This window comes from Rhyacophila brunnea, unplaced genomic scaffold (genome assembly GCF_057557595.1).
Source record: "Rhyacophila brunnea isolate RB1 unplaced genomic scaffold, BYU_Rbru_1.0 scaffold_7, whole genome shotgun sequence".
Classification (NCBI taxonomy): Eukaryota; Metazoa; Arthropoda; class Insecta; order Trichoptera; family Rhyacophilidae; genus Rhyacophila; species Rhyacophila brunnea.
The window spans coordinates 18,614,058-19,610,567 of NW_028233339.1; the positions used below are offsets into that span (position 1 = coordinate 18,614,058).

The window sequence follows — 996,510 nt, forward strand, 5'->3', positions numbered from 1 at the left end:
CATTACTTTTATTTTTTTATATGTTCAATAATCTTAAATCGTGACTTATGGCAGTCAAGCAGCATTACTTTTTCTATATAATGACATTAAAATCTCAATTTCGTCAAAACTGGAGTTAGTGACTTCTGCCTGTACGCCACGATATAATGAAAAATTAAGTTAGTTATATAGTAATGAAGTAATGTGCACTAAGAAAGTACACATTTGTCACTGCTATATAGGTTGATTTAAAATAGTAATTCTCAAAGTGAGGGGAAGCTTGGGGGACGATGGAAACCATGCGAGTCGTAGGAGTCATGACTAGAAGACGACACGGGGAGCTAGAATGCTCTAAGAGAGCAAATTCAATAAATCGAGACCTCTCCCATTCATTCATATGTATTAATAGTTTTACGATTGATAGAGATATGGTGCATATGGCATGTGTAATTTTGTATTAGTGGTGAGTATAAGAATTTATTAGGTACATATTTAAAATAATTTATGAATCAAAATTAATTTCTGATGTAACTTAAAACGTAAAAGTTTGGGTAACTGTGATAAATGATATGAATGAAGATTCGTATAATTCTTCACAAAGTATAATATATTGTTAGAATGCTAAACATTATGTATGTACCTAAATTTTATTTAATTGCTTAACATGTTTTAGATAAGCTGTTCACAAACTGTTGGAAATTAATTAATATAATTTCTATCAGAGCGCAAAACTGTACTGAAATAAACATTGCGTGTTTAGTTTCACAGTAATAATTAAGCTTAGATTAAGTAAGCAAGTAGTATGGTAGAATGTAGGTAATATTTAATATGCATGTATTCAAGTAAACGCCGTGTTATTATTTAATTATTAATTGTCTTAAACTAATGCCCGTTTATAAATAGTTTTAAATATCTGGCCCAATTTTTACATGCCATATTATATAAATGAATGTGAGGTCGTCATAATGATTGGTAAAAACAAAAAATCTCCACTATGGGGCCAATATGATTTTATTAGGATTGGACATGGCCAAAAAAGAAAGAAAATAAAGGTAACTACAACAATGCATAGTATCATAATATGATAATTTATTAATGCCGTCGACAGATGCTAGGTGATTGATTTCATTTTTATACACTTATATTTTAATTATTTTCAGTTATCCAGGATTAGATTTTTGGCATTTATTAAGCAATCTGTACAATACTAATTAAAATTGCAATAGCAAAGGATATTTTTCAGAATCTGGTGGATGCATGTTTGAGTCCCAATCGATACAAATATTTTTTTTAATATGTATATTTTTGAGATGTTCCAACATATTATGATTATTTAATAACGAATGCTATATTCTTAAATCTGGTGTTGTATCTTGTTGGAAAGCAATTGTTTAGTTTTAAAAAAGGGAGTTTAAAAGTTAAAACATAACTAATAATATCATAGTATTAACAAAAAAAATGGTTTTACAACAAATAGTTAAGTATGTTCTTATGAGATACATTCGCAAAGCTTTTTCAAGACATTCGTAATTTTTCAGGACATTCTGTCACCATTACATCGTTTTCCACGATTCGATCCGATATGGGATGATGGTAATTCTATATAAGTACTAAATCACTATAATATACATGCAGAGTCAATTTCAAATACAGGTGGTTCAAAATGAACCTTCTTTTAATTGAACTCGGTTTGCAATTTCGTGTTTTGTGTATTTATGAAGACAATAATTACAAAAAAAAAGAACTTTTTATATACCACGTTTAAAAATTTTCTGTGTATTAATAATTTAGGACATGTAAGGCAATTGTCAACAAATCAGTTTTTTGATATTTTGCAACAAACAAATATAGAATACTGAAATGTCATTTTGATTTCCATAGTAAAGCACGTATATATTAATAATTTAGTTGCTAGGTCCACCCCCTTAGCAACCAATAATAGTGGATTGGATTACGGATTTCTTCCGAAATAACTTTTCATACAAAACAGAATCAACTGAAAATGAATTCAATTCTACATAAAGATGGTTAAAAGTATTAAAAAAATGCATTGGCATCGTGTTCTGATATATCCTAAAAGACTAGCTGTCGGGTTGTTAGTTGAAAATTGATTGCAAGATTTGTACTGGATAAACAACAACCGGATAAACAAGAATACGAGCTAAGAAAAACGTGGTAAAAATACATAATATTATCAGGTATAATTTTTTGTTTTTAATTTTTAAATAATATTCCATCCAAGATTCAAACCAATATGAAGTTTAAAAAACTCAAAAAAAGAGGGCCAACGTTGAACCACTACGATGCATCGAAGTTGCTTGTCTATGGTCTATGCAGTGACGTTTTGGTCTATGAAAATGACCGTCATTCGATTTCGGATCAGACTGTATAAAAACGGTGTTTGAGTTGTTACACGTCGGCGGAGTTTACTCTACCGGCGATTCTGATTTACCTCGTGTAATAACTTTCACTTAAAGTGTATATCATAATTAGGGAATCCAATCCCGAGCCAAAATTCTGATCCCGGGATTTCGGGATTACAATTTGACAATCCCGGGATCCCGGGACTGGTCCCAGGATTGGCATTTTTTCCATTGTTAATATAAAAAAAATATATTTACACATACCATTGATTAAATCGGTCAAAAATAAATCTAGTATAATTAATAATATTTAAGACATTTATTGTTAATATTGTATATCTACGTTCAATCTTGGAAATACATAAGTTTAATGGAGTAAATAATATTAATATAGGTATATATATATATATATATAAATAATTATGTGATTTTAATACGAGATTGCTGTTTGTGATAGTAAAGACTTAACGAATGGATTAGCGAGATTTCAAATAGTAAAGCAAATAATCATGGCGTAACTACTTATGGCCTTTCCGCTTCATAAATCTAATTAGTCAGCCAAATATGAAATTGCCGTAAAACGTATGAGATCATGGTGGAATTACTTTGTTAAAAGTGCGAAGCATTGTTTTTTCCAATCTTTCTCATTTTTAATAATTTATGTGAAAAAATAAAATGAATCGGCAACATACACATGTGTATAAGTTAAACTTCATTCTAACTGAGTTTATTTCTAATGTAGTTATTTTTTATTAAAAGTATTTTTTCTGTTATATTTTCGCTTTTATTTTATGTTCCATAAAAATTGATAAAAATCAATCCCGAAATCCCGGGATTATGTTTATCAATCCCGGGATTCATAGGTATCGAAAATAGCTCGGGATCCCGGGATTGGAATCCCTAATCATAATTATGTAATATCTGACGACGTGTTTCGTCTAATTTAAATAGATAATATTAGACTTTGCTTCTGAAAGATACAGTATTTGGTAGACAATAGCTTCCGTGTTAATTATTCTGGTAACTTGGTTAGGTACTGATCAGTTTACAGCGTAATCTCGCGGAATGAAGCGGACGTAATTAAATGTCGATCAGCAGACAATGATTGCAAAGGCAATTAATCGCTTTAGCAGATGTGTGAAAATGTTCACTGTGTTTCTATTCGCCTCTGAATTTATTATTAGAATTACTTTGAAACTTGATCGATAATATTTCATAGAGAACAAACACTTTGTGAAAGCGTGCCGTACTTATGTGGCTGACGCTCGATTATATTAAAAAGTCAAACAGCGATTGTTAGTTGACACACAATTAAGTAAATTTAATAACCTGAAAGATTGCAGAGTTAGGTACTTGATAATATATATTGCGGCACACACAGGAAAATGCACTATGTAGATGGACACACGTCATGTATTTTTATTAAAACACTATAATATTATAAGGCTTCTTATTAACTTGGTATAATTAATTATTATACTTCGGTTTAGGATAAGATGAAAAGAGCTGTACTTAGGTTTTCTCATTTTTTTAAAACCTATGTGCCAATTTCTTCGAGTTTTTTTCTGTATGATTAATAATAATTGTGATTATCTCACTAATTTTTGAGACTGATATACACTAGCAAGTTAATTTTTGATTTTTTCCAGAGTGAAAAATGTGAATGTTCTCTCATATCACATTGGTATAATATGTAACAAGAAGGATCATTAATTATTCTTTCATAACTTTTATTTGTATTATATTTTCAATGAGTAAAATTACCATGTAAGCAAAAAAAAATTGGAGGAAAGTTTTTTAAATATATCTTTGAAGATGATAACATTTTCATAGAACAAGACGACACTTGGAAAAGCTTTGATTTATTCGATTATAATATTGAATTCAAGAAATAATATATTTTTATTTAAACTTTATTTAATGAATAAATTAGAAGATTTAAGAATGTTGCATTCATTATTGGATATACATAATTTGGGATACCTCAGGAAAATATTGTTACTGAGCGGGATTCGAATCCGCATTGTGTTTACTAATTAATCAATCCGTACCATCATGATGAATTTACGTAATAGCTATAAAACTGAAGTATTTATCAAAATATTTTATATTAAGACTTTAGTTTTTACGTGCTTGTACTTTCTGATAAGTTATATTAAAACTATTTTTTACGAGATACCTATTACTGCCTGGTTCCAATATGCCATAAACACTTAATTTTTGTATCAGAAATAACATCAAATTTAATTTCCTGCCGTTTTTCCTCATGTCTCATACGTCGTGTCGTTGGTTCTGGAGTATGGAACTAACAGGTTCAACAAGTAGTGGCTAACATTTTCTTCTCGTAGAATAAACTTCTTCCTAATACGGCCAAATTCTACATCAAATAGTAGGGATGATTAATTTTATTCTTTTAAAAAGTTCACCAACTGACCGACGTTAAAAATGACTGTCACAAATACTTAAACGGACCACCTAAGTTATATAATCACGATTTTTTACTATTTCCATATTATTTACTATACTTGGGTAATGTGCAAATTTGGCTGTAAACCGATGTAATGGAGCTTCGACCGGTACTACGATTCATTTGTGATGAATGAAAGTATTTAATACATACCTAATTAATGTTTAGTCTTGAGCAAGTAAGAGTTGCCTGGTTATGATTTAATAATGTCCAGTACTTTGATATATTAAGTGTTAAATTTGAAAATGTAGTCATGTCTAATAGGTACGTAGAATTTATACAATAAATTATTACTTACCTATTTTTTTTTTGTTTATTTCCTCGATCATACTTCTTTCACAAACCATAAAAACATATAATAAATGCATTATTACATTTTACGTGTTTCATTAAATCATTTTGAGTCAAATAAAATATTCATCAACGAATAGCTGTTAACTTTTCAAATATAAATGAGGCATGAATACATTTGGTATAAGTTGGTTTCCCGATTTGATTGAATGATTGATGCCTTTTTTTGTTCGTTCTAACTACTCGTACATAATATTTTACGAGGAGTATAATTTTCATAATGTTCTTGTAAGATTCAAATAAGAAACCATAAAGTAATATTAATTTATAACTACAAGTATTAATTTCATAAATTAAAACAATTTTATATAAATTAAATCAGATAAGCAAAAATCTGCAATGGGCTATCACGTTTTCGGGTCATGTTGAATTTTTCCCTATTTCACGTATATCCATAGATTTGAAATTTTGGTAAACAAGTGCGAATGCATTTTATTATATTTACGGCGATCTGGTACTCTAAATATGGGGTCGCAATACAACGTTCTTCTATTTTTTTGTTATCGTATCAATATCAAACATTCAGTAATATAATTATTTACCATGGGTACCAGGGACCGCAGACGCCAAAGCCACATTAAATAAAAACTAAGGTATACCTAGATGAATTATTTATCATGATTTTAAGCAAAGTTTTTTTGCGATATGATATTTGGGGTTATTAATTTGTATAGGTGTTCGGTCTACAAGTGGTTTCGTATAAGTGTGAAGTTTGGAGCCATAATGTAAGAAAAATCAAAAAACGTCGAATCGGAAATGAAACGTGCATGTTGGGCATAACGTGGAAAGATCACAAAAAACTAATGGGTTTGGAACAGATAAGAGTAAAAATATTCTAGCTTATATATTGTTAATGGACTGGGCATGCTGGTTGGCTAGTTGGAAATTGCTGGATTAATGCAGTCATATAGTACGGAACTAATCGGCTCTATGACCTCACCTACATGGTAGCGAAGAACCAATGACCAGTGAATAGTGGAAGGAGCTAGGGGAGGCATTCATCTAGTAGTTTCTCGAATATCGCCGCATGAGAAACGTAAGGTAGATATAAAATATGTTTAAGTAGACGGTTTACGTAATAAAAAAAATGTTATAATTATTTTAAATAACTTACTTATTTTTTGCTTTTAACGTTGCCTGAAAAAAACTACGCCGCCGACCCATTCATCCGTGGCGTGACGTCACGCCACGTAAATAGTCTAATTGCGCGCTGTAATTTTCGCATTCTTTTACGAGAGTCCAAAGCCAGAGCTATTATCTACCTACCTATAAATTACCCACCTGGATACGGACGGTGACCAAGTATCCCTATATTCAGCGACTTTTTGTTATTTACGTCCCTGTGTAACGTTATACGAAAATAAACATTCCATTTTGGGTGCGCTACCGTTAAAATCATATATGAAAACTTTATTGAATAACTGGCAACTGATTGCAACACGATGTGAAATTATTGAAATAAGTTAGTTGTGAGTAAGTAGATACACAGCGTTGGGAAGGTTTAATGATGATTTGGCGTCGTCATTTCGGCGTCGGTACAACTGGGCGCTATCATCTGAACAACTTGACGAAGGTAATGAAAAATAGAATTGTTGAAGACACAATATATTTACGTTACGATTAAAACGAGAAAGTAACGTGTGTCGACTATTGAATAATATTTTATCAATATTAAAATATAAATTAAAATAATACCGTTTTATTAATATATACATAATAAGTAAGTCTAATTAAGTTTTTTTATCTAGTTTATAATATTATAGCAGTTGGAAATCAATCATGTTTCACGCAATTAAAGCGAGTATTTTGTTTACGTATTTTTTAGACTTTTTTAGGGACATGGAATAATGGTTTTTTTTCATGTTTTTTCTGATAGATAGTTAGTTATTTAAGATTAAAAAAAATGTTACATTCTTATATCTTATGAATAATACGTCGAAAAAAAATATTTCATTAAAATGATAAACAAATGCAAGTACCTACGTTAAGACTACATTTTGGAGAGATCCCAGCGCGAGTAAGGAATCTAAGCTATAATATTGGTACCCCGATGAGAACCATAAAAGCCAGAAATAATTCATTCGCATGACTATTAGTAGGTAGGGTGGTGCAGGTGGCTAAATCGACACCACATTTAGTATAATAGTTTCAGTATTTCCGAATTATATAAATTATTATTATTCTTTTAGAGTTTTAATACGATATCTAAACTTAAACAAGTTCAACTTTCCAAATATGCACTTATTAAATCTTAGTGACGTTAAACCTTACTTTTAATCTATAACCAAAGAAGTTTTAAGATGTAGATATCTTCATTTTCTACTACTTTACAAGAATAACACTGACAATGATGAACAAATTGTGCTACCTACCTATGATTTATTTTGTATCGTAAAAGTTATCGCTATTTTAATCGAACTATGGTCTGGACTTGGGTAAATGAATAATAAAATGGTGAGAGATATAAGACATTTCTGGTAGTAAATAGCTACTTTTTTCAATTACTTACTTTAAGTAATGATCGTGAAGATATTATTCAAATTTCATAAAATGAGTAAGATGTAAAATAGACTATTAAATTTAATATAGAATGGCAATGCAATAAAACATTTGTACTGCTTTATGCCAGGCGTAAACATGAAATACGACATAATTTCGTGTTCCACGCCGTGATAAAGCAAAATGTAATTAATTCAGCAATAATTTTTAAGTACACTAAAGTTCTCATTTGCGTATGTATAAAACAATCCCATTATTTATGTAGATGACAATTTACCATAATACCTAAAGATCTTACGAAGTGGACAAAGGTTGTCTATGAATAAGGCATTATTATTATTTTGTAATATACTATTTATTATCCAGCAACTGAAATTATTTTGATTAAAATCAAATTTAGACTTTAAAATCATCTGTCAAAGTATTATAAGAGTATCTACTTATTTGTTTTTTTTCACGACCCGATTAAAATAAACGATATCTACCGTTATTTTCGTGTCAATTTATTTTCCTAATTCATAATTAGAATTTTGGTATATCATTTATTTTACCATTTATGCCATGTAATGTCTCGCTCTCTTCCACATATTTAGAGATTATTATGTTTTCACAATACTATTATATAAGGTATTAATGTGCAACAAATAAATGTGTAAATTGTTTCAAAATCAATTTAAAAATATATATATATACTCCCGTGGTGCAGTGTGTTAGGCGCTGGCCTTCCACTGAGAGTTCTGGGTTCAATTCCCGGTAAGGACACAATATTTATGTGTTTTTCTCAATGCCCGGGTGTGTGTGATTGTTCAAAATTACTAAAAACCACCTTGTATGAAAAAGCAAGGACATGGTTATTAATAATTCAAAAAACAAATCCATACCTAATTATTATATATTAAGTGTTTTTTCCTCAACACAGGTTGGCAATCATCAAAGCGATCTCCAACTTTGAAGTTACTAACTGGAACAACGAAGTTGTACTTTTATGAAACATTGTAATATTGAATTCTTCATGACTCATGATATTCGCTCCTGGTTAGATATTATTTTGTTCTAGAGTTCAACTCTGTATGCAAAAATTTAGAAGTTATTTTTCACCGTGCCCGGAAGTTTGTACGTATGCAGTTAGCGTAAATGTAATATTTGTATAATTTACATGTAACCATTTTTCACCACGTATCACGCGTCTAAACAACTGCAGTTTTCTTTGTTATACGTCTACCTGCTTTCTCATTGTCATTGTCTGCAATTACCGTATCGCTTTTTACCTTGTGTTTCCACAATAATTTAGCCATACGGTTATACACGCAAAACTCATAAGGATTACATTAATAGTAGTATTATCAAATTCATTCATTTAAATTTCATTTAATAAAAAAAAATGTGTAAAAACAACGTAAAACTTATCTCTACGACCTGACCGCTCGTACTAAACAAATATTTTAATTGCTATATTAAACTGTAAACATGTTATAAACATAACGGCATTTCAAAATGGTCAACAGTAAAATTATACATTTCGAATTAAAAACTAAATGAATAATATACCAATGCGTCAATTACATTGAGCTACTTTACGAGCTGTTTGTTGGCGAATTATTTAAAAGCGGGTGATTCAGCTACTGCTATTGTGATGATGACACACAAAACTTTCCATTCGCTGAGAAGCCACAAGCCAACGACTATTTTGACAGAACGTAGTTCGTTTTTTTTACCGAGAGGTCACTACTACGCTCTACTGTGCAGAAGCAGTAGGCCCACACGCCGGCGTGTAGCGTGTAAAGTTGACCGGCTTTCAACTTTTCTCGGTAGATAGTTTACAGTCTGCTTGTTAGCTTGTTCAATGATGACACTGGGCGACTTTACAAGCAGATTGTAAATTCGCCAACAAGCAGCTCGTAAAGTAGCTCAATGTCACTGACGCATAATTAACATTTTTTTTATTCAACGAATAATTCACAAGATTTAAGAATGTAACATTATGTTTTTGAACATACATAAAAATTGTTGATTAAATTATTAGGAACCCCAAGTAAGTTACAACAAAAAATCTTGGAGTGATCCGTGACGTCGGTTAGTAATAATTAAGGTAATTTAATACTAACTTTTATTTTAAATACAAAAGCCGATTGCCAGTAACGAAATTTAGAAAGTACTTCAGAGAGTATTGAAAGAACCATTATTTTAAATTCGCCGTAATTGGATAAGATGCCTATAGCATAGTGGTCAATGAACGTTGCCGCGAATCCCGAGAGACGCAGGTTCAAATCCTGCTGGGTGTCGTATTTAAAAAAAAATATATTGGTTGTATATAGTATTTTTTGAATTATGAATGTTTAATAATATACTTATTGAAAATTACTTGTCATTGACAATCTACCATAATATAGACAAAAGTATAAATAAATTATTATAATATTCTTAATTCCTTGATAATTTGTATTTTTTATTTATTGTTATATCTTATATAAAAAATATTGATAACTAGCCGTGCGAAGGTTGTCGATCTATTGTAGTTTTTTTTTTTTTATGTTGGTGATTTTCCTTTACCATGTTTCTTAGAGTAGGTACCATGTATAAAAATGCACAGAAGGAACACTATCAAAGTGATTCTTTCTCTATGGAAGAAAAATCACTTCACATCTCAAAGGCGTGTTTTAATGAACGGATCCCGTAATTAATGAACGATCTCAAAAAGAATTTACTTTATAGCGAAACGCAGCTAATGACAATTTTGCGCTGACATTTTCAGCGTTTACTGAATTTAAAAATAAATAAACGTATTTTAGCTTGCGTTGCAAGTATAAGAAATTATATTATTATTTTGTAGTTTATCAGTATATTAATTTAGTTGTCTATGCGTCAATTAAGTCACGTTGAGGTCAAGACTGTCAGTGAGCACCACATGCCGTTAGCTCAACGTGTGTATGCTACCACCTTTGCTCCTGTATTATTCTGAGACATTACATTTTACTAGGGTCCAAAGGTATTTGAGCTCATCTCATCAATGTCTTCGACAAATCTTATGAGTACCTACATAAGGGCATGTCAGCCTTAGGTGATTGAAGTTGAAGTAGTTACGGAGAGATAGTTCACGTGGCTTGGGAATGCATTCTAGATGCCGACAGAGAGTCTGACACTCCGTACCATTGTGGCACAACTTCAAGTATTCTGTCGCTGTGGCTGACCCTTTCCCACCCTGCAGCGGTACTACAGAAGTGATCTCACATGGCGGGAGGCGCAAGAAATGCTGATGGATCGAGGGAAGTGTTGCGACCTTATGCTATACTCCAATACTGGGATATAGGATGATGCAGTATGCACGGAAGTTTATAGTTATTCTCTCGTTTTTTCTCAGTCATTACCTCATGACTGAGGATCGTGACCACCTTAAAATGCAGTCTTTTCCTGAACGAGATTTTCTATTCCTCACAGTCATCTGTTTCTCTCAGGGCAGAGTGAAAGCTGACCCTAATAAGCCCATTGGTCACTCGAGCGCGCCGACACTCTTCATCTGCTTCACCTTCCACGATGGCTACCAAAAACCGCTAGTCTCTCCAGGTTATTTATAACAAGCCTATCTAGACTTATATGAAGCCTATTGCATCGCTTTCTCTAGCTCGGCGTTGTTCCAAGTAGAGGTCTTGTTTTTGTCAATTCCATTCAACCTCACGCTAATGTGCTATGTTTGTGTTACAATATAAAATCTTCTTTAATTTCTGGCGCTACGATGACCCTCCCACTCTGCTTGGTTTTCCGACATTCTTCACATATTGATTACTCAGATTTTCATGTCTTTATGTAGGGCATCAATTCACCGAATTTGTGATCATCCCGCACTCAACTTTTCTCCTAGTCCACTAAACGTTTGGCACTTTATTGGTGCGTAATCATCGTGTCACGTGATCGAAGCATCGCAAGCGTCGGTGTCATTTTATTATACTATAACATAATAAATTATGATTAATATGTAGCTATTTTGCCAGATGCCATCAACATAGATGGGACCAACGATCTTTCGATATTATGTACATATCTTTGGAAATCAATACCAATGAGATAAATAAGTGATCATTAAAAATGATACCTTCTATAAAGCAAGATAACAATGCTTTTATATTGTAGAGTATGATATTTGACACTGAAAAACAAAAAATCAAATCGCAAATACAAACAAAATAGATTCTGAAATATTTAAAGTACTCGTATTATTTTTAATTCAACGTATTTTAAAACGATTTTTAGATAAGATATTCTTTAATACATTTGGTTCTTTGTATGGCAATGTTATTAATAATATTTATTTTACTCTAATCATTATAATTAATAATATTTCTTTTTGTTAATTAAAAGTTATCATTAAACTTACCCAAATTGACGAATTTTGCTAAAAAAAACTACATTGAAATAATAATAATGGAATATGATATTTCATCATTAGTTGAATTATAATGTACAATAGTATTTTTGTATGTCGATTATGTTAAAACGTTTCCCGTATTTATCACATTATTTTTACTTTATTAAGTATTTAACATTAAAACTCAGCCATACATTAGCCCATATCCAATTCATTTATCGAACATACATAATTTTAAATCACCTCGGGTGGGATGGGTCTCGAAGAACCCGCATCCATTAGATTTGCGCCAATATGCTTTACCAATTGAACTGTTTGCGTCCTACCTAATTACGACAAAATTAACTAATATTCATACATCTTTAGCGCTTTGCAAATTGCGTTAATTTTAGCAATCGACTTTTGTGGTTTTTAATCAAGGTGTACCAATAATAGGTACTCAGCTTTTTCATTACTAACTGATGTCAGGATCTCTTCAAATTTTAGTTTTAACGTATTTGCATTTTTTAATAATTTAATAAACCATTTTGTGCTTAAAATTATAAGGCACTATATTAAAAAAATAACACTTTTCTACAAATTGCAGATATTATTGCAGAAGTAATGTAAAAAAGATATTTAAAGCTAACCATACAACTATAAATTAAATACCACGCCATTGAAAAATTTTGCCTTTTAAAAATAATATGCTAAAATTTTAACACGCCATATTTCATAAATTTCGTATAATTCCAATATACCTATACAATGACACGATATTATTATTATTTGTATTATCTGATTCTGCTCAATGTGTGTATTTGTACGATCCTAATTAGCAAAATTTTGCGTTGTGTGTGGAAAATGAAGTAGAATGTTAACTATTTGAACAAATCCCTTCGTTAGTAAATAATTTAGGTAACGTTCAAGCGATGCTACCATAATCACGTCTGTAAATTTTCACATCGTGCACAGTAAACGGGCAGGTTAACATAAATTAAGAAAAAACGAGCTAATGACTAGGTCATTATTTTCTCTACAAAATAATTATTCCGCGTTCGTTTGGCGGGCTGAATACAAAAAAAAACGAAAATGGAAACAAGTCCGAAGATTTCCCTCGCATCTCTGTGGGAAAAATAAAATCGTACGGTCAATTTTTCCGACATCAAGTGCCTCATTAAAGAGAGTAACTTTATAACCGCTTTTAACAGTGGCTCATACTAGCGTTATTAAAAGGAAGGTCTGATAAATCTTTGATACAAATCAAAAAGATAATTACTACGAGAATTTTTTTTTGTAATTTTTGCTTGTATCAATTTTGAAGAAAATAATAGTGTTATGTTGGATATTTTTAGCAGTTAAATGACTTATATTATTCAAAACGGACTTAATTAAAAATATAAAGTGTTTTAATGTTATAATTGGTATTTTAGTGGCGGAGATGGCATTGAGATATATTTCATTAAAAATCACTAAAAACAATATCATATAATATAATATATATATTATCTTCCAAAATATACTAAGAAATCTACAAATTTAGAATTTACTTTGTTAAAGTTTTAATCTGTAATTATTATTATATTATAGGACATGTTTACGGTTAAATATGATAATATCATAATTATATCAAAATCCCAATGTCAGATTTAATAAATTTAAGAATTCTTTTAATTTTGTATTGAGTGGTTATTAGAAATTCTCTGAAATAAAGAAATTATAATAAGTACGGATTTTTTAAAAACTGCACTTTGAATAATATTACAACTTTTAAATAACGTGATGAAGGAAACTTGACCATGCGAACATTTCAAGTGTAAAAAAAGTAACTGTGAATTCTGTGTCTTCATGGAATTACGTGAAATATTGCCAAACATTATTTATTATCGGTATTCAAAGTCTTTAAAATGAATTATTGTGAGAACAATGATTGAAACTACCAAATACTGTCTTACACTCAGAGTATGTATTGACTGCAACTGTAAACTCGAATTACAGTTAACGTTGGCTAACTAAAGAAAGTACTTAGTATATACACATTTATTATTTGGTAATAGTGTTTATTATTTATTTGTTTCTTTGTTAAACACCACAACAGGCCGTGATGCCCAATTAGAGTGGAAAAACACCCAGGCTTGAGGAATTTACGTATTAGATTATTTGACCTGACCGGGAATCGAACCCGGAGCTCTGTAAATTGTGAATTTAAGCACATGTGTAGTTATCCATACGACCAACAATTTGATATAAAATATAGATAGATGCATTTGTAACTGAAAATAGTGAATTAAAATCGTAATAACTAGTGTAAATTAAAATACAATACATTAACTCTGAAAATAGTATAAAATAAACATAATAATATATAAAATAATATCTTCCATAATAATAATTACATATAAATACAAGATAAAAAGAACTTTTTCTATACCACGTTTTTAAATTTTCTGTTGAATCATATAAACTTGACAGTTCTATGTATTAATAAATACCTTTTTTGTACTTGATAGAAATACCGAATAAATATTATAGAATACTGAAATGTCATTTTGACATTTCATATTGATTTCCATAGTAACGCACGTATATATTAATAATTTAGTTGCTAGAACCCCTAAGCAACCAATAATAGTGAGTAGTAAATATTACTTTTAATGAATTTTTTCCGAAACATACAAAACAGAATTAACTGAAAATGATTTCAATTCTGCTTAAAGATGGCCAAAAGTATTAAAAAAATACATTGTCGTCGTGTTCTGATATATTCTAAAAGTTTCAAATGTCTAGCTAGTCGGGAAGCTAGTTAAAAATCTTAGACAAACAAGAAAAAAAATTGTACTGCACAAGAAAAAATCTGTACCGGACAAACAAGGATACGAGCTAATAAAAACGTGGTAAAATAGACTGCATTTATAAGAATAAAATTAGGTTTTCCATTATTGTGATTTGCGTTGGGCACGATCAAATTTATTTTAATGGAAAAAGTCTGTTGATGAAAATGGAAAGTGTTATTAGAATTTTACGTAAAATGAGAAGGCATGTAAGATGCTACATGACATATTGAGTCAAAACATAATTCAAACAAATAGGATTCGAAAAAAGGTATCTTTTCTATGATACGATGATAAAACTTGTGCTTAAGGCACCCCTTGGTGGGCGGTAAAAAATTGTAACAGTTAAACGGCGAAAAGCTTTTTTGTTCCGTTTATATACGTTGTGTGTGCCGCGGTGTTTTTTAGCGTCGTGTCGACCAGCCCAGGCGGAGGCAGAGGTTCGCGTTAATATGGAATGTGGAAACAGCCCGCAATAAAGCCCCATAAAAAGTGCCCGACGGGGACATTTCCCTCTGGCAGTTAAGAATGGCGTATATTTTTTTTTATCGCGTCAAAAATATAAGCGGGCATTCCAATTTTGTCACTCTTGCCCTGTAATTTCTTTGACAGGTAGATGTAGTTCGCAGGCGCGCATACAAAACAGTAGTACCTATTAGGGGGTTTCTGTTTTTTTTTTAAATCCCCAATATTATAATAATTTCTTTTGTAATATCTTTTCAAAGACGCTGGGATTATATTATAATATTAACTAAAAACATATGATCATAATTTGATTTCGATGTAAACTAATTTGATTTTACCACGTTTTTATTAGCTCGTATTCTTCTTTGTCCAGTACAATTTTTTTTTTGTTTGTCCAAGATTTGTATTGGACGATTGAAGATGTTTAACTAACTTCCCGACTAGCTAGATATTTGAAACTTTTAGAATATATCAGAACACCACGACAATGCATTCTTTTAATAGTTTTAGCCATCTTTAAGCAGAATTGAATTCATTTTCAGTTAATTAGGTTTTGTATGTTTCGGAAAAAATTCGTAAAAAGGAAAAAAAAATATTGGTTTCTAAGGGGGTTCTAGCAACTACATTATTATTATTATACGTGCGTTACTATGGAAATCAATATGAAAAGTCAAAATGACATTTCAGTATTCTATATGTATTCAGTATTTCTATCAAGTACAAAAAAAGTATTTATTAATACATGGAATTGTCAAGTTTATATGATTCAACAAAAAAATTTAAAACATGGTATATAAAAAGTTCTTTTTATCTTGTTTTTATTTGTTGTCTTTCTTCTTTATTTTCTCTTCTCGTTACATAAATTACCGGAAGTCGGTCACCATCAGGAAAAATTTTACTCTATAGTCTCGATGAAGTTATACTCGTACCAATCACAAAAGTTTTTAAATCTATGCTCTGCTACATTTACGGTTGATCTCTCGTTGGAAAATGAGTTGGGGGATACTGTGATTTGTATTTGTCACAATGTTGGCAAAGTGTTATAATTTTATGATTTCGTTTAAGAGCGTCAACTGTCAGTCCAAGGAATTTTGAAGATATGTTGGTATAATCCTATTTTGAAAGCCTCAACTCTCTTGGTTTTTAACATACATAATTTTGAAAAACACTTCTGAGAAAATATAGTATAACCAATAGAAAATCTTTTTGAAAAAGTAAGACACCCCGGCAGGGAATCGAACCCTGCATCTCCCTGGTTTACGCTCCGTCTGTGCATTACCTCTATGCTACAAGGTGACATAATCCAATAATACAATATCTCTTGGTTTTACTAAGACGTTCTAATATTAAAAATTACGTAATTTTGTTTTTTCACTTTCGCTACTGCACAGATTCGCTGGCACGTAAAGTTAAGTGTTGATTACGGTCACTTAACCACTTCTCTATGACTATGCATTTGACCTTACATTTCTATCCGATGTAATACAGAAATGTAGTTTATTATTCTACAGAGTCCAAATATTTCAGTCTAGGTCTTCCGCCAATCATTTTCCTTTCAGGTGAATTGAAAATGAGCCTCTTGTGTCACGTGTGAGATGATCAGAAAATTATTGTAAGGCGTAATTGTATTTACTTGCCTCGGGTCTTCGTTTACTTTCGCTATGGATCCTAAGATCCTTTTGAATTTTTTTATATTACAAAAACTTGAAAAAAATATTTTTCACCATCACAAATAAAAGCTCAATTTCCCATTCGTCATCAAAATGATAAGTTTGGTCTTATTTAGGCATTTATTACACTTATCGTCATAGAAGAACTTACGATGCAAAAGTAAGATAAAACTACTCCTCAGTGTAAAGCGCGGAGATTCACATTGTTCCTTACTCTAACTTCTGCAATAACTTTCGTGAATCCGATTTAAAAAATCAATATAGGAATGGTTAATGCTTCCTCTCTTTCAAAATATCAATGCTATCATGTTGTATTATCACGCGGGTTTATCGAGCGATCAACGCATTAGAAATTCCAGCGGTATCTAATTTAGATTACTATGAATAATAAATACAGGAGAGATAACCATAAGTGACATAATATCACTAATTGTTGGTTCATTAAGATCCGTTTGTGTTCGCACTGATCTGTCATATTATATAGAGATACCCCATGTTAATATTAAAAGAAAAATCGTTGTGGACAGGAAGTAATATTCCATTCACAAAAATAGATATATTTTTTTTCGTTCCTGGACGTGGGCAGGTTACCAGATCCGAGGACAACCCCTTTTGTGCGCGCACCTGATAGATTCGAAAAATGGCCACGTGTCAAGGAGCCTTTGTGGAAAAGAATGTGTTTACATCTTGAGCATACGACATTGATTTTTTTTCAGTTTTCCGGCACTTATAAATATTGTGCGAGTATTGGTTCTGTAGCCATATACAAATGGTTAATATTTGATACCTTCTTGTACGTGTTAAACGCATTGGTATTGGTTACATTCACATCTGAAGTATAGAGTGTATTTATTATGAATATCACGATATTGCGTATCACGAGAATGGCAATTATTATGATACAAAAATGATGCGTGCACAATGTCAGCCATCAGCCATAATCAAGTTTCATTTTTTGGTATCCTTAATTATATTATAAACAATACAAAGCAGTGGTTTTCAAAGTTAGTACCACCGCGTCCTGAAATGTTATTGGTGAGCTGTTAAAAAAAATAAAAATTCCAAAAAATGTTAAATCAATGCGCTGATGCTCGATCACATTAATTGATTGGCTATTTTATTAAGGCGATAACACAATTTAAACTGCAAAGATAATAACGCATGGAGTCGTAATTGGATAGTAATTTACTTCCCAATGGCCAATCAACAATAATTGTCATTTTTCAGGAAATTTGTCCAAATTGTGATTAGGAATTAGATTTCAATTCAGTTTGACTGCTCAGAACATATATATTTTGAGTGCTGCTTAATATTTATAAAACACTAAAGGCACTGTAAAACAAAAAAAATTGAAAATCTTTGGGATTTAATACATATACGTTAAAGGTTACGTGACTTCCAGTATCTATATACATAAGTTAAGGTAAGTGATACAACAGTGAAAATAAGGTACGCAAGAAGTGGTATTGGTTTTTATATTACCGTCACTATCGCCAACAGTGTTTATGCCGTTACTGTTGTATCGGTCTGCGTAGATAATTTTTGATCTCAATCTTTTTTTTTAATCCACCGGATCTTTCGAACATTACTTCTTAAAATGTGGTAAATTTATAGTATTTTTATGTTGAATATGAAGTATCACTGAATTTAGAAAATTATAATAACATTGGTAGGTATAGTATACAAATACATATTTAAAAAAATATAAGTTTATGTTAAATTAACAATACATTTACTTAATTATAATATAAAGTGATGTATTAGCCAATATATAGCATCATAGCTAAGCAGTGTATTTTAGGAGAAACTATAGAATGTCCAATTTAGTAAGTAGATACACTTAATAAGCTAATATGGCTCGATGCAATTTAACGAGTATTAATTCATTTAAAAATGAAATATAATTATTTATACAACGCTTTGATGTCGTAAAAAATTATCGATATGAGTGAATTGTGTCTTTACCTTAATATTCATTCATGGATCGTCATCCCTCGTCGTGAATTATAAAAATAATTCTTATATAAATCTGAATCTGATTAAACTACTTATAGTAATTTATTATTAGTAATAATATAATAATATGTAATCTTAATTTTTCTAAACAAATTTTCATTATAGACTAAAAATGTATAATAATTGATATTCCTTTTTGATATGTACCGTTTCATTAACCTAGCGTATGTAATTTTTATTATGCTAAATTACCTATTATTTAATATCACGGATCAACATGACCCAGAGCACACCGGCACTTACCCACTCCCACTCGCAGAGTCGAATAAGTATACAACAACAAAAAGTCATTAATTGATATGTATGCGTTTCCGTCATTTTTTGTTTGTTGATATGTATGGATTTCGTTACGGACTAAAACTTAAAACTAATCCTCAGGCCATCCTAGATCTTCACCGATAAGTTCATAAAACCGTTGATTGTGTTCTATAAAAAACTTTCTCAGCTTTGATACAGTACTAGGATCGACTCTCGGATGTCTTCTTCCTTTTGTTTCTCTCAGACATTTATCTGCTGTATCATTTCTGAGACAATAAAAACCTTTCGTTTCATTAAAATAAAAATTGTGCCTTCCTATCCTGCCATCTAAGCCTAAAAATGCTTCGATTTTCTGCAGTTGAGGTACTGGATCTTCTATAAGACGGTCCCCGTTTACGACAAGTATTTGTTCACGTGGAAATACCTCAAGCCATCTGTGTAAGTAAGTATGGTATAGAGATATAGCGATGGGTCTGTAAGATGTGTTTATCGTTCCACCAGGATGAATGGCCAGTTGTTCGAATGGTCTTGGAGGAGGTGCCGCGGCGCCAGGTGCTGAGACGATACCAGGGCCTGTCGCCGGTGCTGGAGGTCCAGATGCAGTTCCGTGACTCCTTAACTGAGTATAATCAGATATAGCGCGGGTAACTGGTTCACGGACTATTAGAAGTAACCTAACACTGCTGTTCATTGCTCGAATGCGTTCCGGAACCTGTCGAGAAAAAAATAAAACAGTATTAATATAAAACGGTCGATTTTCAGTTCATAGTATAGGTTAGCGCTTTGGTAATTACCCTGCAACGAGCTAAGCGGGAAATGTTTCAGTCATGAATATTTTATACATTAACTTAAATAAAAGACGCTAGTTCACCGTGGTAAATATTATGTACGTACACTATTAGTGAGGTACTACTGAAGTCTGCAAAACAGCGTTATAAAAACTTTTGCATAATTTGAAAGAAGAGTTCTTTTAATGAGTTACCATACCTACAAAACATCACAACATATTATCGTGAATTTATTTATGGAAATTTTATTTTATTTTTGCAGTAGGTAATATTCATTATTGATTGCTTGATTTGTAGTTAAAGATTAAGAATTAAAAGCTGAATTTTAATAACAATATTATACATTATAATAACAGTTCATTGATTTTTCGAATATTTTTCTAGATATGATAAAAAGCACTTATTTTGTGTTTAGTAACTAAATGAAAAATATCTGTTATAAAAAAATCTAAAATAAGTACATATACAATATAGTTAAATTGAAAACGTCTCGAAAAGAATTAAATTCTACTTAAAGATGGCTAAAAGTATTAAAAAAATGCATTAGCATCCTGTTCTGATATATTCTAAAAGTTTCAAATGTCTAGCTAGTCGGAAAGTTAGTTAAAAATCGATTTCAAGATTTGTATCGGACAAACAAACACCGGACAAATAAGAATACGAGCTAATAAAAACGTTGTAAAAATACGACGCCCGACGGGATTTGAACCCGTATATCCATTGGTATCGCGCCAATATGCTTTAACCAATTAAGCTACGAGCCTTGTACTTAATTACGATAATTTAAACTAGTAGAACCTAAATGAAATGATTATCAAATATGACATATATTTAGGTATTTAATATGTCCATATACGCGATTATATTATTTAAGCTTGTGTTTCTCTTGCATGGAGTCGCCCTAGTCGAACTTGTTTCGATAATTTTCTGGTAGATGGTACTGTCAATTTTCTTCTGTATAATTGAAATAACATTCAGATAAGAGGGGATCATTTCTAACGTAAGGTATGTTGCGATGTATTGAATTATACGAGGGTGGGTCAATAATTCCTTAGAAAAAAGCATTAAAACAGGTTTTATTTTTGTATTTTTTTTTTATTTCTCAACATAATTTCCTTGGAGCTCAATACACTTGGTTAGACGTTTCTCAATTTTTTTTAAACCGTCAGAAAAATAAGTTTTCGGAAGGTCCTCAAAATAAGCATTTGTCCGATCGATGACTTCTTCATTTGAAAAAAAACGTTGTCCACTTAGCCATTTTTTTAAGTTTGGGAAAAGGAAAAAGTCACTGGGGGCTAAATCTGGCGAATACGGTGGGTGGTCGACCAATTCGAACTTTAATTCTTCAATTTTAGCCATTGATCGTAAACATGTGTGAACACGGGCATTGTCCTGATGAAAGAGGATTTTTTTCCTGTTTAAATGAGGCCGTTTTTCTTCAATTTTGTTTTTTAGCTGGTCCAATAAAGATGCATAATAATCCCCTGTTATTGTTTTTCCTTTTTCCAAATAGTCAACGAAAATAATTTCACGTGCATCCCAAAATACAGTAGCCATAACCTTACCAGCTGATTTTATGGTTTTCGCCTTCTTTGGACATGGTTTGCCTTCGCAATCCACTGCTTTGACTGTTCTTTCGTCTCGGGAGTATAGTGGTGTATCCATGTTTCATCTACAGTCACAAAGCGACGAAAAAATTCATCCGGATTGCGTTGCATGAGCGACAACAGGGCTTTAGAGGCCACCACCCTATTGCGTTTATTGTCGACTGTGAGAAAACGCGGCACCCATCTTGCAGAAATATTTTTCATGCCCAATTTGTCATGTAAAATAGAAATGACGCTACCTTTTGAGATCCCTGTAACCTCAATTATCTCACTCAACTTTAATCTTCGGTCACTTAACACCATATCGTGGATTTTATTGATCATTTCTGGTGTAGTCACCTATACAGGACGTCCTGAGCGTGGTTCATCCTTTGTTGATGTACGACCACGTTTAAATTCATTTAACCAGTTATAAATAGTTGCAAGTGAAGGAGCAGATATGCCGTGAACTAAATCCAACTCATTTTTTATTTCCTTTGCTGTTAACCCTTTTATATTAAAATGTTTAATAACAGCTCTAAACTCAATTTTCTCCATTTTCCATTTTTCCATTTTCCACAAGCAAATTTTTTTTTTAAATGTACGAGAAACACACAACAACCCGACCAATCTGATTGAAACTTCGCAGCATACTGAATCGGTAGTGCCGCTGCATGAAAACAAACCGCTTGCAGTACTAGTCGCGCCACCTGTCGGCTTTTCTAAGGACTTATTGACCCACCCTCGTATTATTACAATATAAAAAATATTGTAGAAAAAGTAATTATTGTAATATTCATATTATGAACATGTAGGTAAATTTGAAATTTAAAAAAAATATAATAAGAGAGTCTTTACCGCTGCGCCTACATAAGTATTTAATTTCAATTAAGTATTCGGTGCCTTATTTGAAATGAAAAAAAAGTGTTCGTTGGAAATACAAAATCTTGCATTCGTATCTTGTAGGCACGCTTCCACTTGTGGATAAGATTTAAAGGTGGCGGGTGAGATTACTTCAACACGTGTACGCCTAAACATTTTACGGCGAACTCATTTGTCATTGTTGCCAGGGTAAAATTTTAATTTTCCCGCCGGAGTTTGTTACCGGTTCCACGTCCATTTCTCGTCGAATGGTTTCAACTTTAAATTTATATACCCATTACTCTTTAAATAATTAACTAGAATCCTAAAAACCCCAAGGTAACTTACTACTTACGTAATTAGGTAGTGTTTTAATATACTGCCCATGTGTATTATTGAAACAGTGCTACTCAACTTTTGTCGCTTCACGGCACATTATTCGAATTATAAAATTGACGCAGCACGTGAAAAAATACTTACGTAGAGAAAGAACAAATTATTTTGGCATTGCGGTCACGACAAATCAATTTGCAACGGTTTTATATCATTTTAAAGTAACGATATCAACACATACGTGAGTTGCCTACACTGCCAGAATAATTTGAAATCATTCTATTCAAGGAGGGGGCTGACAGGCCTTTAGCCTGGGGGTCCGTTGTGAGGGTTCGACCAGTTAAGTGAGATTAAGAGACACCACAAATTTTTCCTAATAGTAAAAAAATCGCCTGTGGAGCTATTTTCCGTAAAAATATTAACGTTTTAAAAATGTGGCTGTGCGATGTAATACAATTAAAATGATAATTCACGTGTAGAATTTTATTTTATAATGTATGTTTGATGACAAATAAAAATGTCTATTTATCAAATATAGCAAATGGTCGCTTGTTATGCATGCTACTATAAAAAGGGATTGCGATCAGTGCTTTATAATATGATGTTCAGTGCGGAGAATTCAATAATTCATGTAAATTTATTGAAAAATAGAAAAAGTCGCTAAAAGTGCATGGAACACTCTTAAACCGCGCAATAACCATGGGGTTCCGTGGAATACTATTTTGAGGTTCACTACTAAACATAAAACTGTCCTTAACCTTTGCGATGTGCTTCAGAATCTGGGGGCCATGATTCTATCTACCACGTTTTTCATATTCTTACATTGATACCACGTATTTCACTAAATACTAACTAAATGCAATTCATCACAACAAAAGGTTTTCGTAATACTCGTACCATATTTCATAATAATATAGTACAATAGACTTGTCCCATAGGTACCAATTAATATTATTATAGTGAATGCATTATAGAATTTTAAAAAATAAACTATTTAAATTTATCAAATTATTTTATTATATTATGTACTGCTAGTAATACATTACATGTCAGTACATAATCAATTGATTGAATGAGATAATTATTACGTTTGCTTATGATACAACATTTTTTGTATCTATAAGTTGATGCTTGAAAAAGTTACTTGTATATCCTGGCGAACATATTAATTAAATAACATTTTAAATTTATTTTTAGTGATTCGAAAAAATTCTAACATAATAGTAAGTAAGTATAATATTATATTTTGTGGTGGAAAATGATAAAATAGTGTCTACTACCATTTCACCAATGGACGGAAACTCGTTTTTAGTAGAAAGTAAAATTATTATTTATTGATTATATGTTTTTGAAACGATTTTCGTTCAATCATTCTTCAAATTTAGGAATAAACATACATAATATCGTGCGGCATACTTTGAAATTGCTTATGGTACACTGGTATGTCGCGACACACCGTTTAGAAAGCTCTACTCTAAATAATCCTGTCGTATGTTATTGATTACCATTTTGTTTAGTGTAACCAGACAATGTTTAAAATTGACTATAAACTAAAATTTAATCAATATGACAAGTGCTCTGCCATTGATATAGGTACCTATTCCCTTTTAAAAGATTAATGATACAAATAGCCATTCATAATACTTAAAATCATTACATAGTAGCAAAAACTCAATAAATAGTGTTTAACTGTATTTGTAAAAAACATTACTTAAAATAAATACTACAATTTGTTAAACATGATACAATGCAATTGCTACAGTGGAAATTGATTTATAATAATAGTTATAACAATTTTAATTTTCTGTAAATCAGTTTTCATTCATAAATTTTATTGTCTACATGGGTACCTGTCAAAAATCTTTATTCATTTTCGACAACATATAGCACTGAAAGTATTAAAGTGGTGACCTGCGGCACGTATGACATGATTTTTGAACTTGCACGCACGTCGTGTCAAAACAAAGATTTCATGATAACGTCAATTTTTCCGGACAGGGGCTCAATTATAGCGTAGACACTGGCGATATCTTTAAAACCATGAAATTATTGGTATGTATTCGTAACTAATATTTATAAAAAATCAGTACAAAATTTTAAAGCTTCCAATATTTAAGTAATAAACTATTGGTTCTGAAAACTTTGTGAAATGTGAGTAAAAATTGCCACACATTTGCATGGCATCACAAACTAATATGGGTATATTATAATGTAAAATATATTACTGTCTAAATGTATTTTGTTTTTCTTTTTGTTTGTTACAATCGTTTATATCACTCCAATAAGCAGTTTTCACCACTGCGGCATTAATCGTTGCATGGAAAAATCGATAAAAATATACACCAGAATAGGTATCTTGATTGTCGAATTTTAGTCGAAGGTCACTTTTAAAAATCGACTGGTAATTACTGTACCCACATTAGTAGACACTAAATAATTCATCAATAATAAAGCACCTATGTATTAAAAACTTCACAATTGTTTTCAGTAGGTATTATACAAAAAGTTGAAGTAGGGGTTTTTACTATTCGATGTAATGGAAAAATTTAAATCTGTGGAAAACGCTGTGAAGCAACATATATGGTATTTTTTTCTAATGGGTTGGTTGAAAGTTCGAACTATTGTATCTGGAAAAAAATAAATATTGTTGTATATGACATATGTAGAGTAAAGTCGGTAAATATGGCACAAGCGGCTAATGTGCACCACCCCCGTACGTCTACAATGGATAACGTCACCCAAGCAGAATATATTGTATATCCACGTTTGTGTAATGACGTTGTCACAGTGTTGCCATGTCTACTGAAATTTCAGTAGATCTACTGATATTTTTTGCCAATATACTGAATTTTTGATTTTTTTTCGAAATTCAAGAAATCTACTGATATTTGTGTTTCTCCATAATTGTAAGTTTACTGATGATTATTTTAATAATAAACTTGAAATGATTTACGCACGATCTTTTTTAATGTGTTACACTTCTAAATTGACGAAGAAAGCATTGTAACTCTACCCAAGAGCGCCATTTTACCCATTAATATCATCATTGTTTACAAAAAAATAATATTATTAGTTATTTTATCCTTATTAGTCTTAAATTATATCTAATATACTACATTTTCCAAAATCTACTGATACTTTATGAAATCTACTGAATTTTTTGTCAAAATCTACTGAAATTTTAAATTTTGACTTGGCAACACTGCGTTGTCATTCAGTTTCCGTCACACTACTAGGAAGCACGTGTGTCTGATGTCGAATAGATATTCGATTTTTTATGACTTAAATCATATTTTTAGGTAAGTTATCACTAATTTTTTTTCAACACATAATAAGTTTTATTCTTTAGCAAGTGACGCATACAATATTAGTTTATATCTGTACATGTATGTATGCACATTTTTAAGCACGAATATCACTATGTAATACTTTAAAATGATTATTTTTATACAAGTAGTAGGTGCGGCCAATATGAACCACTACAGTGAAGTTAAATATAGGCTTGTGGTAATATAAAGTTTAGTGTCTACTATTTATGTCTGATCTCAACAGCCCACCTCTACCCTTCGTCATTGTGTTCCATGATACATTCTCTATTTTTCTTTTAGATAATCGCACCAAATATTCCAGATAAACCCAGATAAACAGAAACAAGCAGTGCTGTACGAGAGTGATATTAAGATGTAAGTTCCTATATACAGTCACAAGAGGATGCTTTCTTTTATAGGGATTGTCATGGTGAATCATGAATGCAATGCATAGGTACCATGTCCATTGTGGGGCCATGTTGAATACTTCAGTTTCTAGAATAATATCCTCATTTGTGAGTTCAGCACAAGCTAAACAATCAGTCCATAATACCCATAATTCAGTGTCATAAAATTTAAAATTTACATGGCGTAGTAAAAAGTAAAATACAAAAAGTACTTATATGTAATAATTATTGTAAAATATTTAAATTATGTTGGCAGATAGCCGGTAGACCTAAATAAATATAATAAATAAGTAAATGATTATGTTTTATATGAAATATGGATTTTATTTATAAATTACCATAAGGTGGTCCATATTTCCTGACTTTACTCTATGCGTAGATTATACATTGATATGATGTGTTATGTAATATGATGAATGGTATTTATCAATTTATGTGAAACGCATTTTAAGACTTTCTTTGCGTTGCGTTGCGGATTCGAATCCCGCGTCTGGTAAATTCACATTTTGATTTTAAATGTGTGTTGAAAATGGATCTAATTAATTGAGAAAGAAACTAACATCCATTTCTCAATTTATAATAATTATCATAAAATATAATATGTAAAACAAATATTTTTGGAATATATTACACCATTTTCATCCTAGCGCCGGAGTGCAAAGTTTTGAAGCATAATATACTCTACGCACATACATATACGCGACATTTGTTCCATCGGATAAATAGTTTTTAGTCAAGATTTATTTAATAAAGACAAAGAAAAGGCTATTTTTACATTATCAAATACTTGCTTGCTTTATTAAATAGCAAATACTAAATGCTGAATTAAAGTTTATTTGGGTGACTAAATCAGAATTCAGAACTTGTACGTTGCTAATGACCTCAACGTAAAAACTGGTTCACGGAAAGATTCCAGCCACCTTCATATTACCCTTCATATATTGTCATATACTCATAAAAATATATTGCTGGTGAAAATTGAAAAACTGTAAATTATTGCTGTTTATGAAAGAATAAAAATCAAAAACGTATAATCATAGAAAATTATCTGTCTCGAAAGATTAAAGTGTCGTAGATCCATTTGTGACAAAGATTAAGATAATTAGTCAGTAATTATTACTCTTATCAACCAAAGTAGTGAGGTAATGATTATTCTATATCTGCATGTGTAAAGATAATATATGTATGACCATTGTTGTACATAGTTGGTAAGCCAAATTTGGTTATCTATCATTATTTAAAATATTAAGATGAAACAATCGAGTTTTTTATACGTACCTACATAATAGCGAAACATCAGAACTGATCGCTATTTTTTAATGCGTAAACGTAAAGAATAATATGTTTTTTGTGGGTGTTATTACGCTTCAGTATCTGAGTATTTATAGGCCAAACAGGCAAGGTAAAGCTACTTCTTTCGGTCCATCGAGTTTAGTATTATATAAATTATTTAAAAATTAAAGTTAGTAATACGTATCAATTTATGTTAATCATTCTTGTAAGATATACGTTTTCTTCGAGACAGTGAAAACAAAATGATGTGCGTAATTTAAGTTTTCGCACGGTTGCCGGAATCAGTCCGTGAAATTATGTCCAGCAGGGGACGACAAAATGAAACGAGATGATAAATATTGCGTAATACTGTCGGTCGTTTATATTTTGAAGCAGTTATAAAACTTTGCGAAAATTCCCTAACAAAATGGCGGCGAGAAAAGCGGTTCCGCACGCGCTATATTAAATTGTAAAGAAACGTGCTTTTGTGATACAAAAAGGCGCGTGCGTATCTCACGGTTTAAATAACAAGCCGTCCCATAAATAGGCTCTACCGACCACCCCATCATAGGTGAAGGGAAAAAATATCAAATTTTTAGGGCGAATTTTTAATGAGAATGTCGGAAAGTGAACTTCCGATCGGAAGGCGAATAAATAATTCATGTTCGTTTTTTGTTCACATAATTCTAATACTGCACACTGACGACTTTGATTGGTACGGAAAACATTTTATGTGTGTCACATGCTAGTATCACATGCATACTTTAGGGGAGGATATTATGCCATCAAACAATTTAATAAGTTGTTTTATTCATTGGGTCAGTGACTGGGTACCCGCGCGTGTCCCCTGGGGGTGTGAGACTTTGAATTTGAATAGCCTGTAGGAAAATGCGTAACAGCAAAAAGTTATTGAGAATTATACCAACATAGTGTGTATGTTATAGAGAAGAGAAGAGAAACGATCTATATTATACCCATTATTCATTGGATAAAATGAATATCAAATAAAATTGTCATATATCGCATTAAAAATATTTTACGTGTAATTTTTGTTTTTATAATATTTTACAAATATTGCTTGAAATTATTATGTAGTAGATTTTAAATACATATTTCTGCACATTTTATCTGTGACCTAAATATCAAAATGGCTCTTATTTTATTTAAAATACCACTATATCTGAGATCTCAAGACTAAGTATAGTCAGGCCGCGATACGAAACTGTAAACTTCACTGGCAGTGTCATTTTATTGCTCATACTTCGAATCTTCGAAAATCTTTTTGATAAAACATGCGACGCCCAGCGTGAATCGCACCCATGTGCTCTACTAACTAAGCTATGTGCGTCCTATCTAATTGCGACGAGTTGAAGTGCTTTCTAAATTGAGTTCATATTTTTGGCAGTCGGTTTTTGTATTTTAAATCAAAGTATTAATATTACCTGAATTACTAACCGGTGTCAGGATCTCTTCAGTTTTTAGTTATAACGTTTACACACTAATTACATAATTTAATAAACTCATTTGAATAAATATTAAAGACACTTCTTATTGTCTATACAAAAAGTACACTAAATTTAAATAGTTCTAAACATATGTATTATTTCTAAATATTCATCAGTGAATTTAAATGTGATTTGAGGGAGTTAGATTATTTGTATTAAAAATACATAATTTTAATCATCCTAGAACAAAAAGTTGGACCATGAGGGATTCAAGAGTTATCCAGAATGAAATAACTAACTCTTGACGCCAGCTATCAAATATAATAGTAATATGCTCTAATAGTTACTTAAACAATCTAAATTGTTTACTATAATTAACTATTTTTCATTATCCTGTATCTAAAGTTAGAAGATATTTCGAATTAGGTGACTTTTCTATAGAAATTACGTTATTATATACTCACTACTTTTACTTTTATATCCATTGTTTATTTTCAGTACCTACCCAAGATTTTCTTCTTATCCTAACTCCACATTTCCATCAGTCAACATGTCCTGTTTTATTTTTTATAGTATCCGGTATCTTTCGTGTCGCATGACATGCATGCCCAAGATATTCAAAGCAGATGTTTTATCATTATTTAAATAATATAAAAAAACAACGAAAGTAGGTAGTATTGCTCAGAATAAAGTTGATTAGAATATTTCCCCCAAGTCGAAAAATTCAACGACACAGCGAATTCTCTTTAAATGTCTCTATTTTATTTTTGCGTGCAGAAATTTCGCGGAAAGTTATCACGGTAGTTTTAACTTAAGGACTGTTAAGAAATGGAAAACTTTATCTTTGTTTGTTTCTTAATGTAGTTTTAATTATTATGAAGCAAACATTTAAACTTTTCCAGAATGTATAAGTACATTTTTTAACAAAAATTACTGATATTGTATTCAGTAACAAAGTTACTTGTTTCAACATATCTTATTCAATATGAAACATATTATGAACCTCTACAGCATTATTTCTACCAAGCCAAAATTTTATAGTTACCTAACTAATTTTGAAAAAAAAAATGAATTACTTCAAATAAAAAAATTCTACTTAATTATAGTAATACTATTTTTAATTTAACTTTCATTAGTAAATATGTATATTACGTTACAACTCGGGAGAAAATTAGTGCGATCCTTGTGCTATTATTATTCTTCAAATGATTTTCAAGATGTCCTTTTTGCCCCCCAAAACATTCAAATTGCCCCCCGGTGGGGCGTACGCCCCACGTTAGGAATCACTGCTCTACAGTGAGAACATCTCTTTACAAAAATATTGAACAACTAAAATAAGGGTCGCAATACGACCTTCTCTATCAGTGTTTACCAACATTTTATGTCTACGGACTATTGAAATTAACAGGAATATATCGCGGACCGCCAATAAATCAAGTAAAAGATATTATTTATATGGAATTTTATTTTTATTACTTTTTAAATCACATATTATTTACAATGTATAAAATTGTTAATTGCATTAATCGCGATAAATGGTTAATTTTGAGAAATTAATAAATATTTTTACTAGTGCGAAATCTTTGCTAGAATAGTTGATGACATTGCATCTGTATTGTTTCAGAGACACAAAGCTCTTGCATTGACATCCGTTGCTCTGTTTCGCTGTTTATTTTGTTGATATGGTCGAAATAAATATTTCAGGTTTACTTTCATCAGTATATAAAAAATATTGTTTTTTTATCAACATCTTTGCTCTTTGATTTTTACGTCGATTAATTTTTATCGATATAAAAAAAACTTTTGAGTTCATACACTCTTTCCAAATACATGATGAAATATTGATTGACAAATAAAAATAAAATATGTTTATTACACCCACGGTGGCCGCGCGGCTTAAGCGTTTGACTATAACGCCGTGGATCCCAGGTTCGAATCGTGGGTCTGGCAAGTACACATATTGTTTTTCAATTTGTGTCTGTCAGGGTATGGACCTAATAGGTTGAGCAAGTGGCTGACATCCATTTCTCGTACAAAACAAAATCTGTTCGTACAAACCTCTACTTTGTGGACGCCCATATGATCCTATTAGGATCGGATATGGTTGAAAGAAAAGAATACTTATAACAATATGGGGAAAACATTACAAAATTATACAACCCCTCTTATTAAGGGAATGACATGCTTAAAACTATTACGATCGGCATCTGACGTAACGTCTAATGATAAATTCATGAAATACATAATGAAAATTACCCCTCAATAATAAATACTAATACGTGTAGAGTGTATAATTTAAAGACGAAAACATGTAAGAATAATATATTAAATCCGAAACATATTATTCATGATGTAAACATGTGTAATTTTATTTAGGTAGTAAATAAAGTAAAATTATAGAGATGATGTTGAATAATATGATGACAAGTACCCAAACGGTGCCGAATAAATAATATATGTATAATCGTAATTCCTGACATATTTATAATCATTTGTTATTGGGTTGTATATTTGTGTCTATATTTTTGTCGTACTTTTCCCATAAATATTATGATAATAATGGGGTCAGGGTATATTTGTTTTATGGATAAATTCCTAACTGAATATATTTTTGTGAACTTAGTTGGTAGCATAGTTGGTAGAGCACATGTCTATGAAAAAATACTGCATCTGGCTAAAATCTCATGTTATTCTATATAGTTCTTTATATTCTATGTATATCTTCTTCCAAAGTTTTTGATAATTCTATAACAAAGAGTTAGTTAATTTATAGTTAATCACTTAAAAATGTACAATAATTGAGGAAAACTGTGTGTTTAAAATAAACCATAATGTGTAGTTATATCACGTAAGTGTTAATTCGAATAATACAAACTTATTATTGATTTATTTTGCCAAATATATGGAAAAGCGTCTATCTACTATTTTTAACTATATATTATTATAATATTTATATACTATTATTAAATTAGTTTATTTTTTGTGTTATAGTAGACAAATAATACAAAATATGCATAAGAGTTTATAAATAATATTAGTACACGAAACTGCTATGTAATATGCATAATATTAATATTAATAGTAATCATGTTAGGTCAAGTTGTTTCTTGATTGACAATATTATTATATTGTGTTTTGCGACGATAATTGTGGTAATAACATGTTATTTACTATTAGCGCATATGTCAAAAATAATAAATATCACATTTTATGGCGAAAAATACTTCTTTGTTCTTTGCTACTATGTAATTTCACCGAACCTTAATATTTCGTCAATCAAGCATAATATTGGATTATAGCATCTGTCCAGCGGCATTCTACATACAAGCTACGTTTCCGGGCCATCTCCATTTCAAAGTGTTAGACATTGACGAATTATTGTATGAATTGTTAGTGAATGAAAGACAAAATAACTGCAACATTTCTAGTCAACATTAAAGTTTAATCTGCGAGAATCATTCCATATGTTCTTCTTCTTTAGTATATGATAAACAGTTAAAAGACGGAAAAATGAACAATATTCAAACTACGTTAATACTTTGGACGCTACTGCGAAACTACTACGACTTCGAAAATAATAAAAGAATATTCAGTACAGTTCGGTTATGAGGAATACAGCGGAAAACACATTTTGAAAATACCCGATATACTGGATTATTTGTTAGTTTGGGTTAGTTTAGGTTAGGTAAGGTTAGGTTGGGTTAGGTTAGGTTAGGTTAGGTTAGGTTTGGTTAGGTTAAACTAACAAATAATCCACTATATCGGCTATTTTCAAAATGTGTTTGCCGCTGTATTCCGCATAACCGAACTGTTCCGAATATTCTATAGACACGTTACATCACGTTTACATTATGTTTATTCTTTGTAATTCCACTATTGGCCAAAATGAGTTAAGTATGCAATTTGTAGTAGGTATATAAATTGTCTATCCGCTATCGAACTGTCTATGACGTGTTAAACTGACGTGTTAAAAACATATTACTTATCCTTGTAACTCCTAAGCTGCAATTTCTCAACTGCAACTCTAGTATTTTACCTAATTATTAAATAAAAAGTAACTAATCATGGCCCAATAATTCCTAAATCTGTAAGTTTTGTTGCACATATTTTAACCAATTTAAATTAGGTAGTAGATATAATAAACATTTAGATGGTTTGATAATTATTGGAGGTAAAGCGATCATGATTATAATACAGCGACCCCCAGCTAAAATAAAATATAACCCAAAGAAAAACATGTAACTCCTCTATCTTTTATAATAATAATATGAATTTAGTAAAGATATTTTGATGAGTTCTTTTCATTTTTTTATGTAATATATTTTCCATAGACTGTGGATTTTATTTGAAAACAGTTTTTTCTTCGTCCAGAAGATTAAACATTTAATATGAAATTACAATTAAGGTAACGTTTGAATGTACTTCAAATTGAACTGCACCCACATTGCAATAAGGGTGGTTCTTAAAATATTTATTAGATGTCTATAAAATTTTATGGAAAAATACCCATTTTTTATTTATAGGTATATTGTGTACATGCAGGCATGGCCCCCGCAAGGAGGGGGGGGGGAGTGAAAGGGCTCTAGCCTGGGAGCCCGGGCTCAGGAAAGCGTAGCGGGTCGACCAAATAGGTGAGATAACACACATTACAAATTTGCTCCAACAGTAAAAAAGTTGCCTGCAGCGCAGTTTTACTTAAAATATATTAATATGTCATTGTGCAATCCAATTTTTGAGTATTCTGTATACTTTACAACTCCATAATTTAAGTGAATGTAGGTATTTAAAAAAACAAAAACCTTAGCCCAAAAGCGATAGGTAGGGGGCCCGCCAAATATTCTGGCCTGGGGACCCGCTTCAGGATGTGGGGGCAATGCATGTAGGTATATGCATGGTTTTAGCATACCTCCTTAGATACGTCACCAACTCTTGTTTGCTCCGTTACTAATTCCATATGTTTTATAATTAGGCTTACCATACGTCCCGGTTTCACACATTGGTCCGGCGTCCCGGCCGGTTTGGAATTTTGTCCCGGCTGTTGTTCCGCGTATGAATAATTGTCAATAATAAATTCTCATATAATTGTCATTGTTGTGAAAAAATATATATTTTTTCATATCCCAAATCGAGTAGGTATGTTGACAAGTGGGTCCAATTATTCAAACATTTTTAAGAGCAATACATCGGTGTACGATGTAGGTATCCAGTCTAGTATAAGTTATTCAATACAATTTGCTGTGTCTACCAGGAAAGTCTGCAGTTTCGGAGCGTGTTTTCTCGATCATGAAACACATTTGGTCGGATGGCCGAGGCCGCATTCAAGAGTCTACTGTACGGGCGCTAATGCACTGCAAATTGAACTTATTTAGTATAACATGCAACTTTTTTTATGAGAATATTAAAAAAAAACTATAAAAAGCCGAAAAAAGGTCATTCCACAATAAATAAATAAAATCGTTTTAATTTCTGCTGTAGCAGGTCTTCTGTATTTTTCTTTTGTACATACTTGTAATAATAAAACAAGTTTGTGTGGTTAAATTTGTTTCTTTGACCTATCTGCCGTTCATGTCCAGGTTTAGAGTTTCATAATTATGGTAAGCCTATTTATAATAGCATATTATCGAAATATTTCAAGTAAACCTTAAAAAGGGAAATCCTAATAATTGACTTTCTATGGGTTAGTTAACTTTCTTCTTTAGCTATGTAGGTAATAATAATATGCTCAATATGTATTAAGTGAGCGCTATGGGTGTACGTACATAGTTGATACCGACCAAAGTAACCGAACCCATGCAAATCGCGGCGAAGGCAAACTTTGGCGTATTGTAAGTAACTTCGAAATTCGTTTTACCCTCGCGCCAGCACATTATGCGGCGCATACGGGATGCGTTGGTTTGCCCTCGGGCTCACCTTATATGACAAAGTGGGACTCAAATTTACCCAATTTCGTATGTGGGTAAACATAATATTACTTTATGAATATTTAGATTAAATATTTATAGATTTAAGTGGGATAAGTGGTTTCATTCATTACCAAGTTTCGTTAACGACAGTAACTACCACATTTATGGTAGGCGAGTAATGCGTTATAAAATTTCAAAGTTTTAGAAGGCCTTATCAAGCTAGAAAACCAGTGTTTATATATTTCGTGAGTCTCGTGGTTGGAAGTGATGAGGCCGCTGTGTTTGGGGATGACCAGGAGGTGTAGATGAGAATGATAATGACAATAAAATGAATTTCCCGACTCGTTTTCTTCTGGGTATGCTATCAATGCAATCCCTGTCTACCCGAAGAGTGATTGTTCTTTTAAAGCATTTCTTTTTACTTCTTCGTGGGTTCATTTACAATCCGCATATACTGGCGAATATTAATTTTCATGTTCCCACCAATATCACTCGCAGCTCCACGGTCTTCAAGATACCTCGTCGCAGGACAGATGTTATGTTTCATGATGCTGTGTATCGTGCAATTAGCTTATTTGATGGCACCATAAAGGTTGATTTGTTTTTTATTAATTATATAATGTTTGTAGACGTTTTAAATAGGATAAATTTATAATTGTATATATTATCATATTTCTTTAATATTTACACATGCTGTCTTTTCCACTTTCTTGTCATATTAGTTGTTATTTGTAATTAAGATATTTTTATATATTTGTATGTATTATGTATTATGGCGCATTGGCCAAAAGCTGTAATGCCGTAATACTCTTTTTTATAAATAAATAAATAAAAATTTGGTAGAGGTTGCTCCCATGGATGCAAGAGCGAGTTTTATTTGCAGCGCAAACAGTTGGTACAAGAGTGTGTTACAAGAGCGTTATGTTACAATACTTATGATACCTATTGTCCCGAGGTCCGAACTCGTGGGACAGGAGCGATTTACACGAAGCTTACTTATTAGACGGAGATTATGCTTGATACTAGTAGGTATTTAGACTGAGCCACTAATCAATCAACTATGACCTACTAATTATATACACGAATATTCGGTAAATTGCGAGTCATTGTTGATGAACTTTGCAATTGAGAAATCTGCTGGCCTTTGCATTATTGCACTTCGATGTCACGCATGTAGAATATTCTGACTGTAGATGCGACCATTGTGCGATAGTTTAAATGATTTGCTAATTCTTACACTGTCGAAATAATGCTGAGAAGGCACGAAGTCATTGACCATTACATATATTTTCTTTTCCGCGAAATCGTCAAATTTACGAATATATGGTACATTAATACATCAATAATTTGTTTTTATCTAAATTGCTAAATTTACCACTTAGGAGGTAACAAGGTGTTTTAGCGCCCAGGCAGTAACAAAACTTGCGCCCCCCCACAAAGTAAAAAACTTTTACTTCTACTACCACACTTACTACCTACCTATAAACAATATATACTCCGTTACCATAAAGAGAATAACGATAGCATTTTCAAAATGTGGGGCCTCCTATTTTTTTTGTTAGTATAAATAGCATCAAACTCGTCATATATTAATTATCCAGCTAATCACTAAAAAATAATCGAAAATGTAGTATTTACTAGTACAAAAGCACTGATTTTTCAAGACATTAAACACCATGTAGATTTGAGAGTTTTTACGATAAATTTTTTATTGCTTATATTTCATATTTTTTGTCATCGATCACTCGTATTATACAATCTTACGTCATATTTAAAAGAACGTTTTAAATAATATGGTTGAATACCTACAAACTGAAATGTTGAGCCGGCAAACTGGTTTATATTTTTCAGCGACGTCGCAGATGTAAATACCAAAGAAAACTTAGGTTTTTTTTTAAAAATTAATTGAAGCAAAACAAAATCACTTCAGAAAATAAAAATAAATTACTAATGAAAAATGGTATGTAACCTAATATTTACATAAAAATATATAATTGCCTGTTTTTTTAATGAAATTGAAAACCGATGTAAATTATTTGAATTTATAAAAAAATCAACTTTAGTACCACTATTATATTATACGCAAGGATAAAATCGTCATAATTGTATGAAATCCTATTTGAAGAGATTTTCAACATTACACAGGATTCGTGATCAAATCTTATATACTATGCTAAATTAACTTTATAAACGATCATAAAAATAAAATTATTATGAATATTTCTTAAACATTATAGAAAAACGAGATGTCGAGAGAATAGTTTCCTTTACTAATTTATTGAATAAGCAGTAACAATACATTTTAATCTTTGTCAGTTCCATACGTATTATAGTTGAAACTGATTTCTATATGATAATAAAACATTTTTCGTGATTTTTAGTAATTTAAATTCAATTATCCTCATTAAAATTAGTAGATAGCAGTAGCGAAGGGTGTAGGTAAGCTGTTAAGATCCGCAATAAATAGTGCACATTAAACTTTGTTAGTCATACGTATTTGTTTTTATTGAATTAAGACTACAATTTACAGATGGTATTTGTTAGTTTTTAAAAATCAATAAAACCCTGCCTAAACAAAACCATAATATATTTGGTATATTTTGGGCGATACGACAAATTGTGCACACTTTTTCATTCATACTTTTTGTTTTCGTTGGAGTAAGAACACATATTACACGTAATTGTTGTTTAATTTTTTTTTAATTCATTAAGCCCTGCCTCACCAAACTATAATAGATAAAACATATCATTCTATCCATAAAATATTCAAAGTTATGTACGATTAAATTGCATAATTTTAGATATTTTGTAGATTTACGAGTGTTTTTTTAACTATTATCTATTATGTCTTGGTTTTCGCAGGGATTACATGAATTTTATAAACTAACTAAAACCATCTGTAAATTGTAGTCTTATTTCAATGAAAACAAATACGTATGACTGACGTCCACTATTTATCGCGGATCTTAACAGCCTACCTCTACCCTTCGCCACTGGTAGATAGTATATTATAAGTTATTTATTGAAAAGCGCTATATTTGATATTGTGATTAATTTATTTTCTAATATTTTTTGTAAAGTGGCAAAATATATATCGTGTAGTTTGATTAATAAACGTATCTATAAAAGTGTCACATTTCATTAGAATCTATAAATGAATGTCCATGAAATCTGTAAGGTAAATAAAATATATTGAAAGATCAATGGACGGCTACTCGTATTAAAAAAACACCCACATAAATCAAGCACATATCTTGTTTGTGATAGCGATTTAACCAAACGTAGGTATACGAGAAAAAAGGATTTTGTCAAGCAGTTCTCTGACGTAGATTGATGGTATTATACTGGTCAAGCAGAATAGTGGAGATCTCGGCGTAGGTATAAATTGGTGTGACCTGCGTAGGTTGACGGAATATTTATGAACAATCTAAAGTTAGGTTTATTTATGACCAAATCGGGTTGTCCAACACGTACCTACCCCACCGCTCGGAAAAGTTTTAAAAGTGGGCCTCCCCACTATGAGCCTCGGCGCGATACAAGCTACGAGCCTACTCCCAGAGGATGTGGTCGGGTTCCTACTAGCTAGCGCGGCGACGCATATTTTATTTATCTTTCTCATTTTGCCCGTTCAAAAAACAACCGAAAGCTTTACAACTTTATTTAAATGCTATACGGCCTTTGAATTGAGCGGCTCGCTGCAATCACCATTTGCGGAAAAAGAGACACAGTTTTCCGCAAAAAAAGTATTTTTCCAATTTTCGTGATTTATCATCTTATTAAACGTCTACCTAATCAAATGTATCATATATTTATAATATAAGATATAAATAATAATAAGGAAGCAGACAAAAGTACGTGATATGATAGAGGTCACTAAGCAGAAGAAGGACTATGGGCTGGAAATGTTGCTCGGCAAGTGGACAACCAACCAAGACAACGTTCGGTATACAGTGCTATCCAAGGGGCATTAAACGCCCACTGGGATGCCTTAAACCTGCTGGATAGACGAACTTATAAAGTTCAGTAGATGTACATTGCATTAAAGAACTAGGGACCGAGAAGAGTTGATAGAGCTCGGGGATGCTTACATCCAGCGGTGTATCGAGCCCGGCTGATGATGATGATGATACATATATATATTAATTGAGGCGGCTTCTACTTTGCGTAATTCCATTTTATAATAGTACCTGTATATAATATACAATATCGTCCATTCATTATTTTATTATATCAATATAATTATGCGTTGGATTTCAATAAACGTTAAAAAGTTTTGAGATATATTAATTTTAGGTTATAATTTATAATATAATTTTATAAAAGAACAGTATGCATCTGCTTTGAAATTAGTGTGGAATACTAACTTATTTGAAAGATTATTACTAGGTACCTACTTAAATAGTGTCTTAATATAAAAATATATGAATTGTCGTTAATACTAACCTCTGGCGTAACAAAATAACTAGGGCTCTTCTCGATGGTAATTTGTCCGCGAAACGAATGCGGCATTTTCCTCCTATACCAATCCAGCCCCTTTGCATAGTTCTCATCTCTGTCGAAGAAGTGAACCTCTCCAGCTGCTTTCTGCACCATCGGATGGAGGTACAGCATCTCCAGAAGGGCTCGCGTTCCGCATTTTCTTACGCCAACTATTATAGCTTGTGGTAGGCGTCTCGCGGTTCGCGGAAATCGTGATGCGCGAGCCCTCTGCCCTATTAATGGATGCGCGATTAGTAAGGCTGGCCGCGATGGACTGCGTTGGTTCACGGAGTTTGGATGAATCACGTTTCTGGCTTCCGGAGGTGCGCTTGAACCGGAACTCGCAGCCTGGAAGAAAATTAAGCAATTAATCACTTTTGCATTCACAGTGCATCAATATGAACGGTAGTTGAATGATTTCAGTTAAATATTTTTATAATATCGTAACTTTTAATAATAATCATATTATATAGGTTGAGAAATTATGCTGTGATAGAGTTTAATTATTGTTTCCCCCCTTATTTATCAAGTTACTCAAAAATTATTTCGTTATTGATCAAAGTGTAAACGTATGAATAAACTTTGTATTCTTATATAAACATAATCAACATATATAAATGCATTTACATCAAAATTATATTACAGATCAGATGTGGCAAACCTTTTTACGATAATTGATCTGGCGTTTACGTGGTACAACTCCATTACCATGGTTTTGAAACAAAGTTATTTTTGTTAATTCAATTTTAATTGAGTCTTTTGTGTTGACAGCCGTTTCGGACTACAAACCCATATTCAGATCGGTCGACTATACTGCCCCTATAAGCAGAAAGGCAGCTTTTGGACAAAGTCACATTTTGAGATAATGAGACATTAACGTTTTTCAATTTTTCTTAATAAATTTTTAAATAATTTGTGTGAACCATTTGATATAATATGGTATAAGCAAAAACCAGTATATTTTTAATCGATGCTGTGTTTTTGCTTATGAAACTCGTTATAATGTATTTTCGTTTAGAATAACTACCGTTTTTGTGAAAAAAAAACGAAAACCAATATGTAGATTATTATATTGAAATATATTTTATACCGCTTTTGACTTTATGTCAAATGGTTCAGAATTTCATGTAGATAATTATCACACTACACTAACTCAATTTGTTATTTTTGTCGAAAAGCTGTCTTTTTCCTTATGAGGGCAGTATAACTGACTAGATATAGTTGACCGCTTCAAAGATGTATTTATATTCCGAAATGGCTGTCAACGCAAATGACTCAATTAAAGTAGAATTAGCAAAAAATCTTTGTTTTAAAACCATACCAGCCTTTTATACTTAAATAATAAAAAGTAAAAAGAATATTTGTAGTAACGGATGGCGTGCCAATAGGTTTTAGCTATTTGTTTCTTCAATTCAATTCTATCGCATTTCCTTCAATTTTTATCCACAACCCTAGTCGAGAATTTTTTAAGCTACTTTTACCAGGCATTTTGGCAGTGGTCGAGGTTATACATTGCTCTACATTTCTTCTTCATGCCAAACGTAGTTCACGTGCCATAGGTTCGCCACCGCTGAAAAGACCTTACGCGTCTTTTTTTACTCAATTCCTCAAATATTGACAACACAATTGATACACATAATGATAATATTATACTCAGGGAACTGAAATACATAACGGGTAAGGCGATAGCAGGTAACCGACTCGAGTAAAGAAGAATCCGGGTTAAACTTACACACGTGTCAAGAATACGTTTTACGTCGAATAATGAAGACTGCTCTCGGTTTATGCATTTACGCTCATTTAATGTTGGTGTATTACACACACTATTGCACGTGCATAATACGTGCTTCATTTTCGTAGGACAATCACACATTCAAAACTCTGCATCAATATGCGGCGTATTGAATATAGCCTATCGGTATTCTATTTATTATCTGTTTTGTGATTATACTGTTACCAAGTACCTAAATAAAATAATTGTACTTTTGGCTATTTTTAACAAAATAATCATGTTTTAATCTCTCAATGGCAGTACAATTATAATCTCATTATTATCGGAAGGTTTTAAAACGCAATGCGGATCTTGGCTGTCTTCATAAAACATTTTCATTTATTCTAATATTCAAGCTCATTTTTCTACCCGACCCGAGACGTTGCTGTATTTTTTTCTATACAACATACCCATCTTAGTTTAGAAATACTGTACATTTTTTTCTCTCTAACTTTATTAACCAGATCATTTTTGGGCGGTCGGCCTATATTTTTGTCACACTTAGAAAAGGTATACAAATATTTTTGTATATCTGTGGGCTGTCTATTGGAAAAAGTTAAACGAGTTATGGAAAAATAAGAGGAAAATTTACGTACAACTTATTTATAAATTCCTTAAAAAATAATATGAAAAACGGTGTTGAGACCAATCCCCTTAATCATCGCATCGACATGAAATAGTTCTAGTTGACATATAATTATATTTTCATAGTTTGTGTTTTCAAAATCACGGCGATTTGATAGTATAATATATTTTTTTTTAAATATAGCTCACTGTTAAAAGAGGGTCACAAAATTGCAGTACTTTAAAATAATAATGGTTGAAAATTATGGGTAAATTTACATTAATTTGATAATAAAAGCCAGTATAATTTTCAATTCCATTAGTGGCCGTTTCCTCCAACACTTGCACTCAAGAAAATTATTAAATTGCACTATGTTCTTTAGAGTACGTTCACATGCCCGTGGCATTATTAAGTAAGTAAATATGGTGAAATCATAAAACCTCGCAGAGAGGCGGCCTTAAAATATGGCCTTTTTATAAACGGCTGACACCTTTCAGAGCGTGCAGGGAATGGTGATGATAGAGGATTCGCCTGCAACAAAGCAGGGATGTGATTTCGGAAGCAAATATTGATAATTACAATTATTGTATACTCATTCAAACAGAGGCGATATTATTTGATGCATATGACGCGATTGATGCGTCCGAAAATTTAAAAAGTGGCATCAAAACAGCTCAAACCAGTGATACAACGATTATTGAATAGCACCACAATCTGAAAAAAGAAGCGTAGGTATTTCTCAAAAATTGAGAACTCACTTTTTCACTCAAACAGATACCTACCTATGCAAACACTAACATTATTATGTAGTATCATTATCACATTCAGTATTAATAAAGTATTTATAGTAAAAGGATTCTAGTATAGAGAGATACATTGATATTTGTACTAGTTTTTTAAGGTTTTTTTTAATGTTTTTTATCGTGAGAGGTTTCAAAATCATTTAGTGCGTCTTGTCTCCTTGTTTCTAAACCCGCCACTGAATTGAAACGTATTCATAGGGAATGAGGCGACTGGAGCGACGAGGTATTTTAATCAGTTTCCATCTACTACTTAGTAGTTTTAATTCATTTTACTCTTATCATAATGTATTCTTTATTGCGGATTGAGAATTAACATGCCTAAGGCTTTATATAAAATAAAAAACTCTTTTTTCGTTGGAACTTACACATATGCACGATTAAATCATTATTTACGTCTGCATATTTACATTTTCACCAACTATTAAATCATAATATAATCATTTAAATATAAATAATAATATTAAATATTTTTTTTAAAGTACCTATAAGTACCTAACATCTATTTATTTTCGAATTCCGTGGCGTCCAGTTGTCCCGGTGCCAAATCGTCCTAGACCCTATTCATACTTGGATCTCTATTTATACTAAGGTTACTATCAGTTGTATCAATAGAACGTGTAAAGTGTATTAGTTCTGAGTTAAATAAAAGTATCACTAAAAAAAAACAACATTTAACTGACCACAATGTAAGTAGTAAATATTTACCAAAGTATTTTCGCAAAAAAACATGAACACTTTGAAATAAGTAGATACCTACTTATATATTTTTTCATACACAATTAAACTCTCAAATATCTAAAAACATCCTTGGTGATTGTAAACTTTACCCGAAAATTTAAATGAGCAAACAATCATATGATTTTTCATCAGTGTGCGTCATTTTATGTGTTTTGAGATGAACAAGATGGCAGAATTTAAATTAGCATGCAGTTATCTATCTTATTGTGTTTTATGAGTGCTATTCGCGAGTATACCCTACAATAATAGCCGTTGGCATGTCAATTAATAATACAAATATTCTATGAGATGCTTGGCATTGCCACCGCTGTCCTTTACCGTAATCATTGATGTTCCTTATTTTACCACGTTTTTCTTAGCTCGTATTCTTGTTTGTCCGGTAGTTATTTATCCAGTAAAAATTTTGAAATCGATTTTTAACTAACTTCCCGACTATCTAGACATTTTAAACTTTTAGAATATATCAGAACACGATGCCAATGCATTATTTTAATACTTTTAGCCTTCTTTAAGTAGAATTGAATTCATTTTCAGTTGATTCTGTTTTGTATGAAAAGTTATTTCGGAAGAAATCCGTAATCTAATCTACTATTATTGGTTGCTAAGGGGGTGGTCCTAGCAACTAAACTATTAATATATAAGTGCGTTACTATGGAAATCAAAATGACATTTCAGTATTCTATATTATTGTTCGTTTGTTGCAAAATAGCAAAAAAATGATTTATTGACGATTGCCTTATTTGTCCTAAATTATTATTACATAGAATTGTCAAGTTTATATGATTCAACAGAAAATTTAAAAACGTGGTAGGTATTTAAAAAGTTCTTTTTATCTTGTAATTGTTTTAATTCAGCTTTAATTTGCGATAGATAAGTATTCTAAATTTGGCTTTATTACCTTGAAACATTGAAATCTTATAATATGGTATGTATATTTAATAGTTCACTAAAAGGTCGACTATATTCAAGATGTGGCACTAAATTCTGAATTACTATGGTAATGCTAGTTATTGACTATCTTAGAATGTAATGCAGTAATCCAGTATTTCCAGTGCGTAAGGCACTAGATTCTCAACTCTCCAGGTTCGAGTCTCGGTGAGGTCACAATACATTTATGTAGTTTTCTCAAAGCCAAAGTGCTTATGTAGTCGGTTCACCTCTACTACTATACTACTGTCATTGGGCCTAAGGGCTGTTGTAGTGTTAAGAATATATAATATATAAAAATACATATATTATGTTGCCGAATACAATTAATGTTCTGTAGTTGTTTGAGATTTTAATTTGGTATGATACTCAATTACTAACTTAAATTTTATATGGATATATATTAGATTAATAAACACATAACTGTTTTTATGACTGTTTTATTGTATAGTGATTGAATATATTTAGATAATTATTAATTTAGTTATATATGTGAATTTAGTATAAAATAGTTCTCGTTCTCATTCTCGTATGCGCCGATCGATTATTCAATTGAGAGATTATTTGTGAACTGCTCGATTAAAAGGTTTGATATCGACTAATTATTGTTATTAATGACGATGACGATAAGTTCGAGTGATGAGTACTTAGTTTCCGTCTGAGATTGTTTGTTCTATTTTATGTTGATAGATGTCACCATAATTATACGTCAAAAATAAAATAAAGTAAAATTTTGGGTAAAATATTGATACCCTGATACTATTGAAAGATTTAAGATACCAAGTTCAAAGAACGGGTGAAGGTTGGAGGTACCTGGAAAACTATCGACATCTTAATAGTATCTAAGGCAACCCTACCTGTAAGCTGTAGACGGCGCTGTCGTAGAGGACGTGAAATGTGAGGAAGAGCGATATGAGCGTGACGGAGAGGAGGGCGGCCGCCATCTTGGGACGGGACACCCCCACCACAAGCACGCAGTCCGACAGGTCGCCCTCCGGCGGCCGGATGGCGGAACGGGGTAACCATCTGTAACAACGGAAAACACACATGAACATCTGTCTTAGAAAAAAAAAACAATACGATTCAGGGTTTAAGTTTTGCCATAGTTATTTTTTATTATAAAACTTATTACATTCAGAATTATATAAAGATTTAAAAAAAATATATACTTATAGTGAAACAATAATAATGATAAAAGGATTCCGGTGAAGAAAACGGTGTAAAATTAAACGATATAAGTACATATTATTATGTAATATAAAACAAAAAAATTATAATCAAGTATAAAACTATTGAAATACTAGGTTGTCCCAAGTATATAAAATATCTTCTCCAGTAACTTGGATTCCTCAAGATTAGCTTAACAGTGACTGCATTACCTCTTTGAATGTAAATGCTTAAACGCTGTCTCAGGTACTTAGTTGAACGGCACACACATGTATTATCAGTCAAACGCCAACCTATCTCAGCCACGGTCTTCAAAACAGAAGGTAGGTACAAATGTCTCAAAATCCAGGGGATGGAAAATCGTATTTTTTGATTTTGTTAGACTCAGCCAAAAGAGTTGCTTAATTTTGACGATTGACCTAATTTATTAAGGCGAGATAGGTCGCGAGAGTATCCACCACAGTGGCATCCCAAACCCTACATTGTCCTTCCCTACATTGAATCGTCAATCAAATATAAGTCATTTGATTGCGCGCCCTCTGGCGATGAGTGAGATATCCATCTATAAAAGGGTAATCTTGCCCAAATATCCACACTTTCTATATATATATAATTTTAGATGGCATTTTAGGGATCAAATTATCGATCTCTTCTGTGTTCAGAAAATACATACTACAACATTATAAACAGGCCGGGACTTCGGGACCCATCGTCAAACTGGGATAGTCCCGGTCAATTTGGGATGTATGGTAAGCCTAGTAAAGTTATATACATGACAATAACTAAAGATAATATTGTATGCACTTTTTCTACACGTTTTTGGTGTTATTTAATTGGTAGCCATAATATAATATTGTCTATAATATGTTGACTTTTTTACATTTACTTACAATCAGTGGCGGCCGGTGGTTTCCAAAATTGCTCTCATTGGGGGTGCACTCAAAATTTTCTTACCTTATTTAATAAGCATATCAATTCAGCGTTGTTTCTGTTTAGCGAACACCTCAATTACTTCTTATTAAAGTCTTGGACTGTTTGTAAAAGTTTTTTCTCAATTATTAACACACGTAGACACGTTAAGTCAGTCCTGATTCATGGTAAGTATTTCTGAAAGACGATTTAATTCTTTTAATGGTTGAAAAACACTTTTCAATTTCCACAGATGTCATAAGACCATCCTTTTTTTATTCTGACTCTTATTATTATTATTGATAAAGTCTACGTTTACCGACATCATTTTAAAACACATACACTTCACTGATTGAACTATAATTATAAGTATTAAGTATTATAAATCTTTTATTCAAAATTTATCATTTTAAAACACATACACTTCCCTGATTAAACAATAAGTATATATAATATTGTTATGAATTTATTTTTATGAACAAAACTATCGAAATAACGTGACAAAACACCTAAAAAAGCCGACCATAACAACGACCGCAGAAACATACTGAATTGTATGTAAGAAATAATATTTGAAGAAAATATTAAAAAAACAAAACTATCGATTGTTTTGAATAGGTAGGTACGTATTTTTCGACTCTCGACAAATCGTCAGTTTCTTCGTCTACAAAAAGAAATAAAACTCCAGCAAAATGCCTGCATTGTTAAAAATATGACATCATGTTATACATGTTCACTCACTATGAGAAAGAACATGGTAACTGAGATTTTAATTTTTCATAAATTATATTCAAATATTTGCAAATATAGAAGGAATAAAGGATCGATCCAAAATATTTATGTTGATAATCAATTTTTATTCAATATCAGCCTATTTTCAATAAATTTATATGAGATTTAAATAAAAAAAATCTATTTTTTTATCAATCCTGCTAAATCTCAGTTACTACATTTTTCCGCGTAACTTTTGAGCTGCGTCCCTAATGGTCATAAAATTTTATGTATTCATGAGTTATTTATCGTTTTCACGTGTCGGCTTGAACTGTTATTACCCAATGTAATATGAACGGCAAACTAAGATCCATATTTGTGCGTTCCGACAAGCGCACGAATTCGGTGACTGTTTACTGAGTATATGCTTTTGGTATAAATTTACATGGATTAAATTGCGATAAACGAGTGATGACTTATGAATATCATTGTTGCACATTGAGTGATGTTTAGGAAAAAGCAGTGCAGCGCACATGCATGGTGTTAGAGGAGCCGCCGCTGCTTACAATATACATGTAATATAGATAATATTTTTTGTAATTTTGTATGATTTTTCATCTAAATATTCTTGATGTGAAAATACACAGAATTTTAAATACCTCAGATAGCGTAGTTATTACTTATATTTAGCACGAGTCATTGACGGGCCAACGGTTTAACTTACCCGGACAGTAAATGGTGAGTTTGAATTTTACTCAGTCTAAAAAAAATGAGGTTTTTATAAATGATGTGGGTACATAATATTTTCCTATATTTATTCAGTAGATATTAAATAAAAAATAAAATTTAAATAAAATTGATATGGTTTGCCTTTTTGTGTTCAGTATAAGTAAATATTTTGCAAAATATATCAGTACGCAATCAGTATCTACCAGTATTATCTGTTGGTGTGAGTTACTTCCTGCCCATAAATCAAATATGAAACCTCGTTTTTGTATGCTTAGCTTAAAATTTACGATCGCTGTAGTGTTATGTAGAACTAACTAATGTAGCATTTTTAAGGTTAATGGGATACTGTTGAACTCAGATTTTTTTTCGGAAGGCTTATTGGGAAAATTGGCTGCCATTAATCATTCTGCTGGAAAACCATCGAGAAATATAATGGAAATGAAACCTCTCAATACAATCAATTTTGTCCTCTATTAGTCATTTTATGTGTACAATTCTCATACAGAAACTTATATATTTTCTACTACACAGCATCTATGCTTCAGTTTAACTTAACGTATAAAGTTCAATAAATTAATAAGGTTACAATTCCAAAAAATATATTTATGAAAATCAATGCCTAACTAAAACTAAATTAATTTTACACACATAATAAGTACTGTGAATAATTTTGTATGTGTAAAATAGCTTCCTGGTTAAGTTGGTTTACGGTTACAAATTACAAAGTTATGGAAACATGAAATAAAATAAGATAACGTTGAAAGTCTGTGAACAACTAACAGTAAAGTACCTACATACTTAATAAAATTAATACTTATAAAAAACATACTTACATGATAATATTATACTGTATTTATAACAATAATAACTAAAAGTAAACAATATTTACAGGATTCAATAGGTATTAGTATTATTTACATACGATTGTACAAACAAATATAGCGAATTAGAATAAGGTTTCATGAGACAACAATAAAAACAAAAGAACTGGTTTAGTTTATTAATATAAATTTTTTTGATGTCTCATAATAAAAATATTGTTGTTTACAAAAGAAATTCGCAAGATAATCAAATTTTACTGGATGTCGTTGTTTATTCATAAAAATGTAACGATCAAACATAACCGGTTCGTTACAAATATTTACATTAATCCTACGAAATCCTTTTGATTCTATGTAAATAAAAAATGAATATTTGTCATGTTACCTATTTCCCATAATCGAAATATTCTTAACCTTTCTGTGTTACGACCCATACAAAAGGGTAAACAATAGCCAGCGAAAGTGGAATGCTATGCTGTTTACTATCAATTTGAAATGCAAAGAAATTTTCTCGCGAAGCTTTCAGAGCTCGACTCGTATAGAAAATAGAAGCTTTTTTATTTTCACGTTGATGCTTTTTGATATTATCTTCTGTACCCATCCAAAAATGCATTTTATGCTTCAATTGCATCTCCCGAAAACGTTTCAAATTCCGATTGTAGCTTTGTGACTTAAAACAGAAGTGAGCTTTCAATGCGGACATTTCATGTATTATTTAAAACGGAAGTACCTACTTGATCACGATGTTTTTATTTAAGCAAAGAATTTGATTTATATAATATATAAATCAAATTCTTATTAAATCTCATAAATAAAATTTGGCACATTTATATTATAATACATTGATACATACTGCTTAGAATATGGTATTGATAAGAATACATAAATGAAGTGATTACATTATATAGTAAAGGTAAACTTGTATATAATTAGTGTGTAGTATTCGTCCACTTGTTGGCATTTGATTCATCCCGATAGATAAGTAAGTGTGGCACTGTATCGACTGGCGCTAGGGTGGCTTCTATTGGCCATTTATTTTTAAACCAAAATTAAAATTTAAAATTAAGTGGCATGTTTTTCGATCATAGTAGTATATCATCGCACATACTCTGACGATTCATTATTATGGCGGTGACACTACCCAGTCAAAGAATTTGAATAAAATCTTTTATTAAAAATTACTTAACCTAAACTTTTAGTATTGTCGAATAAGAACTTCTTGTCCGCGTGTTAAAACTGTGAACTAACAAGCCCCTCCTGTGGAGTTATTAATTTTTAAAAGTTTCAAAATGAGGAACTATCATTTACGTAATTTGATACTTTTTATAATAACAGCGATCAGGAGTGATATTAAATTAATTATTAGTAAACTTTTGGTTTATTGCGAAGAAGAAAAGAAATTGCATCTAAAATGAGAGATGATACATTATTTAAATACGCGTTGCCGCCATGATAGGTACGTCACTGAGAAGTCTTCTATATTATACGACTGCAGTGACTTCCGGCGACAACTTGTTATCGGACAGTAGTCTTGTTTGGCTTTTAATTTTTTTTAAATATTTTACGGTTGAAGTTACTGTACAAATAATAGCTTATTATACTATAAATTAATTACGATAATATAACACGTTGTTGCATAAATGTTTTTTAAATTCACCACCTTCTTGTAAAACTATTTTTTTCAATGGAAACGTGAAAGAATTAATATAATTTGATCCATTGTTTAGTTAACCTTGTAGTCGACACAAAATATTATATGAAACATTTTAAAGAATTGTTAATTTAGTGTTATAATTACTTCAGATCGTGCATGAAAGTTAGCTGAAGAGTAAAAGTACATTCGCACGAAAAACGTACCGATATTTTAAAAGTAATGATATTCAAAAAAATAAAGTTTCAACAGAACATATTATTTTTCATTAAGGGTTATAATTGGCAACAAGAACGTTTAAGTTTTAGTGAGTAATACTTTATCAGTGACAAAAACGACATTATTTTTATTTTTTCATCGTGAAGCAACAGAAACGACCCAAGAAAATACGTACCTAATATAATTATGTAGACATATTTTCATGGGCGTAGGCGTTGACTTAAACGAAAATAAAATAAGAAAGTTTCCTGACATTTGGGTGGCATTTAGTTTATTCATATGCCTACTACCTAAATTATTTAAAAGTTCCAGTATTTTATATATCCTATAAAGATAGCGACTAAATAATTCATGTGATCTGAAAATACTTATATATATATTACACGGGTGAGTTTTTAGCTCTAATAATTTTAATTATAATGTGTTTTTAGGAGAAAATTTATAAAGAATTCTTTTTATTTTACATAAAATCTTACTTCGGTATGGTCCCGATCAGGGAACTCAAAACTAATGGGAACTGAAATACCTAACGGGTGTCTCAAGTGTGGAGGAATATGAGATAAACTTAAACACATCTCAAGAATACGCTTGTCCTTCATTCTGACAACTGCTCTTGGTTTATGGACTGATGCTTATTCAATATTGGTTTATTTGAAGGTTGCAATACACATTATTACACGTCTATAATGTGTGGTAAATTTTCATAGGACACTCACACATTCAAAGCTCTGCGTCAAAATCTAGTGTATTGGGTGTAGCCTATTGGAATTCTGTTTATTAATCTGTTCTGTGGTCACGATATTGATGCACGATATAAAAAGGAAGGATTTCATGTCTTTTTAAACTATGAATTAGTCAAAAATCTTTTCAATACATTAGAGAAAACTTCATAACTAAATCATATTATACTAAGACAGGATCCTTAAATGAATTTACATTTTGTAATGTTTTTTTAAGTTTTAATTTTTTAAATGTTTTTAGATACTATTAAGTAATTAAAACACTTAATTATCAAAGAAAATGTCTCGAATTGCAAGCATCATATTTTTTCGTTAGGTGCCTCTGGTAAGTTGAGTATTCGCTGAGTTTTGTAGATGTCATTTATATTTTGGTCTATTCATATTATATTGACTTTATTTTGATGGTCTATGCGTCTCCGCCTATTTTTGCTTTTTGCTTAGGTTGCCCACCACATTGCTACGGCTCATACATGTTCTACAAAACTAAAGTAAATCTTAATGAATAAACTATTTACTCATGTGGCTATCTCGACTTTATGTGATGTATTATTATATCATAATTTGTTATATATTATCTTTTATGCGCCACTGAGGAAGTCCCAAGACTTCCTCCCACGCATCTGGATTTACTTTATGGACAAGTGTTAACTCTAGACGTGGGATGAAAACTTTATAAAGTTTTCTACTGTGGAAGTAACTCCGCCAGTTTTGTCAAATTAAAAGAGACTCAATAGATTTTTTGTGAAATATTAATCCTTCAATATTATATTCTAAATGAAGCTACCCTCAATGACAATAAAAAAATCTTTTGAAGCGAATAAATTTACGAATCAATTGAAGAAATAACATATTTTTTTTAAATTTTCAACAGAAAAAGTACACCTTTACGTAATATTTACATTTTTATGAATTCACAAAATTATATTTGAAAAATATGTGTTATATTTTTTGGGTGTATATTTAGTATGAATAATTTTATTTTCTTATTTTGACGAATATTTAAAATCTGTAATTTTGACGAGTCGCGGAAATTACAGTTCTGAGAATTGGCTCGCAAAAAAACGAATGTTTTTGATAATTTCATTTTCATGCGGAGTAATGAAAAAGTTTTCCTTTTTTCGTACGCATACGCCACAAGCGATGTATATTTTGATTAAAAAATCTTAATTAAATATTTCAGGAATCGGCACATCTAAAATTACTAAGAAAAACCGAAAAATAATAAGAACATTAAATAATCAAATCGTATAAAGATAAAGAAGAGACAAAATTATAAAACACAGTATATTTATGCATATAATATGAATTATAATAATAATATATAAACATTAAATGATACCCTAGGGCAGCGGTGGTGAGCCTATGACACGTGTGCCGCATTTAACAATCACAGATTTCGCTGTCTAAAGAAAAAAATGCAGAAAATTAAAAGGCACATACGATACATAGCATCTGACAGAAGTAAAAAGTCGACTCGTATTCTGCACCGGTATTTTTTTCTAAAGTAACTTACGGATCGGAGAATATATATATATTTTTTTTTTATTTATTAAGGAAACAAACAGTTATATTTTGAATACAAAAATATATTTAAAAACTAATAGTGAAATTATATTGCAACCAACAAAGTTTCCATGTATAAACTATAATATAGTTTAGCCTAACAAGAATAAAAAAGTGAGAAAGGAAGAAGAGCATAAATATAACGAAATTACATATGAAAAATTATGAATAATTGTAGACAAAAAAGTTATATTATATAATATTACTAGCTGACCCGGCGAACTTCGTACCGCCTCAGAAACAATAAATTTTGTGTTAACTTATTAGCTGAATTAAATTCAGTTTTTTAGTAAGTTAAAATAAATACTCAAAATGAATTGAGTTCAATAAATGTGTAAAAATCAAATCAAAATGAAAAGTATTTTAATTACTTACATTGAAATGAATGTAATTCACGTGGCAGCAAGGCATTTGCTTTATTGAAGCGAATCGAAATGATTCGCGTAGCATTGTTGCACTGTTTCTGTTAAACTATTTGCTGGATGGGTTGCATTCAAGTCGATTCCCTTCATTGAAGCACCTTGTGATATACAACATTTTTTGTTTTGTTGTCAGGTGCGAGAACGAACAAAGCGGATGGTTTGCCGACACGTGAACATGCTACGTACAATTGACCGTGAGAGAAACATTCATTTTCTAGATTCAGGCCACAGACACTCAAGGATTGGCCTTGTGATTTGTTGATCGTCATGGCGAATGCAAGACGAATCGGAAATTGAATTCGTTTAAACTCGAATGGCATATCGGTTGGGATCATCGGAATTCTCGGAATGAGAACTTCCTCACCTTTGAACATTCCTTTGATTATCGTCGCGTAAATCACATTGCCCATAAGATTTCTCACCATCAAACGCGTTCCGTTACATAGTTTTGGTTGGTTCAGATTTCGAAGCATGATGATTACCGAACCAACTTTCAGTTGTAAATTATGCGGTGGCAAGCCAGGCAGATCCAATGAGTTTAAAAATTCAGTCGGATAGTTGGTTGCTTCGTCTTCGTTTGTTACACTGTCGATAGATTTAAAGTAATGCAGTGGACCAACGATTTGATTTTGAATTGTGAAGTTTAAGTGATCCACATCTTTGTTCTTTGCCGCAAGAATTGCTCGTTCACTCAACCAATTGTGATTTTTATGGTTAGCAATGATGTTTGGGAACACTTTGTCAATGAGGTCGTCCTTCGTTGAGACGAAATTGCAAAAATTCTGCGCAAAAGAAATCAATCCGTTTGATTCGTCGACAGGAACACGGCCGTTACCGATAGTCAGCAATTGTTTGGAGAAATCTTCGGCAGATGGATCGTTTAGCAATGCAATTCGCATGTTTATCGTCAGCTGAAGTTTCTTCATATAGCGCCACAGAGTCGATGATTTGAGGCAAGCGTTTATTCCATCGGCAGCGGTCGATCTTGGAATGACTGGTAGTGTTTGGCGGAAATCGCCAGATAGTAGAATCATTGCGCCTCCAAAACATCTCGAGTCATTGCGCAGATCTTTCATAGTTCGATCGAGTGCTTCCAACGCGCGTTTATGCGCCATTGTGCATTCATCCCAGGTGATGATTTTACTTGCTACCAAAACTTTGGCCATTGCTGAGTGTTTCGCAATGTTGCATGTCGGTTTTTCAGTCGTTTGAAGGTTTAACGGCAATTTCAACGCTGAATGAGCCGTTCGGCATCCTTCTAGCAACGTGGCCGCTATCCCAGAAGAAGCAACTGCTACAGCAATTTCGGATCTCGCACGAACAGTGGCCAAAATCAATGACACGAGGAATGTCTTCCCAGTTCCACCGGGTGCATCGAGGAAAAATAAGCCACCATTTCCATCATCAATTGCCTTCATTAACGTATCGTAGACTTCCTTCTGTTGGGGGTTCAACAGTGGTACATTCGTTCGAACTGATTGGTTCAATGCATCTCGATCATATTCACGTTCACGTTCCAATTCTCGATTGAAAGCGTCGTTCATTCCATGATGTGGCGTTGGCATGCCTAACTTGACTAACAAACTGCCGCATATGAGGTAACACATGTCTTCGATCAAAAGCAAAGCCTGGTTATGAATCTCCTCATTCACCTCGAGATCGGGATTCCCTGAACTGACACGAATTCGGTGTAAAATGTCTTCTGACATGTCATCCTTGTACTTGTTCCACAGTTCAGGTGGATTCGATGGGAAGCATGTCGAAATAATGATAGCAAATAATGTGCGTATCTGACTTGGAGATGCAGAAACAATTGCTTCAGCTATTGTCATGTCCCAATGAGTATCGTTTTCAAGTAAATTAAGCTGTTGACATGCAGCACGAAATGTTGGGCACACTATACCGTTGACTGTTCGAAGTGATTCAAATGATGTTGGCCCACGAACATTCACCAGCAACAACCGCAAGTAGAAGCATTCGTCATTCTTCGGATGAACTGTGTTAATGCGACCAAGAGCATCAGTAGAACGCACATCCGGATGATCAGGAACTGCATCGCCTTGCTTCCGACGCTGAAATTTCTTCGATGAAGCGTTCCAAGTGTAATAACGTGGCATCTCAGAGTAGAGCAACGTTCGTGCAAACGGATCGCTTTGGCAAATCGAAAAGAAACTGGTCAATGTTGTCGCTGGAGGTGTTTCAGCACGTTGAGCAACATTCGATGTGTTGAAATAAACTCGTTGACCATTCTCCAGATGCACCGCCAAATGTACAACAGTGGGATGACGTTCATGAATAGGGAATGAAAAAATACGCCAAATCGCTTCATTGCAGCTCACATATCGACCAACTTGATAGTGCGTGATTTCATCGTTGGTATTGGGAGTTTGAACGCCAAAAACCGCCATATCGCTGCCTTTGGTGACATATTTACAGATGTATTTAATGGACTTCACTGAATTGCAATACTCCACGTTGCAATGCGCCTTGAATGTTTTGGAAAGAAGTGGTGAATATGGAACAATCCAAGTGTTGTCGACCACGATATCGTTTCCTTTCACTTTCGTTGTGATAGTTCTACCGTTATCATCGGGTAATCGACGCCGATACAGTGGATAACCATCGTTGGCAGTGATAGTCTCCGCCGTCAAATTTCGTGGATAACGCTTTGAACACTTGCCGTCGACCATGCACGGTGATTGGGGGTTGATGGCGCCACACGGTCCATGAATCATGTTAGTAATTACAACATCATGCAGGTCTGGATCGGTTTCGGGATCAGGAATCTCGGCACATATGATGTCATCTATTTGGTCTGGTCGAATTCTTTCGACTAACCAAATAAGAATGTGTGCATGCGGCAAGCCTCGTTTTTGCCATTCAATTGAGTACATCCAGCATCGAGTATCCCCAAAGACGCGATGCTTAACAATGTAGTTAATCAGCGACAGGATTTTTTGTTTGAAGACACGTGCGGTGATGTCGTGCCGATCACTTGATGTTTGTCCGGGGAGCAGTAGTTGAACAATTTCTATCCATTTCCGATTGCATGTAAAGGTGATAAATAGGTCTGGACGACCGTAATGACGAACATATGTCATTGCATCTTGCGCATATTCATGCATATGACGTGGGCTGCCAATGTACGTCGCTGGTAGAATAGTCAATCGACCAACATTAGCTGCATCTCCTTCGGTGCTGATTGCATCGCGTAAATGAATATACTCCTCCGAACGCAGTTTGGCTTGGTTCAACCGAATGAAAGTGAGGCGCTCCGTCTCAATTTTGACGTACATGTCGACGCAATATTGCTGAAGCAATCGACGAAATCGCAGCAAATAGTTGTCAGCATTTTGACGAATCATCAAACGATATGCGTAATAATTCATCGAGCTCACCTTCTTGGTTTCCACACCTGAAATGAAATCAGTGAAATTAGTGAAATTAGTGAAATTATTGTCATGTTGAAATGAAAATTATGATATCGATACTCACCGTTCAATGGATTTATCATCTTGAAATGAAATCATTGAAATTAGTGAAATTATTGTCATGTTGAAATGAAAATTATGAAATCGATACTCACCGTTCAATGGATTTATCATCTTGATATTAAAGTGATATCCATCGTCTCCTTGCCAAAACATCAGCGGGTATTGCAATGCATCGTATGACCGGTGTGTTTCGTATATTCTTTGCAGTTGTCCAGTGTCGCGACGTGTAAGTACAATATCGCGCGTTTCCAAGTTTTCACCGATAATCGCAATTGCGACTTCATCTATTGTTGGAGCGTTAAATTGGCGTTCGTGTGTTCCAGCGGGTCGTTTATCCGCTCTGATCACAACTTTGTAGTCATCACTTGGTATGCGATCCAAAGCAGTTTTGAACAACCGAACCAATGCATGATGTTCATGAAGTAGTTGCTGCAGATCTTGAAGAATTGCTCTTTTCATTGCCGTATTGATCGTTTGACGCCGATCAAGTTGTTCGTCCATATTGCCCATGAAGTAAATTTGGATGAATTTATGATGTGCGTCTTCAAGCGGTTGCAATGATCCAATTCGATGGTGAATTTGGCCTTGGATCTGTAAAGTCGAAAGCGAAGTGAGAATTACTGATTTATGATCACCAAAATAAAATGAACGTTTATTCTCTCGAGCAGAAATTACCTTGAATGTTGGATTGAATCCGCGTTCTTCAATAATGTCTGCTCCAAATGAAGTCATTTGGAAACATCCGTTATATCTTTGAGTGTTTGATAGAAAATGTCGTGATTCTGGTGTTTCTCCACGAAGCAATGAATGCAATGGCTCAGGTGGCGGAGGCAATAATGGCAATTTCACCTTGCTACTGAGACAGCACAATCCAGGCGTTTCTCCATCGAACTTCAATGCACCGCAATGGTCACACACAACCTCCATTGGGCCAATTCGAACAAAAACATGCGAGCTATAATCAATTGTGCAATCGTATTGAAACGCTACTCGATTCAAATCAACACTTGAAACATTTCTTCTTGCGCGTCGAAGATTATCACGTTGTTGATCTGTGCGATATTCTCGACGATTTCTCATTGCCAATTGAGCCGTTTGACGTAATACCACTCTTTGTTCTTGTGTTTGTGAATCGCGAAGTCGAGCCATATTAACGCGGCGCTCTTCTCGTGCGATTTCTTGCTCATCTTCAGTGGATTGATAAACAATATTCCGAAGTCTAATTGCATTACGGCTTCGTTGTAAAAGATTAGATCTTCTGGCTCGTAGCATTGTAAATAACACTGAAAAATTAATCACACAATTCAAAATTACATAATGAAGCAATTATAGATGCGCAAACAATCACAAATTTCAAAACCTCACAAAGTGAACATCTTCGAAGGCAACTTACCGTTTGAAAATCACGATCGAAATAGCTATTTGTGCACCTAGCTGGTAATGATTATTCACGGAGATCGATTGTCGAATCAAGTCCGAAGGGCGAATTTTGAAATTGGTAGGTAAATAATGAGTAATACCAACGATAAGATCATGTGACGTTAAATTCAATCGAACGAAAATTTTGGGATGTTTGCATTCGTTTGATTTATTTGATAGACGCAGTCGGATTCAGGCAGGACTACTTCCTCACAAATTCGCCGGGATTTACAATAATTACTGCTATATATTACGAAAGTCTTTCGGGATTATCTGAGGCTAAACTAAATCAACTGTCAAAAGATAATGCAACACAACGCCATGTTCATTCTTTTGTTTCTATGTTTGTTTCTTATTTATTGTTTCTGTCATGTATCAGAGTTGGCGTTGTATACTGATTTAAATTTTTTGTGATTTTCTTTTATTTTCGAATGCGCGAGATTTATTGTTCAAAATGTCAAAATGTATGAGAAAATTTATTTTATTCATAATTTTCTTTTCTGTGAATTTTTCCGATGTTTTAATAGTTATTCTGCTATTCCTGGCAGAGACAAATCCAACAAATCAAAGATCGTAAAAATCGGTCTAGCCGTTCTTGAGTTATAAATGGTGTAACTAACCCGACTTTGTTTTATATATATAGATATACATACATTTTAAATTTGGTTAATATCCATAATACAAAAATTTGGAGATAGCGTGTTTAAACGAAACAGATGTATTGTTGAAAGGATCGACGGTGAAGAAAGACATATCGTATTTTTTTTTAAATAAGACATTAGAACATTCATGCGGGAGCAGAGTAGGATAGAAATGCTAAATGTCTTGTTTTGATTCAGAATAGATAAAAAAATGTATAAAAAAACTAAAATGATAAAAAGCTATCGATTTTGATTCTGGAGGGATATCTGTTCTGGGGAATACTGCTTCAACGTGAAAAAATGAATGGAAACCTCAAATAAAGATCACATGGATTCTGAAGAAAAGGCGCTTGGTTGTTGTCACAAAGTTAACTCATTTAGTGCTAACATCGCGACTGGTGAGTTTGGAGTCATTGGCCATTGGATATAATTAACGTGTTATTTAAATGTGGTAATTATAAGGTAATTAAAAGGTTATATGCCCTTCTTTTTTGTATTTTTTAAATCCCTTAGTACGTTACCTTTTATTATAAACATTTTTTGGTACCTGAGCATAAAATGGTCAAGGCTTAGTATTTCTATCCATGAAGCGATTATCACACCTCAGTGGTTTCGTGATCGATTACAATAATAATTATTGATGTCTCATTGTTTATGCTCATATGTCATTTTCTCAAGGCTGCGATGTGTTTTATTAATAAAACTAGCAAATATTAGCAGGTGACAGTACCATCTGCCAACATTCTCATACGTCTTCCAGCGCTCGAAATGGAAAATTTTACGAACCGGAGTGCTCGATAATTTTACGAAAATATTAACTATATTATAGTATATTAATTATATGTGTATTTTATAAAAATAAGTGAATTAGATTTTTTACTATATGACATATCTAACTCAGATGGTCAAATTAATATTTCCACGAGACGAAGCGATAATTTTTGGGATTTTATGACCCCGAACGACGCTCCGATGCGTTCCATTCTAGTTTGAGCCCGGACGTCTTAGAGGTTGCATTAGGTTATAGCACCCTTTCCCTATTATAATTACCCTTAAACCTCTGATAACACACTAATTTATCAATATTTTAATCACTCGATATACTATTACCTACCGTACTGAAAGGGTCTGTCAAACTATGAAAGTATACTTTGTTTTCTTTCACGACCCAATTATTATAAACGATTCCTTGGATTTTTCAAATCTAGAATTTGCGTTTATACGTGTATTTTTAAGACGTATTCTCCGTTTGTCTTTCTTACACATTTTCATAATATGTTTTATCTCATAATAATTCACAAATAACTGAAGACAAATATATTATAAGATACATGGTGCCAATCAGGGCTCGAAATAGATCGGACCGCACCGAAACGCAGCTCCGGTTCGTAAAATCATCAAGATTATCGCTTCGTTTAGTGGAATATTTATAAATTTCATTCTGGTTCGAGAATTATTATAAAATATTTTCTTTGAAATTAAATATTTTCCTGAGAGATTAATACAAAACGCACAGTATGTATACAACAGAAAAATATTTTCATAAAATAATAGAGCGCTCCGGTTCGTAAATTTTTACACTCAAAACACTGGTGTCAATGTGATTTATAATGTTTTTTTTCTTTAAAAAAATATTTATGTTTACGATAACTACTCTATATTTTAACTCTACCCAGCATATCGTTACTATTCGCCGTGGTAGTATAGCGTAGTAATACTATGGTAGAATAGTGGAAATATTAAAAAAATGCTATTACTATATTCTAGTTAGAAGGCATGTACCTACATATTATAATATAAGATTTTGTATTCATATATGCCTAAAATACCTACATATTATGGAAATGGAAGAGTGTTGTTAGGTATTAACATCTAAGTTTGCAGCTTCCACGCTTACAGTAGGTAATTAAAACTCCGCGTATAATAATTTATCAAAAAGGCGCCAAAACACTTTAGACTTGCCATGTTGGCACATGTGGTCGTTTCGCGAGCGTGTGCGCGGGTGCTGTACATTTACCAATATGTGTACGTGCGGTGACGTCATAGCCGCACCTCTCCGATTTTACCCTCTCGCCCCCGGAGTAACACGCACCCCCCGGGTGCTAATGCGGAGAGTCCCGCGTGATTGATTAGTTTCCGCTCATATCGTATCTGTCTGGTGGCGCTGTGTGCTGGGGCGCGCACCTCGCGGGGATAAATCACGGCCCCCGCCACTTCGGGCTTCCGGCGCGTCATCACTAAAACGTTGTGTCATGGATAGGGTTGCACTGAGGTGTTCACGATATCGATATAGCAAGTTACATGCAAGAAGCTTTCATCAATTTATACTAATAAAATAATCCATGACAGTGGCTTATAAATAGATGCCTATTGATGATTTCTATAATTAAATTTAATAAGATAAAAGACAATACATATATTGCTTTATTCCACATTATTAAATCATCATTAGCGCATCTATTCTATACACAAGACTGCTATCGGTCGCTATCGGTCGCTATCGGTAGTTATAGAGAGTAGTTTATCATATGTTTGTATTGAAGAAGTATAATTGTCTGCTATCTCGCTTTGTCTATCTGGATCTAATAGTTAGTAGGTACAACCAAGAAAGGTGCTGTTAAAACATAGTACTTATTGTAACAATTACAACTAAATTATTGTAAAAATTATAATACTTCAATACAAAAATCTTAAAAACTACCCTCGATAGCCCTGATAGTAGTTTTGTGAATAGAATAAATAATTCGCAGGGCCAGTTTCAATCGTTTCAAATAGATATCGTTAATTGATGAAACCGAATCTGATGATTATTATAATATTGTGAAATATTTACAAAAAACATATTATTATTATTGTGTTTTATTTTATTTACTAAAATGTCTTTCAATCTGCTTTCAATGGTTTCCATGGAAGGAAAAGTAGAGGTAGAGCGTCGGTGCGCTGGAGCGATCAAGTGAAGGACATTCACTCTTCCCTGAGAGAAGCAGAGGATCGAGAGGGATGAAAAGTTTTGGTCATTCAAAAGATGGCAAAATTCAAAGCTCGTCATGATCCTCAGCCATAAAGGAACGTCCAAAAAGAAGACAGGTCTTTTCACCAAGAATTTAAAAGACCATTAAAGATATGTCCATAATATCTAACCATAACATAAAGTTTTTTTTTATCTTTGTCTATCTGATGTAACTTGTTTATAATATTATATTTACATTGATGGTACAAATTTAGTAGAGCTTCATTGCGATTGGCGTAAAGTGGTCAGGTAACAGCGGTAGAGTAGGAGTATGAGATACGGGTAGAAAGGTGTTGGTCTCCAACAGTTGTAGGTATATTTCATTGATGTTAACAGATACAAATTGAATCAGCCTAGTTTTTCATTTTGTATATCTGACTACTTTTATTTCCATATGTCGCGAAGATAAAATCATGGGTTTGAGCTAGCTGAATATATAAATGGCATTTTTATTCAATGTGCTTACACTATAATACAGAATCTACAATACAATCAATATTAGTGTCCTTCTTCATAATTTGATCATGCTTTTGTTCCACTAAAACTTTAAATAATGACTATAGCGTATTAAATTTGATGTTATTTATATCGAGTAGGAACGAAGGGTCTCGAAGGTTTAATTAAATGGTACGACTATATTAAAAATACTCCAAATCATGAACGGACACGATAAGGCACTTTCATTTATGTAGTCCGGATACCGATTAAGAGTACAACATTCGGGGTTCGAGTGATGCAGCCGCGCTTATGCCATCACCCTGCAGCTATGACGCAGACATGGGCATGGCCCGTAGGCAATGATGCGACTTTGTATTTTCCCGATGCAGCAATCCAGGTAAATGGTATGATGAAATAAGTATCTTGAGCTAAATTTGAACCATTGTTATGAAATGTATTTATATATTGTATGGCTGAAGAGTCTTCGCAATAGTTTCGATGATATATTATTATGTAAGTGGTACTTATAGTTTTAATGGCATCAGCCTAAATCTATCCACTGCTGAATAAATGTTTTTCTAAGTCGATTCCACTTCTTTCGGTCCTGTGAGTTGCATTGCGTTAACTATATCTAAAATTTTAACTGCCTCTTTGTCTATATTTATGGCGTTTTATTCGTCTCGGATTACTAGATTTTCCCAGCGATTATATCTTCTTCCAGTTGTATGTCCAGCTCATTTTAATTTGGGGAAAAGGCGTGTGCGATGTGATAGAGTTCGCTAAAAACCACAAAAGTTTTAATATTTTATAATATTGTTAAATTTGACGTTATGTAGTATTGAAATGATAAAAAATAAATTTATCTTTGTATTTTAATTATTTGTAATATGTTGAATCACCATTTGTTATAGTTTCTTTGATGAAATACAAATATTATTTATTACATATCTAAACTCTAAAGAAAAATACGATTCTTATTAAGTATAAAAAAAACTTCTTTGTTTTGAACGGCGATGAGTATGTATATATTAATATTTAAAGAAATACTTAATTTAACTTCTTTAGCAATTATTGACAGCCCTGTGCTTAAAATAATATAAGGGCAGTGATTTGACAAGTCTAGGGTTAAATACAAGAATTTTCTTTACTGCCTGCCATATTTCTTATCGAATAACGGTAAATTTCAGCGAGGCAAATTATAAAATGTCAGAATTTCGTTGAACTGTCGTCAAAATTATGCATTTATCAATAATTTAATATTGGAAATTTTATGCCGGAGCGAATAAGTATTTTGTCCCAAATTCGATCGATTTTCATAAATATTGAAAGGTCTGTAATGAATCATTATTATTATCCTGAGGACATTACAGCTTATGCTAGATTGACGTGCTAGTCAACAATGGATTTTGCTGAAAAAATAACAAACTGGGAAATTCTTGGAACATCGCTTTGACAGGTAGTTTATAATAGCTCTTTTAAATTGACGCTAATTAATTAATCTAGCAAAAACAAAATATTTTATTCCATTAAATGCGTTGAATTTAATCAAAATATATGATAAATATTGTTCCTAGTTATTTTGAAATTACATCGATTAATAAAATAAATTCTGGATCTTTTTGTATATAATATTAATAACTTGATTATATTCAATCCATAATCATTTATCGAAACATTTGTTACGTTCAGTTTAGAATCTACTTTCACAGACATCACGAGTAAAAAATTGAAGCTTTTAAAATGTGCGTATATCGACACATGTCCAGTATCAGCGGGAGCTTTGGAAGGATATATTTACGAACATCGAGATGATATTATAGATAGACTATAGAGGGTAAAATTACCATTGAAATAATTGAAGAATTTACAAAATTCTAGGTACGTGGTGCAAGATCCATAAACATTTGCATTTTAATTATATTAAATATATTTCCGGTATGGCATAAGTAGAATGCCTTGCTTTTGAAATCTCAGGGATTAGTTTAAGCAATGCAATCCATCCGTGTTAAGAGTAAAGACAGACAGAAAGAATATTATTTTCAAAATCGTTCCGGATGTTCGGTAAATAATTGATATAGTACGAAAATAAGAAAAGCGAACTCATGCTACTTTGACTGAATTCAACAAATGTAATGAAATCTAAGAGTTACTATGTTTCGTCGTGAAATATTTTTGTTTAACAAAAAATGTCGGAATCATAATATAAGAAAACAAGGTTTCCTGTGCAACATCAGAATGTTAAAGAATGCCGGAATATATTTTTGTCGACTAAAAAAACGTTGCTTAACTTTTCCAAGACGTTTGTAAACAAAACGAAATAAAATCGTAACATGAAAAGTGGTTACTTTAAAAACAACAAACAGAGTAGGTATCTACACAGAATACGTATAAAACGAAAACAAAGAAAAAAGCACTCGAAGAAAAGTATTATAATAAGGAATAAAATAAACCTAATCCACTGGGAATAAAACAAAGCTTAATATAGCTTTATAAAATTAATTTTCACCTATTCTAAAGAAAGGTAAATAATTGTTAATAAACTATTTTTTTAAATGTGGTACATCTACGCATATATTCTATACAGAATACTGCTTTCGGCCACTACGGCAACTATCTAAGGTAAGTTTGTATGGAAGTATTAACAATTATTGTAACAATATTACAATAAGTTAGCCGTCTAAACCAATAATACTCAACCTTTTTTGTCTTCGGGCCAAACACATATATTTGTAAAGTAACGCGGGCCGCATCACTACTGGTGTGACAAAAAAGTCATGAAACCCCCCTTTTTTACAAAACATTTTTGAGATTTTAAATTAATCGTGTACAATAGCAACACTCTTATACTAGATAAGTCGAAACGAATCTCAAGATATACGAAATTCCAGATAATAAATGTGTTTCGGGCCGCAGGTTGAGTATCGCTGGTCTAAACAGTCAAAACTGTATATCTTGCTCTAAAATTTACTACAGCCAAAAGAGGTAGTGTTAAAAAATAATTACACTAAGTTAGTTGCAATAATAATTGTTACAATAAGTGCTAATACTTCTATACAAGCCTAACCTAGATAGCTGCAGTAACGGCCAAAAGCAGTATAGACTAGATGCGCTGATAAAAAAACAAGATAAATGTAATACTTACTGTTAATTTTTTTAATCACACCAATGTAGGTACATAAAATTATTAAGTGTTAATAATTTATAACATAGCTGTTATATCTGTAAACAACAATGTCTAATCTCAAATTATAATCTGTTTATTTTTCATGCTATTTTTAACCATGCCAATCTAGACAAGGAAAGATAAGGCTGAGAAATATGATTTAATATATCTCGGTCATAATTAACCTTTCTCGTTAATAAACCAAAATGATATGCCAAGGAAAATATTGATTTTACCTCTAAAGACCCGAATCTGAACGTGTTTATTGTGTTTTGAAATTGAATCAGACGAAGTTTAATTTGATTGAAACATCCATTCATTTCAAATATGAATCATTTAAAAGTGAGCGTAGCCGAAAGATAAATTTGAGACAATGATGGATGGGTGGAATTACAAGCTGGCTGTTATAAAAATGAATTGAGCTGTAAAGTGATTGGAACAAGAGAAACGTTTCACAAAGCGGTCGGTATTGATTAGTACACTCTTTCCTTCGTTGTTTTTTTTTTCTTCAAATTTTGTACGAAATTTGATAAAAATATTATTATGATTAAAAATAGAATAATTATTTAATGCTTCCAAAAAATACAATATCTAATTAACAGCATCTTAAGGGGGGACATGCTCAGCGTAGATCAAAATGGAGCTTATGTTCTATTTCCAAAGCATGATCCTGGACATACCTTAAACGTTGTAGATAATCTATTTATATAATTTTGAAGCCTTATTTACCCTTTATATTTATTTTAAACATTTGATGACTGAAAAAAGTATTTTTTTTACATAAAATAATATTCTTTTAAACCTCTCGCTCTAATGTTTTAGAATATAGTCATATTTCAGTACATAAATGTGCAGCGGTGTTAAGATTTTTTACGTTTATTAAATTTTAAACGCATTTATAAAACCAACAGTATAATTTATATCGACATTATTATAGTGAAATATTTACGATAAAAAAATATATAAACTCTGTGATCCCAAATTTGACAAGAATTAGGCATTTTATTATTCAAAAAATGAGCAAGATTAACACATTTGAAGATAATTCTAAAGATGCTCATTATAAGCTATGTCTTTGACCATTCAAGTGTGATAAACATCCTACGAATAATGATTGCTTTATAATAATTATTGACCTAAGAATAAGGTAGTGTTTTTTTGAAATACGCCATTTCTTTTGGCATTCCCCAGTGGTTAAGCTACAACATACGGCCGTAGCCATAAATTGACAAGCTATAATTGAAGTAGGGAGTAAAATGATGTTAACGCGCGTGTATAATAAAATACTTTATGCAGTCACCAAATGTTTAAAATAAATATAAAGGATAATAAGGCTTCAGAATTATATAAATAGATTATCTACAACGTTTAAGGTATGTCCAGGATCATGCTTTAAAAATAGAAAAAAGCTACATTTTGACTCATGGTGAGCACGTCCGCCCTTAAGATATTCTCAATTATAACACTATTTTTGTAATAGTAAATACTACCTTCTTATCTCAGAAAAAAAAGATAGATGAGACTTGAATCTGCATCCAATCTGGTATGAACATAATATATATTTTTAAATTAAATAAATATGTTTCTAAGGTATTTCGTACTATTGACATTCATTAAAGAATGCTAGGATCTAAAATTTTGCCTTATTAATTGTGTATAATTAATTCAAACGAAAATTGATGAAAAAAAAGATACTGATGTCATTGAGGAATGAGGGAAAGTTACCTATTTTTAATACCTTGAACATAAACGATGGTCGTCGATAATAACAAACGCATGGTTATTTGTTAAAATAGTAGAGGTGGTTAAATTGGTTAAACACATTGGCCGGAATCCGATGGATGAATGTTCGAATCCCGCCCGGCACTAATGTTATTTTAAAATATTATTATAACGTACGTATATTTTTGAAATAACGTATGTTCAATAAAGAAAGTCACATTTTATTCATTCAATAAAAAATATTTTATTTATTTATTTAGAAAAAGAGTATTACGGCATAACAGCGATTGGCCAATGCACCATAATACATAATAAATACAAATATGTAAAAATATCTTAATTACAAATAACAACTAATATAACAATAAAGTAGAAAAGACAGCATGTGTAAATATTAAAGAAATATGATAATATATACCTATTTAATACGTCCACAAACATTTAATTTGAATATTTATTATAATTTAGTATTAAGACGAAGTAAGTACTGATGTAGACTTATAAATAAATTAAGCAAAGATGATAGTTAATGACGTTTAACTGCTTTTTGGAAAATCCTTATTAAAGACACGCCAATACTTTGATTTTACTTTGAGTCTGCAGTTACAACCGGTTGTGGGGTTGTCACCTATGAATAATTGTTGCGACCTGTCACACCTAATATTATTTATCGTGGCATAATATTGCTAATTATTCTGACCATTTTGTGTCGTTTGCGCCGCGCTGTCGCAATATTAAAATAACACATATACTGCATTATTACAGCAGTAAATCATATTCTATTAACCCACATACGTTATGATTTTTTTTTACTCATGAGAAGACGTATTGATTCAAGTAATTCCCCTGTGTGCGCGCTGATTGTAGGGGATCATAGAGGTATTCAATAAAAAGAAGGGCAAGTAATCGGCTTTCTCATACACCTGAATAAAGCAGGCCAACAATATCCGACAACTTACGAGAAATAGCGACGCGATAAAAAAAATGCAGGGCATAACGGAGGATTTACTTTGGTGTTGGTCATTATAACGTACCCATATAATAATATAATGTTAACGTGGAAATTTTGCCGCAAATTGATTACCAGCCTACCTCGCAATACTTTTTCACTATACCTACTTGCCTGCTTCACCATATATTCATATAACCTGCCGCCCCTAGTAGTGATTCTATTTTTGAATATATTACATTTTTTGTTCATTAGTTTTATAATTTTCTTTGAATTAAAGAGCGTTGTATAAAACGCGCTAAATATAAATAAATTAAATTGCAGTTTCCTGTTTGATCCCTTGTTGTTTAGAATATGTAATTCTACAGTCAGTCATGGCTTGGGTATTTAATGAATAATGCAATTTATTTAAGTGCAACTAGATGAGAAATGCTTTCGCAGCCTGCAGTAAAACTTTACAACCTTATGACGTTGAATTTTACGGTGTGTACTTCCACAGAATCGCATTTACGTAAATCCTAAGCATTTAAGTAAAAACGAGGATACAAAAGACGCAGACATTTTTCTTTACGCAAGACTTACTTACTTAAATTATCTAAGTTTTATGTTTAGATATAATGTTGGTAAGAAGAAGAACCAAGCGTATATTTAAACAGTTAATGACGGAATAACGAAGCATAAAATTTAATATAAAGAAATAATTTATTTGTCTTGATGTATCTGTTTGTCTGTCACTTTATCTTTAATGTATAAGCTGTCGCTCTTTGAGTCGAACTTAAATTTTCACGAGTTTGCGTCTTTGTTGCGCGATCGCATACCTAAAAGACCCACATTGTATCCCTCTCATGCATAATTTACTTGCTTAGTTACGTAGCTCATATGGTTAAACACGTAAAATACACGCTTTATCGAAATAGATACCTACCAATATGTAATATATTGGTCTTAAAGTCGAAGCATTCTTTAGTAATGCATCCTTTGCTTTTAACTCATTTACTGCGGACCTGTTAATTACTATTTAATTACCACATTTAATTAACCCAATGCTTACGGGCCGCGCAAAATTGTGTTTTTGCTAATTACTTTTAAAATGCAAATTAACACGTAATTACAAAATTAATTAAAAGGGCCAACTAATCGGCAACGCACCTGTTGCGTTGGATGCACGGAATGAGATATTAAATGAGTTTTGATAGGCAGCTTTCTATAATAAAGTGCCGTTATAAACGTTCATTTTTTTAAATTCAAATATAAATTTACAATTAAAAATATAATTATTAGTTATAGAACCCGTGCTCGTTAAGGCCATGCATTAGTTGAGGCACGGTCTAAAAAGATCGTTGCTAGGCGATGCGCGGACTGCGGGTCGCGGGTGCAAATGACACCTGTCAAACGAAATATTATTTTTCATATAAATCCAACATACGTTCATTTTATGTTCTGTTTATTGTTCTATTAGTAACAATAATAATATATTCATTGACATGTTTTCTTTTTAAAGTAAATGGGTAACGTTTTTAGTCATCTTTACACGATTTTAGAATTAATTGACCCGTCGCCATCACGCAGCAAAGTGACGTGCTTCCGACTCGAGATTCTCTCAGTGAATGGCAGCGAGTCCAAAATTTCGTCGCGCCTACAGTTGGAAATTATTTGGCGTTTCACTGATGCGTCACCTTAATGTCTTTATGATATGTATTATTATTTTGAAATTGTTTTATCTTTAAAATGTAGATTACTAAGTTCTCTTGAAAGTAAGAGTGGTTAAGTCTAGAAAAAAACTTATTTATTTATATTAAATTAAGCTGCAGTATTTTAACTATGCCGATAGAGAGTTTATATTTTTCAAAAGTGCTTTTATAATATTATTTTGTTATTGATGTTCCTGGAGACGGGAGCCGGATATTTAAAATGGACCACATTTTTCCCCATTCGCTGCGGACTTTTTATTTAATATTTAATTACTACATTTAAATAACATGCTAATTGTATCTAATGGCCACCTGATGGGCAACGCACCAGTTGCGTTGGACGCAGTGAATAGGTGGCGGGACATTTTAGACCTTTTATCTGGGTACTGAATTTATTAATATATGTAGGTATCTATAGTCTATGATTAATATTTAAAATTTATTGTCTAGTTACTTAAATGAATAACTACGTATTATTGAACCAAGTTGATACAGCAATGTCATTCTTATGTTTTTCCCACGGAGCTCTAAATTTTCCCTGTATATACTTACTTAAGGAAAAGTTTCCGCAATGCCCATTATTTTATGCACTCTATTTTCCCTGGCGATCTTAAATACGCAAGGATAAAGTTTACTTTAACTTTTGCATCGGAGTTCGTTGCGCCCTCATTAAAGCTTCATTGACTTGTCCCTCTGACCGGGCAGCCTTTTAAGGCTTTTGTTGTTCTGCTTACACTTGAAATTTATGAGTTTGTTTAAATTACCCGGCGGTAAACTTTCAGAAAAAGCCCGGCTCGAGTTTCGAACTCGAGAAATTTTGTCTGATATTAGAATTCCTTTGAAACTGTTGTTAAAGAGCGGAGTTAAATATACATTTGAAACATTACCATAGAAGACTAGAAGTTAGCGATAAATTTCTCAGATAAGAATAAAATATGTAATAGGTTATAAGTCAAAACCAAAAAGCAATTGGGAAAAATATATTTTTCAATAATTGAAATCGTATTATTTTGAACAAACTGAAAATTTACAATTAGACAATGTGTTAGATATGGATATTATGTAGAAATCTATTTGAATAATAATTATTTGATTATTTCAGAATATAATGAATGAGTCAGGCAGTCTTATGACAGAATAATAAAATTATGAAAACGACCATGTAAAATGGCATTCAACTAATTGGAAAGCTGTTTCACCTTGTGAATAGACCACCAGTAATATATCACCAGATAATGTTGGAAAATTTTCGCATTTCTATGCCAGAAAGAAGCAACCTTTGATCAATCTGAATAGAAACAGATTCTGGCGTTACTAGATGTCTTAAGTAGAACATAACTCCCATTTAAAACCAAAGTATATTATTTAAAAATGCGTCAATAAATTTGTTTCAAAAAAACAAAAACCTTGATTTCAATAATTATTGTTTTTTCACAGTTTACACTAATGACCCTCTGATATATCTACTCATCTACCGTTAGTTAGGTAGTCGAAAGTTTTATAACAATGGTTTAATTTTATAATGTATTTCGAATATTCCAATCGCTTTGAAATAATTATGGGTTACGAAAAAACCCCATGAGCATAAGTAAAAAATTGAATAAGTGATAAATAATTCACGATGATATTTATCATACATAGATTAGTTAGATATTTTCAATTTAATGGTGTAGTCAGTATATCGTTAAAAATTGAGATTAATTAGTGTGTACATAATATCGTGATTAGTAATATATTATACCTAGTTATTAAATTTAAAAAAAAACTCCAATATAGTAAATATAACTGATATTATTTTTCTTTTCGTGTATTAAATAAAAATTTATTATATAACATTAGCTTTCCCTGTAATTTTCAATTTCATTGGTATTATTATTTTGATTACAGTAATTTTGAAATACAGAGTAACCTTCTTTTTGAATGAAATACATGGCAGCATAACAAGGGTGATATAGATTAAAATAGGATATATACAATATTATGTGTCTAGATAAGAATATATTATTATTTAGTTTCCCTACATTCATGTAATATTTATGAATACAGTATTGTAAATACAGTCTCAGATTTACCCAATAATTGTTACGGTCAATTTAAATATATATATATGAGGGTTGTCCAAGAATTAAGGACCTTTATTATTTTAAAAATCAGAAAAATTATATTTTTATAAAAAAAGCATACGAAATTTTAGATACATATCCCCACTATTTTTTGACGTAGTCTCTGTTACGATCGACGCACTCGTTGAGCCATGTCACTAGATCCTTGATTCCCTTGTCGTAGAACTCCTCCGCCGCAATCCTCAAAAAAGTTCCCATCTCTTCCTCCACGTCGTCGTCGGTCTCGAAGCATTTTCCGGCCAAATGTGGCTTCAGATGGCGAAAAATATGAAAATAACTCGGCGCCAGGCCAGGACTATGAGCGGATGACGGAGGACATCCCATTTGAATGAGTCCAAATAGTGCAAAAACAGCTGACGCTTTTCACACAATTTTGTTTGTGAGCTTCCGTCAGCATTTACGGCACTCATTGAGTACACCTTTGCATATCCCAATATTCCACTCAAAATCGTTTATATGGTAAACTTACTGATGTCTGGGACTAAAATTTCGATTTCATGAACTGTTCAGACGGCGATCTTCACGAACTTTATCATGGACTTTCTTCAACAAAACGTCACTAATTGAGGACCACCTTCCTCTCCCCTCCTCATCATGAGCACTCGTTCTACCACTCGGAAACTCAGTACACCACTTTCTGACATTCTGCTGGTTCATCATCATATTACCATAATTGAATGTTTGACGACGATGGATTTCAATAGTGTGGACTCCTTCCTAGTTGAGAAACCGAATGATTGAACGCACCTCGCAGGTGGCGGGATTCGACAGCGGAGTCCATCTCAAATGGACACAAAGGTCATACTGAAACAGTTACCGAGCCGGCTCACTACTCATTCTGGAGAAGGAAATCTACGCTACATGCTAGTGCCACCATCTTTTGAGATATAACATCCGTGTCACTAAAAATGAATAAAGGTTTTTAATTTTTGGACAACCCTCGTATTACATTTATGTCATAATGACGTATTATGATGTAAACCAACAAGGTCTCTTAAGTAGTTTACTTTGATTGAAAGTTTTTTTTATTATTTACAATAACTATTATTTAAAACACAAACAATGACTTACACTAATACAATAATATTATATATTTTTTTTATTTATTTATCAATGGAGTATGCACATACGAAAAAAACATAATTTTTGACACACTTTGAAAAACATTAACTTATGGAAATAAAACAAAGCACTTGAAACAATCAGTGGAGGGTATTAGATTATGATGATTAGGATAATATCAAAGTACCAAATCATCATAGTATAAGGAATTAAAATTCCGGTTAGTTATAGTTTTTTTTTTATATTCAACGGTGGTAATTTATTGTTATATATTATAATATTGTATGCAGCATACATCGCAAATATATGTCATGTATGGATAAGAGCAGTCACATTGTCGTGCTAAGTAACAAAGCATAAAATTGAAGATATTTTTTTCATTGAAAAATCGTGTGTATGTTTATGACTATAATAAACCACCCGAACTCAGAAAGGTGATAAAGAATAATATGTATTTTTGTCGTAGACTTTTGACTTTTTTGTCAGAATACCTAAGACGTCTACGAATTTTAAATATAAATATTATGAACGTAGAAAAAGGAAAATTCACAATTTTTGCTTCTACTCAATCAAAGTACGTACTATACTTAAATTATTTTACCAATCTTTTTTTTAAATTTGGAATGGTTGTTCGTCATCCACTCAACCATTTCTGGTCTAGATTTTACATGTTTTTGAATGTGTATCATATGCGGCTTTTAAACTTATAGCTCATATGGTTTTAGAGATGGCCGCTCTACTAACTTAATCTTCATGGATGTAAATAACTGTAGCCACTTGATTTTGAAATAAGCAGGATGAGTAAAGTTGCTCGCCAATTAACGCCATTTTGTGGTTGCGTACCCCTGTATGCTCCTCGCAGGCATACCGCGCCGACTGGTATCTATATTTCTTACAGTAGAAGAGTTAACAGGCTAGCGGGGGGTCAAACACTGAATTCGATGGAACGTTGTCGGCGAACAGTTTATGAGTATCTTACGTAATACATGATTTGATCACATATTAGTTTCGCTCCTAATAGATCGTATTAATTTTGATGAGGAGTTTTAATGTCCGTTAGATAAATAGTATAAAAAAGAAGATAGTATAAAAATAGCATGTGAATTTGAACACAAAATGAACAGTTTTAGAGGCTGATGCTCTACCAATACGTTGGGGCTCAATATTATGAAGGAAAATAATATAAAACAATACATCTTTAATAATAAATTATAAATTAAAATGATTTTTTTTTGTTTAATTCTTCTTCTTATAGTGTCATCCCCTAGCGGAGGTCAGCCACCATCAAGGCGATCTTATTTTTGTCGTCTACTACCCGGAACAGTTCGGTGGAGCTGCACTCGTACCAATCACGGAGGTTCTTAAGCCACGAAATGCGGCGCCGTCCTCTGCTACGCTTCCCATTGATCTTTCCTTGAATGACGAGTTGGGGAATGCTGTATTTTTGTCCTCTCATAATGTGGCCGAGGTATTTTAGTTTCCTGGTTTTGATACTACGTAGAACTTCTCGGTCCTTCTCCATTCGATTGAGAGCTTCAACATTTGTCACCCGGTCAGTCCAAGGAATTTTGAGGATGCGTCTATACAGCCACATCTCGAAAGCTTCAAGTCTCCGTGACACTCTCTCTCGTGACAACTCTTGGTTTAGCGTCCATACTTCCATACCATAAAAAAGAATTGAGAGAACATAACAACGTACCATACGCAGTCTCAGACCTAGGTAAAGGTCTCGATTGCTAAGGAGGCGTCATTTGAGAATTAAATAAATAAGATTTTACGGCAAACTCGATGGACGCTTATCGTCGGTAGTCTCGGGTTTGAATTCTGGGGTGAGAAAATTCTTTTTATTATTTTATAAAACTATTAAATTTGATGGGTTATTTTTCAATGTGTTTGTACTCAAGACAATATGCGCCTAATGCGTAAATGATTAACTTCCATTTCTGTATACGAAAATACAAACAAACACTATTAAGTTTTTTTTGTAAGGCGGTCAAGATTATAAACCTAATATTATTGAACATCTACTAACAAAATAAAATGAAATTTTGGAATGTTATCAATAAATTGTCGTTATGATTGAACCTACTTAGAGACGTCAGCGAAACTTAAAAATATTGAAAAGCTCGGTTAGTTAATAATTTGGTTGATTGCTTTTCCTCATCTCTTTGTTTGGTAAATTAGGTGTTTTTCTTGCATAGTTGAGGCGAGCTTTTATTCAGGGCGTGATAATAATAGCGCGGTGGAACGGAAAACTAGCGGTTGTGGCAGGGGCGAGTAAGGGAATCGGGGCGGCCATCGCCTGCTCCTTGGCTGACAAAGGGCCCATTGTTGTCGAGCGAGCCGAGAAAATAAAGGTTAGTTTACTATACCATCGATTTTATATGCATAATGATGATTTATCTATTTTTAATAATGGCCAGAAAATGTAGTTGCTGGTCATAAATGGATTTCTGATATAGAATACAAATACTAAACATGTTGACGTATTATTATATAAAACATATTAAGAGAAGATAATAATAATTTACTGTTTGCTTTTGAATGTAATAGAATAGGCGTATTCAACTTTAAGTGGGCAGTGATCTACTATCCAGTATCAACCTCTAATATCTACTAGGCAGTGATCTACTATACTATCCCATTGCCATGACACACACACACACATATTTTATAACGTATTTATAATATCAATAACACTAAAAATTACATAATTATCGATATGTTTATTATCCGCCGTCTATTAGTCTATTGTGCAAAGAGCATACTGCGCGACGGTAAAATTCACTTTCACATCTTTTATTTTTGTCACTCCTGCACTCTGCAGCGGGCCGCGTGTAATGCAATGCGTATTGCTCAAGAGTGATACGACGATGTCTTTCACATGGAAACGGCTTTCACATAAGCTAGCTGGCTAAGGTAATAAACATAGGAATGGTTAATGCCTTCAAAATCTCAATGCAATCATATTATATTACAACTGAGGCCTTTCGCTCATGGAGAAACTAAATTCCAATGAACTGGTTGCTGAAAGAACTCATAAACTGGACAATGACTGTTGCTTCGCACAAGCCCATGCATTGTTTTTCCTACTTCATTATAAGCTTTTTCCGTAATATCTTTACGCAAATAATCTGGCAGCCTGTAATTATACAGACAGGAGTATTTCTCAACTTCTGCAATAAATTTTAAATTAAAAATCGGTTCGACCATCTTTGACTACTGACGTCTAGACGTGTTATTGCTTATTCAGTTCAATCCAGTGCTGCCAATTTTTGTAATAAAATATGATTTTTCATCAAATCTACTGATATTGGCATCGCTGATTTATTGGAGACTGGGAACTGAGAGACTGGGTGACTAGCATGTCGCGGCTCTTCAGTTTAGTAGCGAATATTTTAAAACTAAGAAATTCTAATCTTGCCGTGAGCGAGCCGCCATTGAAATACATTATTTAGATACTGGCTGGAATTTTAGACTATTCTCGTGAGCGGAAGGCCTGAATGTAGACGACTTTTACATTTTCATGACTCAAATGACCCGTGGTGATATTGATCAAAATGCATCCCGTGATCGACGAGTTGGGATATTTTTAAACTAATTATCTTTCAGTCACTTTCTAATATTTTTTTCTTCTTCCAAATTAATTGCAGTTTCGACATTATATTTTTTTTCTATTGTTATTTTTCTTGCGGTATCAGTGTCGCAATCTTTAAAAATGAATTCTAACCTAGATAAAAAGACCAATAGGTTGGGAAAATGATGAAAAAAATTCCCAATAAGACGTGTTAGTATAACCATCTCTTTGTAGGTAACTTACTTTTATTTTCATTGAATCTAACTTAACAAAAGTAAAATATGAATATACCTATATGTACGGAAATACATATGCTAGTGTCTTATAAATTATGGATAGGTAGAAAATACACGGTTACACAATGTACCTGTCACTTTTAAATTCTAGTAAGACCTGCACAATTAATGTTACTATGTGAACCTGTATTTTAAAATGTTATAATTGAATTAAAGCTAACCCGACAGAAAATTTGAAAGCTTTTGTTTTGAAAGAAACTTTTGCCTTATTGAAAAGTTTTAATTCTCGTTCTTCTTTAGTAGAACCACGGTGAAAACTCCCACTTCCTGAAACAATTTCTGCCGTTGTCATTTTGAGATTAATTTTCGAAATCTCTGACCATTGAATGTTAACAACAATCTGCTATAAACTTGATAAAAAGAATTAATTTTTTTAAAGACAACTTTTCCAGATGACTTGTATTAAAAACAATTGAATTATTATTACATTCAAGTTAATGAATCGAAGCAAAAATCACATAATTGTTTTAAATTACAAAGAGGACGCCTTTAAAAGGTATATATATTTACAGATTTAATAGTTTAATTTGGAATTATCATAGTCCAGAATAACAAATGTACGTAGTATCGTAGGAGCAGATAAAGTGTAATAGGCAGATATACTATAAAAACGTTTTATGAAATGCTTAATTTCATAAGGAAATGTTCTCCAAACAAATGATTTGGAATGGTGAGTACATTTTAGCTGAGAGAGAACAAACTAATAGTTATTGCATTTATAAATATATATCCAAAATATTAAATTTAAAAGAGGGCCTTAGGTCCAAAAATGTTGAGAAAAACTGAAACATATTTATTTATATTACACTAAAAATGTATACAATAATGGAATATAATAAGTATGTATTCGAATCACAATCAAGAATAATTGAAAGTCGAAAATTAGGTGGCTTCATTTTCTATATCTATTAAAAGAATGTCAACGTATTATGCGGGGCATATCTGTGAGTGATGGGTCTATCCCCGCTAGGAGGGTTCAGTATTATAATCAATATGACTAGTTTTTAGATCAAGAGCATGTGGCCTAAGGGTTGACCGAATGGTTCAATTTTCATTCGAATAAATTACATTGAGATACCTCCATTACTAGTAGGTATATATTTTAGATTAATCGTTTGCGGTAGATAGCTGAATAATATCTATTTATGTTATATTTTTCTGAATATTGGTTAACTAATGTATTTTGATAATTTAATTGAGATATGAGAACGTTCACTGAAATCTAATTAATTTTACGTTTGTATTGTGATTAGAGAAGTTATTTCGTTTATAAGAAAATAAAGTGAAAATAGATTATGTATAATTAATTTAATTGGAGAAAGAATATATTATTATTTACTACAAAAAAGGCATACGGAGGAATTGAGAAATTCGACAAATCTAAAGAAATTAAAATAAGAAATAATATAGCAAGAAACGCTATATTATGATGTTTAAAGTTATATCCTTTTAACTAATCTCTACGACCTAAGTCATGGAGATATGCACGCCAAACAAAAAAATATTAAGAGTTGGATCCTTCGATATGCTTTTATATAAATGTATTTACTATATTTTTTCACCTGACTTGGTGCCTAAAATGTTGAACTCTCCGAAGTATTGGGAATTAACAGAGAAAATGTAAGAAAACCGCCGTATTTAGTGCTTGAAAAATCTTTATTATTGACATCATGGACATAATGAGTTTAAGTACACTGAGCTGGTGGACGACTTCAGATATCTGATATGGGATGACGTAAGAAGAAGAAGATAAGTAAAATGCATATGAGATTAAAAATGATTACACTAGTCGGTATAAATTTCGATAAAGGTTTTTCAAGAATCATATTGTAATAATTTTAGTGGTCACCAAATCATTTTGTAGTATGGTAAGATGATATCGTAGTGAATTAAAACATTTTATAACATAGGTAATAATATTAATATTATTGTGATTTTTATATTGATTCAATATAGCAATGGATAATAAAATTTTCATATTGGCAATAAATTTAAAAATAATTTATTTAATAATAGTTATTCAATATACATACTCAATTAAGTACGTAGGTATATTGTATATTATATAATATAATACAGATACTCTATCAACGCTTTGATACCCATTGATAAAAGTAATAAAATTACTTAACAAAATAGTCTTTTTACAACAATAGCTATGGTATTCTGTATTTCGTCGTCATGTTTCAAAGTACGTTAGTCCTAACTAGGGTTTATCATGTGTTTATTGTCCCATTTTAAATAAAATGTATTTATGAAATGGTTAGTTCATATTATAGGGGTGTGAACTCTCGCCAACGTAATGAAAATAAATTGCTCACAGAGTTTACAAAGAGCGACAATTTTATTTTCATTCATACGATGGGTACAACTAGTGTGAGTGCCCCGTGGACACTACGCTAGGTGTTTCATATTGAAGGAATTAAGTTATTTGTAATAATTTTGTTGAATTTTACATAGTATATTCGTAACAAAAAAATCACTTTATTTTTTGAACTTTTCTGTTATCGTATTAGTAATTGTCTAAATCGCATTAATTTCTTTTGAATTAATAATCATTGTATAATTTGTACATTTACTATGTATTATTAGATATTGCCTAATCGATGTAATGTTAATATACTGTTTTTTTCAGAATAAATAAACGACATATTTAATGTTTTACTAGATTTTTTTATAAAAGTAGTTTTTAATATATGCCGGTTTTATTTTCAAACATTTATAACAGTGTATCTAAAACCTTAATATAATAATATAGTTATAATATTTAAATTCTAAATAATATTCAATGAGATGGTGAGGGTTGGTCTTTATTTTACGGAATATGCAACTGCACTATATGTAGAATAGTTGTATTTAATCAATATATTCTTTCTGCACTTAAGTATGGGTGTGAAACATGGACTTCAAATTAAAACGGTATTCAAAACATAATAGTAGCTATCACAACGCGGTATGGAAATATGCAAGCTAGGCATAACACTCTGAAATTTAATATATTATATATATACCCAAATAGATAAAAAAAGTAAGCTGATTATTTTTTTATGTAGGTACGGAAACAGATAATATTATACCAATTGATTATTTTGACGCCATGTTGATATAAAAATGTTTGTAAGAATACTTGTTGATGATTTGATTAATGTCAAAGAATGTCTCACATAATTCATTTAATAATATTTTTTTTTATGTGTCAAAGTTTTCTATTTTAATTTGATATCATCATCGGCACTACAACCCAATGTGGCTCTTGGCCGCCTCCAGGAAACGTCTCCACTCCCCTCTGTCTGCCGCACGCTCCCTCCACCGCCTCAGTCTCAGGGATGCTGTGTCTCTTTCTATACAGTCCAGCCACCGCAGTCTAGGTCTCCCTACCCTCCTTTTCCCTTCTGGTCTGTTGAAGAGAAGCCTCTTTGGTGGTTGGGTGTCTTCCATCCTTGAGACATGGCCTGCGCGACGAAGTCGCCCTACTTTCACGTGTGAGACTACAGGGGGATTTGATATCATTTGACACCGGAAAAATATCACACCAGGTAGTGTGACTTTAAAGGTGGAAAAAAAAGACATCTTAGAAGCTTTACATTCGACTAACATTGCATAGGTGTTTTCATCAATGTTGCGTCACTAAAAATCTACATTGACACTGGTAATATAATGAAAATTCATGAAACACAAAAATTATGATCATAAAAATTAATTATAAAAGACCTTTTTATGTATTCCATTATTATATTATTAAATTAAATTATCTGTCATAATATAATGCGATTTAAAAAAAATGTATTAACATCTTGTTATTGCAATACATTATTAAGCAGGTATTTTTAATATTTAATTACGTTCGTTAAAAATTCTGTTATAATTAGAGACTACCTAACAGAATGTTATTTTTAATTTAATGAAATAATGCAGCATTTGCGAAAAAAATATAGGTAGGTAGGTACTCAGAGAATATTTAAACAGTATTTTCTTAAGATAATTAATTAACAGCACATTTAAATTTCTTATGAGAGTAAGTTATTTTTATAAAATATTTATATCTTGACGAGCTTCAATTAATTCGTCGAGTGCTCAACTTTTTTACGATGTGACAAAAATGAATACCTAAAGAACATGACATTTTGGTAAAAAATAATATATTGTGTGCATTTGTCGATGTTTGCTTTTGCCAGCATTGTAAATGGCTTGGTAACGTAATGGTGTATAATAAGTGCAACATCCATTTTCATTAGTGACTTATTTTCACACTGATTTAATTGTTTTTTACTATACCGACGCTAACTAAATAATAGGCTAAAATAAATACGGATTTCGCATTTGAAAGCACATAATTCACTGTCTGGATACTATCGCTTCATAAAATAATATTATGGTTCACGTGAATAACTAGTACTTATTACTGAAATACGCGGTGTGCCAACGAATACATTGTTATCTTAAAAACTAGTAATACTATTCTTAAACCTAACAGATTTTATTTAATACTTATCTTTTATTTGGACCTCTCGTTCTGTTAACGTCTCGTTTTGTTTCTTATATTCTGATCGATAGTTTATTATTTTCGTTTAATTATTTAGTGATGATTTGTATTTGTCTATGATATATTAAATTTCTTATGTGTGCTTTTTTTGAATATAAATTACTTTCTTGTTTTTTGAATTTGTCCCTCAAATAAATCTGTCAATGTAGATTGTAAGGTTATGGAAAATTTTGAATGATAGTTAGAAGAAGGTTGCTAACTTATTACAAGTTCAACTGACTAATAGGCTGAAAGAACGATGATCCGTTTTTTTAGTGCTCTAGAGGGGCCGTCTGCTGAAGGTGGACAGTTCTGTCTTGATTTGAAGCAGTAAGTTGTCTTTCTTATGCGGAATTTGAAATCTCTGATATGGTACCAATAAATCGCATGAATCATTGACGGATCGGTAGTTTAATGTATATGAGTATTTACACAGGTGCGGCTCCATCTCGGGATGGAGTGGAGCACTTACAATTAATTCTTTCAGACAAGTTTATAGAGTCATGGAAGGCGGCCGTGCATATCCACGGCTGTACATACACGACGGGTGGAGGTGGGAACCTAGGTAGACAATAAATGATGTAGTTTCAAATACCACTAAGTTGATAATTTTTTTCTATGATTTTTGTGTTTCTCAAGTATTTGAAAATTATGTAGGTATTTTCAAATCTTTATATAGGATATTATTTTGATCACTGATGATAGGCTCTCAGAATGTCTGATATTTTAACTATGTGAATGGTTTAAAGGACATGATAAGGAAATTACAGTCAAATATCAAACATAAAAGTACAAAAATTTATTTATATCTTTTGCATAAAATACTGGTTAGTGGTAGTCGATATAAATTATAGTATAATCAGTAAATTATTACCAAGTACCTACATAAGGGTATGAATATACACCAAACTGTAATATGCAACGGCTATACGTCATACTCCCAGATTGCACCAGTTTAATCGTGAATATTGTCATTTGAAATGTTAATAGAGTGAGATTCTCCTTAGCTTGGTTTGTAGTTATTTTGGGGTGCTTTGGGACATCAACTAAGTACCTCAATACACCGACATGCACTTTGGACTAAAGCGAGCAACTAAATTCGCGGTCAGCGTACCTACTTACTAAGTCACTTTAAGCGTAACGTACGCATATTCTATAACCCATATTATAATATATACTCTGATATACGTGTACAATGCATAGCTTAGAGCAGGGGTCAGCAAACCGCGGCTCACGAGCCACATGCGGCTCTTTAGGTATTGGCGTGCGGCTCTTTGTCAAATTCCCAATTCACATTTTTTACATAAAAGGTATGATTGTTGTCGTTTTAAATCCGCCCATTGCAAAAGTCGACAAATTAAATTTTTCTCCATTTCATATTGACACGAGCACTTTTGAAATATTTTTTTTGGTGGATTTAACAAGCAAAGAGTTATGTAGCTCCAAATTTGTGGGTCGCCACCAAAATTGAGGATTTGGAGAGAGAAAAATGCAATTTAATTTCACAACACAGCGGAGCGCTCTAAAAGATCTACATAATAAGGTAGATACTTCGATGAACAATATAAATAGCAATTAAAGAAGCCAAATAACCGATGAGAATTTGGAGTCACGTCTTAAATTTAAAACTACAAGTTACATACCAAACATACAGGCGCTCCAAAGAAATGCAAGGAAGGTCGTTCACATTAGTTTTAAGGAATGCGTGAAAATTGTATGTAACTCATTTTCTGTAAAAATTATATTTATAATGTCAACAATAAAAAAACTTATATTTGCATTAGATTAATTCGATTATTATTAGATTCACTTCATAAATAAACAATAACATTCACTGAAATAAATCATATTTATAAAAATATATGTATGGCTCTCGAAAAAAAAATTTTACCGTTGTGATACTCATATTTGGCTCTTTTGGTCCAAGAGTTTGCCGACCCCTGGCTTAGAGGATAACTTTACTCAATCGCACAGACCAATTTTTTTCTTCATTTTTTTCAAATACTAATAGGTACATATACATGTTTCAAAGGTTTTTCAAAATTATGTTATTTTTATAATAAAAAAATCAAACATTCTTAAAATCTTGTGCATATTCAATATTGAATAAAATAATAAATAATAAGAATAACCTATAGATAATATCAACGGCCATTTGATGAATTCGAGCGATATAATAAAAAACTGATAACAATTGATATTATTATATATCTGATAAAAATATCATATAGCTCGAAGCCCAGTGTAGTATTTTTCATTGTCAAATAATGTTTACGCATAAGATTTTGTATGAGGTTTTTCACAAATATATTATCAGTTTAGTTAACTAGATAAAATCACAAAACGTGACGTCATGATATTTGTAACACATTCTGGTGAATTAAATCAATCTGTTTAATTTTTTAACTTGAAATAGGAAGATTCTGTATTAATAATATTATGACTGTTATTTATTTAGATTGCTACTACCAATGACATTATTAATAGACGATGCACTCAATACAGTAGCCAGCAAGTAAATTCGCAATATAAATGTATAGGTAGACGTCACGCAATCTCCATTATGCGATATCACGCATCGGGAATTTATAGCAATATGGACTTTATTGTAATGGCGTTAGAGCAGTGTTTCTAATGTCAATGTTAATTTGAGCGAACCCGTTCAAACCGAACTATTCGGCAGACCCAACAAAAAGCATCAGGAATTTATAGCAATATCACCTTTATTGTAATGGCGTTAGAACAGATTATGCCATCCGGCAGATCCAACAATAAAGTGAGTGTCATCTACTACCTATATCTTTTCATCCAGAATTAACATAAAAGTTAATTATGTATAGTATTATTTTATTAATGCATATATTAATTATAATAGCACACGTAATAAATCTAAGTGAAATTTACAATATTGTAACATCTTGTTTGTGTATGTAATATCACCTTAGACTATAGATACCTAGACTATAGGCTATAGAATATCACCCTCAGCCTAAGTTTGTCAAAATATTCTCACGTGGTCACGTGGTTGTCACCATTGTGAAGTGCGCGACGTACGCGTCAGCCGGCAAATGTTTGCCGTCTATCGACACAGTATCAGTGTTCAATTCACAATGGATTCACACCAAAGAGCACCATCGTTTGCCTGAGAGCATTGAACAAATTACTAGTTGTCGGATACTATTCTTTATGGTAGAAAATGTGGCGTGGTTTGGAACGTTGAGAGTGAATTTAATATTACATAAAAGTGGAGTTTTATCATAAATAACCATTAATAGTTAATTTGTAAATAAATTAATACAATTTATATTGCCTACTCTACACGTTAGCAATGAAAGTAAATGCTATAATCGTTTATTTTGAGAGAAGATAAAATAACCTATTTATGAAATGTTATATGTTGGGTATATATATATATATACATACATACATATATATATATATATCAAAATACCTCTACAATTTTAATTCGTATATTTTGGAAATCCTAAGAGATAATAACAACAAAGAAACAAAATATTTAGTTTGATGTATTCCACTATAAATGATTTCAATGTTCAAAGGTAGCAGTAGATGTAGATGAAAAGCTTAAAATTATAAAAAATACATGATACGAGGGTGGGTCAATAAGTCCTTAGAAAACCCGACAGGTGGCGCGACTAGTACTGTAAGCGGTTTGTTTTCATGCAGCGGCACTACCGATTCAGTATGCTGCGAAGTTTCAATCAGATTGGTCGGGTTGTTGTGTGTTTCTCGTACATTTAAAAAAAAAAATTGCTTGTTTACAAAAATGGAGAAAATTGAGTTTAGAGCTGTTATTAAACATTTTAATATAAAAGGGTTAACAGCAAAGGAAATAAAAAATGAGTTGGATTTAGTTCACGACATATCTGCTCCTTCACTTGCAACTATTTATAACTGGTTAAATGAATTTAAACGTGGTCGTACATCAACAAAGGATGAAACACGCTCAGGACGTCCTGTAGAGGTGACTACACCAGAAATGATCAATAAAATCCACGATATGGTGTTAAGTGACCGAAGATTAAAGTTGAGTGAGATAATTGAGATTACAGGGATCTCAAAAGGTAGCGTCATTTCTATTTTACATGACAAATTGGGCATGAAAAAAGCTTCTGCAAGATGGGTGCCGCGTTTGCTCACAGTCGACAATAAACGCAATAGGGTGGTGGCCTCTAAAGCCCTGTTGTCGCTCATGCAACGCAATCCGGATGAATTTTTTCGTCGCTTTGTGACTGTAGATGAAACATGGATACACCACTATACTCCCGAGACGAAAGAACAGTCAAAGCAGTGGATTGCGAAAGGCGAACCATGTCCAAAGAAGGCGAAAACCGTAAAATCAGCTGGTAAGGTTATGGCTACTGTATTTTGGGATGCACGTGAAATTATTTTCGTTGACTATTTGGAAAAAGGAAAAACAATAACAGGGGATTATTATGCATCTTTATTGGACCAGCTAAAAAACAAAATTGAAGAAAAACGGCCTCATTTAAACAGGAAAAAAATCCTCTTTCATCAGGACAATGCCCGTGTTCACACATGTTTACGATCAATGGCTAAAATTGAAGAATTGAAGTTCGAATTGGTCGACCACCCACCGTATTCGCCAGATTTAGCCCCCAGTGACTTTTTCCTTTTCCCAAACTTAAAAAAATGGCTAAGTGGACAACGTTTTTTTTCAAATGAAGAAGTCATCGATCGGACAAATGCTTATTTTGAGGTCCTTCCGAAAACTTATTTTTCTGACGGTTTAAAAAAAATTGAGAAACGTCTAACCAAGTGTATTGAGCTCCAAGGAGATTATGTTGAGAAATAAAAAAAAAATACAAAAATAAAAACTGTTTTAATGCTTTTTTCTAAGGAATTATTGACCCACCCTCGTATCATGAACTAGGTGATTTAGAGATAATAATAAATCAAGTCAAATCATCAGAACGTTCTTATCTATATTATATATACACGCAAGAATAACGTCAAGTTGTCAGTTTGGTATTAATTTTATTATTGAATTGTAGTAATCTGGTTATTGGCTTGCCAGTTTTTTAAATTAGGAACATTGACCATTGTCATGGAACGCTGGGCGAGAAAGGTTGCAGTTGTAACCGGTGCCAGTGCTGGAATTGGAGCGGCAATAACAAAAGCCCTAGCTGCTAAAGGTCTTACGGTGGTCGGACTCGCAAGACGTGATGAAAAGATTAAGGTTAGTTTTTATATGTATTCATATATAGAGAATTAAATACAGTTAGTTTAATTAATATTTTTAAATGTTTAGATTGACATAATATATTTGTGGGTACTGTTCGGTTATACGGAATACAGCGGAAAACACATTTTGAAAATAGCCGATAAACTGGATTATTTGTTAGGTAAAAAAGGTATTTGTAGATTTCTTCTTGACGGTGCAATTCATATTGTATATTAAATTTTCTTTTTAAAGGCGTTAAAAAATGTAAAAAAAACTTTTTTTTAGAAACACGACTAGAGTTCTCGGACCACACATAAATACTTGGTAGTAGTAGCTTGCCCAACCCTGAACAAAGGTTATCAAAAGATAACTATGGGTTTTTAAAGTCTATATAAAAAAATCAGCTTTCTTTAAATATATAAGATGTTCCATTATTACCAATCCAAGTTTTTTGTTGTTGTAAAGGTTTACTAATGTTTTAAAACAGTTCAAAACATTCCGATTATAGACGTTGCATTGGATTTACTCTTCGTCCAACATATAAACTGATGCTAACCTAACTTAACTATTTTTTATAATATAAAGTGAAGGTTTTCGTTAACGTCAATACTTAGTGTGACAATTTTAACATGCATTCATAATCTTCATAATGAACATTTTTAAATTGAAATATTTCATCAGAGAGAAAAACTGTCATCAGTAGGTATGTCAATAAAGAAATTGATTATTTTTATAATAGTTTTGAGGTTTTAATGTTAATTTTCAGTTATTATTGAACTCTTTACAGGAATACGCTAGTACATTCAATGGAAAGATTCATGCTGTGAAATGTGATCTAGGTAAAGAGGAAGATATATTAAAGGCTTTTCGTTGGATCGAAGACACACTTGGAGGTGCTGATATTCTTGTCAATAATGCAGGAGTTATAAGAGTGTCAAAGCTTTCAGGTTAGAGTTTTTACACAGATTAAATAATTAACATTATCGGTCTGTTAAATCTAAAGCAATATCCTCGTTTACGTTCGGTGTACTGATAGAGTTAGAATCGATTTAAACCAATAAAAAAATAACAATTTACTCAAGTATCTAGTTTATTCGGTTACATGTAAGTTGTACGTATGCATTTCATCGTGGGACACTTATTCGTTCACAGTACGTGAAACATGAGTTCGTATAACATTTTATCAAATAACGATTTCTTCGTTGAACATTTCACCGTGGATTACATTTGTACGTACCTTACCAAATGCGGCGATAGTTTGCAAATAGTACTGTTCCAATTAGATTAACCCTAACCTAACCTTATCTAACCTAGTTAAGACATCTCAAAAAATTCGCCACATGTTTGTAGCATACGTACAAATATACTCCACGGTGAAATGTTCAACGAAAAACTCGTCATTTGATTAAATGCTACACGAACTGCGGCGTACGAATAAGTGTCCTGCGGTGAACTGTTTACGTACAAATTTCCGGGTACGAGTTTATTCACGAACTAGAGTATGCGCTTCATAACTTTGCGCTCCGGCTATAGGATGAAAATGAAAAAATATTTTTTTTACATATATTTATATTTATTTATTTATTTATTTATTACTGCACATATTAATACAAGTGAATATCATTTGATTGAATTTTATGCTAGGTAATCAGACAAAGTTTAGTAAAAAAATGCAAATTTAAAGTAAATATAAGTTATAAAACGTATAGGTACTCTACTTTACATCTTTCAATTTCATTTAAATCTTAACACGTGTAAAGGAACAGCTAGATCTAGCGAGTCAGGATATGATCATGACAATCAAAAGTAACGAGTATAGTAATAATTAAAAATGGTTATTAATTCTTATTGCTTATAAAGCTTTATTTTTTATGTGAGCAGCCGGTGTTTTCATCGTAGCAGTGTTGTAAGATAGGTGTAAATGATATTCCTGATTCGTCACATACTTATTATAAGATGCGTTGTATTTTCTTCGTTTTCGTGTTCATTACTCAATATATTCACTTCTTTTAAATGTCATCATTATAATATCGTTCCAGCAATCTCGGTATTACATAGGTCTTATCGGCCCGTATCGTCCGTGCGGTCTTTCTTCCGCATCGATGATGCGGCTGGCGATGAGCATTTCTAAAATATCGTTTTTCTTTCTGGCTATTTGACCAATGAACTGAAAAAAATCTCTGGAGACATATAATTATCTTCGAGAGTCGGCCCTTATTTTTTATGTATGATTCGAAGCAAGAATTAATTTAAGAAATATATCTAAACAACGGATTTTAGACCTATATTTTATCCTAGATTGAAATAGAAAAGAAAGAATTCTCAAAAAGAAAATATTCTCATAATATAAAATACAATTAGATTTTTTTGTCATAATGAATAGTTTTACATCATTTTATGACACCATGTTGCTTATTTTTTTTGTTTTCAATCAAAATTGCAACATTCATAATTGAAATATGTCGACTACTTATTATAAACAGTTATTTTATATCACTAATTAAAAGCCGTCGGTCCCAGGTTCGAATCCTGGGACTGGCAAGTACACATATTGTTTATCAATTTGTGTGTGTCAGGGTATGGACCAAATAGGTTGAGCAAGTGGTTGACATCCATTTCTCGTAAAAAAACAAAATCTGTCAATACAAACCTCCACTCTGTGTAGGCCCATATGATCCTAACAGGATTGGACATGGTCGAAAAAAAATAGTAATTCAAAATAATATGTGTTAAAGATTTAAATAACTTTGTTCAATTACCACTTAATTTTGAGATGTTTGTAGCTCAACCAACCATCAGAGCATTTTTTATATTCAGATGTTTCTGAGACAATGTAACATGGCAAGTATAAATAATAATACCACATAACATGTAATAAGTATTATGTAACTGCCCATTTTGAATAGTATATATTATATATATTATATTATAATCATTCTTAATATTATATTAATGTAATAACAGTGTATAAATTTACAGCTTAATAAGCCTCAGCTATGACTTCGTATCTTAAAGAAAATCTTAATTTTTACTGTAGATTCTATCATTATCTATTTATCTTTATCTTTATTATTCTATCTTTATCTATTGATTTTTAACTTTATCTAGAAGATATAAGTATTTAATACTATTTATTTGTAATTTTAACAGATGGTTCAACTGAAGATTGGAGAGATATGCTGAATACGAATGTCCTTGCTTTGAGTATTTGCACGAGAGAAGCTCTTAAAACAATGAGAAACCGGGGAGATAACGGTCATATTATTAATATAAACAGGTAGGTACATAGTACATACATAATATTCCAACAAAATCTCTAGGTACCGTAAGTAAAATTGAAATAATATAGTCAGCATATAATTTCTTTGTCAGAACTACTTTATTTATAAATACTTAATTTATTACTAACTGCCCGAAACAAATATAAAAAATTAAACTATACCGCGCAAAGACTCATTTTGAGGTTAACTGATTTTCACTATCTGTCAAATAGTACCATACAATGACAACATCGTGTCTCGCTTACTCTTGAAGAATGAGATTGGAGAGACAGTCAGCACTTTACGTGTAAACAGTTTTTGTTACGATAGTTTAAAATACACACTACTGCTTCCAGTAAATACATGGACGTGAACAAGCGCTATTAATATGTAATAAATTTATACTGTTTTGTTTCAGCGTTGCAGGACATTATGTACCACAGTATACAAACATGTTCTTCTCTCTTTACCCAGCCACTAAATTTGCAGTCACAGCACTTACGGAGGGGTTGAGAATAGAACTTGGCTCAATGAACAGTAACATACGTGTCACAGTAAGAAGCTTATAAACTTATTTTATATCATCATCAGCCGGGGTCGATCTACTGGTAAAGACTTCCTCTAAATCAGTATTAGACCTTGTTACTAATATTGCACACCTTGATTGTATATAAGACTTATATGATACAGTATCAACGGCATAAAAAATTGACAAGATACTCTCTAGAAAAAAGTGTACATTGGTCGACTAGGGCAGTGATTCTCAAACTGGGAGGCATGGCCCCCTAAGGGGCCCTGGAACAGCTGCCAAAAAGCCGTGAAATATTTCAGCATTTGAAAAAAAAAGCGTAAAAATGTGATCACTGGACGATACCTGATACAAATCAGTCAAAATCTCGAGGTCGAATTTTCAAGTGATCACAATAATTAATATCTTATCCGATGTAGATAAATAATAATCTATGTAATAATATTTAGAAGTTATTTAGATTTTTTAGTTAAACAAAATATTATACAAAATTTATATTGACCTAATTGCGACAACATACCTAGGTATGCGAAACAGAATTTTCATATTACTGGTGATACAAAATAAACACAGGTTCGCAAAATGTGGTGAATTATATTGTATTGTTTCCCAGAGCGTCAGCCCAGGTGCCATTTTTACAGAAATGGCACAACAAACAACCAAAACACTTGGCATAGATCTACCAGGAACTCGTCCTCCAGGATATCTTGATGCCGAAGATGTCACGGATGCTGTTGTTTATGCTATTGGAACGAAGCCTCATGTACAGGTATTTATGCTAAAAAAACTGTGAATAAAGGAAATATAAAGGTATCTATCTCTAAAATCACTATTTTACAAGAAAGTAAGCAAACAATTAAGTTTTAAACCATACTGTTCGAAAACTACTGTTTCTTTGAAATTGACTAATTCAGAGGTGTTGAATTGATCCGCTCCTTTTCTCATTTATGCATAATTTAACATTTTATCATAATTTTTCAATATTGATGACTTTTTATTTTGCATACATATATATATATATTCTAGTAATATTTCTTTTCAAACAGTGATGTCCCTAGATAAAATGCCACCCCTACGCAGCGCCAACATGCCGCCTCATTTTTTTATACAGTATTTTTATCATCCTTTCATCCAATCCAATATCTAAGAAATGTGTTGTATGGATACATTACTAACAAAATATTTACTAATTATTCGCAAATTGGCACGTGTCGTTTCTGGTTACCAAGGACGTCAAAGGGCAAAGGAAGTAAACTAAATATCGCAAACCTGACAGAGCTGAATTTTTTAATGGAAAGATATTTTCGTTATTACTAAGTTTAGGTAGCTATTTCTATATATTCCAAATGATTCTCCCCAATTTGCCGCCCTTCGAGTAACTGCCGCCCTCAAGCGATGCTCAATTTGCTTACCCCATGGAACGTCACTGTTTTCAAACTATCATAAAAATAAGTAGGTATGTATATATATTTTCTTTATTTAATAAAAATTCACTACACGTGGCTGTTTTGAATAACGTGGAAGTTACAATTATAACAGCAATTAATTTAATTATAAGCCTTTCCAAAGTATACAGCGTGATAAAAAGAGTGAGTAGATAATATCAACCTATATTAGATTTAAAACGAGTCAGTCAATTTCATTCTGACATCATACATTTAGTCACTAGGTAGAAAGAAAGCAAGTCTTGGATTACTAATTTTATTGTTCGCGACATATTCTTAAACTCAATCAGGCATTATATTATCATGCTACTGAGTATTCACTCAAGGAAAATTGTAAAATGAGAATGTTATAGGGATATTATCGAAAATCGATTGGATTAAAAAAAGGAAAAACCGTAGATAAACAAAATAACTAAATAAGAGAAAATGTCTTTTTATATAAAAAAAATATCAAATTAGTAAATACTGAACCATTCTTATGTATACGTCAATAGTTTGTATATTATGACTAAGGGATTTGTAAATTAGTCCGATAGATTAACTATCTTAGGATATGAAAAGAGAATGAACCGATGTTTACTAATTATTCATATTAATTAAATTCTCTTTTCTTTATTTCAGGTCCACGAAATTATAATTCGACCTCTTGGAAGACCAGATATAAGAAAACTTGGAGACCCTTAATAACTAAAAAAAACTATAAATAGTATTTTCAATTAATTGCGATTAAAAAAAAATATGTAGATTTTTTATTTACTTAAAACCACAATACCGGGTTTATAGTATTCCCATCTCTCACCTTTTTAAAAAAACAATATATTCTGATAATGTAAGATATTATTCATTTTATTTTTTCACTAGATCGCTTATTCAGAATTGGTTTAGGTATATTGACAATAAACTTGCATCTTTTGACTATGAGATTTGTTTAATTTATTCTCATTTTTTTTTATAAATTGTTAAAAGTGATTTCTTAAAATATAATTCAAATATTTTTAGAAACGATGGAATTCATGTAAAATACATATAGGTAAGTTTTATAAAAACGTTATTTGATGAAAATATCTTAAAGCATGCATATGGTAAAAACAATCTTAGCGCTCTAATTGTTATTTAAATGTTGTAATTAAATATTAATTAACTGGTCCGCATGAATGAGTTAACTCATTAATAAAAAAATCTTAAATACGAGTATCTATTACTAATATACAATTGGGTATGATTATTATTATAATCATTGAGATCTAATATGTAAAGAAATAAAGGTCATTATCGTTGTTAGTTTTTTCGATTGCCTTATACATCGCTAGAGTTTCAGTCGTGTGCTAATAGCTAAGAACCCAAGGAGTTCTACATGCAATAACCTGCTGGTTCTTCGACCCGATTAAATTCGGCGAACGTAATCATGTAAGTATGACAATTAATAATACGTCAAGAAACTTATTCAATCGTATGAGTATTTCGCCCAGCAGTGGATCAACCCTGATTATCAGAAGTAAAAATGTTAAATTCGTTTAATATGAATCACTATTAATATTTTATATTATATAATTATAATTTTATATTAAGATTGGCTATTATTCTCAGTTGTTATCTGTATCTAAACAATACTTACATATCATGAAAAACAAGTCATTTAAACAGTTTTAGAGAAACACTTTAATAATTTTTGAATTTATTAGTTCCAATGATTATTCTTCTCACCAAAATTCAATACATTTTCAGGACAAAAAAAATAATACAATTTTACTTTACAGTAAGAAATCCTAGACGTCATGAAAATATATAATATATATTTTATAAGAACATTATTATACAACATACTACTACTACAATGTGTTGAGATAATATGTATAAATAAGACTATGAGATACAATTTTAATGGAATTAAAAATTAAAAGAATCATAAAAAAATGATAAACTTGTTTACCGTTGAAAAACTGTGGATAGAAGATAATATCAAACAAATGCGTTATTTAAGATAATGTAAAGTCATTTAGAAAATTTAAAATTTAGTTCCAAATCCGTATAGATTTTTTAAAGATATTTGTGAATATGTATTTCAATAATTACTAATAAAAAATGGTTAAGTATATTTCTTATTATTAGGATGTAAATATATAAACAAAGTAATAATACATCTGAAATAAACACTATTTCTCTATATTCAATTTATAAAATCAATAAATGCCTTCTTCCTTGGAAACCGTTTGATAATAAATTTAATATTCTTAGTATACAGATAGTAGCTGCTTACTACTTTGTATCTAAGAACTTAACTTTTCCCCCCCAAAAACGATCTTATCGAAATATTTCGAATATCGAAGTAATTAAAAATCAGTTTAACTAAAAATTAATTTTGTACAGTTATTCTTACAAAAGACATTGTTCATAATAATAAAATAGACAGTAACAAACTATCAAAAACAAAAATAAGGTCGTTCGTCTTTTTTGTAATAGTATTGACTTTATCTTCAACAGTACTTGTATTGTGTATAATATTTTCTTTAACCGATTTTAGTTATTCCGTTTTAATTTTCAGCATTTATGGCATTTTTTTCAACTAATAATTATTATTTATGTCAGTATGTTAATCAATGAAAATGATTGACATATTAATAAAAGCGTTGCTAAAATGCTAAAAATATAGCACTGATGGGTAAGGTCACTGTAGGTTTTAAAATATCTTATGTCATGTAGTTATTTAGTTGAAACGTCATTTTCTATCGATGGTTGAGCCATTAATAGAATTTTCGCAGCTCTAGAAGACCCATTAAAGTGCGTTGCATTTAAACACCTAGAGTAAAAATACAGTAAAATAGACAGCTTTAAAGTTTAACAGTTTTAAAAACATAACCTTACTCTTTGACATTGATCAAAATTCTAAATACTAGACTGAGTAGGAATAAATAACCTGGTAAACAAAGTAGTATTGTTAGATATTATAAAAATATATCACGTACCTTTCGCCCATTATTTTAGCGTAAAAAGTTCACTGAGAAAGCAGTTCAATTTTAGTAATGTATTTGACAGATCAATAAGTATGAAGTTGTCATCGATAGGAAAATAAATTAGGTAATTTCTTAGCGAAAAAAGATTAACTGCAATAAGTAAGTGGAATGACTGCCATTTTGCTAAGAAACATGAATCATTTTAATAAATGTCCATTTTTTCATTAAGGATTTTAACGGTACTTTAGTGATAATATTGATTTTAGGGAAATATAATATATAGTTTTCAAAATTATCTAACCGATGGCATTCATAAATCAATATTTCTGTACTGTCTTTCTTTCTTGGAAAGGTAGTTTAACATAATAATATAATATTATTTATTATAGGTATTATACTCATATATTATTATAATATTAAATAATGTATACCTACATATTTTTAGCTGCATGAAATCATTTTCCAACACATTGATGAACAATGTATGAAGATTTAAAATTGAATTTTGGTTATTAGTGAAAATAATTTAAAAAAACTTTTTAGTCCATGGTCTTTTTTGATTAAATATAAAATAATATTTTTTGTCTTACTTAAATTTTTATTTATTAATAGGAAACTAAAAACACTGTTGAAAAGCCAAAAAATATTTTTTGTGTTATCTTTGCATTTTTTCCATACAATAAAATGTTTCAAAAAGAACATAATACATTCAAATAATCATTTCAATGATTAAATTTATATATTGCGCGAGGTCACTTGATGATAAGAAGGTTTGCATTTGAAAGAATACACTATTATATTGTTATTTTATTTACTTTTCTTCTGGATTCAGTCGGCTTAGTACTAAATATATTATTCAGTATTTTTACTATTAGTCAAAGTATGACTAATAAAATAATGAAAGTGCCTTAGCATGAAAAATAACAAGTTTAGTAATTGTATAAAACCAAGTGTTACAAAGTTAAATTGTTGTATTACCTAAAACTAAAACATATAAATTAAAATATAAAATATACCAGGAAAATATAAAATATAGAAAAATAACCATTTAATTTTAAGGCTATATCTCAGCTGAGGCATGGTCTAAAAAGATCGTGAGTAGGCGATGCATGGATTGCGGGTCTCGGGTCTCGGTCTCGAACCGAGCGAAATATAATTTGTAATATTATTATTATATTCGAAATAATAACAGTATATTCATTGACATGTTTTCTTTTTCAAGTACATGCGGAAAGTTTTTTAGTCATCTTTACACGATTTAAGAATATATTCATCCGACTCCATCACAAAAGAAATTGACTTGCGAACAGGTCGACTATCCATCTGCGAATGGCAACGCGGCCGTAATTTCATTCCATATAGTGTTGAAAATTATTTGCCGTTTCACTTATGTATGCTCTTAATGATTTGCATAAACTGAATTATTGAAAGTAATGTTATTATTTTAAGAGAAAATTAGGGTCCATACCTACATTGAATATGAATATTTCAGAGTACAAATGTTTTAAATAATTTTCATATAATATATTGATCTGATTAGAATTTAGCTGTAAACTGACACTGTTATAATTGAAAGGGCACCGACAGTAAAAATGTGTGCAAAAATAGAAGAAACGCCTCCAAAAAAATAATATAGTGTTTTATGTATACTGATTTAAAAAAAATATCTTGCTTAGTATAATTTCAATTTATTTTCAATTTTCAATTTATTTATTTTACATATTGTGGACATTACAAATTATAAGTTTAAGACGTTCACAACATGACATTTAGAAACAAAGAAATATTATTAAAACAGTTTTATGTACATAACACAAGAGATAGATCAGTATTAAGTTATTATACAGTATAAATGTGTAAATACAAAAAATATTAAGTATATAGGTACAAGGAAGTACATCGGATGAGTTGAGCAGACCCTATTTTAAGAATTTAAAAAACAACGTCCACCTAAATTCACCCTCACGTAAGTGGAATATATCAATATCCGAAGCGATTTCATTAAACATGGTTATTGCCCTCCCAATTGGCATTACTAATGGCAGGTTAGTTCTACACCGTGGGAGAACAAGCAACGGATGCCCTCGATTCCTAAGGTAATTATCAGAGACACACAAGCCAACACCACCAAGAATAGCAGAGTTCACATTTACGCCTATAAATATATATATATATACATAATATTTTAAATACCTAAGTCTATTATAATACAAAAAAAAATATGACTTCGCCTCATTTATTCACCTTTGTAAGATTAGTAGTAGACAAGAATTTATTTGAAATTTATTATTTAGAATGAAACAATCAAAAGAATGAAAACCGGCGAATCTATGTGTGGTTAGTGCACATGCATAACATTTCGAGACTCTTCGCCCGTATGCACCATACATATTGCACATTAGATTGAGGTAGTCATGTGTTAATGCATGTAAGTTATTGACAATATTATTATCTAATTTAATCATATATAAAACACAATATCAAGCACGTACGTTAGAGGTTATCTTGGCGACGGAGTGACGGATACTCACTTACTCACTGATAATATTGAATAGTTTAACAAAAACATATTAATTTTAAAAAAAATACTGTGTATCAGGATTTGGAGCTAAATATTTTAAATAATGACTTGGAAGATATTTAATGTTGGTAAACTTGTGTACATTATGTTTAGTTCTGAGAATATATCATTTGAACAAGCTCGTGTATAAACGAGATTTTTTAAATACAGGTTCTAGAAGAAGTAATATAAATTAATTTAACATGGATCGTTGGGTAGGCAAGATTGCAGTGGTTACAGGAGCCAGTTCAGGAGTTGGAGAAGCTATAACGAAGAGTTTCGCGGACAATGGAATCATCGTCGTTGGGCTTGCGAGAAGACATGACAAAATAAAGGTTAGTATTTATTGGAACATGTCAAAATATACATAATATTATAAAACATATTTTTGTGAAATATTTGTACTAAGCAGGGTTTGATGCAGCATCCATTGAATTCCAATGGAAGCGGTTTGATAAATGGTATAATATTATAAAATACGCCGAAATTCACTTACAACTAAGTGATGGAGGTATATTTTGTAATTTTGAATCATGGTATTAGTAATTAGATAGTGCTAGCATTTTTATACCGAATTTTTATTTTAATGTTATATATTTATATATATATTTAATGTAAAATTAGTAACCACTATTACCTACTTAAGGATATTCATTTAATTGTTTTTTTTTATTTAATCAAAAATACAAAAGATTTAAGAATACAGCATTCGTTATTCCATATACATAATTTGGAACATCTCAGAAATATAATATAAATAAAAAAAATATAATTCAAAAAAATTAAGTCCTTGGACACAAAGTTGTTAACAAACTTCAGCGTGATTAATATTGTGACGTTTGCCTAATAGGAACAGCAAATTTGCTGAAATGGGATGGATGTTGCATCAAATTAATAATATTATGTTAGTAGATTAATAATAATTGGTCAATCAAGCTTGCCCATGAAATGGATGCTGGTGCATGTCCCGGTCAAAATGTTTTTAGTTTTGTTTTCTTACTTCTCTGAGGTGATCCAAATCATGTATATATATATTCAATAAAGAATGCCATATTCTGAAGTCATGTGTAAATATAGATTATTTAAAAAATATATTACGAGGGTGGGTCAATAAGTCCTTAGAAAAGCCGACAGGTGGCGCGACTAGTACTGTAAGCGGTTTGTTTTCATGCAGCGGCACTACCGATTCAGTATGCTGCGAAGTTTCAATCAGATTGGTCGGGTTGTTGTGTGTTTCTCGTACATTTAAAAAAAAATGTGCAAAAAAATGTGCTTGTGGAAAATGGAGAAAATTGAGTTTAGAGCTGTTATTAAACATTTTAATATAAAAAGGTTAAAAGCAAAGGAAATAAAAAATGAGTTGGATTTAGTTCACGGCATATCTGCTCCTTCACTTGCAACTATTTATAACTGGTTAAATGAATTTAAACGTGGTCGTACATCAACAAAGGATGAACCACGCTCAGGACGTCCTGTAGAGGTGACTACACCAGAAATGATCAATAAAATCCACGATATGGTGTTAAGTGACCGAAGATTAAAGTTGAGTGAGATAATTGAGGTTACAGGAATCTCAAAAGGTAGCGTCATTTCTATTTTACATGACAAATTGGGCATGAAAAATATTTCTGCAAGATGGGTGCCGCGTTTGCTCACAGTCGACAATAAACGCAATAGGGTGGTGGCCTCTAAAGCCCTGTTGTCGCTCATGCAACGCAATCCGGATGATTTTTTTCGTCGCTTTGTGACTGTAGATGAAACATGGATACACCACTATACTCCCGAGACGAAAGAACAGTCAAAGCAGTGGATTGCGAAGACAAACCATGTCCAAAGAAGGCGAAAACCGTAAAATCAGCTGGTAAGGTTATGGCTACTGTATTTTGGGATGCACGTGAAATTATTTTCGTTGACTATTTGGAAAAAGGAAAAACAATAACAGGAAATTATTATGCATCTTTATTGGACCAGTTAAAAAACGAAATTGAAGAAAAACGGCCTCATTTAAACAGGAAAAAAATCCTCTTTCATCAGGACAATGCCCGTGTTCACACATGTTTACGATCAATGGCTAAAATTGAAGAATTTAAGTACGAATTGGCCGACCACCCACCGTATTCGCCAGATTTAGCCCCCAGTGACTTTTTCCTTTTCCCAAACTTAAAAAAATGGCTAAGTGGACAACGTTTTTTTTTCAAATGAAGAAGTCATCGATCGGACAAATGCTTATTTTGAGGACCTTCCGAAAACTTATTTTTCTGACGGTTTAAAAAAAATTGAGAAACGTCTAACCAAGTGTATTGAGCTCCAAGGAGATTATGTTGAAAAATAAAAAAAAATACAAAAATAAAAACTGTTTTAATGCTTTTTTCTAAGGAATTATTGACCCACCCTCGTATATATTATATTTATTTTTACAAACATACGTCATACCAAGGTGACATATACTCACAAAACTCTAGTCTACAAAAGTCTGTGGCAAACAAATAAAAATACTGCACAGTAAGATAAATATTTATAAATAAAAAACAAAGAATAAGAGAAAAAAAACAAACAATAAATATATAATTTCAAATACAAAATGCACACCATATCACTTGACTCCATGTTACTAACATGAGTCGAGTTTTTCGATATTTTTGTTTGTTAAATCTAACATAGGAGTGGTACAGACAGACTACAGTATAATAATATAAAACTATAAATTTCTCCTTTCTTTAGAGTGAAACGAATGAATTAAATTTACATAAAGTATAATAAAATTATTTTATAAACTAAAACAAATATAATATCATTTTGTAACATCTTATAGACATATTATTATTCTTTACAAAAAACTATTAGTCACATCTTTCACTGTTTAGATGAGTGCTCATTTTCTTTGAGTCATCGATCCGCTTATTTATTATAATTTTAATAACATAATATTATACATAATATTACATTCTCAAATCTTGTGATTGTAAGTTAAATAAAAAAAAAAAAATTATTAAATTTTTAGCAAGTGCAAACACGTTAAACAAAAATTTGGAGACATCCTGACACTGGGTAGTAATTAAGATAATTGACACTCATTTAAACATACAAGAGCCGATTCTAAAAAGTTCTTCAGATGTATTCACTAGTTAATTCTGTCGTAGCACGTGGCTAAATTTTTAAAGCACATTAGAACGAATCCTGTGGATGCGGATTCGGAGTCCTACCGAATGTCGCATTTTTTAAGAAGAAATTTTCAGGTAGGTATTTTCAAATAATTTTGTACTTATGTTTAATTATTGTGTTCATAAATTTATTTTCCTTGGTTACATTAAAATAATAATGATTTAGATACGTGTTAAGCAATAGTATGTTTAAACAAATATATTATATCCAACCCACTATCATTATTTCGATGAATATAATACAATACGCTGACGTACATACATAGTATACGTTTTTATTTGACAATCAATTATTATTCATTCGAACTATAAACAATCTAGAATGGACCCTAAGTATTGTACATTGTTGTAAAAATAGTTCATATAATTCCTTAGGTACTCCTCCAGTTCCGTAACGATATTCTGAATAAATTGTGATAGCTTTTATTTACGATGTGACATAAGCTTAATAAAGTGGTATCTATCACAAATTTTACTACTCTTCAATCAGTTTAGTGTCATTTATTACATAATATTACATATCAGATTATTGATAGATAGACATTATACACATCAATATAGTTTATATGAAATGACAGCCACTCGATATATTTACTATAAAACTAAAATTAATCTGCTTATGATCATCCTTCAATAGTGATAATTTATTCAATAGTGAGGTTAATAATATAAATATTTAGTAAAGGTGTAGTTTAAATTTCTCAAAGATGTACGAAAATATAGTGGAACCCTTATTGTATTTTCCTTGAATTCACGTATTCTCACTATTTGCGATTAATCTTTACTGTCCCGTTTCATTTTATTTCATTTCATATGTACGCCGGAAGTTTTCAAAATTCATTTAAAATTACATATTAAATACATCCGAATAAATCCATGGCGATCATTGAATAGAATTACAGATGCTCCAGTGCTTTTTTTTTACGTATATACACATCTGCATTGTCCATTACCAAGGTTACACAGTGAAATCGGTGGGCGATTTTTTTAATTCAGCGAAGCAGTTATAGTTCGTCATCAAGCGTTTGACTCGATGATTACAGTTCCTTGTTGCTGATTTTACGTTTTATTTTTCTAATTATTTCTTGTGTTATTGTTATATTTTGTTTACACCCGATCAACGGCAAATTGTTAGAGGAAAGGAACATTAAATTAAATTAAATTTTATAAATTGTTTAATTAAATTAATAGGTACTTCGATTGTAATACCATTATCAAAACTACAAAAATAAACTACTTGTCTACGTTCAAGTATGAAACTCATAAATGACAAGACATTATTTATCTCCCTCACACTATGGTACTAATTAATAACAAGAATAATTAATACCTACTTACTTGTCCGTCGAAGAACACGTCCACATATGCACAAATCAATTCGTTTTTTTTTTACAAAAAAGTAAAATTGGAAATTCACTGTAGTACCTACATGTAATTATGTTAAGGTTATGTCACCATTTACGCTCCAAGATTGAGCATATTCATGTAGCATTTAATACAAAAAAGATTATGATGTACATAAGCATTATAATTAATTAACTATATTTTATAATTTTGTATAATTTAAAATAATTTCAACTATACACCATATCCTCTTTTTGCACGGTTTCAAAATTACACGGTTTAAAAAGGTACCGATTATTTTTTATTATATTTTATTTACACTAATTTTTTGCTTTAACACGGTCTAAAAAAACCAAAAGGAATAAAAATACGTATGTATGTACATATTTATCAAAAAATGCATTGCAATAGACCGCACACCTGGTGCATACATATGTTGTCACCGGATGCCGCCCAGATATAGATACGTACATACATGGCGCCACTAGTCAGTCACTGCGGGTTCGATACGAGAGACGCCCCGCGTGATTCGGCGTCAGCGTCATTAAATTTTTCCAGCGGTGAGAGTAATTTTTCGCCAAGGAAAAACAGCAATAAACGGGCACGTTTATTGTTAAGTAACGAGACTGAATGAATATATTTCTCTATGCTAAATTTAATTTAAATCGAAAACTATGTGTTGTTTTGTATTAATATTTTAATGTACGTATAAATAATAAATAAATTAGATTTATTTTTGAGTTCAAGAATTTAGAATTTTGAGTTGATTTTAAGTAATGGAAACTATCTACCATTTTTGTATGGGCACCTTATCTTTTTTTATACGGTTGTGTTTTGCAAGGTAGTCTTTGGAACGTATACCCCATGCAAAAAGAGGATCGGGTGTATATATTATTAACTGTATGTATTTAGTTCAATAACATTTAAGTACGATATTTTTTTTAAATTGTATATACCTACGGAAAAAAATTACAGTATGGTTTAATATATTTATCGACGTTGACGCAAATGACACAATCGATTCGTTAGAAAATTTTAAAGAGGACCCAGAAAACCATCCATGAAATTATTAAATAATACAATAATATAACAAAGATACGTAATAACAAAATAAACAAAGCAAAAATAAAGAATCGTTCGAATGCCGTATTTATTTGGAAAAGTAAAAACACATTGTTATTTTTCTATCACAGTGGGTCTCGAAATCAACCAGTGCGTCGGGCTTCTACGTCATTAAGTGCGCCACTGATATGATATGATAATAAATATAAGTTTTTCTTTAAATTGCATATACGAAGTCCCAGGTTCCCCATAGGCAGACCGCAGCGCAAAGTTATGAGTTCTTATCATAGTGGTAGTAAGTAATTGCTTATTCTCCGAATGCAATGCGGAAAACTGTAGGTACAAATCACATACACCATTCCTAACTTTACATACGGTTGGATAGTGAACTACAAAAAATCAAGTGTAAAAGTCTCGTTTTATGTTCTTTGTTCGTTTGAATTACTGTCGTAGAAAATGCTGTTCGTAACATAAATTGACTGTATTAATTATGACAATTTTACTCATTGTCAAAATTAGGAGTATGCTGCTAAATTAAAAGGAACAATTCACGGTGTTCATTGTGACCTAACAAAAGAAGAGGACATTTTGAAGGCGTTTCGTTGGGTTGAAGATAATCTGGGAGGTGTTGACATTTTAGTCAATAATGCTGGCATGTTTAAAATTGGAAACCTATCAGGTAAAATTGAGAAAATACACCGATAAATACTGTATTGTTTTTATTTGAAACTTTGCTCCAATTTACTGCTATGGTTGAATAAAAATATTTCTTTAATTTATTATGTAGATATGGCCAGTGGCGCACCCAGGGGAGGGGCCAAGGGGCCTTGCCCCCCCCCAAAAACATTGAAATTGAAAGCCAATAGATTAGACAAATAAAAACACGGCAAAAAATGATTTGAAATTCTCGAGCACCCTCTAGAAAAATTTCTTAGATTTTAATTTCTAACACAAAAATTTCGAAACACTAATGTCAGGTTTTTTTAGAAACCCAATCCCTTAATGGAAGTGTTAAGTGTCCACCCGAATTCCGGAGTGGTGTAGGTCATGGCTGGGGAGGGCTGACAGGGCTCTAGCCTGGGGCCCCGGCGTGTCGGGTTGACCAGATAAGTGAGATAAACACACATCATAAATTAGCTTTAATAGTAAAAAAGTCGCTATTATACTTCTTGACCATGAACATTTTCAATTACTTATAAAATTGTGCATTATATTTTTTGATTATTATGTGTCGATACTCGACAGCTCCATTATTAAAGTGGATGTATTGAAAATCGCCAATAATTCTTATGTATAAGTACCCTTAATTTGAACTAAAACACAATTTGAAAAACGTTAATGTAGTGTTTCACACTGCCTTTAATCTGAGCGGTAGGTAGGGGGCCCGCCAAATATCCTAGCCTGAGGGCCCGTTTCAGGATGTGGGGACCATGGTGTAGGTACACCGAGTGCAATAGACAACGAGAAATTAGGCTGTGAAGAAGAAAAAGAGCCTAAGGGACTAATTTACATTCTCCTCCTTGGCCCCCCCCCAATATTAAATCCTGGGTGCGCCACTGGATATGGCAATCGTTTAATTATGGAGTATTTCCTTTCTAATTATTATGTCGTTGAGCTGTTAAAACATCTGATGTGATAACATTTGAATATTATAGAAGAACCAGTAACCACAAAAAGAAGGTAGGATTTATTGAATCAAAGTTTTGTTATAAATTTTTTATTGACTATGTTTTTTCAACTAGATGGACTAACTGTGGATTGGAAAAATGTTTTGAACATAAACATTTTGGCGCTAAGTATTTGTACAAGAGAAGCGCTAAAAACAATGAGAAAACGTGGAGATAATGGCCATATTATTCATATTAATAGGTAATAATGATTCTAATGATGGAAAATTTGTCGACTTTATTGGTAAACAAATTTATTTTTACATTCATGTATAGAAAGAATTTATTTATGTTATTTATCTAGTTTATATATTGCCACACTGAGACTTATTTTACTTTACAATTTTATTGATGGAATGATTTCGATTCCATAAATGTACTTCATTTACGGCCGGAACCGACCAAACACACATTATCTTGATACTAATTATTTACGCATTCGACAATGAACATCATAGACGGTTATGTAATTGATTGTTAACTTATTTAAAAGGGCTGTAGATTACAAAACACTCTCTTGCCCCTTGTATGACTATTAATCCTTTCTTAAGGCTATACCTCAGTTGAGGCACGGTCTAAAAAGATCGTGGGTAGGCGATGCGCGGATTGCAGGTCGCGGGTGCAAATGACGCATGTCAAACGAATTATAAATTGTCATATAAATCAAATATGTGTCCATTTAATGTTCTGTTTATTGTTCTATCAGTAACAATAATAATATATTCATTGACATGATTTCTTTTTAAAGTAAATGGGTAACGTTTTTAGTCATCTTTACACGATTTAAGAATTAATACACCCGTCGCCATCACGAAACAAATTTACGTGTTTCCAGCTCGACGTTCTCTCTCCGAATGGCAGCGAATCCAAAATTTCGTCGCGCCTATAGTTGAAAATTATTTGCCGTTTCACTGATGTATCACTTTAAGTGGTGTACAAATTCGAAAGCGCATATCTTTACCGCGTTCACTGGAGGGCAGCTGTTAAATTTAAACAGAAATCACTTTATTTAAACTGGCCAATTAATTACGATTAAAATAATACAACCATACGTAAAATCGTATTTTTACTATAATACATGTACATAAGTTACGGTATGTTACCAATTCCGTTATAAGAACGTATTTCGTCCTGGAGCGTATTTAAGTCGCACGTAATGCGATTAATATTGTTTAGATAATAATAAATTCTGATTGTTTATAATACTTACATATATCTTTATAATTTATAGATTGTATTCAAGATTTTTTTGATTAATTCATTTATTAAACATGGCTTACTCTATGTATTATTACAATGGTCATACAACTACTATCAAATTAATATTGACGGCATTAGCGAAAAAAGAGTCATTTTCGTAATGTTTTTGATATTTTTCAGTACGACTGGACATTACATATCGAATATGAAAGGAGGGGTATATCCAGCTAGTAAATTCGCAGTAACAGCTCTTACAGAATCTTTAAGACTAGAACTGGGAGATCTGCGAAGCAAAATCAAAATTACGGTAGGTAGAATGTCGAGTTACGTTATATCGAAGAAATGTCTAAAGCAATGCATTCATATCAAAATAGAATTACAGCTGCAAAATCGTGATAAACTAGGCAACGTTACGTTCCGTTCCTATTGTTACCTCACAATCAGTGGCGGTTCGTGGATAAGATATTTGGGGGTGCTGCAGTTGATTAAAAATAAAAATAAATGTTCATTTGGATTATATTTTACTATAAACATCAAAATTAAATATAAATGATTAATTGTATTAATAATTAAAATAAAGAACTTTGCATATTAAATTGCTTGCATAAATAAATTTTAACAATGTGTTCACGCGCGACGCAGAAATGGAAAAATACTGACTGGAGGAGACTGACCGGCAGTACGAAGCTGCGAGCACCGCTGCCTGCGCCCCTCTGTCGCCTCCTTGAGAATATTCTATTGAAATTGGTACTGTGCAAAATCAAGTACCTACCGCGCTGTATGATAATATTAATGGATATTGGATGTATCGATGCGCGGGCGAGCTGATTACACGCTTAATAATATTGATATTTTCATATAATATACATAAATTTATGCATATATTAGATTACATTTACATTATAATATATTACATTTATCTCAATTTGCTTGGGGGTGCTGCAGTACCGCAGTGCATATCGACGAGCCGCCACTGCTCACAATACTGCCATGAAATTTATTTGCCAATTTGCAGGACGTATAAAATGAAAATCCGTCACGATGAGTAGATAATAAGCAGACATTAATACTTCACTATGTTATGTAATTGAAAAATTCTATAAAACATATGTAAAACCATTTATACCTTCATTCGAGTAAGTATTCAGTAATCACAATCTATACATTCGTATGCCAACTGAGAGATGCCCATATTTGTGGAGTTCACCAACTTAACTATGCTTAACAATATAAATAACGTATTTTATCAAACGTACGATTTATAATCAAAAAACTTTGAATTCTTTCATGTTTCACCGATATTTCCAATAATTAATACTTTAAGATTATTTTATTATTCATTCATATCGAAAGCATTATGAATATTTTTTTATTGGCATAAATATGGAAATGTTTTATTTTTTAAATATTTATGTTGTCTTTTGCTATGATTAGGTAAACAAAGACATGGAAAACAACCTGTTGTTGGTAGTATAACGTGAAGACTTCGATCTATTAGACACACTAAACTATTGAAAACATTAATATGCTTGCTGGGTTAGTAGGTAAATAAATATTGATGTGCATGTTAATTTTCAGAGTATAAGTCCTGGGCTGATAAACACTGATATGGCGAAAAACGCATACATTGAATCAGGTTACATTTCTCCAAATTCGTCAGTGCGTCTTCCTAATTCTTTGGACGCCCAAGATATTGCGGACGCTGCCATCTATGTTATTGGAACAAAACCACATGTGCAGGTATATAAATTTAAATAATTATGTTCACTGGATCAAAATAAATATTTCATTTTAATATATAATATTGTTATCACTTGGAATTCACAAAGCTAAAAATGAATACTAAGTTAAGAATTCCTGCGTTTAAATATAAATATTAAAATATATGAAAAGGTAATGAAATAATCCTTAATTTTACCCCATTTCTTACATTTTTTACATTAAAAATTCACAATTATCCCTTTCTTACATTAAATGAATCCTTTCTTATTCCACTCATCATGTGAGCAAAACAATATTATGTAATATACGCAGTAAATACTATGTGGTGAAAATAATTATCATGAATTATCAAGTTATCTGTTTTTAAGTCTCTTGAAAAAACCATTTTCTTTATGACCATATTCTGATACATAAAAAGTTATTAGAAAACCTAGATAACAATGTTACTTATTGTCTACCTATCTAGTATTTTCCCTATATATTAGTAGATTCCCAACCGATGTGCCTTGGGATTTCAATCCACTTTATAAATCACGTAAATTAAGTATAAAAATCACGTTCGTAATATTTTCATATTGGTTAATTAATTTGGTGTTCGGCAACATTAACAATTATGCTTGTCCGATTGTAGGTTTATTTTTTAGGTTTTTGATCATTGCTTATCGGTATAACAAGAGCACACAAAAGTAACATCAAATAACGCATTAAAAAAAAACCGAAAAGGGGGTCCGCCAAGATTGTCTTTTATCTACTCAGTATATAAAACTCTCTATATAAAGAGCATATAGTGCAGAAAGCTCTCGATTATTGATCCGTCGGAATAATAATTGGCAGCTAGAAAAAAAATCCAAAAGATTCATTAATAGCTGCTGATGACAGGGAATTCATAGAACCGCTAAACTGGTAGAGGAAGTCGCAAAAATGGCCCCCTTTATAGTACAAGTTAGTGGTTATAGATAGGGCTAACCATCTACCCGCCGCAAGTATACTATAATATCTAGAAACAGTTGACGAGTTATCTGGAATCGACCAATAGTGGTAAAGACGGATATGAAGCAGAAATAAAAAGGCGCAAACAGATTGCTAAAAATGCGATGACACGTCTTACCATTCTATGGATGGATATTGTCACGAAAATTATGCTTACGCATACATAAGTGTACTACTCACGACGGCCGCATGGATTAAGCGTCGGCCTATTAATAGTGTCGTGGATCCCAGGTTCGAATCCTGGGTCTGACAAATACATCAATTTCTGTTTGAGTCAGAGTATGGACCTAATAGGTTGAGCAAGTGGCTGACATCCATTTCTCGTAAAAACAAAATCTGTTAATACAAACCTCCATCTGTAGAGGCTCATATGATCTTATTAGAATCGGACATGGTCGAGAAAAATACATTAGTGTTCTCTATATTTTTATATTAATGTCATGGTACCTGAATGCAAGGGAGCGGAAGGCAATTGGTGACTTCTAAGCGTGTTGTTGGTGCCAAATGCTTTGTATTTCTTGGACAGAGAACAAAACGAACCAGTTAATCATGCGGAGACTCCAGATGAAGAAACGGCTCTTGGAAATATGTCTGAGATGCATTTTGCAGTTTTTTTAATACATAATATTGGGTTTTGGGATATACTCCATGAAAGGAAAAGCGGAGAAAGAGCGTCGAAACGCTGGAGTTACCAAAAAAAGAGCTTATTAGGAGTAGTCTTTACTCTGCTCTGAGAGAAACAGAGGACCGAGAGGGGTTGGAAGCCTTGATCGCGCAGTAAGAAACTGCATTTCAGGGTGGTTATGATTCTCAGCCACGATTAAACGACCGAGAAGGCAGATCGGTGGTTTAGCACTGTCTTTTTGTGGAATATTATGATATAAACCTTATTTGGCAACACCATTTATTCTGTCCCGTGACTGCCAGAGTGTGTATATCTAAATGTTGATTAAACAATAGCAATTAATAGTATTTTAAAACAAGTCGCTAAAGATGGCGATAATAACTATGGAATTATAGGTGCAATCTTACTTAATCTACCACCGTACAGAATATTTTGTTATCTATGTCAACTAAAAGTTAGTTAACATGAGAGAGAAAACAATGTTTTAAATTATTTAGAAAAATAATATATCTAGCATAGTATGTATTTCAACTTTAGTTAAGTACTAAATAGTGTATTGTAAAAAAAGACACCAGGTATTGGCAGTTGTTAAAATAATATTCTAACAATTATTGTCAGTGTCTGCTAACTTGTATTATAATACATACTATTATGAATTGAAAACATATTCCAACAATGTATATAGTAGGTACTACGATAATATTTTAATTTTGTTGATTTGTGGTGTGATTTTGTTACAAAGAAATCATCAATATACATTTGTTTACGTGGTTTGGTCAAATAGAATATACTTTCTAGGACAAATATTTGATACAATCTAAATGATTTTTAAAATGAAAATTCAATATTGGTAATATTTTTTTAGGTTCACGAAATTATTATGCGCTCAATAGAAGTGGGATTGTAAAAACTCTGAGTCAACATCGGACGAAATCTAATTATATTGATAACAATATAGAAATAAAAATATTCAATAAAGAGCCATCGATGCGGGAGAAATAATATAATACATAATAATGTATTCAAAGACGATTGTATTATGCGTATTGATTTACTAAAATTAAAATATAAGTTAAAACAAGCATAAAGAAGGCTATATAATAAATAACAATAAAATATTTTAATGAAAGCAAATAAAATTGATAAGAAAAGCTCAAAATACTTTGTTTCATTATTTGTATTAATGTCTATAATCCGTTTTGTGTAACCTGACAAATACCACTCGAAAAAGTGCACTGAAATAAATTGTTCCCATAATATGACGTGTCCATATTTCCATGAAATTATTCACCGTCAAAATTCAAAAAAAAAAAATGGCCAACATTTATACAAATACGCCTGTTCCAATGACTTGTCAAGTACCCAGCAAATGACAAATATTTATCAAGTAGTATAATGATATTTAGAATGAGTATCATTTTTTTATTCTTGTATTTAGAGGTGCCCACCTTTTTATTTCCTTTATTGTATGTCCTATCGTCTAACCCTAACCGAACATTGTCTATCAATATTTTTATCTCCGTCGTATTCATTACGGTTCTGAAAAAGTCTATATTTTGGTAGAATCTCTGTCGCAGATTCTTCAACCACGAGATGCGCCATTTTTGCCAAAATATCTTCCCAAGTATACAATTAACTGGAAAAAAGCATGTTTGTTGACCCAAATATAATTTAAAAAAATCACAGCATACAATACCATACTAGTTAATGCTTCCACAGACAGAAGATTAATTTTATTACATGTAATGAATATTAGCCATTCGCTCAACCCCGTGTCTGGAAATGTGTACGTATGCAGTTGGCCGTATCACTGTTCACCGTAGTATCGTAAATATTAGGATGAAATTCATGTCTAAATAAAACACATGAAAAATACTTAACAGAAACCAGCAAAAGACGGGAAAGACAGAAAAAGGTAAGTAGTAAGTAAATCAGAAATACAAACATATCGTGTGTATTTATATAAACTTCTGTTAGGTGCTTGTTAGTATCAAGTTGTACCTAATAGATATTTGATAATAATGACAGCTTTATTATCAGATAGTTGATACCAGTTAATACCAAATTAATGTTTTTATCTGCAATACTCCACGATAACACATCATTTTTTGATCGCAATGCTATATAACCATCTCTTTCCGGTAAGACAGCCTACATTAAACAGTTATACGGCGAAATGTAATACGTACATTTTACATGTAACAGCAGAAATAATGGGAACTGAAATACTTAACGGGTAAGGAGAAGCAGGTAACCGATCTCGAGTAAGGAAGAATACGGGATAAATTTAAACACGTGTCAAGAATACGTTATATGTTGAATTCTGACAGCTGCTCTCGGTTTATGTATTGACGCTCATATAATATTGGTGCATTACACACACTATTGCACGTCTATAATGCGTGGTTTATTTTCGTAGGACACTTACACATTCAAAACCCTGCATCAAACTTTACTGTACCTATCGGTATATAGCCTACCGGAATTTATCGTCTATTCTGTGTTCGAGAATAATATTATGATTTATCCCCAAAAACTATAATAGTTTGTATTACATGTCATATTCTTTAAATATCAAAAAATACCTACCGTATAAAAATAAATAGGTGCTGTGTGCAATACAGGTAGAAGAAGGACACGTCATCATTGTGGTTTTGCGGCATGGACAAAATCACGTTGTAACGATGTTAATGTCATTTGAAAGTAACGATATCAACACCTAAATGAGTCGCCTTCACTGCCAGAATAATCTGATACCATTCTAATTAAACTATTCTATTTTGCACGTTGGGTCAATAAAATCAAGAGTGCTGGAGGAGAATCGTAAGTAGAATATTCTGCATAGAACTGCTCATGAAAACCACGATCCTCGGTAATAAGGCCCATGAAAGATAGGTACTGTATAATTGATACATTTAATTAAATTATCTTATTATATACAAGTTTTATGAATATAAGATTCTTTAATTTCAAAATTATATATTTATTTATAAATTTAGATTTGTGTCTCGAATGTGTCAAGTGTCAATTACTATCACCCTCACCATTATCAAAATGACCTGTCCATTTAGTCCAAGATTGATTTAAAGTGCAGTTATATTGAAATTTAAATACATTTATATCCCACGATATTTTTATGAATTTAATCAATTATTGATAATTTTGGTATCTATGTAGATATTTTCACACACGTATCTACATATTATTAACATCCACGGTGGCCGCGCGGCTTAAGCGTTGGACTATCACGCCGTGGTTCTCATGTTCGAATCCTGGGTATGGCAAGTACACATATTGTTTTTCAATTTGTGTGTGAGTCAGGGTATGGACCTAATAGATTGAGCAAGTGGCTGACATCCAATTCTCGTAAAAAAACAAAAATCTTTTAATACAAACCTCTACGCTGTGGAGGCCCATATTATGATCCTATTAGGATCGGACATTGTCGGAAAATAAAGTATAATTAGGCTTTAATAGTGTTGTCAGCAATATGTTTCAAGAAAGGGTGCTAATTTCAGTAGATTTACTTTTAAAATACAAATTATAATAATTATTATTGAAATTCGTTACTGTCATAGCAAATCATTATAGATGGAGTTTTAGTTACATTAAGATTTATTTTTATATAATAATACATTCTTTGATATGGCCAAAACATACAGTTGCAGTTATATTTACTGAGCTGAGAAAACATAATATATATTCTACGTGCATTTAATAATGCAATATGATAATACGATAGAAGAATGTAAATAAAAAATATTCGAAATTTTAATACGCGAAAAAACTAGATGCACCTACAGAGAATTAAAAATGCATTGAAAAGTAATCGAAATAATTATTATTTTTAACGTGTGTGTGATTTGGGATAGAGAGATGTGATTCTTTATTCGACGATTGGATGGATTGTCACTGTGAGTAGTCTCACCGAAAACACTAACCTCATGATTTTTTTATCTAAAAGTGGTGATAGGATTCATATACATCCTGTATTCATTGACGTCGAAACTTCTCTGCGGGTATCCGGTATAATTCTTAAGTTAGTGTCCACGTTATAAAGCTTAGTTGATGGCGATGGAAATCTTTACAGTAAACGTGGAATCCGCATGTGCACGGCGGTGTCTGGAATCAGTCAAAATGGTCTTTTGTGATGACCAAACGTAACTTTCTCAATCCGTGGAAATTTTTATTAAATAAGTCAATTTTCTCAGTCAAAGCACACTAGAGCGCGCGGCGACCTCAGTCTTGGATAACTGGTCCTGATATATTCACAGATATAAATAACTACTGATGCTTCTCGTACAAATGTTGAGTCTCGTGATAGCCCGATTAAGGCCGCGTGCGGTGCGGGCGGTTGGTTTGGTGGGTCTTTTTTTTTAGTTGTGCCCCAGCATGATTATGAGACATTGTATCTTACCAAGGCTTAAAGGTGTGAACTTTTAAGCTTTGATAATCGATGTTTTCACGGAATTTTAGAGGGATACTGGTACGACCGCGTTAAAAACACTCGAGTTCATGAGCTGACACGTCAGGCATTTCAGCGGTATAACAAAAACGATATAAATGAGCAGCATGTCTCACATGGCGGAAGGCGCCAGACGTGATGATGGATCGAAGGCACTTCCTTCTTGTTTGATCTTATAATTTGCCTTTACTCTAATTATGGAGTATGATAGGATATAGATGACATTTTGATTTGTAATTGCTTGCCTAACTAATTTTAAAATTTTACTTTTGGTCTCGGAAAAATAGTTTTCCAGTCAGGACAAAGTAACTATTTGTAGTTATATTGAATTCTATTATTATGACTAAAACCAACACAGAAACCACAGCGTATTTATCTTTCATAAAAATGTATGCATTGATTAATATTGTCTGATATAAAAGTAGTGAACGTGTTGTAGATAACTCAGTTACACGACCTACTAGCTCTTGTCAACATTGCTATCTGGTATCAACGCGTTATACTGTAAAATAAAATAAACAGCGAATGCGATATCTCTGAGAAATTTTCTTAGACAAGTTTTCATTGATTTATCTCGATTTTCTGTTGCGTTTATTAGTGATATACTGTGATAAGTATATTTACAGCTGGATTATGGACCGCTGGATTGGAAAAGTGGCGGTTGTTACTGGTGCCAGTAGTGGAATTGGAGCTGCGACTGCAAAGACTTTGGCAGATATTGGAGTTATAGTGGTGGGATTAGCGAGGAGAGAAGAGAAAATTAGGGTGGGTGGAGTATACTAGTCATTATGCTATTTTTCAATGCAAGATCTATTTTATAAGGTGGATTGTAACGTTTTTAGAAAAACCCTCAATTTATTATATTTTACCGATAACTTTTACTTTAAATAATAGAACATTGAAATATTTATTTTATTAAGTTAGAAAATAAACTTTAAATTAAAAAAAACTAGGTACCTATAATATGAAGTGTACGTTTTTTTAAACGAAGTTCGATATGTTTATTAAAAAGGTCACAATTGAACATAGTTTGAAAAAATTAGAGATTTACTATTTTTATTAAATAAATATCTGATATAAAATGCGTGTTTGTTCAATGATCTATTTACGTTTATTTATTAAGACATAATTTAGTAAATATGTGGCAATAACGAAACTAGATTCGATGTAAATAAAGTAGATTCCAAGTTATAAACATTTATATTACTATTTTTTTTCATTTTTACAGCGTTTTTCTTAGCTAGTATTCTTATTTGTCCGGTGGTTGTTTGTCCGGTGGTTATTTATCCGGTACAAATCTTGTAATTGATTTTTAACTAACTTCCCGACTAGCTATACATTTGAATCTTTTAGAATATATCAGAATACGATGCCAATGCATTTTTTTAATACTTTTAGCCATCTTTAAGTAGAATTCATTTCATTTTCAGTTAATTCTGTTTTATATGAAAAGTTATTTCGGAAGAAATACGTAAAAAGTAAAACTATTAATGGTTGTTAAGTGGGTCCTAGCAACTAAATTATTAATATTAATATATACATGCGTTACTTTGGAAATCAATATGACATTTCAGTATTAATTCTATCAAGTACAATTTTTTTTGATCGTTTAAGCTAGTCAAGTGAAGTTTATATGATTCAACAGAAAATTTAAAAACGTTGTATATAAAAAGTTCTTTTTATTAATATAATAATAATTATTTTAAATTAAGAATAACATAAAATACATTTATTATTATGATCCCCTTATAGTGTCCATTAAATAATATTTTAATGATAAAAATAATCTTGTTATAGCATTGTAACTATGTGACCGTTCAACGAACGAGCATTTTAAAATGTTTTTATTTTATTTGAAGGTTATCTTTGAATTAAATAAATTAGTTTTTTCTTATTAGTACGATATGAACATATCATTAAATTATTAAAACGGTTAAAATTTTTATCTATAAGTTAATTGTATTAATTTTCATGCTTTCTATTATATCGCTAGACAATCCTCGTAGCTTTACACTCTACCTTATTAGTTGTCTGAGTCCGACTAAAAGTTAAGACTAAACTTTTGAGGATCGCAATCATTTGTTTTGTCTGTTTTGGCGAATGTGCGTAATTTGTCAAATTTCATTCATACTCGTAGTATCTCATCTACACCACTAAAATAAGTAAGTAATTCAGTGCCACGGCCTGTATATAGTCGGCCTTGTATCTATAATTATGTGGTGGTATTATTATATTTTGTTGTGTTCGTTTAGTTTTATTAAAACAACGTAAATTGGGTATTTTGACAACAATCTCATTTTACCGCAATATTACTATATCATAGATATTCAACCTTTTCGGTTCCCTGGGCTACATTGAGTGAAGAGGGATCATATTATGCCACACATAAAATATAAAATTCTAGAAAAGATTATTAGTGGTAGTGCCATCTGTCAAAATTTTTGGATATGGATTAGTTCTGCAAGATAAATTATTTTGATTAAAATCACAATTAGACTTTATTACTTGCACTTCTCCGTCGATCTGTTACAAATAAAATTAATTGAAATGTCGTGGAATACTTTCTGTATACTCGATTTGCTAGTACTGTACTATAGGTATCTGTCAAACTTTTTTGAGAGTATCCTTTGATTTGTTTTCTTTCACGATTCGATTAACATATTTTTTTTTTGTGTCAGTTTATTTTTCAAATTTAGAATTTGCGTTTTAAGTGAACCTTTTCGACTTTTTCCTGTGTCGCTCTCTCCTAAACATGTGAATATGTTTTCTCTCGTGTATGACGGATAAATCAAGACAAGTATAATATGATATAGTACCTAGTTAATGTATAATAAATAAAAGAGGAACACGTAAAAACAGTAGGATATATTTTGATCTCAAATTAGTATTAATTTTTTTATAAATCTTCTAAAGCTGTCTCAAAAATCTCTATTAACATGAATAATACATATCCAGAGCTGCATGCGGTCCGCGGATCAAATGTTCATGCCTAGACTAGATAATAAAATTCGATATCAATAAGACAAAATCTTTTCCATATCACTTCGATAAAATAAATAGGTCAAATCTTTTCCCGCAAACCGCAGCCTTTGGAGACATTGTTTTTAAGAGTAAATCGTACAAAAAGATCTACTATCAATTATTTTATCTACTAATTCCGATTCATAAAATATTTTGCTTTTATTAGGATAATAAATTTTATGAACCGCAGTTAGATGTAAAATTTTACAACACATCATGAAAACTCGTTTCAATCAAAGACATTGGAAAATTAAATTTATACTAGTCGATTTATTCCTTAAGCTTCCTTATACTTGCCAAAAGAAAATCTTTGATATATTATGCAAAGGAGTGGAAGATATATAAACAGTTTTTTTTAACGATGTATAGTTATTAGCTATTAGCACATTCATTGAATCTTTTCACGGGATCAAATACATATTGAAATAACAGTGTGCATATTTTTGACAAGCAACGGGTTCGGGTCTGTAACCCATGGTTTTATAATTATTTATACGAAGAAAACCGCTCATCGTATTTGGCCTCTAGGTAAATGGTATTGAAATAAAGCTCTTTTACCCCACACGCTAGCATTAAATTTTTTTATCATCAACTAATAATAAATTATAAATAATCTATCTCATAATTGGAATATCCGGCGTGGCAAAATACGTAACATTTATAATGAACATAAATTATACCTAATATGTGTATCTGAAAATACACCTTATAATTTTTAATAAAAGTATATAATTGGTTTTCAGGAATATGCAACTATATCAAAAGGTACAATTTATGCAAAGAAATGCGACATCACAAAAGAAAATGAAATAATTGAAACATTCAATTGGATTGAAAGAGAGCTTGGAGGAGTCGATATACTCATTAATAATGCTGGAATTGTGAAATCTAACTCTTTATCAAGTAAGCACAATATTATTAAGATAATGTATTATTATAAAACTTTAAATTGAGTACATATTATTAAACTTACATTTAAAAAAAATATATGTAGATAGGTACTTGATAATCGATGTTAGGATACATACCGACTAACTAATATTATTTTTTAAATAGCACCATCGGAATCAATTTATAGTTTTTTGGAAATATCTGTGTATAGATTCTGTGGTATAGTCCAGTATAGGGGTACCGTATAGGTGTATAGTCCGATTTGGTTTAGAATAACTAAACCAAATTATCCCAAGAAACCTTTACGTATAGTGACAAAGATCCATACAGAGTTGTGGAGCTAATAATTATGATAATGATAGTTTCGTTATCAGTGACAATAAGAATTAATATTAATTATAATACTGGATTAGGCGGCTATATACGGTAGTTTATCATATTTATGTATTAAGAGGTTACTTGTTACAATAAGTTAATTGTCTAAACTCTCAAAAAGTGCATTGTTTTAACTGCCTCTCTCTTGACTGTATTAACTTTTAGAGCGAGATGGCTAACCTATTGTAACAATTACCTCAATATATAAATATGATAAGCTTCCATCGATAGCCGCCTTGTATATAAAATAGACCCACAGATAAATTATTTAAAAATGTGGTCTATTCCAGAGGAATATATACAATAAAGTAAATGATTTGACGCAAAAATATTCTCAATATATTGAATTTTATAGTTGGGCATTCTTTTGAACTAACTGAGAAGTCTAAAAAAAATTATTACTTATAATATTAGATTTAAATATTGTAGATAGTTCCGCATTGATAATGAACATATTATAACGATTGTAAACTAAAATATTAGAACAAAAATAATATTTGCACGTATCTCAAATAGCAGGCGTCGCAAACCCATTGATCGCACCATAGGCGCTTAAAAAAAAAATATATTGTAAAAAGTGTGTACATAGTACATTCAGTCGTAATTTAATATGATTTCATTGAAATTTTTAAACATTGACCAATCCTATTTTTATTTCCGTAATCGACTTACGTGAAGGTAGTTTTCGAATTAACTGTAAGAAAGTCAGCGAGACATCATCGTATAAATTAATTCGTATTGCATCACACATTGTCTACCACAGAAGTGAGAGAAAGAGGAGATGCAAATCCCCACGCTTTAAAACGAGGCGTAATTCTCGTTACCGTCACGCATTCCTCTTTTTTAACAGTAGTAGTAATGGTTTGACGATGAGTGCAATGAGTAGGTATCCGAAAGAAAACCGAATCATATATTTTTCACAGCGAATGTTAAATTAAGTTTTTCTTTGTGATGCTGAATGACAAGTTTTGTTATTCAATATGTAACGCCTTAATTTCCTCAGTCAAATATATTATACGTTTACTCAGATTTAGGGAATCCAATCCCGAGCTATTTTTGATATCTATGAATCCCGGGATTGATAAACATAATCCCGGGATTTCGGGATTGATTTTTTTATCAATTTTTATGGAAAATATAACAGAAAAAATACTTTTAATATAAAATAACTACATTAGAAATAAACTGAGTTTGAATGAAGTTTGATGTGTAGCTTGCCGATTCATTTTATTTTTTCACATAGATTATTAAAAATGAGAAATATTGGTAAAAAAACAATGCTTCGCACTTTTAACAAAGTAATTTTACCATGATATCATACGTTTTACGGCAGTTTCATATTTGGCTGACTAATTAGATTTATGAAGCGGAAAGGCCATAAGTACGCCGTGATTATTTGCTTTACTATTTTAAATCTCGCTGATCTATTCATTATGTCTTTACTATCAGAAATAGCAATCTCATATTAAATTCACATTATTATTTATATTACAATATTATTTACTCCATTAAACTTGTGTATTTCCAAGATTTAACGTATACAATATTAACAATAAATGTCTTAAATAGTATAAATTATACTAGATTTATTTTTGACCGATTTTATCAATGTTATTTGTAAATATAAAAATTTTATATTAACAATGGAAAAAAATCCCAATCCCGGGACCAGTCCCGGGATCCCAGGATTGTCAAATTGTAATCCCGAAATCACGGGATCAGAATTTTGGCTCGGGATTGGATTCCCTACTCAGATTACGCCTATACTTCAGCTGGGGAACGGTCTAAAACGATCGTGACTACGCGAAGCGAAGATTGTGCAAATGACGCGTGCAGAACAAAACATAATTTGTCATAAAAAGTCAACATGCGTCCATTTAATGTTATGTTTATTGTTCTATTAAATAATAATATATTCATTGACATGTTTTCTTTTTCAAGTAGATGGGTAAAGTTTTTTAGTCATCTTAAAACGATTTAAGAATTAATTCCCCCGTCGCCATCACAAAATAAATTGACGTGTTCACAGCTCGACTTTCGCTCTCCGATTGCCAGTCAGTCCGAAATTTCGTCGCACGTATAGTTGAAAATAATTTGCCGTTTCACTCGATAGTATAGTGTGGTGGACTAATGCCAAGTTTGATACTGGATAGTAGATCATAGCCTTGGACATGCTTCTCGTATAGTATTTAAAAAATATTTTATGACTGATTGTGATTGGATTTATACGAGATAAGTTTTTATAATTTTTTAAGTAAACCAAATGAAATAAGCGTTTCGTTTTAATACATTCGGTATAACCATATGTATTTCCTTAAACATACTCTAAGTATATTAAATATGTATTATGTAAATAAATACATGTTTGTCTTTTTGTTATGTTCAAGCTGGAAATACTGAACTATGGAGAAAAGTTTTAGATACAAATGTTATGGGACTGAGTGTGTGCACGAAAGAGGCACTAAAAACAATGCGTATACGAGGAGATGATGGTCATATTATACACATAAACAGGTTGGGGAAAAGAAAAATAAACATTTAAATGACAGCCACATAGTTTATACTTTATGTAGTCACATAATGGAATTAGAATTACTCATATAAAGAGAAATCGCCGCTGTATGCCAGATTATTTTATTGTTAAAATTTATTTTCAGTGTTGCTGGACATATTGTACCGCAATATTTAAATGTATTTATGGGAATGTATTCGGCCAGCAAATTTGCAGTCACTGCTTTAACTGAATCTCTTCGAATTGAACTCCAAAGTCTGAAAAGCAACATTAAAATATCGGTAAGTGTATTGCAGCAGCGAAGGGTGGAGGTAGGCTGTTAAGATCCGTCATAAATATTGAACATTAAACTTTGTTAATCATACGTATTTATTTTTATTGAACTAAGACCACAATTTACAGATGGTGTTGGTTAGTTTTTAAAAATCAATTAAGCCCTGCCTAAACAAAACCATAATAATTTTGGTATATTTTGGGCGATACAACGAAATTTTTCACACTTTTTCATTCATACTTATCGTTATTCATAGTTGGATAAAGAATACATATTATTAGAAATATTGTTGGTTCATTTTTTTAAATTCATTAAGCCCTGCCTAACCAAATTATAATAGATAACAAATATTATTTATTATATCTATAAAATATCCCTAGTTATTTTTGATTTTATTGCATACTTTTAGATAGGTATTTTATAGATAGACGAATATTTTTTTTATTATTATCTATTATGGCTTAGTTTCGCTGGGTTCAATTTAATTGTAAATTTTCTGTAAATCTGTGAATTTGTAGATTTTAGTCTTATTTAAATGAAAACAAATAAGTATGATTGACAAAGTTTAATGTGCACTATTTATGGGGGATCTTAACAGCCTACCTCCACCCATCACCACTAGTGTATTGTGTAATATGTATCTTGTCCATAGAGAAATATAACATTCAAGAATAACGTCAATATGTTCTCAATTATACCAATTTTAAGATGATGGACTCGAAAAAAATCAAACTTCTAGTAATTTTAAATCAATAATAATATATGGTATGTATGATTTTTCCATATAATATATTATAAACAAACATTTAGAATCTACTTTAAACTAACAATGCTTTCAAACAAATTGAAATAGTACTATGGGGAACACGATGTATAATGGTATACTTAGGGGAAACGAAGTAACTTCTTTATACTATAACACTCTCATTTAATTATAAAAGATGAATGTTCTGTTTCGCGTGTATTAATTAATAAATTCCAAAAGTATTCAAATAAAACTTTTTTTTTAAATGTGTAAAAGAACAAAAAATGAAACACATAAAATGCCTGCTTTGACGTAATAATTTTAATTAATTTATAATTCGTATTCTTTTATTGCTTGGAATAGGTACTTGTTGCACTTGTTACACAGTTGTTGCACTTGTTGCACAGAGTTATATTTGAAATATGCAATACTAATTATTGCATATTTCAAATATAACTCTGAATATAATTATTAATTTCATTGTTATTATATATCTATTTTCTCAAATTATCAAGGTAATAAGATTACATTGGCAGCGGGTGAAAGAAAGCATGAATTGAATAATAATTAAATAATAGTTTTTTTTTGTTTTATAATAGAGTATAAGTCCATCGACAACAGCGACGGAGTTAATTGATAATTTTGTAGCCGAAGCCAGTATTAAAAGCACGGAAATTATAGACCATTCTGCTCCGATTCTAGAAGTTCTTCAAGTCAAAGACGTGGTGGATGCAATCGTTTATGTTCTCAGTACTCGTCGGAGAGTTCAGGTATTTTTTTTCAATAATACATGGAACAACTTTAAATATTATTTTTAATAGTATGGAATATTATTTTTAACATAATATGTAAGAAATAATTAAACTTCTTAAACTTAAAAGAGATGTAATTATTTGTATAATATTATTATATTTTCTTTCGTATATAATAATATCATGTTTCTTGTGGATACATTTAATATTTTAAATAAATTATAACACTATGTTTGAAATTATTTTTTTAACTTTATTTATACATTTAATACAATAGAACAATCCGTCTTATCTTAGGAGCGTGTCAATTTCAATATTATTAGATTATTGTGTGTATTTATAATTAAAATATGTTAACATAATATTTTATTATTTTTCAGGTCCACGAGTTGATCATTCAGGGCTTGGGACACAGAATTGCATAGTGATTATTATTAACTTTGAAATTTCACGAAACAATAGAAAGGTGTTCTTTATTTACATAAAAATGTGTTATTTTGTCATCCAATATCCACATTTTTTCTATAAACTGACCAAGGCGTGGACTTATTATTGTGAATGTTTTATTATTAATTTTGTATTACTTATCTTAAAAAATCTTACAAATAAACTTTATCTAAAAATGATTTAAAATATATACAAATGTTTATTATTACATTCTATAATGTATTTATATTTTGTAGTAGGTAAATGGAATAGTGGGTATGTGGAGATAAGTTGTAAATAATTCGATCAATAAATGTGAATAGTAATAGAGCAATGAAGAATCTAAGTATACATAAAAATAGGCATGTATTTTTTAACCATGTCTGTCTGATCCAAAGAAAATCATAATATGGGGAGGTTTTATTAACATATTTTTTTACGAGAAATTGATGTTAGTTACCTGCTCAACCTAATAGGTCCATACTCTGGGACTAAACACACATTGAAAAACAACAAGATTATAATTACCTAAATTAACAAGGTTATAATATACCAAGTACGTATTTTCCGATCCACACACAAGATTGGAAAAAGGGTTTGTTTTTATATTTTTATTCAAATTTATTATAGTTTGCCCCAGTTTCTAAATAAAATAATTATGACACGCCTAACTATATATACGCAATAATAATAATATATAAAACTATTATAAATAACCAACTTTATTTTCATGTAAAATATATATATTATTATCGCCATCTATTGAAATATTACAGAATCCTGTCAAATTTTATAGTTATCATTATCCTCTAAAGATGGCAATAGTTAAAATAATTTAATTATACATCAATAAAATAATATAAATTATTCATATTATTAATTTAAAAATAGAAACCCTGTGAATAATTATATTGTGACTAAAAGTTATATGTATTTCTAATAACGCATGAAATAGTTGAAACTGATAGGTACAGAAAAACACAATATTTAGGTTGGCATTTACGATTTTAATCTGATGGGTACTGTACTAATAAATAAAATCGAAAGAAAAAAATGTTTATTTACCTAAAACAGGAGTTCCCAACATTATTTTCATTTATAGTAAAAAATGGTATGGCAGGAAACATCTTCCTAAATAAAATTTACATAATTAAGACAGAGAATAATGTACCTATTACCTACTACCTACATTATAATATATACATAATTGTTATATTTTTTAAACAAATACCCAATAACCCTGTATTAATATAGTTTTAAATGTTATTTAAAAACATTATTAAGTAATATAGTGAAACGTATAATTGGAAATATGTTATTCATTTTTTAATAAAAATATATCGTTGTATGCAAAAAATATATAAGTACTTACATTAAACAAAAAAATTAATAAGCGGGATCTTTGGCATTGGACTTCGTCAACAAATTTTTCATAGTTATTTAGATTCCCATCGGTGAGTTGCGTATTTCGATTGTATAGCGTTCATTCTTGAAAATAATTGTTTACATAAATAAGATAAACAAAAGGAAGATAGTATCTTATATGCCCCAATTTTTCGGGGGATATTATAAAATGCACAAATGCAAAATTACTCGTGGGCACACTGCAGTGGCGAGGGGTGGAGGTAGGCTGTAAAGATCCGATAGAAATAGTGCGCACTAAACTTTATAAAAATAAATACATATCACTGAGAAAGTAATATTGTTTACTGTGCACTATTTGTGTTGAATCCAGCCTACCTCCACCATTCCCTACTGGGGCACAGAGTTGGGATACATTATGATTGTACAATAATTATTGGTTTAAACTGGATCCATTTAAATGTTATTCTTTTTAGTGCTTATCGACGTTTAAGCATATAATTTATTACGTATTTCACAAAGTTGTGCTAAATTCTTAAGTATTTTCGCATGGCATCAAATATATATATTCAGTAATCATTAAAAACATAATATCATTGACGCGATGTCTAGGCTGATATTTCAAATTTATTTGACTTTGAAGATGATTGTTAAATATTAATCAAAAGCCTTTGGATTCATTTTTATTTATTTCCTGACATATTTCACGTCTGACAAATCAATAATTCTTATTGCTTTTCACGCGTCTCTACGTAGGTACTTCATTTCATGCATTATTCCCTTAGGATATAACCAGTGAGCAAGTTTGCAGTTACAGTGTCAGTGGCGTAGTTATAAATTTAATATTCGGCCCCAATAATCTTAGATGTGTGTCTAAATTTAATGTAACTAATTTAACACATTAGATTGATAAATTATACCTAATATTATATCTGAGTTGGATTGACTATTTTTATACGGAATCTTTTGGCTTCATAGTAAATTGATAAAGATTATCTTGATTCTTGATATTTAAAATATATAATTTCTGTATTTATAATACATTTGCATATTTAAAAAAATACTTAACATACTCATAGAACGTCAATATCAAAATTGCTAATTTACACATTCGAATGGATCAGTCCAACATAATTAACAAGCTATAGTTTGAACAATGTTATCGATGAATTTAGTTAATTATGTTAGGTTAGGGTAGGTTAAATTATGTTCTAAATGTATATTTGAATAATTCCTTTACATAGAATTTTCAATGTATATTAAATTGCGTCCCAGTTTAAATTATATCTAATGAAATGCACATCACATTTTTCCATTTCATTGAAATCCTTGTCTTTACGGATAATGAAACAGATAAGAGTTTGCGATGTAATAGAGTTCGCTAAAGGCCTTAAATGAAAATAGTCTATACACATAGATTGAAGAAGGGACAATCGTTGAACAAATATAGTCATCCAGTGGTACCCAAGAGGTACAAAACTTCCGCAAGGTGTACCTAGAGGCAGCTGGATCGATGAAATTATTAAGTTCTGCGGAAGTACGTGGCAATGCAACGCATACGACCAAGAGGAGTGGAATCAGCTTAAAGAGGCTCTTATCCAACATTGGATAGATACAGGCTGATGATGATGATGATGTTGACGAAAATAGTTGTCTCATAATATTAAAATAAAGCGAATCCATTCATGGCCCATTATTATGACACGATACAATATTATATAATATACACATTTTCATCAATTAAAAATAAAATTACTCAGTGCACATTCGTTAACTAGGTCCCAATGCTTTACCTTCTCTTACTTTGAGGAAACTACATCGCTGTACATAACTGAGACAAATCCCAAAGGAACCATTGCAAAGCTTGCGCAGCGATATCAAAATATCTGTTGAGTACATATTTGATACAGATAATAGTAATGTGTCAACACAAGGTACATAGTGCAAATATTAATTATATTTCGGAATACATGTAGTGTCCAATTAGCTTTATGTAATCCCACGATCAATACGTTTGATAGCTAAGCAAATTATAGATGTTAGATTATCGTTGTACCAATTCACTAATGAAGTAGGTCATTAAATTTATTTAATTTAGCATTGAGATATGTTTATACACAATGTTATAATATTTATGACTTTCTTCGTTGGTACTTCAGTTTACTATGTGGGTCTTGGCTATCTACCGGAAACGTTTCCACTCCCTTTTGTCTGTTGCGAACTACCCCCATTAACTTAGCCTCAACGATATTGTATCATTTTCCACACAAGCTAACCATATCGGTTTAGTTATTCCGACTCTCCTTTTTCCTAAAATTGTTCTAATATGTATATTAATCGTGAATACGACTTCCCTTTTCCCTTCGGACCTTATATGGCTAATATTTTATTATAACAAATTAACCGAAGCTTTCGTAGTAGTTATAATGGATTGGATCAGTACTTTAGATATTTAAATATTTTAACTTAATTTAAAAGTAGTTATTATCTATAATATAATAACTGCATATTATATAGAAATCCTGATGGTTAAATGAAGTGACATATATTTAGAAGCAGTTTACATATCACCATATATTAATTTATGCACGAAACAGGATTCAAACATGTAACTGATTTGAGTGATATTTTTTTTTATTAATGGAGTCTAGTGTATTCATAACTTTCATAACAACGTATATTATTTTAAATTCTTATAGATTCAAGCTCTGTACTATTCCATTTAAGTCGTTTTTTCCGACCCGGGTTTCGCCTTTCGGCATCTTCAGGCGCCGTGTACACTCACCAAAGGCAAACACACACTGACAACGAACAATCTTTACTCTAGCTTATATAAGAGTGAAGATGCTGAAAGGCGAAACCCGGGTCGTAAAAAACGACTTAAATGGAATAATACAGAGCTTGAATCCATTAGAATTTAAATTCAAATTCCATCAAGTACCTTCAGTCGATAGTATTAATAGTATATTATTTTAATACTGTGGCTTTCCTCCGTGTAAACAATTACAACATTGTTATATTATGTTTTTGTACTCTTTTTATCCAGTGGCATCCGAGAGGTATGTCCGAAATGTAGTTTTAGAGGACTATGGCTCGACTAAACAGGTAGTTGAATTATATGTATTGAATTCTAGGCACACGCTCGAGATGAATGGATTTAGTTTGGATAAACTTTAAACTAGCAATGGAGTAACGGATAATAGTGATAATTATTATGCACAATATTACATTTTTTAAATAGCTGTTTGGTGGACCTTAAAATAAACGAAAGTGGATATAAATTGACTAAACATCTTACTAATGATGTGATAAACAGCAAATTTACATAATAATAATTTAATGCCTAATTCAATAAACATAATAATTATGAAATTTAAATGTCATCTAAAGGTGATGTATATGTATGTAAGTACATTATACAGATACTGGTAAAATGTTATGGGGATAATTTTATGTGGTTAATTTATATGGTTACCTATAATATTATTACATTTGTCGAAAACTCTTGCTAAATAATATGTAATACATTCTGAACAATATTTATATGTAAATATCGTCTTTACAGAGTACCTAAGCAGTAGTTCATTGCCACATCTCAAAATGTATTGCGGTGTGTGAGCATTGACCCCATGATTACGCAATATTGACGTAAAATTTTCATATTCAAAATTTTACGAAGGTTAGCGACGGTGAGGTACGAGATTCGTAAAATGAAAAATATAATATTTGATTTATGGAAACAATTTAAATTTCATTATAATGATGATTTTCGGTTTCAAGGCTCTCAGCTGAGGCATGGACTAAAAATATCGTAACTATGCGACGCGCTGATTGTGCTAATGACGCGTGCCGAACGGAACATAATTTGCCATACAAATTTAACATGCGTCCATTTATTGTTATGTTGATTGTTATACTAGTAATGATAATAATATATTCATTGACATGTTTGCTTTTTCGAGTACATACAGGCATAAGGTTTTTAGTCATCTTTATACAATTAAGAATATATTCTTACGACGCCATCACAAAAAAAATCGACATGCTCCCACCTCAAATGCCGCTCGGCGATTGGCGACGATGCGAAATTTTGTCCCACCTATTGTTGAAAATTATTTGCCGTTTCACTTATGTATGCTCTTAAGTAAGTATTTCATTTTGATGTTCTAAAATGTTATTTAGCAATAATATATTATATCAATAAATTACAACTACTGGAGACACTTTTCGATAAAAAAATACTGTTGAATAATCAACAAATAGGTAGATAATTTATAAGTAGTACCTACCTATAAATCAGACGTGGGAAATATTCTTCTTTTCACGAGAGTCAAATTAAATAGGTACCGACTAACTAAAACATTTTTGCGATTTATTAAACCGATTATTTTTCAAAATTATAAAAACTTATTCATTTTTATTATCCTGCTAAAAAATTTAGTCCGTGAACCGCAGGTTGTTCACCACTAGTAAATATTTATATTATATCTAAAAATTCACCATACAGTTCGTTATTTATGATAAAGATCTTTGTCATTACTATGCAGTAGCAAATACTGTCTATTGGACGCGAGTAAACAGAAATAACATTATTTCAAAATAAAGAAAATATTATTTATGTTTAATTTATTTCTATTACTTAATATTATGTTTTCTTTTCAAAAAAATCTTTCTTGTTTCTTAATAGTGTAGATTAATTAATTAACATTTTTTGACTATTAGGGACTCAATAATTTCATAGTATAATGGATACTGACAAGTACTGTACAAGTACAAGATACTGAAAAGCATTGAATAATCCAAAGTAATGTATAAAACTTTAAAATATTAAATAATATATCCCTCTTATGAGTATTAGGTACCTATGTAGTTCATATATGATGAGATGAGAGAAATACTTTTTATAGCATTTCCTTTGCGATCGAAAGAACACGGAAAAGAAATTAAATGTCAATATTTTCAATTACTCTGCCGGCAGGTATTTTCGGTATCAAAATTCAATCAGGAAATATTTTTTTTTTAGTACTCTTTTCGAGTGAATATTTTCATTTTTTTTATTGAAAATCATTAAAATTATCTACTGCTTACGTCTATAATTCTCATTTTTAATTTTTTGGAATATGGAGCCTATTTTTAAAAATTATTATGATTTAAATAGTTACTACGCTACCATTATAACATTACCACAAGTACAAAATTAAGCTTGATTAACTTAATATGGAACACAATTAATTGCACCTAACTATATTATAATATAATAACATATTAAATTAGTCACAATGTTTTAAACCAATATTTACGATTCTAGGACCACCTTGTGAATTTTTCTCCCAATAAAATAATTAATACATGACATCTCATAACAGTGTGTGACCTACTTACTATACATAAATAAATAAAAAAATATTTCCAGACATCGTCCTTTTATTTATCCCCAACCTGGAAAGTCTTGAAATCCAATATCACATAATAATAATTATTTTCTTCATCTTAAAACAGTGATTCTCAGCTTTATATTGGTTTTATATAAAAAAAAACTGTCTGGAACTAACTAGAAATCCTAGCTGAAACATTATTTATGTTTGACAGGGGTGAAAAAATGAAAATAATTATTATATATTTTCATTTAACGTATATTTTACTGAGTGTACGCATTGTGAATATATTTTATTATTGGGTAACATGTTGCATAACAACTCCTCTCGCGTTGGTTTGAAAATCAACGCGAAGAAAACCAACGTCTTGTGCAATAGTACCTGTCCTGATCCAGATTTCCCTCTGATTAGCGATGGACAAAGCATCGAGAGCGTCGACAGCTTCAAGTACCTAGGGGTACACATCACGGGAGATGGCATTTTGCAGAAAGAGCTCGCTATCCGAATGGGAATGGCGAGAGCAACATTCAACTCGATGCGAAATGTCTGGGACTCACGATTGTACTCGGTTGAAACCAAATGCCGCCTATTTGACGCTTGCATTCTGACGGTGCTGCTTTACGGTAGCGAATCATGGCACCTTACGAAGGCTCAGAGCAACCGTATACTGAGCTTCGAAAACAGATGTTTGCGACTAATTCTGTGTGTGCGGTGGTATGACTTTAGCAGCAACGAGGAGATAAGAGAACGTACCAAGCAACCTCTCATCACGCTGAAAGTGAAGAGGCGACGTTGGACCTGGCTCGGCCACGTGCTGCGGATGCCAGAAGAGAACTTTAACCTGGCTTGCCTGTTCTTCAAGCCGACCGGATTCCGGCGTCTTGGAAGGCCGCTAAATACAATCTACAGAGTGTATACGGCGGAGCTACGGGATGCTGGTTTGACCTGGAACGAAGCAAGAAGACTGGCGAGCGACAGGGATTCTTGGAAGCGCCGCGTGGTGTCCATATGCTCCAGTTAAGGGGCGGATATGGGCAAATAAGAAGAAGAATATGAAAACTTTGATTATTTATTTATCTCAATCACAAAAAAGATGGAAAGTCATACTTTAAACCACTCACTGCATTTTGTCGTAGAACTCCGTTCGGAATCACTTAATTATGAGAAATAACCAGGAGTCGGATATGTACTGATGTTGATTGTATTTTGGAGCAAGCAACATTTAGGTAGACGAGAGTGTATAGTAACCTCATAATACATAAGTACATTCCACCAAAAAGCCATATAACGTTACCTGGTTTATAAAGTAATACGTTAACTCTACCTTTGCTATTCATACGTGGCTTGAATCAAAATATATATTGAAAAAAACACATTTGCCAGACGCTGAATTCAAGCGGTAGATTGGATGGAACCCTAGCATTTTTTGTGTTGACAACTTTGAACATAATTGATTTAATGTAAGTACCTAATTATTTTTTCATTTAAAATCATAAATATTTTTCAAAATAATAAAAATATATTGAAAAGTTGAACTTCTTTCTATTTGTTTTGCTACAAGATCGATTGAATAGACATACACAGAAAATATAAAAAAAAAACTAACCTGAAACTATGAATAATTTAAAACCGGAATTGTGCCACAAGCGCGTTTACTCGCTAAACCAATTCATGCACGTCAGGCCGGCCATAGAAAATTAGCGTGTATATACCTATGCGCTGTTATTCTCATTACTAGTTCCGTTCGATTGTTTTACATAATGTATAAATCATGGTAAAATCCTTAAGGCCATGCATTAGTTGAGGCACGGTCTAAAAAGATCGTTGCTAGGCGATGTGCGGATTGCGGGTCGCGGGTGCAAAAGACGCCTGTCAAACGAAATATTATTTCTCATATAAATCCAACATACGTCCATTTTACGTTCTGTTTATTATTCTATTAGTAACAATAATAATATATTCATTGACATGTTTTCTTTTTAAAGTAAATGGGTAACGTTTTTAGTCATCTTTACACGATTTTAGAATTAATTGGCCCGTCGCCATCACGCAGCAAAGTGACGTATGTCTGACTCAACGTTCTCTCTATGAATGCGAAGCGAGTACAAAATTTCGTCGCGCGTACAGTTGAGAATTATTTGGCGTTTCACTGATGCGTCACCTTAACCGAAATACTGAAAAAGATATTATGTTTATAAGGTTTTATTTTTATATGCAACTCCATGCTAATATCTTCTGGCATTTAATGAGAACATAATAACACTACACATCTTTATTATAAATAATAGATAATAATTTAAAAAATATCCCTAGGATTAATCCATTCGACCTTAATTATTACTGTCGAAATTATGACAATACCTCTGTTGGTAATTTTCATATACATCGAGCTGTTACTTACTTTCATAGGATGGACATTATGTTTACCTGAACTGTAAACTAACTATGGGCATAGTTGTGAGTAAGAAGTTTCATGCCTTGTGGACAGGGACTTAAAACGGTTAGAAACTACTCAACGTGACATACTTAAGTCTACATTGAGCCCATACAGAATGAAGCCTATGGGAATGCTAATGCCGATTGACTTCAATAAAATAAACATAGGTAACCGGCAAACTCGAACAAATCAGTAACGTCTGTTTGATGTGGTAAAGTAGGCATAAATGACAATTTTAAAAATATTGTTTTAATATATTATTCTAAAGGGTTATCGTACTCGTGGTATGAATTTCTCAGTCCTGTCATTTTGTTAACGTTTGTCAAATATTTCCCGCGCATTTCTTGACGTACCGTCAGTTTAGAGCAGGGGAGGGCAAACTGCGGCCCGCGGGCCGCATGTGGCCCGCCGGGTATTTTTTTGCGGCCCGCCATCATTAATTGTATTTCTGATTACGAATAAATTTTTTTATATATTTTTTAAAAAATATTGACAATAGATTAAAATTTGAAGAATTTGTTGTTTCGTTAATGTATTATCTCAGTACGTCTTCCTTGCGTCTCGTCTCACACTATGTCACCACTATTTTCTATGTTGAACATCGTGACACATTTAAATACTTTTAACTCTGCGTTGCAAGGAAAAAAAATATATGCCCACGATATGGTGAAGAGTTTGAATGGATTTCAATTAAAACTCAAGTTGTTCCTTCGACAAATATCGAATAAGAACGTGGACCACTTTCCAACTTTGAAGTTGCTGAATATACCAGAATATAAATTTGAAGAATATGGTAAAATTATTAAAGCTCTGAATGACGATTTTTTACAAAGATTTGGTGACTTCCGAAAAATTGAGACAAGTTTAGCAAAAGTACGCGATCCATTTTCAATAGATATTGATAGTGTACTGACAGAACTACAGCTTGAGATTATTGGTCTGCAGTGTGACATTGATTTAAGAGAATTGCATCGTCGCGAAGATATATCCAAATTTTACAATGCCCTTAATTCAGACAAATTCGAACAACTTAAAGATTATGCAAGAAAAATGTTCGTTGTTTTTGGATCAACCTATATATGTGAACAAACATTTTTGATCATGAACCTCAATAAAAATTCTTTACGATCAAATATCTCCGATGCCCATTTACAAGCAGTTTTGAAAATATCAACCACAAAATTAACACCTGAATTTGAAAAAATGTACAACACTTTCATTCTTCTCATTATTTTTTTGTAATGTTTATTTTTCGTGATAATAAATAGTGTATATCTAAAAATGGTATTTTACTTGCGGCCCGCCGCTCATTTTGAATTCTTGAATTTGGCCCTCCATCCAAAAAGTTTGCCCGCCCCTGGTTTAGAGTCTATCATTTAACACAGTGGATCATTTCTCTACAAATTACATTTCTCTCAAAAATTAAAGTCTCTTATTAAACTCAGTGGAATTCAAAGCAAAACTGAAGGCTGTATTCGCAAGTCAATTAAAAATAATTACAAGATAAAAAGAACTTTTTATATACAACGTTTTTAAATTTTCTGTTGAATCATATAAACTTGACTTGACTAGCTTAAACGATCATAGAATACTGAAATGTCATATTGACATTTCATTTTAATTTCCATAGTAACACACGTTTATATTAATAATTTATTTGCTAGGACAATCCGCTTAGCAACCAATAATGGTGTCAAAATAACTTTTCATACAAAACATAATTAACTGAAAATGAATTCAATTCTACTTAAAGATGGCTAAAAGTATTAAAAAAATGCATTGGCATCGTGTTCTGATATTTTATAAAAATTTCAAATGTCAAGCTAGTCGGGAATTTAGTTAAAAATCGATTGCAAGATTTGTACTGGACAAAGGACTACCGGACAAATAAGAATACGAGCTAAGAAAACGAATTTTTTTTTTTTTTTTTTTAAATAAACAAGGTTCTACTTATATTATATTATTTTTAATTTAATTTGTTTTTCATGCGATAAATGTGCTGGTTTATTAGCACAATCAATTTCAATAGTAATCAATCCAAATTCATCATCGTTCATTGATAGATGGATTCTATCATGGGCCCCACACCCTGAAGCGGGCCCCCAGGCCAGGATCTTTAGCGGGACCAGCTACATATCGCTGAGGTTAAGGGCAGTGTGGTGTTCGAATGTATTGTTTCCTAAATTATACGCGGGAGTTATCATTTAAATGTATCAATCATCATACCTATAGGTATCACATCAAATTGCAACGCATAACCACATATTTAAAATATTTAATACTTTCGAGACAAAGTAACGCCACGCCGCAGGCGACTTCTTCACTATTTATAAAATAATGTGAAAAATGCATTAGCAAACTAATCAAGAACTCAGTAAATGGATTTTTGTTTTCTTCAATATATCTGGCGCAGAAATCATTTAAAAGTGGAAACATGGCGAACTTATTTTTTTTTGTAATTTTGATTTCCACACCTCTTATTTTTGAATGTCTTCACTTTGTCTTTTTAAATCAGTGAATGCATTGGTGGTCCTTGCATTGATTTTTTCACTCATTTATTTTTTAAATTTCAACCAAATAGACAAGTTTAACAACAAAATTATCGTTCCTAAACAAATTTGCCTCAAATTTCAACATTATGATTTGACCCTTTTATTTCGTTTTTTCACGAGATAGTCAGCGCGTTTCACAATGGTATAGAAGTGAGGTATTATAAAATTAGTCTCCATATTTTCAGACAGTTTTGCAAAAAACCTTTTAATGGACTGATTTTATGTATTTTATAACTAGCGGCCGTTTTATAAACTATGCATTTGCAAACTTCAAACCTGTGGATACATTAATAATTGTGTTAAACTTCTCGCGCCTCCCTGCGCAACACTCCGCGCCTCCCAGTTTGGAAATCGCTGATCTACACGCTTCGCATGTAGTTTGACTAGTTAATGTTGTAGTTGGTCTGCAAAGTAGACGCGGATCGTTAATGATTTAAACAGATTCGTTTTTTATTCGGCAATAGACAACTTTTATTTTACACCGTAAGATGACAGTACAATGATTCGTTATCTATAGAGGAAATCTTGAAATTAGGTTAATTTAATACTACAAACATAGGTTCACTACACTTTAGGACTATGATGATGAATTATCTATTTTATTATTAATAAGAAAAAAACGGAAATATTCCGATAGATACCAGCATAAAATGTTGTTACCCGTTTAGTATTAAATTAACAATATTTATTTAGTGTAATCGTACATTTCCCAAGAAACATTTTATTAGGTATAATATTGTTTAGAGTTTGCTAAATCCTTAAAAGGGTTGCTGGAAGTAACATTTCAACAAAGAAATGGCAAACAATCAAAACGGTACTATTTCTGTTTGTTTTACCTTTGATGTTGTAAAGATGCTTGTTCTTTGAAATAGAGGCAATCATTTAATTATTGAAACATTTAATTTATTTCGTATTAATGTCACGACAATTAAAAATTATTGTTAGAATCATTACGTTTATATTTTTTTACAAATAATAACTTAAATTTAGAATATAAGAAACCGTTTATAATTTTTGTTGGATTTATAAAAATTTTAAAAGGGAAAGGATTCTTATCGGTTTATGAGATAAATTTTTATAGTAACAATATTGATAATGACTGATATTTGTGATTGTTAATAGTTACCAGTTCAAAAAATATGTAAGTATATGAGATAAAAATATTAGTACAATCGAAATAATATATTATGGCGAACGGATTAAATTAATTAATATGGTGTATAAATATAAAAACGATCAAAAAAATATGTACTTGATAGAAATAATACTGAAATGTCATATTGATTTCCATAGTAACGCACGTATATATTAATAATTTAGTTGCTAGGACCCCAGACCCCTAGCAACCAATAATCGTGTCGAAATAATTTTTCATACAAAAAAGAATTAACTGTAAATGAATTCAATTCGACTACGAGCTAAGAAAAAGGTTGTAAAATCTACAATAAAATGATTATTAGTTTATTTAAACCAGCTAATAATAATATTTACTATCGTCCTTATCGACACTTCGTCGCTATAGGATTTGTTTCCCGAATATCCATTTTTGTTGAAATCGACATTTTAATGCAGTTCAATTTCTTTTATCGAACTCTACCGAAATCATTTTTAAAAACAATATATTTTTATCTAGGAACAGAGATATTTTTTTAAAAAACCCGAATACGCCATGTTAAGTTACAATTACTCCGTGGTGTGCTCCCGAATGTCCAACTATTCGTACCTGAATATCCAAGTTAATTTCGGTCGAAATATATCTCTGGCTGAGTGTTTATTTCCCGAATATGACTTTAGCCAATCAAACCACGCTCACGCCGTGCATCTCTCTCCCATATTCACGCTGTCTAGCTCTAAAACAATCACGCCCACTTTCATATTTTTCGCCCGTCCGGGGACTTCTTTCAAATTTCGTCTTATTGATATTGTTTTTAACGTTACTATTGTTCTAATAGTGAATTCATCAAATTTGAAGATATCATTCATAGCTGATACATCACCAGTTCGCCCTGAACTTACAGTAGAGTTGTGGAAGTGAGTATTTTAACCTAAATAACTGCATTTTGTTTTGATAAATGACACAAAATCCCAACGGTTATATGAATTCTACAGTATGACCCGGCAACTACTATGACGTAAAAAATAATTATTATTTCAAATTATTATTAATCAAATATTGTTTGTCTTTATTTTACTTTTAATCTAGGTATTTCTATGAAAATAAAGGCGATGCTATTATTTATTTTTGAATGTGCTGATAGTTAATTTAATTTAATATGTATGTTAGTAACTATTTATTTGGTGGATATTATAAATACTTAGGATATTGGTACCTACCTAATATTAGCAGCCAATGGTAATTAATTTATACATGCTATTATTTTGTGTTGTTATTCCTTACAATAGTAAATATATAATATTTATTTGATGGTTTGTAATAAGTTTAACTGTCAATTATAGAAATATATAGATATATATAAATAGATTTTTTTTTTTTGGAAAAAGTATTAATATAAAATTGTTAGCAAGTACGAGTAAGTACCATCATAAAATATTGGAGAAATGACCGTGACGTCGGTTAGTAATTGAAGTAGTAGATACCTTATAATATATTTTCTCAGAAGTGGTTTAAAAAATGTATGTAAGTATGTTAAATTATTAGAATGGTACATTCTTAAATCTTGTGAATTATTCGTTCAATAAAAAAATAGTTAATTACTTAAAAACTATTTTATTACTTAATCCGAAAAAACACCGAAAAAGCGATTGCCTCATGTTATTATTACATACGAACTTGGGTAATTACGATCATTAAGTATTTAAATAGTAGAGGTAATTAATAACAATTATCGTGTAAATAAATATAACGTTTGAGGCGCGTACTTTTTGACCACTCAGTAATCTGTGGGCCGTGCAGCAATACACTACGGTCTTAAATCCCGAACGTCCATGTTTTGTCCCGAATATCCATTATTCTGAGAGAGCGCATAAAATTCCCCGAATATCCACAGTGAGTACTTGTAAATAAAACGCATTTTCTGTGCATTTAATGATTTATACCAGTATATTATTCTTGGAATCTATTCTTAGATAATGTTGCAATCATACAGTGTAGAAAGAATGATCGGTACATCTACTGATATTGAAATATACGACAGTGAAATTTGTTTTTCATCTCCTGTAAAGTTGACATTTGGTCTATTCGGGAAACAAATCCTATAGCGACGACTTGGTAGTTTATTTGAAATTGTGAACAAATCTTTGATGTTATTAAAACAGCTGCAGTAACTTATTAATCTTATTACAAAACTGTTCATTAACGACTAACACAATCTTTATATTATTAATCTAAATCAAAAATATAATAATAATAATACAAAAATAAACATGTTCCTCTACCTACTGGTTTGTTTAGTATTCAAGTAAGCGGTTATGCGATATTTCAGATGATGTAATAATATATATTATATTGTATTAGTGATGTATACAAAATGTCTGATACCATCTACAACCAGATGCCTTTAATATGCGATTTGGAATGCAAGTGATATCCGTAAATCTATTTAGAGATTGACGTTTATGCGCTCACGCCGTTTTAATACATCATGGGAATAACAGGAAATGAAGTTATGCAAATAGATACATAATTAAAATATAAAAATACTCGGTGACTTCTAAACCAGAAGACATAATAATATCGCAATACTTGATACCACTTTTACGCTAGTATCTTAAAGATTGCATTAGGTACTAAATATATTGATACTCATTGCACTTTTTGTAAAGAAAATTGTATATCTCTCTTCATAGCGTAGTAGTAAAAATGGTAAAGTATATGCACTCTAAAGAGGTAAAAGATAATACTGCGCATCCTAGCAAAATGCACACTTAAACTGGAGCAAGTAAGCACCTGTCAAAATCGTTCCCGGATAATTACACGAATAAACAAATTAAACAAACGTTAGTTAGGTAGTACTTATTAAAGTAAGGTATTTTAGAAAAATGTTACATACACATTGCGATAATAAAGAAAAATATTAATCATAATTACATTACATATTATAATATAATAATGCTTATATAAATGTATCCCGTTTTTCACTGCAATGAAGGTTTAATGATACGGATGAGAGTGTAACACTTAGGCATAAAGCCCACCAAAGCGGGCGAGCGGGGCGCTCGTTTATTTTTGCAATTTAGGCGGTGAATCACCAGAAATACAATAGAAGGTACACAGCGTATGACGAATATAACGCCTCGCGCGCCTTATATTTCAACGCACACAGAATTGAGCGCGGTGTCCTTTGACGTCATAGCACGACAATAAAACGAAAATACCATGTATTCAAATACGTCAGGGCCCATTGGATGTGACCAGTGAAATGGGCGCGACGGTCTCTAATTTACTCGGTGGTGGGAGCGTCGTCGTACATGCGCGCGCTTATTCCGCATACATATTATAATTTATTCTACACTGTGCGCTTACATCGCTTATTGTTATTGCAAATAATAACTTACTACGCTAGCACAATGACATCATTGTGAAAATGAATTTAGAGCGGAGAAATAAATTACTAAATGTAATAACTTTGCAAAGAAACACGAGGCAAAATGTGATCGGTGCCGCTTTTTACATAAGTGAGAGGTAATGCGCGGCAAGAGGCGTGTGATTATGGTTATGTATATACGCTTCTCATGCCGACTGTACCCCGCTCGCCCGCTTTGGTGGGCTTTATGCCTTAGAGTTCTAATAAACAGTAAAATGGATGAGTTTTCTTTCTTAACCCCTAATTGCATGGCTTTCATCAAGTTTAAAGTAGTATTATTCTTCATATTTTTTTATGTGCATGCAATTTTATTTTAAAACTAGCAGTTTTCTGTAGTGAACAAGGCGTGCTGACAAAATAGTTATAGTTTTTGTTCACAGGTGCCACTATTAATTTTTATAATAAATAATGTTAAACGTTGTGTGCTTGTTTATACAAGTAATATGTACCTACAAGGTTACTACCATGCATCTAAGGAAGCATAAAGTAAATCAATAAATAGCTATAAAAACCTGGATTTAAAATATATACATGTAACTTAGTTTTTTCTCTGTGGTGAATGATGCTTTAGTATGTGTGGTTGGTAATTTTTCTTAGATGTACAATGCATATTATATTATCCTATGGGTGATTACAATGTTATTAATTTAAAACGTATTTACTTTTTTAATACCCATATCAATGATGTCAATTCCAGAAGAAAGCAATATACCTTCCAACTACACAAAACATCTTTGTTCCAACGTATGTCCGTAAGTACACAATCATTTTTATGAAAATCAACACACGTCAATACCTGCAAATATTTAAATCAAATTCACAAGACCACGCGTCGCTACTTCCAATGAAATATTAAATATATTCTTCAAAACATTTCTTGTTTTACGACGTGAATTTATTTGCTTATGCGTTGACTTTACTCACAGGTAGAATCAATGCTATTAATTTTGATAATCGCATGGAAAAATTTAAATGGAAATTTCGTATATAAGTAAAATCACCACTAATCAGTTTTGTTACAAAAAACATTTGGACGTTTCTAATTATTAGTTTTAATTCAATGTCCATTTATTCACTATCTTGCATCACATGGTATAATCTAGACATTACATTCAATTAATCATCTATGTTATGTTTGTTGATATCAACATGACGTTTAGAATAGCGGCGATAAATTAGTATTATGTTAAACACCTACAAAACAGCTGATGTATAAAAATAGTTAAACGCAGTTAATTTCAGCCATGTCCTCAATAACGCTACGGTTTATACAATCAAGCGGTGAGAGGAACCATTTGTTCTCAAAATATATATATACCTAATCTATGTTGTATCTTGTCCATTTCGAAGGCACTGTTACGTACGATGACATCATGCCTCATGCTTACGTACCGCGAATCGAGTATGGCGTCACACAGTTTTATGTCTAACAGAGTTACCCAAATTTATATTAAAATCTACAGTAATCGAAAAAACTGATAAAACATCGTAACAAAAAATACCATGTTTTTATTGATTTCATATTTTCTACAATCTACGTCAATCAGTAGTATCGATCTATTTGATTAAGTTAATATTGTTTCTGACGGAAAAAGCATGCGCTGACCGTTATGAGAAAAATGCTTTACGGAAAATTGCCCTGACCACAGAAAAAAAGATATTTTCTTTTATTGGCTTTACAGCTGAAAGTGGATCTTGGCAGCTTTCTGAAAAGGTTATTTAGACCCATGCTCTGGATCCGAACGCATATTGGAAAACAATAATATGTGAATTTGCTTAACACGTAAATCGAAACCTCGAGCGGACATCAAACAATATTATACTAAATTTGAATTCTGATATTTGCTTAATATGCAATTAGTTTATTTTAATGCTGCTACCTTATTCGTGATTGGATAAAAATAAATGTGAAAAAGTTTTCTGATTCGTATTATTTTATTAACCGTATTTGTAACGATACAAATTGGACAATATAATTAATATTTAAAAAAATATATATCATATTGATTAGGTATCAATTTTGTTTAGTGCCATTTTATATAAATAATATTATTGTTGATTAAATGTGACGTTTAGTTTGAGTACCTACTACAGCAATTCCTCAATACATGACTGAGTTACGTACATACTTAAAATTTTGTCGTCAATTTTTGACTAATTTGCAAATATCAACCACTAAAAATTTATTTATTCTAAAAAAAAATTTTTTGGACGCTAGTGAGAAGTGTCGTAATTTGCATGGTCCTACTTCTAGTATGCAGTGATGGCAACTGTAGTTGATAAAAACATGCCAGACGGGGCATGAAAACAAGCTATTTGGCATGAAAAAACGTTAGATTTTGTGAAAATAGAATTGCAAGGAAATTTACTTATTCTACAGAGAACGAAGTCAACACCTTTGCTTTCATGTATCGAAAAAAAGTGCAAAAATACAAAAAATGTCGATACGTGAAAAAACCACACATTTTAACAGAAATGTTTTTAAAAATTAATAACAAATACCTACCTATATGGTGTCAACGGCATTCAAGTTTGTTTTATGTTTGAAGACGAGAGTTTTTTTCTAGTAGGACAGACAGAGAATTAAAGAACATAGCTTTAAGACGAATAATGGTTAAACTATTATTGTATAATAATATTCGCTGAAATTTGGAGTAATATACAAAAACATTAAATAATGCATGAAATTGTTTCATCGTGTTTTAATTCTCACTAAAATAGTTACCGACCTATCTGAATTAAGTATCTGATAGACAGAAATTTGATGCCCATGAAAATAAATAAACTAAATTTTAATATCTAGCGTGTTTTCAACACATTTATAGTTGATGTAGGCATCAGAAAATGCTAATAAAAATGCCACAAGCCACATGCGTTTTTTGCAAGCAAGATATTATATGCCAATCGATGCCAATACTAATGCTAGATCTGGCAAGAAATACGCTAAATTGGCAACGGCTGCTAGTAAGTTAAGGAATAGGTACTCATAAGGTTATATTATTTAACTTTTTTATAGTTACTGTTTTTCTGTATTGTAACTTTTCCTATATTTAATGACTGTAAGACACTAATCACATAATTTGTGTAAGATTGATCCATTACAACTTGTTTATAGAATTAAATAATTACAATGAAATGGACATGAGAAATTTTAATTAGTATCTACTTAGATCAAAATGATCGCGGTCAAAAATATTTAGATTTTAATTAGAAACTAAATATAAATTGAAAATGAATGTCTACTCTAGATATAACAATTAATCTTTTATATCAGGTTAAATATTTTTTTTCTATCAACCGTCAAAATATTTAAAAACCATTGGTATACTTGGGTACTAAAGAGGTATGTATCGAGTGTTGCCATCTTTTTGTCATCGAATTATGTATAGTACACGGTCCAAGAAATTATAGTATTAAAAAATGTATTTCTTTTTGGTTTTCACAAAAAAATAAGGGAGAATTTATGAATTAATTCCGATGCCATTTTTTATTATGTATGTACGTCTTCCGACCAAAATACTTATCGGCGAATTCAAGAAATTTCATTTTAAATCAAAGTCAACGGCTTTTTTTTACCTCTTTCGAGCAACTATTTTCTCAGTTCGCCAAATTTTCTTCTAATACGAAGAGTATTTTGCACGAATTTATATTACGGAAATATCGAAATTTTAGTGCTTTTGGCGTATTTTGTAATGTCAAAATTAAATCTTTATAATAAAAATTTATTTTTTTCCGTTAATCAAAATTATAGTATTTTTGGCGTACTATACCTTTTTAATATCGTACATAGTACGCGGATCAAAAATATAGTACATATACTATAATTATTATAGTACGGTTGGCAACACTGAATGTATCTCTCATAATATGTACATATTATGTGAAATTGTAAAACTAATGTATATACATATAACATATATAACGATTCTTCGGCTTGATAATACTTAATTGAATAATACTTTAATTAAATAAAAAAATCTAAAATGAAGTCATAGTTTATTTTATTCAAATATGGAACTCATAGTTGACTGAATAGACAAAAAAAATGTACGCGATATTCAGTATCTGTCAGAAATTCGCGGCGAAGTGACGTGCGGCTCGGTCTGAAAGCAAATTACAGCAACAAAAAACACCTCATCTATATATAAAACATTATCTCACACGTAACTACCATTTATTTCGCTTTCATTGAGCATTTCTCTCACGCACGGTTGTGTAAAATTATTTCAGCGTATACAATATAAAATTGTGACAGTGTAATTCATAGCTCCGCTGACTGAAACGCGATATAATATGGAAAGCATGAAATCTGCGGTCTGAAATTTAGTGTTTTCAAAGGCTCTCACGCCCATTTTCAGGCATATTGACGTGGATTAGCGCTGTGTGCTCAACTTGTGGTATGTGAACTAGCCGAAGTGATTTTAGAGCATATTTTCATTAAATGTTTATATTACTAGAAGCTTTTAATCTTTACTGTTAGTCTTTACTTTATTTTATAAGTGTAAATGTAAATAGTTATTTTGTGTCCTAAGGTTTTAATTAATTACAATTGATACATAGTTTGATTCTTCCATTCAATCATGTTTACTTCCTACTACAAAATATAATGTAATATCGTTCAAAAGTATCTCTGACGAAGTAAATATTTGAGTATATACCTAATTCGTTAATATTATAAGCCAGTGTTTCCCAAGCTGTGGTATGCTCACCCATAGGAGTACGTGGTTATTTTTTCATAAGCATATTAATTCACATAATGATTCGCGCAATATTGCCAATCGTACTATACGTAATATATATAATGTTTGTACAGACTATAATTTTGATTCATAATGGTCCATATATTACACTAAAAACTATTTAGCATTATTATGTTATAATGCTGTAGAAAATACTACAATTTCAAAGATCGAAGAAAACAATTTTGCGTATTTACATAAGATAAAAATTAATTGCATCTGAACCTGTGACTTGAATTAAGATTTGTCGGTTAGAAGGTTTAAAAAGGTTCTTACATGCATCCGATTCTGAATAGTTTTTTTTTTTTTTTAATTTGTAGACCGTAACATAAAAAATGAAGGTATGGTCGTAATATCGGCCTTATTAAAGGTTCGTAGCTTATTTTAACATTGAGAAACACTGGTGAAAATAGTGCATACTAGAAAGAGTAAGAGCTCAAAAATTTAGTAGTATAATATTTAATAAACCATTTCTTTTATTCAACGAATAATTCAAATGATTTGAGATTGTAAAATTCTATATATTGAACATACATGACTTGAAAACACTTCAGATTTAATACATCCACTAGCATTGTGTTTTTTTTTAAATATGATTTTTTCTAGTAGGTATATATATATATATATCTGAGGTGTTTTCAAGCTATGTAGTATATTGGTACAGATTTTCAAACTTATCTGAAAAATGGGATGGGGGAGCCACTGTCGAAAACTACCCAATCAAGACTCGTAGCTAGACAAAATCTGACGTTCGAATAACATTTTGACATTCCATTTTTGGCCATTCTTTAGATAAGTTTGTAGGTCAGTATTAATTTTAAGTTTTCATTTATTATCATACATAGCAACATCGAAATAAAGTAAAATAAATTTTGAACTAACGCCTGGAACTTGATTAATTAGTCACTAAAATTGACAAGTAAAACAAAAGCAGTTAGTGATGGATCGCTGGGCAGGAAAAATCGCAGTTGTTACGGGGGCGAGCACAGGAATTGGAGCTGCTACCGCTATATCTTTAGCTAACCATGGACTAAGGGTTATAGGACTCGCGAGAAGGCATCACAAGATACAGGTAATAAACACTTACAACTGTACATCAAAATATGTAGTTCGTATGTACGTACGTTCCTCATCTAATCATCTTGTAAATTATAGAATATAAAATGCCAAAGATAAATAATATTATATTATATAAATACAATTTAATGATATCTAAATTCTGAAAATATCATGTAAAGAGTTATTTGAGTATTTCCACCGTATTTACTCGTAAATACAGAGTTTTGTCAGCTGTTACGTGTTGTTTGGTTGCTAAGCAACCGTCATTAGTAATTCGTTTCATTTTGGATCTACTGTTAAAAATACAAAAAAATATATTTCTAAAAATACGGTACGTTAATAATGTGAAAGGATTTGGGTGAATGATAATTATTATTTTATTGGCTACGTTATATCAGTACCTAATGCTCAACCAGTTTTTGTGAACTGTCTAAATTTTTATATGCTTGCAAAAAAGATACAATAATTAATTATAGTTTGTAAAAATATGGATACGTATGGTAGGTACATACTCTTTTATTTTTATCAAATGTATTAGTGAATTATTGTTTAATAACCTTGCTGGTAGTGACGTCATGTAGAGGGAGGCAGGTCATGTGCTGCTTAGAGTCGGTACATTTGAAGGGGCGGCAAGTTAAGGAAATAATACGAATAATAGTAAAAGAGATTACAAACTGTCACAGATTGTCAATGTTTGTTGATGTTTATATCAAAATTAGACAGGTTGTGTTTATTATGTATTCGTTTACCTCTCTGTACTTTATTGTGTAGATTTTACGAAATGTTTCAAAGGTTATACCAAACGGAAATGGTTGGAAAACAATGCGTTAGGTATAACTAAATATATTTAGATTTAGGTAATGTAAAGCATATTGTGAGAAATAAGTACCTTTAGATACTGATATGTCCACAGAAAAGGCCTTATTAAATTATTAAAAATACGTAGGTAAATATCGAAGTATTCAAAAATAGTTTTTTTTAATAACATAATTTACATTTTTTTGGACCGTTGTTAAACCAATTGATACAGCCCAACAAAAAACACTCAATAGACAATAAATGTCGAAACAAAATAATGGTGCACATAATTCATTTTCGCTATTTATGGACATAAAGCCATTGCCATCACAGTTGGAGATGAAAAAAATGTTTTAATGCAATCCATTAATGTGTTTGTATAGGTATATTTTGTTCTATTTTAGGTCATAGACACAGATGGTGGAAAAATACCTGTATCAAACAATCTAGTCGCATTTTTAATAAATTGTACTTTGACTAAGCATTTACCTATTTAATTTAATATTAATCAGTATCTAATTTAAAGTAAGAACTGTTTTCGCATTATTATTAGTATTTTATATGCATAGTACAAAATACAATACAGATGTCAATGTAGACATTTTTTTTTCGATTCACTAAAAAGAAATATTTGACCTTGGATACTCACGTTTTATTTCGGTATTATATCATAAAAAAAATCGATACAAAATATTGAGGTATCGGTTCAATAGTATTGACACTTAAGACACTTTTTTGTATACAAGTATAATTATAATTATTATAATCCTCGATCGTGAAATTCTGTATCTGCTTTCTCCATTTTTCCTATCATTTGCAAGCCTTGTAGCGACTATGTTTTACAATGAGTTCATTCACACTCATCCGTCCTTCAAAAATATTATGTGTAGGTACCAATTAGTAATTCACTCGTGTATATTATTTGATGCAAAATCACACAATGTGTAACAAATTTATATATATTAATCAAATTATACTTGTGAAATCGGCGATAAACTTAAAACGGATTTTTATTTACGGGTACTTTTCGACGGTTTATTCGTTGTTTATTCCGGCATCCACGAAGGTCGTTCAATAAAATTTATGTCGTCGGGTTTATTTTATCGAAAAATTAGGTACTTCGCGTTGTTCTTTATGTGAATAAACGACGTAAACTGCTATTTTTAAACATGACCAAACGCTTACGTGTAGATTAATAAATTATTATAAATAACAAGATAGTAGAAAAAGACCTGGGACTTAATAAAATCATACGTGAGGTTTATATTTATGATTACAATATCATATTATGGTAATAATTAAGATTTTTATTAAAATATAAAAGCAACATAACATCATTAAGATTATATTTCAACAAAAATTACAATTCTTGCAATGACATTTTTAATTAAAACACAATTTAATTTAGTACTATATTTTGCAAATCAAAAATAAGTCAAATTTACTACAGTAATATTTTGGTTGGTGGTTATGCTCACCCACCAGTCGTTACGTCGAATTGCATCGGGTGGCCGTCGTAATGGTACTCTTAGGTATTTATTGGAATAAAAACATTTAATAATTTAAGGACATTGTCTTTCTTTGAAATTCTATATAGAATCACTCATTGTCGCAGGGGAGTGACGGGAGTATTTTAAGTACTTGACTAAGTAACCCGCAATTAGAGTAGGTACAAAATATAATTATGTCCGGCTAAGCCGTAAGTTGTAGGTGCCTATTAATTTGATAATTAAAATATGAAAAAAACTAAAGTAATTATTTGAGTTATGCTAACAACAGTATAGTTGTAAAAATATAGTTTCTCTTATAATATTATTTTTTCATCTCTCTGTTATTGTCTTCTGTAACATATATTGTTTTTAATAATAATTACTATGGTGTGTTTATATAATGTCAACTAACAATTAAATTATCTTCAGAATTCTATCTATTTCATCGTTATCTTAATTATGAATCTTTTATTATGTAATTTATTAGGCATTGTGGATTACTAACTATAAGTTTTCTGTTGCCTATTTTTAAGGTATTTATAACACTGCAGCTGTTTATTTTTACCAATTATAAATAGGGTCTATTTAGTTTTAAATCTTAACCATTTAACTTAACACAATATACAAGTCAAAATCGGGTATTCGACGAACGCACATTTTATATAAGTTTTTTTTTATATGAAGATTATAAGTTGATCTGTGAATTAAAAATATATTTATTTTTATTTAGAATGTTTCTAGATATTGCGTATTCATTAAATGACACACGTTAAAATGTAAATTATCAGAAAAATATATTAAATTATATACTTCGTATTCTGTCGCAGGATACAGCTAGAAAAATTTCCGTAGCACTGCACTTTGTCTTAACTGTACCCTAGTTGTATTATTTTATATAATAATCGTTTACAGTAACATTGTATAATTTCAATAATCAAAAATAAATAAGTAAATACTACATAGATTTGTTTTGTCTATATCAGGTAAGGCACGACCTCATTTTAATTCTTTTCCAAGCCAAATTGCTGATCAAGGTAAGCCGCGCTATCTCAAAATTTTATGCAAATACATTCAAAGCGTTACATAATACGCCTTCTAGGTTAGTAATAGTATGATTAATATTTTTTACACTTGCATTGTTTATAGGAAATCGTAATATATGCTGAATATAAATTAAACAGCTACACCAAAATAGTACACGGAAATATTGTACATTCGGAAGCTATTAGAAAGTGTGTACCGTATATTTTTAAATTAATATAAAAGTAAGTATTGGTGTTAGTTATTTAAGTATACTTAAAAAAATATTATAAACCTATACTAATTAGAAATTACTGCCACACAAAAAAACAAACGTACTGTAATTTAAAGAATTTATACCTAAATTAAATATATTATATTTTAATATCAACTGTCCTTATTGAGTCTAGAATCTACAAAATTATATAGCCGTCACTCCATTAATATCTATGGTCTAAAAAATCTTAAATTGTATTCTTAAGAAAGTCTTATTTTTTTACTCTTGATTACAATTAATATAGTATGATCATACATACTTCTGTATTTCAAACGTATTATAGTAACAAGGCCCACTAGTTTAATTTTCACTTATTATACGTTAAAAGTAAAGTGTAGATATACCTGTATGTCCTATTTATTGGATTTACAATATGTATTGTTATAAAACTTTACCTGGTAAGTAATAATCATTTCGCAACATAATTTTTAGTCAAAAATTGCTAAAGAAAATACTATACCTACTCTGAAGTAATCATTAAAATGTGCAAGTGGACAAGTATGTGCAAACTTGTTTATTTTCATCTATATAAAATCTGTGGCTGAGAACCGGTATATTATGTATGTTAAAAAGGAACATTTTTCATAAAAAAAAACCGCAATGTAAAGTATTTCAGCCACTGTACATCGGATTTTTGGATGCAAGGAATATCAGGTTTAAGTTATGAATATACTCAAAAAATAAATTATTTAATTATAGTGATAAATTAATGATACTTCAGGCTTATAATATAATGTCATGGGTTTATGAAAAAAAAACACTGTTGTAAATCGTACATACAAATATTATACTTAATTTTAATATTGGATACCTACTTAGGTAAGTATATAAATTAATATTATCAAGCATTTTTAAAATCTAACATTACTATGAATTGATTAATACCCCTTTTTTATTTTAGTGGGTATGCAATAGTATTATTATCTTCATTCGATGGTAACCGATTGCATTATTAAGATTTTGTAGTTTCTTTAATTTCCGTGAAATATTATTACCACACGATAGTCTTAAAATTATGAACAAGAGAGTATAATATTACGCCATAAAAATACGGTTATAGATTTCACTTTGCCGGCTATTCGGTTGAAGAAACTTTCGGTTTCTTGCACTTAACTGAACTGGTAAATCATGCAACGTAACTTAACTTCTCTCTTAAGTTAAAATCTCAAAATCTCTCTAAAAATATTGAAACTAGTAAAACTATCGAACACACGTTTCTCATTTGCAGGGCGAGAACTTCTACTACTAAGTTACCGACTAACCCTACAATAACTTAAGAACTACGATGTACCTAATGAACACTACCATATATTATGTTTGTTATTTAAATACAAACTTTAATAGGGATTTAAAATAAAAAATATATAATATATTCAATGAATAAATACTAGATAGGTTTTAAGAAATTAGCATTCATTATTGAACACAATATAACCATATGCGTTAGGTATTGTTAGGTTTTATTGATTTCTTTTAAACATCTTATATTATTTTGTAGCCGTAAGACTTAACGTATCTATTTTTTCCCTAATATATTATATTCTTTGTATTAAAATATTTTTTAGTTTTTTAGAGTTTACCTCCAAAATATTGTATTGTTTTTTTTTTTTTTTATTAAAAACATTATGAGTTACTGCTATATTTTACAGTAGAACTTCAATTATTCAGATTTTTGATTCTCTGAATGTCTATAGTATGATCATCAGTTTTTTGGTTAGGTATCTGGATAAATTTTTATCCAGATTATCTTTATCTCCAATTATTCCGAATAATATTTATTTTATAGACTACAAGCCCGGATTTTCACCGGGTCGCTTCGTGGATACATTTATCTTAGATATTTAAAAAATAATAGTAAGTAATTATTTTTTTAATATTAAAATATCTGTGTAATACAATATGGCAATGTGAAAATAATTCTTATATGAGTAAAGGTCGAACAAAAGAACACTAAATAAAATCGAATCCAAAATATGCAAACGTTATTAATAGTATTAATATGTTAACCTTTGCAGGTGTTACCACAACAACTGACGAAGGTTTTATCGCAATCGGATGAATGGTATAGGAACCATACGAATAAAAGAAGATATAATGAATAAGAAGAAGAAGATGGTTGTACTAATTCAGAAACCTTTGCTGGTGTTACCACAATAACTGACGAAGGTTTCATCGCAATCGGATGAATGGTAGAGGAACCATACGAATAAATGAAGATATAATGAAGAAAAAGAAGAAGAAAAAGATGGTTTTTCTAATTTAGAAACCTTTGCGGGTGTGCGTACAACAACTGACAAAAATTTAGACGCAATTGGATGAATGGTATAGGAACCATACGAATAAAAGAAAATAGAATGAAGAAGAAGAAGATGATGATTTTTCTAATTCAGAAACCTTTGCGGGTATGCATACAACCACTAACCAAAATTTCATTGCAATTGGATGAATGGTATAGGAACGCATACGGGACAGACAGACAGACGTTCATTTTTATATATAAGATATATAGCCTATACTCTTTGCGCAAGTGCAAGCAATAAGTTGACAAAGTTTTATCGCAATCGGATGAACGGTATGGCAGTGCATAAAATACGAGCAAACAAATATTGATTTTTATATATTAGATATATTACGATAAATGAACATTAAACATTCTCATTTTCACAAAATTTGGACTGACCGTACTTATGTGGTAATATATTATTATTGAAGAATTTTACATTCTTAGATCTTTATTCTTGAATTCTTGTCTTAAATAAAAAGGGTATAAACCTAATGTATTGACGAGGAATACGATATAAAAGAGCAAGAGTTGATTTGAGCTGCAGATCGTTTATTAACAAGAAACACTTAAACACAGTTTATGTGTAATTTTGCATTGGAGGTTTTAAACGCACTCCATATCGCCTAAGTATACAAAAGATAACTGCATGCAAATTTAAACAGTGAATTAAAATTCATACGTTATGTATTATAAAACGAAGAGTAAACAAACAGTGCATCCATTTTCAGAAAACCGGATAAAATATTCGCATATCTTTCTGCAGCCGTTCTTTGCAAAAATACATTTTTCAGTTCAGAAAATAATAAATTGGAGTCCGCAATAATACCTATTTACTTACTTCTGAAATTTCTTTAAATAATCAAGAGAAGCGTTTTGTTTATTTATTATTAAAATATAGCCATATTAAGTGGGATTACAGATAGATTCCAAATGTATATTACTTAATAAATAAAATATTTAATGATAGAAAAAAGCATAAAGGCGTTATATATAATATATATTTCAATAAATAAAGATCATCTCATTTATTTATTTATTTATTTAAAAAGGACACGTTGAGTATATAACAAATTATTAATTCAGGATGTTCAGAACATAACATTTAGAATAAAAAGTACAAGTAATCAGTTACGAGTACATAACAAGGCTCACTGTAATAGTCATGCCATGCAACGAAACTGCAAACTTCAATGGTAGGCGTAGTTATTGCTCATACTTCAGATGCAATAATATGGTAAACTATTTGTAGAAAATGATGATTGTTGCATATTGAAATAAATGGTAATAATTTGAAAAAAGAATGCAATAGAAAACGATCATGTTACTGCACTCCATTCGACGTTGATAAATTACTAGCACTACAATCGTAATTTGTATTTCAGTACCACGGCCTGATGATAGTCGGGCTTTGCTACATTATTAGAATACAATACTGATAATATCCAGTGTTGAGAGAGAAAAATATTATTGCAGAAAACGAATGTAGATTATATTGTATATAAAATGATTCTTATATTATATTAAAATAAACCTATAATCGATGAAACTCTTTGATATAAAAATGAGAAAATTGCGAACGTAACGTGCTACCAATTTGTGAAAACAATTAGCAGTGATAGGAAACATCTTAAAATATTTTTTATACTTATGCAGTATGTATAATAAAAGTTTACTGTTTTGTTTTGTACATAGCCGATTTTACGTGCCCGTAATACAAGTTCTACCGCTAATTGCACGTAGTTTTGTTACGTTTCATTTAAGTACATTTAATTCCAGGTTTTACGTTTTCATTTTCCGCAATTTACGTCTGAAATATTTATAACTTAATTAAAATTAAAAATTCAATATTTTAACACTTTGAATTAAATGAATGAAAATCATTGAAATGAATATTACGGTACAGATGCACGTGTGAATTTCTGCAGTATGTGATTGGTGAACGATCATTTATTTTAAAACAGTATATTGTTTTTCATTTTGTGTGTTTGGCCAAGATATTCGCTTGTTGCTGACATTTTTGTTTACACATATTCAACTAATCAGTTAAGAAAAAAAAACAATCCCCCAATTTAAATTTTCTCTCAATTTACGTTTTTTATTACGTTAAAAAATGTAAAATCGGGGTTTCAGTGTATTTTCTGTTTATTAGCTATATTTGTACAGTTGATGAAATGGATATCGACTGTAAAAAGAGAAAAGGACTTAACCCACACAAATAAAATTTTAAGTGCATGAAGATTTTTATTTTGGTGTTTTATATTCCTAATTTGTTAATAATTATTGAAGTAATTAAATAAAAACCAATACAAATGATTGTTAAGTCTTTTTTCCCACTTCACTTCCTTCTTTTTTTTAAAAAATATAAGCTAAATTTAGATATAATAATTCGGCATTTGCAGCTAACATCCTTTGGATACAGCGTGGAAATAGTCGTGTTCAATGTTATTATCAAAAAAAAAACTATTTTGATAAAACTGAGGGTTAACTCTTTTTTCCTTTTTACAATCGATATTGAAGGACGCATAATATATTGTGTTTTTGGTAGATATGCTTTCATAACTCATAAAATTCACCGAATATGATTCATAATAAAAAAAATATATCATGAATATTGGATCGACATGAAAAAAATCTACGTCAAATTCATTTTACATGAAAACGACACTTATCCAAGATCCAATATAAAAAATATATGCTTTGTCACTCGGTCTCTGTCGGCGGACAAATTTTTACATAGCGCTTGAATACAGTGGCACTTGAATAACTTTTTTTCGAGGCCTTTGCATGCACAAGTACTTTTCGGTGGGTACCACTTAACTCTCGAAACGGGTCAAGATGAGTCTTGAATTTCTTTCTTTTTCACCCCAAGGTCACGGTTAGACAGGGTTAGTTATATACAATTAATTAACATAGGGGTCTTCATTTCTTTTTAACTAAGTTAGCGTATCAGTCACGCTAAAGTCAATGAATTATTTTATTGTTATTAAAAAATATGTTATGGATTCAAACACGCCCCTACACGTTTATTTTAAGTTTTTACAATTATTAAAGATGATGTCAAACGTAAATTATAATAATTACTTTAGTTTGAGCACTGTTCAGTTAGTGCGGTACCCAATATATTCTTATACATTATACAAGGAGATAGATAAAGATTAATTTTAAATAGAGAGGTTATCTAACAGGTGTGTAGGTATTTTTATATAGCGGCTGAGGTTTCGCTTATTGGTAATCTTCAAATGTTAATCCTTGTCCACATGGCGCGTTTTGACTTGCGCGCATTCCAGGTACAGGTGACCTCATTTATGTGTCCATATGCAATCGGGGCGAGACACGTGCCATGTGGACAAGGCCTTACAGACAAAAATAATTTTAACATGTTCACATTATATAAAATATGTAAACAGTAAAAACAAAACAATGATTCAGTTGGTAGATGGTGTGCCTGCGAATGTCCGAGCCCTACTCATCAATTACCTGACAGCCGATGTGCCCGTAGCGCTGACAACGATACACGTATTCGAATGCATATCATTCACAAACAGAATCATTGTTTTGTTTTTACTGTACATGTTAAATGGCTCTGTATATATGTTATAAATGTAATATAATAGACATCTGGTGAACACATCTGAATTCAACAATCAAAATTTGATGTCAATAAAAAATATTTTTCATAAATAAATAGATGTCGTGGTAATCATTGTAGATAACGATTTTCTGCAAATAAAACAGTAGTTAAGCTGTATCCACGGTATACCGATAACGGAAACGTCATTGTTTTTCAGGCCGTCGTCGATTACCGTGGTGTAAATATTTCAGAATGTTTTGAATTACATAAACATAGCATACTCACTTGACAACGGTGTTTCAAAAAAATATATTTCTAATTCGACTATATACATATTTTGATAGTTTGACATAACTTGAATTATTTTGACCTTATAGTTATTGATACCTGTTATAATAACACTGTTTACTAGGTACCTAATTATACTTTTATGTGTTTAATTTAATTAATATAGTGTATACACACACGGCATGCGGGGGCCTTCACAGAACGGTTATAAGTGTTATAACGTTTCCCAGTCTATCAGGCCCTTACGATGGTCAAACAGACATTAAGAAATCAACATGCCGTTTTAACAGTTAGATAATGAAATCAGAAGCCTACAGTTTCAGAAACGGGCGCTTTGTCAACCAGGCTACCGTGGGTACTATGAAACTTTATATTAGTGTATACGATAATCATGGAAGTATCGAAAATAACTTGTATATTTTATATGTTTATTCAATTTTCACGTGGTATGTATATTTATTATTAAATTTAGTAGATCATACTAATTTATATTGATTATAATATGTATTGATATATGAAATGGAAAATATTTTAAGTTCATGATATTGATAGATGCTATCCATATATTGTAAATAATTGCAGTTTATACGCAATTGTTAATTTCGTATAAGAAAGGAATAGCCTTTGTCCTAAAATAATCTATCACTGCCTATCACAAGACAAGGCAGAGAAGCGACCGACGTCTGCATTGGCTATGTCTAGTAGTAATTGTTTCAATTATTCTTTTGGGGTAGGAAACCGAGACGGGTAGGGGTGGAAAAGTCGACGCTGCAGAGCTTCTATTTGAAAATCGTAGATATAAATGAGTCACGTTGCTCATTTAAAAAGGAAAGATATTAAGTTTACGCAATGACAATGAAATCAGTTTTTTTTTCATTTTGAGATAAATCTTAATAAACACTGAAGAAATAGAACATACGTTTATTAACTTTATAAAAAATAATAATTGAGAAATTTTTAACGCTTTATTTATATTATAAGATTGTCAAATAAAACCATTATTTTTCTGGGCTTGTAGAAGAGTCTTATTAATTTTACTTGGGCTTTATTCGATGAAAATCTAAATTAAACGGTATTCACGTAATTATTTTTGGAGAATTAGGCAATCATTATGATGGTTTAAATAATAATGTTTAAAGTTTGCTTGCTATTTTATTGTGTATTTCAGGCTGTTAATCAATTGTTTTTAATGATTTTTTTTAGTGCAAACATAAAATATTTTAAGTAATATTTTTGAAATTTACTATAAAGTTTTTTATCAAAACATTTCAACAAAAAATATTCCCATCATATTTATATATCTTAGCAATTTCATTTCGAAAAAAAAATAAAAAACAAAATTGCTATATAAATAGAAGATAACATGTATTATATTGTTATTATTGTACGATAGAATGAGTAAGAAATACGATTGCCACATTTTTTCAATATTTCGATGCAAACGTTTAATATTTCATTTGATATATATTTTTTAAAACTACTGAACATTTCCTGTAATAATAATTATGGGTCTGGCAAGTACACATATTGTTTTTCAATTTGTGTATGAGTCAGAGCATGGACCTAATAGGTTGAGCAAGAGGCTAAGATCCATTTTTCGTAAAAAAAATCTGTTGATGCAAAACTCCACTCTGTGGAGGACTATATGATCCTATTAGGATCGGACATGGTCGAAATAAAAGAAGAATATTTAATGATTAAACAAAAAATGAAAAAATATTGAATAACTTTTATTAACAGAATATTTTATTATGTAGAAAATTTATCAAAATCCAGCAATTTTTGTATATCACTGATGCTTCCACTACTATTTACATTGTGTTGTATGCAATACAAACTATTGCATGTAAATATTTGTAGTCAAAAAAGAGTAATAGTTAGTTGAAAACTGATATTTTTAAAATGCAATATAATCATAAAATTTGATTTATGATTGGTTAAAGTCTATACTATAATCTATACGGAAAATCGGTCTTAAGACATACATATTAGTGTACATTTTGCAATAATATAATTCTTATGTACATAAATATTTTTTTGTATTATTTCAGGGGCTATCAACGTCAGTTAAAGGAAGGGGAACCATACGTGGACTGAAATGTGACCTAACCAACGAAGAAGAAATATTGGATGCCTTTAGATGGATTCAAAATAACTACGGAGGAGTGGATGTTCTTGTCAACTGCGCTGGATTTATGGGAGTCAAATCTGTACCAGCATCACTTTTAAGTAAGAACTCTTGAGTAAATAAGTAATCTGACTGAGGTTATAGCCGTGGCAGTTTTCAATATTCCTTATTCAAAATTGTAGAATAAAAAAACGTTGTTTCTTATCAAGAACTGACTAGTAATATTTTTTCTTGGTTATATTTTATAATAAATACATGTTTATGGGATTTCAAAATAAAACCCCCATACCATACTACAATGACAATTATAATTGAAAAAATATAACTGTGTTCCGTCAGCCATTTTTTGCGTATGAATCCACGAAATCTCAACCGGTCCGTGCGTTAATATTATATACACTTTGTAAACCATTCATTTATTAAATAATAAAAAAAATCTGCCTAATATTGTATATAACCATCGTTGCTGACAAACGCAATTCTACGTAGTTTATATGTAAAATGTAATGTATTCTGAGGTTGCGTTTCAAATTGCCTGTTAACTATTACAGATGGATCCAGCAATGACTGGCGAACAGTGTTGGAGACGAACGTCCTCGCCCTTAGCATCTGCACGCGGGAGGCGGTGAAGTCGATGCGTCAGCGAGGTGACAATGGTCACGTTATCCATATCAACAGGTGATAATAACTTAGCCAATCCTTTAGTATAAATATCTGTAAATTATTCAAAACACGACAGAATATTTAATTTTTCAATACATTTTTGCAGATAGGACGTACGGAAAGATATATATTTACGAAATTATTTTATAATGAAGATTTTTATTTATATGGTTAATGGTGTGACCTACAGAAAAAATGAAAAAAGTCCAAAATTACTACATCAAAATGATCTTCAACTAATATTGAGGCTATGATCAGGTCATTTATGCACGGGGTAATACATTTATTGTCCTAATGAGGATAAGTAATTCGCAGCTCTATAATAGATGTGTTGTTTAGGAAGATATACGCAATGAGAGAAGATGTCTTTGAGAACTTCAAGGAAATGTAAAAATGTGCCATGGTTTTGAAAAAGATGGAAGATCACCGTAATTTTTTAAAGTTTATCAACAGAATATAGAATAGGGTCGGTAACATTATATAATATGGAGTATTGGGTCACTTTCTTTCTTTCGGTTTTTGTGTACAATTTACAACACAATTCAGATTCCTTTACTCAAATTGTTATATTTATTTGTCACACATTTTAAGTATTATGGATAGTTTGTTATATTCCACATAAGATAAAATGTCCATTACGTCGAGTAAAGAAGGAAGAAGGACACGGTGGAAACCCAAAAATCTACTACGATAAAAAACAACCGTGAAAGCCTCAAACATTATATAAAATGTCCACTTTCCTTTGTATGCCGCAAGCTATCTCCCCTCTCCTAACTATATGTTGAATGATAATTGAAAGTTAAATTAATAATTGCAAATCGTATTTTAATAAACTTGATCAACTTGTAAGTCGAATTGAACGAAGTTGAGGTCCTTTCTTTTTAATTGATTCTACGGCGAATTCGCGATAACAGGTTGGCTAGCAACTCGCATTGTCACATCAAAATTATGTGTTTCACTCGATACCACCTTGATTAAAACTATCGGTTCAACTTAAACCGATACGTAGGAGCATTCCTTTTAATTTCTTGTTCAACATTCAATAAATAGTTGAACAACAAAAATAGCTACGTGACAACGCGGCTTCAATCTTAGGGATAATACTTATTTTACCACGTTTTTATTAGTTCGTATTCTTGTTTGTCCGGTACAGATTTTTTCTTGTGTGTCCAGTATAAATTTTTTCTTGTTTGTCCAAGATTTTTATTGGACGATTGAAGATTTTTAACTAACTTTCCGACTAGCTAGACATTTGAAACTCTTAGAATATATCATAACACGACGACAATGCATTATTTTAATACTTTTAGCCATTTTAAGCAGAATTGAATTCATTTTCATTTTTATTTTATTTTTATTTCTGTTTTGTATGGAAGGTTATTATTGTTGGTTGCTAAGGGGGTCCTTGCAACTAAATTAAAATATATATATATACGTGCGTTACTATGGAAATCAATATGAAATGTCAAAATGACATTTCAGTATTCTATATTTATTCAGTATTCTATATTTATTCAGTATTTCTATCAAGTACAATAAATTTTTTTTATTAATACATAGAATTGTCAAGTTTATATGATTCAATAGAAAGTTTAAAAACGTGGTATATAAATTTCTTTCTTTTTATCTTATAATTATTTATACACAGTTCAACCAACACAGTATATTTATCTAGTCCTTTTTCCCTTTTAATATATTGATGAAGAACTTCTTGTGTGGTTAGATGTCTTCCATCATTAAGACATGGCTGGCCCTGTACATCTTATAGTAATTTTTATAGGTAGGTGTACTAGAAAGTTGACTTTCTGAACTATGTAAAATGATCAGGATGAATTACCCGTATGCTATCGGCTACTCAATTATTATCAACTATCACAACCCTTCGTTTAAGATAAATTACCTCACATCTTCAGAGGCAGGCAACGAGGCAGTGACATGTTTTGATGTAAATTTGATGAAACATAATACCATCAACCCCCCCTGGAGAGAATTATTTTATATTACATTATTATTCCATAAGAGTGTGTAAAGGACATGAAACCGTTTTAGGCTCAAGTAAATGTCTATATCATATTTTCATATTGCATTTATCAAACGACTTACTTACATACTTACTTTAAATTTATAATATTAAAGATGGCTTTTTAGCAGATTACTGTATGTTTGAAGGATCTTTATTTGTAGGTACCTATTTATAATTTGAAATATAATAAATAAAATAAAAAGTAAATGCAGAATATATTATGTAGCTTCCTTTATATTTATTTTCAATTTTTTAAATATTTGGTATCATTGGTATCATTTTAAAGAATTAAACTCAAATGACACATGCATAAGAAAGTAAAGCAAAGCACATAGAATTATAAATAAATAAAATATTACAGTCAAGTAAATTGTCATTAAATAAAAAAGAAATCAAAAGCCAAATTACAATAAAAATAAAATCAGTATGTAATCTCATAAAAGCCAGTTGGGTAGAGCCATAACAGTAAAGACAAAAAGCATTTACTGCAGTGCTTGAGCGACTGAATGGAAGTATCGAACATATCAATAGAATAATGCTATTTGTATAGTATGTATAGAAATATGTATAATAAATTTCATTTATTATATAAGTAATAAATAACTTTTATAATCTTAGTTGTATGGTGATTTTAAGTAAATGTTCATAGTAACTGAATAATATTTTAATATAGCCCACGCAAAAGGGGTTAGTAAAAAGCTTAGATTAAATAATAATGACAGATAATAATTAATGTGTTTTTATTTATTTTAGCTTGGTTGGTCATACTGTACCATTTTTCCCCAATACACCACTCGGCCTATATCCGGCCAGTAAGCATGCAGTCACGGCGGTCACCGAATCATTACGAGTCGAACTGTTGGCACTCAAAAGCAGAATCAAAGTGACGGTAAGAAAAATAAACCAAACAAATAGCTACCTACTTATAGTGAGTTCCTAAAACCTATGATTTTTTTTTAGAATTATTAATAACCATGTCCTTGCTTTTTCGTACAAGGTGGTTGTTAGTAATTTTGAACAATCACAAACACCCAGGCTGTCATGACCGTGAATCGAACCCAGAACTCTCGGGTGGAAGGCCAGCGCCTTACCCATTGCACCACGAGAGCCGCTATCTATGATTATTGATGAAATTAAAAAAAAGAAGCTATATGTCTCATAGAGAGTTTATTATTAGATTAATTTAAATGTATATAATTTAGTCACATTCACCTAGCAAAACAAACGTATAAAAAAAGCGAAGAAAAATCTTTCCCTTGAACATGCACCTATCGCTTACTTACAAGACGATTGCTTTAACCGATTAAGCTACGGAAAAAAATATGTTCAATAAAGAATTATTCATTTTAAATAACACTTGGTTTCTTATGGGGAGGCATGTATATTTGGTTTTAAATAAAAAAATATTTAAAAATAAACTTTTAGAAACTGAATCAGATAAATTGGGAATCATTTATGTAGAAACCAATTAACCCGTATGACATGAAAATTGTCATAAATTTACTTTTGTAAAATACAAACTTAATTAAAGGTCGGTATCAATTTATTTCTTCAAACTAATTAACACGGTGCAATCAGAATAAATGACTATTTTTTGCCAGATTTCAATTATTATATAAAATTCGTTGATTGTTTTTTTGACTTAAAACCACGGCTTTATATTCGGCAGTGCAGTTCACTAACCGATAGGTCGCAATCCAAAAAAATGTTGCATTGAAATTGCTTATTATTTTTGAATAAAAAAGACTTCTAATGAAAAATATCAGGCTGAAACCGAGCGGACTCTCGAAATCGGCAAGACGAGTGAGGGAAGACACACTTGATGACTGCGTTCCGGCAGTCATTTTAAGCGCATACATCTGTGGGATATTAGACGCACATAGGTGTTTACACAATATTTTGTAAACTATTCATTCATTCAAAAAATATTTATTTCGCTAATTTCAGAACCGTCCATAATATACTTTAAGGTGCACATATTTTATTCATAACAGATTGTAAATATTTTTGAGAAATGTTTATGTAGGTAGGTACCAGTAACGAAGGGTGGACTTAGGCTGTTAAGATTCGACATAAATATTGCAAACTAAAATTTGACAGTCAAACATATTTGTTTTCAATGGTGTAGATAGTGTTTGTTGAATTAAATTTTAAAAACTAACCAACACTATCTGTAAATTGCATTCTTGGTACAATGAAAACAAACAAGTATGACTGATAAAGTTTAGTGTGCACTAATTTATGTCGAATCTTAATAGCCTACCTTAGCCCTTCGCCACTGGTAGGTACCTAGTTAAGTTACTCTAAAACAGGTCTACATTTACGTTTGAAAGCTGTATGTAACAAAACCAAGCGCAAAATTTGGTTATCTTTATCTATCTACTGAATTTTCAAATGTAACCATAAGCTTATACAATGTATTACAGTACATATATATATACATATGTTGGAAACATTTTCCATTACATTTCACGACGTTAACTAAAGCTAACCCGGTATTAGCCATGTTATAATACACACTGAGTTTTATCGGCGCTACCTTAAATACAACGTATAAAATAACCCGTCAATTATTAACTTCAGTCGGTAGCTACAGTAATATTTAATATGTATGCTCAGCTAGTTTGATTGCAGGAGTCACTGTGATTCGGGAAATGGAGTGCGAGCACTTTATGACTTGCCTAATTGCACCTTAGAGTATCTGGACTTTAAACTAAAAGCGGTTCTAGCGTAGAATATTTGATTTATGCTACGTCAGTAACCAATTTTGATATTGCCAGTGAATATTAAAAAAATATTCGAGTTACCTTTCGTTACGTTGAATTTTCGTTGTTGATTTCACAGATTATTTTTGAGTTGGTCATGTTGTCAGAATTTTTAGGCTATTAACTCAATTTTAGAAACAGTTGTCAAAATCGCTAATTCAAGTATTGAAATATTAACAACAAACTTTAATTCAAAATCATCATAATTTAATTCTACCATGTAAACATTAGTATAATTATTGATATTGTCATTCGTATCTCGTGTGAGACTTGTTTATAATATTGTAAGAAGATAACAACAAATACTTGAAATATTTAAGTATATGGGTATTATTCAGTTTTGATATAATACGTTAAATTTTATTATTGAAAACAAATAGTCAAACACAACATTACATTTAGAATTATATTATAGAGAAGTATTTATTTATATCGAGAAATTATGATAATAGTAAAAGAGTAAAATAAAATAACTGACAAAAAAATGTAAATTTAAACGATATAAGTACCCACATATATAGACCAACAAAACAATAAAATATAAAACCACTAATATACATGTTTTCCTCATGTATATAAAAAAACTTCCTCCGGTCTCCTGGATACCTCAAGAGTACCTAAAACAACTAATTCATTATCTCTTTGGATGTATATATGTTTATTCGCTGTCGCAAGACTTAATTAAACGGCATTCACCTGTTTTATCAGTGAAGCGATGACAAATCTCAGCCACCATCTTCAAAGCAGATGATCCCCAGGATCCAAATGTCTCGAAACCCAGCGGACAGACAATATAATTAGGTGACAGAAATCTATAGAGCTGTTATTCCATTGAATACAACATAATCAACTACGTATAATGTGCTATGTAATGTTTGGAACATTAAATATGCTGAAAACGATATAATAATTTACCTACTTATATATATATTTTTTTAGAATTATTAATAACCATGTCCTTGCTTTTTCGTACAAGGTGGGTTGTTAGTAATTTTAAACAATCACAAACACCCGGGCTTTTAGAAAAATACATAAATGTTTTTGTCATGACCGGGAATTGAACTCAGAACTTTCGGGTGGAAGGCCAGCGCATTACTCACTGCACCACGAGAGCCGCCGTACCAACTTATATCAAACTTGCATAATTTGAAAATATTTCATATAATAGGAGTATATAGACGTTTATTAGAAAAAATCTTTTTGAAAGGGCCTGGTCGGCGTCGTATTTCATTCAAACATATTTTCAAAATCTATACTAATAAAAGAATGTTACATTTTCAAAAATAGTTTATTCATTTAACCTACTATTAGAGGCAATGTTGTTTCATCAAAATTAAGCATGTCATATTGTTGATATATTATTATCCAAATGAGCATTTTACGAAGTATTATTTAAAATGTTTTCGTTTTAAAAATGATTAGAAAAATTACTTAATAAGGAAAAATAATAATTATCATATCTGGATATACATAAATAAACTTATTGTTAGTTATATTTTAAAACTTAGTGATGGGACCAAAGATTTTTGATTGGTTAAAAACAGTTCTTATGTACCTACTGACTGTTTTCCGACATTTTCAATTACTAAAGCCAAGCTTTGACAGAGCAGCTGTCACTCAAGTTTTCGAGTGCTGTACTGATTATTTATTATTCCGGCTACCAAAATTCAATTTTATTTGAAAATCTAAAATAATTTTCAATCCACGAGGCATTAATCATAATCACAACCATGCTGATAACAACTTGAATAAAATATTTTATAGTTAATTGAAATTTAAATAGCATGGAAAAAATCAGAGAGTTCGTAAAATGAATGTAAATTGTATTAGAATAATTTTTCTGACGCCGTTTTAAGCATACGTTAAGTAAAAAGATATGTTTTTTTTGCTTTTTCTCTTTTTATAAATAAACATAGATTTTTTTTAAATATATCATCATAATGTATTCTTACAAAGCGTTACATGAAAATATATATTCATATTGTATAATATATACCTATATATTATAAGTACATGTGTCATACAATCATAAATAGTATTTTCAGATATACCTACGTATGTATATACCTACTTACGTAACATTTTTTTGACACGCCAAACGCCCTAATTTTGATAATATGATTGTCGAAAAAACGTATTTTTGAATAACTTCATAAGCATTAGAAAATAAGTTGGATCGACTGACACTTGAACTCACGTCGTTCACTTTCCAGATGAGTGCTTTCGCCTCTAAACTACCAATGCGTCTAAGATTTATGCGATTTATTTACTTATAAGTATGACTGATTTACTTCAAATTACTGTTGCTGTCATTACGAGTTTAAAAATTAGGTCCTTACACTGTATACAGTTGGATATAAAAATCCCACACCACAACAGATTTGCTCACATAGAGAGTAGTACAAGGCAGCTATAAATATTATTAACTTTTAATTTTACACCAAAGAAAAATGACATCCTTTTAATGTAATTCAAAATACGGTATCCATTTATCAGTGGAACTATTAAAGTGTATGCTAGATACAAAATTTTAAATGAATATTATAAAATTCATTATTATCAGCAATACATACGCATTGGTGACCATTAGTAATGATGATATTCTATGATTATAATTAAGGCGGAGGATTTACACTGTATACTGATACGAAATATAATTAAGAAGTTTATTAAATGCTATGTCAAGGCACACCGCAGGTGGCGTTTAATATGTATATGCTATACTTTTTCCATCTTAGTTCTGTTATATTAAACTTTTCGCGAGATCTAGGTTCAATATACCCACGATTATAATATTATAACCACAATATTATCTAAGCTCAAATAACAATGTCGTGTAATTAGTATAGTGGATTAAAACCACACAATAGGCTTTAGGAATAGTTTATTTAGATATTTTGTAGTCTATTTGTGATTCCCACGTCTTGCTAAAATGCCGTCTATGATACTGTGAGTACAGGTTCGATTCCCATAAAGAGTATTTGATATAGAGCGATGACTCAATAGATTGAGCAAATAGTAAGTTATCATTGTGTACTTTAACAGATTTTTTTTACGAGAAAAGGATGTTAGCCACTTTAGTCTATGCTTTGTCCAACACATACAATAAAAATCCAAATTGACAATATCTAATCAACCAAATACGAAATTTATTCGACTATCTAATTATTTTCCATCATTTTATTAAAGTAAAGACATTTTAAAATCCATATCCTTTGAAATAAATAAAACCTTTTTTTAAAGCGTACATTATAATGGAGAGTAAAAAATAAGAAATTTAAAAGTTTTTATGCTGAGAGATATATTTGCTGGTCGAATCGATAGGTACGATAACTCAGAACAAGTTAAATTAAGATCGAGATATATTTTAAATATAAAACAATAGTTATCTAAAAATGAAACTTCGTAAATACGTCACCGCCATAGATGAGGACGTTTCTATGCTTATTACATCAATGTCGACTAAGTGTAATGTTGTGGCATTTTTGATAAATTCTGAATTAGATGTAAATGCCACAACGATCATCAGGAATCTATTGGTGAAGGTGAAAGTACAATTTTGATTAAGACGGTTTTATGATAACTTAATGTTTGGAGAATCTGGCCGCTTTCAAATTTCAAGAGATCGTATTATCGGCGAATTAGCCCCTGTGTATCGATTTTCAAATCTCTGGGTATTAAAAAATATGTTGACAGTTAAAAGAATTTTATATATATTATTATGTATCTGAGAGTCAGTATAATATCGTATAGTCAAAAGAAAACTTTCAAAGATATAGGGTTTTATATATATGGAGTTTTTTTATTTGATTAATTTCAGGTTTCTATTATGAATATTCACACAAGGTGAATTGACTCCAAAAGTATAGATAAATCAGTATAAGTTGTCCGCTGAGTGAGGGCGCCACATGCTAACATTTGACATATCATTCAATACTTTTTATACTGTGATGAGCTTAGTTCTAAATTCAAACACCTGACGATTGATGGTATATCTTATAATATTATTATATTTAGAAAGTTTACAAAGAACTCAATTTTTTGAAAAATCATACATATGACAGATACGAATGTATACATAAATAGTGTTACAGAAGGTATACTAAATGACCACAGTGATGCTTTTAAATCCACTAAGACTATGGAACTCATAAAGTTCGGTGGATGTGCGTGGCAGTGAATAACTAGGGGCTGAGTAGAGTGGAAAGACTTAGGGGAGGCCTTCATCCAGCAATAGATTAATTCCTGCCGATGATGATGACTATGTATCGCATTGGTGTATAATATTATCGACAACAGTAATATTGTTTATGTCACGGCTCTGTTAAATGGGTGATTTTATTATTATTTTCAGAGCATAAGCCCTGGTGCGGTGGATACGGAAATGACGAGGACATTTGCAACGAACGTGCTTGGAATTACCGGAAAAGTTAACGGGGACCAGTGCTACCTACAGCAACTTGTTCCCGAGGACGTTTCCGATGCAGTCGTATACGCCTTAAGTACTAGACCAAATGCCCAGGTAAAACGGTATTCTTAATAATTTGCATAAATACATATCAAGTGCTTGCATTAAAAAAAAGTCTTAAAAGTCGATGACGAAGTTGAATACTTGTACAGAAATCATGGAAATTTTTTTTTATTTTTCCATCATTTTTAGAAAGTAAGTAACATATTCATTTTTAGACTTTTTTTTAAATTATCATTAATAATAATAATTACAAAATAAAAAGAACTTTTTATATACGTTTTTAAATTTTCTGTTGAATTATTATGCTCAATATGCTCAAACTTGTACTTGATTTATGAAGTAAATAAAAAACAAACAAACAAATATAGAATACTGAAATGTCATTTTGACATTTTATTTTGATTTCCATAGTAATGCACGTATATATTATTAATTTATTTTACTTTTCATACGATAACAGAATTAACTGAAAATTAATTAAATTCTGCTTAAAGATGGCTACAAGTATTAAAAGAATGCATTAGCATCGTATTATGATATTTACGTGAGAAAAAATCTGCTATACTATTATTTATTGCAATGTAACTTGTGATAATAGAGATTGATGTACTTTGCGGGGAATGGCAGGAAACTGGACACAATCTCGAATGGAAGAGAAAAAAAATATGTATATTATAGAATTATATTTTTATATTATTTTTTGTTGTTAATTTAATGTAATACGATTATATATGTCTAAATTGGGACTTAATAACTTTACTTCGCACTATCATAATAAATCAAAAGTGAACAAATTAACGAATATTGCCGTATTAATATTAAGATTTATTGAATAAGATATAATTCATTTTTATTTAGCTTGTCTAATTTTAATTTGTAAGGCGTTTAAAATCTTAAACATGCAAATTGAGAATTGTTAATAAATATGAAATATCTCTACATTTACTAGGAATGCATATTTTAAGCTGCCGTATAAATTTAAAGCACAGCTTTCCATGAAGGAGGGTAGAATATGCAAATTATTAGCTTACAAATACAAATATGCCATTTGTATTTGTATACGCTAAGCTAACACTGCGACGTTTTACAATTTATAAATATATATACATTTATATAGGAAAAAATGTAAAACGTTATTGAGATGTTTTGGATAAAATATTCGGTTCGCGTATGACATTTGCTCTGTTTTAGAATGACTAAGTTTATTATTATATGGTGATTATTGCCAAGCATAAAAATCATTAGTTTTTTTTTAATTTAAAACTTTTTTTTAACTTTTTCCGCTATATAATATAGAATATAAAAAAAATCTTTAATAATATTTAATATCTGTAATTAATTCTGTAATAAACGTATAATCATTTCAAGATAACATTAAAATTCTTTAAAAGGGATTGTTTTGTACTATCAGTCCTAATTGAATCTTAAAACATATTTAAAACTCAAATGCAGTACCTAAACGATATTGTACAGTATCGTCGTGTCCAGAAATTTGTTCATATTAAAGACCGTACAAACTCTTTGATTCATATAAATAGTACTGAGATAAAATTCATGTCTAAATAAAACACGGTTCTTTTCGGTTTACATGAAGCCAGCGGCAAATAAATGAAAATAGCCGATTTACTGGATTGTTTTTTGGTTAGGTTAGGTTAGGATCTAATAAAATTGGAACATTATTGTCTGCAATGCTCCACGAACAACGCGTATTTTTTCATCTCTTTCCGGTAAGAAAGCTCACGGCGAACTGCTCTACGGTGAAATGTCATACGTACAATTTACATATAACTAAGTATCGTAGGGGAAAATAAATTATTATTTTCGCTCGTGGAGAATATGAACCTCCAAAAAGTGGAGGTTATATTCTTTAATGATATGCGAGGAATAGTTGTTAACCATTTGTCCGACCAATTGGGTTATTTTGATAAATCAAACATTTCTTACATTAGAACGAAAATGGATATTATATCAGTCGTGGGATCGAACTGAATATTCACGGCTTTTTAAACAACCACTCTACCAACTCTAAGCTTCTGTAATAATACATAATTATAAATATTGTATATAAATTCCTAATGCGATTTTTATGCGACCGACTTATATACAAAGTATAATCAGTGTGCCTATTCGGATAATGAAACACTTCAATTAATTATGTACCTTCATCTAGCTTTTAATTATAATTTGACTGTTTGAAATTAATTTGAAAGCATTTTCTTCTTGTCATGATACAATTATTTTTAAATGTGAACACTGTTGTAGACTTTAATTAAAGGCAAACCATTATTTACGCGATGAGAAAGGTTATAAAAAAATAGGTACTGACCTGTCTATTTTTTTAGATTGACATGGCATTTTTGTATACTATTTATTCAAGTGATTAATGATTATCACTCAACCATTAATGGGGAATGAAAATCATCTATTAAAAAAATAAACCTTGACCAAGTTTTGTACGACCTTCATGTTTTCAACGTTTTTCACTTCCTCGCATATAATTACTTCTTTAATTTTCAGGTACAAGAACTGACGATACAGCCTATTGGACAAAGACTGAGTGAATAGAATAAACTTTAGAATTTTATAAAATTTATACTACTGTTTTTTTATTTTATAAAAACCTAGTTAATACGCTTTCTGTATTTTTGTCTCTATTATGTTGTTTGAAGAAAATATTCCTATCTTATATAATATATTTAATTAGGATTATGCTTAAAATATTACATTTTTAATTTATAAATTTTTAGTTATTCAAAATATTGAACACAATAAAAGAAAATATAGTATTATGTACTAAAAAAATCCTTTATGTTATGGAATAATATAATATTGTGGTTTATATTATTATTATGTGAGTATAACATAGTATGATTTCAGATTTACTTTAGCAAATAAAATCGAGTTAATTCGTATTAGATATTATTTGATTAATTATTTGTTTAATTAAATAAAACACAATTTTACAGTACTTATTCCACTTTATTAATTAAATTTTGTACCGGTTTCGTCCTCTTCAACGGATAAGTCCTCTTGATAATGTCCATTTGAAAAGGACGAAACCGGTACAAAATTTAATTAATAAAGTGGTTTAAGTACTATAAAATTGTGTTTTATTTAATTAAACAGATAATTAATCAAATCATAAAAATCACTTCGATCATGAATTTACAGTTAACACTATAAACGAATTAGATATCGTATTATATTCAGCATCAATTAAAATCCGTATGCATGTATTTTGTTGTACCTAAATCCATATCAAAATGTATTTCCATATATTATATATTTTAATTTAATTCAATTATTTATTCAATTTATTATATTTGATAATATTATTATAAGAGTATATTTAATGATTTTGTCAATATGAAGTATATTATTGATATAATAAATAATATATATATTATTTCCATTTTAGAATAGTATATTATACTGAAAGTAAATTCTACAAATTAGTTTTTTTAAAGTTCACACATTAGCATACTTTGCTAACAGTTTTAAGTAAATAAAAAAGAGATCGTATTTTACTATATTAGTAACCCACGTAAGTAGAGACAAGTAGTTTAAGTGATTTTAGTGATATCCGAAACTGAGATCTATCTGAACACCAGACTAGCGTTAGAAGAATAATAATATTTGTACACTACTTTTTTTTGAATGATGATTTGCTAAGAATTTTTGGCATTTATGCATTTTAAAATGAGATACAGTACTATTTACGGATCGTCAGAAGTTTTATACGAACCGGAGGTTGGGGAATACTGGTAGATAGCTGTTAATATTAAAAAAGAATAGTACATTTTCAACTTACTTGAAGTATTACATGTGTGGCTATCATATCACTCAGCATTAAACGAGTGTCTCTGTGAATATATTTTGTACTGCATTTGTATAAATGGGAAAAACAATGCATGAATCCTTCAGTCAACTCATCGAGCCCGTCACGAAACGCACTACTATTGCCACAAGTTCTTCATTCGACATAATCAACGTCAATCCACTCGAATCAAGTCTCTCAGTTCATTAATATAATCGATCTATTGATCACATTGATCTCACCAGTACATCATTACCCACGATTATAATCTGACGTATTATCCTTCAGTGTGTTCTTGGATCGATCAATAAACTCTCATCCAATCATCCACACGCAACAACGACCTTCTATATCCTCCACTTTATCTACCTTGAAACATGCATTGGCTATTATAGTACGTAATTATTATATTTTGATCCATTATCCACATCAGTTTGTACATTTTAAGAAATCGATAGAGACGGTATGACTATTTCATATCGTAGATAATAATAATAATCTCTTATATATTATTATCCTAAGAGATTTTGGAAAATACACCAACAGCTCATTTAAGCGACATTTTATTGTTATTTTTACATCTTCACTTCGAAATGTGCGCTACCGAATTATCTACCGATTGAATTGACCAAATTTGAGAAATATCCGATGATTTTCCAGAAACGTGACGTTTATAACCGATATTTTATACGGATGGTTTTATTAGTTATAATTGGACATAATATTTATTATAATATTATTATTATTAGGTTAGGTAATGTTTGGTTTTATAATTCTGAATTCAACTAAATGTCCATTTTAAGATTAGCTAACAACTGTCAACAAACTATCAAATTTAATCATACTATCACAAAAAACAATCGACCATTGCCTGATACCCAAGCACGAATCAAATCGCGCACACATTAGGCGTAATACATATATCTACCTACATATTTATAATGCCATTATCATAATCAGTTTGGATCAATACACTGAGAGACGAAGACCTTTCCAACCTAATTACTTCCTCTCAGATCTATGAGTTTTTAATAGTTAAAATATTTTTTTTATACGGCTAATCTTCTTCTATTACCTCAAAGGGATACGCGTGAGATTAATATTAACATTAAATAATTGAATCGCAATCAAATTTCCTGCTATTCTGCTAGGTCTAACAGCATGGGATGGTGAATCCAGAATAGACTCTGCATACGACGCCAAATTTATATCGAAAGTAAGGACTTGCAAATTGTAAAAGTGAAAAATCAGCGAAATGTCAAACGGCGCCGTCTCTGCATACTTCACAATTTTATTAAAATCCAATACCATACATTAGGACGCCAAGCTGTCTGCAAGACCTAGCGAGACAGACTAAGTATATTATAATAGTGGTAACTCACAGAATGTCCAGTGGAAGTGACTGGGCGCAGTCGCGGTAAGGTTCGGGTCGCTGTTTCACCGCCATCAGGCGACTTTTCTGCACAATCCCATTTAAGCGCACCAAAACACAATACCTGAAAGGAAAAAAATAAGAATGATTAAATAATTTGAATGCTTACAGAAATAGCATTTGCACAGATGTTGTAGGAGGCCATGACTTTCAAGGGCTATCTTTTTTATTATATCATTATGCCTTTTAACACTGCAGTATAGGGCACGAGGTCTAATTTTTTTATTGTAGTAGTGAGACGCAGGTAAACACTTGGGCATGAAAAAATCAAAAAGATTAATATTGTTTGTGATCTCACCGGGAAACAACCCTGAAACTGCCAGTATAAGAAACTAGTGACTTATGTATTGCACTAGAGAATACACGGCTGTCAAATAATTATTCTTGATGGTCTTAATTTGTCTTCTGGTTTGTAGTAATTTTGTCTAGTTTCTTGTCATTTTTTTTATTTACGAAGTCAAACCCAAGGCCGACTATGTTCAAGATAGGACATAAAGTTATAAATTGCGTTTGTAGTGATAGTAGTTGTTGCTGATTATTAGAATGTAATATTGGTAAGTTATCAGTGGAAAACGATAAGTATTGTAAAATGGTAAGAAATTAATTAATTTTTACGAAATATTCAATCAAAAATCTTCATTTTTTTGTGAATAAGTTACCGCATTGCTTCAATAACAATATTTAGTATCCCGGCTTGACTAAAGTCGGCTTTGTAATCCATCTAAAGCGGTAAATTGTATTAATTATACGATTTTTGGACTCTCGAAGAAAGCGTACAGCTCATTGTTATATAACCGCAACAATTTTTCCTATAATAAGTCATCCACCAGGTTTCCGAGCCATGCATGCCAACTCACTAATCTCACTAAGATTTCATACTAGATACAATTCACGTATTAGTGTAATTATTAATGTCTTGGAATATAATTTACCTTAGTTAAACCGAAGTGTCAATAGTTGCCTAGCAACCTATAATAACATACTTATATACAAGTAATTTAATAGTGACACATCGAAGATCAATGTCTGATTACTAAAGCTCATTACTTAATTCAATATTCAATAGTATTCAGACTAAAATTACAATTTACAAAAATAAATTTATGTAGGTAATCGATTTTTTGTTGCAAATATATATTGATTACGAATAAACCATTTATTTTATTCAATATAATGGAATGTTATATTCTCAAATCTTGTGCGTTATTCAATGAATAAAAGACATGGCTTATTAAAAATTGTTAGCAAGTTTGAGTGGACGTTATAACTAAATATTTGGGAAGAGCCCAGCGTCGGTTATAAATTAAGGAAATTAATGATTCCTTAATTTAAAATACAAAAACCTATAGTCAAGATATAACGCAATTTGATAAGTTTTTATGTAGGACATACTAGTTAAAATTATCATAATTAAGTAGGAGGCCCGTAGCTTAATTGGTTAAATCATATTGACGCGATACCAGTGGATAAATGGGGTCAAATCCCGTCGTGCGTCGTAATTTTTCAAATCTGATTTTTTCTAATTGGTATATCTGAGGTGTTGTCAAATTATGTATGTTCAATATTGATAAAGAATAACTTAAAAGTTTATATCACATGTAATAAAATTATAGTTTGCATGTACATAATACGAGGGTGGGTCAATAATTCCTTAGAAAAAAGCATTAAAACAGTTTTTATTTTTGTATTTTTTTTTATTTCTCAACATAATCTCCTTGGAGCTCAATACACTTGGTTAGACGTTTCTCAATTTTTTTTAAACCGTCAGAAAAATAAGTTTTCGGAAGGTCCTCAAAATAAGCATTTGTCCGATCGATGACTTCTTCATTTGAAAAAAAACGTTGTCCACTTAGCCATTTTTTTAAGTTTGGGAAAAAGAAAAAGTCACTGGGAGCTAAATCTGGCGAATACGGTGGGTGGTTGACCAATTCGAACTTCAATTCTTCAATTTTAGCCATTGATTGTAAACATGTGTGAACACGGGCATTGTCCTGATGAAAGAGGATTTCTTTCCTGTTTAAATGAGGCCGTTCTTCTTCAATTTTGTTTTTTAGCTGGTCCAATAAAGATGCATAATAATCCCCTGTTATTGTTTTTCCTTTTTCCAAATAGTCAACGAAAATAATTTCACGTGCATCCCAAAATACAGTAGCCATAACCTTACCAGCTGATTTTACGGTTTTCGCCTTCTTTGGACATGGTTTGCCTTCGCAATCCACTGCTTTGACTGTTCTTTCGTCTCGGGAGTATAGTGGTGTATCCATGTTTCATCTACAGTCACAAAGCGACGAAAAAATTCATCCGGATTGCGTTGCATGAGCGACAACAGGGCTTTAAAGGCCACCACCCTATTGCGTTTATTGTCGACTGTGAGCAAACGCGGCACCCATCTTGCAGAAATATTTTTCATGCCCAATTTGTCATGTAAAATAGAAATGACGCTACCTTTTGAGATCCCTGTAACCTCAATTATCTCACTCAACTTTAATCTTCGGTCACTTAACACCATATCGTGGATTTTATTGATCATTTCTGGTGTAGTCACCTCTACAGGACGTCCTGAGCGTGGTTCATCCTTTGTTGATGTACGACCACGTTTAAATTCATTTAACCAGTTATAAATAGTTGCAAGTGAAGGAGCAGATATGCCGTGAACTAAATCCAACTCATTTTTTATTTCCTTTGCTGTTAACCCTTTTATATTAAAATGTTTAATAACAGCTCTAAACTCAATTTTCTCCATTTTCCATTTTTCCATTTTCCACAAGCAATTTTTTTTTTTAAATGTACGAGAAACACACAACAACCCGACCAATCTGATTGAAACTTCGCAGCATACTGAATCGGTAGTGCCGCTGCATGAAAACAAACCGCTTACAGTACTAGTCGCGCCACCTGTCGGCTTTTCTAAGGACTTATTGACCCACCCTCGTATTATAAAAAAAACTATACAAAAATTCAATACTGTCTCTTTAGTACATTGTTTGTGACTTCATCATCATCAAAATACGTATATTATGTACATGTGATGATATAACGTATCTATACATTAATATATTATATAAAGACTAACCGTGGCAAAAAGAGGACATTGGTTAAGGAATAACAATAATAATTGTATACATTTACTTATTTCAATATATGTTAAGCACGTAGGTACAATACATTGAAACTAATAATTACTTTAATATATTTTAACGCCCACGGTGGCCGCGCGGCTTAAGCGTTGGACTATAACGCCGTGGGTCCCAGGTTCAAATTCTGGATCTGGCAAGTACACATATTGTTTTTCAATTTGTGTGTGTCAGGGTCAGGGTATGGACCTAATAAGTTAAGCAAGTGGCTGACATCCATTTCTCGTAAAAAACAAAAAAAATCTGTCAATACAAACCTCTACTCTGTGGAGGCCCATATGATCCTATTAGGATCGGACATGGTCGAAAGAAAAAGAAAAGAATATTATAATATTAAATGGATATTTTTTTAGTATACATAGTTGTATTTTGGTAGTGAACAGAGCTATTTATGGCATAAGCCAATTTATATTGTGGCTGTAAAAAACTATATTTAAATATTTAATATGCAAGACAATTAATGTACCATTCCTTATGACAAGACAGACAGACAGCAGTCACTTAATCCACGAAAAGTTGCTAAAAGTCCACTGTGAATACTCGGTCTCGATACAGCCTATGAATACTAAACAGTCTTTGTACGTCGTCTAGTCAGTTTATATTAGAAAACTTCGCGGAAGACCATTAAATTATATTATAAAATTGATAATTGGATGAGGAAATTATGAGGATTTTTCATAGACTTTCAATTAAATTCAATAAGGAAAGTTATAATGTGACGTATATTATACAGTAATTAAGCAGTGATAGAACTGTTCCTGTTTTATAATACAAATTAATTATCTTCTATTAAAATAAAACAGTTTCAAATTCATGGCAACTTTATTTGCCTACTTGAGTTAACTTAGTTTAGTCTACAAAATATTCTATTCTTTCATTTTTATCCGTTTTACAAACTGTGTTGTTTGTTTGTTTACTTTTTACTGTTTCCAAAAAAGGGTTAGGAATACCAGATACCCAATTTAAGTAGCATTATTTAATTATTTAAACCACTGAATAAAATATCTCACTGGCATTTTAAGAAAGCACAATGTCAGTAAATTTTTCTATAAGAAGCTTAAGTTCGCGAAAATCCGTGTAGTAAATTATTAAACTAAGTATTTTGTTTATAAATCTTTGATTCGTTTTACTGGAAGCTTTCAGGAAGTCTTCTCAGATAGCACTTAAATGTAGCATACGATGGGATAATATTCCTTTCAGTAATAAAGTTCATTCAGATTTACGAGATCGTAGCATAAAAGCTTAACTATACTTCTACACAAATATATACAAAAGGAAACAATCGATGTTACTTAGAATGTACAATATAAGAAATAATGTTGGATTTTCTTTTACATGGATATCTAAATAAATAGTTGTTTTTTTAATATTTATAACGAGAAATTGTAGAATATGCTTGAATGAATTTATAACGAAAAAACAAATACTAATAGGTACATAATGTAATAATTTTAGATTTTAAATTCTATAGCTCATTAAAAATAATAAAGAAAATACTAATATAACACCGAATCAAATAATAAAAAATTAAGTTGTCAGAATGAATGAATTGATGGAGAATATAATTAGAAAGAAGAGTGGTTTAAATGCTTCCACGATCTCTTTGATTAATTTGAAAACAATGGGAAATAATTCAAAGTATAAAAGATATGCATTCGGCTAGAAATACGGTGAAGGAAAGAATATCAAAAACTCGATTGTAATTTTTAAACTTTTTTAATAGAATTCTTAAAAACTATTTTTTAAAAAATAAAAAAAAAACTTTTTTTTCGCCATGAAAAAGTACTTGGTACTTCAGACAGTAGAAAAATATTATTTGGGAAATTTTGGCTCGCGTACTTAAAAAGGTTCGCCAACTCTGCTATATATGAATGATGTTTTACTATTTATTAATGTACATATAATATAAAAATATATAATAAGTAAAACTTTGGACTGGACTTAGATCCATGTAATAGTTTTTATGTGAGACCGTCTTGTCAGAAGAGGTGGATGACATAAATTGCGGTGGTTGAATGGTGCAAACAATAGGCCTCTCGGGTTTAACAAAAACCGCGTCGTATAAATCCTGCAATATTCGTTTCGATAAAATAGTTTTTATACACGACCAGTCAGTACAAAAGTCATGTAGTATGTACTGCATAGCGCCATTGTAATATTTCTAATGAATTTTGGCTAGTATATACCTAGTAAATTTAATATATGGAGCGTCATTAGAACTGATTCACTGAAAACTAACGTTATGGCGATAACGCTTTTTTCCCAGAGAAATGCTTAAGGCTATACCTCAGTTGAGGCATGGTCTAAAAAGATCGTAGCTATGCGATGCGCGGATTGTGCAAATGAAATATAATTTGTCATATAAATCCAACATGCGTCCTTTTAATGTTCTGTTTATTGTTCTATTAGTAGCAATAATAATATATTCATTGACATGTTTTATTTTTCAAGTAAATGGGTAACGTTTTTTAGTAATCTTTACACGATTTAAGAATTAATACACCCGTACCCATCACGAAATAAATTGACGTGTTCACAGCTCGACGTTTGCTCTCCGATTGCCAGCGAGTCCAAAATTTCGTCGCACCTATAGTTGAAAATTATTTGCCGTTTCACTGAAGTACCATCTTAATTAAAGGATGCTACGATCTTCTTTATTCCTACCATAGTTTGGATAATACTGATAATTAATTATTACTGTAAATACGCATAATAGAAGTAAAGGAAAAATGGGATTTATTAAGGAAAATTTTATTTATCTTTTATAAAAATAGAAAATGTACACATAATACCTAAATGAAAATCAAATTTAAATTTAGATTATAACGGCAGTAATATATTATTTATTTCTGTTGTCATTAGGTTTTTTCAATCTAAAATATCTAAACAAAGCCATAGCTTAGTTGATTTTTTACTTGAAAACTGCTCTTTTTGAGGAGAGCAACAAACTTGACATACAATATCCACACTCGAAGAAAATGGCGGCTATCTTTTTCAAATTTCCCACCATATAATTTAAATAGTTTTAATATAATATGTAAGTTGGGAGTGTAAATTATTTGTGTTCTAAAACGTTGTTGGAAATCCATCGGACGAGATATTTATAAGACGATGCATCCGCGCGGTTCCCATAAAGTACAAAGTTAAGGAGATGAGAAGTGGGAGCTACGACCATTTCCGGGTCTGATGTGTATATTATCGTCTCAGGTAAGTGAATTACAAAATAAATTGTATCTCTCATATTATGTAATTATAGGAAAAGTCTATCAGTATCTACCTGGACTATTTTTTTTAATTGGTTCTACAATCCGTTGTGGATCTTGACTGCGTCACAACGAGGTTTCGTAACATTGTATTTAAAGCGCGTTAACACGGTCCAAGTACATTCCAAGTACATTTGGACCGAGTGCCATCCAAGTGCACTTGCACTTCACAGCACTGCATAGCTTGGATGAGTAGGACGCGGTCCAAGTAGCTTGGATAGGACTGATAGGAGTAATTTGTATGAAGATGTCCCGTACGAGTGTGCTTGGATGGCGCTCGATCCAAGTCTACTTGGATCGTAATTGGACCGTGTCAACACGGCTTTATGAAAAATATAATATGCTGGTCACTTGCTCAACCCATTGTGTCCATGCTCTGGATTCAAACACATTTTATATTTGATACCCTTGATATATGTATCGGATACGTTATCACTCGGCCATCGCTAGCGCTAATAGATATATTATTATTTATTAAATAATTATGAAATTGACTACAATGTCTTGTAATGTATTGTAATTGTAATGCAATGTATTGTAAATGAGTCATGGATACCGAAGAAGATCATTGAAGGAAACCCAGAGGGGAAAGCCTAGTGGGAAAGCTCAGTGACGTCCCTAGATAAAATACCGCCCCTAGGCAGCGACAAAACGCTGCCCCATTTTTTATAATTACAGTATTTTAATCATCCTTTCATGAGTCTAATATCTAAGAAAAAATGTGTTGTATGTATACATTACTAACAAAATATCAGACTGTGATAATTCGCAAATCTGCATGTGTCGTATCTGGTCACCAAGGACGTCGAAGGGCAACGGAAGTAAACTAGATATCGCGCATCCGACAAAACCAGTGAGCTGAATTTTTAATGGACAGATATTTTCGTTATTACTAAGTTTAGGTAGCTATTTATATATTATGTTCCAAATGATTATCCTCGATTTGCCTCACTTCGAGAACTGGCGCCCCCAAGCGACGCTCAATCTGCCTACCCCCACGGGACGTCACTGGGAAAGCTACGCACACGATGGGGTGATAACATTACAAAAGATGCCAACCAGCTGCTAAAAATCAGGAACTGGAAAAGACGTGCGTAGGACCGTTCCGTCTGGAGAACGGCGGTAGAGGAGGCCAGGGCTCGACTTGAGCTGTAGCGCCATCGAAGAAGAAGAATTCTATTGTAAATCAAACATTTTGTAGCATGTGAACTATCAGTAAAATTGATGGTAATTAAATCATTAGTCGTAGTATTCTATTTTTAGTTTCATATTCATATATTTGGGTTTTGACCACGGTATAATTAACTATAAAACAGTTTCAATAGAGAAACAATCAAAATAGAGGAAGTGGTATAATATAAATCGTGTTATATGAGAAATTTATGGGTAGTATTAGGCCAAGAAAAAATGCGCTAGTAGACACCGTTTCACCTAAGTGCTTAGCATATTTACCGGAAAATCCTTTTTTTATTATATTAGTATAGATATAAAAAGTAACATTGGACTCTAAATACAAAAATAAAAACAACTACATACGATAACTCAGTTAAATAGAAATAATTGGACCTAATATATTTAATATTTTGACACATTACGATAATAGATGAGCATAGTAAAATCCTAACGTTCTTCAAAAGAACTTAAGGAAAGGTTTGTACAACATATCCATACTCAAATGGGACAAGGCAATATGATGGCAGGTGTAGTCGATGCCTCAGAATATGTTTAAAATATACTAATTAATATTTATTTTTTTCCATATATTATGTTATAACATAACTCAAACATGACTCGATGTATTATTGATAAAACTTGCAGAGCTTATGGATTGTAACGAATATTGTTACTAGCTTAGTTGAGTTTCATTTACTATTGGTGCTCCAAATGTGTGCCCTTAATTCCAATACAAATTTCTTAAATGTTATCAATCTGAATTTTTCTCCGATAGATTTCTCATTCAGTTCTAGAACTAAAAAAGACGTCGACGATATACTTTTAGAGAAAACAATATAAATTTAAAAAAAAAAAAACGCGCTCCTGTCAACTACTAAATACCATAATTCACACTCTAGAAAAACCGGGTAGATATTTTAACAGGTACTTCAGAATGACCCTGCCCCTGTTTCAAAATAATAAAAAAAACTCAACGCCCCCTTGAAAACTACCTAATTTAAGCAAATAAACAGAAACAATAATAATACATTTGCTCTGTATATCTGTAGTATCGAATATGATTTTTTTAGCACTTACACAAATGTTAACTGTTAGTCAAGTTGTAAAATTCAAAACAAAAATAAATACATTTTATAATGTTACCTATTTACAGTTTCGTATTATGAACAATCAATAACATACACATAATCCTACCGACATGCTCGCCTTCTAGTACACTTCCTAGTTAATATGTCGGCGAAAATGAGCGTATATTGGTATACTAGAATTTTGTTTGTGTTTATTTGGAAAATACAGTTTCCACTACAATTAAACTGTATGTTATAACAAAAATTAAAAAAAAAATATTCGGTTTTCTTTTTTTTCACTACCCTCTCCCCTAATGAATATTAAACGCTCTCAAATTGCATATAAGGAGGCTACTAATAGCACCCTGAATCGATATCGCCCACTTTGGGAAACACTGAATAAATCAAGAATACAAATTAACGTGTGATTAATTGGAATCTCAATGTGAAGCGGTCTCTACCATTCTATAATAAGCTCAATCGTTCAGATGAATATCGCAAGCCTTATCGTCAACCTGCTGAATTATTTTACGACATGGTATAAAAGGGAGGCGACGCCGTTGACGGAATGCTCCAATTCAAAAGTCGTTTATTTTTAACGGCGGGGTTTTATCAAATTATTCGTACAACGTTTGTCAAGATCGTGTTTTTTATTGAGACGCCGACGCTCCGACTGCAAGAGAGATCGCTATTACGATATATTGTTTTTTTACAATCTACTATCAATATAGAAGAATTTTATTACATATATGACGTTCCACTTTAAGCACCGCTTATCCATCAAGATGTTGATTCCATGGCAAAGCGTTTAGATCAGTGATTCTCAAAGTGGTGCTCGAAAAAATACGCTAGGATGCTAAAAAAGTGTAAATAATTGAAATTAAAACTCTCTCCAGTATGTGTAATTTTAAGTTGTGTTACTTGTAGTTCTGCTATTTCCTACGAAAACAAATATATGTACATAAAGCATTTAAATGGACAACGATGGCTTAAGCGTCGGCTTATAGGTTCGTGGGTCCCAGGTTTGAATCCTAGGTCTGACAAGTACACATATTATTGTTTTTCAATTTGTGTATTGACCTAATAGATTGAGCAAGTGGCTGACATCCATTTCTCGCAAAAACAAAATATGTCAATACAAACCTTCACTCTGTGGAGACCCAAATTTAATGATCTTGTTAGGATCGGACATGGTCGATTTTTTTTTAAATGGGGTTTCCCTAGTATGGAAATATATTTCAGGTAATGTATTTGTACGTTCTGCTTGTATACCAACAAAGATCGCAGCTTACATAGTTTTTTTTTAATATTCATTTGAGAGAATTTATGAAGGCAGGCACCGATTACAATATATATTCTCTAAAACCATATGATAATCTTAAAAATTTTAAAAAAATATTCTGATTTAGACTAATTAATCTACAGTGAATCGTATAAATTTTTTTGTTATTGTGGTTATATTGAATGTTGTAATTCCACTTACGTAGTTCAATAATTATCAGGACCGGTTCCATCTGTTTCAAATGGACAGCGTCGACTGATACAAAATTTAAACAACAAAAAATGAAACCAGTGCTGATTATTAATAAACTAAGTTGATTAAATACTCCATAATATTGGGTATAATTTTAAGGGGGGACATGCTCGTCGAAGGTCAAAATTGAGTTTTTATTGTATTTTCAAACCATGATCCTGGACACTCCTTAAACGTTGTAGATAATCTATTTATATAATTTTGAAGCCTTATTATCCTTTATAGTTATTTTAAACATTTGATGACTGCATAAAGTATTTTTGTTACATAAAATAGTACCTATTCTTTTAAACCTCTCGCTCTAATGTTTTAGAATATAGTCATATTTCGGTACATAACTGTGCAGTGGTGTTAAGATTTTTTACGTGTATTAATTTTTAAACGCATTTATGAAACCATTAGTATAATTTATTATGAGATAATTTTTGTAAAATATTCACGATAAAAAATTATATTGATAATCTCTGTGATCCCAAATTTGACAAGAATTGGGCATTTTATTATTCAAAAAAACGGCAAGATTAACACATTTGAAGATGATTCTAAAGATACTTATTATAAGCTATGTCTTTGACCATTCAAGTGTGATAAACATATTATGAAAAATGATTGCTTTATAAAAATTATTGACCTAAGAATAAGGTAGTGTTTTTTTGAAATACGCCATTTCTTTTGTCATTCCCCAGTGGTTAAGCTACAACATACGGCCGTAGCCATAGAATATGTCAGTGGCAGATAACCAATCTCAAAACAGAAATTGTGAATAATATTATAAATGTGTTCGATATATTATATGTCGATTGTTGGCATTAATTTTCATAATTTACCTCATTTCCATCTCCTAGTTGTTATATCATATTTAGAAAGAAAACATGTAATAATATCCAATTGTGCAGGCTTCATAATAAATGCACTTTATTGTATTTATTTTATTTTAATGTCAGATGTTCCCCTTATTTTTCATTATATACATATAACAGTCTGATAAAAGAATATTTGGTACTGTTCGGTTATCAGTAATACAGCGGAAAACACATTTTGAAAATAGCCGATAAACTGAATTATTTGTTAGGTTAACCTAACCTAACCTAACCTAATCCAACCTAATCTAAACTAACCCAAACTAACAAATAATCCAGTATATCGGGTATAACCGAACACTACCGAATATTTTTATAGCCAGCGAATATTTTCTTTATTATTATTCTATAAATTTAGCAAGATTTTGTTATTCAAGATGAATATTTATTTATTAAAAAACATGTTGTCCAGATATTGCAAGGATAAAATGATTCACAGTTTTTTTGTTATGTCGATAGATGCCTCCAGTGCAAAAATGCAACCTGATGTTGGGCTTATTTTTATTCTTTTTCTCCAACGATAACAAAATTCCCTTGTCAGTCATAAAGTGAAAATCGATTTGTATAACAAACGCATTGTGTCCTTATTCTTTTACTACTATCAAACATTCGATGCGAGTATACGTGATGGATATGCAAGCAAGACAGAATGTTTACGTTTTGTATTGTTAATATATGTAGGTATTTTTGTCACGGTTTTTATGTATAACTCCATCCATTAGTACAACGTTTTTGTTATATCGTATTCTTGTTTGTCCGGTGGTTATTTATCCAGTACAAATCTTGCAATTGATTTTTAACTAAAACACTATTGGTTGCTAGAGGGGTCTGGGGCCTAGCAACTAAATTATTAATATATACGTGCGTTACTATGAAAATCAATATAAAATGTCAAAATGACATTTCAGTATTTTATATTTTATTCAGTATTTCTATCAAGTATAATTTTTTTTGATCGTTTAAGCTAGTCAAGTTAATATGATTCAACAGAAAATTTTAAAACGTTGTTTATAAAAAGTTCTTTTTATCTTGTAATTATTTTGATTTGTAACACGAATGTCTCTCATCAACGCGTTACCTTATTTTTGGTCTCGTTGTTAGAAGAGATCCGAGAAACGTAGATACAAAGTGACTTCTTTAATAAAGCAAATGTATTAACGATAATTATTATTGATGTAACAATATCACCGTAGGAAGTTCCAAATGAAAGGAAATTGTAGCAAACACCCGTGATATCAGTTATACTATTTTCAGATGAGGAAAATGTCATGAAAAGATTATTGAATAGGTTAAAAGCAAAAAGGCGTCTCTCCATTTTACCACGTTTTTATTAGCTCGCATTCTTGTTTGTCCGGTACAGATTTTTTCTTGTGCAGTACAAATTTTTTAACTAACTTCCCGACTAGCTAGACATTTGAAACTTTTAGAATATATCAGAACACGACGACAATACATTCTTTTAATACTTTTGGCCATAAGCAGAATTGAATTCATTTTCAGTTAATTCTGTTTTGTATGTTTCGGAAAAAAACGTTAAAATTAATATCTATTATTCACTATTATTGGTTGCTAGCAGTGGGTAGCAACTAAATTATTAATATATACGTGCGTTACTATGGAAATCAATATGAAATGTCATTTTGACATTTCTGTATTCTATAATATTTATTCAGTATTTCTATAAGTACAATAAAAAGTTTTTATTAACACATAGAATTGTCAAGTTTATATGATTCAACAAAAAATTTAAAAACGTGGTAGGTATTTAAAAAGTTCTGTTTATCTAGTTATTATTTTTAAATAATTTTTTATTTTTAATTTAGATAATGATCAAAGTAGCTCAGTATTCGCTATTAATAAATGGTATTATTAAAATTTACTTTTAACCTACTCTTTCATTATACGGGCAATAACAATCCAAATTTGTGTTTCTATGGATACTTTTGGAATTTTAATATTATATTTCGATTATGTTTTATCAAAATCATATAAATACTTAAATGTATTAAGTAGGTACGTAATTATTATGTATAAATATATACCTATATTATTTACGCATATTTAACTCATTTTCTATTGGCGTGATTTTAAACTGCATCAGCAGTAAACTAATGCATTTTAAAATATGATCAAATCCAAATAAATTGTTGGCTCATAATCTATTTATTTTTTTACAATAGAACCTCAAAATCTACTTGCACTTACAACCTTCTATCTGATTTAAACCTTCACATATGGAAACAGGTTCAATTACTATATATATCTAATCTATCTACCACGTCCTAGTGGTTTATTGTGAGATTATCATTTATCGATTATTAAACATCATCCATTTTTTAATTAAAGAATCTCACACATCAAGCTCGGGTAAAATGATGTAATAATAATTTTATAGCCTTAAATATATTCAATTTATTATTTTAGATACATAAAAAAATCCACATTCCTGTGAGTAAACTACACAATTTTACAAAACTGCATATTATTTTGAATAATTAGATCGTTTAAATTTCAATCATAAACACAATTCAATATATTACATTTATTAACGGATATATATTGAAATACTGACTATGCTGTGGTCAATATTACAACGTTTTTGTTAGCTCGTATTCTTATTTGTCCGGTGGTTCTTTGTCCGGTCGATTGCAATCTGGATCTTGCAATCGATTTTTAACTATTTTCCCGACTAGCTAGACATTTGAAACTTTTAGAATATATCAGAACACGATGCAAATGCATTTTTTTTTAAATACTTCTAGCCATCTTTAAGTAGAATTTAATTCATTTTCAGTTAATTCTGTTTTGTATGAAAATTTATTTCGAAACCATTATTAAGATGCTGAGCGGATGGTCCTAGCAACTAAATTATTAATACATACGTACTCTACTATGGAAATCAATATGAATGTCAAAATGACATTTCTGTATTATTTCTATCAAGTACACATTTTTTTGATCGTTTAAGCTAGTCAAGTCAAGTTTATATGACTCAACAGAAAATTTAAAAACGTTGTATATAAAAAGTTCTTTTTATCTTGTAATTATTTATTAGTCAGTTCGAAAATTTCCATTTAAAATTTAGTATTTTGTTCCCAATAATTTGTTGGATAATGATTATTGTATTCTATAAGCAAGCCAGGTACTTAATCAATGCCAGCGTAAATGAATAATGGTGGGCGATGGTATTCAATTACGAAAGAAAATTAAGACAAATTAGTATTTACCGTCGATCGCAGCAATACGCCAAGAGATTTATATTATTATTTGCTGGAAAAATATTCAATACACGTAGAGCACATAGAAATTGCTAACGCGGGTGTTGCAGATTTTGTGTTTCTCTCTGGCGACAAGTTCGCACCCCGACAACAAACTCGTAATCGGTTAATTTAAGTTACCGCCCGCTAACGGATTAGGTACTGTTGATAGTTTAACGGCATTTGGGGCGGAATACTTCCTCGCCTTTAAGTTAAAAGGTTACATTGTTACGACAATAACGGTTACTTACGTAATATATTTTTTTCACTGGATATAAATGACAGATCAATAATTAATTGTCAAACTGAGGATAAAAAGAAACATAAAAGGTAAAAACAATAAAAAAATAATTACAAGATAAAAAGAACTTTTTAAGGTACAGTTCGTTTATGAGGAATAAAGCGGCAAACACATTTTGAAAATAGCCGATATACTGGATTATTTGTTACGTTAACCTAACCAAACCTAACCTAACCCAACCCAACCTAACCTAACCTAAACTAACCCAAACTAACAAATAATCCAGTATATCGCGTATTTTCAAGATGTGTTTTCCGCTGTATTCCTCATAACCGAACTGTACCCTTTTTATATACAACATTTTTAAATTTTCTGTTGAACCATATAAACTTGACTTGACTAGTTTAAAAGATAAAAAAAAATTGTACTTGACATGTCATATTGATTTCCATAGTAACGCACGTATATATTAATAATTTAGTTGCTAGGACCCCAAACCCCTAGCAATATTGGTGTCGATTAAATTCTACTTAAATATGGCTAAAAGTATTAAAAGAATGCATTCGCATAGTGTTCTGATATATTCTAAACGTTTCAAATGTCTAGCTAGTCGGGAAGTTAGTTAAAAATCGATTGCAAGATTTGTACCGGACAAAGAACCAACGGACAAATAAGAATACGAGCTAAGAAAAACGTTGTAATGAAACTTTTGAGAGATGAGTAGTTGTCCCATAAAAATATACCTATTTATGTGTGAGACAAGATTCATATAAAACATTTATTTTATCTTATATGAATCTTGTTAAGTGCTTAGAGCTGAACTGCTCAGAATGAAAATAACATTATTTTCATTTTTCAGTTTTTAAATAAATTATATTATTCAATGAAATTTGTAGCACAATTTAGAAACATTGCTAATTATCAAATTAATTTAAAGTTTTTTTTTCACTATATTTTTTATTGCAAATGTAATATGTAACTACATATTACATTGCATTTAGAATTATATACAGAAATAATAATAAAAATAAAAATGTAAAATTAAACGTACCGTACCGTATATAAAGTACCCACATAATATAATATATAAATAAAACTACTAATATACTAGTTTTCCTCAAGTATATAAAATACATCCTACAGTCCCCTGGCTACCTCAAGAGTACCTAAAACAGCAACTGCATTACCTCTTTGGATTGCTATGCTTATTTGCTGTTTCAGGTACTCAGTTGAACGTCACTCGCCTGTTTTATCAGTCAACGACCAATTGCTTTGTCTTAAAAAGCAGACGGTCCCCAGGGACCAAATATCTCAAAACCCAGCTTAAGTTATTTTATAGTTTTTTTAGCAAATAGAAACTCTTGTCCTCCGAAATTTAGCTTCTAACACACGCACTAGCAGAAACATGTGTTGCATTACTTCTATAAGCATAAAACTAGTTTTAAATCCAATTAACAATTATTATTTTAAATATTTACACGAACAATCACAAAAAAACCAAAATAACATTATGTAATACGTACAGTATAACAACATTATTAGATTAACTATAGGTACTAAAATGTAATGATACCATCATCGAGTCATGTAATAAATATATTTAATCACTATTTCAGAAAAAGATTTATTTATAATTTGCATTTTTTAAACTGCCTACGCTTCAAATATTATTTATGATTATTTCAATGAATTAATTCTTGATTACCTACAAATAGAATATGTGCACATTAGAATATGTGAAAAAAAATATTTAAATGTGGTATCTACGTACATTCAAAAATTGAATTTCTATAAAATAAACGTATTTGTGAACCATAACTTGACAACTTAAGAAAGTCGAATTTGAAATTTAAAAGAAATATTTATATATTTGTTAGTTAAAATATAACTTTTTGGAATATGCAGTACCTACTACTATAATTTATTTGATTAACAGATTTAAGTTTTAAACAATATAAGATTTTGTCTGCGGTCCATTTTTACTTACATACGTTTATTAAGCTCGATCTCTATACAATAATGTTTTCTCCTATATCTTTAGTAATATGCCTCGACGTTGGTATTAAATAATATACAATAGCAAAGCGATATGATCTAAAAGGGTTTACAGGAAACAGGAGCGGTAGCTACCTGCCTCGTCATTCCCCACTAATCGCTAAATTATATCTGAAATCAACTGCTAGGAGTTCTATTTAGTTTGGGTTAATTCCATTATACCTTGATGAAAATGAAGGTTCAAGGTATAAACAAGCGTCGGCATTTGCTCAAAGAGGAAAGCTTTGATATTATTGTGGGTAAGTACCTATCAATTAAAAAATGAGCTGATAGCATTTCTAAATGGTGTACATTTTCTGTTGGATGAACTATGTTAAAAGTTTATTAAAGTTTTTGTTAAATATAATAAGAATAAATACAGAGAATAAAATACTCTCTTACTTAATGCAGAGTTATCGACGGTAAGCCTCAACTTAGTAATTTTAATAAGATTAATAGTAATAAGCAAGTAACACTTTTTTTCACCACAATTAAATCACAATAGTATTTTAATAATACGTATAGGTCATTTATTTATCTCACTCCTACTATGTTGCCGATTTCGGCAGTATAAGCTAGGCGTATAACTTTGAATTTAATTGTATTCTTCTGATACTTATTATTGTAGACCGTTAGATCTGTTCTTATTCATGTAACTGTGATTTTTGTGATGTTGGGTGCCAGCTATCTCTTGCCACCAGCTATTGAGATACTGATAGAAGACAGTAACGTCCCTAGACAAAGTGTCACCCTTAATCAGAGTTTCAAATTGTTTAAAAATACTTTTGGTACCCGCTTACTTATATAATTATTTATTCTTGGCTATTTGAATTAAACAAATACACAACAAATCGTCAAATAGACTCACATACCATCTACTGAGAATTACAGAAACCCACGAAACCTACTCTCAAACAGTAGTGATTGTATATAGTCTATGATGTTGACAGGTTTGGAGACACTTCTATATTTTGTTTGCCTGTACAATTAACTGCCATTACAGTTTGTATTACAACAGGTATTCAAATATTGCAGTAGTTATGTTATCAGGCTTTTGTATGCTTCGGTTATTTTTTTAAATAAAGATGTCAATACTTTATAATGAAGTGACCATATCGTCTGGTTCATGGAAATCCGCCACTGCTCTTAAAACATGCAATATCGGTATTCGTTTCTTTATGCGTCGTATTTTATAATATGCCACCCATATACAACGCATGATCTGCCTACCGAGAGGAATGTTAGTCTGCCTGGAAGACGACGGCCAACGTGTATTCCGTACAACAAGAAATGTGGGATTCTAATTTTCCCCATTCTTTTTGCACTGAGAGTATCTTTTTACTTTCTTTCCACATCTGACTACATCGTTAAACAAGTTTAGCTCTCTTTGTGATATATGAGAGGCTTGCCTACAATGCATCTGAATATCAATATATCTAGGTTTTATAAAATATATTTTGTTTTGGATGTGCCTAATTTAGCCTCTATCCCATATATCTAAATTTTTGTTCTTGAGCACGTTTTAAAAATTCGCGTTTCGCAGTCTATTTTCGTGTTTTTGTTTTTCCAAACAATATCCTGTAAATAAGATGAGAAAGTTACACCTTTATTTACTTTCCATTTAATTTCACTAGTAATATCTCGGTAACTGGGCTTATTTAATTAGGTACCATAGTCACTCCTAAGTAAAATTGATGTTAAATAATAAGACTTTTTACGAGTTATAGTAGTTATCCAGCCCTAGTTCAACAACATGTGAATTTGCCAATCGTAGGATTTAAGCTTGTTATTCACGGGTTCAGATAAGAATGGTCTACCACTCCTCCATTGCGGATATTGCCATGTCTAATGAGATATTGGTTTAATATAGCTTCCGTGTTGTTACCATATGGAAGCCTGATTCGATATAAATAGAAAATATTAAATGTTTTATGTACGAGTACGTACATGCACATTTAATTTTTTTTTTGAAAATCGATGTATTTTAAATTAAATATGAAATATTTTAATACTATCAATTATTAATGAAAAATACTATTTGTAAATAACTTCAAAAGAATTTTATAAAATATATTTTAATCTTAAAATAATCCGAGGACACCGTACAAAAAAATCACATTTTATGACAGTTTGTTTGACTTTACTGTAATTATTATCTTTGTTTTTTTTAATGTATTGATTAATTATTACAATGTATTAGTATTATTGTATACTGTGTATTCACTAGTTGTACCATTATATTATAATAGCATTATATATAATAGTCCCCCTTAATAATGATAATATTTTTATTTATATAATATGGGTAGTGGTAAAATGAAAATATTTACCTAATAAAAAAATTAATATTCAGTATATTGTTTATGTACTCATCTGTGAATATTTTTACAATATTAAAGAGTATTTTTCTCTCAATTTGATATCCGGAATCTTAAATGACACGTATAAATAGTGTTATTCTATTTTTTGTGTGGGTAGGTACCAAATTTGAATACATAATAAGCACTTCTTCCGTTAAAACGGCTTATCTATATAATCTCCATAGCTTATATTATTATATTTCTGAGACATAGAAATCACTGATAGGTATTTATGTTGGTAAAATAAAATCTATATTTAATGTATTTATATTTTGGTCTATAAATAGATTAAATTGGTACCTAACAATATCATAAGTTATTAGTATGAAGTATTTTAAGGACGTATTGTTTGAAGAAGGAATAATAAATTGTTTACCCAGTGACGTGCAAAAAATATAAAACGTAAAACGTAGACTCAGAGACCACAATATTGGTGATCTATTTCAGTACTACAGAAGTAAGTGAAGTGGCAACACAACTCACGGGACAGAGAAGAGTGGAATAAGCTTGAAGAGATATTACTATCTTGTTTTGATTATTTTTTACATTTATCTTTTTTTTGGATAACTAAATAAATCTTTATTTCATATTGAAAATAATGACGAGATTTTACTAATATATTAATTAAAGTGGAATAAGTACTATAAAAAAAATTGCGTTTTATTAAATAAAAACAACAATATATACATTTTGTTTATTACGAAGAATGCAAAATGTAAAACGAAGAATCTGTTCAAGTATAACATTTTTTTTTCGACCATGTCCGATTCTTATAAAATCATATGGGCACAGAGTGGAGGTTTTTAACGAGAAATGGATGTCAGCCACTTTATTAACCTATTAGTTCCATACTCTGACTCATACATAAATTTGAAAGCAATATGTGTACTTGTTAGATCCAGGATTCGAACCTGGGACCCAAGACACTATTAGCTGTTGCTTACACCATAGTTTTTTTTAATAATCCGAAGAATTACATCGGTACATAAGAAATTGTATAACGATTTCAGTTATTACTTAACAATCAAAAAGCGTAGCATATATTTTTGGAATGTTACAGAAATAATCCATGACCAAATATAATTATTTACACATTATGGCACAAGGTTAAAAAAGGTCATTGTGCTTATAAGCTTATAATAAGTGCGTGTAATGTCACAAGCATTAATGAAATCTGTAACCGAGGAGGTGAGTATACCAACAAAATTTCATTTCATTGAGAGACGTCCTGATAAAAAAGTGATTTAGTGATTAGCTGAAAATAACTAATTAAAAAAAATCCTTGTATTACCTTCTTGACTATATATTATTGTAAAAATGTCTGGCGTATTCCTATCATGACAGTTAAATTACTAATAATTATTATTCTTATCATTCGCAGTTCTATAATTCTTGTCCGGTCAAAAATCTCTCTATATTCCAATCTTCATAACTCCTGTGTAGGGAATCCAATCCCGAGCCAAAATTCTGATCCCGGGATTTTGGGATTAAAATTTGACAATCCCGGGATTGACATTTTTTTCCATTGTAAATTTTTATATTTACATAAAAAATCTAGTATAATTTGTACTATTTATGACATTTATTGTTAATATTGTATACGTTCAATCTTGGAAATACATAAGTTTAATGGAGTAAATAATATTGTAATATAAATAATAATGTAAATTTAATATGAGAATGCTGTTTCTGATAGTAAAGACTTAATGAATGGATTAGCGAGATTTAAAATAGTAAAGCAAATGGTGTACTTATGGCCTTTGCAAAGAAGCCGAAGCATTGTTGATGAAGCATTGTTGCTGAAGCATTGTTTTTTCCAATATTTCTCATTTTTATTAATTTATGTGAAAAAATAAAATGAATCGGCAACAAACATGGGTATAAATCAAACTTCATTTAAACTCAGTTTATTACCAATGTAGTTATTTGTTATTAAAAGTATTTTTTCTGTTATATTTTCGTTTTTATTTTATTTTCCATAAAAAATGATAAAAAAATCAATCCCAAAAGCTTTGGGATTGTGTTAATCAATCCCGGGATTCATAGGTATCGAAAATAGCTCTGGATCCCGGGATCTCGGGATTGGAATCCCTACTCTTGTGATGTAGGTATTGTTTTACCTTCAGGGGAAATATACTGATACTGTCGCATCAGTAGCTCCTGTGTAGATTTCTAGGAGTACTAGAATCTTACGTTTTATATTAGTTAGAATAATAATAATAATAAAGAAAAATGAAAATTGATGTAGAAGAAAGCTCGCATAAAAGTGTGTTCAAACATGCAAACAACTTTTAAATCAAGAATACCATTAATTAAGTGGCATGAATTTGTAAATCATCTAAGGATAAAGTCTTTTCAGTTTATACTGTGTACTTTTTTAATAACCTCTGATTAATATCTTCACAGGGTATCATAAAAAAGGTTGTTATGTACACTTAAAGTTTTGCAAGAGTAATTAAGTTTTCCCAGCGCTGTGTACTTATTACCTTCAGCCAGCCCTGTGTATAATGCCACGTAATACGGGGATGAAAATACCGAGTGTTCATTAAAAGAAGTCAAAGTGTCTCATCAGCACAATCATCATTAACTGGGATCGATCATCGGCTATCATCATCATGCCAGTCTACTGAGGTATTTTCTTCCCATTACTTAACATAACAATTTGATGATAAAATTTTACTAATTCTATTTTTACACCGGCTTGCATTAATTCGGATACCTTTACCCTCATCACTCGGGTACTATAAACGAGCCTACCCGAATAACTTACTTACCAAATATGTTATAAAATATCAAATACACAAAAATACTTTAAACGGATTTTCATATTTTTTTCACTTATTGCAATAAACAAAATAAAACTATTACCACAAAAAAAAAATTCCGACCATGTCCGATCCTAGTAGGATCATATTGGTCTCCACAGAGTAGAGGTTTGTATTAACAGATTTTTGTTTTTTTTTTACGAGAAATGGATATCAGCCACTTGCTCAACCTATTAGGTCCATACCCTGACTCACACACAAATTGAAAAACAATATGTGTACTTGCCAAAGACCCATGATTCGAACCTGAGACCCACGGCGTGATAGTTTAACGCTAGTCGCGCGGCCACCATGGGTGTACTACAAAAAATATTAATGCAATATTGTTTAATTTTATTAATATTTTTAACTAGGTAGTACGTAAAAAATAATGTCTAAAAATTTCATAAATCTGTTATTATGTGCAGCAACGGCGTTAAATATCAAATATTAAATTGATATTAAGAATATTTACATAGGATCACTTATCAATATTATCGAAAAATGTAAAAAAAAAGTGCATTATCCTGAAATTCCTTTTTAAATTCGACGTGTCAGTTCAAAACACTTATAAATGCTGCCCTCTACAATTTTAATACTTCTAGGATAATCTATGTTTAGATAAATTAACGATTTTATCTATGGTGTGTCATTTGGACTTATTTACCAAAAACTAGCATTATTACGATGAGACTCTTTATTCGGAGAATGGCTCAATTGTTGTAAAATAAAATATGATACATGTCTATGACTCATTATCATGATAGGATATCAAAACATTTGTATATCTGTAATGTGTACAATTTATTATGCATCATTAAACTGTTTCATACACCTCGTCGTAAACTTTTTAATTACCCTGTACTCCGGAACACTTATGAAGTCATAAACACATACACGTAGCGTGTACAAAAACACTTAGGTACAACATACATATAACACCCTTAAGTCGATTCATGAAATTTACCTTTGAGTGTACAGGTTATTAAATTTCAGTTGAGAGAATATACGCAGATGTAAGCAAACGTTAATGGTATATACATAATAAAGGAATTATTCTGTCCGTAATAAGTCTGAAACGTGGATAAAGAACAGAGATTTTGCAAAAACTGTTAATTTAAAACTTAAACCCAGCACAAATTTAATTAATTAAAATTACGAGTGAATTTAGTTAAAAGTATTTTATTTCATTCAAAAAATAATATTCTTCCTGATTTTAAATATTGGTAGACAATTAATAAAATTTCTTTTCTAGTATTTAAAAAAAGTAAAATTAATACAAATTACATTATTAAACTGCGTAACTACAATCAAATTGATATATTTTCTGAAAATATGGTTTTCTCTCTACCTAAGAATATGTTATAACATTTGAATATACATATTCCACGTATAATAACAAAATGATAAGCGCTATTCAAATAAGTACCGGGAGCGCCTCAAGTGCACCTTCCCAAGATCTTGGATATAAATTGCGTGTACCACAGTATGAAAGATTCCTAGTTTAACTACCCATATTGTTATCGTAAGCAGGGCTACATTATTGTTGCCACAGGTAACACGCCGAGAAAGCAGGTTCGGATAACCGAGTGAGGTGAGGCAGAGATACAGAATATAGATCTTATTATTAGTATGTATATCTGATTATATTCCCTAAATTCATATAAGAAATGTAATTATATTGCGAAAGTAAAAAAAAAGATGGGACAAAGTGCTATGGGAAGGTGCACCCTGAACACAACACATCGTATCGCGTAAACACGCAACAAAATATGTTGACAAAGGTGTTGTCACCGTAAAAATTGATATTAAAATAAAAGAGAGATAATACAATATAATAAACATTGGCTGAAAATTGTAATGCTGTTAAAGCAGATGTGTAAGAAAAAGAAATAATGCTAAAACGGTTAAAGCAATATTAAATAAATCTTTCTTAATATCAAGGCGTGTGATCGCGCTGTCATATCGATATAACTATCAGTGAAACTTGAATCTATAGAAAATTTAAAAATAGATATAAGTTGAATGTATAAGATGTTGAATAAGCAAACCTTGTAGGTGTCTACTATATTAATAATTGGGGCGCCAAGTGTGATCTCAATATTATGTATGATGAAATACTGTAGATTTAAAGAAAACACTACTTTAGAGAGCTATATTTATTAAAAAATTCAAACACATGTTGATCTTAATTCAATAAAAATAGAGACATGGTATTAACTAACAATGTAGACTCGTGATCGATGATTGCAAAGACAAAGAAATTATAAAAGCATTAAAATATATTATGGATACTCCGTTGATATTCACTGATTCCATATTTAAAAAGTCAAAATGAAGCTACTTGTAATACTGAATTTAAGGTTGGCAACCGTCCGAGCGGTAACCGTCATGGTAAACTGTTTGTCAAAGAAAACCGTCTATCAGTGCAGCCTAGGTTAAAGTGACCGAGTCCAAGGAAAATAAAACTCTTCTCGTTTGCCGCAGCGTTGCAGTTGGTGTAAAAGAGAAAACCAATCTTTCGTCATTCTCTACTTGCTCACCCCGAAACCTATTTTGAGATAATTTATTTTTGCAAAGTGACAGTGTGCAATGTAACATAGTTTAATAAAATTTTAAATGGACTTTGACAACTGAAAATATGGGAATCAGCTCATATAGGCATTATGATGGTGATGATATTATGTAAGATTCAGTTGATTTATATAAAAAAAACTCCGTTGAACTATATGAAAAGTTGGAACTATTAATGAAGTAATAATATACTTGAATTATTAATGCGAAAAACGACGAGTCGTAAACAGACGGTTTTCAAATTATAATATAAAGATAAGCTAACCTGCAATTTAAACGTAATATTTATTATGATTTACGATTGAAAAAACGCGATTTATTTTATTGTTCTACAAAATAGTCTGAGTTGAGTTTTCAAGTTGAAAATACATTAAAATAGTCTTTAAAAAGGCTCGTGAAAAATTGTTTCCTATTCATATAAAGCGAAGTCCTTAAGACTCGTAAGTATAGAGAAGACGTAAAATATTTCTTTTACGATTAGACAAACCCTTCTTTCGTGTTTTTGTGAGTATAGAAAATTTACTTGAAAAGAAAGTTACAAAGGGTGAGCTGCCGAAATATTTTTGTAGAATTTCATTTTATTAAATGAATATATAATTTCATCTATTTGATTTATCTATTTCATCTATCATTCAATATTAAAATTCAAAACGGCTTAAGTACCTCTTCTTCAGAAAATTTTGTTTTCGAATTTGAATTGAGGGCGCGAAGATAATCCAGAGAGGTTGAGTGTGATCGATTAGAGCAAGAGAGAGCTCGAGATATAGATAACTGAAATGTTGTATGTAGTGCCAGTTTAACTGAATAACTCCAGAGTAAATGATATACTTAATATGGTTGGATAGCCTTTCGTATATTGTATAATGTGATTTTTCCAGATGCTTGATTTTAGCCGGGTCGCCTGGTATTTCTTCACCGTGGAGACTTCTAGATAGGGGTGTGTAAAGTTTGAGATCATTTTATAAATTATTAAACTGTAAGTTAAGCAGTAACAAGTACCTAAGTTATGGTGGGGACATACCACACCGCGCGACGTATCCCCACCCGATGGGAACTGATCACAGTAATACGCTACATTACAATACATCAGCAGGTAATCGTATAAAATAAATTAAGTTCATGATATAAATTAACAAAAATAAACATATTTTTAAAATTTTATTTTATTCTTAATGTTTTGTAATATGTAATAAGTGATTTTAAATGCATTGCTGAGTAGATAAATCTCAGTTTGAGAAGATAATGAATTACCATTACATTTGTCTTGAATCATCTGTAACGCATGAGAGAAATCATGATATTATGTAGATAAATGTATAAGAGAGAGCGAGGAATGGACGCAGATTACAAACTAAAAAAACTTACACGCAAATAAAACAAATTATACTCTAATAATAGTTTGACATATGCTCACAGTGCGGTGATGGCATATCGAGTGATTAAAGAATCGAGAAATTAGTGTATTATTTAAGAGATGTAAGAGTAATTATAATAGGGATATGATGCTGTAATCTACAATAAGCTTACGCAACATATACCATAATAAAAAATAGAAACATTGTGAAGTTCAGCAACGGAGTGCTTAGCAAAGTCATGAGACTCTCTATGAAGACTCTGCCAGACTGTTGCAGCAATTCATAGAGAAATAATTGTGTCTGAAACACCAGATGACAGACCATACACGAATATGTATGAAAAAAAGGAGAGAGAGAGGACGTATGAGAATGTTGTTAGTGACAGTACCACCTAGTAATATTTTCTAGTATAATATATTATTAAATATGAGATATGGATCAGGATTTTCTATAATCGGCCATGCAATAAAATATTTAACATACATAATTTTGAAAAACACTTCTCAGAAAATATATTATAACCAATCGAAAATATCTTTTTGAAAAAAGTAAGACACCCGGCAGGAATCGAATCTGCATCTCCTGGGTTTACACCCAAATCCGCGCATTATCCACTATGCCATGAAGTGACATACTAATGACGACAAACTTGAACTATTGGCCTTTTTAATACCTGCTCATCAGCGTTCTTCCAAATCAAGCTACTATTGGCGATCGGTTTTTGTTTATTAAATCAAAGTAGGTACCTACAACTTCAATAATTACTAACCGACGTCACGGATTTCTCCAATATTTTATGATGTAACTTACGAAGTGTTTTTCAAAATTATGTATGTTCAATAATTAGAATGGTACATTCTTAAATCTTGTGAATTATTCGTTGAATAAAAGAAATAGTTATATAAAATATTCGTTTTGTTCTTCCGACATTTTACTTGGAGCTGCTATTTGACTTGTCATTTGACACACTTTTTGCTAATTTACATATGGTTGCTTATCATTACGTATGAATGTAGTGAAATGTATTAGAGTAAGTATTTAATAGCGTACATAAGTGAAACGGCAAATATTTTTCAACTGTATGTGGAATGAAATTACGGCCGCGTTGCTATTCGGAGAGCGATAGTCGAGGCATCTGCACGTCGATTCGTTTTATCATGGCGTCGGATGAAAATATTCTTAAATCGTGTAAAGATGACTAAAAAACTTTACGTATGTACTTAAAAAAGAAAACATGTCAATGAATATACTATTATAATTACGAATATAATAATAAACATAACATAAAAAGGACGCATGTTGAAATTTTATGACAAATTATATTTTGTTCGGCTTGCGTCATTTGCACCCGCGACCCGCAATCCGCGCATCGCCTAGTCATGATATTTTTAGACCATGCCTCAGCTGAGGTATAGCCTTAAGTATTTAGTAATCTGACGATTAATTTAAAAAGCTGTGGAGATGTGTGTAAAAACAAGAATCCTGCGCTGCGTCGATACTAATTGGAAAAAGGGCTGGAGAAAAGCAGTAGAAGAGGAGTTGATTTCGAGTGATATTAGAGCTTAAGAGAGAGTTAAGCTGTTCGACATTGAAAGAAGAAGTATTTATTTTAAATACCAAATAATCATAATGTAACTTATACGGAGTATTAGCGCCTGTACACGTGCATGGATTTACTGGAAGCTATAGTAATATATATATATATAGTATATAGCCAAGCTTGCAACTGCATGATAATACATTTTCTTATTATGGCCGTGATAATACTTATTGTAAGGAGTAAGTTATTACCACAATAATATGTTTTGTCACTGTTGTTTGATTTAATAAAACACATTTTTTTTGTAGTACTTATTCCACTTTAATATATAAATTTGGACCGGTTTCGTCCGCCTCATAGTTAAAAATGTCCCTCTGAGGCGGACGAAACCAGTACAAATTTATTTATGAAAGTGGAATAAGTACTACAAAAAAATTTGCGTTTTATTAAATCAGATAACAGTACAACGTAGTTTCACCATGAATTGACAGTTAACAAAATAAAAGAAATGATTTGTCACGTTGAGATCCACATTTTTCAACAAATAATTTACTGAAATTCAATATGGTTCATGTTAAAAATATCTTAAGAAGTTTTTTTCTGCCAATACCAACCGAGTTGTTTCTCTATGGAATAAAAATACTATATAATTCTATTATGAATAACGGTATAAATGTTAGCGCACTGTAAACAGTGGTGAAATAATCATCATATTAAAAACCGATATTATTTTATCAAAAAATTAAAAATCACTCAATTGTAACGATTAAAATTAGATAACAATATAATATTATCCACTAAATGGCTAAATTCGTATATTTAAAAAATGTAGCAGGTGAACGCCACCTTTATGAGTTCCACGGCTGTGCGTTTTATTTATTTTTGTGGTGCGTGTCTGCCTGTCATACATTTTTTTTTATGATTTAGTGAGTGTAAATCATGTGGACTTATAGAAAACAGTAAGTGATCGATGGAACGTGTGTTTTTCTATTTCATCGACGTTTTAAAGTAAAAAAAAAAATAATATTATAGTATTTTTTTTTACAAAAACAACTTATAACATTGATTCTTCATCTGACAACTTTATAAAAAGTTGGCCACGTTCTATAATTTTGAATCGTATTAATATTATTAATATTTCCAGATGTTCTGAACTTCAATAGTTTTTGAACAAATTAGTTTTATTCTCTCGCTTTGTTCTCTGTATACGGCGCATGCCAAATTTTACAGTAGTAGAGCATTATCTCGTTCTTATATGAAAATATAAGGAGCAGAATATTATATGTAGTAATATGGTTTGTCTCTCAAGTTTTGATAATAGTAATAGAAGAAGATAGTGTAAAATATACGAGACTTATACAATATTAAAACCTACATAATATTATATAGTATTTCTGATACATACCTACCTATAACCTACATTTTTGATCATAATATGATAATAATATGGACCTTCACAGAGTAGAAGGCTATACCTCAGTTGAGGCATGGTCTAAAAAGATCGTGGCTTGGCGATGCGTGGATTGCGGGTCACGGGTGCAAATGACGCATGCTCAACGAAATATAATTTGTCAAATAAATGTTCTGCTTATTGTTCTATTGGTAACAATAATAATATATTCATTGACATGTTTTCTTTTTCAAGTAAATGGGTAACGTTTTAAGTCATCTTTACACGATTTAAGAATTAATACCCCCGTCGCCATCATGAAACAAATTGACGTATTCACACCTCGACGTTCGCTCTCCGAAAGCCAGCGAGTCCAAAATTTCGTCGCGCCTATAGTTGAAAATTATTTTCCGTTTCACTCATGTATCGTCTTAACTGATTTTTGTTTTTACGATAAATGGATATCAGCCACTTACTCAATCTATTAGTTTCGTTCTCAGGGTACAAACTTACATTGAAAGACAACATGTAAATTTCCCAGCCCAGTGATTTGAACTCGGGGCCCACGACATTATAATATAGTAATGCCAATTGGGCGGGCATTAGCTATTTAATCAAATCGCTTCGGACATTGATATATTGAGCGTGATTTTAGGTGGACGTTGTTTAATAAGTTTTTAATATAGGGTCTATCAACCTAGTTTACTTTGTGTGTTTCCATGTACTTTTATTTTTTTTATTTTATTAATGTATTATTTACTCAAATTATCCTGTATATTATTTGAAATTTTTTTATTTGAAAATTGTTTACACTTACTTTATGTCGTATCGTGAATGCTTTGAATTTATGATTTGTGATGTTCATTAAGGGGGGACATAATATATTTTTTTATTGTAAATATTTCACTATAATAATGTCAACATAAATTTTACTAATAGTTTTATAAATGCTTTTAAAAATTAATAAATATAAAAAATCTTAACACCACTTCACATGGACGTACTAAAATATGACTATATTCAAAAACATAGAGGGAGAGGTTTAAAAGAATACTATTTCGTCACTGTTCTGGCAGAAGACACTAATTCAAAAAAATGACATATTGAGTTAGTACCAAAATCTTCCTTATTTCAAACTTTACCGTCTGGAAACCTTCTTAATAAATAAACAGTCTTTATTTTAAAGTCATCCTTTTTACGATTACTTAATAAACTCACATGATAGACCATTATTTCAAACATTTTAACAACTTCAAAGTCAAATTACTCAAAACTATTATTCTCCAGTTAGTGTGTTCTGCCAGAACAGAGACGATTTTATGTAATAAAAATACTTTATGCAGTCATCAAACGTTTAAAATAAATATAAAGGATAATAAGGCTTCAAAATTATGTAAATAGATTATCTACAACGTTTAAGGAATGTCCAGGATCATGCTTTGAAAATATCATAAACGCTCCATTTTGACGTACGCTGAGCATGTGGGGCGTTAAAATAAATAAATTTGAATTTAAATAAGCCGACATGTTACTGCTCGGCCATCGTGGGTGTCTTCATGAATTTAAAATCATTTCGATTATAAAATGCTTCCGGATTATGTATTCTTTACACCTAAGAATCATACTATTATTAAAAAATTAGAAAAAATCTTGAAAAACAACAAGATTATAATATCTTCTATCATATTCCAGGTGTTTACCAATTTAGCTTCCTGCACGCTAACTAATTACGACAAAATTAGATAAAAGCCATGCAACTGAAACGCTTCAAAATTATTTCATGTTATGTCTGTTTAATAAGAATTGTTAAATTATTCTTTGAATAAAAGTATTCCTTGATGTAAATAATGTTGGTTATAATTAAAAACCACTGAAAGCGTCGTTAATACTAAAAGTTATAAAGACGTTGTAAAATTTATTCTCTATGTGTTATATTATTCACTAAAGTTAACCGCACTGTTTCGCCAAGCTTTCATCTCATTCAGTGGCATTTAATTTTCTATGATTTAAGTTACAAAGCACTCGACCCGGCATTCTCATACAAGTATAGTTTTCTTTCAGCCATTGTAGTAGTCGGTGTCGCATTATTCCAACAGAACGGGGTCAACTTTCATATCCGCAAAGCTTAAGACAGAAATAAAACTAAACTCCAGAGACGAGCGAGTTGAGGCAAGCTCTGGTGCAATGGCCTGCAGATATCTCTCCAGCGAAACATACCCGGATAGCAATGGGGGGACGGTTATTGTCTAGATAGATTTTTATTTATTTTGCAAAAATATGATAAGCAATTTTGTGAGACAAGCGAATACTGCAATGACTGGCAGTATAAGATAATGGTTTCAACTTTAGATACATAGCAATACTAGTGAATTGTAGTAAAGAGTTTAGTCTGACTTGTCAAAATAAACACAATACAATAAAACATTGATTAGTGCAAACGTCTTGCTAATATAAGATAGAGCCTTTTTTGGTTTCTTTAACAATTATTGCTGAAATTAATATCATATTTTTCCCAGTTGCTATGCAACAAATAAAGATTGCTAGTTTGACATTTTAAATATTCAAAGATAGAAAAGAAAGGTTCAAATAAATAATTATGATGAACTTCGCGTACTTTCATGCTACCACGGCGACAAATTTTTCAAATTAGCGGCCCATATGCTCAGCGTAGGTCAAATGGAGCTTTTATGGTATTTTCAGAACATAACCCTTATTCTTAGGTCAATAATTATTATAAAGCAATCACTTATCATGGGATGTTTACCACATTTGAATGGTCAAAGTCATAGCTTATAATCAGTATCTTTAGAATTATATTCAAATATGTTAATTGTGCCCATTTTTTGAATAATAAAATGCCTAATTCTTGTCGAATTTGGGATCACAAAGATTATAAAATATATTTTCTTATCGTAAATATGTCATTATAATTATATTGTTAACATTAATTTTACTAATGGTTTTGTAAATGCGTTTAAAAATTAATAACTCTAAAAAATCTTAACACCACTGCACATGGATATACTGAAATATGACTATATTCTAAAACATTAGAACGGGACGTTTAAAAAAATACTATTTTATGTAATAAAAATATTTTATGCAATCATCAAATATTTTACATAAATATAAAGGATAATAGGCTTCAAAATTATATAAATAGGTTATCTACAACGTTTAAATAATGTCCAGGGTTATGCTCTGAAAATACCATAACAGCTCCATTTTGACCTACGCTGAGCATGTGGGCCCTTAAGGTAAAAAGTAAGCCTATCATTAATTTTCCATTTTTACGCGAGAGCATTTTTTTGGTATTTTATTGGTTTAGATTTAACATAATTTAACGTTGTAGCATTTTTATATAATTCAATTTTTTTTATTAAAATTTCCCGACGCGATAATATTATGTCCAGTATCATGGGATACGTTATATCATCAAAAATATTAATTAGTAAACACTACAATGAAAGTAACATTAGTATTCGTAGATAATAAACAATCAAATAAGATGGTGTCATTTAGTTACGATAGTTAAACAACATTAATATTAGCCCAATAGAGTATTATCTCTTTGTAATAATAAAAGACAAAATAATTTAATTTACATAAATCTTTTACATTTACCTAATACTTTTAATTCCCTTTATTCTAGTCGACAACCAGCTTCAATAAGGGATATAATTCATAATGTCTGCTGTGGTTGAACACTGCTATTAGAAATTACGTTAGGAGGCATTATATTATTACACAGGCCTGGACAATGAGTCTAATGTTAACGGTTGTAAATTGTTTTGAATATTAAATTAGCAAAACCGACTTCCTAACGCAGCCAGTGAGGTTTCGTGCCCATCAAATATGAATTATATAATAGCTCTTAAGCCTTGCGTAAATCGGTACAGCACAAGTCAGTGATTCCCAGCCATAATTCCGTGGAACCATGGGATTCCGTGAATTGTGTCAGGGGTTCTACAAGAATTTGAAAAAAACTTGCGAAAATAAGAAAGTATCTAAGTGGTAACATTGGAGACAGGGTGAAATTTTCAGGATCACTGAAAAAGGCACACTGATAACTAAAATTGATATAACTCATTTAGTACTCATTTAATTCAAATACATCTTAAAATTTTATTATATATATTTTTTTGTAAATCAAGAATACATGTCAAATATAGGGTTTTATGTTTTTTTAGCCTTTGTTTATACAAAATGACAAAGTTAAAAAGTCTATGATAGAAATTAATGATAAAAAAGATATAAAACTGGAGCTAAATACTATAATACTTGTCAAGATATTTAGAAGATGGAGGACCGTTATATATAACTATGTTCAACCAAATTGCTTCAGGTGTTGATATATTCCACTTGCGTGAGGTGAGTTTAGGTGGGCGCTATTTTATAAATTATTAAAATAGGGTCTCCTTGGTAAACTCGGTGTACTTCTTTGAACTACTATTGATGTATAATTGTATTTTCACTGCGTTTGTATGTTTATATTATGTTCTCTTTTTATATTTTCATTTTATCGCTTTTATTACTTTTATTTTTCTTTCTTCTTTATAATACTGTTTCATGTCATGTTGTGAAAATCTTAAATTTATAATTTGTAATGTCCACAATAATGTAAAATAAATAAATTGAATTGAATTGAATATGTTTTTTACTCATTTAAACACCTAATACCTACCCAACTGATCATTATTTTGACAAATCAAATAAACCTTCAAAAATATATCGAACTATACATAAATAACACCATTTAATGATAGTTACATCTATTATCAAGTAATTTCAACTTTTAAAAAAATCAGTGTGATTAAAAATGTATGCTTTTCACCATGTCCTGGATCCTGTAGCAGCGGCGCCACATTGGCGCCGATTGTTCCCAATATTTGATAATAAAATAGAAAAAAGCGTTGACAGTACGACCAACTATATTCAGGTCATAGCACTGAAATCGAATTACGATGGTAGTGTTAGCTGTTAATATCTTTTAATACAGTGCAGTGCCATACTTCCAATAAACGAAGACTTTTGATTTCATATTTCATTCAAAATTATTACCATTTGTATCAATATGCAACAATAATTATTTTTTACATACAGTTTACCATAATATTGCATTCGAAGATGAGCTATAAATAACTAAGACTACGATTGTAATTTACAGTTTCATGTTACGGCATGGCCATAATAGGCCTCGGTTTATATTATACATATTTTTGAAATAATCTCTTTGAATGTTTAATTTGGTAAAATATTTAGAGTTTTAGTAATAACAATTAATTGACCATACTAGCAGAATCGTCCCGTGCGGGTAGTCAGGTCATTAGCTTTCTTATGGGTAGCAGATTCAAAGAGAGTTTTAAACTAAGGAAGAAATGCGAATAAAACAATTATTTGTGAGTAGTTTTTATAGAAAATATTGATATTGCGGCGTATATTGTATTCAGTATGTTAAAAGTTATATTGCTTAAATGTACCGAAAAAATGTCATTATAAATAAAGGATGGCATATTTTATTAAGTGCTATACTTTTGCCTAAATATTTTACTGTCTACGTTTTTTTTTTTTTTTAATAATTTTCCGAACCCTTCTGAACCTTAGCCCAATGTTTACGGGCTCTTTTAATTAATTTTTTAATTAACGTGTTAATTTGCATTTGAAAAGCAATTAGCAAAAATACAATTTTGTGCGGCCCGTAAGCATTGGGTATAATATGTCTATGATGTAGGGGTTACTCGGAGTGTAGTAAGAGTTTAAACAAAAAAGGTTGAAAAATACTGGTATAAATGGTTTTAATTTTGCCTCAGTGCTATTTAAGTCATTAAACGTAAAAAATATTTTTTTTGCGATTAAGACTATCATATTTTTGTTTATTAAACATGAAAAACGAATTGAGCCATTCATTAGTGCTCTGAATTAGGAATTTAAAGAATAAAAAAGTGAAAAATATTTGTGTCATGATGTCTTATCCATTATTATTGGTTATCAAATTAAATGTAATCTCAATTATTTTCAATCTGTTTGTAGTAAAATTTAGAAATACCTAACGAGAAAATGAGGAAGCAAACTGTGAGGTCTTCACATCACGTTTGAGGTTAAGATGCGACGTTGGACCTGCCTCGACCACACGCTACGGATTTTTTTAAAAACAACTGTCCAGGATTCAAGCGTCCTGGAGGACTGCTAAATACTATCCATTACGCGATGACGTGAAGAAGACTGGCTGAAAAAAGAATTCATTAGGGCTCCGTGTGCTATTTATATGATGCACATACGAAAAAGATGAGGATCTAAAGAAAAAGATCTCAGTTGATTTTGCTGGTTATTTTTTATTCAGTATATACAATATGTATGCATTATTGATTTATTGTTCATTGGAAATAATATTTTAGTGCAATACATTCGATAATACCCCGAAAAAACTTTTGAGGTTAAAAAGTAACTGGAGGATTAAAAGAAAAGCAGACCTTATGTCACATCTATGGTGAAGATGCTACTTTAAAACTGGATCGATCACATGCCACACTACTCAGGTGAGTTTGAACATGGTCATTTTTTCTTTGGTCCAATCAGATTCAGGCATCCTGTAAGGCTGTTTTTTTAATGAATATTCAATCAATCTAAATTCTTTCAATAAACTATGTACCCATTTGACAAAGTATTTAATTTAATTTTAAGGTTCTGCCAACAGTATTCATTTATTAATCATTATTTTGTAAATATGTTTTAAGCTATACATGCGTAGCAGTTACAAAAAAACCTTAAAAATCAATAGAGTTTACTAAATATTAAGTTTAAGGTGAATTTTGCATAAACTAAAGGTACCTAACGGGAAAAATAAGAAGCTTACAATTTGAGACATTTTTTTGATAACTTGCTTTTTAATGTGTAAAATAAACTTACAATAAAATAAAACGATACAAAATGTCAGTTCGTTAAAGAATCCGATTTTATTATTAGATATTATTTTGTGGGTATGTTTATTATAATTTTTTTGTTTAATACCTAAGTTTTATTTAACGTACAGAAAAGGTTTTGATAAATTTATAGTTTTAAGGGTTTTATATTTATTTTTAAAAAATCGCGTGTGTAATATGAAATCCTTTCTACTATTTTCCCTAACAAGGTTTTTTTTATGAACATAATAATATACATTACAGCAAACTAACCGAATTATTTTTTCTCCATTATTATACAAATGTATGAATAAATAAAACAAAAATGAATGAATAGCCACTTGAATATTCGTTTAACTGACCATACAAATTAACTTAAATATAAAATATTCTGGATATCGCTTTTTTGTGGATGTTTTAAACTTTGTTTTAATACGGTAGCCGTGGTTAAATAGCCGCATTAAAAGTATCGGATCAGCTTAAAAGTTGAAGTAGGCGTCCATGAAGCGGTGTTTGGGGTAGCTCTTTTCACCCGAGAAACCTACAGCTGTACCCTGAAAGGTTAGAAGAGGCTCATTGACTTGTCTTTTTGACCCAGATTGTGTAAAGCTTCTCTCAATATATCCCCTATATCCGCTGGAAAAGGTTGTTTTCTGTTTCACAAAGAGCAAACTAAAGCTCGAAGCTGGGCTTTGTTCACCGCTCCACAATGATATTTAACGCCTTCCAATGCATTAAATTATTTCATAAGCTGTGTTTTCTATCGCATTATTGTCTACTGCTGTTCTAGTATTCTAGATAAAATACATTCTTTAATAATGGAAGCTTTTGCGCGCGCGTATAATATATTATTTTTGTATTTAATATTTATAATTGCATTCATTCATCAAAATTATTTTGTTTAAATTTCAAAGATCACACAATTATTGCATGCACATATTAATGAAACTGCCGATTTCTGTATAAAGAAGATTGCTATGGTCAGCTGACAGCAATTGATGCTAAAATAATAAAGTAATATCTAGTTACATAATTATTATGTTAATTTAAGACGAAAAATTCTCTTGATCTTTGATTTATTGTCTCAAATGGCATGTTAAATTACATATTTAACTGTGCGAATCATTGATTTTTGCCATTAGTTTATCCTCTAAAAATTACTTAGAGCAGCGTTTGTATTCATATTTCTAATAGAACTCAATATATAGGTTGGTACACACAGTTACTAACAGCAAAATGTCTATTTTTTATTCTCTTTAGTATTAATACTGATAAGTAAAAACCGAATAAGGCATCGACTTTACATTACAAGGTTTTTCTACTTTAAATAATTCAGAGTAATCGTTTACGTACAGTAAAATAAATTATGGCAAGTAAATTCAATCAATCTGTGTATGTATACAATAATGTTATCGTCATTCACAAGAATCACAAATCTTACTGGAAAATGGCATAAAAAGAAACTTCAGTGAAACACAAAAAATGCAGGGTTTCGAGAGTTTTCCATAACAAAAAATCACATTTTCAAAAGATTGATACTTTTCTTTGAATATTATGACTTTTTGTATAATTTATTTATTTACTAAGGTATTCTTAGGTTTTTTTATAAGCCATTAAAATGTCATATTGTTAGCGAGAATCGTCTGTTATTATATTATTATATACCTATAATAGCGTTATAATATTAAACAATTACTATAGGGATTATGTTGTTTGATTCTCTTATTCCGGAACTAATTTTTCTTCTCGGGGATCAAACCGCAAAACTCCTCCAATTTTTTGCAATAACGCACAGAGAACAAAGACACCAAACGTCAATCTGCATAATTTTTTAACGTATTTGAATGTAATTGTATTATCAAAAATATTGTGTATTTCTCGAAACAAATGATTTAGTATTCGAAAAATAAAGATTTAAGAAATCGTATTATAATATCGTACATTTGACGGCGGTGCGTTTTGGTCACTAGTGGATTATAGTTCATTTTGCGATTATTATAAAGCTATAAACCAGATCATAGTAAAACTTCAATAGAAAATATCATGGTATGAGATAAAAAAAATACTCTCACAGGATTGAATAACCAATGAGTGACATTGATTTAATATGTATACTGGTCGAGTATGTACTATCGGTAAATAGGTTTGTCACATATCAAACAGACTTGTAAACAAGAGTTTTTTGTATCTTCTTTGAAATATCGTGTTTCTTGTTGATATTATATGTAAATTTCATCATGGCCAATTTTCTCCGGCGACATTTTGTTTACTCTGCTTGTTTTCCTTCTTTTACTCTTTCTCTTTATTACAAGTTACGCTAATCCGTTTATAGGTAAGGGAGCCCTATAAGAAAATTTTAGTAAAGTGAGCTCCTGAACGTAATATTATTTATTTTAGATAAATTTAATAATAAGAAATAATGTTTATATTCACAGTAGTATTTGATGGCGTTTCTTCATGTATATTCTTGAATTGTTTCTTGTGTTATTAATATGTATATCGATGGCTCAGTCAAAAATTTCAAGTTTTGAGTTATGTTAGCCATTATATTCGTATATCGCTCCTCTTCAGTTTCATAAAATTATAACTCGAAAAAATGACTAGTTGTCTTCGTAAGGCCGATGTTTATATATGAAAATTAAGAAACTGAAACAACATTTTAGTTCCATAAACAAATAAATCGAGGTATCGCTTTGTAGAAATATTGTGGATATGGCATTCCATATACGCATAACCAGACATACCATTTTATAGTTGTGGCAACCTTATATTTATCTAGGTCTTTTCTCTTTGATCAACCATTACTCAAAACTACTAATTCCTAGTTGTAGCACTATATAACTGAGCCGTCGATGCTACCTGAAAGCTAAAGTGAGATACATAGAAAAAAGTCGATTGCTGATAGCTATACCTTCATAATAAATCAATAAGATTATTTTAAAAATTACAAAACTCTATTTTAAAAAATATGTTCTACATTCCATTCTAAAGAAGCCTCCATTGTTGCATTTTTTTATAAAAATTGTCTTGTAACTGTACAGCAATAGTGAAATAACTGAAATAATCCACTGTTGATAATATTATTATACAAAAAATCTTACCATTATCATAATATATAATTTATAAGCCGCAGAAAAAAAACAAAAAGAATAGTAACAGATTTGATTTGTATAAAACTAACATTAAACTTTAATATCTCGAAACTAGTATTTTCGACGTATTCCACTGTTGCTTTTAATTAACGGTTTATATGAATCGTTAGTTTAAATTGAGTTTAGTAGCATAACAATAGCGTTATACATTTGAATGATTGCTTTTACATTACGTAAAGAAAACGTGTACAAAGTCACTCCTTTAAGGATAAATTAGATTTTCAATAAGAGATAGTGTGTTTTAAACACATTATACAAATAATATATTTGATATTGTATGGATTTAACGATGAAAGGGGATACTAAAATTAGTATATTAATAATCCGTATATTATTATTGCAGTGACCGTACTAACGCGTACTTATAGTAAATCAAATATTAGCAAAAGATCTCTGCAAAGAACTTGATATCATTAAAAATTTATGTAACTTTTACTAATTTCCAATATAGGCAATTGATATAATATCATATACTAGTTAAATAGTCATAACTAATAATAACACATTTTTCGATAATTAATACCACCAATTTAAATTAAATAATATGTTTATTTAATATAAATCACTTATATATGAATAAACTAACTAAAATTATATAGTTATAATACTATACATATACTACATACTATTAATTTATAATTATTCAGAATCATATTGTGGTGAGAGTTAAAATTTGTATGATAATATTATTTATTAAACATTTGAAGATCACGTCACGTGGATTGTGTATTATAGAGGTGGCATGCTCTTTTATTCTTGCTGGGTCACTAAGCCGTTTTGAATTTTCGTAGCAAAAATGTATACTGAAATGATAACATACATGTAGGTATAGTATTACAACAAATTTAACATAAAATCTTATGATCATCATTTTATTATATCAATGCTAACTGTTGGCAATATCTAAAACAAAACAAAGAAAAGGAAAATCACCAACAAAGTGTTATATCCAAAACCCTTTCAAAATACGTTGCAATACAAAAACTCATATGAGAGACAATGGTTATGTAAGACACCAATAATAGCCTTTTACATTTTATTTTTTTGAAAAACAACATATTATTAAATTTGATTGCTACATTAATTAAATGTGTACATGTTTAAGCAAACGTTTTTTTGTTAATTCTACTTTTTATAGTGTTACCCAAAACAATATTGACATTATACGTAACTGTGTATTAGACCAGGGGGGGGGGGGCAAACTTTTTGGATGGAGGGCCAAATTCAAGAATTCAAAATGAGCGGCGGGCCGCAAGTAAAATAACATTTTTAGATATACACTATTTACTATCACGAAAAATAAACATTACAAAAAATTAATGGGAAGAATGAAACTGTTGTACATTTTTGAACATTTTTTAAATTCAGGTGTTAATTTTGTAGTTGATATTCTCAAAACTGCTTCTAAATGGGCATCGGAGATATTTGATGGTAAAATTTTTTTATTGAGGTTCATGATCGAAAATGTTTGTTCACATATTATATAGGTTGATCCAAAAATAACGAACATTTTTCTTGCATAATTTTTAAGTTGGTCGAATTTGTCTGAATTAAAGGCATTGTAAAATTTGGAGATTTTTTCACGACAATGCAATTCTCTTAAATCAGTGTCACACTGCAGATCAATAATCTCAAGCTGTAGCTCTGTCAGTACACTATCAATATATATTGATCTACTTACAATATCTACATCCAGAACGAGATTACAATCCGAAATTTCTTTCCATTCATTCGCTATCGATGTTCAACGTAGAAAATAGTGGTTACATATTGTGAGACGAGACGCAAGGAAGACATACTGAGATAATACATTTACGAAACAACAAATTCTTCAAATTTTAATCTATTGTCAATATTTTTTAAAAAATTATAAAAAAGTTATTCGTAATCAGAAGTACAATTTTATTAATAATGGCCCGGCGGGCCGCAGTTTACTCCCTGTATTAGACAATATACGACAATCTATAAGTAGCAAAAACTACTAAGCGAAGATTTAAGATTTTTATATTCATTCAAATTATAATATGACGTAATCAATACATATCTGGCAATACTATTTGCTGCCTACGAGGGTTCGGGGACCAGTCCGTAGTAAAGGCATGGGTATCTCTTATCAGGAATTTCGGGTTAGATTCCAGTTATGTTTTATGTAATTTTCTTCACTCCGAGTGTTTCTATGATTATTTTGTTACTACTAATTTGTCATTATAATTGGGCCTTGTCATCTGTTAGTGTTAAAAAGATGGAGAAGAATGATAATTATTTTCTGCATTAAGTAAATAAGATATTTTTTCAGTTTACTATGTCGTTGTAATAATGTCAACGACTCAATAATAAGCGACTATGTAACATTTATATCGACACGTAAGTGATATCGTTACAACTTGAGATTTTAAGTAATAAAGTAAAAAGACTATGTCGGGAATCTTTTGCAGCTAATATTTATTTTGTTAGACAATTATATGATTAAAACCACACTTTGGTAAAATAGAGAAGACCAATTTCTATTCAGATATACTATTAAAATGAACAAAACATATTCAATTTGTTCTGTTTTTTGGTTAAGACAAATAATTGCTACGCCTTACTTGGCATTCCTGTCATATACTTTGATGTATTCTACAGGTGTATAATAATTTAAAGTATATTTTAATGTGTGTTGTTATTCTTTTCGTTTCGTATAATCATTTACTTGCAACAGGCAGTTTTCGTTACTGTTGGCAGAACTAATACGTAAATATATACATACATTATTATATTAGATATATATAATATTATACATTGAGAAATTTAATAGAATGCTTGCATTTTACTGAGTGATATTTAAAAAAATCAAAAATTCCATTAAAAATTATTTTTTTAATAGTTAATTAAGTTTTTAATAGTATTTATTATGATAAAACTAACACGGGACTATATAATATTTGAGTGTACACGTATACTTATTTAACTTATGTTTACTAGAAGAAACTATATCACGTTATGCCATATCGAGAATTCGAGCAGGTAATCAATAATAAATTAATTGATTCGAAGCGACAGCGTCTCGAAGAATAAGATAGTAAGAAGGTCTACGCCGTAGACTATCTACAGCGTAGACATGCTGTAAAGGTATTAATGGAATAATATGATTTCCAATACTGTATTAAAATTTCTAAAAAATTCTTGGCAGAATTAAGAGTATAAATGAAATTTTTTTTATCTATTTCATATTTCATCTCTGTTCTGGCAGAACACACTTACTGGAGAATACTAGTTTTGAGTAATTTGACTTTGAAGTTGTTAAAATGTTTGAAATGGTCTATCATGTGAGTTTATTAAGTAATCGTAAAAAGGGTGACTTTAAAATAAAGACTCTTTATTTATTAAAAAGGTTTCCAGACGGTAAAGTTTGAAATAAGGAACATTTTGGCATAACTAACTCAATATGTCATTTTTTCGAATTAGTGTCTTCTGCCAGAATAGTGACGATTTAATATCTTTTGTCTTTGTTTTGTATTATTTTTTTTTGTTTTTTTTTATTTTGTATTGTTTTTAATATATTTATTTTCATTCATTTTAAAGAGCAAATAAGCATAATAATCCAAATAGGTAAAGTAGTCGCTGTTTTAGGTGGGTTATCTTAAGATATCCAGAGTAAATGAGATATATCACATACTAGGGGACAGTTGGTGTATTTAGATTTTTGTGTATATTATATATAAATAATATATCAATATCGTCAGTCAGGATCGATCCACTGTTTGATAAAGGCCCTACCTAAAACCTTCAATCCTTCTCGGTCCACAGTTCTTCGCTGCCACGTACACTCACGAGAATTTATGAGTTCGTCTATCTAGCGGGTGTCAGGGCATACCTGTGATCGTTTAATGCCCCTTCAGTACCATTTTATGCACAGGGTCACCCAATCATCGAGAAACATGTCCAGAACATTGCGATTTCATCTGATTATCAACCTCTATCATATTGCGAACTCTTGTCTGTTTCCTTATTTATTACTTTATTTTGTGATTTTTCACGTTACACACAACATACACCAATCCACACCATGTTGAAATACTAATAATTTTTGGATTAACTTTACATTGACGGTTCATGTTTTACATGAATACGCGAGTGCTAATATCATACCTTGGTTGAACACTTTACATGGTGGGAGATCACTTTTGAAGATACTATACAGGCGTCCAAATGCATTCCATGCAAGTATGGTTCTGATAACAATCTCATCATATATAATTACATTGATACATTTATTACAATATACATTTGTGTGTGTTAATTATTATGTCTTTGTATGGTTATTATTCTGTACAATATGTAAATATAAGTGTCAATTAATATAATAACATCAATTTCAAGTTAAAAAATGAATAAAAAATAATCACGATATTACAGGATTCCAAAAAGTATGAAACTGATGTTATTTAAACTAAATTACAGTTTTTCATGTAGTAGCAATAAATAGTATTAATTCGTGTGATTAATTAATAACACACGTGTGTTTTTGGCCAAAGGGCAACGTATATCTCATTTATACATCAGCGACGAAATTGAGATTTCGCAGCATGCATGTGGCGAACATTTTTCAATTAAACCGAACTTTTCACGACTAAAAATAAGTCATTATTAATAACCGCCATTTATTATGGTTGAAAATATAATAACTCTTTTAAAATATCCATAGGGCATGCCATAATTTGACCGAATTAATTAATAACTTAACATAACAATGTTAGATCATACTTATTATTTAGTATTGAATTATTACTCCATGCAGAATGGCTAGATTATGAATTTAAAAATAGAACTACGATTGATAAAAGATATTCTTAAATATACACAATTTGAAATAGGTGGGTCAGATTTACGTCAATCTATTTTACCATTAGCAATAGATATGAGTTCAACTCCCGCTGGGTGTTGTATTGTTTTCAAAGATTTTTTGCTAGTAGGTATATATCTGAGGTATTTAATTATGTATGTTCAAATAAAAGTGTTACATTCCCAAATCTTGTAAATAATTCATTTAAGAAGTTTATAAAGTAGGTATATTCTAGTTATATAGGTACTCAACAAAGTAATTAAATCATTGTAGAAATGACATAGAATTATGGAGAATTGGAGAAAACTATCATGAAAAGTAACGTTTTTCTATAACACTGATAATTTATTTATCGACACTGTGAATTTAATAATAACTTAATATTAAGATTTTAAATTCATCCGATGTTTAAATATTTTTGTAATACTTTAACTGTAAAAAGATTATACTTACGGTAACCGCAGAACGCATAACGGGTAAAATGTTTTTTCAATATTTAAAAAAAAATGATAAAGCTCCCTATAGTAATAATTCACTTATCTATTATGAATAGACTTAAGAGCTGAAGTGAAAAATACTGACAGTTCAATATCCCAATAAAAAAAGGGTCTACATGTATTAATTTAACCCTTGTAAATCCTAATTTAAAAATCTCTATGATATAAGTATTATTATATCTTTGTTACTGTATGTAAGTTGATTGTTTTTGTTTTGTACTTTATACTTTTATACTCAACCCTAGTTTCGACATATCACAATAAATTTCTTCTTTTTGGTGTTAACTTATTTTAACTTTGCAGGTAACACTTAATCTGTTTTGATCAAAATTAAACTTGTAATTACTTTTAAATTTTACTTAATATTTTTAATTGTAAAATTAGCAATACAGAGTATTTAAGAACGCAGAATTATTTATTGTATGTACCTATACAATTTTTATTGCACACTAAAAATAAACATATTAGAGAAAAAATATTCCTAACTGAATTCGATTTGACCCGGCAAATATTGCCTCCATACACAAGTTGTGCTGGGAATATTATGGTTATGGGTTTAAGTCCCATTTATTGCAAATATTTAAAAACAAATCTAATAATTATGTTTTTTTATCCCGAAAAACAATGTAAGCATGACGTATTCAATAATTTCATAATTAAAATAAGTATAATACAATATTAAGTTTAATATGTAAGTAGGTACCTGGTTTACGCTATCAGTAAAGATAACGGAACAGTATTTACGAAGGTAGCCATTATAAAAACAATGAATTATTCCGAAAAATTCATAACTCAATAGTCACGCCCTAAAAAATATATTATTACCTGAAAAACACGAAGTGAACTTTCCCTAAAAGGGTTTTCTTCGACAAACGAAACGTGCAGAAGAAATAAACCAGATAACAAAGATAAGAACTTATTGGAATCTCTTTGCGTAGGTACAGCAACGCAGAAGTTTTAAGTGTTTCAAAAGTTAGCTTTGGACTTAACGAGATCTACATGTCGTGAAATTCAGGGAAAATGGAATTCCCCATTAACATCCGTACTAAAATTTCATGAACATCATTATTTTTGTAAGACTTAAATAAAATTTACTATGGCTTAAAAAATTAAATACTTAAGTATATATTGTGCCTGCGATAACCGAGGGTTAATGCATCGACTTATAAAGTCATGTGTCATGGGCTCGAATCCGTGTCTCTGTCTCTCCAGCCAAAGCTTGGTATTCTCATGAATCTTTTTCCATCTCAGGATTCATCGATACTTACCTTCTTCGGAATGTAGAAGTCACTCATCCGATGCAGGTGTACCACTCATCCAAGTCGGAGCATTTTTATATGTATAAAGCAGTGGTGAAGGGTGGCTTTTGGAAAGAGGTAAGCTGATCTAGATCAGCGTATGCTGATGCTCTAGATCAGAGAAAAAGAACACACTAATGACAACGACACACTAGTTCGACGAAATTTTATTAGCTCGCTGACAACATACAATTGAGCGATGATTTTAAATTATGTATTTTCCTAAACATTACACATCAAAAATCATTAGATACAATTATGTTTTATTTTTAAAAACAATCTCTATTATTAATATCATAGATTTTTTTAAATTATCTAATTATCAATTATTTTGGACAAAACTGCAGTCATAGACAATAATATTATAATATGCAAAGATTTTAGACTTGCGCATCAGAACCTATAGTTTTACATACATTGGGATACACATCCTGAAATCACGTGACATAAAGTGCATACAAAAAATAGCATTAGCATTCTCGGCGAATAATCCCATAAATACGTTAAAGACAGATGGCACACAGTGGCACATTTTTTTAACCTTTCACAGATGGTGCTGTAATCTCTATTTATTTATAATACATCTATATATATATATATATATATACGACAGACGTCGTTGGCAAATTAAACTATTTTTATATAATATAAGTGATTATTGAAATACCTACGTCAATATGCAATTAAACCATTAATCATTGCACTTCCATTATTTACAGGTCCATATATTCGCCTCAGGATCTTTCTTTACAATCAATCCGTTTACTCATTTAGTACTGACACCGCGACTGGCGCGTTTGCGTTAGTTGGCCATTCGATATAATTAACATGATATTTAAATGTTGTAATTAAATATTAATTAACAGCTCAGCAGTGTTTGTGTCAATAATAAGATAAGCAGTTTTAATTTACACTATGCATAATTTGAAATAAATAACTAGCTAAATAAAGATATCTAATAGCTTTTCAATTACAGTGTGCAAGTATACCCGATAGAAAGTCAGTTGAATAAATCCACATATAGTATCCAATATCCATATATCCCAAAGTAAGTGCCAAAAATAACTTCTAAACCCTCTTCATCATAAGACTGTATTTATTTTGATACGGGGGCTAAACCATCGACCCGTTCTCAAACCTGTTCCAATCTAGTGAATTATAAAGAAGATTTTATAATGTACACAAAAATATGGAATTGTCAGAAATAAATATTAAAACTACAGTGCGAAACTACTTTTACAGATAATTCTGTGGTATGCTTTAGTAACATTTATTTTACCTAAGTTTTCCTGAAGAAGATTTTCTTTTAGATTTAGACCATGTCCGTTCCTAATAAGATCATACGGGCCTCCACAAATTGGAAGTTTGTATCAACAAATTTTTGTTTTTGCGACAAATGGATGTTAGTCACATGCTCAATCTATTAGGTCCATTCTCTGACTATTAATACAAATTGAAAAACAATATGTGTATTTGCCAGACTCAGAATTCGAATCTGGGACCCACGACATTATAAACCATTGCGTAAGCCTTTGATCGTTTAGAATTCTAATTTCATTTCCCTAAGAGTTGTTCTAGTTGTTCTGTGATGAAGTTACAACTATTTTTCGTAGTTTAATTAGTAAAAAATAATATGAATTAACAATACAATTGAATATACATAATTTGAAAACACCTTACTATACAATTTATTTTAAATGCGATACCCGACAAGACTTGAGCCTGTAATCACTGGATTTGCGCCAATGTGTTTTAACAATTAAGCTACGGGCATCCTACTTCAATACGATGAATTAAACTAGAAGTTCTTATATGAAATGTTTATCGAATTTCGTTAATATGTTGGCTATCAGTTTTTGTATTTTAAATGAAGGTATTAATTTAGTGCCCCAATAAAAAAATGATTTATTAAATAATACATTTATTACTTACCTATATAAATTTTCTCATCTATAAAGTTACAAATTTAACTTATGCTCATTTGGCTTAGCAATGCCGATATTATGATAAGAATAAGGATATAAACATTGAGCCTTATATGCTACGATGTATTCCCCAGTAAATCGTTTAATACAACGTTCCCGCTACATCTCGAGAACATATTTTATTTGCGCCGCATTCCGCTTCCATTTTACATTCTCTCTTGGAAGTTTCGCAAATGTTTGTTCAGCTTCGTTGTACATTTATTATCGAACTTGGTAGTGGTTCCAGAACCTACCGCGGCGACCCACCGCCACCCCGAGTTTGCGAACGCGACATGTCCCAGCGACGCGATACACTCCGACAGTGGCGACACAGGAGCATTCGCCTCAGTTACGTAACAGTGGAAATCCATTATTGGACAGCGATAAAATGAGTTCCGTAAATTCATTAAAACTTTCATTTATTCATGATACGCTTCTTAGAAGTCAGTTGACTGTAAAACTAGTATTTATTATACACGTAGTTAGATTCATTTGTTGTGTCCATCATGTCGGGGTCATTATTTGTTAACGTCTCTATAAATTTATAAACTAGTTGGTATATAATAGTAAAACTATAAACTATCATTTAGCGTATTATTATTTATTAGCATTTAGTAAATGTATAATATGTAACAAAATGTATTGTTGTGAGTGGATGTATATAGGAATTTATATAAATAAATGAACACACGATATTATTATAATCGTTCTGTTTGAAAAGGGACCATTTTTTTCCTTTTCTCGAATTTTACTTTATTGTACAATCAGGGAACTCAGAAATAATGGGAACTGAAATACAGAACGGGTAAGGAGTAGCAGGTAACCGATCTCAAGTAACGAATGATCTGGGATAAACTTAAGCATGTGTCAAGAATATGTCATACGTCGAATACTGACAACTTTTCTCGGTGTATGCATTGACGCTCATTTAATATTGGTGTATTACACACACTATTGCACGTGCATACTGCGTGCTTCATTTTTATAGGACACTCACACATTCAAAACCGTGCATCAAAATGTAGTGTATCGAATATGGCCTATCGGAATTATATTTACTATTTGTTATGTGTGTACAATATATCGGTATAGTTTCCCGACAGGCCATGGTGTCCAATGATAGTAGTGTAGTGAAATAGCAGCGTAGTAGTAGAAGTGAAAATCACATGAATATATTGTGACATCACCGGTAATCGAACCCGGACTACGAAGGTTGTCTGACCATGTGAATAATATGTGAGTAAATTGACGAACCAAATTTAGGCATTATTTCTTAAATGAATTTATTCTTAGTACTAAAACTATAATTGAAATGAAAAATATTAAACAAATACAAATGCATCGGTTATCGGGTTGGGTAAATTATATGCAACATTAAATATGAGATTGAAAATTAAACATAACTGTTTTTAATATACCTACTGTAAATGAGGTTTTCTTTTCAAACAATGTTTCATTATATCATAAAAATATATTCATATTTGTTTGTGCTTATTAATATTTTTAGAATTTTAAGAAGGACAAGTCAGACGAAAATGCAATTTTTTTTTAGAACTCACTTATTTCCATTTTTGTTAAATAAATCTGGACCGGTTTCGTCCGCCTCAGAGGGACATTTTCAACTCTTTATTAAAATTGGAGAACTAAAAAAATGCGTTTTATTAGATTAATCGATAATACAATGCAGTTCCACCATGATTTGACAGTTATCACAATAAAAGAAAAATTCAGACGAAAACATTTAAATTACATACGTATATTTCTGTAAATATAATAGCAACATTTTAAGCACAGGAGTCAATGAAATTTAACCTAATAGTAGGACTAAAATGGTTATAACTTTTTATACAAAGCAGTTACAAGTTTGAAATATGTTTCATGCATAAATATATAAAATGTGGAGATGCTGTTTTAACTAATTTTTAATTATTTAACTTGTACTCGTTTATTCCTCAGCTCTTCAATTATTATTCATCTGTTGTATATCATAGTAAGACTACGTGTACATCGCTACGTGATATTTTCATTGTATTTCAATACGCCACTGTAAATAGAGGTTAGACTGGGGTCGAGCAATGGAGTAGGACATGCGCTTCGTTCATTTTTCATCATTTTCATTTGCTCTTTGAGGGAAAATGTCAAACTTGGCGCTTAGCATTTCCATTGCAAGGCGATCTATAGACTGCTATTATTTGTAACTACTTGTTGACATAAACACTTTTGTTAGTTGACCTTGTGTATTATTACTATTACAATCAATATACAATACATTTTCAAAAGTTGTCAACTGTAGTGCTGTATCACCTTCATAGGAGTTCTTAACATTATGTGATTTCCAAATCATTTAAAAACCTGGGCGAAAAATTTTTGATAGTGAAATATTTCTGGTGGGTTTAGTTTAATCATCCTAATTGTCGCAAAACCAGGCGACTATCAGTTACAGGTCATCAGTCGACGGTGATTGTAGAACATTCAGTTACCTCAAGACAACGGGTGTGTATAGGATCGTTCCCGCTAGACCATCGTTCACGAATAATTCCAAGCATACAGACTGATTCAAAAAGTTAAGTGCATGCCTAGTGCAAACTCCGTTAATCAAACCACCTGTATCCGTGTTACCGGCACAGGATTACTCCTTATTTATCATATAATCAAAAGTGTACAGTGGGAGTGCCTACTAGGACGTGAGGGCATGCACCAACGACCAGCTTCAGCCAAACCGCAGAACATCATAAAAAGTCAGTGCCTGGCATCCTACAAGTAACCACCTCCCCTCAGTATCCACATCAACCATCACAATAATTCCACCAATCAATACAGTCCACTATGAAAAGCGCAAACATACATAATTTTGAAAACGTCAGAGATATAATACCTATGCTATATTTTTAAATTATGTATATTGTTAATTGAATTAAAAATAACATAATTAAAAAAATATATGAATAATTAATATTATGGAAAAAATGTAAATATTACGAGGGTGGGTCAATAAGTCCTTAGAAAAGCCGACAGGTGGCGCGACTAGTACTGCAAGCGGTTTGTTTTCATGCAGCGGCACTACCGATTCAGTATGCTGCGAAGTTTCAATCAGATTGGTCGGGTTGTTGTGTGTTTCTCGTACATTTAAAAAAAAATTTGCTTGTGGAAAATGGAAAAATGGAAAATGGAGAAAATTGAGTTTAGAGTTGTTATTAAACATTTTAATATAAAAGGGTTAACAGCAAAAGAAATAAAAAATGAGTTGGATTTAGTTCACGGCATATCTGCTCCTTCACTTGCAACTATTTATAACTGGTTAAATGAATTTAAACGTGGTCGTACATCAACAAAGGATGAACCACGCTCAGGACGTCCTGTAGAGGTGACTACACCAGAAATTATCAATAAAATCCACGATATGGTGTTAAGTGACCGAAGATTAAAGTTGAGTGAGATAATTGAGGTTACAGGGATCTCAAAAGGTAGCGTCATTTCTATTTTACATGACAAATTGGGCATGAAAAATATTTCTGCAAGATGGGTGCCGCGTTTGCTCACAGTCGACAATAAACGCAGTAGGGTGGTGGCCTCTAAAGCCCTGTTGTCGCTCATGCAACGCAATCCGGATGAATTTTTTCGTCGCTTTGTGACTGTAGATGAAACATGGATACACCACTATACTCCCGAGACGAAAGAACAGTCAAAGCAGTGGATTGCGAAGGCAAACCATGTCCAAAGAAGGCGAAAACCGTAAAATCAGCTGGCAAGGTTATGGCTACTGTATTTTGGGATGCACGTGAAATTATTTTCGTTGACTATTTGGAAAAAGGAAAAACAATAACAGGGGATTATTATGCATCTTTATTGGACCAGCTAAAAAACAAAATTGAAGAAAAACGGCCTCATTTAAACAGGAAAAAAATCCTCTTTCATCAGGACAATGCCCGTGTTCACACATGTTTACGATCAATGGCTAAAATTGAAGAATTGAAGTTCGAATTGGTCGACCACCCACCGTATTCGCCAGATTTAGCCCCCCCAGTGACTTTTTCCTTTTCCCAAACTTAAAAAAATGGCTAAGTGGACAACGTTTTTTTTTCAAATGAAGAAGTCATCGATCGGACAAATGCTTATTTTGAGGACCTTCCGAAAACTTATTTTTCTGACGGTTTAAAAAAAATTGAGAAACGTCTAACCAAGTGTATTGAGCTCCAAGGAAATTATGTTGAAAATAAAAAAAAAATACAAAAATAAAACCAGTTTTAATGCTTTTTTCTAAGGAATTATTGACCCACCCTCGTATGTTGCTAGTATACGAGCATAAAAACTAATTTTCCAAATAATCCTCATACTCGTACAATGTATAGATCAATGTAAGTAATTTTATAAATATAAATTAAAAAGTTGTACCTACAGAGAAATTCTCCTATACGGAATTTAAAAACATTTTAAATTTGGTACTTATTAGGAAATATTTGCAAGAATAGTGATTTGTTTGGTAGCTTAAACACAAGGATTAAGTATTTTTTGAGGTTTTTCTAATTCGTTTATGATTGGGGCATTTCCAATTCATGCATTTTCAATTAAGAATGCATCTTCTATACCTACGTATATTCAGTTGAACAAATAGAAAAATTAATTACATTGTGACAAAGTATAGTCCCCTCATGCATAAATAAGCAATGATACAAATACACATAATTTAAATCAAATAACTTTAGAAAAGGTTAAATATTGTTTTAATATATTCATTCATAGGATACCAGTTGCACACGTTCCAAAGCTATTATGGAAAGAATAATAAACAGAGTTAATACAGCTTTATCCAAACTATATTCACTGTTAGTCTCTTAATATGAATTCGTATAAAAAAATATTATAAGCGATTCCAAAGACTGACAACGTACTAATTGGTCAATATTATGTTTGTATACTACAAAGAAAAAATATAATAAGACGCCCATCGAATATTTTACACAGTATTCTGTTTGTTTATTGCCAAAGGCATACTTGGATATAGTATTATTGTTAAAAATACTCATACAGTCTAGGCAACAAAAATTTAATACAAACATTATTGAAAGAATATGTTATTTGAGATGGTAAATATTTTTTGTTTGCTATGTGAATGTATATTGGTTTATTATTTGAAATAATGCACGTTTAAAAAGATAGTATAAATACAATAATACCTAAGTTATAGATACCATCAAATTCTCCATTAAAATAAAAAAAGTAAACGTGAATTAGATGATTATTTTAATATAACATAAATTGATTTATTACAGACATTTATTTTCCATATCATTACACACATTGCCAGTATACCGTGCACATTTTACAGATGATTTACTGTACTGCTTTGAACAAAAACCGATCTATCGAAAAAAGGGTGAAAAAGGTTCTCTGACAAAAATAAAAATATATATTGACGAGAGTAGGTACCTATCGTTACATTGTTCCATTATGAATTAACATAGAGGCCTGTAAAGTAGAGTTTTACATTAAAGAATTATTTTGATAGATTAACTGTATTATATTTTATAATATAAGTATTATATTATAAAGGAGTATTGTTTATTTATTGTATAATCGAACACCTTTCTTTTATTGAAAATATTAAATCGAACAAAAATATAAATCTTTTATTACCAGATACATACATTGGTTGAAAATTTTATCGTGTATGTAGCCATTATTTTTTAGATTGTGCGTATCATCGCTGAACCAAAATTAAATTTTAATCAAATTCATGTTATTTTTTAACTTAATTATAATAATTATATAAATGTAGACTTTAGTCGATTTATGAGAAGTTTCAAATAAATTAGTAAAATCCATGATAGGTACTGAAGGATGATGACAGTGTGAAATATCATTAACGACTGCCCAATATTAGAACAGAAGCAATGGTCTCTCGGAGCTCTGTGTAGACAACGCAATCACGGAATTGATCTCCAAACGGCTCACAAAATTCTTAAAAACAAAATAACAAAAGAACAGTTAAGTAGGTACAACAAATATCTAATTCTGGCCATTAAGAAAATTGAAAAATAATTTAACTAAGTTCATTAGGGAAAAGTTGTTACAATGTATTTTAACTAGGTGCTTACTTAGTTTCAATATATTTCACAAAAATAATGGAAACAAATCCCAAATGTTTGATAATTTTTAAAATATAAGTGAATTTATATCAAGCATGTATAATTTAAAGTAGGCTGTGATCTCCTATTCAGTATCAAAACACCTGTATTCTATGACACTCTCCCTTTATCATTATTCAACTATAATAAACGTATTGTATTTGCCTGAAGATGCTGAAATGTTACAAATTAAACCAACACTTTGTTTTGTAATCACAATACACACATACTTCGTTTTCAATTTATCGTGAGAATTATATTCTTCTCTTATCAGTCTTCTTTAGGGCACTCATTTTACTCATTGAAAGACTATGCTCTTACTATACAATATACCACTCAACTTAATTTGTAAACTATGCCTCAGTTTAAAGCGTGTATATTCACATTTTCTAATTCTCTTACTCCGGAGAGGCCTGTGGTATACCGTGAGTGATAGGATTCAAGTAACACGATGAAATGCAATCTTATTCTTGGTAAATTTGAAAAAAACTTGCTCACGTAAGTTGGTTAATGTAATGAAAATAGGGATGACTTATACTTTCCCGCCAAAATAACAATGGTAACATATTCTTCTTATTTGGCCATATCCCTCAGTTGGAACATTTGGACACCACGAGACGCCTTCAAGAATCCACCTGTCACTCCCCAGTCTTCTTTCATCATTCCAGGTCAAACCAGCACCCCGTAGCTCCGCCGAATACACTCTACATGTTATAGTATTTAGCGGCCTTTCAGGACACCAGAATTCAGTTGGATTGAAGAACAGGCAAGCCAGGTTGAGGTTCTCTTCTGGCATCCGCAGCACGTAGTCGAGCCAGGTCCAACGTCGCCTGTCCACTCTCAGCGTGATGAGAGGCTGCTTGGTGCGTTTATTGTAACTAAACGTACATAATATGCATGCTTTTTTATATTTCCATGATTGATTTTCGCCTTTGGTGCGATTGAAGAAAATCTATTCCGCAATCGGTGCATTGGAAAATATATCTAATTTACATGATCAGTTTTTAGATAATTTATTTACTATCCCACTTATTACTAAAGTATTCTATTTACAATTATACACAAGCGGTAAATAATTATGTTAATTTGTGAAAGTTATTAATGTAAATAGCATGAAATCTTTCAACGCTTGTATTACCATGCAGTAATAAAACGTATATGAAAACTTCTTAAAGCAAATGTACGCATAGAAAATTTACGATAATCTCGAGAAAATAGTCAGAAAACGTTGTCGACGCGGTCTGTGTAACTTGGGAACAGCTGTACCGAGTCTAGCCCGTTTCGAGTGCAATCGCCTCTGGTGGTTAGGGATGGCTTAACTCGCCTCGAGATTTCCAACATATCTCATATATATCATCCCAGAGACAAGACAATCGAATAATTTATGAGCTGTGCAAATAAAAAAGATTTGTAGACATCTCACGATTGTTAATATTATGAAACTTTAAAAGAAGTTTTATTTCAGAAACATTAGTATGGTAAATGCTGTGAAAGCTTTTTCTAATTTTATTTTCACAAATCTATGACAATTATTTAAATTGTTAAAAAACGACTGTGGTAAGACCGTTGTGTATTACTTTTTATTAAAGTATCGTATGTACTTATATTGAGTCTTTATTATAAAAATGTATTTCTAAATATCGCATGGTCAAAACTTATACAATAAAGAAGTAATATTATATTAACGTGAATATTACAATATTATTTTTTAATAATCACGTATAAATACAGTATAACTCTTTCATTGGATTCGACATGTTCTTATATTTCTCGCATAGTCAGCGACATAGCAATATTCATTACCTTGTAACTAGGTTTAATAGAATAGATGATGCTCCTTATAAAGATATAATGGTATTTGATAGAATTTAATATAAATAATAAATACACAATAGTTATTAAGTTAATTATTATCTTTTGCTTTAATAGTTATTTATTCTTCTATATAAGGTATTATTCAAAAACTTAGCTCATATTTATTCATAGTTAGGTATACGTAATTAGTCAATTAAACTAAAGAGTCATGGATAAATAATCTGTATAAAACGTATATAATAGTTTTTAATTGAAAAGTAATCCATCAAACAAAAAATCTATATTTTGAAATTATATATTTCAATAAATAGGTATATGGCAGCTCTTCTCAGTGAACTGTATTAGACGGAATGATTCGGATGCTGGGGGAGGTATATCAATAATTCCAGGCACTGAACTTTTATGATACTGGCTCCGTGATCTGGGTGGCACTCACTCGCACTACCACTCTTGCGCATTACTGTTTTTGAGTCACCTTGTGCGCGGCATTGGAGATCAAAACCAGTGCACGTAAATTACGTATTAATGTTTTACAAGTTATATGTGTTACAAGCACACGATTGCAGAATGGCTGCCTCTTAATAGTTATGTAGGTCTGACAAGGATAATAATGGCAGGTTTTTCTAATCAATATATATATATATTAATTTGTGACTCGGGTTCTAATACCGAGTCTGTAAAATTTACATGCTATTTTTTTCCATATATTTGTACCTAAATAATAGGTAGACTAAATTGGTAATATCCTTTTCTCGTAAAAAATCTTCCACTATGTGGTTCACTATGGGTCGAACATGCTAATATTTATTTACTTTTTGATTTAATTAAAAAATTCTATTTATACGTAACTTATCAAAGTGGGAGTAGTGTAGTTATTTATTTCAGCCGTAGAAGGTTAATATTTGGCAAATAATATAAAGATAACCTTTACGTATAGTCCTTTGCGGTAAAGCAGTGTCAAAAATGGCTCGTTTCATTTGCTAAAAGGATTAAATTTGTTTCTATGTCAACATTGACTGAAATACTTTTGAGTTTTCACAAACTACTAACTGAAAGAGACCCTCTATTCAATACATTAACAACATGTTCTTAAATAAATATACACAGTCCGTAGAAGTCTGCAAAATTTCATTGTGTGTTATTTATTCAATAAAAAGTTTTTTGAAATCCAATTAATACAAATGGTTTAATAAGTCAATCGTATTTTGAAGTTCGGTGAAGTCTTGTTGCAAACTTTGAAATTGATTTATTTGTGTATTTGTAAGTGCAAAAAAGTTTACGTTTTCTTTATTATTGAGTTATGTGTTTTGAGGGCATGAAAGCAACATAAGAAATAAATATGAAAATAATATTTAATTATCACTGATGAATTGGTTGAATAATACTTATATAATAATCATATGTTGTTATTTAAAAAATACTTGTCTCTTATAAAAAATGAGTTTTAAAAATGTACTCGACGAATAAAATATATTAACATGCAATATACTTACCACGTAATTTTCGATTATGAGTGTCTTAGAAAATAAAGCAATGTATTCATTTTGGTAAACAACTGATGAATTTTTAATTAATTATTTTTTTATTCAACGAATAATTCACAAGATTTTGAGAATGTAATATTCCACACATTGAACATACATAACTTGAATACACCTCAGAGATATACCTACCCACTAGAAAAAATCATATTTGAAAAAAATACGATGCTCGACGGGATTTGGACCCGTTTATCTTTTGGTATCGCGCCTACTGTGCATTAACCAATCATGCTACGAGCCTCCTATCTAATCAAGACAATTTAAACTAGTAGGTCATACATGAAAATTTTGTTTAATTATATAAATAAATCAACAAAATAAATTGTGAAACCTCCTTTTTCTCTTTGGATTTTTTTAACTTTCGATTTATATCATAATATATTGTGTTTAAAACAATTTTTATTATATAGCTTAGATAATATAACTTGTTATTACTATATTTATTAAGTGGTTTACAAAAAATAAAATAAATTTATGTTGGTCATCGCCATGATCGTCACAGATAAATTAATATTCCGGGGCGGATCTGAGTCTCCTATAAGAGCATCCTGCAGTCCCCAGGTATTTGCACGTTTCACCATAGCTTCCTTTGAGGCACTGTCCAACCACCGAAATGCTAGTTTGTCAATTGACCTGCGAACGTCTGGCCTGTTATCTAAGCTATTTCGACTGTCTGGCAAAGTCTATCCTTACTGCACGTTTTCCCATGAGACTGTTCCATCTTTAATGAACGAGGAATTCCAAAGAAACTTCCAAGTCATTAGTCTCATGTTAGTATTATAATTGATTTAAAAATCTTAAAGTCTTAAAGTCATTAGCAAACTGTAGATAATAGACCATAAATACAAATATTTTTATACATATTATTTTATAGTAATCTTGTCATTATGTAATTTATTGTTATCGATGAACAATTTTGCGCTATTATTTTTTTTAACAATGTAAATGGCAAAAAATGGACCTAGAAATAAAAATTTATTAAACTATCATACAATACGTATATCATGATAAAAACAGCACGTGAAATGTTACGATTTATCTAAAATAATGAGTCAACGGCGATGATCCAATTAGGAGTTTTTTTTTTAATATAGTTATTTACATAATTTTATTTAAAAATAAAACTATATGTATATTTCACTTATAGGAAAATTTATATTTTAAAAAGTGCTATATCCGACATACGATGTATCAAAACACGACATTTGCACTTATGTCCTTTTATGATATTGATATTGTCACCTCAATACTACAACTAGATAACTCTAATTTGGTCATGATTGGGAAAATAAAATTTAAACTTTAGTTGATTAACTTAGGCTAAAATTATTATTTAAAATAAAAATGGAAAATTATGCTGGTGTAATTGGTAATAATTAAATAATATCTATTCAATTTTATGAAAAATATTGTTGATATATTATTTAATTATTTAATGCATTTAGGTATGGTTTTAAAGTTATCTAATATTTTCAAACACAAAATTAATACAGTTTCCATTAACTTTTGGCTTACCTAGTTTTATTATATTGTAGATAAGGAAATGTCATATTCAATAGCTAACTCAAAAAAAGTGAACATCAAGTTATCTAGTTGTAGTATTGAGGTTACGATATACGTATTATATGATCATTAAAATGTTGATTTCTATGATGAGAAAAGAAAAATCATATATAACAACATTTACTTTTTCTGACAAAGTCTATAGATTATTTAAACATAGCTGACAAAGATACACAAACTCTTAAGTTTCAATCGACATGAAACCTGGGCTCGTATATTTAAATAATGTTAATATAAAACTGTTTTTAAAGAAAGTTTCTTTATGCTGTGGTTTAAGTTTTTATTGAGTTATATTAATTAATTATTTAAATAAAAAGCCTAATTTGTGTGTTTATGAATCATGAAATGACTAAATTAATAATAGAAGATCGTAAATATCTTTTACGCTCTCATTTAAATGTATTTACATATTTATCCAATAAATGCAAATAAAATATTAATAAATTAACCCTCTGGTTCACAGTAATAAATCATTGATAAAATAATCCTTGCCCCAGCACGCACCGATACCTACCGCCGTTATATTTTGTATTGATCGAACACCTTTAATTAAACAGAGACAAAAGGTTTGAAAGTTTATTTCTCCACGACCTACCCTAATAAGGCCCCACTTTCCACTCAAGTTGAAAGTTAAGAATATTGGATTCCCGGTGAGTGAAACTAGAAAAAACTTTCCAGCATCACGCATTTACGTGCAATTTTGAATACATTAAAACTTCTCCACTCGCTGATGTTACCAAAGTTGGAACATTATCCAATGTGTAGTAATAATTAATTCGACTGAAACTTTCCTTTACAACCATACAAACGTATAGAAATCTCAAAGGAATTAAAAATACTACTATTGGTGTTTGAGTTGCATATTAAAGCTGGTTATAATTATACTCGATTAACTTGTTCGATCATGTCCGGCCAATTCCACGAACAGGTAAATTGGACATAGTTATGCAGAAAGTAGCCAGTCTACAAAAAATTAAAAATGAGATATGATATAGATCAGATGCGAGAAGGTTTTCTCTACGTTCTGCTGAAAATAGCCAAGCCGCAAAAAAAAATCTTGAAATAAAATACTATTTACAATTTTACATACATTTTTAATAGCATGTTGTTGCTAAAGTACCATTATCTCAGCTCAAAATTATTGCGGACTGGCTACATTCTGCATAACTACGTTCAATTTAACAAAACTATTATATTCTCGGCCTAATGATATCTAATGTCTAATCTAATGCAAAACTGGTATTAAAAGGCGCATAGCAATGGTAAAAAACCGAAATACCGAAACTATAATTAATTAATAAGAGCAAATTAAACAAAAAAAATGCTTTGTCGTCCTTGTGTCTTCATTTTGTTTATAGTTGCATGGTAAAAGCAAGATAAATCTAGAGGCTAGACACACGATGTGATCATGAGTAGCTATCAACGATTCTATAATGAGCGGATACCAGATACGAACCTTTCGGATTGCATTCGCCGGAGATTTCAGTTTTTAGTCATATAGCCTGCAAAAAAGATGACAATATGGAAAAACTCATGATTTTAGGTCGAATCAATGATTAGGAGGGTGAGAAAGAAATCACTTCAGATGTACAGACCAAATCGAGAATGCCACAGATGTTTAAAATTGATAAAGTATCCCTCACTGTCGAGAATCAAGGCTAATTATAAATAACCTAGATAATATGTCTCTCAAGTGATTCCTGCACTCCGCCGTCCACATAACTGAAGGTATCGAGAGACTAAAATCACTTGGCTATTCCATCACAAAGGGGGTGTTTATGTCGATTCTGTTTCCCGATAGGTGTCCGACAACCAAACAGCTGACAACAGCTAAATACTATACCTACATATAAATGAAATGCGCAAAGGGATAGACGTATGTTATAACTTGAACCAGCAAGTTAGCCAATCAAATCGAATATCAAGTATCTATCTACGAGTATAATAAAGCAAGGTTTAAGATTTGTGTCGATGGTGTGCTTTCACATTCCGATATTACATTGTACCGCAGCGGCAATGCGCAATATCCATAATAATTGTATGTGAATTAATTGGGCGATATATATCAACACACTTTTAGTTAACACAATATATTGAATCAAACTAAAATATAGCGTACAATATAGGTTTAATATACAAACTATCAACACGACTGTGCAATATTGATCAACGTTGAATAAAAATAAAATATTGCGCACCATTTTGATCATTTGATTATTATAATTTTGAAGGTGTGTATAATACACTGTCTCAGGGACTATATTATATACAAATAATTAATATCTTTAGATTGATTATATCATCATCATCATCATCAGCCTGAATCTATCCACTGCTGGATGAAGGCCTCTTCAAGTTGCTTCCACTTCTCTCAGTCCTGTGCATTGCGTTGCCACGTACTTCCGCAGAACTTTATCATTTCATCGATCCAGCGGCCTCTAGGTCTACCTTGTGGACGTTTTGTACTTCTTGGATACCACTGGATGACTAGATTTGTCCAACGATTGTCTCTTCTTCGAGATATGTGTCCAGCCCATCTCCATTTAAGGCTTTTAATAAACTCTATTACATCTCAAACCATTGTCTGCTTCATTATCCACTCATTCCTCTTTTTGTCCTTTCGCGTTATGCCCAGCATGCACCTCTCCATACCACGTTGTGCTACTCTAAGTTTCTGGATCTCTCTTTTACTTAGGGTCCATGTTTCACACGCATATGTCATCACGGGAAGCACACACTGGTTGAACACTTTGCGCTTTAGGCACAGTGGAAGGTCACTTTTGAAGACATTATTCAGGCGACATTGATTGAGACTTTGATTATATACAATAGTAATAATAATATCCATATCATCTTATATTATTCTTACGTAGTTCTAACTCTCGTTATTAAAAAAAAAACTTTCGATTCGCCTATACGTATAACCAGTACTTTCAACTTATCTACAGGTTTCAAATAATTTACCCCTGACATGAATCACTAAGTCGGAAAAACAAAATTTTCCACCAAATACATGGCCTATAAATGAACATAAAAAACTTTTTTGCCATAAACGGTCGAAGGGTTTTTTTATTGAGACTAGCAGAAAATAGTTCAAGGCTCATTTTTATAATATAACCTCGCAGCAAACTATTTGCTCTTTGAACTGTCTCGAACGATAAATGCCATTCCGTGCAAATAAAAAAAAACTTACACAATCTAAAACAATCATTTTATCAACATATAGGTAGGCTGTTTCAAAATTGCTGACTTCTGGTGGCATACTTTCGTAATTCCTTCAGAAAACTTAGCTTTTTTACGACTTTTCGTTAATAAAGTCACTATGAAAATTATGATGTTTGTTAAATAATTTTCAAATTAAGCTGAATAGTAAACCTCTCAGTTGTCTCACTCTCACGTAATATCGTATTCATTCTCTCCCCTAATCGTTAAATCGATTTGATTAATACTTAACGGCGATTTAAAAAGTGTAGTCTAATCGAAGTAAATTAGAAAAATAATGTTATATTTCTTAGAATTCGAGCGGCATCAGGTAATAGATTATTTTTGCATTAATTTGTAATGTGTCATATAAATACTCGTGCATTATATTATACGTTTTTAAAGCTTAAAACATCAATGTCAGATTTTTTATCTCAACGTGTCGCTAGAAAACAAATATTCATAAAAAAACTATAAATTACGATTATTTTCAACTTAATTGGTCTCAATAATATAAACTTTCTTTAATATTTTGGCTCATCTGACCTATTATATATTCTTAAAATCGCTTTTATTCAAATTGTGTGATGCAACTAAAGCCCAGAGTCACAGCAAGCTGTTTGGAAAAATTACAAATTTAGATAATTTTAATATAGTGCACTGATTCAAAATCTCATTCTTGCACCTGATTGTAACCTCCAATGCTTTATTTCATGTTATAACATTGTTTTTCACTGGTACCTTTTTACCTTACCATCTAGTTTCAAAAATACTTTCAGTGCCAGAATGGCTATAACGTTATGCATTATTTAGGGGCAGAAAATTAAGGTAAGAATACAAATAGCACTCATATAAATTTTGACAGTAAATATCACGCTAAGGATTAAACAAAGCTTTGATTGTATCTGATTAAAAATAGCGTACGAATACAGTAAAATTCGATAGTTACCTACCAAATGACGGTACATAAACTTTGAGAGGTAAAATAATATGAAACGACATTTTGAGTATTTAAAGACGGCGCTTAGGTATGTCACTATGTGGCTAGACTAGGTTGATTTGAAATACGGTGTAGAGAATAGTAGGTTCGCCCATATTACTAATTCTTTTTTGGGGCACCATGAATAAATATTTAGACTCGAAGGACGATTACAGATAATTACAAATATGCAATCATATTTGATATGAAATGCTTATTTTTAATCATTAATAGGTACTCACTCTTGTATCTAATTGTATCTTATAATTTTTATAAAAAATAGGTTCAATTCATGAAAGTTATAATACGTTCTTGTATACTGCAGTCATCATTAATAAAACATTCATGGAATGATTGTAGTTTTTTTATGATAGATTTTTGAAAAATCACAAAAGTGTCAACAACCTTTGTGCCAGAACGAGTGTTAATATATGTTTTGTATGCATGATACAAATTTAATACTCCTCATATTCTAATGCCTTTAATAAAAAAAATGTTTCTAAATATAAAGCGGTACTTATTCTGAATTTAATATTGTGTTTTATTTCATTTTAACAATAGGGTAAGCTCCGTTTGATACTAATGAAGGTCAAATTGCCGGATATTTAAATGAACAGCCATTATAAAGCTATTAAGTAAATCCGTTGCTAGCTCACAAAACTTTTCACAAATTCCGAAAAAACATATAAAAAATAAAATATACTTTAGTTTGTCTGCAATAGAAAAATCATATTTCCGGATCTTTAAAATAATTATTTCTAGTCATATTTATATTAACAACCATCAACTCAAAAAGGTATTATGACATACAAGGAAAAACTACCCGATAAAAAAAATTAAATGAAAATAAATTTATAATTATTTTTTTTTATTGAACGAATAATTCACAAGATTTGAGAATGTAACATTCTACTTATTGAACATACATTCTGAGAAAATATATTATAACCAATAGAAAAAATATTTTTGAAAAAAGTAAGACACCCTACAGGAATCGAGTCTGCATCTTTCGGGTATCGCACTCACGCATATAGACCACTATGCTAAAGGAGTTATACTTAATTGCGACAAATTTTAAATAATGGATTTTAATACTCGAATTACTACGAATTCTAAAATTATTCGATACGATATGATGATAAAAAAAAATATTAAAAATTATTAGCAAGTTCAAGTAAGTAACAACAAAAAATCTTGGGGTCATCCGTGACATCGGTTAGTAATTAAAGTTATACCTACTTTGATTTAAATTACAAATGATCGATCGCCAATAGTAGTTCAATTTAGAAAGCGCTTTAGTGAGTATAAAAGCTATTAGTTAAAATCTGTCTGTTGAAAATAAATTATTCAATTTGTTTTTTATGTATAAAGCCTCAATTACATTGAGCTTCTTTACGAGCTGTTTATTGGCAAATTTACAATCTGCCTGTAAAGTTGCCCAGTGTAATCATCGAATAAGCTAATAAGCAGGTTGTAAACACTCTACCGAGAAAAGTTGAAAACCGGTCAACTTTACACGCTACACGCCGGCGTGTGGGCCTACTGCGTCTGCGCAGTAGAGCGCAGTAGGTACCAACCTTCCGGCAAAAAAACAAACTACGTTCCGTCAAAATAGTCGCTGGCTTGTGGCTTCTCAGCGAATGGAAAGTTTTGTGTGTAGTCATCAAATCGCAGTAGCTGAATCGCCCGCTTTTAAATTCGCCAATAAACAGTTCGTAAAGAAGCCAATGTAATTGAGGCTTTAGGCATGTATAAATTAAAGGAGTTATTTTATTTATGAAATATATTTATCCAAAGCAATTAAATGACTAAAATATTGTCTTTATATTATGCTTATATTGATTTTTGAAAAGTATCAAGCAAGTATGAGTTGAAAGAGTTCTGGGTAAAGCTAAGAGTAAATAATGCACGTATTAATAGTAGTCGTGTAGCCAACGTCCTTGTGGAATGTACAGAAAGGTAAGCGGGTCAAACAATCGACCGAATGTAGATACCAGGCCACTATAACGTACTATTACTACATGTAAGTATTTACCCTCTCAGCGAGAGAACTCTCTTCAATTATATTTCTAACTCTAGATTTATTCACGGTGGCTGATTCGCGTAGGAAAATAGTTTTATGACTAAGCTAATAATAACATTCAGAACTATTATTACAATACAAATACTATGAATGTTACAAGTTACAAGTAATATTATCCGCCATTCTACAATACAATTGTATTAATTAATCATTATGTATTATAGTAATGAATCTCGAACGTAATTAAAAACACTACTTTTCAAACAACGTACACATTATTGAATCAATAACTTAATATAACATCAATGTAAGTGTAAACAAAATTAGTAATAATTTAAGTAACTTGTATCAAAATTTAATTAACTGTACTAACAACATTAATGATGAAAAGCCTATAATATCTAAAAAATATAATAATATCACTGACCTTTATTTTCTTAGTGGAAAGATTAATATTTCTTAGTAATATAACAACATACCTACCTAATAATAATAATTAGCAGACAATGATTATTTCTTTGAAATATTTATTTACATTGTATAGCTTTATGGTTGATAATAGAAGTAGTTGTATTTATGTGCTTAATATAATACTATATCCTTAGTACTGCTTCTTATATGAGCAAATGTGGTGTAGTGAGACTTGATTATTATAGTATATGCACGTAGAATTTTATAAGAAACTACTTTTTCAGTGTGATATTATGATAGTGACAGCAATACTATCGTCATTAAATATTTTGACATGAATATTTTTACATTAGTAGGTATTATATATAAAATAAATATCAAAATTCTCCTTATAATTTTATTATATATAATGACCATATAGTTTTATTTATTATGTTAATTTTTGCATGTTAAGTATGCATATTGTGTGTTAAATATATCAACTTATCATATAAACTCACTAAAAAGCGTTCAGTGAAACGGAAAATAATTTTCAACAATAGGTGGGACGTAATTTCGGCCGCGTTGCCAATCGGAGAGCAATAGTCGACCTGTTAGCACCACGTCAATTTGTTTTGTGATGGCGTCGGACGAATTAATTCTTAAATTGTGTAAAGATGACTAAAAAATTTAACGTATTTACTCGAAAAACAAAACATGTTAATTAATATATTATTATTATTACTTAAATAACAATAGACATAACATTAAATGGACACATGTTCAATTTTTATAACAAATTATGTTTTGTTCGTCACACGTTTTAGACCGTGCCTCAGCTGAAGTATATATAGCCTTAAGAAGTGTAAAACTCTCGAAAAAAAAATGTTCGCGTCGTTTGGTAACCAATATGCATTAAATAGAGGCATAGAGCCACCCTCAAAAGGCATTCGATTGACAAAATTGATTAAACTCAGCGGACATTGGTGGCCGCAAAAATCTGACCGAAAAGACAGACGTACTTAATAACCTAGATAAAACCTATATCCAGACGATATTAACCAAGGCTAATAATTAATGAATGATGATATCATTTTTTATATTACATAGTTTACTATTAGAGAATTCATTTTACAGTAGAGAAAAAAATTGTGAGCAAAAAGTTACTAAATATTTTTTTAGTCAGTACACGTAAATGAATAAATAAAATAGTACCACACTCAGTATATCAATAGGCCACAAGTGCAATTTATTTCAGATTAAATAAATAATATTGTAAATCTACGGTTGCATAACCAACCGCCATGTTATGGTATTATGAGCATTGATTTTTTGCTAATTGTGTAAGTACCAACATAACTGAATATATCATTATAAGTATGTTGAATTTTTATTAAATTAAGATAATTATTAAACATACTATCCACAAGTGGCTGACATCCATGTCTCGTAAAAACAAAATCTTTTTATACAAACATCCAATCTGTGGTGACCCATGTGACATTATCAGGGTCGGACATGGTCGGAATAAAAGTTGGTGAAGAAGTTGATAACAGTATTGAAGTCAAAGACATAATATAATAAAGGGACTCGATGGCTACAAAGACGCCTTAAAATCGGGGTCCATACTTTAAAAGCGCACGCATTAAAAGCGTCCAAACAAAATACAATTAAGAAGTGAAACAATTTTTATTTTTACATAATGATACATTTTAGATACACAAAAATTAAAATTAAATTTCAATATTTTTTGTTAGTTAGTTTTTGGGTTAGTTTAGGTTAGTTAGGTTAGGTAAGTATGTAAATTTATATCGATATGCTATTCGTAAAACCTAAAAGGCACCTATTTTATATATTTTGTATTTATATTGGGCGCTTATGTCTGGGCGTATTTGTCCGGGCATTATTTGCGAGTACTGGTACGGGCGCATTTGGGTTGGTGCTAAAGTCTGGGCGCAAATGTCTGGTTGCCCTTAATATCCGCTAGATAAACTACATCAGCTCCAAGTGTGGTATAGGGATGTATCGGTGAATGACTCGGGACTGAAAATAGTGGAGTAAAGAGAGGCTATCATCCTGCAATTGTCTCCAACTAATAATGAGTATCTATGAAAATAATACAAATACTACGTTTCTTCACTAGTATATATAATATATTTTACTAAAACACTAAAATTAGATTTTTTTTTGCTAAATAAAAGTAGTCAAAATTATAAATTAGACATATATTTAATACGTTGCTCGGGCATTTTAAATAATGTCCGATAAATCACATGGTGAATAACATATACATGCATATAGTCCTGCTGAAGTTAACATAAAGGTCAGTAAAAAAATAATATAGTTCACTTTATGTGATTTGTACGATAAATTTGTAAATTTCGCGCACGCGCAAAAGGCTACGGGTCACGGACGTTCGTGTCTAGCAAAATGCATCACGAATGCATCCCCGGGTATAAAAATAAGTTTATTATTTCATTATTCTGTTCAATTGTTATTTAGATACGCCATGTTTTTGACTATTATATGTATGCATGGGTTGCTTAACTATTTTTATATTATAAATATGCCCATATATACCCATATTTATATTATGGGTATGCTTTACTATTTTTATATTGAGGGATTGAAAAATAATAATTTAAATCATTAGGAAAATTTTGATATTTACATATAATATATATATATTATAATATGCGAAGGTGTAAAGATTTTTGGCACGATAAATATTTTAATATTGAATAATAATAATTAATAATAATCGACACCCACGGTGGCCTCGCGGCTTAAGCGTTGGACTATCACGCCTTGGGTCTCAGGTTCGAATCCTGGGTCTGGCTACTCTGTACTTACATATTGTTTTTCAATTTGTGTGTGAGCCAGGGTATGGACCTAATAGGTTGAGCAAGTGGCCATTTCTCGTAAAAAAAAATCTGTTAATATAAACCTCTACCCTGTGGAGGCTCATATGATCCTATTAGGATCGGACATGGTCGGAAATAATAATTATTTTAGGTTTTATTAGGAATGACATACGCGAAATCAAGAATGAATGAATATCAGTTGTTCAATACTTTACTGTAACAGTTGACAAATATCCACTATTTGAAAAAACCCAGAACAAAAACCTCTAGATGTTAATTAACCTCCTGTATAAAAATAATAAATAATTGAATACAATTTCAATGATACAATAAATAATCAATTTCAAGTCAATTTTTTTTTGTTAAAATTATTATTTTAAAATGAATTTGATAAAATAAAACTATTTATATAATTTAATGATACATGCATACATAACACAGAAGAAAAATATTGCATTTTTAAATATTGAAATGTATTATTTTGCCAAATAAATCATTGTATGTCCGTTGTGGCTAATAAATTAAAGTTTTTATTTTTATACATAATATCGAGAAGATTTGTGTCCGGTGATTATTTATTGTCCTTTTACTGGATTTTTACCACCGTGGCGTAACGAAAGAGACATTTTGGTTTTCACTGGTTGTGAATGGTGTGCACTGGCATACATTATAAGATTCCTCGTTTAATTTATATAGTTTAATATGTACCTCATTAAAATCTAGATGAGAAGAGACCTTCTCTTTCGCCGTAGGACGTCATAAAATCTAAATAATACCCCCTAACAGAAACCATGTCGTAATACCCAAGCGGCCAAACTGAATTTTAACAAAAATAAACGATTATGATCTTCAGTTAAGTAACGATTTTCAGGATAATAACTTCAGAAGGTCACTGTAAACCATACAATTAGCTAACATTTTATATATTTTTTAAATAGGTCAAACTTTCCACGGCCACAAGCCAGACCAGGTTTGACAGATACCTACTAATTTTCATAAGCCGTAATTGTACTTGATACAATCATAATATCGAATGTCATATTAATAAAATTGATGTTGCGATAACTTTTATTTACCTACGTAATAATATTTGAACCGATCCAATTTAGACGTAGTGTATAATATGACAGCTATTTCCCAAATAAATTTAATTGACGGTTAAACGAGTAAATTGAAATTAAGCTGTACCTATATATTAAATATCACACAAATAATTTTGAAATTACAATAAATTTAATGCATAATGTTTAGATTATAATATTTTCACGAAAAATCGACAGTTGCGGATAAATGACAGTAGTCGAAAAATAAAGTTATATTATACTTTCATTATTTTGACATTTTTATTTATTATTAGGTACCTATTGATAAAAATATATTGGTGTGACTTATTCAATTTACTCTAAGTCAAAATTATGGAAACAGAAAACAGTGCGAGCCCACTGCAACACCTAGATGTCTCGTCGCCACTATATCCCGTACAGAACTCATTCAAATGACTCATGATCACCGTATAAGGTTAGTACGGGATATAGCGGGATCAAGATGCAACGCCTAGCCTCTGTAGTAGGCGCTCGCTATAAAGTAAACCGTCGAATCCGTGCTACAAAATGTTATTAGTGATAAAGCTAAATTGTTAGTACTTACATAATTGTTTTGTAGTATCAAAGTTATTTGGTTGGTAATAGTTTTTTTTTTAATAATCTTGTGAATCTGAACACATGTCTTAATTACATATAGATAACTAAACATATTGATTGGAGCATATTCTGAAATATTTATGGCACTCACTGGTTCCCAATAACACTCAGATGGATTGTTGATAAAACATATTTTCATAATATAAAAAGCACAGGTCATTAACATTATATTTTAAGACGTTCACAACATGACATTTTGAATAAAATTTACAAAAGTAAATCAACTAGAGAAAAAAAACAAAGCAATAAAAATAATTTTATAGAAAAGAAATAAAATAAAAAAAAACAGTAATTAAAAAAAATTAAACAATAAAATAGAATTTAAAAAACAGAAATCATAATGCATCGCTACATCTTTAGGGAGTGCATTGACGAGCCGCACAGCCCTCGCTATTGGTGCCTGGTGAGTCTGACATGAGGAAGTATCCTTCACCCAAAATAGGTCATGTCAATTTTATTTTCATTAATCAACATTAAAATCTGGATTTGGTTTGAAATAATATTTTCATATTTACTAACACAATCATTGCAGTTATCTTTGTTTTTTATTGTACAAATTGTGTTTTTTAAATATTGGCATCAACAATTATTTATTAGTGTTTCATTCATGTAAAATATTAGATATATGCTAAGGTTAGGTCTTTTTAAGATGTCTGAAAAAAACTATATGAAAATTGTAGAGACATGCTGTCTATACTAGTAGGCATGTCGCGATGTCGGCTTTTCCAGGCGGTCGATCGTCCGACCTTGACTCACTACCGCTTTTCCACCCTCGCATCGCTTTCCAGCCGCCATTCAAACATTTATAATGTATTTCACGTGGAATGATTCTCAATCTTCATTAAACTTTCAATATGAGCTTTTATTTTTAACAGGAACTCTTTGGAAAAGATTGACAGAGCTTACGAAAAAAGTTTCAATTCTTCAATAAGGATTTTGATCATTGAAAGTAAATCTACTACAAGTTTTTCAAAATAATATTACCTACCAAAATAAAGTCAGTATTATACAAAAATCAAGAATATTGACAATATTCAATGTTTGATTGATTCATCATGACGTGTACATCGAGTCTTGAATGAATTTGTGAAAGTTGGTTTTTTCAGTATAACCAAACTACTTATAATATTATAAACGTGATTATTGAAAGATAATAACAAATAATCGAATAAGACACAAGAATCGAGAATGTAACATTCTATATATTGAATACACATAATTTGAAAACATCTCACGCATATACACACTATAAAAAATCATTGCGTAGAAAAAAATACGACACCCGACGGGACTTGAACATGTATCTGCTGGATTCGCGCCAGTATACTTTTATTAAATTATTAGCAAGTCTATGTAATTAAGGAATTGAAGGATACCTACCTTAATTTAATATACGAAAACCGATAACCAACATTATAACGCAATTCGATAAGCATTTAATGTAACAACTACTAGTTAAAATCGTCGTAATTAATTAAGATGCCCGTAGCTTAATTGTAAAATCATACTGACGCAAATCCAGCAGATACAGGTTCAAGTCCCATCGGGTGTCTTATTTTTTCTAGTGTGTATATGCATGAGATGTTTTCAAATTGTGTATATTCAATAATAACATAATTAATATAATATTCTCCTGAAAGATAAAAAAATGTTGCAGACAAAACATACGCAAATTATAATTAATGAAAATGTTATAATGAGAGTTAGTAGAAAAACATTGATTATTTTTAAATTTAACGGTTTTATAATTTTTAAATAACGACGATAACTTTTTATCATTTGAAATTGCTTTAAAACTTATCAAAATACTACTAAAAAGACGCTTTAAAAAATATTTTTAGTTATATGCTAGAACTAAACTTATATTAAGACGGCACTTCAGTGAAACGGCAAATAATTTTCAACTATAGGTACGACAAAATTTCGGACTGGCTGGCAATTGGAGAGCGAAAGTTGAGCTGTGAACACGTCAATTTGTTTTGTGATGGCGATGGGGGAATTAATTCTTAAATCGTGTAAAGATGACTAAAAAACGTTAGCCATTTACTTGAAAAAGAAAACATGCAATGAATATATTATTATTATTAGTAATAGAACAATAAACATAACAGTAAATGGACGCATGTTGGATTTATATGACAAATTATGTTTTGTTCTGCACGCGTCAATTGCACAATCTTCGCGTCGCGTGGTCACGATCGTTTTAGACCGTGCCCCAGCTAAAGTATAGCCTTAATAAAATAAAGCATTTTAAAATAAAGTTTCTATTACGAGGGTGGGTCAATAATTCCTTAGAAAAAAGCATTAAAACAGTTTTTATTTTTGTATTTTTTTTTTATTTCTCAACATAATCTCCTTGGAGCTCAATACACTTGGTTAGACGTTTCTCAATTTTTTTTAAACCGTCAGAAAAATAAGTTTTCGGAAGGTCCTCAAAATAAGCATTTGTCCGATCGATGACTTCTTCATTTGAAAAAAAACGTTGTCCACTTAGCCATTTTTTTAAGTTTGGGAAAAGGAAAATGTCACTGGGGGCTAAATCTGGCGAATACGGTGGGTGGTCGACCAATTCGAACTTCAATTCTTCAATTTTAGCCATTGATCGTAAACATGTGTGAACACGGGCATTGTCCTGATGAAAGAGGATTTTTTTCCTGTTTAAATGAGGCCGTTTTTCTTCAATTTCGTTTTTTAGCTGGTCCAATAAAAATGCATAATAATCCCCTGTTATTGTTTTTCCTTTTTCCAAATAGTCAACGAAAATAATTCCACGTGCATCCCAAAATACAGTAGCCATAACCTTACCAGCTGATTTTACGGTTTTCGCCTTCTTTGGACATGGTTCGCCTTTCGCAATCCACTGCTTTGACTGTTCTTTCGTCTCGGGAGTATAGTGGTGTATCCATGTTTCATCTACAGTCACAAAGCGACGAAAAAATTCATCCGGATTGCGTTGCATGAGTGACAACAGGGCTTTAGAGGCCACCACCCTATTGCGTTTATTGTCGACTGTGAGCAAACGCGGCACCCATCTTGCAGAAACTTTTTTCATGCCCAATTTGTCATGTAAAATAGAAATGACGCTACCTTTTGAGATCCCTGTAACCTCAATTATCTCACTCAACTTTAATCTTCGGTCACTTAACACCAATATAGTGGATTTTATTGATCATTTCTGGTGTAGTCACCTCTACAGGACGTCCTGAGCGTGGTTCATCCTTTGTTGATGTACGACCACGTTTAAATTCATTTAACCAGTTACAAATAGTTGCAAGTGAAGGAGCAGATATGCCGTGAACTAAATCCAACTCATTTTTTATTTCCTTTGCTGTTAACCCTTTTATATTAAAATGTTTAATAACAGCTCTAAACTCAATTTTCTCCATTTTTGTAAACAAGCAAATTTTTTTTTTAAATGTACGAAAATAAAAAACAACAACCCGACCAATCTGATTGAAACTTCGCAGCATACTGAATCGGTAGTGCCGCTGCATGAAAACAAACCGCTTACAGTACTAGTCGCGCCACCTGTCGGCTTTTCTAAGGACTTATTGACCCACCCTCGTAATTTTACAGTTTGTTATATTCAATAATCATAATGGTGAAATGATGAATACATTACCTATTTAAACAGTAATAATTTAAGGTTGGTTTGATTATTCTACCAGAGTGAAAAGTGAGTGTTCTCAGAAATATTATATTATGTAGTTTTTGCTTGCTTATTTTTATTTAAAAGGAAATATCTGAGAAAATACTACATTTATTCGTCTTGAAAAATCTTTTTTGTCGTCTTTTAAGATCTTGTTTATTTTATCATTATTATATTTTATAAACAACCATACACGTGCCATTTTTTTTTACTATATACCCGTAAATGATGGGCGTCTAACAACAGTACATTGAATTATTGATTCGTATTATTTGTAATGCTGAGCTTAGTAAATAAAAACGTATTATGAAATATGATATTTTTTTCTATATTCCATAATAATAAATGAAAAAGCTTGGATATCAGCGACTCCAGTGTATAGTAAAATATCACTCCCCTACAAACAGCGGGCGTCCGCGTGCAGGTAGGGATGCTAGGCGTTAGTAGGTACCTGCTATCGACGCTTTTCTACCCCACTCTATATCTGGCTCATTCTGGCTGTTTTGATCATCACAAAGCCACCCTTTCCGTTTTTGCAATGCCTTCAAATTATGTGAATAAATGATGCAAAGACAAGGATAATTCTTCGAAGCATCGATTTAGCGGAATTGCTTTCATGCTAACATGGAAATATGAATATTTTATGGTTCACGAAGAAGAAATGTTTTTTATCACAAAATTTATATATTCGTTTCAATATATTTTAAAAAAAGAGCTCTGTATTAATCCGCATTAAATTTGGTTGAAAGTTATTTAATCATTTAGTTTACATTTAAGGATTATTCCACACTGCTGATTTTTTGTGAGTTTAATGGTGGATATTTATTAAATAATTTTTTTTGCATTTTCATTCGAAAGAAAGCATTAAATTCTTCCAGGATATTAAAGGTGAGTCACACTTTAATAACCTATTTATTATATTAATTTATAATATATTTACATTATATTATTAGTAATTAATTAAAACCATTTGCTTATTTTTACAACGTTTTTCTTAGCTCGTATTCTTATTTGTATGGTGGTTCTTTGTCCGGTACAAATCTTGCAATCGATTTTTAACTAACTTCCCGACTAACTAGACATTTGAAACTTTTAGAATATATCAGAACACGATGCCAATGCATTTTTTTAATACTTTTAGCCATTTTTAAGTAGAATTGAATTCATTTTCAGTTAATTCTGTTTGTATGAAAAGTTATTTGACACCACTATTGGTTGTAAGGGATCTGGGGTTCTAGCAACTAAATTATAAAATAATATATACGTGCGTTACTATGAAAATCAATATGAAATATCAAGTACAAATTTTTTTGATCGTTTAAGCTAGTCAAATCAAGTTTATATGGTTCAACAGAATTTAAAAACGTTGTATATTATAAAAAGTTCTTTTTATCTTGTAATTATTCTATTTAGATGGTAATAGTCGGTTATAATAACAATTAAGCACATAACATAACCTTTTCCAGATTTTTTCAAACAAAAAGTTATAAAAGACTATTTTAATAAATAACGGTTGGGTGTAATGAATTGAGAACAAAAAACTATTGTATTGATATTCCCGTAGAAAATTTATTAACGGTAATTATGTTAAATTATAAGTTACATATATCATAAAGTGTGTATCATGGAGACTAAAGAATATTGCAGTTTCTTTAAAACATTGTCAAGATAACATAAATTTATATATTTTTTAAATACAGTCATGAAATCACGTTGTATTGGATCATTTTGATTGAGCGAAAGTTCAAAATAGCCGTTTACCGTGTTATGCTCAGTTTGTTTTTTTAAATCGTTTTTATTGACATATATTGAAATGCTAATATTATTTAATACGTGAAGCCACAATTTTTGGTAATCAAAAAATTCTAACCATAATAAAATATTCTATATTAGTTAAAATTTATTATTATGTTGGAAACACTATTCATTGAGTTGGTATCTATTTCAAGATTTTTAGTAAATTTATTATATTTTAAATAATAATTACGTTATCAACAGGTTTCACCAAGAACTGTTACTTACTGAAGAATATATTTATTAGTAGAAATTGCTTAACGAAATTTCTAATTTCTGTTCAAATGAAAAAAAAATATCTCTAAAATTTTAAGCTTACTTTTTAAATTTTGTCTCTGTCTTGTTTAAATTCTTAAATTTAATACATTATCTAAAATTAAAATCTTTTTATGCTTTTCAACGAATTCATTGCTTTTTAAAAATACAAGACAAAGATATTTTATCCATATAAATATAACGTAACTAACTAACTAAAGTTAAGTACCTATATACAATGATGCCCTTAGATCTGTCTGCATATTTTGTTTTTTTTTATAATTATTAATTGATAATGTACAGCCCGCTATGTATTTCTAAAGATATAAGAAAAAATCTTGAAATTAAAACACAATTTCCTGGTTTAACTGGGGAAAAAATCCAATCGTCTACAAAATATATATGTATATAAATATTGTGCCCCGTAAGTCAAGAATAACAATCAAATTTACTTCAGTGTTTTTTTATTCTTTGTTTGGGAAAACTTTTTCTTCTGGCAAATGGGCTTTTCAAAAAATCTTTTGTTTGAAACGAATTTCCTTAATGAAGGCTCTGGGATAAATCATTTTCTTAGATGGTATTCACCAAACAGTTTGCTGCGTGGAATAGACTACAACGACATTATGAGCATTTTCAAAGCACACGAATAAAAATCTGATTACAAAGTACCAACAATAATATAATAATGTATCGTAATGATACTTGTTTTAGAACAAAAATTTTACTCAATATTACCTAATAATTTAATCACACAACGTTTTTTCAACTTTAAATGATATTGGCTTTTATACTTTTAATTTAACAACTATAAAAATGAAATTGAGCTGTAGCTGTATGAAGATTAAGTATGTATGAAAAATATATAACTACTATTAATAATAATAAAAGGAGTTTTTTGAATTTTTTATTTTGTTTTGTTTTTAACAAAACTTCAGAATAGTTTATAATGTGATTGAATTAGTAGCAATAATATAAAACATTAAAAAAACTATGCGATGAAGCATTGCAAAATGGTGGACGATTGGCAGTCATGTAGATATCTTTTAATATTCATGTGGTCATATTATCCTTTTTATTGCAATGTAAATATAATAGATTTTACTTACCGATATTGTAATTGTTTAAACCTAGTCCAGACGTTTATGTATAAGCCCATAGTGGACTGTATATGGAGGATTAAGTCGAAACAGTAAAAGTGTAATCTCACGGAGACTATACCTCGATGTTACATGTGAATCTCATTATGAGGACTTGCTTGTTGACAACTTTTAATAAAACTTCTAGTTAGTTCACTATGCGCCGTTGATGGCAGGCTAAACTCTAACTAAATTTAAATCAGCTTAGTGATAATTATAACGTAGACTGCTTGAAAGATGAGGGTACGCGTTGCTCTGACTGCCAGTAGCAAAGTATTGATACTCTGAATGGCTCGTGGGCAGATAGACATAGTTTGATTGGTAGTATCAGATTAATTAGACACTATACTTTCCAATGTTTTTATGTATTGTTGAACGTGATAAGGTAGTTGAAAATAGTTTTTAAACTTTAGTCCATACATCGGCTGACTTTTTAAAAGGCATACTCGCTTTTTCCTCTCTTGACTATTGTATGTTACTTCCTTAGACTATAGATACATCTAAACACTACCCGTTGCATTGCTAAATGAAGCTGCGTGCCAGAATTAAAATATAATTTTCTATTTTTTTTACGTTATATAGTATTTTTAAGCGGTCAAAAAAATGGAACCATTAGGTAAAAATATCCATAATTTAAGTTATTTTAAAGAAACACCAGGTCACTGATATTAAAATATATAATAATATACAAATAAATTATCACGAACATGTATCAACTTACCTATGAAACGTAATACCATCTTCTTGCTTATCAGTATGGCTACCATATTTTAATAAAACACACAGAACCATCTTTTCAACTTAATTAACTAAAAATATTTACCACTGACTTTATGTTTAACACAAAAAATAGCAATTTTAGCAACACGGTTATCAACGTTTAGTTAAGCAATAAGTTAAGATTTGCCGGTTACATCGTAGCAAACCATCTTCCACATCTGTAAACCTTTTATCTTACTCTAGCGCGTGTCGCAGAGATTATAAGGGTGTGCCGAATACTTTCTCACTCGCACTTATGCATCGTTTTTATTCAGGCCTTGGTTACTTCTATTTTTGAGATATTTTTACCTACTATCACGGGAGATGGTTGCCAATCCTGGCATCTTAAAGAATTTGAATTTATATGCACGTAATCATGAATTTATAATTACCTAAGTGGTCGCAACCACGACCTATCCTGGGTCAGAACCATATCAAACTCATCAACCACCATCGGCGAGGGGTGCAATATTAGTCAATGCGCTCCCCAAAGACATTTTCAATGATGTGCTGTGTATTTTGTTTTTGAAATTTTATGTCATTGTATAAAATTGTTTATGTTTTTTTTCTTTCTCTTGTGAGGGTAATATTTGTTATATATTAGATATGTATATATTTGTATTTAATTGTTTGATTATAACCAGCCTTTTTTCAATTTCAATTTCATGTTATGAAAGTCCTGGATTCAGGTTTGTTTTATGTCCACAATGTTTTTTTAAACATGTATTTGAAACTCAACTCTGTCTACACCTGCTAAAATTTCTATCAAATTAATTGCATCTTATACAGTCAACGAAACAACACTCCACAAGTCCACAAGTCATTATACTTTCGATGAAAGAGTATACATGAACAGCTAATAGATGCATGTACGTATGGTTGATACGATATACTATAACATTAAATATTTTGTATGATAGTATTTTATTCTTGGAATAAAATAAACTTTGAACGATTTTAAATATTTTTCATTATTTTGGTCTTTACTAAGAGTGCCTGAAACGTCTGTTTATTTAATGAAATTCAAACGTTATACATACTGCTGAGTGCTGAGTACTGGACAACAAAAGAAAAATAGTTGACCTATATAATATCATAATATCTTTCATTGTATAATATAATAGGAGCAAAAATATTTTATGAGAATTGATAATTCCCCACAGCACCATAAACTTTCTTTGTGAATCATGCCATTGAATAGCGGTATAGGTATAAAAGCATAATATACACGGAATAAATGAAAATATGGTTATGTACAGCTTCCCTTATTGGTTTCAAGCTTTTAGCTTACTACGTGATATTTATTTTAAAGTGTATTCTTATTAATCATATTTTATGATATATTCCTTATATCGACGTGCCCTAGAAAAACCATTATAAGTCTGAAAATAGCGTTTTAAGTTTTATTAGCTTTTTATAATATCATATTTTTTGTGCATGTCCTGTAAAAATTCCAGGTCCCTAGCACAAAAATTGACAAAGTAAGGTTTTCGACAATGGTGCTCTATATCTACATATCGCATCGACCAAATTTGTGTTCACATAAATATCCGAGGAGTATAGTCATATATCAATAAAAAAAGTGTACTGCGTTTTATTTTATGAATAAGAAGGTTGTTATACTTGCTATAACAGTCTTTAACGGAGATCCAAATATACGGCATGGTTTATATTGACGTATCACATTAGTTTCGAAAAATATATTGGTTTATCTTCGGAAAATATTGGAATTTGCAGTAGGTAAATGCATTTTTAGTTAAAAAGCTACTCACTAGTATTACACTAGTACTAGTGTTTGAATATGAAAATATTATATTACTGAAAATATAAAACAAAAAAAATAGAAAAGAATTATTTTGTACCAATATAGGTAGGTACTTAAAAAACTACTCAGTAATAGGGTTTAAATATTAATTTTCATTCATCAGCCAATTTCAATCCACCGCAAAATAAAGACTTCCACAAGCTTTCTTCGACTATTTTCGGTTAATTACTCTTCTACTTAGATACCCAAAAAATAATATTGTAGGTAATGTTTAAGTTTGAAATTATTATAATACTCGTAGTATTTGATAAAAAACAAATCTACAAATAAATGTGAAAATTTGCTTTCATGATAACATTATGACAATAGCAAATTATTTTTTTCTAATTGGGTTTTTAATTTTTCCACCTGAATCATTATTTAACGTCCCAGCGCATCTATTCTTAACAATTATCACTTTAGCACGTTTCTGTTATTTACACTGGTCAAAATTACAACTGAAGGCATTCCATTCACAAGGCATTTATCGACAGCTATCTACAATAATTAAGTAAATTCGTTATACGGCAAAAATTTTGGTGAGTTGACATGTCGGTCAAATTCGGGTATGTTCGTGCTGACGGATACGCCCGAACCCAAGAATTTTGTATTGACACGTCAGACACATAAACATGATATTCAATTAATTGTATTAGTCATGTCATTGCGATTGCAGCACAAATGTATTTGAAGTAAAACAAAATGTTATGTTACTACTAGTTGCTACTAGCTACTCGATATTTGACAGCTCACGGATTATAAATTAAGACGGCGGCCGTCACCTTATTATATTTCAAAACAGTCGGATCTTGCATCTCAATTCTCAGTATGTAAAATTGAAGTACCCTGTCTCGCTCTAAAAATTAACACAGCCAAGAGAGGGGCTGTTAAAAGATAGTATATTTTGACAGTTCAGACGGTTAACTTATTTAAATAATTACGGAGGGACATGCTCAGCGTAGGTCAAAATGGAGCTCTTGTTCTATTTTCAAAGCATGATCCTGGACATACCTTAAATGTTGTAGATAATCTATTTATATAATTTTGAAGCCTTGTTATCCTTTATATTTATTTTAAACATTTAATGACTGCATAAAGTATTTTTATTACATAAAATAGTGTTCTTTAAAACCTCTCGCTCTAATGTTTTAGAATATAGTCATATTTCAGTACATAAATGTGCAGTGGTGTTACGATTTTTTACATTTATTAGTTTTTAAATGCATTTATAAAACCATCAGTATAATTTTTATCGTAAATATTTAACTATTATAATGTCGATATAAATTATACTGATAGTTTTAGTAGTATAGTAATAAGGATAGATAGATAATAAGGCTTCAAAACTGAATAAATGTGATATATTTACTACATATAACTCTTATTGGATGTTAAGAATAGCTAGCGTAAAATACGTTGGAAAATTAGACCATAATATTGCTGGATTGAGGATAGTAGAATCCCTATAGAAAGATTTTCATTTGGGCAGTTGATTTATTTAAGCTGATAATACAAATAGTAAAAAGGTTTAAAAGAACGTAGTTGATAAAAATGTATATTATTATCTCAAACTAAGACAACCTGTGTATGAGGTGTGCCTGAAAATAGCAAAAAGTGAAACCCGAGTTGCAAAAAAACGACTCAAATGAAATGAAAAAATTGTAATATAAACCTAATAATACTAACAAATAGGTCAACTGCAGGATATACTGTTTTTACCACGTTTTTATTAGCTCGTATTTTTCTTTGTTCAGTACAAATTTTTTATTGTTTGTCCAAGATTTGTATTGGACGATTGAAGATTTTAACTAACTTCCCGACTAGCTAGACATTTGAAACATTTAGAATATATCAGAACACGACGACAGATGACAGTGCATTCTTTTAATACTTTTAGCTATCTTTAAGTAGAATTGAATTCATTTTCAGTTAATTCTGTTTTGTATGAAAAGTTATTTCGGAAAAAAATCGTTAAAAGTAAGACACTATTATTGGTTGCTAAAGGGGTCCAAGCAACTAAATTATTAATAGATACGTGCGTTACTATGGAAATCAATATGAAATGTCAAAATAACATTTCAGTATTCTATATTTATTCAGTATTTTTCTATCAAGTACAAAAAAGTATTTATTAATACATAGAATTGTCAAGTTTATAATATGATTCAACAGAAAATTTAAAAACGTGGTATATAAAAAGTTTTTTTTTATATTGTAATTATTTGTGTTAATAATTACATTAATGTAGGAACCATTAAAACTATTGCGTAGGTGTAATTATTTAGATATAATATATAGGAAGGAATCACTTTTAGAAGTTAATAATATTAAGGCGCTTAAAATAATAGTAATATAATTCATTGCCTACACCTAATTTCTACGACAGCAGTTTTTTTATTATTTTGAATGTGAGTTCAAGATCTCGTAAATTTAATTAAAGTCCTGAAGAAACGAGCTTGGAAGCAAGCCAAACGTAATTAATGGCAAGGAAAAACTATTCAACGGTTCCGTGTAAGTTTCAATTTAGGCGGTGTTACGTCATGTCTTCAGTAGAATCTAGTTTTAATAGTTAAAGTAGACTTTCCACAAAACATCGACTTTTAAATCCAAATTATTTTCACTTGTGTCAACATTAACCTGAATATTTTTTAGTAAGCATATTGCACGAACATTAAAAAATAAGCCATATCAATATTATATTGAAGATACATACTACAATAAAGGTACATACTAAAACAGATATTTATGAATTAGAGTATAAACCTACACTTCAAAATTTGGAGAACAATAAAAATCCAAAAATATTAATGCAAGCATAGTTTGTATTAATGTTAAAAAATAATTACGTAAATACAGAAGAATGTAAAATATTGTATTTCTTTCAATATTATGAACCATTTACAAAATAATAATGCAAAGTTTATCGAATATTTATTTTACTGTAGTATTTATAATGTTACATAACAATAATTAAATTAAAATCATAATATATTAAATATACTCAATACACGATGACATTTACAATAATACTGTTTTATGGTACCTATACATAATATTATAGTTTTTGTGGTATTTTCTACAGATTATTAGATAAAAAAATACTCCAACTTCCCCAAACTTTTCATCTTTAAACATTTAATTTCTTAAGTGTTTAACCTTCAAGTGAATTTGAAAAGAGCAATTAGGTTGTACTAATGATTTTCATTTTAAATAATCAAACCGTATCACAAGACGGTGAATAAGACAAAACGATTGTTTTAAAAATCTTCGTTTATTGAAAATTTGATTTTTATAACTAATGATACTACTATGTACATCATATTTTCTGCATATTTTTTTCGATAAAATGTAGTTTGATAAGTTCTTTAAAAGATACTATACTAAACTATTTTTGAATATTTCACAGTTTAATCACAATTAATAGAAAAAAGATAGATTTTTATAAAAAATATTAATGTCAATCTAAAAAATAAGAGTAACGTATTTAAAAAACTACATTTTAAATAAATTTTACAGATAATTTTCATTTCATTCTAAATTTCAATTGTAAATAAATAATTATAAACTAGTCTTATTCCTATGGGTTGTGTAACCTTGGAGCTAAGTAATCCAACAAAAATATTATTTTTTATTTTACCGACAACAAGGGAAAGTTAAAATGAATAGTTTATCAAAAATCAGTATATTTAGAAATTTTATAGAAAATTCTAGGAAAGCTACAAAAAAATATCTGTATACTATTGTAGAATAAACAAAAAAATATACTTTTGAGATTTATCAAAATAATTTTGAGATATAAACTACACGTACTGTTTTATGATAGCCTTTCTATCAACAAGGGTATTTTGTTACATGATTTATGGAAGTTTGATATTTCTTGGCACAATTAATTTCCTTTCAAAATAATGAAGTCTTGCAAACATCAAAGAATTTCTACTCATTTTAGTTTTTAAATAATAATGTATTTATTTTAATACAAGATGAAAACCAATATTATTATTAATTAGGTTTTATTGATAGGATTTTAGATGGGTAAGCAATTTTTTAAAATACAAAAATAATATTCATTGTATCGAATTTAGGAGGTGAGCGATTATCATATTATAAATGTTAATTTGATACATGCATAATAATTATTTGATCAGCATTTTTTGTAAAAACTACTAGTTAATTTCATCCTATTTAGATGGAATGCCCGTAGCTTAATGGGTAAAGCACATTGGCGCTCATCGGGCTTCGTTATTTTTTTTGAATAGGTGCATATCTGAGGTATTTTCAAATTGTTCGATATAAAGAATGTTACATTCTGAAATCTTGTGAATTATTCGTTGAATAAGAGAAATAGTGTATTATGAATATATGCTTAGAATATTGTCGAGCTACCACTCCTATAATATCCACAAGTTTTCAATCAGTAATAGAATCCTAAGTATCTATTTAATATTAATAGTTTTATTTATTTATTTGTAGTATTTTAGGCCGTGAAGCCCAATTACAATGGAAAAACTCCAATGTTTGAGGAATTTACATATAAGATTATGTAAATATATTGTGACCTCGATAGGGATGGGAATCGAGCCCGAAACTCCCGGTTGGGAGGCCAGCGCCTAACGCATTGCACCAAGAGACCCACCGTCTGTACATAGTAACAGTTTAACTTCAGTAAGTTCTTTAAATCACCGCATGCCATTGATATTAAAGCTATTTTCTGTGTCGTCATAATCCACTAGCGATGCAATAGTATGACTTTAAATAATTCACAAAATACTTACCTAATATAGTTTCTAAAATATTATTTGGTCGTCTATTAAATTAAAAATAATTAGTTTTTTCTACAATAATGACTGTATCGAGGTAAGACAGTAAACAAACACTTGGTCAGGTATAAAAATTATCTTATGAAATCCGTATTTCATGGCACGAAATTGAAAACACTGGAGGATACTTTACAAAGGTTGATAAAAAATATCTACATACTTACTATATTATTGTATACAATTACTTTTAAGTAGTCTGACATCACCAGTGTCTAGGAGATTACAATATGTTTGTTTTGATCAGGAAACGCTTATCCGTGAATTTTAAATTTACCTATCCATACTATACGTCGTTTTTAATATGAAATTTAATGTTAGCACTTATGTTAAATTCACTATGAAACCAAGTATTTATTTATGCTTACAGTATCAAAATGTAAACTTTACAGATATCCGGTGTTTGTGTTATTCAGTTACCTTCATATTTACAAAGCAAGCTGGCTTACAACAAGAGCAGTGCAGTGAATTTAGAAAACAAAAACATGTTGTATTAGCCTCCATGTCATGGATTCTCAACCTTTTTTAATTCGCGAGCCTCTCGTATAGCCGAGTAATCTGCGACCCTCTCCTAGATTTTCATAAAAAGACATTTTAATAATTAAAAACACGCAAAGTATTACATTACATTTTCTCTCACTTTGTCTAAGTTTATATAATACATTACATTGTTCACATTGTGAAATAGGAAACATTACAATCTACTCACATTACTAATCTTGGTTTGTTTACCGTCAACAATAACTTATGCCATTTCAATGATTTTGATTCTAATTTTAAATTAGTAGGTACCTAATCATGGTATTTGATTTAACTAACCATCAAACTGTCTGTTGTCAAACTATTTGCCGTCAAACATAATAGTTTTTCTAGTCTTTTTTAACATTTTTCTACCGGTAATCTAATGCTTTTTACCTTGTATTATTATTACAAATTTCTATCAATATTTCACCAGTTATACTAGATATATATATTTATATATCAGTGGAATACGGTGACTTTTAATAGTGGGCATGCATTAAAAAAAATATTAATAGACTGAGTCTATAAACGAGGTGTAAGATTTAAAATTTAAATATTATTTCTTTCTTACTATCCAATTGCACAAAAATACATACTATTATCAATATACCTACTTATATTTTTATTACATATAGTATTTCTGAAGATGATCCGCATCCACCGCGTATATGCATATATGAACAGTACGCTACTGATATATATTTATATTGTCGTATATGTTATTATATATTTGTAAAATATATTATTATTCTTCTTTGAATTACAACAAAGCTTTTGCGAATCCATTGATATTTCTTGTTAAAATGTATAATATATATACTAGTAGGAAGGTATCAATCTGAATTCGTAAATGTTTAAAGCTATGTTCCGCCTTTGCGTTGCACAAAGCGTAGTGTATTATGTTTCATTTGCACGGAAAATGGCGCTTTCACGTGATATTCCTCGAGAAATTCAGATTACAGATTACTTGTCTTACGTTAAAAGCGATAGTATTATATGGCAGGCAATGTTATTTACATATATTTTACAATGCTGAATGGGAAATCTACTATAATCTTACACGTTTCCTTGGAAAAGCTTTTACTAATCAGCATATTACGATAACGATATAGTTTGATCTACAACAGATATATCAAAATGGAATAGAATTTATTATAAGACAAACAACCATGACTATATTACATTATGTAATATCTAATTATGAATAGTCTTAAAAAATATAACAAATTAATATTAATGTAATGTAATAAAAAATTTATGTTCACTTATTTTCTATCATTATTTAAGGTGTGACATGGTAGTTCTTGGCCGCCTCTGGAAACGTTCTCATTTCGGTGATTTAAAACACAATAATAACGTAATTTGATAAGAATTTCATGTAAGATATACTAGTTTAAATTATTGTAAATTAAGTAGGAGTCCTGTAGTTAATTGGTCAAAGAATATTAGCTAGATACCAGTAAATATACGGGTTTAAATCCCGTCAGGCATCGTATTTGTTTCAAATGTGATTTTTTCGAGTAGGTATATAAATATTTGAAGTGTTTTTAAGTTATTTACGTTAAATATCTATTTATAATACATAGTATAATGTAATGTATCCCTTCACCATTCATCACGTTTAGTTAGCATAGTATAATAGACAAATTTCCAAGTTTTAATCCTTGTCATGAATTTGAATAATGCGGCTGGATCAAACTCAAATACTGTTTTTGATTTTATATTCGGTAAGACATGTTATCAACTACTCGATAATTATGACCAAAAAGTGAAATGATCATAACTCTTGAAAATATCTAGATAAATAAAACTAGTCAAATCTCCAAATTCCACGAGGTAAATGAAGGAAAATAACTGGGTTTTGGTGGCCATTTATGTACAAAACCATATGAAATCTCAGCCTATATAGATTTTATGTTATATTTTATTACTTATTCAGTCATTCATTCAATAAACAAAAGAAATAATAATCAAATTCTAATAATAAACACATTCATTAATTCATTTTAGTAATTTATTATAAGTCATTTTGGTATTTTCATTCAGTGCCACCCTCACTGACAAATCTATTTCTACGTCAATAAAACTTTGCTTTATGTATTTGATTTGAATGAATGGATCTAATTGGTAAATGTTCAAAAAAATATAATTAATATGTTAAATCGGTCCTACGCGTTGGAACGGAAATAGTAATTGACTTCGTTATTTTATAAATCAACATTGTTAATACCTACTTAATATTTATATACATAATAAATAAGCTTTTCAATTATAGATATTTATTTTATTTCATTTCATTTCTGCCATTGTTTTAATTAGCAATATTGAAATCATGAATAATGTTCAGATCGTGTTTAAAATAATAATAAAGCGTAATTTTATGATACAAATTTTCATTAGATCCTGACTCACAGTAAACATCTTTAAGCTAGTTACGGCACTTATTTATATTGCAGAATAAATTATTTATTACGTCCCTTGTAGTTAATGAAGCAATATTAAATAAATGAAAGCTTTAATAAGACACGAGTGCTAATAAACTTTCTTTTAGACGTATTACTTCAGTATGTAGGGTTTATATTAGATATACGTGGCTCTGTGACAAACATTCGTTTACATTATAAATATTCTTATATTACGTTGTATCATTTGTATCCACACAATATGGTACTACTGATTTTCAACTTCCGCGACTTTTTAAACTCATTCGTTACATAGGTAGCAAGAGACTTTAAAAGAGCTAATGCAGTGATTATAAATTCTACTAACAATGGAAATTTTTGGTATTCTAAACGTGGACCATAATAAAATAATTTATTAATGTTCATCAATCGATTTTCGTAGAAATATCACGGCTAAAATTTACATTTAATCCCCAATAACGAAATGAGCAAATAAAAGTTAGATTCAATTTATCTGTATTTACATTCATATAGCGACAATTTATCAACGTCTTAGCACTACGTTAAATGAACTTAGACCAACTAAGGCTGGTGTAACAATCGTTTTATATCACATATTAAATTGCATTTACGAGTATGTTGCTATGGAAACCAGTAAACAATCTTCTGTCACATATTACCAAAATTTATTTAGGGTTCATTTGGCATTTGATTGCCACCGTCAAATCAGAAAACCATTAAAGAATACATTGTAAAAACTATTTTTATCGAGATATTTTTAAAACAAATATTGGTATTCAAAAGGGATTTAAAAATATCAGTTCGTGTGTTATTGCAATCTTTATCAACCTTCAAACAAGGTTTTAACATTTTTGAAAAAATTAGATATATTATCGAAATCTAAAGCTCCATATCTATTTGTGTACCTGTAACTTTTACGCAAGACTTTATCAAGTATTGGATAAATTTCCGTTGTCCACCTTCATCATAAAGAGTGTATATTAGCCAAAACTATTTATATACTATTTTTTACAGCAGACAATATGTAGTTACGTGATATAAATATAAAATAAACGGAGCAGACAATAATATATTGTCTACAAAAAAGTCCTTCATGGTCAATAAAATTGATAAGATATTTCTTAAATTGGTCTTTCCTTGCTGATTATCACCCGTCCAATGGGAGGTCCTGTACGTTATACCTGATCGTCGGAACAGACACGTACAGCTTTAGACGTTGTTATCTTTTAAGGGTTGTTATTTTTTTTCAGATACGATATAATTTATTCTACCCGCATACATCGACCCTTAGTTTCAGTCTCAATAGGGCTCTGTGAGGATTAACAAGCTCCACAAATCCATATCAAAACATTTTTCTCCTGCTATCAAGATCCGCTAGTCTTTTATTTGCCGGCTACAATAACAATAGATTTTCGTAATCTTTGTTCTTTCGTGTTTCACTTTTTCTGCAGTTTTCAGTTAAAACGACCGCCATCCAAAAAAATTGAACTAGAAACTTGTGTAATATTCTTATATTCATATTATTATTTTTTCACCATTAATAGTTTATAGAAGACTAGATTATAAAAACAAACACTTCTAATATATTACGTCATATTTTATATTTTTGAACTTTTTCGCAATTAATTTTTACTATGAACAGTCAAACATTTAAAATTGATACCACAACTTATTATTTCTAATATTTCTGTTGACGGATACAAAAGTAAATTATAATTTTTGCTCTTGGGATATAGAAAGAGTTTAGATTATTTTAACATACCTACTTGTTTTTAAAGAAATACTTTTACACCATTCATCCAACACGTAAGCCTTATTTTCAATGGTATAGTTAGCAGTAGAGTACTTTGTCAAGTACTAACTGTCTTTCTAGCTCTATCAGTAGAAATTTAATTGGTAAATTAGGCCCGTTTCAGACAAGACACCGGTGGTGCGCTCGATATACTATAGGAAGCCTTTGTATTCGAATAAATGGGCCTTTGTATTATGTTTATGAACGCCCCAGATCATTTTAGTGTGGGCGTCTCAAATTATATTATAAAAACATTGAATACAATATAAATTAACATTATGTTATATCTTTATCGCTTATAGTTTTTTTTAACGATGATAATATGTGAGTTTGAAAAACTTCAATAATAATTAGCTCAAAGATTCTCAGAAACTAAAATTATGAAACAGAAATTTAAATTTCATGTTGGTGAAAATCAGAAAGATACATACTGATAGTTTTTAGATAATATTATAATACTTAAATAATTGACAGTAAAATTATTTTTCCTACTCTTTTATTAAAATATATAGGTAGGTATAGTTACTTTAATAAAATTTCAGGCCACGCGCATTTGATAACCGCTTCTGGATGAGACAGCTCACAATAACTCGTAGGTGAGTACCCTTAGTTATGTATACCTGCAGGTAAGGTGTTTATTACTAGTCTCAAAGTATGGAGTATCTGGGTATGAAGAATGTACCCGGAAACTGCGATGTCCATGGTTGGAGCGACGAGACGCTCTACGTAGTAGTCAGGGTAAATGTGAAAGTCAAATCTACCGCCAAATTATCAATAATAAAATATTATGAATATTTTTTTTGAAATGGACCCCCTTAAACCATTTATCTGTGCGTGTTTGTTACAAAGAGGACATTTTTTTTAAGATAAATGGTTTCGTTCAAAATACAACGTATTTATACTGTAACATGATTTAAAGAATTTGTTGGTTCAAAGTCTCGCCCTATGGCATGCCACTCATTCGCTCGCAAATGACGTAAAAATCCAATTTAAATTTAACGTCTTTAAGTTTATTTGTCATGTATAAGCTACGCTTATATTGTATGAGACTAGCGTAGAGGTCCTCTACGTTATAATGAAAGTTCGAAAAGCTACGCGAAAGGCAGTAGTCACTTGGTCGAAAGCTCTTCGCTCAGCCTCCAATCCACTTCATTTTACACGGTTTTTCCAAACGCACACAGGGTCATGCTCCCAGTAAATTTTTTATAATTCCAATAAACTCAAATAAAACTGTTGAAAAAAACATGATGATATTTTTTGTAATAATATTTTAGAAATTAATATCGGCGTTCCTGAATATTTCGTCTCAGAAAAACTTGTATAATAATATATTATATACATAACATGTGTATGCGTAAAAAACTATGAATAGAAATATTTATTTTCCGTTGTATTTCAAATGTAATGCAAAGTATATATTCAATAACGAACTTATTACATTTTCAAAAATGTTAACATTACTATTATATAGGCATAATACGAAATATCGGTAAATTTCTGAAGGGCTTATAATATATTTTTAAAGATTTTATAATTATTTTACTGCGTTGACATATTGTATGTTTGCTATTATCTCTGCAAAATCATTTGTTCAGAAAAAAATCATGATATTGGGGATTATGTAAGAAAGTGTCGTCAAATAGATTTGTTATAAATAACAAATAAGTCAATAAATCAGTTACATTGTCTTTATTGTCCCTATTTATGTCCACTATTATTAATAATTAATGTCAGTTAGCAAGAACATGGTCTTGTTTATAATATTATAATAACATTTTGGATACAAGTATCATATATAAAATATATCTAATATAATGATGTGTTTGTTATTTTTAATACCATGATTTTCTGTGATTTTATGATTAATTGATTGATTTTATATTTATATCTAGATACATTGTGGACCTCTAAGTTAAGTGGAATAATTCATCTGTTAAAAAATGTACTTATATTATTTTTTTAATGAGTAATACGCCGTGTACAGGTATAGTAAATGAATTTACTAAATTCATACTGCTGACAGTACGTATTATAGTGACCTTAACAAAAAAAATGCACGTATTAATACGTACTATCATGCAAGTTGCATGATTACATGCATGTATTAAAAAAGTTCAGAAGCTGTACAATATCTGCGTCTGCGCAGTAGAATGATGGCGGTGAACCTGCCAAAAAAAACTAACTACAACGCACAGACTCGTTTTGACGTTAGCTGATTTTCATGACCTGTCAAATAGCATCATACAACGACAATACGGCGTCTTGCTTACTCTTGAAGAATGAGATTGGTGAGACAGTCAGCATTTTTACGTGTAAATAGTAATTTATTATCGTGATAGTTTAAAATACACACTATTGGTACAATTAAATCTATGGATGTGTACAAGCGCTATAATACTAACATACAATCAATAGAATAATAATATGGTACTCGACGGAACTTTCTTGTAAATAGCAGCTGGTATATGAAAGCTTAATATAAAAAAGCTCCACTTGGGGAAAACCCGGTGAATTTGATTATGAATTGTTATAATGAATAAATATAAAATGGCGGACCTATGTTAATAGAATTTATGCCGAAGTTCTTTTCTCAACACTGCTAACAATAACTCAGAATACGACTACTTGTTGATGTTCGCGCGTAATATTTTGCAATGCGCATCCCTTTGCCGGAGATCAGCCGCTTTCTAAGCTTTTGAGACTTTAGTATATCAATAGAAAATAAGTATTCACTCATATTATGTAATTAGTACCTATATATTTATTAATTATTTGTTATATTTTTGGTAACAACTTAAAATTTGATTGATTTTTATCACATAACAGATTAATAAATAGAATTATGAAAGGCTATACCCCAATACACTGCATTTGACACAAGGATGTGAATGTATGACTATCCCATGAAAATGAGGCACATATTATAGATGTGCAATATTATGTATTGCATCCTTCAAATACGCTAATATTGAATGAGCGTCAAAGCATAAACCGAGAGCAGTTCTCAGATCGAAGAACAAGTTTAGAATGACGTATTGTTGACAAGTGGTTAAGTTTATCCCATATCATTCCACACTCGAGATCGGTTGCCTGTTACTCCACACCCGTTACGTATTTCAGTTCCCATTATTTCTGAGTTCCCTGATTTTTATCAATGTACCCTAGAACTATCTGCCGTGTATTGTTTTAAATGATTTGAAATTTGATATTTTTATAATAGTTTTTTTACAACTAACGCAAATACGATTTAGAATATAATGGTGGTTAAGTAACCTCAGCACGTAAAAACCAATAAACACCGACCAAATTTCCAGTTTAAAATTCCTTAAATATATTTACGAGTACGTTTGTGAGTCGTAAGTTATTTTGTGTTTTTATTTATTCTGCGAGCTTTTTGTACATTGTATAAAAAAGCGCGCCCTTATTTCCACCTGTCTACAAGTACCACCACCTTCAACGACGAGCTTTTCCATTGAAGCTTTACATAAAGATATGCCACTCAGGCTTTGTAGGAGAAAAAGCAAAAAGGTGCCGAATAAAAAAATCTTGTACGCGACATACTTTACATGACTAATTTATATTTATTTATGTAACAAAAAAACGTACTAAATTTTTAGTATTAGTATTTTGTACTTGAATTAAATCATGTGTAAGTATGTAATATCAACGACGTAAATTGTTTTTAAACACTGTTATTTGCCAAAAAAGGCAAATTTCATTTCAAAATGTCTACCATATTTAAAGTAATCATTATGCATTGGCTGAAATAACAATATTTGACAATTAAGTAATAAACTTGCATATATTTAGTAGTAGATAGTGAAAAAAAATATCACAATACATTAAATTGATATTTGTTTTGAAAATAGAAACTAAATAATTTATGATATAAACAGATGAAAAAAGCTATATGTGGCCCAAATTTTGAAATAATACTTCCATTATCCAAACAAAACAAAAGAAACCGTTTAATATTTGCGTGATACTAAAACGCTGAACATTTTAATTGAAATAAACTAAAATATTCCCTGATAAATATTTCTCAATGATACAATAGTTCAAACAGTTGACGATAAATTATTGTACTACAATAGGTATTTTATTAGTTAGGTATAATAATATAATAATATATGTAACACCTGAATTAAACATTATTATGTACATATGTCGTATGGTTTTTTCACTTTGAAACTAATATAATAAATATATACTTATTATGATTTTTTTATGATAAAATTAAGAACTATTTTATTGGGTGGAAAAATTACATGTACATAAAGTTTTGTTGTCAAGTGCCTGTATCAAATTTTACGTCATATTTAGTAATAATGTCATTTTAACTACAATCAGACCTATGACAATATGTTATGTGGAGTTAATGTCATGCCGCTATGCAAGGCGTAACCCAACTGATGAATCTGCCAGACTTCTCGCGGATGTTTTTTTTTAATTGTAAATAATTCTGGAAAATTGGACCGTTTAATATATTATGAGTCTATTAGTTTCAAAGTCGGTAAACTCCATTTTAACTTTTTTTTTAAATATTTATCTTGATTCTGATTATGTACGTATTTTTCCATCATATGTATATTTATAAAATAAAATATATATATAAAATATTTTAAACATGTTTTTATTATTTATTTTATTGACGTTCAGGGCAATTTATTTCGGTATTTGCTTTTTTCTTTTCCTTACTCATCTGATTACAAAAAAAAATATTCTATTTGCAGTCATGAATATGCATGCCTGTTTTTATATAATGTCGAAATGATGGAATATAAAAATAAACGACTTTAAAGCTAATAGTCTCATAATATAATTTTGGAATAAACTAAAAAACATAATAGATAGTTATGTTGATAAATATTCAAATAATAGAATGTAATAGCTGTTGCAAAAATACAGTATTGATTATTGTCGCTTTTATTTGAGTAAATAATTCAATGATGTGGCTTTTAAATGATTTATAAACCTTTACGTCAAACGATCGATGATTTGAGAAAATATAATATAATATGACTTAATTCAGTTGATATTATTTTTTTTAATATAAGCCTTATAATAACTCAATTCATTAGTAGTGAGCAGAATAAAATTAATTTAGTGAGAAAGTGATAATTATTCGGCGTGTGAACTCTGAATTTAACTGTTATGGATGTGCCGCCTATATCGTTTGTCATTTTGAGTACATCGTATCGTTAAGCGTATCTGTTTCCGACCTCGTACCATGAAAAGCATGTTTTAATTTCCCTCCACAGCGCGTAAGCATGCCGTTAAAACACAAACGTATGAGCAAAATTGAAATTTGAAGTAACACAATTGTATATTAATGTGGGGCATGAAAGCCTTTTGCGAACGAAAAATATAAACACCGTGGAAAATAACGTAGAGCGCATGAAAATTTGAATTGTGTACTATATATAAATAAATAATTTTATATCTTTCTTTGCGATGAAAAATGAGCGTATTTAGGTGTTGCCGTAATAAAAAATGGCAGGAAAAATAAAAATGTATAGAAAATAATATTTGAATTGAAAATGAAAATACAGTGATAATCGTATGTATTTACTTACACCGAACGTAAACAAATATAAAAAATACAATATCATAAAATATTCATAATATTATACTTATGGGTAGGCCCTGAATAATAATATATTATTTATGAAATGTATCAATTACACTATTCATCGTGTACGTATAAAAATATTTACATTTGTGTGTATGTGCTCAATAAATGTTATTTTATGAGACAAGAAAAAACAAAGTATTATAATGATGTATTTCCTTCAAAATCTACTACACCCTAAATTCTTAATTTTCCACCTGTAAACAGTTTGGCTTAGAAAATATGAAAAAATTATATAAGTTTACTTGGTCAAGATTCTTCTCCGTTTTACGTTTGACCACATTTAATCCTTGTCTGTATTGAACTCTTCAAATTTATAATTTGTTATGTTCATTATATATAAAATAAATAAATTTGAATTTGAATCCTTTACACGCAGACGGAACACCTGTTGTACACTAATTAATTGGCCATTCGATACAATTAGCATGTTATTTAAATGCGGTCATAAAGTTAAATAACATGTTAATTATATCTAATGGCCAACTACTCCAAACGCTCCAGTCGCGGTGTTAGCACTAAATGAGTGCAATTATTTCAATGTCATGATAATTGAAACATTATTTATCTAGAATAAAGAGATGCACTATAGGTTAATTCGTTCGCTAACTTTCGATAGAAAACTGCACCAAAAGAAAGTGATCCTGCAAAGCTATTTTTTTAGAATTATTAATAACCATGTCTTTGCTTTTTCGAACAAGGTAGTTGTTAGTAATTTTGAACAATCACATACACCCAGGCTTTGAAAAAAAACACATAAATATTGTGTCCTGACCGGGAATCGAACCCAAAACTCTCAGGTGGAAGGCAAGCGTCTTACGCACTGCACCACAAGAGCCGCCTACTGCAAAGTTGTCGAAAGAAAGAGCAACATTAAAAATTATAACAAGGTTAATGAGATAGTTTTTTTTTATATAATTATTTTTTTTTTCATTTATCCTGAGGAAAAATAACTGGGTACCTGAAAAAATAATTTTAACAAACTAGTTTGGCCTAACCAATAAATCCAGAGTAGGTATTGGTATTAAGTCAATAAGTTAAATAGAAAGCCATAAATCTGAATTATAAAATTAATATCGATTTCATAGAAAGAAAAAGGTGAGTTAGATAATTCAATGTACAAATTGTAAAAGATAAATCATGACTGTAGTTAGCAAGTATCACAATGACCACATGCATTTTATATCGCTTTCTAAATAAAAAGTGAGGCTTATGCTAGAAACACCTTACGATCACGTCATGTGACCGCATGAAAGCTCACGGTAAACTCGCGCTATTGCCAAAAAGTGTACAATATTGCTTAACTTGTTATTTAAAATATTATCAGTCAGATGTTCCCATCACTTAGCATATTATGTTAAAGCCGTAAACGAATATGTAGTCTCAGTGATGGCAAAATGTATCAGAACCACACTAAGAACACCTCACGCATATCACGCTACACCACCAACCTCACGCTTTCTGAAAATAGTAAAATGCTTTATTTTTAGAGGTTTTTAAGGAAGCTACAAATTACAGGTACCTAATTGTCACAATATTTTTGTAGGTTGTCATTTTTTTTGTTTTTTAATGTTCTGGTTCTGGTCTCTAGCGATCTTGCATGGTAATGTGTTTATAACATTACATACATTTGATTTTAATAGCTTTTTCTGGTCTTGTAATATTTTGTTTTATATTTACGACAAAACCTAATCCACCTACTAAATAATATTTATAAAAAAAAATAGTATTTATAATTATGTAAAATTTGAGCGATCTTTAATGGTAATTTTTATTTTCTTATTTGCACCACGATAATAATAATTAATCATTATTTTGATAGTGCTGTAAATTTTGACATTATTAGTAAGGCTTTTCACGATTTCATAATATTTTTATGTATTATAATTTCGATAATCCCACGCAACGTGAATGACCCCGGGGCTATATTTCCTCCGCAAAAGGTCACACGAAAGCCCGCGATGAGCTTCCTTACACGATGATACATCATTTCTACCATTAAACGGTAGGATAATTGCTATAATCACTCATCAAACTGCACGAAGAGGCTATTGATTTTTGAGTTTTACGTCTTCCATCTGTTCAAAAGCCACGAAGAGTGTTTAAAATGGTTATATAACTGATTTGTAAAGTTAAAGACTAAAATTGTAAGATTTTTCTATATTGTACACATGTTCTCGTAAATTTAAAGAGATATTAGTCAAAGTATGTAAACGTTTGCATATATTTGTAAAGTAACATCGTTTACCTATGACAAAATTTTAGAAGTTTGATTCACTTATATATAAAAGTTAATATTTGTGACAAATTTTCAATATTTTACAACGTTTTTCTTAGCTCGTATTCTTATTTATGTCGCTGAGTTTCAAAACCCGCTATAACACATTTTCATTATGTTCAGAAAATCTATAAAAACTTTTTGAACTAAAAAGGTTTTTGAATGTTTCAGTAGTGATATAGCGGAATTTGATAGACACATTGATTTCGTTTCATAAATGGCAGTTAATCGTAGCAAATTTTGAAAGAGGCGATAAAATTTTTATGTAGAAATTTTAATAACGAATCCAACGATATATATATATATATATATCTTAATTATTTCAAAAAAGTATTATAGCGGGTTTTGAAATTTAGCGACACATTTGTCCGTATAGGTCGTATTCTTATTTGTCCGGTACAAATCTTACAATCGATTTTTAACTAACTCCCCAACTAGCTAGACATTTGAAAATTTTTGAATATATCAGAACACGATGCCGATGCATTTTTAGCCTTCTTTAAGTAGAATTGAATTCATTTTCAGTTAATTCTGTTTTGTATGAAAAGTTATTTCGACACCATTATCGGTTGTTAGGTGTCTGGGGTCCTAGCAACTAAATTATTAATATATACATGCGTTACTATAGAAATCAATATAACATGTCACGTACAATTTTTTTTGATCGTTTAAGTTAGTCAAGTCAAGTTTATATGGTTCAACAGAATTTAAAAACGTTATATATAAAAATTTCTTTTTATCTTGTAATTATTTTGTGGTAAGCTTAGGTTACTGAAAACTGAAGACCAAGAAAATTCTTTATTCAAATTGCTCTCAATATGTTTGCGAATTCTTATTCTTTCTAAGCATCATATTATATCGAACATGATGCTATTAATCATTCACTAGTCCTGATATATTTCGGTTATGTTATTTCACGAAAGAATTTAAATTAAATAACTACCATTTTTTATTTTAAAATTATATAATAATTATCCAATCACGATAATACAAAAATATTCGATTAGTAGCATAAGTGGATGGTGGGTCTGAGTATATAGGTTTAATATTAGGGATACAGTTTTTTTTTTGCGATTCGTCTACCTGAGGCATAGTGTATATGAATAGTAATGATGCCAGCTCCGGAAGTGGCCGTAGTTTCCACTTTTAAACTCCTTAACTTGGTACTTCCGCGCTTGCCTCAGATGATATGAGATTTATGAGAAACGCATTTTATAGTATCATTATGACTGTTTGTGTATACTTTCACTTCAGATAGACGAATCACAATATAAAATGCATCACTCATAGTATGTACACGCAGACCCACCATCCACCTGGTCTATAAAAATCATACGGACGATGAATGATGCGAATTTCGAATCGCACTCGGGTTATCTTTTTTGTGTAGTTTTTCATAATTAATAAATGTATTTTTAATAATTTAATCCAACTCTCTTAAACCATTTGTATATTTAGTATTGAATAAAATAAATAATAATTTTATTATGATTATACTGTATCATTTACCCATGACACGTGTACTCTGTGCGACTCGTGTATAGTTATAAAATTGATAAATTGGCTTCGCTTATAAATATATACCTATGCAACATTGCATCACGTAGATATTAAATTACAATGGTATTAGCATATCTACTGAAATTCTTATATACAGGTGTCAGTTTTCATGCAGCCAAAACGTGGAGTAATAATTGCGGACAAGCCAATTGCAAAAATTAAATTGCATTTAATTAGTGAAATGAAATGAATAACATAGACACAAAAATAATCGATCCTTTCATTTATTTTTATTAATTTGCAGGCTGGATATAAAATTAGGCTTACAACTCTTTGTCGATGATATTATAAAATATATATTTTACATGAATTCACATAATTTCACTTAAATTTTGCAATATTAAAATATCTTGTAATGTTGACTTTGGAATGCAAATAAAGAAATTTTATTACATTGCATATCGTATACTAGATGTTTAAAAATTAATAAAAAACGACAATTTGGCATAGAATGAAAATTATTAAACTACAGTATCTTGGCTACATTGTGAAAGGATAATGCAGTACCTTCAATTCCCCAACTAGTTATCCATAAAAAAATAGTAGGTAGAGGACAATTTCAGATTTTGTGGCTTAAGAACCTTTGCAATTGGTACTAATGCAGCTCCACCAAACTGCACTGTATACCATACAATAGAGGAAAGATCGTACTGATGGTGATGATCTCTGAGATATCTCGATAAGAAGAGGTAGTAGTGAGGCTTAGTTTACGCAGGATTTAATTTACTTTTAAGAACTAACCACCACTATCTGAAATATTGTGTAGTCTTAGTTCAAAGAAAATAAATATGTATTACTGAAAAAGTTCAGTGTGCACTATTTATGTTGGATCTTAACAGCCTATCTCCACCCTTCGCCACTGAAAAGAGGATACAGTACTGTTCGGTTATCAGGAATACAGTGGAAAACACATTTTGAAAATAGCCGATAAACTGGATTATTTGTTAGGTTAACCTAACCAAACCTAACCTAATCTAACCCAACCTAACCTAAACTAACCCAAACTAACAAATAATCTAGTATATCGGGTATTTTGAAAATGTGTTTTCCGCTGTATTCCTGATAACCGAACAGTACCGAGGATACTTAAATTATCATTTCATTAGAAAATTCTATAATTTTCTTTTTAAACATCGTCTTTGACTATTGTGTATAGCAGAATATTACGAAAGTCTTAAGAGTATTAGTATTTGAGAACCAAAATGGAGTCATGGAATTTGTCAATGGTAAACCCTCATATTCTTTGCCTCAATATACAGGATCCTGCGCTGATATTGTTGATTCAGTCACCTTCTTGATGGTGTCATTCCATCTGGAAGGCGCATGCTCTCGCAACATTCTCCCTTTGACGCCACGAGATATCGCTCTTCTCTCCAGACTGCGTGGATCTCTTTTTATTCCGTGACCGAAAAATTAGAGAACGCGAAACTTTTTTTGATACTAAGCTCAAATGGTGAATACTTGAAAACTTAGTAACTTAACTACCCCAAATGGAATAACTCGAAATTGACAATATATGATTTCAATTTAACGGCACCACATCAGACACATCAAGATAAATAATAGAAAATTCAAAAGAGTTGTTGCGTAATTATTTAACTCACATTTTGGCAGCGTGCACTGGCCACTGAAATCACTCAATTTAGCAGTCTCTGATTTCTTTTTTTGTAGATACTCGAAAGGAATAGTTTACGTGAGCACGCTATTGGAACAACCTAAGGATACTGTAACAACATAAGGACAACATATAAATATTTTACAACAATTTTATACAACAATATTTAAAGTAGTGCTGGGAAATGCTATAAAAGGGGCCTTAAGGCAATCCTTTTCTGTTATTTTACATAAGGTATGTTCCTTAATTATATATTATAGTAGTATACAGTTTATAATAACAAGAATTTACATATTATTTCGCGCATCCTTGGATGCACTTTCCGTTTAGTAATTGCTATAAATTAGTATTGATTGTTTGTTTATTTGTAAAATATATGTATATATTATACATAATTTGGAATACCTACTTTAAAAAAGAAACCTCAACCTTTAAACCTCACTAGTGTGATTAAATAATTATGATTTTTTATGAATCAATATATTATATATTTAGATCACTGAGTTTTGTAACAATTTTCTTTACCGTCGTCTCTATTCCAACATCTTAAAATATTGTCAAGACAATTTCAGTTCAGTAACTTTTCACGTTATGATCAAGTAATAATCATAATATTTCATATGGATACTAGTCACACTCACTCTGTATATGCATACATTTTTTTAGTTTGAATGAAATGCTTACCACGCCAATTGTCTTGACAGCTTATGCGACTGCAATCTGTAAAGTGAAATAAAAACAAAGTAAATAACACAGTCAATTTTAATTTCTTAGTTATAAGTATATTAAAAGTTATTTGTTTAGTACAACATTAAGAAACGAAACTGTATTACGAGTACCTAAAAGTATTGCGTGGTTTGATCTAAAAATGAAAAGATTTCTTACATGACATTAAGGAAAAAAGTTTTTACAAAAGTTTCTTTTCAGAAGAAATAAATAGGATTGAAGATCTCTGAGAACGTTCATTTTTATTGAAATGTATTTCAAGAGAAAAACCAAAAGGAGTCTCTAAGATAAACATTTTCTTTGATCTTTTAACCGCCACTACATCCAAATTTTTAAAGCATTTTCCTTTAGTCGATTTAATAGGATTCTTATACTGCTACCTAGGCACATTAAAAAAATATCTTTTGATGTATAGTCGGAAGATTTAATATTGAATTTCATATTCTAAACTACTATATTATTATTTTCCATCAAAAAAAGCGAAAGAGTTTGTGTTTGTAACTTTTAAGAGTTTTTTTTAATCTTGATAACAAAACATCATTTACAATACAGAAAATTTTTCTAAATTACTGTGTTAAAAATATTTGCGGTGTATCCTTAGATAGCTAAATGAAACTAAGCAGTAATTTTAATAAAGATTGTATCTACTGGTTAATGTACTAATGAATATTCCTTTGTGGTAACCATTTAAAAATAATCACTGAAAACCTGACCAATTTTTGGTGGAAAGTCATTTTATTATTATTACAACGTTTTTCTTAGCTCGTATTCTTATTTGTCCGGTACAAATCTTGCAATCGATTTTTAACTAACTTCCCGACTAGCTAGACATTTGAAACTTTTAGAATATATCAGAACACGATGCCAATGCATTTTTTAAATACTTTTAGCCATCTTTAAGTAGAATTGAATTCATTTTTATTTAATTCTGTTTCGTGTGAAAAGTTATTTCGATACCATTATTGGTTACTAGGGGGTCCTAGCAACTAAATTATTAAATAATATATACGTGTGTTACTATAGAAATCAATATGAAATGACATTTCATTATTCAGTATTTCTATCAAGTACATTTTTTTGATTGTTTAAGCTAGTCAAGTCAAGTTTATTGATTCAACGGAAAATTTAAAAACTAATTACTTAACTAACTATTTTTAATGTACTTAGTTCTTTATGCCAATATAACATATTGATTAATTGATAATATCTTTTCAAGCAGTTGAATGTATTGGTCCAATACTTAAAATAAATGTTATTATACTTTTACCAACAATATAATACGAGTATAATTAACTATTCTTTTTATTCAACGAATAATAATTCACAAGATTTAAGATTTTAACAATCTTTTTATTGAACATATATTTTGAAAATACTTCAGAGAAAATATTTAACGATTAGAAAAAATCCGTGATCCGTGAGGTCGGTTAGTAATTAGAGTAATTAATACCTATTTTGATTTAAAATACAAAAGCCGATTGCCAATAGTAACTCAATTTGGAAAGTACTCAGAGTGTATTGTAAGAGCCATAAGTTGAAATTTTTTGCAATTAGATATAATATCTATAGCATTGAGGTCGATGTGCGTGGGCGCGAATCCCGAGAGACACAGTTTTGATTTCTGCCGGGTTTTTTCTATTGGTTATATATTTTCTCAGAAGTGTTTTCAAAATTATGTATGTTCAACATACCAATATTAAGCGCTCCATATAAATGTAAAAAATTAAGACTTTCGGGATATCATTAGTATATTATATCTCTGAGAAAATTGTAGGCTTTGGATATCATGTATATACTTATATATTATATTTTATCATGATTTTATATTCCGAATATAAAAAATACAGGATATTATAATGATATTACCTATATCTTTTTTTCTGTCTACAGATTGTTTAGGTTTAAAAATACCCATCACATTAGTTATCACTTAATTTTATTTCCGTTCTTTATACGGGACGTGGGCTCGTAATATTTTTCATGTGACCTATTACTATTAAGAGTAAGTAGATTGTAAATTTTACATTTGATAAAATTATATAGTAAAATGGTTGATATTTCTTAACTACCACATACTAACGGAAAAATTATCAATAAAAATTTACACAGTAAGTTCTAAATTATCGACAATTCACGTTAAAAAGTTTGTAGAAAAGATTTTGAATAAATTAACTACGTAATAATTATACAAATTTAATTCACAATGCGTAAAATTTAAATAATAGCTAATGAAATATAACTAAAATTTTAGATAAGAATATTAATACAGTTACTAATTTTATATTGTTCATCAGCAGTAAATAAATACACACGCAGAATCGAAGTCCAAAGTTTGTATCATCACTCCCTTGGCATGCCCATTACCAACAGTATAGCGTCGTTTTCACTTCAGAAATCTTATGCAATGTTCAATTGAATTTTATTACGGGCTGTTCCGTTTCGTATCGAGTTAATACCAACAAAACATGCGATCAGCTATGAAATCCAATCGACCTGCCTTAGTTTTCTAATAGCCCCACTGGTACACATCCAAACAACCTTATTCGAAGGATTCCTTTATCTATTGAACTCATTCATACGCTTCCCGGTATAGGGATAATCCAAAACTTAGCACACGTATAGAATACCTACCTAACTGTGCTTTTTCAACTGACAGAACAGATAAAGAATTAATTAAGTTATTTTTTTATTCCACGTTTGAAGATGTACGATTCGTTTTATTAAAAATACATCATTTTCAAAGTCTATTAATTTAAAAAAAAATATGCCTTGCAATGATTATATGTTTACTATTTTGTAAAAATATTTTTTATTTTTATTATTCCAAATTATGGCTTACTCACCATCATCTTCACCCAGAATCTACTACTGCTTGATAAAGGACTCTTGAAGCAGAATCCATTGCTATCAATTCTGTGTATATTGCAATGTCATGTAATTCTTCTAATGAAATAACTAGTTTTTCCAGCCCATTTTCATTTAATATATTATATATAAATATAAATACGTTTAAAAATCTTATTAAGACTGCAATGATATTCAATCTATTATTTTTTTTCAAAAATATTGCCGTGATAGTGTTTAAACTCATTTATTGTCCGAGTGCTGTCAGTGAAGTATTTTTAAAATGCCGTTTTTATACTGATTTAAAATCTTACATATTTTATGTTTTAGACTATCTATATATATTTTATTACAACTATATTAATGTATGATGTATTATCGGACAAAAATTCTTAATTAAACGAACATGTGACATATTTGATTGTATTGGTTGGTGGATTGGTCATAAAGCTTGGATATTATACATTTACTAGAGTAGTATAGAAAATAGTGAGATATGTTCCTCCATATATTTTTTTAATTTTATGAATGAGCGTATTAGTGTGTTTATAAATGTTTTGTTATTTATGTATGACAATTATTGTTTGTAAAAAAAATTGAATATAGAGTTAAATGTTTAAAAATCAATCCACGTAATTATTTTTTAAGCGCAAGTAAAATAATTGACGTTTATACCACGATAGCCGCGTGGTTTAAGCGTCGGTCTATAATGTCGTGGATCCTAGGTTCAAATTATGGGTCTGGCAAGTTCACATATTGTTTTTCAATTTGTGTATGAGTCTGAGTATTGACCTAATAGGTTGAGCAAGTGGCTGACATCCTTTTCTCGTAAAAACTAAATCTATTAATACAAACATCCACCATGTGGAGGCCCATATGATCTTATTAGATCAGATATGGTCAAAAAAGAAGTATTAGTAATTTTCAAAGCAATAATAAACATTCGACAGGTTTCGTGCAAAATCGTCAGTATTTACTAGAATAATATTATCCATTTAGCATAACATAATATGGTAAGAGCTTCTGCCAACTACATATTAGGTACATATTACTCTTATTTTACTGAGGATTTCTTATCATAACAACGCCTACGCACTTAGTCCCTTCACAAAAGGAGGCTGTCGACGCCTGACCATACCCTCTATACGGAGGCTGCGAAGGTAAATAATTCGATAAATAAATAAGCCTTAAAAGCTCGCACCAAATTTTCACCGCTTGTAGATCCTACTTAGCTTCGTGGATATAAAACAAAACTGAAACATACCCAATCTCAAACACCATGTAACAAAGTCAACATTGTAGCATAATTGTCGACGTGAACGGCTGGTTGGTTGTATTATCTCAGAATAATCTATATATTTTATAGATGGATATATTTAATCACTTCTATAATATATTCATGCAAATATCTTTAAGCCACGATATTATATCGAAAGTAATGAAAATGAATAAGTCTCTATGAAACGTAACAGTTCCATGTATTTTTCTAACATTTTTGTTAGGCTATTTTTTTAGAATATACAATTATTGACATTATATTTTAATAATGACTTAAATAATATCTGTGCATCAGAGTCCGTGTGTCTTTAGTCCGACCTTACCAAAAATAAGTGAAGTATAGATTTTAAGCTTAAATTGTCGGCACTTGAACATGTTGTTTTAACTTTTTTTTTAAACACCAAGCCCACCCACCGAAGCCGAAACCGAGAGCCAGAACTTACTATATATTTCAATTACATATGGCAAGTATACAGTATTTTTTATATTTTAAGTACATATTTTCATTCATCTAGTTTTTATATGGATATACTAAAGTTTTTAGTGAAACTAAAAACAACGTAAAAACGATCCAATTTCGATAAAAAAAATCCCTGTTCTGAAATCTACAATTCCCGCGTGTCGTAAGACTTTCTGATTTTGATGTCAATGGTTATAAAAAGTTTGTGCATTTCTGACAAAGTCCTCTTAGTCACTACTAAACCATTTTCCCGCCAAAAACTTCTCTTTTGTGGAAAATATTTTTTCTCTTCCGGTATTTTCGTAATGTGAAATAAAATAAAGACTTCTCGGCATACAAGCGCCCAAAAGCATGCTACAAATGTATTTAATTTTATTTTATATTTATATTTTATTGTAATACTGTTAACTCATTTGGTGCTAACACCGCGACTGGCCCGTTTGTATTCGTTGGCCATTAGATATAATTAACGTTTTATTTAAATGTGGTAATTGAAAGGTAATTAAAAGTTTAACAGTGATTGTGTACTAGTGTACGTACTTTAATTTAAAAATACTGACATTTGATATGAAAAAAATAACTACTTTCTTAAATAATTAACTATTTAAAAAAAAATAACAGCTATTATAATTCTAATACACTATTTAACGTAATACTATTTCATTTGTATAGTGTTTACGGCTTAAATTATAATTACTTAAATTATTTCCTCATTTTTTTCTATGTGAATTCATATTTACCTAGAATCATTCTTGTAACTTTGTGAAGAAAAACAGCCGAAGGGTTTAACTATCACCCATTTAAATCCAATTATATTACCCTGGTATAAAATCTAAAAATAGTTATAAACATTCCTAACAGCTATTCTTTGGTTATATAATATAAAATAGCACGCTTAATTCAGGCTAGACAAAAATGTGTGCCAAATATATTATTCTAACCAAGTATTCTCAGACAATACAGCGACCACATTAGTTTGGTCTAAACTAAGTATATTAAATTGTATGATTAAAAGTCTAACAATATTATATCTAGTTTAATAATATAATATGTATCATGCTAATAACTGACTATAATTTTTTTCCAATATTTCCTAGACAAGCATTTTACATTTCAGTAGTTTTATTAACCATAAAATATGGATATTTTTTCATTAAAAATCAAGTAATTGGAGTACATACTTTGTTATAACTAAGTATAGAGCTTAGTAATCTTAGCTAACTAATTCTTTTAAAATGTCTATCAACATTAACATTATTTATTTAATGGAAATTCATAATAAATATTCATATCGCTATTCTTCTTTGATCTCTGCTCATTATGTAAAACAGAAGTATGGGAACACCACGCGGCTTCTCAAAAAATTGTTTTACGGCTTTCTAGCGTATATAGATATCGCGTAGATATTATATTGCAATGGTAGCTTGAAAAATAGCCTAAGTTGAAAGTCTCTTGTGGCATTCATAGCATGTGTTCAGTCCATGGCCCCCACAAGGAGGAGGGGCTGACAGGGCTCTAGCCTAGGGGCCCGGCGTGACGAGTCGACTGATAAGTGAGATAAACACAGACCACCAATTTTGTCTAATAGTAAAAAAAAGTCGCTATTTCAGTTCAATAATTATTAATAATTAAAGTATTTTATTGTACGATGCAATTTTTAACTGAGTGCCGATGCTCGATAACTCCATAATTCAAGTGGATGTACAAATTAAAAATACAAAAAATCGCTAAAAATACACCTTGATTTTACCGCGTACACCATGGAAAACGCTACTGTAACGCATCACACTACCTTTACCCCTAGCGATAGGTAGGGGGGCTGCCAAACATCCTAGCCTGAGGGCCCGCTTCAGGATGTGGGGCCATGGTTCAGTTAGTATGTTTATTGTCGTATTTGCACATTGATGACAACTCGCACGGTCCGTTCTCTTATCTCCTTATTTTAGATAAATCGGGTACTCAGTATCTGTTATAAGCAAGTGTTTTCAAACATTAAACTACAGTTAGTGATGTAAATCTTAATATTATTGTTATGGAACCACAGTTATTTTAAAACAACATAATGTATTCAGCATTAAATTTTTTTTTGACAAATTATAACTAAAAAATTATAATAATGATAAATTACAGTATGTATCTTTATTTTTATAAATTTATATGCATGTTTTCTTTTACATAAAGTATATACCTACGTATGCATCAACTATTCAGTTTTCTATTGGATTTGGTGAGTAAAAAATATAAAATATACAGGTTGCATGCTGACTAATATGTATGTCTAAAAAGCGCGTAGCAACGTATCCGAAGCTTCGTTAAGTAGCTTTTGCAAAATCATAACTGTCTACGCTTTATCCGTAGACGAGCTACGCCCAATTGCCGTTATGGGAGTCAAAGCGTTTCAACGGTAGTTGCGTCACTTTGGGTTGACGGTCAAGGGCATTGCTACAAGATTGCATAGTAAGTACATATATTATACGATATACGCTAATGAAATTATTATTTAAACGATTTTTCATGTAGTCAAATGATAATAGTACGTAGACACTTTAACGTTCCCACAAAAGCACAATAAAAGAAATGATTATTTTTGTTCGCTATTAAGACTCAATAGATAAACATGATAGATATATATACATAACAGATATATTCATAGGTTATATATATATATTCATTAGATATAGTCAATTAACTGTCATTTACTTTTGTTTGTTTGAAATAAAAAGGCTTTTTGGAATTTAAAAGAAGAATAATTAATATTAATAATACGTACCTATGTAAGTTATATTATTGGATTTTTTGGTCGTCATTGCGCCTTATTTTTTTTTCTAGTGAGGAAAGAAGAGAAAATAACACGCGGTGACAACCCAAAAAAACTAATTCGTTAAAAAATATAAACGTGAAAATTTCAAATAATAATAATGTATGTTAAATTTATTTTTTCGATTGATTGCTTAAGGGCCAGGGTGCTGTGTAATGGTCGAATGAATTTGATAATTTGCGGTGTCTTTTCGAGTTTAGCCCAGATAATAACATGTAGACTTTGTAGAAAAAACGTACTTATACTTATATCAATATAATACCTCGTTATTTGTCATCTAATAAATTACCATGAAATGACTACATAAAATACATTAAAATACATAAGTGAGTAAAATTGAGAATTAAGCCATATTTTGGTATAGTTACATGTAAATTGTACGTAAAACATTTCACCGGTAGCACAGCTTGCCGTGAGCTTTCTTATTAGAAAGAGATGAACATATACTATACGGTCTCCAATTTTATTAGATTCAATACGAATATATTCAATTTTCAAAATTAATTTTAACAAAATTCAAGAATGACAACCAAACCTAACCTAGTTTAACCTAAAAAATAATCAAGTATATCGGTTTTTTTCAAAATTTGTTTGGTGCTGGCTTCCTGTATAGTGTAAATCGACAATAACCGTGTTTGACATGAATTTTATATCAGTACAATACGACCCAAAGAGGTTGAACGTTTTTTAATATATGGCCATATATTTCCGATACAACATTTCACGGTAAAGTGTGATACAGAAAACTGTCAAAAGTCAAAATTTCCGGACACAATTTGGCACATCAGATTATACCACTTTTTCAAATTATTATTTTGTCCAGTACTTGCATTATATTTTTATGTTTTATAAAATTAAACAGATTATATTCAAATATTATATTATATTTGTTATCAACTCGAAATTCGGAAGATATTGCAACATTTTGTGTTATTATCTTTATTTATATATAATTTTATATGTATATATTTAAAGACAGTTTTATCTGAAGGTCTATCCTTTTCTATTAAAAAACTGCAAATATTAAAATTAAACTATGAATTTTTATTATAAAATATGGTATGAAAATAAAAAGTAATTTTAATTGGTTCAAAATATCAGATTACCAATAGACCGCCATGAAAAAATATTAAATCATATTTTCAAATAAAAAACAATATTTTCTCTGTGTTTATTTTTTGTATATAAATAAATAAATCATTACTAACGAAATATATGAAAATGAAATTTAGTAACAATGATTTATATTTTATTTTAGCCAGTGTTGCAAGATACAAAACGATATGAGTTGATAGGTGAACTATATCGTGACTACTTGAACCGACGAACTGTACGTGAAAGCTCCTTCCATGTTTACGATCTCTCGATAAGGTGCAACCATAAACAATAATCCCTTTTATATCGCGGACGAGTAACGATCGACAAGTGAAAACAGTTTTAGTAAATTGGAGAATTTATTTGCATATAAATTTAGCTATTGATATCTCATTGAATATCTTAAGGCTAAATTTGAGATAAAATACTTATCAAAGTATCTATTCTATACTTATATAAATATCTTGATGAAAAATAAAGTATGCGTATAAATAAAATGGTAGCCGAAACTTTCTTTGCCAATATATTTTTTTATAAAACTTTTCATTAGTAATTTTTAGATTCACGGATTGGTCGAAGGTTTTTTGTGGACATTCTTTTCACAGTTAAAATTTGTTTAAAAAAATAGTGTGTTTTAAATAGATGCCTTTTAAATTCATTAGTGAATTTTGCACCAAGAATATTTTATTATATACCTATTTGCGGAAATTTGCAGGAATATAAAATAAAATTTATTATAATGTAGCTACTTTATATATTTTATTATCGTTACAAAACAAAGTGTGTTGTTTCAAACGTGAAACAATCCGTATAGTTTTTATTATAAATGAAAACAGTCACATTTTAATTAAAGATATTTTTTTCAAGTGATATGGCAAAGAATTATAGGCGGGAAGAATTTTCGTCGAAGGATCGTTGGCGAAGAATTGTGGGCGAAATATTTTTGATGAAGAAAGTCCTAGATAAGGACCAATAAAATATATACACTGCCAAAATCATAATTATTCTTTTCTACATACTGTTTTTTTAATGAAGATTTGTTTGATACCATTGTTTTACTCTGTTTCTCGTTCATTACGATACTAAAAAGTAATCATACTTTCGTCAAACCACTGTCACAGAGTAAATAATTACAAGATAAAAAGAACTTTTTATATACCAAGTTTTTAAATTTTCTGTTGAATCATATAAACTTGACAATTCTATGTATTAATAATTTATCACAAATATGGCAATTGTCAACAAATCATTTTTTTGCTATTTTGCAACAAACAAACAAATATAAAATACTGAAATGTCGTTTTGATTTCCATAGTAACGCACGTATATATTAATAATTTAATAGCTAGGACCACCACCATAGCATTTCTTCTGAAATAACTTTTCATACAAAACAGAATTAACTGAAAATGAATTCAATTATACTTAAAGATGGCTAAAAGTATTAAAATAATGCATTGGCATCGTGTTCTGATATATTCTAAAAGTTTTAAATGTCTAGCTAGTCGGGAAGTTAGTTAAAAATAGATTGTAAGATTTTTACTGGATAAACAACCACCGGACAAACAAGAATACGAGCTAAGAAAAACGTGGTAAAATGCGTGGTCTTGTTAGTCTCTTTATGTTATGGCTCCATTAATCTCCTGAATGATTAACTAAATAGTGCATATTCGTCATTTCGCATGATGTGACCGAATAATTCCAGTATTCGTTTCCTTTGCGAAGAATGAAATTCTTTTGAGTACTACACCATCAAGTATTTTTCATGTCTATATTGTCGGAAGAATTTTAATCTCCAAAGCCATTATTTTATAATTCATTGTTTGGAGGAAATTCCATGACTCTGAGTAAGAGGCCATAAAAGAGAGCAAGGAAGACGTTTATATTTTTTCCTATTCAAAACTGAACGTACACAAGATTTAAGAAAAGTTTATTAATGATAATACATAGGTAACTTGAAAAAGCTTCAAAAACATACTAATATAACGTTAAAAAATCTTGCACCGAGTGAAACTGTTAAAACTCTCAATTGAATTGTTTTTATTTATATAATATAATATAAATTATCAATAAACAAGTATTAATTTGCATTTTTCATATTTTATCACTAAATACCTTCAGTAAATCTGCAGTAACACTGGAGTCTTAAGAGCATACTTCAGTGAAACGGCAAATAATGTTCAACAGTAGGTGTGACGAAATTTCTCACGCGTCGCCAATCGGAGATGGACAGGAGGTGTGCGCACGTCGATTTGTTTTGTCATGGCGTCGGATGAAAATATTCTTAAATCGTGTAAAGATGACTAAAAAACTTTACGTATGTACTTAAAAAAGAAAACATGTCAATGAATATACTATTGTTATTAGTAATATAACAATAAACATAACATTAAATGGACGCATGTTGGATTTTTATGAAAAATTATATTTCGTTCGGCACGCGTCATTTGCACAATCCGCGCATCTCCTAGCCACGATCATTTTAGACTATGCCTCAACTGAATTTAGCCTTAAGAATTGGTAGTTTCAGTTTAATTACAGTAAAAAAAATATTTAAAACTGTATTGACAATAAAAGACAATAATTATTGTACACCAATAAAATATGTTATTAACAGAAAAAAAACAGTTATTTAGATTTTTCGTTATATTATTTTGTAATATTGTTCACAAAATACTTCGTTTTATTAAAACGTTCAGTTGATAAATAATGATAAATATCAATACCTACATAGTATAAAGTAATAAATCTCTAATGGTATATTTTAAATATGTTTTCTCTGTAAAAAGGTAATACAATTTAAGATAGATACGGGCGTATGGTAGCATAGTGGTATTAAATGAGCTCAATAGACAGACAAACCGGAAACGAGCTGATATTCGAACGCTACGCCTCGACACCGGACACCAATTAATTAGGTTTCGTTCGTACGGTCTAACTAAAACCTATCTACCCATACCAGAAAGGGCGCCTACCCAACTACCTGCTAGTTTTGATTGCCCGTTCCATACGCTGTCATATAAAAATCGATTTGGTGTCCGATTTAAAATTGACGCCGTAAAATATAGTCGTGAATTTTCTTTTGTTCTGATTTCAGTGTCAAACTTTTATAAAACGATTTTATTTATTAGTTACTTATAAAAAGAAAAAAATGTTTGGTTCATGTTCAACATCATTTTTTTACGTTCTATTACGGCTTAAGTGAAATTTATATAGAGATGCCGTACTCACTAAAAAATACGTTCTCATTAAAACGATATTGCTATAACGACTCGATGACAATAATTTTGTAATTATTCATTCATGATTTCAAATTCATTGATTCTAATTTATTAAAACATAATTAATTACGATCACGTATGGGCATGTGAGCTCGCAGGAAGCTCACGCTACGGGCAAAAAGTGTTGTATTACTTGGTATAATGTTATCATACCGATTCTCTCATCGTGTAGTATATTTTGAGCCAAAAAATGGTGCCAGTTAGAAAAACCTGCCAAAATGTATCAGAACCATATTTAGGTAACCTCATGTGGATCACCATTATTTTCTAAAAAGTGATACATTTTTGGGTTAAGGAATACAAGTGACAGGTAATTAGCACAATGTTTTTGTAGGTTGACATTTTTTTATTATTAAATATTCTAATAATTGTTAGAGCACGTGCACTCACGTGATGTAATGGTGATGTGTTTCTAAGATATGACTCTTATCTATTTTATTTTATTACTTAGGAATAGACAGTGACGTCCCTAGATAAAATGCCGCCCCTAGGCAGCGCCAAAATGCCGCCTCATTTTTTTTACACACTATTTTATCATTCTTTCATGAGTCAAATATCTAAAAATGTGTTGTATGGATACATTACAAACAAAATATCAGACTAATTATTCGCAAATCTGCACGTGTTGTTTTTGGTCACCAAGGACGTCGAAGGGCAAAAGAAGTATACTAGATATCGCCAGTGAGTTGATTTTTTTTAATGGAAAGATATTTTCGTTATTACTAAGTTTAGTTTGCTATTTCTATATATTCCAAATAATTTTCCTCGATTTGGCACCCTTAGGGTAACTGCCGCCCCCAAGCGACACGCAATCTGCCTACTTCTACGGGACGTCACTGGGAATAGAAAATCATCGTAGCATAATTATTCAGATAAATGACATTTTTATATTATTATACTCAATTTTACGTTAGCTCAATATTATTTATTATATGCTTATCTCATTTTGAAAATTTTCCAGAAAAATAGCCATAAGAATTTAGTACAGTTACATTTGATATCTTATATTAACATTAGTCTGTAGGATATAATATTTAACAAGCGTCTGCGGTTTTTATTTAAACGGTTTTATTTTATATTTGTAGTGTTCTAGTGCAAAGCTCTGATAATATCACCAATTAAAAAACAGCAAGTTATTAAAGGATTGAATAATGTTCCAATATTGTATAGATCAAAAATACGTAGATGCAATGTTATAAATATGTAAATCAGAATACAGTGACGATTCGTGAGTATATTGGGGCGTTTGCTGCACAGCCTGTTTTCGTGCTTGAACAGAATATCACTACAACTACAAGGCGCTTTTAAAACCGTTCCAATTATGCATTGTAATTATTAATTTAACTATACTTTGCCCATATGTCAATATTATACAGGAACAGCTAATCCGATTTAGCTATTTTACTTCTTACAGCGGATAGATTATTAAAAGAGCCAATAGAAAAAACTGTAACATTTATTTTTTTGGTAGGAATACAGCGGAAAACACATTTTGAAAATAGCCGATATACTGAATTATTTGTTAGGTTAACCTAACCAAACCTAACCTAACCTCATCCAACCTAAACTAACCCAAACTAACAAATAATCCAGTATATCGGGTATTTTCAAATTGTGTTTTTCGCTGTATTCCTCATAACCGAACTGTACCATTTTTTTTTAAAAATAACGATCTCATAATGTGGCATAAATACATAAATGTTATAACATAAAAAACAGTCGACAGATAAGAAGACAAACGTCAATAACGTGCAATATAGGTCACCAAGTTGATAACATAGTACATATTGTTTGGGGATTAAATAATCACTGATACAGTGGTACCAAGTGTGTATTCGACGACCACAGGGTTCCTCAGAACTAGAACAATCAAGTGTAAATCAATCCAAAAAGAGTGGAATAAGCTATGAGCAGGCTTCCACCCAGTAATGAATCGACCTGATTGATGATGATTTAAAATAGTTCAGTCAAAGCGGTTATCTCGAAACATGATATGTTTCATGTATAGTATTTTCGGTGAGTTTAGTTTCAAATCAAAACACGATAGAAATGTTCGTTGACATTTAAATAATACCGATCCGTTGAAATGACGACAATTTTTTTAAAACATTAAGATGTTACAAAGATTTATATAATAGAAAAAAAAATTTATGCACACGCTATTTTGATGTTTGCGTGAGCTTAATTCTTTTAAACAGTATTTATTTCAAAACTCCACCTACTTTCAATTACATACAAAATTTGTATTATAACAAAGTCTTTTTGACTTGTTTTGTTTTAGAAAAGTTTAAATTACTTTGTCAACCTAATTTACTGATAAAAACGATGAAATATAATGCTCGAATTTTTTTTCGTAATAAATCAACGAAAATGCTCTTCCGGGCATTTTTTAAGATTGCGGTGAAACAAAGCAAGTGTCCAACGCGCTTTCAGAGTAAACAACTTTTCCTTTTTCGGTCATCAAGTTTCACGTGAAAATGAAAAAAACTCATTTAAGTTCCCTTATACATAACTAAGGTTAAAGGTGACAATTTAAGCTATCTAAAACAAAAGTGTTTACGTACTTGTCATTAAAAAAGACACCGCGGGTTAAAAATATTTAAAATAAGGTTCTGGGCTTTTTATAATGATAATCATTACTTTTCTGTCTATGTATTATTAAAATTATTACTGGGATTATACTTATGTACTATGTTATGTTATAATATTATTTTATACCGTATAATATTAAATATTGTTTATTTATATATTTTTATTAATAACTTATGAAGACACGTTTTTTTTAATTTAAATCAATTATAACATTCTTTTATGATAACATTGAAATCAATAATTATAAATATATAATATTTTATTATTGATTGATTTATTAATATCATATTTTACAAAAAAAAACAATTGATTCCTTATTAATAATACGCTAATAACAATTTTATTCATCACCGTTTCAAAACAATATTATTAAACTAAGTATATTAAAACTAACCAACCAGCGGTAGTGTTTTACTAGTGCAGTAACAAATTCATAAACATTCAAAACACCATTAGCAGCCCAGGCTGACACTACATACGTTCAAAAATATTATTAGGTTGACAATTAGTGCGGCATTTTGCCGGCGTAGCCCCATTGTATTGGCGTAACCCAGCGTAGACCCGGATTTGCTCTGGTGTAGCAATGTGCTCGAACACTCGTCGCCTTTTGTCTGAGCCTGCTACGGTTTGACCTCTTGCAATGTGAGATTTTCAAACGTACCACTACTGTTAAGTTAATAATGGGAGCAAAGCTTTTGAAAGTGACTTCCGGTTAGAATCTTCAAGAGGCTACAGTGTTACTCTGGTAACAATCAAATAATAAAAGTCTCTCGTAAGTGATTATGGAACGTGTAATATAGCACGGCATTATCTCGTAGAGTTATAATAATAGCTAATAGCAAATATTCCAAAACGCAACATCAATACAGTACTAATATTATTATTTAGTTCAATTATTTGTATTACCTAATGTAGATATTCACTTCTAATGGTAAGGATTTACGATTTGAGACTATAATTATTTCTGTGTTTTATATTATATTAATTGTGATAGCATTATTATGTATTATTAATGTTAAATTCTACAAATTTAATTTTGTAAGTCGATAGTAGAATAAAATCATTTTTTTAATATATATATATATATATAGGCACATTAAATAGAAATTATAACAGGAGAGTGTGAAAGTAATTATAACACCATTATTATACATATAAAATAGTTATTTTTGCTTTCTTATGTATTATATTACTTACATAAAAAGACGAGATGTTTCTTAATAATCACTCCTGTATATATTCAAAAGTTTTTTTATCAGAACAATATAATCTTTATTCAAGATCTGCATTTTGTTGTTCGTCACTCTAAAACTGTATAAGTTATTAAATCAAATAAAAGTGCATTATACAGACAAGGTATATTTTATGCTTTTCATTTAAATAGTAACTTAATAGCAGGACGTGATGATAAGTGTACCTTCCGTCTATACATTATCTTTTATCGTTCTGTGAAAATAACGTCTAAATTAGTTTCAAAAGAGGAGAAGACCAGATTTTTTTTTATATTCTGACGTTAAGAAGAGAAACGACTTGAGATGACATACTCTTGTACTTACATATTTGTGTTACAGAAGATGGTATATTTTTAGGATTTTAAGAAAATATTTAAATAACTCCCTCTTTCATAATAATACACAACATTTTTTTTAAGTTATTGGTATTTAAACATACGTATTTTATTTTAATGTCATATTAAAAATGCAAAAAAAAATAATATCCCTCATTTTAAAAATCATTTTGTTCTTGACAAAAATATAATGTTTGAAACGTTAAACATGCTTAACATAAAATAAGTGTGAAAATCTTTTGTCCGAAGTCATTTTACACGAAAGTGTCATAAAAAATAAAAGTGATGGAACCTTTTTATCTAAGGAAAAAAAACTTTTTAAAGTTATCTCATAAAAATGAATATACAATTCCCAGGAAAGAATAAATATGTTTCAGGCAAAATTTATGCCAAAGCAATATTTTTGCGACCCTTATCAATCACTGTTTGTTTCGGCTAACCTATTGTTATCGAGAAATCTGGGTTACTTTATTCAATGCCGCCTAACTCACAGTTATATAACTATATTATAATATATATTATGTATATGTGTTTAAATTATAGCGATAGAATATCGTTTGCATTGTTTCGAAAGCTTCCTTATTTCATTAAAATAATTATTATTTGTATGGCAGCACCATATATCATGTCGCAGTAATTGACCGCCGCTGGAATCAGATTAGGCCTAATTGTTGCTCGCATTTTGAATGAAATTGATGCCGCGAATAAATTCTAATAATAATTGTACTTCCTTGCCTAATTTTATCCAGCGTACAATGATTAACGTGAAATAAAAACGATCTCCATTCATCAAAATATTTGAATTGCCCGGTATTTAGTCGAGGTCGATTCAAATGTATTTTAAATTCTTCTTTTGTCGAAGGTTAGCAACCAAAGCAACATAATAAAGATCATGAACGGCTCTCGTAGTTCAGTGCATGAGGCACTGGCCTTATATTTGGAGCTGGGCTTATTCCCAGTGAGATCCAATACATTTGTGTGATTTTATAAAAGCCTGGATATTTGTGATTGTTTGACTTATATTACTAATTATTGCTCTACTGTTTCATGGCATGTTGTATTGTTAAAAAAATTAACGCCAAATACTTACATTGATTGTTATAAGACGATTGTGTAGCATAATCCCTTTCTACTTTTCCTTGAATTTTAAGTTGTAAATCACGATTCTCTATATTGCCAAATAATTGTACTTCTCTGCATTTTTTTAAATAGTAGCCATTAGAATTTTAGTACGTTATTGACTCGTCTAAAAACCTCCTTGGTGGTGACAGAGTATTCCAGAAAATCCTGGGTCCAAACCGCTGTTTGGCCGAAAAAATACACTTTTTATAGTAAAGGAATATTGTTTTTCCTCTTATTCTTCTCCATAGCCTTTTTAACAGGTTGACCTCATTTCTTTTAGCTTTTCTTCACGAATCTATGCAACTATCTCGGGCCTAAGGCATACAACGTATATTTTGATATTTTTGATATTCTGACACTAACGATCGTAATAATTATGACGATTAGGCTACCGCACATTCGACAACCACTTGTAGATATTCAGGTTGCAAAATTTGTGGGTAAGCATGCGTTATAGCTGTGCGGAGTTTCTGAATATGGGGAATGTACCATAAAAAATTTCGGGGTTGGGTAATGAAGTTTTATGTTGATAGTAATAATTATTTTTTTATTCCATTGTTATACTACTTAAACCTTTTCCGGTGTAGTTTAAAACTATATGAAATTGTTTTTCAATATAAATTAGGTTGTTATAACTACATAAGCATCCACTCTAAATTAATGTTGTTTTACATCGTAAAGTTTTACAGTTTTACAGATATAAAAAAATAGTGTCACCATCGCTCCAGAGGTCTTGAATCATTTTTAACGAAGATTAACATCCTGTGGTTCGTTAAGTGCGTCGCAAAAAATGCACTATGAAAAAAGATAATGGAAAAAGGTTGCGCCTGCAGCTTTTGGCTATAAAGCGCCTCCAAGCTGTTGATATGCTTACATAATAAAAACACGTTCTACCCCTGTCGTATCACAAGGAAATGGCTGCACTAAGCAAGATTTTTTATTATCCTCTCTCTCCCTCTCTTCACTAAGAGGACTAAAAGAAGTTTCATCGTTAAATGCGCATTCCTGTGTGAGTGAAAAGATTTTTTTATAAAAGACGGATACGAACAACATATATAAAAGCACGACTCTAAACATATAGTTATAAAATACTTTTATGCGTTGACATAATATTATTCAATTGAAACCCAATGTGCATTTTACATATTGAATTTTAAATAATATTAAGCAGATAATGCTTTGTTTGAAAAATATTTTTTTCAATTAAATGAATAGATAAATGGAACAATATAATATATGTAAAAACTTAAAAGTTGCCAGTAAAAAATAAACATAGTCCAATAAATTTTAAAAAAAATCAATATAATAAACAACTCCACTCAATTTATTGATCTCGAAACTAAGTTTCAGTAGTTTAAGTGTCTGCGCGGATGATTTCCTTTAATCTCTATGTTTTAATACATGACATTACATGATGCAATGTTTAATTCATCGGTGTCACTCTACACAAACCCAAAAAATTTCTGAGTATCCCAATACTGGATACAGCTTGGCGGTGTTATAAATATATTATATACAGGGGCAATAATGTACTAGCGCAATATTTTTCTAAGAAGATAAAAGACAAAAAATAAAATATATACGGTATTTTATGTGCCGATAGTATATATTCTATGCTCTCATAACACATAAAATATAGTTTCGGGCCTCACCGTTTTTAATTAATTGTGCAGGTCTGATACAAGATACATCTACTTGGTTTGACATGGCAAGAGGCGAGGAATGGAGCGATCAACCGATGGAATGCAAATCCATGTATTTGTTATTTGCTCTGACCACAGAACAGATAATAAATAGAATACCGATAGGCTATATTCAATACGCCGCACGTTGATGCAGGGTTTTTAAATGTGTGAGTGTCCTACGAAAATGAAGCACGCATTATACACGTGAATAGTGTATGTAATCACTAACATTAAATAACCGATATCAGTTTTCAGTATTCGACGTACGACGTATTCTTGACACATGTGTAAGTTTAACCCGGATTCTTCCTTACTTGAATCGGTTACCTGCTATCGCCTTACCCGTTAGGTGTTTCAGTTCCCATTATTTCCCTGAGTTCCCTGGTTCTGACGCTGGATACCGACAAGTACATACACAAAAAAATTATGCCAATCTTACAATACATACCTTTAAAATATCTTAATAATATAATAGCTCGGTAGGGAAAGAAAAAAATTACCTGGCATTGCGGCCACGACGAAATTACTCTGTAACGGTGTTAGTGTCAATTTATAGTAACGATACTAATATATGTCACGTGTAGGACTTGCTTTTTGATTATAGTAATTGTTAATTCCCGTTGGAAAGGCACTGTTCTAATTAAAATACAATAAAATATGTATTACTAATCCATATAATTTAGCAAGAATCAATAACCGTTTCAACTGCCTCAATGAAAATAAATCAAATTATTTCAAAATATTTCCTACGATTTTAATAATATTATGTAACTTGAAAATATTTAAACTTGAACATTTTTTAAGTTATGAAAAAACTACATAGGTAACTACAAAGTTATTTACGTTACTATGCTGTATGTTTAACAAAAAAATACTCCATCGTTTTTCATATAACAACATAAAAAGAATATTTTGATAAATAAACCATTTCCACAATGGAAAGTGTAGTATTTTACTTTTTAGAAAAAAAATCTTCTATCACATTCAAAACATCTATTAAAGAATAATATAACAACGTTTACTTAAAGAACTAGGATATTATTACTTTCTTAATCTTTTTACAATGTGAAACGGTTTTTATTTAAACGTTATATGGAGAGTATTTTATGTTAGATGTAGCATTATCTCAGACAAAGGGAACGTTATTTGTTTCTAATGGATACGTTTTCAATTTGCCTTCCGCTCTCTATTTCGAATATTTTTATTGTACTCCGATATATTTTTCTAACATGTACATGTTATAATGCTATAGTATTTTGTTAGTAACAAGGTTTTTTTGTTGTAATAAAGTTCGGTAAAACTGCACTAAGAAATGACTGTCATATTGATTTTGGTTTGAGTTGAAAGGTTTAATTTATACTTTAAAATTTAGATATGTTGAGAGACATGGACCAGTGACGCGTGTCGACTACATTATAGGAAGGTAAAAAGACGACTGTATTATTTCCGTTGCGTTATTGTCTATGGTCTATCGATGACCATAGACGACAACATGACAGTTATTGGGTTATATAAAAAACCACTACATGCGTCATATAATATAATATAAAAAATATCCTTTTTTATTATTAATTTGTGTATGTTGCCAATAGTAAAAATATCTTACACACTTGTGGTTTTTCTTGATGTGCAAGATTTGCTCGGTCAGTAAATCCTAGTTCAGACCCAGAAAAAAAAACAACACATTTAAACGCATCACCACACCTGAAAATATTGCTTTAAAATTTAATTTAATTCGGAGAGCCAAAAACCGTTAAAATTGTCACGCTTTAATCAAATTAGCATTCCGCGAAATCACGCGTAGCTAAATATAGTCAGGCTTTATTGATTATCGGTGCACATATTTATTGACTATGGCGATCCATCATGATCCGTGGAATCCATGTTGAGATATTTTTGTGCAGTTTTATATGATTACTGGCACGTGTATATCGGTCTTTGTACAGTAGGTTAGTTTAATCGCTTTAAGTGTATTCAAAGCATTGATTTATTTTACATATTTTGCCAAATCATAAATTCAAAGCGTTCACGACACGATATAAAAAAATAATTGTTAACAATATCGAAATAAAACTACAGAGTAATAATATGAGTAAATAATACAAATAAAAGTACACGGAAGCACACCAAGTGAACTAGGTTGATAGACTCTATCTTAAATATAAAACAAAGTCCACCTAAACTCTCACGTAAGTGGAATATATCATGCTCCGAAGTGACTTGATTGAGCATAGTTAATGCCCTATCAACCGACGTTACTAATGGTAGGTTAGTTCTGCACATTGAGATAACAAACTAAAAATTGTTAAAAATGCATAATATACATAAAATTCGTACTCAATTTTTTCACATAAATTAGTCAAATTCATCAAACCTAACAATGTAAATTAGATAGAAAATAAAAAAAAATAGTAGGTGTGTTGAAATCATATTGCTCTTCTAAATGTTTATTGGTGTAATCTCTGTCATATATTATAAATTAGCCTTGAAGCATTAACTTATGATACTAAAAGGAAAAGTAAATTTTTTTTTTTTTTAATATGACATAACTTGTAAACCCACCCTTGCTTAGTAACTATTTTAGTATGTCAGCTATAGAAATATATAGATCATAAGTGTTATAATAGTAATATATAAATCTTAAATTATATATTTTATTAAATACCTCCACTCAACGCCGTAATTTAGGACTTGTATTCATTATATTATTATATCTTAAAATTATCACAATTATGTAGTTATCACGCAACTAACTCTATTTATATCATTTCACTACCAAACAAAACACACTAAATTAAAAAAATAAAGTAATAAATATTATGTAACAGAAAAAAAATCGGTGTGTGTACTTACGTACGCGCGTTAGAAATTATACTGTTTGGCGTAACAAAATAAAAACAAAACTTGTGATAAACTAAATTCTTCGACTAGCTCTTAATTATTTTGTTAAATTACACACTCAAGAAAAATGGCCGCTTATTGGAACGCCGTTGGTTTATTTCTATACACTTTAATTTATATTACTAAATTATATAATTATTTATTGTTGTTTTTATTTTTAAAGTAACAACTGCCACTATGACGTTTAATAGTTTGTTTACGTAAGGAATTGCAAATGGCCGACAATAACAAATTCGCTGCCTAGGCAACGGAACAATTCTAAACTATAACATTATACTGTATAGTTGTCACGATTGCAGTATCATACTGTGGCGTAAAGGTAGTGCGTTCGGCTGATAACCGAACAATCGGTGGTTCGAATCCAATCGAGTGTGTTTTTTTTCGTGTGAAAAAATATATTGTGTGTCACACGCCAAAAATACACTCCGATCTGATTACCCAAATGCGCCAAAAGAAGTATAACTTCAAAAATTTTGAATATTTGAAAAATATTAACAAAAACTAATTAAGTACATACTATTTTTTTCACATTTATAATTTATTACCCCAATACTGAATAATTCATCTTATGACAATACCATATTGAATATTGCAATTAAGACATCAAACGAAAACAGTTTTAAAAATAAAGAAAAATATCTAACAAAATAATTAGTCTTTTCGAGAGATATAGTGTTTTCTTTACTGGTAATTAATTCATGATTATCAGTAAAATAACGTTATCGGTTAGTACATAATTATTTACTACATATAAAATTGCTTTACGATACATATTCCGTTCGTATAGTAGACTTTATATAGAATGTGTACCGAAATTTATGTTTGAGTTAACGTAATATTATTGTTATTATTGACAATATTGTGTGTAAGAGTATAACATAATTTGTGTTTGTTATTTATTTCAATATCATTTGTCTTTTCACCAAAAAAACATACCTACTCAAATAAATTAATAATAAAAAATTACCGCGGACTAATTTACAAACTAAATCAAGTATATGCCTAAAATTGTACATGAAGAATTTTACGCCATTTATCAAAATAAATTTATTAAATTTCGAATTAAAAATTGATTATAAAAAAATATTATTAAATTTAATAAAATTACATTTCAAAATTTAAAACAATACTTTATGTAGGATTTTGAATACATTTATACTAATATAAAAAAGTGTGATGTTATTTAATACACATTAATTATTAACGAAGAAAAGTTTGAAAATTCAGTATTATTATGCAGTAATTAATATTATTTAAAAGCCGTTTTCGTTATATTATGGTAAAAAGCTTAAACGACAAAGCACGATTAGCGGGCTAATAACGGTGGCCGCTACACGCGTAGCGCCTAATTAAGCTTTTATCTATTGCAACAGAAAACAATTATTCTCCTGCGGGGTTACGGAAATTTAATTATATTATTCGATAAGAAGTGCTTAAGATTGAACATTTTCTTTATTAAAATCATTAAGGTATAAACAATGATGGCCTTGTTTAAATTCAATATAAAATTTAGGCGTGTAAAAGCTCTTACATTTTGAAAATAATTGACTATGAAATTATTCATAAACATACGCAACAATATTGACTTCTAGTGTTTTTTTTATAAAAAAAAATGTTGATTTCAGTTAATGTTGAACTTTAATATTTAATATTCTGAACTCACACTGTAAAATATTAATGTAATAATATCTAACTTTAATTATTATGTGGACGAGTATACTGTTTATAAAGTATGGAGTTTCATGTTTGAATCCCGTTGTTTTTTTTAATATGCACGGAATTGATTTATAGATATAGCATTTACATTTAAAAAATAATAATTTTAAAGTTTTATTACTAATTATAATCGATAAAAATCATATGTTCTCTAAATATGTAGATCTTTATACTGAACAAAAATATTTCATATTAAAATTAACATGCTAGGTATCATAAGTTCTGATATTAAACTTCTAAAACTGAAATTCTTTAGGAAAATAAATTTAATGCATACTAATACTGAGTATCCCATTGTAGATTTCTTCAATAATAGTAAAGCATTGCAATAATCAAAGTAAGTATTGTAAAAACGTTCAACAAACCCCAACCGCATAAATGGAATGATCAAAGTTGGAAAGCAACCATTCAAGTCATATAAGCTGTACCGCATCCGGGCAGTAGCTATAAGGACGTTAAAGCAATAAACCATTACGGGGGCATTGTTGTGATTGTTCGTCGTAATTGTTATCTTAATGTTTAGCAGAGTCCGCACAAAGCTTTTACGCAGGAATATAAAAGTTAGCAGAATCCAAAGAGGTGGAAGGGAAAATTACGCCCCGGAAAATACGCAGGGTAGTTTAACCGGGCATCGGCCACTTTTTCTGCTTTCAGTCTATCGCAATTTGTGCCTAATTTTCCTTCGTCTTGGTATTCTAACGACCGGAAAAGTTAACGTACTTTCACGATAGAAAAGAACGTTAAAAATTACTTCAATTTGTTTATCTTAGCTGTTTTCAGATGTGTGTATACATTGAAGATTAAAGTAAGTGAGACTATCAAACGATTTAATTAGAGATACATTACGATAAAATATTAAATATATATATATAAGTAAATTTATTTTTATTAAAAAAACATTATATAAGTAAATCTATTTCAATAAGGTTAAATATAATAATTGGGACCAGTTTCATATGCTTCAATATGATAATTATTGTCAAATAATGTTCTATTGAAGTGGGTGAAATCAGTAACATGGTCCAACACTCAATACTAATAATAAACTCAATTTCATAATATTTAAAAACCTTTTATATATATATATATATATATTATATTAAAAATCTAGTCTAAACGGACAAAACTGGTTCTGATTATTCTATGTATATATTATGTGAAAGTAGGTGGGTAGGTACAGTGTTATAATATTTTGTACCATTCCATGATGAATCTGAATGAATAAGAGGTTGTTTATTTTCAAAAAATTACCTGCAGATATTTTTATGTCTCAATCACTTAATACATGTTGTGTTTTAAATCATCAGTATAATACGCATCGTCATTGAGCTATACGTTAATTAAATTCACCAGTTAATTTTAAAGATTGTGATAAAATAAGAACAATTATTTTAATAACGTGTCAGCATATAGTATTTTGAGAGTATATTTAATTTTATCACACTTTAAAAATCAGTGAAAAGCATGTATATATTATAACATATATAATATAAGCAAGTGCTAGTTGCCACATTATCAACTTAAGGTAGCAAGAAAATTTGCATAATCCTGATAACGTCATGTATCCGGCAAATGAAAAATTATACTCTTTTACGGTAATCCAAATTTTCTTTTTGACCTGGTTTGCGGTGTGATGCGATGCATAAAAATCCACGGAAAATGTTCACTAGGCAAGCAACTGCATCGTGCATTATGTGGTTTTCTCGTAAGAATGTGCGGAATTCCTACATCAAATTTATAAATACGAACACCAAATCAACATATTTGTAGCTGCAGAATAATTCTATTGTTCATAAAAATATCAAATTAATATAGTCCCAGCGAATCCATTTCCAGTAAACAATTCAGCTAGACCAGCAAATCGATTGGCGAAATAAGAGACGGTGTATTATTACATCATATCACAGCACATTATACCATTACGGTGTATTAGCTAAATAATCATTTTTCATCGTATTTTTACTGTAATAACAAATAATATTTCATTTCGCCACTCAATTTAAAACGCTGACTCTATATTTAGTTTAATATGATTATGTAACAGAATTTAATGTTAATGTACTATTTTTTATTGTATAAATAACGAAGAACAATTTATCTCAAGGTCACTCAAATCAGAGTACTTAGCTCGTAACTATCATGTATAATATACTATTGTACCGATACGCTGCTAATAAATCTCACCCTGCTACATCGTAGACTTCGTCATTATCATCATCCTCAATCTACACATCGAACACCACACATTAGAGTGACCCCAACATATTTAAAAAATATATATTTTCTCAAATTCTTTTTATTAATGGTTAACAAAAATAAAATAACAATCCACATATCGCAGTGGCGAATCTTAACAACCTACCTCCAACCCTCACCACTGACACATCGCCTCTCAGCAGACTCAAAAGATGAAGAGATCGTAAGGACTCACATAACTCTCATACAACTGATTCAATCAATTACAATCGGTATCTATTATTCATGTATTTACATGAATTAATACCTGAATAATATGTCAAAAGGCGAATCCCAAACGATTTATTTTATATGTAGTACAAATTCACACCAATTCAAATTCCATAATGTACCATAAGTCAATATGACTACATTAATAATATTATTCCTAAATGAAATGTGATAAACTGTTTGAAATAAATGAAGATTTTTGATTCCATATTCCGTTCAAATTATTACTATTCATTTGAATATGTATGCAACAATTATCATTTTCTACAAATACTTAACCATGTATTGCATTAGAATTATCAGCAATAACTAGGCACTGTGATCTAAATTCATATTTTTGTGTCACTGTTTGACAATAGTGTGCCCTGGTCGATATAGTCTAATCGAGATTATACCTATACATGGCCAGCCACCGAGGTAAGAAGATGAAATTTGACAGAAATATAGCTCTCGATCTTCTTATTGACTACCAAAAAGACTCCCCAGCGATCGGAGTTTTATGGAACGTTCAAGATCCTTAATTTGGTTTTACTTAACTCGGCTTTTAATAATTATACTCTGTAAACCTCGACTAGACTAATAGTATTTAGCTAAATAACGGGTTTCTTTTCGCCGGATGTCAATACTATGAGTGACTTGTCTATTGCTTGTAAACAGTGGGATAATGAGCGCGTTTGTATACTTAATAATACTTACTATCGGCATTAATAATCTTACTGTGTTAACCAAACACCGCCACTTGGCAGCGCTGCAGAATGACGCTTCTACAAAAAACGAATGAATTAATAACAACATAATTGAATTGTGTATGTCGTAATTAAACTAGCAGCGCATCTATTCTATACACAATACTGTTATCGGCCGCTATTTGCGGTTATCGAGGATAGTTTGTTATATGTTTGTATTGAACTATTATTTGTTACAATAATTTAGCCGCCTAAGCTGTCAAAACTGTCTATCTCGCTCGAAAATTTAGCACAGCCAAGAGAGGTGCTACGTTAAAGTGCCCACCATCACCCGTCATATATGCACAACCGTGGATATGCACGGCCGCTTTCTATGACGCTTTAAACGTGTCTGAAAGAAGTGATTTTAAGTGCTCATTCCGTCCCGAGACGGAGCCGCACGGGACTGATGCTGCAACCATGCACCGTAGTGCTTAAAGAAGAAAGTTAAGAAAGAAAATGTTTGTTTTTGGACTGGCTCTGCTGTCCGCTGACGTTAAGCGCTTTGTGTACCCGCATACTGAGTGTCACGAATTGAAATGGATGAGTCTACAGAAGAGTCGGGACTATCCCGCTCCCCGTACGACGCTGCAAATTTCTCAAATGCCGCAAAGTTGGCCTCGGTTGCTACCAGATCTCCATGACCAATTGGGCCCGTGTGAGGACGGACCCTGGCAAACAGCTCCGCTCGTTCGAATTCCATAAGCGGGCAATGCCAGAGGATGTGTTCAACATCTTGGTGGTCGTGCCCGCAGGTACAACCCGGCCCATCTACTATCAAGCCAAACTTGTCAAGGTCAGCTTGTTCAGCAACCCCCAATTAAGGATTCTGCCCAAGGCGTCCGTGGCTGCACGCTCAAGTGCCGGCCGGCTCGTCGCCCCAACAAGCAGGAGCAAGTCGTCGGCGTACGCAACGAGCGTGCAGCCCGGAGGCAGTGGCAGGGACAGAACGTCGTCTAACAGAATGTTCCACAGAAGGGGTCCCAGGACGTGCTGTGAAAACATAGCGCTTATTATAACAATTACAACAAACATAAATATACATCAATACCTAAATATGATAAACTACCCTCGATAGCCGCCGATAGCAGTCTTGTGTATAGAATAGATGAGCTGAATCGAGTTATTAACTAGGAATATGTTGTAAAGAATCAAAACTAGAATAATTATCCCTAATTAGATACTTATTTATTGTTTGTCTATCATTACTAATAATTAATAAATATTTTATTTACATATAAACCGATAATAAAGAAACTTCTGCTTTTTAATAAATATTGTTACACGTAATAAAATACACGTTATTAATTATCTGGAATGAGTAGGTATTACATATTGTGTTTTATTTTAATTAAAATAAATAATTGATTGTTAAAACCATTAAAATATATATATATATATATACGAATATGTAAATAAATAAATATGAAAATATCAATTCCAGTTTTCAACCACACGAAGATAACGAAGTATTTTTATGTTGCTTGTTTTCATTAATTGCGTTTCCTTTACGCTGTGTTATTTTTTTTAGCAACCTTTTGTCTTGTTTTTCTTGCAAAAAAATAATGGGAAAGAATCCAAATGAAATGAAATAATTCACCCGGGAGAGTTTTTGATGTAGGTATACCTTCGCTGTACACGAATACAGGTAGGGGACATGGCAAAAATTGTTAACCAGGGTTCTGCCGCGCGGAAGTCACCTCAGCCGCCGCATTCTTTTGAATTACTTTTTAATTAACCACACCTTTACAGTTAGCAGCACACCTGTACCTCATGTCTACCACTCTGACGGGCCGGGAATGAGTTCTGAGTCTCGGATAATATTGTCGTTTACTTGTCGCGAAATTTGTACGACACGTTGTAACACCTTCAAAGTTTTCACATACAAAAATAGCTCAATTATAAACAGTAATCAGGACTAACAAGGTTTAAATTAAATCATTTTCTATTCATATATTATGCACTCATTATTCACATATAAAAATATAAATTATGTACGTAAACTCATAAAATATCTTTATACATATTGAAAGCAATTATAGACCAGGCATGTCCAACTTCTAGTTGATCTAGTATCTAGTATCAATCTACCAAACTCTATAAAAGTGCTATTATTCAAATTTAAACAAAATGTATTATATATACAACATAACTAACACAAAGAAATAATTTCCCACTCGTCGTGAAAATAATAAGCCATAGCCTTTTTATCATCAAAATATTACCCTACTGTGCAAAGAGCTTATTACGTTACGGCATGAGGAAAATATGCATTAGTAAAGCGCGCGGGTTCTGCAATCTTCTTTTACTCTCACTCCTGCGGTAGGACGTGAGTGATACAACATGAATCAAATGATTCGAGGAAGTCGCATGAGCATTCTTATGGTTCATTTGAATTTAAATTTTTATTTAGAAAAGGAGTCGTTAATGTTTACCCTCCAAAATCCTAATGCAATCTTATTATATTACAACTGAATATACACTCTTTTTACAATTTTGTGACGAAATTTCTAAGGTGCAATTGAATAAATCTTTAAAGCGCAATTACGTTATGAAATCCGATTGCGAAGACGTTCATTACGTTCAAATTTGGAGCTCCCTAACTTTTTCTTTGTTAAGTACAGTATAGCAGTTGCATTTCAATAGTATCCATATCAATGTCATAAAAATGAATTGGTTGACATTGGCAATAAGACGATATTATAACAAAGGTTGGATCGATTCACTAATTTTGAATTACAAAACAACCCTTTATTGGAAAAATTCTCTCAAACTTGAAGGAGGCATTGTTATCTTGGTGGCATTTTGACATTAGTCTTATAGATATGGTAGTTTTGTTTACAAATTCGATATTTATAAAGGACCACGCGCGCATAGTAAAATCATACATTACTCTATAATTTGCTGACTAGACCAAATCAAGTATCGCAGCCTTTATATCTCACAATATATTTGAAGATTAAAGGACGTCGTTCTTTATTCAGCAACGGATCGATCCCGGCTTATGATGATGGTAAATATTATATGACTTCCATCAGGTATAAGAATAATGATTAAGTAACCAAAAGTTTTTAGCAGTAAACCTCTCAAATTTATTAGAAGATAATATTTAATGGATTTTAACCCATTATAATCTGAAAAGCTTTTTTAGTCTAACCATTCAAAACTTTTCAGACTCCGAACTTTCTCACGATGCAGAAATAACGTTGCTTTTTGATGTCACTCTAATGACTTTCCATACGTTAAAGATAAATACGTAGTAACTGGTTAAAGTTATAATTATAGTAATTGGAAGTAATGTAAACCCAGTCTACTGTGGCAAATAGCTATTACTACCACAAGTACGTTAAGATAGCGTAAACCAAGAATTCTTATAATAAATATAAACTTTTCGTGGTTAAAGTGTGTTATAGATTTGACCTTCAATGTCAACTTTTACAGTGAGTTATAATATTGTATACTTAGGGTGACTAACCTACATAATAATATAGTACAGTTTTGATATCATCTTATACTATATTATATGAACAGGAAATGCCACATTCTTACCAACATCATAATTTTCAATTTGTATGCTTATTACACACCTACACTGAATAACTTAGTATAAATAAAACACATATAAGAGAAATAAATTCACAAATATTCTTTAATACAACATTTATTTTTGTTGAAAATATAACATTATAAATCAATAAATTAGGTATGTATATACTATACATTATATTATAAAAAAAATAGTTTCATCAACCACAGTTTAGATAGATCTACCTATTTTTTTGTTAATTATCAACATTAGAAAGAACGATCGTTAATAAATTCGTATGTCAATTTTTTTTTTAATTTCCTAGGTGAATCAAAATAATATTTATTTTTCGATGGCTGTGTATATTTGTAGACAATGATACTTACCAAATGGATTCATTCAAGACAATCTCTAGTATGCGGACTAAACACAAAGTTCAGAATTTACTTAATTCAATCATTTTTTTTTTGTATAATTATTAAACAATATGACATTAAAGATCATTTTATTGGAACTACGAGTACTTTAAAAAAATCGTGTTAAATCTTTTTAAATTAAAAAATGTGTCATGTCCTATGTTTATTTAAATAAAAATATGCTTTAATGTGTTTAGTGTGAAAAAATGTGTAAAAAATAATATAATGTCGTAAAATTCGGCAATAGTATACCTAAGTATACTTTAATTTTTATGTGTATAATTTGCAAACTTGAACTTACTATTCCAAAATCTAATTAGGTACCTGCCTACTTAGATTAAGATACTATCAAAATTATATAATGCATTTTTAGTTCTATATATTTTGAACAACAAATGTTTTCAATAATAGTTTTTAATATGGTTTCAATTTATGAGTTTTGGCATTATGGTTTAATAATATTAACAAAAATATTATTACGAATTATTTATTTTCAATATAAAATAAGTTAATGCCAAATTTAGTTACCTTATTTAGTAAATGTCCCAAGGCCCGCATATTCCGAAGTGGGCCCCCAGGCTTGGATCTTTGGCGGAGCCCCCTACATATCGCTTGGAATAAAGGCAGTGTGACACTCTACAGTAGTCTACAGTCTACAGTAAAGTTTTCCAAATGGTGTACGCGGTAAAATTAATGTGTATAATATATTTTAGTGTTTTTTTTGTAGGTATATTTTAATATATACCTATTCATTTTAATTATGGAGGTGTCGAGTATTAAGACACAATTAAAACTTGTATCGTACGACATAATTTTAAATGATAATATTATTGGAACGAAAATAGTGACGCAGGTGACTTTTTTACTATTAATGCAAATTTGTGATGTGTGTTTATCTCACTTATCTGGTCGGCTCGCCTCGCCTTGCCCCTCCTGAGCCCGGGCCCCCAGGCTAAAGCTCTGTCAGCCTCCTTTTGTAGGGGCCATGACCTGTTCGTATTATCCGTTATATAGCGGATATATTATGTAACTATTTTTTAAATTTATATTATAATAAAAAATTCAAAAGTTCACAGTTTATCATTATTCAGATGAGACCAAATTGTAAATAATAGAAGTATATAATATACATCTAATCAATGGCTGGTAAAAGGTGTGTTTGTGTAAGTATTTTACATCAGCGGTAGATAGGTGTTGCATATGAAAGACGGTAAAAAGTAGTTGTTCGTGATGATGGAGGAGGCGAGAATTTATTTACTGTTTCAATAATCACAAGGGTATAATCGATACAATATAATAAATATAATGACAATTCGGTGCGATGTGCTTATAGCGGGAACTTGACACTGAACTTGAGTGACATGTCCAATCAATTGTGACCCGCTATTTATTGACAGTCGCCCTATGGAATAATATATTGAAATGATTATGCAATAAATTGCGGATCCGCTATCACATAATATTACGAAATCATATTTTATATACTGACTGATTCTACGTGAAAATAAACATTTAATAAATAATATTATAATTGAGATCTGAGTTATAGGAATTCAATGGCAGTCACATTTGTTTATACATATTATCCTATTTTTTGTTATACCTACCTAATAAAAAAGATTATTTTTTTGTTACAATCTGTATGTTTTTTATTGGACACCTGTCTTTTTACCGTTATTCAACATCAGTTAATTTTTGGACATTCAATTTTGAAGAGGATCTGTATATAATGTGAAATGTAAGTAAGTAATGACTTGCCAATAAAATAGGAATGAAATAATTTTCAAGCTAAGCAATTCCCCATAAACGTCTCGGCCCTGAATATAATTAAGTATAAATTCTCAAGACAGGTATCAAAAAATTGTCCAATACGTGACGACTGGGTCTAGGGCCTGTGGGTCACTACTGAGGGGGGCTGCCAAAGCGTGGTCAGCCAAACATCGTCACGAACACGTCTCAAAGATAAATTTCCCGCCCACTGTTCTCCTACGCTCTTGGGGCCATCTTTCACTTGCAGTGGCGTTTCTACACAAAGTGCGGTTCTTAGGCGGACTGTGAATATGTCACTCTTACTATTTCTAAATCAAATCTTAATCCGTACTTTAAATTATACCACTTCACACACTAATACCCCGTTTACACGTGCATGGATTTACTGTTCACAGTAAGAAAATGTATGGGTAAACATGTATTATCCTGCAGTTGGCAAGACAAGTTTGGAAACTTCTGAATTTTAATGCGTAAGTAAGATCTGCGCCTGCGCAGTAGACCGATAACTACTCGTTTTGAGGTTAACCAATTTTCAAAACGTCCTGTCAAATAGTAATATAAAATGACAACACCACGTCTCGCTTACTCCTGAAGAATGAGATAGTCAGCACTTTTACGTGTAAACAGTTATTGTCACGATAGTTTAAAATAAGTACTATTGCCGACAGTAAACTCATGCAGTGTACAGGTGCTATTATACTCGAAAATAATTGTCAGTAACAGTATGCACGTTTCGTTACCCTCTTTGTAACTTTTTGTCAGCAAAAAAAGACTTCTGTGACCCTATTCATTTTTTCTCTTGAAAAAATGAATGAAAAAGTACAAGAACGTCTACAATATACTTGCCTAATTTTGTACGCCAATTACAAACAGTTAATTCAGTAGGTAACGGCATAATTTATATTAATCAATTACAAACCCAATTGCCTTCGGTTGGCGGAATTTAAAATACGTCAGATAAAAATATAGATATTAGAAATAATTCGTACGAATCATAGATAAATTGATAGTATAAGGGCTAGAAGCACTCGCTGGAAATGTAAATTCTAGTGACACTTTGCCTCCAGTTCAACTTTTTTTCCGACCTAGATTTTGGTCTCTTCTTATAAAGGGATTTTAACAGATGTTTAACGAATAATAGCTATTACCAGTTATTTAATTAACTATTTTTTTATTCAACATTCACAAGAGAATGTAACATTATTTTATTGAACATTAATCAATTAGATTGGCCACGTATAACATAGTGGACAGTACACATGGGCGTGAATGTCGAGATGCGCTTGTTCGAATCCTGCTGGGTATCGTATTTTTTTCGAAAAGTTTTTTTAGTGGTTAATAATGTACAAATACACATTGTTTTTCAATTTGTGTTTGGAATCAGAGAATTGACCTAGTAGGTTGAGCAAGTAGTTAACATCCATTTCTCGTAAAAACCTGTTAATATAAACCTTTACTTCGTGTCCATATATCCATATAATCTATAGGTCTATAGGTCCTATATATATATATATATATATATCTATATATCTATAGGTCCATATAATCTTCTTATTTTCGGACATGGTCAAAACTATAAAAATCAATAATTAGCAATTATTTATCTTTTCAATTTCAATCGAGCTTTGAAATAGTCATATTATCGAAGCTTTTATTTTTATAAATTTCCCTGTGGAAACCCACACGATCTTTTTAAGATTAGAAATCGTCAAAAAAAAAAAATGAATGCTCTGGATTGTAGCACATATTGACGAAATTACACATGAATTTGAATCAGCCGCATTATTCAAACGCAAATGCAGGTATTTTGTATTTATACTACTCCACTGCGGGTTGAATTTGGTTATTGGTGTTCATTATTTCATGACGTCAATCTCGTATTAGTGGCGAAGACTGTTTATTGGACTTAAAGATTACAATAAATGAAAGTTGAAGTTAAATAGTAATTGATGTTTTATACTATTCTTTCTTTTTTCTTTCGATCATGTCCGATCCTAATAGGATCATATGGGCCTACACAGAGTAGAGGTTTGTATTGACAGATTTTGTTTTTTACGAGAAATGTATGTCAGCCACTTGCTCAACCTATAAGGTCCATACCCTGACACACACAAATTGAAAAAACAATCTGTGTACTTGCCAGACCCAGGATTTGAACCTGGGATCCACGGCGTTATAGTCCAACGCTTAAGCAGCCCGGTCACCGTGGGCGTTATTACTTGCAGTATATTATAATATTTACAAGTAACGCATGGAAATTAATTCGGCCATATTCAGTTTAATCCTAATAATATTTATTATTTCCAGTTTACTATAGAAACTTCTGAATCTTTCTTAATTCTTCAAAGTGCGATGTTATTTATATTATAAATAATGTTGCTTCTTATAAAATTTCAATACTTACTGATGGAATAATAAATCAACTTACACTATTTGTTATAATTGCAATATGTTCAGCATTAGCAATTAGGCTTAGTAAATTCTCGTATTAAGATTGGTTACATGTAAGTTGTACGTATGCAGTTCAACGTGAGACACTACTAAAAATATACTCCACGGTGAAATGTTCAACGAAGAACTCGTCATTTGATTAAACGTTACACGAACTCATGTTTCACGTACTGCGGCGCACGAATAAGTGTCCTGCGGTGAACTGTTTACGTACAAATTTCCGAATACGATTTAGATTATGTTTGATAAGTTAACCGTTGAATAAATGTTTAGTATCACCTACTTGCCACTAACGTATACATTATTTTCTTGTTTAAATATAATCGTGATTACGGGCTTGTGACCTATATAGCGACATAGATAATCATGGAAGTAGGAACATGATTTGTGGGTACTTATTTATGACCGCCACCACTGTAAATTTTAAACGTCAAATTTTGGAATAGAAACTCTATGACATAGAATTTTCTTCCGATTTCGTTGATAATAGAAAAAGTTTATTATACTCATATTTAATTTGTCTTGCAAAATTTACTGATAAACCGCACTTTTAAATTTAATCATGGAAGAGCTAAGTAAGTAAATTAGCACCGCAGGCGAAAGATTTTAAAATAAATATCGTAGTATTGTCTCGTTATTTGTTTTCATTTCTCTATTTGTCACCTCTTCAATTGTTCCACCCTTAGGCAATGCCCAACATTCCTTTCTTCACGTGACGCCATTGCTCACTTGACTTCTTGAGTAGCAGACCATCTTTGCACGGACCACTTTCTATTGAAATACTTGTTCGCCCGTTGTCGTTTCTAACCACAATGGGGCGAGTTTGATGAAAGTGTTCCCATTAATTTAGACATACGACGTGTACTTATACCAAAAAAGTACGATAAGAATCAAATCAACGTTCAATTTGATCAAAATTTTAGTTAATAATTTTAGATTTTTTTAGTTAAGTATTGTTGTTTTCAATTAGTTTTAGTATACAGTAATATAAAAAAGTTACATTTTGTAAATAACTTCCCTCAACATGCAATAATCAGTGTGACCATGCCGAAATAAGATTCGATATAAATAAACACAATTTCAAGTTAAGTATACAAATTTTTATTTTTTTAAAAATTCATTGATTTTTTAAAAATAGTTATAAAATACGATACGAAAGATAAAGGGCGTAGCCCTCAGTTTTTCAAAATAGGCTTTATTTTATAATAAACTTGTACACGACTAAATATACGTTGTGTCCAAAGGAGCTGCAAATGCTAATTTATTATCTAAAGTTGGCTATCAATTAAAAAAAAGGAAGTGACGTGGGAAAAACAACTTAAACATAATTTTGGAAAGTTTTTTTTAATTAACTCAATAATTTATATAAGGTTAGGGATATAAAAACCAAAATATTGCACTTCAAGGTTATGTCTATTTTGTATTTTAACTTTGATCGAAAACTACAACAAAAACGTTTTTGTGCCTCTTTTTGATTTGTGTGGATTACACCCTTTTTCCTTTCCACAGTTGATATTTTCACATTGTACAATTTTTTTTTAAATATACGTTCATCTTTGACTTAAAAAAGTTTTTTTTTAATTTTTAGATACGATTAATATAACAATTTAAAGAATAAATTATCCTTTTTAAAAAACAGTCATAAAACATACTTATAATAAACATAAACCTTTCTACGATTTTTCATTTTATAACACTTTTTTATTAAAAATTCTATCTACAATAGAATATAATTAACATTATTTTTAGATAAGTATTAAATATATAAGTAAATAGTTTTTAGTAAATCGTATTTAATTGCATGTTCTGTAATTTCATCACTGGATGTTTCAAATAACAATTAATAATAATTTAAAAAGATTAATTGCAATTCAATTACCGGTAATAATCTTAATAATTTATATATACCATCAGACTTTACACTCATGAACAAAATTAATATAAATATAATTATTATTAACTATTTTATTATATAATCAGATTACGTGTCATAAGTTTAATTACGACACCTTATTTTAGTACTTTTGTGTGTCATTATAATATTATTTCTAATGCAGATTATTTGTCTTATAATATGATTATATAAAATTAACACAAATGAACAATTAAAGTAATTGCAGTTCCCAAATCGCCAATCCCAGTACATTATATTAAAGTTTCCAGTATTTAATTAGTTGAATGTGCGAGTATAATTCTTTGATAATTTTCGTTCGCTTATTTCTATGAGCATTATTTACCTCTCATACGAAAGTACGGGCAATTTTTTAAAACTTTAATGAGAAAAGCTAGATTATAAGAATAGAATGAGTGGCATAAACTTTTTTATGGGATCATAATGAAAGTTTATACTCTGCTTGGCCTCAGGTGGCACTCTTAATCGTGATCCCGTGTGATCATAAAAAATTCAAACTCTTAATGTGTTTTTTGATAAAGTTTATTATTTGGAGTTTCCTCTATAATACTACCTATTTACTCAGACGAGAGCTTTGTTTTCATCGGTATATTCAAATTTTCAGAAACTTTACAAAAGTTACGTAGTTGTTTGTTGTCATAAAAAATATAATTTGTTTATATAATTCCCACATATCACACAAAAAATCTCAGGTGTTTTCAAATTATATTTATGTTCAATAAAAAGGATGTTACATTCTCAAATCTTGTGAATTATTCGTTGTATAAAAACATTGCACATTAATTTATAAGCTAGTGCAAGTACGTTATAGCCAAAAATTTTGAAGATATCCTGACACCGGTTAGTAAGTATGAGAATTATTGATAATTTGATTTAAAAACACTAAAGCACGTTTCAAGATATAAAAACTACTACTCAATTTTGTCGTAATTAGATATCATGTAATCGCTTAATTAATGGAGCATATTGGCACAAATCTAGTATATTCGGATTCGTGTAGGTATCTGAGTTTTTTTTATTAAATCATGTATGTATTATATGTATTACTGTTATTATAATCAATAAGATAGTGTAAATAGTGAGTAAATAATAAACAATATCCAATTTCTTTCGGTGTGTAAAGAAAGTAGTTAAATATAGCCAAATCTAATAATAAGTTTCAATTTTAACATTATTTTATTATTGAATGGGAATTTTAGTTATCTTCCTCATTCATTTTAAGGTATGAAACATAATTAATTATGTGTATTACATACATTTATAGAAATAAATTCAATAAATATAAATACGAACAAATAATTTTTAATTTTGAATGAATTTAATATAATTATATCTGTAACTGATTATATCTCTATATTAAGTCTGTACATCAAATTATATCGATATAAAGTGGTTCGTTGTTAACTTTTATCTACTCTCAGCATGTCAAATAACAAGCAAAAGACCAAAGAAAGTTTTTGCATCGTACTTCTGCTAACTGGGTGAAATTCCTCATTCTGGGCCATTTATAAATGTCATGTTTCTGTCTCCTCACCGTTCTCAGTGTCAGTTAAAGCACTACCTCGTTCTCTCGAGTATTTATTCCAAAACCACTTTGCTTCTGATTTATTTTTACTTTCTGTGCAGCAAGAAATATGTGCATTTTCCTTAAAATGAAAGAACACATAAAGAATTCTCAACAGACAAAATTATAATCCTAAACCATAGTTTATGCCGTTTATGGCTTACAGTAAGAATCACTTTGACTAAGAGAACTTATTTGCATTAAAAATATATTAATTTATTTGAATAAAAAAAAAATCTTTAATACTATTCTACATAATAATATCAACTGTAGTCATTTTATTGTGTTTGTGTATATAGGACAAAATGATTGAATGAAATTAATGGTTACATAATAATATCATTATCACTGTTTTGAAACCAAATATTGGATGAATTATTATCAATTTAAACGAGTAAAACCCATAATATAAATAATGCAGTAAGTAAAGAGATGAAAATCAAACTAAAAACTTTCTATGGGCCATAACAAATACTATTTAAAGAGTTCAACCAGTTAATTGGATGTGATCTATGTCCGTTTGTATGTATATCTTCAATATTAAATATACACATTGGACCTAGATCCTTTTTGAGGATCTATCATAAAAGGTCCTACGTACCATCTCTGATGGAAGCTCACAAGAAATGATATATTGTCAAATAGTGAAAACTTTTTAATCATTCAAATACAGATGTATCTTTAAATTCATTTTTAGGTACGTAGTGCCTTATTAATGAGGCATTTAAGATGTCTATAAGAACAGATTAAACATTACACATAAATAAACGGCAATCAAAATATTTTTTTCAGTTTTCTTTTGCGGTAAAATCCAGGCTGTCAATATTTTGAGCTCTAAAAGTAAATCATTAATCATTAATCTATTTTTATTTCATGGTCAAAATAATCAAATGAAACAATTTTATACAAATCAGAGTAGATCCAATTTGGACCAGATCGAATTTGGTATCACAAAATATAAATGCAATTTAAAGCTCAATATTGCTCACCGAATGAATGAAGTTTTAATTTTTTTATAAAAAATTGCTCTCGACAGTTACCCATATACAATCTGATAATATGGATTTATTTTTGATAAATTTTGAAATCGTGGAAACATGCGTGATTTCAAAAAAAATGTAGATCGGAGTTAGCTAGTGAATGTATTTTTAGTGTAAATAATAGTGAAATTAAACAAAATCAAGGTTCCAGGGAAGCAAAATATTTAATCATTTTTTTAATATTAAACGCCATATCAAAAAAAAAAAATTGAAACGATTGCGTCAATTGCGTAATCTTATAATTTTTACCATAACTTTATATTGAATAATATTTAACTACCTACTCGTACCTAAATATTTATATACCTTCTTGGTATTTTATTTCTTGGTTCATTTAAGAAATCAATCGCTGAGACATTATTAATAACTAAAATATATCTTTCTTCTTTGCTAAAATGGTCGCATAATTACGCAGTCGAATCAAGTCCGCCAAAGTGATAGCACTAGTGTATGTGTCATTTTTTGGTTATTTTATTGAATAATTTATAGTATAATTCAGAAAGCTTAACTCTATGCTTGCACTTGAAAAATAAATCATTACAATCAATAGTTGTTTAGAGCTTAAAAATTATGATAAAAGTACGTTTTGTTTAGATTTGAAACATCATAACAATTAAATTAACTACTTATTTCTTTTATTCAACGAATAAGACACAAGATTTGAGAATGTCACATTCTATATATTGAACATACGTGTTACATTAAATGATTATCGAATTGATTACACAACTACTAAACTACTAGTTAAAACCGTCGTAATTTATTAGGATGCCCGTAGCTTAATTGGAAAAGCACAGTTCAAGTCCTTATTATTTTTTGTAGAAAAGATTATTTTTTGTAGAAATGAAAAGAAATTGCATTTTGTGACTATTGGACGGTTTTAAACAGTCAAATATTTGGAAAATGAGTGAATTTTTTACGAAAAAATGTTTTTTGATTTAAAACTATCACATAATCTAAGACCAAGTATGAACGAAAACTAATTATGTAAGTAAGTAATTCGTTCTCATATGTGAACACCGTAGAAAATTTAGTGTGAACACTACCGTATCCCATTATACTACAGAAAAAAATAAATGAAAAAAACAAATTACTTCTGTGACTGGTGTAATTCAAATATTATTTAATGAAATATTTTTTACGAGAATTTGCACGATATTATTTTTTAATAGTTCAAGTGTAGGTGTTTTTCAGAATACATTCAAATTACATTTTGCAATGTCACGCTTGATTCCACGCCTCATTTTTCTTCCTCAAAATTACAATCAAATTTAAATGTTGCAAAAGTATTTTATAACTACATCCATTAGCCGAATGTATTCAACCACAAAGGAAACACGATATTTTCGGTTACAGGTTTAAAAACAACGACGCCTTCATTGCCCCTATTCCCTGACATGAAAGTAAGAGCAGTTTAGTTTTCCAATACGGCAACACTTTGTAATTTTGGTTATTGCGAGGCGTTTTCTATCAAACAATAGTATTTAACGAAAAAAAAAATGTATTTTATGGCTTCCGTTTGAATTTATAATAGTTTCTGAATCCATTAATTATTATGATTGCACGAAGATATTTACTGAAAGATTCTAATACTTGTATAATATGTTAAAATATTGGGTTAGGAAACAATTTCATAAACTATATTACGTGTGAGAATTATACAATAACATAGCAAAAAATAATGAAGCTTGTCGCATTTGGGAAGCGATAAAAGGAAAAATGACATATAGTTCATGAGAAAACAATATATCGTATGCCACAAAACACGATATGAAGAAAACTCTCTCTAGTCACTATTAAAAATATTCTCAATTTTTTGTATTTCACTATTAAGATTAATAATAGAATGCAAAAAATACGTGATAAATTTGATGGAACCATAGAGATTATATTATTTTTTTTCATCTCATGTACAAATAGTGTCATGTGGCATACGAGGTATTGTTTTCTTATGGAGCAATATGTATTATTTGTCAGGTTAACAGGACCATTGTCACTAACCAGTGCAGATATTCATTACCATGTAGTAAATATTAGTGGTTAGCACATAATATATCATATTGCATATACATATGTAATAATAAAACAATATTTATTGAACATACATCGTTTTAAAACACCTCAATAATAATTATAAACCTACTAGAAAAAATCTTTTTAATAAAATACGACACCCAGCAAAATTCTAACTTGGATCAACTGAATTTGCACTAATATGCTTCATAAATTGAGCCACGTAGTATTTAGGTACATATGATGCGCATAATAAATTGCATTCATTTTGGTATTTGGCTTGTGTGATTTGAATTAAGGTGCCAATAATAGATACTTACTTACCTTAATTATTGACATCTGGATCTTTCTAAATTTTAATTTAACGTACTTGCACTTGCTTATAATTTAATAAACTTTTTGTTAATCGACGAATAATTCACAGGATTTGAGAATGTATCATTCTTTATATTGTATGAGAATGTATTATTCTTATAATTTAATTATCATTCAAAATATATATTTAACTCGAAAATAACTCAGATCCATACCAGTTAAATACGACGCCCGGCTAGACTCGAATCCGCAAATGCATTCGCCTTATTCTTTAACTAAAAAATAGGTTACTTATAAAAAATCATTAAATTTAAATAGTAATAAGTAATAAGTAAAATATAAAAAAAAGAAAGAATATTTCTACCCATGCTTTGAACTTTCAGCGTATTGTCTAAATGACTGCAATGAAAAGGTATTGTTATATATATATATCTTTTTAAGAAACAAATCTCCCAGATACATCAATTAAGTATAATACACTACCTACAAACTTGTATGAGAGCAAGATTATAAATATTAACTATGCCTTAATAATAAAATATTAACTCTTATTACATTGTTTACATATATATAATAGTTTGATAGTACATATATGTATCTAATTATATTATCTGCTTTAACTAATGTTACATAATGTTGTAGAAATAATCTAAATATCTCGATAGTATGTAATAGAATTGTGTGGTATTGAGTAAATTAGGGCAATAACCATGTTTAATGAAATCGCTTCGGATATTGATATATTCCACTTACGTGAGTGTGAATTTAGGTGGACGTTGTTTTTTAAATTCTTAAAATAGGGTCTGCTTAACTCATCCGGTGTACTTCCTTGTACCTATATACTTAATATTTTTTGTATTTACACATTTATACTGTAGAATAACTTAATAGGTACTGATCTATCTTGTGTTATGTACATAAAACTGTTTTAATAATATTTCTTTGTTTCTAAATGTCATGTTGTGAACGTCTTAAACTTATAATTTGTAATGTCCACAATATGTAAAATAAATAAATTGAAATTGAAATAAATTGAAATAATATTTTTTTTTCTTTTGACCATGTACGATTCCAATAGGATAATATTATGGGCAAAGAGTGGAATGTTTGTGTTAACAGTTTTTTATGAGAAATACATGTCAGCCACGTGCTCAACCCATTAAGTCCATACTCTGAATCCAAACACTAACTGAAAAACAATATGTTTTGTCAGATCCAGGATTCGAACCTGGGACTTACGACATTATAAGCCGACGCTTAAGCTGCTCAGTCATTGTGGGCGTAATAATATAGTTCTCTCATTTTAATATACGAGTACATCCGTAATGTCATAAATATTGAATGTGTGATGAATTGTGAATACCTACTGCTACACCCCCGAATGGTCCCCATTTGGAGATGTCTCTTCTGGGGGTCTAAAGAGGGCTGAACCATTTTCAAGCCGACGCATAGTAATGGTTGATTACGGAAAAAAAATACGTGGCAACGTTGTTTGTCCGAATGTCAAAAAAACGTTACGCCGCATTTTGTACCCGCTGACAGCGGAACGATTTTCCCGCGCATCAGACGCTTCTAGATACAGACATCAAAACTATAAATACGTGTCAAACTCGCTTCGCAAAATTATAAAAAAAATATTCAAAAGTGTAGTAGTAATAAGTATAAAAACTCAATAAGCCCCGCGTTTTCGAAAACCATCATTCCCAGGTGTTATTATTGTTCACTTCCAAGTTCCAATGACAGACGAGCAACCGGCATACTGTGCGAGGAGAGGAATGCATCTTCTCGCTCCCGACTTGACGGGAGATGACACTATGTATTCGAAAGCTAATAATAGTGCATTAGGAAATCAACATTTTCGTCAACTGTAACTCATTAATAAAATATTAATGAACGAATAAATATTAATTTATTAATGACAATTTTTCCCCGAAACACCTGCGCGATAGTCTATGTAAAGAATGAGATGTTATACGCGAACGTATAATTGTTTTAACGATGTACAGAGAAACATGCTAAGGTGTACATAATTTAAATTACGTACCTATCTACAATCGTGTGAGTCTTAAATTACTAATTGTGCATTGTTTTGCAATATACGTCGACTTGAAAGCAGGTCAGATGGAGAAGCCCGGCACGAGAACTTAAAAGCGCAGAGGGTGGCACCAGAGTTTCCCAGAGGGGGGGGGGGGGGCAAAGCAACAGCCAGTGGCGTGCTGGCCGACCATTTGGAAAATCTCTTGCCGCGATCCCGTTGGCAGGGGTCGTAAATCACCGGTGGTGAAGCGGACTCATTATTTTCGGGCCGCGCTCCTCCATTTCATACACGAGTAGTTGGGATCTTGCGCGATTTTTCAAAGAGAGATTTTTTCCGCGTCGGAACTAACGCCCTCGTGTATTTTAACTGTTATTGCGTCGCTTTGAATTTCAAATCGAAAAACATTCAAAGGGTTTGAAAGATAACAGGACGTTGTAACGATTGGCCGTGCATTTCTTAATAAGTTATTATATCCTCAATGCTTTTGGGGCTAAAAACGTCATAATAAATATTCGGCTATCTTATATCTAGGCAAATCTTGACCGACTTAACACCACCATTAAAAAACTACGTAAAAACATAACAAAGAAACATGTAAAATCTACCATTCCTTTCCTTCTAAAATTTGAGTTTATTTTTAATGGTTTTCTAAAAATAGTATAAATGATATATTACCTTATAAGACACCACAATAGATAATAACGAAAAACTGTCACAACTGGATTTATACAACACATTTTTTAATATATTTATTTATTACTTACTTATTTTAACAAACATACAATAAAATGATAAGAAGTAGTCAATTCTATCAAAATCTATCACCATAGAAAAAATTTTCTTGTAAGAGCCGTTAGTTTAAAATTTATTGCAATTAGAGAAGATGTCTATAGGATTGTGATCGATGTGCGTGGGCCGTGAGACGCAGGTTTGATTCCCGTTGGGTATCTGTTTTTTTTTCAGAAAAGATTTTTTCCATTGGTTTTATATTTTGTCAATGTTTTCAAATTATGTATGTTCAATAAAAATAATTTTACATTCTTAAATCGTGTTAATTATTAATCAAAGAAAACTAAGATAAAAATATACAAAACCCTCATCAGACCCATATTAACCTATGGGTCGGAATGCTGAACTTTATCAAAAAAAAAGATGAGAGGAAGCTGGATATCTTCGAAAAAAAGATATTAAGAAGAGTCTTCGGAGCTGTATGTGAGGAGGATGGCACGTGGCGAGGAAGGTACAACCATGAAATATATGCGTTGTATGAAAATCCCCCTGTAGTCTCACACGTGAAAGTGGGGCGACTTCGTTGGGCAGGCCATGTCTCAAGGATAGAAGACACCCAACCACCAAAGAGGCTTCTCTTCAACAGACCAGAAGGGGAAAGAAGGGTCGGGAGACCTATACTTCGGTGGCTGAACTGTATAGAAAGAGGCTGCAGCATTCCTGAGACTAAGGCAGTGGGGGGAGTTTGCGGCAGACAGAGGGGAACGGAGACGTTTACTGGAGGCGGCCAAGACCCACATCGGGTTGTAGTGCCGATGATGATGACATTTTGTTAATTATTCGTTTAATAAAAATATAGTTGATTTCCATTCATATTAATAAATTTATGGTGTCGATTTGCCTCATGTCAGTATTCTCATTTCCTAATGTACACGGATGTAATGCAATCCAACCAATAAAAAAATTGTTATCTACATACAATAAAAATAAAATATATGGATACTAAAATAAAGAACAAAAAAGTTTATATTGTTAAATAAATCTTTACTAAATAAGGTAGAATTACCATATCAGAATGTAAATTCATTTCAAATGTTAACTTACGTACCTAATAGGTACGTATGTAATAAATAATATCAAAATCAATTTAAACTGTCGCAATATGCGTAATAGTATCGTTTATTTTCTAATTTACCAGAAATGTGACATGGTATAATCTTTATTTATTTAAAAAAAAAAAAGTTTAATTATTATTATTAAAACAATAGTTATGTAAGCAGATACCTAATTCTTTTGATGTCAATCACCAAACAATAAAGATAGCCAAACAAATTTTGCCATAATCTTATCCATAATATTATGCGAGGTGTTATATTATTATGGACACAAAAAAAACATTTAAAATATAGAACAAGTGACACAAATTTTCTTTAGACTATAATAAATCGGTTTCAATATAAATGCTTACTTTTAATTATAAATTCCTTTTTCAATAAAAGAAAGGGACATATATTATTTTTTTCTATTTTACTAGAATAAATATTTTCAATTGATACTATTAACTTGTGATTTAATTAATATTTTAACACGCTTAAAATCGTTTATTTTCATATTAATGGCTATTATTAATTAAAACTGATTTTCATGGTAGAACTTTATTATAGTAATATAATAACAAACGCTTTATTATTAATTCATTGATTTTTTACAACGTTTTTATTAGCTCGTATTCTTGTTTGTCCGGTGGTTGTTTATCCAGTACAAATCTTGCAATCGATTTTTAACTGACTTCTCGACGAGCTAGACATTTGAAACTTTTAGAATATATCAGAACACGATGCCAATGCATTCTTACTATTACTATTAATACTTTTGAAGCCATCTTTAAGTATAATTGAATTCATTTTCAGTTAATTCTGTTTTGTATGAAAAGTTATTTCGGAAGAAATCCGTAATCCAATCCACTAATATTGGTTGCTAAGGGGGTGGTCCTAGCAACTAAATTAATAATAATATATACGTGCGTTAATATGGAAATCAAAATGAAATGTCAAAATGACATTTCAGTATTCTATATACTGTTTGTTTGTTTGTTTGTTTTTTTTATTTACTTCATATCAAGTACAAGTTTGAGCATATTGAGCATAATAATTCAACAGAAAATTTAAAAACGTGTTTAAAAAGTTTTTTTATCTTGCAATTATTAGTTATTTATGTTGCCAATTATTTCGAATAAATCCTTTAAAACGATTTGAAACCATTCTAATAAGATAACTCTAAAAATATTAATATATCTTACCGAAACAGCTGGTATCAACATAAATAGTTCAAAATAAAATATTTTAGAATTAAAAAATGAATTTTGTTTTTAAAACCATCATTTTTTAATGTTTATTTCAGCTGTGCGTAGAAGCCACACGTTATACATTTTTGTTTTAAGTTTTTTTTCCGCTGATAACAGAAATATTATAATAGATTATATTAATGTTGCTTCCTAAAAATAGGTCACCTGTCGACGATATTCCATTAAACGCCACACGCTTTCGTGGTGATGATGCGACGAAGCGACGCGTCATTATGAATTATTAATAATCCACGTCGTCTAAGGGTGCATTTCACAAATGATTTCACATTACGTTGATTTGTGAGTCTACGGCGCCTAGGCCATACAAATCACTTTTTAATGCATACCCTGTTAAATGTGTTTGAATACATTTTCAATTTACTATTAGAAACAGTAATACAATTAATCATGGTAATTATACACTTCAATGTAGCAGACTATATTATTATTTGCCAATTCATGACGTACTCCCTTATTACGCATGCTTTATAAATGCTAATATTAGATTTCCAAAGATTATTGGTATCCACAAAACGGATAATATAGTAAGTGGTTGACTAGAAGAAAATAATGGTAGTCAGCCATTTTGGTTTTTGCCTTCAATAAAACACATGCATTTTTTCATTTACATGATATTCAAACTCGTGATTACGACTGCAGATACAAACGATCTCCCGTAGGTACTCTAATAATCAAAAATTAAACAAAATGTTAATAATACCAGCTGTCTCGATTATAAGTTATTAAGTCTACTGATTATGGATTTTTTAAAACCGTTTGGCTGACTTGGACTATATTTTGAATGCCTCGCGTCTTTCTCTTACTTGTACAGTCAGAGTTATGGAAATATATACATGCAATTGTTTGAGACTTTTATTGTTGTTTGTTATATAGTATTCGACTTTTGAGTTGTCATCGTATGTCGTTACTTATTGATTCCTCAACGTTTTGGGTTTATTTTAGACCTGTATAATGAAACCTCGAAAAATAAAAAGAAAGACAACCAAAAAAATCAATGCGAACAATATTGCCAACTACCGTTCACGAATATATGCCAGATACGGCTAAAAAATAAGCTAGATGGCAAAAAATACTAGATTTTCTCAAAATAATAAAAACACGAAAACTATCATTTCAAAACAATAATCTCTTATAATTAACTTTTTCAGTAAAGAATAATATTTCGTTCTGAACCGATGTTAAAGAACCCTAACTTTTTCGTCCAGGGTTTCTTCCGAGTATTTTTTTGGCGAATCAAAATTTGAATATTCAACATACGATTTTTTTACTCGTTCGTAAATTTGTAGTATTTTGAATATACATATTACGCAGACCCAAAATTATGGTACAAAAAGTATTATTTATTATTATAGTACAGTTGGCAATACTGTATTATAATATACAGATAACCAGAACGTTGATTTTCAAACAAATCCAGTGTAATATTCTAACGTTTCTCTAGGAATATTGAGCCTATTTGTGATGTCAAAAAAAACGTTAGTTTTCACACCACATGAAAGCTGATGTATATTTTAAAACTAGATGCATATTCAAAAATGGTAAATCTGGTAAAAAATAAGCCAAGTTGAATACGAAACTATGAATGAAAATATGAAAAAATATGAAATTATTAATTCACGAGATCTTACAAGTCACAGTGTAGTCCCTTAGAAATGTATTTTCTCTTTCTTATTTTCTCTGTTGCAGTTTTGTCAAAGCTCTTTTTGCCATTATTATTCTACTTTTAATATTAGCCTCATCTTTATCAAAAGATACTTAACTTTACATAAACATATCCACTGACTATATCTACGTCTTATATTATGATACCTACCTAATTAATATTGATAAAACTCTTTTGAAATTGCGAAATATTTCAACAGAACAAAAATAATTTCCTCCTATTTTTTTAGTCATCATTGTTTAAAAAAATACACAAACGGTGAACATGGTCAAATAATGTTACTTAATACATCAAAAAAAAAAAAGTTGACAGAGAACAATTCATTGAACCGGAAAATAATTAGCAAAGTACCCGGGGAATAAAATGTTTCAGTGTTTTTTTGACAATGGCACGTTTTTCATGTTTATTTTGAGGCCTCCGGGGGGCGATTTAAATGAGGAAAAAAACAAAAACAGTGTAGGATCAATTTAAAAAGTCTTATTGACTTTGTCTGAACTTACTCGAGAGGGATGGAAAAGTATTAGGTAAATTTCCATACAAAGTTTTTATAATTACATACATTCAAATAATCTGTGACATAAGCCAAAAATGCAAAAAGAAATAATATATTAAAATAAAAATAAATATTTACTAAGTATCTAAATAATATATTTCATCATTACAATCCTTATAATATCGTGACTATTAAATAGACCAAATATATAAATGTATACATCTTATAAAAACTACATACTGTACCTTATTTCAAAAATATATCTCTATAATACGTATCAGTGATTCCTATCCTTTTTTAGTGGTGAAGCCCTTGAAACCTTTTGTAAAATTTCTGGAAAAACCTATGCACCTAACTAAAACGTATCAAGGTCCAGATAAGGATAAATGATAACATTTGCGCATAAATTAGAGTTTTCTAATAGGCAGGCCTATATCATAGGTACTTTATCAATAAATAATGAACAAATAATCTATGATTCATAAATACTACTTCAATGTATAATGTACATGTACGCTTTGACAGAAATACAAGTGAGTAGTAGTCGGTGATATTCATTCATTCCTTACAATGAGCCTGAAACGTTGAAAGCGAATGAAGAAGAACACGCAGTGAAAACCCAAATTCTATTACGAAAATGGTTTTAAGTTTACTACTTTCGCAAGTTTTTGCGAATTCTCACGGAGGCCCTGTCACAGCTTACGGAACCCCGATTGAGAATAACTGATATATACATACATCTATATATAGATAATATATTATTAAATTTCATTTCATCATGATTTTGAAAATATTATAAGAATTCTTACTGTTTCATAAAATTGGAATGGTTTCATACAAACATTGTTATTTTTATGGAAGACTAATAAGAAAACCGCTACAAAAATGCAGCGATACAGTTATGTTTAAAACATTAAATGACAACGCCATAAAACCCGCTAGATTGACGAACTCATAAAGTTTGGCAGATAAATGTCACAGCAAAGCTTTAAGGACTGGGAAAAAGAGAAGAGCCTGGTGATTCCTTCATTCAGCAGTAGATCGACCTTAGCTGATAATGATAATTAATATAGGAAGGCACTCAAATAGTTTATAGTATAACTGGAGAGATTTGTATAATCTTTTTAAATACACTCGATGGCGATTCCAAGACGTCATAATCATGTTAAACAAACAAAATGGTATCATGATTGGGTATTTGGTTATAACTTCCATAAGACGCACATTATTTTATTGTTTACAAAGTTTTGTAATAGTATACAAAATAAAATAGACTCTTGCAAGAATTTTTATATATTTTATATTTTTTTCACAGTTTATATATTTTTTTTCGAAAACACAAACCTGCTTGAGTAGCTGAAGTTGGTACTATTGAAGCTTTACGAAAATATTTTCTCAATTTCAGCCAACAATGCAAATATGGAGAGAATGTTGTTCTTGATGAGATTACAAAAGGTATATGCTTACAGTAGAAACTGATGAAGAAAGTCTACAATCTCAATACAATTTTAAAATGATGTGCTTCGGAATTTACTTAAAGTCTCTCAAATCAATAGCAAAGTACGACTAGAATAAATTTATAGTGACGTTTACGATCATTAGAATAGTAATGCAATCAATTAAACACATCAAATCAATGAATAAATTAGGATTTTTACAATTTTTATCTAGAAATAATCTAGAGCCTCATTTCGATTTTATCACTGTCTCGTTTTCTTGCTCTAAATTCATAACAATTCTAATTATATTGGCTATAGTAATTACTGTACTCTGGTTGTATAAAACTAGCATACATTATTGACTAAAAAAACTCTACAAAAAACGTATCGTAGCGATGCTCATTATGTTGTTAAGTAAGTCAATCAAATAAACAATTTACCACATTACTGCCATACGATATTGTCCATAAAGACCATAAACAATCAATAAATTTGATTTCACTTTCACGCTAATGAAATAAAAGTTGTACAACATCCATTTATAATGTGAGATGATTTGATCGTTCTCCCGACAGCAATACATTTTGCCGTCTAGACCAAATCGTTAGAATAAACTATTTTTATGATATAAGTAATCGAATTTGCCGTCATATTTGTACTACAAGAAACCTTTGTCGAACAAAATAGTAATTTGTTTTCAGAATGAAGCGAGTGAATCTATTGTCCAAATTTAATACTTCAAACAAGCTCTTAACGACATTGCAAGGAGATAGCATAGTTGAAAGTAGATTTAGCAGGTGATTAATTTAATTTTTGAGTTTGCAAAAATTATGTGAACAACAAAACTTAAACTGTGGAGATTAATTACTTTACATGACGTAGTCTAAATTTTATTTTTATTCAAAAATTTCTTAACATATCCAGTAAAAAATAACAATAAATATTATATTACGATATTATACAAAAAAAAAATTGACAGGTAAAATAATATATTTTTACCAAAACACAATAATTCATTTAAGTAACTATGGATTATTAAATTTACGTGATAAGAGGCGTATAATTTCAAAAACCGAAATACTCACGTAAAAATCGAACAAAATATAATACATATTTACATAAGTAATGTACATATTATGACGTAGGTATATTAATCTATAAATTGCAAAGGCACGCGAATAAATGTTTACAATTTTTTTGAAATCGGACTAAGAATTTACGCTTGAAATACTAAATGTTATTTACCTCAAATTTAATTTCTTTTTTTTGTTAACTGTCAATTCATGGTGGAACTGCATTCAATTGTTGTTTAATTTAATAAAACGCATTTTTTGTTGTACTTATGTTGAAAATGTCCCTCTGAGGCGGACGAAACCGGTCCTAATTTATTGATTAAAAATGGAATAAGTACTATAAAAAAAATGCGTTTTATTAAATTAAACAAAAATCAAATTTAATTGTGGACATATTGGTTTTTGTAAATAACGCCTATATTATGTAATTAATTCATACATAAAATTAAAAAAGTAGTCCGATATTTTTTAGTTTTTATCATTAAAATGGGTCTTAATTAAATATAAAATAAAGTTTGAGATATTATTTGCTAAAAATGTCAAATTAAATAAAAATGGGATAACCTGATATTAATGCGACACTGTTGAAATGCACAAAAAATCTGCATCTATGATGAAGATATTGTATGCACGATGGGTTAACAATAAAATATATTACGAGATCATAAACGTACCTATTTATTCAGTGACTAATGGTTACGGTTAGTTGACCATATTCTTATTTGCTAATGTTTTAGTTGTTTTATTAGAATATGGTTTAAAACATAATTATTTTAATTTATAATGGCCGTTTGCAGTTAAAAAATAAGTGTTCAATATGAAACACGAAAAAAAATAATATTTATTAGCTCTCATTGAAAAGATAAGAATACTTTTAAAATCATAATATGTATTTAATTGTTGTATAATGTTAAGGTCTCTGAAAAAACCCAAACACGACCGTGTAAGACTGTTATTTATTATACTATTCCCTCAAAACAGAGACATGAATTTAATTTTCTCTTTATCTAGTAGAAAGTAACTCCTAAAAGTTTTCCTATACTCCTAGTGAGTCATTAAGTTAAAGTAGTTAGATCACTTAAATTTAGTTATAAATAGCAAGTGTTTTTAACTTTTTATACACGGTCAATTACAGTATTAAGCTGACTGATTTATAATTATCCCTCTATAATTAATTGCTGAACATTAAAACAGCTTATTACTTTTTGGTTTAAATAAACATACTTGGGAAACTTTCATAAAAGGGAAGGGGTGCTTAGCTTCAAAAGTGGTTATGTTTAATCAGATAATTTTGATGAATGTTAGCAAAGTCCGGCCGTCCGTTTCAATCTCGCACGTATGCAAAAATCCATTAACATTTATCACACGATTCCTCTAAATTAATATTCTGTGAAATCGTTTTTTAATATCGTGATGGAAAACGCTTCGGGGATCGTGGTAAAATAATATCAACGTTTTAGCTGGGAAAATTTGTTATTTAAGTTTATTATGCAATTACCTTATACATAAAAATAAAATTGTGGATTAATACAATTAGGTAATTACTATATTAGTTAATAGATTAGCGATTGAAATAATATGTCGATTTACTAATATTTTTTTTAATTTTCACCTAAACTGAATAATTATATGTAAGACAACCTTATAGAATCCAAATCGTACGATATTTAATCATGCGTTTCACGGGATGAAAATAGATGACGTGAAGCATCTGCAGCTTTATTCACTTTAAAATTATTTCAGGTCAAGGAATGTTTCTAAAGCTATCCTGTAAGGTTACATGTAAGTTGTACGTATGCAGTTCATCGTGGGATACTTATTTGTGCGCCGCAGTACGTGAAACATGAGTTTGTATAACATTTTATCAAATGACGAGTTCTTCATTGAACAATTCACCTTGGAATACATTTGTACGTATCGTACAAAATGCGGCAATAGTTTGCAAATAGTAATGTTCCAGTTAGATTAACCCTAACCTAACCTAATCTAGCTTAACCTAACCTAGTAAAGATATCTCATAAAATTCGGTGTAAAAAACGTGTTGTAGCATTATAGCATACGTACAAATATACTACACGGTAAAATGTTCAACGAAGAACTCTTCATTTGATTAAATGTTACACGAACTCATGTTTCACGTACTGCGGCGCACGAATAAGTGTCCTGCTGTGAACTGTTTACGTACAAATTTCCAGATACGGTCCTGTAAGACTGATATCATCATGCACTCGAGAGTGCTCTGAGTTTAACTTAGTTTTTTTTAAGTTTAACAGAGTTTAATTCTTTAAAAAATCATCGAAGAGAGGAAAAATTAATGCTAAAAATATGAAAAAAGTCATATTATATAAAAAGAATATTAAAGAAAATATAAATTAGTCACCATTTTGAAAACAGCGCGCTTCATTATAATTCGGTACCCTACATATTTTTTTGCAAAAATCAACGAACCAATTTTGGTGGTTGATGGCTTGAATGAAAACTTGAACGAAAGAAGAGAGAGCAAAAATATTTTTTAATGATTAAAATTTCATGTTGTTTCCATTTGTAATAAATACAACAAAAGGGCAGTATAAATATTTTTTTAAAATAATAATCTTCTATACGTCGAATAAGGAATCAAATTAAATAATATTGTGCTAAAAGTATATTTTTACAAAAAAAGTGATGTTTGTTTGTGCTTAATTCATATTTGTCGTAAATATACGTAGAAAGGAAAATATAGATAAGAAAATAATGTATAGGTACACCGATACTATTATAAGTTTAGATATAACACCGTGATTAGAGATATTGTCCCAACAAGCCACTCGTATACTAAATAATATGAGAGACACAGCTGATAAAAACACACCTTTTTAACAAATCTTTATAGTCATTTATTTTTATCGATTTATTGCTAAAAGGGTATTGGAAAATAGAGCTTCCATAAATTATTAGATAAATTATCTGTGTCCAATATCAGGCATGCTTTGAAACGATTTGACCAAAACTTAGCCAATATAAATATACCATTGGGATATTTATTGCCATATAGGTCAATTTGAATTGTCTGTACCAACGTGAAAATTGTGTCTCGCCATTTTCCATGACCTCAAATCAGGCACCTATCTACCTAAAGCTGTAAAGAAGGCATGGATTTGAAAATCCAATATTCAAGTATGGAGGACACTTTTCTCAAGACAGATGTAAAATTGAATTTTATATCGTCGCTCACTTAGGTTTCTGTCAGAAGGAATTCTCTTTATGCCGCTCGTATGTAAACGTATTTCTTATATAAACATATTTTTAACAAAAAGGTCTGTCGCGAAATGGAATAGTTTGAAGTCTGCAATGTCGCCAAAATAAAGCTTGCAAGGTTGTTATATTGAGAAAAGTATATACTTATATAATAATATATCTAAGGTGTAAATACGCCACCATTTAAAATGTCAATTATAATAAATTTCCACATGACAATCGAATTGTGTTGTATACAATTTGTATGTAGTTTTTTTTACATCTAAAACGTAACCTTTTTTAACCGAAACATATTATTTTAGTACCAGAAAACCTCTTATCTTTATTATCATAAGGAAATAATAAAAAAGAATGTAATATTGGTAATATATATTATTATAAATAATGTGGCTTAACATATAAGATTAACTATTTCTTTTATTCAACGAATAATTAACAAGATTTAAGAATGTACCATTCTGATTATTGAACATACATAATTTTGAAAAACACTTTCTGAGAAAATATATTATAACCAATAGAGAAAATCTTTTTGAAAAAAGTAAGCCACCCCGGAGAATTGAACCCTGGATCTCCTGGGTTTACGCCCCGTCCGTTGCATTTACCTCTATGCTGCAAAGCGACGTGCTAATTGCGACAAACTTTAACTATTGGCCTTTTTAATACCTACTCATCAGCGTTCTTCTAAATCAAGCTACTTTGGCAATCGGTTTTTGTTTTATTAAATCAAAGTAGATAACTTATTATTTCAATATTACTTCAATTACTAACCGACGTCGTGGATTTCTCCAATATTTTTTATGATGTATATGTATCTACTTTGATTTAATAAAACAAAAACCGATTGCCAAAGTAGCTTGATTTAGAAGAACGCTGATGAGTAGGTATTAAAAAAGCCAATAGTTGAAATTTGTCACAATTAGTACGTCGCCTTATAGCATAGAGGTAAATGCAACGGATGGGGCGTGGGGACGGGACGGGACCCAGGAGATGCAGGGTTGGATTCCCTGCTGGGGTGGCTGACTTGTTTCAAAAAGATTTTTTCTATTCGTAGAATATATTTTCTCAGAAAGTATTTTTCAAAATTATATAAGATTAATACTCACTGGTATAATACATAATTATTAGTTCTAGTTATTAATTGTCTAATGCAGTAAGCTACGTGCTGACAATTTATATTTATATATTATTTAAAGTGTCTATATATGTATGTATATTTGATGAAATTATTCTCAGAATAAAGCTGGAATATACATACATACCTAGTGCATTTTGCCACTTTACATAGGAACTTAAAAGATGACCTGAAAACATGGGCCTTCAGTAGAGGAAAGATACAAAACATTCGTAGAATAGCGTCTGGAGAGGTGCATGCTATATAGGTATAATTATTATTATCTGGTAAAAATAGTATGATTTTGTAAGTAAACAATTTAGTGTTATTACAATATTTTAACTATATTATTACATCGATGTATATAAAACTTTTATGACTTATGATGTTATATCATACAAAAGGTTTTATGCACACATGACACATAAAAATCAATAAAAATAATTACAAGATAAAAATAACTTTTTATTTACAATGTTTTTAAATTTTCTATTGAATTATTATTCTCAATATAGTAAAACTTGTAGTTGATATGAAGTAAATAAAAAACAAACAAACAAACAAATATAGAATACTGAAATGTCATTTTGACATTTCATTTTGATTTCCATAGTAACGCACGTATATATTAATAATTTAGTTGCTAGGACCACCAACTTAGCAACCAATAATAGTCTTTTACTTTTTTATGGATTTTTTTGAAATAACTTTCCATACAAAACAGAATTAACTGATAATGAATTCAATTCTGCTTAAATATGGCTAAAAGTATTAAAATAGTGCATTGGCATCGTGTTATGATATATTCTAAAAGTTTCAAATGATTAGCTAGTCGGGAAGTTAGTTAAAAATCGATTGCAAGATTTGTACTGGATAAACAAGAATACGAGTTAATAAAAACGTTGTAAAAATTACACAGTATTACCGAGAATTAAAGATATTTAGACCTACATTATACACCATACAATGCAGAAAAATTTAGTATTTTGGATGTTTTATGATAAATACCATAATTTACACAATGGGAAAAGAGGTCCTAGCAAAAAAGAATACATTGCTTGAGGAATCTATGAAAATAGTTGTAATCGAATAGAACCTCGTTAGCAAATTGATTTGGTGGTGCCATAGTTCCACAACATATAATAATAAGATAATATAAATCCAGAAAGTGAGTTTATTACATGGAATTTACTACATGAAAATTATTTTCCACCTGTTTCGTTGTAGTAATATATAATATCTATGAAGTCCATACTTTATTACACAGAGGAAAAAAGCCTACTTAAAAGTAAACTACGTTAAAAGGATATAATAATTATTATAGAAGATAAGATAATATGTCTACTTTAATAGCGCATTTTTTATGCTTTTAAAATTTTCCGTCATGTGAAAAAAAATGAAGTAAACTTGTTTAATAACTATACAGTTGTGAACACTTATAATATCAGATATTACTATGTGTACTTTAATAATATTAAAAAAATAGTTATTTTCTCAACTGATTTTATAGTTTTTTTAGCAAATTAGTCGTCAAACGTATTTATTAATGCCGTTCGTAGTTGGTAGTGTATTTTTTTAAACAGCAGACAATTACGTTATGAATATTAAACAAGAATGTAATTAATTTTCTTCAAACAAACGACATGCCAGATGACTTCAGAAGTGCCACGATAAATAATAAAACTTTAATTAAAATAAACAATTTCATTCGAGTATCTTCTTTAGTATACGAAGGCTGCATTTATGCATCGAAATAAAAAATAATAATAAACGAACAATTATAATTCAACTCTCAAAGCAAAACAAACATATCTACATAATTATACAACATACGTGTCAATCAAAGGTCATTATATTTAACCCTTGGTGAAAAGCTCATTCGAATATACGTCATAGCGTTTATATTTCACGAGGCTTCCCGTAAAATTTACGCCTCATGTATTTTGTATAATTTTAATCACCATTGTTATCCAAATTTATTATATATTTTTACAGTTACCAGTGATATATCAATGATAGAGCTATAAATAATTACTGTACATTTATGAAAAATATGATTATTTAACGACATATTATATGAATAGGTATATGTATGTATAATATATAATATTATTAAGTATATAAATTTATTATATTTTCTCATTTCACAAATATAAAAATGTATTTTCATAACTTGCATACAGTTATAGGTTTATGGACTGAGGTCGGCTTTTTTTTTCGTCGTTTTAATTCCAGCAAATTGACCAAAAATTAAATTATTAAACATGTAACAACATTAAAAAAACAAATTATTGATATTCAAATAGACTAATCTTTTCGTTTTTTACTAAACGGATTGGAAAGCGATATAAATGTAATAAACACAACAATGTGCCTGGAAGTATCTCATATATTGTTCTCATTAAACAATTTAAAATGTGAATCTATACATGATTCTCTCTGATTCTGTCTCTGAGTTGCTCTCGGTGTCCCGTTGGGTCAATCTAACCTACCTCACCCGATTATCTGACTTACCATATATTTATAATTACCATATTATGTAATATCTAAAAAGGGGATATGCCCTCTATTTCGAAATTAAAAATAATGTCCTCTGACAAACTATTTTCATAGTCAGTCTTGTCTAATAAGTCATTTTATTTTACACTTTTCTAATATTGTTTCTATATAATATACCTACAATAAAAGGGTGCAATAACGTTTAGTAGTGACTTGAATTCCGCTAATTTTGTTAATAAATCAAATTTTCCTACATGTTTCTTATAAATTTGTTTACATCTACAGTTAAAAAAATGCCTGCAATGTCCTCGTTGATTTTACCAATGCCGTTTGCTTGATAGTGATTTGGCTAGATAGTAAATAAGAACAGTGAGAATCTTGTTAATGCATACGGTCATATAATACATCGATAATTCGTGTTTATTAGGTATCTCGTCGATTAGTAATTTGTCATATGGTAACCCTATCCCTTCTGTAAACAATGCAAACTGATTTTTATTATGTACAATTTTTACCCAAAAGATTATATAACTACTTACATATACTTATGTTTAAACTTAAAAAATCAAATTAATGCATGCTTCATAAAAATTTAAAGAATAATCAATATACTATAACTTGTAAATATATACAAAAGATAAGCAACATAACTAAAAATACTGAATTAAGCTATTAATTATGAGCGTTATAATACTATAGCGTGTCAATTTAACATGGTTAACTTTGGATACTTCCAAATAAGTCTAATCGACCTAATTTAAAAAAATGTAAATATTACGCGATTTGAAATATTATAGGTATACCCACAATTTTAATTAATTACGATTGTCCACGAACTAAAAACATCGAACGTAGTCGTTTGCTTCATATTGTATAATAATTACAAGATAAAATGAACTTTATATACAACGTTTTTAAATTTTCTGTTAAATCATATAAACTTGACTTGACTAGCTTAAACGATCAAAAAAAAATTGTACTTGATAGAAATAATACTGAAATGTCATTTTGACATGTCATATTGATTTCCATAGTAACGCACGTATATATTAATAATTTAGTTGCTAGGACCCCAGACCCCTAGCAACCAATAATGGTGTCGAAATAACTTTTCATACAAAACAGAATTAACTGTAAATGAATTCAATTCTACTTAAAGATGGCTAAAAGTATTAAAAATGCATTGGTATCGTGTTCTGATATATTCTAAAAGTTTCAAATGCCTAGCTAGTCGGGAAGTTGGTTAAAAATCGATTGCAAGATTTGTACCGGACAAAGAACCATCGGGCAAATAAGAATACGAGCTAAGAAAAAGTTGTAAAATAAAATTAATAGAAGAGAAGTAAGAAGATTAAAAGTTTGTAGTTTTAAATATATCTTTACTCATTGATTAGGCACAATAAATTTACGATTTTGTAAGAAGTTAAATGAAAATTGAAATACATATAAAATGTAAAATAAGCAATAAACACATCGTAAATAATCAATCGTATATATTGCATCATTATCTACTAAAGTCTGTATAAACTTAATAGTATATAAAGGCATTTTATTTATAATTAAATATTTTTTACTTCACCTGATTGCCGAGTATCAAGTCTACGATAAACGTACATAATAAATTATAAAGTAACCTCATATTCCCAGTTACCTCATACTACAACTTACCTGCAACTGAGTTTTGAACTTTAGAGTTTGGTGGATTAATTATTTTATTACGTTTAAGACCTTATAGTTTTACTGGATAGCACAGGTATTGCAATTATTAAAAATAAATATAGAGGTGACAACGAAGTTTAGACAAGTGGAAAAAAATGGAAAATGAGAAGACTCGTATTGAAGTGACTTCGAGATCTTTATATTATTTTATTATGTCCAATATTTTGTTTTTCCTTTTACACATTTAGTCATTTTCAATCAGTATGGCGTTGTTAGGTATCAAAACGTCTTTATACTGGAAAAATTTATTGGTTAACTTCAAAGATAGTTGGAGGTTTACCTTGAATATTTTATTTGGACGGCACACCATCTAAGTTTTGGTCTAACAATACATTTAATCGCTTAATAATGCAATATTATGTGAGTAATAATAACATAAATATAGAGCCAAAGAGAATTTAATATAATTATAGTAAGTAAAAACGGAAGCATTATAATATACCAAGTGAATATTTTCCTATGCTTTTTCGTAAAGTATAATGCTGAACATTATTCACAAAAAAAAATCTTCAGAATACGAGTGAGCGTCTTAGAGGCCAAGTAATTTTACATAATAATAATATTACAAAAGATTGGCTACTGATTCGTTTCGGATAACGAAAATTAATGAAATGGCTTTTACTTTTGAACACGTAATTATCTCATTATAAGAGAATCCCAAATTGTAAAGCCATGCTATCTATGTATTACGTAAAGGTCATCATTTTATTTTAATATATAATAAAAAAACAAAAAACTTACAAAACAAAATATATTATACATCAAAAATTTACAAACAAAATACCCAAAGTTCTAAATAGTAACAGCGTTCATAATAATTTAACTATTATTAGGATCGTTACAGCAATATATTCGTAGAAGTAAATTTTAATGACAACAATAGATGTTATTAATATATTGTCAGGCGTTATTGAAAATTTTCAAGAGTAATAAATTAAAAAAATATATATTTTGTTTCTTCTATTTTCACTTACTACATTATTGAAAAACAGATGTTACTTCGTCACGGAATAAATCTCACGTGCACTTTTAGGACCCTAATTAATATGTTTTTTTTTTTAAATAATCTAACTCAATAAACAACTCATTTATATATAGCGTTTCTATTGCCCTAACGAATCTAGCTCTCGTTAATATATAAATTATTATAAAGTGATTTTACATGTAGGTATTCCCCTCTTCACTTCTAGAGGTCAAACACAGTTGTCTATGAAGTACTCTAAAATAGTATAAAGTACGGTACATTCAAATATAAATATAGAACAAGATTTTCCAAACCTTAATATAGTCGAAACTCATTAAACATATTTCAATGTAATTTTTCAAATATGTACCGATATTTAGAAATATATTTTACCTATAGAGAATTTTTTTTATTTATTTTTACAATCCTCACATAAGTATATTGTTTTGATTATTTTTTAAGGTTCACAGAAAATTTACCACATATAACATAGTTTAGATAGCATGGAAACATTTCAATTTGTATCATTAAATGTTTTAATATGTGGTGAAATTGTTGTAATGTCATGGTGTATATAATTTTATTCAATATCACAGTAAGTAATGGGTTTTTTAATAGCATTGTGAAACTATCCGCGCATGCAAAGTCCAACTAGCTACATACGCTACTTTATGGAATATTGGTGTCGATTACATGTATGGAAATTAAGAGTTTGCTAAGGAAGGTAACTTACATAAAATTCATTTAAAAAACAATAATTAATTTTAACCTTTATTTAATATTATACTATAAATAAATAAATTGTAAATAAGTTGAAAATACATAACATGAAATAGCCGTCTCAGGACAGGGCAGGTATAAATATAAAGTTTTATTATAAAATATAATATGCAGGTATTCTAACATTTTCCACTCTATAAACTTTGCATAGGCTGGTCCCGAGCCTTATAATATAGTATTCGAAACAATTGAGAGTGATACAATTATTAAGTAATGCGATAGATTCTATTTCGTTCAAGATTTTTTCAGGGATTTTTTCTGATGTATAAGGCTGTTTAGAAGAATCTAAAATTTTTACTTTTTACGTAATTTTAATAATCAATCAATCAATGACAATATAAATTTATTGTAAATTGTGAAAACGCATAATTTATTTGAATGCGTACTCACTATGTAGTAATTTTATAAAATTTCAAAGAGGTATTTTCTTTTGAATCCTTTCCTTGCTGGGATATTTTATCGTCCTCGAATAATTTGAATCGTAATAAAAATCTATCAACTTGTGTTTTATACGCAATATATGTAAAAATACTGAAGATTTATAGAAGAACTCAAAAGACGGTAAAAGGGGCTTTGTAAAAAGGAACTTATATTGGAATTCAAATATTCCTCCAACAATAAACTTGAGTAAAACGTTTCTTACGACTCGTATCAAAGGAAGATGTTGTAACTATAATATTTTTTAGTTCCCGCATCGCCACTGCCTCTCAATCGCGGCGGTGCGTGGGTCTATTATGCTATCAACTTTCGTTTTTATTCGATGTCAGTTCAGGCGTTCGATAAATTGCTCGAATAAAAAAGGCATCCCCTTTTTGCAGGGAGGGCGGGATTTCTGCGGCGCTAGGTGGGCGGGCGCTTGGCAATAGGCGGCATGTAACGACATGCAAATTATCGTCCCGACTCTGTTACAGCCTGCAAAGATTGCGTCATGAATGTGCCGCCGTGATGGAGCGATGGTCACTCTATTTCGTAAACATGAAACACGCGCCGGCATGGGGTCTCCGTCTACAGGTTGTTCCGGAAAGGTTTTACTATTTTTAAATTACTAACGAAGATCGTCTATGTCGATGATGTTCCATGGGAAGATGCTCGAAATAGAAAAGTGGTCCTGAATAAATTACGCCTTTGATCTATCCCAAAGGCCAACGCATACTATGTAGCAATACATAACTCCACGTAAAATTAAATAATACTACATTCAGTTTCAAGTGCTTTATTTTTCATCGTATAAAAAGCAATATAATAGTTTAAGATTGGTTTATCGTGCTCACTCACATTTTTTGCAGTACGACTTTGTGGACAAAAAAGGTTATATTTTTTTTAGAACGAAATGAAAATAGATAGTTATTAACTTATAAATAAATCCATATAATAATAATAAAATATGGACATATATTATTATTCAACAGTAAACATTTATATAATTCATTTTATGCCCACGAAAAGTAAAATGAGGGTTTTTCAGTGGTTTATAATACGTTTTTTATGAAATATTAATATTATGTAAATGGATACGTTGAAGTGCATTACTAGTGTTTTCCTATTATTTACCTTTCTACTTATAAGTGCTCGTCAACATATTCTTCTGAAAATATTTCTGCTGTCGCAAGCTTATGTTGTTTGTAGCACTTAACTTTCATACAATATTATACCATACAAAAATACATGATAAAGTTATTATAGTGATCCATTTAACGCCATCCTCAACGTTTCTTTGAGTTTCGGAAATTTATGCTGGAGGATTCGTGGGGCCAGAGTAAATTTAAAGAATACGTACCTACTAAATAATATAGCGTGCTAAAAATATGTGATTACTTTGTAAGATTGAAAGCCATCCAAATAAGATACGTGTGACTTTCTTAATATTGGGGCATCAATTCCACTTAATTAGGACAGCCGCTTATTTGGTCCAAATCTCAAGGAACGGGAACCAAACCAAGAAACTGACAGTAATCAGCATTGCTTAGTTTGGACAACGTTTCGCTTAATTGGGACAGTAAATGCACTGAACAGTGGAAAAATATGAAAATTTCCACATTTTTGTGCTGATAATATTCACAATTCGACCTATATTATCGTAAAATGAGGAAAAAATTAGGACATAGTAAAAATTTATATACTTAGTTATTTATCAAAAATTGTTGACAAAACATAACAAATTATCATGAAAATGAAGACTGACTGTGAATACACTTGATACAATTTCGGAGAAGTAAATCGTACGTACTGCCTCATTATTTCATTTTAGAATTCATTATTCTCTTAGCTATTGTGTAGAAATATATATTTTTTAATATTCATTGTTTATTTTTATGTTCGCTTAATTAATCAGCCGCCTAATTGAGTCAAAATGCCCGAGTGTCGATGTATCCCAATTAAGCGGAATCGACTGTATATTCAAATATTTTTTTAATGCACTTTTTTGTTAATGTATACTTTTGTCTGTTCTTATATTCTCTGATATTAAATTTAAAAATAAGTATGTATTTATTTTCTACCAAGCAGTGTATAAGAAGTTCTAAAAAATATTTACTTCTCTACAATTTTTAGAGTTGAATATTGTTCAATAAGTCTGATGTTTTAAAAAGTTAAAACATTTAATAGGTATACCTACATAAGTTTTTAAAACAGTGTGTAGCTTAGAATAGTTTTACAAAATACCTACATAATGTGATAATGTCATGATCAAGTTAAAATATTCTTCGGAATTTATTTTCATATTTTGTCAACGTTATAATTGTATAGAAATTTTTTACTATAAAATAGAGGTCAGACAGAGCTTCTATCGGTTAGTCGTTCATACTATTCATAGACTATTTTATGCGACATGAAATTGAAATAGTTGATCTATTATTCTAAGTATTCACGAATGATGGAATACCATGCAATTATAATATAATTTCCTAAAAAAATACCGGGTTAATGCTATTTATACTTTACCAGATTCTTATAATTATATAAAGCGCTCATTGTCGAATAAAAAAATATTGAATTTACTTATTATTATATTATGTATTCGATACTTACACACAAGAGAAAAAATAATCAAAAATAATTGTGGGGTAGGTATAGTGTAATCATTCTTCAGTGACACCGAAAAAGGCGATTCTCAGTTATATCGGTAATATTTTTAGCATTGAAACAGGTGTAGCTATACCAATACACATGAGAATCTCACATAGTGCCACTGTAAATGTAGTACACCAATGCCCAAAAGTGTGTACGAAAAGGGAAGATCTACTTAAGTTGGTTCAACCAGATTGAATCGTTTAATCCAGTCGCCACAAAGGCCAATTTTGTGCAATTTAAAAAATTTGCTGTGTTATATTGTTAACGTAAAGATCACTTTGCTTAGATTTTTAATTTTTTCCTATACGTGCTCCTTTCTACTATGGGTACTTTTAACTAAAAGTTATGTCAATTCAATTAAAGCACATGTGAGTGCACAGTGACCTCAGTCTTGAATAGCTGCTCCTGAGACATTCCCAGTTATAAAAAAAATGATCCTACACAAACATTGGGTCCCATGATATGCCCGATGAAGACCGGGTGTGGTGTGGTGCGGAGTGGTATGGTTTGTTGGGGCCATTAACTTCGAAGTATAATGATTCCAATATGTAAATTTATGTTTTGACTCCTGTACCAATAAATAATTAAACATTTGCGTAACATGATTTAAATTATTTTTCGGTAGGTACGCTTTTTGTCCACTTTATTGTTTCAAATCGGATTTTTTTTTCAAAATAAATATTGTTAAACTACTTTGCCTATTAGTATATAACTATTTTTTTTAAATTTACATTCAATTCAAAATTTCTCTTTTTCTTTTGAAATACGGTACTCTAAAAATGGATCATGTAATTAAAGGCTAGTTATCAGCACATTTTTTTGATTGACCTACACAAGTGTAGCTAAAAAAATGACTTGGCGTGTGTCGCATTTCGTATATAGGACCGCCATGTTCAATTATTATCAAGTCGATAATTGGCATGCTATATAATTTATCTTTGACAGATGATCAACTGTGCCATTTTAGTGAAAAGTTTGATTTAATCGTATTCGGGTAATATGAAAAATATGAAACTTATAATTTTTGATAATATCATGATTATTTGTATTAAGATTTTTGGTACTGTTCGGTTATCAGGAATACAGCGGAAAACACATTTTGAAAATACCCGATATACTGGATTATTTGTTAGTTTGGGTTAGTTTAGCTTAGGTTAGGTTAGGTTTGGTTAGGTTAACCTAACAAATAATCCAGTTTATCGGCTATTTTCAAAATGTGTTTTCCGCTATATTCCTGATAACCGAACAATACTAGATTTTTATATTATGGACGATCAAATTAAAAAAAACTTTACGACATTTTAAAATATATAAGTACTAGTATAATATTTCAAAGAATTTATTAGAATATGAATTTAAATTAAGTTCAGAGAGCTTTTCCAGTACGCCCTAGTAATTTTATGAACAAGAAACAAAATAAAACTATAGCACAGGTAAAATTCAAAGTTCAATTTTTAAAGGTAGGTACTCGATTCAATCGCCATAATTTCTACAGCCTTGACCTATTCCCAAACACAAATTTTACTCAGACTTAGGACAACTTCTCTGTGATGCTAAAGTTCTATAACCTAAAAAATATTACGCGTACTTAGAAATACTTTGCGAAAATTTTGCGGCAATCGTTCAGGACATTTTTACCGCATAACAGGTTGGCTTTGCGACAAGGTTTCACATAAAATAAAAAATCACGTATCAACTTCAATATAAGCACATATTTAATACATACTTAAAGAATGTTTTGATTGTTGCTTTGGGTTTTTTAATATTATATCAAACTATGCACTGAACACAAATTGTGAACAATATAATTTGTTGATATTATCCGGAAATTTGTACGTAAACAGTTCACGGCAGGACACTTATTTGTACGCCGCAGTACGTGAAACATGAGTTCGTGTAACATTTAATCAAATGACTGAATGAAGTTCTTCGTTGAACATTTCACCGTGTAGTATATTTGTACGTATGCTACAACATGTGGAAAATTTTATGAGATGTCTTTACTAGGTTAGGTTAGGTTAAGGTCAATCTAATTGGAACAGTAGGTACCATTTGCCAACTATCGCCGCATTTTCTAAAATACGTACCAATGTACACGGTGAAATGTTCAACGAAGAACTCGTCATTTGATAAAATGTTATACGAACTCATGTTTCAAGTACTGCGGCGCACGAATAAGTGTCCCACGATGAACTGCATACGTACAACTTACATGTAACCGGTTACCACACATGTTATTTGAAATCTAAATCCGTATTAGAATCTACAGTATACTCTATGAAAGATTTCGGTAATAAAAGACTTTGAATAGACTTTTATTTGCTAAGTAAGAATTATCTTTATGGCACACTTGTCACTCATTGATATTAATAATTAATAATACGGATGTGAGCGTATTGAATTATTTGAATTATTGAACTTAGTGAATTTTTGACACTATTTAGCAGTACTATTATCTAATTTAAAACGCTTAGCTGTTCTCCCTACTTGCGCATTATTATATACTATCATAGTTGTATTCTAATTGACAGCATTATCAAAGAGTTGTGTCATCTATTTATGTTCTACCAATGATAGTAATCTCCTCTACATATGCTAGTATTTGAAGTAACTGTCAATGTATGGTATTATTTAGTTATCCATATCAATTTTATAATGCTTGTAAAAATATATACGTATATAAAAATTAAATTAATAAGTAAATTTACAACTAAAGTTTTTTGTTGTAGGTATTCTAATCATTAAAATGCATATTATTGTCAGTCCAAATATAATTTATTTGGGTAGATAATAACAGTCGAATTCACAAAATGAATAATGGAGTCATTGTTAATTTCTTTTTGAACAATTTGCCGTTCATTTTGTGTAAGAGAAAACACAAAAAAGATAAATAGGTAGATACTTTCGGAAATTACTCTAATTAGTCAGAATATAATACTGGGTATGAAAATAATTTTGATTTAATACTTACATTGCGCATAAACATAAAATATATAGTAACTTAGGAATCTTAATTATTTGAAATTAAGATTATAATTTTAAGTGCCAACAATTTTATGATAATATGTATATAAATAAAAGGAAAATGATAGCTTGAGTCATGAAGTAATTTAATACAATAATAATATGTCTTATAATATTATATATTATTACGTACTTACTAAAAATGTATAGTTATAGATTTATATTAAATAGTTATTAATGTACATTAGACTGATGGACAGTGTTGCGTAGTGTCGTTGATAAAAAAAATTATATACGGGAGAGAAAATAAACGTGTTTGGCAGCAAAAAATAGTAGAATTCTCAATAAATCTATCGAAGTAAATATTTTTTTCCATGCGAACTTTTTTAAATTCACAGGAGTAATATTACCTACCAAAATCCACTCTTATATCGATTAAAATATAAACATTTAATTTATAACCACATTGTTGAGTTTCAAGCAGATCTCTAACGCCTTTCTTAAAATTTATTTAATATGATATATTGTTCGTAGCATCGTGAAATACTCTACTAAATGCCGATCTTAAAATGCTATAGTCGGAACAAAAACGAGTTAACATTGCTGCTTATGGAATATTTAAAAAAAAACTAATAAACATTAATATATAGCATTAATATTTTTAAAATATATTTCGAGATTTAAAAACTATCACCAAAATATAGATGTGTTTACAATAAATGTTGGCATAAAGTCACTTACCATACTTATAAAAACTACTTTAGTTAGCAAGAAGACGCATTAGCCTTTGGTGACCAGGATGTAGTCACGAATAGTCGCATTACGTGGAACATATACCTACTCTGGATGCTGCTTAAGAGTAGGACACTCCCTTGTGCATCGATGTTACATGAGAAATCGACACGATGCAGCTCTGACGTGGCAAGAGATGTAGAAGTAATTAAGAAATAAAGTAAAATAATCTTAACACATAGTTTAATAAGCATTGTAATCAGTTTATTTATCTCACAAGAATGTGGCATATTAAAAGATAAAACTGCTCGGTTATGAGTACAAAATACAGCATCCCGGAGAAGCCACCAGAAGAGTGGGGTATTTGCATATAACCAGAGAGCAATGGACGACATGTCTGGACTGCATCGCAATAAATTTGAAGATTCCATTCAACATAATTAGAAAAAGTCAGGACTGTTTACGGAGAACATCATGTCATCATGGTTGTGGACAATACCGCGTCTTTGAGTCGTTAGCTAGTTAAATCAAATCACAGGAACGTCAGAATTGAATCAAAAAAATACTTTGACTGAGTTTCTTTTATTCACTGGTTGAATCATTTCTCAATATACTATGGATAACTTAGATCAAATTTGATTCTCTGAAGGTAGATTTGTATATATACTTACGTATACTTAATTTATATTTTAATATCTGTTACCTGACTGACTTTAGGAATTTAAGTGAAATTTCAGGTGAACTTCAAAATTATAGTTTCCGGTAATTATTTAATTTTAACAATATACAATGTGACGTATAATTAATTGATCTTAATTGGTATAATAAATAGTATCGCAGATCAAAATCCGGTTAGGTTGTAGAGTCAAATATGATATTATTAAATCAATATATTATTATTTAAATACCAGTCGAAATTCAGTCTCACTGTGTATTTTCTGATGGGGGGTATTATATTTGTTTTTTGTAGAAATATTGTAAATATGTAAATGCAAACAATGTCATGGCAAAAAGAGCAACACGTGGAAACATAATTTATTCATAGGCCGTTATAAAAACTTTCCGAGTGCATGCAACAGAGCGAATAATATGCCAAATTCAAATCTTATCGATACATATTTATGTATTCAATTCATTCGTGTAAAAATGGCTCAATGCCAAACAATATTATACTGCTGTATATTTTAACGTTTATTTTTAATTGATTAGAGCTTTCATAATAAATACAAATGAAACTTGTATTGAACCATTTATTTAACCTTTGTTTTACGTAAACTTTACAGGACTGACAAAAAATGCATAATTATACCAAATTCGTTTTATTATTATTTATTTTATACTAAAATATTGATTTAAGGTGTTTTCTATAGTCTTTGACTTGCCAAATTTTAATATCACGTGTATTCGAATACCGAAAACAAAATGCAGTCATTAAATATTTTTTCGACTAAAGTAGAGTTAGCAAATTTACAAATTCAGATTCTGAAGAAATAAAAATCTCTTGTAAACGATGACTCTGAGTCTTTTCATACTCTTGTATTAATATATAGATACAGATATGTGTAATTAAAACAAAATACTATTGGTTATTGCTAATTGCAATAAGACTTAAAATCTTTCAAATGAAACAAAATTAAAAACAGTTTTATACTACAATATTATTATGAATAAATTTTTAATTCATTCAAAATAGTAAGCAATATTTTAGGTATAAGGTAACGCATAAACAACATTCTAAATCAATATTTAAAAATCATTGTTTACATGTCTTCACGTGACAAAAATGTAAATATTTGACTAATATACAATCAGTTATATTTGTGTTTAGTTTAAGAATATTTTTTAATGGATAAGTGGTTTTGTATTGTATCATTATTCATGGTTTTTTTTACTCAAAATCAGATGGTGAAATCAGCACAGAAATAATAAGCGGTCAAATCACAGCAAAATCACTGAAAATAAAGGTTTAATAACCTTTTGTCGAGATTGACTTTCATATATTTAGGTTTATCCGCGATACTTTCCAAGTTGGTTTAAATAAAAGGTAAGAGAGAAAAATAGAACAACCAAAACCAATGGATGGAAATATTAACAATTTAAAATGATTATATTCAATAAGTACACGATATACATACTTTTGTATTAGTAAGAATACAGCCGTAATAGTTATTTGGTGACTGTTAACGTATATTTTATATTATAACCACGGCATGGGGATATCCCTCCAGCACGCCACCCTATTTATATAAGCTTAAATTTATACGAGTGAATAAACCTTAGATGGAGTTCTATCGGAAAATAAGCCAGAATCAAAAGTCAACGTATTACGTGTCCGACACGCGAGTTTTGTACTTCCACCGCCTTATTGCACAGAAAATATATATACCGAACAAAAAATTGAATATTATATTTACTGCACACCCATGACTTTGGCGTGTTTGACGAATTGAAAAATCGAGACTATTTGCAATGGAAATCGATTGTTTATTTTTGATAGACAACAAAAAAAACATAGAAATTTGACAAAATTTTCTTCCACGAACCAATTTTATTTCAATAACATAATATCACAAATGAATATGAATAATAATAATAATAATATGCACAATAACATACCCAAATAACAGTAAGTACTTTTTTCAAAGATTTATTCAAATCGTGTGAATCAGAATACATGATTAATATTTTTTTATAAATCTCTGATTCAGTGATTCCCAACCATTTTTTTAGTTCTAAGAAAGCATTTCGTAAAATATTTGTAAAAATTTACCTTGCTAACACACATTTAGGTATGTAAAGTTATATTAATCACAAAAAAGACGTGTAAGACACTAAAAAGTGACATACAAAGTACCACATTCATGGATTTTAATGAATAGTTCATTAAGGGTGTCCTGGCGGTGGGTAAGACGGAAAAGTTAGGCAAAATTGCAAAGTTATTTAACAGAATAGGAGTGACGACCTGATCGACAGATCCCCTTCTAGAAAAGAAGAGGCGATATGACAGCGATCCGCAGTCAAACCCTTGGTAAAATCACAAAAAAAAATCCATGAATGTTGGCGCCGCAGTTGAAAATTTTGTCTTTTCCAGAAAAATAACTCTCAAAATTTGATTAATTTATAGGTGAAACTAAACTTTTTTTTATTACTAAAAATGTTTCATAATATTATATATTTGTCGCACCCTTTTGTAACTTCTTGTATAAATTCTGATACGGCTGTTATAAAATTGGTTTCTTGAAGATTTAATTTATTTTTAAATATATTTATGAAAATATATAAATAGTATATTCTTTCAAAGAATAAAATAAATTGAAGGACTTATCGTACCCTATGTCCCTATTAATTTATTTTTTAAATACAAATCAAATCATTGACATTAGCTAATATACGATAAATAAATAATAATTAAATATTCGAAATAAAAGATACACTACACTGATATAATAATAAAATAAAGTTTTATTATCTCATGTAAGTGTTCATTACCCAAAAGACAATAACTTCCTAAAGCGGTAGTCATATAATTATCGATCATTTTGACCTGATTACCCATTAACATGAATGTATAATTCGTACTGCCTCATATTATTATTACTCTCAAGGTCTACACAGATCCGAGCTGACCTCAATGGGCTCTCGTCTCCCTCTACGCTTGGCGTAGCAATTATTCTCACAGCACTGCTGTACCTCTAGAGGCGGTCTACGCCGTTTAACTGGCTCTCATGTTCTCTCATACGATAAGAGATAATGACTGTTTTGAAATTTTTAGGTCAAAAATGTTTTATCCAAAGTTAACTATGTTCTAAAAGGTGTATTCAAGAAGCATATTAAATATTACTTATATATCATTTTCTTACAAAATATTTAAATATAATGTAAGATATTTTGCCGCATTCTGACGTAGTCGGTATTTCGTCTACCTCTGATGCTGTGGTTTTGGGTTTGTTTCTGCGTCTTGCATAATCTGTATTTAATTTTTTCAACATATTAAAAAAAATAAGATCTCAATGGATTTCATTTATTACATTCCATATTCGATAAAACATAAATAATTTTACTTTTAAATGTCAAGCGTCACCGAATCAAGTAGTCCATTACGGGCCTCGGAAGAAGTAACACGCACATTCCACGGTTACATATACAAAATTTTCCTGCGTTGCAACGCACATGTTCAAAGATTAACATTTTTATATAATCCCGTAATCCCATAATGGTGACCCCGACGTAATCTCACAATGTTGAAAACAACAAATTCCCACAGATTACAAATTTTATATTTATTGTTAATAATAGATAAGAGAGTTAATAAATTATACATGAATGTCATGATAGGTATTACATGTATATAATAAAAAATATTATATGTAGGTATATAATAAAAAGATATGAGTTTTAATTTTTCTATTTTTACTTTTAATTCAATTATAACAACATGTATTTACGAGCCTATTTAATAGAATTCATTTATATTTAATGAGAAACAGTAAAAACATACGTGAGTCCTTGACAAAGCGTCTAGTTATTAGAGCATTTAATAATGCAAAAGTGTTAAATGTGACATGTAGCAGCTAACAAAAGTATCATCCTGAAATTCTATTAATATCACTAAAACAAGGACGAATGTAAATAAATTTATTATTTTTTTCTTTGTGAATATAGTTGCTATTTGCAAAATAAAGTATTTTGTTGCAAAGTAGATCAACATTATTATTATATACGCCATTTCTTTGGTGGAGCACAATTCTAATTTTAGATGAAGTTTAGTCAAACGGTTGAAATTACAATGCGCTAACACGTCATTAGGTAAGAGGATAATTGTTGGGAAAATGTCATCATTCGGTAGTACACGATCACATTAACTGACCATAGAGTCGGTTTTAAATTAACTTGATCAGTTAATTGTATTGTCAGAAATATATAAGATAAAACCATATATTAGCAAACATAACGACGCTTTCGTCGAGTAGTAATTTAATATTTTCAGTTTAATCTAAATAAATAAACGATTTGGTTTTAGCTTCCATATTTCTTATTATTTGTGTTAGTAGAACATCATTGTTGTGTAATAAATTTAATTACGATGGCTTTCCTAATGAAGATTAAATTAAATAAAAATAAATACAGTTATATTTAAACTTGCCAATAACATGTGGGAACGTAGAATCTAATACCATTGTTACTTTTATAAATTCTGATTTTATTTGAAGATAACACATTGTTTAGATTGATTAAAATATATTCTGTCTAATAATAAATTGTGTTTTTATTATTTTCCAATCCAATAAATATGTACCTATATGAAAACGGCTTAGTTTTTATGGTGTATAAGTATCTTATAATATTCTTAAAGATCATTAAATTTCTATATACCCGAAATATTTACTACTTATATGCTTATATTTTTTGTACTTTAATAAGTATCCAATAACCATTGCATTCACCCTATCCTTTTCGTTCAAATGGATAAACATAAGATTTAAAAAAATACAGCAATTTTTATTATACTTATATTCATATTTTTTTCAGGAGAAAACTTATTACATTTTTAAACGTTTACACCAAATATAACATAAACCCATAACCGTCGCATTCCACATAAAAAAAATCGCTCAAAATGTGATATTTATGCGACCAATATCTATTATTTGCAAATATTTTTCAAAAAAAAAATCTACTTGTAATAAATTATAAATTTAAGATGTTCACAGCATGACATTTAAAAACAACGAAGTATTATAAAAACAGTATAATGAGTAAATACTAAAATTATAAAATAGGTATACAAAATTTTAAGAATTTACAAAACAACGTCCATCCATACTCATTCTCACTTAGCTAGAATATATCAACATCTAAAACAATTTGATTCAACCAAATTATTGCCCTCCCAATTGACATCAACAATGGCAGGTCAGTTCTGCGCCTTGAGAGAACATGCTTCCAATTTATAAGAATTTAGAGACACACATATCAAGGCTACTAAAATTGACAGAGCTCTTATTCCATAGCGCAGTATGTGGAATAAAGAACGGTAACGGGGGAATGGGTCTACTATGTACTTAATATTGAGCTAGAGGATGTATAGTTCCACATATTTCCTCAAAAATTATGGTGGCTAGGTCTATAGATAATATTTGTTTCTGATATATTACGAAAAAGTATGTACGATAATTATTATTGTATCATTTCTACTACAGTACGTATAAATTGTTATATTTACTGCTTGTTTGTATATTTTAGGAACTGTATGAAAAGATAATAGTTCTATATGTCCAAATGGGTTTGTTCATAAAATGTCAAAAGGCGATTATCAAAAAGAAAGACGTTGACAATACATTGTTATTAATAACTCTTCTTGACCCAAATAAAAATAGCAAAAAAAATAATAACTCAACCTATGTGATAACTTGAAACCAGTTGAACGACTAAATACATTTTTGAATGCTAGTTTTATCTATTAATACCAGTCTCGTAAAATATACAATATTAATTATGAAACAATCTTCTTATAATGTAATACAACAATTTGTATGATCAGTGATAGCTTCAGTAGATTCATGAGAAAAACTTTTAGGTACCCACCCATCATATACATAATATATTGAAGAAAGATAATAATATACATGGCATCCTAAAATAATGCCTGTATATTTACCACTATTACCACCCCGCACTACCATTATAACATATGACGTTCAATAATACGAATTTGATCATGTCCGTTAGAATGACATTCCAGAACATTTTTTTGTAAATTTTAATGGAAACCGAAAAAATGTTTTAAGATCAGATGAGGCTTATTTATATATTTAAAATTAAAAAAAACGTTTCTTTAATTTGATTAAAAAATACATGTATCATAAAAAAAAACATAATTTAACAAATTTAAAAAACTATTTAACTTAGCATAAGATTCGTTTTATCCTAACGGATATTTAGAACGGAGTGTCTGTTAGAACGAAACCAATAGTATTTTGTTAAATATTATGATACGTAAGAAGAAAATAATAACTTACATATTATTAACAAAGTTTTTTTTATATTAGTAGGTACATTCCAAAATTCACCATAAATCCGAAAAAAGTGAAAATTCAAAATCATTATTCTGTACTTTTTATATAATATATAAAGACAAGTTACTTGTATTCTATTACGTTTTCGTGATAAAAAATCAACTCTACATAACGTGATAAATATTTTTTTTAGTTTTGCATTGTTTTGTCATCTACGATCAATAATTATTCACTTTCTGTAAGAACCAAAACTTCAAACGTTAACTGAAATAAAAGCTTTAAAACATTTTCGTTTAGTACGGTAGAAAATATCTGTTAGTTAAATACGCTGGCGAATTCACGGTACGACTTGGCTTAATGAATAAACCTTGACCGATGCCGACTATAATGTCGTTATATAATTCCCAAACACTCGAGTTAGACTCTACGACTTTACACGGGGCGACATTTCCGAGTCTCGGTGCAAACAGCGCGCCTTCTGAATGCAGAAACAATCAGTCGTAATACGGGTCACGTATAGGGATGTCTTTTTCGATTTTTAAAATAATACGAATGTAGATATTCGGCTTCATACCTTTCAATCGCAATCGATACGTTATTACGATTAAAAAATTTTCATCGAAAAACTTTAAAGGAGAGGAAATTACTATTTTTTTAATTGATGCATTCCGGACAGAGTATGCTTAATTGATATGAATCAGAGTTTATTATGACTATTTTGTTGCAAGTTTCAGATAGTGGAGAAAAATAGGATGACGAAGGAGATATTTTTTCTATATAAATAACATATTTGATATAAAAAATTATGTATACATGAAAATTGAGATCAAACTTATCTTTACCTACTAAAAATTAAATCGAACTGTCTGTCTGTGATTTCAAACTCAAAAATAACAAAACCAATATTGGTGTAGTTCCACAGCTTATATACGACTGTAGTGTTACAGTATAAAACTTTTCGAATATAACACGCTTATAATAATCTATCACGAGCCGCTAAAGTGGTCAGATAGCAAGCAGTAGTGAAGTAATTAGGTTAGAAGCAAGTTGGAAGTACTAATCATACTTGGTGGTGTAAATCGTAAAAAAGCAAGAGAAAGAACATTCACAACCGGTGGATGAAATATTTGCATTCTGAAAATTACAACAAAAAATCAGTAGTTGGATTGGTTGGTTTATGGATGTAAAAGTACAATTTTAACGGAGGGGGGGGGTTTGGAAAAATAGACGCCGGATTACAACCTGTTTTTCTCCACCCGTCTGACGAACTTTGAAAGCCTAACCGGTTTATTTATTATCAGGGGACTCATTTGTCTACACTATGATATAATTTTTGTTTCGATATATTTATAAGGTAATTTATAAACGGTTGTAATACTTTTTAATGGAATTATCGACTAACTGGTTACCTACATTGTCGAATAAAAATATGTGTAGTACGTCAAAACATAACTTATTATCACAACATATATATAATAAGAAATGGTGGTTTATTATAGTAGTCATGCTTTCTTAGATGAGTTTCGTCTTTGTTTTATGAGTTAAGTGCATTTTTTGTAAAGCGCATACAGAGTAAGACGGAAAAAAATTAAAAGGACTAAAAATATATTCGCCAGTTACATAATAATTATATTGATACCGACACAAGTATCGGATACTTCTCTAACACGCATCTCTAGTTACAAACCCCGACCAGCGCTGGCCATATGACACTTTCGAAAGTAGCCGTTATCCATGTGGCAACACTCACAGATGTCCAAATTCACACGACATTTACCGGTTTTCCTTTTACAGGGAAAATGGAGCAAAATTAGAGAGAGCTTTTTGTCGCGAGTGGTTTTCATTCAGGAGGCTGGCACACGATATACTGACACACTTTATCGTTGCCGTAAAAATAGAATAAAGACAAATAACATTTCACATTAAAATTTACTATCTAGGTTAACATCGTGCTATCGTATAACTGGCGATAAAAGCCAAATGAACGAGCCAAACAATGGTGATATTTTCCGAGTCGCAAACCAAATTGAATTAATAAATTATTATATCAAAGCTACAAACTTCAAATATTACGTAACTGTGCTTAAAGTATTCTATTTACACGGTAGAAAGACGTTTCATAACCACGAAAAATTTATAATTATTTAATTATTACCTTTTTTGTTCAGTACCTACTCAACTTGTCTTTTATTTTATTTATTAAGTTTATATTATATTCAGCAACTTTTACTTTTCTTTAATTATTGAGCTACGAAGTCTCAACTGAGACATATTTATCTTTAAATTGTATTCACTGTTATTTATTACATTTATGAATACCTACATATTATTTATAAAGACTAGATACAATATAATATTACAATTTACACATGAAGGTAACGATCATTCAGAAACATTTGGAAACACGGGAGATGCTTTGATATTTGGCTGAGGTTTTTTTTTCAAATGATAACTAAGTATAATATTTGAGACTCACGACAGTTTTTTGTAGATTTTGAAGATGTTTCCACGTGCTCTTCTTCTTTCTTTAATTAAAGTTTTGCGCTTATTGTGGAGGTCATTCTCAAAAAATAATGTATTTAAGTGTTTGTTAGGTGTATGAATGCATCGTCAGTATAGATATATAAATGAAACGAATAGCTTTTGGCACTTTCAGCAAAATCTAATATCCGATCTGGTATCTTTGATCATTGCAACTGATACGGTACACTGTTACCTCCTTTTTTTTACTCCGAGCGTGTTTATTCTCAGATAAACATACCCCTTTCTGACACAATTGAACATTTTTTTATATTATGTACTTGTTTAATTCATTCATATGCAAACAAAATCACATTGTCAAGATAAGAGAAATACAGGTAGAGCCTTAATCCATATCAACGCATTTTAATCAAATTGGCATGTGACATAGAGTCTCCCAGGGAAGGCGTACAGTGCATCAGTTTCAACAACATGCTCATCAGTTTCGATTTCATCGCACTCACATAAAAGAAAGAGATATTATAATCCCTAACTTATGCATGTTATCCACAAATCAGATATATCGGTATTAAATCTACAATATATTTACGGGGACTTCTAGGATTGGGTTTATCATCAGATAAAAATTCATAATCTAATTTTAATAGTACTTATTACTAAATTATAACATTAAACGCAACGTTGGAAAAAACAAATTTAATTTATGTCAAATAAAATAATATAAAAAATACGTGAGTGTGTCACCAAGCTACATTTTCTGTCCATAGGTTTCAACGTGTTTTGATCTTGCCTTGAGAAAAATGTAAGAGATGGATCGTCAGTTGACTTACAGAATATGTGAGTGCCACTCAAGCGAGTACTGGAAACAATAAAAAAGCATACAAATTTAAAGAGGTAGTCATTTGTATCTAATCGACGTTAAGTCTCTTACTATCTACTTCAATCACCGAGGGGTGGTGTGTCCGTTCACGAACTCGAGTGTTTGTACCGTGCGCGCAATGACATTATTAATGGAAAACGCACTCAGTACAGTATCTAGCAAGTAAATTCGCACATAGTGACATTTGCACATGTATAGGTAGACGTCACGCAATTTCCATTATGCGATATCACGCATCGGGAATTTATAGCAATATCACCTTTATTGTAATGGCGTTAGAACAGATTATGCCATTCGGCACACCCGACAAAAAAGTGAGTGTCGTTTTTTTTTTCCAGATGCTTCGTCCATATTAATGTCATTGCGAGCGCGTATTAATGCGCCCCTTAGATTCAGCGGAGGCGTTCATTCTCAAATCTCAAAAGTCGAGACCTTGCTTAGTAAAATGCCATGTTTCACAAAAATTCAGGAGCACAGGTTGAAAAAACGACATCAGAATACAGCATTGATCTCCATTTGACTCCAAGTTGACTGAATGCAACCCCCGCAATACCGACTACGAAATATTATAATATATTTATCATTTACTATCCTTACCTTTTGTATTTCTCACTGTTGAGAATCGTATCCTTTTAAATCGTCTAGTTATAGTTGGACTTGTTGACAACTCTATAGTATCCTTCACTTTATTGTTGCAACGTTTAGTAAACGTCTCTCTTCGCTCGATGCTTTTAATGACGATGAGATTTTACAAGTCACCATTTTTTCTTAAATCTATGTCACCAAAGAAATATATAACTCTTTGGAGATATTTAAAAAGCCGTAATCATTATTTTTTAATATTTATCATGCGCCTCTAAAGCCATTTATTAAAGCCATTAAAGGGATCAATTATTAATATTAAATATTTATTTTTGTTTCATGGTCCAAATATCCAATTTAAGAAATCAAAATCTATATTGTACGTTTAATATCTTTGTAAATGAATTACAAAGTGTTTCAATAAAATTGAGGTCTTTTGGTTTCTATACCGTTGCATATAATTCTTCAAGGCTTTTGTTTATGATAGGCTAATACTGTAGCAGGTGAATCATAAAACTATGGTTAACTCTTTTATACCGGCTATAATAATTTCACTGCCCAAAATATCCATGTAAAAACTCTGTATAAAGGAGTGAGTTGTGTAATACGTATGCAAGGTATTACCTGAATAAGGAAAGCAGTTAACCTACATTTCAGCTGTTTTCATCAAAAAACGCCTTTTCTATTCACTAATTCGGAATTGCTTTTCCCACACGCCGTTTTTATGTTTCAATACGTGTCAGTAGCATTTTTGTTTGCTTTTCTTTACAAATTGGACTCCGTGTTAGGAAATAATATTGTTGGATTCCGTAACTAATGAAAAGAATGGTATCCAGTAAATGAGAATATTCAGCACTGCGTATTTAAATAAATTGATATCAATCATTTAGTGAAAAGCTCTGTAAGTCAACGGAAATTTATAAAAAGGCCAATCAGAATAAGAAGTATCAAATAAAATACAAAGTTAAAATTCTTTGCAATCATTTTGTAAACACTATATTCAAAAATAGTTTCTGAAAATTTAATCAGGTAACTTATTCAGTCATTACGCCATGGCAGGAAATTGCGTCACAACTGCGACAAACATACTTGCCTATCACCAGGTTTCACATTTTGATATCGTAGAACTTTATGCATATCTACTTAGAGCCAGCCCACTATGCCGATACGTCGAACCGTTTTTCCTTCATATACAACTCGAAGAGCACACTTCACCAGCTGGCTGCTACAATGTCTACGGTGGAAAGGTAAACAGGCGTGCGGAGGATCGAAAGCAATGACCTACGATCGGTCTCGGAGTTTTCTCTGCGCGGTTGATAGAGGGGTTAACGCTGCGACATGTTGGCGTAGTGGGTTCTGGCGTTTACGGTAAGTATTATAACTGATGCCAATTATAGTTTTGTTGTGAAAAACGAGAATGAGACAACTGGGCACCGCACTGTCGAATGAAATAAATTGACGTTCGATACGATTTTATACAGAAATAAGACAAGGAATTTTGATCAGTTTCTATATACTACTTAGTATTTTTAATTCATTTTGCTCTTAACATAATGTTTTTTAGTCAGGATTGAGAACTATCATGCCTGAGGCTTTATATAAAAATAAAAAAACTTTCTTGTCTTTGGAACTCAAACATTCGCAAAATTAAATCATTATTTACATATGCATATTAAAATTCTCGCCAAATATTAAATAATAATATTAAACATATATTTTAAAAGTACCTACATATAATTCACGAACGTCTATTTATTTTCGAATTTCATTCGATTACGTGGCGCCAAGTTGTCCCGGCTCCAAATCGTCCTAGACCCAAAAAAACTACACTATTGATTTTTTTGATCTTTTGGATGAGCTTGTATCTGTCTGCGTGTGAAATTGAATGACAATACTTAAAAATACGATATAAATATTGAAAATAATATATTCCTGAAATCCTATAATTATTTCACGTAAATAATTATTTACCTACATATAAATAACGTTTAATGATATAATAATATGTCATATTAAATAAAGGACATAACGTCAATAACCTATCCAATAATCGTTTATATTGCGAGTAAAACAGAATTTTCATATTATGCGGTGCAGATTATAACATGCATGCTTTGCAGTTTCCTTTGTATTTACATGAACCCACTATAGCAAAATTACAGGAAATTGCTCCGATATACTATTAATAGAAGCCTCATCGATCGACACAACACCTGGAAACTTTTCAAGGAAATTAATGAACTTTCTTATATAACATGCAGTGGTAAGACAATAAAAAATAATATCCATAAAAGTCAATAGCTTACATAATATATATATATATATTGTATCCTTTTGAAAATATATAAGACATGTAGTTGTTCTTGTGGAAAAAATATTTATCTTAATCAAAAATCCCCTGAGTGCGATTTGACCTGTTTTAAAGATTTCCACTCTGTAGTTTGTCAATTCCAGATTTTAATGATTTCAACTTGATGGTTGGTATTAATTCGAAGTCGAACGTTTTTATGTACGCGTGCCAAAATTTCCCAAATATTATTCTTTGACTATCTGACGTGCCGATGGGGAAAAAACGAAAAAATAGCTTATAACAATTCTATTAAAAAGGTTTAAAAATCACAATTTAGTTTTTGAGATTTTATCTTTTACAGTATTTCTAGCCGAAGGTATATCTTTTATTATTTGAATTTTTATTTTCATGTTTTTATAATTTCAAAAAGATGGTGGGATCATTTTAACCATTTCATAATATATTCTCGGAACGGTTTTCCATTTTTAGCGATTATGTTTGAGGCACAATAACAAGTAGCTATTATATATGAATGACTGCCGATAAATGTCATTAAGTTTGTTGATTGTATATTTATATATTTTAATTGTCAAACCAATAAATTTCTCAAACCTAAAGACCGACATATGCAATTATATATTTACATTAAACGTAATGCTTATTCTTGAAGACCATTTGCCTGATATTTTTTATACAATGTGATCTGTCACGCATGTGCATGTGCATGCATCACACGTTCATGCATCGATTGGTAAAAATAATATTAAAAACCAAACAAAATTCACATGGCCATGTCGTCATTATTTTTAATAATATGTAAATACCTATTAAGTATATTTCTTATTTGTAAATTTTATTTTAAATTATTATAGGTATTTTTCTCTCTTCAAAATAAAACATTCGTGTGCCATAGGTTCATCATCACGATAACATAACAATATTTACTAAATAATGCTGTTATATATATATATATATATTGTGCAACTTCACATCCAATGTCGAATAATAATGGAATTATTTAATATAACTACTACTTATTAATACAATATATTGACAGGCATTATTTCAACTAATTTATTGATTTAATGTATACTGAAGTATTCAAATCTAGTTTCTGAGTGTTATTTGACAGTATGGCGTAGCGTTTAGTTAAGTGCTTATTAAATCCACATTAACAAAATTCACCTACATATGAATGAATATTCATTTTCGTTCATAAATATCTTATAGTATCTTTATACTCTTTCTTCAGTATAATGTAGAAATACAAGTAGAATAACAAATGAAGGTAACTTTTAAACCATTTTCCCTTAATTTTATAGCAATCCTATTATAACAATTATTAAGTATTTTATATATTAAAGTTAAAGTCGTTTATTATGAAGCAAAGAGAAAAAAACCAATATACAAATTACTAACGGATGTACAATATAGAGTTTTATAAAAAATCTGTTGTAGTTATATGTCTGAATAATGTGAAACTTTAAACATAGACATAGTAAGGTAACCATTTTCAATATTACAATAATGGAAAATACTGTAAAATTTTTTATTAGTTTCATGCTGCAAGGCGTCCATTATTCAAATACATATATGAATAAATAAAATGTTCAAATACGTAAGTCTTTTGAATTGTTGCGCGGGTGTAATAACAACATTACGCCGAAGTGACCCCAGTAGAATATTTTCGAGAGACATCAAAATACCATTAGTTCGTTTTTCGCGTATCTGCAGATGTTTTGCGAACATTTTTCACGAAGAAAATGTGTCCAACTGCATGCGCGATGCGTGGAAACTCGAGGCACGTGACAATAAACGCCAGATGTCTCTCTCCCATGATAAATGATACCCGTGAGATGGTGGACGAATAAAAAAGCTCCGGCTTTTTTGCGTCGCTCGTTTGTAAGTCGAAACATCACGACTTCGATAAAAAAAGAAACTGTTACCTACCGGACTATTTCAAAAAAATTTATAAAGTAATGCTTTTTAAATTTATACAAATTATACGAAATAGAGGTTATGAAATAGAAAAATGCACTCAAAGAATTTTGGTAATAAACCGTTTTATTCAATAATTAATACAAAATATTTAAAAAATAAAATTAAGAGATTTCTGGATGCAATATATTAATCAAAGTATCTCAGTAAATATCGTGAATACTTTGATATAAAATCACAAAAAATGGACGCGAATATTAACGAAATTTGATTCCACACGTCAGACATATAATTACCTAATAAACAATTTTGACTTGGTTAATATTTATGTAAATTATTTAATTGATAACACACATTAATCGGAAATGGATGAATAAGTTCAGCTCGGTACAAAATTTATTTCTAATAGATTTGTTTCTGAGATTTTATAATGAAAATCCTAATATTATTATTCTGTTCATTCATTTTAGCAAACAAACTATATAGTCATATTTTATATATATTTATTACTACAACAGGCCACGTGGCCTAATAGAAAACAGTAGCATAGTAGTAGAAGTTGAACGATCAAATACATACCCGGGCTATGAGAAAATCATATTATAAATATTATTACGACCTCCGGGAATTGAACATGGATCTACCGGGTGAGAGCCCAGTGCCTTATAGGTACATTGAACCACGAGGGCCGCCAGATTATCGTATTATCATAGCTTCAAAATTTATCACTAATTAACTACTGTATAACATACATAATATTAACTTGACTGAATGTTAATTTTCAATAAAAGAAAAAAAAATTTGCCTGCGGTTCTGATAAACTGTGCTCTAAATGTCAGTAAGAGGTTTAAATATTTTTATTGCAATTTTTCATTTAAGACGGTACTTCAGTGAAACGGCAAATAATTTTTAACTATATGTGCGACGAAATTTTGGACTCGCTGGCAATCGGAGAGCAAACGTCGAGCTGTGAACACGTCAATTTGTTTCGTGATGGCGACGGGGGTATTAATTCTTAAATCGTGTAAAGATGACTAAAAACGTTACCCGTTTACTTGAAAAATGAATATATTATTATTGTCACTAATAGAATAATAAACAGAACATTAAATGGACGCATGTTTGATTTAAATTATATTTCGTTCAGCACGCGTTATTTGCACAATCCGCGCATCGCCTAGCCACGATCTTTTTAGACCATGCCTCAACTGAGGTATAGCTTTAAAATAGCTGAGAAAAACTTATTAAAAATGAAACAAAAAGTAATGAATTTATAAACATAATAGGTGTGTGAGAATAAATCTATGAGAGTGGCATTTTAATTCTGATTAAGGGTATCACTGGGAACGTAACTATGTGCATACGACCGTCTAGAAAATCGGTATTCATTAATAAAATGCAAAAGATTAAGAAAATAGTTCTAACCAAAGAATTAAAACTGTATAGAAAAAATCTCATAAACTATTTTAATGCATTTATCGGACATATAAAGCAAAATTAAGTTGATAAACTGCACACGTCATATTAACACCGCTAATATCACTTTAAGATATCCTAACTCTAACTCAACCATCGACTGTCATTTTTAATATTCATAACTTTGATGCTGTTTACTTATACGCACGCAGTTATAAACGGGTTCACACGACTTTTCAAATAAATAATACGGTCGAATTGTTGTATTTAATGGCTGCTTCTACACATCCTGGCGGATTATTTTTTTATGTATCCTGAAAATTGGCAAATAAATTTCATAGTATAAGTATAAATTTCTCTTCAAATAAACATGCAATGCAAAATCTCTTCTAGCTAACCTAATTAGTAGAGCAGATGTCTTTTTTGTTTTATTTTCATATAATAAACATTTTTTATTCCACGAATAATTCACAAGATTTGAAAATATAACATTCTTGTATAACTCTCAAATATTGTGGATTGTGCGTTAAATAAAAAATAATAATTGTTAGCAAGTGCGTTATAACTAAAATTTGGAGAGATCCTGATACCGATTAGTAATTAAGGTAATCGATAGATGGATTTAAAACACAAAGCCGACAGACAAAAATTAACGCAAATTTTGAAGCGCTTGTAAAAACTACCAGTTAAATCCATTGTAATTAGATTGGATGCACGTGATGTTTTACTTATTAAAGTACATTGGCGTCGTATTTTTATGAAAAAGATTTTTTCAAATAATGTATGTTATTTTTAAATGTTTAAAATCCATCCGTATAAAATAAAGTTGTATTCAATATTTTTGATTTCAATCCACAAACTAGTGGTTGCCATCACTTACTATAAAATTATTAACGTATTATGCGTTAGTAGCAATCATACTATGTTAGCATTACAGACGTTACACACTCATGTTTTTTTTTATCAAAACAAATCGAAGTTGCGATGGGCAGTTGTCAGCAGACTTCTCAATCATAACCTAGATAAACAATGAATATTATGATTTTTTAAATTTCAAGCTAGATAAACAACGACTCTTATAATGTATTCAATAATCAGTTGTATATATGGCGAAGGACGATGACGGAAACAGTCACTCCTCATTCGTCACCCGGCCCTCGATCATAACATCTCGGTGCATCGCAGTCCTTTCAATGTAGTCAGTAATACTAGTATACCAGTACCCTCAGTCAAAACTTGGTCCCTGTCATTTTTAAAAATTGTATTCTTTTATTATTTTTTTCAGTAAATAAACTCTCTTCTCTATTCATCAGAGAAACTCCGAACAGATTTTCTCTCTACACTCATCATCCCTTCACGTTTAAATTGAGTATTGTTAAAATATATGCTTAAGCCTCCAAATCACAGTTTAGTTTTAAGTCTTTTATAATTAGGTATGCCTATAAGAATTATAATATTTTTATGGAGATTACAGGAACCACAACGTAATTTTAATAAAGAGTGAAACAATAAACTTCACGCAAAATAGTCTACAAATCACAACAATAAAACTTCTCTTACATTGTCTGCTTTGCATTTTCTTAATTAAAACGCGAAAACAAAGTAGACTGTTATTTATTAATCAACATTAATTTAATAAATGTACAAAATATGTATATTATACATTCTGGATGTACCTATTTGCACTGAATGAAATAATTTAATTTGAAATGCAATCATTATAACTACAGCCATGAACGCTCGCTGAAATTTCAAATGATAACAAAACCAATATAATGTGTGCTATAAAATTTAATTATTATCACTACGTTTGTGAATAACGTTTCCATTGAAATACGAAATCATAATATTATATTGAGTTATTCAAAAAATGTGCTTAGAATTGGATTATTCAGCTATACATATTTAAATAAATTAATATTTACTGTAATTTTATATTATAATGTTGATATGATGGTTATTTAAATTATGGTGGCAACATTGCAATACGTGTGAAAATATATGTATCACGGAGTTGTGCCAGAGTGCTTTCCTCTGAAACCGTAGGTGTGGGTTCGAATGAGTCATCTGAAATAATTTTCAAGTCATTATTTTTCAATTTGTGTAAACCTTAAAAAGTATCCAAAATTATGCTAATATAATCACAGTGGTGAAAGCACGTTTTGCTTAAGAGATAAACTATGAAAAATTACATTAAAATCATATTATATGCGTTTTTCAATACTAACTATATATGAGATTTACATAATTATAACGTATATAGTAATAATTTGCTCGTTATCAAAATAAATTATAAAAATAAATGAATAAAAAATACGATGTATTAATATTTGTATCTAAGTCAATTGTGAAATACTTTAGACACATAAATATCTGATACTATTTTTAATCCACAGTTAAACTAATTTATATCAAGTTAAGTAACTACTTGCATAAATAATAAAGTTAGTGGTATTTAATAAAATCGGTAATTTAAAAAGCCATTCAAATATTAATTAGATATCAACTAATCCAATTAAAACTCCTTAAATTTAATCGGCAGGCTTTAATTCGGAAAAACGATGCGTAAGGATTGTACGGAGAGTCGGAATATGGGCCCTGTATGAAACATAACGGGTCCAAAGGGCGCTCTAAAATGCTCACCGTTATTAGGTTAATCATGTCTACCGTAGAGGGGGTGATAGGGTGTGCGGTGTTTACACGTGACATGGCGCCCATCGGCGTCTACGTGACGTAGAGACCCGAGAAGCCTTCCAACTAGAATCGTACAAATGACTACGTTACTCCGTTTCAGATAATCGAAAAGTGGGTGCCGTGGATTTTTTAGAAGTGAATTTATTACCAATAATATATTATAAAAATAATTTATCTCTATCTTGTGACGTATGGCCAATTGTATAAAATCATTTCACGAAGAAGGATTTGGGTTATTTTTTTATCTGGGTCAGAAAATCATTCGTTTATTTTTCAATGATCATAATGTATATTTGAATCTAAGACATGAGCATCTGTCATATTAATATATTATCTCATATACTATCGTCCTATAGCTTTCTTATTCCATCCTATCCATTCCTTAATCCTATTCTTTTAGAGAGATTTTCAATGTGTTACTGCAACACATATCTATCAAATCTGTACATTGTAAAAAATAACCAAAATGAAAGTTAAAAAGATATTTAATGAGAATTTGCATAATAATTATAAAAGAGTAATTTTGGTTCTTGTCTGTTTAGTGGAAGCCAGCAGCAAAATTTTTTTGAAAATAGCCGATACATTGGATTATTCGTTAGGTTATGTAATGCGTCAATGACATTGAGCTACTTTACAAGTTGTTTGTTGGCGAATTTACAATCTGCTTGTCAATTCGCCCAGTATCATCATCAAACAAGCTAACATGCAGATTATAAACAATCTACCGAGAAAAGTTGAAAGGCGGACAACTTTACGCGCTACACGCTGACGTGTGGGCCTATTGCGTCTGCGCAGTAGAGCGATGGTAGCGACCTCCCGGTAAAAAAACGAACTACTCAATACATCTTGTCGAATTAGTATCAAAAATGACGGTTTCAACTCGCTAGCTTGTTGGCTTCAGAGCGAGTGGAAAGTTTTGTGTGTCATCATCACAATCGCAATAGCTGACTCGCCCGCTTTTAAATTCTCCAACAAGCAGCTTGTAAAGTAGCCCAATGTCATTGACGCTTTAGTTTAGGTTAGGTTTGGTTAGGTCAAGTTAGGTTAGGTTAGCATTCTTGAATTCATGAATTCAACTGAAACCGGCTGTAAAAATTGCCACTGTTCCCGCCTGGCTTCTACTAAACAGACTTCTACCGTAATTTTAAATAATATTTTTTCGTCATTTTTTTGTCAAACTACTCCTATGAATCATATATTAAAAATACTTATACTATCCAAATAACTTTTGGTGACATACTTTTGGGAGGCTGAATATGACATTCTGAATGTTTCCTAATACATAATATGTAACCATTTTTTTAGCGAAATGTCCCTTACGCCTTTTTGTTTTATCAAATTTGATACTATTTAAAATATTAATCGATTATACATAATATAAATTTACGAATATTTACAATAAATTATTTATAACTTGATATTTCCTAAAAATATACCGATAATTCTCAAGGGTAATTATTAATTATATACTCCCAAAGATATCCTTTGTAGCAAAAAAAAAACCTAATTATGTTAAAGAAACTTGTTTAATACTTTGTTTTAAGTTATAATTGTTTTAAGTTATTTTTGTAACCGAAAGGTTAAAATTATAATAATTTATAAATATAGTGGGCGTATAAATATGGCTGTATTGAGGAATAATTTTACAAAGGTTTAAATTTTTTTGTTTAAATAATATTATGTTAAAATGTAGGTGCCATTACCTAATATATTTGTGAGTTTCTGGTTCGTTTATACAAAGCTGAGGCTTAGTTGGTTTTTGGGACTGTGATAAGATATTGGAGTCTGCAAAATAGTTGGAGGTCAAATTCATTATTCGATTAAACAGTAGCTTTGCATTTGAATATCTTGTGGGTTGAATGTTTAGTGGATTGACATAGTCTCATGTATTATGGTTATTTATAGTTTAACGCCACGGCTTAACATTATACCAACAAAGCGATAAAGCTCGGTTATATAATATTATAACATATATATTATAATTTAGGTGTCTATTCACGAGACAGTTCAATATTATTTATATATTATATACCTATATATGTGATTTTCTCAAAGTCTGGGTGTTTGTGATTGTTCAAAAGTACTAACAACCATTTTGTACAAAAAAACAAGGACATGGTTATTAATAATTTAAAAAAACGTGTGTATGGCATATTATAATTTAAGCGTCTATTTGTGAGACAATTCAATATTATTTATACATTATAATATAATATGTGATAACCTTAAAGCCTAGGTGTTTGTGATTATTAAAAATTACTAATAACCACCTTGTACGAAAAAGCAAAGAATGGTTAATTAAAAAAAATATATATGTATATTTATATTATAATTTTAGGCATATTTATTAGCGAAACAATTCAATATTATTTATAAATATTATAGTATATATATATGATCTTCTCAAAGCTTGGGTGTTTGTGATTGTTCAAAATTACTAACTACCACTTTGTACGAAAAACAAGAACATTTTTATTAATAGTTTAAAAAAACATTTATTATAATTTAGGCGTCTATTCGTGAGACAATTCAATATTATTTGTGGTAAACGACGTTTTTGTGACAAGAGTGAGTGACATTTTAGTTTATTTTTTAATCGTATTGTATTTTCAAATTAAAACAATATGCCCATTTTTATTATCCGATAAACATTTTACTATACAAAATATAATCAAAATAAAATTGGCCGAATCAAAATTTATTTGAAAAATTTTAAATGAGTTATCGGTTTCTGTAAATATTTTTAAACATTTTTCTTTGGTAAGCTCTCGGCGTGTTTTAGAAGGTTTATTATTCAAAACTAAAAAAGGATATCTATTTACTTCCTAATTAAATTTAGCCTACTTCGGGCCTAATGGTTGTTTTAAACAACGGCTTAAATACAGCAGATATTGGATCCAATAATAATTATTATAATATAATATATAATAAAACGATTAGATTTTAAAGAATATATCAGTATTTACGAACCCTTAAAAATCATTAAGATATATGTTTTTTAATGATCAATTACTATCAATATATTTTTAAACAATTCAACATTTTAGTATATTGCCAAATATTATGAGGATAGTTTTGGTCATTATTGTTAATAAATAAAAAAAAATGTGTAGGATACCTTTTTTCAAGTAACTACTATCTTAAATAATAAAATTAAACGTAAAGTATTCGACACATCAAAAAAAAGTAAATATTAAAACTTGGTAAGTAAATATACAACACATTTAGTCAAATACATGTAATATTATGGTATAGAATGTATACCTACCGAAAATGATATTTGCTTTAAAATAATTTTATATGGAATAAATACTTACTTAAGCCTATAATTAAATATTTGTTATTTATTATTAATGTTTTATAAGTACATTCGTTGCATTACAAAGTTTTATTCATTGCTATTACTATTCGGATGTTATACTATATATTATATTGTATTTATTGAACATACTTTTTTTTAAAAACACCTCAGAAAAATAATTATATAATCACTTAGACCTGAATTTTTTTTCAATAAGACTTTTTCTAGTAGTTACCTATATATTTCTCTGATGAATTTTCAAATTATGTTCAATAATGTTACATTCTCAAATATTGTGGATTATACATTGAATAAAAAAATAAGTTATTAAACTATTAGCAAGTGCTAGTAGGTTAAACTAGTTACCAGTTAATTAACCAGGTAATTAACACTTTAATTTACTGAAAGAAATTAAGACGGCAGGTACTTCAGTGAAACGGCAAATAATAAAACTATAGGTGCGACGAAATTTTGGACTCGCTGGCAATCGGAGAGCGAAAGTCGAGCTGTGAACACGTCAATTTATTTCGTGATGGCGACGGGGTATTAATTCTTAAATCGTGTAAAGATGACTGAAAAACGTTACCCATTTACTTAAAAAAGAAAACATGTCAATGAATATATTATTATTGTTACTAATAGAACAATAAACAGAACATTAAATGGACGCATGTTGGATTTATATGGCAAATTAAATTTCGTTCGGCACGCGTCATTTGTACAATCCGCGCATCACCTAGCCACGATCTTTTTAGACCATGCCTCAACTGAGGTATAGCCTTAGAAAGCCCTAATTAAAATAATTGTAAAAACAGCTACTTTTTCATTTTGTTGCAGTTAGATAGAACGCATATAGCTTAGTTGGTAGTGCACATGCGCGCGAATCCCGCTGGGCGTCGTATTTTATTTTTTGAAAAATATTTTTTTTATTGGTTATATATTTCTCTGGAGCGTTTTCAAATTAAATATATTTAGTAAAATATTTATTCGTTGAATAGAAAAATAGTAATATTAAATTGTATTTATGTATCTAAATCGTTTATGTTTAATCTAAATTAAAACAGTGGGGTGGCGTGGTGTGACGGTAATGGATATAATATAGTTAATGCATAAATTCAAAATAAAATTATATCTCTTTTACTTTAACAAATAATTTCTTTAATTTATATATACAATAGTACATAAGGTAATATCATCCACGCAACAAACTGTGCAATTATTCCATATTTTTTATACGTTGTGCATTTATTATAAAGAGCGCCTACTTACATATTATATTTTTGATTAATATTAGATTAAAACCATGTTAACTCGCACGCAGATAGGGTGCAAAGCAAACGTAAAATTCTTCGCTTCATAATGATATCTACGTCCACGCGCACGTATAATAGAAATGTGATTTCTGTCAAGAGCGCGATAGGGTGTGTAAGAAGTTCGAACAGGGTGAACATGCACCTGTGTACTAATGGCTCCAGACTTGTTTGCCGTCACTTGAATGCAAATTAACTTTCCTGTTAGAATACCTCTCAGTGCCGCTTCTTTGGGAAAGAAAAATTGAAACAATAATAATATTAATGATTATATTCAAAATAACGTTTTTTAAATCGTGTGAATTATTCGTTGAATAAAAGAAATAGTTAATTAAAAATTATTAGCTTGTTCAAGTAAGTTACAACAGAAGAATATTGGAGTGATCCGTGACGTTGGTTAGTAATAGTTAAAAGTAATAAATACTTTAATTTAGAATACAAAAATCGATTGCCTACCGTAATTGAATTTGGAGAGCGCTTATGAGCAGGTATTGATAAGGCCAATAGTTAAAATTTGTCGCAATTACGCATGGTATTTGTAGCATGGTGGTAATGAACAGGGCGCGAAACCCAAGAGACGTAGGTTTGATTCTTGCCGGGTGTCTTACTTTTTTCGAAAAAGATTTTTTTCTATTGGCTATATTTTCTCATGAGTGTTTTCAATTCTGCATACCCAAATAATTAAAATGGATTTTTTAAAACTTAATTTATTTTCCATCACTTTCATTTTTGTGGGAAAAAAAATATTAATTAAAATAAAACATAACTAATTTAACGATCACGACCGGATACCAACGTTTTCAATTTAACGTTTTTTGCCAGATATATTTTTGATAGAAATCTAGCTTGAAAAATACGCATCTGGCGTGTGGCGTTAAATCTAGCGTTTTTAAGGGGGGACATGCTCGTCGAAGGTCAAAATTGAGTTTTTATTGTATTTTCAAACCATGGTCCTGGACACTCCTTAAACGTTGTAGATAATCTATTTATATAATTTTGAAGCCTTATTATCCTTTATAGTTATTTTAAACATTTGATGACTGCATGAAGTATTTTTGTTACATAAAATAGTATTCTTTTAAACCTCTCGCTCTAATGTTTTAGAATATAGTCATATTTCGGTACAGAACTGTGCAGTGGTGTTAAAATTTTTTACATTTATTAATTTTTAAACGCATTTATAAAACCATTAGTATAATTTATTACGAGATAATTTTTGTAAAATATTCACGATAAAAAACTATTTTGATAATCTCTGTGATCCCAAATTTGACAAGAATTAGGCATTTTATTATTCAAAAAATCTGCAAGATTAACACATTTGAAGATGATTCTAAAGATACTTATTATAAGCTATGTCTTTGACCATTCAAGTGTGATAAAAATCTTATGAATAATGATTGCTTTATAATAATTATTGACCTAAGAATAAGGTAGTGTTTTTTTGAAATACGCCATTTCTTTTGTCATTCCCTAGTGGTTAAGCTACAACATACGGCCGTAGCCATAAAATGACAAACTTTAATTAAAGTAGGGAGTAAAATTATGTTAACGCGCGTGTTTGAACATGTACCTAACCGAATTTTTTTTAATTTTTTTTTAAACGGTACATGTTCAAACACGCGCGTCAATATCATTTTACTCATTACTTTAATTATAGTTTTTTAATTTATGGCTACGGCCGTATGTTGTAGCTTAACCACTGGGGAATGACAAAAGAAATGGCGTATTTCAAAAAAACACTACCTTATTCTTAGGTCAATAATTATTATAAAGCAATCATTATTCATAAGATGTTTATCACACTTGAATGGTCAAAGACATAGCTTATAATAAATATCTTTAGAATCATCTTGTAATGTGTTAATCTTGCCGATTTTTTGAATAATAAAATGCCTAATTCTTGTCAAATTTGGGATCACAGAGATTATCAATATAATTTTTTATCGTGAATATTTTACAAAAATTATCTCGTAATAAATTATGCTAATGGTTTTATAAATACGTTTAAAAATTAATACATGTAAAAAATCTTAACACCACTGCACAGTTATGTACCGAAATATGACTATATTCTAAAACATTAGAGCGAGAGGTTTAAAAGAATACTATTTTATGGAACAAAAATACTTCATGCAGTCATCAAATGTTTAAAATAACTATAAAGGATAATAAGGCTTCAAAATTATATAAATAGATCATCTACAACGTTTAAGGAGTGTCCAGGATCATGGTTTGAATATACAATAAAAACTCAATTTTGACCTTCGACGAGCATGTCCCCCCTTAACAATGCAAAAAGCTAAACAAAATAAGCGAACATTTCATTCAAAAATTTATTTCTCAATTATACTTTATGAAGGTATATGACGAGGTAATATTTAAGTATACAACTTCAGCTTCATTGACAGACTATGACAACAATGTCATTATTTTGCATGACCAAACCCATATGTTTATGTATGAGCAGACGTATAATACCAGGAACTTTTTATTTTTATACTGCATCCATTTATATTTATACATAATACAACATTTTTCGTTTTTAATACGAGCTTCATTTATATTTATGAGAACGCTTTGAATCAATTAAAAATAATCAATGGATATCACATACGTTTTATAATACAATTTTAAAATAACATTATTATATGACAAGGAAAATACTCGAGCGCTACTGAGTTTCCCGTGTTTCATTTTCACAAGAAAATTTTCCAGATAAGAAATATTATTACGGTAAAATACTATATATTATGCATAAATGATTATATTCGGTTCATGTAGCATTGGATACCGTAACAAATCGAAAATATTTCGCGTGTCAGTTCTGTTATCGTATTTGTACTCGCCTGAAATACGTAGATATCTACTTGTGATACAAAATATTATTATAAAAAACCTATACAAACAAAACGTCTTATGTATGGTATATTATAATATATTATATTATAATATGAATAACTAGTATCAAAGAAAATAATTGCAAGTATTGCATAATAGAGATAATCTTTAAAATGATAAATATTGTATTATTGTAGCAATGTAATAGAGATTTCTTAAAATGTTGCTTACGTTGCTTGAAGAAGAGATTATCAAATAATATAGTCATCCACTAGTATACAAGACAAGTATATATAGGTAATTTTAGTGACAAATTAATCGATGTCACAGTTAAACTCAGTGAAATTACATGGAAAAGCAATACACAGGTTCTATATTAATGATATTAGCTTAAAAAGCTTTACATCTCGTAGTGGATTAATCCATAGTGACGATTTTGATAATATTATAAAAAAAAGATTAAATTTAATAATGAAATTACCCGCAGGACTAAACTGTTATGATATTTTATAAGGCCTTTATAGTTAATCTAAGCACTGTCGCCAGACTATAACTTTCATCATGGCCCAAGCGTAAAGTTACCAAAGCTTACATATGTATGTAAAAAAAAGAACCATCATTGTGTATCAATCATACCAATCAGCATTACATGGGTGACACACAATACTATGTATGTTTTTTTGTCGAAACAAAATAATAGAGCGATAACGACGTAAGCATTTTCTCAATCGTAAGTCGATTGGTAGGGTATATTATGGTTGTTAATTGCGACAATATCTGTTGCAATGTATTGATTGCATTTGTATAAATAAGAAGGACAATCCACAAATCCTTACTCAATTCAATTCAATTCAATTCAATTCATTTATTTTTTTAACATATTGTGGACATTACAAATTATAAGTTTAAGACGTTCACAACATGACACTTAGAAACAAAGATATATAAATATAACAGTATTACATAAAAAAAGAGATATATCAGTAGATGAATTAGATAGGTTCAAGGAAATACACCGTATGAGTTAAGCAGACCCTATTTTAAGATTTTATAAAACAACATCCACCTAAACTCACTCTCACGTAGGTGGAATATATCAACACCCGAAGCAATTTCGTTGAACATAGTTATCACTCTCCCAATTGGCATTACCAGTGGCAGGTTGGTTCTGCACCTTGGGAGAATAAACAACTGGTGGTCGCTATTTCTAAGATAGTTATCAGGGACACACAGGTCAAAACTGCCCAGAATGGCAGAGTTCTCATTTATACCTCGTATAAGTCGAAAAAAATACGTAGCTAAATAAAGATTTCTTCTAAATTGTAGACTGCAGTATGTAAGCATGCCTAAGAGAAAGTCAGTTGGATAAAGCCACGGATAGTATCCATACAACCTCAAGTAAAGAAGTCTCGAGAATTTCTTCTGTACCCTCTCCATCATAAGGCCATACTTCAACTGCTGCGGTGCCCAAACAATAGACCCACTCTCAAGTCTGCTTCGAACTAAAGAATTAAATAAAAGTTTTAATACCGTAACATCTGAAAAGACCCGGGAAGTACGCATGACGAAGCCCAACATTTTAAGCGCTTTGTTACAAATGGTAACTATATGGCTAATAAATGTCAGTTTACTCTCAAACGTAATACCAAGATCCCTTACAGATGATATTCGTGACAGAACTCTGCCATGCATCGAGTATTGGAAAAACAACACTTTTGAGGCTCTGGTAAACGATAAAAGATTGCATTTATCAATATTGAATTCTAGTTTGTTACGCCTGCCCCAATTTAATACATTATCTATATCAAGTTGGAGCTGACGACAATCGTCCAAGGTGACAACTTCCAAAAAGAGTTTCAAGTCATCAGCGAACAACAAATTGCCAATGCTATGTCATTTATAAAAATCGTGAACAGCAACGGCCCTAAGTTTGAGCCCTGGGGGACACCAGAAAATGTGTAAAAGGTCTGTGACTGATAAAGGCCGTACGATACGTATTGTTGACGGTTCCTAAAATAACTCCCGAATAGTTTCAAAAATCGATCCGACAATCCAATAAGTTGGAGTTTTTCCATCAGGATGTCATGATCGACCATGTCAAATGCTTTCGAGAAGTCATTGTAAGAACAGTCAACCTGGTGGCCTCTATCCAGTGCCGATGACACATAATCGGTAAATACCATCAGGTTAGTTTCCGTTGATCGGCCTGCTCTAAATCCATGCTGTTCATTTATTATGAATGACTCAATTTTTGGATAAATCATGTTGTGCATGATCATCTCAAGAACTTTTGCTGGTGCAGAGAGAACAGCTACCGGCCTGTAATTCTCCACTGATTACTCTGTACCACTCTTATGGATTGGAGTAACCTTCGACATCTTCCACGTTTCCGGGAAGATACCTGTCTCCATTGCGAGATTAAATATATATGAAAGCGGGCCTTTAACGAAGTCAATACAACCCTTTAAAAAAAATGTAGTAACATAATCAGGTCCCAAAGAGCGAGTATTCTTTAGTTTTTTAATAAACTGAAGTACATCGCCCTCATTAATTGAAAAAATATCGACGGATTGGGCACCACATGACGGTTTTCCTGACGTTGAGGCAACATCCAGATTTGGAATACTACTTGCGTAGACAGACTTGAAATGACCAGCAAATGCTTCTGCCACTCCATGTCCGGTCACCTCTTCGCCCTTCCAACTCATCCTATCAGTAAACCCACCATCTCTTCTTAACGATTTTACGTAATTCCAAAAAAAATTAGGATTTTCGCGAATGGAATCTCCTACCGTTTCCATATATGTTCGATAGGCCCGTCGAACAGCTTGTCTCACTTTCGAACGATAGATGCTAAACATGATATAGTCAGTCTGATCATGCCCAGCCTTCCATACTGTATGATAGTTATGCTTGACCTTAATGTCCCCAATAATCTCCCGAGAAAACCACCTCGGGTATCGCCTTCCACCACGACATGGCGATTTCCTCGAAAAACATTGATCAAAAATATTATACACAATATTGTAAAAACATTGTACCGCCTCATTCACATCACAAATCTCGAGCAACTCACTCCAGTCCACTTCACTCATCAATGAGTAAAGTAGCTTGAAGTTTCCGCCTTCAAACCTCCACCCGCCGAATTGGTTGGTTTTGTAAGAGGGAATTGGAGTCTGAAGCGGACGAGTCGACCGAAACCTGAGCAGAAAAACTAAAGTTGGATGATACACATCTTCGCGTACAAGAGGAGATGTGCATCGTGAAAGCGATAAGTCGATATTGCTAAATACCCTATCCAAAAGTCCATTGCTAGAGTTAGAGACATCTTTGTGCTGAGAAAATCCAAAAACAGAAGATAGAAAATCAAGGTCATCGCTGACTCTTTTACCACTACGTGCTGAGTTTAGATTAAAATCTCCCATTACAATAATCTTTCTATCTCCAATTAGGTTGATATTAGATAGCATACTCTCAATAAAACACTTATACACCTCCAAGTCACTTGCTGGTGGGAAATAAATGACGCAAACGTAAATAGTGTCTCCGTCGTAGGTCAGTTTCACCCAAAGGTCCTCATTTTGAGTCTCCAAAGCACGGAAACGTTCGGCCTGTAACCCTTCTATACTTCTAACCCCCAAAAGACAACCCCCACCCTGCCTGTGGCCTGCGCCGGAGTCTCGATCCCTCCTAAAGACTGAGTACTCACTTCCAAAATATTCACGACTAAAAACACTATCATTGAGCCATGTTTCAGTTAACCCTATGATGTCATAGTCATCAGCCAAAATATTGCTCAAAAAATCGACAGATTTTGTTTTCAAGCCCCGAACATTCTGGTAGTAGAATAATAATTGCTTAGGGCAATTCTTATTTTTATTGTTATTATTAAGTCAGCTACTCGGTAGCCGTGGTGTTTCCATCCTGGCAACCCATTCTTTAATAAATGAATGGCGGAGCCAATTTTCCGCCTTCAAAACCAACGTACTTAACTTAGTAGGGATCCCTACCTTAAATGAAGCGTCATCACCTTTTGACTTCAGTTTAACTACTGTAAAATTAGCAGTACAATTAGTAATTTTTTTAATATAGTCGTTCAAGTTCGCAACTGTGGTGTTACGATGAAAGGGGTAGAAGTGGTAATTTTTAACCACCTCCGCCCCCCTCACCGCCCCAACAAAGCTACCACGAATCGCAATGGCTGCCCTCTTCCTCTTCACTACCGTTGACCATTCTTCACCGGTAGTGGAGTTTCCAAGAGACACATCATTTGCTGATACCAGTGTCCCATCAGATTTCTGAGAAGTCGAGGCCTTGGGAGTGACATCTCGCTTTCCCGCTGAAGTCTCCTTTGCACGAGTTGTGTCCTTCAAATCTCCGGCAATTTTTTGTGATCTTGTTATTATAGTTGTTGCACGGGTCTTTGAGTGTTTTTGAGCTGTCAGTGGTTTGGGCTCATTAACAGCTGCATTAACGTCGATTACGCCGATTAGCGTCGGTGCAATTAGTGGCTTCGGTTTTAACTGCGGAGCGGCAGGCGGTAGCGGGGGAAGACGTACGCACTGACACAAACACGAATAATTATTAATTTTTTCTTCCAGCTGTTCCACTTTTTTCATTAATAATTCCACCAAAAGCAATGTTCTCTCAGGAACCGACACATCCTCACACTGAACATATTTGTCATTAGTTGGCATTGTTGACTGACTGTTAATACCAACAAATGATAATAGGTATTCTTTAAAAATGCTGAGATCGCAAAAAAGACGTTGTTACAACGAAGCGGTCAAGTACTCACTCATCAAGCCCGTCACTCAACGCATCACTCTCATATTGAGTCAGATCACTCGACATAGTCAACCGTCATTCCACTCCAGTCCAGTCACTCAGTTCATTAATATAATCAATCTACCGATCACATCGATCTCACCAGTACATCAGTACCTCATCTTTATTATTTACTAGCTGAAGTACCCGGCTTCGCACAGGGTCGCTTCGTGGTTATATTTATCTTAGATATTAAAAAATAATAAGAGGTAATTATTTTTTTAATATTAAAATATCTGTGTTATACAATATTGCAATATGAAAATAATTCTAATAGGAGTAAAGGTCAAACAAAAGTTCACTAAATTAAAATCGAATCCAAAATATGCAAACGTTATTAATATGTAGTAAAAAAAATCAAAATTGCATGGAACAAACAAACAATAAACGTTGTATTTTATATAATACTAATTTAGAAACCTTTGCAGGTGTGCGCACAACAACTGACAAAAGTTTCATCGCAATCGGATGAATGTTATAGGATCGCATACGAATAGAAGAAGATGATGATTTTTTAATTCAGAAATCTTCGTGGACATGCACACGGCAACTCACCAAAGTTTCATTGTGAATAGAAGAAGATAAAATAGAAGAAGAAGAAGATGGTTATTCTAATTCAGAAACCTTTGCGGGTTTTGGCACAATTATTGACGAAAGTTTTATTGCAATCGGATGAATGGAATAGAAACGCATACGAATAGAAAAATATAAAATAAAAGAAGAAGATGGTTGTACTAATTCAGAAACATTTGCGGGTGTTACCACAACAACTGACGAAGGTTTCATCGCAATCGGATGATTAGTGTAGGAACCATATGAATAAAATAAGATATAATGAAGAAGAAGAAGAAGAAGATGGTTGTACTAATTCAGAAACCTTTGCAGGTATTGGCATAACCACTAACGAAAGTTTCATCGCAATCGGATGAATGGTATAGGGACCATTCAAATAAAAGAAGATAGAATGATAAAGAAGAAGAAGATGGTTTTTTTAATTCAGAAACCTTTACGGGTGTGTGTACAATAACTGACGAAAGTTTCGTCGCAATCGGATGAATGGTATAGGAACCATACGAATAAAAGAAAATAGAATGAAGAAGAAGAAGAAGATGATGATGATTTTTCTAATTCAGAAACCTTTGCGGGTGTGCATACAACCACTTACCAAAATTTCATCGCAATCGGATGAATGGTATAGGAACGCATACGGGACAGACAGACAAACAGGCATACAGACAGACAGACATTCATTTTTTATATATAAGATATAACCTATACTCTTCACGAAAGTGCAAGCAATAAGTTAACAAAGTTTTATTGCAATCGGATGAACAGTGCATACAATACGAACAAACAAACAAACAAACAAATATTATTTTTTATATATTAGATTGTATTTATTTATTCTTGTGACGATAAATAAACTCTCCCTCACAACGCCCAAGCAACAACGACTTTATATTTATGCAATCATCCCCAAAATAGTAAAATATTTCAAATAATTAAGAAGAAAATGTGCATAATTTGGAAACACATACCTACTACAAATTAAATAAGTAGTTTAATAAGAAAACAGACAAAATAGACATTATAACAGATAAAACCAAACTGAATTGGTAATAAGCCAGATATATGTATGATTAAATGCAAATATACAGTGGTACCTACCTAGAAGGTATTAAATTAATAAAGTGTAACCATAAAACCTCATGGAACAACTGAATTGTTGTATTTATTCAATTGAATGGAAATATGTGGCGGTGAAGGGCTCAGGACTACGGGGAGTACGAGAAGCTTTATCTAACAGGACTGGACAATATTCAGCTGAAAACAATGATGATGAAAGTTTGATTTATAATTTGTAATTGATGTTTGATTCTCGATGTTATTAAAATGCACAATATTATAAAATGAAGTTTAAAGAAATCAAAATATAATAAATATTATGACTTGAATATGATACTAATTGTTTGTATTCACTATTTTAATACATCCTTGCTAAAAAATGCCGTATTTTTTTGGTGCTATTTACATTCATAAATAATTACAAGATAAAAGGAACTTTATATATACAACGTTTTTAAATTTTCTGTTGAATTATTATGCTAAATATGCTCAAACTTGTACTTGTTATGAAGTAAATAAAAAATAAACAAACAAACAAATATAGAATACTGAAATGTCATTATGATGTCCATAGTAACGCACGTATATATTAATAATTTAGTTGCTAGGACCACCCCCTCAGCAACCAATTTATGGATTTTTCTGAAATGACTTTCCATACAAAACAGAATTAACTGAAAATGAATTCAATTCTGCTTAAAGACGGCTAAAAGTTTTTAAAGAATGCATTGGCATCTAAAAGTTTCAAATGTCTAGCTAGTCGGGAAGTTAGTTAAAAATCGATTGCAAGATTTGTACTGGACAAACAACCACCGGACAAACAAGAATACGAGCTAATAAAAACGTTTTAATAAAAAATACAAAGATCCTCAGCAAATAGAATTAATTATTTAATAAAACGGAAGGAATTTTGTCTATCCTTTTCGCGGCAAAATATTTTTTTCAGAATGCTATGAAGGATGTTTTAAAAGTATTGCTATTCTCACGGTAATTTCCCTTGTTGCTTTTAGACCAGATCTCCCCTTGTAGATAAGGCGACGTGTATCTACAATACGGAAAGCCATTTAGGTTGATGCTGATATATGACTTCTCCCATCTACAATACTATCATTCTTCTTCTCGGCTTATTATCTACAGCTGGAATCGTCTCCTAATTCATCGCATATCAGAAGTTCTTAAGTAAAAAAGCGTTATTTATCGTCAATATCTCAACATCTACGCATATGCTTCCTAAATAAATTTAATCAAATTTTATCGTTGCTACCGTCAATTCGAAAAAAGGAAACAAAATAAAGATATCTCTCTTCAATAATATTTGATATTCAAAAACTACAAAAAGTATAAGTCAATAATATGATAAAAATCTTTTACATGGATATAAAATGGATTAGGTTAGAAGTTAAGTTATCTACTAGTGACTTTACATTTCAGGTTCATTTGAAGAGAAATTCCCATCACTGTTATGAAATTTATTTGCCAATTTGTAGGGCCTATAAAATAAAACACTGCGGCATTATTATTATTATTTAGTCGACACATCCAGTAAAATCTTTTACAACTGCACGCAAGCATACAATATATCAAAAATTGACCGTCATTACTTCAGTTTATGTTAATATAATACATTAACATAACATATTATGTGCAGTTTACTAATGATTCTTAATTCATTATATACATGCATTCAAAAACGGTATAATAGAAATTATATACCTATATCTTACTGGTTCATTTTTTATATAAATGTAATCCCCGCGAATGTATTAAATATGTTTAAAAAAGATAGAACCTGTAATGTAGACTGTAGGAATTTTAGTCAATATACTTCTTGGTCTGTCTTTGCGATTGAAAGAAGGTACATATTTCAATTCTTAATCCTTAACCAATTGTATCATCTCACCGAAACCTTTGACGTTGTCACTTAGTCCTGCTATTCTCTACCTATTTCTATATTATAAACTTGAGTAAACCATACTTTTCATTGCGTAAAATATGGTAAAATACGCAGCCCTTTTGCACTTAAGTTATATTAGTTTGTTGGTACGTTTTAAAATCTCCTCATTAGTAATGTGATAAAACCAGGAAATTCGTTGTATCCCAAAACTGCCACCCCCACCCCCCAAACACTCGTTATATGTGAAGTTTGTAAAATAGATAATCCGAGAGAAATTATGTAAGTATATTGCTAATATTTATTTATATTAATTTGAAGTACTAAATAACGAAAAGATCCCTTATCTTATTACTAGGCAGTGTGCTTATAAATTATTTAAAGTAGGCAACTGGTTGGGTTGATTATGGTGGCCCCGATCCCTATATTTTCCTCCTACCTCAAACTCAACATTGTCGCAAGACCAGGCGCAACGCAGTTACGACTCAGTAGTCGACCGATTATTAATGAAAAAAACTTCAGTTATTCATCGACCGCGCGCTTACAAATACTTACCACCTAAATCACCTTTGGACATCAAGTGCCGCTTACCGGGTGACCCAACAAACAAAACCACGCGAGTGATAGTGCAACAAGATCATAAATAGCATAAAAGGTCAGTGCCTAGCATCCTAACATAACCCCTCCCAGCATTCACATGCACGATCACAACCACTCCATAAAAATCAATTGCAGTCCACTATAAAAAGCGCAACCAGTAACAAAAATACAAAATAAAAAAATATGACTATTGGAGTTCAGGTAGTATTATTTTGCCCTTTAATTGTGTTAACTACTATCAATTATTATGGGTCGAAAGATATTATATTAACTGAAATTTCATAGATTTATGTGCAATATACAATGTTATACCTATAATAATATAATTGACATTTTTATTCGATTGTGTATCTTTAAATTGCGTCACTAGATGTCACTAGTATTTTAACAACCTTAAACAAAATACTCTTCATTTAGCCCAATACAAAATGGGCACAGAGTAACGAAGCAGCATAACTCGCTCGTATGAACAACGTAAAAATACAGCCACGAAATAATAATTTTAGGAATTCATGGTGGCTGATAAAAAGCCCTTTTGGTAAATATTGGCAGGCGGCCATCCATAAATTTTAAATTATTCTTATTACGTCTGGCGTTTTCGGCTACCCGTTAAATAAGTAAAGTGTCAGTTGCATGCCAAGCAGCTTGATTACCACTGTGAAAGATAATATTGCAGACTTCGTATTAAATATATACCTACGTCCTCTAACATCGATGGTTGCAGAAAATGTGAAGTGATATTTAAGTGCTACTACAAACATCTAGTGAGTTCATTACGAAACACACAACTTAATCAAATTCAAAAACAACGAAAAGAAAAAAGAGTATTTATGAAAAAAGCAAATTGTACGCTCATAAGTTATGTCTACATTTTGATCACTTCCCTTCAATTTTTTAATTCTAGTTTTAACACCGAGTAGTTTTTCGGATGATTTAGGTGGAAAGCGTGTAAACTAGTGCGTCAATTTTTAATAATGCTGATTTTAATATAAATATTATATTTAAAATACCTATATTATTTAGAAAAAAAACTATAGTACACAGGACATTTTTCGATGTATCATTCGGTAGGCAACACTGATGTGACGTTTAATGCCGGCGCTTCATTGGCACGCAAGTCAGACGATTTACAGTCTTCGGACTTTTTTTTCGCGTGGAGCACCCCAGGTCTGCGGACTTTTTAATCCGCAGACCAGGCTCGTTGGATTTCAAACATGTTTGATATTTTACCTCCGAGTTGCCAGACTTCGTCCGTCGATCGCAATGCAAATTCGATTTGACATTAATACGCAATCATTCGGACCGCAAAAAAATCTGTAATTGTTTTAAACATTTTCATTGATTTATTTGTTAATTTACACATTATAAAATGAGAGATTTACCAATTATTTTTTTATTTGTATTTATGAAATTCATAAAAGAAAACGTAAATCTTGTGTTGTTTTCACTGCTATATTATTTTACGCAAGTCTACATATAAATAACACAAAATTATAGGGTTATCAGAAGACATTACGATAATCGCAATTTTTTACTTTTGACAGCTCGACTTTTTTATTCGTTCATTGATCAGTAGCAGGGCATAGACAAATCGGACGATTTATTGTCCTCGGACTTTTGGCTCGCCAATGGAGCGCTGGCATAAAATATGTCCATCGGTGATGGATCTATGTGCACGAAAAATGGTCATTTTGAAACTGGTTTCGGGCAGGCAATGCGCAGGCCACACATGCCTTACGATGCATTCATCTAGAATGTAGACAGGTCTATAAACGAATCACAATACACAGTGTAAATAATATTAACAAACTATTTACGAGGAATATCTGTCAGCCCAATCCATTGTGCCCTTGAATTAGTTCAAACATGCGTTTTTGTAAGCCGTGGAATCGTACCTGTGGCTCAGTGCTTTAGAGATTAACGCTCTTCCATCTAAGCGACCATGGGTGTACAATATAATACCAATATGTAAATAATTTTCAGTCAAAACTTCTGAAGTCTCTGGTACAGAAAATTTCAAAAGCCCGTCAGAGTCAGATCCTACGGACGTACCCGTTTTAAAGAAATGTATAGCTGCTGTAAGTTGTGCACTATAGTTTTCTCCGTGTAATCAACGCAGTTGATGATTATGGCAATAAAACATTATTGATTTTTGTAGCCGGCCGCAGGATCGAGTCCATGGCTTGCAGATACAGAGACGGCCGCTCTATCAACCAGACCACCGTGACGATAAAAAAAACTTTCATTAAATAAGCGTTCCTTGAAGGCTCAATATCTTCCGTACCGTCGTAGTGTCACAATTAGGGAATCCAATCCCGAGCCAAAATTCTGATCCCGGAATTTCGGGATTACAATTTGACAATCCCGGGATTGGCATTTTCTCGATTGTTAATATAAAATTTTTATATTTACAAATAACATTGATAACATCGGTCAAAAATAAATCTAGTATAATTTATACTATGTAAGACATTTATTGTTAATATTGTATACGTTCAATCTTGGAAATACACAAGTTTAACGGAGTAAATAATATTATTGTAATATAAATAATAATGTGAATTTAATAGGAGATTGCTGTTTCAGATAGTAAAGACTTAATAAATGGATTAGCGAGATTTAAAAAAGTAAAGCAAATAATCATGGCGTACTTATGGCCTTTCCGCTTCATAAATCTAATTAGTCAGCCAAATATGAAACTGCCGTAAAACGTGTGATAATTACTTTGTTAAAAGTGCGAAGCATTGTTTTTTTCCAATCTTTCCATTTTTAATAATTTATGTGAAAAAATAAAATGAATCGGCAACCTACACATGGGTATAAATCAAACTTCATTCAAACACAGTTTATTTCTAATGTAGTTATTTTTTATTAAAAGTATTTTTTCTGTTATATGTTCGCTTTTATTTTATTTTCCATAAAAATTGATAAAAAAATCAATCCCGAAATCCCGGGATTATGTTTGTCAATCCCGGAATTCATAGGTATCGAAAATAGCTCGGGATCCCGGGATTGGAATCCCTAGTCACAATATTATTATAAGTATATGACTTTCTCAAGCCTGTGTGTTTCTGTGATTGTTTCACTACTCATAATTTGTATTTTCGTGGTATGTTGAAGTATTAATTTTAGTTTTAATATAATTATCCCTTTTCTTAGATACCTACCTAGGTGTGCGGTGTTGCCAGCTTTTTCATTATACGTCACTTTTACACATTAAATCATCAGCACGTTTTCATTAATCATAAAACTGATTAATAATGTGTAAAAAGTAATAGAATATTGTACACTTTTAGGTATACTACGTTGCAGATCCATCTGTATAGTCTAGGCTAAGCGGGTGGGTTGCTAGTTACAAAAATACTTCACTCGGTCGCGAAGAAGAAATATATATTTCGTAATATATTCTTACATAATACATACATCAACGGTAAGTATTAGCTTGTCTGGCACACTAACCGATAAAAGTGCGTGACATTTGTCCGTGAACGAACAACAGTCATATCAACATGGAAAGTTCCCCTATACAATTTCATTGAAGGTCACTAAATTAAAAAAGTAAACATTAAGATGGAAATAGTCTACATTAAGGGCTTGGAAGAATTCAAATTAAAAGCCTACATTAACAAAAAAGGTTAGAACTATTTAACCTAGTATGATTCTTCCAGTAGATTTTTTGTTAACTTATATTTTAAATATATTATGCATATGTACTAATATTATTTATATTTATAAAATATAAAGTATATTTTTTGTGTGTATATTCCTTCCAATTTTCAATATTTATCACATTTTTTTTTTTATTAAGGATATAATAATGAAAAGTTATTGCAACCAGCAAAGTTTCCATCAAAATCATTAAATCAACATAAAGTTTGCAGATTTTGAATTTGATTTTAATTTGGTACCTATTCTTTTGTTTGATTTTACTGCGGTCAGAATTATTTTACTTTGGACACATTGTATGCTTAAGTACAATTATTTCAATATGGAAAAATAGAATTATTATGGTTTTGTTAACTAATATAAATGTATATCAATCAACGAAGCGACCTCGTGCAAAGTCGGGTATATAAAATAATATACAATTTGCAATAAACTAATGGAAATACAAAATAATTAATTATAATATACAGAAGATAAATTCTATACTGTAACCATAACGCGGGGATTTGCGTAACCTTATGGGTTTATATTTATGTTTATTTATGTAAGTAAATAAATCATTTGAATCAGTTTTTTTCTTTCAATAGATTCTTAATTATAATAGTTCGTTAAAATATATCTATTACTACTTTGGTATACATTTTATATTTTATGATGCAATTAACAGATCGAAATATCAGTAAATTTTCATTAATTTTAACAGTCTAGACAGAATTTAATCGAGTTCATCTATCGTGAGAAAGGTCTTTTGATACTTTGAATATTGATTCAATATTTTGATAGGAGAGAGAGTAATCTGTTTTTCTCATTAAGATCCTATCAGATATAAAGTTAGCCTAGAATGGTTTTCAGTCATATATCTGTTATCTTTCAACTTAAAGCAAATACAAGACCAGAGAACCTTTCCCGAAAGCAAACAACATTAAGGGAGTTTAAGCGTCTTTGCGTGGTCCTTTTATATGCAAATGGAAAACTACACAGTACAGAACTTACATACAGAATAGAGAGATTCGGAGCAAATTGTATGAAATAACTCATTTGAAATTTTGCATAATTAAGACGAAATTCATTCAAAGATACTTCGGGGGAAACAATGGATCCTGGTAAGATTACTAAAGCAACCGGACATACGTTGACATACTTTTAACGGGGTTGAACCGTTGTTACTATACTATTCGACTCACATTTATATATATTTTTTGTTCAAAAATAAACTTACAAATAAAAAAAACATTGTTAATTTCAAAATAAACTAAGTAACATTAAAAAAAACTCCGTGAAGTATGATTTTTTATGAATATGTTTAACGTAAATTGAGGGTTGATAGTTATTTAAAAGACAATGAAACAATGTTTGAAAATATCATAGTTAATTGAAAAAAAAAATGTAGTATAACATGATTTTTCATTATTTATATTTAATTGATTTTTGATGCGAACAGAATTCCAATGCGTGAATCGACAAAAGAAAAAGGATTTCAAGTTATATTAATTTTTATTATTTATAAAAAGGTTTTTTTTTAATTAGACCTAATATACGTAAGTTTAAAATATGATTTTTTCAAAAATCATTTTGTCACTTCAGAAGAACTAAAATTTAATTATAAAAATATTTAAAAACAAATACAATGTTAGTACATAATAATAAAAATTTGACCTTTATTTAATTTATACGGTGGTTAAAACACATAAACTTAAACACATTTATATAGTTTTTTCTAGATTGTTTATTTATATTTTTTAATTTAATTGTTATTAAATCTTTATTTATACCGTCAATTCTCCCTAATCCTGCAATGGTACTAATACAAACACGATCCACGCGCTGCAGGTCTCATAAGACCTGTCGATGGATCGTGCCGTATACTTCGATGCCGGAGGATAATAGGGCGCAGTAATTAGGAAGTAAATAATTATAAAAAGGCATATTTTTAGTCGTTTTAATTAGCAATGTTAATTATTATGTATTGTCAATACATTTTTTATGACACAATTCAGAAATGAAAACATCTTAATTTTAATGAATATACCTATGAACTATGTGATTTCGCAATAACTTTATTATCATACAGAATTATCTAGCAATTACGTGGTTGAAAACAATCAAAAAATCCGTCAGTTGAAAGCGTGTTAAGATTTTCCTATGCTCACAAGCAGTCCATTGACGCGAGGTTTCTTGAACATTTTCTGCAAACAAGCTTCAACAGTCAAGTCTATTGTTCTTAAACAGGGTGTTCTATCATATAATGATATTGTCTGGATGCCAAGTACGTTTCGGTGACAATTCTCGTGAATCAAAGTATTGCATAATTAACGAAAATGTTATTCATTGAAAGTAACTTTCAAACGAAACATAAAGTTTGTTTTATGTTAATCACATCTTACCTAACAACTTCCCTTAACAACACTTACAAGATCAAATCAAATTAAATGTCAATTACTTTGAAGCTGTCATAATAAAGTGTAACATCAAAATTGTCTCTGTTAATATTTTAACTGATTCAGTTAATATCGTCTAGTAGTATTATTTTAATTACGCAAACAATAAAATGGAATAAAAATACTTTATAATAAATGTATAATAATCATGATAGGTTTAATAAATAATCAGATAAAATTTCCAAATAAAAAATAATAAATGATAAAATACAAAAAGCCAGATTGTATTTATTTATTATTGACGTTTTATATAGAAAACATATTTCATTCAAAATATTGAAGTCGAAGCTTCGTAATGGCTTAGAATTAGTCATTTGTGATTTACTTACATAAAAAGGTAAAAATAACTGTATTAAAAGAAATTATATTTACTCATTAACAAACCTAATTTAATAATGATCACGATAGGTTTATTCAATCATAATAGTTAACTAAGTGGTCTCAACATCAGTTTAGAATGTCACATTGATCGGACAAAACTAGTCCCAGTTGTTATTTATTTAATAATATGTTATGAGTATTATATATAGAGCTTTCACCAATAATAATTGATAATCAAAACCATTATAAAGAAACTGTGAATTTTAAGTTAGTAAATCGTAAACTATCAAAACACTAAACCCTAGTCTTATTAATTATCAATATCTCAACAGTTGATTTTTCTAATTAAAATTCCAATAAATTATGGAAAACATGATATTAAATTCAAATGATCGAAAATTTTCATAAAAATGAAAACAATGATATAATGCTGGTGTATTAAGTAAGAGTCATATAAAAAAAACAAGTTATTTTATACGACGAAATTGGAATAAAAAGTTATGCGATATCTAACAATCACTACACGTGCCAAAAATGACAGTTATAAAATAAAACATGACATTGTTAGAAACGGATTTCTGCCATTATGTTATTCCGTTTATTGTATATCTGCAAAAAATTGCTGCTTTAAAAAATCTTTTCTCGTGTAATGGTAGCAAGACGACCCCTTTAAATATATTTATGTTATCGCGGACCACCTTGTATGGGCGCTTTAACAGGATACCCAAAGCCTGGAGCAATAAATACTCATTCATTTAGTTCCGGCGGGTGTCGGGGATCGAGATCCATATTTGGGTCACAGGAAATCTTTAACCCGAAGTGTTGGAGGGATCACGATGGATGCCACCCCTGTGGATAGTGAGAAAAAATGATGAATAGTTTGAAGTTCCTGCGGCGGCCATCAAAATTTACGATACAAGTTTCACGCAAGGCCAATATCATGATGTATTTGCGGTCCTTTATTATGTAACGGGAAAGTTTTCTTCAAATATTATTTTGTAAGTACTTATTTCTGTGGAAAATCGTAGATGAGATACAACCCTTTTCACTGTATTCATACTATACAATCATAGCTATGTGAAGGTATCTTGACAGATTTTTAATGAGGGTCATTAATTAGAAAATCGGCCAAATCATTTTTCTATAATAGAAAGACTTCCATAATAGTATTATATATTTATGCTACTTTCCTAAATATTATAATATACTAGCTGAAGTATCCAGCTTCGCACGAGTTCGCTTTATTATCGACATACATTTTTTGTCTTACCTAACAAAATAATATCAATCCAAGAAATTAAAGTTGTATATAAAATATACCACCATTAGGTACTTGTGAAAATTCAAAATTGAAATTGACAGAAAATGTAATTTGAACAAACAATATTTTTATTTCTTATGTGTAGATGTCAGTTAGGGCCAAGTAGGAAGAGGGAATCAAAAAATGTATTATTATTATAACTTGTATTGCCTGAATAATATACTATACAGTTTATTTAAAATAATAATATAATATACTTACGTTAAAATTAAAAATTTGAAAGCTCATGATGGACCTAGTTCTAGAAATCAAAGATAATATTATTAAAACCTTGATATAAATTTACAAAAAATACTAACCAACATAAACGAACCTAACCAACCTTAAAACGTTATATTTGTTTAAATTTCGGCTTGAATAGTAAATAGCAATTTCAATACCAGTATTTCAAAACCGGTATGCCAGTATTTTTCGATACCAAAATACGGTTTTAAATCATATCGGACAATACCTATATATTCGATATTGAAAGTGGAAACAAAATGTATTAATTGACATGAAAGGTTTAACAGGACTGTATTTTTTCTTGGGTTACGCGATGTCTGGTTTACTTCCGTAGCCTTTTATCGTCCTTGTTGATAAGCAACGACACATGCTATAAAATATTATTATTTTAAAGAGATTTTTACATAAATTATATTAATTGGTAGATATTTCTGTTTTTTTTTTTTAAATATTTTACGTATACCGGTATTCAATAGGAAATACCGAAATATCGCTATTGATATTGTCATTCGGTATTGCAATCTCTAATTAATCATATTAATTGGCCGGAACCCGTTAGATACAAGTTTGACTCCCGCTCGGTACAAAATATGTTTTCTATATTAATGGGGTATTCTAAATTATGCAGGTATGTTGAATAAATCTTAATTGAAAAATCAAACTAGATATATAAGGCCGTATAGAATATAATATATATATTATGTATTCTTGGTATCCTTCCAGTATTCCACCAAGAACAAACAAGATACACAATAAATTAGGGTTGTGTTAATTAATAACTAGTACGTTTAGATAAGTGGAAATTATTAGATAGGAAATAATTTATAGATATATATTATTATATACGATAAATACATGTAAATAACACAATCTCATCTATACATAATATAGCAATTTAAACTTCAGTTTCGAATAATTCTACGCAAATCCAAATATAGACTATGACATTTGCCCGATAAATATTTTCCCCATAATCCGATATAATAAAAATAGAATCAGGTGGCTTGACTCTCGTTTATCCGTTCCCACACCTGGGCATAATAATACGCACCTTATGATTACCACGTTATATATATATATATATATAAATGTACAATATATAGTGAGGACTACTAGCCAATTCTTAGCTGCCTTAAAATAGCTCTTCTCAACTAAGCTTTAATAAATAAAACATTTTATCTTCTTATTTTTTGCTCAACTAGATTATGAATTGTGACAAGCACATAATTGCGGATCTAATTAATACGGACTTAATCCAATAAAAAAAATATTTGTAGTCTGGAAAAAAAGTCAATCACTTACATATTATTAAATATGTATAGAATACAACGTAAAAGTGCTATTTATTTAATATATTATATCAAAATTAAATCTATTGGTAAATCAGAATTAAAAGGTCAGGTGTCCGTTTTTTACGTTCTCCGTGACAAGAATGAATGCTATACAATAAAACATGACGAACTTCAATCATTGTATAAAGCCGGGTGTCCAAACTTTTTGAAAGTCAAGTCTCTAGATACTCCAGAAACCAAAAAGCTGAAAAAATAGAATTGTAACAGAAAAATAATATTTTTTTATAAATAAATTAAGTAAAAAAATCCTAAATTTAACCGTTGAGTTTGTGCTAAAATAATTACACTATTTTATATTTAACAATTTCTCTCATATAAATATCCGACACCCGACCTTTTACTTCTGATGTACAAAAATATTTACAAAATAATATCAAAAGTATTAGGTATCAAGCGCTACACATCATGAACTATGACAACTGAACAAGATTTTCTCTTTATAGTATGTATACAATATATTATACTTATATTAGATATATGTTGGCTAGGTACTTGCTGTCATATTATAAATACGTATATTTTTTCACGCATTCCATTATTCTTTACCTGCGGTAACATGGCAATCGTCTATTTATCATGGCGTTCAGATATCGTTGCAAATCGGTGTACCAAACCATCGAACTCTCGCTTGAACTGTATTTAAATATCGAAAATAAGAAATAGGTAAAAGAGATACAAACGAATTCACGTGCTGATTGGAATAAGTGAGTTTTACATAATAATTTAATCATCCAGGGACTGAATATAAAGGAACGGCTCTCGACGATATGTCTGAGAAGAATTCTGCAGTTTTTTGGACATATTGTCAGGCGCGGACCGGACAACCTGGAGAGACTGGTAGTTTTGGGTAGCCTCCAGGGAAGGTGAAGCAGAGGAAGAGCGTCTGCGCGATGGAGCGACCAAGTGAAAGAGCTGACTGGGGGCACTATCCATTCTGCCCTGAGAGAAGCGGAAGATCGAGAAGGATGGAAAGTCTTGGTCGCTCAAAGGATGGCGAAATTTAAATGTGGTCACGATCCTCAGCCATGAGTGCACGACCAAGAAGAAGAAGACTCAATTCTAAAAATATCACGTTAGGATTTCGCGCAACCCAATATGTCCGCCCCGAATCGGTGTATGTATGTATACGTATAGGTAAAACATTCTACAGTGGCACCATAAGCGATTCGCGCGTGTATTGAATTGCTTGCGACAATGCCTGTTTCAATGCTAGCAAACAATACCACTACAACTGCAATCCGCATTTTCCGTACCCATGGTGCCACTGTAAAACGATTTACCCATATCAGACTTTAAACTCCGGTTACGCTTTGTTTGACGTTCACTGAACCCTTTGATTTCATACTCTAGATCTAAATAGGTACCTACATGTTGGGGTTAAGAAAAAATATGTGAAACATATTTACCCAGTGGTATAAGAAACCATACCCGACTAATTAAAAGTGGAGCATGTCAAATTCTACTCCACAATAGGCAGGGTTCAATTAACTATTCATCTTTTACCGGGCATCTTACGTGGGCGAAGTCGATGCGAACGCGTTTGCGATACGATCATAGATAACAGACGTATATATATATATGATACGATCCAAAACAATGCGAAGCGGCATCGTTGTCCTAAGTGTAGCTGAGTTACCAGCTGTCACCATCGCACATTTATACAATTTTTTAATTACCATGGTAACGCCTAGAAATATTTAGATGTATGAAAATAATTACCTCCTATGTTTATTAAAAAATTGTTACCATGGCGACGCCTACACCAAACTGTTTGATCGCGTCGCTGAAGCCCCGCACCGCTCGCCGGGTATTATCTGCACGTAGGCTACTACAGGTGGCATTCACTGCCGCACCGCGTTGCGTCGCATTTGCATTAAAGCCTCAATTACATTGAGCTTCTTTATGAGCTGTTTATTGGCGAATTTACAATCTGCCTGTAAAGTCGCCCAGTGTAATCATCGAATAAGCTAATAAGCGGGTTGTAAACACTCTACCGAGAAAAGCTGAAAGCCGGTCAACTTTACACGCCGGCGTGTGGGCCTACTGCGTCTGCGCAGTAGAGCGCAATACCAACCTCCCGGTAAAAAAACAAACTACGTTCTGTCAAAATAGTCACTGGATGGTCACTGGCTTGTGGCTTATCAGTGAATGAAAAGTTTTGTGTGTAATCATCAAATCGCAGTAGCTGAATCGCCCGCTTTTAAATTCGCCAATAAACAGCTCGTAAAGAAGCTCAATGTAATTGAGGCTTTAACCTCGCCCACGTAAGACGGCCGCGTTAATGAATAACTTTTTAAATATTTCGAATAAGGAATTGTTTGAAATCGATTGTAAGAAATATGTATAATACCAATAATATTGAACCAAACCATTTTCTATAGAAATGGAACCTATTTCTTAAAATGAAGCAAAAAGTATCTTATGAAATACGTATGTACCAATTTTTATAGATGCTTATAACGAGGAAATAGTCCTATATATTTTTGCATACGTAAATGGCACTTACGTCAAGCTAAAACCTGTTCCCGTGATTCGAATATTACAACTTTCCTATCTATGTAACATTTTGATATCTCTTCCATTTGTACAATGGGGATATGTAAATTATTGTATCGTTGGTATAGTATTACAGTGTTCCGCGCAATTGATTTTTATTATATTGTATTTTTCCTCGTAAAAACTGTTTAAAAAGTAATCAACGAATACCCTCTTTCGCCTGACATTTTTCATAGAGGTATATTTTTGTGCATGTATTATAAATCAAAACACGGACACGCAACCTACGACACAGAATATGTAGAAGGTCAAAAAAATTAGGAAAGGATTAAAAAGCAGCAAAAGTCATGTAGCATTTTACATTGTACGCTTTCCACTCTCCATATTTTTATTTCGTTATAATTTCAATTCATCAAATTTCTGATTTAAAAATGTTTAATTTAATATAAAGGGAATAAGGTAATCATCATCATTAACTCTCGAAGATAGTGTCAATTTTAGGAATGTAAAGGGAACTGACAGGTTTAAAGGCATTCTTACGAATAGTTTTTCGCTGCGATAAACCGCCATTTGTTCTTAAACGAAGATATATATAATATGTAGTTATATTTGTAGGATTATTTTATTCTTTGATTGATTTTTACCATAAGATTGTGAAAAATACCCATTCTTTTAAGTTTATGTACGATTAAGACACTGCCTCATCCATTCCATGGAAAACTTTCACAGCCCGAAGAGGTTTCTGTATGTTATTACCACGTTTTTATTAGCTCGTATTCTTGTTTTTCCAGTATACATTTTTCTTGTGTGTCCAGTCCTAGCAACTAAATTATTAATATATACGTGCGTTACTATGGAAATCAAAATGACATTTCAGTATTCTATATTTATTCAGTATTTCTATCAACTACAAAAAAAAGTATTTATTAATACATTGAATTGTCAAGTTTATATGATTCAACAGAAAATTTAAAAACGTGGTATATACAAAGTTCTTTTTATCTTATAATTATTTTTCTATAAATGCTCGCTCATAATAAAGAGGTCTATTCTAGATCGGAATATATACTGAAAAAATTGAATTTTCCAGTGGTGAAATTATAACTTACGAACTACTTCTTTAGATGCCAATATTCTACCACTCATCCATCATGGTATTTTGTTCATCATACATATTATATATATGTCTATATATTTCTGAAAATTAGTATAAAGGAAAAGTGGGTGGTTTACATAAATCGTTACATGTCCCCCGAGGAACAGAGTTAGAACGTTAGACTCTTGATTTGTAAATCATGAATTTGAGCACCACTGCTTTGTCATATTCCATGGTATTTTAAAATCAAAAATATTTCGTCACCCCGTTTAAGCTTGTTGTAATAGAAAAATTGAATTTTTGATTTCCATCAATAAACACACAAATATGTAGTTTTGGACTCTTTTACTAAGCATTGCTATAGTTTATCATTCAACTTAGATTTTGACTCGTAAAAAAATGTTATGATTCCTGCGTAATCTATAACACTCATACATAATATAATATACATCGTTATGGTATAATGTACAACCAAAATCAATTCTCTATTTGTAATATTCCAAAATAAATTCTAACTTATTAAATCGCATGCCTTAGTATGTCTTAATATGTTATTTCTTCTTACATTTTACTTATCTGTATTATATACAAATTATAAATATAATTAAGTTGATCCCTATCATTGTTGATTAAAAATCGACCTTTTTGTGAAATCGGAATACAATAAGTGAATAGCGAAATTATTTTCGATCTTACTAAATTCTATCGATACGTGAAATTTTACATTTCACTTGAACTGATAAGTTAATTGTAATAATAACCTCATATTACGCGCTGCAGGTGTTATACGTGACGATAGACCGATAGAAGATGTACAGTAATATTCTGAGATGTTGTAGCGTAATAGGGTGAGATGAATGAGTGAAATAATATTATCCTGTATGAAAATGAGACGTAGAATCTTACCAAGATCCAAAAGTATCGACGTTTGATCTTTAAGAAACGATGTCTCTGCAGAATCTTAGGGGTACACTGGTACGACCGCATTACAAATATACTATATATACATTCCGGATACTACCTGAAAATGCAACACTCCTCACAGTCGTGGTACAACTGCATGGATTTTGTCGCCATGGCCGACTTTCCTTCACTCTGCAGCGGTGTTACAAAAGCGATTTACGCGTTGCAGAACTCACATGGTGGAAGACGTGGCGATGGACCGAGAGAAGCGTGATAGGATAGAATACATGATCATACTGAATGACGATTTCCGATAGTAGTTCTGCTAATTATTTAACTTTGAATGCGATGGGGTTCTCTGTTTGGAGCAAATGAAGATTTTTGATTGCATATTTCGTTCATATTAAATTAATAAATAATGTATTACCATTTTTTTCCAATATGAAACAATCGTCATTCTCTACAAATAGTTTATCGTATTGCATTCGAAGAATAAGCTCTAACCAGCACTATGATTGAAATTGACAGTTACGAGCTTGTTATTTTAATTTGAAATTGAAAACATTTAGTAAGACCTCACCAAAACTAACTTTTTTGCCTTGTGAATACTTTTATTATGTTTTATTATTATTTTGTAAGTAATTCTTGAAAACGATTCGCCACATTGCAACTTTCTCTAAGTTGGGATTTTGTTATGATCCACTTAAAGGATTTCTCTCAAGGGAATAAGATAAAATTAGATGGAATCACATTATTTATAGGCACGATAGACAAAAACTTTCGCAGACGCTCAAAGTTAGTCAATTATTTAATAAGCAATAAAATATAACATGACGATAATTAATAATATTATAATAATTAACTTTTTGTAGTCTGCGTAGTCATAATTAAAATGTATGTAAATATTACTTTTTCCTATACACATTTGCCTTGAATTATCCACTAATAACGCATGATAGAAAACATTCGAAAATGTGTAAGAGAATAAATGCAAATTCGAATTTTGAAAAATGTAGGAATCGTTTATTTTAATCACATTGAAAAATAAAACAAATGATACCCTTTTGACAGCTGATGCCATGCTGATGCTTACAGTTTGTGAATATCATATCGAGTATAGAGTAATAGAAAGTATCAAACGACATTACAATTAATTTGTGACAGATTGACAGAAAGGCATAAAGAAGTATATTATGGTGTCGGATAGGAGACATGTTATATCTCCGAAAATGTCAATTTCTATAAAAATATACTCGATTCAAGAGATTTTAGAAGTGGATAAATCTAACTGAATGTATTAAACAATCAAAAAAATGGCGTTTATATAAGAAATCAATGTGTTATCCAAAGGATTTGATATGGATAGGGTACTGTAACATACTCTCACCTAAGGAAAAATACACAATCAGTCATGAGAAAGAACCATCAGCTAAACGTCGACGTTTGACAAATGAACGGGTTCAACGATGGTGTGCTCGCCTAAGTCAGGAGACTAGAAAGACTCTACCAGGCTGATGCAGCAGGTCACAGACAAATACTTGAGTCTAAAACGTAAGACGTATCAGAATATTTACACGCGGTACTATCACTTGGTAATATTTTCTAGTTATTAAATATTAAAATATAATTATAATAATATATTGTTTATCCATCATTATTAAACAATACACCCACGATGGCCTCGTGGCTTAAGCGTCGACTTATAACATCGCGTGGTCCCAGGTTCGAATCCTGGGTCTGGAAAGTGCAGATAATGTTTTTCAATTTGTGTTTAAGACAAAGTATGGACGTAATAGATTAAGGAAGTGGCTGACATCCATTTCTCGTAAAAAACAAAATCTGTTAAATATGTAAGTCAATACTTTGGATATAGGTAAATATATAAACATGGAATGATAATTACCTAAGAGCATACATAAGTGAAACGGCAAATAATTCTCAACAGTAGGTGGAACGAAATTTCGTAGACGTTGCCAATCGGAGACTGACAGTCGAGGTGTGAGCACGTCAATTTGTTTTGTGATGGCGTCAGAGGAATATATTCTTAAATCGTGTAAAGATGACTGAAAAACGTTCCGCATGTACTTTCAAAGAAAACATGTCAATGAATATACTATTACTATTACGAATATAATAATAAACATAACATTAAAAGGACGCATGTTGAATTTTTATGACAAATTATATTTCGTTTTGCTTGCGTCATTTGCACAATCCGCGCATCGCCTAGTCACAATCTTTTAAATTATCGATTAAGTTTTAAAAAAAATCGATTAAGTTTAGTGTAAGCCATTTTTCTTGCAACCTTTATTTGATTCAATCAAATTAAATCATATCACTGTCAACATAACATATTATGTTATAATACAATAATGTCATACTAATATTTAAGTGTAAAAAAATCTAGGTTTATTTTATTAATGTTACTGGTTTTAGATACCATGGCATATTATACAATGGGTCTGATAATAGAAAAGATAAACCGTAATAAAGAATAATCTAGCGGTAAAACACGTTATCTGAAAAGATTTATTCGACCATTTACGGCGGGAACCGAATAAGTCATAAAATTGAGTTTTGTCTCTGGCCTAAAAGAGGATGTGTTTTATGACTACTAAACTTGCACCGTTTATATCATGAAAAAATCTATGTTCTTAGATTTTGTGCGAAGCTGTCATTGTTATTTGCACTATGTAAGTGCCAACTATCGTTAGTCATTGACACGGGTATAAAGTTATTAACTGCGAGACTTCAAGATAATATAATTCATCCCTAGAGTAAGTGAGTCAAAGTGAATTACAATTAAATAAACTGTAGCGTATCTTTTTACCTAAAAATCATAGTTAACCTGTAACATAAAGGAATATGATGCAAAATTGTTGTGAATTAAAGCCCTTGATGAATGAAACCAAACTATACTTATTTCATGTAATTCAATAAATAGCAGGATCGCTTCCTTCCGAGCATTGTTAACTGAATTTAGACTCAGTTTGAGTAATGCCAATTCGAATCGAATTGTAATGAATTTTATTCCGATCGAATATTCGTCAACTCAATCCAATTACACTAAAACGTTTTGGAAGCAACAGCAAGTGTTATACAAAAGATTTAAAAAACCTACATGGTATATAATATATAAGGCCCCCAGAACAAATACGTATCCGGAAATTTTTACGTAAACAGTTCACCGCAGGACTGTAACATTTAATCAAATGACGAGTTCTTCGTTGAATATTTCACCGTGAAGTTTATTTGTACGTATGCTACAACATGGTGGTGAATTTTATGAGATGTCTTTACTAGGTTAGGTTAGGTTAGGTTATGTTAGGGTTAATCTAATTGGAACAGTACTATTTGCAAACTATCGCCGCATTTGGTAAGATACGTACAAATGTAATCCACGGTGAAATGTTCAACGAAGAACTCGTCATTTGATTAAATGTTACATGAACTCATGTTTCACGTACTGCGGCGCACGAATAAGTGTCCCACTGTGAACTGCATACGTACAACTTACATGTAACCAAACAAATAACCTTATTAGGCGATTAGGAGATACATACACTAAAGTTTTAGATAATGCCATGGTCATTTATGCACATGAATGGATACAATAATTTAAAATATTAATTAATATTAATTAAATTGAAAATCATTTATTGTACTTAATTCATATATTTGAATAAGATCAAAACCAATTTAGTACACTTACAAGGTATTTGCCAACAATAGATTTTTTTAAATCATGATAGCGTACCCGACATCAATATATCTAGTATTTTTGGTATGTAATTAATATTATAAAACTATAGAAAACAAATATATTCATTCATAGATATATAATATATATATATATATTATATTCTTTGCCAAGACGTTCAGTGAGATTAGTGTATTTATTAATAGAATTGAAACAATCAGGCTTTGAGAAAATCTGTAAGTTATTCAATTTTGTCAACACACATAATAAAAAAAAAAAAGTTGAACGGGTGGGATTCGAGCAATCACAGTTTACATTATTTGGGTGAGTACTCTTATCCTTTGAGATATCAATTATTCGCCTATGGTTCAAGCGGAATATTTCTATCGGAAGTTTCATATCAAATTTTACCATTTATTGCATCCGGATTTTGTTTATATCACCATAATTTATCGATGGCTAATGGTGTTGGACAAATTTGCATATAACGTCATGTAATTTATTTATAATAATTATATATGGCGTATGCATATTATTAGAAAGTAATAATAGACAATTGAGTGTAGGATATATAAATGTTTATAAATAGTAATATTTAAATAAAAAACATAGTACAATAACAGTAAAGTATTAAAATAATCAGATAAAATATATTATACAAAGAGAGAAAAATTACAATATAATAAAATCAACGTATAAATCATAACAAAAAAACAGGTGAGTATGTACACATTAAAAAAAAAACATTTACTGCAGTGCCTGTGTGCCTGAATGAAATTATTGAACATGTCAATAGAAGAACTATTCTAAAGAGCTTAAATTAGCAGATAAAATAAAAATCAACGTGAAAGAGGTCACAACTTTTCGTCTGTCTGTTGAAGATACGAAACTGTACCGTGCTTAATGTTTCGGCTTACGAAGTTAATAATAATAATAATGATAAATTAATGTATCTACCTACCTAATATTAAAGTTTTTGTTTTATTTTCAGTACCTACCGTATAATATATCGTCGGTATAGTGGCAGAAGACGATAAGTCAAAAATTGGTTGATTTGAGTTATGAATGCAGAATGATAAAGTTTAACACGCTCTATCGTCTGAAAAAACAAGCTCCGCCAAAGTCCATGTACTTGTGACATAATTTAAAGAATTCAATACGTATTAAGTCACTTTCTTTCATACTTCATAGTGGCAAATAACAATAAGATGACTTAACGTTATTTGGCTTCAAGCTTCTAGTCACTTGTCCTTTATTTATATTGACTTATTGTCTATGCCACACACAGCTTGCAACCATTTGACAGTTGGTTCTGAATGTTGACGTTTCGCGCGTATTTATATTTCTCATACTTTCTACAATTGTGCTTGTAATCTATTGTATAATCGTTTTTATTGACGTGTATAATTTAAGATTAGAAAATATTATGTTCTGTATGGGCAACATAATAAAATAAGGGAGCATGTAAAAGGTAAGCAACTTAAATCAACATAACCTCAAAATGAAGTTTGCTCTACAATTATTGAATATTTGTGCTCTGATATCACGTTTCTACGGCAACGGCAGCAAAATAATGAGTCAAATGGGAATGAAATTGGAAACTGAAAACTTGATAGTTTAATCACTAAACCCGGGGTGGGCTCATCTCCTCTTGTTAGTCTTGAATCGCCAGACGAATACAATGCCAGTATTTTATACTTCATCTGGTCATGGTCTCCTCACGTGCGATTGTCAATCTGGTTTTACCATCCACCCAGTCTTAATAATTACAAATAATTAATAATGACAAAACATCGAGAGCGTCGACAGCTTCAAGTACCTGCGGGTACACATCACGGGAGATAGCATTTTACAGAAAGAGCTCGCTATCCGAATGGGAATGGCTGAAGCAACATTCAACTTGATGCGAAATGTCTGGGACTCACGATTGTACTCGGTCAAAAAAAATGCCGCCTATTTGACGCTTGCATTCTGACGGTGCTGCTTTACGGTAGTGAATCATGGCACCTTACGAAGGCTCAGAGCAACCGTATACTGAGCTTCGAAAACAGATGTTTGCGATGAATACTGGGTGTGCGGTGGTATGACTTTAGGATCGAGGAGATAAGAAAATGCACCAAACAGCTTCTCATCACGCTGAGAGTGAAGAGACGACGTTGGACCTGGCTCGGCCACGTGCTGCGGTTGCCAGAAGAGAACCTCTACTTGGCTTGCCTGTTTTTCAAGCCGACCGGACTCCGGCGTCCTGGAAGGCCGCTAAATACTATCTATAGAGTGATTACGGCGGAGCTACGGGATGCTGGTTTGACCTGGAACGGAGCAACAAGACTGGCGAGCGACAAGGATTCTTGGAGGCTCCGCGTGGTGTCCATATGCTCCAATTAAGGGGAGGATATGGAAAGAAGACGAAGAAAGAGCTTCGAGCGCAAAGGGGATTTTATTTTAAGGAATGCAGACAGTGCTGCTCCAAAAACCCAAAGGGTACGAATTGCTGACGGCAAACTGCGCAAGGACTCAAAATCATACCACTTTTATCAAAATGAATTAAAAGAAAGTATTTGCCAAATTTCTTTCTTAAATCTCCATACCGTTTATCCACCTGTTATCCGATGTTTCTAATAAATAAATTAAATACTGTTCTCGAACCCTTCGAGGTTGGCTATGATGAAGCGGAAATGATCTCTTAATTATATTTTAAGTTTTCTTAATTAATTTTATTGGGTAATTGTTAATTTTAATTGTTTTCATAAATTATTTTTGTGTAATCATCATCCCCATACCGTTTATCCACCTCTAATCCAATGTTCTGATAAATAAATTAAATAAAAATGTATTCTTTTTATTATTTTTGCCTAGTACTTAGCTACACAAATTTATGTTTAATAATTTAATAAAGATGAAAAGTATCATAATTTGAAACAAGATTATTACTAATCTTACAAACAAAAATATCAAATTACTTCTATAATACCTACCTAATAGTATCCACCTACCTAATATTATTTCTGTTTTAATTTTTATTTTATTTTAAATTGGCCAGTTTCTATTATTATTATTATCCAATGTATTACTACTCAACTATAACATTTTATGTTTGACTATTCTATTAACTCAAAAATCGTTGTGGCAAAAAACGTTAATTCACCGTTTTGTAAATAAACTCAAAAAAATAATTATTATTACTATAAAAAGGCCTTGACAATACTCAAATCGAATTCATAAATGATTACCGAATATCATAAAGTAGCAATTTTAGGTAAAAATGTTTAAACTATTTAAATAGAGAGGTTTCAATTTCTTGAATTTAGAAAAAGACGAATATCTCAAAACAAGGTTTTTTGACTTAACGCCTTTTGCCACTATACCGACGATATCATATTGTCGGTTGATAATGTGACATTTGAAAAGTCATTGCCTCGTCGACCCACTGATGTAAAGCGGGAAACGCCACTGATGTCGACCCACGCATCCCGCCCCCGACTTTAAGGGTGGGTACCCGCTAACACAACAACTGAATGAAACTGCCCACGCAAAATTTACGTCTAAGGGGAAATAATAAAATCTAACGGAACAGATCTAGAAAGTAATAATATTACAACTGCTTTCATTCAAGAAGAGCTTAAGTATGAAAATTTTGCCTTAACTGCGGTTATGCTGATACTTAAATATCAGTCATAATATCTCGTGCTTGAGTGCCATTGTATCTTAAGTTCAGTAAAAAATACTTTTTTGGGTGTTAATTTTTATGCACTTATAGCTTTATGATTTTTATCTTATATAATATGATCAGCTCTTTGGCTGTTTATATAATATTATTATCTAGCCACAAAATATAGTTTTTATCCGTCTTTTTCTTCCATTATAACTCAAACACTACTAAATCAATAATAATGAAAATATCGAAACTATTTATATTATTATATATTTATAAATATTTTAATTTCATTTTACGACATAGTATCGAAGTTACAAGATAAAACTAAAAAACAATATAAAAAATAACACAAATGCGAAATGTTATATTTTCATTGTTATATTTAAGATATTTAATATCTACCAAAATTAAATGAGAAATTATTGATTTTATAGAAGTAATAATTACAAGATAAAAAGAACTTTTTATATACTTACAACGTTTTTAAATTTTCTGTTAAATTATTATGATATTATGAAGTAAATAAAAAACTAACAAACAAACAAATATATAATACTGAAATGTCATTTTGACATTTTATTTTGATTTCCATATTAACGGACGTATATATTAATAATTTAGTTGCTCGGACCACCCTCTTAGCAACCAATAATAGTCTTTTACTTTTTATGGATTATTCTGAAATAACTTTCCATACAAAACAGAATTGACTGAAAATGAATTCAATTCTGCTTAAAGGTGGCTAAAAGTATTAAAAGAATGCATTGGCACCGTGTTTTGATATATTCTAAAACAAATATCTAGCTATTCGGGAAGTTAGTTAAAAATCGATTGCAAGATTTGTACTGAATAAACAACCACCGAACAAACAAGAATACGAGCTAATAAAAACGTTGTAAAATATAGGTGAATAAACTACATTCAAAACAAAATTTTCTACCTCTTCATTGTGTATTTCGTCTACTTTTATTTGCATATTGTATGCTGACGAATCTGTGATTACTAACTATTCTACAATAAAAATACACAAAGTCGTGTAAAATATTATTTTAACATTTACAGTAATATCTCAATTTAGCACGTGGGCATCAGCCGTCATTAAACGTCACTTAATATTGTTGTCAGAGATGTCGTTTGACACCGTTTCATTGGCAACCTCATTATCTAATAAGTAACGTAGTAAAAATGACGGAAACATAAAACATTCAAATAATACGAACGTCAGAGAATATTGCAAAAATAAGTATATTCACTGTTATTACTAGTTCACGTCAGCCTTATGTAAATACTATGACGAAACTAACCTTTCGGAGAGACTGTCATCAAACCGTACATACATAGTTGCAGAGTTTGGGAATTGAGTTTGGAGCAAAGGCCGATGTAGATCGAAAAAAGGAAAAATCAGCTTTTACTAAATTATCTACATCCAAATCAGACCCTAGTCCAAATAGAGATAATATTAAATCAGAAAGTGGAAAAATAAACTAAGTCCGATATTTATAACAATATTATGTTTCACTGTAACATTTTATCCGATTTATACAAACTATAAATGGTCTGAAATATAAGTAAAAACATAATAATTTATGTTTATTCTTACATATTTATTTATAGCGATTAAAACTCTATAAAACTGTTATGTTTTATTAATAATACACGTGAGCAATAGAATCAATTTCGTTTACCTGCTCGTCCTACTCATATGATTAAAAAAAGCTTTTTAAGATATACTCTGAGATATTCTTTTATATTTTATCTGCGTATGTGTACAGAATATCTACAAATATAACTAATACAATAGTACGTGTATTCGTCACGACTTGTTTCTGAAATACTTAAATTAATAACTGTTATAATCTAAATATACAATTCAAAATGTGTTTGTTTCATTTCCCTTTCCTACTTGGCCCCAAGTGACATCTATATTAAAAAAATAAAAGGTGTGTTTATTCAAAATACTTATCCTGCCAATTCCAATTTTAAAATTTCACAACGGATCAAGGTAAATAAATTAATTGCATATTATTATTATTTTGGATTCGATTTTAATTTGATGTTCTTTTATTTGACTCATCTGTCAGAATTATTTTCGTTTTTACAGGCTGTATGTCTAGATGCAGATATTTAATATTGAAGAATGTAATTATTATTGTATTGTTTTGTAAATATTAGAAATATTCAATTATTATTCATATCGTCAATAAATAATTTTGTCTTTTAAAATTTGTTAGTATAAATATCTGTATTATTTTATATTCTTTACCAGAGTTGACAATGTCCCTTTGAAGCGGACGAAACCGGTCCTCATTAATATTGTACTAAGTGGAATTACTACTATATATTGTGTTTTACTTTAATTAATATAGTGTATTTCCGCCAATTAATAATTGACAGTAATACCATAAAAGATATCATCATTTTAGTTTAATTTCAAATTACATTTGTACACTCTTTTAAATCTTTCTTATTTCTCCAAAGTTTGGCGCATAAGTTAAGATTGTAGATCAATAATTTTATAGCATTTAAAAGTATGGCTAATTTCATTTCTTACATTATTATGAAATAATAAATCGATTCCCACTATTCTTGGTAAATAATTGTATTATGTTTAGATCTTTTTTGTAATTAAATTATTTTTATAATCAAAGTAATCGCTTAGTATCGGGTATTTGACTCTAGTCGATGATACCGTTAATATATAGCCATTTATGAAATCCGTTGAATTAATTTATTGATCATTCAAAAGCGGGGTATTGTATGTATCCATCGTCGCTCTACGATGCGGTTTTGCGGAAACGTAGACAGTGCTACGGCGTAGGCATACCCTCCGGGGTTGGCCTCTACGGTCCGCCACTTTGCATTTATGCTACGGTAACCACTTATTAGTATTGGCGAACACATTTTCATAGATAATGCATTTGTTTGGTATACATGTTCATCTACACGGTGTCATATTTCCATTACTCCACCATGACACCACTAGAATAATAATTAATCTGGCAAACAGACCATACTGCTATTTATATAAATACCTCAAATCAATGATAACTTTCAAGTAAAACTAGGTGTACAAGCCCAAATTGACATACAAATCCGAATGCTGATTGTCTTGGAAAAGAAAGCTATAAAGGGTCTTCGGAGCCCATCAAGCAGGCCATATCTGATGGGTGAAAGTAAGCCAACCATCCACAAGCCTCTTCTTTAATAGACCTGACGGGAAAAGGTGGGTCAAGAGGTATATACTGCAGTGGTTAGACTATATATACAGATACAAGGCATGATTAATGCTAAATTGTTGAAGATATTATAGAAGCAGTAAGCGGACAGTGTACGTACAGCAGACATATCATGGCGGTAGTAATGTCACATTATCAAAATTATAAACACTGATAATTATAAATATGACTCATGGTCGACTTGTACCGATCCCAAAACATTCAAATTATAATTAAAATGTACCTATATGTGCCGCTACATTTCAAAATCAGCTAAGTCCACCTTTAGGTTTTTTTACTTTTTTGTGAATTGCTGAAGAACTACTGCTTTCTAACATTTCTGCATTACCAAAATGTGGAATTTAGTAATTTTAAATATTCTACACTTGAAATAATATAAACTTTCACCCTTTTGACTGTGTATTTGAGAAAACAAAATGCTGTTTTTCTCCTATTCGTCTATTATGGACTTGGCTGATTTTGAAATCTAGCGACACATATATAGATGTCTCGATACCTGTTAAATTATATACGGATCAATTATTATACATGTTAGGCAGTCAAATACATCAAATTAACAATCAAAAAAGTCAACTTATACATAATACGGAAACGCAAAAACATCTGACAACGATGATGCCTACGTACAGAATATCTTTTGCGGTATGGTACCTATTTAAAAATATAAAATTACAAGATACATCACTACAAAGTTATAAGTTGTAACGGATTTAATTAAAAATATACGGATGGTCACTCTAATTCCGTAGGCCACATGGCGTGCGTAGGCGTAAACCGTAAAGGTGCAATGCTACTACGTGCGTCTCGCTCGAACAAAGGAAATGCATGAGATGCCAACAGTTTCCGTGACCGCCGTACACTCTAATTGAGACAATTATTCAATCCCTAGTGATCCAATGTCTTGGAACGTCGAGGTTAATAGTTACGTAATACCTAATATTTCCCGTACCTTGGAACGCAAATTACCTAGCGCAAAAAGCTAGGGAAACACATAATTCCTCTAGTGCTATAACTCCCTATAAAATCTTAAATAGGCATTCATATTTGCATAATAATACCTTAGGCATATATGAGCTTTCATTTTTAAGAATCGATATATCATTGCTCCGTTTTGTTTAGTTGAGTTATTTATTTATTGTTTTATTTTAAAGCATGTTATGAATGCCACAAATAATTAATTATAAACGTTGACAACATGATATTTTAATGAAAAATAACAATTGATAATAAATTATATATCGAAAAAATATGATAAAAAAATATAGTAATCACAAAATAGTAATGAAATATCATGAATATTAATGCGTGAAATTGTCGATTTAAGCATATATGGATATCATTATGTCACCTTCTTAATGTGTAAAATACGCCATAATGGTGTGAGAAAAAATACAGATTTCTGGTTGATTAAAAAGGCCTTAGGGCTAGAATATAAAATTTATGCAAGAATGATTTTTTGGAAATAATTTTTACATAATTAAAAGTCATTTTGTGAGTGATGACTCTAGGTAACTCAGCTACACAAAGCAATAGAAAAAATACGAAAAAAGTATAGGGCACTGCATCGTAAACGTAAAAGAGTGCATTGATCAGTCTCGTAATCTTAGCTATTAGTGTCTAATATGACTGACTGATTTGAAAGTCAACATAAATTACTTGGTATGATTAAAATCGTTCAATTATAATTTATGGCCATATCTTTATAATTTTAATACAGATTTTATACCACTAACCTTTGATAATGATGGTCAAAACTAATAACTTCAATTGAAGACATCTAATTAATTATAAAACATTATTATATTTTTAGATAATATTAACATAAATAAAATAGTTCATATGTAATCATTTTTCTTTCATTTCTTTTTAAATATTACAACAAGGCATGGGGCCTAATTAGAGTATTATAATTGTAGGAATGAAACACAGAAATACCCATGTTTTAAGAAAATCACAAACCGAAATGTGTTAACCTAACCTAACTACGAATCTTCCTCTTGTCCTCTTGATGAAAAGCCAGTGCATTACGCATTGGATTTTGAGGGCTACCATAAAATTTCATGATAACAAAACTTTTATTATTGCAGCAAAATACCTACTACGCATTATAAATCTTGAATTAATTATGTATTATAGTGTAGTGGTATCAGTCAATATTTCATTTTTACTATAATACGTCCATATTAATCCTAAATTTCACATCAATAAAATATTTTTACAACACCAAAAAGGACAAATTATAACAATTATTACTTATTCGATCTGTTTCCTGTTAAAATATATCCCTACTCTAAATAAAATTTTATTAAATTTAAAGAAATGACATCAACCTTAATATAACCTTCCTCCTATCGAAATTACAATGTATAAATTGGTACAGTATCTCTTTGGCCAATATTTTGATTTACGAGTGTATGTACCTTTTGAAACCAGAGAATTCATAATGTTATATCAATATACTTCAGTTGAATTGTGTAATTTTCCACGGAATACTAATTAATGAACATCACAAGAACAATAATTTATGTTACGTATTATAATAATATGTTTAAACATTTATAAACAAGTTGTAATATTTGTCTAATATGCCTACATCTGAATTTGAATAAAACAGTTTATTATAAACATCCAACATTAATTACCAAAAACACGACACGAATATTATTATTATTATTCTCAGAACTGTTTGTTTGACAATTTGCTTACTCAAATTAATCATACACACATCACATCATGAAATAATATGTTTATTTCCCATGCGCAAATAGTTGTACCTCCACCAAATTATTATTTCCTACGAAAATATCAGCAATGCGTACAATACAAACATCCCTGAGCTAAGTAGCACACGAATACATAATATAAATTTATGTCAATAAAGTCATTATAATAATATATGTCATGTTATTCAACCGAAGAATTCATAATAACACCTTTGTATTATCATCTCAATCTAAAGTACTTTATAATTGTTTTTTTTTGTATCATTTTTCTATTACAAATTGTATAATTTCTTTTGCTAAATATTGTTTTAATATTATAAAATTTTGTGTTGAAAAAACATCGGTTAAATTCATGTATATTGTATAACTAACAGTACAGTATATACTCGTATATACGTATATTATGGTTGCGTATATTTCTGCCTGAGTAATATTTACGCGGGTAAAAATACAACGAATGTCCGATATTATAGTTTTATTTGTTTGTAGTTAAATTGACATTATTTTAAGTGTGTGTTTATGATTGATATACGTTGGTGACGTGTTGTATTTTATGTTAATATATTATTAAAATGACAGTATTTGTAAATTACATTAGGGTTATAAGTTTTAGAGATTATAATCAAAGAACAATATCGAAGAAAATAGCTATCAATCATTAGTACGTAAACAACACACCATTCTGTTTTTCCGTGAGATTACAAGCAGAAAATAGACGATAAGATCACTTTAAAAGCCACGTGAGAAAAAAAATACAGAGTCACTGAGTGACAGTTAGGTACACTAACGGCGATACTGCCGTCAAACAAAGCGTCAACACGTCCCCGCCAAAAGGTACGATCGGGAAAAGCGACAATCTTTTTATCGCGTCTATTTTTCATCAGATAAACGCGAAGAATGCTCGAAGAATCTTCAAAGTTCACGTACCTGATCCCTCCTGGACGATAACCTCGTTCGTTCGCGCCACTCGAATCACATGCACAACACCGAGAGACGGATGAAAATGCCCTTCCGCGTTGGCGAGGCGACCTGCGGCCTGGCCGCTTCACTCGCTACTGCCTCGGCGCAGGCTCTGCCGGCGGTCGATAGGACGCCGTCCCCCGCGGTCCTCGCCGCCCTCCGACGCCGCCGCCCACTACGTCATCGTAGACGCCGCTCTCGAGGAAAAACTCGGCGTCGTGAAATGGCCCCGCGATGGGATGTAGCTGATACGGCGACCCTCCGCCCGACGACCCCTTCCGCCTTCTTCTCGGTCCAAGCCGCAGATACTGCTATAACAAATGGCCTGCAAGGAAGCGGTAATGTTCACTGTTTTTATAACTTCGCGTTTTTCATTATGATTACTTATCGCATCCCGAATAGTCTAAATTGGCGTCTTATCATAAAGAGATTTTGTCATCAGAAGAACAAACATTTTTATAAGTAAAAAATTTGGAACACACTTTAAATAGGTAATGTTAACTATCAATAATTCTCGAAAGATAGTTGCATTAATTAAAATAGAGCAAAATATGTAATACTCATTCCACATAATTTAATAACAATCTGAACCAGTTTCATTCTGTTCAATCGCACATTTTCAACTGACACTAAATTAATAATACACATTCTTACAGATATTTATACTAATTAATATGATTATTAATTCTATTTGTACCACATAATATATATTCGTTTTGCTTGGCTGAATTCATTAGCTTGCTACAGATTCGATTATTTACACTAAATTTATACAGCTTGAATAAATTAATATCTAATATTTAATTGAGTTATTTTTGAATATGTTTATTTTTTTTTTATTTCACGTTATCAATAGTTTTTATCTTTAAAGTTGAATTGAATATTATTGTTTCGTATCAGTTAAAAATATTATATTGAATCGAATGAAACCAATCTGATTGTTATTACTTTATGTAATTTTTTAAGTCAAAACAACGACTAAGCTACAGATACAGCAACTATGCATGTGAGGTATTATTTCAAATTTCGACCCCATTTATAAATCAAGGTTAGTACTCACCTATTGTTAATACTTTGATTCAATAATACAAAAGATGGTCGTCAATATTAACAGGATTTAAAACAACATAGTAGTAGCATATTTTTGGGATTTTTTGGCCCGAATAATGATTGTATCCAAAGATGCACCCAGATTGCGATGGTTGTGGGTCCAAGTGCCAATCGGTGTAAATATTTTTGCTGATCTTTGATATATTATGTGGGTAATCTAATTTTTCCAAAATATATATTTAATAAAGAATATTGTCCCATTCTTAAATCTTTTAGGTATGTTGTTTATTCATCGAATAAAAAATGGTTTATAATTAAATATATGAATCTAAAACACCGCACTTGTACCTAATGGATATAAAGTTTATATATACTTGATAGCTAATAGAAGATTCAAAAATCAACATCTTGTTGATGTAGAATTTAATTTAAAGGGGCCAAATCAATTCATAATACTTATTGAAAATCCTATTGCAATTGTAACTAGTATATAAGTTAATATTAAAAACTAACCTAAACCTAATATTAAAACATCATTTTTAGGCTTGCAATATTCATTCAAGGAATTTTTATCTCAATGTGATTCTCAAAAATATGACCCTCTGATGAGTTCAGCGAGTCATTCTCCCTGTAGTGATTATCAATCAAGATTATACGTATATCCTTTGGATTTATCCAATCATGTCAACGACACAGGTTCATTATTTTTAACATCTGCAGATTCAACAATAATTGTTGTGGCCCAATTGCATATACAGATTTTGAGATTTTTTCAGATAAAAATATCGGAAACCTCAAAATGTTTGCATTTAGTTTTGGAGAAAAGGTCTTCCTTTCATTACCTTCTGTCTATAATCCAAAACACGCTGGGTCAATTAGAGAATGTTAATTATATAACACTGTAATGCATTGCAGTACGTAGTTGTTATATTTATATTTTTTTGCATATTACACACTTTTTCGTTTTTTTATTACTTTTACACATAACTAGTTCAAAAGTCATGAAGGGTTAAAACATTTAGTTACTTTTTTATTATATTTTTATAGATTTTACAGTCTTTAGAAATTAACCATGGAAAATTTCGCAACCAAACACCGAACACAAATTATAAAATTTTACTATCAAAACGAAGGATCAAAAATTCTAAATCAACGAGCATAAAATATCGTCGTGGCCATTACAACCTGAGGGATTCTCCGAGAAAATCAGATGATTAGAAGTTTATTTAGTCGTTTTGACATTATTCTGAAAACTTTTAAGCTTTTTCAATAAAAAAATTAGTTGGAACAATAGCTGTACCCACCAGGTCATGCCGATAGATTGCACAACCCTTTCGTGACTTTGGCCCAACGTGTAAAGGAGGCCTTGTGTTCTCCGGAGTAGTGCTCATCAGCCATCATGAAAAAGTCTAAGCAACCATTTTTTCAGCTTCACTTTCATATTTATTAATTATTTATTTAATAAAAAAAACATATTGAGATCATTAATACAAGATCTTCATAAAATAACATGTGGAATAAAAAGGTAAAATTAATTTTCACAAAAATAAACAAAATACATACCGCATCACTAAAAATGTCTACGTCTCTAGGAAGCACATTGACCAACCGCACAGCCCTCGATGTTGATGTCTGATAAGCCTGACACGAGATTTCATTCAAAAGAGGTCATAGCTGCGACTAGGGATTCCAATCCCGGGATCCCGAATCCCGAATTATTTTCGGTAGGTACCTATGAATTCGGGATTGATTTTTTTTATCCATTTTTGTGGAAAATAAAATAAAAACTAAAATATTACAGAAAAAATACTTTTGATAACATTACATTAGAAATAAACTGAGTTTGAATGAAGTTTGATTTATTACCCTTGTGTTGCCAATTCATTTTATTTTTTCACATAAATTAATAAAAATGAGAAAGATTGGAAAAAACAATGCTTCGCACTTTTAACAAAATGATTCTACCATGTTCTCATACTTTTTACGACAGTTTCTTATTTGGCTGAATAATTAGATTTATGAAGCGGGAAGGCCATAAACCATGATTTACTTTACTATTTTTAATCTCGCTAACCCATTCATTAAGTTTTTACTATCAGAACCATTCTCATATAATAAATGTAAACACTAAACACAATATTGATTATACGAAATTTTATAAATGAAGAATGTTTAGATTTGTAAATAATTTAACATAAATTAAAAAATCCACATAATATGTACGATTCTGGTAACATCCGTGATATGAATTTGAGAAATATAATAAATGAATCAAGAAATATTTAGTCAGACGTTTCTACCAGCAAATGCTGTTCTGGATACTCACTGGTCACAGGGGGAATCACCGGATAATAAATAACCATTTTGGTGCCTTACGCAATCGTAACAACACCAGAAAAAACTAAAAACACTAACACTTCATGCTTTGGAATTACTTCGGGCATATTATTCAGAATAATGTTTTAATTACTTAAATGTTTAATTTTTATTTATTGTCAACACAATATGTTATTTTTTGTTTTAATTGAACTTGTATTAATTGTAGGTATTTGTTATCTTCTCATATATAAATAAAACTGTTTTACTTCCACATTATAATTTATATTACAATATTATTTAATCCATTAAACCTATGTATTTTCAACATTGAACACAATGTGAACAATAAATATCTTAAATTGTATAGATTTTATTATGTTAGATTTATTTTTGACCGATTTTAACAATGTTTTTTGTATATATAAAAATTTTATATTAACTATCGAAAAAATACCAATCCCGGGCCGGGTATCGTCGAATTGTAATCCCGAAATCCCGGGATCAAAAATTTGACTCGGGATTGGATTCCCTAGCTGCGACTATACATTTGTAATTGACGAGTGCATGTAAATTCAAATTTTCCAGAATATCAGAATTAGAAACTATACCACGTTAAAGCAGGGGAAACTGCTTTAAGAGCAAAAGTGACCTACGAGCTTCATGAGAGAAAGGGAGTGAAAAAAATTCGTATATTTTTTATCTGCAGAGATGGTGTTTTTTTTCTTTAAAATCTTTTATATATAAAAAATACATCGATCAAAAGGAAAACACTTAATTAAAGCATTTCCAGAATAATGAATATAATCTAAAATATTTTAGTGAAAATACAACTGAGGTAGGTAATGTTATACGATTTTGTTTCAAAATTCATGTAAAGACAGTGGTAGATACCTACATAGGTACTTAGTAAGGTGGTGATGCGCTATGTTCCGTCTAATAGAAAGACTGGAAGGCTTTCATCTCGATTCGATTGAAAGCAAGGGATGACTCTTAATTAATTAATCTTATTCGCAAGTATGCAGCACTGATCTCTCAGCAGATAAGTACCAATACTTCGCCACAGAAGATTAGGGTTTATTGTAGAGAGATACTTCGCGAGATTAAACCGACGTTTTGTAGCAATAATTTATTACATCGTTTTCCAAATAATTACAATACTAAATAGAAAACATTTTTGAGGACGTACGAAAATAAAAAGTACTTTGTATTAATTGTTTTATTATTCTGTTATAGCACAGATTTCCTATAAGCTAAGGCGTCCGACAAGGTGATAATTTCTCACTCAAATTATTTACAGCTACCCTTGACGACTAATAATTATTCAGTTAACTTATCTCCTTATCTGAAATGACAAAGAACTCCTCATGAATTAAGAGTAGGTACTAGGATAAAAGTCATATTTAACTGCTTTGCTGGCTGTTAATAGATCATCATCAATAGCACTCAGCTCGAACAGATGAAACATACCTACATCTATCTGGCAAAACAATTATATATACAGAGTATAGATAGATATTATATTTTAGTGAAATTGTTTGCAGTACAAAACCGAGCTGAAATTCTTTAAAACTGAACAACAATAATATATAAGTTTCAATCATTGTGTCCCTACCTACTTTCCATAATTACATAACGCGTGCTAAGCATGGACAAAACGTAAATGAGAATCTATATAGCTATAGATGTATGAATATAATGACATAATAATGTGGATAGTATAGTTGAAACTAAGAATCTCAAGAGGTAGAAAACATCCAAGTTCTGAGGAAGTATGTGGTGACGCAGCACTCAGAACTGAAGGGACTGACCCCGAACCATTCTGTGGCAGTGTCTCCAATTCTGACACAGCATTCGCTATTCTCGTCCAGGCTTTTGATTATGGCAATGATCTTGGGAGGGATCCCGTATGCTCCCAGTATCATCCAGAGGGAGGGGCGGTGCGGACTGTCGAAAGCCTTCTCATAATCCACAAAGCAGCAAGCCATCGGACTGTTCAGCTCATGGCTCTGCTGGAGAAGACATCGAAGGTTGTGGATTTAGTCTGCACACGCTCGAGCAGGTAGAAATCCGGCTTGGTTTTTTCTGAGGACATGCATTATTGGGTCCCTTATTCTCATCAAGACGATGTTTGCCAAAATCTTTCCCGGAATAATGAGTAGCGTAATGCCTCGGTAATTGCCGCAGCTTAGAGGGTCACCTTTTTTATGAAGTGTGATGATTTCACCATTCACCCAGTCCCTTCGACAGCGCTCTTCTTCCCACACCTTTGTCATCAGATGAAACATAGGGTGCAGGATTGCACTCAGGCTGTACTTGAAGAATTCAGGATGAATCCCGTCTCCCCCCGGTGCCTTTCCGTTCGTGAGCCTTTTCACAGCCGATTTTATCTCGGTGTGCGTGGGCGGGCAATCGGAAATGTCGGTCGCTCGGGGAATGTTCAAAAGTAAAGCTTCCGCAGATATGTCAAAGGGATCCAAAGGGGATGGGCGGTTCAGCACTCCACAGAAATGATTCTTCCAAATCTTCTTGACGCATTCTGCGTCAGACTCTATTGCTCCACTGGGACCACGAATGGCTCCAGGAGTCGGTGGTCGCCTGCCGCAGACTTCACGGGTAATTCGGAAGAGTTTCCTGGTGTCATTTCTGCTTGCTGCCTCATCTGCCGCTTCAATTTGACGGTTCATAAAACCGCACGGATCGTTTGCCTACCCTGTCTTGGGTCTGGTAGTCGGTTCGGTCGGAGTCTGTCGCCTCGTCTCTCAGGGCTTTCAGCCTGGCTCGTTTTCCAATTTCAACCCACGTTTCGTCAGACATCCACTTTGGCTGCTCACTCCTTCTAGTACCAAGGACGATACGGGCCGACGACACAATCGCACTCTTTATGAGGCTCCGACATGAGGTCGGATTCAGATTTGATCCGCTCGTAGATACGATCTACACTATCTCGTCCAGCAGTTTCGAAGTCGATCCGAATTCTGCGGCGTCGGAGCTTCTCAACGTCATTCGTTCGCACTTTGGAGGCCTCGCCTGGCGACTGAGTTTTACTCGGATGTTTCCAATGAGTAACTCATGATCGCTATGCATATCGGCGCCTCTGTAATTACACATGTCGAGAAGTTCCTTTCGGTGCTTCAAGCTGTACAAGAAGTGGTCAATCTGCGTCCTAGTGCGTCCATCAGGAGACGTCCACGTATATTAAATTGGTGAATGTCTTTGTGGGGAAACACAGTGCCTCCGATGGCGAGCTCGTTCAGAGTGGCGAATTCTACGAGCCGCTCACCATTATCGTTGGGGTCACCGAAGCCGTGTCGACCCATCACCGTGGGGCCAAGCACCGGGTCTGCTCCTACTCTCGCATTATAATCCCTCATTACAATCACGCGGTCTCTTCGGGGGATGGCGGAGACTGCCGCGTGGAGAGAATCGTAGAAGGCGTCCTTTATCTGCGCGTCGGTATCCTCAGCGGGGGCGTAGCACTGAAATACGGTCAAGGAGCTAGCTCCTAGGCGTCTTGAAGGAGGCACGTAATATCAGTCTCTCCAAGATTGGTTCCCATTTCACGAGGCAACGGGCCGCTCTCTTTGACATCAATACTGCCACTTCCTGGCGATGATATTGCTCCTGACCTTAGTAGACAATAGAGTAACTCTCAATCAACTTTCTCCCGGCCCCTTTCCAGCGCACTTCTCTCAGCCGTAGGATGTCCACACCGTAGGTGTGCATGATGCGTGTGGCGTGCAGGTCCTTTCCGGGGGTACGCAGGGTGCGAACATTATATGTCCCAATGCGCATACTCGAGTTGTTAGAGAGGATTACTCTACCTGTTTCATTGTCCATTTCCATGCAAGGTCATCGTTTTACAGAGCCGGTTGTCGTACGAGGCTGCTGTGAAGGTGTTGTGTTAATCTGTTTCGTTTAAGGCGATTCATCAGTGAAACGGCAAATAATTTTCATCCATAGGCGCGACGAAATTTTGCACTCGCTCGCATTCGGAGAGAGAATGTAGAGCTGGAAACACGTCATTTTGCTTCGTGATGGCGACGGCCATAATAATTCTTAAATCGTGTAAAGATGACTTAAAACGTTACCCGTAAATAATAAAAAAAAATAAAAGAAAACATGTCAATGAATATATTATTATTGTTACTGATAAAACAATAAACAGAACATTAAATGGACACATGTTGGATTTATAAGACAAATTATATTTGGTTTGACATGCCTCATTTGCACCCGCGACCCGCAATCCGCGCATCGCCTAGCGATGATCTTTTTAGACCGTGTCTCAACTAAGGTATGGCCTTAAGGAGGCAAGGTGATTAGCCCAGCGCTCCCGAGGCCTGCGCCACGAGGGCCCTGAGGGTCGGCTCGACCGGGTTTTTCTGTCGGGGATTTCCTTCCCTTAGCTAGAAGGCCCGTTTTATGGTGCCGGTCACTCGCCCTTCGCCCCCTGCTGTTAGCTACAGCTTACGCTGCATTGCTCGGAGGTCACCGCGAGAAGGCCAGCAGATGGGACTTGCTGGCAGTTTGACATTTCCCAACTTTATTAATACAATTTACTTACTTTAGGGGCGAAACCCGAGACAATGAAACCCATATTAATTTATAAAAAGATTATTTTTTCATAAATAGTACCTATAAGATCTCTAACAAGTCGTGTCAGATCAGTAACGGTGAACCTTTTTATGATTAAGTACCAACAAACTAAAAAATATTTGTAATAATGGGGCGTGTCAAGATATTTTTTTTTTAAATGAGAACAACATTTTTAACTTTAATTCACCACTTTTAATCTACCTCGAATCTACCTCGAGACTAGCAGCCAAATTAGTTTTACCCAGGAATCAAAGTTGAGATCATTTTTTATAGCCAAAAAATGTAACACGTAATTTTTTTTACAGTTACGTTCAGTCAACAGCTATATTTTTTATTTAGCTCTTGTGGCCAGATTTGCAATATTTTTAAAGCTTTTTCTGATTTTTTTAAAACCACGAGTTCCATCCATATCTAGCAAGAAAATATTGAATTGGCAATGCTGCGCATCTATTCTATACTCAATACTACTATCGGCCGCTATCGGCAACTATCGAAGGTAATTTTTCATTTTTTGTATCGAAGTGTTAGCACTTATTGCAACAATTACAACAAGTTAGCCGTCTAAACAGTCAAAACTGTCTATCTCGCTCTAAAATTTAACAGCCAAGAGAGGTTCTGTTAAAACAACACTTATTGTAAATAATATTACAACTAACTACTATTATTACATACAACTAATATTATGAAAAAATACCCTCGATAGCTGCCGATAGCGGCCGATCTTGTGTATAAAATAGATGCACTAGTTCCGGCAGTTATGCCCTTTCAATATTTACATTTTTTTCGCGTGCCAGTAGAATTTCCGTGTTATTAATGGTAGGTATATGTACGTCATAGACTAATACTAATATACTATGGTACTAACATGCCATATTATTATATTCGCCACCGCTAGTTTAGTTTGTAATATTATTGTAATGTTTGCTATTTTTGGGTATAATAAGTTTAAATTTCATTTTAATTATAGAATATATTTTTGTAAACTTCATTATTTATATCAGTGCTCCGCAAGTTTTTCTCACCCACGGCACACTAAAGGTCTTTCCTGAATTCCGCGGCACACCACACTTAAAATAAATTTATTCCCCAAAACATGGACCCAGCCCAGAATCTTCGGCGCCACCCCTACCCTTCGCTAAGGTTAAAGACAGTGTGATACTTTAAAATAATGTTTTTCAAATGGTATTCGAGGTAAAATTAATCGTATTGATTCTATGTTTAGCGATTTTTTGTATTTATCAATACATCTGCTTGAATTATGGTTAGTTGTCGGGTTAGCAATAATTATTTGTCGAGTATTGACAAAATAATATTAATTGTATCCGAAAATCGTATGTGACTTTTTTTATATTAGAGTAAATTTGTAATTTGTGTTTATCTCAATTATCTGCTTAGCCTGCCACGCCGCCCACCTGAGCTTGGGCCCCTAGGCTATAGCCCCCCACCTCGTGGGGAACATGCACCAAAATTATATCACTTATTTGATAAATATTTTTTTTAAAAATATACATAACACACTTAACTACCACATCCACATATTCCCATGTATTGTATTATCAATAAAATAACTAATTAATATGATACCTGAGCTTGTTTCAATGAACGTAAAAGTTTTTAGCCTTAGTTTAGTGGTATTGTCAGAAATATGAGGATATTCTTTATTAACCAAAATCCAGAAAATAGCATAAGCGTTTCTATAGAATGTCGGCATTTATTATACAATATACAAAATTATTTGTGTTTTTTTTTGGAACCAATGCTCCGCGGCACACCTAGCATCGTCTCGCGGCACACCGGTTGCGGAGCACTGATTTATATGATTACATATTAATTTATAAATCGTTTCCATGAGTATTGAATTAGGTATTTAATTCAAATTAAAACAGAGCGTGTAGGACGTAGGTAGTTAATATTTTTTTTAAATCTACACTAAAATACTATTAATATCTTTAAAAATTGGTGTGGCTTTCTTGTTTAATTTTAATACAATAATTATTCCCTAATTCCCAGTGAACGGAATTTTTCCTGTAGACGTAAACTTTGAATACTGTCCGAAATTTTTCAATCTCAATTTTCCCAAAATAATTAATTACCTACTTTATAACATACAAAACGATTTGGAAAAATCTAGGTACTTACCTGGTTTTCTAACAAAAACTATGTCAACCAAAGAGATTAGACTCCTCCCAGTCTAATCTCTTTGATGTCAACGTTATTATTAAAAAGCGTTATTCGCACATGCTTGATTTTATGTACTCAGTTTTGAGTTTATTATTCTTTTAACTGTTTTCTAAAAAAAGTACAAATCCAACAATAATAATGAAATTATTAAACATTAATTTTTGAAGCAAAATATGGGGATACTTAGATTCTTTATTGTCTATTTGTTACCTGCGCATTTCTAGTCTATGCGGATTGCGGTCTATATTTTGATTTGACATATTTGTCAATTGTCATTTTTTTCCATTTCAAAATACAGATACTCTGCAAGCATTGAAGTTTTGAGACGTGGAAGTCTGGTAAAGATACAATAAGTAATGGGTAAACGAAAGGATTTTACCTTTCCTGAAGAAAATATCAAACTTGGTACCTAACTTCCTTGTGTATATTGTTAAAATAACAAAATGTTTATAGTTAATACTAGTGTACAAACGTTCAATCTCATTGCCCGTGATTAATTATTATTTAATTTCTATTTATCCTGCCAATTAATATCTAGGTAATTTTATCGTTCTTCATATAATTTTTGTGATCGAGGTCTTTTGAGATCAAAAATCAAACCAAAACCTAACACATCCTACTGTAACCCAAAAATAAGTTGGTGGTGTTATGTGTTAGGTTTTTGGCCTTAAAACACCTTAATCAAAATGACGATATAAACTACTATAAAATTACCAATATCTAAACTATGTACTGTGAATGTTTTTATATAAATCAATAAAGTATTTTAATTGAGAGAATGTCGATTTTATGTAGATTTGAATGCCCTTTGCAGAAACCATGGAATCCCAACAAAAGAAACACAAGCGTCATAAGCACAAGAGACATAGAAAAAGAAAGGACCAACTGGAAGATTTTGACAGTGATGCATCAATTGACGTGTCATTTGAAGACGGCATAGATTTAAAACCAGCATTTAAAGTAAAAATTAAAATGAATAAGGACTCTCCAACTACGTCCGCTGCAGATTTGCTCAAAGCGCAAACAAGCAAATTACTAGAAAGAAAAATTCCTCCCAGCCCCATAGTGAATACGTCGCCCAAAGTTGTGACGAAAAAGAAAAAAGGAAAAGGCAGAGATAGTGGAACATCAAGTGAAGAAGAAAGATGGCTGGATGCTATTGAATCTGGAAAACTCGAAGAGGTTATTCGTTTATTATTGACATAAATAATATATGCATGTAAATTTAATACATAGTTTGACAAAGTGTTACCACTGGAATGCGGTGACTTGCTTACAGAGACACTGTTGAAACTTTTTTATACTTGGGTGTCAAAGTAAAGGATTTTAGCTCTTCCTTCATATCCCATCGTCGTTTTCACCAGCATGAAAATTCTTTCGTAAATCTAATCAAGAGTTTTATTTACCGAGTGCTATTGTCGACTACGACATTTTGCATTCCAGTAATAGAGATTTTACAATTCTTTCGCGTGCTGATGGATTTTTCTTACATACCATAGGTTCTCTACCACTGTAATATTTAGTATATAATCTACATGGAGTTTTATAGCTAATTTAATCTAGGCAAGCGGGTGATGAAGTAGTATGGCGTTTGATATTGCAGGGTTATTAAAGCTCAGATATATACTTACTAAAAATTATTTTAAGTAAAATTAATTATATTATAAAACATTTTGAAAAGTAGAGTTTAGTAAAATTTACCTTATAATGGCACAATGTATACCTACCTACATATTAATAAATCATACCTAGGACTTTTTTGATTATTTCTGAGCATTCTACAGCATCTATAGACGGCACATTACTGACAAATATTTCATAGTATTTACTGAGCATTCGCTGTTTTCTTACTCAGTTCACAATAATACCTCCAACGTATGAAAATCATATTTTAAAGGTAACCTATTTTTAAAAGAATATTAATTGGAATAACTGGTAAGTACAACAGTTAATAGGAGCTATGTTACGAGGGTGGGTCAATAATTCCTTAGAAAAAAGCATTAAAACAGTTTTTATTTTTGTATTTTTTTTTTATTTCTCAACATAATCTCCTTGGAGCTCAATACACTTGGTTAGATGTTTCTCAATTTTTTTTAAACCGTCAGAAAAATAAGTTTTCGGAAGGTCCTCAAAATAAGCATTTGTCCGATCGATGACTTCTTCATTTGAAAAAAAACGTTGTCCACTTAGCCATTTTTTAAGTTTGGGAAAAGGAAAAAGTCACTGGGGGCTAAATCTGGCGAATACGGTGGGTGGTCGACCAATTCGAACTTCAATTCTTCAATTTTAGCCATTGATCGTAAACATGTGTGAACACGGGCATTGTCCTAATGAAAGAGGGTTTTTTTCCTGTTTAAATGAGGCCATTTTTCTTCAATTTCGTTTTTTAGCTGGTCCAATAAAGATGCATAATAATCCCCTGTTATTGTTTTTCCTTTTTCCAAATAGTCAACGAAAATAATTTCACGTGCATCCCAAAATACAGTAGCCATAACCTTACTAGCTGATTTTACGGTTTTTGCCTTCTTTGGACATGGTTTGTCTTCGCAATCCACTGCTTTGACTGTTCTTTCGTCTCGGGAGTATAGTGGTGTATCCATGTTTCATCTACAGTCACAAAGCGACGAAAAAATTCATCCGGATTGCGTTGCATGAGCGGCAACAGGGCGTTAGAGGCCACCACCCTATTGCGTTTATTGTCGACTGTGAGCAAACGCGGCACCCATCTTGCAGAAATATTTTTCATGCCCAATTTGTCATGTAAAATAGAAATGACGCTACCTTTTGAGATCCCTGTAACCTCAATTATCTCACTCAACTTTAATCTTCGGTCACTTAACACCATATCGTGAATTTTATTGATCATTTCTGGTGTAGTCACCTCTACAGGACGTCCTGAGCGTGGTTCATCCTTTGTTGATGTACGACCACGTTTAAATTCATTTAACCAGTTATAAATAGTTGCAAGTGAAGGAGCAGATATGCCGTGAACTAAATCCAACTCATTTTTTATTTCCTTTGCTGTTAACCCTTTTATATTAAAATGTTTAATAACAGCTCTAAACTCAATTTTCTCCATTTTCCATTTTCCACAAGCAAATTTTTTTTTAAATGTACGAAAAACACACAACAACCCGACCAATCTGATTGAAACTTCGCAGCATACTGAATCGGTAGTGCCGCTGCATGAAAACAAACCGCTTACAGTACTAGTCGCGCCACTTGTCGGCTTTTCTAAGGACTTATTGACCCACCCTCGTATCAAAAATAATTTGAAGTCTAATATTACTGAAAACCATAAATGTCATGTATATTATAAAGTAGAGGTAGAGCTAATTTTTTACTACATACCATATAATATGTATTTTTACAATAACCATTTGGGCAAGCAGCTGTAGACCCATCCGTGAGACAAGCCACACAAATCTTCACGAACTCTAGAAAGCGTATTTATTCACATCTGTACCCACACTACCTCAAATGCCAAAGTCATGTTAACTTCTTCTACCAAAATATTATCATCCAAGATCGATCCATTTCTGGACGAAGGCCTCCGTTAGCAGCTTCCACACTTAGTCCCTAGTTTCTCGCTGTCATGTATATCCTGCAAACTTGATAAGTTCATTGATCCAGTGGGTATTATAGCGGCCCTGTGGTTGATAAGTGCCCCACACTGAGCAACTTGCCTGGCCCATTAGCGTTAAATCAGCCTGTTTAACTATGTATATAATTTTAAAATAATATTAACACCAAATACGTACCAAAAGGCCAAATACTCACTCCTATTTTTGGCTTCATAATGTGTGGTTCCTCATCATAATGGTGGAATTTGGAAACACAATTTACATCCATCAAAATAAAGACATTTCATTCACACCAAAGTAAATATAATATTGAATGTCATTTCCGATAAATCAAAATTGTACCAAATGTTTACGCAAGTGTGAATATTATATTATGTGCATACCTAAATGTGAATAAAATAATATATTATTTAATTCAATTATTGAAGCAAATTTCACATTTTTTGTATGTATTCGTCAACTGACATGGAATTGCAATATTCACCAAATATTACTTAATTTTTTACTGAATAACATTGTTTGGCTTCGCTTTTTATGCTAGGATGATTAAGATTTTTTTTCTAAAATTTCTAGGTGGATGATGAACTCAAGAAAATTAAACCAAAGGATCCTAAAATGATGACTGCCCGACAAAGAGCTATGTACGATCGCGGCAATGATAAAGACATGTTTCCCGGAGGAGAAGTATTATTAGCATTACCATCCGGGTACAAAGAAAAAGTCATGACCGCCGAAGCAATTCAAAAGGCTGCTCTTAAATCACAAAAGCGAAAACAGCTGGCTGATGAAAAGCGAGAAAAGGATAAGAAGAAAACTATGGAGAGACTTCTAAAGAAACAGGAGTCAAAAGTATTAAAATGTGGTTTGAAGAATAAACCTATTAAAAAGAATGTCCCCCTCATTACCTATAGAAATACAAAAGATGGTATAACTGTGTCTATGCCACCTGATGTGGACTATCCTATTCGGTTACAAGGTCCAGTTGAACCTCCGAAAGTAGTCATATGTGGTGTACCAAGATGCACGAATTTAAAAAGATATTCGTGTTCACGGACTGGTGTCCCATTATGTAGTTTAGGTTGCTATAAAAGAAACCTAATCAGTGTCATTATTTCATAAATTTAATTTATTGATAAAATATAATAGCTGCATACTTAAATACGTTTTTTTATATTATAATTATTCACCCTAAACCTGTCAATCCTATTGCAATTTGATTTGGTAATTTCTTTGTAGAAATCTGTATCCAATATAAAATAGTCTAAGCTAATAGTCACAAATTCCATTTTGGTAAAAATGAGATTTTTTGAATACGCTCTTTGTGCCATATCTGATGTCAGCAATGATTTTTTCCGTCTGCCACTACTCTAAATGGAGATTGCGATTCTTCTTGAGCCAGGCCAATTTTTTTCTTCCAGGGCCTCGCTTACTGGCGATCTTCCCTTGAATATGATAAGATGCAGAAGTTGATAAAATCTTGATATCCAAGATGTTGCAAAGTACAATCAACTTTCTGGGTTTTACTTCTTTTGTCTTTTTACCATGACACTTTAAATACGCTAGCATCGTCAAACATCTACCTCTGTGTAAGATTTCTGCACCCACACACGTATATTCATTTAAAAAATATACATACTTATAATACAACGGAAAATTTTTCTAACCTCATAAATATCAGGAATTATCAATTTTTTAAATTCGAAATTCCATTTAAAAAGAAAATTAGAGCATTATTTTTATAGTCTCATAAAAAAAGTTGTTGAATTTGAGAACATCATAATATTATGTAGAAATTGTAGTTATAAAAATGTGTCCACTTGACTGATTGCATTGATTTATACTAGGATACTTTCACAGTATTAAAGTTTACACGCTATACAGAATAATCATCCTTCTTGCAACATGCAGGTTATTAACATAGGGGTTAATTTTTCAACTTTGTAGAAATGCATTTTTAATGTACGTGGTAACATTTCCGCAAATATCTGCAGCCATGTTAACAGAATGGGACAATGCTGAAACTGAAATTTTTCAACCACGTTAATCTGTTTACAAAAGAATAAAAGGGCCATTTACTAAGAACCCTTTTTTTCTTCAGAGGAAGTCAATAATAATTATTGCCTACAACCAAGTTTCCAATGCCTATTATCGTCAGACCCCAAGGGTTGGATAAAGGCCAACCCTAGCTCCCTCCAGTTCTTGGTTCTTCATTGCTACGCACATCCACCAAATTTTACGAGTTCGTCTATCCAGCAGGTTTCAGGATGTTCCTGTGGTCGTTTAGTGCTCCTTGGGTACCACTGTATAATGACATTTGTTCACTTGCTAACCAACATCTCCAGACCATTGCCATTTCACCTGCTTAGCGATCTCTATCACATCGCATATTGCTTTCTTATCCATTCCACATTACGCTACTTGCAATTTTTGGATTTCTTACATTAAGAGGCCATGTTTCACACACATACATAAGCATTGGTTGAACAGTTTACGCTAAAACACAATGGAAGGGTACTTTTAAAGATACTATTCAGGCGCCCAAATGTGCTCATTCATACATACCACTCCTCAATTGACATTTGTTGTCAAGATAGACGTAGTTGTTGACTCACTCGATTTTAATGTCATTGAGATCACTTTTGGTTCAGCAAAGCAGTTTAACATTACTTTTGTCTTTAAGACATTTATGTCCATATAATATTATATACACATTCCAGGAAAAATTAAGAAAATGGAAATATAAATCTAAATAACATTGTTTTGTATTAGTAATATGGACAAACGTTATTATTTTATTCCTAATTCTGATATTCCTGAATATATTGTAAAGCAGGGGATCCCAACCTAATTTTTATCAGGAGCACATTTATAGAGAAAAATGGAATCACAGGCACATTTATTTTCCAATGAAACATACGAATACTAAATAAATATTATTCCTATTTTTTAACAATTTTTAGTACCCTGTATTCATGAAGTTTAAAATATTATGTAAAAACATTGCTACATATATAATGAAACAGATATATTATAATATGTATGAACATACCTACATAATTTTGAAAACTCTTCTGAAAAAATATATTATAACCAATAGATAAAATGTTTTTGAAAAAAGTAAGACACCCCACCCCGCAGGAATCGAACCTGCATCTCTTAAGTACATCGCCCACGCCATAGACCACTATGCTAAAGGTCTTACTTTTTCCAAAAAGATTTTTTCTATTGGTTATAATATTCGTCACTGTTCTGGCAGAAGACACTAATTCGAAAAAATGACATTGAGTTAGTTATACCAAAATGTTCCTTATTTCAAACTTTACCATCTGGAAACCTTCTTAATAAATAAACAGTCTTTATTTTAAAGTCATCCTTTTTACGATTACTTAATAAACTCACATGATAGACCATTTCAAACATTTTAACAACTTCAAAGTCAAATTACTCAAAACTAGTATTCTCCAGTTAGTGTGTTCTGCCAGAACAGAGACGATATTTTCTCAGAAGTGATTTCAAAATTATGTAAGTTCAATAATTAGAATGTTACATACTTAAATCTTGTGAATTATTTCAATAAAAAAAATATGTCATGCAAAAAATATGTAAGAAAAAAAGAATGACATTTTAATAAGTGGAATCATTGGGATTGAATTTCTTCAATCAATCTTTCATAGTAAGGAATGTATGCGGATATTCCTATTGTTAAAAAGGCATTTAGATTCATATCAGTCACTAATTTTATTATGCTCATTGTTGAAAATAATGATAAACTAATGCACAAATGAGTCCATGGCGCACAGGGTTGAGAACCCATAAGGTATTCATTTTGAAAAAGTACATATGCATTAAATTTAATTGAATTATATGTAAATTAAAATATCTGTAATAACCATAATTTATATTGAATGATTGAAGTCAACACACGGCAACTACAAAAGCAAGAATTACAGCACAATCAAATGTTTAAGTCATGTGAGACTACTTATATATTATATGGTAATTCAATGTTTTGAATTGCCGATTAAACTCAAACATTTGCTTAATTTTGACACATAATTTACCTGAAATACAAGGTACAATACATAAATGCGATAACATGCCATTTTGAGTACATTCTATGTAAACTTAATTCAAGCTGAGGTAAAAGAAAGGGTGTCAACAAAAAACACATTTAATTTTAAAACATTTAATAATAAATAATCAGGCCCTAAATCCTTTTAAACTTACAAAAAAATATGTTTATTTACATAATTATTTGAAAGTCTAGTCTTCCATACTTAGCAACATTTTAGGGGATAGATGCAAATGATAAACAACAAACAGAAATATACATATTATTACAAAATATTTGTTTATGTAATCTAATACAATATTAAATCACCATAAATTGTATAATTTACATTACATTTATTCGAACACTATTTTACATAAATGCAACGTATAAGAATATCTTTGACAATAATTTTATTATACTTATTGCGAGCAGGTTTTAAAATTCAGTAAAGTCTAACGTGCCTTCACCGTATCTAAATTCCCTTTATATGCCCACTTCTATGCCATGATTAACTAATATGGCATACATCTGCCCTTAATTTATAACCTAACGCTTATAGTAAATTTAAATTGTGAAACATTGATTAACGAAATTCCTTCTTATTATTATACGAGGACTCTAGGTGGATAATTTCTATCTAAAAAAAACATTATCACAGTTTCTGGGACCCTGCTTATATTAAAAGGTGAATATTATTGGAGGGCGGGGGAGGTGAGAGTAACATACTTCGAAGTAAACTTAATGAGTGAAAAATTGCAACCACTACGAACAACATGGATTTGGCAAAATTTTGAGCTGACTTGTTTCATTTAGCCCTTTCTTTGTGCAACCTCTATATAATTATCGAGAAATACGTCTACATATTTGTAAATTATTTTTATAATTAGGTTTACTGTCAAACATAGTCAATGTCATTGGGGTCATTGTTTTCTTGAAGACAGTCGAAAAGCTTGATAGTCCACTTGTGCACAATAAAGATAACATTGTTAGTCATTATAGAGGACATACTAAAGCAGGGCAACGACTCAGCAGATGTAGTTGTTCTGCTTACTGTTTCTAAGTCGTGCCAAGCCTGATTCTAAACGCTACGATTGGTTATTTTGCTTGTTGGAACGGAGGCGAGCTAACCCCGAGCGCTCTTCTTCCTCATCACTGGTGTAAGACATTCCGGCGACAGCTCCGCGTGACGACGTAGCCTGCATGAGGTCTTGATCGGGTCCGTTGCGATTTTCGTACAGCAAAATGCTAAGGGTTTCTTCATATATTCTCGCTTCAGGGAACTCAACTTTGGTGTGTTTTTTATCTGTCGCGTACACAATCGATGTGCAGCAGACTTCAGCACGGTTTTTTCCGTGACCATAGAAAGACCAGCAGCATATTTCATTGGAGCCGATGACATCTTTGATGAAGAGAACACGCCCACTAAACCGAAGGGATAACTTATCGAAAAGCTCGATGTTCTTCAGTAGATTATCATCAGATGTACTTGTATAAGAATACTTATTATTGTGTCTATTGATGAGCAATTTCACAACCGGCTGGAAAAATGAAAAAAAGATATTACACTAAATATAATAAAAATAACAATAAAAACTTTTAACCAAGTAATGAGTTAAATAATCCCAATTGTCAAATAGCTCTGTGTAATTCGTATACATATTCAAGTTTTTACTCTATTCCAATCCATACCTACTAATATATTTTTAAAATATTAAGAGCATTTTAAAAGTGCAATTCGGTAAAAATAAAATCTTGAGGCCAAATGCATAATTATACTTAAGTGCTAAGTGACTTTAAACAAAGTATAATCTTCCGGAACCACGCCACCAAAATCGGTAAGAGAAACAAGCGGTGTGTTTATTACTATTATTATTATACTTATCTGAATAGTGTAACTAGAAATTACAAGAATATATCAACAGACGAAAAAAATTGCCAAAATATCTATATTATCTATTGCCATATTTACACAAGCAGACTTTAAGACTCGCCATTACTTGCAAGTAATCATCAACCTTAAATTAATAGCAATTACACACAACGATTCAGATACCAAGTCGATTGTCTCGATGCTGTTTTGATTGTATTATAACATACGTTGTGTTGCTAGTATTAAAAGTTTGTAGCCCCCGTAATCCAATGCATAATTCACTGGCTTTACTGCTGGAGGCTCTGTGTTTGATTCCCGGAAAGGGTACAATACATTTTTATGATTTTCTCAAAACCTGGTATTTCTGTAATTGTATAACTGTTACTACCACACTACTATAATTGGGTCTCATGACCGGCATTGCCAACTTAGCGTTTTTCTTGCCAGACCTAGCATTTTCTAATAAATATTTAGCTTGCAAAATACGCAGATGGCGTTAAATTTAGTGTTTTTCTATATCACAAACAGCTTTAAAATTCTCACAAAGAATTCTCGCTAGAATATTACGCAATAATCAGTAATTAAAAAATCAGTAATGCTGGCCTAACTTGTATGTAAATATAACCTAATATTATTTTTAAGAGATATTCAAATTTCGTACCTGAATTATTTTTAGTTGTACGTAGATTGTTTGTTAGTTATGAAACAATAAATTCTTCAATATTTTTGGTCTGATGAAAACAATGTAGTAATTATTATGACTTACATTTAGAATTACTAGTTTATAGTAATTTTCTTTAAATTATGTGAAAATATAACATTTTTATCTGCCAACTAATTTATTTTCTTACCCTATCAGGACATATTTTTACGAATGACAGTTGGCAAAAACTGTTCATGACCTGTTGTATAAGTAAACCAAAACCAGCTGGTGGCTTCAGTAAAGCCTCAATGACATTGAGCTACTTTAGAAGCTGCTTGTTGGCGAATTTAAAAGCGGGCGAGTCAGCTAGTGCGATTGTGATGATGACACACAAAACTTTCCACTCACTCAGCAGCCAACAAGCTAGCGAGTTGAAACTGTCATTTTTTTGTATTATTTTGACAGGACGTATTGAGTAGTTCGTATTTTTACTGGGAGGTCGCTACTATCGCTCTACTGCGTGTAGCCAGCGTGTAAAGTTGACCGGCTTTCAACTTTTCTCGGTAGATTGTTCGATCATGACACTGGGCGAGTTTACAAGCAGATTGTGAATTCGCCAACAACCAGCTTGTAAAGTAGCTCAATGACATTGAGCCTTAAACTGTCTTCACTCTTTGGTTCTTACTTCATATTATGTGCTGCACACTACTTACAACAGATTGTATTTGGACAAGTAACAAGTTGCAAATTGTATTTACTAACATATTAATTTTGTTTTGTATATATCGTGGGTATTCTGCGAATAAGCATTAAGTCAAAAATACTAGTTTTGAGATAATCGAGTTTGAAAGTTTGGACGGTCTTAATTTGTTTTATACATATAAAAGGCAAATTCCTTTCTGCGATATTGTTTTGAGTATGACTTGGTGCAGTTTCGCATGCAGAATTTTGTGAATACAGCCTGAGAATGAGAGAAGCAAATGCACTAAGTCCCTTTAGTGCCTTTTCTCTGAATTGATGTATGTCTTTTTGACTTATAACATAAATTATCTTCGCCAGTTTTATAGATATGACTGTATGTGTTTTTGTAGACTATAGAGCGTACTCTTAATAAGATTACCTCATCATTAAGTCAAAACAGCAAAATTTTGACTTAGTGCTTTTTCGCAGAATACCCACGAATGTACGTATTATAAATATATATTTAAATGTCAGCAGTTTGTCAATGACACAAGAAACAGAAACACCAATCAAGGCTGGTGTGACAGTTTCGCAGCTGACAGTAAGCTTTTATATCACAAATTAGTCTCGGCAGCCAGTCGTGAACTCCTTATTTTGTATTATCACTGTCAATTGAAATAATCAATACCAATGCCAAACTGACAGCATTGACAGGGTGCACAGCGTGAGGAAGCTCATGCTTCCAAGCGAATTCGTTAACCCAATCATCGAATTGAATCGGGTTAAAATGACTTCTCAATCGGGTCAGGTCGGTGAGACATGTCGATTCTGCTCATGTAAATCAAATTCATAAACCAAACTGAAAGCGTTTTTAAATCAACGCATTCACAAGCAAAACTAATATCATAGGTGTTGGAAGATTGTTGTATTGTCAATGCAAACATTCTATAGGAATGTTAATATTTACCTTGGCAGTCGACATAATGAGCAATTGTTCTTCCTTCTGTGAAGTGATTAATGGAACTCTACAAATGGGTTCTGCATCACGCTCCTTCTTCGCCAATGCCTGCTGGCAAGATTCCACTAATTCTTCAATCAAGTAATACTTTGCTTCGGCTAATAATTCAGCAACTTCCTTACAGCTATCAGGCAGGGGAACGGTCCCATCTCTTAAGAAGTTTAGTATTGTGCCAAAATGCTTACCACATCGGTCAATTAATATCCAACCTGTGGACAAAATTAATAATTACATATATCACAATATTGTTCATAAATAGTAAGAACTTCGTGGATCATAATTAAATAAGATACAATTGACAGACTAATAAATTTGTAATTGGTTATAAGATTTTTTTTTTGTTATAAGTCTCTTATAAGGGTTTCGTTGCAAATGAAAGCTGCAAATATCTCGAAGACAAAAGTAATGATAAAATGCGTTGCTAAACTAAAAAGCGATCCTCATCAATGGCACTAAAATCGAGTGGGGTCAACTATGTCTATTTCAAACAACAAATTTCAATTGACTTTGGCATGTATGACGAGATTGCTTGCAGAACCAAATTGGCATGGCATTTGGGTGACCACCCATTATGACTTAAGTGTAAAGTGTTTAACCAATGTGTGCTACCACTGCTCAAGTATGCATTTGAAATTTGAACCATTTACGTAGATAAGAGAAATCCAAAAATTATGAGTACCTAGTGCAATGTGACAGAATGGTGCACGTTGAGCATAAGAGGTGTCTAATTAGTAAAAGCGACAAGTCCACAATTCAATATTATCAGGAAACAACGTTTTTATGTTTCTAGCTTCAATTATTTGTTTTAAAGTGAGATTTTTTTTCCCGTTGTATTCTATGTCGAAATTAGAACCAAATGGCAATTTGTTTCAGCCGATAAACTCTTAAATGTAATAAATATAGGCAAAATAAAATTGGACTTAGCGCTACTTGTACTTCACTTTTTAATTTATCCCGCATAAGGCACATATTTCCGTGGCACTGTCATAAGTTTACCAGATGCTACATACAGCATGGGAGACGCCCTTTTCAATATTTAACGTTCCCTTATTGGTTGACTTAAAACACGCGTGAAATCAACCAAGCTTTAAATAATATGAAACACGGACTTGGCGCTTTTTGTAATAAATCGAGACTTAAAATATTTTTTTTCGTAGGGTTATGTCGCGTTTTGGAATTTATAGATCAATACATATTGTGTAAAATTATACAAAGAATACGTGCGTTTTTTTTCTCGATTTTGATCAAATGTGGACTTATCGCTTTTTGGAATTAGACGCTCATAACACAAAGGCCGCTAAAGAAACCAACGAATAAGGTGGCAAACAACAATGTGGGATGCGATACAGGTCGCCAAGCAGATGAAATGACAATCAGCTGGACATGTCAGTCGGCAACTGGACAACTGCGGGACAAACGGGGTCAACAGTGGTACCAAGGGGTCAATAGACAACCAGAGGAACGCCCTAAGCACCGCTGAAACAACAAACTCATAAAGTTCAGTGGATGTACGTGGCGGCGAACCATAAGGGACCGAAAAGCGTGGAAGGAGCTTAGGGAGGCCTTCACCCAGCAGTGGATCGACCCCGGCTGATGACGATGTGAAGGATGATTTTAGTTACACACTAAAAATATTTTAAATAATATGCTTTTCATACCATGGCCTAACGAGATATAATAACTTCTGTCTATGAGAGGTTGTAGCCATTCTTAAGTGAGTGTACCCATTAGTGGTTGCTACAGATCGCAAATGTAGCTCCCGTGTTCAATGCTGCCGTCTGAGTGATGACTGTCTAAGCGCAATGTATGTGTTTGCGGGATCAGTTGGTAGCAGCACTTGTTCAATGTAGCGATTGCAGTGTATGCAAACGTATCATAATATTAACAGTATAATAAATGCATTCCACATGTGATTGTAAATACACTAAGCTTAAGTCAAACCTTATGCAGCTCATCCGTATTATGAACTATTGTACAACCATATCCGTTGACTGTTGAGTATCTCAACGAAACTATTAGGGACACACACCCAGTTTATTGTAACCACAAAGAGCGAATTGTGTAGAATTGTATTTTGAATAAGTAAGTAGGTATTCAATGGTTATTGAAAATTTTCCTTTGTGCACTTTTCATAATGATTAATGTAATATTGTAAATATATGAACTGTGGCATGTATACCTTCAGAATCTGTGAGAACCTCCATTCTTCCACTAAACATAGCACGCAGCATCGTGTCATTTTTTGTTAATGTTCCAATAGTTGTGTAATACAAACTGCCTCCTACGTTTAATTTAACGTATTGGGAAGGGTTCCCTTTTATCACCGTCTTGTGGTCCCCAGACATGGTGACAACCAGGGTTTCAGTGGGCACCGAAATGTTGACGGTGTTTTAGATCTGCTAAAGGAGCTCACAATAGGAGCTCAGCGGCGGTATAGTATGATTTATTCAAAGGAAAGTTTGAGTACAAAGGCTACATATGACTAATCTTGCGATTACCGAACACTATAAAATACGATTAATACTGATAATTCATGGTGAGCCGTCTACCGCCGACAAAATGAAACAAATCCCGAGAAATCCGCTCCCGTCAAGATTATCGATTACTAACAACACCCTGAATATTTGGATGTTGCTGTTCTAAAATATAATAATAAATTCATAGACAAAAATGTTGTTATGGAAGCGCTTTTGAGTCTGTATCTATTGTCTAAGCTTTTGAGGGTTTTTTTGTTTTATTTTTGATCAAATGCCGTAAAATCAGTGGACCTGATTTAACTACGGCTTGGACGTGATACATCCAAAAATACTGACGAATAGACTCTGCATTGCCATATTATTATATTGGCACTACTCACGCGATGGATCGCCAGCTCTGTCCAATCTCATTGGATCGCAGCATACAAAATCGACAAATCGTTATTTTCTTGTTATATTTATGTCACAATCAAAAGAAAACATAATCACTCATTAATAATATTATTATGTGTGAGTAAGTACCTACCTTATCTGATAAAAAAATATGAATTGTACCTACCTATGTAAAAGTCAAACCTAGGTTGGTAGGTATATTGTTTGACAACTGTACTAAGCTTCAATAAGCATGTTTATCAATAATAAAGCCTCCCCCACACCAAAGCGAATATTCGCGGCGAATATTCGCAGCGAATTATTCGCCAATCAAGCTCGTATTGGCTTACGGGACAGAGCACGCTTGCGCGACCGCCTTGCGTCTTGAGTGCGAATTTGCAGCGAATATTCGCTGCGATTTTCGGGAACTCTGTCGACAGCGAATTTATTCGCGGCGGACAATTTCGCCAAGGGAATTAGTAAAATCAAAATGGCGACGATTCGGACGATTGAAAAGCTGATAGAGTTGGTCCGGAAATATCGAATTCTTTACGATTTGTCTGACAAGGAGTATAAAAATATACGAAAGAAAGATAAAATATGGGATGAGATTGGCATCGAAATTGGTGAAAGTGGTAAGGATGTCGTCATAATATGTAAAAAAAAGTATTTGATTACCGTCGCTGCCTAACCTATCTACATTTATTTTGACAGCATGGATACGATAAAAAATACAATAATTATTGTTTCCCGATATTTATAAAATACACATTAATATTAATGTGCGTCATAACGTTATAGCTTTGTTAGTGCACTAACAGTTATTTATCTTATAAAGTTCAATATGGAGCGCTGCGATTGTTAACATTTCGGTATCGAGCATTCAAATATAACAATAATTTTATATCATTGATGCAATTTGTGTCCAATACTGCCATCTTCTTCGGTATCGGTAACGTAAGTACCTATTGTCATTTTATATTTGTCAATAATATCGTGATTTGATAGTATTCAAGAATATTTTCTTTAGGTTATGTAGGTATCTTTAAGATTTTTTTGCAGGTGCCTAACATACAGCTTTGCATTTTTATTGTATTGTATGTTACGCCGAATGTGCGAAATTGACTATTACATGAAATGGGCTAAATTTTGGCTAATTCATGTAATAGTCAAGCCTGTTGCCTTATTCATGAATTAGGTAAATTTTCTGCCCGAGTACTTACGTGAATTCGCCAGGGCATGGAATTCTTAAACTATCAACATGACAGTAGAAAAAGTAAATTTAATACGGATTGGATGGTTTTATTAGTTATAATTGGACATAATATAATATTATTCGGGGTCAATCCACTGCTAGATGAAGGCCTCTGCTAGCTCCTTCCTTCTTCGCTGCTACGTACTTCTATTGAACTTCACGTGAACTAAGAGACTAGCTAAGTGAAAGTGTCATAATATACGAGGATGAATAAGGCAAGGGTGAGGGCCAAGGCCCATTTTATGATTCCTCTGTTGATATACCCACAGAACAGATAATAAATAGAATACCGATATGCTATATTCAATTCGCCGCATGTTGAATGTGTGAGTGTCCTACGAAAATGAAGCACGCATTATCCACGTGCAATAGTGTGTGTGTAATACACCAACATTAAATGAGCGTAAATGCATAAACCGAGAGCCGTTTTCAGTATTCGACGTACAACGTATTCTTGACACGAGTGTAAGTTTAACCCGGATTCTTCCTTACTCTAGTCGGTTACCTGCTATCGTCTTACCCGTTATGCATTTCAGTTCCCATTATTTCTGAGTTCCCTGGATGTACCTATATTTATTAAGAAAAACGACTACCGTGGAATGGGGTGAATACTGGATAGACCCGTTTTTCCATTTCTATCTTCCTGGTCCACATTATTCAGACAAACATGAATGACTTAAAACCTGTTTCTATGGACATAAACATACTACATACCTGAATATCACCCCGCGCTCTCAATAGATTTGCCATTAAATTTTTTACAGTTCACAAATATTCGTATTCAACATCATAATTTTGGAAATGGAGACAGTGAATGCACTGAATCGAAGTATATTAATAATAATTTGTGGAACTTCTTTAAGGGCGACCTATTGCACATGTATTATGAATTTCGGAATGTTGACTGGGAAATTTTATACTCGATTAGTGACATCAATGCTGTAGTGAAGGTATTTTACCAATATATATAAGTATATATAATTTATTTGACAAGTCATTTTTTTTTAAAAAATCATCGGGCTCTTCGCGCAGCTACCCAAGATGGTTCAATTTTGATTTAATTAAAAACATACGACTAAACCACTTGCATCACAAAAAATGGAAGAAAACAAAGACATAGGTACATTGATAGTATTGGGGGGAAGTTAACGTCAGATCCTAAATCATTTTGGAATTACGTTAGAAGTACGCGTGACTCTTCTCCACAATTATCATCTATGTCTCTGGAAGGTAGTGTTTTGTGAACTTCTTGAATTAATAATTTGTTATGTACTCAACATGTCTTTTAAATAATTAAATAAACATTTTTCAACTACCCTTTACGGTATTAGCAGTAAAACAGCCAATTTTGTGTGATTTCTCTTCCTAAGCGTTGGGGCGAATATAGACATGGCGAATGAATAGAATCAAAACAACTTTCTTAGTGGTAAAAATGTAATTACTGTAAAATTATAAATTTACGTACATTTTAGTATGGAATTTAATAAATCAATGTATACATTTTACAAGTGCGGTGGCAAAAACATAACAAAATTAGGTATATATAAAAAGTTAGGTACCCACAAAATAAGCTTTATCATATTAGGAATAATTGTGTTTTGTATGTAGGATAATAATTAGTGAAGTTGTGTTAAACGATGCGATTTAGCCACCATATTTCAACATCGCCCATACAGATTACTGCACCAAACCTTTCTCGGATGTCAGTACCTTCGGCACAAACGGTTCAAGTCCTGCTCAGTGTCATATTTTAGTATCTATAGTAAAGATGTTTTCTAGTAGGTCGATATATTTCTGAGGTATTTTCAAATAGTGTACATTAGTGAATTCATTTTGTTTTTAATTTTTATAACAGTAATTCTAGTAATTAACAGGAGTATCCAAAATACTACGGTTATTAGTTTATTTCGGAATAAATAATTGGTCATGACCATAAATAACACAACAGGTAGGTAAAAAAAAACAAAATATCTATTTACATAATATTGAAATATATTTGCCAAAAATAGAAATGTACATGTTATACCAAGTTATAATATATATATATATATATATCATGTAAGTATATAAAAATAAATATACATAGACAAATTATAAAATATGATATAATTATAAGGTAGTAATAATTGTCAAATCACAATGAGATGGGGATGCTTTTGAAAATTCTTCTGGCAGACGAAGACTAATAATTCTACCTAGGTATATAAATAAAATTTATTCTGCTGTAATTTTTTTTCATATTTGTCCATTTTATTACAATATCTTATAATATAAATCTTATTATATAAATATTTTCTTGTATTCTGTGCAAAAATAATTAAAAAAACTTTATTAACCTACACAAGTATTTTTTATTGAATGATCCTGCAAAAATATTGAAGTAATAGTTATGTGACATATTTTGTTTTGGTGTAAGCCATAACGAAATATACATAAATTATATTACAACAATTATATCAGACACAATTTTAGACACTATTAATTATTGTTAAATTAATTGTTTTACTGGTAGGTACTTAGTATGAATCTATTTTAATATTGATTCCAAATTATTGTCAGTTTTAAATAGACGTTATGTGCACAAACTATTAATCATATTGAGTACCTATTGAAATATTATGATATATTATGTTGAATTTATTAGATATAGGTATGCCATATGAGAATGATATTCAATATGTAGTGACAGTAAGTTTTATTAAAGGCACTGCAATGCAGCATAACAGCACAGGATTAATCTCAATTTAACTTAAGATTTAAGGAGCTTTTTGGCTATACCTGTAATTTATTTTAGTATTCATTCATTAAAATAGTTTACAAACTTTTCTCGAGTAGAAAATGCTAATCTCGCTGCACGTCTTGGATCGTTGTTTAAATTAGTAAAAGCTCTAAGCTCAGGCTCCGGTGGCTCTAAAAATTCAAAAAACCGATCATTGCAATTTTTTGTTCGCACAAAATTATGTAAAACACATGTCGTTTTCACAATGAGAATTGTGGTGGATACTTTTGTTTCTATTGGTCTATAAAATATTCGCCATTTCTGAGCCAATATGCCAAAGGCATTTTCAACTACTCTTCTTGCACCGCAGAGTTTTAAATTGTAATTTTCTTTCAAAGGATCTGTCCTCGATTGCCTATATGGGAAGGGTCTCATTATATATGTTTTCAGACCAAAAGCTTCATCTCCGATTAAGACGTGCTCGCAAGGTTGATTCTGTCCAGGGAGATTTTCAGGTCCCGGAACATTCATTTTATTTGCTTCAAATCGTCTTCCCATGATGGAAGTCTCGAAAATTCCTCCATCGCTGTTCTTGCCAAAACCACCAATGTCGACGCATATGAATTTATAATCTGGTCCAACGATAGCCATAAGCACGATTGAAAATTTATTTAAATAGCACCAGTAGTTGGAGCCAGTTTTGCCTGGACACTTGATGGTGACGTGCTTACCGTCTACACTGCCGATACAGTTAGGAAATTTCCATAAATTCTTAAACCCTTCAGCAGATTGTTTCCAAGTTTCTGTTGTAGGTTGGGGTAAATATTCACTTTCTAATTTTCTGCATATAGCTTCACAAACTTGTGTCACGATTGCACTCACTGTCGAAAATCCAACTCGAAAACTATGGCCAATTGTGTAGAAAGTATCACCGGTCGCAAGAAATCTGTAAAATAATTATTTTTGTTTAGGTGAACAAGCCAAAAAACGATGGAAAAATTTACGGGACACATATGCAAAGGATCTCCGGTCCAGAAAAACAAAAACCGGCCAAGAAAACATATGTAAGAAGAAATGGATGTGGGCCGACCAAATGTTGTCGTTCCGACCATTTCTGACGTTCGCCAAAACATCATCCAACATATGCGAAGAAGTATGCGAAGAAGTATGCGAAGAAATATGCGAAGAACCTGATGACATACAAAGTTTTGATTGGATGGCCACGTATCACGAAGATACGGAGATTGAAAAAATTGTTTTATCACAAGCAGGAACATCGATAACGTCATCAATCAGTGATCACCAGGCAACAGCCACAACACCGAAGACGTCGGCCGGTAAACATAAAAAGGATAATTCAAATCTGGAAAAAATGATACATTATCTCCAAGGGAAAAAAAGTAATAAAATGGACTCAGTGGATATGATTATGTTGGCTCATGCTGCAACAATTAAAACATTTTCCCGTAAGTTGCAGCTGAGTACAAAAAAAAAAATAGGGCTGTTAATGATAGAACAAGAACATCTTCACCTTGAAGAACAGGAGAAGCAAGCTGAGACTGACAATTTTTCGCTTGATCCTGCCTCTGGCATTTTAACAATTGAGTAAAATTTGATACATAGTAGAGCCGTGGCAGAGGGTGCAGGTAGGCGGTAGAGATCTGGCATAAATAGTACAAAGTCATATTTATTTTGTTATTTATTTAACTAAGAATACAAATTGCAGATGGTACTGCTTAGTTTTTCAGTTTTTAAAATTCAATTAAACCCCTCCTAATCAATTCATAATAGATGGAAGAATATTTTTATCTAATATCTATTATGGTCTACTTTAGGTAGGGCTTAACAAAATTAATTGAATCTTAAAACTAATCCACACCATGTGTAATTTGTATTCTTAGTTTAATGAAAACAAAATAATATTTATATGACTGACAAAGTTTAGTGTGCACCATTTATGTCAGATATCACAGACCACCTCCACCCTTCGCCACTGCAGTAGAGCTGTTCCATGTTTTTATGTTAGAATTTTTTGCATTTTCACACTAATTTCATCTCATAATTTATGTTCGCACATTAACTCATTAGGTGCTAACACCGCGACTGGCGCGTTTGCGTAAGTTGGCCATTACATATAATTAACATGATATTTAAATGTGGTAATTAAATTTTAATTAACAGGTCAGCAGTGATTAAACAGTGTGTTAAAGTGATTGTAGAGTTGAACTCGATTATATAGACTAATTTAATAGATTGGATCTAAACTAATAAAGTAATCTGTTTTACTATTTTTCATTACCTAGTACTTACCTACCTATATAATTTTTAAATCGCATCAACTTCTTACGAAACCGATGATCATATAGAATTCTGAATAATCGAGATTCTACCTTAGGTACCTATCTATGTATGTTGTAATAATTGTTGGGTGGGAATTAATCGCACATTGCAATAATCAAAATTCACAAAACTAACATTTGAAAAGTAGTTTTCACATAATATATTAAACGATTTCACAAAATAAAAATCATAAATCACTCATTGTAAAATATAAGTTAACTAAATTATACTGGCAATAATGTCACTATGTATTCTACATTTTATTCAACCGCCATTTTTTTGTTGATTATTCGTGTTGTGTTCCAACTTCCAACCTCATTTGTAACATAAATACACCGCCGTCACCTTCTTTTTTAATTCAAAATAATTATTGTTGAAACACAATCGTGATCGTGCATCTACGATGGCTTCATTACAATATGTGGACGTATACAAATGAGAGAGTAATTCCGACTCGATCCGAACTCTTTCTACAATCTGTTACTATGTACCTAGCGTTATTTTTGATTTTGTAGTAAATATTAATTTTGAATTGTTTTATTTTAGAAATCTATTGAACTAAAAATATGTCCAGATATTATTGTGCCCTATTATATTATGTTCTTCATCATGGAATTGCTTATTGTAATAGTCAAGAATTACTGTACACGCATGAGTTGCCATCATCTTTTTTCATAGTTAATGTTATGTATGTAATTAAACCCAATTCTCTAAACGTCTATACTGAATAGTATCTTCTACTTTGCTGTATATACCTAACTGCCTTTTTCAATCTGGATCAGTAGGTATTTATTTATAATTTCTTATAGTAATACTGTTCATAAATTTGCAATAATATAATATAATGATTATCAAAACGATCATTCAGTATTAATGTATTTAAAAAGAATAAAGCCTCCCCCACACCAAAGCGAATATTCGCGGCGAATATTCGCAGCGAATTATTCGCCAATCAAGCTCGTATTGGCTTACGGGACAGAGCACGCTTGCGCGACCGCCTTGCGTCTTGAGTGCGAATTTGCAGCGAATATTCGCTGCGATTTTCGGGAACTCTGTCGACAGCGAATTTATTCGCGGCGGACAATTTCGCCAAGGGAATTAGTAAAATCAAAATGGCGAAGACATTGAGCAGCTGATCGAGTTGGTCCGGAAATATCCAATCCTTTATGATTTCTCTGACAGTGACTACAAAACATAAGAAAGAAAGATAAGATATGGGATGAAATTGGCAGGGAAATTGTTGAAAATGGTATGAAGGTCGTCATAATAATATTATGTAGGTATCTTTGTCTAACCAAAGTATGTAAAGTTTTTTGACAGGATGAATACGCTATTATAAATAAATAACTTTAATCTAAGGTCCCGATATTTAAAAAATACATATTAATTTGCGTCATACACAGCCTTTAATAACAGAAACTTTATAACTTTGATTGTTAGTGCACTGACAGTTCTAACTTATTGCGATCGTTTGACGTTTTGGTTTCGACTTTCGAGCAGTCATATCAATAATGTTATAATTAGGTATCATTTACAATACCTACTTCAATCATATTCGGTATCGGTCACGTAAATACCCATGTTATATTCGTTGATAATATTTTTTTAGGTTAGATAGGTACCTAGTCTTTAAGATTATTTTTTTGCATCTAACATTACTATTGTAGCTAAAGATATAATATACATATAGGTAGATAAGTAGGTACTCCATGTCGTCATTGTGGTATTTTGTAAGGTTTTAGACCAAAAACCTTACATACTACTTACTATCGGGTTATTTACAGTAGGACATACCTAGGTTGTGTTTGTTTTTTGATCTCAAGAGACCTCAATCACAAAAACGATATTATGTACCTATATACCTACTAGGTATATATTTCCTTCATTATGTATAGGTATATTGAGCTAATAAACTGGTTTTGCCCAGTGCCGACCGCGAACCAAGATAATATCTACATGTTCCATGTACCTATCTAACATAACCAATGTTTTCTGTTTCACATTAATTTGTATACCTACAAACATTTTAAACTTAATTGAGATGTTCTTAAACTTCTGTTCATGTAATATTATGTAGGTAGGTATATCTTGGTCTGCATTAGGCAATAAGATTAATAATTTTATGTGCATGTAAATATAAAGGTCAGATACCTCCTCTAAGTACATAATATTATATTATCATCATGGATACCTACCTGAATGATGTTGGAGATATACTAATGCTTTGTGATGAATTTAATTTTCGCAAAGATCTTCAACCTTTCAACGTAGGTACAAAGCACCAGAAGAAATTAAAAATGAAACCCCCGGCATTAACAGGAATAAAATAATATTTCATCATAAACATCAGTCGGGGTCATTCCACTGCTAGATGAAAGCCTCTTCTAGCTCCTTCTACTATTTTCGGTCTCTAGTTCTTCGCTGCTACATACTTTTATTGTACTTCACGTGAACAAAGAGATCAACTAAGTGAAGTGTCAATCAACAAAAGTGGCATTTGTGCACAATGTTAATGAATTTTCCAAAACATTAAGTGTGATAATATAATATACAAGGATGAATAAGGCGTGGGCGAGGGCCAAGGTCCATTTTATGATTCCTCTATTGATGTACCTATTTTTATTAAGAAAAATGTTTGCCGTAGAATGGGGTGAATACTGAATAGACCCTTTTTAAAATTTCTATTTTTCTGCTACACATTATTCGGACAAATATGAATGACTTAAAACCTGTTTCTATGGACATAATCATACTCTAAAATATTTTTAAACTACCATTTATTATCAAACAGCCAATTTTGTGTGATGTCTCTTTCTATCCAGCGTTGGGGTGATTATAGACATGGCGGGTGGATAGAATCGAATAATGGTAATTTCCTAATGTTAAAAATGTAATTAAGTACCTACTGTACATTACAAATTTATGTAGGTACATTTAAGTATGTAAATCAAAATCAAAAATATAAATTTAAATGTTATACAACACAGTATCATGTAAGTATTTAAAAAAACATATACTTACATAAACATCTATTTATCCAAGAATTATTTGATACTTGAATCTGTATTTTATATACCATATTCGATGGATGTATGTGGTGTATTTTGTAATATATTTGGTACGTATTTATTATTTAACTAAGCGTATTTAATTTGCTACGTGACCTGTAGCTCTTTTATAATCACAAATTATTGTTGAATGTTCCGAAAATGAGTTTATGTGCCGAAACAGCTGTCAAGGTAAATGACTCAGTTAAAGTAGAATTAACAAAAATAACTATATTTCAAAACCATTATAATCCATCTACCATATAAACACCATTTCAAGTAATAAAGAAATAAAAAGTCACCTAATTAAATAATATTGTACTAGAAAAAATATACTATCTATATACCCACTTAATTTTCATTTAAAGTTGTAAAACGCCCGGTTACTAAATAGAGGAAGGACAGAGTCTTCTGGCACGACCGAATCACATTGGAACGGTGTTATTGTCATTTGAAAGTAACAATACTGACACCTAAATGAGTCGCCTGCACTGCCAGAATCATCTGAACCCTGTCTACCTATCTATATACAATTTATTGTTATTTTTTTTCATATTTGTCCATTTTATTACAATATCGTGTTACTTTTAAAGCTCATTGTAATTCTAATAATTATATAAATATTTTTCTTGTATTCTGTGCAAAAATGATTATTAAAACTTTCTTAACCTAAACCAAGTATTTTTTATTGAATGATCCTGCAAAAATATTCAAGTACAGTTAAGTGACATATTTTGTTTCGGTGTATAAGCCATAAATAAATATACATAAATTATATTTAATATATACATGTATACTGTATGTATAGCCACGGTTGGTCTTGCACTTGTTGCTGTAGCTATGCGATCTGGTGTGGTCCATTATCCAAAAACACTCAATCACATCCCTGGTCAAACAGCGGGCAGCCGTGTAGTGAGTCTGGCTGGCCTATGGTGGCACTAGAATGATTTCAATATACACAGTCTGTTAATTTGAATATGTTTTCGACTGAAAGTTGTAAAAATATTAGAAATCAGGATTTAAATAATTAAAAAACTGTTTCATTAAATATCATATTCATACCTATGCAAAATTTTGATTCCTTTGAAGTACCTATACAAAATACGGATGAATATAAACCAAACAAAAATATTTGTTACTGGTACTGCCATAGTAAAGTAAAGTTTAACATACTTCCCTAATAAAACAAAATTCCCAATTCTTGTCGTTCTGTAGATGTTTCATTTCAGTTTTTACCAACGATCCACTAAATATGAATTGGTCATAAACACTCAAAGGAAATCTGGCACTCACTGCCAGAATGTCCATGTCAGATACCTGCATAAAAATAAATGTCATGTTATGATATTATACGTAATGAATATGAATGTATCAGAAACAACATAGATTTTATTACGAATTTCACAGTTACAGAAAATTTTCTGCGCTCATTTTTGAAAGTCTCCAAGTATGACGGGTATATTCGCACATGGGTGCAGTTAATGCACCCAATGATTTTCGGGAAACCTGCCCTTTCTTGAAGTCTGAAATTAAAAAATATTTTTACCGACACAAAATAATATTCCCGTTAAATTCTTATTGAGTAGGTAATTTACTTGTTGTGTCTATGCGCAGTTACTCTAGTTACATGACATGTACATTGTAATATTGTATAAATTGATCAGAGGGTATCAACACAACACTAAAGACTGTCAGCGCTGTATGGCGACTGTATGTAAGTATTACTAAGCACTGCTATTATAGCATCGGACACGTTTCCTATGCATCTGCTTACTGATGCCTGGCTCATTGCGCAGAAGACTTGGCCTACCCGTTTTTGGTACGCTCCCTCTGCGTAGAAACGCAAAATAGTCAAAACCTACAATTCAAATAACGGAGACATGTTATTTCAATAGCATATTATTATTAGCATATTAATAGATATATTCAATAGCATATGTGCAGTTATGAAACTGAGTAAATCTATCTTACCTATGAGCCATGGCAATCTTGCCCTGTCATAAAGTAAGGTTATATTAAATGTCGATGTAATTTGTCGCACGCCATCTCATTATATCTTCAGCGTGTAATAAGCATTCAGAAGACGTGTACATTTTGTCAACACACAACTGTCACTTTGACATTCGTATATGTATTTAGTCTATGGCTGCATCCAATGCTGCCACCTTGTTTCAGATAATTAAAATACACTTTACGCAAAGTGGGTAAAAGTTGTAGCAATTCTGAAAGCGCTATAGTGTACGTGTATTTTTTATATTTAATTCATAAAAATTATAGAATAATTGGCGTAAAATATTAATAATATTTACAATTTTAAATCTGGCGCGTAAATAAAATTATTTAGTCTATGGCTGCGTCGCTGACGCTTTGGTGTGGGGCCAAACGCGAAATTCGCATCAAATCCAAGCGGTAGCGACAGCGATAGCGAGGGCGTTGCGAATTCGCTGCGAATATTCGCTTTGGTTTGGGGGAGGCTTAATGTAAGTAAGTACATAAATAAATTTTGTTTTCAATGTTATCATAATATTACATAATATACCTAAATGCTATGTTCACTTTCATGTGTGAAAACGTGTAATGTGTAATAACTTGACCGAGAGATGATGAGAAAAATGTGTGATCTTATAATGATTTATTTTATTGATTTACATAGATGCATGTTTAATATCTGTTATGCCAGGAAGTTGTATGTGTGTTTTTACTATTTACTGTTTCCTTGCCTTTTAATCTTTACTTAAATTACTTTTTTTTCATTTTACTATTTTTATTTCCAAAGTTTTGTGTTTATGTTCCGGAATTATTGTGTTGAATAAATTTATTATAAATTTTCAAGATATTTTATTACATATCTCCCCATCCATACACCTAAAACACACTATAATTTTTATTGATTAAATATTGTAATTTGCTAAAATGCAATGCCAACTGGTAAAGTAGTACAGTGAGTAGGTATAGACGGTACTGGCAAAGGGTGACTTTTGGAAAGAGGTAGGCTGTGGAGATCAAAGAAAAAGAGCATACTTGTCAGGTATACTCATGGGAAATAAGACGATATTACTACTGATGAATAGGTACACGCTAATGTCAACATCACACTAAATCGATGAAATTTTAATAGCTCACTGACAATATAGAATTGGGCAATGAATATAAATTATGTATTTTGCAAATCGATCATTTGACAGTTGTAGTTGATTTGTGAATATCATCCATTTCCGATGTGATAAACATCTTTTTAAATGTCAGTGCTTTGTGAAAACAGTCTATTGAATTATGCGAATATATATTCCCCATAATCTTTGTGATTCTATTTAGACATGTTGATAATAAAACTTAATTATATCATTATACATCATCTTTTTTTACCTCAATGCAATGCTTAGCCGTTCTTCAGGCGAGATGGCTTCTCGATAGTTGGTATCACATTTTCGAATATCATGCGTGATGGCGTTCAATATGTCATCAAAACATTCGAAGTTCATTCGAAAATAAATGTAGAACCGCTTTTCGTCTTTGCGCAATTGAGGCATCAGAGTGTGGTATTCTCCATACCTTCTTCTCTCTACATTGATATCGTGAACCCATTTTCTTTTTTCCCTGAGAAGAAATTAGAAAGAAGGTAAATTAGTCGAAAATAGTTTATGAATTGGATGAAAATAAATAAAACACGTAATGGTGTGAATAGTCAAACCTGGCATTATCATCCTCTTCCAAGCATAGTAACAAAAACGCTTCTTCGTCATCCGATGATGAATACATTTTGTTTGTTTGTCAAGACTTGTCACTTTGACATTAGTATTTAGTCTATGGCTGCATCCAATGCTGACATCTTGTTTTCAGATAATTAAAATACACTTTACGCGAAGTGGGTAAAAGTTGTAGCAATTCTGAAAGCGCTATAGTGTACGTGTATTTTTCATATTTAATTCATAAAAATTATAGAATAATTGTCGTAAAATATTAATATTATTTACAATTTTTAAATCTGGCGCGTAAATAAAATTATTTAGTCTATGGCTGCGTCGCTGACGCTTTGGTGTGGGGCCAAGCGCGAAATTCGCATCAAATCCAAGCGGTAGCGACAGCGACAGCGAGGGCGTTGCGAATTCGCTGCGAATATTCGCTTTGGTTTGGGGGAGGCTTAATAGGATGAGAACTTCAAACTCAATATAATTTAAAAATAACGGCAGCAATTAAGGTTCAAATAGACTGACGATCGAGCACAATATAATTATTATATGCTAATAACGATTTAGTGTCTATGATCATATCTATGCCATTCCGAGATATTATACATACATATTTATTGTATGACAGCTATGACATCGTATTTACACTCTGTGACACAGGACGCCAACATACGAAACGGGTTTTTCGGCATTTATATGGCGGGTCGTCATAGAGTCTAGTTGAGCCATTACATACTATTACTGGCTTAGAGGTTCCTGCTAGTCTTATTTCTAGATTACAAACTGGCAATAATTCTGACAGCTATTTGTTTACAAAAAATGGCGGACGAGCTCGCAAAAGCAGGATTGTATTTCGATGAATTCAATAAAATAAGAATTCTCGATCCAGTTGTTTCCAATCAAACCAATGATTTGATAGAATATAACAAGAAGTATGCTGGCTGTAGGTTGAAGACGTAGAGTTTATTATTAAAACAATCATATTGTGTAGGCACGAGAATGTTGTACCGCTGCTACGATGTTAATATTCCAACCTTCCTTTCCCCGACACCAGTGTTCTGTTAAGCACAGATATTTAAAAGTGTTCGACAATTCAGTTAAAATATTTCTTTTAGATGTGCAAAGTTTGGAAAACTCCATTGACTCCTTCGTATCGACATTGGAAGGATTAGGTCGTAATGTGGACAAAGAAAAAATGATGGCAATTGGCTTAAGAAATTCACTTAAATCCATCGTAAAAGACAGAGAACACCAGAAGCAAAAATTGCAGGTATACAATTTTCATATATAACATGAAAGCTTCCTTATTGAAAGTTCCACATTTTGAACAGAAGATCTAGTCGATATCCATGATAATAATATAGTATTTGTAATATTTTTTTAAGGCGTTCATCATGGAGAAGACAATGGAATTAGAAAGACTACAGCTGGAATTGCACTCTTTGCAACTCGTCGAGGTCGAACAGCAAGAAATTATTGAGTATCTCAGTGAAATGCGGTAAATTTATTGCTGATACAGTAAAATTAAGGATTAACTTATTCCATTACAATTTGTTTGCTTCAGGGTATGTATCATAATATTGCACTATAGCAATTTACAAATCTAGTCGTAGGTATACATTTTGATAAATTAATGTGCCCTATTATTTCACCAATAATATTTTGGGTCTCATGCTATTTACTTTACTTGTTTGGTATCTTGTATTCATATTCTAATAAAGTTTTACTTCACCATCATTCATAAAGAATTTTGAATGTAATGTGATAACATGTGCAACGGCAGTATTTGTATAAATATAAATCCATGGCTGGTGAAAAGAATTAATGTTATTTTTTTCAAAGTGTATTTGAATCAGTGCAAGGACCTTATGGGTTGGATGAATGATTCTCATAAAAATCTGTTAATACAACCTCCACTCTGTGGATCTTACATGGTAGTTTATCTCTTTTATAGGAAAAAAATTTCAATCTACATTCAAGCTATTACACCGTATATACCAAATTAGAAATAACATTATTGGTAATCGAAAAAACCATCGCATTAAATTGAAGTTATTATCTTATCTAAATATCATGGAATTCAATCTCTAATAAATACTAACTTTATCCTCATGTTTATTTAGTTTCACTACCTTTTCACTTGGTACAGTATGTAAGTACCTACAGTGCTCATTGCAAGTCAGCTAAAATGACACAATAACATCGTGACATTTCCATATTATCGATTGTTTGTTTTTCATTGTTGCATAATTTCTTACAGTCACTTTATTAGTACTTCTTTACAGGATGTGTGGTGGGGATCTCTTTGTGTTGCATGAATGAAGTATACTGCCTTCTTTTTCTATACAAATTATTAAAACTATCAAGGTGAAGACGTGTGATGTCTGAAAATGAAGGTTTATTAAAATGCACAATGTAATATGTAAATCACCAGATTTTTTGTAAGAAATATTTATTTGAAAAGTATGTATGTTATGCACTCAACCTTAGAGGCAAATAAAAAATAAATAAAAACACGTAATCAGAAATTATTAATTATAATCAATACAAGAAATTACAAAATATAATCACAGGGAAACAATAATATTCTCATACAATCCCTATTTTAGAAAATAAAATGAAATAATAATTATTACCGTGTACCAACTTTGCCATATTATTTATGGATAGTGATTGAATATTATTAACATGGTACATATTCATTAGTTTTGATTTTAACAGCAAAAATGTTGACATGCAAAAATGAATTGTATCGAAGTTTGTAGAAAATTATTGTATGGAAAATTAAAATATAGTCAGAGAAATTCTTAAAAAAAAATAAAAACACTATAAATTCAAACATAGTTCAATATGAAATTAACAAGTGTGCTCTGTGTGAAATTTTGAAACTTTTTAACTGCCTGACTGAATGGCCAATTGATATAATATATTTTTGGATTATAGTATGATACATCACAATAATAAATTATACTTCTTCCTACCAGTAGCACCTACACATTAAATGATTTTTGAAATTTACAAAGCAGCTGTGATAGATTATAACAAAAACATTTGAAACACCTGAAACAATAATTGGAAACATACAAATCTATTTTTCTGGTTCTGAAACATACCATCACTATCCATATCAAAAAACAAGTCTCTCAACCTGTTTTCTGTCAAATGGACCTGGACAGATTTTAAATGGATATAAGCAAATGTAGTTGATATTAATATTATGAGAAAGTCCTGAGAATTGTTAAAACCATGAATCATAAGAGCTTCAAGAATGTTCAAAGAAATATTAGAATAACTTATCAACTCTTGGAAGCATCAGCAATTATGTAATATTCAGGACGGTTTTTACGAAGTGCTTTAAAAAATAAAAGAAAAACTTGAATTTATATTGTTTGTCATACATATTTCATCGTAATAATATAAAATTTAAGGAAAAATAGGACTTTCATTTTAAAATTTTATAGTATGAAAATTGAATTGTTTACATACAGAACATATCAATAACATGTCACATATTTGAAAGGATTCAAATTATAGTGAAATATGCTGCCTAGTTAACTGGTTTTCTGGATACTTAATTTGACCATTATAACTAATTTGTTGAACTCTTTTGCAACAAAATTAACATCCACTCGTAACACAATGGTTGAGAGCCATTTTATAATGGCTATACATATTATAAAAAGCTGTCATATTCAATTGTATACATTACATGGCATTATAATATAAAATAAAACATTTAAGTTTGACCGTACTGAAATTAATATATTTGGAAATGTCTACAAAATATCCTTAAAAATCTACTGACTTCGTTTACCTGTACTCTAAGATTGGCTAATGATATAAACTGAGCCTTCTCTACATACAACACTGAGATCACTATAATATGGAATTCAGCCTTGAAATAATAATACACAGTAAATTCTCATTCTTATACTATTATTTATAAAAAAATGAAAGGTTAGTCAAAATAATCTTAATACGTATGCACCACATTGTAGGAGATTCCATTAAAAAATCTACTAGCCAATCAACCTTTCTTATTATAATGGTCCTAAAGAAAATAATTAATTACAAAAGCATCCGCAGATGCTGCAGGGTAAATTTATAAACTACACTTTCCACATTAACTTTGGGAATATTGGTGTATTATCAGTATAGACGATAGCCTAAGTTGAAAAAATAAAATTAAAGATTGGCAAATAAGCTGTCCCAAGTACTGCCAATTATGCATTTCTCATTTTTACACAAAACAAATTCAGAAAAGAAAAAAATACATAGGTTATAAATGTAATAAAATATTTCATAAATCAATGGGAATTATTTAGCTGGCAAGTAATTCACCTGGCAGGCATTATCATTCTATACCACCGTTGGCTCATAACATAATAGTACAACAATAGTACTACAGTGTTAGCTCAAAATTTGACCGATTGTCTTTGATTACAATAATGTGCGATAGGCCATATATGAACATGTAAGTTTTAATGGCCACTTGTTTTGAGAATTTAAAAAGATAATAAACAAAGGAGAAATCATTCACGAAACAAAAACAAAAAAAGAAGTTCAATCAAGCACCTTAACTTTTTTTAAACAATTACAGAACACTTGAAGTAACTGAAATATTTTGTTCAGTCTTTGATCTTTTGGCAGTAGCCTCCTCATCCAACTGTTCGTCGTCCGAAGGCCTCTTTTTGGAAGTGAATTTGAATCTGACTATAACCGCTGTCATGTTGTCACAGCCCGTTCCGTCTCCCGCTGTGTTTGGTGAAAGGCAACTATTGAACATCTGTAACAAAATAGTTGAAATGAATATTTTATGATTTCTAAAATTTTTCTATACATTCCATGAATGAACCTTTATTAAAATAATACATAATATACCATATTACAAATAATTTATTACTGCACTGACCTAATTAACAACGTAGTTAATCACTTTCATTTACAGTTAAGCCTGGCGCGCATGAACGATTAAATAACCGGCCGGTCGCATTCGGACAATAGTTGGTTTGCTAGCGCATGATCCAATTTATTACCGGACGGTATGTTTGAGCGCGCACAGCCCAATTTATATCGGGGGCAATGCGCGCGCATCGAAGAATTGCGGACGCGATAACAAACATCAAAATGGATTTTGTAGAGGTTGCGTGCATATTTGCTCTTCTTCTAAAATTGCGCCAAAAGAAATGAAAATGAAGATACTGGGTGCATGCAATAATAAGCGATAATAATTTATAAAGAAACTGAAAAAATGGGACAGGTAGGTACCCACACGCAACGAATTACGCATCGATGAAACTGTCAAATGTGGATATCGTAGCGGTTCGATGTATGTGCGCGCTCCATATCATACTTGTCACTTGTGTGCTTGTGTGAGTGCAGTCGGCCAGCGATGACAACGTTCATGCGTGTGCTTTCATTTGAAAGCATTGCCCATTAAGCCCCGGATTCCCAGATTCGGGTCGGTGTAAAATTTTGTGTCTGAACACAGAATTTCAACGCGGCCGTTCACTCAATCGTCCATGTGCGGGGTTGCATTACAATACTATGGTTACAACTTCCCGATTGTTGACCGTATGATAATTAACCGTTCATGCGCGCTAGGCTTTATGTTTATTGTGAAAGAATAAAATTTGTATGAGGACTCAGGCAGACTTAAGCGCACCGGATGATTAATAAAAAAATTGCGACATGGCATCATTTTATTATTCACACACTTATTCCATTTAGTACTGATATCAATTAGTGTAATCAACAAATTGGGCTGCGTTAGATGGCTAGGTTATGCACTATCTACATATTATTATATAAATTATAATGCATGAGTAATGGGAAGGAGGAGGCTTTCAGCAGATTTGGATCGAGAAGATTGCTCCCTAATAATAATATGGGGGGAAAAACATTGTACATGGTATTTAACTTCAAACTTTTAGATTTTAATGGTAGTATGGTCACACTCTACAAGAGATGATCTCATTTTTCATTAGCCAGGTCGCACATATAAATTCTTCTCGATTGCAACACGTTGAATTTGACAATGTGAGTTTGTAGGTATTCACACAACACATGTCAATGTCAATATTAGTTGAAAAAAAATATCCGCCATTGCATGCAAATAAATCAGCTCAATACGGTCAATATGAACATTGCAAATTTCGTAGAGGCGCATGTGCAGATGCTGCTTCTCGCGGTCAGCCATTCGCTTTGGCTGGTCATATTGTGATGTCACTGTCCCTGGTTGTGTGCACGGAAGATAGTTGTAACATTACTGGCAGCTTTGATTTATGGCCATTTTGCAGTCGAGACAATTTTATATGTATGACTGAGCTTATATATTTCATGGCAAGTAATGCAATGATAAATGCATGTATAAAATAAGATTTGATTTAAAATTGATCAAATAATGCCCCATATGTCACTCCTTTGCATAATATTTTACAAGATACGGACTTAATACAAGATTATAATTTTGGTTTGAATTTATATTTTAGAGCACTTTTAAGACATCTAAGACTTACCTCTTCACATATCTGCGAAAGCTTGTTAACACCCTTGGCTAATCTGGACTGAACAAAGTCGACGACCTCTTGACTGGTCATCGAATTCCAAATTCCATCACATGCCAACACCATAAATTTATCTCTAGTGGGATCTATGGTTAAAATTTTGACATCCGGCAATGCTGTGATCATCTGCTCTTTGGCTCCCAATTCTTTATTCTGCTTATATCCCAGATCTCCGATGGCTCTCGATAAGTTTAGCCCACCGTTGACTCGGCCATCTGTGGAAACTTTCCCGCCTGCTTTTACAATTCTCGACAGCTCAATATCATCCTCCGGCTTATGGTCGATGGACATGTCAACAGCCTTTCCGTCTCGGCAGACTATGCAGCGTGAGTCACCCGCATTCGCCACAAACAACTGGTTATCTAAATAACAAACACATAGGTGTTATTCAATAAAATACATTTACATAATCGTAAGAAGATTATTGTAAAAACAATAATCTTGTTGAAAATATAATATTTTGAAAAGGTGCTAGATATAACTACGGATGTTAGCTGATTTACCAAATATGTGTGGCTTTATTCTCAACGTTAATACAATGACGTTTCCAAAAACACTCTTTAATGGTATCAATATATTTTAAGTGACCATGAAATGCTAATTTCTATGATGAGAAAAGAATCTTTGCAACAAAGTCTACAGATTGTTGAGACTCACCTCACAAAGATAATCAAAATTCTTCATTTTCAACTTTCACATGGTACTTGGGCCCCAATGGGAGTGTTAGTTTTAGATCATATTGGATATTCATTGATTTCAAAATAATCATTACTATGTATATGTTTAATCAGGCAGAAGACTTTTTTGTTTTAGTTTGTAATTCATTTAGAGGCAACTTATTCAAAGAGTTAACGGCCCACATGCTCGTCGTAGGTCAAAATTGAGTTTTTATTGTATTTTCAAACCATGATCCTGGACACTCCTTAAACGTTGTAGATAATCTATTTATATAATTTTGAAGCCTTATTATCCTTTATAGTTTAAACATTTGATGACTGCATAAAGTATTTTTGTTACATAAAATAGTATTCTTTTAAACCTCTCGCTCTAATGTTTTAGAATATAGTCATATTTCGGTACATAACTGTGCAGTGGTGTTAAGATTTTTTACGTTTATTAATTTTTAAACGCATTTATGAAACCATTAGTATAATTTATTACGAGATAATTTTTGTAAAATATTCACGATAAAAAATTATATTGATAATCTCTGTGATCCCAAATTTGACAAGAATTAGGCATTTTATTATTCAAAAAAATCGGCAAGATTAACACATTTGAAGATGATTCTAAAGATACTTATTATAAGCTATGTCTTTGACCATTCAAGTGTGATAAACATCTTATGAATAATGATTGCTTTATAATAATTATTGACCTAAGAATAAGGTAGTGTTTTTTTGAAATACGCCATTTCTTTTGTCATTCCCCAGTGGTTAAGCTACATACGGCCGTAGCCATAAATTGACAAACTATAATTGAAGTAGGGAGTAAAATGATATTGACGCGCGTGTTTGAACATGTACCGTTTAAAAAAAAAACAAAAAAAAATTCGGTTAGGTACATGTTCAAACACGCGCGTTAACATAATTTTACTCCCTACTTTAATTATAGTTCGTCAATTTATGGCTACGGCCGTATGTTGTAGCTTAACCACTGGGGAATGACAAAAGAAATGGCGTATTTCAAAAAAACACTACCTTATTCTTAGGTCAATAATTATTATAAAGCAATCATTATTCATAAGATGTTTATCACACTTGAATGGTCAAAGACATAGCTTATAATAAGTATCTTTAGAATCATCTTCAAATGTGTTAATCTTGCCGATTTTTTGAATAATAAAATGCCTAATTCTTGTCAAATTTGGGATCACAGAGATTATCAATATAATTTTTTATCGTGAATATTTTACAAAAATTATCTCGTAATAAATTATACTAATGGTTTCATAAATGCGTTTAAAAATTAATAAACGTAAAAAATCTTAACACCACTGCACAGTTATGTACCGAAATATGACTATATTCTAAAACATTAGAGCGAGAGGTTTAAAAGAATACTATTTTATGTAACAAAAATACTTTATGCAGTCATCAAATGTTTAAACTATAAAGGATAATAAGGCTTCAAAATTATATAAATAGATTATCTACAACGTTTAAGGAGTGTCCAGGATCATGGTTTGAAAATACAATAAAAACTCAATTTTGACCTTCGACGAGCATGTCCCCCCTTAACCCTTTCCCGGCGACCGTATTCCAGTAGGATACAGCTAGTACGTAACACATGGGCGACCGTATAGCAGTCAGATACGCAAACCTTGACCTGTGGATAACGCAAGAAATATTTTTCATGCGGCATTGAGAATTTTATTAAAAAATAGCCCGATCCATCCGCCTACTTCCACCTATTTAACTTTGTCAAAAATATGTTGTTTTAATTTCATAAACATCGATCTTTCGAACCCTCTCGATCTATTGAGATTCGCCGGTATGATTGCATCAGTTCAAATCTACGCGGTATTTTTCAGCGCCTGCGCACTAGGTATACAAAATATTTTCATTCGAGTTGAGTGTGCGCCGAGTGATTTATCGTGTCAAGTTGAATATTCACCGCGATCTTTACAACACCATGTTTGCGGGAATAAAATACAACCAAAAAACCGAACCTGTGTCGTCGAAATATTTATAAATATGTACTTGAACTTGTGTTCTGGATTATGTCATTTATTTTTATTACTCATGGTCATGTCGTCATGTGTCACCCCAATTGTTTGAAAGTCATAAATCGAGCTCATTATTGAAAGTCGTAAATATGTCATAAAGATACGTCCACACGGAATGAAAAAATATAATATATTATTATATTTTAGTTAGGACGATTGCGAGTTTTACCAATAAATTACGAACTACTATGAAGGAATATATAAAACGTATAAATAAACGTAAGTATAAAAAAAAACACACGGGTATACAACATAATATAAAATGTAAATCATGGAATACTGACTCTTCAACTATATTACATATTATCTTTGTATGCAATTTAGTGTTTATAAAATTTTAAAACCTCACGCAATAAATGTTTTTATAGCACTTTTACAAGCACGCAGCAGATTTTACAAAATAAATATTGTTTTTTTTATAAAACATAAAACGACAATCACTAACATAACACAATGCTCAATAAAACTGAAAAGTTTAATCTAGTAAAAATCCAAATTACACTAAAAAAAGAACATAAGGAATTATTACCATATTTCAACCACTGTGGACTCAACTTTACGCGACCCATAAAACTTGTAATAATATGCGACACAATAAAAGCTATTATTTTCAATATTTTTAACGGCATTTTTAAGTGTTTCTAACATGACTAAAATAAAATTAGTGTCAGTGATTTATTTCTTTTCATAGGCGCACAATCTCAATGACGCGTTTTTACGTCACAAACATGGCTGCGTATTTTTTCAGTACAAGGGACTATGGACGATTTTATTCAAGTATTCACAGCTAAATTCAACAATCGATTCTATTTTTTAGTGTGGCACTTCGAACCTTATGTATCTAGGCATGATAACAGTAATACCAGCTATTTTTAATTGCCGTATTTATCATAATATAGCGAAGCATAGCATTTAGAAAAATGGTACCGCAGAGAGAGCCCCTTTCATATTGAAACTGACGCGGCGGCCGGGTTAATACCAATATTGATTCTAACCTTTGAGTAATGCGACAACAGCGGTGCAGCCACTGTCGGAACCGGGCTCATTCTTGATAGACATTGTGAAGTCATCCATCTCTTCGTCCATGTCCTCATCATCTTCATCGCTTGTGTCTTCCTCTCCATTTTCTAATTAACAAAACCAAGAATTAAGTATTATATAATTTTATTTGATACATTTTGTGTACAGTTAAGTCATAGAGATAATCATTGAAGTTATTCTCGTAAATGTCAATTCATACTGATTACGGCACGATAGGTGGGGGAACATTTTCATGTTGGAAGGTCACATTAAGTTGGCTGTAGCCTAATAAGACTGTCTTGAAATAACTTCAATTAGATGCATTTCAAAAATCTAACCATGTACAAACTTTTAAAATTTAGATTCATTCGAATGGTCTAACTCAATGACTTACAAGGCCACATTCGGCCATAAGGCTGCAGGTTTCCCACTAGAGGTGAGTTGGAAATACTGTCACCAGTTTGTTTAATCAAGTATCGGATGAAACTACCCATACTCCCCCATAATACCCATAGTACGTGTGAATACAAGTATATTTTAATTTATTAGTCTGCACTCCAATCACATATTCTTTGACTGACATTTCACATTTGCGATCAAAAAATAATACTTTTTTGATCAAATATTATTGACTGATTTTTGCATTATAGAAGTGGTCAAAAAGTGGAAGACTTAGGCCCTTCTCCGACGGCGCAACTGCCAGAACCGGTCGGTGATGGAACTCATAGCTCAGAACTCAGCTGATCAATGTGATACTTCGCACATGCTACTGAAACCCACTTGAAATAATAATCACATAACCTCCAACTGTCAAACTGCACCATCAGCTGTTTTGTACAAAAACCGACAACACGCACGCTGCTGCGTTTACTCGAACACAATTAGGTTATTTCAATTTTGCTTATCTTGTACTTTTGAAATCTTGGGTTGTTATGGTTTTTATAGCATGAGACTTGTTACGCAGTGCTACCAATTTTGGTAGGAAAATATGATTTTTAACTGATATTGATACCACTGTTTTACGGTGATTGGAAACATGAGACCGCGCGACTGGCATGTCGCGTCTCTACACGACTGTTTTGAAACTGAGAGATTCCAGTCTAGTCGTCAGCGAGCCGCCATTGAAATACATTAGCTAGATACTGGTTGGAATTTTAGTTTCAGTTCCGTCGGATTTCAGTTGCTCCGTGGGAGGGCCTTGGCTCGTAATTTATTTAGTATGAAACTCGACTCACGACCAAAAGTGTAAAAACGTAACTTGAAGAATCTAATTTCAATAAATTTGCGACTGATGGGTTGAGTAGAATATTATTTGTATAGGTAATAATTTTATTATGAAAAAAATTCTATTAACATCTATTTTATGACTTGGATAACTTAAATAAATTAAATGAAATAACCCATCGTAGGACACAAACCCATTGCCCTCGTTGTTATAGTGTAACTGACTTACCTTCATCAGACGATTCTTCATTAACTCCATTGGTATTTTCTGCTTCGTCTTCAGACGAAGATTCCTCTTCCTTTCCTTTAAAGGTCTCATCGTTGGAGGAGTCACTGTCATCATCCTCAGCTGCATTAATTACACCGAGAAGACTGTTGTACAGAACAGCAGCCATGCGTTTCTTTATAACGGGCATGTCTGTAGAATCTGACTCTGACGGGCTTTTGGAATTTTCTGTACTAGGGACTCCTGAAGTTTTGGCTGGAAATTTTTTACATAACAATATTATATTGTACAACCAGGGTCAAGAGTACGATCCCACGACTGACAAAAATTAATATTATTTTTTTAATGTGGGCAAGGGCCTACTGGTTAAAAATCACTACTCGTAAAAAATGTTAATATAACACACAGAGGCCAATACATTCTTAAAGAGTAAAAATGGTAAATTACTTGTTAGTAATAATATATTGAGACAATTTTAGAGATTTAAGAAATATATTATAATATCACATCAACAAATGCTACACAACTCTTCAACAATGTGAAATATCTTTGCTAATAATTACTCTATACACAGACAGCTATAAATTAAAGCACAACCTTGGTATTGCGATGAATTTTGAGTTATTAGTTTTCAAAATCGCCACATTTCAAATTATAGTTGTTTGTCTCTAGTGTTACATAATATTGTTTGTAAGAACAATAAGAAAACAAACTTAGATAATTATAACTGAATTTCTTAACATGTTGTATTTTTCAAGTTGTACATACTAAATCCAAACATAATACAAATTGAAAAGTAAAGATGTATTACCAAAAATATTTGACTATAAAAACAAAATTAATATCAATAATCAGCGTAACGCTGCTCCCATTAATGTGATATAATTATTTTACTTAATACTGGTAGATTTTACCTAATGATTTTCCCTTTATGCTAGTGGGAGTAGTTAGATCGCCATTTTCGTGAGATGATGATGTCACATTTTCTTTGACTTCATCGCTTTTAGAATTGGTAACATCTCCGTTACATTGATCCTGTTTCACAGGTGATGACTCTTTCTTTGCAGGTTCTGTCTGCTTTTTACTCGGCGAAGGTAAGTCGCACATGTCTTCAGAGCTATCTGGCATTGACTTATCCTGACTCTTTTTGGGTGTCTCAGCATTTGAGCTTACTGCGGGTGTTTCGGAATCAGGCTTAACTTCTCCGTTGCTAGTTGATACCTGGGGGCAATAAACAAAAATAATGTTTTATATCACCAAAGAAACGTCAAATCTTCAGCTCACATAGGGTTTTGCCTATTCACAACAATTTATATTGAAATATAATGACAAAAGTGCCAAGCCAATGTATGCTTATGGGTGACAATTTGCAACTTCACAAGAGAACAATTATTTGAAAATAGAATATCATCAGTTTCATTGTATATTTTTCATTAGTTATACTTTTGTCACAGATTAATTCTTGAACACACTTTTGCGATGTAGAAGATGACATTCTGAACAATCTAACCCCATAAACAACCAACTTTTGCTAAGATGTCCCTTTTGACGTCTTATTACCTTCGATATGCAAATTTATTTTTATAAATAAAATCATTATTTACAATTGAAAATTTACTGTACCTACTTAAATATTAATAGTATACTAGCAGAGCCAGCTGGCGGTCGCCAGTCTGTCTCGCTAGGTCTTGCAGACGGCGTGGCGGTGTTGGATATTAATATAATTGTGAAGTATGCATAGACGGCGCCATAGTTTTCCCTTCGGGATGGATTTTCATTCACCGCAGACAGTTTGACATTTCGCCGATTTGTCAGTTTTACGATTTGCAAGTCGTCACTGCCAATATAAATTTGGGGTCATATGCGTAGTCTATTCTGGAGTCTGGCCTTCACAATATCGTCTCACACCACTTCAGACTGATAGGCCTAGCAGAACAGCTGGCAATCGCCGATTGCTATCACTGACATTTTAATAGAATATAATATGTTTATATATTGCACTTATTCATTCATTCTTATTTGTTTTCGTTGAACTAAGAACATACATTACACGTCATGTTGTTGGTTAGTTCTTTATAATTCATTAAGCCCTGCCTAAACCAAACAATAGCAGTTAAAATATTATTCTATCTATTAAATATCCAAAATGATGTATGATTTAATAGCATAATTTTAAATATTTTATGGGCAGATACGTATTATGGCTTGGTTTCCCAGGGTTAATTTGAATTTTAAAAACTAACCAACACCATCTGTAAATTGTAGTCTTAGTTCAATGTAAACAAATACGTATAACTGACAAAGTTTAGTCTGTACTATCTATGGTGGATCCACCCTACCTCCACCCATCGCCACTACAGGATAGTCTAATTTTTATACATTTAGATTATTGCATTATAATACGTTTTATTTATTCAATGGGGGAAGATCCCATTAGATTGAAAAAATGTAAAAACTATTTCTCATAATGTCTTTTAAGATACTCGTAATTACCATCCTGAAGCGGTGTGTCCATATGCTTTGCTTAGGAACAAAAATGGTATTTTATTTTAAAATTCTTTAAAGTACTTAATATACTAATGAATAAATTCCAACATGCTAAATTTATTATTTAACAAATTATCTGGGTGGGGAAATAAAAAGTATTATTTTTATCATGTACAAAAGTGAAAAAAGTAGCAGGTATCTACTTACATATTGTACCTAATTGTGTAATAAAAATGTCATAATTGACTAATTTCACTTATAAGTGATGAATGATAAAAAAATAACAAACAACATGCATAATAAGAAGCATTATTAGAATGTTATTTTTATGGAGTAGGTATTAATAGTTGCTAATGATATAAAAGAAGAAGAAAGGTTACTGTAATTTTATATACAATAATTATTATTATAAAATATATAAACATCATTAATTTTTAATTACCTACCTGTATTAAACGTCACATCAATTTCATTTACCTACCTAAATGTAAAAATAATACAATTATTACTGAATCACGATAACTACCTATCTATTTTATATGGAAGTATGTGATACTTCGACGTTGATCTGAGAATAATATATATCTGACATTTATAGTCAATTTTTCAGGGGGTTCAAAAAACTGTTTTTGTCGGTATCAGTATTATTTTTATTTTTCAAGTGAAATGATTTAATATTAGTACTAAAACAGTCATTTAAAGATGTATGGAAATTGTAATGTAATAATAAAATAAATCAAGCAGATAGATAATATTTCTTTTTAGTTCCTAGACACTTCGATGCAGACAGACACCATTTTCCACGTCAAATTTGAGCATTTTAGGATTGTTTTCGTAGAACAATAATATTTCCATTCGATCCGTCACCATTTTGTACAAAATACACCAATAACCTAGAATTCGCCAAAACTGCAGATAGATACTATTGTCAGATCACCATCGACTTACTATAATATTGAGAAGAGCGTAATATGTACCTATATAATGTAGTTTCTTATTTATTAAGTCTGAAATTATTCAATTTACTGATAGAAGTATTAAAATTATCTTCATCTTACAATAAATGTCTTGATTGAAATTGATTATTTATGGGTGCTAATAGAAATGTCACATTTTTCGATTATTCCTGCAAATTCTAAATTTGAATTCTGACACGTCAAATGAACTTCAGTTCGCGAAAGAAAACAAAAGACAATCATTAGTCTATTAGTTTGACAGATAAGTGGCAGTGAAGTGGTTTTGGATTATATTTTAGTAGTAATTTGTGAGGAAATATGTAATTATTTCATGTTAAAACGAATAGTACGCCAATGTGCCGCTTACAGATTTGAATAGTTTTGTGGAATATTAATTTAGATTTGTGAAATATCGATTATATAGAAAGTATTAAACGAAATTATAATCAATTTGAGGTACACGGACAGCAAGATGCGCAAATGTATGGTGACGGATATAAAACGCGATTTAAAAATGATATTATCTGTGATTGTGTCGAGTTTTATCATATTGTGCCCGATTCAAATGGAAGTAGATTCGGGACTCCAAAAATTGAAGTGAATTTCTTTAATAATCAACAAAATGGTATTTAAATTTAAAAAAATGTGCGTTTTCCAAAATCTCTTAGGATAATAATATATAGGAGATACGTCAACATGAGTTGAGAGGCTGAGGCAGCTCTTCTAGCTTTTCTTCATATCGTAACAAAGACAAACCCTATGGCTTGAAAGTGTTCCTAATGCTCAAATTACATTGGCCCGACCGTCTGCTACAATTGCGAAAAGATAATATTGTCTATGGTTAAATGTCACTTTGAATCGTCCACAGTCGTGAACAATCGTGAGCAATTTGAAAAAATCCTATTTTTTGGCCACGATTCTACTACAGCCGAATCGAAGATTGCCGAGAACATATGAAAATATCCGAAGTTGCCGGCCGCTTTGCGACCCGCGTCACCGTTGCTAAACGTGACATTCTGAATACACCAATCGAGCGATCAACATCAGCTCTCTTTCCAATACTATCAACTAATAAGATGGCAAAAAATTGAATGATATAGACTAGCGCCGAGAACACACTCCTCATTGAATTAATATACACCAGAGACCGGGCGGAATATTGTATATTCTAAAAATAATTTAAAAGATAGGATATTTGAAAACATCACAGATGTTATCGGCAACGATAGATCAAGTGCCTACGTAGAATGCTTTAATTATTTTGATTGTGGAATATTCAAGCAGTGGCATTTTTGTATGTGGGTACCTATACTGTACACTATGTTCATAATGCTGTTGTATATTGATTTACCTATAACGTTTTATAAGTAGACTTCGTTTTCTTGTGTTATTTTGCGACATTTTTTGACCCAGTGTTTTCGTTTACGGCGCGCCCTGTTAGCCGAGTGACTTGTACATAATAATATAGCAATACTCATTACAATCAATCTAACTTGCCATGTAGTTAATTATCGATTATATAACATACATAATTTTGAAAACCATTTCTGAGAAAATGTTATAACCAATAGAAAAAATCTTTTTGAAAAATGTAAGACACCCGGCAGGAATCAAACCTGCATCTCTTGGGTTTACGCCTCGTGCGCATTGTCTACTATGCTACAAGGTGACATACCAATTACGACAGATTTTAACTATTGGCCCTTGATACTTGTGTTTTTCAAAATTATGTATGTTCAATAATTAGAATGGTACATTCTTAAATCTTGTGAATAATTTGTTGAATAGTTGAAAGAAATAGTTAATTATCCATTATATACTTAAATTAAGAATAATACGTAAGTATGCAAAATGAAAATATTTTCTATAATACAATAGCCAATTTCAAATGGCCGTGACTCGCTACTTGCATAAAATATACTTTCGACAGCTGAGTTTTGACGTAAATATGCGAGGGAAAACTGTTCAGTGTAGTCAACAATCTAACAAAGAAATAGTTTTGGGTAAACCTATATTTTTAATAACAGCAACACCATATTTATTGTAAACCAATCAAAAGCAAGGGTCAACACGATCAAATACTTGCGTGTAATTACATATAGTAGAATACCGATTCCTCACGACGGTCGGCGTGGATCGTTGGATCTGCGCGTCTGCCGGTGTAATTAAGCCTTAATAGAAGAAATCTGGTGGGTAGACGAACTTCACCAAATACCACAATATGTAGGCTTTTGATTGCTTGAATTAAAACTTTTTAAGGCATTGATAAAAGTATACATGGCGAGTGTTACCTGTGATTCATTGGAAGTTCCTGATTTATCAGCAGTGGTGGATGATGTGACGGAATCGGATTCTTCTGTTTTTAAGGAGCTCGAGCAGCCGGCCGTTTTATCTCGCGAACAACCAGCTCGCTTTGGTCTTAAATATGGTGACAGAACTTTTTCAGAAGCACCTTCCACTTTTAATTTATTAGTTGCAGTGTTTACTTTGCCTTCTTGGTACTTGGCTATGATATCTTCGAGGGGCATTGTGGCCTCTTCAAATAAGTTGCTCACTTCCTCTTCTTCGTCAATATCATCTTCTTCCTCTTTGTTCAACTCGTTTTCTAAAAGCCAACCAGATATCATTGGAAACAATTCAAAAATTTTGTACAAAAATATTATATCATATTGTGTGTAATACTAATTATTACCATTGAGATATTTGTTTGAATAATATGTGATCACTTTGAAATTCAAAGACATTGAACATAATTACTTCATTTTAAATAATGTGAATTGATAAAATATACTATTGTATTAAATTAATATATATAATATATATAATTAATAATTAATTAATTAAAACCCGTGATAACCAAATGGGCCCTGCAAATCGCGTATGGGACATTATATATAACCACTACTGTCCGACAAGAAGATCTAGGCAATAACCGGAAGTCGCTGGAGTCAAAGTGCGATTAACTAAATTGGAGGAGCTTGTTAATTCACAGTTTTAACACGTGGACAACTCGTCGATAGCCGGAAGTCGTTGCAGTCGAAGTGCGGTTAAAAGTAGGAGGGGCTTTATTAGTTCATAATTTCAATTCAATTCAATTCATTTATTTTTTTAACATATTGTGGACATTACAAATTATAAGTTTAAGACGTTCACAACATGACATTTAGAAACAAAGATATATAAATATAACAGTATTACATAAAAAAAATAGATATATCAGTAGATGAATTAGATAGGTACAAGGAAGTACACCGGATGAGTTAAGCAGACCCTATTTTAAGAATTTATAAAACAACATCCACCTAAACTCATTCTCACGTAGGTGGAATTATATCAACACCCGAAGCAATTTCGTTGAACATAGTTATCACTCTCCCAATTGGCATTACCAGTGGCAGGTTGGTTCTGCACCTTGGGAGAATAAACAACTGATGGTCTCTATTTCTAAGATAGTTATCAGGGACACACAGGTCAACACTGCCCAGAATGGCAGAGTTCTCATTTATACCTTGTATAAGTCGAAAAAAATACGTAGCTAAATAAAGATTTCTTCTAAATTGCAGACTGCAGTATGTAAGCATGCCTAAGAGAAAGTCAGTTGGATAAAGCCACGGATAGTATCCATACAACCTCAAGTAAAGAAGTCTCGAGAATTTCTTCTGTACCCTCTCCATCATAAGGCCATACTTCAACTGCTGCGGTGCCCAAACAATAGACCCACTCTCAAGTCTGCTTCGAACTAAAGAATTAAATAAAAGTTTTAATACCGTAACATCTGAAAAGACCCGGGAAGTACGCATGACGAAGCCCAACATTTTAAGCGCTTTGTTACAAATGGTAACTATATGGCTAATAAATGTCAGTTTACTCTCAAACGTAATGCCAAGATCCCTTACAGATGATGTTCGTGACAGAACTCTGCCATGCATCGAGTATTGGAAACACAACACTTTTGAGGCTCTGGTAAACGATAAAAGATTGCATTTATCAATATTGAATTCTAGTTTGTTACGCCTGCCCCAATTTAATATATTATCTATATCAAGTTGGAGCTGACGACAATCGTCCAAGGTGACAACTTCCAAAAAGAGTTTCAAGTCATCAGCGAACAACAAAAACATAGCATTTTTTATTACCAATGCTATGTCATTTATAAAAATCGTGAACAGCAAGGGCCCTAAGTTTGAGCCCTGGGGGACACCAGAAAATGTGTAAAAGGTCTGTGACTGATAAAGGCCGTACGATACGTATTGTTGACGGTTCCTAAAATAACTCCCGAATAGCTTCAAAAATCGATCCGACAATCCAATAAGTTGGAGTTTTTCCATCAGGATGTCATGATCGACCTTGTCAAATGCTTTCGAGAAGTCATTGTAAGAACAGTCAACCTGGTGGCCTCTATCCAGTGCCGATGACACATAATCGGTAAATACCATCAGGTTAGTTTCCGTTGATCGGCCTGCTCTAAATCCATGCTGTTCATTTATTATAAATGACTCAATTTTTGGAGAAATCATGTTGTGCATGATCATCTCAAGAACTTTTGCTGGTGCAGAGAGAACAGCTACCGGCCTGTAATTCTCCACTGATGACTCTGTACCACTCTTATGGATTGGAGTAACCTTCGACATCTTCCACGTTTCCGGGAAGATACTGTCTCCATTGCGAGATTAAATATATATGAAAGCGGGCCTTTGACAAAGTCAATACAACCCTTTAAAAAAAATGTAGGAACATAATCAGGTCCCAAAGAGCGAGTATTCTTTAGTTTTTTAATAAACTGAAGTACATCGCCCTCATTAATTGAAAAAATATCGACGGATTGGGCACCACATGACGGTTTTCCTGACGTTGAGGCAACATCCAGATTTGGAATACTACATGCGTAGACAGACTTGAAATGACCAGCAAATGCTTCTGCCACTCCATGTCCGGTCACCTCTTCGCCCTTCCAACTCATCCTATCGGTAAACCCACCATCTCTTCTTAACGATTTTACGTAATTCCAAAACAATTAAGGATTTTCGCGAATGGAATCTCCTGCCGTTTCCATATATGTTCGATAGGCCCGTCGAACAGCTTGTCTCACTTTCGAATGATAGATGCTAAACATGATATAGTCAGTCTGATCATGCCCAGCCTTCCATGCTGTATGATAGTTATGCTTGACCTTAATGTCCCCAATAATCTCCCGAGAAAACCACCTCAGGTATCGCCTTCCACCACGACATGGCGACTTCCTCGAAAAACATTGATCAAAAATATTATACACAATATTGTAAAAACATTGTACCGCCTCATTCACATCACAAATCTCGAGCAACTCACTCCAGTCCACTTCACTCATCAATGAGTAAAGATTTAAAGTTGTTGAAGTTGATGAGAGAAGTTTAAAGATGTTGACAAGATCTTGTTCGACAGTACAATCAAAATTCATAATAGGTATTTCATGTGGATGGATACCCACGATTATATTCAACATCAGAAGTACAATACAAATTCCACCACCCAAACCTAATGGAAATCAGAGAATTGTCATGTTAACCCATTCACTGCATCCAACGCAAATGGTGCGTTGCCCATCAGGTGGCCATTCGATATAATTACCATGCTATTTAAATGTGGTGATTCAATATTAATGAAAAGTCCGCAGCGAATGGATTAAAGATGATAAGCACATGTTCTTTATTTCATTCAGCTCATCAACTCTATTCTTCAAGATAGGTACCTAATCTACAAAATTATTATAAATATAATATGTATAATAGCCGGGACAGTGGTGCGACTAGACGAAATGAATGGCTGACCGCAAGGAGCACTGCACTGTTAATATTTTGCCATGTACATGGGGCCGATGTCCAGTGAAATTGGTTGTATGTGAAAAAATGTTTTTTTTGTACCAAAAATCGGCGCTATGTGTGGGAGTACATTAGGTTACATGTATTCTGTGAATGATAACAAAATTACATCGACAAATTCACAGTCGAGATGAGTTTGTATATGCGATCCGGCTAAAGCCTAGTTAGTTCACACTTGACAAGTCCCATACTGAGCCAAGGCTCCTTGGCCTAGCAGCCACTTTAAACTGACTGAGTGTTTACATATTCTACATAGTTAATTTACACACGTCTTACATTCAATTCATCATCTTTACACATAAGCAGTAAGTAGATATAAAATGAAAATTTCATATTGATAGAATTATCCCTACGATGATAAAGGAAGATGGATTGAAAGATGAGAAGACACAAACGAAGCGGATCTGGATATGAAAATGGATATTACAAATAGGTATGCAGCTTCAATTGGACTTTTTACCACTTTTTAATACTGAACAATCTGGTATTTTATTGCAAAATATAGTTGGCATAATTGAACGATCAGACACCATTACCAAAGTCGCCACACCTGTAATGCCAGCGCTCCATTGGCGAGCCGAAAGTCCGAGGACAATAAATCGTCCGATTTGTCTATGGTCTGCTACTGATCAACGAACGAATAAAAAAGTCGAGCTGTCAAAAGTTGCAATTATTGTAATGTCTTCCGATAATCCTACAATTTTGTGTTATTTATATGTGGACTTGCATAAAATAATAGAGAAATGAATGATAGAATGAATCTACGTTTTCTTTTATGAATTTCATAAATACAAATAAAAAAATAATTGATAAATCTCTCATTTTCAAATGTGTAAATTAACAAATCAATCAATAAAAATATTTAAAACAATTACAGATTTTTTTTCGGTCTGAATGATTGCGTATTAATGTCAAATCGAATTTACGTAGTGATCGACAGACAAAGTCTGGCAACTCAGAGAGTAAAATATCAAACATGTTTGAAATCCTACGAGCCTGGTCTGTGGATTAAAAAGTCCGCAGATCTGGGGTGCTCCACGCGAAAAAAAAGTCCGAAGACTGTAAATCGTCTTGACGTGCGTACCAATGGAGTGCCGGCATAAGAGATAAGTTACATCATGTTGTCCTTTCTAGAAACAGGGTATACTTAGTTGAAATCATAGTTTCAAATAAACTTGACACTCAGCAAACAACTGTCTCAATACACCACAGTATGTGACTACAATTCCACGATGGCCGCACGGCTTAAGCGTCGTGGGTCCCAGGTTCGAATCCTGGGTCTGGCAAATACACATATTGTTTTTCAATTTGTGTATGAGTCAGAGTATGGACCTAATAGGTTGAGCAAGTGGCTGGCATCCATTTCTCGTAAAAACAAAATCTGCTACAAACCTCCACTCTGTAGAGGCCCATATGATCTTATTAGGATCGGACATGGACGAATAATAATAATGTGAGTACAGCTTTACAGGTGGGCTGCTCGACCCAAAAAATAAAATGTAACTGTTTCTATTCTTTGTATCATTTCATTCGTTGATCATTAGATTGTAATACCCTGGCCGAATATTCGTGAGGTGTAAACTAGGCACAAGGAGGATAAGTAGTTTGAGAGAGCTTACCTGAACGACACATAGCTTTTAAGACATCCACGACTTCGGTTGTAGCTATTGTGGCATCGAATCCAAGAAATGCCTCTTCCAGTGCATCCGAATATTTTCCATCTTTGTATGCTTTTGTATTTTTAATGTAGTCGGGTAACTTTTCTGCACAATATTTGGCGACCTCTGCACCGCCATGCCCGTCATAAACCGCAAATAGTGAGGTACCCTCATCAAAGTTGAGTTCGCAGTTGTGAGAATCCTACAACACAGGAAGTTGATATAATAAATAATTTTAGCAAAGAACAAAGAAAAAACGTAATCATTACGTACCTACGTTGTGAATGACAAAAATTATCGTTAATTAAACTCAAATTATAAAGATATCCCGCATGTGACAATCAAATAATTGTCGGCGGTAACAAAACAATGTTATAGCTGACAATGTTGAAACATTTTTTAACGATTCTTACAACTAAAAGATAATATAATTATTAAACGAGCATTATAGTAGTTGCTGAAGCAATAATGTAGGGAGAATATAACAACCCGATGGGTATTGTATCGACATGAGGTACCAAAATATAAAAACCGCGGGCTTTACTCACCTCTTGACTAACACGCCATCCTTGCATTGAACTGGCGCCGCAAGACAAAATATCAGAAGATTCATCACTAGAGATTTTATCAGTAACCGGCTCTGATAAATAGGCACCCATTATATTAAAATTAAACAAAATGCGTGAAAATAAAGACACAAAACCTTTGTAAATTAATCAGAATTGCGCCAACTAGCCCACACATCCACCATACACGCCACTAAATATATTGCCATAGACTAAAGAGCATAGACAAGATAAAAGTGATGCATGTACAACAACTTACAAACACAAATAAGCTTTAAATCTATGGTAAAGTCAGAATATTCCATAATATGAAAATAGAGAAATGATTTTTTAGATTGATTAGGCTATTGTAATCAAGGATTTTTCTATACCATCTATTTTCGGTACCACATAAATATATGTTTCTAAAGCTTTTTAAATTTATAAATTTTAAGTAAATAGAATGTTAAGATCATAAATTGATCAATTATTAATATCAAATCCTCGTGATTAAAAGTACCTATTCTAATAAAACATAGGTAGGTACCTAATTATTATTATTCGAATTTGACTTTGAAGTCCTTGAGATAGGGTTTGCTCTTTCTTCTTCGCGTGAGGTTATATTCTACTAATTTATTTTCTTTTTTCTTGTCGTTGGTCATTCCTCCCTTTTATTTACTGGTCATACCCACGCGTCCATTTTTTATGTAGGGAGTTTGGGATCCCTTGGTCGTCATTCTGGATTTGACTTTCTTAGTGTTTACATGTTGCGTCTGACAGTTCATTCTAACTATCAAAAAAAAATATATTTTGGACGAACGTTAAGTGATAGTTTAGTGAACGTTAAGTGATCAGTGATTATGGCGCAACATCTGAATGACCGTGAGGAGGATATTCTAAAAGCAATGGATACCAGACGGGGAAGCAGACTGCTACAGGAGGAAAAGTTCAACGTACGAGCGTCGATTAAGATGCTGATGTTTGAGGTATCCTCGTTACGTACCTACCTTATTTCAGCAGGGGGACCGGCAAGGAGTGGCACAACGCCCATAAAACAATTCTTGGCAGCCCCTACGGTCGTAGAGTTAGTTATAAATGACAAGTTGCGTCGGTGCGACCACTCGTCATCAGCTAACCATCTGACGGAGAGGACCATCGCGGCCCTCCAGAATGCGATGTTTTCCCACCGGGGCAGCTTCTGGAAGGGTATGCAAGGGTTAGTGGATTGGGCAACCAATCCTCAAAACATCATAACAGCGATGGGCTTGTACCAAGAAATCGAAGAGGGTTTTCAAGACAACTTATAATAAAATTTGCGAGAACATGACTTAGATCCTTACCGGAAGGATACCTTCACTCGGGAGGCACTATCAAGGATTCCTCTGAGCTCAGAGTCCCGGAAGGCCCTCGAACTCACATTATGGCCCGGGTACTCCGAAGGGGCGACGTCCTGTGGGAAGGGAGTTCTCCATCGGAGGTACGGGCTCCACCAGGAATCCGTACTCTAAGCGGAGGTGACCGCATCTGGACAACATTAGGGCCCGCCTAAAATACTTTCGGGGAGTCTGGATGGCGTAGTGTACCCCCCCCCCCCAACATTGGTAAAAATAATAGCCGTAGCCCGCATACCTTTTGTGCGAACACCACCATTGGTAAGTCTTTCTTTACTTTTACGGAAAGAATTTCAAACGCAACAATCAGCAGAGGTCACTCTCGAGATCGAGGACTTAAAGAACTCAGGGATTCTAGAAGAAGCGGGTCCAACCCCCAGTTTTCTCTCAACCCTGTTTCTGATCAAGAAACAAGACGGGACCCTATGCCCTGTTTTCAACCGAAAGCGTTTGAATGCGTTCCGACAGCCAAAGCCATTCAAACTAATCCACCATTACGAGGTTTCAGCCGTCTTACAAACAGAAGACTGGCTAGTAATAATAGATCTAAGCCAGGCGTACCTCCAGGTACCCATGGCTTCTCAACATCGTCGATTCGTTCGACTAGCCTACCAAGGGGAACTCCTACAATTCACGTGTCTCCCGTTCATGCTGTCAGCCGCTCCGATTTTGTTTGCATCCCTGACCAATTGGGTCGCCGAACGCGTACGAAAGAATGGCTGAGAATATTCACTTACCTAGATGACTTCATAGTAGCCAACCAATCCGAGAAACAGTCTCGGTTCAGGTGGAATACACAATAACCTTTATACAGTCTTTAGGGTGGTTAATAAATATTAAAAGATCCTGTCTGAACCCAAGCCAACAATGAGGGTTCTTGGACATCACGTAGGACACAGGTTTCTTGTATTGTTTGTTTGGATTAACCGGTGCGCGGCACTTGACGGTACACTGTTTATGGATGATAAATTGTGATAAGTCAGGTTAATGAATGATGATGATAGGTTGTATGAATGACGAGAGCCGGTATCACGGCTTGCCAGGTATTCAAAAGTCTCGCTTGTACAACGGTCACACTATATCAAGCTGACCTGGCCGTGGCCCACGAACGCTGTGCGGCAACACGCACCAGTGGTATTTTTAAGCTGACCCACGCGCGACGGCGGTTTTGAATTTAACTCTTTTTGAGTCACACTGTAGGTAAGAAACGACGGTAAAGTTAACTTGCTCACGTCCGCTTGCTGCCTATTTATTGAACTAACTAAATGTTATTTGCATCACGGTCGATTATGACCCGTGACTGCCGGTCATTACTTGGTCTTGTAACCACGATTTGGCGCAACCACCTACTATATTGTATAGGTATTAAATCAAAGAGATTGAAGACTAATCTCCTTGTATTAAATAAAAAGAAAGCTGCATTCTTATATCTATTTCATATTTTATTTTGAATAAATTAGATAAAAAATGGTATCAAAGGAATTTTATCTAGCATTAAAACTTTTATTATTCGTGATGTTAACTCTCTAGAGAAATGTAGATCGTATTTTTCTCCTTGTGTTCTCCTGTGCTGTTTTTTTCCCACTACCTTTTTCAAATTTATTTATCTCCTGGAATCTTTTTGCTATTGATAGGTAGCATCTTTTTTATTAATAAAAGTTTTATTTTAATTTTCAAAATTATTTATTATTTTTGAAAAGTATTTTTAGGTAGGTACCTACCTACATGAATTATAACTCAAGCTTATCGTCTCACGAAAATGGTGAAGTATGAGTATTGGTAAAAGTATACCGTGAATAAATACGTCAACTATGTATTTTCACATTATTAATAATTTTCATTGGCGACACTGTAAAGAAAAACCGCGCGCGGCAGATTGTAGAATATTTGAATAAATTTAAGAAGTAATATTTGATGCAGCCGAGTTGACCACCTTGAACAAAGTATGATTTCACTCAATAGTGAACCTCCTCACCTCACTTGATCGCCAGTTGGATTTGGTACGCTGAGTTCTCGTGTTGTGTTAAACCTGTATTTTATGAGGCAGTGTTATTTTGACAGAAAATGTGATTGGCACCGGGAACAATGTTATATTTTTGATTATTATCCGCGTGTTTGACCAACAACTTTACGATAAAAATTGCCTCCAGTAATAAATAATTACTAATAAGATATAATTTTGTGAATTCAGTCAATTTAGTGTTTGTGATGAGGCTTTCAACAAAAGTTTTAGTATGTGTAGTGGGTGTTTTAGGAAATGCTGGAATCTGGGGAGATGCGTCGATTGATACAGTATTAGCAAAAACTTATGGATATAGCAAAAAATCATCCGGTAATTAATACATCATAGTTATTGTAAATAAAAAAATACAGAACAACACAATTATTAAAATAAGATTCTAATTATTAGATATTTATTTACAAGGAAACCTATTTATCTATTAATGTATATACCTATCAAACGTAGAAATTAAATGGAGCAAACTAATATATTTATACCTACTTACATATTATAAAATTATATAGGTAGAACATTTAATGTAGCCTTCACAATGGCTGGCTTATAATATTATGAGTAAATTTAATGAAGGTAACCTTCAGTTATAGGTATAAGAAAGAAATATAATTTTCTCAAACACAAATTAAAAAAAAACGATATTTTTATGTGGATCACAAGAAAATTTAATGTATTTAATATAACATAATAAAGTTAAGACAATCATAAAAAAATATATTACATCGAATATGCAGGTACCCATAATAGAAAATATTGATGGATGTTTGTTTACATAATATTATTTTGGTTTCGATTTGAAAGCGGTGTTCTTTTGAGACTTTCCTGTCGCAATTATTTATCCTGACCCGATATTAGACACCGACCTTAGATTTTATTAAAATACAAAAATATTATGTACCTACCTATCCTAAGACGAAATATTGTCATTAATTAATACCCAATATAAATCACATCCAGCAAGCAGTGTTTCGAAATAATTTTATAAATTTTATAATATACTTCAAAGTAAAATTATGTTTGTTTGATTTTTCCTTTTCCTACTTGACCCCAAGATCTCCATAAAATAAAAATAAAAAGTTTGTTTATTCAAATTACAATCCAATTTTGAATTTTCATGACAGATAAAGTTTGCATACAGATCTATAAATTACCCAGATCTTAAAACTACGAACTACCATAGGACGCCGTTTTGAAAATGTCAATCGAATGTCAGATTTTGTCCAGTTACGAGTCTTGATTGGGTAGTTTTCGACAGTGGCTCCCCCATCCCATTCTTTGGATAAGTTTTTAGGTCTGTACCTACATATTTTGGATTCAATTTTAATTTCTTTTGTTCGATTTGGCTGTCAGAGTTATTTTCATTTTTACATGTTGTACATATTTTAGTATTTTTTTTAACCATATCCGATCTTAGGAAGATCATATTAAGGGCCTCCACATAGTGGAGGTTTGTATTAACATATTTTTGTTTTCACGAGATGTGGATGTTAGCCACTTGCTCAACCTAATAGGTCCATGCTCCAACTTCAAACACAAATTGAAAAAACAATATTGTGTATTTTTCCCAGACCTAGGATTCGAACATGAGACCCACGACATTATAAGCCGAAGCGTTACCCTCTTACCCGCGTAGAAGCAGATATACTATATAAATAATATATTAATATTCAAGAATGTAATAAATTATTATTGTGTTGTTAAGTGTTTATCAATGAAGAAACCTTGTGCGAAATACTTGGGTCAGTACATAAAACTCAATATTTTATCCAAAAATAAACAGTCAAATAATAAAAATACAAGTAATCCTGATCTTATAGTAGGCAGATAACTGAGTATACATATTATATGTATATAAAGTGTCAACAAAATACGTCGATACGAACTAAAAAATGTTATTATATAATGATTTATAAATTGTTGATAAATATAACGTAACGTAACTTTAGTAAATTAAATAAAAGTAATTCGGTAAGGTAAAATGGAGGAGAAAGATCAATTTTATTAGGTACTATCCAGTACCCATTTACATTAATGAGTCTTCAATTTCTCAGAAATTAATTTTCTAAAAAAATAGTTTTCCAAATGTATTGACCACTTTTCTAAAATGCATTATTTGGGATATTAAAAAAAATTTACATTGTTATTAGATGGGTAGTTGAAGGCGGGTGTAATTGACTAATCGAGATGGCACCCATACAGGATTTAAATCGGGGCCATTTTCTACACCAAATTGGGTTAAATCATTGTATTGTACCTTACATCGATGAAGTAAAAAACTATTTATATATAATAATTACTCGTATATTTTGCAAGATAAATTTTTATGAAATAGCATCTGATTCTAATGGATTTATGATTCATGTTAGTTTATAATGAATGCCATAGTTTTTTGATGAATTGTTGTCTAAATGGATTCTTTTGAAATCTGGGTCAATTTATTCAACTCCGAGTAAAACAAAAATAATTGATACACAGCATCAGTCAGGTACACTTTTATATTTTAATTCACCATCTTATCATTATTTGAAAGAATAATGCACATTCGCAAACACCTAGTGTGGCAATTATTCGCAATCTTTATTTTATTACTATGCTCGTACCTTGATCGGTAGTTAGATTGTCTATTCTCCGGTATACGCAATTGAGATTTTATATTTCTGATCAATATGCTTTCACATTACAATGTGAATGAAAGGTTTTTGATCTTGACACTAACTTTTAATACGAAGTATAATTTTATGTTATTTATTACAGTGACACCTCGTGGGGGTAGGCAAGTAGTGCACTGCATTGGAGTGGCATATTTTAAAGACCGCAAATTAAGGAATGAATTCGAATGTTACCTACATTATTATTTTAGAGAGTGGGTTTAATAAGCTGACATCCACATACGACACCCACAAAGTATAATAATATGGAAATCCCTTATTAACCAGTGGACGTGTAAAAAATATATTATCACAATTTTTCGGTTAAGATAGTCAATTAGAATTAACAGAATATCATAGGCAGTGAATTTACATATACATAATTAAAGAGTATTTTTACATGGTAGGGCACGCATTTTGGCGATCACTAAGGGCGGTACGTCTTTAGGGATGTCACTGAATTATTCTGTTTCACTATTGATTAATGACATATAACTTACTGTTTAATGTAACTACAAGTCCTGCCTAAAGCCTTTCACTGTTATAGATGTCATTTGTTCTATTATTTTGCTGGCAGTCATCACGGTGTGCACTCATTATGATTGTTATACTGATATGAATAAAAAAGTATAACCATCTGTGGGTCTATTCTATACTTGTCTTATCGACCGCTAAAGTGATAAAGTGATAAATATTATCGAACCTAGGGTAGGTTTGTATCAAAGTATTAGCACTTATTGTAACAATTACAATAAGATGTTTATGATTGTTGCAATAAATTCTATATTTTAACAGCACCAAGAGGGGTACTGTTAAAATATTTCATTTATTGCAACACTCACTCCAAACATCGTACAGATCTAAATTCGTTAGTATAAAATATAACAACGTGATTTTAATGCTATGCGGCAATCTGTTTCCGGTACAACGGCTCACTGTGACTGTGATACGGCAACCATCAGACGTAGAATTTACATGTACCTAACCATTATTTATAGAGATTGTGGTTCTAAGATTCATAATGTTGATAGTATCGTTGTCTTTTATTTCAGAGAGCAAAAACTGCGCCCGCCCATGCAAGTTCGGCCAAAAGCCACGAAGATGCGTATTCGACTTCCGAGTGGAGGCCATGATGCTGGAGAACCGCACGGCCTTGGCCATCAACAGACAGGTGCCAGGGCCTGCCATCCAGGTCTGCCTGAACGATATTGTCATAGTTGATGTTACGAATGCGCTCCCCGGAAGCGGCGAGCTCGCTTTTCACTGGCGAGGTATCACACAGAGGGGGAGTCCGTTCATGGATGGAGTGCCAATGATAACACAGTGTCCAATTCCTGCCAGGGCAGCGTTTAAGTACGTCTTCAAGGCTGACCAAGTCGGAACGCACTTCTACCATGCACATTCTGGTAAGTAATATAATATATTTATTCGGCTATTATATTGGAAGAACTTAACCTTTAAATTGCGCAGATTGCGATATGTTCTACTGCGCAAGAATTTCATGTGATAAATTTAATTATTGTTACCATTATTATTTCTAACGGCTCTTACATGAAGTCTGTTGAATCGGTTTCTCTCGCTCGGCGTCGATTTAACTACCTAAGTGCATCATATTTTCTGTCAAAACTATCGAACTTCACGCTTATGTGGTATGTTTATCTCAATATAAAACTTTATTTAAACTAATACTTCAAAGATTATCTTACATTATAGAATATAGAATCTTCTGTAGTTTCCGTAGTAAGTTTCAGTTTGTGTTAAGTGCTAACGAACAATGGGTTTCTTCTTCTCTTTTCAGAGTTTGAATGAAAATTAATTAGTAGGACAGGGGTCCATTTTCTGCTTCACTTTCATATGTTTAGGCTCAATTTATATGGAACACGGATTTATTCAATACATTACCTATGTGTGTATTTTATTTAACCCAACTGTTGATATAATGTTACTTTAGATGACGTAGCCTCTTTGATTGCAAAATATATTTCTTCCTATTTTATCTATTCCTAGAGTCAACAATATTAGGTGCATCTAATCAAAATGTTATTATTTTAAAAATCGATGTCATTATCCAGTAAATACATCTTAATTGATAAATAGATGTCCATCATATTTCAATTGGATTTATGACTGGCCTTATTGTAGGCTGCAAGATTGTATGGAAATACTCCTATGATTATAATAAAGTTTTGATGCCTTTCTGATCATAATGACGAAGAAACCTTATTAGACAAGTTCCTCTTACCTACTGTAATATTGTTAATCTCGTACTGTAACCGATGGTGACATCACTGGAATGGATGGAATATTTTAGGATTGTAAAAGAAAGGTTAAAGCCAAACTGTTCTGTGAAGGTCAAAAATTAAGAATTTTGAGCTTAGCCTAAATAATCTGAAGCCTATGTATGAACATCTTTTATGTCATTATGATCTTTCGACCAGGGGGTCTATTCTATGCTTATCGACCGCTAAAGTGATAAAGTGAAAAATATTATCAAACTTAGGGTAGGTTTGTATCAAAATATTAGCACTTATTGTAACAATTACACGAAGCCGGTTTTTATTGTTGCAATAAGTGCTATATTTTAACAGCACCTATCTTGCTGCTGTTAAAATATCGCACTTATTGCAACAATAAAAACCGGCTTCGTGTAATTGTTACAATACGTGCTAATATTTTGATACAAACCTACCCTAAGTTTGATACTATTTATCAATTTAGTGTTCGATAAGTATAGAATAGACCCACATGTCCGATTCTAATAGGATCATATGGGCCTCCACAGAGTGGAGGTTTGTATTGACAGATTTTTGTTTTTTTTTTTACGAGAAATGGATGTCAGCCACTTGCTCAACCTATTAGGTCCATACTCTGACTCTTACACAAATTGAAAAACAATATGTGTACTAGCCAGACCCAGGATTCGAACCTGGGACCCTCGACTCTATAGGCCGGCATTTAAGCCACTCGGCCATCGTGGGTGTACGAATGATGACGGGTGTACGTCATTATGATACATTATCTTATCTCATCTTACACATTAACATTTCATAAACACATCAAACATGTTAAGGTGAGACCTTTGTTTTTGTACACTCAAGATTCGAATTTTCTACGAAGCGATAGTCTCTTCTATTTCATGAAAACCCGCCACTGGAGACAAATAAATTCGTCGTTCATATAATGATTATTTATTTTAAATTAGAGTATGTATATACGTAGGTACTTGAATTATATTGGGCTTGAAGAAGAGCCCGGGGATAATAATTACTGTCATTCAATTGAAACACGTTTTTTATCATCACACTCTTGTCGGTTTGTGGTAACTTATTAATTATTATAAATAATTAGCTATGCGGTGGATAGGTAGGTATTAAATGGAATATCTTGGATAATGAAAAAAAAATACAATAATACTTAATCATTATTAGTTATTATGTTTGACAAATATGTTTGTTTATTAATAATGTGTACCTATCTACTCGTAACTTTTCACCATGTATTAAAAAGTTTACTTTATAAACTAAATAAAAATATTTAAGAAACATAGCAATAACCATGTTGTTATACAGTGACGTCCCTAGAAAAAATGCCGTCCCATTTTTATACAGTATGTTTTATCATCCTTTCATGACTCCAATATCTAATAAATGTGTTGTATGGAGACATTACTAACAAAATATATACCACTAAAACATACAAAATTAAATTTAAATATAAAAAGCTAATAAATAAGGTAATTATGTTTAGACCCTTGCCCAAATCATCAGAGTCTGAGGTCCTATTTGGTTGATATTTCTGACACATTTGGTTTGTACCATTTAAAACACAGATTTATTATTTTCACACAAATTTAACTATGCTATTATTTTACAATATGTAAACAAAATGATTTTAGCTATTTCTATATATTTACCAAATCTACCAAATGATTCTCCTCGATTTGCCGCCTTTTGAGTAACTGCCGCCCCCCAAGCGACGCTCAATCTGCCTACCCCCACGAGACGTCACTGTTATATCACGTATTTTCACTACAAAACAGCAGTAAAGAAAATTAATAATTAGTATTTACTTATTTTATTGAACGAACACTACGAAGTACACATAAGTAATATTATTGAATGAAATAATATAAATACCAGTGGCGTACGGTCCATATATTCTTTATACGCGGAGCATCACCAGGGATATTAAATAAATTACTATCAATAACATTTTGCGTTTACTGCGTAAATTTTGCTAAACTTTACTGCTTCGAATGGTTCTATAATTAATACATTGCTCATGACTTCATAGATTGGTTATTATTATTGACATTATATTATATTAAGAATATTATGTAAATAATATGTTTAGAATATCGCAGACTTACCATTCCGTAATAAATCAAACCAAACTACTGTAAGCTCCGCTGGTAACAATACAATTAAATACCTACAAAATCTTAATTGTATAATAATAATATAACATATATTAGGAAAATATATATGTTTCAAACAGCACTCCTACAAGCAAATGTCACCACACGCCACTGATATATACTTTTAAATTTATGTGGAGACATAATAAAATATATTCAAAAGATACCGAGTGTCTCTTTAGAATTTATAAAGTTCTTCACGCAAATTTAATATATCGATATTGGCCTCCTAATTGGAATCGACAATGGTAGGTTAGTTCTAGACCTTGGATAATTAACTTTACTTATATGCTCCCGATTTCATAGATTATTTACCTTGGATAATAAATACCGTGTAAAGGTATGTATTTGGATCCAGATCTAGAGCATGCATGTTTCTCAATTTTCTATGTACTTAAGATAATACTATATTATAATATCAGTGTTTACATGCAATATTTACATTATGCGCGGAAAGTAAACACATAGAATTAATATTAGTATATCTATATATTATAAGAATGATTGAAAAAATTGATTATAAGCCATTAATTATTACAGTACTGTTACAAAATCGATTAAGATCGAATAATACGCAGGTATATTAATATTGCGTCTATGGAAATCTGATGAATTAACCTTGTGTATTGAATAAATAAAAGATTTCGCTTTACTTAGGTATTTTACTTCTCCTTGAAAATCCAGTTTGCGTAAGACATTTGTTTTAACTGTATTTTGGTTAAGTTACCTACTATGCAATTTAAATTAAAATACGCTGGGGAAAATTCTTTCATCCATGTAGAATGAGAATATTAAAAACAGTAATTAATGTAGGATATTAAAATTTCTTGAATCGTTTTATTTATTGTCTAATTTCCTCTAATCTTAATCCAAAGTTAAGTTTATCGTTAGCTATTTCGTTAGTATTTTAACGGTGTTGAAATCGTGCGGGAAATGTGTAATACGCGTTTTCCAGGGTCGTTTCTAATCAAATGAATTTTCATTAAAGGGGCAAAACTATTTGGCAATACCGACTGTGATTATGTTGCAACTTACTGCATAATATCGGATAGGAAACATGCAATACTTTTTGCGCAAGTGATTAATTTCATAATAGGCAATGATTAATTTAATATACGCAGTGGCGAAGTAGCAGAGCGTTCGGATCTGATGCCGTGGGTTGCAGGTCGTATCCCGCATCTGGAAAATTTATATACCTATTGGATTTTGAAGTGTTTTTGAAACATAATAATGAACCAATGGGTTGTGTTGGGCGAATGGCGAACTACCATTCATTGTAAACAGTTTATCACGACAGTTTTTATTAATAATAATTATTGGTTGTAAGTTATTACTTCGGCTATACCTTAGGTTCTCAAAGTGTGCGCTGCCGCTGAAGATATTTGGGGGGGGGAGGACTTTTAGGACTAAGTGGGCAATACAAATTAGAGTTTAACTAAATAAATATATTGTTATTACAACATCAGAGTCATCTTTGCGTGTGCAATTTCATCTGAGTATGTTATTAGATTTATAAAAAATCAATTCCATACTGTTTTAATTACAAGGCAGTTTTTTAAATTAAAAATGACACCATCTACATACATATTTTGGTTGAATTAAAAATTATATTGACAATTTTATCGTTACTTGAGATATAGACTTGCGTTACCTAACCTACGTACTGAAATTGGTATATAATGGGAATAATACAATTAATGTTATTTTGCATGGTTGTTTCTAATTAGGTTTTCATTAAAGAAGCAAAAAATGTTTTGCAATAGTAACCACTATACGTATTTTACTAATGCTGCTATGTTGTAATTTGTAGCATATCCGATAGCATGCAATATTTTTTTGCAATTCATTAATTTTATAATGATAATAATAACTACATTAGGTAGGCACCGACTTATGCCAACAGTACAGACATACATACTTATCTAAAGAATTGGCGGTTATTGACGGTAGTTTATCATATTTACGTATTGAGGTGGTCAATTGTTACAATAAGTTAACCGTCTAAACTGTCAAAAAGTGCTATGTTTTAACAGGCACTCTCTTTGGTTTGTTAACCTTTAGAGCGATATATACAGTTTTGACGGCTAACTTATTGTAACAATTATAATACCTCAATACATAAATATGATAAACTAGCATCGTTATCCGCCGATAGCTGCCTTGTGTATATAATAGACCCACAGGACTGGTTTTGTCCACTTCAATGGGACATTGTCAACTGATACAACATACAATAGTACAGCTATTTATACTAGGCGGGCCGGGTTATTATTAAACTATGTAGAATAATTATGAAGGTAGATACCTACTATATATTTTATTATAATTAATAATATAATATCTTTCTAATAAGAATTGACAGTTAACACCATTAAAGAAACTTAAAATCAAGTTTATTTGCAAATAAATTTTAGCTATAATAAAAATATAATAATTATGTATGTATGTGTAGTTACAGTAGGCGATGGCTGAGTGGTTACGTATCCGCTTGGTAAATTGAGGGTATCGGGATCGAATCCCGGGTCTGACAAAAATCACATGTTCGTCTTTAGTCTGTGTTTAGACCCAAAGCATAGGCCTAATAGCTTGAGCAAGTGGCTAACATCCATTTATCGTAAAAAAATCTGTTACGAAACAAATAAATCTTATCTACATCGAAATAGTTAAGAACCACTTAAAGGAAATTATTTCACAAACAATAAATTGAATGAATTATTCTTCCTGTTTCGCCATATAATATTATTGTATTCCTGAGTCTGGCGTGTAACACAAGGAGTAGGATTTCAACATTTTGACCATATAACTTTAAAATTTTCTCAGATCTCTTCTAATTGTTCCCATTTAGAGGTTTCACAATATTCGTACATTTAGGATGACATTATTTCACCACAGAATATTTTATTTCATTGATAATTTATTACGAACACAAGATATCTGAAGTTTTGTCTTTTTGCAAAATATCATTTGAAATAACAATAAATTTTCTTTTCGTTATGGATAATTTCTCATTTTGATCATTGATCGAAACAATATTTTACCTACATTTCGATTATTGTGGGTTGTCTTAAAAATAAAACAATTATTTTCTCATTTTTTATTTGAAAAACTTCATAATTTTATTGTTGTTGGTGATGTAATGCTAAAATTTTTATCTCTGGCTGGTGGTCGTCACCGTGAACGATACTGGTAAACCTGCATACTCTAACACTTATCATAGTCTGTGTTTAGGACTTAAAACAAATCGATGTGATTAAGGTGAAGTCTTTACTGGGCCCTTTTTAAAGAGGCACCTAGCGGAAAAATACGAAGCTTGCAATTAGAAACATTTTTTGATAATTTACAATTTCAACACTGTATTAATTAATAAATACGTATCTGAAAACATTAAAAAGATTTTTTTTAAATTTTAAGTCAAAGATAAACCTACAATTTATGAAAAATGTAAATTTTGTTTACATCCCCATCTTATTATAAAAAAAGTTTTCAATTTTACTTCGGAGAGATTTTTGACTAATCCATAGTTTTAAAATTTTTTATATTAATTTTAAAAAACATCGATTTTTATAAAAAAATACATGTGTATAACTTGAAATTTTTTATTCCACGCATTTTTATGTTTTGTTATTCTCGCGTTTGCATTAAATCAATAATATTATGTATAACAGTTAGTAGCTCACAGCATTACAGTTTATAAACGATCACAAAATTTGTGTAAAATTTTCATTAATAATAAAATTATTTGATTTTTTCTAATGTGAATTGTGGAGAAAATCGAAAAGTTTAGCAACTGACTTTAAAAATGAATGAAAATAGTAATTAAAAAAAAAAATGGGCAATTAATTTATTTAGAATGAATTTATAATTGAATTTTTGGTTTTACTAAATCTGCCATTCGTTACTTGTTTCTACGTGATGAAAATTTAACGGTTACGATAGTATCCAACAAAAACGTCCTGAAAGTCTTCTTTCGCAACATGGTCCATTTTTTAGATTTCTATTATTTCTTCAATAGCTTTGAGGTAAACAATGCAGCACATTGGCAATAATAATCGCTCACCTTGGATATCACAATCAAGGAAATGAAGCGTTGCTTACTGAAGTCAGTGAAAAATAGTAAAGTCTTTCACTTACTTATTAACTAGTAGTTAGCGGTAGACCGTTTAGATTTATATTTCATCGATGAGTACCCACTACAATTATTTAGAAATATGTATGATGTTTTTCTCCTCATGTAGAGGTTTTAAATTTAACCACTGTAGTATAGGATAGATTACATTGCTGTATAAAATAAGTCATAGCCAACAAGCCGATCGCACACATATTCGTAATTTTATAATTAAGTATTTGTGAATATTTTGTAATCTACGTTTTTAATAAATTAGCAGATTTTACATAAATTGAGCATTTTAAATTTAGCACTGTTAATAAAAAATAATACAATAATTAGTAGCTTTCTTCTTCTTGATTGTTCCCTCATGGCTGAGGATCGTGACCATCTTGGACTTTTCCATCTTTTGGGCGACTAAGACTTTCCATCCCTCTCGATCATCTGTGAGTGATTGCTACCCCAGTCAGCTCCTTTACTTGGTCGCTTCAATGCATCGACTCTTTTCCTCTGCTTCGGCTTCCCTGGAGGCTAGTAGCTTTAATACAGATTAAAAAACCACTTCAATGCGATGTATGTACATTTAAATTCACGCATATTGTTCATCTTAAAACACATAATATGAGACATATCTACTTATAAAAAACTATTTACCTCAAAGTCAGAGTATTTTAAATCCAATTTTAGCCTAAAACAAATTAATTATCATATTTGTCAAATATTAGTTTAATACACATATTGAGTCTATTCATTAAAAAAACCTGCAAAATTTAAAACAATAAAGCCACCAAGTACATTAACAACATGTACATTTTGAATTGCTTTTTAATTAAAGTGTTATGTAATCTGCCTCGTGGGTACTGGGTAGTGGATAGTGGATACAGATATAAATGCAATTTTTATTCATTTAAATACATGCACATATTAGTCACAAAATACATACCTGCCAGTAAACAACATTATAGGTATAGATAGCGCAACCAGAGTTGGTACGACACAGATACGAAAGATTGTATGTATTGGTGAATTTCTGAAGAATACAGTATTCTTTTACAGGCTGTTCCTTTTTTGAATGCGTCTGTGTGAGTATTCGGCCGCCTCAACTCTGGTTGCGCGATCTATACGTACATGCTATGTTTGCTCATGTATTATATACACTCAAATATTTAATATGAACCAGTGGCGAAGGGTGGAGGTAAGCTGTTAAGATCCGCCATAAATTGTACACATTAAACTTTGTTAGTCATACGTATTTGTTTTTATTGAACTAATACTACAATTTACAGGTGATGTTGGTTAGTTTTTAAAAAGCAATTAAGCCCTGCCTGGCCAACCCATAATAGTTTTGGTATACTTTGTGCAATATGACAAAATTGTGCACACTTTTTCATTCATACTTATTTGTTTTCGTTGGATTAAGAATACATATTACACATATTGTTGGTACATTTTTTTAAATTCATTAAGCCCTGCCGAAACTGAACTATAACAGATAAAAAAATATTATTCTATCTATAAAATATCCAAAGTTACGCATGATTTAATTGCATAATTTTATATATTTTAGAAACAACTGAGTATTTTTTACTATTATCTATTATGGCATGGTTTTCGCAGCGTTTAATTGAATTTTAAAAACTAACCGACACCATCTGTAAATTGTAGTCTTATTTCAATGAAAACAAATATGTATGACTGACAAAGTTTAGTGTGCACTAATTATGGCGGATCTTAACAGCCTACCTCCACCCTTCGCCACTGATATGAACATACACAAAATGACACATACTAATGAAAATCCATTCTGTTTGCCCATTTACATGGTTTCGGCTCGGTGATCTTAAAACATAAAAACGTGAAAAACTATATCAGTGCCATGTTTGCCCATTTATATGCTGCATCATTGCACATTAATTTCATAGACATAAAATAACATACTGGTGAAATCCACATAAATGCAAAAAGCTTTAAATGGTTTTCGTTTGGTGATCTTATAACAATCTTATCTCAATGCAATGTTTTCTCATCTAAATGTGTGTTAAAATTAAAATACATTAATTAAACAACACAAAATGCTGAAAAACCATCTAAATAATATTTTCTTTGCTCATTTAAAATGTGAATTTAGTACGTTGTTCACGTATTTTCTTCAGGCAAAGAGTCGATCAGAACAATGAACAAGTTGGTCACCCCTGCCATATAAATCATTGTAACTGTTTTTTTTCTGTGTTGCCCAGCACATAAATTAAATTACCATTTTCGCACCTAAGTGGAGTCTTCACAGCTTGATTATTATTTTAACAGATTTTTTAGAAATGATTGTTAGCCATTAAATTTGCCAAACACGCTGTATCCTTATCGATAAATACACATTATAATCTAATAACTAAAAGAAGATTTGATATTTCAGACTCTAGTGACATTCGAGGAAGTAAACATAGTAGATGTTGATCAGTGGCAATGAATTCATGGTTTTTAATTCATGGTAATCTAGAAGAAGTCTTGAGTCTTCAACAATTATTAATTTGCTTTTCAGTACCCTGCTAATTTGGGTCACAAACCACAAACACATTGGTATATTAAATATTGAATGCACTTACATAGTAATTGAAAATAATTGTATAAGTAGCTATAGTTTAATATTGGAACCCGCAATTTTTTTTTGTTAGTTAGTTCGATATTATTTTGGCTGATTCTATGAGTTTGAAATTAGATTTTTTTATTGAGAGTATTACAAATTATTTGTCTAGATTTTAACAATACTTTCACCATGTAATCTAAACTATCTTCCTCATTGATCATCAGATCATATATATGATTGTTTGCTAATTGGTAATTATAAATTTATAGTTAGTGTTTGTCTTTTGCAGTCTCTCATCACTTGGCTGGCTTATTTGGAGCATTGGTGGTGAGGCAACCCGCACCATTTGAATCAGCTGGTAATCTTTATGACCATGACAAGACTTCAGAGAATGTACTCGTTGTGCACGCTAAACACGCGATTGGCTCTCATCCTGCTGCGCTTAGGATCAATGGAGTATCGTCTGGACACAGAAAGTAAGTGTAAAATTTTAAAACGATATACTAATATATTTTTGGAGATCTTTATTATCAATTTATTGACTTCTATTTTGTCCCTAAAAGACGTATTAATAGTATTTCAAATATTCATTCATACGACATGATTACTAATTGTATAATTCACGCGTTTACTAAAGGTGTTTCAATAAGCAAAAATATATTAATGTATTTTAGATATAAAATAAAATAACAAGAATATTTGTGATTTCTTTATATATTGTAACACTGATATACGGCAATTTTATTATGTACACTATGTAACATTGTTTAAATATCCGACTCGGCTTCACTGACGGATGATTATTCTTTTGGCCATGTTTTCCATGACTCTTGCACATACATCCGGTTCTATTTCGACGATGAAGCGCCGGATATTATGTTTTGAGATCAAAAATAGGGTTGGCTTATCAACGAATAGGTTCTTTAATTTTGAAAAAAAAACTCCAATGTAAGAAGTCCAACGATCTCGGAGCTCAGTGGATGTCTCCAAAACGGGAAATAACACGACCAGGAAATAGGTATGGTGTTTCACGCGCATTATGACAGGTGGTATCATTATGCTGAAACCAAGTCCATTCCGCCCAATTCGGGTAAAAAAATATATGTAATGATGCCATGGTAATGGTTGTTATATACCGTCAATGTAATTCCAAACACTACATTTTGACGGAGGGTTTTGAATGTGTAAGTGTCCTACGAAAATGAACCACATATTATAGACGTGGACTAGTGTGTGTTGCAACCTTAAAATACACAAATATTGAATGAGCGTCAGTGCATAAACCGAGAGCAGTTGTCAGAATGAAGGACAAGCGTATTCTTGACATGTGTTTAAGTTTGTCCGATGTTCTTCCACACTCGAGTTCGGTTGCCTGTTACCCAAACCCGTTAGCTATTTCAGTTCCCATTATTTATGAGTACCCTGGGATGTACCTACCGCTTTCCCATAAACTATTTAAGGGCTTGTCAAGTTTACCTAAAATTTGGCAGTTCTGATTATTAACGTAACCATCTTGTTTGATTGATGGCACTTAAATTTATTAGAAAATATCACGTAATTTTCGCTGCACAATAAATTATCCTGAAATCATTATTTTAATAATAGTAACGATTTATACCCGTTGTCGTACTGTATAATTTTTCAGAACTAATTCCCTATCCTATGTACCTGTCTCAAATTTGAAATAAAAAAGTAATATCAGTGTAAAATGGCGGGAAATATAAAAGTATCAAATTGAACTAATATAACTTTACAAGTGGTAATTGGGTGGCTTAACAAAGTAGACAGATTTTTAGTAAAGCCACTATTCGTTTTATTCTCATGTATGTAGATGCCTATTTGGATTATTTATTTAAAATTTTGGCAAGGATCGCAAAATGGCATTCTAAATGAAAGTAATACCAGTTAATTTAAAAATTGGCTATACTTAAACAACTTTCAAATTTGTAAAATATGTTTATTATAGGTGTTTAGTCTATATTTATGAATTCGGTTGATGTCTATTGAAAACAAATCAATGTTATGCTCAAGTATGATGAATGAATGACAGTAACTAAACTAGGTAGGTACCTACCTACCTATTTGTTATTATTATTTCATTAAAAAACACTGTTACAAATTGCAATGTAATATTCGTTCAAGTAATAAATAAGTAATAAGTCAACACCTTCTTACTTATTAGAGTAAAAAAATATGGTTTTTGTCGGATATAAAAAAGCTGACGACAAAAAATGTGCTAGAAACAGAATCGGATCTTTTAACTAAAATAAGCCAAATAAATTAATGAAAAGATAATAACATCGAAAACAATTTTGTTGGATGTCTTATTCGATAGAGAATCATTTTGTTTTATTATTTCGTTTTTTTTGTTCGTGAAAATTATTGACAGACTTAGATTTATTTAAATTAGACTTATTAAATTAGCATCTAATTTTGTATTATTCAATAATTTTATATATTGTGGTTACCAATATTATCGACAGTGATATATTATAATTAGGGCCCGGATTTATATACTAGTGCATGTTTTGTTAGGGTGTATGCCCAGCTATGAGAGTTGCACAGAAATCTGTTTTGAAAGACGCAGAAACCAAAAATAAAATTTTATTGTACGTATAAATGCATATTTGAGACGTTAGAGCATATTTGAGACATTAGTGCATATTTCATAAATAAGTGCATATTTTAGGGCTTTTGTATTTATAATGTTAGTTTTTTTTAAATTATTTTATCGAAATATTTCTAAATTAGGTAGGTAGATAGTTTAGATGCACTTGCATTTTTAATGGCATCCCCGAGCTGTAGATTTATCAGAAAAAGTGAAGTCAACTCGGGCACCTTTATTTAAATTTTGCGCAATTACCTCTGTGGACGATGAGAGGTCGTTTTCCGCATATAAACAAAATACTGACAGATATGCGGAAAATTTTATTGCCAGAGCACAATATTGTAATTTTTGTCGGAGAAAAAAAACAGTACATAAATATGTAGTATTCAGGAATAGTACCTAGTTAAGTGTGTCGTTTTTGTTTTTTAAAGTTGTGTATAGTTTACATTGCATTTCTTATTCAATTATTTGTACTTGTAAACAAACTATTTTTAAAATTGTAATTGATTAACTTTATATTGATTATTTGTGTTTTTTGTTATTGTATTATATTGATTGAGATTATTAATTTGTTACTCGATTTTTATCAGTAATATTGGGTGAAGTGGGTCTTACAATTTTTTTCCATAAAAATGTAAATTTTTAACTACATATTTCTTTGGTTTTAGTGCATATTTTAATGATTTTAAGTGCATATGTGCATGCATATAATCATGTTTTTTGTTGCATATAAATCCGCTCCCTAATTATAATATAACTTAAACAATCAAGGAATTCCTAGCAATATATAGGTACAGTCACTCAACAGTATCCTTCAATATCCATAAACCGTCTCGCAAAGGTGATACAATCTCATCTAAACCTTTTTACGGTTACTCTCAAAAAAATGTTCAAACAACTGAACTGGAAACATTAAAGCGAATATTAAAGTCACCACGGTTTACATACTTATAACATTATCGTTTTCTCAAGAGATCTGAATGGTATCCAAAATCTGATACAAGAAATACTAAATACACAACTGTATACAAATGTCCAGTTCGAGCAGGTCTGCAAGTACATCTGTCTCAGACATGGTGAAGGTTTTCAGTCAGCAGTGGATTGAAATAGGCTGACGTTAATAATGAAACGTGGAAGCTTCTATGTGCATTATGTTAATTTGTAAGGTATTAGCATAATGCTAATAATTATAGCACCTTGGGTTCACGGGCATCTAATGTTAGTGATTATGTTATTAAATTGACGGTTATGATAAAATTGTCATTGGAAGCTGCTGACGCGGAAAGTTTAATGGCTTTTAATTCATTACCTACCGGAAAAGAAAGTGAGATGTCTTTTTTTAGAGTATCTAGATACGCATTTATTTCACGGTAATAAGCATTGTTTTCTCTAATCTCTAATACAAATCAGCAACTAAAACGAGACAATTTTAATGATGAATGTAATAGTTGAAGACTATGTTTTGTAAAACTTTCATCAATTTCGTCGTATATTTACTTAGGTATTTAATTAATATAGAAAATGTACATATTTATACAAATTTATGTTAATTCAAATTTAACGTAGTAGATATGCTACGAGGGTGGGTCAATAAGTCCTTAGAAAAGCCGACAGGTGGCGCGACTAGTACTGTAAGCGGTTTGTTTTCATGCAGCGGCACTACCGATTCAGTATGCTGCGAAGTTTCAATCAGATTGGTCGGGTTATTGTGTGTTTCTCGTACATTTAAAAAAAAAATTGCTTGTGGAAATGAAAAGGAAATAAAAAATGAGTTGGATTTAGTTCACGGCATATCTGCTCCTTCACTTGCAACTATTTATAACTGGTTAAATGAATTTAAACGTGGTCGTACATCAACAAAGGATGAACCACGCTCAGGACGTCCTGTAGAGGTGACTACACCAGAAATGATCAATAAAATCCACGATATGGTGTTAAGTGACCGAAGATTAAAGTTGAGTGAGATAATTGAGGTTACAGGGATCTCAAAAGGTAGCGTCATTTCTATTTTACATGACAAATTGGGCATGAAAAAAATTTCTGCAAGATGGGTGCCGCGTTTGCTCACAGTCGACAATAAACGCAATAGGGTGGTGGCCTCTAAAGCCCTGTTGTCGCTCATGCAACGCAATCCGGATGATTTTTTTCGTCGCTTTGTGACTGTAGATGAAACATGGATACACCACTATACTCCCGAGACGAAAGAACAGTCAAAGCAGTGGATTGCGAAAGGCGAACCATGTCCAAAGAAGGCGAAAACCGTAAAATCAGCTGGTAAGGTTATGGCTACTGTATTTTGGGATGCACGTGGAATTATTTTCGTTGACTATTTGGAAAAAGGAAAAACAATAACAGGGGATTATTATGCATCTTTATTGGACCAGCTAAAAAACAAAATTGAAGAAAAACGGCCTCATTTAAACAGGAAAAAAATCCTCTTTCATCAGGACAATGCCCGTGTTCACACATGTTTACGATCAATGGCTAAAATTGAAGAATTGAAGTTCGAATTGGTCGACCACCCACCGTATTCGCCAGATTTAGCCCCCAGTGACTTTTTCCTTTTCCCAAACTTAAAAAAATGGCTAAGTGGACAACGTTTTTTTTCAAATGAAGAAGTCATCGATCGGACAAATGCTTATTTTGAGGACCTTCCGAAAACTTATTTTTCTGACGGTTTAAAAAAAATTGAGAAACGTCTAACCAAGTGTATTGAGCTCCAAGGAGATTATGTTGAGAAATAAAAAAAAATACAAAAATAAAAACTGTTTTAATGCTTTTTTCTAAGGAATTATTGACCCACCCTCGTACAATAATATGAAAGTATACCCATTCGTCATTGATTTTATAATAGTAAGGGTTATTCAATTTAAGTTTATTGATGACAAAATATTATTTTAGTTGTGAAACAGGGACACAATTATTCTAGAGAAGATTTTTAACACATTATTGCTCTGTAATAAGTGATAACTAACGGATGTTATTTTAGATTATGAATCATTTTGAATCATTTGTAATTTAGTATTAGAATAAACTGTTGATTCAAGTTGCCTCAAAGAAAAAGTGTAGAGTTGTTAAATTGTAAGATTGCAAGGTAGCGGCGGATTATAATATCATAATTGTGTAGAAGGCTAAAATCAATAATGCAGCATGGAATAGACTGAATGATTTTTACAGTATATACCAATGTCATTGTCTATACCCCATAATGACCAAACTTGTTATTCCTGTCTTTTGACGTATGAAACATTGTATCTACGTATATTTGACGTATGTAACACCGATAAATCAACCAATCACGTAGTTAAATTTGAATTTATGACACACCTTTAATAAGTAACTTGTTTTTTTTAATTGATGTCATTATCAAAACACAGTTCAAGAACACTACAAGTAAAAAATATATACCGTTTGCACCGACGTTTTTAAAACGTTACACCGTATTGACAGATGATGGTATTAGCTACCACGTGATACTGCGTTAAATTCTATTTGCCAATATGTGAGAAAACTGTCAAAGCGGGACAGCATGTATATTCTAAATATGCCTTCCTAACTGTATTTTTTTTATAAAGGTACTTATTAATACCTAAGTTTTTACTAAATACATCTACCTACTTACATTTATGATACCTACCTTCTCAATTACCTATTATTGATCAATATTTAAAATTTCTTTATTAAATTAGAGTCATTATAATTTTATTGCCTACAGCTGCACATTGTTAATAGGGACATTCTGTTATTGCACTGGTATAATAGTAACATGTTTGAAACTAATTGAGTTTGTGGTCTACAGTTATTATGCACTTGCAAGTGTGAAAGTGTTAACCTCATCCGTTTCATTCATTATGGATATTGTGAATGATGATTTATCATAATGGTATTAGGCAGTAAATGAGCGTGGCAGAATATGGTGATGTATTTTATAGTTTAAACATTCGTAAAGAAATTGTGGTCACACCGGTATAGTAAAACTCGATGCTAAACATGTGAAAACGAAATGAAAAATAATTTTATTCTACCTGCAGTGCTAGCAAAAGTTTATTAACATATAAGGCATACTTTGTATTATAAGCTAAATGTAAGCATATTCACAGAAAAATATTGCCTTTTACTTTATTGTGAATTTTTTTGTAAACAATGCAGTAGATTGATGAAGACAGGGATTATCAGTTTGTATTTAATATCATACCTTAGTCATAATATCGTGTAAACCTCATAAACATAAAACAAATACAGTAAAAAACAAAGATGTTGAAGAAAGCATCCCAAGATTCTAAGGGTATGAAAATAAAGAAAAAAAGGACCGATGGTCTACCCACGGATTACAATACTGGTATTTCAAAACCTCGATACCGAAATGCCGGTTTTAAAAATCAGAAAATACCGATTTTCGGCATTGAAAGTGGTAACAAAATGTATTAATACAAGATTAAACAGGAATGTATTTTTTCTGTCTGGTTACGCGATATCTGGGTTACTTCCATTGCCCTTCGACGTCATTAATGACACGAGCAGATTTGCGAAATACATTTACATTATAGGTACCTAGATAGGTACCTACTTCCCTAATTTTAATTTTATCCAAATATTTTCGCCAGTCGCTCGTGGGTTTTAGAAGTTGACAAGTGTATATCTAGATGTATCTGAATTCGTGAATAAATACTGTTCGTTTGTATAATCATAAAGCCTCAATTACATTGAGCTTCTTTACGAGCTGTTCATTGACGAATTTACAATCTGCCTGTAAAGTCGCCCAGTGTAATCATCGAATAAGCTAATAAGCAGGTCGTAAACACTCTATTGAGATAAGTTGAAAACCGGTCAACTTTACACGCTACACGCCTGCGTCTGCGCAGTAGAGCGCAGTACCAACCTCCCGGTAAAAAACGAACTACGTTCCGTCAAAATAGTCGCTGGCTTGTGGCTTCTCAGCGAATGGAAAGTTTTGTGTGTAATCATCAAATCGCAGTAGCTGAATCGCCCGCTTTTAAATTCGCCAATAAACAGCTCGTAAAGAAGTTCAGTGTAATTGCGGCTTTAGTAACGTCAGTCCTAGTGGCAAATATTAATATTTTCATGATGAAATAATAATTTTAAACTATAATGGACTTGCCTATGCCTAATTTTTTTGTTTATCTACTAAAGCGTCGACACAATGATGGAGAAATATATTTTTTTTAAACAAAAAGCGAGCAAAATTGTGTCTCTTACGGGATACAAGTAAATAAATTGCTAAATTTAATAAGTACAATAAACTAATAAAACATTAGGTGGAATTATCAGTGGGCACATACATGAATCTAAGGACACTTCATAATTTATTGAAAGATCATTTGAAGACGAAAGTGTCAATAGTTCAACTAAATACTACGCAGGTATTTGTAAACATCAGTATATCTACTCCATTTTACGCTTACCTATTTTTAAAGAATTACTTATATGCACATATTTCGATATTTGTGCTATAAAATATTATTATTTTAAAGAGATTTTTATATCTATATTAATTATTAGATACTTTTGTTTCAATAGGAAATACCGGTATTGGTATTTTCATTCGGTATTGCAATCTTTACAAGTCAATCTCGCAAAATTTCCCAACATTGCGACTCAGACATAAAACACTCATGACATTTCAAAGATCTGAAAGCCCGAATGAAACTTAAAGAGTCTATTACTTATTAAATCAAGATTTTTCAATAATTTTGTGTGTTTAAAAAGAAATTTTTTCATTACGAGAAAACCAAGGATAAAAATCTCTTTGAATTGGATGAATAGTTTCTTTCAACAATAAAGTTGCCGAGGGTTTGATGGATTTAGTGCATTATACTAAAACGAAAAACCAATGACATACTTTTTAATTAAATATAATAAAAAAATATTTTAGTATTTTTAAATTATTTATTATTATGGAAACAATTTATAAATAAATGAAAACATAGTCATCATATGAGTGATGTTTGTTTTATACTCGTAAAATAAAATTAAAAAAAAAACAAACAAACCAGTTTTCGCCTAACCTTTAGACTTTATACCTACATACCTAAATGTGGTTTTTAAAAAATGCCGATAAATTCATGAGTTCGCTCCTGCCACTAACTTTCATAGAACAATTCAAATGTCAAAATAACATAGATTTTCGTTATGCAGTAACTGGGAATTATGATAAGCTGACATTTAGATTTAGCTATCTTCAGCTGTGACCTACCTATCAGTTACTTATAACCGTGCATGGAACATACATGTTTTCGATATTTAATTAAGGGAACCAAAGAAGGCTCCATCTTCTATACGCAACATCTTTGATATAAACTGTATTGTTTTCATTTTAAATTTAATAATTCGAAATTCAAAAACTGAAAACATTAAATACGTAGTGTTTTATATCCTTCCATGTTCTTCATGTATCTACGTTCCAGATGAACATTATGGTCATACGGAAATATTTTTAGTGTATAGCCGCGTTAACTAAGATAGCTAAGGACATGGATATTGTACCACCGTTTTTCTCAAAATATCATAAAGTATCAGGACAGCATGATATGCCGAAAAGTAAACAAACCTGAGAATAATACAGATAATTTTTTCAATAGGTACCAATTTTCCAATATATTTTCCTGTCAGTAACGGATTGATAGATAATGATACCTATATAAATCTTTCCTCGATGCGAGATTTTTTCCCCTTAAAATTCACAGGTTTTATTAAAAAATGTATTAAAAAGAAGACTATAATGTAATTTTTACTATCTTGTCACTTTCATACAATTTATAGGTTTTCGTCAATACAGTTTATTTTATTATTATATTTAAATTACGATTTTATACGTATTTCAACAGTTTGCATTTTACTTCTCCGCACAAACATTTTTGAATATTAAACATCAAATATGTACATTGATTTTATTTTACTATAGTTGGATTTAAAAAGAAAAAATACCAGAGCCAAATTAATGCATACATAATATTATATTGATTAAAATATTCTTCATCTGCACCAAGCCCAAATTTGTCATAGAGTATCTGTGAATATTATTTAATGATTCACCATTTTGTGCATACGAATGTGCAATTTTAGCATTATAGTGTCCATAATAAAAAAAATATGAACGTGTATCGGTATACTATTATTATTATGTAGATTTTTAGGTTACGATCGCAAAGAATAATCAAAGACAGCGTTCTATTCAAAGTCAAAACCAGCAAGTCACCTAAATCCAAGAGACTTATCCAGTCACGAATGGAGAAACGTTTATTTTTTGTTCACATTTCTTTTTTTGACCGTAAAAAATAATATATTACCGTGTACATATACTTATAATCTTAGAGAGAGTACGATACCTACCTACTTACCCACTCACAGTTACGAATCGACTTGACCTAGAAATTAGTGAATTTGTAAATCTTTGAAGACGCATATTTTAATTGTATATTTTGGACAACTAAAATTATACTAAGATTTCGGAAACAACAGAAACATACTAAATAATTAAACTTTTAAAATTAATTAAAGTAGTGTTAGTGTTACAGTACTTTATTGCAATTCTGTAATATTTTAGTGTGGTTGAGTTGACGGACAAAGAAATAAATTTTATATTATAATTTAAAAATTTTCAAATAAGGAAGCCTGAAATACGCGCGGGTTTTCTGCACAGTTCCAATTTTAAAAACATGGAAGTCGGTGATAGTAAAGTTTTATAAATCAATAGTGTTGCTGTCATTCGTATTACGCACTGAAATATGGATAATAATACCTATAAATTTGATTATACGTGCATATTATAATATATTGTGATTGTTGCTAAACATAATGAAAGCCCATTTTGCAAAGCATGAAAGGTTTTAATTAGAAGATACTATAGCCATACTTTATTAATAATTATTTAATATGGAAATAATACTTTTACATAACGCAAGATATTTTCTTTGGCGGTACTAATAAATGATAATCGGATCAGTGTTGATGTCATCATAAAATATAGTAGATGAGATAAGTTATATTGGAGCAGAGCTCGAAATGGACCGGAACGCACCGGAGCGCTGTTCCTGTTCGTGAAAACGGTAAAATTATCGCTCCGTCTTGTGGAAAAAATAATTTGACCGAATGAGCTAGATAAGCCACATAATAGAATATCTAATACACTTATTTTTATAAAAAACACATAGAATTTGATAAATATGTGAATATCTTCAGAAAACTGTCGACCGCTCCGGTTCGTAAATTTTTCCATTTCGAGCGCTGTATGGGAGAAAAAAGTGATTAGAAACTAGCAATTTAAATAAATAATTCATTTTAACATTATTTTTAAAAGAACAGAAATCGAAAAAGAAATGTTTGTTTCACAGCTAATAAAAATAAGTCATAAATAAATTAATGCAGGTTAGAAGTTTAGTCATTGTTTTGTATGTAGCATTTATTTTACTTATAAAATATAGGGTTCAAAAGATCAGCATGTTGATTTTCAAGCAAACCTGGTATAATATTCTAGCTTTACTATTAGAAGTTAACTTCTAATAAAGCTAAAACTAAACTAAAACTAAAGCTATTAAAGTAACTATTGACGGTGTAGAAAAACGCAATATATTTTAATACCATACGCCAGATGCGAATTTTTAAACCTAGATGCCTAGTCAAAAAAGATCTGACAAGAAAAATGCCAAGTTGGGATTAAGTATTAACATTATAGGGGGTTTACATGATGTACGTTTCTAAATTATTGATGCAAGCATTAAGTTCCAAATAATTTAGATATTTATTCATACCACCTTGGATGCACTTTCCACATAGAAATCAATAAAAGACGAATATTACTAATAAAAACAGTTTTTTTCTACAAAATTTAGATTCATATACAAGACAGAAGGTACTTCACTTCTTGTTTAAAAATTTTGGCAAAAATTACATAATTGAATGACATTTTCCCTCAAAAATGACACTTTCTAGTGAAAATAATTTATACGGCTTATGTGTGTTGAAAAAATGTCATCGCTTATAAAATGTTTTCCCACAATTTGGAGAAAACTAAACGCTAGCTATTACCTTATGCGGAACCACTTGAATATTTTCAACAAAGCCAAGAAAATAGTACCTAACTGCGTATTTTAATGCGACTATGATTACTGTTTAACCACGCAGAAAAAAACGTAAATGATGACAATATTATGCTCAATTTCTAAAAATAATAGTTACCCATCAAAAATACGCAGGTACTGTTTTAGCTCAATTTCTAGAGCAGTGTTTCTCAAAGTTACGTCATGGATACTATACCCCTTTAGAGATTGTATAGATTTTACCAGTGTAGATAATACATATAAATCAAACGTTACGTTTCATTTATTGCTAGGGTATAATGTATGAAAAGACAGCATGTTGATTATAAAGTAAATCCAATCTAATATTCTAGGTTTTTTAACAAAAAAATAAATTGTATGATGTGTTTGAAAAATACTAGATACGTCAGTTAGATACTTATATAAGAATGCTAGAAAATTGTTGATCTCCCTGTCATCCACACTATTGTGCTAATATGCCCGCGTCATCTTCTTTCCGTTGATGGATACAGGTCTAAGGGCTTGTTTACACAGATTTAATACTAATCACTATTTAATAGGTAATCGCTATTTGCACTAATACCGACACGTGCAAACAGGCCGAATGGCGAAAACAAATAATAATGCTTACTGCCTCTTTGGCAATTATTGCAAGTAGTGAGTACTAATGATTAGCAATACGCCCGTGTAAACAAGCCTTTAAGAGCATACATAAGTGAAACGGCAAATAATTTTCAACAGTAGGTGGGACGAAATTTTTCACTCGTCGCCAATCGGAGACAGACCGTTGAAGTGTAAGCACGTCAATTTTTTTTGTGATGTCGTCGGAGGAATATATTCTTAAATCGTGTAAAGATGACTAAAAAACGTTTCCCATTTACTTAAAAAAGAAAACATGTCAACGAATATACTATTATTATTACTAATATAACATTAAATGGACGCGTGTTAAATTTTTATGACAAATTATATTTCGTTCGGCTCGCGTCATTTGCACAATCCGCGCATCGCCTAGTCACGATATTTTTAGACCATGCCTCAACTGAAGTATAGCCTTAATTATGTTATAGAATACTGTGTGAAAATTTTAAGCAAATAACATTTCTTTATTATTTTTTTCTCCTTATATTACCCACCTAATAATTTATTAATAATACGAGGGTGGGTCAGTAAGTCCTTAGAAAAGCCGACAGGTGGCGCGACTAGTACTGTAAGCGGTTTGTTTTCATGCAGCGGCACTACCGATTCAGTATGCTGCGAAGTTTCAATCAGATTGGTCGGGTTGTTGTGTGTTTCTCGTACATTTAAAAAAAAAATTGCTTGTGGAAAATGGAAAAATGGAAAATGGAGAAAATTGAGGTTAGAGCTGTTATTAAACATTTTAATATAAAAGGGTTAACAGCAAAGGAAATAAAAAATGAGTTGGATTTAGTTCACGGCATATCTGCTCCTTCACTTGCAACTATTTATAACTGGTTAAATGAATTTAAACGTGGTCGTACATCAACAAAGGATGAACCACGCTCAGGACGTCCTGTAGAGGTGACTACACCAGAAATGATCAATAAAATCCACGATATGGTGTTAAGTGACCGAAGATTAATGTTGAGTGAGATAATTGAGGTTACAGGGATCTCAAAAGGTAGCGTCATTTCTATTTTAGATGACAAATTGGGCATGAAAAATATTTCTGCAAGATGGGTGCCGCGTTTGCTCACAGTCGACAATAAACGCAATAGGGTGGTGGCCTCTAAAGCCCTGTTGTCGCTCATGCAACGCAATCCGGATGAATTTTTTCGTCGCTTTATGACTGTAGATGAAACATGGATACACCACTATACTCCCGAGACGAAAGAACAGTCAAAGCAGTGGATTGCGAAGGCAAACCATGTCCAAAGAAGGCGAAAACCGTAAAATCAGTTGGTAAGGTTATGGCTACTGTATTTTGGGATGCACGTGAAATTATTTTCGTTGACTATTTGGAAAAAGGAAAAAAAATAACAGGGGATTACTATGCATCTTTATTGGACCAGCTAAAAAACAAAATTGAAGAAAAACGGCCTCATTTAAACAGGAAAAAAATCCTCTTTCATCAGGACAATGCCCGTGTTCACACATGTTTACGATCAATGGCTAAAATTGAAGAATTGAAGTTCGAATTGGTCGACTACCCACCGTATTCGCCAGATTTAGCCCCCAGTGACTTTTTCCTTTTCCCAAACTTAAAAAAATGGCTAAGTGGACAACGTTTTTTTTCAAATGAAGAAGTCATCGATCGGACAAATGCTTATTTTGAGGACCTTCCGAAAACTTATTTTTCTGACGGTTTAAAAAATATTGAGAAACGTCTAACCAAGTGTATTGAGCTCCAAGGAGATTATGTTGAGAAATAAAAAAAAAATACAAAAATAAAACCTGTTTTAATGCTTTTTTCTAAGGAATTATTGACCCACCCTCGTAACACTATGACCTCCATTGACCGTTGCATAAATTTACTGCATTTAATAAACCAAAACACAGCAAACAACCTTAATGTCAATACTAATACAATTTATATCCAATTATGACTTTAAAATACAGTAATTAATGATCCAAATAATTTTATAGAATTTTCAACGGTACTTAGATGAGATATCTAATAAGTTAGATTATCCGTTCATTTTAATATAATAGTTATAAATACATATAATATATGAACGAAAAATGATGCAGAAAATTTTATTTATGAATTCACTACGAATATTTAATAATATAGAATAACCATTGGTAGATTAACGTTTTACTTGAAGTTTCCAGAAAAAAACTGTTTTTCCAGTGAAACTAGTACATTTCGCGGCTTCGATTTTAAGGTACCATACTTTTTGGGACGTCTCAACCATATCTCAACGCTATTCGATGCTTCCGAGGCTATTTGCAAGAGATTGATCAACATTCGTCAAATTATCATCTTTCGAAAATGGCCTCGTTATAGCTAAACCGAAATAGCCCCCAGGACACATTATTCTGAATCTCATTAATAAAATCTTCAATTAAAAATATCTACTAAGAAATGTTAGTTAATCGACTCTGCATCGTAACAATAGAAAAAATGACGCAAAAAAACTGGCGACCATGACTCTATTATAGATAGAATATAGACGTTAATTTGCCAGTGGGTAATATCATTCTAAAAACTAGAGCGGTGAAGATACATATTATATACGTGTAGCTAGCCGAGAAAATTTGAAAAAAAACGCGGCAAAAAAGGTAAATATAAATATAAAGCCATTGGTGAATTCAGACATTGGCACATACACTAAAGAGACAGTTGAAGGAGTTAGAGATTATACACTTACTAGAGGTTATTCCAGAATCCTATAGCATCGCTGTATATATTATGATGATATTATATAATATTATGATGATCACAGAACAGATTAATAAATATAATTCCGATAGGTTATACCCCCCAATACACTACATATTGACGCAGGGTTTTGAATGTGTGAGTGTCCTACGAAAATGAACCACATTGATTATTATAGACGTGTAGTAGTGTGTGTTGCAACCTTCAAATACACCAGTATTGAATGAGCGTCAGTACATAAACCGAGAGCAATAAATGTCAGAACGAAGGACAAGTTTAGAATGACGTATTTTTTACACGTTTTTAAGTTTATCCCATATTCTTCCACACTCGATATCGGTTGCCTGTTCCTCTACACCCGTTAGGTATTTCAGTTCCCTGATTATGACATTTAGTGACCTTTTAAGACGCCAGAATTTGGTTGGTTTGATTAAAAGGCAGTCTCCGTAGACTTGTAGAAACTGTCATGAATCATTTTCAGCGCCTTTTGTCTTTGACGAAGATGACGAAAGCGATGTGTCAGAATATTTCAAAGGGCGCCTTGCAACATTTAAAATTGGCCATGCAATTATTAACACAATTAGTGTACTATAATAAAATATTACCCAAAGTATAAGAAAATCTCTGCGATTAGTATCAAAGAGACATATAACATAAACACTCAAACAAATAGTACTTGTACATAGAAATAAACCACTAATATTATTATATATCAACTCATCACTGACTATCATCTGACCCTCGTAAAGCGTTAGTCTTTTATCCATGTGCTCCGGTTCGATTCTCAGATAGGTTACAATACATTTATGTTAGATATTTTCACATAGTCTGGGTGTCTGTAATTTTTTAAATTATATTACTAACTACGCTACTGCTTCACTGCACTACTGTTATTTCACCTCATGGCCTGTTGCAGTGTAGTTAATATACATACAACAATTTTTATTTACAGGATGACTGTGTTTCTAGAAAAGACAGTTTGTGATTTTTTTTTACAAAATACGTTGGTAGATCGAATTTACGGTTTTTTTTATTGGGTGGGCGTCAAAATCAGTGAGAGCCGCATGCCTCCACGAACCTAAATCTGCCACTGACCGAATGCGTGACTGAGTGACTATGTGTCCGAATCAGGTTCAGTTTCTCCTTAGATTTAGTTGTCACATATATTTAATGATAATTTTATTAAGAAAGAAAATGTGAGACAATAATGGAAAAAAAAGAAAAAGAATAATTTTAAGACTAGTGAAATTTCTACATAAATAAGAAACTAATATTAACCTTATCAGTTGCATCTTAAGCCTTTCTAACGGCAATTTTATGCATTTATACGAATAGCAAAACATATTTCGGTACTGTTCGGTTATACGGAATACAGCGGAAAACGCATTTTGAAAATAGCCGATAAACTGGATTATTTGTTAGTTTGGGTTAGTTTAGGTTAGGTTAGGTTGGGTTAGGTTAGGTTAGGTTTGGTGAGGTTACCCTAACAAATAATCCAATTTATCGGCTATTTTCAAAATGCGTTTTCCGCTGTATTCCGTATAACCGAACAGTACCCATATTTCAATAGAATTTGCATACCTACCAGTAAATGCGTAGTTTAGTAAGACATTTCCTTTCTCCGTATATAGGTATTTCATATAAAATTTTAATACATCTAATTATTATTTTATTACAAGCTTTATGACCAATACCGTATAAACGGAACGGCGTGTGCAATGATAATCTAGCGAGATGATTTTCTCTTTCTCTCCAAAGTCATGGTCATCAAAACAAACCACACCAAGGAAGCGATATCTCGTCCACCTACATATTATTTTAAATACATTCTGTAGGCAGTGCGATCACTTTCACCAAACGCGAAAAAACACTCATTCAACCAACGATGCAAGTCTATACGGGGGTCCACAAAGCCTCAAGACTACGTGAGCGCGTAATACATACAATAAACATTCATTTACAATTTAGCAATCTGTTTTTTATTTTGTTTTTAAAATTTTAAAGAAGTGCTGTCAAAATTACTTAACTTATAACGTCTTATTGAGTTATATTTTCAAAATACATAAGTACAAGTAACCAAGTAAATACAGATGAGGTGCCAAGAGTAAAACCGATTGGCAGGATAATAACTTACTGTGTTTAACTAAATCGTTTCAGGTATCTATTGATATATTCCATTTGCATGATAGGCACTTGTAATAGTTCTCTAAATGCCATTAATCAAATAATATGTTGAAAAAACCTTATCCTATAGAGATGGAGTATACGTCTTGTATGAAATTGAAGCAAAAAAAAACCCTCTGGTTTACTGATTAAGTTTTGATACAAGTGACGTTGCATTGCAGGTTCATTTGAAGAGAACTTCATTCTTAGTCTACAAATGAAGCCTTGAATACTTAAAATTATAGGATTGGATAGTGTATGATTAAATTTGACTACAATTTGATATTTGTATATACAATTTAGGGTACTGTTCGGTTATGAGGAATACAGCGGAAAAGACATTTTTAAAATACCCGATATACTGGATTATTTAGGTTAACCTAACCAAACCTAACCTAACCTAACCCAACCTAACCTAACCTCAACTAACCCAAACTAACAAATAATCCAGTGTATCGGGTATTTTCAAATGTGTTTTCCGCTGTATTCCTCATAAGCGAACAGTACCAAATTTAGCTATAAAATACCTGTGGAAAGACTTTTCCTTGTAAATTTATCTAGGTAGCCAAAAACAATAGATTGACTATTAGTTTTAATATGAGCAATCATGTAAAAACGAGAAATGCGCACTTAGGCTATGTAAAGAAAACAATAAACTTCAAACCAAAACGCAAGCCACCATTTTGCTTTTGGTATTGCCTATTGAATGAGAAAATTATGAACTTGTTACCAATGCAACCACCACAATATTATGTACAATCGTTCGATTCGAAAATCGAACTGCCTTCAAATTTCCATGCGTATTAGGTCTGCTTATAAAATTTTAATTCTTTCATGAATTCTATTTACATTGTAATAAAAGTATAAACGAATGGTTAAGATAGATTTGTAGTGTACGCCCAGAATTCATGTATACTAGTATTATAGATTGGCATTATTATCTTCTTCCACGCTACATTGGAATATATTTAACGAGATGTTGTTTTCCTCTCTCTATCTCTATTTCAATATAGTGCTAGACCACTAATTGCCGTTTGGATGTTTTATATTGTGGTCAATAGATCGATCAAATCACCAATAAGTTGTTTCGCTTAAACGAGATGAATTAATTTGAAATAAAAATAAAATTGAAAGTTTATAAATGGGCGGAATATTATAATATATTATTATAATAATAATGTAGATTGGTGATCCAAATTTCCAATTAGTCGAATTTCAAATTGAATATAGATATTATATGAAAAATTTGTGATTTAAGAGAAATGCAGATCATTTTAATTCAACAAAAATTAATAGTGAAACTTGAAATAGCCTTCTTAAAAAAAATGCTACGATGACAAAATATTCATTTAAAATTGATAATAATAAAGGCAAATAATAATATATTATCATTGGTATTTGGTAGTTTGTTGTATTAAATAGTTATAATAAGATTTTATTCATATTTTTGCAAATATGTGTAACGGAAAGAGTTACCGCGAGGGGTATAGGTAATCATTCTTCTTTTCTTTTGACCATGTCCGATCCTAATAGGATCATATGGGCCTCCACTGAGTGGAGGTTTGTATTAACAGATTTTATTTTTACGTGAAATGGATGTCAGCCACTTGCTCAACCTATTGGGACCATACTCTGACTCATGCACAAATTGAAAAACAATATGTGAACTTGCCAGACCCAGGATTCGAACCTGCGACCCTCGACACTATAGACCGGCGCTTAATCCACGCGGTCATCGTGGGTATAGGTAATCATAGGGAACATAATTAATGGGAACTGAAGTAGTTACCTAACGGATGTGAAGTAACAGGCAACCGATCTCGAATGTGGAAGAATATGAGATAAACTTAAACACGTGTTAAGAATACGTATGTTATTCTAAGCTTGTCCTTCATTCTGACAACTACCTACTCTCGGTATATGCACTGACGCTCATTCAATATATTGGTGTATTTGAAGGTTTCAACACACTTTTGTAGGACACTCACACATTCAATACACTGTGTCAAAATGAAGTGTATTGGGGGTACTTATAAGCCTATTTGATGTATTAATCTGTTCTGTGGATAATCATTTTACAGTGGTACAATAGATAGGTTTGTTAAATCTGTATTACTCGAGACAGTAGGGTAACTTGAGACAAAATAACTTGTTCTACTTATTTATTGTAGTAACAATATCACAGTGGTCACACTATTAATTTTTAGTGTTTTATTAATAGTCGCAGGTAAGAAACAAGAGAAGGTACCTATTATAATTTGAGTGAAATAAAGATATAACAATAATTCCATAATAACTTTATTACAAATCTGTACGTTGCGGCTTTGCAATGAGGTATTTGGTGTATCTTATAAAATCGATATCCTCACGAAAATAAAAAAATACACACAAAAATATCCAATACATGTATATAATTTGTTCCAAATAACATTACTGTTTGAAATCCTTACATTTTAGTACTAAAACAGCATTTGTCTCAAATATTTCAACATTGTCGGGTAACTGAAATGAAAAAGAATAAGAAATAAAAAACGTTTATTAATGAATACTTTTTATTCTAAGTAGTTCCAATGACAAATCAAAGTATCATCACCACATCCTGAAGCAGGCCCCCAGGCTAGGATGTTTGGCGGCTCCCCCTACCTATCGCTAAGGGTAAAATCAGTGTGACGCGCTGCAGTAGCGTTTTCCGAAATGGTGGTACGCGGTAAAATTAAGGTGTACTTTTAGCGATTTTTTGTATTTTTAATATGCACATCCGTTTGAATTGTGGAGTTGTCGAGTATCAGCACACAGTTTAAAATTGCATCGTACTGTTATAATGAGACATCACATATGTTTGATTTACAATACTATTTTAGCATCACATAAATTTAAAGCTTTTAAATGTAAACAACATAATATAATATAAACATTTATGTACCCACTTGACTGTGTCAAATTAAGAAATGTTCAAAAGGATCTCACAGCATTCAAGTCACCATTTAAAAGCAGTAAATTAACTAAAATAACGCATTAAACCAAAAGCGCATCTGCAGTAATAAATAGAGTGATATATGTATCTCCTTATACAAATAGCACTTCAAAATCAAAGTAAGAAAATCTCTCGACAGGTGCATCTTTCTCACCCCCTTTTTAAATACTGACACGAGTTAAGAAATACACTTGACTGTTATTATTTACGAGTTCATGCAATCTGTTCCCACCTTTTTGGGGTAAAAACACCTGCAGATTACTATGTTGATTTAAACAGATGCATCATTATCTCACGCTTTTGCAGCTTAGAGATAAACCAGAAAAAAGCACTTAACTGGTAATTATCAGTTTATTTACGAGCTTATGTTTTATATTTGAAGTAAAGCAATTTGTTATCTATATTGATTACACAAATGTGCATCTTTTTGGGTTAGATATTCAGATCCTACACACTCTTTAACCTTTTGACCCGAACTAGAAAACTCACTAACCATTACTAGTGTTATTTATTGTTGATGTAAGTAAATGCGATTATGGACACCTGCACAGTCGAAATATGTCATAAATGTTATTTCTTGTTAATGTAAAAGCATATATCATAATGCACACGTGCAGTCTGTTCAAGTCAAAAACCCATTAAAGAGAATAGTATAAAACCTCAGGAAATGCCACCCCTGTTTGTCTTTTGTTTCTAACCATTGTACAGCACGTAACCTTTATCTGCCAAACAATTTTGTACCAAAATTATTACTGAAATAAATAGTAATGTTTTACTTCGCGTAAAACCCTATTCTTCATCGTGTTCATAATCAATTATAAACGCTCACCGCTCAAAGCATCCTAGAAGGTAAATCCCCTGACAAAATTACCTTCAAGACGTACGGTCTATAAATGTACAAGAAAACTGTGAAGAATTACACCGAGGAGTCTCATAGAGTGTCCCAATTCTGGTAAGAACTTAAGAAAGGTTACAACCATCAAACAGTATAAGATACCTGCCAGCCAGATCATCTACTTCCTCAAGGTACTCATCACTAGGACATAACAGTACGACCAAATATTATTATAATATTGTAGTAAAATAGCGATTTTTTTTTTACTATTAGAACAAAGTTGTGATCTGTGTTTATCTCATTTATCTGGTCGACTCGCCACACCGGGTCCTTCCTGAGCCTGGGTCCCAAGGCTAGAGCTCTGTCAGCCCCCCCTTGTGGGGGCCATGGGTGGCAGTGCCACTCATGAACATTCTTGTCGAAGCGCTCAACAATAATATCATAAGTAATGCAATATGTATAGGGTAACAATATTCATAGCTAAAGAACGCGACTATTTTAATACCAATAAGTATGTATAGATTGGTATGTATCTATTTCGATAAAGCCGGTATGTTTTACTTGAATTTCATAAGTGAATGCGTTAAAAACGTGTGAGTGAAACACATATACACGACTAAGCGATTAAGCACAACGCGCATCAGAAGGATGCAACGTGGGTGTTCTATTTATGCGATCGCGCAACAGAGACGCAAACTCTTTCGCATGCAAATTTATGTGCGTCGGAGAGAGACAGCATATGCGTTACAGACAGAGCAACCAAGACAAATAATATATAATGCAATAATTAGTCAGAATTCTAAATTATTGTAGTGCGTCAAAATTGAAGACTACAAAAACAGCCTACAGAAAAAATAATAATTATAGATCCAAATAATTCTGTTATACATACTTTCTAGGTGTATTAATTGACAATCACTTACATTTTTTATTATTACATACTTACATGCATTATTTTGTTGCGTGCGTAATGTATGTATGTACCTATATAATTATGTTTTAATAATGCTGTCCGAAGGCACGAGAGATTTAGACCAAACGTGCGTTTATTTTTATTTGTCGAAAACCAGTTTTGAGTCAGGGTCATCTTTACGAAATAATATGAATGTACACCTATTAGTATTTGACTGTCATATTAACAAATTCAATTTTAAAACTCAACTCAATATCAACTGTAAACATAAACCATCATCATCATCATGATCGTCACTACAAACCGGGTATTCGTCGCTTCTAGGAAAAATCTTTAATCCTCTTCATTACAGTGGCATCAATGATGATTTGTGTCTCTTTACTACCTCAGTCTAGCTAGGTTTTAAGAGCCTCTTTTCTTTTCATTTTTATTGAAAAAGTTTCTTCTGAGTAATTTGGTGTCTTCCATCAGTAAATATAGGATAGCCTGACCAATGGAGTCATCTCACTTTCGTGCGGTGGTTGTACCTTTCTCGCCATGAGCCACCTTCGTTGCATAGTACTCTGAAGACTTTTCCACATATCTTTTTGATATCACCCTGCATCTGATCCTTAGATCAATATAGATATATGAGTATTGACGATTCGGTTAACCTTTAGTCTAGTTATATATTATGTGAAGACTATTTTTTAGCTGTTATTAAAGTTAACGAACACGACCAATCACAGAATGATACAATATGATGAGTGTAAGATATAAAATGGACGAATTAATGATGGTGCGGACATAGAGAGCATACTTAAATCAACTATTAATTAATAATATTAATACTTTCGACCGAAGGTACTTGATGGAATTTGAATTTAAATTCTAATGGATTCAAGATCTGTACTATTCCATTTAAGTCGTTTTTCGTGACCCGAGTTTCGCCTTTCGGCATCTTCAGGCGTCGTGTATACTCACCAAAGGCAAACACACACTGACAACGAAAATTATTAACTCTACCTTATATCGCACCCCCAGTAAAATACTGTAGTAATCCAAAAAGTGGCATTTTGCAGGAGAGCCATTTGAAGTTTCAAATATTCTTTGTAAATACAGGAAAAGTCTGAATGTAAAAATTATTACTCATTTTTATGGAAAAACATGATCTATTTTTAACTGTATTCATCATTTTTCTCTAAAACATATACAAATAAAGATATTTGAATATTTCTGAGTTACGACAGTATTTTATTAGGATATTTGAAAATTTCATGGCAAAATTTGAATCAACTCAATACTTTCTATGTAAATTTCCCTACCATCACTTTAATAATTTCAACTAATTTGTTGGGCACTGTAAAGGAAGGTTTTCAAAATATTAAGTTATGGTACAATCTTTAAAGATTTATTGAAAAAAAACAAGAAAAATACAATTATTAGTTCAAAACAACAAAAAAATATTTAAATATTTTATTTAATGGGAAAATAAAAATTCTAGGTACGATTTTTAATTTTTAAACATCACTTGGAAGAGAAGCAAAAAATCATAATAAAATTTACGATGTTTAGCAGTGCAAAGAGAAAGCAAATCTTTCTTTTTAATTGTCGTTATTTTTGGCCGCACTTGATACGAGGGTGGGTCAATAAGTCCTTAGAAAAGCCGACAGGTGGCGCGACTAGTACTGCAAGCGGTTTGTTTTCATGCAGCGGCACTACCGATTCAGTATGCTGCGAAGTTTCAATCAGATTGGTCGGGTTGTTGTGTGTTTCTCGTACATTTAAAAAAAAAATTTGCTTGTGGAAAATGGAAAAATGGAAAATGGAGAAAATTGAGTTTAGAGTTGTTATTAAACATTTTAATATAAAAGGGTTAACAGCAAAGGAAATAAAAAATGAGTTGGATTTAGTTCACGGCATATCTGCTCCTTCACTTGCAACTATTTATAACTGGTTAAATGAATTTAAACGTGGTCGTACATCAACAAAGGATGAACCACGCTCAGGACGTCCTGTAGAGGTGACTACACCAGAAATGATCAATAAAATCCACGATATGGTGTTAAGTGACCGAAGATTAAAGTTGAGTGAGATAATTGAGGTTACAGGGATCTCAAAAGGTAGCGTCATTTCTATTTTACATGACAAATTGGGCATGAAAAATATTTCTGCAAGATGGGTGCCGCGTTTGCTCACAGTCGACAATAAACGCAATAGGGTGGTGGCCTCTAAAGCCCTGTTGTCGCTCATGCAACGCAATCCGGATGAATTTTTTCGTCGCTTTGTGACTGTAGATGAAACATGGATACACCACTATACTCCCGAGACGAAAGAACAGTCAAAGCAGTGGATTGCGAAGGCAAACCATGTCCAAAGAAGGCGAAAACCGTAAAATCAGCTGGTAAGGTTATGGCTACTGTATTTTGGGATGCACGTGAAATTATTTTCGTTGACTATTTGGAAAAAGGAAAAACAATAACAGGGGATTATTATGCATCTTTATCGGACCAGCTAAAAAACAAAATTGAAGAAAAACGGCCTCATTTAAACAGGAAAAAAATCCTCTTTCATCAGGACAATGCCCGTGTTCACACATGTTTACGATCAATGGCTAAAATTGAAGAATTGAAGTTCGAATTGGTCGACCACCCACCGTATTCGCCAGATTTAGCCCCCGGTGACTTTTTCCTTTTCCCAAACTTCAAACGTTTTTTTTCAAATGAAGAAGTCATCGATCGGACAAATGCTTATTTTGAGGACCTTCCGAAAACTTATTTTTCTGACGGTTTAAAAAAAATTGAGAAACGTTTAACTAAGTGTATTGAGCTCCAAGGAAATTATGTTGAGAAATAAAAAAAATACAAAAATAAAACCTGTTTTAATGCTTTTTTCTAAGGAATTATTGACCCACCCTCTTAATATGCTTTGGATAAATTGAGACCATCCATTGGTAACGGTTTATTTATTTGCCATTGACGAACATTCAATTTCCTTCATTCTTCATGATAACTGGTTTTAAAAAAAATAATTTATGGATAGTCTCTGTCTACTTTTATAACTTCTTCTCCCACAAATTTTTTTCTCCATTTTCATCCGTGTTGTAATTTTTACCGATTTCATCTGCTAGTTTTTTCATATTGTGAAAATTATTTGTCGTCATGGGTTTAACAATGTATGGTTGTCCTGTTTTCTTACTTGTTTGTACAATGGTAATCATTTGGCTGGGCACAAATATTGGTCCGCTTTTTAGAGCCCTAGTCTTCTGCTGCTCAATTGCAGAATGGACAATATCGCCTTCATTTTGGATATGCCCTGTGGCCAAAAACTTATGAGATATCGTGTTTATTTGTTTGTGAATTCCTGATGGCATATAAATACATTGCAGCAATGTATTTATTTTTATTCTACCCGGCATAATTGCCTCTGTAAAAAATAAAATGCTCAATGTGGTGATATTTTTCACATGCAATGTAATCGAGTACACAGCTACCAATTTCATTGGATCCTCATGCAGCTTGACTCTCATCCCACATGTATCAGTTTGCAATATTTTCAGTGATATTATAGACTGTAAGATTGTACATTGCCAACTTTCGTTTATAATAGAAAGTTGACACATTTCCGCAAGGAAGCGGTAAAACAGCCTACAAATCATATACAGCTCCTTTAATGACGCTATTTTGGCCATTAGTTCGGGACTCTGCTACGTCTTTGGTCTTTTCATCCCTTGCCTCTTTTTTTCCAGGTTGATGTGTCTCATACTTTTCTTGGAGTGTTTCTTTTTCTTCTGGTGAAGAATTATTGTATAGGTCGCATTCAACACACAAATCTTTTTTAGGCTTAAAGAAGCCAATATTAAATTCGTCATTAAATACGGATGCGTATAATAGTGTTCTTTTCCAAATGGCATATTGCTGTCAGCTTGTTGTTTTTTGGATAACCGATACATTTCAGCAATTGTTAATTTACCATCTAAATACAATCTAGACGTCTGTGCATGCAAATAATGTTACTTGATCACTGGGAAAGACTTAATGTGAACTCTTATATCATTTTTTAAATCATCGTCAATTTTTTTGTGATTGCCATGGTGTCCTCTTTGTTCTGGAATTGGCGTTCCGGAAAGGAGATCCCTTGTTTTCCACGCAGTGGAGCAGTACTTTTCACTCACCCCAAATGTGTTGATAAAGTATTTTTTGCATACTTCTTGTATTTTACTTCCATTTAATTGAAGTTGATAACAAATATTGTTGCCTCTGCTGGTTCCAGTTTTTTTGTTTGAATACTTTGGAACAATAATATCTATGCAACTAGTGAAAAAATTACGCTGTATCTCAAGATCTTCCTGAAGTAACAGAGTTACAACAGTATTTTTTTGAAAAATATTGTTTCAGTTTTTTAGAGAGCTTCTTGTAAAATACTGTCGTAACTTAGTTACAACACTATTTTATTATCGATTTAACAGTTTTCGGAAAGTAATGTACTGTATTAAGTGCTTTTTCTCTGACAATATTTGAGTTTGAGATACGACAATATTTTATTAAAATAGCAAAAAAAAATACGAATCCAACCACATCCATAACTCGAAAACGCCGATTTCAGACTTACGACAGTATCTTACTGGGGGTGCGATATAGTAAATCAATACAATAGAGTAGGTAACATCTCTATATATCGCACCCCCAGTAAAATACTGTAGTAAGTCAAAAATTGGCATTTTGCAGGAGAGCCATTTGAAGTTTCAAATATTCTTTGTAAATACAGGAAAAGTCTGAATGTAAAAATTATTACTCATTTTTATGGAAAAACATGATCTATTTTCAACTGTATTCATCATTTTTCTCTAAAACATATACAAACGGAGATATTTGAATATTTCTGAGTTACGACTGTATTTTATTAGGATATTTGACAATTTCATGTTAAAATTTGAATCAACTCAATACTTTCTATGTAAATTTCCCTACCATCACTCTAATAATTTCAACTAATTTGTTGGGCACTGTAAAGGAAGGTTTTCAAAATATTAAGTTATGGTACAATCTTTAAAGATTTATTGAAAAAAAAAGAAAAATACAATTATTAGTTCAAAACAACAAAAAAATACTTAATTATTTAATTTAATGGGAAAATAATTTTTTTACATACGATTTTTAATTTTTAAACATCACTTGGAAGAGAAGCAAAAAATCATAATAAAATTCACGATGTTTAGCGGTGCAGAGGAAAGCAAATCCTTCTTTTTAATTGTCGTTATTTTTGGCCACTCTTGATATGCTTTGGATATATTGAGACCATCCATTGGTAACGGTTTGCCTATTTGCTGTTGTCGAACATTCAATTTCCTACATTCTTCATGATGACTGGTTTTAAAAAAAATAATGTATGGATAGTCTCTGTCTACTTTTATAACTTTAATCTTCTGCCACAAAACTTTTTCTCCATTTTCATCCGTGTTGTAATTTTTACCGATTTCATCTGCTAGTTTTTTCATGTTGAGAAAATTATTTGTCGTCATGGGTTTAACTATGTATGGTTGTCCTGTTTTCTTACTCGTTTGTACAATGGTAATCATTTGGCTGGGCACAAATATTGGTCCACTTTTTAGAGCCCTGGTTTTCTGCTGCTCAATTGTAGAATGGACGATATCGCCTTCATTTTGTTTATGCCCGGTGACCAAAAACTTATGAGAGATCGTTGTATTTTTTTGTGAATTCCCGGTGGCATATAAATACATTGCAGCAATGTATTTATTTTTATTCTGCCCGGCACAATTGTCACTGTAAAAAATAAAATGCTCATTGTGGTGATATTTTTTACATGCATTGTAATCGAGTACACAGCTACCAATTTTATTGGATCCTCATGCAGCTTGACTCTCGTCCCACATGTATCAGTTTGCAATATTTTCAGTGATATTATAGACTGTACGATTGTACATTGCCAAACTTTCGTTTATAATAGAAATTTGACACATTTCCGCAAGGAAGCGGTAAAACAGCCTGCAAATCATATACAGCTACATTAATGACGCTATTTTGGCCATTAGTTCGGGACTCTGCTACGTCTTTTATCTTTTCATCCCTTGCCTCTTTTTTCCAGGTTGATGTGTCCCATATTTTTCTTGAAGTTGTTTTTTTTCATCTGGTGGTGAAGAATTATTGTATAGGTCGCATTCAACGCACAAATCTTTTTTTAGGCTTAAAGAAGCCAATATTAAATTCGTCATTAAATATAGATGCGTATATTAGTGTTCTTTTCCAAATGGCATATTGCTGTCAGCTTGTTGTTTTTTGTATAACCGATACATTTCAGCAATTGTTAATTTACCATCTAAATACAATTTGGACGTCTGTGCACGCAAATAATGTTACTCGATCACTGGGAAAGACTTAATGTGAGCTCTTATATCATTTTTTTAAACATCACTAATTTTTTTGTGATTTTTGTGATCTCTTTGTTCTGGAATTGGCGTTCCGGAAAGAAGATCTCTTGTTTTCCATGCAGTAAAGCAGTACCTATCACTCACCCCAAATGTGTTGATAAAGTATTTTTTGCATACTTCTTGTATTTTACTTCCATTTAATTGTTGATAACAAAAATTGTTGCCTCTGCTGCTTCCAGTTTTTTTTGTTTGAATACTTTAGAACAATAATATCCATGCAATTAGTGAGAAAATTACGCTGTATCTCAAGATTTTCCTGTAGTAACAGAGTTACAACAGTATTTTTTTGAAAAGTATTGTTTTAGTTTTTTAGAAAGCTTCTTGTAAAATACTGTCGTAACTTAGTTACAACACTATTTTATTATCTATTCAACAGTTTTCGGAAAGTAATGTACTGTATTAAGTGCTTTCTCTCCGACACTATTTGAGTTTGAGATACGATAGTATTTTATTAAAATAGCAAAAAAAAATACGAATCCAACCACATCCATAACTCGAAAACGCCCATTTCAGACTTACGACAGTATTTTACTGGCGGTGCGATATATAAAAATCTCGTGTCACGATGTTTGTGGTCGAACTCCTCCGAAATGGCTCGACCGATTTTTATGATTTTTTTTTATGTATATTTGATAGGTATGAGAATAGGTCAACAAGTATATTTTATACCGCTAGGTGATTAGGGTATCTCTATCCAGAAATTTTTTTCTTTTATTTTTTTGAAAATTTCTTTTTGTATTTTTTTTATTATTTTGCATCAAAAAATACTTATAACCCCAAATTTTCACCCTCCTACCCCCACCCTCCCATTTTTTAATCGCGATTTTATTATTTTTGTATGAACAAATTTAACCGTCGTTCGTGTTTCAAACAGAACGAAATTATTTATGTTGTTGAATGACAGATGGCGCTACGTCCGAGAAGAATTCAAGAGAAGCGTCGCGTCATTTTGACATTTCATTCGGCATATCACAACGCAGTGCGTGCAAAATTTTGTACGATTTATTTTAATTTATCTATTTTTATGTGCGTGTATTACAGTGCACAATGCCATCAAGACGCAAGGAGGGCCATTTGGGCCGTCGAACGAATAAAGCAACAAACATGCAAAATAGTAGAGCAGAAAGAACAGACGAACAAATCCAACAAGATAACAAAAACGTGCGTGTAAGCATGTCGCAATTGCGTGCATCCCAATCACAAGAGGCACGAGCTGAACGAAATCAACAACGACAATTGGAACGGAGCCAAGCGCGCCGGTTCGTAGTTAACACACGCAGAGCAAATGACCGACAACGCCAACAAGTACATCGAACATTTACATCCGCTTCGTTCCTTCGTCTCGCATTCGAGTACGAGCCAGATATTGAATATTCCGCTCATCCGAAAGTACTGATTGGTGCTATGGACAAAGAATGTCCCCATTGTCATGCGCTCAAATTCAAACATGAGTCAGCCGGGATGTGTTGCGCATCAGGAAAAGTGCAACTACCAGAAATTGAGATACCACCAGAACCATTGAACGGGTTGCTCATCGGCACGGTTCCAGATTCAAACCTGTTCCTGAAGTCCATTCGCACATTCAATTCATGCTTCCAAAAGACTTCGTTCGGAGCAACAGAAATAGTTCACAATACTGCGGCAAATGGTTAACAATTCTATTCTACGTTCAAAATCAAAGGCCAAATATACCACAAAGTAGGCTCATTGCTGCCAATGCCAAACGAACCACATAATTTTTTTACAAATCTACTTCATGGGCGGTGAGGACATCAATCATGTAGATGCACGTTGCGGCTACAATAGCCTCAATTCGCCTAATGCCAGGCGCATCGTCGGCGAACTAGACGCCCTGTTAAATGAGCACAATGAATTATTGAAATTCTTCAAAGCACACATGCACGAATTGCAAAGTGACAATCACGCTATTGTCATCAATCCTGATAAAACACCAGCTGGAGAGCACGTGCTTCGATTCAATGCGCCTGTTGTTGACGACATTGCTGGAATAATGGTTGGCGACCGCACATCGACGCGAGAAATCGTGATTCGAAGAAGAAACAATAATCTGGAGTTCATCGCTGACACACACAGTTCATACGACGCTTTCCAATATCCACTAATTTTCTGGAAGGGACAAGACGGATATTGCATAAACATTAAACAACGAGATCCTGTCACAGGTAATTCATTCATTATGAACATCATTACTCATTATGAATTGAGAAAATGAATGGTTGATGTTTTTTTGTTTTTATCGGCGGTCATCGTCTACAGCGCTCTATTCCTCTTTCTGTCATATATCCCATCCCCACACACTTACGATACATTCGTTATTTTTTATTTAACAACCAAAATATTCACTAGAAATAATTTATATGGCAGAACAACGTTTGCCGGGTCAGCTAGTATTATATAAAAATCACACAATATATTGGAGGAAGATATAAAAATGATACAAAAAACAGTTGTCCAGTTATATTGAGTGGTAAGTTTTGGAGCAACATAATTTGAAAGAGGCAATTGAACAAAACATTTCCATTCGATCATTATGATGTTTCATATTAATGGAGAGTCGAGCCTCCGGACAATAGTAACGGAGATTGGATTTATATACTTGAATCTTGTAGAGATGAAAAAATGTGAAGATGCATATTGACTCTGGTACCCATCTTTAACTTAAATTTGGACAGTGGTTGTAAGCAAAATGAATGGCTAATAATTTATTTAACATATGATCTGAAGTATCTCTGTATACCGAGTAAGATTTTAGTTAACCAGTGTGATTATTTTCTAACGTATTGTCTTATGTATTTGTGTAGAATGAATATGTAGGCATAACATAAAATTTTAATCAATACTAATTAATTCATGTACTTGCCTATGTTAAAAGTAGTGTGGATAAATCTCTGGAATGTTACGCGCAATGACGTATTAAATGGACAACTCATTTCATATCGGCGAGCACGAGAAATAGTGCACTAAACTTATTCACAGATGTATAGGTAGACATCACGTGATCATATGACGTTGCATTTCCATTATACGATATCAAGCTTCGAGAATTTAGAGTAATATAGCCTTTATTGTAACGGCGTATTAATGTCATCGCGTTAGAATTCTCGGGTTACTTACGTCTTCCGGAGATTCAGCGAAACGCTTCCAGGTATTCAGCGAAACGATTCCAGACGCAAACTGGGAATTCTGCCCTTAATTAATAACTTTAAATATTTTTGTAACTCGTTATTTATATTATTATTCTTTTTGTTGTGTGTATAATAAATACATGCCTTTTATCAATTAATAACACAGTTTCGAAGTATGAATACAGAAGAAAGTAGGTACCTATGATAATAATACAAGAGAACGGAGGTAGATAAATATAACAAAAAAAAATAGTCAAACACAATTAAATTTTTATTGAACGCCATTTATTCGAGATAAAAACAAGTTATAAAAATATATTATTATTGTATGTTTGACGTATGTATCTTCGTACATTTATTTTCAAACAGGCGATACCAGTTTCATCATTACGACATTTTCAACTGAAAGTTGATCCGTGGAAAATGTTATAACAACGATACCCGTATATTATCAAATCATGGTAATGATAACAATGGTATTGTTAATTTAATTATTATGACATAAACAATGAAAACAAAAAAATATCAAGAAACAAGTTATAAAAAATACACGATAAGCAGACCAAACGTTGCTTAGGGGCGCCACATTATGAGGGGCGGCAAATTATGGAAGAAATACGAATATTACGTAGTTTTGAGAAAAGTTGTTTGTCTAAACAAAATATTCTTTGCTACGGCGCTAACAAACCATACAGTGTACAAATAAATATCAACGAATATGTAATTAGATTTTCACGTTTTGATCATATTGCTTTGCTTAAGATGTTTGAGATTAAACAATAACATATTATGATGGTTATTGAATTGCAATATAATAATTTGGTATAATTTGAAGCGGCGTTTAATAAGAATATTTTGAAACTGAAAATTGATCCGTTGAAAATGTTTTAATGACAAAACCAGTATCAGTTTATTGGAGAAAATATTATTTCAGCATGAAAATGATAACAATTCTATTACTATTTATTTAAATATTATAGAATCACAACAAGAAATGACAATAAAATCAAGAATGAAGTTATAAAAAATACACGATTAACGTTGTATTATAGGTGCATGTTTTAATAATTCAGAGAGCAAGCAAACAGAGAAAACAACAGAAAGTAAATAGAAATATTCATAAAAAGTAAATGGAGTACATGATATGAGATTATTATCTTTTGTTAATCGACGAAGTCCATTCCTTGTCGTGATGAAATGTTTTCTATCAACATGATCAGAACATATTACACATTCATCCGATGGTGTCCAACATGGATCGCATCTTAATACTCTAAGTATATATGTCCAATGTAATCGCCTTTCTGCTTTGCGAGGAACTCTAAAATTTAATGAGAGATAATAATGACAATAAAACCGCTAAATCCATTGACATAATACTACTATTCTCCCTTCTTCATTATTTCACTTTTTAATTTGTAGCGATTCAATTATAAAAATATATACTTCACAATACATTTATCGATTTCGCGACAAAAAGTATTTTAAATTAAACAAACGATGTCAAAAAATATGTTTAATTACATATAATAAATTGAAAATAATATTACCAGTCCGTTCATGCAAATCAATTAGCTGAAGTACGGTGCAAACAGTACTACCATATTTGAAAAATTGAACGAATATATACCTTACTGTCATTACAATACGGACCAAATTTATAAATCACCATTTGTGCGTTGAGCTCTTATAGGAACGGAGAAATCATCGCTGCCTGCGTAAAAATGTTCGGCCATTTCTGTCAAATTGTTCTGTCATTGAATTGCATCGATATTTTGTATGGGCAGACCCAGCGGTGTCGCCAGACCGCTTGCAAGCGGAATGTTCATTTGAGCGAAGGATACCGATATTAAAATATGAATTTCGCCATCCGGCAGACCCGACACAAAGTGAGTGTCATTTTATTTTCCACATGATTCGTCCATATAAATGTCATTGGTTACGCGTTAAATTGGAAAACTAGTTACTGTATATATAAGCAGGTATATGTTAAGTTACAATGTTACGTAGTCCATTGCGAAGTAAAAGGAAATGGCACGAAAGCATAGTGTATTCTGATCGACAGATAAACATGTTAAAGTAGCATTTGCCTACTTTGACTTGCTTGCTGTGGTGAATCGATGAAAGTGGTTTGTTGGGTAAGGTAATTATTGGCGTTACTAGAGGGCTAGATATATGCATATGTGGGTAATTACGAATTGTGTATTAACTAATAATTTATTAAATTATCCATACCTATTATGAGGTTATCAGACGGTTGATTTGAATAGTTGGATATCGTCTCGTTATCAAGGTTTACTAATTAAAAAGAGAAATAAAAACAGAAAAACTTTTGAAGAAACTGCAAACGGCGAGCGTTTGAGTCGTACATTAACATTTTTTAGAAGCACCACTAAGTAGCAGTTTCGTTTTTAAATCACTTCTCATTCACTGTACTGTGGTTTGTTGGTAATGGGCAGGTGAATAATTGTGGTATTGGCATGACACGAAAAGAAACGCCGTTTTTAGGTGTGTACGCAAAACGTAATAGAAACGTAAACCGTCTGCCTGCCGCTTGATTCAGGTGTGTATATTATAATTATACCATCATAAATCGTCAGGTGTTCGAATTTAGAACTAAGCTCATCACAGTATAAAAAGTTTTGAATGATATGTCAAATGTTAGCATGTGGCGCCCTCACTCAGTGCACGACTTATACTGGTGGATCTATAACTACGTCGTGCAGACATATATACATATTTGGCTTTTAAGAACTAACTTCTTCGCTTTCGTCGTATCGATAGCGTCAAAATATACAATGCACCGTAGTCAGACCAGCTGCAAACACGTAGCGGATAAGTTTGGCGATTCGCTATCCGTTGAGAAAACTAACTAATTATTAATATTGTATTTTAAGAGTGAATTTTGTCTTAGTGAGCGACGATCTCATAATATAATAAATTATTCGTATTATTACAGGAAATATTTTTTATATACATAGGTAGACACTGTTTTATTAATAAATAAACAGTTTTGCTATTAGTCAGTCTAGTTTAGAAATTTATAAAAACAAGTTTTCTATTAATGGGCGTTGTAGTATCTTCAATAAATATTGCTCTATAAATATGTTTGCATGAATTTTAATTAATATTCAGCATATTGCAGTGAATGTTATCATAATTGATGCAGGAGCAAAAAAAATATCGTCAATTTCTTTTGTCATTATAGAAATTATTTTGCTACATCTGTATGTAGAATGTAAATGTATACTTATAGCAATATGCTGACCTAAATGGTTTTCTAGCATCGTGTTAAACTGGTTTATAAAAATGACGTTCTACAAGATATATAATATAATATACAAGTAATAATAGTGACATTAGAAAAGTTCGATAAAATGCTAAGTCATCGAAGTAGACAATGGGATTCAGCTGAACGTGTCTAGGTATCTACCTAAGTAGTTTTGTACTGTATCATGTTTACTGGCGTAGAATGTCTTATATCGAATAGAAAATATGAAATCGACGGTCAAGAAAGTTTTGATAAGACAATAAAATTTATGCACTAGATAGCTTATAAACTTACAAACTAAAAAGTACTTATAAATTTAATAACATATTTTTAAGAATGTAAATTGAAATAATATTCAATAAAAAAAAGATGTTGGCGCCGCGCCTATTGCGTACGTGATAAATTTTATAAAAATAAAATGATTTTCCGTTGTTGGACCCTTTTACATCTGGGTGCCTGTTAAGTTTTTAGCAATAAAAATATTTGTGGTTATTAAAAATAAAATTATTATAACAACAGAGGTAAAAAGCATTTGTATTATTTAATGCAGCGTTTCTTAAACTTACTAAATGATCGTACTGTAGACATGACGTGTGGTTCATGTACGATTGACTAGAAATACGTGACCCAGAAGCTTCTATGCATCATTTTGTCAATGGATGCATCGTGAATGACTCATGATGTCATGGTTGAAAAGCTACGTTTCCGTTTATTCAGTCAGTGTTCTTTGTAGATGAGGAGTTGGGGAAATTACTTGAGAGGTTATGTGAAAGGGAAGATTTTGTTCACTGTGATACGGTTTATGGACAGGTGTAGTAGAAATTAGGTTCTTCGAGACTCTGACCTACTCAATCAGAAACTGTCATGAAATGTAATTGACGCTCCACATTTAAGGGAATCATTTCGCAAGACGTACAGCCGGATTTGATCGTCATACTGCACTTTTATTAAAAAATAATTAGAGATGTGGGAGATATTATTTAACACAATACGATAAATGCCTTATAAATATAAAGTCAGCTCATTCAGTTAAAATTTCAGCTCGAAGAGTTGTACTGCTTCTCGATTTGAAAGATTATTTGATAATGTTTAAACAATAATCCGTGCCACTTTAAATCACAACCTAGGTACCAATAGGTGTACGCGTATCACAGTTCAGGAACCACTTAGAATTAAAAAATAAAAAAAAATACTCGAATACTAGGTGACTACGCAAAAATTTATGACATAGATACAACCAATATTACTAAATTTGGTCTGTCGTTATGTATTAAAATTAGTACAAAATGCATTAAAAATATTGTAACAATGCCAAATATTTTTTTCCTAGGTTTCCTTGGTCCTAGCAACTAAATTATTAATAAATACGTGCGTCACTATGGAAATCAATATGAAATGTCAAAATGACATTTCAGTATTCTATATTTATTCAGTATTTCTATCAAATACAAAAATTTCATTTTACCTTGTAATTATTTAAGCCTATTTTTAATTTTGTTACCTACTAGATACTCGTACTAATAATATTCAAGGATTTTAGTATTAGAGTGAAATTAATATGCAATTAGTAACGCTTACGTATTTTGTTACACCTTGATTCAAAAAACTGCTTAATCACTAGCTTTACCAATAAAAGTAATGTCTACAATATTTTATTTGGTTTAAGTTTTATAGCAACAATATTGCAAGTAACTATCTACCCGTATTAAAATATTTAATACCTACATATAAATTTTAATTAGCTTACTGATTCAATCTTTAGCACGATGTTTTCTATCTACTGTCACTTTGTCCTATTATTTATTGTATGAATGATAATAAACGTAAGATTAAATACGTAGTAAATAAACAATATAAATGAAATTAGGTATGTACGGATATCGATCAAAAGTTTGTTTATATTGACAGCATGGCGTGTTATCAAATCTAATTATCTATCAGTAAAAAAACAACAACTATAGAATTATCATTATCTATCAGATTTAAATCAATTTACTCATTATAAACAAATGCACTTATAACAAATATCCTACGTTCATTATTCGCTGTTGGACTAAGGCCCGTTTCAGACGGGACACCGGTGTCGCGCTCGATATACTATAGGAGGCCTTTGTATTTAATAAATGGGCCTTTGTATTATGTTTATGAATGCCCCAGATCTAATGAGTCAACGTGTGTCGGTACACTTTTCCGTCGGCCTCTATATTCTCAAGCCGCCGACACACTTATTTTAATTACCGCAGCCAGTTTTGTGTTCTAATTTATAACGCTAAATTATACGTTGACTCATTAGCTCTGGGCGTTCATAAATACAATACAAAGGTCCCTTTATTCGAATACAAAGGCCTCCTACATTATATCGAGCGTGACACCGGTATCCCGTCTGAAACGGACCTAATACAAAGTCAACATAAAATAATTATTTTATGTTATTTGTCTTGATTTTTCTGTAAAGCATTAGAGAAATCATAATATGTACATGTGTAGAAGAGAGCGAGACTAAGAGAAGGCATATTAAATGGTGTGATGTGAAAGAAAAGATACACGTAAACGTAAATTCTAAATTTGAAAAAAAAACTGACGCGCAAATAAATTTATTTTAATCGAGTCATGAAATAAAACGAACGATTGGATACTACTAACTCTTACAATAGTTTGACAGATACTTACAGTGCAGTACGTACTAACATATCGAGAATAATATTACAGAACGTATTAAACGACATTACAGTTAATTTTTGACAGAAAAGTAAAGCAGTAATAAAGTTTAAATGTGATTTTAATGAAAATAATTTATGTTAATAATGTTATCAACTAAGCGACATCTAAGAGTGTTGACAGGTGGCACCGAAACCATGTATTTTTTTTCTACTATAAAATATTCGTATATTATAAACTATTCAATGTAAAGTTTTGCCTCTACAGTTACAAAACTATGTGTATGAAATCAATGCACGTCCACATCTGAAAACTTTTGCCGTCAAATCATATTTGGTTTAAACAATCGCCGTCTTATAGATTTTTGCGCTATGATATAAGCACTATTCCACAAGAACCTGCGTCGCTACTTTCGATGGAACAGTAGATAAAAACATATATTGACCACATTTGCTTGTTTATCTGTACATTTTCGTATGATTTACATTCGTGGTGGAAGCTAGGATCTAATATTGTATTGAGCGAATTGCAAAGCATTGTGGCTTTTTATATTCTGTAAAAATAACCTCCACTCGTATTAAAGTAGTTTTGGACCGATAATGACTGACATCTTTTTAATGAATCCAGCAATCACCTTACCGTTTTAACAAAACACGTTTTTTTATGTATTTTACAGAATATGGATGGCGCAAGGGCAAAAATACAGGATACGAATGATCAACGCGATACCTCTGGAGTGCCCAATCGTTATCACAGTCCAGAATCATCACATGACTATCATATCGTCAGATGGAAGAGAAGTAAAACCGACTGAAGTAGATGCATTCATCCTGTTTCCAGGTAATCACTTTTAATATCACTTAAGATGAGTCAATCAACTTAAATATACGATTGTAAATTCTCAATAACCATTTTCGACATTTTGGAATTCAGGGATTTACAAACCTACAAACTTATCTGTAGAATGGCAAAAAATGGAACTACAAACTACCATAGGATGCCATTTTGAAAATTTCATTCGAATGTCAGATTATGTCCAGTTAAAGTCTTGATTGGGTAGATTTCGATAGTGGCTCCCCCATCCCATTCTTCAGATAAATTTGTAGGTCTGTATCTATGTATATTAATGTTTTTAGTGTTTGAAGAAGGTCACGTTAGGCTATAAGATTCAAATTATATACGGTTGCTATGGAAATAATAATACAAAGCTATGGAATATAATCCAATGTTAGGAATAACCAACATATAACTTTTTATACACAACAGTTGTATAGGTACACGTTTAAATCATGTTTTACGCATACCTACATAGCGTGCAGTGATTTTTGCATGAACAAATACTTAATTCAATTTTTAAATATATTTATTATCAACTTGATATCTTTTTAAACTGACTAATCGAATATTGGTTGACATTCGCTGAAGTAGTATGGTTTGTGGAGTTGGATCGTAGTAGCTCTGATATATTCTATAAATACATATTTACGTAATATTAATGATATAGAAATGCAGTTAAGTACAATTTACCGATTAAATACTAAATAGCTATATACTGTTATCATATAGAATTTTGTCCATTATTTATGGGCATGCTCCGCATCTACAGCATCTATGGACCGCACGCCAGTGATATGTACCTATGTAGTGATGTAGAAATAATTGCTCCTAACTAATATTTTGATGACATAGCATTAGTATTCATTTAATTCTCCTCAGCATCTCAATAATTGTACTAAACATTACATAAAACAAATATATTTATGTAGTTTACCATCTTTACATGCAGTAACAGTTAAAAATAATTTTGTAATATTATTATTATTTCTTATGTAAGTATTTGCATTTGAGTCACATGCAATTTAATGTAAATGCACGTATATATTATAAAAAGTTGAATTGAAATAATTGTAATTCATCGCGACATATTGTTCTCATTATTAAAATAAACTTGCACGATAAAAAAATCTGTACCTATTACATCTTACATGTATGTAATCTTATTTTTTTTCCCGACCATGTCCGATCCTAATAGGATCATATGGGCCTCCACAGAGTAGAGGTTTGTATTAACAGATTTTGTTTTTACGAGAAATGGGTGTCAGCCACTTGCTCAACCTATTAGGTCCATACCCTGACTCACACACAAATTGAAAAACAATATGTGTACTTGCCAAACCCAGGATTCGAACCTGGGACTCACGGCTTTATAGAGGCGGCTCTCGTGGTGCAGTGGGTAAGGCGCTCGCCTGGGACCCACGGACAATCTTGCATAAGCTGTGTATAAATAAAATGTAATAATTTTCATTTACATATAAATTATCAGTCCAAATAAAAAGGATTTCAAGTTATACACATTTATATTTTTATAAAAATCGGTGTTTTTTAAAATAAATATAAAAAATATTAAAACGATGAATTAATCAAAAATCTAAACGGTCAAAAATTAAAAACCTAATAAACTAAATTTTAATAATAAATATGACCATAAAATATAATGTTATTATAAGATGGGACCCTGCAACAAATTCACATTTTTTACAATTGTATGTTATCTTTGACTTTAAAAAAATCTTTTAAATGTTTTCATATACATATTTATTAATTAATACAGTTAAAATTATAAATTATCAAAAAAAATCTCTCAAAATTACTTCGTTGCTGTGATATTTAAGAAAATTGTTAACCACTATGTATACAATATAAAACAAAACAAAAAATGATCACTGCAAATAACGTGCAATCATACGGATTGGAGTGTCTCCTTTATTATTTTGAATAATTCCAGTTATGTTTAACCATTCTTGAATAATATATTATTTACATAATACTAAACATCAAATTTTAAAAAGATCGTTGAATTAAAATATATTAGGTATCGTCTGCTAAAATTTTTCATGCTTACGATTTAATTTATTATTAGTTTTGAAATTAAGAGTATCAATATATCAATGGTACCAGTATACAAAAATATTGCGTGTGGCGCAATGAAAGTATTTTAAATCAATATTTATGTACCTATTATATTTGTAAACAATATGAAACGTAGAGCTAACTTTATTAATTCAGTGGCCTTTATGGGGCAGGGTCCCCATGCCTTGCAATTTTTTCTTTCCATGAGGTTGGCAGGGCTAGAAATGAACCAAAGAAGAACCAGAACGCGGCTCTGATTCATGAAAATATTCTCGAGACCACCTTCGTCTTGCGGAAATAACAAAGAATGCATTCGAGAATTATTAAGAAAATAATTAAATCCATTAAACATGTCTTGAGGCATCGTAAAAAATATATTTATAACGTATCGTAAATCTCCATGTTTATAAACAATAATATATTCCGCTTCATTTAAGCCACATAATAAAAAAATTAAATATTTCGAGCGCTGGAGGTAGATAACTAAACTACACCGCTGGTACACACTAATTTCATACTTTTATGCACTCTGTGTAAAATTAATATTCATTTTGTGTTTTGAATAAAATATAGTAGGTAGCATATTATATTATGGACTATTCTTATTTAAGAAAACGGTGTGTTTTGGATTAATTGTAGCAATGTCATAAAAATATGTATGAAAGTACGATTCACGCCGTTTGATTGTTCAAACCTAAATACGTGTTACTGAAATAATTGAGAATATAAACAATACGTAGGTACAACTTTTAGCGTGAACAAAAATGCTTTCACTATTATTATTTTGCAAGGTTAGGATATCATTATTTCTAACGATGCTTTTACTTTTCATATTTCACACTTTCCTTTTACAAATTATGATTATCCAATAAGTTATTAGGTTTCTACTCGCAATAATTTTCCAGATTTAGCAATAGTGGTACAATGGTAAATGTGTGAGGTTGGTATTTAAAAATAATTTTCATTATAATTAATTATTAACAACAGCTGTGCCCATCCACGGCTCCAGGTAGCTATTAACAAGGCATCATTTCATTTGAAAAGCGTAATTTTTGCTGGACGTAAATTTGTAACTGAAAAAAATTTGGGAGGAATAGAGACTTCCCCTGCAACAACACTGTACCTATATCGATTTTAACAAATGTTAGGAAAATGAAAAAAACGTTTAGAAGCAAAAAGAAGTAATGCAAATAACATTTTATTTTATTTTTTTAGATTATTTTTAGTGTTCTGCATATAAAAAAGAAATATATCCCTGCAATAATACTGTATATCACCCCAGTGGTCAAAACCTTGTACATCATTTCTGACTATGGAAAAAAACATTTTTTTTTCGACCATGTCCGATCCTGATAGGATCATATGGGCCTCCACAGAGTGGAGGTTTGTATTGACAGATTTTGTTTTTTAAGAGAAATGGATGTCAGCCACTAGCTCAACCTATTAGGTTCATACCCTGACACACACAAATTGAAAAACAATATGTGTACTTGCCAGACCCAGGATTCGAACCTGGGACTCACGGCTTTATAGAGGCGGCTCTCGTGGTGCAGTGGGTAAGGCGCTCGCCTTCCACCCGAGAGTTCCTGGGTTCGATTCCCGGTCATGACAAAAACATTTATGTGTTTTTCTCAAAGCCTGGGTGTTTGTGATTGTTCAAAATTACTAACAACCACCTTGTACGAAAAAGCAAGGATATGGTTATTAATAATTCTAAAAAAAAACGTCCAAATTCATATATATGGTTGTTCAATACATCATTCGATGCCCAAAGAGATGTACAACATTGTGGCATTCATAACTCAGAACTGCCCAAAATCGAAATACAGTGTTGTTGCAGGCGAGAAAACATATACATGAAGCAGCTAAAACAGGGCAACTTTCATGTGCGGCCCAAAAGAATTCTTCTTCACTGAATGTGGTCCAATGACTCAAAATATTAGATACCCTTAGTTTACAATGTAATTCATGGCATTTTATAATATTTTTATACCAGTAGCGATGGCTCGGTAAAATGACAATACAATTTTTTCCTTGCCCGTAAAAAAATATTTAATAAGGTTCATAATTGGTTGAACAATACCTACAACATATTGTTTTTTTTCACAAATAATGCAGATTGATTTATTTTTATTATAACACTCAAAAAAATATTAACTATTAAGTAGGTACCTACTGTAACACTTGCATGAAAACCACTAACACCGTACTGCGGCTAATATCTACTAACGCAAAAATAAATATTTAAAATTAACTGATCATACATACTTATATATTCCGTTTTTATAAAATTGTCCGAAGCGAAGGCGAGCTAAGATATTTTCTAGTAACTATAACAGTGATTCACTGTCCACGTGCTTATCGTTGTTATTTTCTTTTCCTAACCATTTACATCTATCTTGGCAGTATTTTTCGACACTGTGTGATACATATATAATTTGAATTTTATAGATTCCATGACCGTTTTAATTATTGGAAAAAGCTGTTATTTAAGGGGGATGTCATCAAAAGTTTCGATTTCATAGAGCCATCTATTCCCTGAATTACAAAGCATATAGGTCAAAATTATATCAGAATCTAATTCCAATTACAATCCAATTTGAATGAATCTTCGAGGCATCTTATCTAGATGTCACTGTAATTATATATTAATAAAAAATCTAAAAACAGATGATATAATTACAGTTATTATTTAAACAATGGTATATATATTTTTTGCATTTTATTTCAATCGGACTTTTTTTATATTTAGTCAGATTATTATAAAAATACGCGTGGACCATCGACCTTATAATAATTACTTATGTGAGTTTAATTGGAATGGATTGGATTGTATTAGAATTTGGATTTTATAGTAATATTAAAAAAATATATACATATAATAATATTGTGTAATGATATTTATATGTGATAACAATCTGTGAATTATTGACATTCTCATAGTAATGAAGATAGGTAATTAATTAGGTATGGAATCATTAGACCATACACATGATCTCCATAAAAATGGCGTCATAGGCTATTTTACAACACATTTTTAGAAAATAATGATTAGGTTACCTAAGTAAAAATATAAATATTATCAATACATTATTAGAACAATCCGAAGATGACAGCCGGTTTGGTGATTTGAAAATAATTAAATATACCCAAAACATTGACAATATTATTTTATTCTCATCATAAGAAAATATACCAAACATCTGAATAGAATTGACCCATAGGGACTTTTTATTTTGTTTGGCATTCACAAAACGTAATAATAATAATATGTAGGCAGGCACACTGCAGGGTTTATTTGGAAAGCATCTGTCAGTCGAGCAGGTACCTACCTAGTAATATATCAATGCTGGCTGAATTGGCGCGGACAGGGAACTAAGAAATATTTTTTTTCTTTTCTGTGGTCCGGACCATTCCAAACAAGCAATGTTGCGCCAGTTTTAATTTGTGACTAGGTATAAATATGCCAGTCGAGATTATTTTTGGTAGGTAAATACTTCTGATTACTTATACAAATATTGAAAACTGGTTAAGTAAAACCAAATAAGGACTGATCTAATTATTTAAATCTGAATAGGTATATCCCAAATTAATTTTACTAATTAATTTTGACATTATTTAGTTTGCAGATATTTTATTAGTAATATTTTTTTTATGTAGCTACTTACAAACATTGTGTGAATTTTATTTTCGATGAATATATATTAAGTAGATATGTTAATTACTTAACACATTGACTGCTGACTAGATAATTGCTTTTTAATTACCACATTTAAATAGTACGCTAATTATATCGATTGGCCACCTAATCGTTACGCACTAGGTACGTCTTTAGTGTCCAAGTCGATATGCCCTGGATCGAGGGGCCCTGGCACCTCCCAAACATAAAAATTATCACAATGAGTTTAAACATTGAAATTGAAAGCCAATAAACTATACCTTTGGGCTTATACAAATAAAAACACTGCAAAAATATGATTTGTAATAATTCTCCAGCACCCTTTTTAGAAAAATTTCTTAGATTTTAATTTCTAACACAAAAATTTCGAAAAAAAAACAAACAAAATTTTAGAAACCCAATCCCTAATGAACTGTCAAAAAATTCTCGGTGTCCAACTGAATTCAGGAGTGGTGTTGGTCATGGCTGGGGACGGCTGACAGGGCTCTAGTCTGGGGGCCCGGGTTGTGGGGGGCCCGGCGTGTCGGGTTGACCAGATAAGTGAGATAAACACACATCATAAAGTAGCTTTAATAGTAAAAAAAGTCGCTATTACACTTCATGGCCATGAACATTTTCAATTACTTATATAATTGTGCAATATATTTTTTGATTATTACGTGCCGATACTCGACAGCTCCATTATTAAAGTAGATGTATTAAAAATCGCCAATAATTCACTGTATATGTACCCTTAATTTGAACTAAAACACAATTTGAAAAATGTTAATGTAGTGTTTCACACTGCCTTTAATCTTAGCGGTAGGTAGGGGGCCCGCCAAATATCCTAGCCTGGGGGCCCGTTTCAGGATGTGGGGACCATGGTGTAGGTACACCGAGTGCAAAAGACCGATAAACGATAAATTAGGCTGTGAAGAAGAAAAAGAGCCTATGGGACTAATTTACATTCTCCTCCTTGCCCCCCCCCCAATATTAAATCCTGGGTGCGCCACTGCTTATTGGTGTTATAATTAGATTCATTTGCGAAAATTCGCGTTCACGTTCACTTGAAGAAATGGTAATAGAATTCAATGCATATATATCAAAGTTTTTCAGGATATGTATGTCTTTTCATATAAGATGATTCAGGAAAACTAACTTGTACCTACCTACTACGTAAGGTCGAACATTATAACTGAGAATGTCTCAGGAGCAGTTACTTTTTTTCTCTTTATTTCCTATTTTTTTAAATTAAGTAGGTACTTCAAAAATTATCGTTGTTAGTTTATTATTATATAAAATCGCTGAAATTAATAAATAGGTACCTACCTTAACAATATAAGTTTTAATGAAAAATTTTATGTGTTTGTTTGTGGGGGGGGGGGGGTAAATTTACCACACCGGCTGACGGGTGACACCAACACTATTTACGCCACTGCTCAAATGCGTTGATGATACGCACACACACAATAGAAAAATTAGAGGTAACGTTGCTAGCAGTGTATTAAAATTGACTGATGAATGTTTGCTTTATTTTATCAATATACAAGTAAACAAATGAGAAGACGGCTTAATGTAAATGCTAACATAAATTTCTCATATGGTTTCAGACCATTCGTAATAAAATATATTACCATGTGCATGCCTACTAACGGCACGTATCTACATACGAGGTAGGTACTCGTACCTATTATTCATGCGAACTAGAATCTAATACAGATGACAGTTATTTCGGTATCGCACGTTGTTGCCGCTAGAGGCAGCACGTCCTTGACGACTGTATTTAATTTGAAATTAGTAAATAACATAATAAATATAAATTAAAATAGTACGTTAAATATATCTAAAAAGTAAGAAAAATATATTGAACAGGCCCACGTTTTCGCTTGATGCAATTATTGAAAATTGAACATTTTTATTTTTCGTAAAAATCGATTGATTTTAGATTGAAAAAAAAACATTAAAACTATAATTAATTGACAAAAGAGATTCACTAGTTCCAAGAAAACTTATTAAACAACATTAAATCGATAATTTTGTTTCAAGAAATTACTTGGAACAATAAATATTTATTTTAGTAAAGCCCTTATTTTTAGCCGTTTTTTCAAATTTGTCGCTTTCTCTTTGAAATAAAAAAATATATTTTATTTTTCCCATTGTATTTAGATAGGTATCGATCGATTAAAATATGTTTAAAGCTTTAATTTGATAATGAATTTCTATGCCTCTCCCCCTTAAGGATATAAAATACAACCAAAAACATAGAGACATAACACGATAATAATAATTAATAAATTCTCAGATTGACACCTATTGAGACTTATTGACAAATTAATCTAATATACACATAAATTTAAAGTAGATAGTCAGTCGATTCTATTGGGCCTTTAGATGTAATGCGTGGGCATATCCTTTTTTTACACCAAGTGATAAAAATTTTGTCTGTTAGAGTTTAAGCATTTTTTTGCAATCTCTCAACTTTCGCTTTGATAATAAATAATGCGTTATACACATTATTATTTTGAATGTGACTAGTTATAATATGTAATTAATTGTCAATTAATCAGTATATAATATGTCAAAATTATACTATATAATAATTATTTATAATACACGTCAAGTGACTTTTAACTTTCAAATAAACTACCTACTAATCACCATTATAAAGATATTACTTACTAGTATTGAGATCGGATTAATTAGTGTAAATCAGAGATAATTTTAACGTTGAGTGAGACGTGGACGCTGTATTCAGTTGGTTGCCAGAAACTGATGGTGTGAACGAGCGCAGTGTATTCAGAAAGATTCTTGGGGATATCTGTGAAAATTGAGGATGACTGTGCCGGTTTAATTAGAAATTGTACAGTGCCTGCAATGAGTTGGATATGTACAATTTATAAAGATTCAGAAACTCTGCTGTACGGGATATACAGAATGGATGGGCAATGCTTATAATCGACAGGGTTGTAATGACGAAAATACGCTGTGAGACCACGACTCTGGTTGGTGGCTGGACAGAGTAGAAAAAGACCCCCAAACTATCAACGTGTCGCTATTACCCATAGACTATAGATACATCTATTACCCCTATTTACCCGCACATGACTACCCTGTCAGCTCACTTACACAGCAAATGTATCATCTGGTAATGAGTCTGGCATATACACCGGCTTTCCAGTGCATAGAGAGGAAGTAATGTTGAATGCGCTTTAATATTGAAAATTAAAATATATCAAATTAAAAGGAAACAGTATCTATTATTATTATCATACATACAACTTTCTATATTAAACAAACTGGAAAGTATGCGTCAAAGTTTTGAATATAATGTTGTTATGAAATTTAATTTCGTTTGTCTAACGCTAAATACTCGAAGAATAAGATTCATAATTAATTTAGTAATTGTGAGATTATGTTTATTTATATAAGCAGATAATATTATGATACTTGTATGATTGATTATAATGATATTAGTGACTTACCTCAGGGACGGATCTAATCATTCAGGGGCCCTACTCGCTGCATTAATAAAATTGGGGTGCATAATAATATAATCAACAATTTCAAAATTTTATCATCATATTTAGTATCCTGCATTGCATAACATATTATGAGTATGTACTAATTATTTTTGAATGCTTTTATTTTCTTCGCCTATACCTTCACGTAAAATACAATTTAACAACAATTTTCTCAAAGATTAGGGCCCCTTATAGAGGATTTTATCATATACTATTTTAATTGTTTTCACAATGAATTTTTGTTTCCTTTTAAAAATTGTTCCTAAACCTTTTGTATCATTGAATATTTTTTATGTTTTGTTGCACGTTGTATTTCCAATTAAAATATAGTGAATTTTCCTCAATAGATACCTATCTATTGTAGGTAGATACCTGAAATATTCGACAATAACATTTAATAATTATGTACCCATTAATAATACATGACCATTTTTGATTGCAGAAATTTACTTGCATTCATTCTTTATGATACCTACACAGTTCTGATAAGATTTGTATAATTTTCAGTTTTAGTTTCAAAGGATTTGGCTGTTTTTAAATTTGCACGGGTGTAGAGTACCTACCTATCGATAAATCCGCTCCTGGTTTGTCTTTATTTATAATAGCTAACGCAAAGATTTTGATTGTAGTGTAACTTTTTAAAAATAATGACAAGTACTCACTTCACACAATTCAATTGACGTTAAAAAATGACTCAGTATATTTAAGATTTAACGATTACAAGAACTCAAAATCTTACAAGCGCTGTTGGACATTTGAACAAAGCGCGAAAGTTACTCTGTAACATAATCAAACAGTATTGTTTGAACTCCCACTTCATGTTAATCTACGTCCACATACCGGAAAAAAAGAAAGTCTTTCTGAATGACAGGAGAGGATCTGGTTCGAAGGAACGATGAGTCTGGATAAATCTGTAATTCCGTAAATGGCAGGTGATAGACCCAATGGTATAGGTCACAGGAGCCAAACACCTTCGCAAATATCGTGTCCGGTAAATTGTACGCATGCAGTACGCGTATTATCACCGTTAGCTTTTGTACTGGTAGCAGATGGAATTATACCAGTGATACCAGATGACGTTTATTTTCTAGAGAGTCAGAATAATTATTATTACGATAGGTAATAACGACTACCTACATACTTTTAGGTCATTCAGAATTATTCCGGTATTTAAAGTTTTTATTATAAATATATGATTTTGTGGCATTTCTTAGGTACCTACATAGCTGCGGGTGTTGTGACTGTGGTTTTGTTTGAATATCTCTATGCTGTCACCTATAGCCTGCTGTCTGTCATACTAGTGAATGAATGAATTATTATTTGAAAATTATCGTTGTTCATCGATATCTTGAATGGTTGCCTTAGGTCAGGGTTGGCAAACCTTTTTACGCATGCCAGCCAAAATTTCCCAAATAATATTTTTTGACTGTCTGACGTGCCGTGAGTTTTTCATGGCAAAAAAAAAGTTTTTTAAAACATTCTAAAAAAATCGTTTTTAAAAATTCCATTAAAAAAGTTTAAAAATAACAATTGAGTTCTTGATATTCAATCTTTCACCGTATTTCTAGCCGAGGGTAATATCTTTTATTCTTTGAATATTTTTCCTTGCTTTCAAAATTCTCAAAGAGATCATGGAAGCATTTAAACCACTCTTCTTTCATATTATATTCCCCATCGCTGAACGGTTTTCCATTTTTAGAGATTATGTTTGAGGCAAAAATTTTAGCAGTAATTTCATAAGGTTTGTTAATTGAATATTTTTATTTTTAACTGCCAGATCCCAAGGACCCAACTATGCAATTGTATATTTACATTAAACGTAATGAATATTCTTGAAAAGGATTTTCCTGCTATTTTTTATACAATGCGATTTATCATTTATGCATGAATTTCATCGTTTTCATTTGCACATCGAATGGTAAATATATATGAAAAATCGAAGAAAATACGCATGTCGACATTTTTTTTAATATGTAATTAGGATATATTATTTTATTTGTAACACTTTTTTTATAAAAAACCATTTTTTAAATAGGTATAGGTACTTATATAAAATAGTATTTTCTTTTATCTTCAAAATGAAATATTCGCGTGCCATACAAAATCATCTCGCGTGCCATAGATTCGCCAACCCTGTCTTAGGTTGATGAAGTATGTATATAAAATACATCTATATACCCATTTTACCACCAACGCCTTGAAGTTTTAGTATGGGTAAACATGAATGGCGTGTTCTTGTCTTGTATTCTGAATATCGTTATGGCTATTGTCGCGTTTGATTGCTATTGCCATATATTGTAATTTACTATTTCATTCATTTGCAGATTTCATATTACTTATTATTGCGAATAAATAATATGAATATTTCTTCAGAGCAAAATAAAAGATTGTATTGTCGGTACATACTCAAATTTATATGGAAATACTTCCTCATTAGGTATATTAACAATTTTACATAGGAAGGTATCTACTTATATAACTATGTAGTGAAAACACAAAGCTAATCTATATCTCTTATATTATTGAAAGTTGTCGAAAATATTCATTTAGATTATTGTATGCAATAAACTCTTCTAGGTCTATTAATTCTACACAGAAGGCGGCTATCTACATATCTAGATTATCATATTTATGTATTGCGGTATTATAAATAATTGTTACAATAAGTTAGCCATCTAAACTGTCAAAACTGTCTATCTCGCTCTAAAAGTTAACAAAACCAAGAGAAGGGCTGTGAAAACATATCACTTTTTGACAGTTTAGTTTAAAGGGTTAACTGATTGTAAAAATTAATAGCCTCAATACATAAATATGATAAACTACCGTCGATATCCGCCTTGTGTATAGAATAGATCCACTGATTCTTATAGTGTGTAGATACGAAGCATTCGTAAATTTTATTATTGAAGTATGCAACTGTAACTGGAAAATGGAAATATATTAGATTCGATACAAATGCTAAAACCTTTTCTATATAGGTAAGTAGATGGAGTCTAAATATATGTAACAAAAATGAAAAAATATACTCACTAATGATTAAATAAACTGGAAGCAATTTCACTTTACATAATAATTTGTAGCACGCATTATAATATCATTGTCATTAGCTTGTGTCAAAAACATCGGGTATTTCGATACAATTTGACGTACACTCAATCAGTCAATTTCATAAATTATTATTAAATTAATGTACAGATAATATTGCCAAGCTAAACCATGAAACTTGTATCTAATTATAACAGTAAAATATTTATGACATTGATTATTTTTACCGGAACCAAAGCTTTAACACTGTTGTAATATAAATAATACCAATTACAACTCTCCTTGAAAGGACAGACTGCTTTAATTAGAGTACATAGAGAGGCAATCAAATTCACCAAAAGCATATTACTAAAATAATTACAAGATAAAATAACTTTTTAAAAACAACGTTTTAAAATTTTCTGTTGAATCATATAAACTTGACTTGACTAGCTTAAATGATCAAAAAAATTTGTACTTGATAGAAATAATACTGAAATGTCATCTTGACATGTCGTATTGATTTCCATAGTAACGCACGTATATATTAATAATTTAGTTGCTAGGACCCCAGACCCCTACAAACCAATAATGGTGTCGAAATATTTTTTCATACAAAACAGAATTAACTGAAAATGAATTCAATTCTACTAAAAGATGGTTTAAAGTATTAAAAAAATGCATTGGCATCGTGTTCTGATATATTCTAAAAGTTTCAAATGTCTAGCTAGTCGGGAAGTTAGTTTAAAATCGATTGCAAGATTTGTACCGGACAAAGAACCACCGGACAAATAAGAATACGAGATAAGAAAAACGTTGTAATAAATAATAGTCAAATATGATAGTAATATAATATAATATAATTATGTAATTAAATATAATATAATGTGGATTGTAGCTACCGCCGTACCGACTGAAAACATATTAATATTACGGCTACATAGATTTTTTTTCTTATTGATCTAGTATTAAATTAGCCATCTAAATAAGTTGGCTTCCGACTAATAATAACAATTACCTACTTATATATTTAAAAAAAAATATCTGTCTATCATGCAGACATTGCGTGATGTCGGTTTTCTCATTTTTAATTCTATTCCTCTACTAGAGTCTGCATTGTATATCACAAGTAGATGAATAAAAAAAATGCAGTAAAACCAATAATTACATTTAATGCTCAGTGTATTTAAATTCACCCATGCAAAATTAATTTTGAAAGAAATTCAAAACAATAAAAGTTGATTTTTGAAAGTGTCAAATAAAGTAGTAAGAAATTTTATTACGATTCTTTCATTCGCATTTCTCCTAACATAAAATGGAGAAATTTAATAGCGCGGTACCTATTATAGCACGCGTAAGAAAATTATAGTGCCTATGTACGTATAATGCAGCGATGTATAACCGTTTTGGCTATCTGAACCGTGTAAATTCTCTAACTTTATGACGTCTTTCTTATGCTTTCTTACCAAGAAAGCAGCAGCGTTCCGTGGGGATAGGCATATTATCATGCGCTGTACAAGGAGTGTTATCAGGGAACTCAGAAATATTCTTAAGAATATCTCAGAAATTATCTGTTCTGAGGGTGTTATATTCTAAATGGTGGTAAGTAAATAAAGAAAACAATGCATTAGTAAAACTTTTACAGATTTAAAAATGAGTTTTTAGTAGTCGATTCTATCAAACTATAGGTATCTACTTGGTCTAAGCATTAGATTTTTTATTATTATCTTTATTAATCAATTAATTATAGAAAAGAATCAAATAAAATAAAGGCTTAAAATAGAACGGGGTGATATTTCATGTCGGCTGCATATCATTCTAACATCAGGACGCAATATAGGTAAAAATTGATATTCTCACGAGGCGAAGCGATTTGTAGCTATGTGATTAATATAGTGTTCAGGAGAGCATTCTACAGAATATAACAATAAAATGCGTCAAATTTGAGTAACGCAGAATACAGTTGCGACCAAGGTCGAATATAGACAAGCCGGGACATTGAATTTTGAGTTACGATGGTAGTGTTAGTTATAGATTATTTTAGAATGCAATACAGTAACGTGTTCGCACTGAACGAAGATTTTCGGTTGAATATTTCGTTCAAATCATTGTATTCCATCTTAATTCAATATGAAAAAAAATATTATTTTCTACAAACAGTTTATTTTATTGCACTCGAAGTATATACAATAACGAGCACTTCGATCACAATTTACAATTTCGTCCGACGACCCGATTGCGACTTGCAGATTTATTTGAAATCGTCGATGAACTAAAACATGCCATAGTATTGGTGATAACGGAAGATCTTAGTAAAATCGTAAAGTTCTTTAATGAAAATGAAGGAACGGTCTTAAAAACTCGCTCAAATGAAAAAAGTCATATTATGACAACGGGTCGTAGTCATAGCTACTGATTCAATTATAAAAAAAATATATGTACGAGGAAATCAAAATGTAACAACAAGACACTACGCATAGGTAGTTTCTGACAGCCAGAATTGAGTGTGTGTACTTATGTACGCGCGTTAGAAGTTATACTTCTTTGGCGTAACAAAGCAAAAACAAAACTTGTGATAAACTAGATTCTTTGACTAGCTCTTAATTATCTTGTTAAATTACACACTCAAGAAAAAGAACCGGTTGTTGGAACGCCGTTGGTTTATTTCTATACACTTTAACTTATATTCCTAAATTATATATTGGTTTCTCGTTGTTTTTATTTTAAAGTACCAAATGTCAATCTGACGTTTAATCGTTTGTTTACGTAAGGAATTGCTAATGGCCGAAAATAATAAATTTGCTGCCTAGACAACGGAACAATTCTAAACTATAATATTATACTGTATAATCGTCACAATTGCAGTATCATTTTGTGGCGTAAAGGTAGTGCGTTCGGCTCATAACCGAACAATCGGTGGGTCGAATCCAATCGAGTGCATTTTTTTCGCGTGAAAAAATAAATTATGTGTTACTTGTCACATGCCAAAAATACACTCTGATCTGATTTCCCAAACGCGCCAAAAGAAGTATAACTTCAAAAAGTCTTTAAAACTCAATGTTTATAAAGTTCGTTATAAAATAGCGTCGCATGAGAAAATTATCTGTGAATTTTTAGTTATTTTCATTGCAGTTCCTTTCTAATGATTTATTTTAGAGTTTTAGACAATATGTTTTTTTAAGTGCCAAAAGAAATAGTTAGATAATATTTGATTGCCAGGTAGATAAATGTTTTTCTGGTATATAGTATTTTTCAAACCGTAATTTACTGGTTGGTCATCACTGATATATATTATGTATATAATAAGCGAAGAATATTCAAAAGAATGCTTGCTTCTTCTGAGGTGCGTACCCAAAGGAAATGATATATCATGCACGTAATCAATTTTAATAAATTTAATTTTCTTTATAATATGAAAAACACCATTATAGAGAGTTTCTCATGTTCATAGATTATTTTTATGAAACGTGTACACGTGTATCGATATCTTATAGGTACCTATTTTAATATTAATTGTACAATTTAATTCATATAAAATTTATTGGAAAATATTGGACAACTTTTACTATATACCTACCTCGTATTTCTGAAGATATTTTACGTATTATAGAGTTTCTTTCGGAATTTTCAAGTAATACCATATCAATAAAATTTTGAGAAGTATTTACGACCAAATTGGCACATTGAGGTAATAGTAAACTTCCAGTAGAAATTACGTTGTTTGCTTTTTTTTCCTTTGGAGAATAATACATTCCTTGTATAGTAATTTATAATAGTAGTAGTTTCAGTAAAATGGATAAAAAACGATATCTTCTGATTCATTCTCTATTACTTAAAGTGAACATTTTTTCTTTTTTCGATAATGTGTCATTCCTAGGTCCTAGGCATTGCGACATATCATAAATCAGGTGTTTATTGCAGGAACGATTTGGATCCGTGAATTTGTTGTGAACGTTTGTAGCAGACCTGCGAACCTACTTTACATTCCAGTGGGTCTATTCTATACTTATCGAACACTAAATTGATAAATAGTATCAAACTTAGGGTAGGTTTGTATCAAAATATTAGCACTTATTGTAACAATTACACGAAGCCGGTTTTTATTGTTGCAATAAGTGCGATATTTTAACAGCAGCAAGATAGGTGCTGTTAAAATATAGCACTTATTGCAACAATAAAAACCGGCTTCGTGTAATTGTTACAATAAGTGGTAATATTTTGATACAAACCTACCCTAAGTTTGATAATATTTTTCACTTTATCACTTTAGCGGTCGATAAGCATAGAATAGACCCGCAGGAGGCTCTACTCAGTATACTTAATTTTCCATTAGAGTCAAGTCCGTGATACAAAATTGAAAACTTCGACTTCGTAGTGCTGGTTATTTCTTATAGTTCTAATGCAATATGGTAAACTGTTTACAGAAAATGATAATATTTCAATAAATGGTAATAAATTTTTACGAAATATTATGTGATCTAAAATCTTCATGTACCGCGTTGCATTCAAAGATAATCAATAACTAGCAATACCATCAACATTCGCAATTCAGCGGCACGCCCTATTATATATAATCGGAGTTTATCTGCGTCCTATACTCTCACATATCTTCGCATCAGATTTCCACGTAAAAACTATTCCTGCAATAAAATTTTGGCCTATGACTTATCCCAACGTCTATCTTTATATCTGATTTATCATATTATGCATGTTAGTTTTAAATTTATTGGTAGAATGTCATCCACTGATGTAATTTATTGGCGTGAAAAAATGCAATTACTATTTGGATATAAAATATGTATAAATGCTATAAATTTTACTCTTAAAAAAGGCACTTAGTAACTTTCAAAATAATTAACGTCCACTAAAGTAAAGTTAGCAAAGGCGTACTACTAGAAAAAATATGACAGGAAGTATTTTATATTGAATGGTAATTTCACAATCAATTATTGCTAATGCTTCCATCCATACTCGTACACAAGTGGTATGTTTTAATAGCACCTGTACACGTGCATAGATTTAATTGCACCAATAGTGTGTATTTTAAACTATCGCCAATCTCATACCGCGATGGGCGCGTGGCTTAAGCGTAGACCTATAGCGTCGCGGGTCCCAGGTTCGTATCCTAGGTCTGGAAAGTACACATATTGTTTATCAATGTATGTGAGAGTCAGTGTATGGATCTAATAAGTTGAGCAAGTGGGTGACATCCATTTCTCGTAAAAACAAAATCTGTTATTACCCCATTACCCCATTAGGCCCGTATTAGGATCGGAAATGGTCGAAAAATCTCACACTTCAAGAATAAGCCATACGCGATGCTGTCATTGTATGGTACTAATTGACAGGTCGTAAAAGTCGCTTAACGTCAAAATGAGTCTCTGTTAGGCGTAGTTCATTTTTTTATCGGCAGGTTTGCACTGTCGTTCTACTGCGCATGCGCAGATATCGCACAGTCCAATTGTCGCGTGAAAATTCAGAAGCTTCTGAACTTTTTTGATCCATGCATGAAATCTTGCGACTTACATAATGATAGTGCGTATTGCAATAAACCCATGCATGCGTGAACGGGGTATCATATTAGGATCCATTTCTTCTTTTAATATTTTAGTTATCGATACTCAGTATCCAGGTATGTATTGATATTATATTGTAATATAGGGTTTCACTAGGGTTTAATTGCAAAGAAACGGCAGTCTGCAATTTAATTGTCTTTCCTTTAAAATTGTTTTTGATTGTAATTAATAAAAAATAATCACTTATATACATCAAAAACCGATAAAGGTAAATATTCATCGACATACATGATAGGTTTTCCTTAGTCTTTGCATCAGTGTCGACTAAAACAGTTGTGAAAGAAGTATTTGTGAAATAAATAATATATAATAATATGTGAAATTGTGGATTTAAAGTCTCTGGGTGTATGCACATGTAATGGTAGGAGACACAGAACATATTAATTATATATAAATGTGAAGCTAGACGCCATAGACCAATAATGTGAAGCATGATTTGTTTTACGACTTAATGACGGTTTGACCATAAAACTCAATAAATAAAAAACATCCACAATTTCCTCAAATATTACTAATATTGAATGCGTGTTTCATTCGCGTGAAAAACTTTAATGCATATTATGATACAGACGTACCTAACTATTGAAAATAACATATTCTTTTTAAGTTTATCTCATATTTATCCACACTGGAGATTTAAATCTTGTAGCAGCCTCACTCAAAAGGCAACCCACTCCCACTACCCATTATTTTTGTGTACCTTGGTAGGAGATGACTTGGTTTCAATTAATGATGGAGAATTTTCGACAATGTAGACCTTCCAAGAGTCTACATTGTAGACGTAAACCTGATCCATTTATACGGTGTATACGTACGTGAGGATTAAATCCATATCATTTCCCTCTCATACACGTGTGAGACTTCAAACCGCTGCATATTGCAACCTGTATCCTGTATATTACTTTAGCTGGGACTCTACCATCCACCAAGTTAATGAAAATGCGCCGACGTGGATTGAGGGTTATCCCTAACGTTATCTCTATAGTAATAAATTTACTATTTCTTGACTTTGGAGATTTTGTATTGGTGAATGTGTTCTTATTTCTGCAGATATTTTTATATTGTCATCCACACCCTGGCACCATACGAGTGAATGAATCCAAAACATATCTAGATATGAAATAAAATTAGCAATATTATCTCGGAAGCATTGTTGTTGTTGTTATAAAAAAAATAATGAGATTCATCTATGGAACTAGATTGTCGGAAATAAGCAAAACAACTTTTACCTATGCGCAATAATAATTTATATTATTTTACGATCGTATTTAATTATAGTGATCGCCATAAAAATAAATGATCGCATAAATTGCATTAAAACAGCTTTTGGGCGAAAAACAAGAGCAGCAAGTTCAAGTTTAATTTCTCTCACAAACTTTCGCATCGCAAGTGATTTATTATTGTGATAGTAGATCAGCTATATGTATTATTGTTTATGGAATAATATACTTACTTAATATTTGATCATACATTTACGCATTGTTAAACTTTCTCAAAAGAAACTGCTTTGAATAATATGTCATAGTCAAATAACAAGTCGAGTAAATTATTAATTAATACTGCTACTTGTTAGTTAAGATTTTATGATTAAATAATAATTGATATTTGCGACACTTCATTAAATTATTATTTATAAGAAGTAAGATGAATACAATAATTTATTTAGACTGAAGCTATTTAATAGTAGATTATAAGGCCCCACGTTTATTGCGATAGCTAGACGCAACCACAAATCATAGGTAGTACCTATCTGGGATAATATTTATCAGACAGCTCGGATATGGGATACTTCGCGGAGGGATGCAGTTCTTTTGATCGTGCCGAAGATCGATGGGCGTGCGACATTCCCAAATGTTCACCTTGACTGCTACATCATGCACTTTTCTAGCTGCGTCTAGCTATCGGTGTGGGCGAAGGGCCTAAGAGTGAAACGCCATTTAGACTTTCTGATTTGGTTGCAGAATATTTAATAGGTACATTACTATTCCATCCCGGCCATATAAAAATATCATCCGACACGCTTACACACGTCTTGCTCTGATACCAACCAAATTGGCGCCAACTATCAACATCGGAATATCTAACAGTTTTATAGAAACATTTAGCGTGTTTTGTTTCGTACATTTGTATTAATTTATTTTATTGACAAAAACTAATTTTATTGCGTAAAGATATCAAAGTTATAAAATAGACATATTACGAATGTATACTACTTAGCTAGTTTTTCAAGAATCCAAAACTTTAACATTTGTGTTATCTCAGTTTCATGTAAAAAGAAGTTAATACATTTTTGATATTAGGAAACAATTTATAACTTATACTTTTACTTTTAAGAAGTTTAATTACTGAGGGACAAGTTTTGACGGCACCTACCTACAATATAATATACATTGCATAAAAACATCGGGTTTATTAATTTGTGTGGTTCGAAAGTGTTTTGCAATTATTGTATTATAGTAATTCGGCGTAAATGAAAAACTTGGCCGATGATTTTAGGCATTTTGTTATTCAAAAATGGGCACGATTAACACATTTGAAGATAATAATTATAAAGATACTGATTATAAGCTATGTCTTTGACCATTCAAGTGTGATAAACATCTTATGAATAATGATTGCTTTATAATAATTATTGACCTAAGAATAAGGTAGTATTTTTTTGAAATAAGCCATTTCTATTGGCATTTCCCAGTGGTTAAGCTACAACATATAGCCGTAGCCATAAATTGACAAACGATAAGTGAAGCAGTGAGTAAGATCATGGTATCGCAGCGCGTGTTGTTGTAAATATAATGAGTTAATACGATAATTATAATAGAATATATATAATAAATATATTTATATTATTATATTGTTATGACTATAATATTTATTTTGTTTATTTTTTACCAGGTGAACGAGTCGACTTCGTCTTGCATGCCAATCAAAAGGCTAATTCCTATGCACTTATTGTGCAAGGAATGACATCTTACACGGGCTTGGACCAAACTGTTGAAATCGCTTATGATGGATCAAACTCAGCACTTGAATTGACAGATGATGATATTGACAATGTAAGTATTTGGAATAATTCTGGTCACATAAGATATATAAAATTAAATTATTCATACATACACCACATTATTTAATCATTTTCAATATGTATTTAGTAGGTATACCTGAATATTTAGAATCCTTCTGGCTGGGTGAAAATCACACATTATTTTAAAAAAATCGGTATTTATATTTATTGTATTATTTAAAATTTAAAATAGGTATTTGGATCTAGCTAGGGTATATATGTCTTGATGATGGCCTCTGCAATGAGCCTGAAACGTTGAGGATAAAGTACACGCGCTGGAAACTCAAGAATCTATTACGATAAAAAACAACTGTGAAAGTCTCAAACATTATTATTTATAGCTAGGGCATGATTAATTTTAATGCTGTCCATTTTCTACAGTTTACTCCATCTTCTCTCCACTCATTTTATTGATTGACCCTTTATCTAAAATTATAAATTACTTTGAAGGTATAGGTAAATAATTAAACAGTCGCACAATTGGTACGGAAAAAGCAGCTTGGTATTATTGTGTGCTGGTAATAAAACAGTCATTGCAGCAAATAATTCTAATACACAGGAGAATCGCTTATGGAGCTATTGTACAATAATTAACCTGTATCTTAATTTGTATTTTAAAATTCGTAATTCGAAATTTTTCCACTTTGAATTTCGAATTAATGTTCTTTTTACAACGTTTTTATTAGCTCGTATTCTTATTTGTTCGGTGATTGTTTATCCGGTACAAATCTTGCAATCGATTTTTAACTAACTTCCCGACTAGCTAGACATTTTAAACTTTTAGAATATATCAGAACACGATGCCAATGCATTCTTTTAGCCATCTTTAAGTAGAATTGAATTCATTTTCAGTTAATTCTGGTTTGTATGAAAAGTTATTTAGGAAGAAATCCGTAATCCAATCCACTATTATTGATTGCTAAATGGGTGGTCCTAGCAACTAAATTATTATTATATTACGTGCGTTACTATGGAAATCAAAATGAAATTTCAGTATTCCATATTTGTGTGTTTGTTTGTTTTTTATTTACGTCATATCAAGTACAAGTTTGAGCATAATAATTCAGCAGAAAATTTAAAAACGTTGTATATAAAAAGTACTTTTTATCTTGTAATGTTTAACCAATCAAATTACTAAAATAATATTATGTTTTACCCTTTCTAGAATATAATGAATGGTCTAAGCGGAAGGCTATCTTATGGCCAGTTACTGTTCTCTACCGTTGGACCACCAGCTGATCTAACTGTATCCCCAGTGGCCGAGAAATCAGTTTCATTAAAAGTCGACATTAATAGCCAGTATGTTGATGATGTTGACAATGAATACAGATACCTGAGTGATGCAATGCCTGTTCCACCCTTTTTCCCAGCAGAACTAAGTGAGTTTTAATGCAACCAGTTTTAGTAATAATTGATGTATTTATATAATATTATATCAATATCAAAAATTCACGAAAAATTTACTATACTATACTTATTAACTTTATAAATAATTAAAATTCGCATACAGCGGGCGATTGACCGCGTTGATAGTTAGTTGTTCGCAATTAAAAATGACCAGATGAAAAGTGTACGAGATGGAAACAATTTGAAATTTCTAGAAACTTAAAGACAAAAATAAAAAAAACGTATTCCCTAGTTATCTAATATCTACACTTAATTATATATTATGCAAAATGCCAAATGCAAAAATAGTTGCAGGTCAAACCGTAGTCAAACAGTGATAGTGTTGTATTATTTTGAGGTTATCATAAAGAGAAATATTAATTATAACCATACAATTTATTTATAGCCTGTTTCATATTATTATTATGAAATTTACATAAAAATGAAGACCTCAATAATTATCTACGTCATGTACATACATAATTATTATTATTTTGTTGCCTGTTTTGTTTTTAAACTAATAGAGCTTCTAATTCACAGATGTCGTTGTCATAAATCATTTAAACATTTCGAGTTTGTTACCGTTTCATAGTCTAATTTATTATGTTTGTATTTGTGTTATAGGTTTTGACGATGACGATTTAAAGGTGGTTCAAATAAATGGTAAAAGCTTCATGTATCCTAATGCTCCATTACTAAGCCAACCAGGTGACATAGTCAAGAAATCAATATGCCCAGTAGGAAAAGAATCAGACACAAAGGGCTTGGAATGTGTTCAAATACTTGAAGTGGAATACAAATCCACTTTGGAACTTATTATTGTTGACGAAGGTAAGGCATGTTGTCATTAAATATTCATATATTATAGTAAAATGTTGGTGAGTCATTTTCAGTTTAATTTCTAAAAAAAAAATATTAAAAAAAAATGTTTGTCTACTAAAAATAATAACATAGGTACTATTTTTATAAATTATTTTTATTGACTTGCCAACATTTTTCAAAAATGGAAACTGCCGTGTTTGTTTCTAGAGCCTTCAGATTAATAAATAGAAATGTAGTCAGTTGCCATAAATAAAGTAAATAACTTGAAGTAAGTTTTGTTTTATGACTTTGACGGTTAGACCATAAAACTCAAGAAATAAAAAGCATCCGTAGTGTCCTCAAATATTACTAATATTGAATGCGCATTTTGTTTACGTGCCAAATTTTAATGAATATTATGATACAGGCAATAACTATTGAAAACTAACATATTTTTTAACACGTGTTAAAGTTTATCCCATATTTCTCCACACGTGAGAATTATACCTTGTTTCAGCATATGATAGAAGGTAAAGCATTTGCCATTAGGCATGTCTAATTTGTTGATTCCTTGATGAATTTTGGTTGATAGCACAATACAAGAATAAATATAATATAATAAATTAGATATTTATTGCTTAATAATATTAAAAGATTAATTAATGTGTGTGTTATAGGGTTTGGAGGTAAATCAGTGAAAACTTTCCACATGCATGGCAATCCGATGTACGTTTTAGTATCATCAAATGTCTCAGACAGCGATGTTTCAATGGCTGATGTTCACCGCATGGACGCAGAGGGAAAAATACACAGGTATAATATTTGAATCACATTGATTTTCTACCTATATTTTACATTATAAATTCCTTTATAAAATTAATATTAGGTATTTATTTGTATAGAAATGGTACCCACTTATGCGTCGATGACATTGAGCTACTTTACAAGCTACAAGCCAGCGAATTTACGATGTGCTTGTAAACTCGCCCAGTGTCATCAACGAACTAGCTAACAAGCAGATTGTAAACAATCTACCGAGAAAAGTTGAAAGTTGGGCTACTTTACATGCTACACGCTGGCGTGTGGGGTGATATGCGTCTACGCAGACACAGTAGGCCCACACGCCAGTGTGTAGCGCGTAAAGTTGACCCGCTTTCAACTTTTCTCAGTAGATTGTTTCTAATCTGCTTGTTAGCTTGTTCGATGATGACACTGGGCGAGTTTACAAGCAGATTGTAAATTCGCCAACAAGCAGCTTGTAAAGTAGCTCAATGTCGTTGAGGCTTAACAAATAATTTTAAATATACACTATCAATTATTATTAAGCATATTGCTATGGTAACAGAAGGTTGATAATAAACATTTTCTTACAAGAATTATTAGTTATTGATTTTATGGATCCCTCAAAACATTTAAAGGTAGAAAAAAAGAGGAGGCTAAGAGAAAAAAAAACTATCTTTTTAACTTAAAGTTAAGACATTTTTATTTAATACAAAAATAATTATGTAGTTTACTTACACATCCATTGGGAAACATTTAACCGGTTAACTACCGAAAGCGAACTTACTCGCCGTAATTACACCAATTCTTACGTTAATAACTACCAATTAACTAATTAATAATAAATAATAAATATGAATGTTTAAATTTGTTTCAGAAATTTATTGAATCCTCCTAGGAAGGACACTATTCTGGTACCTTACAAAGGCTTTACCATCGTAAGAATCTTAGCAGACAATGCTGGAACATGGCTTTTTGAATGCCGGTCTTGTGGAGTATCATCTTTGCCCGCAGCTATTGTCATCAAAGTCAAGTCGCATCTCCCAGCTAAAATCATTGACACTTTACCAAAATGTGGAAATTACAAGCCGGCTGACACACTATTAAATTGAGTAATAGTGGCAATACAACCATTCCTTGATTAAACATTTTGATGTCACATTGACGAGGAAAGTAAATTATACAAAATTGGAAAATACATTTCACAATATCTTAATTCGAGTAAATTGTGATACAGTAATAGTAAAAAAAGAGTGTAAAACATGTTATGGGTAAATTGAATAGATATTGCTACTTTCACTCTCTGCTAATCTGACCTTTAGTGCCCTTTATGATTGACAGAACAGTTGTTCGAGTGTCTAATTTACCTACAAGACAACAACTAAGCAATGTAATAAAAACAAGATAACAGTGTTTTACAATATAACTTTTCTTTATCCTGTCATAGTGAAGCAACGTAAAAACGACCACACAAATCAAGGAATGAGTGTATTTCACTACAAAATAAATAGAAAATTAATTTGTTTCCCATCAGTCCACAGAAAATCTATATGTACCTTTGAAAAAATCAGTTTTATGTAAAATGAAAAGGAAGATAATATCAGATAAAAAAATATAATTTATTAGGCTCCTTCTACATATTAAGAATTTTCGTGAAAAAGAAAACTTACTGATGTTGTAATGACAGTTAATTGAAGAATATTTTATGAATCCGTGCAGAGGTGGAGCTAGTCGTCAACTTCAGCAATTTCTTTAGACATTTTGTAGTTTGTAGACCCATGATAAATTCTGTAGCTAATTTAAAAACTTTTTATTGATTATGTAGATGTACCTATCCGTTACCACCCTTTTATCAATAAGTAAAACATAATTCTATGGCTACAATGTGATTTTAATTAAATTTATTTAAGAAATTTACTTAAATTATTTGAGATTTATTTTGTGAAGACCAATCAAAAATAGATAAAATGTAAAATTAAGTTATTTATTAAATAGTGTAAATAAAGTAAGTATAATTATTTTTTTTATTAATTGCAATTATTTTTGGAAGAATTTGAATTTATAATAACTTACACCTAAGACATAAGCTATAAATGTTGCGTTTGTTAATTTTGTAACGATTTTTGTACCTTAACTATTCAAGTTCTTATTTTACAGATAATTTAATAAAATGTTATAAAATAAAAATGAATTTTAATTTTCCCACAATAGAAGGACATCTACTAAGCACCTACCAACCTTTTAATTTTTATATATTTTTTTCTCCTGCAAGATAAGAATATTATTATTGTAAGCATCACGGGTGGTCCGGATAAGTCATAACAAGAAGAATATGCGGAATGCATCGATATACATAAATATAAAAAATAATTCAATGAACCGAGATAATTATTATTGAAATTGGCCAACTTATAATGTAATTACTTGAGACCTTTGTAATAAAATTATTTATTATTATTGAGTAAGAATATATGCTTCAGTAGTGACATCTATACAAAAACGAATACACTATTCTTTTAAATGGTTTAAGTCTTAACTTACAAATTTTATTCAACTAGTCAGTAGAACCTCGGACCCAGTCTATGCTCGGACCTTATTCGGATCTCTATTATATGAAAAAGGTACAATTTTAATCTATATATATAAAAGAAAGTCGGGTTAGTTAACGGCTGGACCGATTTTTACGATCTTTGCATTGTTGGATTTGTCTCAGCCTCTAATAGCAGAATAACTATTAAAACATCGGAAAAATTCACTGGAAAAAAATTATGAAGAAAATTAATTTTCTCATACATTTTGACATTTTGAACAATGAACGCGCAATCGAAAATAAAAGAAAATCACAAAAAAAATAAATCCGTATACAACGCCATCTCTGATACATGACAGAAACAATAAACAAAAAAACAAAAGAAAGAATGATAGTCGAAATGTCTAACTGTCAATGGTGTAGTGTGCCCAACATTTCGTGCTTCATGTCAACAGCTCAATTTGCTTGAAAACGATACGAGTTACACCATTTATAACTCAAGAACGGCTGGACCGATTTTTATGATCATTGATTTGTTGGATTTCTCTCCGCCCCGAATATCAGAATAACTATTAAAACATCAAAAAAATCACGGAAAAAATGTGAAGAAAATTCATTTTCTCATACATTTCGTATGGAGCGGCTTTTTTGATGACATCTCGAGAACTGATTGACTGATTTCGTTGATTTTTTTTGTTCTTCATTTGTTCGTCGTTTGTTGTTGGTTTTGTACGTCAAAATCGAGACGGAGCGCTTCACTTTCATTCGGTAGAATCAAGCCAAACTACGTTCGGAGGAGTATATTCATTTACGCGATGGAATCAGCACCGAAGGAGATGCAGCTAATGTTGGTCGATTGACTATTCTACTGGCGACGTACATTGGCAGCCCGCGTCATATGCATGAATATGCGCAATATGCAATGACATAATATTATGTTCGTCATTACGGTCGTCCAGATCTATTCATCACCTTTACGTGCAATCCGAAATGGATAGAAATTGTTCAATTGCTGCCCCCGGACAAACATCAAATGATCAGCACGACATCACCGCACGTGTCTTCAAACAAAAAATCCTGTCGCTGATGAACTACATTGTTAATCATCGCGTCTTTGGGGATACTCGATGCTGGATCTATTCGATTAAATGGCAAAAACGAGGCTTACCGCATGCACACATATTTTTTTGGTTAATTGAAAGAATTCGACCAGACCAAATAGATGACATTATATGCGACGAGATTTCTGATCCCGAAACCGGTCCAGACCTGCATGATGTTGTAATTACTAACATGATTCACGGACCGTGTGGCGCCATCAACCCCCAATCACCGTGCATGGTCGACGGCAAGTGTTACAAGCGTTATCCACAAAATTTGACGGCGGAGACTATCACTGCGAACGATGGTTATCCACTATATCGGCGTCGATCACCCGATGATAACGGTAGAACCATCACAACGAAAGTGAAAGGAAACGATATCGTAGTCGACAACACTTGGATTGTTCCATATTTGCCACTTCTTTCCAAAACATTCAAGGCGTATTGCAACGTGGAGTATTGCAATTCAGTGAAGTCCATCAAATACATCTGCAAATATGTCACCAAAGGCAGCGATATGGCGGTTTTTGGTGTTCAAACTCCCAATACCAACGATAAAATCACACACTATCAAGTTGTCGATATGTGAGTTGCAATGAAGCGATTTGGCGTATTTTCTCATTCCCCATTCACGAACGTCATCACACCGTTGTACATTTGGCGGTGCATCTGGAGAATGGTCAACGAGTTTATTTTAATGCATCGAATGTTGCTCAACGTGCTGTAACACATCCAGCGACAACATTGACCAGTTTCTTTTCGATTTGCCAAAACGATCCGTTTGCACGAACGTTGCTCTACTCTGAGATGCCACGTTATTACACTTGGAACGCTTCATTGAAGAAATTTCAATGTCGGAAGTAAGGCGATGCAGTTCCTGATCATACGGATGTGCGTTTTGCTGATGCTCTTGGTCCCATTTACACAGTTCATCCGAAGAATGACGAATGCTTCTACTTGCGGTTGTTTCCGGTGAATGTTCGTGGGCCGACATCATTTGAATCACTTCGAACTGTCAATGGTGTGGTGTGCCCAATATTTCGTGCTGCATGTCAACGGCTCAATTTACTTGAAAACGATACTCATTGGGACATGACAATCGCTGAAGTAATTATTGTTTCTGCATCTCCAAGTCAGACACGCACATTATTTGCTATCATTATTTCGACATGCTTCCCATCAAATCCACCTGAACTTTGAAACAAGTACAAGGATGACATGTCAGAAGACATTTTACATTGAATTCGTGTCAGTTCAGGGAATCTCGATCTCGGAGTGAATAAGTAAATACATAACCAGGCTTTGCTTTTGATCGAAGACATGTGTTACCTCATGTGCGGCAGTTTGTTAGTCAAGTTAGGAATGCCAACGCCACATCGTGGAATAAACGACTCTTTCAATCTAGAATTGGAACGTGAACATGAATATGATTGAGATGCATTGAACCAATCAGTTCGAACGAATGTACCACTGTTGAACCCCCAAAAGAAGGAAGTGTACGATACGTTAATGAAGGCAATTGATGATGAAAATGGTGGCTTATTTTTCCTCGATGCGCCCGGTAGAACTGGGAAGACATTCCTCATGTTCATGATTTCGCCACTGTTCGTGCGAGATCCGAAATTGATGTAGCAGTTGCTTCTTCCAGGATAGCGGCCACGTTGCTAGAAGGATGCTGAACGGCTCATTCAGCGTTTAAATTGCCGTTAAACCTTCAAACAACTCAAAAACCAACATGCAACATTGCTTAATACTCAGCAATGGCCAAAGGTTTGGAAGCAAGTAAAATCATCACCTGGCATGAATGCACAATGGCGCACAAACGCTCATTGGAAGCACTCAATCGAACTATGAAAGATCTGCGATCAAGATGTTTTGGAGGCGCAGTGATTCTACTATCTGGCGATTTCCGCCAAACACTACCAGTCATTCCAAGATCGACCGCTGCCGATGAAATAAACACTTGCCTCAAATCATCGACTCTGTGACGCTATGTGAAGAAACTTCAGCTGACGAAAAACATGCGTTGCATTGCTAAACGATCCATCTGCCGAAGATTTCTCCAAGCAATTGCTGACTATCGGTAACGGCCGTGTTCCTGTCGACGAATCGAATGGATTGATTTCGTTTCCGCTGAATTTTTGCAATTTCGTCTCAACAAAGGACGACCTCATCAACAAAGTGTTCCCAAACATCATTGCTAACCACGATCAACAAATCACAAGGCCAATCCTTGAGTGTTTGTGGCCTGAATCTAGAAAATGAATGTTTCTCTCACGGTCAATTGTACGTAGCATCCACTTTGTTCGTTTTCGCACCTGACAACAAAACGAAAAATGTCGTATAGCACAAGTTACTTCAATGAAGGGAATCGACCCGAGTGCAAGCCATCCACCAAATAGTTTAACAGAAAGTAGTGCAACAATGCTACGCGAATCATATCTATTCGCTTCAATAAAGCGAATGCCTTGCTGCCACGTGAATTACATTCATTTCAATGTAATTAAAATACTTTTCATTTTGATTTGATTTTTGCACATTTATTGAACTTAAATAATTTTGAGTATTCATAAAAACTGAATTAAATTATTCAGCTAATAAGTTAACACAATATTTCTTGATTCTGAGGCGGTACGAAGTTCGCCGGGTCAGCTAGTATATTATAATAATAATATATAGTAACGAAAATTCTGGAAGTGAAAATTATTGTTATTTGGACTATCTTCATCCCCAATTATATGGATAATCGAGTTTCTACTGTATGAATATTTAGTAACAGATTTACGAAACATGCTAAAAAATGTATGAGAGTTACCTATTCCGTAATATTAATTTATTTTTATCATAACAAAAATAAGTTCTGATGAAATACCTACTATTATATCTGCATGAAATATAGATATAGTGGTTTTGTCATAAAACACCCGTTTCTTAATACAGTAAACTCCCGATTATCTATATGCGGATTATCCGGTTTGCAGATTATCCGTGCACGATACGGTGTAATACACGAAACGATATAATAGCTATTCTAAAACTCGGCAAACAAACTAAAATCACAGATTTTATTAATAAATAATGAGTATTAAGGGCGGTTTATGTAATAAAAATACTTTATGCAGTCATCAAATGTTTAAAATAAATAGAAAGGATAACAAGGCTTCAAAATTATATAAATAGATTATCTACAACGTTTAAGGAATGTCCAAGATCATGCTTTGAAAATGCAATAAAAGCTCCATTTTGACCTACGCTGAGTATGTCCCCACGAAAGTATGTTAAAATAATTCTCTGCTTTAGAAATGTACAAGAATATGTAGTGTTTTACTACAGTCTAATGTAATATTATTACCTCACCTGGATATGCAGAAAATATAGGCATATAATATAGTTTGAGAATAATTTCCTTGATAGCTGCATGAAAGAAATAACATTGTAAGCTTTTCATCCCGTACACAATATGTATTAGTAAATCAGAATACAGTGGTACCATGGGCACAGTAAAAATGGCTTGCAGTTGTAGAAGTATTATTTGCTAGCATTGAAACAGGCATTTCAGCAACTAATTCCAATATACCCGCGAATCGACTAAAGTGCTACATTAGAATGATTTTCCTCTACCTATTATTAGGTTTTTACACCCACGGTGGCCGCGCAGCTTAAGCGTTGGACTATAACGCCGTGGGTCCCAGGTTCGAATCCTGGGGCTGGCAAGTACACATATTGTTTTTCAATTTGTATGTGTCAGGGTTTTGTGTCAGGCATTTGTGTGTGACCTAATAGGTTGAGCAAGTGGCTGACATCCATTTCTCGTAAAAAACAAAATCTGTTAATACAAACCTCCACTCTGTGGAGGCCCATATGATCCTATTAGGATCGGACATGGTCGAAAGAAGAAAAAAGAATTATCAGGTAATTATTATTGTTTTATCTACCAGTGGGTCTATTCTATACTTATCGACCGCTAAAGTGATAGAGTGATAAATATTATCAAACTTAGGGTAGGTTTGTCTCAAAGTATTACATAGCACTTATTGTAACAATTACAATAAGTTGGTCGTAATTGTTTCAATAAGTGCTGTATTTTAACAGCACCTCTCTTGACTGCGATAAAAATTAGAGCGAGATAGACAGTTTTCACTGTTTAGGTGGCTTAACTTATTGTAACAATTATAATACCTCAATACAAATAATATGTAATAAATAATATCACTTTATCACTTTAGCGGTGTTATCGCCTTGTGTATAGAATAGAGTGAATAGACCCACAGGACAATTACATCTTATGTAATTATGAGACATGCAATTGAATAATAAAATGACCTGAATAGTACATAAAACAGAACAATAAAATGTTGAATTATTTCATATATTTTGTAGTATCAAATAGATTTGATATAATTTTTTTCAATATACAGTACAGTCATTTTTATACTTGTTATTTTGGCATCTCCTGTAATTTTTTCAGCAATATTCCTAATAGTAAATAAAAATGGATATGGTATCATTTTGAGAAACTAACATTATCAAAATCCCAAGGCTTAAGAGGTCGGCCATGTCGGGTGTGCATATTTGAATCGAATATCCGATTAAGCTTTTAAAGCACAACCATCAGCTGACTGAAGGTATTTTTATAGAAAGAACTACATAATAAGTTGTAGTTGTGTGTAGGGATCCCGAGCTATTTTCGATACCTATGAATCCCGGGATTGATAAACATAATCCCGGGATTTTGGGATTGATTTTTTTATCAATTTTTATGGAAAATAAAATAAAAACGAAAATATAATAGAAAAAATACTTTTAAATAAACTGAGTTTGAATGAAGTTTGATTTATACCCATGTGTAGGTTGCCGATTCATTTTATTTTTTCACATAAATTATTAAAAATGTGAAAGATTGGAAAAAAACAATGCTTCGCACATTTAAAAAAGTAATTCCACCATGATATCATACGTTTTACGGCAGTTTCATATTTGGCTGACTTATTAGATAGATTTATGAAGCGGAAAGGCCATAAGTACGCCATGATTACTTGCTTTATTATTTTAAATCTCGCTAATCCATTCATTATGTCTTTACTATCAGAAACAGCAATCTCATATTAAATTCACATTATTATTTATATTACAATATTATTTACTCCATTAAACTTGTGTATTTCCAAGATTGAACGTATACAATATTAACAATAAATGTCTTAAATAGTATAAATTATACTAGATTTATTTTTGACCGATTTTATCAATGTTATTTGTAAATATAAAAATTTTATATTAACAATGGAAAAAAATGCCAATCCCGGGACCAGTCCCGGGATCCCGGGATTGTCAAATTGTAATCCCGAAATCCCGGGATCAGAATTTTGGCTCGGGATTGGATTCCCTAGTTGTGTGTGAACAATTAACAAGGCAGCCAATAATTAATTATTGCAAGTGAGGACAGGTTCACAAACGAAATATGAATACATATCAGTGGGGAAGGGTGAAGGTAGGCTGAGATCCGACATAAATAGTACACACTAAACTTTGTCAGTCACACATAATGGTTCTCATTGAAATAAGACTTCAAATTACAGATGGTGTTAGTTAGTTTTAAAAATTCAAGTAAATCAAGCTATAATAGATGTCTATCTATAAAATATCTATGCCATTAAATCATTAATAATTTTAGATATTTTATAGATAGAAGAATATTTTTTATCTATTATTATTTCTTTTAGGCAGGGCGTAATGAATTAAAAAAAACTTACCAGCGCCATCTATGATATGTATTCTTAATTCAACGAAAACCTAACTACGACTGAAAAAGCGTGCACTATTCTTTCGGATCGCTCGTAGTATACCTAAACTATTATGATTTGGTTTACATAGGGTTTAATTAAATATAAAAAACTAACATTATTTGTAGTCTTGGCATGCACTATTTATTGATGCATTTACTATTATTGTTTTGTATTGTCATTGTGATTATTGTATTATAGTAGATATCGTGAAAGCTTGTGAATCTGTCTGTGAAAGTAGTTATAGCGTCACAGATGTGCAGATGCGTATACATGTGGGGGGGGGGGAGGGGTTTCTAGTTGGAAAAATAGAAATTACTAGGGTTAAAGGAATATTACTTCTTTTTCCTCTTCGTCAGGATCTCATGACTGGAAATTATAAGCCGGATGATTCGACTGTTGAATAGCATTTACAACGAATTGGCCTCTCTTCTTCCGGCATTGTGCGACACGTAATGCCTGTTCACAAGGAGTGTTGCAAAGGGACGCGCGAAAAGTTTAACACAAAAAACGTAGCCACAGGTTTGCAGTTTGAAAATGCATAGTTTATAAAGAGCCTGGGACCCGGGCATAACAGACATCACAGATTTAATCTAAGAGTTTAAAAAAAGTGGTCTGCGGCGCTATTTTGTTTTAAGACTATTAAATATTTTAAATATATAGTTGTGCATTACAATTTGATGTGATACGTATTTGATATTGCTGTAGGTGCTTAAATGATAACTCCCGTGTATAATTTAGGAAATACTACTTTAGAGCACCACACTGCCCTTAATCTCAGCGATAGGTAGGTGGGGCCGCCAAAGATTTTGGCCTGGGGGCCCGCTTCAGGATGTCGGGCCTATGATAGAATCTATTTGTCAATGAACGATGATGAATTTGGATTGACTACTATTGAAAAGGAAAAAAATGATAAGTAGAAAGGTATCATGCGATAATTCATTGACACAAAAACCCTAGTTTAATTTTGATTGAATCGAAGTGAAGAAATACTATAATACTTTGTCAAGAAAAGGAATGCAAGTTGTAAAGTAGGTACAGCTATAACCATTCGTAACATCATATTTTTATGCGAAACGGGATTTCTGCATTAGCTGCAATGGAATCCAAAAATTGACCCCGTTTAGTAGAAAAAGAGCACTTTGTGCTAAGAAACAAGCACATCCATCGCATGAAAAACAAATTAATTTAAAAATAAATATAATAAAAGTACTTAGTAAAATCTTGTTTATTTTTATGCTTAATTAAGTTTTTTTTCTTTGTTGTATTAAGTAGTAATTTTTTGGCTATTTAAAAAGGTATTTAATGTAATGTAATGAAGGTATTTAATGAAATAAAGGGGGGAAGGCGCCAAGATTAGATTTTTTTTGAAAGGGACATGTAGTAACACAAAGTTTGGAAACCACTGGTATAGAGAATGTACTTGTAAAAGTGCGGGGTTCACGGTTTGAAGCGATGAGATACTATAAATAGTTGGCGGGGTAATTCTGGAAGACAGGTAGATTTTGTTAATCTCGCTGCCTATAAAATCAATGATGAATAATTATTATGTTTATTTTTTCGAAAAAGACCTCCCCAAACCATTTTTTCTATATGCGTGCCTGCAGATGTGACTAATTACTTATATTTTAAGGGAAAAATAAAAAAATGTTTTATTTTATTTCTTATAAAAGTATTTATTTATTCATAATGGCAGCCACATTAATCAATTATTCACACCGAAGTTCATCATACAAAATATATAAGTAAGTCATCTATTATACATTTTTTATAAGAAAAACACTCTTCTAATTTATACAAAATGAATGTCACGATTGCGTCATAAATATAAATAATATGGAAAATGTGAGAATGAATGAACTCAATCTAAAAATCTACTCTTCATTACATTTTGTTGTTGTATTTCACGGCCACAGATGTCACTGCTGAAGAGTAAAGTCGTTCCGATGAAAACGATAATTATTATTAAAATAGTTTTTTTTAGGTACAGGGCATATTTTTTTCTTTATTTTTTTAATAAAACTATGATAACAATTTTATACAAAAAAACACTCCAATGCTACCAAAAATTTACTAATAAAAATATAGATTTGGTTTCATTTTTAATGAATTCACATATTTTAAGGTAGAAGAAAAACCTGTGTTTCAGCAAACATCTCATAGTTTTTATCCTACCAATAAATTAGTCCATTCCTTGAATCCCTAGATTATTATAATATATATTCAAGATTTATATTTATGAAATGATAATTTTTCAGAATTATTTGATTTATATTAAGTTTTTAAGATTCAAGTATTTTATTATTTTTACTACCTGTTTCTATTGTGAATGCAGAATTTCATATGCTTTTAAATATTTAATTATATTATTTTTAAATAACATAAATAATAATATCCTCCTATGTATAAAAATACATTACTATGTTTATGAAAAATATTTATAATAATATATCATTATGTTTTGTATTAAATAAAAACACACAATAAAGCATATCAGCATAGAAATTAATTATTATTACTAAGGAAGATATTGCACTGTTAATTTAGTATAGTTATCCCTCTTTTTGTAAAATATTTTCAGTGCGGCTAGTTTTAAATTTAATTTGGTAAGCATTGGGCGTTAAAACTATGATTTGGAATTATTATAATATAACTAGAACATTCATCAGTGGTGGTCTATAGGCGGCAAGTGGTGACCACATCTTGGGAAGTTGTGCGGCACTGGTGGCAAGTCACCGTGCGTTCCAACGTGTAAAACTAAGTTCATCCCTATAACTATATGGAATATGAAATGGCAATGGAACAACCAGTATCCTGAAATTAAAAAAAAATATTATTAGTTTAATCTCAACTGTAAAACATATTAATATTATACTTAGAAGAATATTTGATTCCACTGGAGATGGCGCGTCACCAAAGTTAATATAATTATAATTTATATGTATTTCAATATAATTAATGTTCTAATATTATTGATAGAATTGTTGTACATGGGCCTTATGTTGTAACTTGTGAGTTGAAGTCGCCCGGCGACATGACGTCATATGACATCATTGTGACGTACTACCGGAGTGAGTCAATAGTCTTCGAGAAATTAACGCTACCCTAATACTGGCGTTATTCATTGTCCCCATACACAAATATGTGTTTTAGCATATTAATATCTATGGTGAGCTGTGTGCATTGAGCGGCTCGCCTCGATGCGTGTATTGAGCATACGTCACAATTACGTCATGTCGTCGGGTGACTTCATGCCACAAGTTACAACATAGGGCTGCAGGCCTCACAAAACTAATACTCATATAGTAACGGTGACGTGAATTCTATGAAGGTATTAAAGAAATTTTATATTTTTTACAGAAAATAATATATGAATAATTAAGAAGTGTGTAGATTTTATTTAGTAAATACATATTAAGTCTAAAACCTCATTAGTTTAAGGGGTTACGGGGTATATTGTATACTTGTATAGTAATCTTGTAAATTGATAATATTAATATCTTAGACATACTTTATTTATTTAATTGCTCCATTACAAGAATGAAAAATCATTAAAATACGAAATACAATCGTCGTTTTATTTTCTAAGCCTCGTAAATCCAAGAGCATTTTTTCAGGGGACAGTAAATCCGAAATTCAATGATTCCTGGTATATATGACGTTTGCAAAATTTTCCTTTCCTAACACGATTTAGGAGTTTTTGCGGAATAAAATGACGTTTCATGTGTAGATGAAGCGTAATTAAATATTATTTACGAAGATTAGTTTATGAGTTTAAGAAGATCGATAAGCGTAATATTTTTTTGGATTCACTTGATGAAAAGATTTTTTTAAATTGTTACTATTTTTTCAAGAAATATGGTATGACCAATACAATTTATATGGTGGATATGTAAAGATTTATAATATGTATTTCAATATAACTAAAATGATAGAATGTAAGGTGAAAAAAAAATCTTTAACACAACTCAATAATATGCTTATTTAAATAAGTAGGTATGCAAGTATGCTTTATGCAATATTACTGTCAAGTATATTTTGTTTCTATGGATGTAAGCAATATTATAGTTTATTAATTACCTGGGTTATCTGCTCTAAACCTGAAGACCACATAGCCATTGTTCGGCACGGCGATGGTGTCTTTGTGTGGCGGAAGGTTGAACTGACGATGGAGAAGACCTCTCCGATCCAAGTCCAGGGCGTGTTTCAAATTGATTTTCTTCACAGTCTTGTCAGGGGACCGGCCCATTCCTATCACGTTAAATGCTTGGCCGTGCAAGTGGAACGGATGAGAGAGGTTTGGCTGTTGTACTGAGAAAAATAAATAAACACAGAATAAATAAAAACCAAAAGACTTTAAAAACTAGATTAGAAAGAAGAAAATCATGAATGCTAGATATACAAAAATTAACAAGAGTAAATCACGTCGATGGCCTTAATGTTTATCTGGATAAACAAGTCAAGACCACATAATAGATAGAACAATAAATGCGAAAGCCAGTCGATGATTTATGATTTAACGATTTAATGACGCAAAAATACGTGCCCGCTGAATGTTCTCAAATATTAACAATATCGAATGCACGGTTTCGTTTACGTGACAAGTTTTAATGTACATTTATTATGATAGCAGTGTAAATATCGAAAATACGTATTCTTAATCACGTGTTTAATACCACACTCAAAAATTGTAACTTTTTTCAGCCACACACATAAGGTTACCAGCCCATTTTTCTTATTTTTGTGTTCTCTGGTCAAAACTTATGACACGAGATTTATGACATATAATATCTACAGAGCTGGATGTAGAATGGGGCTAAAGCGAAAATAGCTCAGGGCTTTCAAATTGGATGCAGCTTACCTAGTGTTAACTGAATTATTTTAAGTGTCCAAAAGCTTATTTCAATAAAAATATAGCACAGCACGGGCAGAGATATATTCTTCACTCGTCAGTCATCCCTGTTGTCATACTTTAAAATGTTAGGGTACTAAAAATTACACAGTTTACTCGCATCAGTTAAATTTTTCGTGGCTTATATCACGTGCAAGATATTAACAAACAAAAAAGAAGCACAATTTAAAACGGCGTTTGATTAAAATGTTTTTTGGTTTGGATCCCCAATACAGGCCTGCGCCAATACAGAAATCAATAGATACCCATACAACGTATTAGGAATTTTATTAATGGATTTGTTTAGTTTTTATCACATGTAGCGCGTACCATAGGTGTCGTTAATAATTTTGGTAAAACAATTAATATATTTATACCTTCGTCGACGAGTACAACTTCTACAATGGCGTTCAGCGGAATATCAATGGTGTGAGAGCACATGCAGTTGGCGCCACAATTCGGGGGCCTGTTGTCGCCATTGCAGAACTGTTCTGGTGGGATGTCATCGATTTGAGATAGGGGTGGCGCGGGTGGAGCCTGATAAGAGATCTCGTCAATGAGACTGATAACGTGATCACCTCCCGGTGCAACTGTAAGTAATATGTAGATGTTGAAGAAAATATGTTAATAATAAGCTTTAAAGCTATACATAACTAAATGTATATAACAATATATTATGAATTAATATTTCTGCATCTTTGTTTTTAGATATTAAAAAAATATTGCGGCCTCATACGTCATATACACAAGGAGTATTTAAAATATTTGCAAATTTACATGAATGTCAATTATTGATAAATATGGATTCGTAATTGTATAATTTTTTTTTAACCATGTAAAATATACCCAAGCGCGCAAGTTTGCAGCTTGCTACAATGTGAAATAACTTGCAGTTAGTTTAGAATAATATTTGTTCCGTTTTATTTTAATATGAAGTAGATATTATAAATCCAGAGAGAAGCAGAGGGCCATCAGGGAACGAACGATAAGAAGAGCAGAATATACAAGGCCCACTAATTTTCATATCGCCACGACGACCAAATAATGTATCCGTTTGGTAAGTCAAGGGTCTCGGGGTAAAATCATGGGTTCTGGAAAAATTCACATGTTGATTTTCAATGTGTGTTTGGATACAGCGCATGGACCTAATTGGTTGAGCAAATAGCTAACGTTCATTTCTCATAAAAAAAACCTCTTCGTGTGGCGGTCTAGATCCACAACGGATTGTATAAAAAACTTTTTATTCAACATTTTTAGTTGAAAAATATTTTATCCAATGGCACCTATTTATGAAAAAAAAAAAAATGTAATTAAGTTGCTTAGAGTCATAACTCACATATTATCAAAAAAATCGAGTTTTGAGATAATCGCAAAAAAACCACCAGAGCATTGTTTAAGGTGAAGCCTTTACTGAGCCCTTTTTAAAGAAGCACCTAGCGGAAAAATACGAAGCTAGCAATTTGAGACATTTTTTTGATAATTTACAATTTCAACTGTATTAATTAATAAATATGTATCTGAAAATATTAAAAAGATTTTTTTTTATTTCAAGTCAAAGATAAACCAACAATTTAAGAAAAATGTTATAAAATGTGAATTTTGTTTACGTCCCCATCTTATTATAACATAAATATTTTTATGGTCATATTTATTATAAAAATTTAGTTTATTTTCAATTTTTCTTCGGAGAGATTTTTGACTAATTCATTGTTTTATTATTTTTTATATTAATTTAAATAAAACATCGATTTTTATAAAGATATAAATATGTATAACTTTTCTCTGAAATTCTTTTTATTTATATCAACTCTTATTTAGGTATGGTCACAATATAATATAATATAATGAGTAAGTAAGTCGATTTTCATTATTTAAATATATATATATTATAATACGCCCAAGGCTGCAAACACACGGCACACTATGAGAAACATAGCTCTATGTTTGGTTAAGGTTAGGTTAGGCTATTATTAATAGAAAAATGTAAGTTATACCAACAGTCTACTTTCTCAACGATTTTCACATGAGTTAAAGTGACTTTTGATAGGCAACTATTTTTCTTTAAATAATTTAATGCCTTTAGAATCATAAATCATAAGTATATTTAACTAAAAAATGACAAAATTGCAAAATGAGACTCAATTATGCTTCTACAAATATCTGTTTAGAAAAACAGATAGTACTAGAAACAGCTACTAACAGTATACCAATTAAGTAATAATTTTTGAAAGATCTTACCCAAGAATTTGTTATATGTGTTCGGAGTGAAGAGCTCAGCAGGTTTGTAGAACAAGAATCTAAATGGAAGGAATATCTTCACGTCAGGTCGGTCTTGGAGGATGCCTTCGTCGATGTGTTTAGCACTCTTCAGGTTACTCACGCATACGCCATCAGGACGCTTAACGTTGCAAATGGCGTCCAATGGGTTCATCACCTAAAAAGAAAACAAAAACGACTTGAAATTATCTTCCAAATTGCTTCTACCTTTTAACTACTTCCATATAATTAAATATTTATGCATATGTATACTATATTACAATTCAATAATAATTAAAACATATTTTTTTATTATTTAATTAATAATGTACAATAAGAAAACACTTACTATTTTTACATGTATCCTTAATTCAAAAGTCCTCCAATTCTACGGTGAAAAGTACATTGTACAATAATCTGCGTTATGTATACACAATCAATGTAGAACACTACCAAGTTCTGTTGATTTTTCATACAAGTATTTTTCTAAAATTGTGCAAGATGTTTAAGTACTTTTATGAAGTACCTACGTACTGGTGAACATTTCAATAACAAAAGTGCAAGCAATTAATTACTAATGTAATTGCTGTCTACCAAATTTTGATTTAATACTTTCATCCACTGAAAACTAAATTATATTAAAAATAATTTTGTACAAAAAGAAGAGGGAAATATACATTGAGACATTAGTAATTATATTCACAAAAAATCACTAAAGTAAATGTTTTATAGTTGTGTTTTTAGATTTTTTTTACATTATCTCATTGTATAGTATCCCGTTCTTTTATATGTCATACAATAGTATTACAATAATGAAATATAAATAAAATTGAGTAAATAAATCAGTACCCGATTAGCATAAACATGTATGGCACTTTTTTAAGTGATTTTAAAGTTTTTGAATGAAAGTTCTCTTCATCATTTATAACAATAAAAATTGATATTTTAATGGAAATTATGATGCGATCTAAAGAATGATAATATTATTATTATGTTGGCAATGGTTGGTATACGTAAATAAATTGCAATGTTTGCTTTTGCCAAAGAGGTACATAAATATATACTGCACATCTGAAAATTTCAGAGTAAAATTGGGTCGATTTTTTAAAATTATTTATTATTTATTACAAAAATGTTTCATATGGTATAATAAATGTTTACAATATTGCAGTTCGAAATATGATAGTTTATCTCGATGTGTCCGATGACTAGTTACATCTTTAGACCACAAGAAAACATTATAGTAGTATGCATATTGTGTGTATGTATGTGTGGTATATTTCATTAAATTATTATGTATGATGAAAACGTACGATACAATATCGAAAGATGAATCGCAATGTAAATGCCGACATATCGTACATTTATACACTATTGAACAGTTATATACAAGTATGAAAATGAAAATTGGAATGTGTAAAATTTTCTATGAAAAATATTTATAAAAAATAATTAGAAAAATCTTCGTATTATCGCTATGAGAAATAATTACATTATTGAAGAGTATAAAAAAGATGCAAAACGTTCTCTAAATAATTATGTACATAACTACTCACCCCTAGCGAAATACACACCACCCTTCTTTGATCGCCGCGGCGTCCAAAATACATCGCTCAAATATTTACAACAATTGACTTAAGTACATTACATACAATTATTATTATTCATATAAATTAAATGTATTCGACGAATCGGCAAAATATTGCCCGATAGAATCTAACTGTTAGTAGGAAAGGAAAACTAATCGCGTCGATCGAGCCTTCCCCGATCAAACCGCTATCGAATAAATATTAAGAGAATGAGTATTTTTTCAAGATTTACAAAATACGATGAGCATGTTCACAGTGTGAACCGGCCCACGGCAAGATAATTTGACATAAATAACATAAAATGAGGCATTTTTTTGTAACAGAATTATGTTCGAATCTAACAAAAGTGAAAGGCTAAAATATTTCGAACAATGTTAATTGTTCAACATACTAACTTCGTCTCTTCTAAATAGGCACTATTATTCCGAAAATATTCGGATTGGCAATGGCAATAAGTTAACAATTCAACATAAATTTCTTCCGACAGGAAAAAGAAAATATTTGAAAATAACGAATGATCGATTTCATTAATTTATTTTAATTGAGAAAAAAAATCCTTCCTTAAATTAAACGCAGAAATTATTCGTATGACTCAAATATTAGGAAAAAGTATGGACACCTGAGAACCTTTTGAAATAACTGAAAATTTTGAGAAAATTAGAACTTTAGTTGTATTATTGAAAATCATTACCAATATTATATGTATTTTCGTCTGTAACTATTAAAAATCACTGGACACTTGTTTTTATTAAAACTGTACGAATCGCTTTTATTGGCAGCGCTGGATATTTATTACTTTGATAGATAAATTTATTGCATCAGACGAGAATTTAAAGTAGGCACCTATTAACCGAACGTATTATTAAAATTCGTTCTATTCAAATCACTGGATAGTATCTATTCGATATTATTTATAAAATTATGAAACTTTGCGTTATTTATTCTCTAATCCACTTTAGGAAAACAGTGTCAAGTACCCGAAAGGCTGTCTATATGAGCAAACCATGTTAAATAATAAAAACACAGTGTCGAGCGATGGGGAAATACACCGTCGGTCTATACTACTAATACGCCTTCTCGTTTGATTTAGTTGATGGGAATAGGTGGCAAGTGATCGCCGCAGGTCGGGAAACCTGGTGGTACGGGAGGAAGGTCGGAGTGTGTGCCGACTTGAAGGACGAGGTCCATGCCTATGACTATGTGGAAGAGGAAATGGCAATGAAGTAGCCAGAATCCAGGGTTATCAGCTCTGAAACGGAGGATGACGTAGCCGTTGTTAGGCACGGCGATTGTGTCCTTTGCTGGGGGGTGGTCGCCTTCCTTGAGATGACGGTGCAGCAGACCGCGTCTGTCGAGGTCCAGGGCGTGTTTCAAGTTGATCTTCTTCACATTCTTGTCAGGAGAGCGACCGATACCGATCACGTTGAAGGCGTATCCGTGCAAGTGGAACGGATGCGACAGATTAGCGATTTGGACTGGAAGTTATAAAATAGAATCGTTATATAATCGATTATAATGAAACCGGCTGAAATATTCTATAAAATGATTTTGATCAATCTCAACATTGCGAATTATAAAAAAAATACGATGCAACGAATGAAGTCAGTGGGCAGTCGGCTGGAAAAATCTAGACAAAGAATCGTCTATTCTTAGTTGATTTTAAACACTTGCAATTTTTTTAGGAAGTAAAACATTCCTAATTTACCGCAGATAATTAAAACTGCAATGTGAGGACAAAATATCATTAGGAAATTTAACAAGAATCTGTCAAAAGAAACTAAGTAAACTGTACGATTATAAATTGAATATTGTGCAACTTAAAACTAGATAAAAAAGATATAAAATATAATTCTTAGTATTAATTTGGTGTGGGACATAGTATTTGTTAGCTGATCTTGGACACATTATTATTTCGGTTAAGTATTTATTTAGAAACTAGTAATACAGTCCGATCGAAGGTAAAATTGACTAACCGTTATGTTTGGCGAAGCAGAAATATGCGTATGAACAAATCGTATTTATGAAAAAAAAACGACATAAGCACATACAAGGTACCTAAAAATTGTATAAAATGTAACTTTTTAAATGAATCAATCATATGACCAATAAATTAATATACTTAGATAATATTTATCTATTTATTTACAGCTTATTATTTATATATTTAACACGCTCATTTCAATAAAATGCGCTTTCATAATTTATATTATTACACCAGAGAGGTGTATACGATGACTGCGGTGTGGTATGTTATTAATGACTGCCCAATATTAGAAAATTGATATAGGCTCTCGGAGCTCTGTGCAGAAAAAATAATCACTAAACCAACCTAACTAAAACCTGACAACATATTAAACAACAAAATAACATAAGAACACTACACAACATATTTAATTTTGACTATTAAAACATTAAATATATAAATAAGAGGAACCTAACTCACTAGAAACATCACCTAAAACTCTAGCCAAACTCTAGCAAAATTTTAATATCTTGTAACAAATACATACCTAATTAACTATTTGTATAATCTCTATATATTAACGGAACCATCTTGTACGAAGAAGCAAGGGCATGGTTCGGAATAAATTATTTTTTAAAAAATACAAAGGTTAATTAATACAATGTTGTCTTATATTATTATTAAAAAATGTAGTTGATAATTAAATTGACTTTTATTTAGTATGTAATATGTAGTGGTATATTAATTTATATACATATCTCTCAAATGCGGCCCACTTCCATAAGACAAGAATCTACTAGGAAAATTAATTGTTGGCATTTAAGCATTTTCATGAATACAGAACTAAACTATTTCGTGGAATGTTGGTTGATTTTTCATATAAATGACGTTATCATTGCCATAGACAATTTTCAGTTATCGGAAGAAAGTTCCATTTTTGCGATTATTTTATGAAATTTGACTATATTCTGCTGCCGATTTTCAAGCCACAGATAAAGTTAGGTATGTATTGGAGTTAATTGGGGAAGAAAAATATAAGCATATAATTACCTTCGTCTACGAGTACAATTTCGACGATGGCGTTGAGGGGAATGTCAACTTTGTGGGTGCACATGCAATTAGGTCCACAGTCAGCCGGTCTGTTGTCGCCATTGCAGAACTGTTCGGGGTTGATGTCGTCGTACTGGGTGAGGAGGGGCGCTGGGGCGGCCAAGTATGAGATTTCGTCGATCAAACTTATAACGTGGTCTCCCTGAGGTGCCACTGGAAACACACAGTAAAAATATAATAATTAAGCATTCGACAATATATACATAATATTCTATAAATGATTGTTGTCATACAATAATAATATCAATATGCCTTGTATAAGTCGCTAGTGTCGTCTAAGTACCGTTTTTTAGAATAATACTAAATCTAATGGGTGCGCTGTCTTTCTCTACATAATGCAACTGATTAATTACACTAACACACAATTTAATAAGGCTTTGAAAGTAAATATGTACTTAATATCTTCGTAACTGCCATTTAGTAAATTCTACACCGATGTATCTACAGTTACCTACTGAAAATAATTCTAATATTTGTTATTGAGTTTTTTTGACATTTATAAGATAACTAACTGAAAATGTAAGCTATAAATAATTGATATAATAATTAATTTAATCCGGTTATACGCACTGTATTAAGCATAACATTAAATTTATTAGTAAGTATTGGTTCATCCACGTATGACGTAACACGATTTTGGCTATTTTCGAACTCCCCCCATTGTCACATTTCGTCACATATCCTTTTACCGTCTATATTAGGTCAAATTTTTGATACCCCCACTTCTAAACGTTAAAATTGATAGAAAACATGTTTTTTAATACTTATCCTTAAATCCCTGATCCCCAATATTGTGTTTTTAGATCTTTTATAATTTTTGTTTACTTTGTGACGTCACATTATAATATCAGACCCCTACCCCCCCTCGAGTGTGAGTCATATCGCACCCTTGCAACTAAACTGCCACAATCCAAAAAACGTCAAACAGAGAAAATCAGCTTTGAAGTTTTTACCCTTCGCATTTTTGTACTGTGTGAATTATTGAATGAAGTTTAGACTTGAATTTGATGATATATAAAATTTTCGGTACATATACTATGAACGATAGACGATGAAATGTAGTCAATAACTCAAAACACGTAAATTTGGACTTGTGGCAGTTTAGTTGCTTGGATGCGATATATGGACGGCCTCTAATGTAAAAATCACAGATATATTGGGTTAGCTCAATTATGGGTTTTTATTACTAGCAGTATACTTACCTATCATAAAATATTTCAACTAAATAAATTAATAAATTAAAAATTAAAGTGTATTTTCTATTGCAAAATCATACTTCAAAATGATTCTGAACTGTAAAATGATTGAAACAAAATTATAATAAAGAATTAATGTCATATGCACAATTTAAAATCTATTAATTTGTCCAATCTTTTTATTAATTGTTTATTTCCATTATGCAAGTTGTAAAACATTTCGCAACTCAAAATACTAAATATAATGTATTATTTTACACCAAGGAAGCCAATGTTTTGCTTGATTGTGTTATAAAACAATAAAAGTATAAATTTCGTTTGTAGAAAGTTGTAAAATTAAAAAAAATGTAATTTAGTGTGGCTTTAAACATAAATATATCAGCCATGTTATAAAAATATTATACGACTGTAACAGACATACATATAATTTAATTTATGAAGTCATATATGATAACTATATTTCAAAATTTCCACAGACAAATGATTTATAAAACTGTGATAAATTACAATTTCGAAAACGTAAAATCAGCACATATAGGAAATACTGGAATACCGTAAGAATGGCACTATATTATTACCTACTCGTTTAAAATAATGGTAATGGTTTTATCTAAATGTGAAAAGTCAAGCGTAGGTTTCGATTGTGAAGACGAGATTAGAAAAGTCAAAGTATCCTTGCGAAAATAACAAATGACATTAAAAAATTAACATAATTTGATTATATTAAATTTTACATTATTGTACTACCAGTAAAAAGTTAATTAACTAGTCACTAGTAAAATAAGGCCCGTTTCAGACGGGACACCGGTGTCGCGCTCGATATAATATAGGAGGCCTTTGTATTCGAATAAAGGGGCGTTTGTATTATGTTTATGAACGCTCCAGAGCTAATGAGTCAACGCGTATACGGTACACTTTTTTGTCGGCCGCTACATTCTCAAGCCGCCGATACACTTGTTTTTATTACCGCAGCCAGTTTTATGTTCTGATTTATAACGCGAAATTATGCGTTGACTCATTAGCTCTGAGGCGTTCATAAACATAATACAATAGCCCCTTTATTCGAATACAAAGCCCTCCTATATTATATCGAGCGCGACACCGGTGTCCCGTCTGAAACGGGCCCTATATTGCTTACCCAACTGATTTTAGTGCTAATTAAGGCAATAGAATCAACTGAAAATGGTAATCATATTGGCATCTAACAGGAAATAGAAAAAAGTAATAAAAACACAGTATCGCAATTGAAAATAAATAATAATAAAATGCAGTGTTATTTCTATGAATAACTGTAATGTTTAATATATTTTATGCCTACACACTTAATTTAAAAGACAAGATATTTATTTAAAATTGATGATAATTAAAAGTAAAAAAAATACTTATATAATGAAGAGTGATATTATTTACATTATTAAATAATAATTGATTAAACTGATAAAAACATTATTTTAGTCAATATTATTTTTAAAATGGACTGAGTTTATTCCTTTTGTTGTCATATTGTTAATATTCTTATGATTCACAAGAATTACCTACCGAAGCATATATTTTAATAGTTAAAATAACACAATTTTCAGATGTCATCATACAATGAATATCCATGAGCATGACTAAAGATATTAATCTGCAATCTTGCATATTGTTGGAATTTTTCATTAGTCTCTTCATCTTTTAAATATTATTATTATTTAAAATGATTGGAAGACTATAATTTCAAAATTGCCATTTTATTGTCTATTGATCATTTCAAGCTATTGCAACAACTAATCGTGGGTGATTTGATTTCTTTAATGCATTTGATGTGCCTGACAGTCATGTAATGCCGTAACTGCTGCAGACGGCGACTTAAAACGGTGTACAATAATTATATCTAGCACACGTTTATTAAGAAAAGGCGTTTTTTTCCTCTTAAATACTGTGATTTTCTTGTAATCGTGAGAATCAGTTCATAGAATAAAGAAAAACAAAAATAAAATAAATAAGCCATTCTTCGCTGTCTCGTGCACTATTTTCTAAGCTATCGAATAATGATATTTTATGCCAAAGACTGCAGCAAAAACTATAAATGAATCATTCGTAAAACAGATATTCATATTTCTGTTACTTGAAGCTTAATATTTTTAGCTAAAGCTAAAAAGGTTTTTCGTTTAGTTATCATTTTTTTAATAAGGTTTTGTAAAAGCCCATATCAAAAGAAATTTGTATTGAAGTATTAAAGAAATAAAAGCGGTAGTCATATTTTTATACTAACTTTGTCATTATACTATTTAAATACTAACTAATACTATTAATATTATAATTTTTGATAAATTTAGAAACTAAATTGTAACATTATTAACTTGAAAAAATGATGACGTAGCTACGCAGTCGGAGTAAATCCCCCAAAACGGCAGTACATTTTTTTGTGCAAAAGTTTCTCGTTAATTTGATCGTAAACTTTATAGTAGATATCATTACAATCGATAGTAGAAAGTGACGATATAAAAAGTACATTTAAGTTATATTTAATACACCAAAAATGATTATTTGAAACATAATAATGATAGACTTAACTGTTAATATTTGTGTGTTGACCACGAAATACAGATACATTTGGGCATTCTTAATGACATATTATATATCATCGAAATATAATCAATGAAGAACATTAATGATTGAATGTCTAGTCTTGAAAAATTTTATGATTGTTATACCAACTATAAAATATACAATTTAATTAAAAGTGTATATATATAGATAGAAACACGTGAGTCATAGCAAATCAAAAAAGAAAAAGTTTCTTATAACTACTCCAAATTTGCAACGCCGTGTTTGTATCGATTCTTATTACGTAGTAAAATCACACCAATTAATTTTATTATTTTTAACGGCACGATTTGGTAATACATAATTATAATTAGAAGTTATTCAATTTTTCGCATTATTTTAATAACCAACACTAAAATATTTCCTATTTCTAGTGTATTATTAGGCATGTAATGATTATCTGCCCACAATAATAACCAATAATCATTACTAGTGTATTAAAATTCCTATCCTGACTAGTTATAAATTTATATTTATAAAACTGGAGTAGGTAGTATTAAAGTTATATAGATATCGTTAAAAAAGTACGTGCCCTTGAATAAAAGGAAAGTCAGTTGAGAGCTATAATCCGCTGAGAGATTAATGTTATTAATCCGTATTTATCAGGTTGAAGTACAAAGCGCGAGGTTGCGAATGTAACCCGCAGTTTAGAAACTATACTATTAATCGACTACCTTAGGCTAAGCTAGTGGTATCCAAAAAGGTATAAATATTGTGGAAGGTACTCAGCCTAAACCTCAGCTAGGTCAAAAAAACATTAATCAGCGATCGTTCAAGTAGATTACTGCATCTCAAACTGTGGTACATGAAATATGTGAAGCGGTGAAACTATATACTTATTACAAATTGTTATTTTAAAATATTGGTTTTCTGCTTGTAATATAAACCTTTTCGACGATCAAATTTAATTTTAATATACTTATTCACGCGTAGAAATCTATCTCGAGGCTTGTATAATATACCGATTGAAGTTTAATATCAACCCGTAGGGGTACTACAATAAAAGAATTTATTCCAAATAATCACTTTGTTGTTAACACATGTTGTTTCATTGACGACCTGTCGCAAATTGGATATTCTCGGATATGTTAAATCATGTTCCGTTATCAAACTATATTTTATAATAGAAATTTATAGTTTAATTATTGTAATATTCCCATTTTTAAAGAGAGAATGAATCTTTATATAAAATTTTTATCAAAATAATATTGCAATGAATTTATCAAAATAATATGAACGCAAAATCTTGCAATTTCTTTAAATTACCAGTCGATTATAAAATCCTTTTAAAAATTTACCGAGTATATTTGACTAACACATTATGTTAAATTTGATGCAAATTGAAGATATAATAAATTCATGTGTTAAGAAAATAATAATTTGTAAAAGTGCTATTATAACCATATACATATTCTGTATCTGTACCAAATATGCTTTTATTCTCAATTTTAACGCGACGACGTTTACAACAAGTAATACTGTTTTATGGTATTAATATATTTTATGTGATGATAAAATATTAATTTATAAGATTAAAATAACAAGGTATTATACTACAAAGTTTACAGATTATCTAGGCTAAACTCGCAAAGATACCTTAAATTCTTTATTTTCGACCTTCACACAGCACTCCAGTCTATAACTTTTGGTTAATTAACAAAACTTCAGAAGATTCAAATCTTAACGTGTATGCAAAAATTAAATATTAACTTATATAGGCTAAAAACAAAAAAAAACGCATAGGTACTAGATAATATATCAATGATTTAGCTGCCTTACCAAGGAACCGGTTGTAGGTATTAGGCTGGAAAAGCATCTCGGGTCTGTAGACGAAAAACCTGAATGGCAAGAAGATCTTGACGTCAGGTCTTTCCTGGAGGACGGCAGGGTCGATGGACTTTGCGTTTTTCAGCTGGCTGACGCAAATGGCGTCCTCTCTCTCTGTGTTACATCTCGCGTCCAGTGGGTTCATTACCTAATTGGTCACAGAGCATTTTCTAAACTACCAAATTTATAATACAAAGCCTATTATAAGGCGGTTGTCAGTCACTTACCGTCGCGTGGTCATGGGTGACGTCAGTCTATTGTCTCGAGTCGAAGAAAGTTTACAGTACCTTGGATAGAAGGAAATAAATTGACAGATATGTGTCAGTAAAAGTGTTAGGGGTTATTAATAATTGTAAACAGTGGTGTAGTGATATGGTAACGGAACTTTCATTTTGCACTATTTTATAAAATGAGGAAAAAATATAATAATTATTAATGTAATTAAATAACTTGGATTGCATGATAGGTTTTCTGATAATATAAGATGTATCGTAAATAGAGACAATATTAATACTATCGACCGGAGGTACTTGATGGAATTTAAATTTAAATCCATTAGAATGTTAAAAGATACCTTCTAATAAGAGATGTCCACATAATATGATGTGATGCCCTAGTTAGATGGACGGTGTCTGACATAATGTGATGATTTGCAATTTGGAAATAGGGAGATCTATTATAGAAAACGTGACAAAATATAAAGTCATTTTTTGCTGAGAATATGTTCAGAAAATTATACGGAAATTAATCATTTTCAACTATAAGAATGCATTAAAAAATGTGATTGAATTCAAATATGAGGGGGGGGGGGGGTAATACCGAAAATCATGTGACGTCATTTTTGACGACCTCTAAATGTTATTATTGGAGGTGGTCATGAAGAAGTCGATTGCAGTTATGGTTTATGATAATAACCATATTTTGACTTTATCAACACTATATAATAAAATGTAAACAGATTTGAGGGGGGGGGGGGGGTAGAAACCAGGGGCAACTATATTAACATAAATTAATATAGTTCACAGCCAACGATAAAATTTCTTTCAATTTGGGATTCGCCGTAACAAATTAAAGCAGAATACAAATCATACAAACTAATAAACGATAAGCAAAGTTGCTTTTGGGACACCTGATAAACTTTTAAAAGCTGTCTAATGTTTGGTATGCTACCGTATATCCTAGTATATTGGGTGTTGGAATGTGTTGATTGGTTTATAGAAAAGCAGGCAATGTGTTTTATTTTAAACATATAGGTATTGTTTTTACGAAATTAATATTGATAAAAAACACTACACCACTGTGTTTAAAAGTAAAAGTAGATTTGTGTCAGTAAATCAATTTTATATATTGATTTAAGATGTCAATACAATAATATGTCAGTCTGTTTTACAATAGTATGTACATGTTGTATAAGTCGGTAATGTTGTAAAAGCATTGTACAAGGGAATCGAAAATCAAATAATATATTATTGTATGACGATATTACTGTATGTATATCCTTGTTATATGTATGTATTTCAATGTGGGTGTATAAGATACAACAAGAAATTTAAATCATACATAAATAATAATTTACATTATTGTTTTTTTTTTCTGTTGATGGATTTTTAAGTACAGTTAATAATATTCCACCAAATTAACTAGGTAGGTATATACAATACACACTACTAAGTACAACAAATTTATAAATTTACACACACAGATAACAATCATTTAGATTTAAGTGCAATGAATTATTTTTGTGAATAAGGTACACTAAATCAAATTACTAATACTTTGTAATAGTTGGTACTCAAATATAATACTATATAACACTACTTAAATGAGATTGTACAACTAAAATAGTATTTTAATTATATTATAAGTACGCAACTAGGTTGTAAAGTCGGTTTCTATTTGGTGTATGAAACATAAGCTAGATATTTATCAACATGCAACATTTATTTTTTCTATGACATTACTGTAAAATACTAATTATGATCAGCATATTTCATTAGAGGAAGTGCGTATGTGGACATATAGTGCATACAGTAAATCGTTGGCAAATGAATTAATTAATATAACTATAATTACATACGCGTTTCTGCTTTTAGCGAAGGTTTCTGTTGATATGCTTCCAATTATTAGACGGAAGTTGCACTTATAATTTTATGAGTTGCATTTCATGACTTTTAAAATTGAGTCAGTTATTTAGAGCAATGTTTTAATCAAATAATAATAACTGTAACACACATTTATCGTGGTCGCGTTATTATTAAACCACAAGACATTAAATTAATGCTGTTAATTACAACAGTACTAAATTAACAAGGCGTGTTGATTTCAGAAAGTTTATGTGATTGAATATTATATTAATACAAAAATGCATCACGAATCTAACGACAAAAATTCGCAATTACTACTAAACATAAGATTATTTATTTCAATATATTCATTATGATCTTTAAAAATAAAGAACGTTCTCAATTTTAGACTAGACTGTAATATAAAAGTGATTCATTGAAAAAAGTAACAGATATAAAAAGTATTTAACTGGAAATTTTATTGTTAGTTTCGCTATCTCAAAGAAAACGTGTATATCCCAAGCATGATTAAATGATTTTGAAAATGGTACTCCTTCACTATTTAAAATTTATAATTTGTGTTTCTTTTCTAATTCACAACTGTATACGGAGTTGCTGTAAATTTTTCTTACAGCAAAAAACATTTTAGAGGTATGGGTGCTGTGAATGAAATATGAAAAATAATATTTTTCATAAAAAATGCATTTAAAATTTTGACAAAAATAGAAAACAGCTATGACCGTAACACGACTTAAATAGTAAAAATAAACGCGTGAAGAGAATCATTTACATAGTATTTTAAAATATTTGAATTAATAATATTTGAAAGATACACGTTGTTGCCTAGGCAGTGAACAAATTTGAGCAATCTAATCTATTACAATTCTCTTGATAGAGTATGGGTAGGTTTTTTTGTTGTCTAAATATATTTTTACAAGGGCCATGAATACCTAGGGTTCTTATAAGTCATTGATTCATTATATGAAAAAATGGTTGCATTTTATCAAATTATTTGTCATTTTTTATTAAAAAAATCATGGTTGAGTGAATGTCAAAACGAATCCTTCGATGAAAGCAGTAACCGGTCGTCAACTTACCACTCCTTGAGGGAGACCGTTGTCGTACGTTGGCGTCTCTGATGATGGTTGATAAGGTCCTCGGGCGTATCTCAAAATACCAAGCTGTTGTACTCGCTTGATGCCGCATTCTCCCAGACCTCTGAGTTGGATCCAGTATGCACCAGCTTGCTGGTTTGCTTCAATGACGAAATCGTATCTTTCTCCTGTAAATGGAAAAGATTGTTGTTGATATCATTTTCATAATCGAAATAAAAAGAAAGAATGATTATTGTTGACTGATTACAAAAAATGTCGATAAATAATAATGGGGAAATAACGAAGAATTAGGTACTGTATAAAAGCCACCCAATATACCAATTATAAATAAACTAAAAAGAGGTTTTAAAAATATTATTTTCACAGCCGTGAAATCATAAATAATCCAATTAAAGAAACGTAAAAAAATATTCATGCCTGTGGACCATCTAGACTAGTCAGTCTAAATTTATTAATTTGATAATTTGTTCGCATACCACTCACTTTTTAGTGTCTACGATTATAAACAAAATATTTCATCGTCTCAATTTACCACACCTTCATCATTATATGCACCATGCACCAAACTATATCGAGAGCTATATAACTTTATAATACAGCATAAGCAGTACTTTAAACTTTCAAAGTCTTTATTAAAGGATGGAATCATTTTAATATGTTCCGCTGAAAAACTAGTCTAGGTAATTAATGCAATATACTTTGATTTTAGTCGCACATTTTATTAGGTTCAATTCATTAAATCGCGTGACAGGCTGTGTATTATTGTGTACACATGCGTTGGTAAAGGTGTTTTAAAATTCATACAGATTTAATTGAATTGTTAAATTGAAATTATCATTTGAAAATATTATTAGGTCACTGTAATATTTATAGTAAATTAAAATAGATATATAATTTTATGGCTTCGTTATAAATATTATGACCATTGATAATTTTACAGTGTTGGAATATTTTCAAACATATCGTCGTTTTGATCAATTATTTTTGCCAATTTGGTTTAATGCAACGTTTACAAGTTGTAGGTCGGACAGTCATTGAAACTGTAATAATGGTGTCGGACTATATTGAATGCAATGTTAACGTCATTAAAATTATATATCTAATGGTTCGGCAAAAATGTATCGCATTCGCAGGGCATAAAGGCTTTCTGTATCACGAACAGTCAGAAAACTGCTGTGTCATACGCCCACAATATTGAATTTTATATGAAATATATAATGAAATAAGATATTCGAAAGTGGATAGCATGAGGTCATTAAAATAAATTAAATCACGACAGGTCCTTTCCCTTTATCGCAATGGTTCTTAATAATGCAACTTGGAAAAAATAGAGGTATATAGTAACATTACTAGCTGATATTCATCTGATTAGAGCAACAATTTTCCTCTACTGATCGTATCTGAATTAATAGTGTTTATCTATAATTAAGGTTAAATATAGTATAGCAGATGCAAATATATTCAAAGATAATGGCTTATTTACGCCGAGATGACAGTTAATTAGCTGCTAGTTTGTTGTTTTATTCATAAAATTTATACCAAATTTTCATTTATGTATGAATGTTTTATAAATATTATCATATTGTTATTACAAATTAATGTTATTTTAAATTATTATTCGGCTAATAAAAATCTAATACTATATTTTTATTAAATTATTGATTATTTATCTTACAACTAACTACTTTCTTATGTATATTACAAGAAATGAAAATATAATTAATATTAAATTCTACAGGTTTTAAAAAAAGGTTTATTGATAGCTATTTGGGTTGTTACACCATTATCAAGACTCTAAGACTGTTACAAACGAAACAGCTATCGACAAACCTTTTTTTAAAAACCTGTAGAATTTAATATTAATTATATTTTCAATTCTTGTAAAATGGAATTCTACCAAGTAAATGCTAGCTCAATTAATATATATATATATATTACTAAAAACTAGAATAGTAAACTCAGTGGATTAACGAGCAACTGTAATTCATAACAGGTATACAACCAAAACAAATAATAATTAATCAACCATTATTTTAACAGGTATCTTAAAGATTTTTATTAATATTATTATGCTTTAAATATCCAGAAAATTATATGAAATAATATAGGTACTAATGAGATAATGTTTTTGTATCATAATAATATTATCATACTATGCTGGTAGCGTTCTGGTAAATCCCCCGAAATTATATACTTAATTATTTTATTCTAGCAATATACGAGCAAATTTAATAACGGAGTATAGACACTCGATTGAAAGAATCTGCTTGTAATGGTTGAGATATTATCAGTGATGTTCCTGGGCAAATTGCTTCCCTTAAGCGGACCAATATCATCAATTTACTTATATAGTTATTTATTTTTGACTGGACAAATAGATACATTAAAAATCTTTAAATTTACATAAGAATAAGAGAATTTTCACGATACCTAGTCTCAAATAGTGGCGGTTTTAGGCACATCTAGGTCTGTCAAAAAACCTCCATTAATGGGAATTAAAATACAACAAAAGTTATACTTATTGTCAGGATGTCTTGTGCTTCGGTTATTTTAAAACTAAGATGTTGACACTTCTCGAAAGTTTTAATATTTGTATTGGTTAGTCATTCGCAACCCTTTATAATGGGACGCCCCTATGCAACGCATGATCTACCTACCCCCACGGTACGTCAATAAGGTATATATGTTTTTATATTATTACATATAAATAAAGAATATATTTTACAGAAATGCGTTTTATAATATTGGTATTACGGTAATTCAGCTCGTATACAATTTTAACACAACAAAGCAGCAAACATGTTGTTAGCGGCACTTGTACGCTTGTTACTGATATGCTAGTTAGTCGGCATGATTTTTAAAGGCATGTATAAATATGGAGTGTAATAAAATAACGTATTATTCATATTTAATAGTGACTTGCTAAATTTTGTAGAAAAAACAATGGATTGATTAGTTCTCGTAAAGGTTAATAATTTATTTTGAAATATTGATGAATGTATTATTAAATCGATGTTTCAAAAAAAAGACAAACGTTTAATTCGCCATAACACGATCTTGTAAATCAAATAGAAAAGTTCCGCCCACCAATACTGGCGTTTCAAGGACTATTTTTTTTCACTGCCACAGAAACTAGATACGCATTTAGCTTATGTAATAGAGTCTTTAAGAAAAGATAATTGAATTAGTTTCATACAAGAAAAAACAGTACTCCACTGAATTTGCAAGATATTGCCAGTCACAGAAAATAAATATGTTCACTAGCAAGGTTTTAAGAACAAAAACAAAACATTGTATAGGAAACAATAACTTACAGCCAATTTATTTCTACTATATTATAATAAATGTTATTACATTAGGTTGATGACCATCGTTGGATTTTACCTGCATATAATTAATAGAGAATCAGAATTAATGCGTTTCAGTGGTGATATATACAGTAATACCCCGACTTAGGCGAACTCAGAATAATTAGGTAGTTCTTCATCCGACACTTCAGACCCATTTCCACCAGAGAAACATATGATAATTGCAAGCTTGACAGAAGACTCCAGCTCAATTAAAAAAAGCTTATGTTTTTTAGAAAACATAGAGTCTTACGAAGAATGCGTTATAGATACAAAGCAAGGAATAAAAAAATATTAGCTTGCTACAAAAAATTCTGCGTGAAAAAAGAAGTAATTGTGTCGTCAAACGAAATAACCTTTTTACGTAACTCATTTGTTTTTTTAATATTTTATACATATTAATATGAACAAATAACTGCTATATTGAATATTTTATATTATGTGCCCACTAGATATCGCTTTATAAATACAAAAATGTATCTAAAAATAATCATTTTTAATTTTATTCAGAATTGTTTTACTATTTATTTATATTTCTATTAAAAGAGTTTAGACAATATCTAGAATAGATCGTATAAACTTTTTTTTATAAAACGTTTTAGTAATGGTTGCAGTAGAACACGTAGAAAGGTAATTTTATCTTCACTGACAGTATTTTTTAGCATAGAAGCCCTATAAACTGGAGACTATTACAGGAGAGTTATGTAACTGAATGGAGGGAGCCAAATCATATTTCTAAAAAAGAAAATGACGTCCTGCTGCGTTGTACGCTGTACTTTAGTGAGGTATGTATTGTTTTCGATTTTATGTGATTGTTCATATTATAGTTTTGTTACAAGAAGGAGTTTTTGTTTTATTTATGCACATAAATATGTGCAAGTGTGAAGTTAAACACACCTAGTGTGAAGCTTGCAACAAAAAATATTATTTCTTTAATCATAATTAATCTCGGTAACTCTATTTCAGATTTACTGTTATTTCGAAGAATATATTAATAAACATTATTTACCACATGTGTGTGGTATGTATTTATAACTATGTATCTATTTAACATACATAATTTAAAAACTTTTCTGAAAAATATATAACCAATAAAAAAAATCTTTTTTGAAAAAATATGACACCTAACAGGAAGCTTTAGAGAGTATTGTAAGAACCATAAGTTAAAATTCGCCGCAATTAGATAAGATTCTTATAGCATAGTGGTCAATACACGTGGGTGCGAATCCCATGAAAAAAGATTTTTTTCTATTGATTATATATTTCTCAGAAGTGTTTTCAAATTATATAATAATATGTTCAATAAAAATAATGTTATATTCTTAAATCTAGTGAATTATTCGTTTGAGTAAAAAAATAGTTATGTAGGTATTTATATAAAAAAAGGTAGATTGCTCTAGCTCTAACTTGTAAATATTATGTAGGTATACTTTAAATTCTAATGTAGTTCTAGATTATAAAGTTATACAGTTCATGTGGTTGATTTCCTAGCACGATATCATTTAAATATTTTAACGATTGAGATATCGATATAATATAACCACGTAGCCTAAATTACTGGTACTTAAACTTTGTAACTTCACAAATAACATGAAATCAAGAATAAATGCAGTGGTTGCACTAATTTAAATCACGTTTATAGCAATGCGGAAATGCGTAAAACCTGCAATTAGTTTTACGCGTCAACATGTAAATAATCTCTTACGCAATATTATATGCAAAAATATTTTATATGTAAATCGACTATTTATTCAGATAAATTTTACAGCAATTTACTGTCACGAGCTTGCCACTAAGGGGCTGTTGGTATTTAGATATCACATTTAACATGAATTTAGCAATATACGTTTTTATCGTAGGTAAATTGCAACTATTAACTATACGTAGGTATGTAAAGTGAAACTAGATGAGGTTAATACTGTATGTAGATTATTATAATGACAGCTATGAAGGTAAAAAAATAATAAATTTGACTAATTGGAAGGCATTATGCATTTATACGCGATATTTTCGCAAAATGGACATAATTTGATTTAATAATATCGTTTATTGAATATTTCACTCACGCACTAGCCAGAACACCACTAACATAACTCAAAATATATAATTTTTAAGACAGAATGCCGTTAGATGGAGTTTTTTTTATACTATAAGCAAGATATTAAAACCGTTTAAAAATACTTATTAAATGATATCAGCTAGAAATTTATATACTTATACAATTAAATTAAATTGTGATTTTTATGTAAAAAAACACACCGATCTGTCTATCACTGATTATTTCAAAACTACCCATTATCTTCGATTTGTGTGGGTAATGTAGGCAGCAGCATGAGCATTTAATTCAACCAATATTTTTTTGGATTACATTAAAAATTGTGTACAACAATTTGTATAAATACATTTTAAATGTATTCCGTAACTCTGCCACCGATGGAAAATTTATGCAAAAATACTGATTATTTCATCGGAAGTAGCGGTGCATGGTCTTGTGGGATGTTGTTTTGATTAAATTTAAACGGGCCTGGTGTTAAGTTATGTTTAAATTGATATCGGTATTTTGCAGGTAGATAATATTTAGAAATCATTTCTATCCGGACATGTCATGTGTTCATACACTTTAGACACAAAACGGAACGTACCATCCAAGTACACAGTGTAAAAATAATCAAAATATATTTTTACGAGTCTTGTTAAATAACATAATATACAAATAGTATGTAAATTTTACACAATATAATATAATAGGTACGCGATATAGTCTACACTGTATTGGTCAAATTTCATCATTTAGAAAGAACCAATGAGGAAGTAAATGATGCAATTAATGTTTCTTTTAAAACAGTCGATATCTGATGTTATTATAATTAAAACTTTTCCAGTTAAACTTTCTTTGTAATTATTGCTAACATTTTTTTTTACTAGCAGCATTAAATTGATTCGATCAAAAATGTAATTCCAATGCTACATTTGATTTGTTAATTTGTTTTATTGCTAATTCAAATAGTTATCGTGTAGATATTATAAATGATATAGATAATCATTCTGTTGTAGTAAATTTTTATTTCATTCTATACGAATTTTGTTACTTAACAAGCTACAGTTCACAATCTAGATGAGAGATGTAAGTAGGTGCTCAGTATAATAAAATACTACAACCTGTGCCTATAAGGTGTGCTCTCACGATCTCGACACAAGGGCATCATTAACTTTTGCTCAATCGTTTATGACGTACAGCTAAATGGAAAAAAATGCTACTTTTATTAGATTCTTATGTAAATCGTAGCAGTTTCATAATAGAAACATAAATGTCGCTATGTAATACAATCGTTTATTGGTGATATATTTTAGATTTTAAGATTTCTGAGTACAAACTCAAACATCAAATTATTATTAGCAAAAATTATGCGTTTTTCATATTATATAAATATAGGGATCGAGTGATTTTGGTATTCTAAATATCTACAAAAGAGACGGAAACGTTGAGTAGCAATGCATGGTATGGAGAGATGTCCGAAAATTAGACCTAGGGTTTGAGAAAATAGTCAATTTTAGCGAAAGTACGTTGAAACGAAATACACATTACGGAGATTCATGATATCAATTTGGAGAAGCTTTCATCCAGCAGTTAATAGATTTAGGCTGATTCTGATCATAATCATGATGGTGATAAATCAAAAACTGTGCTGGATCTACATATATAATGCTGGAAGATCGGTGGGGTACTTTATCAGTGTAAAAATAAATGACGGTTGTCACTAAGGTAACTGAGAGAGTCGAAGATTCTCTGAGAAAATAATTGAAATGCAATGATATATATTATCCGTTACAGATAAAATTTTCAGATGAATCCAAGGACTGTGTCATATAGTCAAGAAAGGTAAATACTATTCAATGGTTTGTTATGTTGTGACGTTTAAAATAATATTATGATATTATATTTAAGTACCTATTTAATTAAGTTTTCTGTTGAATATTTTTCACTAAACATTCTTTAATTTAATGAAAATCGTGCAATAATTTCATTATTAATTATATTTTCCCACTCTGTGTCACATTTTTGTATCGATACTGAATGGCCGCATTTTTTGAGTGCCTTTCTTTAGTAACTTTTCAACTTTTTCTTTGTATGTAAAGCAAATTTTATTTAGCAATCCAGACCACAATATTAAACAGATCTTAAAAAATCCGCCGTCAATATAAAAAGATATCGCGATTGCACTGCTCTAATTTTTTATACCTATTCAGCTAAAGTGGCAAGAAATATTTTAGTTACTATGCAGTTATCATCAGTGTTGTTACTGTTAGCGATGTTCAAATATTATTTTTATAAAATTATTTAAAAACTTAAAAAAAATCGCACGGATCGATTAACTGTTAGTTGAATGCCTCCTCCAAGTTGATTCTTTTCTTGTAAGTTCTATGCATTGCGTTCCCACGTACCTACATACTACCGCAAAACTTGACTGTTTAGTCTAGTAATTAGTCTAGTAAGCTACCTCTATACCTACGATTTGGAATTTTTAAACTTCTTAGTTACCACTGGACGACTAAATTTTTTCAGCTATTATCTCTTCTCCAAACTATGTGTACTGCCGATTTCTATTATATATTTTTAGCAAACTCTATTATATCGTATATCGTTGTTTAGTTATGGAATTATTCCGTTTTTTATCCTTAGCACGCTATTTTTCTTGATTTCTTTTTTATTGGAGGTCCACGCAATTGAGATAAGTACTATACAACCCATTTCACATACATATAATATGGCTTAAAAAAAAGTAAAGGGCTATTCAAAGTTGTGCTCACTGATCCCAAGAGAGGCCTCCCAAGACGTACTGGAAAGAGTAATTATATTACTATTCTAATATTATAATATATTATTATGGTAAATCTTTGGCGAAAGTAAATGTTATCGTTCGTCATAAGACGGCGACATGTTATTAATAGCCTAGACGTTTACATAATAATATATATGCAACTCCATTGATTAGTCATCACTTATTAATTATATTGCAACCATTTTAGTAATGCTCATTCTACGTAACACTGTTATATAATTACGAAGTCATCTTAATCATCCATATTTAAAGACAATTGTATTTTTTTAGTTCCACTCACGATCGTTAGGACGGTATAAGTATTGTTTGAGTGGTTCTAGTATTGTTTTGGCAAATATATAAAAATAGATATTATGAAGATAAAAATTTACTAGTATAATAAAAAAATGAATATTAGTTATTTAAAATGATCATTTTTATAGAATATTAGAAATACCCAACCACGCAGATTGATTATTTCGTTGCCAATGTCGGTACTAAAGTGTCAATGAAAAGTGAATTAGAGATTTAAAGCCAATAGCTGTCTTTTTATAGATTTCTCTACTTAAAAGGTAACTGATTATCTATCGATGTAAACTTGATGTGAAAGTTAAAAGCTTTTAACAATAAATATTCAATTACACTTCTTACTTGATTGGAGTCAGATTTATAAATGCAAAGACAATTTTATATGATTTTTAAAAAATAAAATAAAGTAAAATAATACTCGTCAATGACATAATTTGTAAATGTATAATTAGACAAAAAAGAAAGTGAGAACTGTATGACTGTAATTACTTATACTTCTTTAGAAATAATATAATAATGATATAAATAGCGAAAAGAAGATTTTGATTACTACCTTGCTGAAATGAAAAAAAGTGGTTTTAATGACCAATGATGATGTGCGATAATATTTATTCATCTTTTTATTACGAAATCATCGGATATTACATTATTAATTGCACATAGCTGTTTTTATTACTAGATAATCAAATATTATCTAAAGATTCAAAGAAAGTAATATAATCTCCACTAAATATGATTTTTCATATTGCTTGATAGATCGTAGAAATCTCATATATTATCATATTTATTTACTATCCATTATAATTATTATACTTGGAAACTAATAGCGCCTGTACGCGTACATGGATTTACTTGCACCAATAGTATGCATTTGAAACAATCGCGATAATAACTTTTAACATTTAAAAGTGCTGACTGTCTCGCCAATACCATTCTTCAAGATTAAGCGCGACAATCTTCCAATTTGCACGATATGTGTTTACATGTGTATTTTTTTTATTATGGCCATGATAATACGTACTGTCAGCAGTAAATCCATGCACGTGTAAACGGGTATAAGGTTATTGATAATTTTATACAAATATTTAAAGATCTTCAATAATATCAATAAACATAGATGCAGCAAACGAAATATATTTTAATTTTGTACTATTGAGTAGAATGGTATGGCTTCCCTACCAAAATCACAAAAGCAAATTTAATTTGTCATAAAATTACTTTGAATATAGCAATTAATGCCTCTCTCAATTTTCATAGTTTATATGCAAATTAGTGGATTGGGGGTCCTTCGTGTTGCTTCACTTTAATATGTTTAGGATCCTCCTTCATAGAAGAAGGTTTTATACACAATATTAGTCAGGGTTGTTTTAAATTATTGTAGTATCTTTCTGTCTTAATTGTTGAATCTATCATAAGATATATATCCAAATAAAATATGGAATACATTTTCATAATAATATAAAATTTGAAATAATTCCAAGAACACTACTATTAGAAATAGTTCAAGATAAAATACTATATTGAATAAAAAATGAGCTCACCCTCACATCTATTCTAGTGGTGAGCTTCACCGATTAAACTAGATACTTAGATAAATATATTATATTCGAAACATTTTGTTCAGTAATTTAAAATTATTTAAAAAAGAAATTTTTTTTTTTATATTTTGAAATTGAAATACAATACTCTTTCTCGATATGTTTCTTACAAGAATATGGAACAAAAACAAATAAAAATAAATTGGTAAAAAATCCTACCTGAGAATGAAATGATTGTGTTGACGTTGACGGGTCTCACTGGTTCTCCGTCAGTAGCGATGACTGTGAGTCCATGACCTTCGAAGGTGATTTGGGCGGGGCATACTGAAGCGAATGCGTTGATCATTCTGAACCTGTACTTTCTGCCGGGGGTGATGGTGAAGATTTCCAATGGGGTGTTAGTCATGAATCCAGTATTGGGATCTCTGAACTGTCCCTTTCCGTTAATGAGCACATTCTCTGGGTCTTGGCCAGTGTTGACGGCAAGACGACCTGGATATCTTTCGGCGGCATCTTCGTGAAGCCAATCGCTGAGCAGCATGACATGCGTCGTTAAATCGAAGTCGTAGAGATGGCTGTTGGGATCCTTGGATGGTGGCTGACGGACTACGATGCTTCCAAGAAGACCATCTAACTTCTGCAGACCTGTGTGCGCGTGCCAAAAGTGGGTTCCTGCATTTCCTGTCCATTGGTACCTGTTAAAAAGTTTTATTTATGGCTAAATTAGCATTATAGTGCTAGGATATTGATGTAACTGTGTATTAGTAGGCACCCGTTGATTTAAATATGATATGAAATATTAGGAAGAATAATATTCAATATTGCGTTACTATAAACTATAAAGTCTTTTACAGACAAAAATTTTCAGCAATTCGTCAGAAGCGCATAAGCTGTGTATTATATCAATAATTCTGATCTTATAATTTTTATACCAACTCTTCCATATAGGTATTTAGAATAGAAACACTACAATTTATGAGATTTGAAACTTGGCGCACTAAAGCACTGTTATGAACACGTGTTTAAGAAGCTTAAATATTGTGTTTTGTATTTATATTAATTGAAAGTGTCCTTCAGAAATAAAATTAAAACTTAACATTATTATCTTAATTTTAAAACATATTACACAATCAATTTCTCTATATATAATCAAGTACTATGTATATTATGTACAAACTTCTAATTGCAGTATATTTATAGATATCTACCTATTTAATACTAATATTGGTAATTGTGTCGCAGATGTCCACATGAGCTTTTATGATTTATTTTAATGAAAACAGTTTTTTCCATGTAGACAATAATTATATTAAATACCTTTTTCTGTCAGCGCGGATGCTTTTCAATCCAATGATTGTTACTTTAAAATTTTCATACATTTTGTTGCATTATTATTAGGTTGTATTAGGTTGGGGTAGGTTAGGTTTGGTTTGGTCTAAAAAGAAAGTTACAAAATCTCAATCTCTGCGGCATATTTACCCTAATATTATAATATGGACTTACTAGGTTTTGATTATTTAGATATTTTAACTTTTGATTGAACGTATGCATTTTTGCATATTCGATATATTGAAAAGAGAAAAATACCTACAAAAAAACAGTTTTTAAATAACTAAATAATAAAAATGTATTATAATAATAATACCTGAATGTGTTTCCTTGTTGAATGGGGCACTGCGTAACGAACGGCACTCCGTCATAGTACTGAGATCCTCGTTGGAAGATTCCGTGCCAGTGGATGGTCACCTCCATGCCTTCCATATGGTTTTCGACGTCAATTACAACCTTGTCGTTCTCGCAAACCTGTATGCTGGGTCCTGGCAACATTCTGTTGGCTGTGAGGATACCCCTTTCGACACCATCGGCCAACACGCATTGGCAATGACTCCATACTACGTTGGTTGCGTTTGGCGTGCACACTTGACAGGCCCTGTTCGGAAAGATGATTGATGTTTATATATAACGAATTAAAATAATAAAATTATCTTTTAAAAATCTAAAATGGTGGTATTTTATTTACTGATAGAATAACATAAAAATCACTCACTCGATTAAAATGCATGAAAACAACATGATACATTCATAATTTGGTTGACATAGAATGCTTTGGATGAAAGCTGATTCAGAAATAAGTAAGGGAATGTAAGTATCTTATTATGTGAAGAATGCAGTAACCAAAAGATACTTGCATTCAGTGATAATAATGAATATTCATTGTTGAATCACTGCAATATTATTATGCTCCCTCTTCGCAATGGCCCAAGTAAGACGAATTTTAGCGTTCTTTGATAAGTATTAAAACACCAACACTGTGTCGAAATACGGTGAACATTTTACGGCATTTGTCACTCTATTTTTAATAGTGATCCATAAACAAATAAGTGGATCACAACAATCAGTAAGAAAGTTCTATATTTAAATTTAGATTGATTTTATGTATTAATTATTTATGAATAAAATTACTCAATTTATGTTTGCATTAATTTATGCACGGAGCTAAAAGCTTATTTGTTCATTCAGTATTATGTGAGATTTAATCAAAAGTAAAATAAAATACTTTTTTTTACTACAAATATCACATTAATTTTGCAAGCAGCGCGAACATTTTAATAAAGTATTTCTTATGGCTGCGTAACGTAGAAAAGGTTGGGAATCTTCGCATGTAGGCTGGGAGGTAATCATCATAAAGAATGCATCTAAAAAGTATTTCTAAATAAACTTTTCAATTACCTACATAATTACTTTTCGTTTTTATTGGTTAAAATTTATGGCAAAAGATATTTTACTTTCTTATATTAATTAGTTGGCAAAATTATTAATGAATTTTATGACAATTATTATTGACTAGTTATATTCACAATTGTGTATTTTCAATTATAATTTTTTATGACTTATTTCGCTTTAAATTAAAAACTGAGTAATAAATAAATGATCATATATGTATTTATTTGTGTTGTAAGTCTATCCTATGCTGTTAATTGCAATTCTCTTAAAATTAATTGGGTAGTAAAATTTCTTAAAGTAAAAAGAAATCGAATTGTTTGAATCGATGTGAAAGATCAATGCTTTCATTTTAATGGAAAATGAATATAATTTAATACAAATTAATAATTAACTAATACGTGTTATTAAATACGCACCATTGTTATTTTGTGAAATATTATTAATAAAAATGATTATGAAGAATTTCTCATATATTTTTTTATCATGGGAAAAGTAATTCAATAAGATAATATATTCATAATTTAGGCTTAAAAGTCAATTTAAACAATGCGTATTATTAATACATAACATTATTTGAAATTCATTTGCAAGTTCTAAAGTTTTTTCATTACTTCAATGAACACATTATTTTAAATAATATTGTTTCATGGCATATTATGTAACTTAAAATATACTGATTTACATATCGAATTGTTTCAATTATTCAATTACAGTGAAAGGAACATAGTTTAATTATTTGCAGTTTTGTATATAAGAAACCGATGATAAATTAATTATGTATCAATTGATTAGACATAATATATTATGAAAGAATACCCAAAGCAGTGCATTGGACTGTTTGCGTGCTTTCTTACTCTCGAATAGAGTTTCAAGAAGAGAAAGAATTTTATCACGATGGCTATGAATGTTAATATGACTGAAATACTTACGCTCCAAGAACTGTGTAGTATTCAAGGGTGAAATGATAGTAGCATACTCTTGGAGGTTCGTTCTCCCTGCAAGCTCTGGCGCACTCATCGGGCGCTGACAGAAGAGGGTTTCTTCTGAGTTCAGCTGTCGCACTGCTGGTGAAGTCCAAATGCCTGAACGGCGACTTGGAATTGGCGACTGCTGGAGGAAGGGGAGGCAGAGGACTGCTTCTTACTCCAGCGCTCAGTTTACCAGAGGATCCACTGCTGAATCCACTGGCAGAAACGAGACCAGATACGTCTTTTCCGAGACCAGGATGAGTCTGAACGAGACCATGTGTTGATGAGAAGAAGTCACTTGATTCAGGGATTGCTGTATTTCCGCCATTCCACCATGATGCGGATGTTGATTGGTCAGTAGGAGAAACTTCTGTAAGAGAGAAAAAAAGAAATAAGGTTAATAACTATTGTAGAATAAATTTATTGTAATAATAACATAGATTATTGCATCAATCTGTGTGAATGCAAGTGGTAGATAAGTCGTATTATTTTATAAAACGTGCAGAGCAGGCTGATTAAGTATCTAGGTAGCGGTTGAATGCAGTGTTTATGGGTAATAATTATCTTATAAAAACTTCAAACAGCTAGTAAACTTTAGGTACATTCCTTCTTGTTAAAGTATGTTACTTTTAAATTTCTTGATACGTAATAATATTATGCGGAAACATTGTATTTGAAAAAAAATAAGAATTTAGCGACTGAGTTATGTTTATAGAATATAAGCCAATGCAACGAAAAAATGATTAAACAGTGATTTAAAATCTAGGTATGTACACATACTGTATAAATCTAATTTGATTTATGTATTGTATATATGAAAGAAATAATAATAAAGTAAGTAAATAGAGTGATCAATATTTATTAACAATCCAATCGCCGCTATGTGATTTAGAAAAATGTTAAGGTTTAATAAATAATTTTATCATTGCTTTATTTAAAAAAAGATTTAAAATGTTTTTTTTTGTATTTAGTAAGATTAAGCCTTAGTATGACCACGATACCGTATCTTGGTTCGTTATAATTCGATATAACACTTAAAGATTTTTTTTTTAGAAAATACGATGTTATTATATTCAATATGAAGTGCATAAAACTAAGTATGTAATATTATTTAAAAAATATCGGTGTGTGTGTACTTATGTACTCGCGTTAGAAGTTATACTTCTTTGGCGTAACAAAACAAAAACAAAACTTGTGACAAACTAGATTCTCCGACTAGCTCTTAATTATCTTGTTAAATTACACACTCAAGAAAAAAGACCGCTTATTGGAACGCCGTTGGTTTATTTCTATACATTTTAACTTATATTACTAAATTATATAATTTTAATTATCGTTGTTTTTATTTTTAAAGTAACAACTGCCACTATGACGTTTAATAGTTTGTTTACGTAAGGAATTGCAAATGGCCGACAATAATAAATTTGCTGCCTAGCAACGGAACAATTATATACAATAATATTATACTGTTTAACCATCTTTATTACAGTATCATTCTGTGGCGTAATGGTTGTGCGTTCGGCTGATAACCGAACAATCGTTGATTCGAATCCAATCGAGTGTGTTTTTTTGTGTGAAAAAATAAATTATGTGTTACATGTCACATGCCAAAAATACACTCTGATCTGATTTTTCAAACGCGCCTAAAGAAGTATAACTTTAAAAATATTTATTATCTCCTAACAAACTAGCTAGAGATTTAAAAAAAAAAATTAAGTGTACAAATTTGTATGCTGCGTATTTTTTTTTTCGATACCGCTAGTAGTCTTTTAAGATAGCCAAGAAGAAATAATAAAATACAATAAGCAATACATATATAATTTAAGATTAAAGTAAAAGTGATCGGAATTTTAATTCTACTTAAAGGTTAAACACTATCTACGGACTTCACTGGCTTATTATATCAGATGGAAGCTTAAAGTTGGATATTGTAACGAATATTATCCATACACGTTGTTAACATATTGATATTATATACTTGGCTTTAGTTATTTAAAATAAAACGTTTATAACACGATTTAATACGGCGTATTAGTCGGTATACAAGACACGATATTTATTGTATCCATAAAACTGAAATTTATTTAGAGATAAGCTCGTATAATTGCTGATAGTGAAAATATCTAACATGAGAAATTTAATTTAATAATATTTTAATGTTGTACGTTTTAACATAGTTGTAAAATTTTATTTTGATTTATAAACACAATTTAAAATAAAATTTTAATTAAAACCAAACAAGTAGATTGCAAATTTATGTTGCTTTCACCATGGCCACAAAGGTATGAGGGCTTTTGAGACATGTCAAAATCCACTACTCACTTACGATGCAAGACATTAACGATTGTAACGCCTTTTTCACACGCTGAATTTTTTTGAGATTGCAATTACCATACACATATAAATTATTCACTCATTGTCAACAATCATAACCATGAAGTTATGTGCTTTGTTTCAAGCGTCAGTTACTTATCAGTGTTATCACTTTATATAAGTTTCAACTTTCATCACAATAATAATGACGTTGATAACTTGTTTTATAATTTTTCGAAATACAATAAAAAGGCTATTAAATTTTCATATTGTAGCGTAATATCTCGATTAATTTAGCGTTTATTATATAGTAATTCATTGTAATATTATAAAGTTCGCCACATATTATGTATTCGCTACATACATTTTTAAGAGAACTCACCTAATTCCGTACACATCTAACTTTTATGTTTGAATTTTTAATTATGTATAAGTAAATATTTAAATATTTTTTAAATGCTACAGAAGTAAAGGGTAGAAAAAGAGATATATACCGCGAGAAAGAGGGAACTGATACAAATTCTAAGTTACAGTTGAGCTGAGGAGGTGCGAATTTTTTTATGTGGAACTCATGAAAAATGTGGAGATTGGTGAGGATGCCGTGATCATTTTTCTACCTACCTTGTAAAAATATAGGTAGAAAAAACTATACAGCTTTACAACAAATTATTAATAAACAACTTCTCATATACACCTGCGATGGAGAGGTTTTCTCAAGAAAGTGTTGATCAAATGTTTAACAATCGTTTTTCACAAAAAAAAATTGAGAAAACCTATTAATAGGTTCATAATATATGACAATGGTAATTTAACTTAATTACCATTTGACTGCTTAATCTGCAAACCAGCCAACTACACTTTTGACTAAAAATAAGATTTTGATGGCATTTTGTTATAAAGTATATTTTCTATACTCCTAAACATATAAATAAATGCGTTATCGTTCTTCAACCAAAACAGCCAACCGCAGGTGCTAAATTTCCAATATCGTAAATGGAACAACTTTGCTCTTTATATAAATTTTCTTTATATATAAAAGGGTAGAAAAATAGTGTATTACTTAACTTGTAGTGCAGCTTATTTGTAAAAAGAATCTAAGTGTATTTTTGGAATTTTTAAATTCCACTCGATAGTTAAATTATTATGTTTTTTCTCCTTCCTGGACAAAAATTTGCCCAAATGGAGTTAGCCGGTTTGCACATTGAGCAGTCGCGTTGTGTTTATATATATATATTTATTTTATACACTACTTATTATAACTAAATTCTCTAACTCAATCTAATCTATATTGGAAATAGATAGATAGTCTTTGACAACGCATACATAATTTAAATGTTTTATTTATAATATATCTACAAGACTTATTAATCTGTATGTATACAATTTAAAGCCGAAGACAGGGTTGACATGATTGTATTACATTTAAATCACGTATGTCTTTTCGACGTATTGATTAAGCAGTACCTACCTTAATATATGTCAATTATTTGAACTCGTAAATAAAACAAATATAAACCTGATCTGAATAAAATTACAAATAATTTTTACTGTTAGAATTCCTTGCTATTTATTGTTGTCTTATATAAAACGCTCTCGCATTTGCGCCTATATTAATTTATAGTATAATAGCTGATTTTTTTCATTTTACCGGTCGTTAGGCATACGTAAAAAATCCGGAGAAGTTGGTAGATATTAAGATTTTATTTGTATATCTATAAAATGCTAATGGTATCGAATTAGTTTCGGACTTATCGAGATGGCCTGAAACGGGCGTTTAAAGTTATCATCTGAGAAATCTCGCTGCGAATAAATGTATTTTAACCGGTGTGTTCACCAGTTAATTCAATACCTAACGTGATTAGAAATACTTCATAAAAATATGCGATCACCAGAGCATCTACAGGTATTGTGTTATGCAAGTTGCGATCGCAAGGCACTTTCTAAGTGTTAGGCAAACTTGGCGTGAAAAAAATGAATTTTATATATGAAAATATTATCGTCGAGAAATGGTTTCATTTTCATAATTTTAAGTTAAGATTTTTATACAATAAATTACGCTATTTAAAATAATTTACTACCTACTAATGCAGGTAAGTATAAATATGTAAATACTAATATGTGTTTGGATCCATAATAAGTTTTAGTGCATAGAACAGATTAATAAATACAATAGATATGCAATTATAATATACTACATTTTAAAGCAAATTTTTGAATGTGTGAGTATCCTACGAAAATAAACTACACAGAGTAGTGTGTGTTGCAATCTTCAAATACTATATTGAATTAGCGTCAGTGCATAAAATGAGAGCAGTTGTCAGAACGAATGACAAGCTTAGAATGACGTATTCTTGACACGCGTCCAAGCTCAAGATTGGTTGTCTGTTACTCGATACTTCTGAGGTATATCAGTACCCATTTATTTTGTGTTCCCTGGTTGTGTGAATGGCTGACAACCACGATTATTTCTCATTAAAAACGGTAAAAAACCGTTGGGATAAAAGCGATCTACGATATGCATGACGATGGGCGTAAACTTAGCGATTGACTGAGAAAAGTGGTGCAACTTTGTGCTTGCTTTACGTGATGATATTGGAGAATTACAGGATGCAGTACCTAAGTAGTAAATAAAGTAAACCCGGGTACATAAGATTGTATAGGGAATACCACATCCCCTGGAAATGTCCTAAAATATATATGGAAAGGGAAGAGTTGCGGGGGACGGTTAAACCAACTGTTGGTCCCAATAAACTGGCCGATTTGGTAGCCACAATGGCCAATTTTGTTGAATTAAAAAAAAATTGCGGCTTCATACTATCAACGTGAAGATCTTTTGAATTAGATTGTTTGGAATTTTTGTAATAGATTTTATATTTACCATTTTTTTTAGTCTCATATAACTGCTCCTGAGACATTCTCAGACATAAAAAATACTGATGCTTTACATCCAAACGTAAGATCCCGTGATACGCCTGATTAATACCAGGTGTAGCTTGGCGGGGCCATTAATTCAATGTGAAGAAAATGAAAAAAAATATAACTATGAAAGCTGTATGCAAAGAAAAAAATATCATTTTGAGTAAATGATTTTTTTTAATGACATGAAATGACAAATTTAAGCTTTTATACTTATTAAACACCCCCTTCTTCTTCATTACATGTCCAAAAAGTTGTAGCAGGAAGTAATTGTCAGATTTATTTCTAACCGTATCTTAGTGGATTAGAATTATATATATATATATATACATGAACTGAATATAATATGCTTCAAGAAATTATATACGGTATGATTAAATTACTACTTTGAAGACGTGCTAATAATAATAGTTATGAGTAGTCTTCAAATAATATATTCCATAAGATATAAAGGTTCATTACAATTATATACATAATACCTAAATGAATTATATTGACAACTGCTGTAAGAATTTATTTATATTATAGTTGTTTATAGATACTTTATAGTCAGTGAATATGGTAAATAAAGCAAAAAATAACGATATTAATTATGTTCGTTTATGATAGAATACATCTGTAGGTATTTTATATATATTATATATGTATAATATAATATGATCGCAGATAATATTTTAAGAAATAAAATGTTAATTGACATGTCGTGATGAAAATCTAGCTCAGCAATTTTAAATGCTTTTAATTAAAAAGCTGTGATAAATATCAATGTAGAATTACAAAATATAATTAACTCATCTATCAGCTGAGAGGTAGGTACTTATGATAAATGAATAACCACGAATTATTAGTTATATTAATTTTTTAGTTTAATTTAGAAAAAAAAATGTCATATTATGTAGTCCATATCATTATTTAATTATTCTTTTCAAAATTATAAAAGGATGTCTGAAGGCACACATGTTGCAAAATAGATTTTTACAGGTAAATATATATTTAAAATAATTTTAACAATTATGAAAACGTCTATTATATTGATGGTATAGTGAAGAGAATTATTTTTGTTAACATATTATATTAAAAAGAAAGTGTGCTTGTCTATTCAAAACTAATCAAATATTGTGTGAATACTGCATGTTACCATTTTTTGCTCCTAAGAGGATATTCCAACAGATTTAAAAAAAAACTATGAACATTTGTTAATCATTCAAAAACTACGTTAGGTGTTTCTCCTGGATTAATCACATATTGACGTTGGATTTGATCTGCTACTAAACTATACTCTACTACATTTGACTTAATGTTTATTAAAACACTCAACAAAGCAACAATGCTAAATAGCTATTGTTTTACCGAAGGTTATAAAAGAGGAATATACTATAATATACTTTGCTTCTGTATATTATGAGAATTATTTTGAAATACAAAAATACTAGGAAGAAAAGAAACCCATTGTTTGATCGAATCCACTTTGAGTACAAAGTGGTTGTACCTATAGATATACAAACAAACGTTTTCCTACGCTTTCCGCCACATTAGGCATATACTGTGGCGTAACAAAGTTACAGAATTTTTAACTATCGAGAAATTTAAAGTATTTTTTTCAAGATCTAATAGCATTGGTGGGTATATAACAGTGGGGATGAACATATGGCACTCGAAAGAATTCTGTTGGCACGTGAGAGAATAGAAAAGTCTTATAAAACCTGAAACTCTGGCACACACAAGACCCAAAAAATTTTAGGATGAAATTTCACTGAAAATTTTTGATTGAAAGACCTAAAAAGCTATCATTTTTGATTGTGCATGAAATTTTGTAAAATCCTGAGAGTTTGTCTGAGAGAGAAATTAAAAAAGATCTTCACGTTCAATCTGGACTATTTTTTTTGGCATGCCAGTCATCGTTACAAATTAAAAAAATGACACCTAGCAATAAAAATGTTCATCACCTCTGGTCAACAATATCAATAAATAATAATATTTTTCAAAGGCTTCGCAAAATACCAGTAATGGCACTGTATTACACGAATTACCATTACTCAAGACTAGCTAATGTGTCAACGTCCCGTCGTCGTACATATCCGCTCCACTTGGCGCAATAATGATTCAAACGAAGCGTTCGTTTCCCTCGCAAATAGCTTTTAAAAATGTCCATAGATTTATAACAAATACGTGATTCGCAGACCGTATGTAATAGCAGGCGTTGATTGGTAGGTAGTGCTTGAAGATAATTATGGCTAATTGTACGAGTGTGACGATCGTCGATCAGCGAGTATTTATTGCGAAAAATCAATGAGAGAATTAGACAGCTTTATTTTAAATATGTTTTATACAGATTAGTAACACCACTATTATATAAACAACAAGCAATAAACAAAAAGGGGGATCAAGGTAATAGATTGGCACCCAAAAGAGTAGAGGGATAGTGTAGTTTTACAGATCTATCAGATGACGTCTATCGCCATGTTATGTTGTTGTTTTTTTAATCTATAACTATGAATGCGTAATTGAAAGAAAATTGGTACGGATATCATATCAGAAGTCAGTTTGATACGTACAAGTCGTTAGTATTGCTATCTTGTTATTGATCAAGTATTTCTGAAAAAAAAACTGTAGTGTGCCTTACTATTTTATATTTATCACAAAATATTTTTTAAAATATCATACCTACTATAATTACAATCAATCAGGCAATGGTAGCAAAATTATCGGTATGTGTTTCTATCGCTGTAGTAACAAATCAGGGAACTCGATCTCGAGCTCGGAAGAATATGCGATAAACTTAAATATCTATCAAGAATTTGCTTGTTCTTCATTCTGACAACTACTCTCGGTTTATACACTGACGTTCATTCAATATCGGCATATTTGAAGATTGCAACACACACTATTGTGCGTCTATAATGTGTAGTTAATTTTTGTAGGACGCTCACACATTCAAAACCCTGCGTCAAAATGTTGAGTATTGGAGTAGGTATAGCCTATCGGAATTCAATTGATTAATCTATTCTGTATCAAAAACCCAGCTGTACATAATTACTTACTCAAAATAACTCAATAGAGAATAAGGTTGACATGAGAACGTTATGTCGGCCCTCGTAGTTTATTGTGTAAGTTTCTGGCTTTTCATCTGGGGGCTCCGGATTCGATTCCCGGTGAGATCAAAATATATTTAGGTGTTTGTGATTGTTTCACTTATATTACTATTTACATTACTATTTTTGGGCCTTTTACACATATTTTTTTCAATAAAAAAAATAGATATCGCCAAACTGATTAAAGACAAGTCACATAGTGGATACTAAACAACCACACAGCCGCTATAACTTCTGCCTGATCTTATTCGGCAAAAGTACATGAAGGTACATTGACTGCAAAGATTGGAAGGAGCTAGGAAAAAGCTTCACACAGCAATTAAATAATCCGGATGATGAGATGACGATAGCATAATACAAAAAATAATGATTATGAAAGAAAATTGACTTGGATTATGAAATTTATCATAAAAAAATGATAAAGTGAATAATATTATCATTTGATCGAAGGGTTAATAGTTTTTTTTTCCAAAGATACTCAACATTGTAGTAAGAAAATGAACCATTAATTATAATATTACTAGCCTAAGTCAGTTTAATATTAAGTTGGTACGTAGTAAGTATGTTTAATGAGTCGTGTAATTCAATATGTAATGAAATACACTGTATATTGTAATGGTATAATTAAATGGTTGTTTATGAAATTTATCGTAAATCATAAAATAGACTCGGTAAGTTTATCCTGCGTATCACTGGATTGAAATAAAATTATATTCTGTTATAAAGCGATAATAATTAAATGTATTCTAATACGTTTATCGTGTTCAATATTAAGTAGATGTAATCTTACACTAGTGCGGCTTTTGAGCTTTGAGAATCGATGTCTCCACCGAATCTTAGGGGTACATTGGTACGACCGCGTTACAAACACCCGAGTTTGTGAGCAGACACAACAGCCTTCGGTGATTGAAGTTATCACGAGGAGACGATTTACGTGGCTGGGACACGTATTCCGGATGCCGCCAAAGAGTGCGGCACTTCGTACCCTTGTGGCACAGCCTCAAGGGTTCCGTCGCCGTGGCCGGCCCTTCCTCACCCTGCAGCGATGCTACAAAAGCGACCTACGTGCTGCAGGTCTGACATGGCGGGAGGCGCAGGAGTTGGCGATGGACCGAGGGAAGTGGCGCCAACTTGTGCTTGCCCTATGCCCCAATGTTGGAACGTGACAGGGTGGAAGAAGAAGAAGAATCTTACACTACGTAAATGAGTTTTGTATGATATGTAGGTAGATACGGTATTCATATTATGGTGTCTGTTTGTTGATGATAAAATAATATATACTATGTATTCATTTACATATTATCCGTACTCAATTTGTAGATGACTTGGAGTAAAAATAGCTGTCCTATTAGTATTAATCGAAAAAGGTACTGTCAAGGAGAAGGGAGAAGAGAAAGGAAGGGGGAAGGGGGAAGGGGAAACAAATATTTGGATCAGTAAAAACGATCGTCAAGGATAAAAATAAATTACGAGTCGACAGAGAAATAAAAAAAATAAGACGTACCTACACAAATAATGATTTAGACAGTTTATTTGGAAAAGATGCAAATCCAAAAAGTTAATAAAACAGATAAAATAGAAAAAACTAACAGGTAACAACTTTACAGGCCCAGAAAATATGAAAAATCTGGGGGAAAGGACCGTAACCGCGTGGAAAATAAGGCATGTAAAAACTTATAGAGCCATTAAATACCAAAGAAACTATTATAGATAATTAAATTGTAGATATCAAGCATGATAATATAATGTATGAATGAGTTGCACGAATAATTAATGACACATAGCAAATTATACAGCATTTTCAATTAGTTCTAACTCTCACAAAACAAAAACAGTAATAATTGATTGTGATCAATAATTTTAATATATAGTTAGGAACTGAACATTGCTTTTTTATGAATCGTATGTATTGTTACTATTATGCAAGAACATTACATGATTTTGCATGCATCATTCTTTTTCTCATATTTTCCTGATTTTAATTCCGGATTGAGACAATTATTATTGAGGAATTTATTTTGTTCATTATTATTTTTAATTATGGCATGCCAAATAAAATTTGTTGTTAGAAAGGAAATTAGAAGTCGGTGTTAAAAATTAACTTAATGACGATAACTAATTTAAAATTATTAACCTATCAGAAATTATCTATCTTCCTGTGATAAATTTATAACCTGTAGCAACTAAAAAATGGAAGGTTACTCAAATTAAATGCTGCATTAAATATGTATGTTATTAAAAAAAACCTTGTATACGTCACTTAAATTACACTAAGATTTATTAATTTAAATTATTTAGTTACTTACTGGAAAATGGAAGATATATAAAAACTTTACTATATTTAATAATGAATATATCTAATGCAACCTTTTATTCTAAGAGAAAATTCGTCCAGTTATTTCAGTCAGATTTTTTTATGGAATAATACAATTATTGATGACTTGTATAATAATTATTATTTTGATGGGCTTCGGATACTTTAAGTCGTGTATATACAACGACAAGATTATCAACTTTATAACTATAAATAAATGCAATATGTTATTGTGATAATGACAGGTTAATTGTTACTACTTTTCGTAGTACGAGAACAAGTTGCTATTTTATTACCATGTTTTTATTAGCTTGTATTTTTGTTTGTCCGGTACAGATTTTTTTCTTGTGTGTCCAGTACAATTTTTTTCTTATTTTTCCAAGATTGGTATTGGACGATTGAAGATTTTTAACTAACTTTCCGGCTAGCTAGACATTTGAAACTTTTAGAATATATCAAAACAAGACGACAATGCATTCTTTTAATACTTTTGGCCATCTTCAAGCAGAATTGAATTCATTTTCAGTTAATTCTGTTTTGTATGTTTCGGAAAAAATTCGTTAAAAGTAAAACACTACTATTATTGGTTGCTAAGGGGGTCCTAGCAACTAAATTATTAATTTATAGGTGCGTTACTATGGAAATCAATATGAAATGTCCAAATTACATTTCAGTATTCTATATTTATTCAGTATTTCTATCAAGTATAAAAAAAGTATTTATTAATACATAGAATTGTCAAGTTTATATAATTCAACAGAAAATTTAAAAATGGTATATAAAAAGTTCGTTTTATCTTGTAATTATTTATAATGTTGTCAACTTTTGTAGGTACTGTCATTAAAAAAAAGCTTCATTCACTAATTTTATAGTGCATAAATTGAAATACAAAAACGAAATAACAATAAAATAAATTTCTTAGTAATAATAATTATGGTTTATTCAATATAATTTGTCCGGTTTGAAAGTGTTCTTAGCGTGATTTATTTTGAAAGCATAAATAATTTAAACAATAAAATTATATCATGTAAATATTGCCTGATGAATAAAATCGAGCAGCGAAATTATCTGTCTCTGTGAACGAAAACTTTCGTTTTGTTATTTTAACTGAGCGTTTTGATATTCGTAAAATACAGGCAATTTTACAAATTGTAGACTGTTATCGGACAATAATTCTATACACTGAAATAAATCACTTGAATCAATAGAAGCAAATTGCTATGAGAAATCATGTCAATATCTCGCTCAAGAAAGCGAAAATTAAATGATTTAACGTGTCGAAAATTTACTATTTGAGAGTTAAATAATAAGATAGAAAACCAAATAATAATTCTAACCATTGAAAATATTTTATGTTCAAGAATAATCGAATAGGGCCATAAAACAGATTTGTATTTGTATAAACAGTGACTAACAATAATTTCGTATGATAAACTTTCGTACATAATATGTATTTAAATTTTATTCCGCATATGATAGATAAATATTAGTTCTTCTTTGTCGGGTTCTCATAACTGAGGATTATCACTCGGATGACTTGGCCATTCAATTCTTGTCCTTTGTCTTCTGCACGGTTTTGCTCCACATTTATCGGCACTCAATGAGATAGTTGTTAGTAGAAAATTAGTCATTTACTACTGTCGATATGACCAAATTTGTTTGAGTTTGCCAGATTGTAATCGTCCTTGGGGACTATATTGCCAAAAATTAGAGCTTCCGGTGAAATACAGAAGAATTTGTTTACTGGTCAGCTTAAAATAAAAGAGCGCAATTGGTACAATCTCTTTGTATGGACCCAAGAATTGCATGATAAAAATAAAGAAATGAAACCGAAAGAAAAAAGTTAAGTTTGAATTCTTGTGGAGAAGAAGGTATAGGTAGAAGAAGTTTTTTAAAAACCTGGGCATTATTTTACTAAAAATTTAGGGAGATACACATGAAATGAACTCAACATGACATGCGAATAAAAGTTTGCTGTCGTTTTTTATTGTAAACAGCATGTAACCACCGAAAATAAAAATGGCATGAAATTGAATGAACAGTTCATAAATAATGTGTCACTATAAATAATAGTGTAGAGTGCCGTCAGCAGATTACACACTAAGTAAATATCGCAACTTACAGATTAGGTACCTCTCGCTAAGTTGACAGTTTTTTCGCTTACGGGATTAAATAAGTTTATCTGCTGATTACATATAATATTCGCTACGTGTAACTACTTAGGGACCTCACGAAAATACTCCAATTGGGGCTCAAAATACTCACATCTATATTTTTAGCAGCAAACTAGTTTTTATATTATATTAGTATTATTAGGATGTTTATAAAATTGATTTTATTAGGCTAAAATTATTTTAAAAACGAACAGAAGAGTGTCATATTTCATAGAGCAGTGCTGCCAATTATAAATAATAACTAAGCGATCATAGACTAAATACTAAACCATGTTTGTGCATTAACACTATCCATAATAACATAACACAAATACGTGTCGGTTGCCATTACTTACTAAATATCGGTTGTGTGCTGGGTAAATATAAAAATGAAACGTTTTACTATTTGTATCCAGTAAGTGTATTATATAAGTATAAGTTAGTGGGTATAATTGAATAAAAGATGTATTTTTCTAATAATTTTATAACAATTACTTCCGATTTTAAAGTTTAAAATAATAAGGAAACTATTAAAATTTTGATAACAAGTAAGCATTAATTGTATAGTTTTGTCAGAGTTGTTCTAGTATCTTAGATTTGATTCTTATTTCATAAGAATACTTTTTTATCTTGTGGTAGGTATCTTTATGTATGGATCGAGCATTGTCAAATATTTTAGTACATAGATTTAAAAAAAAATGATGTTATACAAATTATTTTAACAACATGATTGCCTGAATATAAGTATGTAACAGTGCTTAATATGTTTTCATGAAAAATAAAATATTATTTTTACTGTTAATTTGTAAAGTAAAAAAGAATCAAAATAAAGCGAGTACAGTAAGTGGCCAATTAAATGTAACGTGATACAGTTTCGTTGCAAAACCATTGCATTGACCTCTTAAAGAAGGCCACCTTAGTATGGGTAACAAAGAATCCTTACGCAAGAGGAAAAATAACTTTAATACAACAATGTAAGCATTCTGACATGGTCATGCAAATAAATTCTTCACTATAAAAAATAATGCACACGTTTTACAGACTTCATCAATCAAAATGTCCATTAGTATTTAGATACAGTGATTCATCAGGTGTAATGCATTTATATCAGTGTGTATTATAATATACGAAAAGTGTTTTTACAGCAAATTTAACTATAATTGATGTTGCACTAATTTGACCATCTGGAATATAACATTAAATATTATGTTATAAATATTATACACTATTGCATTTGATTATTCTGTGCATATTTATGTATTATCATAGATCTCAACTATTACTAGTGTCTTTAAAATTGGGTTAAACATACTTTGGTAATAGAAAATTACTCATAATAATTATTCAAACGCGCATAATAGTTATCTAAGTATTCATTGATAATTAAACCTCTCACTTCAGTTATATCTTAAATATGCAAAACATACCGTTATTGATCAATGTCCAATCAAATATATTTTTATAAAAGAACACATAGCAACTTTGTAATAACTAGATTTGTAATATAAGTACCGTAAATCGGGGTTATTTTACTCCACTTTCCCACCAATGTTTCCTATTTTATTGTCATAAAAATTAACTAATACCTTTTTAATGTTTCATTTATTTTATACGATTAAAGCATTATACAAATTAATTGTTTTACAGTTCAAAACAGTTATTGACATCACATTTTATTTGAAAAAATACTTATATATTGGGGTAAAGTAGTCCTTTAAAGAGAGTTACTTTACTTCACCAGTAGCTATTTAAAAATGACATTCAAATTATAATAATAGCACAAACCAAATATTTGTAGAAAAAATGTCTGCATAATTCATAAATTATTATTTTAATTTGAAAGGTAAATTTACAATTAAAAAAAAAACTGTTACCAAATCAATGTTTACTGAACCGAAGTATTATTTACTATCTATTGAAAAATATTTTTTATCTATTATATTTAGATTAGATGAATATTTTATTATAATTATTATTTTCCACAATTTTAACACCAAAACTAACTCGTATCGTTCATTCTAATTATAGTGTTACTTTGAAGTTTCCGTCTCTAATACCATGTGTTAATACTGAAAAAAGAAGAAAGTCTAACCTAAAGTCACTCTAAAAGCCAACTTATATTATGTTCTCGGCAATCGTCGGTCCAACTATTACTATTTTATATTTTTCATATAGTTTCCATAATTTTAACAACAAAACTGACTTCATTATAATGAAGATTGCCATCTGGAAGTTGCCGTCTCTAATACCATGTATTAACATTAAAAAAATATTTTACCTAAAATAATTCTTAAGGCCAAATTACCTTAAGTCCTTGTCAATCGTCAACCAAACTATCACCGATCGTCGATTGATTCATCCGCGTAAAATATGAAATTGTTATATTATTTAATTCACGATCGGAGAGGTGATCGAGCGAATGATCATAGTAATTAATAGTCTAATAGTGTAATTTGAGCTTTCGTATAGCTACCATATGAATCACAATACATGTTTTTTAATACTTACCTATTAAGATATTGGAAAAGTTGTACAAATAATATTTAATATATGTAGCAATTCCAATCAAATATATTAATTGAGATAGATGAGTTGTAGGGAAACCTTCAGAGATCACATAAAAAATAGATCCTATACATCAAAACATCCGCTGGCCTTCGTCCTCCCAGCATACCACGGAAAGATTTAAAGATAGGTGGAACTCAGCTTCGAAAAATCTGAATAAAATAGATTCAATAGCCTACAGTAACAATTATTATCCGCAATTATAATTATATGGAATAATTTATGATATCCCATGTGCTGGCGTTTCTTTGATAATAGTAGTTGTGATAATTGCTTTATAATTCAGTTTATATTATTAAATTTATAATATTATGTACTGATGATGTAGCAAAGGTGTTTTTCCTGTAAATAGATTTTAATTTATAGTCTCGTAATTCCGTCTCTAGGTGTCTTTTATATCGATTACACTTCACCTTGAGTAAGTTAAACAACTGGTAAAAAAACTTATTACAAAATTCAATTTGTTAAACTTATAAACAATGGCCTCAAAATCAATAAGGGGTAGAGCAGTGAAATACCTTAACTGATCGATTATACTGACAATGCGATTACAATGTCAGAGTAGTCATATTATGTAGAGCATTTAGGGCAAGTTGGGCATTCAAAGCTTTAGGGAAATTGGTAAATAACCCAACCTCGATTGAATCATTTCCTTTTTGCAACTGAACGAATATTTTATCGAATTACACAGCGGAACTCGTTCAAATAGCTCACGTACGCGTGCGCACTTCTAATATGATTAATGATAACATTATTGAAACTTGTACAAGTGTATTAATGTGAATAATATACATATGCAATTCATGAATAATTCATTTAATGATATAGTTATTATTTTTTTTTTTACTTAAGGATTGCTTCAGTTTTGTAAATTATTTAAAACTAACACCGTTGCTTTGACAGTCTTAAATCAGTACATTATTGTGTTTAAATAATTTTAAACACCTTCAATTCAATTCACATATTATACTTAGTGAACTTTACAAATTAAAAATTTAAGACGTTTACAATGTGACATATATAAGTAGTATTAAAACAGTATCTAAATATTAAGAATATAAGCAGTATAAAGAGTAAATATAAAAATATATATGTATACCTATACAATGGAAGTATGTCAAATAAGCTGAGTAGATTCGGTTTTAAGAATTTATAAAACAATGTCTATGCTTATTCTCAGGTAGGTGGAATATATCAATATTCGAATTTGGCTTAACAGAGTTATCGCTCTCTCAATAAGTATTGACTTTAAGACCTCTTGAGTTCTAAGATAATTATCAGGGACTACAAAAATTAAGTACATAACTAAATTATTATGACTTCTGATTTTAAGACTAAGTATGTCAGCATACCTAAGAGCAAGTCAGTTAGATTATTCCACGGATAGTATCCATACAGCCTATAAGTAAAAGAATCTTTAAAAAAATTATTCTAAATGCTCCCTACTCATAAGACCGTACATCAACTGATTCGGTGCCCAAACAATAAACTCTCCCCCATTCTCAAGCCTACTTTGAACTAAGAAATTATAAAGAAACATAACTATTAGAAAAAAATTGTGTTTATATTCAAAAACAAACTAAGAATTATTTTTGAAAACTGTTATGAAGTTATCGTTGTATAATTGGAATGTAGTTTGATAAAGTATTTAAAAGATGTCATCAATTTAATATTATTAAATAGTTAAAATTATGGCTTTTGAGGCTTACACGGTTGTATTTTTTATCGTAATATATTTTTGGGTTGTTAACGCGTGTTTTTCTTTGTTTTTTCTTCTTAAGAATATTTCTGGTAAAAGACCTAACCGTCAACGAAAGAAAATAAAAATCACGCGTAGATAACCCAAAAATATATTATAATGAAATTCATAGTTTTATTGAATTTTGTAATCATAGGTTTTTATTGAACATGAAAATGACGGAAAAACATATATCGAAACGATCTTTCATGTTGCGACAAAATGTTATATTCATCACATTCTTGCAGTTTTTATCATATATACATTTTGATTGTATTCATAGCACGAAACAATCAATATAAAATGTTTTCTGAAATATTTTAACATTTATTAATATCCCACATTCTAATATGTAATCATCTATCACAATATATGTATACGAGGCATTGTTATTTTAGTGCAGTATTATGCATTTCCTGATACATTAAAACAAGAATTCATATGGTGATATAAACATAATATTGGTAGAATATGAAAGTGTTTTTTTCTCCATTAATATGTCATCGCCTTATAAGCGTGAATTTGGTATGACAGATGTCAAGATATGAAGAATAATACCATAGCATTTCACAAAGCATTTATCGTTACGGTGCCAAACAAGGCTGGATTCAATGTTTAATTCTTTAACAATGCTTGTCAAATCAAGCAACTTTTATAAAGACATTTTTTTATTAATGTGAAAACAACATTCTCTCACAGTTATAACTATATATAATAAATACATCATGATAAAATTAGCATTTCTATCATGTAATTTATTACACTTTTATACACGTTAATACAATTATTGACAAATGTTTTAGTATGAAAGTGTAGAATTTTGCAAACGTTTTCGGTCTACTGCCCCTTTTTAGAGCATATATTTTACAAAGTCGATGATTAATACATTCTAAATTAAATAACCGTGTTGATAGCCTCATTATTATGATAAATAAATGCTGATGAAATTCGCAATGAGAAAAGCCCTCAGTCACGCTGATGATATATTTAAAAAGGCTTTTAATATGTCAACAATATTTTTGGTTATCTTATTTGTAGAGTAATTATAGAGTAATTGAGCAATGGTTACTGCCAGTTAAAGATATTGCTATTTTATAACATTTGATATCTTTTTTAAAGTAATTATTGTCTTAGAATATTGAATTTTATTTACTTTTACCAAAGTTTGTCAGTGAGATAACATTATAAATGAAAAAATCTATAATTATTTCAAATAATATATTAAGAAAAGCATATTAATTACAATGAGGTATGTTCAAAATAAGATGTGTAGTCGAATAAGCATTTAAGGGAGCAAAAAACTTCTACAAAATTAATATGGAAAAGCAGTACTATGTAAAAATGTACGCCAGAACGCCTGTTTAAGTGAGTTTCTGTTCTTTGTAGTATTTTATTATAGAGTTGAAACTTAAAAATAAAGCAAAAAAGGCATATAATTCTGTTATATTGTTGTAGATGCTAAGAATTTCATCAACGAGGATGAATATCTCCGTTTTGTAAAAAAAATGTGGATGATCAGCTCTCTAAAATATGTCTTCAGAGAGTTTTACAATAATTGTTTGATCACACAAAACTTTGGAGAGACTTATTATCAGCACACATAATATAGAGGGTACTACTTGATTTTTGAACTAATTAAATTATTCTGCAGGATATTTATCTATGCGGATGGTAAGATGAAAGGATACACGAAGAAAATTAATGGGAAACATGTGTCACGGTATTACATAATGACGTAAACGAAAAAAAGAGTTGAAAGACTAAATATTTAAATACATTCATTTTCTATATCATCATATAATATGTTTTTATTATATTAGGGGAGGTAGGTATCATATTATTTATGATTGGACAAGATATCAACTGAGTATTTCTGCTCTAGTCTAGTCTGGTTCTAATTGCCGGTCATAAAATTTTTATTAATCGTAATAAACAAAGTTTGCAAAAATTAATCTAGACAATTTAAATAAGGTTGAACTAATTATTCATTTATTAAGATTGTACGAAATAAAACTCTAATTTCTTATTTCAATATCGATTCGAAACAACATGATCTTATGAAATAAAGAAAAGACGTTTTGATTTCATCAAATTGCATAAATGACGATAAAATTGTTGTCATCATAATTCAATAGTCAATGACAACATAATATGAAAGAAATTAAGAAGAATAACAACTTCTTTAGAATAGATACATTTCAAAAGGTCTTTAGGGAACTGGAAACGCATTTTGATATAGAAAAACTGTTATAAAAAAGTGCTCTTGTTTGGAGGAAAAAAAAAGTCAAGATAATCACACGAAAAAGTCGAAGTTAAAAAGACAACTTTCACTGATAATATAATAATACATATACATTCTCATCGCGCTGCAGCTAGTGCTGGTTCGATAACAAAAGCAACTAAAGAGGAAGCGGGTTTTTTTCATTTCGATCGATCATACAAAAACCGCCACGATATCGGTGCTCGGTTTTATTCAATTGTTGCATTATTACTGAACAGTTTTTACTTTTTATTGGTCAGCGAAGTGAGACCAAATGAAAGCTAGCTCGGGAATATCTGACCAAGGCTTATGTTAACCAGAGGCTGTCAATTAAAGGGTTCTCAATCACTGAAAATAACATAATGAAATATTAATTAGTGTTTTAAACTAAATAATACGTACAGAATTGAAAAAAAACCTTAATTAAATTTTCAATAGTTTGTTGAATTTTACTAATCTTATTGTGATAATAAATTAAATAATCCATTTGATTTATTATAAAAGCAGTAATATATTATATACTCTTATTAACGCTATAGCAGGCTATAAGGCCCAATGACAGTAATGTAATTAGTAATAGAAATCAATTTCGATCATACGTACTAAGAGAAAGTCACAATAAATTTTAATACATTGTGTCAAAAGAAAATTGAGTCCGAAGCGGCATCAGCATCTTACGCACATGACTACGAAGGACTATGAGGGACGCTGAAAATACCGAAGGAGTGTCATCTACCTTGCTATTATCATAGTATAGTTCTGTACTATATTTTTACACGTAACATGTAAATAATGCTTCATTTTTACGCCAAATTTGCTGAAAATACTATAATTTTAAATATTTAATTGCTAAAAATAACTAGTAATTAACAGAAGGTTTTTTCAGAAATTTTTGACTCACTTTTCGTGAAATGCAGTAGAATTTTGTGAAAAAGGAATAAATACATAGTATATCTATATATTTGTTATGCCATATTATGTATACAGTATGTCAACCTATATAGTGTGTATAAAATGAAGATGAATCATTTTTGAACCAACTTTTTTGGATTATTATACAATAATCATTGAAAGCTATTACATATTACAATACCATATTCTAAACAATAATACTTCGCAAATAAAATATTAAAGTAAATTGAAATACAAATGGGTTTTGATTTGTGAATAATAAAAACTAGTGGCCTACCACTAATGCTTCAAATACACTCTATGACGATCGGTCATATATATGTCGAAAAACTCGTTTCTTATGTTGGCGTCCTGTGTCACAGGGTATCACAGAGTGTAAATAGGATGTCATACCTGTCATACAATATGTATGTATAATATGTCGGAATGGTATAGATTTGATCATAGACACTAAAACGCTCTTAGCATATATGTGCCCGATCGTCATATAGTCTATTTGAACCTTAAGGATTAATAATTATAAGTATTAAGTTCGTGTCCCACTCGGTACAACTTTTTCTACACCTTTTTTCCAATAGGTGTACCTATTTCTGAAGTTTTTCAAAATGATGTATTTACTTTACATATTCATGAGTAAATTTTCTACGTATTAACTGCATTACCAATATATTATTATTACATATTAATTACAATTCAGTATGTAAGTAATCTTATATCTAATTACTGATGATGATTTGAGTAATAATAATAAAAGAAGAAACGTACGCACAAAGATATTGTTTCTCGTGCAATATTTTGCTTTGTAAATCATTTTCAAAAGTTATTACGAGATATTACTATTATTGCGTTTTGAGAATCATCTAGCTAGAGATTTTGATGAGCCACTTCTAATGACCGTAAACGATTTTGCAAGGCGTTTGCTTAGAAATAGATGCACAGTCCAATCAAGCAAAATAATTGCGAAGATATACAGATTACTACAAATTTGAGATATTTTAAAAATACATCAGACAGGTATGTTAGTAAAAGCATCCACTACTTAAAATATTTATATATTTAAAATAAAGGAAGTAGGTAGTAAAAGCATAAGTTAGCAATTAATACACGTCGAAAGAAAATTAATTATGATTTGAAAAACTCTTTCTTACACACAGACACGTGATTGCTAATCTATTATAACACAATATGAAAGAGATAATTATTGTTTATTTTCACGTACAGTGGGTATTGGTTATTCATATAACAATATACATAATAATGCCTTTGATACGTACTAATTCTATTTAGTTTGAAACTATATACTGTTGCGTTAACGATGCTCGTTAACGATCCAGTCTATATGTTCATCTATAGAGCTATAAATACTATATAGATAGAATTTATTATTTAAATCGGTATTCAGTTTTTAGTTAGGTATCGATAAATCAATCTGAAAATGGACGATATAGTCTAAAACAGATGAAAATACTACTAATAAAAAAGCAACTTTAGATAATGAATAATATAGGTCATAATAAATTGCACAACTTGATTTATGAGTTCCCATCATTAAAATAATCATCGAATATTATAAACTAGCCTGTAGAAATTAATATGTATTATAAAACATTTTTTGCAAAATGACATTAATGACATTACATTAATGTCAATAAAATTATCGAATCAAATTAGAGTTAGTTAATTCTACATATTTTTACTAAGAGTAATGTTATATTGTATGTATGTATGCTAAACTTTTGCTTGACTTTTTTACAATATAAATAATAAACGAATCATGTGTTTTAGATAAAGGATAAATGATAGAGGCAAAGTGATTGATTTATTGTTTCTGATTTTCCGGCAAAGAAAAATAAAAAAAATCAATAAACTATGAATTAATTAATCTATATTAGGTAAAGCCCACGCATTACGTTTTTTTATTTAACTATTGAGTAGGTAATAATTATTATTTAAAAATATACCAATTTATGCGGAAAGATATTCGAATAAGTCGTAACGTACCAGTGGATACTTTATAATTATTCAACAAGTAAGAGAAAATTAATTTGTATAGAAAATCTTCTTCCGATATGTAAAAATGACAGCTTTGCATAACTTCAAATCACGCTCCGGAAAACAGTTAGACTATTTCCTGTCACTAATTTAATTTTTATACACAGAAAACATGCCATTTTATTTTATTTTTTAAATTATTAAACATTATAATTAAGTAAGTAATACGTTGTTTATGATTTGGAAAATGCTAATTAACAAAAGAAAACGTATTTAATTTACGTATTACAAAAGTAATCACGTTCAATTAAACATACATAGTTATTCTAGGGTTGAAAATATTTATTGATTATTTTATAATTAAGGAAGATTGAAATAAAATTACAACATCAGTTGCAAATAGATACAACAAAAATCCATTAATAAAATTAAGCCTGCTAAGTTTTGGTGTTATCACATGCAATCTTTTTATTATTTTTCTTAATTGGAATATTTTCATACTGAAATGTAGGTAGGTACCAACAAATAAAATAATTTTACTAATTAATGTAAATATGCGTATGAATCGTGTGACCATGCTTATTGGCAAACTTGCATATTCATGTATGCGTATTTACACTAATAAGCTTATTATGTAAAATTATATAAAATAAATTATAACTTCATGTTGTCATGTCTTTTATTAACAGTACAAGAATATATTTGTAATTGTAAACTATACATACAACTAATTGAGGCAAAATAATAATATATAAATTCAGTACATTTATGCAGCAGTATTTTGATATTATTATTAAATTCCATACAATCCAAATATCTAATTATTGTGTATATGTTACACCGAATGTGCGAAATTGACTATTACATGAAATGGGCAAAATTTTGGCTAATTCATGTAATAGTCAAGCCTATTGCCTTATTCATGAATTAGGTAATTTTTCTGCTGAGTACATGAATTCGCCACGGTATGGAATTCTTGAACTGTCAACATGACAGAAGAAAAGGTAAATTTAATACGGATGGTTTTATTAGTTATAATTGGACATAATATAATATTATTATTATTAGGTTAGGTTAGGTTAGGTTAGGTTAGGTTTTGTAGTTCTGAATTAAATTATTCAACTGAATGTCCATTTTGAGGTTAGCTATCAAGTGTCAACAAACTATCACAAACATTCAATCGACCATTGCACTATTGATACCCAAGCACGAATCAAATCGCGAAAATACTTTTCAATAAAATTCTTCCGTTATCATAATATTATAGTTCTAGAATTTTTTTGCGCATAGTAAATGGTAATGAACGTCATTGAAACATGACATTCGACACATTTGTTTAGTTGCAAAAAACACCACGGAGCGCGATCATCTATTTTGACCATAGCTAATATAAATGTACATTTTGACCAATCCATGAGCATTTGATACATTTAGTTTAGTTGCAAAAAATACCACCGTAGCGCTACTATCTAATTTGTCCAAGACATGAAGTAGGCAGAAAAATTACTGCCGATTTCACGCACTCTCCAGCTATTTTGTCTAATTCATGAATAAGGCAACGGGCTTGCATTTTTCATGATTTAGGCAAAATTTTGCCCATTTCATGTAATATTCAATTTCGCACATTCGGCGTAACATATACATTGAAGTGGTTTTAAATAATTGTCTATATATAATAATAAAATATCAATTGGCACATGTGAAGATTAGTACTTAATAACTATATACCATAATTTATAATCACAGTTTTTAAACGCTGTTTTTGAAATATACAAAAATAAAAAGTGTATTGGTATTAACATTTGTTGTGTTATATTGCCTTGCAAAATTTCGTGTTGTCATAAAACGATCATTTCAAAATAGAGACATTGTGCGACTATAATAAGTAATATAGTACACACACCACCTGTCCACGGCAAATTAAATACGTCAATTTACAACATTCCATCAAAACAACTCTTAAATAAGACCTTATGTCAGAGCAGTGCTCAACACAACCTTCTGTATGGTTATAAAAGCTACTATCAATTAGGTGGATACTGGTTTCTAAAAACATTTGTCCAACTATCAGAAAATGACCGCAGGGGACAAAACCCATAAATTAATACTTATTTTGAATCTCGTTTGACTATGTTGTCGACAAGTTTAGTTTAGGGCAGGGATGGCAAACCTATTACACGCCCACCATTTTTGTATAATACGCGGGTAAAGTTTCAATTTTGTATGCAAAAGTTTAGTAGAACAGTTTTTATATTTAATTTATCTAAAATCTACTGAGTAACTAATAATTTCATCTGGCAGCACTGGCTTATTTTATCAACATTCTAACAGACTAACACGTAATATTTTTTTAATGATTTATATCGTTGGCAATATGTAAATAAAAACGCAATATTGTTCAATAATATTATATTGTTAAAAGAGTGAATACTTACTCAATGAAAAAATAGCGTCCTGATATTTGAACCCTCTTTGGGTAAAACATATGACTACGAACAACTATTTCGACGATGAATTATTTCAAAGCGAAAGTGAAACATCGCCTTAGTAATAATAGTCTAACTAAAACGTAATGTGTACGCGTTTCTTATAAACATTATCATCGAAAAGCCTTAAATGATAAACCGTGAATACATAAAAGACACCAAACAAATAATAAAGAAGTATTTCCCTTAATTATTATAAAATATATATAAGATACCTAATCTTTGAAAAAACATAGGCACTTTAATTTGATATTTTATTTATCTGACAGCACATTATTTTTCAAAATTTTTGAATATAATTCAACACAGTTGTAGAAAAAGGTTCGCCATTCCTGAAGTACGACATAAGTATTTATACACTGTATATGTTAGTCATAGTAAAAAGAGTAATTTTAAACATAATAGTAAACTTTTTTTGTAATTTAATATTATTAGGTATTATATTATTAACTGTGTTTATTATTAATATTGTTATATAACTATGTTTTTTTATCCCATGATCGTGTCTAATTCACATGTATTTTATTTAAATGAATTATATTTGTGTATGTTGATCCAGAATTTAAACGCATTTTAACAAAACGCCCAATAGCCCTATAAAAATGCTAATATATTATATAATTTTCTACTGTGGAGGTTTAAATACTTTATCTTATTATTAAAATTTCATTGGAAATGTAAAATTTGTAAATATTTTTGGTAATATTATCTAACTGCAATATAAATAAGGTTTAGATTTAGAAAAAAGGTTATATTATCTATTCAGAAAAAAATATTCACAGCTGTTATTGAACTTAAGATTTATGGTAATTTTCCGATTTGATAAAAACTGTTCACGATTGACTGAGATTAATAAGAACCTAAAAAACTAATACAAAAATCGCTCGATCTAAGCCGCTTATAAAATCAATACCCGAGCGCCGTCAAGTTTTTGTTTATGTGAAACTCATACCCATGTATAATTATATTATTTTTAGCCGAATATGTCGATGGAAAATAATAACTATTAGTACCTAGGCTATGAAAATGTAAATTACATGCACGTAATATAACATTACACGCAAAGAAGCATAGATAATAATATTTCAAGAGAAGTATGTATGCTAAAAAATAAATAGTTGCAAAACAAGTTTGACTAAATAAAATGATTTTCGCTTTCGAATATTTTATAAAATGTGACACAACAAAAATGCGTTTTTTAATCTTTTTATTTTAAAAAGCAATCGTGTGAGAAATACGTTCTGTAGAAAATGTAATATAAATAGTTGACACATCCATACAACATTTAAAAAAAGCTTTCAACCAAGCTAAAAATAAAATAAGCTGAATATAAAATAATCATATTACCAAATAACTACCTATATAATATTAAGAAAAGAGTAAGTACAAGAATAGTGAATCAACGATTATGTTTAAATCATTAGGTGACACTATAACAAGTAAATAACTGGAAAGACTAAATAGTTCTGCATATCATCAAGACTATAAAACTTTAGTAACTCACTCACATTATGAAATGACAAAATATAAATTTTCTTAAGTTCTTAATTTCTTATTTCAAGTTGTTCAAATTAAGAACTTAGTGAATTGGGTAGCAGATGATAAATTAAAATAGTTCTAATTGTAGCTGACAATGACGTCAGAGCAAGTCAAGATTCTTTTTATTTTATAAAACTCTTTAAGCACTAAGGTGCATGGTTGTTACATCAGTCCCGTGCAGCATCGCTTCGAGACAAGAAAGTGTGGCACTAAAATCTTTTCATTCTGACACCTTTATAGCGTCATGGAAAGCGGCCATGCACAAACCGCGGCTGCATATACATGGCGGGTGGAAATGGGGAAACTCAAATCATTGATCTCACCTATACGGGAAGGCACAAGAAGAAGAAGTATATACCTAAATAAAAGCGTCCACGGTGGCCAAGTGGCAACTTATCTGTTTGGTAAGCGAGAGTTTTGAGTTCGAATTGCGGGTCTAGGAAAATTCACAGATTATTTTTAATGTGTGTTTGAATCCAAAAAATAGACTGGATAGGCTGAGCAAGTGCCCAACATAAATTTCTCTTTAAAAAAACTGTCAGGAAACCTCTTCGAGAGGCATGCTGGATCACATCGGATTAACGAGCCAAATAAAACGAATGTTAATTAACTAATGAATAATAACTTTAATTTCAAATATTTTTAAGAGACAATCTACACACTCGGATACATTATATGAATTAAAAATACTTACGTATTATGAATAGTAACAATTATTTAATATTAATTATAAATGTAGCTTACTTCCATGTGAATAAAGAAAAACATTTCTGTTTCAATTTTTTGTTTAACTTCCAACAAGATAGTTGTCAATTTATAATAAGGAATGTAACAAACACGGTGCAAATAAAATATTTAAAAAAAATCGTACTGGTTTGTTAATTGATTAATGGTATAGATTTAACGTATACTTATTTTTAAGAGGGTGTGGCACATGAGGAAGTAAAGTAATACCTACTCGATTAGGTAAAAAAAAACGCAAAACAATATAAAGTGAAAGCAAGGACGTCCATGCCCAAATGTTTAATAGTTTGATATCACACTGACCGAATGATTACACGGTTGATTTACAGAAAGTTATCTTATGTAATTCAAAGTTAACAATAAATTATCAAATTAAATCAGATATTGATGGTTTCTAAATTACTTAGATATAAAAAACGACATTGTATATAATACAATTACTTCGCGCCTTTAAGGGGATTGTTTTAATTTTTTCACTATTTTAAATAAACGCGTATCTTCCAACCATGATGAAGCGATAGCTATTAGCTACGTTATTTTTTAAATACTATCTTATAAAAAAAGTATTTTCACGTTTGTTTTTACTATTTATATTTTATAACTTTAGTAATTTTTTTCAATAGACGGCCAAAAACTACAAGTGTTTTTTCCATTCGATCAAAAATACTCTTAGGCCAAATATATTAAAAAAGCAGTAGTTTTAAAGATATGAAGCACCATACTATGAAAGAAATTAATTCTTTATTGTTTTAAAAAAATGAGATAAGTAATTTTGATGTAGAGTAGGAATGTTTTTCTCTCTGATTTTTTAAATATTGTAGTATATAGTGTTTTTTTTATTACAGAATGTATTATAATTAATTGAACTATTTTATTAATACACTATTGCATTGTTGTATAGCTGTGATGTTTCAGACGATTATTAAAATGTGTAGTAAGATTAATATTATCTTTTTTTACCATTTTCGATCCTAAGAAGATCATATTGGCCTCCAAATGTTGGAAGCTGTATTAACAGGTTTTTGTTTTTACGAGAAATCAATGTTAACTACTTCATCAATTAACATATTAGGACTATAAATACTCTGAGTATAAGCACACATTATAAAACAATGTTTTATACTGTATCAAATTTTAATTTAAATAACTACATGAATGCAGTAAATAAAATTTGACATGAAATTAAAATTTAGGTTAAATATAATAGAGACAATAATATGAGATAAATAATACTGACGTAGTTTTCCCATCTTTGTAATTTTTGCTGCTTAGTCATAGAAAAACTTGTGAAAAATAGTTAAAATTTCATTTTTCGTTAAATCATAAGTGATTGAATATTATCAATTTTTATTCCTACAAACTTCTTAGATATATAAAAAAATTAAATTAAATGTGACTGCTATTGATAATTATTTATTAAGTTTTTTTAGAAACTATGGCTATTAGTGTTTTCAAACGGGATAAAAAAGTTTGTTTTTTTCAAAATTAATTATTGCTTTATAAAGACAAAAAATGTATGCAGTCAATATAATATACAGCTAGATAATATTATTTATAGGCAGTTAACGTTTTAAAATACTTAATATTTATTTAACAACTTCACTTTCATCCGAGGAGTATTAAGTAGTAATTGGTTAATTTATTTTTTTAATATTTTTTTTGACAGGTTGTATTAATCTTCACTCATAGGCCTGACCATATAAACTTGTTTTAAACATGTTAACGATTAGTTACTCATATTAGAGTGTCCAAATATAATTAAAATATATAATTGGAGGCATTATGAAAGTCTTGCATGACAAATATCGATTGGACAATTATGTCAAATTAAAATATAGAAGGAGTTTTTTTTTTATATAGAATAGATTCAATTTTCAAAGAGAACGTTTCGAGTATAATTGAAATCTAACATTTTTTTAACAATATGAAAGACGAATACAATTTATAGTAGGTTGTTATATTGTACAGGTGTTAATTTAATTTCATTATAATATGTTTGATAGTCACGAAGAGCCGCGTTTCGTGGCTTTGATATATGTTCCGGATGCCGCCAGAAGGTGCGACAGTTCCTAAGTGTAGTCAAGAATTTGTTTGCCGAAGCGGACCTTCATTAACCCTACAGTGGTGATACAAAACCGATCTATATCCTATAGGTATCACATGGCGGGAAGTGTGTGAGAGACGAAGGGAAGTGGTGCGACCTTGGCGCTCACCCTATGCTCCGATGGTGGAGCGTAGAAGGGTGCAGTAGTAGTAGTAGTAGATATTCATTATATAACTAGACTTCTCGTCTCTGATGCGTCTGGCAACGCAAAAGATCCAATGAGTTAAAAGAATAAGTAACAATCATTCATTGTAAAAAAATGGTATTATAACTCCCACATTGTGGAGGTCTACTAAGTATACTTAGATGCAAATTGATAATTATTTTTTTATCATTACTTTTCAATCTTAACCTTTAAGGTTTATTCATGATTTGACACTTCTAATTACTATAATAGCGTAAATCATCCAATAGATAGTTGAACATACTTATTTCCTTCAATTATACATTAAACGTATGTTAACAATGTTGTAGAGATAGTCTTTATTAATCTGTATTAAAATGTAGGTTGGGTTAAACTATTCTTAAAATATAACTATTCTTTTTCATGAGTTTCAGGATTTATTTGGTGTTAATTCGTAATATTTTTTTATATAAATATGCAACACTACGTAGTCACTACATACTATTATAATATTATATTAGTTTTTCTCGAAGTTTTTTTACAAACTTATAACCATTACAAATGAACAATCGAAACCTTATATATTATCAAGTAAGTAATAGTTTTATAACCATTAGAATTTATATTATTGAGAATTATAAATGTTACTTAGATAAATGGTTTTCAAACTTTTATTATTACTATGGTATTTTGTTTGTATCGTATTAATAAAAAAGTCGAATTATATTGAGTACTATATTTAAAACACATACTTTGAAAGACGATCTGAAACATTCATATTAGGAAAATTGCCATCGCAAACTGGATTAGTTTTAAGTATAAAAACTATTACTGAAACACTATCCAAGTAGAGTTTTATATGCATTTGAAACAAAAATACATGTTATTTAAATTTCAATAAATATTTCCAATAATCTTTAATTTGTAGATTTTCCATCTACCTATTTTCTTTATTTTTATTAAAATATAATAATTGGTATTATACAAGCAGTGTTTACTCACAATAAACACAAATGATTATCAAATTAATCATAACAGTACTTTAATAGAAAGCACGATTGGATAACAAAAACACGCCTTTGTCTCTCCGAATACTCTTTAATAACCTGCAATAAAACTTTAAACACCACCCTCAGGTGATATGTAATTAAATCTTTGCCAAGTTTGATACACATTTAAGTGTTATTATAAATTATGATTTATGTGTCCCGATTCGAAGTAGACAACTTTTAATATTTGCACTGGCGGCGGCCGTCGACAGGTTTTTTTTTCTATTGCGATTTTTAACTGTCGGTATTTCCGCATTGGAAAGTAATACAGTTTTCGACAAGTGTCTTTAGAAATAATTAATAGTAATAGAGACCAATAGAGCTCACCCCCCAGATTTATTTGAATAAATTAACATATTACTTACTTATTGAAATTAAATATTTTTTGTTAAAAACTTAAGAAAATAAATATTTATTTTCATTAAACAAACGTTAACTCTAATCTAAAACTAAAGTCCCTTAAAATTAGTTTTTAAAAAATATTTTTTTATATTTCACTAAGATTCTTTGGTCGTATTCACGATTGCAAATACCTAATTGTTAATATACCAATAAAAAGTGCGCTAATTAGACATTTAATGCGCTTTTTATAGCGTTTAAGGATTTATTTTGGATCCCTTTAATTATTTTTTGGAAAAAATAATAATATAAAAAATATTTTTTTGTGTACCTACACCTACACATGAAATGGCAATTTTATGGCCTACATTGGTCAATCATAGTTTAAACTTAACCAGAATTGCCGATAGATTGGACAATTGTTTGTGACAAGGAGCGACCAGGGTTGCTAACTTACATTGATATAAAGATAGCTGGGGTAAACAAAGATGTTATTAGGCGGTAAAAATACTAGATTGTTTAAAAAAAATCTAAAGCAATAATATTATCATATTTGTATTTTTTCAGTTCCCTTTTTCAGAACCCTCTTTGACATTGCCCCAGTAATTTTGGACCTTTTACACATCTAGGGATGTGTATGGCACCATGTATAAGTGACAATTAATATTAGGACATTTTTATAATAAGTTAACATAGATTTTTGTGAATGTTGAAAAATATTGAGAATTGATATGGAAATATACGCAATGAAAAATATTTAAACATATTTTTTACAAAACAAAAAAGTATTGCTGTCATATATTGCAATATAATATACCCCCCACTAGGATCATAATCTACATATTATTTGGTGTATAATGTCGAAAAAAAAACGTTTTTTTGTAATGAAATAAAAATAACTGTAATTCGAGTCGTACGTTAGAATTAATTTTATGTTAATTTGATTGCAAAAAAATATTCAAAAAAATAATCATACGTGTACAAATTAAAACGAAAGTAAATATGTAAATTGATATAAAATCTAGTTTACCTTAAGGCTGTATTGAAATAATTATTAAATTTGTCCAATTAAAATGTATTCAGATTTTATTTTGGTGTGGGTAATGAAATTTTGAAATTATATGGTTACATAAGGTCAATTTTACATTAAAGATAGAAAAACAATTTTCTATAAGGATTTGCGGATGTAGTTTTTTGATGATATTAATATGTATAAAATATATGGTATTATCTTATATTAGTAAGTATTATGGTAAGTTAATAATGGCATTGTAATTATATATGATTGTGTAGGTTCACATAGAAATAATTAATAATAATGCATATATCCAAGGTTTGTAGTTTATTTTTCAGAGTAAATTTTAATTCCGGCGAAATTAAAATTACTAAGTAGGCTTACCATAATTATAAAACTATTAACTGGGACAGGAATGGGACATATTATGCCAAAGAAACAAATTTAGCCACCAACAATTGTTTTATCGTATGTACAAAGAAAGAAAGCCGACTTTCTGCAGCAGAAATTTAAATTATTTTATTTATTTATTGTACCAGTCTATACTTTTCGCTGGAATGAACTTTTTTCGCACCCTTCCCCGCTGTCTCATCAAATTTTATACGCTACTACGGTCAATCATTCATACGAGGAATAGCCGGGACAAAAACCAACCAAACCGGCCGGGACACCGTGACCAACGTGTGAAACCGGGACAATCCCAATTCAATTCTGCCATAAACGAAATTTCCGTCTAGAACTAAGATATTTTTTAAGAGGTCTTTACTTAGTTTAGTGTTTCAGAATCCGATTTGATTTCCTTTTTTTTTACAGTTAAAATTTTGCATCATTCTGATTAAAAATCTCCAACCTTTTCGCATATCAGCAGAATTTACACGCATGCCAGATATGATGCACGTTCACTATCGCTGATATAGAGCATGGATTTAATAGATTAAGGGAACGAGTGACTATCAATAACAATCTTTTGTAAAAACTAAGGCTAATAAACCTTATTGGTTAATTTAATCATTCAAATATTTATTAATAGTTAGCAATAGATTGTAAAGCTAATTGAAAGAGTTTATTTTTATTTTTGTAAAATTTAATAAATCATATAAAAAATAAGATGAACTGCAAAGCATAAATACCTTGTTGCATTTAAATCAAATTGGTTTAAATGATAAAAATACGGTGTTGTAATTACTTTAATATGCTCTATAACCTGATGTGGATCTTGGACCTCTAAAACCTCAATGACATTGAGCTATTTTACAAGCTGCTTGTTGGCAAATTTACAGTCTGCTTGTAAATTCGCCCAGTGTTATCATCCAACAAGCTAACAAGCTAAACAATCTACCGACAAAAGTTGAAAGCCGGTCAACTTTACGAGCTACACTCTGGTGGTGGGCCTTCTGCGTCTGCGCAGTAGAGCAATGGTAGCAACTTCCCGGTAAAAATTAATACGTCCTATCAAAAATAGTACCAAAAATGACGGTTTCAACTCGCTAGCTTGTTGGCTTATGAGCGAGTGGAAAGTTTTGTGTGTCATCATCACAATCGCACTAGCTGTCTCGCCCGTTTTTAAATTCGCCAACAAGCAGCTTGTAAAGTAGTTCAATGTCATTGACGCTTTACGAACAGCTTTATTAACAGTTTATTAACTTTATTAACCACTTGCTCAACCTTCTGGGTATACTATGCTCCACACATTGCACATTCATGCATAATGAAAAAACAATATTTTAAATTTTTAGATCCAAGACTCAAACCCGAGATCCACGACTTAATAAGCTGACATGTTACCGCTCAGCCATCGCAGATGCTATGAAACTGTGAAAATATATTATTATTGTGAATGAATTATGGATATTTTTATTGTTTATATATAATGTAAGTGAACTAAAATTTGTTTGTTTCTACCAAAAACGGTACTTTAATTACCTATTATTATTTGTTAGCAAATACTGTATACAAAAATTAACGAACTCTAAGCAGACAAGTGGAGAAAAAAAGATAAAAAATATATAGCAGTTAATTATTTATTCCATAATGGTTTATGTGGCATCGCTATGGGTCACAAACTAAACGATTCTATTGTTTTATAGTGGGAAAACATCATGGTGGGACCATAAATAATTACAATGGAATCTGGGTTATCCATTTTTGAGCATGATTAAGTAAGGTTTTTTTTTTGACATAAAATATTGTACTAAATACAATGAGTGCGAGCGTGAACCTGCCAGAGATACGCGGTTATTAATTTCACTTTGGATAATTAACGTATAAAAATTGGTTGATATATTATTATGATACAATGACACCTGTCATGGACGTGTGCATGTGCGCTTCTAAAGCCAGCTTGTCTTTACGCCTGCATGCTTCAATGTGTGTTTGGATCCAGAGCCTGGACGTAATAAGTTGACTTATGAGTAATATGTCGTAAAATATATTGATTATTGAAGTAGTCAAGATTTACATGAGATTATAGAGCGATTAAAAAAGTATGTGCGTAAATAAGTTGCTTTATTGTATATGTATATGTATGGATACTGGATAGTTATTATTATTTATTTAAGAATTCGCTATAGTAATTTATATAGATAATATTCGGTCAACTTCAATTGTAGGATACACATGCTAATTTATTTATGCTAATAAAACCGTATGAGTATCTATTTTGATTATTTCTATAGTTTTTTTTCTAAAAATTATATTTGTTTCATACATTTTATCAGGATATATACTCATTAAATTATAAATCTTCAACTATCTTAAAGGGCAAGGAAGATACGTACTTATTAATTTGACCAGTGTCAAATATCTAAAATGGTAAAATAATTATACTATATAATATCATTTTAGATATTTTATAATATTAAATTACCGATTATGTTTTTGTTTAGGCAGGGCTTCATGAATTTTAAAATACTAACCTACGCCATCTCAATATGTATTCTTAATTCAACGAAAACAAATAAGTAAGACTGAAAAAGTGTGCACTATTTTTGTTGGATCGCCTATTGTATACCTAAACTCTAGTGTGGCTTGGTTAAGCCAGGGTTTAATTGAATTTAAAAACGAACCAGTACCATCTGCAAATTATATTCTTAGTTCAATGAAAATAAATAAGTATAACTGAGAAAGTTTAATATGCACTATGCATGTCGAATTGTAACAGCCTACCCCCATTCCTCGCCACTGATACTGGTACAATCTACCATTTTATTGATAGTACATATTTTGTAAGTATAAAATTTTATATACAATATGAAAGCTTTTTTTAATGTGTACTCTATCGGTTACATTAAGGTGATGTAATTATAAAGAGACTTTCGTAAGTAGTCTATAGGCATACAAATAATGACAAATTGATAATACCTATTAATGTCATGGTACATTGTTGATTGAGCCAGATTCCTCGATAGATATTGGCGAGAATCGAGATTCGAGTCGATACTGTTTGTGTTGTCTCCGAACAAAGGAGTTTATGGGAAATTAGAAACAAATTTACACATAGCAACGAGGTTGCTTTTTGTTGATATTAAAAAGGCGTGAATCGGAAAAATGTCTCACACAATTTTGCAATGTGATGTTGAAATGCCATTATTGTTCTATGGTGGCAAATAATTATTGTACCTGTCCACCTGACAAAAGAACATGGTCGCGGACTTAGCTAATTAAATCTTTTTTTATTCGGTACGAATTGAAATTAAAATAAAATGTAACACGGCTAAATAATTAAATAACGATTATTCATTTTGTGGTAATGAATTTGTTATAATAAACATATGCAAATTAATGACGTATATTAAAACATATTATATGTGATACATTTTATATATTACGTCATTCAATAAACGATATGCGGATGAGATTGAGGAAAGTAATACATTTATAAATAAATATATTAAAGTATGAAGTTTCGTTTAGATTTTTTTCTTACGAATACACGTACACACTCCACTGACTACATATAGAAAACAATTATTAAAAATTATTTTACACTGATATTACTATAATTTGCTGAATGCAGCATTAAAGTTATGCCAGAAAAGGGAGAAGCCTCCATCAAAGGCAGGTTCACTTATATATTTTTTTTCAAATATCAAATTGCAATTAGAAATAACTGCTTTGACTCCAGACCATTATACCTATCAATTTTTGACTAGACATGGTGGCTTTACTGGGATGCTCTAAGAGCTTGGTTTTTTTATCCGTCCATTATGTCAATTCGGCAGAGAAATACAGAATGCAAGCCACGTCTTATGGGAATATCCTGAAATGTGGTAAGAGAAGCGCTGATCAAGTCAGTTAAACTAACTATTGGGCCCATCTGACCATCTGACATGGTTGCTACAAAGGCCATTTTTGTTGCATTTAGAAAATTTGCGTCGTCATACTGCGAACGTAAAGATCTCTTCATTTAGATTGTTTGGCACTTTTATATTAGCTTTTGTTATAGGTATATTACAAATGTTGCCTCTACGTGCTCTTCTATCCCATGGATACTCTTAACTTGAAGACATGCAATTTTAATCAAAGCACATTTGAGTGCATGTTCCATTCAAACTTGGGTAACTGCTCTTGAAATATTCTTCACAAAAATGTTACTTCACATTCAAACGTAGGGTCTCGAGATACGGTCGATTAAGACCGGGTGTGTTTTGATGGGGCCATTAACTTTAATGGTCAACGTGTACATATGTCACTGAAAACAAATGTCTATATACATGAATATTATGATGAGATTGGTCGTATATTTTTATTGGTATGGAGTGCATTCGGGCTCTTGATTATTTAATTATTTTTTCATTGTATATAAAGCGTAAAATGGTCAACAAATAGATGATATCAATAATAGCGTATGTATGCAAAATATATAATCTTACTGTAAAATATTATATACAAAAAATGGGAGTAGCGTAATGTCGCATAGAAAGGCTAATCACAGATATAAACTACTATAATATAAGAAACTACGGGTAAGAAGTAATAAAGTAGTAATGTACTAGAAACGTCATTCGCAAAGTGAATAACCACCGGACATAATGTAATCGTTCAGTGGTATACCAACAGCACATACTCGTAGCAAGCACGGAGCCAACCCTTCAGATTCGCCATATTGACAAAACCGTTATTTTTGGCTGAAGTACGTGGCAACGAAAAATCAAAAGGAGTGGAAGAACCTGACCTATAAATGTTAAGAGACACCTTAATTCAGCAGTGAATTGTACATAACTGGTTATTATTGTTATAATATGTGATAATAATACAAGTGATTTTTCACATCTTCTTGAAACTTTCAATTGTTGGATCATATAGTTGTTCAATTAAGATTGTATAAATAACTATTGAATTAATATATTGCATAAACGACGCTGATCACAATAATAACTGAAACGTAAGTTTTTTCTCTTTACTATTCTTTTTTCTCATCTCTGTTCTTACTTACAATATTTATTTATTTACTTAGAAAAGAGTATTATGGCATTATAGCGATTGACCGATGCACCATAATACATAATAAATACAAATTATAAAATGATCCAATGACAAATAACAACTAATATAAGTATGTGCTTATATACGAGTAGATATTAAAGTAAAATGATAAATACAATAATTATAATTTAACTTATTTAACACGTCCACAAACGTAATATAGGTACTTGATAAAAAATAAGTCAACCTTTATGGTGCCATCAAATAGGTTGATCGCACGATACACAGCATCATGAAACATCACAATCCGTTCTGCAACGGGGTACAACAAAGACCGCTAGTAAGTACGTATACATTTCAATAATATCACTGATACATGAGACATTAACTTGTCTGTTAATATTTTTGTGCTTATTTAAATATATTGCTAGGTTTTATTCTATTATCTTTTATCTGTTGAAAATTCACTAGTTGCAACATTTTCGTTTTTATCTATTTTTATATTCATTTATAGCTAATGTAACTGTTTGTTTTCCTTAATAAAATAAAATAAATACAGTCACAATTTTAATTGTGTTGTAATTTATGAGGTGCCCTGGTTTGTAGAGTCTTCTTTGACGAGGAATGAGCTTAAGTCAATACTGAGGCTAAGAACAGGGCACACCATGGGCAAAAGATTTGATGTCCTCATGGGAAGAAGCAAATCGCAGCTCTGCGATGAATGTCATGTTTTAGAGGACATTGTACATATAGCACTGCAATGCCCCAAATATGAAGTTCACAGAGTACAGCTGCGAACTGCAGATATCTATGAGAATGTCGACGAATTGAAGGGTGTCCTGGCGGTGGGTAAGACGGAAGAGCTAGGCAAAATTGTAAAGTTATTTAACAGAATAGGAGTGAGGACCTGATCGACGGATCTCCTTCTAGAAGAGAAGAGGCGATATGACAGCGAGTCGCAGTCAAAGCCTCGGTAAAATCACAAAAAAAAAAAAAAATATCATTATGGTTTAAAGAAAAAATATTACAGCAGTTTTATATTGATTAATTATATTATGTAAGCTTATAGACATAAATCACAATGTATTTGAGAGAAACAAGTTACTTAATTAAGATTATATCGTGGAAAAAAATCTATAAATCCAGTTTTACATCAATAATAAATGTAAGATATTAATTGATATTCATTGCAGAACGGTAAGCATTGCATCGATACCGAGGAAAGTGTTGTTTTTTCTTCTCGTCGATTGGCGCTGTTTGCAACCACCGCGTGTAATACTTTCTTTGATTTTTTTTATTATACATTGGAAAGGTAAGTATGCGTGAATGATTGATTAACGGTGAGATAAAATAAGCTTTGATTCATCGATTGAAAATATAATAATGAATCATTTTTTTTTCAAATTTAATTACGACTTTAAACAGTACACACTATGCGATCGTTTTGTAAGATTAAATATAAAATTTGTAGTATCAGCTATTCATGACTTTTGTATCTTTAAAGTGTAGAACAGGTTTCACAGTACCTTACTAATATAAGCAAGATTGGATTGATATTACAGATTAGTTTTATAGTGTTTTAAATGAAATGATTAGATAATACTTTATTTTATATATATTTTTAGTTATGAGTGAAGTAAATAATAGTCAAAAACTCTTGACTATAACTAGAAAGTGCCTCATGAACTTATGTACTACAACAAATATAATTGATGGTGTTTTCTCAATATTTTTAGTGTGGTTGAATTTGAATATTTTAAATATTAGAGTATTAAATCAATATCTAATTAACTATTTCTTTTATTCAACAAATAATTCACAAGATTTAAGAATATATCATTCTGATTATTGAACATATCAGAATAATATATTCTTAAATCTTGTGAATTATTCGTTGAATAAAAGAAATAGTTAATTATAAATTAATAGCAAGTGCAATTAGTTACATCTAAAAAATATTGGAGAAATTCCACGACGTCGTTTAGTAATCAAAGTAATAAGTAAATAGTTATCTACTTTGATTTAAGAAACAAAAATCGATTGCCAAAGTAGCTTGATTTGGAAGAGCACTGATGAGTAGGTATTAAAATTGACCAATAGTTAAAATTTGTCGCAATTAGTATGTCACTTCGTAGCATAGTGGTAATGCAACGGATCAGGGTGTAAACCTGGGAGATACGGAGTTCGATTCCCCGTCCCCAGATTTTTTCTATTGGTTATAATATATACTCTTAGTATATGTTATTAAATCAATAGTTTTACCGCCAGATTTTGGGATGTTTTGACGTTTATTTATTATATCCAAATGTCATCATAATCAAAAGTATGAATTTTATTCATTTAATCATAAAGTGGCAGAGTATAGTCATGTGACAACCGGGGTAATTCATAACTTTTTCGCACTACTCTCTTTACATATCTTATTAGACTGCTTTTCAAATCGATACATCAAGTATTCAGTAGGTAGGTTTTATATACCAACTGAAATTCAAATTTATTTATTTATTTTACATTGAATGAACTTGAAAATTATAAATTAAAAGCGTTGCCGATATGGCATAAAGTAAGTTTTAAGAATTTTTAAATAAAAATACAGGGGAGGGGCATGTGAGTAAATAATACAATTATAAAATAAGAAAAATAAAAGTATATGGAAGCACACAGAGTGAACTAGGTTGATAGACCCTATCTTAAAAACTCATAAAACAATATCTATCGAAATTTACTCTTACGTAAGTGGAATATATCAACATCCGAAGCGATTTGATTAAACACAGTTATTGCCGAATACTCGAATATTTGTGATCTTTGATTTCAATATTTTAAATAATGACCGTTATATTTTATTGTAATATTCAAGTTTCAGTGTATGTTTTAACAATTCTAACATATTTAATTAACGTGATACTTGCAGTTTTTAAAAGATAATCGAAAATAATGTTTTTATTGCTACAAATGGTCCGTTATTACGAAGTGACTTGCAGTCAATTTAATGATTCGTATTGATAATCCTTTTTTCTACTTTAGTATAATATATATTAAGATGCTTCAAGAAGATTTTCTTCAAAGTCATTGGTTACGACCCACATAGCTGCAAAAAGAATATAAAAGTACATAATTAAAGAAAATCAAATTAAATTATTAATTTATCTTAAGTTATTCCGTAACATATTAGAATGATCTAAGTTTGACAGCAACATTTTGAAATATCCGTTTTATGTCCATGTTATCCGATAGATTAACGATAAAATATAATATTTTATTTTAAAACTTACTCAAGGCTCAATGACACGATAAAAATATTTCCCTGTTTGAAGAAGCAACTCTTGACGTACTCGTATATCTTTCTACTATCTGAACCATCGCATTACCTGTAACAAAGAAAAAAAAAACATAAATTAGTTATTTATTTCAATATAATACATAATCTGAGTCACGCATTTAATATTAAGGTAAGTACATAGTTATGTTAAGATTTTATCAGTGTAAGGCCATATATGAGGAATACTTAAAACCATACAGGTAAAAGCGCATTTTTTAAATGAAATTTGAAGACGCATTAAATTATTGTTTTCATATCGTTTTAAAGTTTTATCGCATTTGATCAGTATTTCAATGTAAGACAATGGCAACTTTTCTAATAAAATTTATCATTATTAAGAAAATATTTTTTATGTAAAGTTTAAAGAAAATATTTCATACGTAAATATTAAATTTTGTGTTTAACCATATAACAAAAACTATGTTTAACAGATAGTAGATCAGTAAATTGGCAGTAAGAGTGTATAATGGATTATTATGTGGTACATTAAGGACTAATGATTCAGTTAAAATTTAACAAGTTATTGTCCATTAATATTTTTATAATCCATTAATGTAATGTGCCACATTTGGTAATTATGAATAGAGTCAACTTGATTTTAACAAATGCTACGAATCTTAAATTATAGATAAATACGCAATCATAGTAAACTCATCTAATATTTATTTTTCCCTCATAAAATGGATAGTATTAACGCACACCTTAATCAATATAGAGTAAAGGCTAAGAAGTCCATCGTTATCTATAAAAATATTAATACTATATACGTTTTATAAAAAAATATATATAAATAAATAGTACTTAGTTGTAAATATCATTCTGAATGTATGAAACTGATTCTGATAATTATTGGATTCTTTGTATAATATTATATTTTTCTTTTAAAATTAAATGAATATAGCATTATATTTTTATATTTTAGGGTATTCGTGTCAAAATAGTCTACCTTAATAATCCACCATTTTGAAGTAATCAAGAAAAAAACTGTCAAGCACATTAATTATGACTGCAAATATAATATTTTATAATAATTGCTAATTTCAAATGCCTAAACAAATTTAAAAAAAAAACAAGTTTAAAATTGTTTGAAAAATATAAAAAATAGCAGCTGACTTTGTCACCAACCTACAATTTAATACTGTTTTAGTTACTAAATAAAATAAAAACATTGCATAAGATAACTAAATCTAAAAACAATAGCATCACGCATATATGCCTACAATTTTGAAACTATTTAACTCCTAATTCTTTTCATAATATAGAATTGAAGTAATTTTTTTTCAAGTTGATAGTGTAATAATATGTATCTAAATGACAGATGTTGCTGATTGTGACCAAACTATGCAAATTACTAATACAATATCTGAATCAAAATGCACAAGGGTTTTTAGGTTCTCACGGTTACCTATAGATTTAGTTATAATATATAACATGTCCATTTTCATTAATGTGTGTTTAAATACTTCACTTTCTAATCAGTGCAGAGCGTTGATGAAGAATGCTGATTTAATTTTCTTAGATTGAGTCGTTAAACGAGTGAACTGAAAAGCATTTTATTGAAATATAACTCAATTAAATAAGAAAACAAGGCATTTGGAAAGTGGGATCGAAAAATGATTATACTGATTTACTATTCATTGCTCTCTCTTACGGTGAAAACTGTAGACGCTTCTTGTAATACTAACTAAAAGATTTTCATGACATACCTGCAAACAACGCGTGAGCATTAATTAATAAAGAAAATATTACTTACACCATTGATATAATTACTTTACCATAAAATATTATGTTTATAATGCTGTATTAATTAATTATGAACGTTAGTAATTAATTATTATTGGAAAAAGAGAAAACACAATTTTACCATGATACATTAATATTAAGCCTTCATAAAATTCACTTAAAAGATATTTTAAGCATTATACAATATATTCCTTTAAGGAAAAAAGATAATTAAAAATATGTTATTCATTTATGTATCACTAATGGTGTATAAACCAGATATTTTCTAAAATTATAAGAGAACAGATAGCATGTATTTCAGTAAAATTTATTTTTACTTTTCTTATAATTATAATAGAATAAGTATACTATTATCAATTAAATTTAATATTATATTGTGAGTCGCGGATTCGATCTCGGGGCTGGTAAAAAAATGCATGCTATTTTATCAATGCATATTTGATATATCGCAAGGACCTAATGGTTTGGAGGAATGGCTAACTATTACTCTTAGTAAAAAAGTCTGTTAATAAAACATCTTCTTTGTGGAGGCTCATATGCTCCGCTTATAGTAATTTAATATTTACTCACTAGCTAGAAAAGTAATTGGCATACTTGTTATTATTGCAGATTTACTAACCTACTTATAATCTCTTAGAAAAGTAAGTAGAGGAAACCGGTCCTGAAATTTAATAAATGATGTAGAATGAGTACCTACTTAATCTAATTTACCTAATAGACATATTGACTGCTGACTAGATAAATATTTTTTAATTACCACATTTAAATTTAAAAAATATATTTCAAACCTTTAATTTAAAACTCAGTTCTTATATAGGTACATATAGAAAGATCTACCTGCAATATAAAAATTGGGTATTATATAGAAGCGTTTATTCGATAAAAAATATAAAAAAAATTGTCTCAAAATAATGATAATTTATTTTAATATTATTTCATGGATATTTCGAAAGATTTATTGAACAGGTGTTTCAGTTTAAATAAGCCAACGAGTTTCTGATTGTGATGAGCGAAATATTAATACCGTTCCGAGAGCATTACATGCTTGTATTCTGTTTTAAACCTTGGCCGACGCAGCCATCGAAATGCATTTTAAATTCAGGTCATTGGCGATGCACTAAGCTGTTGCATCTTGAATAACGGAAGATTCTTCGAATCACCGTGAGCGCGTTTACTTTACTGCCTGGAGACCTTGATCTTGCTCGAACGATAGTGAAAACGCGAGACGAAATCATTGCAAGATTAAGAAAGAAATTTTTGCAATGCAATATGATAAAATATACCTGATATAATTTTAAGTCTATGGATTAAGATGATTAGTTATATAAGTATTAAAAACTATGATTTATATTTAAAAAATATTGATGAATGTATGAATAAATCAATCATTTCAATTTATTTATTTTTAAAATATAGTGGAAATTACAAATTATAAGTTTAAGACGCTCACAACATGACGTGAAACATTATTATAAAGAAGAAGAAAAGAAGTAATAAAAGCGATAAAAATGAAAATATAAAAAGACAACATAATATAAACATAATAAAGCAGTGGCAATACTGACAATATTATAAGTACATATATTATTATAGAAGTTCAAAGAAGTACACCGAGTTCAATAGTCCATCAAAGAGTTCCGTCACCGAGTTCATCAAATTCAATTAATAGAAACGTAACTGGTAATATATCTACCAATGATTTCTAAATATGTGTACAGGCGGCTCTCGTGGTGCAGTGGGTAAGGCGCTCGCCTTCCACCCGAGAGTTCCTGGGTTCGATTCCCGGTCATGACAAAAATATTTATGTGTTTTTCTCAAAGCCTGGGTGTTTGTGATTGTTCAAAATTACTAACAACCACCTTGTACGAAAAAGCAAGGATATGGTTATTAATAATTCTAAAAAAAAAAAAAAATGTGTACAATTACGACAATTAAATGGAGTATTTCCAACATTATAATATAATATTGGAAATACTTCATTAAATACTACATAAAACAATAAATATATTAAATTTAATGTGATACTTTTTAATTAAATTTTATTATTAATGTAATACATGCAATTGTATATAAGTATCTACCTAGGTATAGATAAGTGTCATGGATATAACTAGGTCAAACTTTCAGTTTAGAAAATGGTATAACGGGTTTTTCGATCACTTTTAACTTCATTAACGTATAATATCTATATAAATGGTTAATATAAATAAATGATTGCTTTTATTTGTAGTCTATTTCTATACATTTTTTTGTTATACCTAATGATAAAGATATTAAATATTTGAAATTGTTTTTAATATAAATTAAATCTTCTAGAATGCCAATAAAACTATATCCTAATAAAATTCACTATAATATTAATATTGCATAAGTTATAAGAAGCTTACAGACAATTTTACACTATCGAAAAATCCTTTATAACAGTGTAGAGAAGGTTTTGATTTAGTAATAAATAAATGAAGATTTTTGTTAAGATTATAAGGATATTTGAGTGCAATTTTATTGAAATTCGTGAAAAAAAACTGAGTTAAATAATATATCATCATCATCATCATCATCAGCCTGAATCTATCCACTGCTGGATGAAGGCCTCTTCAAGTTGCTTCCACTTCTCTCGGTCCTGTGCATTGCGTTGCCACGTACTTCCGCAGAACTTTATCATTTCATTGATCCAGCGGCCTCTAGGTCTACCTTGTGGACGTTTTGTACTTCTTGGATACCACTGGATGACTAGATTTGTCCAACGATTGTCTCTTCTTCGAGCTATGTGTCCAGCCCATCTCCATTTAAGGCTTTTAATAAACTCTATTACATCGCAAACCCTTGTCTGCTTCCTTATCCACTCATTCCTCTTTTTATCCTTTCGCGTTATGCCCAGCATGCACCTCTCCATACCACGTTGTGCTACTCTAAGTTTCTGGATCTCTCTTTTACTTAGGGTCCATGTTTCACACGCATATGTCATCACGGGAAGCACACACTGGTTGAACACTTTGCGCTTTAGGCACAGTGGAAGGTCACTTTTGAAGACATTATTCAGGCGGCCAAAAGCACTCCAGCCTAGCTTTACTCTGCGAACAATTTCATCAAATATACATCCATCTATAGATACTTGTTGTCCCAGATAGATGTAGCTTTTCACCTGTTCGAGCTGAGTGCCATTGATGAGGATCTCTTTTTGGCCTGCAAAGCAGTTGAACATGACTTTCGTCTTTGTTACATTTATTTTCAAACCTACTTTGTTGCTTACTTCAGCGAGTTCCTGCATTCTGCTTTGGAGGTCTTCTGAGTCTTGCGAGAAAATTACTATGTCATCGGCAAAGCGCAGATGACTCAGGTATTCTCCATTTATGGGGATCCCTTTGTCATTCCAGTCAAGTTGCCTGAATAAGTCTTCAAGGGTAGCTGTAAATAGTTTAGGTGAGATTGTATCACCTTGTCGGACTCCTTTGCTGATAGGAAATCTGCGCGATGGTTTATGGAGAATTACAGATGCTGTTGCGCTACTGTATATATTATTGAAAATATTTATATAGCGTCCAGGGATTCCTTGTTTTCTGAGTGCGTCGAGTATTGAACATTTCTTTATCGAATCAAACGCCTTCTCATAGTCTATAAAACCCATGCATAGTGGCAGTTTGTATTCCTGGTACCGCTCTATGATTTCTCTGACGACTTGGATATGGTCCATAGTGCTGTATCCTCCTCTAAATCCGGCTTGTTCTCTCGGTTGGTTCTCGTCTAGTACATTTTGCAGACGGTTTGAGAGAATTTTTGTGAACGTCTTGTAGAGAATAGGGAGTAGACTTATTGGACGATAATTTGCTAGGTCTTCTCTGTCACCTTTTTTGTGAAGAATGACAATGCTGGCATTTTTCCATACCTCTGGGACATCCTCTTTGCATATGCAGGCTGTGAACAATTGTGCAAGTACTTCATTTGCATCCTTTCCTGCTTTTTTGAGGATATCTATCGTTAAACCGTCTTCCCCGGGGGCTTTCCCACTTTTCATGTAATTTAAAGCATGGGTTACTTCCCAGGATGTAATTTCGGGAGTATGGTCTTCCGAATTTCCATTTCTCTGAAGATCTAAGTCTATAGTCGTATTGTCAGTGTCATCACTGTAGAGATCGCTGTAGAACTCTTCAACTCGGCTTAACAAGTGTTCCCAATTTCTGACGATAGAACCATCTTTTGCTTTAAGTGCTGTGATTTGACGTTTTCCTATCGACAAGCATTGCTTGTTTTTGTTTAAACTTCTGCCTGCTTTCACAATTGCTTGTATGAGGTTTACATTGAATTTACGAAGGTCTTCTCTAATCTTCCTTCGGAGGGTTTTGCAAAGTGATGAAAACTCCATATCGTTTTGTGCCTGTCTATCGCTCTTGGTTTTCCTTCTCTGCTCCATAAGATTCAATGTTGCCTTCGAAAGCTTGGTGGAAGGTTTAACTTCTGAGCTTTTTATACCTGTTTTTTCTGCACATTGTAGAATAATATTCGTTATATCCTCCGCGTTGGATAGGGAAACGGTTTCGTTCTCATCTAAGAAAGCCGATAGTGCATTTTTGAGTTCATTTTGGAATTCAGTATTGTTCTGCAGGTATACGCGAGCATTTGACTTCTTCTGCAGTTTGGATCTTTCTGATTTGACGTTCAATCTTATCTTACATCTCACCATCCGGTGATCACTGCCGGTGTTAAGCTGATTGATCACCTTACAGTTTAAAAATGTATATTTTCTGTCAGTGAGGATGTAATCGATTTCGCTGGTCCTTCCTGTCGGGCTTCTCCACGTCCATTTACGCGTAGGTTTATGTTGAAAAAAGGAATTCATGATGTGAAGATTGTTGGTTTCAGCAAACTCCACAAGCATGTCCCCTCTACCATCCCTTGAACCATGTCCGAAATGTCCGACCGCTACGTCATCTCTTTGGTATGATCCAATACGTGCATTGAAATCTCCCATTATGATGTTGAAGTGGCATTTACTTTTATTTTTCAAGGATGTTATTTCCTCGTAAAACTCTTCCACTTTTTCATCAGGATAGCTCTGTGTCGGAGCATATACTTGCAAAATCTGAATCCGGTACCTAGCATTGATTTTAAGTATCACGCTTGCGACCCTGTCAGAAATGCAGTTGAACTCGACTATGCGGTCCCTCCAGGCTTTGTTGACAACAAATCCAACACCGCTCGTGCGTCCTTCATCGGTTCCTTTGGAGTACAGCACATGTCCGCTTTGTAAAGTAATAATACTCTCACCTTTACGCCTTACTTCGCTGAGTCCGACAACATCCCAGTGGATATTCCGGAGCTCTTCTTGAAACTCTACAAGTTTGGCATCGCTGGACAATGTTCTTGCGTTATATGTAGAAATGGTCATCTGTTGGCAGCCTTTTCCGGGTCTCCGGGGATTTTTAGCACCCTCTGCCTTCCTTCGCTGATCGCTGCCATGATCAGTATCAGGTTGGCCTCCGGAGAATGAGGGCCGGGTTCTAGAAGTTTTTGTTTTCATATGAAGGTTTTGGACATAACACACCACGCTGTCCAGACGGGTTGGTGTGTGGTTTTTCTGTCTGGGTGATCCTTCCCGTAGCCAAAGGTCTCTCGTTTTAAGGCGCCAGAGTTTCGCCTTGCACCCTTCTCTATTAGCTACAGATATTATGTTGCGTTATACAGCACATTATCTGCATTGCCCGGGGGACGCCACGCGGAGGCTAGAGATAGGATTTGCTGACTTTCTTGGACAGTGGCGTCTCAACATTTTTTAGAAGTATACCTATTGGCATCAGTATACATCATTAGCATAGGTGATAAAATAGATCAGATAATTTTCCGCAAGTCTCACCTCAAAACTATTTTGATATACTATCAGGAGAGCACGTTTCGTAGTTTATCACACTGTTCACGACACGATTTCTGCAGTAATAACTTTTCGAAGACAATTAAGTGCCAAACACGATTGTGTGCCAAGGCACAAAAAAATATCGTCTGATGAATCTATAGTGCGTGATATTACTGTAAGTGTCTGACACAAGATTTCTGTCTGACACAAGTCAGATGAAAATATACTGTGACCCGATCACATCTAAAAACGTTCGACATAAATCAAACCGTCTTACAGACTAACTAGCTATTAGTTAGCGTAATGAAGTAATGATGAAAGCTTTTAAAATTATAAGAGCTTAATATAGAAGACGGATATTTTAGAATTGAACATACATAAATATGTTCAATTTAATAATTGGTCTCGTGATAAATGACATGACTTCATAATTGCAGATGGTAGATTGCGAATTTCTCTTTTGTAATGATTTAATGAGATTTTGGCAATTTTAATAAATAATTTGCCTATTGAAAAACTCATATACTTAATTAAAGTGTACCAAAAATAAGATAAAAATATTGTTAGTTTTTATAAATTTGTCTTTATTTAATGTATATTTATATTTACTAAAAACATAATATATTATGAAGGGAGTAAATGGTAGATACTTAACGTAATCGCAAAAACAACGTATTTTGGTTGATTATTGAAGAATTTTGTAATAAAAGTTAAGAACCTTAGTACTTAATACATTGGACGCTAAAGACGCGCCCAGCGTGTAACGATTAGGTGACCATTCGATATAATTAGCATGATATTTAAATGTGGTAATTAATTAATTATATAATAATAATTAATTATCTAGTCAGCAGTCAATGTGTTGATGGAAAAAAACCAACAACAAAGAGTTTTTCCACACTCATCTTATACACCTACACATATATATATTCTAATCATGTCAAATTCTAATACGATTATATGGGCCTCCGCAGAGTGGACGTTTTGTATTACTTAACAAATTTTGTTTTTATGAAAAATGGATGATAGGCACCTATTAGGTCTATACTCTGACTCAAACACAAATTGAAAAACCATGTGTATTTGCCAGACCCAAGATCCGAACCTGAGGACCCACGATATTGTAGGCAGATTGGTTATTAAATATTGTATTATTAATCAAAATGTTTGCCACTATCCAGTGATCCATATCGATCAATAATTCTCGTTAAATCTAAATTCTAATTTCAAAATAATAATATTAACTTACGTATTTGATTGCAGATAAAATAAATTAATCACCACATTTTTTTACACTTGACCTAACGTACGTAATTTGTAGATACGAGTACACTAATAATTCATTTAAAGGTAATGGTAAAACAAATAACAACTTGTAGGCATCTGGAATAAAGCAAGGTTTAATAATGAGATAAAAACTGATTTGACTAAATAGCTAGAATTAATTCATAATGCAGTAATGTGATATTTTTTTAACATGATTAACTGGCTTAGATAATTATTATATATGCGTACGAGATTTTGAGATAAAATACTTCAATGCCGATTACAACGAAATATTTCCGTGTGCCAACCATATTATTTCAGTACGTATATACTACTTAGAATGTAAATATTTTTAATACATTTTATCATTCCTAACGCACGCTATGAGATCACAGTTATGATAATGTTCTTCATCCTATATAATTGTTTATGATAATATAATTATTTAAAATATATCAAATAATGTAGAATTGACTGAACTAATTGTAGCATTATTCATATCCATTATTAGTGTATTGTAGAATTTTGAGCTGTCGTGGAATTGGTTTCGGATGGGAGTGTACCCCTTTGATTTTATTATAGTAGTAGTTAATTTTATGTGAAGGGGTTGTATCACAGAAGATATAATAAATAGAATACCGATAGTTCAATACGCTACTTGCTGATGCAGGGTTTTGAATGTGTGAGTGTCCTACGAAAATGAAACACGCCTTTTGCACGTGCAATAGTGTGTGTAATACACCAATATTAAATGAGCGTAAATGCATAAACCGAGAGCAGTTTTCAGTATTCGACGTATAACATATTCTTGACACGTGTTTAAATTTATTCCGTATTCTTCCTTACTCGAGATCGGTTGCCTACTTCTGCTTACCCGTTAGGTATTTCACTTCCCATTATTTCTGAGTTCCCTGGGTTGTATATTTTACATACTTTAAAAAATCAATTTACAGATTTAGTGCACTGTTATTTGCATTCTTATTTTTTTTTATTTAATCAGTCAATTTAATTTACCATTTTACATGCTGTCAACGATGCAAGCAATTCTTTTTAATACAAAATCAATTTTAAATTTATCTTAATTGCTTTAATAACACTTGTTTCCAAAGAACTACCATCAAAATAATACCAACCGTAATCAATAACGGAACCAACCGAGCACTCAATGCAATGAAAGTATAAAAATTAATTTATTCAATGGAGCATGTATTACGATCATTACCTGATATAATAATTGAACTTAATGGATTTTATAATGCACGAATGATTGATAAAGAATTTAAGAGCATTCGTTAATCTCCCGTCAGCTGGTCTACTGAACGCTAACAATAACTCAACGAAAAAGAAAACGAATCAAGATTACGGGAAATGACATACACGAATTATAACATATGTACACGTACAACATCGTATCTAAAAGAACGCAGCGAAAGTAGAAAGATGCGTGAAAGTTATTTTAAAAGTTATTCATAATAATATATTATATTATTTGGGATCACGCATAACTTACTCATTCCTCTTTGCATCATCAGTTAAGAAGTTACTAGGAGAATTATACAAAAAAATAAACCTTTGTACGGTGTATAAATACACTCCACACCAAAAAGGCAGCCCTCGTATTCTAATGCTTAGGGTGCAGGCTTAATTCTTAATGAGGTCAAATATTCGTTTATGTGATTTAAAAAGAAAAGCTTCTACGATATGTTTATGTGAGTGTTTCACTTGTAGTATTATATTATTGTCATCGAGCCTCATTGGCTAAAAAATAAACATAAAATAAAACTCTACGAAGTCTTCATCAAATAGGTATAAGAATAAGTAGAATATTTTTAGAAGAAAAATATTGAAAAGGAATTCTGGAGCCTTAAAAAAGATAACATTTTTTGGCAAATAAGGTCCAACCATGAATTATATGCATTGTAAAATGTGTTAGATCGTCTATCGACTGATACGTGAAATTGGAAAAAGAGTTAACTAACGGACACTTCTTAAGGGCTCAGACACATGAGACTGCAGTTTACTTGTCTCAATACGTGTTTTATTTGATCCCGAATGCATGCGATTAAAATCTCCAACTTGATTTTTATATTTATTTTTTATTTTGTTGAAGTAGTAGGATAGAACACAGTATCTCTGAGGTTATAACGGTTGAGAGATTTGCAACAGACAGCAGGTAATGTGTTGATTATTTAATGTCGAGCAGTTAAGTGAGATAAACATAACAAATTTACTATACTAGTGAAAAAAAGTCGCCTGTGGCGCGGGGTTTTCATAATTAAAGACTATCAACATTTTAAAATGCGACACCACGTATTTGATGTGGTATCATAATTGTTATAATTATTCATGTCTAGAATTGTATTTTATAATTATGTTTCGTGTCTTTCCAGATTATTAAAAATGGCTATCTATCCAATATGGTGAAGGATCGCATATTATTTGGCTACTACAAAAGGGTGCTGCGATCAATGCTTCTAATATAATGACAAGTGCCGATAATTTAATAATTCAAGCGGATGGATTGATAAATATAAAAAAAATCGTAAAAAAACATAAGGAATAGCCTTAATTTGGGAGAAAACTACTGTATAACAGCACACTGCCCTTAATTTTAGCAATACGTAGGGAGAGCCGCTTCAGGATGTGGGTCCATGAGTGGTCATGATAATATATATGAGACGGTATAATAAAATAATGCAGCGAAAGTAGAAACATGCGTGAAAGTTTAATGTTAAACAAAAATTGTATCATCGTCCATCGGCAAATTTAAAATTCAATAAGATTTTATTAGGTATATGATTTATTACCGCAACGCGTAATGATACGTTGTGAATCAATACTTGGATGATTGAAGCTCAACGATGCCATAATGTGAAGGAAAACGATGAATTTACAGAGATTTATCGTTTAATAATGAACATTAAATGGCGTTTAGTGTCCGACTTATATAGAAGAAGACCTCTCAAGTAATTTTTTTTTCACAATATAACTTATGACTTCTCATTGAAATTTGAAACTGCTTTATGAGGGTAATTAATTTAGGCATTTGATTTATTTTGTACATCTAGTAATTACATTACCAGTTATACCGTTTCAGTCAATAGTAATATATCACTTTGAATTAATATGAGACACACTTATTTTCTCTTCTCTTTAGAAATATAAATGCCATGTTGTGAACGCCTTGAATTAATAATTTATAACGTCTATGATGTGTAAAAATAAACAAATAATTTATGAAAGATTAGATAACTATCTTAAACTACAAATTTATTAAAGAATTTGAAATTAATTCCACATATTAATATTTTTACAATGTTCGATCCTAAGAAAGTCATATGGGTCTACTCACGGTAGAGGTTATATTAAAAGATTGTTGATTTTTACGTGAAGTGAATATTAGCCACTAGCTCAAACTATTAACTATTACGTCCATATTCTGGGTCGAAACTCGAAATAGATATTGAAAAACAACATGTTCATCTGTCTGATCCGGATTCGATCTTGAGATACACGACATTATAAGCCGCAACTGTAACCGCTTGGCCAATTTTAAAAATATGTAGATTTAAAAAATAATTTAAAATGAATTACACATCGAACTTTTTTAGGCATGTTAAATCCTAAGAAGAACATAATATGGGCCTCCAAAGGGTGGAGGTTGTGTTAATAGGTTTTTTTTTTTTACGAGAAATGGATGTTAAACACTTGTTCAACCCAATAAAAAAATAATCTGGGTTCAAATAAATACTGAAGAATAACATGTAGATTTATCAGACCCGAGATTCAAGCCCGGGATTCATGACAATATAAGCCGACGCGAGGAAACATGTACTTTCAGTATTTATTTCCCAAGCCCAATTTTTTTTAATTGATTAATATTAAAATAAAATAAATCACTTTCTTTTCATTAATAATATAAAATAGAAAATGGACATTGTATAGTTATAATGACGTTAACCTCCTCAATTGGGATTTGAACCTAAGATTTAACTGATAAAACCAAGATACTGGCTATTGTTACTAATATTGATAAAGAAATTTAAGATTTAAATAGTAGTCTTAATTATAACTCACTGTCTCACGTATACCAATTAAATTGGCTATGGTAGGTATTAATTATTACAATAATTATTATGTTGTAAAACATATTCGACAAATTTTCTACGTTTAAGCAATGTCTTTATCGCAAGACTCACAAGCGAGTATATTCACACATAATGCATATTCGGAGAAAATATTGTGTTGAATGCTTGTGGGAATATTTCCCATGCCAATATATTTTTTTAAAATAGCGTTAACATGTTACTTTCTTCTGACAAGCAGGTGAGAAAAAACGTCGGGTCGCAATTATTATGAGATGTATTGGCACGAATGTTCTAATTTTGCGTCGCTGGGAACTAAGGCGATAGTTTTATCACAATAATTTCTCTCACCTAACAAATCTTATTAAAGAAAATCCATATTGAAATTTAAAACGAGCGTATTTTACATCTTTATTAAAAAAATATTGCTATATAAAGTAGTTAGATACTATATTTGAATTAATTTATTATATTGGTAAATATCAATAGCGTGCGGTGACTTTTGATCGTGGGGATACTGTTGAGATAATACATAATAATTGTTAAATATTAATGTCTTGTATAAAATTTAGTGTTAGAAAGTTAGTAGCCTGTTATATTCTTAAAAATATTAACGTAACATTATTAGAAACTTACTATAACTACAATTTACGATAGAATTATACGATGGACGTATAATATTATTACATAGGATTTTAAAGTATATTTATGGGGATGCTCCGTATTTACAGCATATATGGACCGCACGCCACTTGTAACTACTATAGAATATGTTAATATATGGATATTATATACGTTTTGAAAAAAATATTTGTAATAAAAAACTAGATTAATGTCTTCAAAAGTGATCACTTATTCTACCTAAAACGTAAAGTGTTCAACCAGTGTGTACTGTAATATTTGTATGCGATAATAATAAAAAAAACTTAGAATAAAACAGGGTGGTATGGAGAGGTGCATCCTGGGCAAAACGTTTGAGTACACAACATGAAATAATTGAATAAAGAAAGAGTTAAGGGTTTGTAATGTAATAAAAATCTCAAATAGAAATAGGCTAGACACTCATCTCTAAGAAAAAAAATCTCTGGATAAATCTAGGTATCTGATTGTGTACACAAGTTGAGGTAGAAAACGTCCGAAACTTTTGGTCGCTGGATCGATGAAATTGTTCTGTGGAAATATGTTGCAAAACAGCACATATGACTGAGAGGAGTGGAATCAATTTTGATAGGTTTACATCCAACAATTGATAGATGAACTGATGATAGAATGCGATTTCAAAATTTATTGTAGAAGTAGTTAAATACCAATATTATAATATTTAGTTTGATTAGTTACACCAATTTAAAAAAATGACAGTATTTTATTAGGTGATTATTATTTTTAAACTGACAGGTGTCGGTGGTGAATTTTCTTTTTTTTTCTAATGTACCGGATTTTAACGGACGTAAGTGATCATATTACAGTGGTATTTCTATCCTTACATCAGAACTAACTCTCGATTATTCCAAAGATTGTCCCAATTTTCTAAATTATATAGCCAAGAGATCGTTTATTTATTTACACCTCTGTTACCCTCAATCTATCTTTAAACGATACTTGAAAATGGTGTTCAAAATATTTTTTGTCCACAATTCTTCGACCACAACTCATCTCGATAATATATTTTTTTTTAATCCTATTAGTAATTATTACATTTTTAAAATTTGTTACTTGGCGCTATTTTTTATTTCGACAAAAAGATGATTATGTATACATACATAGTTACATAGCAAAATAGAATTACCCGGTCAAAAGAAACTAATTATTTAACAAATTTTAAACATTATTTCAAAAGATGTAGATGAAGAAACAATGAAAAAGTGGGTAATATAATATTTTCCTAGACATCGTTGAAATATATTATTATCAGAGTAAGCAACATTCATTTGCTTAACAATAATATTTAATATAATTGATACAAGAAAATCAGAGAGTTATTTTAAGACTAATTGATTTTAAGGAATACATTTTGATATATATATATTTTTGTTTGTATTATACGTAACTGGTTTATACTACAAAAGTATTTATTTAATCAAACGCACATATTGAATTCTTTATAATGATATGATTATAATACCAAGTTAACGTTTTACCACTGTTGAAGATAATTTTATTTAAATAACGTTTTATTTATACGTTAGCTATGTAGAACGGAAATAATTGGTTAAAATTAAACTCATCTTACTAAATGGCTGGCCAATTAATTTTTCAACAGGAAATGAAAACATCGGAATCAGTGATACTAGAAAGTGTTAATGTGCACCATTTAAAATCATCATTGGTCAAGAAAATTTATACGCATTTTTACAATAATCAAATAAATTTACTATAGAGCATAAAAAATTGGGACGCCAAAAGAGTGCTTTTAAATGTATGTTATAGTTAATATTTTATTTGTAGGTCAATTAAACATTTAAATAGATATTCAACTCATATACATATATGGTGATATTTGCTATAAATACGTGATATTACTGTAAACACGTTATATACTCACATAATAATTAGTAATTTGAAGACTATGTTGGTGATATAGTTAATTTAAATAGATAATAATTATTATAAGGATAAAATAAATAACATAAAATAATAACAATATTAACAAAAAAGATATCATACTCTTCTTTATGATAACTAAAATACCATGTCGAGAGAGTCTCGACTGACGAAAATATTATGTTGCCATGACTTGATCCTGGAACTGAGAATGAATGGTAAGGTCTTTTCGTTTTTACTGTACGTAGTATATAGTATGAATACCCACAGTTCAAAGCTCAGAAAAGATGAAACTTTCAAAATGTGATTCTACAGATGTATTTAATGTAATATAAGAAGAGAAAACGTTACGAACGTCGAGATGATATCGTGTGTGAAAAAGTTTAAAACAATAATCAGAAAAGTAAAAACTAGAAAATAGGGTTGCTTTCGACAAATCATTCGATATCACAAGAGTTGTCAACTTCTGCATATTATCATGCAAGAGTATATTTACGGAAAGCCAGGTCTTAGCAGAAGAATAATGTATTAACTTAAGAATATCATGGACTAATTTGAGTTCACCAGTACATACCAGTTATAGAGCAGTAGCATAATGTGAAAAGTCCAATAATGAATATGCCACAAATAAAATAAAAAAAGGGATTTGTATTTAATGTACTATAATAGTCTAATACGTAAATATTTAAAAAAAAAATACTATAATGTTTTAAATTTAATTATTATTATGATCAGCTGGGTGTTGGTGAACTGCTGGACGAATGTCACTACAAGTTCAATATATTCCTCTCGGCCTTAAATTTTTGATGCCACATAGGTATTTTTGCTTAACTTAACCAGTTTGTCGGTCCAATGGAATCTAGAGCCGCCCTGCGGCCTTTTAGTGACCTTGTGCACCGTTGAATGACTGCATTTGTTTATCTGTAATCCATTCACCATACGACATTAATATTATTCTAGTATTTATACTGCAAAACTAAATGCGATAATTTGTTTTACTACGGTATGTACTGGAAATCTAAGATGATTCGATAATACAACTATTTATCGTAAATCTTGTGAAGTTCATATATAATTTAAATAAAAAAAAGAATGTAAAGAAAATGCAAGCGATGAGAATTTTTCCCAAAGAAAGTGAAGATCATAATTGTTATTATAAAAGTCCTAGATTTAAAAAAAATAGAAAGTGCTTCATGTAAACACAATACTTTATTCTAAAAGATATATTGTATTCGAATTATTTCACATTTTAAAATTTAAAGTAATAACATATTATCTCCTTAGTTGATAAAAGTGGTTTTAAAATTATTGATATTAGCCAGTGTCAAAATAATGGGTAAGAGAATTTATTAATTCGTAGGTAACAATTATTATTGTAATTTAGTTTTATATAGTATATTAAAGTAGGTAATTAATCTTGTTAATCATAAACGTCACAATGTATCAATATTTTTCTAGTACTTAAATAATTTTTCGCAAGACAAAGTAACACTAAGTATATCGAGGGTAATTTATTAGTATCATAATAATTATTGCATTATCGACGTATCGTGTCTTTTTTAGTAATTATTAATTGTATTATGAATTAAATTATTTGACATACTATTGTTTAATGTTGGTTAATTTATCATATCTGCAATTTAATCCTGGATGATTAAAGGACAGTCTTAATCTAGAGCGAAATCATGCGGATTACAATGAAGATGACAAATCAATTATTATTTGCAACTTAAAACATCCACAAAAGCCGTCAAAAACAGCTGATATAAACAAGACTTTACATTCGTTATTTTTTCTTGTTACATCGTACAAAATAATATTTTTTAGGTTGTTCCTAGTACATTAACAATAAAAATATTACAAAATCACCATTCAATGTAGTAATATAAACTATTTATAATATTATGACTAGTTATTAGTCCAAACATGATTATTTTTCCGCCTTGTCTTCGTACATATTATGCGGATATGTTATACATGAGAGTGTCTTAGCAGAAACCTCCTAAGATCATGTTTGGTGCGCACCAGAGGGTGCGTAAATCTTTTTCTGATTTAATCTATTATAACCAAGCTTTCTCACTTGCCGTAAACACCGCAAATGTTTAAATGTATAGTTAGTATTTGAAATATACTGTCGTTGTATAATATATTAATTATTAATTAAAGCTTTTAAATTATAGTGAATTATTTTTATGACAACTAAATTGACGAAATAAATCCATCATAATTGAAACGTTTTCCTCCTTCCGTAGACGGGTATTAGAACTAGTGCTTTAAACAATATAAAAAAGCATTTTCACGAACTTTCAAAACATTTTACGCCATGATTGATTTATGGCGAATAAAACGGAACAGGTCGTTGTTTGTGTCAATAGAGTTTAATCCAATAAGATAACTTAAAACAAGAGAAGTGACAATCACGAGCATTAGTAGGTACCTACCTACAATCACATTGCTACATTTTTTTTCAATTACTGAACCCTGAAGGCCGCTTCACATCCGCGTACAGTGTGCTTTGAGAAGGCCGATAATCTAAGCAAATTCTCAAACTTCTAAGGCTATAATCTATTGAGTTATATTTATTAAACTATAAAAAATTCATTCTCAATGACAACACATATTTTTTCAACTAGATACTAGCAAGAAACACTATCAATATATTAAAATATATTATAGACAGTCTGTATTAGGTTATAAAGTTTCTAAGCAACTGATAGAATTTTTTCTGTTTTTAAAAGAAAAGGGCAAGGTAAAGCAGGTACCTATATTTTTTTTTATTAAAAACTTGCAGGAGATGTTGAAGCCCATGTATATCAAAGGCCATCAGGCAAATGCATTCTACGCCCCTAGGATAATTCATCACTCCTTTTAATGTTGAATAACCGTAAACATTGCTATATATACGTTACTTTTAAAGAAAGTATCTTGTAATTTGTAATGAGCTAGGATTTATATTTGGCGGATATATGCGATAATACTAAGCGTACAACGGTTAGGAAGACCCACAAGATATTTGGCAAACAATTCTATTTATAAAACAGATATTGGAAAATAGAACAATTTGAAGATATGATTTTAATTTATCATCCTGATTTTTATAATAATAATGTTTGTTTTACCCAATTTTACGTATAATATCTTTTTATCAGTTGTAATTTTGGTAAAGAGTATTTTATTTTGATTATGCGTTGAACAATATTAATTTGTTTGACTTTACTTTCATTGTATTAAAAATGTTTTGTTTAATGGGCAAGTTAATAATTGGAATGAACAACATATCATAATATACTATGAGATATACAATTATTTACTTTGGACATACTATTGCTTGTTAAATAAATTTCCTTGCTTTATTAATATACCAAGAGTAGGAAATCAATTAATTAAAAGCGATTAATTGGGTCTATCAACACTGTTCCGTTCGATGAAAGGTGAATTTTATTACTTTTTGATTATAATATATGATAACATGGTACGGATATTAGATATGTAATACAATTTTTATCTTTTAGCTTCATAATAATATGCATTATATATATATATATACAATGTATATGTGCATTGGTATGTATATTGCCTTATGTATATCTTTTTTTTAATATCAGAAGAATTAGATTAAATATTACCATTATGATTTTATATTTTTTCTTTAAAATAAATGAAATCTTTTCTAAATTATATAAACGAAATACAAAAATTAGCTCCACTAAAAATATTATTTTTTATATAATATAGTATTCATTATATTATAAAGATAAAAGCACGGAAATAGATATAAACATTTTTAACGTATATTAAAATAATCCAAGTGTCAATAGTAAAAACTCGTACACGTACACTAAATTAAAGATAATACATTTAACAACTATACTCATTATTAGGTTTATAATAGATCTATCGATAGCAATGTCAAAGATAAACTTTAACATCTTAGCTTTAACAAGCCTTACCCTCAATAATGATTTATGTTACATTTGGGTATTTTGAGATTAATCAAATAAAATCTTATTGAGAAGAAATTATTTATAATTAAAAAGCCTCTCCTGAGTTCTTTAATCATTTATTTTTATTCCTATTCCAATTTTTCGTGTAATTTTTTCTCTGTGAAGTCGTTTTGCATCCGCAGGGTTAACATAAACTCTCGTGTCACTCCATTTTTACAGATTCATAGATCATTATTGTAAGGAAGCTAAGATAAGGGATCAACAAAAAGTGACTTAATGTTGCTAGATAAAAAAAAATAAGCCAAAACAGAGGCAATGTGATGTAGATCATTGTTGCATATAACATAGATCATTATTGAAGGGGATGCTTCAATTGAAAGCAATAACGCAATATATTTTTTAATCCTAGGATATCAGCATCTACCATAAAATAAATATGATCGTCTACTTATTTGCTTAAAAGTGACCGCTGAGATATTAATATATAATAATATAGGTACTCAAAATTACATAATATATAATGTGTCTGAATTTTTAATAGGTTTGTTATGTATCAGTAACTCCCCTCTCTAGGATATCTCCCCAATGACAGTAAATTGTCTTTTGGTTAACTTATCAATCAACACCCTAATTGTTAAGAATATTCGATCGGTGAGATTTCGATTATTGCAATGTACTTACTCAATATTATATTATTGATCAACCCCAATTTATCTACCCTATCTAGCTGTGTTACTACACACATATAAACCCTTGTACATGAACTAAGCGTCACTTATATTACTTACCTACTTACTATTTCATAAATGAATAAGCACCTCTGAAGATTAACATCCATCAAGTCGTATTACTGACATATACCTTCCACTGGACCACGTGAAGGATTGGGGCATATTGGAAAGAATTTCCGTTACTGAAAACATAATAGGTTTTACGTTGATTATTTTTTAAAACCGATCTTCTCATTAAAATATAATACCGTATTTTGATTTATAGTAAATATATTAAACAGTATTATTATTATTAAATAACTAGTTGATCAATTGTTAATAATAATATCGTAGAAACGTTTGAAAGTCGAAGTAACTCTGGTCTTGATATTGTAATTCTCTTATTTATGCGACCGCAATTTAGTATCTAATTTAAATCGAATGCATGCTTTATTGACCGGAGCTGTGTACCAGACTTAATGATAAATAAATCTGATGCGTGCACTTTGCTATTATTATATCGCAGGGCGTTGGCAGCCAACCATTACTCTGAAACACCAGAGCATGACTCGGAACATTGAAAAGTACAAAATTAAAATCATGAATTTGCAGCAACGGTGCCCTCGGTGGAATGTATGGGCCGTGTCAACTCTATCAAGGATTTTCCATTTACTCTGCATGCCTACTTAACACATTCAATCATACAAAAAAGGTACCAACATTTTTTATTAGATAACATCTAATTCTATAATATCATCACAATATTATATAACAATAATTAAACGTAGATATCTGATACAATCTCGAGTATAATTTTTGTAAAATAAAGTACGTACCTACCTATATATTTACATATATTACATTTAAATATTTCTTTATTCTAAATAGAGACGAATTTACTTTAGCAATAATAGACGAATCTTTTTTTTTTGATATTTTTTAAAAATAATTATTGTAAAATATGTTGATAGCCTAAACATATTTTACAATTATTAATCTAGGTTGCATACACAAAACAGATTTATAAATATAATGAGGATAGGCGATACCCCATACACTACATTTTGAAGCAGGGTATGAGTGTCCTACGAAAATGAGCCACACATTAGAGACCTGCAATAGTGTGTATTGCAACCTTCAATTACACCAATATTGAATGAGCGTTAATGCATAAACCGTGAGCAATTGTCAGAACGAAGGACAAGCGTATTCTTGATACGTGTTTAATTTTATCCCATATTCTTCCACATTTAGATCGGTTTCCTGTTACTCCACACCCGTTAGGTATTTCCATGGTTGCTTTAGTCGACAATGCTATTATTTTACATTTGTTTTATGATAATAAATTTTCCGACACAATACAAAATTACAAATAATAAGTTTTAAAGCGGCTTTATCATTATATTGAACAATTATTATTGGTTATATTAATGTTTAAAAAAAGAAAATTTGGCATCAGAAAAGAATATAAATAAAATACACATAATTTGAAAAAACATCGGAGAAAAATATAACTAAGTATTCGATTTTTTTTGAAAAAATTCGGCGCCAAGCGGTGTTCACTGAATTTGCGCCAATGTGCACTATATTTTCTAGTCATAATTATATATATTCAATAAAGAATGTTACATTCTCAAATCTTATAAATTATTCATTGAATAAAAACTCAAAATATAAATATTTTTGCCCAAAAAATATCATTATTATTATAATTCATTTAGTGTTGTTAGAGCACATCTGCATGTTAAGGTCTGAAATGAAGATCTTTCTGTATCTTTGGGAGTTAAGCATAAAAAATCTGTATGTCATGAGAGCTAAGGTAGGCCTTCATCCAGCAGTGGATCGACATCAACTGTATACACGGCACCTGGACCCATAATAGCGAAGTCTTGTTGAAAATTTATTAATAAAAAAAACAAGTTTTGAATTTAATACAATAAATTGTTTATATGATTTAATAAAATTCTGCACAACAAACCTGAATTATTTTATTTATCGCAGTATACTTGATGGAGAAAAAGTTTTATTATTTTATATGATACTAAATTTATATAAAATTTAAGAATGTTAGATTTCTATTATTAAAATTAATTTTTATGATTCATTAGAATTAAATCTAATATTTTCGTCATCGTAGATACACTACTTATACCCTATATAAAAATTATATATTTTAAATAAATAAAGTTCAATAAATTATTTATAATAAAATTAAAACAGTTTTCAATGCGTTAGATTGAAAAAGGGAACTTGTTATCATGGACATAGCGAAAACAGAACTCCAATCAAGGTAAGTAGTCGGCATTTTTTGTGATTCAAACACAGTCACGATGTGTTATTTTTAATATAAGTATCATATCAAAGAGATCAATTTATAGTTTGTATACATACATTTCAAATGTATTTTGTTGTCATAAGATAATTATATTAGTAACAGTTCCAGCTGATAAATCTTTAAATAATGTAAAGTCAGAAAAATAATGCAATATGATACATTAGAAATGCACGGATGATTATTTATTAAAGAAGTACATTTTTTTACAAAAAATAAATAAAATAAAATATTATGACTATTACTCATTGACCGTAAAACAGACCGATAGGCAAAAATTAAGTTATAGTTATTAAGTCATAAAAACATACTGTTTTTTGCAACTATAACAACATTTTCTTCTTTTTTGTATTGAGGAGAAATGAATATAATTCAAAATACTTCGATTAGTTTAGTGATGAAATGTTCTTAACGAAACATACTACTACAAAATCTTCACGTATTCAATCGTATTGCGACAGTGTGTCATTTACAGTCACAGTAACACAAAATCACATTGTCAAGAACACTACAGAGGCAACAATAAAGGCTCAGTTTATGGCAGTGTTTTCATCAGATTTTTGAATGGCAGACAGTCATTCAAAGAATGAATGGAAGGAAGATCATAAGAACGTGCTCAGTGATTTGGATTTCTCCGCATTCACACATAATGGGATTTAATTACCACTTATGCATGTATTTTGCAAATGAAAGAGCCCTGAATATCTTTAAAAGAAAAAAATGCATTTACGAGGTGATCAGGAGAATATAATACAATACTTAGTATAATACAATAATAGTCAATACGAATATTGTAGTGTAGTTTAATCAATTATTAGTATTGTATGACTGCGCTGGATAACTTATGTGTACAGTGTGAAATGAAAAATAATGAACCAGTAAATAGGGTAATGTCGATAAATCTAATAGGCTAGATGGAGACTATAATGACTTTATATTAAAAATTATAAGCTAGAAGAAGCCACAACAGATAGGGACATGTGTAGACCTTTGTTGGAAGATATCATGACCCCTACCAAGTTGTTGCACTCCTGATGATGATGATGATGATGATGATTATTGTAAATGGTATGTTATTATCATATAACGCTGTTACTAATAATTAAGACACATAAAACATTATTATTATTACCCTGTATTTACAACATTTATCAATTTTAAAAAAACAGTATTATCAAATGATAAGGGCTTCATATTTGCTGAGTAAATTGCCTTTAACTACCTCCAAGTGTATACTTACTTAATGTAATTGCAGCTATTTACGCAATGACTATAATAGCTCACGGCCATTACGACTATAAAGAAAATATTTTCTTATTTACAAGTAAACCATATTCTAAAAAAATCTATTTATTAAAAGAAATCGTGTAAAGCAATTTATTTAACCGCAGTTTTGATTGAAAATGACCATATATTTTCAAATACTTAGCAAAAAGTTTTTCGCAAATGGTGTAATGTATAAATTGTATTTGAATTAGTTTACGACAAAAAGTATGATATTTATATAAGCCAAGATTTGAGTAAATTTATAGTCTATGTATGTTTGTATTTTACCACGTTTATCTTAGCTCGTATTCTTGTGTGTCCGGTGGTTCTTTATCCAGTAAAAATCTTGCAATCGATTTTTACTAACTTCCCGATTAGCTATACATTTGAAACTTTTAGAATATATCAGAACACGATGCCAATGCATTCTTTTAATACTTTTAGCCATATTTAAGTAGAGTTGAATTCATTTTCAGTTAATTCTGTTTTGTATAAAAAGTTATTTTGGAAGAAATCCGTAAACCAATCCACTATTATTGGTTGCTAAGAGGATAATCCTAGCAACTAAATTATTGATATATACGTGCGTTACTATGGAAATCAAAATGACATTTCAATATTCTATATTTGTTTGTTTATTGCAAAATAGCAAAAAAAATGATTTGTTGACTTATTTGTCCTAAATTATTAATACATAGAATTGTCAAGTTTATATGATTCAACAAAAAATTTTAAAATGTGGTATATAAAAAGTTATTTTTGTCTTGTAATTATTTATATATTATACCAGTTTTAGATTCAATGAAATACAAAAAGTGGAAAAAATACCAAAATATTTCATTTGTTCATCGTTTTCATCGTTTTCATCGTTCATCGTTTTTACATATAAAGTAAGTATTATTACTAATGTATGATATTTGAAGATTGTTCATCTAAATAGTTTGTTTAATTAATGATTCTTCGTGATAATAAAAATAAATAATTTTACACTTTGTTTTAAAAATGCATGACATTTATTTTAGTGTAACCTTGGAAAATAAATTCAAAGTTGAAACATTTGCAATGTTACATTATTATTTACATACATAATAATGATTTGCCATCCATCCATAGCAAGTTCAACTCTCAGGGGTAATATCGGTAGTATCTTCACTTTTAATATAAAAACGAATTTACCGATAGAGTCAATCTAAAAAGATGTGTGCAAGATTGCGAGGGTTGCTGCAAACGAATCTGCAATGCGAAATGACTTGAAACTATTTTAGTTATTTTTTTTAAGTTTTAGACTCGGTCCATATAAAAAACGTTTTCTTTTCAACGTCTTTAAAAATTAAGCTAATATTTTGATTTATGTTTATTTATTTGCTACTAGAGATGAAATCACCGGTGAGTGATGGATGATCCAAGATATTTCATGCATACCTACTCTTGAAAAAGCAAAACAATGGAGGTTTGTTTTTGAAGGATTTTATTTGTTCGTTGTATTGCAATCGAGATCGTGATTTATTTACTGTTTCACAAATATTGCAATGATACCGCTGTGAAATTTCATGATGTCTATTTCAATATTAAAGATACAAATAAATTAATAAAGGTAAAGTAGCATCACTTATTTGTTATATTATTATAATATCATTATTATTGTTACTCGTTTGAAATATCTTACTTCAATAAAAGGAATGATGAAATACAATAAAGTATGTATTTTAAATTACTATTTTTTGTATTGCTTTATTATAGACTGCCAATATTTACTATATGTAAGTACATATTATTTTTCTAATCAATCACATTTCATGTTTAATATATAAATCAACAATGATACATGCGAATAAAAACTATAACTATTTAAAATAAAATTTCATTCACAGAAAAAATATAAAAAATAATACAGTTTGTTGCTGAAATGCAACACCATATAATTAAGGGTTAACACTGCACTGTAGAGGTAGGCTGTGGAAATCTAAAAAAATAAGCACCCTTTGTCAGTCATAGTTATTTGTTTTCATTGAACTAAGAATACAAATTACAAATATAGAAAATATATTTTTATTGAAGAATATTTTTTTACCTAATAATATCAATAATTTTGGTGTGGTTAGGCAGGATTTTTTTAATTTTTAAAAATCTGCAATTTGTATTCTAAGTTCAATAAAAACAAATAAGTATGACTGACAAAGTTTAGTGTGTACTGTCTGTACTATTTATGTTGGAATTCCACAGCCTACCTCTACTCTTCGCCACTGATTCATACATTCAATAAGAATAAAGTTATTATACTATATTACTGTCATTATAGGTTATCATTATTATAAGAATGGATTGATCTTATTATACATACAAAACTGTAACTGAGTATTATAGTATTGTTATTGTATAAATACCGCGTGGAGTATTTTTATATACTGTTAGGTCAAACAGTTATACTATGAAAATGTGTAATATTTATTAATGTCCTAAAATAAAACTTATTCTGTTAGTCACAATCAAATTTCCTAACGTTGACTCTAATACAATCCGAAAGACCGGTGCACTCCTGTTCACGTTTGCGTCGGAAATCAAACGGAAAGGAATCTAAAATGATAGTTTTTTCATTTAGTGGCATTTTGATGGACAATGGCCAAATGTGGGTCATACTATCGTTGTGTTTATTTTGTGTACAAATCCGACAACTGCTTTAGTTTTCAATCAAGTTATTAAAATGGCTGCCAAATCAAGCACCATTCAGTCTCTTGTAAACGAGAGATCTATTTTGTTCATATTTTTGAAGACTTACAAAAACACCTTTCGTTGGCAGCCAAAAAATTCGAGTGACCCATGCTATCCGGTTTACTTATTTTTACATGATTTTTAAAACTCATTCACTGTTAATTTGTTTAAACAAGTTTTATTTAGTTCACACGTCTGTAAATTTTAATAAATGGTACATTTTTGAGAGTGAAAATTACCACACACTTTATATTTATTTCAATATTATAATCTTTGATTTTAAATACCTATATATATTTTTTTAATTTTTAAGCAATTTTAGTATATACAATAAAATTTATTTTCTTATTATAATAACAAGAATAAAATACCAGATGGCAGTGTTACCTGTCAACATTATTCAATTCACTCAAAGCGTTCAATGCGCAGACAGAAAATGTGTGTGTGGGTGTTTTGTACTGTGCTGTATATACGTACCTTTGGCAGTAAGACAGAAAAAGAGAGTGACTGTGTGTATCTCTGCCTGCGTGCTGTAGTGTATTTTACTGCGTTACAGATAGATAAATCAAGACAAATATTATGTAATTTGAGCATAGTAAAAAGTACAATGAGTTCTTTAAGTTCCAATTGCTACTTATTTTAAAACGACAAACTTTCATATAATTTGAGTGTATCAAAACTAATACTCTAGCAATAATCTAATAGCTACTTTGACTTCACTGAATATAAAAAAATCTTAAATGTCTTTAATTCGAAGTTATCACAATCTTGTAAATGTAATTTTATTTTTTACCTTCAACGATATTCTCCAAAATTAAAAAAAAAAATGATGAAAATTGAAAAATAATATAAAAATGTTAAAATCATATTCTTGGCCTTCATTAAAACTCTGGAACTCAAAAAACAAGTGAAATTGCGCTCTTCAATTTATTTAGTTCATCAACAAAAGAACGATTTTAGGAATAAGTAGTTTTTGAGATTGCAAACACCTTATAATAGAATATTGATTCAGTATTAATTATTGTTATATTTATTTCAACCATATATTTTCTGATAATTGATCAATCAATCTAAAAAAAAAATACTACTTTCACTGCCTAAGCATATAATAAAAGTATGATTCTACTTGAGTAGAGGTTGTCTCAATAGACTATTTTATTGGAACTACATTGGATCAAATCCTGCTGAAAATTATTGATATACAAATTTTATTTTGATTACAGGCATTTCGCCAATATGTACTATAGGCTTGTAGAAGTACCAATAATATTTGTTCAACAAATATTATATGTCATGTTCATAAACTGTACGTCAGTCAGTATAAATAAAAACTAATGATATAAATTACGTTGATTTTAATACTTATGTGTAAAAATAAAAATAAAATATTGCTGTAATTAAACTCCTACTGCTTTACACATAAATTAAAAAGCAGTTTGTATGACAAACCTCCAAAAAAATTACAAACGTACAGCAATAAGTAATGGTATTTGTAGGTAGGTACATGATCTAGTTTGGAAAGTAAAAGTGACCAACGAAAGAACGGCACAGTTTGTGTGGTCCACGAGATATTGTAATGAAACGGTCAGCACGAAAATTTCTTGACATAGGCGTTAGACTTCTTGAGCTATAATATCCTATAAACATGAGTTCTATTGGCCAGATAGGCTTTTATGTAACTCGATACGTAGGCAGACAATGTAGGTACTTAATCCAAAACAAGCCTCCGCTTAAAATATTGTGTAATGTTTGTTGTATTAAATGGGCATGATCCATACTACTGAAAACTACTAGCAATATCTTGAATGCATGTATAATTAAGTATAAATTTTTGTGTTAACAGGTGGGATTCTTATTAAGAAACTTTGAGCTTTAATACAATAAATTAATGTTCATTGATTTTTTTATAAAATGAGATTGAAATAAGAAATAGTTATAAGGGAATGAAAAGAATTGGAGAAGAATTAAATAACATTTAATGCCGAATGGAACAATTAAAAAATATTAAGAAACTGACATCGATAAAGAAAATATTGTTTTTTAAGTAATTGAGATATTTAATTGAATTTAAAATATATTAAAATGTGTATTTGATCAAATTTAACGACCCAATGCATTGGGTTTATGGCTCATAACCATTCCAAGTAAAACAAAAAAAAATAATCGTCGAATCAATTATAACAATTATTAATAAAACCTCCACCCTACGGTGGCTCATAATATGAGGCGTCTAATTACAAAAAGCGACAAGTCCACAATTCAATATTTTCGGGAAACAACGTTTTTATGTTTCAAGCTTCAATTATTTGTTTTAACGTGAGATTATTTTTCCGTTGTATTCTATGTCGAAATTAGAACCAAATGGCAATTTGTTTCAGCCGATAAACTCTTAAATGTAATAAATATAGGCAAAATAAAATTGGACGTAGCGCTATTTGTAGCTCACTTTTTAATTTACTCCGCATAAGGCACATATTTCCGTGGCACTGTCATGAATTTACCAGATGCTACAGCATGGGAGACGCCCTTTTCAATATTGAACGTTCCCTTATTGGTTGACTTAAACACGCGCGAAATCAACCAAGCTTTAAATAATATGAAACACGGACTTGGCGCTTTTTGTAATAAATCGAGAATTTTTTTTTCGTAGGGTTATGTCACGTTTTGGAATTTATAGATCAATACATATTGTGTAAAATTATACAAAGAATACGTGCGTATTTTTTTCTCGATTTATACCAAATGTGGATTTATCGCTTTTTCTAATTAGACGCCTCATATGTTCTTTTCAGGAGTGCATATAGTATTTTATTCTTTCTTTCTTTTCACATGTCCAATCCTAATATGACCATATGGGCCTCCACAGAGTAGAGGTTTGTATTGACAGATTTTGTTTTTTACGAGAAATGGATGTCAGCCATTTGCTCAAACTATTAGGTCCATAATACCCAGACACAAATTGAAAAAATATATGTGTACTTGCCAGACCCAGGATTCAAATCCGGGACCCACGGCGTTATAGTCCAACGCTTAAGCCGTGCGGCTACCGTGGATATCTTAATTTTACCTAATTGATGTATCATTTAATTTCACTTAACGATAGTCTGATTTTCATAATATGTTTGATTCTAAAAAAATATTCTGTCGATGGGTAATTCTTTATATCATTGATATTTGAAGGAATGCAATGGATAGTTTCAAATATTTTACTGATCATAATCAGATCAAAAACCATAATAAAACCTCTTTCGAAAACTGTCCTGTACATACTAAAAATAAAATCATTACTAGTTGCCTGTTAATTAAAATTGATGGAATTTGATAATTGTGAATCGACAAAAATCATCACATTTTTGAACTACCTCCTCACATTCATTATAAAACAAAATAAGTAGAAAATGACTGATTTTACAATAATTTTAATATAACTCATCCCTTTCATATCAGAACAAATCGACACAAACTTCCCCTTCCTTTAGGGAGTTGTATTACAGAAGACAAGTCTAAGGAGTTGTTATCAATATTCAAAACTGTATAGTTTTGTATAGGAACGTTAAAATGTGTAAATTAATTCATTTTAATTATAAAAGCATGCATTGTTAAGAAATATTCTTCAAGTCATCGTGTAAAACGTGTAATTATTACGTAGTTTTCTAAATTTGCAGAATAACATTTAATTTACTAAGCAGTTAAATTTAAGTTTCCGTCTGGTTGTTTTGGCAGAAATAATTACCGGCTATTATATAACATACAACTTAAAAATAAAAAGAGTTAATAACGAACGAATGTAAGCATTGTTGACTGTGTTAATTGCACATTGGAAACTTGCCAATTAGTCGCATATGTCGCGTATGACATGTTGTTTTTATTTTTGAAATACCTAGATAATAATCGATGTATGAAATTTGTGCAACACTTAAATATTTTAACACTACAAAGTGACAGAAGAAAACTTGTCTTAACACGGGTCATTCATACTTATCATATTGTATTTTTATAAGATTGTTATAATTCAAAAGTGTTAATATGAGCCGCGTCCATGAAGTACGAATAGACAAATATTGAATGTTGATCGTAGAGTAAAAAAATAAGACTAAAGGGTATTTTTCGGCTGTATACGGCTATTTTCTATGTGTACTAATCAGTCGCGTGCGATCCATAGATGCTGTAAATGCACAGCATGCCCAAAATAATGGATAAGGTAAATGTAAATACCTAATGTATTTATTGTTGTGGTAGTTATTATTTGCTTCTTCATTTCTATATTATTAATATTAGGTACGTAAATATTTATAAAATAATTTAACAAGTTTATAATTGATATAATATGTAGTAAAATGTAGTTATATTTTCAACTCTATGAGAAAAAATTAATGCATGCTACTACGGTTAAATTAATATGAAGGTGACAAACAGTAGAAACTCAATTATCGGAATATTTGAAATGAAGCTCGACTGGGACCAACAATAAATAGGTAATGAGATGCTATGCATGTTGAGTCCTATTATAATAAATAGAGTGGAGGCGTGGGGACTCACAGAAAAAAATCTCAGAAAATTAAAAGCTTTCAAAATGTGAGCGTGGTTCTCTGTTTCAGCTGTAAAGATTAGAATATTGAATTCATATCGTGGATAAAAAGACCCAAGAAATAAAATCCAGAAAGATAGCTGCTTTGGTCACATCATGCAGCATCCCGAGAGATATCATTAATAGGAAAATGTTCTGTAAACAAAGCCATGGTAGAAGAAGAACGCCCTGGGTTAAGAATATAGAGACTAGAGAGTATATTAAAGACTTATTTGAGTTCGGCTTATTTAAACCAGAGACATATAGTAAAACAGCCGAAATCATCACTGACATTCTGATAATAGATATGGCACAAAAAAGAAGATACTTGGGATGAAAGTACTCCAGACATGGCCTCCACATCTTAAAGCGGACCCCCAGGCCAGGATCTTTGGCAGCTCCCCCTATCCATAGCTAGGGTTAAAGGCAGTGGGACTTTTTTACAGAATCGTTTTCTAAATGTTGTTTCAGGTACAATTGTGGGTATTCGGTGTATTTTTAGCGATTTTTTTATTCTTGAATAAATCCATTTGAATTATGGAGTTGTCGAATATCAATACACAGTAATCAAAAAATTGCATCACACAACTAAACATTTTAAAATGTTAAAACTCTACCGATTAAAGAGCTCCACATGCGACGTCAGCCCCTCCCCGGGGCCACGACTCCAGATAATGATAAATTTATATTATCTTTGATGTTAGTATGTGGGTCTCAAAGTCTAATATATAAGAGACTATGTTCTCATTCCAAAAGTTTCAGGTTTGATTAATGGTGAAGTTATTATAATAAATATGCGATTTTTTCAAATTTAGTATAGCCTTATAGTAAGTATATCATAACAATACTGCCATTGTGTAGTATATTTATTTTTGGCATAAGGTTAACTGTATTCCTAAGAATGGCAGTGACAATACTGTAGTGCGCATGCCCTTGCGTCACTCTCAAGTGATCATATATGCCATGCCACATGTCATGTTTATGTCAAAAGCACATGTAGGTAGTCAGATACAATACTCGCGTGCTTGGGTAAGCTGGCGGCAAGTCTCTTTCTAATTTAGCGGTTTTCAACGGCCGGGGAAAGCAACTCTAGTTATGGGAATCTCAGGTGTGACTAACGGTCAAGTAAGTATGTGTGTGATACCTGTCAAAGCAATTTTCGCGGTCTGCCGCACACCGCAGTCTGTCAACCGACAGAACTCTAGGCGGATATTTTACCTAGTAGGATATACGGTCTAACTGTATCACTGCTAGTCGCTTTATTGCTGCGTTTTTTGTTTGAAACGGTTTGTAGATACTTACATACATCAATGCAAGGTTGAAATGATAATAGAACAAAGCACCGTTGAAATAAAAGCAAGAAGCAAATATAATTCTAAAAAAACAAATATTTTATTGTTTATATATCAAAGAATTAGTATTTTTATGTAAGTGTGGGAAAACCCTTTTAATCGACAAATTTAATATTATTAAGCTAATAGTGCATAATATGAGATATATTATAAGTGGATTGGTCAATTTTTATTTTTTACCAACGTCCTACCAAAAAAGTTGTAACTTCCTCAGACACCCTGGCGAGTTTTTACATTTTTTTAAGACAAAGTAATATTACGTATACCACATAATATGTAATAATATATAATATATTAACACTAATAACAAGATATCACGTCAAATGATATTAGTGTGGTGAAATAGTAATGTAGTTGTAAAAATGAAATGATCATAATAAACATCCAGACTTTGAGATAACCATACAAATATAATCAATCGCCTACCGTAACTCAATTTGGAGAGCGCTTATGAGCAGGTATTAATTAAAAAAGCCAATAGTTAAAATTTGTCGCAATTAAGCATGGCAGTCGTAGCAAAGTGGTAATGTACAGGGCGTGATACCCAAGAGACACAGGTTCGATTCCTGCCGGGTGTCTTACTTTTTTCAAAAAAGATTTTTTCTATTGGCTATATTTTCTCATGAGTGTTTTCAAAATTATGTATGTTACATATAATATTGTTGTAACCTCACTAAAAATTTGGCAGAAACATGTGCCCCAAAGATTGACCTATAACGTCAGCAATCCCATAACTTACTGACTCTTATCATAATACTATTTTTTAGGCCAACGTGACTTAGCATCTTAATTGAAAAAATGATTATCTTAAAGATTTTTTTCAATATGACTGGATGGGATGAATGTTTTAATATGCTAAATTATCTAAGAGGTATTATGTAAATCACACTTTTTAATAACTAACCATTTTACTACATATTTTATGATAACTGGAGCTTGTACGTAGACAATTATAGCATATACTAAAGATAGTATTTGATACTTAAAATCTATTGTTTTTGAGTCGCTTATGGAGATATTGGAAAGTAACATAATTGAAATTAAGTAGGCGTACCAGTTATGAGATAGTATTTTTATATTATATAAATAACATTATTATTAATGTAGAAATATTCCAATCATGTAATATTTAGCTTTGTAATGTACAATTACTACATGGAAACAGTCTTTCATTATTATTATGTATTGAAATAAAAAAAAAACGTAACCGACTGAGCAGTTGTTCGGTTTAATGATACATGGGCGTGCAACTCGCTTAGTTCTTTTTGTAAGCTCTGTTATAATATGACTTGGAGATAATATTTAAAAAAAATACGCGGCGTTTCTCAAGAGAGACAGAACGTTACTCTACTTTTGCCACTTTCGCAATGTCACAGTAGTAATTTAATTGAAACCGCAGATCTGCGGTACGCTGGACTTTTAGCTTGTCACATGTCTGGGGGGTTTGATTAACCAAAAAAATATTTAACCCAAATCTCGGATTGGTTACATAAATTAAATCCTTACAAATTCATTGCTTGCATAAAATTAATAACACGTCATCTCTGATTTCAATCAAAAAAAAAATAGAGTGAATAAATTAAAAAATGAAGTAATTATCAAACTGGGCTTTATAATACTTACTTCGAAAACAAAATTAACATATTATATACGATTTAAAAGTAAACGCAATAATGACTCATTTTATTTATAAATAACGTTAATAATACATATTTAAATAACAAATTTTTAGGTACCTCCCTACCGAATGATTTGTATCTAAAACTAAATTTATCTATTTAAAAAAAGCTTTTATAGTTATAAAAATGAATTCCATTGAATAATAATTAAAATAGCATCTAATTTTGAGTACCTGGGTAGTATATAAGAGCAGGATGGAATTTCATATAAAAATAATAAACTGGCATGAAGTATTTGATATGTGGGACCATAAAAGAATTCTATGAGTATTTTAGATCATGAGAATCACATACTTCAAAAAAAAATAAGTATTAATGCAAAAGCATGGAAAGGATTACTTACCATCCACAAAACAGTCAAAGGTTCATAAAGTTAAACAATAATGTATTCATTGTTACTGACAGTGATTGTGCCAAAACGTTTGGGTATCTTGTAAAAATATTGCGTCCATGACAAATCCAAGATACTGAAATTTATATGGAAAGATTTAAGGATGCTGAAGTAAACGATACAAGAAAATATTATAGCTATAGACTGGTTAAAGACTGGATACAAAAGTTCCAACTGCCAATATGCTCTTTTAGAAAGCTCAAGACCGAACAGAACATTAGGGATATATACGCCACACAGAAGTGTAAATTAATTTGTCTTTTTATATTAAAAACTTCTTATAAAATTTATGAAGTACAATCAATTATAGTTATGGAGAGGTTTTAATGCATATTATATCAGTTGTTTTTATAATGATTTATAATTTGGCGTGTATACACTAATTATAAATTATCTACGATTTAAAGTACGTAGTAATCTGTAAATTATTTAAAGGTAGGTATATCTACTCATATTAATAATATTTGTGCATTATTTATTAATGGCATCCGCAATGAATAATAAAACAATTAGTATGTGATCTCAAAAGAATAAACCAGGAAACCATTTTTATTTTTCAGTTAAGTAAATTAAATTGTTTTAAATACTCCGACAGTTTTACATATTTCATTTTAATTAATTACTAACTTATCAGATTTTATTACTCATGAGGATTTGAACATCGCAAAAAATATATGTCTGTGTTGTAGAGTAATGGGAGAAAAATGCTTAAGATAACGTCATTCGTAACATTGGTCACTATAATAATAACTCAGATAGATACACAGATAAACACTTGAATACTATACTACCAATTTTATATAAATCATGTTAAACTAAACATGAAATAAAATTTTGATAATCTCACCTAAATTAAGATAACGAACCAAATCAACACTAAAACAATTAAAACGATTTCACGCAGAGAGTGTAATGTAATACAATTGCCTGTTACATATTTGTTTAAATACCTTCTATGTATTTTTAGTTCTCTACTGTTTATTAAAGGAAGATAAATAATTATTCATAATCAAAACGAATAGTACAGACTTTATCAGTAAATGTATGCGTACGATACTTAAGTACGTAATAGTTAAACATAATATATTATGTTACCTACAGTTATTGATGTACATATTATGCTGCATATTAAATCTATGAAATTTTAAAAGATAATAAACAATATCAATAAAATAACTAAATCCGACCATGTCCGATACTAATAGGATCATATTATAGGCCTCCACAGAGTGGAGGTTTGTATTAACAGATTTTTATTTTTACGAGAAATGGATGTCAGCCACTTGCTCAACCTATTAGGTCCATACTCTGACTCATACACAAATTAATTAAACAATAATATGTGTACCTACTTGCCAGACCCAGGATTCGAACCTGGGACCTTCGAAACTATAGACCGGCGCTTAAGCCACGCGGCCATCGTGCGTGTAATAACTAAATACACGTGACGTAAACTCTAAATTAAGTCGTCGGTGATTATGAAAAAAAAAACAAGATTTAATCCCACATATTGCTCGATCCATCGACGTTTTTACTTTTATCTCTAAGCCTGTCTTAGCGCATTGAACACGCACGATATGCTATCTTTCATACAGTCGAATAATCTCATTTATAGAGTTTGCCACCACTGAATCATAACAATATAAACGTCGTTAGTTTACTCGTGCCGTGATTAATTAAAATATTAATAAAACAATTAAATTATTTGTAGCACTAATTACATATTGTTGTAAGTAAAGCACTTCTTTATGAGTCAAGAAAAACGTTAACTAGATACTCTGTCACTGTTTTACAAAGTGACCTATATTTGTGGCTTCAATTCAGTTTACTTTTCAATTGTTTGAACTAAAAATTGACGTTAAATGGACGTAAACTGTCTTGATGAATGTGAAAGCGACAGTGAAACAGTTTAATCTGCGATATTTGGTGTTAAACTCAGTAAATATTCCTACTGCGACGAAACGGATAAGTTTACTAGACCGATTAATTGGATTTTTGTTTGAAAGACTTGCATAGATAACGCTTGAAGTAATTGAGGAAACTTCAAGATAGATCTCTTAAAAAATATAATCCATCCTTCCAAAATCGATCAATCACCACACCGATCGATGAGTTGAATTAAAATCATCATGATTAATATACTGCTGCATTAATTAAAAGTAAGATGGTGCTTTATAATTGGACGTTATTATTTTCATTGCATAAACGTATGCTAATGGGATGACTTTTAATGCAATAATTCAATTTCCTTTCTATAATAATAAATTTATCGTATTATGCACGTTGAATTTAGAATTTCAAATCATTATGCAGGTATTTTAATTGAAAACTTTTACATTATAAAATATTGGAGAAAATACACTAGCCTAGTCTGACTGAGGTTAAAATGTATACTATATTCTAGTTTTTGGATGACTGAATGATACTTCTCCTCCTCGGTATTCCTTTCTTAAGACAGTTGACATATTTGAAAATCCTTTGAATATATGGGTTTTTGTAAAATAAAAATACAATATTTGGACAGCGCTACTTTAGTCTATTCAAATACAGTACGTATTACAAGTTACAATAAATTACCGAACCAAATAGTCTACAACAAAAATGTTCAACTGAGGTGCGGCGTCCGGAACGCGCGGGATGTTTGAATAATGGAACCGAGAAACACCTTACAAAACTATAGCAAATGGTCTTGCGTTTCTAAGGAGACAAGTATGGGTCATTATGATATAAAAAGAAAGCACGCTTTAGATGTTTTAAAACATATTATAAAATATAAATATTTCTATACATCATAAATTCTTCATCAGATGACTCTATCTACTATAGTTTTGTGTGCGAAAGGAAAAAAGGTGATAAGTCTTAAAAATAACAATGAGTTGAATGGGACTAATAAATGTGTAAATGCATAAAATGATAAAAGTCAATTTACCGACCAATAAATAAATTTTTCACAGTATTTCTCATTAAAAGTTGAATAAAACTAAATTTTCTTTCGGCTCTCCCAAATTATCGTATTTTAACAAATCTTCATATACTTATACAAAATCGATATCTACATGGTTTTATCTTCTAGAACGGATTCTCAGCATAAAATATACCACATTCTGCAGCGATGTTACAAAAGCAATCTACACGCTGCTGAATTGAAATGGCGAGGATCGTAGAATGTGTCATGAAAACTAGACCAAAGCTGCTCTATGCCTGGAGCCTGGAGTGTGATAGGTAAAAGCAAAAAGAATAGTTAGTACATTTAATTTTCATTATCATTATTATTATATTATTATAACACTAGATGACATTAGTTTTATAGGATATATTTTTGACTTCTACTGTTCACAAAATAGTGTTATTTCCAATTAAGAAAATTAACATGAATAATAAACATATTACTATATTGTATTGGTATATTGGTTATAAAAAAATAATCATATTACACAAATTAAGATCACAGTGAAATAATTATGTATCAACGCAAGAAATTTAATAATTAATTATTTCACAGTTTGTTTAATATCAAGTCAATATGTCGATTTTAACATCATTATCAATACTCAATTTTATGATCAACGATGTGTAATATTTCTTAAACGTCTGTAGAGAAAGAGATAGTAACGAATTAATATGACTTACTTATGTTCGTTATTGATTTTATCTAAAAAATGTGTGCATGTACGTATGTAATTATTTGACAATCCAAATGGTACAATATATCTGAAATATAGATTAATAATCGGACCACTTAAATATTTTTTGTATGTTTTAAGTGAAAAAAACTTGTATAAAAAACACCTGTGCGCTTGTCATTTGATTTGGTTACGATGGCAACATTCTCTTAAAAACCTTCAGGCTAATCGATCAGGTAATATGACAGAAAATCAATTGCACACATCGATTAAGCCATACTTCTTTCTCAAAAAAAAAAAAAATGGAATGATAATATAAAAAAAGAGAAAGACAATCGCTCGAATAAATTAAATATAATATTATGTCTACTTTAATCGAATAAAATAGTGCCAACTCATAATTTTAAAATGAGCTATTTAGATAAAGAAATAAATATTCGAAGCTTTGAATCGAATATTACGTTACAAAAATAGTACCACGTATTCCATACATAAAAGTGTTACAAATTATTTTTTTTTAGTTAAAAATGTTTTCATTAAATTTATCAATAAAATTAACACTTCAGTTGGGCAACGTATCTTTTACATTTTTCTTTTGTTATCGGCGGCTGGCATATTTTATCAAAAATTACGTGTCTTGCGCATTTCTGTTTTTTTTTTTTTTTTTTAATTTATTACTCGTAATCGATATTTTTTAGTGAGATTTCTAGACCAAAGGCACTTAACTAGTTACACTAAAGTACAGTAATTCTATAATTCTTCGAGATTAAAATAGATATGCCGCGGAAATGTCGGTCAAATTACATAATTTACTAGATAGGCTGTGTTAAATTAATCTGACAGATATCTTTTAGCAATAATTTTGATACCAACTTCTCAAGCTGCAATTTAAATAGGTCCAGAAAAAGTACTTGATGCAATGTACAAAATATTATTACAACATAAATTTACCACTTTTAAATTATACATTATTTTGTTTCTACTACTATATCTAACACTGTCATCCATTGTAACAGATATGTAAACATGATTCAATAAGGTTACAGTGAGACTACGTTCAAGTTAACCGAGTGGTATCTAAAAAAATATTAACCCATGTGTTTTTTTTTAAATTAACGTATAATATATTAAAAAAGGTTTCAAAAGTAAGTTATTACGGTCAATTTTTTATCTGTGAATAAAGTTTAAGTACATGTATACAAATACATTACAGTAATGAGTATAAGAATGCTCTGTACTAATAAATATAATTATAAGGAGGTATTCAAGAGTTAAACTGAAGTTGAATTGTATAGAAAAAGATACGTGATATTTGAGGCTAATGCATAGCAAGGAGCTTTTTGCAAAGAAAAAAATGATGACCGGTTTATATCATTATAATTTGATATTATTATCATATAGTTGTTCATCTCTATCCGTTGGGATTACAATGTGATTATTCAATTGAGATATTATTATTTGTGAACTGTTCGATTGAAAGGTTTGATATAGACTAAACATTATATCTAATATAATATAATACATTTGAGTGACAAATACTTTTCAAGTAATTAGACAAATAATTTTTAGTTATATTTTATATTGATAGATGTTACGATAGATATGTACCAACTGGATACAATTATGGAAAAAAATCATTAGCTAAAACGATATATACCTAAACTAAGATATTTTTACTCAATTCAGTAATATTTAAGTAAGCATAGGATATTGGTGATATAATATTTCAGTGATAGTATTAAAGCGTGAAATGTTTTATTTATATAATAAGAAAATAAAAAAAGGATTATAATTAAACGAATCCACCAGAGTGCCGCTTAAAAAACAATTTTAGTTTCAATCAAATTAAATTTCTAATATAATTTTGTAATTTACTTGAAAGTGCAGAAGTGAAGCGTCTCCTAAAAAATGATACTATCAGATCAACGCATCTATGTCTCTGAGAGGCACGAAGAATATTTAAATTTTTTGGAAGACACACTTTCTTAATTTATTCAATTATATAATATTCTGTAGTAGACTATTTAGAATGATAATTTTCTGTAAATATCAATACGTAATATGTAAAAAAAAATAAGGGCCATACCGTTAACTACTGTATTTTCACTATAATAATATAATAACCCGTGTTTTCGAAATGTTTTATCCTCGTACAGGCATGCCGCCCTTTCTCGCCTGATTTAGGAAAACTAGCGAGGTAAATATGTTTCATACTTCAGAAATAAATCTCACTGACTACTAAACTTCTAATTAGAATCATTGTTTTGATCAATGAATAGTAATAGTATTTTAACGTAGGCAGTAATCTTGGTGAGCAAACATAATGCATTTATTGTATGTAATACAATACTGAACCACTACCGATAAGATGGCGCAATTTGTCCATTCCCATGGACTGTTGCACAAATTGCATGAATTAGATTTTGATACGCATGTATTATTTGTAATAATACTCAATATTGTATTTAATGAGAATAGAAAATATGCTTATTCTTATATAACAGTGAATAAACAACGTTATTAATATTTTGATCTACTTTAAAACTTTCATTCAGTTAATATCTTTTGATAATTAGGTATACAATTCAAAGAAATATTTATCCTATAATTTATTGTACTAATAATTATTATAAGTATGTCTTGACCGGAAACTTTGAAGACGTGGCTTTATTAGCATACGATGAGAATTTATTGAGACGTAGTCAATGAGAAGGTTTTAAGACGAGTCAATTGAACTTATAGCGAGTTTCCATAAATACTGCATACTTTAGCTATCGCAATGAAGAATATGATTTACTTCTTAGTCATAATCCAAAAAAGCGATTTTCTTGTCTACGCAACATAATTTATCAGCTGTTTTTTTTTGTGATATGACTGGTCTAGTATGGAGAGATATATCCACTATAATTAGGTTGTCAACCGTTGATAGAAGAAAAAAGCAATAGAAAGGTAAGATTGAATTAATACTGAAGGTAGTTCATCATAATATATTATCTAGGTGCAAAGATAAATTATTAACAGGCTTAGAGACCCCATTGCAAAAAATATTGCCACAACAACACAGAAAATTTTGACAAAACTTATTTTTACTTTGCTCGATTTTTAATGTTGTGGCCGATTTTTACGTTTAGATTATCAAAAATATGTATCTTTATAATTTATGACGAAACAACTACCTCATCTACTTCATGGAAAACTACCATCCATTCCATATATAAGTATGTGAACCAAAATAATTAATATATTACAGAAAACAATGCACGTTATGCTATTCAATTAAATGAGATTTTTCCATAACATTCTGTTATAGTTTTAATTATTGGAGTGGCATAATTAAAAAGTAATTTGTGATTACAGTAGTTACTACTATATTATATACATCGATGGTAAAGGTACCTATTAGTTAAACGTAATAAAATAATGTGGTTTCTGAGCACAGATACATTATTGAATAATACGGAAAACAACATGAATAAAATGGAACATCTAAAACCTAACTTAATATTATAATTTATGGCGGAGCGATTTGCATGGTTGTGATTTTGCTTCTGGTTATGATAGCTGTAAAGTAGCAAAAGTGAATATTACAAGTAAGTTTGAAATGCGTGGTCCATTAAGTACACGGTTGAATTGCAATTTGAATATGTTCACACGAACTATGTTACCTATGTACAAGTTTCATATTATACAAATAAATTATACCTTGCTTATATTAATACTCAATAATAAAATTGATAGTCATTAATATTGTAATTTGATAAGCATTTGATGTGGGACCTACTAGTTTAAATTGACGCAATTAATTGGTTGCACGAATTGCAGGCGTTGAATAACTACCCACTTTAACAGAAAGAGTTCTTTTTAGTCCCAAAGTAGCCCATGAGTCAAATTTTGTCAACTTTTAATATAAGTAACATATTTATGAAAATGTTTTATGTCTATTAATAATTTTTACATGGCCCGCTGTATTTTCAGCCACCGGTAATTATAAAAAAAACTAACAGGTTTAAATAAGCTTTTCTACACAAATGGAGGCGGTTTTATAGTGTATTATTTTATTACATTATACTCGTAACAATAACTATTTCAATGTGTACTTAGACTTAAAACATTATCTCTGTGTAAAATAAAAAAAAAGCCATGACGTGCAGGTTTGACCCTATAGCTGGCCAAAAAATTATCATACAAATAATAATATCATATCTCATGAAATAGTCTGGAAATAATAACATCCACATTGTGGAGACCAATCCAACCAGTCGATTTGTCGAACAGAGTAATTTACTTTTTACATAATCGAGTAAATTTCAACTCACTTATTGTATTAACTAAAATCATAAACTAATATAACATCTGATCGACTACGTACTACATAGTATGTAGTCAGATTAATCTTTGTGTAAAACATGTTTTGTTATCATTGAGATCAAACGTTTTAATAAAGTATATTGCATTTGTCATATTATGATGAATGGGATGTTATGTAGAATAGGTATTTAAAAATGCTATTTACTGGTTATAAAATATGAATTAATTTAAGTGTGTATGTAACACACCTATTATAGTTACCTTCTTGATCGATAAAGTTCAACAAATATTTTGCGCAACTATTTTTAGCAATACTCCATTTCTATTAGAAACCGAATTTAATTATGCAAATTCACTATGAAAAAAAAACACGTAATATTTCGTTAGGTACTTGTTATAAATACACCAAAACTATCGTCGTACAAGGTGTCATTAGTGAAAGTGATATTAAACTGATCCAAAAAAAAACACCACCAATAAATTATTTGACAACTAAAAAATATTGTTAATATAGATTGGTTTTAATTATGCAAATACGTATAATGCTTATTGAAAAGGCGTATGCCGGCGTTTGTATTGAAGTCTGAAGGCTGCAGAAAAAATTACAATTAAAAAGTTTCCAATATATATATATTATACTCGCCCTCAGGCAAAACCTACAAAAAATTTATAGCACGCCGTATAACCTTGAGACGAGATTGAGTTTATGTTTAATTAGTTCAAGAAATACATTTTTACGTGAATTGCATAAGACAGTAATATAATGAATTCAGTATGAAATTTCAGTGTACAAATAAAATAAGAAAATATTTGATCCAAAAAAATGACAGATCTAATTAATACAACGCTTGAAATGCTACCATATTTTAATTATTTAAAACTAATAAAGTCACCAAATTTTTAATGAATTTTAAAATATAATACATTTTCCATATCTTTGATTATAAATACAATAGTATATGGGGTGGGAACAAAATATTTTTACAGTCAAAGTAAACAAAAGATCGAAAATATCCGCAAGTATATAGTGATAAAGGCATCATAAGCGAATATCTGGTATATTAGAATTATTTGTTCTAATGCCTGTTTCTATGGTAGCAAACAATACTACTACAACTGCAAGACACTTTTAACATGCCCATGGTGCCAATTTATACTGATTTACCTACACTGAGAGCAAGTCAAGAAGGTAACTCGGTATCAGTTGCCAATTATTATAGAAATAGGTATATTATTATATTTTTCACATTAAAAACTATAATGTATTCCAACTCATAGTGCAGGGAACTGTAGTAGCAGAAACACGTGGAGAAAGATTTTTTTTGCCACGTAAACGTTTGTAATTTTATTGGTTCAACGGTCTCGACATTAGTGATTTGATACATCTGGTTCAGGATAAAGGGATGTACGGTATTTTGGTTGCAAACTTTCGATAAAAGAGAGAAGCAAGAGTAGAAAAGTGTATATATAGATACAGCAAATATAGTTTTGGCGCTATTTTTAAATATATATATATTTTATATTACTAAATACATAATTTGAATTATTATTAATAATAATATTATTGATAGAAATGCGTACCAATGGCGAATATTATATTCTTACTTACAGAATAAAATTGCAATATTATTGACGAAGTGCGACTTCTAAATTCTGCGAAATGTTTAGATCATACCCAATAAATTGTACACAAAAATGGCATGGTACCTAGTAAACTTTGTATTATTATTTCAACGCATAGGCAATCTATAAACCTGAAAATAATGTCTGTCGGGCTTCATCTCAATACAAGACGATTTTCGTCAATATATTTGATCTTATGGCATTTTCGCAATGCAGGTAATGTTCAATATACGTGTGTAATAGGTTTGTATGTCACCCACTCGGTAAAATATTTAATATGGGCTGACTGTATTTTGCTTGTCTAGAAGTAAAAGACAATAGAAACGACGTTACCGTAAAGATAAAATCTTAAATTACGTATGTACGTATCTTCGGGTGTTATTCTCAGACCTCTAAAGTTGGCAGATTAAAAGATATTATTCCATTGTCTATGGATAAGATTTCGTATCTAACATTGATACTTATTATAATAATGTTTTAATAATTAGTTTCTCGTTCTATTTATTATGAATTAGTTGCCAGCTTGGGGAAATAATAAATAACGTTAAATCTTACCTTACCAATTGCATTCATAATATCAATTTCAAAACAGCAATTCCATGAACATTTTGTACATTATTATACTTTATCGATTACTGTCAAAAATATCAACAGTCATTGACTTATTAAAGGCCTGATACAAATTCCATTGTACTCAGTTTATATTGAGTTTAATTTATTATATCTATTTTCCTTTGCATAATGTCCTAGAAACGTTTTATTACTATCGGGTTTGAATAGTATTATTAAAATCGTGGAGCACTAAACTTTGTTATTGAAAAAAAAATATTACAAAATTCGCAGTGCTAATAATTCTATGACTAGGATCTAGTATATCTCAAATATGATTTTCCAAAAATGAGTTAGTACATATTTTTTACTTAAAGTATAAAACATAATATATTAAGGAGAAATTATACATTTAAGTCAATTTGTAACAGTAACTGGTAATTATTAAAACCAAAAACTTATTAATAAATTCACGATAAGTGCATGAAAAATAATAAATTATGTTTTATTGTTTGACTTAAGATAACGTGGATCTCTTAAAGTATTGATATTAGTTTCAATTATATTTCAATAAAATTTGATTGTTATAAATTTATACCACGTTTAGTTGAGTAGACAAAATCTATCATTTCTGACGATGCCGTATTTACGTCGTATTTATCTCTATTTTATTTTTAAACTATTTACAATTTAATCGGGATTTAGGTAACTTGTTTAACGATCATAACCGTTATTATCGATGCAGTGAGAAAAGATAAGATATCTATATATAAAATATATATACAATTTTTAGTTTTAATAAGGGTTTTTTTGCTATATTGAAAATAATGGATATAAACTGCTGTAGATAATTATGTAAACATCAGTTTTATACAAAACTACAAGTTAATTTTTATTTCCAACTTAATATATTCTGAAACACCAAGTTGTCGAAATATAATACTATATGCATGTATAGATATATTTCATAAATGGAATATATTTGAATATAAAAGTAATATTTTCATACGAATTAAAAATTACTAGTTTAATGGAGTTGTCAAAATGCCAAATATCAATCATATTATAATGACAGCATACGCGACATACTTACACATACCTTCATATATGAGAAAATGCTTACAGTTTTTTTTTTGTAAATCATATATAACACGGTGAATACAAATTTAGTTATTATACATGTAGAAAATATAATTAAACAATTGTTATATTTTTTTTAAACTTGTAGATAGTGTTATTTAATATTTTTACAATTAAGTATTCATTTTTAAACAAATCTTAACAAACACCATAATTATGAAGTATATCTATAATTTAACATACATTTTAAGGTTTTATTATACAATATAAGAAATATGTCGAAAATAAAATGACCAATAAAATCAAAGGGACTGCTAATGATTAAATCATTTTCATTAATACATTAATTGAACAACGTTTTTTTTATAGTTAGAATACAAATTCCATTCCATAGTATTATCTGGTATCTGCCAGTAATAAAGTTACCTATTTATTAGTCTTTATAAGTCTTATTTTACGTTTTATAACCAAAATATTGGGTTCACTAAAAATTAAAATGTTAAAATATGAACAAAAACATATGAATAGAAAAGGGTTATTTTGTAAATTGTTAATTCCGTTTAAAAAACATAGGTTTCCCACACCTGGTCTAGAACCTAACATATATTTTAAATGCTGAAGGAAACAAACACTGATCCGATTTAATGTAAACATAGTATTATAATGTTACGTGAACATAAAAAGTTAATTTATTCCATTCTTGCTATAGTTGATCTGTGTCTCCCAGGTAGCACTCTCAGAAACTAAAACGTGAGTTGTTTGTTCACCCAACACACAGAAATAACACAATAACTTGGAGAATAATAGCTGTGTAAAGTTAAATTGATTTGAATATCGATATATTCTACTTGTGTTGAGTAGATTCTCGTAAACATTATTTCATACATTCTTAAAATATGATATATATTTTTTATTTAAAAAATTGATTGACAAATTTAGATATATGTATAAAAGAAGTAGATTTTTATTAACCCTGTGAAGTAAGAATGTACAGTTTTTGTATTCACGACTGAAATATATGTAGCTACAATATATTATTATTGTAAGGTAATTCGTTCTCTGAGTAGACAAAAGTTATGCCTATTTGTGGCAGACAAATGTTGTTGTTTTATATAGCTTTGTGCAAGTAATTGTACCGATATATTTAAAAAAAAGCTATCAGTAAAACACAGCTCGATATGGCGCGACTCTAATAAAACTCTGTAACTAGAGCGGTGATTAATTGCAAATAAGCAACTTGGATTAATCCATATCAGTTGTATTGCAATACAATAAATAAAATACATTCTGACATAAGTAACTTCATTATTTAAACATAAATACTATGATGTTATCAGGTTGTTTAAAAAATAAGTGGTTTTTAATAACAGAATGTTTTTGAAACTATATTTGTCAGCGATCTATTGACACGTTTTTATTATAGTGAATGAGCATGCGACGACATTGACACACAGTGTAATGGGAAATTATTGTCATTTCTAAGAACTTAATTTTTAAATAGATATTACTGATAAAATTATTACTTGACTGAAAATTTGGTAACATGAAATAATAATATATACATACATACATAGATATAAATGTTGATATTATTTTTAAAAGTATTTAACAATAATTAAAACCATCAAATAATTATGCCGACATTGACTTTGATTTGAATAATAAAGGCACAGTTAAATAGCTCATATACCATACACAAATTGTATTTCTTTGCAGTAACAACTTAGCAGAAATAATTTCAAATTCTTAATAAATAATAAACTATTTCTTTTATTCAACGAATAATTCACAAAATTTGCGCATATATCAGCAAGCGCACGTACGTTATATTTAAAATTTAGAGAGATCCAGACTTCCGTTAGTAAGTAAGGCATTTAATTGATACCTAATTACCTTAATTTAATATACAAAAACCGATAGCCAACATTATTAACAGAATTTGTTAAGCATTTCTTGTGAGAACTACTAGTTAACACTACACCCGTGGCTTAATTGGAAAAAGTATATTGCTGCAAATTCAGTGGTTACAGGTTCGAGTTCCATTGGGTGGCGTATTTTTTTAAAATGATTTTTTCTAGTGGGAGTTTTAAAATAATATATGTTCTTAATAAATATTTTTTCCGATAATTAACTGATCTGACAATCTTCAAATAGTAGGAAATAATGTTTAAAAACGGATTTTTTTTGTAAGTACATCCTACTTGCTGTAGAAAGTTTTTTTTAAATTATCACAAGTGCTACATTAAATAATATATAATAGTTATCTAATTATATTTTGAAATACAAAGATGTAAGTATTGTAAGGTGATTTAACATTTTTAAAGAATGGAATTTATAGTCGCTGAAAAGAAACCGGTTTTATTTGAACAGACAATATTGTTACTCTGTAGAAGTTAACATAATTTATTATATAACAATATATTGAACATAATAACAGTACCTACCTACTCAATGTAAGTATTATGACAGCGATAATCCAAGTATGAATATTGAACATTGCTTAATCCCAGGGTTCATGTAAAAATAATAATCAACCAAAGCCTTTATGAGTACTTTTATTAATCGATGTAGTTTAGATTTGTATTATTAAAATAGTACACGTCAATTGTAGATTCTTTAATATTGTGTAGTCATGCAAAATGTGAAACAATGTATAATCGATAAAATAAAATAAAAATGAAAATTGCTTTACACTTTGACAATGGAAAGGTACACAATTTAGATACTTGATATGCTTTGTGGATAATAATCTTACGGCAGTATAGTATTTGTATATTGTAGATATTATACACTATAGAATATAGACTAGTCCTTGAAATGTATAGCTTTACGTTCTCGTATCGAAAGCGTAAAGGTCAGAGGACAGAACGTTGCAAAATAACTCACTCCAGTTATATTGGTCGCAGTTATTTGAACACCATTTACAGCACAGGATATTAATCAGAAAAAAAGTGGTAACATGACATATAATCGGGTACCAAAATCGTGATCTGAAACATGATATCTACGCTTTTGTAATGAGATTTATAATAAAATCAAGATTGTTCTAAATATTAAGTAGTGGCAAGCCATTTTTTGATGTAAAAATATATACATCATACACAATGATTTCCGTAAACAGTCCTGTTAATTTATTAGATAATTAATTTATAAAAAAAATGATATCTTATGATTTTTTTTAAATCGTACATATGCATTGGGAGTACTACCTACTAATTTAATATTTCATACGAAGAGAATATTTAAATATATATATATAACCTTATAATGTATCAAAATTATACCTATTATAAAAAAAATCTTACTCTGAGATCCGTAATAATCCGAATAATATATAACTTTTCTTTGTCTAGCGAACGGTTTAACAAGTGCTATCAATCTAAGTTCCAACATTTTTTGTAGGATTTTCTCATACGTACAATAAGTTTGAGGCAGTTCGCTTTTCCGTATATTATTTATTATTATAATTATTCTATACATTATTTAATATTATATTATATTTATTCTATATATTATATATTTTCAAAAAATAGTATTATATTAATAAACCTTGTGTATATTTTAGTCTCAATAAAAAATAGCTAAAATAAGAGGCCATCCATGGACTGAAACCCTATGCGGTTTATATCTGTGTGCCATACTAAACTTTTGACTTTTGTTCATGAAAATATATTTTCACTAAATTTGTAAGTGTAAGTGTATGGTATAAACGAATACAATCAGATGCTTATAATATACTTTGTGGAAATATATTTCCATGACCAGAAAAGATAGGCTTAGTATAGCACACGGTTCGAAACTGCATACGGTTTCAGTCGATGGATGGCCTAAAAATGATTTTCCGATTGTAGAATAAAACATATTAATTCAATTCCATTTTATAAAGTTAAAATATAGTACACATAGTAAACTGAATCTAGTATAATTTAAATGTGGTGTATATTAAACTTATTTAAATATAAGTATTTTGTTTACTTGTTTGCATGTTTTGTTTAAAATTTTAACCTTACATTCATTAATTAAAAATGCTTTATGATATTTTCTTATCGGTTAATATATATTTATTAGCTACTAAGTAATTCGTGATGAATATCATTAATAAATTTAATGGAATGCAAGAATTTGTTGTAAGACAACATGCACGTCATTTTCCTTATAAAAAAACGACGTCCGACAGGTTAAGTGGGTGAGCAAATGAAAATTTCACAATATAAGACTGCATGAATAGTATACAATGTTTCTAGCCAACCTAGAATAATTATTTCTACAGCTTACTGCTTGCGAGTAATTCCATTGAATTCAAGTCAGATTTCACATCTGTCATTGATGGACGTGCCTCAACTGTGATATTAAAACATGCCCAGTTTTTCTTTTATCGTTACTTATTTCTATAATTTAGCTCAGCCATTACAATTAAAGGTAAATTAACACCGTAAATAAAACCAATGTTTATTGAGCAAGTTGATTATAATTTATCCGAGCTTATAATTAAAATGAATTTGTTACTTCCTCTTGTGTTTGTTAAACGTAATTGCACAATCTGTGCTAAATTTATTATATTATTAGCTTATTGACTACTTTACTAATAAAACATAAGAACAATATATATAATTAATAATTATTATGATTAGGTATGTAAAATGAATTAATGATACAATTTTATAATATTTCCAAAAAATAAACACAAACAGAAAACATTCAGTGTTTTTTATCGGAACATTAAACTAGTATGATACTCATAAATAAAGTTACTACTTATAGTTAAAACTTCAGACATCTCAATATTTTTTCTAGTTTAATATACTTACAAAAAATTGTGTGTTACAATATATTACAGACAGAATTTATTATATAAGTATATTAATAAACAAACAAAAATGTTAATAGAAATTAATAAAACCATATTTTTTTTGGTCAAATAATATCTTAATATAACTAATACGTAGATGTTACTGACTTTGCGACTATCTTCCGATTTTAATTAACCAAATTATATTCTAGAAAAATAAATTGCATTTGATAGAACTTATATAAAATATGATATTAATATACTTTATATTTTATAAACACTGTTCAAAAATAAGCGTAAGTAAATTTGTCACTAATACCTTAATATACAATGTGTTTTAATATTATGGTAATAGAGGTGCCAAAATTTTAAAATACGGTACCCATTTGACAACAGCATTGAGAATGCAATTTTTTATACGTTATTTTTGAAACTGAATATTATTCGTGAATATAAAATTACAAGTTTATACCTACCTTGAAATTTATCTCGTATTAATTAAAAAAAATAGTTCATGACATTTCTATAAATACGAATATTATCATGTTATAGGCATTAAGCAGTAGAAATTGTACGAACGGGATAATTTAGACTTATGTGAAAGTAAAAGATAACTTGAATGATAACTGTATCAATCAATATTGACTTGAGTCAGTTATTAAAGCGTACGTTGTCATTAAAATAGTCTGCATTTTTTATGGCAGCAGAAAATCGTGCATGATTTCAGTGGCAATATCGGGAAAGTGTCTCCCGTCGCTTTTGAAAATCGAAACAAGTCGCGCCTTTTAAAAGCGAAACTGACCGATGGCGATTGATGCATCCACGGAGAAAGTTTGCAGAGGCCATCAGCCGCGGTGGCAGTGGTGCGTCGCGACACGCAACATCCGAAGCACGATGCAACAATGATGGGTGAACCACGATGCGACAATCATCCGCGATCGATTCCATGCGGAGGCCATGGTCATTCGCGTGACATTCGCGTTGGTTGTAACGGACGGTTCAATGTTTTCTGCCAATGATGACAATGGCGTGTTTACCACTACTACTTAGCACTTCAATTTACATGCTCACATTGCTTACGTGATTAACTCTTTATATTTTTGATGATATTATAATTTCAACTAAAGTATAATTAGTATTAGAATCAAATTTATGAGACACGCGATTGAATATGATTTCCTGAAATGGTTCCTTTTGCACAACATACCTAGATTAACACAATGCTTATGGGCCCTTTTAATTAATTTTGTAATTAACGTGTTAATTTGGATTTGAAAAGTAATTAGCAAAAACACAATTTTGTGCGGCCCGTAAGCTATGGGTTAAGTAATATAAAATGATTTATAAAATACATACTTAATAGTAATATAATACGTCAATAATTAATTACCACCTACATAATATTACCTAATGTAGATCTTTTTCTTTTATAGTGTTAATAAAAACGTAAATTCTCAGTGAAAACATATTGTACTAATTAAAATAAAACTCAATATGTCGTATTTATTCCACTTAGTTTAATATCGATCAGTGTCGTGAAATAAGCAATGTTAATATGCTCTTAGTAGATTATTATTTATAAAATAATATTGAATATTTAAAAAAAATATTGTCATAATTTTCCAGCACTATTAATTAGATTTGTAGTGAAACAAATTTGCTAAAAAGATATTATAATAATTACAAGATAAAAAGAAGTTTTTATATACAACTTTTTAAATTTTCCATTGAATCATATAAACTTGACTTGACTAGCTTAAACGATGAAAAAAATTTGTACTTGATAGAAATAATACTGAAATGTCATATTGATGTCCATAGTAACGCACTTATATATTAATATTAATAATTTAGTTACTAGGACCCACTTAGCAACCAATAATAGTTTTACTTTTTACGGATTTCTTCCGAAATAACTTTTCATACAAAACAGAATTAACTGAAAATGAAATCAATTCTACTTAAAGATAGCTAAAAGTATTGAAAAATGCATTGGCAACGTGTTCTGATATGTTCTAAAAGTTTCAAATGTCTAGCTAGTCGGGAAATTAGTTAAAAATCGATTGTAAGATTTGTACCGGAAAAACAACCACCGGACAAATAAGAATACGAGCTAAGAAAAAAAACGTTGTAAAAAGGTTCACAATGGCAAAGGTGTAATTGATAAAATGAATCATAAAAAGTAATATGAGTAAAAACAAACGTTTCATAACATAAAAAAAATTAGGTTTATTTAAATTTTTTAATGTCATAATCACTATAATATTGTTTTAATATTTATAATAATAAAGTCACCGATCGGTACACTCACCCTTAACATGAGTTTATCAATACAGTTACACTCCTATACCCTTAATTATTTCGCTTGATTTTACAATACAGAAGTAAACAATAATGAATTAATATAATAAATAGTGCACATCCATAAAACAATCTCTGTCAATAATTGTTTTATTAATGTCAAGAAACTATGAATTAGACCGTTACATTTTATATCTCGGAGTTATATAATCTGAATAGAATAGTGTTCTATTTTTTAAATCAATATTGATAAAGCCATCATTGCTTATTAAATAAAATTAATGACAATGATGCTTTTTTGTATAATTTAATAAAATTATATTATTATAAATAAATGAATTAACATCTTGAAGTTACTTAGGTTTTTATACAAATTATAGAATCACTCAATATATTTACCCTATTATATTATTGTATATATTATTTAAAACGTTCCCAGCGTTGTGGTTATATGCACATCTCACGTATAAATCATTTATAAATTTATATGTGTTATAGAATAATGTAAAACAATATTTACATATAAATATATTTGATCAAGATCCAACTTGACCTATTGAATATTAACGGTTGTTATTATGCTAATTTTAGCTGAAAACGAATACATAATCAGTACAATGACATGCGGATGTTTTATTCAAACAATCCCATTCAACTAGCCAAATTATGTTGAGTATTTTTTTACTATACGAACAATATGTCAAACAAACATTATCAAATAACACTAATCTCACTTATATTGTTGTCCAATGCATAAAAAATAAATTGGCTATCGTAGTTGAATCAGTTTTATTTTGACACAGTGCTGATTCATGAATACATTTCTATTTTCACAGTTTTATAATATAATATAATATTATAAAACAAACTTAACACAATAGAAGAAAGAACAAAACAATAGCTAACTGTTTATCATTTAATAATGTTAACAATCAATCACCCTTTCAGAGTAAAATCATAATATATAATGTAATGGAACATGTTGTATTACGGAAATTTAACAGATGTACAATTCAATAAAGGTCAAAAGTACCTTCTTACATATTATTGTTATGTAAATAATATTTCATAATTAGTTATATTGACTGTTTTAAACTATATTTTTATTGTAAATACATAACATAGAATAATAGCCTCAGAAACATTAAAATAAATATAATAGAAAAAATATTCAACCTTTTATCTACCAGGCGGGTTCGTTAGCTATTTAACCAAGTTTGTCTTTCTTGCAGATTCTGTACAATACTTACATCATAATATGTAATAATAATAATTATGAATCCATGGTATTTTAAACTCTATGTATTTTATTAAAATTTAGTGTCTCTAATAATTGTCAACTACACCCATTCCTAATGAACCTATTATAAATATATGCATATTAATACACTTATGGTATGTTCTAATTAAATTAAATCGGGAATAGTATTGACTTAAAATCCATCATTTCTTCTCGAATTAAGTAATATTTATTATTAATATTATGTAACGTTTTTATAGAAAAATATCAATGTAATCTTTATTTGAATAAAATATTTAATCCTTTATTTTTTTACAATAGACGCTGCTTAATTAAATTAAGTATTTCAAATGAGCTAAAGTTTTAGATAAATATAATTTATAACTGAGGCAAAAAATATCTTCAAATGCACTCATCCGTTTAAGCAAATAAATCTTATTGCGTTTCCACTTCCTTGTTTGAAAAACTAAATCAATAATATCGATGTAAGTATTGTAGGTATTATAATATTTAGCAAGGACACGCACGGATTGCTGTGTCGCTAAAAATGCAACGGTAAAATATCCAAGTTTATTAATATTTTGTTCCCAAAATAATATCAAAACCACGTCTCTTGGTCGTAGCAGAGGTCATACTATAACGGGAAAATAATAGCAACTTTCATAAACCAGTAGAATAATCTGATTAAAATGTCAAGCTGTATGTAAAAAAACATATCAATAATAGTAGGATTACTGTCTTGGTATGTAATAATGTAATATTATGCAGGCAAAGGGCCAACAATCCAATTAAGTTAAACGCAATATATGTTTACGAAAACCGCAAGAAAAGTGGATTTTATTACGTAAATAAATAAGAGAGGTGATTTATATTTCGCTCCGAGGATTTATTAATTCAAAAATTGCGGAGAAAATTTAAATCGTGGCATATATTGAAGATTTTAATCGATATTTTACGTATACGAGAATACTTGCCATGCGGGTATTTGTTTTATGTTCACCGCCTGGTTTGTTATCGATTCAATATAGACACTATTATTTTTGTTAACTGATTCCAGTAAACTTTCAAAGTTTGTACCTTTATTACATATTTTTTTTTAACGCAATTGTAAATATAAAATACAGAGTAAATTTATTTAATAATAACCTTATAGATTTTTAGCACCGATTGATGAATTTATATGACTCAAAAATAAAAGGACAATATATTAGTCACCGGAACCCTTACATGAAGTTGTGTCTGCCTACATGCAAGTTATGTCTCTGATATGTTATTACATAATCGAAGTCAGGTTTTAAATATATGCATGGTAACTTATCTTGTAGTCGGCAGTGAATGTGGAGTGATAAAAATTCCCGGGAAAGTAATATAGGTATATCATTAATATAAATTCTGGCAACATCATGTACCTTAATCGTAGTCATTTGTTGTGAATCATGGAATTTCCCTTTTATACCAAGATGCAACACCTGGTATAAATTGGTGATTCAAATATTATAACATCTGAGATATTTATTCTCATGTGACTAATTTTTGTTTCGTAATAATTTGGATATTAATTTATTGATACAATTTTGATGTTGAAAAAAAATTTGCATACGTAGGTAGCAAATTTCATTTAAAGATATTTAAATTAATATAAATTTCAAATTTGTTTCGGTTTTTTGTTTCTATAAAGCTTAAAGGCATATATTACTTATTACATGATATTGTAATATTTTATATTACAAATATTTAACAATTTTCAATGGAAAATAGTTATGTGTGCTTGTATTATAATTTTATTATTAACATAAAAATATTGTTTAACATTTTTTTTCATGCGGTGTATTATATTAGTAATCTGTATTTTTTAAAAAATATATAACCAAAACTGAATATTAGGCGATTATGAATTAAATAGTTTTTATACATCAGCATGCTCATATTTCTACAATGTGTTGTTTCATACTAAAGAACCTTTTATTATATATATAATATTAGATGATACCGCATTTCGTGATTGGTATGGGTGTAGCTCCAGTAAAATTGGGAAGCAAATGGAAAAACGAAGATCGACCTAGTGGTGTCCGATCTCCATTAGGAGATGGCACAATAAGAATAAGATCATTTTAAAATAAAATTTAACGTAAGCATCTACTTGATTTTCATATCATAATAATTAATAGAATTGGTATTATCCGGTTGAAATAATATTACTAACAGTTTATGAAAAAATATTTTTGATTAAGAAATTTAAATATATTTTTGCTACCTATGTAAAAACTTATGCAAATATTTTGTTCGTTTTTGTTATTCGTTTTATGAAGGCAGTTGAAATAATCCTACTATATGAATCACAATGATTGGTAATACAAGCGTCTGAATAACTTAACTAATAAAACTAGTATGATATCAAGTTCGTAATCGATGCTATAAATCTGGTTGATACGTTTGTCATTATCTTAAACATACAAAGCAATTTATTTTAGTTACAAGTTCTTATGTAACCTGCGTACTTACTTACATACATTATCGAATGAAAACCAAATCGCGATCTGCAGAATAAATCCAAGTTACTTGCACGCCAAAGGCAAACTCAAAAAGTGGAGCAAACATTGAACTGGTTTTGATTATTTTGTACGCGTAACAGTGTCCCTTATTTTACGTAAGAAAGTTTTTTTTAATAACCAATGTAAAATCGTATTAAATTACAGTGTTTTAGATAGTATAAATTATAGCTGGTCATGTAATATGTAGGTTTTTAAATACTACGTCATTAATTTTAAAATAGTCCACATTATTTACTCTTATTAAAAAAATAGACAGATATGATCTTTGTATAGTAGTTTATGTGACAAATTTTATTGCTTACTACATATTATTATACTGCCTGAAGTTATTATGTATCTAAGTACTTACATATTATTAAATATTAAGTATATTTTAAGCAGTATTGAAGAGACATTAAATGACAACAGGGTTGTACTAAAACTTGTTGGATAGAAATACTAGAAAATAAGAATAGTGGAAGAAGTTAGAGAAAGCTTTCACGATAATGATACATCGTATATAATTTGTAACACGTCAGAATGATGAAAATATTTTCACTAAGTAGGACTTGGAATAGTAGGAATAGGAAAAGAAGAACAATGTCATTTAAACTGGGTATGGCAGTAACTTTGGTTTTAAATGTACAAATATCGTCGGTGTATTGAAAAAAAGGCGAATTAACCAAAATGCTACTTTACATGAGGAGGATTTTTAACTTTTAACATTTATTTGTTTTTTACCTGTAGATGATTATAAATATCTAACAAGTTTATAATAAAGCTTAGAAAGAATACTGTCATTATACTAGGTATTATTTTATACTATTTTAAAAGGCCCAATATGTCACATTTGCTTTTTATTTCGTAATTTTAATTAATTTAATTTTAGTCGATTATCGTTTTTAAGTACTTTCCTGTAAAGATAAAAATTCGCCGTTTTTACACAACAAAGCTAGTAGGGTATATATTGTATTTTCATTAAAATCTCGATTTCGCCAAAATGGTTGATTCGCCCTTTTTACAAAACACCAACGATATGCATAGCATCCCTGATTAAAATCCTGATATTTTAATTGTGTAATTCCAAACATATTAATAAATATTGTATTGTGGACTAATATATTTAATCCAATCGAATACCTAATTGTTTTTTTATTTAATTAAAAAAGATCGTTTTAAAATATTAGATTACACAATCATTTTAAACATGGATAAATTTCGCGTGTAAAATTCCAATCAAGGAAACGGTATTAATTTTGTTGTGTAAAACAAAAATAATAATAAACAGTAATACAGTTTGAAAAATACACATGCTAGATATTACAGTTTTGTGATTTGCATGAAATCGAAAGCGGAAAAAGGAAAAAAAAAACGTAACACATGAGCATACCTTTCATGCTTCAATTATTATTCATTGGAAGGACGCCCATTCGAAATAAATCTATCATTTCACTTTGTTACCGGGCAATTTCAATCGGAGCTCTAGGCACCTGATTCAACAATAAAATTGCGAATATCTACTAGACTGGTCGTAAAACTGAGGCTGGGTTCGAGATACGCAATTTAATATCATTTAAAATGATTAACGTTCAAAAATGACCCAAGAATGTATGAACTTTTACTTCGACAGGATTTCCGTAACATTGTTTTCTATGTCTCACTAATTGCTGTTAATAGTTATTTATTACCAGAAAATATTCCGTTTTCTTTTAAATTTAATAAATTTACAGTTTAGACTTAATTCATTAATAGAGTTCAAAGGTTTAATTAATTTTGATAAACCGTAAAAATAAACAGAAATGTTAAAATTTATAAAATAAATATGACATATTATTACCATTAATTTAATTGTTTGCATTGACCAAATAACACAGTTCATGTTACTTAGTAAAACTATATACCTGATGCTCACAGATATTTGCTTTACATTTTGGTGTCCTTACACTCATTGAATTGATTTATTTAAAAAAGTGAATTATTACGTTTTATAACAAATTTTACAAAATAATAATTTGTATATAGAAAGCGTTTATGCGTAGATCTTATAGGGGCACTCGTATTTTAATCTATTTAATTTATATAATTTTATTTTACGTTAGTAATCCATTTAATTCATTATTTAATAATTGTATTTATTATATTAGTTAGACTTTACTAGACGCTGCTAGAGTATTGTTTATGAGTTGTATTATATCAACAATAATATTTAAGAGTTTTGAGTAATAATATGTTATGTTAAAATAGTTTTTTAATCTTTGAACTCTGAAAATGTAAAATAAAAATTAGTCATATTCTCAATATTATGAAAAATATTATAATCCCGATTTCAATGTAGGTCGAAAGTCATTATTAATTCCACCACTTTGCATGATTCATAATATGCTTGTATCGTAACGTGCTTTTTAAAAGCTAAACGATTATTTTGATTGAGAAAGTATATATGACTCACATCGAAAAATCTGTCAGTTTCCACATTATATTTAAAAGATTTTTTATCACAATTTTCTATAGTATTACAATAGTTTACTTAATGATTTATAAATATGTTATTCATACGAGTATATATATATACATATATATATATTAATATACGATATATTATCACACATATCTATTCTTATCGACATTATTTTCATTATAATGATTTTATATTTTCTTAGTACCTAGGTTTTTTTTATCAATTTACGGTTTTTATATATTATTATGATTCAATTGTTTACCTTGATATTTATCAATGAATGATAGTTATATATATAACATGAAATTAGTAGTAGATATGATCCATAATTATACATTTCAGATAATATTTAATAAAAAGAAAATCTTTCTAATTCACTGGCATTATATAAAATTTGTTGTTATACAAATCACGTACAGTATATTTAAAATATATTGTATATATTTATGTATTTATGAAGCTATAAAAAGAACATGTAATAAAGTTGCAACTTTGAGATTATTTTTAATTTTTTTACATGAAAATATCAATTTTTTTTAAGCACCGATTTAAATTATCACAATTCTGATTGCTGATTTAAGTTGAATTTGTATACTTTGAAATGATTTTTTGGGATTAGTTAAAAATTGCAAATCAGTTTTATTTTAGAATTTAATTATTATTCAATTAGAATATCTTTTCTTACAAAATATGAATTATATTCAATTACAAAAAAATAAAGAACTATCTAAAATTGGCAAATATCCCCCTATTCATTGTTTTGAACTTGGTTGGATTTACTTTTAGAGTTTCATGTAATGTAAAATTTCTGTAAAATGTAATGTAAAGTAGGTACTATTAAATTTTCCATTTGATTAAAATAAATACGCATATAATTGGGTTATATTCCGATTACTGTATTATATTGCTCTTGATTACGGCTTAAAAGATAAGTATATTTTATTACTGTGTTTTATACAATAATTCTCTCACGGATACTGCCAAAGCGCTCTCGACTGCAGTAAATAATATCGGATGGCTGCTCCATTTCTGATAACATAAATTAACGGGTTGCCGCTGACAATTCTCAAGTCAGCTGACCGCGCCAGGTTTCGCGCCGCCTGGTTCCAGCGCGTTGATGTCTCTTTGCGGTCTACATGCCACTTTTCTCAAGACAAACTGGTTTAGATTTTACTTTTCATCTTGCGCGCTCATTAAAAAGATGTCTTACGCGAGAGAGCAGATTCCTATTGTGGATGTAAATTGATCATCAATTATAATTATTTACGAGTATTTGTCGGCACCTGCCATACTGGGCTTTCATTATAATATTATATTATGATATATTATACACCAGCTGGTCAATGAAGTAAATAGCTTTTTAATATATCGGAATGAATAATCCAAATATAAATATTCTTTCAGTGCAAGTTTGACCGAAAAATGAAATCAATGATTTTTTTAAAATACAGTCAACTCAATGTAAAATAATAATTAATAACCATCATAGGTATATTATGTAAAAATAGTTTATTTATATTTGGTCCCAGAATATAAATTTATTAGGTTAAATAAACACATTTATTGTAAAAAAGTTTTACTAAGAAAAATTGATAATATTAATACAGGATTGTAGAAATCATCTCAATCATGTAAAAATTGACATGAACCAAAAACAATATATCTGCAAATTATTATTAGCAACATACCTATATCCTGAATTAAATATGGGTATTATAAAGTATATCTACTATATTATTTTTTTGAATACATATTTGAAAATTAATTTGTTACAATTATTGAAGCTTTTATTATTATCGTTATTAAAATCATAGAATTTATTTATTTACGTAACTGTTAAAAAAACGTAAGCCATATTTCATATCTCCTTTTTATCACAAAAATGTAAACTCCTTATGTCATATCCTTATATTGCAGAGTGTTCTTTATTAAAAGTTTAAAAGCCGCTGATTATTTGAAACGTCTAATTTAAATGTACCACTGAAATACTTGTTTTAAACTTTCACGATAAAGCTCATAGAAACTCAGTATCACTGCACATGGCACAGCTTAACACTTGACACTTTCGTAATCTCTCAATCAATCTAAGGGTAGTTTTCACGCACTCACCTTTTTTCCTTTTAGGCAGCACTCTAACAGCCTGCGATAGTTCTGTCGCGACGACAAGAAGCGCCAAAGCCGCGACACAGCGACTTGAACCCTTCATAGTTTACGCGAGTGTTTTTCGTATCGGGTAAATCCGTTCAATTGGGACAACACTTCACAACTTTGGGGAGTGTCAAAACACTCTGGCACACAGACACTAATCGTCCACCGACACCGTGGGACCTACTGAACCGTCCGCCTAGTCTATATTTTCACTTATACCGACAACTCAGTGCCGTCCGCATCACTATATAAAACCTTTCGCTCCACCTCGGCCTCTCCGATTGGCAGACTCCGGCCAATCACACGCGAGCGCGGGATTTTGAACTGCATCGGTAGCGATTCTGGCGGTGAAAAGTAACATTTTTTAAGCTGAAAGAGTAATTTACATAGTTTTGGCAATGTTATGTTATTGCAATAATGACAGGTGTCATTATCCTACATTTATTAATGCTGGTAGCATTAATATAGTTTTTATATAACATTTCATTTGCATAACTGAAAAAAATATACTAACATACTTAGTACCTACTTACATACTTGTGTAATAATAGAACAGATAGATATAAAATATATGTTTATGTAAGTTCCGATAATTCATTTAAAATACCCTATTCTCTCCATATAAGTTTATAATGCACCTGGAAAATACACTAGAACAGACAGTTATTAGATTAGATTGCCTGCGAAAAAATTTACAAGCTTTCTTCAAAATACCATAATATGTTTATTCACTGCTATAATAATATTAATAATAACTAACTATCAACAGTACTTTATTATGTATTGGGAACTTTGCTAGCGTGTGTTTTTCAATAAATAATGTAAACATTCATTCTTTTGAAATACATCAGAAAACATACATAAATTATTAGGCAAATCGATAGCTCAAAGGACAGAACAGCCATCCAGGCATTAAAACGGTATAATGATCGAAGTCCTTTGAACACTTTTTTTCTATTTTTTTTTACCTAACCTACGTTTTCCAGGATATTTCAATATTTGTAAATCATGTTTATTTAGTATTGAATAAAAAATATATATTTGAAATATCATTGAATTTGATAACAGAGATAGTACATAGCTTTAGAATATTGAATAATTTGAGTTACATCGGTGGATTTTCCATTTTATCCATATACGCCCGCGATGGCCGAGTGGTAACGTATCCACTTGGTATGTCTTGAGTTTCGGGTTATTAACCTAGGTCAGGTAAAATTCACATTTTGTTTGAAACCAGAGCATGGACCTAATAGGCTGAACAAACATCCATGTCTCAAAAAAAATGTCACGAAAGCTCTTCGTGAGGCGGCCAAGATCCACATCGGATTGTAGAGCAAATTTTATTATTATATATTCAAATAATGCACAAGCCATTTGATGAATAAAGGCATGGTAAAATTGTTGAGTGAGTGAATTTCACGTTTATCATATTTTTAGTTTTTTCATGTATGCTCCATCTAAAAGAAGAACAAAAATGGATAGCGATAGTAAAAAAGTTAAATACGTTGTTCGAAAGGAAATAGTCATTAGGAAACAAAATCACAAATAAAATCACAGAACTAGCAATACAACAGGTCACGGTTGAATCGGAAATGTAATTAATGTATGACAATTGAGTTGCTGAGAATTAAGGTAATACAAGTGCACCGCTAACGAAGTCAAAGAAATCGACATCAAAATTGAATATGCGTATTAATTTAAATAAACCATAGTGTACTTCTGTTATAAATATATAATATATAAAGTAAATATTATCTTATTTACAAGGAATTAGGTATATGTGTAATTTATGAACTTTTATATTTTAGCAAAAATTAATATGCTGATTTAAAAAAAAATATGCCACTTGTATTACTTGAATATTCAGCATCTTAATTATCTTTTGTAAATAAGACGAATTTTACTATATGGAAGCTCATCTGATTAAGAGTAAAAATTGTAATTAAAATTTTGACCTAACATTGGGTACATAAATTTATTTTAATACTAATTTAATTATTTTTATCGAATATATATTCGATTAACTTGGATTTACTGTAAAACACAGTAGGCATGTTGCTGTCTCCGGTCATTTAATACAAATAGGTCAACATTATTACATTAATGACATAATAATATAATACAAATTCTATGGTTTTTTATTATCCTGTTGTAAGTGTCATTGAGAAAAACCTCACTTTTCTTCCTGCCAAGTCACGCAAGCTAGGGATTCAATTGCGTAACCAATCGAGTTAAGCAAGCAATGCATCTACTAATGAATGACAACGCATTCATTCAGCCGTACATGCATCTGAAGAATGTTGCACCGCTTAGTCCCCACCATTTACATAATTAAATAATGTTGCAGGCTGTGTTAAGTGTAGTTTAATTTGTCAATTTCCTAACTGAATTGTGAGAAGAAAAATGCATTTTCCAGGTATTCTCAAGAGGGTAACATGTTACTTTAAAAAAATAATCATTTTTTATTTGATTCAATTGGCTTTTATAGTAAATTCATTTAGAATAATATTAATTGTATACTGCAACTTCTATAATATTCTAACCAATATGCAACAGCGTTGTATGTAGTAGGTACATACATATTGACGATATGATTTATTATCGGTAGGGGTGTATGTGAATGAGTGGGGAAGGAAAATTTAATTCAGCTCTGTACCTATATTTATTTGATTTCAGAGGTATTAAACATCATGTCAGTGTCTCTCGTGGTGCAGTAAGTAAGGCGCTAGCCTTCATCCGGGAGCTCCGGGTTCAATCTCGGCGAAGACACAATATATTTATTGATTTTCTCAAAGCCTGGGCGTGTGTGATTGTTTCATTTCTATTTCTAAATACACTACTATTTTTGGTGTTAATAATATCGAATGATACATTGTTATTTAGATAATCATTGCATAGTAGCAAGTGGAAGTACGTTAAAACTTATATCCGGAAATTTGTACGTATTCAGTTGCAAGTTCACCATGAGACGCTTAATCGAAAATAGATGGCCGTATAGTATTGAGATCAAATTCATGTCTAAATAAAAAAAATTAAAAAATATGTAATAACACCATACATGGGGAAAACAGAAGAAAATAGGTAAATTACAAATACAATCAATACTATAAATATTTATATAAAATTCTGATATGTGCTCGTAGTCGTAAGTATTAAGTCGTATCCATAAAAATATTTGATAATAATGATATTGTCAGATATTAGGTAACAATTAATATCAACTTACTGTTATTATTGAATCTTATAGAACATTACTGACTGCAATGCTCCACAAATAATCCGTAAATTTTTGATCTCGATGCTATATATCCATCTTTTTCCGATAAAATAGATCATGGTGATGTATGCTATGGCGTTGTGTAATATGTATAGTTTACGTGTAACTGTTAAAACAAGGTTAAAACTAAAATTTGGAAAGATCTTTATGCAATCTATGGAAAAATCATACAATATAGTAGGCAATACAATAATATTAATGGTATTAAGGATAACATAGATGCATACTTGTTAATAAATTTGCATACGCGATGATCAATTTTTATATTAATTTATCTTAAATTATAGAGTAACGCATGAGAAATGAAAATACTTAAGAAAAAGCGAGATCGTAAGAAAACGTATTTAATATACCTACACATGACGTACCAGAAAATTCTAAATTTAAAAATTACATAGTGGAATTGTTTATTTTAATCGAGTCTCAAGAGAAAACAAATGATACTCATAATAATTTTGACAGGTGATTACGGAGCAATAAAATCATAATATTATCGAAGGGACATTAGTATGTGATCCAAGAGATATAAAGCGCAACCCATATTGAGGTGCATATCACGGTCCATGTCGCCTACTGTCATGCTGTCGCGGCGAAAATCTAGTCTTTGGTTTCGTCATTTTACTGCATATTTTAAACGTGCACCATCTCGTAAATTCATTGAATAATGACACTGATGAAAAGTGCCTATTATAATGTATTAGTAATTTGAACTATTATTAATTATTCATGCCAATTTCAATTAATTTTAACAGTTTATACGTATGCGTACTTTAAAATACATGCGGCATGACATTCATAGATAATAGAACTCAGCCTATAGACCATAGATAATAGACAACATTCTCATAGAAAATACATAGTGCCAACTGCTAAAAACAAAAAAGAACGTCAGTTTGACAGTTTGATATGACAGACGAAAAATGTTGGCATATGGAATATGATAAAAATGTTTAATTGTCGTTCATTGAATCATGCAGGTGCCGGTGCACTGAAGTTCAACGTAAAGTGCGCTCATTCTTGTTTTAGTGATTACGGCAGATTTTGCCAACTGACAATGTTCGTTTAAAGGTTCAAAATGTGTTATGGAATAGGAGCATCAGTTTAAACACCAAGAACAACGACATTACACACTTTTTTCCCGTAGCGGCAGCCCGTGACAGCAGGCGACAAGCACCGTGACATGCACTTCAATGTGGGTGGGCCTTAAGAGTCATTATAATAAGGATATAATGCTGTAAACTACTGTAATATTAAACAGCATACAGAATCAATCATAAAATAAAAACATTACGGATGATAAAGAACCAATATAAACGGATTACGCAGTTCTACCAGGCTAGTGCAGCAGCTTACAGATAATTAATTGAGTCTAAATCACAGGAACAAAAACAGTAAGGCAGAACATAATATACGTAAACGTAAGAAAGATAGTGGGAAGACGTATAAGAATGTTATACTTACTGATAATATTTGCTAGTATATATAATACTTATAGTGATCGTTTAAAAATAAAAATTAAATCTAGCGTTGAGTATTATGTAATGATAAAATTTTCATTAATATGCAAGAAAGCCAATAATTATTATTAGTAGTGCACACACGGTAGCAAAAGCGTGCCATGTCATTGGAATTAAACAGACATATTATTATTACGTTGGTAAATATGAGATATTGTTCCACTACAGTTTTCCAGTTACTAGTTTACGTTGATTGGATTTGGATTTATGAGATATACCTGAACATTTAGTCTGAATTTAATCAAATGAATTTCTACAGGCCTTCTTAACGACCCGTTTCCTTAATTAAATGATAAAATTGATTCACGACCGTTGATAATGTTTTAAGATACTTAATATTTTACATATAAATTACTATGGAATATAAATTATTACAATTAAAAAATTTGAAGGCTATAATATATTACAATAACAATTACGCAATTATTTACTCTGAATGCAGACATGTTAACTAACTTATTGTAATTTTTCACACTTATTACAATTTTGAGTCATTAATAGGTACCTACTTACATTTTTTTTTGATACTACGTATTTAAATTAAATTATTATTTGTTTTCAGATTTGTCTCTTATTGTAAAAACCTACTTCTCTCTAGCGCTACAATCCTATCTGGATCTCGACGTCCACCAACATCAACCTCAATCCAGATCTGTCCAAAGCTGCGTCTCTCCAGTTTAGGATGCCTAAGGATGCCCAAAAATACAACTATAGCCTAAATACATGTTTTAACATAAGTTTAGACAAGTTCAATACAATATTTTTTTGTCTTCTGAAGTCTTCTACGACTATTTATTGAGTATCTGTCTAAAAGTTGTATTTTAGTGGACGTGCTTTGTATAAAAAGAAATTGTCCATGCTTTTCATTGTGGCAAACTTTTAGGCTTGGGTTGGTTGTGGAAAATTCCTCATTTCACCATACAATACATACATACACCAGAGTTCATCATTATTATGTCTCTGTTGTCTGCAACATAATTATTTGACATTATTTGAGATTTATTTTTTTAGAATCACAAGACAAAATGGTCAGAGGTATCAATGGTTGTTGCCATAAAGTTTTTTTAATGTATTTACTGCTTATTTTTTTATATTTGGAACCCATCCATTAACTATTATTTTTTATTTATAAGGCTCTTTTCAATAAAAAAAACCAATGCAATGAATTTAAAAAATAATATTTATGATTCCTACAATTTTTTTTATAGAAAAATTAAAAAAATATGTGGACATTATTGATACTTCTGTATTATGTTTAAAATTGTCTAATTATACGTAATGGTTTTCAAAACGAAAAATCATGTGTACAATTAATAACAAAATAAGTAGAAGAAAATATCTAACTACAATGGGATAATATTATTATTATGTTGTCAATTAGTACTTACATAATCAGTAAATACATTAATCATTTTTCTCTACCTAATTCTTGTTTACTGTCAATTGTATAGTGAAAAGCTATTAAATATATTAGGTATATAAAATAAAAATAAAACAAATTGTAACATAATTAATTATTTATTGTGTAATGTATTGTATTTTTTATTACCTACATGCGTTGAATCCTTGAACCTTCATAGTTAAATGAAATAATTATTTATAGTAAAAAACTACCTCAATACCGAGATAATAATTTGAACAGCCCCGCTATGTCAATATTTAAAACACGTTCATTATATTTTAGTAAGAAAGTCACCTTAAGTGAATATAATATTATTTTGTACGTATATATTTGAAATATTAATTTATCATAAAATTGATGTAAATTTATCGTTATTATATTACGTATATTTAATTTATAAAAGCTATGTTCAATAACCAAACTATTTGAACAGTGTAAAATTATTGTATTATTATATGACATAATTTTACTTGGGGAATCAAAGTTCATCAAATTGATTTTTATGACTTAAAAACCTATTATGGTAGTAGTAAACTGATAATATTAAAAATATCAATTCGATTAAGAGTATTTTAGATCACAGCTACTATGGTATATTAAAGCATTGTTTATCATGATTGATTTTACAATATTCCTTGAAATATTATTTACAGAAATATAAATTTAATATATATATATATAGAGGAATATGGATATCTTTGAAAGGAAAGTTTTGAGAATAATCTTTTGGGCTGTTCGAAAAAGTGATATTTGTAAGTCAAGGTATAGGAACTGTACATTCCTTTATAACATATGTCATATGTCAACAATGTCATATATTTTAAATTATTATTAATATATTATGATAAAAATAAATTACAAATTATCTGTAATTTGACAAAAAAGGAATTGAATGAAAATAAACATTTGAATAATAATTAAATACATATTAATTATTAAGTAAGATAAAGTATTTTTTATATAAAGCAAAAAACTCAGTGTCATAACTATCACTTACTTATTTTACACCATCACCGTTATAATATTATATATGTCTATGTGTGTCTTCATCTCGATACAGTGAAGACCAAAACTATGTCTAAGACATGCATTGACTTCGACTGGATTTTTGGCCTGTCTAATGATCAAGTTTAAATACTTATCTGTTACAGTAACTACTATGCATACAGACTATGATAGTTCTTTGATTGAACTTAGGAATTGCATTGGCATGGGGAGGATACATTGAATTAAATGAATTGTATGGAGATCGCCGCTGCATAAGTTTGGGACTAAACGTCGATTGTTAAATGAATGCATGCTCCCGTAGGACTTGGTATCTCACAAAGGTTCAAGTGTTTTTAGTTTTAATGCTTGCATGTCGATGTCACAATGATAATACAATTTTATTCCATTAGGGTGTTAAATAAAACAAAAAATGTAATTATTATTCCATAAATTATTTAAATACCGATCAGGACTGGTCTCGTCGGCTTTAATATGAAATTCTCAATATCAAATTGAAGTAGACAAAACTGGTTCTTATCATTATTACATATTATTTTTTATTAATATAATGTAGCTACACTGAGCATTGATAGTTTAAACCGTTAAAGTGAGCAATAGGTAAGTAGTAGTATCGACGGGTATTTTTAACGTAATTGTTGTCAATAAGTATATTGTTTCTACAATATACACAAATATATATATATTATATTCAAAACAAATTAATATGTCATAATATACTGTCATTAGTTTTAAATTTAATTATGTTGTTGAAAGTTATTTCTTATAATAATAAATAACAGTTTGAAAATTATAGAAATTGTGAAAAAAAAATTGCAAACATTCTGATCACTTGTATAATTTATTAAATTTATTTATTATAAAATTTTTACACATAATACTTCTTAATATCATACCTACGTTTACTGTGCCGGAAATACAATGTATGATCATTTTAATTAAAATTTTTGCTGAATAAAGATCTGTTTAAAAACAACTTAGTATAATAATTATAGTTTTCACTACCAAATAGCGAGCTTCATACAACATCATAATCATTATGCTTCAGTACCAGGCAGATACTTAAGTTATTATAAATGTAGGTAAACTTGGGTTGTATTTGAACGACAATTTTGTATTGCATTTGTGTTTTGTCTAGAGGTAACTAGACTTATGGAATTACGACAAGTAATTCTGCGATAATTAAAAATACTTTTTAATTAATATAATATTTAGTAATCATAAATTCTTGGTTTAGCAATGAGTTATTGGCAGCGTAATTAATTACATAAATAATAATTGTTGTACACGCTGTGAAAGACCTGAAAGAAACGAGTACAAGCTTGTATGTGTTTGTGGGCGTAATTTATGAATTATTGCATAAAAATATTGGAGAAATGGTGCAGACCACTTACTTATAGGTGACATTTTGTTTCAAAAAGCGGACTCGCCTTAATGCAGCGGCGACAGTAATTAACTAGGATTATCGCAGTGATTTCTATGGAAACTGGCTTGATCGCTCGGACAAGTGGTGTTGGCCAATTACACCTATCGATTACAAACTACGTACATTGCACAACTATTTTTCAGATATTTTTATGTCATTCTCAGTTATGCTATACAATTTGTCAATGTGAGTTTCCATTAAATCTCTTGGTGGAATTCCTGTCACAGCAGTTATGCCCAGAATGAATGACAGTTTATTTTATGTCTCCTATTAATGATCAACTTACTACATTGACTAGTATCCGGGCTAATGAAAGAGTTTTCTCAAATGATCAAATAATAATTAAAGATAGTTTTAACTAATGATTTTTATTATTATCATTGAATAATACATGAAACTAAAAAAACCAATATTATTTATTAAACATAACAAAATGTCTAAGAAATAACACCCCAAATGCATAATTATTAGGAAATTTTGCGGTGATCATGAATTGTATTGATAAATCTCACCACCTAAAAGGCGATAATATAGTACTTTCGTGGTTTCAGACTCCACGATTCGGTGATTGTTCTGAATTACTCTCATCTACTCTTAGTACGAATATTTTTCTTACTATAAAAGCATAGGCCTAAAAGTGATTTATTCTCTTTTGAGAGTTTAAATATTGACATTACATTGTAAAATTTTATTTTATCAGTATTTTAGTAAATAATAGAGAAGTTAAAATGATCGCTCTTTGGAAGGTGACATGAGCCTTCATAAAGCGGAAGTTATTTTAAAAGACGTTTTTACGATATTCATAAAACTGATTGGGTCTTTGCTCTGGACCAAACACACATAAAAAAGGCTTTTGATGTTAACCAGACATAGAATTTGAACTCACATATATGGCTTTAGATACTTTGATACTAGTTAATCGGGGTTCGAAAATATTATTAGTGCTAAATTAATTTTGAAATTCTTCTTTTTTTTCTTCTTTGCCCATATCCGCCCCTTAACTGGAGCATATGGACACCACGCGGCGCCTCCAAGAATCCCTGTCGCTCGCCAGTCTTCTTGCTTCGTTCCAGGTCAAACCAGCATCCCGTAGCTCCGCCGTATACACTCTGTAGATTGTATTTAGCGGCCTTCCAGGACGCCGGAATCCGGTCGGCTTGAAGAACAGGCAAGCCAGGTTAAAGTTCTCTTCTGGCATCCGCAGCACGTGGCCGAGCCAGGTCCAACGTCGCCTCTTCACTTTCAGCGTGATGAGAGGCTGCTTGGTACGTTCTCTTATCTCCTCGTTGCTCCTAAAGTCATACCACCGCACACCCAGTATTCGTCGCAAACATCTGTTTTCGAAGCTCAGTATACGGTTGCTCTGAGCCTTCGTAAAGTGCCATGATTCGCTACCGTAAAGCAGCACCGTCAGAATGCAAGCGTCGAATAGGCGGCATTTGGTTTTGACCGAGTACAATCGTGAGTCCCAGACATTTCGCATCGAGTTGAATGTTGCTCCAGCCATTCCCATTCGGATAGCGAGCTCTTTCTGCAAAATGCCATCTCCCGTGATGTGTACCCCCAGGTACTTGAAGCTGTCGACGCTCTCGATGCTCTGTCCATCGCTAATCAGAGGGAAATCTGGATCAGGACAGGTGCTATTGCACAAGACGTTGGTTTTCTTCGCGTTGATTTTCAAACCAACGCGAGAGGAGTTGTTATGCAACCTGTCGATTGTCTCTTGAATGCCCTCGATTGAGTTGTCGAATAGGACAGCATCATCGGCGTATTCCAGGTCGCATAGCTTCACCGTGGGGGTAACAGGTATGCCTCGGTCGGGTGGTATTGACTTCCGTAGTATGAAGTCAAAGAGAATGATAAAGAGAAACGGTGCAAGGACACAACCCTGTCTGACTCCGGTCGTGACCCCGAACCATTCCGTGACAGTGTCTTCAATTCTGACACAGCATTCGCTATTCTCGTGCAGGCTTTTGATTATGGCAATGATCTTGGGAGGGATCCCGTATGCTCCCAGTATCATCCAGAGGGAGGGGCGGTGCGGACTGTCGAAAGCCTTCTCATAATCCACAAAACAGCAGGCCATCGGACTGTTCAACTCATGGCTCTGCTGGAGAAGACATCGAAGGTTGTGGATTTGGTCTGCACACGCTCGACCAGGTAGAAACCCGGCTTGGTTTTTCCTGAGGACGTGCATTATTGGGTCCCTTATTCTCATCAAAATGATGTTTGCCAAAATCTTTCCCGGAACACTGAGTAGCGTGATGCCTCGGTAATTGTCGCAGCTTAGAGGGTCACCTTTTTTAAGAAGTGTGATGATTTCACCGTTCACCCAGTCCCTTGGGCAGCGCTCTTCTTCCCACACCTTTGTCATCAGATGAAACATAGGGTGCAGGATTGCGCTCAAGCTGTACTTGAGGAATTCAGGATGAATCCCGTCTCCCCCCGGTGCCTTTCCGTTCTTGAGCCTTTTCACAGCCGATTTTATCTCGGTGTGCGTGGGCGGGCAATCGGAAATGTCGGTCGCTCGGGGAATGTCCAAAAGTAAAGCTTCCGCAGATATGTCAAAGGGATCCAAGGGGGGTGGGCGGTTCAGCACTCCGCAGAAATGATTCTTCCAAATCTTCTTGACGCATTCTGCGTCAGACTCTATTGCTCCACTGGGACCACGAATGGCTCCGGGAGTCGGTGGTTGCCTGCCGCAGACTTCACGGGTGATTCGGAAGAGTTTCCTGGTGTCATTTCTGCTTGCTGCCTCCTCTGCCGCTTCAATTTGCCGGTTCATAAAATTGCGCTTGTCCAACCGCACGGATCGTTTGACTACCCTGTCTTGGGTCTGGTAGTCAGTCCGGCGGTCCTCGGTTCGGTCGGGGTCTCTCTCCTCGTCTCTCAGGGCTTTCAGCCTGGCTCGTTCACCAATTTCAACCCACGTTTCGTCAGACATCCACTTTGGCTGCTCACTCCTTCTGGTACCAAGGACGGTACGGGCCGACGACACAATCGCACTCTTTATGAGGCTCCAGTCCGCCTCAATGAGGTCGGATTCAGATTTGTGCCGCTCGTAGATACGATCTACACTATCTCGTACAGCAGTTTCGAAGTCGGTCCGAATTCTTCGGCGTCGGAGCTTCTCAACGTCAATTTGTTCGCACTTTGGAGGCCTCGCCTGGCGACTGAGTTTTACTCGGATGTTTCCAATAAGTAACTCATGATCGCTATGGATATCGGCGCCTCTGTAAGTACGCACGTCGAGAAGTTCCTTTCGGTGCTTCAAGCTGTATAAGAAGTGGTCAATCTGCGTCCTCGTGCGTCCATCAGGAGACGTCCACGTATATTTGTGAATGTCTTTGTGGGGAAAAACAGTGCCTCCGATTGCAAGCTCATTCAGAGTGGCGAATTCTACGAGCCGCTCACCATTATCGTTGGGGTCACCGAGGCCGTGTCGTCCCATCACCGTGGGGCCAAGCACCGGGTCTGCTCCTACTCTCGCATTATAATCCCCCATTACAATCACGCGGTCTCTTCGGGGGATGGCGGAGACTGCCGCGTGGAGAGAATCGTAAAAAGCATCCTTTGTCTGCGCGTCGGCATCCTCAGTGGGGGCGTAGCACTGAAAGACGGTCAAGGAGCTACCAGGCGTCTTGAAGGAGGCACGTATCAGTCTCTCCGAGATTGGTTCCCATTTCACGAGGCAACGGGCCGCTCTCTTTGACATCAACACTGCCACTCCCTGGCGATGGTATTGCTCCTGACCTGAGTAGACAATAGAGTAACCCTCAATCAACTTTCTCCCGGCTCCTTTCCAGCGCACTTCGCTCAGCCCTAGGATGTCCACACCATAGGTGTGCATGATGCGTGTGGCGTGCAGGTCCTTTCCGGGGGTACGCAGGGTGCGAACATTATATGTCCCAATGCGCATACTCGAGTTGTTAGAGAGGATTACTCTACCTGTTTCATTGTCCATTTCCATGCAAGGTCGTCGTTTTACAGAGCCGGTTGTCGTCCGAGGCTGCTGTGTAGGTGTTTTGTTAATCTGTTTCGTTTAAGGAGGCAAGGTGATTAGCCCAGCGCTCCCGAGGCCTGAGCCACGAGGGCCCTGAAGGTCGGCTCGACCAGGTTTTTCTGTCGGGGATTTCCTTCCCTTAGCCAGAAGGCCAGTTTTATGGCGCCGGTCACTCGCCCTTCGCCCCCTGCTGTTAGCTACAGTGTACGCTGCATTGCCCGGAGGTCGCCACGGGGAGGCCAGCAGATGGGACTTGCTGGCAGTTTGGCATTTCCCAACTTTTGCCATGAACACATCTACTGGCGTCAATGTGTCCACTTGGGGCCGACCAGCCGTTACGATAACTAAATCTATTTCAAAAAATAAATATCTATATTTTAAATTAAATTAAAATATATTTAACCTAATTTTTATAACATTTTTATTAGTTCGTATTCTTGTTTGTCCGGTGGTTGTTTATCCAGTACAAATCTTGCAATCGATTTTTAACTAACTTCCCGACTAGCTAGACATTTGAAACTTTTAGAATATATCATAACACGATGCCAATGCATTTTTTTTAATACTTTTAGCCATTTTTAAGCAGAATTGAATTCGTTTTCAGTTAATTCTGTTTTGTATGAAAAGTTATTTCGGGAGATATCCGTAAAAAATAAAACACTATTATTGGTTGTTAGGGGTTTTGGGTCCTAGCTAGGGCTCGAAATGGACCGGAGCGCCGTTTCGGGTTGTAAAATCGACAACATTGTCGTTCCGTCTCGTGAAATTTTTTTTTAACCGTTTGAGAATGACCGTATAACAAAAAATCTAGCTCACTTATTTTTATAAAACACACATAAAACTAGATTACTATATTAATATTTTCAGTAAAATTTACGAGCGCTCCGGTTCGTGAGATTCTCCATTTCGAGCGCTGGTTAACTAAATTATTAATAACGTGCGTTACTATGGAAATCAATATGAAATGTCAAAATTAAATTTCAGTATTCTATATTTATTCAATATTTCTATCAAGTACAAATTTTAAAAACGTTGTATATAACAAGTTCTTTTTAAATTAAATTATTACAGTGATTCTTTCATATATATTCTTATATTTTCTTTTAAAATCAAATGACATTTCGTCTTCTGCGTTAAAAATATAAGACATACAAATTAAAATTAGTTCAATTGAAATAATTCATGGTTTTTGTTTATTATAATATAATCATTCTAATCGAATATGGATATGAACTATAAAGTATTAGTTTTTTTATTTTTTGTATAAACGTTAACATAAATCAATTTAAACATTGTGGTTTATCATTCAGAATATAAGAAAATTCAATACAAAATTGCAAATGGTGTGGTAAAAATGCATGTAAAAACACATAAAAAAAACACTTTCATTTATATTATTCTCTGACGTGAGAAATTTAATTAAAATTAACTCGTTGGTGATTCAGAACGGTGATTTTTTTAATTTATATTTCATCGTTATTCTGTTTAACTAGACGACTAAATAGTTACGTGCAGACACTAAAAAAGTGATTTTGCTATAAAAATTCCATAAAAGTTGTAAACAGTTAATGGTTTGATTTATTCATTTATTTCTAATTCTGGCTTATTATAACTGAAAGTTGTCCAGCCTACTTACGCGGGTAATTGATTTCGAGTAATACGTATATTTGCGATATGAACAATTTAATGCATTTTTAGAAGTCGTTTGATTACGGGTTTATAATTATAGAATGCGACAAAATAATATAGACGTACCTTTACCGTTTTAATAATCGTTACCTATTTAGACAACTTAAATAAAACGCGAATTGAATGGATCTAGATTTAAAGTTATTATTTATTTATGCAAAAAAAACATTAGTTATACAATATTACGTGCATCTTGACCGCCTTTCGAAGACGTTTTCTTACAGTTGTTTTTGTGAGAAATGGGTGTCATCATCTGTTTAAGATTCATGTTATGGGTTATGGGTCAAAATATATATTGAAAAATAATGTGTGAATTTTTCATATCCGGGATTCAAACCTAGACCCATTGCGTTTATTGATAATAACATAATATAGTGGTGTGTAATCTAATATATAAAAATTAATATTTGTGTGTTTGTGTGTTTGTTTGTTCGTATTTAATGCGCAGCCATACCGTTTATCCGATTGCGATAAAACTTTGTAAACTTATTGCTTGCACTTGCGGGAAGAGTATAGGCTATACTAATATATAAAAATGAATGTCTGTCAGTCTGTATGTCTGTCTGTCTGTGTGTCTCTCCCGTATGCGTTCCTATACCATTCATCCGATTGCGATGAAATTTTGGTAAGTGGTTGTATGCACACCCATGAAGGTTTCTGAATTAGAAAAATCATCATTTTCTTTTCTTTCTTCATTCTATCTTCTTTTATTCGTATGGTCCTTATACCATTCATCCGATTGCGATGAAACCTTCGTCAGTTGTTGTGGTAACACCCGCAATGGTTTTTGAATTAGTACAACTATCTTCTTCTTCTTCTTCTTCTATTCTATATTCTTCTATTCGTATGCGTTTCTATTCCATTCATCCGATTGCAATAAAATTTTCGTCAGTAATTGTGCCAACACCCGCGAAGGTTTCTGAATTAGTACAACCATCTTCTTCTTCTATTCTATCTTCTTCTATTCGTATGCGTTCCTATACCATTCATCCGATTGCAATGACATTTTGATCAAGTGTTGTGCCCTTGCCCGCAAAGGTTTCTGAATTAGTACAATCATCTTTTTCTTCTTCTATTTGTATGCGTTCTTATGCCATTCGTCCGATTGTGATGCAATTTTGACCAGTTGTTGTGCGCACGCCCGCGAAGGTTTTTGAATTAGTACAACCATCTTCTTCTTCTTCTATTCGTATGCGTTCCTATACCATTAATCCGATTTCAATGAAACTTTGGTGGGTTGTCATGCGCATGCCCACGAAGATTTCTGAATTAGAAAATCATCTTCTTCTACTATTCGTATGCGTTCCTATACCATTCATCCGATTGCGATGAAACTTTTGTCAGTTGTTGTGCGCACACCTGCAAAGGTTTCTAAATTATTATTATATACATTACAAAGTTTGTTGTTTGTTTGTTCCATCCAATTTTGATTTTTTTTTTACTACATATTAATATAATTAATAACGTTTTCATATTTTGGATTCGATTTTAATTTAGTGTTCTTATGTTTGACCTTTACTCCTATTAGAATTATTTTCATATTGCCATATTGTATTACACAGATATTTTAATATTAAAAAAATAATAACCTCTTATTATTTTTCAAATATCTAAAATAAATATAACCACGAAGCGACCCTGTGCGAAGCCGGGTACTTCAGCTAGTAAATAATAAAACAAAATATTTTAATCAATTGCTCGATTCAGTCTCGATTCCCTATGACCTCTCATGTTATAGCGTCTATATCTTCATCCCCTATAGCAAGGATGGCGAACTTATGGCACGCGTGCCACTAGTGGCAAGCAAGATGATTTTTCATGGCATGCGAATGTTTCATTTTGAAGAAAAAAGAAATTACTATTTTATATATATTTAAAAAGTGTTTTTTTGTATAATATTAAAAAATAATTACGACATAGCCCTGCGTATTTTCTTTGGTTTTTCATATTATGATTACCAATCGATGCGCAAACGGAAACGATGAAATTCATGCATGAATGACAAATCGCATTGTATAAAAAATAGCAGGCAAATCTTTTTGAAGAATTTAGATCCTTAGGACCTGGCAATTAAAAATGATACCTAATATTCAACCAACAGAGCTTTATGTAATTCTTTATCGGTAGCCATTCAAATATAATAATTGCTTATTATTTTGCCTGAAACATAATCTCTAAAAATGGAAAACCGATCAGTGATGGAGAATATAACATGAAAGAAGAGTGGTTTAAATGCTTCCACAATCTCTTTGAAAAATTAGAAAACATGGAAAAAATATTCAAAGAATAAAAGATATGCCTTCAGCTAGAAATAAAATGAAAAATAGAATTTCAAGAACTCAATTGTAATTTTAAAACCTTTTTTTCGCAAGGAAAAACTGCTTGGCCCTTGAGACAAAGATTATTTGGGAAATTTTGGCACGCGTACGTTCACCATCCCTGCCCTATAGTAATCTCGTTTCGTGAAATTGCGAGGTCCGAACGTAATGTTTACTCTTACTTATATTGGAAATACAATGCTGTAACCTGATTGCTAAGCGAATTAATATTTTTGATTGGAATTATATTTCGTTCATATTAATTAACGTAATAATAATCATTTACTACACACAGTTTACCATAGTGCATTTGAAGTATCAGCAATAATTAGCACTATGATCAAAAAACATAATTTATGAGTGTGGAGAACCATGCTTCAAGCCATAGAAGCAGTCTTATATCGGCATTGATGTCTCGATAACTAAGGAGGCATTTAATTTTAAAAGAAACACTTAATGGTATTTCAATAATAATTGAGAAATAATTAAGAACTATTCTTATTTACTCAAAAAATATTAGCATGATTAAATGACAAACGGTAACATCATAAAATGTATGGGAAAAGACCAAGATGTTCTATATTGTATCATTATTGGAAAACTAGAGCAGGTACCTCGCCCACATTATAAGATGAAAAATTTTACAGGTATCAGACGAAAAAGCAAAGATCACCTTGATGGTGGCCGACTTGCGATAGGGCAGTGGTTTCTAAAATTTATGTTACTACACCTCCTTTTTAAAAAAATCTAATCTTGGCGCCTCCCCCCCTCTTTATTTCATTAAATAATACAGACACCTTTTTAAATAGCCAAAAATGTACTACTTATAAATACAATGAAAAAAAACTTAATTATAAAAATAAACAAGATTTTATTACTTTTATTATATTCATTTTTAAATTAATTTGTTTTTCATGCGATGGATGTGCTTGTTTATTAGCACAAAGTGCTCTTTTTCTACTAAACGGGGTCGATATTTGGATTTCATTGCAGCTAATGCAAAAAATCCCGTTTCACATAAATATGATGTTACGAATGGTAGGTAGCAGTCTTAGATTATAGAAAAAGCAGTACTTTATTTACAACTTGTATTATATTATTCTTCACTTCGATTCAATCAAAATTGAACTAGGGTTTTTATTTCAATTAATTATTGCATGATAATTATATCATTTTTTTTCCTTTTCAATAGTAGGCCCCACATCTTGAAGCGGGCCCTTAGGCTAGGATCTTCGGCGGGCCCACCTACCTATAGCTGAGGTTAAGGACAGTGTGGTGCTCTAAAATAGTATTTGTACTATAATATTTAATAGTCTTTAAACAAATTAGCACTTTTTTTTTTACTATTAGAGTAAATTTGTGATATTATCTGTTATGCCCGGGCCCCCAGGCTCTTTATGAACTATGCATTTGCAAACTGAAAACTTATGGCTATATTTGTGGTAAACTTTTCGCGCCTCCCTTTGAAACACTCCGCGCAGTTTGGAAATTGCTGCGATAGGAGATGGCTCAAGAAGGATAAAAATTGATTATTATTATCCATAGGTATCATATATTTGTATAATTCTAGCTACAGTATCCGGGTTTACATGAGATTACTTCATTGCTTGATATATGTTTATCTTTTACTTTTGAAGAATATAATTAAAAATATATTAATGATATTCTTCAAAAGTAAAATATTTGTATCTAGTCATACAACATATCTAAATGAAAATAATACTGACAGCCAAGTTTAACAAAAGAATTTAAAAACTAATCCAAAATATAACAACTTTATGTGTCATATAAATTGAAAATTGGCAGGAAACATAATTTGAACAAAACAAACTTTGTATTTTTTATATCTGGGAAAAGCAGGAAAAGGAAATCAAACAAACATAATATTTTGACTTATATATAGGTATATAATATATACCTAATGAAAGTAAAGCGGTATGTAATACTGGTACCCGCATATTTTTATGCGTATTTCATTACTATCGCAATTCTTGTATTTGGTGTGAATAATTTAATATCTGGTTAGTAGGTATAGTACATATTATTTCATATTGGTACAATGTATACAGTTATTTTCAATTAAAAAACAAAAGTGAATCAATCAGTATCAGGGTCTACAAGTTGCAAACAGGTTTAATTAGATTGAAGACAACTGCGGTACACTTTCATCGCCTTCATTATTATAACGCGTTATATTAATTTATACGTAATATCTGCATTAATAATTGATAATGTTAATGTTTTAATTTTGAAAGAAAGTGACAGAGCAATGAAATAAAATATTTTAATTTATTCATTTAAAAATATATTATTTATATTTACTTAGCTAAAATATTATTAGATACATATTTTATAAAATATGAGATTACAATAATAAATAAAAACCCACGTAATCCTGATAAGCTTCAAAGAAATTAGGGATATCAGTAAGTTGTTGGTATTTGCAGTGTAACGAGATAATCTTCAATTATTGGTGATGCTAATTAGAGGGCCAATACTTATGTGTTTTAGATAGCTTTAGACATTGATACATTAAAACTCATGCAATGCTGATGACACGGTTGCCGTGTTGGCATTAGATAGCCATTAGATATCATTATCATGTTATTTAAATGTGGTAATTAAATATTAATTAACTGGTTCGTAGTGAATGAGTTTTAACAAAGGTTACGTGAACAAGAGAATCTTCTTCTATCCATACTTCTGCTGCCCTATATCTTTCTCTGTATAATAAGTATTACTTCTCGTTTTGGAAAATATAGTGAAAGTATGCAGCTTTTCTGCGTTTCGTAGTTGTTATAACTTCTCTCAGATAATTGGTTCATCTTAAAACCATCTCATTTGTAATGTCATCAGCCAATTATATACAGTTATATCTCGAAAACTTTCAATCTTATTATAGTCCATACCTTTAACGTCTAGCTACTGCATTTTATTTAAAGTTTCAAAGTGTATTACAATTTAATAATGTAAACACCCGAGAACATGTACTATTTTAAAAGCGTTTCAATAAAAAAAAGTCTGAATAAAATCACGTAAAAATAAAGTATATGTACCTATGTGGTATCTAAAAAATGCAAATAATGTATTATTACTTTTTTTTAAATGTTTGATAATGCCAACGTTATGAACCGGAAAATGATAAATACGTGGTATGTACCTAAAATGTCTCAGTCATTATTAATATAAAAAGTAATATCGAGCTTTGATTAAACATGCAATATTGATGAATGTAAACCTGTATTGAAAGTAAACCGTGATTTCCTTTAAACCCGTATCCAAAGATAATCACGTAGTGTGTATTCGTAACAATTATATTAATTAAATTTTAATAAAGCCATAACAATCTTTCAATGTCTTTATTAAAGGATAGCATTATGTTATATATGCGCTTAAAGATGTTGAAAAAAACCTTCTTTTATTAATCATAGTAGCTATGTAATGGCTTTCTCTAAAATTTTGTTGCTTTTCGTTATTCAAAATGGCTGTTTTTTTAAATCGTTACTCCAAAAAACGAAATTTCAAAGCTATCCCATCTGTACCTGCCGTGTACTTATACAGTTTTGTGTTGTGAATGGTTAACTTCCATGATGCTGTAAACGTGTCAGAAAGAAATAAAATTAATGCTTCAATTTCGTGCCGGAAGACGTAACCATACGGGACTGATGAATCAACCGTGCTCAAAGTAAGAATTTAGAAAGAAGAAAAACTTTTTACTTGGTCAGTCGTTAGTAGTATTTTTCAAATACTTCATGTTAATAAGTTAAATAGCTTCAAAGATTGATTATTTATTGGTTAACTACATAATATGCAATTTGTATAATTTGAAGGAGTTAATACAGTACATTATCGGTTATTTAATCGCGTAAATTGAAATTATATCAAAGTAGAGTATTAAAAATCATCATTATATATATATCATATTATTTAAGGACCTCAATGCTGGTTATGGTCAATAAAAAACATAATATGTAGAAGAAAAAATATACTTGATTTTTTAACGTAGAAATACGCCTTTTTATTTAGAATGGTAGGTTTCCAAGTAGGTAGGTACTCTATATTGATGTCCAAAAGATGTTACATCAGAATTGCTTATACATAAAATAAACATAATTAAATAAAAACAATACTACGATATACATAAAGGTATTTTCTGACGGAAAATAACAGATTTTAATTGGTCGAAATTTCAAGATTAGCGAGACGAGTGGGGTAATAAGGTCTTAATAACTGTATTTTGACAGCCATTTTATGCGTAAAATTCCGTGAGATCTCTATCAATCCGAACGATTACATCGTACTTTGTTAATCATTAATTTTGTCAATGAACTAAACTTAGTCCATAAACTTTCCGGTTTACTCTGCCAGTGATTATTTGCACCAATTACGTTATAAAATCTTTCAGGAGATGCTATTGGAGATGCCCATATTGGCAACAATTTTAGAGCCTATGATTAATTTTTCACTTACAGATACCTACTTAAATATTATCTATATAAAATTTCATTGAGTGTTTATCACCTTATAGTTACTAATATGCTGACTAAATAATAATATTGATTGACTTACGAAATGTCAAAAACTATGTGAATTTTCCTAAAAACCTAACCTGTATAAATAGTGTATGGTAAATCGATTATTTGAACAAATTAATAAATTTCATTGTAAAATCGTTGCGGGCGTTGTAATATTTTGCATGCTTCGTGAGTTTACTGTATGAACGAAACCGCTGTAATTTATAATATGTATTGGTTTTGCTTCAAACTACATTCGAAATCTATCGAAAAGAAATGGAAAGTAAAAACGCAAACGAGATTGAAAAAGTGTAATTCATTTTGTAGTATGATACATAATAACAGAGTGCAGCACTTTTTTTGTAATCTATCTAATGATGTATTTTGGTCAAGCTCAACTGTAAATAAACTAATGAAGAAATAGTTTTTTTATTCCTTCAAAGCTCAAGAACAATCATAAAAAGCTCTAATGTGAAATAGTTATTATATTAATTTAACAAAGTATTGTATTAAATGAAAAAAACCAAATCGATATAAAAATTTTACACGTTAAAATAATATTATATAGTTAATTAAATCGAAGAAATAGTTAATGTACATGATGGATTTCTCTCTAATAAAAGGAGGCGAAATTATTTTACTATACAATTTAGAGTTTTATAACCTTCTTCAAGAAGAATCTACCTCTTAATTCATGTAAGTTGATGGACTTCTAAGGGTAGGGCCAAATAGCAAAATTGGACAGTATCCAACCATTAAAATGTATCCTATAGGCCCAGAAATTGGTAGTTGAATGTCGTCAACAAAAACTTTACAGCCACAGATGCAGGCACTGGAAAACAATGGCCCAGGATTGAGGGAGATGAAGAAAGTTCTTAGAGGAGTTCTATGACTCACCCTGGGTTAAGATACCAATTATAATGACGGAGTTAAATTGTTTACGGTACATGATATTGTAGGCACTTACTTAATTTAAAAATATAAAACTAGTGCCACATAAAGCTTTAAAAGGCATTAAAGTAATTACACTTTGTCTAAAATAATAAGTACAGATAGTAAAAAAATATTATTTCCATAATCATAATTAGGAATTAAATTCCTATTCTTAATAATTAATTATGTTGTTGTACACTCTTGATAATAATATGAACATGTAAAATTAATGTTGTCGATTTAAAGTAACAAATTTGTTAAATGTATCTATATAATATAAATATCAAATATATCAAGCATTTTCTTCGGATTGAGGTAATACATAATATTATGATCTTAATATGAGGAGTTATTTAAAAATATTTTTCTTTATTTTAATAAATTATTTATTTGTAAAGTAACAAAATATTTTATTTATTCATGAAATAATTCATAAGATTTAAGAATTTAACATACTTTTATAGAACATGCATAATTTTAAAATACATCAGAAAATATATAACCACTACAGAAAATGTTTTTAAACAAAAATGCTGATTATTATAAAGAAATGGGTGATTTTCTTTTGAAGAAAATATTTTAAATAATATTATTTATTTTTCACTAGCAGTACTATCTATATATATGATATATGTATCTATAGATTTAAAAAATATATATGTTTTTATAATTGTGTCTAAGGTGTTCAAAATATGTATAGTATTTACAATATAAAATATAATAGATTCCTTTGAAAGATTGTAGTTGCCTAGCGAAAATTGATTTTTAATTCAATATTATAAGTAAATATACATATGTTTAATGAAAGAAATAATGGTTGTCAGCAAAGATAAGCTCATATCACATCAATTTTACCATACTTGTTCAAACGTCAGAGTATAATAGTCTTATTCGATGAATAATGCCTGTTCATAGTCAGACAGGTGTCTGTACTACTTAAAGAAAAAATTCTTTTTTGACATAGAGCATACAATTGCTTGTTTGATTTTTAGAACATAATAATGTTATAAACTCACTTTTCGTTCCGACCATATCAATCTTATCACAGTATTAATATTTATTATGTGAAGGTATTAACTCATTCAGTCCCATTTTGGTTGACCACAAAATTTTAAATAAATGGTGGGTATACATTATTATATTTTGGTTACGCATTTTATGTGTGAAATTAATAATATTGCAGTGGTCAATTTGAAAATTAAAATAATCTTCTTAAACAAAATTATTTTTAACAGCGTATTTTCAGTAATATAGAAAAATAACTTAATAAACTTAAGTAATTACTAATACAAATAGGTTTGTATTTTGATGTAGATAAAGAATATTTATCTATTACATATTTTTATTTAATAAACGATAATATTGTCAAATCATCAACAAAACTTTATCTTTTACTACACCGATATTAATAATATAAATGATTTTATTGTTTCGTAATATTTTGATCACATAACATTGAAGTCTACAAATTTTTCACAAAGTTTTTTAGTAGATGACTATTTCAGTTGTAACACTACTATCAATTCATATTATCATAGTTTTATTATTGTTAGTTACTCATAAAAATAAAAATAAAATATTTTATATTATATTATATCATGCGACATCCTGAGAGATATCAAATGCTACATAATATTATGATTCAAAGAAAGATCTCCAGTAAGAAAGACCCTGGTACTGGTAGAAAAATAACATGAACCTCAGAGACTGGTTTGAGCTCAGCACTCTGACCCTATTCAGAGTAACGACTGACAGTAAAATGGCCGAATTCAACGTCGACATACAAAACTATTTTTAAAAAAATATCATCAAAGTAAATCATTTTAATTTTATTTGCATTCAGAATTTTCTAGATATTGCTGTGTTTAAACACTCCAACATTTTAAAGTTCCCACACAAACCTCAAAACCCAAATTGCAGTGGTCGGTTGGCAAAGCCCAGGATGTCTAACCGCTTGGGATCCTGGAGTAGAGGAAGATTCTGGAGAGTAGGCCAGACTAGAGAAGATGAATTGAGAAGGCCAGGACTCACCCTAGACTGTTGCATTATAAATAATTAACATATTAGTGTTAAAATCTATGCAAATGAAATTTCTTTTTACTAAACTAATTTAGCTTGTTTGATGTATCGATAATTTTTCTAATAATATACTATGCATGCTATAATGATATTAATTATAATACTATATTAAAATTCGGCTAAAAAAGGACAAAGAAATGTAACTAATTTTTTTCTACTTTACATAAACACAAGTGAATTTATATTTCATTCACATTAATATTAAAGAGTTTTCAAGAGATAAACATTGAATTATCTTTTATTTGTTGAATTTCACTAAACGTAATAAAGAATAATGTCCTACAGCACGTAACTAAAAATTGATAAAATATTAGATAAGTACGTTTTTTTGACTCGGATCGGCCGAATTATGGTAAGAAAAAATACAAAAATATTATATACTATATGATATTATTTCGAAATAATATTGTATTTCAGATCAAGCTTGTTAGTAAATAAAGATTTTAACGGCTATTTCTGAAATGAACATTTATAAATACTTTCATATTTATACCTTTATTGCATAATACTTAGACTTTTTTGTAAATTGCAGATACATAATATTTAGTAATATTTGCTTTAGTCGCTTTTAATTAAGTAGGCACGTTTTAAAATGCGACTGTTTTTCATTACTCTTAAAAGTATTGCAGATATAAAAAAAATTATAATATTTTGCGGAGATGGAGCGGTTTAAAGTCTACGATAATCGATTAAAATTGCCGCTAAAAGTTGACTTCCGTGATCAATTTTGACTCTAACCTGACGTTTCGACCGGCGTTTTAAGAGTTTTACAGAGTGTAACTAAATTATACCTAAAATGTCGCCTTAGGCGTAACAAATTTGCCCAAACTACTTACGGAAATGATAAAAAACCATTAGCATTATTAACCTTGAAAGGTACATGTATCCACAATGTATACATTATTTTATAGTGTTATAGCTTCTTAGTGTGTCCACGTAGGTTTTATCAGAAATAATTTATTAATATTAACAACCCGACTGACTGACTAATATAAATTAAATATACATGTGGGCTCTCAACACATTGTAAAGATTATTTTATCTCCTCTGTATACAAATAAATATCTACTCTGCTAGCCACTATAATTATACAGAGATTTTTATTAAAAAAAACAAAGTGACTAGGAGATTTTAAATATTTTTTTCTACATTTAAAACTGGTCTCGTTGTTGCAAGTTTCACACTAATATTAATTGTTTCTATAAAAAGATGAGGAAAAAATTGTTTATGTATGTACAGCAGCTTTTTAATAATATGCCTTACATATCAAACCAAAAATAATATCCAAATAATATCGGTGTATTTTGATCCATATTGCATAATGTAATTATTTTAATAACATTTAGGTTACTGAAATTACTACCGCAGGTGATTGACTTTGTCATAGACAATGTCATTCTGTATTAATATTAAATATTATATTTTTTATGGTTTTTTATGACTTATGATAATATTTATATTATTTTTAGTTTTTGTTAGAGATACTTACACAGGCTAAATTTTTTCTTAAAAGCTTTTGGAAGCTTGGTTATTAGCCTACTGAAACTGAACTTTTCACAGTGGTTATTGTGCAAATTATATTAAGTCATCAAATTCCCAAAAAAAAAAAATATTATGAGAAGGTATACAATTTTCAATGGATTTACCTAATATTAAGGGTACTTAATAAAATGGATCGCATAATTTTCTAAATTGCCTAAACATATTTATGTAAATATCATTATTAGTAATACGTTATTTATTTTTATAATATTCTGTGAATATAACTGAAAGATATATACTGTGACAATTGTGGTCTAGTACGTAAAGCACTGGTTCTTCACCCGGGGGATCCGGGTGTGATTCCCGGTGAGGTCACAATATATTTACGTAGTTGCCTTATGTGATAGCTTATGTGATCGTTTCACTTGTGCTATTGCACTACTGTTTCACCACATTGCTGGTATTACGACTCGTGACCTGTTGTAGTGATAAAAATAATATTTATATAGTATATTTGGATTATGATAATATATCTACTCACAAAATTGCATACATCATGTTTATCGTACACGAAATGTTAAGATAAGGAAAACTCAAAATCAAATCACGAGATATACATATCTATATGGATGTGTAGGAAACTTTAAATTATTAACCGGTTAAGTGCCCAAAGCGTCTTTGGACGCCCTAATTACACCAATTCTTATGTTAATTACTATCAATTAACTAATTGCGGCATAGAAAGGATTACATTAAATTTTTTCACCCTTAGTCGGTAGTATTTGGTACTATTTTCATTTATGAAATGGCAATTGAAGAATTTAAAAATCAATATAAGCAATAAAAACGTAATAAAAAATCAAGGAAAAGATATGTCAACACTTTTATAATTTGGACCTTTTACTTTACTTTACTTTTCATACTGTTTTTGTAATACTGCATGTATTTATTTCTTCTTTACACTGTTTCTTTGTGTTTAAACGTCATGTTGTGAACGTCTTGAATTTATAATTTGCAATGTTCACGGTATGTAAAAAAAAAAAAAAAATTTGAATTTGTTACATGTACTACTTATATCATCACCATCAGCCAAGGTTAATCCACTGCTGGACGAATGCCTTCCCTAGCTCCCACCATTCTTCTCGTTTTCTAGTTCTTTGCTGCCACGTATATCCACCGAACTTTATGAGGTCATCTATCCAAGGGGTTTTAGGGCATCCCTATAGGCGTTTAGTACCTCTTAGGTACCACTGTATGACGGCATTTATCAAGCGTTTATGTACTTATATGTATCTAAAATATATTTTGGATATTATCACGCAATACGTTATAAATGTTATATGTAAACATGTAATATACCAAAGGTCAAAAAATCTTTCATGTAATATAACCATTATATGATTACAAATAAAATTACAATAGGCTGGGTATATAAGTATAAGCAAATGCAAAAAGATTCCATATCTTTTTCATCTTATTGTGTGTTAAAATTAATATAAGGTTTCAAGTTTAAATTTAGCCTGAAGATAAATTTGCAATACGTTTTTAATTATCTACTTAACATTTTTGAAGGTCTACAGTGTCTATACAGTATACTGTCTACCTAATTCTAGGTTTATTATCTGGTGCAAAATTTGAACAAAATATGTTTAGTAATTTGTAACAATAATATAACAACAATTTACTCTTAATAAAATATTATTTTTTATGTAACTTTTACTTTACTTAAGACAAGTCGTAAATCTTTATATGGAGAACAAGGGAAATGGCCTTCATAGTTCACCGGCTCCAAAATAATATTATAATGTGCGGTCATAGAAAAAAAACCATAAATACTAATTGTTATAATCACATAATCACATAATCTGAATATTGGTTTTTTATTGTATATGTGTAAAATAATTATAATAAACATTACATTTAAAATACATTTTCAGATATATTATATTGGTTCTCTAATACCTGGCCAGAATAGAATAATAATTGCTTTCCTTGTGCATTGATAAACCAAGTGAAAGTTTGACCATTTTATTTAATATAATACTGTCTTATAAACTATTTCTTTTATTCAACGAATAAGATACAAGATTTGAGAATGTAACATTCTATATTGAACATCTATAATTTGAAAACATTTCATACATATGCACTAGAAAAAATCATTTTTTAGAAAAAAATACGACACCCAACGGAACATGAATATGTATTCGCTGGATCGTGCCAGTGGACTTTTCCAAGTAAGCTACGGGCATCTTACTGAATTACGATGACGTTTTTCTTCTAAAAAAGATTTTTTATAGTCTGTATTATATGCAGATATGTTTTCAAATAGGGTAATAAAACAATATTTAAATCATGAAACATATAGAAAAATACATATAAGATATGCGTAGCATCAAAACTAAAAAAAAAACAGTACCATTACTACATTATAATAAGACAAAAATACATTATTCCTCAGATTATTTTCCAAGGATTTAAGGGCTTAGAACCCTAATAATTGCAGTATCACCAAATTATTGTTGACAACTTGACGTCATAAATCTTTTAGTAGATGGTAGACCTCCAATACTTGAACATATCAAAACTTATATTTACTTATGTTTTATTTGTCTTCTGGATAATACGCTTTTCCCACTTATTAGGATTGACAGATTCTATATTATAATCAGACAATTTGACAGCGGTATGTTAGTGTTCCACAGTGAAAGCCTCGCTGATATGTCTTATATAATATATTATATAAAAATATATATCGAATATAACAAAATGATAGATACAAAAAATATATACGCGTATAATCAAATACTAGTAAAAACACGATACAATTTCTACACTCTATGGTATGCGGTACCAAAAAATGATGTTATTTTATGTGCTTCTTTTTTAAGATTGGAAACTTTTGTCTATCCACTGTATTCCATAAGCCCTACCTGATATTAAGGATTTTAAGAAAATATCATTCTGAAAGTCCAAAATTTATAGTTCCAGTTATTTTGCCTTCATTTAAACAAGCTCTGCAATTTCATTCCCCCAATCTGTGGTCTAACAGAGTAGCCAGACAAAATAAACATGTCAACTTATGAAGACAATGAGTTCGATTTACATATTAATTAAATACGTTTTTATTAAATTGAAATTAAAAAATAGGAGGTGACTTTAAGAAAATTGTAATTCTATCCATAAAACTTTATGTTCAGTCATGTAAGTGTGCCATACAAAATAGAAAATAAAACATATAATCATTCCCTTGATCCACGTATAATAAAATTATATATTTATGTATTAAAAAAAATTGACTTCTGTCAGATAATTAGTAAAATTGAATACGTTTGTGCCACAGTGGGTCGTAATTTATTGTGTCCAGCTTTCGTAATAGTTTTATTTTAATCCCAATTAAATATAAAGAAATACTCTATTATTAATAATTATTGTCTATTAAAACATAGACCATGAAAAATAGTAGTAGATTTCAATGTTTATATAGCATTGATAATAATTGATATTTAAATCAAAATATTATGTAAATGAACTGCATTATTGCAAAAACTCCTACAACATTAAAGGAGAATGCTGTTTAAATTTCCAAGATATAGATTTTTGAAACTTTGAGTAATAATTATATGACATAACCAAACTACTTGTTAAGAAAATTGCATATTGTATGGATTTAATTTACAAAGCCTTGGAAGTCTACGAATAACTTTTAGCGATGCAGGTACTTATGAATAATTTGGTTTTACCGTAAGTTTACTCAGTGTTCATATTGTATTTTTCACACTACATGGTATTGACGTAATAATTATTATTGAAGTACTCCTTCTTCCTCATTTTTTTCTGGCATAACAACTTAATGTGAGTCTTGACCTCTTCCAGCATCTATATTCATCCATGTCTATCCAAAACCGCTACCCTTCAGTTTAGGATGCCCAAAGTCTCCTTGTACAAGGTAGTCCAGGTTTTTTAATGAATTACAACTTCCCGAATGTCACTTTCTTTATCATACGTGATTAATATTATAGTACATGGCTAGACCATCTAAAGTGGCCCAATATTAAAATAATTCTATGATAATATTATTATAATGCTACATATCTTCGTCAATGAATGATATGTAGGTACATAATATCGAAAAAGAATTGCATCCCACATGATACGAGTATTTTAAATACCGGGATTTTGACATTCGTATTCTCTAGCTGCATCCTAATCGTTCCGTCCTAGTGCCCGGGATTAGTGAAAAGAAAATTTAATGTTTTCGCACAAATATTAATAATAATTGTTGATACATTTTAGGTGGGTACTTGGCTAATATATATTTTTTTATTTTTTTATTAGATTTAAGAGGCATTTTATGTATAATATAACTAACATACCGATCTCCTATAGATGATAAAATAAATACGTAATTATTAAAATACCTACTTGATTCGACTTTTTATAAAACCTAAATAATATAGTCGTCAATGTAAAATCTATATATTATTAAAAAAAAAAATAATGCCTACCAACTAAATTTTATACATTTATTTTATAAAAAAGAAAGTACATACCTACTACTAAAAATATAATTAAAATTTTCGGTATTCTTCCATTATCAAAATAATGAGAAAAAAGACCATTCAGCATTTTTAAGATTTCTTTTTAGATTTCAAGACAAAAATATAATAACCTCGACAAAAAAATATAAGCAAAAATCTCAAGTAACAGAATTCTATGTACTGATCTAAAAAAATCGAATTGGATCCCTGGGTTACAAATCATAATATTGATACCTGTTCTCGAATTTTCACGCAATGCTGTTTTTGGCATTTGTAAAATAAGTAGGTATTTAAAACATTGTTAATAATATTAATTTAATAAATCTTATCAACAAAGTTTTATGACAAGCAAATGTAATGAAACATGCTATAAATTAATTTAATATTATGACGTGGCAACACCACGCCCGTTTTGTATCCTGGTATGTGAGTGTTGCCAGAAAAAAATATAATATGCTCCAATACACTCGTAACGTCTACGGTTGATTTGACCTCGATAAATTTTTTAACGTTAAATATTGCAATGTTTCTTAAACTGTGATAAAAAGTGCCAAGTTTTACCAAGTGACCCAAAAGCTTTTTTGAAAGTGTTGTGTAATAAAAAGGTATTTTTTTAATATGGATAAGTATCTATCTAAGTACTTATTATCATAAAACTACAATGAAAGAAATATTTCAATTACACGTTTAAATATATAATATGTATATATTCATTAATTTCGTCTATGCTGATCAATTAATTATAATACGAAATAATTTAAACCTAATTGTAAAATATGTATTAATTTATAAGTATTTTGTTCTCTCATATACATCTAATACAAAAAATATTTAATAAAGCTTTATTATGTGGGACGAATGCTTCTGTGGTTTCCGTACAAAAAGGACTGAAGTATGTTCCAGTTTCTCATAAGTATCATTTTTATATGGAATGTCAAGGAACTGCTTCTCGATGTCTTAAGATAATGAAAAGTAGTATTCATATGTTAATATAACAGTTATTTTATGTGCCTAATAATTAATCTACTATTCAGTATCAACACTTGTAGTGATGTACCATATTGTCTCATTATCATTCAACTTAAATAAATGCAGTACACTTTGCTGATAGAAAATAAAAAAAAAACTTTATATCTCATTAAAATGATACGTTTTGGTCTTCTTTTGAACACTCATTTAGTACTTATCGTCAAATTATTCATCTACTATGCAAAGAGTATATTGTGCAACGATAAGAGGAGACTATACAATAGTATAAAGCGAGGGGATTCACATAATCTCTTTTGCTCACTACTGTAACCAACTGTGATATGATTGATGAGGTCACGTGATTAATTTAAAAACGACTTTCAAGTTAGTTAGTTAATGATATAAAAATAGATATAATTAAAAGCCCTTCAAAATCGGTAAAAGATCAGAAAAAGGTTTGATTTAACGTCTTTGATAATTATATATTACATGAATTTATGATAATAAAATAATCAATTAATTATGTATTAATTAATTATGTAAGTCTTTTATTTATTCATATTTTTCTATCATAATTATCTTGAATTTAAAAAAATATATTATTGTAGAAACACTGTAAATGATATAAGGTATCTATCTTAATTGTCATAATGTGAACTTATTCCGGTCAGCGGTAACCAGGCAACTAAATAGCTGAAAATACGACCAACTTAACCTCTACACTTCTAGGAAGAAAGGGTTTTTTCAATGAAAATATTTGGCAATGATATTGAAATGTGAGCCTTTTAAGTTTCCGGAACATTCTTTAAATATTCAAGATATTAGCGACAAAAACTGCATACTATTGAAATCTAGAGCAAGTTTCATTATTTTCTCTGCAATCAGAAAAACCAGCACTTTGGCAATGTAGAACAAACAATATTGATTTACTTATTATATATTTTAAATCTTTTTCATCATTAATCTTAGCTTTATAAAAATATGAAAATCTGTGTACTTTAAAATGCTTTATTATAACGTGAAAAGTTAGATAAAACATGCTTGTAAAAAATTAACTTTACAATGAGATCAAAACTTCTTATGAATGTTTTGAACCAATTATTAGTAAGTTAACCATCGCTTATCAAACCAAATGCGTAGATTGTGATCATAGAATATACAGTATTAAGATTAAGATACTTTTAAAATGAATACCCATTGTAAATATCCCATCGTCATGGATAAGGGATTTATTTGTATCGATATAACAATATGATATGAGGTGATTGAATTTTTATTTAATTCAGAATTTAGACATTAGTATTGTGTACCTATTGAATATTTAAAGTTTTTGGCCACACGAGACAAAGGCGAAAAACTTCTATATAGTTTAATAAGGGCTAGTAAAAATATATTTTAGAAGTCGATTTGCTTATTGCATTATATTTTTTAAATGTATAAAGTAAATCAACTTTCTTCTTTTAATTGCACTACAACTAACCCAGCCATGGGTTATTTAATTCTCTTCCATCTGTATCTGGTCAATCATTTTCAGCAAACAGCTCCAATATGCACGTCTCTTCCATCTATCGATTCAGCCGTCCGGAACCATGGTCTATGCTTCTTACACATTGGTCTAACAATAAACAAATTTCGAGTAATAGCTAACATCTATATTTGGTAAAAATCATCCATTTTGTGGAAGCCCATATGATTTTTTTACGATCGGATATAGATTATTAATTTAGTAGTCTCATTTAATTATTAAAAACTTGAAAGTACTTTTTATTTAAAGCAGTATTTTATTATATAATTTGATATTTTTACAATATTCCACCTACATAGTTAATCTATATTTTCTTCTAGAATCATTAAAATAAATGCAGCCTGGAAGCCATGTCTTTTCACATATTCTGTGGACTTTATTAAGATTAAATTTCCTCTATTTTATATCCAGCACCCATGTATCTTTCATTCCCTATTTCTACGAAGTTAACAAGCATTGACTATCTAATAGGTATATGGAAAATAAAAGGAGTCACGTAAACGACACTACTCAGACATCATTGTTCTGATGAATGTGATTGAAAAATGAAATTTACTAACATTGCGATATGAGTCATTATTTCAAAGCTGCGTTCAAGCCTTTGTGGCATTGTAGTTATATTTTGCTAGTATACAATGTATAATGTAATATTATATTGTAAGTATGTTGTTGAAAAATTTACACTAGGTACGGAGATATATAGACATAAGAGTGATTATTGCATATTTTTGTAATTATATGTTTTGAGTTTTGACCTTTTCTCTTAAGGTGTTCAAGTTAATGTTTTCAAGTTGTATGTACAATATTGCTGTATTTATTCTGGTAATAGACACACTCTTTTAATTTTTATGTGGTCAATGAAATATTTAAATTCGTCTAGTATTTATAATAATTTAGCGTGTTTAAAAATGTCAGCGTTATAAATTAGCAAGAGTTTTTTAAAATTATTATTTATTATACGGAAACGATTTTAAATATTTCATTAAAATGATTGATTAAAAGTTAAAACGCATATACAACTAATATTATAATAAATTGTATTTAATCTCAATCTCATATAAGTATATCGATATAGTATGTATCCTAACATATAATGATTGTGATTATTTTAATTGACATGTTTTATTTCAGTATTTTGCAAATTAATTGGCTGAAGTCATGCGCATGAAACATAAAACAATGATTTTATCAGCAACAAGTGTTCAAAAATACCATTAATTATAAATGAAAGCACAAAGCCAGTGCAGAATAAATGATTTAATGTTTGTTAAACATATTGGAAAATCGCCTACGTTTTAGGTCAGTTCTAAGATGTCTATGGATAAGTCTATGAATAAAAAATAAATTTACACATTTCGATAGATGCACATAATAATATATGAGATACTAACAATAAATTGATGTAGCCAAAATGTGTGTATTAATAATATTCAATACTAATGTGTATCTACATACATCGTAGTATACGTACATACGTCCTCCTACACTACGATGAGATGGATATCGTATTTTTTTTTTAAAATTCGAAAACTCCACTGAAACACATAATGTGTAGAGAAAGCCTGAAAAATACACCAATATCAAAGTTCTTTGATATTGGTGTGTTAAGTGTGTAGTTAAGTGTAAAGTGCTTTGACTGAAATTAAATGACGTTAAGTGAAGAGGGCCAATGGGAAAAAGGGTCACGTAGAAGCAAAATTAAAAATTGTAACAACTGACAAAAGCTAATATAAATTGCTCTTTGTGGCGACTAGGTATGGCAGTCTGATGTATCTAACATCTGGTTGGACCGACTTGAGCAGCTCCTCTAGTTCTCCTTACATTTTAGGATATTTCTAGAAGATGTCATTTGCTCCCTGCAATTCTTCGCCATATGAACATGTTGAACGGGTAATTGAAGATTTAAGTTAATGACCCTACCAAACCATATCTGGTCTTAATCAAGGGTATTATGGGACCCTACGTTTTATGTCAAGGATTATTATTTTTTATGTATGAAAATGTCTCAGGTGCAGTTACCTAATACTGAGGTCACCATGCATTCAAGTATACGAGTATAAAAGAACATCCAGACTCTTAGTGTATCCGACTTGCATTCTTATGTAAGAAAAATGGTGGAAAGAAATTTTGGAGATGGCCGAGCCCTACACTGGGCTGTAACTAAAATATTAATAATAAATAATACTTACTTAAATTGGTACTATAGCCTATTCCTACAGCCATTTCTATCTCGAGCTTCCTCTAAATTTAATTGCATTCAGCTTCTTTTAACCTCTATTACGCGGTCCGCTCAACCCTATTGGAGGCGATCACTGATGGAGTTCCTTCATAAACCTTATAGAATGATTTATCTAAATTTATCACATCTAATGATATGTCTGGTCTAAGCCCATTAATTTTCTCAGTCAGGGTGTTTGAGATTGTGTTACTTATATTACTGATTACACTACTGTTATTGAACCTTATGGCTTGTTAAAGTATTAAAAAGAGTAAATATTTATATATATACATACATATATAACACCCAACGTGGCCAAGATAGTATAGTGATCTCGGGTTTGATGACGTAGTTAAGAAAACGAATGCATGTCGTGTTTTCCAATATATGATTGGCAAATGGCTAACAACTATTTCTCGTAAGAAATCTGCAACATAATAATATTCTCTACTCCGCAAAGGCTCATAATATGCTTTGCATAGGATTGACCATGATTTAAAAAATATATTGCCTAGAAAGTATAAGAATTATATATTGATAAAAAGTGTCGTAATAGGATTGTAATCATTAATATTTTTTAGTTACTTCTACAGCATATATTAGCGTTATTATTGTATATTAATAAAGTTTTCTTGGTGCATACTTTAAGTCAATATCCGTGAATATATAAATAACTTCTGCAATATCCGGGACACGATATCAGTGCGTATCACATACAAAATCAATTCCGGACAATTACGTAAACTGTATTAATTTTTCCCTTATCCTGAAACTATCTGCAGGATATAAAAAAGTAGTTTTTAAATAATAAATTTACTACTTTAGTTAGTGAAATAATGACTGGTAGATTTGGCCTGTTAATTAACTGGTAGTTAGGAATAAATTGCCGGATAAAATGAACCTTACAGCAATAATTTATCATATAACCCAATTTAACGGTCATAGCGTCAAGGTTGATTTTTTTACGAGTAATTTTTATCTAACAGTATCAATTAACAGCGATACATATCTATTTCTTTTATTGACTACCAAATAATGTATGATTTTTCCTATCATTTGATTTTGATCTGTATAATCAATGAGGATAATAAATGCAGGTAAAAAGTATTATATATTTCATGAATAGTTGTTTTTGCATAACATTGAAATAAAAAACATGAGTAGATATACTTAAATTATTTTGTAACAATTAACTTGGAAATTCTAAACAATAATTCTAAGAAAAACTTTTCAACATGCTGATTGCCTCGATACCATTTTTTTAGTATATAGTTCTTCTCTGTCGTTTAATTTTAGTTAAAGATTGAGACAATAAAAAAATGCAGTCATCTTCCAAGCGACTAAAAATATCCACCCCTTATGATCACAAGGATGCTCTTTCGCTATTTTCTTGGTGGCTACCCAAAACCACCAGTCTCTCCAGGTTATCTATTCAATTTCAAATAATACGTCATAGGCTATTCCTTTATCTTGGATTTTTAGATGTTTGACCGTTTCGTCCTGTGCTCGGTCGAAGAAATAATAAGCAATTGATGCTAAGAACACATCTTAAGCATAAAGTCCACTAAAGCGGAATAGAAGCTAGTACGGGGCGGTGAATTATCAAAAATACAACGTAATCAAATACGCCAGCGCACACTGGATTTGACGACGCATTGTGCCCGCCTGCCCCATGAGTCACCGTTGGGTGGCTTCTCAGCGGCCGAATTAACGAAAATACAACGTAGTCCATTCATTGAACACGGCAAACAAAATCACGCTTCTTGCAGCGTCGTCGATAAGACGGACGAGAAGGCATTATTTAATAACAGTGAACTCTTTGTTTAGTTATTGCGTGCCGATATTTCGCTGGTAGAATGATGTCATCGTGAATATTAATTACAAGCCCCGAGAAATTTAATAATATTTTTATTGCTTTGTTATGAGAGACGCTGATAATAATAATTATTTTGTGCTCCTTGAGCCCATTATTACATAAGTGAAGGGTAATGCGCGGGTGGGAGGGGGCCTACTTCGTAGAGAGCGCACCGAGCGCCGCTTTGGTGGGTTTTATGCCTTAAAGGCATCAATTGCTTTACGTTTTACTTTACCTTTCGGATCCATGACTTGACACCGTACAAAAGTATGGAGAGCACTGAGGTTTTCACAAGCATATTTTTTGTCGCAATGAAAATTTGTGCGCCTCCTTATTTCTGCTTTATATATGCTTTTTTCACTAATTGTCGATCCCAAATATATAAACTCATAAACTGCTGTTGTAAGGTAATCCCAAAAAATTGTGACGCATAACCAGGGAACTCGAGAATTATAGGTATAGACATTTTTATGGTAGGTTCACCTTAAGAATGCTTGCAAAAAATCTACAAAAGCATAGATAATCAATCAAATCAAAATACTATTTTTATGTTATCACTCAAAGTGCGGTTTGACGTATTGGTGACATTTTCGCAAAGGAGCTGCCATTGGTCCCTTCCACCCAGCTACCATATTCAAGAAATATAAAAAAACAAAATTATTAAAAGCATTTATAGTAAATAGGTACTGAGTAGGGATTCCAATCCCGGGATCCCGAGCTATTTTCGATACCTATGAATCCCGGGATTGATGAATATAATCCCGAAGTTCGGATTGATTTTTTTATCAATTTTTATGGAAAATAAAATAAAAACGAAAATATAACAGAAAACATACTTTTAATAACAAATAACTACATTAGAAATAAACTGAGTTTGAATGAAGTTTGATTAATACCCATGTGTAAGTTTCCGATTCATTTTATTTTTTCACATAAATTAATAAAAATGAGAAAGATTGGAAAAAACAATGCATCGCACTATTAACCACCATGATCTCATACGTTTTACGACAGTTTCATATTTGACTGACTAATTAGATTTATGAAGCAGAAAGGCCATTAGTACACCATGATTTGCTTTACTATTATAAATCTCGCTAACCCATTCATTAAGTTATCACTATAAGAAACAGCAATCTCATATTAAATTCACATTATTATTTATATTATAATATTATTTACTCCATTAAACTTAAGTATTTCCAAAATTAAACGTATACAATATTAATAATAACTGTCTTAAATAGTATAAATTATAGTAGATTTATTTTTGACCGATTTTATCAATGTTATTTGTAAATATAAAATTTTTATATTAACAATGGAAAAAAATTTCAATCCCGGGATCCCGGGATTGTCAAATTGTAATCTCGAAATCCCGGGATCAGAATTTAGGCTCGGGATTGGATTCCCTAGTACTGAGTGAATATTTTTTATATATATATATTTTAATCTTTATTTCAATTTACGATTTGTAAAGATTTGGCGCGTGTGTCAATCCAAACCAATTTATCAAACGCAACCCAAAAAAAAGTGTTCTGTTATATTTTCATAATAATATATAGGTATATTAAGTGTTTGTTAATACTTTTTGCAGCACGTTTGTAAAGTTAATAAAAAAACATTTCCTACTTCCCACCGGAAAAATTGTAAATTAATCTATTTGTACCATTTATCTAATATTACGAAGATAAATTCTTAATATGTAAGTAAGCAGTTTTTTTAAAGTTTGGTGTAATTAATTCATTTTCGTTTAATTGACGAGATTTTATAATAGCTTTATTTCATCGTCAAACAATTATGCTGAATTGTTTATAACACAAAAACATACACAAATGTAAATGAAATAATTTTGTATATTTTCTGTTACTGGAGATTTTATTAGCTTATGACTATATAGCTAATATTAGAAATATGACGTCTATCATATAGTATCGTCAAAAAATATTCATGGAATCATATATATTCGAATATCAGGAATTAATCTAAGTTAGATGAATTAGAATTGTATGACTTTATTTACTTATACTAGTATAATATTAGTAATCTTATTTTAGTAATTACTATTATTCGTATTAGTTATTGCTGCATAATAATAAAAGTTGTCTCGTATCAGATTGAAAATAAGTGCGTATAAAACCAACGTTTTGTGTAATTTACTTTGTAAAAAGAGTTCACTATCCAAATGGGAATTGCTGGAGCAATAGTCAACTGTGCTCGGTTAATCGTTTTCATTCGAGACGGTATTGCTTTGGGGTAGTTTATGATTGCCATGAACAAACGTATACTTAACTTCGATATCAAATGTTTGTGGCAGATATTGGTATAAGAGATGCTAGACCTGGCTAAACCATATGCTATAAATGCCTCCAGAAAATTTCAATCTGCTTTACCTGTTTTTCAATCCAAATGGATGCCGTCTTCCTGGAAGATCGCTAAATATCATTTACAGAGTATGTATAATGGAGCTAGATAATACTGGCATTATCTGAGAAGATGCAAGACGACAACGAGGCACCACGTTGTATATGCCTTAATTGAGTAACATACTGTGGTTAAATAAGAGAATAATATTATAAGGAACCTTTGAAAAATTCGTGGACCGCGTGAGATTAAAACATACATCTTTTAACTTAAAAGTAAAATATCCTCCACGTAACCTTCCCATTGTACACAGTAACAAGGATTTGTATATATACGCAACCGTATAATTGTATTAGTAAAAGCCAGGCACTCGATTGATTTAGTCATGTACGCCGCATAATCGTATTAGTAAATTCCAAGCACTTGATTGGTTTAATCACGTTTTAATTCAAAAATATCTATTCCAATTGGCAAGATTACGTGACCACTACTCTATTAACTAATATTTTTATAGACAGCTCCAGGAATAATCCAAATTTTAGAGTAGGTACTTTCTTGGACTCACTATTCAAGATTGAATTAATATACACAAGAATCGGAAAGTTATTAGAAATTATTCATAATAAAGACATAAGTTATCAAATATTGCATTAAATTGGTAAAGACCATTCTTCCGGAAAGAGAAACATGTGCCTCACTCAATCCAAAATATTTTTTTATGAATTTTGATGAAATGTATCTGAGACTTGTCGGGGGGTATTTTCAATATAAATAATTGTTCATTCTTATAATATTGTTATTATGCATGCTTACTCAGTGTTGAATAAAACGTAATTCAATCTATATGATACGTCATGTTCATGTAAGTGAGTTCAGACTTATGCTCGTGCAGTGGATGTGGATACACAGAAAGGTGTATAATAATTTTATTGTTATATCACATTATAATATAATCAAATAGTATTTGTTTAACGTTCGGTTAGTAATTAAATATAATAGTGTTATAAAATGCAGTCATACATTTTTTTTTATGTCTAGTACAATTATAATAATTAAGGAATATAATTCAGCTATACCTGTGAACCCTCGTTAAGCAATTTTTAATATTGTTATCTTTTTTTTTGTATTTTTTTCACCATGTAGCCGATTAATTAAAAATAAGTAATTTTATAGCCAAGCTATAACATAAGTATTTATACGGTGATCAAAAAATACATAACAATTCGAAATAGGTATAATAATATGTATAGCGAAGGTCGTAAGTTTCCAAGAAGGTCACTCACTCATAGACATTTAATATCGAGCATTATTTTTTTGTCCACCCTCAATATCCGGTTATGTACAATACTTCACTAACAACAAAGATATATGGGTACATTTTTACCGCACCATACTTGATTATTATAATATTTATTTTAAATCAATCTTAGTAGTGAAAATATTATAGACTTAGTGTATAATTTTTATGATATCCTGTTAAATAGGATTTGGTACGAGTATAATGTGTCATATTATTAGATACACTTTTTATTGACTGTTGTAGCAGGTATTTTCAGGAATATATCAATATAATACCTACATGTTGAAATATATGTACACATTTTAACATGCTTACGATGGACGAGTGTTAGAGTCCGCTTCTAATGGGTAAGTCATCTCCAAAATAATTTACATGTTGTATTCCATTCTGTACTTGGATCCAGAAAATTTAGCTTCAATAAAACTTCTTCGGGAGGTGGCTAAGATTTACATCGTTTTGTACAATGACATTAATATATGGACGAAGGATCTGGAAAAAAAATGACACTCACTTTTTTGTCGGGTCTGCCGAATGGCATAATCTATTCTAACGCCATTAAAATAAAAGTGATATTGCTATAAATTACCGATGCTTTTTTTCGGGTCTGCGGAATTGTTTGGTTCGAACGGGTTCGCTCAAATAAACATTGACACTAGAAACACTGTTCTAACGCCATTACAATAAAGGTCATATTGCTATAAATTCCCGATGCATTATATCGCATAATGGAAATTGCGTGACGTCTACCTATACATGTGCGAATGTTACTATGCGCGAATTTACTTGCTAGCTACTGTATTGAGTGCGTTGTCCATTAATAATGTCATTGGTTTTGTATACCATTTTTCTTCTCTTAATAATGTCTATTGTCAAGAAAAAGTGTTGTTGTCTCGCTTACGATCTGTATGTTATAATTGTGAGGTACAATTTTATTAATATGTCAATATTTCATAATATCTTTTTATATTCGTTGTGAACCGTAGGGTTTATTTTTTTTGGATTTTTCAGATTTTTTCAAAGTAAAATTTAATTCTTAATTAATTGATTGTTATATAAATTCAATAATACCTACTATTTTATGTAATTTCATTAATGAATTATCATATAATTTATTATCAATTATATTTAATTTGTAATTTAATTGATAATTGATTACCAGTAATCTTTCCATCTTTTTTCTTAGGAGATCTGGTGAAAGAACGACGGCATATGAGTCAGAGTTTTATTCATTTTCTCTCCTATATGACCACGCCTTTAACATAAATGTTTCGGATTTGTTTTGTTTTATAATGATCTATGATAATTATTATGCCTGGCGACTTAACATTTTAATAATTTTAATTTAATAAGCCAATGCTTGTCAAATAATGATAGACTTCTTTATAATTAATTACTATTAGTTTCAAAGCCGGTAACCACCATTTTCAGTTGGTTGATAATTTTTCCAGATTCTGATTGTGTAAAATTACTACTTTTCCATCATAAATATCATATCCAACTCCGTTTATGAAATAAATAGAATTAAATCAGAGATTGGTCGCCATTTTTATATCAGGCAACTAGTTTTAAACATGATTTTTTATTAATTTTAATGACGTTAAGAATATTTTATTTTGCTTTTCGCCATATGTTTTTAAGCGGATGACCTGGCAAAGGAAGCTAGCCAATCAGGGATGCCATATCAGTGGGTACCAAAATACCTGGACTAGAATGAGGCCATAAAGAAAATGTGCCAAAGCATGTGGATAGAGTTTCACCAGGGCATCCCTAGAAAAAGGGAAATGGAGTAAGTCGATTCTACCATCCCCACGTTCGGTGCCCTAGCCACTGGGTAAAAAAAATGATTTCCTCATGGAAAAAAGCGATCTGCAGCTCTGCGATGAATGAGATGTTTTGGAGGTCATTGTACAATGCCCTAAAATATGAATGACACAGAGTATAGCTGCAAATTGCGGATATCTTTGAGAATGTCGATGAATTGAAAGGTGCCCTGGCGGTGGGTAGAACGGAAGAGTTTGGCAGAATTGTAAAGTTGTTTTACAGAATTGGAGCAAGGTCCTGATCGGCAGATCCTTTTTTAGATGAGAAGAGGCGATATGACAGCGAGTAGCAGTCAAAACCTTGGTAAAATCATATAAAAAAAATATATTTTCAAAAATATTATATTCTATTAGTTTGCAGTCCTGAATGTGTTTTTTGTTGGTGATTATATAAAAAAATGGCTGAATATTTAGATTACCGACTTCAAAACTAATAATGTTACTCTTCACAAAAATAAACAAGAACGTCAACTGGAATATTGGTTTCAAATATTACCACGACTTGTTCCCATATAAAAGTTCTTTACTTCATTAAAACAATTATCACTAATTTATAGATAGGTTTGATTATTGAATAATCATTTAAATAAATGCATATAATATACGTTAATATTATATGCGTTCATTAAATCATTAAACAGTGTTATTGATATTGTTTTATAACATGTCCACTTACTTTCAAAATTCCATTCCTAATGGCATTGCCAATTTCTTTTTTTTGTTTTTGTGGTTGAGTAACAAGAACTGGCCGCAATGTTTGTTTGCAATATGTGTTTGCTTTTAAAACTGTTACATTATACAATTTTTGTTACAAACTTGTTAATATCAAATGTTTTTTTTACGAAAACATTTTATCTAGGTGTATTGTTAAAAAAAGTAAACTAGTTATTCCGAAGATTTTTTATACAAAAACACGTTCTCATGTAAATTATAACAAAAATTATTATGTCATCGATTATCAATAATATTATGCAATATACACAGTATCTTGTATTCACTTGAGTTTAATATAATATATTACATTCAATAATATTAGTTATGTCAATTAAAATAATATTAATTGATAAAGTTCACACACTGTGTTAATGTTATGATTATTTAACTAAATTTATATTATTAGGTTTAATGTTATCAGAAAAGTATATAACCTTGACATTAACGATGTTTAAAAATAGAACCATTATTTTTATCACTATGCCAACCACAGAACAAATTTAATAAATAAGATAAAAATGTGAAAACCAGGATTCGAAGCCATATTTGGTTTAATACTTTATAACCGTCATGCCATAAAATGTTAAACCATAAAATAGTATTTAATAATAATATTGAATGCGCGTTTCGTTTTCGTGTCAAATTTTAATGCATATTATAATACAGACGTTACTATTGAAAATTACATATTTTTGAAGTTATACTTATTTTGGCGCGTTTGGGAAATCAGATCAGAGTGTATTTTTGGCGTGTGACATGTAACACACAATTAATTTTTTCACACGAAAAAGAACGCACTCGATTGGATTCGAACCACCGATTGTTCGGTTATCAGCCGAACGCACTACCTTTATGCCACAGTATGATACTGCAATCGTGACGATTATACAGTATAATATTATACTTTAGAATTGTTCCATTGCCTAGGCAGGGAATTTATCATTGTCGGCCATTTGCAATTCCTTACGTAAACAAACTATTAAACGTGACAGTTGGTACTTTAAAAATAAAAACAACGAGAAACCATTATATAATTTAGTAATATAAGTTAAAGTGTATAGAAATAAACCAACGCTTTCCAATAAGTGGTCCTTTTTCTTGAGTGTGTAATTTAACAAGATAATTAAAAGCTAGTCAAAGAATATAGTATATCACAAGTTTTGTTTCTGTTTTGTTACGCCAAAGAAGGATAACTTCTAATGCGCGTACATAAGTACACACACCGATTTTTTTAATACTACGTATTTATACACACTCAAGAATAATTAAACCTTCGTAGAGCCACATTCAGGAGACAACCCACGTTTCTTCAACGAACTAAAACTTTCGACGTAGTACCTACCTGCTAGAGTGATGGAAGAAATCCTGGAACAAAACTTATGAATTGTGACAAAGCCGACTATATAGTCAGCGAGTTATAATAAATTGTAGTGCTAGTTATTAATTATCTTCAAATTTAATACGGTAACCTGTTTATAGTAAATGAAAATTCTTGATTGAATATATTTAGGTCAAATTAGTTAATCTATTACCATTACACAATCATTATTTACAAACAGTTTATCAAATTTCATTTATGTACTAAGCAACAACTAGACTATCATCAAAATTTGCAGCTTCGTGCCCCGGCCTGTATATAGTCAGAATTGGAGTTGATTTATATCCCCGCAGTCAGTCCAAATTCAATATACATTATTGTGTTGTGATAGCAAAGATATTATACACAATGTTTTAAATAAAAGGCTAACGACATTTCTCCCAACAAGGCGGCATTAAATTTATGTCAGATTATATTATAGTTAATGGAAAATAAAAAGCTTAATTAGCATACACAAAAAAAATGATATTGATATTTGCGACTGATAATATTTCTTTTTGTGAGACCGGAAATTGTAAAAATTGACGACTTTGAAAAAAAATATAGACTTTCTTTAATAATTTAATTAGATCAGTAATTAATTAGGTAGGGATATATTATTATGTAAATTAGGTTTTTGTGCTATACTAGTTTGCACACCTAAACTGCCTTGAACAGCGAATGAATAATCTGTGTTTAAATAAATACATGGAATGTGAAAATTATTAATTATCTTGCCAATAATATAATTAGGTACTTACATGTTCAATACTGTATAATTTATATACGTCATGACAAAGCAGACTGGTATAGAGAAATGCATGACATAAAAATTTAGAATTTTTTTTAGAAAATTTAGAAAAATTTATTTACACGAGAATTCAGTAGGTACCCCAAAACTCACTTGATTGACAGGTTAATCAAAATTAAAGATTGAAGGTATGTATCAATGTAAGATTAAAAACTTTAGATAGTAAGGGCAGAGTTAGGTCTTTGCCCAATAGTGGAAATTCGAGATGCTGTACGTAAAAATACCTATGCATATAGAACTTAATGATATATATAGAGATACCAAGCACAATATTTATATACAAAAGAGTACCACTATTACTTCATCATGTTCTTAGAGGATCATAATATGGGTCTCCATGGAGTGGAAGTTGTATTAATAGATTTTGTTTTTACCAGAAATGGATGTTGGCTAATTGCTCAACCTATTAGGTCCATACTCTGACTCCAAACACATATTGAAAAACATTATGTATATTTGGCAGACCCAGGATTATAACCTGGGACCCACGACATTATAAACCGACGCGGTAATCTTGGGCATTTTAATCTAGAACTTAATTTAAAAATATGTAAATTTGAAATGAATTTGAAATGAAGTACATCAACTTTTTTTTTACCATGCCGCTCGGCCATCATGGGCGTAGTAACAAAAGAGTAGTTAGAATTAATTGATAACATATTAAATGTATAATTTTGAAAAACCTCAGAAACATACACATTAGAAAAAAAGAAAACATGTATTTCGTTAATAATAAAGAATTTTACATTCTTAAAATCTAGTGTATACTCAGTAGGTATTGAATAAATAGTAATGTAAAGTACAAGAGCGTCAATAATAAAATTTGGTTAGCACCAGACATCTGTTACGATTATTCCTGCTGGATACAGCCAAGCCGCCAAAATTATGATTTTCAGATGCTCTAACCATTGTTAAAGTGTTATAAACTTTATTTCGATAAGCATACAATATGTATTATATAATTATATCTACAGTACAGAGGCTATACTTTTAATTAATAGTGATACTGAATAAGTACCGAATTAAATTGACCGTTATAATAGCGTATAAAATTGGTTATACAAATATTTTTCTCAACTTATATTAGAAATCGATGGCAGATACAATTTCGTCTCGTTATACAGTTATACATTTTTTTTTATTTGTAGAAATGCATAAATACTATAACGTAATACGCATTTTTGTACGTCTTTTTTTCTTTGCATGGTTTTAAAATGTCATTTGGCAATACCGCAACTGTTGGACGTACGGACTTTCTTTTTACATTTTGTCATTAATTATTCATGGAAAGCAAAAAGGGAAAGGAATGTGTCAATCAGCTTTCGACTCGTAGAATCTTTAAAGCAGTAAACGACTGATATAATTTAGAATTAACTTATTTACGTTACGCGATCATGTAAATTGGTAATCTAATTAAGACTCTCAATCTTTTCATCATACATTAATTGAACATAAAGATATTACACATCCAAAAATAAACAAAAATAGTAATTTAATTATTAACAGCTGTTTTTGACTATCGCTACCTGAAATCTAGTTACTTACTAAATACTAGTTTCTAGATAATTAAAATAAAATAGTTAACTATATGTTTATTTTATTATTCACCCGTTTATAACAGATATTAATAGGAATATTTTTTTGCATAACATTAATATTAGTGGATTATTTCAGTTATCCCACTGTTACTTTAATTACAGTAACAAGACATTTTTGGTAAATGCAATATTGTAATTCTTATTTTGGATGGGGAATTACATTTTTTTTATAAATCTCAGTTATTCATTATGTAGGTATAGCTTTCAACAATTGATGATTGATGAATGACATACTTATATTAAAATCGGCTTATTTGACACTATATTCACTGTTGTTTTTATGCAGAGATATGTAGGTTATGCTTCTAAATATATTAATAATGACAAATAGCTTTTAATATCATTAGGTCGGAAATTGCAGGAATTAACAAAGTTTTGAACAAAACCACCACGTTATGGTCAGTTCAATTAATATAAACATGTGCCTAGGTAGATATTTAAATACAAGTGTTATATTTTTCTCCACAGACACTTCAATCAGGTGGATTATAAACCACTAATTAAATATACATAATATTTCATTAGATATTTCAAGATATAAATGATCAGTTTGAAAAAATAGTAACACACGAGGTCCCTTAATGTTCCGTACCATGATTGACTAAAAATAGACCGGGACACTGAATTCCGAGTTACGAATGTAGTGTTGGATATTGATTATTTTTAAATAAAATCCGGTAAATAGATCGCACATTTCCTTCATATTAATTAAAGTTTAATGTATATTTTAATATGAAACAATCTTCATTTTCTACAAACACTTTTTATCATAATATTTTACTCTAAGTACGAATACTACGATCAAAATTTACAGTTTCATGTCACAGCTTGTCTACAGTAGATACGTCTTGTAGCAGTGTAATAATATAATAGAAACTTTTTAGTAGTAAAAACAAATAAGTAAAATCAATACGTTCAGCAGGTTTTGTTGTAAAATACATTTAATGAGGAATAATATGAATTTAATTAATATCGTTACTTCTATATCAAGGCATTGTTAAATAATTTTTGATAGTTAATACAGCTTCTTATAAATGAAGAGAAATAAATGCTGTCAAACAATTGAATAATTTATTAGAAGTAGCTACATTTATTATTGAGTTTTGCTAATTTCCCTTTTAAATTTAAATAGTTTATTTTCTCAGTAATAAGCAAAGCATTGCATAATAATCAATAAAATACAATTTCATTTTAAAGGTAATCTTGTTAGACTGATATTAAAATTGAATTGGTAATAACTTTTGATAGATTGAAGAATACAAAATTTTACTTTCATTTGGATATTGTTTTTGTCGAGTATTAGAAGAGATTTAAATCTAAACTGTTACGTTGCATTATTTTATGTAATCAATATAAAAAGCTAAACAATATCAAAATAATAATGTATTTTAAAATGTAATAGTCATTTTTTAAACAACCATATTATAATATGTCTACAATTATTAAAGTAGAGTCGTATTATTTTGTGATTTGGTAGGGATATCAAGAAGTATCGATAATTTTGCACCGATATTTGGATCTTTTGAAATCCACACTATGCTTTCGATACTTTTTATAGATACCAATACTAAAATTGCTATTAATATCAATATAATACTATCTTTAACCTCGTACATTTTTTTAACAAAAAAATAGTTACAATTATTGATACTTTTCTTCCAAAACCAATAGCAATATTGATACTTATTTTCGGTGTCACATCCCCACATATATCACTCAGTCAGCGAAGGGTAAATATACACTGTTAATATCCGACATAAATAGTGCATACTTACTAAATTTTGTCAGTCAAACGTATTTGTTTTCATTGAACCAAGCCTTCAATGTGTATATAGTGTTTGTTAGTTTTTGAAATTCAATTAAACCCTGCTTAATTTAAGCAGTCTAAGTATCTTTAAAATATCTAAAATCATGCCATTAAACTGTACATAATTTTGGATAATATAAAAGTACCTATATGTTTTATCGATTATGATTTGGTTTAGGCAGGGCTTAATGAATTTAAAATAACTTACCAACACCATAATAATATATATATATATATATATATATGTATTCTGAATTCAAAGAAAAAAAATAGTATGACTGAAAAGGTGTGCATTTTTTTTATCGGATCACATAATTATAGTGTACCTAAACTAACATGGTTTGGTTAAGACAAGGTTTAATTAATTTTTAAAAACTAAGCAGCACCATCTGCAAATCGTATTCTTAGTTCAACGAAAACAGATAGGAATGACTGACAAACTTTTAGCCTGCACTAATTAAGTCAAATCTTAACAGCCTACATCCGCCCTTCGTCAGTATACTCAGTACTCACTTAACTTTCTGGATTTCACCAAGACTCTACAGTAATACCATATAGTTTATATTAAATGATAAAAAACTTTTTGTGATCAAAAAGTACTAATAAACATAACAACTTAATCAATACCGCACAGTATTCTATACATTGAAATTTAGTACTTTATTAATAATGTCAAAATATATTAATCAAAATAATTGTTGGTAAGTATTTTTTACTTTTACTTGAATTTGTTTCATTTCAGATGTGAGTCTATACAATATTCGCCATTATTATCAATGAAATAATATTTTAATAACCATGTTGAGATCTATGTATTAAATTTTCATTAATAATAAACACACATTCTTTCAGTATTATTTATTCAGTATTCAATAAAAAATAGCTACGTATGTAATATAATTCAAGTTCCTTATTTGGCGTGAGAACAATTATTTGCAAACAGGTAAGTGCCTAAGTGCTTAGAAGAAAAACATGTATAGATAAATAATCCGTACACATAATCGTATTTACTCTTTTCCATAGTTAGAGTTTGTATCATAGTTACATTAATGTGACATTTATTAATTATGAAAATAATTACACCATAATTCTGATCTATATTCGTGACTTTACGGTGGCTAGTGTAATTTCTTGGAGGACAAAAAATGAACTGCAACTCAGCATACTGCGTACGTACTAGTGACTTTAAAATTAGCGATTGTTGTAATATATGAGAATCATTATCCTTACAATGTCGCAGATATGTTTACTTTTACTTATGGCCTAGTTTCCGATAAAAAAAACTATTCATTTCATTTGAATAAGGTGAAATTCCGATACACTTATAAAATTAATATCACCAAGAATACATAGTGACATACAGAATGCACTGCAATAAACTGCAACATTTATTACATATTACAATAATATATATATATATATATAATATCTTCTTCTTATTGTGCCATCCCCTAGCGGAGGTCGGCCACTATCAAGGCGATCTTATCTTTGTCGTCTGCTACTCTGGAGCTGCACTCGTACCAATCACGGAGGTTCTTAAGCCACGAAATGCGGCGTCGTCCTCTGCTATGCTTCACATTGATCTTTTCTTGAATGACAAGTTGGGGAATGCTGTATTGTTGTCCTCTCATAATGTGGCCGAGGTATTGTAGTTTCCTGGTTTTGATACTACGTAGAACTTCTCGGTTCTTCCCCATTCGATTGAGAACTTCAACATTTGTCACCCGGTCAGTCCAAGAAATTTTGAGGATGCGTCTATACAGCCACATCTCGAAAGCTTCAAGTCTCCGTGACATCTCTCGGTTTAGCGTCCATACTTCCATACCATAGAAAGGAATTGAGAGCACATAACAACGTACCATACGTAGTCTCAGACCTAGGTTAAGATCTCGATTGCTAAGGAGGCGTCTCATTTTGAGAAAGGCGCTCCTTGCGATTTTAATTCTAGTTTTTATTTCCTGAGACTGGTCCCATTTCTCATTGACCCATGTACATAAATATTTATAATGGGTCACACGTTCGATTGGTTCGCTGTTAATGACAAAATTTGTGTTGGCGTCTGGTGTCACTGTTTTTGATACTAGTAATAGTTTCGTTTTCTTGAGGTTCATTTTGAAACCATAAGAATTACTGACCTCATTAACCTACTATATATAATATAACAACATAATAAATTCTATCTAAATACATATTATTTTTTTTCGTTAAATCTACAATCCGTTGTAGAAATAATTGGTCACCTCAAGAGGTTTTGTAACATTTTTTTACGAGAAATGGATGTTAACCATTTGATCAACTTCTAAATTTATTATGCTAAGGTCAAAACACTATTGAAAAACTACATATTCATTTTGCTAGACCCGAAATTTGATTCCGAAACCCTCAATTATACACTGGACAAATTACAAATCTTTATATTATTAGTGTATATTATGCAAAAAATAAATATAAAAATTATAAACACATTGTAAATACGCCATCGTTATAAATGAATAGATAATTTGATTTACTTTTACATTTGCATTTGTCGACAAAATATGATAGGTACTAAAATGTTACAGAAAAATTACAAAAATAGTAGGAAATTTCATATTTTTGGAATTGCAAAGATATGTAAGACATCAAAATCATTCTATTTCATGCATACCGTGTATTAATTTTATTTTCACAATGATACTTAAAACACAATAAAAATTATCTTTCTTTGTTTCTGAGCCATCATATACCTTTGGATAGTAGTCTTTTCTCAATCTACTCACTTCGATAGAAATCAATGTGCAAGTAAATCCAATACCGTTTGCGTATGCCCCATCGCGTGAGAAGTATATTTCTTGTGACAGTTCTGCCGACAGTTGAATGAAGTATGTTTGCTCCCTACATGTCTATTTACTAATGCACTTGTTTGACAAATCAGTGGCTTACATACATTCATTAACAAATGAACATAACACGTGCACAATATAAAGAATAATAAATAACATAAAATAATATTTTACTTATTCAGTTATATATTATTATTTTATTAACACACCTACTTATTAGAAAAAAATTAATATACCTAATAAAACAATATTTTTCTACTAAACATGATTTGGATTTGCGTCTATCGCATTCCAGGTATTGTATTTTACAAATAAAACAACCGATGCAATACCAATAATAATGCAATATTCTTATAATATGCAACCGAGGTGTTATTTAAAATATAGTTAATATCAAAGACGATCTTTTGCTAATTTAGAAAAGACATTTATCATAAGTATGATTATTTTTTACTGAGGAAATTATTTTTCACAGCAGCACTGATAAAAAAAAGCTTTACGCGTAACAACAATTACTCTAAAAGAAGTTTTTTGTATTATAATTAACCATAATAATTATTTCAAATAACCCAACCATCTACTTCAACACGCACGTTGGCCGCGCGGCTTAAGCGTCGACCTATATCGTCGTGGGTCTCAGGTTCGAATTCTGGGTCTGACAAGTACATATGTTGTTTTTCAGTTTATGTATAAGTTAGAGTATGGACTTAATAGGTTAAGCAAGTGGCTGTCATATATTTCTCGTAAAAACAAAATCCATTATCACAAAACTCCTCTCTGTGGGGGGCCATATGATCTTATAAGGATCGAATATGGTAAAAAATGTATATATATTAATTGAACTGGCGTTTACGGGGTAGGCCTCCATTAAAATGTTTTTGAAACAAAGCTATTTTTGTTAATTTTACTTAACTTTAATTGCGTCATTTACGTTGACGGCTGTTTCGGGCTATAATTCCATCTTCGGAACAGCTGTCAACGTAAATGACTCAATTAAAGTAGAAATAACAAAAATAACTTTGTTCCAAAATTAATATTAAGATAGAGTTATAGTGGAACAATTACATAAATCTTGAACATGAGCAGATGCAATTTTTTATAGTGCAAACAGATAACGAATGTGATTATTATTACGCTTGTTATTGCCGTCTGGCATCAAGCCTATTATATCGATTATTCTCGCCTGGCATCAATGTCACGTTTTCTGTATTACTAACTATTGTATGGTGTATTTATAGTATCGATGTAAGTAATTGTAGACACAGGCAACCATATCTTTAATTTACTTGTAAACAATCCGATAATGTCAATGAATATATATTATCTTTACGAATTCAATTACCTATAAATCAACACGTTCTGGAATCGATAACAAGTATTGTATTACAAACTGCTCCAAAACTACCCATAGGAAAGTAATTAAATCTACTGATTATGAAAATGATCCTTTACAATATAATATTAAATCAATTCTCTTTTAAATTATTGGCATACGATGTATTGATAAAGTGCACTGCACTGCACTAATGAAAGTGAATTTTTTTTATAAGAAATAGTATGCAATGAATGTTATACTTATTTACATTTTAACACACATATGCGAAACAAATGTGGAAGTTGGCTAATCATTTATTTCATTTAAATTATAATATTATAATGACACTGGTTACTCGTAAGTAGGTATGCGGTTTATAAAAAAACATGTTTTTAGATAGTATTAAAAATTGTCGGGTATATTTTGTTATACGTCTGTTATTACAAATGCAAATAATTATTTTAAATACACGTGGCATTGAATATTCTTTGCGTTTTAACTAAACAATTTACATATGATTATAATATACCAAATTATTTAATTTTCTACTATGTTATAGTCCATACTAATATAAATATGTGTAATAATAAATTAACGCTGTATAAAAACTGTTCGACAGCTGTATGAAAATTTTTTATAAACATTTGTATAAGATTGAATATTCCGAGTATTGAACCGAATGCTTGGAAGTAATTAAATCGGAGATTGTGATATATTTTTGATGTAATATATAGGTAGTTACTTTAACCCTAAAATTTCATTACATATAGGTTTTTATAATTACATTTTAAATTCTGTAAGCCACTAGGCAAACAAAGAACTGGTCATGTTGGATTTACAGACCTGAATGGAGGCAAAGGCTAGAAGAAACTAGAACCGACATATGTGTAGAAGCGCTAGGAAGAAAATGATTAGTTTTTATTATTATAACAATGTATTATACCTAAATTAAAACTGAAACAGTTAAAATAAATCTCATTAACCTATAAGTATTCAAAACTTTATTATCAAATCTAAAAAAATACAAAGAAAGATGGCTTTGATGAAGGAGGTAGGTATCTAAATATTGACATATCTTGGAGAAGATTAGGAAATCTTAAGATTTTTTAAAATATTATAATGCCATTTTCAACGTTTAATTTTGTTAATTTATTTAATTAGACTCAATAAAGTTAAAATGTTACGAAAGTCAATTAATGCATAATTTGAAATTGGTTCTATTTTTAATTATGCAGTATTTCACATTGATTTTTAACAGCTTAAAAATTACTGATATATATACACAATATAGTATAATATATAATAATTATATATCCGAAAAAATCACATAATGTCAAAACTCATTTTCGACTAAATTCAAATTAGTAATGTAGTTTTTCCCATACAAGACAGATACTCGCATACATAGCCCTAGAGTTAGTGTAATATACCTTATATATTATGAACTATCATTAATAATTATTGAATAAAACTTGCAAACAATGCTGCCAATATGAAACATATTAATTGCTTGTATTATAATTTATTATCGATTCAACAAGGTACGTATGTTGTGATACAAAATTTGTATCATACAATATTTAATATTGTCTATATTTCTGAGGTTTTAAAATTCTTTATATTGACATTTAGCATAAGGATAAGATCTATGCGCATATGTTGTATGTAGGTAATACCAAAGTATCTGATACACTAAAAATATTTTAAAAAAAGTTTCACTATACACAAACATAATAGCCGAAACTTAGGTACCTAGGTAGAAAATTATAACATGTATCATTTAAAAAAAATGATCATTAAATTTTGCAGGAACTAGTTTTTGTAATAATTATATATTGCATGTGAACTATTTTTAACGCCTGCTAGTAATGTACACAGTTGTATAAAAACTTATCGAATTTTTAGTTGCATAATAATTAATCTTATTTGATAATCGTTTGTTAGTACTCCCACTGCGAAAGTATCGTTGAACAGTCTAGGGTAACAAAAAACACATAAAGTTGACACTAATTATATTCATCGCCATAATTGAATTAGTTTTATTAGTAAATTTTACTGCACTACATGTACAATTTTTCTTTTAATTGTGTAATAAAATCAAACAATACTTTCATAATGCATTACAAAGCGGTTCGTTAAAAATAAGATCCGGCACTTTGTATTATTTAAGTCTCTTAGTAACATTAATTTGACTTAGTTTCAAAGTCGGTAGACTCCATATTCAGTCATTTTGAAATAATGACAATAAACTATCATGCGCATTTAGAACTACAAATCGTCACCTCAATAGAGACCTAGATAACTTGATTTTTCACTGTTTTTCAGATAGCTGTTGAATATGATTCTACATTTCCTTCTTTACAAAATAATAACAATAGGTAAATCAGAAGTTAATGGTTTGAAAATGAAAATATTAGATAACCTTAAAACCATACATGCAAAAAATAAATAAAATAATATTTACTATAAGCTTAATAATACGTATAAGCTATGTCTTTGACCATTTAACATCATTTTACTCCCTACCTCAATTATAGTTTGTCAATTTATGGCTACAGCCGTACGTTGTAGCTTAACCACTGGGGAATGCCAAAAGAAATGGCGTATTTCAAAAAAAACACTATCTTATTCTTAGGTCAGAAATTATTATAAAGCAATCAATATTCGTAGAATGTTTATCACACTTGAATGGTCAAAGAAATAGTTTATAATGAGTATCTTTAGAATTATCTTCAAATGTGTTAATTTTGCCCATTTTTTGAATAATAAAATGCCTAATTCTTGTCAAATTTGGGATCACAGAGATTATCAATATAATTTTTTATCGTAAATATTTCACTATAATAATGTCGATATGAATTATACTGATGGTTTTATAAATGCGTTTAAAAATTAATAAACTTAAAAAATCTTAACACCACTGCACATTTATGTACTGAAATATGACTATATTCTAAAACATTAGAGCGAGAAGTTTAAAAGAATACTATTTTATGTAATAAAAATACTTTATGCAGTCATCAAATGTTTAAAATAAATATAAAAGATAATAGGGCTTAAAAATTATATAAAAAGATTATCTACATCGTTTAAGGTATGTCCAGGATGATGCTTTGAAAATAGAACAAACGCTCCACTTTGACCTACGCTGAGCATGTCCCCCCTTTTAAGATATTCAGGAAAACATATTAAATCTAATTATGGGAGATACAGCTTAACAGTATTGTTGGGTTGACATTTTGCTATATTGCATTTGCACCTCTACTTAGGGACCTCGCGCACATGCTCTAATCGAGTCTCGCAGTAGTTTCTCATAACCAGTTTTTCAGTTAACCCACCCGTCACCAGGTCGGATGATATGTTGGATGTTATCTACAAGTGAATAATACAATTTATTTAGAAAATGTCTCGCAATCGATTAACGTGATGTTTCATGATGCTGTGTATCGTGCGATTAACTTATTTGATGGCACCATTAAGGTTGCATTTTTTTATTAACTATATTATGTTTGTGGACGTGTTAAATAGGTTAAATTTATAATTGTATTTATCATTTTACTCTAATATCTACATAAACATATACTGTCTTTTCTATTTTCTTGTTATAAATACTGGTTATTATTTTGTAATTAAGTAATTTTTAGAAAAAAAATAAAATATAATGCATTATGGTGCATCGGCCAATCGCTGTGATGCCGTAATACTCTTTTTTAAATAAATAAATAAATATTTTTAGTAAACTTTATTACTTTGCTTACCCATGTAAGTCCCTTGCACGATTGTTTAGTTTTTACCCTCACATGTTATGCCCCGCATATTTTAGTAACATTTTTTTTAATAAGGCTAATAGTTGAAAAAGCACAATAACATTTGTTTTATTTTTTTGACCATGTCCGATCCTAATAGTCATAATCATATGGGCCTCCACAGAGTAGAGGTTTGCATAGACAGATTTTGTTTTTTACGAGAGATGGATGTCAGCCACTTGCTCAACCTATTATGTCCATACCCTCACTCACACATAAATTGAAAAACAATATGTGTACTTGCCAGACCCAGGATTTGAACCTGGGACCCACGGCATGATAGTCCAACACTTAAGCCGCGCGGTCACCGTGGGCTTATATAATATAAATAATATAAAATAAATAATATTTAGTAGAGTAAAAAAAGTCTAATGTATGAAAATATATATATATATATATATATATATAATTAGGCCCACTTGTTAGTTTTTATTTTCAATTTTCAATTAATCTAGATCATGAAATGATTTATGGCATTAATATTTTTTGATACGCTTTTAATAACAAAAAAACAATTAGTCGAATATGTAGGTACTTAGTTTCATATAAGGTGTGAGTATTATATAAAAAATAATTATTTTTGGTAGTTTCCGGAATCTGAAATCAATATTACGATAACAATAATAGTATGTGACAGGCAATATTGTAAATATTATTCGTCAAGTATTCATTTGAATAATATAATTGCCTTTTTTACATTTAGCAAGCATTGGTAATGAAAAAAAAATATGAAATATATTTTTATGTAAGTAAACTGAATTACTTAAAAAAACAGATCAATTAATTAATTAATGTCATAAAATATTTCATGGCTGAAACATGTATAGCCGTTAATTAGTCATGTTGTTGCATTTCATTATTATTGTATGCCTATATGAATAAAATATGGATCATACAATTTTCCTTATTAGTTAGCTATAACGCAATTTTGAATTTTAATTCGCACGAAGCATGTGGAAGTAAATTTCCGAAGTATTAATAATTAAGATGTTTTGCAAGTTTTTCTTTCATGAATTGATTATGTTAGTGGTGCGTGTGTATCGTCCAATGTTTGCGTTTTGGAAAGTGTGAATTATCAATAATAATTATCACACGAACAGTAAAACGCCTACCGTTTATATTATAATTATTATTATGATAGATGTATTGAATTAAATTTATGAACAATTGATGTGCTGAGAATTGAACGAATACAAGAGCAGCGTTGACAAATTGAGTAAATATGCGATTGTAAATTCACAAAATAATGTAGCTGTTTTCAATATTTTAAATAATTGCTTGTTGTGTTTCGACATTTCAAAATTATGTACAGTTGATATGAAAATAATAATGATATTATAATATACACTATGTTCATGGAATATATTCAAATGTTGTGAATAAAATGTTTATATATGTTTTCGTTAAAAGCAGTTCAATGTTTTAATTATGTTTCATGCATAAATATGAATGTGTGGTATAAAAACGGTTCTTAACTTTTTTTAAATTATATGTCACTTATTTGTTTAATCTTTAGTAAATTAAGACGTTATTCCCGCTATAGAATAATCGACTGCTTAATCTGTAAACCAGCTAACTGCACTTTTAATCAAAAAAAATATTTTTATGGTATTTTATTATAAAGTATGTTTTCTATGATCTCACAAAATTTCAAACTATTAAAATTATAAATAAATGCGTTATCAATCTTCACACAAAACAGCAAACTGCATGCAGGTGCCAAACTTTAAATATCGCAAAAGGAACAACTCCGCTCTTTATATAAATTTTCTTTATATATAAAAGAGAAGCTAAAATAGTGTATTAATTCATAGTGGAGCTTATTTCTAAAAAAAATCCTACTATATTTTTGGAATTGTTAAATTCCGCTCGACAGTTAAATTATTAAGTTTTTTCTCCTTCCTGAACAGTTTGCCCGAGTGGAGTTAGCTGGCTTACAGAATAAGCAGTCGAAATAGCAGAATGTCTGGTTCTGAGTCACGACTTTGAATCCCAGATATGACATATTTACACGTTGTTTTGTTCTCAAAAGATGTAGATTATCTACACATTTTTAACATTACCTAGAAACACACAAATGCAAAGCAATATTATCGATATAGTAGCGTAGATTTTTTACACATTGTGAGCATGCGTAATAAAATGAAAAAGCAAATATTATAGTATGGTAAAAAAACATGTATTAACAAGGTGTTTTTTGGGGCCCCTATTAATTATTAGTCCAGGGGTACTTAAACTATAATTCTGGCCGTGAACAACGTTAAATAAATTTATCTAGTTTTATTGAGAAAATTTCTTTACTAACATTTTAAATGACATATACCTAAGTACTATTATCGATAAATGGTTGTCAGATGTCACATTTTCAAGGATAAAATTTTAGATTTTATAATTGCATTACTTAGTTGAAATCGGCTAATACCTACCTAATTGAGGAACGAAAGTTTTTTTTAATAGAAAAATCTTTAGCACTTGCAAAATTAAAAAAAAACTTTTAAGCCCCATTTCGACACGTAAACCAACAAGAAACGGTAATCCGTTAAGGAATTCGAACGAAGGTTACGCGGTTAAAAAGTAGACTACGATATTAGGCAACGCCGATCAAATTGAATATTCAAAATAGTTATGACACCTTCTCGAGTGTATGAGTTTCTAATTAACACGCAATGTATTGACTTATTTATCAAGTGAACGATTTTTATAGAAGTAATTACTTTATTTTTAAAGTATACCTACATCCAATAATCAAACTTTTGTTTGCTAGCCTCCCAACGCTGAATTAGTATCATGATGGATTATCAATAATTGTCAACATGTTTTTTTTTTCATTTTGAGATTTAGCAGGTCTTAGAGCTACATAATTATATTTTTTGAAATATTTGGGTACTTAGGTACTACAGGAATAAAAAAGTTATCTCCGCATCGTATAACTCAAAACTAATACATGTCGGGTCTCAAACCTACGTTGAAACAAACTTTTTTAATAATACTATACATTATTTTTGTAAATGAATATGTAAATTAAAATATCCCAAGTATAAATCTGTTGATTGATTTTAAGATTCGAATATAGGCTTAATAAATAGACACACACATATGTGCCAATAGAGACGTAGTACCATAAGCTAATTGACACTCACTATGTACCAGAAGCGTGGATCCGTTTAAGTTTTTAAAGAAAAATAATCAATTACAAAAATTCAATAAATTCAACGTTTAGACTCTATTGACATTAGAAAAAGTGAATGAAGTGATGGTGTTGCTTTATAATTTTTAATTAGTGGCATTTTATAAATACTTATTCTTCTTACAGGTACTAAGACCCTATGTGAGTCTTGACCTCCTCCAGCATCTGCCTCCTCCAGCATCTGCCTCCTCCAGCATCTGCCTCCATCCATATCTGTCCAAAGCAAGTTCTGTTCAGTTTATGACGACCAAAGCATTTTAAGTCTAACTCGACCCTATCCGTCCATCTTATAGGTCAACTAGGTTTCCGATTACCTTTCAACTTCTCAAATATCATGCGTGACTCGTCTGTCCAGTATACATGAGTCAGTCCTCTAAGACTTACGATGTGCGGAGTAACGTACGAAACGTGCAGCTCGTAGTTGCATCTTCGCCTCCATCTCGACTATGCCATTAATAAGTCCGACGATACCATGCAGCTGTTACAGACAAATGAGCCCAATAGTTTTCCATGTTTTTAGCCTTGCACCAGATTTTAGAGCCATATATAACAGGTTTTATTGTATAAGATGCATTTCAAGTGTCGCTTTAACGGCCCACATGATCAGCGTAGGTCAAAATGGAGCTTTTATGGAATTTTCAAAGCATAACCCTGGACATTACTTAAACGTTGTAGATAATCTCTTTATATAATTTTGAAGCCTTATTATACTTTATGTTTATTTTAAATAAATAATGACTGCTAAAGTATTTTTATTACATAAAATAGTATTCTTTTAAACCTCTCGCTCTAATATTTTAGAATATAGTCATATTTCAGTACGTCCATGTGAAATGATATTAATATTTTTTAGTTTTATTCATTTTTAAACGCATTTACAAAACCATTAATTTATTATTGTTAACATTATATAGTGACATATTTACGATAAAAAATATATTTTAAAATCTTTTTGATCCCAAATTTGACAAGAATTAGGCATTTTATTATTCAATTCAAATCTTTATAATACTTATTTAAAGCAAACATTATTCATATGATGTTTATCAGATTTGAATGTTCAATAAAATAGTTTATAATCAGTATCTTTAGAATTATCTTCAAATCTGTTAATCGTGCCCATTTTTGAATAATAAAATGCCTAATTCTTGTCACAAAGATTATAAAATATTTTTTTTATCGTAAATATGTCACTATATTATAATGTTATTCGTTTAAAAATTAATAAATATAAAAAATCTTAACACCACTGCACATGGATGTACTGAAATATGACTATATTCTAAAACATTAGAGCGAGAGGTTTAAAAGAATACTATTTTATGTAATAAAAATACTTTATGCAGTCATCAAATGTTTAAAATAAATATAAAGGATAATAAAGCTTCAAAATTATATAAATAGATTATCTACAACGTTTAAGGAATGTCCTGGGTTATGCTCTGAAAATACCATAAAAGCTCCATTTTGACCTACGCTGAGCATGTAGGCCCTTAATGCTTTGGAATTTAGCAACTTCATCAGATTGATACAAAATATGTTGCTAGCTTTGTTTCGATTTATAGGGTACTCTTACTGTTAAAAAAGGTCTCAAGTAAATCAAAATTCTTTACCTCTCAAAAACGCTGTTGTGTATCCAGAAAGTACTACAAGGTCTGTCTGGCCCTTTTGTTACAATCATATATTTGATTTCATCCACATTAACTGTGAGTTCTAGAGTGCTGTTTATTTTTTACAAGGTCTACAAATACACCCCTCGTCAATTAATTCAATTTTAAAGCTCCCGGGTCCTTGATAACTATTAGGCTCTACGCCATGGGTCGGTAGCCCTATGATTCTGCTGATCTTAACCTTAGGGGAGCATGGTTAGATCATTATCAGTAAGTTAGAGTTTTTTTTTTAAATTTAATTACATCAATATGCGGCAGAAATATATATCCAAGGCATGGAATTGTCATAGAGTGGATAAAGTAATTACCATTATTTACCTACCGCAAGAATTTGGATTGTATAATAATGATTTATTTTTTGTATTGAGGTAATTGTATGGTGTTATAATGAACTAGGTGTATAATAGCTAATTTAAATTGAATCATGGTAAACTTAAACAACATCTTTGTCGATTTAAAATACGATGAAAAATATGATAAATGGCTAGATAGTTTCTATAAATGGATTACTTCATTCTTAACATGATATTAATATTATGTTTTTTTTTAAATGACGCACGTATATGGACACATTTTTGTTACGAATTATTATGACGCTATCTTTTCTATGCGATAAACCTGCATTAGAATATAATATATAATATTACAATGGGTATTATACGAGGGTGGGTCAATAATTCCTTAGAAAAAAGCATTAAAACAGTTTTTATTTTTGTATTTTTTTTTTATTTCTCAACATAATCTTCTTGGAGCTCAATAGGTACACTTGGTAAGACGTTTCTCAATTTTTTTTAAACCGTCAGAAAAATAAGTTTTCGGAAGGTCCTCAAAATAAGCATTTGTCCGATCGATGACTTCTTCATTTGAAAAAAAAACGTTGTCCACTTAGCCATTTTTTTAAGTTTGGGAAAAGGAAAAAGTCACTGGGGGCTAAATCTGGCGAATACGGTGGGTGGTCGACCAATTCGAACTTCAATTCTTCAATTTTAGCCATTGATCGTAAATATGTGTGAACACGGGCATTGTCCTGATGAAAGAGGATTTTTTTCCTGTTTAAATGAGGCTGTTTTTCTTCAATTTTGTTTTTTAGCTGGTCCAGTAAAGATGCATAATAATCCCCTGTTATTGTTTTTCCTTTTTCCAAATAGTCAACGAAAATAATTTCACGTGCATCCCAAAATACAGTAGCCATAACCTTACCAGCTGATTTTACGGTTTTTGCCTTCTTTGGACATGGTTTGCCTTCGCAATCCACTGCTTTGACTGTTCTTTCGTCTCGGGAGTATAGTGGTGTATCCATGTTTCATCTACAGTCACAAAGCGACGAAAAAATTCATCCGGATTGCGTTGCATGAGCGACAACAGGGCGTTAGAGGCCACCACCCTATTGCGTTTATTGTCGACTGTGAGCAAACGCGGCACCCATCTTGCAGAAATTTTTTTCATGCCCAATTTGTCATGTAAAATAGAAATGACGCTACCTTTTGAGATCCCTGTAACCTCAATTATCTCACTCAACTTTAATCTTCGGTCACTTAACACCATATCGTGGATTTTATTGATCATTTCTGGTGTAGTCACCTCTACAAGACGTCCTGAGCGTGGTTCATCCTTTGTTGATGTACGACCACGTTTAAATTCATTTAACCAGTTATAAATAGTTGCAAGTGAAGGAGCAGATATGCCGTGAACTAAATCCAACTCATTTTTTATTTCCTTTGCTGTTAACCCTTTTATATTAAAATGTTTAATAACAGCTCTAAACTCAATTTTCTCCATTTTCCATTTTTCCATTTTCCACAAGCAAATTTTGTTTTTAAATGTACGAGAAACACACAACAACCCGACCAATCTGATTGAAACTTCGCAGCATACTGAATCGGTAGTGCCGCTGCATGAAAACAAACCGCTTACAGTACTAGTCGCGCCACCTGTCGGCTTTTCTAAGGACTTATTGACCCACCCTCGTAATAATACAACACTGTTATGCAGTTTTTTATGCTTCGATATTTTTTTAAACTAAGATGTCGATACTTTCTAATGAAGCGACTGCAATGTTTCATGGAAAACGACCACTGCTCTCAAAAAATTGTGAAATTTATATTCGCCTTCCTTTATAATATGGCACCCTTATGTAATGTATGACCTGCATACCATTACGGGATGTCATTGTTTATAATAATATTATGAAGGTGTAGGCAGATTGTAAACAATGTGGTGACACGTATTACCACTATATTGAAGGAAGAAGGAAATTTAATTCCCACAAAAATGATGCTTGTCAAAAAAATAAGTAGTGTTCTCAATATTTTTGTACGGTATCGATACCTGAGAGCAAGGGAAAGGAAGACAACCAATTCCTTAGAATATGGTGTTGGCGTCAAAACCGTTGTATTTCTTGGACAGAGCACAGGACAAACAAACCAATCAATCGTTCAGAGACTCCAGATAAAGGAACGGTTCTCGATAATATGTCTGAGACTCGTTATTTAGTTTTTTTTTGACATATTATTATATTACACCAGGGAAAGTGAAACAGATGAAGAGTGTCGGTGCTTTAAAGTGACTAAGTGAAAGAGCTTACTGGAGGTAGTATTTTCTCTGCCCTAAGAGAAACAGAGGGCCAAAAAGGGTGGAGAGTCTTGGTCACTCGAACATGACTTAATTTTATGGAGGTCACGATTCTCAGACACAAGAAAAAGACAGATGAGGGTGTGTATTCATAACGAGTGGTAAAGTGTCCATTTGTGTATTTAGATCAAAATAATGGACCTAATAAATTAAATCAGTTTAGATTTATTTCATGGTGGCTACCAGTATCCACACCGAATTGTACATAGTCAATATGTATTCAATAGTATGTTATTACACGCCATCCATTATTGTAGGTAGCACTAGCGAACGGTGGAGATACTACATAAATAGTTCACACTAAACTTTGTCAGTCAAGTGTATTTGTTTTCATTGAACCAATACAACAATATGTACATAGTGTTTGTTAGTTTTTAAAATTCAATTAAACCCCTGTCTAAATTACGCCATAGTACGAGTAAATAATAGAAAAAAATATTCGTTTATCTACAAAATATCTAAAATTATCTCATTGAATCATACATAATTTTAGATACTTTATAGATAGAAGAATATTTTTATCGATTATGGTTTGGTTTAGCCAGGGCTTAATTAAAAAAACAAACAACGCCATCTGTAATATGCATTCTTAATTCAACGAAAACAAATAAGTATGACTGAAAAATGTGCACTATTTTTGTCGGATCGCCCATAGCATATTTTAAACTTTTATGTTTTTTATTATTTTTAAAAACTAACCGACACTATTTGCAAATTGTAGTCTTAGTTCAATAAAAACAAATACTATGACTGACAAAGTTTAGTGTGAACTTATTTATATCGGATCTACAGCCTACCTCCACTATTTGCCACTGGTAGGTAGTCATTATCTTAGTTATGTTGATAATTTTATGTATAACAACCTTTCTTGTCGTGTTTGGTAAGTTTAATTATTAAGTTGATTAGTTTTTTTTCTGTTAATTAAGTATATATTATGAAATTTAATAGTCTAACCATTAACTTGACGCAATATACTTACATCCTGTCAATGGAAACAGTTGAAATGGTAAGTATAGATAAATTGAAGCGTATGATACAAAAAATGATACAAATAGCGTACTTAACTATAAGTGTGAAGGACGTAGGCGATTATTTCTTAACGCAACAGTTAATGTGACTTACCGAGTTACAGCTAACGAGAAAATAATTACGTCATAGATTTTTTTAATGAATGTATCAACTGCAATATTTAGAATTCCATATTTGGTCTAATGCTACAATTTTGTATGATGCTTAGATTGCGGCCAAAGCCGACGACGTCACGCTGCGAAATCACTTACCTGGCAAATATTTTGAAAATTAAAAAAAAATACAGAAGCCAATTAAAATTCGAAATGAGTCAAATAATTACCCGTTTTAAAAGTAATGCACCGTTCATTCTTGAATGGCTTAATAGTTTCTGGGGCCATTCATAAATTAGATTTTTATGATTAGGGTCACTATCCAATGTCATAAAGTTCAGGTGTTCTAAATAAATTATACAGACACAATGTAGCGCTAAAATTTGCATTAAAGAACAATTATAATCATTACTTTTAGTCGTTATAATTTGTAAATTTAATAGTTTCTCTAATATATGCAGCCATTATCATGATTAATCAATTTTTGTTCCGTTTATTCATACTATAATATGTTTAATAACATTTTTTATGCATACACAGTATACTAATTTGTTATATATGTATATCTACCGATTTAAAAAATTCTACAAATTACTTAACGTGGTCTTGATGGTGTCATTATATCCAAACATCAAATTACTTAGCAACTTAAAAATGGAAAATATACAATTATTTAATTCAATGTAATTATAAAATTATTATTACATGGGAGGCTAGTATTAGACTATAAAAGATTTTACAGTTCAATAGTCTATATTTTATAAAATATGTCTTTTTATAAAAGATAATGGCATAGGTCAGTAGAGTTTTTTTTTGTAAAGGGTTCAAATAATAGTAAATGTTGTAAGCTCTGCGAGCCAATAGTCAAAATCTAAGTTATTCACATGAGGTCTATTTATATAATATCAAAGTATTTACCATATACTTAAAATACACCCACTAATTTAAATAATTCTACGAATTAGTTCTACTTATTGTGCCATCCCCTAGCGGAGGTCGGCCACCATCAAGGCAATCTTATCTTTGTCGTCTACTACCCGGAACAGTTAAGTGGAGCTGCACTCGTACCAATGACGGAGGTTTTTAAGCCATGAAATGCGGCGCCGTCCTCTGCTACTTTTACCGTTGATCTTTCATTGAATGACAAGTTGGAGAATGCTGTACTTTTGTCTTCTCATAATGTGGCTGAGGTACTCTAGTTTCCTGATTTTGATACTATGTAAAACTTCTCGGTCCTCCCCCATTCGATTGTGAACTTCAACATTTGTCACCCGGTCAGTGCTAGGAATTTTGACGATGCGTCTATACAGCCACATCTCGAAAGCTTCAAGTCACCGTGACATCTCTTGGTTTAGCGTCCATACTTCCATACCATAGAAAAGAATTGAGAGAATATAACAACGTTCCATACGCAGTCTTAGACCTAGGTTAAGATCTCGATTGCTAAGGAGGCGTCTCATTTTGTGAAAGGCGCTCCTTGCGATCTCAATTCTAGTTTTTATTTCCTGAGACTGGTCCCATTTCTCATTGAACCATGTACCTAAATATTTATAATGGGTCACACGTTCGATTGGTTTACTGTTAATGACAAAATTTGTGTTGGTGATTAGTTAACGTGACCTTAATAGATCACCAAAATACTTAATCACCCAAGAATAATTATTTTGTAGAATTTAGTTCAATGTAAATATGAAAGATTAAGTAAAAATTGATTTTTAACTTCTCGTAAACTGCTAAATGGATATGTGAGTCCATCGTCAACTAGCTGAAGATTCAAAACAGACTTTTTTTGGCTTTCTTCCGCCTCACTCTTCGGATATCTTAGGCATGACTTTGAATTATTACTATAATCCCTATTAGGAATTATAATTATTTTAATCTTCTACACAGTTTTCATCGCTAAATATTGAATAAATCTATATTAATAATTTGTCGGCGGGGAGAGGGAAAAAGAGATATTATGTCAAATGTAGCAATGAATTATATATGCCTTCATATTATTATTTTCATAATCCATTCTCCTAAATATTAATATTTTGTGAATTATATTCAATCCTCCTTCTGTAGGATTTTCTTTAAGATTTTCCTGCATGTTTAGATGACACAGTTTTTGAGAGTGAACGTGGTAAGCCAGAGTCATTGTTTGAAATACTACAACCACCAAATACTCGGAAACGAACATTACAAATTTTGCCTTAGATACAAACTATCAATATTAAAATGGACACGTTAAGAGAATAAGTCAAAGGTTTGCATGCGATTTTATTGCAATATTTCTTCTTTTAATTTTCTTTTCTTGTTATTAGTCGTACAATCCGATGTAATTCTTGGCCGGCTCCTAAAGAGGTTACTTAACATTTTTTTTACGAGAAATATATATTAACTAACTATTTTCTCAACTTATTAGGTTCATGCTCTGAGTCCGAGCAAATATTGTAAAAAATAACACTATTTTTGCAATATAATGTAAATAAGATTTAAATTTCAACCACATACAATATGATATTATATTGTATTAATTCTATGTGCCAAAATTGAAGAGAAACCGAAGCGGAAACATCATCATAATACAAAATCAACCCTTGTAATTCTTAAAAATACCAGAAAAAGTGGAATTTTGCATCTACAACGATAAAGAAAAACTTGATATTCTACCTATAATATACGTGCCTACTATGGCTGAGCGGCTCAAGTGTCAGCCTATAGTATCGTGGGTCCCAGGTTCGAATCCTGGTTCTGGCAAATACACAATATATTGTTTTTCAATTCGTGTTTGAGTATAGACCTAATAGGTCGACCAAGTGGCTAACATCCATTTCTCGTAAAAACAAAAATCTTTTAATACAAAACTCCACTCCGTGGAGGCCCAAACGATCTTCATAGGATCGGATATGGTCAACAATTTATTAATTGAACAGCTGTTTACGAGGTAGACCTCAATAAAAATGGTTTTGAAGCAAAGTTATTTTAAAAGTTTAGTTAAAAAATGTGCGAGACATATAGATTTACTGAGAAACTCGAATGGGTAGTCTTTAACGTCAGATAGAATGAGTAATGTAGAATTTGTCTATATTTTTTTCTGGAATTTTCATATACATGTAATAGTTCCTCATTGTGCTATTAATATTCTTGTTAATACGATATAATATAACTAAAATAAGACTTATTATAATAGAAATATAATGGATAGTATGTTTTTGTACATCAGAAGTCAAAGCTCGGGTGTCACATATTGAAAGTTTTCAGGTGTATTATCAAAATGTATAATAGTACGAGTATTTAAACAATTTTGGCACATATTTATATATGTATTTTTTCTTATCACTGTATAATATTATATTTATTATATAAGTTTTTAAGTGTCTTGACTACATAACTTTGATTTTACAATAATTTGAACATTGTCGATTTAACTTTATAGTGTTTTATTGCCATGCATAAATTCTTTTACTAAAAATAACACAAAACAGTTTTAAGAATGTTCAAGTTCACAATATATTTTCATATAAAATGGACATATCACTTTTTTGTATTATTGAGACACACCTTTAATGAAAACGATGAAGTTAAAAATTTAAACAAGTCATTTAGTAATATTATATAAATATATATAAATATTTATTGCTGTGCAACTAAAATGCACCTATTTTTTGTGGAGCCGAACATTCTTTCAATTCCATTTAATAATCTACCATTTTTATGGTCACATGAATTAGTTCGTTAACAAACGAATCGGAGATAATATTTTTATCTGTTCTGTATTATTGAGTGATCATAATTTCATTGATATCAAATTATATGTAACAACAATGCTTCCGTGTTCTTAAACTGCAATTTTCTTCACGCAACCCTAAGGCAATAGACAGACTATCACAAATACTCATATGTAAAATTAAATTTATTATCTCAAACAATTTTAAATGTCAGTAAACTGTCATAACATTGTATGGGCGTTGTGTCACATTTTAATTCACAAAAAACTGTTCTACTTTCATGTTTTTTCAGATCTGATACTTTATCACCAATACAACTTAAAGAACAAAAGGTTTAATGGTATGCCTCTTGAACGAACAGAATAAAGGATTATAATATAAAATAATATGATTTTTACACCGAAAATATACAATTTTTTTTTATTTTTTACATGGAGACACATATTTAAATTACATACAAAATTATATAATATTCTTTACATTTAGCTTTATGGTGGAAAAATAACTTCGTCATATCATATTTAAAAAAATCGAGTGAGATTGGTAACACAAAATAGTAATTACAATATTCATTTTTTAAGATTTTACCGAAGCTTTGACTGTGACCCGCTGTCATATCGCCTCTTCTCATCTATAAGAGGATCCGCCGTTCAGGCTCCTATTCCAATTTCGTTAAAAAACTTTACAATCCTGCCAAGCTCTTTCGTCTTACCCACCGCCAGGGGGTCTAGGACGATTTGGCACCGCGAACTGGCCTCCGCCGATTGGCCTCCGGTAATTGGCCGCCGGTACAATCGGACGCCGGCCCAATTGGACGCCGACCCAATTCGACGCCGACCCAATTGACCTCCGGGAGGATTGGACGCCGCACAGTTGAATTAAATGCGCAAAGGAATAGACGTACGTTACGATTTGTTGGAGTAAATAAGCAAGTCAGTTTAATATGCTTCTATCTTCTCAGTAGTTGTACCTTATACATTTTGCGCTTGACACATTTTTAATATAGATTGAGAATAATTATTATGCCTTATGATGTTTATTAAAAGAAAATAATTCTTCCCTCGCTAAAACTTAAATATGTGCATAATCAATTAATTTATTGTCTATACATGGGTACTTATTTATATTTACAACAAATATTAAAAATAATGTTAGATGTTAGAATGAAAATTACATTATATTTCAGCGTTTTATCGACTTAATAATATTATAATAAAGCTTAAACATGTAAGTATATTATTATGCATAGATGCGTATTTTAAGATAGTATGAAATTACAAACAAAATATTAAGTAAGTTATCTGCTAAGTATAAATGTTTCAGTAGTTTGATTGATAAATTACTTAGGTACTGGGTGCTGGACGAAATCCCGAAGGCCAAAAACCCGAATTCTGAAATCCCGAATGGCCGAAATCCCAAAAAATAAAAAAATACAAACATCAATAATTGCGCAATTTTTGCAAGAGAGACAAAAACCCATTTTTTGTGGAAATATAAAAAAATGTAAAATACAAACATCAATAATTGCGCAATCGTGAGCGCAATAATTTCAGGAGAGACCATTTTGTAGAACGAATGGATTTTGTGTCTCTCAAAAAAATTGCGCAATTCACGATTGCGCAATTATTGGTGTTTGTATTTTAGATTTTTTTAAAATTTACACAATAAATGGGTTTTGTATCTCTTAAAAAATTGCGCAATTCTCGATTGCGCAATTGTTTGTGTTGTATTTTACATTTTTTTTATATTTCCACAAAAAATGGGTTTTGTGTCTCTTGCAAAAATTGCGCAATTATTGATGTTTGTATTTTTTTATTTTTCGGGATTTCGGCCATTCGGGATTTCAGAATTCGGGATTTCGGCCTTCGGGATTTCGTCCAGCACCCAGTACCTAAGTAATTTATCAATCAAACTACTGAAACATTTATACTTAGCAGATAATTTACTTAATATTTTGTTTGTAATTTCATACTATCTTAAAATACGCATTTATGAATAATAATATACTTACATGTTTAAGCTTTATTATAATATTAAGTCGATAAAACGCTGAAATATGATGTAATTTTCATTCTAACATCCAACATTATTTTTAATATTTGTTGTAAATATAAATAAGTACCATGTATAGACAATTAATTAATTGATTATGCACATATTTAAGTTTTAGCGAGGGAAGAATTATTTTCTTTTAATAAACATCATAAGGCATAATAATTATTCTCAATCTATATTAAAAATATGTCAAGCGCAAAATGTATAAGGTACAACTACTGAGAAGATAGAAGCATATTAAACTGACTTGCTTATTTACTCCAACAAATCGTAACGTACGTCTATTCCTTTGCGCATTTAATTCAACTGTGCGGCGTCCAATCCTCCCGGAGGTCAATTGGGTCGGCGTCGAATTGGGTCGGCGTCCAATTGGGCCGGTGTCCGATTGTACCGGCGGCCAATTACCGGAGGCCAATCGGCGGAGGCCAGTTCGCGGTGCCAAATCGTCCCATTCCCACCGCCAGGGCACCTTTCAATTTGTCGAAATTCTCAAAAATATCCGCAATTCGCAGCTGCACTCTGTGTCGTTCATATTTAGTGTATTATACTGCAATATCACATTCATCACAGACCTGCGATTTGCTTCTTCTCATTAAGACATTGTACATAATAATAATTTGACAGTATGACATAAGACTTGGGAAGGACTTATATTTACTTGAACACAAATGAAGTCTTCCTATTTTCTTACACTATTTAGAATAATTCATATTTAATGTATGCATATTAGGCTAGAAACAGACTATTACCACGTTATATAAGCTTAGATGCTACCACGTTGATACATTGAAATTGTGACAACACGCTTAGAAATACACTACTTCCATGGCTTATCATGGCATATTATGTTTTGTATTATCACTTAGACAGCTTGTTCTTGTATTCAGTGATAAAGAGTGTCATCTTAACTATTAACTATAACCGGATCATTTTACATTACTTGTTTAAGCTGAAGTAACTGAATATTGTAAAGGAAACGGAAAAGCGATTCCAGAATTAGCTATGTCAAATAGCGCGTGTAATGGGTCGTTATATGTATACATGTGCGTTGTTTTATATTGCTATATTCTAGTATGGTAGACGATGACATTAAACCTTCCCGACTCGCCGCACAAGAAAATTCGGGAAAAACTTTCTGTCACGTAAAGTATGATGCCATGTTGAGGCATTAATCAGCTATAAATTTATGTGATACTTGGCATGTCAAATGTTGGTAAGATTCTTAAAATAAATAATAATTATTATATATACGGCAAAATTAGTATATATTGAACTGTTTCCGAGGTTTTTAAAATGGTGTTAATAGTTATATTAGGATAATTCCGTATCCGTAAATTTGTACGTAAACAGTTCACCGCAGGACACTTATCCGTGCGCCGCAGTACGCGAAACATGAGTTCGTGTAACATTTAATCAAATGACGAGTTCTTCGTTGAACATTTTACCGTGGAGTATATTTGTACATATGCTACAACATGTGGCGAATTTTATGAGATGTCTTTACTAGGTTAGGTTAGGTTAGGGTTAATCTAATTGGAACAGTACTATTTGCAAACTATCGCCGCATTTTGTAATATACGTACAAATGTATTCCACGGTGAAAATGTTCAACGAAGAACTCGTCATTTGATAAAATGTTAGACAAACTCATGTTTAACGTACTGCGGCGCACGAATAAGTGTCCCACGATGAACTGCATACGTACAACTTACATGTAACTGGAGAATTCAACATACCTCATGATACAAGTAGATAAAATGGATAAAGTGGTAGGATGAGGTGTGTATAGGGAAGAGTGCATGTATATTCAACCATTGTCGAATGCGCGGGCCCACTCGAGCTCTCAGTTGAATGTAAACAGGCACCGACTGGACATTTGCAGATATAAAATTGAGGGTAAAGGCACGGGCATCTAGATTCACCTATTGTATATTGTCACGTGGATGGTTGCTTATGTAAAGTATATTATTAATGTTATCTGAGTGCCTATGTATATAAACTAAACTTGAATTGCAGTAAAGTTTAATATAAAATTTATTCAAATACATTTTCTTTCATTAATGATGTGTGGAAAATGCAATTTTTATTGTAATAAGTGTACTGAATATTGATTGTAATATTATATGAGATATAATAAATCATATTGTACACCATATAATTAATAATTTATAGTAAAAAATTCCTCTGGATTGTTTAGCTTATTTCGCACAAGTTGTGCAACGCTTTTGCCCGACTTCCGCGTTTATTGGTAACGATAATTTACTAACAATATGGGCCGATAAATTTATATTTAATGTACTAAGGAACACAATTTAGACTATTAACTTGTGTCTAAAATAATAAATTTAATGTTCGTTTACTAAAGCTTTTTAAAGGTAGTTAAAATGATTAATTTACGGATTTTAATATGTATTATTTAATCACGTTTTTTATATATTTTAAAATGTATGGGAAAACATAAACACTTCTAATTGACAAAACTACGTATTATATTTTAGCAAGCTTAATAAAGTCACTGTTAAAATTCGGATTGTTTAAATTTATTTGTAAAGGGTAACACGTACTGATAAAAATCAGCGTATATATCTGTAGTTCTGAATTTGATTTATATACATGTTAATATCGCTTATAGCTGGGCTGGAGTGATTTCGGCTAACTGAATAATGTCTTCAAAAATCACCTCCCACTGTAGCTAAAGCGCAAAGTGTTCAACCAGCGTGTGCTTCCCGTAATCACGTATGCGTGTGAAGCATGTTCTCTAAGTAAAAAAGAGATCCAGAAACTTAAGAGTAGCACAGCGTGGTATGGACAGGTGCATGCGGGGCATTACACGAAAAGAAAACACATACGGATTTGCGATGTAATAGAGGTCGCTAAAAACTTCAAATATAAATGATATGGACACATACATCTAAGGAAGGACAATCGCTTGACAAATCTAGTCATTCCATGGTACCCAAGAGGTACACAACGTTCTTAAGGTAGATCTAGAGGCCGCTTGATCATTGGAATGATTAAGTTCAGCAGAAGTACGTGGCAACGCAACACACAGGATCGAGAGAAGTGGAATCAGCTTGGAGAGGACTTCATTCTACAGTGGATAGAATACAGAATATTATAAATAACTAAACGTCAAAAAAATGTAAAAAATATACTATATTATAATAGGAAAATAAACAATAAATGGCATTCACGCATATTTATAATAATTAGAAAAATTATAACTTTAAAAAATCTCAGATGGATTGAGCTCTAATTATTCACTTTCCGAGTAAGTACTCTTGCCTTTATGTTATAAATCCTACTACGATGTATGTGAATTATTTATTATAACTAGATTATAACTGAGATATTTAAAATTCCGCCAATAAGGAAGCAATCTGTTTTCATTACTACCTTAATCGTAAGAGACGTCTGGCGCGAGCCAAATTTTATTATTTTAAAAATAATAAAACAAATTACATTCTTGAACTTAGTGTATATTCAGTACGTTTTTCTTAAAAAAATATTCAAGTAGATAGAAGTTATTATAAGTCATGTGATAGGGAAAACGTTAAACCTTATATAAAATCATATCGTATAGAGATTTATTGAAATGTTGAATGTCTTTCGGATGATAATCGGTAAAGTGAACACGTATGTAAATCCACATGATGTTGATAATGCAGTCATTGTCTTGGGGATATTTAATGCTACAAGAGAATAATTAGAAGAAGTGTTTCAAAGGGTGAATGATACTGTGACAATATGACGGTACCTCTTCTATTACTATCTCTTAAATTTGGTAGTTTAACATTGACATATTTTTTTCAATATACAATAATCTGCTATATATTTTTAACAACCACGGTGGCCGCGTGGCTTAAGCGTTGGACTATAACGCCGTGAGTCCCAGGTTCGAATCCTGGGTCTGGCAAGTACACATATTGTTTTTCAATTTGTGTGTGAGTCAGGGTATGGACCTAATAGGTTGAGCAAGTGGCTGACATCCATTTCTCGTAAAAAAACAAAAATCTGTTAATACAAACCTCTACTCTATGGAGGCCCATATGATCCTATAAGTATCGGATATGGTCGGAAAAAATATATTATAATATGTTAGAAATTAGATAAAACTGAAAACTTGTTTATTTTTATTAAATATAATTAAATCAATTTTTTGTGATCTTAATGTGTTGATTACCTTGTTTTATATAGTTCCAGTATTATTAGATAATTTGATTACATAAAGAAAGATGAAATGTATGGCCACCCAAAACTTTATTTGATAACGACTGCATATTTAGGAAAATGACAGATTCATAAACAAACGATAAATGATTGTAATAAAAGCTCGTGCCACGATTAGACATAATTATTTCAACATGAAAGTATTATTAATTGAGATTAAACTGTCTAAAATAGCGATGTAAATGCATTGCATTCTTTATAATTAACTTAGGAAATAACTGTATTTATTCATTGTCGAATAATTTTATGTCAGAGACTTGAAGAGCCTAGTTTCAAAAGCTCCTAAAAGACTTTAGGTAGTTTTGATAAAAATGAGAAAAAATGATTTCTATTAAATATGTGAACTTTATGTATTTATTTTTTAATTTGTTACATTCTAAAGAGTATTTTGGCTTAACATTTTAGGGGTATTTTAAAAGCATAACCAACCATTTTAGCGAGTTGAAATTTACCCTAATTTTTGATCATACGTATTGACTGTTTTTGGCGTTTTTAAAGTTCAATCATTGGTCACCATATAGGTAACAAAAATATCCATCTAAATACATATCTAACTAAAAAAATTTCAAAAACCATTTTCGGGGCTTTTGAAACTAGGTTTTTCACTTATGGGTTATTTAAAATTATCTTTTACATCCTTACCGTGATATTAGATGAATTCTTTAAAAAAACCAAATCATAAAGACTTTATAATTAGTATATTAGACTAATATACCATACTTTTGCTACTACGTAAGTAGTGTTTAAGATATTATAGCAATACAATAGAACATCTTAAAAAATACGTTGATAAGTAATCCTGTAATTATTTAAAATTATGCTATTTCAATCTTTAAATGCCCACGATGGTTGAGCGACTTTAATGTCGGCATATAACATCATGGGTCCCGGGGTGAAATTCTGGGTCTAGCAAATACACATATTGTCTTTCAATTTGTGATTGAGTCAGAGTATTCACCTAATAGTTGGAGCAAGTGGTTAATATCCATTTGTCGTAAAAAACAAAAAATCTGTTAATACCAACCACCACTTTGTGGAGGACCATTATGATCTAATTAGGATGGGACATGGTATATATATTTAAATAATTATAGTACCTACGAGAAAATTATGAAAAATATAAAATGAAAAAGTAAAACCAAACAAATTAAAAACAAAATACAGTTTTTACCTACATAACTGTTTGTCTCCATGTTTTTTTTTATGTAAACATCAGCAAAATTATTTATATCTACTTTCAGACATGAGGGGAAAATGTTATGCAATGTAAACCAGTCAATCGAGAAGAATATGTACCTACTCTTTAAAAATCATACGAAAAGAATGCTTGTTCAAAAAATATGTATAAGCTTTCAAACTGATAAATCTCTGAAATTTATATGTTCAGCATCGAAAAAACTATGGGATATTTGACAACGGATATGACGTATTATTGATTGTATCGTTAAGTTGTAATAATTTTAAAATATTCACATATTGCTGATTGAGTGTGACATTGATATATTTTCTGATTTTTTATGTAAAATCATTAATCATACTGAAAATTTAGGTACTTAATAATATATCTCTTAGTAGTTATGAAAGTCTATTTTTTTAATAATTAAAATATTTATTATTGAAATAATTTATGCGTCGGATAAAATGAACCTGTGGGTTGCCGATTTCCTGTTTCTGATATATGGTATTAGTCTGATAGTTGTCACTTAGATGCTGTGAAACTGAGCTGATGTTAGTTTATGGAAAACGTCAGGAAACTTGATATCATTTCGATACGAAGGATAGATAATTAATAATAGGGACCTACTTATTTTACGGTCGTATCAATAAACACATTTATTTTGATACTGAATTATATCAAAGCACATTTAGGTATATAGTAATTATTCATGGTTATGGAAACGTTGGCCAAGAAATTAGTAAAAGAATTATTTTGACAAAAAAAAAACTACTAAGGTTTACAAAGAGACTTTTGATTAGGACTCTTTTAAAATAAAACTTAAATTAAGCCACACAAAACTGGTCGATAATGACTTATGGGCTGAAACTATGGATCTTTTCAAAAAAAAATAATATATTAATGATGAAAAATAGTGAAGAAAGCTATAATATGAATCATATACCTTGTATAATGATCACAGCCGTCGGCTCATACGTAAACGTGGAGGAAAATTGTTGGGAAGCCATGTATTAAAGATGGGAGACAACCAACTACCCAAGAGGCTCTTAATTAATTACCAAGAGGGAAAATACGGTTGGGGCATCAAGCCTGCCCTGCGGTGGTTGGATTGCGTTGCATGATAGACGGCACCTGAGAATGAACTTTACGGTAGACAAGGAGAAGTGCGTTTCATGCATGTAGTTAAAACCTATATTGGTTTATAATGGGGTTTGTCTGTTTTTTTTATAGGTAAAATGTTGCATTGAAAATCTTTTTTACGACAGTCAGTGTTTTGTTAATTTCTCAGAATTAAGTTTATTGATGGAGCTAAACATATTACATAATATAATATTATATCGTCACTATTCTGGCAGAAGACACTAATTCGAAAAAATGTCATATTGAGTTAGTTATACAAAAATGTTTCTTATTTCAAACTTTACCGTCTGGAAATCTTCTTAATAAATAAACAGTCTTTAATTTAAAAGCATCCTTACTTTTTATTTATTACTTAATAAACTCACATGATAGATCATTTCAAACATTTTAATAACTTCAAAGTCAAATTACTCAAAACTAGTATTCTCCAGTTAGTGTGTTCTGCCAGAACGGAGACGATATAATATTTGGTTATCAGAAATTGTATATTTTTTATTATTTAATGAATTCATCGTTAATAAATAATAAATACTAAACTTTGATAGTACCTTATAATTTTAAATATTGCGATTACTAACTCTTATAGATAGATAACTTAAAATATGAACCAATAATATTCAAAAAAATACATTACTTCGCATATAGTATCTAAGTGTTTTTAATGCCACAATTTGATATAATATTAATAAAAATTAAAAAATGCTTTGAGAAAAATGCAGGCTGTATTTATTTATTCAGTGAAGCAAACAATATTATGCCACCGCTTTAAACTGTCATGATGCATGATCGCTTAAGGCTAGACTGATATTATGACGATGAAAGTACAATAAAACTTACACAGATGGAGAAATAATTTCTTATAATAGCCAGTTCATGTCGTAGAGATTGAATTTCGAATATCGTAGAATGTTACTAATGAAAATTTATTTTAACAATCAAATTTTTAATATAATAATATAGTGTCATATCATGATGATGTGTCTACGTATTGGTAATAATCTTTTTTTAATGCTAGAAATCAATTAAGGTTTACATATGATATACTAGTTGCCCAATGTAGATGATAGATATGGACCATTGTCCTATACAACCGAATGCAACATTAAATAAACAGTATTAAAAGTAAAGAATTGTGATAACACCACATATGAAAATGATTAAAATTTATATCATAGTATTTTCGCTACTTTAATTACTTATCTACTGTAATTTTGTATAACTTGTCTTTCATAAACTACCACCATAAGAATGCATAAATAAATTTCCAATATAACATCATGTTAATTATTGTCAGACTTCTGTTTTACGAAAAAAATATAAGCGAATAAATTATGTAATCCAATTATTGATCAATGCCCTGAATACATAATTAAATAAATACATACATAGATATAACTTGAATTGCAGTAATTTTGCAGGTTATAAATTTCCAATATCGTAAATGGAATAACCCCGCTCTTTTTATAAATTTCCTAAAGGGAAACTAAAGGTGTATTAATTCATAGTGCAGCATATTTTGTAAATAAAAATTCTAAATGTATTTTTGGAACTGTCAAATTCCGCTAGATAGTTAAATTATTAACTCTTTCTTGAACAATTTTCTAAAATAGAGATAGCCGGTTTGCAGATTAAGCAGTTGATAAGTCTTGGGATTTAACTGGAGTAATTGAAAATATAATTTTTCTTATAAATTTTCAAAAACAAAACTATCACAATAAAAGATTAAAAATAGTATCCATATCATGTTACGTAAAGTAAAACAATATTCGATAAATAAATAACTGTTCAACACAATTATATAATTTCAACTTTTACATCTACTGGAAAAGTTTTACCTTTAGAATAAACTAGTTTACCTCTAGGGTTCACTACTATAATCTCCCTCACCCCATATCTGATATTTTTTTCATTTATGATTGATTAATTTACGATTCATAAGTAGTTGGCATTGCGAATAGATTATCATGTAGAAGAAAATATATTTTTGTACACTAAGTAGTCTAATAATTGTCATTTGTCAATGTTACAATCATACATCATTTTTTCATAGATTTTATTTATTTTTAATACTTACTTATTGTAGAAAGTACTAATTAAAATAAAAATATAAAAACTTATTCTAGATTATTTAATAAATGCCAGGATCTGTTTTAATAATTGATCAGATAAATATCATACTTTCCAAAAAATATTTTTTGTTTTTTGTCTGATCACCTCTTGTTTTGTGGAGTGAAAAGTAACCTTACCTAACTTAACTGTATTTTAGTCACAAAAAAATTATAGGATATACATTTAATGAATAATTTATTTTATTCAACAAATAATACACAGCATTGTAAATGATTCTAATACCATTCAACTTGTTCAAACTTAACACAGTTCAACTATCCGACTTATTTAACTGCGGATCAAATTCTCCTGAGTTATTTCCCTTTTATTTACAGTTATTCCATGTAACTATACTTTTAGATTAATTGATGAACAAACAACACTGAAAATTAACATCCACTGAGTTTTATTGACGACATATACTCCTACCACTGGACCACGTGAAGGATCTGGGGCTATTGGTAAGGATATCGGTGTAGCACGATGGCCGCGTGGCTTAAGTGCCGGGCTATAGTGTCGAGGGTCCCAGGTTCGAATCCTGGGTCTGACAATTACACATATTGTTTTTCAATGTGTGTATGAGTCGGAGTATGGGACTAATAGGTTGAGGAAGTGGCTGACATCCATTTCTCGTAAAAATTAAATCTATTTATACAAACCTCTACTCCGTGAAGGCCCATTAGGATTAGGATCCTATTCCGATCCTGTCCGATTCCTATTAGGATTGGACATGGTCAAAGAAAAAAGAAGAAGTAATTCCTTGTAAAAATTGTTACAGACACCCTTTATTTTGGTGTTCCCCGATTTTGGTATTTTAATGGTCTTATAAATTAAAAAAATATAATTGGCTAAGTTAAGATATTTTTTATACCTATTGGAGTAATTTGTTTTAATATTTTAATTGCATGAAAAATTATTACTTCGTGATAAAACGATAGCCAATAGCGTTAAAAAAACAGTGTAAATTAAACACCTTTTTTTGATAATAATTAGGTAGATACTTACAATGAATGCGTAACTGTACCATAATAAACACTAATCAGAAAGTATCCGAAAGTACTGGTCCGTATATTGCATGTTGTACTTTTTTTACATAAAATTTGTAATAGATTAAAAAATAATCTATAATAATGAAAGTGTGCCATTTTTTTTTCAAATGCTTAATGAAAGCTTGCATGGTATTACAATGTAGGTATAGATAAAAAAAATATCCACTGCGATTGATATTGACAGATACACTAATTTTAAACAAAGTTACAAAATTTTGTGCCTATTTATTTATGTTGATACTAAGCAATAATCATGATGGTTTAATTTTCAACACAATCAAGTATTTATTTACTCAGATTCATTTAATATCAACCGGTAGTCATTCACATATTATAATTACATGGACGACGTATATGAAAATTAATAAAATTACTACATTTTTAGTGTCCTCTAAAAAAGCTTAGTCTGCCGGAAGGCTTGATTAAAATTATGCCAAAAAAATTATATTTCGTATTAAATAGATAAATATAGACGATAATAACGGAAAAAATAATTCTACCTGCATTATAATATGGGTCAATAACCAAACTGCGTTAATTTGTATACGTCATTATGTTTTTTTATTCACTTGTAATTCACTTGTACACAAGTAAGTACTTGAATGCCATGGTATGTTCTTTTTCCAAATACATATTGTATCCATTTAAACCTGACGTCTACCTTTATTGCAATAAGAGTGATTTTTAAAATTTGATGTCTAAATTGTTTTTGAGAAGAAGTACCTACCCATCTATGTTCAGATATTGTATAAAGTGGTGTATACTATAGATGTATAGATAAAGCATACTATCTAATTATGATGAAATTAACTAGTATGCAGTATTCAATAGTATATAGATGCACAATCACATATGTCTCCATTGGTAAAGCACATTGGCACGGATCCAGTGGATGCAGGTTCAAGTTTCGCTGGGCGTCATATTTTTTTTCAAAGATTTTTTTAGTCGGTATATTATATCTTTCAATTATGTATGATTAATATTTCTGTTAAGCTTTCATTTTTTTGATTCTATAAGGACAAAGATTATTATGTAAATCATTATTATTATTATGTATATCGATTTTTCCATTAGCTGAAAGCTTTGATACTGGTAATGCGCCCTATAAAAGGACACAGCATGTATAACAATCACAGATAATAAATAGAATACCGATTGTCTATATTCAATACGCCGCATCTTGATGCAGGGTTTTGAATGTGCGAGTGTCCTACGAAAATGAAGCACGCATTGTGCACGTGCAATAGTGTGTGTAATACACCAACATTAAATGAGCTCAAATGCATAAACCGAGAGCAGTTTTTAGTATTCGACGTAAAACGTATTCTTAACACGTGTGTAAGTTTAACCCGGGTTCTTCCTTACTCGAATCGGTTACCTGCTTTGCCTTACCCGTTATGTATTTCAGTTTCCATTATTTCTGAGTTCCCTGATAATAATATTATGGTCGTCATAATTATTTGGATGTAAGCTTAAATCTTACATAATATTTCAATCAATAGAGATAAAACATACCTAAATATATAATATAATATATCCAGACTGAAACTATTATTACTATTAAATACTATTGGTATTTTAAATTAGTTTCTGTCTGTCAACGTGTTACGTGTTCTATACAAAGACATTTGGCGGTGGCAAATTTGAAGTCCAATACATTCTGTATGGAAGTGACTTAATCTGGTTTGAAAATTATTTAATTGACATAGTTCAATAATAATGAATATTGTATTGTTTTATTAGAGTATTATTGTTTTTACATTGAACATTCAACGATTAATAATACGGTATGTTTTACAATTTAATTGGATAATTAGACTAATTATTCAATATTAACAATAAATGTGTATTCATTTTATTATAATAGAAAGCTAAATCCTTGTCAAAAAGTTTGATATTGACATCTGGAGATTTAACACTTTTGTAAAAAGTAGGTTACGTATATAATATAATCATTATGACCTATTGGACGGAGGTCTTGCTAAGTTGAGTCCATTTCTCTTGATTAGGGATTCCAATACCGGGATCTCGGAATCCCGAGCTATTTTCGATACCTATGAATCCCGGGATTGATAAAGATAATCCCGAAACTTTCGGGATTGATTTTTTTTATCAATTTTTATGAAATATAAAATAAAAACGAAAATATAACAGAAAAAATACTTTTAATAACAAATAACTATAATAGAAATAAACTGAGTTTGAATGAAGTTTGATTTATACCCATGTTGCCGATTCATTTTATTTTTTCACATAAATTAATAAAAATGAGAAATATTGAAAAAAAACAATGCTTCGCACTATTAAAAAAGTAATTCCACCATGATCTCATACGTTTTACGGCAGTTTCATATTTGGCTAACTAATAGGATTTATGAAGCGGAAAGGCCATAAATACACCACGATTTGCTTTACTATTTTGAATCTCGCTAACCCATTCATTAATTCTTTACTATCAGAAACAGCAATCCTATATTAAATTCACATTAATATTTATTTACTCCATTATACTTATGTATTTCCAAGATTGAACGTATACAATATTAACAATAAATGTCTTAAATAGTATAAATTATACTAGATTTATTTTTGACCGACATCAATGTTATTTGTATATATAAAATTTTTATATTAACAATGGAAAAAATGCCAATCCCAGCGGGTCTATTCTATATAAAAGGCGACTATCGTGCAATCGTGAATATATCGTGAATAACGTGCTAACGTGATAATGTGTTAGTATTTGTTACATACATTTTATATTGAAATACTATAATTGTAATTGTATTGTAATCAGTTAATCAGTCGAAACTGTCCCTCTCTCGCTCTATCTCTATTGCTTATGTTCTAAATTTTAGCGCAGGCAGGGGGCATGCCGTTAAAATATATCATTTATTGCAACAATCAATACCGGCTAATTATAATTGTTACAATACGTGTTAATAATTTGATACAAACATACACTAGTTAGCGGTTTTAGCGAACGAAAGCAGCCTTTTGTATAGAATAGACCCGTAGGATTGTCAAATTGTAATCCCGGGATCAGAATTTTGGCTCGGGATTGGATTCCCTAGTCAATACTATAATTTTATTCTTCCTCATCGTAACCTCCATAACTGAGATTTGTTATTATTACAGAACTGCAGTAACTTACTGTCATTCAATGGTGTACGGAAATGTATTAAATTATAGCTGTTAAGACCAAGATGCACTCATTGTAGAGAGTTGGAAAAACATTTACTTTGTCTTTCTTGAATACGTGACTTTATTAGATCAAAAAATATTGAATTGTGATAAATTTTATATTGATTAAGATCCGATTATAAAAGTAGCGTGTGAAAGTAAAGCAGCAATTCATTTATTACCCCGCAAGTGTCAGAACGTAAACCGAACGAAACCATGCGATAACGCTAACCGTTACTCGATTCGCCGTTAATAAATCATATCATTGTAGACATAAATGCAATTCATAGGACTAGCTTTACAATAACTCGACCTATCGCGAGGGTGCCAACCATGGAAAAAGATAAAATAATAGAGAAGTATATAATATCACCAAATATATCATGAGATAGCTCATGTAGTCATTCATCACTTTTCGCTGGGATCACTACTTGTAATCGTTAGATATTTTAATTTGGTATGATGCCCAACTACTAAGTTTAATTTTATATGGATACATATTTGATTAATAAACACAAAACTGTTTTAATGGTTGTTTATTGTTTAATGTATATTTTAATATTACATGATTGTGTGACTGTATTATTTAGATAGTTTAATGTGTATTGCGGACAAATACAAAAAACGATTATTTAATTGAGAAATTACTTGTGAACTGCTTGATTGAAAGGTTTGATATCATCTCAGATCATAAGTTTTATTTTATGTCGATACATTATGTTTACTATACTCGCAAAACCAAACTGGCAAAAAGCGTATTTTGGCGCCTAAATAGTGTCTTTACACTGAATTTTCCTTGTATCTAAAACGTAAATTATTCTACTAATGTTTGATTGATACTAGTGTGGCCACGTATGCATGTGAAATATGTAGCCTAAATATAGGATAAATCAAAAAACTATAAAATCACAATATTGTTAAACCAATTAATACGAAGGCAGAAAAGAGTATACGATGTGATAGCGACATGGCCCCCACATCTTGAAGCAGGCCCCCAGGCCAGGATATTGGGCGGGCTCCCCTACCTATCGCTATGATAACACATCAAATTATGGAGTTGTCGAGTATCACTCAACACGTCACAACAGCCATATATTTTAAAATGGTAATAACTCTGAAGCGCTAAAACTTTTTTAACCAATTTAAGATGTGTGTTTATCTCATTTATCTGGTTGACCCATCACGCCGTGCCCCTAGGCTAGAGCCCTATCAGCCCCTTTTTGTGGGGGGCCATGGATAGCGGTTGTCAAGCTGATGAAATAGTAATGATCCAAACGTTTCGTTCGGTTAGTCAGATTAGTGGTGTAAATACAGTGGTACCCAAGAGGTATCAAATGGCTACAAAAGCATCGAAAGGTCAAACAAAAATGAAATCACAATATTCGTTGGATATGTAGCAGCGCAAAGCTGGTGACTAACTAGGGCAGGGGTATCAAACCTATGGCACGCGTACCACTGGTGGCACGCGAGATGATTTTGCATGGCACGCGTTTGAACAGAAAAAAATACCTATAATAATAATAAACGACAGAACGCATTGTATAAAAAATAACAGGTAAATACTCTTCAAGAATAAGCATTAGGTACGTTTAATATAAATATATAATTCCATAGGTCGGTCTTTATGCTTTATGTGTCAGATATAATATTATCGCACTAACCTCATCAGATGGTGGGAGAAGCCGCGCCGCGAACCCCTGATTTTGATCGATTTACAATGCTTGAGACCACTGTAGAGAGAAAATGCCTCATCTGGTCGGAGCAATTATGGTGTCAATTTGTGCGTAAAGCACCAAACTAAGTAATACAGTAACAAAAAAAAAATATTTATACCCACGAAAACAGCTGTACCAAATAAGAAACAGTGGAGCTTGATGTATTAATTCTGGCAGACTGTTTCAAAATGTGAAAAAAAGTGAACCGAAATGTATGGTGTAATTAAAAAAGTAATAAATCGATATGTATGCTATGTTCTGTAAGTATCTTGAACACCATCTTTTATAATAGCATTCTTAAAAACTATTTTTTTCTCCATGAAAAACTGCTCGGCACGTCAGACAGTCGAAAAAAAATATTTGGGGAAATTTTGGCACACGTGCGTAAAAAGGTTCGCTATCCCTGAACTAGGAGTTAGTTTTGTTATCCAGCAATTAATTGACCCCGGTTTATGATAGTGATGACAATAATTATTATTATTGATAATCAAGGCATTTTTTTTAAATAGGTGTCGATTATTTAAACTGTACAACAATATTATTATTATCAATCGTATGGATATTGCTTGACTACACAATCATTGTTAGGTGAAATAACAATAATACATAACAGTAATATTATAGACACTCCAGCTTTGATCGTACAGTTTGATTTATTAGTTTTGAGATAATCGACATTCTAGATTAAACATACGTGATGTTGGAATATACGTCAGTTCAATTCCGGGTTATAAAATCGTAAGCCGATGGATCAAATTATTAATCTGTCACTGAAAAGAGATTGCAACTATTTAACTACAAATTATTTTTTAAATAACTGATAATATGTAGAATGTTAATTTTAGAAACTTACACATATTTTCAGTTAAAATAATATTCTACAAGGCAGTAGCAAAGGATGGTTAAGATCCGCCATAAATAGTGCACATTAAACTTTGTTAGTCATACGTATTTGTTTTTATTCAACTAAGACTACAATTTACAGATGGTATTGGTTAGTTTTTAAAGATCAATTAAACCTTTCATCAAACCATAATAGTTATGGTGTATTTTGGGCGATACGACAAAACTCTGCACACTTTTTCATTCATACTTATTAGTTTTCGTTAAATTAAGAATATATTATATTACAGATATTGTTCGTTATTTTTTTTCAAATTCATAAAGTCCTGCATAAACCAAACTATAATAGATAAAAAATATTATTCTATATATAAAATTTTCAAAGTTAAGTGTGATTTAATTGCATAATTTTAGATATTTTATAGATAGACGAGTGTTTTGACTATTTTCTATTAGGCTTAGTTTTCGCAGGGTTTAATAGAATTTTAAAAACTTACCAACACTATTTGTAAATTTATTATAGTCTTATTTTAATGAAAACAAATACATATGACTGACAAAAGTTAGTGTGCACTATTTATGGTGGATCTTTACAGCCTAGCTCTAAACTTCTCCCCTGCTACAAGATTACCGGCAAAAACTAAGGTTTGGCTTCGGTAATTTTTAAATTTAATAGTTAACTCTTATACCTACCAAGAATATTTACATAACTTTGTTCGTATGAGTTTCTTAAAAATAAATAGCAAATGTATTTTTTGATTATGTTGTTTATCAAGTTCATGAAGTTTTTTGTTTTGTTTTAAAGCTGTCAGTCGGTATATATGGTTTTACGTCTTTACTTATAGTATGTAACTAATTACAGTAAAATTATAAAAAAGTATGACAAACTATAATTAATTATTATGGAATAAATATTAATTATATTTAACTGACAGCTTTATTAATACAATATATTTACATTTTAAAATACAGCCCTCCGATGTTAATTATTATTGGTAATTCATCAAAAAAGTCCATGAATTGTTACTATTATTAACAGTATAGAAAAAATACACGATAAAAAGTGTTCTCATTATATCTTAATAAAATTAAAATACTTGTTTACACCAAAAGAAAAAAATGAACAATCTTTACATATTGTAAAATAAGAAACTCATTTCAATTTTCTTGGGAAATAATATTTTTTCCATAGTGAGGCTGAGAAAAGTTTTATATTATATAAAATATCTTCAATGCAGTATTGTTGTAATCATTCTGTTATTATGTATATAACCTAAGATTAATTTCAGTAAATATACTTACGAGGGTGTGGAGTGGAAAGTGGATAGGCTAATCTTTTGCAGGAAGAATTCGCATGGGAAATGTCCGGTAAGATGAGTCGTCCTTGGTGCAGACTTAACTTTCACTATATCTAGCTGTTGGAGTGCCGCTCTCGAGGTAAACTATTTACCTTAACGCGCCTCGTTGCTTTTGTAGTGGTTCCCGACCATGTTCCGGTATCAATTTATTATGTCTGGATAGTATGTACAATTATGCACCTGGCCTATGAGCTGGCATACCCACAAATAGTTGTGGTTGCCCATAAATAATTTTTCCTAGAATCTAACGCCGCGCACACGGAAGATTTTTATTCGCATTAATTAGTGATGCCAACTCTTGTCGAAAAAAATATGCGAGACGACATAAGAAAAGAACACATTTGACATGAAAAAAATCTAGATTTTTTTATAAATTTAATTTTATACGTGGTAAAAAAATCGTTATATATATATACATCTAAAAAATTTGCTTATGCATTAATCGGTAAAAAAATATATACACGGCGCGTGTACGAATTTAAAATTGTAGAAAAGGCTGGCGACCTCTAGAGCAGTGTTTCTCAACCAGAAAGATGCTCAAATCGGTTCAACCAGCTGTTGACCCATCGTGAAGTCAATCTGGTTATACCTATATTGCATTTAAAAAATTAATTGCGGCATCTTATTTCAGAAGTCAAGTTTTAGTGTGTTTTGTGTAACATTGTTTTTGTGTGTCCGTATTATATAGATTAGTTTTTGTACTTATTATATTTAGAATTAAATTTCTTTTATGTTAGTTCTCCGTGCTTTTCTCTCATATGGCACTTTTTATTAACTTAAGTCAACTCAGTAAACCCAGTCAAAGCTCACTTGAGAACGTGTCTTGGGTTTTAGGTATCTGCTCCTGAGATATTACCAGCCATAAAAAACTGTCGATTCTTCACATCCAAACGTAGGGCCTCGTGATACGCTCAATTACGAACCAGTATGGTGCGGGGTGGATCGGTTTGGAGAGGTTTATGTTGTCGGTCGTCAAACCATTGTCACCTATTTTTAAATACATGTGCTAGAAAATCCAAGCAAATCGTCATCCAATATACCTATACATTTATATACCTATTTTAACACTTTGGGATAGTCACGTATAAAAGAAACGTGTTTACTTTTTCTGGAGTTTTTAATTGCTGCTGACTGGAGAGTTATTTTAAATATAATAAGTCAAAATTTAAGGGCAGTAGTTCAAAATTTTAACCGTTATTGTTCCGAAAATTAGGATCCTCGTAAAATTCTCGATTAATCGGAAAGCCCGGAAAGAAAATCATGCGAATTGAATACTAAAGAAAAATTAAACTTAATCGAGTTGACTTTTAATGTCACTTTGGTATTACAACATAAAAAAACAAATACAGTCTCAGTTTTGGATATTACTGTAAGAAGAATACTCATCACAGCAGCAGATTTCGCACTATTTAATCAGATTAATATATCTATGTGTATCAGTAACAACATAAGATTTGAAAACTAATTAACCAAATACTAGAGTTTAATAATAATAATAGTTTTTTTTATGTTAGCGGTCCGTGAAATATGGATCCTATTTTCACCAGTCCGCAGGAGTAAAAAGGTTGGAAAACAATGTCTAGATTCTATCAGAGCTTTATCACTTAGTCTCGGTGAGTGGTGTATTATTTAAATAAAAATAAATTTAATGAACATCAAACAATTAAGTCGCTGTAACGAAGTTATAATATGACGAAACGATATGATATTTTATTGGTTTTATTACAAAAATATTGTTTGGATATTTGATTGGTTTGAAAACTGTATAAAAAGTTACCGACAATAGATTGTACGCTAGACTAGTAATTTTCATTGTAATTTTAAAAGCATAACGCAAATTAATATAAAACATATTAAAGTCATTACAGTAAGCAGTAAAAAATTGATTATATTATTTAATTTGGCATACGATTATGAATAAATTGTGACCTAGGTAGAAAGTAAATTATTAATAATAATAGCACTGTGTTTGCAACAATAATGGCGGCTGGCATAACAACTAAAGTTTAGTTTCGTATACTATTTTGTGTATTTATCAAATTTAATATCAATATACTTTAAAATCTACCAAAAAATGACAATCTATAGGTACCAACTAATAATAAAATATTAGTATTTGTCTATGATTTCCAAAGTACTTCTAATTTACAACTTATAATCTAAGAGCTTTTAATCAAATAGATAATGAAGAGGCAACGCCAAACCTGGTTAGGCTACATGCTGTATATACTTCAAGAGAATGTCAACCTGGACGCCTGTTTTTAAAATTCAGCCAAATTACGGCATCCTGGAAGGCCACTAAAGTGTATACGACGAAGCTACAGGATACTGGAATAGCCTGCAACGTGTCGAATTCTAAATGGAGTTTTGCAAATTTGTGGAATGCGACTTTTTAGTTTGAAAAAAAAAGACTAGTACTGCTAGCAACAAATCGCATGCGTCTCGGACTGCGAGTCGAAGCCACCAGCATACTGTATATGGACACGCTGCGAATTGTTCCATCTTATACCAATTCGCCGGTCGCCATATCCCATACATATTCACGTTTCAAGAGGTTACGCGCGACTGTCGCTAGGTGCCTCTGTGCGCGGTCTTCATATGCAACATCGAAGCGACGTCTCTAGAAAGTTTGATTTATGGCTATGCGGCAGACGAGGCGAGTTTAGATGTGAGGGCCTGCTATGGTGTTATCCATACGCTCCAAAACTGAAGGGTAAGCATGATCAAAAAAAGAAGAAAGAATGAATTATTTACGGTAATTTTCTGGCTACTGATATAGAGACATATTATTTAATATTGAGTAGGTTCTTATCGTATATTTAGCCTTATATTTTAATAAAACCAGGTAAATACAATTTATTCAATATTTTTCTTTATATCAGCAATATTTCTTAACAACTATGTGCAATGTGTTCGTAATTAAATACCAGCAAATGAAGTGTGCAAGATAATTTTGTTGCACTAATTTAAATGAAAATTATATACCTGCCTACACATTCCGATCTCAATTGACTATCAATCATATAATATATTCAACTGTACACCTGAAGTAAATTAATCGTTCAATATTCGTACTTACATTGAAATAAAGCTGTGTGCTTTACATTGAACCATCAAATACCCACTGTTAGTATAGCAAGGGGTCAAAAATACACTATGAAATAATTCATGCAAGCGCAGGACCAAGAATGTTGCTAATATGTCGGTACTTACTTATTGTTCATTCATCAATGTTTGTAATGATGTAAATGGAGCAAATAAAACGAGTATCTCGATTGCCAGTTCGTGTATTCAGCATTATTTTAAATGATATATAATGCAAATTAAATGTTTGTAAAATAACATGTAGGATGTAGGCATTGTGAAATAGTAATTAACTAAAACTCAAAACGACTGGATAGGTACGTTATATTGTAGATAAAGATAATAGTAAAAACATTTATATTAGATACGTGCATAAAAATCGGAATGGTAAGAATGAAAAAAAGTGAATACTATAAATGAACAATTTAAATTTAAAAAAATACTATACTTATAATTACTGTCTCTACAGCTCGGGTGAGTCGTGGACATTTTTTTCACCTTTTTTTATTGATTTTACACCATCTCTTTAACTTTGCATACGATTATCAGTTAGATAATCGAATACCAGGTATGAATCACTTATTATCAGTTATTATAATTAGTTTCTTAGCCTTACAGACGACTATTGTTATAAAATAAATAACGTATTATTTCATTCATTGTTATTTTTTAAATAAATAAATACTAATTAAGTAAATCTGTATATAAATTCGTTGGAAATAATAAGGTCAAAATAGCATATTGTGGTTAATAAAATGACGGGCGCTTAGTAGCTCGAAAAGATACATATTTGAAGACGCCTTTGAACAAAATTGATTAATGTTCTCATGATCTTAACCCTATACTTACGCCAAAAATATTACTAGCGGCGCATTTTTATTTGGTTTTGTTTAATTATTAAAATGATAACACCAACCATTGATAGTAATGACACGAACATACTTCAACAATAATGCATATTTTCGATATTTTCTTCTTTTTCGAAGTTCCAAACAGCCAAGGTAACCCTCTGATCCCAAAAAGTAAAATATCACTATCCTAAAGCCTTACTGTATCGTAATATTGTTATGAATAAGCCAATATCGAAGTACCTAATATATAACATAACTAAAATTAAAAAAGTATATAATATTCAGTGGGGAAAAAGGGGTCAGTTATCAGAGTAAAATACTATATAAGTGCAGTTGTAAGGGTTTTGTGAAAAAGCTCAATTATAAACATGGAATAGACTGTCATATGGGTATTTAAACAGATCTTTGATTTGAAATAAATAAAGCAACCACATACTGAAAGTATTTCCAATACGCTTAATAGTAGACTTGTATACATAGTATTTAAATAATACATAATATTATGAATATCTACATAAAGACATGTCGGACCGAAAATAAAGAGGTTACATGAAACGGTCTTCATCTAATAAGTGATCGGTCAAAATTGATCATATTAAAATCAGTTAAGGTATTAACACTTACTACCTACTCTAGATCAAGATAGATTTGTCCATGAAAAAAAATATAAAATATTTGTAAACATCTCTCTTCTGTGCTCGCACATTTGTTTGAAAGTTTTGAAACGCACCTGCAAACATTGGCGATTAAATCAAATTCAGTCTGGATAGTGGATGTCGTACAAATTTTTGGGGTTTAATTAAAACGAAATTCCACAATATCACGCGTCGCTACTTCTGATGAAACATTAAAAAATGTCTACACCACTTTCTTGTTTATCAGTATATTTGCACACGATTTCCATTTGCTGCGTAATACGAAAACACATGGAAAATTATTATATCAATACATTTCAAATGTTCTTACATAAATGTTCGTAACTAGTTTCAAACAGTTTCTATACAATGCTCATTAATAATTGTTCACGCACATATGTATCTTGGTCTGAACTGGTCATGTGCCTTAACAAATTCCTGTGAAATAATCACAGTGACATTGCGGTAGTTAATCGATTGATATTTTTTTTTGTGACTTGTATTGCAATGAACATGGTATGTATGTATAACTATTTTCTCGAGGAAATTATTAAAACTTTATAAGTATATTAATGGTTATGAATACTTACGAAATTAGAAAGCAATAGAGTATGAAGTTAGTTACTAGTAAGTACTACGTATTATCAATTATTTAGGTGTTCGCACCTTGAATTCATAGCACTTTTACAGCGACTATTATAAATATCTATCTACTTAACTGTCAATAATCATATAGTTCATAATCTTATTCGCCTAACAAAAAAAACATTTAAATAATATGCAAATATGGTAAGTCATTATAGTCACCCAGTCATAATAGACGGTGTAATTTTTTTTATCTTAATCATGCATTAAAATAAATTATAGCGGATACTGCCAAAATATGTGCACTACACGATCATAATTGCGTTGTACATGCATACGTTCCTATAAAAGTATTTCTGTGACGCCCATGAGTTTTAATGCTATTTCTGAAAAATGTTTACTTTCATTTACATTTGAATGCCTTTTTAAAAATAAAATTTGAATATACATGAATTGCACCATCGAGAAGAAATCTGAAAATTTTACAACACTTTTAATTCGGAAAAATTCGAACAACTTCAAGATCCTGCCTGGAAAATGTTGGATATATGTGAATCAACCTACATAATAATATTATGTAAACAAAAATTTACAATATCAATATCCATAAAAACTATTTACGATCCAGCATCTCCGATGAACATTTACAAGCAGTTTAAAGAATTTTAACGACAAAATTAACACGTGAAATTAAACATTTTCATTCAATTGTTGGCTATTAAAGAATCATTTATTTTTTTGTTGTAATTATTTTTTCATGCTAATAAATAATGTATATCTAAAAATAGTATCTTGCTTGCGACCCGCTGTTTATTTTATATTCGTAATGTGGCTCTTCATCCAAAAAATTTTCCCATGTCTGCAATAAATAATCCATACAATATAACATTCCATACCAATAAACATTGATAAGGTTAAATTTGTAGCTATTGTATACACAAGTGTAATATACAATATATTAATTTATCTTAATAAGTAATGTGGTTACGGTATTTTGGCATAAATAGTAAAAACTATTATCATATTATATAGATAGTTTGTTCATGGTTACATATTCATGATGCCGACAGAACTTTCATAATTTTGACGTATCATAATAAATTGTTATGTATGTTATTTATAGTATGACGTTTTCATGTATTTTCATGGATTGTTATGTTGTTTTTACACAGGAATAGCTTTAATAAAACAGAAAAGTTGTTAAAAAAATTCACATGTCATAGTGAATAATTCTCGACATAATTGTATTGATACTAGGCAAACATGATAATGTTCAAATATTTTACATACGCAAACCAGCATGCATCCAAATGCTAGGGTACCTAACAATTTTAATCATTTTCTTTTCATGTTTTAATAAAAAATTACGTCACATAAAAATATTAATTATGTACCTATGGACTTTCGCCGTTTGTTAAGTTGTCAAGATTTAAATAATAACTCAATATCTATGTGTATCTTAGTGAACGTTTTATTGAATAGTTAATTATGAAGTAGAATATTTAATAAATATTGAAGTTTGTGTTCATAAATTCCATACATTTTTCGGCTACTTTCTTTCCGCGTTCATAGATGATATTTATTGACTTGTAAGACTATATTATTATGGGTACATCATTGAAAAAGATCAGATCAATAGCACTTTATCTTAATGTAACGCTGTGAAATCGAATATATACATATTCCCAGTAAAATATTCCTGTTTTCAACTCTATAATGTAAAGTAACAATAATAATGTGTCATAATATTTTGATTTAGTTTTAGATAAAGAAGTAAATGTATTATATATATATTTTCAGGTAACATTTAAAAGAAATTGAAGATATTAATTTAATCATAATATTATGTATACGGTATTTAAAACATAGTGAATGATGCTCACTCTTAATCTTTAATGAATGACAATAGAAAGATAATATGTAAAATATGACATTTTCCATTTTTTTTTATTCAAATGAAAATACAAAAATTAAAATTGTTTCATTATTTGTTCACAGAACCGAGAGAAATGGAATAAGCTTTAAAAGACCATCTTCTAACAATAAATTGTTGTAAAGCTGTCATAGCACCTACATAGAATAAATACTTTAATGATGGGATTTTTAAAAATAATTACGTTCTTGCTTTTTCTTACAAGGTGGATGATGATGGTTACGGGTGATTTAATTATTTATTTGTTGTTATTTTGAGTGTAACCACATAACAGTATGTTTCCTGTGTGTTGCTGTAGAACACTTTATTATTTTAAACATAATCTTATGAATCTGAATGAATTATAGAATATGAATGATATTGTAATCCTTTATAATATGAGTGTTTCACAAGCATAGTGAACCAAGTCCATTCTGGTTATTTTTGAGTAAGCTAGGTTAAAAGATAATATTTGAGTATTTCTTATTCTGTGAGGGTATGATTTCTCTTACATAATAACTTAAATGGACTCAAATTAACACTTCAGAAATGCAATCGTACCCTTCCAGAATTAAAAATACTCAAATATTATGTTTAAAACTAGATTACTCAAAAACAGAATGGACTTGGTTCACTATGCTTGTAAAACTCTCATATATAGGTATATCAGGATGTCCAATGCGTTGATCGTGGGATACATTTTGGTCGATCGCACCATAAGCTATTTGAAATTGAGTCGTGAAAATGTGAAAATCATATACATTCAGTGCTGTAATATAATAAGAGGATATTGAAGAGGAAGCAATAATTATTCATATTTTTATTATGCCAACCAGTTTAAATGAACATTATATTCTAATTAACAATAAGAAAGTCCGTGTTATCTTGTCGTATCACTTGGAGTTGCCACAGGAGTGAGAGAGAGAAAATATTTTAATCACTGTACTTTAAACTGAAGGGTAATTTGTCCTTACTATTGCGTAATAGACTCTTGTTACTATAGTATAATAGTTTGACGATGAATTCCCAAAAGAAGACAAAAAATATTATCTTCACGAAAAATTATAAATTAAGTAAAGAGCTGTTTTTTTTGTGTTGGTGAAAGACAATATCGCAATGCAAGACGTTTTGTGGATGCTAGAAGAGAATTTCCACCTAGATTGCCTGTTCTTCAAGCCAACCAATTTCCGGCATCATGGAAGGCCGCTAAATACTATTTATAGAGTGTATACGGCGGAGTTATGTGATGCTGGTATGACTTGGAATGATGCAAGAAGACTGATGAACGACATGGATTCTCCAAGGCACCGTGTGGTGTCCATATGATCCAACTAAGGGGCAGACATGACTGAAGAAGAAAGACAAGACGATGTCGTTTAATGTATAAACGCCCATTGTCCTCAGTCTGACCTAATATTATTATATCATACATTAATTTTCAGATAATTGCCAGTTTTGATATTGGATAGTAGATCATAGTCAACTTGCATGTTGTATATCTTTGTTAGCAATTTTTCTAATATGAAGATTTATGATATGTCCGGTTATGGCTGTTTTTTTTTTCAAGGAGCAACCACTGATTATTTCCGATTTGGTAACACTTGTAAGGTAGGCAATATCTCATGCATTTATAAAGTAATAACATAAATCTATTGTGATTCAAAATAACAATTAGGTGACTGTTTCATAACTTGCTTTGTTTTAATTCAGTTTAATCGGTCGTTTAGATAGAAGAAACAACGTGATAACAACTATTTTGTCGATCAAATCTATGCGTTTGCTACATATTGCCTATTAAAGCCTAAAGGCATCATCTGATCTTAATCATACGGAGTAAACAAAGAAAATTAAATGCAGAATGTAATGTTTTTAGTGTTTTGTTGCTGGTGAACACAATAATTCATTTTTTTCATTTGTAAAATAAATTATAAAATAAATTCTCAAGGATTAGTGTTTCGTGGTATGATTAAATATAAACAAAGACTTAATTGATCATTTTTTTCTGATTGATATGACGAATTACTTGATTTAAATTATTAAGCATTCGGGAAAAATCGTTATAATGATACACGGAACTGTGATTATATCTATCTCTCGTAAAAATAATGTGCTTTATCTCATAATAGTTCATTATTTTTGATAACAATCTACTTTTTGTTCTTTTGTCTAAAACGATTGATTTACATATTATAATATTATAATAATAATTGCAGTGCATTATGAGGTATTTTATGCATAATTTTAAACTAGTAACATACTGAGTTTTTAAGTAAGTACCGATTAATTCATCATCAACCTGAATCTATCCACTGCTGGATGAAGGCCTCTTTAAGCTGCTTCCACTTCTCTCGGTCCTGTGCGTTGCGCTGCCACGTACTTCCACAGAACTTTATCATTGTCTCTTCTTCTAGCTATGTGTCCAGCCCATCTCCATTTAAGGCTTTTAATGAACTCTATTACATCGCAAACCCTTGTCTGTTTCCTTATCCACTCATTCTTTTATTTGTCCTTTCGCGTTATGCCCAGTATGTACCTCTCCATACCACGTTGTGCTATTTTAAGTTTCTGATCTCTCTTTTAGTACAGGTCCATATTTCACACGCATATCTGATTACTGGAAGCACACACTAGTTGAACACTTTGCGCTTTAAGCACAGTGGAAGGTCACTTTTGAAGACATTATTCAGGCGGCCAAAAGCACTCTAGCCTAGCTTAACTGTGCGAACAATTTCATCAAATATACATCCATCTATAGACACTTATTGTCCTAGATAGATGTAGTTTTTCACCTGTTCGATGTGAGTGCCATTGATGAGGATCTCTTTTTGGCCCGCAAAGCAGTTAAACATTACTTTCGTCTTTGTTAATTCGCATACTTATAACATTATATATTAACATTGCTACTCCGCCTCCCGCCCGAATCCCCTCAGGGTATTTACGTTTCAATGTTTCAAATCATTAACAAAGCCGTTATTTTTTTTTTTTTTGAAGAAGAACGTTGTTTGGAAAACCCATCAAAATAAAACAATACTTAAGTTTCATTATCTCAAAAATTAAATAGGCAACAACCATTTTTTTTTTTTATTAACATCGGAAAATTATAATTAGGTACTACTACTATTTCAAGAACCTTACATGCAGACTCCAGTACCAGATGGCCCACAAATTTTAATAAAATTTATTGTCACCGTATACCATCTGTATCTATGAATATACGGAGAATAGGCGAAAATGTAATTTGAACTGGACATAAAAATGTGACAAAGATACCTAATTGAAAAACATTGCACATTTTAGCTAATATTTTTATATTATAGAGTAGATACATAATAATAATATGTCCCATTTATTATTGCTACTTTAATCTATACTAAAATTGACTCTGGATATTGTGCTATGATCGGTATAAAATGATGGTCGTTACTTAAAAATAATATGCATATACCTAGCTATTTAAATGTATAGATTAGTGGTAATATCACCTGTGTAAGCTACTTGGTGATACTTACCAAACGTATTAGGGGTTGATAAATTCGTTGGTTGCATTAGAAATTACCTACATTTTTTGTTCTCAACTAATAATATAATATGCATGTTTCAATGCAAATTGGCACATCGGTAATTAAAATAAAGCTGATGTATATAATATGATGAAAAGAAAACAGACAGTGATACACAGACATATTTTGTTTTTGATGTTGATTTATTATTTTTGTTTTTACTGAATAATATTTTTTTAAATTTTTTGTCGTTTTTTTATAAATGATGAACTTTGTATCATCTTTTTTAAGTGAAATATTTCCATATTAATAAAAAATACATTAAAAAATTATTTTATTATACTTATGTGGCTCTAATATTTTAAATATTATTGTTTGTAGGTTTGTAAAGGTTGCTGACCCCTGTTATATATCTACTATACGAAAATTACATAGTAATAGATACGTATCAACCTTAAGTTGCAGTTATATAAAATTTTATTTATTCGTTTTATGTAAAAGAATTAATTTTGTTTTAGTATATTTTTTATCGCTCCCTTGTTTTTTGACTCCTTTAATGAAGTTTATAAGCTTTTTAAACTAAAAAGTATTAAGTATTATCTACTTACATAATAATATAATGTATTCGTAACGTTGAGTCAAAAACGGGATTAGAAGTATATAATGCATCTAATAATAATTAATGCCTAGTTTTGATCGAAGAGTTTGGTTACAATAAGAGGAAGCCTTATGGGTTTTTGTTATCAAAACACGCGAATTGACTGATTAAAATTAACACATGGCGATTTGTTTATAGCCGCTATTTTTGTTTTTATTTTTTGATTGATTCGAATATTATGTGTGTTTTTTATTAGGTAATTATGTTAAATTATGTATGCATGAATGTTTAGCTAAATTGATGACATTGTCAAAAAATAAATGAATAATTACGATTGAATTCCATAACAAGAACTGATTTGACTTGGTAATCATTTCAGGATAGAATGTCACTCATCATCGCTGTATGTTGTCAAAGTATGATACGAGGGTGGGTCAATAATTCCTTAGAAAAAAGCATTAAAACAGTTTTTATTTTTGTATTTTTTTTTTATTTCTCAACATAATCTCCTTGGAGCTCAATACACTTGGTTAGACGTTTCTCAATTTTTTTTAAACCGTCAGAAAAATAAGTTTTCGGAAGGTCCTCAAAATAAGCATTTGTCCGATCGATGACTTCTTCATTTGAAAAAAAAACGTTGTCCACTTAGCCATTTTTTTAAGTTTGGGAAAAGGAAAAAGTCACTGGGGGCTAAATCTGGCGAATACGGTGGGTGGTCGACCAATTCGAACATCGATTCTTCAATTTTAGCCATTGATCGTAAACATGTGTGAACACGGGCATTGTCCTGATGAAAGAGGATTTTTTTCCTGTTTAAATGAGGCCGTTTTTCTTCAATTTTGTTTTTTAGCTGGTCCAATAAAGATGCATAATAATCCCCTGTTATTGTTTTTCCTTTTTCCAAATAGTCAACGAAAATAATTTCACGTGAATCCCAAAATACAGTAGCCATAACCTTACCAGCTGATTTTACGGTTTTCGCCTTCTTTGGACATGGTTTGCCTTCGCAATCCACTGCTTTGACTGTTCTTTCGTCTCGGGAGTATAGTGGTGTATCCATGTTTTATTTACAGTCACAAAGCGACGAAAAAATTCATCCGGATTGCGTTGCATGAGCGACAACAGGGCTTTAGAGGCCACCACCCTATTGCGTTTATTGTCGACTGTGAGTAAACGCGGCACCCATCTTGCAGAAATATTTTTCATGCCCAATTTGTCATGTAAAATAGAAATGACGCTACCTTTTGAGATCCCTGTAACCTCATTTATCTCACTCAACTTTAATCTTTGGTCACTTAAAACCATATCGTGGATTTTATTGATCATTTCTGGTGTAGTCACCTCTACAGGACGTCCTGAGCGTGGTTCATCCTTTGTTGATGTACGACCACGTTTAAATTCATTTAACCAGTTATAAATAGTTGCAAGTGAAGGAGCAGATATGCCGTGAACTAAATCCAACTCATTTTTTATTTCGTTTGCTGTTAACCCTTTTATATTAAAATGTTTAATAACAGCTCTAAACTCAATTTTCTCCATTTTCCATTTTTCCATTTTCCACAAGCAAATTTTTTTTTAAAATGTACGAGAAACACAGAACAACCCGACCAATCTGATTGAAACTTCGCAGCATACTGAATCGGTAGTGCCGCTGCATGAAAACAAACCGCTTACAGTACTAGTCGCGCCACCTGTCGGCTTTTCTAAGGACTTATTGACCCACCCTCGTACCTTCTTTCGCCCATGTCCGATCCTAATAGGATCATATGGGCCTCCATAGAGTAGAGGTTTGTCTTAACAGATTTTGTTTTTTACGAGAAGTGGATGTCAGCCATTTGCTCAACCTATAAGCGATGGTGCCCATAGAACGCGTCGGGCGGGCGAAGTCGGCATATGAAGTGTTTATTCATAACCATAATCACACGTCTCTTCCCGCGCATTACCCTTCACCTATGTAATAAGCGGCCCAAGCAGCACAAAATAATTATTTTTACAGCGTCTCTCATAACAAAGCAATAAAAATATTATATTATTTTGGGGCTTGTCATTAATATTTACGACGACATTATTCAACCAGTGAAATATAGGACACGGAACAATGATTTCTCTGTAATTAAATAATTGCTTTTCGTCCGTCGATCGACGACGCTTCGCGCAGCGTGATTTTGGTAGCCGTGTTCAATGAATGGACTTCTTTGTATTTTCATTAAATCGTATCGCCGAGAAGCGAAAAACAGTGACTCATACGGTAGGCGGGGCGCAAGGCATCGTCAAGTCCAGTGTGCGCTGGCGTATTTGATTACGTTGTATTTTCGATGATTTACGCGCCACTTGTAGAAATTTTGCGCGAGCGCCGCACTCGCTGCGTCAATGGGCTTTATGCCTTAGGTCCATACCCTGACAGACACAAATTGAAAAACAATATATGTACTTGCCAGACCCAGCATTCGGCACACGGCGTGATACTCCAACGCTTAAGCCGCGCGGCCACCGTGGGTGGTAAATATATATGATATATATTATAATATATATGAGATTATTGTATATTGAAAAAATATATCAAATAGAAGAGGTACCGATATTTTGCCACAGTATCATTCACCCTTTGAAACACTTCTTCTAATTCTCTTGTAGCACTAAGTATTCCCAAGACAGTGACTGCATTATCAACATCATGTGGATTTACATACGTGTTCCCATCACCGATTATCATCCGAAAGACACTCAACATTTCAATAAATCTCAATACGATATGATTTTATATAAGGTTTAACGTTAGCCCTATTACATGATTTATAATAATTTTAATATTTTTTTATTACAAACGTACTGAATATACACCAGGTTTAAAAATGTTAAATTCTTTATTATTTTTAAACCGTGAGTATCATACCATTTAAAGTTAATACTAAAAGATACAACAACTTTAATTGTATTCAAATGCCTTTTGTCAAATACGGGAATAATAAATTTTAAAATTTACTACAAATTAATCTGTTTTTTGAAATGATTAAGTTTTTTTTTCAGATTATATTTAGGCTATGTGTAGTAGAGAAGGTTTTCATAAACGTCTTTGATGTTTTCATACGTCTTTTTAATATGTTAAAAAATAAACTGCTATATTATAATATGCATACATAGCAATAGAAGGTCGTAATATGCTTTCTGCACGACCACCTCCCTTAAAAGTGAAATGAAATATAACAAAATGGCGATATAACATACGAATCGTGACTAACTTGTTGCTCTAGATACTGTTTTCTTTTTTCTATCAATACGAGAAAGCAAATTTGCTTTATTGTCTTTACAAGAGTTAATAACAATGTGTCTGTCTGTACTGGCCAATAAATGGCACGATATTTTGATAAACGCGTTATTACCTGTCAATATTCGTCAAAAGCTAAACAACATGGCTCTCATATTAAACGTAGGCATGCTTTTCACGTATGCATAGGGAACGCAAAAATCATGAATAGTCTGGGGTTACCTTCTAAGTGAGGCTGAAATAAATGTTTAATTCTCGAGTGTGGAGAAATATGGAATAAACGTAAACACTTGTTATGCTATTTTCAATAATTATGACTACATCATGATATACATTATATCATACGAGTATATATGTAAACGAACCATATAATGTTTGTGGACATTCCGGAGGCTTTGTTTTCTTGGGTATTATGTTATGACCGTCATAAAATAAATCTCGCCTCAAATTATTGGTAAACATATCGTCACTGTTCTGGCAGAAAACACTAATTCGAAAAAATTACAAATTGAGTTAGTACCAAAATGTTCCTTATTTCAAACTTTACCATCTGGAAACCTTCTTAATAAATAAACAGTATTTATTTTAAAGTCATCCTTTTTACGATTACTTAATAAACTCACATGATAGAGCATTATTTCAAACATTTTAACAACTTCAAAGTCAAATTACTCAAAACTAGTATTCTCCAGTTAGTGTGTTCTGCCAGAACAGAGACGATATGGTAATCGATTTTACCTTTTTATGTACTGATTTGTTTTGTGGAAATGTCAATCAAAATTCTGACAGTAAAAATCTTGAAATGTAGAATAGGCGAGGTGAGGTTAGGTTAGATTCCAACACCGCCCGTCTCACAAAACATGCCACTCATTTGTTACTACTTTATACTATAGGAAAAATAATTTAATTAAACGCTGTGTAAAATCCTACGTATTTTTTGATTGTCGGAAATTTATAACTGATATCCGTTTTTCAATAATAATTATTATTATTTGTTACAGAAAAAATCATAATATCATATCTGAGAGTAAAATGTGTATTACGACGTTGACTTTCAATCGTAACATAATAATATGATCATTTCTATAGAGTGAACGTTATTACCGAAACTTTTTCGAAGAATGGTTGTTAGAAATTCCTTAACCCATTAGGTTCATACTCATACCCATTACGATCAGTGTTTTTCAATCGCTGGTCCGCTGAAAGTATTGTTTTACATTTTAAAATACAATTGCCAATAATTCCAAGCAAATTGTCATCCAAAAATTAAATATACAAATATTATTAATCTTCAAATGCCACAACGGTATACAGACATAAAATACAAACATTGCCTAAATTTTTGATATCACTAAAATAACTTATTTTACAGATTTTCGACTACATATTCATGTGAGAAGACATTTTTTGCAGTTTGTCAGTAATAATAATTAAATAGAGAAACCGAATGAATACCAACGCAGCGTTTCATCTCTGAAACAACACTAAAGTCACGGTATTAGCCAGAGGTAACTATTCTGCCAAAGATAGAATAGCATATTTTGCACTATTATTGACAATTTTATTCTGATTATGTTAACAATATAATTGCGTAGTAGGGATATATTTTTTGTATTAAAAGTTATACGGTTATAATGTATCTGATATGTCCAACTATTAAACAAAATACAATATAAATAATAGTTTTTTTTGCGCTAGCGGTCCGCGAAATATTTCTTACTATTTTCACCGGTTTGCATGAGTAAAAGGGTTGCAAAACACTGTTCTAGATTAAACACATATTTTGAAATGGTATGTGAATGGAAGATGATGAATAAAACTTTAAAATTTAAATTATATTATTGTTATAGAAATTTTGAGTCTTCCATAAAAACTGTAACTTGAGTGTTTTATAAATATACATATTTAATACAAAAAGGTGGGTAGGTATTCATTTCTTATGTTTAATATACTGTTACCAATATATTGTTATGTATCGCCGTTCTGGAACCAGACCGTAGTTTGTGAAAAATCACAGTTTTGAGATAATTGAATACAAAGATTTTAGCCTTACGAATAAACTGTAGTAAGTATTTCACTACAGTCTACTCCAGTGCATGCGCGTAATTTCATTAGTAATTAGACACTATTTTATTATTACAACGTTTATCTTAGCTCGTATTCTTATTTGTAACTTCCCGACTACCTACACATTTGAAACTTTTAGAATATATCATAACACGATGCCAATGCATTTTTTAATACTTTTAGCCATCTTTAAGTAGAATTGAATTCATTTTCAGTCAATTCAGTTTTGTATGAAAAGTTATTTCGACACCATTATTGGTTGCTAGAGGTCTGGAGCCCTAGCAACAAAATTATTAATATATACGTGCGTTACTATGGAAATCAATATGACATGTCAAAATGATAGTTGAAGCTAGTCAAGTAAAGTTTATATGATTCAACAGAAAATTTAAAAACGTATATAAAAAGTTCTTTTTATCTTTTAATTATTTGTAAGTAACTCCAGAATAAGATTAAATCTAGATACCTACGACAGTTTTACCATTTGATAGAAGATTGAATAGTTATAAAAAAATATAGTTAACTTAAAACTGCATTTTTTTGAGATACTTACTACAGTTTGGTTCCATAACGGCGGTATAATAATTATTACATTTAATAGTATCTAGTTAATATTACATAATAATATATTCCGAACATTTTTATAATTGTGTTATATTTACAATATGTAGTGTATTTTTTATACTGTATTGAAATTGTATTTTTTCATTTATCTAGCTATTTAATAACATATTATAGTGTTGTTAAAGTATTCAATGCCCGGACAGTAAGTAATTTTATAATTCTTATTTATTGTGAACGATTGATTTATAACATTTTATATGAGTTACAACGAAAATAATAACTCTTAATATGCTTTTCTCTCAAGGTAAGCAAGATTACTGAGATAGGTATATTGGATATTTTAGACCTTGGATGGTGTTTTTTTTAGTGTAAGATTGTCTTAGGTAACATGCGGTCAGTAAGATCCAAATATTAAATAATTACATCAATTGCTTGGGATATGTTTGTTTACTTCTGGTAAATAAGTAATTAACATTTTTAATTAGTACTCATGGGTATCAATGATTAATTTGTTTAAATATCATAATGTAGGCTCTTATATATATAACTATAAAAAATCGTTAGATGCTCGTACATAATACTTTATGTCTTCAATAGTTTCAAATAATTAATTTAAAGTAAATCGCAACTGTCATATATTTTTAACAATGCAAAAGGTCAAGAGCAGCGTTGCCAACTTAGCGTTTTTTTTGCCAGATCTATCATTTTTCGATACTTCAAACAGATTAAAACTTTTCACAATAAAGCTAGAATATTATTATACCAGATTTGCATAAAAAACAATAATATGTGGTTTTTTTGTACCTTATTTATGAATGTGACATACAAAATTATGACTAAATTTCTTAACTACACTATTTTATTAGTTGCATCATTCAAAATTCTTCTTCGATATTAATAATTGTTCTTGTAAAAAAGGATTAACAATTATGAGATATTTTTTTGAAATGCTAGTTTCTAGACACTTCGAATTTTGAGAAAGTCTACCATTTTTTTCTGCCAACTAACTTATTTTCTTACCTTGACTGGCATATTTTTATGAATGACAGTTGGAAACACTAGTCACGATGCTAAATGATAGTAGTGTAGTGAAACAGTAGTGCAGTAGTAGCAATGAACCGGGAATTAAACCAGAAGCACCCAAGTGAATAGCGAATGCCTTACGCACTAGACCAATATTAGGCTGGTTCGATTCACTGCTGGCGATGGTCCCCCCAAACTTCTTTCATTCCTCTCGATCGTTAATTGTTTGCCAATAGCTTTTATTAATCTCCTATATATTATTATCCTAAGAGATTTTGGAAAATGCACTAACAGCTCATTTAAGCGACATTTTATTGTTATTTTTACATCTTCACTTCGAAATGTGCGCAACCGATTCATCTACCGATTGAATTGAACACATTTCAGAAATTTTCAATGATTTTACATGTACGTGACGTTTATATCCGATATTTTCTTACACACCGTATACAATCGCCATATTTACTGTTTCCGCCTCACAGAATGATGTCTTCGTCGCTTAAGACCTTCTAATCCTTTATTTGACAAACGGATACGATTATTTTTATTCAAATATCGTAATGTAGGCATTCATTGGCGCACTTTTTTCCGGTGAAAAAACCATAATCTTGGTACAATTCACTACGTATAATATCTTTTGACAGCGAGGTACGCCACTGTCTGCCATTTCATAGATAACGTGATATTCCAAATTTGATTTTTTTTAAATACTTTGTGGCTGTTCACTCAATCTTTTTTTATTGAATAATTACCTAGGCTACTAATTTCCATAGATCAGATAGTCATATTAAACTAACAAAGTTGCCATTGCAAACAATGAAAGAAATTAATACGAATTGTTATAGTCATCAAAATGTGTGATATTGTATAATATCTACCTATTTTTATCGTCCCTATCATCATCAATCTTGACCTATCCACTGCTGGATGAAGGCCTCCTTAGCCTTATTCTACTCCTTACTTACACATGAATTGTTATATTTATCAAAATCAGTGATATTATATTATTATCTACCTATCTATATATAATGCCATTATTATCACGAGCCTCAATAAATCCACTGCTGGATGAAAGCCTCTCTACGTTGATTGTATTCTTGACAGTATTGAATTTCTAATGCTATTTATCTACATATCATATCGTCATCATAATCATCATCATCATCAACCAGGATCAATCCACTGCTGGATGAAGAGTTCCGCAACCTGATTCTACTACTATTGGTTTAACAAATTTGTGATATTATACATATTTCTATCCATCTTATCATCATCGACTTGAACCAATCCACTGCAGGATAATGGCCTCCCTAGCCAGAATCTACTCCTTTCTGTCATATGAATTGCTGTATTTATCAAAATCAGTGATACTATATTTATCTACAAATTCATATTGCTATCATCATCATCATCAACCAGGATCAATCCTCTGCTTAATAAAGACCTCCATAGACTGATTCTACTCCTTTTTGTCATATGAATTTCTGTATTTATCAAAATCGGTTATATTATATTTATCTAAATATTCATATCGTCATCATCATCATCAACCAGGATTAATCCACTGCTTAATAAAGACCTCCCTAGCCTGATTCTACTCCTTTCTAACAAATGAATTTCTGTATTTATCAAAATCGGTGATATTATATTTATCTACATATTCATATCATCATAATCATTATCATCATCATCGACCTGAACCAATCCACTGCTTAATAAAGACCTCCCTAGCCTGATTCTACTCCTTTCTGTCATATGAATTGCTGTATTTCTCAAAATCGGTGATATTATATTTATCTACATATTCATATCGTCATCATCATCATCATCATCATCACACCGACCTGAACCAATACACTGATTAATAAAGACATCCCTAGCCTGATTTTACTCCGTTCTGTCTTATGAATCCCTGTATTTATAAAAATCGGTGATATTATATTTATCAGCATATTCATATCATCATCATCAACCAGGATTAATCCACTGCTTAATAAAGACCTCCCTAGCCTGATTCTACTCCTTTCTGTCAAATGAATTTCTGTATTTATCAAAATCGGTGGATATTATATTTATCTACATATTCATATCGTCATTATCATTATCATCATCATCGACCTGAACCAATCCACTGCGTAATAAAGACCTCCCTAGCCTGATTCTACCCCTTTCTGTCATATGAATTGCTGTATTTCTCAAAATCTGTGATATTATATTTATCTACATATTCATATCGTCATCTTCATCATCATCGACCTGAACCAATCCACTGCTTAATAAAGACCTCCCTAGCTTGATTCTACTCCTTTCTGTCATATGAATTGCTGTATTTATCAAAATCAGAGATATTATATTTATCTACATATTCATATCGTCATCATCATCATCATCGACCTGAACCAATCTACTGCTTAATAAAGACCTCCTTAGCATGATTCTACTCCTTTCTGTGTTATGAATTTCTGTATTTATCAAAATCGGTGATATTACATTTATCTACATATTCATATCGTCATCATCATCAACCAGAATCAATCCACTGCTGGATGGAGGGTTCCGCAACCTGATTCTACTACTATATTATACCTATTTCTATCTTCCTTACCATCATTGACCTGAACCCATCTACTGCTGGATAAAGGCCTCCCATGCCTAATTCTACTCCTTTCTGTCATTTGAATTGCTGTATTTATCAAAATCGGTGATATTATATTATATCTATTTATATTTCCATTATCATTATGAGCCTGAATCAATCCACCGGTGGATGAAGGCCTCTCTTAAGTTGTTTGAATTTCCGTCGGTCATATGAATTGCTATATTTATCAAAATTGCTGATATTATATTTACCCATTCATAATATCGTCATTATCATTATCAACCGAGATTAATCCACTGCTGGATGAAGGTTATCCCAACCTAATTCTACTCTTCTTGGTCATATAAACTGCAATATTTTTTTTAAATTTGTGATTTTATATACCTACCCATTTATATCGTCATTATCGTCATCAACCTGTATCAATCCACTGCTGGATGAAGGCCTCTTTAAGCTGATTCCACATCTTTAGGTCTTATAAATTCCTATTCTTATCAGATATAATATGCATTGCTTCATTATTTATCAACATTTGTGTCGATATGAATGTCCCGCACCGGGAAACTATATTGTTAAAGGTTAATTTTGAAATCAAAATATGATTTTTAAAATATTATTCTATGACTCCAAGCATTTATTTTTAATAGAGAATGAAACAAAATAATGTTTAAATTTATTTTTTATGCTGCTTACCTTTTTCTATTATGTAAATGGGACCCGTAAGAGATTAATATTCGCGTTATATTGGATCGCTATTTATGATAATCACGATTGAGATGTATAATTATTTATCATATTTAAATGCACATACCTACACATATTTTGTATTAAAATTAAAATAGCAGTGGTAGCAATCGGCGATTGCCAGTTGTTCTGCTAAACCTAGCAGCCTGAAATGGTGTCAGACGATATTGAGAAGGCCAGACTCCAGAATAAAACACGCACATGACTCCATATTTGTATTGGCAGTGACGACATGCAGATCGTAAAACTGACAAATCAGCTAAATTTTCAACTATCTGACGTGAATGAAAATCCATCCCGAAGAGAAAACTATGGCGCAGTCTATACACACTTTACAATTATTATATTAAAATCCAACACCAAGTCACTATGACGAAAAGCTGTCTGCAAGACCTAGCAAGACAGACTGGTGAGAGCCAGCTGGCTCAGCTAGTTATTATAATTATTCAGAATATTTTAGGTTGGTCTTGTGGCCGTTTATAATAGTGCATCTTCTGTACCACTGTATGATTGCTGTTGCCCACTAGTTATCAACGCAATAAAAAAGGTGTCTAGCTAATTATTAAAATATCATCGGTTTGGCCACATGTATAATATTTCATATCTACTTAGTTTTGTCCGCTTCCTTATCCAGCGCTCATTGGTAACAATATAGTTCGAGGAACTTCATTTAAGTCCACTAACTATTATTTCATATGTATAATAGCACCCAAGTATTGCACTTGCATTATTTACGTCTTGAGTAAACATTAAAAAAACGACCTGCAACAGAATTAATGGGAACTTAAATACCTAACTAGTGTGGAGTAACAAGCAACAAATCTCCAATGCGGGAGAATATGGGATAAACTGAAACACGTATCAAAAATACGTTATTCTAAGATTTTCCTTCATTCTGACAACTGCTCTTGGTTTATGCATTGACGTTCATTCAATATTAGTGTATTTAAAGATTGCAACACACACTATTGCACGTCTATAATATGTGTTTTATTTTCGTAGGACACTCATACATTCAAAACTCTACTTCAAAATGTAGTAAATTGGGGTTTAGTCTATCTGAATTCTATTTAATAATCTGTTATGTGCCTACAACTATTTGATTGGTCTAAAATGTATGTTACATACTTTTAGAAAAATTTAATTCTTTAAGTATCAAAGTGACGATAAGTTACGTTAATTTAAATTAAGGCTATTTAGTGACTGTAACTAAAATAACAGGATACGAAATAATTTAAAATAACCCACACACCTATATTTGTTTGCCCGTTATATATTTGTGCAAGAGAAAAAAATCAGAGTAATTTATTTCGGTATGTATGTGTAAAAACGCAAAAAATAAGGCAGTTTTTTCGATTCAATTTCAACAAAAACTCGTACACGGGCGTTGCCTAAAATTGAAGCAGAATTGCGCCCAGGTTATTTACCTAGGCATGTGTAACTCGAAATGTAGTCACGCAATACATAACAATTTCAAATACGAATATCAGTGCCTTGAAATACTGCTAAATACATGAAAAAACGTGCAATACTTACTTTCGTAATCTCGTTAAGAATAACTAAATCATTGTTTGTGATAGTTTTTAATTACTTCTACTTTAATAAATATAATATGATATCCAATTTAATACTCAACTCTCTTATTCCAAGCTACTTCAATGCTCCTTACGGCTAGAGTAAATATGGTGATGTTATTTGGTTGGTACTGAATTTAATATTACAAGAAAGTGGAATATTGTTTTATTTTAAATTTTTTGGGCCTCTACAATCTACATTCTACATAATGAACGTTGTAGTAACAGATTTTAATTAGAAATAAATGTTAGCCACTTGATCAACGTATGAGGTTCATACTTTGGATCCAAACGCACATTGAGAAACAGGTGATTTTTTCCCCACTAGATCCGGTGTTTTCAGACCATCACGTTACCCGCTTGCATACCATGGGCTTCAGTTTATATTAATTTCAATATATTGGAATATTATTCTATTCTGTAAAAATAATAATAACATTTAGTATCCCCACTCCATCTCTGTGCACAGTGGGAATGATAGCCAATGCTATATATATTTTTAATCCGTCTGTGATTGAAAATTAAGTACAGCGCCTAAATGAACAATTTTACTAAACTGACGCTCAATATTTTTTCGAAAATATTTACATACTTAGTTATTTAATTATATTTATATTGTATAAAAATAAGTAAATGTCAGATTTTTTGTTACATGCCATATCTAGCTCAAAATAAATTTGATGGTCAAAATATTTTCTTCCACTAGACAGAGTAATAATTTTGGGAATTTTAATAGACTGGAATGGCGATCTGGTGCGCTCCGGTCCATTTCAAGCCTAATTTATGTAGAAATAACGTATTTCATAATAAAAAAATAAATAAATTATTGAGTAGATAACCAAATATGCTTCAATGGTATATAATTATGATATGTTAAACATAATATGGTAAGTAGGTATATTGTTTTTAAACAAATATATAAATTTAATATTAATGATAAGTGGACGACGTAGTATTTCGTGATTGCTACAAAATATGTAGCTACACTTCTGAGTAGCAGATAATAGGGCAAAGATCGCCCTGCTGGTTAGGTGATGACACGGAAAGAAGAAGAATAGTAAGTATCTATGCACAGTGCTCGAAATGGAAAATTTCACGAACAGGAACGCTCTATAATTTTCCGAAAAAAAAGTCTGCTTGATTTTTTTTGTTACATACGTACGTACTTTGGATGTATAAATGCAACAATAAACTTTGAATTTCTGACGTGGATGTATATTGAGCAAGTGGGCAAGGATTGTCAGCGCCGCAGGCGAAAGAACCTCATCTCAACAAAGGATACCGTCAAACATTGTAGTATTCTTTATTCTTACTTTATTTATCACCCATAATCAGCAGGCATGATACTTCTACCACCACTCGTCACTGCTTATAACTTATATTACTGTCTCATTTGGGATAGTTCAGTTTGTTAATTAATTAGACTTAAAAAACAACATATCCACATACCTACCATAAAGATTCAAATTAAAAATTAATTTATATATAGCAAATTTTACAGATTATAGATTCAAGACGAGCACAGAATATTTAAAAAAAAACAAAGAAATAGTATTAAAATAGTGTTTAAAAAATAAAGAAATAGATGCAGTAACCATTAGAAAAAATAGTAAGTACCTATAAAGAGACGAGTAAATACAACATGTATACAGAACATATCTGTACACCGATAGAGCTAACTACGCCATTTAATTATTTAAGAAGTTATAAAACTAAGAATTTATAAACCGTTTACATAAACTCGGTCTTACGCAGGTGGAATATAGCAATATTCGAAGCGATTTGGTTGAACACAGTTATTTTCTGCCCAATCATTATTAGCAATTGCAGATTAGTTCTGCAGTACAGTATGTAAGCATACTTAAGATAAATCGATCGGATAAAGCCATGGATGGTATCCACACAGCTTCAAACAAAGGATCTTCAAAGATTTCTTTTGAACCTTCTCCACCATAAGGGCCATTAGGCCATACCTACTACTAAGAAAAGTTTCAAGCTATCATCACCAAACAACGTAATTATAGCATTTTAAATTGCCAATGGTGTATCATTTATTATCGGCTTTTGAGCTTTGAGAATCGATGTCTCCGCCTAATCTTAGTGGTACATTGGTACGACCGCGTTACAAACCCCCAATTCATGAGCAGACACAACAGCCTTCGGTGATTGAAGTTATCACGAAAAGACGATTTACGTGGCCGGGACACGTATTCCGGATGCCGCCAAAGAGTGCGGCACTTCGTACCCTTGTGGCACAGCATCAAGGGTTCCGTCGCCGTGGCTGCCCCTCCCTCACCCTGCAGCGGTGCTACAAAAGCGACATATGTGCTGCAGGTCTGACATGGCGGGAGGCGCGGGAGTTGGCGATGGACCGAGGGAAGTGGCGCCAACTTGTGCTTGCCCTATGCCCCAATGTTGGGACGTGACGGGGTGGTAGAAGAAGAAGAAGTATCATTAATTATATAAGATAAAACATGACGGAAGGTGTCACTCGAGTTGCTAAACACGATTCCGATACAATAATATAAAATTGTCGTTAATCAGTAGGTACCTACCTATATTCAACATTATAAGGACTAATATTGTAGTGTATGTATGTACCTATATCATGGGCCCCACATCGTGAAGCAGGCCCCCAGGCTAGGATCTTTGGTGGGGCCCCCTTCCTATTGCTAAGAATAAAGGCAGTATGTACGCGGTAACAATAATCTGTATATTTAGTGTTTTATTGTATATTTATTACATCCATACGAATTATGGAGATGTCGAGTATTGATACACAATTAAAAATTGTATCGTATAACCACATAACTTTAAACAATATTATTGTAAGAAAATAGCGCCGCAGGCGACTTTTTTTACTATTAAAGCAAATTTGTGATGTGTGTTTATCTCACTTATCTGGTCGATTCGCCTCGCCGGGCCCCTCCTGAGCCCGTGCCTCCAGGCTAGAGCCCTCTCAGCCCCCCCTTTATGGGGGCCATGACCTATATGTTACAATGATGATGATTTGGTTACCATTATTGTAATATACCTACACTTACCACCTCAGATTAAAGAACTTACCACCGTATTTATTTAATCTATGACTACCACCTACAATTATTAGATGTCCGCACTGAACACGTACCTACCTAATTTGTGAGTGTATTTTAAACTAAACGATTCAATTTATGATGTTTGTCCTTACCTAGCCTCAATATTATTGCTACGGTGATGAATGATGATAATACAGAACAATAATTTATTATTATGATAGTACTTAATAAATTTTTATTGGAGGAATTCCTATTTTTTTTAAAACAAATTTACAAACAAAAATTAATTAAAAGTTCTCTACATAGTAGGTATGTATTATTTCTATTATTTTTAAAGTAGCAAGTTACAACGTATGTAATTATAACACAATAGAAACGTCCCTTAAAAATAAACTAATTACGGTAGGCTATTCAATAGTTTCATACCAAAAACATTTTTGGTGCATTCATTCATTATTCATTGTAAAAATAAGGGTTTACGACTTGTCATAAATATTTTTTAACACGAGTCAATTGTTGAAATAACATTGAATTAGAAAACCCTGTGTCCACTGTATTGTCGATCTTAAATGCTTATCGGAGTGAATTCTTAATGTTTTAGCAGATTTACACGAAGTACCTACTACTTAATTAAGCCTTCATTAAATTTATAAATATCCACTCATATTTATCATTTTCAAAATGATAAAATTCTGCTTGTGGCCACTGGTCAACAGCATTATGTTAAATCAGTTTTGATACCAACGACAAAAAATATATATGTAATGTATAGAGAGGTATCGCCTGCTGAGATGTTTAACCAAATTTTAAGAGAACAAATTTAAATAATACAAAATGTTTTAAAAAACAAGCGATGATCACTAATAAGTATATTTTAGCGGAATTGTACGATTTAAATTACCAAACTTTATCATATTAATTTTACCACCGAAAACTCAATTCATTTGCCCGCAGAAATATACGTGGGTATAAAATTAGCACGGCAATTAGATGGCGATGAAAATAAATAAGTTTTATCACTCACAATAAAATATAAGTAATAAATTAGTAGGTAAGTAAATTCGCAATGCATACCAGTCAAAGGTAAAAGCGAGACTGTACTGAGATGTTTCATACGTTAGAAATTATTATAAAAATAATATGTAGGTGCCTACTTTATTTTTTATTGAATTTAAGTTATTTAAGTACAAAAGGTTTTCAAACAATGTTAGCAAAGGCACATTTTTTTTGTAGCTTGCAGCTGCAGTTACTTTTTTCATGTAAATATGCAATTATTTGGAGTGTTAAGACAATGCATTTAGATACGGACGTATCGATACAAAAAAAGAAAATTGAAAGAAATTTAGGGATGTCATAAATTTTATTTTTAACCCTTGCATGCCCGGCATAACAAAACTTCGTTAATTTTTAATTTTGAGAAAAACTTAAAAAGATACATTCATACATAATTATCTCAATCTAACGAACCGCAACGCAATTTTAAATTAATCCACGAGCCGGAACGGTATATTTATGAATTCCACGAACCACAACGGCGCTCCGGTGCGTTCCGGTCCATTCCGAGCGCTGTCTATGCATTTATAATATTATCATGTGTACAAATTCAGTTATAAACTCTAATTGTCTGCTTCTGCGTACATATTTATTACTACGGAATAGAGATGAGGTAAAAATCTTGTTTAAAAACGGTGGTAGAACTGTGTTATGAAAATTGCTCCAATCCACAAATTGACAGGGAAAAAGTGTAACGTACAAAAAAATATGTATAATAAATGCAGAGTTTTTTTGTTTTTTGTTATGACGGCATAGATAATACTATTTTTTTCTAAGTTTTTTTCACCAGTGCCTTGTTGAATGATCTAAATTTCTTATTTTATTTTAAGAAAGTTATGCAACACTGTCTTATATCAGATCAATATGAATAAGTATAATATTTTTTATCTTTAGTCTGCATGCAAAAGTATTATATTGACAAAAGAGTAATCAAGGCATTAGCCGGTACTTGGCAACGTGCACCAGTTTCATTGATTGTGTCTTGACAGTTGACGAATAACTACTTTCATTATATAGAATTTGGCAGGTGACCACCTCTCCCCACTCTTTTTGCGCCACACATCAGGAAATTTTACAAAAAATGTGGTTATGGTCAACCTATCTGAATATTTTTGTTACAGTGACTAGATAATAAATAAATACGCAACGACGCTGGTAAAAAACTCACTGCAAACGTTTTAAGTTCAATTCCAATATAAAAACATCAAATTTAATGTTTTATACAAAACTGCGTTTACTTACTTTATTTAAATGGTTTCTTTGTTTTATTTTATATAAAATTCTTTGATTTCTTTATATTTATTTGCTTTACCTTACAACAATATGACCAAACGTTATATTAATAGAATCAAGTTTTATTCTACTGTGGTTATATTTGAAAAATATAACAAAGGTATTTTACCACGTTTTTCTAAGCTCGTATTCTTGTTTGTCTGGTGGTTGTTTATCCAGTACAAATCTTGCAATCGATTTTTAACTAATTTCCCGACTAGCTAGACATTTGGAACTTTTAAAATATATCTGAACACGGTGCCAATGCATTCTTTGAATACTTTTAGCCATCTTTAATTAGAATTGAATTCATTTTCAGTTAATTCTGTTTTGTATGAAAAGTTATTTTGGAAGAAATCCGTAATCCAATCCACTATTATTGGTTGCTAAGGGGGTAGTCCTAGTAACTTAATTAATAATATATTTGTGCGTTACTATGGAAATCAAAATGACATTTCAGTATTCTATATTTGTTTGTTTGTTTGTTTTTTATTTACTTCATATCAAGTACAAATTTGAGCATATTATTGAGCATAATACTCGTAATTCATCAAAAAAATTAAAAATGTTGTATATAAAAAGTTCTTTTTATCTTGTAATTATTTATCATAATAATACTACACCAAGAATCGATTCAATTTAGTAAATTTAGTTTATTTTTAGGGAAATAAAATATATATTAATTAAATTGACGTTGTCCTATTACCTAGATTTATATTATAGTAGTTTCTAATTAAAATATTTGGTCGAATTTTGGATATTTAATAAATCAGGGATTAACATATAACATATAACTTAACAAGATGTAACCATAAATATATAAAGACGTTTCCTGCTGGGTTCTTACCTTTTTCGAAAAAGATTTTTTCTATGGGCTATAATTTTTATAATTTCTATTTTCAGAATTATGTATATTCAATAATTAGAATAGTACATCCTTACATCTTGTGAATTATTTGTTGAATAAAGGAAACAGTTAATTGCAAATATATATTATTAAACAATATGTGGTTACACTGTTTATGTTTCAGTTTAAATTATATATATTGGCTACTACTATAACAGGAATGTAATATTAAAAATACGTAAATATATTTATTTAATTTTGTATTATTTTAATTTCGAAACTCAACTTTAATAATGACACATTGAATATTATTATAATACTTAAGGCAATTTATATAGTTTTCATATAATTGTAAATTAATCGTACATACCAGTAGAAGTCTTGGTCTCTTCCAAATTCCATGTCCTGGGCAGCTTCTATTCAGTTAACCATTGCTAGTATTCCACTTAGCATTATCTATCCGGCGAATACGTTATTATTTTATTATATGAGTTCCAAAATGACAGTGTTTGCCACACATTACCACTCTGTGTACATAGCCCCAAACAATCATCTGAGACATCCTATTTAAATTGGTCTTACGATGTGCAGGACGTTTTATAAATTATTAATACATCGTTTTAATATACATAAGTAAAGTATCTGAATTTTAAAATTAGTAAATTTCTACAAATATGATTTCTGGGTTTATAGATTAGCAGTAAGAACTTATGACCGGCAAGTGAAAGATGTGTGTTTGAATTCTACTACTAAAGAAGTGTAGTATATCTTAAGGCTATACCTTATTTGAGGCATGGTCTAAAAATAGCGTGACTAGGCGATGCGCGGATTGTGCAAATGACGCGTGCCGAACGAAATATAATTTGTCATATAAATCCAACATGCGTCCATTTAATGTTCTGTTTATTGTTTTATTAGTAACAATAATAATATATTCATTGACATGTTTTCTTTTTCAAGTAAATGGGTAACGTTTTTTAGTCATTTTTACATGATTTAAGAATTAATACCCCCGTCGCCATCACGAAACAATTTGATGTGTTCACAGCTCGACGTTCGCTCTACGATTGCCAGCGAGTCCAAAATTTCGTCGCATCTATAGTTGAAAATTATTTGCCGTTTCACTGAAGTACCGTTTTCAATAATAATATCAAAATGACTATTGAATTAGTTATAAAAATTTTCTAAAACTTGGAAAGTTGTATTTTGAGATATCAGCCAAGATCAAGTTGATAAACTTTTAATGAAAAAAATGTTGCACAATTAATCAAGATTTATCAAATAAAATAGTAAAATAGTGTATTAATGAAACTGTCTCGATAATAAATACCTATTTACAGTTATATTACAAAATATCTTATAAAAAGTAGCGGAATGTAATAAAACGATTTTGATCTATTGTTCATGAAGCCAAATAAGCATCAGTTTTATTTGAACAGACAAGTTTTTTTCGATAAAATCCTCGCTTTAAAATAGCGTAATACAGTTAAAATTTATAAGAACGATTTTTCCGGCGACCATAGCTGATCTATGTCACCATTTTTTTTAGTGACGTGCAACTCGTTATAATATGTAGCATTAATTATTTTTATTAATAATTGAAAATAATCTTTTAAATATTTTGAATATATTGAAAATAATATTTTATATTTTATGAAACTTATAGCATTGTAATTGTATAATTTTGAAAAATTTCTGAAACATAAATATAATACCTATCATATTTTGTTTTACCAAATGCGGTTTATAACTAGTCACATTTTTCATTTTCCGTGCGACAGTTTTATTCATTGACATGCTGATTTAAGTTGTTTAAAATTGTGCCAAAATCTAATGGGCACGGACTTTTTAAGTATTTAATTTATATTTAGTAGGTACTTACATATATTTATCGAATAATTTTTCTAAATCAAATTTTGCCTTTGTAAAAAGACACAACATTATAAAAATATGCCTAAACAAAGGTTTTCTTTGATAACTTTGTGTCTTATTTTCTTTAACATTTAGTTTGTTTTTTTTATAAACGTATTTTAAGGGGGAGACGCATGCCAGTAGAGAACCTAGCGGAAATATACGAAGCTTGCAATTTGAGATTTTTTTTTTGATAATTTACAATTTCAACTGTATTAATTAATAAATATGTATCCGAAAACATTAAAAAGATTTTTTATTTTTTTTTAAACTTAAAGATAAACTTACAATTGTAAAAAAATGTAATAAAATGTGAATTCGTCGCAAGGTCAAATCTTATTACTGCATTATATTTTATGGTCATAAATATCATTAAAATTTATTTTATTAAGTTTCAGATTTTCTGTCGTTTAGATTTTTGACTAATTCATCGTTTTCATATTTTTTATATTTATTTTTAAAAACATCGATTTTTATAAAAATATAAATGTGTATAACTTGAAATCCTTTTTATTTATATCAACTCGACCTTCAATATTGTGACCACGCCTAAAATAAAATTTAATATACTTAAATAAAAAGGATTTCAAGTTATACACATTTATATTTTTATAAAAATCGATGTTTTTTAAAATATATATAAAAAATAATAAAACGATGAATTAGTCAAAAATCTAAACGACAAAAAATCTAAAACTTATTAAACTAAATTTTAATGATAAATATGGCCATAAAATATAATGTAATAATAAGATTTGACCCTGCAACGAATTCACATTTTATTACATTTTTTTACAATTTCCAGGTTACCTTTAAATTTAAAAAAAAATAAAAAATCTTTTTAGTGTTTTCAGATACATGTTTATTAATTACTATAGTTGAAATTGTAAATTATCAAAAAAAAATCTCAAATTGCAAGCTTCGTATTTTTCCGTTAGGTGCCTCTTTTCGCCTCTGATCGATGATCTTCGACAGTGGCTAAATATTTTTTTAAATTCTTTAATAAATATAATAAAGTACCCTCGATAACATATAATTATAAATAATATCACCCGATTTCTAACTTGTTTTAAATTGTCATCAGTTATCACAAATGTATGTAGTGTTGGTCTCTTATCAGTGTGAGTCTTCTTTACTAAGCCATTAAAATTCTACTTGGCCATATTTTACAATAAGGCATTTATTTGAATGGCATTTTTTTGTACGTTATCCATAAAAATAAGTTATTCTTCACTTGGAACGCCACTGTCATGGCGGCTACTCTGTGAGGCAAGAAGCAATTTCGCCTTTACGCAATACTAAAATTGACAAGTCATACCTTCCGACGTCTAATGAAGTGGTTAGAGTAAGTAAAGCATAATTTCGTGTACCTTTTATTTACATTACACGATGTTAAACTAATCGGTGGCCATGCATAGCTTTGATCTTATTATCTTGCAATATGGGAAATATTCAGCGCTCGAAATGGAAAAGTTTACGAACCGGAGCGCTCGACAAATTTTTTGAAGATATTTACTAGTCATCAAATCGTATGTGTATTTTATAAAAATAAGTGTGTCAGATTTTCTATTCTATGGTCTATCTAGCTCAGACGGTACTATTTAGTTTAGTTTACTACATATTTTTTCCACGAGACGGAGCGATAATTTTACAAATTTCACGAGCCGGAACGGCGCTCCGGTGCGTTCCGTTCCATTTCGAGCCCTGGAAATATTTTCAGTGTGGTAATTAAGCTATTTCTTCTATATAAGATGAAATTTATATTATTTATTATACAACCAATATTAGTTACTTTGACTGTTAGTACTATGTATTATGCACAGTAGTCTTTATATTATGTTGATTACAGTTAAGTATATGAAATATAATTTGATTCAAAGGTGTATCAGTGTCTCTATAAATATATACAAGGATTTACCTCCAGGCCTTCATTCAGTAGTGGATCGACCCTGGATGACGATGATGATTATACGTAGCTAAGAAAAATAAATAATATTTATGAATATAAAGAATATTGTATCCTTAAATGACATTATATTTTTTATTAAAGTTTATTAAGAGATATTAGCTTATTTGCATTTCTTTATTAAACAACTTCCGAATTAAAATTATTTTATTGGTGATACCTGATTATTATATGATTAATTACGACAATTATATATCTACTTAATCAAAATTACTTAATGATAAAAGTATTTCAAATATATTTGACGTACAAATTGAGAACTACGAAACATAGAATCACATAACTGTGAAATAGAATGAATTTGAATGATTGTATAGTTTTTTAATGTACTTAAAAATATATAGAAAAATAAAATAACAAATGATGCGGTATCACTGAAGATGAAAAGTTAACTAGAACAATATTAAATACCGACTCAGTAAGTAAATATGAAAGCTGAAGAATATAACTACTTACGAGTAGTTTCATAATATCATATCACGTTGTTTACTCACCGCTTTTTATAATAATATTGTAGGAGTCGCACATAAGTAAAATACGTTAATTTATAATGGCACTACCGTAATTTATTTTGTTTAATTGTCTTAATCAGCAACAGTCATTATCTTTTTCTGTTTTCTCCAGATCATACCAGAATTAGGTACGTAGTTTCACCGAAAACTTACATATGAATACTTAGTCTTTTGTGTCCTTCCATGATGATATCATTTAATCGGATTAGGTAAAATACAGACTATGTTTAAGGGGGGACGTACACCGCGTTGGTCAAAATGGAGGTTTTATCCTATTTTCAAAGCATGATCCTGGACATTCCTTAAACGTTGTAGATAATCTATAATTTTGAAGCCTTATTATCCTTTATATTTATTTTAAACATTTGATGACTGCATAAAATATTTTTATTACATAAAATAGTATTCTTTTAAACCTCTCGCTCTGATGTTTTAGAATATAGTCATATTTCAGTACGTCCATGTGAAGTGGTGTTAAGATTTTTTGTATGTATTAATTTTTAAAAGCATTTATAAAACCATGAGTAAAATTTATGTCGACATTATTATCGTGAAATATTTACAATAAAAAATTATATTGATAATCTCTGTGATCCCAAATTTGACAAGAATTAGGCATTTTATTATTCAAAAAATGGGCAAAATTAACACATTTTAAGATAATTCTAAAGATATTGATTATAAGCTATGGTTTTTGATCATTCAAATGTGGTAAACATTCTACGAATAATGTTTGCTTTATAATAATTATTGACCTAAGAATAAGGTAGTATTTTTTTGAAATACGCCATATCTATTGGCACTTCCCAGTAGCTAAGCTACAACATACGGCCGTAGCCATAAATTGACAAACGATTAATGAAGTAGGGAGTAAGATCATGGTAACGCACGTGTTTGAACATGTACCGTTTTTAAAAAAATATTTTTTTTTAGGTATAGATTTTATTATAGGTACTAAGTAGCTAGAAACTACATAGCGTCTTAACGTTTAAATTGATAAGAAATTTATCAGTCTTATTGATTTGCTATGATAGAACATTTAATAATGTAAAAATATTCATCATGATATTCCAATAGCAACTGTTGATAATTGATGATGAATATTGGTTATTTTTTTGTATTGTATTTTTATTTACAGTATTTTGTTTACAAATTTATAATTACCTACATAATATGAATATTTGTGTGATATTGGTAGACAATTTTATTTTTATACTTGGCATGCCATCTGTTAATCAGGTCGCGGATATCATCACAACGATCTTTGTCTTATCATCTGCTACCCAAAGTAGTTTGGTGAGCTGCACGTGTATTAATCATGGAGGTTCTTAAACTATGAAAAGCGGTATCGTCCTCTGCTACACTTACCGTTGGGCTTTTCTTGGATGACAAGTTGGAGACAATACCTACAATTTATAGTACACAGTTTCGGAATCTGGAGTTTCAGTCTTAAAAAACAGACCGTTGATTGGCATCGTCAGCTTAAAATCAGAGAATTCAGCTGAAAGTGGAAATAGTTTCAGTATAAAATCAATAGTAATAGCGATAGTAAAATAGTAATAATCAATAGCGATAGTAAAAAAAATATATTTTACAGTGAGAAAATTGACATTATTTACAATATTGTGAATAAAAATTGGATGATTAATAATTCGAATATAAAAAAATATTTTATGGTTACCTTAATTTACACAGTGTAAAAAAGTCGAAGGTTACTTGGCTATTATAAATGGCGGTCGCGATTCAAAAAAGGTTTGGAGCTTGGGGGTATAGGTACTATAACTCTGGCTTTACTTATTTTCTATTTGAAGAATAATAAATGAAGCTGTATGTTTCAAAGTCGGTAACCTCCATATTCTGCCATTCATAAAAATGGTCAAGCACATTTTAAGACTGCAAATAGAATATTTTCTGTAAATTGAGTCAGCAATCCCATTTTAAAAATAATAATAATATAAATTATATTAAATTCCACATGATGTTTTTAAGCCGATAGCTATTTCGGTTGTAACACCATTATCAAGACTGCTTTACTTGCTTATCATTTGGAGAATATTTTCTTTTTGCAAACATATTAGTAAATGATTAATAAAAGCAAATAGCGAAATAAAAAGTCATTAATGTGATAAAAAATAATAATAAAACATCTTCAAAGTTTCTTTTTACGACCATATATGGGCCTCACAAAGTGGAGATTTGTATTATAAGATTTTGTTTTTACGAGAAATGGATGTCAACCACTTGCTCAACCTATTAGGTCCTTACTCCATACTGTATATTATACACAAATTGAAAAACAATATGTCAGACCCAGGATTCGAACCTGTGACCCACGACGCTATAAACAGACGCTTAAGTCGCGCGGCTATCGTGGGTGAATCTTTGAAGTTAGCCGTATAATATAAAAAATGGCGATTGAAATATAAACAACTTTGCAATCAACTTCTGACTTAATTCTATTTAACTGACAAACAGAGCTGCATTTGATATTTAATGAGTATACATACACGTGATAGAAAAGTACTTACATGAAATTATAATCACGGAAATATCAAAAAAATAAAAATGGAGGTTACCATCTTAGAAAATAATAACTCCAAATGGTATTACAGAAAAATTGTTTACTTTAAAACTTATTTAATATTAATGAACATGCTGGCATTTTGCTTAGAGAATTTCATAAAACTCATAACATGTCGTATAATAACCGCTGTTCTAAATAAAGCACATGGTTTTAAAATGTAAGTGACGTGACGTTTTAATAATATCGATCAAAAAAACCGTCTTGTTTTCTATTATCTTTAACCCAGACAAGTGTTATTGTGAAATTATGAAAGGCGGCAATACTCAACTGTCAAGTAATATTTTTAATACTTACATACATTTTACTTGCTAACACATAATGCAACACAGTGCACACATACTCTATTTTAAATTTTATGTTGCGAAATTTCTATTATTTTTTTATGACTTCTCAAAATAGATACCTACTTGCAATGAAAAGTAATAGTATTATAAAAATATTATTATCTATGAAATTATATTATGCAGTGAATGCTTTTTTAAAATTACATTTGTGATACAGATATGACAAATTTATTTATTAAATTAATTATGTACAAAAAAAATCTACTGTAGCCCAAATAAAATGTCAATATAAATCATATTGATTTTGATCATGTACAAACATATGCTATTTTTTTGATTTATTATTGAGTAATGTTTTAATTTGTATATTACTGTAAATTTATTTGATGAAGTACTGACTGATTTTTGTAGATACCTACATAGACACATTAGATATTACCTATGTTCATGTATGTTATTAATGATGTCAAATATTACTTACACTATATTTTTTAATAATATTAAGAAGCACATACTACAAATTAATCTACATTTTTGGATGATAATATTACAAAAAAATCATCAGATAAAACACGAAAAACTGTCTATGAGATGATGTAAACATCAATTATTTTTAATCACCTAAGTAAAATGAATATTTTACGAGTTTGTTAGTCATATTTATGGAAGTTTACTTAACTTGCTTTACGTGTTTACGTATTAAAAGCGCGATGCAAAACCATCAAAATTAACTTGGCAATAACACCATCCAATGTTGCTAATTTAGGTCGAATTAGTTAAGTGTGTCCTTGACCGTATTTTAAACCGTTTCGTTCTGGACCAACGCTTTTTCCGTAGATTCACTGCCTACTGTATGACGTATTATTGTGTATGTCCACTGTAAGGGATGCAATATAAATTGCCGATATTGGCCTCTAGTGCGCTCACCGCACCTGGGCCAAGGCCATTAGAGGTCATTAGTATTTTATCCAAATGGGGTAATTAATGGGTAATTAGAGGCTTTGCAGTGAATGTATTAATGAAAGGCGCATTGGACATTTCATTGTGGTTCTGCATCATACTCTAATACTGATTTAGAAAAAAAAATGATATATCTTGTTTTGATTTTATTAGTCACACAATAATGGATGATCCTTCCACGGATGATACGATTCTTCAGCAGGCCCGTGTTGTGGCAGCGCTCTCATACCAAGTCACCTCTTCGCCATTGCCATCCGAGCATGAAATCGGTGGCATTTTCAAAGCCTTCACGCTGGGAAAGCACCTGGCCATGATTGTATTGACACTTTGATGGCCAAGCATGTTTGGGCTGTTGCAGCGCCAGAAATAACGTCTCTTTTTTTCGAATGCTTTTCCAGTAGTATTTTTCCGGATTGGTGGAAAAATTAATACTTAGGATAATCCCTAAAACCGGCAGCCGCCCTCCCTCTGACCCTAAGGCCTACCGCCCTCTGACACTCTTGCCTACATTCAGCAAGGTGCTGGAGCGTCTTATGTGCACACGACTTGAGACTCACCTCGCAGAGACCACACCACTCTCCCCGAACCAATTTGGCTTCAGGCCGCGTAAATCTACTGAGGATGCGATTCGAGAAGTTATCAACTACACTGAAACAGCAACAAGTAAATACGTACTAGTCATTCTTTTAGACATAGCGGGTGCCTTTGACAGTGCCTCCCGGCCATTAATATTGTGTAAACTTTGATTAAAACGTGTACCGGGAGACATATATGCACTAATCCAAAATTATTTCAGTGACAGATCTATATTATATTGATACCGGCAATACAATAATATCTAGGAAATCTACAATGGGGCGTCCCCAGGGATCAGTTCTTGGACCCCTTCTATGGAATATTCTTTTTGATGACCTTCTGTCGACCCCGCTTCCAAACGACTGCAGTATTATTGCCTATGCGGATGACGCGTTTCTCCTTGTGAGTGCGAACAGCCGCAATGGTCTTGAGCTAGCTGCTAACGAGGCTTTGGGAACCATTATGATCTGGGGTTTTACTAACAAACTCACTTTTGCTCCGCATAAAACAGAATCCATCCTCCTCAAGAGAGCAGCCAACCTCACTTCAAGGTCGCCCACCATCCATATGGGTAGTACTTTAGTTAAAAACAAAGATAAGGTTAATTATCTAGGCATTTTACTGGATGACAAATTATCATTTTTGCACCACGCCAAAACTTCGGTGGCTAAAGCCAAAGCAGCTTACCATCGAGTCTCCTGGCTTACTGGAAGTAATTGGGGTCTTAATTTCAGATCTCTTAAAATAGCTAACGATGCAATCTTTATGAGTATAGCTGGATATGCCGCCAGTATGTGGTATCATAGATGTAAGTTATTGTCCATCTGGAAAACTCTTCTCAGCGGTCAACGCTCAGCATTACTTGCCCTCACTAAGGCTTATAAGACGACTTCTACCGACGCGTTGGCTGTCCATGCTGGAGTGCTTCCGTTAGACCTGCACATTCAAGTCCGTGGTGCCACGACCGCCTTGCTTGGAAGTCTGGGGGCGGAGGTTGGTGGTATCTTTATATCGCCGCCTTTAGGTCTTGAATCCATGAGCCGGTGCGCTCGAAAAGTTATTGTACGCGACCTGGCGTATGACACGGCGCTACGTGCGTGGCAGGGGCGATGGACTACTTGTCTTCTTCCAAGGGCAGACAAACGTATTTGTTTTTTCCTAATATAAAGTGGCGCATGGAGATAACCAGATTGACTCCAGACCATTGGACTTCTCAGTTCTTAACCGGGCACGGTCGTTTTGCCTCCAAGCTCTGTCAGCTTGGCCTAATAAAATCTCTTATGTGGTGAATTGCAGGATGCCGATCACATCCTCTGGGAGGAAGAGCTTCTCAAGTCAGTCCGACCCTCAGTTGGACCGGTTGGCCATTGCGACTTGGTATCTACGAGGGAAAATTTCTCAACTTTGTTTGCGGCATTATACGGCGAGCGAGAAGGTTTTTCCTCATCGAGAATTGACCGTATTACAAAATATGGAAGTAGGGATCTCGCACACTATAGTGCACGCCAACCAAGGTCTTGAGAAGTTGCTCCTGGGACACTTTCGGCACAAATTTGAACAGCGCTTATCGCTCGTTACGCCACGGTATACGCCCGCATAACGGGTGTAGAGACGTGGCGGGTGGTAGAGGGAAAAGAAAGTCACACAATAATATCATGAATTACGAAGAAGTACTTAATCAATGAGAAAATATATAAAATTTCTGTAAAATATGTAGCCAATAACGAAAAATGAGGGTTTAATCGTGGTTAAATCAGTTTTAAATATTATAAAACCAACAAAAGTATTACCGTAAAAAATATTGTTGAATAAACCCCCCCCTTACGGTACAAATGATAAAATAAAGAAATTTAATTGTTTGGCATCATATTTTCTCTTTTTTAATATTAGAGTATAAATGATAAATTTCATATTCATTTTATTTACAAATTGCTTGAAAGTTTTTCCTTAATTTTTTTGTCATATCGTTATTCAAATACATAATGATTTTTTTTTTAATAATGATCAGAAAATATTAAATACTTAATACAATATAATAGAATATTTTATTTACTTACTTAATTTAAAACGTTCGACTTGTTATATAATTTTATTTGCCCAAATATACTATAAAGTAATAAATTTCAAAAGGTATTGACAGAATACGGTTAAGAATTTCAAATACATATAAATAAAATTACGAACCTTGAAATATCACGCCATGTTGTTGTAAAAGTATTGCTGTCATAAATTTCCTGTCGGAATTAAATACCGATAATTCTAAATAAAATCACTTCTACGCAAAATATTCACAGCAAAAACATTTTTTAAGTATGTCTACTTATTCATTTATCGGAATATTTCGCTTATTATAATATTATTATGAAATATATTAGTTACTTATATTAAATTTAATAAGCTGAGGTGGTGTATAATTGTACCAAATCAACAGTTGACCATGTTAAAGCCAGCTGCTGACCACTTAACATGTGTTTCAATGATTTAAAAAATTATAACATTGGTTACTATTACATAGATTTTCAATTTTGTGTCACGAAGTCCTTATTAATAAAATAAAATATTTTTTTGTGACAAGCTTTTGCGTTAATAGAAAAAGTATGCAATCTAAGATCTTAATTGAATAAAATACATTAGAAGAAAAAATCTTAGGTAAATTTATGTTTAACATTACACCAGCTGCATAATGTTTATTTCTTATTAATCAGTTATATAAAACTGATTAGATACATTTTCTTCTTACATACATCGTTCTTAATAGATTATCTTCCTAGATAAATTATCTCATATATCAGAAAAGTGTACTATCACTAAACTTATAAGTCAGGCGGGAACAGTGGCAATTTTTATAGCCAATTTTGGCAAGAATTTATGAACTCAAAAATTTTAACCTAACCTAACTTAACCTAACAAATAAACCAGTATATCTGCTACTTTCAAAAAATTGTTTTTCGCTGGCTTCAACTACATAGGCAAAACCAGAATAATCGTAATATGAAATATATAGCAAAAAATATATAATTACTAATGTTGACATTGCATCTGAAGATTAAAAACTAGTAAGAATACACAACGATAGGCACGCTGCTTAAGCGTCAGCCTATAGATAGCGTCGTGGGTCCCAGGTTCGAATCCTGGGTTTAGAAAATACACATACTTATTGTTTTCCAATTTGTGTTTGAGTCAGGGTATGTATCTAATAGGTTGAGTAAGTGGCTGATATCCATTTCTTGTAAAAACAAAAGTGCCATATTATGTTCTTATTAGAATCGGACATGGTCGAGAAGTATTATCATATTTAAACGGATGTGCAAAATAATATCCAATAATTTGATATACTCGTATTATAGTGATCAGGTATAATAATATTTCTGTAACCGGTATGGAAAATCAACGGTTATGATCAGAAAATTGTAATTTTCTATAAAATTACGGTAAGTAAAATATTATAAACGTAAATCAAGATAATCCAGTTTATTGCCAACAGGCTTTCGGCAACAGGTGTTCAAGTACCCATTGTCATATTGTTTCATACATTATGAGCTATGGTCGAACATCTAAAAGATAATACTCATTTATTTATTTCTGTCTAGCAATCGCCCACGAATTCGTCCGCGTGAAATACATAAAGAAAAAGAAGTAGGCAGATATACACAATAAATAAATGGACTCATTTATCGTGCCTCATTTCATATTGTTGCAAATTAATAAATGAAATTTGTAGTGCGTTATTTTCGAGAAGTTTTTTGGGATACCAAGAATCGAGATGAAAATCTACTAAAAGCAACTACAAGTCGTCAAAATCGGCTTCTTAAAGTTAAGTTCGTATCTTAAGGACTTACGCGCCTAAGTATGGTACTGCATCACGCACTAATTTGGTACGAGTAACATAATATATACCTACGCTGTGCAAGGTTCATCAGTACTCGTTTATTAGCTTTTGGGTTATACCTATGTTATAATCAAATAAACGGATAATGCAGTCAGTCAGAATCAATCAGCTGCTAGATAAAGGCCTCATCCAACTAATCTTATTCCTCTCAATCCTGTGAATTACGTTTCCATTTATGTATATCATTATAGTGCAATGGCATCTAAGCCTACCTTTTTAACGTTTTATACTACACTAGGTGACTGGTTTTGATGAGTGATTACCTTATTTAGCAAACATTAATGTATCTTATATCTTTGTTTGTCTGAATTTATATATTATGTCCAGTAAGAATTCTTATAGTTTATATCTATTTGTTACTCTTAGTGTTTAAATTTGACATATTAATATGTGGTTACGGGAAGTACAGACTGTTTTAACAGTTGGCAACAATGAGCTACTTACTCTTTTTTAATTACTTATTGAACTGTATTATGATAAAATCAGACTACTAAGTATTATATGGTATAGACTAATTATTGAATAATAAATAATATAATACATTTATTAATAATAAAACAATTTTTTTTATAATAAGGTAGGTACGTAATATTATTGTGTAATTTCTTCTTTCAGCAAATATTTGACATATTAATATTGATACAAGACAGCCTTAAGCACATTGCCTAAAGTTAAGTTAAAAAAATGCACCGACATTGTTTCATAATCATACTAAAATAATCTACCTATAAAATATACCTATTATTAATATTTATCTCAATTAATTGCAATTAATTATGTAATTATAATAAATTAATGCTAGTAACTTTGTTTTCGAAGAGTTTTCGGTAAGCTATTTTAAAATAAATATTTGATAATATAATTAGATATGAATGTCATAACACTCATAAACAAATATATTATTTTAATACGACTTTCAACGCGTCAACCCACATAAGCGGTAGCAAATCTTTTTATGCTGTGCCAAAAAACAAACAAATATTATGTCATGATGAAGGGAAAATAGAAAAGCACTTTTAACTTAATCCACGCGCTTTTCCGACCAAGATTTTTTCAGTAAATGACATACCCTCGAGGTCTGATGATATACCAGCTCAGTCGGTGGACCCGATGTGTCAAAGATATTTAAATTTACATAAATTATTCTAAATATTTAGAGGAGATGAGTTGTGTGTGAGTGTATCATAAATCATATTATAAGTCCAACTTTCTGTCATCGCTGGGCTAGATTGAGCGAAGAAGAATTTTCTTGGGTGGCGCACAATGTTTTTCTATTCTTTGTTTATTCCGTACCAAAAATAAATCTTTCATGCGATCAGCTTTTCCGTCAAATATTTGATACAATTTCACACTTTCTAGATGCTTCAATATCGTTAGTAATCTTTAAAATTCCGAGATTATTTCACGTGTTAGCAGAAATTCTTTGAGTGTCAGATGTGGCACGCGTACCGTGGGTTTGCTACTGTTGACATAAACAAACATTATGTAGGTGTTATATTACTAAATATAAAATGACAGGTACACTGCAATTAGGATGTTAATAAAGAAATACCGACAATTTTATTTAAATATTCGCAATTAAAACTAATTAATAACCATCATATTATTATTATTTACACATTTTCAGTAGGTACCTTCCTAGTTTGTAAGTAGTGATATTATTTTTACGCTTTAAATATCTGTTTTATTTTCGTCACAACATATTTCCATTTTGTATATTTTTAAATGTACTTAACAGAATGGCCTAAATACCGAAGTTTAATCAGTCCAGAAAATCATTGCGTAGCACGTTTTACGAATTCTTGACAGTTCGCCCATATTAACTGACCATTCGTAAAGTACGTCATAAGTATATTTTATATGGAAACATATGCATGAAAATCTTTATATCATACGAATTAATATACTTATGATCAAACATATTACAAAAACATTTCATTAAACATTTTTTTATTATTTTTAAAAAAAAAAGTAATTGTTCAAAAATATAATTGTTTCCTGGCTATATTATTTAGGCTCAGTTTAACAGAATGTTTTATTAATCTTTTATTAGGCACAACCGAAATATAATCTGCTGGTTATTACTGCTGTCTTTAATAAAATAATAATATATAATTATTAATACCATTTTAAAAAACGTGATTTTATGTATGTGCCACAGTACTTTTATATTCATACTACCTTGCACCTAGAGCATTACTATATACAAACATACATACATATTATATAATATATATATATATTATTTAAATGCGTATGTCAGTAAACAATATACACTTCTAAATCAAAAATGTTGCATAGATTGAACAAATTAAGTCGATCAAAATACCTTCGGCTAAAATCTCGACAGTCAACATTTCTAAAATTATAGCAAATTCTTATTAATGGTATTTTTTATAAATATGTATACTATAATATGATGTTTACGTCAATTTTATTCAATTAATAATACTTAGTAGATATCATTTTGATGCTTTAGACTTCCAAAATATATTAATATTGTAAACATTTTTGACCTTTATTTTAAAAGTATCGTATTTTTACGGTTTTTATTAGTATGTAAGTGTATTTAAAGCTATTTAATGTTTTTTTAAAACTGGGTGATTAAAAATAATCATTAAATACCTATTTTGTTTTAAATTTTGATGTGACGTTACAGTAAGTTGAATTTTTTTCGTGCAAAGTATATTATTGATAATAAATTGTTTCAAATTTGAAATTGATAATATATCACCCGGCGTAAAAATGACACCACACTAATTTTGAGATTTCAAAACTAAAACGGCAAGTGTATATTATATTATGTGTTTACTAACTAAGTTGTTCCAATATTACGTCATAGAATAAATCTTACTGCTGCACTAATATTATCGCCAGCTGCGCTTTACAACCTTATGGCTTGTCAGCATCGTATAAATTTGAAAATCCTTTACATACACACTTTGAGTGCCATTAGCTTCACACCCTTTTTCGTTCACAAGTATACGATAACTAGGTACCTCAGTCAGTACCTACTCATGAAACTACGACAAAGTTGCTAATGAAATCTAGTCACCGATTATATTCCATACTTGTTTCAATAAATAACTTATGGCCTACGTGTCAAAACATAAATTAATGTTATTATTTTCATTACGAAAACACACCATTCGATATCTTAAAATGGCTTTAATCCTATTTATGGCTACCGGTGGATTACGAGTAATCAAGTCAAATAATAAAGAGACATTTTTGAAAAATAACACACTTAAAATAAATTATAAAAAAATGGATATTATCAATTTGGATTTTAAAATATCTTAAAAACTGAAAGCCATTATTGAATTGAAAATTTTGTGTAAAAAATTTAAATAGTTGATATGAAATAAAAATGAATGTCTGAAACTGCGCAGTTCCAATTTTAAAAACTTCATTATAATGATAATGAGAGATGCACAAAACAAATGCATAGCATTGCTTTAATTCAAATTACGCACTGAAAAAAAAGTTATTGATTAAATTATACGTGAATATTTGTGAACCAAGGATATTTTGCAATGTAGAAAAATGGTTTATTGGAGGATTTTAGAAGACGTACGGCTATTTGGATTAAAAATCAATACTTATAATACGCAAAACCTTTTCCTCGGCAGTGGTAAAAAAATGACCATGTTATTGTGTTATTAGACATATATTATATTATTATAGTGGGACTTTTCGCAATATCTTCTGTTTTTTTTTTGTTAGTTTTTAATTATATATTATACTCGTACATACAAATTTCTAATAATTATTAATACTAATTGAAATATTTTTGGTAAAAACTTCAATAGGCTTTTTTCTACCTAGTTAATTAATAAAAATACATTTATGCAACTTCTATATTGATACTATTTTCAAATCTATATTTGTTTAGACGATTAGAACATTTTTTGTTTATGTGTTAACCAACGAATCAATTTATTTAAAAAAAATATGTTGAAGAAAAATAGATTGTTATCTGTTTTGACATGACAATACGCGCAGGATGTAGTAATTATAAGGAAATAGCAAGATGTCTTATATACATAATAGAATAGATGGAGAGCATTTTTGGTAAGTATTTAATATTATTTTATAATCATTTTCTTTTTCAGATGTATTTTAAATGAATATACGTATCTCACCAGGAAAATTTTAAAATAAAAAAAATAGTAGTTACCTAACTAATTGTATCATATTGAGTTATCTGTATTAGTGGATTATTAAGAAACTTGCTGCTGTGGAACCCACGTATTGAACAATTCAAATTATTGTTGTATATTTGTTTGGATCCAGAATATATCCCTAATATAACGAATATCGGATGGTAGTATAAATGAAAAGTAATGTTTTTGCTAAAAAAAAATTTGTATTATTACACTATTATACAGTATAAAAATATCATTTCAAAATATTTGTTGAAGTATTGGAATCAGTGTTGCCAATTATTGCCATTCATAAAAATAATAAGTTAGATGCAGATGATAGAAAAAAGTGTATATTTTTCTCAAATTTCAAAAAGTGTCTAAATACTAATATTTAAAAAAAATATATACCATAGTAATTAACATTGTTTTCGCATTAACAAAGATCAAAGACTTTAGAATTTTACAAATAAATCATAAAACCAAATTAAAAATGAATGCAGGAAGATGTTTAGTCACCATTTTGTATGTAACATTTATTATATTTTATAAGAAGGCATAAAAGATGGCACAACATATTGATTTAAAAAAAATCTGGTATAATATTCTAACTTTATTACGATACGTTCTAAACTGTTTGCGGCAATGACATTATTAATGGACAACGCTCTCAATACAGTAGCTAGCAAGTAAATTCGACGAATCGCGACATTCGCACATGTATAGGTAGACGTCACGTGACAAGATTTCGAAATTTCCATTATGCGATATCACGCATTGAGAATTTATAGCAATATCACCTTTATTGTAATGACGCTAGAACAGTGTTTCTAGTGTTAATGTTCATTTGAGCGAGCGATATTGATATTAAAATATGAATTATCCCATTCGGCAGACCCAACAAAAAGCAGCGGGAATTTATAGCAATATCAGCTTTATTGTAATGGCGTTAGAACAGATTATGCCATTCGGCAGACCCGACAAAAAGTGAGTGTCATTTTTTTTCCAGATGCTTTGTCCATATTAATGTCATTGGTTTGCGGTGCTTAAAAATGATAGATTTAAAGCCATATGACAGATGAACATTTTTAATCTAGATACATACTTATTTAAAAAATTCAAGATCTGGTAAGAAAAACGCCAAGTTAGCAACGCTGATTGGAATTTGGTAATGTTTAAATCGGTTGGCCTCAAAATCATCATATTATTTATTATTAAAATCGACCATAATACATAATAAATGTTCGATCCACTTTTAAGGTGGTCAATTAATTAAATAAGTATTACCGGAAATAGACGTACCAATCGACAAAAAATAAACATCTTCGCGGTTTAACTAAAGACAAGACAACTTTCACTTCAATTAAGACACATCAAAACAAGAGGAAATACTTAATGAGGTTTCTGTTCATTCCACTTGATAGTTATTGTTTGGCCAACAGCAGCCATAAACGTCGCTAAAAAATCGCGAGAAATTAGTTTGGAATGAGCTTTGCCAAATTAACGGACATGGACATTTGATATGCAGGAAGGACACTTCCCGGTAAAAATAATTTAGTGTTTTATTACATGTATAAAAGGCATTTTAATAAAATATCGTGTCAACATATTATTATTTCTTCGTGAAAATATGTAAATTTTCTAATTTAAAGGAAATATTATCTTTTGATAAAAACAACATCATATCCATTTAGATTACATATTTATTTTTTTTCAATTAATTCGTGATGTCACCGAAAATATTAGAAATTTCTAAATATTATATAACATTACCATTTTAATCGAGTGACATAAATTTTTGCTTGATACCACATTTTGATAATTTTTTTTACACAATTGCTTTACTTCAATTTTTAATCGCTATTCAAATCTATTAAATTCAAATTAAAATTTATTTATATAAATTTATTTATTATTTACGGTGAACATTACAAATTGTAAATTTAAGACGTTCACAACATGGCATAATAAAAACAAAAAAATAGCATTAAGCAGTGTAAAGCGTAAGTAAATTTATATGCAGTATCACAAAAACAGTATGAAAACTAAAGTAAAGGATACAAAAATTATAAAAAATATAAATTATAAAGCTATAATTATCATAGTTACCTAAATATGTCGAATTTCATTTTTTATAGTTAAATTGTATGATTATCGATTATTTTTCATTATAAAAAAGCTCTAAATATAGTATATTTTAAATAGTTGATCTTATTATATCTTATAATTTGTAGTTTCATGTTTTTTTTCAACGATTGAAGTAATTATTTCAGTATTATTAAACCTTTTATAAGATAACGACACCCTTTAAAACTAATAAGGATTATTTACACATCAAACTTGAAGTTTAGAAAAAAACAAGCTTGAAGTAATAACACATATGAACTTATTATAGTTTTTAAAAACAAACTCGACACACTGTTTGGGAAACACGGTTTTATTGCAATGCATACACAACATATTATACATACAGCCATAACTATTAAAAATGGTTTAAGAACCTCTGTGATTGGTACGAGTGCAGATTCACTGAACTGTTCCGGCTAGTACATGATAGAGCAAATATAGATTTCCCTGGTAGTGGTCGATCTCTATTAATTATGTGATGACACGTTAAGAACAAAAAGAAGAAGAATCAAAATTACTGGGAACACAAAAAGGCACACTCAATTCATAGGCAGTTGAGCATGTATCCTACAGAAGAGAATTATTTCTGAGTTCCCCGATATATCCATTTTCAACAGTTTAGTGGCTGGCACAGAGTCCCTAAATGAAGGCATATATAACTTAAGCCCCGGAGATATTTTTTAGTCTATATTATAATATAATATAATATTATGTTATTAGTGAAAAATATATTTTTATTGATTTAACAGTAAAAAATTTGATAATAAATGGTTTTAGATCAAGGTAGCTGTCATCATTTAAGAAATAAAATAATACTGTAGAGGTATTTGTTGTATATTGAGAATATGAGAATAAAACTCTTATTTATATTTCTATATTATAATATAGGTCAGTGTTTCAGGTTTTTTCTTTGTTATAATGTAAAAAAATTGAAAACATCGCAAAGAAACAGCTACATAAAGACATGGAATATATTATTTTATTTTATATGCATACCTTCATAATAAAAAGATCATTGATCCTTGCAAACAAGTCCATTGACGTGGTTGATCGAGACGGAGGAAGGTCGTCTCGTCTGAATCATCAAACATGGTTATGTAACGGTGTCTTCCTACATCGTCGTCGGTTGAAAAAACCTTGCGATCTTCTTATGGCCACGCGATGACGCGTTACGTATATATTAATATTTTAAATAGGGTCTTCACACAAAAAAGAATGTTTCGAAATTTATAACATAATATATAATATTATTTTTCAATATACCAATCGATTACCCTCTCTTCAGTGTTAAAATTATATGATGATATAATAACGGAGATATAGGTTAATCTGTATTCCAAAAAGTTATGTAAAACGATAATTTCTTAACCTAATAACAAAATCATAATATTCACCATGTACCTAATATAAAAAAGATTTCCAATATATAACTATATTTCTTCATAGACATTAATTATTATATTGGAAATATATTTGTCTTGGCAATTTTATTACAGTGACAAAATAAATAAGTATACATTTTAATAGTCTGAATTGTTTTTTCAATATCTTTCATTAAAATATCTACCGCTTCATAAAAGTGACAGGGAATACTATTTTACAAATTTGTCACACATTTTTTTGCATCTGTATTACTATTAAACGTGAAATTTATTTTTGAAAATAATGCTGAAAATAAACATAAGTAAGTCTTTCATCGCTTGATATCAACACAAAAAGTGTAAAAATAAAATTACAAAAAAGTGCAGCATAAATAATAGAATCTCGACCTATAGTACATTTTATTTGACAATAATAACGCAATATCAAGACAAAAATAAACTCTATACTATAAACTTAGGCATTGTCATTCAATATTGTGTAATAACTGGAGCTGAGTTTCTAGGATGAAAGACATCTAACCATCCAAAATCTTTCGTTTTAATAGGTAGACAATGAAAAAAAAGGTCGGGAAACATATACTGAGGTGGTACGACTGTGTGAAAAGAGATACATAATTTCTGATAGTAACGCAATGGAGGAAGCGGTAGACAGAAGGTAGTAAAACTATTTCGTGAAAGTGACCATGACACATATTGAAGTATTTTTTATTATTATTATTTGTTTCTTTATTAAACACCACAACAGGCCGTGAAGCCCAATAATAGTGGTAAAACTCCCAGGCTTGAGGAATTAATTTACATATTAGATTATGTAAATATATTTTGACCTCACCGGGAATCGAATCCAGAACTCCGGGATGGAAGGCTAGCGCAAGTAGTCTTTACAATTAATTATATTGGTTTCATTTGTGCTATGGCAAGTTGGGATGAATTATTGCTATCCGCAAAAATATGCTAAAACCAAAACAACCCGTTCTCTGCATTTACCGCATTCCCGTTAGGTACTCCTTCCTATAATTTGTAGTCACGTCCACCTTCCAGTTTATTATAATTCAAAATTATATTCTCGAAACTGTAATTTCATATATTTTTTCTTGAATCTAAATTATGTATGAGAATAGAAAGAATAAACTATTGTAAATGTACTCTCCCTCTTAACAATATAATATGTTATCTAATGACCCCGAAATTAAACTGAAAACTTTTCACTGACATAATTCTTTTAAAATAATGAACACGACAATTAATTAATAAACATACACCATTTGCTAATTAGGTTACAAGGTTATCAAATGCATGATTCAATTTGTCATTTATTTAAACCTTTAGTTAAATATAAATATATGTTACACATTAGGTAGTTATGTCACCTTGACATAATATTTAAAAGAATTTATTATATGGACAATAAGTGATACGTGCTTAAAACAATAATAATTTATCGTTTAAAATATTTTGATTTATTGACACACGCCTCTATGTATTAAGATGTCTGATTGGTATCGGATTTTTGTAATATGAGTACATTTAAATTACTTTTCACAGCAGTGACTTTAGCGTCAACTGGTTTTCATCAATGTAAACTGCAGCTCTGTTGAATATTATAATCATTATTTTTTTTTGATGCTATTTATTATACAGTAGAATCAATTATTTCACTAAAACGTATTTGCATTAAAGGGAATTATTATATAGTAAATAATAAAGATAATATACATACTTCCTAAATAAGTCAAATATAATTTATGTCAGTTGTATTAAATTTGACTCTTAATGAGTACAAGTTTTTTTTTATATAAATAATTAAATTCAAATACTATTTCGAGAATTTGATATTGGTATTATGTGAAATGAATATTAAAATTAAAAAAAAATAGTACACAAAATTTTACTTACATTTTTTTATGTGATATATTTGTATAAGTACACTTAAATATATGAGGCAATTATTAAAGCTATGGATTAAGACGTATGTGTTACTCGTATAGTAAATGTATAGCATAGTTTTAATTATTATGATAATATGATGTTATGAGTGGTCTCTGAGTACCTATATGTCGAATGTTTGTTGAAAATAAAAAGTACAATGAATTTAGAACATGTCAAAATCAAAGCAAGGTATAATAGTATAAAAGAAACCCTTATAATTTGTACCTACTAACATAAAAAAGAACTTAATTTATATTCTTATAAATAATTTAATCGTTTTTAAATGATCACTTTTAATTATGTTTTTGTTGCGACCATTTTTTATTCACCAACATATTTGGAGCAATTATTATGTTAATGTAATACTACATACAAAGTAGGTAATTGTATGTTATACTGAAATCTTCTATGTTTTCCTTATTACCGATAGGACACAACATTTACGTACATATCTCATAATAAAAATATCAATGCAGAATCATTTTAGAAGGAAGGAGATTATTGAAAAAGCCTGTATATTTAAAGAATGAGTCAAAGGGCGCGAAGAAGGATACTATGCTAATATTTATTCGATAGTCATGTATATTGAAATGTACATATTATTTTTTATTGTCCTTAATTCTCATACATATGTGTTGTAAATGTTACCCGATGAGGTTAATAATTACGAGATAATCCGCGAGTCGGCAACCCTAATTGTATCGCGACCTTTAGATGATTAAATGGAGGCTCCGCAGATGCGATTTAATTATACGCCTGTACCTGAACTAGATATATAAATAAATAAACAAGAATTCGAACGATCAGCAGATTGCGAGGTAGATGATTGCGCAACAAGTTGGATCCGTTATGCGGAAAAATAAAGATGTTCACCGTGAGATTTTTCAATGGCACACTCAATGGAGAAGACAAAGAATGTTGTATAGCAACCACGTGCTCTCACTTAACTGAATAAATTTGAAACAGCTAGTTGGAAAAGTGATATTAACTTTTATTTTAAAACTGTCACTAAAATATTATTAATTATAATTATTTCAATTTGTTTATAAATACATCCTTATTTGAATAGCTTATTGCGCCAGTAGCAGCTTCAGTTGTATTACTTTTTTTTCCTTTATTCAATGAACAAATTCTAGACTAGTAAATGATGACATTTTTATAAATTCGTTAAATAAAATATACTTTACCATTTGTCTAGTCAATAAAATATATATTTTGTAGTCTAAAAATGAAAACATTTACATCCATCGTAAGAAAACTCCTCAAAAATCACACATACATAGATATACTGATATAAAGAGACGAAAAAGATATTTAGCCAAATCTGATGCAATAAGTAAAATTTGATGTACTCGTATATTCCATATAAGGATTATGATAAAAATGTGTTTAAAATTAGCACGTTATATATAAAGTCCTTTTTAAAATCCGTGTTCTATATTAGAACTCTTAAATTATTCATTTAAAAATGTAGAAACCGTATTTCAAAACACTAAACAAAAATTTCGCAATAATTTACTTCTAAGATTGTAAAAATAATTATCTCAGGTATTCTGAAAATTGCATTGCTTAACAGCAGGTCACTTCAATTGCCATCGCAGGCAATTGGCGGAACATTCTCTAGGTTTAAAATATGTAACTACAAGGTGGTACAAGGTACCATAAGGTGCCATAAGGTGCGAAGATCTCCTAAAATGGATCTCATTAGATTCGCGTTTCCGTCGACGAGTCTAGAGTATTTTTGAGAGAATCGTCGAAAGAAATAACATGCCAAGACATACTTATACATAATTAGGATATTAAAAAATATCATGATATAATAATAAGTATTATCAGCGAATTCTGTTTTAAAGAACATATACCTTGATATCATTACATGTTAATGTAGATCAAAATTAATTTTCCACATGTTTTCTTCTGTATAATATGCTTTCAATACAATCCTTGTTCACGTGAAGAGTTATTTTTATTGATCTATTTTGTCATGTTTTTATATACAAGCCTTCTGTCTCGATACATGGCAGTCGAGGTGGTCGACGTCCACCAAAGGACGATAAACGTATCTGTTTTTTCCAGATGTGTCATGCAGGCTTCAGATGAGACAACTAAGACCAAGACACTGGGTAAGCCAGTTCCTGACAGGCCATGATAACTTTGCTAAAAGCTTAAGCCAAGCTGCATGGTTTTCGTTTGATAGGACATGGGCAGGAATTCACATGCGAACACGACCATTAAGACGCTGAACATGTCCTCTGGGACTGCCCGTTGATGAGATCCGACCAAACGGAGCTGTTTGCCAGGATCCGTTCACACACGGGCCCTATTAGCCACGCCGACTTGATATCAACCAAAGCCAACTTTGAGGCATTTGAAAAATTAATTTGCTACGTCATATGGAGGACGGAATAATTCCGATCCCTCCTTAGATTCATCACTTTCTCTTCTCCTCTGACTCCTCTGTTTTGGCAAAGTTTCAGTATACGGGTAGTTACAGAGGATACTTCATGTCATTAAAGATAAATGACGGCACAGTAAGTCAAGATTCTTTTTATTTTCTAAAACTCTTTCTTTAAGCACCAAGATACATGGTTGCTACATCAGTTCTGTGCAGCATCGCTTTGGGACGAGGAAGCGTCACACGAAAATATTTTCATTCTGACACGTTTATGGCGTCATGGAAATCGGCTGTGCACAAACCGCGGCTTTATACACATGGCGGGTGGAGATGGAGCAACTCAAATCTTGTAGTCCGTATTATTATTCCAAAAACTTGCTTTTGGGCACCTGAATCATGTAATGACCTTCCACTGTTCCTAAAGTGCAAAGTGTTCAACCAGTGTGTGCTTCCGTAATCACATATGCGTGTAAAACATCGACCCTAAGTAAAAGAGAGATCCAGAAACTTAGAGTAGCACAACGTGTAGAGGTGCATACTAGGCATAAATAGAAAATAATATTGAAAAATAATAATTATACCAAATATTACACGAAATAACATCTAATAGATTCCGGCCAATGTTCTTTAAAAATTAAGCAACCCGTAATTCCGTTAATTTTGGCGACCATTATTTGTGATTTAGAATCAAGCGTCAGAATCTCTTAAATTTTTAAAAGTAGGCATGTACACGTCTTCCTTATTAAAAAAAAAAAAAAACTATGTAATATTATTCTTTATTCAGTAATATATAGAGACCCGGATTCTCAAAAGAATGAGTACAAAACGTAAATAAATAAGACTTGAATTCAAATTACATCACGTACCCACAGAGTTAATAATATAATTTTTCTATGTTTTATGTTTGACTTAATGTTTAATTATAATTTTGGATAACTAATTAAATTTAACGTAACCTTTAATACTTTTTGTGCACATGTCTATTTTTTAATAATACTAGTGTTGGTTTGTCACACTTCACTTTAGAGCGGATATTGCATTAACTTAATTAACTTAACATTAAATTAAATGCAATATTCCAACAGAAAACTGTGATAAAAACTTTAAACATAATGTATAATTTAATATCCTTATAGGCAACCTACATTACTAAGGGGCAATATTATGATAATTCACTACTACCTATGTCCAGCAAGATAAATTTATATTTTCAATCTGTCAATAGCCAAAGTCTTTTAATCATTATTTTGTAAATTTAATTCAGTAAATGTGATAAATTTACACATGTTCGCATGTTTAATTCAGAAAAGTATATGATCGCATACGGTAAAATTTATTTTTATAAATTAATTCTAAGTTATTAATAGCTCCAACAGCGTATTTAGACATAAAGGTACCTAATCATATTCCCAATATAATGTTGCCATATAAGATTATTAAATAAATGCAATTAAAGAAATGCGCTAAATAGTGTCTGTATATGCGAACTACTGTCAGTTTGTCCGAAAAGAACACTTTCGTGATTACATAATTTAAAAATTTTCTGCCGCTTGATGTTTACGGACTTTTGAGTTTCTGGTTTTATGAATATCCTGTTTCTGTTATAAACAAATTTAAAGAGTAAATTATTGACACTGTAATGTAATAATATATGCCCTGTATAGACTTACCAGTATATAATCGCTATGGGTGATTGATGGACCTACAAACCCCCGTTTTTTTTAAGTAGGTAAGTATCTATCCCCAATCCCACTCTCGTCCTTTCCAGAATTTATGATTAGAGTAGTAATCGTATTTGGTTTTATTTCATGATATCAACTTCGTATTTCTATCTGCCACGTTCCAGCATCTGAGCTCAGGGCAAGCACAAGGTCTCAACAATCTTTGGGTCGTAGCATCGATCCAGAATAACAGAATTTATCTCCGGGATATCACTACGCTGGCCTACCTTGAGTGCTAGTAATTCAGTTTTGAAAATATAATCTGATGATATCTTTATGAATTCAGTCAATCTATCTCAACGTATGTCTTCTAACTTGTATTTTTCTCTTCGGGCTTATTGTCGTAAGTATTTTTGATGTCTGTGTTTCTACTATCCTTGTGATAGTACATATCCATCGTAAACATCCCACCTATTATTCTTGACTTTTTAAATATGTGATAAGCTGTAGACTATAGAGCTTATAGTTATCCCTCATTTGACAGGAATTATTTTCTTTGTTCCACGTCTATAAAATAATCATCTCAAGATCTTACTCTCTAACATATTATTACGTTTCCTCTCATCATACATTATCGAAATAGAAATGCTGTAAACTGTGTTTTTCTCCATTCTTAAGCTAGTATCGGTGCTACAAGTGCGATCTCCATGCTGCAGGTCTTACATGGTGGCACAAGAAATGGCGCGACCATTACTCCAACACTGAGGCGTAACAGGGTGAAGTAAGTAATATGTAAGTAACACGTTGATTATAAATTATACCTACCAAATTTACACATAGTTAATCACACCCATTTAATTACTTTATTTAAACAATATTAAATCAACATTTTTAATTATCTTTATAATTAATTAATAATAATTTTTGATTAAAATATGAATAGTAGTTATTCGCACAATATTAATGTACTATTTATGCGACCTTACTTTCTGCGACGATAAAAAATGCGGGGTCATTGTATTTTGTCTAGGACATGCAGTTATTTTAATTGGAATAGAAAATAATTAATATAACATGTAAAATTCAGTGATATATCCGTCGACACGAGTCAACCTTTTGTTCCTTCAATCATTCCATATTAAACTTATTATAAATAATTTTACCTGTTTGACATATCCAGATCAAGTCAAACGCACTCAATAATTATCATACATTAATATTTGTAATGCAAATCTATTGCAGAATCTAGCACGCTAGTACAGCAAAAGAAAACTATTAAGAATGTTAAACTTTATCAATATTTTTATACTACAATGACAGTTTTATTCTAATTAAAAACATTATTAATTTTAACTAGTAAAGAAACAAGAATACTGTCATTTGTTGAGTACACTCATTATATACAATTGAATATCTAATGTAACTTACCTTGTTTACTTGTTAACTGGCAAAAATTACTCTTGAATATAATTCGACATTTGCGAGTTAGTCTTTATTTTAATAATTAATTAACTGATTATGGCAATAACAAATATTCAAAAGATAATAATATACTACCTACATTTCTTAACAAAAGCCTCTTTATTACTGGTGCCGATGAAGGTGAGGTTTGCATAAAAAGACTATATAATCATATTATATACCTACCACATACTGAACTTCGAAAACAGATGTTTGCCATGAATACTGGGTTTGCGGTGGTATGACTTTAGGAGCAACGAGGAGATAAGAGAACGCACCAAGCAGCCTCTCATCACTCTGAAAGGGAAGGGCGATGTTGGACCTGGCTCGGCCACGTGCTGCGGATGCCAGAAGAGAACTTCAACCTGGCTTGCCTGTTCTTCAAGCCGACCGTATTCCGGCTTCCTGGAAGGCCAAATACAATCTACAGAGTGTATACAGCGGAGCTACGGGATGCTGGTTTGACCTGGAACGAAGCAAGAAGACTGACGAGAGACAAGAATTCTTGGAGGCGCCAAATGGTGTCCATATGCTCCAGTTAAGGGGCGGATATGGCAAAAGAAGAAGAAGAAGACATAATTCAAATTAATATCCAAATTGAAAACAAATAATTTAAATAAAGCCAGTTTTTCACAAACTGTAAAGTATGTGCCCCATCTTCGAAATCCTTCAATTCTGGTAACAAAAAGTCAGTTATATTTCGTCTATAACGGACGACGGACATTATTGACTGTCATTTTCGTAGAAGTACCGCCCGATAATGCCACCAATCCCCAAAATCCCACCACTAGCTGTTGAGCATGTAACGGTCTCTCTTGAATCACGTGTGGGTTTTCCTCGCCCCAAATACGGCAGATTTAATAATTACCGTACCCATTGAGGTGAAAATATGTCATATCACTTGACAAATACCATCGGTCGACCTGTTTCCCCAAGGTCCAATCAGCAAATCTACGACGCTGCCTGTGGTCTATCGGCTTCAGTTCTTGTCTTATTATGATCGTAGGTTTTTGACAAATTCGCCATAAAGAGCAGTATGAGAATCCAAGTTCCGACAATCCTCTTGGAATCGCCATTTCAGGGTCTTCGGCCACACTTTTGTATACAGCAGTAATGTTTTCGCGTAAATGGGCTGGATGAACAGGTGCTGGTGTTAGGCAATCCAACATACTACCTTCATACTACCATACTTCAATTTTTTAGTTGGAAGATGACTTGATATACCAAATTCTAACCTTAATTTTTGCAGTACTGTCTAGTAGACTGTCGAAGATTTGCCAGTTTCATAGACGATAATATAATATACACGCAGAATATAAAATTTTATAGGTAACAAAATATGACAGGACCATGAAGTTCTTACCACAGGTTGGATAACCATGTCTATAATAATATTATTATTATTGTAGTAAATAATTAGCATAATTATCAGTAGTTTAACAACTCACGGTGGGTCCTAGTCAGCATCCTCCAGACATCTGTACAGCTCGCTAGAGAATTTTTATTTTCACCGTTCACTCACCAAAGTTTGGGTCTTCTAGTCAACCTCTAACTCTCTGGTCTGTTATCTATGATGCTCCTCTGCGGTTGACTACTGTGCATAATTATTACATATACCAGGTTGAACAAATGTGGAAATACATTCGGTACTGTTCGGTTATACGGAATACAGCGGAAAACGCATTTTGAAAATAGCCGATAAACTGGATTATTTGTTAGTTTAACCTAATCTAACCTAACCTAACCCAACCTAACCTAAACTAACCCAAACTAACAAATAATCTAGTATATCGGGTATTTTCAAAATGTGTTTTCCGCTGTATTCCGTATAATCGAACAGTACCATACATTCTTCTTGAAAGAGATTGTAGAGCTCCATATTATCTCATATTTTATATCCTATTCAGCACAGTTCTCTCATGATTATTACTCTTGATAAGTGAATAATCTATTATTTACTGTAGTTATTGTAATAAGCCACCAGTAGTTTTTTTTTTGCATTTTTTCCTTATTATTGTTTAAATTTTCTTTCCAAGGAGAAAATTATATCTATCTTTAATTAGTTTAAACTTAAGAAACAAATCCCATGTTTTTTTCTAGTATCTATTATTTATTTTATTTTTCACTATCACTTTTATATCTACAATTTCTTTCCACACACTTGTATCACGTGTATTCATACCATGATGTATTCGAGAACTCGTGAAATGTTACTTAACGACTGTTTAATTGGTGTAAATAACTAACTAGACAAAATAAAACAAACTAATTCATAATAAATACATTTGCATGTCGTCGATCTAAATTAAATACAGTTATTGACTTTTTGATAAACGATAATTCGATAATAATTTAATTATTTTAAACTTTCTTTTTAAAACGGGTTATTACGAAACCAAAGCAACTACCTACTGTCTCCGGAAAAAATCGAGTCACTATATCAAGGCTTGACAACTTTCGGACTATTTACCGTTTATTCAAACTGTTAGCCTAATTGATTGAACAAAATAATGAGTAACAACTTGTGACATAACTCCTCTTATTTTTAAGCTCTCGCCAATAAATAATTGTAAACCCACAGATGGTTATTATTTCATCTAATTCAATTTTAAATACATTTTATTTATTTGTTGATTTTAATTTTAATTTATTTATAATATTAACAATAATTATTATATTGTTATAATCTAAGTCTTTTCTATTGTGGCTCTGAGAAGTAATTGTGGTTTGGTAAAACTACTGTGGAATCATAGTGACTAAGTACTTCGTAGACTCGAAGGCAAGATAACTGAAATAGCTATCGACTGATTTTTAATATTTTCTAATGTACCTACATGCAATTTTAAAATCTATTATTTTAATTCGGTACTGATTTGGTTCTTGAAGTTATACTTCTTTAGGCGCGTTTGGAAAATCAGATCAGAGCGTATTTTTGGCGTGTAATATGACGTAACACATAATTTATTTTTTCACACAAAAATAAATGCACTCGATTGGATTAAAACCACCGATTGTTCGGTTATCAGTCAAACGCACTACCATTACACCACGGTATGATACTCCAATCGTGACGATTATACAGTATAATATTATAGTTTAGAATTATTCCGTTGCCTAGGCAGCGAATTTATTATCCTCGGCCATTTGCAATTCCTTACGTAAACAAACTATTAAACGCCATAGTGACAGTTGTTACTTTAAAAATAAAAATAACGATAAATAATTATATAAGTAAGTAGTATAAGTTAAAGTGTATAGAAATAAACTAACGGCGTTCCAATAAGCGGTCATTTTTCTTGAGTGTGTAATTTAACAAGATAATTAAGAGCCTGTCAAAGAATCTAGTTTATCACAAGTTTTGTTTTTGTTTTGTTACGCCAAAGAAGTATTTGCTCAGCATTTTTCCCTACTCTCACGTGGTATCGTTTTCAATCCCAATATTCTATAAAAAATGAATTTGTACGCACCCGCCAATTACATGCGTGGTCGCAGCCATGACATATTTTGGGTGAAAGCTGTTTCCTCGTGTCAGGCTCACCAGGCACCAATAGCGAGGGCTGTGCGGCTGGTCAATGCAATCCCTAGAGATGTAGATATTTTTGGCCATCCATTATATTATATTCTTTTTTTTTTAATTTTTTTTATTGTTTAATTTGTTTAATTTGTATTTTTTGAATTATTGTTGTTTTTTTTAAATTTTATTTCTTTTGTATAAAACTATTTTTGCTTTCTTTTTTTTCTCCATCTTGTTTTTTATTTAACTGATTACTTGTAATTTTTATTTTAAATGTCATGTTGTGAACGTCCTGAATTAATAATTTGTTATGTACTCAACGTCTCTTTTTCAAATAAATAAATAACTTCTAACGCGCTTACATAAGTACACATACCGATTTTTTATTCGTTGTTTCATAGTTGAAAGTCTTAATTTCATTACCCACTGCTTATATTTATGGTAATGATTATCCATGGCTATAATACACCATGTATTATATACCAAGTGATATAGTAATATTTTTTATAGGTTACGTACCAAGTGATTAATACGTCATTATAATTATTTCCCGACCATTAATATTGATAATTTATCATTTTATTGGGGAGTATGCATAGTGATTCTTACTCTTCGGGCAATGTGATATTGTATCGTATAGCTCACACATAATAAGAAAAGTGGAAGTAGAGGATGAGCTCTTGAACTCACAAGCTATGTAACATATTCATGATTGATCAGTTGTATTCTCGGAACACAAAATTAATGGGAACGACTACACTATCGAGTGTGATATAATAGGGTACAGATCTCGAGTGTATAATAATATAGTATATACTTAAATGAATGTTAAAGAATATGTTATATTCAGTACTAGTTGTCATAATATGTATTGAAGTTTTTCAAACATAATGCGCATATTCAATATTTGCAGAACTTCGGCTCCAACATCATGTTGAAATGATGTTAATAAAGAATTATCATTACTATAATTTGCGATTTTAACTAATTACTGTATATTAATATTGACATAGCTTTTGGTAAAGCTACTAAATTTATTTTAATTAAGATAATTGAACACAATAAACTTAGGTTTTCATTTCTCTTTTACATTCACAATATTTTCATCATTATTTATGTAACTAAGTCACCATTACTCAAACACTTAGGCGTCGTTAAACATGCCTTCAACACTTTAATTACAATTTCAAAATAATAATGATTTAATTAAATACCTACGTCTCATTCAAATTACTTATAATCGAGCAAATAAAATATATTCAAATGTGAGTATAATAATTTGACTAGGTATTCAGTTAGTTGCTGTATTCGAAAGTTTTTCACTATAATCTATAGCTGTCTTGAATATCTGTTTCATATTTATTTTGTCATACGAATTCGTTATAGGTGGTCATAATACTAAGTTAAAACATTTTGTGAAAAATACACTTCTAACAAATGACTAATAAAGAATTCTAACAGTAAATATACAATGAAATTTTTTAATAAATCTAACTAAAATCTAGAATCATCTTGCGTTGTATAAAAACCTGACTCAATAGTAAAGTTATTGTTTTCTTAGGTACTGGTCCGAGTATTGGATTATTATCAAGAAAAATGAAGTGCACAAGATGTATTCTATAGAAAGATGCTGTGAATGATATTATATAGATTAATAATAACGTTAATTCGTAAAGTTTAAAGACTCCAATAGTCAGAATATGCAGCACAAATGGGTAGTGCCCAACCAGCGAGGTGGATCCTGGATAGCAAGACAAATAGTCGTTGATCGACTCGCAGTTCCTAACATTGGTAGTTTAGCGGTGTCAATTTGGAGTCTATAGTGTGAGCAATGCAAACACCTAGAAAAACTAGCGCAGTATAGGGTGAGATGAAGGATGTTTTTGGAGGAAGTGGGTACTTGTTCTTATTTGACTATTCACAAATAAAAAAAAAGAAATATTCGACTCATGCTATTTATTCTTTTCGATCTACTTTTATATACCACCTGTTAAAATCTTGTGACACACTATTATTATTTAACAATAATATTTCCTACAAATTAGCATAAAATTGTCATTTGTCTATTTGTTTAAGTTTATATATCTATTTGATATACAATTATGATAACGAATATTTTAAATAATAATTATAATTTACATTCAGTTGGCACTATCTATAAAATAAGGTACTTACATCAATTTAATATGATAATGTAGCTATTTAACTAAATTTGATTCATTTATTCTACCATGTTTATAATACCATAGTTACAAAAATACTTAAGGTAATTATGCATATATTTATAATTAACAGGATGAAAAATATACTGTAAAAGTATATCATTCCATAACATAAGGCCATATTATGTCATTCTTATAAACTACTCTGCATAATGATTAGTGTTACCAAATATCACAATAAATGCTTAAATCCCCTATCAATCATCCTTAAATCGACAAATTTTCGAAGAAAATAACTCGTACATATCAATGTACGTAACTTTAAACGAGACGATCGTCGAATGCCAGACCGAAATGTACAACAAAACAGTGAAATAGAAAATAGTGTAAAAATACCGTTGTTTTGTCTCCACGTGCTTGTATTAGAAAGTTGCCAGTTGGAAAGCAACCCTTGAAACCACCTAACTCGCCGCCATTACTTTTTTCGCGCCAAAGTGCGTGTATCTACTAGCCTAGTTTTGATAATAACCTAAAATATAAACGAATAAAAACGTGTTCCATCAGTAATAATGACAAAGTACCCGTGTAATATCGACAATCATTATTAAACAAAGTTTCAGTTACCTTTGATCCATTCTATACCTTATATACCAAATATACATAATATTCAATTTCCCCGAGTTTGTGGTCTTAATAATTATAATTGTAAATAAACCCTCCAATATAAACCTATTATATAATATATAGCAACAGGTACGTCCTACCTACCCAGTTTTAATACATACGACAATTATAATAAAATACATTTACTTAAGTATGTATTAGTTATATGCTAAGGTCGGTGCTCTAGTAATTGGATAGGGTATAGCTATTGAAAGCTTCAATTTTTAACATACAAAATGAGGGTAACTGAGTATAATACATATCATATCACATCGATAGACAAATCTATCGGCTGTTCTTTATATGACTACAGTTTCAACTATTTGCTAACGGGTAGAGTATACGTTTTATAACTTTGTTTGCACTTTACTACACTGATATGCCTTTTTGCCTGATTGCCTCGCATGTAATTAGATCAAATTAATAATATTCTACAATATTATATGAAGTACCTAATTCATAAATAAATAGATAATATACTTATATAAAAAAAATATTTTTAGAATATATTACATTACATCCTAGAGCCGGAGTGCAAAGTTATGAAGCATACAATCTACCTCCACTGATAAAACGTTATTTATATTTAAATTCATGCTAAAATCTTAAATATTTATATATTAGCAACATACATAAGTGAAAGAGATTTTATGTTTGTTTTTAGAATAAAAGTTTGGTGTACCTATTTCGGGATAAAACTTCTCTAAAAAACTTAGATTCACGTTATCCTTATTATTCTAATAGTGTATTTAAAAACATAATTTGCGATAACATTGTGTTCTATTGTATAATAGGTCAAAATGACGTGGTATTATTACAAATTAATAACAAATTTTTATTATATTTTTTGTAATTATTTCCACAATTTTATTTCATGGTTTATAAGAGGTATGTGGAAATAACGCAGAGAAAAATTATCTACCGATACGTCATACAGTTAAAATAATATTTATTCACGTACGGTCAATCACCCCAAGCATTATTAATAAGATAAGAGATTCCAATAGTTTTACGAAAGGAAATGTTATATAAAAAAGTTAACTAAGGCATGCAAGCCTAGAGATTGTCGTTTATATATAATCCTGATAAAATCACAAAATGACAACGGATACATAAAAAATATCAACAGTTAATCCAGTCTCCAAAAGCGTGAGTTAAGACAAAAGCATTAATAGTCATTAAAATAAAAATACATTAAAAAAAATCTGAAAAGAAAGCAGTTTTCGCTGACCCTGCGTGTGTTGGCACATACCAATAGGGCAGCGGTTACCAATATTTTTGTTAAAGGAACCTTTGAAATATTTTGTTAAATATCAGAAAACCCATATTAAAATCGAAATTTATTTATTTTACATAATATAATGAACATGATAAATTATAAATTCAAAACGTTCACGACACGATAATATCCGTACTTTCGAAAGTAAAGGAGTCTCAAAAAATTCGTACTGTATACTTGCTTACTTCTTAGATTCATCAAATTAAAAAAAAATATTCATTTTTTCACTTTATGTTTGGTTTAGGTACCAGTTACAAACAAAATACTGTGTTGTATTACTTACATAACTGTATTATATAATTATCATTTAAGATTATTCTATATTCATTGCCGGGTGAATACCTCTACTTGGTGTAGCCATACTTTTAGATTCCACGACTTTCGTCGCCACACTTAAACTTGATTACATCATTGATCCTTCAGGCTCTTTATTATTCTTTAGGTTTTTAATGTCTTTTGGTTACTTTAGGATCTAGTTGATGAATTTAATATGCACCTATATGAAATACTTTGGCTATTAAAATAAATATTATTTAAGGGCGGACGTGCTCAGCGTGGGTCAAAATGGAGCTTTTTTTCTATTTTCAAAGCATGATCCTGGACATACCTTAAATGTTGTAGATAATCTATTCATATAGTTTTGAAGCGTTATTATCCTTTATTTATTTATTATTATTATTATTATTTAATGACTGCATAAAGTATTTTTATTACATAAAATAGTATTCTTTTAAACCTCTCGCTCTAATGTTTTAGAATATAGTCATATGTCAGTACATACATGTGCAGTGGTGTTATAATTTTTTACATTTATTAATTTTAAACGCATTTATAAAACCATCAGTATAATTTATATCGACATTATTATAGTAAAATATTTACGATAAAAAAATATATTGATAATCTCTGTGATCCCAAATTTGACAAGAATTAGGCATTTTATTATTCAAAAAATGGGCAAGATTGACACATTTGAAGATAATTCTAAAGATACTTATTATAAGCTATGTCTTTGACCATTCAAGTGTAATTAACATCCTACGAATAATGATTGCTTTATAATAATTATTGACCTATGAATAAGGTAGTGTTTTTTTGAAATACGCCATTTCTTTTGGCATTCCCCAGTGGTTAAGCTACAACATACGGCCGTAGCCATAAATTGACAAACTATAATTGAAAAGGGAGTAAAATGATGTTAACGCGCGTGTTTGAACACCACTGCACATTTATGTACTGAAATAAGACTATTTTCTAAAACATTAGAGCGAGAGGTTTAAAAGAATACTAATTTATGTAATAAAAATACTTTATGCAGTCATCAAATGTTTAAAATAAATATGAAAGATAATAAGGCTTTAAAATTATATAAATATATTATCTACAAGAGTTTAAGGTATGTCCAGGATCATGCTTTGAAAATAGAATAAAAGCTCCATTTTGACCTACGTTGAGCATGTCCCCCCTTAAGATAAATCCAGTTGAAATTATTATAGAAAAAAATTGGACCAATAGTTTTCAAATTCACGTTTTTTCACTTTCCTTTTAAGTGCTTTAATCCGTTCTTGATCTAAAGATACGTTTCTAATGTTTAGTTTGGTAGTTTTTAATTATGTCTAAATTATTTTCAATAATAATTAATTATCTAACAGTCTTAAAATTGTATATGTTAAATAATAATTTTGATCAGCTCAATGTATATGCCAAATCTTGGGGGTACACTGGTGCGACCGCGAATCACGAACAGACGCTTCATAGCTGGGACATATGTTCCGGATGCTGCCAGAGAGCGCGACATTTTTTACCCGTGTGACACAGCCTCAAGGGATCCGTTGCCGTGGCCTGCCCTCTCTCACCCTGCAGCGTTGCAGAAAGCACAAAAAGTTGCACAAAAGCGACCTACGTGCAGTAGACCTGATATGGCAGGACGCGGAGTTGGCTATGGACCGAGGGAAGTAGCGCAAACTTGTGCTTGCCTTATGCTTAAACACTGGGGCGTAATAGAGTGAAGTAGTAGTAGTAGTAGGTAGGTATATTGTCTTTTTTTTTATAAATTTTTTCAATATTTTTGTTTTCATATGTATATTCATCCCATTCACTGCGGAACCGGAAACCATCTACTATATTATTTTATTGATAGTTTAGGTGAAATTCTGTATTATTTTTATTTTTTAGTCAATTACAAACAAGTCTTAATTTATTTTTTGACAAATCTCTGCAGAACCCCGGCACCAGTTTGCAGATATCAGACTTCCGCGGAACGCTAGTTGAGAATCACTTCGACACAGAGAATGATATTATACAATGGAGAAAAAACGTTGTAAATTATCTTACAACTATTCCGTCTGTTATACTGTTATAGTTTATATTTTTACGTCATGTGTAATTGGTCAGATGCTTGCAAAAAAAAGAACACTACACTTTCATTATTCCACAATAATTATTATTCATCATTCCGTATTTTAAATACATGTGTTTGCTCGCATGATACTGTATTATTATTATTGTAGGCAGAAATTGATAGTGTTAAGTAATCAATGATTATACGATTTAAAATTTATTATAATAGTTATAAATCCGAGTCAGATATTATAGTTAAAGTGGTTGTATCAGTTACGTGTTTGTTTTCGTAAAATAAATAAAATAAAATGTATTTTGCAGGTTCTATACACTTACTAATTTGGTGATGTACCTACTATTTCTTATATTGTGTAGAAATAAATTTACCAAAAATAATAATGCCAATTATTTGTGTATGTTTATATTTTTCATATTATTAGGTACTCACTTATGTTAAATGGATGACATTTCTGTAGTGATTCATTTTTTATACTGTTATCTTCCATGTGGACACTTAAAAAACTAGGAAATGTGACAAAAAGTTGAGACCTTCGAGGTATTCGATTATTTCAAGAATTCTTCAATTAAAATTTCTTGGACTAATAAGAATTTTCACGCTCTCAGACGAATGGAAAAGGTCTCATATGTTCCGATATAACTAATTATTATATGAAAAAACGAAACTGGTTTTGTTTCTCTATTTTTTTTATTTTTATTCATAGCTGAATCAGTAATATTATTAGTTACTAACTACCTTTCAACAAAAAGCGCCTGTACACGTCCATGGAATTACTGTCTGCAATGGTGCTTATTTTAAACTATCATGACAATAACTGTTTACACGTAAAAGTGCTGACTGTCTTTCCAATCTTATTCTTCAAGAGTAGTTCACGATGTTGTCATTTTATACTACTATATTCTGATAGGTCATATTGAAAATCGGTTAAGCTCAAAATGAGTAGTTTGTTTTTTTACCAGCATGTTCGCCCATATCGCTCTACTGCGCAGACGCAGATCGCAATTAATCATACTTATGCATTGAATTCGGAACCTTCCAAACTTGTCTGATTTATACATGCAATCTTGCCAACTGCAGAATAATACATGTTTCAAAATACATGTTCATACTGTGCACAGTAAATCTATGCACGTGTAAACGGGGTATTACCTCTTCGAGTGTGTCAATAGTTTTGTTTTCCTCGGTTGCCTAGTAACCAACTACACTGTCATAAGTGAGGAAATAAAACGGAGAGTAACGAACGAGTGCTACTTTGGTCTAAAAAATTAACTTAAGACTTGTAACCTTTCCCGTCTTACAAAACATATGATGTTCATGACGAAAATCCGACCAATAATGACCGATCAGTCATAATATTCGATTCTCACCAAGGCCGATAAGCTTGCGCTTGATATCTTTGAGAAGGTGGTGCTACATATGATATATGGATCGCTGGAGCTCTACAACTTTTTCATTCGCATTCGTTAAATAATATGGTAGACTCCGATGAGCGGGCCATATAGTAACAATGGACTGTATTCCTGGATACCTGGATACCAGACCCGATGGTCCGAGGTAGATTAGAAGACCCAAACTTTGGTGGTTGGACGGTGTCAACCTACGTGAGGATGAGTATATTCGGTGGGCATTGTTTTATTAATTCTTGAAATAGAGTCCACTTAGCTTAGCCCATTTGGTGTGCTTCCATGCTAAATATATTTTTTTTCTATTTACTTTTTATACTGTTTTTATGATATTAAATTTATGTTTCTTACTTCTTTACACTGATTTATTTCTTTGTTTTAAATTGCCATGTTGTGAACGTCTTAAATTTATAATTTGTAATATTCATTAAGTACATGCAAAAAAAAAATGAAAATGAATTGTAATTTGCTGAAGATGCTAGAACGGCCGGTGCAGATACCTGGAGAACACTGGCCTAGTATAGATAGAGGGAGACGGAGGAATCTCTTGGAGAAGGCTACGACCCGCCCCAAGTTGTTGGGCCATTAATGATGTCAATGATGATGAGGAACCTATTTCAAAGGAAAAAATAATTATTTTATAATAAAAATAATAGCATTATGTATTGGTTTCCAACAGTGATATAAGTCATTGTTTTTTTATTATATAAAATCAGACATTACTTTTCATTTTTTCATTGTTGAAGAAATTCACTTCAGGAAATAAATCGCAGAAAAATGGCTATCTGCACAATGAATGCACAGTGACGCACTAGTGGTAAAAGTATATAACATTTCCACACCGGACAAAATCGCTTAGAGCGATCGGTGAAAAAATATCCTATCGATTTTTTATAGTTCTACGTACTCGGCAGGCCATTTAACGCTATACAGAGGGAAGGGGGCATATTGTCAATACAATGATCTCATGACTTCCCTATTGTATTACACAGAAGTAGGTATGCGCACCGCGATGTAGGGCAGTGATTGCCAAGCGGATGCTGAAAATGTGCGAAATTCCGCATGTAAATACCACTGTTGATTTTTTATTATGTACGTATTTTATTTTGCCTGATTTTGTTACAGAATGTTTCAACGAAATATATATTAATATAGAGCTTTAATATAACATAAATATAAATTACTATGTAGGTATATATTTATATTTAAATTCAAATGAAAATGTATTTATTTAATATATTATTTTTAACACTATTGAGGTTCAATGACAGAAGTATAGATGAAACTATCAAACGACTAGGAGAAAATCACTTAAATATAGCATTGTGCCATCACTCTGAATCGAACAAAGAGCCTCGGATAAACTTAACATCCACTATATTGATTCCCCATTCAGAGATTAGCTTGGAACCACGGCCTGAACAAAAACGATGCATAAGTGCGAGTGAGAAAGTATTCGGCACCCTTATAATCTCTGCGACACGCGCTAGCGTAAGATAAAAGGTTTACAGATGTGTAAGATGATTTGCTATGGTGTCGCTGCCAAATCTTAGTTTGTTGCTTAACTAAGCGTCGATCACCTGCGAGCGCGTGTTGCTAAAATTGATATTTTTGTGTTAAACATAAAGTCAGTGGTAAATATTTTTAGTTAATTAAGTAGAAAAGATGGTTCTGTATGTTGTATTAAAATTTGGTAGCCGTACTGATAAGCGAAAAGATGGCATTACGTTTCATAGGTAAGTTGATACATGTTCGTGATAATTTATTTGTATATTATTATATATTTTGATATCAAGTGACCTAGTATTTTTTTTAAATAACTTAAATTATGAATATTTTTACCTAATGGTTGCATTTTGACCGCTTAAAAATACTATATAACGTAAAAAAATAGAAAATCATATTTTAATTCTGAGCGTTTATTGCGAGCACTTTGGGCGAGCACTAGCAAAATGGTCTATGGTCCCAAACATTTGTGTACGAATGTGTTCGCTTGCCCACAAACCAAACACACAGCATGCAGCTTCATTTCGCAATGCAATGGGTGGCGTCTAGATGTATCTATAGTCTAAGCTCAGAACCGACTTCGGATGGTATTATAAAAAGGATTAAGCTTAAATTTAAAATGTATTAATTAAAATTTAGTTAGTATTTTATATTTAATTTAGTTGTTGATTTAAGAATAATATTATTGTGTAAAATAATTTACCTACCTGGCCAAACTGAATTCCGAGAATTAAGTCCAATGTTTGCATGTATAGACAACGCTGAATACGTCTGGGGTGACTACATTTTAAATCTATAATTATTTTATATACTAGTTATTTTAAACTGTGTTACGAGGGTGGGTCAATAAGTCCTTAGAAAAGCCGACAGGTGGCGCGACTAGTACTGTAAGCGGTTTGTTTTCATGCAGCGGCACTACCGATTCAGTATGCTGCGAAGTTTCAATCAGATTAGTCGGGTTGTTGTGTGTTTCTCGTACATTTAAAAAAAAAATTTGCTTGTGGAAAATGGAAAAATGGAAAATGGAGAAAATTGAGTTTAGAGCTGTTATTAAACATTTTAATATAAAAGGGTTAACAGCAAAGGAAATAAAAAATGAGTTGGATTTAGTTCACGGCATATCTGCTCCTTCACTTGCAACTATTTATAACTGGTTAAATGAATTTAAAAGTGGTCGTACATCAACAAAGGATGAACCACGCTCAGGACGTCCTGTAGAGGTGACTACACCAGAAATGATCAATAAAATCCACGATATGGTGTTAAGTGACCGAAGATTAAAGTTGAGTGAGATAATTGAGGTTACAGGGATCTCAAAAGGTAGCGTCATTTCTATTTTACATGACAAATTGGGCATGAAAAATATTTCTGCAAGATGGGTGCCGCGTTTGCTCACAGTCGACAATAAACGCAATAGGGTGGTGGCCTCTAAAGCCCTGTTGTCGCTCATGCAACGCAATCCGGATGAATTTTTTGGTCGCTTTGTGACTGTAGATGAAACATGGATACACCACTATACTCCCGAGACGAAAGAACAGTCAAAGCAGTGGATTGCGAAGGCAAACCATGTCCAAAGAAGGCGAAAACCGTGAAATCAGCTGGTAAGGTTATGGCTACTGTATTTTGGGATGCACGTGAAATTATTTTCGTTGACTATTTGGAAAAAGGAAAAACAATAACAGGGGATTATTATGCATCTTTATTGGACCAGCTAAAAAACAAAATTGAAGAAAAAAGGCCTCATTTAAACAGGAAAAAAATCCTCTTTCATCAGGACAATGCCCGTGTTCACACATGTTTACGATCAATGGCTAAAATTGAAGAATTGAAGTTTGAATTGGTCGACCACCCACCGTATTCGCCAGATTTAGCCCCCAGTGACTTTTTCCTTTTCCCAAACTTAAAAAAATGGCTAAGTGGACAACGTTTTTTTTCAAATGAAGAAGTCATCGATCGGACAAATGCTTATTTTGAGGACCTTCCGAAAACTTATTTTTCTGACGGTTTAAAAAAATTGAGAAACGTCTAACCAAGTGTATTGAGCTCCAAGGAGATTATGTTGAGAAATAAAAAAAAGATACAAAAATAAAAACTGTTTTAATGCTTTTTTCTAAGGAATTATTGACCCACCCTCGTACTTTGTATCGCCTTTTGTTAAAATAATTACTTCTCTGCCACAAGTTCTGTTGAGTATTAGGCATAAAGCCCATTGACGCAGCGAGTGCGGCGCTCGCGCAAAATTTCTACAAGTGGCGCGTAAATCATCAAAAATACAACGTAATCAAATACGCCAGCGCCCACTGGACTTAACGATGCATTGCGCCCCGCCTGCCGCATGAGTCACCGTTTTTCGCTTCTCGGCGATACGATTTAATGAAAATACAAAGAAGTTCATTCATTGAACACGGCTACCAAAATTACGCTGCTCGTGGCGTCGTCGTTCAAGGGGCGAAAAGCAATTATTTAATTACAGAGAAGTCATTGTTCCGTGTCCTATATTTCGCTGGTTGAATAATGTCGTCGTAAATATTAATGACAAGCCCCGAAATAATATAATATTTTTATTGCTTTGTTATGAGAGACACTGTAAAAATAATTATTTTGTGCTGCTTGGGCCGCTTATTATATAGGTGAAGGGTAATGCGCGGGAAGAGACGTGTGATTATGGTTATGAATAAACACTGCATTCGCCAACTTCGCCCGCTCGACGCGTTCTATGAGCACTATCGCTTAAACTCTTCTAACTCAAGCTGTATCCTGATGTTAAAATAATTACCTGTGTACTGAGCACAAATGTAGGCATTCTTTAATGTATTTTAATAAATCTGAAGTTGAGTAATAGATGGGTTCGTAATCTAACGCTTTTCTTATAAAATATTTATATCTACAATTTAACAGTTAAAGTACTTAGATATTTAATCAATTACCATAATCGTCTACTAATCCATTGCTGAATGAAGCCTTTCACATAAATCTGTCCAATATTCTCCGTTACGGTAGTCTATCTCTGCGATATATTATTATGTTTGCCGATCTTGTTAAGTTCGTCAACTAAAATAAAAAAATGTTATTGTCAAGATTAGGGAATCCAATCCCGAGCCAAAATTCTGATCCCGGGATTTCGGGATTACAATTTGACAATCCCGGGATCCCGGGACTGGTCCCGGGATTGGCATTTTTTTCCATTGTTTATATAAAATTTTTATATTTACAAATAACATTGATAAAATCGATCAAAAATATATCTAGTATAATTCATTATATTTAAGACATTTATTGTTAATATTGTATACGTTCAATCTTGGAAATACACAAGTTTAATTGAGTAAATAATATTGTAATATAAATAATAATGTGAATTTAATATGAGATTGCTGTTTCTGATAGTAAAGACATAATGAATGGATTAGCGAGATTTAAAATAGTAAAGCAAATAATCATGGCGTACTTATGGCCTTTCCGCTTCATAAATCTAATTAGTCAGCCAAATATGAAATTGCCGTAAAACGTATGATATCATGGTGGAATTACTTTGTTAAAAGTGCGAAGCATTGTTTTTTTCCAATCTTTCTCATTTTTAATAATTTATGTGAAAAAATAAAATGAATCGGCTACCTACACATGGGTATAAAACTTCATTCAAACTCAGTTTATTTCTAATGTAGTTATTTTTTATTAAAAGTATTTTTTCTGTTATATTTTCGATTTAATTTTATTTTCCATACAAATTGATAAAAAAAATCAATCCCGAAATCCCGGGATTATGTTTATCAATCCCGGGATTCATAGGTATCGAAAATAGCTCGGGATCCCGGGATCCCGGGATTGGAATCCCTAGTCAAGATCACTTAAAATAAGGTAGGTACAATTTAATAATTTTACCTTAATTAAACCTTAAAATTATATTTTAAAAAATCCACTGTTGATATATACTGAAAAACAGGATTAATAAGAAGAATAGTTGTAATAGTAATAAACAACGTCACACGATTTTCGGTATGTTGAGGTTATTGTCATTCATCGTCCCACTCATCATAGAATCTTTTACCCCTTTATGAAAACGAAGACACGTTTTTTTTTTTAATAACAGCCCCCTCATTAATCTATCAAATCATCAAAAAGTAAATTCGTTAAAAATGCTCGATTTAATGTTCTCACGGTATATTTTATTCCCAAAAGAAGAATTAAAATATTCTTGTATTTGCGTTCCCTTTAATCCCTGTTGAATGGAAATTAAAACTTGACACATTTTTGGCAATTCAAATGTGAATTATAAAAAGTATTTTCTGCTACTGAAAGTTAGAAAAGAGATAAAGATGTGTAAAAAAAAATTAAAAACTGCCTAAGTAAAAAGTTTAAATTATTTTCTATTAAAATATACGTAGATAAAATAAAATCAGACATTGGATAATGGGGTACCTGTTGTTCTAATGGACATCGTTTTATTTTTCAATTAAGTTAATTAGTGATAGCTGGATAATATTAAGTTTTAACTGAAAAGCCGCTCTCGGACTCAGTCTTCACCTCCCTTGTAATAGTACGAACTTTATATGACATTATTATGACATTGAATTATAATTTATATAGACATGACCGGTCGTAAAGCAGTTGCTAAAATATTATTAGTTTTCTAGAAAACTAATACGGTAAAAGGTTGGGACCCACTATTATCAAGATATCTGTGTCGATAGTAATTTTTGCGAAATTTTATCTTGTCAATGTTGTGCCAAACTCGAACTTTATATCTAGTTCAATTATACACAACGAATTGAGTAGCACGATCCATTTTGATTTGATCAATTTGATCATGCAAAGCAACTGGAAAGCGTCGGTGCTAGATCGTCCAGGAAAGAAAAAGTTTTTGGTGGCCAAAACCTGCCAAGGGCTGTACATGACGATGATGAATTATTATAACATACTTTGTAGTATTAATATGCAGTGTGTTGCATTGGCTAAGATTATTATTAATCAACATCGGCTGATAATGATGATAGTCTATATTAGGAGGTCTTTAGTCAAAAATCTTTTATCGCATTTCTTTTATAAAATATGATACACCTAAATTGCGTAAAATATTTTATAAAGTTAATTTTAAAAACGAATGTGTGTTGGTTTGTGTGGTTATATCTACAGTATTTTATTTGTAGTTTTGTAATTAGCCAAAGCTCATTGCCGGCTTTACTAAAATTCTAGTATATATACAGATAATAATATTAATTCGGTGGATGTACGTGGCAGCAAATAACTAGGGACTGAGAAAAGTGGAGATAGCTACAGGTGGCCTTGATCCAGCAGTGGATTAATCACTGCTGATGAATATGATAATATAGGATTAAATTCTAGATTCTTGTAATTTTTTAAGATAGTTACTTGCAAGATTGCAACAACAGCACGCTTTGAAGGCCGTTAATCATCATATAAAATCGTAGTTTTTTATTACAACGTTTTTATTAGCTTCTCGTTTGTCCGGTGGTTGTTTGTCCAGTATAAATCTTGCAATCGATTTTTAACTAACTTCCCGACTGGCTAGACATTTGAAACTTTTAGAATATATCAGAACACGATGCCAATGCATTCTTTTAATACTTTTAGCCATCTTTAAGCAGATTTGAATTCATTTCCAGTTAATTCTGTTTTGTATGGAAAGTTATTTCAGAAAAATCCGTAAAAAGTAAAAGACTATTATTGGTAGCTAAGTGGGTCCTAGCAACTAAATTATTAATATATACTTACGTGCGTTACTATGGAAATCAAAATGACATTTCAGTAATCTATATTTGTTTGTTTTTTATTTACTTATCAAGTACAAGCTTGAGCATATTGAGCATAATAATTCAACAGAAAATTTAAAAACGTTGTATATAAAAGTTTTTTTTATCTTGTAATTATTATACATTTTTTATCAATCAATTAAATTTTGATAATTTCATCATTCTATCAATATTACGACATACGTTTTATTATAGATAAACTAATCTTTGATAAAAGATAATTTCGTGGTACCTATTACTAATTGTTATAAAAGATTTTTTTTATAAAGTATATTTATTGATAGTCTAATACAGGCCTTGGGTGGATTGATATTCATAATTGGTATGTTACACGTGATTGGTTCTCATTAATAATTATTGATAAACACTTGCGATTAGTAGTATTAAAACATTCTAATAAAATAATACACTGCAAGCTCTACTTTGAATGATTTCGCAATGTAACAATTTCCTGTTGTCTCAATATGACGCAATCTACAATGCAATAATTTATTTATTGTTACTTGGGGACACCTGATAGTAATTTTTTTAATATCGGTAAATTTAATCTATTAATATAAGTCACTAATTGAAAGTAATTATTTTTTTATTTAGTCGAATTGATTTTTTGTTACATATATTAATAAAAAGTAAATTTCAAATGAGTCTGTGAAATTGAATAACACCTAGCGATTATTAAATTGATACTTAATATGTATTTTAATAATACACAATACACAGAAGAGTATGTATATGCAATACCACCTGTTCATTATTCTATGATTTTCGGGTTTCAAATTCTATGGTTTCTTCTTTTTATTAAGAGCATACATAAGTGAAACGGCAAATAATTTTCAACACTAGGTGGAACGAAATTTCGCAGTCATCACCAATCGGAGACTGACAGTCGAGGGGTGAGCACGTCAATTTGTTTTATGATGACGTCGGAGGAATATATTCTTAAATCGTGTAAAGATGACTAAAAAACGTTCCGCATGTACTTGAAAAAAAACATGTCAATGATAAACAATAATATAAACATAACATTAAAAGGATGCATGTTGAATTTTTATGAAAAAATATATTTTGTTCGGCACGCGTCATTTTCACAATCCGCGCAACGCCTAGTCACGATCTTTTTAGACCATGCCTCAGCTGAAGTACAATAGCCTTAACTCAATGGGTTGATTAAATTGGTAACAAACGATACTTGCAAAAGTCTGTGTATTTTTTGGAGTAATCTTGGTGTGGTAATGGTTAAATACTTTATAATTATACTTAACAATTTCGTATTATAGATTTTAATAATAATATTTTATTGTATGTTATATAATACATAATATTTTTTATTTTACTAAATTTTTATATGAGGATACTTGAACAACTATATATTTTACCACGTTTTTATTAGCTCGTATTCTTGTTTGTCCAGTACAAATTTTTTCTTGTGTGTCCAGTCCTAGCAACTAAATTATTAATATACACGTGCGTTACTATGGAAATCAATATGAAATGTCAAAATAACATTTCAGTATTCTATATTATTTTATTCAGTATTGCTATCATGTACAAAAAAAAGTATTTATTAACACATAGAATTGTCAAGCTTATATGATTTAATAGAAAATTTAAAAACGTGGTATATAAAAAGTTCTTATCTTGCAATTATTAATATTCAAATTCAAGATTTAGATGCAATCATAAGGTGGGTTATTTTTTCAAAAGTGTGATAAGCAGACTACTAATTATATTGTTCCTGAAGTCTAAGGCTTAAGTCAAAGATGTAAAAATACCATTCTTCTAGAAAATGGAGCATCTTTCAAAATTGCTGCAACAAGTATGTACCGATTTGACATAAACCAATTTTAAATTCTAACTCTTCATGGTCTGTATGATAATTTTATTGTTAGACAATAGGTTCCTTCTTGTCTATGCTCCATCTATGAGAATAAAGTTATATTTCAATACTTTTATTCTAAGAATGAATTTTTATACATTAGTACGTTTTATTAAAATAATATGTTATTTTTTTATTCTGATTGATCTTTAATAAGTTAAACAATATTATAGCATTTCTGTTAAAAGTGTTATATAATAATATATGTCTTCTTCCACGGCGCTACATCCCGGGGTGGGATTTGGCCTCCTCCACAACCGCTCTCCACTCACTCCGGTCTCTCGCCACACTTCTCCAGTTACCGGGTCTTCCTATATGAATCCAGTCCTCTTCTACGGAGTCAGCCCATCTCCTTCTTAGTCGGCCTCTAAGTCTCTTCCATTGGGGTAGCCACTTCGTCATGATCCTTGGCGCTCTAACTTCAGGCAATCTCTCCGCATGTCCCGCCCATCGTAGTCTTTGGGACTTGCAGTATCTTATGATTGTTTGCTGTTCAATCAGCTCTTCCAACTCATGGTTCATTTTTATTCTGTAGTTCTCATTTTCCAACGTGGGTACTATAATATATGTATGTTGAGTAAATTCTGCACCTATTTTGAAAACACAGATTCAATTAATTATATTATATATACGCCGCACTGCCACTTTCTTATGTTTTATACTTTTTCTATGATTTCGTCATTATTTAGTGCATGCCCAGTGATCGGCACATACACTGACGTACACTGACATACACTGATTATACTAGTAAAACCAAAACACTATAGTAAACTACTATAACATATTTTTTATAGTAACTGATTTTTTTTATTAAGGCTATACTTCAGCTGAGGCATGGTCTAAAAAGGCCGTGACTAGGCGATGCGTGGATTATGCAAATGACGCGAGCCGAACGAAATATAATTTGTCATAAAAATTCAACATGCGTCCTTTTAATGTTATGTTTATTATTATATTCGTAATAATAATAGTATATTCATTGACGTGTTTTCTTTCTCAAGTACATACGGAACGTTTTTTAGTCATCTTTACACGATTTAAGAATATATTCCTCCGACGCCATTACAAAACAAATTGACGTGCTCACATCTCAACTGTCAGTCTCCGATTGGCGACGACTCCGAAATTTCATTCCACATACTGTTGAAAATTATTTGCCGTTTCACGTATGTACGCTCTTAATTGCTATTGCCTGTCTAGACAGCGCCACTATAAAACCATCCGCGTACCACTTTGCGGCATGCATGTCATAGGTTGCCGATCACTGAAGTGTAGCCATCATTTTTACAAAATAATTTCCATAAGTAATAAATTTTATGAGAAGGCTTACGCACTATTTCCTATAGTAAATAATAATTTATTAGTTATACAAAATATCTGAAATATATAAAAAAAAAAAAAACAATATACCTATCTATTGCATGTCATTGGCATTAGAAAAAATACTTTACATCTGAATCTACAATGAAAATTTACAATTTTCTTCTTGAAACGTAAAATAGAACCCATTAAACCCCAAAAGTGTGTAAATTATGTAATTTACAATGTTAAAAATCTATCTCTCAACAACTATCAACTAACGTAGTACCTACCTGTAAAAACTAGCATATACATATACTATAATATATAACTATTTACACACTAAAGTTCTTACGTTACTATTGTTCTAAAATAAACCAAGGTTACATTGATCACACTATATCAATATCTACTTTATTTTATTTACGGCAATAAAATTATATTTAACACCTTTTATTCGCCAAAAACGTTCTCGAGATCATAAATAATTGTTGCAAGGCAAGACACCTGCTCTGAATAACGCAACCATATATTACAAAGGTTTGCGTTACTGGAATTATTGCTTGTAATCTTATGCAAAGCGAAACGCATAACGTAAAAGCAATATTGATTATTATAATACCAGAATATGCTGTTGCTAAGGTTATAAATGCATCAGTAAAAGATTTAAGCTAATCTATTATTGTATGTTTTTAATTAACTATTTTTTTATTCAATGAATGATTCACAAGATTTCAGAATGTAACATTCTAATTCTGAGAAATATATTATAACCAATAGAAAAAATCTTTTTGAAAAACGTAAAACACCACAGGAATCAAATCTGCATCTCTCGGGTATAGTGTTTTCGAAATTATGTATGTTCAATAATTAAAATGTTACATTTTAAATCTTATTTATTCATTATTCATTGAATAAGAAAAATAGTTAATTAAAAATTATTAGCAAGTTCAAGTAAGTTACAACAAAAAATCTTGGAGTGATCCGTGACGTCGTTTAGTAATTAAAGTAATATCTACTTTAATTTAAAATACAAAAGCCGATAGCCAATTAATAGTAGCTCAATTTGGAAAGCGCTTCGGTGAATATTAAAAGCAATCAAAATAATTGTTAAAAAACATGTTAAAATTGGTCGCTATTAAGTATGACTCCTTCAGCATAGTGGTATATGTGCGTGGGCGCAATACCGGAGTGATGCAGGTTCGATTCCTGCGGGGTGTCTTACCTTTTACAAAAAGATTTTTTCTATTGGTTATAATATATTTTCTCAGAAGTGTTTACGAAATTATGTGTATTATTTGTATGGTTATATTTTTTGACATTACATACTCTTTTTTATATTTTTCTGGTTTTTTTAGAGATTTAGATACGAGATTTAAGTACCTTTGAGTTGAATTTTGATAAAACGGTTTGTTACCAATTAAAATATCTTTTCCGATAGAGCCAGTCTTATGTGTAATATAATGTATTTGTGTAATAAGAACCTGCCTGCAGTAAATTCTTAAAGTAACACTAAACATGAAACGAAGTGTTTGTTATTTTTAATAACATATCGTTACTTCAAGAATTAACAGTAAAAATACGTACTTACCACATATTGAAAAATTATACGTATTATTAACAAGTGTTAATTCTGACAGCATACACAACTATTGCTATATTTCTATAACTCGTTTACTAATGCATGAATTTACAGGTGGACAGCGCGACATTCATCTTTAACAAATTTGTTTAGTAATTTGTCAGGAATAGGAATAGTGATGTTTTTTTTTGTATGGACTTCATGTCATGTGACCTCAAGATGTCTAGAACGTTGTATAAAAAACGATAAGCTATAATGCGTAAGCCTAAAATCTTTGCGTTTAATATAATATTATTAAACTAATTAATAATTAGATAATTTAATAAAAATCTATGGCATTCAATCACATATAAATAAATAAAGATTGTGTTTAAAAATAAAAAAAATAGTTTAATCCAATGATTATTGATGTGTATAAATGTTGTATATATGTTAACTGATCGTTTAATTTTATGTCATCAGTGAGCTATTGAAATGTTATCGAATTAGTGTGCCGTTATCATAGTGCGTAGGTAGTAATATTGTATTATCTTCTTATTTCCCGTACAGTTAGTATACATGACAAGTGTGTTTTTCTTTTTTGATCTCCACAACCTACCTCGTTCCAAAAGTCGCCCTTCGCCACTGGTAGACAATGCTTTGTTTCTTAATCAATAAATAAATAAATAATTACAAGATAAAAAGAACTTTTTATACACAACGTTTTTAAATTCTGTTGAACCATATAAACTCGACTTGACTAGCTTAAACAATTAAAAAAAATTGTACTTGACATGTCATATTGATTTCCATAGTAACGCACGTATATATTAATAATTTAGTTACTAGGACCCCAGACCCTTAGCAACCAATAATGGTGTCGAAATAACTCTATACATCTTTAAGTAGAATTGAATTCATTTTCAGTTAATTCTGTTTTGTATGAAAAGTTATTTCGCAAGAAATCCGTAATCCAATCCACTATTATTGGTTGCTAGGAGTCTGGGGTCCTAGCAACTAAAGTATTAATGTATACGTGCGTTACTATGGAAATCAATGTGAAATGTCAAAATGATATTTCAGTATTATTTTTATCAATTACAAATTTTTTTGATCGTTTAAGCTAGTCAAGTCAAGTTTATATGATTCAACAGAAAATTTAAAAACGTTGTATATAAAAAGTTTTTTTTTATCTTGTAATTATGTATAGCATTAGTTTAGTAAATATTATTAATCCCTTTAATTTTGTTAACAAGCCTTCACTATAACACTTGATCTAGTTTCTTTATCTGGCCACTTGTATGAGAAATGTATCCATTCTCCGATAGCACAATAAACGTTTGCATTTTTTGAAACGTTCATTTTTTCACCGGCCAGCAATAATTACAATGCGAATTTTGCCGGAAGCGTATTAACCTAAATATATCGCATTATTATAAATCGAGTGAAACGATATCATAAATGAGACATGTCGATACTTAACGTGATCATTGCGATATACAGTTATTCAAACACCTAGCGTAGCGTATTTAGCATAATGACCTCCAAACATTGCAATAATGGACGTGCTATTTTGTGATTTTGAAACATATGGCACCATACGCAAGCTACACATATAATAATATACATTATAAATGCATTTTTTTAACAGTATGCATTCAAAAAGTCCCTTCACTTGATCACGTATTCTTATCTAACAAGATTAATAAAACCCAATTAGACTATTTTATAATTTATTATCACATTATTTTGAATTAACCAAAGTTACGTTTAATATAATATATTTAGAATCACGTGAGACTTATACAGTATACAATAATAGTAAAATACAGTGTACACTGTAAGATTTATACAATATATTATATTATATATGTGTTATATTGCTTTATAAATTTGTCTGCCTATAACGTACGAGAAAAAACATATTATGTAAATACGTAGCTGCCATTAGTAATGCCAATTGAGAGAGCAGTAACCGTGTTTAATTAAATCGCTTCGGATATTGATATATTCCACTTACGTGAGGGTGAATTTGGGTGGACGTTGTTTTATAAGTTTTTAAGATAGGGTCTATCAAAGTTCACTCTGTGTGCTTCCATCTACTTTTATTTTGTTACTTATTTTATTTATTTTCTTATTTTATTACTTATTCTCTGTATTTTTATTTTTAATAATTATTAATACTTATTTTATGTCATGTCGTGAACGTTTTGAATTTATAATTTGTTATGTTCATTATATGTAAAATAAATAAATTTGATTTGAGAGGGGAGACTGGGAGAAAACGTAATAAAATAAGTAAGGTATACGCGGACGTAAACGCAAGTTTTAAATTTGAAAAATCAACTGATACGATAACAAAATAATCGTAATATTCAATCGTGTTGTGAAAGAAAACAAATGATAAAGACTCTCATAATAGTTTGACAGATGCTTACAATCTAGTAGAAACATATCGCTACATCCAAGAATGTTGAAAGGAAGACATCATTACCGAGTGGTTTGGCAGTTTACCTTGTCGATTACAAAGTAGTTCTACATCAAAATAATATTAAGATAAACTTATATCATTCAGATAATTCAGATGTTTTTGAGTTAAGAGCCAGAAACGGCGATGTGACTTTTCAACAAGAATTCCGGCCGGCCAAAATCGCTGCGTTTGACCCCCCACATGCCTGTCAACCTTTCCGCCGTGGCAATTGTAGAAACTAGCTGGGGAAATGTGCCCTACGCGGTTATGGGGGGGGGGGAGTCATTGAGACCGGTCAAAGTAGTGGGCTCTTGCTCTATGTCAAATGTGATAAAACAAATAACTGCTTGTTACTTGGCGTCTAAGTATACATAGTTATAATTTTTGTTTACCTCATCAGTCAGTCTTCAATACTGATTACCTAGGCAATTTCTTCGTTACGTAAATAATGGTATTTGAATGATCTTTAATTTATTTAATTTAATATTTATACAGTAATAAGTATCCAACTATAATCTTTTTCAACTATATATTTTAGTTACACTCATTCGATTTCTATGGAATTATACAAACATAAAGGTTCATTTATTCATTCATAAAACATAATATCTCTATACTTATTTTATATAATTTGGAAAAATAAAATATTATTAAAGTGATTAAAATGCTCTAGTAATATCTGATGTCTTACCAAATTTTACATAATATACCTCCAACATTTGGATGGTAAAGTCAAGACGTATTTGAATAGTGTGGTCATCACTTAAATGTACTATGTGTAATTCACTTATGTACTTTTAAGTTTTGAAAAAAATAGATAAAATGAAAATAATATGATGTTACTTAAAAAATAATATATTAATTGTTTTTTTTTATGGAAGCGCTAGTTGTAGGCTGGAAAAATAGTATGCACGTTATGTGGGAAAATTTCTACCATTTAATTTCACTGCTTGTCTAACTTCATGTGGGAATCGGCACAAAAATAATATTATCTTCTTATACTATGATACTATGAACTAATGCTAAAAAACTGCAAAATCATATTACACCTAACTGAATGAGAGAATAATCTCATAATACAAATTTGCAGAAGTTTTAATTATCACTTATAATTTCAAGTTTCTCTGGCAGTAAATTATAAAGATACGCAAAAAATTAAATCTAATAGATATCTGATTTATTTTTTGTTAAGATTTTTACCGTGGAGTAAGGTTTTCTATTATATGAAGACGTAGGTACTAAATTATTTTAAGTGCTTAATTATCTCTTTGAATTACTCAGATCTTTTCTTTTTTAGCAATAATCTCTTAAAAATAACAATAGTAGGGAAATTATTTACCTACCTACATCAGGAGTTGTCAAGTTGTTTGCTGTTGTAATCACTTTTTACATAAAAAATATAGTCACAAAATACCTGTCTATTAAAAAATTACATAATAAACAAACAATGCTATTATGGTGTTTCATCGGTATGTGATGTTTTATGTATTTTAAAATGTAACCATTTCATAGAGCAAGTATTATATTTGTAAGGTTTTAATGTTATAATTTTATATTTTTTAAGATATCTCAGTAGTCAGCATTTAAATAATGATCATTTCTCATTTATATGTTTTTTTCAGAGTACCTATGTTAAGTTGTACGTGTTTTAAGATTTAAATATTCATTAAATTTATTTATCTGTTGATTAGTTCTAGTCCTGAAATATATCTACCATGAATATATTGAAAACTAAAATATAATGTGTAGTGGTAATCGATTTAGGTGTGTGACTTTTGAAAAATGATTATAAATCATTTTTTTGACCCGGGTTTCGCTTTTCCGCATATTCAGGCAAATACAAAACTTAAACTAAACACAACTAATTACCATTACAAAATCGAGAAAACATTATTACTGAGAACCTAAAGAATCATCCAATCATATTGTGAAAATTTAGTATCGGATATTTTGAAATGTTGGAAATAATTTAGACACAAATACCAACTATTAATACCATCAAAAAACCTATTAAAATTTTATTACTCTTAAGTATCGGAAACGTAAAGGTAAATAAATATTGGAAACTATAATTATAATAATACATTTTACAAAAAATGGCAAAATATTAATAATTACAAACGCATAAAACGATTTTATATATTTATAAGTGAACAATAATTTGTAACTACCTGTAGGTATTATCCAAAAGCTGATACATCAAAACAGACTATGATAAAATTATATTTACTCAGTAATACAATAATCATAATCAATACTAATAATCACATGCATAGCAATAATATAATATCAAAGTTTACGTAGATTTTATATAAATTATACATATTATATATTGTTAATGTTTTCAAGTGTATGCATTTTTTTATACATTGCCTAGGTATATTAATTGTTTTAATGTTAAAATATTCAGGATGATATTGAAATATATCATTAGAACGTAAACTATGTTTCGATAATATAAAATGTTAGCAGTATTATGTTATAATCTACAACACGTGTTAACATATTAGGTATTATGTATATAATTATTTATATTTAATTCATGTGCAAAGTACGCTTAAATGGTTTCAATAAATAACAAATTGTAGCTTAGTATTTTTTAATCTGCAGTATTTGAAACATAAATGCCGTAACAAAAAAAAACATGACAGGTATATTATTTTCGCGTGTATAATTGAAAGCCAATTTATTTTGAAGTAAAGATAAATCTCTCTGTTTTTTTAGGCTAATTTCCGAATAAATTTAAGACCAATAACCCCAAAATTGCAAGAAGTTTCGAAATGTAGTATTTCGAAAAAAAGGCGACACGTTGGATTCGATTTATTTTATTATCTTAAAATATGTGTGTGTTGCCGAAAATGGTGGCCATGAGCGGTTCAAAGTCACGACTCTATTGCTCAACCACACCTGCGAACAATTAAAAAAATATGTTTGCACACATTGTCAAGAGCAAAATCTCAAAATATCCCACATTGTTATACCGCTTTTGTGCTCTACTTCTCAATCACGATTACCCATTATCATGCACTATCATATTTGGGCTAGCTAATTACTGCAACACTATTCCAAAATACACACACGGGAAGATTTTCCCATTGATAAACTGATTGCGAATTTACATAATAATGAACAAAACATTAGATTCAAGTTAAATAAATTACAATCTTTTATTATAAGATGTCAAAGACGGCGTGAATAATTGAAAAAAAAATAATGAATTAAGTAAATATTTATTATAATTAACTATTTCTTTTATTCAACGAATAATTCACAAGATTTAAGAATATATCATTCTGATTATTGAACATAATATATAATTTTGAAAAACACTTTCTGAGAGAGTACATTATAACCAAGAGAAAAAATCTTTTTTGAAAAAAGTAAGCCACCCGGCTGGGAATCGAACCCTGCATCCCCCGGGATACGCCCCATCCGTCGCATTTAACCAATATGCTACGGCGTCACTTACTAATTGCGACAAATTTGAACTATTAGTCAATTTTAATACCTACTCATCAGCGTTCTTCCAAATCAAGCTACTTTGAGTAAGAGTTAAGTTGAGTTAAGAAAAAAAAATCGATTGCCAAAGTAGCTTGATTTGGAAGAACGCTGATGAGTAGGTATTAAAATTGACTAATAGTTAAAATTTGTCGTAATTAGTATGTCACGCTGTAGCATATTGGTTAAATGCGACGGATGGGGCGTATACCCGGGATATGCAGGGTTCGATTCCCGGCCGGGGTGGCTTACTTTTTTCAAAAAAGATTTTTTCTATTGGTTATAATATACTCCCTCAGAAAGTGTTTTTCAAAATTATATATGTTCAATTATTTATTAAATTAATCACGGTTTTCATGCAATCCCGACCAGAATTCTAGATCTCGGCATTGGTAACATAACGTTTTGTTAAACATAATCAGTATTTTTAGCAAAATAAGTTCATACATTGATATTTTGATAAAAAATCTTTCATTGAAATAGATATATTACGTAGTTCAAAGTTTGAGATAATCACTGAAGAAATTAAGCCCTCCTATGGTTACCAAGAAGTAAGAAAAATTCCGAAAAGTACACTTAGTAGTATAGACACAATTAAACTCATAGAGGCTGAGTATGACCGATTAGAGATAGATAAATAGCTAGGGATAGAGATTCCTAGAGGGTGGTTATGCAATACCTGAATGGTCTACAGCGCCAACTAAGTAAGTATAGGGTTAAATTCAAATATATTAGTAATTTATTATTTTAGATAATAAGATCACACATAACGAGCGAAACCAAACTTTGTACCATATCAGTCGTAGCGGTTCTAATTATGCACAAAATTTGTTTAAATTATAATATGTATTTCTCCACCGTTGATCCTTTTAATAATTCACCTGTTTCATTTAAACATGCTATCTCCAAAATTGTGTATAAATATATATATAATATATTTACTTATATATATATTTATATATTTTTTTAGGTTACTTTTTTTGTAAATAATTTAATTATTCATTATTCTTCCTCATTTTTCTCATGTAATTTTCTTATGTAATTTCTTTATATTTATGTTATTCTTACTCTCTATCTTGTCAGGCTTAACTATATTATAATGTATATATGGAAACTTTGCTGGTTGCAATAACTTTTCATTATTATATTTTAAATTTCTGTAATCAATATGTAACTGTTTGTTTCCTTAATAAATAATAATAAAAAAAATAATAATAATAATATTATGAGGGAATAGGAAAACCGGACGCCAGGACAATTGAGCGCCGCACTGTCAAATGAAATAAATTAATATACGTTCGTTACAATATTTTAAACAGAAAGTAGACAAGGAATTTTAATAAGTTTCTATCTACTACTTAGCAGTTTTATTTCATTTTGCTAAATTATAATGTTTTTTTGCGGATTGAGAATTATCATGCCTGAGGTATAAAAATGAAAAAACATCCTTCTTGTTGGAACCTAAACATATGCACAATTAAATCATCATTTACCTGGGCATGTTTAAATTCTCACCAATATTTAAATAATAATAATTTAAATATCAATATAATATTAGATATATATTATAAAAGTAGCTATAATTCACGAAAGCCTATTTATTTTCGAATTTCATTCGATTGCGTGGCGCCCAGTTGTCCCGGCGCCGAATCGTCCTAGACCCTATTATGATACTATCATACATCGGGTAAAATAAATATTTCAGATTATAATAATACTAATTAAATCCATACGTGTATGAAACATTATTGATTTGTCATCGACGACAGCTTTCAGCTGGTGTTGCAAGACAAGAAAATTATTTATGAGTGCCGTAAAGCATTTTACCTTGAAAACAGCTGCTTTTCATATAACAGGATACAAATCTTAATATATTATGAAGGATATCGGAAATTGGCTGAAGCATTATTATTAATTTTCAGCCTATTCTTACGATGTATACAATAGATAAGTGCGTTATAGACTTTGTACATAAGTGAGCTATATTTTTCTTTAAGAAATTATGTATGAAATCAATATTGGTAGCTATATAAAAACAATATGTAAGGTGGTTAATAAGTTTCTTTCAGAGTTGGTACTTTATATTAAAATTACAATATAATAAAAAATAATAGGTTCTAATGTACGAGCGTGTATATAAAAAAATGGTTTTCTAAAATTTTTAAATATCTACCTATTATATAATTTATTATCGATCACAAAAGTACCGCAGCACTTAATTTGACAAAGTATACAGAATAATTAATGATATATTATTATAATGAATTTAAAAGTTTGGTTTATTATCGCTGTAAGCAGTTAAGTATATTAAGTACTTTCATTACTATTTAAAATTATCGAGCTTTTACAATGTTTCATCAAATCTTCTCTCTCATCTTGCAGCACCAGCCCTTCAGTTTAAACTGATGCGTAGTTCCCTTTACCGTCACGCAGTATATTCTTTACATAATAGGAGAATAGTTTGTCGATAAGTACAATGAATGCACAAAATGACCAAAGCTTGTTATTTTCTCTACGAATAGGAAATCGAGTACCTATTTATTTATAATGACAAAAGACAAGTATTGTTTAATTTATAAAGCCTCAGTGTTGTTAGCCAAATATAACCCATTTGTTTAAGTTTAAGAATGGTAATCATCATGAGTGTAATAGATTACAGCCTATTTGAAGTTTCAGATACCTGGCATATTGCATCCTTAAAATATAGAGTATTATTTAGTAGATATTTAACTATATTCACGAGTGTTTACGGAATAATAAAATTGATTTGACTAGGATACGTTTTAGGGGACGCTTATTCTTATTATGAAATTATAAATAAAATATTAATGTGATAACTTAGCATTAAAGAATAACTTTAAAAGCAACAAAAAATAAAATAATTAAAAATGAATTGGTTATATTATATTTAGTTTCAATTTCGCGGGCATGCTGTTTTTCGTTCGACCTTAATTTTTATCAAAACTGATTAAAATACTGAATAACATTAATTGCCACATAATGTCTATTATTATGTATCTGAATACATAAAACGGCGTGATTGGTTCACAAATTCCCCAATCAAGGTTAAGTATGCTGACAGATAACAATTAATTATTGCCCTTTGAAATCTTTCACTGACTCGACAATAATCAACGCTACTATACAGCTACCGCTGTGCCACCATTACTCAATGATAGTAATATTTTTTGAAATTACATAAAGTATAAACCAATTATATGTCATTATTAAATAAACTTCTATGTAATAATATAATAAATACTCCTAGAAAATATTATATTCATTACTCATCAGTTTTTGTTAATACTCGTATACTCGGCAAGTATAAATTGGTGTAGTAAGAAATGAAGTTCAGTTTCCACCTTATTGCTCATTAAAGAAAGTATTGTAATATATTATTAATTACATATTCATTGTTTTTAAAAAAAAATCTTCCTCTCTTATTTTCACAAAATCGCGAATAAACTTATGTCCATTACCGATTCTTGTTATAGACAATGAAAATATTATTGACCATGGAATACCAAATAGAATAAATATTTGCTATCTTTCATAATGTTTGATTTACTGCATGTTTTGTTAACCGAGACATTGTTATAACTATTTTTGATTGAATGAATTTTTAAGAGTCTCCGCCTATTACACGACCCGCTTCAACGCTGCTTATAAACATAATATCGTCTGTACACGTGCATGGATTTACTAGCAGCAATAGTGCGTATTTTTAAACTATCGTGACAATAACTGTTTACACGTTAAAGTACTGACTGTCTCTCCAATCTCATTCTTCAAGAGTAAGCGAGATGCGATGTTGTCATCTTACGGTACTATTTGACAGTTAGTGAAAATCGGTTAATCTCAAAATGAGTAAAGTTTATTGCCGGCAGGTTTGCCACTATCGTTCTATTTCGCATGCGCAGATAGAAAAAATCCCTACTGTCGCATGAAAATTCAGAAGCTTCCAAACTTTTTTGATTTATGCATGCAACCTTGGAATTGCAGGATAATATATATTGTTTATTCATATATTTTCTTGTTATGGCCGCGAAAATACTTACTGTCAAGTATTAGTAATAAGGTGAGGTAAGGTATGCGTGAGATCGTACAAGGGTAACGGGAAATCACTGTGCGTCGAAAACATCTGGTGGTTAACCCATCCACCAGACAATGTGTTGCAGCAGCAGGCGGTATTAACTGGTGGAGGCTGTAAGCACTCTATGCCGCAATGTTTTCTTATTCATACGATGAAATAGCTACGTATTTATATGTATATTTCTATCCGTAAAAAAATATTAAATACAATGAAAACAACCTTTTTAATGATGCATTTGTAAAGTAAATACTGCGATCCTAGGGTTTAAGGAGGGACATGCTCGTCGAAGGTCAAAATTGAGTTTTTATTGTATTTTAAAACCATGATCCTGGACACTCCTTAAACGTTGTAGATAATCTATTTATATAATTTTGAAGCCTTATTATCCTTTATAGTTATTTTAAACATTTGATGACTGCATAAAGTATTTTTGTTACATAAAATAGTATTCTTTTAAACCCCTCGCTCTAATGTTTTACAATATAGTCATATTTCGGTACATAACTGTGCGGTGGTGTTAAGATTTTTACATTTATTAATTTTTAAACGCATTTATAAAACCATAAGTATAATTTATTACGAGATAATTTTTGTAAAATATTCACGATAAAAAATTATATTGATAATCTCTGTGATCCCAAATTTGACAAAAATTAGGCATTTTATTATTCAAAAAATCGGCAATATTAACACATTTGAAGATGATTCTAAAGATATTTATTATAAGCTATGTCTTTGCCCATTCAAGTATGATGAACATTTTATGAATAATGATTGCTTTATAATAATTATTGACCTAAGAATAAGGTAGTGTTTTTTTGAAATACGCCATTTCTTTTGGCATTCACCAGTGGTTAAGCTACAACATACGGCCGTAGCCATAAATTGACAAACTATAATTAAAGTAGGGAGTAAAATTATGTTAACGCGCGTGTTTGAACATGTACCGTTAATGAATAAATTTCATATATTATAATTGGTATTTTGTACCTTCAAAATGTATTTAAGTTATATGTATATTTCTTAGGAAAATAGGCTTTAAATCGACGGCCCTAGGTAAGCTCGGACATCTACCAAAAAATACTTAAAATAACTTCCCCCTTGATATAAAATTAAGAGAAAAACAAATCTCACTTAATTTCAGAAAAAAATTTACGTAAAAACGGATAAATACTGTAATTTTATTAAATGAACCACGTAAACACGGATATGTTAATATGTCCGTATTTACATCGGACTCCAGACAATCGCTTCCGGTCACATAAACAGATAAATGCCAGTTGTCTTTATGTATGTCGTACAGGTGGCCAGTTGTCTTTATATACTCCGTGCAGGTAGCCTAAACAAAGTACGTTAGAAACGCACGTGTATTATTTTGACTGTTTTCGTTCGGTATATCAGAAAATAGGTATTTTTAAATGAGCAGTCACATAACAAAAAAAGTCGAAAATAAAAAATCTGAAAACCATCGTATAAATCCCCGAAACAAGCATAGCCTTCATAAACTACAAAAGATGTTGCTTATTGTAATGAACGCTGGTAGGTACCTACGGACTTCACAAACCTATACCAAACCATAATATGCGTAGATACTTTTTCATTATTGTCGGCGAAAACAACAATTAGGTAGGTACTTAGACACTTAACTAGTGTCATAAACGAAATCCGTCACCGGCGGCATCCTTTTCGATCGGATTTTATTGCTTAGGGTCGAAATGTTCTTAAACGATCAACACATTAACTATTTTAGCTCGGTATATCCGATAAGTTGCTCGGTAAAACATTGAATAAATGTATGGAGAAAATCATAAACCAAAATGTCAACGAATGTTTCCTCATTACATCCGAGATCTCGCTATGTCCGAGATCGTAATAACCGAGTTCGATTGTAGTGTGATTATTGTTTTATTCGCTGAATGATACCAGTCTCAAAAATTTTTAAATATAAAATATTAGTTAATAGGAAGATAATAATATTCTTCTAAATAGTTAAGATTATGAGGATTTCAATAGTGATAAGTAAGTAAAGTTGCTAATAATTGATATGAATTCTTTCCCACGTAAAGTGAGACATGTGGTAGTTGTCTCATTAACGGGTGTTTGAAGTCGACGTAAAGTCGGACAACTACAGTTCCAGCAAAAGTATATAATTTAGAAATAATGTAATAATGAGTAAATAAACTGTGTATAGTATTTATAATACTCCCTGAATTTCAGGTGCCAAGTAATAAAAACATAGAAGTTTAGTAAGAAAACAAACTATTTTTACTTCAAATAGCTCTCCTGTAAAATTACGTTTTTGTAGATGTCCGAGTTTACGTAGGGACCGTCAAAATAATCACTTAGTGTCTTCGCCACTGATATTATTGCTATGATACTATTACTGTGTCACTAGGTATGAAGGAAACTATGTATTTAATTTTTTACGAAAAAACCATAAAATGTGAAAAGTTATCTATTTCCATTTGCGAATTATTTCAATTCATTCCAAGGTGATCTACTTTTGTTTCAATAACTTCCAATTATACTTTGCATTATTTGTTATAGAAACGATTGCATTGAAATTAAAACCGCAACACGTATTGTTGAAGAATTCCGTATTGTAATTTAATCGATTATTAAATAACTATATTATAATAACAAAGTCTCACCAATATTATTCAGGTACTTCAAGTACCTACTTATACGAAATACTTACCTAGGGTTAGTTATTTAGTTACTTGCATATAATAATATGTACTGATATTGAGAGGTTTATGATGGAGGGCGTGTTTTAGCTTTAAATTTAAACCACTGATTCAAGGCAATTATATTTTAGGTATATCTTTATTTTAATACAAGACATAGGATATACATTATGTGTATGCAAGTAACAAAAATATGTGAAAAAGTTCATCTATTAGTTGTCAAGATGTCAGAGGCAAAACACAATTTATTTAACATACTTACATAGTTTGATAACACTTCTGAGAAATATAATATAACCAATAGAAAAAATCTTTTTTGAAAAAAATACGACACCCAGCAAGATACAAACCTGCATCTCTTGGGATTCGCGCTGATATGCATTGACCTCTATGCTATAGGAATCTTATCTAATTGCAAGGAATTTTAAATAATGGTTCTTTTAATACTCTCTAAAGCGCTTTCTAAACTGCGAATTTCAAAAACTATTGGCTGTATATTTCTCAGAAATGTTTTAAATTATGTATTTTCAATAAAAAGAATGTTACATTCTTAAATTTTGTGAATTATTCGTTTGAATAAAAAAATAGTTAATACAATTTATTCACTTTATGCACTGACTTTCGTCGGGTTAATGATTATTTTTAAAATAATGGTGTATATTATTATGTGCACTTGGTTGGTTTAAGGCATTCAAGGATTACTTGCCGATAACCGTTATCTTTTCCTTTCCGCCATGCGACGGTACAAGACGTAGCTGTAAGCTTCTTTTATTTCAAATTTCGTAGAATTCTTTGTTTCGTTGACATAGCGATCCAACAATTTCGATCATTTCGTTTCAAAGATGTACCTAATTATTCAAATGGCTTAAATATTGTATTTCTCTAATTCTGTTGATTACAGAATATTTTTTATATAAAATTTAGACATTTCTTACGTTAATTGGCAACAATATCTGTATTATGAATTATTTTATCTGTTCAAGAAAACTTTATAGCAGAGACCTCAAAATTCATAAGTCATATCATTTTTGAAATTGCATACGTACTAGTATTAATATTATTCTTATAGAAAATTGATAGCAATATTTTTCAGATTATTGTTAAGCTGCATACACATAAATGTTTTAAAAAGAATGTGTATGGTTTTTCGCATACTACCTATCACTAGTTTTTATGCGTTTGAGGGACAAAATCTTACAGAATCTAACTCACTTTGACGCAACTATGAATACAAAAGTTACCTATGATGCATCACTCTTGAAAATAACGGAAACTGTCACTTTAGATCTTAGATTATAGAAAAACTTAAGATAATAATATTACGTTAAACGGAAATCTTTTAAATTGTGAGTTAACTCTTTAATACTCGTACCTACTAAGAACTCATGGAATTCATTTATTTTCTGCGATGTAATTTGGACAATTTGTGTGCAAAACTGATATTTTTAATAAGAGTTTGGCCCTTTAATATTTTTCTATACTTAAATTTGATATAACCCTATAAAATACTTAAATAGCAGGTATATTTTAAATATAAAAAAAATATAGTTTTGATTGGAAAAATGAAAGTTCTTACAAAAATTAATATTACTCTAGACTTATCTTAAAATTACAAATATTTTACTTTCACAGACTTACTAAATTCTACAGATCATACTAAAACTAATAGGTCCAAAACTAGTAGGTATTTTAATTAAATTGTTAACGAATAGTGTTGTTCATACATATCAGCAAAAATGTATTATGTGTTATAGCAAGTAGGTAACTACATGACGTACACTCCAGCTAGTTAAAATATCAAACAGTTTGGTTTAGGCTTGGCGCAAAACAAATGAATATTTTTTCTTTGAAACTAAGATTTTACCGATACAGCTAATGGATACTAGATACATTATTTATTTATTATAATGAAAAAAAATATTATCTATATATTGTCACTGTTCTGGCAGAAGACACTAATTCGAAAAAATGACATATCGAGTTAGTTATACCAAAATGTTCCTTATTTCAAGCTTTATCGTTTGGAAACCTTCTTAATAAATAAACAGTCTTTATTTTAAAGTCATCCTTTTTACGATTCATTAATAAACTCACATGATAGACCATTTCAAACATTATAACAACTTCAAAGTCAAATTACTCAAAACTAGTATTCTCCAGTTAGTGTGTTCTGCCAGAACAAAGACGATATGTCTTCTTCTTCTTCGGCCATATCCACTTCTTAGTTGGAGCATATGAACACCACGCGGTGCCTCCAAAAATCCCTGTCGCTCGCCAGTCTTCTTGCTTCATTCCAGGCTAAACCATCATTCTGTAGCTTTGCCGTATACACTCTTTAGATAGTATTTAGCAGCCTTCCAGGATGCCGGAATCCGATCGGCTTGAAGAACATGCAAGCCAGGTTGAATTTCTCTTTTGGCATCCGCACCACGTGGTCGAGCCAGGTCCAACGTCGCCTCTTCACTCTCAGCGTGATGTAAGGCTAGTTTATGCATTCTCTTATCTCCTCGTTACTCGTACCACCGCACACCCAGTATCTGTCACAAACATCTGTTTTCGAAGCTCAGTATACTATTGCTCTGAATCTTTGTAAGGTGCCATGATTCGCTACCGTAAAGTAGCACCGTCAGAATACAAGCATGGAATAGGCGGCATTTGGTTTTGAGCGAGTACAATACTCCGCATCGAGTTGAATGTTGCTCCAGCCATACGGATAGCGAGCTCCCTCTGCAAAATGCCATTTCCCGTGATGTGTACTCCCAGATATTTGAAGCTGTCGACGCTCTCAATGTTTTGCCCCTCGCTAATCAGAGGGAAATCTGGATCAGGACAGGTGATATTGCACAAAACGTTGGGTTTCTTCACGTAGATTTTCAAACTAACTCGAGACGAATTATTAGCTTGGTATCAAAGTGGGACAAACGCCACCTCCCACTAAATTCATGTTTTATTGATTATGGTAGTGCAAGTGATGCTTTTTTCAAAAATTTACCAAAAGTATCGAAAACGGTAGTTTTCATAGAGATTTTTGAGTTTAAAGTTTGTATATTATATGAAAAACGGACACTTTTCACACATGTTCATGAGTCTCCTGTAAAATTTTGTAAATTTTTTATGTTCCACTTTGATACTAAGCCTACTATTGTTATGCAACTTGTCGATTAAATTTTATTTTTATTTTATTTTTGGACCATGTTCGATCCTAATAGGATCATATGGGCTTCCACAAAGTGGAGATTTATATTGAGAGATTTTATTTTTAGGATAAATGGATGTCAGCCACTTGCTCAAACTATAAGGTCCATACTCTAGCTCATACACAAAGTGAAAAAAATATGTTTACTTGCCAGACCCAGGATTCGAACCTGAGACCCTCGATACTAAAGACCGGCGCTTAAGCCACGCGGCAATGTGGGTGTTTTTTTCTGTTTTTTTGTGTATTATTTATTTATTTAATTTTATACATTTAGTAACTAATGTATTCTGTATCTGTAGAAATAAAAGAGAATCATAATATATTATTTTGAATCTCCTCTCCTCTATAGTAACTTGTAGAATTAGTGTACCTACATTATATTGTAAAATCTCAATAGTTTAAAAATAAACATCGAAACATATATTGTTATATAAGTGTATCACATATTCGCATGCAATGTTTTTAATCTGTTCTCCTAACAAGTCTACATTAATATTCAGATTTCATACGATAGGGTATGTTCCAATGTAAGTCAATGATCTCATAAAATGAATTCTCCAAAATTTTAACAGTTATTATTTAATAATGGACAACGGTAAAATGCATATAATATATACTCAACACATTATTAATACATGTAAGTACATCCACGTATATAAAATAAACTACTATCGTAATAATGTGACCTATATGTTATGTAAATAATTAGTATATATAGAGTTACGGTATAACATTGTATCCTTAATGTATTCTATTTAAAAAAATGTTCTAAATGTAAAACATGCCCTGATAATAATACTATGTTGTATGTCAGATTTAATATGCAGACTTGAACAGTCAAACTATAACACAATAGGTTATAGAAATCAATAGGCACCCATTGATTGATTGATATTGAAATACTTACCTCACAAAATATATTGAACCTTGTAATAAATTAATACGTATTCGTTGTGTTTATGCCCTCAAAATCTGTGTATGGGCATTTTCGCCAAAGTTTGTACATGTTTGAAATTTGGGTAATATTATTTTTTCACTCAAATTAACCATTTTTATATAGCTAGCAGATTCCTTGTTCTATTGCTGAATTGGTGATAGCAATTTTTCAGCAAAATATTGATTAATACAATATTTATATCATTTTTATTATGAAATTGGGCATAATAAGTTTCCGTTCCGTGACTACGAAACTTAGCTTTTAAAACATGAATGAAACACTTTTTATCACTTAAAAGAGCTCTATTAGATTAAAAAAACCATACACTTCAAAATAAAACTACAAATAGTCAAAAAATATTATTGAATTTTAATTCTTGGGCACATTTCGTTCCCCTCCGTTACCCTATGTCTATAATGGCAGAGCATTTTTCCTTTAGTATTTGAAAAAACCAATCAATGTTCGTTCTGCTATTTTTTTAAAGACAATAATCACTTTTACTAAATTTTATTGGAAAAATAAATAAGTTTCGTTATTTAATAATCAAATGAAAAATAGTTAACGTTCAACTTTTTTGGGGACATTTTCGGAATGGAACGAAATGGTAACGGAGTGTAATTTGTAAAGCTTAAGTTACATGTTACCATAAAAACAAATTTTTGTTTTATGAAATTTATTTGAATTTTTTGATAGACAGATAAATATTCAACGTGCGTCAAAATAACAAAACAAATCAAACTTAATCACTAAAATAGACATATTTTATAATAAATTTCACAATACTTGTAAAATAAGGTAGGTAATAATTTTGACACACTATACATTACCATAACTTTATTTGGCATTTATATTATTTGTAACTCAGATAAAAAATATTTTTAAGCAAATTAACAATATATGAAAAAAAAAATCAGCAAGGGATTCAGACGCGAGTTCCTAGCGCGGCACGGAGTATATAACTTTTACGAAAATAATTATAGTCAAACTCGGTTATTACGATCTCTGACATAGCGAGATCTCGGATGTAATAACGAAACATTTGTTGACAATTGGTTTATGATTTTCGCCATACATTTAATTCTTTCACTGTTATAACGAGCAACTTATCGGATATACCGAGCTAAAATACTGTTAATGTGTCGACCGTTTTAAAACATTTCGACCCTAAGCAATAAAATCCGATTGGACAGGATGCCGCCGGGGTCGGATTACGTTTATGACACTAGTAAAGTGTCTAAGTACCTACCTTATTGGTGTTTCACCGACAATAATAAAAAAGTATCCACGCATATGGTTGAAAAATCCAAGGTTTGTGAAGTCCGTAGGTACCTACCAGCGTTAATTACAATAAACAACTTCTTTTGTAGTTTATGAATGCCATGCTCGTTTCGGGGATTTTTACGATGGTTTCCAAATTTTTTATTTTCGGCTTTTTGTGTAATGTGACATGCTCATTTAAAAATACCTATTCTCTGATATAACGAGTAACGCTTATAACAAGCAAATTCAGTCGGTCCCATCTTCCTCGTAATAACCAAGTTCGACTTTATGTTGTCTTGAAATTTAATTGTATTCATCAACATAAAATGTAGCTATACAGGTTGATTGTAATCAAGACGTACTTTTCTGACATTTCGTGAATACCTACAGTTCTAGGTATTAAATCTAATCGAGTACACATTTCTGTTAAACGTGACAAAAAAATACTTTTTCATACATTTTTATAAATTTCTATGCCTAAAATGTATGGAGAAGTTTTAAAATTTTGGTGGCGTATAACAGAAAGAGTATGACAGAGCCAGTGCCTGTCTCGCAATTATTTCAGTCTGGTGTTTTTTCTTTTCCTTCTGTTGTTTTTTTTTATCTCCATACTTTTATGTGCGCTATTTTTGCGTATTCAGACATATCACATACTTTTTTAATCTTTATTATATTATTATATTATAGTCAGGTTATTTTTTATATTTTTTAATGAAAATATTTTTGTTTTTCATACGAACAGACAAAATAATTTTTTTTATAATCTATGAAGAACTAAACACACACTGTAAACCCAACTTTATGCATGCCATTTCGTTACTTTTACATTCCACATATACGTTACCACCAATATAGTTTCGGAGTGGAAGTAACGGATTCTGTTTCAGAAGTGTTTGAAGCCAAAATTTAGCTTAGTTTTATTGTTAAACCTGCGATATGTTTTATTATATCTGTAGTATGAAAGATAAGCTCCATATGTGTAGTATGTGAAATAGAAATATGTGTTTTCTTACCTTATAAATCGTGGTAACAGTAGTGGAACTTCTTAAATGACCAACCCAGAAAGCAACCTGTTCCGATAGCGATACCGACACACACCAACAATTTAAAGTGTACATGGCGATCAGTGTTATACAAAAATGTTGCTACATTAAAAAAAAACATATTTATAGTGAAAATTTTTCGCCTTCATGCTAAAATCGTGGTAACGGAATGTGGAGTTCCACTTTTTCAAATATCCTGGGACACACTTTAAACGTGATTTTTTTTCAATATTGGTACAAATTTACGAAAAAACTATATATTTTCCAAAAATATATAATGTAAGCTGTTGAAAACACTACGAATTTAATTTTACACACTCAAAATTAATGACGAAATCAGACTTTGTTTATTTGAATTTATGGGTGGGACATGGTAAAAACGCACTACCTTTCGATCTAAATAATCAATTAAAAATATATACAGGTCAGATAGTTGTATTTAACTGATTGAATAGAGTAAATTAATAAATTTGCATGTTAAAAGTACATAACTTTCCAACATTTTATAATATAATAACTATGAAAAAATCAATCAAAGTCATGGGACATGCCAAAAACGCAATGTACAAACTTTGGCGAAAATGCCCGTATGCACAAAAAATATTTTACGATAATTTTAGACAGTAAATTGGATAGTCAAATCTATTGTTTGCTGGGAGAGATTAATGTAATATTTTCAAATTTAAAAATAATACAATACAAAATATGTAAGCAACCTAAGCAATATCCTTGTAGACACAGCAAAAAAAAGAAAATTTACTTTCAGAGTTTAATATTATTATTACTGATAAAAACAATTCATTATATTAGAACTAGTCAATGCTTTATGATAGTAGATTATCTTATCGTCATTTTAGCTGAATGCTTATCGTCATTTGCTGAATTAAGAATTTCTTTACTGTATCATTTTTTTTCGGACCATAGTCTTCAATAATTGTCACATAATTCTGCCGAGCCTGATTATATCATCTAGTCTGCGGATTTTTGATCACGCCTGAGGTCTTTATACATGAAGTATACGTGTTAACAAATAATAATTTATGAAGACTTTTATTGAAATTTTTAAGAGTCACCATCTCACAATCTGAAGCGTTAAGGTGATGCCTTTACTGAGCCTTTTTTAAAGAGGCACCTAGCGAAAAAATACGAAGCTCGCAATTTGAGACATTTTTTTGATAATTTACAATTGAGTCGTATAGTATCAAAAGTAGAACTGTCGCAGATATATCAAAATTTAACTAAGTATGACAAATTATTCTTCTGACCATAATGTACGACTAGCAATATAATATTCGAATCAAAATCATATTTGTGTGGTATAAAATTGTGATGGCACATAGGGCTTGGTATCATAATTAGAACTGTTCAATACTTTGGAAACATGAAAAAGAAAAATATTTTTTATTTTAAGTCAAAGATATACCTACAATTTAAGAAAAGTGTTATAAAATGTTTACATATTTATTATTAATTTTAGTTTATTAAGTTTTATATTTTCTGACGTGGAGATTTTTGAATAATTCATAGTTTTAGTATTTTTTATATTTATTTTAAAAAACATAAATTTTTATAAAAAATATAAATGTGTATAACTTGAAATCCTTTTTATTTATATCTGTAATTAATGTTTTCAGATACATATTTATTATTTAATACAGAATTTGTAATTTATCAAAAAAATGTCTCAAATTGCAAGCTTCGTATTTTTCCGCTAGGTGCCTCTTTAAAGAAGGCTCAGTAAAGGCTTCACCTTAAAGTTATATAATGTGATATCTTAGTCCCATGGGTATAAAAATGTACACTAAACTTCAGAAGACGACAAAATTCAATTGTAATACAACATGAGAAATGCATATCGGACATAATGTGAGAGTCGAAACATGTACGCCTATAACACCCAGTCGGTGTAGATTGTTTATTCTCTGGGTATGGAGAGAGATGAACCTGATTTAAGCGGGCGTACCACTGTGGGAGTAATAGGGCAAGGTAAGGTACGCATAGGACTAAGATAGAGTCGAAAACATCTGGTGGTTAGCCCACCGATTGACCGTTGATGGCCGATTGGGTCGAACTCTATCAGCTAATGGGCGTACAGGCTAAATAAGTAATGTAGGAATTTAAAATGTTGGACATAAAACAATATTTGTAGAACACACAAACAGGACATCAATAGATAAATGTCAAACGACGGAAAAGGTATCAAACGACCAAACTTATTGGAGAGCGGGAGATTAGAACTCTTAATCCAATGTTGTCAATCTAAGCCTAAACTAACATAACCTGACCTAACGGATGTTTCAGGGTTTAACTATGAGAATTTTAATCCAGAGACAGTGTTAGACTTTCCGTTATAATATGGTTAGTCAGTTATAAGATTGAGGTTTTTACGTTTTTAAAATACTTTTAGGCTAATGCCACATAGGCAAGTGCCTTTGCTAGTTGGCTACGTGCTAGGTGACATATCCTAGCAAACGGACGCACACTATACTATTGGAATGGCCACACTGCACGTTTTGCGCCTCGCTACGTGATTATTAGTCACCTAGTTGAGTCTCCCGGTGAACAAACGTGTTGGCGATTTTTATTGTGTCACCTAGTGATTTTGCAAGATGGTGGATGTTTCTTTAGTATGACAAACGTCAAACACCATATATTTTGAGGGTATGAATAATGACGCATGAAATGAATTGACATTATGCACCCAACAAGTTAGAATTTGAAACTTTAAACATAAATTCTCTGTGAGAAGTAGCTTTGTGTTTAGTTTTGAGAGTGACATATCTTTGTTAACTTGAGCGCTCCCAAATGTCAAATGAATTTGTACCTAAGCACGTAGCGTTCAATGTGGCAGTAGTGTTTTTAGTATAAAAGCATAGCACCTAGCTCATTATTAGCGAAGCATATACCTATGTGGCCGAAGCCTTAATGATTTGTGGTGGAAAAACAAGTTGGAAATATGGGTTTAATTAATATGATGCATAATTTTAGTGATATTTTTTAAATGTATAATCATGAGCTTAAGCTGATACTGAGGCTAAGAACATGTCAGACAACGAGTAAATGGGAATTCGCAGCTCTGCGATGAATGTGATGTTTCGGAGAACATTGTTCATATAGCAGTACAATGCCCTAAATATGAACGATACAGAGAACAGCTGCGAATTGCGGATATCTTTGAGAATGTCGACGAATTGAAATGTGCTCTGGCGGTGGGTGTGACGGAAGAGCTTGGCAAGTGAGGACCTAATCGGCGGATCCTATTCTAGATGAAGCAGTCAAAGCCTCGGCAAAATTATTAAAAAAATGTATAATCATACTAGTTTTCAAGAAAAAAAAATTAATACTTCGATTTAAAAGAAAAACAAGTGTATGAAGGAGGCGTATTGGAGGTGTGATATTTGTGGATAACATTAAGTATAAATAATAATATATCAAACTAGCTTTTAATAACCATTACTGCTAATGTTCACGGATGATGTATATTATTCTGTTTTTCATTCAATTATTTCAAGTACCTATCTATGAATAATGAATATAATTGAATCCAATTTAACAAAACATGGAGTTGTAGATATTGCGTCACACATCATTTGAGAATTATTGCCGCTGTTTTTTAATAAATATATCGGCAAACTAATCATAATAAATTATTGTTTGATCAATGTGCTCCATATTGCGTTCAGGTCTTATTGGGCAATGCTCCATCTATACAATATTCATATGAAAATAACATTCGATAAGATTTATATGAATAATCTTTTTGACGTTTAAAACAATGGCGAACTGGCTTAATTTATATCTCAACCAATGCACAAATGAATTCAATATTACTGAGCTTATAATATCAAACATCACAATTACTGCCTATATAAATTGATTATCGACACATACAATTTCAATTGCTTTCAGATAAACTAATTTATAAATAAATTAATATACCGTAACATAAAAAAGTCAAAATAAATGTTGATATATAAATAAAGCAGCTTGAAATGAATATTAGTTGAAAAAGTGCTCATAGGGTAAACCAAAGATTATATTAACTCTTAATATGAGTATCAATCCATGGAAAATCTCCAGTAACACACTGGTAGACGAGGAGTGTCTTGTTTTAAGTATCTAAGAGGCTGGTTTAAGCTCAGTACTCTATTTAGACTTTAGAGGAACAGTAGGCAGGGAGAGAAAGACCGAACTCATTACCGATGACCGACAAAAGATATACCACAAAAAGAAAATACAAATATATATCATCCATATGGTTACTTAATTTGTCATAGATTCAAATACAATATATTATGATATTTGTAAAATTTTCCTACTTTATAACTGTTTATTTAAATTTATAAACATGTACCTATTATAATAGAATAAAATAAAATTAATTAAATCTAATTTAATTTATGAAATAAAATACTAAGTATAGAAAAAATGTGCACTGACTTGCAATTGTGCAATATTATGGAAAAATTCATGAAAAAATGTTGATATTTATGTTGTGAAAAGCTATTCTTATATTTTAAAATCGTGAAAAAAATATAAATAAAATAATTACGGAAAAGCTAAGACTTAACCATATTTGGTTGAATATTGTTAGATAATTAGTTAAAAAAATAATGATTTATTTTGTACTTATACTAAGTAGGTAGGTACGTTTTTCTTAAAACCCCTTTAACGGTTGAGTTTTGAAAATGTAAAAAAAAACTTATTTATCGTACCTATACGGATATTTACCAAACATTACCACTTCCTTCAAAGTGAAATACGTAGTTTTAATATTTAAGTTTTGTTATAATATCCCTTTTTATGTTGAAGAGAAATACTTGTATGAAAATATTTTAGCCAAGCTATCAATTTTGAACTATTTCTATTTGTAAATCCTATTTGTTTACCGAATTTTGTAACAATTGCATTATTTACATTAATTTACTTTCAATCAGATAAAAAAGGTATCGACATAATAACGCTGATCTGTTTTTTAAATGATTAAAGATAATATGTATTTTAACTTAGTAGTATCCACACTTATGAAGAAATATGAGCCATAATAATTAATAATAATCTAACTACTGCAACGCATTGCGATACTCAGTTGCCTATGTCAAAGATACTGTGTAGGCTAACTACCATGAAAAGATAATCAATATTACAAAACGGAATATACGCATGTGTTTTACTCTTAGTTTCATTAGCTTAAGGGTCAACTTCAGAAAAACACAAAAACATTCGAAACAGTTATTCACACGGCAAAATGATCCACAAATAAATCAAAATCTGAAAATTTTAATATATACATAGATTTATGTGTACGGTATCTAAATATTTGAGTTTTCAAATATCAGGTTTTTTGAAAACGCCACGTATAATAAAATGTCGTAATCATTGTAATATTTAACTATCAATATTTTTTTTTTGATTCACATGCAAATTAAACCTCCGCAGAATTATTGCGTAATCAGTAGGTCTACAACATAAGGCGGCTACTGTTAGTAACGTTAGTACGGCTAAGTTAAAAATATAATCTCTTTACCATATTTATTTATTAAGGCGTTTAATTGTTACAATAAGTTAACCATCTAAACTGTCAAAAATATCTATCCCACTGTAAAAGTTAACACAGCCAAGAGAGAGGGTGTTAAAATATATCACTTTTTGACACACCTCAATACATGTACATATTATAAACTAGCGTCGATACGAACTACCGTTTATATAATAGCTTCGCATTTAGTTATAGCATGCTTGTCAAAGAATATAGCATCTTTCTGTTTGGTCAAAGGCTTTCTATTAAACTTACAAATACGTCACTAAAAAACTCTATGCTTACACTCCAAAAATAAATGATTACAAACATAAGGTCGTTTTCGTAGTCGAATGCGTAATGTACTGGCTTTTAGTCTGGGAACTCCGTGTTCGATTCCCGATAAGGTCACAATACAATGTTTATATAATCGACTTACTTCTACTTATACACTACTGTTTTATTGCTCTAATATTAAAATTCATGGTCTGTTATTTATAAAAATAAATAATGCCTAATATAAAAGTACCTGCCTAAATATGTTCACTTTTTTATAAGTAGGTAGGTGTTTATTTTATAATGGTAATAACTGTCAATAATTATTGATGAAAAGAAATTTTATTTATTAAAATATCTAATTTTGAATAGAGAGTATCTAAGAATTTTATTTAATTTATGCCAACAACTTTTAAAAATGGAACTGTCTACAAAATGTACAATAGACAAAATGTACAGTTGACGATGTCCCATTGCAGCGAATGAAACCGGTTTTGATCATTATTAAATTAAGTAAAATTAGTACACATATTGTGTTTTATTTTAAGGTGACGCATCAGTGAAACGCCAAATAATTTTCAACTGTACGCGCGACGAAATTTTGTACTCGCTTTGCATTCATTGAGAGAACGTTGAGTCAGACACACGTCACTTTGCTGCGTGATGGCAACGGGCCAATTAATTCTAAAATCGTGTAAAGATGACTAAAAACGTTACCCATTTACTTTAAAAAGAAAACATGTCAATGAATATATTATTATTGTTACTAATAGAATAATAAACAGAACATAAAATGGACGTATGTTGGATTAATATGAGAAATAATATTTCGTTTGACAGGCGTCTTTTGCACCCGCGACCCGCAATCCGCACATCGCCTAGCAACGATCTTTTTAGACCGTGCCTCAACTAAGGCCTTAAATTGTCTGAGCTTGAAATTTATGATCATTAGAACGATTGACAAAATTCATATTTGTCTGCATCGCTAACGTATTATGTATTATTATGCAACTGGTGGATAGCCTTAATGGCCAAGTATAGTAAAGTAGTAACTCTAACCACGCTGCGTATTTTTATGTGATCTAATTCTACGCCTACATTATTACCATTAAGCGATACAGGTGGTAAGTTGTAACATGGACGGACACGGATCTATCCTTTGCTTAAGACATTGTGAACATTTTACCGCCAACAAAAGTTAAGCACATCGATAAATTGCGTGGTGTCCATTTTCGGAAGAATTACCCGGATTCAATTAAAAGTATTTGTTGTCGAGTTTTATTGAGTGTTGACGTAATCAATAAGACGTAACCCGGATTCATCTTGAGCAATAAAAATATAATATCTTCTGATTAATATAAAAAAATAAAGTGTATATTATGTTTGAGAATCGTAAAATATTTCAAGATGTCATGTAAATTAAATTCCGACCATGTCCAATCTTAATATGATCATGTGGGCCTCCACAGAGTAGAGGTTTGTATTAACAGATTTTTTTTTACGAGAAATGGATGTCAGCCACTTGCTCAACCTATTAGGTCCATACCCTGACTCATACAAAATTGAAAAACAATACGTGTAGATGCCTGATCCATGATTCAAACTTGGGATTAAATTACCATCAGTAAACAGTAAAGAGATTGTTAGTGTATTTTTGACAGTTTATTTATTAACCACAACAATAGATAATAACATATTCGAATTTTGTTCTCAATTCATAGCATCTCTCAAAGTTAAATAGTTTATTAACGCTAATTAACGGCCTCACGATGGCCAAGCGGTAACGTGTCGACCTATGCTGTCGTGGGTACTGAGTTTGGCAAAATATCAGACTTGTATTAATTGGACTCTGAATAATATATGTACTTAATGGTGAGCAAGTGGCTAAAATCCATTTATTGTAAACAATAAAATCGGTTAATAAAACCTACTTATACTCTGTGGAGGCCCATATAATCTTCATTGGATCGAACATGGTAAAAAATATATATAATATTTATATGCAAGATATAAACCACGACAAGACTAAATTTGATAAAAGCAGTAACTTATACCATAATTTCTAATGTCTTTGGAGGCAAACAAACAATAGTTAATAATAACGCAATTTAACAAGCATTTTCATGTAGGACCTACTAGTCTAAATTATCGTAATTAAGTAAGAGGCCTGTAGCTTAATTGGTTAAAGCAAATTGGCGCGATACTAGTAGATATACGGGTTCAAATCTGGTCAGGCGTCGTATTTTTTTCAAATGTGATTTTTTTAAGTAGGTGTTTTCAGGTTATGTATGTTGAACGTAAGTGCATTTTTTGTATTAAACAATAAAACTAAAAGGAATATAAAACGAAAAATATATCTTAAAAAAGAAATGTAGCTACTTACATTAAATTATCTCATTAATAATATACCAGAAGTCAATGCGTAAAAAATCACTAAACTGTCTCTCTTGCAAAGTTTAATCATATTTTACTTTTAGCATACATAATAAATATTATCTTCACGTCATTTTTCTTGAAAGATTTATTTGAAACTGATTTCATATGTTGATCTGAGAGTTATTTGTAAATAAATATAAAAACTCATTGCATTAATGTAACAAGTCTAAATAAAGTTTTTTATACAATTTTACCATCATTATTTAGATAAATAATCCTGTAAAATTGCCAATAAGAAACCAAATCAGAATGAAAAGTCGCAATTCGAGTGCTTAAAGTCAGACAACGTTATCCACAAAAAGGTGTTTTTTTTTTTGAAATAACTTTATTTTACATTTACGGCTACATGATAGTCAAACAACGCTATGTCATTTTTTTCTAATTTCTTATTAAATCGCCGGTAAAGTTTAACGCTAACAACATAAGTAACTCTTGTTTTCATATTTTTTTAAAAAACTATCCCTATAAATTTTGACATCATCATAAGCAAGATAAATGTACAATACACATTAAATTATAAAATATTAACATTAGGTTTTAAATAAACATTTGCCTTGTTGAGTAACAAGAATCTAAAATAACGATTTTTGGCTCTCCTGTAAAGTTGCACTTTTGTAGATAGTGTTGTTTGACACTAAGCACTCGAATTTATTTTTGATTTATATGCAATGCATTAAATGCTTCCAACGGAGAGAACATTTTTATATTAATACCAATTTAGTCCCACTAGCATAATTAGTATTCAATCTTTATGATCTGTGCATGTAAATATTATTAAAATACATTTCCAATCATCCTCATTATATGTTTGACTTGGCTTTCCATACTATATTAAAACTCAAAAACTAATCGACGAAAATTTATCGATGAAACGTGCGTGGCTTTTTGACTATAATTATAAAAATAACTTAGTGTACTTAAATCTTGATTTTTAGTATTTTAAAATTGTATGAAGTGATGTAGAAAAGCCCGTGCCTAGAAATCGAACCATAATTATTAATGCAAATCCATATTTAACGTGGTCATGGAAAATTTATTGATAGTTTTTAATATACTTTTATAGACCGACACTGATGTGATAGTAAATAGTTATACCCCTCCCCCCAAACTATGAAATTGATTCAATAGCGTTGGATTAATTGTAAATATTTTTTATCGCTTCAACTGAATGAGAAAAAAAAAGTAAAAGAAACTTATTTTCTGGATTTTGATTGATTATTAAAATATAATGTTTTTTATCGTGAATAACAATGGGGAATTAATATGCTATGTAACTATTTTAACAGATTCCGTTGTAGGACGCATTAAATAATATTTATATTCGAAACATTATTTGGTTCCATTTTATTACATTCTATTATTACATTCATTATTGGGTTATATAAGACTTTATAATATACTTTGTAAAAGATTTTTAATTTATACATTCAATACTTGTAAAAAAGGCTGAAACAAATACGTTTCGTTCGAGCCAATGTTTCCGAGAGCGAAACGGAAAACTGGAATCAATTAGACTCTTGTTTTCCCATAACCTTGGATTTGTTTTTAAACATTTATTTTTATTCGCTTATGCAGACAATTACTTTGATTAAACTGTTTTTATTCTGTTTAATACAGAAGTCTATGTTTTATAATCTTTTTATCACGATTTACATTGTAATCTAGACTGGACAACGTGGATATAAATTCAACCTATGTGACCTGTGGGGAAAGAATACTGACACGATTTTTATATTAAATTCCTAATAAAGAACACAATATTATATTACAAGACCTCAATTGTGTTGCATTTATATTATGCATTTTATTGGTTTATATTGTGTGAGTTATTTAAAAGGTTAATATATCAATATATACTAGGGCCAAGTTGTTATGTGAAGGTCGAAAATGAATAATTTGGGATATCTTCGTATGCTATTATTAATAATCTGTAGACTAGAAAATACGTGTACGTAATTATGCTATATTAGATGTTAATATTAAGTACATGACCAAATGAAATAAATCAATATCTTAATTAGTATTTTTGTAAACGTTACCGTATTAAAATTATTGAAATTAAAGTCATATATTCGATACATCAGATTTCCCTGGTTATAGCACATTTTCAATATTTTATTTTGTCAACACAAGATACAATACAATAATATTAAAAGTTTGCAATTTTGTTACTTTGGAGAAATTATTTCAGTATTTTCCGTGATATATGTATGTATTTTATGACATTTTATCCAACGGCCTAACCTATCCCTTTTTAAAAATCCTCACAAACTGTAATGTGTATAGGCCTTTATTTACACACCGAAAGAGTGAGCATAGTAATTTACCTTATTGGTAAGTATATATTTTTATTTATATTATAATGTACATATCAAGTTACTATAATATCTTGAAAATAAATATTTTGAAAACATCTCATGCATACACACACTAGAAAAAGTTTTTTTGTAGAAAAAAATACGACACCCAACAAGAATTGAACCTATAATCGCTGGGTTTGCGCCAGTGATATTTTTCAATTAAGTTACGAGCATCCTATTTAATTTCGATGATTTTAACTAGTAGTTGTTACATGAAATGCTTATCCAATTCCGTTATAATGATGGCTATCGATACAAAAGATTTTTTATAGTGTGTATATGCATGAGCTATTTTCAAATTGTATATGTATGTATATATAGAATTTTACATTCCCAAATCTTGTGTCTTTTGCTTAAGGGCCCACATGCTCAGCGTAGGTCAAAATTGAGCTTTTATGGTATTTTCAGAGCATAACCCTGGACATTGCTCAGACGTTGTAGATAATCAATATATATAATTTTGAAGCCTTATTATCCTTTATTTTGACGCCCACAGTGGCCGCGCGGCATAAGCGTTGGACTATAAAGCCGTGGGTCCCAGGTTCGAATCCTGGGTCTGGCAAGTACACATATTGTTTTTCAATTTGTGTGTGTCAGGGTATGGACCTAATAGGTTGAGCAAGTGGCTGACATCCATTTCTCGTAAAAAACAAAAAAAAATCTGTCAATACAAACCTCCACTCTGTGGAGGCCCATATGATCCTATCAGGATCGGACATGTGGTCGAAAAAAAATTAAAAATTATCCTTTATATTTATTTAAATGTTTTAAATAAACATATTATCTAACATAACATATATAAACATAACAAATTATCTACAACATTTAAGGAATGTCCAGGGTTATGCTCTGAAAATACCATAAAATCTCCATTTTGACCTACGCTGAGCATGTGGGCCGTTAATAAAAATAAATAGTTTATTAAACTATAATATCTCTTAAAACACTATTTAATGTAAGTATTTGCATTCTTAAGGGGGGACATGCTCGTCAAAGGTCAAAATTGAGTTTTTATTGTATTTTCAAACCATGATCCTGGACACTCCTTAAACGTTGTAGATAATCTATTTATATAATTTTAAAGCCTTATTATCCTTTATAGTTATTTTAAACATTTGAGGACTGCATAAAGTATTTTTGTTACATAAAATAGTATTCTTTTAAACCTCTCGCTCTAATGTTTTAGAATATAGTCATATTTCGGTACAGAGCTGTGCAGTGGTGTTAAGATTTTTTACATTTATTAATTTTTAAACGCATTTATAAAACCATTAGTATAATTTATTACGAGATAATTTTTGTAAAATATTCACGATAAAAAATTATTTTGATAATCTCTGTGATCCCAAATTTGACAAGAATTAGGCATTTTATTATTCAAAAAATCGGCAAGATTAACACATTTGAAGATGATTCTAAAGATATTTATTATAAGTTATGTCTTTGACCATTCAAGTGTGATAAAAATCTTATGAATAATGATTGTTTTATAATAATTATTGACCTAAGAAGAAGGTAGTGTTTTTTTGAAATACGCCATTTCTTTTGTCATTCCCTAGTAGTTAAGCTACAACATACGGCCGTAGCCATAAAATGACAAACTATAATTAAAGTAGGGAGTAAAATTATGTTAACGCGCGTGTTTGAACATGTACCTAACCGAATTTTTTTTTATTTTTTTTTAAACGGTACATGTTCAAACACGCGCGTCAATATCATTTTACTCCCTACTTCAATTATAGTTTGTCATTTTATGGCTACGGCCGTATGTTGTAGCTTAACCACTAGGGAATGACAAAAGAAATGGCGTATTTCAAAAAAACACTACCTTATTCTTAGGTCAATAATTATTATAAAGCAAGCATTATTCATAAGATGTTTAGCACACTTGAATGGTCAAAGACATAGCTTATAATAAGTATCTTTAGAATCATCTTCAAATGTGTTAATCTTGCCGATTTTTTGAATAATAAAATGCCTAATTCTTGTCAAATTTGGGATCACAGAGATTATCAATATAATTTTTTATCGTGAATATTTTACAAAAATTATCTCGTAATAAATTATGCTAATGGTTTTATAAATGCGTTTAAAAATTAATAAATGTAAAAAATCTTAACACCACTGCACAGTTATGTACCGAAATATGACTATATTCTAAAACATTAGAGCGAGAGGTTTAAAAGAATACTATTTTATGTAACAAAAATACTTCATGCAGTCATCAAATGTTTAAAATAACTATAAAGGATAATAAGGCTTCAAAATTATATAAATAGATCATCTACAACGTTTAAGGAGTGTCCAGGATCATGGTTTGAATATACAATAAAAACTCAATTTTGACCTTCGACGAGCATGTCCCCCCTTAATGGTTCCACGCCTAGTTTTTACCAGTAAAATTGTATCTAAAGGTTGTCACTGGACAGTAACAATTAATTTTACGCTGCGCCGGCTAACAATCGATAAGCATCGTCAGTTTATACGGTGGCGAGGTTTGTTTGAGTGTAAAGCTACGAATCACGAAACTCAGTATACACCTTTGTAAAGCACATTCTACTGTTAAGCGATTGTATCATGTCATTATGTAGGAATTACACGAGATTTTAATAAAATAATATTGGTTATAATAAATACCGGATCTAGGCATTAAATAATAAATATTGTGTTACAAGCTAGATTACCTCATCAAAAAATAGCAATTATATTCAATGAGTTTTTAGACCATACCTAAAGAAAATCAAGAAGTTGCAGAATAATTTTTGTATGCTTGAATATTAGTAACAATAGAATAAATATATCTGCAATGATACTATTACTTTTAGTAAGAATAAACAAATAATTTCAGTTAAGTAATCATATTTTCTTTACGTGATTATTTATTTAATTAATAATGATGGTTAATTTTATTGTATAAACTATTTAAAACGTTTTAATCTGAATGTAATTGTGTAAAATAAATTTCAGAGAATGTGTGTGAAGCACAAATGAATCTGCAATTTGATTATAGATAATTTAAGCATAGGAAGCTTTTTTTCAGCTTTATTTTCATAGTATCTGTATAAAGATAATATTTAGGCTCTGTATTATTAGAAAAGGTTTTTTCTTGGTCAATTGGAATATCTTTTGGTAATATTCTATTTTATACTATTTGAACATTTATGTTAACTCTAATATTATTGTATAGTCCATGTTTATGTATGTTTTAACTAAATTAAAGTTAATTTAACTTACCTCATTTATGACAGCGTACCATTTAATATTGTGGAAATAAATCTTAACCATTTTAATTTATATAAATTAATTTCTAAACTATATTATGTTTCGTATGCCAAACACAAGAAAACCTTGAATTCCAAGAAAAGAAAAGACATAACGGTAGCAAATAATAGTCATTGGAAGGAGGTTAAGTGTTAACTATTCATTCTCATAATTATGTCATACTTGCTAAATTTACATATATGCAAATATCATTGATATTATATAACTATTGATGAATGAACATACTTATGACAACGATACACAAAATCGATAAAATGTTACAAACATGCTATTAATAAATATAGAAGTAGGTGAAGAATTTTAATCGTTTTTTTTTTTAAACAAGTATATATTATTTTATAAGAGATAATCATATTACAACTAATATTTCAAATATTACCATTTTATGGTATACATACTCACTTACGTTAAATTGTTGTTCATTTTAAATTATTCAAATTATCATACTAAGCTATCGAATAGTCTGATCGAGTTTAATTTTGATAATCGTTCGATATTATGGTGTCGTCGATTTTATTTTTTATTATTTTATGATTTTATTAGCCTTTTATATATTCAACAAAAATGGTGTTGTATTGGTTATATTGTTTTTTAATGTATCGGAGTGATTTAAAATATACTATGTTTTTTTAGTTAGGTTACGTTCATATTATTATTAGTTATAATATTTATGATGTAAACAATGGTCAAGTGTATTTGTTTTATTTTTAGATTGTTTCGTATATTTCCACAATGATGCGGTAATGTTACGTTGAACCTTTAATTAAAATTTTATTGGCAGCACAGGCAGCGTAATTGAAAAAAAACACGCAACTCTCTCAATGTATTATACAGTAGTGTTTTAAGGATTTAAATAGAGAAACTGCTTTCTACTGAATACGAGTATGCCCATAGATCATAAACTAATATACTTTAACCGCGATGATACTGCAAATAATCTGGCGTGAGGAACTCCCTCCTAATTTCGGATCAACAAAGTGAGATAAATCCACGGAAGTGTAGCATGTCTGAACCAAGCCCAAAGCCCAAAGGTTACATGTAAGTTGTACATATGCAATTCATCGTGGGACACTTATTCGTACGCCGCAGTACGTGAAACATGAGTTCGTATAACATTTTATCAAATGACGAGTTCTTCGTCGAACATTTCACCGTGGAATACATTTGTACGTATCTTACAAAATGCGGCGATAGTTTGCAAACAGTACTGTTCCAATTAGATTAACCTTAACCTTACCTAGTAAAGACATCTCCACATGTTGTAGCATACGTACAAATATACTTCACGGTGAAATGTTCAACGAAGAACTCATGTTTCATGTACTGCGGCGCACGAATAAGTATCATGCGGTGAACTGTTTACGTACAAATTTCCGGATACAAAGCCCAAAGGGCATTCCTGATGTCCTTATCTTATTGTTATGTTGCATTAGTAGGACATTAAAAAATCTCCACTTGTTATTTATACCAAGCCTAACCGTAGGGTATTGCATGTTTTGCAGGTTTTTCTGTGACTTGTTTTGCAATTTAATTTTTTTATGTATTTTTTAACTTATTTTTTACCATTGCCATTTTAATAACATAAGTATTTATAATATTTGTTTTATCATAGGTAAATATATAAAAAATTAAGTATGTCGGTTTGTTCACTTCCAATGATTTACGGTAAACTGACGTTTAGTGGTCATATAGATACCATTTGTAAAAAGGCGCTAAAGATGTTGGGCTTTGTCTTGCGTACTTCCCGGGTCTTTTCGGATGTTACGGTATTAAAAATTCTCTATAACTCCTTAGTTAGAAGCAGACTTGAGAGTGGGTCTATCGTTTGGGCCCCGCATCAGTTGAAGTACGGCCTTATGGTGGAGAGAGTCCAAAAGAAATTTTTACGACTCCTTTACTTTCGGTTGTATGGATATTATCCGTGGCTCTATCCGACTGATTTTCTCTTAGGGATGCTTACATACTGTAGCTTAAAATTTAGAAGGGATCTTTATTTAGCTACATATTTTTTCAGACTTATACGCGGCGTAAATGTGAACTCTGCCATTCTTGGTGGTATTGGCTTGTGTGTCTCTGATAATTACCTTAGGAATCGAGGGCATGCGTTGTTTGTTCTCCCACGGTGCAGAACTAACCTGCCATTAGTAATGCCAATTGGGAGGGCAGTAACCATGCTTAATGAAATCGCTTCGGATATTGATATATTCCACTTACGTGAGGGTGAATTTAGGTGGACGTTGTTTTATAAGTTTTTAAGATAGGGTTTATCAAAGTTCACTCTGTGTGCTTCCATCTACTTTTATTTTGTTACTTATTTAATTTATTTTCTTATTTTATTACTTTTTCTCTGTATTTTTTTTTTTTTTTTTATTATTAACACTTATTTTATGTCATGTCGTGAACGCTTTGAATTTATAATTTGTTATGTTCATTATATGTAAAATAAATAAATTTGATTTGATTTGATTTATACGAAAGCAGTGCATTGAAATACAAAGTAGAAACTGATTTTTCTTTACAATATTGACAGGCTGTATATAATTTACATTTGTTTTCTTTATGTCGGCACATACATCAGTTTCTTTACCGTTCTAAATAACTACGAAACGCTTGCACTACGACGCAAACAAAAAACAAACATAACCTACAATAATTATGATTACGAAAATATTTCAAAATAATACGTACTATAAAATCGTACACAAATTATTAATACAAGTGGCAAGAGTTGTATCACCTATCTTGTGGTGAATTGACAAAACATGACAAAACAGAATAATAAAGAGAAAAAACACATTTCGAGTGTTGTGCACTTCAAGCTTACGCATTACATGCAATGCCAGGTGCAAAACTCTATCACCAATGAAATCGAGCGTAGAATATACATTTAGTTCCGATACGAATTTTGGCTCAGACTATTTCCATTACGTAATATTACATTGTTACTAGTCGCCTACAGTAATTATTATTCTAGAGTGTTTTACCTTATATAACTTTTTATTTCAATAAACAAGAATAATTTTCCAAATTTTAAAAAAACCTACTTATAATATGTAAATGTATTTTTTTATACATATTGGTTATCCATTGAATATCCAAACCAATACACCAACCAGACAACCGATCTCGACTGTTGAATAATATGGGATAAACTTAAACACGTGTCAATAATACTTAAGTTTGTCCTCTGTTCTAATAACTGCTCTTGGTTTATGCACTGATACTCGTTCAATATTGATGTATTTGAAGGTTGCAACACACACTATTGAACGTCTATAATGTTTTGTTAAATTTCGTATGATACCCACAAATATAGTGAATTAGTATGTCATATCTGAATTATATGTATTAATCTGTTCTGTGACACCAATTATTAGAAGTAGTAGTAATAATAATAAATAGAATAATTAGTAGCATTATTATATAATACTATATACTGATATCTTCTTTATTTTATGAAAGTTTCCGAACCAAGAGGGAATCCGTCGGGGATTTATTTTATCTTCTCAAATATATTTTTAATAATATATTATATAATGAAGTTAATATAATGGGGAGAGCCCTAGATCATTGGTGGCATAAGAGTTAGTGGCCATAATATAAATAATTTAGATTTGCAGATAATACTACGCTAATCACTGTGGTTGAATGAGAACTCACAGAGTTGCTACACCGGGTAGAGGAAGAAAGTTGCCATCCGGTCTCCTTAAAAACAAGACCAAGTTAATCGTTATCGATCGGGGTAACCTTCTACTAACAGCTAGTATGCTCCAAATTTTTAAAACAGTGAACGCATTTGTATATCTGGGATCGACCGTTGGTGGAAAAATTAGATGTAAAGCAGAAATAAGAAAGCGCACACAGAATTCTAAAAATGTAGTAACGCGTCTTATATGGAATAATTGAAGAATTTCAATTGCCTCAAAAATCATAGTTTTGTATGGTGTAGAGTTATTGATGCTTCGGAATAAGATGGATGCTTCTTATTTCTTGGACAGAGCATAAGATAAACCAGTCAATCATCGAGAGACTCCATATAAAGAGAATATAGTCAATAATATGTTTGAGACGCATTCTGCAGTTTTTTGGACGTATTATTCAGCGTGGACTGAATTATCTGGAGAGACTTATGGTTTTGGGTAGTCGACAGGAAAGGCGAAGCACAGGAAGAGAGTCAATAAAAGGAGTGGAGAGACTTGGTCGCTCAAAAGATGACTAAATTTAAACCTTTTGGAAACGACCAAGAAGAGAGAAGAGACATCTTTTAATACACGTGAATACAAAATAAAATAGTATTGAATTAAAACTATATTAATTAAAGTCCGCTTTCTTGACCGTCGGTATAGAACATTATTTTATATTATTTGTCAAAATGGTTTTGCGTCCTTTTTATGCTTATATTTATACTTATTTTGGAATGGTGTTTAAATTTTGATAAGGTAATTTTTATTCTTTAAATTCATATTTTGCTAGTAACTCTGTAGGCTGAAGTGTATATTACAATAATTGTGCATCCAAAACACAATATTTATGTAACAAATTTTAAATATCATTTCAAAAGAATTGGAAATATATACGAAGCAGGTTTTACAACATAGTAAAACGATCCGTAAAAATTCCATGCCGTTACAAATGAAAATAGTCAATTTGTCAAATGTATAATTATATTGTTTAATATTTGCGACGAAGAATTTTCTTGTCGAATAATCGTTGAGACATGCCTGGTTTATAGGAATATTTAAAGGTCGACGAACATATATCCGTATATATATATATACGTATTATCAAATAACATAGTAAAAAATAATTTTATAGTATCAATACTCCAGCAAATTTAATTAATTAAAGAGTGTCTCTCGAGAACTCTTAATTTTATAGAAATATATTTAGGTAACTTGTAATATAGTTAGGTACTAAAAATCTCAAATCGTTATACTGTAATTTTACCACGTCAACGCCAATTCAGTTAATAAAACAATGTTGTTAATCTACCCCATTAATTATCATAATATACAGTACAAAGTATTTTTTACTATACAAACTAGAATAAAACATTGGAACATTTTTTTTCTAAATTTACCTCGTTTACCTTATCGCTAAAATAATGGTTATTTATACTCGTAAAACTTTATTTAAAATACCTAGTAAATAATTTGTAAAACCAATGAAAGTTATCAAGATTTCACAAAAATTAACATATTGCACGTTTATTTGATACTACCATTATTTTGCAAGAATATTCATGGAATCACTGAATCGAGAACACAATTTTTGAGTAAAGAATGTACCTAGATGAATGTAACATAAGAAATTATAATTATTAAAAAAAATGTTGATGAAATTTGCAAACACAAAAATTTAAATAACATTTTTGTGGTATTTGGTTAAAAATTGTAATGCAAATTTTAATGAACGAATATAGTCAGCAAGGTAGTAAAAGAAATTTACTAAATTAAAATTTTATTTATATATAATATATGCTTATAAAATTAATAATTTATTTAATAAGCAGGAAACCATTAATCATTTTGTTAGATTTTTTATCTTCACATAGCACTGCATTTATTATGATAAAATAATAAAAAATAAAATTACTTTCTTACTTTATAAAGAGTCACGCGAAGAATATATTATAATTTAAATATTTATATTATTAGGTACACTTGACTCACCAATATGTATACTACTAAATCAGTAGTTTTAATGAGACTGTTTATTGTAGTTTATACAAATAATAATCATGTAAATATCATGTAGTTAACATAAATCATATTTCAATTCTAATGGGTTTAAGTTTTGTACTATTTCATTCGAGTACTTAAATTCAAATAAATCCATTAGAATTTAAATTCAAATTCCATCATGGTGGATAGTATTAATATTAAATCATATTTCTATTTTATTAAGCACTATTAATATTTTCATATATATTTATTCCAATCTAACAATATAACACCAATAATATTTCTAGTATCATCAGAGGATCCCCATTATCCCCCCTTTATCTCCATAAATATTATGATGGTCGCAGCAATATTTAACTTAATTGATATATGACATGAATATTGAATTGATTATAACTTATTCATATCTTTGTTATATTATGTGGATTCTTTTTAATTTACTTATAAAAATATAGTGTTTGATACTACACCTAATAGTTCAAGTTTAGTGTACTTTGACTGAGTATACTGAGGTATAATTTAATCAAAGTGCCATGGGATACAGGAACACGGAGAATTAACAAAAATATATGATTCTGATTAATTTACATACAATATTTAAAAATAAAGCTAAAATAATACGGACATACTAAACTATGTGAAAAGATCTACACGTCCGCAATAAGACGCAGCATTTAAAAAATGTATAGTTGGCCTTTGCGTCCACCAGATTGGATGGCCCAATGGGTTCAACAGATAGTTAGTTGGACCGACTTAGGCATCTCTTCTCTTTTGTAGAAAATTTTCTGACATTTCCAGAGTGTTTTGAATCTTGTAGTTCTCCGACACGTAGACAAGTCTAAACTCAAAGAGCTTGGCAGCAAATCCACCGTATCCAGTAAAGAATTGACTGAATACTACAACCATTTTACGTTATTAGTTGTAATGTCAGTTACTTTTAAAGAGCTATTGTAGCAGATACAAAACATTCAGTCAATTCACTTAACGCCAATTTATTTCTGGTTGATAAGTTTATAATGTTATTTCGTAACTTTAAATAGTAACTAGATTTCTGATCAGAGATAGATGTATTTTATTATTGTTATTTAAATTATGTTATCATTTCATGCGAAACATAATGTAGGTAGTTATTTGCAATCAATACTATCGAAACTGCTGGTCGGTGTCCATCCGTGAAACTAGATTGTATTATATATCTTTATGGGCATGAGTGATCAACACACCATAGCAGTGGTAGCAGAGAATAGTGTTTTGATAATGTGATTTTATATAAAGCAATAAATAATTGATCTGTCACGTGAAATATATTGCCAAAATTTTCAGCAACAAAAATAATTATAATATATATTTCGAGGTAACATAACGACTGTAGAAAGGGAAAAAGACGTAAGCATCATCTCAAAATAGGCTTTATTGGATAATATTGTACACAATTAAATACACAATGTGCTCAAGCTCAAAGGATGTAAGCTACAAATGCCGATTTGAAATGTTAACTAGCATTTAAAAAAAAAGATGAAGGAAGTGAAGTGGGGAAAACGACTTAACCATAGTTTTTGTTGGTTTTTCTTTAATTAACTCAATAATTAACATCAGTGGAATATCAAAACCAAATTTATTGTTATCGTGCACTTCATGGTTATGTATATTTTACAACGTTTATTCTTAGCTCGTATTCTTATTTTTCCAGTGGTTGTTTGTCCGGTACAAATCTTGCAATCGATTTTTAACTAACTTCCCGACTAGCTAGACATTTGAAATTTTTAGAATATATCAGAAATTGATGCCAATGCATTTTTTAATACTTTTAGCCATTTTTAAGTAGAATTGAATTCATTTTCAGTTAATTCTCTTTCGTATGGAAGGTTATTTCAGAAAAATCCGTAAAAAGTAAAAGACTATTATTGGTTGCTAAGGGGGTGGTCCTAGCAACTAAATTATTAATATACCTATACGTGCGTTACTATGGAAATTAAAATGAAATTTCAAAATGACATTTCTGTATTCTATATTTGTTTGTTTGTTTGTTTTTTATTTACTTCATATCTTGATATGTACTTGTACAAGTTTGAGCATATTGAGCATAATAATTTAACAGAAAATTTAAAAACGTTGTATATAAAAAGTTCTTTTTATCTTGTAATTATTGTGTTTTAACTTTGACTGAAAACCATAAGAAAAACGATTTTATGTCTCCTGTAAAATTTGATTTGTCTGGATTACGTCCCTTTTTCTTTCTACAGTCGATAATATTGTCACCCCACTTCGATATTTTATAAGGAAAAATGCATGTCGTGTAGCTCTCTCTATTTATTTCGCATTGTTATAATAACTATTAATCAACCGACTACTTGGAGTAATTCTAATAGTATCACATAATATGTCATATACATAAATGTCGGTTCAATTTTCAAACAAGAATAAGTAATTAAAAATAAAAACATGGCACACACAACAAATTAGAACTCGGATAGCGAAAAAAAGGATATCTATTATTGTCATGTTAGTTTTTCATGTTTGTTATATTATATCTACAACTATCTTTGCAAAAAAAAATCTGAATCTCAATCGTAATTCAGTTGTTAACAATATGCGACAAAATAAATAGGTACCCACGTATATATTTATCTGTTTTTGAATACTGCTTTGAAAATATATACCGAAATAAAAAAAAATCTAAATATAAATAGATCCGCAAGCTCATATAGATTATTGGCTTGGTTCTATTTAAATATACGTAATTAGGTAATACCTCCTAAAAATACCTTAAAAATATGGCGCCATACAGGGCTTACATTAATCGTAATCCATGGTAAAGTTGAGCTCACCGGGCCGTCCAACCTGATCGCCACGAAGCCCAAATATATTACATTAAAAAAAATGCGGAGTCTTATTGCGGACGTGACGATCTTTTTACATAGTTTTTTGTTTGTCCGTATTGTCTTAGCTTTTTTGTATATTATATAATCATTAAATTCATTTATGGCTGCTAAGTTTCCGTGCCTTTTTTTAATTACGTCTTTCAGTAAACTCAGTCAAAGCTCACTTGAGACCGTGGCGACCTCATACACAAGACTTGAGTATCTGCTCCTGAGACATTTCCAGGCGTAAAAAACTGCTGTTGCTTCACATCCAAACGTAGGGCCTCGTGATATGCTTGATTAAGACCAAATATGATGCGGGGCGGGTTAGTTTGGAGGGGTCCATGTTTGTGTTGTCATTCTGGCTTGTTCAGCTTTTAATGTGTATTGTTACTTAATATCATAATTTTCATTCTTTGTAGATGCGGAAAAAGAAGGAAAAAAATATATTACCTTTTCTAAACAGATGCATAAATTGTTTTTAAGTAATCCGTAAACATAATACACCAATAAAATCTGCCCCGCACCACACCCGGTCTTAATAACGTTTCACATGTCACTGAGTTTTAATTTGAGCACCTTCAGATTGTATGCCTATGAAAATGACTTGATAATGAGATAGACACTAATTATTAAAGTATGCTTTGACTGTGCTTAATAGACTTAAAACTATGAATTCTTGTGAGAAAAGGGAGAGCGAAATGAAATAATCATAGTAAAATAAAACTTAACTAGGTAAGTATGTCGAAAACTAATAAAAAACTGTGTGCATATACGTATTTTTAAACGAAATCAAATTGACCTTTTGTCGCTGTAGGGTTGGTTTCCCGAATAGACCAAATGTTTAGGAGACGAAAAACAAATTTCATAATCCTATATTTAAATACATGGGGATATTTAAATTGTTATTTTTACAGGATATGAATGATGTATTCATTACCATTTCAAAGTAATTTAAAGAAAGGGATGGTTCTAGTCCAAATAGATACAAAAAACATTCTGCATTAAAAGGTCGATTTCGACAAAAACGGATATTCGGGAAACCAATCCTATAGCGACGCTTTGTGGCGATGAGTTTAAGCCAGAGAACACATAATAATTATTGGAAACTGAAATACCTAACGGGTTTGGAGTAACAGGCAACCGATCTCGAGCGTGGAAGAATATGAGTTAAACAATAATACCTCATTCTAAGTTTTTACTTTGTTCTGACAATGCTTTCGGTTTATGCACGGATGCTTATTCAATATTGGTGTATTTGAAGGTTGCAACATACACTATTGCAAGTCTATAATGTATGGCTCGTGTTCGTATGACACTCACACTTTCAAAACCTTGCTTCAAAATGTAGTGTATTAGGGATATAGCCTATCTGAAATCTATGTATTAATCTGTTCTTAGGTTTAAGTACATAATCCACATTAATGAAATCAATTTATATCAACGATGAAATTGTAATAATTATTACTTCACCGATACATATTTTGGTTTGTTATAGATTATCTGCCTACGCCACTGTTCAGTTATATCGATTACTATAATGTGGAGCAATATTACCCAATAGAATTCACTTAACGGCCCACGTGCTCGTCGTAGGTCGAAATTGAGTTTTTATTGTATTTTCAAACCATGATCCTGGACACTCCTTAAACGTTGTAGATAATCTATTTATATAATTTTGAAGCATTATTATCCTTTATAAATATTTTAAGCATTTGATGAATGCATAAAGTATTTTTATTACATAAAATAGTATTCTTTTAAACCTCTCGCTCTAATGTTTCAGAATATAGTCATATTTTAAAAAAATTATGTTAACGCGCGTGTTTGAACATGTACCTAACCTAATTTTTAATTTTTTTTTTTTAAACGGTACATGTTCAAACACGCGCGTTAATATCATTTTACTCCCTTCTTCAATTTTAGTTTGTCAATTTATGGCTACGGCCGTATGTTTTAGCTGAACCACTGGGGAATGACAAAAGAAATGGCGTATTTCAAAAAAACACTTCCTTATTCTTAGGTCAATAATTATTATAAAGCAATTATTATTCATAAGATGTTTATCACACTTGAATGGTCAAAGACATAGCTTATAATAAATATCTTTAGAATCATCTTCAAATGTGTTAATCTTGCCGATTTTTTGAATAATAAAATGCCTAATTCTTGTCAAATTTGGGATCATAGAGATTATCAATGTAATTTTATATCGTGAATATTTTACAAAAATTATCTCGTAATAAATTATACTAATAGTTTTATAAATGCGATTAAAAATTAATAAATGTAAAAAATCTTAACACCACTGCACAGTTATGTACCGAAATATGACTATATTCTAAAACATTAGAGCGAGAGGTTTAAAAGAATACTATTTTATGTAACAAAAATACTTTATGCAGTCATCAAATGTTTAAAATAACTATAAAGGATAATAAAGCTTCAAAATTATATAAATAGATTATCTACAACGTTTAAGGAGTGTCCAGGATCATTGTTTGAAAATACAATAAAAAGTCAATTTTGACCTTCGACGAGCATGTCCCCCCTTAAAACATGCTCACTTGACGGCATAGAACTTTCCTTAGATGGTTCTGGTCATTACTAATTGCCGTATGTTCATTAGCGGTTGGCTAAGAAAATTGATAAAAAAAACTCAATCACTTATTAAGGAACTAAATAAAATATTTTTATCCTAATCACAAATATCTACTTACGCCTTTTTTATGAAATGCATTTTTATTCTTTTGGCATTAAGTTTATAAGAGTATTTTTTTATATTGGCAATATACAAGTATGTATTGCAACCGCTGACAATAATTTACTTTGAAAAATTTGTCAAGATAACAAGATATGGTCATGTTAATCGAAAATATACCTGCTTTATTTTTTTTAAAGCAACCTTTGATAGATTAGTAAACCCCTACGTGTGAAAAATAAATCAATCAAGCTTTTAACCAGTCGGTGATTATTGGCTAATGCTATAACACCTACTAAAAGAAATAGCTTTTTATTTTTCTTAATTACATATTAAAAATATATATATATCCGTCGTTTATTAAGTTCATGTAATATATTAGAAAAATGACTAAATAAAGAGTTTTGGTAATTAATTATTGAGTATATTTATTGTATCTATATTAAATATATAAATTATCTTACAGAAAAAAATTGATAACTTATTACTTCAGGTTTATTTTATTAATATATTATTAATATTATGTCGTGCAAAAATATCATATTTTATAGAGAAAAAATATTGAAAATGATATCTTTGGGTTACATGTAAGTTATACGTATGCAGTTCATCGTTGGACACTTATTTGTGTGCCGCAGTACGTGAAACGTGAGTTCGTATAACATTTTATCTAATGACGAGTTCTTCGTTGAACATTTCACCGTGGAATACATTAATTGTACGTATCTTACAAAATGCTGCGATAGTTTGCAAATAGTACCGTTCCAATAAGATTAACCCTTACCTAACCTAACCTAGTAAAGACATCTCATAAAATTAGCTACATGTTGTAGCAAACGTACAAATATACTCCACGTTGAAATGTTCAACGAAGAACTCGTCATTTGATTAAATGTTACACGAACTCATGTTTTACGTACTGCGGCGCACGAATAAGACGTGTCCTGCGGTGAACTGTTTACGTACATATTTCCGGATACGATAAATACATATCTATAACGGGACAAGAAGTTAGTGTCTATAGATGAATATTGGTGTGGTAAAATTGTTCACATGTAGATCATAATATAACTACGCTGGAGTTCTTTTAATCGCATGAAAATAATGTTCATATTATTATAATACCGACATTACATTAAAATCTTGATAAAATAAATTAGTTTCTAATTGATTGAGTACACATATTCCATGGAAATAAGGGGAATTAATGGTTTGGGATACCACTGTGGTGGATACACTCACGACATCTTGTCTGAATATATCAGTATATTTATTAAGTATATTAATAATTCAATAAATAAAAAATAATATGTTCAATAGTACTTACTATGGCGATTAGATACTTAAATAACTTATATGAATGTTTTGAATACTTTTTTCAAAGGTTAAATTTCATACGCAGTTGCCCAATATGAAATTTTCCGCATTCTCTCAGTCATTTACTGTAGCGAGGTCAACTAAATAATACGCTCGTGCGAAAAAAATCCTTCAGGGGTTGCGTAGGAGTTCAGACACAGATTGCAATACTAAATGGACATTGGATAGTACTTGCTAAGTAATAAATCGAAATATTTGAAATGAAATATAACCATAGAATTGATACTCCCACATTATTCATTACATTGAAAAGATCCATCGTCACGTTAAACCAAATACCTACTTACATAATATTATTATCTACCATTGTAAGTAAAATTGTATTTTTCAGTTTTTAAGATAGATGTAAGTAGATTTCATGGTGTATTTTATATTACTTCCAAAAAAAAATTGCATAAATATAAGATAAACTTTAATTGGTAAGATCACAGAGATAAATACAATAAAATAGTAGTGTGGAAATGCGACGTCTTTATTACGTAATGAAATGTCGTCGTGTTTTAAGTCGTGTATACAAATTTCACATCACAAACATTATTAACAATAATAACAGATAATAATTGTTAGTTCCTAGGGCGGCTCTCGTGGTGCAGTGCGTAAGGCTCTTGCCTTCCACCCGATAGTTCCTGGGTTCCATTCCCGGTCAGAACACACAATATTTATGTGTTTTTCTGAAAGCCTGGGTGTTTGTGATTGTTCAAAATTACTAACAACCACCTTGTACGAAAAAGCAAGGATATGGTTATTAATAATTTAAAAAAAAATGTTAGTTCTTTAAAATTAATCTAGGTAAAAAAATATAAAGGAAAGACTTAGACTATAGATAAATTTACCAAACCTACCTTAGACCCAGGGGCGGCTCTACCTTAAGGGTTCCTAGGGATCATCCCCACACCGTTATCATGTCAAAAATACATGCCCGATATTTGTATCATTGTCATAATATACCTGCTTAATTACATGCTTATATAAACTATTTTATTTATTTTATCCATCTAAATATTCGAAGCCGTCGCAATTTTATAAAGATATTTAGTCACTCAGTCCCATCCCATCGCCGCGGTACAAATCTCGTTCTACAAAGGATGTGAATGCATTAGCGTTAGTATAGGCATATGGGGGAACGAATCAAATAACTCCTAGGTGAGTTAAAACGTTCTCTGTATGTCGTTGTTCAAAACTGATCATGGTATGTTTATAATAATTATTATTGATAATTAAGTTATTATTTTTAAGCACGCTTTTTAGATGTACTTATGTAACGACTTAGATAATCATATTATTATATATATATAGCTACTAGGTTGGTACATAATGTATAATATGAGAAAGTAGGTATGAATCGATATTTAATAATTAATGGCTAAACCCCACCACCTAGAAAGTCGTCGAGCCGCTACTGCTTAGACCTGTGTTTGTTAACCAGTATGTCGCAAAACCAAAACTTTTTAATTTTAAAATTAGGTAGGTATGTTACAAAATCTTGAATAATTAAAAAGTATACTTTATTACTATACTTATTCAGCCGCACGTACCAAAAACAAAGCTGGTCATTTTTTTCTAATCGAATTAAGTTTATGAAAAATTTTCTATAAAAAAAATGTCATCGTTATAATATAATATATATGGTTAATAAAACTTAAATGCCAAAACTAATAGAGAGTTAGGGATAACCGACTGTTTTAATCAGTGTCTAGTATAGGGGTTGCGAACCTATGATACGCATGTCACATGTGGCACGCGCGGTAATTATGCTGGCGCGTAAAAAAATCTTAGATGAAATCAATTTTATAAAATAAATTTGCATTTTTACATTGGCTATTCTTCATCATACTTGCTATATTGCACTCGAGTCGGCCGAACGGTCGTCATTGTAATAATATGGACAAGCATTTGGTTTAAATGGTTTGTCACCAGTAAATGTTTTTGGGTTGTCATAGATTCTAATTGTAAATGCATTGCAGTGGCATTTAAATAGATTTTTATTAGAGTATTTTTAAAGTTGTTAAATTTCTAATAAAACAAGTTTTATGATGTAAATCACTTATCATCACTTTTCTCACCAGCATGATATTTTGGGTGGTTATACATTCTACTTGTAAATTTAGAAATATATTATAATAACTATTATTATCAAGTATTTGTTGTGGTTTTTCTAACGAATACCTATGTGTGTTAAACTGTTCAAATCTTCTGCTTGTATGACAACAAATATCGAATTTAATTGAGGTTTCACCAATATGTGTCATATTATCACATAAGATTAAACATTATAGGCATGGTATGACGACGGCAGATCGGAAATCAACCAAATAATGTTAATAAATGCATACACACAGGTTAATGATCTATGGTGAGGAAATCCTGGGAGAATACCAATGCGGCTTCCGACCAAATAGATCCACCATAGATCACATCCATCTCATGAGGCAAACTATGGAGAAAGTGCACGAATACAACCTGACACTCCACTACCTGTTTATTGATTTTAAACAAGCTTTCGACAGCGTGAATAGGGATAAAATTCTACAAAGCCTAAAAATACTGGGAATTCCCTTAAAACTAGTAAAGCTAATAAAAACCACACTGACGGATACTCAAGCAGTTGTCAGTGTGCAAAATAAGCAAACTGAAAGTTTCAAAATTGAATCAGGTGTGAGACAAGGGGATGCGCTATCCACTATGGTATTTAACCTTGTGGTGGAATCTATAGCTCGTAAAACCAACATAAGAGAACGGGTAGATAACAATACAACGCAGATGTGCGCTTGTGCTGACGACATAGTAATTACAAGCAAATCCAAATAGAAGATGATCGACCATGGTGGCACTATGAAAATAAAAGCAGAAAACACTGGGCTGCATAAAACCAGTCAAAAACTAAGTATATGGTCAGCACACGCGATTAAGTACTGCTGCAGAATATAGACATCGAACAGCATGCATATGAAGGGGTGGAGAAGTTCACGTATCTCGGATCCAGCCTAAATACCCAAAATAAGACAGCAGAGGAGATAAAAATCCGCCTTATCTCCGGGAATAAATGCTGGCATGTCTGCAAGCAACTGGTGGGGTCAAAAATTCTAGGCCGAAGAAGTAAACTTCTAATTTATAAAACATTTATAAGGCCAGTGGTCACTTATGGCTGTGAGACTTCGTGCTTAACTCAAAACGAGAAAAAGAAATCAGCTGTCTTCGAGCGCAAAATACTCCGCAAAATCTTTGGACCCACGTTGGAAAATGGGAACTACAGAATGAAAATGAACCACAGGTTGGAAAAGCTGATTGAACAGCAAACAATCATAAGATATTGTAAGTCCCAAAGATTACGATGGGCGGGACATGTGGAGAGAATGCCTGAAGTTAGAGCGCCAAGGATCATGACAAAGTGGCTACCCCAACGGAGAGACCCAGAGGCCGTGTAAGAAGGAGATGGGCTGACGCCGTAGAAGTGGATTGGCTTCATATAGGAAGACCCGGTAACTGGAAAAGTGTGGCGAGAGACCGGAGTGAGTGGAGAGCGGTTGTGGAGGAGGCCAAATCTTACCCCGGGATGTAGCGCCGTGGAAGAAGAAACATACACACAATGCAGTTCCTAATTTATAATTTACCCCCAATATTAGCCATTGGCACGCCACTCCTTATTACGAATATTTTGGCACGTACATATAAAAAGGTTCGCCATCGCTAGTATAATATAAATAGATCAAGTATCCAATATAATAAGTAATTAAGTCAAATTAGGAAACTTGCACCGTACTAAATTTTATACACTCGTTGAAAAAATGCCAAAGAAATTGTCTAGGAATGTAATAAAATAACTGTTGTTTATTCATAGTCACACACTTGTGAGTGTCCTTATATAGAAAAATCGATCGAAACAAGTTAAGAAATCCATTGACAGTTCTCATATAAATTGTTCTTGATTAATAAGCGGTATATCGTCCAACACTTTACGCTGCAATAACTCTTACGATACCGTACCCAGCAATCATAAAGCCTGTTCAGATGAGAGCTTAATTTTATATAATATTTGCACGGTGCAGATTTATTTCTTAGAAATCATTAATAACTACTTTTATGAAATTAAACTTTAATGATTTTGGATTTTCAATAGGTACCCATTACGTAAAATATAGTAAATTTTATCTACTAATAGACCAAAAACATTATCATCATCATCTTCAGCCTGAATCAAGTCACTATCGATGGAAACCTTAATCTATTTTCATTCTTATTGGTCATGTGAGTTGCGCTACCACCACAGAAAATAACAAACATAGATCCCTCCAAACCAACTCACCCAACACTGCACTAGATCTTAATTAAGCGTATTACGAGGGCCTACATCTGGGTGTGACGCATCAGCAGTTTTTTTACGTCTGGGAATGTCTCAGGAGCAGATAACTAAGACTGGGGTCGCCATGTCACGAATAGAAATGGATGAGTCTACAGAAGAGTCGGGACTATCTCGCTCCCCATACGACGCTGCAAATTTCTCAAATGCCACAAAGTTGGCCTCGGTTGCTACCAGATCTCCATGACCAATTGGCCGTGTGAGGACGGACCCTGGCAAACAGCTCCGCTCGTTCTAATTCCATAAGCGGGCAATCCCAGAGGATATGTTCAACATCTTAGTGGTCATGCCCGCAGGTACAACCCGGCCCATCTACTATCAAGTCAAACTCGTGGAGTCTGGCGGCGAAGTTGCCATGGCCGGTGAGGAACTGGCTAATCCAGTGCAAAGGTTGGAGTCTTCTAGTTTGGTACCTGCAGAATAGAGTTAGAAAAATAAAAAATTCTAATTATTAAATATAATAGTACACAAAAAACCAAGCTAATACGGACATACAAATCCATCCGCAACAAGACGCCGCATTTTTTTAAACATTACAAAATTGACCTTTGTGGCGACCAGGTTGGATGGCTTGATGAACTTAACAGCTGGTTGGATCGAGGATAGATTAATAAGATAGACGTGCAAAAATCATTCATCGTAAACCAAGACTTTTAAGCTAATTTTGGTTTATTACACAATGACAATAATGCGAAAAAATTTCAGAAATATAAACCCCGCTGAGTGTGCTCAAATATTAAGAATATTGAATACGCATTTCGTTTACATGAACTTTAATGCATATTGTGATACTGACGTAACTATTAAAAATAACATTGTCTTTAACTCGTGTTTAAATTTGACCGATGATCCAGCAAACTATAGGTCTACATATTGGATATTTTTAATCACTTGGGCACCACCTAATTACTTAATTTATCTTCGAGATTACGCGTTGTGTACATTTCCACTTAAACGTAAAGCTAAATAATACTCAATTGAGACTTCGTAGCTTAATAATAATAAAAAAATCGGTGTGTAAAACAAAATAAAATAATCGCACACCGCGTTAGTCAAAATTCACATCAACCAAAAATATTTAAACAGTTAGAAAATAGTTTTCACATAAACTAAATATGTAATACCAAACAAAAGTAACGTACCTACCACACTTCAAAATATTAAGCTTAGTTTTGACAACTAATCACATATAAAAAGGAGTAAGTACAATTCACAATGCGAAAAAAGATTTTTCACCAAGCAAAATATACCATAATCTTTATTCTATGGTCACTATGGTCGGCCATGATCACATCATTGTGCGAGACGTCATGTTTCAGATCTTTCAAAAAATAAAGTATGATATAAGATAGAACGATAGACGTTTCAATAGCCCCATATCAATAAAAACTAGAATAAAGAAGGGCCACTTATTCGAGTGCCGCTGGCTTTTTTCTAGACACTTTAGCTTATACCACTAAATAAATTATACAATTATTTCTCGTTGTTTTTATTTTATTTCGGCCAACAATAATAAATTCGTTTCCTAGGCAACGGAACAATTCTTCGAACATATAATAATAAATTCGCTGCCTAGGAAACCGATTAAACTATAATATTGTACTGTATAATCGTCACGATTGCATTATCATATTGTGTCGTAAAGGCAGTGCGTTCGGCTGATAACCGAACAATCGTGGTTCGAATCCAATCGAGTGCGATTTTTTCGTGTGAAAAAATAAATTATGTGTTACATGTCACACGCCAAAAATACACTCTGATCTGATTTTACAAACACGCCTAAAGGAGTTTAACTTAAAAAAAAAACATTGTAAACTTTGTCCAATTATGTTGACTGTTGGACATCCATATTATGCATTGTGCATTGTGTACTTTCCTAAGTTTTTCGATATCTAATCATAATATCAACAGGAGAAAACAACATTATTTATAAGTGCAAGAACATCAGTAATACTAATTTGGCAATCGCCAGACGTCTGTTTTAATTAAGTTAGTAATGGCATTTATTTTAATTGATCATAAAACAGATTGCCTCCTGATTTTTTCAATTGAAAGCACCTTATTAATTATAAGAAATAATTTTGCATGAATCATAGACGAATCGATAGCTTAGGGGCAAACCACTCACCTGAAAAGTGAAAGTTGCAAATTTGAGTCCCCTTGTTTATATGCATTAAAATATCAATATAATATATAACGTATTATTCTACTCTGTCTTCCTCTTTATGTCTTCCTTTAACCAGTGATTGTAATTATTTTTTGAATTTGCAATTTTAAACAAGAATTTAATATTGCACCTGAAATTCAATATAGCCAGTTTAATATAATTTTCGCATGGCTATAATACAATGGCACCTGGTAGACTCATAATTGCGTGAATGAGCCGAAGAATTTTGCCGATACTGCGCCAGGGAAAATAAATCACATGTCGTGATTTGTTCGCTGGACTCTAGAGCAAGTCAGAGTCACGTTTTTGCAAACCGGTCGAAGCACGATGAAGCACGGTTAAAAGCGCACCTCCGGGAACGTTTTGCATTCATGACTTGCATTTTTAACACAATTTTTCTGAAGGTACTTATGCTAAATTTTAATTAACTACATATTGAATGCTGCATATTCGTGCATTTAATATTCACATTTAATGTTAGTCAATTCACATGTAAAAATCAGCTTTTTGGAAAACTTTATTCGTTTATTGGTCTAATTTAAGGACAATAAACAAACAACCTAAGTAGAGGAACTTTTTTTTATATATTTTACCTTAAAAGCATTAACTTTTAATTCATGATACATTTTCTATAACTAATAATACACACCCACGGTGGCCGCGCGGCTTAAGCGTTGGACTATACGCCGTGGGTCCCAGGTTCGAATCCTGGGTATGACCAAGTACACAATATATTGTTTTTCAATGTGTGGATGGGTCAGAGTATGGACCCAATAGGTTGAGCAAGTGGCTGACATCCATTTCTCGTAAAAAACAAAATCTGTTAATACAAACCTCTACTCTATGGAGGCCCATATGATCCTATTAAGATCGGACATGGTCGAATAATAATAAATAATAATAATACAATTAAAATCAACGTTTGTGATTTCTAAATATTGACTATTACCATGAAAGTACAACATATTATTAAAGTTTTAAAAGTTTTCGCTATCTATTTGTTCCTTTATAATTAAAAAAACAAATACATAATGATAGTACATACTTTCTGACCTTGTAGACTGTTTCAAATTGAGTAGAGTATCATTTTGTTATTTTAAAATGATCTGAAATAATACATTGGATATAATTCATCATGAGCAGCTAAAGTGGTCAAATATCAGCGGTGGAATGGTGAGGTGAGATGTTCGCATCTATATCAAACCATTATCAATCACGCGAGCTCAATCGAACGGTCAGTTAAGTATGATAACGACGCACATGTCTACATGTACGGACTGGAACGGAGCCGGTAGAAATGGAACGATTTGTTACATAATATAGGCCATGTACCTAAATTCAACTATATTGTCTTTTCATTAAAATGCATATCTACGTAGTTTTAATTGACGTATTATTAATTTATGGTGGCGAAAAGATCATTTGACAAATGAAAATGTACGTGCATAGAATGCCGGAGAAGTTACAAGAGAGGCGGGTTATGTACATATTCTCTGAGGGCAAAAGAAAACCTGCTCGGCCTAAATTGAGATGGTTAGACTGCGCCACAGGAGATTAATTTTAGAATTCTTGCCCAAAGTAACTGGAAAATATTGGTGCTGGAACGTCCAGGATGAAGAAAGATTTTGAAGGAGGTCAAAGCCAGCCATGGGTTATAATACTGTAAATGATGATTAGTTCATGCAAACAAAATTGCACGAATTCCAACATTTATCTTGCACTGAAACTAATTTAAAAACATTTTTTTTTCAATGAAATTTCTGAATTAAAATTCCGAAAAATAAGAAAATAAAACAATAAGAGGCACTGAATTAAAAATGATTGATTATGTCGATGCTATATTTTAAAGATACCTCTTATTAATTACGAACCGTCTATCTCGTTTTCTATATGATGTCTCAAACGAGTTTTAGACAAAAACTGACCTAGCATACTTCGAGTATACTAGCATAATCGAAGTCGACTTCTTTGATTATACGAGAAAGTGAATTTATGGCGCATAAAGCCATAAAATACGCTTAGTGAAACAATTACATTTTTTACAAATTAAAACGTAAATTGTTCGTAAATATTTTTAAATGATCACTAAATAATGGGGGGTTGTAATAATTTACTTTTTCTTTACTGAAATATTGAAAATAAATAATTAATTACTATAATTTTGGAATGATAAAATTTGTTATTTTGACTATGTACATAAAGAGACTGCAAAAATTTATAAAAAAGTTTAAATGCAATAATATAAATAAAATAAACTTAGTATAATGAAAACATTAAGGTTTACTAATTTGTGAGAATACTTTGGTCTTTACTCAATACAACGACTCAGTTCTTAACAACATCATTTGAATTAATTAATAATAGCGATGTCTTCTAAACTCTAAAGCGATCATTAAAAAGGGTAATATAATTCTAATAAAAAATATATAATTATGAATATCGACAATATTGCAGTTGTTATCGTACTAATAGATTTTTTGGGTATTCACCGTGTGTAATTCTTCCTTCTTTCCTCGACGTTTCGAGCTTGTTCCAGAAGCCATTATCAAAAGATGATGAATAACAACACTTGATAATGGCCTCTGCAACGAGCCCGAAACGTCCAGGAAAGAAGGAAGAAATACACACGGTGGAAACCCCAAAAAAACTATTACGATAAAAAAAACAACCGTGAAAGCCTCAAACATTATATTGCAGTTGTGTCCATAAGGTAAAAGGGTGAATTACCATATTATTACGAATTGTTTTTAAGTGGAGCATAATATGAACTTCCACAAAGTGAAGGTTATATTATTATTCTATTTTTTACGAGAAATAGTTGTTAGCCATTCGGCCTACCAATTGGATGCTTGCACTAGATTAAATACACACTAAAAACAAAGGGGATTTTTTTGACCAGCCACGTTACCTTAGTATTTAAAGTGATTTATAACCTTGGCCACCAGTCAGGATCGATTCACCACCAAATAAAAACTTCCATTCAGTGTCCAGTTCCTTGGTAGTCAGACAACTTATCATTAAAATATAGTCATTCACGTGTTATTTGAGACCAAGTATCTTCAGTTTTTATAATTACTACTAATATAACTGTTACCAACATTCCCGGCTTTTTAGAATCATAGTTTTGGTATGTAAATATAATTCGATGGTGTTTGGGCATATCCTGATAACTGCTTTTTTGGTAATTTTTGGTTAAGAGTGGTTAAGAGGGGTCACTATAGTATTATATTCCATTTGTTAATAAGCCGATATCTATATTTCATTTAAAATGCTCAAAACGCTATGGTAATACTATGATAATATATGAACAAACACAGCGGTTAGTTTGGCCAAAATATGGCCAAAGACCATAGTTTGATCACTGATAAGTGACATTATTTCTTTAATTAGTGGGATATTTGACAATATAATTATTGTCATATTTTTCTTCAGTTATTTATTTTAAAATGTTTTCTCAATGTCAACCAAGATTTATGTGGGTAATTAAAATATTAAAATTGCTCTTCTGTAAATTCAACATTTTGCAGGTAACAGGTTATGCCCAAACACACCGATATTTTTGAGACCAAAGAATATAGAAGTAAAAAATTGATGATTGCCAGTGTTTCATTTACTTACATCAAAATCATCGTTACGTGCTTAACTAAAGTATTTTATTAAATTAAAAAAATCAATAATTATAATAATATTGATGTTTAATTTAATAAAACGCATTTTTTTTGTAGTACTTATTCCACTTTTATACAATAAGTTAGGATCGGTTTCGTCCGCCTCAGAGGGACATTTTCAACTTATGTTGTCACAATGCAGTTCCACCATGAATTGACAGTTAACAAAATAAAAGAAATTATAATAATATTGACTAAATATGACCTATAGTCAACAAAGTTTCCTTTATCCAATGCTTTAACTAAACTACCCACTCGGCCGTGGTGATTAATGCATGGTGTCCACATTGTATGACCTTTGACAATCGTGGCCACAGCGGTGACTGGATTTTTTAATGCTAACCCGATACATTGTTCATTTCTGTTGATATAGATATAATAAACATTTCACAAAAGTTAATAAGTACCTACTCTGCGGCCTTAAAACCGAACAGACTAAGTGAAAAATGTAAAATCATGGTAACGTAATCTAAATGATATGGCCCAAAACGATAATGGTCAACTATTAATAATGTAATTTATAAAAGATATCCGATAAAAAAAATATAAAATGGTTTTTCATACAAATCGCCAGTCTCTTTTGCAACCGTTAAGCCATATTTGAGGTCTTAGTTTAATCATGCAAGTGCGTTTTTTTGTATTAAAAAAACAACTTGAATTACATACATTATATTGTGTTGCGGTTTTTGCATTAACAAAGTGATAGTTTGAATCAGAAGTGAGCTTTCCTTTTGAGTCAATAACAATTTGCTGTGCCCTTTCTTCAACTAACTAATGTATGATTTCCGTATTATTTTACGAAATCTATGTTTTATAAGGAAATGCAATAATTTTATTTTATTTCAACACAAGTTCCTATAATATATAAAATTTTAACAAAGATTAAAGACAGCTGAATTTCTAATATAATCGGATTTGCAAAACAAAATCAAATTGGAAAATAGTTTTAATTTTAAGATAGGTGCTATGCTACATTAATTGACAAGCTATAACTGATGCTGATGTACGATACGACTAAGACTTATTTTCAGTAGCAACATCACGTGTCAACAGCAAAACAGCAAATAGGAACATTCTATGTTCAATGAACTGTTCAGATAAAGAACTTTGGAGATCATTTTATACCTTCATTCATACGGATAAATGGAGAAAATTTTAAATGAATGAGATAAACAATAAAAGACGATAAAACATATTGAAACTGTGCTCTCAAAATAGTTCTTGCAATTCACCATTGGTTCCTCTTATACGTTACCAAAAATACCACTACGTCTGTATATTTAATTATTAGCAACTTCTTTTCGGTGGCTCATTTATTCAATGTCTGAATAATTGATGAAACATGAAATGCATTTAGCCCACTTATCTTTATGTTTGTCAAAATAATGAATCAATAAACAATTGATGTCTTATTATAAAAGGCATGTAACAAAGTGGATTATTTGTCATCTGTTCAAAATGAATTAGCTCTAAGTATTGGATGTCGAATCAAAAGCATTCTGATTGCATCGAATTCGATTCGTGAATTGTCTTGATCTCGATTGTATGATCGAAAATAGAAATGGACCACTCTTAAAGCGGTGCAATGGTCAAAAGCGGCAGGACACGACAAGCGCCCACTATATAACTCATACCAGTGGCTCGGTAAAGGATTTTAATATTGATACAACCAATTATGTAATTGTTATTGTATCCATTTTATACACATATGAAAGCCTTATCACACTTATTCAACAGAGAGAAACGAAGCCTCAATATGATATAAAAATAAAGTTAAGACTGTAAATTTTATGACATCAAAATCATTGACCAATTAATTTGGACTAGAATGAATTTCATACATAAACCATCTATGTCATTATTGCTATTGGTAAACTGTAAGGATATTTAAATCTTTATATTGACATTTACGATTACTAACTCTAGTAACACATTAATAGTGTTTACACTTATTTAATACCTCTAGTGTTTACACTCTTTACTTACACCAATTCATAGGATTTTCTAATGCATTTTTTTCGACCATGTCCGATCCTAATAAGATCATATGGGCCTGACAGATTTTTTTAAAATATAAATGGATGTCAGTCACTTGCTCAACCTATTAGGTCTACACTCTGACTCAAACACAAATTGAAAAACAATATGTGTATTTTTCAGACCCAGGATTTAAACCTGGGACTCGCGACAATATAGGCCGACGCTTAAATGGTGTATTACTGGATATTAATTTTCTACACATAGTGATAGTTGTCTTTTTATACACCCTGTAATTTGATAAATAACCAATAATAAGCAACCTTACATAATCAAAGAAAATATTTAAGAGAATTTTAAAGAAAAATATTGTATATAACCTTTGGACCAACTTTATAAAATGTGGCCTACAGAAGAAAAATAAAACATGGACTGGACATGCACAAAACTAAGCCATTAGTAAATTTGTCAAGTCACAGATGCCTTGAGCGGGTCACACTGAGAGAACTCCTGATGACAGTTAGTGTTCCAAAGATAACAAGGTATTTTCGCCGAGGAATAAAAAATTTAAACTCGACAAGCTATTTTATAAAAACCTGATATTTTTTAGATATTATATGCTTTTGCTGATTTTTTAAATATACACAATATTGATACAGGACTTTAGTGGCTAGGGGTGGAGGTGGGCTATTAAAATCCGACATAAATAGTGCACACTAAACTTTGCAAGTCATTCTTATTTGTTTTCATTGAACTAAGAATAAAAATTGCAAACGGTGCCGATTTGTTTTTAAAAATTAATTAAAAACCCTACCTTACCTACTTTAGGGGATGTTGTTTTAATAGATTTTTATTTTTACGAGAAATTTATGTTAGCCACTAAAACATGTATTTTTATTAATCATTTTCTGTGATAATAATTTACGGAAAAATGGTGACTAAATATGTTAAATTGATCGCAGTATTGTTTTTTTCAGTTAATTTTTATGAATATTTCTTTTTCGGATATTTCAAAATTCTAATATCCGAAACATTCGACATCTTCATATTGTATGAGTCAATGATTGTTTTTTAAGGTTGGAGTTTAAAAAAAATCTTTTTATTATTTATTCCGAGGTGGAAGGGACATCACTGCATATTGTGCAACAACTCGTGAGACTCTCCGACTTGCACTCTCCCTTACATGCATGCAATAACAGCCGCAACGGTGCATTGAATACCTTAACCTGCATACTAAACATCGTCACAGCGCCAAATGGACGAACGAGCCGCAATAAATTGATAGCATCGATCGAATAATATGCAAAGTGGAACTTTGCATTCAAACATAATGTTACCGAACTGCAGTTAGCTCTCGCCTCCTGACTTCTAAGGACAGATAATAAACAGTTTCACTTTAAAACGACGCTGTAATAATAATAGTATTATATTAAAATGTACCAATGATATCAGCTATGAAATAACTGGTGCTAGTTGAAATTGTGTACTCAGTTTACGGATTCAGTAAATTGATTTCTATTTACGATAAGTCAAATAGTTTACGTAGGTACATAATATTATTATGTGCAGTCCTGTCATAATACATAATATTAAGTTAATTTATTTGCTATATCAAATACCTATTATTCAATATTAATAAACAACTTCAATAATGAATTATGACAATATGCCTAATTTGCATTTTCATTAATAAACCACTAAAATATAAAACAAACTAGACATTCTAAATATAATATCTGTTTTAACATACGGAACAGAATGCTCGATACTGCGCAAATAGAATTAAAGACAAATGGGTATCTTTAGGAGTTCTTCGGTCTTTAGGACTGGTAAATAAAATGGTATTTGGAGGTAGAAATATAACAAAGAGGTATAATTACTTTACAGGGTCGATAAGATCACGTAAATGTTAAAATACAGATTCTGCTGGGTTGGGTATGTGATTACAATGCCGTAAAATATACTAACAAGGCGGATTATGTCTGAATTCTTTAAGGGCATAAAAAGACCTCGATAGCTCATACTGAAATAGTTCGACATCCCCGGTTGAGTATCCCCAGAAGAGATTTGGGGATGCTCGAACAAAACAGAATAAAGCTTATCGTAACAGATTCATTGAAACATATTTTCGGTCGAGAAATTTTTATCCGGGGCTCATGCATTTAGAGATCAGTATTTATTCCAATACTCCACTGCGAGTAAGTGGATAACATACCACTTTTGTCTGATCTGATCTACGCATATAAATAGTTGACTTTTATGAGGTTTTGCTTTAACCATTGAATTCTTCTTTTGGGTAAAATATAATATTTTGTACGATTCTGAATAAGAAACCGCGTCAAACCGCTTCAAAGATGGACACATAGTTATTTCGGATACGAGACGCATGGTAAAAAATAGCAAACTAACAAATAGCTTTCTACAATTTGTCATACAGAGGAAATCTACAGAAAAAATAGGTCTGAGCAGAGGAGAAATATGATGGCTGAACATGAGGTCTGAGGATATGGTTTCATAAAAGCACAGCCACATTATTTCAACCAGCAGTCGCAAATATAAAAAAAAAACGTTTTGAGGATTGGCAATCTTCGTAGAGGACACATACGACACTTAAAAGAGAAAATAATTGAATAATCTTCTAGGATTCGAAATAAAATGCTAAAAATATATGACATTAAAAGTATCCCTTAATTACCCTTAATTATGTACATAATTTATGATAATTATTAATGTCAGATAACATTATACCTTGGAACGACGACAAGAGATGACGCTGTTTTGCGAACCAATTTAAATTATTTTTTCCATGTCGTAAATTATGTTGCACATTAATAATTTCTAATTCAGTAAAAAAGTATGCCTATGTGGGAATAGAGAAAAAAATAATCATAAAATATAGAAAATGTATACACTTAGTACGCGTACGTGTTAGTACAATACTTGTAGTTACAAGGTAGCGGCTCGGCGTGCGAAATATTTAGTAAAAATGTTTTATGTCGGTCACCGCTATTGTTCACTGTTCACCATACTTTAAGTTTAAGGAAATGGTTAGGATCTCAACAATAATAATTGTTAGAGAAAAAAAATGTGTTCATTGAAACCAACGATGCGTTTTACTACTTGGACTTTAAGAGATTGTTCACACATTAAAAATTATTATTTTATTACTAAGATTGCATAGAAAATTAAATGCATCAAATGAATGACGTTTTAAATGCAATGGCTAGTTTTGTGTAAGAAAGTATAGAATATATAACAATGACTTTCTTTGTATAGATATTAATATTATTATAGTTATTGCAAATATCAAAATACTATAACTTTATTGGATAATAGATTTTATTGAAATAGTTTCAAAGTCAGTAATCTTCATATTTAATAAATTATTTTTATTCAGCGAATAAGACAGGAGATTTGAGAATGTAACATTCTAAACAATGATTTTTTTTTCTACAAAATGTTTTTTTCTAGTGTGTATATTATATATGCATGTAATGTTTTCAAATTATCTTAATATTTATTTTAAAATAGTTTTCTTCATTCTAATTTTATAAGTCGGATATAGCCATTTCATCGTATGTATGTATATTAATTAAATGTCTAATCCAGTACCGATTGTTAATTAAATAAAATTAAACTAGAAGTTAATCGCAAAGTTGTCTATTTACATCAACCGTATATTTTTTTTAATATTTTTATAATAAATTATTGGTAATTGTAGTGCTATTAAAAATACTTTTTATTGCTCTTTGCCTATTTTAATTATTTACATATTATATATTTTTAGAAAGAAAATAGTAATTATACTATTTGTCCTGAATGTGCTTGACGTTTTTTTGCGATTATCTAAAAATTGATAATCGCAGCATAATATACAAATTAATATTTTTGATTGAGAGTACTTAGTGGAATATTAATAAAACAATGGTTTAACCACTATTAAGATAATATTATTTTCTGCTTATACCTAAGTACAAGTAGGTACAAAGAGCACTGGAAAATCTAAAATCATTAATAAATATACGACTATTGCATCGGGTTGTGCTTTTATTGGCGTTGACTATTGTGCTTTTCCAAACTACAGCTCTCCTGCGAGCAATATGGCCAAAGAATCAAGAGTACTACTTACGTATACTGCTAATACCCACTAGGTACTGCAGGGTTCCCAAACTATGTGCCTCAGAATATTCTATGATCTGGAATTTATCAAAAGAGTACCACAGTGTATCAAAACAACCCATTATTGTTTTACTTCCGTTTACTATGACATATTTATGCGAAGCAGGATTTTATAATTATGCTGCAACGTATTCAAAGTCCAGGAACAGGCTCGACGCCACACCAGATAATATAAGAATTCAACTTTCTATTAATATTGTGCTTAATATTAAAAAGATGTATTATCAAAAATAAACAAGGCATTTCGTTAAAATTTCAGGATTTGCAGTGTTCCATCGCAGAAAAAGTTTGAGAAACCTAGAGTCTACTGGATGTGTAGTTCTTCCGAGATTAATGGTATTGATGAATTGGAAGCATTTTCATTCAGCACCACATCTCGATAGGTGTGCAGTCGTTTTTCTCTTTCTTGCCTTCAGTGTAAATATTCTACCAGGGACCAGATTACAATTAATTTTATATTTTTGTTAACTTTTGTGTAACACTCATAAACAATGTATTGTACATATATATTTATGTTATACAAAACAAATACTATAAATAAAAAAATATAGTTTAATATTATAATATAAATTAAAATATTAATTTATGATTATTTCCAATAGCTCAGACCGTTTTTTTTATTCACGTCATTAATATAATGTAATCATAATAATATTAATTGACATTGAAATTTTAATCGTTTTTTAGATAATAATCGTAAATATAATAATATAATAAATTTATTTTTTATTACTGATTAATAAAATGTGTACACAAAATTAACAGATGGAAGGTGACTTAGAATTTTTAGGGGCGTATGCATAATAGTATTTATTGTCGAAATAAATTAGTTTTATGTCTAGTCAGCGGATATTCGAATAAAAATGATGCGCGCATGTTGGTTGATGATAGCGGCAAAATACTGAAAGTAACCGACAGCTGTCAAATAATTACATTTCGTAAACATAAATAGTAAATATATTTCCGAATAAAACAATACTGTATATTAATTGCCGATTATCTACATAAACACCAAACAATAGTTGTTAATTATTATAGGAAATATTAGAAATAATTAATTGTCGATGATTGATGGATTTTGAACCATGACGTATCAACTTACTAATATATGGTTAAACACAATAAGCGGGTTACCCTTTACATGATGAATACAATTAGTTATGTTTTGGTAACACTGATCAAGTGACCATTTAAATATTTAAAATTCATTAATTATTTTATATTCCATGTCCAAATAAAACGGATTTCAAGTTATACACATTTATATTTTTTACAAAAGTCGATGTTTTTTAAAATAGATATAAAAATATTAAAACTATGAATTAGTCAAAAATCTAAACGGCGAAAATTTGAAAACTTAATAAAATAAATTTTAATAATAAATATAAACATAAAAATAATGTAATAATAACGAAAGCTATGTACCAAATATGTGACAAATATGTGTTTTTTTTACAATTGTAACTTTATCTTTGAGTTAAAAAAAAAACTTTTTAATGTTTTCAGATACATATTAATTAATTAATACAGTTGAAATTATAAATTATCAAAAAAAATCTCAAATTTCAAGCTTCGTATTTTTCCGGTAGGATCTCTGTTGGCTTATAATATTATGTGCACCAACTGAGTAGCTATAAATGGGTCCAGATACCAAACTTATAATCCCGACAAATCTTTAATCACGACATGACCAATTCCTATGTGGTATTTGAAAGGGAGCTTTTGTGGATAAGTCTTCTTTGACATGATTTTGAATGTATTGATGTTATATAATGAAATATCAACTTGGAGAAAGCTCTCAAAATATTCATGAATTAATTTGAAACCGTTACTTCAAAAATCGCTGCATCAATAGCTGAATAACTACGCCTTTTTATATTATTTAAGAAAATAAAACAAATATTTTTTAATTGATGACTGACAGAATTAAAGTGTACAAAATAATGATATAAACGTATATGCGTCTAAAACGAAATAAGTGGTTGTAGATATAAATTTTGTCGAGCAAATATTTTTTAACAACGGACCGAATCAATTTGATTTGATAAACGTTTTGTTTGAGGTGATTGAGAAGTAGTAAGCGCTGATCCTCTATAATCTATAATATTATTATATAATTTTAAATAAGACATTTTATTATTTAGAGTATTTAGACGACCATATTTTAACAGTGTAAGAAATAATTATAACATTATGTCACAGAGAAACTTTTAGCCCTGTCGCATATTGAAAATCGTCTCGAATGGTATATAGTCATAAATAAAAACTGGCCACAATATTACATATTTCTTCTGTACGCATAGCCCATAGATGATGCCATGCCGGAACAGTGACGTCACGCGGCTAGCCAAAATGAATGACGAATTGCGACATTTTGAAATTATACTTGCAACACATTCGACGAATGTCGCATTCTAGCTATGTTAAAATATTTTTTTTTTGTGAATACCAACAAACAAAATCACATCGACAAATTTGACGCGTTGCAGTCGGACGAGTTTTATGTGCGACTTGGCTTAGGATACCTAGTTACCAATAATTAAAACATACAAATCTTTCAAGTGTATTTATTTTTATTTTCATGCATTTGTAAGTGTAGATATCTCATTTATAATAATACATGAACTATTGCAACAAATTTGTCCACTATTGACAACATTAAACTATTTTTATATGTTGAGAGTAGACCTAAATATATTATAATGCCATATTTGAGCCTGAAATGCGCACGTGTATTCAAAATAATATTTTTAAGTTAAATAATACGATGACATTAATAATGCCATCATTCGTATTACGCACTGAAAAAATACTATAAACGTAATATAAAAATTCTAGTTGATGTGAGTTATGTAAATACAATTCCACTTAAAAATCTCCTCAGCAACTCAGTTAATGGTAACCTAATAATAATGTCAAATTGTTTTAAAAATTATTAAACCTAAAATTAAATAAATTGTTTGTAATTAACTCAATAACTTAAACAACGTTAAATTGTTATTCCAAAAGTGATCATAGACAACTTCTCGTCAGTTGCCAGTCTTCGATGTTGATTATTTCGTCAGAAAAACGTGCATGAAAAAAATATCGACTCAATTTTATTGGGATCTGTTGCAAAAACACAGTTTCGGTCTAGAAAGTGCAATTATTATGTTCGCGAATCGTATACTTTTACCTGTGCTGCTATTGTTGTATGCGTCTTTGTACAAGGATTGATATTAATTTATGCTCTATACAATTTCGAATAACAATAAAATTAATATAAAACAGAAAAATATTAAGTAGTTACTACAAAAGTTTAGTATTTTTCATGAAATTCACAAAAAATATTATTCAAAATAAAAACGGTTGAAAAAGTTGATATTCAAGATGAAAGTCTTAAAATTTATAATATGCGTAGGTACTTACCAATTTTTTAAAAAGTAATTATATTTTTAAATTATCTTCCCATCGAATTTATTTAATCATAATTTACTCTCTGCTTTTTTCATCAGATATTGGACACTAATTTCATCACTAACATGACGTAAAAAAATATTAAAAATAAACAAAACATTATTTCACGTAAAATAATTGGAACTGTTGTAAACTTAAAAATATTAATAACTATAACAAAAAAACTAACTTACTAATTAATACCTAACCTAACATCATTTCAATTGACCTAATCTAACCTAACCTTCTGAAATCTTCTCGATTTTTCTATTTATTAGTTTTTTTTTTTAGAATTTATATACCACCTTTTGATAGGTACAATTAAATTCAAAATTGAATGAAAATCAGATACTATGCTATTAAAAACCACCAATGTCATTTTTTGTAGTTAAAATATTATCGGTATTATAAGTTACTACCTACCCAATTATATACTTCTATTTTTTAATTAGACCATCGACTGACAGTTGGTAAGTACCTATTTGATAAAAATTAAATTTATTATTATTGTGCACTTCTTAGTTAAATATCAATATTATTCCTATGGATTAATACTAAACTTTGAACGATTAGAATAGATATGAGCATACATCTGTTTATTTTTGTTACTAAAATCAGTGTTTTTTCATGTTAGTAATAATCGTCATCCTAATGTTAATGCGAAGTAATCATAGCCAAAATTCCTAAGACTGACCGGTTGACAAATTCTACAGAACCTCAGGCATAACTGTTTATCCAAGGACAGATCAATGGTGAACGTATCAGATGATTAAGAACCACTTCCATTGGTCCGAGTGCAGCTCCACTGGACTGTTTTGGGAAAAATATAGTACAGCAAAGATTACCCTAATGATGGCTTACCTCCGTTAGGGGATGCACGATGAGGGAAAGTAGTAATCGTGAGTATAAATATAAATTTCTTTCTTTCGACCATGTCCGATCCTAATAGGATCATATGGGTCTCCACACAGTAGAGGTTTATGTTAATAGATTTTGTTTTTTATGTCAGCCACTTGCTCAACCTATTAGGTCCATACCCTGACAGACACAAATTGAAAAACAATATGTGTACTTGCTAGACCCAGGATTCGAACTTAGGACCCACAGCGTTATAGTGCAACGCTTAAACCACGCGGCCACCATGGGTATAATAATGTAATGTAAATTACTTCGGGAAAATGTACTACCTGTCTAGCCGTCCAACCTAGTGGTGCCAATACCAATTTTATAGCATTTGACAAATTTAGCAGCGCATTATTGTAGACGTGAAGACCTTTTCACATAGTTTTTATATTTCCGTATTGTTTTAGCGTTGTCTTTTGTATTATTATATTATATGCCTTTTAAATTCATTTATTTTATGTTAATTTTCCGTGCTTTTTGGAAAGCTCTGTCAAAGTTTATTTGAGAGCTTGGCGATCTCATTCTTGTGTATATACTCCTAAGACATTACCAGGCGTAAAAAAAGCTTCACATCGAAAGTAGGGCCTTGTGATATGCTAGATTAAGACTGAGTGAAGTGCAGGACGGGTTGGTTTGGAGGGTCTTTGTTTCGTAAAAAATCAATTAAGATTATATTTAATACAATACTTACCATATAAATGTCAGATTAATTAATATACATACTATAATCACATAATTTTGAAAAACCTCATAAGGTAATATTTTAATAAAAATATTATAATTTAATTAATAATATTAAACGTAAATTTATTTTCCGGTTGTTTATTTATACCTCGCTACTAATACATTAAGCTCCTTATAATACAAATTAATGTTATTTACACGAGTTCAATAAAATCACTAGTCATTCTTTTTATTAGTGTTTTTTTTTTTAAATAAATTATGTTTTGTTCTTGAAAATTGCAAGGTCATTGCTATTACAGTGCTTGCTTAGTATTAAAATATTCAGCTCGATCAACAGCTTCAGGAAGTTTTCATTTAATCTTATGAAACATCTTTTAAAAACAATTGTTGTTCATGGCCATTGTGATCATCTGTATGCACATTTTAGGGAGTACTTAACAAAATGACGTGCTGAAAATTCAACAAATACAAGTGCATCGACGATCAAATTAAAAAATATGTAAATAGGCGATTATTAATTCTTTCACAACTGTTATCAAAATTTTGTAAATGAGATACTCGTAGATACTTATTATTCTTAAATTTAATCCTGTATTACTAATAATAAATTAGTACAAAACATTGATAATGGTATTGTGTTTCTATACAAATTCAATTCGATTTTCTTTTTTTCCATTTTGAATTATTTTTTTCATACACAACCAACTAGATTAACTTTAAAATAAACACCACACAGAGTTACCATTTAACTCGACTTATTGTTGAACAAGAATTTTTTAATTATTCCCTCCAGTGTAGCCCGCACTTTCGTTTTCAAATGAGGAACGCCCCCAAATTTGTCATTTCATTTTACACTCCCGTGGTGTACGTCATATAAATTTAGGATAATTTGAAGTTTTTTATAATAAAAATATATCTGAAACGATCAGAAGTGATGTTGGAAATTATTATTAGTAAATTTTTAGTTTATTGCGAAGAAGAAAAATCGTCGCAACTAAAAAGAGAGCCGATACGTCATTATTTAAATACGCCTGCCATGCGCGTGTTGCCGCCATGACAAGACAAGTAATGCAGTAAGAAGTCTTCTATGTGCGACTTCAGCGATTGTCATTGCCGATTTCTTGTTGTCGGACTATAGTAAATAGTTAAGCGTATTTTTTTCGTATTTTAAATGGTTTCGTTTTGGGCCACTGCCTTTTTCTGTAGATTTACTACCTGTTATAATTTAATGTATGGATACTGTAGGTGACACAATTTAAGTTGCCGAAATTGGCTTCTTAAAGTAAGGCGCGTATCTTAGGGACTTACGCGTCTAAGTATGGTGATGCATTGCGCTCTTAGGGACTGTGCATACAAATTTACGGGTACTCAAAAATAATGGAAAGTGAAATAATTCTCTAGTGTGGAGAATTATGGAATAAATTTAAACGCGTGTTAAAGAATATGCTATTTTTAAAGGTTACGCTTGTATCATAATGTACATTAACGTTTGTAACGTAGGAAAAACGTCCATTCTATGTTAGTAATATCAAGGACACTAAACTTGGCAAATATTTTTTTTTTTCATTTCATGGCCTGTCCATAATAAAGCAATAAAGCTTATCTGGCTTCAAAGCTTTGGTCCATTGTGATTGGCTTTCGCACTTTATCTTATTGATCTGTTTTGTGAGTACAACCGATATGAAATATATCTAATCACAATTTTGACATTTGCTATTGCTGATCTGAGGTGAAACCTAGGTCGCAAAAAACGGCTGAAATGGAAAATTAAAGCCTTTAATCAACTAGAGCTTAAATTCTATTTCCACCAATTGATTAGTAATATTTATTCATATTTATATTGTATTTAGTGTTTGGATATGGACACATCAGTTTATAACATTCAAATTGTATACATTTATATGAGAATAATAACAACATTATACTCGAGGCTCCATTTAATGGAGTGTAAATCCATAATAAAGACTACAACTATTAATATTATAATAAAGCAGTTATATGTTTCAATTTTGTTTAATGTATAAATAAGTATGTCATTACATAAAATCTGTTCCTAACTTTTTTTAGTAGTATGTCACTTATAGTGGTTTAATCCCAAGCACTTAAATTATTTGTTTTACTTGCGTATAATCCGAATGATTTATTTGTAAATAAATTCTAAGAATTGTAATCTGTTATGAAACACATTAAAATTAATTAAATCTGTAATCAAGACATTAATAATCACAGCATGCAATAGATGTAAGTAATCCGTGAACTCATTACGCCTTCCATAATTTTGATTGAAATAATTTTTAAATTACCTACCTAGGTAATTGTAATATGTAAGTACCTACCTAACTACCTACAAAAATATTATTTTTAAATGGTTAACCATAATGTAATTTCTATTATTTTAATAGTCGACCCGGTTAAGGATTGCAGTGAGCTGGAATAAACACAATGTCCAGCTTTGATATTTTCCTGGCACAATGGGCAAAAAGAATTCAGTACGGTAACACGTGGTGTCTAATATAAACATATTGTGACAGTACGATGTAATATTTTACAAGCGTCAATAGTATTTTAATTTTAACGAATTTTACATTTATTTTGTAGTGATTGGTTGGGCCAATTATGCTGGCCCTCATTCCTTTCTTCCCACCTACTTTGAAATCCCTTATTATTGTCACAAGACCGGACAACCAGAAGTTACGGGTCATGAGGCGACCGTAATTGCGAATAACATTTAGTGACATCAAGAAAACGGACGTGTGCAGGCTTGTTATATATAGTTTTACCGGTTTCACTTGGTTTTTGATGATGCATGATGATGAAAAGTTTAGGGTGGATGATAGACGCGACGTATCATATTTAGCGCAACGAAGGTCGAACATAATGTTTTGTCTGAGTGAGTCTGTGGTTAACGACGGCTCAGCTGTAACAAGCCTACACGCGCTCGTTGTCTTGATGGAACTGCCTGTAACGTCGAAAGGGTACTCTATGGACAAATCACCCTATACGCACACCGGGCTACGAACAATACGAGTGCCAGTTAGTGATAGCTAAGCTATAAAAAGCCTGAACGCGTCCGCTTTCTTGATATCACTCGAGATATCTTGAAATCACGGTCTACTCATGACCGGTAAGTGCTGGTCGCCCTGGTCTTGCAACAATAATAAGGGATTTGAAGTAGGTGGGAAATAAGGAATAACGGCCACCCCAATTGGCTCAACCAGTGATCTTGTGCTGTGTTCTAGTTATTAATAAAATCGCATGAAAGGCTTATAATATACACGAAAACTGTATGCACTCATAAAGATATTATTTTAATCTCTATATATATATAAATCTCGTGTCACGATGTTTGTGGTCGAACTCTTCCGAAATGGCTCGACCGATTTTATGAATTATTTTATGTATATTTTTTAGGTATGAGAATAGGTCAACAAGTATATTTCATACCGCTAGGTGATAAGGGTATCTCTATCCAGAAAAATTTTCTTTTATTTTTTTGACAATTTTTTTTATTATTTGGCATAAAAAAAATACCTATAAATTCACTCTCCTACCCCCACCCTCCCATTTTTTAATCGCGATTTTATTATTTTTGTATGAACAAATTTAACCGTCGTTCGTATTTCAAACAGAACGAAATTATTAATGTTGTTGAATGACAGATGGCGCTACGTCCGAGAAGAATTCAAGAGAAGCGTCGCGTCATTTTGACATTTCATTCGGCATATCACAACGCAGTGCGTGCAAAATTTTGTATGATATATTTTAATTTATCTATTTTTATGTGACGCAAGGGGGGGCCATTTGGGCCGTTGAACGAATAAAGCAACAAACATGAAAAATAGTAGAGCAGAAAGAACAGACGAACAAATCCAACAAGATAACAAAAATGTGCGTGTAAGCATGTCGCAATTGCGTGCATTTCAATCACAAGAGGTACGAGCTAAACGAAATCAACAACGACAATTGGAACGGAGCCAAGCGCGCCGGTTCGTAGTTAACACACGCAGAGCAAATGACCGACAACGCCAACCAGTACATCGAACATTTACATCCGCTTCGTTCCTTCGTCTCGCGTTCGAGTACGAGCCAGATATTGAATATTCCGCTCATCCAAAAGTGCTGATTGTTGCTATGGACAAAGAATGTCCCCATTGTCATGCGCTCAAATTCAAACATGAGTCAGCCGGGATGTGTTGCGCATCAGGAAAAGTGCAACTACCAGAAATTGAGATACCACCAGAACCATTGGCTTCCAGATTCAAACCTGTTCCTGAAGTCCATTCGCACATTCAATTCATGCTTCCAAATGACTTCGTTCGGAGCAACAGAAATAGTTCACAATACTGCGGCAAATGGTCAACAATTCCATTCTACGTTCAAAATCAAAGGCCAAGTATACCACAAAGTAGGCTCATTGCTGCTAATGCCAAACGAACCACATAAATTTTTACAAATCTACTTTATGGGCGATGAGGACATCAATCATGTGGATGCACGTTGCGGCTACAATAGCCTCAATTCGCCTAATGCCAGGCGCGTCGTCGGCGAACTGGACGACCTGTTGAATGAGCACAATGAATTATTGAAATTCTTCAAAGCACACATGCACGAATTGCAAAGTGACAATCACGCTATTGTCATCAATACTTATAAAACACCAGCTGGAGAGCACGTGCGTCGATTCAATGTGCCTGTTGTTGACGACATTGCTGGAATCATGGTTGGTGACCGCACATCGACGCGAGAAATCATGATTCGAAGAAGAAACAATAATCTGGAGTTCATCGCTGACACACACCGTTCATACGACGCTCTCCAATATCCGCTAATTTTCTGGAAGGGACAAGACGGATATTGCATAAACATTAAACAACGAGATCTTGTCACAGGTAATTCATTCATTATCAACATCATTACTCATTTTGAATTGAGAAAATGAATGGTTGATGTTTTTTTGTTTTTATCGGCGGTCATCGTCTACAGCGCTCTATTCATCTTTCTGTCATAGATCCCATCCCCACACACTTACGATACATTCGTTATTTTTTATTTAACAACCAAAATATTCACTAGAAATAATTTATATGGCAGAACAACGTTTGCCGGGTCAGCTAGTAATTGTATAAAATTTTGATTGTATTAAAAAAAAAATATTCGATTGATTTTATCCATATAGCAATATCTGGAAATCCTCCCGGCGATGAAAATATCATATGAAAACTGGCTTATACCAAGAAACCCCAGAAAATATAGTCATTGCAGGCTGTATTATAATGAAACTAATTAGAAACACCTTACAATGATACTGAATACTAAAAAAAATATTTTCAAAATATTATATCTTGCTAAATTTGTGGAAATATTAGTAAGAAAAATATTTATGTTTACCCTAGGTATCGTCTAATCAGGTCTGAAGTAGTACCCTCATGGGTCCTAAATACTTCTAATTATGGTGACCCCAGTATTTTTCGAAATGAAACAAAACTTGCATTGAGATAAAAAAAAGTTTACTTTTGTATAAGTATATTTTTTTGTATTATTTCCACGTATTTCAAAAGCTTCATAGTCGGTTATATAATTTCCTATTTGTAGACCACTTACCACCTGGTATGGCAGGAATGCGTCATAAAGTAAAATACTTAGTGGATCTCGACTTTTAGTTGGTTTTAGTAAACTAAGTAAATTAAATTCTGTAGTGCCCCATTTCTAGTACCCTAAGCACGAGATTATTGCTTATAGGTTAATCGAGTGCTGCTTCTAATGTAGTTATTTTTGCGCTTGGTTAAATAAAGTAAGTAGGTAGTTGTCTATGGTCAAAACCAAACGCTATTTGACACGTCTTTTCGATTTGCCTGTTTACGTGACGTTTATCACGAACTAAATTCTTCTATCAAACCTGAGCGAGAAGAAAGAGAAAGAATTATCGAGACATTTGTGGTTCCACGGTTGCTCACAGTAACACTTATTTTCTTTTGTTAATTTTATAATGTCTCTTAATGCGCGACGTAATATTTCAAAATGAAATTTAATTTCAGTTTGGCATAATCGTTGCATCATTCGGACAACCAGAATTACATTCAATATAATCGGCTGTTCATGTATTTTGATTTCATTTAAATGATTGATAGATACCAATAGGTATATTTTTTTCTTTTGAATGTATTTTTTGCAGGATTTTCAATAATACTTGACAGGTTTTAAAATGAAACTTTTTTTTGTAAGTTTTTCGCATACTCTGAATTGAGTTGAAGCTTTCTAAAGAAATATATTCAGCGCTCGAAATGGACCGAAACGCACCGGAGCGCAGCTCCTGTTCGTGAAATCCCCGAAATTATCGCTCCGTCTCGTGGAAAAATTAAATAATGCATTCGTGGATTAATAAAATTAATTTACTTTCTATATATGTTTTAAAGTTCATACAAAACTTGTCGGAATCATAGAAAAAAAAATCGTCTACGGGCGCCGACAACGTTATGCTCTAAACTTGCATGCCACATGTTTTAAAAAAAGGTACTCCATTTGACTATCTGATCTTGGCAGGTGTATTTCCATACAATACATACAAGTACTACGTAAATATGTAATTTCGGGAAATTATAGAGCGTTGCAGTTGGTAAAATCTTCCATTTCGAGCGCTGAATATATTATATTAACCTACATTTTTCATATAAATTTGTATGTACCTACCTATATATTTAGGTCATAATAATTTAGGATACCTACTTTTTTCTTTATTCTTAGGACCATGTTCGATCCTAATAAGATCATATGGACCTCCATAGAGTGGAGGTTTGTATTAACAAATTTTGTTTATACGAGGAATGGATGTCAGCCACTTGCTCAACCTATTAGGTCCATACTCTGACTCATACACAAATTTAAAAACAATATGTGTACTTGTCAGTCCCAGGATTTGAACCTGGGACCCACGACGCTTAAACCGCGCGGCCATCGTGGGAGGTACTGTAATTATTATGGTATGCAACTATTAAACGTAAATATCAGCATTGCCATCTTTACATTTTTCTTGCTAGCGCACCTATTCTACTAGGGTAGTTTATCATATTTATGTATTAATGTATTATAATTAAAACAATAAGTTAGCCGTCCAACTAAACTGTCAAAACTGTCTATCTCGCTCTGAAAGTTAACACAGCCAAAGGAGGTGCTGTTAAAACATAGTACTTTTAGACAATTCAGACGGTTAACTTACTCCGTTGATGAATATATATTTTATCTTACTTAACAAAGCAATATTAATTATATTTATCTACATCAAAATAAGTATATCTAGATAGACAATATATTATAAAAATGGAAATAATTATGCCAGCAGTAAAATTCCTTATGTATATGATGATTTTCTATAGCCTTGGGCGGACAGAATTGTGGAGTGCGTAAACCCGCTTATGGAATATACAACTCGATGATAATAATGATATTAGGTGTGATGCGGTAAAATAAAAATGTATGTTAAAATCCTATTAGGTCCAAGATTTTTTCCAGGTATTTTTTCTAATATGTTAGTACATTATGTATACTTATTTTATATTATGAATAGTTTATAATATCCTTATATATAGCTAAGTCTCATTATAATACCATTACACGATCGCAAAATAAATTTACGTTAGTCACATTTTTAACTGTGCTAACTATGAATTTTCCTTTTCAATCCTATGTAGGGAAATTGTAAGTAGATTGCGAAGATAAGCAATTCTCTAATTTTACCATATAAGGATCACAGTAACTGTAAAAGGGATAAGTGCATTTATAGTAACCCAACTGTTTGGAATATTAAGTGGTTTATTAACTACAATGTTTCTTATGCTACCTATATATTATTATAATGTTGCTCACACTCAAAATCATGTTTTATTTCGTTCAATTATTATATAACAAGACGTTTCTAAACCAAGTCGTTAAAAATATAACAATTATTAAAACCGTATTTTATTTTATTTATTTTATATTATATACTGTAATAAAAGCTACAATTTTATTTTGCGATATTTAAATAATATGTTTTTTTCTTTGACCATGGAAAAACAGTAAATTAATCACACACACACACAAACACGCTTTTACAGTAAAATTCAAAATATATCTTTGAATTATAACAAAATTTTGTTATATATTTTTTGGACTCCATTAAATTAATATTAATTTCATATATATTCAATAATCGTTAAAATTATACCCAATTTTTGTTATATTATATTATACATTTTATTTCATAGTATTTTTATCGTTTCATATATTTTTTTAAAGTGAATGTTTTTAAATTCGTATAAAAAATCTTTATCAAAACTCTATTAATTACAACCTTGACACACACTTGTTTTAAGACTGTATATATGTAGCATATATAATACACTCTTAAAAGTAGATCACGGGTGGCCAACCTATAACATGTCCTATAATAAAAATAATTATTATTGTATACCTCCGCTATTATATTTGTATTATTCTGAATATTTCTTTATGTAAAACTTTTATAGTAGCTTATGTCTGAAATGAGATCATCATACAATACTTTATCAGAGCAATGGTAATATATCATATTTATTGTTAAAGATACAATTATTGTAAAATTCATATAAGCTAGAGAAAACCTTGTGCTATAACTCGGTTAAAATCAAATTGTAACTGAGAAAATGGTTACTATGGCTATTGATTTAACTGTAGCAAATATCATCCGTTTATACTTTGAGATATATTTGCCAGAGCTGAACTGAAAAATAGACGTTTTACATTAATGTTCCATGAATAATCATAAATATCGTAAGTAGTAGTACCTGCGTACGGTGGTGAAATTCTGTCGATCCCAAAGACTAAGGTGGGCTGGACACGTTGAGAGAATGCCTGAGCACAAGACGCCAAAAATCATGACCAAGCGGATCCCACAGTGGAAACGGTCTAGGGGCAGACCAAAGAAGAGGTGGGCTGACTGTATCGAAGAGGACTGAAGAAAGATGGGGAGGGCTGGAGACTGGAGAGAGGCAGCCAGGGAAAGAAGCGTGTGGAGGACAATTGTAGAGGAGGCCAAATCCCGCCCCGGGATGTAGTGCCGAGAAAGAAGAAGAAGTACCTGCGTAAACAAGGTCGATGGCCACATAGTCAGGCCGTGACGCGATCCTATAAATTTACATAGTAGTGCTAGTTATGGCTCGTACTTTGAGTGAAATATGAAAAATGTTTATAGAAATGATGAAGTGTTTGTCTATGATTTTTTCTATTGTCCTATTTTCTTTAAGTATAATTTAAAAACTACTGAACGAGTATTGATCAAACTTTGCACAAGTTAAAGACTACATTGTTTATACCAATTTAGCTGAGTTTAATTTCGACATCGCAAAATTTTAAGATAAAATGTCTCGAAAAAACAATTTTGCAACAATTTACTAGTAGGTAAAGTATTTAGATAGTAACGGTGGGGTGGTAAGATGAAGTGTGAGTTGAGAGGCGCGCGTTTACTTCAACAGTCATCATTCGCACTGACTTAATGGGAGTTAATAATACTATTGAATGACGAGTAGCTAAATTGGTCAGATAGCAGCTATGAAGTGATCAGGTGAAGTTTTAGTGGATCGGCGCATCTAGATCCAGCTGCTGTCTATCAGTCTATTTCTATATTTTGTATATCGGTCTACTTCTTATTTTTGCATTTCACGCGGCTGAAATCGCGGACTGCCACTTGTCAGTAATAAAGAAAAGAAAATATTGTAAGCCTGTAATAATTACTTGCATTGCAATATTTTTATTCGTAGATCACTAGTTGACGACTATTGCCCTAGTTTGTGTATAATAAAAATACTATATTAACGTATCTCCATATGATTAGACCAAACTCATTAACATTATGCTACAATAACAATAATTATATATGGTTGTTTGAAATTTATCTCACTCCGTTAAATAAAATGTGTTAAAATTACTATTGTAATAAACTAATATAGTAACCTATCTGATAATAATAAATAAAAATAAATGTCGAATGAAATGGTTTAGGTTTCTGTGTCTTTTTGTCAAGGTAAGAAAATGAATAAATTGGGTATGGCATTGCGTAAACGCAGGTAACTTCAACCAGTCTCGCCAATTAGAAAATGCATTTCTATAAAAAAAATACTAGTGTCTTTAATGAGTTTAATTGATTGAAAAATAAACGTCGTTCGATTTTATAGAGTGGTCTATTTGATTTCATACAAGTTTTTTTTTGTCAAATGGCAGTTACCTATTGGACTACTTTAAAATAGTACAAATTTAATAAGTTCAAGGCGAATGTCACAAATTGTAGCGAAATCTATCACGTAACCATATCTATAATTTCAACTATAATGACCAAAAATAATTTCCTAGTTATATTATATTATTAAACATAGTCAGGGAAGGGAACGTTTGTCGGCTTGAAAGAAAATGTATTAATACTTGATATCTATTGGTGTTGAAAGAAAATATCGTTACTGATTATTGGAAGAAAGTTGTGGATACTTTTAGTATAATATTATAGTATTCAAATACTTTGTCCACAAGATTTTCTTATGACGTTTGTATTACCCACATAACAGATTATTAAATATAATTCCAATAGGCTATACTCCAATACACTACATTTTGAGGCTGGGTTTTGAATATGTGAGTGTTCTACAAAAATGAACCACACATTATAGATGTGGAATAGTGTGTATTGCAACCTTCAAATACACCAATATTGAATAAACGTCAGTGGATAAACCAAAAGCAGTTGTCAGAACGAAGGCCAAACGTTTTATTGAGTCGTGTTTAAGTTTATCCGACATTCTTCCACACTTGAGATCGGTTGCCTGTTACTCCAAACCCGTTAGGTATTTCAGTTCCCATTATTTTGGTATTACCCATATAGATGCAAAAATATTGATACTCATACCACAACAGAAAAAAATATACTTAACTATTCGACTGACGTATTCTTTAAATCTTATGTAAATGCAAAATGTGATGAACTTTCTACTACCGTAAGATATTTGACATTATATATTTTCCTATAATACCTCTCTAAATGCAGAATATGAACAGCATGCGGGTCGGATCATATATAATATATACTATTGTATAGGGTGATTTTATTTTGGACAATATCACATAGGCAAAATTCAGAAATATAGGCAAAAATTATTCTTAGCTATTCGACTGACTTCTTCTTTGAATTTTATATTAATGCGAAATGTGATGAACTTTATACTACCATAAGATATTTGATAACATATATATTTTCCTATAATACCTCTCTCAGCATGCAGGTCAAATGACATACTTATTATTTTATATGATGATTTTATTTTAAACCTATATCACATCTGCAAAATTCAGAAATATAAGCACTTGAAAATAATACTACTCGGATATATACTACAAGCGCGTATACGTGTATCCAATTACGTACGCGCAAGGCCAGCTATAGAAAATGAGCGCATATACACGCCCGGTCGATTGTTTTAAATAATTTATTATATTGTACACACATTGCCATCTTTTAGAATCATGATGAACTACTTAACCGAAATACAAGACTTTATGACATACCTACTTTTCATATTATATTTCAAATAAAAGATATGTTTATAAGGTTTAGTTCGCCACCCACTTGATACCGCCATACTAATACCTCCCGGAATTTAAAGGGGTCTACACTCATATTATATTTTTGTGTATTAGATAATTAAACATTTATCGCAATAAGACTTTGGCCTAATACCTTTATTCACCACCAAGGCAATGTTATATTCTTATGTCGTGTTATTTCTATAGTAAGTATATTTTTATTCCAAACCATCAATTTGTATATTTTTACAACGTTTTTCTTAGCTCGTATTCTTATTTTGTCCGGTATAAATCTTGCAATCGATTTTAAATTAACTTCCCTTAAAAGTTATTTCGACACCATTATTGGTTGCTAGGGTTTGGGGTCCTAGAACTAAATTATTAGGTCCTAAGAACTAAATTATTAATATATACGTACGTTACTATGAAAATCAATATGACATGTCAAGTACAAATTTTTTTGATCGTTTAAGCCAGTCAAGTCAAGTTTATATGGTTCAACAGAAAATTTAAAAACGTTGTATATAAAAAGTTCTTTTTATCTTGTAATTGTTATAATTCTAAACAAATATTATTTACTTTTGACATTGTGGAAATATTTAGTTTTAAATAGCTAACCATAAAAAGATTCACACTTTTTTATTGTAATAAAAAATACTTTCTTTTCTGATACTGACTGATAAATAAATACTACAAATTAAATTAGAGCAAGCTTTTGGTATATACTAAATAGTAAGTAGGTACTTAATTGGTCTAGTTACTAGAATTATGTAGTAATCATGTTCATCTCAGTAAAGTAATTTTTGGCAAAGGAATAAATATTATTGTAAAATTAAAAGATTCAATATCAATTTATCCATATAAGTAAAAGTAATATGTTATTATAAAAAAATAAACTGTTTGCATTTTTAAATAGTTGTTTATTATAAAAAAACTTATAAATATAATTAATAGGTTCAATGGTAGTCGATGAATGGATACATAGGCATAGTACAATGAATGGAAATAAATTAGCTTATAAATAAATGGTATTTATTATACTAAGTATGACTTACAAATATTAATGATCATTCTGATTGATCAGTTAGGATGATCTTATCAAATGATCGCTGAGGATTCATAGGTTTTATAGGAAATAATGACATATTAGTTTAAGTGTAATTTATCAATCTATAAATAATAAGGTAACTTCGTATAAAAAAATTGATTTCGACGAAAATATTTTATTCTCCAGTCATGACCTCAAGGAACTCTGAAAATAATAAGAATAGGTAAATATTAATGAAAATATATAATATAACTATAAAATATTAAGAATATCTTAAGTTAAATTAAAATAACTACATCAGTTTTACATTTCTATCCCATTAATTCAATCTACGTGTTTAAATTACAACATAATATGTATCAATAAATTATATTATGGACTATGCTTTAAAAAGACGTATTAATATATTATTGGCCTGTTCTAAAATGCCATAGTAAATTTAATGATTATGATAGTCATAATGTTTTAAATAAAATTATTTTTAATTAAAAATATTATAGTATGAAAGAAAAAAAATAATATGATAACGATTGCTTTCTACTGCCAAAATATTTATAGTGTATTGCCTCATTTTTTTTTTCATTTTTCTGATTGTAAGTAAGTTATCAATTATTGACGAGAAAATAAATGTTGTTTTTAAATAAATACCTTCAAAGTCCACTGTACCGGATCCATCAGAGTCAATTTCCTCAATCATGTCGTCCAAATCTTCGGTGGTGATTTTGTCGTCAAGCTCTTTGAAAATTTCCCGGAGGACATCTGTGGTTATGTAGCCGTTACCTTTAGAAAAGAAAAATCATTAGAGCAAAAGAAAATGTTGCGAGCCTAAAACATACGACGACAGATGTCGGTAGTACCAACGAGGAAATAAATAAATTAAATGAAGTATGTACAAAATATTAAATTTATTTTCTAATTTATTTAAATCGGTTTTGTAACTACTATTTTTACGTTAAATACAATATTTTCAAAGTTACCCATGCATATTAATAAAATGATGAAATAGTTTTAAAAATGCAAGTATTTATTTTACCTTCTTTGTCGTACATCCTGAAAGCTTCTCTCAACTCTCTGACCATAGCTTCTTGATCTTCCTCTTCTTCTGTAAGGAACTTAGCAGCTAGCCTACAAAACTCCTCAAACTCAAGCTCACCAGACCCTGTAAAATGAGCAAAAAAATATACATTACTAAGCAAACATTACATATTTGAAAGGGAAAATATCGTATTACAGTAAAATAGATATCAATTTTTAAATTCGTCAAGGGCTTTACGCGTTACGTTTATTTTTTACAATTTGCATAATATATTTTTTAAATTAAATAATAAATTTATTCACCCATTCGAAGCGTAACAGGCGTATTTCGCGACGAATGATGGATGCTACGGTTGATTAGGCAGGTATTCTTAACCACCATAACAATTAATTATACTATTATTCATTTAACACCTATTTAAATAGGATGCATCGGTTGCCAATATAAATTATAATTTAATTTTGTTTACTCAAAACTGAGAAGATTGGTGCGCTTGGAATATTTTTTTTTTCGACATAACAATATTGTTCACTATTTAAAAATATTTTAATGTAGTTATTTGTGTTTGCTTTTAAAATTGTAATGCGGATTGTATATAAAAATAAGCCTCCGCCATGACAATGGTTTTATCCATTGCCGTGACCAGGAGTCGAACCTGGGTTACCACGGCCACAACGTGGGGTCCTAACCACTAGACGATCACGGCTATCGGAGACGGTGAAAGCGCCGAGAAACGGACAAATTATATTAATATCAACATTTTATTGGCACTTGTTCAAATGACCTACTTTTACCGTAATGACATTTGACGTATTAAAAAAAAACACTTTATAATATAATTACTTATACTGATTTACTTTGATAGGTATACATAATTAATAAATCTTTGTCAAAACTGTTTTTTGTCAATATTATACGAAATTTTTTACGTGTTTTTTACGTATGATTTTTGATAAATTATAATTTTCATTAAAAACCTATTATTAATCTAGTAGTCAGCGTTGAAAACCAAATAAATATAAAAGTAGTTTTAAAGCAGCAGATGAGAAGTAGGTAATAAAAAGTATAAAAAATATTTTCCTGATTTTTTTTTACAATATGTTCAGTGGGCATCTAAGTATGTAGTTAAATAATAATGTGTCCATACTACTATAAGTAAAAAATAATTATACGCCTTATATAAAAAAGTCAATTTTAAATTAATTGTTGTGACGTACTAAAAACAACAACTCTTTTTGAAACTAGTTACACAATAAATATACTAGAATAAAATACTCTAAAATATTAATTATTTACGCTTTTTTCATCGCTATAAATAGCAGTGTTTATAAGTAATTAATATTTACCGTCTTCATCAACCTCATCAATGATTTCTTTGAGTGTGTCGTCATCCAGTTGATGTCCCAACATCTCCAAGATTGTACCAATCATGTCAGTGCTGATGACACCCTTCTTCTCCTGATCGAAGGCATCGAAAGCGTTCTTGAGAACTGGACATGGAATAAGAATGATAAAAATTGATCAGATCTATTTATTCTATTAGTAATAGTATTATAATATAATTACGACAAAGTTCTTTCGATATTAGTATGTTGTAGCTATTCTGTATATTTATATTTATGTAAACAAGATTATTAATTCAGTTAATTTTAACATAAAGATATTTGAATAATTTAAATAACTTAAAATGTGTATATTATTAAAATACGAATAATTCATTAAACATCTGTATTATACCAGATAAAAATTATACTATTGCGCTTACATAAATAAAGTTACAAATATCTAACTACATACTTATTACATATTTTAAAATATTTAAATTTAATTATTGCATTCTGCTAATCATTATATTTTCAAAAGTATAAGTTTCTTTAAATAACATAATTCATTATAAAATTAATAATAATTATTTAAATTTTGGAGTCAAAAATCAATAGATTTAATAAACCATACTAGTGTAATATATAATGGAGTATAATAATTTATTTGTTGAAGTTAGGTTGAATTATTTTATTCTACCTCAGTTGTTTTACAACATTATCTTGTGACAAGGGTCATCGATTATTATTCATGCATGAAACAGTAATTGTAGCTCCAAAAAACCAATGCGCCATATGTTTATTTAATAGAATTTAGTTTTAGTACATAATAAATACCTACTATGAAATTAATTAAATATATAAACTAAGTAAATTTTTATAACGTAGTTTTCAACTTACGCTGAATTTGTTCCTTGTCAAGATCCTCCTGAAATAATGCGCCACAAGAAAATATAACAAAAAGAGTGTAAATTATTATGTTTGCATAAATATTATAACAGATATTATACAAAAATCAAATTGAAGGAAAATAATCAATTACATAACATAACATAAACATAATATTTTATCTCATATGATATATTGATCGAGAGGATATTATTAATAATGGATTATTATACTCAATCAATTATTATTATTATAATACAGAATTTAACTTTTATGAAATTGATAACATTTAATTTTGAATTACTAGATACTATTTGAGATAGTTGATTTTAGTTGATTATAACTAATATATTCAAATTTCGTTCCTACAAAATTAATTAGGTAGTGTTAAAGAGCTTTCTTTTATCCAAAGTATTTTTCAGCGTACTATATACATAGTTTGTAAAATTATTGTTTTTATAATAATATATTCTACAAAGTTGCAATATTTAAAATTGAAAAAAATGTTGTTTCTTTACAAAAGATAAATTTTAAATCGTGTAAATATCGAAGTCATTCAATAATAAAGCACTGTTCGAAATATTTATATTCCTATAATGTAGAATTGAAATTATACTTGACACACACCATATTTAATCACTGGTTTCGTAAATTACGAAATAACACTATTTGTTAATTTTAAACTGTTGCTGAAAGCACTGAGACTAATTTATCAAAAGCTCTTGGTGAGTTTTGAAGAATCTGAAGCTGAAACTACTTGGTAAGCCTTATTATACTAAAGATTCGTTGACGTCCAATGTCGATTTCTGCATAGCTGGAATCATCGGCGCCCCAATCAAATTCCGGCGTCGGTGCACCGAGAAAATCAGAGACGGTTCAAAATGATTTATCTAATTACTTAATTTAGATGGTAACTAAAATGATAATTTAACACATTTAATCCATAAAAAACCTTGCAGTAGATAAAACTGCCGCTTTTGAGCCAAGCTCGATAAAATAAAGTAGAGGCTTTCAATAAATTATAACATTATCAAAAAATCAATTTTTGAGAGTAAGAATCCATAGATTAAGTTAATAGATGAGATTGTACAATTTAATGAATCAATTGAAGTCGACATTGAATAGTCAATAAGTGTACAAATATACAAACGTCCATATTCTTTTTTCCTTTTCCTTAATATACGTACAATTATTATCCTAAGCAAACTGTTATTTTCCACATTGTCACGAAGTAAAAAATATTTACGTAATACTATTAGTAAAATTGATTAAATTAACTGGTTAATGTCGAGAGAGTCAAAAATGTTAGAAAAATGAAATTATAAATAATTATGCAAACAAAAAAAAGAAGAGAAAATGAGGTTTTTATCGGAGCCCAAATATCACAAGGCCCCTCTAAGTGTAAAACCGGCCTTGTTATTTACGTGGTTAACATGAAAAAAATCGGACATTCTCGGAAAAATAATCTAATAACTATCTTAGAAATGGGGAGCATGGTGCAGAACTAATCAGCTATTCGTAATGCCAATTAGGAGGGCAATACCTGTGTTCAATAATATCGCTTCATTTATTGATATATTCCACTTGTGTAAGTTAAGTTTGGGACAAGTTGTTTAATAAATTCTACACCGAAAGGGACCATAATGTCTCTGTAAGTGGATTTGAAACTGTAATTTAAAATATTTTATTGACAAATTTTTATTTTACTAATCAATACGTATCTAAAAACAAATTTATTAAAATATAACTATTGTGAATAATTGCGTGTTTGCTGAACGGATTTATATTTATTATTACATAATAATATGTATTAGTTTTCTCATTAATATGTAGTAAAATAATTTCTGTAAAACGTTGTAGAATTTTTTTAAATATATTTTATTAAATTTTTTTTATTTAAAAATATTTTTTTCTATAAATTATTGATATTGATACTTGATATTGCTTTTTATTTATTAAAACTTTTGCATTGTAATTAAGTACATTAAAGCTCGATTAAATCTCTATAATAATATGCAGTACATACTCCACATTAATTAATAACATGCAGGACCAGTTTATTCCATTTCAATGAGATCAATTCATCTAGATCTAGTAAAATGCTTGGTTTTGTTATGAGGGTTTCAAAATCATTCGAAAACGTCAGAGTGCTACGTACATTATACGTATCATTTGTGTTGAGTATTCTTGAATATGCGAGCATTATTTGGAGTCCTAATAGGTCCATCCACACAATTAAGTTGGATCGAGTCCACAATAGATTTCTTAGATTTCTCTACTTAAGAACATACGGGTTCTTTCCTTATGATAATGACAATAAAATGAATTTCCCGACTCGTTTTCTTCTGGGTATGCTATCAATGCAATCCCTGTCTACCCGAAGAGTGATTGTTCTTTTAAAGCATTTCTTTTTACTTCTTCGTGGGTTTATTTACAATCCGTATATACTGGCAAATATTAATTTTCATGTTCCCACCAATATCACTCGTAGCTCCACGGTCTTCAAGATACCTCGTCGCAGGACAGATGTTATGTTTCATGATGCTGTGTATCGTGCAATTAGCTTATTTGATAGCACCATAAAGGTTGATTTGTTTTTTATTAACTATATAATGTTTGTGGACGTATTAAATAGGCTAAATTTATAATTGTATAAATTATCATATTTCATTAATATTTACACATGCTGTCTTTCTATTGTTATTTGTAATTAAGATATTTTTATACATTTCTATTTATTATGTATTATGGCGCATTGGCCAATAGCTGTAATGCCGTAATACTCTTTTTATAAATAAATAAATAAATAAATTATAATTATGCCATTTACCATCGATAAAACATAGATCTTACAGTTAGCTGTACTATTTTTTTTTTTAATATTTACTAAATATTAATTTGAATTATTTTTAAACAGAAAAGTTCTTTGAATACTGTTTATTATATTGTTCACGTCTTCAATTAATATTTTTTACTGGTCCTCATCAGTAGTATAGCATATGTACACGTCCATGGATTTACTTGCACCAATAGTGTGTATTTTAAACTATCGAGATAGTTACTGTTTATACGTAAAAGTCCTGACTGTCTCTCCAATCTCGTTCTTCAAGCGTAGGCGAGACGCGATGTTGTCACAATATTGATGCAATTTGACAGATTCAGACAGACTCGGACAGGTTCGGACAGGTACGGAAAAATTCGTAGATAATCGGTAGATGTCAAAATATTCTGTGCGTTGTAGTTTGTATTTCATCCGGCAGGTTCGCCACTATTGTTCTACTGCGCAAGCGCACCACTATGACAGTACCAATTACTGAATTATTGAAAATTCAGAAGCTTTCTGTATTTTTTTGATACAAGAATGCAATCTTCAACTTGCACGATAATACGTATTTACACCAGCATTTTCTTCTTATGGCTGCAATAATACGTATTGTCAGCAGTAAATCCATTCACGTGTAAACGGGGTATGCTATATTATGTAGAATAAGTTTTATATAATATATTACTTTAATTTAATTATTAATTACAATAACTAAATCTATTTGAGCACTTCGATATAATATTATATATTATACCACTTGATGATAATATTTTACAGCCATAATATATCATAATTATATTATAAGCAATTTGCATATACATACGCATATACAAATTTAATATTCACCTCTTATTAGAAAGCGCCGATCGATATAATATATATTAATGCTTATCTATATTTGAATGTCTAATATCAGAAGATATTATATATTATTATTCTACTTATTAGTAAAACTAGTGTCACGTGCAACAACAAAAATATGTGATTACTGATTAGTGATTAGCAATCGGTTTGATTGCAGGAATCGTTAATTTAGTTAATCACAGACAAATGCGCATTAACTACATCAATCAATCAGTCCAACACTGTTTGATCTAATGACATGCTTGAATTGCAATGTCAATGCTAGCATTAGGGCATTCTGTTCCTGTCAATACTTGATCAGCACGAGGTGTTGCCGTGAGATTGTATTTCAAAGGAAAAGTTTGTCCCATTGAAAAAATCATAATATAGTTGTTTGCATATATCCTAAAAGGTCATCTACTCTGTACTAATGCCATATTACTTTCTGTTTCTTTTTCCGTATATATATTATTAAACTGTATACAAATTTGTTAACAGCAGTTTTGTTTCAATACATTAAAAAACACAACGAATTATTGATTCTAGACATTGTAACATAAAATTTAAATGAACTGGTTAATTGTAATAAAGCACATCAAAACAAAAATATACAGTAAGAATTAATCAAAAAATTAGAGATTAACGAGAATCTATCTATATTATACGTATATAAGATATATATTAGGTAATGTTTGTTTTGATTTTTTTAAGATTAAGAAAAAAATTTCCTATTTTGAATTCGATTTTAATTTGGTGTTATTTCGTTTGACTTTTACTGTTGGCATAATTATTTTCATTTTGATAATATTATAATATTGTCTGTCTAGATATAGTTATTTTCATAAATATATGAATATTATTATTATTGCTTTTTTGAGTAAGATAAAATTTATATCGATCAACGAAGTAATAACTGACAAGCCAGTGGGTCTATTCTATACACAAGGCGAATATCGGCGGCTATCGACGGTGGTTTACCATGTGTATGTATTGAGGTGGTAAATTGTTACATTAAGTTAACCATCTAAACTGTCAAAAGTGAAAAATTTTAAAAGCCCCTCTTTTGGCTGTGTTAACTTTTAGAGCGAGATTGACAGTTATGACAGTTCAGAGTGTTTAGATGTATAACTTATTGTGACAATTATAATACTTCAATACATACATATGATAAAATACCATCGATAGTCACCAATAGCCGCCTTGTATATAGAATAGACCCAGTGGTAATTTAGCTAGTTTTAAAATAAAAAATGGCTTATAATAAATTAAAACTCTACAAATAAAATATTACTAAAAGCGTCCTTCTCTGACGAGTGCATTGACTAGTCTCGGATACTTGGATATTTGTACCCGATACACCTGATATGAGTAATAGTTTTAATCCATAAGAGGCTGCATTTACTTCTTCTTCTTCTTTGGCCATATCCGCCCTTAGCTGGAGCATATGGACACCACGCTGCGCCTCCAAGAATTCCTGTCGCTCGCCAGTTTTCTTGCTTCGTTCCAGGTCAAACCAACATCCCGTAGCTTCGCCGTACACACTCTGTATATTGTATTTAGCGGCCTTCCAGGTCACCGAAATCCGGTCGGCTTGAAGAACAGGCAAGCCAGGTTAAAGTTCTCTTCTGGCATCCGCAGCACGTGGCCGAGCCAGGTCCAACGTCGCCTCTTCACTTTCAGCGTGATGGTGCGTTCTCTTATCTCCTTGTTGCTCCTAAAGTCATACCACCGCACACCCAGTATTCGTCGCAAACATCTGTTTTCAAAACTCAGTATACGGTTGCTCTGAGCTTTCGTAAGGTGCCATGATTCGCTACCGTAAAGCAGCACTGTCAGAATGGAAGCGTCGAATAGACGGCATTTGGTTTTGACCAAGTACAATCGTGAGTCCCAGACATTTCGCATCGAGTTGAATGTTGCTCCAGCCATTTCCATTCGGATAGCGAGCTCTTTCTGCAAAATGCCATCTCCCGTGATGTGTACCCCCAAGTACTTAAAGCTGTCGACGCTCTCGATGTTTTGTCCATCGCTAATCAGAGGGAAATCTGGATCAGGACAGGTGCTGTTACAATCACGTATTAAATAATTAACAGATTCAGCATTCAAATTCAGTGATTTATTATTTACCATTTAATTCTTAATTTCTATAAATGAGCAATAGTATACTCGTATCATAGGAAAATAATAATATATAATGGAAAGATTCCAGTGTCGACATCTGTTAGGTATTGATATAATACGTAATTAAAAATTTCGTAAGCACGTCAATTTTAAAGCTTACTGTTATGATTTATCTAATTCTATTTCGACCACTGAAACTTTTATGGTACCATCTTTGGAAAGTCAACGTTCTATATCTGATCAATATTTTCATTTTAAAATTATCAATGGTTTTGTTGACTCGCCAAACCTACTCGAAGGGTGGGTTTCCATTGTCCATCAAGATTTACGCGAAACCAAACTTTGTACCATATCAGTCGTAGCGGTTCTAATTATGCACAAAACTCTTTTATTCGGCGCTCTTGTTTAAATTATAATATGTATTTCTCCACCGTTGATCCTTTTAATAATCCACCTGTTTCATTTTAACCCGCTATCTCCAAAATTTTATATAAATAGATATATATACATATATATATATATATATTTTATGTTACTTTTTTGTATACAATTTAATTATTCATTATTCTTCCTCATTTTTCTCAGGTAATTTCCTTATATTTATGTTATTCTTCTCTCTAACTTGTAAGGCTTAACTATATTATGATGTATTAACTTTGCTGGTTGCAATAACTTTTCATAATAATATTTATAATTTTTGTAATCAACATGTAACTGTTTGCTTCGTTAATAAATAAATAATAAAAAAAAATACCCGTATCGATATTTTTTTCAATAACCAATAAATTAATAATTTTAGAGGAAAATTATCTTGCATGTTGCAATTATCATACATACTAATTTATTGAAAGTATTTATTCTTTGATTCAGTTTCATTATCAGAGAAATTATAATATCGAGTATCGATTTCGATCGCTTATCGCTTTGCGTTGTACCATACGTAAACAAGCACCGTTATTTTTCAATATCCTACGATTTATATTTTATTTCATAGTTTTAAGCGGAAACTTAAAAGATATATTTTATATTTTAAAATGTTCATCATTTTCCTTCTCTGGTAAATAAAATTATATAAACATTCAAACATATACTTATTCACGGCCAAGGAGATTTTCATCTTAATAATATAGTCGTTGCGTTTCATTACAGTATTTTTATTTGCGATATCAGTAATTGGCAACCATTTATTTTATTTATAAACGGCGCATGAGCTTATAAAAGAAAATAAATCGTTATAACAAAACACAGAGAATAATAATAATATATAATGAAAAACCAGTTGAGCATATACAGAATAAAAAAAACCTCATTTACTGCAGTATTTTGTGCCCGGACGGAGGTATTGAACATTTCAATAGAATAACTAGTTAATGTCTGTATTCTATAAACTGGCGTACACGTCACACGGAAAGCATTGTGCCTTCGCGTTCAACTGTTGCATGTTTTTAATGGGAGGGAACGAGATGGATGCTGAAGCGGGGGTGGGGGGGGGGAAACCGGCACGCCAGCTTATAGAAGACAGACTCTAGTTAGATTATTTTTATCTGGCTATGTCGTATTAAGTCGATAGTGTATAAATGTATGTAGCAATATGCGCAATATATTCAGTTATGGCACTTAAGAATACAGGTGACAAGACTGATCAAAATAGAGGGATATTGTGTTTGTATCATACTCTGCGGCTATGTAATTAAGAGAGTAACCAATCAAATTAATGGGAAATTAATATATATCGCATAGTAATAATTATATTATATAATATTATTATATAATTAAATTTAATATTATATAATACGAGGGTGGGTCAATAAGTCCTTAGAAAAGCCGACAGGTGGCGCGACTAGTACTGTAAGCGGTTTGTTTTCATGCAGCGGCACTACCGATTCAGTATGCTGCGAAGTTTCAATCAGATTGGTCGGGTTGTTGTGTGTTTCTCGTACATTTAAAAAAAAAAATTGCTTGTGGAAAATGGAAAAATGGAAAATGGAGAAAATTGAGTTTAGAGTTGTTATTAAACATTTTAATATAAAAGGGTTAACAGCAAAGGAAATAAAAAATGAGTTGGATTTAGTTCACGGCATATCTGCTCCTTCACTTGCAACTATTTATAACTGGTTAAATGAATTTAAACGTGTTCGTACATCAACAAAGGATGAACCACGCTCAGGACGTCCTGTAGAGGTGACTACACCAGAAATGATCAATAAAATCCACGATATGGTGTTAAGTGACCGAAGATTAAAGTTGAGTGAGATAATTGAGGTTACAGGGATCTCAAAAGGTAGCGTCATTTCTATTTTACATGACAAATTGGGCATGAAAAATATTTCTGCAAGATGGGTGCCGCGTTTGCTCACAGTCGACAATAAACGCAATAGGGTGGTGGCCTCTAAAGCCCTATTGTCGCTCATGCAACGCAATCCGGATGAATTTTTTCGTCGCTTTGTGACTGTAGATGAAACATGGATACACCACTATACTCCCGAGACGAAAGAACAGTCAAAGCAGTGGATTGCGAAGGCAAACCATGTCCAAAGAAGGCGAAAACCATAAAATCAGCTGGTAAGGTTATGGCTACTGTATTTTGGGATGCACGTGGAATTATTTTCGTTGACTATTTGGAAAAAGGAAAAAAAATAACAGGGAATTATTATGCATCTTTATTGGACCAGCTAAAAAACAAAATTGAAGAAAAACGGCCTCATTTAAACAGGAAAAAAATCCTCTTTCATCAGGACAATGCCCGTTTTCACACATGTTTACGATCAATGGCTAAAATTGAAGAATTGAAGTTCGAATTGGTCGACCACCCACCGTATTCGCCAGATTTAGCCCCCAGTGACTTTTTCCTTTTCCCAAACTTAAAAAAATGGCTAAGTGGACAACGTTTTTTTTCAAATGAAGAAGTCATCGATCGGACAAATGCTTATTTTGAGGACCTTCCGAAAACTTATTTTTCTGACGGTTTAAAAAATATTGAGAAACGTCTAACCAAGTGTATTGAGCTCCAAGAAGATTATGTTGAGAAATAAAAAAAAAATACAAAAATAAAAACTGTTTTAATGCTTTTTTCTAAGGAATTATTGACCCACCCTCGTATCACTCGTAACTCTACGGTCTTCAAGATACCTCGTCGCAGGACAGATGTTATGTTTCATGATGCTGTATATCGTGCGATTAACTTATTTGATGGGACCATAAAGGTTGATTTATTTTTTATTAACTACTTGCTGAAGTACCCGGCTTCGCACAGGGTCGCTTCGTGGTTATATTAATCTTAGATATTTAAAAAATAATAAGAGGTAATTATTTTTTTAATATTAAAATATCTATGTTATACAATATGGCAATAGAAAAATAATTCTAATAGGAGTAAAGGTCAAACAAAAGACCACTAAATTAAAATCGAATCCAAAATATGCAAACGTTATTAATGTTATTAATATGTAGTAAAAAAACATCAAAATTCATGGAACAAACAAACAATAAACGTTGTATTTTACATAATACTAATTTAGAAACCTTTGCAGGTGTGCGCACAGCAACTGACAAAAGTTTCATCGTAATCGGATGAATGTTACAGGAACGCATACGAATAGAAGAAGAAGATTTTCTAATTCAGGAATCTTCGTTGCAAAATCATTGCGAATAGAAGAAGATATAATAGAATAAGAAGGAGATGGTTATTCTAATTCAGAAACCTTTGCGGGTTTTGGCACAATTATTGACGAAAGTTTTATTGCAATCGGATTAATGGAATAGAAACGCATACAAATAGAAGAATATAAAATAAAAGGAGAAGATGGTTTTACTAATTCAAAAACCTTTGCGGGTGTTACCACAACAACTGACGAAGGTTTCATCGCAATCGGATGATTAGTGTAAGAACTATACGAATAAAAGAAGATGTAATGATGAAGAAGAAGAAGATGGTTGTACTAATTCAGAAACCTTTGCAGGTGTTGGCACAACCACTAACGAAAGTTTCATCGCAATCGGATGAATGGTATAGGGACCATACAAATAAAAGAAGATAGAATGATGAAGAAGAAGAATAAGAAGGAGATGGTTGTACTTATTCAGAAACCTTTGCCGGTGTTGCCACAACAACTGACGAAGGTTTCATCGCAATCGGATGATTAGTGTAGGAACTATACGAATAAAAGAAGATATAATGGAGAAGAAGAAGAAAATGGTTGTACTAATTTAGAAACCTTCGCAGGTGTGTGTACAATAACTGAGGAAAGTTTCATCGCAATCAGATGAATGGTATAGGGACCATACAAATAAAAGAAGATATAATGATAAAGAAGAAGGAGAAGAAGAAGAAGATGGTTGTACTTATTCAGAAACCTTTGCGGGTGTTACCACAACAACTGACGAAGGTTCCATCGCAATCGGATGAATGGTATAAATAGGAACCATACGAAAAATGTATAAGTATAAAGAATAATGTATAAAATATAGGAACCATAAGATATAATGAAGAAGAAGAAGAAGAAGATGGTTGTACTTATTCAGAAACCTTTGCGGGTGTTATCACAACCACTATCAAAAGTTTAATCGCAATCGGATGAATGGTATAGGGACCATACAAATAAAAGAAGATAGAATGATGAAGAAGAAGAAAAAGAAGAAGAAGATTGTTGTACTTATTCAAAAACCTTTGCGGGTGTTACCACAACAACTGACGAATGTTCCATCGCAATCGGATGAATGGTATAAATAGGAACCATACGATTAATGTATAAAGTATAAAGAATAATGCATAAAATATAGGAACCATAAGATATAATGAAGAAGAAGAAGAAGATGGTTGTACTTATTCAGAAACCTTTGCGGGTATTACCACAACCACTATCGAAAGTTTCATCGCAATCGGATGCATGGTATAGGGACCATACAAATAAAAGAAGATAGAATGATGAAGAAGAAGAAGAAGAAGAAGAAGATGGTTGTACTTATTCAGAAACCTTTGCGGGTATTACCACAACCACTATCAAAAGTTTCATCGCAATCGGATGAATGGTATAGGGACCATACAATTAAAACTAGATGTGATGAAGAAGAAGAAGAAGATGGTTGTACTTATTCAGAAACCTTTGCGGGTGTTACCACAATAACTGACGAAGGTTCCATCGCAATCGGATGAATGGTATAAATAGGAACCATACGAATAATGTATAAAGTATAAAGAATAATGTATAAAATATAGGAACCATAAGATATAATGAAGAAGAAGAAAAAGATGGTTGTACTTATTCAAAAACCTTTGCGGGTGTTACCACAACCAATATCGAAAGTTTCATCGCAATCGGATGAATGGTATAGGGACCATACAAATAAAAGAAGATAGAATGATGAAGAAGAAGAAGAAGAAGATAGTTGTACTTATTCAGAAACTTTTGCGGGTGTTACCACAACAACTAACGAAGATTTCATCGCAATCGGATGAATGGTACAGGCACCATACGAATAAAAGAAGATATAATGAAGAAGAAGTAGAAGAAGGTGGTTTTTCTAATTTAGAAACCTTTGCGGGTGTGTGTACAATAACTGACGAAAGTTTCATTGCAATCGGATGAATGGTATAGGAACCATACGAATAAAATCAAATAGAATGATGAAGAAGAAGAAAATGATGATTTTTCTAATTCAGAAACCTTTGCGGGTGTGCATACAACCACTTACCGAAATTTCATCACAATCGGATGAATGGTATAGGAACGCATACGGGACAGACAGAAAGACAGAGAGACAAACAGGCATACATACAGACAGACATTCATTTTTATATATAAGATATAGCCTTTACTCTTCACGGAAGTGAAAACAATAAGTTAACAAAGTTTTATCGCAATCGTATGAACGGTATGGCAGTGCATTCAATACGAACAAACAAACAAACAAACAAATATTAATTTCTGTATATTAGAAGATATATAATGTTTGTGGACGTGTTAAATAGGTTAAATTTATAATTGTATATATTATCATGTTTCTTTAATATTTATATAAACACATGCTGTCTTTTCTACTTTCTTGTTATATTAGTTGTTATTTGTAATTAAGATATTTTTATAAATTTTTATTTATTACGTATTATGGCGCATTGGCCAATCGCTGTAATGCCGTAATACTCTTTTTGTAAATAAATAAATAAATAATTGTGAGCATGCGGTGTAGGTATATGACAAACATAGCTCCATCTTTTATTTTATAACTATTGCATTCACGGTGGCCTTATTAGTAGAGCGACAGTCTGTGTAGCTATAGATCGCAAGTTCGATTCCTCTGCTGGCAGAAGAAAATGTTTATTGATTTTTATTAATATGTGCTACCTATAGGACATACTCTATGGATGACCTTAATATTATATTCTGCTAATGTGTGAACATGGAAATTTATAACTTTACTTTTTTTAAATGTAATATTCCTGTTAATCAACTAAATTGATATATTCTATTGCTAGTTTTATTGTATAAATATATAATCTTGAATTTTGTAAGTAGCTACTTTATAAAATACAATCGGGATATTGTAATCATACCGAAATTAGATGCGATAAAAAGGATTTCAAGTTAACCACATTTTTTTATAGATATAAATGTTTTTAATTCTATAGAGTATAGACTATAGTACAGTTTATGTGAATCATTCAATTAAGTTATAATACTTATTATTTACTCACTTTCAAAATGTCGTTAGTTGATTAAAATCTACTTTTATTAAATTTTTTCGCTATAATTGCCTAGTATGGAGTCTTCGCCACTGGGCTTCGTAGGACATAGTGTGTATAGTGACCGAAGATGCCCGAAGGTAAAACCTGGGTTACAAAAAACTATCCATGAGCAAAAGTACAAAACTCTCTCAATTGGTATAAAATAAATTATACAAAAATAACACAATAATAACAAATTATCGTAATTCAAAGTGTGTATAAATAAATTATATTATTAGTTATCTGCTTACACATTGTACCTGTGTATTAAGCGTTATCTATTTTGGTGTAGGTATTTATAATTGATTTTTTTTATATGTGACCATTTTTAACATGTTCATTTCTTTAACTTTATATTTACCTATCTAAAATCAAACAGTAGGCACACATAAACGTGTTGCATAAAATATATCGAAATACAATTTTTGTTTAGACTTTAGAGTAACTATGTAAAATTATTTCCTGCCTGTTGTCGACCAATGTCGTAAAATTTATAGTTTATTCACTGCATTAGCTTGGCTGAGGTATTTCCATGCTTTAATTTTACAGCAGTTTTGATTAAGTGAATAAAGATGTCATTCACGAGATTTTCTAATTTGAACATTGCAACCGGGAAATGAGTAGTACAGAATATGCGTTGCCAATCCAAATCATTCAAAGTTCAAGTCGTATTTACTCAACTATATGCTTTTGCAGACTGAACAATTAAAATATTATAAGAAGTACAACTTGTGCATCCCTTAACAATATTTTTATGAATTGTTATTCTCAAGGAAAGTGTAGATATAGTATTTGTGTCGATATTTTTGTATGGACTGTAATCTATCGTTGGCCTTTCGGATGGGTATGGTGAACTTGGGGACTCTGGGCACTAACCTTGAGTTGATGTAAGACCCAAGTCACGGTTATATATCACCACTTTACTTTCATGGCTTTGCAGGCCTGTGTTTATTGGATTTGTTGAATTTAATGTTGAATATTGTTGGTTTCGCTATAGATACGGCACTAGTTCAGGAGTTCCCGAAAGAATTGCAGATGGGCATGGTTTTGGATTATTAGATGGGGAATTAGACAAAATTGACTGAATCAATTACAATATAGGTAATATATTTTTTCTTTGATCATTGCTCATGAAATGCGGGTTGTAAATGATTTAAAACGATATATTATATTATATCGGCACCGATGTCTAATATTTATCAAATGTATTGTGTTAGTATGTTTTTCGTTTCTTCATATTATAATTCGTCGCCCCAAAAGCAAAAGGGCACTTGTGCATAAATTGAGTTTTGAGAAAAACGCATTTTAAGTATTTTTGGAGTGAAAAAAAATCGTGGAGAGGTTATTACTTAATATTTTGAAATGAAATTTCGAAAACATGTGACCTAATTACTCAAAATTGAAATGCAATTTTTAATTTTTTTTTATTCATTCATTTTTTGATTTTTAAGAGGTTTTAAGTCACATGTTATCTTTTTCCTATATGCATTTATGAATAGCTTTTTCTTCATCTTTTGATTTGCGAGCGTCCACTTTACGCTTATTGTGATAAGGCCCTTATTGTGATAAAGCGCTTATTGTGATAAGGCCCAAATAAATATTTTGGGCCTCTTTGTCCGCTGCCAACATGTTTTTAAATTTTTCACAAATTTAACAAGTGCCCTTTTCCTGCAACGAAATTATTTTTTTTGTACAAAGGCCCTTACTCACTTTTAAATAATTCCACTTGTTACCTTTTCCCTATATTATTTTTGTAAACATTGCACATAGTTCCTATAGTCGTGTACATGTTACCTTTTTCCTATACATTAATTAATGAAGATCAGTTTACAAGTACACACAACAGTGTTTACACAAGTATTTTTTATTTTATTTGCTCATTTGTGAATTCATGGGTGTTGCTTCACAAATGCCGTTTTGCCCATAATGTAGAGAAAAAAAATTACGAAGAAAACTGCATTCATAACTCAAAATCGTCAAAATTGCACATGTGCCCTTTTGCTTTTGGGGCGACGATTTGTAGTTGTCTTATGTTTCTTATTATAATTAATGTCTAAAAATTTAAATTTCTGTAACAGTAATAATTAAATTGGATACAGTAATATTTAAGATTCGTGTTCGTATTGCTAGTTAAATCTCAATTTATACTGAAAGTTCGTGAATTCTCGCGTTTCCATAAGAAGCGTCATCAGTAATTTTACCAAACTTTTATAAAAAAAATACCATCAAAAGAGTTCTGTCTAACACACACAAGTTTTTTCAAAATTTTCCAGCGGATATAGGTTCAAGTTTCGTCGGGTGTCGTATTTTTCTACAAAAAGATTTTTTCTAGTGTGTATATGCATGAGATGTTTTCAAATTATGTATCTTCAATATATAAAATGTTACATTCTCAAATCTTGTGTCTTATTCATTGAATAAAAGAAATGGTTCAATAAATACTCAGTTTGTCTTATTTTGCAAGTTGAATGTTGAATTAATGTCCAATAACTATATTTATAGCAACTATTCTATTTGTATTCTAATGGATTCAAGCTCTGTACTATTCCATTTAAGTCGTTTTTTGCGACCCGGGTTTCGCCTTTCGGCATCTTCAGGCTCCGTGTACACTCACCAAAGGTAAACACATACTGTCAGTGTGTGTTTACCAAGTACAGAGTACAGTACAAGTACAAGTACAGGTGTGTCAAGTACAGATCTCGAATCCATTAAAATTTAAATTCAAATTCCATTAAGTATCTTCAGTCGATAGTATTAATATTATTCTTTTTTAATTTGCATTTTTGTAATTTTCTTATATAAATCTAATATTATAATATAGTAATATAAAATATTATTAATTAAATAATTTACTCATTCTTCAATACCTACCAACACGATGGCACCAATAATTTTAGAAAGACTATATTCTCAAATCCAAATAACTATATTTATAAAATAAAGATTGTAATGTAATAATATGGGTATTTTTTAAACTTGTATCCTACTACCTATGTATGTTACTGTCATATTATATTTATTGAAGAATTACTTATTTAACACCAATAATACTGATGTTTCAAAAAAGTCTCAATCTAGCCTGCCATTTCTACGGCCACTGTAGTATACCATCCATAGGAATCATAGGATATATACAACGGACATGACCTAGGTCCTGAGATGACCTAAAATGACTAGAAAGCGATAGAGATTATTGAGAGTACCGTGTAGGTAGAGATTTCTTCCTGTATCAACGAAAATATAAAACAACATTACCACACGTTTTCTTAAGGGTATATAAAAAATGTCAATCTCCATAAATCATCGCGCAGATTTCCTATCAGCAAAGGAGTTCGACAAGGTGATAAAATCTCACCTAAACTATTTACAGCTACCCTTGAAGACTTATTCAGGCAACTTGACTAGAATGACAAAGGCATCCCCATAAATGGAGAATACCTGAGTCATCTGCGCTTTACCGATGACAGTAATTTTCTTGCAAGACTCAGAAGACCTTCAAAGCAGAATGCAGGAACTCGCTGAAGTAAGCAAAAAAATAGGTTTGAAAATAAATGTTACAAAGACGAAAGTCATGTTTAACTAGTTTGTTTAACAAGTGTCCATCGATGGGTGTATATTTTATGAAATTGTTCGCAGAGTAAAGCTAGGCTAGAGTGCTTTTGGCCGCCTGAATAATGTCTTCAAAGTTGACCTTCCACTGTGCCTAAAGCGCAAAGTGTTCAACCAGTATGTGCTTCCCGTGATCACATATGCGTGTGAAACAATAATCCTAAGTAAAAGAGAGATCCAGAAACTTAGAGTAGCACAACGTGGTATGGAAAGGTGCATACTGGGCATAACGTGAAAAGACAAAAAGAGGAATGAGTGGATAAAGAAGCAGACAAGGATTTGCGATGTAATAGAGTTTATTAAAAGCCTTAAATGGAGATGGGCTGGATACATAGCTCGAAGAAGAGCCATTCGTTGGATAAATCTAGTCATCCAGTGGCATCCAAGAAGTACAAAACGTCCGCAAGGTAGACCTAGAGGTCGCTGGATCGATGAAATGATAAATTTCTGCGGAAGTACGTGGCAACGCAATGCACAGAACTGAGAGAAGTGAAAGCAGCTTGAAGAGGCCTTCATCCAGCAGTGGATTGATTCAGGCTCATGATGATGATGATGATATAACAAATATACTTAATGCAGACTTTAAGAGTGATTTTTATTTTAAACCGCTACTTTTTTGTGGAATTATTTGTAATCGTTTAAGACTATGCTATCAATTTTCATCTTTCCGCAACATCATTCGTATTTCTGCGGTCATCGGGTTACTTCATCAGTGAATAAATATGGTCTTACATAGATCTTGTAGTCGACAATATTTTAGAATGGTTGACATAATAATAATATGTACATATTATATTCTTTTCATATTGCATTCAATTTGCATGGTTCTGATATTGAATATGGACTTTCTGTTTTTTAGTTTTGGAAATTTCAGGTTTCCATCTTGAGTCAAAAGGCTTTGATATACGACACAATAGCTCTAAATCATTATTATCATAATATTGTGTTTAAAATATTTTATCAAATATTTTCCGACCATCCAACAGTATGAAACTCGGTGAAAATGCTCATAATACATAATATGATAAATATATTTTATTAAATTTTAGGAGCGGTCTGCTGATATACAAATATGACATACCTATATTATATTCTTAGCATAGTAGGCATTCATTTTTTAATGAAAATACCACCACTTTGTGTCATACTTCGTCGACACTAATACAATGACCTCATCTATGATGATGACGTGTTTATCATATTTTAAGATTTTAAATGTATTTTTATCTTTATGTAATTTATTTATAGACGATTCGATGCGATTATTAAAAATATATCTGCATGGAAACATATTATCTGATAACAAAATCACTTTTTTTTAACATGATTTTGTTTTATATTGATATTATGCTAATTAATTTTTAGATTTGTCCATTCTTTAATAATCTATAATATCTAATGTATTTTTTTATACTAGGGTTATGCCAAAATAATTCTGAATTATTAATAAAACTAGTTTTTATTCAATAAAATATTACCCAACACTTAAATATGTACTGATATATTATGTATCCGAAGTATGTATTACTGAATTAATAAATGCCTAAATAATACTTATATAAAATGTGTAGGTAGTGAATACTTATTGTTTATTTTATAAAGCAATAATAAAATACATAATTATCAATCAGTTATTATAGCAAACACTTACTATCTATAAGAATTACCTAGCCCGTCTCTTGCAAGGCGTAAAATTAATTGACTAAGCTTTAAGTTTGTTAAAAATAAAACGCTTAAAGCTGTCACGCTGCCCTTTAGTTGGTCACGAACAACAGTTGTAATACTAATCTCAGTACACAGACAGTATGGATTATTTTAAAATAGATGTCGACACAAAGTCATCTCATCATGCCGCATGCCAAACTTCATAATCAAACTATTAAAATATATTCACACAGTTCAGTATTTAACTTTCGGACCGAGTTAAACGTGACAAAAGTTTAAATTATTCCCCATCACCATTGTAAAGTGTTTTTAATATTTTAGTAACTAACTATCCATTAAAAGATTTATATACTCATACTTTGATGTTTGGAAAATAACATTATGCTAAGTGTGTATTTTTTAAATGTTATAATGTTTTTTTACATTTTATTAATAGTTTTATTGTTTGTAGACATGTTTGTAATTAAAATTAAAATGTTATTTATTTTAGGTAAATAGGACAAGTTGGAGCATATCATTTCGTTTATAAGTATGTACCTACTTATTTTCGGCTTAACATACATTTTATTAAACCGTTATATGAAAAAAAAAGTGGTCATTGAAATAGCTATCAACTGTATTTACCAAACTGTAGAAATTAATAAAAATTATAACTCTTATCATATCGTAAATTGGAATTCTACCAAATAGTATTATGATTATTTTTTTTAATAAGTAAGTAGGTAGATAGGTTCTTATACTATGTAATGTATAAATGATATTATTTTCTTTTATTTCGTTATCTGTCAATTCATGGTGGAACTGCATTGTATTGTTGTTCAATTTAATAAAACGCATTTTTTTGTAGTACTTATTCCACTTAACACTCCACAAAAGTGGAATAAGTACTAAAAAAAATTGCGTTTAATTAAATCAAACAACTTATTTTTTTCGTTGGCTCCTACCATCATAATATGTGTAGATCTTAGCAACCTAATGAGAAGGTTTAATATTATTTTTTTACGGGATACCTATATTAGCCATATCCTCAATCTACAAGGCTTATGCTTTGGCCCAACGACTAACTACTTCACAGGTAGACACATTATGACGTGCAACTCGACCATCTTGTGCGCATTTTTTAATTCTACATATATATGATATTACATATATATACATTATTTGAATTGTCACATCGAAATTCTTTCATGCCAATCGATATGTACCTATATTAAATAAAAAAGATATTATTTTAAAATTATTTATTTATAAAAATATATTATAACATACACTTTGTATAAAAAGATGTATATTATTTTAAATAATAATAACAAATATTAATAACACTTATTACATAAATGACACATGTATTAATATATAATATATAACAATTAATAATATCACGCTTTATATCAACACGAGCTTCTATTATTTTAATAGAAATGTGTAAATATTTTAGGAAAATGGCAGGTAAATTAAATTAATGTAAATAATTTATCTAGTCGTATTTTTTTAATTAATCGTCTCCTCCCGTCATCACCTCCATGAATTCTGAAAATAACAAAAAAAATATTTACAGTTAAGCAAAAGAAAATATGTAATATATAGTGTTTTTCATTCGACTGTCGATTTAAATAAAAGTGTAAATTAAATAAAATGAAAGTTAACTATAGAATCTACATATTAATCGGAACGCGTTTTTTTCATGTTGTACAGAACAAATATTTCATAATATACGTAACTAAATTCATAGACACGTTTCATAATTGCTAAGCCATGGGTGATAATATAAGTTTTCAACTTTACAGAAGACATTTTAAATCAGAATTGTTGTACTCCAGTAATGTACATAATATACAACAAAAATGTTGTATCTTCATCGCGTTATATATTTTCTGACAGTTTTTTTGGATGCTTAAAATATCTAATAATAACCATATACTTAAATAAGTAATTTTCCATTACGTATTAAATGCTTAGCAATCATGGTTAATCAACAAAACTTTTATAATTAGGTGAAAATTTTTTTTATTTAGATATTATCGTAAACGATTACTTTGATAACAATATTTACTTGAACATCTTAAATATCCATTATTTAATCAAACTATTTTTAATATATTTATAAATAATTTTCACTTATATAAATATAATATGATTGCGATGGTAAGTAGTAAGTACTACCACATAAATTTCCATATATAAGATATTAGGTTATAATTACCATCAAAGTCTACTGTTCCCGATCCATCAGAGTCAATTTCCTCAATCATCATGTCGAGATCTTCAGCAGTGATTTTGTCATCCAATTCTTTAAGGATCTCTCTCAACACCGCCGTTGTGATGTAGCCGTTGCCTATTAAAGAAAACAAATATATAATACAGTACTGTTTGACGTTTTTGCACGTTAATTTATATAGTTTTCTGGTAGGTCTCGAAATAACTAGTTTTGCGAAAAGAATCAAAAAAATTACATTACAACCTTTAATGTAGAGAAATTATTGGTAATTATTTGAATTATTATTGTATTTTTACATTTTAAATTTTACATGTTAAAATTACAAAATATTAATATGCTGTGTTTTTAGGATTTCATCCATAATATTCGTATGACAGCAGAGTAAAATAAAAATATATAAAATACGCACAAAATCACAGAAATATTAATTGTAAATTGAATTTATTTTTAAATTATTACTTTATACTTATTTTGATTTGTGCATATTTAGTGCATTTTTTAAGAACACAGCTAAGAAAAAAATCTTTTAAAGTAGGTTGAAAATATAAAATTTTATTATGGTAAATTTTTAATGAAATTTATCTTATTACACGTAATCCGATGAAGATTTGAGCTGCCTTAGACATTTCTTAAAGTTAATACTAGTATTTATTATTGAACTTGCTCAAAATATCGGTTATTGTTTTAAACAAAGATTATAAATTTAATAAAATGAATTTACCGTGACGCACGTTTTTAGAAACATACATTTAGCAATTTGGTGAAGAAAAATTAAAAACTTACCCTCTTTGTCATACAATCTGAAAGCTTCCTTAAGCTCATTTTGCATGGCCTCAGCATCTTCTTCAACCATGAATCTTGAAGCTAGAGTAACGAATTCCTCAAACTCCAACTCTCCAGATCCTGAATAAGAGAATATATATTTTTATATAATAACTTAATATTATTAAATGTTTTATTTTTTTAAAAATTAGTTACAACTAAAACAGACTATATTATTATTACAATACCTAATAGAAAATTTAGCATAATAGATGCAAATTTTTAAATGTTATACGCTTTTTCATTAGTAAATTATTTTTTATTGCATTTTTGGAACATAATTTACCAATTTTTTAATCTTTAATTAATGAAAAAAAAATATTTTGATGTTTTCAAACCATCATATAATTTTCGTCCATTTCTTCCTTTGCTATTTAATATTACCAATTTGTGTTAATCAAAAGAAACACAGTATGTAGTAGGTACTAATTTAACATATTTTTTAACGATCAGGATAGATTTTATATACTTCACTCGTTCTGATCACTATCAAAAATGATGTCGAACAAATACTACATGTTATATCATATTTCAATTATTGATAAGATGTCTTCCCACAAATTGATAGCCAAATTAATACCCGTTGTGTGAAAGTATCAAAATTTCCTCATTATTTCTAGTTCATTTTCAACTTTACATTTTTTATAGCATGGCTTAATGATATTTATTAATATGATTTTTGAGATTAAGTACAAACCATCCTCATCAACTTCAGCGATAATATCGGCCAACATCTCCTCAGTGAGGGATATGCCCAACATGCCCAAGATGGTGCCCACCATAACCGTGCCAATGCAACCTTTCTTCTCTTGGTCGAAAGCGTCGAAGGCATTCTTCAGAACTTATGATGAAACATAAAAATATTATATACAGCTATACAAAAAAATGATGCAGGTTAGCACAGCTATACGAATAACATTTAAGTGTTTAACATATCTTATTCTATTAATTCATTAATTATTTTACTAAACTATAAACCACACATAATAATATTAAGGTGACAATACCTACAGAGTAGCTTTTCATAGATTTTAAAGATATAATTAAATTCTGTACCTATTAATTTAATAAAAATCTTTCATAAGTATCTCATAATATTATTTGGGTATGGTTAAACCCATTAATAATATATAACTTGCTGAATCAAATAAGATTGAATTAATTTCTTTCTTAAATATTATTTCTTTATTATACAACGTGATGGAATTCTATCAGTATTTTTATATTGATTTATCTCATAAATAACTCTCATTCAGCTTAATTTCACTAGGTCTTCTAAAACACTTATTTATATAACATTCGTTATATATTGAAAATTAAAAAATATTCCTTGAAAAATATCTTATGTTTTTATTATAGGTGAATTTCGAATATTATGATTTACTCACGGGCAACTTGTTCCTTGTTAAGTTCTTCCTGCAATTAAAATATTCAATATGTTTAATATAAATCACCTATTATTTTATTAATGAAAACATACAATACCACTAGTATTGTTTAGTTTTTAATGAAATATTATAATATGACAATTTAAATCTGTTTTTATATATTAAAGAAATTGTATACTATCATGCAGAGTATTGTAGGGAATACCCGTATAAATAGTAAATCATGTATTATTTATTGTCTGTAACCATAGATACAACAATATTGATTTAACTTTTAGTTATGTTGCACTGTTTTATCTTTTCAAAGATATCGTTATCATGACGTTTATCAAATATATTATTATACAGGTAGTAACATAAATTACGTTTATTAGCAGTACTGAAATCATAGCCACAAAAAACTGAATATGGGAATCGATAATTTCATCCACTCCAATTATTAATCCCGAAAGATAACAGAAAGTATAATTAAAAAATATCACGCACCATTTTTGTGTATTTGTGTCTGCTAGTAACACTTCAGAAAAACAGACCGAACGTGTACAGAAGTAAAGCAAGAATGAATAGGAATATCACTGGTTTCACTTGAATGTGTTGCCCTACTTGGCGTAATATGTCAACTAATTCAGCCAGGCTGATGATAGCACAACGACTTGATGAGCTCTGATGCTGGACCGAAGCCTGTACCAAGTCTTATACTAAGAATTCCCAAGCGGGTAAGGGGTCGGAGGGGGATTGTGGGATTTAATCCCGCAATAGTATTTGATCTCTAAGGTGTATTTCCGCACAGAATATCTATATCCCGGGCTGGGCGTTTGCCATTACGTATTTTGTAGGACAAGACCGAGACAGCAAGGCCATTGTCGTAATACTCGGCTGCCGATACGTCTCGTATCAGATTTTTTTATAGGGAATCCCCTTCGGATTAGGATATAATTAAAAGAATTAACAAATACACAACAACAACAAAATATATCTACCAGTACCTATGTAAAATACGACTCATTGTCATGGATACCCCAATAATACCGAAAATAGTGACTGCAGTGTAATAATCTTAATATAATTTATTATGACTATATCAATTAGTTATATACCTTAGATCAGTGATCCCCAACCCCCGGTCCGTGGATCAAATGGTACCGGGCCGCCCAAGAAACATTAAATTATTTCCATAGTTTTGGATACCATTGGAAGACTGCTGTAAATCTATACATTTATTAATGTCATTTGCAACAACCTATACATGCGAAAAATCATTTTCGTCCATGTTGTTAATAAAATCGAAACAAAGGAATAGACTGGACGTGAATGCAGCCCTTCTTCTTTCAGAGACAGCACTGCAGCCAAGATTATCCAATATATTAGCAATGATGCAACAGCAGGTTTCGCATTAGTTTGTTGAAAAAAACCCATTATTTTTATTAAATTTCAATTGCATCAGACTGTTATATGTATATTTGTAAGTTATAGTAATGTCCATCTGTCACAATATAGGATAAAAAAATATTACCTAAAAAACTATTTTTATTTCAGTATTAGTGGTCCGCGAAAAATTTTTCCTTTTTTTACCAGTCCGCAGGTGTAAAAAGGTTGGGGATCACTGCCTTTGACTATTACCTACTAAGCCAAAATAATCGATAAACAATTTAGTGGTGCATGTTTGAATGCAGTTAATTATTACAATCATAATTAAACCGACTTATAAAAAGTTGACAATTATGTACTTAGATAAATATTTTTATCTTCTATCTCAATAGGTAACTAACAATGATAAAAAACTTTTATGAATATATAAATATGTAGTTAATAAATATCGCAACCATTCTAAAAACATCTCACTAGAATATAGTTTATATTGTAGAACACATTATTAATTAATAAACTGTTTTTTTTTCAACGAATTTCAAGATTTGAGAATGTAAGAATCTATATATTGAATATACATAATTTTAAATCATCTCATGCATAATACATACTGGAAAAAATCATGTTGTAGAAAAAAATACGACACCCGACGGGACTTGAAGCTATATCTGCTGGATTCACGCCAGTATGCTTTTCCAAATAAGCTACGTGCATCTTAGTTAATTACGACGATTTAATAAATAATATAAAATATAAATAAGGTGGGTATCAATTAATTCTTTAATCCTTTCTATGCCGCAATTAGTTAATTGATAGTAATTAACATAAGAATTGGTGTAATTAGGGCGTCCAAAGACGCTTTGGGCACTTAACCGGTTAATTACAAACTGACGTCGCGGATTACTCCTTTATTTAGTTTTAATAACGTACTTAGAGTTGCTAATAATTTAATAATAAATTATTTTTTTTACATAGGGTAAATATAACTATTATATTTAAGACGTTCACAACATGACATTTAAAAACAAAGAAATAGTATTTAAACAACTGTGTAAAGAAGAAATAAATATATGCAGTATCACAAAAACCAGTATAAAAAGCAGAGCGTTGGAGCAGACCCTTTTTGAGTTTCTCCGCTCCAGCTCCGCTCCAGGACCTAATACTTGCTCTGGATCCGCTCCAGGGTTTGCTCCGTTCCGGGTAAAAATTTGTATATATTATGTTGAAAAAATAAAAAAATAAGTAGTTTTAAAATAATCGTCATTTTCATTATTAATTCTATTAAACAAATTTTCCCGACAGCAAATTGTCTCTTATTATTTACCTTTTCTATCAAAAACTTTTAATTAACAATTATCAGTCAGCAGTGTTGCCATATTTCAAATAATTCCAGTGTTGCAAAGTGTCAAAATATACTATATTTATTGGATTTAGGACGAAAAATTAATAATAAAAAAAAACATCCGGAGCAGTGGAGCACTACAAATTTTTGATGCTCCGGCTCCGCTTCTGCTCCGGGTAAAATCCCATTGCTCCGTGCTCCTGCTCCGAGCTCCGCTACAACGCTCTGATAAAAGTAAAGTGAAAGGTACAAAAAATATGAATTATAAAGCATGGAAACACACCGAATGAAAAAATTAAAATCTGTTAATACAGCCTCCATCCTGTGGATGCCCATATAATATTCTTAGGATCGGACATGTTTGAAAAAAAAACAATATTTAATACGAAAATAAACTCCCAAAAATTGTTTCATTAAAAATATTGGCGAAGCATTGCAATTGTAATAAATAATGTAAATTGTATATGATGACCAATAATGGCTATAATACTAGTTTTAGGATTTTAAGAGAGAATTTAAAAAAAAATATTAGGTTAATTATTAGATAAGTCTTATCATTCTGTAAGTATGCTATTAACGCCAATTAACTATTCTAAATATGTCTGCCGTTAATTTCAAGGGTCAGCGAGTTGATTGCCAATCGAAAGTAAGGTTGACATTAAAAAAATAAAGTTAAAATATTTGATCGATTTTATTTTGATACTTTGCCTATTTACATATTATTTGTAATAAGATTTTTTTCTTTAGAAATTCTAGAAATTGAGTTAAGTACTCAATTTTATTATTATAATTATTTCTACTAAATACCAGTTTCTATGATAATCAGGCTGATACCTAATCAATATTATAATGGAATTATTCAATTATTCATTGTCTCTAATAATGGATAAGTATATTACCTGTTTTACACACCATAGACTTGATTTTACTAAAACTGCAAGCAAGTCTAATTTTTTCAGCCATGAAGCATATAAATTTTATTAGAACTCTAATATTTATATCTTCTTAGATAGTTTCTTTTACCAAAAGGGAAATGTTATTTTAGTCCAGTAAGTTGGTTCACTGATATCATAAAAATGATTCTGCGATTGGGAAAATAAAAATATTTACAAGACAAATAAAAAACTCTCAATTTTTGGATTTATTCGTAGTTTAAAAAAATGTGACTGATGTGACAAAAAATAATATATAAGTAGGTGTGAGCATCGTGAAATATCAGAAATTAAAATCATTGCAGTTTTTGGTTTACAATATTAAATACAGCCACTTTATATCTTAAACAACTGTTCATATCGCGATATAGTATAGGTACTTCTTCCAACATACCACAGCTAACTCAATTATTCTTTTCAGTTTTATTTTGTCTAAGATTAGTCCTACAAATTAAAAAGTAGTTCCATCCCATCCATTTTCATTCCATCAATCCGCCATCGATATTTTGTGAGGATAATTTATGGAGATATACAACTCATATGTGCTGCCTATATGGAATAATTTATTTTATATTATTATTTACAACAATAATATGACATATTATTAAACCTTGTCCGATCATGAGAAGATCATATGGGCCTCCACAGAGAGATGCCGTATTAACAGTTTTTTTTTTACGAGAAATGGAAGTTAATTAAATGGGTCCAAATATACATTGATTTTTCTTTGGCAGATTCGGTATTCGAATCCGAGTCCCACAAAATTACAGGTCGACACGTTATCCTCTCGGTAATCGTGGGCGTTTTTATACGTATTAATTATAATTCTAATATGTTATATCAATTATTATAGGTCAACCAAAGTTGTGTCACAAACAGCTAAAATAATGTTGTTCATTCTTAGGTGGAAATAAAATCTTACAATACGCGTGGTTGTCACTGTAAATTATAGACGATTTAAAACAACATGCATTCTACAATGTCTTTAAATATTATTAAAAGGTCGTTTAAGTATTTCGGCCTGCCAAACTTTATGACTAACTGACACAGTGTGATGATATGTAAGGACAGTAAGTAGCTATTGATAGGTGAATAAAAGTATAAAAAATTAACAACTTTTATTTTGAAATGTATAGGTAACTATTATATTAATACAGTTACAATATTACAATTATTTATTCATTTGAGAATACAAGGAAAACAAAAACCTTTTAATTTCAAAGTATTTTTTTTAAAATAACATAAAAACCAGCTAGTTGTAGGATTATGGATTTTACTATTATTAATACTGTAAGTAAATTGCTTAGTGGTTTCACTGTGAAACCATCATTCATTATTTTTGTGCTGATCTTGTCATCCAGTTAGCCAAAACTATTTACTATTTTAAAATAAAGACCCACTAATCGATTAGAAATTTTTACAAACTTAACAAGGATTCAACAGATTTATACATTATAAAGTTAACCTTACTAAACTATGTATATTTCTGTTACATGAAGGGATGTAAAAAATACTTTTTTTAAAGTTGATTTAGAATATTACTTAGTGTTATTTATATATTATATTTTACCTATAAGATCGCTTGTTATTTCGTGTGTGTTATCTTTTTGTTGTAGCTATTTAAGTTAAAGAAATAATCCTTAATATTTATAATAAATACATCTTATTGAGGTCTTGGAAAAGTATATACGTTGAAAGTACACTTACAATGCAATGTCAGTGTCAATGTTCATCGAGACTATCAAGAGTATTGTAATAATTATACACAATATTTTGATTATAGTATATGTAATGCAATCTAAAAATAATAATAAAAACTACCACAGCGCCAAAATGTCAAACAATAATACACCATTTCATTGAGATACAAACGTATACTTGCTTAAAACTAATTACTCTTGCTTCTGATTACTATAGGTCGAATGATATACTTGACAACTTCAGCTAATGCTTTCAGAATGGTTACCTACTACTTACTTACTAAGTTACATATTTACTTGTATGTGAAATTAACAGTAATATTCCATGCAATTTATAACCTATTATTTCAACTCAAATATAGTTATAAAGCTTTACAAAAGATATGCAGGTACATTTTTTTTCATATAATTATTTTTATTGCTGCAAGTTAACTTTATAAGATTTATTTCAATACAACAATACATATTTACTGTTAAATAAATAATTTATTTCAATAAACTATCCTGATTTTTTATTGAAACTATGTAGTTGTTATAAATAGCTCATACTTAATATGGTAAACTATTGAAAAAATGGTAATAATTGAAACGAAAATATATGCATTCAAAAATATTCACTTATTGCGAATTGCCGCATTGAATTTAAAGATAATCAATAACTAGTACTAATTAAAATAGCAAAATTTGCAATTCAGTACTACGACATAAATGTAGTCTGTTTTGTTGTTGCCCGTATGTTTAGTTTATATCATATTAATTCATATAATATGAAAATTTCACAAAATTCGAAAACAACTCAGAAACGTACCCATTAGAAAAAAATCTTTAAAATAGTATAGTTTCTATGGTGCAGATGGCAAAATTGGTATAGCACATTGGCCGGAAATTCGCCCGCCACTATATTTTGAGGTTGCTGCCAAAAGTTAGTAAGTCAATAATTTAGGTATTTAGTGTTAACAACGGATTAAATGTGTCTATACATACATAATATGTATGCTAGAAAAAATCACGGTCATTCGATATATTATGTATAGGTATATAATATATTATAAAACATGCACATAAAGCAAAAAGAAATTAGCATTATGGCTGATTTTAGAGGGCATGTCAAATTTTCAAATTGCAATTATTCCATAACATGATTTCGATACTTAACAACTTTTGGCAGTGAGGAATGTTATTTGAATTATTATTATCCAATAATATAAATAATGTTGATTTGTTGAATGAAAAGTTAGTTTAATAAACATTTTATTTTAGTCATAAAAAAGTTCAACGACTGTTTAATACATATTATATATAAATAATATAATATAATATTATTATATTGATGTAAACAATATATTTTCAATTGAGTTTTGTATTTTAAATGAGTTTTTATTATTAATTTAAAATTATGGTGGATATGCATATATGCCTTATGCGGTAACCTATGTACACATGGCCTTGCACCCGAGAGTTCTGGGTTCGATTTCCGGTCATGACAAAAACATTTATGTGTTTTTATCAAAGTCTGGGTGTTTGTGATTGTTCAAAATTACTAACAACCACCTTGTACGAAAAAGCAAGGACATGGTTATTGATAATTCTAAAAAAAAAAAAACCTATGTACACGTTGTAAAAATTACGTTACATATTTAATGTGTCATGATAATAGTATGTATATTTTAAACCTAAGAGTCAATTAATATTGATTTTAATAAATTCATGAATTTCCTAAACTCTTTTCAATAAGATATGATACTCTGATAGTATTATAACAATGTATAAATAAGCGAAATAAATAATGGCGAAAAGGTTTTAAATAACATAAATTATCATTTCATTAGAGAAGATTTATTTATGATACATACGCGAAAATAATTAATAGATTATTTTATCATTCCCGGGATTAAATCTGCTTAATAATACTACCTACGCCATATTAGTTTATAGACCATATTATAATGGTGGCATTTATGACGGTTGTGTCATTAGCATGCATTAATTAAATACGTAATAATTTTACTTTATTAACGACGACACAACTGTCATTGCTGATCGCTGACGTCGACAAATCTTATTTCCATCTTTCTCGGATCTCTGCAAACATTTTTCAATTTTTTCACGTGTTCTTTAAAACACAATAAGCCTATGAAATATTTGACAATCAAAATAATCGTTGATTTCTCACGCAACTGTATCCTCATTTTGCAGTCGATGGCTAATAATAACACAAATGAAAATTTTATAGTTGATTCAACTCCACACCAAAGCTGCCAAGTTTACTGCCATATCTATAGAGTGATTTATACTTCAATCTTTTGCAAATTCAATTTAAACAAATAATATTTTTAATAAATAAAGGTACTTGCAACCATAAACAAAATAATGAAATATAAGGATATTTGCACCAATTAAAATTATGTACATACAAGAAAACCATAACTTGTTTCCGGTACAAAAATATATCAATATTGGTCGATGAGTTATAACGACTTAGAGAGTAGATTTTGATTTTAACCTAATTTAACTAGTAGAAGGGGGTGTATTTGAAATTTAATGAAAACATAAAATTGAAAAGTACTAAAAAAAAAAAAGAAAAGTGGAGTTGACTCACTTTTCAATCATTATTCTCAAATAGAGTGACGTGTAGTATGATAGTGATAGCTTATCGTCTGTATTCCATCACAAAAATATAATGAATATAAATCGGTGGTATTAATACCATCCTACACTCATGTCCTCCTTTAAAATATGTGCATACAAACGACATTAAGCGATAGCAGAAATACAGATACCTACATATTTTATTGAATTTTACTTAGATATGCAAAAATAATTTTATCTCACACAAATAATTCACTTTTACGCACATACCTTTATTACAACGTTTTTATTAGCTCGTATTCTTGTTTATCCAGTACAAATCTTGCAATAGATTTTAACTAACTTCCCGACTAGCTAGACATTTTGAACTTGTAGAATATATCAGAAAACAATGCCAATGCATTCTTTTAATACTTTTAGCCATCTTTAAACAGAAATGAATTCATTTTCAGTTAATTCTGTTTTGTATGAAAAGTTATTTCAGAAAAATCCGTAAAAAGTAAAAGACTATTATTGGTTGCTAAGGGGGTGGTTCTAGCATCTAAATTATTAATATATACGTGCGTTACTATGAAAATCAAAATGAAATGTCAAAATGACATTTCAGTATTCTATATTTGTTTGTCTGTTAGTTATTTATTTACTTCATATCAAGTACAAGTTTGAGCATATTGAGCATAATAATTCAACAGAAAATTTAAAAACATTGTATATAAAAAGTTCTTTTTATCTTGAAATTATTTTTATACTATTTTTGTAGATCGTCAGGTATATTTTATTCGGATTTTTCAAAACTATTGGATCATTTGCACCCAAATGCGTAATGTGTACCGCAAAAACGAGGGAGTGTCTGCAAGCTTACAGGTAAAAGCATTATGACTTTAACTTTAGATGATAATATTATCATTGATGTAATGAAATTACTACGTTATTTACTTTCCGATTTTAAATTTATATTTTAGTTTATCATATCATATCGAGGCTGCTAAAACAAATAGGCGTAAGGGATGGTTTGGTAAAAATCAAGTATTTCTGTAAAGTTATAAATTTTCATAAACTATTTCTTTTATTCAACGAATAAGATACAAGATTTCAGAATATAACATTCTATATACTAAATATACATAATTTAAAAACATCTCATACACACACTAGAAAAAATTATTTTGTAGAAAATAATACAGCACCCGACGGGACTTGAACCTATATCTGCTGGATACAAGCTGGAAAATATACTGGCGCAAATCTAGCAGATACAGGTTCATGTTCCGTCGAGTGTCGAATTTTTTTCTACAGAACGATTTTTCTAGTATGTATATGCGTGAGATTTTTTCAAATTATGTATATTAAGTTATATATTGTCTCTTGACATGTAAGCTTGTCAGTCCAATTTATTATACCTCCCACAATATTCATGGTATATCAGACATAGATTGCATTATACCAGATTACCTTGTTCGATCGTAAGAGTATCATAATATAGGCCTTCACAGATCGAAGGTTGTATTAACGGATTATCGGTTTAATGAAACTTATTACATCCATTATCTAACTCCAAACACATATTGCAAAACATCATGTGAATTTGCGAGACCTGAGATTCGATCCCAGGACCCACGATATTATAATCCGATACGTTCAATGATATAGGTGATGAAAAGTGTCATCGTTGGTAACCCAGAAAGATGAAGGCCAGTGAGGAGGCAAAAGATGCGTTGGGCAAAGAGCAAGAGCGTCGCAAGAATTATATTTTTTAATATCGATGACTGAAGAAGATTACATCAGCTAGAAGCAAATGATGGACAAGACTTATGCCGCGTTCCCACATGTCGATATTGCTGTACAACTTTATATTGAATGTTTTATGTTGAAAAATAAAATGATATGAGTATCCCCACAAATCAATATTTAAGTTAAATCGATAGTTGTCTTTAATATGGCATCAAATTAATTTATTAGTCCAGGGTTGCTGAATCTATGGTACGCGTGTCATAGGTTTGCCTTTCATTTGTTATCCATTAGATATCTGGACTCATTTATATTTCATCTTTCCGTACACCTATATTAATAATTGTTATCATTATGTTTATAATTGTTTAAAATTAGACCCAACTGGTGTTCGCCATAGCAAGTCGTCGCTATAGGATTGGTTTCCCGAATATCCGTTTTTGTCGAAATCGACCTTTTAATGCAGAATGTTTTTTGTATCTAATTGGACTAGAACCATCCCTTTCTTTAAATTACTTTGTAATGGTAATGAATACATCATTCATATGCTGTAAAATAACAATTTAAATATCTCCATGTATTTAAATATAGGATTATTAAATTTGTTTTTCGTCTCCTGAACATTTGGTTTATTCGGAAAACCAATCCTACAGCGACAAAGTGTTAGTGAAGACAAGTTTGTGCATTTTATTTTATTTTAAAAAAAAATATTTAACATCGCAAGTGCATGTAAAAAAACAAACTTATTAGAATCTAGCAGCAGAGCCAGTAGTAGATAGGTATGGATTTTTATTGGTTATGATTTTATTTTTATGAAACTCAATTGTATTTTTCTTTTTCAATAAAATTCTGAATTACTTTTTTTAATTTGTTTCTCTCCATTATAAACTGCTCGGCACTTCAGATAGTCTATAAATAATATTTGGCATACGCACGTAAAAAGGTTCGCCATCAACAGTTAGTCTATCGTTCGACCACTTCAAAACATTTTTGGACGAAGACGTCACATTATATAATTCAGAAACTAAAACAAATGTACTATATTATGACACACTTAAATATATAGTTTCCGCACCTCAATGTAATATTGTCGACTCGAGTGATGATTCACAGTTGGATCGATTAAAGTAGAAAGGACATCAATTCTATCCAATTCAATTAACAAGTTGATCAACTTTGTTAAAATGTAGTTTTTAATATTAGTTCAATCTCATAGTATTAGCACGTCGGAATGCGCCATAGGAATCGAGTAATTTTGTATCGCCATTCGACGAAGAAAACGGTACCTAAAATCAATTCTCGTTAAACCCCGTTAAGACACTCATATATACTATAAAGGCTAGATTGGCCTTTGTCTCATATTATAGAATATCTTTCTATTCCGAATAATCTAGCACTTTCTTCAAAAAATTCCTGTGACATACTCCAATCATCTCCAAGCCATACCAAGAGTTATATCTCTTACTCTCTTAGTATGAATTCATAGCCCGCCTCCCTGGCTGCTCTTCCAACATTTTACATGTATAATATTTTTTGTCTTTGCATTTTTATTAATTTATTTAAAAGTGACTATTGTGTCAGTATTTGTTACATTGTATTACGTAATTTAAAACGTATTACAAACGTACCAAGCAGGTCTTGAACCCGGATCAATATAAATAATTTCGGCAAATGTGCTTTACTCATTAAGTCCTCATATTTATTGAATACAAAATAGTGTCATCGGCAAATTAATACAGAAGATTATTAAGTAAATTTATTTATCAGTATTTTTTTATTTTCCTGAATTATTTTTAACTAATCGTTCCTCTTCTATTAAATTCAATACTTATGTTTATTATTGTATAAAATATTACATGTGTACTTTTTTATATTTTCGAAAAAATCGGTTACCGACAGTACCTAACTGCATTTTGTAGCACCCTAAGTGTTTTGATTCGTATTCTAGTTACTGACCAGTTATTTAGAGTTTTGAATTATTGCTGGCTTCATCAAATTTCTGTAATGCAAAACAGAATACCATTGTAATGTTTGTTTACAGACTCATTTTTATTTCTAGTTTCAGCTTTATTTTAATTGATATTGATTTTGAAATCTTAACCATTTCGTCACGTGTAGTTTCAAAAGAAACACTTGCCAATTTTTAAAATAAAGATTATTCATCACATATTTTCAGAAACAAATAAATTTTATGTGATGAATTCGTCCTTTATCTCCTTGGTTATATTTATATAGTATCAAAGGTTAATTTGGCATTTTTATTAAACATTTTTTTTTCAGTCCCAGGTATCTCCATAATTCATTTCTTTTCAAACACACAATTAATAATTTGAAAAGTTGTGTATTGTTTTAGTGTTATTTGAATTAAATAAACAAAAAAAATTGTTTAACGATGACATCTCAAATATTTCTCTTATCAGTGTATATTTCAAGAAATCGAATTAATTAAATATACTATGTAAATGTAAATTATGATGAAACACTTTAAATAATAATTGACGTCATATCAAAATCTTATATTCAGTACACATTCTACAGATTTAGCGTATAAAATTCTTTTCTCATGATTTTTATGTATGTTTTAATTATTATTTCTGTGTCTGCCTGTTATTGGGAATATTTATTTTGACCATATCTGATCCTAATAGTATCATATTATTATGAGCCTTCACATAGTGAAGGTTTGTATAAATAGATTTTTGTTTTTACGAGAAATGTATGTTAGCCACTTGCTCAACCTATTAGGTCCATACTCTGACTCCAATATGTGTATTTGCAAGACTCAGGACTCGAACATGGGACCCACGATATTATTAACCGTCGCGTAAGCCGCTCGGAACATTACTTACCTATTAATTTGTTTTATATACAATTGTATTGCTTACTTCCGTTAATTAGTTCTTAATAAAAAATTACTGATAATCTGAATTAACTATTGGATAAATAAATTATTAATACTAATCAATTATTAAATACTATTTAATTAATTAATAAAGAAATTAATTAATGTTTATTCATTCATAGTAATGTAAATTATCAGTTTCGCTCCTAAGCTGAAAATATGATCGTCGACTGGGTTTAGTCATTTACAACAATGTTTAGAGTCCGGTAGTTATCAATTATGCTAACACATTATGTACATGACTGTATTCAAACATTAATTTAATATAAACAACATGAATTATAAATAGACCGCGACGTGGATCTTGCAATATCAATTTGGCTACAAAACCCATTTCAATAGCTCTTAATATTAAAATTGTATATATAACATATTTAGATATTATTCAACTGAATGATACGCATTTTTTTTAATGTAATTAGTATTTCATACAATTGATACATGAGCATTAACCGTAATGAACATAGAAGGAAAACTTTTATCTTCGCTTTCATATTTCGAAAAAAAAAATATATGTAAAAATATTGAGTTACAGTAGTCATACATTCATATGAAAAAAAAATCTAATAATATTATTATTTTTTATTTATGTCGCATTTCCTGTCGCCGCGATTTTGATCTGAAAACGTACAACAGTTGCAGTGAATTTGGATAAGAATATTTTCATAAATGCATTACATTATATATCAAATATTTTCAATAGGTACCTACAATTTTTTCGTGTTCATAAAATATACAGTGTTTACTAAACTTCTTCTAAATTATAGTACGAGTAGCTTAATGAAAAGCACGCCATAAAATTAAATTATAAATATACTTTTTAATTCAATGGACACAAGATTATGCAATGTCATACGGAGTAGTCAAATTGTCATTCGGCAGTGTGTACTTCCGTCGGCTAAGCACTAAGGCTTTTTATAGTTTCTCAAACTTTTTTTGGCTCACCATTTTAAAAAAAAATAACTTAATTGGTGGATAGGATTCCATCAAAATGGTATTAAAACAAAGTTTCTTTGATAATTATAGGTACTATATCTGAGATATTTATGCTGACAGCAGTTTCTGAACCCTATTATAGCACAGTCTTTGATAACTTACTTTTTCACATAACTAAAATGATATATCTGCATTTTTTTAATTCATCGAATATTTATACAGTTTTTTTTACTTCAAAAAGCTTGTTTCGAAATTAAAGAAATATAAACTAAAGTTATACAACTCTATATTATGTAAATGAGAAGAATAAATTACAAATACTTACATTAGATTTTTCACTATCATTAGTTGAAATTGAAAATAATCACTAGTGAGAAGGATATTCATAGCCCTGTGCTATAAATTTGTTTATGTCATTCATTGTCTTTATTACTTATTGCTAAATAACTCGCTTGCTCCTTAACCCTGAGACCAAAACTGTTATCTAGGGCAACATTAAAATACCATGGTCTAAACTACTCATATCATAGAAAAAAGATAATCAGTAATCTTCTAGTCAAATTAAGAATAAAATATTATACAGTATTTCTTCCTGCCATATTTAAACATTACTTTGTAAAAGAAAACCCAGTAGGTAGGTGTACAAAATCATGGAGTATATTTTATACAATTTTAAATAACCTTATAAATATAAAAATCTGAATAAATCATAGAAAAATAAAAACAATTAAAAATCGACATTCATCGCATTTCGTGCAGTAAGACACACAAAAATTTCCTGACAACCATGTATATATATACTCCCTGATATTGGCGACCACCTTTTCTCAATTTAAATTAGGGTTTTAATAATAATTATTAATTATGAATATAATATACATTATAATAATTATTATATTGCGTACACACTATCATTCAATAGTTTTTTACATTAAAAATAGTGTAGGTAGGTAATTATTACGTTTAATATCATGTATGTTTGTTCAACTATTTCAATGAAAGATAATGTTCATTGTTTAACACATTGCAGTAAGCAGTTCTCTTTCCGCTTGCAGTCAGTTTCATTAAATGAATATCAAGATAACGTTTTGTTATAATTGATTTCTACATGTAAAGCTCTAGCCAACGGTGCGCACGGAGCTTACAACGTGCTATAAGCTTGTTAAATCAGCTGTCCGATTTGCTATATCAGTCCAAACATGTGAGTCGGTACTTATAGTCTACGATAAACATTACGGCTTGTGTTGTCAGTCACCCTTGGCATTGTTCTACCGAATATCGGTCAATGTGCCAAGATCAAAACCAAATGGTACTTACAGCAATAAACATTGAAACAGACCTTATTAAAAAAAAATACTGTCATAAACATCGGCCAAAAATGCATTTACCAAAAATTAGTAACTCAGTTCAATGCGTTAATTTTTGAATAAAAATACTGATAAGCCAAGACCGCATGAAAGTAATAGGTATAACATTACTAATGTAATGTGGAAAACAGTTTAGTTTTGACCGCCATTAATTAATAATATACTTTGGAATATTATATAATTTAGAATAAATGAGAAACTTACTAAAATCGAAATCTATGTCATTTACTAATTTATTATATTATAATATACATACCCATATTTTTTTTTCGTGTCTTTTATACATTTTCACTAATAGCTATTCACAGCAAATACGAATATAATGTAAAACAGGCTTTAGGAAGAAATAATTTTTGGAATTTTTAATATAAATATAGTCACCATCAACAAAGTGACCTAACTAAATATCATTCATCATGATAATCGGCTCTACAATTCATTGTCAATTTTGAGTTTTCGCAACAGGTTTTTTTATGCGAATTGATAGTTTTCTTTACTTATTCTGTTAAATCAATGCTATATATCCAAACATGAATTGAAAGACAATATATATGAATTTTCAAAATATTACCATATGGGCAATAATGTTGCGCAAATAAAAATTAATTATTTTTTACCAATAGCAACTTTCTTCTTCATACTACACTTTTTCGCCTCCATCATCAACCACGTCCATACATCTGATAATATGTGAACTTATATTTTTACCATCGCATCGCCCATCAGAGTTATACAACAAACTAAGTATCCTAGGAACAACTTCCCAAGATTGTCTGAGGTTAATTAATATCTGATTTCTTCATAGTAATTACTTATTTTTTACAGATGTAGTATAATAGGTGACCTTCAAAAGTCACTTCTTAATTTTAAAAAAATCACCAAAATATTAAATTTATGTAAGTAGATTGTAAAAATTATAAAGCTTTCTACACTGTAATATCTTACTTATAATAATATAATAATATAAATAATAATACTTATAAAAATTTTGATATACAAATGCATTTTTAACCATGTTTAATCCTAAAAAGTTCATAATTATGTATCTTCATAGAGTTTAGGTTGTATGAACATATTTTTGTTTTTACAAAAAATATATTTTAGTCACTTGCTTAAGGCCATGCATTAGTTGAGGCACGGTCTAAAAAGATCGTTGCTAGGCGATGTGCGGATTGCGGGTCGCGGGTGAAAATGACGCCTGTCAAACGAAATATTATTTCTCATATAAATCCAACATACGTCCATTTTATGTTCTGTTTATTATTCTATTAGTATCAATAATAATATATTCATTGACATGTTTGCTTTTTAAAGTAAATGGGTAAAGTTTTTAGTCATCTTTACACGATTTTAGAATTAATTGGCCCGTCGCCATCACGCAGCATAGTGACGTGCGTCCGACTCCACGTTCTCTCAATGAATGCGAAGCAAGTACAAATTTTCGTCGCGCGTACAGTTGAACATTATTTGGCGTTTCACTGATGCGTCACCTTAACCTATTAGGTCCATATTCACGGATCGAAAAATGATATGTATTTTTTTTCCAGACTCGGGATTCTAACGCAAGACCCAATATATTATAAGGTGGCTCTCGTGGTGCAGTGCGTAAGGCGCTTGCCTTCCACCCGAGAGTTCCTGGGTTCGATTCCTGGTCAGGACACACAATATTTATGTGTTTTTCTCAAAGCCTGGGTGTTTGTGTTTGTTCAAAATTACTAACAACCACCTTGTACGAAAAATCAAGGACATGTTTATTAATAATTCTTTAAAAAATATAAGACACGTTAGCACTTGACTGTCGTGCATTTATAGTTTTGTTAATTTAGCATACTTCGGTTTAAATCCACTAAGGGTACTTGATATAATTTGAATTAAAATTATAATTGATTGAAGTTTTGTATTATTCGATTTGAGTCATTTTTGGGGCATGTTCAGGCAGTGTGTGCACTCACCATGTACACTGATAACGAATACAGTTAATTCTTATAAGGTAATAACCATAATACAACTTACTAAGTATAGGATCAAGTGTAAAAATAAATTTTGAACACTCGAAGTATTTTTGTAAAAACCCGTACCAGATACATTAGATACCCATATGAATAGTGAATAATAAACTCTTGAATCTATTTTTTGTAATTTACCATTACGTTCATTGTCAGTTTACATTTACAATTAATTGGTGAGTATGAAAAGTGCCTAAAGATACATTAGTATAGGTACCTACATAAGTTTATTTTTTCAAAGTGTAGATAATTTTCATGTTACGTATTAAACTTGGGAATTATAAAGGATATCATGACATTCATAAGAATAAAAAAACAATAGAAGAATAATATTTTTTTTATTTTTCGAATTAAAATGTACAAAGTGAATCAAATGAATATTATATTAATACTATGTAGGTAATTGAGTTTGAAAATACAGCAGTATTTGTAATCCAAAGCATTCCTTTATTACATTTTTATCGCTCGTATTGCTACAGAATTAATTGGGTGGTGCTTTTTTTTGTTTTAATTTTTCCCGTATTGCAAGACCTTGGACGTTTATCAAGTTATTTTTTTTATACGATATGATTCGTTTTACGAAACACTTTCAGATCAAATTACCCTCAATCCAAGGTTTTTTCGTAAGTTTTTATTAATTTTTTGACAGATATTTCAAATGTTATCCTGGTAAGAAGTTGGATTCACAACAAAAATTATAAATAATTATAATAATTAAACTTCGGAGTGGCCGGCAAAATTTTGGATTTCATCTATTGTTAATCTTGGGGCAGTGGGTCTTTCTGATAGCCTAGGAGGTGGTGGTGATGGCGTTTTCTGTTTTTGTTCCATTTCCTTAGAAGAATACAAAAGAGTGCTCGTTTTGCTAATATCACAAATTCCACTGCTCCTCAAACGTTCTAACCGCCAATGAAGTAGTTGGAAAGCAGTAGGTTCTACTGCTGAAACATAACTCGCATCTATACTTCTGAGACTAAACATGCTTGTATCAGAAACACTTCGTCTGAAGTAAGTTCGCTTTGGAGAGCTTTGGAGCTTTTGTGATTTTATTTCGTCGATTTTTTCTATTTCTGAGTGACTTTTGAATTTTGACGGGACAACAATAGCTTCTGCTGCTCTATGTTTTACTACTATAATTCGCTTGCTTCCTCGCAAAAGAGCAGGATTCCTACGCACTAAAATATATATAAAAAGTGCTCCAATAAAACAACAAATTGCGTAACCTACCCCCAAAATTGTCAAAGAAACTGTTTTATCATCATTGACCAACCAAGTTTGTAACTGCCATGGTTTTTGTACTTCGTGTGCTCTACAATTTAACGGCGATATTTTTTGCTCATTTTGTTTTATTAAACAAAATATATATGTGTCCCCAATAATAAGATTATGTACTTTTACTGTTAAATACAAATCATTAATGCATCCAATTAAATGTGAATTTACTTGTGAATCTGATAAATCTATGTTGCCATTGAACCATATGAGAATATCATTTCCACTTATTGAAAAATCCATATTAATTTTTACACTACCCACTTCTCCATCGTCACTTAAATTGAAATGTGTACTTTGTTTTGGAATATTTATATATCCGTGTGAAAGTAGTTTCCTCTTTGAATTTATCTCGTATTGAAACGTATGTGCTGCCGTGATGCATGATATTTGTATTGAACTTTCCGTTGGTTCCGTTGATTCCGTTGGTTCCGTCGGTAACGAAGATGAAATGTTGCTATTTGGACTGGGTGTAGTAGGCGGTATTGTAGGGGGTGTAGTTGATTGAGTCGGTATATGTGGACAAAAATCTACATCCGTAAAAAAAGAACCTTCTACGTCTGATGGAGTTATACATGTTACATTGTCACGAACAGTACCATTTATTTTTAGATCTTGGAGCCATTTTAGTTCGCATACACAATTCCATTTATTTTTATTAATTAAAATACTCAAAGGAGTAGAAAATTTTGTAAAAACTGTACTGACCATTGTTGTTAAACTATTTTCAGTGAGATCCAATAACTCTAAATTATTAAAATGTGTAAAAGCTTTATCTCCTATATGAGAAATTTTATTTTTATTAAGATAAAGCAACCGACAATTAGAAATTCCTGTAAAGGATTCGCTTGTTATAATTTTTTGCATATTATTAAACCGAAGATCTACGGTAGATATAGATATGAAATCATTCTTGCCAGTAATATTGAGAGGATCAAATGGATTTACCGTTTCTAGAATTTGTAGAACAGTCAAAGTGTCTGCAATATCCTTAGCGGCACCCGGCTCAACTTCAATAATAGTACATTTTTCAATAGTTAGTTCGTTTAGACGTTTAAGGCCTAAAAATGTGCCGACTTTCAATAATTCGAAAGTAATTTGGTTTAAATTGAGAATTTTTGTGCTATTAAAAACATCGGAATCGAAAGCTCCCGGTTCAATGTTTTTAATATTTGCATTCATAATGGATAACTTTTTTATGGTAAACATTTTAGTATTTAACCAATTTTTACTTAAAGTTGCTTCTTTAAAACTCGTTTCTGTTAATATGAGTTCACTTAATTGTGTTCCACATACATTTGGATCAAGTTCCTGTAAAAAAATATTTTTATTAATTTTAATCATAAATTCAATCAGAACAAACATTACAATATTAAATCTTCTTTTACAAAAATATGCAGTACCTACCTATATATTTTTTACAATAATTAAAAAATAGATATTAGCCACTTGCTCAACCTATAAGATAAATTAATATCATATACTCTGGGTTCAAACACACATTGAAAAACAAAATGTGCTTGTATTCCAGACCCGGAACTCGAGCCCGGGACCTACGGCATTATAGGATTACCACTTGGCCGTTGTGGGCAAACATTTTTTTTACTAAAATAATATACTGAAATACGTCATTCAAAGCGTGTATTTTCGAAAACCAACAAGTCTATAATGTCATCTTTGTAATAAAAAAACTTTTAAGTGTTTCAAACACGTTTTGTGGTTGGTTTGACGTTAGTTACACAAATATACAATAATTAAATAAAAACAATATGCCCATTTGCAAACAATACTCATTCACGACATCGAATATAGGTACCTTAGCTAAATTATATTGGATATATAATATTAAGGAATTTATGTATATCATTTTAATTACCCGTTAGTCATTGAGCTTAGATATTTATTCGTGTGTTTACAATTCTATACATATATCATGGCGTAAAAATACTCAATAACATGTATTTTTTATTTTATATTTACGTAGACTTATCGGTTCTTTAAAATATACGTCATATTTATAATATCGAAAATATGTCTTTGTTTATGTTGTTTAATATACCAGTATTAGACTATCAAAGATATTTGCCAAAGGTATTTATTTCGGTAATTACGGTGCGTAAAATACTTTTATAAAAGTTATGTTTAAAAATAGATAACGAATGTATGTTGGCTTATACGTTTATGTTTCCAGTCATTTTATTTATTTATATTTTTGTCACCTGAAAGGCGATTATTATATAAATGGCATTTCATATTATGTGTTGTATTATATCAAAAATCTTCTGTTTTGTAATGAAGATGGGCAGATATGTCAGATTCAAGGTTTTATTTTCATATATTTTTAGAAAATACTTTGAGGGTGATTTGAGGGTGACTAATCTTTTTTTCATCAAGTAAAATCATTGATTTTCATCGTTTCATTTGGCAACAATAAAACAGCAAAATACTACAAAAACCCTTAAATGCATTCTGTACTACATTTATAGTACAAACTTCAATTTCGATTTTTTGAGCAAAACAGAAATCGATTTTACCATACATATTATATTCAATGGTAAAGTAGGATTTCAATATTGTCGATAAAAATGTCATTGACCCGGAGATGATATATATATATATATATATTATGTATGGGCCGGATTTTGACAGTTATTTTTAACGGCTATATTCAAATTCAATTTTAACCACAAAAATATGAAATTGTGATAAGGAAAAAAATATTACTGGATTTTATAAGGTAGATTGATTGATTATTTATGATAAGCATTAAAAATAATTTCAACATAAAAAAAATGAATACAGTATTTTTACGTGTCCGGAAATTTGTACGTAAACAGTTCACCGCAGGACACTTATTCGTGCGCCGCAGTACGTCAAACATGAGTTCGTAGAGCATTTAATCAAATGACGAATTCTTCGTAGAACATTTCACCGTGGAGTATATTTGTACGTATGCTACAACATGTGGATATGTTTTTACTTGGTTAGGTTAGATTAAGGTTAATCTAATTGGAACAGTACTATTTGCAAACTATCGACGCATTTTGTAAGATACTTACAAATATATTTCACGGTGAAATGTTCAACGAAGAACTTGTTATTTAATAAAATGTTATACGAACTCATGTTTCACGTACTGCGGCGTACGAATAAGTGTCCCACGATGAGCTGCATACGTACCACTTACATGTAACCGTATTTTTATAGTAAGTACAAAGTGTTTTTTGATAAAAATATATAGAAAAAACTATTAAATATTTTTTAACCATTTTTCCCGTAATCATCCGTTGTATATGAATATATTTTTTTTCTTCTATTAAATAATATAAAATCATGCATTTCAGGGTTACATCTCTGGTACTGTTCGGTTATACGGAATACAGCGGCAAACACATTTTGAAAATACCAGATATATTGGATTATTTGTTAGTTTGGGTTAGGTTTGGTTAGGTTAACTTAATCGTTTTGTTTGCCGCTGTATTCCGTATAATCGAACTGTACCAATTTTTTTTATTCCTTCTATAAAAAAGCTTTTATGAAAGACATACTTTACAAAATATATTATTGACAATGGTCTTTGATTGTCTAATACTGGCATTAAACATAATATTTCTTTCATAATAATAATAATAAAGACTTGTTTGTCTAAATAATTCTATTAAAATAATGTATTTATTAAAAAAAAAAGATGCTCACATTAAATCCTTCTTCTAATATAGCCGTGATATCATCACTATATCCCAATTTCATGCACGTTATCAAGCAATCTTCTTCGTAAACATCACATTTAGAATATCCAGGTGGCGGCATCTCTCTCATTATTTTCTGCTGGTACCTTGCCGTTGAAGATTTTGTATATTGTTGAATGTCATCATTATTATCATTGTCCAGTGTGTATATTAGCATCATCGCTAGTATCAGCGCAAATCCCACGATACACACGATTCCCGATAGAATCTGATTCCATTTTCCAAACGACGATTTTTTGAATGAAAATCTGGAATATATAATATACAAAATAATAAATTAATATTAATTTTGAAAGGGGAAAAATTATTTACATAATATGAATAAAATATTTAAGGATCGATGAGGGGGGTGATGCAGTGATAAAAGCAGCAGTAGTAGAGATGGATCTAGATGGTTATTATCTTGATGCAGAGTACGCGGTGTCGCAGTGAGCTAGGTGCTCTGACTGAGCCGCGATCCAGTAGCAATGATGATCGGGACAAGCTCGGAAGTCTGCTCTCGAGAGACGAATGTCGTATGATCATAAAAAATAATCGTAATCGGTAATCGTCCTTTGCTATTTATATAAAACCAATCAATCTATACCTTACACGAGCTACCTTTTATCAAGGTTAAAATTGAGAAACCATTTGACCGTAATATCTAACGATTACGAGGTGTTTTGATAAGCAAGCATGATATTGCTATTCCATTGCCTGTAATAAAAACGCTGATTCTAGATGAAGCAATTGATAGTTAAATGACTTTTTGATTTTACGTTGTCCAAATTCATGCTGATTCGGTGTAAGATTATTGACGGCTATAAATATTTACACAAATTTTATTATTTTCCATTTGAATCATTTTTTTAAGACCCATACTTGCCTTTAAATATCTTATGCCACTGTGTACATTGGTAATGGCAAATAGATTCTGAAGACGATAAAATCAAAAAGTACAAAACATAAATAAATAATAGTTTCAAATCCCATGAATTGCCATCAGTGGATAATTTTAATTTGCTTACTTAAGCTGGCATGAAACTCAATCAGATCCATGGCCGACTATCCGTTCGTCTTTCAGGGATCTATATACCGATTTTTTTCTTTCTCTCGTTTGGTCACATTTGGTTTCTCGTTATCTCTCTTAACGTTATTCTTCGTATTCTTCGAAGTTATCCCAGAGATCAAGAGCCCACAGTAGTTTCTTATAGAAAACTTAGAGAGCTTATAGAGAGAAACAATGTGACAGGCCCATCTGAGACATCGCTCAATCATGGTATCAATTATACCTACTAATATGCAATTGCTCAAAAAGCTCGGCGCTAGTACGAATCCAACACTGTTGATATTCTTCAACTGATTCCAGTATTAATTTTCGAATACTTAGAAAACCTTTTATTGTTTCTCCGCTCGGCTCTGGATTTTACATTATTATAAAATAATTGGTGCCACGGTTACATTGTATACCCATTTTTTTGTGTGTACCTGCATAGACTTAAGAACGTTTCATGAATATTTTTCAGTCTGCTGGCAAGTTCCATTTTCAAAGCATTCTTTTCTCATGATGCTGATTCCAATTTACTTAAAAATGAAAGTACTTTTGAATGTAGAATTAACCACTAAAACATACTTCTTGAATGTCCATTATTCCCCAATATTGTTAAGTAGGTGTTCGGTATTTTTAATATTCTCCCCTTTTCCCGAAGACTTTTTATTTAATTTATTCTTCCAATACACATGTCATGATTGTGCGCCTGTTTTCATTGTATTTCCCGTAGTGTATTATCAGATAACATAATACTTTGTGAGATTCAGTTAAATTTCCCCCGCTCTATTAAAAACTAGTCTTACAAAAGTAACCATCTCACAAAATCAAAGTATTTTGATAGAGATTTTGCACATATTTTTTATTTGTAAAGAAACATTATTTTGTTACCATGTTTGATCCTAAAAAGATTACATTTTGCTTTTTTTTTTACGACAAATGGATTTTAGATACTTCTTCAGTTAACTGCTCGGCCATCCATTCCTTTCAGTCAGACTACATTTTCAAGGTGATTTTCTTTTAAACTGTTTCCAATTTTTGCATTTAAATCACCTAGAATTATCACAATGTTTCTTTTAGAGATGCTGTACATGGTTGAGTTTAGAGCTTCATAAAAATGATCAATTGACTCATCATTTGCAGTAGCTGTATGTCCATTTATTTACAAAATGTGTAGTTTATATGGAGATATAAAGGTGAATGTTACGTTAATTGATAGGTTCGTACACAATGACTGTACGTTGAAGATGTGACACTGATAGTTAGTGTGCATTTAGTATTATTGAGTGCATAAAGTGAAACCCGGGTCGCAAAAAACGACTCAAATGGAGTACAACACTTAAATCCGTTAGAATCATTGTATCATTTTACAGTAGCATAATATGCAAACCAAACTTCAGTATACATTAATTGTTATCCAAATTGTATGTAGGTACATTTTAATTTTTACTTATGCCATAACCTAAAGGTATACATTAGTTACCTACACATAGGTATAGATATCTTATATAATGATTTTGAAAATTGAGGAGTTAAAGATTAAAAGTCTACAGGTGACATATAAGTAAAAAATAGTAAGTAGCAGTTTTAAAATCACCATGATTGTACCGATGCTTTGCGTGAAGAGGCTTTAAATATTTTAATGTAATATAATATATAAAAAATGAATTTTCTTATGATTCTGTCGATAAGTGATTTTATACATTTTCAATGCAACATATCTAATATTTTTTTAATGTGCATGTAATAAACATTACTATTATTTTGAATATCAGACTTCTTTTAAGTAGTTAATATTCAAAACAATTTTTGTAGAAATAATAGTATTTGCATTATTTAATGGTGAACTCGAATAATATAAATTGGTTAACTATACACCCAGAACCTTTAAATTATCAACCCTTTATCAATGGCTTCGTAAAAGTCTTTATAATATCGGTATATTGGCATTTAGTAATGCAAACTAAAAGCTCTGCAAGTTGAACGCATAGTAAATTAATAATTATTAGACAATGAAATGTGAATAATAATAATAATATCTAGACAACAGTTTAAATACTTGCTACTTAATAAATCACTTAATAATTTAATTGACAATATTACATTTGTGTATACAACTATTTATTCAGTCTATTATTTTAGTACTAGTATAAATTTCAGTTAAAAATGTCTCTGTGTGGCGGATGAAACCGGTCCAAATTTATTAAATAATAAAAGTGGAATAAGTACTAAAAATTGTACATTTTATTAAATTAATCAATAATACAATGCATTTCCACCATGAATTGACTGTTAATACAATAAAAGACATAATAAAGGATGTATACTATTTATTTCACATAATAATTAATAATAATCAAAACCACTTTCGTTCACTTTTAATTTTTTAAACCATCCTGATTATTATTAAATTATGCTTAATAAGTACTACATAATATTGAATTTTATTTATTTAATACAATGTCTTTTCGGCAAGCATTGACAGTTGACTCTGAAGAAAAACAATACGATATGTTAAATAGGAGCATTTTGATTTGTTAAAATTATTACATCGGAGATTTTAACAAGCCAATATCGCTATTATATACCTAATTAATATAAACATTTATTAAATAAATAAGCAAAATTTCTAGATTTTAACAATAAATTAATGGTATAAGTAATATAATATTATTGTAAAATAGAATTTTGCGAAGCACATAAGTACAATGATTTTTTCTATAATCAAACACATTTCTTACCTGACTTTTTTGTCGGGTTTGTTCAGAGATAAGCTGTTTTGATTTATACGCATTCCGTTTCTCGAATCACCGACACCGAGCACATGTTTGTTAACACTTTCTTCGAATGGCTATAAGAGATTTTTTAATTTGTGTGTGGTTTCCTTTCGCTCATTTTGCTGTGACTTTGCAATTAATAATTGCCGTCCGTTCATAAAACTGCACGGGCTGAGAGCAATGATAAGAGTGTGCAGTTTTGCCTGTGGACGCATGAAAATTTCGATAATATTGTCAATGTAGAGGTTTTCCAGGAACGAGGACCGTCCATATGGCTGGATCAACAAAGCCTTATCAGGATGCCTCGTTTTACCTTATCTATCTAATAATCTGCGAAACACGCTTTGTTAAAGCATGATCGAATATATTAATTAAATCAAATCAAATTTATTTATTTTACATATAATGAACATAACAAATTATAAATTCAAATTGTTCACAACATGACATAAAATAAGTGTTAATAATTTTTAAAAATAAAAATACAGAGAATAAGTAATAAAATAAGAAATAAAATAAATAAAATAAGTAACAAAATAAAAGTAGATGGAAGCACACAGAGTGAACTTTGATAGACCCTATCTTAAAAACTTATAAAACAACGTCCACCTAAATTCACCCTCACGTAAGTGGAATATATCAATATCCGAAGCGATTTCATTAAACATGGTTACTGCCCTCCCAATTGGCATTACTAATGGCAGGTTAGTTCTGCACCGTGGGAGAACAAACAACGGATGCCCTCGATTCTTAAGGTAATTATCAGAGACACACAAGCCAACACCACCAAGAATGGCAGAGTTCACATTTACGCCGCGTATAAGTCTGAAAAAATATGTAGCTAAATAAAGATCCCTTCTCAATTTTAAGCTGTGTATGTAAGCATTCCTAAGAGAAAATCAGTCGGATAGAGCCACGGATAATATCCATTAAGCCGAAAGTAAAGGAGTCTTAAAAATTTCTTTCAGAGTCTACCTTGTAGAACTCCATTATTATAGTTTTAAAAACACAACTCTTTGTTGATTCTAATATTTCTTCTTTTCTCTTATTTTTCTTTCTTCAAAACAACATTAAAATATCTAATTTTTGGAAATTAAAATTCAACCCATGACACAAAGAGCAGCGCATTATTCTAATTATTATTTATCTTCTTTGTTTCGGACAGCGGTCGCGTAGTTATTATAAATAATAAACAATTCAATATTATCTAATACACTTATAAAGAAATGGAACTAAGAAAAAGTTAGCAGTTTCAATTTTAAGATATATATTTTAACAACAAATCTATTAGCGCGATTAAGGTATTAAATAACTTGAATCAAGATAAAAAATATTTTTTAAATGTGAAACTATGACAAATAATGTATCATAAAAATGTATTCTCTATACTTACTGTATCAGTGTCAACTAAATATGCTAAATATTATGTTCGTTGGCTTTACAATTCGATATTCTTGAGTATGTCACAAAGACGTTTCTTAACAAATTTTAATGAGTAATGGATATTAACTTGTCATGACGTGGACTTGCCAAACTCAATTTAACTAATCCTTACTCAAGACTCCCGACTTCATATTAGGCATGTTATCACTCGGCCATCGTTGGCTTTAATATATTATGCTTATATCTACATATAAGAAAATAAGCCAGCACCGCCATTTGGTGGTCATCTAAGCCAAGTTACTTGCAACATTTAAATTTTATAAAAAAATGTGTAAAAATTAGCTGGTATACACAAAAACTATCTGCCTAGATATCTCAGATCTGATAAAGCAGACCATATGTATCACCACCCTACAATAGGAATGACTAATACGTTTCGATACCTTAGGCAGGGCCAGCCTCTATTAATTATTTAGCCTTCTTAATATAATGTTGTAAACTCATACGTCATACATTGTTCGCATTAATTTCGCATTAAATAAATACCGTTCTCCGCTACAATAATTTTATTATTGAACCCATCCTACACCGCGTCCTAAAAGATATTATTATATACGCCGGCATTGGGCATCGCCTTACATACATTACTACACTAAAAAACTATTATTGTCATGGTGCCATATTTTCTTTATTAATTATGTAATTGATTGTAAAATATTATGTAAATAAAAATAGATAAACCGTTACTTATGTACTTACGTAGGTATTTTTTAGGTAATTCTCTATAGAATAGAGAAAGCCATGTATCCAAACTAGCAAGAGACTTTTCTTCAATATACCTACCAGAAGGAAAAAATATAAATGTCGGTTTATATTGTGAACGCTTTGAAATTAGAATTTGTCATGATCACTATTATTATGTAAAATAAATTCATTTTAATTATAACCCCTACACTGTGATGGTTGGGTTGTATATAAAAGAAGACACCATCCCCGAAGCTGCCAGCCCGGTCGCACATTGATAATCATTTAGATTGTGATATAGTCATAAATCAAATCTTGGCGCAATGTTGCAACTTTCTTCCGTGCGTATAGGCGAGGCCATACCGGGACAGCAACGTTACGCGGTTAGTCAAATCGAACGAAATAACAGTTTATACACATGTGCCGATGTGACATTTTGGTATTATACGCCCCACATCGAGTAAAATTTATCCTTTGCGACGCTAGCTATTTTTTTTCAAACCACAATGTCGCATTCGAGCTGTGTGCGGAGGTATATTAAATTACATGTATTTTCTGAATACGAACAAAATCAGATATCCGATGTATTGGTGACGAGATGAATTTAGATGTGTAGCAATCATACCACCCAGCATTATAAGAGTAACACGCATTATCGATCATTATCAGAATTTCCTCAGTCATCCTAACCTAGATCAACAGTGTTTATTATGATTTATTCAATTGCAAAAATTACTCGTGTAATGTATTGATTTAATTTATATAAATAGCGATGATGATCCATAGTCGTCACCACTCATCTCGAGTCCGTCACTCGATACAGTCACCAGCTTAACAGTAGATCGGTAGTCATCGCTACCAGATTGCGGCTTGGTCTGAACAGGAGCTTACCGCGGTCACTCTACGCCGATCATTGTAACTCTCTGTACTTTGCATCAATACAATAAACATCTACACCACGCTGCCTCAATTAACTCACCCGCCTACCTTCTCATCGAACCCCAAAGAAGAGCTTTCACCAGGAATAAAGCAGTGGTGACTTTGTTTTGGAAGCAGCTAAGGAAAATTCGGTTGTAATTGCGTTGATAGTAATATGTAATTCGCTCGAAAAAAGCTCTCAAAATAGTGGTAAAAAGCTAAGTACTTATAGAACAATTTGTAAACGTAGCTAATAATAATGTTTGGTAATATAATATAATTACTATCTCCCAACAGTGTTTTTATCTGCTCATCACTGCTTAACACAGAAATCGGCTTTATAATAACCTATTATATTTTGATAACAGTATGATTGTTATAGCGCGTTGACAATGAGAAATGTCAATATCAATGGCATAGAACGAATATTGATCCGTAAAATATGCTTATCGATACCTAACGGGCATATACATAGGGAGCATGCATAGCATTTTATTAATATGCGTTCATCGAATCATAATAATATACAATATAGAATATAATTATATTGCATCATATTTTTACGGGGATTAATTATTTTTTGTACATAATTAAGATGTATTTTTAATTTTATAAATAATTATTATTATTGATGATACAGGATTTAAATGTGTTATTAAAATTCATAATTTGAAAAGACCTCAGAAACAGTTTGGCAGATATTTGAAGAGTGATTCTCATTCTATATGCCATAATTTTTGCCCAAAAGGATTTGAAGACGTACCGGTTGGTGGAGAGAAAGCATTTGCTTATTTTATACAACACTCAAAAATGTTGTGGACGGTAAGAAGATAAGTAAAAGAATAAGATAAATGTGAATTTCAGTTCAATGATATAACATTTTAATTATCTACAATTGTTATAAAAGTTGCTTGTATCGGTCCATATGGAATGGTATAAATTCTTTGAATTGAATTATAAATTAAGCATTAATTTAGCATATAGGTACTTATTGATTACTTGCTTCAAAAAAGTTCGGAACCTAGACTTAATTTATACCAATATTAAAGATTGGTCATCAGATTATAGTATATTCGTCTTCTGCCCTGCACTGATAACATATATTTTCCAATATTGTGAATAGGGATTCCAATCCCGGGATTCCAAGCTATTTTCGATACCTATGAATCCCGGGATTGATAAACATAATCCCGAATCTTTCGGGATTGATTTTTTTATCATTTTTTATGGAAAATAACATAAAAACGAAAATATAACAGAAAAAAATACTTTTAATAATAAATAACTACATTAGAAATCAACTGAGTTTGAATGAAGTTTGATTTATACCCATGTGTAAGTTGCCGATTCATTTTATTTTTTCACATAAATTAATAAAAATGAGAAAGATTGGAAAAAAAAACAATGCTTAGCACTATTAACAAAGTAATTCCACCATGATCTTATACGTTTTACGGCAGTTTCGTATTTGGCTGACTAATTAGATTTATGAAGCGGAAAGGCCGTAAGTACACCATGATTCGCTTTACTATTTTAAATCTCCCTAACCCATTCATTAAGTCTTTACTATCAGATCTATCATAGACATATCTAGCAATCTCAAATTAAATTCATATTATTATTTATATTACAATATTATTTACTCCATTAAACTTATGTATTTCCAAGTTTGAAGTAATAATAAATATCATAAATTGTACTAGATTTATTTGTGACCGATTTTATCCATGTTATTTGTAAATATAAAAATTTTATATTAACAATGGGAAAAAAATGCCAATCCCGGGACCAGTCCCGGGATTCTCAAATTGTAATCTCGAAATCCCGGGATCAGAATTTTGGCTCGGGATTGGATTCCCTAATTGTGAATACTGGTCCGATTTCTGTAACAGCTATGAAAAAATCCGTTAAAACAGTGAAGAGAGCGTGCATATTCATATTTTATTTTCATCGAGTACCTTATTGTCCCCAACTTCTCAACAGCTTATCACAAAAATAATTGGTACACGTCGGATGGATTTATGTGTGTGTAATATAGAAGAAATTAAAAACTGTTAGAATATTAACGAATTTGAATTTAAAAGTATTCAAATTATTGCAAGTAGGTTGAAGTCAATCTGATTTCCATTTAACGATAATTCCCTATTTGAGGTAAATTAGGAAGTAAAAAGTATGGTATCGGAGTTGAAACTATCGCGAGATCTTTCCTCCCCAAAATCATGAATTCTGATGAAAATTCATATTTTCATACAGTTGTCGAGTCATGTATGGTGGATGAAGAAGTCGAGATTTGGTGGTTGCTCCGATGGATGGAGGAGCGAGTTTTATTTGCAGCGTAAACAGTTGGTACAAGAGTATTTTACAGTAGTTATGTTACCATACTTATCATACTGTTCCGAGGTCCGAGTCTCGGTAGAATGAGATGTTGTGCGGAGCGATACAGAAACTGAGATACTAATAGAGACCGGGAACTTACATTCGAGTGACATCTCCAATGAATTATGATCCGCTATTTATTGACGTACTCACAATCAAAATAATATTTTGAAAAAAATATTTAGGAAATAATTATTATAATTGAGTCAGCTACTCTATATGGAGTTAACGTCATTGGATATGGCGGATATTGCGGAAATTTTCATTGCAGTCAGTTATTTACCGGGTTTGAAATAATTGAACACTACGGGAAATGGATAATAAAGAATTCGTAATTGCAGTCAGTTATTTAACTCGTTGGACGCGGGTGACACGGCTGCCGTGTCCCCATTAAAGGATCATTAGATGCAACTAGCATGTTATTTAAATGTGGTAATTAAACATTAATTAAAAGGTACGCAGTAATTGTGTTAATATCGCCGATCAATATACTGGCACGAATTGAGTGGTTTATCCCTATACAGTTTTCTATTTCAGTTTATTTCATTAATTAAAAAATATATTTATTTATTAATAATAATACAATTATTGTAGAACTTCTTCATCCATACGTCAAGATATTATATTGGATTTCAATTTTATATAAGTATTGCTGAATTCTTTTGTTATTATTATTTTACTGTGGCTTTTACTGCGATACTTCTGTCAAGTTGTCTCTTCTCCCCTGAGTAAAGATTTATTCTCTTTCTTATTCTATTCAGTTATACGGCTTTCACTTACACAAGTCCAAATTAATATCTTTATATTACAATCAACTCAAATAAATCTAAATATATTCTTGTTCGTGTATGTGTCGTAAATGTATTCGTCTTTATCTTGTCACCCACCACTACACCAATCCCACAATGATGCCATCCGACGAGATTAAAAACTATAATTACTTAAAAGATTTTCGTTCATCAATTATTGTTTTATGCTCCTTATATATTATAATTGAATAAGTTAAGATTTATTATGTCACATAATAAAAAATATTACTGTGATCTCATTTCATTAAGCATTCTACTACGAGGGGGGTCCTGTAGTAACCATGATTCATAGTCAATTTGCAGCCTTATATTATAATGAGCTCAAATAAAATCTTCGCACGTGTTTCCTTGGTTATCCACTCTATATACAAATTATCAAACAAATTGAGATTCAATGATACTACAGACTTGTAAGGCTTTTGTGTTTTTTTATTCTTTGAGTAAACTTACATCAATTTTACATTTTACATAGAGATAAGGATATATTTTTAGAAAGAATAGACACGAAGTGATAACAACAACTAGAATGTAGTATGAATAACACTTATACATTTCGCAATATATATTATGTAAATACACTAGCATGCTTTTTAATAGAGATCTTAATAACTGATATTGCATTGATACAAAAGCGCGATCAGCACACAAAGTCAAGTATGTAAAAGCTTTATAGGGTGATATTTTCAACGTGATTTAAACGGCTAAACATTTTTTTTAATATTTTATTTTAAATATTTAACACCAATGTCCTTAAAACAATTTCAATAAAAATGTGTGCAATAATTACATTTACGTTTGAACAAATTATTATATTTTATGTTATTTTTGAACCATAAATAATTTGATTTTTTAAGCTGCACCAATTAATATAGGCGCCAACTATGTTTGGAATAAAAAAGTAGGGCGATGTAAAACAATAAATGGTACTTATTAATTTAAATTTTAAATAATAATTATTATTCTAAATTTTTCATAATAACAATCTCTGATTCATTTTACAAATTTATTGTATTAATTTGAATTTGAAACAAACAGTATTTTTGTGAAAGTATTATTAAAATTACATTCATTTTAAAATAACTTAAATTATTACATTAAAAAAACTGGATTATTAAAAGGCAAATGTTTCATTTTCTTACGCCTATGAATACATAATATTAGTAATAAGGCTTCTAAAATTACATAAATTTGGTTTAGATATTAATCGTGATATGTTTGCCTAAAATGCATGTTTTAACATTACAATATTACATATTATAATATAAACTACGGTTTTAATTTATAATCACAATATTTTGACGAAAATATTGCGTTTGATATGTTTATAGGCGGCGGGCTCGCCTTTTAGGATATGTATAGACTGGTTCACTCATTCGCTGCTGGATGGCAGCACTTACCTACGGTAACAACATCAACGCAAAACAACAAACTGCTTTAAAATGGTTTGAAACTTGGGTTATATCTACTAAATGCACACAAAATAATAATTATATAAAGCGGAAAATGTTGTGTTTATTAATTTCTAATCAAATAATAATAATACAGTATACATATTATTATTTTAAGATTATGGAATATAATAAAATCATATTTCGTGAAGCATTAATCGGAATATAAGAAAGTAGATGTATTATTTA

At 30.7% G+C, this 996,510-nt stretch overlaps 13 protein-coding genes, 2 long non-coding RNA genes and 1 other non-coding gene across 24 annotated transcripts; 5 read left to right on the top strand and 11 right to left on the bottom strand.

Annotated features, from left to right (window-relative positions):
- Window positions 1-19,118: 19,118 nt before the first annotated feature.
- Window positions 19,119-404,233, bottom strand: Hs3st-A (Heparan sulfate 3-O sulfotransferase-A). The gene is made up of 6 exons (XM_085958297.1): window positions 404,110-404,233; window positions 271,881-271,916; window positions 171,692-171,805; window positions 45,282-45,450; window positions 39,585-39,968; window positions 19,119-19,950 (listed from the first exon to the last, which is right to left on the bottom strand). The coding sequence occupies exons 3-6, from the start codon at window positions 171,754-171,756 to the stop codon at window positions 19,348-19,350; spliced, it is 1,221 nt and encodes a 406-aa protein (XP_085814423.1). The 5' UTR covers window positions 171,757-171,805; window positions 271,881-271,916; window positions 404,110-404,233; the 3' UTR covers window positions 19,119-19,347.
- Window positions 56,751-57,999, bottom strand: LOC147064573 (uncharacterized). Its single transcript, XM_085957614.1, has 3 exons — window positions 57,526-57,999; window positions 57,199-57,441; window positions 56,751-56,771 (listed from the first exon to the last, which is right to left on the bottom strand). Exons 1-3 carry the CDS (start codon window positions 57,997-57,999, stop codon window positions 56,751-56,753), a joined length of 738 nt encoding a protein of 245 aa, XP_085813740.1.
- On the top strand, window positions 86,457-92,819 carry LOC147064574 (farnesol dehydrogenase-like). The gene is made up of 6 exons (XM_085958299.1): window positions 86,457-86,684; window positions 87,457-87,616; window positions 89,820-89,946; window positions 90,348-90,483; window positions 91,072-91,227; window positions 92,525-92,819. Exons 1-6 carry the CDS (start codon window positions 86,553-86,555, stop codon window positions 92,585-92,587), a joined length of 774 nt encoding a protein of 257 aa, XP_085814425.1. The 5' UTR covers window positions 86,457-86,552; the 3' UTR covers window positions 92,588-92,819.
- Window positions 97,527-169,232, top strand: LOC147064575 (farnesol dehydrogenase-like). Of its 9 annotated transcripts, XM_085958287.1 has the most exons (10): window positions 97,527-97,749; window positions 103,501-103,660; window positions 104,724-104,850; window positions 106,029-106,155; window positions 107,427-107,588; window positions 117,415-117,574; window positions 120,325-120,451; window positions 120,595-120,730; window positions 122,068-122,238; window positions 122,601-122,838. In XM_085958287.1, exons 1-10 carry the CDS (start codon window positions 97,618-97,620, stop codon window positions 122,643-122,645), a joined length of 1,347 nt encoding a protein of 448 aa, XP_085814413.1. In that variant the 5' UTR covers window positions 97,527-97,617; the 3' UTR covers window positions 122,646-122,838. The 9 variants fall into 9 exon arrangements, with proteins under 9 accessions (XP_085814413.1, XP_085814417.1, XP_085814420.1 ...); XM_085958289.1 differs by lacking the exons at window positions 97,527-97,749; window positions 103,501-103,660; window positions 104,724-104,850; ... (5 more) ...; window positions 122,068-122,238; window positions 122,601-122,838 and adding exons at window positions 142,972-143,079; window positions 144,501-144,727; window positions 156,494-156,671; ... (2 more) ...; window positions 166,376-166,543; window positions 169,010-169,232; XM_085958290.1 differs by lacking the exons at window positions 97,527-97,749; window positions 103,501-103,660; window positions 104,724-104,850; ... (5 more) ...; window positions 122,068-122,238; window positions 122,601-122,838 and adding exons at window positions 143,115-143,230; window positions 144,501-144,727; window positions 156,494-156,671; ... (2 more) ...; window positions 166,376-166,543; window positions 169,010-169,232.
- Window positions 404,234-414,515: 10,282 nt separating the features above from the next.
- LOC147064576 (INO80 complex subunit B) lies at window positions 414,516-419,029 on the top strand. The gene is made up of 3 exons (XM_085958298.1): window positions 414,516-414,693; window positions 415,103-415,470; window positions 418,446-419,029. Exons 1-3 carry the CDS (start codon window positions 414,645-414,647, stop codon window positions 418,989-418,991), a joined length of 963 nt encoding a protein of 320 aa, XP_085814424.1. The 5' UTR covers window positions 414,516-414,644; the 3' UTR covers window positions 418,992-419,029.
- A 3,013-nt stretch (window positions 419,030-422,042) lies between these two features.
- Window positions 422,043-428,948, bottom strand: LOC147064577 (BTB/POZ domain-containing adapter for CUL3-mediated RhoA degradation protein 3). Its single transcript, XM_085957647.1, has 3 exons — window positions 428,318-428,948; window positions 426,088-426,347; window positions 422,043-423,464 (listed from the first exon to the last, which is right to left on the bottom strand). The coding sequence occupies exons 1-3, from the start codon at window positions 428,481-428,483 to the stop codon at window positions 423,012-423,014; spliced, it is 879 nt and encodes a 292-aa protein (XP_085813773.1). The 5' UTR covers window positions 428,484-428,948; the 3' UTR covers window positions 422,043-423,011.
- A 3,592-nt stretch (window positions 428,949-432,540) lies between these two features.
- On the bottom strand, window positions 432,541-442,156 carry LOC147064578 (uncharacterized). Its single transcript, XR_015071954.1, has 3 exons — window positions 442,040-442,156; window positions 441,715-441,945; window positions 432,541-433,907 (listed from the first exon to the last, which is right to left on the bottom strand). It is a non-coding gene; the product is annotated as an uncharacterized LOC147064578 (long non-coding RNA).
- LOC147064579 (uncharacterized) lies at window positions 439,015-440,466 on the bottom strand. Its single transcript, XR_015071953.1, has 3 exons — window positions 440,320-440,466; window positions 439,522-439,665; window positions 439,015-439,286 (listed from the first exon to the last, which is right to left on the bottom strand). It is a non-coding gene; the product is annotated as an uncharacterized LOC147064579 (long non-coding RNA).
- A 693-nt stretch (window positions 442,157-442,849) lies between the features above and the next one.
- Window positions 442,850-443,676, top strand: IFT20 (intraflagellar transport 20). The gene is made up of 3 exons (XM_085958300.1): window positions 442,850-442,980; window positions 443,153-443,307; window positions 443,423-443,676. Exons 1-3 carry the CDS (start codon window positions 442,857-442,859, stop codon window positions 443,537-443,539), a joined length of 396 nt encoding a protein of 131 aa, XP_085814426.1. The 5' UTR covers window positions 442,850-442,856; the 3' UTR covers window positions 443,540-443,676.
- A 1,814-nt stretch (window positions 443,677-445,490) lies between these two features.
- LOC147064581 (putative protein phosphatase CG10417) lies at window positions 445,491-465,540 on the bottom strand. The gene is made up of 8 exons (XM_085958283.1): window positions 465,309-465,540; window positions 464,722-464,962; window positions 459,536-459,849; window positions 454,716-455,022; window positions 453,805-454,056; window positions 452,327-452,458; window positions 448,556-448,965; window positions 445,491-446,823 (listed from the first exon to the last, which is right to left on the bottom strand). Exons 1-8 carry the CDS (start codon window positions 465,417-465,419, stop codon window positions 446,632-446,634), a joined length of 1,959 nt encoding a protein of 652 aa, XP_085814409.1. The 5' UTR covers window positions 465,420-465,540; the 3' UTR covers window positions 445,491-446,631.
- Window positions 465,541-468,682: 3,142 nt separating this feature from the next.
- LOC147064582 (multicopper oxidase 3-like) lies at window positions 468,683-546,532 on the top strand. The gene is made up of 9 exons (XM_085957720.1): window positions 468,683-469,028; window positions 472,414-472,767; window positions 482,754-482,940; window positions 520,538-520,701; window positions 541,443-541,603; window positions 542,777-542,990; window positions 543,622-543,828; window positions 544,476-544,611; window positions 545,456-546,532. Exons 1-9 carry the CDS (start codon window positions 468,905-468,907, stop codon window positions 545,688-545,690), a joined length of 1,782 nt encoding a protein of 593 aa, XP_085813846.1. The 5' UTR covers window positions 468,683-468,904; the 3' UTR covers window positions 545,691-546,532.
- A 15,722-nt stretch (window positions 546,533-562,254) lies between these two features.
- Window positions 562,255-690,003, bottom strand: stw (laccase). Its single transcript, XM_085958423.1, has 8 exons — window positions 689,742-690,003; window positions 588,261-588,669; window positions 586,253-586,537; window positions 584,827-585,302; window positions 574,576-574,760; window positions 571,368-571,563; window positions 565,744-565,956; window positions 562,255-564,205 (listed from the first exon to the last, which is right to left on the bottom strand). The coding sequence occupies exons 1-8, from the start codon at window positions 689,836-689,838 to the stop codon at window positions 563,817-563,819; spliced, it is 2,250 nt and encodes a 749-aa protein (XP_085814549.1). The 5' UTR covers window positions 689,839-690,003; the 3' UTR covers window positions 562,255-563,816.
- Window positions 690,004-937,666: 247,663 nt separating this feature from the next.
- LOC147064584 (troponin C, isoallergen Bla g 6.0101-like) lies at window positions 937,667-945,827 on the bottom strand. The gene is made up of 5 exons (XM_085958413.1): window positions 945,764-945,827; window positions 939,874-940,017; window positions 938,525-938,650; window positions 938,140-938,271; window positions 937,667-937,695 (listed from the first exon to the last, which is right to left on the bottom strand). The coding sequence occupies exons 1-5, from the start codon at window positions 945,825-945,827 to the stop codon at window positions 937,667-937,669; spliced, it is 495 nt and encodes a 164-aa protein (XP_085814539.1).
- On the bottom strand, window positions 939,162-939,233 carry TRNAH-GUG (transfer RNA histidin (anticodon GUG)). The gene has a single exon. It is a non-coding gene; the product is annotated as a tRNA-His (tRNA).
- A 13,973-nt stretch (window positions 945,828-959,800) lies between the features above and the next one.
- LOC147064586 (troponin C, isoallergen Bla g 6.0201-like) lies at window positions 959,801-963,601 on the bottom strand. Its single transcript, XM_085958402.1, has 6 exons — window positions 963,435-963,601; window positions 962,949-962,976; window positions 962,258-962,401; window positions 961,522-961,641; window positions 960,724-960,855; window positions 959,801-960,050 (listed from the first exon to the last, which is right to left on the bottom strand). Exons 1-6 carry the CDS (start codon window positions 963,435-963,437, stop codon window positions 960,016-960,018), a joined length of 462 nt encoding a protein of 153 aa, XP_085814528.1. The 5' UTR covers window positions 963,438-963,601; the 3' UTR covers window positions 959,801-960,015.
- Window positions 963,602-980,532: 16,931 nt separating this feature from the next.
- Window positions 980,533-989,633, bottom strand: LOC147064587 (uncharacterized). The gene is made up of 3 exons (XM_085957674.1): window positions 989,619-989,633; window positions 981,795-982,401; window positions 980,533-981,215 (listed from the first exon to the last, which is right to left on the bottom strand). The coding sequence occupies exons 1-3, from the start codon at window positions 989,631-989,633 to the stop codon at window positions 980,533-980,535; spliced, it is 1,305 nt and encodes a 434-aa protein (XP_085813800.1).
- Window positions 989,634-996,510: the final 6,877 nt, after the last annotated feature.

Excerpts from the sequence above, each read along its gene's own strand:
- LOC147064573 (XM_085957614.1), bottom strand. The coding sequence starts at position 57,999 with ATGGCTCGACTTCGCGATTCACAAACACAAGAACAAAGAGTGGTATTA. Across the intron at positions 57,442-57,525 it reads GATTCAATCCAACATTCAAG|ATCCAAGGCCAAATTCACCA; the intron begins GTAATTTCTGCT and ends TCGACTTTACAG. Across the intron at positions 56,772-57,198 it reads CAAGTGATGACTACAAAGTT|GTGTGGAAACCAAGAAGGTG; the intron begins GTGATCAGAGCG and ends ATTTCATTTCAG.
- LOC147064574 (XM_085958299.1), top strand. The coding sequence starts at position 86,553 with ATGGAACGCTGGGCGAGAAAGGTTGCAGTTGTAACCGGTGCCAGTGCT. Across the intron at positions 86,685-87,456 it reads GACGTGATGAAAAGATTAAG|GAATACGCTAGTACATTCAA; the intron begins GTTAGTTTTTAT and ends AACTCTTTACAG. Across the intron at positions 90,484-91,071 it reads ACAGTAACATACGTGTCACA|AGCGTCAGCCCAGGTGCCAT; the intron begins GTAAGAAGCTTA and ends ATTGTTTCCCAG.
- LOC147064575 (XM_085958287.1), top strand. The coding sequence starts at position 97,618 with ATGGATCGTTGGGTAGGCAAGATTGCAGTGGTTACAGGAGCCAGTTCA. Across the intron at positions 120,731-122,067 it reads AAAGCAACATTAAAATATCG|AGTATAAGTCCATCGACAAC; the intron begins GTAAGTGTATTG and ends GTTTTATAATAG. Across the intron at positions 122,239-122,600 it reads GTACTCGTCGGAGAGTTCAG|GTCCACGAGTTGATCATTCA; the intron begins GTATTTTTTTTC and ends ATTATTTTTCAG.
- Hs3st-A (XM_085958297.1), bottom strand. The coding sequence starts at position 171,756 with ATGGCGGTGAAACAGCGACCCGAACCTTACCGCGACTGCGCCCAGTCA. Across the intron at positions 45,451-171,691 it reads TCACTTCCACTGGACATTCT|ATGGTTACCCCGTTCCGCCA; the intron begins GTGAGTTACCAC and ends CCGTTGTTACAG. Across the intron at positions 19,951-39,584 it reads GTTATTTTGTTACGCCAGAG|GTTCCGGAACGCATTCGAGC; the intron begins GTTAGTATTAAC and ends TTTTCTCGACAG.
- LOC147064576 (XM_085958298.1), top strand. The coding sequence starts at position 414,645 with ATGGGTAAACGAAAGGATTTTACCTTTCCTGAAGAAAATATCAAACTT. Across the intron at positions 414,694-415,102 it reads TGAAGAAAATATCAAACTTG|AAACCATGGAATCCCAACAA; the intron begins GTACCTAACTTC and ends TGCCCTTTGCAG. Across the intron at positions 415,471-418,445 it reads AATCTGGAAAACTCGAAGAG|GTGGATGATGAACTCAAGAA; the intron begins GTTATTCGTTTA and ends TAAAATTTCTAG.
- LOC147064577 (XM_085957647.1), bottom strand. The coding sequence starts at position 428,483 with ATGTCTGGGGACCACAAGACGGTGATAAAAGGGAACCCTTCCCAATAC. Across the intron at positions 426,348-428,317 it reads GGTTCTCACAGATTCTGAAG|GTTGGATATTAATTGACCGA; the intron begins GTATACATGCCA and ends TTTTGTCCACAG. Across the intron at positions 423,465-426,087 it reads TCATTATGTCGACTGCCAAG|CCGGTTGTGAAATTGCTCAT; the intron begins GTAAATATTAAC and ends TCATTTTTCCAG.
- IFT20 (XM_085958300.1), top strand. The coding sequence starts at position 442,857 with ATGGCGGACGAGCTCGCAAAAGCAGGATTGTATTTCGATGAATTCAAT. Across the intron at positions 442,981-443,152 it reads TAACAAGAAGTATGCTGGCT|ATGTGCAAAGTTTGGAAAAC; the intron begins GTAGGTTGAAGA and ends TATTTCTTTTAG. Across the intron at positions 443,308-443,422 it reads ACCAGAAGCAAAAATTGCAG|GCGTTCATCATGGAGAAGAC; the intron begins GTATACAATTTT and ends TATTTTTTTAAG.
- LOC147064581 (XM_085958283.1), bottom strand. The coding sequence starts at position 465,419 with ATGGGTGCCTATTTATCAGAGCCGGTTACTGATAAAATCTCTAGTGAT. Across the intron at positions 455,023-459,535 it reads GAACTTCCAATGAATCACAG|GTATCAACTAGCAACGGAGA; the intron begins GTAACACTCGCC and ends TATTGCCCCCAG. Across the intron at positions 448,966-452,326 it reads TGTTGTCGCATTACTCAAAG|ATAACCAGTTGTTTGTGGCG; the intron begins GTTAGAATCAAT and ends TTTGTTATTTAG.
- LOC147064582 (XM_085957720.1), top strand. The coding sequence starts at position 468,905 with ATGAGGCTTTCAACAAAAGTTTTAGTATGTGTAGTGGGTGTTTTAGGA. Across the intron at positions 469,029-472,413 it reads ATATAGCAAAAAATCATCCG|AGAGCAAAAACTGCGCCCGC; the intron begins GTAATTAATACA and ends CTTTTATTTCAG. Across the intron at positions 541,604-542,776 it reads CAGATGATGATATTGACAAT|AATATAATGAATGGTCTAAG; the intron begins GTAAGTATTTGG and ends TACCCTTTCTAG.
- stw (XM_085958423.1), bottom strand. The coding sequence starts at position 689,838 with ATGAAGGGTTCAAGTCGCTGTGTCGCGGCTTTGGCGCTTCTTGTCGTC. Across the intron at positions 585,303-586,252 it reads CAACAAGGAAACACATTCAG|GTACCAATGGACAGGAAATG; the intron begins GTATTATTATTA and ends ACTTTTTAACAG. Across the intron at positions 571,564-574,575 it reads ACGGTCTCCCTCAAGGAGTG|GTAATGAACCCACTGGACGC; the intron begins GTAAGTTGACGA and ends GTGACCAATTAG.
- LOC147064584 (XM_085958413.1), bottom strand. The coding sequence starts at position 945,827 with ATGGCCAAAGAAGAAGAAGAAGTAAATGCAGCCTCTTATGGATTAAAA. Across the intron at positions 938,651-939,873 it reads TGATGAGGTTGATGAAGACG|GGTCTGGTGAGCTTGAGTTT; the intron begins GTAAATATTAAT and ends CTCATTTTACAG. Across the intron at positions 937,696-938,139 it reads CGGTACAGTGGACTTTGAAG|AGTTCCTTGAGGTCATGACT; the intron begins GTATTTATTTAA and ends TATTATTTTCAG.
- LOC147064586 (XM_085958402.1), bottom strand. Across the intron at positions 962,402-962,948 it reads TAACAAGGAACAAGTTGCCC|TTCTGAAGAATGCCTTCGAC; the intron begins GTGAGTAAATCA and ends TTTCATCATAAG. Across the intron at positions 960,051-960,723 it reads GGGAACAGTAGACTTTGATG|AATTCATGGAGGTGATGACG; the intron begins GTAATTATAACC and ends TGTTATTTTCAG.
- LOC147064587 (XM_085957674.1), bottom strand. Across the intron at positions 981,216-981,794 it reads TAGTTTAACAACAATGGTCA|TAAAAGTACATAATCTTATT; the intron begins GTACAGTTTTTA and ends TGTATTTAACAG.